At 38.8% G+C, this 1,035,126-nt stretch overlaps 68 protein-coding genes, 10 long non-coding RNA genes and 3 other non-coding genes across 158 annotated transcripts; 33 read left to right on the forward strand and 48 right to left on the reverse strand.

Annotated features, from left to right (window-relative positions):
* The first annotated feature begins 4,519 nt into the window (after nucleotides 1-4,519).
* LOC126924378 (galactoside 2-alpha-L-fucosyltransferase Sec1-like) lies at nucleotides 4,520-8,520 on the forward strand. Its single transcript, XM_050738781.1, has 3 exons — nucleotides 4,520-4,877; nucleotides 5,552-6,175; nucleotides 6,240-8,520. The coding sequence occupies exons 2-3, from the start codon at nucleotides 5,712-5,714 to the stop codon at nucleotides 6,778-6,780; spliced, it is 1,005 nt and encodes a 334-aa protein (XP_050594738.1). The 5' UTR covers nucleotides 4,520-4,877; nucleotides 5,552-5,711; the 3' UTR covers nucleotides 6,781-8,520.
* A 102-nt stretch (nucleotides 8,521-8,622) lies between these two features.
* LOC126924373 (dynein regulatory complex subunit 4-like) lies at nucleotides 8,623-10,877 on the reverse strand. Its single transcript, XM_050738768.1, has 8 exons — nucleotides 10,650-10,877; nucleotides 10,353-10,564; nucleotides 10,020-10,281; nucleotides 9,691-9,951; nucleotides 9,465-9,632; nucleotides 9,309-9,395; nucleotides 9,005-9,214; nucleotides 8,623-8,849 (listed from the first exon to the last, which is right to left on the reverse strand). The coding sequence occupies exons 1-8, from the start codon at nucleotides 10,650-10,652 to the stop codon at nucleotides 8,634-8,636; spliced, it is 1,419 nt and encodes a 472-aa protein (XP_050594725.1). The 5' UTR covers nucleotides 10,653-10,877; the 3' UTR covers nucleotides 8,623-8,633.
* A 144-nt stretch (nucleotides 10,878-11,021) lies between these two features.
* On the reverse strand, nucleotides 11,022-15,749 carry LOC126924377 (pantothenate kinase 3). 4 transcript variants are annotated; one of them, XM_050738776.1, is made up of 10 exons: nucleotides 15,344-15,748; nucleotides 14,311-14,488; nucleotides 13,652-13,830; nucleotides 13,400-13,573; nucleotides 13,141-13,308; nucleotides 12,981-13,057; nucleotides 12,727-12,903; nucleotides 12,495-12,630; nucleotides 12,310-12,423; nucleotides 11,022-12,230 (listed from the first exon to the last, which is right to left on the reverse strand). In XM_050738776.1, the coding sequence occupies exons 2-10, from the start codon at nucleotides 14,450-14,452 to the stop codon at nucleotides 12,177-12,179; spliced, it is 1,221 nt and encodes a 406-aa protein (XP_050594733.1). In that variant the 5' UTR covers nucleotides 14,453-14,488; nucleotides 15,344-15,748; the 3' UTR covers nucleotides 11,022-12,176. The 4 variants fall into 4 exon arrangements, with proteins under 4 accessions (XP_050594733.1, XP_050594735.1, XP_050594734.1 ...); XM_050738778.1 differs by having other exon boundaries at nucleotides 14,326-14,488; nucleotides 15,344-15,747; XM_050738777.1 differs by lacking the exon at nucleotides 15,344-15,748 and adding an exon at nucleotides 14,996-15,311.
* A 524-nt stretch (nucleotides 15,750-16,273) lies between these two features.
* Nucleotides 16,274-17,020, reverse strand: LOC126924381 (MORN repeat-containing protein 4 homolog). Its single transcript, XM_050738784.1, has 4 exons — nucleotides 16,996-17,020; nucleotides 16,731-16,914; nucleotides 16,559-16,668; nucleotides 16,274-16,490 (listed from the first exon to the last, which is right to left on the reverse strand). Exons 1-4 carry the CDS (start codon nucleotides 17,003-17,005, stop codon nucleotides 16,342-16,344), a joined length of 453 nt encoding a protein of 150 aa, XP_050594741.1. The 5' UTR covers nucleotides 17,006-17,020; the 3' UTR covers nucleotides 16,274-16,341.
* Nucleotides 17,021-17,051: 31 nt separating this feature from the next.
* LOC126924369 (MMS19 nucleotide excision repair protein) lies at nucleotides 17,052-21,047 on the reverse strand. 2 transcript variants are annotated; one of them, XM_050738763.1, is made up of 9 exons: nucleotides 20,909-21,047; nucleotides 20,416-20,654; nucleotides 20,010-20,342; nucleotides 19,342-19,930; nucleotides 18,985-19,266; nucleotides 18,193-18,914; nucleotides 17,862-18,119; nucleotides 17,630-17,794; nucleotides 17,052-17,555 (listed from the first exon to the last, which is right to left on the reverse strand). In XM_050738763.1, exons 1-9 carry the CDS (start codon nucleotides 21,003-21,005, stop codon nucleotides 17,355-17,357), a joined length of 2,886 nt encoding a protein of 961 aa, XP_050594720.1. In that variant the 5' UTR covers nucleotides 21,006-21,047; the 3' UTR covers nucleotides 17,052-17,354. The 2 variants fall into 2 exon arrangements, with proteins under 2 accessions (XP_050594720.1, XP_050594721.1); XM_050738764.1 differs by having other exon boundaries at nucleotides 20,416-20,470; nucleotides 20,909-21,045.
* Nucleotides 21,048-21,320: 273 nt separating this feature from the next.
* Nucleotides 21,321-25,876, forward strand: LOC126924380 (ubiquitin domain-containing protein 1). 3 transcript variants are annotated; one of them, XR_007713494.1, is made up of 5 exons: nucleotides 21,321-21,470; nucleotides 21,942-22,301; nucleotides 22,395-22,513; nucleotides 22,588-22,824; nucleotides 23,019-25,876. XR_007713494.1 is itself a non-coding variant. In XM_050738783.1 (4 exons), exons 1-4 carry the CDS (start codon nucleotides 21,389-21,391, stop codon nucleotides 22,747-22,749), a joined length of 723 nt encoding a protein of 240 aa, XP_050594740.1. In that variant the 5' UTR covers nucleotides 21,321-21,388; the 3' UTR covers nucleotides 22,750-25,876. The 3 variants fall into 3 exon arrangements, 1 of the variants encoding a protein (XP_050594740.1); XR_007713495.1 differs by having other exon boundaries at nucleotides 23,156-25,876; XM_050738783.1 differs by having other exon boundaries at nucleotides 22,588-25,876.
* A 48-nt stretch (nucleotides 25,877-25,924) lies between these two features.
* On the reverse strand, nucleotides 25,925-28,393 carry LOC126924375 (cytochrome c oxidase assembly protein COX15 homolog). Of its 3 annotated transcripts, none has more exons than XM_050738773.1 (7): nucleotides 28,266-28,393; nucleotides 27,816-27,965; nucleotides 27,594-27,750; nucleotides 27,349-27,475; nucleotides 26,959-27,091; nucleotides 26,261-26,885; nucleotides 25,925-26,197 (listed from the first exon to the last, which is right to left on the reverse strand). In XM_050738773.1, exons 3-7 carry the CDS (start codon nucleotides 27,747-27,749, stop codon nucleotides 25,943-25,945), a joined length of 1,296 nt encoding a protein of 431 aa, XP_050594730.1. In that variant the 5' UTR covers nucleotide 27,750; nucleotides 27,816-27,965; nucleotides 28,266-28,393; the 3' UTR covers nucleotides 25,925-25,942. The 3 variants fall into 3 exon arrangements, with proteins under 3 accessions (XP_050594730.1, XP_050594729.1, XP_050594728.1); XM_050738772.1 differs by having other exon boundaries at nucleotides 28,207-28,332; XM_050738771.1 differs by lacking the exon at nucleotides 28,266-28,393 and adding an exon at nucleotides 28,054-28,202.
* Nucleotides 28,362-30,934, forward strand: LOC126924372 (xaa-Pro aminopeptidase ApepP). Its single transcript, XM_050738767.1, has 6 exons — nucleotides 28,362-28,510; nucleotides 28,620-29,778; nucleotides 29,872-30,198; nucleotides 30,267-30,397; nucleotides 30,481-30,656; nucleotides 30,724-30,934. The coding sequence occupies exons 2-6, from the start codon at nucleotides 28,664-28,666 to the stop codon at nucleotides 30,844-30,846; spliced, it is 1,872 nt and encodes a 623-aa protein (XP_050594724.1). The 5' UTR covers nucleotides 28,362-28,510; nucleotides 28,620-28,663; the 3' UTR covers nucleotides 30,847-30,934.
* On the reverse strand, nucleotides 30,212-32,144 carry LOC126924379 (PRADC1-like protein). Its single transcript, XM_050738782.1, has 3 exons — nucleotides 31,765-32,144; nucleotides 31,559-31,671; nucleotides 30,212-31,469 (listed from the first exon to the last, which is right to left on the reverse strand). The coding sequence occupies exons 1-3, from the start codon at nucleotides 31,994-31,996 to the stop codon at nucleotides 31,029-31,031; spliced, it is 786 nt and encodes a 261-aa protein (XP_050594739.1). The 5' UTR covers nucleotides 31,997-32,144; the 3' UTR covers nucleotides 30,212-31,028.
* An 8,204-nt stretch (nucleotides 32,145-40,348) lies between these two features.
* Nucleotides 40,349-76,633, reverse strand: LOC126924370 (dendritic arbor reduction protein 1-like). Of its 2 annotated transcripts, none has more exons than XM_050738766.1 (3): nucleotides 74,538-76,633; nucleotides 45,974-46,579; nucleotides 40,349-44,495 (listed from the first exon to the last, which is right to left on the reverse strand). In XM_050738766.1, the coding sequence occupies exons 1-3, from the start codon at nucleotides 74,959-74,961 to the stop codon at nucleotides 43,231-43,233; spliced, it is 2,295 nt and encodes a 764-aa protein (XP_050594723.1). In that variant the 5' UTR covers nucleotides 74,962-76,633; the 3' UTR covers nucleotides 40,349-43,230. The 2 variants fall into 2 exon arrangements, with proteins under 2 accessions (XP_050594723.1, XP_050594722.1); XM_050738765.1 differs by having other exon boundaries at nucleotides 45,887-46,579; nucleotides 74,538-76,631.
* Nucleotides 76,634-87,466: 10,833 nt separating this feature from the next.
* Nucleotides 87,467-90,442, reverse strand: LOC126923940 (uncharacterized). The gene is made up of 2 exons (XR_007713359.1): nucleotides 90,395-90,442; nucleotides 87,467-89,707 (listed from the first exon to the last, which is right to left on the reverse strand). It is a non-coding gene; the product is annotated as an uncharacterized LOC126923940 (long non-coding RNA).
* Nucleotides 90,443-118,909: 28,467 nt separating this feature from the next.
* Nucleotides 118,910-121,094, forward strand: LOC126924333 (nuclear receptor-binding factor 2-like). 3 transcript variants are annotated; one of them, XM_050738686.1, is made up of 4 exons: nucleotides 118,910-119,280; nucleotides 119,358-119,391; nucleotides 119,687-119,943; nucleotides 120,014-121,094. In XM_050738686.1, exons 2-4 carry the CDS (start codon nucleotides 119,368-119,370, stop codon nucleotides 120,489-120,491), a joined length of 759 nt encoding a protein of 252 aa, XP_050594643.1. In that variant the 5' UTR covers nucleotides 118,910-119,280; nucleotides 119,358-119,367; the 3' UTR covers nucleotides 120,492-121,094. The 3 variants fall into 3 exon arrangements, with proteins under 3 accessions (XP_050594643.1, XP_050594642.1, XP_050594644.1); XM_050738685.1 differs by having other exon boundaries at nucleotides 118,911-119,391; XM_050738687.1 differs by lacking the exons at nucleotides 118,910-119,280; nucleotides 119,358-119,391 and adding an exon at nucleotides 119,485-119,618.
* Nucleotides 121,095-121,226: 132 nt separating this feature from the next.
* Nucleotides 121,227-125,227, forward strand: LOC126924331 (tubulin alpha chain-like). Its single transcript, XM_050738684.1, has 6 exons — nucleotides 121,227-121,560; nucleotides 122,096-122,340; nucleotides 122,649-122,876; nucleotides 123,002-123,260; nucleotides 123,633-123,785; nucleotides 124,782-125,227. The coding sequence occupies exons 1-6, from the start codon at nucleotides 121,387-121,389 to the stop codon at nucleotides 125,037-125,039; spliced, it is 1,317 nt and encodes a 438-aa protein (XP_050594641.1). The 5' UTR covers nucleotides 121,227-121,386; the 3' UTR covers nucleotides 125,040-125,227.
* A 5,081-nt stretch (nucleotides 125,228-130,308) lies between these two features.
* Nucleotides 130,309-131,746, forward strand: LOC126924352 (uncharacterized). The gene is made up of 2 exons (XR_007713491.1): nucleotides 130,309-131,448; nucleotides 131,517-131,746. It is a non-coding gene; the product is annotated as an uncharacterized LOC126924352 (long non-coding RNA).
* Nucleotides 131,747-136,269: 4,523 nt separating this feature from the next.
* On the forward strand, nucleotides 136,270-146,663 carry LOC126924334 (major facilitator superfamily domain-containing protein 6). Of its 2 annotated transcripts, none has more exons than XM_050738689.1 (11): nucleotides 136,270-136,970; nucleotides 138,612-139,311; nucleotides 139,674-140,066; nucleotides 140,151-140,272; nucleotides 140,343-140,568; nucleotides 140,643-140,783; nucleotides 141,148-141,417; nucleotides 141,670-141,928; nucleotides 142,816-143,106; nucleotides 143,628-143,740; nucleotides 143,958-146,663. In XM_050738689.1, the coding sequence occupies exons 1-11, from the start codon at nucleotides 136,561-136,563 to the stop codon at nucleotides 144,075-144,077; spliced, it is 3,045 nt and encodes a 1,014-aa protein (XP_050594646.1). In that variant the 5' UTR covers nucleotides 136,270-136,560; the 3' UTR covers nucleotides 144,078-146,663. The 2 variants fall into 2 exon arrangements, with proteins under 2 accessions (XP_050594646.1, XP_050594647.1); XM_050738690.1 differs by having other exon boundaries at nucleotides 143,628-143,693.
* Nucleotides 143,834-154,478, reverse strand: LOC126924337 (double-stranded RNA-specific editase Adar). 6 transcript variants are annotated; one of them, XR_007713487.1, is made up of 9 exons: nucleotides 153,415-153,891; nucleotides 153,254-153,330; nucleotides 153,108-153,168; nucleotides 152,076-152,906; nucleotides 151,596-151,981; nucleotides 151,213-151,507; nucleotides 150,963-151,153; nucleotides 144,911-145,498; nucleotides 143,834-144,187 (listed from the first exon to the last, which is right to left on the reverse strand). XR_007713487.1 is itself a non-coding variant. In XM_050738697.1 (9 exons), exons 1-8 carry the CDS (start codon nucleotides 153,464-153,466, stop codon nucleotides 150,784-150,786), a joined length of 1,992 nt encoding a protein of 663 aa, XP_050594654.1. In that variant the 5' UTR covers nucleotides 153,467-153,910; the 3' UTR covers nucleotides 145,365-145,498; nucleotides 150,774-150,783. The 6 variants fall into 6 exon arrangements, 5 of the variants coding, with proteins under 5 accessions (XP_050594651.1, XP_050594652.1, XP_050594655.1 ...); XM_050738697.1 differs by lacking the exon at nucleotides 143,834-144,187 and adding an exon at nucleotides 150,774-150,882 and having other exon boundaries at nucleotides 145,365-145,498; nucleotides 153,415-153,910; XM_050738694.1 differs by having other exon boundaries at nucleotides 143,834-145,498.
* On the forward strand, nucleotides 153,184-158,253 carry LOC126924346 (general odorant-binding protein 83a-like). Of its 4 annotated transcripts, none has more exons than XM_050738713.1 (6): nucleotides 153,184-153,213; nucleotides 156,943-157,068; nucleotides 157,154-157,211; nucleotides 157,291-157,485; nucleotides 157,736-157,800; nucleotides 157,872-158,253. In XM_050738713.1, exons 1-6 carry the CDS (start codon nucleotides 153,199-153,201, stop codon nucleotides 157,896-157,898), a joined length of 486 nt encoding a protein of 161 aa, XP_050594670.1. In that variant the 5' UTR covers nucleotides 153,184-153,198; the 3' UTR covers nucleotides 157,899-158,253. The 4 variants fall into 4 exon arrangements, with proteins under 4 accessions (XP_050594670.1, XP_050594669.1, XP_050594672.1 ...); XM_050738712.1 differs by lacking the exon at nucleotides 153,184-153,213 and adding an exon at nucleotides 154,469-154,616; XM_050738715.1 differs by lacking the exon at nucleotides 153,184-153,213 and adding an exon at nucleotides 156,119-156,279 and having other exon boundaries at nucleotides 156,786-157,068.
* Nucleotides 158,254-168,437: 10,184 nt separating this feature from the next.
* Nucleotides 168,438-170,710, forward strand: LOC126924349 (uncharacterized). The gene is made up of 4 exons (XM_050738719.1): nucleotides 168,438-168,604; nucleotides 168,772-168,825; nucleotides 168,910-168,969; nucleotides 170,510-170,710. Exons 1-4 carry the CDS (start codon nucleotides 168,588-168,590, stop codon nucleotides 170,613-170,615), a joined length of 237 nt encoding a protein of 78 aa, XP_050594676.1. The 5' UTR covers nucleotides 168,438-168,587; the 3' UTR covers nucleotides 170,616-170,710.
* A 224-nt stretch (nucleotides 170,711-170,934) lies between these two features.
* On the forward strand, nucleotides 170,935-173,817 carry LOC126924347 (uncharacterized). Its single transcript, XM_050738717.1, has 4 exons — nucleotides 170,935-171,023; nucleotides 171,254-171,382; nucleotides 171,905-172,098; nucleotides 173,374-173,817. Exons 1-4 carry the CDS (start codon nucleotides 171,007-171,009, stop codon nucleotides 173,511-173,513), a joined length of 480 nt encoding a protein of 159 aa, XP_050594674.1. The 5' UTR covers nucleotides 170,935-171,006; the 3' UTR covers nucleotides 173,514-173,817.
* A 2,520-nt stretch (nucleotides 173,818-176,337) lies between these two features.
* LOC126924341 (dopamine receptor 2) lies at nucleotides 176,338-257,883 on the forward strand. 4 transcript variants are annotated; one of them, XR_007713488.1, is made up of 6 exons: nucleotides 176,338-176,584; nucleotides 178,433-179,064; nucleotides 208,298-209,837; nucleotides 245,044-245,128; nucleotides 247,864-248,159; nucleotides 255,527-257,883. XR_007713488.1 is itself a non-coding variant. In XM_050738703.1 (6 exons), the coding sequence occupies exons 4-6, from the start codon at nucleotides 208,639-208,641 to the stop codon at nucleotides 255,635-255,637; spliced, it is 1,395 nt and encodes a 464-aa protein (XP_050594660.1). In that variant the 5' UTR covers nucleotides 176,338-176,584; nucleotides 178,433-179,064; nucleotides 201,386-201,521; nucleotides 208,298-208,638; the 3' UTR covers nucleotides 255,638-257,883. The 4 variants fall into 4 exon arrangements, 3 of the variants coding, with proteins under 3 accessions (XP_050594660.1, XP_050594659.1, XP_050594661.1); XM_050738703.1 differs by lacking the exon at nucleotides 247,864-248,159 and adding an exon at nucleotides 201,386-201,521; XM_050738702.1 differs by lacking the exon at nucleotides 247,864-248,159.
* On the reverse strand, nucleotides 241,449-244,369 carry LOC126924339 (uncharacterized). Its single transcript, XM_050738699.1, has one exon. It carries the CDS (start codon nucleotides 244,165-244,167, stop codon nucleotides 242,296-242,298), a length of 1,872 nt encoding a protein of 623 aa, XP_050594656.1. The 5' UTR covers nucleotides 244,168-244,369; the 3' UTR covers nucleotides 241,449-242,295.
* Nucleotides 257,884-258,558: 675 nt separating the features above from the next.
* On the reverse strand, nucleotides 258,559-261,053 carry LOC126924343 (solute carrier family 25 member 44). 3 transcript variants are annotated; one of them, XM_050738708.1, is made up of 6 exons: nucleotides 260,795-261,053; nucleotides 260,476-260,584; nucleotides 260,082-260,394; nucleotides 259,717-260,021; nucleotides 259,462-259,648; nucleotides 258,559-259,388 (listed from the first exon to the last, which is right to left on the reverse strand). In XM_050738708.1, the coding sequence occupies exons 3-6, from the start codon at nucleotides 260,254-260,256 to the stop codon at nucleotides 259,069-259,071; spliced, it is 987 nt and encodes a 328-aa protein (XP_050594665.1). In that variant the 5' UTR covers nucleotides 260,257-260,394; nucleotides 260,476-260,584; nucleotides 260,795-261,053; the 3' UTR covers nucleotides 258,559-259,068. The 3 variants fall into 3 exon arrangements, with proteins under 3 accessions (XP_050594665.1, XP_050594663.1, XP_050594664.1); XM_050738706.1 differs by lacking the exon at nucleotides 260,476-260,584; XM_050738707.1 differs by lacking the exon at nucleotides 260,795-261,053 and having other exon boundaries at nucleotides 260,476-260,779.
* Nucleotides 261,054-261,690: 637 nt separating this feature from the next.
* Nucleotides 261,691-265,277, reverse strand: LOC126924351 (uncharacterized). The gene is made up of 3 exons (XR_007713490.1): nucleotides 265,199-265,277; nucleotides 263,952-264,076; nucleotides 261,691-263,144 (listed from the first exon to the last, which is right to left on the reverse strand). It is a non-coding gene; the product is annotated as an uncharacterized LOC126924351 (long non-coding RNA).
* A 1,223-nt stretch (nucleotides 265,278-266,500) lies between these two features.
* On the forward strand, nucleotides 266,501-287,126 carry LOC126924340 (ETS translocation variant 1). Its single transcript, XM_050738700.1, has 9 exons — nucleotides 266,501-266,886; nucleotides 271,300-271,411; nucleotides 275,285-275,338; nucleotides 276,520-276,579; nucleotides 280,128-280,272; nucleotides 280,819-280,955; nucleotides 285,053-285,555; nucleotides 285,852-286,185; nucleotides 286,708-287,126. Exons 1-9 carry the CDS (start codon nucleotides 266,836-266,838, stop codon nucleotides 287,118-287,120), a joined length of 1,809 nt encoding a protein of 602 aa, XP_050594657.1. The 5' UTR covers nucleotides 266,501-266,835; the 3' UTR covers nucleotides 287,121-287,126.
* Trnak-uuu (transfer RNA lysine (anticodon UUU)) lies at nucleotides 275,443-275,515 on the forward strand. The gene has a single exon. It is a non-coding gene; the product is annotated as a tRNA-Lys (tRNA).
* Nucleotides 287,127-288,385: 1,259 nt separating the features above from the next.
* LOC126924342 (uncharacterized) lies at nucleotides 288,386-291,619 on the forward strand. The gene is made up of 4 exons (XM_050738705.1): nucleotides 288,386-288,710; nucleotides 289,222-289,567; nucleotides 290,170-290,910; nucleotides 291,219-291,619. Exons 2-4 carry the CDS (start codon nucleotides 289,224-289,226, stop codon nucleotides 291,487-291,489), a joined length of 1,356 nt encoding a protein of 451 aa, XP_050594662.1. The 5' UTR covers nucleotides 288,386-288,710; nucleotides 289,222-289,223; the 3' UTR covers nucleotides 291,490-291,619.
* Nucleotides 291,620-291,790: 171 nt separating this feature from the next.
* On the forward strand, nucleotides 291,791-351,015 carry LOC126924336 (colorectal mutant cancer protein). 3 transcript variants are annotated; one of them, XM_050738692.1, is made up of 15 exons: nucleotides 291,791-292,342; nucleotides 292,430-292,628; nucleotides 310,975-311,204; nucleotides 312,062-312,198; nucleotides 345,718-345,979; nucleotides 346,520-346,668; nucleotides 346,913-347,134; nucleotides 347,472-347,660; nucleotides 347,942-348,132; nucleotides 348,499-348,765; nucleotides 348,827-349,022; nucleotides 349,094-349,285; nucleotides 349,362-349,549; nucleotides 349,620-349,722; nucleotides 350,472-351,015. In XM_050738692.1, the coding sequence occupies exons 2-15, from the start codon at nucleotides 292,519-292,521 to the stop codon at nucleotides 350,580-350,582; spliced, it is 2,547 nt and encodes an 848-aa protein (XP_050594649.1). In that variant the 5' UTR covers nucleotides 291,791-292,342; nucleotides 292,430-292,518; the 3' UTR covers nucleotides 350,583-351,015. The 3 variants fall into 3 exon arrangements, with proteins under 3 accessions (XP_050594649.1, XP_050594648.1, XP_050594650.1); XM_050738691.1 differs by having other exon boundaries at nucleotides 291,791-292,628; XM_050738693.1 differs by lacking the exons at nucleotides 291,791-292,342; nucleotides 292,430-292,628 and adding an exon at nucleotides 305,758-305,926.
* Nucleotides 349,783-350,386, reverse strand: LOC126924348 (small integral membrane protein 4). The gene is made up of 2 exons (XM_050738718.1): nucleotides 349,981-350,386; nucleotides 349,783-349,880 (listed from the first exon to the last, which is right to left on the reverse strand). The coding sequence occupies exon 1, from the start codon at nucleotides 350,369-350,371 to the stop codon at nucleotides 350,033-350,035; it is 339 nt and encodes a 112-aa protein (XP_050594675.1). The 5' UTR covers nucleotides 350,372-350,386; the 3' UTR covers nucleotides 349,783-349,880; nucleotides 349,981-350,032.
* Nucleotides 351,016-351,165: 150 nt separating the features above from the next.
* Nucleotides 351,166-351,373, reverse strand: LOC126924350 (protein brawnin). Its single transcript, XM_050738720.1, has one exon. The coding sequence runs from the start codon at nucleotides 351,371-351,373 to the stop codon at nucleotides 351,200-351,202; it is 174 nt and encodes a 57-aa protein (XP_050594677.1). The 3' UTR covers nucleotides 351,166-351,199.
* Nucleotides 351,166-352,876, reverse strand: LOC126924344 (pre-mRNA-splicing factor SPF27). 4 transcript variants are annotated; one of them, XR_007713489.1, is made up of 5 exons: nucleotides 352,714-352,876; nucleotides 352,314-352,579; nucleotides 351,784-352,189; nucleotides 351,621-351,699; nucleotides 351,339-351,385 (listed from the first exon to the last, which is right to left on the reverse strand). XR_007713489.1 is itself a non-coding variant. In XM_050738711.1 (4 exons), the coding sequence occupies exons 1-3, from the start codon at nucleotides 352,786-352,788 to the stop codon at nucleotides 351,787-351,789; spliced, it is 744 nt and encodes a 247-aa protein (XP_050594668.1). In that variant the 5' UTR covers nucleotides 352,789-352,876; the 3' UTR covers nucleotides 351,166-351,385; nucleotides 351,784-351,786. The 4 variants fall into 4 exon arrangements, 3 of the variants coding, with proteins under 3 accessions (XP_050594668.1, XP_050594666.1, XP_050594667.1); XM_050738711.1 differs by lacking the exon at nucleotides 351,621-351,699 and having other exon boundaries at nucleotides 351,166-351,385; XM_050738709.1 differs by lacking the exon at nucleotides 351,339-351,385 and having other exon boundaries at nucleotides 351,566-351,699.
* A 279-nt stretch (nucleotides 352,877-353,155) lies between these two features.
* On the forward strand, nucleotides 353,156-355,942 carry LOC126923968 (60S ribosomal protein L4). The gene is made up of 8 exons (XM_050737947.1): nucleotides 353,156-353,266; nucleotides 353,722-353,899; nucleotides 353,984-354,229; nucleotides 354,424-354,548; nucleotides 354,773-354,871; nucleotides 354,951-355,226; nucleotides 355,416-355,571; nucleotides 355,646-355,942. The coding sequence occupies exons 1-8, from the start codon at nucleotides 353,264-353,266 to the stop codon at nucleotides 355,865-355,867; spliced, it is 1,305 nt and encodes a 434-aa protein (XP_050593904.1). The 5' UTR covers nucleotides 353,156-353,263; the 3' UTR covers nucleotides 355,868-355,942.
* On the forward strand, nucleotides 354,283-354,354 carry LOC126924636 (small nucleolar RNA U18). The gene has a single exon (XR_007713620.1). It is a non-coding gene; the product is annotated as a small nucleolar RNA U18 (small nucleolar RNA).
* A 915-nt stretch (nucleotides 355,943-356,857) lies between the features above and the next one.
* Nucleotides 356,858-358,039, reverse strand: LOC126924003 (uncharacterized). Its single transcript, XR_007713374.1, has 3 exons — nucleotides 357,930-358,039; nucleotides 357,209-357,577; nucleotides 356,858-356,990 (listed from the first exon to the last, which is right to left on the reverse strand). It is a non-coding gene; the product is annotated as an uncharacterized LOC126924003 (long non-coding RNA).
* On the forward strand, nucleotides 357,523-374,690 carry LOC126923962 (neuronal acetylcholine receptor subunit alpha-10-like). The gene is given in 11 exon segments (XM_050737930.1): nucleotides 357,523-357,743; nucleotides 358,224-358,476; nucleotides 358,479-358,643; nucleotides 365,624-365,760; nucleotides 367,170-367,324; nucleotides 368,260-368,443; nucleotides 371,294-371,510; nucleotides 372,393-372,527; nucleotides 373,346-373,524; nucleotides 374,049-374,178; nucleotides 374,253-374,690. Coding segments are annotated over 10 exon segments (1,644 nt in total). The 5' UTR covers nucleotides 357,523-357,743; nucleotides 358,224-358,382; the 3' UTR covers nucleotides 374,501-374,690.
* A 135-nt stretch (nucleotides 374,691-374,825) lies between these two features.
* LOC126923991 (calmodulin-like protein 4) lies at nucleotides 374,826-375,733 on the reverse strand. The gene is made up of 5 exons (XM_050737983.1): nucleotides 375,576-375,733; nucleotides 375,469-375,499; nucleotides 375,270-375,401; nucleotides 375,020-375,202; nucleotides 374,826-374,944 (listed from the first exon to the last, which is right to left on the reverse strand). The coding sequence occupies exons 1-5, from the start codon at nucleotides 375,576-375,578 to the stop codon at nucleotides 374,844-374,846; spliced, it is 450 nt and encodes a 149-aa protein (XP_050593940.1). The 5' UTR covers nucleotides 375,579-375,733; the 3' UTR covers nucleotides 374,826-374,843.
* A 1,122-nt stretch (nucleotides 375,734-376,855) lies between these two features.
* Nucleotides 376,856-433,910, forward strand: LOC126923951 (disintegrin and metalloproteinase domain-containing protein 10-like). 2 transcript variants are annotated; one of them, XM_050737905.1, is made up of 18 exons: nucleotides 376,856-377,257; nucleotides 385,582-386,149; nucleotides 389,334-389,481; nucleotides 399,476-399,594; nucleotides 421,186-421,429; nucleotides 423,674-423,811; nucleotides 424,046-424,233; nucleotides 424,890-425,030; nucleotides 425,156-425,280; nucleotides 425,792-425,920; nucleotides 426,149-426,317; nucleotides 427,245-427,414; nucleotides 427,594-427,761; nucleotides 427,839-427,966; nucleotides 428,057-428,171; nucleotides 428,563-428,697; nucleotides 428,839-428,878; nucleotides 429,162-429,504. In XM_050737905.1, exons 2-18 carry the CDS (start codon nucleotides 385,915-385,917, stop codon nucleotides 429,356-429,358), a joined length of 2,589 nt encoding a protein of 862 aa, XP_050593862.1. In that variant the 5' UTR covers nucleotides 376,856-377,257; nucleotides 385,582-385,914; the 3' UTR covers nucleotides 429,359-429,504. The 2 variants fall into 2 exon arrangements, with proteins under 2 accessions (XP_050593862.1, XP_050593861.1); XM_050737904.1 differs by lacking the exon at nucleotides 428,839-428,878 and having other exon boundaries at nucleotides 429,162-433,910.
* LOC126923986 (uncharacterized) lies at nucleotides 433,478-435,762 on the reverse strand. Its single transcript, XM_050737977.1, has 4 exons — nucleotides 434,709-435,762; nucleotides 434,446-434,643; nucleotides 434,184-434,322; nucleotides 433,478-434,096 (listed from the first exon to the last, which is right to left on the reverse strand). Exons 1-4 carry the CDS (start codon nucleotides 434,925-434,927, stop codon nucleotides 433,927-433,929), a joined length of 726 nt encoding a protein of 241 aa, XP_050593934.1. The 5' UTR covers nucleotides 434,928-435,762; the 3' UTR covers nucleotides 433,478-433,926.
* A 113-nt stretch (nucleotides 435,763-435,875) lies between these two features.
* LOC126923961 (ATP-dependent RNA helicase abstrakt) lies at nucleotides 435,876-439,006 on the reverse strand. Its single transcript, XM_050737929.1, has 10 exons — nucleotides 438,552-439,006; nucleotides 438,187-438,460; nucleotides 437,765-438,110; nucleotides 437,555-437,688; nucleotides 437,321-437,477; nucleotides 437,080-437,242; nucleotides 436,706-437,006; nucleotides 436,480-436,629; nucleotides 436,226-436,408; nucleotides 435,876-436,144 (listed from the first exon to the last, which is right to left on the reverse strand). The coding sequence occupies exons 1-10, from the start codon at nucleotides 438,582-438,584 to the stop codon at nucleotides 436,008-436,010; spliced, it is 1,878 nt and encodes a 625-aa protein (XP_050593886.1). The 5' UTR covers nucleotides 438,585-439,006; the 3' UTR covers nucleotides 435,876-436,007.
* Nucleotides 439,007-439,243: 237 nt separating this feature from the next.
* On the forward strand, nucleotides 439,244-446,667 carry LOC126923953 (spermine oxidase-like). The gene is given in 13 exon segments (XM_050737910.1): nucleotides 439,244-439,349; nucleotides 439,800-440,047; nucleotides 440,173-440,434; nucleotides 442,311-442,524; nucleotides 442,601-442,834; nucleotides 442,930-443,061; nucleotides 443,149-443,348; nucleotides 443,413-443,536; nucleotides 443,609-443,715; nucleotides 444,718-444,884; nucleotides 444,953-445,413; nucleotides 445,485-446,225; nucleotides 446,289-446,667. Coding segments are annotated over 12 exon segments (2,919 nt in total). The 5' UTR covers nucleotides 439,244-439,349; nucleotides 439,800-439,899; the 3' UTR covers nucleotides 446,418-446,667.
* LOC126923978 (uncharacterized) lies at nucleotides 440,448-442,204 on the reverse strand. 2 transcript variants are annotated; one of them, XM_050737964.1, is made up of 7 exons: nucleotides 442,006-442,204; nucleotides 441,689-441,932; nucleotides 441,429-441,639; nucleotides 441,225-441,349; nucleotides 440,969-441,151; nucleotides 440,727-440,896; nucleotides 440,448-440,665 (listed from the first exon to the last, which is right to left on the reverse strand). In XM_050737964.1, exons 1-7 carry the CDS (start codon nucleotides 442,017-442,019, stop codon nucleotides 440,533-440,535), a joined length of 1,080 nt encoding a protein of 359 aa, XP_050593921.1. In that variant the 5' UTR covers nucleotides 442,020-442,204; the 3' UTR covers nucleotides 440,448-440,532. The 2 variants fall into 2 exon arrangements, with proteins under 2 accessions (XP_050593921.1, XP_050593922.1); XM_050737965.1 differs by having other exon boundaries at nucleotides 441,429-441,624; nucleotides 442,006-442,199.
* LOC126923965 (spermine oxidase-like) lies at nucleotides 446,566-449,220 on the reverse strand. The gene is made up of 8 exons (XM_050737937.1): nucleotides 448,924-449,220; nucleotides 448,589-448,844; nucleotides 447,851-448,064; nucleotides 447,540-447,776; nucleotides 447,344-447,475; nucleotides 447,055-447,257; nucleotides 446,871-446,991; nucleotides 446,566-446,796 (listed from the first exon to the last, which is right to left on the reverse strand). The coding sequence occupies exons 1-8, from the start codon at nucleotides 449,123-449,125 to the stop codon at nucleotides 446,683-446,685; spliced, it is 1,479 nt and encodes a 492-aa protein (XP_050593894.1). The 5' UTR covers nucleotides 449,126-449,220; the 3' UTR covers nucleotides 446,566-446,682.
* Nucleotides 449,221-449,652: 432 nt separating this feature from the next.
* On the forward strand, nucleotides 449,653-452,361 carry LOC126923969 (serine protease snake-like). 7 transcript variants are annotated; one of them, XR_007713361.1, is made up of 7 exons: nucleotides 449,863-450,166; nucleotides 450,316-450,524; nucleotides 450,609-450,726; nucleotides 450,803-451,073; nucleotides 451,151-451,398; nucleotides 451,477-451,979; nucleotides 452,053-452,361. XR_007713361.1 is itself a non-coding variant. In XM_050737953.1 (6 exons), exons 2-6 carry the CDS (start codon nucleotides 450,405-450,407, stop codon nucleotides 451,815-451,817), a joined length of 1,098 nt encoding a protein of 365 aa, XP_050593910.1. In that variant the 5' UTR covers nucleotides 449,653-449,855; nucleotides 450,316-450,404; the 3' UTR covers nucleotides 451,818-452,361. The 7 variants fall into 7 exon arrangements, 6 of the variants coding, with proteins under 6 accessions (XP_050593910.1, XP_050593905.1, XP_050593907.1 ...); XM_050737953.1 differs by lacking the exon at nucleotides 449,863-450,166 and adding an exon at nucleotides 449,653-449,855 and having other exon boundaries at nucleotides 451,477-452,361; XM_050737948.1 differs by having other exon boundaries at nucleotides 451,477-452,361.
* On the reverse strand, nucleotides 451,850-454,164 carry LOC126923977 (palmitoyltransferase ZDHHC16A). 2 transcript variants are annotated; one of them, XM_050737962.1, is made up of 6 exons: nucleotides 453,685-454,164; nucleotides 453,462-453,609; nucleotides 453,024-453,333; nucleotides 452,758-452,948; nucleotides 452,368-452,678; nucleotides 451,850-452,294 (listed from the first exon to the last, which is right to left on the reverse strand). In XM_050737962.1, exons 1-6 carry the CDS (start codon nucleotides 453,729-453,731, stop codon nucleotides 452,204-452,206), a joined length of 1,098 nt encoding a protein of 365 aa, XP_050593919.1. In that variant the 5' UTR covers nucleotides 453,732-454,164; the 3' UTR covers nucleotides 451,850-452,203. The 2 variants fall into 2 exon arrangements, with proteins under 2 accessions (XP_050593919.1, XP_050593920.1); XM_050737963.1 differs by lacking the exon at nucleotides 453,685-454,164 and having other exon boundaries at nucleotides 453,024-453,340; nucleotides 453,462-453,608.
* A 285-nt stretch (nucleotides 454,165-454,449) lies between these two features.
* LOC126923983 (Kv channel-interacting protein 2-like) lies at nucleotides 454,450-467,585 on the reverse strand. Of its 4 annotated transcripts, XM_050737973.1 has the most exons (6): nucleotides 460,746-461,619; nucleotides 460,535-460,678; nucleotides 457,481-457,708; nucleotides 457,113-457,183; nucleotides 456,811-457,029; nucleotides 454,450-456,673 (listed from the first exon to the last, which is right to left on the reverse strand). In XM_050737973.1, exons 2-6 carry the CDS (start codon nucleotides 460,545-460,547, stop codon nucleotides 456,563-456,565), a joined length of 642 nt encoding a protein of 213 aa, XP_050593930.1. In that variant the 5' UTR covers nucleotides 460,548-460,678; nucleotides 460,746-461,619; the 3' UTR covers nucleotides 454,450-456,562. The 4 variants fall into 4 exon arrangements, with proteins under 4 accessions (XP_050593930.1, XP_050593928.1, XP_050593927.1 ...); XM_050737971.1 differs by lacking the exons at nucleotides 460,535-460,678; nucleotides 460,746-461,619 and adding an exon at nucleotides 467,167-467,585 and having other exon boundaries at nucleotides 457,481-457,675; XM_050737970.1 differs by lacking the exons at nucleotides 460,535-460,678; nucleotides 460,746-461,619 and adding an exon at nucleotides 467,167-467,585.
* On the forward strand, nucleotides 463,114-466,980 carry LOC126923955 (uncharacterized). 2 transcript variants are annotated; one of them, XM_050737912.1, is made up of 5 exons: nucleotides 463,116-463,364; nucleotides 463,642-463,828; nucleotides 463,955-464,167; nucleotides 464,468-465,734; nucleotides 465,814-466,979. In XM_050737912.1, the coding sequence occupies exons 2-5, from the start codon at nucleotides 463,745-463,747 to the stop codon at nucleotides 466,365-466,367; spliced, it is 2,118 nt and encodes a 705-aa protein (XP_050593869.1). In that variant the 5' UTR covers nucleotides 463,116-463,364; nucleotides 463,642-463,744; the 3' UTR covers nucleotides 466,368-466,979. The 2 variants fall into 2 exon arrangements, with proteins under 2 accessions (XP_050593870.1, XP_050593869.1); XM_050737913.1 differs by having other exon boundaries at nucleotides 463,114-463,828; nucleotides 466,024-466,980.
* Nucleotides 467,586-468,075: 490 nt separating the features above from the next.
* On the forward strand, nucleotides 468,076-469,257 carry LOC126923988 (probable 28S ribosomal protein S26, mitochondrial). Of its 2 annotated transcripts, none has more exons than XM_050737980.1 (3): nucleotides 468,076-468,246; nucleotides 468,349-468,627; nucleotides 468,758-469,257. In XM_050737980.1, the coding sequence occupies exons 2-3, from the start codon at nucleotides 468,383-468,385 to the stop codon at nucleotides 469,149-469,151; spliced, it is 639 nt and encodes a 212-aa protein (XP_050593937.1). In that variant the 5' UTR covers nucleotides 468,076-468,246; nucleotides 468,349-468,382; the 3' UTR covers nucleotides 469,152-469,257. The 2 variants fall into 2 exon arrangements, with proteins under 2 accessions (XP_050593937.1, XP_050593936.1); XM_050737979.1 differs by having other exon boundaries at nucleotides 468,078-468,246; nucleotides 468,346-468,627.
* LOC126923958 (mothers against decapentaplegic homolog 4) lies at nucleotides 469,247-476,888 on the reverse strand. Of its 7 annotated transcripts, none has more exons than XM_050737920.1 (12): nucleotides 476,640-476,888; nucleotides 476,364-476,569; nucleotides 476,121-476,269; nucleotides 475,758-476,037; nucleotides 475,318-475,575; nucleotides 474,766-474,906; nucleotides 474,370-474,555; nucleotides 474,135-474,308; nucleotides 473,816-474,070; nucleotides 473,463-473,744; nucleotides 473,241-473,371; nucleotides 469,247-473,151 (listed from the first exon to the last, which is right to left on the reverse strand). In XM_050737920.1, the coding sequence occupies exons 2-12, from the start codon at nucleotides 476,428-476,430 to the stop codon at nucleotides 473,071-473,073; spliced, it is 2,004 nt and encodes a 667-aa protein (XP_050593877.1). In that variant the 5' UTR covers nucleotides 476,431-476,569; nucleotides 476,640-476,888; the 3' UTR covers nucleotides 469,247-473,070. The 7 variants fall into 7 exon arrangements, with proteins under 7 accessions (XP_050593877.1, XP_050593879.1, XP_050593876.1 ...); XM_050737922.1 differs by having other exon boundaries at nucleotides 474,370-474,528; nucleotides 476,640-476,887; XM_050737919.1 differs by having other exon boundaries at nucleotides 474,370-474,558; nucleotides 476,715-476,884.
* Nucleotides 476,889-477,175: 287 nt separating this feature from the next.
* On the reverse strand, nucleotides 477,176-482,317 carry LOC126924001 (uncharacterized). Its single transcript, XR_007713372.1, has 2 exons — nucleotides 481,392-482,317; nucleotides 477,176-481,285 (listed from the first exon to the last, which is right to left on the reverse strand). It is a non-coding gene; the product is annotated as an uncharacterized LOC126924001 (long non-coding RNA).
* On the forward strand, nucleotides 477,510-477,581 carry Trnaa-cgc (transfer RNA alanine (anticodon CGC)). The gene has a single exon. It is a non-coding gene; the product is annotated as a tRNA-Ala (tRNA).
* On the forward strand, nucleotides 482,289-783,633 carry LOC126923997 (uncharacterized). 6 transcript variants are annotated; one of them, XR_007713368.1, is made up of 6 exons: nucleotides 482,289-482,379; nucleotides 573,015-573,068; nucleotides 606,042-606,115; nucleotides 685,364-685,551; nucleotides 783,253-783,435; nucleotides 783,501-783,633. It is a non-coding gene; the product is annotated as an uncharacterized LOC126923997 (long non-coding RNA). The 6 variants fall into 6 exon arrangements; XR_007713363.1 differs by lacking the exons at nucleotides 783,253-783,435; nucleotides 783,501-783,633 and adding an exon at nucleotides 777,639-778,440; XR_007713367.1 differs by lacking the exons at nucleotides 783,253-783,435; nucleotides 783,501-783,633 and adding an exon at nucleotides 761,167-761,395.
* LOC126924000 (uncharacterized) lies at nucleotides 483,742-485,418 on the reverse strand. Of its 2 annotated transcripts, none has more exons than XR_007713370.1 (3): nucleotides 485,304-485,418; nucleotides 484,976-485,140; nucleotides 483,742-484,097 (listed from the first exon to the last, which is right to left on the reverse strand). It is a non-coding gene; the product is annotated as an uncharacterized LOC126924000 (long non-coding RNA). The 2 variants fall into 2 exon arrangements; XR_007713371.1 differs by lacking the exon at nucleotides 483,742-484,097 and adding an exon at nucleotides 484,640-484,897.
* On the reverse strand, nucleotides 486,719-490,007 carry LOC126923954 (vacuolar protein sorting-associated protein 51 homolog). Its single transcript, XM_050737911.1, has 10 exons — nucleotides 489,859-490,007; nucleotides 489,650-489,784; nucleotides 489,353-489,574; nucleotides 488,665-489,260; nucleotides 488,376-488,589; nucleotides 488,087-488,311; nucleotides 487,675-488,009; nucleotides 487,434-487,611; nucleotides 487,099-487,211; nucleotides 486,719-487,039 (listed from the first exon to the last, which is right to left on the reverse strand). The coding sequence occupies exons 1-10, from the start codon at nucleotides 489,937-489,939 to the stop codon at nucleotides 486,931-486,933; spliced, it is 2,208 nt and encodes a 735-aa protein (XP_050593868.1). The 5' UTR covers nucleotides 489,940-490,007; the 3' UTR covers nucleotides 486,719-486,930.
* On the forward strand, nucleotides 490,258-493,042 carry LOC126923960 (uncharacterized). Its single transcript, XM_050737928.1, has one exon. The coding sequence runs from the start codon at nucleotides 490,486-490,488 to the stop codon at nucleotides 492,412-492,414; it is 1,929 nt and encodes a 642-aa protein (XP_050593885.1). The 5' UTR covers nucleotides 490,258-490,485; the 3' UTR covers nucleotides 492,415-493,042.
* LOC126923994 (uncharacterized) lies at nucleotides 492,725-493,575 on the reverse strand. Its single transcript, XM_050737989.1, has 2 exons — nucleotides 493,361-493,575; nucleotides 492,725-493,287 (listed from the first exon to the last, which is right to left on the reverse strand). Exons 1-2 carry the CDS (start codon nucleotides 493,497-493,499, stop codon nucleotides 493,103-493,105), a joined length of 324 nt encoding a protein of 107 aa, XP_050593946.1. The 5' UTR covers nucleotides 493,500-493,575; the 3' UTR covers nucleotides 492,725-493,102.
* On the reverse strand, nucleotides 493,719-495,094 carry LOC126923987 (charged multivesicular body protein 3). The gene is made up of 4 exons (XM_050737978.1): nucleotides 494,938-495,094; nucleotides 494,817-494,877; nucleotides 494,360-494,754; nucleotides 493,719-494,291 (listed from the first exon to the last, which is right to left on the reverse strand). Exons 1-4 carry the CDS (start codon nucleotides 494,980-494,982, stop codon nucleotides 494,127-494,129), a joined length of 666 nt encoding a protein of 221 aa, XP_050593935.1. The 5' UTR covers nucleotides 494,983-495,094; the 3' UTR covers nucleotides 493,719-494,126.
* LOC126923946 (uncharacterized) lies at nucleotides 495,270-502,210 on the reverse strand. The gene is made up of 2 exons (XM_050737898.1): nucleotides 502,086-502,210; nucleotides 495,270-499,660 (listed from the first exon to the last, which is right to left on the reverse strand). Exons 1-2 carry the CDS (start codon nucleotides 502,193-502,195, stop codon nucleotides 495,403-495,405), a joined length of 4,368 nt encoding a protein of 1,455 aa, XP_050593855.1. The 5' UTR covers nucleotides 502,196-502,210; the 3' UTR covers nucleotides 495,270-495,402.
* On the reverse strand, nucleotides 502,379-515,125 carry LOC126923942 (uncharacterized). 2 transcript variants are annotated; one of them, XM_050737886.1, is made up of 12 exons: nucleotides 514,343-515,125; nucleotides 512,877-513,016; nucleotides 511,184-511,354; nucleotides 510,766-510,973; nucleotides 510,546-510,670; nucleotides 510,035-510,168; nucleotides 509,699-509,964; nucleotides 509,480-509,624; nucleotides 505,741-509,208; nucleotides 504,834-505,650; nucleotides 503,617-504,677; nucleotides 502,379-503,186 (listed from the first exon to the last, which is right to left on the reverse strand). In XM_050737886.1, the coding sequence occupies exons 1-12, from the start codon at nucleotides 514,525-514,527 to the stop codon at nucleotides 502,731-502,733; spliced, it is 7,176 nt and encodes a 2,391-aa protein (XP_050593843.1). In that variant the 5' UTR covers nucleotides 514,528-515,125; the 3' UTR covers nucleotides 502,379-502,730. The 2 variants fall into 2 exon arrangements, with proteins under 2 accessions (XP_050593843.1, XP_050593842.1); XM_050737885.1 differs by having other exon boundaries at nucleotides 503,617-505,650.
* Nucleotides 515,508-839,628, reverse strand: LOC126923992 (complexin). Of its 3 annotated transcripts, XM_050737984.1 has the most exons (5): nucleotides 839,272-839,628; nucleotides 714,251-714,343; nucleotides 549,553-549,716; nucleotides 527,048-527,177; nucleotides 515,508-525,952 (listed from the first exon to the last, which is right to left on the reverse strand). In XM_050737984.1, exons 2-5 carry the CDS (start codon nucleotides 714,303-714,305, stop codon nucleotides 525,876-525,878), a joined length of 426 nt encoding a protein of 141 aa, XP_050593941.1. In that variant the 5' UTR covers nucleotides 714,306-714,343; nucleotides 839,272-839,628; the 3' UTR covers nucleotides 515,508-525,875. The 3 variants fall into 3 exon arrangements, with proteins under 3 accessions (XP_050593941.1, XP_050593942.1, XP_050593944.1); XM_050737985.1 differs by lacking the exons at nucleotides 714,251-714,343; nucleotides 839,272-839,628 and adding an exon at nucleotides 578,359-578,480; XM_050737987.1 differs by lacking the exons at nucleotides 714,251-714,343; nucleotides 839,272-839,628 and adding an exon at nucleotides 577,973-578,155.
* A 25,184-nt stretch (nucleotides 839,629-864,812) lies between these two features.
* LOC126923949 (protein Skeletor, isoforms B/C) lies at nucleotides 864,813-889,545 on the forward strand. 5 transcript variants are annotated; one of them, XM_050737900.1, is made up of 14 exons: nucleotides 864,819-865,421; nucleotides 873,295-873,432; nucleotides 874,862-874,934; nucleotides 875,610-875,718; nucleotides 877,384-877,546; nucleotides 878,095-878,354; nucleotides 883,619-883,718; nucleotides 884,563-884,747; nucleotides 884,868-885,176; nucleotides 885,589-885,757; nucleotides 886,200-886,393; nucleotides 886,480-886,704; nucleotides 886,993-887,154; nucleotides 887,854-889,545. In XM_050737900.1, the coding sequence occupies exons 1-14, from the start codon at nucleotides 865,154-865,156 to the stop codon at nucleotides 888,943-888,945; spliced, it is 3,447 nt and encodes a 1,148-aa protein (XP_050593857.1). In that variant the 5' UTR covers nucleotides 864,819-865,153; the 3' UTR covers nucleotides 888,946-889,545. The 5 variants fall into 5 exon arrangements, with proteins under 5 accessions (XP_050593856.1, XP_050593857.1, XP_050593860.1 ...); XM_050737902.1 differs by lacking the exon at nucleotides 887,854-889,545 and adding an exon at nucleotides 887,633-887,795 and having other exon boundaries at nucleotides 864,827-865,421; XM_050737899.1 differs by having other exon boundaries at nucleotides 864,813-865,421; nucleotides 886,993-889,545.
* A 172-nt stretch (nucleotides 889,546-889,717) lies between these two features.
* Nucleotides 889,718-895,602, reverse strand: LOC126923957 (DDB1- and CUL4-associated factor 10). 3 transcript variants are annotated; one of them, XR_007713360.1, is made up of 6 exons: nucleotides 894,910-895,601; nucleotides 894,719-894,832; nucleotides 894,263-894,632; nucleotides 893,972-894,187; nucleotides 890,459-893,892; nucleotides 889,718-890,383 (listed from the first exon to the last, which is right to left on the reverse strand). XR_007713360.1 is itself a non-coding variant. In XM_050737917.1 (6 exons), the coding sequence occupies exons 1-6, from the start codon at nucleotides 895,107-895,109 to the stop codon at nucleotides 892,774-892,776; spliced, it is 1,926 nt and encodes a 641-aa protein (XP_050593874.1). In that variant the 5' UTR covers nucleotides 895,110-895,602; the 3' UTR covers nucleotides 889,718-892,773. The 3 variants fall into 3 exon arrangements, 2 of the variants coding, with proteins under 2 accessions (XP_050593874.1, XP_050593872.1); XM_050737917.1 differs by having other exon boundaries at nucleotides 889,718-893,654; nucleotides 893,748-893,892; nucleotides 894,910-895,602; XM_050737915.1 differs by having other exon boundaries at nucleotides 889,718-893,892.
* A 329-nt stretch (nucleotides 895,603-895,931) lies between these two features.
* On the reverse strand, nucleotides 895,932-898,590 carry LOC126923980 (luciferin sulfotransferase). Its single transcript, XM_050737968.1, has 7 exons — nucleotides 898,374-898,590; nucleotides 898,094-898,297; nucleotides 897,412-897,508; nucleotides 897,169-897,325; nucleotides 896,925-897,045; nucleotides 896,687-896,781; nucleotides 895,932-896,426 (listed from the first exon to the last, which is right to left on the reverse strand). Coding segments are annotated over exons 1-7 (987 nt in total). The 5' UTR covers nucleotides 898,375-898,590; the 3' UTR covers nucleotides 895,932-896,114.
* A 1,708-nt stretch (nucleotides 898,591-900,298) lies between these two features.
* On the reverse strand, nucleotides 900,299-904,907 carry LOC126923956 (protein Skeletor, isoforms B/C). The gene is made up of 13 exons (XM_050737914.1): nucleotides 904,761-904,907; nucleotides 904,027-904,246; nucleotides 903,847-903,955; nucleotides 903,529-903,767; nucleotides 903,251-903,419; nucleotides 903,062-903,173; nucleotides 902,769-902,905; nucleotides 902,316-902,451; nucleotides 902,057-902,246; nucleotides 901,891-901,991; nucleotides 901,325-901,579; nucleotides 900,786-900,893; nucleotides 900,299-900,707 (listed from the first exon to the last, which is right to left on the reverse strand). The coding sequence occupies exons 1-13, from the start codon at nucleotides 904,834-904,836 to the stop codon at nucleotides 900,520-900,522; spliced, it is 2,040 nt and encodes a 679-aa protein (XP_050593871.1). The 5' UTR covers nucleotides 904,837-904,907; the 3' UTR covers nucleotides 900,299-900,519.
* Nucleotides 904,908-905,187: 280 nt separating this feature from the next.
* On the forward strand, nucleotides 905,188-907,155 carry LOC126923984 (putative ankyrin repeat protein RF_0381). Its single transcript, XM_050737975.1, has 5 exons — nucleotides 905,188-905,937; nucleotides 905,997-906,072; nucleotides 906,145-906,384; nucleotides 906,446-906,573; nucleotides 906,835-907,155. The coding sequence occupies exons 1-5, from the start codon at nucleotides 905,868-905,870 to the stop codon at nucleotides 907,095-907,097; spliced, it is 777 nt and encodes a 258-aa protein (XP_050593932.1). The 5' UTR covers nucleotides 905,188-905,867; the 3' UTR covers nucleotides 907,098-907,155.
* LOC126923981 (luciferin sulfotransferase-like) lies at nucleotides 907,094-908,788 on the reverse strand. Its single transcript, XM_050737969.1, has 5 exons — nucleotides 908,336-908,788; nucleotides 908,163-908,259; nucleotides 907,788-908,089; nucleotides 907,564-907,658; nucleotides 907,094-907,500 (listed from the first exon to the last, which is right to left on the reverse strand). Exons 1-5 carry the CDS (start codon nucleotides 908,520-908,522, stop codon nucleotides 907,207-907,209), a joined length of 975 nt encoding a protein of 324 aa, XP_050593926.1. The 5' UTR covers nucleotides 908,523-908,788; the 3' UTR covers nucleotides 907,094-907,206.
* Nucleotides 908,789-909,304: 516 nt separating this feature from the next.
* Nucleotides 909,305-915,769, reverse strand: LOC126923943 (uncharacterized). Its single transcript, XM_050737887.1, has 3 exons — nucleotides 911,013-915,769; nucleotides 910,725-910,899; nucleotides 909,305-910,655 (listed from the first exon to the last, which is right to left on the reverse strand). Exons 1-3 carry the CDS (start codon nucleotides 915,351-915,353, stop codon nucleotides 910,432-910,434), a joined length of 4,740 nt encoding a protein of 1,579 aa, XP_050593844.1. The 5' UTR covers nucleotides 915,354-915,769; the 3' UTR covers nucleotides 909,305-910,431.
* A 90-nt stretch (nucleotides 915,770-915,859) lies between these two features.
* LOC126923952 (TATA box-binding protein-associated factor RNA polymerase I subunit B) lies at nucleotides 915,860-921,136 on the forward strand. 3 transcript variants are annotated; one of them, XM_050737908.1, is made up of 10 exons: nucleotides 915,860-916,099; nucleotides 916,181-916,271; nucleotides 916,361-916,565; nucleotides 916,629-916,776; nucleotides 916,846-916,988; nucleotides 917,056-917,271; nucleotides 917,380-917,519; nucleotides 917,731-917,923; nucleotides 919,355-919,795; nucleotides 919,875-921,136. In XM_050737908.1, exons 1-10 carry the CDS (start codon nucleotides 916,013-916,015, stop codon nucleotides 921,037-921,039), a joined length of 2,829 nt encoding a protein of 942 aa, XP_050593865.1. In that variant the 5' UTR covers nucleotides 915,860-916,012; the 3' UTR covers nucleotides 921,040-921,136. The 3 variants fall into 3 exon arrangements, with proteins under 3 accessions (XP_050593865.1, XP_050593863.1, XP_050593866.1); XM_050737906.1 differs by having other exon boundaries at nucleotides 915,862-916,099; nucleotides 917,380-917,609; XM_050737909.1 differs by lacking the exon at nucleotides 915,860-916,099 and having other exon boundaries at nucleotides 916,333-916,565; nucleotides 917,380-917,609.
* An 866-nt stretch (nucleotides 921,137-922,002) lies between these two features.
* LOC126923963 (protein phosphatase PP2A 55 kDa regulatory subunit) lies at nucleotides 922,003-967,407 on the forward strand. 6 transcript variants are annotated; one of them, XM_050737933.1, is made up of 10 exons: nucleotides 922,003-922,443; nucleotides 955,886-956,198; nucleotides 961,018-961,083; nucleotides 961,310-961,407; nucleotides 961,791-962,069; nucleotides 962,310-962,487; nucleotides 962,616-962,950; nucleotides 963,022-963,237; nucleotides 963,344-963,511; nucleotides 963,605-967,407. In XM_050737933.1, the coding sequence occupies exons 2-9, from the start codon at nucleotides 956,114-956,116 to the stop codon at nucleotides 963,494-963,496; spliced, it is 1,410 nt and encodes a 469-aa protein (XP_050593890.1). In that variant the 5' UTR covers nucleotides 922,003-922,443; nucleotides 955,886-956,113; the 3' UTR covers nucleotides 963,497-963,511; nucleotides 963,605-967,407. The 6 variants fall into 6 exon arrangements, with proteins under 6 accessions (XP_050593890.1, XP_050593891.1, XP_050593888.1 ...); XM_050737934.1 differs by lacking the exon at nucleotides 922,003-922,443 and adding an exon at nucleotides 953,553-953,745; XM_050737931.1 differs by lacking the exons at nucleotides 922,003-922,443; nucleotides 955,886-956,198 and adding an exon at nucleotides 956,914-957,213.
* On the reverse strand, nucleotides 954,243-955,890 carry LOC126924004 (uncharacterized). Its single transcript, XR_007713375.1, has 2 exons — nucleotides 954,922-955,890; nucleotides 954,243-954,784 (listed from the first exon to the last, which is right to left on the reverse strand). It is a non-coding gene; the product is annotated as an uncharacterized LOC126924004 (long non-coding RNA).
* LOC126923999 (uncharacterized) lies at nucleotides 962,483-963,023 on the reverse strand. Its single transcript, XR_007713369.1, has 2 exons — nucleotides 962,894-963,023; nucleotides 962,483-962,822 (listed from the first exon to the last, which is right to left on the reverse strand). It is a non-coding gene; the product is annotated as an uncharacterized LOC126923999 (long non-coding RNA).
* A 1,210-nt stretch (nucleotides 967,408-968,617) lies between the features above and the next one.
* Nucleotides 968,618-974,209, forward strand: LOC126923959 (protein TRC8 homolog). 2 transcript variants are annotated; one of them, XM_050737926.1, is made up of 5 exons: nucleotides 968,618-969,654; nucleotides 969,777-970,003; nucleotides 970,093-970,486; nucleotides 971,003-971,370; nucleotides 971,647-974,209. In XM_050737926.1, the coding sequence occupies exons 3-5, from the start codon at nucleotides 970,207-970,209 to the stop codon at nucleotides 972,979-972,981; spliced, it is 1,983 nt and encodes a 660-aa protein (XP_050593883.1). In that variant the 5' UTR covers nucleotides 968,618-969,654; nucleotides 969,777-970,003; nucleotides 970,093-970,206; the 3' UTR covers nucleotides 972,982-974,209. The 2 variants fall into 2 exon arrangements, with proteins under 2 accessions (XP_050593883.1, XP_050593884.1); XM_050737927.1 differs by having other exon boundaries at nucleotides 969,943-970,003.
* An 842-nt stretch (nucleotides 974,210-975,051) lies between these two features.
* On the forward strand, nucleotides 975,052-986,703 carry LOC126924498 (cilia- and flagella-associated protein 61-like). The gene is given in 20 exon segments (XM_050739042.1): nucleotides 975,052-977,446; nucleotides 977,516-977,650; nucleotides 977,783-978,002; nucleotides 978,005-978,138; nucleotides 978,648-979,065; nucleotides 979,369-980,013; nucleotides 980,358-980,611; nucleotides 980,694-980,910; nucleotides 981,651-981,895; nucleotides 981,963-982,170; nucleotides 982,347-982,576; nucleotides 982,643-982,755; nucleotides 982,820-983,085; nucleotides 983,184-983,185; nucleotides 983,245-983,471; nucleotides 983,565-983,734; nucleotides 984,076-984,456; nucleotides 984,526-984,603; nucleotides 984,686-984,937; nucleotides 985,231-986,703. Coding segments are annotated over 20 exon segments (4,563 nt in total). The 5' UTR covers nucleotides 975,052-977,267; the 3' UTR covers nucleotides 985,420-986,703.
* Nucleotides 986,704-987,166: 463 nt separating this feature from the next.
* On the forward strand, nucleotides 987,167-990,860 carry LOC126923993 (uncharacterized). The gene is made up of 3 exons (XM_050737988.1): nucleotides 987,167-987,391; nucleotides 989,396-989,580; nucleotides 990,191-990,860. The coding sequence occupies exons 1-3, from the start codon at nucleotides 987,262-987,264 to the stop codon at nucleotides 990,260-990,262; spliced, it is 387 nt and encodes a 128-aa protein (XP_050593945.1). The 5' UTR covers nucleotides 987,167-987,261; the 3' UTR covers nucleotides 990,263-990,860.
* LOC126923996 (uncharacterized) lies at nucleotides 987,391-989,485 on the reverse strand. Its single transcript, XR_007713362.1, has 4 exons — nucleotides 989,342-989,485; nucleotides 987,796-988,533; nucleotides 987,591-987,716; nucleotides 987,391-987,521 (listed from the first exon to the last, which is right to left on the reverse strand). It is a non-coding gene; the product is annotated as an uncharacterized LOC126923996 (long non-coding RNA).
* A 58-nt stretch (nucleotides 990,861-990,918) lies between the features above and the next one.
* Nucleotides 990,919-992,601, reverse strand: LOC126923976 (dihydroorotate dehydrogenase (quinone)). The gene is made up of 2 exons (XM_050737960.1): nucleotides 991,983-992,601; nucleotides 990,919-991,913 (listed from the first exon to the last, which is right to left on the reverse strand). Exons 1-2 carry the CDS (start codon nucleotides 992,332-992,334, stop codon nucleotides 991,090-991,092), a joined length of 1,176 nt encoding a protein of 391 aa, XP_050593917.1. The 5' UTR covers nucleotides 992,335-992,601; the 3' UTR covers nucleotides 990,919-991,089.
* A 117-nt stretch (nucleotides 992,602-992,718) lies between these two features.
* On the reverse strand, nucleotides 992,719-1,017,818 carry LOC126923967 (odorant receptor 7a-like). 5 transcript variants are annotated; one of them, XM_050737946.1, is made up of 5 exons: nucleotides 1,016,229-1,016,395; nucleotides 1,015,677-1,015,787; nucleotides 993,910-994,273; nucleotides 993,237-993,467; nucleotides 992,719-993,135 (listed from the first exon to the last, which is right to left on the reverse strand). In XM_050737946.1, the coding sequence occupies exons 2-5, from the start codon at nucleotides 1,015,779-1,015,781 to the stop codon at nucleotides 992,795-992,797; spliced, it is 1,041 nt and encodes a 346-aa protein (XP_050593903.1). In that variant the 5' UTR covers nucleotides 1,015,782-1,015,787; nucleotides 1,016,229-1,016,395; the 3' UTR covers nucleotides 992,719-992,794. The 5 variants fall into 5 exon arrangements, with proteins under 5 accessions (XP_050593903.1, XP_050593899.1, XP_050593902.1 ...); XM_050737942.1 differs by lacking the exons at nucleotides 1,015,677-1,015,787; nucleotides 1,016,229-1,016,395 and adding exons at nucleotides 994,911-995,334; nucleotides 995,877-995,975 and having other exon boundaries at nucleotides 993,910-994,384; XM_050737945.1 differs by lacking the exon at nucleotides 1,016,229-1,016,395 and having other exon boundaries at nucleotides 1,015,677-1,015,946.
* LOC126923970 (odorant receptor 65a-like) lies at nucleotides 997,544-1,000,273 on the reverse strand. The gene is made up of 4 exons (XM_050737955.1): nucleotides 999,823-1,000,273; nucleotides 999,006-999,480; nucleotides 998,079-998,309; nucleotides 997,544-997,977 (listed from the first exon to the last, which is right to left on the reverse strand). The coding sequence occupies exons 1-4, from the start codon at nucleotides 999,958-999,960 to the stop codon at nucleotides 997,637-997,639; spliced, it is 1,185 nt and encodes a 394-aa protein (XP_050593912.1). The 5' UTR covers nucleotides 999,961-1,000,273; the 3' UTR covers nucleotides 997,544-997,636.
* LOC126923974 (odorant receptor Or2-like) lies at nucleotides 1,001,065-1,004,506 on the reverse strand. Its single transcript, XM_050737958.1, has 4 exons — nucleotides 1,003,114-1,004,506; nucleotides 1,002,454-1,002,928; nucleotides 1,001,973-1,002,203; nucleotides 1,001,065-1,001,876 (listed from the first exon to the last, which is right to left on the reverse strand). The coding sequence occupies exons 1-4, from the start codon at nucleotides 1,003,249-1,003,251 to the stop codon at nucleotides 1,001,536-1,001,538; spliced, it is 1,185 nt and encodes a 394-aa protein (XP_050593915.1). The 5' UTR covers nucleotides 1,003,252-1,004,506; the 3' UTR covers nucleotides 1,001,065-1,001,535.
* LOC126923975 (odorant receptor Or2-like) lies at nucleotides 1,004,619-1,007,885 on the reverse strand. Its single transcript, XM_050737959.1, has 4 exons — nucleotides 1,007,266-1,007,885; nucleotides 1,006,605-1,007,079; nucleotides 1,005,849-1,006,079; nucleotides 1,004,619-1,005,764 (listed from the first exon to the last, which is right to left on the reverse strand). Exons 1-4 carry the CDS (start codon nucleotides 1,007,401-1,007,403, stop codon nucleotides 1,005,424-1,005,426), a joined length of 1,185 nt encoding a protein of 394 aa, XP_050593916.1. The 5' UTR covers nucleotides 1,007,404-1,007,885; the 3' UTR covers nucleotides 1,004,619-1,005,423.
* Nucleotides 1,009,176-1,011,449, reverse strand: LOC126923995 (odorant receptor Or2-like). The gene is made up of 4 exons (XM_050737990.1): nucleotides 1,011,043-1,011,449; nucleotides 1,010,207-1,010,681; nucleotides 1,009,669-1,009,899; nucleotides 1,009,176-1,009,573 (listed from the first exon to the last, which is right to left on the reverse strand). The coding sequence occupies exons 1-4, from the start codon at nucleotides 1,011,223-1,011,225 to the stop codon at nucleotides 1,009,233-1,009,235; spliced, it is 1,230 nt and encodes a 409-aa protein (XP_050593947.1). The 5' UTR covers nucleotides 1,011,226-1,011,449; the 3' UTR covers nucleotides 1,009,176-1,009,232.
* On the reverse strand, nucleotides 1,017,782-1,024,372 carry LOC126924499 (uncharacterized). The gene is made up of 8 exons (XM_050739044.1): nucleotides 1,023,831-1,024,372; nucleotides 1,022,839-1,023,168; nucleotides 1,021,938-1,022,334; nucleotides 1,021,195-1,021,531; nucleotides 1,020,251-1,020,458; nucleotides 1,019,229-1,019,703; nucleotides 1,018,297-1,018,527; nucleotides 1,017,782-1,018,195 (listed from the first exon to the last, which is right to left on the reverse strand). The coding sequence occupies exons 1-8, from the start codon at nucleotides 1,023,963-1,023,965 to the stop codon at nucleotides 1,017,855-1,017,857; spliced, it is 2,454 nt and encodes an 817-aa protein (XP_050595001.1). The 5' UTR covers nucleotides 1,023,966-1,024,372; the 3' UTR covers nucleotides 1,017,782-1,017,854.
* A 267-nt stretch (nucleotides 1,024,373-1,024,639) lies between these two features.
* Nucleotides 1,024,640-1,034,471, reverse strand: LOC126924500 (uncharacterized). The gene is made up of 8 exons (XM_050739045.1): nucleotides 1,033,099-1,034,471; nucleotides 1,031,945-1,032,419; nucleotides 1,031,252-1,031,482; nucleotides 1,030,813-1,031,150; nucleotides 1,028,243-1,028,431; nucleotides 1,026,849-1,027,506; nucleotides 1,026,199-1,026,552; nucleotides 1,024,640-1,026,097 (listed from the first exon to the last, which is right to left on the reverse strand). Exons 1-8 carry the CDS (start codon nucleotides 1,033,234-1,033,236, stop codon nucleotides 1,025,757-1,025,759), a joined length of 2,724 nt encoding a protein of 907 aa, XP_050595002.1. The 5' UTR covers nucleotides 1,033,237-1,034,471; the 3' UTR covers nucleotides 1,024,640-1,025,756.
* Nucleotides 1,034,472-1,035,126: the final 655 nt, after the last annotated feature.

Here is a 1,035,126-nt window from a genome sequence, read left to right on the forward strand (position 1 = left end):
ATTCTTGGGATGCTCGTTGGTAATTTCGAACTTAGACTTGCTGGTTTCTACTAGGTTGGGAGTAATTGGGAATTTTTATTTTATTCCATGTTTTTATATGCTCGAGCTATCGCGAATTTTTGTAAAATGTAAAGTCGTAATAGTTTAGAGATACTTCGTGTTTAAAATGAAATAAAATTTCGCAACTGTGTCTTTCGTGTGTCAAATTGACACGATGGTGAAACATCGATGAAGTGAAAGGATAAATAATTAATTTTGCTCTTTGTCGTACACACGCGTTCACACTAATTCTTCTTCAAAGGCAGCGAATTTCATTCGCGCGTCAAAGTGAGAAAGTTCCAAAAATATCGTTCTATAAATGGTAGAATAATATATTCTTTTACCGGAGAAATGTGTCAAATTGGCACAAGGAGCGAGCGAGAGTTAAATAATTTTAACGTAACGTAATTGGGAATTTCCATAATAATTTGGAATTTATAAATTAATTAACGTATAGTTAAAGTTTAAAGAAGATTTAATAAACTTAAAAGCTTAGAGTATCGTGGCAAGAGTGTAGTTGCGATATCTGATAAATCTAAAATAAAGATTCGGTGTAACGAGAGTCATTTCCATCTTGAAAAATTGGAGAAAAAGGAAGAAGACCGCATAATATTAAAAGTACAGAAAAATTACACCGTGCTGCGTTTGATTGATCGCTGAACTTGTTTTAATTCTTTGTGCGATATTAAAGGAACAAATATAGCGCAGTTCCATTTAAGAAGGGTAAAGTAATCTTGTAATCTTTCAAAAAGAAATCGCCGAGGAAATCTCAATTACTACTGTGATTAATGTCCTGCGCGTACAGTGTGTTACAGAAACGCAACTTCCCACCGTGAGTTCTCGCGTGTTCTTACGCGAGATCAAAGATCACGAAGAATTGAAACCAACATTTGCGCACGAATGTAAAGTTTTGCAGAAATTGGAAATAAAAATCGATCCTTGATTTCTTTAAAAGCGTTGAAGTTTCCCTCGAGTTACGAAAACTGTTGTCTTCCAAATCCTTTACTTTCGCGAAAATGTTGGAAACAAAAATTCGACAGAAAATGAAATAAAACAGGAAAACGAGGAATGTTCATTTGTGAAAGTTGTGGCAGTTAATTGTTATTCTTTCATAATTGTTATTATAATTATTATTATTTTCTTTTCTTATTATTTGTCGGGAATAATAAAAGAGAACCAGTGTGGCCACAGCGCGGAGTTTCAATTGAAACCGAAATAATGTCGAACAAAAAGGAAATATGTGTGAAGATCTTGGTTGTTGGAAGAGATTTCATTGCGCAGCAACTTTATTACGTTAAAGAAGGGAGAAAGTGGCTACGCCACTGGTCGGAGGCCAATCGAAACGCCATTAGTACCCGGTGGCATTAAACGAGCGTGTTCTCGAAGCAGGTAGCCATCTTCCGCGGCGGCTTCCACGAAAATTAACTACTCGCGGTGGTTCGATTCGAAATTCATTAATTTCCCCGGGACGAGAGTACGCGCGCACACACGCCGCCGCGGAACGATCACCCGCGGTGTCCGCTCGCTTATTAATGCGCGGCTCGCCCCGTCTCGAAATCGAATTACACGTCGATGGAATTAGCTTCCGTCAACGAGCCGCCTGGCTGCTCTTTATAAACCGCTCCATCGGTTCCGATCAACCGCTGACCTTACGATTTTTCCACCATCAAATTCGTTTCTGATATTCGTCCCAGCAAAATCACATGGAAACTTTTGATACGTTTATGACGAAAAGATAGTACTCGCATTGTGATGGTTGAAAATGAGATGATTTTAAGAAAACTGTGTGAGGATATTGGATCGACTTCGAATTTGGAAGTTTTGCATTTAGCTCTTAGAATACTTTGATATCGCGAAAAAGTACACCTTTAGCAAGTTATAGCGTTGAAAATTTCAATAAAAAAATCTCTCTGAAAAGTCTCTGATCGTCCAATCGATCTATCTCCTTTCGAAAAACCTACAACCATAAGAATCCGATGAATCCTATCGATAATAGTATTCGTAAACCGGTCTATTCTCGAGGCTAATCGAAATCACGGGCGCCATTAAATCGGCCGGGGGGCGCGCCCTTTAATCGTCGCCTGACAACGTTACGGGCCCGATTTGTCATCCACGAAATTGAGTCGCATCTGCCCCCGGTCCCGTACTCGTCCGGCCCGTTCTGCTTCCGAGCTGACAAAGCGGAACCCGTAGGAGTGTGCGTGCCACACGCTCTCACCTACGAGGGGCAACACGCGCGCGAGCATGCTCGCTCTCCTCCAGGACAATATAATGCCAGCCGGCGAATATATACGGGCACGGACCATTAATATATGGCCGCGGGGGCCATTGTTGCGAATTAGGTAGCATTGAGCGACCTATTGTCGACGACAACCGGGGGCGCCGAGTTGTGCGCTCCGTTGACTGCGTTTTGATGAAGTCTCACGCACGGGACTCTGACTCTCTTTGTGGGATTCGTCTTTGGATCGCGGACGTACCGTGTTCTTGCACCGTTTCATGGTCGATATTTCAAAGGATTGTCCCTTGATCGTTTTTTAAATAGTGATTTTAAATTGGAAATTTTAATAGAAAATTGAAAGAAAGCGTCGTTTATGCTCCAAAGATATGACAAAACTAATTACAATATCAAATGAAATTAATAAACGATTCGCCTCGAACTCGTGTTAACGGATCTTTCGCGATAACCGCATTTCACGGAAATTTCGTTTTGTCCTTTATTGACGATGATATTTAGAGAATCAATCTGGAATTTAAATAGGAAATATATATAGAGGAAGGAGTAGTTAGAGTAGGTATTTCTCTATGGTTATTGTTAGAGAAGGTGTGATTGAATTGAGTTGTTACGTGAGTGGGGAAGATAATTAAGTAAATTGGATTTTGTAGTATCAGTAAGATGATTCGTTGATTCCTTTTTCTTGTTAAAGGTCCAAGTTTTGGCTTTCAATATTGGATCATGATGTAAAAATTCTAATTAAGGGTTGACAGGGGTAGCTTGAATTTCAAATTGTATTACTAGTGCCACCTAAAGTATGAGAATTAAGAGTTGATTAGATTAGGGTAGGATCTGTTCTACCAACAACCATCGTGTATTTCCTATAACACCGACAAGGTATGGTATAGTACCAGCGCCGTACTTCCCTACTATACCGACTATCTCCAACTTATCCCATTCAATATTCCGTACCAATTCGAACCTTTCCTCTTACGACATAATTGAGCGATTAAAGGAATAAAAATGCGTGCGACTCACGGTTAGATGCAAAAAACGTTATCATTGGTGTCGTTGACCCAAGAAAAGTTATTGCGAAGCTTGTCATCGAATAAGAATCATCAAATCCCCTGGAAGAAGGAAAGGGTAGAAAAAGATCTGTAACAAAGCGTCGAATATTATAATTTGAATTAATCAAAAAATTATATAAACGTATCTGTACATCTATTTTTGTTAAAATAAATCAAACATTACCAAACGTTTTATATCAAATGTCATCAGATCTATAGGTTACTATTTTCCGAGGACATCCCCATAGTCAAGCAATGATCTGCATAAAAGATAATCAAAGATTTAGCATTAATGTATAAAACTGAACGGATTATGTCGGAATAAAGCAATAATCAAACTCAAACTCTGTCTTAGAAACATATGATATAAGCTAATAGTAACAATAACACTTAAACAGATAATCGACGACAAACGAATAGAGAAAATTCGAAAAGCTATAAGAATTCGTTATAACAGTATTTAATAAAATACTAGATAAGGATGTATTACTTAAACAAACCTGATAATAGTCGATAGAAAACAATAGAATAGTAACAGAAACAATGCAAGTCAAAATTACACACTTCAAAGAACGGTACATCTTGATATCACGTTTTTCAATAGTATAATGACGTTCCGCGCCAAAATTTCGTCTAGCTGACTGCTGATTGGCTGGTGCGATACAACTTCCCTTTCGCTTAAGCATACTTTTTAATAAACATAGTGACCGCGGGTACTTATTATACTTGTGAATAGTAGCATTTTCTTGTCTGTATTTTATTTATCAGTTGAAAATAAATATTTTTGCATATCGCGATATAATTTATCATTAATCTTTTTTATTATTAATGCTATAATTATGTGTAATGAATATAATGATCTCTTTCTTATTAAATAGAATAATGTAAGTAATAAAATAATAAATGAATTAAGGTAATATTATAGCATAATATTAGAAACTAATTACATAAACGATTTATATATTTAAGAAGTAATTAATGGATAACCATATATGTTTAGAATTAAGTTGAGAGAATTTACAAATTGTAATAAAATATATAATATGACAAATATTAAAAATTAGCTTATAACAAAAATCCAGTGATCAAAATTTCTCAATGTTTTATGCAATCGGTACTTCAGAGCGTGAAATGCGAAATTGAATAAGGTGATAAGTCTACCCTTTCACTCGTCTGTGACTGTACTATCCAGGGGTGACGGTAACATTTCCTAATGACGTCATCAATCGGGACAACATCTCTCGTTCCAAGGATGCAAGTTCTACTTGAACTAAACATTGTTGATCGTTCAGCAAATTGTCCAAACAAATTCGTTACGAAAAATATCGAGAATAACATCGTAATATTGAAAATGTGTGCACTGTGATTATTCACGTCGAAAAAAGTAACACTTCAGCGAATATTAAACATTCCGTGTAGATACGCAACAAGCGTTGATGCACGAGATACGCATCGATTTTGCCGGGAAAACATGAGTGATAGAAATAAAAAAGTGGTGAATGTAAATCTTATGGATGATAGTGCATTTCGAATTGAATGTTAATCATTGTATGCGACAGGTGAGTAGATATTAAAATATCGTCGTTTATATTTAAGATGGTTCGATTCAAGTGTCGAACGTAATTCGATTGTTTCTAACACTTAATTATATATATCATATGTTTTAACCATTTTTTTATCACTTCAGTGTAAGTATCTTTTTTCTTTACAATTTCATTTACATGCTGTATGTAGCTATATGAATAGTAAATATTACTCTTGTATATAGATATATAACAAAGTTCGTGTAATATCTGAAACTCACCACCTGTTACTACTTTATAGTATCATATATAACATGTAATATAATTCCATTAGATTCAAAATAAACAAATATTAATAAACAATTTTGATTTATATGTATCGTGCTTTGTACAATAAAACCTTGCTAAATTAGCAGCTTTTAAACAAAATATGCTAGGCCATGTCCTTTTCAATGTCTGACCAACATCGACGTGTACTACTTAATAACGTTACCTATCATTTTCTAGCCGAACGGAAAACTATTGACATCCTAATCGAGATACTAACAATATTTTTGTTAATTGGATTAAAAACATTACATAACATTTTTAAATAAACATTTTTTTCAATTAGTTCTACTATCATCATTAATTACACAATCCATATCTTGTAATCATCTACAATTAAGTAGCATGTACTATTCAATAAAAATAATATTATCATTGTAAAGATGTACGACGAAAAGCAAAGGACATGGCACACCTGTAGATACGAAATGCCGGACTAGTGGAAGTTGAAGAGTAGAAAATAAATAATCAGAAAGCAGTAGAAGATAGAAAAAGAATTGACCCATACGTAGTGACTACATCATACAGGAATATATAAGGATAATGAGTCACGCTCAGCAGCATGTACTTGCAAGTGCAATAGTTCTTGCTCTGATAGTGGTCTTTGGCATCCATGTCTTCCTGTTTCCCATGTACACATCCAACCCACCAGCCCACCATATAAAGATTTCAACATATGAACAAGCTCTTTGTCGCACTACCTTAATGAATATCAGAATACCACCAGAATGGAGGAATTCTTGTCCCAAGTATGGAATAGTTTCTGCAGTTCAAGGTGGTAGGCTTGGGAATATGATCTGGGAATATGTATCGGTGTGGGCTACTGCAAGAAGGACCGGCTTGGAACCGTTTATGCCACGATGCATATTAAAAACTCTTGAAGAATACTTTGAAAATCTCAGTATTCCACCACTCAGTTACATTGGAAGATGTAACTTAGATGTTAGTCAAGTTGTTAATTCTCTTGGACAATGGAACAGTACAGAACAAAATATCATCATACCAAGGTAGGCTACTTTATTTCATTTGTCACAACTGATATTTTATGTTTTTAATGTTTTTATTTCACAGACACACAGCTTATTGGTCTCTTATTCTGGTGTGGTTGGATGATGTAAGAAGAGAACTTACATTCAAGCCAAATTTAAGAGCTTATGCAGAAAAAGTATTGAAAGAGGTGGCAGAGGAATTTAATTTGTCTGAACCAACATTTGTAAGCATACATATACGAAGAACAGATTATGTGGATTACTTATGGCAAAAATTAAAGATTAGTCCTGCACCAATCAGCTATTATTTCGCGGCAATGGATTACTTTATTAGCAAGTATCATAATGTAGTTTTTGTAGTAACTAGCGATAACATAGTTTGGTGCAAGTATCATTTGTATAGTAAAAAACATAGAATTGAATTCGTGTCTAATACGAATGCAAGAGATCCAGGCAAAGATCTTGCAGTTTTATCAGCATGTAATCACAGTATTATAGATTATGGTACATATGGTTCAATTGGTGCAATTCTAGCTGCTGGTGAAACCGTTGTATATAATGTAACAACACACTTTTCTACATTAATTGCTGAAGTTTTGCCCTACTGGAAGATAATGAGTTGAACAAAAATCAAAAATTATTCTATGGATCTCAAATTAAAAGTAATCGTGTACAAATATTTTATTGAAAATACTTTTTATATGAAGTTATTTCGTTCAATTTTATAATGCAAAGATTACATTATCTATTTTCTTTCAAAATTAAAATTGCTACAAAATTTTCTATAACATTTTTTTATTAAGTACGAACGTTTTGCTTATTGCTTACAATTTCTTAGAAGAACGTTTTTCTTAAATACAACATTCAAAATTTTTATTTATTATTCCAATATAGTAAAGAAGCAGCATATAGATATTTATCAAAAAAGGTAAAGTTTGTCATTGAAAGGTTTATTGCATAGTCATATCTTTTCAACAATTTCTAAAAACCCAAATGAAAGTGTAGCGTTATATTTTACAAAATTTTTATCAAAATAGTATAAGTATAACGCTGGCAAATTACATATTTAGAAACAGTATGCATAGTTTTCCACTTAATTATGGCACTATGAAATGAAAATGTTAGCAATCCATGCACCTTTAATAGTAGTATACTTTGAAGAATATATAAGAATCTAATATTCATAGAAAAGGGATATATACATACAATGGAACAATGGACCACTAATGTCTAAAATTAAAACAGATGCTTATTTTTTTTACTATCTATGATTCATGCGGCTCTGAGAAATTAAATAGATTCAATATTCTTTTGACACAATGAACCAATGAACTGAGACTAATCTAAAAATCTGCAAGAAGACTTTACAGTGGTCGAATTTAAGCAATGAAATTATTGGGTGTTTATACTATTATTTCTGAAATCATGATCTCTTAATTACTTATTTCGAGATATAACATAGCAACCGAAAATAAGATATAGTTATATTGCATTATATATATTATATTTAAGATGACTTTCAAGTGTGAAGAAAGTTACAATCAGATTTGCAGATATAGAAAAAAGGAAATATGTATTAACAAACCATAGCTCTTATGATGTACAATGATTTCAACTGTGATTCTATTTCTTATTGTGCCAAATTCTTAATATACATACATATATAAAAAATATATATATATACATACATATATAATTGTATGTCTGTACAAAAAAGTATATACATTCGCTTATACGTGTATGCGTATATACATATATAATAAGATTATAGCTATACAAAACATAAAAAAAAATAACAATGAATTATTTATTTCTTCACTTAATAGTCAAATGTTTTTAAAACAGAAAAAATCAATAGATTTGAAGGGAAGGTATTTTACATAAACCCAATATATATATATATATATATATACATATATATACATATATATACTTATATATACATATATATAAGTGTTTGAACCTTATTAACCACGTGACCTGATATATTCAATTTATAATATTTTGTAAATTAGAATAGTAAATGTGTCTATGTCTATATATGTTATAATATCTATATATAAAATCTATATATACATACATACATATATATATAAAGCATCTTCAGTATAATTGTGCCTGTTAGTTGTTAAATAATTATAAAAAAATGTACTATGGAGATGCATGATGATTTACAATTGAAATAAATAACGAAATTAAGTAAATGATAGAACAGATGAAATTGTACAAGTATACAACTATCAGGCACCAATATGATCTACTCTGTACGTTCTGTGATAATTTTATGTAATTTATAAAAAAATAAAGCAGATGCATTCTAAAACTTACTTGTTTCACAAAATAAAAACATTCTGCATCAGAAATTGCTTGAATTTTTCTGCATTAATCTGACTTTATTATTTTTACATTTCACTCATTGTTAGTGAAAGTGTACTGTATGATCAGTCAAAAATAAAAAAATTAAAATCTTAGTAGACTAGTGATTTAAAGTAACAAGACCAGCTGGTCCCAATCCTAACTTTGTAGGTACTCCTTTTACTCTCAATGGTTGAAAACCAAGTTCACTCTTTGGAATCCCATATTCTTGTAATTTAGTTTCATACGTTCGAAGTAAATCGTCATGCGCTTTGCAAACTTTTGCTAATTCATATTGTAGATCTTGTATGGCACTGTTTTTTCTATTCAACAGATTCTGAAGAAGAAGAAAAAACATTTACATAAAAAGAGGAAAAGAAAGCATACCCTACAGACAAAAGACATTTACATATAAAAAAGGGGAGAGAGCATAAAGAATATTCTGCAGAAAAGAACATTTATATAAAAAAGAAAAGGAAGAAAATTACAAACCTCTAATTTTTTATTAGCATTAATAACGGCCATTGGATCTAGTTGAGCAGCAGTAAGTACTTCGCTGATCTGTGCTTCACGCTGTTCTAATAAATCTGATAATTTCTCAAGTTTCTTTTCTAAAAGAATGTTCTTTAAACCTGTCTTCTGTTGGAGCTCAAGTATTGCTGAGACAAATCTTGAATGTAATTCGTTTCTTTCAGACTGACACTAAATAAAAAAATATGACTTTTCAATTTAAGTTGTAATGACTTCACAATGAGTGTAATTTTATTTAGAAAGGAATATATATGTTTTTATTTACCTTTTCAAAACGTACTTCTAATACTTCGTTTTCCCATTTTAAGTTCTCTAACTCTTTTGTAGCTATTACTAATCTTTTTTTAGTACTCTAAAAGAATCAAGGTCTTGGATTAAAAATAATCCACGTAATATATGTGACAAAATTTTAAATACTTACAATTAAGCTTTGTTTATCTTTATCATAATTTGCAAGTTGGTGAGTGTAATTTGCTAAGGATTCTTCATATGACTTTATATCAGTAGAATATTTTTTATTTTCTATAGTTAACTCTCGTACTTGTTTTTTCATACGCTCTTCATTACTTCTCATTTCATCCATTTGGTTCTACAAATCCAATAATATTATTATATATATGACTAACTTGCTTTTTAATTAATTATACCTTCATACTCTTTATCAAAGACAAATTATTAAGAGTAATGTCATTATAATAAGTTTTCATTTCTGCAAATGCAACTTCATGATTTTTTATCAAATTTGCAATTTGTGTATTTTTTCTTTCTTCTACTTCAGTTATTTCCATTCGATGTTTTAAAGTAAGGGATTCATATTGACTCGTCAACTTCTGTTCATATTTTTGTTCCAATTCTTGAGCTTCAGTTTCAAACTGTTTTATCAGCTTATCTGTTTCTTCTGCATGTTGCTAAATAGTAAATTTCAATTTACAAAATGCTTAATAATAACAAAAGGTATATGATATTTTTTTCGTACCAATTTTAATGCCTTTATTTCATTTATATGGGCCAAATCTTGTTCTTTTTGCAATCTTTTTAATTCTCTCTTATCTTTAATCAATTCATTTTCTTGAAGAGTATGATCATCTTGTGCCATTTTAAGAGCAACCATATGTTCAGCTTTAGTTTCTGACAAATTAGTTTGATGCTCATACATTAAATGTTTTACTTTCTGTTTATATAATTTGAGTTCTGCTTCATGTTTTTCTGATAACTCTTCTTTTTCATGTTCTTTATTTCTTTAAAAATACATATACATATCAGTTAAATTTCATTAACATTAAATTTACAATCAAATGTAGAAAAATACCTGACAGTTGCCTGCGCTTCATCTAATTGATGTCTTGTAATTTCCCAAAAAGTTCTAATCTTATCTCTTTCAAGTTGAAAAAAATTTCTTTCCTCTCGTTCACGTTCCATTTCTTCAAGTATCTTGTGTGCATAAACTTCTAATTGTTCTCTATTCATTTTCGACGTATCTACACCATCAACAGTAGCAGGTACTTTTGCTTTCTTAGGTCCCTACAAAAGTAAAATAATTTATATATATATGCATAACTCAGATTTTGTTGATTAAATGTTTGTAATCAGAAATTTAAAGACTCACCATTTTTATAAAAAATTAAAATCAGAAGAATAGAGTATCACGAAAATGGATATCTATTTTGTCATCAATTTCGATGATTATCAATAAAAATTTATAAAAATAGGTGATAAAGTATACCAATATCAATTATTACTTTAAAATATCGATATCTTTATTTTATAATTTCATTAATAAACGTAAAGATAACTACATAATTCCAACGTGAAGTTATACAGTGTTTTGTCAGATTAGTTGCTAAGTAACCAAAATTTTATAGCGTCAATGCATGCAGAATATATACGATTTTATAATATAGTAAGAAGGAAAATACTGTTTTATTACTCATTAACCATATAATTTTATTGTATATAAATGAAATAATATGAAAACACATTAAATGCATGCAAATGTATTTAACGTAATTGAAACAATATTTTACAATAATAGCTTAAAGCTCCTAATATATCGGGCTCAATAAGGAATTATTTATTGATATAAGAAAATTACATTTGTTTCTATTCCATAAAAATAAGCTTATAAACAAATTTGTTCTCTTTTTGTATTTGTAAATTCATACAAATGTTGGCTATAACGTTAAACATATCATAAAATATGTTTAGAAAAAACATTTTTTTTATAGTGCTATAGTACAAATATTGTGATAATAGATATTTTATCTTTCTATTGCTTATCACATTATAAATTATTCTATTAAAAAGTGTGTAACAATAAACTATGTGTTTACATTTTGAAGCACTGTATGTATAACGCGTTAATATTTAATAATAATGAATGCACATTATTCAATGTAGTTTTCAAATAACTAAAAAATGCATGTAAATAACCTATAAATGTCACCACTAACCAATATACTTTGTATTAATTTTAACCATTAGCATCACGTACAATTTTATATTTTTTTAATGATAAAAATAAAAATGTATCAATAATGAAGTCTTTAGTAATAATACATATTAAGTACTCATTAATGCAATTTCTTTCTTGCAATTTTTTTTTTGTCATAATTGTGAACAATTGAAAAATCGTATAATATCAATAATAATAAATATCATGCCTTGTTTGTAAGAATTTGGGTATATATGTATTTACATAAACATTTAGAAAGTAAAATATGAGGTAGACTCATTTTACTGATACAAAGAATATTGTGTGGTAAATTGTATGCGTTTTGGTCCATTGAAAATTCTTATACAAACTCGTGCAAGGTTTGTGCCCACATTAGGTCTTTATGTAATAATCATGTAACGCGTTTTAAAATGATTATATTGTGTATAATTATACTGTGCTCATTCACTAATAAATATAGTCACATTTCAAGATTATACAATCCTGATCTTAATTTTATACCATTATTAAAATTTGATGTAACATTGCATATACAACATATACAATACTACCTGAGAATGTTATTACATAATAAAAATAAATAATTATGTTAAATAATTACATAACCACCCTCATGAAAAGATTCATTTGAGTTAGAATATCAAATGGAATGCTATATATATTATCCGTCTTTCTATAATATTAGTTTGCTTCACCCTTAAATTGAAGTAGGCATCCTACTGCACCAAAATAACCCTACAATTAGAAAAGAAAAAGGATATAAATACATTCTTTTAAATTCTTCAAGCTTATATAAGACTATTTCATATATAACCTCATGCTCTAAAAACAAAGCTTTCATCGTTCCTTTAGACCAATAATCCATAGCGTAGGCCAGAAGTTTCATTGATATAGGATTTACTCTAAGAAAATTTCCTACAAATACTACCTAAAATTACCAGATAATGTTACTATTAAAAATTAAGTATGATAGATACATTAATTATGAATATTTTTTACCCTTTCAATTTTTTCATTGACGGCACACATACGCGCGATAGAACCAATATTGTTTGTAATGGTAACAAGTGTTGCGCGTGCGAGATCTTGTTTGCTAACTGCATTCCGTCGATCTTTAGAATTCATCTGTCCAAAACTGTACATATAATTAAAATAATACGCATTAAATACAAAGTGAGCTATAAAAACACAAGACCAAAAATAACATTTATTCAATTATTAAAAATACTACCTGCTTGCAACAAGATCGCCAGGAAGACCAAATGGACCATAATCCCCACCATAAATATCCTTAACTAATTTGTCTACTCTAGTATTATCACCTCCAGTTGCTAATTCTATTGCCTCTTCGAAAGTGTTGCATCCAGTTAGTAAACAACATAATCCTAAAAATGTGCCACCACCTAGACTAAATATGAAATCAAATTTAATTAAAATGTAATTCAATAGTACATATTTTTATACTATTATAAAAGGGATACATACCTAGTACCAGATATTCTTTTATAATTTTCTGGCCCATAAACTGCTAATATGCTTACTCCTGAGCCTATATTTACAAGCTATAAAAATTATTTATATATAAAATATGTATATATAATATATAAATAATGCACAGCTTGATATTCTAAAGAATCCAACATACCAAAAACGGGTAGGGTTCAGAAAAGTCATAGGGAACCTTCTGACATTTACTATCATCTGTAGGATACGACCAGTAATAACATTCGTGTGGATTTGTTGTTTCTATGTAGAGCATACCACGTATTAAACTATCTAATTCATCAAATTTTGCTAAATTCATATTTACTTCCTACAGAAACAATGTACACATTATTCTGATTTACACTCTGTACGTATTATATATTAAGCTATATTAGAATATAAAGAAATAAATATCTCACTTGTTTAAAATTTTTTTCAAATTTATATGCTCCACCACCAGTAGCACAAACTGTTGTGACAAGATTTGCCATGCCTTTAGACCTTGCTAATGCTAAAAAATTTCCCATCTCACTTGTAGGAAATCTAATAAAATGTAATGTACCACGTCTACCTCTGATACAAACATTATCCATCTGTAATAGAATAACATAACATATTTTTGTAAAAATGTGTTGAATAAATTATTTAAGAAATAATTACATGAAACATACTTGCAAGTGTGTGTCTCTATGACCTGTTTTCCCATATGCTGAATTTCTAGTTAGATATCGTCGAATATTTTTTAAAGTCTCAACTTCCGCATCTGCTTCATCTCTTGTAATATCTTTCGGTTCAAAATATACCAATTTGGATAATGTACCTCCTATATCCATACCAAACCATGGCATTGCTAAAAACATAAAAACCATTATTTAAATACCCTTAATTTGAAAAAGTACAAAGATCAGAAATATTTAAATAATGCATAATCAAACGAAATGCAACTATTGCAAGAATAGATTAATTTGTATACAATGTAAATAATATATAAAGCACACAATATACACATATATTTATGTACACAATAACAGATTACAAATGCAAATAAGCTTCTATAATATTACGGCACAAATAAATTAAAAAAATACAAACATAATTACAAAAATATAAACATTAAAATATAAAAATATAATAATAAGGAAATCAAATCATAAGCATACATAAGCAATATATGCATATAAGAAAATTACTTTAAATTGCAATTATTGTTTAAGATATCTTCATATAATCATTAATCAATCATTTCAAAGTGATACCCTCATATATAATAATGTTATAACAATAATAATAATAATAAAAGAATAAAAATGGCTATTCTAAGCACACATACACTTGAATAACTCACAAGGTGATGAATGGTTTTTGGACTCCTTGACTAGAGTCTCAGAATCAGTATAACCATTGGATGCCATAGTTTTTGTTGTAATATGATTTTTATAAGTTTGAGGACTCATTATTGTTCTTCGAGTCATTTACAGTTCTTTTTAATATAATATCTAATTCCTTGACTGAAAATTATAAAAGAATTATATCAACAATATAAAACATAGTTATTTTCTGAACTATTAAACATTCCTCGTGAATTAGTAAATTAAAAATGTTATAAAATCTATTCACATTCTCTGCTGTATCAAATATTAAATATTACTTGAATTATACATGAACTAAAAACATGAGTATATTACATCTAAAAGTGCTTTATACTGCACTCAAACTGATGATATCAAAAATATACATTTCAACAGTTGTTCTAAACAGTTTCGATTTACATTTAGATGTAACCTATTACACTGTAACTCTACTATATTCATACAAATTAAATTTGTTTATAACTTTATTACTGTATACATTCGGTTAACAAAGAATCGCTTCATATACGTCAAATAAAAATTAATTATATTGACATATATTATTAAAATGATAGATTAATGTGTACAATATTGTGGCTATTAAATCAATATTTATACAGTTAATTAATTAATTTTGAATTATAAATAATTGTTAATAGTACTTACGAAGTAACGCTACTGATACTTTTGACGATTTTAAATCACGAATTATAGAAGCGGCGGCTTATATACGTAAATACATGTATAAGATAACGTATATTTACAAAATTATGAAGGACGAATCTATATTAAATTCCAGAAAAAATACAGTAACACACTAACACTGAATAGATATTGACTATTGGCTAATTAAAACACGAGAGACCAAAGACGAAAGAGAACAAAATACAATCACTACCTCAATGTCGATTAACGCTACACAAAGCGATAGAAAATTATAACTGTATCGCGTACGGTATTATACGTAGTAGCACTAAGTAAAAGCCAAAGACGTGAAAAATGAATAATACCTACCTGGAGACGCCATTTCAAACAAGAATTAATTTTTTCCTAAGGAAATTTGTTAAGAAATTGTCTAATTTTTAATGATTAAATTTTAGGTTGAAAGGATCGCCTGATTATTTTATTATTGAATAGTAATTTTGTTTCATTAATAAACTAGCACTGTTATAATATTGATTTATAATTTGTCGTAGTTTCGCTGAAAGTGTTTAAATTGTTACACATGTTATTCAATTTATAGAATTCCATAAAACTTTCATCACAATCACTGTTTATGTAGGTTTGGCAATATCGCGCGATAGCTATTGGTCAATACTATCTTACAAATTAGTTTTTATGCTCCTTCCTTTAACCCTTATTTGCCTTCCAAATTTTCAGAACAAGGTACAATGTACGACGTATGATGTATCAAGAACGTGAAGCCGTAAAACTATTTAATATTAATTTCTTTTATCCCCACGCCCACGTGTAACATCAGATTACTGACGTCATAAATCCATGTTACTAAAATCTGCATCGTAAGTAAGTATCGCACATCGGTACATCGCACTAGCTTGCAAACTACAGTAGTACTTTATTATCATTATAACTAATTTAAAAACTTCAATCTCTCTCTCTCTCTCTCTCTCTCTCTCTCTCTCTCTCTCTTTCTCTTACAAAATAATAATTTGATACTATACATAAAATCATTCCCAGATACTTACGTTATAAACTTCTGAATGAGAGAATCTATTATTTCTTATACCTAATGTACGTGTATATTTGTATTATTTTACTATCCATGGTCACGTGCAATCTACTTATTTAAAATGTAAATAATATTATAAATATTATAATTTTATTTACATAGTAGAGATTAAACTTGTACTATGTAATATAAGATATATATATATATACATACATATATCTGATGACAAGCAATAAACACAATAATTACAGAAATTATAGTGTGACATATTATATCTCTTTATTAAGTTTTAATATAACTAACTAATATTTATGTTTAATATTTAATTACATTGGGCACGTGCCATCATAGAAATCTTCTGTGCCTTCTGTACTATATCTGGACAATGTCTACGACGTACAAGTTTGCAATCTTGAAAGAATCCTTCATTTCTAGGAAAACCATGTGATCCATCTGCATATGTAATTAATCCTAGAATCGGATGAAACAGTAATTTATTAATCCAATATGATAAATTTAACATTTAAAATCTTACTTACCTAATCCCCATACACGCCCACCACGAAATTCTCCCTCAAATTTCATCCCATCTGACCTCCAAAATACACCATGACCGTGAAACCAACCTTGCATAAACTCACCTTCATATCTAATATATAAAGTATATTAGAAAGTTAATAATTATAAAAAGTAATATCTTATGATATTTACTTTGCTCCATCTGGAAATATTATAACTCCTAAGCCAGAACACAATCCATTTTGAAAGCCACCATCATAACGTGTCCCATCAGGAAGGAGTAAAGAACCAGCACCATGTTTCAACCCCTTTGAATTCCAATCTCCAATATATTTTGTGCCATCTTCATATTTGTATGCACCATTCTTTACTACACCTATAAATAAACTTTGTTTAACACAACTTTTTTACACAACTTTTAGATTTTTTAGATTGAGAAAAGTAAGTTAAGTCTTACCATCACCCATGCTTCTAGTGTACTAAATGCATTAAAGAGTAACTTTCAGGTTTCAATCCCATTACAGAAATCAATTCTTTATTCAATTATGTACATTATATACAACATATAGGATAAGTACAATATGATGAATCAGTTTCTTTACTCTTACAAGAAAAAGTAGTACAGCAAGAGAAATCATTTGCTTTAACATGTATGTATATAAATGGATATATAAAAGTAGACTTGTGTGTACAACTTTAAAAATATACAAATAATATTATAATAAAATTTATATCTATTTGTATTAAACAAATATAAATGTATTTATCTATGAGTTATAAATGTATCGCGATAAATTTAATGTAAAAATAAACAGATCATTGTCTTTTTGCTGCTCCTGGCGCACCAACTAAAAACCATCGTGATCTCGCTTTTACTGCGGCTTTTCGAACTAAGCGTTTTCGATCGTCAATTGGAACTATTAGCTTTTCTAATACATCTTGTTTGTATGTGTTAATGAATATCGTTGGATAATTACAATAATTTGTTAAACAGTCTAAAGCTGCTATTCTGACTCTCTGCAATATATGAAGATATGAAAATTATAAAATGCTATATATTGAAGGTATCAAGTAATTTTATAAAATATTACCATTATTCTGTAGGTAGATAACTTTAATAACCTCGGAATAAAACTTTGCATCTTATCAGAAAAAATACTGTGTTTAGTCTCCAATAAGAGGTTCAATGTTGTTAATGTTAAAAAAATTAGTTGTTCATTTTCAAGAGATAAAGATTCTATTAAAAGGGGGACCAACTGAAACAAAAATTTATTGTTGATATAAGCTGTGTTGTATGTATTTATGTCAGCATGTACTGAATACCTTAATTAAATACATAAGTAACAGCTCCAAGGGTACTTCTTCTAATAATTGTACTAATGTCTTTAAATAGTTCTGCCTTGCTATATTTTTAAACTCAGAATCTTTTTTAATTAAGTGTTCAAATACCCGTTGTTTATACAAAATTTTGACATTACAAAAATTTTCCACCACTAAAGTATCTTCGTGTCTGTTTGTCAAGATCTTATATTCTTGTACTATATGCTGGCCTATTTGGTCATGTTTCAAAATATTGGTAAGCTATGGATACAATATTAAAAAACATTAAATATTATATATGAAATATTGAAAAAGACTGAAAATTCTTACATACCTCATCTAAAAATATTTCAACATCACGGGAACCTTTTATGATTATAGCTTTTGTTAGCCATATTTGTAGAGAAGCACTTGCTTGCATTATTTCAATATTAGTATCTGAATTTAAATTATTATTTATTGCTTCTTTAAAATATGATAAAGCATGTTGGAAGTATTTATTACTATCATCAAATTTGTTTAATATTACAGCAATAAATTTACATGCTATTAGCCTTATATTTGAATGTTGACTGTAAAGTGCTAAATTATGTACATTTTGTAACAAATTTACATTTACTTTTAAATCAACATCTTGGTGTAATGGGATGAAAATATTCATTACTAAAGCAGCATCAGATTCTGAACTTTGTTCACTCAAAACTGAAATGTACTTGTTGACAATTTTTTGTTGCTCTTCAATCATAAGATTTCGTACAATTAGTCGACAAATATTTAAAACTAAATCTAATCTTTCATCCATGGGATTGATATTAAGGGCTGCCAATTTTTGAATAATATTACATTCATCATATAGATACTGTAGAATATTATAGTCAATAGCTGTTGTAGCGACTAGCCTTTGAAGACATGCTAGGGCTGTAAAGCTTATGTCAAAATTTGCAACATTTGTTTGCAATACAATCTGTGGAAGAACTTCAATACCTAATTTATATGTTTTAGCAACAGTTGCTAGTACTTTTAATTTATGGATTCGTATTTCTATCTTCTCCCCATCTGAAACATTCAAAATAATAAATAGTCTAAAAAAAATCAGGCTCACTAAATTCAAGTATTAAGTATTTACCAGTATTTAACTGAAACTTTTCTTTGATCAGAGTTGATATCTCGTTTGAATACAATGTAGCAAAACTTAAAAGAGCCGAATGACAGAGTATTTTTATTTCATTACAATTTGTTTCAATTAGATTACAAATTATATCATAAAGTAGAGTACGATGTACTTCATTTAAATACGCTTTTTGTATTGTTAAACCAAACAATATTTTTGATTGTAATTCCATATTTTCTGTTGATAATTCATGTAAATATAGGTTTGGTATATCTGTCCATGCTAATTCTGGAACATCTAAAAAAGAATTTTATGTTGCATTTTAAAACATTTTTAAATAAATATTTCAAAGTATGTAAAATATATATTTACCCTTAATAGTAAATCTATGATCAGAAGCAGTTTTAATAAAATTGTTTAATGTTTCAATTAAAATTACTTTATCAACTATTGCAGTCTTAGTAGAATATTGGCCAAGAAATATTGGTACTATCGCTTTTAATACTTGTATACATGATTCTTTATTGATCATTGCCACACATTCTAGTATTTTTACAGATGGTCTAAACAAACTAAGTTGCACATCATACAAAGATGAGTCTAGGTCTGTGGTTATATCATTAATGAAACTTTCACGAACTTCAACATCACTTGATATAGTGTCAATTATAGTGGTGACTGCTTTCAAGCTTGCATTTTTTAATTCTAAATCTCCACCTGGTATAATTTCTTTTCTTAAGATAATCCATAATTCGGTCAAATATATTTTTATGCCATTCACACCAAATGTCTTTACACTTTTACATAATAGACTCAAAGAGTCCAATTTGGCAATCTTAAGATTGGAGAGTAATTTTTCAATTATGAGTGGTATACAAAATTCAGCAAATTCAGGTACGGCACAAAGACAAGGTGCCAATTTCTCTGCCAAATCATCACGCGTTATTCCCTCTGTTCTACGCTGAAAAATGTCAAGTCAAATTACAATTTATATTCATAAATGATGAGCAATTAATATCTTGATTGGTTGATCTAATTACAGGATGGAAGTCAACTGGAAAGTAACACGCAATGACTTCAAACATTTCTCCAGCTAAATGGCCTAATGACAATTTTTTCATAAAATGTGGAAGTACGTCAAATAATATCATAAGATTGCTAGGATCCCTTTCTGTTTCTATACTAGTAATGAGCCCATAAATAAAATCTGGCCCCATAGCTTTTAAATCTTCTATTCTATTTTCCAATAATGTTGTAAATATAAAATATATATTTCTGCGATCAAGTGTTAATTGAGATTGGCACTGCACATTTTCAAAAAGACTCCTAAGTAAGCATTCAGGTGAATCCTTAGGTAAATGATCCATTTGAACCTGGAACATTTATGTTAGTTTATATATATAGCTATTATCTAAATATAATTGTAAAATACAATCCAAAACTTACAATTGTCAAAATTCCTTTTACTACTGCTGGTATAATCCTATGGTGATCTTTTAATCTGTCACAATAAAATGATGTTATAAAACACAATTCATCTTCATTCAAAAAATCCTTAGGTAAATGAAATAAAATAGTAGAAAGGGCAGAGATGCCGTTTTTTCGTATTGTAACATCTTTTTCAGTTACAAAAGGTCTAAGTTCTTCTACAATTGCATAAAGTTTTGTATGACCAGACTGTATTTCTAAATTAAAAAGAATAATTATTTTCAAAAAATATAAATGTTAAATAAAGTACTTATTTTTTGTTCTATGTATTTAAAAATATGTAGCTATATTTTTGTGGGAAGATATACCATTTTTACTGACATTAGTATAGATAATATTTTAATAGATCAGAAATAGACTTCATTACTGTGTGTGTCTAGTTTTTTCTTCAAAACATAAAAGCCAATCATCAATATGCATAGGAAGAACAATCATGGTAATTAATACATACCTAAGGCGATCTCTTGGCACGTTGTGTCCAGTGCCTGATCGTCTTCAAAAGCAGTAAGAAATCTTTCTTTAAAAACGGTACTTGCAAGTGAAGCCATTGCAAAACATGCCTTCGTACTGTGTATTACTTAACCTTAGTATATTAATAAAATATAATTCTATTGAGTGCCGAACGTAATTAATTTTTTCACTTGAAATTACAAAAGATAATTTGATCAGAAAGTGTCCGACAGTAATTGTTATGTTGTTGGGATACGTGTCAATGAAATATTAAATATATTGAACAATTGTTTGTAAAACTTGTTTTATTTAGATTTGAAACCCATTTATATCTGTTAACATTTCAGGTTAGGTTACCGAAGATTCGATTATAGCGCCTCTAATGGTACTGATTTATAATTTAGTGGATAAGATGGACGAAAATGGCATGTGAGGTGTTGTTAAATTTCAGTGAAATGTTTGGTTACACTAGCCATCTAGGATGGGAGGCTGCATAGGCATAACGAGGGCAAGAAATGCCTCTGTCGACAACACTACAGGAAATTCCACGAGAGTAAATTCAGGTAAAAATTATAATGAAATTATCTGCGTAAAAATTGCAATCAACAACAGCTAACCTTGAAGACAGTTCTGGTTTTTTCCTTACCTTCCTACCTAACGTTTATTGCGTATTATGTATTAGAATTTGCATATTATTTCTTACACAAAACGACTGACGAACAATTATATGTATGTACTATAATGATTCACGATGTCAAACAAGTTAACCAAAAATATCATTATACTTATTACCCCTATCATTAAATTTGTCATTTCAACTTTATTACTAAAAATATAAAAATTTCAAAATTGCTTGTCACTTTGTTAAGCTTTGGAATCATTATACATATTACATTGTATAACACAAACCAAAGTTTTCATGTAACTATCTCTATTTTTTATTAGCTTTGTAATATGCCTTCTATGCAGTTCTTTAATTTGAATAAAAAACAAATGTATTACTTATGTTATAAAAGAATGTTTTGTTTATATAGGAAATTCGAGGAAGAATCATCCATTATGCCATGAGGCAATTAGGTGGAAATCAGATGTACCTTTGACAGAAGGACAGCTAAGAAGTAAAAGAGATGAATTTTGGGATACTGCACCTGCATTTGATGGACGTAAAGAAATATGGGATGCATTAAGAGCTGGGGCAACGGCAGCAGAGGCCCAGGATTATCAGTTAGCACAGGCTATATTAGATGGAGCTAATATTTCTGTGCCAAATGGTTTTTTAACAGAATGTTATGATGAATTGGGAACCAGATATCAAGTCCCTATTTATTGTTTATCATATCCTATTAATATCGTAAAAGAAGATAGTGGAAGAGATTCTCCTGCTGACTGTTCAGGTAATGCAATTAAATTCAATAAAAGAATTGTAAAGGAATTCAAGCATGTTGTCAGAAAGGCAATTAAATTTAACATTGTTTACTTAATTACAGAACCTATTGATAGTGGAGTTGAGCAGACATTGAAGCTGAGATTATCAACTACATTAGGAGAAGTTAAATTGCCTGTTTACAGTAAGGACACTATAGCTACTGCTAAAAAGAAATTGCAGGTATGAATTAATAATATAAATTAATATCTTTTTTTTTATTTTGCATTAATTTATGATTTAATTTATATAAATAGAGTCAGGAAGGTCTTGAACCATCTCGTCAAAGGTGGTTTTTTGGTGGAAAGTTATTAGGTGATAAAATGCATATAGAAGAAGCAAAGATACAACCAGGTTATGTAATACAAGTAATTGTAAATCCAGAAAAATTGGATGACAGTCCTGTGAAAACAAGTTGAGCTAATATTATACAAGATATACAAGTCATATTGAACCATCTTTCTCTGATAAGCACATTCTTACCTGCATTCGAAGTAAGAATATATTTCTTTTTTAATTTTATATTGTGTCATTATTAAGAACAAAGCAGCAATTCTTGAAGTGATTTTTTATAATAAAATGCACTTAAAACATAATTCTCGTAATATATAATTGTTATAAGTATTAAATAATATTGTGTTTAAATTGTGGGTTGTGATTATTTAATTTTTATTAATTTATATACTAGCTCAAAAGAAAAATACAGTGCTAAATACATGCCGAAATAATCTCTTAAAGAGTCCTTATTAACATTGGTTTAAAATTACATACTTATACAAAAAAAAGTATAAACACGATTGGTAATTAATAACATTTACCTCATAGCAGGAATGTTGTTATACTAATTTGTTACTACCAACGAAGGTGCTGGTGCTGTAACACTTGGGAGACTAAGTATAATGTAGAAAATTATTCTATGCTGCTTATTAAACCATGTTGCATAATTATATGATATAAGAATAAAAACATACACTTTAAAAAAAAGATTATAATAATAACAATAATAATAATAAGAAAATTACTGAGATATTGATGAACATAAAAATACAATGGACAATAGTGAAAAATTGAACAAGGTATATGCTGATTATTAAATTGCATTCTTTTGTTGTATTTCTTACAGATTTTATTTTCTAGGCTTTATAATTAATAACCATAATTTTTCTAAGTATAAATCAATAGAAAAGATTATTAACAACCTTTGTTGCATAATGTGTGAAATATACAGTTCAATGATGTTTTTCTTTTGATCGAATTCATTAAATTTTTGTAAATGTATTGTGGATGTTTATAAGACATAAGTTTGAATTATTTCACAAAAGTACATGTTTGGCCTATTAGCGGCCTAAAATCTTCGATTCCTTCCTATAAGTACTAATAAGATATTATATAAGGTCTACATAGCTGAATAATGCACGAGAAAAGATGTAAGACTAATAATTAAACTACATGTGGTGCAGAACGTATAATTTTTATACAATTTTATCAGCACAATCACTTTCACATCTGTGTTATATGTGCTTATGATAAAATGATCAACACAGTAAAATCAATATTGCTAGTTCAATTTTAATAGCACCTAATTCTTACTTCTGCCCCACATGTTACACAGAAAGCAAAAATGATATAAAGTATAATTATAAAAAATGACATATTATGCGTGTGAATTTATTGACTGTACTAACACAGCAGTGATAAAGTTTGTTTTTCATATGCATTGATCATAAAATTATAATATATAGTATTGCGTGTGCGTGTATGTATAATACGTAATATATTAAATATGTATGTATACAGGTACATATGTTGGTTCCACTATTCTCGATTTGAGTGTCAAAGCAAACATATTTAATCTTATAAATAACTTATTTATAAATTGGGTAATTGCATACAAGTTATAATGACAAAAAAATGACTGGAAGCAACCACTAAACGATATGAACATAAGTGTATAAAACCCTGTTCATATAAAAAAAAATGAAATCTTGTGTTAACTATGCATTTCCTTGATATATTATAAAAATTAGTGCAAATAAAGGGAGCACTTGTTTTAAATTTAAGAGTTTCAGATAGATCAGTCTTTTATTTACATGTTAATTAATTGTGTTCAAGGACTAACACTTCTTTATACAAAGAAATAAAACTTGTAAAATAATCTGTAATGATGCAATGAAGGAATTCTTGTTTGATCCAACATGTGATTTCTTTGATAAAGCAGTAACATTGTCTAAAGTATTATTTTAAATGATCTTTAGCCTAAGCACAAATGACCGATAGTTAACAATAGACTAAAGTATAGGTCGGTTAGCTCATGTGATTGATTAAAGCTCTATCTCCAATGTATAATAATTGAAATAGTCAAAAATGGAATGTGTTCCATTTGTTCTATTGGTTATGTGCAATTAGGCTTTAGTTCATAACTATGAAAATAGGAATGGTAATATCGCATTTATAGAGAGACATTCGTTACCAGGAACTAAAGACATAAGATTCTCAATGGAACAATAAATTCTATCAGACTGATATTAGTTTTGCAATCTAGGATTTGAGTTATTTGCAACATATTGCAAGAGACTGCATTTTAAGTTCATTTTGATTGATATTCGAACAATACAGGAAGATTATTTTTTGTATAGTATCAATTAAACTATATTTTTCACACATGTTCATATAAAGATTTTAATATAAATGTTGCGTTTTTTAAGTGATATAATTTGTATTTGTATGAATGATAATATACATTTTCCGTTAATACTCATGTCTGTATAATATTAAACAGAAATATGTGATGCGGCGCAATTGTCATATAATAAAGTGAAAATATGACGAGTGTAAATAAAAAGCGTTATAATAACGAAAGTGCAATTCAGAACGCCTATTAAATATTGCTACTGCTTAATATTAATAATGCTATGTTGGACCAATATAAGACGTTTTAAATGAAAAATACAAAAAATCAAAGAATGACTGATTGGAGATGAGGTAGAACAACTGCCAATAAAAATAAAGCTGAATCCACTGTATTGCTAATCAGAAGTTACAAAACATTTAAAAAAGAAACTTTGGAATGTTAATGAAAATTATTATTATAATTAGATAGCAATTATTGATTAAGCAGGGTTTACACATTTTTTAAACTAATTGAACAAAATAATATTACTTACCAAAGCTGGTTTTTTGAAATTAGGTGCCAGTACTAACATCATTAAATATTTGATATATGCTAAGCATAAGGAAGGACAGTTGGTATTAGTAATGAATTTTTTTAATTTACATGTTAGAGATATAATCGAGTGTAGTCAGATTTGTTGATAACAGAAAAACTGTTACAGATACTTGTTTAATATTATTTTTAAATAGGTATTTATTCGTTTTTTTTAACATGGAATTAAAAATATATTTTCAGTAATATAAAAATGCTTAAAATTTCATCGTAATAGATACATTACTTTAAAACGAATACATGTAAATTAATTTTCATGAATACTGATTATTATTGATTATAACTTAACACATTGTCAAATAAAGCATAATGTTGTGAAATTATTATAGTATTTTTTTGTTAATTTTCAAGCCGTATAAAATAATAAAATGTTGTATAACATTATAAATTTATTTTAAGACATATTTTAAATATTTCAATTCATGAGTCAACCATATCATTGTACTTAAAACAATAAGACTGCCAGATTGATGAGATGCAGCTAATGTTAAGGGCACATGATGTACTAATGTTGAAATTCCTAGTAGTACTTGCAAATAGCCAGCACAGAGTACAGCTACAATAGCTTTTTTTGCATTACCAGGAAGTTTATATTTACGAGATGCAATTGCAATGTAAGTTATTAATGATAAAGTTGTAATACCCTGTAAAAAAAGAGAAAATTTATAGTACCGTATATTAATTTGGCTATTATGCTCAAAACATACCAATATTCTATGATCGAATTGTACAGTAGTTGGATTTTCCGTAAAATTTTTTAGTAGAGGTGATAAAGTGAATACATCATCCGGTATCCACTTATTTGCCATTTTCGGAAATGTGTTATAAATAAGACCTGCATCCATCCCTGCAACGAAAGCTCCCGACAAAGCAGTAAAAAAGACCAGTCCCTTTGTCGAGTGAACTAACATTCTGAATCTCTTTAGTTTCGACTTCAGATTACTAATATCAACATTAGAATGATCAAGATTTAATTTCTGAGCAGGAACTAAATAATCTAGAGCATTGTACAAAAATCCTGTATATATAATAAATGCCATTCCTAAATGAGCAGCCAAGCGATATTGTGAGACGCGTGGTACGTCTGATGGTTCCACGAAACGATCTTCCAAACCCGATTTAACCATGTACCAACCCATAAGTCCTTGTAAGCCAATTAACGAACCCAAAACAGCTACCCTGATCTTCATGCCTGGTGTTAGCATACCTTTCGTCCAGAAATAAGTTGCTGGAACTATGAATACAGCACCTATCAAACGTCCCCACATTCTGTGTAAATATTCCATCCACCAAATACGTTTAAATTCTTCCAACGTCATATTTTGATTATTGCTATAAAGAAATTTGTATAAAATATATATAGTTTGATGTATTATACAATTATATCATACTATAAAGATCTTACATTCTATATTCAGGAAATTGTTTGTAACGTTCAAATTCTGCATGCCATTGAATTTCAGTAGTAGGCATTTTTTCACCAAGTAATTTCCAAGTAACCATAGATAAACCTGACTCTGTAAGTCTTGTTATACCCCCTACATAAAAATAAGGAAGGACGAGCAATTATGGTTTTTTCTTTCAATTTCTTTATTTACATATCATACTTTATAAAGGTTTATATATTCATATATTGGTATATTACACATATATATTAATTTGCTATAAATAGTATGCTTTCAAAAGTATTTTTTTTTTTATAACTATTATTAAAACTATTTTCCATATGTCTTATCTATAACTGCTTTTATAATAGTACAAGCACAGTAGTAAAAAAAACAGTACAAGATTATACCTAGAACAACAGCTACAAAAACCATGCCACTGCAAGTTAAGAGCCATTTGCCTACAGTTTTATTTGATTTTTCAGCTGATTTTGTTGAGAAACTTTTTGCTACGATGCCACCATTTTTAAGTAAATCCTATGATAATATCGCACAAAAATTACTTAAAGTTATATTATTATTATTATTATTATTATTATTATTATTATTATTATTATTATTTTGTACGTTAAATTTATAAAATTAATATGAGCACCTTATGCAAAGTGACATTCCTTTTTATAAAAGTAAGAGTTGAATTTGTAACTGCTGATTTTGGAGTATATGTATATAGATTTTGTTTAATTGGTAGAAATTTTGTTATACTGTTTCTTGTTATTGTTGATACGCAATACCTTGTTAGATACAACATGCTAGAAAAGATCACAAGTTTGTAGTAAATTGTAATATTGACACATGAACATGTAAATATACTTACATTGTTGTGATGTTATATTTTGTATATAAATATAATACTGTTCTTTTATAAGCTAACAACTTTTTCAATTAATATAAACAAGTAATCATATGTTTTCTATACATTTTTTAATTTAATATCTTAATGCATATATATTCCAATAAATTATTACTGAAATTGTAAAAATTGGAGAAAATGAATTTTTAATTTTTGATCATTAGACTACATACTGATAAGCTGATAATAATGGAAATTTTACTTTGTGAATTATCAAGTAAATTATTGTTACGATAACACCACAAAATTTACGATATCTAATATAGTTTTATTTTAAATTATAAGCATAACAAGTGCTAAATTTATTCTAAAGATAGAAGTAAAAAAAATTGTGTATTAAACCGGTATGGTTTACCGACAAATATTTATTTTTGTACTTTACTGAATCTTGAAGGGCATCATATCGTTTCTAACCTCGTACTAAACACAATAGTCGATACTTAAAACGTCATACTTTCAAACTTGAAACATCGATATATGCAATATTCAATTTATATTTTATATTCATAATAAGTAATAAGAATACAATTGTTTGATATTTTTGTAAAATGTTTGATAAGATTATCTTGTTACGATAAGACAAGGTGACATTGTTATTATTCGAAATACATGGGATAAATTAAGTAACAGTCACCGTGTGTACAATACATATACCAGTCGTAAGTATATTAAATTTTATTTTTAATTGCATCATATTAATTTAAATACACACATAATAATTTAAGAGATTTACATTTATATTAATTAAATAATATTATTTTGTTTCAGTACATCATATATCAATAAAAACTTATTATAGTACAAACATCAATATGGCACAAAGAAGTGGTGTTACTAAATTAGCTAAGCTTCGAGAATTAATGGAAGCTGTTCAAATAGGTGGTCTTAAAGGAAAAGGTATTCAAGCCTTAGTTGTAAGTTCAGATGATGCACATCAATCAGAATATTTAAGAGAGTACGATGAAAGGATCCGTTTCATAAGTGGTTTCACTGGTTCTTTTGGAACTGCAATTATTACACAAAATAAAGCTGTACTGTGGACTGATGGAAGATACTATATGCAAGCTTTAGCAGAATTTGATCCACCAGAGGCATGGACTTTAATGAAAGAAGGTTTATTAGATACTCCAACCAGAGCTGCATGGTTAATTTCTAATCTACCTCCCAAGTCTATTATTGGGGCTGATCCTAATTTAATAAGTTACACAGAGTGGGCAGTATTACATACCAGTTTAATTACTGCTGGTCATTGTTTGATGCCTCTTGAGGAAAATTTAATTGACAAAGTTTGGGGTGATGAACAACCTGCACCTACAGCTAATGTTGTTTTACCTCAGCCATTGCAATTTTCTGGATGTAGTGCAGGAAAAAAGGTGAAAATGTGTAGAGAAATAATGAACAAAAACAATGTGAAAGTACTTGTAATCTCAGCTTTAGACGAAGTAGCATACATTCTAAATTTAAGAGGATCTGATATACCTTACAATCCTGTTTTCTTTGCATATATCATTCTTACATTAGACGATTTACATTTATTCATTGATAAAAACAAACTTGCAGAAGAAGCTCAGCAACAATTAATTAGTGAAGAAGTAAATGTAGTTTATCATCCCTATGGAGATATACATGATTTTTTGAAAAAGATTGCAAGTTCATATGCAAATGATGACAAAATATGGATAAGTAATGGTTCTAGTTACGCTTTACATGCTGACTGTGGAGAAGCGAAGAAGCATACAAAAATTACCCCGATAAGCGTTATGAAAGCAATAAAAAATAATACTGAAATAGAAGGAATGAAAGCAGCGCATGTACGAGATTCAGTTGCACTCATAAAATACTTCGCTTGGTTGGAAGATCAGGTTAAAAATAAAGAAAATACTATCACAGAAATATCTGGAGCGACTCAACTTGAAAAATTTAGACAGTAAGAGAATTTACATGCAGTATTATAAAATTTTGGTATAATAAAAATTACAGTTCTCTCTATTATACATATATAATGTATGTTATTCAAAAGGGAGCAGGAACATTTCATTGGGCTCAGTTTTCCTACAATATCTTCAGTTGGGCCACATGGAGCAATAATTCATTATCTACCAACACCAAAAACAAATGTGCCAATTACAGACAAAGAAATTTATCTTTGCGATTCTGGTGCACAATATCGAGATGGTACCACAGATGTTACAAGAACATTGCACTTTGGTAATCCAACGAGTTTCGAGCGCGAATGTTTTACAAGAGTATTTAAAGGACAATGTCGCCTTTCATCGACCATTTTTCCTTTAATGATACAGGGAAATTATCTCGATACGCTTGCTCGGGAAAATTTATGGAGTGTTGGGTAAATATACCTATTTTGCTTATAAAATGGAAAATATTATTTATTTATATCTAAATGTACAATTACAGTCTTAATTATCTTCACGGTACCGGACATGGGATAGGTTCGTATCTAAATGTTCACGAAGGACCAATTGGTATTTCTTGGAAACCATATCCTGATGATCCAGGTTTACAACCTGGGATGTTTTTATCAAATGGTATAAAGTTAAAGTATTGTTTGTCATTACACGTACATATCTATATTCTAATAATTAATCATTACATGTGGTAAAATTATTAGAACCAGGATACTATGAGGATGAGAAATTTGGCATTAGGTTGGAAAATATAGAATTGGTAGTAAAGGCAAACACACCCTACAATCATAAGAATCGTGGCTTTCTTACATTTGAAACTGTTACACTGGTGCCTATACAGACTAAGCTACTTGATGTGTCCTTATTAACAGATAATGAGGTATAGATTCGATTTATTTTCTGTATATTAATCGCCTTAAGATAATTGATTGCAAATCTTTTTTCAGATTCAATATCTAAATGATTATCATACAAAATGTTTGAATACTCTAAAACCTCTATTACAAGGGCCAGAAAATGCTCAAGCACTCAAATGGCTAGAGAGAGAAACTAAATCTCTTATAAAATAATTAATAAATTGTATAAGATTGCATTTCTTATCTTTTACAAGTACAATGCACAATAAATTGTTCATATAATTACTTTGATTACAAGTAACCCCATAGTTTTTAGTACTTTTGAAACTCTAATTCTTTGTAAATCAATACGTTTGTTTCATTATATGAAAATCAATGAAAAATCTTATTGATAATCACCAAAATAACCAAGGGCGTTGGTGCAATTTATCCAAATAAGTGAAGTTTACTGGGATATTAATTAAGGCAAATGGTTGATTCAATCGTTTTAGAGTTTGCCGGATCATTTTGCCATTCCTACCAAGCAAGAATCCAGCAGGAATGTTTACCGTCTTTGTTGAAGGAATAGTATCGTCTCGTATCATGTCTATATAATAATACTCAGTCCATAAAGAATTGGTTATTGATTCTTTAATAGAGGATGGGTGGAAATCTGCTATGATTACAGCTTTTGCCCCAGCTTTTTCAGCTATTATACTTTTAGCAAAGAAACTACAGTCTCCTCTCTCAACTAATGCAATTCTACCTTTTAATTCTTTGGCATTTTTTGCTACTTGACAGCCATGAGGAGGGTCAGTTGGAACTAAAGGGATTCCTTCTTCCAAAAAACTTGCATTCTGAAAATATATATTGCAAATAACAGATAAAATTGAAATGCCCTTATTTGTAATATTTAGATCAATTCTAAAATATATATAATACTTACGAATGGCGCTCCAAAATCTTTCGCGGGCCTTAATTTATATGTATACTCCAATTCCGGTGGATATATAATTTCAAAAAACACATCTGAAGCAGTACTTGTATCGATGTAAGTACCTGTAGGGGTGCCATAAGGGAATGCCATAGGAAAAATTGTTTAATTATAAATTGTTATCAAGTAACGTTTTTATTTATAACCTAATTACTAACCTCCACCAATGCTATTCAATACCCCGATGTTGAAGAGAACAATAATTGGGTAGAAATAAAGCAATTTTAATCCTTCCATTAACATTGTTGTTAATGACATTACTACGAATATCATAAGAAGCTTAAACCGATTAACATTACAGACAAGTGACAAATCGCTCCATGCGTCATTTGTCGATGCGATAATACTATAGTACACCGTGACACGCAACGACGCGACTCGATTGAACATACATGCAGTTGCGATATGATTACAATATGATAGACCTGACAATTTAATGTATCTTTGTTTCACGTTTTGGGAGTCACCTAAGCCCCTTACTAGTTTCGTATCACATACGACATTATCGATTCAATATCAGAATGGTTTAAATTAAAATTAATTTTTCCTATGAAATTTTAAATAATAGAACAGGTTATTTTACATATAACGGTAGACGAAAGTAGAATTTTATGCTTCTACAATACTTTAAAAAGAATTATTTCATTGTATACTATCAAAAAATCAATTTACATGTTCAGTTACAATGTTGATATCAGCTCAAAAAGAAAGGTATTTATATATTGTTCGAACCGCGGAAATTCGAGGAGATTTCGTAATGAAAAAATAAAGAAGCAAGGTTCAGTGATACAAGGCCTTTTTACATGCTGTCTACGCTTTAGGGGAGAGGTTGGTCTACGTGGAAGAGCAACTTTCCTTTTGATGGTTGCTGATATAAGGGGTAATAATAGGGCTTACGTTCGTATACATTAGCTGCTAAATACTATTCTGGATTCGTAGTAACTATATCGATAAAACAGCAAGATATCGGTAGGCCGCCGTCACAAATGTTAAAACTATTCTGTATTTGTCGGTAATATAATAACTGATGGGTTGTCTATGATAATTTCGATGTTCGCCGTAAGAAATCGTAGAGGGTGTGAAAAACACTCTGATTTTCTAACATGTGGGTATTTCACAATTTGATACACGAAGTTCCATTTAATATCACGTCTATCCTGTCCCTAGTTAATGACAAAGTATAACATTATAAGTGTTGAATATTTAAAAATTCACACACATGTACATATGGAGAACAGATTTGTATATTATTTTTGGACATTTATGCTTTTGACAAATTATCCTCAACGATCGAAATAAATTTGTTATCTGTTGATTTCTATAGAAAAGTCTTTATCAACCGTTGATAATTTAAGATAACTTTATTTGTCATTCTATGACAATTCATAATAATTCTATATATTTCAGACGATTGTTCATAAAAATAAGAGAAAAAGGTATTAGCAATTGTATTTTTATATGAAAAACAAAATTAAAATATATTTATACACGGTTCGTGTTAAATGGAACCGAAACTACTTCTGCTATCTATTGGCGTATAAATGAACTTTTCATTAGAGATTGATCGAAAAGGAAGTGATATTTTTCTAGATAAACATATTCCCTCGAAATTCTCAGGTAAAACGTTGGAAGACGTTGTTGAAAAATCAAAACAATCGTTTCGGCTATCGATAAGGTATAAAATTTCAACGATAGAAAGGAGCGATAATGCGCGCATGCGCGATACTCCACTGCATTTTATGAATGGATGAGCAAAGTGAATGAACAGACGTCAGCTGGGTAGGTTCGGTAAACACACGAACATGTACGCATACATAGAGATACTTGACAACTTCTGACTACCTGTAAAATATAAGGTATATTAGAATCACTTTCTCTCTCGCGTATGTTGAAAGAGTCACTTTTTGGGATATGGAAATGATATTCTTAACAATTGCAAGTCAAATATCATCATGAAATGGTTGATAATAATAAAGCACATGAAACTGCATAACGCGACTGGACTAAAAGATAGAAAGTATTTACGTGCTCGTATTTCCAAACGTTTTATTAATATTTGTATTTTTTCACGATTTTGGAACAATATGACTGAATCCTATGTCTCGGGCAAGAACCGAAATACATACTCACGTTCGATTTCTTTCACGAGATTCACTTGTGACGTAAATGGTAGAAAGTCGGATAGTAACCGTCTTTTTTTTCTGCTTTTCATTGTGCAGTGGGCTTGAAACAGCAAGTTACACGCGTACGTTTCCCGCCCACGAGTCGCTATCCCGTTCCAATAGTTGCATTGCAGGGCCATAAAAATATTTTAATGAAGCATAAAGCATTCGATATTAAGTCGTAACGTTCGTTCGGCGTTACACTTTTTTTCTTTCAAATTATTTATCACGATCGAGTCAGCGAAACGGGCTACAGCATTCAGCAAACAGGAAGATCGAGTGGTTGACTCGCAGCCTCCATCATTCGCCAGGGTGAGATTCGAACGGTTTGATTTTATCGAACGTAAATAATTGTGAGATAAAATCATTTGCCATAAATTTTCAATCTCTCCAATATCCACCTCCGCCTCGCGGAAAGCAAATATGCACGCACGTGGCAGGTGTTATTTGCATCGAGTTCATTGTAAAATCGATTCACAGGAACGGAATCCCATTGACGTTAATGTACTTAGGGAACGGAAAGAGCCGATGACATCGTTGAAACGATGTAATCACTCTAATCGATGCCATGTTGGTACACGATTAATCTCGTTATTAAATCGAGGATTTTTATGATCATTTACGGAAACTTTCGAGCCAATAAATTTTATCACATAGAATGCGTATAATATACAAAAATATACTCCCCTTGCAAGTTATAGGACATGTTCTTAATAAAATTTTGATATTTCACGTAGCTTATAAACTCTCTTTTACAAACATTTTTAAAGCTCGTTAATACATTAATATCTTATACATAAACTGTTTCCACAGTCGTGTAAACCAGCACGCTAAATTATTTATATTCTTCGTAACTTTTAACGATCATTTGATATTTTCTACTTTTGAAGTAAATATAACTCTCCTAAGATTATCGAGCGGGGGTGTATACTACATATTCAAAGTGCAGTATCGTATTTATTAAGTGAAGCGAATCTCTGCTCAGATCTCATTCCTCTTTATTTACCTTCGTAACACTTATTCGTCTCTGATATACCCACATCTAGATACGTTCCATACGGTTAAACGGTATTAAAGGAAATATGCCAAAAATAATCAAAAGAAGCAACATTAATATTACCAGAAACGTAACTACACATACTACATATATTCTAAACCAAGATCGTCCCCATCGATTGACCTTAAAGCTAATTGCTCATCGATTTGCATCATCCTTCATAAAAATACGTATCTACATAAATATGCCCAAGCCTATTCATTATCACCCCATCCCCTGGCTCTGGTTAATGCACAAATCAAACGTTACAACGGCGCAGAAAGTGGCCGATAAAAATAAGGAGCGGCGATCAACGTAATTCCTAAAATATCCACGATGAACGTACGAGTCGACTATTTTTACAACACCTTTGCAACCCTCCGTGGTAAGTGGTGGTGGATGATAGAAGAAGCGCGATCAACTTGCTACGTGCATATACGTGGTGCAGAGTTTGCTCCCTTTCACGGATAACTCTACCCCTCCGGATTACGACGGCGTCAGAACTTCTCCTCCGTTCCCTCGACTCGGGTGGAGGATGACGGCTGTGAGTGGGGCGGGGAGGAAAGGGACGGGCAGAGGGGCAAAAGGGGAAGAGAGGGTCGTCAGGACGCTCTCCCCGGACTCGAGCGGTCAAGGGCAGTGGCGTCGCGTGACGTCATACGGCGCTGCAGTGACGCAATCAGTCGCCAGGGGCAACCCGTTGGCTGACGGTCGCCAGGCAACCCTGTTGTTGCCCCTCTAGCCGCCGGCCTCTACCCCCTGCCGTGACCGTTCCATCGAGCTCGCGGTCGCGAGCTCCATCCTCTGCACGTGCCGTTCCTCAATGAATCCCCCTTCGCTCTCTCGCTCCACCTTTTTGCCCTTCCCCACCGCCGGCACCGCATACGCCGCTTCCACGGGCTCTCTACCTTGCTTTTACGTTGACGTGACCCTAACCCCCAGCGAGGACTTCTCCGGATGCTGGCCGTACGCGCGACCCTGCACCTCTCTCTGGTTTCGATCATTCTTTACTCGTGGAGAATGTTGAACGTTGATACATGTAGACGTACAGCGGATATCTGAAAAGTACCCGCACAGCTTATTGCGTCATTTACGCGTTAATTAATTAGTTCCGAGTATATCAAATTTTCTATCATTTAGCAGTACTTTCGTGGGACGAGGTTATACGTTTCATTTTCATAGCGTCGATTAGTTTCGGTCGTGTGCAAGGTATTGGTAAATGATAGGAAATTTCATGTACTTAGGCTTAATCGATTGGTATGTAAATGCTGTAATAAATACAACTGTGTGCTACGAATTGCTTTTGTAGCCACGGTATGCAGGCGCATACGCGAGAAATGTAATTGGTGAAAGTACGACAGGCCGAACGAGTTTCTTTAATGAAAGAAATAGGTGCTTGCTCGTTTGGGTTTTGTTCTGAAGATGATCTGAAATCATAGCTGGATGTTTATGTATTCACGGAGAACTTAAAACGTCACGATTCGTAGAATATTTTAATTAGAGGTAACAAAAAGTTTAATATTTAAATATCAACATACGTTAGAAAATTAAAAAAAAAAAAAACATTGATCGGTTGATTCGTATCAATCAATTTCTAATTCCGTGGCTGTACAAGATTCTGTTCCACATACGACTCGTTTAACAGGTTAAAAGTACCGATAGTGTCGTTGTGTTCTATTACAAGAAACTTACCCCCTAATTTCTGTCCTTCTGACCAGCCCACCTAACAGCCGTTTCACCCCTCGCGGCCGGCTTACCGAATTGCGTCATACTGTTACCAGAGACGCGAAATTCGAGACCTCACCAGCTCGTTATATGCTGTTCTTGCATCGATCTCGTCGGATAACGCGAGAGTGGCAAAAACCGTAAGTCAAAGGTAAGCGATATGGATCGGAGGGGTGGCAGAAATGCAGCGAGGAATAGGCAGTCTCTCCTTGGGCTTTTTATATCTTCGATTTTTCTTACACGTGCGTTGTTTTTCTTTTTGTCTCGTCCGATCGATGGTGCTATTCTTTCATTTGTTTGTATTGAAACTCTATCTAACGTCGTCACTAATTTTCTTCTTTCATCGTCTACCGATATTTTAACAAAATATACGCCGTTGGAAACAATCAGAAGAACGTTCCCTATGTAATTTCAATTTTTACAACCTCTCCTTGCGTCTGTATCTTTTTTATCTTAATTATTATATCAATCTATTGACCGGATCATCCCTTAGCCAAAAATTTTTATAATCGTGCAATTGAAAGATGATAATATTCTTTAAGCTAAATCAATTTCAGTTACGCAGATTTCTCCTTACAACCGTAGATATGATGTAATTTATAGAAGACACGTAAAAGATTAGAGAGTTGCTGTGATTTGTTGATCAGGAGCACATAAATATTTCTTCAAATAAATTATTTCATCTAGAAAACCGATAACCTGAGCGGCCAGTTAATTGGCCTTTTCATATGAATTTATCAAGCTTTTCCGAACGTGTCAACCTATCGACATTATAAATCTTCTTTCCATATATTTGGTCGTGATAGAATCATTGCCGGTATCGATCCCTCGATTATTTCAGGCGTTGTACATATTTTTGTTTCTCAGTCCTTTTATCGATCTTCGAGAGCCCATTGAGAAATTGTCTCCTGAAACTCGTCGACTGCAAACTCGTCACGAGATATCGACTCGTTTACAGAGCATCCGTGACCGATTTTGAAAAGTTTCACACCGATCTCCGCATATACTCGCAACCAGACACCTACGTGTAAGTACGCGTCTATGGAGTCGAGCCACGAGCGAAGCAGCAACAGGTTTAATCGCGTCGGGGTGTGGCTGACTGGCTGGCCGGCTCCGCTCATTCGGCTGCCCTCCGTTTGATGCTGGTTTATAAGATCGATGCGACACACACTGGGTATCGTTGCGCGGCGCGAATGAAAGCGGAATGCTCGTTTTGCCGCGTCGATGCGCCACTCGTCCGCCGAGAAGAACCTGGACGCTGGCCTGGAAATTAGAAAAAAAAGAAAAGAAAGAAAAAGATGGACGAAGATAAATACGCTGGATTTCTCGGTGATCGCGTTTTGCCTGTCTTTTTCTCTGGCTCGGCTAAGGAAAATCGACGTATCCTGTGTCTGCTCTCCTATCGCATATTTCATATCTCGTTCCTTTTATCTCGTTTTCAACCTAAACGAAATAAATCAGAAAATAATAAAGAAAAATGAAGAGAAAAGAAATCGAGAAGTACAGCGCAGAAAAATTATCCGAGTATATAAAATGCTTGAACGTTTTATCGAGATATGAATAGATGTAGGAAGACACGGTGAGTGGTAAGGGGATGAAGCTGGCGCGCATGATCGGAAGTCGCGTCGGTGCAGTGTCACGGCGGGGAATCAAATTTCAACAACACCTACGGTGAACCGCGGAGCTGCGAGTCCACGTTACCTGACTCATCCCATCGTTCGATCGTTCGGCCGGTCGCGCGACCCAACATGCATTTTTCTTCTTCGAGGACCCGGTCCGGAGCTTGCATATCCACGGAGGAACTATATTTTACGACAATTTTTTTGCTCGGCTGCACGCGCGCCAGCGTATACGCGATCCTTATGTGTCGTGCGAGGAGCGCATCGTCGTGCTTGTCAGTCGTTAGTGGGAGGGATGTCTAGTGCCGAGAAGGGAAGGAGAAGGAGAAATGGTTTAGGAGTTATGGAGCGAGACGGAGACGGGACGAGAACGAGATGTACGGATCCGATGGCTCGGTGTAGAAGCGAAATGGAAAGATCGAAAGAGAAAGCGGGAAACAGCTCGCGTCGAGACGAGGACGGCGCCATCGAGAAAGAGAGTAAAACAAAGGAGCGAAAAGGAGACAGGGATCGCGAAGAACGAGAAGGAGATAGGACGAGTATGTTGGTGGGAGAAGGATGGTTAAAGAGTCGTGAAAAAGAACGTTGGGTAGAGGAAGAGTGGATGGAAACAAGATGGAGAATGACGGTGGGAGAAGGATAGAAGGTATCACGAAGTGCAGAGGAGGCCTCATCTCGATCTTGGTCCTATTTATAGACGTGCTCTCACAGCCTCACTCCTGCCCACTTCTTGCACTGTCTCTCCTATATAGGTGTGCATACACCTATGTAGTGGCCATTGCACGTTCTCTACACGCGAGAGCCAGCGAGCCGGCCAAAACTTCGTTCGTCCGAGCGCGAAGAATCGATGACGTGGACCCTCTCCTGTTGAACGTCGAGACGCTGGCTGCCACCGCTGGTAGAGAAACCTATCCACTTCTGGAAGACATCATCGTTTTCCGTTAATTAGCCGATTACGGAAACGATATTACGGGACGGTTTCGTCGTGACCGGTAGCACAAACCGGCGTGTCGTCTTTCTCGGCTCCTCTGAATCATATGGATTACCTTTTTTGGAAGAGACAACGTCGCCCCGGGCAACAAACGAGACGAATTTTTTATTCCGACGTGTTTTAGCATACCATACCTTGAAACCGTTTTTTCTCTCTTCCTGGAAATTTTTATCTTACAACTTCACGCGACGTTGTATTACGCGCAGTGTTGTATTACATATTCTACCATATGTACCAGATTTCGATCACGCGTTTTCACCTGGTCGTTCCTCTCGAGTTTGGAAAACCAAGCAACAATAATTCTCTCTTTAAGAAACTCATAAAAGGAACTCGATCCTGAACGAAATTTCAACAGTGAACCGGACGGGGAGTTGAACTGGCTTCGATCAATGGCCGATCGATAAAGAATCTATCGACGATGGAGGTAGAGAAAAATTGGCACGCGCGACCACTACTAATTGCCAGTTGTTCGTGATTCGTATCGCGCTGTAGCGAAAAATCGAGATAAGCGTTAGTCGGAAAGTGCAATCGGTTTAGGCGCCAACCGCGTGTTTATGGTGAAAGGTTGCATGGAAAACACGACACAACGGAGCGGCGTTTCATCGAGATCGACTAGTCTCGTTGCAACGGGGACCGGTCCTTATTAATCTCTAGGTGGCTGCCTTTTGAACGCACACCTCGGAGGAACAATAGTTCGGTCGCGTAGGATGCGGTTCGCTGTATCGACATCCTTGATCGTCGATGCCCTATTCGGTAATTGTCGATGATCGATAAAGATGTCTGCGGTCGATGAATGTGCCTGACGCTAACGCGCAAAAGGGAAAAATAAATTGGCGATGTAACGACACTCGAGAAATCGTTCAACGTGACAAACGACACTATTGCATACCATTATGTTCATGAACATATTATAAATATGCGTTCCGAACGATTTATAGCGTTATAGCTTTCACAGATCGCGAACCCCGATAAACTCGAAATATAAACTCTAATATATCGAAAGCCTCGAAAGAGTCGAACGTATATCGAGAGCATCGAAAACGGAACGTGCTTTCAGCTTTAAACTCTGTTCCTCGCTATCCGCGTTTAAAGGTGATAAAACGAAGAGGCGAAACTTTTCAACGGGTCTTGCGGTCGACGATTACGAGCGTCGACGTATCGTTTCAAGGAGCTTGTGCCGTACCACAGGGAAATAAGAACAACCAGACGTTGCTGTTCAATGTTAACTTTGTATTTTTGTTAATAATCGTCGTGGGGAACCGGCCAGATTAAACGGCAACGATGATTACAACACAAATATACAGGTAGTCGAGAGATTCTTTTCTGTGCATTGCACACTCGGAGCACCATATTGTGGAATAGTTACACATAATTTATCCAATTATAGTGTAATTATCGTTCGTAAAAAAATTGTCCTCTCTATTCCTCTTTTCTCATTATCTTCGTTTCTTCCATTAACAACATTAAATGTTTCTCTTTCTCGTTCTCTTTCACACACGTACACATTTATACACGCATACACACATACAGGCAACAGACACAGGCATAATCTCTCTCTCTCTCTCTCTCTCTCTCTCTCTCTTTCTGCTTTTTTATTTCACGAGAACGCGCGTGCGCGTTATACGCTCCTCTGCCTACATATTTTCCGATCTATCTAGAACAATAGCGGATAATATCGCATACGCGTCGGTGCAACCATCGTTGAAGTAGGTAGAGAGCGCGTAAGAACGCTTGGGATCCATAAAAGCTGTACGCGTTGCCGCGCGTTTCGTTATTAATTATAACTGTTATTTAATATAATTATAATATAATAATCATAATAAAAATAATCCTTTAATTTTAACAATATATATATATATATATCTCCTATGTTCATATATATATTATATATATCATATATATATAATATAGATACATGTAACTAGGGAGTGAGACTTTGCTTTTTTGTTAATAAATAGAGCAACATATACATAATATTAATCGCCGCTAAAACTCATATTTTATACACGTAAACGATCACGATGGAGTGGCGGGGGAGGGGGAGGGGGGGCGGGAAGAGGACGAGAGGAAAGGAGGGGAAAGTAGGGCGGCAAGATTAAAAGGAGGAAAGTGAAAGATTTTACGGGTTTCTCTCTCTGTTTGTCGGCACGATTCGATTAGATGTAACCTATGTGTACATATGTATAACACGTTATATACATATTTACAAAGGAAAACTCCCGTTCAACAACGATGATCGCGATTAATTACAGTTTACTCGTTTGGGGTTTGTTGGCGGTTAAAAGAGGGTTAATTCACAAGGGGAAGGGTGACGCGTCTGGTATTTAACTTCCAAGAAGCTTAAGGGAGTCTACGAAGTGACTTCTAACGCTGAAAGGAATTTTCAAGGGGAAAACGGGTAGCAAGGAGTGGCAAGAGAGTTCCCTAGGACACGGAAAAAGTCCGAGATTTAGCGTGTCCGGGGCACGAAGGGTGTCGTAGGAACGAGTGAACGAGTTTCAGAGGTAGAGGACGATAACAAATATGTAAGAAGCGATTATTACGATTGTATGATTGAAAGACACGAGGTTCGAGGACGCAAAGTAGTATGTGTGTATGTAATACCGATCGTCCGTCGGTGTCGGTCGCATCTTGCAAACGTGTCAGGGTCTATGCCCTCTCATAGAATCGCGATACCGATCGTAATAGATATCGAACTACATTTTCATTCTCTTTTTTCTTTTTCATTCGTCGAGTGTCGTAATTTATAAAAATACTTAGAAAATATCCTGAAAACATTTGTGGAATCGGGCACGATTCGAAAATTGCACGATTATTGGCCGAAGGAACGAACACTCGGGTAAAAGGATCGAAAAACATCGACCGGTTCCGATCATGAGAGAGCTGGGAAAAGTTGATACGCGATCCCCTGATCGTTTCAAGAAGCGCGCTCGCGCATGGCAATTTTTTTTTTCACGCGCTCGTTTGCATGCGATCGAGAGTGCGCCGTCTCTTTCTCTCTTCTCTTCTCCTTCGGTAAATTCCTCCCTGATTCCCGGAAGCTGCGGGCGGTATCGATTCTACGCGATTCGTCGGAGAACCTGGCTGCAGTATATTTCGTGACATCGGAATATTTCGCGTACGTATCTACGCGCGGTTAACGTCGATTTTCGCATCTGCATCTCGTTCTCGATCGCAAACAAGGGTATAAAACGCAACCGTCGTAAATAACGATCTTCGACGCGTCGCTCGCTTCGAATATCCTCCCTGACTTTCTTCTTCTCTTTTTCTTTCTCTCCCGTTCTTCCCGTTTACCGCTAAAAGCACGAGCATTCCGATACTGACAATTGTCGAGGAAACAGTACCTCTTGGTAAAGCTAGATTTTTCACTCGTATTCGTTCTTACTCCTTCTAAATGCAACTTGACGTAGTAAACTTTCAATTTTCTTCTCTTCCTTATGCAACCGTATTAACCGTAGGCAAAAGGGGACGGGAGTGAAAGAAATAAACTGAGATGAGAGCTCGAAGGAAAACCGCCGGAGTCTAATATATATATATATATTTAACGCAATGTTCGTATTTCCTCGTCGAGATCAGGAGAAAAGCTTCGAATCGATCCGTTCTGTAAGACGCGACGAGCCCATCGTCGGGACCGATCACACCGGACATTTATTTTACATACCGCTTTGAAATTCTAGTCCCGATTAAAAATTATCCACGATTATTTACAAAGATTTTATGAAAATCCTCCGCGATTGTTCCTTACGTACTATTATCCGAGAGGCTCGGTATCACGCTTCGTTATACCGCCAAAAATGCTTGTCGATTCGGTCGCGAGGCCAATCCTTTAAAGTCGAGCCCCACTCGTCGATCGCTGACGGTGCCGACGACGGATCGATGACGGATCAGTCGGTGACGGCAGTCTGTTCCGCCTAAAGGTCTCCGTCGTTTCCTCGTCGCCTGGCAAGGTGAAAAAGCTGCGTCGTGCACGAGCATGATTGACAAGATTAAAGGAATGAGCGTGGAGATCGACGGTGTCGACGATCGATCGACATCGATCGTCGTATGAAAAATGTGGATTGATTCTGCGACACAGTTCGTTCAAACTCTTCTTACTGATTGCACGGTGGAGAAGCGTGGCTCTGAGGGTGATTTCTAGCGGTGGCGTGGGTGGCTTCGCGCTTCAGCCTCTGTTTCAAGTGAACTTTCGCGTGCCGTTTCTTCTCGTCGCTCCTCGCGAATTTTCGGCCGCATTGATCACAGCAGAACGGCTTCTCGCCGGTGTGGGTTCTCACGTGAGTGGTTAAGTGATCGCTCCTCGAGAAGGAGCGCATACAGATGCGACACTGGAACGGTTTCTGGCCGGTGTGAATGCGGATGTGCCGGGTGAGCTCGTCGCTGCGAGAGAACCTGCGATCGCAGCCGTCCACGGGGCAAGCGTACGGTCGCTCGTGCACCGGCGTTTTACTCGGTCGATTCGGATACTTTCGCGGCTTCACCGGGACCAGCCTGAGCGGCAGAGCACTCTGTTGGTAAACTTGCGAGAGAATCTCGTGCCCCTTCGACGTGCTGGGGTTGTATTCCGCTAGCTGGACTCCCGTTGTACCAGCCGACGGTGGTGCTTGTTGCTGCTGCTGTTGAGTGGGTTGAGGTTGCTGCTGTTGTTGTTGCTGTTGGACGGCTGGTGGGTAGCCGCCCGTGGGTTCTTGCTTCAGCGTCGTCTCTTGATGGTGGTGATGGGGATGATGATGGGACAGGAGATTCGGATCGTAAGGGTCATCGTGCGTCGTTAACCACGCCGCGGGAGTAGTGGTTGGTGTATCGTGGTAGCCTGGTGGTGGGGGTGGCTTCGATTCGACCGGTAAAAGTTCGACGGTCTCTCCACCGTACGGGGCTGGGTGAAGGGTAGAGTGTAGGAAGGGTGAATTTGTCAAAGTCAAGGTCGGGGAGGTTAACGGACCCCAGAGCTCCTGACCGGTTGGTTGTTGCTGCTGCTGCTGTTGCTGTTGGGGTGGCTGCTGCTGATTCTGAAGAGTGTTCAGCGGCGAGGATTGCGTACAGGTGGTGGTGAAGACGCCACGGTACGTCAACGTTGGTACGTTGCAGATGTTAACGCTCGACGCTGGTGCTGAAGACACCGAAGATGTGGAATGAGGGGAAGAGTAGAGTATCACTCCGCCTTGTAACACGTTGCAACGGTCCGCGTCCTCTTGAGCCTGATGATGACGCGGTGGACTAGTGGAGGGTGGAGCTCCAGGCGTGCCCTGTTCCTGAGACTCTTGGTGATGGTGGTGCCGATGATCCCTGCCGGTCGAGGTAGCCGTCTCATCGTCCTCCGTGGCCTCTTCGAGAGATAGATCTTCGCCCGCCAGGCTGCCTACAAATCATCCATCAAATTTTCAATCAGTCTCGAAAATCTACAAAAAGAGGGCGGAACAGGTCGCGGTTGCGCGTGATCACAAGCTCAGGAACAACTCCGGGCACGAGTTAGCGCGTGCATCTCGCGGCCTAAGCGAATCAACAGGAAGGACCGCGCGATACGGGGATGACTTTATCTGCGAAGCGAGATTATACCGGGTGTCTCTATCTGTCGTCTGCATCCTGCCGTATCGTTACTTCCTTTCTACGCACATGCACAATCGTTTACGACCTACCGAAAATCAAGTCGGCAGACTCCCAGTAGTGAGAAAAATGCGCGGTCATCCGGTTGTGTTCTACGAATTGATGCGAGTTTGAATTAGGTATCTCCGAATCGTGTCATGCGCCGAACGTGGCGAACCATCTGTTCCGACAAATGTATCAACGATTTCTACGTAGCCATGTATAACCGCGCGAAAGTTGTTGCCCGGATAGATTATCGGCTAGCAAATGATCGTGACAGCGGAAGGAAACGAGAGAAGAGAGGAGACTACGATGTACAGAACGATAAAGGGGAACGAATGATCTGCTTCGTTTCGTTAGCGAGAAAGTCACGGAAAAGACGACTATCGGCGTAACGGAGGGTGGTTGTATCGGTCCGGATGAACGAGGTGGGGGTTCTTGGAAGCATGAATGAACTGGCAAGGGGTGGTGGGAGACAGAGGTGAAGGCGGAGGCGGAGGCGGCGGTGATGCAGGGACGGGCGGAGAAGGGTTTCTGAATGTCGGGGTCGCTGAGTATTGATCCGCGACAGGCGGGCAGGTTCGATATTAGCCGTTTTCGCGAGAGCCAACCGATATACGTCACGCTGGCACATCATGCACTTGGCCGCGACGACCGAGGACTCGCAACGCGATCACTTTCGAAAATTGACGCGGAAAAGCCGGATTTTCGAAGGGGTGCTTGACGCAGCTACGAGGGTAACAGCAGCAGCAGGAGTTGGCAGATATGCAGAAAGCGAAAGTTGGGACGTTCGTGAAACACAGCAAGTGCAAGGTCGCTAAAGTTCGAATCGCACAGCCGATTACTACTGGTTTGGTGCGCGTTGTTCGACGAGCGTTTATTTTCACGTGTCTCGCGTCCGACGAGTTTCGAATTCCGCTATTCGATTATCGTGGAACACGTTTTAACGATCTGACCTCGTCGAGGCGTGCATACGCAAAGGATCTCTGTCGTACGAGAAAGATTCGATTAATAGGAAACTCGACGATGATAAAGTTATTTTACCACGCCACGACTACGAAGGATGAAAAGAAGAAGTTATCGTTGCCTGATCGAATTTTTGTTTTTGTTTCTTTTTTGTTTCTTTTTTTTTTTGTTTTTTGTTAAAGGACTGTTGATTGTAGGTACCTGAAATAGGAGGTGGCTCGACGAGCGCGGAAGGGCCGAAGAAGGACGGTAAATCGCTGCTGGTGGTAACCGGCGTGTTTAGGTCACCTGGTTTATCCTTCTCGTTAGGCTCCTGAAGATCGTCTCTGCATTCCCTGGAACAGTCCTTGTCCTCGGTGTTGACAGTCTGCAGATGCCTTTTCCCGTCGGTGGAATCGTTGGACGGCGAGGAGGCATCGACGTGTCGATGATGTTGATGGTCGTCGAGTCGTTGATGAGGATGATGATGGTGATGATGATGTTGTCGGCCATGGGGATCCGAGGAATCGGTATTGTTTTGATGCTGGGCTTGCAAGGGCGCGCAAGTTGCCAGCGACAAGGTTGGAATCGTTTTGTTGCAACTCGTGGACGAGGTGCAAGTGGTAGCGGCTGGCGTTGACGTGCCGCCAACACCACAAACGATCGAATTCGAGGATGTCGCCGCGTTGTACGGTAGACACGCGTCGAAACTAAGCTGCACTGTCTGAAGATTGAAGGTAGCATGAGGATGATGATGATGATGTCCGAGGGGTGGCGGTGAGAGCAAAAACGGGCTGGTGGCCGCGTGGGGCTGCGAGCCCACCACTTCCATGCCGTCCATCGTCATCCTCTGGAGTTGGTCGCCTCCCTGGCTGGCGGTGGCAACCTCCTCGGTACCGCACTGCGTGTCCTCGCCTGCGGTTGTATCGTTCAACGCTATTATTATGGTTAAAATGTTGTCCTTCCTCGGTCGTCCCGACACAGTTAAGCCTCTTTCTCTCTCCCACCGGATATACAAGCTCTACGCGAGTTAGCCCTTATCCGTCTTTTCAGTCTTAGTCTAGTAGAATCAGTTTCCCTTCGTCCTCTGTGCAACAACACCGACGCGACGTCGAAAGGGTTGAGAAGAGGGTCGCGTGGTACGAACTCTCGGTTCGTACACGAGCACACGATAGATCTAAACGTCAAGTCCGTTGAGATCGGTCGTATCTGTCCCTCTTTCCCTCCGTATAGCTCCAGTCACTGGGTTAGTAGTCAAGCGGACGTAGCACGCGCTCCCCCTTTTTTATCCGTCGCGCGGCACGCGCCGAGTCTCTCTTTCTCAGCGAGGTATACACACACGAGGGAGCGGACGCCGGGCGGCAAAAACCGTGTCTCGCGATCGCTCGCCTCTTTGTCCTTCCTTTTCTTTCCCTCTCTCTTCTCCCTTCGAGATCCCACTCTCTTTCGCGAGAGCGCGCGCGCCTGCGATCTGTCGCCGCGGCGGCGGCGGGATAGCTATACACCACCGCGAGCGCACAACCACCACCAACCACAAACCACTACCACCACCACCCAATTATACGCACGGAGACTCTCGAAAAATCCAATCTCACCGGATCGCGACCGATCCTCGTCTCGGTCTTCGTCCCGATCCGGAACGGCTGCCGCGCCGCGCCACGCCGGCCGGTCTGACCACCAGGGACTGCCGCCGGTTCGTTTCCCTCGAGCGCGCCCGCGCGCTACCAACGAACGAAGATGCGCGACTATGCGGATCCGCGGCTCGAGCCGGCGTCAAGGGATGAAACGCGGAACCGCGATTACTCTTCCTCCAAGACGTTAGTGGTTGTCACTTTTCGTCTGCCTTTTCTTCTAGAATATTTCGTTCGAAACGCCGGTCGTCCAAGTCCAAGCTCACGAATTCGCAATTATATCAAAATGATGATTCTTTCACTCGCGAAATGAATACTGTACGCGACGATGATTTGGCTCGCGCGCGCGCGAGTGTCTTGTAGGTGCAGGCGCGCGCGCGACCGCGCGCCTATTTGTCGTTCCGTGTCCTCCGTCCCTTTCTTTCTTCGCCGCTTCCTCTCTCTCCTTTTCCTCTCTCTCTCGTTCTTTCCGTTCGCCTCTTTCTATCTCCTTCGTCGGGTTTATCGTGTGCCTCGGTAGATATGTACCTCTCCGCGGTTAGGTGTGCGTGTCGGAGGCAGCAGATCGCGCGCTCGGATCGTCGGAGGACGCGCGATGCGTGGGGGTCGCGCACGAACTGAGCCGAGCGACGGCGCGCCCCGTAGTTTTATGAATGGACCGCGGAGACTGTCCCATATTTGGAAGCGGCGAGTCGACTGCCAGCCAATCCCCGCTCTGCGGTCCCCTATCAATGCGCGCCTGTCTGCGTGCCGCGTATATAGCCAACCGCGTATGTGTTACGTACACACGCGCCGCTACTCCCACCACGCAACCAGCACGTCGTCACTGCTCGCCACTGCTCGCAGGCATCTCTGCCCCCACCGTGCAGCTCTTCGCGCGCTCCCACCTTCCCCTAACTCCCCTCCACGTGATCGCTGCCCCCAGCTTGCCCCCTCCTTGGCGTTTCTCGGTTCTCCAGTGACGTAGACTGGCGTGACGTAGGACGCGGCGCGCGCGCTCGTCTCCCTTGCGATCGACAGCGTTCGAGACCTCGTTCGAGACCGCGTTCGAGGATTTCCAGGAAAGAAGTCACGCGGAGGAAAAGGAAAAAAACAAAATATAGAACAAAGATACAGCGAATTTTGGGAATATGTAAAAATATTTAAATGAGCTGGGATAAGGGAGGGAAGTTTCTCCCGTCGTTGTATACCGTCAAGTATTCGATCTGTGGTAGATAATATCACGAATGCGGCGCTACGTCCACCACCCCTCGTTCTTCCGCCTGCGTAAGCTCATAGCTGTTGACGCCGATGGCGCCGGCGTACCGACGGTTCACTCAGTGATAGACGTTGGTTTATCGTCAGTTCGAGAGTTTGCGGCCACCACCGGTGTCCCTTCTCGTGAACACGTATCGATCGAAGCGCGTCCACTTAGAGACGAAACTTCCCGTTAGTTTCTCTCGCTTATTCTCGAACGTGAGAATTATTTAGTCGCTGTAGCATTATATACTTTTTCGATATTAGGTTATGATAGATTTCGGGCCACGGATTACTATCAATTACGGTGAAATTGTCTTTGCTGTAGCTGTCTGACATATCACTGCACGAAACTACTTATTTTTATTCTATCAGTAATAATCAAACATAATGATGTTTGCCAGAACATGTAAAGTACTCTAGTACTTCGCGAAAACGTTACTTTACTTTGTTTTCCTTATCTGTCTGGAATGTGATTCTTGTAGCAGTGAACGACTTATGTATATTCGATTGATCAATCACGATCAAACATTATAATTTCAAGAATGTGTAAGATTGCGTTTACTTTAATACTTGCCTAAAACATTACTTTATTCCGTTTTCCTTATCTTTCTTTGCAATGTGATTCCTGTAGCATCGAACGAAACTATTTATACATATTCAATTCATCAATGATAATCAAACACCGTGATATTTTGAATACCACGAACGATACTATGGACTCAGAGATACCAGTTTATAAATGATCTTTCCGGTGATGCGATTTTTTGATTAATATCGAGGCAGAGAGCGAACGAAGGAAGCGAAAACAGACGCGCAACAGGTGAGAGAGATTATTCTCTCTGCACGGGCGCGCGCACGTGTCGAATCTGTTTGAAAGCGGTGTTCGATTGCTCCGGCGACTAAACCGGGTGAACGGTGGCCCGCAAAGTTCCGGACTGGGTTTGCTACGGCAAAGGAGCAATTTCCTGTGCCACCGCGCCAGTTGCCACCACCTGTAAGAGCGCGCGTGCCGTTCAGCTATACGCGCTTCTATACATGCGTGCGTGTGTCCGGTTACGAGAGGCGCACGCGCGTCTGCGCACGCGCAAACGATCTTTTTCTCGCGGGCGTCGTGTAACCACCTGATGCCCTATTTGGGGCCACGCACTGCCACGCGACCATTCTCTGTCTCGTTTTCTTTTCCACATGCACGCCTCCGTTTGTCCCTCTCTCTTTTCCTCTTCTCCTCTCCTCTCCTCTTTGCAAAGCTTTTCTCTAGCTGCGATTCAAAGTATTTTGTTTGGCTTGTTCTCGATTGAAGGGTTTGCGACAATAAAGAGACAATATTCAAATTGTAGCTATTTATGGGAAGAGAGAGGTATAGGTTTCATAATCAAAAGCTTTATTGCTACGACTTTTACTTGACAAATACCAAAGTGATGAAGTCCACCTTTTATGAAGTTCTCAATTTTATTAAATTAGCGTTGGATATCTCAAGCAACGAGGCATCTATTTTCACAAATTTCTTTATCACAATACATGATTGCAAATTCTAAGATAAATTCTCAGACATAATATTCGTTACTGTTATATTTTTCCATGGTTTAATTTATGGAGTTAATCAACTAGTCTTTGAGCGACCCGGTTTATGGCACCTTTCAAGAAAGTGATCCAATCTTGATTGCTTCTGTTGATTTATACAAATTATCGGAAAGTGGAGCTGCCTCGACCACTTCAATCTTTTTTTCGCCATTCGAACGACGCAGAGTTGAGGTTTGGAACTGAACGATCGAAGAGTCGAATAAATTACGATGACTAAAAAAGGCTGCATTTGCCATTGTCGATCCCCAGGTGCCAGGTAGTAAAAGACACAAAGCAGTAGGAAACAGGAGATCGGTATAAAACGAGCGTGTCTGTGTTTCTCGATTTGCTTATTATTCCGTTGCTTAAACTTCGTTCTCTTCTACTGCTTCGATTTCTCTTCCACACAATGTGTTCGTCTCCGTCCATTCATTGCATCGTTGTTTTTCCATGTTGTATTAATTGCTGGCTCGTTTGACCACGCAAACTCGCGACACGCGCGCGTGAAAATTGAGACTCGTAAACGGAAGCGATTTCATACAACGGAAGAACATTTATCGGGCAACGTGCGTTCACTCGTGATGGAAGCTGTCAGTGACTTCTCAGATAAAGGCACTTTAACCCGGTAAATTTTCAACAGAGGGAGAAGGAAACAGAAAACTGATAAATGCATATTGTTTTCGTTGTTGTTCGGAAAATTGGCAGATCGTTAAAGCTTTATTTGTTTAGCTCCGATTTGATCACATTGAAATAATTTTGTGCGCATTATCGCGACACTTTTCCTGAAAACGCAGGCGTTTCGAATCAATGGTTGAATAGTTGCGCGGCGACAGGTTGCGCGATATTATAATGAGTCAGTGCCATATATAAGTTCATAAGAAGCCTTTCGAGCGCGTTTAGGCGTTACGTTAGCGGATACGCGGCCGATTCGCGATCGTGCACCAATGTGTTTCCCAGTGAATTTTCGACCGCGTCGAAAGCCAAGTCGCTTATCTAACTCGGCAGAAACTCGAGCCAAGAAAGCTGTTCCGTACGACGCAACGCCTCTTGAGCTTCGAACGAGCACATGTTAGCTGGTGGAAACCAGAATACAGAAATTTCAAAGATTATGGCATTTTGAAAATTCAAAGTAGTGTCCGAGTCAGAACATTTCGGTCGAACTATGCGATTTGCCTTGCAATTCAACGAAATTCGCTTACAAACGATTTTTAAACGATCTACATTTGAAAAGGGAATATTTGAGTTGTTATCAGGCACGCGACAAACAGCGAAATATTGCATATCGTATACATACACTGGTATCTCGACGACATTGTTTTCTTTCGAGGATGTAACACTTCTATTCATCGGAAAGAAAGAAGTTGGTTCAATCTTCATACTCTCAGTTGTGTAATCAATATAATTCAATAACACGTGTATAGCTATTACTTTATTTTTGGAAGTTATTTCACAACATAATATCTTCTCGTTGACTCGAATAGCCCAGCCGTAAGTATACTTCGATCATTTCCTCGGTTTGATGTTTCTTCCCGCGGAACTTAAAAAACACGATAGATATTACCTCGTCTCTTATCAAGTTCGAGATTCGATTATAATTCTACTGCTTTCCTTCTCGATCATATTCGACACAATTACATCAAGAAACGTTAAGATACACCTTCAATTTGAGCAAAATATGAAACAAGTTCGCTCTTGCGTTAAACATTTTCCTCAAACGTAACAAATCTTTTCTGGTTACTAAAGTAAAAATGTGAAAATCGTAGTAGGATGAGCACGCTGAATCTTGGCCGAGCCAAGCAACCTTACTTTATCCCGCACAAATTCAAACCGATCGGAAATGTTCGAGATCTCATCACAACACTCGACGAAAACCATAATCTTCCGGCTCCACCATTAGGCGACACACACACACACACACACACCCCATCCAATTGCAACTTCGTAGAAGCGAGTTGCGTCGCGTGGGTGTCGCGCGTGCATCGATCTCGACGCTTTGCGCACGCGGCCAAACCGGACACGCGGAACGTAATCGTCGCGCAATCTGCGGACGAGCAAGAAAGCGGCAGCAGGAGCGCAGCAGCACGCGGTCGCGTGTGCGTGTAGCGTGCCGGCCGCCACGGTATTCTGGCACGAAAACAAAACGTTCTAAAATTACCGACGGCTCTCGGGAAGGCGGTGGGCGCGCACTATTCGCGGCGCGACTCGCAGCGATTTTGCGCGGGCGAACGCCTCTATTTCGGGCCGCCACGCAACCACCTGAGCCGCCCAGCATCCCCAAATACCCGGGATGACTAGCACCGCGCTCTTCGAGAAGAACTCTCGTACACGGCCACGATGAGTCAGTCAACCAATGTAGACAATTTTTGGCATCCCTTCTAGATTCTTTGCTTTCAAAGTGCTCCGATAGGTACACTTTGTTGGTCCCGATTGTTTCGCCTACATGACGAAGGAGCGTTCAATTGGCCGGTATCAACGAGACAGCGCAGTGTTGACGATGAACATGTGGGCCGTGGGTGATTCTTGCCTGGCGGAAAACTGAATATCAACACTTGTTGATATTTGGTTTTCGAAGGGAGCGGATGACATGGGACATTCTGCGATGATTTCGATGTAAGAGAGTCGATCTACTCGACTATTTTCCAAATTTCGTCTATTTCTTTAATATCCTCTGGGAGCTTCACGGAAGTTGGCAATTTGTGTCTCGGTACCAGTGTGGTACACGGTTATATGGAATACCAGTAATAAATAACCGTAGAAACAAAATTACACCATTTTCGCACGATACCGTCACAAGTAGGTGGTTTATAGCCAGAGGGCGAAACCGTGATGGTGAATGTGACTTGGAAAATGTCGAAAACAATCTTTTTTTAAAGATGGACGTTAGTCGCGCATCGAGATAACGAAATTGAGAAATTTGGGAAGAATGCAATCGATCGGTTTCTTGTCTTTCGAGAGATATCTTCGTAAATATCTTCGATAAATCTGTACATCTGTCTATAGATACCGTATAATGATACTATAAATAAAGAACATTAGCGAGAAAGAAGGAAGATTTCGTAACGATATTAACATAGTGATCAGCTTCAATTAAAGCGTGTTATACTATTTGTATAAGGAATTCTCGAAGAAAATAGTGGAAGAATCGTAGCAATGCGTGATTATGAAAGTCTTCTAACCTTTATCATATATAATATTCATGAACAAGAATTGTGGGTTCGTCTGAAGATTACAAGCAGTCTTGAGCAACCGCATAACGATGGTACACTAAACCAAGCTCCTTAACAACTTGTTAGCCATTATAACAGCGCGAAGCTAGGTATTTCGAGCATCGAATCAACCGAGATTTCGTAACGGCCAGTATACACGAATCGCTGCTTCATGAATCGCTGTGGTGTGTTTTTGGCAGTGGCCGGCATAAATTTCACCACCGAAAACAGCGACATAGACAGACGCAGATAGCGATATTCGCATCGTGAATATTTTATCGGGGCCAGGTGGCCTGGATCTCAATTAACTCGCCAATTGGAATAATTCTTCGGAAACGATAAAGCACATCAACGATCGAACCGATTTCCCTCGTAGTTGGCGCTCGTTAAAGCGGAACGTTTCGTTCCTCTGTGAACGCGACCGTGGAAAAATCGTCGCGTCAAGGGCAACGCCTCGAGGAAATCGATTATCCCCGATCGATGAGAGTCGTTCTTCATTTAGAACGGTCCCGATTGGGGGTCACGATCGTTCAACGAAGGATCTTCGCTAAATTAGAGAGAGAGGGAGAGAGAGAGAATGAGATGCAGAGAAAGAGAGAGAGAGTTTAATCCTGGCGTTAACGAGGCCTCGAGGAACCTTTCCTCTCGCGGCTGATTCGAGACGCTCGTATTGATTACTCAATGCCCGTCCAGCGGGAGTAATCGCCAGAACGGGGAACAAGAAGTCGTAGTTTGTGTCTGTAACCCACATCCGAACGCAATTAGGGACGAGCGTGTTTTCGTTTGTAGCCCATCGTGCGTGATGCACGTACGCGATACACCGTTTCTCCTCGCGTGTACGTGTACACCCCCGCGCATAAGTATTAGGTCAGTTACGGAAAGCGGGGTTATCCTGAGAAACGATTAGGAAACTATCGAAGAATTATTATCCGGCCGGCTTGAAATTGATGTAAAGATGAATTAATTTCGCGAAGCATATACATACGATAGTGCGAAATATAGAGGCAAAATTTTGTCGCGCTATTTATGACTTTGATTAGTGAACGGAAGACGTCTTCTATGGTGGCGTCTAATGGTCTTTTGGCCGTTGCCTCGACCAATTCTGTTATTCATTCTTCTGTCGTATTTGCTTTTAGTTCATTTGGAATTTCGATTGATCTTAGACGAACTCTTTGAGTTTCGCGTCTATTTCATATTTAGTCGAGTCTTCGCGATTCATCGCGAATCATTAACGAGCAACTTTTTGTTGTTGTTCCATGTTTTCTTTTCTTTTTTGAGAAAGTCGCCAGTGCGCACAAAATGTTTCCATAAGTTACTGGTTGGTGTGAACGTTTTGGAAGATGCAGCAACAAGAAGCGACGAAAAATGCCTCGTTGTTGTCTCGGTGGAGACTCGATCTTCCGTTGCTGCAGCTCTCACGAGTTCTTGCATCGTTATCTTGATTAATCAATTAATCAATGAATTAATCGTTTCCATGATAATTTAAAGCAATTGTCACATTTTAGCAGGAGATATCTTGATACTTATGCGCGGGAGTGTACGTGCGCTCGCGGTTTCAGGGGCGCATTAATCGCTAGCAGAGTAAAACGATGCACGATCCGTTGAGAGCGCAACGTCCGATCGGATCGTTACGTGTCACGAATCAATTTTTCACCGGTGCGGAGTGAATGGTGTTTGTCGTGTTTATGAAGGCTTCATTAAGAATTATCGCTGCATGTTTTTATGCAGTAATCTTGCATGTAAAAACGTACACACATACGGCATCGTAAATTGAAGTGGACGGGACGATTCGAAATTTGGACGTGTCATCGCGGGAAATACTTTCGCATGGATCAGGCCGACTGATCGATAGCGGCGTTAATGGTCACCGCGTGCAACGTCCTTTTAAGTCCGTTCCTGGCTTCGAGTGTTGGCATTACTCGATCTGGAAATGAGTCACGACGACGAGTCCGCGCGAACCTCTTTCGCACGTTTTTGCGCGGCACGATGCCGCGGTGATCGCCGATTAACGACCGTTTCCGGTGAAGCCGCGCGTTTGCTCAGGATTCCGCGTAGCTGGTCGCGCGCCCGCTTCCGGAGCGTTGCGCACTCGCGTCCTTACTGCGACGTTATTGCATCGATCGTCTTGATTGCTCTTTTCCTTCCACGATTTTTCCACTTTATTTATAGCGTCGACAACTGCAGACCAGCTCGTGCATTCGTTTCTTTCCTTTCTTTTTTATTTTTATTTTTTTTCTTCGTCGGATCAATAGGGCCAAGATCATTGAAACTCCTTCGTTGCATCGCTCTAACAATACCGATGACTTCATCCTCGGCAAGACGGACGACTTAATCGTTGCTGAAAGAGAGAACGAACTTCTTCGTAAGAAAAAGAAATATCGATCGATTTCCAAAACCTCGCGCGATTCCTTTTTCGACAGTTCGATGATGTAACGTAACGTAGTGGTTACAAGGTCGTCGTCAGCGTGAAAGAAGAAGAAGAAGAAGAAGAGGAACGAAGTACTTTAGACGATCAAACAAAACGCAGGCTATTCAAGGGCCCTCGTAAAATCGTTGCCCGCGGCCGGCTGCCTCCGTTATCCATCAGCGTCGCTCTGCGCTTGCTTCGGCGAGGATCAAGATTTTCGTCTTAATCGTCGGCCCATTAAGGAAATTACGTGGGCTGCACGCGACCAAACGAGGATAGAGAGAGACGAAGAGAGAGAGAGAGAGAGAAGGAGAGAGAGAGAGAAGGCTACCTGAACGCGTCAGCTTCATCGAGTAATCGACAGCTTCTTTTTTTTCCGGTAGCGAGCGCATGGGAGGAGACGCGTTCGGTTCGCGGCCGCGTCTATTTGCAGGAAATAGGTCAACGTCGTTCGCGAGTCAGAGCGGAGAAGCTTAAAGTCTCTCGTTCGTGCGTTGTTCGCGTGGAAAATGAGCGGAAGAACAGTGCCCGCGGATACGAGGCGCGGTTGTGCGGCCGTGAATCGAGCAGAAAAGAGAATTGCACGAGAAAATCTGTGCAATTAACATAATTGTCCAATAGGAAACAAGTCGTTAATAACAACGAATACTTCAACGGATACGTTTAATACGTATTTACGGGCGATATTAGCGTTACGGGCTCGGATACGGGGCGCGTTCTTAAAACGGTGACAGTTGATGTTTCCAAGGAGTCTGTAAATTTACTGTCGCGGAGGCGTAGAGGTGAATTTACTATCGAGCGGAGAACCGCGCGCGTTTCCAGAGCCGTAATTTACATCATACTTCCTCGTTTCTCGACCTTTTAATGCGTAATCTCGTTACAATGAGCCGGAGACGAGAGGGAAACAACCACCACGGTGAATCGACGCGCTCGTTATCGCGCTCTCCTGCTTTTTACTTTTCATTTTTCAGCTTTCGCCGGCGCTGCCCAACGCCAACACTATGGCTCGCTTGTCTTTCCTAACCGTAACCACGCTGCGATTTGTTTAAGAGCGTCAGCTATGCTTTGTTTTTTGAATCTGTTTTAGAAGCAGCCGTGCTTTTTTCCTTTATTCTTAATTGGTCTTTTTTAGCATCAGCAAGGTATGATACGCGATATATTTGGTAACTATAAAAATACCCAAAAATTTTCGGCTCTTGTACAAGCGCGAGATACGAGATGGTTCAAAAGTATCCTGTGTTTTTCTTCGATAACATGCGATTTAATAACGTGAGATTACTTTATCGTCGTTACAGCTATTTATAGAATATTATTACGCGACAATGCATCTAATATCTAAGACGCGATAACAAAATTGGCATGGAGGTTTATTTATGAAATATAACGCTTTAAGAAAATAACATCGAAGCAGAGAGAAATCGTGAAATAACGAAAGAAATCACACGTACCAATAACGATTCGTTTATTCGCTCAGACTCGAGATACTTCTTAACGTTGGGAAAATACGATTGGATGGAAAATGGCTGAGAAAACGAAGCAGGGTTAAAGGTTCGGGAAAGTTAAATATTTTCCTGATAGAGTGTGTACTTTTCGTATTACGTACGTGTAAAACTTACTACACGTCCTATCGACGATGTTATAATGCGACAACCTATGCGATCTCTTCCTTTTTCCCGTTCGTCTCCACTATTAATAAATAAACGCGACAAAGCGGCAGAACAAATCGGGCTGTGCGCGAAATAAGATGAAGCAAAGAGCGATCACGTATTAATAAACCTCTGATAACGTCAACGTCAGGTTAAAAAAAGGGAATAAAGACTGGAATCACTAAAAATACAATGGCTCTAGGATACATTGGATGAAAATACTTTATGTAAAATACAGTTTAAAAATAAGCCGTTCAAAATAGCTGTGTTGCGTGAAACGATGAAACTGGAGGGAGAATAGGGCCGACGCGAGAAGATTCAAACACGAAAGAGTGCAACGTGAAATACCTAGGTTTCCCGAATTCGATCCGATATTTATTCGATCGAAGTTAAGTTTCGTCGCTTTAAAACAATACCTTCCAAGAATAAATATCCTATATTTGTTCCAGTTTACTTTTATCCGCGACAGAGATATATTTGTCGCGACCAATGAGTCTATCGTTCACCTAATCGTCGTTACTTTCGACGGTTAGTTCGTTTACAGACCTCGCAGTCATCCCAAGCTATTCACCCCTGCTATTCACATCAAGTCGTCCCAAGCTATTCACATTAAGTCATCCGAAAAGTTTCTGTAGTTGTAGCACAGTCGCTTTTGAAGAATATAGTTTCTTTAAAATTGTACATTTTTATTTGAAACGTCCAGTTTATGCTCAACAATATCTCTGGCGATATGTATACGTTCATGTACGTAATAATGTTAATCTGGAAGGAAAAGAAACTGCAAGAACATGCGTGTATACCGTTTCGTTTGCCAAATTGTTCTTGCGTGAGGAAATTATCGAGCGTGCGTGGAAAAATGAAAATCGGGTGGAAATAAATGAAAGGAATACGAAGGGTGAGATAGAACGTCGATATCCCATTGATTCGGTCTTTGTAAGTTTTCCTATCCCCTTCGAAGTTTTATATTTAATTCTCAAAGCATGAAATCAGCTGGAAACTATCTACTTTAAATAAAACATAATCAGACGTAGAATACAACCAGCTGTATTTGTACACAGTATCTGCAACACTTATGCGTTGTTGAAGTAAAATGCGGCAAAAACCGCAGAATAACTTAAATGAACAGACCGCGGATGTTTATGTTTTCTATTATCTTCTGAATTGAAATAAAGAAATGAATCGCAAATTGCGACTTGTTTCATCTGTTAAATATAACGAGTATTCTGTTTCGCATATTTTATTACTATTCCTATTGTTTTATATATTTGAACATCTTCAAACGTCCAATAAAATCGTAAAAATCCGCAGTCTACGAATAAATATCGGTCACCGTCGTTTCGATCGATGAGAAACGAAAGTTACCTGAGAATTAAGCGTCTCGGAGCGACGGTGGGCACGATAAAGTTTCTCGGGGCTCGTGGCGCAAATTGCTACGATTCACCCCATTTGTTCGATCGTGAAGAAGTTCCATGGAGGCACTGGTTTCACCGAAACACGGCACGAGGATCTTTGGATCCGCGTTTAAATAGCCGGGGTCGGGCTTGCGTTTTCGAAGACACAGCATCAATCGACGAGGCACGTACCGTCGGTGGAATTCGACTGACGATTCAACGGCACACACAATCGTCCCGAGAGACTATTTCTGACTCGAGTCCTATCGATCTTTCTCGCTCTGACTCGCTTGCACGCCTGTTTCCCTCGCAACGCTACGTGAGCGGGTTTGTCTCTCCCTAATAAACGGCAATGAAATAAAACAGGGAAACGCGTCGTTTACCTCGACATTGCGGCCTCTTTTTGCCACGAATAGATTTCCACCGTGAACTCGAGACTCGGTGGCTGCCACGAAGAAGCTTCGTTTCTTCTTTAACCCTTTGATGCGATCGCATTCAACTCAGATATGAAAGATCGAAACACTAGCCCAAAGAGGATGTTTTTACTCAAATTCGTATAATTAAAGAAATGCGAGGTAAGTAGGAATTTTCTTCGCTTGGTTAACGTTATAACGAATGCTCTATCCCGGATAGTTTCTGTATTATTGCGTTTTGTGTATTTTGGCATCTGTACATTTTCTATAAGTGTGTATAAATCAGACTACTTGGAATCGTGACGCAAGACAGTCCACTGTTCCTTTTCACAAAATAGTAATCTGTGTTTATCGTCATAGAAAATTAATTATAGTTTTTCAAGCTATGGAAACGAGTATGATTATGAAACTAAAGCAATAGAAATAGAAGTAAAGTACCAAATTTCCCAAATCTTAAGTTAACAAACCTTTCGCGGTTACGATATTGAGACAAGAAATTCACGTAAATCGACTGTAAAGATCGCGAATGAAATGTAACGTTGTTACTTGGCGAATCAAATATTCTAGGAAAATAGCGCTTAATTGCGCTATCTCCTCAAGCCCTGCTAAGAATTCTATTGTATTCCTAAAGCGTGCTCATTTACTATGACGCACAATCACTCGGTATGACACTCACTTTGCTCCGATGGTTGAAGTTAAAGAGGGTTAATACACCACGAGATCGGGAAATCGTGAATTTTTCGACAGAAGGAAGCTTGGTTTTCGCGTCAAAGGGTGTAGAAACAGTGGCAAGGACCCGCACGTTCCAAGTTACCGGAAGAATTCGACTAACGATCCACACCGGTACGTGTTGTACTTCGGATTATTTCTGATCCTTGACCTAACGAGTTCCTTTGTTCCTTTTTTCAATCTGCCGGCAAACGAGCGAACGGGAAACGCCGACTGCCGATGCCTTTCGAAAGTGCTAATAAAATCCAGCTTTGCGTCACACCGAGTATGTATACGGACGATTATCTTGGAAAGCTCGTTGTTTCCGCGAAAGAGCGCGGTTCGTTAGCACGTCGTGACATTCAACCGCGGACGTCAATCTTGCAACTATTTTCAACCGATTCCTATTGAATACTGAACACGCGCCACGGTTCAATTCCCGATACTTTCCGCGACCCTCTGTCCCCTTGATACTTTACCATTGTAAAGCGCGAAATAAACTGTTAAACACGTCTCATCGAGTTAGAAAGTAGAAAGAATCGAGATCAAAAGATCTTCGATTGTTTTACGATAAAACAGTCACGTACACCAAATATGCAGAATTCTTATCTTCGTTTAATTTTATTCCCGATAGCACAACGACCGACTAGTTTTCAGCTTTTAATTTCCACACAGAAAATATAATTATGATTTTAGCGAACGAAAGAACTTGCTTCGTCCAAAGAGCAAAAGGTGGTGCAAATTTGTACGCGATAGTGTATAATATGCACATACGTGTATTTTACATTTATATATTTAATTAACGCATTTGACGTTAACATAGCGTCACTAGTATCGTCATAGTATCAATCTCTAAAGGCTATCATCGATGCTATCATGGATCAAAGATATCACCGAACTTTTTCATCTTAGATAACGTTAAAGTCAAACAAGCTCGATTCTTTCGTTACATTATTCGATATTAAACAAAAAAGAAAATAGACGCGACTGTTCGCAATGGTTGCAAATAACGTCGCGATGGAGAAGCAAAATTCGCATGGATTGAAATTTCACCCTCTTTTCAGTGTTCTATCGTTTCGCGCAATCATGCGGGAAATATTCTAATTTTCGTAAAATTACGTAAAAGCCGTCGATATCGCTTTGACGCTCGAAGGTTTGAGAAACACCGATCCGAATCGATGGGGTGTATCCGGACAGCGTCGCGGAACAGGGTATCTATTTCTGTCCCGCTATCGATTCATCCCTTTCTCCCTTTACCCCGGCGTGGGCACGTCTCGCCCGTGCACTTGGACGTCAACGACGATGTGTGTAACGCGCTGCTCTCTTATCGGTCGATGCTGACGTAGAAGCAGCTCGCGCCTCTATAAACCATTCATAGACGATAACGTTGGACTTTACATTGTGCAGGCTTATTTTTGCTCTGCGCGTTACGCGCTGCATTACCCTGTTCACCCTCCTCCCTACCTACCCTGTTCGCGATAGAATGCTCGATTCGATATCTCGTGCACAGATATTAAGAGAACACGTTAAGAAGCGATTCTACGTTTTAGAAAAATCAGCGCACACGTGCTCTGTTCTAAATGTAATGAGAATGCTTTATTCTTATACCTCGAATGAGAATGAGAATGATCTATGCATCTTTTTATAATTCTAGTCATATACGGCGACTATAAAAAGGCATTGGGAAATAACCATACGTACTAACGCTTTTTCTAGCCACTGTATATAAGTACAATAATAAAAAGGTGCACAGATCATAATGGTTTAGCAATTCGAGGTATAAGATGGATATAGTACAGGAGCTTTTTTTGTACCAGGTTTCATATTTCATTTTCATAGCATGAAATTTTTGTAGTCATAAGATCGTAGTAATGAAATTTAATATACTTGTACCTATTCAGTTATATTAATTAATGTAGTAAATGGTACTAATTACCAATTAGACGATTATGTTATGATAAGAGACGTAGGCGTGACACCAAAGGTATCTACATTAATAATAATAATTATTATCTAAGTTAGAGAACTTTACGCGGTGAAATATGTGTTAGATAAAGATCGCTACATTCTACGCGATCCAGGAAATAATCAATTAACGCAAATGCTTTTCGAAAAATAAATACGATATCGTACAAAATTCCTTTTGCGTACGACATTCCGAATTTAAGTAATATCGTTAAGTAATATCAGTAGAATGATAAATATACATCTTCCAGCAAAACTAGCCAACAAAATTCTACTTTAAATATTCATTACGAAACTATCAAAAAGTGTGTTTCTACTGTCAATAACCATCGATAATCCATAAACAAAAACTCGATAAACAGGTACAGATCGTAATATACAAATTCGACGATGTTATCCTCACCAATACCTGTAACGTCAGAGAATCCGTAGAAAACGAAACACGTTGAGAGGATCCGAGTATGTGGAAGAGAGCGGGGGGACGCGAGGAAGATCGGAATTATTTCTTTCTCTAGCGAGGAATGCATTCGCGCGAGAGATTCAAGGAGAAGGGACCAGGAATCATTCGCAGCGATCGTCCTCCGTTTTGCATAACAATGTGTTTCGTATAAAATCACACGGAACGACGATTGATCCCGGTTAGCGTCGATCCCGGAGCCGCGCGATGTTCAACGCCTGTTGCCGATCGACGATTTCCGGAGATTGGTTTTATTCCGTGCGAAACGTTTTCACGGATTCGCGAACGTATCCGATACGCCGTCCCCGAGCAACTCGTCCGTGTCATTGACCGACGACAAACCGGTGAACGAGCGAAAAGATTTTCGCGTGGCGAGCGAAGAAATATGCACGGGCGACGCGATGAAGTAAGCGCAAACACGCGGCTCGCGCAGTGTACACAGGCTGATTTATGTAATCCAACGGCTCCCTGTCGATCATTCAGCCTTACTACCGTTATTATCGAAAGTTAAGTGCGCTTAACGGCGAAAGGGAGGACAAGAGAGAAAAAAAGGGAAGGTATATAAATAAGAAGAATATTGTCCTGTCTGAAGAGAATAGGCTAAGGTAGGGTTATTTCACTGGAACTAAGTAATTTGCCTTGTAATTCGGCAAAATCGGTTATGACCAATTCCTAGAGGAGCATTGTCGTGCTTGAATAGAATAAGCTAAGGTAAAGTAGGATTATTCGAGTTAAGTTAAGTAATTTGCCTTGTAATTCGGTAAAATCGGTTATGAACGATTTTTTACCGATCTAGAAGAATATTATCCGAAGGAAATAAGCTAAGGTACGGCAGGATTATTCGAATCGGGTTAAGTAATTTGCCTTGTAATTCGCTAAAATCAAATAAGATTTTTTAGCAATCTGGAAGAATATTGTCCTGTCTGCATCATAGAACAGATAAGTTTGGTTTATTTAAAAACGAAGGATATTTGAGCGAAGCTAAGTAATTTACCTTGTAATTCATTAAAATCGACTACGAACAATTTTCTAAGCCGATCCACGTCTGGAAACTGGCTATTCGAAAATAACAAATCAACGACCAACAGTGAAATACATACTCGTGTAGCGGCACATCAGTCATAGGACAGTTCGAGTCGTGTTGTTATTTTGCATCCGAATTATTAACATCGTTATGATATACGAACACGATAATTAAGACAGTCGGTCTTTGGGAGAGTCGGTTATCAGTCAGTCAGTATCGAGCCTTCTTATAATCAGTAATCAGTTAATTAGTGAGTATCGAGCAATCTTAGAGCGATTATCATCGAGCGAACGTACTCATTACCGTGTATACGCATAACGAGCAACACTTAGCGAACGACGACCAACTCTATACTACAAACAGTTTTTAATATATTTGACTACACCAAGTATCAACTCGTCTCATCAATAGATACACCTACACGTTCAATCGTTCTCCATACTCGTATATTACGTACATGAATTGACAGTTACAGTTTTCTATGAACACTTACTCGTTAGAATTATTCTTATTATTCTCGTTATTGTTTATTGCTCGCTATTATCGTATCTTTATGAAACTTTCCCGAAAGACATAGGCAAGAAATGAAACGCTTCAGAAGCCTGAAAAAATCATTCGGAGAAAAACTAAAAGTCTGATTCTACTTGATACTCTCTTAATACTCGCTATAAATTGTCCAAACGACCCAATACAAGATCATTAGATATTATCTCTCACCAGTTTCACTTCTAAAAGACCGGAACGCGTATCCGAGTGATCAAATTGATTTCTAGAAGAAGCGAAGATGATCGATGGAATACAGTTCATCATCCTCGTCGGATCTAAAATATTGTCTTTCGTCGATCGATACAATCCTGTTCTTTTCTCGATGCTCGTCAATATTTCGTTGTCAGAAACGAAATTGACGAATGTGAACGCCGTGGCGAACGTGACGAATATGAACGTTGCATAAGATATGGTCGCGTCAACTTCAACGTCAAACGTCGCAACGCGCGTCGTTCCGACGATGAACCGTAAAACTCGAGTCGTTTGCGCATGTAACGTAATGACCCGTGGGTATTCAAAGGGGCTCGCGTTATTCCCAGTTCCATCGCAGGTAAACCAATTTCCACGAACGACAACTCCCGGCAGACGTTACTCACTTTTACTCGCGAGCTTTTCACAAGTACGTCGCACGAAACGTTTTCGACGAACAACAGGGCACGACGACTCAGCGCACGGCTTAATTATTAATTAGTACGGTGGCCAGCACGCGTGTTCGGTCGTCGATTCTGACATGTCTCGCGATTTTCATTGTTACAACCGTGTTTAATAATTAATGAAATTTTTATCGTCTGGTTAATCTCGTTCGATACGGTGTACAATTAGCCTGTTGCTAATAATTTACGAATAGCGAGGATATGATCTTTCATTCCGAATATAATCTTTTAAATATCGATTTTACCTCGGTTTCCCCTGGGATACGACAACATTGTCTGCTAAATTCTTGCAACTGGAGATGGAGATATAACTGGATATTGAGACGACAATTTGGAAAAATATTATATAGACAGATACTGTTAATATATTTCGCCATTTAACTTATCTACCAATTAGTAGACTTTGGATGTATTTTCATGAATACGAATAATCAGTTGCAGCGGCACAGGAGTCAAAAGACGACGCGAGTCGAGAGCGACTCGTGTTATTGTTTTGCCTGAGGACATTGACTTAGAGCCTTGACACAGTAAACGTTGTAACGAAAATTGTAATTTTCTAATTGTAACATTAAATTTCCGATAAATGCGCGAAAGTGTGGGACAACTCTACCGATTACCAAAAACGCTATGATACCTTTGAGAATCGTCGAAAATGAGATCGTAAGACTATGAAGAGAAACTTAATGATTCACACGTTTCGCAATAAATTTCTGTGGTCAAAATTGTACTATAGCGAAAAGTAATTGCCAAACGACTATTGACCTTTCAGAATTAGTTGCGAAAGTTGGCAACATTTTTACAAAAATTTGAAGATCTTCGCATTAAATTGGCGCAAATTCGCGCAACGTTCCTGACAACCGGACAACGGCGTGTAATTCAGCGGGAAATCGTTAGCATTGTTTATTAAGACATCCGGTAACGAGCGACGAGCGACGACTTCGACGGTAGACGAGAGTGACGAATCGCGTTTACCACTGAACAACCTTCTCCCGGAGTTTATGCGCGGAGAATCGTGTTTCGTCGTTTCAATTGAGATTATTAACGCTGCTCCTTTTTATTCTTATTGTACGAATAAGATAAGATTCAATCGTCATTTGTTGTTTATTGTTGTTTATTGCGTTAGCGAGATAAAATTTAATTAAGGGTTGAGAAACGGTAGTCCATGTTCACGGTCTACGTGATGCGTTAGGGGATGACGAATCGCGTTTATGGTCTCGCACTCCTCTCACGAGCTTTTACTGCCTTCGCAGTTCTTACGATTCAATGATCTTTTCTTTCGTTTGTTCGCTCGTTCAAATATCGTAATTAATTATTCAATTCTACGTAGCGAGTTAAACGTTATTCTATTAAATAATATCAAATTTTTTAATTTCTTTCTTTAAACAGCATTATTATTATTATTATTATTTTGTAGAAGTTATTTCATATATCGTTTCAAATTTTGGAGTTTTTTGTGTTGTATTTCATCACTTTACATATTGTATTTGCGAAAAGAGCGATGTAGCTAGGGAAAGAAAATTTTCCAGGAAATTGGTTCGAAGAAGAAAGTTTAAGGTAGGAAATTATTTGTTAATAGCTTTTAAATGCTCAGATTGTCGCATAGAGTATTGTTTACGTGTGTTGTCTAAGAAATAGATCAAAGCCTTATATCCGATTATGATATAACATTTTCTTTCTTGAAATCACTATTACACAATATATAAACATTTTAATTCGTTTTCCGTCGATATTGATCTTCTATGGATCACAGAAATGTTTTTAAAATACTAAGGATATAATAAGGATCTGCGACTGTTATGAAATTTACACAATTTTCAATCCTACAAGATTAAAAGTGACGGTTTTTGGAAACGGCCTTCTCAAAGTTCAGTGAGACATCGTTTTTTAAAAATTAGAAATTTCATATGTCACAATCCAATACAGCACGCGTATTTGATCATGTACCGAAATGGTACTAGTTTAACGTAGGATACGTGGAACATGCGCCGGACAAAATTCTTTCACCAGAGCGAAATTTGCATTTTCAGCACGAAAGCTGCAACACTAAAATATCACGGGTCAAACTAGTGAAATTTTCACCGTAGTTACTACGCAGAGCATAATCTCATCCGAAAGGCATCCGTTATTATTCGCAGAAATAGTTCCAACAGTGCGAGAAATTATGATTAAACGGAAAAAGAATCGACGTTTATTTCAGTTCACTGATTCAGATTGTTCGACGACGTACGAGCAATGCGCGATCCAACTTTGTGACGTATGCATCATCGATGACGACCACAGTGGTTTTGGCAACGGCAACCGACTGGCTCATCGTTGGATCGCCGGCCAAGTATGACGAATGGGTGTTTATAATCTCAAGCCGCGAGCCGTGTATGTTTCGAGTTATTACGTGTACATATTATACGATGAAACGTTTTGGAATCGGTGCTTACTTCCTTAACCGCGTGTTTGGCACATTTTGAGTACTAAAAACAAAATTGCGCGACGGAAATCGCGCGAGGAAAAGGAGAACCATCTCCAACTGGAACGTGCAAAAAGGCTTTTGGCTCGAAATCTCTCACGATGACTCACGTCGGTTAACATAAGCGTGCGAAATCGATCGAACAATTTTATTAGCCGATAAAAAAATTAGAACGACTCATACGCAAGTTAGATTACAGATAACGGGCCAATGGCTGTCGTCATCGATGACGTCGTTGCACGTGTCAACTTTCTTATCAAACCAATCTCAATAATTCTTGACGTGTACATCAAACGCACTTCGCATCGAACAATCAACGTCATCGTAGGTATTACAGTTTCGCGGAATGTTGGAAATTTTCGAAACTCTTCAGATGGAATTTTCTCTGTTACGTAATTGTGTCACCAGGTTTGCACGCGGTACGCAAAATTTCACTAAATCAACTGGTTCAGCTTCTTGTCTAGCGTCGCGTAGAGTCGAGAAAGGTTTAACCCTGTTCCCTTCTCTCCATCGTTCTCCGCTCAATTGTACTTTTCTAACGTTAAAAGATATCTCAAGTTTGAGTGAAAGGTGAAAATGAGTTGTTACCGGTATGCGTTGAACATTTTCTTTGAAAATATTATTTAAAACGAGATTGAAATGCAAAAATTCGAGGAACGTGGTAGATCTGAATTAAAATTAAACCGAAAACAATTTCTGATAAGGAGGGGATGAGCAACCTCTGGAGAGAAATAGCTGTATTTTAGTGGCAGCGAACGTGTTAATCAATTGAAATGATCGTCCCTAGTCTCTCGAAACAATGACATCTCGCCTCCCACAGCCCATTTCCCTCATCTAGTCGTCGCTGTACGTGAAATAGCGAACCGTCTGTCAAGCTGCATTCCACTTTCCGTCTGTGACCCATATCCACGAACGACAATGAACTCTCAAGAAGCATACTCTAGATTTTTTTCGTTGTCAAGTGGAAACAGATCGATGAACGATCGTACCAGACCGGCCGACTCGTTTTTATCAGACCGGATGGCGTTAACACGTTCGAGTAAGTTCGTCGATCTTGGCCCGAGACTCGTCGTGTCTGCCAAATTTCCCGGGAGCCTAGTTCTCTCTGGCTAGCGGCTTTTACGTAACGCTTCGCGATTTCCATGCTCTCCACTACATGTTTCCCTTTCATGTGCGACGAGATTCGAGACGTCGATTCCAGCAACCAGTCAAAATGACTGTAGCCTGATTTTCTACTCTTGCAGTTACTAAAATCATACGAATATTTTTGACGATATTTACTTTTTTTTTAGACAGAAACGCGATTACATTGGCTCAGGAAAAGCATCCGGATATTTACCATAGAAAGCTTTCACGTTTATATATTGTACGTGTCGTGTAAAACATTTTCAAGTTTCGTTACACGACTTTCATGATTATATCGGTTAAACGGATAATAATAACGAAACTTGACGATGGATGATTGATCGTTTAAACGGTTTTGCGATCTCCGCGAAAAATATACTTGCGCTAAATATGTCGCCACTTCTATGTACATTTTCAGATTTGTTTCAAACTTTTCCGATATATGTAATAGAATTTCAAAATTTCAAACGTATCGAAAAAAGATGCCAACAAGCGTTCGAATATATTCGCGAACCACTGTACGTTCGTATGGTTTTGCGAAGATACAAAAAGACAGAAAAATATATTCTACAAAATTCACAGCAGATTACGCAAATCTGTTCATATTCGTAGCTTTGCTGCGTGTGCATCGATCGTACGTTGGTACATTGTAGCACGAAAATCGAACGTTTTCAATGAGAACGAAGGAACCGGTGAAAAATGTTGGCTCGCGAAGAATTTACAGTTTCCAGACGAGGGAAAGAGGGAAAGACGGAGGGCGTATAAACACTTAACATCGCGGGGAACGCCAATGAGCCGAGAGAAGAAGGTGACTCGTTCCCTTTTACCCGCCCACCGTAGGTTCGTGCATGATGTACGATTTCCTGTCTTATGGGCCGTACAATAATAACGAAATGTCAGGAGTGTACGTACGATTTACTTCGCGTTACCATACAAAGCCACGACACTTTAAACAATGATCTATGAAAGCTGCTGCCCGCACGTCTCGTCCCGTCACTGATTCTGAATGAGAAAAAAATCTCGTCTCCCATTGGCTACCTGCGAACTCGCTGGGAAATTGTGAATGGCACTATGGAACCGACCGTTCTCAAACTCGAGGAATTTATTCTCGTAATAAGGATATGATGGCTCGTTCTATGAACATATTGTACGTATTGTATTCGAAAAAGTTCAATGAAGTAGCTGAAACTGTGTAGGTAGATAGTAGTATTGGAACTCGAAGAAGACAACTGTGACAGTTTAACGAACTGAAAATGTCGAGGTCGGTTGGTTTTGACAGGAAGGTCTGCCACACTCAATGCGCCGATTACATAACGAGGGGGTTAAGCGAGGGTTCAAACGCATCGAGGGAGGCGAACCTTCGCGAACCAACCACCTGTTAACGCATCGAACTTGAATACAACTTTTTTAAATTCCAAGAATTAGATGACGAGATGAACGACTAGAAAGAATGAAACATACGAGTTTGCTTCTCGCAACTATAATATCATTTAACACTAGAACTACCGATAGTTAACACGAAGCTATTTCTATCGAAACCAGTCAAAATAATTGGTCTTTAAACAATACGTAATAATGGAATATTTTTAAATAAATTTTAAAGAAAATTGTAGAACCAGTCATTTTGATCGGCGTGGTATTTCTAGCGATCTAACGATCGATCCGGAATTTTCCTGATAACTGATATCGTCGTATCGAATGATACGCGGTAAAAATTTAAAAAACGCGTGGCAAGTTGCACAAAACGAGGAATCTGGTTAATTGCGGTTCGATAAACAGACTGTAGTCATTTTGACTGGTGTTGGTATAAGTAGCCTCGATACAAAATTACTTTCAGTTTGAATACATAAAAAACAAAATGAAATTCATTATATTACTCTTTTAGTTATCGTTGCGAAAGTCATTACATCATTGTGGAAAAAATATAACACGAAGTAGGAATTTTAAAATAAAATTCTAAAACCAGACAATTTGTCTGGTGTGGTAATCCTAGCGTTAAACAAATTGTTGCTTCTTACCCGAGCACGAAGTGCAAGATGTAATTAGAAACAACGATAAGATATAATTAGAAATATGCAAAACCGAGCAGTTACGAAAGCTACTGTCACAAATTTCACTTTATCTCGAGCTCAAAGTTCAATTCCTTGCTATAGTCAAATATACTGTTACGCAGGTTCTATAGTTACGAATGGACTGTTGATTTTTACGCGTTTTTGGGAAATTGGAAGATGCAAAAACGTAAAGAGTGCACGTGATACGTAGAAACATAGAAAATATCCAAAGTATGGTGTACTCGTTACAATATTTGGTACGCGAAACAATTTTCCACCTATGTGTAGATGTTTATTCCATTTTTTAAATTATCTCACTAAAAATATAAATGCGTATAAATATCCATAGTCTGTAAAGAAACAAGTATAAAATACTTTCCTACTGTTTCTCTTCCTTTCCGATGATCTTTTCGATGCTTTCTTGAGGGCAAAAGAATGATAAATTGTTCTCAAATACGATTTCAGGCGCGGTATACTTGGATTTTTATCAAAATTAATAAATAAAATAAGATTTATATATAAACGTATAAAAGTCGAAAGTTGTTCGGTGGTTTTATACTTACGAGCAGTTATGAGATCCAGTGTACGTATTATACTATCAAGATGGCAAGCTTATGGAAGAATTTTTAAGGCTCGACTAGTTTAAGATTCGGATTGATTCCGAGTGAAGATCCCCGTTTGTGTTACACATATCAGAAACTCCATGTAGGAACGAATAATTCTATTTATGTACGAGGGAAAGGTTAGGCGTGGTCCAGCAACAACCGTCCACCGTTCTTCTAATCGTTTCCTCTCGGAGGGGGATCGTTCGGACTTCTAATCTTTCTTTTCGTACGAATTCAGGCCGACGGCGTCGACCCTTCGGTTTACCGAAGCCACTACACATAAACTACGCTCGAGTGTCCTAAATTGCTCCTAAAAGACATCACCGATCGCACCCTTACCTTTCCTTCCGATTCTCCTTTAAAATCGTCCCAGAAGCGTAAATCACGAACGATCAAAGTCGACGAGGAAAGTTTCGAAAGCAAAGGAAAATATGAATAGACGAAAATTCATCGCCGGTCACGAATACTAGGAAACCTACTGGTTGCATTTATTGGAAAATTCCAACAAATTTTGCTACAATATATTTCATATTTTACGTTACAAGACACACGCTACGATGGAAATGAATTACAATGGAAGTGAACATCGCAAGCATCGTGGTTTCTTGAACTTCTAGTTCAATCGAAAAGGGAAGCAACTCCTAGATTTAAGATTGTACATTTTTTAAAAACAAATGATAAATCGACGAAGAAGAAACTTCCGTGAAAAGATCAATGGCTACGATAATCGATACTTTGAAGATATTTAGGGAGCTGGGTCAACTTGTATTTAATCTCAAGATCAAATAGAGGAAGATTCTTGTTTAAACAGATCGATCGACGATATTCTAAATTTCAAAGTTGCTTCTCGGCCAAGAGCAAAATTATACACGCTGTATTTTCCCTATGCTTTTCAAACTTGCGATAAGATAATTAGAGAAGAAAAACAGCGCGAAGCTTTCAACTTGAACTGATACTTATGAACGAACATCCGTACTGTACATGAAAGATTTATTTCAATTTTAAATTGAAAGGCAAATCACGATTCGCAGGTCTCCTTTCCTCTCGCCACAGTCAGCGTTTCTCGCCATTGTCTTTAAACGACACGCTCACGCCCGAGCTCGTTTCGCTAGCTTTTTTACGCCACTGACGATCGAGCCTCTTTCATTAATCGTCACGGTCGGCATCCTTAATGACATTACAGCGCGTCAGAAGATCGAGGACCGCGCTGTCTGACCTCTTTTCTCCTATCTTTCGCATCAACCCCTAATGTCTGCACGCGTATATCTATAGCACCAGTCATATAGATCGGGTATATCGTGTCACCCTACCTAGAGCTGTCATTCTCAAGTTTCTAACGTATGTGCCGTTTAATGTCAGAAATGTGCGCTTCACGAACATCCTAAAACGCGTTTACCGTATTTTCACTCGTATTTTGGTGCGGTCTTGTTCCATGTTTATGTCGTTTGATCTTGACTATCGATGTTTCTATTGGGTTGTAGGTGTACGAAACCTTCGATTTCTAAGGATTTATACAGATTTTTGTATTAAATTTTATATTTATACTCATTGTTCATCGAATCTTAAAAATAATTACACATCTATAACATAGATAACAATGGGGATCAACTGAGGATATTTAGGAAATCAGTAGGATAAAAATTGGACATTTCGTGTATCACACGTTATCGTAAATGCTGTATGGCATAATTTTCGCGACTGCAAGCTAAGTAATTAACAGATCGATCAGACGTTCGAGTTTACATGTCCAGCGAGGAAATGAACAGAAAGCTAGGAAAATGTCACTTTTTCCTGCTTCAACTTTAACATGTTTCTACATCTTAGAATCTATTCTCTTTTATCTTGACACGCAAATGACCTTCGCGTTCGCTTATAAATGAAAATCCTTCATCAGGTTGTCGTACACAGGGCACCAAGTATCGATACTTTCCTTTTACAGTTCCACTTCTTTATTTAACCAACCACCTCGACCATAGCCGTATTAATCTGCTGTCCTTTTCACAGCATAGTCTATACGCGTTTGACGATAAAAAAGATATAACGGGCAACATTAAACGCGCTTATTTCTCATAGTACCCATACGGTATGCAGTCGTCGACGTTTGTAAAATTAGAACACGTATATTCACACTTCGCAAACAATAGACAGCTACGTCCGAAGGGTTAATCGCGTAATTAATCACCGGTCAACGTTATCGTTAATCTTATCTCCAACAGCGTGCTGTTCGTTCAGCAATAATCTCAATATTCACCCTTGTGTTCCAGTCTATTCGATAAAATGACGATCAACATTGTCGTTGATCGTCGATGATTAAAAACGACTTTTATTCGTTGTCAGTGAAATCTTTCTCGATGGATGGCGGGCCAGCGGTTGTCGCGGTCCGACGGCAACATCGCGTTGATCTCTCGCTCGCGTTCGCTCGTTCTCATTCGCCGATACATCGTTCATTTTCTCGTTGTTTGTTCAGACGCCAATCGAAGATACCCGTCACCAGCGAGGATCGCGAAAAAAAGCAGAGCGTTTTGCATTTGACAAGCGAAGCGGAACAAGGTGCAAGCGATTATTTGAGACATCGGAGAGCAAAATTGAAGTCACATCTTTCTCAATACGAGTTTCCTTTGCCTCGATCTATACAAATGTATTAAATCTATCAACCGAGTAGTTGCCGAATCAAAGATTTCTGTGATTATAGAATTAAACATTGATAGAAGAGAACGGAAATTATAGAACGAATAAAGACGACCTTCGCAAGTATAAATATAATTTAATTTTACCAGAAACGATGGGACATATTAAGGAATAAAAGATTCGTAAATACAGAAGTTGTTACATCAAAATCATTCCCGTTGAAAACAGGTTAATCACATAAAAGTGGAGGAACTCGTTTCTTCCAAATCAAGTCCACATAACATAACGAAATTAGTTACACTGAATATTATGTCGGCGATAGAGAATTACTCGGTTTATTAGTCCACTTTTGCTCTCGATACCTCGTCGTAAAATACAGTCAGATGAGAAATAGGTAAAAGCCATTAGTCCATGCTGGAGTCTTCGGATCCATCGACGTTGTCATCGATATGATCACACGGAAGATTCCAGGCTGTCGTTAAATTAAAGGAGAATATCTCTTACACTTCGTCTACCGGTCCACGATAAGACAATGGAAAGGAAACATTCTGTCTGCGAGTATCGGTCCGGCGAACGAGAAAATCCGCGGTGCCAACGAGAATTCATGGTATATTTCAGAACAGAGGCGAAGTTAATCGCGACAGGATCTTAACGGGGCCCGCGGTTCGACGTTTCGCGGCCAACACCGTCGACGTTGGCGCGATACACCCGAAGGCCCTCGAGCCACATTCGAGTGGTGACAAGAAACTTAATAGCCGGTCTTGAAATACAGGTTTCGACGTGTCGCTCGTAAAGATCGATTATCACCGAGTGTTTAGATCGGCGCCAATACCGGTAGCAACGTGTTGCCGCGCACCAAGAGGCGATCCAATCCTACGAAAAACTGTCTTCAGGCGCAGCTATGCCTACGCTGAGCGTATCCATCCTCGCGTTGTATTCGATCCATAAAGAAATTCCCGATAAGAAGCACGTAGCCGTATCGTGGACCACTCGACGCTCGAGGTTCTAGACTCTGCACTCTAGATTTAGCGGCGACAAATCACCGTGATCTGCTCGCTATTTCTATCTTCGAGGAGACACCTCCTGGAATCGTCTACGTGAAATGAATCCTAAAAGGCCTCGACTTACTAAGGTGTCAAACCGATTGATAACGTTACCTGAAGGTGGTGGCGGTGGGTGGTGATGGTGATGGTGGTGATGATGGTATCCGAGTGCAGGAGGTGGCGGAGGATAAACCGCTCCCCAGATACAGGACGCAGCCGCAGCGGCCGCCACCTGTTGCTGATGATGGTGGTGGTGATGTTGCTGCTGTTGCTGTTGCTGTTGTTGCTGTTGATGTTGTTGTTGTTGCTGTTGCTGCTGCTGCTGCAGGAGCTGCTGTACCTGAGCGATGTCTACGAATTCTTGCAACTCGCCGTCGGGCTCCGGGCCGGTTTCGCGTAGCCGGCCCTCCGACGAGGGCACCACCGCGAACGGATTGCCGCTGTTATGCTGCAAGTGGTCGAAACCCGCGAGCGGATTCGCGGGCTCGTAATTGCTGCGCCCGGTCGTGTGTTCGCGGCGCATCGCCAGTGCCAGCATCTTTTCAACCTGTCGCGCCGCCGGCCCTCGTCGCGGTGCCAGTCGTCCACGTGCTCTCGCTCCTCTTGCCTTCTATCCGCTGCTCGCCAACCACCGACGGCACCCTGTACTCCTTTATTCTCGTCGACGATGACCACGACGAGGACGAGGACGATAGCCGCGATAAAGAGCACGAGCGTGGTAACGAAGAGGAGGCCAGGCTATCGCACATGTCACGACGTCACCGACGACGCGAGCGTCACCGTCGCGTCCGGTCGGTCTCTGTGCGCGCGACGGACGATCAACGGAGCGATTCGACGCGACAACCGGCCGCAGGAAGTCGCTGTTAGAGAAACGTCAACGAAATCACTGTCGCGATCGATCAGTTCCTCGTTCGACGAACAGGACACTCGCGGAAGCGTTTGGACAGGCCAGCGGACAGCCACCGCTCGAGATGTTTGCGTTTCCACTCTCGGGGACAACGGATAAAGAGAGATTTTCACGCGGGCGGTGTTCCAACGGAATCGTCGAAAAATACTTTTTTCTTTTTTTGTTCCTTTGGCCACTCCAACGACAGGTAGAAAGCGCGGCACTGGTGGATCAAATTTCTCCCTGTTAATCGGAAGGAGAAGAAAGCGTCGGAGAAATCTTTCCGCGACAGAGTTGCTGGTTGCCCAAAACTTTATCCGAAACTCGCAAACTTCGTAAGTGTTCAACGTATTACGGTGAATCCGGTCGACCCACCAGTGTCGTAATCGATCCGTCGACGTCTTCGTAGAAATCCAATAGAAACTATTGCCTCGATGGAGTAACAGGACGACTTTGACACTGGAGCGTTCTCAATTCCGCGCTTCGGTCGGAAGTCGAAGGTTCGCTCGTAGTTCGCGCCCGATAAACCGACGTACCGGCGCGCGTGCTGCCCGGTATCGTATCACTGGTGGATCCTGCTCTTTCTCGCTCTGTCCGTCCTCTTCTCCTCCTCTTCTTCCACACCGAGTCGGCTCTCCCTTCCTCCCGTACGACCAGCCTGCCGCCGCCCGCCCGTCTCTGTCGCTCACCGAGCGTTTTCCGGTCTGGATCACCGGCGGACTCTCCCCGAGAGAGTTCGTTTCTTTTCTTTTTCCCCTCGATGAAGGGGTCCACCAGCGACGTTCCTCTCGACAACTTTAGGAACTCGTATAACGTCGAGGAACAGTTCGTGGATGCTGGCTGGAGCCGGCGAAGCAGCCAAAGGGGTTCGCGATGGTCCGCGGTAGACTAATAAAGAGCGGCTCGCGCGGGAAGTGGTCGGTCGCCTCGAGAGAGCGCTCGCGCGCGCGGAGAGAGCGCGCGAGGAGGCTGCTGCCGCGGCTGCTGGTGCTCCTGGTGGTGTTGCTGCGGGTGGCAGTGACGGTGGCGGTGGCGGTGACGGCGGCGGCGATCCTCGCGACCGGCGAGACGAGATTCGCTGGCGTCACGTGTCGTCAACATCACCCCGTGCATACTCCCGATACTGTACACGCTCCTCACCTATACGCGGGCCTCCCCTCCTTTCCTTCTTCCTCGAGACGCCCTGATCCTCGTCCGTCGCCTCCTCTCCTCGTCCGAGACGTTTCTTTTTTTACTCCTCTCTTTAAAACGCACACGGCAACGCGCACCGTCTTCGTCTCCTCCGCTCCTTTCGAATCATCCGTCTCTCCCGCGTGTCTCTCCGCGATTTCCATTCATTCCTTTCCCCCGCCCTTGTTCCCGCCTCACCGCCGCCCCTCTTCATCGCGACAGCACGCCAGCCTTCATCTCTCTCCTCTTCGTCCGTTCTTCTTCCACTCGTGATCCTCCCGCTTCGACTTGTCTCCTCGCGTGCTTCTTCCTTCCTTCTCCTACTTTTCATCTTGCCTCTAACCTTGTCTCGCTTATTCGTACACCGTCTCCTCCTGTCTGTTCCTCTTGCTTCTCTCGCGCGATGATTCCCTTCCTCGACGCGCGCGCTACGAAGCCTCTCTTTCTCTCCCTTCTGTTCTTCCCTCCTGTTTCCTCTCGCGGAGGTTTGAACACCAACGCGTTCATCGCCGGTAACACTGCCAACGTTCGCCGGGTGACGTCACTGGCGTGGGCGCACCCCCACGCCAGAGAGAGCGCGTCTTTCTTTGCTTCTTTCTTCCTCCCTCTTCTTTCTCATTCTGCCTCATACTTGTCCCCCTCTTCTTCGACTTCTTCTTCTTCTTCTTCGTCTTCTTCGTCTTCTTCTCTTTTCGCATTTCTCTTCGGCTTCGCGCTCGTCCTGGTAACTTTGCCTCGACTTATCTCCTTTCGTTGCTCGCTCGCGCGCCTCTAAACCACCTATCCGATCCCGCGTCGTTACAGACGCGGCAGATTTCGACGCCGGAAGTACGGGAATCTCGCGGAAATTTTCGGTCCGGTCTGCCACGCGTCGCGACCTTGAAATTGGAGCGTCCAGAGAGAGGGACGACCGCGCGAGGAGAAGGTTGAGGTCGATACTCTCCCGGGTTGGATGACTTTTACCGTAAACACGCTGCCCCCGCGTCGTCCACGCTTCGTTCCTCCCTTCGATTCCGACTAGTCGATCCTTCGTCTCTCCCGTCGGACAAAAGCATCCTCGTGGAATAAAGAGGTCCTTGGATATTCAAATTTCTTTCGTCTTTGTTCTGTCCTAGCCGGACAAGGCTACGGCGGGTGCGCGTGTTCTGACGAACTGTCATTTCGAGAGCAATCGAATATGTATATACATAGATTCTTATTTGTGTACGCATTTCGATTCTCAGATGGTTCATTCGTAAGGCTGCATTTAGAACAAGCGAGCAAGTTTAAACGGCGTTCGTATATTCATTTACGAGAAGATCTACTCGTCGCGCAAGTCCTCGTCACGAGATTTTAGATACCAGCAGCTCTTTAAGATACCACCATTGTACCACAGAATACGTCATATTCCGATTGCTAATAAAAGTACGATGTACATACAAATAAATATAATTCGTTCACATCGGAAGAGCTGCATCTCGCGACGAAGCGAGAATGCGCTTTGATCGCGTTAAAACGAGGAAAGAAGGAGCATTCGCACTTTGATCATAGCCTGATCCAGCGTCTATCTTCGTACATACTGATTGTCTACGAGAAAATATAGATAATATAGACGTTACAATTCCAAATATATAGTTAACGGACTTAATTCTGAATAGTTTACAGACACAGAGATTCGTCTGTACATGGAATAACGGAGAAATGATGGCAACGAGCGCGAATGAGAGCGACGCGTATTTCGGCACGAGCCTCGCATGCATTATCTTTACGCGCGTAGGGATAAATATCCGCTTGGCTGGCACGTAATATTAGGGGCACAAGTGGTTCGTTAAGTGCAGGTTTCGACGCGTGCCAGAAGCGCGTCACGCGTATTACGGTTTGAAAGGCAGCGCGATGCTCTGTCTTCGGGCTAAACGAAGGGAAGAGAAACCGCAAAAAGCGATGCTCGAGCGAAAAGCGACACACTCGGAAACTGTAGACGCGTTTTTAGTTTGGACGCTGCTGTACCATTTGAACGACGCCATCGAGACTTCCTTCGCCACATGCACAGACTCGTTTGCTCGCCACGGTCTGTGAAAACTTTGAGTTAGAAATAGCTCGGGCGAAGAAAATCTGTCAAAAGATAAACTCATTCGATGTGAATTAAGATGGAGATAAGACGGAGAGATGTCCCTCGAGAGTTCCCATAAAGCAAAGCTCCTATTCTTTAATTGAAGCCATTAAATTTCAAACATGGAATCCTAGCGCAGTGGCCGGTAACGAGACCGCGTTTACGAGCGTGGTAGCTGCAACTGTAAAAGCTAACGACGTCCTTCGCGCTAGCAGACACAACGTTCGATACGATTCGATCTTAATCTCTCCTACTCTTTCTATTCTCCTCTTTTTCCCTCTCGTTCTGCGCCGCGACAATTTTATCATTACGTCGAAGCAGAATTGCATGCGATGCTCGAAAGATAAGACCGGCAGAAGATGTCCTCCAGCGAGCATAGAGGTATCGAAACAGGTCAGTCCAGTTTTCGCAATTATGTCAAAACGACTATTCCGACGTGTATACCCTCTAGCTAAAAAGGGTTGCAACTTCCCCCCGGAACGTTCAGCGACGACCAGCGTCGGCGTCGTCGTACCGATCACCGGCGTGAATATACACGCAACCGCTCTCGTTTCCTCCATGACCGAATAAAGATACGAGGTCGCGAGCGACCGTGACTGAACGAAACAAGGAAAGAACGACGGACACCGGAGGGAAGAGAACAGTCACCGTGAGGCGGGACGAAAATTCAGCTGCATCGTATCGGCGTGCACGATGAAACTGAAACGAAGAACCGACACGTACAGCCGCGTCTCACCTGATCGATCGTTTAAAGAATCATAAATCCAACGATAATGATTTCCACGAGTGGCGAGCAACAAGGGATATCTGACACTATAATTTCTCGGTCTTCGATTACTCGAGTAGAACCTTTTCCCTCCTCTCCGCGTTCGCTGCGGACCGAGTTCTCCATTAACCGGTGTACCCTCGGGCGTTCGTACGATTTTTAAAGGAACAAAAGATTCGTGGCGTTATTTCGACCCCGACAGGTCCGTTGTAGCGATACCGCGGGAACAATAGATAGTCCGAAGATACGAGGCACGTTCTCGATGATCGAGAACGTTGAACGAGTCGTGTATACGCGCGTGCATGCGAGAAACAAGGACCAAATTGAGGCGAAGAAAAAAATGTCGATCCAGGTCCCGTTTCGCGACTGGTCTAATCGTTCTCCTTAAACCGGCAGGGGGATCAGCCGGGTGTAGAGCCGCAACGGAGAACGAGCAAAGAGGACGATGACGGTGACGGCGATGGTGGCGACGACGATAACCGTGGTGGTGGCCACGGCACAGGCACACGCCATATCTGGCGAGACTATTCTACGTGGGCTCGATCCTCGCCTCGGCTCGCCTCTCCCTCTCCTCCTAACCGAGCAAACACACCTTTTTAGCGGCATTACATTAATATCGTAATGGCACGGGATCAAGCGAACGAGTCCGCCTGCCTGAAGGCGCGCGCTCATCTTCTGCAACGGAGCAACGAAGAAGGAGAGACCAAACCTCCTCTCCTCTTCGTCTTCTTCTTCTCCAACTTCTTCTTCTTCTTCTTCTGTTTCTTCTTCTTCTTCTTCTTCTTCTTCTTCTTCTTCTTCTCTTTCGTCGACGACGTTCAAGCCTCCCCGCGGATACGCTAACTGTCTCGCGTCCGAGTGGATCATTTGTCTTCCTCAGGGAAGAACAACTGCGCATATCGCGGACTCCAGGGATTCTCCGTCGGCTGGCACGAGCCATTCTCTACACGGAGATGCTCGCCTCTCTCAGTGTGTTCTGAAATTTGAATAAAATTTACCGCGATTGTTCTTCGGGGATAGTACGACTAATTAATAGATGGAAAGCGAATCTTTTATTTCAAATGTGATTAACGATCCTCTTGAGTTTGATATTCTCGTTCGCCTTCGTTCGTATAGACGTGAATCGATATTTGCCGAAGACAAAGGTGTTCGAAATTCGTGCGCCAGTTGATCGATGTTTCCTCGGTGGATGGAGCACCGTTCAGAAGAGCGAAGCGAGCCACCTCCCGGTCAAGACGTCCCTGACGAGAGTATATCCGCTCTCTCGGAGAGACATAATTCGAAATTGTCGGTTGGGTCAAAGGGCAGAGCCCGGCTACTTGAGCGAGTTGACTCTGCCGGTCTCTGGGGTCACGTGCCACGGCTTCTTTACTTCTTCTGACGTTGCCTCTCCTCGCGTCGTCTTCGAGATTCCACCTCCCTGTGCGAGCGGATCGGTCTCTCCTGGATGCTCGTAGCCTCTCATTCGACTCGTTATCACGGCCATTAAAAATCTCTTCATCGACCGGGAAACGGCCGAATCACGTGAACTCGTATCTAAATCCTGCATCTTCTTGTTCCCAAACTTTTCACGTCCGTTCTCAATTTCCCGTCGGTGATCTTATCGACGAACACGGTTCGATGAAATAAAGCAGCTCTAAACGTCTGTACTATCAGGGATATCTCGCGTGGCTGATGGAGAAAGGGAAAGGAAGGAGGAATTCGTAAGATCTAACAAGGCGACGAAGGGCGACGAGGAAAGAGAATGAAAGAAAGAAACAGGACAAGGCAAGAGAAGTCTGACGCGGTCCTGCAGCAGCCGAGAGAGCCAAAGTGACCTCATCGGATGTGGCTCTGATTCGCTCAATTCGTCCACGACGTTCCAGAGAGCTCGTGCGCGGTCGCGCGCATCAACGCGCCAAGGCACGGACGTGTCGCGCGGAAAAGGAGCCTTTGCGCGATTGCTATCGTCTTTGCCTCATTATTCCATTATGATGGCGTGTGGCGTGTGCCGTACCCCATTCGCCCTGATTGCCAGCGCCTTCTCCCCTCCTCGCTGCTCTCCTGCACGCTTCGAACATCGTCTCCTCTCCTGCTCTCTCTTCCTCCTCTCTCCTCTCTCCTCTTCCATCTTCTCTTTTTCCTTCGATCGTGTTCGTTCCTCTTTCGCCTTTCCCTGTTCCTCGCTCGATGCTTTCCACCAGACGCATCTCTGTCGCACTAGCGGACGTTCTATGCGCGAGTTTCGTCCTTCTCGTCGCGCGAACGTCTTCGTTGGCCCGTCGATTTCAGCCGAGCACGCGTACACATCGCCGTGACGATGATGTGCGTGATATTACGCCGGCTGGCGAACGTGAATCCCTGAAAGTGCAACGAAGAAGGAGATCGGCGTAAGAAAGAGACGGTTGGTAGGGAAAAGAGAGAAAAGTAAGATGAAAAGGGGCGGCGGCGGGGGCGGTGGCACGGGGGAAAGGGAGTCGTCGAGGCGAGAGGGGACGAAGGTGGATGGACGACGGGACAAGGTAGGGCAGAGACTCTCAAACGGTTCGGAACAGGTTCCAGGACCGTTGCTTACCTCGCCCCATCCGCCGGTGGGTGGAGAACGAGTTACAGTACGCGCGCCGGCTACGGAAGACACCTGGTTTTCGGTTAAGCGCGACTCGAGCGCGGCAACGTCGGACAGAGAGAAGGGAGAAGAGAAGTACCTACACGGCTGGAGCCGAGACTTTTGAATATGGGCCGTGGCTCGATCCTAACGCTTGTCTCTAAACCTTTGGCTTCGTTTCTTCGTGGCTCATCCTACCGGAGTCTTATTGGACTTTTATTTTGCCTCTTTTGGGATTGTACCAAGTCGATCGTCCTTTTGTATTGCGAATATACTCGCATCCTTCGTTCAGCGGTAGAGTAGGACACCTCCTGGCTTCGTAAAAGACGCGATGATTCGTTTAAATCGTTAAGGAAACGATTAATCGACCATGATTCTGCGTTCGTGCAAGATACGATGCAAGTTTTTCTAACGACTATTTCTATCGGCTACCAGGGGAAGATAACGTATCAAGAATCATACGCGTTGAAAATATTTTGTACGAACTAAATACCGAGGAAATATTTCACGCAATCTCGGAATTGGAAATCGCGTATAAGAAATCGCCTATGAAACTACGTATGCGAACGAAGCTGGAGAAATCTTTCTTCTGTTGGCCACATTGGGAATAAAATATTAGGTCGAAAATGACTGAAGAATGCAGAAGGGTTAAGAAGGTTCCCCTAAACTAATAGGAAAACATCTGACGTCAGCAGTACAGGTACATAGCGATATTTATATAGTAAATACACGTAGTAGTATGTACAATAGCAGACAGTAAGATATACTACCGGTAGATTTTTAAATATCGAACTTAAATTTATACTTTGGCGATTCCATGAAAAGGTATTAATAATCCCCTTCTAATTACTGATTCATCGCAACTTCAACACTCTGCTAAAATTGCGCGCTATTGCTACAAACCGACCAAAGTGTCCGCATACTGCAATAAGCGATACACGCAAAGATGTAGGTTTTATCAGGCCGTATAGATATCTGCGTGTTACGATGTTGTATATCGCAGTGGAATCTTTGAACGAATACACGACACGGATAATCCAGATATCATCGAGAAGCTGGCACTCTGGTCGGCCGATTTAGCGAAATGAAATGAAGCGAAACGCATTACATCAGGAGTCGCCGTTAATGTCCAATTACATCGAGAATAGGCGACTCGAATACGCTCGTTACCAGATCCGACAATCCCCCACCCACTTTTCAACGTTCGACTCTTTTGAAACCTGTCTTTTTCCAGAGTTTCGACGCCGAGTAATATCGTTTGCCACGTAATCGTCTGGACGAACTAGTCGAATAAAGAGGTCTCCTTAACAAAAATACTGGTACAACGTCGATCGTGTACTTCCGTGGATAGAAATCATCGGCGAACGGATGATTCGCTGATCCCACGATGCCCGATTGCCGTTCAAGAACAATGGCTTCGGATAATGCGGAATAAAGTACCCTACGTACGCTCACACACCGAGATAGCCGATTGTAATAACGTTATGCGTTCCGGGTTTACACCTAAAAATACTCGTAGCCTGTTGCACACGCAAAATGCACGATAAATCTTCGGCTCGGCTGCGAGACCATGCGGCCAGTTTCTCGGTATCGTTAGGCTCGGTGAAAAATTAACCTGCCACTTATGCCAGATTCACTAGAAATTCCTTTTGTTCTTGGCTGTCCGTTGAAAAGCGTAGAAACCTCGAAACGACACGACACAACACCTCGAGCTACGTATTGAATTTAAACGCTGGTTTCAGCTAACGCAATCCGGTCACGACCATTAACGCGGCCCGTGTCGCACGCGTCCGATCTGTTATTTCGTTTCTATCCGCTTTACAACCGTAATGACCGGATGTTTTGCAAAAAATAATAATTAATGGTAAAACGGCCACCGGTGAGACGAATCGTGCACGTGGGGGTATAATTCCACGGTGGGATGACAATAAGGGTAAACCGGTATTTTAGCGGCAGCTCGCCGTTTCTCTAACACCCGAAACCACCCACAGTTCGCGTGGTTTAAGCGAATTCCTGCTGTATCGAACGCAATCAGTTGATTCACAGAAATAGCCAAGAAGAACGATCATTGGATTATCGCGGATGAAACGACTAAGTTCTTAATCCTGATGCGAGCACTGCGTATCAGTTAAATATATCATTATACTTAGGGAAATAAATTGATTTTTTTTTTAATTTTGATTTTTTATTGGACGATGTTCTACATACCAATGATAATACTGCAGTATAGAATTTAGGCGCGATTTCCCTTTCTAAATACCTATTAATAATGGCAATAGATATTAGATCATTGTTTCTTGGCTTTTGTTTATGCCATCTATCCAAGTCAACGGAACATTGAGTTTTCTCTGCAACTAACAGGTGACACGTACAGGATTTTCTACAGATACACCTTCCATTTCCATGAATTTGGACTACATCGATGAATAAATTTCCTTTTCCTCCTGAATATCTCGTTCCTTGGCGTTTACGATGTTTTCTACTAGCACTCTTAGATTATCAAACAAATAATAATAAGTTAAAATAAACGATGACCAAGTATCTTTTAAAAATTCAATGATATTATGACAATCAGTCTATATACTTATACTTAAAATGTTCGACGAAATAACAAAATGACACTAAATCCAATAAATAGAAGGTTCCATTAATATGCTCTAGCAATTGGTTATCAGCGTGTTGAATATACAAACTTTCTATAGACAATGAAATATGTAGATAATCATGATTTTTTCCTGTAATCTTCGATAGATATATATACTGAACACTTCCAGTCGATAAATTCTAAATGATTTCGCAGCCATTTCATATACAACAATCTAATACTTTCCCCGGAAACACGAGGGAACTGGACAGTGTCAACAGAACCAAGCTTCCGTTACGCACGGCATTAAATCTTCATTTTTTTATCGATAATCTGTTAGGAAAGTTTTCTACCGATGTATAAATATAAATATACAAGCTTGCTATACGTATCGCGATACTTACTCGTTACGTTTGCCTATTACGTTTGCAAATATTATTTCAATTAGTATTTGACGTTATGAAATACGCGCAACGCGAATGAAATAACGCGTCTACGATAAAATAGCTGGAGAACAGAAGCAGCGAAAAGCATCCAATTTGGACTAAATATCAGGAAATATTGCCTGACACTTATGGCTGGTAGCGTATAGAAATATACATAATTCTCATGTATATAGCATGTACGATGGTTACATCTATGCAGGAAGAACAAATGACAAAAGCATAAATCCATTTCTTCATTCATCGTGGTAACGTTAAACGCGCAAAACGTTTAATTGACGCAGAAAGTTATGTGTAACGCGTAACCCATCTTCATCGCGTTCCCGTGTCGCGTTCACCACAGCTAATGGTACACACGGCGAATCGATTCGTTTCACCCGGATCGATTGAACGCGCATGCATACAGGTAGATCCTCGAAGATTAGACGAGATTAGAAACTGGGAGTGTCGAACGGTAGTGGCGTGGACGAGGCGACGTTTACGACGAAACGTTTCGAAATCATTTCGAATTCGTTCTATGTATCTGGCGCTGAGCGTTTGAAATCCCATCCCGTCATCCGGATTCCGAACGCTGTTATGTTCTTTCGTACTTGATATCTAGGTACGCGGTTCATCGGACCGGAAAAGTTCAGCGTGAAACACGATGAAAATTTCCTTTCCCGATTCTCATCGACAAATTTTCTTGTCGATTCTCATCGATAACAAACTTATGATTTGAAAATCACCTCCCATACGAAATAACGAACAGGTGATATTTAACGATATTTTAATGGTAAGAGTCTACGTTTAATGATATTCTGGTAGTATGACTTTACTATTATATTTTTACGAATTTAGTAAAAAAAAAAAAAATTCGCATAGATGTTTGTTTCACCCGTTAGATATTATAAAGAGCGGTCTATTTTATATATTTTTTATACTTTTGAATTTTTCATATACGCATAAACATTTACAGTCCAACCATCGTACAATGTTAATTACTATTTTATTGATATTATTTTATCTGTTCGTATTATATAAATAATCCTATTCTGTTAATAAGATAATATTTTAGCGACGTTATTTAATCTTCTTCTTCTTTTTCAAATTAAATGTGAATTACTTCATCGACTAGTTCCACCGGAATAAATTTCTAAAGAAAATCTACGTCCATTCTTTCACGTGTTGAAAGGTATTTCTCTTGAATTTCTGATACTTATCGGACAAGCCTTAATTTTTACGACCCTATGATATTTTTATCTTAAAGCATAAAATACCTATGGTTGTCACTGAAACAACGTGAAAAACAATTCACTCGACAAATTAACCGGGGATATAGGAACGTAAGAAAAAGCTGTGGCCATTCTACAAGCGGATTTTCCTTTCAGTGGTGTTTTTACACGCGTGCTTTCGCAATCGTGAATATTTATAACCTGCGTACGGTGTCGTTAATCGCTTCCTGATAAGTAAACCGAAACGTTACGCGATCAGTTAACGTACCGGTTAGGTCTTGAATATAATTTACGGCATTACACCGCACCATAACCGCAAACGATCGGTCGGCCTCTAATTACGCATCACTAACCTATATTAATTCAAGATCTTGCAAAATTCCACGCGCGTCCAACGCGTCCACGTGGTCAACATCATCAGCGAACGACTTGTACAAATTGGACTCAATTGTTAACCCGTGTCTCAATTGTTGCATTTACATTTTTAGAATACTCGGAATATGGTGCGACGTGGCGTGAGATTTTGATGAAACTACCGTGCGTCTATCGTCGTGAAAACCGTACTCCTCGTGCCTCGAATGGAACTGTGTAATAAACTTTCCAATTCTTAAACTTTCGATTCAAGCTTTTCGTACCTTGAAACTCGAACTGGACAACTTTCCTTTCGATATTTCGAACGAAATTGCGAAAACTCTTGAGTTCTTAAATTTTCGATTTAAGTTTCCGCTAGGTACCTTGAAATTCGATCTGACTCGACTTTCGTCTCGAACCTTCGAACGAAAACTCTCGAACACTCGAATTTTTAAACTTTCGATTCAAGTTTTCAGTTCCTTGAAATTCGAACTGAGCGACTTTCGTTTCAAGGAATCGTACGCCTCCAGTTTCTGCGTTGCTCCGTGAAAATGAAAACATCACGCGTGTCCAATTTGTCCAAGCGATCGAGCGATACTTCGTGCACGTTACGCAGTGCGTAAACGCGGTAATTAGGCTGTTCTCAGGCCCGACTCGCCTGTAAACGGCATAGGCAATTTATCCGCGTACCTTTCTCTTTGTTCTCCGACGGTAGGCATCCGAGTAAGTACCTACGCTATCTCGATTCCTACGCCATTAGTTTCTACACGCTCCACAGAGCAACTTTGTAACACGGATATTCGCTGGATAATTCGTCCGGTATAGCCGAAAATACCGCAAATGATATTATTTACTGACACCAGGTTTTAATCCATCCCGCTCCAAAGTGTTTTAAAGTTTCTTTCCATGAACTTGGTAAGTAGAAACCGGACTTACGAGGAAAGATTTACGACTACCTGTTTCCAATGATTAAGATATATTAATCTATACATTAATCTGTTACTCTACATTTATATTTTATAATTGTACAATGTTTCGGAGCGTGGTATCTTCGAAACGTTTGCACGAACGATTACTTGAGAGAGTAGTTATAAAATCCCGTTGCACACTCATTGAAACTAATAAGCTTCTTCTTACAACGAAATGTTCCACGAATTCCTCACGAATAAATCAGGAAAACTGCTGAATCTTCGTCATTGTCTTTCGTATTTCACGCTTGATCTCTTTCTAGCTGTGATATTCAAAATTTACACGAGTTTATCGCGTAGAGGACTGAATCGCGCTTTCAGGAAGAAGAATATATTTTTCAATACGAAGCACACGTTCGATAATTTCTTAAAGCGGATATACTCGTACCTAGCGAGAAATCGTATCGGCGCATTTGCCATTTCGAGTGCAACGGGTTAAAGGTTAAACAGTCGAATACAACTGTTATTATAATTCAAGGATTTCCTATTCGAACGACGTTTCTTTCAGAGTCACATGCGATGTTCAGTTTCAATGAAAACGTAAACGATTGTATCGTTATGAAATCATTCTTTTAATCTGAACTTTATGGAAGTGACGCGGAGAAATACGCTCCAAGTTACGAGGTAATATGCTTCGATTACTTTCAAATGTCATAACATCAGATGATTTGCAAGTTGTGCCGCAGAAGCACTTACCGCGTCACGGAGGAGATGAACGCGACTTGCCACAAATGACTGAATCCGCTCCTGCGGGCGATGATATCATTCGAATGTCGAAACGGTATGAGGATTCTCGTATTATGTGCCAAACCCCGTGCAAGATCTCTCGCGGGCTTTTGCTCCGTTAGAACGTTGCGCTTTCTTAACGTGTAAACTCGTAAACTATAAAACAGAAACGCCATTAGCCATCGAATCGTTTCAACTATCCATCAATTCTCTGTACTTATTCGTACATATTTAGCAGCTCCATGAAATTAGAATCACTGAAAAAATCCATACCTTATCATACTTTATATCATACTCATATCATACTTTATTATCAACATTATAGGAACAGGAGAAAGATGAGATACGTCGGATATTTAATTTTTCATATGACAACGATTTTAAAATCCAACATCTTGTCAACCAACCACGCATATTACCGAGATTATCTTTTCGTAAGTTTTTGGTATTGGGATTCTTTCGAAAAATATTTACATAAAAAATACTGACCTGAACTCTCTCTCGAGAAATATTGATTTTAAAAGTGTTGATTTTTCTGGTTATTTTGCTTAGTTTGCTTATTATATGCGTCCTTAGTTCTCTCACAGAACTTCGTATATTTATCGTCTGTCGCTAACGAGCTTATGTTTTTGGGTCGAACGCGTTGCTCCTCTATCCAACTACGATAATCTCATAATACCCAATCGACGACGCTACAATGATACATAAATTCCAATATTTTCATCTTTCATCTCAGCGCGGAAAAAGTATTTACAACGTTCAGCGCGATATTTTAACAGAAAATTGAAAGAAGAATAACACGTACCGATGAGACCTTTTTCAAATTCTGTTTAGGTCGAAGATACTCTTTAACACAAAAGGAAGTATAATTGGATCGAAAGTGACCGAAAGATCGTAGGATTTGTATAGTACACGTTTTCGACCATGATATAACATCAACATCGGAGAATCAACGAAATCGTATGCAGGATATTTCCCCTTGTAATCTTCGCTTGGAAAAACACACGCGGTAATAGGACCACAGGATAATGGCGCGAAAGTTTCCCGCGCGACGGTGGCGATTAATCGAATGCATCGAGTATCGAGGCGCAGGTTGAGAACCAGCGTGAACGTGGCGAGGCACGCGACAAGGCAGAGCGCGTGTCCCACGCGCGCTTGCTTCGAGGAGCTCTCCTCAAATCAAATCACGTAACTCGCCACGATGTATATCTCTCCTCTCTTCGCGGTGAAATCGTCGAATCGTTGAATCACAGAGCGGGAAACGGAGGACGGTGTCTCGTGTAGTGTGCGATTGGCGAGTCGCAAAAATCCGCCATTAAAATCCGCGACCGACCAGCTCCTCCCATTGAGCAGCGTCCGAGAGGACGCCGTTTCCAGAGATCGCCAGAGATCTTCGACCGATCGCACCCAGCGTGGGCGCCGTCTTTTTTCCCCCTCGATCTCGCGCCATCGATTTTTCTTCCATCGTCCACCAATCATTCGATCGATCCACCGGCCAATTTGACTCTGAATCATTCCATACGTATATGAGTGGTTTCATTAAAATCGTACACACGATATATGTACTTACTTATACAAGGTGTCCCAATATTGACGATATAACCTAATTCTACGCAAAAAAACAAATGAAAAATGTAGAAGAAAATTTTGTCGTACGACCCTTTGTTCTCGAGCAAATGGGGTTTGAAAAGTAGTCAAGTACAGTCGAACTTGGCTAATCTCGAGCAGGAGCGAATAACGGATAGCGGGTTGTTCTTTAAATAAAATAGAATAGAATAACGTTTTTTCGTAGGGCGCTCCGGAGAGAATCGTTCGGGAGAAAATAAAATATGAGAACCGATCAAGTACACGTGCACCGGGCTAATTCTGAACCGAACAAGTTCAAACTCTATTTTCGCGAAAACGAATCCTTAAACGAAAAAATGTTATTCTACATTTTGTATTTATTTTCGCGCGTACGTACGTATACGATAACCTCCTATCGATTATTCGCTGCTGTTCAGTTCAGACTTAGCCAACCTCGAGTATGTCGAATTTCCAAACTCGACTTTCACGAGAACAAATCGCCTTGCCATAAAATCTGACTCCAAATATTCGACCTTTTTTTTTTCATCACGTAGAATCGCGCTCCTTTTACTCGGTTGTACCATCGATATTGAAACACCCTGTACACTCACTCGATGCTGCACTTACATACAAATTGCTCGGTACTACATTTACTACACGAGTAATCTTTGAAAAGAACATGCCAGCACCGGATACCTCTCGAGGGTGTTCGTCGTAATATCGACGGGGATAATTACGAGGTGGTCAATTGTCGTTCTTAATTTACTCCTATCAGGAAGATCAATTTCTGCGCCGATTGTGTCGGGCCGCCACGTGACCGAGGTTGAAGCCGGCGCCTCTAGTGAGGCGAAAGAGGAAAGGAGGGGAACCTTAATTCGCCGTACATTTCCCCTTATTTGGGCTTCCGTGCTCGAACTGAAGCCGGGAAGGGAGACCGGCGACTTGGGAGGGACCGAGAGGGTCGGGCCTACGACTTATACCGCGGGACGCTTGCTGAGTGACGAATGTGTATACCCGTTTTATTCACCTCCTACCGTATTCGGCGACAGGCTTGCAGATCGTTCAGGATTAAGCCTGTAATTCTAATCGCCTCGCTGTTCGTTTTGCCGAGGGCTCCTCTCTTTCTCTCCATGGGAATCGTCTGTTTTCTCAATTACATCCGTTGCACCCCGGCGCTCGTCTCGTCTGCTTTCTTCGTCTCGTCGTTTTATATGTGGCTCGGTAATTCCACCCGTTCGCTATTTGACGTTGATCACCTGATTATTTCGAGCAGCAGGATTTTTAAGGTCTAAAATAAAATACGACGCGAAAACACGTAACTATCTGTGTAAGGCGATTGGGATTCTTAGATGGGCACGAGAAAATCTGGTCAGAAGCGTGCAAATTCGAACGGTTTAGCCTGTGTGTTTGTCGTTGCTACGATTTTCTTTTATCAGCCCGAGTTCGATTTTCGTATATCGAAATATTCCGTTATGCTGATGTTACAATTACGAAGTGAGTGAATCGCTGTTAGTACGTGTCATTTTATATCGTAATTTTATCCACAAATATTTCCTTCGAATGTTACAAGTCGTCTTGGTCGTTGAAACGGGATCGAGATCGGAAAAGATCGGAGAAGCGCAGGGTTAGCAATCTCCTTTACAAATCTTGAAACTCAGAAACGGCTACTTCTCGGCTATCACGCGGTATGCCATAAACGTACTCGTACACCGAAACTTCAACGCGGATTCCACACTCGCCTTAAGATTAGTTAGATATCGTTCTACTCTGTTCGTCAGCTATTCGCTCTATTCTTCTCTCGGCTCGGCGAGTGGCGCGAATTTCCTGAAGCGTTCTCCGGGACTTAGACCGTGTCACGTGACATCGCGTTTTATTACAAGGCATTTCCTTCGCGTAAATTCCACAGCTCTCGCCACTTTACCCTTTCGTCCTCTTACCCGATCGGCCTGTGTGATCGGTTTTATGAATCACTCGATTTAACGCCGCAATAAAGACTGCATAATCGTGTTATACCGTATTTCGAAAATGAATTTATAATTTAGTTTCGTTACGTAGGTTTACTTACACATTTTTGTACATAGAAATAGTTGAAGCAGACGCGTACATAGTCGTACAACCGAGAGTAACGCAAGGAGGCGAGGAAGATAGAGAAATATAAAACAAATAAGTAACGACAAAGAGAAAATAGCGAATAAAGTAGAATTTAAATTACGCATCGTATATAGAGACACTTGTTATCGGCAGAAAAATTAGACGTTATTTTTAGATACAGTTTCGATTATTACAGTTTCGAGAGAGTCTCGATTATCCGAGATGACGTGTACCGAGGCTACCTCGAATGATCGAAATTTATTTATTTCGTGTATTTATAGATCGAATCATAAAATCATAAAAACATTTCGATAACGTAATATTGTACGTGTATTCAAAAGTTTAATTGACTGTTTAATTGATTGGAAGTATGATTCATTGCCTTAACGATATCTGGCTATTTACACTTTTGCGATCCTTGCGTTGAAATTCCGAAAAAATTGAAGTTACAGTAAAGTTCAAAGCACCTCGGATAATACGGAACGGAAATTCGGTTAAAAGGCACTCGAGTAATCGAGACGGTAGATCGTAGAACGTGGTCGTCAATGCATTTATATACAGTGGTTCGCGAAAGCATTCGTACACTTGTCGACATGTGTGTTACTTGTGTTACCTGAAACATTTTGAAATTTCAATAGTACTGTAACGACACTCAACTGTCACGATTATATTGATAAAATATTTCAAGATTCTGAAAATGTATGTAGAAATTACCAGATATAGTGCAACTATACATACAGAGACCAAAAGAGTATCTAAACAATTATCCACTGTCTTAATAAATTTCAATATTCAATGGGACAATCCGTAACACTTGTTATATGCTTAAAATGATTATTCATCTTTTACTCTAATTTTTTACCAAATATATATTTGCAACAAATACCTTGTAATTCCTACATATATCTTCAGATTGGTATAAAAGGTCGATATACATAATCGCGACAATCGTGCCCCATTCCTATTCCAATAACATTTCAAAATGTTTCACGTAACGCAGACAGTATGCACATAAAATTTTTCTACCGTAAGAATGCTTTTACCTTTACGAGGAGCTGTATATTCCTCACGCGAGAAGATGAATTTTGTGGTTGTAGGAGCCAGCAAAAGTGCATGATCGTCAAAAGGGATCAACAAAATCGGATCGAGACGAGTAGGAGAATGCTCTAAAAGACCATTGACGTTTCAGAGGATAACGTTGATCTGTCGGATATTGCATCACGGTATAAAAGCGTAGTAGTTTGGATACTCGGTTAGTTGAGGCCGTCCACCTAATAATCGCCATAGGTGAGCTTTCAAATGTCGCTCTTGTGTTCACGATCTGTCTGGAAACGCAGCAGCATGGTTCGATAATAGTTCGATTTAACGCGAGCGTTACACCCCTATTATGTTTTATGTAGATCCATGGCGAGGACAGAAAAGTCGCTGCTTAACAGTGCAACGCGCGACCTTAGAAAGGAGATCGTTTATTGTTCGGCCCGCACGTGCGCGTTCAAAGTAAAAACGACCGGGGCGAAACGAACTAGCCAGCCACAAACAGCAAACACAACCACTGTCTGGGCAGCACTGAACGCGACATTCTGAACGTTTCGCGATTGACAACAAAGCGGTGCAACGTTCACGGTGGTAAGATTGATTTGTGAGCGCCGCGGGACCGGGATCCTATTCACGTATCAAGCATATTGTGACGGATATCGCCTGGAGAAAATTGCTCAATTCAGACCGGCCTGCTACTACCGGCGATGTTCTTTTGCTGCTCCCGTGCACGTTGGATCATCCAGTGATGTAGCTACCGTCCGGAACGCCCAGACGCGTGCCTCCAGACCTTTCCAGTTCTTTCCAGCATCCTCCGCGTCTCTTTCCGTACAACAGCCTCGTTTCTTCTTCATCTCTTTCTTATACACGAAGAGAACCGATCATTCGTACAATTAAGCTTCCACTCTTTTAGTTTGATTTTACGAGCTTGTGTGAGGAGATTGAAGAGTATACGTGTAGTACTACACGTGAATCCGTGAATGATGTTACGAGATAGAGATCAAGACAACACGTTTGGAGACGTGACTACTGAAGGTTTCTATGTATTTTGACAGTTTGATCAATTTGTAGGAACAATGCTTGCAGTTGAACAAAGTGTGCGAATTAATAATTTGAGAAGCTCGTTTAGTGTTTCGTCATGGAACCGGCAGACTATGAATTTAAGTTGCATGTTAAAAAACCTAACAACGATGTATTTTATTATTTGCTATGATATGCTATACACAATGTACTATTACTTGTATTAACGTCGTCGACGTTGTTAATTCTGCTGCTTTTTCCCAGTCACTTTCAACCTAATACTTTCTCATCGATAAAAAGTTTCCTAAACAGGAAAGTATGATACGCGTAATTTCTTATTTCAATTTTACTCAAGAGTCTCTTAACGCATGAAAGCTTTGTCTTCGCTTGTCGAAACAGAAGCAAGTTTAGGATATACAAATTCAAAGACCACAAGAGACATAATCGGAATTATAATTCAAGATACGAACGTAGAATATTTCCCGCAGGAAGCATTCAAATCGCTCGTCAATTTATATACGATGAAAATAAAAATGAAAATATCCGTAAGAAAGATCAATTTCCCATAAATGTATAAAGATCCGCAATCGGCCGTGAGTCTTGATTATTCGATTCCAATCTATAAGCACAATATTGAATTTTGATCCCAACGTTAATTCTGGTCTCCGAGCTGCGAAGCGATACGATCGATAGAATGACAAGAGGAATTCTTATTCGGTTCTAACGATAAGTACGTTACGTGCAAGTTCAAAGGTATCGGTGCGTGCGCTCGAACCGAGGCGTCCATGAATGGTACGTATCGAGAGGGCAATCGTTCTTGAGGTGACGAATTCCATGGTCAAGTCGTACATACGGCGAATCAACGTTTTAATTCACTGCTGGTTCATTGAGACGCTTGAAACCACGTTGACCGACCGCAATGGAATCCAACTGAACTACCTCTTGCGGGATACCGCCACGAGTTAATGTTGAACGTATTACACAATTACATATTCCGTTTGATCGTGTTCCGCTAATGGTCCCCAGGTTTCCTTTATCGGCGTCGTCGTCTCCCCGTCTGGAGTGGTAAACGAGGCCTAGTCGATTTTTCACACCGGTTCGTTTTCCTGTCGGTTAGTCTCGTTTTCCACGCGTCCGTTTCCTTCAACTTCGTGTCCGAGTGGAAAATTAAGTTTGTCCGCGCCGCGTTAATGTTAAATCGATCCTCGTCAAAAGTCACAACAACTTCTAGTTATTTCTTGCGTTACGAGATCTAGTTTGACTATGCATGCTACTGTACAGCTTCTGACCATCGAATTAGAACCATACAAATTTAAGTATGTATACGTTAGACATACGTACATGCGTACATTTATTTCTTCGTGCGTACGTTACAGCTTTTGTATACCATTAATTGTTTAAAATCTAAGTTAGTCTTAAATCATAAATGTAAAACCTAGGACCTATTGACTGGAACAAATTTATGTATAGATATCGTACATAGCAAACTATTCCTGGTTATCCAATTTATTATCCGATATGTACGATCATAAATATACTTACAAATAGTGACTATTCGTACAGTTGAAATGTATGTAAATTATTAAGTGTATCCATATATATATAGAATAAATAGACGTTCGAAATAATAAATTTATAAAAGTAAATTAAATGTACAGATGGTACTCCTCGAATACGATATAATGTCAAGAAGACATGTCAAAGAAACTTTGATAAATTTTGTTTAGCGCGAAAATATAGAACTAGAAATATAGATTTCGTTAAAAATTTAATATTATCTATGCCCGACAGATAACAGATAGAAAGGCGCAATTCTGAACTATAATACAAACGTTAATCTAATAATATTGTACGAATATTCCTGTTAAATTATTTTACTTATCTAACTTATTCAAACTATTCCTCTAAAATGCAGAAAGATATTGAGAAAATTTTGAATAATCCTAATTCGATGGCCGGGGATTGTACAGGACGCATAGCTCAATTATGTTCAGATGTAATCGGTTTAAGGAGGCAGATATTAAATTTACATGGAGCAAACACCGAGCGAGCAATGGATTTGGTTGATCTAAAATCCGAACATCGGGGTTATTATCAAAGTCATGGTACCCTGATTTCTGATGAACACGCACGATAAACTACTTAATTGATATCTTTCATCTGACGTAACCACATCGACCTTGTGCTATGATAATCGACTTCTCTTTAGTATCTTCTGGGAACGCGAAACGTGACGGCTGTTTCACACGGGTTGTCCGTCATTTTAATCGATTTTCCACGCGACACAACCGTGGAAAAACTTAACGATCGTAGCAGAGATCCTTTTTAACAAGTCTTTAACACTTTCGTGCTGAAGCATCGCAGTATAGACTTCACACGTTGAACGTTACCATACGTATGATAAGCAAATAATAATTCTCGTAAAATCCATTTCTACCGTTTTGTCTGATGCTCTTTTTTCCAACAGAGGCCTCTCTCTTCAATTACCAATATCAATCTCCTATAAATCATCGAAGCAAAAAACGCGACAAATCTCATAAGTGAACGAATATCGTAGTTACATATTTTTTAAATCATTCGTCCTAAACTCCTCGTTCGTTTTATTACATCGTCAGAGAGTTAAACCTTTCTCAGCTTTATCATATACAGTATTCGATTCTCAGTCCACGAATATAATGTAATTCGAAAATGTAGGGGTTATACGAGATTCTCCACAATTTCCATAAATCTTCGAAATACCTAAACGGCGGTTTAAGAAAGAGGCAAGCACTTCATAAGTATCCATTCAGGAAGACCCCCTCCCCTCCCGCTTAGAACAACCTACTAGACGGTCTTCCAACAATAAGTTTACCGAGGCGCTTGTAAATCACCCTCGGCGTGCAGGGTGGCCGAACAAAAAAAATCGAGTCTACCTAATTTCCCCGCCTGGGTATCGACGTAAGTACGCGCGGCCTTGTAGTGGTGTAACCAACAGACAGAAAACGAGGTGTATCCGGCTCGATAAAAACCCGGGCGAACGTTCCCTCGTGCCCTAATACGATTTCGTTCTGGCCATTATATCCTCCTCCACCTCTTCGTTCCTTTGGGTTCCTTATCGCGTCAGGCCACGACAAGCTCTCTTTTTTCGGGGACAACACGAGAACGGGGTCGTTCCCGTGATCGTCGCCGTCGCCACGAAATTCTCGTGGAGTTCGTCGATGTAACCCTTTCGTTTGGTCGTCGTCGACGCGTCGTCGTGGCGATCGAAATCGTAATCCTCCTCGTGTTTCGAGCATACGGGAAAGCGATCTCGTAAGAGGGAGACGATCGACCGTGATTTACACTCCGGATCTTGTTTCACGAAACTGCGCTTCTACCGCGCGATCGTGTGGGAAAGTGAGACGTACGTTTTGACGGTCATCGGAAGATTGAGTTTTTAATCAGGTTTTTCTTGTATGTAAAAAGATATGGAGTATAATATATAGAGGAGGTCTGAACTCCTGTCGTCGTTTAATATATTCACTCTTCGGTGCTATAGATATGGCTACTATCTGGCTGTATTTTTTAAAATAATCATACTTTGCCTATCACATTTTGTTTCTTTTCTTGGGTCTCTTCTCGACGCGACAGATCGGAAGTACAAACTTAATGGTTGCGTATATCAACGGTATTATTTCAACATTATTATTTTATACTATGCAGAGGTCTCACGACCCGAACTCTTATCGCCGTTTCGCACATTCGTTGCTGCTAAAATATCGTCGCTCTTCCACTATTTGTTTATTATCTTTTCCAATAATACGACTTTGTGTAACACGCTATTCGCTGTTTCGTTCTTTTTCTTAAATTTCTACAACTCACAAATTTAATAGCTACATATTTCAACGATATTATTTACAATTATAGTCGTACGAGTAGAATAATTGAATCGACCAAATGTATACGTCAGTGAACAGTGAAAGTATTGCGAGGGAATAGGTATAGCTTTATCACGAAAGGATAAACGTCTTCAGAAATATATTTTCGAGAAACTGTCCCATAAATTGATTTCCTTTTTATTTTGAAGAAAAGAAAGAACGCGTTTCAAGAAGGACACGTTTGAATTCTTTCTTCTTCGCGTACGCATTCCGACGATAATTTGATTAATTTTCAAAATCTTTGAATAAAACTCTCGCCGAATATCCCTTCTTACCGCATACATTCACGCAAATCGATAAAAAAATACGAATGTCATAAAATTCACAAAACTGTATACGACATTTAAAAGAATTAATTTCGATGGGATAGTTTTTCTAGAAAACCAGTTTCACTGGTATCAATTGGTCGGAACAGATACGACGGGTGAATCGACTCGCCAAATGAATGGCCGTACAACTGTGTCCTTACAAACAAGAAGCTTCTTTTCCTCTGTACGTTCTAAAATGTACATGGTCGACGAACGAGAAGGATAGTAACCGTGGTTCTTCCAACATCTTGTCACCGATACGTCAACGCGAGCTGACTAGCGCCACGCGTAATACATCACTCTGAAAAAAAAGAGAAAAGAAATAAAATTCGACGAGCTCACCTCTCTAAGCCTATACGTTACAGCTTCGTTGTTCCGCCATTGATCCTCGTATCTTAGCCGGGGCCCGAGAACGAGTCGAATAACGACGACCATTAATTTTCTCGACGTTATATAGCGGACATCCTCGTACGACCGGCTAGCTTTACAAATGGCGAGTGCTCGCGGACACTGTCTCAAAATTTTCGACTTTCTTGACTCTCGCGACCTCCGCAACAATTAGCAGGGTCAATGGAACGCTTCGTGACGAGACCGATCCGATCGTGCGTTCCTCTACGCACGTACAACGTATGCAACCATGATCGAGCGATGTCCGAATCTTTCTATGACGACGATTCACACGATGTTCATATGAAAATTATATACAAAGCTATTTATATAAACGGATATTTGTGTAGTTTTATATCCTTATGAACGTAATTAAAGAAATGGAATCCAAGTGGAAATTTATCTTGTAATATTATTAATCGTACGATATAATATAATTTTAGCTTAAATATTTTATACATTTTTGCATATTAGGGGCGTTTTGTAAATTTGTTGGAATCTTAAATTTCCCAAGGATACATAAACATTCGTAGTCTACAAATTACAGAACAGAAATACGAGCCGTTCGGAGATCACATTGATCAACTCCATAAATCGAGACATGGAGGAAAGTAGTAACATTAAAAAGTCCATTTTTCAAATCCATCTTAGGAATTACTATTACTTACAGTGACGAAAGCAAGTTTAAAAGGTATCAATTTATTTTAATTTTATTGTAATTTTAGAAAGCGGAACTCCATGTTATACGAGCAATGACGTAACGTGTATCCCGAAATAGACGATTGTCACCTGCACGGTGAAAAATACCTAGCACCAAGTTATTAATACTCATATGCAAGTTCCAATTTTAAACTTTCTTTTGACCACAACTGCGTGTCGTGCTTTTACAATGAATAAATTTATAGAAGCAAGTCATATATATATTTATTGTATATGTGTGTTCGTCGAGGACTGAAAATTAATGATCGCGCGCACGCGTAATGAAATTGAAGAATTGAGAAAAAGCGGAGTCGATCAGTTTCTGAGAGACACGTACGATAAGTATAATTTTATTTCAACGCGTGTCTGTGCGATACGCAATGTCTATTCTCGGCAAAAAGCGAACGCGCTTTATTCGAGCTGGAATCATAAAACCGGGATCCGTAAAAGGGAAACGTGGATTCGAGCCGTCAGCACGGAAAAGTATAATTACGATACGGGCGGGGATCGTCGATTAAGCGATCCAACCTCAAGACATCGATACGACTTAGTTAATAGCCGGTTCGTATCTAATTTCACACTGTTCGCGCATACGGAGCGCGTGCTTGGATAGATCGTCCACGTGCATGGGGTCGCGTAACGGTCCGAAACACGTAATCTCGACACGAATTTTCGACTTTCTTGCCTTCCTTTCGTCCCGTATGGAAACGCTGCCTCTCTTTACGACCAAGTAGAATCATTCTCTCGTGGTCGCGCTCCGACCATCGACAGAGATCGAGTGGAGAAGAAACGAGCCGAAGGAAAAGAAAGAAGAAAAAGAGAGGAAGATAGACCAAGATGCGTCCAACGAGGAGAAGAGACCGATCTTAAGCAGCGTACTCGCGTCTAATGGTCGACCGTGTACGTATGTCTCGTCATGTACGCGCGTCCAACGGAGACAGATCGAGGAGTAAGATGAAGAAAGAGAGGCGAACGGGAGAGCTCGACCGAGGCAAAGAGTCCTAAAAGGAAGAGGGAGAGAGAGAGAGGGAAAGAGAAAGAACCTACTAAATGTTGGTCCAAGCGCGTGGGATGCTGGTTGCAGTTAGGCTCGTGCCTACTCCCTCTCTTACCAATCCTCTTTCTTCCTTGCTCCTTGCCTTTTCTTCTCCCTCTTGTCCCTCCCGCGAGCTCTGACTTTGAATACCGGTCGGGTCTGTCGTGCGGCTGTGTTGCGGTCGTCGAGTTAACCACGGTACTCACACGCGTCCTCCCTTTTACACGCACGTTTCCTCATACGCGTTTATACTCGCACACATCCGTTCACGTATTCCTGATATAGGAACAGTACTCATAGGTACGATTTAACGGACCAACACATTGGTAGACGAGCACGCGCGTACCAGTACCACGACAGGCCCGAGGAGAGACTTCTTTTCCTATGCGTGAGCGCGTATGGTATGCCGTATGTAGATAGATTCGGATGGTGCGTGGACCAGTCCCGGCGTGCGCGAGCTGTACGGGCGGACAATGCTGGAGAGAGGTTCGTGCCACACCTCTTTTCTTCCTTCTTTTCCATCTTGGACCCTCGCCGCGCCCTTGCAGTAGATCTCTCCCTCGCTGCGTTGTCTCTTCCTTTTCCTCTTCCTTCTCCTTCTTCTTCTTCCTACTTGTTCTTTACTTTATTTATTCCTTTCTTCTTCTTGCTTCGTCTTGCTTCCTCCTCCTCCTCCTCCTCCTCCTCCTCTTCTTCTTCTTCTTCTTCTGTTTCTTTTCGTTTCTCGTCTTTCTCGTTTCCCCTCAACCTTCTTTTCCTCCTTTACATCCCTTCTGCTTCGACGAGGTATCGGCACCAAGCCTCCTCGCTCGTATTTCGTCGCGTCTTTATGCGCCTCCGTTGGATTTACTCGCGTATTCCCCTCGCGTCCTCTCGCCAAGCAACTCGTCGTGGAGTTTCGTCGGTCTCGTGATAAGCCGACGCCGAGGATCCTGAATCTTGGACAGATCGCCGCACGTAAATATGGGAGATCGACGGCCGTGGATAAGTCGATCGAAATTGGAGACCAGCCCCGGCACTTTTTCGGCCACGATAACGCGCCGCGATGGGACCAACACCTAACACGCGTTCCTCCCGATAAGTAATGACAAAGTACTAATTGGAGTCGCAAGATCCGCTCGCCTTCTCGAGATTAACCGCCTCTCCCCCGTCCCTTCGACAGTGCCAACCTCACCCTTTTCTCGCGATATTTATTGCAAGCTGTACATCATAATTTCAAACGATACCACCGAAGTGGACATTAAAATGATCTTCTAGAATAAAAGTAGACAATTTATGTAGTTTCCAATTAATCCGATTAAACAAACAACACGTTGAAATCAATCAAAACGAAATTACTCTTTGAAACGTGCTATAGATTCGTAGTCGATCAATATTTTCCACTTTCAGCTACGAAATCTATACCTTCTTTTATCTTCCGGTGAACTTTGTCTCGTCTCATCTCTCGTCCGCGATTTTCTCTAATAACCAACTACAATAGCTTGCTAGGATAATAGCATAATAGTACAGTTGCTATAAAAAGCATTTACCATTGTACGTGTTACAGCATCGAGATATTAATCGATTACGTCTAAGCGTATTAAATTCCATATCATTTAGCGGAGCTATCGTACAACTTCCACGATTTTATTTGACGCTATGAAAATGTGACGTGCAAAAAGCGCTTCGTTGGAACGTAATCTAGGAAATAATAAACACCAAGTATTAAAATATCCGCGTTTGTCTCAACCAACCCAGACTTCGTCGTCGGAGGATTAAAAAGAAACCCTCGAGTTTTCGATAAGAATGCATCGAAACGATCTTTGGCCACTGGAAACTAGCACGACGGAACGTGCACACGCGGCCAAACTCGTTAGACACAGGTCAAACCGGCGAGTCGAGAAACGATCGTCGCGCTGCCTATGCCGCGTCGTGTCCGGTCTGGTGCTTGTGTACGAATTGTCACGCCGAAGAACACGGGGACCGATTCACCAGATATCTCCTGTCTCCGTTCCTCAATGGGCGCGCTTAATAGCCGATATATTCTTTAATTAAGACGCTGGCAACCGTTTTAAGAACCGTTCCTCGGAAATGCAGCATCCATAAAACGTAATATGTTCATAAATCCATGCCGGAAATTCCAGATACCGAGCCGATGTTTCGATGTTACCAACGAATAACACGATTTTTCATATTTTTAAAAGGCAACACGATTTACTGTAGAGAAGTCAGACTCGGACGTTATTCGGCTAAAACATTTGATTATTTAAACGATACATTATTTCGTTTGATCGGATGTTATCTTAAAAATAGTTAAGCGTTAGTTTATTTAAGTAAGCAAGTGATTTTTCGTCGAGATATTTCGTTCGATAGACAAATAATTGGAAGAATTACTGTACTTCTTCGTTTTCTTTTTTTATCTGGCATTCCGCAATCGAATAAATATTCTCAGAAATGAAAACGACAGAGATTTTCTACAGAAACTGAACATTCCTTTTCAACGCTGTTGCGATGCTGGATCATTTTCAACCTGGCGACGTGTTTCCATCATTGAACAATTTTTTAAGTTCAATGAAAATATACACGAATCGAGAGAATCATCGTTAATATGAATACTATCTCGTTTCAATTCTACGTTATAGTTTCTCTGGAAGCGTGAAAAGTCTGGTCGGAACAGGAGATTGAGACATAAAAATTGTGAAGCTGGGTTTAACCACTTGTTGCATAGAGACTGTGTAACTATGTATTTACTCGATCTTCGTTCGAACAAGCGTTTATTTCCATTTCTTCCTTTTCCACTGGCGTAATAGTAAGTTTTACGTTAAAAAGCCTGTTTCTCGGACGTGGATAATGCTAATAACAGTATGGCGACGCCGGCGGTGGAGAGAAGCCGAGAACACGGTGACGGGTCGCGCGTGATGAAAAACCAATGGACGAAAGCTTCTTGTTCGCGCGGCTAAGTACTCCTTACAGCGGACAAATTAATAGCCGGCTGCTCGAACGCGGAAGTATCTTTTTTTTCGTTCGTTTTTCAGCCTGTTTCGCGATTCCTCCGCCGTACAGCCATTCTCTTCATTTTATTCGTCCGGCAGAGAGATCGACGATGAAAAAGCAACAGGGTTCGCGTAGCTCGTGCCACCGCGTACGCGCGTATGTTTCGCGCTGGAACGGGCCCGGCGAGCCTTTAATAATCAATTTATGAATGAACAACCGAGCGCCACGGTGAAAGTCTTCGGTCTGTGTGACCGACAGAGAGCCGCGATCGTTGCGAGAAAGATCAAGCAAGTCTCGAGCCAACCCAAGAGGCACGAGACGAATTAAAACGAATAGAGGCGATCTATTAGCATTTTGAAATCGCGCGAGTACCATACGGGGCAACATCTCCACGTCGTATATAATCGATCGGCCGTCCCGGCCAACGAAAATTAATTTCCAAATGGATATTCATCGATCGTTACGTCCCGTTTGATTAATCGACCAAACAGGAAGCTTCGTGAAACGAAATTCCAGTAGCCGAGACGTCGCCGCCGCGCCGTGTGTTTCGGCCTCGTACGCACGCGATACCCGGCGGTACACGGCCACGCAGAATTGCGTGCAACGCGCGTCTTAAAGCGTTCCTTCGCAGCCTCTAACAATATGCTAATCGGGTCAATTAAGATAAGGAATTATACGTCCTCCTGCCAAACGCAAATCAAACACAGATATGCTGCGACTATAAGCTAGCCTCTTCTTAATGATCACCGTGCCGGGTTTATTATTCCGTGGTCTCCGAGTGGACGAGAGAGAAAAAAGGGGAGGGAGGGGGGAAAGAAGCGGACAACCAGGGGAGCATAAGAGAGAGGAATCGAGAAACAGAACGGCAGGGAAGGATGGACGAAAGAGGAAAGAACGAGCGCGACCGGTGTGTGTCGCAAGTTTCTTCTCTCGCCGATAATAATCTACGAGGCGGATTATGGTAGTCCAACGATGGCAACCTTGAAGAGACTTATTGGTGAGACTGCGCCGGCGGACGTCGATGATTCGTCGTCGTCATGGTCTTCGTCGTCGTCGTCGTCGTCTTCGTCGTTGTCATTGTTGTCTTCGTCGTCGTTGCCATCGTCGCCGTCGTCGGACTCGTTGATGCGAAAGGGAAAAGGGACAGAGAAGGGTGGGAAGGGAAGAAGAATGACGAAAGAGAGACGGCGATACAGCAGGACGAGAATGGCGTCGGCGGTGTGCACGGGCATCCGAGTCTCGATGAAATTAAGACTGGCCGTCACGATTATTATATCAATTAATTACGCGGCCCCCTGGACCCCGTGTGATCGCGCCATCCGGTTCGGTAAGTCCGAAGCTAGAAAGACAAGGAGAGTGGCCAGACCGGGGATCGGCCGTACCGGGTGAGACTTTGCGTGCCGGCCGCTCCAGACGCGACGCCAGGAATCCCAGGAATTCGAATAACGAGTCGGCTACCGTGATACACCGTTCGGCCACCTTTCCGATCCTCATCGATCTTCGTCGGCCAGTTCCAGGATCGACCACGTGTTAATCACTGCTCCTCGTCTCCGACTGTTCCTCCACGCGCTTTTCTTTTTGCGTATCCAGCTCGTTTACCGGACCTGCTCTCTCGCAGTCTATCGTTATTGATTACTGACGCGGCCGTGACACTCTCGGTTTTCCAACAAACTCGAACAACAACCTCGTCAGAGTTTGCGATCCATTCGAACGAAGTTTGAAAATTTTCATCCGCGTACTATATGTACTGTGCAGAGGCAACAAGTAGATTGGCGAGACGGTAACAGGCAAAGCAAGTCATTTTTTTTTTTTAGGTACAGAATCTCGTGCCGAATTTACGATCTGGCTGCTTAAACATTTGGTAAATTTGAAATCGAAGGTATCAACTCGACGAGGCTCTGATGCTTGTTTCGAAAATAAAAATAGCCCTGGACAGACTTTCCGCTGCAATTTATTATACATCGATACGCATCCGCCTGGAGTTATTTCTCTTAGGAAGAGAGAATTAAATAATTTCAGTTTTACGATTAACACTCGACATTCTAATTCAAATGTAAACACGTGGAGCATTTATTCTAACAAAATTGTTTTTATGTCTGATCTTTTTTAACACGTAGATAGTGCTCTATTGGATTGTATCCAAGTGCGGATCACTATAAATATTAAGTCATCACATAAATAACGCGGTTGCTCAAAGGTTGGGTTTAAGCTCGTGGAAACAAAAAGGAACTCGTCACGATCGATAATATGCAAAATATGGAAAAATCCGTGAAATATCTAAAGTGCAACAAATCTCCACGTGGGTTCTACGCTTTTAATCGTCTTCATAAAAATATGAATTTACATAGACATCTGCGATCTAACCATAACTAACGCTTAAAAACGGAAGAAAAAGGCGCGTAAAGAAGGTGTCTATCCGGTCCGTAAGCGATCATACGACGCGGTATCGATATCCCCGTTCTTCCTCCGGGATTTATAATCCTTCGTCGTCCTGCGGAACCGACGTTGCGCCCGGAGGAACAGTACTCGCGTACGCATCCCTCCGAGCGAGAGACACGCATACTCGCGAGAGATACGTCGAGGAAGATAGGAGAGGCTCCGGGTGAAAGAGGGAAGAGAAGAGAGCGCGGCAAAAAGGGAGGCAGATAAAAACGAGCAGATAAAAAATAAACGGAAAGACGGAGGGGAGGGGAGAGGTAGAATGAAAGAGAGACAGAGATAGAGACGAAGAGAAAGAGAGAGAGAGAGAGGGTTATAGAAGAGAGAAGAGAGACAGCAAGGATCACGACACGGTGGTGCATCGGTGAAGGCAATGGTCCAGGTAGATAGAGGAAGAAACAACTAGCAAGAGGAAGAAGAAGAAGAAGGAGAAGGAGAAAGGAAAAAAAGGACGCACACGCGCTCCCGCGGATACACACGTGTCCTGGATCATGGATGCAAATATGGCATAGTATCCTGGGCCGTGCGTGGCTCGCGCCTGGATATACCTATCTAGACAGTAATACGGGTAGGTAAGTCAAGCGAGGTGGGTTGAGCCGCACCCTGTTCCTCAAGCATCCACCACGAGGTACCACCACGGCTACATATACGTACAAGCGGCTAGCCTCGCGTATCTGTATACGTTCGCAGTGGAATAAGACGATGCCGTGTGTATACACGGCTGTATACACACATGTACGTATACGGATCGTTCGCATACGATCGAACAGAGCCACGAGGATACTCGTTGCAACGCCTTGCACGGAAACGTAGAGAGGAGACGAAATACACGGACGTATACCTGGCGAACGTGTAACGCCGCTTGTCTGACGTGTATAAGTGTTACTCACACGAACGAACCACGAGGACCGAGATGCGAGGTGAACGCCCCCCACAATATCTCAAATCTGCGCTCGAGTGTGCGGCCTGTCTCGTGCGTGTGGTTACACGCACGCGTCACCTAACCGTGCCGCGAGTGTGTGTATTAGGCGAGCAGCATACGCGTCGTTGGGAAGAGAGACGAGAGAGAGAGAGAAGGAGAAAGTGTGTGTTACCTGAAGTCTGGCGAGGCCTCAGGTAAAAGCTCGTGTGTGCGTGCATATTCTCTCACTCACCGGCGTGTCTTATAGGTGGTAGAACGGGCCTGTCCAGTTTTCCCATGGGAACAATACCCCACGGGATATATAATAACAATGGTCACGGGCGTGGGAGACGGGTCGATCTTTATTTACCCGGTCGTTTTTCTTTTTCATATTTTTTCCCCCGCGCGTTCCCTCTCCTTGTTCAGCTCGCGGTGCGTCGTCGCGGGTGCACGCGAGCGCGATCCAAAGTCCAGCGACGGTTTGTCCACCGTTCCTCTCCGTTTCCACGGCGGATCCTCACCCTCGCGATTTGCACCGAAATTACGACTCCTCGTAGAGCCCCGTCGCTTTCCAGATTCCTTCGTTTCTTCTCCTTTCTTTCTTGCCTTCTTCTTCTTCCTCCTCCTCTCTCTCTGGCTGTCCCTAAACCGTTCCCTTCTTCGTCCCTTCCCCTTTTCTTTTTTCTGGCGATTCAGTCGTAAACGGTGATATTCGAGGCGCAGCACGGACCACGGTACACTTATTTACGGCCGCCTCGATCCGATGGATAAACCAGTCGATGTAAATTGGCCGGAGAAATTTAATCGACTGCCAATATAAATCCATCGCGCGACGATCTCCCGGACAACGACGCGACTAGTTTGCGCTTTTATCCCAACTTCGTCCAGGTGCCCCTTTGGCTCGGTATCCTCGTTGATATTCGTTCGATGGCCCCCGTATAATCGCGAGTACCGTGGATTACAGGCGATTGTGACGCAACTTTGACGACGGTCGTCGAGATAAGTATCGTTTAATGCAATTAAGCGCACCATTTTGCATAAATCCTTTCTTCTTAGAACTTCGTCGCTTTCCTTCGTGGCCTAAATACCACCTTATACCTCGTGTGATTTTTCTTCGTCGTTATTCCTTGGTTACACAAGAATTTTGAAAGATTTGCAAGCGAGGTGTGTTTCTTTAATTTGGCCGTCTCGTGGAGTTGTGCGTAGATTGTCGGAAGGCAACGCGTGACATAAATTCTTGGGATATCCCGCCTATAAGTTGGGACATCCTATGACCAGATACGATCGCGATTACGAGCCAGTCTTGCGGTTACTTAATATAACCGCATTGGATGCCCGTGAGCCAATCTCTGATCTATTGTTTATCTTCACAATCGTGGAACAGCACGCGTATCCTTAGCCAGCTCGATATCAAGTTAAATTTTATCTCCCGCCAAGGCCATTATTAATCCGCGACGTAGTCGATCGACTGTCTTTTCTCGAGTATTTTGATTCCATTCGATAGTCACGAAAGTTATGTAACGGAGCAATTCGTATTAATCCGTTAAAAAAGCGTCGACGAAACGTTTCGTTCTTTTCACATTGTGGGAGAAAATTCGAAAAATGTATATAATCAATATTCAGTTCGTCACCATTTGTTCTTTCGCCTGATCATTGAGATCCAAGCAACTTTGTTGCGCGTAAACGAAGTGAGTTATCGCTTTGTCGCGTTACAAATAACAGGAATATCACGGAACTTCGTTACACGAACCAGAGGTACAACAAGAATGTCTATAATCTGAAGAAGATTATCGCAGTTTATCGCAGTGATAAAAACCGTATGAAACAGACAGAGGAGGACATTCCTTTTTCACAATTGCAACGAAGACTCGACGGAACTTAATAATGCAAATTCGCTAAAGAGTAATCCGAAATGAAATATTGCGTCAAAGCAACTTCGGTCCTTACTGGGTGCAACAATTTTATGAGATTCCAAGAAATTTAAATATCTATAACATCGTCCGACACACTTGTTAATGCTTTAACTCATGAATATCAACATCTAGTGCGTTGTCAATTAATGCTGATTCGAAGAAATCGGAATATCATTCGAAATATGTTTCGTATCGCTGATTCTTATAATCGACTTCAGAAAACCTGTTAATAATCCACTCTGCGTAGCTGTAGAAATCTCGAGATGTAAGTTACTTTACTCACCTCCTGCGATACTGTTGCATTTACGCAACTTTGAACCATTATTTCAGTGCCTGGCCTTTAATGAACCAAACCGAAGGCATTAAAGCGTAAGATTAATCCAGAAAAATGTAATGGTACGCGTAAACACACAAGTATCGATTAAACGGAACAACTTGCAAATTCCTGCTTCCCTGCTGATCTTAGGTGGCCACGGTACTCCGGCATTATCGTCATTAAGCATCATCCAGCGGCACGGTTATTAAATTATATCATATCATTATTCAATATTACCATGATCTTCACGGTGAAGTCGATTTCGCACGGTCGTCCGAACGCCCCTAAAAGTCCCTTCGTGATCTTCTTTTTCCAGCTAGATGGTCCCGAACCGAGTCAAGAAAAAAGGTGAAAAAAGGAGATGAAGGGGCAGGAGATGGTTTTAACGCCGAATTCTCTTCTCGAAGGACGAACAATTCTCGTTCCTCGAGTACTTCGTGGTGGGTGGTGCGTACTACACCGGCCAGAGCGGTCGTTCTCTCGAGTGGTTCCGATGTACCGTTGGAATCGGTCGCAACCGCCAGCCTCTAAAGAATTTCCCGCTCTAGAGTCTCACGTTGAAAAATATTCATCTGCCCGTATAGTAGGTGGCAACGATATAGCGAGGTCGTGACATAAAGCGTTAACTAGAGTCACCAATTGATCTAGCTGGATCGTACGCATTCCGCATTCCGTATGCACGCGTAAGTACACTCCTGTTCATAAGAATCTTCATAAGAAAATAAGGACACTTACGATGGCACGAATACGGTTTGTTAGACTGTACATATTTACGTAAATTTGCATTTTTACGAATATTGTTAGAAAGAAGGAATTTAGGTAGATAATTGCTTCATCTAATCGATATTTATCGTATTTGGTTGGGCAAAATTTCTCAAAGTCTCGTATTTCATGCATCGCAAGCTTAGAGCAGCAGCTCGTAAGGGCTGATCGTTCGTGTCCACTTATCGTTTCTTCGTAACATAGCTGCATGTAGTTCTTACAAACTATGGTACGTAATTCTTACTCTTTAACGCGGTTTTTTCCAGTCTTTACGAAACAACGAATAAATGTTTCAAATGAAACGAAGAAAATAACGAGTAAGATGAAAAATAAGGAAGAAGGTCCAGTTCGATTTATTACCGCAAAGAATTAACGATATTTCTCTTTGTACGTGTTTATCTTCCCAACAAAAAAAGATGGACAGGAATTAACAAAAGATAGAAATTAATTCGCAAGAATCACAGGAACTAAACTGGAAACGGAAACGTCCTACGAAGGGAATCACGTTGAAACAGCATGAAGCAATAGAAAGGTAGCGCCGATTGCGGAGCTTAAAAATAGCAATGACGACTGATCCGTCCACGCGTGCACACCGATCGGTTCATATCGGTTTGGACTCGACTGTCGTAGGCTTTGCTAGAGGCAGGTCAAGGCGCCGCGGGAACACGCTCGTAAACCACCCCTCGCAAATCCTCGTCGCGCAACCCATTCGAGTGCTACCACGACACGTATTCTTGTTGGTTGTTGCGAGTATCGTGTACTTCGATTGAGCGATCACGTTCGATTCGTACAATCTCTCCTTTTTTTTCTCTGCGTCGCGCAAAGATTCGAGCACAGATAACGCGCAATTAACAAACATGGAAATTAAATCCAGTTCACTTGCTCGTGGATAGCCGTACGCGGCGGACAGTGTATAAGTGGCAGCCGATATTTTTCGATCCTTGTCTCGATCGCGAAGGCTATGTATTGAGATTATACGCGATCTTTCGCGGATAAGATGGACATCGTTTTATCGTGCTTTCTGTTTCTCGATATAAAGACATGTAGACGGAAGCGACACGGTGAGGTAAAATCAGTCGATGTGGTCTCCGTACGAAATAGATTTCTCCAGTTAGAATTTAATTGAATAAAAATATATCGATATAGACATGCTTGGACTCGTAGATTGCAGCTGTTTATACAAATCCATGTATTTCCAAGCACGATGAAAGAGGTGTAACCTATATAAGGATTTGCATATTATACTAACTTTTACTTATATATATATATATATATATACACATAAATATTCACAATGTAGTTATTAGTCACGATATTATAAATTTCTATATACACACGAATTATAAACAGTCTTCGAATTTATTCTATTAAGTAGAAAGCGATCGCCATAAAGTCTTAAACTTTATGCGACTCGCTGTCAAACCTCGAAAGATTAATATTCCAGAATCAATCAACTTTCGCGAAGCTTGAAAATCTCAGGACGTTTCGTATCTATGACTTAATCGAGAAATGTTTCATCGTTTTACGTTGTAAAGCTTCGCGATGATTAAATGGAAGAGGTGGACCGGAATGTTCGTGAAACATCGAAACAGAGCGCAACGTGCTAATTGAAAGCCGAGGAATCGCAAACACGTTGATATAGCGCGTTTAAAAGCGCGACATCGAGGGCCGCGAATTAAAAAAGAGCGGAAGGCAGAAACAGGGAGCGCAAAAAGCGGAACGCTAACAGAGGATCGCTTCCGCGATGCATGCCGAAGGAAAAGGGGGGCTTTCATTATATTTGCCGAATGCGAGGCGACTTCTTCATTTGCGCTGAAGAGAAGAGACATCCGCCGGCCCGTGTTTTGTCCCTGATACCTCGGCGAAGTGGTTGTTGCGGAGGCGCGTGGGCGACCGGAAACTCTCCCTCCCACATTCGCGTGCCCTACCTCTTCGAAGGGACTTTCAGAGAAGAACACAGCATCCAAAGAGAACGGAGATGGAGTACCGCGAGAAAGAGAGAGAGAGGAAAATAGAACGCGAGGAAAAGAGAAAGGAGGAGGGAACGACGTGTGTTGCCGCGTCCCTCCGATCCAACAACAAGTCCTCAAAAACCGCGTACAATTCTACGGAAATATTTTTATCACGGTACAATACCGTCCAGTCGATTAACCGCGCTAACATCCATAAGTCACGATACGTTCGATGAACTCGTAGCAAATACCGTTGTAAAAAATGATCTATATCTTGATTTATCGTCGAATGAAGATTAGGTGGACTAGGTTCAGAAAAATAATTTTTATCGCGAGAAAAGTGAGCAGATTTTCTTAAATACGGTTCTTCTGCGATGCAAGTATAAATGTGTGTAGCTACTGGTAGCAATTGCGTGCTACGATGTTGTTATTGATCGGTATGATTTTGTTACGAGATATTGAAATGTATGGAGTAGAAATTAAAGATGCCAAAGTAATGTCTGTGCTTTTCTGGTAAACACGAACCTTTCGATCGGAAACTATGAGACTACGAAACCATAAATCACATTTTCCACTTATATATTCCTCATATTGCTCTTTAATCAGTGACATTAAAATGACATTAAAGTCGTAAAATCGACAAAAGTATACTTGCATTTTTTTTCTGTAATCATAGTTTGCTAATTTTATACGTGACCTTTAATAAAATAGTTCTGTAATAAAATCTTCCAAACATAGCGTAATTTAGTTTCTCCTACGACGTACAGTCAGAGTAGAAAGTATTCCTACAATACTTAACTTTGACAAAATTTTGACAAATAAAACATATGTACACATTCATGCAAGACTGCGGAATAGTTAAAAGCAAAAGCGAGAATGCACCACCTGTTCCGCCTGTGAAAATGTTAATAAACATTTAGCAGATGGGAAAAGTATATGCGTAACAAGTACTCGTACAGTCGTAGCTTAGCAGGATAAAATATATATAGATATCTTAGAAACTAAACTCTGTATCAAAGTGCAGGAAAAGATGGGTTCGAGAGACAATTTCATTCTGATGTAAGATAACGATCGGAAGCATAATATTACTAATACGCGAGCGTGGGTCTTGTGTAATGTTCGGAAACACTTGAACACACCTCCACAATCTTCAGATATAAACATTATTGGAAATATATGGGACAGAATGATTTAAGGAGAATTCTATTAAAAGAATGAAAAGACATTCCAAGTCGAGTATTCATCGATTTGATAAATTCAATGTCACGAATATTTCAAACCATAATAGAATCAAAAAGAGACACCACGAAGCATTATAATAGTTAAACAACCCAATGATTTCCTCTACTAAATACTAGGTCTAATTCTTATTAATTTTCCCCAGTGAACCGTAACTCTACGAATACTTATCACGCATACATTTTTCTTTTATTCCACAAATTACTCCGTATACTTATGGGAATACATACATATTTTCTATTCGTTGAAATTTTGTTACTAAACGATGTTCTACGATATTTTTAATTAATATTTAATTTCGAAATAAACGATACATGTATCTTTGACATTGGCTGTTTCAACTTCATCTTGCGATCGTAATCTTCGTTTACTTAAACCGATCCTAAGTGTATTAAGTGTCTCACGAACAGTAACGTATCTCGGGCATCGCGAATATTTCAGAGAAAATATTTTTAATCACGAGCGACTCGATCGATACCAACAGTAGTACTTCCACGTACGTTCCTCTAGCTTCGGCTGGATCTCCGGATCCCATGGATACGACGAAGTCTGTTAATTAAGCGACAATGTCTCCGGTTTCTTGGACGGTGCTTTACGCGAGCCAGGAATTACGTAAACGATGGATTTCTTCAAAAGTCGAGGAGAATGTTCGATGATCGAACCGGACACATATTATCCTATGGCGTGTGTGACCGAGTGTCGTTGCGTCAATCGATTTTTCTTACGAATGAACCAGGGCGCGTACGGTTTTAATTACGATCCGTTGGACACGAACACGGTGTGTCGAACTATTTTCTCGGACCAACCGAAAGCTGAAATGAAACTTAATTGACAGGTAAATTTATCACCAGGAGGATCGATCGTCCCTTAGGCCCTAGACCACTTTCACCCGAAATTTATTCCGATCTTAACTAATGGCGCTGGAACTCGTGCGCGGCCCGTAATCGATTAGTATCGACAATGAACGAAAATGAGTATGAAACGTATCATTAATCCTGCGCCCAGTCGCGCAACAACGGCCACACGTTCGATCACAATGACTCGAATCAACCCTTAGTCTACCTACTCTCTCTATCTTCTTTTTTTTCTCTCTCATGCTTCGGCCACTTGGCTAACGCTGAAACGTAATAATTAGTCGTTGAGTAATCGAATTGGAAAGCGACCGGTTGAAAGGAAAGCTAATTACCATTCAAGCAAAGGAGCGAGCAAAAGGAAAATGTCGTTGGAAAAGGAAAAGACCCTGCTGCGATCCTCCGATCTTTTATGCTTCGATCTCGCTTTCGTCCCGACCGGGAACACGACTTTTAATGACGTAAGAAAATCTTTCCTATGAAATTGAAACGAGAGATACGCCTATCAATAACGATTCTTTCGCATTTCCTCTCGCATGTTCGCCGTTGCTCTGGAAAATTAACTACACCTTACTCGTATCTGCAAGATTTAAAATCAATCTGAATGGAAGCTTGGCAATGTTTCACCAACTTCATATCCTACGATTATAAAAGTTCCCGATTAGAAGAAATTGATACTACATGCGGTGAAATTTTGCAAGACGCAAGTTACAAGTTATCGACGCTAACAAATTCTCTTGCGTAACAACACACCAAGCTCGATAATCAGATAAACGAAGATCTTCGAGTAAATTGTACAAACTGTAGAAATGACGGGTCAGCTGCAAATTCACATTGTCACGAAGGTAACTGAAAAAACCTGGCATCGAAATAGCGACCTCTTTCGTTCGTTAAATACCACGACAAATATCCTACTTGGAATATTTTATCCTTTATATCGCGCGCGTTCTGTACAATTTTGCGCTTTCAAAGTTCCCAACTAAATAGATAGAAAAACTGGCAGTGTACTTCGAGCTACAGTTAAACCAAAGACTACTCTGAAATTCCATGTCCGCAACGGCGTCTGAAATAATCGAGGAATTTCACTCCAACTGATGCAAAGTTATTGGCCGATGTATCTCCATAAAATACAAGCATCGGTGGAACCGCGAGGGGGCCTAAGGGAACGGCATTCGAACAGAATAGAAATCTACAAATTGTTCTCCATTTTGCCTGAATCGCGTCCCCACCACGATGCAGGGTGTTGCGCCAGGTTTACCACTCCGTGAGCGCTATCCGGACACCTGAATCGAGAGGATTTTCACAACGGAGCTGGCTGACGCGAGAGAGCTCCGGCTAGGTTGTCGCGTGGGCGACCGGAAACCGTACCTTCCTACCGTCTTTGGTCGTCACTCGACGACTACACGGGGAAGGGGCACCCGGGGCAGAAGGGAGGAGAGAGAAAAGGCAGACCGACCGGCCAAGAACTGGCGCAGCTCTCCTTCAACGTTCTCCACAACAGCCAGTACTTACTCGCGGCCGAGGGCGGATCTCTGTCCTCATCGTCACGTAACGTTTTCACGTACCAAGAGACCCTACAGGGATTCCTACTTACCGATCCTCCACTTTCATAGAGACGAAGATCTCGACTCTTCCGTTTCCGCAACGGCGATTAATTAATTCCACGCTCTAATGTTGCCGCATTAACGATATAACGGTGATGGACCAATGAAACTTTTATGACGAGTTTATGGTATAACACGCTCGAGGCCAAAGTACTCTCTTCGCTGGCTCTGTTTCGTAAAAATTGTTTTCGCGTTGGTAATGAAATTTGCATGTACACTCTCGCTTGAAAGTCTCGGGAAACGTAATACTTTTAAGAAAACTTCGGTATTCCGTGTAGATCGTAAAGTATCTTTTATATGCACTTTTAACACTCGCGTAGATTAATACATTTAACGCGTTTATATACACGTTATACGTAAACTATCTCCTTTGTTGTATGAAGTAACGTGTTAAGTTATTCCTTCCTACGTTTTAACGATTATCTGAAATTTTTTTTAATTCCCTGGCAAATAGAATCGTCCAAAGACGAGCAGGTTTCTCTTTTTTTTCTTTTCAGCGGCAATCGTATATTACGCGAGGACTGCAAATTTTTAAGCAAGTTTACGCGTATCTTTATACGCGCAATCGAGTCACACGCGCTCTACGCGTTCTATGCATTTTTGCATCTTTAAGTCTCGCACAAATGCAGTAAAAATTCGCAGCCTGGTTACGCATACTTGGTATATTCTTATCATTCCGATTCATTTCGATACCTAACAATTCTTACAGCGTATTACGAGTTTGTTACCTTCCACTCTTGTTCCGTTCCGCACTTATATTGCTCCTCGAATAACTTTCTGTTATTTCTGATGGCTTTCATCATCTTCAATTATCACGTTGCGCTTCGAGCATCGCTACGAGTCAAATAAATCAATTTCTCAAAATGATCTTAATAAAGAACCGAATGAAAATGTTCCTCCCTCTCCCTATTACATATATATATATATATATATATCAAAATTCCTTTCTGCTCTCATAATTCGCTTAAGTTCAACTTCGACGTTCTCCACCTCTTCCCCTACTTGTTTTCCTATACAACGCACGGAATTAAAAAATCATACCGCTACATGAAAAGCTCTTCCGTGACGAGGGGTTGATGGAAACATCCAACCGACGAAGAATATCAATGATGTATCTGAAAACATGTCGAAACGCGCGAGATACGGAAAAAAAAACGGAAGAGAGGTAAAAAAAAAAAAAATGCTATCTAGGCTCTTCGGATGATAGAAAGGTGATGACCTCGATCCTACGCCTGCCGCGTATAAAACGCCGCGCCGTTCCCGTCTTGCACCTCGTTCCGCCTGTTTCTGCTTGCCTGTTCTGACTGGCCTGCCCACGCCTGCCCTTCTGTCAATTATATTTACTATTTCATTCATACGGCCGCCGCTTGGACCACGAGCCGTGCCCATTCACGAGAACGGCCGCGCATGCCAGATCGCTCGCGCCCGATGGCTATCCGATAGGATAGCGCCTCCATATATGATTCGGATGGAAGTGCACTGCGGGCAAAAATGTAATTGCCGTAATCTAGGATTATACGGTTGCGTAACATCGACGCTAGATATATTCCTTGTGTTTCTATGCGTGAACACGTGAGTCTGTTCGCGTATACCTTCTATTCTCCGTACGGTGTTACGTAACGTAATGTTCGAGCTTTCGACGAAATGGAAACGACAGCGTTGCAGGAGATTCCGAAAAGCCTGCACGCTATTAACCCTCGGCGCGCAATGCGAGACGTTAGCAAACGGTCTAATGGCCCCTGGCGATTTCTCGGTCGCGTGTTTCCTCGCACAATTTTGCTTAAACTTCGACTTCTTTCTCCAAACGAATTCTAAAATATCTGGCTTTGAGAGCCATTGGATATCGTGGTAGAGGCGTTGACAAGTAGCCACGAATACTTTTGGATTTTTTGAACGCCCCGAGGAGGCTAAGAACACGACCTGGCGGCTCTGAACGTCCCACGTTGCACACCGCGTTGGTAAAAAGAAACTTGCGCACGAAGGATCAGTCGAGTCGCTTACCTATTTGTCAAGTCGGTTAATTTTTTGCAAAATAGAAAGTGGTTAAATTGTAGGATATAGGTAATCAGTCGTATAGATGCTTCGGCATTAAAATTTGAAATACGTCAGAAGGGGAGTACGTTATAGTTGTCACAAAACGCAGTGTCAGTGAATAGTCACGGATGATGCAGGTACCGCTTTTTTGTTTCTCTTTTTCCTTTTGCGAATCTTTCGTTAACAAGTTTCTTTTTCTCTGTTCTTTTTTAAAAATGTGTAAGAATTGTCTACGTATCCTGTAGCGTACCTTGAACGTTTCTTTCTTTACTTTCTCACACCGACTCCTCTCGATACACTCGAAGACCGTGAGAATTTTTTCGGCTCCCAAGCGGCGCTCACTAATCGGGCGCTAATTCGCTTGATGCCATAAGGAAACAGACGGGAGGATCTTACTAATTCGAGCCGGTGGACCGTAAAAATATACTGGCTTTCTATCGCCGTATACGGCGTTCTCGTTTAATGAAGAATGCGATCGGTTATTTACATGGCAAATTTGCTCGCGTTCTCGATGAAAATTTATGCTAATCGACTTAATGCCACGGGTTCATAATACGTTTCTAATGATTCAGCGAGGATTAAGTACTGTCAGTTTTGTAAGGTTACACCTACTCGGATTTAAATGACACGAGTTACCCTAGTTCTCTCATTTTTAATCTTTTTCTTAACTCCTTTTTTTTTATATACTAATACCTACGATAGATGGATAATATTAATTGGCTCAACCTCACGTGCAGATCGGTGATCGTTGATCATGCGTTGGATTGATTACGAGACCGACGTCGTACCTTAAACAGGCCGAGAAATTTTTCGAGTTCCAGCGGAAGAGATGAGGTCAACGTTATTTTCTAATAGATGAAACACTCGACGGTACCACACACATACACCGCTGATAGTTGGAATAATTAAGTTTCCACGTTGATCCTCGTATTCCTATAAAGGCATCGGGCTCACGCCTACGCTCAATTCCTTTTCGACTCTTGTGTGACTAGGACTCTGTGATTGCAAAGCCGTTTTAGAATTTAATGATGTTTTCTCAATTTACGCGTGTAATACTCGTCAAGGATTATTACGTTACTAATAAACGATAACTCGTTATCTACTTGACACATTTTCTCGCACTTTATATTTCGGTCACCGATTGGCTGATTTATGCACGATCGTTTTAGCAGATGTGATAATCTTCGCTTGCTTTTTACCTTGATAAATATTGCGTACAGTCCGAGTAATGCTTTAAAATTACTTATGTAGCCAAATTTAATACAAAGCTCTTTTGCGTTTATATTACTGCATATAAAGCTCGATTTAAGTTTAAACTTTTAAATCGTTCTATTTTACGTTCACGTATGTATAACGATGCCATCTCTTAATAACAAAAAATGCAATGTACAAAATTACCGTTATCATCGATCGGTAATATCGCAGACTACTTTATTTTCTAATATTTATTCACTAAAGTATAGACATATATATGTACATACGTACATTCATAAAAGAAAACAATCTAAGTGATTTATATAAAATCCCTGAATCTCTTTAACGATATGTATAACATTTCATCTGCCTTAGTTGAAGTTCAATGTTCAATAGTCAAAGTTCAATTTTCATTTCTTTTCTATACAATACATTTTTGTAAGAAATATGATATTTAGTTACAGTATAATTGCGTAGAAATTCAATATCTATTGCGTGGAAATACAGATCCACGTGGAAGTGGATGTGTATACTTATATACTTAATGTTAATAAATTTCGATCCACGAGGATGAAAATGGATTCACCAGAATGAATTACGCTCTACCAGAGTGGCCTCCAACCTCGTTCCATTTTTTACATTCATACCACGACTAACGTATAAACAATTACATTTAGTATAACATGGATGAAATAGCATTAAGAGCAATACTTGAGAGCTAAATGCATTAGCCTTGAACGTATAGATAATGCAGGAGGCTTCGATCTAAAATTTTTCTATATTTGTGGTACACTATCGCTCTCTCTGTCTAGTATCGCCCGTATCGTTTGAACTTGTTGCACATTATTCTGTATGCTCGGTCGGTAAGTATGTCATTTCCTACCGTAACAGAAAATAACCCACATGTTGCCTCTCTGTTTTTATTCTGTGATTCAATCAGCTGATCAACCATGGAGACATCAATCCTAAACGCGGTAAATGCCATTGTATTTTTTTCAATATCTTATCGTCATGTGTGACTAATAATTTTACCTTCGTCATATGTGCGTAGTTTATGCATTATTCAAATATTAATCGCTATATACAATGTACTTTTGCATCAGCTAGTTGACTGAATTTTACAAAAACATACGACTGTGCAAGCTACGTCGTATTTTGATATTGAGTTGTCGAATGTCATATGTTAATTTTGTTTGGTACTGTTAGTGTTTAGATCTTTTTGATTAATTGTGTTGCATAAACATTGATATGAAATTTTTTCTACCAAAGGCACACGAAAGACAAAGGAGAGCAGAGGCATTGTTGCAAGAAGGTCGTTTCGAAGAGGCAGCCAAGTGTCACGAAACAGTGGCTAGTCTTCTAGCAGAGGCACACGCACAACTGGAATCTAGATTTGTTCATTTGAAGACTTCTAATTTATCTAGTCAGACCCAGCCAATCGTCATTTCCTCTTTCCATTCATTCATTACTTTAGAATCTCTGGCCCTTCAATGTGATTACCATAAAAGACAAGCTGCTGTAGTTAGGTAATAATCATCTCTTTTCTCTCTATAAGATGCAAAGGATATTTGTTCTTATGAAAATTTATTTTTTTAGAATGAAACAAGCACAATATGAAGAGTACAAGACTACGTTGGAAAATCAACAAAGGGAAATTCTTAGCAAACAAGCAGCTAAACAGGCTGAGAAAGATACGTCTGAATTTGCAAATGATAAATTTGATGGATCTATACGGCAAGCTATATATAGAACCATCGACGAGCAGGATAGTCTTTTAAGTCTAATCTTAATACCTAGCAGCGAGGACAAAGCTTTTAAATATCCAAAGGATACAAACACTGTTATAGAAGAACTCAAAACTGTTAATTGCCAATTACGCTGTCTGGTTGGTAGTTTGCTAAGTCAATTGGAGGCAAAGGAAGAGGAAGTGAGACAGTTGACCGAACAACTTCATGCAGTGTCTGCTAACCTTAATGACGAAGCTAGACTAGATAATGCGCATTCCTTAAGACTTGCACCTTTGCCACCTTTAACTCCTCTTGAGATGCCACTTTTTGACTTTACGTCGACATAAAGTGTTGCACAACAAACGTAATTCTTTTATTAAAATATTTCGCCAAATAAGATACAGATACTGTATACAAAATTAAGTCAGGTCTGTAATAGTACAAAAGCCAACATGACAAATTGCTACAGTATTCAGTTTCTTACCGTAGAATTTTGAAGTTCATATATATTAGAATTAACATTTCGTAACACGAGGAGAAATGATGTAACGTATCCAAACTTAATGTATATTAGTACTTATTTTTGTTCATTTGGGGTTCTTCAAAGGGATCAAAATACATATCAATGAAACACAAAACGTGTATTTCGTTCAAAAGTGGATTTACAAAGATCATGCGTCCATGTATGCGAATAATAAAGTAGTTGATTTATCAATTAAGGTACTGCCAGCTGGATGTTCGTAAATAGAAGTAAATATGTAACACAGTGACGAATATTCCATGAGATTGTACAGAGTCGATGTAAAAATGTACCTAACATTGTTAATCCGCAATCTTGTTGCAATTGCGCACTTTTAAAAATTATCGTCGAAGACGTAGATAACATTTGAGAAACTTTGTTATTTATTATGTAATGTCGCGCAATAAACATTTCCCGAATCAGACACTCATCCCTGCCTTATCATTACAGATTCGTTCAAATATTTTTTACATTGCTATGGATATGACGAAAAATTTGACGTTCTTCCAAAAACGAATAGGTTCACTGTCTTTTGAACTTGTCACTCTGACAGATATATAAATAAAAATGTTTCGTTAGAAAATAAGAAAAGAAAAAAAATGTAAGATAATGATCAAAATTTCTGGCGTAACCTCATGTTACTTGAAACATGAGGCGTTCATTGTTCATTCATCGCAAATGGAAATTCATCGGAAATTTATAATTTCGAGTATGATTAAGGGATGGAAGGACCAAGTGAAATAATAACGATTTTCATAGGACAGGCTGGCACGCAAATAGCAAATGCTTGTTGGGAATTATTTTGTCTGGAACATGGTGTGTCTCCAAACGGTTCTCTTCATCAGGGCTATTATCCAATGGACCCTTCTATGCATGCTTTTTTTTCAGAGACACAAGTGAGGAAATATATAATAAGCGATCGTTCAAATATTAATATACACTGTGGCGTACAAAAATAGGTTACATACTGTAATTCGTGTTGGAAATGAAATTGAAAGAAGATTCTATGACTACTGAAACTAAGATTAAAAGGCTATTCAAAATGAAATAAAAATCAAGGATATAGAATCTGTAAAAATTGCATTGGAGGCTTTACTCTTGAGAAAATTGAGTTCCAAAACTTGTCAAATATACGTGAACTTGGCTAATTCTCGAGTAGATACAGATAATTGACGGCAAACTGTTCTATGTTCGAAAATAAGACGAAAATGTAAGATAACCTCTTGCTGTCTGAAAATCACAGTAGAAAAATGTAACAAATATATGTTCATTGATTTTCTGATTTTAATACTACTTGAAAGCCTTCAACGTGATTTTGTTATCTTTCGCTTCTGCCGCGTATTACGTGCATTACGCGTTATTGAATTTCGATAAAAAAAATATCGCTGAAGTGAATGCAAACACTCTGACTACATGGAAATTCATTTTTAGGCAAGAAAATTGACGCCACGCACGTTAATCATCGATTTAGAGCCTACCGTGATCGACGAGATTAGGACTGGCGTTTATAAAGCTCTTTTCAATCCCGAGTCATTGATCACTGGGAAAGAAGACGCGTCGAACAATTTCGCGAGGGGGTATTATTCCATCGGTAGTGAGGCGATCGTCCTTGTGTTGGATCGCGTTCGTAGAATATGGGAAACATGCTCGAAGCCAGCTGGATTTATCGTATTCAGGTTACTGAATTTTGACGAAAGAGTGGGAGCAAAAATTATATAAAAGCTCAAAGATTTGTCGGAATTAGAATGCGGGTGTTCATGCATTTATGAGGAATTTGTAAATGCATACGTAGATATCCAAAGTATAATACTCTCTATAATGTTTACTTCGTAAAGCAATTTTTCATCTAGGTTCTAACGTTTTAATTATATTCAAAAAATTATGAATTTACATAAACGAATATGCGTAGTCTAATCGCAACGAAAGATATACTACTCGTTAAATTATGTTAGCCCAATTTGGTTAAAACTCAACGTTTGTAAAGGTCAATCAGCGGAGGTACCGGAAGTGGTTTCGCCACGCTGTTGCTCGAACATCTATCACAGAATTATCCTAAGACGATCACTCTAGACTTTGTTGTCTTTCCATCACCTAACATTGCCACCGTTATCGTGGAACCCTATAATGCAGTCCTTACTACCCATGGTGCATTGGACCACGTGAATTGTTCCTTCCTCGTTGACAACGAAGCTTTATACAACATTTGCGCCAGGTATATTAATTAACGCATTCACTGTTAAAAAGATTCGACTAAAATAGACGCCAGAGGCAGCGAGAAGCGTTAAACTGATAAAGATCAGTAACTTGTTGCATCGCCCTATTGTTTATTCCCTATAGGAACTTGGATGTTGATTGTCCAACTTACACCAACTTAAATCGCCTGATGGCTCAAGTTGTTTCGAGCATCACAGCTTCGATGAGGTTCGAGGGCGCTATAAATCTTAGTCTCGAAGAACTACAAACAAATTTGGTGCCGTATCATAGAATTCATTTCACTTTGGCTACGTACGCTCCGCTGATCTCTCCCAGAAAAGCCATGCATTCCGAAATTACCACCCAGCAGATCACCTACAGTTGCTTCGAACCTTCTAATCAGGTGAAGTAAAAATGGAAACATCTCGAAGATAATCGATGTTCTGTAAAAGATCCTTAAGAATCCTGACAGTCAAGTAACCTTGGAATATGTTAACGATCTTCAAATATTACATTTTCGACTTATTTTCGTATATAGAATTTTCCTCTGCCTAATCTTCTTCAAAGATTCAAATTCACGTATACTTGAGAAGTTCCTAAACACGATTTTTTCGCTTCTTCTTTTCTGTTTAATTTTCCTCCTACTTTGAATAATAGAAGCTTCCATGGCTTCGTTTCTGCCACAAATTTTATTATTCCTACTTATCTTCCCGATTCGTTCATCACAACTGTATTCATGCTCCAAAGTTTCATCATCTTATTTCATAAATTTCAGATGGTATCGTGTGACCCACGCGTAGGAGCTTACACCAGTTGCTGTTTGCTGTATCGTGGGGACGTGGCTCCAAATGATGTCAATAGAACGATCGGGTCGTTGAAGGGGGCGAAGTCGATCCGTTTCGTCACTTGGAGTCCGACTGGGTTCAAGGTAATTGCGCAGCTTTTTTCCTTTCTCATTTTGCAACAAACAATTACTCGCGATCAACAAGGAACTGGATCGTTGTTAAATGATGCAGCGAATTTCTAGCTCGTTGTTTAACATACGCACAACGTTGATATTTTTTAGCGATAAAAATTGGTACGTTGAACTGTAAATAGATAATTCCGTTCTTTGTACGATCATTTATGAGCTTGTTTAGTCTGGCGAAATAAAATAGACAATTTGCATCATCTATTTTATAAACAAATTCATAGAATTCTCGATAATTCTGAATCTTTAAACCTTTTTCGGATTAGCCTAGTTACCCGAATCAGGTAGAAAATTTTTCTGGCGTGAAATTATTATTTACACGTTTCATTTGAAATATTCCCTCAAATTTGTATTCATTTCGCTTGACATCAAGTCGTTTGAATTCGAGCAACCTGACTAGTCTAAACGAAGTTCTACCGAGAGGAACTTTAGTATTCAGATCTCACATGGAAAATGTCAAAGGTTTTGAAAGATGCGCTATGGTAGTCGAGGAAAATACCTTTCTTGAATTACTAACGTTCTTCCGAACCTTTACCCTCGAATCATTCATATCTTCGTAAACTTTCACCCAACTTTCCACCTTCCTTCAAACTTTAACTGCTTCAATCGCGAATCTCTTCCAACCATAGCTTGTAAGTTACATAGTAAGGTAAAATAGATGCCACATATAGTTTAATAGTTTAATTAGTTTCTATCAAAGTCCCTTCCCAAATTCCATTCTTAGACTATATATAACTTCTCTAATGTAACAGTATATTTTAGATCGCGATTTTGATTCTAAAAAATAAAAAAATGAAAAATCTTCGAATAATTTTCATCCCAGCCGCCGTATAATAGACGATATTACATCGCTACGTAAATTAGTATAAAGCATGTTTCTAAAACCTAGAGACGGCAAGAACAAGATATTTTATTTTTTTAAGAATTCCGAAATTCAAATGATTACTTTCATAGGTAGGAATTAACTATCAGCCAACTACAACAGTTCCCGGAGGTGACTTGGCGAAGTCGAGGAGGACGGTAGCGATGGCCAGCAACAATACCGCCATCAGATATAGATGGTCGATGCTTGCTCGGAAATTCGACTTGATGTTCCAGAAAAGAGCTTTCGTTCACCATTACGTAGGTGAAGGCATGGAGGAAGATTCCTTCGGCGAAGCTTGCGACAACGTCATAACTCTGATTGATGATTATAAGGAGGTCGAGAAGTGATCTTCAAGTTGGCAAGCTCTATAGCTTGAAACTTCCTTTCTCCAACAATCATGAAGAATTTAAGATGAGAAAACTATACGAATATACAGTGGCTTGCGAAAGTATTCGAACTCTTGTAGACATCTTTTATGAATACACTATATGTGTTATATCAAATATTTTAAAATTTTATTGGCTTTGTAATGATACACGACTGTCATGATTATGTTGATAAAGTTGATAAAGTACACTATATGTGTTATATCAAATATTTTAAAATTTTATTGGCTTTGTAATGATACACGACTGTCATGATTATGTTGATAAAGTTTGAAACAAGTCTGAAAATACATGTAAAAATCACAAGATATTTAGCGTAACTACAAGTCTCGATATTTAATTAAACGTTTATATATCGTGAGCTCCATATACGCATACTTACGCGCATTTTCCGGTTGTTTCCAATATAATCACGATGGTCGTGTCTCGTTGTAGTGCAAACTAAATTTCCAAATATATATAACAATTTTCTATGGTAAGTGTTCGAGTAACTTCATCAGCCGCTGTATATAGATTAAATTCTATCTTTTTCCGATTTCAAAGTGAAAAATGATTTAGAAACAAAGAATTTCCATATTTGCTCTTGTCTCGATGAAGCCGTCGTTTGTTTTCATACGAGAGGAAAAGAACAAATTGCGCGATTACACGAGATAAGGGAGAATCGCACGAAGATAAGCAGACGAACAGTGTAGACTCGCTGGCACCACTGGCACGATACAAGCGATCGTGCAATATGAGCCTTTTATAAGCCGAACTAATTAACTCCACTTTTTATGAATCTCTTAACTAAGGTACAAAGATCCAGAGAACGCGGATAATACAGAAAAATATGTAAAGCATCTGAAGTGAAACAAATTACTATGTAAATTCTGTTCCCTTAGTTTTTTTCTTCGTAAGAATATGAAATTGCGAAAGTGTACGAAACATCAAATTATGAAATATTAATCATGGTAAATTCTAAGATAAATTTCATATTGATCACAACATCTTAACTTTTCTACACTTTGCAATTTGTGGAGTTAATCGATATGGTTTCTGAACGGTTCATATTTGTTCCCACTGTTATACTTGGCGCGAGCATACGCCCACAAGGAGTCACGTTCCTCTCGATTCTAACTCGTAGAAACAACCACGAGCTGCCAAACCAGTATAATAACATTAGGTCTTGTTCGTGTAACAACGTGTTTCTGATAAGCGGTATCAAGCGATTGGTAATTCCTGTCGGTATCAACATCATCTGCTTTGTTCTGGATATAATTGGTCACCTATCTTTTATTACCGAGAAGTCATCGAAATAAATTCTAGGAAGATACATCTGGAATCGTCAAGTGTATCCTGTAATAAATAAAATGTATTGGCCCGAAGCTTGACAATAAAGTAATTTTCCCATCTTTCCTTATCGCAGCAATATTCTTTTGTTCAAACATATCACGCTCAATAAATGGCTCATTTATTTTTAATCCGTCGATTAATCTATTTTCATAGGTTTTCCGCGAATATATAGTCATTTATAGACTGTACACATATATGCACTTTCATACTTTTATAGATACATTCAAAGAAAGGGAACCTAAGCGGATATTTCACTTAGAATTTATAAATCCCTACATTATTGATTATATTAGAAGATACATTAAAACAATCTAATTTATAGATTGTATTAGAATATAACATATATTCTGTATAAGAAAAAATACACAAATATTTAGTAGATATTAGAATGAATACTTTATGGATATTGGATATATTCTATGCTCTTGTACGTTATATGCGAGTAGGAAAATTGAATGGCGTGATATATAATAACATCAAAAAGATAACAAAATATCGCAAGATTGTATAACAGGCATAGAAATTTGAAAGTGAGATAAAAATGTACTACTTATTCTATAAAATGCACAGTCTAGTGGATCATTCAGAATTGCCAGATCTTCGTTTCACGATTCAATTTGGAGATACCCAAAATTGATTTCGGTCGAGTGGCTCGTGCTCGCGATAACACGAACACGATAATGCTCGATAAGGTCGATATATAATTAACTGAATAGAACCGTGCCCCCCAGCGAAGATATGTACGTCCACTCCAGAAACCTTATCATTTACGCATGTATAATATAGTATACTTGTTTATATGGCCTGTATACGATTACATAATTTTCTTTCAAAGCAATTACTCGCTTTCCTCGTTTTCCGATTATCGTTCAACATTGAATTCTTTACATATGTACTCGTATATACATATGTACTGCACACGAACGATGCAAGCACGCGATGAAAGGAGTCTCGCTCGCTCATTGACAAATTCACCTCCAATCGTGTTTTACAAAGTTTCCATTTACGTCTCTTATGTTCTCACTTTTTACAAACGTCACGAAATACAAAGTAAAAATGAGTACACGTGATAAATTAGACAATGCGGAAGATGCCACGAAGAAAATGCGAAAAAATTGCAAGAAGCATATAAAAAAAAAGAAAACCACATTCTGTAGAGATGGTACTAGTACAACCCTTATCACGATATGCCCGATGTCATAAACAAAAATATATCATCTAACAATGCACTTTGTTTATTATACGATGTTAGTACTATTAACACGCTAAACGCTATGTCTCCCTTGCTATATCCATATGTACGCTATATCTTTAGAGACCAACGCTAAATTCTCCGTTTAGGAGGCAACGGTTTCTAGAAACCAACAACAACAAATTAAAGAAGATATCTTCTAATTACGTAATATTAAGAAATATGTTTACACTTTTTTAATGGATTTCGTCGAAACATTTTAGATAGAAATTAATCAAATAAAAATCCTTCACAAGCATTCGATTTTCTATTATTTCCTGCATTTACGTACCATCTAAATGGAAAGTAGAACAGAACTAGCTCCGCGTTCAACGTATTAATAAATAATAATAATGATCTTCGGAATGTGTAATTAATTACCTGTTATACATACACTTTAAAACATTTGTCGCGTGTCAGTCACCGATGGGGCCCGAGAGGCGTAAGCGGAAAGCTCAGTGACAGTAATCGGTGACTGTCATTCGCATCGGTGAATGTGCAAATGGAAATCGCAGGCAGTTAGGACAAGACACGAGCCGCTCTTATCGAAATCGACGATCGTCTATCGCGATCACGTCGTCCCCTCTCCGCTTCTCTCCGCGACGCCACGAAGGCTTCACGTGAATTACACGACTTCTCTGTTCCTCGTAAAAGATCGTATGCACGCGTTTCTTCACGCTTTTGCGTGTTGAACGCATCGTTTTATCTGTTCCACCGTTTCAAGTGGTTTTCGGGTTACGCAGCACGCGATGAACTCCACGATTTCTTTTCCTCTTGCCTCCCTGGGAAAACTTTCCATCGATCGTTTGGATCATAACATTTTCGAAAGTGCGTTACATCTCGCATTCACAGTTTGTTGCCGAGTATCTCGTTAACTTGATAATCGGGAAGGACGAGCTAAGCCGTCGATTATTGGGATTTCTAGTTCCTTAAGCGCACGATACTTTCTTTATCTATGCATCTCATAGTTTTTTACTCCTGCTACTTCTTTTTGTTTTTCACTTTCGAGAATAAGTTATGTTTCTATTTGGAAAAATTCGAATAGATCTATCTAAAATCAGTCGTCCTTAACTTTTAATTTCACGATTATAGGAATATGTACATTGGATATATCGATATAATAAAATATCAAAATATACTATCGAATTACGCTCCGCTAAACGTGATATGTATTACGCGTTTATTTTCTCATACTTATCGTATAAACATGCTGACATTTTTTTTTTTTTTTTGTATACGAGAGGGAAGGTTGTAGATTACTCGGTTAAGAGTAGATCGCAATTAAAAAACGGTTAACATTCCATTAAATCATGATGTAAGTGGTCGTTTGTAAATATTTTATTTCAGCGCGTGTATCGATTGCTTTAAGATCGTAGGAGGTTGATTCTTCAGAAGTATCTCTGAAGTGCATATAACGTATATGTCAATATGAAGAGAAAAGAGGAAAGAGGAATTTGAACTGTCGGCCACATTATTCAAGAGTATTTCTCGCCTTTTCCTTCGGTTTAACCCTGTCATATTCTTCGAGTGATTCTGATATTAAAATCCAGTAATATCGTTCTTCGAATTTCTCAAATTCGTGAAAAAATCTAAATAATCGTCATTGATATACGTAACTTTTACGTTTCAAACATCGGAAACAGTAAACTTATTTTTGTTTGTTAAAACGAGGGTATGATTCAGATAAAAAACTTCGAGGAATTCGGCAGAGTTAATATTTGAGCAGTTATATTGTATAGTATTAATTTCGATAAATTAATAAAAGTGAAAAGTATATATAATTAAATTGCAATTTATTTTTTTATCGCGTAGAACGACGTTCGTTGGAAGAATTTTCCAGCCTTTGTGAAAATAAATGAAGCAGAATTTCCAGGAAAATTATATACAATAGATTAGGCCCCTGTTATATGTTGTATCAACAATTAACCGATAAAAGCACACTCGGTACTCGAATGAACATTATCGAGACGAGACTCGTTACAAATTATAACCTGGTAATTTTAGTGATAAGGATAAAAATAACTCTCCAATCTAATGGATCAACAATATTAGAAGAATCGATATAGATTTTTGTACATCATCATGATCATGTGATCGGCAGATGTAATAGACGGAGCTTCCCGCGTCAGTTTTGGTCAATGAGTAAAACGATTAGAACTCGCTACGTAGAATTATTAGATAATAAGAGAGGTGTTTTGGAATTATATGTGTAATTCACAAGGAAAGCCATTATTTTCTACTAAAGCTATAGTTCGTAAACTGGAACGTATTTTAAACTTTGAATTTATACATATAGCGATTTTAAATAAATAGTTTAAACGCAATACACGTAATTGTTGAATTTTAAAAGGGAAGATTCTCTGAAATGATTTCTTTTGTAAAAAAAAGAATGTTCGTTTGAAAAGTAAGAGGTATTCTAGACTTCTAATTTACATAGTGATTAGAATTCGCGTATTTCCGGCAGGAGGACGTATTTCCAACCTATCTGTGTTTATGTAGCCGTGTAATTTTAGAAACGCTCTTTCTCTGTTTGACAAGTAGTGTTCGCGCACGAGAATGATCTGTGATTTTCCCAGACACAATGACAGATGAGCAGCACGCGTTTTCCTTTGTACTACACCCAGGAAGAACACGCTGCTGTGTATTCCGACGCGTACAATGTACGACATATGAATAAATCGCACGTACAGTAACTCACGAAAGTATTCGAACTCTTATCATAGAAACCTTTTTTGAAATTTTGTTAGCGATATAACGAGACACGTATAATTTCCTTTTTTATAATTCTTCTCTAATTGTAAGGTAGAGAAGTTTCAAGACATTTATTTCAAACATACGCTTGGTGGAAAATCAAAAATGCAGCATGAATAGTACAGCATACAGTCTTGAACATGCAATAAGTACTAAAGATGGTCTCGCTAAATACTGTAGCTTATTAATACAGCTAATGATTGACTGTACAAATATCTTGGCGATTTTTGAAAAGTGTATGCTTCCAATAAATATCTTGCAACTTTTACATACGTTTCCAGATCAGTTTCGAAAAGTGTTGTTGCATAAGTGCAACATTGTGATCGACTAATCGTTTCCTTGATAATCTACGTCAATGGTCGTTAATATAGCGTTTCATATAATACTAGCAACTGTATACATTTCTAAATTTGTTCCAAACGTTACCAATGTAGTCACGTTAGTCGGATCTCATTACGGCGTTAACGAAATTCCAAAATGTCTCGTGTGATGCAGATAATAGATTCGTGAAAGGTTTCTACAAGTGTTCGAGTACTCTCGTGAGAAACTGTACAGCGGCTGTCGTCAGAAACAAAGTACATCGAGATGATGCGAAATGTTATCTCTGTCAGGGGACTATTTTTTCAACGATACGAGCCGCGTGTCGTCATATATAAATTTCCATGTGTGGCAAGCGATCGAGGAAAAACCGTTCAATGATTTGGAAGAAGGTATCGTATGATTTACGGACCTCGTATTCTTCTCTTCGCCGTTATTTACTAACATTTCTCTGTATTCATACACTATACGCAATTACCGCGTTTCGTATGAAAAAGGAAAAGAAGATTGTTCGAAAGCAACGATACAAGGTCACGTTATCACGATCCGATTTACTATATCGATGTATGACGGCATTAACGCGTTCCACGCGTTTATAGTTTCTCTTAGTTATGCTTTACTTGACCAATCCATATTTTGGTCCACCGACCGAGCATTCCGCAATCGCGCCACAGTGGTCGACTGTTTATCGAATTTTGCTTTTACACGCTAGAAGCTTCGATAACGATGCACCGATAGGTAAGTGGAAACGACGCGGCGGTGTTTATCTAAATCTTGCGCTGCCATTTTTAAAAGTATCCCACCAGTGGCTGTCTTCCGAGGATTCGGTGATCACGGTGAATGACGCTAACTTCCCCTTATCACGAGATCCCGTGACGTCGTCTTTATCGTATAAATTATCCACCGGAGAAGACCAGTTCGCCAGTTCAGCTTTCCTCCTCGTACGATCGTGTACTCATGAGGTAGAGACACTTACGACAAGTTTCACTTGTTACTTCGACCAGTTTTCGACCAGCTACGAAATAGAACTTCGCAGTTCTATCTCCAACATCTAGTCCACGGTATATCGACTTGAGCAAAGCAAACAAAGGTGAGCGCTTCTATTTGGTGTCGTTTATTTCGTTCCTTCTTTTTCCTGGTCTTTGCTTCGGAACTTTGACTTTCACTCTTCGCTGTGGTATACGTATATTTCCAAAAATTAAATTATTCTATATTATTCTATATAAATATATGTGTGGTTACTTATACGAGATCGTAAAGGACTTTGCTTTGCGAGATTTTCAATTTGAATCGCTTCGTATTTCTTCGGTGACGATTCTTTTCCTCTTCTTGATTTCTCAGCTTTCGATTTCAGATTACAAATGTCTATGACGTTTAATTATTCATTTCCTTCCTTTTTCCAACTGTAACTTCCAACTTCTGATCGTAGACCATAAATATCCACAATACTGAATCATTATATTTTCCTACTGGATCGCTGAAACCCATAAATTAATCTTCCGTTTCATTTCACTTTCAGATGCTGATCGGTGGAGCCGTAAGCTACGTCGCTGGCAAACAAGCAGTTCGCACAATTTATTGGCGAACGGCGAGTGATGGTCGCCTGTTGAAAACAGCGAAGACCTGCATGTTCCAAGGTCCTCCAAAACCAGCACCCTCCTCGACGTCCGCTAAGTCGGCGTTCGAGGGTCAATCTCATATGGACCCTATACCAAAAGACATCTTCAACTACAGAAATTAGATGGCAATTAACATGACACTGAATCAAATAACCGGGGTTTGGGGGGCGAGGGGGAGGGGATAAAAATAAAAAGATCTTCGGGGTTGGCGACTGCATTTTGTAAATAGTTTTTAATAATTTAAAACAATATTTGTATATGTTAATCGTAGTTTTTATTTGTATAATATAATTATTGCGTAAAATATATTTATTTTCTATCTCGTAAGTTACATGTTTTGTTTCCTGTCTATAATCATCGAGTTCGTGAACTCAATACTCTGATGAATATTCTTCGTTTATCGATATTTACGCGTTCTTCGTAAATTTCTTTCGCGCATCATTGTGCAAAGCTCCATTAGCAATCGAATCTCGAAGTCAATGAGTGTATCATCGAAATAATGACGCACGCGAATTATCGCCATGCGTCTAGGTGAAGCTAGGCATGAATGCTCCCTCTGCGAGCTTTCATAATTGAACTTTGAAATAAGGCCATGCGGGTTTGCGTCACTGATTCTTCTTAGGTAGAGAATAGGAGCCTTTTATACCAATAGTAAATTGTTGGAGATGATAACGATTAATCGTGTGAACAAGCGTGGTCTCTTTACCCGTGAACAGCGGTACGATCGATGCTGGATTATAAAAGGAGCAAGAAAAATCTTCCAACGATATTGCGATCTTGCGTTTCAAACTTCAATTTCATTGAACTCAATTTACTTGAACTTGGTGTACACTTTTGTAAAACTTTCCCGTCATAGTGTATAGACGTGTATTCAAAATACATTCTCGACTGAAAGCAATCTCTTCGTGAAGATTATGAAATTTTTTACGTGCATGAATTTCTTGCTAAATCCGAGTTCCGGTTTTATCGCGAGAAAAAATTCTACGATCATGCACATGCATCGTGCTCTGTTCTGATTCATCGATATCAGATACGTCATCCTTTAACCGTAGACCATCTCGGATGGAAAATGTAAACTACAGAGAATAGCGAGCTTTTTCTTTTCCATCTACGACTCGTAGAGTCTTAAATATAAAGTGGAAGCTTACGTACTTCGATGTGAATTGGGCTGACGCGAATTCTCCGGGCTAATACAGCACAGTATCGGGTAAACCGAGCAGATTGTAGGTAGTTAAGTGCACGCGTACTTAACGGACATTCAAACTTGACTTTTCCGAGAACGGACCTCCATATGAACAAATTCTAGTCTATATTTTCGACTTAGTTTTACACTAGGAATCGCTTTCTTCCAGGTTGTATCATGTTTTCGGAGATATATCGCTATATCCACTATTCCATATCCATTACCAATTCCCATGTCCAAGTCCAATCCACAGTTTACATTTCCATCTCACATTCTACGCATGATATATTTTATCTTATATCCTATGTCCAATAACTAATATTCCCAACCCTCGTTTTTCATTTTATTTCCCCTTATTTCATCTCTTTATGTCATAATTAATATTTTATTCCCCGTTTCTCACATTCTCTAGTCCACGTGTAGTATGGCCAGCCCATATCTTCTATCTTAATTCTCGCATCACATATCTTCTTACACATTTCATATATCTTTTATTCATATACATTCCTTCTCTATATTCCATGTCCAAACCTCTATATCCTTTTTTCTACACCCCAATTCAAATGATCAATTTTCCTAAATCCATTTCCCAGTATGCCATACTTTAAAACTCGTGGGCAACGAAATTCATTTTGTCGGATGGCGACCTTTGGTCGTGGGAAGCGTCGGTTTCTTGTGGAATTTGCGGGCAACGAATTTCGTTTGCGGGAAGTGAAAATTCCTCGTAGCCAATTTGCGAGGTACATTTTACGTTCTGTGTGCATTCTCTGGGTGTTCTCTTGCGTCTGATTTGGAATGGCGAATTTAATGAACTACGACGCGAGAAACAGGATGTGGGACATGGAAAAATGTCGAATGAAAAGAATGGAATAGCATCATGGGCTAGAGAATATTGGATATGGGATGTTAGTATCGGATCGTGTACACTAGATACGCGATGGAGAATATATGTTGGACATATACGTGGGAATGTATGGAATATGGGGCGGAAGTTCGAGGAAATTGGTAGTTCGATTTGGAATGTAGGGAAAAGGAAATAAAGTATAGGATATGGAACGTAGGGAAGGATAAATGGAGTATGGAGCACGGTTTAATAAACATTGGAAACAGAATGTGGAAGAAGGCATGTAAAAAATGTGCGATAGAATGAAGGGCGTGGACATATTAAATGTAAGATATGAAAAGGAAATATGTACTGTAGGAATTGCGATAGAAGATATGGGCTAAGGATGCTGAATATAAGAGACAACATAAGGAATAGTGATGGTAAAAGATGTAACTCCAGCTAAATCCTTTTTACCTTTCTCTACAAATTTTTCGGAATAACCTAATGTGTATTTTGTAGCTTCTATCGTACATTTTAAGATTTGTTTTAAACTTTGCCAATCTCATTGCAAAACTTGTGAAGTTTTAAAATATTTCCTTTAACAAACATAATAGATTCGCAAATGATTCGTATAATTATTGGTAATTAATAAATATTTGTGACCTATGTAAATGCAATCCAAGATGATGAAATGCCTTAGAAATTGCACGTAAATAAAAAGGATGCAACGACGAACTTTCAACCCCCTGTGTCGCCTACGATAAGAATAATCGACCGGAACGCTTGGGTTTACTAAGATAAAGGAAAGAACGTAAGTTGTGGGTCAAGGTCTTCGACATTCGATGCACGGTCTTCGTTCAGCACGAAGTAGGTTTCCCTAAACAGCCTGAAGACTACTCTACTCACCAGGCGAAACTTTTTCACGCTTGACATCCAACTGATAACCTCCAGACAACTTCTTTCTTCCAAACAAAAAATAAACAAACTTTTTTACGATCTTTCTTTTTTTTTGGTTATTACGTTTGATCAATTAACAGGTCAATCGATATGTCATAAAAAGAAAACGCACGAAGAAAAATAAAAGCGATAAGATAATGGCGAAAAGAAAAAACAGGGATAAAATCATTAATGGTATCAGGCCGCTATGCTTGAAAGCCGGATATCCGGCGTACTGTCAACTGCGCAAGAATCGCAGAAGAAGAGGGTTGATGAAAATGGAAGAAGCCAAGGGTTTCGAGATTTGGTCAGAAACTAGTGCCAACTCTAGCGAAGGGTTTGAGGCGCGTCTAGCCTTTGAATAACGTTTGGAAAATTCCGATACAATACTCTTCATACTGCGTGTTAATTTTCCACCACGTGTACGTTTGCAATGAGTATCTTGTACTTTTTATATACGTTCTCATAATATCAATAATATTTCATGTTCTCTCATTCTCTCTATTCAATTTTTATATCCAACAAGAGGTGGTCTCTAACTCGTGAAAGATTTTCACATACGCATTGAGGTCTTAAGGATTTCTACAATAGTATTCTAAAAAGTCTTCCGCTATCTAATCACATAATTTTCCACAATCTACGTTCTATTAAATCCCTACTGCCCACGAGATTCTCTCTAACTAATGAAAAATTCCAATACGCTTTACATATATCCAAACTCTTCTACCATCTAATGATATAATTCTCGATGATCTACATACTCTTTCTATCCAACTCTTATTAACCACGATATAATCCTTCGTTTATCCAGTTTTTGTCAAATATCGAATTTGAAAGAAATACAACACGATTGACAAGAGCACCTAGACCACTTGTTCGAAAGCTGGTACGGGATAGGATCGAGCGTCCATCGCTAGCGATGTGTCACCGGCCGAGTCGTCGGTAGGGTGCGCAAGGGGGTGCAAGTTGCGCGGGCGCACTACCAGGACTATCGATTTCGCGAGCAGAAGGTGCCACACGCTGGGCCATCGATTCGACGCTCGTCTAAAAGGATTGTAGCTGGTGATCCCCGAAAGACGACAGACGCTCGAAGGAGAACTTACTCGAGAAACTACGCTCGTGAACAGTTCAAGGTGGGGCCGATTCTTAGAATCGGTCGGATATCGTTTCTCCGATTCTGGATACCACGGTGGTCATCGATTCCTCCATTCGATTTAATCTAAGTGTCTCGGAGGAAAAAGAACGTTGATCCGAGGATAGGATAGTCACAGTCCTGGGCTCCAGTCATGCCGAATTACTATGCACACGAGGATTACGATTATGGGACAGCCGATGGAACATCGCAGGAGGGTCCTGGTAGAACGATACAACAGGTGCCAGGTGCCAGGCCCATAGTGGACCCACAAGCCCAAGGAGAGGTCGATCCTACCTTGTATCCTCAACCAAAGGAGGCGACGCACAAGATTCGTGGCAAGAGCGACGTGATCGAGTACCTGTTTGGTTCCGTAGATCAGGAATTGCTTACCGTGAAAACGTTCTACTTCTTCTTCTATTCGGCCTTTGGTTCCCTTTTTCCTCTGATGGGAGTCTATTTCAAGCAGATGGGCATGAACGCCGGCCAGTGCGGTCTCCTGATGGGACTAAGACCCTTCATCGAGTTCCTTAGCGCGCCTTTCTGGGGTTCGTTGGCTGACAGGTGAGAGGTTCGATCTACTAGACTGGTAAACACGGTAACTCTCAGTCGGGAATTACTCGTGCAATTCAGTGGCAATTATCTTAAGTCTTTTCGTTAAATTGTATGTACTATATACTCTCGTGGTATATCGTACATGTTGCATATATATGTTATTAAAAAAAAGAATACTAAAGTGGCAAAGTCCAAATATCAACGAATGTGACAAGCTTCAAATCTTTTGGTTAAACTATATTTCGAATGCTTTCGTAGCACATGTTGCTTATACAATAGTTCGCAAAAGTATTTGTACACCTGCCATAGAAAATTTGTATGCGCGTATTATATGAAACATTTTGATATTTCATTAGCACTATAACGAGACCACGATCGGCAAGACTATATTGGCAAAATTTGAATTTAATCTGAAAATATATACAGAGATTGCAAACTATTTGCTACAAATTTATATTTAGTAAAAGTTCAGTATAAATAGCCACTTTAAGTATAATATGCGATGTAATATGCAATAAATGCGACTTAGTTATAATTTTTTGAATAACACACTTCCTCTTCCGATCTTCTCATTTATCCTTCAATATCCTTAACCTAGTTACTGCATATTAAGAGTCTACGTTAGAAGTTTTTCTTATTTTAGAACTATTATTTCCATCAGCCACTTCTACTGCTATTCTTTATCTTTTCCTACCTCGTTCTTTCTATCTTTCTTTGTCATTCCTTCATCTATACTAATTTTTTATATCTCAAAATCTTGTTCACACCTGTGTTTATTCTTTCTACTCGTGTACAGTCTTCTATCAAATGTTTTAACGTCTCGATATTTCTCTCACAGACGTTACACCTTCTTTCCTGTCCCCATCTCTAATATCTGTTCTTCTCTTCTACGTTTCCACGTCTCATTCTATCTATAATGCTTTGGTCCCTCTTCCTACTTTTTCCTTTAAATAACGTGACATCCCGATACCTCGTAAGTACTTACATAATCCACTTTAAGCATATAATAAGCGTTACAAATTGTCCCTCCGAATACTGAAGCTTATTAATATTGCGGATGACCATCTGCTTAAATACTTTCGTGATCTCTGCTCGTATTAAATATCCTGCAACTTCTGTATAATGTTTAGAATCGTTCCAAATTCTACCAAATATATAACCATGATATTAGTGTTTTACTACAGTGCTAGTGAAATTTCAAAACGTTTCATGTAACACACGCAATATGTTCGTAAAGAATGTCGACAAGTGTACGAATAGCTTCTCGACCCACTATGTGTATGTATATATGTTATTAAAAAGAAAAATAAAATGCTAGTAGTAAAGTTCAAATATCAATGAATATGTTTTAAAGAAATGTAAGTTGGACGAATGACACGAGTATAGAATTCTTTTTACGTGCCTCTACTTACTTGCCCTTTTAACTGGTATTACATACACGTATGTTTGGATTGCATATATAAACAGTTTGCTCGGTTAATGTTAGTGGATATTATCCAGAATCCAATATTGCGTGGGTTAGCAAAGCTGGGAGAGAAAGCTTCAACCTCTTATCGATTTATCCGCCTCGAGGACAGAAAGAAACGCGATTTGACCAAGCCAAATCACACAGTTCCAAATTTACTTAGGAAATGGTTGTTTCTTTTTCAGGTGGCAGAAGGGCAAGGTGATTTTTTTAGCCTCTCTCTCTTGCTGGATCATCTTCACTCTTCCTCTGGCCTTCATGCAACCACCGGCCACATCGTGTTGGGTTATACGAAACAACACGCCGTATCTGGAACCACCGAACCCTAAATTAAGAATAGTTAAACGGTCCGCCAATCTTGACGATTTTTATCATCAAAATGACGAAGAATGCTTAGAGATAGCGGACAACGTCGTTTTCGAGAGGCTGCGTAAAAACAGGAAGATAAATCTACTGGCGGCTCCCGATTTACTAATGAATAAGGACAGGATGAACAATGTATACGAAATTTACGATCCCAATAACCATAGAATTCGAAGAGAAACGCAAGAAGGAACAAGTACTTCAACAGAGATAGCGGACAACGTCGTTTTCGAGATGCTGCGTAAAAGCAAGAAGATAAATCTATTGGCGGCTCTCAATTTACTAATGGATAAGGACAAGACGAAGAATGTATACGAATTTTACTATCCCGATAACCATAGAATTCGAAGAGAAACGCAAGAAGGAACAAGTACTTCAACAGAAGAGAGCCTTGTCGAAGATTTGAAATACAAACAGCTGGTGTTCGAAGAAAACGATCCTGAAGCTAAGACTATCGATTTTGAGACTCTGCAAAGAAAAAACCGTCCAGCTGATGTGCTCGAATACAAACGTTTCCTAAATGTAAGTTCTGTTCTCTGTTTCAGAGGCACCTACAAGTGCATAACAAAATTGAAAAATTTCAGTGCCATTAAGAAAAATGTATCAAAATGTGACAAAACAGCGAAAGTGACGGAATAAACAATGTGGCACTGAAATATGTTACACGGAATTATTATATTCATTTGTTTATTCAAGTAAAAGTACCAATACCTGTTGGAAAAACTAGAACTAATTTTGCTCGGTACTGCACGACTCTGTTCTATACATTCTGTGCATTTCCGGACCTTTAAACTTTCCACAAATACATCAAAATCCACAGTCTAATTATTACTACTATTTAGCTCAATCAAAGAGTCATCAAGTTTAATTTTCATTAATTTCAGAACCAACCTTTGGACGATGGAAGACCACCAAAGAAGGCGTATACGCATACCAAGACGAGAGTGAAACCACCACCAATGAAGGTCATGGTGAAAAGAGACGCCAATGATGAAATTTCAGAGGAGGAGTTTCTATCCAAGTTTCAAACGGTCACCGACAAGTCTCCAAGTAAAGTATCCTTGTTGGACGAAGAGGAAGAAGAAGAAGAAGCGAACGAAAATGACGAAAATAACGATGAAGATGTCCAGATGCCGTTTGTTAGAACCAAACGTTACGTCAACGTACCTCACTCCGGCAAGAGTCCTCATAGTGTTTCCAATGCTGCGAATTACAACGAAGAGGAGAACAAAGGATGGGTGAAACCTCTCTACAGTTCGATTGTCTACAGATTACCGGTACATGTCGCTTTCATATTTGACAATTGCAGCTAGTTTTCTTTCACTCTCGTGTTATCGCTTAACAAGCAATTACTGTTCTAGGACATCCAAAAAACCTTCTTCCTCCTGTTACTGTTGGTGATAGTGGGTGAATTCTTCTCGGCGCCTGCGATCACTCTAGCTGACTCTGCCGTCATAACTTTATTAGGCGAAGACGCGGACAAGTAAATTTTGCCTGTTTAACATCGAACTTCTAATTATTTATTTGCATTTCGAGCTTCTTTTCTGGTACAGGTACGGTCACCAGCGAATGTTCGGTAGTTTAGGCTGGGGTCTTGCTATGTTCTTCGTCGGTATCGCTCTAGATCATAGCACTGCGTTCTCCGAGCATCCATGCGGTCCAGATGCAATGGAGAAGAATTATACGATCTGCTTCGCGATCTTCAGCGTCCTCATGGGTGCCGCTCTGATCACTGCCACGCAGATCAACTTTAAGTACGACTTTCCGGTCACGGAACTGGTGAGTGATGAGATATCATGGTTACCAATATCACGGACCAAATGTCGAATGAAGTAACCCGTCTCGTTGTGCAGGAAGTGGAGAAGCCTCCTGCAGAACCAACAAGAGAGGAGCAGCTACAGAGTCAACTGTCTCAACAGTTGAATCTGCCCAGTCTTCAGGACTCGTCTGCAGGGGTAAATCTGAATGTGAAACAACAACCGCCTGAAGGCAAGGTAATGTATTCTTGATTTGAAGTGTTTACTGCAAAGTGGTGAAATTCACAGAAAATTTCATTCCAGAAGAATGTCTATCAATTTTTTATTACAGCCTACAATAAAATTCGAAAGGGATGAATTCCTTTAAGTCTTATCTTTCAGGAAATCATATGTGCGGTTATTTCAGATGACATTTGAGACATTATAAAATATAAATGTACTTACATTAATACATTGAAATATACAAATTTTCTCGTGAATTTACATTTTAATTACCAGGTTGATGGTAAGAGATATTAAAATGCTTCTGGGGCGCAAAGGGTCGATGATATCGATCCCGTAAGGCTATTATACATTCTAAACGAGCTTCGTATTGTTCCAGACGAAAATGTTTGCTCAAACGACGCGAGAGATCCCGGAATGGGTGACCGTATTGAAGCAATTCAAAGACCTCAAGTGCGCATCCTTCCTTTTCGTTGCGTGGTTCATGGGATTCGGTATCGGGCTGATTTTTACCTTCCTCTTTTGGCATCTTCAGGACTACAATGGCACACCGACTCTATTTGGTGTCGCCTCTGTGATCAATCACATTTCCGAGATATTTGCTTACTTCTTCAGCTTTAAACTGATCCGTCAAATCGGTCACGTGAAGGTAGTTCATTCATTTAATTTTCATTAAGAACCCTTAAATTCAATCCTTTCGAGATTAAGTTTTACAAAGATTGCCGAACTTCTTGTACAATAGAATACATGGGATACAGTAGAATATTTGTGTTCAACTTCATTTTCCATCATATTTGCAATATACGTTCATGATAATAAACATGAGTTGCGTGCACTACCTTTAGGCCACTTAGTGATTACGAAACTTATTTTTAAAGTAAATACACACATGCAATTTCAGGTGTTGTGCATGGGACTGGGTGGAAACGTGTTTCGTTTCCTTTATATTTCTTATCTGACGATTCCATGGTGGGTGCTGCCTTTCGAATTCATCCAGGGAATAACCCATGCGGCTGTGTGGGCCGCGTGTTGCAGCTACATCTCTCATAACACGCCTCCACAATTGCGTACAAGCGCGCAGGGTGTTCTTCAAGGTATCCATCATGGTCTTGGCAGGGGATGCGGAGCTGTGATCGGTGGCATGTTCGTCGACGCTTACGGTGAGCTCTTAGTACCCTGTGTTGCGTGATGTGTTATCGATTCATGTTGACCACGTGTCGAGAAATACAAGTAATTCGATATTGATTCGACTTGGAATATTCACAAGATTAAGTTATTAATAGCTTTCCAACGTTGCCTACGTCGTTTCTTAAATAAATCGATCAAGGCTAAATTCACCAAAAAATATTCGTGTCTCATCGACATTTATGCAACATCGCTTTGCCAAATCCGGATTCCCTCACAAAGTTGGGAGAATATTAATTAGTGACATTTTATAAGTCACGAGTTACAGGTTATAAGAATTAATAAATTCTCTTACGTAACAGAAACAAGTTTGCTAATGAAACAAATCAAGTTCTACGAACAAAGTTACAAGTCATTTGATAATCCTAACTATTAGAATGTTTGTTCGATTATGAGAAAGGTCTATGACCTACGACTCGTAACATATCAATACATTAATATCATTGATTGGTAGATTATTGCGCAAGACGTATTATAAAATCTCTTAAACATCGAAGAAATGCTAACATACTTTTCCTCTCGAAGCTGATTAATGCAACTTTATTTACTATCTGTCGTTCGCAATTTTCTGAATTGATTGACATGCGTTTTAAGACTGGTCTATATTTCTGCTAGCGTTTGTCGTTATAATTCAAACTTCGTAGTCGCTGATTCCATCGATTGATCGTGTAAACTTACGAATACATTTGGCACCGTATTAAATTTTCTTCTTTCGATTCTATCAACGTGTTCAGAATTTTCATTCACAGACTTTCGCAAAGCTTACGTGACACATCTTTTTATGTACGTTGTGTTTTTCCATGTGTATGCATTTTGTACTTCTTCTACATTAAATGGGACTCTTTTTCGTACAATTTCCTAGGAACAACTGCGACATTCCGAGCTTACGGTCTCATCTGCATCGTCGTTCTTGGCGCGTTCGTCTTCATCAACTTTTACAGAAAGGATACAGGCTTCGTTTCCGACCTGCCACAGACGGAGGATCCTCGTCAAGTAGCCGAAGCGACACATCTGGCACCGCACGGTGTACCTAGCAACGCCATTCCTCGCGCTCTTAGCTCTACTCGACTGCACGAGTTGGCTAATCAAGACACGGGTTACGGTGCCACTTACCAATCTGGCGATACTCTCAACGTGCCAGGTGCGAATGGAGGTAAGATTTCCGCTTCTCTGTTCGTAATATAATGGCTCTTATATTTGCAAAATAAATAAGAATCTCACAATAAGCGATAGATTTTAATTCTAGTCTTTTAATACTACTAGTACTATTGCAATATGAGCCTTAAGAAGTTTGTTCTTCTTATATATTTACAAATTACACGCTATTGTATTTATTACGGAATTTATGTATCAATTAATTAGGTTTACATCAAGTTTCGTATCACTTAATAATATATACTTTCATATGACTACAAAAATTTGATACTATGAAAACGAAATGCAGAAATGATACAAAAGACGCTTCATTGAGAAATAAGGATATATGCAAATATGTTTTATAGCCAGTATATATGTTACCAAACTCCTAACGAATCAAACGATTAAAATGCCTGCCGGTAGCCATTGTCGATGAGAGGAGATCTTTTCATCGCCAATAATAATTATCACGGGCCTTTTTAAAGAAAGCTTTTGCATTGTTCATTCAAGCGTGTACAGGATGAAATACATTTTCAGGCCCAGTAAACCCGACGAATCCATTCCTGAACACTGGAGGCGGCGGCGGAGGTGGATATAATTACGGTATGACTGGCAATGGCGAGGACGAGTATATCCGTAGGAGCTTCCAGGTTTAGTAAAATCATTCTAACTAAAACGTCCACAAAGAAGACGTTTGTTGGAAAATAAATGATAAAAAGAGAGAAAACTTCTACGCAAGGCTATACTCTCTGAACGAAAAACACGTTTTTCTTTATTTCTTTTCGTGCTTTTATTTTTATACAATCATCAACACCGTTGTCGCGACAGCTGGTTACCCCCAATATTCTGTTTTCCTCTGTTTCACAGCTTTACAATGAGGTGATTAGCAGGGAATTCGACCTGGTTAAACCACCGCCGATAGTGACCCATCTACACGCTCAACAACCATGCACCAACCCCTTCCATCAGCACGACTACGAATGGTAACAGTCCGGGACGTTCGATCCCACTTGAGGTGATTAGGATGCTCATGGAACGCTGGTCGATAACCGGCATGTTCTCTGGAGAACCGAAAACGAAGGACCAGCTTCGGAGTGCTAAGCAGAAGGAATTTTTACACGGTTAAAAAAATTCGATGAAAGCCCCTTGGTGCCTCCTTGGAGCGACACCGTTCGTTATACTCGCATTAAATGATATCGTCGATGCAAACTATTGTAACAAATTAATCACGGTATAAAGAGCAAACGAACAGAGAGAATTCTTTCCGATGCTAACAATTCGATTATCAAGCTTGGAGAAGCATCGACAGGATAAAGCGCAACATTCAAAAGAGTAAAAAAGAATTGACCATGAGACTGATCGATGGAACGATGATTTAAAAGTGCCTGCTCACTATGATCTTGTTGTTTACCGCTAAACACTGCTGGGATTACGAGTTTCGTAACGCTAACGTAATCGACGAAAAACATTCGAAGAAACATGCGTAATCGAGGTGAGGATCGCTCGCTGGGGGCACCGAAGGGCAGCTTCGATCGGATGAGAGAAACGTCTGCGAAATATACGAGACGAAAGTCCAAGGGCGAATCGAAAGAAAGCCATCCGATAAAAATATTTTGTTAGGATATAAACGTGCTGGTCCCGTGATACGTGATCGTCTCGTAGAATCCACTTTTAACGTTATTTTGACAAATTTGAGATGCAGGTGAAGACAAGATCTTCACGTACCACACGGATCATCTCGTGTATATGCATAAAAGGCCACGATGTACAGCAAAGAAAGCAAATGTCTTTCGTGACTGAAATCTATGTACGTAATATACCTGACACGTGTAGTACGGCACAACACGATCTGCGGGGTCGCTTCAACGAAAACTCATATCCTATACAAGGACTTGCATTCCATGGTAGCGTTCGAGTACATTTTCATCGGTTGTCAAATACGAACCGACGAGAACGAGATTTTCCAAGATTCCATCTTCTCTAACCAGTCAGTCGAGACTTTCGCGACTTGAAACAGAATCGGTCGAAGAAGACCGATTTGCGAGTTTCTCATCGTACGGATTCGAGAATTCGATGAAACTCGGATCACGGCCGCGCCCTCGAATGCAAGCAATTCGATGTAACTATTACGTGTATCTTGATGTGCAAAATCGTATTACTCCCTCCGCTTCTCTCGTTTTGTTACGACTCTCTCCATTATTGCGTATCTAGCATTCTTTGACGAAAGTCGTGAATCGCTAAAGATCATTGTAAATACTATTATCTCTTTCTTTCTCTCTCTCTCTCTCTCTCTCTCTCTCTCTCTGCTTCTCTTCGCGTGTGAATATTAAAGAATGACCCTTGACTCTTCTCTCGTTCGCCCGTTGTTTTCCGTTTCTAGGCTGAACGTTGCTCGTTGCGTGTTGTATCTGTAAAATGTTTCACACGTACTGTAATTACTGTAGACTATCGAGTTGTTAATTCAAATACTGTTTTCTTATGTGAACAGGAAACCACGTTTCTCCGCGATAGGTGTATGATATTGTTAATAATGAGAGATAATTAAGCGGATTCGTGATAAAGATGGAAAGCGTAACCCGGTCTTTATCGTCGGAATCTCAATAAAACTATTAACGTCGTGCGTTTGCCCGAATCAACGTTGAAGTTCTCGAGCCATCGCTATTTTCTTACTATTTAGTTTCAGTCAGAGAATGTATCGTTTTAACCGCGCTCAATTCGATCTTGTTCAAAGTGAAGACTCGATTCGAAGGCGTTCGAATCGAAGATAAAGCGATCCGAGAGCACTTACTCCGCAATGTTTTTCACTCGATGGGGTATTTTTGTTCGATTTGGTTCGGCTAAGTGTGCGAATAGCCTGAACCAAGCGGAATCTCGTTTCCCGAGGCACAAGCTAGACGTAATGTTGTACCTACGTTACCTTAAATGAAATTTAAACACTAAGGCATAGCGTTGTACGTATCAGAGTGCTTTTTAGCTCAGTATTGTTACATAGTCGGTATGGTTACATTATTATTAATCGTATGTGTGTGCGTCAGAATGAACACGTGTTACAGGGGTGTTTCGTTTTCTCATTGTTCCCCTGTATGAACACCGGTTTTCGAGGACACCTTCCACCGAAATCGAATAGAATTAGGCCAACAGCGCCCGTAAGCACGAAACGGATAATCATAACGTAGTAGCTGATGTTGTAAACGCAGTTTCCATCGGAATGTCCGATGGACGTAACAAGACAGCGAACAACGTGGATCGAACCTCATTGTCTCGCGACTAACATGCACACGTGCACGATACACAATGAGACCACTTATCTAATTAATCATCGAAAGACAAATATCGAATGATAGTAGATTGAATAGATCTAGCGCTTGCAATTGGTTGGCCACACTCCCGATGCATGTGATTTTCTAATAATTTGAATACGATACTTTGTTGGACATTGCGTAAACGAATGCTTCTGGCGTCCCATTTATAGTTTGCTTTCGTAGATTTAAGAAAAATCGCTGTCAAGCCTGTTAGATTTGTTACACGGCATCCGGTGAAAGGCGTGCTCGAAATAAATGAAGTTATCAATTATTTGTTTCGCGTTCTTCGACAACTAGCTCTCTAATAATAATCGTACGATTCGCAACAAGCAATATTGCGTGTCGCTACCAACCGGGCAGAACACTTTTTAATGACATTTAACTCCAAGTCTTCCTATCACGTAGACCTATTAAGAGATCAGAAATTTCCGTCAGAGAAAAATTCTAAAAGCAGGAATAAAAAGTAGCAGGACAGCAAGGAACGTATGAGGAATCGCTACATATTGCGTAATATAATGTAGCCAACGTTATGCGATCGAACAAAACATACGGTGGACTTTAACTTTACTTTCACCTTCTATTAATATTTCACACGACGTATCTTCTCTTTCCTCTTCTTTCGACTTGTCTTTTACCTTTTTCTTTTTTTGAGCGACTTTGCTCGAGCATACTTTTCACCCATATCAACGCGTATCTCGTGATAGTCACCATAACGAAAGTGGAGGACATAGGAAATGTGCATGACAGGGAACATTTGGCGAACTCGATACATATCATATAGCGATTAAGTTGAAGAAAAATCGATGTAACATTCGAGGAACAGCCGCTTCGCACGTGATTACTTCGTCTCGCTTGGTATCGTCGGTAGAACGACCGATAACACGTCTTTCGTTTCTAATACTTCTCGAGAGAGAACGATTCGCGATAATGGAATACGACGTGATCGCGAACAAACGCGCTGAGATCATATCTTCTGTTATGTCATACGATCACAATTCGTACATACATTTCGTGTTTTGTTTTGTTCTTTTCTTTTTAAATACGTTCTCGCGTTCAAATGACTGAAGTAACGTAGCTCGAATTCGATTCATTTCTGTTCATCGACGAGCTGAGGAGTTCATTGAATTCGTATTGAAAAAGGCCTGTCGAGGGATTCATGTGCGAAGCGCGATAAACGATACGCTGTACGATAGGTACATCGTCATTAATAGATTATTAACAGAGAAAAAATATAATATATAGTAACGATGTAATTAATATACAGTTTCAACAAAAGAGAACCGTGTCTTTTTTACGCTTTCCTTCCATGATTAAGCTAACCTGCCCGTTTGCAAACATAAAATAAATTCGTAACATGCATATACAATGACTACGAGAAGTATTTGTACACCATTATTTGTATTTATCATGGCATTTATATGCCAATTATATAATTCATTTCTATATACTAAATAATTCCAAATGACTGCAAAAAATTGACATTGTGAAAGTGAAATTTAACACTCAATAGAAAATGCTTCACTGGAAGAATAAAGTGTACAAGTACTTTTTATAGCCACTATAGCTATTCATAAATAATATTTTATTCACATTGAAATCAATTGAGGTCTTAACCTGCGCAAGCAGTAGGATGCATTCAAAGGCGTAAAGCAAGAGGCGAATATCATGCGCTTCTTAAAACGGATGAATGAATTAATATTCTGTTAATTACGAACACTCGCTAAATATTCCTGTCCAATATTTATGTAGCCATCTGTTCAAAATATTCTATAAAAGTTCTATAGAATGACGCAATATCAGTTGGAAATTCCAGGTATACGATATGAAGTTGACGTAATAAACAAACATTTTGTTCGTTTTCGTTTTCTTTTATTTAAGATACAGTAAGAATTAGTGGGAATGATCGCAAGATAACACCCAGTACTTGGTAAATAAAGGTTTATTCGATATTCTTTTGCCTATGTCGATATTACTTAGTTTGGACAAAGTTACAACTAGAGGCACTAGTCAAGCTTAAATTCTAGCCGACTACGAGTTCGTATTATCATCGGTATACTAAACTATGTTCCCCCAAGTATGATTCGGAGAAGAATCGAAAATTGTATCAATGATTGACTAGATAGGACTAGTAAATTAATTAACAACTATTATACTCACTCCGAGTTTTGATCACTGACCACTAAGTGGTGTCTTTTTTTTCTTTTTTTCTTTTTCTCTCTATAGATACCGATAGGTATGTGATTGTGTGTGTATATGCGTGTGTGATGTAATATAATAATATATTATTATAGATATATAGGTATATATGTAAAGTGTATACGTGATGCAATTCGCAGAGATAGGAGGAAAATACGGAAAAGTCAAGAGAAACCGATGCGCACCCTTTTAGTCTCTACTTAATAAAAACACTATCCTATGGATGTAAACTAGTTTGTCATAAAACTTACTACTGATTTTCGTGTAATATGAAAGAACGATAAACACGTGGACTTTACGTTCGCCACCTGCATCACACATTTCCGGCGATCTATTTCTCTTATGACTCTTCGCCATTTATAATACTACGAATTTTGTGTACACCTGCGTTTCCTCTCTCTTCTTCTCTCTGTACTTTTTCTTTTCTTTTTCTTGTTATGCCACGTAAAATAATTCCGTAATACGGAGAACAACATAGTCGACCTAGATCAAGTGAGTATCTGTATAAGTTAGTTTGGTTATTATGCACAAAAGGTTCAAATACATACTTGTAAATATATAAATTGAATGTGTGTTCGTAAAGATTGAATCCACGTGTAATATATGTATTATGCAAATGGCAAGAAGCAAGCAGAAAAAGGCGGCTATAGTAGAATTCGTTTGTTTGAAACTTTAAGCGCGAAGAAGAATTAATCGTTGATAACATTGGAGAAGTTCAACTCAAAGAATTATTTTATATTAAATAAATGTCCATGAAAAATTTAGAAAACATAGCAAACATCGGTTAAATTAGCTTATCATTGGCATTATTGCATTTGGTTTCCAGTTCTTATTGGCACAACATGTACACATTTTTTTAATTGCTGCATAAAAAAGAAAAGAAAATCGCAACAGGAAAAAAAAAGAAAGTACAACAAACAATACTTGTTAACAATCAAATTGATAATAATCAAATTAACAACATCCGATGTTGTATTATACACAACTATAGTACTTTTGACGTAATGGCTGCTTCTAATACTAGTATTTAATACTTGAAATGAGATTAGTTTGTACATTTCTCGAGTTTCTCACGCAAAACTGGACCGACACCGGGCAGTGTGTCATTACGGCAGAATAGCAGTAAGTGTATAATACTGGCACAGTGAGGCAATGACCTTAGGATTCTCTAAAACTATTAATAATATAATATATATTTCATCATTCACCTACTGACTCATATAATTCATCCATACTTTCATGTCGATTATTCTTACTCACACATTTCCTCTTCCATTTGTTCCTTATAAAAACCAATAATAACAACATCGAACTGTCGAGGGCCGATTCTTTGTCGACGAGTATCATAAAATACTAATTCAATGTAACTTAATTTGATAACTAAAAAAACATAATTATTTGTAACTCGAACCAATTGAATACGCCGACAAGGAATCGATTCCTATCATATTTCGTTAAAACTTTGCAACAGAGTACTTAATTTGCACGAAGATCCTATACTCCATAGTCACAGCCTTTAGGGATGTAACTTGATGCATCATTGTTATTCCTAAAGCCTAGTAAATACTGCAGGCACGAATAAAATCCCGAGATATTTGTCGATTTGGATTTTTCCTTCCCCCTACATGATTGTTTTAGAATAACTACCTATTGGCTGTTACTTGTCCCATTTTTAAATAGAATAAGTATAAGAATTTCCAATCATTAAACTAATTTTTAGATATGTGTCAAAACGTGGAAATTTATCGAGTTGTGAATACCTACGCAACTTTTCACTTTTTTCAACCTGATTTGTTTTGCGAAACGAAAACTGTTTTACTCGTCTAACAGTCTATAAAAATTGTCGAAATTGACATCATACTAACGATTAAGATTAAGATTCGAAGTATCGAAAGTTATGATAACCCTATATCTAAACTGAGCAACTATCGAATCGTAAAACCTTCGACGGCTCGAAGAGTAGATAAGCCACTAAGGGCTTGTGTTTCTTCACATTCTGAACACGATTCTGTATCATATCGTACAACCCAAAGTCCCAGACATGCGTGAGAACCTATGATTTATGCTTTACTGATGCCACTTTCTGCCATATCATAACACGCTGAGCGAGCGGTCTAGTTTGCAGTAGGAACTAAATAGTTTGATAACCAAAACATTGTATCATCTGCTGAGATCTTATTATTACCCTGATTTAGTCAGATATCGACTTCAAACATATCTTGTTCGATCGGTTTTTTAACCCAACTCCCAAGATGTGCCTTTATGAAAGCTTCCTTCAATTGATGCTTGGCAAGCTGTTCGCAGGGGAAAATTAAACGAAATAATGATAAACACAGCTCTTGTACTGATGTCTAATGAGATTATTTCGACTTACCGAGTAATTCTGTACGGATGATTTCGCATCCAAGTAATGGCGGCACTGATTTTTATCAGCGTCGTCTAAAGTATCAAGTTTACCTAGTAAATTGTAGAATCTTCTGAAGAGCACCTGCTTGGATATTCTAGACGGTTTACCTGATTCGTCTTTTCCAGTGGTACAGTTTATTACCTCAGCTTCTGGTTGACCTATAAAATACGACAAATTACAATGAAGTATTTAAATCACCCTCTTCTCCTCTACCTACCAATTGTCCAATTAACGCTGTAATTAGGTGCTTTCCCAGGTTGTCTAACTTCGGAAGATGTGATAAGACTCATTAGCGGTTTACTGAGTCTATAGGGTGGTGGTAATCCTTGAATTGTGTTTTCGATACGTCCGCAGACCGCTCTGTACATATGGCTTGGGTTCAATAGACTGCCAAGAACGATGCTGTGGAAGTAAATTGGCTCGATGAAGTGGCTTAGAAGTGCACCTTGCACACCAAGTACGTTCCACCGAGCTATTTTGTCCGAACACGACATCGTTAGCAGTCTTTGGCCCTATAAGTTGAAATAAATATTTGCACTAAAGTCTGCACAGAAATGAAGAGTATTTACGTGATCGTATTCGACATAGAATACATCATACCATAAGTACACCATCCCATGTTTGAATACCTTCGCAGCTCTTTACAGGAATGGTACCTTCTCCAGATTCTATTTTGGTTCGCAACTGACCTCTTGCTCTTCGATTCGGATGTTTGTCGACAGACTCATTTTCTTCGTGAGGTGAAAAAATTCTGGCATCTCCACAAGGAGCAGTGTTTATGTATAAATGAAACTGAATTCCTTGTCTTAGTTTGAAACCCTTTTTTGCCGGTTCTAAGATAGATTCCGCACCACGATCCTCTGTATAAAGCTCCAATTGTTTATACAAATATTCGCACAAACATCTCCTTGCAACTACTTCTGCGTGGCAATCATTCAAAGCACCGCCACTAACACTAAGGTGCTCCCCAGAAACACATTTGGTACCTTTTATGTAAAAAGAAAAAAGAAAATAATATAATCTCTTTGTATACATTTTCAGTTTTTATACAAGAAATTATATAAGAAAGCTATTTCTCACCAGTTGTTACGCATATCAATTCTGCATCCGGTCCTTTAGTTTGAACAATGCCGGCTAAAACTTTACGACGAGCATGTTGCGGCTTCGATTGAATTAATTCACTAAATTTTTGGTTTACCATTTTGCCAATTTTATCAGCCAACATTTGAGGTAATGTCATTTGATCTTGCCAATGTCCGCTATTGGAAAATTTTGGCAATACACGAACCGGAAGAGGTATACAGAACGAAGAACTATGAACGTTCCTTAATTTAGCTAGCGCTGCTTTACTAGCTGCAGCTTTCGCTAATTTTTTACTTGGTCCAGTTCCCTCAAATGTTTCTCCATCGATTGTGATCGATATCGTAAATTTTGCATAACTTTCTCCATTGTCAGATATGCAATTATACACTACACCAGGATATAATTCATTAATAAGCGCTACAGGCCCTTTATCTAAAAATTTATTTGGGCTCTTTGGTTCTTGGGTCAAAGTTTTAAAAGCATTTACTAGATGATTATCACGTTCCGTAACATCGCTTGTAAAATCTGGTTCAAGAGGAATAGAAGGTTGACAAGTGTTAATTGCTTGATGAACCTCTGGTGTATTTCTAAACTGAATGATGTTTCTGAGAGCCAGTTCAGCAGCAGCATGTTTTGCCATTTTCTTGGTACGTCCTTTACCCTCGTAAGTTTGTCCATCTATTTGTACTGCTATCGTAAATATTGGAGCATGTGTAGGACCAGTTTGGTCAACTACCTTATATACTGCACCAGTTTTCAATTCATTCAGGGCACACACTGCATTTTTGGGCTGTGGATTCTTGTGACGCTTCTTTGGACTGGTTGTACCTGACAAAAATAATAGAAACAGATTAATTTACTTGGTGTATTCTAGTTGGCTTTCCTTTGCTCAGAAGAACTTGAACCTGAAAGACTTATAAGATGATCCATGTTCTGCTTGTTTCTATCAAATCATCTTTAATATGCACATGCGTAACAACTAAGTGCTGCTCAATAGCGTGATATAAGATCGTGCAACCAGCCACTGACCTTCAGGTTCTGATTCGGCAGGTCTCTTCAAGATTAATCTTGAGATATTTGGCTGCTCCATCTGTGAAGAGGACAACAACAAGCCAGTGCTATGGATTTGGAACAGGTATCTATTCCAAAAATGATCTTAATTAAATGAAACTCACCCCTGTCAAGTGAGTCTCCTGCAATCCTTCTGCAGGAGATGCAGCAGTGTTAGCACCGACTGTGAATACATTGTAGTCTAGAGATCGGAAATGAAAAGAATACGATTATGAAAATTGTGTACGCGATGGATGAATAAAAGATCGATGTTTGAATTTCATACTTGTTTCGTTAGAGTCTTTGTCATTATGCAACACCGTTAATCCGTTCGACATTTCTTGTCCAACAAATGCGTTGGAAAACGTACTGGAAAAAATCTTGTCTTGATGCACTGTACGTTACATTGATTTTAATTATACTCGTGTCACGATATGTCCGCAGCGCCACTGCTGGTTTTTTGCTAGTCTCGACATAACCTAATTCATCGCGCGTATTTGCATCGCAAATTTTTTAAGAAAATGATACACAGACACAAGAAAAAGAAAGCGGACAATCGTGGATGCGGATTTTAATCAGTCCGATATAACAACACACCTCTTGTCAAAGTAGCGCAGCTTGTTTATTGCGCAGAGCAGTACGCACACGACAAAGAAAACTCGCGCGCAGAGTCGATTCAAAAGCGAGTTGACGGGACTTTTCTGCTAGAATCAGCGTAACGATGCGTAAAAAGTTTAAGATGTAACGTAAACACAGACACATGAATGTATACATAAGATGTATATAATGGATATAACATCTTGTTTTTTTATGTTTCGAGAATGACTAAAAATAGAGTTGTACGATTATCACGGAAACATAGAAAATCCGTTTCTTTTTTCTTTTCACATTTTTATAACCTACATACATAACAATTACGCATGCAAAAAATAGCACATTTGTAGAATATTTGCCATTCAGAACATGTATCATCTTAATTGTACTACTATAACACCAATTTATTGATATCTTCGAATAATAATGAACATTACGAATGCGATAAAATGATAAATCTGAGATACTCACGTATTTTTATCAGAATGTAATTTTGCCATGCGAAAACTTTAACCGAGTTTGGAAGTATTTTTTCCTGCTCCTACAAATAAAACCACAGCTATTAGACACAAATTAGCACACGTGCGACATGCAAAACCACAGAAAAAGATGCTCACCGTTGTTTTCGTGAAATCTCGTGTTCCGCACAAACTGCTTTTCGTCATCAGTGGTAATTTTCTTCCCGTTTTCTTGCCCATCATGTGATTATTTTCAGTTTTCTACAATTTCAAAGTTTCTTCGGTGGAGTAGAAGTCGCGAATCGTAATTCTCTTTGTATTTTAAACTTCGTGATCTCTCACGACGGTTTAAGTACGTGCTGAAGCAAACTTCACCGCCAGGGAATCCCTGTATGAAGTATCACCGATGAATAATATCTGGATACTGGAAAAATACGTGAGTTAAAGAAATAACAGTGAGGTACTTCCCAACTTGTACGTTCGTCTTTTTTGTTTTAACGATAATGGTTCACGATCTTAACAGACTTTTTCCATTCCGATTCACTATTCATTCGAGGAGAAAGATATAGCTGACGCAATAAGTTTGCACAACGGTTATTGTAATTTGATCATTCTATAAGAACGATTGGCACAGTTCATATTCCGATGAGTTCGAGTGAGCAACTTTCTCTTTTTAACTCTTGGATAGTCTATCAGAAATAGGATGGTTGACGAAAGTATTCGAACACTATTAAAAACTTTTTATGTATGCTGACGTGGTGTTAGATGTAAGGTACTCAAGAAATACTCTCGATGTTCAACAATATAATTTATTCAACAATCAACAATCCTCGCTTTTCGACTATGTTTGCTTCGCTGTTACACTTGACCCTTTGCACTTCGCTGTTCAAAATCGAATGAATCTTTGGACAGATTCTTTTCTTTTGTTGTCCCTCGATATTCCCACTATGCACGCGTCCGTTAGACGTCTGTGACGTTATCGCGTACGCATTCTTCCGAATATTCGGCGGAAGGACCGTAGGGATATCGATTGGACATTAGGCATGTCGGCCTTACACTTTGATGACATTATGCTTGTGTCGCGAAGTCATCGAGTGCCGCCACAATGCTATATAAAATTTTGGAATTTCATTAGCATTTAAACGAAATAAAACTATTGCGATTATACTGACAAAATTTGAAAGGAATCTGAGGATTTACACATACAGGGTGGTCTAAAAATCAGTCCTTACTGCTCAATCCACGATCAAAAGTTAATCGGCTTCTAATCGACTGTAAACTGCAATATTACGAATTTTAAAAGAGGTTCTGCTTCGATGACAAGCCAAGAATACCTTGATCTTTTTAAATTGCACTATGTATTTTTGTCTGCATAGCACTGTATGCGAGTTACATATATGCTATATGTATATGTTCTTAGTTTGCGAGGTATTTGGAAAAGACTGTCAGTAACACCACAATATAGTAGAATACATTATTCTACCTATTGTTGTGTGTCGGTGACAGCTTATGCGTTAGTATGATGGGTTGCCGGCTGTCTCACGGTGGCTGGATAAAATAGCACCTAACCCGGAGATAATTTTTATCTTTTGTTTATAGTTTATATAGGATTAGGCGTGAGGTTGTAACATGCAAAGGAAAACCTTGCCCGAAATGTTGACTTCTACACCATATTAGTAGAATCATCGAAATCCAAGATGACGGCAGCTTTCTAAATAATTAACAACAACTATAGCATAATAGAAACGAGAAACTATGCGTGTAACATTTCTTCTAATTTAGGTGTTGGACAAAATACAACTTCATATAGGGACTAAGAGAACAAGAGCTAACTATTCATGCAATAGTAAGCGTAAATACGTTATAATAGACTAATTGTAAGTTTCAATATGTAATCGTGTCGTATTCGAGTTTCTCTCCGACACTTGCTCGGTACTGTTCAGTACGTGACGTGTCCACTTAAGATAAATTGTCGCAAGGTTAAATATTGCTGCTATCTTTCAACAGGCAGAGCATAATATTTATGGAACATTTGGCGGGACAAGGTCAATCGTCAAGAAATTGACGATGATTCGCCAGTTTCCAAAGTGAGGGAAAAGGTAAGAAATTCTTAACGAAAGGAACCAGAAACGGGATGCTCCAGGGAATAGAATATTCCCGGTCGTTTGGAATATCTAGGTTGATCGAAAACGTATCTCAACGTCGGTCGCCAGGAAAAAGTTCGTGAGCTTTTTGTTCGCGAGACGAATTGATCGGCGTCGCGACAGACGGAATACCGAAATATTCATGGGATTGGAGGTTTCCTTGGAAAAAAACTTGCTGTCGTTCAATTCTTCTTTCCCCAACTTTTTGGCAGCAAGAAAAAAAGGAAGGGGAAATCCTCGGATTCTTCTTGATGTTAGAATCTTTCTAGTATGACACGCGCCATTTCCGATACTTAGCGCGTCCCGATTGACCCGTAATACGCTAGTTTCCGATAACTTATGATTAATGCGTTACTCGAACGTTTCCTTAGTTGAATTATCGTGGCTCGATTTGCTATGTCTGATCGATTATGTCGACGATGGACGGACAAGTAAATTTGACAAGTTGACATCTGTTTTAGCATGCAGCGCTAGTAAGACTCATTGATACGTTTGCCATTGATTATCGAATTGCTTTGAGTTCGATTTATTGATTAATTGCCCGACATAATTTTGATCTACGTAAATCTTAATGTTTATACGAATGGTCGAGTAACAACTGGCTATTGGGCTGATAAGGTTCCAGTTGAGGCGTTGGTGTTCGAAGTGGTTTTAAATCGCTGCTTGCGAATCGAGAGCATTAGAAGAAACATGTTAAGAAATTGTCATTTCTTTCTCGTTCTATCGACGATCATAATTTTGTTGGTAAGCGATTGTACTTTAAGAAAGGAAGATTCAATGATAAAAATTTTGTAAAAAATTTCAGTCAATTATTTCTGTCCCTTTTTAGCATTTTGGTAAGGCAGATATTAGGAAGGACTGTCGCAGAGAATCGAAGGTTTCATGGGGTATGCTATACAGCATCTGTAATTATGAAGCCAAAGGCTTCGGTAATGAAGTATTACCATCTTTCTTTGAACGTTTCAGCCGCATTAAGACGGATGAAAGCCGGAGACTTGGAACAGGAAGATCAAAACTTAAAGTGCTACCTCAAGTGCTTCATGATGAGGCACGGTATCTTAGATAAGAACGCGGAGGTAGATGTGCAAAGGGCGCTTCGACATTTACCACGAAGCATGCAAGACTCGTCCAAGAAATTGTTTAACAAGTGTAAATCTGTCCGTAAGTATTTCACGCCTTTTCGTTCTCGATGTAAATTGTGCCATGTAGATGGATATTACGTCCTTAAGACTGTTAGGTTAACAACGTTGCACTAAATATGATTCACGTACACGATCGCTGAAAATTTGTAAGTTTTATTCAAAATAGGAGACGTTCTAGGATCTATGTGCGGAAGTGTAATTTGTTCTACCGGCTTATGATTATTCGTGCGCAATTATTATGATTCTAACATTGAACTACTTACTTTCAGAGAGCGACGATCCTTGCGACAAGGCTTACAAGATGATCAAATGTTACGTAGAATATCACCCAGAGGTAGATACATTTTCATTTGTTCAGAATTTCTTCGTTTAACAGAGACGAATTCATTCCTATTCGCGTTACAGATTTTGCAGAGCGTCCCTTTCCTCTAGAGCTCTCGTCAGGAGAGCCGCAGGGAGATACTCGAGTATTAAAAAAAAGAAGACGATATTACTCCGCTTTCGTGTAATCATTCTGCGATGAGAGACAAAAGAACGAAATAGTGCTGTATGCATGGTTCAACGTTAAATAAAATTGGAGATGTAGCACGGGATAAATGATGGGAAGAAAACGATAGCCTTAATTCCTCAACGTACGATTTTTCTCAATGTAATCGGTTAAAGATGCACTACCTTTCTCAGCGTAATTGTTTTTTGACTATATACAAATGTAGTATCTTAATGGGTCTTAGAGGAAAGGACAAGTAATGATGTTTGGATTTAATAAATGATATTCGAAGCAACGAAATGATTACAATGCTGTTGTACGTCCTATTCTCACAGGCGGCTTTCGACTTCTCAATTCATACTCTGCACACTCTGCACACTCTAACACTCTGCACACTCTGCACACTGCACATTCTGCACACTCTGTACACTCTGTACACTCTGTACACTCTGTACACTCTGTTCACTCTGTACACTCTGTACACTCTGTACACTCTGTACACTCTGCACACTCTGCACACTCTTGGCATCCGTTCACTTCGGCATCTCAACTAGCACTATCCCTAACGTCTCTTTACCTTTTCCCGTCCTTCGGAACAGGTATCCCTAAGCCTGTGGTCAAGGTCACGCAGTCTTTTCACGAAAATTGTCTACTTAAAAGACCCAACGGTACATTGATGATGAACGGTACTTTGTTTACGGTTCGGCCGATACCTTAGGCCTTATGGCCCCGATACTACACAAATGATATATATACTTTTGTAATTCTATCGCTACATTTTATATCTTTAATGTTCGAATGCTAATGTTAGGGTGTGCCCTTGAATTTATTGTATCAACTTAGTTACAGTGGGAACGTTATTTATTTTTGCTATATACGTGCATGACTGTGAAGGGGTTAATCGCGTACGCCAATTCAGCTCCTTCAATTCTTCAAAACTGTCAAAACTTTGAGAAAGTTTCGTCCCTTAAGGTATTCATCGGCTTAGCGGATGAGGTTCTTTACAGGAACGCGGAAGGAAAATCATTCAGCGAACGATCGAAACTTCCGACAATGTAACATATTCACCGAGATATTGGCGTCTGGCGGAAATTAACTTCCCTCAACGATGCTATTTTTCTTACCTCTGCCTCTGTAATTCTACAACCTCGTTTACGCGTCGATGCCTCTTACAGGTCGGTATTAACCTTTCTGTAAGCAACCAAAATGTTGCGGTTATTTAACAATCTCAAAACAGCAGTTGATTAGGTAATAATTATGTCTATGATAATACTATTTCCAGCTTTGTCTGATATTGGTTCTCTAAGCCAAAACTCGACTCTGTATCGTTGGTGTACTTTGTCTACATCAGTTATGACGTTAACGTCATAATTAACATTTCACACATACAGGATGTTAAAAAAAGGAAGGGTTCGATACTTAAAGGGCTTATATACTATTATAGGATAAGGGGTATATACTATTATAGGATTATTTATTCAGAAATATTAGAAATTAGGATTTCCGATGATTTCTACCCTATACGATAAATTTATTGATAGATGGATCTATTTACAGTGAATTAAACAGGAAACGATGGTTATCTAAAGTAAAATAAATACAGTAATGTGATATAACTAAGACAACTAAATTGATAACTCGACTAATCTGAACGAGTTTCGATAGAACAAGCCATTCAACAAGCAGATGAAAGATACCATCGAAACTCGTTTCTCCCTAAGAGAAAATTATCGTTAATAGGATTTTCGGTAATGTAGTCGACGGACGAAAGAAACACGCCTAGTTTGTTCGAGCCAGCAACGTGAATGTACCTCTAACCGACTTCTGAAAACGTGGCTTAGGTCGCGTCTATATTCACCGTGGTGGAAGTAGGTCACACAGTTCTGCCCCATCGGGGTATTAAAACAATCCCTAAGCTGTGCGCGCGGCCGGAAAAGGGCGCGGGGGCCAAGGGGTGGCGTGGAACGGTGGGCGTCAGCCACGGGAAGGGGTAAATAACACACCGAGGGAGGCGGACAACACGCGTAGGAGAAAGAGCAAGGGTGACTCTAGTAGGGAAAAAAGAAGCTGGTGCTGCTGAACGGGGGTTATAAGTGGCAAAAGTACTGCGAAAAGCGAAGAGGCTAAACAACCCCGAGGCAAACGACGAAAGATAATGATGCACCAGTTGACGCGTCCTCCTATTTCTTCTCTTCTATTGGGCTTTTCAATGGGACGATTTGAATGTTCCTTTCCGGAGGATGTTGCCTATGTGTACAGTTATAGGGCATATCCCTTAATAGTTCTCGGAATTACCTTTCCTTTATTATAGGGTCGTGATTTTTAACTCTTCGTCGAGTTGAGGTCTCTAACTTTGACAAAACAATTTATTTTTCGGCAATTAATGGAGGAAAGTAGAAGAGCGGTCGCTATAAAAGGTAGAAATATCGATTTTGTCGTAAGTGCTTAAATTAATCCTACTATGGATTTCGAATCTTTATGCTTCAATCTCATTTTCTTTCACGGATTAAGCGTCAATGCAAAATCTCGTTTGTAAATTTTTATCGATATCTATTTTATAGTATTTTAATTATCGAAATATTTCTTTCGTCGCTATTTGTTCCATTTCAATTCTACCATTTTATCAAGTTTAAAGAAATTGAAGTATTTATAACATTGCGAACTATTTTGTGCGTGTGCTTGGTCCTTAACGGATTAAGTGTTAAAGTCTCAAAATTTGAAAATCGTACAATAGATACGATAAATTCTACTTATAACGACTATAAAAAAGGAGAAGCGTTCAAGGGAATGCTAATCATCCGTTTTATGAACGACGATATAACTTTCCCGGTCAATGTTGATAAACGTCGGAAAAATAAGCGAATTTTCCAACGTGAGCTGTTTATTGTCTCTCATATTCAGAAAATTGCAAGTTTTGCGTGGGTAGAGTGTAAAATATTGAGGAAAAATCAAGCTGGAGTCTGCAGGGGTTGCGCCCGGAATGTAAGATTGCAGATAGGTTTACAGCTTCAGATACATTGAGTCTGCTTTACAAAATACCGTTATTAAAGCGGCGGTACGAGAAAGACAGTTAGGTGGCGAGCTAACCCTGTGATCTAAGGGATCTAGCCGCTAATCCTCGTTGGCCGGATTAATCCGAGCTCACCGAATTTTCCGGCTCGACGGTGCACGGTCGTCGAGAAAAGGAGCGTTCGGCCATTTCCCTTCATACCCGCCGTTCCGTTATCCTTTTATCCAGATGTCTGTGGCATAAACCCGAAAAAAATTTTGTTCGACTCTGCTCGAAAATTCGAGCGACCGGAGAGAAAGGGATATTTGGTGGAAGTGATACAGTAAGATTTAAAAATAAAACGTGAAATACTGAAAAATCCTCATCAGTTACGTTTCTTAAATTTTGTATCATTTGATAGTATTATTGTACGATTTAACAAAATCTGATACTTCGAAAATGAAACGTAGAACTCCATAAAAAAGCCTTTCGTTAGAAAGTAAGGGTATGTAACGATACTTTGTGTAGTCACTGTAGCTGTAGCTAGAACTATTATTCCCTACGCGCACATTTTGTAATCTGCATCGATATTTTTGAAACCAACGTCTATAATCGTCGGCAGTGAAGTTCAACCGACGAGTTATAAAATTAATACCTTTAAAATATAAGTTGGAAATTCTACAAAGGAAGAACGGTTGCTTCTTGTAAGCCCTAAGTACATCTAAGAACTAATTACTCGTTGTGTTCAACGAAGATTGTAATCTTTAACAATCGACCTATTGTATCAACCTTGTCACATCGTTCCCATCAAGTATATCCGAGTTTTCTGTCGGTAGTCGATGACGTTGCATTAAGGCTCCGTTTATCTCTGTCGTTGGCCGTGAGAGTGCAAAAACTTCGCAGTAACCTGCCATTTAAAACATCTTCCCGACGCCCGCGAGAACCAGCCCAGTCGTTAAACACGATCGATCAAAGGACAGAATCCGATCGTCATGATTCTCTAAAAGAGCTTTCCGTGCATCGCCAAGGGATCCTTGATAGCAAACGTTGACGAAGATTTGGCCAGGCGTGCCGATTAAGATGGATCAATGTTTACGGAATCGAGAGAAATAATCCCCGATTCTAAGGGAATTACGCTCAATATTTGAAAGACCATGTATCGGAGAGTCCTGAGGGAATATCCAAACTGCGAAATTCTGCAACTGTCCAAAATGTGGTTGCTGCAGCTACGATGGCTACTGAAAATTATAATCGTTCCTGGGAACGTCAGAAAATGTTCAAGTTTCGGACCACGAGCATGTCGCGCGAACGATCGATTGTTGCGAGTTGGTGAGCGTATTTTCGCTGTAATTCGAAAAGAATGGGATCAATCCACCATAGTTTATCGTTCATTGGAGCGTTCTTCAATCATCTTTGTTTTCTCGAAGTAACGATATAATGTACGATAGCTGATAGCTGTTCGAAAAAATAGTCGTACTTCCAAGTTCTCCTTGATTATCAGAAAGAAAAAGTAGAATTATCGGTCTGATAATGATTTATGGCTGGTTGGTTATCGATAAGAAAGGCGTATACGTCGTACTACGTGTCCCACAGATGGTCAAGAAATCGCTAGCCTGCAATTAGCTGCGAAAAAGTCGAGCGAAACTTTCCGTGACACGGTGAACGCGTCACGTCTGGTCGTAAACCTGCTTTGTGCGAAGAACAGAATTAGAAAAAAAGGAATTTATGGCCGGTCAGAATGGAGCATGGTATTCGATTCGCGGGCGATTCGGGGATGGTGGCGTTACCTGGCGCCTTTCCAACAATGTGTTCACACTTTTTACTCCGCGATAAATTCATGTGCCGCACCCGACTACGTCGATTGCCTGACATTTTCTCAGCGCTGTCCGGACCTATCGTCTATCTATGTGTGCATGTGTATTTCGTTAAAACTAATTGATCGTTTAATCGCGGTCATTTAATTTTGGTCATTAATTTCCACCGTCTAATTTCTTTTTCTGTCCTTTTCAAATTATGATTTTATTGTCCCTTTTGTGCCGTTAATCTTATCGCGGTGCCCTTTTCTACTATTTTTATATTGCCCTTTAAAAAGATCTCTATTATTTCTGATGATTTGAGATGGCTTTTATCAGTTACATTCTTTAGTTATCACGAAGTACTTCAAGTATCATCCTGTATCAATAGAATAAAATCAAAGTGTTTCTTTTGATGATTTTCATAAAGAATTCAATAAATCCAAATGTTTTCCTCTTATTAAATATTCAAATTCTGTTTGTGCGCTCACAGCTGGCAATAGCCGAGGCGTCAACGTTCTCAATATCTTTTCATGTTTGTTTTAACTTGAAATTTACATCGACTTTTAGACCATTCACGACGTACTTGGTTTAATTTGTTTCTGCAATTTGTTTCTATATCTTTGCATTGCAAATATTTATACAAAATTATATTTTTATAATCACGATTAAAAAAAAATGGAATCTAGGGAGAGATCTACTTCGCTTACTAAATATCATAATAAATAGCCTATCTTTTGCATAATCTATATATCCCTACACATTATGCACACTTTGCGTATTTTCTCCGTTTCAAATTGCCTATAAAGGTCGAGCAGATCATATATCGGACTTTGTATGTTTCTAGTGCTGTTCTAGAATTAGAACGAGAGTACGTACTCTGTTTTTGGCATAATTTATGTACTCCTACATATTATGCACATTTTGTGTATTTTCTGAGTTTCAGATTTTCCGTAAAGGTCGTGGAGATCATATATCGGTCTCCTGTTCTGCCCTTAGTCCTGTTCTAGAATTGGAATGAGAGTATGTACAAATGTATCTACAAATGTACATGTATGCACGTTGAAGATGGAGTAGGAAAACCAAACAAGATTCCTATCGTTATCTAGTTTTGCCACTAGACAGTGAAACATGAAAGTATTTGAATACTTGCCATGGACAATATTATGTCTGCGTTATATGAAACCTTTTGAAATTTCAATAACACCGTAATGAGATTCGAATATCATGATCGCGCTGGTATCGAAATCAATCTGAAAATATACGTCGCGGAAGATATATTAATATAAGATATACTAATGTAATTTTCTCAACATCTTGAAGATTTATTGTACTTCACACAACGATTACTGTGTATGTGTATGTGTGTGTGTATGAATCTTTGGGGAAGTGAAAATAAAAAATGATACGAATGGGTCAACGTGTTTTTGCTTGGTCTTGGCTAATTACAGAAAGGTTCCTATTGACTAATCGACTATGGTAAAAAAGCAAGGGACGTGGAGCTGACAGCAGGTAAAAATGTGGTGAAAGAATGAATCAGGGATTTTCTTGACTTGGTCAATGGTGCTGGTTAGGGTCGTATATCTAAAGAATAAATATTTGTGTGTCACTCTACCGATTCTTGACATGTATCAGATTTGTCTCTCAAGTAAAAAAAAAAAAAAAAAAAAAAAAAGTTTATGATATAAATAATCCTCTTAATTATTGTTAAGTTAAGCAATTAGTGTTAAGGATTGTTCTATAAAACATTGAGGTTTATTAATGTAACACATATTTAGCTGTTCAAATACTTTAGCAAACATTGTGAAATGTATAATATGTTTGTAATAACTATCTTGTAACTTCGATATATATCTATATCTACATTTTCGGTTTTGTTTTAACCTTTACCAAATACAGTCATGCTACTCGTGTCTCGTTACAGCGCTAATGAAATTTTGATCTATTTTGTATAATATATAATATTCATAATATGATTTCATAAATTTTCAAATATTTCCATGATAACTATACGTTTAAATTTCTTTCTCTTTTCCTCAGTTTGTAACTTACTAGAATTTAATTCTAATTGCATAAAAATACGATTCATTAATTAATGAGCGAAACACAGTATCGCATTTGCAACCCCGATTCTTGTAATGAATTTCGATTTTTCATTCATATTATGCGAATATTATGCATTTGTCAATTGCCCACGATGGAAGTATATCATGATGTATCTACACCGATGACACGTGTTTAATCACACTTGGATGGGAATCCGTTCGATTATCGGTTACGTTTGAACCGATGTCGAATCATTTGACGTAAACTAAAACCGCCCGTAGGCGTCATTCGTGCAATTGTAAACATTTTCCATCGATACATTTGTCTACAAATATTTAACAGAGCGCAAAATAATCAGTTGACACTTTGATCCCGCGGAAACGAAGCGCATTCGTTGGAAAAAAATAGAAAAGTAAAGTTTCTGTCTTCAATTACGATCGGCTAGATTATTTTAGTTCGAGGAGGTTCGACGTGTCTTCGAAGGTAATTCAGCGGAAGACCACGTCGAAGATCGTCGGGGAAAATGAAGGGGAAAATGAAATTCTCCCCATTGTACGGGAAGTTTCTCAATCTCGCTGGACGCGACTGTCCTTTTATCACGCCGGTAATTAACTGCCTAACAATTTTTCTCAACTACAACGCTCAATTTAAACTTTATTAATGAAGGGACCACGCCTCATTAAGCCGCCGCCCTTAATGACGAACGACCATCTAATCCTAGCACGATTATCGTGTTTACCTCATTTCCCGAACGAGAGCTCCAAAATTTCCAGAATATTTCGCTTATTATACCGCCCGATTATAACCCGACTACGATACACAAGTATCGATAAAACGAGAGGTCGAACAGTCACGATTCTTCCCTTTAAACTCTAAAGAAAATTTTACGAGTATTCTTAAAACGTTGTTAAAACAAATTCTCCGAAAAGGGGGTCGGTGAATTTATTTATGAGAAAACAGTCGAACCGTGCGCCACTCGATACCAACAACGATGGTAAAAGCAAAGTTCGACCCAATGTTTTCTAATCGTTGAGATATTCGGTTTCGCGAGTTGTCCGATGAAGCGACGATAATTCGTGCAATTTACAACCGAGAGAAACGGAAAGAAGGAACCCTGCTATGTGCGCGGGCTTGTATATCCGTGTTATATACATTTTCATGTCGGAAATCGTGAACATTAATTTTTGCGCCATCTAAAGTTCCCATTCACAGGGTTCTAGCGTTTTAGAATCCACCAAGATTTAGAAGTAAATTTATGGATATTTTCGTTTAGGGATTTTTTGAGATGCATTTGTTGGTTTTGTTTCGGTGTGTTGTATAAAGGGGAGCGATTCATTGTCATACAGAAGCAGGATCAAACATACACATACTGCTATCTTAGCGGATTCTCTCCGCCGCTTCCTCCTTTTTCCTTTTTCTTAGTCTCTGCTATTCTACCTTTCTCTTAGTCGCCGCCACCCTTCCTTTTTCTTCCACCTCTCCCCTTTCTTCTCTTGCCCCATTTTGTTTTTCTCCCTTTCATTTCTATTTTCGACCTTCCTACCATTAGTTTCTTTCCTTTTCCATTCCTTGTTACACCTCATTTCCATTCTTTCCTTTTTTCCCTCTAGCTCACTCCTATCCTTTTTCCTCTTGTTTCTTTCTTTAGCTCTTCACCCTTCCATCTTTCTTCCTTTTCTTCCCTCCTTTTTTCTTTCCTACTCTTCCTACACCTTCTTGCCACTCCTCTTCTCTCCTATTTTTTTCTCGTTTTCAATCTCAAGCGATGAATACATAAGGATTTAGTATACTAAAAGCATCATTCGCTACTCTACGTCGACGAACTGTACAATGTGTCTAAAAATACTTAATCTGTCAAATCAACCGCGATTACGACAGGGTGAATGTTCATAAATTGTTCATAAATTGCGAATTTTACCTGATACCGACTCCTGAAAATAGGGCCATAAACTTAACGACGAAATTCTCAAGTTCGTCGAACGATGCCCATAAACTCATGCCCTCTCGTTCATTCAACCTCTGCAAACCATCGAAAATGTAATTGCCTCTTTTTGTCGAGCTCGTATTTCCACTTGGTTCTACTCATGCCGGCTATTTCGCGTGTTTCATTCCATCTGGTATAAACGTTTCGCTGCACTTTCCCGATATCGTAACATTCTGCCTCTCATCCGACCATATTCCAACTGGAAAATAATACACATGTACACAGGTACAAAGATTTATATACACACGTGTATACGTACATATATCTTTAATTTGCGTGTAATTAAAATATTTTATTGCGCTCGAACGACGATTCGTAAATTACGAATTGCCATCGATTTTTCAAAGTCACGTTCCCCAGAAGATGTTCACGTGACATACACGTATCTTTTCTTGCTACGAAAGATTTCATCGGTCCGTGAAAAGCAATTTAATAATAGATTCGCTCAAGTGGTTCACACCGAATGGTTCAACCTTGTGACCTGGTTCTCAGGGATGAAAGTCGCGGCAGTCAGCTGTTCGAAAATGTTCATATCGGGCTACATAAGGTGTCCTAGGTCTTAACAGCCAAACTTTGTACGTCCATTCTTTACCTTTCAAGAATAAAGTAATATACACAGGCTATGTATATACAGGCTCAAGTATGACAATTACGACTGATGATATTAACATCGAACAAGTTTATTTCGTTTTGATCGGTAGGGATTATATCCTCGTAAATAATTATGGCTGTAATAAAATAATTATAACGATAAGATCGTTCATCGGGTCAGTAATAATGAGCTTAACGATTGTTCATAACCGAATTTGGCGAATCACGAGGTAAGTTACTTATTTACAAGCAAGAACCGCAATTTTGTTCCGATTTGGATGAAATTTTGTAGGCTTAAAGAACAGCCTTCTTTTCATTTGCGACACCTCAAGTTTAAGGGGTGAAACCATCCTCCAATATCCGATCCCTTATGGGAATCCGATGGGAAAATATTTATTAATAAAAATAGAAGAATGTTTTTTAACGTGTTAGGAGAAAATACTAGTCAACAAACGATTCTCGAAAATGCATAAGACACCTCCATCCAAAATCTTCTATCCAAAATCCTCCATGTAAATTCTCAGCCAAATTTTAATCCTGAGCTTTCCTTGTTAGCTTCACTCAAATAACCGTAATTTACCCTACCGACAAAGTCTGACTGTTAAATATTGGGACATCCTATACAGGACACGGAATATACGTATGCACCGCAAGATCCTCGAGAACTATACTTCACCAACCGGTTCGTGCATACACAGAACCGTCCCAATAATACCGAAAATTGATTCGAGTACATCGTTGCATGGTTCAACGACAACTCCACGTACCGTCATTCGGTGCTTCTCTTTCAGCATTTACATATTTTGAGACCTCGAGAAAGATCATCGATTTTTATATCGATTCGACAAAATGCATCCCCCCCCCCCGCATTCGAAGATAAAATATGACATATGGTAAATGCGATTGCCTCTTATCCCGAGGTAACTGATTTCCGTGAAACGCGTACGATGTATTTGCTTAGCAATACAAATTTTTCGCTGTGTGGCAATTTTAATTGAATCGATTGCGGAGGTTCGTTCGAGTGGAGCACGTGACCCAGGACGAAATCGAGCGGCTGCCAATTGGCGAGCAGATTGCCAGCAGAAAAAGATGAAGAGGCACGATCGGCAGTGCGTTTGTTCGTGTTACGATCTGCGGTTGGACTTTTTCCCGCAAAACCTTCAAAATTCACGGCTTATTCCACAAGTTCGTCATCTTCTTTAGTTTGTCTTGAAAACCAAACGAATCCATCATGTGCGATCATTGCGCGTAAGTCTCGAAATTAATCGAAAGATGATTGTAAACCTATTGGGGTGATTTCATGAGTAACGTCGGCTCTTATCTTGCATTCTGAATTTCTAAGAACGACAGAATTCGTTTAGAGCCACTTAATGCGTAAAAACTAAAAAGTTCAGCTGCCTCTTTTCGCCCTACAGAAAAGTTACGAGCCAGAAGGGATACGCGGGACAAGTGACATGCAAATGCGACCAGTTAGTATATATATATCTTTGTAAGATTCTTTAATCGTTCAAAAGTTCCGTGTTGCAATAAACTTTCGTGTGTTACGTTCACAGCGGTGAGAAGAAGAACGGCGAGGCCAAGGAGAAGGATTTCGGTGGATGTTGTTCGAAGAAGTACGATGTCTATATTTTCTATCAATATCCTTAATAGTTTTTAAAATGTAGCTATTCCTAGAATGCGAGTGTTTATGGGAAATTTAGAGATGCAGAAATGTATGGAATATAAATAATACGAATATATATCTCGCGTGTACTATATTTCAAAAGTGACAGAAATCAAACGAGCTTTTCAACAAAAACGAAAATTTATTTGGAAGCTTATAAAAAATTACTTTTTTTCATACAATGTTCACGAAAAGAATACACTGTCGCAACAAATGATCGAACATTATTTTCGTAATTTTCGTAGTTTTTGAAATTTCCCTCTGATACTATGGTTTTGATGTTTCTCTATCACAGGGTTGAATTATGTTGAATGGTAACATTTTTGAAATATACACTTTTGTAGTACGAAATATCAAGCGAAAGAAACCTCTGTTCAGGTCCCATTTTTTTAAATGATTATTATTCCATTACTATTTCCATATTCTCCACGAGAATTTGCATAAACATTCGCAGTCTGTTAGTATTTTATACGCTCAGGAGCCACGCTGATTAACTTCATAAATTGAAACGCGCAGAAAGATGACAATTACAAACATTAGCTTGCAAAATATGGCTTGAAATTTCCAATTATTTGTATCACTTACATTATTGAAAACAAGTCCTTCGATTAAATCGTTAAAACGTTGAATATTAATTATGTGCCTGATTACTAAAATTAAGGTCTTCGTGTAAAACGAAATTGATTAGTTCGGCTATCGAAAGTCTCATTTATTAATCGTTATTGCAGCCATTAGTATTTTCAACATTTTATCGTACTTCCGATATTATATGAATACTTCCTGTATGGCCGCCAGCATGAGAAAATTAAAGATGAAAGAACGAAAAAAAAAAAAAGATAAGATCTAGAATCTTAAGAATGAAATAGGTTAAAAAACAGAATGAAGTTTGGGGCAGCAGAGCGGTGGTTTAATCGGACACTTAAGTCGTGCGTTTAATCGAATTACCCGACTGAATGTGCAGAGAGAAAAAGACAATCGGCGGATGTTGCGGAGCTAAATGCTGCGCGGGACCGCAGGAGGAAGGAGGGTGTTGTACATCGCCACCACCGAAGGAGAAATTATGCTGTGGCCAAGAAAACTAACCGAGTTTTCTTCCTAAGGAAGCCTTTAAGAAAGAGCTGGCTTCAGAGGGGGAGAGCCAACCGGTAAACATTATAAGCGTTAAGCGACGGGCTCGGCGGCCATATAGGTACACGGTAATAGTTCCAAAGGGAATCATTGAATTTACGCGACGAACCATCGTAAATTTTTTCCACCCGGATACACGAATCGACAGAAAGTACTTCACGTAACAAACTATAAATATACTTTCGCAATTCGAAAATGTCGTGTAAGCGAAACCGCGTAGCATAAAAAATAATAATAAAAAAAAAAAAAAAAAAAACAGCGGTGGAGGTTTATTGCGAATTTATTGGAATTAGGACATCTTTCGACTTTAAGAATTCTACCATTCCTAGGGAAATAAGATGCAAATTCGTGTCGTTTTTCAGAGCGAGGGAGGCAGCCGGTGGGTGTTGCATGTCCGGCTGTTGCAAGGATAAAGCGAAGCAGAAGGAACCGGAAGCTCCCTCGAAATGTTGCGCAGATCGTAAATGATATCTCCCTGTAGATAAATAAAGCAAATTCTGAGTCTCTATACCGACCAATGTAATATCACTTCTTCAACAATAAACGATGCTTTGATATATGTATTTACGATTATGTGCATCTCTGTTACTATCGAAACTTAACCTTATACGCATGAGTAGACTGGGGATTTTTATGCGTGCGTGGAAGATTGGAAGATAGAAAATTAAACATAATAGAAGCAGTATGTAAAAATGTATAAAGTATCTAAAGTGGAGTGATATATATATATGTCTAAATTCTATAGTTATAGTCAATAAAAATATGAATTTGTACAAACATACGCAGTCAACTACTATCGAAATTATCCGGCAGCACGTGTCATTGAGATTTTAGAGAACCTCCAAATTCTTTCAGTATAATGTGTGACCATTGCAGGTATACTTTTTTTCTTTTATAAATTATCTATATGGGCGATTTGGTAGAGGAGCGATGCGATCATTTTATTTGATTTATTTTATTATTACTCGTGCCCTCGGACTTTTGGGTGGCTTCCAGTTATTCGTTACGTTAAACTTTGAATTAATTTTTAATAAATGTTTCCAAATTGACGATGTTTACGATGTGTTATTCTGTTGGAAAATCGCAAATTGTTTCTAAACTTTCAGAACTTTCAAACCGCTGCTGGAAGGGACGGATACCACGAGATATTATGAAAGGGACAGACCAACTATCAGCAGCGTGACACCATCAAGAAATAGCGTGATGCCACCAAGAAATAGCATGGCACCTCGATCGTGAGATTACTTCTCCTTACAATTGGAGGGTTCCTAACGAAAGTGATCCTTGATCTAATTTTTATTGCAGAATGTGGATACTTACACGTTCGTGAAAAATTGAAATATTCAAACATGTGCAGGATGAACATAATACGGAAAAATATATAAAATATCCAAAACGAAGTATTTACAATGTTCAAACTATGAGACAAACAGCTATTTAGATCCTACCCTTTTAATTGTTCGAACGCACAAAGAAACGCGCGAGAATTTTCATTCTCGCGATAACTCAGGTCATGGATCATTTTTCATAACACGGATTCCGCATGTTGTTCTTCTCGTTTCTTTCTGCTATAACGCGTTATAATTTACATAAAAAGATCCACAACTTTGACAAGGGTCGTTTTCGTCATAAGCGCCCCAATTTTTCCCAAGTTTCCTCGTAAAACGAATTTTACGTAGAATGTTTCCATACTGGGTGACATTTGCACGTGGAAAAACTGGCTCCTAGATAATAGAAACATTCGCTATTTACGATAGGCCGTCCGATGTCACCAGCAGAAGTTGCTGTTCATGGAGGCGGACCTGCTGCGATGGAGTGTGTTGCAACCGCGTTGGAAACTGCTGCGCCCCTGAATCGGAAACTCGGTATCGACCGGTTGAAAAACCTGTGCCCACTTATGGCTACGATTATGGCCAGCCGGCGATAGCGAGTTATCCCGTCGGAACGCCCGGTAAGTGCCGTAACATTTGCAACAAATTCACCGTTAATGCCCGTCTCTCTGGCCGAAATTCGGAGGAATCGTCGGCCAAAACCGTGTTCCTAATTGAGCATTTCGTCGTTTTCGGAGACGATCTTCTAGAGGGATAGTTCGCAGGTGGACCCAAGGGGAAATTAGCTTTTCCCTTACGTTCACGTCGTCTTTTTGCGAAGGAGCTGGTTTTATAAGGATCAAAGACTTAGTATCAAAAATTGTCTGCAATTCTCAGAGAACGTACAAGGGACTCTGACTCGGTTTCTTGGAGAAGTTTCTAGGTCGCCGGTCTGCCACTTCAAACATACATTTTCGTTCCCATCCCTTTTTACAATTAAAATCAACTGTGGAATCTCTCAGCCGGAGTCGAAAGTTTTCTCAGCTTCTTTTGTATTCCTATGGAGAAAGCTCGAGGCTGTTTAAGTTTGCCTACGGAACGTCGTAGCGATAACATCGGAGCACCGGAAAGGGAGGAATTAATTCGCGCGCTATGCAACTCCGATAGGCTCGTCGACGCCGATGCCAAGATGTTAATTCAAACGGGCTTTTGAACAAGCTGTTCGCGAGTTAGCCACCAGGATAATAGAGTTACGCGAATCATCACGAGGTCCGAGCCAATTCGACAAAAGCTTAAAGGAACCGGAATCGATTTACACAGAGTATCGAGCCAGTTGAGTTAACTGGAACCTCGTTGAATCGTTAATCGATTAATCTCGGTCCGCTTTTTTCATCGTATTAACCAAATCGTATCAGTGACGATGGCGATCGATCAGTGAGAAAAGAATTCTTTGAATTATACGTAGCAGTTGTATATATGTAGAGCGAAAGTGGGAATTCGTACGAACAACGAGTCACGCCTGTTCATAAGGGCACTTACAGAAGAATGGGATAAAAGCTGACACACCAGTAGAAAATGATCAATCCTCGTTTGGAATGTTGTACTCTAAAGAATTTATATGCTCAACGCCGTAATAGAAAATGTGCCGTCAAAATAAATAAACAAGTAAAATTGCCGCGGTCAAAATAGTCAATGGTAAAAGATCCGACAGATAGTTCCGATTAAAATAATCAAAGTTAATGAATTCGATGTACACGTAAATAGCCAGATTTGTGGAGCAACGGTATGTAAATAAACAATCTATTCCCATATATGACAGATATTCTTTATCCGTTATACTATACTATAATATATCGAGTAAAAGCCAATCTGAAATTCAACATTCCTAATCTAGTCTAAACAATTTTTCTTATCAGGCGCCATGATGCCAGACAGAGTGCCGTGCCCTACGCGTAAGGAGAAGCTACCTATGTGTTTCGGAGGCGACTGCCAAGATTCCGAATGCACAGGCCAACCGGACGTAAACGAGTCGACACCGAGGCAATCAGAGCGATAAGGAATTAGTCTCGACTGAGAATCTTGATTAAATAAGCATGACCCGCCTCCCCCCACCCCCCGTTCCTCGACGAGACAAAACCTCCAAAATGACAAGTGACGTCGTTAAATTCCAACAAAAATTTCTTTGCGAAACGCGAAACTTCCTCTTTGGCTCCCTACTTCGCATGTATACTTTAAGGGGTGAAATAAAATTTCCCTGGGGATAAAATAAAATAAATTGATTCCGTTCTCCATTGTTTCGTGAGCATAAAGTTAAACGATTATTGCAAGGTAAAAAGCAATTGTTTCGTGGAAGTTAAAGAACAAAGGATGTATTAGAAGGAATGAATAATTATATTTGTAGTAGCTGTTAACTTCGCTGCGGGCTGAATTATTCTATGACCTCTTGTTCGAGCGTTTGCCGTTTGTTCAACGTTCCAACTCCTTCCATTTAAGGGTATTTTAACATTACTTTCCATCAAATTGCTAATTCAAAAATGAATTCACGAGGAAAAGATTTACGATCATTTGTTTTCTATGGTCAAGAAACGTTATCACGTTAGGTTTACATTTCATAATTCTAAAATATAATATTTTAAAGTCCGGTATCTTCGGAAACAACCTATGCCCGTATGATTACTTGAAAGAGTAATTACAAAAAGAAATTCACCCTCTGAATTTCGCTGTAGATGTTGATATTGATAAATCTCTTCTTAGAATGAATTGTTTCTAAATGCGGAGTGAATCGAAAAGGTCGCTGATTATCAGAATCCTTGGCCTCGTCTTCCTATTTCATGCTTGATTTCTTCCTGAATATAATGCAAAAAAAGCTACATAAATCGATCACACGACAATATCTTGGAGATGAAAGGAGATATTTTTGAATACAACGTTCGTGCTTAATAATCTCGTAAACTGGATATCTTCGTAACCGAAAAAATCGTGCCAGCATATTTGGCATTCCACCATTTGCATGAAACCTTTCTATACGTATTCATATACTTTCATGATCAACTATATCTAAACTGTTCACAGATCGAACTGATTCTAATTCCACTTTCGGAAATCTTTTATATTTCAACGCCAAGGCACTTTGATCGATGCTTATCTTGTATAATTTTTCTGACTTTCTTTACATTTTGCTTCACGGAGTTAACCGATTTGGCGAATAAGCGGCTTATTTGTACCAACGTTTCTTGGATCAAATAAATCGCGTTAGCTGGCATTCTGGCTGCAGAGAGTTAAAAATATATTAGCGTTGGCCATATTGTTATGCACTATCAGCGAAACGGTCGTGACAAAGGATCTGATGAAACGCTAACAAGGAAACGTTTCGGTTTCGATATCCCTCGACGCGCTCCATAAATTTTTTCTGGGATCTTCTAACGAGGCAAATAGCCACGTAAAGGATAACGATGACGTAAAATGATCGTAATAGCTGTCGTAAAGCAGTAGGCGCTTCATAATTGTATAGCGAACATGAACATGGGTTAACTGAGCAAATGATCCGTCTTGCCTATACTTTTCTCGGCCTTTCGTCTACATATATAAAACCAAAGAGAAACTAGCATTTTTATGCGTCCATCGACGTGTGTACATCCTTAATGAAGCTGGGCTTACATATAATGCAACAATTATAGCCAATCATATATGGGCTAATCAAATAAGTGATACATATATTTTAGTCCTATGCTTCCCTTGGCCTCTATATAAAATAAAACGCGTGAAAAGAATTTGTCACGTGTTTTTCCTTAACGAAGCTAGAATTAAATGTAATAAACTCAAACGTGGTTTAACTGAACAAATGATTCGCCTTTCTTACAGCTTTCATTTCTTGGTTTCTACACGAAATGAAAAAGGAAAAACGAAAAACCAAAAACGAAAAATTTCATTCCGCCACAATTCTTCGCGTGTTTTCGCCTAACGAAGCTGAAATTAAATGTAATAAACGCGAACGTAGGTTAACCAAGCAAATGATTCACCTTTCTTACAGCCTTTCTTCCTTGCCCTCTATATAAAGTAAAGTTAAAGTAAACTGAAAGTTTTTGTTCGGCTGCAAATCGACGCGTGTTCATTTTTAACAAAGCTAGAATTAATCATCGAGCTATGTCACCTTGCTTATTCGGCGAGATTCACTCAAAGCTATGCCCCAATTCATCCGCCGTCCATTCATCAAAGCACAAGACCCTCTTATCGACTCCAAAATAAGTGGAAACTGGGCCAAAGTACCGACTGGCGACCGTATAGCAACTCGCAAGACATATCTCCTGCAAACAAGACGTCATACGTGCCGCATTTTCGCCAGATCTTTCAACCTCCTTCTATATTCCGATGCATCGTCCACTTTCGCCTCGTAGTCCGGAATCCGGAATCATCGCATTTGATTTTCTAATTTGCTAGTCGGGGAAACACGCGTCACGTTGGGTCGCTGTGGAGCTCGAGGAAGACCGCAAGACCAGCATTCCCGGCGAAATACCCGCTATCTCTGCCAGACATACTTTAAGCTTTCGCTCTTGATTCCCGCCACAGACTGTCGCGACAGCTTCAATTTGCTTCGAAGCTTCATGCTTTATGCAACCACTGCTATTATCCTCCGTCTATTGAAACAATTCTCCCTTGAAATCGAGAAAAATTCATTGACCATCCTGGACTCGCTGAATCCGGAATTTTAAACGTCGTTGCTAGATAGATCGAATGATAAGAGCGTGTGTGAAACGGATGCGTGCAGTTGCGAACGATGCACAACGATTGTGCACAGTGGCTGGACGTAGGTAGAAGTGCGTGAGCATCGGAAGGGCGTCGCGGCGAGGGTGCCGTTGAATGCGGAGCGCACGCGCTACGGGAACAGAGGTTTGGGGCCACGCGGCGGCACCAGTCCGCTCCTCTCAAACCGCGAAACACGTCCCGGCGCCCTCGAGGACGAGAATCGCGAGTGGCCAGCTCTCTCTTTCTGTCCTTCTCCCTCTCTGACTCTATGCTCCTCCATTGATTCTTTTACATTTTTTTTCTTACTACAATTAACCGTGAAAGTATACCTGTGAAGAGTAATTCTCGAAGGAGTTCCTGTATCGCGCGTTCATCCGTATTTCCGTAAGTTGTCTCTTGGTATCATGATCCTCTATCGCTCGGGCCCCCCAGACAAAGACAACGGCAACGAAAAGATCACGACGACGAACACGACGATCCTGACGTTCCGTTCGTCGACGAGATTCAGCGAAACGTAGGGCCACCTACGTAAGTGCGTGTCGTACAGAGGAAGACAATCTTGAGTCATCGGAATCGCCGTGCGCCACAGTTACACGGTAATTAACGCGTCTTCGAAGTGCTAATATCTATACACATGTCTCCGTGTTTCGTTCGACGTCCCGATTCAGCGTTCCCCTCGAAGAGGAGAAGAAACTTTCGAAAGATCGTGGATACCGTGACACTCGTTTCTTCTGAAGCACAATAGATGCCTTTGTTCCAGAGGAAGTTGCAAGTAGGAAGACTTACCGGAGAAGTGTTTCTGGAAGGAAGCTATCAGGTTTGCAACTTCTCCGATACGAAGCGAGTAACCTTCGGGGTTAATTAGCCATCCAACGGATCGACCTTTTCGTTACGAGCCCGTTGTGAATGTTAGTGCCACTTCGTTAATTGCAAACAAGTAGACCGTTATCAACATCGTCTTGCAAATTGCATAGGACGATCTGTTGGAATCGTAGTTAGTCGGTTTGTCGAGATGCAAATTTACTCTTCCGGTAGATTGGTGGAAATTAGCCCGCGCGCGTGCAAGTTTCGAGTCGGCGAGAGTACGTTATTCGAGGACACAACCACGGCTGTTCATTAAGTATTAATCGTTAACGAGTCACCGGCGGCTGGCTGTTCGTTAGCTACTTATACTTCGGTCTTTCAAGGAATTAAAGTTTCTGTCGGTGTTCAACGGTGTCTGATAGCTGTCCCCGGCGATTTTAACGAGAACTCGAGGCTCGTTTTACACAGAGACACGTATCTTGTATTCCGGTCGATCTATCGGTAAACGGCGATCGAACCTCGATTAATTAAAAGTTTTCCACTTGTCCGCGAAATTCCGCTGTTTTCTCGTTATACGAGGCGTTCCGCTTGCGAAGAGGGTCGGAGGATTTGTTCAGAGGCGAAGCCAATAAATGGATCGAAGATTCTTCCGGTGGAGTTTCTATCGAAGAGATAAACGCCGGATCGAATTGAACATAGATCTGGTATAAGTTGATGAAACGAATCGTTCGGAAATTCGGGGAGGAGAGGTGGGAGGGGGAGGGAAAGGGGGAGAAGGAGGAAACTCTTACTAGCCATCCAATTAACCCGCCTACGATGCGTTCGAAAGAAACTAAAAGAAAGAAAAAACAGATCAATTCGAAACCGACCGGTATCGCCGCTTGCCGTCAAAATAGCTAAACTTCGTTAACGAGAAACTCTGTTTCCTCGATTCCCAAGCCGGGACCTGGGCTTTGTGGAACGACCGCCCGGAGAATCAGCTTTCTTAAGCTTGAAAAGGGTAAACGTCGCCGCCATCCTTTCGTGGGATCCTATTTACCCGAAGGAATCCCCGGTACGCGGCTAAAATTGCCTCTCCCCGAGCTTTACGTCAATTATCTTTCGAAGATTGCCGGCGTGGAACGACGCGTAGAAGCGTTGCTTGTGCGAGTCGCGCGCGCGACCGATCGAGAGCCGACACAGACGCGCGCGCTCTGAATTTTCCAGCTGAATCTTGTCGACGGATAATCCGGACATTTCCTTCCGTCCCTCGTTCGTTTCCGTTTGAAACAACTCCCTGGCGCGCCTTTATATCGAGAACGCATTCTTATTCCCGCCCCCACCCCCCATGAAAGAAAATCGTCCTTTTCACCTTCCTTCCTCTGCTCGTCGTTTCGTTGTTCGTCCGATCGAACACGCACGTTCCATAATATTCGACGTTTGTTAAAGGGGGGACAAACGTTCGCGACGCATCGTTCAACGAACCGGTCGCAAAGAGGATAGGAAAACGCACGAGACGCTGAACAAGGAAAATATCGAGGGAGAAGCACGAAACTGTTTCGAACGTGGAGGCATCGATTGGCTACGATCGATATCACGGAAGAGAAAGAAGCTTCGTTCTCTTCGTGGTGAAGCTCTTTCCGCTTGTCTCTCCAAGGAACGATCCCCTACGGGACTTATACGGGTTTATACATGGTGTATTTAATCGCCGAATCAAGACGCTGATTCAGTTTCTCGTTTATCGCGTTATTCTGGCGAATGATCGACCATGGGAGAAGAGTAAACCGGAACACGGATGTATGCAGTCGGTTTCACGTGTTAATTAAGGATCATCCATTTACGGTGACTGCAGTGTTAGCGTTTTCTCTGTGCTAAGTAAACTGTTCCAAATTGAACGTATCCACGGATGGGAGGACCGATTAGCCCGGACTGAATTATTTTCGGGTTTAATTGTGAGTCTCTTAATTGGACCCTAAGGAACGATAAATCTGTGTGGCAGAAGTAACGGCTGCAGGCTACCACACGGAAGGCTCTGTACTCTCAGCGAAGCTGTAAACGCGTGCGTGGGATTCTGACGTCAGGTAAGAATATCTTTTTTTCTCAGCCGATTCTCTCCTTTACGCTCTCTCACTTTCGCTTTACGATGCATTGCGATAACAATTATTCCACGTTCTCGTGCGTCGCGGATCGTTGTCGTTGCGTGATTATCCTCGATTAGAGGTTCATGAGAATCGTTCAAGGGAGACTTTGAATTATTCGCGTGCCGTTAACCCTTTGCGGCGCGACGACATTTTTCCCCAACGACGGCTCGTTTCGTTTTGGACGAAGCCCTTGCCGATGAATTTCAATGAGAATTCGCACGCTATTCCATGCCATTGAAAAAGTAGAAAATCATACGGAGCTAAACTACGCAGATCACACTGTGTTGATTAGCAAAACACGATTTGACGTGTTCTCTGTTCGATCGCGATGTATTATCTTCGGGCTAGATTATATTGGATAAACAACTTTATTTCTTTGCATAATTCTATCTTTATCGGTGGTCTCGGTTCTGTACTGCATTATATAAAGGAGACAGGAGCTTTTATCCAGGAATTGGGGAGCCGATAGGAAACGCGAAGCCTGTGAATCACGTGAGAGAGGAGAAGCTCGCCGCTCCAAAGAGAGGAATGCTATCTTTTACGCTTCATACCGACGAGTGCTCTTGAGGGTGACGTTCCAGATTTTTTGCGACGATAGCGTTGATAACGAAGCGATAGGAAAAATCGTTTTCGTGGTTCCATTAGCTTGGATCAGTCTAATATCGTGGGCGTAGCGCCAATCGGGTTAAGGAAATCTCGTGCACAAACGTTCATTCAACAATAATTTTTCAACGTAATTTGCTGTAAATATTCACCACCGTTTCTAAGTATTAGACCTCTTGCGAAATGTAAAATCAACCCGAGAAATAGTTGGGGAATTATTGAAATTTTTTAAAATCCTTATCTTGCTTGAAAGCTTATGAAAACATAGGTAAAGATTATGGAATCTTAAGATGCATAAAGAATTCATATATTCGATGTAATAAAAATCTCATCTTTATCTGTAGTACGTTAAAATTTCTTTTTATTTATATCTACTATGTTTCTGGATCATTATTTTATCTCGATGACAGCGTAATAAAATGGCGAAGAATTCGGAATTAACAATTTGAAGATTAATCACTTTTTTGTCGTCAAGTTTTCTACCATTTCTGGTACTAAGCAGGGAAGATACATACTCTCAAGTTTCTATAGGAAATAAATATTAATGATTTCGTGACATATGACGGCGTTCGATATGTGAAATTTTCAGTGTGCTGCCTTTCGTTGATCCTGTCTCGTGAAACGCTCAGTTAATCAACTCTGGCAGTCGTATTATTAATCTTTCTATCGTATTTCTCCTTATTTAACTCTTGTTGATTAAACTTCTCCGAATGTCGCATCTGATTCGTACAAAATTTTCTCAACATGGTTTATATTAAGAGACTGCGGCAACTAATACGTATAATTCTTAATTCATCGTGTTTCTCTCGCAAGTCTTGCAAATGTATTCCTTTAATACAATTTTGATCTTTTTAGCGACAGTTTCAATTTTTATTATAAAATCGTATGAATACATCATATCAATTTTTCTAGTTTATAAAATTCTTTAATTCGGTTTGTTTGTCCGATGCGATAATATCGTTCGTAACAGTGACTTCCTTTTGTGCAGCGTATTTTTATAGACTTTTAATGCTAAATCATAATTATCATATCTCATATGAAGCTTAATGTCCTGATGCTTACGAACGAGATTCTACTTGTATATTATATATACGTACTCATATAACGTAAATGTTGAAACAGTTCTCACAGTGCAAATGCATCTGTAGAACCTGCAAATTCATAGCAAAATTCTCGGTAGTCTCTGGGATGGTGAAATTTTCTGGCTGGCAAACAGCGAGATTAGCCGGTCCCGATGCCTCGTAGTGCCGGAGATCCCGAGTTTACAAGGTCCTGTGGCTCATTCGACGCCCGATAAAGCGTACTACATATACGCAGCTCGTCGCAGGGAGCAAACACGCCACCGAGGGAGAACTGAAATTTGAGTCACCGTAGATTTATGCTATCCAGGCGGCCGTTTTTCGAACTGTTAATAATCAACATTGACGCATTTCGCTCTTTTTTCATCCTCTATGGAAATTCATATATCCGTATGAGATATTCGCGACGGAAATTCTTCGTCGGTCAAATATGTCAATTCCATTCATATGCCTATAAGACGCTTTTTACTTATTTTAACCCCTTATATAAATTCACCCCTTGCAACACAGACATGTATTTATGGTTCACCCTGTACTCTTCCCTTGCTTTCTCAGAGGAATATTTAAGAGAGTGTTTTTAATACATCGTACCAATTTCGCTGGGAGCAACCAGATCGTAATGGCACTTTCAATTAACTACGCGTAATTGAGGATAATTACTGTTAATAAACATGCCGGTGCGACTGCGTAACCAGTGTTCTTGGGTTACTTGGTTCGCCACCTTTCTACTTCCTACGGGTGCCGAGAAACGATGAAATATGACAGCGAGGGATGGAGCGCGGATAAAAATCCTGACTTCACGTCCAAATAATTCATCTCGTGTCAGGTGAATTAACGAGGATCATCTCGCGAATCCGACGACGAGTAGCGCCGTAATAATTTCAGCTCTCCGGTCAGTTACCAGTTTGGCGTGACTGTCAATTAACGAAATCGTATGATTCATTCTGGTTTGCGCTCGCGAGACGGGAGAACGTTCACTTCCCAATGACTCGGCTGATTTATCGTTCTAATCTTCCGTTTAATATTCCTAAGGATCCCGTTTCGAGAGTTTATTCCTCGGTCACATTAGCATAAGACAGCGGGGGATAATTTGTGCGTGCAGCGTGAGAAACGCAAGACCGAAATTGAAAGCAGAGACAATTTTAAATTAACTTTGAAACCATCCTTGGAAACGATAAGCTCGAATACATCGTTCGCCGTGAAATTGGAAACGCCCGCCAACGAAATAAATCACGTATTCCCTCTTCGTTCTCTTTGTGTCGTTTCCGTGAAATTGCAGCTACAAACTTCCCAAAGTTAAAACTGCGGTTATATTTCCATATAATTCCAGAGCTTCTGTTAATCCGTGCAACTTCCGTTCGAAACAATTTTTCGAGCATCGTGAAAAATTACAGAGGAGTAAAGTTCCGAATCGAGCGCACGGCGTGTCTGACACTAAACGGTACGATTTCCCTTACGCGGCTGTATTTGCAGAGATGGCGGCATGGCTAGGCAAAGGAATGCGGGTCTGATTGATTATTTCTACTAGAGTTAATACAATTATGTGAATAAGTACGCGTTTTGGCCGAAAGTGTCACATATACAGTGTCGTACGAAAATATTCGAACGCTAGTAGAGAATACTTTCATGAATATGTATTACACCAGATAATTTTGAAACAAATCTGCAAATGTATATATTTGCTGGTCTGATATGAAACGTGATAATTAATCTGGGTTATCAAGGAAACGCCTAATCGATCACAATGTTGTACTTATCCAAAATTGAGATATGATACGTATGTTATGGCCAACGAAGGCATTCGTGCGCTCATATACATTTTTTATATTCTACACAACATTTTAAAATCTCATAAGCACGGCATCGCGAGTCAGGACTGATAAAATTCGAAACAAATTTGAAAATGTATATAGAAGTTACAGGATATCTGTTGGAAACACATACTTTGAGAAGATCACTAAAATATTTCAATAGCTAATTATCCACCATATCAATGGAACTATCTTTAGAACTCGGTGAATATTTAAAACTACTATTCATGCTCTATACTAATTTTCTATCAAGTACCACAAGTATCAAGTACATGTAACTTTTACGTACATTTTCGGATTGCTTCCAAATTATGCTATCATAATCGCGAACAGCCTTGTCTCGTTACAGTGATAAGGAAATTTCAAAAAGTGCCGTACGATGCACATAGCGTATACCCGCAAGAATTTTGTGCTGCATGTTCGAATACTTTTGCAAGCTACTGTATTAATACGATCATATGGCAACGAATGGCGGTGAGTTATAGAGAGCAGAATTTCCCTTGCCCCTGTATCACCCTATCTCTGTACTATACACGCTTTTTCACCAATCTCGCTCTTTCATCAAAGACTCTGCTATTTGGGGTAATAAAAAGCATCGAAAAGATATACAAATTCGACATTCAGTCTGCCTGCGTTCCATGAAACATCGCAAAATCAGACTCGGGCAAAGTTGAATAAAATCCAGGTTTCACTGACTTGGCCTCGAGAGTTCTTTCAATAATCATCTCTGGAATAAGCGCACTTTAAAATCGGGTCGCAGGAACGTGTTCAGATTTACGAACGATTCTCCGGTGCGGAACTTGAAATTCCTATCTCCACTGACACGAGGGGAACTGCAGCCACTTGTGCTTTTACTCCCTCGTTTTTCCTATCCTTCCTTTCACTGTTGTTTTGCTATCGAAGAAACAAGCAGAATGTATGGGAATTCGATAAAATGCACACGTGATAAACAAAGGACTACAGGGTGTCCCAATAATCATGTTATGCTCGGAAAGAGGAGAGGAGAGAATAGAATGTTTCCATACGATTGTTCGTTTTTAAGAAAGTCGTGTTTGAAAAAGGCGAAAGAGATGAAATTCCTGGCTGAATACGAGCGAACAATTGACAGGATGTTATTCGGTATGTGAAAATAAGTAAAAAATATCATTCACACGTATGATAACCATTGTTATCCAACTACGCATTGTTCAGTCCTGTTCAGTCCGCAATTAGCCGAGTTCGTGTGTACTCGATAAATTTCTAAACTCACAACACCTAATTTTCTTGGAAAGGAAGCGTCGTGTGAAAACGACGCCATTTTATATCATTTACATTTTCGATTTATTTTTTCAATTTATTTGTTCACCTTATCGATTCTATGTACTACGATTATCAGACACCCTGTATCCAACAACGTTACCAAACGTTGCGTTGGATCGATTCTGTTATTCCCTTTATCGGGAATCGTATTTCATTAGTCGAGAGAAAAACCAAGCGTGTTTCATTCACCAGTTTCCGAACAGTTGCAGCATGCGGGGATCGACTTTAAATTATTCGCCTAAATCGAAACGGAAACGGAAGCTGGCCACCAGTGCAGCGGCGAGAGAAAAGGCACTCGACGACAGAACCGATGGCTGGCCACTGACACTGGATGACTTCCGGTTTACATGGAACGGCTGGCCAATCAGCCGGCAATCTTTCAATTGGCACCGGCCGTAATTGAGCAGCTCGTAGATCCCTCGTTGTCCTCAACAGTTCCCTTAACAGCCAGTAATCGTTGATTCTTAGCCAGCTCTGTTACGATAACACGGATTCATCGTAATGAACGCGCAGTTTTAACGCGTATCGTGATACCATGAAATTTTATGCCGGTCGGATTACGCAGAGAACGTTGTAATATCTCCTCTTACCTTGAAAAGACGCTTAACCCAAGTCCTGCAGCGCATTGAAACTTTTCAAAGTATCTTTTTCCATGGGTTAGACGTTCTAAGTATTCTTTAGTTGCGAGTTTGAAAATTCTCCTCCTCAGAGTTACATTATCGTACATTTTTACTAAACGCATTTACTAAGCGCGTTTTTATAAAATATTTACGCGGACATTTCGACGAAAAGACGCAAAGAACCGTCGTTACTAGCGATGGACTCAAGTACGTCGCAAGTAGATTTTAACATTAGCCGACTACATTAGAATCTTCTACTAATATTTTAAAGGAGAAAAAAGAACGATACTTTCACGTAGATTCGCGTTTAAACGCGACAGATTCGAATTCCCTGTGAGCACTTCGTAGAACGAATATTGGTCGAATATGTTTGAAACTGGATGAGCATCTTAGCGAAAATTCTCCATTCTGTTAACATCATTTTACTTGGTCATCAATGAGATCCATTAAAAAAGTAATAAAATTTTGTTTATTACTTAGTTGTAAGTACAAACGATAAACTATTGTACAATTTATAGGATGTACAATACTTTTCTGATTCTCATAACTCCATTAATATCTACATGTATTTCTAAGAATTTCGATTTATTAATAATATCAAGGTACATACTTATACTGATTCCGAGGTTCAAAAACAGCTTGTGGAGGCCGAATACGTACTTTGCAAGTTTAACGAATGAATGAACCATTAAGTGCGCGTCGTGAGTACTGTTCGAACCCTATGAAACGAGCCTTCGATTTGGTTCATATTTATAAATACATATGAAAGTTAGTCCCATCGCTACTCCTTTCACATGTTTTGAAAAGTGTTTCGCTGTATGTATTAACTGTGTAGCGCACTGCAGGGAGAAAAATTCTGGTTCCAGTTTGCTCCACGTAAAATGTTTATGACGAATAATTCGACAATGTGAAAGCAAGAGGGTTCGCGTGGATCGTGTTCGCAGAACGGGCAGCTTTTAACATGAGCGGTGAAACAGGGCTTACACAAGCTGGCTCGTATCACGGAACAACGGGACAAAGTACACACGTTGGAAGCTTTGAACGGAAACGGTTTCATAAGTCCATGTGTTTTATAAGTTTTCTCGGCCAAATTAATCTCGGGATTCCTTTCGACGTATCGTTCGAGGAAAACTCGACAACGAAGGGATTTCTTTCGGCTTACCCGCACCATTCTTTCGGCCGTTCTTTTGGCCAATTGAATAGCATGGCGCCTTTTCCAAGTTACGTCTGAACCGTGGATCGATTCGATGCCCGAAAACTCGTCAAATAAATTATTCTGTCTGGTGGCAATACGGGAAGAGGAAACGAACAGAGAAAAGATGTTCTATGGATAAAATCGAGCTCCAAGGGAGCACGTTTAGTTGATTGAATCCGTTCTCGATCCTCATGAAAATTCCATGGGAGCGTACATCGAGAGATCAACGTGGATACCGGAAAACACGTGGTTCTTAACGAAACCATTTTGAAACCCTTTATCGTTAGCAGCAGAGCTATCTTGCTTGCAGCACGATCCCAGTGTCTTTTCTCGCTATTTCTCTTCGAGATATCGGTTACGCTAGACTTAGAAACGATCAACGAGTAGTCGACGAACGTCGTTTTCAAGAAACGGTGGAGGGAAAGCAATAACTTTACCAGTTTCCAACGCCATCATAATCGCCCATGGAAGTCTTTCGACGGCACGAGATCGCGGGCTTTGGCCTCTCTATTCTATCTGAGATTAACGATCTGGCAGTGCCAAGAACAGCATCGACCATTAATCGTATTTGTTCAACGGATAGCGATCGATGGCTCAACGTTACAACATAGAATCGGCTAGAGAAGAGGTGATCGTACGGGGAAATATTAAAGAGAAGAGGAAAAACAAAAGGCACGTTTTATGGAATATGGCGAGGGAGCAAACATGTCTAGATAAGCCGATAAACACGGGGCAGACAGAAACCCTTGAGGCTGCTAAGAAAACGCAGTTAAAATCTGATGTACGAGGGGAGACATAAACGTCGCAATAAATTCCTTGGCTATACGCACGGTTAAGGGTAAACAAGCGGCACTGACCCCGCGCCTGTTTTATAGTGTCCCATACGCATCGATAACACACGTTTAACCATTCTGCGTATCGATCTCGTCGCGATGAATAAATGCATTGAGTTCAACCCCTTCTCGTTGCGATCCAGATAAAAGCACGTATACGTCCAATTTTATCGCACGTTTTACCCTAGAAATTGTTCGAGACCATATAAAACACATTCGGAACTTCTCGTAGACATCCGCCCACTGATTCTTCCTACACCTTGTTTTCTTTTTTATTTTCTGGTCATCTGGCTGCTACTATTTTTTCCTGAAACGTGTTACACGCGATTAACATATTAATAACGCGTAACGTGTAACACGATAGAAACGAAGCAACCCTTTTCTAATTTATCCGGAATGACACACACAGGAGAGGAAATATATATCATCGTATGACGGCGCGTGACAGCTCACGAGAAACTTTTGCATGCAAATGCAGTCGAATTTCTGACTCGGTATCTCACTTTCTCCTCGCTTGTATTTTTTTTTTCACTTTTATCCGTATCCTATGGTAGAATTCCGATAAGATCTCTCTGGTTGACACGCAGCCAGAATAGGAATTAGGTTTCTACACCAACATTTTCCGAACACTTTCCCTTTTCTTTTTTCTTCTCCCTCCGACTACGCGTCGCCAATACGTACGTTTTATCGTTCCTAAAGGACGATACATGGCTTGAGATCCCCTTTCAAATATTTGTCCAGAAATTTAGATAGAAACACGGTGCCTTTGATGTCAGTGTGTTTAGAAAAGCATTTCTTTCCATGATTTTCCTTAATGTCGGACGTATTTTGGTTACTACAATGTCGAATTACAATTGTTGACGCGTGTCGTATAATTTATAGTTGAATTGACTTACTTAGTTGGAAGAATACTACATTATCGCTCATAACTCTACAAAAATTTGATTAATATGGAATTTAACTAACTTCTTTCAACAGCGTTCTTCTGCTTCGATTCTGACGACTAGACGTTTAAATTAAACGAGTATTCTCTCTAAAACGAATATACACGATGTCGTCATCATGTGTCTTTTCTTTTTTTTTTCTTTTTACCCTGAAATGCAACGTCCGATTATGTTTTACAGGTTTATGCTCTTGTCGGTTCACTACGACATTAATTACTTCTATCGATCAACTATAAAAATCGACTGCATTTATCTTTTTCGTTTAATAAAAACCAATAATAACATAGAACATACGTTGAAATGGCAAATAAGTTATAGGTCAGTTTAATATCAGCATCGTCGATTTTAAAATAACGAAATAGAACATTTTTAAATAACGACTTAAGGGCGTTAAAGGGTTAAAGATCTAGGATCGATTATTTTAATCCTACGCAGGGAGAAATCCGCACGATAGCTTACAAATGTGTAAACAACCGTAGCAAGAGCTAGGGATGCTTGATGAATTTGAGAAAAAAATGTTTAAATTCGTTAGGTTACCAGCGAATGGTAGCGAGAAAAACCTCGATAAATCTTCTCATAAACCGATACTTTGGCACGGTTTGCTGGCGCGAAGGTACGCGACTTGCGTGACAAGCGTACACCTACTTCATTACCTGGGCGAATATTTTTTCCAACGTCGGCCACGGCTTCTACACGACCTCTGTGCGCCGAGCGAGGGGAAGAAAGGTCGTTTATAAAAAGCGCGGCTTCTAACGTGTAAGTAATTGCGTACACGCTTCACGGTTAACGCCAGCAATTGGTGTGCGTGCGATCTTACATCTCTAATGGAGACCTGTTTACCTCGGTCACCGAGATCTTGGCCTCGCAGCCCCGACGTGCTGCAAGATCGTCGACAAACCAATGTCTCGGGTTTTTCTCCGTACATATATTTTCCATGCTATTTTATATCACGCTATTTTAAATACTAAACACAAAATGTTAAAAATAAATGGCTAAAAGTATAAACAAAACGCTTTTAATCAAGAGCGAATCGATCGCGTAATAAATCTACATTGTTAAATAATACATTCTGTAATTACCGATGGTTGCTGCATTGCGACACGCGTATATACCGGCTCGTCCATGTGTTTGCCATTACTACAAATTCCACGGGAGCATCTCTGATACAATTTTTCATCTCTAACCGCTAATGGCCCATAAGTTATTCAACTGAACCGAACAGCGGTACGCCAAGTACTCACAGTAGAAATAGGCCGGTACTGGTCAGACGTAGCGTTCCGATTTATCTTAGGGCCCCGGCTTTCGTTTGTCCGTCGAGCAAATAATCCATCAGACGCGTCATTTAGCGATGAGCTCAAGTACGCGGCAAGTAGCTACTAGATTAGAACTAGGATTAGAATACTCTATGAATATTTCGAAAAAAAGAAGCAGTACTTTTAAATAGATTCAGATCTAAGTGATCTAATACTGACAAAAATACTCTCAAGTAGAATCGAATAAGTTGGTCGAATAGATTCGCGACGTCATGAGCATCTTAACAGAAATTCTTCATTCCCTTAAGGTCATCGTTGAAAATCGCCATTGTGATTTTGTATGAAATATTCTGCTTCAAACGTTGTTTCCAAATAATTATAAATGCAAACGATGAAATAAAATAAAACACGTTCTTATGACTCGATTATGCGTATGTACTCGTAAGAGTTTCGATTCATGCCAACGTCGAAGTACTTGTAAGTAGATTTCCGAAACTTGCAAGTCGAACTCCATTTAACCGAACTCCACTTATTCGAATGAAATTTTAGTTCTTGTTCGATTGATTGAGCTTTTGTGAGTCGAATTCGCTTATTTGGATGCGACCACCTTTTACGATAAACGAAAAAATAATAGGAAGCAGCAGAGATTGAACTTCTATTATATGAACTCCAATTACGTATAAACTGTTTGCTCTTCGATAAACCGTCGAACCTCATTCTTAGGTTGAAAAACAGTTTGTGAAGATTGTCGAATATTTCTCAATTAGATGCAACGAACGAACCATTACACGTTACGAGTAATATCCCAACCCTGTGAAATGAAGCTTGTTCATTGGGATTCGATTCAGATTTACAAATGCATATTAAACTTGATCGCATCACTAACATCCCATCACCAACGTCATTATCAATTTGCCAGATTAAGTTATTCTCCCATTAATATGGATAATCGCTGTTCTAATATATTTTTACGATGACCCGTGTCACCCCTGTTTTTACCGCTGAGATTACGCCATTTCCGACACGTAATCCTATGTGTTGTTCACCCTGGCGGGAGGCCACCGTTAGTAAAAAGCGTCGACACGAGTCGTCTCCCCCCATCGGTTACAATAAGCGGATTATCAATCTCTCGAGGATGTCCACAACGATTACGGGAAGTTCTTGTCAGAGGTTTTTTTCGTGGATAATATCCGAGCGAGTCTGCATTGACTCTATGATCTATAAATTGTACCGATATGCCTTCGAGTTGGGCAGCTTCCCATCTTTTTATTGATATTAGACTACAGGTTTCAAAGTTTGCTCTCTCCGAGCAGACTTTAAAGATTCCCCTAAGAGGCTTGCGTCATGAAGCGAACCGAGCTTTAAGTCTGAGACTTAGTCGCAATATTTCTTCGTAGTCGATAGACTTTGTCGCCACTGTATTGGTTCAACTTACCTTCCATGTAAGTTTAAGGGATCGAAGGGCATGGATTTTTCAAGACAGACGAAAACGCTTCGATTGCTGAACGCTGACCGTTCGTTACCTTCTCGTAGGAATAGCTGGAGTGTTGGTGACTGGTTGAGGGCGAGCCGGTCGTAAACCAAAGTTTTAACTCGCGGCATACGGTGAGCTACGCCTTCCAGGATGCTCATTGCCAACCGCAAACGGACGAAGGATAACCACCAAGTTATAGTGAATTAAAGTCTAATTGAAGACAAAGACGAAACGGTGTCCGAGCATCCGATATCCACGAGAGAGCGTCAAAAATCGCATTTTAGAATCGTAGCGTACACGACCAGAAAAAATGTATTTCTATAGTAAAAAATTGTCGAAGAAAATTATTTACGAGTCTAAGAAACATTCAAAAGTCTTCGTATACCCCATATAAATGACACTTTTATCCCAATAAAAGAGCCTATAAAATTTCGCTATAAAATTAGTGTACTCTATGCCAAGACAGCTAAGAACTAGTTTATTATTATTGTTACATGTTCTTATACATTCTGTGAATTTTTGCATCCTCAAATCTCCGTTAAATGCATAAAAATCCGCATTCTATTTATCACACGAGTTAATTGTTTGAAGTGACAAAGACAGACAGACAATGACAGTATCTAAAAGACCGTGATTTATATAATTTGGCTGACGGTGTGACGTTTCAATGGCGTCGGCTAAAGTGATAGGAGAATCCTCGAGATACCAACGTGGATTTCTTCGACGCGCCGATAATAGGTTGGAGCACACGGCTAAAAGGATTTATCGGGGCTCGTATATCGTTCGCATACGCGACAAAATCGCGGACTAGAGCTTCTTGTTTGGCCCAGGAAGGATTTATGGCCGGGTTTGGCCGAAAGCAGAAAAGGAAATACGCGAGTTACACGGTGGAGGACTAAGCCGAAACAGTAGATCAAAAACGGAATTGACTACGGAGCGAGTAATTCCAGCAGGATCTTTCAATTATCCTCAGCTCCAACCTCGTAATTTTCATGGAGATCAGTGGAGTTAGGCGATTTCCTCGAATATAGTTTTCACTATGGTCGCGAATGGATCGAATAGGATTCTCGACGTAAAAATTCGGGCGTGGATTACGAGAAATATATAGTTTTATACCTACGAGTAAATTTACTGCTCAAACTTTCTACAGAGAGAAAGTAAAACATACGAAATCTTTGTTTGAAATAAATTTTATTGGATATCAGAAGAAAATGATATCGTAAGGTATATTTAAATGTCATGTTTGGGTATTATCTGAATAAAATATTTGAGAAATGATTATTTGAATAATATATGATATTATTTGATTAGATAATATTATCTTTTGATGCTCATGTGTTATTTTACTTGAACAAGCAAATGAATTTTGTAAAAATTATTTTATCATGTCGTTTAGTTATCAGGTAAATGAATTTTTTACTTTCTTTGGTATTTTGTATTTGCATAAATGTTTACCAAAATGATATCTCGAATAATTTCTGATTCTATCGTACTAGCGCGTGCCAGAAATACCGATTTCTTCGCAGTGTGTCATACACGTAAGCTCAGACACATTATTCAAGGTTAATTGGAATTAGAGCAATTCGGAGTAAATGTTGTAAAATAATTCGCGTCCATATTGTTCACAGCGTGAATGTATGCAAAAGAGGATATTTAAAATTCAAATGAATATTAAAATCCAAATTATTTGTTTTTTTATTCCAAAGAGTTAACTAAAATACAAACAAAGTTATAACATACACTACGTTATTTCTACAATGAAAATAAAACGAAAATATTTCTAAAGTAACATTTTATTATTTTTTTACTTCTATTTTAAGTAAAACATTCTCAACCTTGTGCCAAGTATAAAACACAGAGTGCGAGGGGAGAAGCAGAAAAAAAGTAAGGAAATGGTAAAGATCATGCGAGCAAGATACTGCGAGATCGCAAATACTGGATATTCTTAGAAGATTAATGACTCTTATCCGAGGACATTCGATGCAAACAAATCGCATTTCCTGTTAGGTAGCGTCCTCTAGCACGATGGACGAAAGAGAAATTTTTCGACGCGTGGAAAAATGCTAGTCGCGCTAAGGTATCGAGTTTTTCTGGCCATTTGCCGCGTATCGATCACGATGAATCTCGTTCATCCGTAAGGATCAAGTTCAACTAAGGCCTTCTTCGTCGCTTGCAGCAACGATATCGAGCGTCCAAGGGTAGCGGACTATAGATGCCAACGATAATCACTATTAAACGACGAACGTCTGCAAATAGCCAGCTAGCTGCGCGCTAAAAGACCGACCGTAAATAACACATACGTCAACAACTTGTACATGCCGGGGAAGAAAAGCAACTACGATATTGTGTGTCTGGTTGTTAACCCGATTCTTTTCAATCCCCTCCATCGAGATTTCATTCGCCCACAGGGCACGAAACAGATGTGGCCGCCGATTCGGGTCACTTCTCGGATCACTTTTTGTTCCTTTCATTACGACCCGTGCGGAATATTATAAGAAGCAAAAAATTGGTAGAATTGTGGCAAAGAAGCAATTCGATTTCGTTAATTTGACACAAGAACAATTGGTTGATTGCAATGGATACGACGATAGAAACTACTAATTTGTGGGAATTTATTATAAACGATAACAGTTTAGTTAAGTATGGTAATAAGAAGCGATGGTGAATATTGTTAGTGAAATAATTAATCGGTTGGAATGTTATATTCAATTAGATTCGTACAAGGTAACGATTAGTTATGGAATCGTTAACAGGATTCGATAAAATAACCACATATGAAACATGATAGATTATAGCAGAAGAAATATAGCAGGTATAATTGAAAATCCAATGCTACTATGAAAATTAATTAAAGCAGCGGATATCATAAATTTTACTACAACAGTGAAGTTTTCAAGCTAAGATTACAAATCAAATAATAATAATTGTTTAAGGGCAGATTTAATTACTTCATAATGATTTATGGGGTTTACCTCATTTCTCTGTAAATATTCTAATAAATGAAAATACATTTACAAGGACTAAAATGAAGTAATATCGATTTGTATCTATTAATTTTTAATTTTTTGATTACACGAGTTTCTGATTAAAGGACGACCTAATTAAAACCACGTTTATGCAACCATGTTGCTGTCATTTCGTATCTACTTTACATCTGCGTGATGCACCGCTCACTACATATACAGTGGCTAAATATACAAACATACAAGGAATATCTGCACATATCTTTATTTTCCAATGAAGCGTTTTTTCTTTATCAGTTTCTCCATCTCATTTTTATTCTAGATATGAAATTTTTCAATCATGGAAAAGCACTACTACGCGATACGAAATTTAATACACTTAGATCTAATTAATTAATGTGCTACTTGGAATATTTCAATTATAGTTGCCGAAAGGAAGGCTGTATCCCAATAATCTGTGTATTATAATACCAATGTAACGTGTTATAATAAATAAAAAGCTATACAAATAAATGCTTTTTGTAGTCACTCTATCGATAACGATCCAGACGACTACCCGCTTTTGAAAAGTTCTTTCTCAAGTGTTCAGATTCTTCTCCGTCGATTCTTTAACATGTCACTGGTATCAAGATCGGAGAAAGGGCCGAGGTTGATCGATGAGGGACGTTCTTCCAACGACAGCTACCATTTTCTACGCTATCTATATTACCTCTTACACTTATCTATTTCTACCGGGCGTACTTTGCTACCTACCGAGACTTTATCGAAGCGAATGTTTTAGATATATACAACGTCCTGTCAGCTTGTTAGCGCGAATGAATATGGATTATCCGGACAACAGTGCCATGACAAAGGTGGAAATGTCGTATCGGCAGGTTTCGATCGATCGATTCTTTCCGTCGCTGCAATAGCGTCGAGCGGCGTCGTACGATATTTGCATCGAAGAAACATTGCGGTACAGCGTGGCTACGATTTTGCACGTTCGCCCCGATATTCCGCAGGGATTGCGGGATATGTTCGTAAATGGAAATAGTTGCTGGCCCGTGTATAACTGTTGTGCTGGGCTCATTCAGGTTTAAGCTTCCGCATAGACAATTACATTTTAATTAAAATTATCCCGAAAGCTGATCGGGTGGCTGCATCATACGTTTGGTTAGGCATGAACATTCGTACCGGCGCGGCGGCGCCAGAATCCCCGCGGTTGGACCGCATTATCTCTCGAAGGCAATGGCGATTCAGATTTATAATCGTGGAAGATATCGTCGTACGTGAGCGTTCCGCCTGATCATACTGGTTTTCACTCTGTAAAAGGTTAAACGAGCAGCATTTTCGAGTGGGCATCGTGTGACCTACGTTTACCAGCTACCCTTTCGAACCTTTTAATTTTTCCAGCGGTAAAAGCCAATTTTCAATACGGCCTTATCGATACGTGACCCACGCTGTTGTTCGAAAGCACGCGGTGTTTGTTCATTTTTGATAAAACGTGATATAGTTAGAAAATTAGAATGACTTCAGCTACTAGAAATGATTTCTTCGCAAGTGGCGATATAAATATGATTTAGAAGACAATTTTGTATTTTTGGACGGAGTATCCAATATTTTGTGCTGGAATTGTTCGGTAGAGTTGTCAATTCTAAGAATAAAAACAATGACCCACATTCTTGCTCAAAAATCTTGGGACAGTTATTACGTTTGCTTCAAAATTGGACAAATGTAAATGACAGAAAAACGATATGATCGGGTACCATTTAACTTGATGTTCTATATAACAAAGAAAAGAGAAGGTGACGCGTAAAATACTGATAGAAATAATACAAGCTGATGTAAAGTTTTTAATTTGCACGAAATACCGAAGCTTTATTCAAAATAAACAGTATGATACGCTTACCTTAAAACTTACTATCCGTCAGATATTTGTCTTTGTTCATCCTATTATTTACTTTCATTGCGAAATACGTTCATATGTTTGAAATTACGAAGATATTTCAAAGTAGCAGTCAGAGTTGATGAGGCTCTCTCTTACTTGCAATAATTTCCAAGTGCCCAAATACTCGTGGTCGGTAGTGCACTTATGAATTGCACTGTATATCTCAAGCTTTAATCAACTTCCACCTCTATCCGCTGTCCGAAGCGAAATACGGTTCAATTTTCGAAACGATTAGACCCGTTCCAGGTACTCGGAGATACCACCATCGTCGTAAAAAGATGTTGCCTATTAAAAGTTCACAGCAGTGGTTCATCCGTGTTTTCACGAAGGCGTCACGATACGGTCGTGAGATACGATTCCGGAATAAGCTTGGATGCACGGGGCGCGGCGCGGCAATTCAATTAAAGGCCCGGAAATAAAAATAGACGACACGGATTTTCTCGTTTCTCGTAGCATCTATGGCGACATCGATTATCGATAAATTCGCCAGCGTAAATTTTCGCGTGGTTTTTTACTAGCGCGCTTTATCCAATTTCGAGCTCGGCAAATTTTTCTTCGTTTCGCGAGTCGCTGTCTTCGGAAGCCCGCGAAACGCAACAGGTGATATTTTGAGAAACTCGTTAACGACCTGATCGTGTAATTGTTTGCTTAGAATCTCGCGAGCCAATCGATTCCTCTTTGCTTCGCATCGAGCGAAGACGATTCCTTTTATAGAACTCGCCTTTGGTATCCGACAAAGGAACAAAAGTCTCAGATCTCGACAAGTTCTATGGGTTACTCTCTCATTGATCCTATTTCTTTCATCCTATTTTATTACTCTGGACTCTGGTACATTTACAACGTGCCACTCTTCAGACATTTCTTCGACTGAATCTCTTTCAGAAGGGATCGTGTACGATCGACAGCGACGTTCTATATAAAGTACCGCTGCAATATCACGAGGCAGCATAAAATTTTAGCTTGCACGAAATTCCGCGAGAAGTATTTTTGCTCGACTGTTCGAAATGTCCTTCTAACACGTCGAAACGTATTTCGAATTAAGAATCAAGGTATCCGCGATTTCGCGCGGCACGACGGACAAAAATAATATCGGTAGAATCGTCCGAATCGATATTTTGGACGCGCACGAATGTAATAGGAAACACTTCCCGCCGTGCTATATGTTTAATTCTCCGTCATTACTAGACGGAGTAAGACGCTGGCCGAGGAAGAAGGAAAATTTTCCTAGTAGATTTCAACTCCCTGCTAGTTACATTCATAGTAAGACGTCGAGGAACACGCTGGCTTCTGTCCAAAATCAACTCAAAGCGCACGAAAGCTGGAACGGAACGACGCGTTTGGATTCATAGTTGCCGCAGTAATTGTTACAAATTATTCGTGACACTTTTTGCGAAAGAGCAGTGGCGTCTTCAAGGAACTGCCTTTGACCGCGCCTTTTACCATTCCAGTTATCCGATTCACGCTTCGACGATCAACTCTTCTTTCCCTAATTTATTCGAGCTTCTTCGACTGGTGTGGTTCCATATCGATTAAACGACCATCGCAGACCGCGCATTCGACTTCATCCCTCTCGTGAATCCGCTTTCTCAGCGCGACGATTGCGTTCCTACTCCGACTGATTTCGTTTCCCGGAGAATTTCTCGAGAACGTATTCCAATTCAATTCTCCTTTTGCTTCTATAGCTAGCACGGCGTTTCCCGCTATTTCCATGATTTCGGTATAGGCATCATAGATGCTTCTCCTCCTTCGTGGAACTTCATCCTCGAGCAAAGTGGAAGACAAATACAAGCTATAGGTATACAGTGGAAGCAACCACCAGGCGGCCAATCCTTTTGGGACGTTCTCGAGTTTTCCTCGACGTACTTTTAAACAGAACTTAAAGCAAGATCCAACTTCGAACTTTGAAACTTAACAACCCTCTCTCGATCGAGAATTTCTAGAAACTCTCCATCTCAATTATATAGACGTACGATAATTATTAGGACATCTTTATATAAAATGTAACGATTGATGTAAACTAACAAAGAAACAATTAACGAGTTTACGTTCATTACAAGATAATGATGCAAGAATTCGTAACATCTATTCACACGAGTTACGAGATGAACACAACGTATCAACAATTACACATGTTGGTTCTCAGCGTCCCCTAACTTATCGGGCTGAAAAAGTTTCGTATAAAATAGATGAACGAATAAACAGCGATGAAAAGAGAAAGAACAGATATAAAAGAAAGTCGATAGGATTGTAAGTTTGAAGTGTAAACTTTTTTCATGCTTTCGATGAATCTTTCGCGGGGAAACAATACTTCTCTGGCTACAAATTACGAGTGATCTTATTCCCAGGTTCCAATTTATCTCGATGAGGCGAAACGTTCTTTTGACCACGCCACTATCTTTGATCTATTGAGAAAGAGACAAGAATACCTTGTTTCAAGCAACGTCGTTCAATTAGAGAAAGTCGACAGCCATTGATTCACGTTTCCACCAATTTCTCATGCTGTCCTGAACACGAGTTTTAATCAACTCTAAGTAATTTCGGCGGGTCGATTTAATATACATATGTAGTTGATATTGAAGCATTTACATCCACATATGATCACGTTTTATGATAAATCTATTAAATCGAATGAGACTTGAACTAGTGTGTTAAAGATTATGTATTTTTAAAAGGATGTTTTAACTGCATGAAGATATGAATATTTTTTAGAAATTTATTCTGGAACAACTACTCGGTGAATAGATTTCGTTCTTTATCACAAAAAGCATACTATTTAATTATCAAAAAAAAAAAAATGGTCGAATTCATAAATTAATAAATAAATTGATTTTCACGGATCAGTATAATGCTTATAGGTATAGTTGCACTATCGACATGATTTTGGTTCACAGATTTTGGCTGCCCGATTTAAAAAAAAAAAAAAAATGGAATATTAATAAAAAATATTGCATACGTCAAAGCATGTCGAGGGTATTTTTATGTTTAAAAAAAGTGACGGAATTAAACTATCTGAAACGAACAAGTGACATTTTACGTGCAAAGTACCACCTTTTTTTAGTGAATAAAAATGCGGAAAATTAAAAGATAAAAAAATAGCTTGTCGAAGATAGTTTTATTAGCTACGTGTATACCACTGAAAAATTATTGAAAATTGTTAGTTATCGGGTCAATGGGCTTCAAAATTGAGTTTCGAGAAAAATGAGAAAGGCAAATGTGTTTCAACGAAACACTGATCGTGCAATTTGGATTGTAATTGACAATTTTCAGAATTTTCCAATGGGATTCTCACAGAATATATCACGAAATATACACTTGTACTAAATATTTTGTAATTTCTATATATATATTAAGATTTATTGTAAAATGTGCCAATGTAATTACGATAGTCGAGTCTCGCTACAATGCTACTGAAATTTCGTACTGTTTCCTATAATACCGATAATACAATTATTAAAAAGTATTTACAGGTGTTCGAGTAGTTTTGTGAGCCAAATTTCTAATAAACATAAGTTGCCCCTGTTGTTGAACGAAGATAGTTCTATCGTTTATCGTTTGCCGTACTCGTACCATTTCGCGAGAATATTTCTCACAGTCCATCTACGATGCTCCACCGGTAATATCGCTCGAAATATCTCGTCTCGAATTTTTGCAGATGACAGAACCAATAGGCAATGAATATTTTAATTAGCGGATTTTGCCGATACTCTGCAAGAAACGCTGTTCGTCAGCACGATTCTAAATTTTACGATCGTATTCTTTCATAATTCGTACGACTACGTCCCTGCATGTATACGATTCTCTGTGTGCCATATTTTTGGCTTTTCCTAGTCGAATTTCAGATTTTATCCTCGTTATCTAATCGTATTTGTGCTACAGTCTCCTCTGCAGGCATCTCTTGCTTGCATTATGCGAAAAGGCTGTCGTTTAGATAGACGACGATGTTGGCGTCAGATAACTCGTTTCATATGCTATCGATGAACGTAGTGCGCCACGAAGGACGTATACCGCGAATTCTATGTAACATCAAGATTCACAGAATTGGTACGGGCACCATCAGTAGATAGATCTTCGCGTTTCGATTCCACTGAACGTACTACGTTTGCGACTAAACTATAACGCGAACGACACGTACATTCTCGTTCATAAGTAAGGACGGTTGCTTATTTTTGAGATGATCTGTTTTAATTATAAAATGATAAGAGAATGGTAATCGTGGAAAGGATGCATTTATGAAAAATTTGAAGATGCGAAAATGTACATGATACGGAAAAATACATTAAGTTTCGAAAGTAAAGTACGCGTCATAACATTTAATGAGTGAAAAACAAATCTCTGGTTGGATTGCACCTCTTTAATTATGTCAACGAAAATGTTGGTTTACGTAAATATCCGGAATCTGTTGATTAGGTTCTGCACTGTTATTTTATTATTACCAGTTAATAAACTTGATTTTAGAAGACCGACAATCGTACAATAAGATATTAACACGTGCAAGAATGAAATGAGTTACGAACTGTTCTTCATCCCCAGATTATTTAATGTCTAAAATATAAATTAAATACGTAAGAAAGGTTTTTCTAAAATCATGAAATATGTTATTTCTTCGGCCCAAAAGAAGATGCTAGATATTATTTTTCATCGTAACTTTCTCATTAACTCATATACTTTACTATCATACTCATGTACTGTTGCTATAAATCGAATAAGGTCTCCGAATACTTATGAATAGTAATGTACATGCAACTCCAAATACGTAATCCGAAATCGAGCAATTTTCGTAGTTCATGAATTCCTAAAACCCCGTTCTATTTCCGTGAACAAAAACGACTGCACTTTGAGAACGTCCTAGAGTTTCAGGCTGTTAATACGCGTATCGATGATCGGGTAATTTCTTATGCAAGGTCTACCCCAAGGAAGTCTACCCCAAGCTCGGTTCATTAATTTTGCAGGAAGTTGTGAAAGTAAAGAGCCGAAGACTCGAGAAAGGACTAACTTCAATATATAACTTAATTTTCAAGTATCTTCGTTTCGTTCACTTCTCTCGAAAAATGTCATCCCATTGATTTTCACTAAGATCACACGTTTCAATCGTCGCTTGAAATTTTCTCCACCTTTCCTGAATTACGCTCGCGCATGTAACGATATTCGATGTATCGAGACCTTAAATCAGCGTGGCAAAAAGCTTTGAACGTTTAGAACGTGACAAGCAAAGGTTCCTCGACGGTGTCTCATTCAGGCGTGTGACACAATTAAAATAATGGTCATATGTCACGCTCATCGACCAGTATTCTCTGGCTTACGCGTAATTTAACACAAAAATAACGAAAAATAACGTGGAACGATTCAAAGGATAAACGTGACCGAGCATAGGAACAACCAATTTCTGCCAAGAGAAATCGGATCGGTTCTCTTTGACTCTTTTATTTCGCTATTTCACTACCGCTATTTTTTTTTCTTTTTTTTTTATCGTGGCTTTTACGTTCCAAACGTTAAAAGACATGTTAAATATTTCGAGAGAAGCAGGTAGAAGACGTTAGTATGCTTGAAGAAAGCGATATAGTAAAGTTTTAAGGTGAAACGTTAAGTAGAGTCAGCAATTGGCGGACTGAAAACCATGGTTGCGTAGGTTAAGATTTTGAGAACGTATTCCAATCTTGATGTTTGTATCATCCTTCCATTTCTACAATTAATTACATTATAATTTTTCTCTCTGCTGTAATAGCAGACTTATGATTTGATAAAATACATCGAATTTCTTTCCTCCTTGTACATACTCTTAACAAGTACGTATTATTTAAAAACAAATTCCTTCTTTTTTTGATATAGTTAATGACTGATTATATAACAAAATTGAGCGGCTGAAATTGATAAAATTTGAAATGGATCTGAAAATCTATATAGAAGTTGCAAGATAAATTTCAAAAAATTTCGTGTTATGCACATAATATATTCATGAGCAAATTCCGTGGTAAGTTTTTGACTAGCTTCGTGATTCGTCGTAAACCTTTTCCTTCAAGTACAATCAAAGTAAAAAATACCGAGTAGCAAATAGAACAACAGGAATCAACAAGACGAATACGTTACGAGCTCGCTGGAAAATCATCCGCACTGTCGAAGTTTATTAGACCGTGACGCCAATCACTCCGCGTCCTCGATAAATTCGTTTCGTTGCAACCCGTAATTGCATTTGTGTTGCAACAACGACATTGTTCTCTCGGTCCATGCTCTCCCTCTCATTTTTCCTTTTTCTTATTTTTTAGCCAGATGGTAACAATGAAATTATCTTTCATTCGAAGAAGCACAGCCACCCCTGTGCCGCATGGAAAATCGAATCGAACGCACACCACTTTACCCTCAAGGCAGATCCAACGTCGCTGTAACGGTGTCCATGTAACGGTAACCAATTGTCTTCTGGTTGCAATCGTTTTTCCTGTAAAAAAGTGATCGCGAACCGCTGCGCAACTTCCACGAAAATTATGGACGTTCGGGAAAGGGGTTACACCAGCTGCCTCTCGCGCGAAATTAGATTTATATCCACGCAAAACATTTCGCTATTGTTCGGGGAACCCAACAAAAAGCGGTCGCGTAATTACACGGCAAATTAAAAGTCATCGGTCGTGCGGACGCGCGTACAATACGTTTCGTCGGAAAGGTTTCTTGCCAACTTTTCGACAATGTTCAGGACGAATCGATATTTTCATGCGACAAAAGTGTCACTGCGCTGCAAGAACCGCGTTATTCAGATTCGAAAGCCACTGTTCCAAGGAGCGGCTAAGTAAATTTAAATCGGAGACCATTTGACAATTACTTTTCACCGTATTGAAGTGTTTTTGGATAGAAATTGCGTATTTTTCAAAAATGCGTATTTTTCAGCGAATTACTAAGATTCCTAATATGATTGTCATATCAGATACCGATATTGATTATCAGTAAATGAATTTAAATCGAACATCGAATTAAAGTCATATGTAATAGGAATCTCGTTTTTTTTAATCATTTGAAGCGATATTGAAAAGTTCATCGATAGAAATTTATTCTAAAATACACTGCAACGAATCACTAAACTTCTGAATGTAATGGTCAAAAGTAGTAAAACAGTTAGTCAGACGATGCTAGAATTTCGTGGAAACGAAATCGACACGATCGAAGCGAACGCGATGGAACACGAGAAAAATACTTGGAGTCGATTCATCCCCCGAGTTCCTAAATCATCCAGTGAAGCGGAACCGTGTCGTCGTCGTCGACATTGTCGTTGCGTGACCGAAGAAAAGTCAATACGATCCGAAAGAAATATCCCATGTAATTGAATTTCCGGCATTACTCGCGAATTTAACATTTACTTCACGTTTGCGTGAAATAGTGTTCCCTCCTTTCGAGATATTCGCCGAGACACATACGCAAAATGATAGTTATATGGGGAGATCAGACTCTGTTACGCTCGATTTCACGTTCGACACCTAGGTATCCGACAATATCCGACGGAATAGTCAGTTTGATATCAAGACTGAGCGAAGATCTCGTTGAGACGTCGATTGTTCTTTTTCGCCCGATCGGATCTTACCCCCTGTTTCCCACTATCTTTTTCTCAGACGATCTCTCGATATCGAGAAAAGGATTCCCCAGTCACCGTCCCGAAATTAAATTCCCATTTCTGACTTTTCATTCGCGCAAAATACCAGCTTGTCGCAAAACTTTCGCGACACCAACTTCATTTTCCGCGTCTTGGGCTCGGTTATCGGAGCTGCAAATCGAATTGAATCGAATCGCTATCAATCGTTAAACTCAATTACCAATCGGAATTCGTACAGCTAGACGAAATGAATTGCAAATGACACGGTCAATGGGATTTTCCCTGTTAATTTGCTTGCATTCTTCACGCGTTACCCCGGATGGATAAAATCAAGAGGCAAATCCAAGCGGTAAACGTTAAAGTTCCGCGCGACCACGCCTGTTTACAGATTCTCGCTGCATAGTTGCGAGTTCGGATTGTATTTGCACTCAGGAAAATGTTTGCATTCGGTGCAACAAAAATCACTACCTGTTTCGTACAACACAGACTGACTCCGTACAGGTGAAAAATATACTTCGAGTAATATTTACAGGTGTAATATTTACTTTACGATAAAGTCTCTTCAGCTATTGCCAATAGGACCGATCTTGACTCACCGTATCTTACGCTATATTCGATATGATGAATCGAATCCAAAGGAAAATTCAATTCCTTTCTTCTATATTTTTCTAACGTATATATAACAAAATTCCTTCTTGTTATCTTCTATACACTTTGATATTTGATATAACGTTATTTGTAATTCTTCTGTAATTGCCAACTGTAATTTTCTTCCTTATCTGATTCTAGAACAGATTATAGTTAAAGCAAAAGCGACGTCAGCTTTTACGTCTAATGGAGGAAAGCTGAGCTTCTCTTAATGAAAACACCTCCTGTTTCAGTTGGAATTTGATTCTACCTTAAAAATCGAAAATGTAAAACAATGGGGAACCTGATATTCGTATTTATTATTAATCTATTAAGGATCAAACGATATACGTATATAGTTTATCATAACGTTATAAATGCTTCAATTCCTTCACTTTTCCTACCACTCCTTGGTAGAACCTAAGTGGAAGAAATAATAACGAAAATACTACAAAGTATGTACATGTATGTAACAATGGTACTATTTCTATAATAATAATAATAATAATAATAATAATGAGACTCCATTACGATCTAAATTGGTTAAACAAAATTGCAAATAAAACGTTACGTTAACGCGACGTTAGCTCTTAACGGGTTACAAATGCAACGAGTAGGTAATGATCGTATGCATTTGAAACTTTACAGCTTAACTACAATTTCATCTGCACTGCCTTAATAACGCCGTTAACCTTTCATATCTCGGAAATGATATCCTACTAGGATCGCGATTTATCAGTGGTGAGATTCGAGCGAAGTCGTAAGAATGGTTGCTACCAGAACCGTGAACCGAGCAAGCAGAGCTCGATTAGCGTGTCAGCGACAACGCTAATGCAGCTGGAATTGAAAGCTGCTCGCCTGACTGTTTGTTCTCGCGCTACCACGTTACTCTAGCATTTTCAATTCTGGCACTTATTCATTTTGCTCGAGCTGCTCGTGGAAAACGCGTTCGAGTTAGTTCAAACAGAATCAAAGGAGAGAAAAAAAGAAAGAGAAGAACGTTCTAATGGATCGGAAGCGACGTCAGCGTTTACGTCTAGTGGAGGAGAGCCGAGCTCCCTTAACGAAAGCGCCTTCTATTCCAGCTACAAGGCTAATCGATCACGCTTATCCTTTAAATCTATAAAGGCGATAAAAGATCGCGTTTATCGTGGAACGTCAGACCTGCACCTTCGCTATAATTTCACCGGTTAAACAGGTTTCTGGGTTGATAAATTGCGATCGTGCTACGGACGTAGTTCCTCCATCTGGAATCGAAAGAAGATGAAACCGATGGAAAGAGCCGGAAGATAACGGTTTCTAATTTGTCCCAGTCAAAACACATCTCTGTCTCCATACTCTTGTCGTCGTCCCTCTTTCCTTCGCGTCAAACCGATTCCCATTCGTTCAACGATTGGTAAAAATTGACCGATGCCTGATCGAGCTTCCATTTATCACGACTAAACGATAAATTCGAATCAGTCAGGCCAAACATCACGGACGACTCGAACGTTAATGGCTCCATGGACAACAACAGGGTGCGATATCGTCGCGAACCACGCACTCTGTCCACACGAATCCAGGATAATGGGATATCTTTGACATTCGAACAAAGCCATCGCTGGCCTCTGCCAAGCATCGGGAATATCCTTTGCAAAAGACAAGGCCGAATTGTCTAACACGGAACACTGTCCGACCGACTGGCATAGAATTGCGACGAAATGCATTCCTTTCGCGCGCCATCGCTTTGTTCTCCGAGACGACACCGCGTTGCCTCTAACCTCTCAACCTCTGGACAGGATATCGTTCGTAAACCTAGACGCGCCAGCAACTGGAAACCGAAGTCATCTTCCAGAGTAGAACTGTTTCGATTGTAATGTCACGCTGCGAGAATTGCTCCGACGTTGTATGTTTTGAGGGAAATGTTTCGCGATTGTTGCAACGCTGATCGATAGATCCGAATTGCTTATGGAACGACGAGCAAATTTCTCTGGTATTCTAATCGCTATTTAATTAGTTAGCTCCGCCGACGATAGGAATTTCGCAGCGACGCGTGCGTCGATCGATTTAAATTCTCCGCGAATTTGCTTGATACGTGCGGCGCGAATGGGATAAAGGAGGATGAAGTTTCTCCCGCGATTGCTATGCGCTCTCCCCCAAAATATGCGCTTTTGAAACTTTTAAACATACGAAGGAAGATTTGGTTAAAATGCCGAAGTATTCACAGTCACTAATTACTTTTATCTGAACCCAATTGCTTGTCGTCCTATTTGTCTTTCTATAATAAATCTTCTTATTAAAGCGCATAAAGACAAGACCCTTGAAATCAAAATCATAGAACTACCGAATATCGTAAAACGATCTCATCGATAAATAAGATAAAGTACAGCTAAACATAGCATCGAAACACTCTTCAATTAACCTATATTTCAAACCTAACGATCTATTTCCCTGCAACGTCATCTTAGCCTGAATACAGTTCTCTGAATAGGTACCCCAAACACACAAGACGTTAAATATTGCAATTTTATCGGGATTATCGAAGAGTTGGCGAAGAGTTAAACGGACAGAACTGGGAACAGACAAGAACAGTAACTGCGGAAGATCTGATCGATTCATAATGCACTACCGGAACAAACCGCAAGGCATCTATTCAAGCACACACTCGGTCGATTTAATACCCTAATCTCGTAGACGCCAATGGTAGGCAAAGTTCCGTCAAGTACTCTCCAAGTAGACCGATTCGGGGCATACACGTGTCAGAAATCATAAGCTCGATCGTATTTCCTTCAAACTCAAACTGTATCCAACAAATCTTCGTGTAAAATTAGTACGTCTACTCACGATCAACTCAAAGTGCCAGGTTCAGCTCCGTGGTCTGCGATTTAATCCGCGAACGAAACAAGTAAAATGATTATATTTATCAATAGTAACGAAACTAAAACTTTAACAGGTCTACGAAAAATTTTGTGGGAACGATATTTTGTACTCGCGTAGTAAAGATTAAAAATGGCTATCATCGGTGGCTTCTGCTGCATCTAACCTCATTGCCATACGAACATTTCATGTACCATTGAAGTATTACGTTCGCAGTAACTCACGTTTCTTTATTTAAGAAACTAGCTAAAGGTACTCCAAAGACTAAACCATACAAGCCCATATCATTCTATCAACGTGTTAAGGTTAACTGTACAGGCTGTGTGACATAAAACCTACGATTTCGTGTAAAGAACAGTTACTACAGTAAGAAGTGAAGTACGTAGTAAAGACACGAAGAAATGGCATTTGTACGATAAAGAAACTACACTTTGCTAATATGCGAGCAATACTTTTATTGGAGTATGCGTGTAATTTATAATTCATATTCTACACCACGTACAAAGTTCCATTAAAAATAAAAAGTGTGTTAAAACTTTTGAGTAGGAGTCTACGTCTGTGTTCGTATCTTCTGGCGTATCGCATAATTACTTTTCCGGTCAGTTCGGTTTCGTGGTCTTTCTTAAGATCTTTCTCGGTTACCAAAATGTTAACATTCGTTTACTCTTGTATCGCCCTGTACGTGAAAATTCAAGGGCTTCGAAAATTAAGCGACTAATTTGACAAAGTGGCATTCGGCTAGCCCTGGGAACGTTGAAAGTCAAGAATAAACGAGGTCGGTTCGTTTTCGGTGTAAACGGGTAGAGCTCGGCCGGTGTTCGATACGCGACGACGTTGCAAGGTTTATCGGCCCTGACACGTGTTACGACTACGGATTCGACGGCTACGATGACGTAGGAAGGGTGTGAACGAGACAAAATCCGAGGCTCCGGACCGGAGGCCACGCTACATCCCAGCGCCGATCGTCCGACGATCGAAACCCCTTTGATCAAGTAGCGGTAAACATTCTCCCAGGTCACGGATGAAAGCTCGGCCCTGTTTCCAGCCTCCGGTCTGGCCACGAAATCACAAACCTCTCTGTTCGCCACCTGCTCTCTCCCTCTTTCTCTCTCTTTCTCTCTCTCTCTCTCTCTCTCTCTCTCTCTCTCTCTCGCATGCCTCTTTATGACACTTTTCCCCTAACTAAATATAGAGCCGGGATACTGCACGTCGGCGAAAAATTGCTAAATCGTTCGTAGCAACGAAACGTTCTTGTGAACATCGCCGCAAAATGATCGACAATTACGCAGACCGCACTTCTGTATTTCGGGCCTGAAGGAAATAGGAATTGGCGAAATAAAAGTCGAAAGATAAGATGATTTTTCCTTTCGCTAGTTGACACAAAGAGGGTTATTATTATTAATTAATCGTACGATGGATTACTTTCGCTTTCGTTTTACATATACAACGCGTTACGGAAATATTTTCAATATTGTTGCTGTTGACTTCAGTATTCTTGTTATGACAAAAATTTCATAATTTATATGTAGAATGTCTATGTCAATTGGAAGCTTGGTTGCTCCGATATACGTTCTCCTTGATAAGAATTGTGGAACTTGTTCTGAAACTTGTATTTCAACAGTTATTTTTCTCGATGCAGTTTATATCAATTAATAGCTTAAACACTCTCATTGAGCCTCATTAAGTCTGTTGAGTCGTTAAAGCTGTACAATAATTGTAAAATCGTATAATACCCGTATTTGCCATTAATTATCATCATAATATTCAATAAAGCATTGGTTAATTACCATACTTAACCTGCTTTCTGCACACACATATCCGTACTTTCTCCACACACGATTACGATATTAACTTCTCTAATGAGCAATCGCATATACTCGTACTACTCGTGCGATATACAATATCAATGCTGCAGAATTTTCCGTGATTCAACTAGCGAGAAAGTCGTAAGATATACGTAGAAGCGAAGGGAAATGCTGGAGCATTTGCTTCGCGACGCAATTGCAATAAAAACCGACAGCTTTCCGATGATACCGGAGAAACGCAGCTTTATGTCTTCAGTCTCTTACATACTAACCAACCACGAGCTTTCTTACCAATCTTCCTTCGCCTGTTTCAGATCCTCTGAAGGATGCGACGACTCGTTAAAGCCGTCTAGTCGAAGCGACGAAACCTTCCACGTCGCAATCGTTCGAATCCCAACAACTACGATCGTATTCCTGAAACGAACTAAGGAAACACAGATAATCAACGCAAAGAAATTCGCGAAGAAGACAGTTGAAGGAAGATAGACATCGTAGATATCCGTGTATACATCAACGGATCTCTTGTTAGATTTAAAAAATGAGAGATAAGACGAAAATCGAGAGAAGGAAACACGGCGTCAACGGATCGACGACCAGATAGGATCGGGTCTCTGATTGAAAGAGCGCGCAAAGCTGGCTGCGCGTGCCACGAAAAATGAACGAAAGCGCGGTCTACCTGCTCGGATCGGAAGAAGAGGCAAACGTATCGAGTAATCAATTGAATCGAAGTTTTTACAACGCGAGTTTTCCGCCCCAGAACCGTACCTACGAAGATCTTTGGAACCTTGCCACCGATAGGGTCGGTCTAGCGATACTCCTGTTCCTGTTCTCGGTCGCTACCGTGTTCGGTAACACGCTGGTTATCCTGGCGGTGGTGAGGGAGAGGTATCTCCACACGGCAACCAATTATTTCGTCACGTCATTGGCGTTTGCGGACTGTTTGGTCGGACTAGTGGTGATGCCGTTCAGCGCGATTTACGAGGTGCTGGAGAACCGTTGGCTGTTTACCACGGACTGGTGCGACGTCTGGCGTTCGCTGGACGTCCTCTTCTCGACCGCGTCGATCTTAAATCTCTGCGTTATCAGCTTGGATCGTTACTGGGCGATCACCGATCCGTTCACCTATCCGAGCAAAATGAGCAGGAAACGTGCCGCCATCCTGATAGCTATCGTGTGGATCTGCTCGAGCGCGATCTCCTTTCCAGCCATCGCGTGGTGGAGGGCAGTCCGCACGGAGGAAGTGCCAGAGGACAAGTGTCCGTTCACCGAGCACCTGGGTTATCTGATCTTCTCGTCGACCATCAGTTTCTACTTACCCCTGTTCGTGATGGTGTTCACCTATTACAAGATCTACCGGGCTGCCGTGTTCCAGACCAAGAGCCTCAAGCTCGGCACCAAACAAGTTATAATGGCCTCAGGTGAATTGGAGCTCACTCTGAGGATACATCGAGGAGGCGGGACAAATACCGACGCCAGGCACCTGTTTCGTACCGCTTCGAGCACGCCCGAAGATCTTCAGGATCTCGAAGAGCCTCTGACAACCATGCACAACAACTGTTTAACCAGAGTACCCTCGACAAGGATCAATAAGCAGCATCGGGGAAACAATTTCTCTTTGTCACGCAAGCTGGCCAAATTCGCCAAGGAAAAAAAGGCAGCCAAGACTTTAGGCATCGTAATGGGTGTCTTCATCATCTGTTGGCTGCCGTTTTTCGTCGTCAATCTTTGGTCAGGCTTTTGCTCGCAGTGCATATGGCAAGAGAAAATCGTATTCGCCGCGGTCACATGGTTGGGTTGGATCAACAGCGGTATGAATCCGGTGATATACGCTTGCTGGAGCAGAGACTTTCGAAGGTAAGCTTCTTGTTGTCTAAGATTTGTTCTATCCACCGAAGAATTTGCATGAAATTTCATTTCCGTAGAAATATGAGGAATTATCGGTTCTGATTTTGGAAGCTCTGTCCTCGAAATAGAGTAAGTTTACTTATCAGTAAAGTGGTATCCCACTGCTAACTGGTTGGCGAGACATCGGTAAACGCATCTCGATGCCACAACCAACGTTAATGGGTTTGTAACTACGCCAGACAGTTACGGATCGCGACGGTGAATTAATGAGCAAAGAGAGACGAACCGCTAAGGCGCAAATAGGACGTAAATGCGTTTCGTTTGGCCAACGCGCCAACAAGTCGTGTTCTTCAACACGAGTTGACACGCAGATAGCATGTTTACTCGAAATCTGGTACTGAGTGGAAGAATGGTCGTGTCCTATCTCTTTTAAATAAATTACGCGATGTGTACTATATTTCCAAAATTCGGGCTTTACGAATAAAAGTCTGTTTAAATATAGACTGCGAGTGAATCGGAAAACCTATTTAGGATACAATAAAGATGAAATATTTCTCAGAAAGTGACGGTTTAGTCGGAAAAATATCCTAGACGCACGCGAGGGAGTTGGAACCGTCCGGTGGCTAATAATTGTCGGAACGGAGGCCACTTGGGTCCTATTGAATTCATCTCGGGTAAAATACAGCAACCTTAGAACGACATGAGTTGAACACGAGCCGGTATCGATAATCAATTTTACCGAAACAGCAGTAAGATACAAATTTTCGTACGAAGGGTACAGATCCTTTTAAAAATTATTCCAAGTATAATACAGTCGATTCAATTCGACCATTGGCATTGACAAATCGATTCTCGATAACGCTGTTTCTGTACGATCGAACAGCAAATACTTTTCTATTTTTCTAACCGGGTAAAAATGGCACGTGGGCTAACAGAGTTATTAGCGAACGGGAAAATGTACATTTTGTTTGAATACATCTAAACTGCACGGTGACAAATCACCGAGCGTAACTTCCGCTATATCAGTCGTTCCTGAGTTCGCAAATGAATACGCTGAATAATTGGCGACAAAGTTTCGGGAGAAAACGGAAGGTATGCAAATAACGCGATTTAATTACGCGTTGCCGCACGCGTTCGCGAGGTGGAGCAGGGGTTTAAAATGGAACGCGGAAACTCTGACAGGAATGAATCGCGCGAACACGAAAGAATCTACACCATTCTAACGGCTACCGTTGTCCCTTTAATTAAATCCTACTTACAGGCGGCGTATCGTTAAAGCGGAATGTTCGCTTTTCATCCCCCTCGCCCCACCCCCGGGAAACTAAACATACACCGGTGTATCGTGAGATCGATCTATCCCTCGCAGTTCGGTCCCATCAATCTCTTTCCGGTTTCGAGCGCGGAAACGAGACATCCTCCAACTGATTTTTCAAAAAGTCGTTCTGCACGAAAATACGAACGAATAGCAAGGGTAGGTAACGCGTTGGTATAATATGGTCGGTGAAAAATGATGACAACGTTCGGAGGATAAATAACGGTGATACCTGCGTGACGGGGAAAGCGGAGAGTATAAGTGAAACAGAGGGGTAAAAAAGGTGAGATGAAAGCAACTGGAAACGGAGCGAGAAGAAAAGTAGCAAAGGGTGGCGCAGAAAGAACATTAACTCGATGGAGCGTACGGGCCTGTATTTGTCTCAATCTCGAGCTTCTTCTTGCTTCTTTCTGCTATTTTCGCGAAAAAAACACTATTCTCGTGCGTATGGCGTGATTTTCTTCTTTATACGAGTTGTCGAATAATTTTCTAGCTAATTCTCAGCTTTGCACGTGTAAAAGTTACGGGAATTACTTTCGATGCTTGTAGGGTGTTGATCGAGGTAAAGGCCGCCGTATATGTAACACTAAAATGCATGAGCGACATATACAAGTCTCTCACAAACCAAACTAACGAACTCCACTCTTTTATTGATTTATTAATTTCATAAATTTATTAATCATATAAATAGATGATTAATATTCGATTTTATTACGAATATACGTAAACAATATTTAATTAGAGATCCTCGAAACCCAGTTCGTCGCTAAATAGTTCGAGTTATTAACAATTCTCTGCTTCGAACATTCTGAAAAATTCACTTTTCTCGTTGTATCGTCAACAAGCTGATGATACGTATTTTAATAGAATATACCGTCTCGACAACGACATAAATGATTTACCAATCAAGCAACGGTCGTATTCCACTTACATGCTATTCATACGTTGACAACGAGATTTATTATGGGTGACGCGACAGTAATAAAATATAGACAATGAAAAATTAGTAGAATTTGTCGAAAATATTAATGAAGTTTTTATGCGTCATGAATTAAAATCGTGGCACATTTATTGTTCAGGATATCTGAGCATTAGATATTTCTTAATCAAGTCAAGTTTCTATCGCATTAAAGCCTCAAAAGACGTTATATTTGCATATTTTATTATATTCATGAATAAATTACACGTGCTAAGACGTAGATGGAAGAAAGAACAGGTTGATAGAATCAAAATAACGAATGAAAGCGGACCGCTTTTTCGTTCGGGAAATTGAAATATTCGCCTGTAGCTAAAAGTTTAATTATCTACACGTATAGTTGCGGATATACATATGGATAAAAGAAACTTTAACATCGACGCGTTATAAATTTTAGTAGCTTTTGTACTAAAAACTTTTTACAATAGCGTAAATATTGATCGTCCCTATTTTATGTTATATGTATATTACATTTATTCGTATCTGCTTATACTTCTTATTTTATAAACATTCTTCTGTTCGCCATTATATATACAAAATTTACCCTTTTAATATTCAAGTGGTCGGCAAATAACATTGATGCACTACTGAACGTCATTGTTTCGCTCTTCCATTGAATGGATAGGTAGTTATGAATGTGCCAATATTTGCCTGATGATGTTCATACGTTGTATTGGCTAGTGGGCAGCAACCTCAATGCATATTTGGCCGATTTATTGTAAAATACGAAGCGATAACGATACTTTGTCGGCCATTAGCCGACGGTGCAATCGACGATTTAGAAGGCTAATGCAAAACTCCTAGTGGCGCGTTATAACGAAAATATAGCACTGTGTCTACCGGTCTAACTTACGAGGTCCCCCATTATATCTAAACGGGTTCACATTGTTATCGCCGCGGTCTGTCTGTTCTCTGCGTTCTTGCGAGTGCATTCCAGGTACATAACGCGTATTCACTGTTAGCCGGTTCATCGACATGCAAACGAGTCCGTCCACTGTCATCCTGCCATTTCCCTTACGGAGACATAATCTTCGTTTCACCGAACAAACTTCCGGAATCAACCCCTTTCTTATGCGACTCGAACTGCTTGCTATTCCGTACAAACCATCGTGAATATCTATTCAGAATGAAGGTAGTAAAAAAGATTTATATCGCAGGAGAACCGCCAAGACGGAAGTGGCGAATAGGAAGAAACGTAAAGTCACGATCCAAGTGTCATCCGATATAAAACAAAGAATTTATCTTCAATGAGATGCGCGAGTAAGTTTCCGGGGGATAGAAGCGAATATATCGGGTGGTTTGTTTGTGGATTTCTGAATATTGGTCAGCTTCACCGATGCAGGAGTTGTGCCGGGATAAAGTTAACCGATCCAGAGTGACGGGTAGTATTATTCCCAATTTTTTTCAGGTCATTTCCATGAGTTTTCAATCTCATCAACATTATCTTAAGTAAAAATGCGTATCTTTTTATACACCACTCGATATATCTTTTTGTCCTGCAGAAAAATGTCTTAAGGAACGCTAAGAGACAAGCGATACAAGACAGTGTTTCTTGTGTTTATGCCTCATGAATGAAAACTAACCTTGACATAACTCATGATACAATGTTTTATATCGCCAAAAGTATAGCTAACCATAAGATATTCGCGAATCCAAGATAAGTGAAACGCTTTATATGACAGAACAAAATTACTTGCACATCGGGACAAAACTGTACGAAATAACAGCACGGCAAAAGATTTCTTAGCATCTTTTTGCTTAGAAATATATAATTAAAGCTCTAAAGCAATGAAATCCTAAAAAAGGATAGATACCTGGCTTGCAACGAGAAAACAAGTTACGATAATTGCTTGTCTGTATGTACGTTATCAAATTATTGGTGCATTTGATAAAAGTTATCATTCTGCTCGTCTCGTAATTTCCTTCCATATTTGGAACATGAAATACAAGAACATAATTAATGGCGTTACTCTTTTATATATATTCTACCTCATTTTCTATTATCTCTGACTCTCATTCCAGTAATTTTTAAATGCGGGATTTCATGAAAGTACCTTTGTTTTGTAGTAAAGAAGTCTTTTTAGAATACTTTTGATGTTGTTCACGTAGACCATTTTTATTTAAATAATTCTGTAGCCTCTTCTAAACAGGTTGTAGTAATTAGTTGTGAAAACATGGAAAAATTATCATAAATTCTGGATTATTCCTAATTGTAAATCATAATTCTTCAAATTTCTTTTATTCTGTTGACTCGGTATTATGTTGTATGTATAATTATGTATATTTCTAAATGAAATTATTTCAAAAATGTCTTTTTTTCTACATTTTCCACTGTATTTTGAGACTCGGTATAAATGAGGGAAATCTTTTATTTAACTGGTATTATTCAAAATAAAAACGTCGTAAAAAGTTGAGATAAAACTTTTCATGATACAATTACTTAAATTTACTTAAAATACAAATTTCGAAGCCCCCTATTATACGTATATTCATAATGCTCCAAAATGAAACAGATGTATTCTTTAAATCGTAAATAATAGAAGAAAAGTAACCATAAACCACTTGATGATACAATTAGTAAAATTTACGAGGGAATATTTCCCTACTTGTACGCTGGCCGTAGATCGTGTACCCAGATGTTATAGCCACCAGAAGCAGCAGTGTAAAGTCTTAGGGGTGATTTATGCGAAATATCAATTCCGTGGCGGTGGAACGAGATGACGTAGCCGGTGGTATCAGACGACATCACGATGCTCGTTTAATTGCTCGTCAAGAATATCACAATTCTTTTCGTTACATCGAGAGACACTGGGGAAACAAAAGCTCGATAGCGTCTATCATGAAAACGCGAGATATCCTAACGAGGGAAGATAAACGGAGAAAAGGAAATGCGTGAGAAGTTCTATGCAAATATTGGTCACCGGTGAAATTAACTCGGCGCCAAATTCCAAAGGTTCGAATGTAAAATAAGAGTTGATTCGTTTAAGAATTCTTTTTCATAGTTTGCCAAGTTTATTTGCAATCTATCTGCTAATTACAGGAAATTAGAAGCAAATGTGATGCTGTACAGGCTTTTGTCAATGTTTGTTTATATTTTTTAACTTCAAATACACAATGCCATCTATAGATATTAATGCGCCTACCGGTTACATTTATCGGAGAACTCCAACAAATTATATGTTATTTAATATTTTATATTACAAGACACATATGTTGCGAATAAAACAACTCATTTATAATAGAATAAATACAAAATAAAAGCAGTGAATTAAATGTATTAAATATCAATGAATTAATTAATTAATACTTGTGATCGACAACATATGTTCAATCTTTAGATGTTTTTATTTGTTTTCAATATCGATGGAGCAGATCTAGCACATGGTGTCTCTCCTACCTTTAAATTTGTAGGCTATTGTGCAAAAAAAAAAAAAAAAAAAAACACCAGGGAATAAAAAGGAGAGAAAGCGTCGAACAGGTTTGTTAGCGTAAATTGATAACATGTTTAAAAACGAATTACACCGAGTCGATACACGTTTGACTGTTATTGTTGATTAATGAGTACAGCTGGTAGACAATTAAGAGCACTCGGAGCGCCGCGCCGCTTCGAGATGAATTAGCGCTCTTCTCTAGTAAAACGAACGACAAAAGATAAAACGACGTTAAAAATATAATGATATTAACTATTCGAAAATTATGTTTCTCTCTCAATGAGAAATTTAACGTGACGTAAAGCGTCGCTCGTAACGCCTGGGTCCCGGTAAGCCCGTAAAGATGTATTTAATTCGAAATGAAATTTCGTGGGTCACCACGGGATTAATACAATTTTCTGAGAGAATTTTAGGGACAACCCGGTCTTGGTCTCGCGCGAACCTCGTGGTACTTGTTTCTAAAATTACTCAAATCCAATAAACGACAATCAAGCGTCGGATAGACAATCGCAGAAATAACAAGTTTGCACCGTGGAAAGGCAGCAAAACAAACTGCAAACGAAGCAACGAGACATTTCCTCGGGTGCTCCTTTGTACGGCACCAGCATTCGTGTCCTTGCTAGCTTGAAAAAAGCTCTCCTATTAAAATCGCCCAAAGAACCGCACACGCTTCAAGTTGAAGAATAGACAAGCTTAAAGCTCTCTTTCCTCCTTTTTAAGCTCTCGAGCGCGTATTGCGGGGAAACAAAAAACTTTACGAGATACCAGAAAGGAAACACACGATGGGATCGCTTGGGAAGCACGGAAATCTATCGTGAATTAGAAATTGCAAAAGAGTCGATCATAGTTTAGAAACCGACTATCCGTTTAACACGTTTCGGTAATCCTCGATAGCGAAGCAATACTGTCGGGGCAGAAACTATCGGGCCAACACTACTTATCTAGGATGAGACGGCGAACGATGCAACCATCTCTTAAATTACGTCCGTAAACACGCGCGTCTATGTGAGAATTTCCATCCGTGCAATTGATATTGCCTGGCCTCGGATCAGGTGATATGAACTTCTAATGCGGCGAGTATCGATTTCACGGAGTTTATGCCTCGTTCTTTCCCCGCAATCTTCCACGGGCACATCGTTCCGCTTACTTTCCTCCTCTTCCGCGACAGAGACCGGAATTCTTTGCTCGTACCCCGGCGAAATAACGCCTCTAATTGTAGGCAAGCGTAATAAATTCAGTCACGCGAACAAGTCCGCATTAAGTCAAGGTTTCGACATCCAGCGGCCGCCGAGCCGAGGATAGCTAATTTTCCTCGTCGCTGCATCTTTCACGGAATCCACGGTGATATGTGGGTAGTTTACAACGGTGAGAAATATCGATGAACGATATGTGCGTGTTATTCGAGGATGAACAAGCCGATTCAACGAAACACGACTCATAACTTGGCAGGGACAAACGGTTGAAACAGCAGGATCCTTTGCGAGCAAAAACACCTGCATTTCCATCTATTTTGCATGTCTGCGCATATTATACATCGTGCCTGGACCGTGTAAATCACTGTTTTAGAGAAAATACAACGGAGACTGAACATCGCGCCAAAGAAAAGCCGAAATAGAAAATTAAATTACTTTTCTCGCACCATGGTTTAAGGATACAGCTGTCGTGCGGAATAACGCCGTCTCCCTTTTTTTTTTTCTCTTTCTCTCGAGGAACAGAATCATTTTTCCACGGCGAATTACGTTTACGATTTCATCTACTCGGTCTGTTTTCACAAAAAACGTGAGACTCGAAACGACCACGGTAACTATATTTTTTCTCCTTTAACGACAAACGACGACGACGACGATTTTTCTCGGGTAGCACGTTTCCACGTGGACGTTTCAAAGGACCGAGAACAAAAGTTCAAATAACTGTACCGACAGTGCGTTGTTCGCGTAAAACGCAATGAACGCGAAAACTTTCACTACGGATCCTCGGTTTCCTTGCTTCTGTCCGTTGCTTTCAAACGAATAGATATCCTGGTGACTGATTCCAATTTCGCAAAAAGGAAAATACCTTGGAAGCGACCAAGTCTTTACGAGTTAGATACGAATCGGAAAGTTGCTCAATGGATGGTGACCGCAGCCATATAAATTTTTTTAGTTCGCCCGAAACTTTCCACTGTTCCCCACGAATACTGACTCTCGTTAAATTTCATATAGCAAAAACGGTCGGCATAACTAGTTATCGCAGATTCGAATACCATTTGATATTCTACGAAACGGTATTCGCGAAATACAGTTCGCATTAATCGCGTATTAATTAAGCAGAGCACGTTAAAGCATCTTGATACGCATTGAATATTCCATTATATTTTGGCCCGTAACAAATAGGAAATGTTAATAGGTACATTGAAAAATATTAAATAATCGAAAGGTGTAAAACAAATTAGTGACAAAATGTAAATCGATCAATTAAAGAACGTAAATCGATCAACCAAAGAACGCAAACGGATGAACCAAAAAACTTTGAGCAAACGAATTAAAAATATATAAACAAATAGTAAAATGTAAATGATTGCGCTGAGAATAAGTTGGGTATATTGTCTAAATATCATAATTAAATTGTATTTTAACTGTATTTGTCTTACAGCGATCTAGCAAAAAATATAAAACCAATGAATAAAGAAGCTAATGAATCGAAAACTGGGATTAAACGAAACAAAAATACATAAACAAAAGATTAATTAATTTTATATTTAAATTATCCATGTTTGCCGTGACAAATAAATAAATGAACCGAAGAATATGCACGAATAAGCAATAACAAAACATTTCCAATTAAAAGAAACTCGAATTTTTATGTTAAATTTCAGCAAACAAAGTGACCTTTAATATTTTAACAAAATCTCTATGCGCGAGATTGAAACGAGAAATCATATAGATTAATAACGATCTTTTTATACCGTCACAAAATTAAAACATTCTTTAACGATGAAAAGCAACGATTGAATTGAAAATGATTTAAAAAATGTAACACATAAATAAACGAATCGAACAATGTAAACCAACGAACCAATAAATGTAAACCAACGAACCAATAAATGTAGATCAACTAACCAAATGTAAATCAACGAATCAAAGGGATGTGAATAAACAAACGATAAAAATGAAAATAAAGGAAAATGTATTAGATCGTCCCAAAAGTTTCTTTCGTTTTATAAGGAAATAATGGATGCACAACATTTTTTGTTTTATATCATTTTACTGAATTACGTATGATCCATTTTCTAGGAATAGAACAAAATTTATAGCATAGAACAAAATGGATCATACATAATACAATAAAATAATATAAAACAACAAACGTTGTGCATCCGTTATTTTCATATAAAAACGAAAGAAACTTTTCGGACAACCCAATATACCATCAAATGAAAATAAGGTGGACCAACTAATGTTACGCTTCAGTTAGCCTAATTTTATTCGCTGCAACAGTACGTTATAATTCGATGCCACCCTGGAGGATAGGATCAAAGAGCTCGACATAATGGAGGATGTCGGAGATTTCACGGAAAACGAGTCGTCGCCACGTGCAAAGAACTTGTTAAACTTTTAATAACGCGTTCGCGGAGACAAAAGCACTGCCGGAAAGATATTTCATGAGAGGATTCGAGAATAACCAGACTAAGAACGTACCTCTGTACGGCCTGCGTACGGACAAGAAAGCGAGAAGAATAAAACTAATAACAAAGGAATCTATTCAGTGATATTTCACTGACAGGGATTAGAGCGCATTTCGAGGAGAGCGTCACTGTTCGAAGAACTCTGCAACTTCCGCCATTCCTTTGAAAAGCTTCTTAATGGAGAAGAAAGCGCGTGCCGGTTTGAAATTTTATCGAAGAGGCGAGCCGTTATTGATTTCATCGGTGCCAGGAAAACTGATACATTGCCTATAGTTCGCCAAGTTAGCCCCAACCCCTGTTGCAATACGTTGCTCGTATATTCGCGAGGTAAATTATTCCCAAAGTTAGACACATACAAGGTATCCTATGTCTGAAAAGCGATAAACATCCCCAGCGTATTTAATAGACCATTCGAAAACAAATACACTACCATAATATGGAACCTATATCTCGTACCTTCGATATCTAGATGAACGAAACGGTTCACAATTGTGCCTTCTCTTACAGTGATCGACAAATATACATACATAAGTGGATGGGACGTACGTGAATAGGTAGTGAAAATAGGCATCGACGTAGCTTCGTTATATATGTCGTATTTACACAAAAATGTAGATACTAATTTCAATTATTTATTAAATAATCTACTTACTAGAAGGATACATAATGAATAAAATTTCAGTGTGTAACATTAACACCGGTTCGATTAAACTTCATCGATACCTATATCATACTTCCCCTACTTCTACTTACTTTTGGCCTCGATTATAGTTTATCCCTCTTCGATAAATGTATCGTACACAAGCCAAAATGATTACTTCGCTTCTACAAATTTTAGCGCCAGAGTGCTTGATTGAATCTTTTGTTCAGTGGAGTTGGATCGATTTGATATATAAGGGGCTGAAACAGGCTACCACGCGTTCTCTCCCTCTGTACGATTATTCAAATGTAAGAAGCGCGTCAAAGTTACCCTAGACCGCGCCATTTTGAATAACGGAATTCATCAGAGCAGCAGAAATAACTCGAGCGGCGAAAATTTACGAGATTCCCTGGTAATTAAGGTAACTTCGTCGTAAGCGGTTTATCTCTGGTAACTACATACCGGACTTTTTTAATTGCAGCATTCGTAATACGCAAGTTCCGAGAATCCTGTAACAAGGGTAGCAGCTTATTATCTTTTTCTCGAAGCTGCAACTATAGCTTCTCCTCTTTTCCTTAGTTCCTCTTGCAGAGGCCCAATTAACGGACTCGTCGTTACGGCGTAACGACGCGTCTTCATCGAGCATCACCTTTCAAACAGTTTACATTTTCACATCGATCAGCGATAATCCGTCTATTCGTTATGAGTTCATCCGATATGACGTATGGGGTGTCACCGAGATTGGACGACATGATCAGAGAGGATCTTCCTTTGCAACTTTTGGAATTAGTCGAAGCTATCAGAACTGTCGATCAACCTCCATGAAAATTCGTTGGTGAATAGAAGAAGTGAAAAATAATTGAGTTCATTTATCTGTAGCGCTTCGAAATAGCTCGAGGGAATGAAAAACGTAGGGGTGCGTGTAACTTTGCCCTCTCATGGAGTAAATGAGATCATACGAGGTAGAATTAATCAAGGGGGGAAAGTAATATCGACCATAAATATATCGACACCGCTCGATTTGTATTAATACATGGCTTTTAGCGACAGCTATGAATTAATGGAAAACTCACGATTAAAAATGCTATCTTCTTTACCTTCTTATGGAATTAAAAAACATATGTCATATGAAATATAGATTATTTATTCGCAAATTTACCTCTGATATGTTAAAATTATTATCTTGTATGAAATTAGTTTTATCAAATTCATTAATATTATATTCGTTATATTAATTAATTTTAACTGCGCGTAAACTTTTTCAAATCTCATATATTCGATCAATTTAACTTCCACACGATTCGATGGCTAAATTAGTGTTAAACTGTTTTTGTTACTTTGAATTGTTAGTTTTAATTTAGCCAGACTTCAAGAAATCCGTTTATCTGAGCTTCATTCATTTATAGGAATAGAAGTTTAACGCTTTTTAATCAATTATAGTTATTGATTTATAATTTATTTTAATTATTTTCATTTGAACTTCTATTGTATAAATGAAAAATATAAGATACGTAATACAGAAACTTGTTAAATTTCTATTACATAAACCGCTTCCACGATAAGTTCAAGTAAATGAAGTTCTACTGTATACTTCCAAGCAATACTGTACGTCTCTCAGTGCAAAGGTAATCCCCAAGGAACAAACTGCTTTTTTATCACTAAATCGTATTACCAATCATTATATATAATCATAGTAAAAATACGTTTCCACTACGTTAATTAAACAAAACTACAAATTTCTTAAAGCCCTGTCTCGACTCGATTAATTTTGCTAGCATTAAACAAACTCGACAAGAACGTTTAACTTCACGCTGCTATCGATCTCTTTCATTTACCGTATCAAAGGTCGCACTTTACGATCAACTCGAACGACTCTTGTACGAAGGGTTCGCGTTCTTTTCGTATCCAAAGTGAATGGGGACGTCCGAGGAAGAATTTCAATTGGCGGATGCGAAATCAGTGGGCGGTAGAGGACGAGACCACGGCGAGGGCATAATTTCTTGAACAGATAAAGAGAGAGGGAAAGAAAAAGATACCTATCGGGATTGTGGTTCGACTTTAAAAAGGGGAATTCGGGATTCTTCAAGAATCTGGAAAACAGATACGAAGATAAACGCTTCTGAATGTTACGCGAGTGTTTCTCTGCTCGTACACACGTACTGGCTGTTTCCCTAATCGCGGTAAAACAAGGGATGATCTCTCATGAAAAAATAGATCGAGCATTTAGAATAAAACGTTTTTGCGTGTGAGATTTCGTCTTCAAAGAAAATGATGTTACATATCTGCCCAGTATACCAGATATAAGTTTCCAATTATGGATTTTTGTTCCTGACGTTTTAAATAAATTATGAATGTATCTTTACGAAATACGTAGCGTAGTTCACGTAAAATTAAATGGCAATTAAGCCATCATTCTGCTACTTTTCAATTTCTTTCGAAATTTTCCAATTTTTGCGCTTGGTAATTTACGAATCGAGTAATTGCTACATGCACTGCCGACTATAAGTATTAGAACACTTATTGATATTTAGACAAATAAATAAATAGACGAATAAATTGAATGCTATTCTTTAGCTATTTTATTCTAAATCAGTTATTTCACTCGCAACCACATGTGCCTTATAATCTCAAATACTAAGAAAAATAAAATTTGTTAGACTTTTCTAATAAACGTAATCGGTGTGTGTTCCAATATTTATAGCCGACAACCAAGGACTTCTTGCCATTTATCTCACATAGTACGTGTGTATGTTACACACTGTAGCTGGAAAAATGAAATTGTGGACTTAATTCAATGGTCACGGACTGTAGATATCATGATTGCGGAAGTACCCCGCATACAGGACGACTCATAAATGATGTTTTTACAGGATAGGCACAAAAGGGGAGAGAAGCGTGAGCTCCAAGGTTGCAGATGGATAGAACCGAAGCTCTTTAGCAAATTACTTTTATTCATTCCCGTGAAATGAGTCCAGGCGACTTCGAAGCCGTATAGAGAGCTCTTCCGGTAGCTTCTTTGCCCTTGATGAAGATTCTCGGAGACCTATAAAAAATTTCGTCGTCTTAAACGCGTTGCTGACTTAATAGCAACTTTGTAAACCCGGGATTTCCCAGAGCGATTTCTCCTTTCGTGTCAGACACCAATAAATTGAGCCACGATTGGATAAATAATAATAATCCGGACCGAATTAACATCCATTTATCTCGAGTACTCGCAATTTCAAGCTCCGCCATCGGCAACAAATTCTTTCGGTGAAAACGGAGAAGAGGTCGGGACTGATTTAATCTTCGTTCTCTCTCTCTCTCTCTCTCTCTCTCTCTCTCTCTCTCTCTCTGCTCGAATTAGATTAAACATATCAGAGTCTCGGGCACACAGAGTTGAAGGAAATTTCATACGAGCTGATTTTCCTAATCTGCCGATCCAAGAGAGAAGGAACTATTTAACTTGACTGACAATGAACGAGAAGCAACTAACTCGACTGAGAATGAGCGAGTTTGCCGTACGCATATCGTCAGAGATATTTACTTGGAAATATCAACTTAAGGATTCGATTTTCTTTTTTGTCGTGATCGTTCTTTAAATTCCTTCAGTTTTCTCTGCTCCGATTAGATTAACCTTCGCATTATAATTTTAACACTTTCACGGTGAGTGTCACGTATGCTGTGAATTCGATTCTGTTTATAACAGGATACACGTCGTATGGAAATTGTTACGAGGTAAAACAGATGAAACATTGAGAAAATATAAAGATGCGCGAAAACGTTCCAAAGGTATAAATCTAAAGAAAACGCAACAGAATTCCGCAGGGAGAATAAGGAGCTTTTACGCAAAAAATCATATGTCTGGCAATAGTGAAATATACAGATTAAAACGTCATGTAAAAATTTGAACTAAAAACAATAAGATACATAGCGGGATTAGTCGGGCTTCATGTTTCAGAATTATCTGCAAACAAGTTCTGACAATGACTGCATGAGATCTCTGAATTGTGAGTTTAAAACAGCGACGGAGGAAAAATGAGCAACTAGGAAATACATACTATATGAGCTTCAGAAAAGAAATACAACGATAATAACAGCAAATATCGTATGTTTACGGAAAAGACTCTAAATCATCTCATACGCGTAGAAAATGGTTTGGTCATTTTCAAGGAGGAAATATTTGACGTGGATGATGAAAAGTGTTCTGTTCCCCCTCAGATGAGAAGAAAATACTTTGCTACAGAGAACACGAAATTTATCAATTTCAAAGATGCATAAAATCAACAATTCATAATCATTTTAAAAAATGGGGATGTATGATTACCTTATGAATTTCGCTTTCCGTGTCGCTTTTATTTTTATATCCATTTTTAGTGTCCGCACATTACTTAAATTGTTGTTTTAATGAAAATCTTTACCCTATGAATAATATTTATCCTATTCCTTTTTCTTTTCTTGAGCCTAGATCTACGAATGTGATCAAAACGATCAATTCGTAATTCTTCGTAGAAATTATATAAATTTACAACGGTGTATTTTTAAGGGTTTACATGGTTTTTCGTAAAATATGTAAATCGAAGCTTACACTTGTTACTGCATTATAAGCTTTGTCTTGTTGCTTGCACTATAACTTTCTTGATAAAACTTTCAAACTTTAGCCGTAGTTGGTAGTTCCACTGTTAATAGATTTGTCTAAGTGATGCATTCTTATATCAGGGTTTCTCTAATTACTTCGAACAGGGTATTTTATGACTGAAGACGAAAAACAAATATTGCATCATCCGATTACTATTAGCTTTAGAAACGCAAGACTAAAACGATTTAATACTCGCAATTTCTCCGCGTCAAGAACTTTCAATTAACGGAGTAATCCCAGTGTATTTTCATGACACGCTACGATCGAAGAATTCACTTTTCGATAACACGTTAAGCGAAATCTCGGTGACACGTGGCTGATGGATCGCACGTCTCTCGTTACGAATCCACAACGAGTTCTCGTACATAATGCATCCGATAGCGAGCAAGCTGGCTCGAAGGTAGATTTCAATCAGTACGCTCATTCTATAGCGAAGCAGGGCGCGATATTTAACTTGTTCTCGTGATGTACGATTTTTCCACGTCACCTCAGTCAACGGTGAATTCGAAGCGAGCAAACTCGGGTTAATTTTAATTTCGGGGCACATATAGAGTTTGCCATGACTCATATTCACGCGAGAAACGCGTAGAGAATTAGTGCCGTCGTTTCACGAGTAATTCGTGTTACGTAAGGGACGTTATGTAAATAGAATTAGCGATACACGTAGGTGTGTAACTTGTCCTCCCGAGTCCACTTATTACGCCTTCCCTGACAAAGTGGACGCATACATTCTCCTATGCGTGCCGCCAACGTGCATGCATTCAGAAAGAGCGGCGTACTAGCCGCGGAACTAGCGTAAATTGGATAGCCCTCAAGAATAACGACGCCGAAATACTGTTATTGCAACAATGTATATATAAGAATGAATGATGGTTAAGCTATAAAGCTGTATAAAGTCATACAACACGGTTAATGAGAAATGGCATCCAAGGAACTACGATGTGAATTATAATTATAAACACAATAAAAAAATTAGAACAATTTGTATTTGTATTGTAACTCTTAACGAGAGTTAAGCTATAAGGGACATTTATACAAAACACGATTAGTTAATGTTGATGTGAAAAATGTTAATTATAATACGAATACAAAGTTCAGAGAAAGATAACTTGGTTTAGAGACAGGTCCTAAGGACTAATATAGCAACCGTTGTTTCATTCAAATCATTAAATTTTTGTGAGAGTTGCAAACATATTACCGATGAAGTAAAATAATGAATTAATGTTGATAAAATGTTTCAAATTATTCAGAGACAAGTGTCTTGATTAATAGAGATGAGAGCAGAGATTTGAAACTTGAATACTTCGAACCACGTAAACGATGATGTACCTGATCAATCAAACACCAACAAAAACACTTAAAAATATCGTCATGTAAAAGGACAGTGCCCCAAGAAACGAAAGAAATTCAGAGACAGTTAAAATCGATGGAAATCGCTTCGAAGACGACAGATGCGCGAATAATCGCTAACATAGTTTAAAGTCGGTGACACGATAAAGCGTAAATCGTGTGCCCCGGAACAAACGTTGCAATGTTACAAAACGAAGGACGAGAGAGAGGCAGAGAGAGAGAGAGAAAGAGAGGATAGAAAGAGAATAACAATTACAGGGGCAGCAGCAACGTCGGCCAATCCTACGTGTAGCAATCGCACGTGTGATTATCACGCTTCACGGCTGCTTGTCGGTGGGTAAATGCAAAATCGATAGTCTCCGGGGTTTCTCCATGGTGTGCAGGGCAAGGTGGATCGGCTTCTCGAGGTCGAAAACTGAATAGCCTCGATGTCACCAGTGGCAAATGGTTATTAATAACGAATCGATCGTGCTCGAAAGTAGTCGCGGGGCTGGATGAAAAGCCAAGCCATTTTAAAAAGGGACAGCAACTTGTTCGAGCCTTTTAATCGCGGGATAGAGAAGCTGAAAAGCTCTGAGGATACTCGAATCACGGTCGATTCGTTCCCGTAAATAAGTCCCGGGTGCCCCTTGGATTCGTATTTGTGGCTCGGTCTACGCTTATTCGCGACCATTTTCCATGTCCCGAATTGTTCGTTGTTAACCAGTTTACATAATCGTGGCAAACATCGTCAACTGAACGGTGGCATACGGTCACCAAGGCTGATCAATAGGAAAATCATGAATAGTTAGTTCCCATTCGAGTGCAAGAATTCGGGGATCGGAGATCGGTGACTGGCTGTGACTGCGATCAATGATAATTAGGCCAAACGGTTACTTCGAATCCATTAGCGGCTGCACGCAGGAATTACACGTCGGATTTAACGCGAATGTCGGGCGTACCGTTGATCCCTACAGCGCCCCCTCTCCGTCATGAAAAGGTCCTCGTAACGCTTAATGGCAGGATCAAATCCAATACATATTCAGGGACATCGGTTAAATCAATTCCACCGATATCGTTTTGTTTGACTAGTCCAGGTATCTATACAGGCTGCAGCTCGTTCGCTGATCGACCGAGCGATCTCTAGGGTGGCCTGCTTCCAAATTACACGCTTCCTTTGGCGTTCAATTAAAAGTTTAACTACTGGGACTGCAGGATGCCTTGCTAAGAAAATACAACTACATACCTCGCAGCAATTCGGCTAGAGCTTCTAGAAGTAGGTGTTCCTCACAACGATTCCCTGTTCTTTCCCTTTTCCATTTGCCAAGACTATTCCTATTTCTTTAGGAAAACTTTACACTCGGTTTCTGCTTATGCATACCTCTTCCTCTATTCCTCAGCCTCGATCTAATTCTACCTTATTTCCACTTGACCCTTCGGTCTATCTCAGTGTACCGTAATGGAGAAAAAGAGCGAGAAATCGTTTTCTCGAGGTACTGCAGATTGATTTATGGGATCAGGCATCGCGACCATCATCCAGCTGACTCGACTGAGGAACGCGACGACGGATAATCGAAGATCATTCAGAAGTTTCGCGAACTATCGAGAGTTTCCTAGCAGCTTCCGAGCGGTTTATTACCAGATGGTGAACTACCGTTTCCCAACTTCCGCTTATGCGAGTTAATCGCACCATTCCAGCCAATCGCGAATTAATCGTTGAGTCTTGGATCTCGACACCTCTTTGTTTTTTAAGAGGAACGATCTGTGAATTTGCCAAGCGTTTATTTAAGGAGAATGACCCGCGTACACTCTTCATATTTGCTGATATTAAAAATGTTGACGGTACACTGGAGAATGACGAGTATTTAGACGAGAATGCAGAAGGACGAGAAGGGGCCATTCGAATAAACGAAAGACGAGGACGTGTGAATGAAACGAAATTTTAAGGAACTGTTCTGCCGTAGAACTTTCAAAACGTTGTTTTTCCTTTTATACTTTTTCTAAAACATAAATTTTCGAAACCATGTCTTTAAAAGGATTTTTTCACGTTACTGAAGTTAATGAAGCTATAGAAGTTAAAGGAAACGGCCTCTTAAGGAGATATTCTAGTCCACAACTTGAAGCTATGTAACAGAATTATATAACTATACTTATACTAATTAAAAATTCTTTTGGTTTTTTCAATTTAGATAAGTAGGATGGCAAGCAAAAATCTTTTAACCCTTTGCAATTCGATTTATATTGGACATTTTAACGCAATTGGATCATGCTCCGTCGGTTAAATTAAATTAAATTAGATTCTACTTTGTTGTGTCTCAATCAAATTAAGTCTGGGTATAAAGTAATCGATTTTATATACAGAAATAAAAAGAATGGAACGAGACACCATATCGACTACAACTCGAGAAACGTCTCAAGATTCGCTTAACTGTAACTATTTTTATTCAAGGAAAACGGTGAATATTCTTCAACCATAGATAAATATATGTACAAAATCTGGCACCAAAAGCTTCTACGATCTATTTAGAAAGAAATCGTAAAGTAGATCTGAAAGATACTCCATATTAGAATACGTCCTTAATGTAAAATCCAAGAGAGAGGTCACGCTGTGAAATCAAAATTAGACCGTGGAGATGATCCGGTATATTGAATAGAGTAGCGAGATGCTGCCGGTCTGTTATAACGTTTAAAAGTTTCAAATCAATGACAGAATCAGACACGTACAGAAACAGTTAAAAATACTTGCACTGGTCGGATTTCTGCCAAACAGAGTGAATAATCCTTGCAATATACACGAGGATAGTTTAAATTTCTCGGTGTTCCCTAGGGTCTGAAAATTTACCGTGAACTTCTGTGAACGTTTCGTGACTACACGTATGTGTCGCTATATCTAATGGTAAGAAACGACCACCGCAAAAGTTAAAGGTTACTTGCACAAAGGGAGCATTACAGAGTGATCAGAGATTAATTCTGCAGGAGTTGGGGAAGGCGGTCGAAAATCTAAGCGAGGCCGCATCCGAAAATCTGAAAATTTTTCATCCGTGTTCCGCTTTACCACTCTCCTCAAAAGCGGGATAGAGATGTAGCTTTCAAGATGAATAATTCATCAGTGATGCATCTTCCTTATGAGCGTATTATATTGTCGTCGCAAAATTTGGCGAATTCAAGAAGATTTCATTTTTGCGAAGATTAAATCGCTGAATGACAGATTAAAATTTACGTATAATGGCTGTTCCTCTGGCCGAGTCCTCTTGCAATTGAATTGAAATTACTGACATTTTACAAGTTATCTGTACAGTACCCGAACCTCGATTATCCGAATGTTCCAATATCCGAACGTTCTAGTATTTGAATATTATGTTATATGAACACGAGACGTCTACTGTACAAATATAATAAGATCTCGATTAACCATATTAATCAATTTTGGGGCATACTGGAGAATCCAATTTTTCCGATAATCGAACGACCAAAATTATTGCTGCGTATCATGTATAAAGATATATAATTTACTATAATTTAATAATATAATAAATTTTAATAACCGATTTAATAATAATTAATTTCTAATCTGCCCTTCTAATCTTTCTCAATTGACAAGTTAGAAATTTTTAAAAAAATTAGTAATTCCGTAGCATTATTACTTTCCTTTTATGTTTCGTGCCATCTATAGGTTGTTTCTGTTGCTACAAAGTCGAAGAAAAAGTATGTATAACCTGTAATTTGTAACTCAATAACCCTCTATTAGCTGATAAATTATTGCAAACGGGTCCAGGCGTCGAAAGTAAAAACAACTTAAATTGAAGAAACTTTGATTAGTTGCTCCATCGAGTAAATCTTTTAGTAAAGTGTACGCTTCCAAGAACGAGCCGGAGAGTCTTTCATAAGTTGTTTTATGCTTGTTGCTTCCTAGTAATATCTCTTGCACTAGGTCATGGTACAGTGCGTTTCAGACCGCTTGCGCCTTGGGGACAAAGTTTGATAACTTGCATCCAAGAAACATAGCAAATAACTTGTCAAACGGACACGTACCGCGTAATATGTTTCAAAGATAACGAAACAACTCGAAATAAAACTATATATATACAACTTTCGTGGAGAATCAACTAGAAAGAAACGATATCAACGAGGCGTTTCGCTTTTATACGGGCAATTCGATATTTAGTAGAGTGGCGGTTTCATTTAACGCGACTCCCTGCTCCGTTGTAGCGGTCGAGCAGCAATTTCCAGGGGAATTCAACGTATTCCGTGGTTTCTGCGTTGTTGTAAATTAAATAAATCCAACGCGTGTCCAATTCTACGCAAATTTTCACCTTTAGTACGACGAAATTCTCGTGTGCGCGTTTGTTTGTCAGAACGACGCGCGCGTTTGTGCAATTTTCGCTTTGAAGTCACAAAGCAGTATCTCATGGCGGTGAACGCAATATGAAAGCAAGCTTTTAATTTTGATATTTGAAGAGAACATAATAAGACGCTATATATTACTGTTATTTTTTTTATTGAATAACTCGTAGTCCCTGGCCATTAGGATCACATGCAGAAATTTCACTTTTTGAATTATGGTCTGTCATATGTACCTATATCGTTGGATATAAAATTACGGATAAATCAAGCTGCAATAATTTTGTCCTTCATGATCATTACACAGCGGGAAACAAAAGTATTCGTACAGGTAGTTTATTGTAGACGTAAAAAGAAAAATATTTTCTTTATTAGTCAAATATATGTACGCAATTGTTATATGTGTGTTGATGATTATGAAAGTAGCCTAAAAGTCAAGAATCGAAACAAAATGAGCATATCGCCTATCTTTCGTTGCATCTATTGCAATAATCTGAAACCATCATTGCAAAGTAACAAAAACTAAACATTTGTACTGACTTGTTTGTTGCGTCGTTAAATAGAATTCAATTACGTCATACACAAAACTATGAATAACTGAAAACGAAAAATGTATGACTTAGGCCACTTTCATAATCACCGGCACATGTGATATGCAAACGTCATATGGCGTCAAAGGAACATTTTAACGATCGCTTGAGGGGAGGTAGGGAAATATACATAGAATCGGATTACGGACAGTTAAGCCTTATAATGTTTCCCAAAGTAATGAGAATATAAAAGTTTCTAACGCAAGATTATGTAAAGTTTATTGGAACGAATATGAGCTATGATAAGAACAAGAGGAAAACACAAATTATTGACGTTTCAGCAATTAACGATAATTAATAATAACAATACGCAAACAGAATTTAGGAAGTAATCAAGATAAAATACATCTGCATACATGAGAATTGATTCAGTCTTCAATATGTAATTAACGTTAATAAACATTGCTCCTACAATTCGTTCACGTTTTTCAACTTTCCGTTGACCGTAACTGCTTATCCATTTACACGAAGGCGTGAATTGTAACAAAATCTACTCTTCTACATACTTGATCAAAAAAGCCGTAGCCTTATGAAAGCGGAAGAGAATAATAATTCTTTGGTGTAACAAATTATCTCGGTATAAAGTTGATCGGTCGTCAAGCAAAATTCAGACGGGGAATGGATGGCAATTTCGATCCGCGAACCATGGTTTACTCGAGTAACGTGGAAGAATGGGTTAGAAACTCTTGGCCCTGGGTGAATTACGGCTCAAAGCCGTGCATTAAAGTAAATTACGACTCACCGCGTCGCAAATGATCCGAGAAAGGCAAAAGAAAGAAAGGAAAAAAGATGAGCAGAGGCACGGAACGAGTGTAGATCGGCTTTCTGTTAACGATCCCTTTGTTATCGCGCGAAAAGTCAAATTTACATTTTGCCCTGACCGCCTCTGACACGTTATCAATATCTTCCTTTCTCGTGCGTTTATTCTGAAGGAATTTGTCTGTGGTGGATGATCCTCGGACCTTTGACCGGCATGAAAAGGATGAAATCTATCTCTGGTCCACCGAGTAACCGTATTAAACATTTAATTTATCGTCGACCATGCGTGATAACCAATAAATTATCCTCGCTAGAAACGCAGACGGAGCAACATGTGTTAGTGAAGTGTTGCAAATGACTATCTGTCGAGATTCCTAGAAAGTCGAGGAAAGTTAACCTTACCAAATGATATAAAATTGAGCGTGAAGCATTTACAGTAGCGTACAAAAGGAAATTTCATTTCATTTTTCAATTTAATTTCATATTTCAATTTAATTTATTAAGCGGGTTAAGTACCCATTTCAGTATACAAAGTATGGCATACAAAGTCGTAAGAAGACACAGAATAAACAAGTAACAATAAAGAAGAAAGAAAAATGAAATGGGGGGAAAAAGGAAAAGTTAAAGTTTGTGATGGGACAAACTAGTTTAAGAGATAAATGGTACTAAAGGATACCATAATTTTACAAAGTGAAATTATATTCGACCAGAATAATGAATGAATTACGCTCTAAAATGGATTATCGTTGTCGGCATTCAGAGAGTACAAAACTGAAATTTTCTTCTTTCCATCACTGTACATCCCTGCAACAACAGCTTAGTCTTCCATTTAACGATTTCACAATTACGGATGCAGTTTTAGAGAGGAGAATAGATAGAAGGAGAACACGTGTTAAATGCAATCTTGTCCCCAGCCATTCAACCCCATTGGTATTTTCATTCGTCATTGACCGTACGGAAACTAGAGCGTGGCGTAAATTCGCCGAGAGAAGACACGGTCACCGGTCGCCAAGGCCTTGCCCCGACGTCGGGGCGTTTGGCGCCGAGACGTCTGCAAACCTCCAAAGACCATCAGAGAGAAAGCTCTCCGTAGACGATTCTCCACCTCGTACCTAAAGCCAGATATAAATCGAGCAAGCCACGCAACTGTTTTGCCACGAGTCCCCATCTTTTCTCTCTCGCCTCGTCGTTGAGTCTCGTTGACTCATCCGCATTCGCGTACACACTGCCTCGCGTTCACCACGTGTTGCCGTCTTTGACGTCACATACTGACGTCGTCGACCACGATGCAATAGCTGCAACTGCGACGATGATGGAGTAGAGACGTCACGTTAATCCTCGTGGTATGTTTATGCACCACGTTCTAGCTATTGGATAATTATGAACTATCAAGCGTCGCCGATAAAAGAGAAGGAAAAAAGAAATCCATCATTTTACGTCACACATAAAGGGAGACTACAGAGATAGGAAAACCGATGGAAGAAGACGAGCTTTCTAGGCATTCTATGGAACACCGATGACGTCAAACGAAGCTCTTCTTGTCTTACGATGACGTTTTAGGATTCCAGCAATAATGAGATTTCTTGCCCTTTCTAGATTGCCTCGACAGTTTATCAGAGGTATTAGTTGCTCCAAGCCTTTTTCCCCATTTAGTAATTTAACGTGATGTGCCTGCGAATGCGATGCTCTGAGAAAGTCACCCGATGATTCTGTTTGATCACGCTTGCGGTGCACGATTTTTCGCTCGTTTCTCTATTGACTTATCGATCCGCCGCTTTTTACAGCATCGCCCGAATGCATCAGATATGTGACAAGAAGTGTCCTAACACTATGGACAACAGTGTATATACGCAGTGAATTTTCACAGAATTTTATTTTATTATTCTATGTTTCTTTCTTAGTTTTTCACGAAGAATCACTCCGTACTTTCTTCTGCATATTATTCTGTATACCACTTCGTCCGGATCAAATATTTCCCGATAATTGCAAGACTTACTATCATAATCGCATAGGTCAGTTCACGGCTACTTTTCATAAAATTCCTGAATTTATTATTATAAGAAATTACCCTTTACCAAATCATGGAAAAGTTAATTCTCGACAAAATAAATGATACCTTTAAGTAGAAATACGTGTGACTAAACAGAAATTCTCAAAATCTACACTTCCATTATAACTAAAGCCATCAATCGTCGACCACTAAGCTCGAATCAAGCAGTTTCCGAAACGATATCGAAAAAGCGCACGACTTCTTTCATGTTTGATCTGGGGCGCCAGTGGGTAACGCGATTGATCGTTTAATGCCGTTCGTTTGAACGAGTACGAGCGTCATGAGTGCATTTCCGGTCGCGTATCGGACGGTAGCAGGCCGCGATAAACTTTTTAACGTGGATCTGCCTCGGCAATTGGCGTTTCGCCGATTCCCCGCGTGCAAATTCATCCCGACGCCGCGCCGTTGTTGAACGGCCATCGATTTCCGGTTTGGCATGTCGCGCACGCTGACCCGATTGCCAAACAGAAATGCATTCGGCGCACGTTTCGCTGTCATTAGAACGTAAACTCCGATAGCTCATTTACGAGCGTCAGCCCAATCAGAGGAGAATCTTCCGCTTGTTCGTTTCAACCCTCGCTACAACCGCCCCCTCTAGCGGCAACAATGACCGGAAATCACGTTCGGTTCCTGTTTCGTTAACGGACTAGGCCTTTCATCCTTGATGGGACTTTGCTGGCATCTTGAACGGGATTCGATCTTTCTTCACGGATGTACCATTTTCATAGTCCGAGTCAAGATATAACCAGATTGTAAAATGGGTACGGAAATGTACGTAACATTGAATTCGTTAATTGAATATAATTAGATGTTTACAAATTTAATTAATAACAAAAATCCAACAACATATATGAGATCTTTACTATATATTCTCTTTCCAGCTTCGAAAATCCTGCTCAAAAGATTTATTTACTAAGTTAATAATTAACTAGGACCAACCCATAAATGTATTTGTTTTCGATAGAACTGGTCTGAAATTTTAGTGCATTATTTCTCTTTCACGGCACCATTTATAGGCGTCATTCGTTTATTATGCGAAGCTCTAAAAACCAATGCAGTGTAAAGACGGGCTTAATTACGGTAAGATTAAGTCCACGCCAATCCTTGAGAATGATTCTTTAATTTACGATCTCGCTGTCTTGACCCAAGCTATACATCATTGAGAATAATCGTGGCAATAAAGTAAAGGTATCAAAAAAATGGCACGATGTCAGTGATCTTAATTCTCGTGTGCAACGAGCTTCATAGATATAAATAGAACGATCAAGGAGGGAGAAGTTCTCTATCTGGGATATGGACTTGCTATACTAAATTGGCAATTCGATGAAAGCGTTCTTGGTTGATTAGTGGAGGTGAAGGTCAATGGCATACTTCAACAATTGTTCGTAGAGTAGTTACGGATTACTACGAGTTGGAGCTCGTGGAAACAAATGAATACATGGACAGGGAAACAAAAAGGAATCGGAAGAGAAAGTGCAAGGGGTAACATTAATCAACAGTTCAGAGAGTGCAGAGGAAACATAGAAACTTCCCCTAAAGACGTCGTCTTCTATATAGCCTGACTTCCTGGCCAACAGCACGTAAACCCAGGCATTGATAAATCCCCTTTTACCATAGTCCCCGACCTCGCTTCGTTTTATTAATCTCCCGTTTGTTTCGCATTAAAAACAGAGACAGATTACAAATTGCTTCTGCTTAATAATAATAATAATTTATTAATAATAATCTGGCCAGCTTTACTTCATAAAATGCACGAGAGATTTTTTGCGTAATTACGTGGAAGTACAAGCCAATAATTTCTAGCTCGTGATCGTGTCTGAAACAACTATTAGGTTCACTGGGGAGTTCTATCGTTTTTCCTCTTTCAAAGGAAAGGAATCGATCGAAGAAATTGTAACAGTAAAATCAAGTTTTCGACGTAATTTTATTTCTATTATCGCAAATGTATGAAAAGGATTTAATTATAATTGGATATATTTGAAGGTTTGTCCGGGTAGGCATTGCTAGGTTTACATCGAAATGTGTTGATAATACGCGAAAATTGAAATTAATTTCAGAAAAAGTTAAGAACAAATTTAGCTAAACCTATTTTGTCAAACATTTCAAAGTGTCGTTTTTGGACACGTGCTATATTTCAACTCACCGATTCAGTTGTTTTTATTCAAATTTATTTCACTGCTGTTGAATTTTTTTCATGCTACTACATCGATTTTTTATAATTTGTGTTCTGCTGATTAAAGTATATTTAATTTGTGGAAATTTCCAAATAAACTGTGATATAATATTGCAAAATATAAAGCCCAGAAATCATAAGAAGCATCATTGATAACCAGCATGTTAAAAGTAAATAACGCATCGACCAATGTTTATTCGAAACAATGTGCAACTTCGATGAAGAATAAAGATTGAATTAATACACCGTGTCAGTTTGAAGAGACTATTATCCAACGAATAATTTACCTGAACCGTAATATAATGTCAATGTTCGTTTTCATTGGATTTGCTTTACAAACGTTCGTTCATCGTAAATGTTAAATATTTTCCCTTCTATTCCCCTTCAAATTCAAGATCTCGAATAACGATTAAAACCGTACTTGAATAATGCAAGCTGCCCCGCTAAGATCAGTTTCCGATACGTAGCAGCTCAACAGCTTATCGATTAAAATCAAATCGGAATGAATAATACAGAGAGCATTGAATTGTTTTATAAAGATTTCTCTCGTTTCGTGGTTCGAAGGGAAGAAAGAAGCTGATGTTCCGAGCCCATAAATCGGAGCTGCAACTTCTTGACGATTCGTAATCAAACGATTGCGATTCGAAAAGAACTCTCCAACACAACGACCCGGTGCAATCGTGAAAAGAGATCGAGCATTAAAGAGTTAATTAGCAAAGTTTCCAGGCCGAATTCTATTAAACTGCCGGATTTTGTAGAAGAAGAACGGAAATCCTCGAAAACTGACTTTTCCGTTCTAAAAGATTTCGTTTTACGATTAAATCGCGGATATTTTTACATCTTTAGGAAATTTCAAAGTGCAAACATTCCCAGAATGGATATTGTCTGTTATAGAACTAATTTTTATTCGTCTCCCAATTCTTTAGTTACGTTCATAAAAATGGGTAAACATCTGCAGTCTATTTATGACGCTCGCGATTTTGAGAAATTGCTCCAGAATGAATAAATAATAAATAATGAATAAATTTCGATTGAACTTGAGAAGCTAAAGCGTAACTCTGTGTAAGAGAAATTAATAATGTTTTTCCAATGTCAAACGCTTGCAAAAATGCAGAACAAGAGAGAATGTTTTACACGTCATCGCATAAAATTTCCTGCTCATGTTTTCTCGATGAAACCAATATGTTTCTTCTGCTTTAGCTTTTACGTCGTAGCACCTGCTTTCCGTTTTTTGCAAGAATTTCTCCGTAGGTTCGAGTATCGTCGAGAACACAAATAGAATTTAACGAGCACTCTACTTATCGTTTATAATGCGGTACAAGAATCCCATCGTTATACCCTGTGTCTACAGCCGCTTTTTCTTCTATCGAATTAACATGTTTCCCGCGTAACTCAAGTAGTTTCGTAAAATATATTCACCCCCATTCATAAGTACCGCAATACTTACGAAAATTTCAGTAAATCTGGCAAATTATTGAAACCTTCAAGAATTATCTCTTTTCCTGCGTATATTTATTGCGTCTTTTGGTAACTATTCTCGTTAATTTTTACATTCATATTATTATTCGTATTTCTCGTTATTAGAATCCATATATACTATACATTAACGATTGTATAACGCAGATTCTTGACAATTCTGAAAATTGAAAAATTGTAACCAATTACTTATTTCCCTGGCAATCTAGATCGATTATCACGTTTCATACGAGACTGACAAATGTTCCAATATTATAATATTATAATATGAACGGAAATATAAGTATATATGTAGGTATATCTCAAAAGAAGAAAGTCTCTCATAAATAATTCCACGTAGCTATCCCCGATGCCAATTACGCAACTATTTCTTGAAGAGCTTGCTGCAGTGCAAGAAACGGCACAAGTAACAGATACGATTTCCTCGTTCGCGCAAAATCTCAAACCACGTCTAAAGTTTTCAATTTTATACGAATGATATTATGGTGGGTTGAAGTCGGTGATTCTAGCAGACGAAGCCAGGATCACGACGTACGAACCGTCCAAAGTGGGAAACGAGGGAAGACGGTGGATACTCGTGAAACTCAAGGCACGTTTCTATCCCCTTGTTCCTGCCTTCTCTGTGCTTCGTGCCTGTCAAGAGGTAAACGATTCTCGGCGAAACGCCGCGAGAACCGATTTAAAGGGTCCTTTTGAGACACGGTCTATCGTGAGTGGATATGTTTCTCGTAGGCCACATGCAACCAACGACGCGAAAATCGATGCACCGTATTGCCCTGCATTTCAATATGCTGCCGTAAAAAGAAAAGAAATATGGTCACATATATGTACACGTCTATATAAATATACATGCGTAAATACGTAAATATATATATATATATATATATAGGAAGAGAAATGACATAAGCATTCAGAGGGGACGCTGGCAGCCAGAATATAAAGTTATCGACTGGCGCGATCCAAATTCGTCGCTCGCCCTTAACAAGATTTTCACGGACCAGATGAATTTTCATGGCCGCTTGGCAATCCCGTAATAGCGATCGCATAAAGAAGCCGCGTCTACAAATTACATTTCCTTCGAGTCTCTCGTTTACGATAATTTAATTAAGGAATAAACAAATGCTCTCTGCGCGTTTGCTGTTCGTAGGCGGTGAATCCCAATGCTCTTTGCTTCGTTTCGATGATTGCTGTTTCGCAGCATATACTTTTTCATTTATTAAGCACTTGAAACCTCGTGCAAGCTGCATTTTAGCTGCACAAGCATCGATAATATTTCTACACACAAAGAGCACATGACTAGAGTAAAGCATAAATATTTGCATAAATAAGGAATACGTAACCACACTAGTGCACGATATTTGCACAGATAAAAAGTACATAAATTTCTTGCACAGACGATTCGATAAATTCTTGCTTCAATAGATATTTCGTCGAATACGAATTTTCTATCCCTTTTATCGAAAAACGACATTCCTCCTATTGACCACTGCCAAATTCCTTCCTTTGATTGATTTCCAATTGAGAACGGTATTCGTCAAACAGCAGTTCGCGAAAGTACGTAACAAATAATAAATCTGCAATACACGAAATATACTAATAGAATAAATATGTTGTTAAAAACGTTAACGTTGTTAAAAACGCACAACGTCGAGTATTGATATACTATACTACGGCTTCTGAATTCCAATTTTTACGTATTGGGTTGGCAACTAAGTGATTGCGAATTTTTTTATTACCACCTAATGACAAAATCCGCAATCACTTAGTTGCCAACCCAATATTATACGATCGCGCTTTACAATCAATTTCCGTCATAAATGGAGAAATGAAACAAATACCTTGTACCATTTATGTTCGGCGTTTGTTATGCGCATACGTAGCCGACAAATTGTCGTGCGTCGCTTTTACGACAGCATCGTTTCATTATGTGCCGCCTAGTTGCAAACAATAGGAGTCGACGTCAATCGGAAAATATCATATCCTGTTCAGACCAATCGTATAAATGCAATGCCACAGATTGAAGAAATTTACTGAATCAATATCGCGTACCAAACATGGTTATCGATAATTATTATAAACTCGTTGTTTGGAGGCAAAAATTTAACCAAAACCGAGGATCGTTCTTTTTCCTCGCAACACGTAGCAAGTTCTCAGCAAACAACGATAACACGATAATCTAGCACCGAAATGAAGTTTCATTGCATTTCCCTCCGAGCACGAAAACAGTTTTCCTTTCGGTTATAGGCGGCTGGAGTAATGGGATCACGCGAATACATAATCTATCCCTTCACCGCTCTAGATAAGAAATAAAAAGAGAATAAAAGGAAACTGGATCGAGTACGAAATTCTGTTCCTTGGCTCGATCGTAAATACAATTTTGCGACGAAAACTCAAAACAAAAATCGTCGAACTTTGTCTTGGAGCATGTCAAATTTTTTACTTTTTTTTTACTTATCGAATATTTTAGGCAACGACAGTTTGTCATTTATGACACAGTATCGCAGCTGGCCAGTTCTAATTTGATGGCCAGGGACTGCATTATAAGACATAATTTGTATCTTGACTTATCGTCGAATAAAAAATAAATGAAAAATAAATTCGTGTTTCACGAAACGAAAAATTCATCCGAAAGAAAACGTACCCATTGCACGGGTTTTCGCGTAAAAAATTAATGAGATTTATTAAACTGAACGAAATTGCAGAGGCATAAAAAAGCGCAAGACGTTAGTGCTTCCAAGTAATAAGAGTCAACAATTTCTAGTATCTACCTACGATAAGAAACAAGCCGATACTAACATTCATCTATGAAGGCATCAATTGCAAAAAGCTAAGACTCCCATTCTGACGACCCACTTTTCGCCTGATTCAGTTGCCTTCCCGACTTGTGTGTCTCGGAGCCTCGAGAGCTTCTTTCAATTTCAAGGAAAGAACAAATTAAGATTTAAACGTATACCGAACGATTAGATAGCATGAACGACGATCATCCCGAAAATCCAAATGCGATGTGAAAACAGGAGAAGAAACGTCAAGGATAGGCGGCGCGATATTACGTCGACTGCATGTTTGGAATAAGCGTACGAGTCACGTAAGCGGATTTTTAGTTTCGCAAGGATGAGCTTGACGCTGCCAGACGCGACGAACAAATTCCTTCGAAAAGCTGATAATCGTGATATAAGAACGATATGCAAATATTTGCTGTCATGCATTCATACGATTTATATCTACTGTGATGTTTAACGGATTTGTTAAGATTTGTTAACACGTTCGTTACAATAACGAATTGGGGCAAAACGTCCATCAAGATTACGTTTCCTTCCTCGTATAAAGTGTGTTTATATATTCATGCACATGTGTATATATATTACTATACTAAATACAATATATATAATAGACTGTAGAAATGGAACCTAGATAGAAATTTATTTTATTCACTGGACGTTATAAAGAGTGCTATACTTTGGATATTTCATGTATTTTTGTATATTATACTCAGCTTAGTCATTTTTGCATCCTTTAATTTCCCATGATTTGATAGAGATGCGTAGTCTATTAATAATATAATATATTTTATTAAGTAATTTCAAAGTTGAAAATTACATATAAATTAATCTTAAAGTATCATACATTTGCGATGCTGATATCGCGTTAATGTATTCATATATTGCGGATGTTTGTTTAAATTTAGATTGTTATGAATAATCACTAAAGAAATTTCCTTCATCCTCTAAGCATTATAACTTGTATTTCCTATATTCTGACGTATTATATAAATTCTGTACGTCTTGGTTCATTTAAATTTTCAACACACGATAGAACGCTATATAAAAACAGATCGAATATTCCAATACATTTCTCAAATGAAAACAGCTTTCAATTCTAGGTTGTCACAACATTCTAGTAGTAATAAGAATTCGAGAATGACATTAGCTGGAATGGAATTGATGCACAAAATTGATGGTATAAAAATATGATGCAATATAACTTTAACTACATATTATACAATCGATAGTATAATCCAACGAAATAGCCAAACTTTATAGCCTGTAAAATTAAAACCAAGAGCTTGAAATTCCGCGTGGATCGTTGAGAATAATACGGTAATTACGTTACCCCCTCGCGGATTTTGCCTGAAATACCACCAACTAAGAACGTAATACGTTCAATCGTCATTTGAGATCTTTATTATCTGCCTTTATCCATATAAATTGTAGCTAATCGATCGAAGAAATTCTCCTTACGATACGCGACAGCTTGTCTCCTGTTAAGACCATTAACTCTCCTCTGATTACGAAAAGAATGATTCGATCCGATCATGAATGAACGACATGTCTGTACGAGAATTATTTTCGGAGTTGCATAAGGGATGAAGTTTAGTATTGACACATTCTTCCGGGAAATCTCCTTCCTTTGCTATTCTTCGAAGAGATCGCAAGAAAACTGAAACTTCGTGCAAGTAGGAATTAAACGAAAACTTCAAACCTTTATTATCGAAGATTATTTCAAAATACAAACATACGCACAAAAGTTTGACATTAAATTGTATATTTTAACACCATAACTATCGAATCTAACAAAATAATGCGTTCCACATCTTTTTCTGCAATTACAATTTGTGCAATTACTAGGCCACACTGTCAAACGTATAATATGGCTACACTGTAGATGTAAAATTAATCATAAAAATGCTTTTCTTAGATAGGAGAGAGAGAGAGAGGATATTTAATTATCATGAAAGGGTGTCGCAACTTAAAAAGGATTGAAAAACACTAACCGCTTATGACGTCTACGTATTGCACGATTAAAGCTAAGACATAAATCTATGACGTAAATTGTCTATTTTGATAGATTCAGCAAGAGGATTATATCTAATTTGCGCGTCCATCCAACCGCAGCCCAATATCCATCTATAATTTAAAAAGCGAAAGCCGATAATCCACGGGAGAACGATATCCACCCACTCGACACTTTTTGCGATCGATGACAATTTGACTAGTGCTCGATTCTTCGATTTCACAATTTCCCATGTCAAATGTACGTTTATCGATAAATGTATAATTTAATATTGAGATTCCAAACTGTCGAAACTTCTTTTCTCGCATCTTCCAAGATTATTGAAGAAGCTTAGAAGGATAGAGCACGACTTCGAGAATGATGAACAAGAAACCACTGGAGAACCCAATAGCGACTAATAAAAATGCTGGAACGAATTGCTGCAAGTGAAGTTCTGTTTTGTATTCTTCGTCCTGTGCAGTTTGCGATGACATAGCGCGCAAGTTCTTTTCTAAAGCAATCTGGATCAGAAAATCCAATATTCCAAAATCGATGTATTTGTTGATCTCTCCGTTGAGGTGTTCCAAATGCGGGGATCCCTTCCAGGTAGCCAAAGCCAGAGGAAAACTGCATATCACATCTGTGGTTATGGTGTACGCCTGTGTCGTCTCGATAGCATCACTGCGCGAAGAATTTAACACTATGACCAACGCTAAAGAGGAATTCGTTCCGTTCAAAAGATCATAATATTGCCTTACGTACTCATCTTGATCAAATATCACAAATTTTTTTCGTACGCTTTTAACAATTTCATCCTGGTCAAATATTTCGAACAATCTCGCGAATGCCGCTGTCCCACCGATTTGAAACGACGATGAGATCAGTTCCTTCATCGTTTCGAACTTCAAGTCGGACATATTGATCAGTTGGTCGGCCAAAGAATCCACGTAAAGTTGCGTGAGAAATAAACCAAAGATGCACCACGCGAGGAAGTGAATTTTAGTTGAAAGTCTGGTGGGCTGACGCGCAGTAGAGACTCCAATTATCAGAGCAAATATATCTAAAAAGGAGAGATCACGAAATAAGAAGATTTTGACGACGCAACCCAATAATATAGATCCTCCTACTGCTGCCCAGACGTAATGCTGAAATGGCTGAACCAGTCCTTTCAGTGACACGTTAGGAACCTTTGGGACTAGCCACACCACTTTCGATGTGTCATACGAGCTCGAGTAATCTATATCCTCGTAAGACTGCTGTAAAATACGACCAATAACGAAGTCGGCGTTAATATCGTTATAGATGTACATTTGTACCTGTTCCGCATAGCTAGTATTATCGTTCCACACGACTTTTTCTCGCTCGATTTCCTGGCCTCTTAACGCTTCCTCTGTCAATGCTCCCTCGAATCCCGATAAACGCTTTGAATCATTTCCAACTATCACATATGGAGACTGTTCGAAGTAGGCTACCTTCAAAATACAACCGTTCGTCTTCGGCGCACTGATTTTCTTCAATTTACTCCAAGATTTGTCTTCACATTTGTCCAAGATAACTGGAGGAGATACGGTGCACATTTTACCGGGTTGAAAAGTGAGGCTACCAGCAGCGAGAACAGAATCACCAACTTTTGCTAGGATGACGACAGTAGCGATTCTTCGGGACCACATCAATTGCGTTACAACGCCAGCGTGCTCGAGGAAGCTTTCTTCGTCTTGAAACGAACTTATTAATATCGTAATAAAAGGACAAGCGCGATCGCAAGGTTCGAGTATGTAATGATTGTCCTCGAGACTGTTAGCGTTCTGCATCAGGACGATCGTGCTCAAGGCAGATTCGTGTGCCTCGAAGTCCAGGTCTACAGTGTGTTTGAAGATTGCGAAATAATTGTGAAGACTTCTCACGAACGACTGAACTATATTCTGGATACTTTCTTCGTTATCTATTGCTACGAAAGAAATCCTGCCTGGTCTGTGTATGTACTTTTCCAAGAAACTGTTGATGCAAGGTATCGACGTTAAAAACTCTTCTCGTTGATTCTCTTCGTCTAACATACTTTCAATGATCAATCTTCGATGACCTGATTCATTTTTCTTTTCGTACACGTCGGAATAGGTTTGAGGTACGACGATGGCCCGCGTAAGATGTAAGAAAGTAAAAACGAAGAGAAGCACGGTAAAACGGCGAAGGCACGACCGAGAGAGCGACATTCCTGTGAAGTTTCCACGAGGACAAAGGCTGTACTGCTCTTTGTGAGTGGTTCACTCGTGAGCAAGCAAGATAATCAAGGACTCGATGTTCTCTGTCAGATACCAATCGTCAAAGCGACCGTGAACTTATTACACAATATACCGTGAAACGATAACGAACTTTGATCAACATACATGGCGAAAACTCATTTTGTCCACGAAACAAAATCTATCTCCCATCGATGTAGATGTAACGAGTCGGAGGACCGGCCCCGGAGCAAGACTATTTTCCGAGTCGAAAATGAAATTCCTCTGTTTGCGTAGCAGTCGCATGTCGCATCCACGATGCAATAGAGCCTATGCAAATACTTGCAGCGCGCCAGCGATATTCGAAACAACATTTCAGTCATGCAATCATAACGTTAAAAACGCGCACCATGACGTGATCAACTTTCGAGGTCGTATTATTGGACGTGTATTTCCTTGGATCAACAAGGATGCCTACTTTGAACTTTTACTCGGCCATTACATTTCAAGATAATCTAATGTTTGATAATCTAGTCTATCTTCTCTGAGATTATTCTATATCGAAGTTTGAGATCGAAATCAAGCACATATGATTCGACTTTAAAATTTCCACGCCATCGCTCGACTTGTAAAAAAATAATTTGCACTATATGATGTCCCTCTTTACACCAAATAACTTTTCAAGAAAAGATATAATCCAGCATAGCGAGATAAAGAAAACATCTTGTACACTATCCTCCTTTCCAGTAATTTGCAAGTATTTAAATATTTATAAAGAATATCGTGATGGATTAAAAATGAGGAAGACAAAATTGTAACGTTCAAAATAATGACTATCTGACTCAGCCACATACTTCTTTTCTTTTGCAGAGCATTCGTGAGGATCCTGTGTGCCTGCTGCCCGGGGCGAGTAAGGCGGCGATATCAGCCGGCATTCAGATGTAAACCAAGTCAAGTGAGTATGAAATATTCATACCTCTCGTACAAATTGTGTACGATTTGCGCGTACAAAATATGTGTCCGTTCGGCCAGTTCGTTGTTCCCGTTTTCTGCCGGCCCGAAAAACCCATCTACGGAAAACAACCCTGTTGGAGGATACCATAAATTGCGACCGAGTCACGTTCCTCGGTTTTATCTCGGAAAATGCAATCACCGGTCAGTTGTATTCGTATTCGACTTAGCGAAAGCGACCTCCCCCTTGACATGAGCAGAAAAAGAGGAAGTCGGTTATTTCAAAGCCAGCTATTACATGGCCACGATTACTCTCTCAATTATTAAGAAGAACATTGTTCAAAGTTCCACCGGGTCTGCAAACATTTTGTACATACAATCTAGATAGCCATTCGCTCTGTTGTTTTCTCCTGTAATTTGTACGAAGCTACAGAATGTCGGAACGATTAGATTTCTTCTCAAAGTCGATACATAACGCTCGACTAAGATAGTCTGTCCTTTCCACGAGCAAAATCTCGTTATCATTCCATCTGCTATTCCGGAACCATGACAAAAACATCCAGCTCTCTCATCTGCACGATCCATTAAGCTAGGTGGACTGACTTCGAAGATAGAGATCGTCGAGTAATACGAGTTTCCTTCTCGCTAATCGATATCAATGAATTTTCTATGAATGCTTAATTTCAGACCTTCTAAACTATGTCACGATATCACAGCATATCGTGATAAATCATTCATCTCTGTAAAGACACGGAGACCGTGATTTTTCCAAAGATGGAAACAACCTCTATAAGTCTGCTTCGAGTTCCAGAAGAAATTAGGCTTGCTTTTGTACCATTTTCCCAGCACGTTCAGGCTCGAGGGAGCAACAGGCGAAGACAAATGTCGAACCCTTCGAGACTGTGTTGCAAACCAATTGGCAGAATTTATTAGGACAATAAGCAACGCCAAGGCGAGAGAATGGTTTCAAGCCAAGTATAAAGCGGTCAAGGGAATGCGGTAAAGGGCTGTATCGAGTTATATAATCGCATAACGCGGTTTTGAAAGCTCGCCAAGAGGAAGAAATTTATTATTTCGATTGCTAAAGTTTTCATCTCGAGAAGATTCCTCGTCTTCTCTGATAACGCCGTCGGCTTAACCTACGAACAATTTTAAGAACGTCTACGTTCTACTTTGAATAAACGGTTCTTTTTGTATTAGATCTTTCAGTAAGTACAGTAAGTACAGTTCGCTTTTCATGTCTTCATTACCTAAAAACTTCTAAATTCGATACCCTTCTCATTTTAATATTATTTATTTATTTGTTTATTAACGGTTATAAATCCTTTGGAAATAGATAACAAATTCACAATGTTTTGTAGAAAGCAAACAATGTTACATTTAACTGTTGTTAATTCAACTTAATTAATGTTAAATCTACGTATATAATAATGCGTTAGCAATATACTCCAAATATATTAAGGTGACGTAACACGTATCTAATTCCAAAATCAAATGTGAAGATAATTTTGACGTGGAATTGATTGGCAACGTTATCGAATTTCAACATTAGCTTTCTAATATAAAAAACGGAAAATGAGATTTATCGCGTTTCTAACTCGCAATCTTCATACAGCTCACTTAATCTTCGAAATGCTTATTCGCTGGTCTTTAGATTGGTCATCTTGATCGTCCATCGTTCTGTATTCATAAGAATTATTATAGCATGAACTTATCGAAGCACGAACTTATCGAATGAACTAGCTGAAGCCATCTCTTCTTTTCGAAAATCATGCGAGCTATTTCGTGGATTTTCCATATGAACGACAGGCCTCGCTTTTGAAACGAAATTCAAGTGAATATCTCTGTAAACGTATCTATCAACACCGAATATAAATGCGTTTCGAACTGTCAAGGGAAATATCGAAGGCTCGCAGGCCGAGTCCGATGCGTAGGAAAAAAATGCGAATACAAGATGAAAAAGATGAAGTTGTTCGATACTATCGTCGAAACATATTGGTTCTCTTTACTTCACGAAACTTCGTCCATTCCCACGACGCATCGTGTTCACAGTCTGCGGGCGAAACTTTTCTTGTTTATTAAGTGGAAAAAGTTGCAAGTAGTCAGACGACGCAGAAAGGAAAGGAAAAATGCCGATGCTCGTTCACGTAACACGTAAACATAATTTGCACCAGTTAAATTTACTGTTTGCGTTCGATTTCCATATAATATCATGCCGCATTTCGTGTGGCGCTTCCGCTGGTACGGTTGAACAAATATGTAGTTTGCGCGAGTTCAAGTCGTGATATCAGGTCGAAAACTTCCAAGCTTCCAAGCCACTTCGATTAGGTATACGCAACAATGTTCTATTCCTGATATAATTCCTTTACTAGTTACTTCGTGTACACCCGCTTCCTGAATAGTGGTTTCCTCGAAAAGCGTTCGTGAAAACTTCATCTACATCGTCTACCTTTATATCGCGTTAGATGAATCTCGAATTCACAGAAAAACTATTAATCGTGCCTTTCCGTTACGTAAATATGCACCGTTTATTCGAAACAAAGGGTCTGCGCATATTGAATTACAACAGCCTAGGAATATAACTTTTAGATCGAATATAACTCCATCGACTCTGATATTCGATCAATTAACCCTGTTCAATGTATAGCGCAGAACGAGTCTGCTACTGAGGCAAGGGCAAGGCTACAAGATGAAAGGGTACGGATGGACACGGAGTCGAGTGTATTAATGTTTTTTCAGAGATTCGCATCGGGAAGGTACTACTCCGCTTATTCGCTCCACCACGTTCGAAGCAGCCGAGAGAGTTCGTGCGAGCAAACCTACATTTAACGACGGGATATCGCCGCGGTGTGGATTGTCGTCAATTGTTGGACACCTCCTCGAAACCTTTCTAGCTTCCTCCTTGTCCTTCCATTCGTTACCATCGAAGCATCGTCCTCCCCGAGACAAATCCTAACCCAGTAATCGCCCGGAGACACTTGGTACAGAGATTATCGACGAAGGACTCTGTCACCATCCCATATAACATAGTCTCGGTATGTTGATTAGTGAATGGATTTATCGATCACTGACACGCACACACACATACATCACATCTGTTACACGTATACGAGCACTTGCACCAGTAGCACCGTATGCGACGACAGTGCACGTGTTTGGTATGCTTAGGTACACGTAGCACCTCCAATCTATGTACGTTTCGAGACATCTGTGCACCCCTGATTACGATTATCCCGAGTAGAAAGACATCACAAAGTTCTAACCCTTTTCCTCGGAAGATTCATGCCATACGTTTGAACAATTTTTGGCAAGAGAGTAGAAAAGCGCAACTGGCACGAGGACATTGACAAAAAATACAGAGATATTATTTAGAGTTTTTGTGCTTCCAGCGGAAATTGTGTTATGATGAAAAAATAAAAACGCAAAAAAAAAGATGCGGAGAGAAAATAGAAGAAATATCACATTGCTCGCAAGGGAATAACATCTGGCTAGCGAACAATGATGGAGCGGCGTTCCTCCAATCGATGCAATGAATGTTGCGCAACTTCTCTGCCACAAAAATACGCGTACATAAATTTTCTATGCACCGAACATGCTTGGCCGCGGACGAAAGAAAGTCCAAATGGCCGATAGTTAATGCGACCCTCTGAAAAGACTGGCGTACCCTTCGCGCATGACGCGATTCATTTAATTTATCATCCAATTTGCAGCAAGCGTATTACTGTTCGCTGGCAGACAACGCGTAACAATTCGAAATCAATCACCTAATTCGCTTCAAGTCTCGCGATCGCAGCCGTTCATTTATCAATGCAGCTAAATTAAATTACCCGCACGATGTAATGTAATCGATCTGCCCGAAGTAATAGAGTAAGGACCGTCTCCTCCTTGGCTTGGAATTTGCCGTAGGATCGAACGTTTTTTCCATGATGGATCGAAAAGAAAATTCCGAGCTCGATGCGGTGCACATGTTCGATTAACGTGCAATTGCGTTACAGCCTGTAATCGGATCAAATGTAATGCTCGATACGAGCATTCCATCGAGAAATAAATAGCATTAACAAGAATTAGAATTGCCATTTTCGAATAAATCCAGTGATTTTAGTAATTCACCGACGAAAACTCAACGGATATATACTGAAACCTCCATTCAACGAAAATATATAAATAAACGTGATAGAATATAAACAAAATAAGCCAGGAAAGCAGTCAAATGAAAATATGTATAAATAAACGATAAAACTGCAACAGCCTGCACGATCGATGGTATCCTCGATTTGAATAAGAAGCGTACGGAATATTTTAAAAAATCGTTTTTATATTTTTTGATGAATTTTACCTCGCGCCAGCTACTATAATGAAAACGATCAGTTCCTTCAAGCTGAGCCAATACATTACACTTGCAAACCACTTTGAAACTCGAACGCATCTATTCGCCGCATTAATCCTGTTTTCTGGGTGCAATCACGATCGCGTTTACGATTCATCTCCGCTACTTCATTTTGCGAGCGAACGTTCCCAGAGCTTCAAGCCACCCTTGTGAAACTCGCCCTTATCTTATTTCGTTAGACGCGGAGCACCAGCTTGCATACACCCATTCTCTCTCTCGAGATTTTACATACCTCCATAAAACGTCGACAAAACGCGGCACCGCGTGTTCCTGCGACTCGTCGAACTTTCCAGTTGGGAAACTTACAGCTACAGGTTGACCCTGTATTAGCTGCTGAGAACAAAAGTCGGAAGTCGAGTTTCACTTCTTTTTGTTATATTAGAATCAATAATCACCAAAAGCATACATACATGCAACAGCTTTCCAACATCTCTCGACTGTTTTACGTCCTCTTTAATCGCTCTGAACACTTCGTTATAAACGTAATAGAGGGAGCTAAAAAGATGACTAGTCAAAGAAATGCGGATCTGATTGGTCATTTCTGGTAGATTCGACACAATCGCAAAGATAATTATGATTATTGGCCGAAAATATCACGTGTGCGAGTAAAACAATATGTACAGCGACGCGTGACGATAAGCAATAGAGACCAGTGAGTACCCTAGTCATCTTTCCAGCTTTGTCTCCATTAGTTTATCACTTGTTGCGCAATATCTCAATTTAAATAATTATTCTTACTCCAATCACTTTAAATACGTATTACGATTACCGTCGATGGTAAGTGATAGCACGTGACGAACAAGCGACGTGCTGAAGAGGTTAAACTACTTTCAGAAAGGAACGCGATCTAAACGAACGAGTTAATCCTGCTGACTAGTTTCCGAAAACATCGAAACCGATAGCCATCTAGTTCGGTTTAACCGCGAGATTGGCGCATCTCGGGTCAGTGAATTAGCCCAATTCCCTGGGAAACTTTACAATATGTCAGGCAAGCGTGACACGGCTGTGCCGTTTCTCATGAACGAGGATTCAAGGAATGTGTAACGGGTACAAACTGCAAATGTCGGCATGAAAGTCCCGAAAAGCAAGGGGACATGAATTACGAGCAGTGTCTGTCGCCGGAAGAGATATAAATGTCGGAAACGGGCGGAGCTGTCCATCCCTTGCCGGCCCACTCTATAACCCTAGAGATCGCCATTTTCCAAATAACAATTTAGAAAAAGAATAATAAATCACCGAGGCGATCTACGGATCCTCATCAATCGCTCGACGCCCGATTGCCCTGGACATCTTGTTCAACGTCGACTTTACGGCATGCCGTATTTTCGCGTCGATATCTTTCCTTTCGCGATTTTTATTGCCATCCCGGAGAGAAAAAAAGGAAACGAGGCGTCTCTACTGGGATTATCGCCGTCGGCCAGCAAAGTTCGCACGAAGCAACTTGCGACACAGAACGTGGCAATTTAACGGAAACGAAAAATAGAATAACGCTTTGCTCGATTTTCAGATAGAAAAGGGATGATTTATTCCAATGGCCAAAAGGAGGTTTATCGTGTTGAACGTTGGTCAGTCACGGTGTCTACGCTGTGATACGATATAAATATATATACATATTTCGAGCGGAATTCACGATTGTAAATCGCTCGCGCGTATGTCCAGTTACGGTTATACATATACATATGTATATTGTATATAGTAACAGTAGTATTTGAACACTTTGCCTTAGGAAACTCTTATGTCCATATTGTGATATAGGAAATGTAAAATTACATTACACTGTGATATGGCACGAGTGTCACGATTATATTGGTCTTTGAAATTAATTTGAAAATTAGTCAAAGTTTTACTGTATATTAATCAAAGTATAAATGTCTACCATAATACAAATTCAACGATGGATAGGAAACCACGACTTGAAATTATTTCACGCGAACTCAATAGAAATAGAAAATCGAGAAAAGTTTAAATCTCAAGGTTCTCTAGTTCGGAATTAGACGATCCTAGCCTGACTACTCGTAACTACTCCAACTGCTACTGCTACTCTAATTAACGTGTCACGAAATTCTTCGACGTCGATGTTTTTGTCCCTCTCCATTTCCCATCGATCGAACCTCGACGAATGGAAATCTCGCGTAAAAGTCACGGTCTAGATTGGAACATTTCGCACAAAGATCATATTTCGGTCATGTTGCTTCGATTGGCTAATTAAAACACATCTTTCCCGCATTTTAATTACGTTTCCCCATTATTCGCGATGAATTTTTCCCGTAACGCGTGTCGTAACGGGCGTCGGAATACGAGTAGAATTACCGACGCCAGAACGTTTGACTTTAATTAAATTCCTTTATTGTACCAGTTTAAATATCGACTTGCATACTTTTTCGAAAACTCTTGGTCAAACGTTTCGTGCTTCGACGGTCTCATGCTTGAATCATCGATCCATCTGCCGTTAATTAACTAATTTCTCTGAGACCGACACGATAGAGAAATAAAGACAAGATATGTACATTGACGAGACAGAACTCGGAGAACTCCTCGCGAGCTGATGTAGGCACGAAACGCGCTTTTAATCGAATTGCATTGTCCGGAAATAAGCACGAAGTCAACGACGACAACTTGGCTCGGTCGAGATTCGACGCGGCATTGTAATCACGAAAATGAACCGTCGAGAGGCGGCGAAAATTCGTGATATCGCATTTTGTACGATTTAACACCTACAGACCAGGTTTTTGATTGTCTCCCTCTCGCTTTCGGTTATAAATTCAATCACGCGAAATCTCGATTTCTATTCGTGTGCTCGAAAGGGAAATGGACAGGATCATGTAACACCGTTAGCACTCCATTTGAAATAGCTTTTTTTTTACACATTCCCAGCTCGTGTTCATATTTGTAAATTTTTCTCCTTTTTCCACGTGTTACTATCCCTTCAGAATGAAAGAACAATCACAACAAACCCTGAGATTCGATATTCGTTAACTAAACGATTTAATAAACCAATTGCCATCCATACGCCTTTCTCAAGTTCAGTAACGCGATTAATCGTGACCAACGTAAAAGGAAGCACAAAAACATCGAGCTTTATTGCCAGTTATACCGATAAAGTACCCTAGCAGAGGAAAGTATCGTAAAAAAACACAGAAACGATCCCGCGACCGATTGTAACCAGATCTGGGTGAAAGTTGACCTAGATACTTTTAGTTTCGTTAAACCGCCAGGGGGATGAAAGACGGAACTATAAAACCCAGAGAAAAAGCTGAGAAGAAACAGGAAACCGATCCGGTCAGTCCTCCGGAGATTTCAAGGTTTGATAAGATAAACGAGGAAACTTTTACGTTGACACGCTAGTCATCCCTCGAGATCAAACGAATGAAACATCACTGCGAAGATGAATTTCTTGCGTCGCGCTGAGATTCCAATTATCCTCTCTTCGGTAGACAACTGCCAGCTCGACTGTTCTCAAGAAGCAGAATCTAAAAGCAACGGTGCACCTAATAAAATGAGTATCAAAGAAACTACTAACAAGTGATGGAAATCTTCAAATTCTTATAAATCTTCCTCAAGATCTTCAAATTCACACAAATTTTTCTCAGGATTTATAAATTCGCACAAATTTCCCTCAAAATCTTTAAGATTAATATACTATAACTAGAGAACGCGATATTACATGTGAAGATAACAGGATGAAACATAATATGTACACCTTTGTCGATTTTGATTAAGATTTTGATGGATGACATTTTTGAAGGGAATGAAAAAATATATGGTTGCCTCTAAACCCAGAAAGGACAAATTTGATAACGTAGGATTGATGGAGAGCATAATGGATTTTAAAACTCGCTTTCTAAATAGTAGAAAAATAAAAGTCAATAGAAAACATGACTTATCGTGCTTTTCATACAATAAACTCAAGCGAATAACAAATTGGAATTAAAGACAAATATGAACGTTATAAGTATTTGTACATCAGGTACAATTCAATCAAAAAGTTGATATTTTTATAATATTTTCAATTCTACGAGAGAAGAACGTTTCTCTTTTCGCTGTCAAATTCTTAGTCCCTGCTATAACTGGGATGATCAAATGTGTTAAATTTAGACTGAAACAAGGAATTGTTTTTTTATTTACAAGCAGATTAAATGACTCACTTGTCGAATTACTCCAAAACTTTTGTTCTTTTATCAAAAGATTTCAATATGTGTATTTTTACATTTTTTACATTATGCAATGACTAGTCGTAAAAACGTCCTACAAATATCCTACAAATAATGAATATATTCCGATATTATTAATACAACAAATGTTCCAATAATCTGAAATACATTTCGTAAATCCGATATTTCTGCTGTGTCATGAATAAAATCTGTTTTATAGCAGCAAACACTCATAACGTTCGTTTTCCATTGTTTTTACTAAATGACGCAATTACAAACAATTCGTTATATTTGTCCTATGTTGTTCATTGCAACTAGCGCATGCAACATTTTTATAATATTCATCAAAAGGAAATATCGAGAGTCGACGAATTTATTACACAACCATGAATTTAGCCAAGAAATTAATACCCATGAACAATAGTGTATATAGGCGAGGCGTAAAAGCTAACTGAATTTGTGGAAAATTGAGCGATTAATTCACTTAAAGACACCCCTATTGGGACAAAACCAGCGGTAAATTCAGCGCAATGTTTCATCCGCGAAATCTGCCTGCTAGTCGATACGGTATTTGCGGTGACAATTTTTCCACGGCCCACCGCTTCGGCTCGGGTATTGAGTTATTTGGTTTATGGGCACCAGAGCCATCGAAAATCGTTTCATTGTCATGTGCTGCTCTATCGAACCGCCTATTCGCGATTCATCCGAACTCTCTCCTCTCCGGACTCGACGCAAAGGCGCGACTACATTGAGCGTGAACGTGAACCGGAAACCTTTCTCCGTTGATCCGTTGTGACCTTTAAAAAAGAAACGAAGGCTGCTACATCCTCCATGGAAATCTATCGATTCGAGGACAATCGCGAGTTTCTCTTCGAGATTAAAACAGAACACTGTCCTGAAGCATCGAGCGACAAAAGAATAATCTGTTTTAAGAAGAACGATTCTTTTCGAATATCAAAGAGAAACTTGGCAGTGATAAATACGTTCTGTAGATAACGTTTCGTTCTTACGAGAATTGGATGCATTCCAAGAGGAAAAGTGAAGAGGAAAACGATCGATGCGTAAAAGCTGAGAAAGGTGGAAGTTCGAGTTTCATAAAAATACCGGATAAAGTTGTTCTCCACGCTCTTTTGAGCAAACAACGAGAAGAAAATTCGATCTGCCCTTTCTCCAGCATAGAAAACGAACACTTTTCTAATTCCAACGTAAAGGAAAGGCCATCTATGATACGGAGCATATATAAAAACCGATGAAGAGATAGAGCGTATAACTTGCCGATAAAACAAACACAACGGATTACGGAAAGCAGGCAATGCGGGCTTGTATGCATCAATAGCGTTCGCGAGTTACACGAACGATGCAAGATAATTCGTCCTAATGCACGAGAAGCATTAACCAGCACATTCGTTGCGCCATTGTTCGATTTCATTTTTTACTCTCTTCTAGAGTCCATTTTCCCCTGTTTCCTTCGACTGAAACATCCAGGCGACGGAAACGCGCATCCGAAACCGATTGACCTACATCCTCCTATCCTAAACCAGCTAATTTACAAGCTCTGTGTGGTATAAACAATATTCTCCATGATTTCTATGTAAGTCTCGTAGGTACTCTCAACCACTACAAACATACTTTACGGGCTAGCGTATTGTAAAGATCGGATTTAAAGGGAGAGGAACTGGATATTTCCCAGGCTTTAGCGGGCAGAGAAAATACGGCACCTTTTCTAATTTAACACCGGATTAAGGCTAACTCGATCACGATCCAATTCTACCTCTCAATTGTACATACGCGCACCGAGCACACGGTGAACGTATCTCTCAGCAACGACATATATTTTTTGAGAATATAATTCTTCTGATTACAGTACGTTTCCGGAGCAAATACCAGCGGGGAGGCGAGCCGCGTCAGCTACAGTAGCGTTAGTCAAAGCAGCGATGGTGGTGCTGGAACTATATTACCCAGCGGCGGGATGTGACGACACACGGGGGCCCGGTCTGGGCCTCGACGAGAACGCGCCATCCGTTTCCGAGACACGTGATTGTAGGTTCGCTTATGGATAGATTTTTTCATCATTTTGTCTCGGAAGTACTCGTTTCAAAAGTAGAATCGAGCCAAGAGACGAGGAAAACCAAGACGACCGTTCACCGGCCCCCGTGTGTGCTTCCGATAGGACAAACCATGGATCTCGTCGTGGATAAGGATATAAGGATAAGCAACGTGTTTCCGTTCCTCCTTATCGTCGAGCTTCATCGGTGACGAAAAGTGGACCACGAAGAAACGTGACGCCCGACCCGCAACAATTTCCTGTATAGAAAAAGCAACAGTAATCTCGTGTTTTGTACCTCCGGCGAAAGATCTGGTGAAAATTGAATTGCGGGGAAGGACAATACCCTATATCGAGTCAGATGGCTCGTTACCGTTCTTACGTTCGGATACCTCCGATACTTTGTAGCCTTTTAACGAACCTCCGCACACGGAATCGTAAATCGAGCAGCGGCGATGCGCTATTGGTTACACGGCAAGTTTAGCGTATCTTTCCTCGATTCATCGATTCCTCCATCTCAATGCACCAAGCAAATCGTATACCGTTTTATTTCGATACAATTAAATCCGTTACCGTTCCCTGGAGACCGTGAGCCGAATTTCGAGGAAGAAAATACACGATAATACACTTTGTTCCTGTGTGCGTTGCGCGTTTAGAAGACTGACGATTGAACGTTTGGAAACGTTTAACGTAATATGAGATTGATATACTTTGAATTTCCAGGGATCGGCGATCTCTCGTGTCGGTGCATTGACAGGCGACTGTATGAACGAAAAGTATGCACAAAGTTAAAATAACGAGGAACGAATATTACCGCTCGAAGCTGCCTGTCGATCAACAAAGAGAAAACAAAGGGAACACGTGAAAAAAAAAACAGAATACTTGCGAAAAATTAACAGCGTTCCCTCGGAAAAAATTGTATTTTCCTGCGAAAATTCAATATGCGCGTACCTACTGTACCGCTCTTCCAGTTACGTTGATCGCTAAATACACATACTCGAATGGATTCGGTGTGGTAACCACTGTCTAGATTGAACGAAAGTTAATTTAAAGTTTCCTCGACCGACACAAGACTGGCAAAATCGAAAAGTATTTTCCTCGAATTGACGAACAAGATTCTGCGAAACTAAACTGATACCAAGGCCAATGTAACTTAATCGATAAATAAAATAACAAAGTTATAGTGTGGTTAATGTTTTAAAAAAGCACGATTTCAAATTCACAAACGTAAAAGTAAAAATAAATCTGTTAAATAACTTGATTCAGTTGGAGATTAATCGATCGAATTAAGCTCTGTATACATATTGTTAATTTAAATACTCCGAAGTAGTTTACACCATTCGTAAAACCTATTCAACGTAATACATCGTATCGGACAATCTTTATTCGATAGATAGATACCTCTACTTTCACTGGCGAATATTTTTCCAGAGCGATTATTTATTTTACAAGGATTATCTTAACATAGGCATTTGTTGTTGTACATAAAACGATTATCGTGCAATTGTAAATATTAGAACATTGTGAAATCAACTTATGTGAAACGTATATAATATATGAGAAACTGTAACAATGCGTGTATCGGTAGGAATATATACAAACGTTTTCTCGGATAAAAAATATATTCAGTATTAATTCAATAATCCTATCTCACTAAAGAAAAAAAAAAACTACGAAGAAAATCAGATCGAACATTCGCTATTCACGAAAAGTTATGTCATCTGCTTGTTTTAGCTGTGACATATTAATTCTTTGCATGTAAAACTAAAAATCTGAATATTGTACGACACAATAGAAGAAAGAAGAGATTTAAAAAGTATTAATGTTAAAATAAACAAATGTTTTACCTCGGATTTCAAACCAACGAAAACTAGTCTAGTCTTGTACCATCCAATAGTGATTATGCTGTTTTCTTGTAAATCCATTAAGTTCCGTTTTCGAAGCAACATTTTATATTATAGTTATTTTCATTTATAAACTATCAAAATCACGGTATAAGAACATCTGCTAACATAATCCCTTTCGTTCTAGAAAATTCGTTCGCACGAAGAAAATAGCGCGTAATTGGTTGGCGTCTTAACAAGTCTAGTCATTGTACGTACTGTACTGTAAGTTCGTTGAAGCTCGAAGATTCAATAAAAAAAAAAAAAAGATAAACAAATAATCAGAAAAGAAAATCGTAAATCCCGCTCTAAAAGTGTTTTTCACAGCCTTGAATAGAGGGCGCTTTGTATATATTAGAAATTTGAGCGTCAAATTCAAACGCTATTCGTAACTTTCTACTTGTAAAACTCACGTCATTGATTCAAACATATACATACTCTTGCTGTGTTAAAAATGCATGAAATAATAGCAAATTCTTAATTAATCCGTAATACTTTCATTGGAAAACACTGTTTTCACAAAGTATTTCTATATGTACACGCAACTTTTGTTATTCTGAAACTGGATGCTACGTTTAATAATACACTATAAAAACTTGCATTTCACAAACTGTTACCAAATCATCATACATATACGCATGAACGAAGAGATTGAACGAATGCGAATGCGTATGCATTACGCATTATATTATATAGACTAAAAATTCCCTGGCCTGTACACATAATATAGAAAATGTGATGAATCGTTGTCATATTTAATTCTTAAGAGATAGATAACGTGCATACTCGAAAAGTATCAGTTCATATACAAGAGTCACATTATCAAGACCACTTAAGTACCTTCGAAAAAGATATGTCTATCAATATGCTGTCCTTTATAATAAAATGGAAATGAAAAAGATATTATTCTCTTTTTACCTACCCTTTATCATGAATTAATAAAATAAATGATGAACAACAGGATACATGTACATTCACCGTAGCTAACAAATTTATTTATTTCATATATTTAATTTTATGTTATAGAAACATACTCTCTTTATATTTTATCACAACAATATGTCTGACACATACTAAACTACAAAATTCATACGTTGTATGATGCATGAAAAAGATATAATATAAAATACATTCCTGTCCTTTTAAAGATATTGGGAAGCTCTGGATGATATATAAATACTAGGAAAGATATTGCAAATACGATTAACACGTAATTATATTCTCGTTAAAATTTATAATTACTTTTATTATTTAAAATAAACATTTCGTCATGTTTTCATCATACCTATTAACCATGATTGCAATTACATTGCATTAAAATGTACTATTATGAATATAATTTATAAATCGCTAAGATCATTAATGATCTTGTTCTTTTCTCTTTGGTGCATATCTCAGTTGCTTTTGCTTAAAATACAACAGAATTTGTCGAAAAATGCATGACAAGAAAACAACTATTACAAGTGTTAGAAAATAAATTCACCATCTAATGTAACCTTTGTACTCTTCAATTATGCTGAATCTTTTAATAGTTTCATATCCTAGAATTATTGAAAAACTAAAACAAGCAGATTGCACAAGACGCGCGGAAAGTCCCTTTGTGAACATTTGCAATCTTTCTTCCACCCATAAAACTTTGAACGTAGTAAACATACTATCTAATCTTTGTACTTGTAACCTTGCCCGTACAATATCTAAAGGATTTGTAATAATTGTTGTGGTAAATCCTCCTAATGTACCAGCAAGAGCTTGAATAAACAAGTGAGAGACCCACTCTGGGAACAATCTTATAAGCTCATCTATTGACAAAAATGAAAAAGGTTATTATCTAAATTCAATTTATTTTTCACGCTATCATTTTAAAGAAATTACCCTGGTATGATGTATATAATCCCCACCAAAGAGCACTATTGGGAACATAAGCGCACAATGATGCAACATATCCTCTATAAAAACCTCTATAGCCATCTCTCTGATAAATTAACCTGATAATATCTGTCGAAATTTGAGTCCGGGATTTTCCTGGCTCAAGAATTAAACCCAATGGATTTATACCCATCTGTAAATGACATGTGAAAGATAAAAAATAAAATAAATGGATATTAATATTTCTATCCTCACATTTACCTGATCTATATATCTTCCATGTTTATTATAATTGATCCCCAGAACCATTAAGTGTTGACTTAGAACATCAAACGGAACTACTATTGTCTGTCCTACCAAACTAGCAGCTCCACCAGCAATTAATGCTTTTACTCGTGAGTCTATATTACCTATAACATTATTCTGTCCAAGTATATGACGCATTCCTTCGTAAGTAGATACATAAAATACACCAGATACAGTTTGTATAGAACTTATCCAAAATCCTCTATATAGACCACCTATACCTTCCACCTTGTAAATCTTTCTGCAAGCATCTAGCATTCCTGGAAGATGTTGATATTTAATACTTTACCATTTTAATTAAATTGTATTTAAAAATTTACCATTGTACATGTTGTTATGTTTCTGAACTTGTAAGCGAGTTTTAATTACTGTTAAGGGATATAGACAGCAGCGCACAGAAAACGATGAGAGCATGCTCAATGGGAAAAATTTGGTCTTATCCATCATATCCCATTCGATGGTACGTATGAAATGTGGTGTTTCTACTGCAGACATCTTGTAATTTTATGACACTATTAAATCCACTATAATTATAACACTTATGCAGTAAGGATTGTGGGTGCCTCTGTTTAATTTGATGCTGCATATCTCATTGATATTTTTTGGGAATTAATACCCAAATCATTTACAAAACTGATAAGAGAAAAATGTTTATGTAAGTTAATTTCTTCTATTTTATGCTTCTAAAATTATTTAGCACTACGAAAAAATAACCTTCCAAGAAACTTTGTCGCACGAGGTAGTAATAGGACAAACGTACTTCAAATTTGTCAGAACTGTTTCATATACTATCACATATTTATTATATATCCAATTTGTCATACTATATAGAGAACAGAGATAATTCATTTAAATAAAGTCTCTAGTTAATTTTATAATGAACTACAACCACAATGCAACAATAACATTATGAATATATTTGAATAAATACTTCACTGCCAGAGTCACAATTCAAAAGTCATTGCCAACAAAAATAAGTATAAAAATTATCAATCGACGAAGGTTTAGAAAATCATACACTGTTATAACTTACAGAGATGCAATACTTGTTATAATAATGGAACTCTTCCAGTGGTCATAACATCATTAATAGCTATATTACAATAGAAATAATCTTCCACAGTATCGTGAATTTATCCTAACCAAATTCATTCTTATATTATGCAATGCGTAGAACCATTTTAGTTCCAATCAGTAACTTATAATCATTGGTTTAAGTAAAAAGTTAAACGTACGAGATAAAGAAGAGTTTATGAAAATCTGATAGTGTGATCTAAATTTTCTTATGATTCATGATTCTGCGCATGTGTAAAAATATTCGCATAGCAAGTAGCGGAATCCATGAGTGAGCTTGTGAAACATTATCGTATCAAGACCAAAAAATCACCGGGAGATGCCGCTCGTGGTATCTTTAAATTGCAGCATTGACTAAAATACATATGTAGAGGTTTATTAAAGCAAAAGATAGATTTGACATTATACAAATATATGTACTATATATGTAGACTTCGCGTCTCACTTTCTGAGATACGTATCCGAATTTGCTACAACAAACATAAAAATTACATTCAACTCAATCATCGAACGCAATGAAACCACTAACTAGAAAAGCTCTTCATTGATTAAACGTATAAGCTAAGCAGCATGAGAGCACGAGAGCACCTAATGAATTCTTTAGTAACTCATTGGAGAAAATTACATTAGCTATAGTTGGAAATAAAATTAAATTTTACCATAAAATGATGAAGAATATAGAGGCGATAATATTTTAAAATTGCAACACGAATGACGTCTACAATTTGATACTTCAATAAACTTATACTTGTTCAAGAAACTTTTTAAATTTTTGAGCATGATATGTATTTCATTCAAACAACTTCTATGTTTACAAAGAAAACAATTATGCTTATACAGAGATCAACGAAACTACTTGATAAATTTTTTATTTACATAATACAATTGCGAATCGCAGCCAATCGGCTCGTATTATTTATAATACAACTTATAATTGTATCATATATAATGATGCAATTAGTAACTGTATATGAAATAATAATGATTATCCAAGTCTCATCGCGTGGAGGTTACTGCGATGAATTTGAAAGTAAAAGTAAAATTACGCGTGCACTTAACCCAGAACTAATAGCACCGAGGAAACTAAACCAAACTATCATTGAAAGCATTGAAAGTAACTTGGAAGCATTCCATCTATTAATTTCAAAAAATGTTCTACTTAATTGACGATCTAATTTAATTTGTCTAATAAAAATCAAAAGCTCATGAGTCCTAACTATATAAATATTTAAATATAGTAAAGTATTTACAATCACGAACACTCCAGTAATAAAGGGCGCTGAAAAAGAAATGACTATAAAAGCCAAACAGGCCATCAAAGTATCCACTCAATATAATCCCCGGCAACAAATTGTGTGCGGAATATTCATTCCATTTTAATTTATTATATATAGTCATAAAATAGAAAATTCTCAAAATCAAATCGCGGTGAGTGCTTCATCATATTTGCAATATTAATTAATTCACTATTAGCAAAAAAAAAGAAGGAAAAGAAAAAGTAAAGAATATTTCCGTGTGAATTATTTGCACAACACTAATATCTATTAATCTATGCTCTCAGTTTAAATGTTCGCAACACTAATAACGATCCAGCGTAGCAATATAATTTGTTCTTGAAAATAAAGTAATTTTTGCTTACAAAGTTTAGGATAATGAAAAATATGAGTCTATTTAAAGTTGAAATTTTAATAATAACAAGAATTTAAATTCTGTAATAAAGTGTAATTACTATAAAAATTGGAAATCTAAAATAAAAATTTAAAATTCAGAAATTGAGTATCTAATGATTTCTGAACGATGTTAAATATCTGTTAAATGTTGCATATTTCAATATTAAAAGTTTGTTATTTTATTTCAGTAAGAACTAATAACAGTTTATATAAAATACGAATATTAAAATAGAGTACAATATAAAAAAGTACTTACGTTCTTGAGTTCCAGAAGAGACTTTATCCTCTTGCGAGACCTGCGACTCTAGCACCGAAAGCGAATATTTAAAAAAAGAAATGTACAAAAAAAAAAAAAAAAGAAAAATAAAAGACTATCAACGCGTTCGTTTAAATAACAATCGGCGAACACACTGACTCTATTTTCGCGCCTGAGTATTATCGTTAACTTTAATGAGAGCCATTATGCTCTAAAAAATATTAAAAATTATACATATAACGCATCAAACACTGATTCTACCGACCGCATTGCGCGCGATCACAAAAATTTTCTGGGAAGAACTTCATTAAGGGATAGCGGTGGTACTTCGGGGATATTTTACATATTTCTCTGCTTTCTTCTATCGAGTCTTCGTGAAAATACTGCTTTTCAAAAATGAAAAATTGATTATTATTCATTGACCACAGATAAAAACATATTATATTAAGATTATAACAAAAAATATATATTTAATATATTTCAAATATTCTTGAGCATTACAAAGTATTTCCTACTACACCGTGAAATATTTATAAATATTTCACGACTGATTTATAAAAATTGCCCGTCAAACTGAATGTCCGCCATTACTATTTGAAATACATATATACACTTATTCGACATGCTTCGTACGTGACTTTCTAATAACAAAACATGGCGCACTTTTCACGACGTTAAACAAAGCTGCGCAATACGAAAAATATTCGATGCGCAGAACGCGTTCAAACCTGTCTATGCTAACGTTCTTTCTAGAATGTATAACAATTATTTAAAAGAGACACAATGACAATCTTATCACAGAGAATCCACGAAAATTTAGCAAAACATAAAAATTATTTGAATTTCTTATTCAAATGAAACAAAATCTACGAACTCTACGTCGAATAAATGTTAAATAACATGCTCAATTTTTTTTAAATCGAAAAATAATTTAACGTATTCGAAATAAAAGCAGCTTTTTTAATTTGGCTTATTTTCATCTTAGTTTTCTTAAACCGTGAACTCATTTAAGATTATGTTATGTTACACAGTAATTACGTTAAATCGCGAAATTTTTGTAGAAAACGAAATCAATTGAGTATTTAATAAATATTATTATTTGTCCAACAAAAAATGAATACAACTAACAAACTAGTAAATACACAAACGTATAGATAAGTTTGCTTTAAATGGAATAAATCAAATTTTACCATATTTCGATGAAAAGTTATCGGATTCATTACTAATCACCATGGCGTCCTTTTGAATGTCTTGTCCTTTCGAATTTCGTAACGTCTCCCTAATACTTCAGTCTTCCTTGCAATCAAGCTGTAATCTGCACAAAAGGAGACGATAACGTTAAAATAACTGTATAAAACGAATAAATTATATGAAAATAAAACAATAATAAAGATCAAATTACATCTCGAAAATTTATTATATGATCTACCAACAAAGGAGGCAAGCAGAAAGAAAATAAAGAAAAAAGATAATTAAATACTAGATTGTAATGAGTTATTAAATAAAAGCGTACGTTAATTATACGAAGTTAACAACAGCGTCGATTTAAGCGATGAAAAAATTAACGAAAATATTACGTAATAAGGATATTGACACTTGTCGCGGAGTAATGAACACACATCTAACCACTCCGATTTTCAACATTAAACTGACGCCCCGCACCGCAGTTTGCCCTACGAATTTCGGTGACGAGGAGCGGAGAGGGAGGGGAGCTCGCCGGTAAATCGAGAACGAGCACGTCCAATTTCTGGAGAGATATGTTTTCGGTAGCAATTCAGTAGCATAATATATTCGAAAGAAAAACAAACTGAAAGATCAGATGCGCATGTTTACTTTCTATTAAACACCTGTGGCCTAACATAATTTCAACAAACTAAATGTATAAATTTAAAACGTACAGATACCTGCACTTAGAAATTTAATATAATATGTAAAAATGAATTAATATATAGAAAGCCTAAGGATGATAAATTTTAGATCGAAATAGAATAATATTTTTATCGAAAAATTGTAAGTATATTATGACAGAGAAAAAAATCAGGAAGGAGAAATGTCAAGAATAAGGAGTAAAGGGAAAGAGAAAGGGGCAAGGGAAATAAGAAGAGGAATGAGAGAAGAGAGAAAAGATTATGAAAGGAGAGCAAGACCACTATAAATAAAGCGATTTTCAACAGACAATTTATTGAATTATCATTCACAATTAATGAATAATCTGTACAAAAGAAACAACTACATGTTAATATGAAGCAATATCTAAACTCAAATTGTACTTCTGCCAAAGGTTATAATAATGCTAGCTATTGGTGATCTTGACAGCCAAGTAGGAAACCAACGTAACACGAATAAGACGAATTTGACAAACTAATAATTTACTTAATTTCGATATAATACTGTCTGATGACAAATTATTAAATAAACGTATATTAATTAAACAAACCTGATAGTAGTTTATAAAAAGTGAATAATTACTACGTAATGAATATCGCACCTCGAACGGGATAATACACGCAAACGCCTTACTTTCCGACACTAAACTGATGCTTTATCCCGCCAAATATTCGGCTAACTAACTTCTGATTGGACGAGGCGGTGCAGTTTCTTTTCAATCGAAATTGGCACGAGAAATTGAAATACTGAACGCGGGACAAATAATTCATATAATAAGATTACACTAATTCTTCTTACTATATACGAGTTCTCGCTCATACAATAGTAGTTCATGGAAATGAATATGAAATGAAATGAATTCACTCATCAAAAGTTTTCTTAACCAAGCACTAATTAAAATTTTGTTTAAATAAATGGAGCCTGTCCAAATGGATTAATTACATTCTATACAACGTTATAGATCATAGAGGGCGTAATAAAACCTCTGAATGGTCGGTATTGCAGAACATGTGGCACGACACAAACGAGGTACAAGATCGACGTGACATGTAATAATTTTTCATGTCCTGCAATGATATATAAATATACATAATGTCTGATCTATTCTGTATTTAGTAAATGCATATTATGTAATTCCTATATTCGTCGTAGGAGGCCATTGCAAATTACAGAGAGCGTAAGAATTACACTGATCTTTTTCAGGGTCGGTATTTCAGAACGAGAGAAACAAAATCCCATATAATGGTTTTAACATAAACTAGTATATCTAGGATACAGAAATTTTAGTATGTATAAATATCATGTGATAATTTATCTTCCTTTTCTATTTATGTTTTCCTATCTATTGATATTACGTTCTAATATGTGCATTATTCACACAAAATCATTTGATTAAAACTAATCAATTAAGAATGAATTTTCCAATGAAGGCTTATCAGCTAAAGGAAAATAATCAGAAGGATTCCTAAATTATCATACAACATTACAAGTTCTGGCAATAGTGCAATAAAGTATTGCAAAATCAGAAAAAATTAAATTTGTCATTACTTTCCCACATAACATTCTAACATATTCAATTCAACACTCATCAAAATCATCCCTCTCATAGAAACTTTTAATATATCATACATTTCTGAAATACCTGAAAACCTGATAATTTAATTTCAACCAAGAATTCATTTATTAGAAAGAAGTTCAAATCCTTTTGTAAAAGTCGGTACCCACAGAAATGCCATTCAGAACATGCAATATCACGGAGTTACGAAAGCAAAGAATCTCAACGAAGAGAGGTGTTCTCGTAGGTGTTATCGAAGCACAAAGCTTCCTGGTATAAGAGAAGGTTACCAATGATTTCGAGGCCCCGCCTACCAAGCAGGGGTTGGAAGCAACCCCTAGTCAGAGTAGCTCGCGCAGGGCTGATTTCTATACCACGTTGTGGGCGTAGACGTACCGTAGACACAACCCCCGGTGCATACACCCTGTCTTTTCACTGTTCAGCGAGATCAAATCACTCGTCTCAGTCCTATCTTTGATCTTGACGGTGCAGCAACGTGACTTTAAAATTACGCGACAGTTCGTGTGATCTGTTCGTTTATCAATACTTTTACCCGTGTCATTTTCGTGGAATCTGGTGACGAACGTTTTTCTTCAACAAAAAGGAATCAGAAGAGGAGTTCGGTAACAAGTATGAATCAGGATCAAGAAGTACCAGCCACGACTACAGATTTGGCTAGGCTGGTAAGATAAAAAATATAGAATGACACTACCTTATTGTTCCGTAGTTTTACTATACATAAGAATTTGGAAACGTTCATTAGATGATAATAAATACGCGTATTTAACCTACACAGGCAAAAACAACTTAGATTATACAGTGCAATAATCGCATTGATAGCTTTAAGACATGAGCGCATCTGACCCATACGGACAAATACTATTTATATCATACAATACAATAATTACACTGGTAATCCTAAGACCCGCGTGTCTGACTGGCAGATATACACAGGCAGGCGCTACTTCAATCAAACAATGCGATAATTGCTCTTCTATGTCTAAGAAGAAACAATACTCTCCTTGCCAAGTGTAAGAATAATGACAATTATTAACAATCTACTTTATACGTGAAACTCTTCTGTTACCGAAGTATACTTCAAACCCATCAACGTTTCATCGCTCTGTTGTATCCATCATTACATACTCAAACAATACCATAAACAACCCAATAATTACGAAAGAGAGTTAGTGTTTATCCATCAAAAAAGTTAAAAAGTCGACCAGATAGACAACAACTTGATCAACGTGACTCCCATTTCCGGTTTTTCCCCATGGCGATACAATGGAGTCATAAGCGTGGACAGTGAGCATAGTCAAAGTCAATGAACGCATAATGCATCGTACTCGCGCGATGATCCTCGAGTGTCGAATTGCCTTGGCACGCGCCACCACGCTCCGATGGATCGTCCCACGGGTGCCACCCCTTTGTGCCCCCTAAACACGTAATTGTCGCCACCATTCAACCCTCCTGGTCGCTCCGGTGCGGGATACCCCCGTGCACGGGGCTACCACCGTGACTATGACACCGGTGAGCCGTGGGTGGTCGTCGGACACCCTTCGTAAGAACGAAGGGAGAGACGACGTGAAACACTCGCTCGCGGAAACACTTGATTTATGTTTGTTGATTCTAAAAATCACTCGATTCCCACACACCAGCCCCGCTGCACGGATCCGCCGGTTAATTTAGTCCTCCGTACCAGCAACATATGCTGACACTCGAGTTTCCCATGATTAAAAGCCTCTCCTTCAACGGGGTGCGTTTACCACCATGTGAATTTACCTGGGACGTTTCGATGATTATTAGATTGCGGATTCTAATGCAAATTCATATTTTTGAGAATATCAGTTAAAAAGTAGGATCTGATAGAAAATTGGTTTATCTACCAAATATTATAGACGGCACTACTCTTTGGATAGTTTTTTTCGTATTATATGTGTTCTGTGTAATTTTGCATTTTCTAATTTCCTATAAATACGCGGTTCAACAATGATACGAGATACTTTTGTTCTTTCAAAGAATACGAAGATAGTATTCTGGGATTGTATGAGGCTATAATTACAGCGGATGCATATTCTGCCGAACTGTTATTCGGGCTATTACGTTAGAGCAACTAAATGTCAAATGTTTCATTCGCCAGAACGATAGTTCGTCAGGATACACATGCAATGTAACCGTAGCCTAACATTACAACCATAAACAACAGGATTATATAATATTATGGATAATATTCGTGGATTGCATTGAGAAGTACAAAGATACGTGGATGAGTTGGTTTCTTCTTAGGAAAAACGGAAAGTCAATGCGTGTATCGAGAGAGCAATTAGTAGATAGACTCCGTCGGCGACACATTGTAATTGCGAGTCCCGCTGTCATCCGCGGTATTGTTCGTATTCTGTCCTTCGAAACCATCATTGTCTTCGCACCCTCGTCGAAGAAAGCGACGGAAAGAAAAAAGGGCGAGGTTTTCTCGTCAAAGTGGCAACGCCTTTCGCTTCTCCTAATTGATCAAATTGGACGACGACTCTTTGTTGAAATTGGACGATCTTTAATGAAGTGAAAATCTTACTTTCATCCTTGCTACGACCAAAGAATACACTCTGTACTTCATCAAATCAAAGCTTCACGCCTTAATCCAACGATCCTCGCTCAAACCGGTGTATCAAATCTCATAAGAGCCTTTTCGGTTTTTACACAAATCGATGAACGAAATCGACAAGATCCGCTGATAGAAAGGGGAGTCCGTTTGGAACGTGTTGTCTGCTCGATGACTTTATTATAAACCGAACCGAAGTGCGCAATTACGAGGGTGGTGTACGAAGGGAATTGGGGTGACGACCCCTCGCAGCATCATCAGGAACGATGGGGCGTTCCCCACGATTCATGGGTATCTCGTTTTCACTAGATACAAACGTACGAGTGCGTTTGTTCGTACATGACACACGTACCCCAAACGATCCACTTACAAGCGCGTCTTTTACACGGAGACGCGTTCCCGATGGGAAAGGTCAGGGGGAGGAATGGTGAAGAAAGGTGAACCTACGGAAAAAGTTAAACGACACGCGACCCTGTTTGCGCGTTTTCCTTACGAGTCATTGCATCGTGAATGCACTCGATTAACCCCTGATCGGCTAAAGTAGCATTGGTGGATCTGTAAAACGCGCACATTGTCAAGATAGGGAAATTTCATGACTCAAAATAAGACAAAGATCGAGAATATGCAAATGTATTGGCTTGTTCGGAAAGATTATAAAATAAACAGGATTCAATTCTTTTAGGATTGAATGTTTTTTGCTGTGGAGAAATTTTTTTATTAATTATTAATAATAAACGTAGGTTTTATATAAAGAAAAATAGAAGTAACATTTTATGGAATAATATATGACCTGTTTCTTTTGATGTTATGGATCAAGTAGACTTCTTCAAATAGATATCAGAAAAAATGTTATAAGAACACGAATTAAATAATTATGGTATTATGCTATAGTGTAATATTCCAATTAGCGACCAAATAATTATATCATATCCACGTATTTGGCAAAAATTTCTGGTAAATATTCCTTTTCTGATACAATCAAATTCAATACAGAATACAATTCACTGTCAAATATGTTACGAACTTTTCGAACAAGAAAATTTGGTCAAATTCGATAAGGAAGGGTGGGTTACGCATAAAACCGCGCGATACATTCTTTATCCCTTATTTAACGCTGTCGTGCCGCTAAATACCATTTGATATCGGGTTGGCGGGATTAAAGATTGAACGTAATATCGGGGAATGTAATTAAAATTTATATTAGAGGGCACAGCTTGTGGATTACAAGTGCTGAACCATCACGGCGACTAATTATAAATGACTATTAATTGCAATCAGAGGAAAATCCAAGGGATGAGGCAATGAACGTAAGACTAACCTATGAAACTGTGAAAGAGGAAGTTGATTACGTCTCTATAAATGATAATATCCTGTCGAATTAACTTTAAAAGAAAAATGATGGATAATTTAGCAATAAAGCGATTATTTTATTATTACGTTTATCATCAACGGTATATTTTTATAATGAATTTATGCGATTAGATATATTTCAAAAATTAACGGGAAGGTACCTAAAAAGGTATCCTGTTAACTCTATTACGTTCATTAAATCATTTCCCACTCGATCAAGTTTTTCATTCTTAAATTTATATCTTTGTATCTTTTATATCTTAAATTTATAAATTTGATTAAAATATGAAAGAATCGATGTACATGATTTCCTATTTTAATCTTATATTAAAAATTGTCTTAAAACGTTGAAAGTCCCTTTATTTGTTGAAACAAGAGTAAGATTGAGACAGAAAAATCCGAGAGCTGCAACAAAGTTAATAAAAAGATTGAGAAAGGTACTGAGCATATTTGAAGTTTTCTTAAAACCAAGTACGATGTCTTTCGATTTTAAAGTGTAAGCGATCGGCTGAGAGACCGCAGTGAAACTTTATAAAGGAAAAGCAGACGGCGACACGGCGTTATTGGAATTTCCAAAACCGGTAACCGGCTTTACCACTAGATTGCTCCGCAAGGAGGAAACCATCCAATCGTTCACCGGATGTCCTCCTTGCCTCTTCTCTCGCACGTTCTCACTCTCCCTCTTCCTCTTTCTCATTGTGCCCGCTATACACTACTTTACTTAAAATCTCGTTCCTCGCTATTCCTTTCTGCTCCAAATCGCTTCGTTCTCTTTCCTTTCTTCTTGCAATTTTACATCAGTTCTGCGTTGATTGTCTTCGTCTTTTTTCCTCGCCCGATAGAACGCTCGCAAACGAGAAAGTCTTTTCACTCCCGACGATATTTGAAATGATGAAATTAAAATGCAGAACGCTGGCTTTCTACGATAAAATGTGGAAATATTAAACTACGATTGAAACCAAGTACGTACGTACATAAAGAACGCTGTCTTCGTTTTACGGTTTAACAAAGAATGAAATAATAGCTACTGGAAATTGAACGAAGAGAATATTTAAGGATCACAGAAGAAATACCCGATTAATACTACTTCGTATAGAAACGAACGTTTGCTACTACAAAGCGCTATTTTAACACAGATCTATCTTTCCAGCCAAACGAAGAATTCAACAGGCTGAACGAGCCACTTCAAACAGTTACCACAGGATACTGTCCCAGTAACTACTCCGTGACACAACCAAGTACCGAGGAGAAGCTGCACCCTGGTAAGTAGAACATGTATTTTAGGTGGAAGCGATATAGCAAGGTCGTAAAGTAAAGCACTAAGTAGGGCAACTAATTGATCTAACCGTACTCCGAGCCGCACGTATTTTCTACGACTGCGGGAAACTACATCGAATTTTTAAAAGTTAGAAACGAGAAAGTGTCAATTCATATTCTATGTATAAATCAGATAGAAAACCATCCTTCTCTTTTAAGAAGACTTTCGTTAGATATATTGCAAACGAAGAATCGAGTTAACATTATACTTGCCGGTCACAAGTACGATATTTAATACGAATTCACTGCTTTTATATCTTCTATCTATCTGTCTTATTTATCTTGTCTCGATTATCGAAACTTGTAAACTTTTACAACTGACCGATTTTACTATCTTACTATGTATCGTTTCCACCTACTATATCAAAACGCATGAAACATAGAGAAGACATCAAACGCTATAGCGAATGGAAGTCGTTCGATATTTCGATCAGTTTCGAATTATTCAATGAGACTTTTCCTGAACGAAATCGAGAGACGAGAAAGTCGAGGGCGGTCCGTACGTGTCACCATCCCCCGCTCGACGATTTTGAAGCTCTTTGATACGATGTTGCTCGGGAACACCGGGCCTCCGTCTTGACATGGAGTCTCGACTGCGTCTTCGTGCAAACACGTACACGTACACTGTACACGAAGGAGATCCACGCAAGCAAGAAAGCGTAGCGCGGCCCGAAGCACGTGCAGGATGTTCGCGAACTGTGTACAACGGGGCGAAGGGGGAACCACCCCCCGAAGAGAGCCTGTCACCGACAGGCAGTCGAGTCAATATCTTTATATAGTCGGATCAGGGATGATATTATTTTCTACGGTGCAATTACGTTTTAAGGCCGCACAAAACGATAGAAAGTATTTCAAGGGGCTGACGATTTCTAGACTTTGTTTGTTAGGGCAATACAGATCGATTAACATAGAAATTGTAATGAATCACGTTCTTTGTTCTGTCTTACGTACAACCTAATGTTTTGGAAGAAAATACAGTTACGGCTGGGCTGCGAATTTTTATACGAATTTACATTTTTATAGTTGCGATTTAGATAGAAATTTGCTTTATGTATTAGAAACTATAGCGGGCACTCTATTTTGGATGCTTTATATATAGTATTTCTGTATAATATGCATTCTGTGCACCTTTAAATTTCGTATAAATATATGGCAAAAATCTCCAGTCTAGTTATCGCTAATTTTTCCATACCTACGTTGGAGCAGAAAGAAAAAAGCCTTGGCCATAAGGTTGATCTTGTTCTCTTAACGAATACAGAAAATTACTTCGTTGTGCGATAACATGAATATCTACACCGTTACATAATAATTACGCACGGTTTCGTATACGCTTCTGCAAATTTCTAAGTGATCGCGAAAATGCGAATTAAGATTTGAAATTAATAGAAGCGTATGACTACAGAGTCGTATTAATTTGCTGGATGACCTAATGAAGAGGACGAGTGAAATTTGGACCATCGGTCAATTAATCCCTCCGGTGTCGGCAGTTTTACTTGCAGCCTTGACCTAGAAACGTGACACCAGGACGGGAAGCCTCAGGACGAATTCAATAAGCAACGTGTTATCGCCGCAAAGAGCCCCATGGGGTAGTTGAAGCCAGTCGTACCCCCATAGGATTCGTAACCACCCTAGCAGCGTCTGGGCACAGTGATTGACACTTTATATCTAACATTGGCATGCCGTGGTGTGAACCACCAGTCAGGATGGTCCGCCTCCACCTAACTCAATCACTGCCTATAATGCTGCAATTTCTCTATCGTAATCACGTTACGCCCTACCCAGCCTCCCCATCCACTTTTCGGCGACGATTCGTCGCGAAGAAATATATTGAAACGTCGACACGAAAGAACGAACCTTCTAGCTTTCTCCTCTCGTTTTCGAGACTCGAACGGTTCTTCTCCTCGCGAGAAATGGAAGCAGAATTGCGACAGGAATATTCCGCTGACGATAACGTAGCTATTAGAGTGACTTAAAATACGACGCAAACTTATAAAATTTATTTTATTTCTTCTTACGGATATGGAAATACGATATCAACGAATAAAAGAAAGAGAATGCGTAATTAACTTGCCGGTGTCGTCAATAGTCTGTATCTAAATAAGGCAATCGATACGGATAAATATTTACGAAACCATCCTTGTCGTAACTTAACTTATCTCAAACGTAATAAAGAGAGAGACAGAGAGGGACATTTTTTATAACAAAGAAAATATGCTATATATAGTATATCGCAATTTAAAATTCACAATCTACGGCAAAAATAGCAAAGATAAATTAAAGATAGATGTCTTAAAATTTCCAAGTAGAATATATCTTAACGATATTATCTTTCGTCTATAAGTATCCACTCTCGAGTCTATCATTTTTCGATGGGTCTCTCAAATTTTGGGTCGTACGTATCGTTATTACAACTCGCGGCAAAACGCGTTATTACCCACGAGCTATGAAGCCAAGTAAATTCGATTCGTCAGACGAGATTGTGACTATGAACAAAACAAGGTTACTGACAAGTGGCTACCCGTGGCGAATCCTAGAGGCCCATTAAACAGACCCCACGCAACATCTCTGCCGCATTCTTATGTACATGCCTGCATTGAAAGGGGTTGTTTTTGCTACTGATTCATCCCCCAACATTCAGTCTTTGTTCCGTCTTATGGCTCTTTCGCCGAATCTTATTACAGCTCAGACATCGTGTTTCATCATGACATAATTATCCAGAAATCGTTTTACACCCCAAAGAATATACGCTTAACTCGTTTGATTACCCTTCCGGAAGGATGACTAAAAAGTAATTTTATATTTTGCAATTCCTATATTATCCAGTATCCTCTGAAACAATCCATCTTTCCGACATCAACTAGCAGCAATGCAAAGATTTAAACCTTTAATAAAGGCATAATGTATGTATCTCAGAAAACACAGCAACAAATTCGGATATATCGGACGAAGAAGGGCTGGTCAAGGGTTTGGGTGAAAGTCTCGATGGAGGTTCGGAACATAGATTTTCTTTTATCTGTAACGGTTTCTGAGTTAGGTACTTCAGGGATCGAATTTCGACGAGTAATTTCACACCCTTCGAACCTATGTCACTGCAGTTAAAAAGAAAGTATCTATTATTTTTGGCGGTTCTTCAAACTTATAAAGTTTCATCCAAATCGATGCGGAATCAATCGTGACCTTTCCTTGTGAGTCAAAAATAAATAGAAATAAAGAAATTTTATAGGCTTAATGGATAGGTGTTCGTACCATACTGTAATAAAAATATGTTTTTACACAATTGTAAAAAAAATACAAATATAAGTGACAGGGAAAGCAATTCTTTTGATGTTTCGAGCATTGTACAGTGTTCGAATAATTATCATCTAACATGCTCGTATTATTTTTGACGATAATGGACGTTCATTGGATTTGACGAAGTAATACGATAGAATATGTGAGGCATTAATTTCAGGCTGGGATAATTATCCCCGAGTAACCATAAATCATTATACCACCAAGTAATTTCTCGCTTGACTCGTAAAGTAAATGTATAAAATAAGAAAGATAACGTTTAGATCTTGTCGTATCTCTGTCAGTATAGAATAACAATGTAGCATTCTTTCCGTAATTTCTTATCGATTGACCTATATAAACGTAGGCTATCTTTGCAATGCAGTAGATAAATTAGTAGAACATTTTAAGTATTCTATTTATTCAAGTAAAATATTAATTTATAAAATCAAAATTTCGTTGCACTTAGAAAATGAAGAATTTTCAATAATACCGTTACGTTTTAAAAAAGCAGTCACTTAAAAAATCAATGTAAAACTTGATTTCAGAGAATGAAATATACCCCACACAGGAATACAGACAAGAGCCATGGCTTCAAGATGGTAAGTTTTGTTATAAGTAACTTCTATCAGAAATATAAAAAACAGAAAATTCTACTATAAATAAATGACCTTTTCTAAAATTATTAAGGGATGAAGTATCAACTGCCTGGATAGCTCAGTCGGTAGAGCATCAGACTTTTAATCTGAGGGTCCAGGGTTCGAGTCCCTGTTCGGGCGAATTTATTTTTTATTTTACCATCAAATCGATCGATGTTACCTAGCATTGCCCTAAAAATATAAAAATTATTATATCGTTTCATTCACAGAGAAATCGTTATAATAGGTTCCATTAACTTGATTGAATTATAAGAGCAAAGAGGAGTACAGCCGCTTTGAAATGCTCGGCTTCCGTTCCACTTTCCTTTCAGTAGAACAGCTCAGAGTTTCTGCAAACTAAAAACCCACGGTAAAATTCTTATAAACGTTATTTCTTGCAAAATGAACGGGGAAACTATCCATTTATCGAACAGTTCGTAAATCTTCCACAAAGATGATTACACGCAGTGGCCTGACTATTCGGAACATTAATTTTGATTACTTTGACAAACTGTAATGTAATGCACGATGGGTGCAGTGTAATAATCACGATAACGAGGGGACCTTCTGCCACTGTCAGTGGAGCGACTAGCTACCCACCAGGCGATCCTAGCGAACCATTATTTTACATCTTACGATGATCTTTCTCTCCTATTAATATTAGCTTGCATTCAAGTTTTATCCGCCAGAGTATTAATTATTATTTCTTATTGATTCCGTGATATTATTCGAGGAAAAACAGTTCAAGAGAATACATTCGCGCTATATTTTATTATCTGCCAATGACTCAGTCAATTTTTTAATACATAAATTACTTTTAAAAATCTGTAAATAAAATAATCTGTAAAATCTGTAAATAACGACTCGATTCTAAGAACTCTTGAATTTTAAAACTGATAATTCCTATATATCTGGAATAATAAATATTTGCTGAGAAAGTATCTCGAATAATTTGGAAATTACTTTTTAAAGAAACGACGTGCAGTCTAAGTGTTTGACTCGGGGAATTGTTTCATACGAACGAAGCTAACAGAATTTATGCAGCAATTTAGTATCGAATAACGCTATTTCAGTTGCAGTTCTCGCGATTTTCTCACGCGAACGATAGTTTCTTAATGATAAATTTGCAAATTATTATGTTACAGGCAGCAGCTGCGAAACGGAGGACAGCGAGCAGTACGTGCCAGAGTTCCATCGGATGACAAGTTAGTGTGGCAGAAATTTATTCCTCTAACATCTTCGATCAGCCGAGGCAACTCGCGATTTCCCGAGATTCACCTAATTACGTGCTATGTTCGAATCGTGTCAAATGCTTGACGAACCGCGTAACACGAAGGAAGTCAATCTCGATCGAAACGGAAGCTGCACGGAAATGTATCGCATATGCAATTCAAGTGTCAATTTAGAAAGTAGCTCGATACAATTTACGCGAATAGGAAACTACAAATTTGCGATCTCACGACTCTTGCGATTTCGCGACTCGCGTTTATGGCAAACCTCTGATCATACAGTATCGAAACATTATTACTAGACTGCGGATATTTACGCAGAGACAAATTTTTGTGCATGTAACCGAAGAAATGCAACATAAGTAGAAATTTCACCCATTGAATATTATAACGAGTACCCTAATCTGCATATTTTATATATTTTCCATACTGCCCTCGCTAAGAATCTGAATAATTTAACCGATTTGCAGGAAGGGTACGCGAATGTTAATAAAATGTATAAAGCAATGAGAAACGAATGGTTAAAAGTAACGCACCATACTTATCATCTTCTTATAGAATAAAATTTTTCAAACGCAATTAACCGATGTTTCCAATAGTTTCGATTAATGATTATTGCTTGAATTAATCACAATATAAGCTTGGAAGAGTTTTCCTTATCTCACCTGTATCTCGGAGACTACGTAGCCAGTCTGGAAATAAATAACTTTCCAATAGTGCATAATATTTTATTATAAATTTTGTTGAAAAATTGTGCCATCATTTGTTTCGTTCTTATCTATTCGTGTATACGTTTCTATAGGAAGATGTCCAAATATATAAATGCTTAATTAGTTAAGGTAAATGCATAAAAATCCGCAGTCTAATTATTACAAAATATCTTGAAAATCATATCGAATATCTTGCAATCTTCGTTCGTTGACAATGAAATTTTTTCGGAGGGGCAATATTGACGAGGATATTAAAAAAAGCCGATAAATCGCCCGAGGCCAGTGTTTTTAAAGCAGCAAGATAGAGTGAGCAGAAAACTGCCGTCGATTATCGATATCGCATTACACGAGGAAGCACTTTATATTAAGTCTTAAAGGCTTCTTTTCTCCCCTTTCTTCAACCTCTAGCTGATTAGCGTCTCTCTACACAACCGCGCCGTTTATCAAAGCTGTTTTAATATCGTACGTAAAAAAAGGAGCTTCCTCTTCATCTTATTGGGTTGCTCGGAAGTTCGTTGCGTTTTTGGTCTTTATGAAATTTATTCGCGAAAAGTGTACTTTGGATTTTTAAGCAATTTCACATTTCTACGAACATAACGAAGAAAGAATGGAACCGAAATATGCACACGTTTCGTTTATTAATTACTACAACAAGTATTCTATTCTGAATATTCTATGCATTTTTTCATAAAAATCCGCGGTCCAACGATAGAAAATTCAATGACCTAGGCATTTGTGGAAACTACCTTAAATAATTCGCGGTGGAGAATAACTTTTGGAACAGCCACATAATTTTAGTTTCATGAATTTCTAATAAAAATATATCACTTCGAAATCTTCGTTAAGTTTCTCAGAATGATCCGATTCGTTCGGTTATCGCGAAATTCTTAAGAAAATTCCCAGGCTCTATTCGTATGTGTACAGGTTGGAAAATCTGGCAAATATTTCGAGACGCGTCGAATCGGCGAGCAAACGGCCAGAGGGAATGGCGGATAATGTCTATATACTTGCATGCATACACGTGTTCTCCTATCGTTCGTGTGTTAACTCGATAAAGAAAATTTCGTATTGCACACGATCGTTATATCGTTCTCTGTATCGTGCTCGATACACTTGGCAACTCGACTCGTTCAATTTCCACCGTAATTTGCACAATTGCAAGCTGGCAGCCTCCCGTACGATGCCGTACATCAAATTTGCTCTTCACCTGTTAATTTTATCCGTTGCTGGACTCGCGCGAGATTCAGCTCGTTCATTTGCACACGTAATACGTATGCAAACAATCAGAGGGAACCCTGTTCGAGGTACACAGGCTGATGGGCGGGCTCAGATTTGCCAATAAACTTTTATTCCAGGCTTTGTTTACCGGATGTTGTTACGCCCGTTATATCGGTGTAAAGTTGAAAAAAAGACTGTCCGTGTTTCTTTCTCTCTCTCCCTCTCTCTCTCCCTCTCTCTCTCTTTCTCTCTCTCTCTGGGTCAATATACATCGTTAAATGAGATGAAATTGTTCACGTTGTTATCGTTAAACGATAGATTTGGCTTCATTCGGAGCAGAGTGAATAATCGTCATAAACCGGGATACATGGAGAGTTGATTACTTTATGGAAAAAAGATCAGGCTGAAAAATACAATTGTTTTGTAGTTATCCGATCGAAGATTACAGGTGAAAAATACGATTGTAAAAGCTCTTTTGTAGAGCAATTTTTAAATTCGATATGTTGCCAACCAGTTGCACGTAGAAGCTATCTTTGCGTTTGGTCCTGCGGTTAAATATATTCTTGTGTCATCTTGTAACTCCCCGAATTTGTTCTAGACATTATCAATACGATTATGCTAATCGAGTCTCGTGACAGTACCGATGAGACTTCGAAATGGAGAAATTTGTACAGCACGTATAATATGCTCATAAAAGTGTCAACAAGTATTGCGATACTTTGGCGAGCCTCTGTATTTTCAAGAGATATTTTCAAATCTGTCATGCTATTTTTCCTTCTTCAAATTAATTTTTATTTTCCTTCTTCAAATTCCACATTAAAATACCACTAATTTCTTTCAGCTATCGAATGACATAAATATGAGAAAATTAACAAAAATCATCTTCTCGTGTGTTTTGCATCTTTATATTCTTCGATTGCAACTGGCTGTTATTCAACATCATTTCTCGTCGTGTAAACATTGTTTTCCGCCGCGAAACGAGATGTTCATAAGTTCCACGTGAAACCGTACGATTTTTTCGTACCGTAGGGTCCGCGCGGCTGTTCTCTCAGCGAGTAAACTTCCGATGTTTGCAAATACAATGATTGCCCGAGGCCTCTGACTTATGCTTCCCACGGCCAGAGCCTGTTTGATTTATCGAGGGCGCACCCCCGGCCGCGTAAAATCGTCGGCAGCCCCATTAGGAAGCGAAGCTATCCCCACGTGCCGTTGCAACGATGCGCCTTTGCTTCCGCAACGACACGCGCCTTTATATCCTCGCCCTGCCGATCTTCGTCCCAAGAAACGATCCTCGTTCGATCGTTAAAATCATTGACCGTTCGTCTGTACATCCGCGACTCTATCCCTCCCCAAAGACATTTTTTGCATCTAAATGTCTATTCACCCTTGCTGCTTTTGGATAACGTACAGCTTCACATTCTTGCGATTTCGTAGGATAAAATTTAACGTTGATACCGATCGAGGTATATAAAAATTCAACGTGTAATTAAACTTTCACTTTCGAAGTGTGACTAGAATTTTTTACACGTTATACCGCGTTATATAGCGTTATATATAACTAAAATGTTACAGTATACGGTACACTGGTTTTTACAGACGCCAATGTCAAACAGGAATCAGCGAATTGCAGAAGAATCGATGATACTAATTACTCACAGTATCAAACGCCAATGAACCATGCACATTCGCAAGGTAGCACGTTCCTCGATCTCGATCCGGAGAATCGCAGTAATTGCTTCGGGTAAGGAGGACAAATATATCCAGCAATGGAAATTTCAAATAACTTGCTGCTTCTTATGCATCTATGGGCAATCTGAAAGCACGGAAATGCACGGAGCGTGTATACGTAGTATGCGAAGATACACTGCCATTCGTAAATATTAAAACATCTATTCGCTGCACGATTCTCATGAAATTGAGAAATGTTTAATTGTTTAAGACTTTAAGCAGGCGAATAGATGCGTAATAAAAGTAACGAAAGTAAAACAACTTGCACCAAATACACATGTTATTCTTATAGGGAAGATATTCTAATATCTGACCTAGCTTAATGTATCAATATAAAATACCCAAAATACACTATGATATCCAACGCATAAAACAATTTTCTACTTGCATTACATTTCTTTTCTCATCTCTAGTTATCTATAATTATTTTTTAATCATCTATGAAAATATGTACTCGCATAGATATTCGCAATATTTCTATTTATAAAAAGTAAGAAATTGACGCGTAAATTGTTTATGAATTGAAAATCTAGAGTCGTTTGTATTTGTTCGTGTATAGAAATACTAAGATGAGCTCGAGGACAAGCGAGGCAACGAAGAACGTAGCGGTGAAGGAAGAACCAGCGGACAGAGGATATGGGGAGCCGATTTCCGTGACGAGCATCCCCACATCAACAGCTCAGGACACTCGAAATAGTAAGAAATCTGTGATTTGTTGGACAAATGGAACGTAGAATAGACGTGTACAATTCGATAGATAATATTCTTAGCTCGCTCTCAGGAGCTGTTTGGAACAACGAGATTTCCGAACCGATGATACCCTCTTTTCGAACGTGCACCGTGACAAATCTCTTGACAATAGATCCACGTGGCGCTTTACTACCCTATAGATCCCATAAATAACTGGAGCACGAGGGAAGTACTCGGTGTTCCATCCATTAATCGAGCTCTAGCTCGAGTTGCTCTTCCGGTCTCTGTTTTTAGAGCGCCTTGGCGACCCGAAATTCATCGTCTTATATTTTATCTCCCTCTTCATTATCATTACAATCCCTGTTCATCCAATTAGGATCATTCAAAACTTCCGATATTTCTTGGTTTTTTGGAAAAATCGAAAGACCTAAGAAAAGCCCGTAACGCTTTCATTACGAGTTTCTATCAAATGGCGAAATGTTCGAACAAGAGTTACTAACGTTTTACAGACAGGCGTGTTAATAACTTACGATTACCGCGTTTGTCTTCATTACAGCTCATGTTTTCTCCAGCATGCGTGCACTGTTTTAACGTCTTCGTTATTTTGTTAAACAGCTTGAATTTTTTCCTTAAATTACAAATGATGAGCGCACGAGTGATTTAAGCAGATTCCAAACGTTTTGCCTTATCGCGAATACAAAAGTATTCTTCCATACGGTGTAGTAATAAATTAGTTGTCACTCGATATACATATAACCGATCGTCTGTGTATAACAGTGATTTAATTTATTTGACGTAATGCAAAAGTACTCGACCGCTTGTACATAGACATCTTTCGTGACTCTATTATCTGTGTTATGCGAATCATTTTGAAATTGCATTAGCATGATCATATCGATCGTACCTCGTCATACTTTGTTGTTATATTTAATTTGAGAGTCACGACGGATTGATTTCGTCTAGAGTCTAGAGGGAACGATTTTGATTCTGGGTCAAACGATTCGTACGGAAGCCGGCTAATAAATTTTCAGCGACGTTTTAATGCGAAATTCCTTAATAATCCCTGACGAAGTTCGTCGCTGGTACAGTGGACTCGCTCACGCGTGACTAAGTATACGTAAGTGAATAATTGAAGAATGCTTTCAACTCGAAAGCTACGGAGAAGCGCTTCGTAGAATCCAGCGAAAGCTGCTAAACGAAGGAAAGAGCATAGAATTCTCTCCCGAGGGAGATTGCAAGTCGCGAAAGCTTTCTCTTGCATTCAGGATACAGTTGATATTGCAGATTTTTCAATGAAAAATACTTTTCGAGACTCAGTGATAAGCTTGATAAAATTCTCGAAGCTTTCAAAGAGAAGTTTCACGTTAGATTTATAGAGCATTGCTTAATAGTATTCGAGGCTATGCAATCTACGTATAACGTAAAAGGCAGAACCGACGAAGGGTTTGCAAGCTCATGCTTTGTAATCAGACCGATTAGTCTTCCTTTATTCACGCACGTACACCAAACGAATCCTTTAGGAACTCCGCTGCTATATTCGTTGGCCGACACCGTGCGCGTATACCCATTTACTTCCAAGTCACCCGGGAATTATGCTTCTACTACGTCTCTTCGCGTAATTCTCCCTCCCATTAAGCCGTTTCAATTATTTACACGCAGTTTAGGTTAATAATAAGACCATACCTATCGATATTGATACACCCTGACACGTATAGTTTCAGTGCGTTCTCACTCGTGAAACGAACGCAAACGCGTGCTTCTCTTCTTCAATGAATTTAATTCCTGAAACAGTATTACGTACTTTGGAAATCTGATAGTAAAATGATCAGTTGCCATTGACGAAACTCGTTTCACAATCGTCGCTCGTTCATTTTAATTAAATTTCATCTTTAACAAAGTACTATTTTTTGAAAATTTCAACGAAACGACCGATGATCGCTTATGCAGACCGTCAAGGGAGCATGTTAAACGTTTCTGTCTCCCTAGTCCACTAAATCGACCAGTCGTTGACCAATATAGCGGGTGGAATAGTAATAACCTGTTAATGGGTGAGGCAGATTGGTCACCACTTCGCTAATTAATGCTAGTACCTGGCTCACGAGGATTATAGTCGGTCCTCCTGTATTCTATACTCCTCTATTCAACAACTTAGAGTTAAACGTAAACGATATGCATGAACAAACAGTCGTTGCGAATCGATTCGATAACATGCAGGATCTGCCTCCTGTGAATGAGCAGAAAGCAAAGAAGGTCATTTCAGCGCGTCAGGTGGGTGGAAAATGGACCTTGCATTATTAACCAGCCTCTACTCCGGAATTCGGGGTTCAGGGAGACAGAGATAGCAGGATAAAGACAGGGATGGAGAAGAAAATGAGAAGAGAAGAGGGAGGATGAGCGAGAGAGTGGAAGGGAAACAAGAGATGGCGAGAGTAAACGAGAGAGGGAAGAAGGGAAAGAGAGAAAAGAACCGAAGCTCCTCGTCTGAGAGTGGACGAGTGGAGGCCGTCCTCTTTTCCGTGCAACCCTTCTGCGCACCGCCCCTGACCAGTCCCGGCTTCAACCCTTTTCCTGTTTGGTACATCGCCACCGGTTTCATCAGCTCGCGATTAATTTTAATCTAAAACTACCCGCAAAGCCTCTGCCCTCGCTTGCACGTTGAGGTCAACCCCTTTCGCCCCTCTTCGGAGAGAGAGAGAGTGCCAGATTGGCCCGTAGCTTTCGACCCTCCTCCCCGCGATTCCTGTCTGTCTCGTCTACACGAGATCGGGATCCGACCGACGTTTGCCAGCTAGGAAGCTAAAGCTAACTTGCCGACACGATTAACTTTCCCGGCCCTTCCTCCTCTTAATTTCACCTCGATGACTGAGATTTCCCATTAATATTGGGTACACGGTGTATACCTTGATTTCCAACCGCAAGCCAGATCGAATAGAATATTTCATGTACATACGTCGCACATCCTGCGAAGTTAGTACGTTTCTTTTTCCACGAACGAACGAAAGTAGAGGTTTTTTAATCGACGAGCAAAAAGATGGACTGCATCACGGCTGGCAGCGTCGCGTTCCGGCTCGGTATCGGCAAGAGGGTTCTCAATTTTTCAATATTCCCGGTACACGACTTGGAACGTAACCGGATTATGGTTCGAGAATAGCTTTTTCGGCTCGAGGGACCACGGCATCGGCGGGATGCCGGCGGTGGTGGATGCTCCCTGTGAGGAGAGCACCCGATTAATATACATATCGCGCGAGCTCTACGCGGTATTTCAGGCGGTGCCGCTATCCGCGAGCTCCGCCATCCCGACAACCCCGTGGGCTTTGAATATCAACCAATTTCCTGCCGATATTTGTGTGACGAGCACTTCACCGGCAACCGCGCGTGAGTGCAATCGCTAATACGTTGCTTGCGTTTCGTTCTTTCTCGTGCATCCGAGAATTTTCTCGTGTCCATTTCGTCCTTATCCATTCTTCTTCTACCGTAGACTGTGTTTACGCTGGATATTGTCATCGTGCTTCGATGAACTGTCTTTCAGACGAACGAAATGTCCGAAGATCGAAATGCATACGAAACCTCGGCTGTGGTACGAAACGAATTTTTACGAAACGAAATTAGAAACAGTTCCGTTTTTTCCTTCATCCTCGATATAATAATTGTATCTTTCTAACGTTAAAGGATATATTGAAGATGAAAATATGAAAAAATTGTTACTGGAATATACGATTACTCGTTGCGATACCTTATGAACTCTCGATTGCTACTGTGGAATCCTGGAATACCTCACATACGGAAACGTACACATAATGCAGAATTTCACTAATCTTCGATTAGGTTGAGCCTTATCATTATAAACTACAAATTAAAATTCAAATTTTTATTAGGATATCTTAAAATCCCATCAGTTAACATATAAATTAATATATTTCCGTATGAACATCTATCGATATAAATTATAGTAATATATTTCTCTTTCAACTTAACAAGTTAAATGTTAAACATTTTCCTAAAACATGAAAACCCTTGCTTTTTGTTTTCCAAAACGAGAATGAGAAATTTTGGAATACGCAAACCTAATAATCTCTTCAACTCGATGATGCAAATTTACGCAGGCAACAGCATGGTCTACCAGCAACAGCAGCAATACGGAAGCGGAACGAGAAACGCCAGAGGTTCGCCATCGCCTAGTCGGCCAGCCAGCACTTCCTCCGCAGCTTCTCAATGGCAATCGACGATTCCAGCTCCTGGCGAAGCTTTCTTTCCGCGACAAGAGAATTGGAGCTCGGAAGTGTACGGTAAGAGAAGCGTGACGCCCACGTGGACCGAGCTGGGCGTTCAATTAGAAGGCAGGAATCCATCGTGGGAGAGACAGAGTAATTGTTATCAAAAGAAAGGATCTCCTAGCTCGTGGAACACAGAGTATACTAGCAAGAGGCCATCTTCGGCGACGGGAGTGTCGTCTTGGAGCGAAATGTCCGTTGGCTATCAACAACAACGAAGAGGTTCTCTTCAATTATGGCAGTTTTTAGTCACCTTGTTAGACGATCCTGCGAACGCACCTTGCATTGCATGGACTGGTCGTGGAATGGAATTCAAGCTAATCGAACCGGAAGAGGTAGATTGCATTGCTATTATAAATTTAATGCTCCTCAATTTATATTTTTACGATCATTGTCCAAAAAATATGAAACCTAAATGTATTTAGATTTATTTGTCTATTAGACATAACGTGTATTTTTCTTTCCAGTATTTTCCTCGATATTCGATATTCACTTTCTTCTTTCTTTAGCATTTTCTATATGTGAATTCTGCACAATTTTACATCATTCAGTTTCTTATCAATTTTTTGAGGTAGAAATATCAACAATCTAATCACACAAACGGTAAAGTGATATATTTCATTTTCTTCAGGTAGCTCGAAGATGGGGAGTTCAAAAGAATCGACCGGCAATGAATTACGATAAATTGAGCAGATCATTGAGGTACTATTACGAGAAAGGGATAATGCAAAAGGTGGCTGGAGAGAGATACGTGTATAAGTTCGTGTGCGACCCGGAAGCACTTTTCAACATGGCCTACGGCTCCGCAGGATCGGCCGGTCTCCCCAGCGAAGTACAAAACGGCGTTCGAAGTCAATCGATATCTAGCAAGATATCATCTACGAATGATGTTTCTGATTTAGCAAAACATCCCACCAGTGGCTACGGTGATGCAGTTCTTGCCATGTACTCGAATACCGCAGCAGGTCAGTAGCTCATGTATATATATACATCGTAATTAATATCGAGTTTACACTACTATCGCAAACAGTTTGCATGCAGATCGCCATCTAGTCTAATATACGCTTTAAATTGTATCTGTCAATGATGTGGTCATCTTTTTGCAAGCAACAAACAACACGTAGATGCGCAACACAGTTCATTCATAAGATACTATACCAAAAGGCATATCACATTCGTTGGAACTGACACACATATTACGTTGATTCAATTACCGAGCTCTAGACACTAAGTAGTTAATTAAACAATTCTTAGTGCATTCACCTACGGATGAAACGTGACGCACTATCATACTATACACAGTTTCCTAATTGTACAAGACATTACATGAAATAGCAATGTATGTTATTATACGCGATAACTTTTTAGAACGTCGTCTAGCGATTAATGAAAAAAAAAAAGTCTCTACTGGGATTTAAACAAACACATTGTAGTCATAAAAATTGCAAACAACGATCAATCTGTAAAATTGAATTTACGATCGACAGTGTATGGGCCATCCAGTTTGCATCACCTGCACCAGTACCTCGGTGGCAACGAAGGTTTCAAGGCACCATCGAACAGATACCATCCCCATTACTCGCATGAGTACAACGGAAGTCACCACCATCCACCCTCGAGCTACACAGAGACCTTCCTAAACTACGGTCGCTTGTCGTCCCACGATGCTCCGACAGAATCGAGGAGCCAAGAACTCGCGAGAATTCCGTACGCACAGGAAACAGAAGGTATCAGCAGAGAACGAGAAGCGTCATCGATTTTGTACGATGGCGTGCAGAGAGCGCAATTACCGGCTGCTCCAACGCTTTCCCAACCAACCTTGCTAGACGCTACTACCACCAGCTCGAAGATCGAGCAAACTTCGTACGCCTGCCTCGGCGTAGGCAGCTGCGTCTGCTGAATCTCTCTCGACAGTCTCAACTTTATCGGAAGACGGAAAGTCATACGCATCGAGAATTGACTCTCGAGAAAATCTCTAGTCATAGATTGCCCCGTACTACGTGCTTACACGTTATACGATTGTATAGGTGGCTTAAGTATAACGTGTAGGTGTTAATGGAACGCACGGTTTGAATGTCAAGCAGCGTTCGTCCATGGTCGTACAGTGTCTTAATTTATACAGAAATTAGTTGCAACATCGCACGATAACTTGACTTAAGCGAATGATAATGTTGTACGATGTTAATTTAAACAAGGATAGGTAGCAATAACGCACAATGTCTTAATTTAAACAAGAATTAATTACAATATTGCTAAATGTCTTAATTTAAACAACAATTAGTAGCAACAGTTACGCTAATACGTACATACGTATATACGCAATAACTGATACTATATCTTAGTTCAACCTCTTAAAGCATAAATTTTCCATCGGTTGACTAACAAAAATTTATCGAATTTCTTGTTAAAGGAAAGGTGAAAATGAAACTGAGTGTACGATACATCTTTCTTAAGGTATACATATACATATTTCGGTATAAGACACTGTAATTTGAATTTATAAAAATCAATGCCTAAAACGATCTACCGATGTACGTGTTATATGGTCAAACAAAACTTGGTAACAATATGCCACGATGTCTTAAATTAACCAAGAATTAATAGCAATATCGGAGAAAAATAGAACTGAGTTTCCTAAAAGTAGACGCTCAATATCGACTCATTACGCGACCATTGACAAACGTATTTCAGAATCGACACTCGAATCGCGCGTACCATGAATCTTGTAAATAGCGAAATTCGAAGGCGTATGTATGATGGTTCAGATCGACTAAGAACCCTTTAGCTCGGCAGATCCAATCGCTTGTGATCGTTGTTACATTGCGCGTGTCCGAGTAGTTCACCAGGATACTGTAACTTCTGTAAATACCAAATAAATCTATCGAAACGTAAAAACGCAGTCTATGTACCCAACGTTCCTAAACAGCGTCATTAACAAGTTTATCTGCCCGTGTCATCGAGAAAGATGCGCAAGAAATCACCATCGTCTTACTGAAAGTAAATACGGTGGAATGCTCGATATGCGAATTAGTACGAGTGTAAACGGTTATGCGAGCATGAGTTACACACAGACGAATCGTACGTGATCGTGCGCAGAGACTTTCCATGTCGATCCTTCTTTTCGCCGTTGTATTAGCAGTTAGTGACGCAAACCAAAGACTACGAACTGAGGTCGGCTGCGTATTTCGGGCTGTGACACATAGTAGATATGTTTATGTCGACCCCTCTCTTTTCCGCCGACTCGCCAATCGTCTATCCTTCTTCATCCGTGAGCAGTTGTATCGTTGGTGAACATCGCCGACCAAAGCCGGGTCCCGGTAAATCTGTCTGCCACTGTCAGTCGCGCAGTTTCAACGTTAGAATCTAAAAGTCCATTCGGTTTCTTGCAACTACTACGTGATACGATCTATCTTCGTGTTAGGAACAGTGTCAGTGATCCGATCAGATTAATTGCACACCAAAGGATATTGATATTGCCTGCATAGTTTTGGTAAGTGTCTGTCGAAGTTTTCTTATCTCGTTATCTTTTATCCCATACTATCGATCATACGTGATCTATTCTCTAACCGTCGCTGTTTCCACCCTGTTATTTGAATCGACGAAAACCGCAAAGTTTTCTTATCGCGTTGTTTTTTATCGAATAGTCTCGACGATATGCCAGCTATTTTCTAAGCGATGCTATTTCGACGCTGCTATTTGGATCGACAAAAAACTGCGGCGTTCAAATTGCAGTTTGCACAAATATACAATTTCGACCATCGTCCGGCTTGTATTGATCCTTCCGTAAACCAGTAATTACGTCAACGATAAAACTGACATGCTGGCGTCACACTCTCGTCGAGTGTTTCTCCGCCTCTGTTTGCCATACCTAATGATTGGCCATACCGTTCAATCGATCGCGTGAATTTGCGTCGCGTCTCACGTGCCTGCCACGCGTTGCACGCGATCTCGCTCGATTATACGTACGTATGTAGAGGAGAGACGAACGTGTCGATTTTCAGCAATGGGCCGAAGCAAATCCACGGAACCGGAAGAGTCTGCGATGGGGTTCAAGGACAAGCAGAAGGCCTTGGACACGCTGAAGGCTTTGGAAGGTCGTGATATCAGTTATCAGTACCACGTGATCTCTAGTTTCGTGAGTCGCTCGAAACGGACGCTGCAGATCACCAGAGACGAGGAGAAGCTGGCCAATCTTCGCGAGGCTTTGAAAGTGTTCGAGGATTGGTTGACTGATTACAAGGAGAACAATCGCAGCAAAGAAAACCTTGCTTATTTGCCAATCGAGACTATAAAAGGTTTCAGGAATCTTGCCAAAGAGTACGATGTTCTGGAGGAGGAATTCTACAAGTAAATAACAACATTTTCTTCGCAAGTATAGTTCTTTCGGCGAGTCTTTTCAAATTGAATGACCGATTATTTTTTCACTTGGCGCAATACGAATTAGTTCTCGAAAGTTAATTTGATTCGGTGTAACTTTGTTTCAATGTGGTTCTAATTGATTTTACAACAATTCAGTTACACCAGAATCTAGGTGTAATTCAAGGTACCGAATATTAGCAGTTTTCAGTTTTATTACGTTGTTTACTACCTTCTTGTTTACTACTGGCACCGTTGCAATAAAATGCTTATTTTTAAAGTATCTTTTAGATTGTTTAGCATTTTACATTTAACGCGGTGAAAATAATTAATGATCAATTTTATCGCGTAAACCATACAATATTAAGCAAAAATAAAATATGTGTATGTTTTAACATTAAGTATAGTAAAGTAAATTATTGTGACCAAGTGATCCAAGAAAGAGGTCATTGGTGTGTTTCCTTAGTTTAATGCCAATGTTACACGTGACCGTTTACTTGCGTTTCCTTAAGTATTTTTTTGATTCATTCAATATCTAGGTATTCAGTATAGATCTATTCCTGTAAGTATTTCACGTGTTTCTGATTTTTCAGCGCGTACAAGAAGGAGAAAGGCGATTACAAAGGTCTGCGAGCTGTTAAAATTCCAAGCGGAGAGACCACTTGGGACATCGAAAGGAATCGAAGGTTGAAGGAGATCATCGATAAGATCAAACAGAAGCACATGCAATGGTACGAGACCGATGTGGGTCTCTTCCGGGGACTCCCAACCAAGGAACACGTTCAGTGCATCCTGCTGGGCTATAGTCCAGAACCGACCAAGTTGAAGAAACTCATGACCCAGGTGGAAGAAAAGTTTCCATCTGAGAATAACGAAGACATGGAGGTTGATAAAGATGACAAAGGTAAAAGCGTGAAAAGAAGATACAGCAGTTCGTCCAGCAATGAAGAGGAGGAGGACAACGAACCGAAAAAAAAGGTAGCGAAACATTCATCCGAAGAAGAGAAGACTGAAAAGGAGGAAAGCGGACTCAGTTTCAAAGATAAGGAGAAAGCTTTGCTGAGTATAGAATCGTTGGAGGGCAGGGACGTAAGTTATCAGTATCATGCGATCACTGGCCTGGTGAAAAGGGCTGAGCGGGTGATATCGTGCACAAAGGACGAGCAAAAGATCAAGAACATGAAGGAAGCCGTGGAAGTGTTCGAGAATTGGATCACGGATTATAACGTGAATGGCCGAGCTAAGGAGAACTTCAATTATTTACCCATTGACTTGGTGCAAGCCTTCAAGCCGTTGGCCGACAGATACAAAATCGAAGACAATGGATTTCTTAAGTAAGTACATTTTTTATTATGTATATATACATGTATAATTATTGTTAGACTACGGATTTGTACGTGTTTATGGGAAAAAGTGCAAAAATACACAGAATGCGTATAATATGAAGAAATGTATAAGAAGTATAAAAGGTATAGTACTTTTTACAATACTTAATAGATAAAACAATTCCATAAAAATATGAATATGCGTAAATATCCGTAATCTAATTATTATTAATATATGCTATATCGTTATTATTAGGGAATAGAATATTATTTGTGATAAAAATATATATTACAACACTCTTCGGCGTATCCTACAGAGCGTATGAGGAAGTGGAGGGAGATTACAAGAAGCTGAGGAACGTTCAAGTTCCAGACTCGAGTGTTACTTGGGACATAGAGAGGAATAAGAATTTACGAAGTCTAGTAGACCGAATCAAAGAAGAGAATATTCAATGGTTCGAGACAGACGAAGAACTTTGTGGTTTTCCAAGCGAAGAACATACTCGATGTATAATGTGGGCATTCAGTCACGACGCTGGCAAACTCAAAAAGCTTGTGCCTACCCTGGCTGAGAAGCTAAAATCTTAAACAAAATTATCGTACCGATACGTATTAATATCCACAACCTATATACTTAAGTTACCATTATATGTACAAAACATCTTAGTTGTATTTTTGTTCAATGATACTGATAATAAAGATAATTTATTTTCAATAATTCATACGACTTACGTATTTAGGAGCGATAAATTTGGCGCCTCTAGTGGCGACATCTGACGACGGAATTAGAACATTCCGCTTGCCGGCTCGCGGTTCGGCGACCGCCATCTTTGTTTTCGTCGTGCTCGAAAATTTCAAGATGGCGCGAGATGTCAAAGTTTTTTGACCGCGGAACGCTCAATCGATAGTTTTTATTGCCGCTGTACGGCTCGCGAGGGTGGGTGAGTCTCGGGTCCGGTTTTGAGGTTAGGGTTAGTGACTCGGTGACACTGGAAACGGCGGACACAGGTTCTCGTGCGTGTACAGCCACACCGGAAAAAACGCAACTGTCTCACCCTTTTTGACGATCTAGTGACAAGACGAACGCCCACACGACTTCGCGTTGTAAAATCTCCATAAAATTCGTGCGCTGAAAATACATTTGCGAGAGAATGACTTATCTAGTCGATCTGTTTATACACTATGTATCAACAAAATCTTGTGGAACAAGGGAATCTACGTATTTTAAGCGGTCTAAAAATAGCTGTTGCTTCCACCGAGGTTCGTAGACCTTTTCCCCGATCGTAATCGCGGAGGCGGTCGACGGCTCGAGTTTACATCTCAGGATCGATTAACGAGAGATCGCGATGCAACACGTGACTTAACGATCCACCGTGTTGGTCCTACGTATTTGACGCAAGTTTAGGAACCTGAGAACGTTATCGAAAACTTCGGACCATCGGTACGTGATCGATGCGTGAATCGAGTTCTGAAGTATGTAACGGGGCACCTAGAAGGAAAATTGACCATCACCTTTTGAACGTGACAGGGAAGAGCAGTTGAAGAAAGATGGACACGAAGCAGCTGGATAGTGCGCCAATAGTTAGTTACAATGGATAAACAAGAGGTAAAGTGAAGATGTCACAAACCGCGGATGCTGAAAGTGAAGCAGGCTCCATCTGCGACGAGGAACGCGTCAGGAAGCTGTTCCAAGCATGCGACGGCGACGGAGATGGTTTTATCGACAGGTAAGCCGAAACAATTTGCATAAATTATAATACTCTGTCTTTTAAATCATGGGTCCACGGAACATGAAATAATCTAAACATTCCTAAACTTTATCACATACCGATGCTTTGGAGACATATTTAAAGCTACATAGAGCATAGTTCGAAAATAAAGTTGTTCAATGAGAATAGCATTCAAGTATAATAGTTGTCAGAACAAAATGATCACTGTAGGAATTATGGGACCGCGTGAAACAATTCGTTGGCAAACACGAATAGAAAAGTTGGCGGGTGACTCGGGCGCGCGCGGCACGTACACGTTTTTAATTATTAGCTTGATTAATTAGCCAATCTGAATGCAGCACGGCCGCGATACTGCGAATTAAACCGGGAACGCGTACTGTTTTCTTCGCTACCGCCGGATGAATAAACTTGTAAGATAATGCGAGTACAGGGGAACGTGCACGCGATGCAGCCACACGGTTTTTCATTAAACGCATAACCGTTTCCCCGATATTCAACCGTTTCCCTATTTCCCTCTGTTCCTTCCGTTTCTCCCCATTCCGGTGTTCCTCCATTCTTCGAAGCCCTGCTCCCGCTGCGACCTACCACTATTCAACGCTTTTTAGCGAAAATTAGCCGTCAATTCCTCGCTCGGATCCCGACTACCACCCCTGCGATTCGCATTCTTTTCCAGCCAAAGCGAGCGAGTTTCTCCGTCAAAGCACGGATCCGTTCGCGTTCGCGACAAAAGCCAAACCCTGGTCTGGTTAGAAACTTCGTTCCAGAAGTTTCGTTTCGTTCACGATACAATTGCACGATACTATACGTTACAATTGTACGATACTATGTATACGTTCGTGATTATGTACAATCATTGACGAAAGTACTCGAACACTTGTAGATACCGTTTATTAATATATTATGTGTGTTGCATGAAACATTTTGAAATTTCATTAGGCTTAGTATATAGAAATTGTAAGATATTTAGTGCAAGTGTATACAATAAGACACGAAGTATTCGAACAGTTGGAATATTTTCTGTATCATGAAATATTTTATATTCAAACGTACGTAAGTGTATAATATACAGATTGCTGCAGTTATAGATGTAATTAACTTTTGTTTAACTTAAGTATATTTATTCCTATAGCACTATATGTAGTATACAGTTACATAGGTATATTCGAATATGTCAAAGAATGTAGAAAATGATTTATATTTCTATATTTCTGTACTGTATGAATACTTTCGTTTCTTGTTCCGTTTCGCAGAGATCACAAAACTATTCTATTAATAAGCTTCGGTATTCAGTGGAACCATCGTTTAATGCTTATTGTATGCTAAAGATAATCTCATGTTGCAAGTAGCAATAATTCCATCGTGAGTTTAAAAATAAAATAAATAGAACGATTAGTTTATTATCTCGACGCAAGCGATGCGTGGCGTGGCAGACGCGTTTGTATAGGCTCTTACAAAAACATCCACGTTTCAAGACTATTGATATTTCTTGCGCCACCGGAAGTGCCCTCTTATTCTCGTCTTCCACGTTTCCATTTTTGCCACGTCCTTTTTTATTGTCATAAATCGAGCGATCGTGTAACTATTCACACCTCAGACCAGAGTTGTTAAAAAAGTAGATAAACACAAATATCTTCGTAAAAATCGTGTGAAGTACGGAAAGAAAGTAACACGCATCGTGCAACCGAACAAAAGACCATTGTCGTCGTAACTAATTGCAGGTAGATTCGCGCCATGATGCATTCTGGCGGGAAGCACTAAAATGTGAGTTTTTATTTGCTACTATTAAAAGAATTTACCATATAGGTATAAGCACGAATGCTCATCGGTAAAGTTGGCAATTACTTGTTGTGTTTTGAACGAATTGCAATTTCTCGTTAGCATCGGTGCTTTGTAGCGGCGTGCATTGGCGTCGCGAAAGATTTATCGAGCTCGATCGGCTGATGGTATCTCGTAGATATGACCCTCGATATGCGTTCGCAACAAATTCCTCGATTGTTTTTAACTGTACACCTGTATCTCCCGCAGTTAAGAATCTCCTCCTCCTCTCCATCGGTTTCTTTGCTATCAATAATTATTACCAGCGGAATTAATTCGTTAAGCAACTATAATTCATCGGACCGTTTTCGATCGTTATCGCGACTGCGCTTCGTGTATCGCCACATCTTGATAATAGCCTAAAAAATCAGCGTGCAAGAAGACCAAATAACAAAGAGAAGATGAAATATAAAAAGCATTTATTTTCGAACGGTCGATTTTCATATCTTTGCCGTGTCAGCTGTTGTCGAGGGGCAGAAGTGACTTTAGCCAATTAAACTCTCCGTCGCGAAGATGATATTCGAGCGTTCTCAGGCAATTTCCGTTGTATGCACAGACAGAGCGAGCGTTCTATACGTCGATAATAAAGGCTTTCTGTAATTCGAGGGGCTCGGGACCGAGAGTCGACCTGGTGGAACCGAGATGGAAATAGAAGAAGAGGAGAGGAAAGGAAAAAAGAAGAGACGCAGAAGGAAGGTGGAAAGAGTGGAACGTTTTCGCGTTTCTCTGTGTGTAAAACTCGCCATTCCCGTGCTCTACCCTCGGAGAGATCGCTCTCTCGTTCTCGAAGAGCTTCTCACCCTTCGACTTGTACTACTTCTAAATGCTCCCCCGGAACGTTTTCCCCCTTGTCTTACCTCGCGATTACCGCTTCCCCTTTCTGCGTTGATATATCGTAGAAATAGGCAATAGGAATACGAATTTCCTGAACCCTCGTCTTTTTCCCGCCTTTACGATTTTCTTCTCCGCTTTCTCTTCTTCCTTTTCTTTTTATTTCGGCGAATCAGTTTCACGGATCGATAACTCGCGAGATTATTCCGCGCGTCGAGTTGCAGAAAATTCCGCGCCACGAGATTGCAAGTGAAAATGAGCGTACGTCGGAGAGGTGGAATCAATATTCTCCACTACTTTCAATTCTTCGTGGTATCTTGCTGGAACGTAATCTGCTGTTAATGTATTCCGTACCTTCGTGTTACCTGTGGCGTAAAAGCATAAGCAGGTTGGCTGACAGCTTAGCGAACTAACTGAATACTTTCCATGCAAAATTAATTCGAGGCGTCGTAATTAAAATTAATGAAAATTCATATGAAACTCGATTCGGCACAGTGTAGTCGTGTAAAAGTAAAATTTCTTGTATTTTCAAAAAGCAGCTCAAGCAATTTGTTGTTATCGACGATATAGTATTGCCATGGCTCTTGAAACATAATCAAGAATCCGACGTCTGTCCGACTGGAAGAAAGAACGAAAATAGCCAAGGAAAATTGGAAAGTTAGCCGTTACTAGCGAAGCAGAAGGAAACGTTATAGAGCATAGTCGATTTACCGAATCATCAAAGGTTTTTCCTTAAATTGAGGAAGCTCTCGGGTGCCCTTTGTAGCTCAATTTTCTCTGATTCTCACTCATCCTACGCAAGCACACGTGACTTAATTAAGCCCGCGGACTCTCCAGACTGAAGGGTGCTTCAGGTTAAATTCGTTTCTATGGCACGAAACACACTAAACATTCTTTGCTTCGTACGTACCTTGCACACGGTCCGAAGGACTGTTTCTTTAATGCGCCGCAACAATACTAAACTCTACTTAAAACAGGAATGAAGTTGAAGAGAGGGAGAGACACGACTGCCACCATTAGTCGAAATTCAAGAGAGCAATATTTCCTTTGCTTTTCGAGATTCATTATTGTCCGTTCTCCACAGCCTCGTTAACCCTAGCCTAGCGAGATTCGTGTGTCCCAGGCACCCTGCTACGTCTCGTTGGCTTTGTAAGCTTCCGTATCTCCGAGCACCGGACTCCCCTTTCGAAACTCGTGCACTACTTGGTGTGCATCCAGCCGGATGCATGCCCACGAGATTGCGAACGAAACCGAACGCTCAAGTGCATACTTGCGTGACTTGCCTGTGCGTCTTGTCCCTTCTCCCTTCCACCTTCGACTTCCTTTTTCACCCCTTTCTCTCGCACTTTATCCTTGCTCGACTCTCTTCCCATTTTCTCCTTTCCTTTCTTCCATCCATTTTCTACAGTTCTTTCCTCGTCTTCTCCTTTTTCTTTTCTCTATGTTCTACTCCTGTCTTCTCTATTAACTCGTCTCTCGTTTTCTTTTCCCTTAACTTGACTCTGTTTCCGCCTCCTTTCACCCCTCTCTCTTACTTGGAACGTCTATCGTCTCCGACATAATTGTCTTTTACAGTTGCCATTATTTTATATTCTTAGGGCTCGTCCTCTCGGCCCAATGAATTCACCCTTTCCTCCTTTATCTTTATTTCTCTGCTTCGCTCCTATGCAGCTCGCAATCGTCTCTTCTCTTTCTCCTACGTCGAACTTCAATCCTGGAATGTTTAAAGGGAAGGCATCCTTTGCTTTGCTGGAAAAAGGCAAACACAGGAAAGGATCGTATTTATTACGAGTCCTTGATTGGACAAATATCGCCAAGTATTGCATTTCCTAATATTAAGAAATATATCGAATCTGAGCAAGATATGAAATAATTCTTATTGATATGCGCGTTTCCTGCTTTTACCTTTACGTTAAACATTCTCTTCGAATGTTAAAAATCTGTTTTGTTTGCTAAAATGAGAACAAGATTGAAACATAGAAGTTCACGAATCGAAGCAGGTCTGTTCGTTAAAACGCTCGTTTTTAAAGGATATTTTTGACCGAAATCAGCTCTCCCTTCGTCGTTCACATAATGCTTGAAACCTCCATCTTTCTAGGGTTAACCCTACCTTCATTCTGTACCTACGCAGTTCCTTTGGACGTCTGGTAGGAAAGCAGTTTCGCGTATATGTGCCTTGTTTGGTACACGAGTATGCCATAGTCAAGGCCAAGATCAAACGATCCGGGGCGAAATCGGCTTAGAAGAAGAGGACCGTCTGAATGAAGAGGGGTGAATCTCGTTATCGAAAAACGAAGTCTGCTGGAAGTCTGCGAGATGGAGAGGCAAACGAACGATTAAGTAATGAAAGGCGGTACGTAACGGGAGATCGGGATATTTGCTCGCGTGACTAGCCGGTTTATGGCAGCCATTGTTTACAACGGATTTTAAATCGAATAATCACCGAGTCACGTCACACGTCGTTTATGCAGTAATCGGACGAGAACCATTGGATGAAATTGGTCTCTTTTCTTTTTCTTTTTGCTTTTCAAACCACTCGAACATTGCTCGGTTTCGTTGCTGTAATCATGGCTCGCCTTTACCACAGTCTATCACAGTTTGAACGCGGTTGCTTTTGCGAAAGTTCAAATACCAAGATCTTATTGATTTCAGTGTTAGACGTTCTCACTGTCGAAGGACCAATTACGTACTTCGCCATCAAACGCTCGGGTCTTGCCCTGTTGCTCAGTTATCGAGCCCCGTTTCCATCAAAGTTTCCGAATTCTGCAACGTTCGTTTCTCAATCCAAGACGTTCCAATTTCTCGAAGTAGCTCGGAATTTACACTGTCGATCAGTGAAAGATAGTAGATATTTATCAGACAACTCTGTGTATCCACGTAGTTCCTGCAGAAGTCGAGCAGTGCATTTCTTCCTTGCAGAAATGTCTGTGTACGTATAGAGTGGTTTACGAAAGTGTCCAAACATTCTTGCAAATTTTTCATGGATATGTCGTACAAAACATTTTGAAATCTCGTTGGTATTGTAGAGACACGACTATCGCGATTGTGTCGATAGTATTTGAAACGGATCTGAAAATGTATGTAAGCGTACATTTCGTAAAGACCACCAAAGTATTTCAACAGTCAACTATTCGCTATCTTAATAAGCTACAGTACGTAGCGAGACCATCTATGGCGCTAATCGTGTGTTTCAAACTGGTGAATTCATGCTCTATACTAATATTTCTTGTAAATCCTATGTACATTTCTGGATTCGGTTTTAAACATTTTACTGTTACGATCACTTTATAGTTCTAACAGAATTTCAAAAAGTTTTGTATTTTCGTGAGCAAATTTTGTATTTTCTGTACGCAAAATGTATATGGAATCTATCGACCGCTTTCGAGTTTACTGCGATACAAGCTTTCGATAATTTTCTATCCTCGAACTCTCGTAAAGCACAGCGAAGGAAGCCACTCCCTTCAAAGAGTTTCGAACGATACAGGATAAAATGTTTACGGGTCGCGGTTGGTGTACGCTACCCTAGGCCCTAGGATATTGTCGAAACATCTACGGTACCCTAGGGTTACGCGAAGGGTGATCGTGTTTTATGGCAAGTGACTCACTTCGTCTCAGACCCTCCTTTCATTTCACTGTCTCGATTATTTTAGCCTTGCTTCGTGAATTCGGCTACGTTTGCACATCTCCTTTCGAAAATATCACTCTCGAAGAAGGTAGCTCTAACCTGAGTCTGTTTTGCATTTTCTATCTATCGCATCCTGGCAAACGAACGGAGGAAAGGTATCAGAATCGAATGCCAAACTCGTTTCTTGCGTATCAATTTCTTGATATTAAAGACAAAATTAGTTTCTCGACGTGGAAACATATTTTCCATAATTTTTTTATTATTTCTTATTTCCATTGCTCGAATAAACGTATAAAAAGACGGACCTCTATTTCTTATCGAATACTTAAATCAAACGAAGGGAGAGTTCTAATCAAAATGCAAACACTATTCTTCTTGTTACAGTTTCAGTCATTTGAGAGATCGTTAAAGTAAATAGAATTTATTCAAGGATTCAAGAGGTCCATCTTGGTGCACTTCTTGTATTAGAATATTTGAAAATACAATGAAACTACCATATATCATCAATCAACAATACAAGAACCCTATTCCTGCTCCATTGGAATTTTAATTCGAGTGGAAAACATTGCTCGACGCTTTCAAGGCGATAATTAAACACTAGATGGTATCTTCCTGGTTGATTTACGAAGTTGGAAATCACTAGTAGATTCCTCTTCCACAAGCATCTTCTTCCGCTTTCTAGCGTATCGTGCAACGCTCGTAAACGTCCAAGACGAATGGACAAAAATGACTGGCCCTTTCGTTACTATAATTTAAAGATCCTCTCGACCCTTGACACTCGATTAACCACGCAGTACGCGCGTGTGGATCCTTGCGGTCGGCTTCGACTATTCATCCGTTCTTCACCTGTAGGGATATTCTTGACCTGCCCGAACCTCTGCACGCAACCTGCCATGTAAATCCATCGTGAAATCCGTTCTGTAGGAATTCCATGCATTGGATACCAATAGCAAGGCCAGTGATCTCCATCCCCAAAAAGTAGATCAGCTAACGGCGCAGAATTATTAATTTTAACAAACATTTGTTCATACAAAAATATTTTTCATTCAAATTGTTCGCTATATAGGACGTACCGGGCTTAATCAGCCAAGCTTCGTGTTAATATATTTTATGGTCGAAACGTATGTTATACAAACATCGAAGCATTATTAAAGCATTATAACAAAAATATAAAATATCAAGGGAATAGTATGTAACATTTCATTGTAATATTTTTTCAATTAATCTACGGTATTTTATTTTTTGATATCGCAGTTATGAAATAAAATATCAACAATTTGCGTAATAGCATTTTTATTTGTGCAGCGGGCTGTTATAAAGTATATATTATGCGTTAACGAATAACAGTAGATGGTTTTTAATACTGTTACATTTATTGAGTTCAATCTGCAATATCGTCCGATTCCATATTACTACTAAACTCTCGTGTACTCTCGTATTTTATTCCGAAAAAAGGTATATCAAACAAATCCCGATACGGAGAATCGATTGATTTTGTTAAAGGAAGCACAAATCACGATGAATTTCGTATAAAAACAGATATTAAGCAACTTCATCAATCCGTTTATTTTAGAAGAAGAATATATTTTTAATCTTCTTCTTCGGAATGCGTGTTGCGAAAAAATCACAGCTATGTTTATATAACATCTTTCTTTTATTTGTACTCATGAAATATATTGACAAAAAATATCGCAAAGATCCAGAACACCCCATATATTAAGGAACATAAATTAAATGTAACTGGATACTTTCTATCGTTTCATAGAAATTTCATAAAAGGGTTGAAATTGGTCATGACATTCACTAAAAATTCTTTGTACGCTACCCTCCGGGTGGGTCATCAAAAAGCTCGAGAATTCCGTATTTTAATTGGCCATTTGATAATTATCGAATTCCCGCATGGCCAGCCTTTCCCCGTTTGCTTAATTACGTGTCGCACTCTCGGTTCATTCTCCATTTTTCCCCTGTCTCATGGTCGGTTCTCGTAATTTCGTTACCGGGTTCGATTTTCTCGCGATAAATTCCGAAAGCCCATATCATCCAGTTATCGTTATTTACATTTCTCCCTCGTGTACCACCTCACGTACCAACTGGTGCCACGTGCGTCTCGTGCATAGCTTCGCGGCTTCACGATAAGCGTATTGTAGTTTTCCACGCGGAAAAAGATTGCCTGTTCCATGACGAACGACCGGAGAAAAAAATGAAACGAAAATTGGCCGGGCCGTCCGCACGCTGTTTCTCATCCGGGCGAGACTGTTAACGATGATCGATGTTGGCCTGAGAGACCAACGAACCTTGCGGAAATTGGCACAGTCGTTGATTAGACGAAGCATTCGTGTTTAAAGGTTTCTTTGTCGTATGGTTCAAGTTCGAAGCGTTGAATTTTTAATTCGAAAAGTTATTCGCGACGAGAATGAATCGATAAGAGACCTATCGAAGCTCCGCGTGATCCAGGGAAGTTTCACTGCACGGCGGTAGGCGTCGAAGCGAACTCTTTTGAGCTCGCGGTAAAGTATTCATCGTCGAGTTAAAAGTCCATCGAACGGGTGTCGACGATCGTCGAGTAGTTACAGCAGAGTCGAGTGTCGAAGCGAAGCGTTTCACGCCGTTAACGATCGGGAACGTACGCAACATTGGCCGACGAGCTCACAATTAACCCCGGCTCCCGTGTCTGAAGCTCTTCATCGAACGCGTAACCACTCCGTCTCTCTCTCTCTTTCTCTGTTTCTCTATCTGTCTATCTCTCGATTCGTCGTTGATTACACGGAAATCGAAACCCCTCGAAAGGTTGGCGGACAAAAAGATAGACTGGAAAGGGAAGGAGATAACGCAATGGATAACGGGCGACAAAGGACAGACAGACGCGTACGCTGGCTGCTGGCGTTGGGGTGCGTGAAACGCGCGATGTTCTCGCAGTGAAAACACGGCATTAGGTAATGTTTCGTTTCTCCACGTTCCTCCCTTTCACGTGGCGGAAGCTACGCCACCTCTCGCTCACCTTCTCCCTCTTCTGCCTTGGGCCTTTTTTGTTTTTAATGGTGGACCTATTCCAGCGTATCCAGCGGGAACAGCGGAGCAACTGAAAAGGGATTGCCTGAAGGAGACGCGAGCCCTTTTATGCACGGCGTGCCCTCTTCAAGGGCGTGTACGGACGAAATAGAGCGGAACGCGCTTAACATGGAATACCCGTGTCGCTTTTCATCAGCGGGCAGCAATCCTTTCCTCGTTATTTGCTCAGTTTTTCGGCATTTCCGCGGCTCATTCTAACCTCTTCCCCTCTGGGCGCGTGTAACCTCGACCTGCCAGTGCGGCCTCGACTCAGCGAGGTCAAGGGAAGCACGTTCGATAGTTGAGAATAAACTCTGTTCTTGAAACTCCTATCTGGAATATGGATGAGCGTGTGGCTCTCGTCATCCGACTGATTGGTCCCTCGTTTTTATACAGAGATATGTAAAATCGACGGAAAGTGAACTTTTGAACTGGAAAGAGTTCTTCTTCCTTTCTTCCCACTCTCTTTCTGCCTATATCTTTATCGAAGATCTTTATTCTTTCACGATGATCCTTACCAAAAAATATTTACTTTCCAAGATTTTGTTGGAGATCATAATTATCATTCTTCTTCTACTCGAAGATTCTCCCCTGTGATATTCACATTGTTATCTTTATCACAGAGACGGTTAATCAACTGCGGGTTTTTAGCATTTATGGGAAATTTGAAGGTGAAAAAGTATACAGAGTACGCGTAATATATAAAATATCCCAATTCAAGTACAATATGTAACACATAACACAACTTTCTACCCATATCGCATCTTTCTAATTCTGAATCTGCATAAATATCCGCAATGATAATAACCAAAGATAACTTAACTTTATTCTAATACTTTACGTTATATGTATCACCCTGTTACAAATTCCAGTTTAAATTGAACCCACTCTTGATCCGACATTTATAAAATTAGAATGTCGCAGAAGCACTACAAAACGCTTAATCACGTAACATCTGGTAAAAGAGATCACTCGCAGTCCCGCATTCACGGCGGAACGATTCTCTGGAAAGGGCTCGGCATCGGTTTCGCGCGGTTCAACAATGAGACGACACTTATTGGGCCGGTAGCTGCATTCTGCGTTGCTTTTGTAAGCCCCAGCCCACGATGACATTCACCCGACGGAGGAGAGCTTTCCGATACAAAGGGGACTCCGCGTGTACGCGAAACTACGAGCTTGTAACGAGTTGCTCGTCGCGTTGGCGAACGGTGTAACGTCGGCTCCGAGACGTCCACTTTTGCCTGGTGAGATGGGGTTCGTTCGTTGTTCATCGTGAGTGCGCCGCATTATGGAAATCATTTCACCCGTGGAAACGCTCTGCAAAGGCAAAACATTCTCCCGTTCACCGCTCTTCAATCCCTTTTTACTCGCAGCCTCCAGGTTGTTTCCCCCGTCGTACTCTTCTCGCTTTTTCTTGTATTTTTTTTTCTTTCCTTCTTTCCGTGTTGCACCATTCCCGGTTGATAAAATAAGGAAATCCATATAGCCAGTCTAGGTGGGAAGATTTAATTTAGCATCTTTCTTGCCCATCTTGCGGTGTAACAGCCTCCTGATGGCTGTTAAACCTTCGAAATAAAAATAGTGATTCGGCAGTCACGGGATGAGACGGTAACAGGGTCGACGAGCTCTTAACGACATCACACGTGCCCTGGGACGAAGCTGGAAATTGGATTTTCGGCCAATCACGCCGTGTACCCTGTCCAGAGACTCGTTTTTCTTTTGGTCATCCGGTGAGCTTCATAACCGAACCGACTATCTCGTCTCTTTTGCTTACGGAAATTTTTTCCCTATCAAGCCAGTCCCGGAGCGAGCCGACTCGAGAAACAAAAATCGATGACTCGAAATAATACGGCTTGATGTTAATCCGCTGCTTATGATGTATCTACACGCTATCTGTCGTGCGCAGTTCACGTCTATTTGACGATCTGACTTGATAACAGTTTCTTTTCTCAAATTCAGCTACATATATATAAAATGTTGTTCCTTTATCTTTGGTTTATTGAGGTAATAAGAGTCTAGTTGCGTTACGTTTTTAAACAAAGAAAATTTAATCACGTAAACCGTCTTATCTTCTCGATGTACGATTAGTTGAGATTAGCTCGTCGTTGTATACATTATATACAATGCCATTACATGTTAAAAAAGGACAATGAACGAGAGAACGAACAATTTTATAGATACGATATAAAATTACGAAAAAGCTGGCAATGGATTGTAACCGCTTTTACAACCACGGTATAAGAATAGACATCGATGATCTTTTACGATGAATTTTACTTTGATTTAGATGTTAGTCTGAATTTTTCGGTAGACCTAATTGACCATCGACGTCTAACTTACGTATTGTACATTATCGAAAAAAGTAGCACAGTTTTGAATACTCGATGCTTCGATTAAGAACCTCTCTATATTATTCGTGGTTGCTATAGCCTGATACATAAGCTGTGCTGATATACATAAGCCTTATCAGAATAAAAATCAATCATGTAACTTTCATCTGCCATGTTGGATACCCGGTTGTTGTGCAACGAAAACGACATCGCGTATGAAGAGTGAATCCGCGCTTCTCTCTCTCTCTCTCTCTCTCTCTTTCTCTCTCTCTCTCTCTCTCTCTCCGTACATCCGATTGTTTCACAATAACCGCATTTCCTGATTACGAGTTACGACTACTTTCTTCGTCCAGAGTCACTGCGCCGGATGCACAATGGTGCGAACTGAAAATTACGCGGGCTGTTTGGTAGATTCGTTTCCAGTTTTGAAGACAATGCACGGAGAGAAAACGTACGCGGTGTCAATGACTCAAGACGCTCCTACTGTGCAGCCTCGTTCGTTGCACTCCGCCATGCATCGAACACTGTTTGCTTTTCTAACCTGACTCTTTGTCTTCTCTAACGGCCATCTCATCTGTTTCCTTGACCCTTTTAGAACTAGTGGAATAACACGGCTCAAGGTAACTTTTAGCAAAACTACTAGGATTTTATAATTTATCTGATATCGCTGAGATCATTCTTTACATCAGCTTTTACATTTCATATTTCTAGCATCGGTTCTCGTAGTCGTGCGAAATTATTCATACGCTTAGAAGTATTTATTTATACGTGGATCTCGCTGTTAATTAACAATAAGTGCTATATTATCAATCCTATAATTAATACCTTTTGTAGCCGCTGTAACATCGTATTTCAAATATCATATTTGACCTAATTCGAGTAAAATATGCTTCTATATCGTAATAAATAGAATGGTGGTATGTTACACGGTGTAACGACATATTCTGTTTCAAAAATTATGCTTAACCTATTTTTCTTCTCATATCTCGATGAAATATTCTCCTTGTTATCACGCTACTATGGTCTTTCGCCGAAGAGAAAAATCAATCTCGAAATTCCCTGTTAAAACCAGCAACTCTAGTTTTCTACCACTCTTCGTCATCGATGTACGTAGCTTCCGACTCCTGAACGACTCTCTTCACAAAGTAACAACATCGTAAGATCGCTATTTGTTAGGATATAAGTATCTGGATGATCTCTCAATCGACACCAGCCACAGTTTTGCTAATGAAGCGTCGAGCAGTTGACTACGAGCCAGGCCGGCAGGTGAAACGAGGTATGCCAGAGTGTGTTTAAAATAAAGCCGCGTGTCAGCCGTAAAACCGCACACGGGACATCGAGTGACACGCATCGCGGTGGATTAAGTCGCGTTCGTTTCACGCTCGCGAGCAATCGCGTCTCTCTTTCTCCGGCTCTTTTTTTCCCTCCTCTTTGCCGGTGGAACCGCGATGCAGCACGACCCGCGTGCAGTGGCACTCGTTGCATCGCTTCGACCAGACCTTCAAACCGTGTCCGATTGCGCGTGTCATCGGTCGAGATCGCGGCCCACGCCCGATCACGGGGATGATGGAGTCGTTGAAAACCTGGGAATCTAGAACGTTGGAGAGGCTGTTCCTTAGGAAATTCAAAAGGAAGATGTCGAGGTGGTACGTATCTCACTTTGCCGAACCAATTACTCGAATTACGTGCAAATTTCGTTCTCGTGTTGAAGAAACATATGCGTAGTACGAGTAATCTGAATAAATTGTTTTACCTAGCAAAGGCAAACGGTAGAATAATGAGCAAAAGTTGTGTAAATGTAAATATAGCAACGTGCTAGTACAAAAATGTATTTGCGAACGTATTTTACAGAAGATTATACGTGCGTTAGAAATAAGAAGGTTTTCACGTTAAAAGAGGAAGATATTCTATCATAACGCTATAAATACTTGAATTTCTTGAAACTTATAAGATTGTACGTAGAAGCGAGTAGAAGAGGAAATAGCATCCGAACAAGATATTAAACAGGTCCTTGGAATTCTCTCTTATAATCATAATGTTAAAAAACGAAAGGATAAGAGAAGATGGGAAAATAGTTTGGCTATTTCTCATGGCGATACGCGTATCGCAACATTCGTATAACGAATGCTCGTTTTCGTTTAATGTCAACGAACACTTCCACATACTTACTTCCATCTAGGCTAGTCTTTGAAGAATGGCGTTTCTGTCTATTTGAAACAATCGTCTAGAATCAAAAGTAAGAGTAACCCATTTTGTGTACATTCGAGAGGATAAAATAGCTTCTCTGTAAATAGTACAAATATTATTTGCAGCATTTGCTCTACGAAATCCATTCAACCCGAACTACCACGAATGAATACGCATCTCAATCATAATTCTACAATACGTAGAAATGAGAATGGTATACGAAGATACGTGTATTGCGTGTGAAAGCAACGGACAAAACATAGCGACGAATCGTTCCATTCATACGAAAGATACAGTATCGCTCATTATCAGTCTCTTGTGTTAGTCCGTCAGCCTCTCTCTTTCTCTATTTCTTAACTAGGAAACAAATGATCGACATCCAACTACTTTATTGTATAGATGGATACCGTATTGCGTATGTGGCCCTATTTCAGTCCTGAGCGTGTATCTCGTACGCATCTCATGATCTACGTGTATTTCAGAGAATTTAGAGACGTCTGCTTCGATCGACGTTACTTGCAGTTATTTCATACATTAAACTTGCAGCGAAGATAGCCTCGCAAGTATCGACAGTCGCTGCCCTTTCGCGATAAAAAGCTGAACTCCGTCCGTGCAAGGTTGGAGATCATCTGACGCTTGCGAAACAAGAATACCAAAGACACTGACCATGTCGGTTATCAGCTTGCCATTCGGCTAATTTCAATTACGAACAATACCGCCTGTTCCTGAAATTAGTCACAGATCAATTCTTCTTTTCCGAAATAGGCGACGGTTAAATGTTGAGGATGCGACAGAACAAACCCAGATAGTATGGAATGGTTGACGAGTCATTAAGCCCCAAAATCGAACGAGAGTTTCCAGCTGTGGATCGAACACTCGGAGACGATGCTTAAAATATTCGGAGAAACTAGTACGAGTAGGTGGGTCGTAAAGAGATCATAGATGTCTCAGAAACGTAAAATCCCAGAGTCCACTGCTTTCACTTAGAACGATTTTACGATTGTATTCGAGTTTGGCCAGTTAAGCTATTAAGCCAAACACGTAACAGGTTTTCGCTGTTAACCCAAATCCGTTTTTACGAAGTTGTAAGAAGATGGAGTCTTGAACCGTCTCCATTCTGACTGTACATCGTACAATGTATACAGTGTACACTACTGTACACGCGAATGCTTGTTGGCTCGGAAGATCTCGAGTGTGCTACTTGCGTCTACGCGCTCTCTCGCTTCTTTTTCACGGTGTCTCCGACTTGAGTAGCGTCTCGCGGGTACCTCGAGGAAATCGGTTCAATGGTTTGAAGAGGCGGCAAGGTACTGAATGGCACTCAAACGTTCGCCTGGCTTCACGTGAATTACATAATGCTTACGCATTGATTGCGTCCCGTTAATCACGACCGGATCTCCGTGTCGACGCTCTTTCCCTTTTTTGTTTCGTCATCCTTTTGATTGCAATTTCGCTCGTCTCTGGCCTCAACGTCCATTCTGCTATGAATACGATCGAGTGTGAAACCTTCTGCTGATCCTTTTCTTCCTTTTTCCGCAAGACTTTCCATTGAACGAAAGTTGATTAAAATTGTGTGCTATACGCTACGTGCTGAATAGGAGAGCGCAAGGTGTGGCTGTCACGGAAATAATAACGCTTCTGCAGTTTGCAGACCGATGCGATTCCTTCCACGATCCACGTGTTCGCGTTTTACACGTGCTTGGGCAAACATAGAGGCACGTGGAATTAGATGAACTCGCGTTATTCGATCGGTATCTTATTTCACGGCGCTTCTCGTACCCGGCGTACGTCCCAAAAAAGACAAAAATAACGAAAAGTTCCGTGGCGGGACGAGGGAAAAGTTTCTGCGAGAAAGTTTTCGTCGCCACCCCTTGTTCGTCCCATCGAGTTCCCTTCTTTCTGCGAATCGTGAATACTATGGTATTTTTTGAAGTAGATCTGGAAGAGAGAAATAATTTACAAGATATTGGGGAAAGTCATATCTCAGTGGATACTTTAACGGCCAAGTTATCTCATACTGTGCTTCAAAACGACAGAATATAAAAGCTTTTGGAATTATTACTAGAACATGAAAGGGGGTGAATCTACATGCAAAATAAGCCGAATATGAAGAGTGACATTCTATCATATGAAATCCTATTTTCGGATAAACTGATATCGAAGATCTGTCGAAAACTAGTACATTTGCATTGTGATATTCATATTGCTGTTCGAATTTATTACATTAGGCAGCGAGGGACGAACAACGAAGTAAAAGTATCTTTTTCGCTGAAGAATTTTCATTTATTAATGTAAAAACCGTAACATTCCGCGTAATTCCGCGTATTTTACGAGTAATTAATTTTATTATTATATTATTATTATTTTTTTTTTTAGTATTATTATTATACCAACAACTTTTTTATTTACAGTTGCTCTCAAAATAACGTACAAATTATAAAATTACCTAAATGGAACAGAGGGTGTACTTGACCTTGACCAAATAATTAAAGAGTTTAAATTGAATATTTCCAGCGACTTTCATTATAATTTTCCCACATTTAAATTTACAGATACGAGGGAATCGCATTAATAATTCGCTTATTCGCGACGACCAATAATTCGATTTTCATCTGTGTGTAACATTTCCACGTTATTACCAGAACTACCAGCGTGCCGATGAACCGATCAAGTCGTATCTTCATAGAAATTTTATAGATTTTCATGATTCTTCGTCTTTTTCAAATATACAAACGAAAGCTTGTATTTCTTCTTCCTCGTTTTAAGCTTCGTCCTATTGCCAGCACTTTAATTCCTTTGAGGCAAGTTTTATACTTCGGGCGTTAGTAACTCTAGTGTTAAATCGCATCCGGACCACGCCTTTTCCCTCGCATCGCAACAAAAGACGTCAGCATTCACGGAGAAAGGAGACAGAGAGTCGGTTTTAACGATTTTCTCCGAATGTCCGTGTCTGCTCCGTGTAGCCGATGAATCTTTAATTCCCCGTTATCGATCGCCCCTGTATGTCCGTCTTCCGCGTGATTCCCCAACGTTCGCCGAGCGCGGTGACGTTTTAATCGAGCCTCACCGATGATACTCCATCCTGCTGTCGAGGAAAATTAAGAGGAGCCCGCCATTGCAGAGACATCCGGACACCGCGAACGCGACGTTGAATACGGTTTATGAGCGTGGCGATTTTAATTAAGTAGCTTAGCGGCGCGAGCCTGCTGCCTTCTCCGTTGTTTCTGCGTCGTCGGCCGCGACGCTTCTTTAATCTCGCGAACGTCCAGCGAGTACTACGGGAGAGTACCATCTTCGATCTATGAATTATTCAGGGAATAAATTATTCATGGCCGTAGGAACGTAGTTATGTGGCCGCGTTTCGCCAGACGTGTGATCGCCTGGAAAAACAGGTGACTTCAGACCACGTCCCCGTCGGGTCAATGGTTTGACGTTAATGAGAACCGCGGATGACAAACTGCTCGAGTAGAAGGGAGCATCGAAGGGAATTTGAATTGCCGCAGGGACGTTTGAATTTTTTACAGTTACTCTGATTTATGCTGTCGTCCATAAGTCTCCGGACGCTTGGTATACTTAGAGCAGGCATCAATGAATATTGTAATTATAGAATGAAGTTGATATCTCTGATATCTGATAATCATACTATTACAGTCGAACCTTGGTAATTCGAGTCTCTGTAATTTCAAATAATATTTTAATATCGATATGGTAACGATACTACAATACGAATCCTTCGTTTGAAATAATACTACAATTTTGTTCCAACTCTTTATACTCCGCTGTGAAAATCTTTACAAAATCGCCCCCATAAGTGAAATTCGAACAAGCCCAACCTTCGCAGATCGAACTTTATCTCTACATCGTTGTCTCTACAGCTTGAAATAATAATGATAAATGATAAATCGTATCTTAACTTGCTATCTGACCTACCACAGTCAACCTACGTATACTCGTTATACTTGTAGCCCTCTCACACAAACTATACGTATAACACAAATAAACATTTATTTTTATAATTGAATAATTGATCTCTAAAAGTTGAATTTATCTATCCTCGAAGCTCTGCGATTCGAAAAATGTTAGACCTTGTACAGATCCTCTTTAAATCACTCCCGTTTGTTAACATTCACCTTAGCGGAACTTTATCTTGATGCAAATTCTCATGCTATCTGACTAATCGATTTCTCGATTTTTGTTAATTATAAGAATTTTCATAGAGTTAGACGAACAGAAGAGATAACAATGAATGTAAGATTTTAGATGAAATTTTGAAAGCGATCGTTTGACCGAGACAATGCCTCCACGACCGAAGAATTTAACTCTTTCTTTGAAATTGGCAAATGTCAGAAAATCAGTTACAAATTAGCAAGTGATTTATAAAGTAGAATGTATTTTATATTTAAACTGCGTGGAATCGTGAAAGGTTGGCAAACGCGACGATTATGTAATTCTGCGATTGTCTGGAACAGCTCGAACGAAGGCTATTCTTTTCTGTTTGAAATTGCAGTCAGGATCTGCTGACGGTATGCAGAGAACTGAATCTGGAGAATTCGGTGGAGGAGTTAATGAGAGAATTGGGGGCGGACGAGCACGGTCGCATTTCCTATCAAGAGTTCCTCAGGTGCCGCTTGGCTCTTCGGCCGGAGATCGAGGCTCTCAGGTCTGGCAAGCACAGAACTAGTCCTCATCATACGCACACGCCGGAATACTTACCGACTAGCAGCGACAACAGTCTCGGTAAGCTCTTTCCTTTTTCGTTCTTTTCGTAAGTGGCAGGCATTTTCGCAGAGAGTAAATTTGGGAGATATTCGTTGTTGGTATTTCAAACATAAAAGAATGAAAATTATATTTATATCGTTTTATGCGTTTAGCGTTAATCGGGCAATGATGGAATTCTTTTGTTATTTTCGTGGATTCTGCAATTTTTCGATGTGGATTTATATCTCGTTTTACGTGCGATATTGCATCATACGGAGTGTCCCAAGAATCGTGGTACAACCGGCCAGGTGGTAATCCTGCGTGGAAAAATAAGTCGAAAAGTAAGAACATCTTTTCATTTAAAGCTTCGATTTCGAAAAAGGTGAGTTTGACGATTAAACGTGGACGGTATTGCGATTTCTTTCTACTTTCCTTTCCTTCTACTTTCTTCTGTATTTAATTTGGACGGTTCTATAAATAAGGATAAAAATTAGTACCTCTTAAGAATCACTTCATTAATTACAAAGCAGATCTTAACATTCTCCATTTTTAAAGTGCAGGCACCCACAGAAACAGAAGTTTCATAATTCGAAACTTCCAATATTAGTACACGCGTAACTAACGAGCTTTCAGACTCGTTTTCTTCCTTTCTGGAACATCGCTCGGCCGGTTATACCAGGATTTTTAAAACACCCTATATATGTATAATGTTTCAAACTCTGTCAGGATCTTTCGCACATTCGCCTCGTTAATCTCGGATAAACAGAAATCTGAATCAATTTGAGCAGCCGGTTCGATCCACGTTCTTCCAATAGGACATTCGATTTTGGTCTACCTGATTTTACGACGTTGAACGTAGTTCAGCACAGATGATACGCTATTTCACTTATGTTCAGGTACCGTATCTGGACGGCATGAACGCTGGGAATTCGATAGCGGAGCACGCGATCTCTCGCCGGAACCCCATACTCTCCAGAAACTAGTGGAAGCTGCCGCAGGGGGGACTGGAAACATGCTAGACTTGGCAAACAAGGTGAGCTCGTACGATTAAAACACGCTCTTATCTACTTTGTCTTACCAAATGCGAACGTTTGAAATTATTTTATCGAGTTCAAAATTCACTTATCGGCGCTACGGCTTAATCTACGTTTAAAGTACTATTACAAAAAAGTAACCAAACTAGAAAAATATAATGGACCGAATAATTCAGTGTTCCCAGTAAGTTCCCAGTGTAAGCAGTATACTTAGGTATTTTGTAACGAATTTCTATTAAATTACGGCAAACACGGTAATATAGTGAAAAGTAATTCCTATTTGCTGTTTGCCAGTTGTTAAACGGTAATCGATTTTCTTGAATTAATTACAAAGATGGAAACGATAGAGAATTTTACCTTGGTACACGATACACAGTTTTACATTTCGCGTTAAACATTTCTATAAGTATTCGAACACTTTCGTGAGCAATTGTATATATCGAGCAATAAATTTCTCTATTTTTCATTGATGTACCTATAGATTGCCAAAAATGTTACGAGAATAATTGTTGTAAAATTCCTAAAGAAATAGCTCTTGATTAGGTAGATTTTATATGAAAATAAAACCTTGCGTGCACTTGCAAAAGAATACAGCGTGCAATATTTGATTACTCCGATGTATTCGTCAGAGCATTATTTCTATTTCGTTCGAAAATCCACTGTAACCATAGTCTAATGTTGATGTTGTCTGGAATGTCTGCTTCTCTCCATCGCCATTACTCAGCCGTGGAGAGTGAAACGTGCGAAAGGAAAGATTTCAAAGGAACTGCAGCTTTATAGAGCCGTAGCGCGAAATTGCCAAGTGCGAATTACCCCTCGTAGACCGGCAAATAAGTTTTCTCGCCAGAAAAACGCTGCTGCTTTCAGTTTCTTCCCTCGCCCGTCTATGGATCCTCTTGTTCTTAACCGGCCACGTTGGTACGTCTTTACCTCGATCCCACGAACCACGAGAATTTCCTCACCAGGTGCAATTAACGACGTTTCAAATGCCACTCGAACGTGATCCGCCATTATATAACGACAGATTGCACGATCCTGTCGCCTGTCCCCTTATCCCCCTGGGATAAGTTTGGCGAATATCTCGACTCGTTAAAATTGTTCCAGTTTCCAGAGAATCGATAACTTGGACGCTATAGCGCAGTCGTTCGTTTAATATCACGTGGTTCTAGATTCATCATTGTTTTTTACTCATACGTAAATAAATAAACGAATGTCGGATTTGTTGATTCTAAAAGTGATGATTCTTATATATCTTATACATAACGGGATTAATTAATGGCTGGTAAAATACATACAATTACGTGAAATATTATGGACCTGTGATATTCGGTTGTCCCAAAAATTTCTTTCGTTTTATAAGGAAATAATAGATGCACAACATTTTTCGTTTTATATTATTTGTAAAATGGATCATATGTAATTAAATAAAATAAGATAAAACAAAAAATATTGTGCATCTACTATTTCCTTATAAAACGAAAGAAGCTTTTAGGACAATCTAATATCTTCATGAAATCACATGTGTTAATGTGTTAATTTTAAAACGACATATCGTATGCACCAACTTGGTATTCTGTAAGATGCTACTTCTATGCAAATACATTGCCCTTGAATTTTTCTTAACTTTAATTACAACTGATTAAATAGAGAAATAAGTGTCATAGTGTAAACGTAGTAAAAGTGTAGAAGAGAAATAGTATTGGTTTATAACGTACAGATGATGTACGGTGATAAAGCGGAAACTGGAAGCCACTCAAAGCCGAGAGCCAAGAATTAAACAAATAATAAATAAATTAGAATCGATTAAAACAATCTAATATTTAGAGTGTTCGTGCCTGAATTATAGATTTTTCTGAACTCGCGCATGTTACTTGGAAACTAGGCTCGAAAAGAATTCCGGCAAAGAGGGTAGAGGATCGCGTCGTAGGATAAAAGGCGAATAAAAATCGGTCGAATTCCAAAGCGGTGAAGAATTATCGTGGACCGTCGCGGTCGTAGGAAGGAAACGATGAACGGGGGAGAAGGAAAGCGCGGAGAATGGCATACGGCATTTACTGCCTATAAATAACCGTTATTACATAGTACATTACCACACCGAAAATGCGAGAAAGCAAGAGCAAACGTTTAGCCAGCTGCGCTTGCGAAGGTGAGACCGCGAGACCCGAGGCAAAGCAACCTGAAGTGCGTACTTTGCCGGGCGAAGAAAGGGATCTCTTTCGACTGGGCGAGCCAATGGAATAAGGTTAAAATGCAGTCAGCCAGCCAGCGGCCGCGAGATGTGGTTCTAACGACCGTCCGTGCTTTCAAATTACCTTGAAGCCAACTCCAACCAGGCTGCTTTCAGAAATTTTGGCTTTCTACGACACTTTGTTGTATCGTATTCGTCTTTGATATTTCGTAATCACAACAAGAGCATTGAGATCGAATACTTTTTTAATACTATTCGCAGTGAAATATAAAAAGTATTCGTATGATTAATTCTACAACTTCCTTTGCCTTTGATATCTCACGATCACGCCAGCAGATTAAATAGCTTTTGAATGTCATTTACAGCGAAGGACAAAAGTATTCGTACAATTAGTCCCGCGATATCTCGTCTGCAGAACAGCAAGAACTGATTAACCTTCTTCGATGGTAAGAACAATTTAATTAGGAGATAAGCAAATCTTGAACAGGTGGCCGGCAAACGGTTTGAAACACCCGCAGGATCGCTGTTCCTACAAGGTCCCCGGAAGTACGGTCTGGCCATCGAAAGTAGACGTTCGTACGGCTAGTTTGGATTATTTCTGCGGCTGAACATTATCTTCTCTTGCCAGGAATTTGCATGATTACGCGAATAAGAGTCAAGTTCGTCCCGGTCGTAAAGGTCTGTCTTCTTTTGCCGCAAGGAACTCGAATTTTCGACGACTGTTCGCGCGCGTCGCTCGCCTATGGGCGATGATCTCGTTAGCTGTTAGCCTGTTACCGAGGCAGAATTTCCATGGAAATAGAACACTGGTCGCAGAGGTGTCAACGTTGTCGGATAAACGTAATGCTGTCGTTAATTCCGTCCCCTATCTGACGGAGATCGTACGATTCGCGTGGAAACGCGTAACAACGCGATCGCAGTCCTGGCGGAAATTAATTCGCGTACTCGTCCTTCGGGCGATTTCGCCGCGAACATACTAATTCGAATTATTTGAATCGAGATATGGGAACCACAGTGAGCAGTTTGCGCTGCAGAGAATTTCATACGCATCGTTTCAACTGGTGAATAAATTTTACTTCGTCGACCGACGTCGATCATGGATCGTGTCAATAACTTGCTAAGTGTGTGTATATTTGCTCGGTAAATACAGCGAGCCTTTTATGATGATGAAACTGGAAGTTTCACTAAATCTATTAAACGATTTATTTTACTTTGGATATTACATGTATCTGCATATTTGTATAATTTATTATACTATATTTGATATATTTTATATATACATATTTGTCATTTGTATTTTCTACATTTTTCCCTAAAATTGTTCATAAATGGATAAACATCCGCGGTCTTACGATGATAATACGACGTTCGATCCGAAGAAACCGAAGATTCGGCACTGATGCTTTACACGTTGAAATCTGCATCGTGGAACGCGTTATAGCATGTGTAGACTGCTTATAAGACGCGGGTACGCATGGTAGCGGGAACTATCCAAAGAATCTGCAACGCGTGCTGAAGATATATTTGCCAGGAGGTCGTTCAACCGGAGTTCGCCAACGTTTATCCTGAACCTGCCGATAGCACATTATGGGACGCGTATCGATTTTACGTAAATCAGTGATATAACGTTGCCGGCTACCCTTAATGGGATATCGTTAGAATTACTTGAGAAATCGAAATGCTAAAAGCAAAGTGACACGATGTAGCGATTTCTAGACTTCTCTCTTTCTCGATTCTGCTGTGCGTAGCAGCGAATGTTCGTCACGGGCTTCATTCACCTAGCAATATTCCACAGACTCGGTTTGCCAGACAGACAAACCTCGCCCACAGCGAAACTTGCGGTAAACTACGAAATGCACTTTGCCGTCTTGGCGCTAACAAACGACATGGAAGTCCGCAGTTTCCGTCAAGCTTTAACTCCCGACTGAATCTCCGGCTGCTCTTTTCCTTCTGACGTATTCTACCCGCGGCGTACACCAAAGTTCGCACCAGTAGAAAGCCACCGTGCGGAATCGATCTCAAGAACTCCGCAAAATCTTATCTTCGAGGACACTTTGTCGCGCTTGCCAGCGCGTGTCGCGAATCTTCCGCTTAATTATTCAGGAATTTTCCTTGACTTATGGGAACCATCCGGACTGACCTACTTCTGCTACGTTCTACCGATTTCTCTTCCAGAAGAACTTGCAACTATTTGTTCGTCGCTTCTATGATTTTCAACTTGTATTTCCGAGTGGCACTGCGTGGCTCAGCAACGTGAAACTCGATGCGCTGCGGAGAGAAGTGAATTTAAAGGCGTTCGGAACATATAAATTTTTGCCGTTGCTGAATGCTCCGTTTAGCAATTAACGCTCGAATGATATCGCGTTGGATTATAGATGAGTGCAGTAATTTATGTCGGATTACAAAAATTTAGGGTATTTCATTTTATCTCGTATTCTACCTTCTCCGTGGTAAAGATAAAAATTATTTATTACGGTCCATTTGTATTATGTATGTTATATTACACGTTCTATTTTTCCAGCTAAAAGATTTTCTGAACTTTCTGTCATTGGGAAAAAGATTGCATTGCTAGAATCGCTATCGATGTTACCGTGTACCTGCGTTCCTTTCCTCTACGCGAGAATGTAGCTTCGAAATGTTTTCTACACATACAATACTCGCGCTTAAAAACATGGTCCCGTTGGAAAGACCAGACAGTCGCATAAAATTTTCTTTTAACACATCGTAAAAGAAGTTTACCACGTTGATTTTTTCTCAGAATTTTTTCATTATGCCTTCATCTAGATAAGAAAATCTTCCGTACACGTCCTTATTAAGCAGGCTGTATAAAAGTACTGTACGGTAGCTGGATCTCGAGGAAGGAACTTTGCAACATTTTTCGTGTTCTCGTTTAGCATGGTCGCCGGTGCAGTTACAGTATGTGAACTATGCGGCCCCGTATGATTCCAGATAAGCCGAACATGGCTTATTACAGATACGACAGATTGAATTAAGCAGCACGATTATGGTATGCTTTGTATCCGTTATCGCTGGTCCACGATACATAGTACAGGACAAGGATTTGACCAGGAACAATAGCTTATCAAACGTGTAATCTTATATCGTACGGGTATCGTCTCGGCAAAGCTGATAACTTTCATGAAACGCTATTGGGGTCATTGATCGATAACTCTCCCGAGGAGTGTCTCCTGTTGTCTTTCCATAGGGAGGAACCTCGGTGTCGTTCATGCCTCTTACCACGGGCAATTGTTTTGTTCTCATGGCCAAACTTCCCATTGAAATTCCTTCGATCCGTCCACCGATTTCTCAGAAATTTCCATGAATTTCGAAGTGCTACTTTGCATTTTCTGTGTTGAACCACTCTTCTGAGTTCTAAGTTCTGAAACAGTGGCGATATTCATCCTTAACCTTGTTGTATTCTCCCTGTGTCACTTTCCACCCAATTGCTTTTTTCTGACTTAAAGATAAACTTAGAAAGTATCTTAAACTTATTGGTGTACGTGATCTTTCATTTCAAATGTCTCTTGACAATGTTAAGTATATTCTGTTCGCTAAAGCGACAGCGAGATTGAAATATAAAGATTTAAGTATCGCGAACAGTTTGAGAGATGGTCGTGACGCTTAGAACGACGTTGTTGCGGAAATGAACATTTTCAACGACTAATCAACGTAGATCCTAAACAAACCAAGGCGAGCTCAGACATTTCGAGCTCGGCTGACAATCAGATTTGTTTCAACAATTAAATATTCGTTCAATATACAATTTAACATAAAGGCGCAGCCTTATTCATATTCGCAAACAGTTGGCCGTCTGCTCGTAACCTCTTTGCGTACTGCTGGCAAATATGTTCGTGGTACAGTTACATTTATCCAAAAATCCAATGAAACTCCATTTACCATTACTTATCAAGAGACAAACGCTTTATATGCATAATTGGACCTCTGCAAATTTCCCTGCTACGTACTATTTTTCGTTCGCCTAATAGGAGCTCACATTCACACGAATGAATTCAACCATTTAATTTCAGTTAATCGGACATTAATTAAAATTTCGTTCCAATAAACGAACTTCGACTGCACTCGCCGTTCGAATACGCAAAACTGCACGCGAACCTAGCAATTTCTCCAATTCATCCGCACGCGATCTTCCACGTCACGCGCAAATCAATTTGCAATATTTACACGACCTAAACGGTATCGATCGGTCAAATGGCTCAGTCAGATTGCAGAAGGGCAACCCGTTTCCCTCCCTTGCCGCTATAGGTCGCCATCACGGCAGGCGGCATGCGATCGCCAATAAAAATCCGTCTGATTTCATCGAGGTAGAGATACCCAATGTCGTGTACGAGCTTTCCTGTTTGGTTCGTGGGTGGAGCACACGTAGCGAAGCTTTCGGTGTTCTCCAGTTCTTTCTTGCTTAGGTTCTTCCAGGAAAGACAGAAAGATCGTTACTTTCCATCGCCCAGGCCGGTTTCCTTCCCCGGATATTTACTTCCGGCCTGTCTTCTGTCTCGAGAATTTCATCCCAGCAGGCCAGCCAGTGTGTGTTAAAGGCTCGAGACGAATTCTTCGGGAAGGCATCGCGACGCAATAAACGCTGGAAGGCATTTTGCCACGCAGACGACGATATATCGACGCACGCGCGAAACTACCCCGGCCGTCCTCGCAATTAACGGGAATCTTATTTCTTTATTAACGCGTCGTATACTCTGTTGTTTACTGGCGTTCCGCTTTTATAGGCGCGCCTATACACCTATCCTGCGCCGGTTTACCTCGTAAATTCACTTTTCCCAAGGACGTTCCTTGGTTTCAGCGAACGGACAGAGGAATTTGACGCAGTGATCTTTTGATTTACGTCGACTGGTACACTGATCCGTAACCCACGTTCCGTTACATTGTTTTTAAACTAAATAAATTGACGCTCAACAATGTGAATGATTTAGGTAACATCGTCAGAAAGAAACGCGCGAATATAATACAATATTTTACTAGAATTAAACTTGCGATTATTATTTGTAAATATTACTTGAATGAATGTTGCGAAGTAACATTATGCAGAATCCGACTTGTTGAGTTCCAAAAGAAACAGGTCGTTCTGAATAAAAGATGTCATATACACTGTGGGTTTTGGTTCACCTGTTTTCTTTATTTATTTCGACAAGATATATTCTACATTGTCGTAATTGGCGTAGAGTAATCCTTTTTTTATTTTTCATATATCTCTTATCTTTCTTTTACTCGTACAGGCTACAAGAGGTGTGTTCAATGCGGCGACCTTCCTCCCGTAAACACGAATCTATTCTATTCGAAGTTTTCAGGATCGTTGCCAGTCAGTTCTTGTAGTTTCATTTCTGATACTGTCACTTGCATTCTGTTTGCATTGCCTGTAATGCCATATCGGCGTATTCTACGGTAGAAAATTTATATGGCGTCGTGAATAGAAACTGAATCACTGAACTGAAATTGACAGCTTGAAACCAAGAGTCGGACGTCGGACTGATGTAAGTGTTGTAAACATTCTGCTGCTTCCCCTTGCCTTGTATTTTGTGCCACGCTTGAGCAAGGTAAACAACAATTACCTCGAAAACGAATCAAACAAGGTCCATAGCGTATATGAGTTTTTTCTTTTTAGAATGACTTAGCAAACATACTGATAAAGTTATTCGGTTTCTTCCTGGAAAACTCTGTTTATTTATTTGATTACTATGGAGTTTTATTCAGAATTTAGCGTGCTCTAACGTCATAATTTTGCATTAAAATAAATCATGGCACGATCTTACTAATCTCCAATTAAATCGACTTTATCGTACAGCGATACAATTTTCAGAAAATTACGAAACAAAGATTTGATTTTGCGAAATTGTCAAAGCGTATTTCCTTAAACGCCTATCAATATCGGGCCATAGAAAATAGAATTTGAATCTATTATTCGCGCGAGCAGTTTGGATCAAGCGGAAAGTAAACGTGTCTTTTCTGTCTCGCTGCAACTGGCGGAGGACAGCGTTAATTGAGAAATTAGCGAAGTTAATTAAGAAGCCACACCCGGTCTATCCTAATTGCACTAATACTATACCTATCCTAACCCAGACAGCTAGCCCCTTTTTTCCTTAATTCGGACCATTCCCCGCCGAGAATTTCCGCAATCTCGCGAACCTCCGCCCGCGATTTGCATATCTTTGCGAAGTTTTCTGTTCTAGAAATCTGAATCGATGTTCGTTCTTGCTCGTTCCCATTCTATTTTATCGGTCTGCTGAAACTTCACGACTAAAATCGGAATCTTCCCAACGAGCAAGGACGATTCATTTCCCAATGGAACGATGAACCGTTACTCGGATTGTTTAGCAGGCCCGATAGGTGGACAAATATTACGAACTGGCAAACAGGTGTGACGTACGCCATTAAAGGACGGTTGTCGTGCACAAATACTCACGACGAGATATTTACAGAATCGAGAATAGTTTAGGAAATTTTGGATTACCGGTGGGAAAGTCAATATTAGTTTTTGATAAATACTAAGAAAGTCAATTTCGAAATGGTCATGCGATAGCGGATAGAGGAAAGTTTAAAGCTGCTAAGTTATTTGTTCGTGTACATTCTGACACGTGACACTGACAGTTTTTGTACAAATTTCTTCCATCATGTTGCTGACAGTCATCTATTCTGGAATATACATATATTACTAGATTATGGATATTTATGCAAATTCATATTTCTGCGAATATGTATTATTTATAAGATGGAACCTGACCAGAAAATTGTTTTATCTGTTAAATATCGTAAACGATATTGTACTTCAGGTAGTATATATATCTTTTTTTCACATACTGTGCTCAATCTATGTATTTTTGCATTTTGCAATCTGATAAATGCAAAAGTTTGCAGCCTACATGCTACATTTATTCGCTAATCTTGTCACGTGCAATTCTGTTTTATGAAATTCTGGTATTTTTGTACCATTTTCTGTATCCACAGCGCTGGACAAATGGAAGTTTAAAAATTGTTGCGCTATGAATTTTAGTATCTCTCGTACTATACTGATATTATATATTGGTAACAGTGATTTTATCTATCGTATATATTATATTTCTTCGTTGCTCTTATCAAATATAAATTCATTTTGCGACATTCCAGCATTTTTATATTGCTTATTTTATAAACTTTCTTTTGTCGCGTACTCTATATTTACACTTCCGTTTGTCGTCTACTGTATCACAGTTTGAAATTGCAGGGATCGTTTATCACGTGGATCTCGACGTCTCTCGCAATTAGAGAGTCCAGCGAAATTCTCGTGATCTTACCTGTCTTCCGTAATCGCTGCAATATCACGTCGCGTTCCTTCGTAATCATGTCAGATACAAGTTCCACATCGTTTGCCTTTAAACGGCGATCGTTCGCAACCAGAGGATCACTCTTAATGGAATCGTTTCGACCCGATCCCGTCCCTGTTTCTATTAATCGGGCAGAGTCATTAGTCGACAGACACGCTGGTGATTTTCACACTTCCTGGCAATAAATAATCCGGCGTCAATGGCGCGAAGTGCCGCACAATAAACGATCGCGGTTTCGCTATCGATAAGAAGGTCCGTAAAGGTCTTCGAACAGTCGTAAATTGTCCCGCCCATGAATCGTAAAGGTCCATAAAGCGTATAAATCATGCGGCATTCGCATTATAAAGCGTTTCGAATACGCGATCCACCGATGGTGTTACGATGTTTCGTGCAATTAAAACTGCTGCTCATGTTGACGATGGATCGCGTCCGTTTCGATACGCCGAGAATTGACTTCGCCACCCGGAATGCCGATAAGACGAATGGAAAGGCACGCTCTCACGTGGGACGTAATAACCCACGCGGCGACTTGCCTCAAACACGCAGCACAAAGATATTCGAGCACTCGTGCAAACCTTTTACGAATATTCCGTTTGTGTTACGCGAAACATTTTGGAATATCATTAGCGGCCTAACGAGACTCGACCATCGTTGTTGTTATATTTTTCTACGTTTACGTTCCCCATAAACGGATAAACATCGTCAAATTATTCACGACTGAACTCGACTGCATAAGATTAGACGTTTTAGTCCTTTATCCCTCGTTCGTGCCCTCTGGGTCGAGTAATTTACACGACGACTTGCTTCAAACAATACAGTTGCTCACGAACGTGTTCGAACATTTGTAGAAAGCCCTTATGAATAATTTCTGTGTATTATGCTTCCATATTTTCGAGTTTCATCATCGTTTCGCACGAAACTCGACTATGCCGATTATTACATTTTTCCACATCTACGTTTTCCATAAAACTATGAACATATTCGATCTACAGTGGTCGCGAAAAGTATTTGACACCGTTGTATTTATTATAGCATATATATGCCAATAACTTAAGTGCAAGTATATTAATTTTCGTATCATTCGTTAGCGATTTCATACAACCACAAAAATTTACTACTAGGAAAATGAAATATAGAGCCTGATAAAAGGAGCGCTTCTTTGCAGTCGCCGTATTTATGGCTAGACTCGACCGTATAAAATTCATCGTTTTAGTCGTTTATCCTCTGCGTTGCTGAAACACATAAAGGAGAGCCTACAAACATCCCGTCACGAACTTGTTGTACGACCTGATGCTTCTTAGTATTTGGTTCAAGGAAACTCTAGCCTTCCATTTCCTTCCCACCTCTCTATATCTGCACGACCGTTTCATCGATTATGCTCGATCGATGTAGCTGGTAAACCATGCACCACGAGATAAGACACAGCAAGAAAGCTTCGTCCCTCGGCCTTGAACAAAGCACCCTGTCACACTTCTAGACAGATCGGAAGGGGATGGAACAGATCGTGGCGGGCGATATCCGGCTCTTCTCGTGCGCTCTGCTTCGATTGTACTCGACAAGGGGGTGGCGAGTACAGGCTACTTACTTTTTATCGGCTGCAATAACCGCGGCGTGAAGTATCGGGCTATGTAACGCGACAATTGGAGCAAGCGAGACGACCAGAATCGGAGCTTTCGGTGCAACGAGCCGTAAGATCGGCGAGGCTCGGCGTCGCTCGGACGCCCTCGGCTGTGGCTTGGTGAAATGCGCCAAGGGTGTGGGAGAATCGGTGGCTCAGTCCGTCACCGTGCGTTCCGCCTAGCGTAGTGGCCGGTCGCCGCTCCGAGCAACCGATTTTGCGTGCGCTACCGATCCTCTTCGTCTTCTTCATCGACGCGCGTGTCTTCGTCGACCATGTTCGTTCTCGTGTGATACTGGTGCAGTGACCTATTTCCGATTCTTTCGCAGCTGCATTGGAGAACCGTACAAGTAGCGATCGGTAGGGTTGTACTTACGGGTAAATGAGAATTGTACTCGAGGAATGTTCTATTTACCCACTTGCACGATAGGAATAATTTATGAAAAATGTTTACGAACATTTGGAGATAGGGTTACGATTTACAGTTTGGCATTAACACTTTGTTGCCGGGCAACGTAGAAATACGTTTTTCGTTTATAAATACGTTTCTCCCTGTTAATATTCGATTACGTAGTGTTAGGGTATTTGATCGAGTTTAGCTCGATCGTTAACGTAGAATTGCTAGGATCGAGTAGATCGGCAAATGTAAATAATTTAGTCTGCGGCAACTGCCCGTTGCCTTTGACGCCGATCTATGCGAAAAATAGTAGCAAGATATCGGATCTGCATCGTATCTAGTTTTATACTAAAGACATATAGTTTAGGTAATATACCTGGCTGAGTTACAATGATGTAACGATTCGATGTAACAGTCTGATTGTTCCAAATTATCAAAATTATCTGCTTTTGATATAAATCTAGATACCGCAGATGTACCTAATATTGTAGCATCCTTTTGCTAAGCTACTATTGTTGCATACCGTAGTATCTACCGTACGTCTAAATACTACTTTGCTCTAGTTGCAACAATTAAATTACTTAAATTATCCGCCTTTAAAGATAGATCTAATAGGTCGTAATTGGTCAATAGGTGTTAATAATTAGATGTTGCAAATATGCTGCTGTATTTTGTTACTATTTTACTAAAGATCGATGACGATCGTAGCCGCGATTGTCGAGGCTGGCGCAGGCTAAGTCTCCGTTTATATAGAGCGCAGCGAAGACGGCCGACCTCGTGAGGACAATCGATGCAAAAGCAATTACGCCGCTAACGTGAATTGCACTGCGGTATACTTCGCGTTATCTTCCATGCACCGTATATTCTGTCTCGGAGTGGTCCTCTTCATCCCTGTTCACCTCCCCCAAAGATACACCAATATATACACATACATGTACGAAATTCTTTCTTCAATACACCGCATAATAGGAAACTAAAACTGTTTATCGATACAGAACTGCGTATCGATTCAACCACAATTGGTTTCATTCCTATCTTTTCTGGGTTACGTGCGATTTACGCGTATCGTTTATATTCCACTGTGGTTCGAACTCGATGCAGTTCGATGTTATCTATCAGGACAACGAGTGATCGATGCTTCTTATCGTTGGTTTGTTAGATCGTGTCGCAAGCTATTAGTATGGTCACGCCAGTGAGTGTAGAAAATGGGTTGGTCGGTCTTCTAGGTTTCCTTAGCGGATTGTAATTAGGATGAAGGATGAGCGAAAGACGAAGACGAGAATTGAAAGTAATCATGTCGCGTCAGGGACTCGAGTTTATCGTAACAAGCGGTCTTCTTTATTTCAGCAATGTTGTTTCCCTCGCGAGCCTCTAAGGAGAATCTACGCAGGATGTTCCGTATAATCATAGGATGAATAATCGGCAAGAGGGTGGTTCTACGTGACAAATTAAATAGAAAATATAGAATAAAGTGTGCTCTTAAAAATCTTATTCTATGTTGCTCGTATTTCTTCGCATAAAAACCACCACCCACGGCTGATTATTACTGGGTCGGTCTGTGTGGTTAATACACAAACGTTTCCTCCTATATTCTAGATTTTAGACTTTCGCGATAGCCTAGGCGACATATTTGTGGCTCCTCGGGTCTCCGTCGTATTTTTAATAATACATTGCGCTCTGTTCCAACGTCTCGTAAATATTGCAGTTCACGTTTTCAGGGCAAACCTGAAAAAAGGGCGAAACAAAGCGCAACGTTTTAATAAGAACACGATTGAAACCCGAAGTATCAGAGATACGTTTTCTTCCGTAATACAAAGGATTATTTACGATCCGCAATGATATCCAAGTTGGCTTTTTTTTTTTAAAGTGCCCCATACTATGTAGATTCGTCACGTGGCCAGTTGATCGATTTAATAAGACGATACGGCAACGAACCGTTAACGGTGTACTTGGCTAATGAAAACCGGGTCATTATTCACCGATCACCGGTTTACCTTAACGGGTGACAATTTACATTAGCTAATGGACCGATTTACGGTCAGCCCCGTGACGTATCGACGCGCAGTCCGCATCGCAAAATCGGAGGGAATCGCGTAAATTTCGAGGACGTGTCGTAGTTGATATCGATTGGTTGGGAACGAACGTGGGTCCGGACGGTACATCATCCGCTAACGAGATCCACGAACGGCGAAAAAACCTGTCTTCTCGTGTGATCGTGGAAAGGGTAACTGGCCTTTACCCCTGTCTCGCCTCTCGTCGATCGACCAAACGGCTCGTAATTCAGAATAATGGCATTCCAATACGACTCAGTGTGCAAATACTTTTTATAGACAGCGCATTCCCTCGATGATACCTGATGTTTCCAGAAGGTGTTGAAAACCTTGTTCCGTTTTATAACAAATTACCTCGACTATACACGTTTTGTACAACAAATTTTAAATGTCCGTACAAGTAAAATTCCAGTGAATGCAGAAAACAGACGAGCCACGCAATGGAATCTTTGCTTCGGGTTTATTTACTTGGAAACTTGTCCTTTAGAGATTATCTAGCTATTTAGTAGCCGAACATCACGAGATAAAAGCTCACGGTGTTCGCCTAGTTGCGTTTGAAGATCGGCGACTTTTCGCTTGAAGATTGTCTAGCAGTGAAATTTACAACTCTTTAGAGAAGCAACAGAGTTGCCGAACCGATTCGAGATCGATATTTTTCCGACTTTCGATTGCTAACGCGGGTCATAGTAAGTAGTATAGGTGCCGCTCTAGCCAGACAGAGAATGGCTGGCGCCAGGAAGCCAACAAAATGCGAGACACGAGCTTGATAGAAATTAAATGAATCGTATTGTTTTCCAAAGTACGGTAGACCATGGTTCACCCAGGTTTTTGGAGCGTTGCCAACGAAGTTCGTATGGCGAAACGCGAGAAAAGAGACAGGTGGGACAAAGAACGTAGCGACACGCGCGTGTGGGATGCACCGGTCTCGAGTCGTTATTTTTTTGAATGGAACTTGTACGTGTCATTCCTCGTGCCGTCAAGCCACGCTCTCCAGTCGTCTAACAAATTGCACTTGATCCAAGAACACGACCACGAGCTCGGACTCGTTGATATCGCCGCACGTACGATGCTTTATCCGTTTTTGATGCCGCAGATCGAGTTGGATGAAGCAAGTTTTTAATAGACCGCTTTAGAACTTTGTCAGGGATATTACTCGGATACGTCGTCGGTTTTTTAATTTAACTAGACAAACGTCAGCAGCTTCTGTCGCCGGACGTTCTCAGAACGTACGTTTACGAAATAGTTGGGCAATTTTTAAACGAAAAATCATTTATTTTTAAACAGTTAGTCGATGTTTCGCGTGCCACGTTTCAGCGCGTATTACTATATCATCATTATTCGTCATTATTCTATTATATGAATGCGAAATTTTTCATTTTGTATATAGTATATTGAGTATATTATATAGTATATCATAATATATTGTATATTGAGTTTTGGAATAGATTATTAATCTACTTAAAACGATAGTGTAAGCGTATAGCGATAGCATCGTTTATGTGTATACCCGTGCGTTTCTCTGTAATCGGCCTATCAATTACGCGCCAAATGTCTCTAATTTTCTGTCGTGCTCCCCTTATTTTATCCCCTTTTCAATATACCATTGTTTCTTTCTCCTGAACCGTATACGTGGTCGCAGATAGAGTGGCAATCGTTAAACGGCTTGTTGAGTAACACGCAAAAACGACCGGCGCCATCCTCGTGTCCCGTTTGATTTGCAGATCACCCAAGTTCCTCTCTGGACGCTGTTTATTCGACGATGCACGCCGCCCGCTTAATGTTTACCACGTGTTGCCGAGCGATGCATGAACATTTGCATGAAGCCTGAACGGACGATGAACATATTTATCTAAACGTTCGCGTGTCAATGCATCGTTGACTCTCATAAATCAGACACTCACGCTTTTCTTTGTCGTTCGTATTGCGTGTTTGCTCACCAAGACCATAATTTTACCGAGTTTATGTTTCCAATAATTCATTGACCGGATTTTTTCGACACCGAGCGAACATCATCGAAAATTGGGTCACTTCGCGCGACGAGGCACGAACATTTGGTTTCTCTTTCAGACAACTTTTTCCTCGCTTCAGTGCTTTTTATTCTCCGTGTGGAATAGGTGGAAGTGACACAGCGAGGTCGTAAAATTTGTTAGTGATTAAAATTTATAACCTTTGGTGACAAGTAATTTAAAATGTATCGGGAATTATTCGTTCACGTTTGCTCATTTTGTTAAGTGAATGTGACAAAATCTGTCTCGTAAATACATTTCATAATGTCATCTCACAACGTATGAAAACATTCGGACAGGCGTAAAAAATGAACGAATTACTCGATCCGATATGACGACAAACTTTATTTATTAATCGCTATAACATTATTAGTACATTTTTATAATTTTTGTTTTATGTTTCTAATGAAATTTCAAATGATTTATATAACACACACGGATACGCATAAAAGCTTTCCGCGTTAAGTGTTCAAATATTTTCGCAAGCCACTGTATGTGCATAAGACACATTGTAGTTCGAAGAGTAAAGTTTCTGCACGTGGCCTAATTCGACGGCGAAGAGCTCTACAAGTTGACTCTATTCGGTCCAATTTTTTCCGGATATCCATTTATTCTACTTTAGTCTAGTACTATTAAGTAAGTTTAATAGGACTTATTTTAATTTAACCTTCGCTTAGCCGTGTGACATAGCTCGCGATTATGGGGTACGTGGACGTTCTCTCGGCCATTGCCACGAGTGTAACATACCTTCACGGTATCGTTACAGTGGTACACGTACATCCATGTTTCCTCGCAGGTGTTTAGCGAAGTTTGAATATTCAGAGCGTCGCGAGACGTTATCTTCCTTGCTTCGTTCTTCGCTCCCCCGCGGCTTCGTTCACAGTATTAGCGTAATCACCGAGCTCTTTCATTCATCATTCCCGCCTCCACCTTTCAATTTTTACATCGCGTCGCCGCGCGCGCGTTTTCATTTCTTTTCTCGCGTCGCGCCACTGCGAGTTTCGCGCTTTTGTTTCTCTCCGTCCTGGCAAAGAAAACAGACGAAAGGAAAGAAAAAGAAACATTGCTCGCTGCATTCCGGGGCAACGATTTCAGGGATCGGTAACGAGTTTAACGAACTGGCTTCCTCGCGAGGCATCCCTTCCGCGTTCCTGCTGTTCCACCGACCGGCGATTCTCTCCCGTCGTACACACGCTACCCTTACCGCTTGGTTCGTCAAGAAAAACACCGGCCAAGTCCTACTGAGACGCTCATCATGCCCGTGGAATTAAGCGATCCGCTGTAACGACACCTTTTTATATCGCTGACGAGCGAGCTTTATGCCTCGACCTTTCGTGAACGATATTTCTTATTTCCTCTTTTTTTCGATTTGAAGAATATAACGGTGCATGCCATTTCCTATCTTGCACTGTACTTATAACTTAAAATTAAGTATTGAGTCCTAATGCTTGTCGCTCAAGCGTCTAGGACAATTATTATACCAACTTAGAAATTGGAAAAATTACGTGTATATCAAAGACACCAAGAAATAGCATCTGTATGATGAAAAAGGTATATACTACTGACATATTAACGAATTTATGATTGAAACATGCGTGGATTTAAAAATTTGTAATCTACATTCAATGCGGAAATTTGATTAAAAATAGATTTCCTAAGACATTCGAGCGTACAGTGCTGAAAGGCATAAAATGGAAAAAGGAAACCTGACTGATGTATGTTACAGCCTAATGCAATCCTGTTTGAAATTTTCCAATATCATCATTAGAAGCACAGATACATGTAATTGCCATTACTCTGCTAACGATGCGCTTTCCGATATGATCTTCTTCGTGTTATCTTCCAATGAATGTGAAAAACCGAGGATCTCAGGTACGCCGTACCCGATTACCAGAATGTAATTCACGATAGTTAATCACGCGTTTAAAAAGCTGTCTCGGCGCGTAGCTGGCGTAGGCTGTCGTACTCGATAGCTGGAAACGTTTCTTGAAACGCGGCTCGACGCGAGTACAGAGAGCAGTAATGTCGAGTGACATTTACGTTTTAACGACATTTCGTAAATCTGCCCGGCGATTAACTCGTAAATTAACGGTCGCAATTGGCCGCGTTCAGCTAGCGCGAACGCGCGCGCGCCTTAGTAATGATCGTGAACAGACGTTTAATGGTATTACAAAGCGTCAAGCGGTATGTAACCGCGGCGTTTATACGCTTCGCGGTGGAAAAACGTGGCCGTAAAAGCGATGGTAAACCATCGAGGATAAGAGGATCGTATCGACACGGGGCGCGAGCAACGCGTTTCTCTACTCTGTCCGAACTTTATTGCACGGGATCGTAACCTGAATTGCTCGGCCGCGACAAAGTCAACAGACACCGGCGACGGGAATACTTTCGCGCTACGTAGCAAGCTACGCCAACGTTATCTTCGATAGTTTCGCAAATGCGCTATTCTCTGGAAAAATGTCGCTCTTAACGGACACGTTAGCGCGGAGATAACGTATCTGGAAAGTCAAACTTCGAGCTGTACTTCGCAATGTTTATCCTCGTGCGAATCACGTCATTCCTTGAACAAGTTTCTCAGTCAAAAATTCTTTCATGGTCGTTGGAACTTGCGCCGAGGACATTCGAAGGTCGTGTTAAGGCCGTTCGAAACTCATCGCAAGGTTGCGTACAAGACGTTCGAAGTTAAAGCCGTCCTAAGTCACTCGAGGCACGATCGAGAGTCGCTCGATGTCATCTTCAGAGTATTCGAAGTTTGTTCAAGGTCATTTCGAGCTTACCTTAGGATCATTCGAGGCTGTATTAATATTTCCCAAGAATGTATGTTTCAAAGTCGTTTGATGTTTACTTTGGCTCGTTTGATTCGACACGAACCAAAGTTATCACAAAGAATATCTCTGATAGTGATTTCTTTCTGACAAAATTTCACGTATAATCCGCGATCTTAAACCCTAGCAGATGCAAAGCTTAACTCTGATTCTTAAAAAGACCAATAAGCACGTAGCGTTGAAAGTACGTGACGTTCACGCAGTTCTGAATTAGCGAGAATAATCCTCGTGCATCATCGTGTAACGACTGATGCCAATGAATTCAGATTGCCTACGTGAGACAGCCAGCCTGCACGTGCTAATTACTCATACAATATATACCCACGTAGACCTTACTTCACCCTTGGCACGCCAACATCAGGGTGATACTGACCTACGAGAACCTTTCGCGTGAATCATGCCACGATTATTTTTATCCACAACTGGGACCACAGTTAAATCCATATCTCTTCGTAATCGGCTATATTTTCGAATTATTGTCCGTTCTAAAGCGAGTTATTAAAGCGAGAAGCGAGATAAAAACTAATTTTACTGGAAACGTATCTCTACTTATCGCGACAAGTCGTTGCATTTACGAAAAGAACGCAATATGCATCGTTCGATCTGCTCGATTGTGTCTTTCGCCAATGTTCGATTGTTTCGTCTGTCTCTCGGTCTCTTTTTCTCTGCCCTTTAACTAACAAATAAATAATCGGCTATCGAATATGGATACTTTGTCGTGTTTTTGTCCCGTGGTGTTCAAGTAAAATTTGTTGAAACTTCCCAACGACTAAAATCAAAACGATGTCGTGCCACCGATGGCTGATAATATGTTTCCGTATAGAAGTAGCCAGATACAACTAAATAACAGTCCCCACTGGAAAGACAATTCTTCCCTTTTAAGAACTCGATGTTAATTAATAATCAAGATAGGGATCTCATTGCGACTTATAAGAGAACGCGTGAGTCAACGAGACAAATTTGCGATAAACATGCGCGGCATATTTGGTAAAGAAAGAGAGAGAGAGAGAAAGGGGGAAAGGGTGGTGACGTTAAAAAGGGAAGGGTCTTCGTTTGGCGTCAGCATAATGTAAATGTCCCCTGGATACGCTGCGACGATAGACGATAAGCTAATCCATTCAAGGTAACGCGCAGCTGTTAAAACTCGCTGCCTCTCGCTTTTTCCCTCCACTACTTTCGCTTTTTTCGCTCGTCATCCGCCTTTTTTCACGTTATTTGAACTGTTAGGTTGCGCGTTAATGGATCAAGGGATCGCACAACTACAACTTATCATTCGATATACTTCGTAAGAAATATAATCGTCTAGTCCGGTATTCCGTTTATGACGTTATAAGCCAACGTAGATTATTCCCGCGAATCGCAACTTCAGATTTGGATTCTCAAGAAAAAAGTGAAACGCTAAATGTATATATATATGTGAACATTTAATTTTGAAAGAAAGTTTATCTATATTAATGATTCTAGAGCGGAACGTTCCCATAAGTGGTCATTCAGGCAACTGTTTCAAAGATACCATATCTTTAAAATATTTTCTTAATCGTATCAGACAGAAATAAAATTATTTTAACTTTTCACTCGTGAATCTAGTTTATTTAATCATTAATTAATAAAGAGGAGCATTAAACTGCTTCCTGAGCGCAACGGGTTAATAAGAATCGTTGAAGCATAGCAAAATGAAAATAGGAGAAGCAAAAAGGTTGGTGATTCAGATTCGTTTAGCGTGTGCACGGATCTCATTACGGCCGATACTCGATAGAAAACTATAACGCTTGGTATTTAACAGATTTCGTAATAGACTTTTTCTACCTGTACCGTATCAGCCAGAAGTTTGTAGAGCGGCTGTGTAATTGAATCTAAATTATAAACACGATCTACCGCCGATTTCGCGTATCATTAATTTTCAACTGGATCGCGGATACTGACCGCAACAGTGCAGAATCACACGGGATCGGTCTTTTTCCGCAAAAAGTCTCGACCAACAAGCGAGCGCTTCCATAATTGGTATCCGCCGACGCTACTCCTCCTGACCATCTCTACTAAATTCGCAACGCGGTTTTCTCGGCATACCGCGCGGTCGCGTCGCCTTGACTAATTAACTCGTTTAATTAACGCTCCTGCTTGCCCCATACTCCGACCAGCAACGCGGAATTTCGAAGTTTTTCACGAATCATGTGAATTATATTTGTCATCGTAGCTTCTTATCGATGAATTATCGATTATTAGAATATACATCGCAGTTACAAATGTATAACAAGTGCAAGTTAAAGTAGGATTTTTCGAGCCAGCCAGGCTTCAACGGTTTAAAAATCAATCTTGGACATTGAATTGGACATCGATCTTTAATTTACGTTATTACGTTCCGTAGTATCTGATGCGATAAAGTTACATCGATGTTTTGTAGCAGAGTCTTTGATTTAATAAGAAAAGAACGAGGACACATTATGTACTTTAAGTTCAAGAGGGAATAGTAAGAGAAATGGAAATATGAGAAATAATCCTACTATAGGATTACGAGAAAGTTAATTGGATCAAGCATGGATTTTAGACATAGGCAAATGAACAAAGATGTTTTAAGTATGTTAGGTCTCAGACGGTATTAAATACAGAATAATTAAATATATTTACTACATTTACCTACGTTCACTGTCTTTTAAATTTACTTCGAACATACAACGAGAGACTTATTAAATTACTGTCATTTGTACCATCTTCTCGTGACAAGTTATGGGAGTAAGTCGTTTGTTTCTTGAAAAACGAAACATCAATCGCATACTTGCGCAAGGAAGTTAAGAAATTAACAAGGAACGAGCCTGATCAGTTTGGCTTCCGCGAGGCGACATGGCACATTCGATAAAAAATTATCGCGACAAATTTTTTAATTTATTTCCAAAAGCAAAGACTCCATCGTAATTTCATCGTTCTTCGTTTGCGTCTTACTTCGAGTCATTAGAATCTCTCTGAATTCGGCTATGAGACAACATCGATAAGGATCATACAAGATAACAACGCTGATAAGGATTAATCGGGGATCAGAGTAGAATTCCGTAATCGCAGCCGCGTTGATCGCATTGGCTCGGTGTAAAAACTAATTGCTGGCGGCAATAAGGGTCTCGTTAGGCCCGAGACAGAAATCCCCGCCCCCTTTCTCGCGTCTCATAATTGCCAGTCGAGCAATTAATTTATTTCGCTGCTGCGGCCGTTTCGCGACGCGTCCTCGTCCCGCCACGATCTCGTCGAGAATCGATAGACACTAGCGGAGCAATTAAGCTTTCTAAATCGATGGATACACGCTAACCAGCGATATACGCGGACCTTTGCAAACTGGCCATTGAATAGGCAACCTTGCCAGTTATGTAAAATGAGAACGATCGATATGATAAAAATCTAGGTAAATTGCAAATGCAGAAAATTCCTCTGAATATAATTGGCTTTCGTTTCACTACTCGTTTTCTCGGCGCTATTCAATTTGTATTGTTCGTATGCAAGTAGATCAGTTAGCTTTCTCTTTTTCGTTAAAGTGGCGATAAAAATGCAGTGATACGTACGTTCGGTGTTGAACAAACAGAACCGTTTTAACTAGGTTAATGATGAGATTCTTATTCAATTCGAAATACATATTCAATCAGGCTGGCTATTATGAATTACGTAGCCTGTTTAAATTCGTATTGATCGTAAATAAATACATATATAAACATAGGATTAAATTATACACAGACATAATGAGACTTAAATATATATTAATTTGGTAATTTAGATACAAACGTAGCAATTTAACACGTTCGCTGCGAATTCCACTTTCATTCTCTGTGATAATCTATGCTAACGAGCAATTTTCATTAGATACCGATCTCTATATCGTGAAACTTCACGTATACGTTTTTAATATGAATTGTCAAAAGATACTTTCTCATAATTTCGGGATTTTCCGTTCATGTTGCAACATTCTGATCAATAGCACGTATGCTACGTAAATTATGTATAACTTAAAGGTGTGTGTTGGCTCGAATGCGTGACTCGTACACAGTGAATGTGTCAAAGATATCCTCAACACTGTCATTATTGCTATTATTAGGCATTTAATTATTTGCGAAGGCCAACGGTATGATAGCAGCAAATTCACTGTTAGTCGATCGTGTTATCTCGAGGAAAGAAGAAATGCTATGTAGGGCATTCCAGCTAAGAGGAACGGTATTTTAAACAACAATTGCTTCGTTAAGCATTTGGGTTAATCAACTTTTGTTCTCAAAGCCTCGATTCTGTGAGTAACCGAGTCAAACGGTTCAAAATAGTTGTGCAGCGACAAATACAGAAATAGTAATTCGGTAATAATAGCAGCGATTATTGCAGAGGCGTCGTTTTACTGACGAACCAGCGGTCGACTACGGCGGGCAAATGTCGAAACGCATCGTTGAAAACGTAACGAACTGCCTGTGGTAGAGTGCATCGAAGGCCAACGTTGACCAGGCCACTAATGATAAGTTAACGAGCAGCCGGAATGGCATGCTCGTTAAACACGTTGAAAATGTAAAAACTTGAGCCGGTAAATCTCACGCCATTAAACGTTCAGCGGCGGTGCTCAAGCATTTCCGCGATTTCGATGGCTAAATCAGCGTGTGTCGGGTGAACACTCTGCACACGGGCCGCGGCAATGAGCGCGGCACGTGCCAAAGCGGAAAAATCTCAGAACGAATTATAATTAGTGACTAGGATTTTTGCGTTTCACGCTCTAAATTGGAATCGCGTTCAGACTATGCTTTCCCCCTTTTCTCAAATGCACCGCTGTTCTGGCCTCTGACGTGTTTCGTCGACCATGTCGAGCCGCGAAACGTCTGAAAACTAGTTTTCTCCAGAAGATAGTATATTCACATCGGCAGAAAGATCTTCCTGTTTTTTGTGAGCAAAGGTTTCTTTGTGCCAATCTAATGGTGCGACTGCTATCTTAAGAAATCAAAAGAATAGGATATTTCAAGTAGGAGGAATAGCAATTAATCAACAATTTGTTGAGCATTAGTTCGTCGGGTTAATCTATTTTTGTTCCAAAAGCCTCGATCGAGTGACTGTTGCGACCAGCCGAGTGAAACAGTTGATGGTTCACTGTCGAACCTTGAACGACGAAAGTACAAGTAGGAATTCGGTAAAAATACCTGTGACTATCGCAGAGAGGCGTTGTTCATGTCATTTGTCGACGAATCATCGGATGGTGATGCGAGATTCATTTACGTTATCGTCCGTACATGTTCGATCACTTTGGTTAATTTATGATAATACTGTTGGAATTTGGCGAAATTATACAAATTATCGATGAGATAGCTGAAATAAATTAAAAACGACGCTTAACAGATTCTCATTTTTATGCAACGATCCAACATGATCGATCGTTCCTTTGTATCGTTGCTCTTATCCGCCCTCGCCAGCTTCTTTCGCTCGGATGGAAGCAATACTTTCGCTGCTCGATTGCTTTGTCTTCGGACAAGGAGAATTAATCACAGACAGGAATGAAATACATAGTTGCTGCTTGCTAAGGACTCCATGTCTGGTAATCTAATTACAACGCGGAAAAATCCAGCCCCGATTCCATTACCGATCGCTACGATGTCGCAATATCGCGCCGCTGGTCACTCCATCGTCGCATTGCTTCGCGTAATCGAGCGTGACGAAGAGACTGTCGCGTGAATAACCCGTGCAGTGCTTTCAGCGTGAACGTGAACGACTAAAGCGGAAGTGCAGAGAAGAAATATCACCGACGAACGATATCATTGGCAATAATCGCTGTACTGGTTTCACGAGCAGTGAGAAACGTGAAAAAGGTTCGGGTGATTTGTTCGCGGACCGAATGGAAGATGCTACAGTGAGGAAAAATTAAGTGAAAGCATCGAGAGACATCGTGGCGGGTTTCGCCGTGGCCGTGAACAATGGCTCCGCGGAGCCAGCTTACTACGTGGACCGATTGCACCAGCAGAGAGTGCCAGTACAACAGCAACATTATCAACAGACGACAAGATACAACGTACAGCCGAGTCACGTCTCTGCCCCGGGCAAAGAGATCCTCGAAACACCGCGAAGGGATCTGGTTTACGTTCATTGCGCTACCACCGAGGACGAGGATGCCGAGGAGGAGGAAGAGGAACCGAAAGGATTAACCAGGTCTAGGTCGTGGCTCTGCTGCCCCGGTGATCGTAGCAACGATAGAACTGTCCCGATACAGGTCGAAGCTAGTCACAGGGAGAAACAGCAGGAGTCAGTAAGTTGGAATAGCGAACGAATTTCTAACTTTTTAACGCTTTAACTTTTTCAAACTCTGTAGACTTTTGATAAAACTTTGCGAACAGAAACGTACTTCTTATAAACAAGGTTTTCATAAAGAAAGACGTAGTACAATGAAATTAGGTCGAGTCTTGTCGAGGAGGATTATGTATCGTTTGTGTCTATGTCGAAGACTTGCGAAAGTTTATATATATACGCTGCCTCAAAAGGATGAAAGGGTTAAGGTTCAATCTATATAGAAGTGTTATCGTTAAGCGTAACTTGTGTACATATAAGAAGCGTTATTCGCGTTCGCTCGAATCTTCAATCAAGCTCAATGAACAAGCAATAAAACACGTAGCAAATTCGCGCCAGTTCACGATGACAGCTGTTCGAACGATAATTCATGACCTACTCGATCTTCTCTCGTGTTAAAGTCCACCAGACACGATTCTTCTCCATCGTCCAACCGTTGTCGTTCCTTTTAAATCGATCGGGTTCCAAGCATAACCCGCGGAACGATCTCGATACGTTGCTTCTTAACCAGAGTCATCTTCACCTACGTGGAAAGCATACGAATTGAATTGATCGTGGTTCGCAACTTCTAGGACACGCTGTACATTGGAATTCGAGATTAACCGATCATGGAATAAATTCTCGAGTTTATCCCGGTATCGATTAAAGAACTGGAATAAATGAATGGCAGGAGAGCGTGAAGAAGAGGTGGCGAAACTCGATGGCGCGTCATCGAGGCCGCTAACGAAACGCGGAACAAGCTTACCGCCGGAGGCGAAGAGCATTCCGACATCCGATAATGGAGTTCCGTAATTTTTGCCGGTGTCGTATTCGATTCAAAAGCCGAGTACACGCCGAGAATGGGATCGAATCCGCCTCTCAGGAACAGGACGATGTTTCTGTCCTTCCGGTTCCCTTCCTACCACTTTTCCCCTCTTCTGCCCCCTTTTTCTCTCTATATTTACCGCGAAACGACTCGTTCATTTTTTATCCCTCTCTCGTCTTCTCTCGTTCTCCACGCGTCACGTTTAGATTGTCTCTTCCTCTCGTCTTCCCTCTCTTTATCCGAACAGTCAACCCCGTCTATTTATCTGAATCCGTTCGTCTGGCGTTGTCTTTGCCCGTCTCATCCCTCCGTCTGTCTCTCCGTAAGCTTATGCAGAATCGAGTACTACCCTTTAAACTTTAATCCGGCAGGAATAGAGCGGCGGACGACGAGCCGCAGCTAACCAACCGGACGATCGATTTCACAGAGGAATTTCAAATAAACTTTCGCTCCCGTAATTTCGTTTGCCCCGCTCTGACACCTCCGCCCAGGCCCCCGACGCTTCTGTCCGATATCATATTTTCCGTCAAATCACCGGTCCGGACTACGCCGTCTGTCTGTCGTTGCTGATTTCCCTCTTCCTAGTTCGCCATGTTTGGGCGAACGCTTACTTGGTAGAACGGGTCGATCGGTTCTTCTGCGCCAGTGCTTTCTCACTTTCTTCGCGTGTAACCTCAGCGTTTTCGTGCTGGACTCGTTTGCTTGAAAACGTACGCCTGCTATCGGAGCTTCGTAAAAGGTTTCGGGCTTCGTAAATCAACAATTTTCTCTCCTATTTGCGTAATTCGTCGTTACGCTGGAAATTTATATCTAATACGAGAGATAAGAACGCATAGGAGACATTTAATCCCAGAGAAAGATATAATTTGTATGATAATATATTACTAAGTTGCCGGTGCTTATGCAAATTCGTGTTTTTATAAACGTAATTAAAGAAACGGGTATGTAAATGGCTACACATTTGATATTTCATACGTTTTTCCATACTATCTGCGTTTTTACTATTTTCAATTTCCTGTAAATACATTAAACACGCGCATATTACGTATCGTAAATAACGACGCGTATTATACGTATCGTATTAATCGGAAGATTCTGTCGTTTGTGCTCTTTGTAAAGAAAAAGAGCCAGTTGCTTCAACCAAAATCTCTAGTCTTTAATACGATACGATCTTTTAATATGATATGATTCGTTATTGTTTCTCACTGTCTAGAGACGTTTTGTAAACATTCGACAGCTCCTCGTCTGTCTATCCAAAGAAGACTCTCTGTTGCAAAGTTATCTATAACCCGTATACGTGTGCTCTCCATAGGTGTTATCTATAGATACGATAGGTATTCATATTAAATGCGATATCTAAAATACACAAAACTATTTTGATCGCGTCACATCGATCTCGCTTTCAACCTTATTAAACCGAACCATAACAGTGAAACAAATCTAATCCATTAATACATCGGAGAATACGTTTCCTGTTACCCTTCTACGCAACAAGTTCTCAAAAATTTGATCGTGACGAGCGGATTAGTTACGCTATACGGAAGCACATGGTTGAAAGCAGTCCACTCCACGCGTGGAAAGAAGACGGAGATGTCATTTTGCAGGCAACGTCCTTGCATCGAGGTAGAATAGACGTGTCTGTGGGTTACCTCTTTTGTCCCAACGGTCACAAAAGGACCGTTTGAAACGGTGTGCTCACCCCTTAAAGCCGGTTCGTCTTCGTCCAACGAACTCCCCCGGTGGATAAAAAACGAATAACGTTGCGCGTCCCTTTTGACGACCGGACAAAGAGAAGAAAAAGGGTCACGGGGGCTTGGTCAAGGAATTTACCATCTCGAAAGGGGACACCTACTTGACCCCTTTAGCGGATTAACGGCAGGATTCATTGGAAAAATCTTGTTACGAGTAATCGGTGCTCGGTGATCTCATTACGAGCTCGCTGAATCGAGCTTCGATGCACAAAGTGACAAACATTGTTTCCAAAGCTGTCTGTGCACGATGCAACGTGTCAAGTATCAGTGTAGAGGAACAAACTTTTGTTGGGTATTAGAAACAACGAATATGTTTTGCGTAACATATGCTAAAATTTTGTTATGCTATTCGTGACTTTGTATGTACATTATATACCATTGTTATGGATAAAAAAATGTTTTGAATTGACTTGATTATTGCGAAAATCCGATACAGAGTGTGCGAAGAGGGATTAAAGTATTTGTAAAAAACAAACGCTTGCGAACGAAATATTAATACAGTAGATCTCTGTTTATCTGAACATATCGAGGAATAAACAGTTCTTATAATAGGAATTTAATGCTCCTCTCTGCTACTATATCTTTTCATTCGTATAACAAAATTTCACGTTCAGATAAATAGATTTAATACGCGGAATTCCATTTAATAGAGCACTAAGTACAATTTTATTCCGATAAATGAAGTTTCACTGCAAATTGCAACTGTGTACTCCTCCTGTTCTAATGTACTCCCTCGTTTATAAGTATTGTACGTATTACGACAATCCCGGTTTTATACAAAATGTTCCCGATTTTTGTACAGATTATCGGCTGAAATCAGAAAGGAAGCGATTTTCCATTCTTGCGAGGTAATAGACCAAGAATTTATACAAGTCATTAATAAGCGCTTTGAACACACGTTTATGCAAACGAGACGTCGATAGAGCTATTTAGCTCGATAAAATTGTGGCTCATCCTACGCGATCGACAGGATTCTGGCGCTCGCCTTTTCCTCTTGGAAATCTTCAGAGTTTCACTCGTAACGTTCGCCTTTCTCTCGGCGTGTTTGCCTTGAAATTTATCGTCTGTTTGCTTTCAAAAGTCAAATCCTCCTGAAGGGAGGCACCTGTTGGCCACGCACCCGCCCCATTTTTCTTTCCACGAGCACCCCACGATACATCGTTATACAACCAAATCCAAACAGAAACGAGCACTGTTCTTTCTCCAATACAAACTTTTTTTTCTAAAGAGCAATATTCAATCGGACTAAGATAATATATGATACGAATGATTAACGAAATGTCAAACGTACGATGGATCGTCCAAGTTGCAAATGCAACTGTTCTTTTCTATTTTTAACGATCGAACAGGTCCCGAAGGAAAAATTTCATTGAAAAGCGCAGCATGAAAGTCAATCGCGCGAAACCGGATAGCCGCTGCATTTTCCTGGCAAAAAACCAGTCTTTTCATAGAAAAACTCGCGTTTCTTCGCCAATACGATCGATAGTATTTCAGCGCGTTCAACGTTGTTGCGTACTGCAGAGGCGAATAATCGAATTTTCTGCGTACAAAGCTGCGCGACGCGGGTTGACCGTAAAAAACAACATACCACGGTCTACGATCCAAAATCGCGATAATTTTGCCACCGACGCACAGTACGTCGACTGCCACGATGGTTATCGATGAACAACCAGTTTTCGCTAAATTTTTCAGATCGATTAAGAGTAAGAGAAATTTCACGGACTAACAAATTTTCAACGATGTCAATGATTTGCATAACATTGTCAGAAGAAAAGTAATATAATAAATAACGATCAAACATAATGTAATATTTTGCAAAAATTAAATGTTACTATTTAGTGTATATTTCGGGGCAAAACATATCGATATTCGCGTGGCAATCGGTCATGGCAGCTATAAAATTCAAATTTGATCAATAAATTTGTTGCGCTGGCACAACCCACTCGTAAATTATCTTTATCACTTTCATAAGTTTTCCCTGATTTCACGTGATAACCACGTGCTCCTCTCTGATCGCTCGTATATTGTCCGTACCGTCTATAATCGTCGTGAACAGGTCGACAACTTTCCACGGCATCGAGAAGACGAAGTTTGCCTTTAGTAAGTCCTCTATAACACGTCGACGAAGCTCGTCGCCAGCGGATTTACCCAACCTCCAGTTTCCAAGTAATTTCGTGTATCAAAGACGAGAACGGCCTCGGACTTCCATCTATCCAGGGTAGGATATCGGGTATTCGACTGTCGAGAAAGTCGATGCCCCTCTCGGTCACCCTTGTCGCTGGCTTTGCACCACTTTACCGCAATTTCCGGTATCATTTTACGCGGTACGTCTCGTAAGAGAGAAATTCGATGGAATCGGTGATGAAGACACCTGCCTAGCCAGCTTGAAACACGCATGGCAAGAAGAACACGAGAAGGTAGAAGCCCGTGCAAGCTGTCTTCTTTGGTAAACGCCTGGTGAGTCATTGCGAAGAATTCGCTTGGTGATCAGGCTCGTTTTGTCGACATGACACGACCGACGACTCGTTGTGCAACGAACTCCACTCGATTCTTGTCAGGCTAAACGAATAACCCGGCGTTTACGTGATTACGTGAACATCGACGCGACCATTTGCTCCTATCGACGCACGTGTTGCGTCCTCTTATTCGAACATTCAGTTTATTGCTTATATCCAGTTATTTAAACATTTTGCTCTGACGCAATCATTGGCTTGTCGCGCGTATGCGCTTTAACCGAGCAAATAGCGCTAAATAGAACTGCAGAAATGCACGCCTCACACCTGTGCACTCTCTTGCACAATAATTTGCTAACATTAGATGGTCAACGAGCGGCGAGTTGCGGATTATAGGCTTCGTTTTTAGAGTTTCTTCATTACGCGTCAGATAGGATAATCGGATGGATTTTGTATGGAAAATTGAAAATCGTTCGCGGCAAGTCTGGCTCGTCGTTCTACGCGAATGGATTAGCTCTGTGTCAGTTATCAATTTTAAACTTTCGCGTGACGCGAGCGTATTTGTGATTCTTCGGGTTTCGATCTTAAAAATCAGATCAAAATCCAAAGAGTCACAAAAGTATGTGAATCGTCAGCTATCCGTAAGTTTTCTTTCCGCTCGAGTACGGAATTTCCAGCCGAATCGCGTTGCGTCTAATTGGCGAACGAAAGTAAGCAGGTATAGAGCGTGAAATTACTTCATTTTGCAACGGTACCACGGTTACGTCATACGTTTATTGCAACATCCATTAACATACGCGTGAATCGATGAACGAGCAAGATGACCAATGGCTTAGTCGAGGAACACCTGTATCTTTTACGGTACTGCGACATTCACAACTTCCGGCCACACGAAGGCACTGGATTCTTGTCGCAGTTGTCCGAATTACAAGGAGGAGCAACCATCATGCAGGATCGGCCATTCGGACAAGGTGGAGCGTCTTTGCAGCTCTTGCCTGGCAATCGAACGATTTCATCGTCGTTTTGCGCCACGACAATTGCACAGAATATTGCCAGGATGAACGCCAAGGTCATGGGAAACCTCATCTTCCTCTGTTACGTCCTGCAGAGCGTTCTGAAAGGGTATTCATTCTTTATATTCTCGTGGTACCTCAAGGTATCAAGGTATTTTCACTAAAATGTTCTAAGCTAAATATGCTTGACGATACCAATAATACGAAATAACAGAATTGGCATATTCGTAATTCTGAAAGCTTGTGGATCTGTTTTGTTTGGAAAGCTCTTAATCTTCGAATTGTTCAATTTCGATCGAACTATAAATCAGAAAATTGAATTCCAATGTAATATAAAAGAACGTGTATATTATAGTTAATTTTTTAAACAGAAGTTGGATTTATAATTAATTACTTGCGCAAGATGTTACGTACATCTGCGGTCAAGAGTCTTAGGACAATTTTTATATTTGCTTCAAGGGTGAAAAAGTTAAACAAAGAAGGTTGAAGGTATTAAAATAATTAAAATACACGCAGTTTGAAATTCGTAATTTAAACAATTACAAGTAAATATAAATAGCATTGCCTCTAATCGATAGTTCACTATTAGTTCGAAAATTCAATAACTCTCTCATACCGTTACCACAAATTTACCGAAAAGTGGTACTTATTATTAAGAATAAAGTTCCAGGTAAAAGCTGCGGCTTTTACAGCAAATCGTAAAACCACTCCTCGCGCATTTAACGATATCTCATCGAAGAATAAGGTATTAAAGTATGTTTGGTTCGAACAAAGTCTATGCTTTCGACGTTGTATGAAATTGAGAGCAATCAAATCGATTTTCCGAGTAAAACGTAAATCATTAAACCCAACTACCATAACGGAAAAAAGTAACGCGTTGAGATCTTCGAAATAGAAGAGAAAAAGAAGTTAAGTAGACGAAAAAAGAAATAAATGCCTGGTACGTGTCGTGAGCAAGCCTGGTGACAAAACTAGTTTACCTGTCGTCGAGAGTACACGTGAGATACGCACACGATCCTTTTCCTCTTTCTCGATAAGAGGACGACTCTTGAATGATACTTCGTAATTACGGGTCGTGATTCTTATACGGATCTCTCGGTATTTTTCTCTTCCCCTCTTGATCGGTGTATGTTATCACATGGCCAGGAATCATTAGCGGCTCGTCGTCTTGTAATGTTCGTCATGCACGGTTGCCCTCGCGAAGGGCACTCCGCGAGGAACGATGCCTCGCAAACAGGTATCCGCCAGTTCCTACGCATTTTTCCACTTTTCTTCTTTTTCCCTGTTTTCTGTGTTCGCGTTCGGAATACCGCGAATACGGCGAAATTAATGAGGACCACCGGTAACAAGAAGAATCGCGTCTGGGACATCTATTTGCGGAAACAGCGCGACGATCCGCTGCTACCAGCTGCTTCTGCTCTTTAACAAATTCCCTGACAAAATAGACGTTTCTTCGTAAATGCGAGGAATTATATTTGCGATTAACGTCGATGGTATCGGACTTCTTATTAAAATTACAAATTCCTAAGTTTTAGCCACAATGATAATCAATAATTAACGATAATTGATACTCGGAAAGAGAATGGTAATCGAAATGACCAATTCCTAATATTTCTAGAAATTTTGTAAAACTAGTAACGATGCATTTCTCGCTTCGAAACGAGACAATGCGTATTTTAAAATTGATCAGCTAATGCCAAAGTGAGTGGACGATCGTGTTCGAGGTTGACCTCGACAAGACGTAAAATTAGTCAATTATTCTTTCCTTGACTAAGATTTCCGCATAATATATTGCAATTCATCGTAAGTAGAAATTTATCCGACAGTCAAGGCCGATCGAGACAGAAAATTGATCAAAATGACTGCCGTACGGTATTCTTCCAAAACGTAGTTTGCAATCAGGAAGATCCTTACGCGTTTGTCTTGACTCGACCAAGACAGGTTGCGTCACAAATTCATGGAAATCTTCGAATTATGATATCACAGGATCTTCATAATTATCGATCCTGATCGAATCCCCCTGAAACTTTTATCAACTGACTGTCATCGAGCCTTTCGAGCGAAGGATCTTCTAAATAAGTAAATTTTTATATAAAATATTTATTTTTCATAAATATAAATATTAATTTTAATAAATAAACTAAATTTAATTTATTTAATTTCTATTATAGGCTTATTTTTTATTTTAATAAATTCATCTAGAGTATATATTCAATGACTATCAATAGAATTTTCCACTATCATTATAATTAGAATAATTAATATCAAATCAATAAATAAAATTGTTAGAATTTTATACTTCTTAATTTCTTCAATTTCAAGTTTAATAACAATTATAATTATTTCCTTATTATTTAATTATAATTATATTAATATAGGAAAGTGAGCTGACACTCCTCTTCGAAAGAAGCTATTCGTTTCTTTGGGTCATTCGGGGCTTTTTCAGTTCAATATACATTTATTCCTCGACCATATACCTAATTCACGCTCACATTGTTATACTAATCGCCGAACATCACGTCTATTGGCAGCGAAAGGATCTGTCTCTTCCAAACGCATGATTTCGCCAAGCTAAGAGATTTCATATTTCAGATCTACCGTCTCGTCCCACGAAATTACATCAAATTTGGTCTCAAAGAGCAAGCCTCTTTTCGAATACAAAAGTCCAATTCCGAATACAAAGTTCCAACATCCCTCTAGCACCCTGAAAGCTTTCTGTCCAACAAAACCAAAACAACGAAGAAATTTCATCAGCGATGAAATATGGTCGATGATTGATCCGAGGGTGGTCGATTCTGTTGCAGCTGCATGCGGCCGCGTTATCATCGCTGCGGTCCGAGGTAGCCGAGTTGAATTCAAGGCTGGTGGCGGCGACACGAGCCAGGGAGGCGACCGAGGCGGCTCTGGTCCGCGCGGAGGTTCAAGCCGCGCGAGCGGAACAGAGGGCAGAGCAGCAAGCGGCGAGGCACGAGGAGAGGCTGACCGAGTTGCATTCCGTGATCGCCGAGCTCGGCAGGCAGCTCGAGAGGCATCGCGCTACCGTAATTGCCGAGGAGGATGAGTCCGGTAAGGGAGAGAACAAAACGACCGATTCCGTAAATCTGTGCACGGTGCTCGGTCTCTGCCTCCCTCCGACAGAGATTTATGGACCGAGGCCGTTTGATGTTTTAACGCGTTCCCCGCTGGGAAGCCGCTTCGCCGTTCGTTTCACGGTGTCCAACGACGTCGCCAAAATTCCAGATTCTTCGTGCAGATTTATATTTCTCCCGATCATGGTGTGTCCGTTTTATATTGTATTTTACAGTAACTTGTTGGGTCTGGGTAACTTTGGCCAATTGAATATTTTCTTCTTGTGAGTTATTAGGTTGTTGAGTAAGTTGGAAAACACGATGGCATTTATACGCCTTGCGTGGTACGTGTTTTATGATGAGTCGTATAGAGATAAATTAGCAAAATAATTCGAGGAGATTTCTTCGTAAAACGACCAATCGAATAGATTGTAGCGCAAGTTTTAATTCGCCGTTTCCATTGATGATTATAGCAGCTCTTAAACGCTTCGTTCGAAGACTTTGTTCTGTTTCGTTTGACCCTTTCCTATCAATTTAGAAATAGAGACAAGCAGAGACGCGGAGGGGTCAATCACTAACCCGGTGGAAGAGAGCGAAGGTGGAGGTGACATTCAGGGTGATGGAGATCGTACATTGGGAGATGCCGATTCCAGCTGCTGCGAGGACATCGAGCCACGCACCGCCGAGGTATGTCTGTCAAAGGATTACAAACTTGTTCGGTGAAACTTAGAAGGTAGTAGCGTAATTGTCTGGAAAGTCTGGGAAACGCGTTTAAGATTTTGCAAACTGTAAAATGTTCGTAGCAGACGTAGAACTTTCAAACTATGCAAAATAGACTCGAAATCGAATCGGAAGAAGTTCCTTAACTCGGACGAGTTGCTAAATCTTGCGCGTGATATAGTCGCGATTAAACGATCATTTACATCGACAGAATGGAAGAGAACAGCTAGACAGTCCGGCGGCGTTACCAACACCGGAGCCAACACAACAGGCGGCCTCGTGCCAAAGCGTGGCCGTGGCAGCGTTACAAGAAGAGGTCACAGCCCTTCGAGCGGAGATCGCGAGCTTACAGGCTCAGCTGGCTAATTTCAAGAATCAGGCTAGCAATCAGAGGCAACAGGCTGGCAGCGAGTCGCCCCGCAGAGAAATACGAGTGGGTAGCACAATCCGACCTATTGTAACGTGCTGCAAAATACGCGCACCCTCCGCATGGTCTCGACGTATAGAGACGTTATACGATGTTACAGTTTTGCAACGAGCTGAACTGAGTTTTCGTCCGCGATGAAAAGAAGATCGTTCTTTTCATCTCGATGCACCCGAAATGCATTTTCCTCCTCCCCCTTTGGAACGAACCGTTGAATGGCGAACGAATTTTTTGCACAGTTACCCCCGTGCTTTGGCCAGCCTTTGATCAGCCCAACACTTTCACAAAAATATTTATCAACCCTTCCGACTGTAATGTTCTCCTCGTGCTCCTTTGATTTCCGCAGACAAGAGGCAACACCAGTTCGCCGGAACCTTTGAGTGCACCTTGCTCGCCACTCTTGCCACCCCTGCAGACACCGCCGACAAAGAGCGTAACGAGGGAGGAAGCTCCGGTTCTTAAAATAGCCGAGAGGGTAAGACTCAGGAGGACCGACGAGAGGCACATCACAGGACCTGATATTACCAACCTGGGGGTACGTTATCGTCTCTGGTTGTTCGTGCTTTTCACTCTTAGCTTGTAGTTACAATGGTCTCGTTCTTTGACGAATACAGCCAGGACAATCAGATGCAACCCCGTTTATAAATATCAGCACACCTGATAATATCATACGAAGCGCGATAATCGATCCGAATTAGCAGGAAATGGATTGACCCATCAAAATTCGTGATCTAAAATACACGATAAAAATTGACAGAAACTGTTTGCAAGAGTTATAGAAAAATAACGAATTTGTTTCTGTTTCCATTTAAATAGGTATGTTCCACGATGGTGGCTGAACATCTGGTCTCGGACCTTTTGGAGCACTCGAATCTTCAGGAATTGAATGGATCCGAGAAACAGTTCGAAGTGGAGACGGAAAGGTTAAATAGCAGGTTGGAACACGCGCGAGCAAATAACGCTGTCCTTGCGTTGACTTTGCACGAGAGTAAGGCGCAATGTGACAGGTATTTTTGTGTTCCAATTGTGAAATACAAAGTATCGTTGGTAACATGGTGAAGCCGTAAACTAAAACATTAAGTAGGATTAGATATTAATTTAGCTGTAGCTAGGGCTAAATGCCAGATACCTATGTGTCAATTGTCGTTTAAAATTAAGATCATATTTATGTTTTTATCATAATGATAAAACATAAATGATAATGATAAACAAAGTATCTTACTTTGTATATTTAATACGTTTTGCACATTACATGCATTCTGCATATTTTTGTACTGTAGATATTTTGAATACTGATTGATTTTACAACTTCACCATGTGCCATTTACTATACAAGTATGTAAAAAATATGTATAAGCGTTTCTTTATTCCAGATTGAGTCTCCTAGTTGGAAAGTACGAGTCGAATGCAACCGCGTTGCGATTAGCGCTCTCCTATAGTGATCGCGCGATAGAGGCTTACGACGTCCTGGTAGCGTTACTAGAAAGCGAGATCGCTTTGTCGACAGAAAGAAACAGCATCACGATCGATAACAGAAGGGCTGCTGAACACGTAGCCTATCATGTGTTGAATAAATTGGAGAACGAATGTATGAATACTCTAAACGCACCGTGGGAAGATAGTATAGTTTTATCAGACGAGTGAGTACATTGCCAAATCTCGATGAGCTTGTAATTTTTCTTAATAATCTGGTATCTTCAGGTCTGAGGTGGCTTGGTCCGTGGAAGACGAGCAAAGACTCAGAAGGCACATTAGTAGACTCAAAGGAGAACGAGCCATGGTCAGATCGACTGTAGTGGAGTTAGAAAGTGTTCACGCTGAACCATTGAATTCAAAGAATACAATTTCCCTCGCCGAAGCCCGGAAATTAGATTTAGAAACAGCTGTACTTATGCAGGTCCGTCCGAGGCGACGATTAGCTTCGAATTCTTGGAAGTTCCAAAAATAAATGTAGTCAATTTCTTGCAGGAATTGATGGCTATGAGAGAGGACAAGGCGGAACTACGGGCACGAGTCTTCCTACTGGAAAAGGAACGAGCTACCATAGAATTGAAATTAAACGCACGTGATACGCAAATCGCAGCTCAGCATGCTGCTATCGAACATCTTCAGGGTCAGCTCAGCGATACAGAGGCCATGCTGGCTATGGCTACGAATAAAGTAAGTACATAATGGCTATTTAAAACAAAAATCTCTTTCTCGAGTTAATGATATATACGATATAAATTACGTATAGGATCGAGGTTTAAGCGATAACGAAAGCGAAGGCATAGAATCTGAGTTGATAGAGGCACTAGGTCGAGAAGCTAGGCTAAAGGAACGTCTACAGGAATTAGTATCCACTTTAGACAAAGTTAATAAAAACTCTGAACTGAGGCATCAACAGTCTGCTGAGCTTGTTAACGATTTGAAAAGAGCTAATGGGTAATTGAATTATGTATAACGGTAGATTTACAATCGATCGAGAAATCTTATTTTTTAACTCTGTTTTTAGAGCTCTGGTACAAACTTTAGAGAAGTCTAAGAAAAAATATCAATCCAGATTAAAAAAGCTGGAGCAACAAATGTTGGGCATGGTGGAGAGACATGCTGCTCAGGTATGAACAAGCGTAAATGTGGTGTGTGATATAAAGGAAGTTAAGAAGAACTGCTAGATATCGTGTTTATACTTCTGTAAAACAATTTATTACACTTTGTACATGTTTTTGCATAAATTACATTCTTTGCATCTTCGTAATATTAGTCTTCAGAAGACCTATAAAAGTATAATGCATTATTAAAAGCTTCATCGCTGTGAAAGTCAGATATTGACGTGAAATGTTATATTCAAAAAATTTGTTATTGCAAATGCTCACATGCTCCATCTTTGTTCATTAATTTGTCACTACTATTTGCTACGATATACATTTATCTATTCACTTGTGCATTCATTTCTGCTAATCTTTGTTCAACTGCTTCTTCTATTCTTCTTCTTTTATATGTTCTATAGAAGTTAACCTCTCCGACATGCCAGTGTATCATAACGAACTCTAACAAACCACCCATTAAAAACATTATGGGTAAAAATCGAAATTCCCCTAAAGATTTTCCAGGCATTTTATTTAAAGTTCTCCTTATCGTTCTCTTTATGTTGAATTTTGGTAAGATCGGCATTTTTACAGTACACCGCACGCTGCCGCTTCTGCCATATGACTGTCGCCATCTTGTACTTTCAGTATCGAGCTGTCTGATTCTGCGCAGTTGCATTTTATCACCCTAATCAAAATTAGTGATGTAACATGTAACTAAACTACTTAGTTACAACTTTCAATTTTTTCTTTTTTTTACACGTATGATTAATTTATAGGTAAAATCTCTAAAACAACGGATAGCATTGCTAGAGGAGGAATCTACGGGATATAAAACAAATTTACCACTCCAATCACAGAGTTCTGGCGCCAGCGAGACATCATTATGACAATTTAGTGATTAATCGAAATCGATCAATACGGGCTCTACGAGTGTTTTTAAACTATCCTTCCCTTCGTTATAAAACGATCGAAACGGAGATAAAAATTTACGTATTTTTCTACACGAATAGTTGCCCAAGAATAATGCTTGATTATTCGCTTTTGTAATTATATATAAAAGAAAACAAGTACGAGTTAGTAGCTATCCTAACAAATGAAATTACAAGCTAGGCTTACAAAAAAATGCGCTGCTGACACATCAATGCAAGCAAACTATTTAAGAAAGTCCTCCAAGTATACTGTGAATTATAAATAATTGTTACATGATACTATATGTCATTTATAGACGATGATATTCATCTTGTAAATATGTATATTTCAAGCATTAAAGAAAAGCGTGATACGTGTAAACTATGATGAAATAAATTGTGCTTTATTAAATCTCGTATTGTGATTAAAATTTGAGTGTAACTTCAAGTTGCTGATTCATTTTTTAGTTTCGTTATTATTCTTTCCCTATCAATTTAACCTCACTTCTCCTTACAAAAGATCCTATTGTTTAATAGATTATTAAAACAATTGAAACATTAATAGCAGTAACCGAATCAATTTATTTAATTACATATTATTTATGATCTTGTAGTTCTGATAGTCTTTTCTGAAATTCCTCTTCTATCAAATCATTTAAATCGTCAAGGGGCCTGTATATAAGATGCACAACTTGCGAGCCAGACGCAATCGTAAGAGATGCTAACGAGGTAAAGGAAATAAATCGAGGCCATGACATACCATACGGCATTGTACGAATTACCTGTAAAAAGCAAATATAATTAAAATCTCTTAAATATTTACAGTATTTTATCTTTTTCGTATATTATATCGCAATATTAACCTCTTTCACACCACTTCGACGATATTTCAATACAAATAACGAAAGATTAATAATATTTTTAATAAATTAGCTTCTGCAGCACTTATTCATTGTTTATATTAACTTACTAGCCTAGGTTAATGTATTTATCCAGCAATAATTTATAAAATAATACCTTGTGTTCCTTGCGATATCGTATATAACTTTATGTAATATAACCTATTTCGGAAATGACAAATAGGATCGATAGTTTGCTGTGAATTTTAAATATAATCAATGTATTTAAATAATATCGTCACAATAAAATACAAAACATAATTAGTCACAATTTTATATACATTTTAAGGTTCTTGATTTTGTTGTTCTTGTTGATCCATTTTTGTTGCCATAACCTCAGTTGCGCTTTTCTCTGGAATATCAGGTTCTTCCTCGCCCGGCACATCATTGATTTCTACACCCTCACCCTTATTCATCATAGATTTCTGTATTTCTTCTTCTAAGTGAACACACGCTTGTTCAATCTCATAATTTTTTGACACTAGTCCTACCCATTGTGCTTCTAATGCCCTTAACTTTTCTCCACCTTGAGTTTGCATAGATTTTCTTTGCCAATTAACCTCTTGAATTCTTTTCCTTAATGCTTGTAGCTGTTTTTGAGCTTGACTTACTAGTTGTACTAATACTTCCAAATAAGATTTCCATGCTTCGCATCCATATTCCATCATTAACTCAAGATTACAAATTCTGCATTATTATTAAACATCACAATAATATATCAATTTAACATTATATCCTCATCACAATTTCGTAATTACTTAAATATTAAACAAAAATATAAAAAAAATATAATAGTAATCATAGTATTTACCTGGTAGCCTGATGTTCCAATTGTGCACTGCTATTTTTTACACTTTCATTCCACGCTGCAAGATCATTCATTTTACCTGGTGGAGGTGGAGGTAACTCATAGCGCTTCATACTGAGTACTTCCATAGGTAAACGGTTTTGCATTCGCTCAAATTCATGTTTCATCACCTCTGTCTCAAAAGCAGTAATATTTAATGATGGCAAATGTTCTAAATAGTTCTTTGTCGGTCTATAACGACGAGTTTCCTCTTCAACCATGGCCAAAGCCTAAAATATTTAATAACTACGTATGAATTCGTAATTTGTTTAATATGCTCATATAAACAGTATAACCTCAAAATCAATTGAATAATTATTTATAACAAAAGAATTATTATAAATAACAGAAAACTATTACTTACTGCTTCTCTAACTCCAGGTTCATCGTATCCTTGGTCAATATATGGTAATGCATCAACTATAACTTCTCCCGCCATTTAAAGAAATTGCACAAATAAACACTTTTGAATGTCAATGTACAATTGTAATTCTCTGACAGTTTAAATTTTGTATGACGTACTTCCGATTACACAAACTGCACTTAAGGACGTATCTGCACCAATCACAGTTCAACGTTTCTCGTCATACTATAATACTATTGATAGATGACTATGGAAACACAAATAATAAAATATAATTTCTACTATAAAAAAATTTGATTAAATGGAAATATTACAAATAAAAAATAAATTCTTTGTTATATGAGTATAAGTTAAATTTGTTATATATAGATATTTAGATAAAATAATGTAGACAATTGTAAACATAACTTAAGAATTGTTGAATTCTGAGCATGCGCGACTTTTGGTATGTAATTTCCGCTCGCGTCATTCTTCCTTTTTGGCCAGGTACGGCGTACAGGCTGCCTGGTTAGTTTGTTTGATGCGTGGAAAGTTATAAAAAGAACGCGAAATGGTAAGAAATCCTGCATTTTATTTGGAATTCATTAAAGGTTAATATTTTATATAATTTTATTGTTATATTTTGCAATAATTTCTAAGAATTTGGTCTTGAATTAAAGCTTGTACACAGTCCATAGTTGACCACGTGTAATGATTTGTAGCGTACAAACTTGCATAGCTTGGTTTTGATATATATTTAAATGTAACTTGTGACTTTATATATTTTCTTTTGCAATATTCTATTCAGTAGAATAAAGCAGTTTCACTACATATAGATATGTTTACAATGAATATGCGTGATTCCTATCTTTTAGTCCGCCATGTGCCGTCAATAGAAATCGTTTATAATTCTATCAGAACATGACATTTTTCACTTTACTTTTCTCTTTTTTTTTCAGAATTAATCTTAAGTTTATCGATAATTGTACGTAAATTTGTATCATTCTGATTTTTGTTTTTATCTTTTAGTCGTTATCAACGGCGCGACCGCTTGTTACGATATACACGGATAAAAATGAGTCGTCAGGCGATACGATTTCCCTGCCGGCTGTGTTTAAAGCACCTATTCGACCTGATATCGTGAATTTTGTTCACCAGCAAGTCTCTAAGAATAGTAGACAGCCATATTGTGTATCCAAAGAAGCTGGTGAGTATACACTGTTTTATGCTCGCTGTTTTTATCTTTTGAAGAACTAATTTGCAATTATTAAATGTAGGTTTGTTTTGTTAGGTCATCAAACCTCTGCCGAGTCATGGGGTACTGGACGTGCTGTAGCACGTATACCTCGTGTACGTGGTGGTGGTACTCATCGCTCTGGCCAAGGTGCTTTTGGTAACATGTGTAGAGGTGGACGCATGTTTGCTCCAACAAAGCCATGGAGACGCTGGCATCGTCGAATTAATGTTAACCAGAAAAGATACGCTCTTGTTTCTGCTATTGCTGCATCTGGTGTCCCAGCCCTTGTACAATCTAAGGGTAAATAGCATTCTCTGAGATAAAGTAATAAATCCTACTTTATATGCAATATTGTAATGATGAATATTTTTGGTCCGTGTTGCTGAAATGATGTTGATTATTTTAATAGCCATATGCTGATTTATGTAAATGTTCTAATATATGTAGCTTGCTTTGAAAAGGGTAATATATATATTATTTTTTTTAATGTTTAGGTCATATGATTCAAGAAGTTCCAGAATTTCCATTAGTAGTATCTGACAAAATTCAGGAATATAACAAGACTAAACAAGCTGTTATCTTCCTGAGACGTATCAAGGCATGGAATGATATTCAAAAAGTAAATATACTTTCAAAATATGTATCTTTGCACCGTAGAATGTCCGCATCTTCATTAAAACAATTTTAATTTAGGTGCCCCTATCAGGTGCTAAATAAATACGGTTATTATAGGCGTTCTAGACTAGCTGAATTAATTGCTAGGATGGGGTATTTTTAATCGAACAGATTCAATTAAAATTTACTAATTTAGGAGAAACTAATATACTTTCGTTTTATTAATAGGTTTACAAGTCTCAACGTTTCCGTGCTGGCAAAGGTAAAATGCGTAACCGTAGACGCATTCAACGACGTGGACCTCTGATTGTATATGGTCAAGATCAGGTATACAAATAACTAAAAAATGATAATTAATTATTTTTCCAAGATTAAAATGCTAATATTCGTCATCATATATTTTTAGGGTATTCGTAAGGCATTCCGTAACATTCCTGGTGTTGATCTTATGAATATTAACAAAATGAACTTGCTTAAATTGGCGCCTGGTGGCCACGTTGGACGTTTTGTAATCTGGACAAAATCTGCCTTTGAGAAGTTAGATGCTCTTTACGGAACTTGGCGCAAAGAATCCCAACTTAAGGCCGATTATAACTTACCCTATCCGAAAATGGCGAACACGGATTTGTCGAGACTCCTGAAATCTCAAGAAATTCGTAAAGTTCTGAGGGCACCAAGGCATGTAGATTTACGTTTTATTATACATTTTCAACGAATACATATCTTACTCGTGATGAATTTTATGGTCCGTGTTACTGATTGACAGTGATTATAATTTTTTACCATTCCTGATGTTCGGTGCTTATAAATATTTTATAATTATGTCGCTTACGGTGTATTTGCTCAAGATAAATCTTGAATTTGTAGGAAGAAGGTGGTCCGTAGTGTCAAGAAATTGAACCCATTGACCAACACGCGTGCTATGTTACGTCTCAATCCATATGCGGCTGTTCTGAAACGTGCTGCAATTTTAACAGCAAAGAAACGTCAGCAAGAGAGAGATCTTGCTCTAGCAGAGAAGCGTGGAGTAAGTTTAATGTTAAATTGAATAATATTCGTTTAATATATGCAGATTCTAACGAAAATATTTCACATTTACAGGTCAAGCTGCCAAAGACTGCACCTGCTGTAAAGAGTAAACTACTCCGGGAAAGACGCGCGAAACAACTTTTAAAATGGAGAGAAGTGTTAAAAAAGAAGCCCGCGGGCGTGAGATCATCTACTGTTGTCGAGCCGAAACCTAGGAAGATATCAAAGCGAATTCAAAGGGCTATTGCAAAAACTCACCCTGAAAAGAAAGACACACTTTTTAAAACGAAATAAATTTTTATCAACATTTGTTGTTGACCCATGAACTTCATTTGCTTTGAATAAAATATGGGAAAACAACTATAGGAAGATCAGCTTTGTAATTGATGTAACTATATTTCCTACCTTTGACGCAGTTTTATTTGTTTAAGTAAAAGCATACAAGTAATATGATATTATAAAACATAGATACACACGATATTATTATATATGTTTCTTTTTAACAGGAGCTCGCATAAAAATCGTGTTGTTACATATTTCGATCGACACTTCCTTCGCATTTGCTTCAGGCGGTATTAAGAAGTTTATATTCCTAACATTCGATAGTTCTTCTGAACTATGCAATTTTATGTTTAACATATTCTCAGTTGCCAAAGTAGCTGTTCCTATTTTTAATCCCTCCGTCTTCATTTCTGCCTGTAAATACGCAACGCCATATTAACCAATTCCTTCAGATGAACTATTTAATTTAAAATTGATGTACAGCGTAATATTCTTTATGATCAATGACATAAAAATTCGGAATTTTCTCAAAGGTAAAGCTCATTTTACGTCCATTCATCATCATTTCAAAATTCATATAATCATTTTGTTTTAAGGTGATTGCGTTTTCTTGATAATGATGCGTTGGTTTATCCATAATAATTATCCAAACTTATATTTCAAAAAATAGTTATGAAATTTATGATTTGATCTAAATCATTTTCACAGGTCAATTGGATGAAGTTGATAAGAGTCTTGACATCGTACGCTCGTCTTTTATCTTATCGAACTTGTCACTTTGATCGCTAATAGCTTCATAAGGGAAAGCTAAAATATTGAAATGTGCTCCTCGATCTTTCTCAATCTATTTGCTCGGTTTTATCGCAGGAGGAGCCGTGAGAACGAGCATCCCGTTTACGTTGTCCACAACGGCTCGAACTTTCGCGTTGTCGATACCTTCTGGTATTAGTAAATTCTCGCAATGCTTCATCATTCTCTTGATTAAGTTGCCAAAAATTGATCTTTCGCTGATATCTGGTAACTGTTTTGTTAATTGCTCTTCCAAAGGCTTGATCATGTTTATACGGAGATTGTTCCCTTTTACGGTTATTTTAATAGAAGACAGATCTACCTCTGGTCCCAATAGTATTTTCGTCTATATCATATGACATGCTATGATAATGATAAATAAACGCATCGTTGATTTAATTTCATTAATCCATTAAGGAACCCGTAGCAGAATGATGCATAAAGTTACATCATTGGAAAATGTAAATAAAATGTTAATATAACATAGGTCCTTGATGGATTGATAGCAGTTAAGTTAAAAATGTATTATTGATTTCATTTAATTTTAATCTTAATTATTTAAACCTCGTAAACGTTGTCTGGTCGAATACCACTGGACACGATTTGCGTTACATAGTTGGCTTCCACCGATTTCAAGGGAACCTCGGTCGGTTCTTGCTTAGTTTTGCTTCCGGGAGTATTCAACATTTTGAGGATTTTGGGACCTTTTGAGGAACACTTGGGATAGCGTCCAGTGTCAACTATTACATCTCCGTCACACTTTGAACATTGACTTCTCTTTATATCCATCTTTCAGACACTAAGAGGACACCTCGTCATCGCATCAAACTCTCGCTTACGGAGGACAGCTCGAGCCACGCGTCGAAAGAGCGCAACAAGAAATTTTCCACGATGTTGCCACAATCAAATTCGCAGATTAAAATGCGATATGTCCTGAAACGATAGGTTTACTTGTCAATTTGGAAAGCGTGCCAAAGTGACATGTGAGAATCAGTGGATAACAAAAGAGCGTGGACATCTTCTCGTTTTAAATTGCCAGGTTCCAACAATATTCTTTCCTCAAACTATCATCTATAGAATATCGAAGTAGAAAAGAAAGGTATTTTAATTTTCAATACTTTAATTCTACCGCGGTTCTCGAACTTTTATATCCCAATGTATCCATTTTTGTTTCAATCGTTGTTCATTTTTATTCTAATAAGTAAAAGGATTGTTAACGTTTTAAGAAGAACTTTAACGTACAGTACTGAACAAAGGCGGCAGATAATTTCTTTATTCTATTCACCTAATATTGAATAATAATAGAACGTTTTATTGCTTCCTTCGATTTTGTTAATATCTAAACTAAATCAAGAAATATGTGTCAGGAATGAAGTTTCACCCGTGATAGCATAAATGTGATTCTCTGGTAATAATATCTCGTAACAGTTAAAAGGTTTGTTAATTATAAAAATACATGATTATCTTCAAAATTCCGAAGAACGCAGTAGGGTTAATATAAAGTTGAAGAAAAATTTCATTTTATTCTAATTGTTGCAACAATACCACAGAACTAATCTCGAGCTTTAATCGGTCATAGATTACGAGGAAGAGAATGTCCGTGCAATTTGGAGCAACGAAAGCTCCGCTTAATTTCATCATAGCGGTTAATTGCGGTCTACTAATCGAACGAAATTTGTAATCGACGGAAGTGGAGCTGCTCTTTGGATGATCGACCGCGAACGCATGAAACACCAGAATGGTTGCAACCTTGTACAAGCAGTCAGTTTGTTTAACATTCGTGTCTGCATTGTTTGAAACGCCTGCGCGAATTTCCTTGGGAATGGACGTGGCGGTGGTAGGGGTAGCGCGGGATTCAGGGTCGAAATTGCACGGTGGTTGAAAAGCATCGGACATCAGTCGAGGACAGGCGGTCTCGCGTTTAAGTGGTCTATCAATTCCATGTCGCCTTTGGTCCTGTTCTTTCATTACGGAGTTCTGGCCATCATTTTCGGGAACGGTAAGTCGTTCCTCTTTTCTTTCTTCCTGTACATTCAGTTTTCACGCTTGTTTTCTTTTGAAATTTCACGACAATTCGACCGAAATTTTACAAATATCTAACTAAAATTTCTAGACCTAGATCTTATTCCTTTGTTGACTTAATCGAGTTAAAAAAAAAAGAAAAAGAAAAAAGGAATTGCATCATTATGAATTAAATGTTCGTGTGACTTTGAGTATTTAACGCAGATGTCTCTTATTTTCGTCGAGTGTTTCTAAAAGTTTTAAAGGAGACACAAAGGAATCGAGTTATTGTTAATCAAACGTTGATATAGCCTCTTCGAATGGCACGATCTACTTTGTGTAGATATCGTTTTTCGTAGAACTTTCTTCAAAATTGAACTTTCTCTTCTTAAGTTTCGGACATCTATGTTGCATACGATAAAAAAAAAAGATGGATTCTTTTTATTACATTTTTATAATCTTCTCAATCTTTTTCTCAATCAAATATGAAAATAGATTACCAGACAAGATTATCTTAGAGAGAACAAATAGATCCGAATGGAAAGTCCATAATCTCGTTTGCATACGAGATTCAATCTCGATGCGTAGTTAACGTCGAAAGGAAAACACCGATTAAGGACACCGGCCTTGCGATTAAGGCCAATTCCTTCTATCTGTACCGATAACCGAATTGCCTCCGCCTATAAGATTTCCCGAGTACAAATTTTCCAAGCGTCGATCGATTTAGAAACGAGTTCCTGCTTTCGAAAATTTTCCCGCTCGCCTGTAAACGGGTCTCGCCAAAATGTTTATCGTCGCTCGAATTCGATTTCACCGGCCAATTTCCATCTTCTCGGCCGTGTCTTGCCTCGTCGTTCGGACTCGTTCGATCACTCAGAAATTTTGTCTATCTCATCTTGTTGCGAATACACGGTATTCTATCTACGGAAAATAGACTCGAGTTCGTGAATATTTCATTGGATGCTCGAGACAGCTGCGCCAAACTTTGGATACCGAAGCATTCCCTCGAAAAGTATTCTATTCGCTACGTAGATTTTTCTTCCGTGACGTAGGCAAACTTAGGGAAAACGCAATGTCGCTATTCAATTCGAGATGTTTGTTTTGTTATCGCGTGGGACGAGCGAAGCGTTTTCTCGTTAGGATGCAAATAACAAATGGTCTCGTAACTTGCTGCGAGTTGCAGATATCTGGAGGAACGCTTTGACTTCTTTTCACAGAAATAAACGATCTGGAGCTGCCCTACGTTCAACCACCGAAGAATTCTAAGGCCAATGATGTCGTTTAGTACCACAAGTGCCTCTGATATAGATATAGTTTATGTAGGTGCCACGGAGTTGTTCGTTGTTGTCTGATAGCGAACAATATACTCGAGGTATTCTTGATATTATGGCGGTAAACCAAAGCATCGGATTAAGGCACATCGTCGAAAGGCCGGATGCAAAACTCTGTGTACGATGCAAATGTGTTGGCGGGCTAACATAACTTTTATGTGTGAAACCACGGTCAGAATAAATCTACGATTTGCATACGTGTAGCTTGCGCCACGGCGCGAAGACGACCCATTAAACGCACAAAGAAGCGTAAGAACAGGGAGCGCTCGTTGAAACCGCGGCCGAGTTTGCCTTTGGACGTTCCAGAGCGAGCTTAGCTAAGTTGCCAGACAATCTTTGAGCGTTCGGTAATGCTAAGCCGAACTTCGTTATCAAAAGTTAGCGTTAGCCATCCGTGTAAACACTCGCAATCGTTCCGCCTCCGCCGTTGCTAATTCCTAATCGGAACATCGAGATTTGCATATCGCCACCCCTCCGGAAATCCGACTCCTTCCTAACGTTCCCACCGAGCAGATCGATCTGTTTGTTTACCACGCTATCTCTATTAATTGCGACCGGAAGTGGAACCGAAACGACCAGAAGTACGTATCAAGGATCAAGGTAATTGCTCGCTAACGACTCCGCGGTAAGTTTGCACTTTGCGATTTTACTTCCTTAGGAGAAGTTAGCAGGAATTTTTGATAACGCGAGAGCTGAGAAAGTTTCGTTTTACGGAAAGGGAAATTAAGATGGTCTCTACGGCGAGGCTGTTTCGAGTTTTCGTACGTACCTTAGGATGTTTGTACGCAGCATACTTACTGGTTTCTTCGCTTCTTTACAGGATAAATCCTTCGGTATAAAAAATCCTCCAGTATAAAAAGATATAATGGCGAAGACAATGCTGTATACAAATATATGTATACGAAAGGTGAGATGATTAGGGACAGATTGAGATATATTATGTAAGTACTGGGAGTGGTAAAAATAATGGAAACACCCCTTATATGATATATATATATACATAACATATAGGAGGTGTATCCATTACTTTGTTCAATCCCTGTATTAAGGTGCTTATGGGGAAAAGAGACAAGATTGAAAAATCTTCAACGAATCATCGAATTACTTGAAGAATGATTTTATTTGTAGGTTACATAGATTATAAAGAATTCGTGTATGTATTCAATATTAGAATATTTATTACATGCGCTTGCTCTTTACTTTTCCAGAAATATTTCAAATTGCACTGTCTAAGTTTCAATATTCGAAACGATCATAAATTTTAACTCCCCGCCGATACAATCGCGCAATATCGTTTCCACTTACGGTACAAGAAAATAAAATATTTTTCCATCGAAATTTCCCTACGGTAAAAGCAAGGAAGAGGGAACACCGATAGATAGAAATTATATTCGTTCGGGAGATATCGGAGGATCTTCGACGTCGTTGCTCGGGTATTTTGTTAAAAGTGCGAAGGATTTTTCTCATTTTGTAGTCGTAGAGTCTTTCGAGGACTCTCGTCGGCCTCGTCTCGTTCGTACGAAAGAATCGCGGCTCGCATACTACGCGAGAATGAAGAGCGTGTCGCGCATTTTCCGGCATCGATCGTGTATCGATGCTCGATTCCGAGTTTTTCCACCGGCGTATCATGGATTGCACGGTAATTCGCGGACACTCGACGGTATCAAATTGAATCCTCGAGCGTCCGGTTTTATCGGGAAACCTTCTTTCAATATTCCCTTTGCTCTTCTTCTCCTCCTCCTCTCTTCGCTCGTTTCGTATCACTGCTTTAAATACGAATACAAGCGTACTCCAGTCCCTTTATTTCTTATATAAACTTTTATTATTGGCACAAGTATCGTTACGATTCGATCAACCTCTTAAACGTTCAGCAAACACGAGGAAATTTATCCAAAATATATGTAAGGTATCAATTTCAACGTACATATTCTGAAACTGTGCTATATTATCATATACTTTGTACTTTCTTCTCATTATACTTGCACAACACGTTTTGATCAATTTGCTGAGCAAAGTGACTTACCTAATGTTAGCTAATATTTGGACACCATGGTGTTTAAGTATACAGCGTTACCGAATGAACTGTACTTTAATATATTAAAATACGTATCCTATGGTTAATAGAAACATAAACTTTATTTATTTAATCGAATTAGTTTTGTGCTTGACAAGTACAGATGAAGTAATGGAGAAGTTTGACACGCAAAACTATTTGGACAGTGAGTAAATTACATTAATTTCGTGTAAAATATACACATATAAATAGAATGTATAATAAATAAATATATATATTTATATATGAAATATATTTCATATATATTGCATATATATAATGTAACTTACTCATTACGCAAATAGCGATGTTCAATTTCGCTAAAACCCTATTTCCATTAACACTAACCTTAGCAGGTTAAATGACCGGTTTCAAAATTTAATTTAAAAGCGTGCATTTATTGCTATTTCTTTTGTTCGTCTAACTTTATGTAAATTTTTATATCAACCAAAAAGTGAGAAATTGATTAATCGGATAACGTAAGAATTTACACAAAGTTAGATGAAGAAAAGAAGTAACGATGAATGTACAGGTTCAAATTAAACTTTGAAACTGGGCCTGGTAAGGATAATGTTTAAATAAATAAACTTTGCGTTTCCTGTTATCTCTGCAATGCCATATTGCTCAAATATTAACGTAGATTGCCGTATTGTGCTCAAACGCACTTGAGCTGATATATATAAAAAGAAAAACGAAATTTTTAAATTACAAGCGCACAAATGAGTCGAGTAGAATCAAGCAAAAATCATCAAAGTGCATCAAACAGAAATTTTTTAGCGAATTACCACATAGAAAACGAAATATATTGTAGGGTATGTAGAAGGAAAAAAGAGTGCTCGGTTCGCACAGCAAGTCGAATTTTCCGGGCTTGGAAAAATTCGCGCGCTGATTGTTCCGAATGCGCGGATTTACCACCGCACCGTCGGAGACCAACGTGATGCTGAATAGAATTTTCGTTGTGAAGGAAAAAGCGGATTCTCGCCAGCCTTTTTCCCTCTTCTCCCTAAATGTCGTCTTTAAATGTTGAAAAGCGTGTTCGAGAGCACTCGATGTTCTTTTGCGACACGACGCTTCGATACGCTCAATTTCTCTTGGAAATTACGGATATTCGCAAAATGTGTAAAAAACGAAGGCTGTCTATCTTGCACAACCCAATTAAATATTACTAATGAGAGTTACCCGTATCGGGAAACCTTATAATTAGATTGCGGATTTTCATGGATTCATATACGTGGGAAATTCAAAGGTACAGAAATATTACTATATTTTAATTATGATTATATTTATAATTGCAATTACTGCACTATTATTAAGTATACTATATTATTCATTATTTATTATAACTTTGCATTATTATATTCTTTCCCATTATTATATTCTTGCGTATTATACGTATTCTATATATATTTACTATATTATTAAATATTATTAAATATACTAAATATACATAGAATACATATAATACGCAAGAATATAATAATGTGAAGTATCCAAAGTTATAATATTTTACGGAATAAACGAAATTTCTGTTTTTCAGGTTTCATTTCTTCGATCGCGATCGTGAAAATAGAAATCTTCATAAAAATCCGCGGTCTATTTGTAACACTAACAAGTTTGACGATGGAACAAGCGAAATATAACAAGAAAATTTCTGTTACCAAGCAAATTCTAAATTATACGATCATCCAATTACTATAAAGACTATAATATAACATCGTAAAAAATTTATCTAACTTATAATCTGTAACTTATCAATTTAATAATGCTATTAGTTGGTAAATTAGTTGTGCAAGATTCATGCCAGGAGTGTAAAAAGAACCAGGGAGTTCGTAAAATAAGCATAGACAAAGGTCATTTTCGTTACGCGCGCTTCAATTATAGCGCAGGCAAACGTTGGCCACGTTAAAATTAGATCCCTTTACTTTTCGCTCGATCAGCTCTGTAATGAACTTGTGTCTTTTAATGAGCTAATAAGATGTACGAGTTAAGAGGCAAAGAAATCCATAGGAAAAACTATCGAAGAGAGATTTTTCTAACGAACTGGTTTTTTGGCAAATACGATAGTCTGTCGAAAACGATCGTAAGGTGGATTGTTAAATGATTCTGGAAAGAGAAACGCCTCCACATCGCGGGGAGGCTATACCGCGATATGTGACGTCCATTTAACGATCGGAAATAAGAGGGTTGGGGAGGAAATTCCCTGAACCGTGTGTTACTCGCGTGACCTTACACCTCTCAAAGACTCGGACAGCTACTCTTGTCCAAGAGTTCTCGATTGGAATTGAGAATTTGCGGAGAGAGCGAAACGTTAAAGCGCAAACTTTTTAATGTTACGCGGGAGTAAGAGGATGCTGTAGTTTTAACCTGTTAACCAACTCATTTGTTAAAAATTTGCTCTTCCTTTTCTTCTTTCGTTAAAGTAGAGAGGTTCGTTAAAAGATCGAGTTCATTCATTATGGATGATAAAGCTACAAAATCTTTTTAAGTCCTGGCTAACGATATGACAATCGATATTTTTTAATTATTCAACAAATGAGAGAATTTAATTTCAAGATAAAAAAGAAAAGGAGAATTTTGTCTGTGGGACGACGATGTGTTTGAAACTTGTTCATTTTCTGTAAGAGACACGAAACATGACTTTTTACTCTCTATGTTCTTCAAATTTATCTGTAGCAAAATTAATAGTGCGACTCATTGAAGAATAACAGATCTATAAATAAAAAGATTAGTTATATCCGTGAGATTAGGAACTCGAGTGACGAATTAACTCGTCTTTCTCGGATTTAGCAAATCTTTTTGGAAGATCGTAGAAGATTTGCAGTATTATATTCCTCGTTAATTAAACTGACGACTATTAGCGATTTCTGTTTGGTTAGTATACTATTGTCTTCAGCGAGACATCTCTTATCTAATTGAGTTTTGAAGGCAACGCCTGCCGAGCTTCGAGAAAAGATGAAATGAACCGTAGATTAGCTACCTTAGCTGATCTACGAGAAGGCTTCCCGCGTTTCAAGACACAATGGCCACTTTGATGAAACGAACGCTTCCACCTACGGATGGGAAACGCTATAATGGACATCCTTGATGTAAAGAAAGGAATTCGATTCGTGATTAGAGAAGAGATAGAGTTTGTGAAATGATACTCGCTATGAATTCCAATTATAATATAAACTGTTCAACCGAAGACAAAATCGGTTAAATGTTTCCCAATATTTCCATTGTTCGACTAGGTATAATTTACAACAAAATTTAATAATTCAATTTATCATTTACAGCGAAATTACAATTTGTTCTTTCATCGATAATCTGTTAACTATATTTGCCTGAAATAAGATCAAGAGTGAAACTGGGATTGAAGAATTTTATTTCAAGTATATTTTATGTATTTGCAATAACGACAGGTTCAAAATACTTAGGAACAGCGGTAGCGTGTATTAAAGCAGAAAGAAACGAGAGTAACAAAAACGAATTCATAGAAAATCTATGCCGACAAAGAAAATCCATTAGCGAGAGGACGGTGTGATGTATATTACGATATACGAAATTTAATTCCCATGAATATTGGACAGATTCCGTGCATGCTTGGTTTTACAGGTTTTGGGGATGAACACGAATACAGACTGACAAAGTATTTGCTCGATGGGTACGACGCCGGTGTACGACCAGCTAAAAATTTCTCCCAACCCCTGTCGGTTGTCTTTGGCCTTTCTCTTCATCACATAATCGACGTGGTGAGTACCGAACACCGATCTAACACGCCGAAGAGACTTTCTTGAAACACTAACACGTTAACACACAGATCCAAAGTCGAGGGCTGTTTAGTGTGATCAAAAAAAATTTTTTTTTTTTGTTGATACGTTGAGCGACCAGATCATCGTCTGGTGTCATCCGCACTGAACGCGCGAATAAAACTGTTTTCGATCGAAAGATTACGCTAACAAATTGAGAATCGCAGCAGGGTTACAAGCGTGATTAATCGTCGTCATTAATGTGACTTTTGCACAGTACCATATTTATTCTGGATGATAAATTTCCAGGACTCGATATAAAATTGATTTTTCAAACGATACGCTGTTCCACGAGCTTCCCCTTCGAGGCAGTCAATTTTTCCAATTTCTCAAGAAATTCAATGTTCTCGCGCTTAACGAGAATTTTCGGCCGCGACATCTCGAGCATGTTAAACGCGAAGAAAATTCGTACTCTGGTTTTGGTGGCGACGGAAATATTATGCAATCGCGTGAAAACCGAGATAATCTGGAAATCGTAAAAACGTGTACAAAGCGGGCAATTGCCAAGCGATTCGTGCATGGACGTTGCTTGTTCCTTCGACATGTTGAAAAATGGGAAATTCAGGTCGGGCTGAAACCCGTATTAACTTCGACTTCGGCAGGAGTATCGGCATTCCGGCGGTGCGCGGCCATTTAGACCGGGAAATACAGTGACTCGCACAAATTGATCAAATATTTCGAATATTCAAATCAATAACGAGGCGCAGCGACCTTTTCCTTTTATCTGCACCAGATAGCAGAAATCCATGAAAAATCGTACAAAAATCATATATCGTATTTGTTTCCATGATTAATTAAAATAATAAAAAAGGAAAAGAATCGATGGCCATTTGTCAATTACTTTTCAGCAGATCGAAGCGTTTCTCGATAGAAATTTATTCGTCACGGGTCAGAAACGGCGCAAAAGAGATTTTACTTCATCGTTAATTTTAGATCAGACTAATCTCAACTTCTTTGTTATTATTGCAAAAATATTCATCTATTGAAACGACGTTTGGTTATGAGTCTTTGTACGAATTTATAATCATTATCATGCATATATTTCTTTCCGTATTCGTAATGACGATGCTGCAGACTTCGAATACGAGGAAGAAGCTTGGAAATCTCGTGGGAGATAGTCAAGGCTGGCCACTCGGAAATACCCAAGACAAATTACTCGAAGAACGCGCCAGAGTTGGATGGAGACTTTCAAACATTTGTCTCTCTTACATCTAGCGAGAGACATCTTTCACCCGTCGTATCTTTTTGACTAGTTAGCAACAGATTCTTTCTTTTCTCATATGACGATGAATTTTACTTTTACATCGTTACATGGTTATCTCTTTCTTTTCTTTCGATGATTTTTGTCACAGGACGAGAAGAACCAGATACTGACGACCAACTGTTGGTTGACGCAAACCTGGACGGACCATCACCTGAAATGGAACGTCTCGGAATTCGCTGGAATTCAAGTGATCCGCGTTCCTTACAACCGTGTCTGGAGACCGGACACGATTCTATACAACAAGTAAGCGATTTCTCTCGCAGAATGTCATGTAAGATACAGTTCATTTTTGCAATAGTTACGATGGTACTAGATTTAAGAAAATTATGAATGTTGGAATCTCGGTGGCAGGCGAACACGTGTACCATACACAGTTACCTACAAAGATATTTGTACGTCTTACAAAGAGGCCATTGCTGCTAAGAATTAATATTCTTCTTCTCGCTATTTATTCTTTCACGTAGATCGTACGATTTTGTGTTGCATCGTAGAATCGAAGTTCGAAGAAATTCTAAGCATCTGCAACACTATGATAAAGTCTAATCTTCTTTTGTATCATGAAAATATCTTTTTGAGTCTTTGATTCGTATAACGAGTTTCTAGAAAGTATCCATCATTTTAATACATGCTTTATATCTTAACAAGACATCACAATTAATGTATATGTTGCTTTATACACGTTTCTCAATATTGTTGCATTCACGTAATTTCTATATCTTATATCATTGCTTGGTACTCTAGCGTTTGTTTCTTCCGTTTTCCACTAAATCATGTTTTTCTATCGTTATCCTTCTTTCCATTAAATTTCGTACTAGAGATGAGTATCCTTAAAAGGTCAGAAGACCTGTTAAATTGAATGATTTGATTTATTAGATTAAAATTAAACGAACTTTTGCCATTGACTGGATTTATCTAACCGTAAACCATTGTCATATATAGGAACAAAGAATCAGAAATAGTAGGAAGAATCAATGACTTGCTATTATATGAGCTCTAGTTACATCAATATTGTTTATCTCCCAATAAGTTTGAATAAATGGGCTCCTACCGGTACAATTTTCTCTGGCCAGTCAAGCGTTATATTACAAAATAGAAGTTTTGGTATTGATTGGCAGCAGCAGGGGCGCGCTGATTTCTTCCATCCGTCACTAGCCTATACCCTTTGGTTTTGTTTATAGCGCCGATCCACAATACAGCTCGGCAGTCATCAATACGAACGTGATAGTCAGCCACACAGGGCAAGTGGTGTGGTTAAGCCATGGAATATTTCGCAGCAGCTGCGACATCAACGTAGAGTTCTTCCCTTTCGACGAGCAACGATGCGTCCTGAAATGGGCCTCCTGGACGTACGATGGATACCAAGTAAGATCAAATCTCTATAGCTCCTTTCGTTTATTTCTTCATCCACCTGGAAATCCCTCTGCTTCTGCATTACCTTATAATATTAAACTTTTGCCTTTCACGGAAGCTTGAAAGAAACGAAGGAATTTCAGGCGATGGTTGGCCAAAAATTAGAGACGGAGATATTGAAGGCATTGGGCAGTCTCGAGGCCGCGAATTCAGCCGATAGAAGGCGGAATGCAGTTTTCCACGCAATTAACTCGAGCAAAAGCTGCGCGGGGCTATGAGCGCGTGGTTGACATCCACGAGCAACCAACACGTTCGTTCTCGTATATTTTATTCAAATCATCATCGATTCTAAAATTACCCTACTGTGTTCTCCACACTTTTTCCTTACTTTGTACAGATTCTTCTTTTTTCTTTTAGCGGGAACGGAACACGTGTCGCGGCCAGGCTTGTACATTTGATCATTTTCGAATGTTCTCTGATCGAGATTCTTTCTTTTTGCACACGTTTATTCATGTACATTGTATTCAAGTCTCGTAAAATTCCTCTACCGTGATCTCCACGTTTTTTTCTTACTCTGTATGAATTCTTCTCTTTAAACGGGAGTGAAACACGTATCACGGACGCGCTAATTATTCAATCACTTTAGTATATTCTACGATCGAGATTCTTGTTTCTTTGAACGTATTTATCCTCGTACATAGTGTACGAATCTTTGTCGATTCTAAAATTACTGTATTATACTCTTCGACATCATTTCCCTGTTTTAATGAGGATGATACACTCGTCACTGGTGTGGTAGTAAATTTTTCATTGCCTCGCACTTTTTTGCAATTGAAGACTCTTCTTTCTTAAAACACCTTTATATGTAAATTCACACGTAAAATGTGTATACCTGGTGGAGCATTTAAGAAATACCGGTCAGGGATTTAATCCGACAACGTGTGCGATCTGCATCGGCCAGATTCTCGACTGTATTGCCCTCAATTTCACGCAGTTCCTCTCTTGGGACGGTATGCAGATGAGAAAGCGATATATCGTCCGGAGGACCATCCGTTGCACGATAAAAATACCCACGCTGTGTTAGAGAGGTGGCGCAGGCAATCAGTTTGACCGAAACCTTGACACTTGACATTGATGTCCAACATCTCTGTTCTAAAAATCTTTCGTGATTATCAATCTGAGGGAGCCGCGTTTCAGGTTTTCCTCTTTAAAAAAAGTATCAGATTTAATTTGCCGTGTCATCTGATCCCTTTTCCCTTTATACGTGTCTCGTCCTAAAGATCTGAATATTTTGTGGCTTCCTGTCGGATTAAAAGCTCAACGTAACTGCAAAGGCGTTAATCGAGCTTGCATATAGACGAGCTACTGCTGAAAAGTAGGAGGAAGGAAGGAAGGGATTGGAAAAAAAGGTAAGGGAGGAAGTAAAAGGGAAGAACGAAGAGAAGAGTAGGGAACGAATGAGAGGTAAGGATAAGATGGGATCAAAAGAGAAAGAAATTGAAAGAAAAAGGAGGAAAAGGGAAGAACGAAAGAGGGTGGAAAGAAAAGAATAGAAGGAAGAGGACGAAGACAAAAGGGGCAAGAAGGCGAACAGAAGAAGAAGAAGAAAGCAAGGTAGAGACGGGAAGAGAAAAGAATAAAATGGCGAGGAGAAGAAAAGAGATGAGAATGGATAGATCTATGTTCTTCAAATATTTTTCTGGTTTATTTGTAGGAAAATGGTGGAACAAAGGCAACGTTAGGAAATTTGACAGATTTTCCAACACGATCAGAATAGGTTCGATCTTTTGAAAAGTCCAGAGGCGCTTAACAGCGACAAATCGAAAATGCCGGTTCGGGATGTCGCAAAAATGGCTCGGGCAAATCGAACAGCTTAATCCCAAATGCGAGAAGAATTCAATGCGAGCCGTTTCTCCGTATCGGCGAACCTCGACGCCCGAACTCATCCTTTCACAGAGTTTTCCCATTTCCTATCCGCCCCCTCACCCCCGTCATTGAATACATTTTGCGTGTCGCTACGTTTTTGCAATCTAAAACGCTGGAAATACGTTCCTCCTTAGGCCTTTTCCCCATTATCCGGAGAAAACCATTTAAATTGCTCATCAACCTGTTAACTGAAACGTCTCCTAATCGAAAACTATTATCCTGTAACGACACACTCGTTATATCATTATGCAATAATGCCAATGATAATATCGAAAATGCTGTTGTGAGTTTTCACCTGTGACAGTCTTTAAACGATTAAAAGTTAACAAAGACGAATCCTTTTTTTGTTAAGTCGGTTTAATTCTTACTTTTAACATTTTATTAAAGCATTAATGACTCGTGTTTAACGTTTGTCGCTTGACCAAGCCAATAGAATATACTGACAATGTTCGGCTGTTTAACCCTCAAACACTTCGTACAATTTCTCTTTTTATCCGCAGAAGCACAGTGAACAGGAATAAAGGAAAAGGTACAAAAAATTTGATCCTTTCGCTTTGAAATTTCTCTTTTGCAAATATATAGTTCCACTTCGCAATAGAACCATCCCCGTCGCGTCGAATATAATTTCACCGCGTCGCACCGCGTTGGCTGGTTTTTGCCTTATCCACCACCTGTCTACCGATTGTCCGCTCGAAATATACTGACACGTAATCGCAGAAGCTCCGTTCTGTTCCGTTGAATTTAATTCGAGTTGACGCTTTAACGCTTCTAATCTAGCTTCTAGGATCTATTCCCACCCCCGAGGGAGATAATTGTCCGTTGCCAAGATGCCAAGAGTAAAATACAATTTCTTGCGCTTGTGCATGGTGTGTGCACTTGGATCGTGTTGTTGTTGTTATTGCTGGAGAACTAAAACGTAGAATGTTGTTTATGCAGCTGGAGCTGGAGAGGCAAAGCGAAGAGGGAGACGTGAGCAATTACCAAGCAAACGGTGAATTCGACCTGCTTGAGTTCTCCGCGAGAAAAAACACCGAATACTACTCCTGCTGCCTGGAACCGTATCCAGATATTACTTACGAGATACGACTGCGACGACGACCGACATTTTACGTCTTCAACTTGATCCTTCCGTGCATACTCATCAACAGTGTCGGTGAGCATCCTTCATCTGCTTTATGTTTCCAGTTTCATCCTACAATTATTAAGATTAACTAACACGGCACCTGTCGAAATCATTACAATCCTCTTTTTCTTGCAACTACATGGTAAGAACGTATGTAAAATTTACTATTGGATGTTTAAAGGGGAAAAAATTGGCACCCGCATCTGCAGCTATGTGAAGTATCGTTCGTAAGATCGAATGAGTTTATTGAGAAGTTCATCTTGATTGGCTAATTGGAAGCTTGAACATCTACTTAATATATTGTATAATATAATTAATGATATATTGTATTATATGATATAGAGGATTTTGAAAATTCATTAGCACTGTAACGAGACGCGACTGTGTTTTAATTGTTTACAGGTATGTAATAAAAACTGATTGTTCTAGCGACAATCTCTTTGAGAGGATGAGAGTAATTTGCAATATCACGACGATACATATTATTCAGGCAGAATGCAGCACCTATCCGTAAGAGGGTCAAGCGTCCTTATCGAATCTGGAGAGGAAATTTCATTAAAACGCTCGAATCGTAAAGCCACCGTACGATAGGTTGACGCTCCAAGTCACAATTTTTTTAATCTATGGAAAAATTATTCTTCCCCATGGCAAAGGTATTTGAATCTTTGTAAGGAAACGAACACGATTACAGCCGGTTAACAATGGATCTCGAGTCGTCCACTACTCGATGGGAGAAATTTATGCGGGACTTTTCCTCGACCCTCTCTTTTTTTATTTCCTCCCTTGACAATGGTGGAAAAAGTTTGGCGCTCGTAGTGATCTTAAGAATGGCCTCTGTTCGATATTCTATGACGAAAAATACCACCGGCGGAGCTCGAACTTCTTTTTTAATTCCGTTTTCCGCTTGTCCAGCCCTGTTGGTATTCTACGTGCCGTCTGAATCGGGGGAAAAGGTCACCCTCGGGATTTCGGCGCTCCTCTCCATGACAGTCTTCCTAATGACTATTCGCGAGACACTGCCGCCCACGGAGAAAACACCGTTGATAAGTGAGTGCCTTTAGTGAACGATAATTATCTTGGGGTAAATGGAAGCGAAGCTGTTGAGCATAGATCGTTTAACCCTGCTGCATCCTTTCGGTCATTTTCGAGTCAATCGTATTTTTCTATCATTAAAATATAACATAAAATATCTTCAGCTTGAACAAAATATGAAAAAATCCCATTGGTATGCGTGATTCCACGCTTTGATTTTATTAATTACAAATATTTTTTGTTTGCTAATATGAAAGGCGATAATGAAAGAAAATTGGAATATGAAAATTCGAGGATCGAAGCAGGGTTAAATTTGTCAAATGTATTTGAAATGAAAATAAAAAATTACTATTTGAAATAACGGATACACGTATGTGTTTAATAACGACGATACCAAAGGCTGACATTTTTGTGATTTGACTTCGTTACAGGACATTATTTTTCTAAATGCCGTAGAAAAAGTAACTTTCAATCTTCATATTTTCGCCCTGCCTGATATTCAGCCTGTTTCCATAGGATTTGCGTAAACATTGGACAATAATCGCTAATGGTGTCAACATTGTCAGTGTAACCGAGTTTGATTGAAAACTCCCAGGCGTCCTCTTTGAAAGTCCTGCGGTGCCAATGCGAAACGCAATAGAATCACGTTTACCCCGTTGCAAAAGCATAGTATGAAAGAGTCGGCTACGTAGAACGCGTAACTCCGTAATTGCAAGCTTGTTAGACAATTAATTTATACAGCAACACGTGACGCTCTATGGAGCGACAACTAGTTTAGTTTAATGGTTAATTTATTATATCCGCCCAGTCATTAATTATGTTATCATGTTCAGGTCTTTATTACGGAGTCAGCATATGCCTGGTATCCTTCGCTTCTGGATTAGCGGTAGTTACCTTGAATCTTCATCATCGTGGCGTTCAAGGTACCAGAGTGCCTGGTATCGTTCGATCGTTGGTCTTGGACAAGCTCGCCAGGATAGTGTTTCTTAATTTCCAGGAGGAAAAGAGATCGGTAAGATGTACTCGTAGTGAAAATACTTAGATATTGCTTTTCTTCGACTTTTTTGTGAACGGTATAGTAGAACTTAACTTGGTTTATCTGAGTCAGGATTGGGCACGCTAAATAAAGCAATAAATAAATTTATATGGAGGTAATGTTATTTGTTAAACAACTTTAACAAAATTCTAAAAACCTATTTGAGGAATAAATTATTTCTAAATAATTTACTCGCCAAATATTTGATTAATACAATACAATATACAGGATAACAGAGAGAAGAAAATTATATTTGACCGAGAAATCATGCATATTATGTAATACCGATCTTTTCATATTTTCTTTAAATTTCATAAACCTTCTGACGATAGAAGAATACGATTCGGTAAAAAATGGCTCAAAGGATACGGTGTATATGTACGGGAAAAATCACAACTAATAGAAAGAATCAAAAAATCCCTACTATATGAATTTTATGTAGTTGATCTTTATCCTTCGATGGATTCAGATAAAATTCTCCTGTACACAATTTGCATCAGGACCCTGTCGAGCCTCCCAGAAGAAAAAACAATTGTCCATTGCACTGCAAACCGGAACTGGCCCAGTCGCAATCGTCGCCCAAGTTCGTAACCAGAAGAGAGGAAAGTAACAGCAGCAGTCCTAGTTTAGGTGAGTTTTATTTGTAAAGATATATCGAATTCTGTCAGGTTAATCTCTATAATTTAAAAACAAATCTGATGCAGATCTTGGTAAAGAGAGCCTTGAAGCGCAATGGTTGCGTGTGCTGGGAAGAGTGCACGCTACGATCGACAGGAATGAGAAGCGTCTGGCGGAACAAGACCGTCGCGAACGAATGGAATTAGATTGGAAACAAGTCGCATTAGTCAGTGATCGAGCGTTACTTTGCGTTTTCTTCTTGACGACGGTCGTCAGCACCACCGTTATCCTCTGCGGCTCTCCACCAGCCACGAATATCGCCAAAGAGGGATAGGTTCGAAGAGGACGCTGATAGGAAAATTGTATTAACCGGGCAGCGGATTCGACTAACTTTGTTTCGAATAAGATCGATGGATTAAGTATTAAGCACTGGTAATTATAAGCAATCTTAAGGATAAGATGTATAATGTTCGTCTATCGGAGGTAAACTGCTGTGAAAATAAATTCTTTTTGTTTTATGAGAATATCCTTTTATTAATTTAAAAAATGTACTGTATAACAAAATTACATAAATATCAAATATTCAAATATGTTCAAATATCAAAAGAGATCTTTCAAGAATGTAAAGTAGTAGTGATAATGATAATAACAATATTAAAGACATTAATAAAAAGATATTAATAATAATCAGGTACAGGTGCACAGGCTATTTTTACAAAGTCTTCGTATTTGACTTGTCCATTTGGAGATACGTTTGCTTCCCTAAAAATTTGCTCCACTGAAAGTTAGAGACAAATGAAGTAATTAAGAACACTTGTTGGAATCAATATCTAGAATAAGTAAGAAAACCAACCTTCTTTGTTACTTAATTGCTCACCCCAATGAAGCAACATGTGTGCTAATTGTCTAGCAGGTATAGTACCAGTCCGAAATTTGTCTGCAGCTTGAAAAGCATCTATCACCTCCTTCGGCAGATCCTCAGCTCTTGTTTGTAAATGCATGACTTCCAAAAAATCAGCAAAAGACATCCTCCCTCCTGTGGTTAAAAATTTGTGAGTTTAAAATTATTTATAATATTATAAATCATTTCACCTTATTTGTACCTTTATCCTTTAAATATTTATTTAATTCTGCGATAGTGGGACTTAATCCTAATGATCTCATAATGATTGTAAGTTCATCCAGAGTACGTATTTGACCATTCCTTGCAAATAGATAAAAGCATTCCCTAAATTCTGTAAAAAAGAATTTATAACTCTGTAAACAGCAATCTTAACCAATTTAAAGAATTTACCACTGTACCATCTATATCTTCTTCTCGAAAATAACGAGCCTAGAAACCAAAACATCCAATTAAAAACATGATTATAAAGTTAACGTTTAGACAACTCTATAGTAAATAACATTACCATAGTGTAAAATATTATACAGGACACTTGACAAAATAGTGTAACTTTACTTTGTTCTTCGTTTACGTGTCAAATAACGTTATCTAAGGTAAGACTAGGTTATTTGACAAATAATCACATAACCTTACTCTTTCATTGTACAGAGGCGACACCGTCGTGTGCAACGTGCACTAATCACAATCAGTCACCACTTGCGATCGATCGATCTTCATTTAAATTTCATCTTTTAGAGATAGAAATTTCATCTGTTTTTGATATAAGTACTCACTAAATATTGATAATAATTGAAATAACAAATTTTATTCACGTAATATTTTTACTAGCTTAATAAATTTGCTAAAGTATTTATAAACAATTTTTAATCATAAATCAGAATTATAATTTCAAATTGAATAAATGTACGCGCCTCTCGTAGCTAGAATTTTGAGTTACATTCGAAACAGACAATGATGATGGAAATTTGGGAGGATGAAAAGGACGAAAGTAGCTCGGTCTATCAATAGGGGTCATCCAGAGCGGCCACTAGCAGGAAGGGAAAATGAACAAGATATAGTGGTCTGCGAGGCAAACGTCGCTTGGTTATAGCGGGGGTGGCTCGGTCGGGCGAATAGGGGTTAAGTAAGCCCGCTGCAGGGGTTTTCCCCTTACGTGCTGAATAACCCCACTTCAGCGGTATCACGCTCTCGTCTTCTCCCATTTACTGACACGTATGGTTGGCGCTAAACATCGTAGGTACGTGAACAAGAATTCCATGATACAGTAAATAGTTTTCATTCATATTTTTATGTGAGAAGATGACGAACATTTTTTTACAAATAAATTACTATTTCCTGATAAAACAGATTAAAACAGACGATTACAGCCATGTTTAACAGCTACCAAAGGAATAGTTTAAAATGAAAATAAGGTTAGTAGTGACAAGAATAAATGTAACAAAAAGTGGTAAAAATATTATATCCACGTATTACTTGTTTTCCATCAGTAATAACGATATAGGATGACGATCGTAAACCCTTCAATCGCCCTTCTATTTCAGAAACGCTCCTTTCCTTTGACCGACGACTAAGGTCAAGTTACACGGAGGTGGGAGTCGAACCATGGTAGCCAGAGTGGGGTACCGATAGAGGGGTTGATGGTACAGCGTACCACTATTGGAAAGCGTTGGTCCGCGTCCAGCCATGGAAGGGATCTGTGAAAAAGAAAGAGAACGCAACATTAGGGGAATAAGAAAGGGTAGAGGAGAGTTCGTAAGGCAGAAGGAGAGAGGGCGCAGCACAGCTGGGTCGAACGCGATCATGGTAGGGGAAGTCGGTGTCCTCGGAGTCCTCGTTCACACGAGTCACGAGCGTTGCCGTCCGTCAGTACGGCGCGGAACGCGTTCCTGTTTGTCTCGTTGTGTGGGGTCGGTGTCGCGCGTGCCAATTCTTCAGCTTCTCTCCCTCTTTCTCTGTCAGACTACGTATTTCTTTGTTCATTATCGTCGATCAAGCAGAGAAAGAGAACGACGCGACTGCACGCTGCCGTGTGACACACGTGTGATATTGTGGGTAGTTGGTGTGGTGCGACAGGATGCGGTACAATGACCGTAAATGAGTAATCGAGGTCCCTGCGAGAACCGGTTGGAAGGACGAGGATCACGGCGGAAAGGACGCCCGTGGCAGGACTCCAACCTCTGTGCATAGGTAGGTGTCAGATAGTATGCAAGAGCAGCGAGCACGCGCAATATTCTACGTGCGAGTCTCTCCTTTTCCATCCCTTTCGGCATCTTCCTTTCTTTTTCTCCCCCCATCTCTCGATCTATCTCTCCGTACCTCGGTTCGCGCGGTTAAGCACCGTAGCTTTTTTTTCGTCGTGCACGTCTGTCTACTCCTGCGTCGCTCATCGGTGTGTACGTTCGTACATATATACATATATACATGCACAAATCGTAACCTGTCGAAGGGAACGCGAACCATTGGCTCGGTGAACATTTCCCTCGCGATCACTAGAGTCAATGTAGTTACGCGACGTCTCGTTTTATCATATAATCCGACGAAACTCGCGTTCCTAATAACCATCGAGAATACGTCGCACGCACATTCTCTCTCTCGTTGTTTTGTATACTGGTGTGTTTACGTCGGATTGTACGCGCACGATGGGAGATTTAAATGTCTCGTAAAACGCGTCCCCAGCGCCACCAGGTCGTCTGACGGAAGTGGCTTCGCCGGATGCTGACTTTTCGAGGGAACACACGCGAATCAACGAACGCGCTCAACTTATAGGTTATATAGCTATATACGTTTTTATCATAGATACAATGCGCTTCATTTTTTCCCGATGCAATGGCGAAAGGGTTATGAACTTATGAAACGAACGAGATGCGAGTGGAGGAGAAAAAGACTAAGGCAGGGATAGTCGAAGGAATCGTGGCTATCTTTGCGAGAAATTACAAAAGTTATAGCCAGACTTTAATTGTCGTTTAATGGGAAAAGCGAGCGTTAAACGCAAGTACCAACCGTACCGGATATCGAGTTGGAGCATGTAACGAGCGTTGCATAAGGGCGCTTATCTACGTGAAAGTTATATTAAAAAATAACTCGGAGAGTCCGTTAGGAAGTCAGAACCATTGTTCGCCGTACGATACTCTTAAGAAACTTGCTCGGGGAATACAAAAGCATGCGTTAAGACTAATTAATGTTATCAGCGAACGAAGCTTCCCGCGTAATCGCCTAACTCCGTGTAATTGCAGACTATGTAGAGCCAATATCGTCTCATCGATATTACACAACAACTTGCCTCGTTTCGATTCAGTTAATTCGACACGCCGTTTAAACAACACACTATATTAAACATAACGGTTAATCCATCAACATCCACGCGTCGATCTTTGTTAAGCCACTAAAGGCCAACGTTGGTCAACGTGACCTTTCGTTTGTAATTTCTTCTTTCAATCAATCTACGTTATTGAATTTTATTTTTTAATATCGCTGTTGTAAAAAAGTATTCGAAGTATTTATTTAATACCCTTTTCGCTAGTACGTATTTTTCATCCGTATCCTATACACGCAATTTTACAAAATGCTATATTTCAATTTCTTTAAATTTCATAAAATTGTTAAATCCAGATGGAAGAGATAGTAACAAAAAAGCATTAAACTACAATTAATAATCAGAATTCGGTAATGTAAACATAGACGGAAGAGGCTACGAATAAAACGTGTAACATTAATGACTCAATGAGTAATTGTAAAGCATAAATCTTTATACTTTGAAATCCTTTTTTATTTGGTTTCATCTCCATCTATATTTTATAAATTTATGAAACTAACAAATGCTCAAAGAAAACACGATATTCCTATCATTCCTAGAAATAGTAACAATACACTATTTCTACGATAAACTATATCAGTTCCTAAATTGTAAAACATTTTCTTCTATCTGTAATGTAAAATGCTTATTATTCGTAATACACTTCTGGTACGTTGACAAAGTCTATTAATTTAGTTATACCTCCCAGGAATATTACGTTTACGTTATTGGTACCTATTACCTCATTGTATAATCCTTAATGAGTTAATTACGAATTACGAATCTTTGTATCTTAAAATCATCCCTTGCTCGCTCGCAGTTCCTCCATCGTTCCAACGGTGTTCGACGCTAACTAACAATAGAAACTTGAAATTAATAATCCCGAAACTCCTCCGGCTTGTCTCCCATCGACGTAATTTCGCAGATGAACGTAACCACGGACTACGCTAATCGCCTTAAGCCGGGTATTAATAATCCTCGCACGTTCGCGACTCGCCTCCTCGATTTCATCAGGCCATCATATTCGAAATTTTCTGAGTTTCGACCGGGTCTCGCGAAAGTTTTGGACTCTGGTGACCTCGCAGCGATCGCGAACCGTCTCTTGGTAATTGCTTTAAAGGAGTTACGCCTCCTCTCCGTGTCGATGTCCGCCGAGTTCCGCCGACGAACGCTTAGGACATTACGCAAAACGTGTTTTGTTGGTGTGCGTTACGAGGTAACGGTTCAGCGAGGCGTGCTCCATGGAAAATTGTCCAATGTTGGCCGACGTTGGATTTTACGATCGACATTCGCGATTTTCGACGCCCGCACCGAGCTTTTTACGCGTTTTTAGCCGCTTTAGACTGTTTTACGTTGGTTCACGCTCGCCCGAAACTACCATACACACCATATACCATTGTTTGATATCTTCATCGGGTCTGGAATACCGGAAATGGACAGGAATTTCGGTTAATCCCTCGCTGATTTTAGTCGCGGTTCGTGCGTTCCATTTTAGATAGATCTTTCGAGGATAATTTAATTTTTCGTTTAATGTTTGTCGATCTATGTATGTGTCAGTCTTGGATCATCTAGCAAACGAAGATTATAGCAGAGATAGAAATAGATTAGTGGTATTTCCGATCGTTTCATAAGAGATCAATTTTATATTTTATTTCATCTGTTATTAGACTGTGACTTTAATGCGAAGTTTGAGGATGCAGAAATGAACAGATTTAATATAATATACGATGGGCAAAACGAATGTCTATTTGACTTTTATTTGTCTAATTGTGCGCAGAAAAACATAGATTGACATAAAATTCCGCTGTATTGCAATATTTATGAGCACCGCGTAATCTCTAACTTGCGGTATAATTTTATTGGTAATGTCAGTTTAATTGTACAAGACGACGTCTTGTGCTCTAATATACATAGTCGGTAATATACAGAGTGGCACGGAAATAATATATTACGAAATCTCGAACGAATTTAAAACCATAAGAGTCACGATGAAAAGAATTTCGTGCGCGGATGTATCGACGAGTTAATCTTTCCAAATCCGGTGACATCATCGGTCCCGTTAGTCGGATTCGGCCCAAACGCAGAAATAGCGAATAGGCTTACGTTCCGACCTGGTTTTTCCGTGGATAAATCCGTGGACGCGTTAATTTAAAAGTTCGCCCGGTAGAAATTTCATCTGGACGCCGGACGAGTGTTTCGAATAATGAGAAACGTTCCCTTGGTCGGTTTAATTCTGCTCCAAGAAAATTAACTGCGCTCTCCGGAAACACGGAGAAGAGTGGGACGAAGGGCAAAGAAAGAAAAAAGAAAATAAAAGAGAAGCGGACAAAAAAGTAGAAAGAACGCGAAGTATCCAGAAGAAAATCGCATTTACAATCAACTGCATTTGAAGGACTTAAAATCACTTTGAATTCGTATACATTTGAATTTCCTCGAATATAATTTAAAGCTACGAAACTGTTGAAAGTCTTGTAACTCTCGCGTGTCTTGAAGTCTTTGTATAGTCTTTGATAGTCTTTGTATTTTTCTTCGATTACGCATCGATGTTACTTACACGTGTCTCGAGAGAAAGACCAAGACCAGCGCGTCAGAATTAAACGATTATGGCATTCAATTCAGGATTGCAGGACTTTCAAGATATACGTATGTCGAAATTTTAAACACTCAAAATCGAAAATTCCAAATTTACACTCAAAGGCCTTGGAGGACGTTTCGTTTTTAATAAACCTTCTCTATCCCGGCCAGATTGCGAATGTTAAATTATATAAAATTTATAGGAGAAATTTTAATGAATCAGCATTTTGTACATGTACCTCCTTCATCTTCATTCTTTCCAATTTTGAAACTAACGTAGTATCCATTCGTTCTAGGACTTTTGCACGAAGGTATATCAAAACTGCCAAAAATTCCAAGCTTCGATTCGCGGTTGAAGCGATTCGAATCTCCACAGTCTTGAAGATCTCTGAACCGCTCCAAAATCGGAATGCCCATTGCTAGATGCGGCTCTGTGCGGTGAAACCGTAGCCGGTTTACCGCTACACCCGACACACATACTCGTTCCGCCCAATTGGAGCGCGTTGGTCGCATGTTCCCGCTAATAATGGCCAATTGATACGTTATCACGACCGGTTGCGTACGAATGCAGAGCCTGGTATTAAATATTTGGTGCGATGATAGGTGGAGCGTTGGCGAGAAATCCGCGTGACTCTCGTCGTTTCGTTGTTCCTTCTGGCAAAGTCGGTGTATCGCAGTTTCGCGTCATGGAAAGAGGACAAAGTCGTAGTACGTATCTACGTGGGACGATTATCATTCGCGGATCGTCGGCCGAGAACGACGCGTTCGTGGCGCAGAACCGAGCGGTACGCGCGAGACAATTTTGCAAATTGTCGCCAGGGAGACGCGGGTCGAATTCTCTCTCGCGACCATGTTCTCCAGTCGTATTCCCCACCATGCTCCTCTTCGCCATTTTCTCTCTGCACTTCTCGCTGCGCGTATCTCCACTTTTTCCTCGTTTTTCCTCCCACGCGAGAATTTGTTTCATCCAGCGGCCGCTGGAGAACGCCGATAAAGCGTGTTCTTTCAACGTTCAGCACACCTACACAGCGTGAAAAAAATGCGGATGTTTGCAAATATTACGAGAGATAGATTGCACGGTAGACTGGTCTGCTTGGTTACCTACGATCGTTGATTCGCGCACGTCGAAACGGAAAGCTGATTCGAGAGAGTTATACGGTTATCTAGTTTCTCCGTTCTATCTTTCCACGCGTCTCAGCCTAGTTGCGCCTTAAAGATTCACAGAGTACTAGAGTAACAACTTTTGCCTGCCAGGAAGATACGAGATGGAGAGAAAGGCTCGTGGGCGTTAGGTGAAACTGTGAAAATTCGAATCAAACGGTCTTTCTTTGGTTCTTTCTCTTTTTTTGGCGGTTACTGAGGACAGAATTTCGGAAGAATTAATGTTACCGTGTATGAAGACTCCGATAACACGATTAGCAGACAGCGAATGCTTATGAATTTGTGGAAAATTTAAGGATGCAAAAATTCGCAGAGTGCACGTGGCATGAAGAAGCGTGTAAAATATCCAAAGCGAAGCATGCATTATGTATATAGACGAAGAAATCTGTACTTATGTTTCGCATTCTTAACGCTACAAATACCAGGATAATTAAGACGACCAATTCGTAATTGTTATATGTGAATTTCATAGATTTTGTGTATTTTTCATCTGAATAATTTTGTTTTATGAAATAACAAGTACTATACGGATAGGAGTTTATTTTTCTTGCATTCTATATTCTTAATACGCTTTTCATTTTTATTTATTCGATACAAATTTTATCAGTCGTCTGTAATTCTGGTGTCTATCATTTTGATATGAACTTCCGTCGTCTTAATAATTATACGTTTCTATCGTATTTTCGCCATATCATTTTCATAATGTTAATAGAACGAAAAGAAAAAACTTTGGCAAAAGTATGTATAAGGGAACGGTTGCAAATTGTTCGTTTTGGTTACACGGTTGTGTGTCATTCAATAGCCGTCGCGACACTGGAAACGTAGAAAAAAGTGCAAAAATCAACACGTCGCACGTGAACGGTTGAACCATGACTGTGTCTGTACTCGGTTGGATATCGTTTTCCCGTAGCTCGCATGGAAGTTTACCGTGATAACCGGTGGACAGAATCGGTTCTGCTGGTTGCTGGACGACTGCAAACGTCTCGCGTAACTTTAATACCTGGTACAGAGAGCTTTCGCAAATATCGTGCACCTTTCTCAATCGTCGAAAGCATCTCGCTTTTTGACCGGACCGTCTGTGTCCATGGCAGAAGGATAGAGAGCTCCTTTGAGTAAATAACTACCCCATGTTCTTATCGCTATGACTCGTTTGCTTTGCAGAAAAGGCTCTAGTGCAGTGCGTCATGAAACTAGAAAAATGCAATTACTCACGAAATATACAGGGTGGCTGGTAACTGACGGTACAAGCGGAAAGGGGGTGATTCTACTCGAAAAAAGGAGTCGAAAATATAGAATAAAAATTTGTCGTTTGAGGCTTTGTTTTCGAGAAAATCGACTTAGAAAGTGTTCATAGAAATTTAATTAGAAGAACAAAAGTATGTGTTTGGCAGAATGGGCAACATTTTCAGCAATTTTTGTAATAATAAACTTTACGATTACTTCATATTATTTCATTATGTATTCCTAATTTTCCGTTATGGCAAAAACAAACTTAAACTGCGATAATATCCATCGAGACAACGATCTGCAGTGAGATCCGTTATAACGAGACGTGATAAAGTGCACGCGTACCGAGCGAAAATTCAAAGTCGATTTTCTCGAAAACAAAGCCTCAAACGAAAAATTTTTATTCTATATTTTCGACTTCTTTTTTCGCGTAGAATCATCCCCTTTCCGCTTGTACCACCAATTACCAACCACCCTGTATAAAGCGTGCTGTAATATGTTGGACTCGCTTTGGGAATCGATCGTACTCCCAAGTTACGAATTGCAATTATAATAATGAAAAACATGAAAAAAGTACATTTTTTACAAACAGTAATTACGCGATTTAGTGAATTTCCCTAATTACGAATATTCGATTACAGTATTCTTTCGGATATTTCTGTTTTAGCGTTACAATAAGAAATCAATCGGAAGAAATTAGTCTACTTTCCGTTATTTTATTAAGGAACGTCAACTTTTAAGACGTTTCCTTGTTTCTTAAAAATAGATCAATTACTCACGTACAGTGGCTACAGTAAGTATTTGCATATTTCTGTACTCGATATAGTATCACCAATACCAGTTACTTAAGTCCAAGTATTTTCACGTGACCACGAAAGTGTGGCGGTATAAAGATGAAATTCAGAACCTGATAAGAAAACGCTTCGTTAGAAGATAAGGATATGTGCAAGTACGCTTTTCACCCGCTGTATGAAGCTACATTCAACTCGATAAATTGAAAAGTAGAGAGTCCTGATGATGTCACAGAAGCTATTTTTTAAATTGATCTTCATCAGTTCCTCATATTCTAGTTAAACTGTCAGAAACTCGACTGGATCGATATGATTCATTTTTAAATTGCTGATATCGCGGGACGCTGTATGTTTCTAAAGGGGATTTCTTTTTGAAAAGTATCGACGAAAAAGACTTGACGATCGTCAAGTGAAGTATTCGTATTCATTGACTGAGTTTTTCACGAAACTGATGGAGATACAAGATCTAAGAACGCTGTAGCGAACGAGCCTGGCGAACATTGACGATGATTTATCGCGCGAGTTGGCCATCGCGTCTTCCGACTTCCACTACACACGCGCTCTTCTCCAGGAAATTTTTCAGCAACAACTTCTTAAGGAGACGTTTAAAGAATCGCCTTCCTTATCCGCTTTTCACCGGTGTTTTCGCGTTCGGTCACGTCTTGCGTAAAACATGGTCGATTTCTATGGTCCCCTCGACGTTCCCTCGATTAGCGGTAGCTTGTAAAATCACTCGTCTATGACATTTCATCGCTTAATCTATTTCAATCTAAAGCGTCACTGAAATTGACTTTATCTCGGCAACTTGCAGTTCAATTTTATTAGGTCGACGATTTTCGACTGTGTTGCGCAGCGCGTCGGTGTGCCGCAAAAATTTTCATTCCTCAACCATTGCAGTCGAATGTCACCACGGTGACTGAATCTAAAATTCCGTTTCAAAATCGAATGGCACTATAAATATTTCTGAATATTTAATTCATCTGAAATATAACTGAAACTTGCTTCGACCAATTTGCTATTCCCATTGGAAAAATATGCCGACCGCAAAGGATTAAAGCTTGCAATAATCCGATTATTTACCGACGTTGTTCCCCTTAGATTGTCAAACAAAATGAGTAATAACCGTGCAGTGTGAATGACCTGTCTTGGATCAAATGCAATATATCTTCCGGTACGTCGTAGAATTTTAGTAACCAGATGAAAAATGTTGGAAATCGCTGTATCCGACGAAGACCCACGCGTCACGATCTTTCGATCCATACGCACATGTTCCGTCGTATAAAGATTCCGAACAAAGGTATGGAAGATGATCCTATTCTCTGTCCTTTGAACCAATGACGTAACCGTGACAGAAAAATCTGAACAACGCGAGATCCGCGAAGGATCAAACGTTGACTGGCGAAGCCTGTTCGAAAAATTAATCCCGTTCCCTGGCTGAATCATTTTCTTTTTTCTTTCTTTTGCAGGAGTAGGATCGATCGGTCGTGAGGACGAAGAAGAGCTGCCGATCGACGAAGGTAGCAGGAGTCGGGGGAAAAAGGCTGAAAGCGTGGGAGGAGGGTCGAAAGGTTGAGCGACCCGCGGAGGAGAAAGAAGAGAAAGAGGACGTGGCGGAAGCACGTTCGGTGGAAGAGGAGGAAGAGGAGGAGGAGAAGGAAAATCGAAAGTAGGAGGGAGACAGAGGTCGAGAGAGGAAGAGAGATGAGTCTGGTGGGTGACTCGCAAAGTGCGGTGGTCGGTTGTTCGACGAAAGGCAGATAGCGCCATTAGTTATTGCTGGGCCGGAGAACGTCGAGCCGATGCGCGCTACGGCCCTGGCCGTTGACGAAGAAGGGGAAGAGGAGGAGGAAGAAGAGGAGGACGAGGTTAGAGGAGGGCACAACGGGGCCCAGAGGGCCACGATGTATCCCTTCGGGTCGAAGGACCGTCGTCGTCATCCTGGAATCGGGACGCCCTTGATTTTCTTCTTGGTGTTCGGTTGCCTTCTAATCATCGCCGTTGCCTCGCCTCTTCATCCTGTGCCACCACACAGAGGTGAGTCACGTTCGATTCCGGCTAGTGCCTTCCATCGAACTCTCTGTTTATTCATAGGGTCTATCTGTTAATTTCCCAGTTCATTAACGCTCTGTGACGAACAGCGGTAGCGTGTAGCGATGGGATCAAGTTCAATGTGTACACTACCCTGCACAAATATTTGTACACCTGGTGCAATGCAAATCAAACACCGATGTTTTTAAAATTTCTTCGACATTTCGACGAAAGAACGTTTCTCTGCCGTTAACTCTTCGCTACTTGCCACAACTGCGGTCAAACGTTCTGGTAAATCGAAACTGAAACAAGGAGTATACCTGTGTCGATCAAGTTCCATATTTATCTCTAACGCATAGTCGACGGTTCGTAAAATCTATAGAAACTTCTCGAATCTGGTTGAAAACGCATAATTTTAATCATCTTAAGAGCATCGGACAAATATACTTCAAGCCACTTAACTCAGCCGTTTCTGTAGAAAGGAAAAATGTTTCGTAAAATTATCTCTTTCTTATGTTTCTTTCGTCCGCCACCGTACGAACAGTTCGAATCTAGTTGGTGAATTTTCGAACCTACTTGCGCCGTATTCAAGTCCATCGCTAGTATCGTGTACGACACACAATCGAATGACCAGCCACGTCCCTTTGCCTGTTTTCACAGCTGTTTACCGGGTATAAGTAACGCGTGTAATTAACCTCTAAACAGCTGGATCGTAATTAACGCTATCACTCTAAGGTCCAAACTGTTAGGCTATTAGCAAGGATTCCGCACACTTTGCGTAACTAGCGTCCGCAACTCGCGTAACTACACAGAACCGTCACCGATAGAGATAATAGGTAGCAAAGAGGCAGAGTCACGTTCGGTTTCTTCTATCTGAAATCGCTATCTTGCTGGATAAGGTAACGAGGATGGAGGCATAGCGGAGGTTTGGCTGCGGGCTACGGAGATATCTATTGTTGATGGAAAATCCGATACAAACTGTCCGGTGTAGGGTGGTCGCATTGTAACTCGCTGTTGGCCAACGCATCGATAGCGAGCCACGGTAATTAGATTATTGGCGAGTGTTGCGTAAGCTGTAAGCCGTACGATGCGGCCTGGACAACGCCACGAGGTGCTGTTAAACTACGCTCGTTGCGCGACTCCGCGCGAGCAACGTTTTAATAGGCAACGAGACAAACACTTTACCATCGTGTTGTTGCCTTTGTTCTTGACCGGTACTTACCGACCAAACAATGGAAACACCAAGACGAATGCCACTCCGATCGCGAGTGCACTCCCCTATTTCTTTCTCGATTCTATCTCGTCTCGATGACGCGATCCTGATGTAGGTTTCGGATAAAATGTGGAAAAGAAACGTTTTCTCGTTTGTTGTACTTGTTGTTAAGAATCCGAGTTAGCGTGTCTGTAAAATCCTTTAAGAGGATTTTCTGTCGAGTTTTCCAGAGGTGCCTTCTCTGAAATGAAGATCTCAGGGGAAAATATGACTAGTGTACTTTCGGTGGTTTTCCCATTTCAATATTTTTGCTACTAAGACGGCGAACGTTTTAATGTGCAATAAATTATAAAGTATATCGAATATTTCAAGAGACGTATTAATGGAAATTGGATTATAGGATGCATTTAACATTTACATATTTGGATATGAAAAATACAAAGTATTAGATTTATCCAACGGTATTGAAGATGACGGGGGAATAACGTGAATATTTGAAATTTATTAATCGACTCCATATCAAATTTTCTTGTGGGATTAAATATCTATTTTTGTTATTGAATATACTAAAAACGACTGTTTAATCGTTTGCGAAATTTCCTAAATTTACCACGTATTTTCAAGAAACTTACATTCGTGAATATAACAGGCTGTTCCATTTTCAACTACCTTCGACTGCGATATCTTAATTATTCATCATATTATACTATATTTTATTAACAAAAATGTTTGTTCAAATATTCAAGAGACAAGAGATCAAAGTATAAAACTATTCGCGTGTAAGAAGACGAAGAACGTGACTTATTTTCTTCCGCTGTTTCTCGCACCCTGGATCGCAAGATTCTCTCATTTTCTGGAATCAAAGAAAGGGATAATCAAACCGAATGATTTACCTTTTATTAGACTACGAGCTAATTTTCGAGATTAACTTGGACAAGAAAGAAAAGCGAACTCTGTTCCTCCCACGGACCAAAGTGTCTCGTTCGTGCAAACGACTCTGGCGCAATTCTCACCGTACTCCCACCCCCGCGATAGCGAAAGTCCAGGTCCTGAAGTTTCGGATTTTGCAAGATCCTAAGTGGTTTCTCTTTGTCGGTTCTGTTAAAAGGCCGGGAAGCGAGAGATCGGTTAATGGGACATTCCACGCAATCCAATAATTTACAATATAATTATAGAACACGATAGTTAAGTTCAGAAACTAATTATTATCTTGTAAATCCGGTAATTTTTTTACAATACAAAATTTCACCGTCCCTCGTCTCTTCTTTCCTCTTCATTTTTCATTTTTTTCTCTCTCTCTCTTTCGACACTTGTAAATAGACTGCGAATATTTATGAATATTCATATTTTGTCGAATATGGCCGAGAAAGTTGCACCTCGATGATATAATTTCATTGTCCCACCAAATTCAAAAATATATCGTGTATCAGTGTATTCTAAAGAGTATGTACTATACTTTGATATTTGAAAAAATTTCCCAGAGCTCGAGAAAAATGTACAGTCTAATTATAAGAAGTTAAATGACTAATCGCCGCGTTCATGTTCATTCTAGCAATTTTTGCGCGATGCGAAACTTCCACCGCTTCTTGTCTCTCCTTTTCTTTTCATTAACAGATTATGAGCTATTGTCTTCCCTGTTTCGTGTTTTTATACTGTTCTCTATTATCTTTGATATAGTTCGCAATGGCCTTCATCAGATACACTCTTCAGTCAGCTTAGTATACTTGAAATATCGTTTCGAACCGCTGCAATAAAACAAAGTGTTTTGTTTTCTTAGCGTTGATTTTAACAAAGAATCAAATAAATCAAAATAACAAATTCTTATTATATGTTAAAAATCTTTTTAGTACTCGTAATTCGCTATAGTTAAGCATCAACCTACTGAAGCTTTTCTCGTATTCGTTTTCTTTTTTCTTTTTTGTTTTTCACAGTTATAAAGCAGTTAATGGAAGGATGTTCGGTTCCCATCTGTTTCAGGTATCACGCTCAGTTCTTACATCGGCTATTACGAGGTGGCCTCCTATGATACCGCGGCCTTGAGACAACATAGTAACCGGATGCGTCGCGATGTCTCCGACGCGGTCGACAATCAACCTTTGCTGCTGCAACTGAAAGCGCTCGACAAGTGAGTCTTTTTTCCCTCTCTCTCTCTCTCTCTTTACTTCTCGAAGTAAAAGTAAGTACGTTCCTTTGCTAACTAGCGCGCTGGGTCACGACACATTTTTCCCAAGGAAATTACAAACGCGAAATGAACACGACATTAAAGGATTCTTTAACGAATTACCGTGCCAGCCGCGACCACTCTCCTTTCTTTCACCGACGTATCAAAAGAGAGCCGTGCTCTGCTGTTCCGTGATTTTTGCTTACGCTGCCTACACGTTTAAACATCTCGGTTTGCCAACATGAATTTCATCTCGTTACGAATTTTTTGCCACTTAAAGCGAGATTACTTCGTTACAACCACGCGATGTTTCTTGCTTCTTCGCGAGATAACTTGCCTGGAAACTAACGGTTGCAAGGTACATTCCGTGGACTTTGAACTAGGATCGCTCAGGAGTTTCAATGTTTTTTTTATTCCTTCTTATTTTTAGTATAATCGAGGGAGACGAGCAAATTTTGATAGCGAAGTTTATTTCGTAAAAAGATGTCACGTATATGTACATGTTATTAATTTGACTTCATTACAGCTCATATTCATTTTAGCGCGCTCTGCATCCACTGCCGTGTCGTATATTTCATGGCACCGTTATTTTGTTAAATATTCTGAACTTTGTCTACAAATCTAACAATGTATAGTAGTTAATAATGGTTTTGGTCGTGCAACCTACGCGGTAATTTGTTCCGTCCGCTGAAAATTATAACAGTAAACGGTAGAGAAACATTTTTCCATTACAACATTGAGTGATAACGATAATGTTAATATCGTAATCGAACGTATCCAAATACTCAGATGTGATAGTGTACGGTTTTGGGAAAAGCGAAATTCCAGTCGCATATAGTAGCACATCTGATGGCATCAATCTTAATGAACCACTTAATTGACAGTAGGGAAACGTTCTTTATATTTATAAATTATAACATTAAAAATAGTAATATTTTAGTCGTGCTATGCCGAGTGTTCAGATATTTAAGCGCGGTAGTATATGTTTTTCACAGAAACGAAATTCCAATCGCGTATCAAGGTATATCTAATGGCATCGGTGTTCTAAGATTATCATACGATTAGGTCGATAGAGGTGAAGTTAATTAAGGTCAAGATCATGTAGAAGCTATACGCGTTACACGAATTAGTGCGTACACGTGCGCAAAGGGATAGATTAACAGAGTTACAGGATACTTGGTACTATATCAAACCGGCAAACAAAGCTTTCCTGACATTTGGAAGCGATACACCGCGGATGTAATAGAATCCCCTTTGTTTCCACAAAATTACGTTATATTTGCTTTCCTGAATTTCCCTTAAATGAAATTAATTACACGACCGGACAACAATATAAATTTCGGCCGCGTAAGCGTTGCGAGGACAGGTGCTTCGGAACAATTTATAATCGCTTCTTTTGTCCAACGTCGGAGAATGGTTCGCAAATTTTCCAGCTGACAATTAAAAAGTCGTTAACACGTAATCACATTATCAATGCTTCCGATTACGTTAAAACCCCGCCGCGTTATTACATTTACATATTTTTGTGGTTCATTGCTTTGCAAATTAAAACTCAAATTAAATTTCTCCAACGATGGAATTTCTTGTCAATTAAAACGAATATATACAGTGGCGAATAAAAGAAAGCCCAGCATCTATACGTATTTGTATATACAAGTACGTATTCCTTTCTCTGTTAAACAATTTCTTAACTTATGTTCCTTAATATATTGCCGATTGTCATCTATCCTACATTCTATTGTATTTTACTACGTCTATACTTTGTCTATACGTTACTCTTGTCCAATTAGTTTCGTTTTATAAAATTACGTTGTTTCTTCGAATCGTTTCTATTTTCGATTCTCCCTGTCTGCCATTGTGTTACAAAATTTCACTGCAAACTTACAAAAACTCCGGAAAACACGTATACACGCAAAACGGGAACCCGATCCTGTCGTGACAAAGGGAGAGAAGGCGGCACCAAATTGGCAGATCGTTCTGTGTCGCGGTAAGTTTTAAATCGTCGATATGTATAAAAGACGCGTGGTGCCTGAGAAACACGAGCTACACCCTTGTGCACACGTTTCCTTTGCCACCCTCCGCCGCATTATCTTGCCAGTTTGTACCAGGTGCAGCAGGGTGGAAATACGAAGGGACGCGAGGAGTTGGCGAAAGAAAAAGAGGAGGTACGCTTGGTACGACATTTAGGACGCTCGGAGCCCACCTACACTCTGCTTTACATTTTATTGCTTGCCGTGAATTCGACCGATTTACATAAAGAGACGAACGCCCCGTCGGTCGCTCGGTTATTCACTCGCTGCCAGCAGAGTCGCGAGACCAGACACACAGAGAGGACCTCGGGTGCCTTTCAACTCGAACGACTCGCCGAACCTCTCCGTAGGTCGCGCGAATTTTCGCCCGCCAGCGAAGCTAGCAGAGCAGAGGCAGTTTGTCTGGTATCATGGACAAAGCGACGAATCTCCGGCACGCGGACTATGCGAAACTTGAACGTCACGGCCGATAGAATGGGAGAGGCGTGGGTGGGGCCTGAAAACAGATCGAATTCATGACGAAAGGCAATTTCGTTTCTGGCGTCCTTCGCGACTGAAATTTAATTAACCGTCGGACAACCGGGCGATTTTAGCTGGAATCGAGCGAAGATCAAAGCTCTCGAGGTTGGCTCTCTCTTTTTCAACTGACCGTCTCCACCGACGTAAATAGATTCCAGTAATTGCTATTAAGCGATCGACGAGCCGGTAATTGCTCTTTTCGGCCGCGGGGTAAGAAATTATTCAACGAAAACTGGTTAAGCTGGTTTACCGGGAAACGCGGCCACGATGCGAGGATTTAGGAACAACTTCGACGAGCGTTTCGATTATCCACATTTTTATTAAAATTGTCGTGCAGTTGCGAGCTTTTTAAATCGCTTGTTACATAAATTGCAAAAAGTCCAACCACCCACATGCTACCTACGATATTCTCAAATAACAATTCTCTCGGCACGTAACGAATTACGCAAAATAACAATATCAGTTCGATGAGAATGGAACGACGCGTATCTAATCGTTTGAACGAAAATCTTTTTTTTTTGTACGAAAATTCTTGTGTATGCAACGATATATACTTTGGATCATTATCATCGATTAAAGTCCTTATCTAGTAATCGTTCGTCTGGCCTAGCGACTTGAAACATGATAGTAGCCTATCCTAACATTTATAAACGGCAATGTAGAAATTTCCTGGAGAATCTAGGCGTTTAAAAAATTCGAGCAATTTTTCATTCGATAGATCACGTGTATATCATCGATAGTATGCCAGTGCATTGATTACGCGTGCTAGTGAAATATTTTACCAGAAACTGTATTTTATCGCGGATATTTGTTCGCGTTCTTGGAAACGCGCTGGGAATTCACGAAATTTTTCATTTGATACGTGTTTTTGATAGACCCAGGAAATTCTTTTTACGGCAGAAAATTTTCACGACATCCGCGCACAATTCTCCAAGAATCACCCTGTATAATCGCATTCCTTACGCACGAGCCTTCCGAATATAGTCGCCACGAACAGACTGGATGGCTGAGCTGAGATCCAGTTTTCCCGCACGTGGGCACAGGTTGAATTCAACGAACGCAACGCGTGTCGCGCACACGGAGGCGTCTAATGACCGACGGATGCGAAAGGGAACGAAAGAAAGGAAGGTGCACAACCTTTAAAAAGCAACGCTTTGTTGCAGCTTCGTCGCTGTTCCTCTTTGCAATGCAGAATGTCGAAAGGCATTCTTCTAGAATATTCTGAAATTATAAATAGAAAGTAGGACAAAATGAAGTTATTCGAGTCAACCAAGTTTCGATGTCCTTCGTGTCCTTTTTAGCCCAACCTATACTTCATAGCCCCAAACAGAGCAAACCTAACACGGTTTTAAACATCTTTTGATATATCTTAGTTAATTCTCCATTTGCAATGCAGGGAGTCATGAAAGTCAGAAGGCATTCTCCGAACATTCTTGAATTATAAACAGAAAATGGGGTATCAATTAAATTTCGATATCCTTTTGTCTCTCATGCTCCGATATAGCTATACTTCACGATGGCAAACAGAATGAATCGATGCAGTGAATATTTACGTAGTTTCTCCCTTTTAAACTTCCATTGATATATCTTAATTAATCTTCCATTTTTGCAATGAGGAAAGTCAAGAGACATCCTTGGAATATCCTTGAATTATAGATAAAAAATGAAGTAAAATATTTGAGATAACTGAGCAAACTTATTATTAACAAATAGAAATTTTAGTACTCTGGATAGTTTTTACGTACGTCTCATAATCCTCTTTGGTATTATGTTTACCAAACATATGTTTATTGTTAATCGAATCTTCAGATTGTTATCTATATCTCTAGTTCTTTGGTATCTTCCTCTTCTTGTAAAACTAGAAATTATTATTTGCCGTACTTTTAACTTTTCGAGATGGATTACCTTCGACGTGTCTTGCTCCACCCCCTCGTTTCTGCTATGATCCGTTGCCTTTATAGAGATTAGGCACGTTATGGTAAAGAAAAAGCAAACTGAATATTGAAGTTCCTAGTAACGCTACAACAGTGCACAATAATAAGCGTCTTTTCACGAGGTTCTACATTTCTTACATTTGCATAGTAGCAAATTTTTATAATCATGTGGATATACTAGTAACTCATACGAAATTTAATATACTTGTACCTAATTAATAGTTTTTTACGCATTTATAATTAATTTAAAGATGCAAGGATTCACGAACCGTATTTAATATACAAAATATATAAAATATTCCAAGTGGAGTGCTCTTTATCATTTTTAACGGACGAAACAATTTTCTACGCGAGTTTCATATCTGTAATCTTCTTCGTAAAAATATGAAATTACATAAAAATTTGCAGTCTGCCAATTAATTAGCGCGTAGATGCTATAATAAATACAATGCTGTACAAGTAGCTTCTGTAGCCACAGTAAATATCCCGCGGAATAATTTGATTTAAATAACTTGATTTTTCCTTTCTCGAGCTTTTGTCGATTCTCTTGTAAAACGTCCGTAAAAATACAACGAATATACGCGCGATAGACAGCAAAGGGGTCAAGAGGAAATTCATCTTTCAGCATTCAGTGCTTATTAGTATAAAACGGGTAAATAAAGCGGCGTTATTAGATTCCTCGTTTCGTCAGGAGAAAATCGGATTCGTGGACGACCGTGTTATTGGATTCGTTACACGGGATTCAGGAGAGCGTCGTGCAACGTTCTAAAAAGTTTATGAGAAATCCAGCGTGTTGCTTTTCCGGGATTACCAGAGGCGATGGTCCCGCGAAAAGTCACTTTTCAGAAAGTGTCCGAGCGTAGATAAGCGAGAGAGATGTTGAAGCCAGAATGTGGATAAGTCGACGTTATAAATCGGCGATATCGGCTTTTGTCCCTCTTTCTTACATGTTCGATGTGTACAGGCTCACGAAAATATCGGAATACTTGCGAATACCTTTTGTTGAATATAAATATTATGCGTCATAGGAAACATTTGGAAATTTCATTAGCACTCACGAGACTCGACCACTAATATAATCATATTGGGAAATTTTAAAACAAATATGCAAATATACGTTGAAATGACGACGTGTTCAGTACGTACGGGCACTTCTCAAAGGCTGCAAAGATATTTGAACGGTCAATGATATTGGTATTAACACATTGTTGACGCGAAACATAAATCAAGCGTTTTCAATTTTTTAAACGTTAAGGATAGCAGATGTGAACGAACGTTTCGCATTTTATTTGATTTGACATATTTCGCAAAAATCTGCGGAATGTGGGGCAAAATTTATTCCACGATATACATTAAAAAATGCACGAATAAATATTAATTACATATTCATGAAGTCTTAATACTCCATGGGAGCATCTTTAACATTTTTTTCTATTGGACATTTACAATTTACTCCCCATTATTAGTTGGAGCAATGAGTTAATATCTTTAACATTTATTATATCTCTAAGATGATCACTCATGCTGTCTACTTATTTTTTATTAAATATATATTTGCAGTAAAAATCCTATAATTTCTCATACAATCATAGCATGTTTTCGAAATCGGAGTACAAGGCAGAAGCAGGTAATTGTGTAAAAGTAAATTGAAAATATAAAATACAATTTGTTCGTATGGACGTAGGATACAGGATATAGAAGACGGAATAGGATACGGGGTTTGAGGTGCATGATGTAAATCACCACATACGTATACATTCTCAGATTGGTTACAAATTTTACCAACGTAATTCCCCATATAAAGGTAAATCGAAAATATAGAATAAAATTTGTTCGTACGCAGCTTTCATATGGACGTGGTATATCGATGTAGAATTTCAGATATGTCATCCAAACGATAACACGTCAGATTGGTTTCAAATTGTACAACACAATCGTCACGATCGTGTCTCATCGTTGTTCTAATAAAATTTCGTCGCGTTTTATACGTAACACACACAACGCACGTATACAAATTTTCCATGGTAAACGCGTACAAGTATCTCGAGCAAGTGAACCAGTGTATGAATAAATAAAAAGAGTCCAGCGGTCTTGAATACAGCGGTGAAAATCCGAAGGATTGCGAGATAAATCGTTCGAGCCACCTCGTCGCATTTTTTTCGCGAGTCACGCACTTTACGGACTGCTTTATGAATTTCTTAACGGGACCAATTTCATGGAAACAATAGAACGATCTCGTGGAATAAGGAAGGAAACAAGGTTCACCGTTATCGCCAACAGCTTGCTATCGAGTTAGGAAAATAATTGCAGCAGATGCGGCGAGAAAGGTACGAGGATCCGCGACTAATTGTTGCTCTTCCGTTGATACCTTACGTAATGCCGGCTCGTCTTGTGCCTCGTTTCTTTATGGTAATGCTCCGTATTAAATTCTTTCCGCGAGGCAAAGCAGCAGAGAGGAGGAGCCCTCCGTGTCTCCTTTTCCTCGCGGCATCTTGTAAAACAGCAGCGTGAATTTCAAACGAAATCTGTTTCGCGATGATAGAAATTACCGGGATCTGAAACTGCTACGGCTGAATATTTCGGAATTCTCGCGCTTCTCCCTGTTATTCGCGGTTTATTTCCCATTCATTATTCATTCTAAATTCGATTTAGTATATGAAACGTATTATAGCATTCTTTAAATACAAATGAAACCTTAACCGCAACTGGTTTCTCTAAAATATCGCGTACTTAATTAAAGCACTAGGTTGTTCGGAAGGTACGTAGTGAAATTCAATAAAAGTTGAACGTTCTATTAAATATTGCATGTATTGTTTCTTTCAGTGGATCTCTGTCGAGAAACCTTTCGTCCTTTTCCAAGCATACGCTATCGAAATCGTCTTTCTACTAAACTTTATTACGAGGTCCTTTTGAAAAATATTTACACGAAAAATAATAATTTCTCCCAACTCTTTGGAAAAATACTGACTTCGAAAGCATTGACTGTCTTATCGTAGATATTAGGCATACACCGTTAAAAGAACTATATCCTTGTTTCTTTTTTTAACTATGCTATACTGAAATACACCATCGATCGCTAAATAATTATAAAAGAGATTGGAAACTCTAAAAAATTATACTTGCGATATTTTTCTCCTACAATCTTCGTATTCGAAGAAGAAAATATAAGCTCAGATTTACGACCATACATGGTCGTTTAACATCCTAATATTCTGGGAAAAGCTTCGTAGGACCATTCTTTTAACCATCCGAACATATTCTGTTCGATACGGTTTCGATGATCAGCCTGGAAATTCTCCTTGTCTCTTAACATCAGCGTTACCTTTCGTTTCCCTCTGTTTTTCTGTTTCTGCCTCTAATACTGACGAGATAATCGAATATTTTGTCGGTCTACGCGTGTTCGCGAATAATCCAGGCTCGTTGCGAATTTAATTAAACCTAATCCATTTACCCTCGAATCCGGGATTATAGCAGCGTGCACTCGCTGCATTCCATACGCAATCCCTGGTCAATCCGCGTTTCAATGCCACGCGCCAGTCTTCGATCCTTTCGCGTTTCTAAATTTAATATTCCAAGTCTGAAAGTCGTCGCGCTTCGCTCGTCCATCTTACAGCAACGTCGATCCCTTGTTCTTAGAAGCCACAGTTCCGAGCTATTGCTTGATTACCGTCGAATTCACGGTTGTATCAACGCAATGTCGTCACGCGTTGAGACTTGAGATTTTAATATATTTAATCGATTCGAGATTTTTTCAGGATGCGCAGTTTAATATACCGATTCTCTTTCGCGAAACACGACACAGTACTCCGTGTGCTTCTTTTATTCGCGATTTTTTTTCTATTGCGGTATGTTTATCATATACATTTTTGGATCAGGATGATTATTCCTTTTCGTTAAGGAAAGGTACCTGTGACGGATTATCTAAAACGAATGATACTGTTAAGAATACCATCGGTATAGGGCCATAGGATATCTTGTAGACCAGAAGTCATGCTACGAAAAATATTCGAAAACTCGATATAAGAGGACTGATGTGATTACTATGCCTGGCCTCCTTCGTACTATCTTTAGAAGCTAGAAGTGGGCAGCGAAAGCCAATCAGGGCTTTGCCTAGCTAACAAATGGTACGTGACTAAATGACAAGCAGGTGCGCATAAGTATGCGTAGGTAACAGCATAGAGACCGCGTAACCGAAGAAAGGTTACAAGCGTAGTATAACGCGAGAATGAAATTAGACATGGAATTAGTTATCAATTAATTAGTGTTATCTGATTGCTTGACACAAATGAAACGTGCCTTAAAGCGTTGTCGATCAATTCCATGTTATCGTAGCCTTATTGTTAGTTGTTAACCGCTCTCGTAGTATGCTTCGCTTCGTCCTTCGACTACAGGTTTTCCACTCGGAAGAGTCGAGTACCGGGGAAGGCCTGATCGCGTCATCGTCCAAGAATCGCTGAATCACGAGAGCACAACGGGTTTTGGATCTAACGTTCCTCGACACTCGTGCAACGACATCGCGCTTCTTGCACGTTTCCCGATGACCAGCCGTCGACCGTGAGACTACTCGTTACCATTGACCCTACGTCGTGACAAACGTTCGATCCAACAGTCCTGGGCAGTCAAACGCAACGGACAGTCGCAAGGTTAACCGGCGACTGCTGGTATTTTCAAGATTTCTTCGATTATCATTCATTCTTGTACGATGTTTTTCTATGATGGACCTGGTGGAGGCGAGAACCGTTCGAGCGTAAAAACCTGATTACGCTGATCGGCGAAAGGATTAGTCGACGAGTTCTTAGGGGCAATGTCGTTTTCTTAGGAACAACGTGTAAATCACCGATACTTTGTCTATCTCGTCTTGATCCTGTTCTCTTTTATGTTCGTAGACCTGTTGCTAATTTGAAACACACTGCTTCCGGTTTTTTAACCATTCGAATATCAAGTACACAGCAAGGACAATGCGTTAAATATTCGAAAAATAACGAATCCTTGGTTGGATTCTGCGTTTAATGGGAAAACGCTTGAAAGGAATGACGAATAAAGACAATGATTCATTTGCTGTGCCATGTATGTAATTGCAAGATATATTATAGAAGGAACTTAAATTAAAAATTGTGAAAAATGTTTAGTAATTATTAAGGAAGTAACAAGAGGAATTAAGTAATACGTAAGATACGTACACTCGACTCGTAGACGAAATGTTCCGTTATTTTATTACATACTCGAAAGATTAATCGATTCGGTTGACTTCGAGACATTGAAAAAGTACTAACAGACACAACTAACGAATGTAAAGGATCAAGCTGACACGAAAAATGATATCCGTCGAATTGTCTAGAGCCTCGTAGGTACAACTATATCGGATATTTCGTACGCTACATATTTCATACGATAGTAACAGCTACATGTACATGTTTATGAGACGTAAAACTTGTAATTGCCTGATATTAATAACAAGTTTCGTTACTGTTCCAGACAGTGGACGTTACGCTTGATACAAGACAAGGGTCTATTCAGCAAGGATGCGACATTCGAGAGCACGAATGGTCCCATTGACTTCGACACGTCGCACTCGTACGTGGGCACCGTGTTGGGTGAGTTTTGTCAGACCACTTTGCTTCGACCCTTCGATGATATACGAAAGCGATTTGGATTCTGGTGAAATTGCATGCCACCGTGAAGCGAGGTTTCCCTCCGTCCTTTGAAGTTTTCCAATGCCATTCACGCTTTCTGTTGCTCGCAGCAGGTATAAAGCCCAACCCCGATGCATCGATACGGGGTAAAGAGCGAACTAGGAGAAAAGGAAGATTCGCGCGTATAGCCAAAATGGCCAAAATACCGCCATAGGGTTTTGCAGACCACGCAAAAATTGTAGATTGATTTTAAAAACTGGCCTTTTAATTTTAATACGCAATAACTGCGCAAGGGCGCGAAAGCTGTCCATTGCAAACTCTCTAGTGTACACGAGTGCACACAGGGTGATATTTCTTTCAGAGTATCCAGCTTCAAACGATGCCGCGTTTTCGACAACCCGATCGGATCAGCGCGAATATACCTCTCTCGTTTCGCTACCTTTTGCTCTCTGGGATTTCGCTCCTGTCGAAACTGATGGGGACAAAGCATTTTCTAAAAAAAAGGCCAAATTCACGTTCAAAAGCGCTATAAATCGTGTTGGTTGCGCGAGATAATTTAGATTTAGTTTTCGACTGGTTTTTGCAAATAGAAGATAAAACCGCGATGAAAATTTCTGTTTGTATACTTAATTATCATCAGCTATATTTTATATATGCTCTTAACGCAGAGATTTTGATCCATTCGTTGGTAAGAATCTGTCGTAATAACATAATTAAGTTTAATGAATTTTGCAAGTCTTTCGAAGGATTACGCGAATGCCATATATCTTCATCGACTCGTTAAAGGATTATTTTACGAGAAAAGAATATAAGAAGAGCTTCGTAATATTGGAGCTTTAATATCGATATATTGAAAAGTTTCGATATACAATAAAAAAAGACATTTAGATTTATTTAATTCTTTATCAAAATCTTCGACAAAAGAACATTTTTCCATCCAAATTAATTCAAAATTAAAGTGCTAAATCGTGATAACTATAAAATATACCCGATGAAATCCATCCCAAATAACAGAGAGCTTGTTAGATATAAAAGTGGCGATATAAAATTCGTTAATAAGTAAAAAGACTTTCCTGTTGTAAGCCTGTATTTTAATTTTTATTAATTTCGCTGCTTCCTTGTCGCATCGCGTGATTCGTCAAAGAACCGGGAATTATGTACGTGGAATTCGAACGAAACCGCTAACGGGAAAGTTTGTTGGCTGGCCAGCAACGCGACGCCAGTTTATTCGCCGGTTGACGTCCTCCGACAGAAGACACATAATCCTTGCCCGATTCCCGGCATTGAACCGAGAATCTCATTTTGATCGTCATCCTCGCAGTAGCGGTCGTTTGGAACCAAGCCAGCCACCCTATTGAAGGTGTACGAGCAAGAAGTCTCCCATGAACGAACGATGTTCACCATCGATATACATACGTATCGTGAGTTCGTCGAATTCCAGTCGACCGGGCCCTTCCTTCACTTTCAACTTTTAGAAACGAAATCGCGAATTCGATATCGCACGATCTTCTTCGTTCCGACGTCGAATTTCAAATGCAGCTGCCTTTCCAAGTCCTTGCTTTTCCATTTATATAGGGTGTTTTCGCAATCGTGATGCGACTGAACACGAGATGATCTCTCGTGAAAAAATTTACTTATTTCTTTATTCAAGAGGTAAACCATCCTTTGCTGCAAAAAGGATAATATTTTAAGGAGTACTGTATTTTCGATGTTTTATATATTTCTGCAATGCTGTGCGCATCCTGTGCACGCTTGCATCTTCAAATTCTTCGTAAATGCGTAAAACTCCTCGGTCTAATAATAAATAGACTGTGCATGTTTTATATTTGTATGGATATAACTAAAGAAATTCAATGTGGATGACAATTTAGTTCATCCACTAAATATTATAATAATCCCGGCAGAACCTCTTTTTTATTATCTGAAACGATATGGACCGGAGGTCTATCTCGGTGTACGTAAATTTTATAATAAAATTATAGGTAATTTTTGATAATGTAATATTTAGGTTTAATTCATCGTTTAATCGATTTGATTAACCGCTTTCAGAATATCCGACTATTCACACTTTCGTGCTAAAATTTCGATAAAAAGTGAAGTTACGCTGCAGTTCGAAACACCTCGAACCGATTTTCGATAACCGAGACCTCACTGTACTCTATTTTTGATACATCGGATATTATATGCAAATTGTGAATGTTTGCATTCTTGAACGTCCCTAAAATACGTGAACATCCGCAGTCCAATGATGATATATGACTATGGTGATTACATCGGTAAAGTTTGAGACACCTTTTCTACTTTTTCACTGATTGATGTCGTGTCAATTTTCCACGAATCATTTACGTATGTTTCAACAGTCTTCTTTTCTCATCTACGGCACGTTCTCGCCATTTATCTCGAACGTTACGATTGCGATCGTTCGAAGCGGAACGGCGCAACGCGCGCGTTTCCTCCGCGATATTATTCGCTAACTCGACGCGGATCTGGCCATCGTATAATTATAGTTGTTGCGTACGCGTTGGATAAGACCGCTCGAAGGATCGCCGTAATTGAGTTGCCTTACTCCTGGAAACGGAAAACGCCATGCTAGGGCCTGCATTTTTACGCCCGAGCATCGGGAGGCGTAACTGTTGCCTTTTAAATCCGGCAGCAGAGCTTTATTACGAATCCCGCGTTACATATTCACACAAAGGAACCCACGTTGGTTAACAAACAAAGCAAAAAAAAAAAAAAAAAGACCTGACCATTAGACTACGAATTTTCGTACATTTATGGAAAATTTGGATCTGCAAAAGTGCAGACAATGCGTATAATGTGTTCTTTTTATTAATTCTCATCTCTTGATCGTAATTTTAATTATAAGTTAATTATAATTTTTTAAATTATATTCGTAAAAATGTGAAGTTGCATGAATATTCGCGGCATACTTAGCACATTATACAGGCTGTTTCTTCATACGCGATACTCACTTCAGCAATGGACAGGGAACGCGAGAACAATGAAAGAAGTTCGTATAAACATGTGTCCCATTTGATCTTGTTTCAAAGTTGCAGTCATCTCTGTGTTCCAGTAATCCGTAACAGCTTACCTTCGTAGAAGGTGGTCGAAATGGCTACCCTCTGTATTATTCGACATACGCGTGGAATTTTTGAAAGATTGCGAAGTTCTTTGACAAGGCGGCTGCAAAAGCCAGCATACCTTTTACATACGTAGGTAAGCAGTTGCGGGCTACTGAAACACAAAAGTGTCTATAGCTTTGAAACAAGATCAAATAGGACACGTGTTTACGCGAACATTTTCCACCGCTTTTGTGTCCCCTGTTCACCGCTGAAATGAGCCCGCTTTCTGAAACACTCTGTATTGTGATTTAAAAGCTCTGCAGTCGATTAAAAGCTTGAAACGCGAAAGGTTCGCGCGCTATGTTTTGCGTTTTCGTAGGTCGACGAACGGCCCTATAGATTCAACAAGTTACGCGTGGAAAATTCTCCGCAGCTCGCACGATCACTCAACGAAGCGATTATCGAAGGAACAACGACGGCTGTAGGTTGAAGTTGGAGCAGCTCGAAGAGAAACGTTGATCGCGACATGGCTGCATCGACGTCAACGGCGTTGTGAGCGATCAAGTTTCGAGCGGCGGCGAGGTTGCGGTTAGACCAGTTCGAACTCATTCGGTGCACGAAATTATATTGCGGGCTTCGTACGCTTTTCGTCGGTACACGTATCTACTTACTCGAGTTTCTCTCGCTACTGGAACGCTCGTTGGGATCAGATAGCTCTCCGATATTTCCATATTCTTGTGTATGCGAGACTTCATCGCGCACCGTGCTCGTCCACTAGCCAAGTTAACCAAATTTCCAACTTCTATACCGTTAGTCTCCTTCGTACACGCAAATTTCTACAAAATCCACCTTATTCCGTTTTACAGTCGGGGACAAAAAGAAGCGAACAGATAGCGGAAGTATGTATCGATAAAGTTTACTTGAACCAGCATACTAATGTCGTATACACAGGCTCACGAAAGTATTCGTATCCTTATCGACACTTTCTAAGAACATATTTTATGAATTTCTATATACATTTTCAAATTGCTACCAAATTTTACCGATACAACCGTGACAATCGGATCTCGTAACGGCGCTGATGAATAATTGCTGAATGTTTTATGAAATGTGCACGATAACAAACGTAAAAGCTTTCTGCGATAAGTGTACGAATACCTGTTTAGTACAATGAAAGACAAAAGAAAGTTTAAAGAATCGACATGATCGATAAGAACAATTAAATTACGAATAGATATAAAACAGATAATTCTATTACGAACATGGTAAAACATGTCTAGTACAAAAATCTTAATGCTAATGTAACGTGGTCGGTTATACAAAAGTGTGAATTTTAAAGGAATTTTAAAATCTCATGTCCACCACTATGCGTCATTGTAGCACGTATCGTAGATCATCTAATAAATGGTAATTGAAACTTTGTCGAAACAAATTTGCATCGTTGTGTAAACAAGCTGTATTTAACGAAACTTCGTAATTCGTAAGCCCATTGTTGCACGACTTATTTTTGTCGTCGACTGTATTTCGCAAACTCGACGGTTTCCAATTACTTTCATTCCTTATCAGTCGCGCGGTACAAACTCGCGTACGCGAACTCGAAAAAGAGTTCCTTCCTCCGGGTTCTACTAGCTTCCTCCGGGTTCTTCCGCAGCGTTATACGACAATGGAATAAATTTCCGTGACTGGGGTCCGGGCCAAGCTTAAGGCTCTACCTCGATGTGCCGGCATACTTCAACTAACAATTGCGCGCGGGGAACACTCGCGACGTGATTACGATGAAAACTTTGCGTATCCGTGTAGCAAGCGGAATTATGAGACGCATACTCTTTCGACTACGGAACTTGCGAGTTGCTCCGGCGAAATAATTCACCTGGCATTGTTCCTCCGGTCGCGCTGGCTCGATGCTAATGGTGCTCGTTAAACAGCTTGAACGCATCGATTTTACGTATCGCTTACGTGGAAGAATTGCTCCGTGATTGCCTACAGACTCTCTTCCTTGTTCTTACTTAACAATCTATTATCGAAGAAATAGAGTATCCCTACAATCGTGGCACGATCGTGCGCGGAACGAGTTGACAAGCAACGATCTCTATTTAATTCAAACTGCGAATGTTTATGCAGTTTATGACAAAGTCTGAAATACCAGAATATGAAAGATTGTACAAAATAAAGTACCTATTATAATATTTATTGTATTATTTAATGGACGAACTAAGTTATTATTTAGCTTTAACTTCTTTAATTACGTTCATACTATGACTATAAAAATTTATAAAAATTCATTGCAATTTACTCGGTAGAGTATCAAGCAAATTTCCAGCTTAACGCACCTAATATATTCGCAGAAACTTTCTACGGTAAGCGTTCGATTTACTTTCGTGATCCAAGTGAATTAACACTGGCCGTGCGTTTCATTCACTGCTCGTCCAACGATCGATGTAATAAGAAGGCGTACAATGACAAATAAATAATGGCAGACCGTAAAAGCCGAGGGGAGAGGTGGCGTGTACGAAATTATAATCGACCCCGGCCCATAGAACGATGCAGATAATCGTATCGATATCTTCGTAATTGGAAGCTACGGAAGAGATGAAACGATTGCAAGCATAATAACCGTTACAATGCGCGTTTGTCACGCTGCGAAAACGATCAGGACGCGCGGTAATTGTTCCAACGATACAATGATTAAATTAACTTGACTTTTCGATTCGGCTATGTACGTGTACATAGGTGTGTTTGGGTGGTCGTGTGTTAGAATGGGACACGGGACACACCGGCTGGTGCAACGGCGCAGGATAACCCGTATCACTGATAATCCGATTACCGATTAAACTTGCCTAATTGACGGTGTACCCGTGTGTAATTGCGCCGGCCGGAAACGGCCGATTGGCGTGCTACGATAATGGAGAACGTCGGATGATGCGTGACAAGTCACTTAGAAAATTCCAGCCGAGCCAATCTTCCAGAGCAACGCGTTCTTTCCTACCGGAAATGTTCGCCTCTGTGTCCTTAGATTCGTCGAGCGACGACGTTTTAATCAACCACTCGTCTCGTTTCGATCATCAACCTGCAAACAGTCTATTCTCGAGTGTCGTGAATGGGCCGAGTCAAATAGATTATCATTTAGAAATATTGATCTTGTCTGTCTAACCAGTTAACCGTGGAACTTAGCTCTAGAAATATCTCATGGGATTAGCTGATGGAGTGCGTAAATAAATACGAGCGACGACGAGTATACACGTCAAACGCAGTTAACTGGTTAAATATGAAAACCGCAGAGAAAGAGAATAGGATACGAGTAATCAGAAAACTTAATAATCAGAACCGCGCTACTAAAACTGTCGCTTTATTCGTGGCATTTGGCGGGGTACGTAACTATTGCTATGGAACTTCTGATCTTGAGAATACATGTTATTATAATATCGAATATAATCTTGATTATTTGCAGAAGTTCGTATCTCGTAGCCTCGAACCTAACAAGTTCTTCTCTGTTATATTATTATAATTAAGAAATGTTATTTTAGCCATCAAATGGTACCAAAGTAAGAAAATCGATAGAAATAAACGTGTCATATTCTTCGTATGCCGTCAATCTGCTGAAAAAATAACAACATCGTTATAATATTTAGAGGTTGAAATAAATCTCTACTTGGATTCCATTTCTTTAGGTGTATTTAGAAACGTATGGATTCACGTAAAAATCTGCTGGTCTATCAACTCTGCTGCACCCAGTCACTTCCCACTTGATTCCATTTCTTTCGTGTTAAAAAATATCTTAGCTATAAATAAAATATGAAAAAGTGCGTGATTATTCGTGATGTAATTTTATATTTATTACAAATCTGTTTTGTCCATTAAAATGAGCAAAATTGAAAACCAAAGAGGACTGCAACCGAGTCAGTAAAATACTGATTTACGCTGAATCCTCTGTATAAAAATATTTCATTGGAAATCTTCAAAAGCCAGAAACTGTTAGCCACATTCCCCAAGTCGTCAAATTATTAATAATTTTCTATTTCAAATTGATTTCCTAGCGAAATATGCTCTTTCTAAAAGATCTAAATTCAAATTAAAATATAATCATATTTGAATAGTTACAATTAATCAACTATTACCATTTACAATTTACACGGGTTTATACGATTTATTATTATTATTATTATTATTAATATTATTTACTATAATCTAAGGATAGTTATCCTCTTCTAAAACATCGCTGATATTCTTGTCTTCTAAACGACGATAATAAGATTTCTTGCGCGAGCAATTTGCTTTTTATTTTCGATTAGTCGATTAATCTCCAAACACCTAAATCAGCCATCATCTCATCGACGAAGGATGAGTTCGATGGAGTTTGCGGGCGAGGTCTCCTGGCTGCTAGCCAGTATACTGCTCGACGTATTCATAACCGACGCGATGCTTCTCGCTTCGCAGATTTTCACACTCGAGGATTACAAATTACAGGAACAAAATGGCAGAGATAAAATGTGTACTTAACGCGTCGGTACTTTGGCTAATTAAGCCAGGATTTAAGGATGGCATCCGTCGTTCTGAAATATGTCGTTACACTGCTCGTTTCCATTCTCATTGATTTTTTGTTCATTATCTCGTTCGTTCGATCTCTGACCAGTTTCCAGAGAAGGGAAGCGATCATTAATTGAGAAATGATTTTATAGAAAATCCTTATTAATTTATACGTACACATCTGAGATACGAACCTCTTGGAAACCAACCTGAACAGGCCCATTTTTCCTAATTTCTTAATTCTATCACAAGGATCTCAATCCTCAAAGGACGAGTGTTTTACCTGCATAAGTTTGCTCGTCGTAAGCGAGTGACACGAATAATAGTAAATTCTAAAGTAAATTTAGAAAACAGTGGTCGTAACATCAGCGCATTCCTGTAGTTCTCAACTTACATCACCAATCTGGTTCTATTCTTTATCGTACGAGGAATCAGCTTTTTGTATTTTTATTATAATAATTCTTTTATTTAATAAACCATTAACGAACCAACGTCTATACGAGCGACATTTTCCTTATTTCTATTTTTTAAGCTCAGTAGCAAAACACTCCGTACATGTAGATACTATGATAATATCTAAAAGTGAAGAGACCGAGTCAAGTGAAAAATGTTCGTGCAGCACAGAACAAATTTGTTTAACTCCGCGAGCAGATAATATGCGGACGCAATTCTAACAAAATGATCAACGATCCATAAAACAGAGTATCAGAAGCGACCACGATATATTGTAATTTAAAGCAACGCAACGCTCAACGCAATCGAATAGTTAATCAACAAACGAGAGCAACATTGCAGGGACTGACTCTCGATTACGAATTTTCGATTTGTTGCGAGCGGTCGAGGTTGGAAACGTTGTCAGCGGTCTGTGCCTTGCACGCCGGCCACGAGCTTTCATTAACGGCTATGCATTAATTATCACGGCGGTGATAAATAATTGGCGTTACGCCGTTAACGCGATTCACGTTCAAATTGAATAATCCGCCGTGCACGCGGACTTCGCATCCGGTCTTACGAAAATTCTTACGATGCCGAACACGAGAACGTGTCTCTTCTCAGATTGCCTGAGAAATAAAATTATCCGTCTGGTTGCTAAGACGCACGGAAGCGGAACTCGCGCGACGATTACTTTTTTCCAAGCTCGTTAATTACACGGAACAAAGGATAGGAGCGTGGCCCGTATCGGCGATACGCGGCACGATCAAATTAATTAAAGCCCATCCCGTGGGTTATGACTAATTAAAAAGAATCGCGAGCGTGAAACACAGGAAAGGATAGGACATAGATGAAAAGAGCGAAACGGCAGACGGACGATTTCAAAGATAGACGAGAGGCGCGTGAAAACCGTATAGAACGATGAATCAAATCAATGCACCGGACGATTGGGCGTAATTCGATTGTTAATCAATAAAACAAGTTCGTTGAGCATATTCTCGCTGTGTGTCTGGCAACAGGCGGACGTCAGGTGTTTGTCACACGCGGGGGTGCAGGAGGTCGCGCGACGCGTATTGTTCGAGTTTTCGCGATTCCGCGTGCGGATCGCTCCCGCTAACCGTTCCCCGACTAAATTGGATTTTCCCACTAACGAGCGCCAGAGCTTTTCTCCGTGAAAGCAGCCGGTTGCCCCTGTGAAAGCTTCTCCGGTTACGCGCCCCTCCTTCGCTCATCCTCTTTCGTTCTTCGGTTTCCTTTTCGTCGCGCGTTGCTCACTCCTTTCGCCTCTCCATTGCCATAATCAGAATTTCTACTTTCTCCATTCCGCACCTATTATACTATTTAGCCTCTTTTTCTTTCTATCTTCATCTTCCCATTTTTTTTTTTTTTTATCTTTTTTCTGCCTCCCTTTTTTTTACTTTTTCTTTACTCTGCGCCTCGCTTCGTCCCGTTCCTCGACCAGGCTGCGAAGGTTTGACCGAGTCGCGTCTTCTTCGAGGCTGAATGAAATGAAATTACACCGGATTCCAATAATTCGTATTTAGCCCCTAGAAGTAGAATATTTCCTCCAAGAGCTCTTAATTGAAGAAGAAAGGAGGATGATTATTCTTTTTCCGCGGAGTTTACGGACGACCTGCTGGCAGCGAACACCGACGTCTAGGACGATTTAATTAAAGGCCTGCTGTTCTTCGGGGCTCGCGCTCGAACCGGAACTGTAATAACGAATTTCTGTCGAATTTAATCAAAGGGGAGGATCGATTATTCGTTCGACGCTTGAATTCCTTACAGCTGTTCCGAGGCAAGCTTTCCGAATGAACACCAAACCCTTATTTAGGATAAATCCGTGTCTTTCAAACTCCTCGATATCCGTTTGGCGAGCAATTACGAATTAAATATAAGTCGTGCCGGAATTGGAATTCACTGTCAATCAGGGTTATCGAAATGTCTATGGAATTTGCGTCTCGTTATACGCCAATCAGGGCAATTACATAAATTATCTGCTTATAAATAAAATGTCGAATCCTCCCTCAGGTAATACGGTTCTTCGAAAGTTGAATTTAAAACAACGAGACTCGTTATAAAATACAACACGATATAAAAATGAAAATCTGATAAATTAAGTTATTTGGAAAAAATTAATTAATAGTTACAAATACGATAAATATGAAACAGAGAATTCGTTTAAAAATGGCGAATGATTGAAGGCTTTATAACGAAAACGATTCTTTTCTCGCTTTTGTTCTTTTTCCGGGAAAATGAGAAAGTTAGAATTTTCAACTAGAATTTTCAATTGCCGTTCAATAATAATCTCGATAACAACATTTCAATTTTTCGTAACAAAACATTCGTCATATTAGATAATCGAAGCCGTGAATTCCGCAACTGCACAAGCTCGCCAACCGATATTTCGAGAAAATAAGATTTCTTATCTTTTTCAATTCGTTATCGATGTTGCTGATGTTTCTCGTGAACGTGGTTTTTTGTTAAATTATTAGATAATCACTTTTCTAAAAAGTAGCCTTCTTGTTTGTAAAATCATGAACCTATGGTGTTTTGCAAATCATCGAGTAATTTGCCATGACATTTTTAGTCAGTTCGTCCAAGCAACGATATATAATTAACGAAAAAAGGTGTTTGTTAAACTTAATCACCGTGTTTCCATAAGTGTTCTACACATTCCAAAACATTCAAGTTTCACACATATGCGTAAACATCAGCTATTTAATTGAACGTATGTAAATTAATCCGACGACGACGAATTTGTGGCTCTAATTATTTATTTTCCAGCAAATATACAGAACCCTCGCGTTACTTCTCCGATCGAACGCAAAATCCGTCCATTTTTCGTGCCAACGTTCCTCCACTCTATTCGAATTAATCTAAACTAGATGGATCCTCATTGGGATTTAGTTGATCCGCGACACAGAACATCGACCAGCGAGAAAGAAAAAGGATCCTGGCTGATTCTTTCCGCCACCTTCTCTATCTTCGAATCGCAGCGAATTACATTCGCGTCGACGTCGGAGTTACTTGGCCGCCACGAAGTGGAATATTGCACCGAGGCCTCGTCCGCGAGAAATAGGTCAATTATGAGACGGGAAGAGTTTGCAGCTGATTTTAACGCGAGCAAACGTAGCCAGGCGATATGGTGTGGAATTGCAGACACTCGACGGAGGGAAGAGAGGAAAAGGAAGATATACAGGGTGTCTCTGCAGTCGCGTAAGCGAGCAAGGCCTGACTTTTGGTGAAAAGATAGGTGGAAAATGTAAAATAAAAAACGACTTTTTATACAACTCAAATTTTATGCTCTCACAAAACTTTTACGTATCGTATAATCGTACGGAAAATTCTGAAATTGCATTGCTACTATAACGAGACACGGCTAATATTGGAAACAGACTTGGAAATGTATGTGACAGTTGCAAGATATTTGTTGTACAAGCTAAGGACCACCCAAGTATTTTAATAGTCAATGGATCGTTATATCGGTAAGCCACGATATTTAGTGGAACGCGTCTTTAACGCTAATTGCACGTTTAAAATTAGCGTTTATGCTGTGTATTCATTTTTCACTGAGCGTATGTTTCCGATAAATTTCTCGTAACTTCTATATGAATTTTCGTATTGGTTTCAAACTTTACCAGTACAATCACGACAGTCTGTATAATCATTTTACTGTGCGTGAACGAAATTTCAGAAAGCTTGGTACGATACACGCAACGTATTGAGAACAATTTTCTGCGGTAAACGTTGGAATACTTTCTCGAGTCACTGTGTACAACGGGCAAAGACAATTTTTCCATCGATCGACATTGTACGTGCATGTGACACATCGTAGTGAGAAAGTGAAACTATGATCTCAATCCGATGACCAGAGACTACAAATACCCATGATTTCACAGGCAACGTACACAGAGTGAGAAAAAGAGAAAGGACATTGGTTTCTGTGTACACGAAACAGCGACGTATCGCGTTCGTATCGTCGACGACCAACGCCGACGTAGACTATGATAAAACTTTTCTAAGGATGTCCGATTCGACTAGTCATCCTTGAAACAGTTCCCTCGGTTTGTTCCCTCGTTGTTCACCCGCTGCATCCTGCAAGACTCTCTCTCTCTCTCTCTATTCTTTTCGTCCCTGTTCTCTCGCTGATTATGCGCCGTTGCACAATATTATCGTTTATCTTGCACTTTCAGCGGTGAAACAACGCCAGCCAAGCGCTCTCGAATTCGCTTCTCGCGCCAGAGACAAGCAGATACCTTATTGTTTGTATTACGTATTAGATTTGCGAGCAAATTTCGCTGGTTTCTTTTAAACGCGAGGATAGAGACTCCGTCGTTATCCGCCTCTTGTTACTCTTACCGATTCCTTTTTAACTCGATGCAAACTTAATATTTAGCTAGGCATTTTTCCGGATCATTTGCCTTGCGCTCGCTCTCTGGCTACGCTTGAAAATAATTTCACGCGAGACAGAACTTTTAACGCGTCCCACGAGAGACTGAATTCTTTTTAGAGAATTCGAAAGAGAGAACGCTAGGGAGTGGCGCGATTTTAATCTAATATTCTACGCTTTCAACGTTGATTTCTCGTTCTCTTTCGCCCCTCTGCCTCTTAGGTTACAATGGACGAGAATTCGCGTGAATAGAAACAGCCTGCTCCTTGGAAAAGAAGCTATCGTTTCAATTTCAATGGAAGCGCGTACACGCAAGGAAAATTGGACGGTCGAAGATCACAGATGGAAAACACGCTTCTGATAAGTCATATATTTCGCCTTTCGTGGAACAGCAATTTTCAAATTCAATTCAGTTGCGTCGCAGAAATGAAAAGCAGATTTCTGATAACGCCACAGATACACAACGCATTTCTTACGCCACTGTGTTTCTCCTTCACTATAGAATTTTGTGACCGATTTTTAAATTCCATAGACGCATCCATGATCAGTTCTGCGTTGTATCGCATTCGGTATCAATTCGATGGATGCGTCGATCAATTCGACGTCAAAATTATATACAGAGAAGAGCCAAGAGAATGATATACGAGTTTCGACGAAAGAAAAATGTGTATATCGATTCAACATCGAAAAAGTCCATGGACAAGATATATTCGCTTTGACTGCCACGGTGGTCGTTGGTGACCGGAGCGCTTGAACTTCTTACAATCGTAAAAATTGAATGAAAATTGACAGTTAGGGCATTTTGAATATAACCGATAAATAGAAGATACTTTGAAATAGAATGTGCCCCATCGAAGAATTATACATTTTTATTAGAACATCAATGAAAAAAAAATGACGACAAATCTTGCATCTAACGGTGCACTGTGTTTGCATCCATATCTTTAACTGGTAATCTACGAATATTATTATAAACACAGCTTAGAAAATAATCGTAAATGCTGTTTTATTATCATATAATTGAAGTTAGAAGTGTGAACATACCTTACTATTATATATGGAATGAGCAAATACCGTTTACTAATATCTTCTACACGTTTCAACGATATATTCTGCGCGTTTTGCTTACGACGAAACAACGAATGCGAATGTTTTGTTGAAATAAACGAAGCCTTGTTATAATACGTCGCTATCAAGTGTTACCTAGGCGCCACGGTGGTCACCCGTGACCACCGATAAAATAAACGGTCCATTGGGGAAGAATGTTGTCTTACATCGTCAATTTATTATTATTTTGCCATTACATGCTTTGAATAATAAAAATATTCCCGTGGCGTCTTGCGTGGCAGTCAAAGTGTTAAATGGATGTAGATAGATATTTATTGTAATTCCAGAGAACCATAGAATGGACTTGGTTTGCAATATTCCTTATAAACACTCATTCCTTCGCACCTTACTCATGCCAGCACAGTGCTCTCTGATCTGTATTACGCACAGTGCTCTCTTTGGTCTTATTACTTCTCATCTTCCTTTCTCTACTTTCCTCGTTCTCCTTCTCCTAGTACGTATTAACATGCATTAACATAAATTACGATAACATCTATTAGAGCGTAGTATATTAATTTTTCTGTCCGCCCTGTACGCGGATAATATCTATCAGATACTTTGCACGAACCATGATACAGCGAGTGCAGAAGATATTATCGTACGTTCTTTTAGAACAGAATAACTTTTTTTAAAATTGAACCAAACGACTTCCTCGAGAAATCAGAAGGATCAGTTTGCCGGATGACGCGTAGAAAGAATTTCAAAAAGAAAAAAAGGAAACGTAATCGGTAGAAACCGCTAAGAAAAGAACGCGAGGCCAATTTTCTACAACTTCTTTATCCGTTTTTATTATTCCGCTTCGAACGAGCGTACGAATGCTTTCTACACCCACTGTGCGCATAACTACGCCCGTAAGAACTCGTTTGTTTCGTCGTTTGCTTCTTTCCCTCGAATCGTCCAGTCTAACCAACCAGCGTTTTCCCATTTCGTCGAGCACAGGAGCACCGAAGGTACATCTTGCATCGGCAACGTCATCGAATCGCGCGTCGATTACGTTGAAACTCGTCCGAGGGGAATGCACGTTGACGGTTAAGCAGCCGCGCGAAATTGGATCGAATTAGCCAGCCTTCGTCCGCTCGTTTGAAACAAAAATCGAACGAAGGAAGGGAATTGGACGACGTGGGACTCTTTGATTTCCTTCTTGTCTCCGGAGACCATTCGCCACCCTTCTTCCGTCATTCTCGAAGCTGCGGTAAAAAGAAGGTCCTAGATACGATCCACCGTCGACTCGAACGCGCTCATGTGTCGTTCTTCCCAGGAGTAAATGCACGAACGTGTCCTCTGATCGTGACCCATCGACGTAAGATCAAGGATGAAAAGCTTACACAGTACCTCTGTTGATTCCTTCGTTTAGCTCGCCATTGTAAGCCGCGAATCTCGAAGAAGTTTTTGCGTAACGTAAGCCGATGTAATTGAATTGCGAAGACTTACGCCCGGGATTTTAAGACTTCTCACGCGTCGTCTAAGTTCCTCGAAGGTGAATTTATTTGACTTTCATACTCGCTGACACTTGGTAACTCGTGCTTTTTTATTCGAGACCTTTCCCGACAAGCTTTTTCCTCGCTGCGAAACGGGACGATGTTTGGACGCTTATTGTAAAAACTTTGGCAAATACGTTTCGAGGTTTTATTAGAACCGTAATGAGACACCGGCATTGCGGCTTTAGTAGCCAACTTTCAGACGATTCGAGGAATTTACATAGGAATTACAGGATTTTTGTTTGCAAAACATACATCTCTACTGAGCGGTATAAAAGTATTTATTGGCATAGCCGACGATTTACTTTATTAATGATATTAATGTATTCAGAGAAGATTATTTATGTTGCTTCGCGTTGATTATTTATGTTCTATTAAATACTTTTACATCTCTACCGATAAATTTGTCGTAATTTTATTAGAATTTACATATTAACGATGAATGAAAAACCGATGGTAAGTATCGTTAATAAGTAACTCTTACGTGATTGTAGAGTCATAAATGCATTATAAATTCGAATTACTTATTAACGAAGCTTTTTAATATACATACTCCCTTTTTTACTAGATTATAGAGCATATGAAGCGTCCGATATCGTCGTACTAATTTTCTAAATCCTTTTTTTTCCCCCAATAAGTATCTTCGATTTCGTAAATACGTTGCACGCAATTTTAAAGAATCTTCTCTTTCGTGCAGCGTTTCAATTTTTGAACGTGCGCGCGTCGTCGTCAGGGCAGAAATTTTCGGCGAGCTTCCGAAGAAGCGACCTCGGACGTTCACGAAACGTCGGAACAATGCGAAACTAGTGCTACCACGAACGCGACGGAAATTCGAAGAATCGCAGATGTGCCATCCAATGGTCGTGAAAGTTCAAAATCTAAAATTTAACAGGATAAGCATGACAGTCGCGTGTCACATTGCGACATTTCTACAATTTCGAAAGTTTCCTACGGATAGCAAGTGTTCAAATACTTTCGTGACTCGCTGTACGTAACAAAGAACAGGACATCCCATCAGCGACATCGTTACCAGTCCGCAGTGTCCACACGCATATCGACCAGGTACCGCGATACAAAGCAAATTAAACGGCGAACCGTATTCTTTGTTAAGCTCGATATCGGCCTCCCTTTTACGCGCCCTTCCCTCTGTCTCTATCTCTCGTTATCTTTTCCCCTGCCGCCACGCTTTTAGATCGCGTGTCCACGGCCACGGTCTGTTATTTTCCGTGGGAACACTGGTATCGACTGTGCGTAAACCGACGATCAGTCCAACTACAGGGGACTGGAAAACTCGCAAGACTTAACTCTATCGTTTCATAAACCATTTCGTGCGCGGCACGTTCGTTTTAAATGAATTTCGCCGATGGAATGGCGCGCGCGTTGGCCACAGTTCGATATAAAGCAGGGAAAAACGGGCCAGGCACGCAGGTTCCATCGCTGTGTCGCTTTTTACGCCGAGCTTCGTTTCCAGACACGCCGAATTTCCGACTTCTCTCATAACGTACGGTAGTTTCGAATGAAATCGGAAAATTAAGCTGCTTTAAGCCGCGGCGATCATTATTTTTACACTTATGCATATAGAAATAATAAAGTGTTTATTATATTATCAATGAATCGATATGGTTGTTACAGAGTAGGAAAGTGACAATTGGCAATTAGAGAGAAAAGCGTTAACAATTACGGCGATATAGGGAGTAAGGTTAAGCTTATAATACGATTTAACTGAAACTCAACGTTAAGCATCGTATAAATATATAACGCGAAGTAAAGTTGAGCATATATCAAGCTTATGTTACAAGTTAAATGACGCATAGGTAAAAGATCGTCTGAACGATGAAAGGGAGTTGTTAAAGAAGCCGAGTACATCGCGAAAATGGTTTGCAAATCGACAAATCCGATTGAAGCAGTCATTTTCACCTCACGAAAGTTCGGTGTGTTTGCAATCTGAAAAAATTATGACTTCTAAGGAAACGCGCAGGAATATGAAAATCGAGCATCTGGAGAATATACAGAGAAGCAATCAGCCGATCGATTGCCTTGTGTAAGAGATAAAAGATAAGAGATCGGCCGAGGTACGACGTAGTGCGAGGATCATTCGAACCAGGTGTGCAATAATAAGATTATATAAAGTTTATACGTACCTTGCGGTTAACACTTTCAAAAAGTTAGGCTGATCCTTTCGAATGATCATGAAAAAAATGATTAAAATCGGCGATACTTGCAGACGGTAGATTAGGCGTTTTATCAGTCGTGTAGATTGTCAGGAGTTCGATTAACAGAATTGATTGGTTCGATTTAGGTTTAATTAACATTATTAAGCCACGTATTGTCCATGTATCGGATATGCAAACAAATCGGCATCCTGCAAAAGACCGGACGCGCAGGAGAGATTGATATCGCGATAACATTGTCGACCAAATTCTATAGTGAAAGCAAACTATACAATGATTGGTTAATTAGAATTAAATATTAAATAGCAGGTGAAGCTCTATTAGTCGGAAAACAAAAATAAAGTGGAACTGCGTTAGAGAGCGCGTGACTGCACTCGAGGCTCGGCGGGGAATTTTTCCGGATGTATCGGGAGCTAATGAGCATCCCCTTTCCTCCCATTTTACCTCTTTTCTCGCTCAATTGCCGACATTCAAGGGGGAATTTTCGATTCTCGCTTAAATGGTAATTTCATCCGGTCGTAGTTCCGCATCAGGAGCTAGATCGTTTGAGCCGGAGAACCCTTTGTTCAATCGTTTCCTTTGTTCGAGGGGTATCGATTAGCATGAGGGGTGAATTTACCTATCCCGGATTCCCGTCGAGGGATTTAAAACACTTAATTGCAAGGAAAAACCTTTGAATGATTCGTTCGTTCTTTCCATCGTCCCCTCGATCCCGCAGAGGAAGTTGAACGAGCAGAGAGGGTGGAAAAAGGAAGGGCTATGAAATTCGGGGCTTTTGTGTAATCGACAATTAACCGACTCAACTTCTGGCGATAGAACTCTCTTGCTTTCGTTCTCTTTTCGTAGTTTCACAGGGGTTGCCCGTCCGCTGAAAAATGCTAAATTAAACGGTACCGCGGCCGTGTATCATTCGATTAATTATGAAGAACGCCCGCGTAATTGCTTCGCAGCGAGAAAACGCGGAGAGAAGGTCGGTGGTAAAAAAGAGAAGAAGAAGAAGAAACGAGCGGCAACCAATTACGGTGAATTATGTCAAGTGTACGGTGCACCGCGAGCTGCTTGCCGCTTCCATTTCGACTTTTGTTTTTTCTTTCTTTTTTTTTTTCAAAATCTCGCCCCTCTCTCTCCTTGGACTTTCATTTTTCATTCTTCCTTTACGCGATTAAAGATTACCAGGCGATTGAAAATCCCGGCCAACGAGATCGGCAGCGTTTCTGTCGGCGGCGGTAAAAGTTCGTCGACCCAGTTTTTCCTTCTTACAGAAACCAGGGGAGGGTTGGAAGCGCGCGCGTCCGGAAATTATGAAATCGTCGAAACGGTGTAATTCTCGACGAAGACGACGGCTATGACGGAAATAGATAGCTCTACCCTACTTTCTTCCTTCCTCGTCGGTGGCTCTCGCTCGCTTTGTCTCGCCGTCTCCGCTCGCAGCGAGACAATTTTCGATTCGAGAGTTTGCCGCGGAAATCTATCGTTCCAGCCGGAAGCAGCAGGGCCGTCGACGAACCTCGAGACTCGAGACACGAAACGAAGTTATCCCGAGTTGCCTGAATCTAAATAGAAGGCGATTCGCTCGATTTCCGTGCGAGCTGATTACGCGCGATTACGCGTGCCAACGTATACGTATGTATAGTTGTCGAGTACGTTGTCTTTCCATATTAACCTAACAGTTCAACAAACTCGACGAAATCCTTCCAGAAAATGCCTACTTGTTCCTTTCTCGTAAATTCATTCTCTACATATATTGTTCTAAGGTTTAAAAAAAAAAGTAAAAATAAGATACAAATGTAGATACTTTAGATTTCATCATTTGAAGGGCTGATAGTAGAGACGATCATTTTCTTTAGATATCTTTCTCTAGATTAAAGAATACTCTATCGTTTTCTATTTCTGTCCCATTTATTTCGTTTTTCCCAAACAAAATATTTATTTTATTTAATTCTTATAAGTGTGTGTGTAATTATATCGCGGAAGAACTATGTATATCTAATTAAATCGTGAAGTTGCGTACCACATGACAAAAATTCTGGTAAAAAGAAAAAGGTTTCTTTGCTTGGTAATAAGTCCAGATATAAGCAAATCATTTTTTACGTTACCGATTTCATCATGTCGTGAATCCAGCTGTTGACTAGTATTAGAATGCGTTATTATCCAAAAGGTTGGAAATTTGTCGAGAGTCGTTTTCATCGTGATGTCCTCCGTCGCAATATGGCCAAAAATTATTTGATATATTTTTAAACGTGTTATCATTTTTTCCTTACGTATATATATTTTTTACGATGCATTTATTAACGAAACACGTAAGCCCGTAATAGTCTCGGGATGGTCAATGTGCGTGCATTAGGCCAATCCCTAACTGTCACAGGCAAAACTATCAACCCTCGCCCAAAGGTGGTTGGATTATTATTGTCACGAGAGCCGAATATTGTATTTTATAGCGATAAAACGGTCTCTTAGTCAACTAGAGAGACTTTTTATCTTTGTGCGATTATTCGAACTGTAAAAATAAACTTCTCGATTTATTAAGTTGAGTAACAGACTTGCGAATGTTCGCAGTTTCGCTGGTCTACGAGTGTTATGAAGATATTATAAAGGAAAAACACTATAAAATTTGTATAAAGGGTATAAAGATTCGTATACCCAAATTCACTTATGGACGAGATACATTCATAGAGAAATCGACTAAAGAAGTCATTAGTTGATTATATAAATGGACTTTGCATGAAAATGGACTTTTACTGTAATAACATTTTATCTGCTCTTCTACGAAAACGTGAATGGACTAACGATAATTTGATAGAACGATAATAGTATGAAATTTATGCGATGATAAATCGATAATGATTTAAGAGCAATGACAGTAACAATGACAATAAATATTAAAACTTACGAACGATATTAATAATAATGAAAAATATGATGTGTCTACGTAAATCAGAACAGATCCATCGTGCAGCCTTGTTCAAGGGTTGGTAGAGAATCGTAGAAACGGTTTGGCAAAAGAAAAAATAACGATATCAGTCAGCCACTTTGAACGAAAGTAATAAAAGAAATACACAGAAATATTCGGAGAAAAATATAGCGTGTTCTCGAGAAGATTACTCTGAAAATCGTCGAGTGTACGCTTCATTGATAAAGCAAGCCGTGACGAGTGCGCGCATACCGCTCACAGCTTCAAAGTCGATTTTCACAAAACGAAAGCTTCGTACAAAGGAAAAGCTTTTCACAATTTTGACTCGTTCCCAAGCAATCGCTTCTTTCACGGTTCTGCCAAGAGTTATTACATCGTAAATATTATTGCAATCTCGAATCGAATTAAGGGAATAAAACGATCTCTCATCCTGGCACGGGAGTACCGGTATTCAATTAATTCGTTGCGAATTTTCCTGGTTACGGAGTCGTAATAAATTTTTGTTTTTTTTTTTTTTGTTCTCGTACGAAGCGATTTGCGAAAGTAGCTGAGAAATGTTTCGTCTGCGCGTGCGTGGGGAGCCGGGAAATGACGCGGTAAAAAATATTTTTGCTCTCGCGGGCAACAAATTCCCCAGTGTGCTGCTTATTTTCGCCGAAACGTCGCGATATTTTGCCGGGAAAGAAACGATATTACGTCAATAACGCGAGCCACCGCAGCCAGTTCGTTGCAGTGGAACGGTAAAAACGTCGATCTATCTCTCGATAAATTCTCTCGATCGCCACCTCCAGAGGCGGATCGTTCACCTGGTACAGGCCGTTTCGAAACTGCAAGAGAATTGCCACTTGTAAATCATAATATTAATGGGATGCGCTACATGCGGATATTTATGCAAATTCGTATCTTTATGAACGTACACTGGCTCGCCAGACCATTCCGACACTCGTCATGCACAAATTTTATCTTCATATTCTATGCATTATATGAAGCATTTTGAAATTCCATTGCAGCTGATGAGACACGACTGTCGCGACTATATTGATCACATTTAGGAGAAATTCGTAGATGAAAAGTTCTATAAAAATATGTATATGTAAAAATTACAAGATATTTGTTGCAAATATATATATTTACATGTACCATATAAATGGTCGCTAGAACATCGTTAGACAATGTATCTGAATCAGTTTCACGGATAATCAAGTCGACGAATACGAATATTTCAGCGGGCGATCGTCGAGCCATTTTAGTCATCGATACTTTTTAAGTTCTACTTTTAAAAATCCTCTCCAGAAATATACGTGTCCACTTCTCGACAATTTATCGATTGGTTTTACGTTTTATAGGAAATATATACATATTATAGATACTTTGTAGGAAAATCTTGTCTGTACCAATATTCGTTTTGGCATACTCGACCGTATACGTGTTTGCGTTACAACGAAGTTTCTCATTTGGAAATGATAATTTGCAGAGGACGACAATGCTATGGTGCAAGGCATCGTGACAGAGGATGGCCTTTTCGATGGCACGGTCGTTACCGGATTCGAGGAATACTACATCGAGCCAACGAATAGATACTTGAACAAGGAAGAAGACACATCTCCGACGTATCACAGCATAGCTTATCGCGCCTCGGATGTATTAACGCCACGTAGATCGTTACCTTGCGCCAGTCATCAGTTGCATCAATCTGCTACTCACGATTTCACGGAAAGGTGAGTGTCTTCCAACGCATTCTGATGATTTCCACTGTGTGTTAGAAAACCAATCATCCATATACGATCTTAGGTGATATTAGAAGCGTTCTTTCTATCAACTTCTATCGACGTTTCATTTTCACTATTAAATCAGTACTATTAAATGATACGAAATTCAATGTACCTGGAACTAATTAATTAGTATGTAACAGCGCGAAGATACTTTTTGTAGACGTTGTAGATCAATTAACCCTGTTACGATCCTTGAATTTTTATACTCCGATCTTACACTTATTTTAATAAGCAGAGAAAACTTTGAACGTAGTAGTGGTAGTTTATTGCCACCCCTATAGAGTTACAAGACTTCCTCTTTACCGTTTCGGTCTTAATCACGTTTTAAAACGCAACTCCGTGTAAAAGAATTACGCTTTACAAGCATACATCTTTACAGCTTACACAGAGAACAAGAAGAACGTACGCTTTGTATAAACTTGACTTTGCGACGTAAAACATTCGCAGTTCATGCAAAAGCTTAAGCAACATAATAAAGTGTAACAGAAGTAAGCAAATGTAACGGAGTCTTCTATATGAGTGCGAAAAACTTGGAATATTTTACGTAAATGTTTAGCGTAGAGATGGAACGAGAACATACGTATACAAAATGACAAACTCGAGATACGTTTCAACGATTGAGAAATTACGATTGTGTCGATAACGACCAAAAGAAGAACGTAATTCAGATACTTAACAAATGAACTACTCTCCCTTATTGAAAAAAAAAAATAAGGACGAAAGGAAGACACGTTTGCTTCTTTCTTCTTTTTTTTTTTTTTTTTAATTTACGCTCGTTATATTCAGCATCCGTAAGCGTTTCTAGCATAACGAGAAACAAATTTACGAATTGCTTCGAAGAATTGAAACCTGTAACCGTAATCTTAGACTTTAAAGGAATCGTAGTAACGCGTAACGATGGAAGGACGAGCAGATTGCCAGGCCTCGTCGCTACATAGGCGTTCGTTCGTTAATGTAACAGGATAACGCCTCTAAAACAGCCCAGGCAAATCGCGTTACGTTAACCGAGGATGAAAATGGATCTAACGAGAGACAGCTCCGTTGCTCGAACGTCTGCGCCGTCTGAGGTTTATCAACTCGGAACACGGGCCGCACCTTCCTCGCGTTAATTTCGTTACCAATTTCTCCGACGCATTATTCGCCGGCATACGTGCAAGGCCGCACCACGTACATGTAACGAGCTTTAAACCGCGGATCTTCAAACATTCCCGGACGAATCGTTGGTAATTAAGCGCGAGCTAAATCGCGGTCCTTGCCAACTATCTTGTGTACAAACGTGTAAGGAAATTACAGGGCCGGCAAACATGGCAAAATCGGCAAGACGACGATTCTACGTGAAAAAGGCGAGCCGAAGGTATAGAGGAACATTTTCTACTAATCGCCACTGTTCGTAAACTTAGAAGCAATTAAAGATTAACGTACAATGAAAATAAAACGGTTGAAGCGTCTAGAAGAAACGATAATAGTAAAAGTCGCTTGAGTAAAGACGCGATTGACGGACATACGACGACTGTACTGCTTGTAAATGATTTTCAACGATAGCATACGATAAAATTACGATAGATAAAAAAAGACGAGAGGATTTTGCTCTGTCGTTAATTTCGATACTATATTTCGACTCTTGAATTCCATTTCAATTATCTGTTATTCATCACGAAGGCATTTAGTAAATACACTTTTGATTGCACGATTTGCTTCGTAAATTCCGAAGATTTATAGAGATCTAGAAACTCGAGTATACGATCTCGTACAGATTTTCTTTTTACATAGGAGAAAGTTAGTCGCAATAGTGACAACGTATTTCATCGAAATCAGCGAGGTGCGCGCTATCTTGAATAATTAACGTAATTTCCTTACATCTTGTATCATTCCAGCTATTTTATATTCATAACGAAAGCGTTTAATAAATACGATATTGATTACACAACTTGTGTTTCACAAATTAAGAAGTTATAGAACCCTGGAAACTCAAGTATACGATTTCGTACGGGTTTCTCTACATAGAAAGAAGTTTACTCGGAGTATCAAGCTTGACAACATACTTCACCGAAATCAGTGAGGTGTACGCCGTTCCGAATAATTACCATAATTTCCTTGCTCCTTGTACCAGCAGCTTCCGCGTGCAACGAAAGCAATGATCACGTCCGCACACCATGCACATATCGTTATACCGTATCTTTACTTTTTCAGGGGCGAACATGATTATGGGAACGACTCTCGGACGCTTTACGAACCTCTGCTCGGCGAGAGGCAAGCTCTCTACTCGAAGGAAAACGGTGCACGAGTTTTGACCTTGGACAGAGATAAGAGCGCAGCACGTATGGAAACGTGAGTGTCGGATGCGAGAGAGAAAATGGTCGGGGAAAATTGTTTGAACGCGGCTCGTCCCTTCTCGTAACGCGGTCCATTTCGTTTCGTATCGTGTAACGTTTCGTTTTGAGTAAAATCATAAAAATCACGAAACGGAAGTCGGTCTCGGGCGAACCGCTACGAAAAAAGGATAAGCCGCGCTTATCCGGGTCCCGTAAGAAATTCGCGACTCGCCGCTTTTCTCCTTTTTAGAAGCAGCGACGGTGATCGTATCGCTAGGCATTTGCACAAACGTGCCACTGTGGATCCGCGAAAAACCACCTGCATGCTGTACCTGCAAGCGGATCATCAGTTTTTCGCGAGATACGGCACGGAGGAGGCTTGCATCGAGGTGATGACGAGACACGTGCAAAGGGTCAACTCCATTTATAAGCACACTGGTAAATTTCCTACTCGTTTCTCGCGCTCTTTCTAACGCGATGGGAGTTCGGCGATTTTCTTAGTATCAAAGTCTGGAGCTGATATTCTCGGAACGCGTATAAGAATTAGCGCACTTACGAAAGAATATGGAGATCCTGACAAACTGATTATTAGAAAATGATTAAGATCTTGAAGAATTATTGGTGGAAATGTCGGACCTTTTGGAGAACTCGAGCGTTGTTCGTTATCGCGATAAAAATCTCGTCGATTATGCATAATTAGTTATACGTAATCGGTACATTTTCCAAACTGGTCTCTCTTGCACGATAGTTGTTTACTAACCGGTAATATCGGTCGGTTAACAGGTGACAAGCGTAATTTACGATTTTATGTTGAACAGGACTATCAATTGTAACTATTGTAACTCTAATCCGTAGTTCTCTGTTTCGATATCAAAGTTGTTAGCGTTACGCAATGGAATTTATTAAGGCGCGTGACTTGTAAAATTTCGTTAACAATAGTAGTTCAATTTCGCAATTAAGTACCGAGCCAGTTTCACAAGAAACTACGATCATAAAATATTGGCCAACGTTGTGTATGCGCTGTCCGCGAACAATATACGTATGTACCTCGTGCCGACTCCAGACATCTAAGGAGAATACGTTGCTGTTGCTAGATTTCAACCAGGACGGCAGACCTGACAACATCAGCTTCATGATAAAACGTGTGAAAGTTCACAGCGAGGACGCGCTGAGAGATCCCAATTATCGATTCCCAGGCAACTACGGCGTGGAAAAGTATCTGGAGCTCTTCTCCGGTAAATAAATCTTCCTTCTAACGATACTTCGCATAACGGCAGTCGATTGTTGTTTGCGGCGAAAGAAACATCCGATCGATCACCCGAACGATTGCAAATCCCCCGGTTCGTCTTGTTCATTGCAGAAGAGGATTACGACGCGTTCTGCTTAGCTTACATGTTCACGTATCGGGATTTCGAGATGGGAACGCTTGGACTAGCTTGGACCGGCGATCTGAAAAACGCTGGTGGAGTCTGCGAAAAGAACGGGGTAAGCTTGTTGCTACAGTGAATTAGAAGAATATTGCTATATATAATTGTAATGATATATCGTGATATAACGTAACTACAAATTATTCCAAAAAATATTATACTCGTCGTATACGTTCGAAAATTTGTAAAATAGGCGGTAAGGAAGAGACACCATATTACCAGATTATTAGAATTTTTATTATCGTTTTATTTGTACTTTAGGCCCAGAGGCTAAGAGTTCATAGATCGTTACCGATACGGTAAACTATTTCGCAAAAGTGACCAAAATTCGTATGAATTTTAGGCTTTCCTCGAAAATAACCGAAGCAAAAATATCGATAAAGAATAGAAATCATAAAATTCCAAACACGAAGGATGAAATAGAAATCGACTGTCGGTCAACTCTCCGTCCTTTCGTTTCTTTCATCGAGGAAGCCTCGAAACTCGGAAATCCGAAACTCACTCCCGCTTCCTTTCGAAACGAACATCGAGCACCTTGAAATCTACAAAATGTACTATAAACTTTGCAGCACTATCGTGGCAGTATGAAGTCGCTGAACACCGGAATAGTGACTTTGCTGAATTACGGCAAGCACGTACCACCCGCCGTTTCTCACGTCACTTTGGCCCACGAGATCGGTCACAACTTCGGCTCACCGGTAGGCTGCTTTGAATTTACTTACTCCATATACGTACGCATACACGGTCTCGTTCTTGCTTCTAGATGAGATATCACGACCGCTTCGTAATGTTAATACGTTTTTCGTGCCAAGCCACGCGCATAGAAAGAGAAAGAGGAGAGACGAGTTTGACGGTTCTGCTCGTTTTTCTAGGACTGTCGATGTCGATACGCGCGTAACACGAGGCGCCACTTTACTTTGTTTCAGCACGATCCGGAACAATGCACGCCCGGCGGAGAGGATGGAAACTTCATTATGTTCGCTCGTGCTACCAGCGGCGACAAGCGAAACAATAATCGTTTCAGCCCATGTAGCTTGAGTGCCATAAACCCAGTTTTGAATAGCAAAGCTCGTTCTCCGAAGGGTTGCTTTACTGGTCAGTCTCTGGCTCGTTACTTTTATGTCCCCTGTCGAATATCGAATATTCGCGGAATGTACCCGTCCATTATAGTTGCGCGCTCCTCCGATCGAAAGTTATTTAACGTAGTAATATTTCCACCGAATATATCTATCCCGAATAATAGTCGAAACTTTTAAGTACAGTTTCCTCCAGCGATAAAGTCGTTCCGCGGATCCCCGCTTTCACTATATCCTTCCTAAGGACTGGAAACTTAGAGCATAAACGGTCCGTCATAGATATTAGGACACACGATATTTAATATAAATTGAATACCTTTCACTGCTATCGTTTTATCGTAGATCTGTCATTTTATTCCTATCGTATCGACGATCGAATCAATCTACCGGTAATTTGCACGAAAAAAAACTGTTATTCTACGTTTATCGTGATCAAAATTTCAGTAGCAGAAAATAAATGTATAACTTAATTAATTATTGGGACTTCGATGCTTTTAATAGCTGCGAGTTCTCAAAATTTTTGCATCGCTGTGATTTCCAATACACCCTATGTGTCTTATAACGTAAGATATTAAAAATAGAATAAAATTTGTTCGATTTTTTTGACAAATGCGACGAATAAGTCCTAATATTTATGGCAGTGTATATATTGGGTTGAGCAATAAGCTCATTCGCCTTTCACCGATCTAGATATATATTTTTAGAAAATGTAGAGATGAGAGTCCTCGAATTTTTTAATGGATGATATTAATAATCGATAATGGATAAATTTACGGAGAAACGAGATAAACTAATGGGAAGAATTTTATATGAAAATAATCGTCAAAGTAAATATAACGCTTCGTAGTCTTTCGAGCAAAAGCGAATGAACCTATTGCTGAACCTAATATGCGCATTTATGTACGCGTTTAGAGAGAGACTAAGGAAACTGTGTATGTGTTTCCAGAGCCGCAAGTGTCATTATGCGGCAATGGTGTCATCGAAGAGGGTGAAGAGTGCGACTGCGGATGGGAAGAAGATTGCAGGGACTCGTGTTGTTTTCCCCAACGTCGTTATCCGCCGGCAGGCGAGACACCCTGTACACTCACACCGGGTTCCATTTGTAGTCCTAGCCAAGTACGTAAACGCAGGATACGACACAGTGCGACATACGTTTCAAACAGACTTGTCATATTCTTTCCACACGACCCCGAGGATCTTTTCATTCGTTAGAAGCAAATTAATTAATTAATAATTAATCAAAAGCCAAAGAACTCCAGGATTGCAGCAATTAAAAGCGTGTTATCATTTTTCAGGGTCCATGTTGCACGGCAGAGTGCAATTTAAGATTCGGAGACAAGTGCAGAGACGACAACGGATGTCGCGACGCAAGCTTCTGCGACGGTCGATCACCGTATTGTCCTCCTTCCATCAACAAGCCCAACAAGACGATCTGCAATCGCGAATTTGTGTGTTTTATGGGGGTGAGCGCGAAATCCAGACAATGACGGAGAAATATTTTTCCGCATATGCATCGTTTACCTTTTTCCTTGTTTCGTAGGAGTGCACCGGTAGTATATGCCTTGCATACGGATTGGAATCTTGCCAGTGCATTCCCGGGCCAAATGATCCACCGACGAAAGCCTGTGAACTATGTTGTCGTCTGCCCGGAGAAAATCAACCCTGCTTGTACGTTATGAACCGCATTTTTCTCTGCGCTTATATTTTTTTATAATGTTAAAAATAAATATATATCGATGATCGATGTTACGCGTATAGGTCGTCTTTTGATTGGAACTCTCCACCCTACGACATTCCGGACATGTTCTCGAAGCCTGGAACACCGTGCAATGATTATAACGGATACTGTGACGTCTTCCAAAAATGTCGTGAGGTGCGACCATATGACATTTTATCATATGGCGAGTTTATCATAGTAGCCTAGCTATAAATAGGCAAACGCTTACTCGTATATACTCGCTCTTTATACTATGGCAAATCCTGTCTCTTTTTTCTACGATACAGGATAAAACAATACGTTCACTACGCTATGGTATCAAACTGAAAATAGAAAATTTTTCAAGTTCTATCTTCGGAAGATTTCATGTCCTCGTTGTATCAATAGCTTTTTATATTTATAGCGATTACAGATTTTTATTTTGAGCAATAATTCCAAAGTAGATTAAATCGAATTTCGACTTTCTCTATTTAGATGCTTCGTCGCGGTAAATACAGACTTTATCTATCAATGATAGGATACTTTTTATCTACGAACTGTTCTACAGGTCGATCCAAGTGGTCCTTTAGCAACCTTAAGGAAGCTTCTCTTGTCCGACGAAAGCCTAGCCACGTTCCGTCGTTGGATAATTGACCACTGGTACGCAGCCGCTTTTATCATTGTGGCTGCTGTATCGCTATTGGTAAGCGTTACTTTAATTCTTCCTTTAATCTTCGACGTTAATTTTCATTCTATTCTTGATATTTCTTCTATACACATTCGAATTGTTCTTTAGAAAAATACGGTTTACTATATAATACGATACCAATCATTTTTACGCCAGAGACTATCGAGGAAACGCGCAGATAAAAAGCGTGTCGAGAGTAAGTCTAGGAACAGACGAAAGTAGAGTCTTGTATCCGCAGCATCTGTAACACACGCTAGTTGAAAACGTCGTTGTACCTTTGTATCTAATTCATTATAAATCCTCCAGCATTCGTATAAGTATTCGAGTAACGAACACGCGATCGTACAATTATCAGCAGTATCGTAGTTGATTTCCCTCATACATTTCACCGCTAACATCTGCCTAAATCAATACCTGTAACGGTAGAACACGCAACCACTTGATATCATCGTTAATACTTTACGACTCTTTGAATTTAGGTGGCGAGCATGCGATTACTGGGCAAACGGCCGGACCTGAAACTCAAGTCAGTTACAATAATACACAGCTCAACGACGGAAACTGTGCGTCTTCCGCCGGAGGGAACGGAGGGAGTGACAGTGCATCCTCCGGCTGTACGTGCAAAGCTTCCACTCAGCAGAAAAGTCAGGGAGAAGAGGAGACATCGGAAGCATAAGGATTCTCATGGAAACGCGGACAAATCCGGCAAGGATGCATCGAAGAAGAAGAAACAGCCTCAATCGCAGACGAAGAGGATATCGGCGAACGCGACCGAGGACTTTGCTAGGAAGAGATCGGCAGATGTGACGCCTGCGATGATACAGGAGAACAAACGGAAGAAGACCTTCCCAAGTCGAGATAAGCAGAATTCGAGTGGCAACGTAAGCAGCGCGGACAACGAGAAAAGAAAGCGTAAGAAGCAACACAAGAAAGAAGTGATCGATTATTCGGCTATCCAGGCTGAGAAAGAAACCGAGCCAAACGCCGATCCTAAAAGCAAAGTACGTTCCTGGTTATTGGCATCCTCTCAATGTCGACCGGAAACTGGCAGAAGCAACGCGACTGGTTTACCGAAAAGCAAGTCTACTCCTGTGGGTCTGACTGGTGCAGGAACCAGACTGCCTGCGACTAGGCAAGCGATTTCGAGAAGACCAATCGAATCTAAAGAAACGAAAACACCAGCAAGTTCGGGGGCAAGAAAAGAGAGGGCGAAGCTGCAAGTAGTTTATAAACCCCCTTTCAGGTTCAGCGTGAAACTGAGAAAATCCGACAAGGTAGCGCAGGTTCCTGCCCTGGCGCCAAACACGACACACGTGAATGGCAGGCCGAAGCTTCCACGAACCGGTGTTCTTCTAAGGACAGCGAAAAAGAAGGACAGGGTCAGAATCGGCAGGGCCAGACAAATAGCGCCTACAGGAATCGGAAACAGTGCGGGTGATTTACCTGAGCCGGCCAATTCTGATCTCCATACCGTTCCTTCCGATCTCGAAGTGTTACTGTCCGAGAGCGAGTTCCTCTTCTCGGATACGTGACCACGGTGAATCAGAGACGCTTAGATCTGTTCGTTATTTAGAGGAATCTTTTTAGAAAAAAGATCTGTATCGAAGAAATCGATACGTCGAAGAATCCCGTCCGCCGAAGTCGCGAAGGATAGGTACATGTGAAAACCTTTTACATGCTATCCCGTGGTTCAGCCTCAGTTTCGCTAATGATAAATATAATTAACCGCTCTGGTCGATCGTTAAAAAACGCTCGACGGAATAAAGAATCAAAAGAAGAAGGTATTTATTATTAGCGAAATCGAACTTCGAAGAACCAAACCGTTTTATCGTATTAGTCTAATGGCTGCTGGGCGTGTTTTCATAAACGTTGACGCAACCCCAAATGAGCTTCTTCCGTTCTACTGTGCTGGAATTTATTTTTTTATCGGTATCTAATAACGAGGAGCACGCATACACATATGGCGTACGCTTTCGCTCTTTTTCACGTCTTCCTAGTAATAAGACGACATATCTGTCGTACGTTCAGAATAATTCACCTCGTAAATCGTCGAATTCGTATTACGATGTAACGATCGATCACCGAAACGATCCGCGTTCTATGGAAGTGCTAGTTGAACGATCCAAGCCAAGTTTTCTTCTTCCAAAGAAAAGGGGCCAAATTTCACTTTAAAAAAAAAAAAGAAAAAAAAAAGAGAGGACTAACCGCAGCCGTGCGCATCGACGTATCGATGGCACAAGGAACAAAGTCACAGACCTATTTTCGCCCGTCGAAAAGCGCGCTGAAAAATTTGTTCTTTCTCCGGAAACACGAGATTACGATTCGTTTGCGATCGCAGCTTTAATAACAGTTCAGGGATCAGCGTTCGATCGATGTGAGATGCGACTTCTAAAGTGATGTATCGTCTTATTTGGAGACGAATAACGGAGAGAAAGAGTAGGAGAAAGAAAAATACTTAAAACTATTACTATATCGTGCCTATCGTACACCGCTGTTCGAAACTTGCGAAAAGAATCTCGCGATCGAAGAGAAAACTTCTTGCTTTTCCTTGGTGATGGTTTTTCGTGAGACAAACAGGAAGTCAGCAGACACACGATTTGCTAAGAAATTCGTGATCTAGCGACGAATCGAAGTTTCTCTTAGAAAAAAAAAAAGAGAAGAATCTTTGAGAACGTAAATCGCGGTTGATAGTTGAAGCTAGTCTATCCTTTTTGAGTTTCTTTAAAGATCGTCTATCGTCAACTTGATACTTTTTGCCTGCACTTGCTGTTGTTAATCTAACGTACTATTCTCATGGTTCCTATTCGCCGGCAATTCCTAACCGCGGTGTAAAACTTGCCGGATTATTTGCATTTCCAGTGGATAAGCGATGGCAAGACTCTCGTTGAGCTATTTATATTTTTGAGACTGTATAAAAGATACGAGAATTAACGACACGCATTCTTCGCTATATTTCCATGAGTTTCATTCCTACCAGTGTGTATTCAGAGATTGTCTACTCTACTGGAAAAACGGTCGTAGCTTAATCCTATTGAAATGATTTATCATTACTATTCTGCGGTGCTATTAGTCGATATCGCTTAACGAAACGATTCTGTGCCCGTTGAACATTCCAACGATTCCTCCAAATCTCTTTCCATCCGATCGAATCTATGTTCCTCTTATTTCCCTCGTTGAAACTGCTTGTTCTTATTCTAACGTTTGTTAATGTTATTTGTTATTCGCTTCGATGCATTCCATTCCACAGAAACGGTGTTTTTCTCAGAATACTCTGGCATTTGCCCGATGCTTCTATTACTTTGACCCACCATATAAACACCTTATCGATCGCAAGCATTATTGAAATATCCGCTAACATTTATGGTTTCGTGAAACAAGAAGAATAGCTTCCGCGAAACGTACTAGAGACTTGCGAGAGTTATGTGTTAAAAAAAAGAAAAAAAAAAAAACGCTTGTATCATCGTTAAGACGCCGAGAAAAAGCGTGGTGATTGGTCTCGTTGACGAAGAGCAACAGGAAATTTCTGACCAGATTTGTTCACCGTTGATGAGATATTATTAGCGTTAAGGGACGGAGGTGGGCAAATCTATTTTTCGTTGTTCATTAATGTAAAACGTGCTGCGATAAATACTGCCATAACGTATCGTACAAGAGGGAATTGCGCGTAAAATGATACGCGTATATCGTTATTATAACGCGAAAGAACCATCGAGACACGCTTCGTTTGCCCACCTCTGATTAAAACCAGTAGAGTATTTTGCCGATTGCTGCGAATAAATGAACAAAAATCTGCTTGTGTGTATACATACGTGCGTACGTGTACTTAAATCGTAAGAATATGTGATTTTACTTTTACGTGAATTTATATACACGTTTAACAGGCGTAAGCGGATTGCGATCGAGTCTCTGCAATCTCCGAGAGTCGATCGTTCAATATGTGTTACGCGATTAATATTTAATTAACCCATTGGCCTAATATTACGTAAATCGTAAGCGATTATTATTTAGTCAGAAACGTTTACTCGAATAGTCGATACTATTTATTAAACGAAACAGAGAAGCATCAACCAGTGCGACTGCAGTTTCCGACTGGCTAAGAAATTGTTGCATCCATCTTCCCTCCTTCGTTTCTCTTAGAGAAAAGTTAGAAGAAACGACGCGTGGAAAACCGCGTCGGTCGAAAGAGAAAACAAGAGTAGCGAGTCGATGTAGGCAAATGGGTTATCAAAGGAAATGTGATTTTACTTTTAAGACCAATCTGTGTTAAATTCGTGAACTTGACCGGTTCTGAGCCAGTGGCCATGTCGCCTAATTCCCTCCCTCGTTATCGCTTCGTACTTAAGAAATTCTCCATAGAGGTTCTTTAGTTTGTCTGGAAGAAAGAACCGTAGGTCAGGACCATTCGTCGAGATGCAATTTCGATACGTGGACATACGGATTTCACGTAGCGTATAAGGAATACAAATAGACAACTTACAATAGTATTCAGTTTTTAAAGTTTACGATCATTACGATCATCCATTGAACGACGATCTTCCGAGAAAAGAATTTCTCTACGATCTCAGGAATGCGTTTCACGAGTTCATTTCCGAATATTACTGTACCGTTTCCAAGTGTATAATGTTTTAACGATAGATGTATTGATTTACTCGTCATTTAAAGAAGAGATGAGAACGATCGACCGATCGAATTAGTTCGTAAGCGACTATGGCGACTAGCCAGTCACCGAGAAAACTAACGTTCGTACTTATAGTTATTCTTAATGCTCGAGTGCTACTTGTTTCGCTACTTCGACCCCTTCTTACGCCGAACATGTTTTAACACAGAGTGAAAGAGAGAGAAAGAAGGAAAAAAGAAATTGAAACGATCGTTTTGATATTACGTGACAATTGTTATAAATCGAAAGCGAAAAATTGCAAATGGAAGGGGTAAAAATGGTAGAAGAAATCGCTCGAGAATTGCCTCGATTGCCAAGAAAAATCCGATCGGCAGAACGAAACTCGTTAGTTAGCTGTTCCCGTCCGATTTTTCGATACTGGACACGCCCGAGGCGAGACTGTTAATTTATCACGTACTTAATATCCGATATAAGATGGGGCTGCTGTATTTTTACACGGACTTTGTATAAATGACGAGAGCCGCAATAACCGCGAGAGCGATGGTTTTCGCGCATCATTGTATATATCTGTATACCAATAAATAGCTGTAGAATTAAAAATTTAATTTCATCTTCGGTCTTTCTATTTAAAGTACATCGTTCTTCGCCTGCTGAAATTTCACTGCTTCCAAGTTAGATTCCGAATGGCACTTAGTTTCGTTAATATTAACTTCACGCTTTATCTTCCCTGCATCCTTCCAACGTTGCATTTTATTTTGCTCTATAGCCTCGCGCAATTCGTTTCCATATTGGACAACTACAAATAAAATATGGCAAAGCTCGACCATGTTGGTTCGTTTCGTGTCAAATGCTATATCTTTGATATCAACGGTGATTTACGTACCTTTTTCGCGTCGTGCTTGCTCCTTCTGACCTTCCTTTTCCTCCTGTTTCTTTCGTTCATCTGCCAAATACTTAGCGAAAGCAGCGTCGATCGCATTTTCTTTCGCTTTCCTTTCAGCCATGGCTCTCTGAGTTTTTGCCTGTTCATTTTACAGCCTCTAACAATCTTTATACACGATGTTACATTTCTTACGCGTATTGTATAAAAGGATAACGTGCAATGAAAAAAAAAAAAGAATTTCGCCATGCAACCCCAATCTCACCATCTCTTCTAGTTGTTGTCTCGCAGTACGTTTCTTTTTCATCGCCAGTTTAATCGTTTCATCCGCCAGTTTGCGTTCTTTCTCTACCAAATACAATTCCCTGGAAATTTCTTCTCGTTCTATTCGTTTATGCTCTTCTTCCATCAATTTACTCATCATCTTTTCTAACATAGCGTCCTTAGCTGCCTGAGTATCAGCCTAAAAAAGACAGGTGCATTGTTAAGAGAAAATTCAGCGGCAATAAATGAACGTCTTCGTAGAACCTTTCCTTCAGCTTCCCTCTTTTGCAAAGCCTCCCTTTTAGCGATGATTCGCAAAATCTCGTCGTGTTCCTGCTTCAGAACCTCCCTCCTCTTCTCTTTCCAAAATCGTCGAGCTTTTAAAAAAGCATCCTTCTCGGCCTCCATCAAAGCAGCTATTTCTTTCTTTCTCTTCTCCGCTTCCAAATTTTCTTGGTGCATCGTCTCGTCAACTTCTTCCATTATTTTTCGCTCGCGATGCTTCTCCTCTTCTTTCTCGCGCACTTTCCGTCGATTATCTAGGAGTTGGTTCTGCAGATCTCTTCTGTAACTTAATTTCTTCTGCCGCTGCTTCGTCTCAAAATCTTCTTCCACGTCCCATGGGCTGGACAGGTTAGAAGTTTGTATCTCTTCATCCTGAGTCTTCTTTTCTATCAATTCTACGTGTTTCTTCTTCAATGCTTCGTTACATACAGATGGAACAGCAGATCTTATCTTTCTACTCTTTAATGACTCTTGCAGTTCGATATCTGTATTATATCAATAGGTGCACAGTAAGTAAATTTAGAATTAATAGACTGCGGCTATTTATGCAAATTCATATTTTTATGGATATAATTACAAACATATAGACGTTATGGTCATAATAATCATTAAACATAAAACATTATAGAGAGTATTGTACTTTGCATATTTTGTATATGTTTGCATATTATATGCATTGTGCGCATCTTTGCAGCTTCTAATTTTCCATGAATGCATATACACCAACAGTCTAACAACGAGTTAAAGGAAAATTGCGCTTTTACGTTTACGACGTGCAAGCTCCTCGACCAGTCGCTGCGTGCGTTTAAGCTGTCGAATTTTTGCATCACCAGCCGCCTTGGCATATTGTAGTTTTTCCGCTTCTAATGCTTCTTTGCGTTCAATGTGCTGTTGACGTAATCTTCGCTTCTTTTCGGCACTTTTCTCTATTATCCTTCGCCGTGTCTCTATTTCATCGGCTTTCTGATTTTCGATCCACGTGAAATCGTCATTTTGCCCTCTAATCATTATTCAGGTCAATTCAGACGGAATTTTTGTTGAAAAATTTCTATCTTTGTGCGTATCGTGTGCCAAATTGATGAACAGAGAAAACATAAAAGCATCGCGTTTAAAGCTAGCAGGAAGTATGCAGTATCAAGGAAGGAGTGAGATAATATCAATGTTTAATTATAAATACAAATTTTGTATGAATATTTACAAAATCGGTGTTTTATACAAAATACGATATTACACAAAGAAATCACTATTTTTTAAAAGATATGTACAAAATATTCCAGTTTAATAGTCAGCTGCATTGCTGGCCAAGTAATCACGGCGTCCGATATTCGAAGCTTGTTTGTTTTGGATAGCTTCCAGTTTGGGACACTCTGTGATTCTGTGACCAAGACCACCGCAATAACTGCATCCACGCTCATCTGAAATGTAATAAAAAACACGGCTTATTTCCTGCTTCTTAATAAAAAAGAAAATGTAAATGTTATCTGCAATCGTCTTACCTCCCAAATTGAGGTATTTTTCATTCTCTGAACAAAGTTCCAGCAAGAATGGTGGAACCTTTTGTTTTGCTTCCATAAGCAAGTGTTTAAGATCCAGTAACACAGACTCGTCATTTGCTTTGTTAATAAATGTTGTTGCTATTCCAGTTCGTCCAGAACGCCCAGTTCTTCCGATCCTGTGCACTATACATAAAAATTAATTATTTAAGTAATTAATCATTGCTTAATAATTTAATAGAAACATGCTAAATTACCATAGTTTTCAACATCGTCCGGCATATCGTAATTTATAACGTGTTGCACATCGGCAAAATCGAGACCTTTGGATGCAACATCCGTTGCAACCAATACATCCTTCCGGCCTTCACGAAAAGCTTCTACAGAACGCGATCTTTCTTCCTGATCTATAAAAAAGTAATTACACAATTTAAGCACTAGAAATATACTTGATGATATTTATCGCATTAAAATTGAATATACCTTTTCCACCATGTATTGCTACCGCTTCAACGCCCTTTAGCAATAGGTATTCGTGAATAGCATCAACGTCTTGCTTTTTCTCGGCAAATATAAGTACAGGTGGGGGAGTTTTTTGTAAACATTCCAGGAGATACACGATTTTGGCTTCTTGCTTGACGTATTCAACTTCTTGTATTACATTCATAGACGCTGCACCTGCGCGACCAACATTAATCGTCACAGGTTTTACTAAAGCGGAACGCGCAAAATTTTGAATCTTCTTTGGCATAGTTGCGGAAAACAGCAACGTTTGTCTCTGACCCTATATGAAATATATGCTCAAATGTAGTACAAACAATTTTTAATATAATAAAAATATAACAAAGTATATTTACCCTGAAGAACGAAAAAATTGTTCGCACATCTTCTTCAAAACCCATGTCGATCATACGATCAGCTTCGTCCATACATAGATAACGACACACGCTAAGTTTTACCATCTTTTTATCTAACATATCCATTAGTCTTCCAGGAGTTGCCACCATAATGTGAACACCTCTATAACGAAGGCAAAGATTATACAATGCGATAGAAATATCGAAATAGGAAAAATCAAAGTATTGGCAGAATACTTGCTTGTTAATAACTTCTAAAGATTCTGATACAGGTACACCTCCAATTGCTAAACAGCTGCGTATTTCGGGACAACCTGCTTGTCGTAAAGTATTCGTATAATGTCGAATAATATCGTAAGTTTGTTTCGCTAATTCTCGAGACGGACAAATGATTAAACCTGAAAGGGGATAAACGTCATATTTAATATCATTTTCTAAATATTTTACTTTTTATATTATCACAATATAGTATTACCATATGGTCCTTCGTTTCTCACAAATGGCATAGCCACTTCTTGTTCTAGACAAAACATTATAATAGGTAATACAAATACCAATGTTTTACCGCTACCAGTGAAAGCAATGCCAATCATATCGCGACCTGATAATCTACAAAAAGGATAAAAATAAATACTTAATATTTTACAGAAACATGACTAAGTATATGCAATAAATGTATACTAACACTGTTGGTATTCCTTGAACTTGAATTGGTGTGGGTTTAACGATACCTTTCTGTTCCAAACCATTCAGTATACCTCTATGAAATTTCATCTCTTTGAAGCTTTTCAATGGTGGTGGTACATCATCTCCCTCTACTAAAATTCTAAGTTTTCTCCTAATCCTTTCATGTCTTGCTTCTCCTGCAGCAAGAACTGCTCTTGGAGGTCTCCAACTGGTCTTTATTGGGTCCTCATATTGAATACCCTTTGCTAATTCCGCTACACCCATTAAAGCTTTATTTTCTGCTACACTCTCTAGGATCTTTTCTTCTTCCTTCAACTGTTTTTCCATAGCACTTTCCTTCTTAGCTAAAATATTTTACGAATCAGTTAATTTAAGTTATTGAAAATTTTTTATTTCATGAAGTATGCCATACACAGTTACCTTCTGCTAATTTTTTTAATTCAGTATGTTGATCTAACAAAGAAATGTTCGACTTTCTTCCCCATACTTGCCCATCATCATCATCTGCATCATCCTTTTCATTCTCACTGCTACTTTTCCCGATAATACCAGCAGCAGCTTCATCTTTAAGTTGTCCAAGCTTACCAAGCTTAATTAATTGATATTTTTTACGTTCCTTAACTGGCACATAAGGAACATAATCGTCATCTGTTTCCAGGGGACTGCTTTCCTTGTCTGCTTCTCTTCTGTATCTCTATATTAAGAAACATTTATTAATTTATTAGTTAGAGAAATTTTAGAGATATATAATTGATAAGAGATAAAATATCAGATAGTAAAATAACCTTTCGTGGAGGATCTCCTTTTTCTTGTGCCATTTTTTACACAATTAAATACTTTAAATATTTTAAGATTCAAAAACGATTCAAACGAATAATTTATGTGATCACAGACATATCTCTATTCCTTAGTATTATTAAGGAATCCACATATAACCTATATTCCATATAATTGTATTCCCAAACTTTAAAAGAACAAATAATATATTTAGTGAATATGTCGTAATGCCACCATTATCAATATTTCAAAAGTATTTTTCGATAATATTAATTATTTTATTCTTGAGAATCTATTAAAAATTAACATTAATAATAAAGAAACACTTTGGAAGTTATTTACATTACATTCAGATTCGATACTCGATACTCAATACTCGATTGCTTCACATCGAAAAATGAATCGATTTATCAATATTTAAAACGTTCATATTATCGACATCTAATTTATACTTAATATATACCAAATTCAATCCGATACAAAATGAATTTTTGTAACCGGGAAATAAGGTATAGCTAAAAAATCAATACTGTACTTTTAATCAGTAGACTAATCTACTAATCTACTAATTATAACTGTTCGGAATTTTGATAATTTTGATGGCACGGATAAGCCCATTCCCTTCTTTAGGAAATTGTGAATTACATATCCTCCCCAAGCTGTAAACCTAATGATCCGAGGTCAGATAAAAGCTTCAAGTAAAGTCTAGCCAGAAAGGCACAATGAACAGACGAAACCCAACGACAGGTAGGGAGAGAATCAGCAACATACTAGGGCAGTTCATCATCAGACATCGTACCGTGCGGGTGAAGTATCCTAAGCACTATATATATTTTGGATATTTTATATATTTTTTCATACTACCTACATTATGTGTAATTTTGCATGTACTAGTTTCCTATAAATGCATAAAAATTTACAGTTTACCAATGATAAATGATGAAATTCCAGTGCAAAATTCAATTACTTATAACTTGAACAGTAAGTCTCAATCAATTTTTTTGCATATCGAGTTTAATATTCATTTCGATGTTTAAAATCACTTTTCCAAAACTGACCCACGAATTCATTAGCATTTTGTATAAAGATGAAAATTTTGTATTACGGTATTTGTGGCGCTATGCACTTCCGGAATACATCAGATCAGCTGATCGAAGCATGGTACTGGCAATACCAGATAATACGAATTGATAGTTACGTTGGATACGTTTTTAGTATTTTCATTTGAAAATTAATCGTATTTATTGTTATTCTAGATAAAAAGATTAAATACTGAATAAATTATGTACATATGATGACGATATCATAGTATACTAATTACAATCTACTACTTCAAAACGTTGTTAAAACAGTACAATGTTTAAAGATCCAAGAATAATAATCATTGGTGCTGGAGCAGCGGGTATTGCTGCAGCAGCTAGATTAATAGAAAAGGGATTAAAAAATATTACAATTCTCGAAGGAAAAGATCGGATCGGCGGTAGAATACATACAGTAGAATTTTGTAAGTAAATTATTTCTGTTTCTATTGTACGTTCATTAAACATTCATACACAAAAGTTCAATTTTTGTTGCATAGGATAAAGAAACGCACTTATTTTTAAAGCAATTGTAATTTTATATTTTCAGCGGATAATGTAGTGGAATTAGGTGCACAATGGGTTCATGGTGAACAGGGGAATGTTGTTTTTGATCTTGCTTATCCACACAAACTATTAGATTCATCAAAATGCTTTAATGAATTCGATAGACACTTATTTGTTACTGCAAAGGGTGAAATTCTCTCAAAAGAAGAAAGTATAGAAACATTTAAAATATACTATGATATTTCTGAAAATATATCGGATGATATACATAATTCAGAGTCATATGGAGAATATTTTATAAATCAGTGAGTATATAAATAGATTTAAAATATTTATTTATTATATATAAAATTAAAATTACTTATTAAATATAAATTTAAATTATTTATTAAATTATACAAGTTTATTTTGAACATTTCTTTAAAAGAATGTTCTTAACAAATGCATCAATGTCACTCTCTCTAAACCATGCTTGCAAAGTTGGATGCAAATTTGTTGTTGCAACTGTGAAAACTTCGTTATCAGGAACTATACACCTGAAAAGAGAAATATTTATGTAAATACATCAATATAAACAGTAATATTTGACAAACTTACCTTACACGGGAATTAATGCATTGACTTCTCACATATTCATATCTTAAAAGAGAATATATATACTTTATGTACTTTGCATCTAATCTATTTTGGTCTTCAGTATAGATTTTCTTAGAATTATTTATTCTTTCCATATATCCTTGCGTTAGTATAGGTATAATAAAGTTCACCTAAATGTTATTAATTAATAGTAATTAAATTGAATTAAATTTTTCAATCTACAGACATCTAAATTGTTTTACCTGTTTAAAACAATCATCTATAAACTCTTCTGCTCTACTATATACATAATTTTCCTGTTCTTGAAGTATGAGAACTCCAATTTTGGGCTCCTTAGACCTGAATATTTTTGCTATATGCTGTGCAGTTTCTGAACCATCATCAGCAAATGTTAACATAACTTTACAGACATATAGTTTTTTAGTCTATCAAGAAAATAAACAAAAAATGTCAATTTGTATTGATATAAAGACATTAATCACAAATATTCTATAATACCTTTTTTAAATTATCTTGTATAACATGCCCAGAGACTGATTTATGTCTTTGTATATTATGTACAAAATTAATTGGAGTTAATACTAATGGAGCTCTTGGTACATTATTTGGTCTCATGATTGATTCTATACAAATAAAAACCATTCATCTAAGCTAAATTGAAAGAAAAGGTTTCTACTGCTTCTATTACAAATATTAAAATACCATTTGCCGTAGTACTTTGTGAAATTCTGTTAATTAGATCAGAAACATCATCCTTTACTTGATTAATTATATCAAAACGATGCATTCTTTGTAAAATACTCAAAATCTTATCTATAGTTGCCTCAGCATGTTGCACATATGTTAGTAATACATAATAAGTTGGATCTTGCAGGCCTTTAAAATCATAATCTATACACTGTAAGAAAAAGAGCTAACAAAACAATTTTAAATAAAATCATCATTGAATATTATATGCATACACGTATTTGTTCCATTGTTAAGCCCATATGTGCAGCAAATTCTTGCCACCCATTATAAATTTTCCCTGTTGCAGTAGAACTTAGTAATAAACATAATTTTTGCAATGTGGTTTTTCCAATCTCTTCGAATAGATAAGAAGCATGAATTTGTGCTGTAGCTCTTTGAATATTTAATGCTACAGTATCTAAATTTGGAGGACCATCAACCTCTCTTCTCAACTTTTCCAATTCAGGATCAACATTGCTGAAATACAAAATGTTTTATAATCAATGAAAACATATTTTTTCTATAAAACTAATTCAGTAATAATTCTTACCTTTTTGCGAACATGTTTACAAAGTATATATAATTTATGTTCCTGTGTCACATTTTTTATAGAGAGATATAAATCATTCATAATTTGTAACGTAATACAATAGTTTTATGAAGCACAATCGCACAATGTAAGAAATTATACATAATAATGTACAAATTTTAATAAATGCATTATGGTTTTCTCTTACTTTCTCATTTCAAGGTTAGTGACTCACGTCCGGCCTGATTTTACCGCTAAAATTCGAAATCTCTTCCGATCGCTGTAATAAGCAACTGAATTGAATTAAATTAAATTAAATATTTCAGATTTTATAAAACATTTGACAAAAATCCGTTTACTAGTCGTAATAAAGCCGAGCAATTACTAGATTGGATACATAAATTTGATAATTCCATTCAATGTAGTGATTCATGGTTTGATGTTTCTGCAAAAGAAATTGTAAATTATTGGACTTGTGATGGAGATCTTGTACTTAATTGGAAGAGTCATGGCTATAAAACATTATTTGCTTTATTATCAGTATGTATATTTTATATCACTAATAATTACATTATATACGTATATGTAGCAATAGTTAATTTTTCTTTTATTTCAGCAAAAAATATCAAATGCAAAAAATAAATTGCCTATAATGGAAAAAATAGAATTTAACAAAGATGTTTATAATATTGACTATACTTCAGATAACAATATAATTGTAAAAACAAAAGATGGTTCAACATATAAAGCATCTCATATTATATTTACTGCATCTCTTGGTGTTCTGAAAGAGAAACACAACACAATGTTCACTCCACTTTTACCTGGAACAAAACAACATGCAATAAAGGCACGGTAAAAGTTTAATATTGATGGTTAATATGGAAATTTCTCTACTTTTTCATATGCACTTAATTTAAAACACAATTGTAATATGTTATTTAGGGTTTAAATATTGGAACTGTAAATAAAGTGTTCTTGGAATTCCCACATAGATGGTGGCAAGAAGAGTGTGCAGGTTTTAGTTTAATATGGTCTAAGGAAGATAAAGAAGAATTTATTAAATCTTATGGACAAGTATGGACAAATATACAGCTATATCCTTTAATATTGATAAACATTATTAGTATTGATTCTTAAATATATTCACCATATATGATGTAGGATTATGAGTGGCTATGTGATGTGTTCGCATTTATTTCTGTGGATTATCAACCAAGAGTACTATGTGCATGGATCTCTGGTAAATTTGCAAAACAAATGGAGTTACTGTCTGGTACGGATGTATCTGATGGACTATATTTATTACTAGAAATGTTTTTGAGTAAAACGTATAATATTCCAAAATTTGATCAAATGATTAGGTAATAATTTGTAATATTCTCTTTTTTGGTATTCTAACGTTAATATGTATTATATTATTTGTAGATCATCATGGTATACTGATGAATATTTCCGTGGATCGTATACCTTTAAAAGTATAACAACTGAAAAGCTAAACGTGAAAACGGAAGATTTAGCTGAACCTATTATATTAGCTGATGGGAAACCTGTATGCATTTCCATTAACTGAATAATTAAGGTAAAATGGGTATCAGATTCTTTAATAATTTTTATTCAATAGATAATCCTCTTCGCTGGAGAGGCGACGCACGAACGTTATTATTCTACTGTGCATGGCGCAGTTGAAACGGGTTTCAGAGAAGCTGATAGAATAATAGATTTTTATAGGTAAATTTTATAACTTTTATATATATAATTAATATTTCAATTTTATTTGGGATATTTGGGTAACTACGGTGCAAAATAGTCTTTCTGATTACTCATTATAGTTGAGATAAAAGGTTATTACTTATACATAATGATTCTGTGGATGATTAAACAGTAACTGATTCTAAAATAAGCTTATTTTTGTGATCATCGCATGGCTTAAAAGATTCTGTGTGATTTGATTTTTATTTTCCAATATAATTTACATCTTTAAATTTGTAATTCACACTTTGTGTCTTATGCAATCACATCTATTTTATTTTTTAATCTTAAAAATAATATCTAGGCGCGCACACATACAAAGATAATCTGCGTAATCTATGACAATTATACTTGTCCTTTTTTTCATTAATTTCTTTTACTTGCTTTTCAATATGAAAAAGTAGTATGAATGAAAAAGCTAATTTATATTTAAAGTGTTTATATTGAATCATATATTCTATTTCTATTGATTAGCATGCTTCTTAGGCGGTTAAAGCCTCAGCTCTAACCAGAGCCACATTTCTTCATAAGGGACCACGGTAAATTATAGATTTACTTGATGATTTACATTTTAAAAAACATTCTTTATATAAACATTAAATGTATATTTCCAATATACTGATTTAATCAATAACCATTTATTTTTATTATTTTATTCTTTCAACAAAAAGAAACTTAACATATAAATTCCACACTTAGCAGTAAATAAATAAAATGCATGCATGTCTATTCTTGCTGCATTATTGATTTTGCTACTATCGATTTACAAGCAGTAAGTAATATATTTTTCTATTAATTAGGTAATTTTCCTTCTTGATAGAAAATTACGATATTGTTATATTTTTTAATTATTTAAATTTGTATATAGTAATAATTCGTACATACATGTTAAAAATTGATTACAATTGTAAACAAACTGTTAAAATTGAATAAAAAAAGAAAAATCAAATAAAGAAAGAATAATCAGATCTAATCACGTAGAACACGCGGTTGCATAAACAACTTCGATAAACTGGAAAGGACAGTGAATGCGTCAAGCCAAAAAGTAACAAGAACGAAACTTGTAATAGTAGGTGCAGGTATTGCGGGATTAGCGGCTGCGAAGACATTAGACGAAGCAAATTTCAAAGATTATCTATTAATCGAAGGTAATTAAACGTCGTATCGGAATTGCATCCGCATGCAAGTATGATATTTACTATTTATTTTCTCATAGCGCAAAATAAAATTGGTGGTCGAATTCAATCTATTCCGTGGAATAAGGCTTGGATAGAATGTGGGGCGCAGTTTGTACACGGTGATCAAAGTCAGTTAGCCCAATTATGTTATGAACATGATTTACTCTCGGATATACAATGTCAAGATGGTCAAGGAATTTTCATTCGCAATAATGGTTGTAAAGTAGATGAAGCTTTGATAGAGGAGATAGATGATCTTGTTCGCACTACATTAGAAGATTGCGAAGATTGTGAAAACAAAGATATCGAAGTAGGCTTTGAAAATATCGATGCGGTTTTAAGAAATTGTCTCAATAAACATTTGCATAAAAAGGATGACCCATTAGCAACAAGAACCATAAAGAAGGAAATTTTTGATTGGAATGTTAGATTTCTTGTAATAGATAATGCTTGTTTCACACTTGATGAACTGTCCACGAAATATTGGGGAAAATTTAAGGTAAATACGGATCAGTTGTAATGTTGAACTTGTACGGGAAAATTTAATAACGCTAACTATTTCATTTATAGTTTGTCGGCGGCTCAGAACACGTGTCGTTTAAATCCTGATATACGGCTTTACCCAAACTTATCGCTGATAGTTTGGGTAAAGAAAATTTATTCCTAAATACCTCTGTCGATTCAATCGAGTGGCAACAAGTAATAGATAATGATTTCAATTCCCCACTTATTATAAATATATCTAACAATACTCGTATTCTTGCGGATTGTGTAATAATTACCTGCTCTCTCGGTTATTTAAAAGAGAATTATAAGAAGATGTTCATTCCCTCCTTACCGAATCCCTTCAGCCAGGCAATCGAATGTTTAGGTTTCGGTTTAATAAATAAGGTTTTCCTCGATTTTGGTGTTCCTTGGTGGAAACCTGGTACCAAAGGATTTCAATTACTTTGGAAAGAAGGAGTATTTTGCAATAAAAATCTGGCTATATGGACTAGAGATCTAACGGGTTTCGATGTTCTGCCAAATCACGAAGGTGTACTCCTTGGTTGGATTGGTGGACGCGGAGCTTATATTATCGAAACTTTAAGCGAACAGCAGGTCGCAACGGACTGTGAAAATTTACTTAAACATTATTTAAGATTTGATAAAATACCACCAGTAAAAAAATGTTTGAGGACCCAGTGGAATGCAAATAAGTATGTTCGTGGCAGTTATAGTCATATTACAACAAGATGTGACGCGGATGGCATTACGCCACACAGTTTAGCAGAGGCGATATGGGGCAAGGCAAAAAAATATGATGATAAGGTGAGAAAAATCAACATACTTGATTATGAAATACTCGATGCAACGAAAATTAATTTATTTTAGGATGTGCCTATCATTATGTTTGCTGGTGAAGCAACGCATGAGAATTTTTACTCTACGACGCATGGTGCTTACGATACTGGAGTAAAACAAGCACAAACTTTTTTACGACATCACGTCATTAAGAATTAATTATATATAATTTTAAATTTCTAAGAAATACTTTGGAATGTTGGTACAGTCGCATAAATTCACTGTACATATGCAATATGAAGACACGCGTGCACACATTTCAAACTTAATAAAAATTTCTTGTTTTATATATGTACAGTTACGTATATAATTTTTATCGTATCGTATTTATTATCATGTTAATAATGTTTATATTCATATTAATTATGAACAATTTTATCTAAATAAAATGTATTATTTTGTCATTGCATTTTCAATTATACTATTAATTGTCGTAAAGATTTATTAATCTTTCAGCTTCTCTCCACCCAGAGGCAATCGCTCCATGTACTGTAGAGTAGTGGTTTTTGTTGGTAGCTTCACCTCCGAATAGAACTACCTAAAAGAAACGGATGAAACAATATGTAATCTGGTATTCATTTTTTTTCAAAAAATCGTTCAAATAAAACTTACGGGTTTCCCCATTTTCATAATTGGCTCTGATAATTCCTTCGCGGTAGAGTTCGTCCTTATAGAATCTACGCTCTGATAACTATATGTACCCCGGAAATGCTTATTTTGATGCCATTTACTCCTATAAACAAAAAGAATGTCATCAGACAGAGATAAGAATAGATAGAAGCTGAAAGATCGGTACCTTATCATCGCTATTGGCCTAGTGACATTATAATGTTTCAACAACATATTATTTAATATTTGTACTGTTTGATCAAAAACTTCGTCATCAGTGAGGTCATCCATTAACCGTGCACCTCTTCCAGATACCCATGCTTGCAATAAACGAGGCTTGTGGTCGACAAAGTTAAAGCCTGCTGTGTAAGGTATCCACCTCGTTTTTGGCTAAACAAAATAAAAATATAATTTATCTTTATATTATATACAACTAAATTAACATATCCGTTTGTAGCGCAACTTTCAAATCTTACATCGCTCTCAAGCTTCTCCCTTTCTTCTTTACTCCACAAAATTCTATATCCTGCGTTGTTCATTTCTGTGGGAGTAAACCAAATATCATCGAAGGCTAAAAATATTTTACAAGCATTTCCAAATCCCAGTCCCTAAAACGAAAATTAAATATCGTTAATTAAACTTTAATTTCTTCTGGGAAAAAATTAAATATACCTTAATGGTCTTAATTTTTGATTCCGGCAATGAAGGATTAAAGAGAGTTTCGTGCTGTGCTTTAAGCACTCCTAAAGAAGGTGTCATGATGACATGATCGGCTATATATTCTTTTCCATCGAGCGTTGTTATTTTCACGGTATTATCGTCACTGGAGTAATCAACTTTCGTTACTTCAGCATTAAATACCGTTTTGTTTAGCACAGGTAACTCGTCCTCCGGATTTGGAAATTTTTTCTATTTAAGAAATTTACGGTAAATAAGCATGTTCAACGAATAAAATATATTGTCGTAAGATAATAAACACCAACCATTAATATATCGAGAATAGTACCATATCCTCGTTTCCTCCAATTTATCGCCAGATCACCCTCACACACATTATAATCGGTATACGTTTTCGCTGCGATATCGAACCAGTCATCGGCCGGATCAAAGCTAGTCTCCATTAAATTCAACAGCCACAGTATTTGATCCTGTAGCGTTTCATTTAATTCCGGAAACATCTCAAAATTGTCTTTGAACCTAATGTAAAGTCATTTTAGATCAATATATAAAGTATACGATAAGGTATGCGCGTCACTTCAGATATGAATTTAGAACAGGCACATAATAACGTGTATTTAAAATTCTCGAACAGATTCATCATACTAAATTATAATGTTAAAGAACAGATGAATTCAATTATACGGAAGTAATAATATTCGAGAGCACATGCCTAATATTGCATACTAATATAAAAATTCTTATTATGATATTATATATTATTCAATTATATTATACAACTATAAATAATATATATGTAAATAATACTATAAGAACAATTTTTACACGCACCAATATAATGTTACTATTAAATGATATTTTCTTCTTGCTTTTTGCTTGTTCTCTCAACTTTGCGATCTTTTAAATACCATATAACCTGGTTCGTACAGTTATGAATTACATTCAAGATAAATTTCTGATAAAACAATTACTATATATTCATTTGAATCCTTTTATCCTGAGTACATTCGTGAAGCGACGATATAAACGCATAAAGTTCGTACTTGTATATGAGACATTCGCCGACGGAATGCTGACACTCATCATCCGACATCTCCGGACTAGTGCGTCCAAAAGATAGGTAAGTATCCGTAATGTTCTTTGTGATTCTAGGATCGAGTAATTCACCAGTAGATGTGTATATTTCATCGTTAATTGGTTTCGAGTGATCTGTAATGTTCAAAGGAGCTACCAATTCGTACGCAACATTTCCCTTCTCTCCGTGAACCCATTGCGCGCCTAAATCGATCACATACTCGTCTACAAACGTAAACAATCTATCAATCTTATTTTGTAATTGCGAATACCTTATTGCTACCGTAGTAATAGCTACACTCACCAAATTTTACTGTATTTACCCGTCCACCGATTCGATTCTCGGCTTCCAAAATAATAAGATTTTCAAAACCATTCTCGATCAATTTCGACGCAGCCGCGATACCAGACGCTCCAGCACCAACGATCACTATACGCGGCGATTTAGTATCTTCGGAAATCGTGCCTGAGATGAGGCAAAACAGAAAGATCAAGTAATAGAGCATCTCCGACGGTGAAATGAACTCTGCACGCACAAACTTTTATCAATTGACAGATTGGACATCTAGTTTTACGTGATAACCCTTATATATACTGTATGCTCTTGTTCATATAATAATTTACTTTTGTTAAGCAATAGTGATAGTATCTGGAGTATGTAATTAGTAATAATAACATTGGTTAGATAACGGCTAATAATGAGAGATAATGAAATTATTCTTTCCATAAATTACTACATAATTTAACCTATAACTTTTAATAGTGTTTTTAATGCATTTTATCGTCTAGAAATTATGTAATGAATATGGATCGTTTGTTTGGAGAGTAATTCTCTTCGGTTTGATATTTTAGAGCTATAAACTTTCAACATTTTATTTAAACCAGCTGTAACAATGATATTATAAAGCATGCTACATAAATATGACTTAAAAAGATTTTAAAATAAAGAATTTTTAGAAGATCAAAAAAGATAAACATTTTTTAAAAAATGCCTAAGTTATTTCGATTTCATTTCTATCCAGTTGTTGGTTTTTCGAATTATGTAAATCGAAGCAAACACGATTATTGTATTTACAATACAAAAATTAATAATAGTGTAACTATTAGGAAAATTCCTCTACGATAAGAAAGCATTAACATTTGTGACTTAAAACAGAGTCACGTGATATCGGGAACGCATTACGGAGATCCACAAATTAGCCAATCACACGCTATTTTGAATTATACACACTGATGGTACGTCCGTACATTGGTGGTTGGATTCGTATATTATTCTTAATAAATGCATCATTTTGTAATCACTGCTGATCCATTATAGAGATTTAATGATAAATGGAAGCTTAAGGTTAACAGTAGAAAAATCATGTGCTTATCTATCGAATATTTTGTTAGCGATACAAATGATCTTTTTCCTTCCATAATACCATTTTAATTCAAGAACCAGGAAAGATCACTTGTGCTCATTACAGAAATGACACTCCAATTTAACATTTTTACTATATGTTTAATATTTAGCATAGCGTTAATTGTGTCCTCGAAAACAGCAGGTTAACTATATTTTATACTTTATACTATTTTTCTGCTTCGAGTATTTTACATGATCTCGTGAAAGGTTGCTTATAATTTTTTTACTCCTGACTATCAATTATTTTCTTTTCCTTAAATAACAAATAAATATAGTTGAATATATTTTTAGGAAACTTAAATGAGAAAGAATTTGAGCCATGGAGATTACGTGATAACATCCACAATAATCCATTTCTTCATAATTCAGGCAATAGTGAAATGTATAAAAAGAATCCTTTCTTATCAAATATTCCAATGTTCTCTGTTTCGTATAATGGGAATGAATTGAACAAAACACCTGTAAATAACAAACCACTCGAAGTATCAGTAATCTCTATTGTTAATATATCTACTTTTAATAATAATCCTTTCGTACCACATGATTTTAGTACAACTAGTATTCCATATATTCCAATATTCCAGGTATTTCCCATAAATGATTCATATCATAGCACAAGTATGCAGAATAAGAGGGTATCAATGGATAAAATTCCAAGTATAACAAGTCCATACACAGATTCAAAATCAAAGTCCGAACTTAGTAAGTATTTATGTCTAAGTGAAACAACCTTCTTTGTTGTTTATAATGTTAATTGTTAATAATTTCTATGTATTAGAATGTGAGGAATATGGAAGACAAATCTTAGGCACAACAAATGCATTGTCTTTAGTGGGTACAAATCCAGAGGTAATTACAATAACTAATCAAAAATGTAAAACCACAAACCATCTTGTTGTTGGAGGTATCGATGCTTCTCCTGGAGAATTTCCTCACATGATTGCTTTAGGCATTAAAGCTTTAGATGGGTCATTTATTTTTTCGTGCGGTGGCACCCTTATCGCTCCAGAATGGGTACTTACTGCTGCACACTGTACTTATGGGCCAAGGTATTATTTCATCTTATTTATTATGTTAAGCTTTTAATGTAAAAATTACTTAAATACTACTATTTTCTGCAAAATAGAAGCCCTACAAATGCTCGTATAGGCATATCTAATTTGAGAAATAATCAACAAGGTATCACAACTACGATCAACAGGATAATACGACATCCAAGTTATAAACCTCCTGCTATGTATGCTGACATAGCTCTTGTAAAACTAAGTACAGCTGTTGCCTTTAACAATGAAATAAGACCCGCTTGTTTATACCAACCATATGATACTGTGCCTATGCAAGCATGGATCAGTGGTTGGGGAGTTACAGAATTTGGTAAGATCAAAGTATCGATGAACAAACGAGACTAAAATTTCTTTAAAAAAATATACCTGTTCTTATTAATACCTCTAGATGCAGAAGAAGAAAGTGATCAACTGCAAAAGGCTCTTCTTAATATTGTTGATAACATAAATTGTGCAATAAAATACAATCAGTCCACATCAATAGCAATACCATATGGAATTATGCCAAGTATGATTTGTGCGGGAGATACTCTCAGTGGTTGGAATAAAGATACTTGTCAAGGAGATTCAGGAGGTCCCTTACAAATACCCCATTCAAGAAATGAATGCTTATTTCAAGTATTAGGTATTACCAGTTTCGGACAAGGCTGTGCAATTGTCAATACACCTGGAGTATATACTAGAGTTTCACACTATCTTAACTGGATTGAAGATATTGTTTGGCCATAAATTTTGTTTTGTATCATTAATGTACACCTTAGTTTGCAAAGATAAAAAATTGTTTATTTTTCCAGCAACATCTCGACTGATTTAAAGATTAGAAGTTAAAAATACATTTGATAATAATGTTTAAAAGTGTAGTAATGTTTGATAAAAGTGTTATCTATTAATGTATGTACATATCAAATAATCTTATTAATGCACAAAGTGAGTGTTATTTTTATGATGACATTAATATTTTCAGATTATATTAATATTGTTTGAAACATGTGCACATAGTACTATATAGTTGTAATATAGATTGACTAGAAGATTTTTTAATCTGTAAGAATGACTTCAGGGTGACTGTAAATAATAAGTGTAACTTCTGCCATTATTAGGCATGAAAATTATACTCAAGATATTTTTGTATCGTGAATGGTCTTCCATGTGAGACCATCTCCATATGGTCCATGATTAGATGGAAAAAGTACATGCCACCAACTTCTGTGATATGGAATATAAAGTTATTATTATATTGTAAAATGCTTATTAATAAATATTTAATCTTTTAGATTACCTGCCAATTATACCTAGAAACAGCTTCCAATTTTGTCTTGGTCCAAAATTATATGGATTTTGATATATTTTACCAAGTGCTTTATACTTTTGTGTTTCTGTGCTATTTATACGTGCTTCTATACTTGTTTCTCCTCTAGTAATGAGACCCGCGTGCCACCATGTTAAAGCTCCTAATGCTGCAAAAGTAGCCACGCAAATTAGCGCTGCAAAAACTATAAGTCGACGGTTCCATTCTTTAATGCTTGTATCTGCAGCTTGTTTAGCTATTTCAGCTAATTCCTCTTCACTTAGGTGATCTAGTGATTCAGACTAGGATACAAACAAATAATTAGATAAATTCGATCTAATTATTAAATTCATTTTTTGCAAGTAGAACTATAATAATTACCACAGGAATTATCTCAGAATTATTAATGCGTACTGGATGACCATCTAATTCTGGTTCTTGTGCTGGAAAGAATTCTTGATATGCTATTTCTACACCAAATAACATTATGAATAAGATACCAAGTACTGTAAAAACCATATATTGAAAAAAGTATCTATGATTATGATGACCAACACAATTGTTTAACCATGCTGTTTCTTTGTTTAGAAAATATATAGTGTTTTTAGGCAACACTAAAATAATATATCATATATTCAAAAGGATACGGCAGTGATGATCCATCTTAAGAATACATTTGTTACATACAGAGCAATGATGCGTTCTGGGTGGTTTTGGTTTAATACATTTCTTACAAATACTCACAGCCTCTGGTATAAGACCACCTTTTGGTGGATAACCAGCTGGGACATTTACTCCCATATAATAATGAAAACATACATTTACTAATAGCCAATTTCCAATCACTAAGAGGATTATTGTCATCAATGGACTCTTTTCCCACCAATATGGTAGACCAATGTAATATGCAATATACACGATACTTGCAGTTAAAAGGCTTACCATTACTACAAATACCTGTAAACTGTCAAACTTAGTAAATACATTGTGAACAATAGCAATTTTTTTTTATAAGAATCACATAAAGATATAAGTAAAAAGAAAGTAATATACATGAAATTAGGAAAGTTTACAAAAGAACTCACCGGTCCTAAACAAGCAGTAAAATTTTCTACAAACCAGAACATTGGTTCTAGAAGTATGTCACAAACGTAACTCCAATTTAAAAATTCATTATAAAATAAAGATTTTATAATGACTTGAAAACGCCACCATTTTTGTTTTAAATTAAGTCTAAAAGCAACGAAATATATTATAATATGTTCAAGCAACTAAAATGTTTGCTCTTTATTATTTTTTATTACTCACTTAAGAATATTAGGCGCTTTAGTTAAAGACCACTTTATTCGTACCATCTTTTTGTTATATAAATTTCAGTATATCGAATTATTTAAAACTTCATCGAAGATACATTTTTAGAAATTGAAATAACTGCAACTACTAACATTGCAATTGAAAAATGAATAATTGTTACACAGTATACTATATAACATGTTCAATGTTGCATTGGAAATCTTTATAGATTGCGTTGTACAGTGTTGAAAGTGTATTTCTCGCAAAACGCACAATTCAGAACATTCTTTTTCGCTTATCAAATTGAAACATCGATAACGATTATTCTAATTCAACTTTAAATACAAGAAACAAACTATACTAATGATTAACGGAATTACATGTCCTATACACAAGTTATAACACTGCAGCGCCACTGATAGAGAATTATTGTACTATAAAAGATTGAGTGCTTATAATTGAAGAAGTCAAGAATCATATATCATGCCATCCAGGACAAAATTATATAAATTTCGTAATTTATTTATATTACATTATATTATTTCAGGATGATAGGATTATATTCTAAGACAAACAATTAAAAAAGAGGGAGTGTCAAAAAGAATATTTCAAGATATCGAAAATTCGTTTTCGCGAAAAAGATTTGAATTACATATTGTATTTTGTAATTATAATTATCTTTATTTTGTACAATTTTATAACATTAATTAAAAGAGAAATCATTAGTACCAATCTTATTTTAACCCGCAATTATCATACCTTCAATATGTACAATGAAAATGAATTAAAATATAACTTTATTAAATACAAATTGTTTAATACCTCCAACTGAAGAAGGTGGGTTTCGAGGTACATTGAATCTTGAAACAGCATCATTATTGTTTCGATAACGTAATCGTTAAGGAAATAATACGAAGGTATTTCAGGTCGAACAGGCATACACATACACGTATAAACGTAAGTACATAAATTATGCATACACGATCTACCAATTAGTAAAAAAATTGATTCCTAATTTGAAACTGATATAAGAAACATTCGTAATAGGACGCGCTGATTTAAATCGCGCACCATTAAAATGATCCAAGGTATAAACGTCGAATCAATTTCTTTGTATCCACGTGATAACATTCTCGGATCACGTCTTCTCAAATATAATATAGGTATTTTAATAAACTTGAGAAATTCAACAAATTCGATTATATTTGTACGCGTAATATTTAGAATATCTCGAATGTGCGCTCAGCGATTTCTCATGCGTGTGAACGCAATACATACCTTGCTTCAATTTGATAGAAGACAAGTAATGAAATTGATAGTAATTGTATTAATAACAATACTTTTTATGCGATAGTAATAATAAATATAATAAGGTACGAGAGAATCACACGAGGCGTTGATCTTAGAGGACCACGTTTCTCTTAATTGGTCGCGGATACTACATTATTACTGGGTTACTAACTACATCTTCCATCGTACATGGGCCTTTGGAGGTATTGGTAAATCTATCATCTATGAAGAGAGTAGACATATGCGAATATTTTATAAGTTTGTGTAACTTAGGTAGCGACTTACACTTTGCAGTTTCTTGCCACGCTTTCTAAGCGTGCGAAGTATACAATCTGGAAATATCCAAGAGCGTACAACGAGATCGAAGAAAACTCCTATACTTGTTCGTACCAGAGATTATATTTTAATTAAGATTAAAACGATTGTCAGACGTTATTCGCATATGCCTGAATCTAACAGTGAAACTTTGGATAAACTCTGAATAATCTCTTCCCTATTCCAATTCCTTGTCTTGAACTCCTTATTATCTGTAAGCTACAAACGTAACGCTGAATCTTTGGAATGCAAAAGTCTCGGATAAATTTTTACTTGACCAACAACAACAAGACACGAAGACGACCCGAACGATGGACAATAGTCGAAGCTCCTTGAAAAATACCATTAAATCGTAGCTAATTGCCACAACGATGGTCAGTATCGAAGTACGTACTTACAGTTTATTCTTTTAATTAGAGATAATTCAACAGTCGCGAAAAGTAAAACTATTTCGTATCTGCATCGTATGAAAATCACCTAACGGAACGAGCATCGGATTTTCTTTTTTAACTCGTAGAAGGCAGGGAAAGTAGAGTTTGGAAAAAACATGGAAATTTAAGAAATATTAGATCGTATTACTTGACTCTGCGAATTTTCCGGAAAAATGTAATAGCACAGCTTGGTAAAATCGTTAAAATTCTTTACGAAAGTACAGATATTATGTTCGGATATTATGTAGAATTCAGTCTCCGTTTTTAGCAAATCTGGAGATTGATTTGTTCCCGTTTCACATCGATCTTAGCTAACAATTCCGAGATACCTGCGATCCGATAGCTCGCTCTGAATTATTAAATCCGTGCCATCAGAATTTTAACGCCAATAAAAGATACTTTAGATCTTCTTCGAGAGAGTGTCGATATTCTTCGACGATGAAATGGATTAGATCTTCTTCATTCCCGTAGCTGAAATATTTTTTTCTTTTTAGTTTTATACAATCACGCGACAACAATCAATGATCCGTTGACCGCGTGAGGATTATGTATACGATGCGAAAAAGAAATATATAATAGAGGTCTAGTAATACTGTTAATTTCATCATGGATTCGATAGCACGCTTGAAAGACTGGGTAGGAAGGGTAAGTACATATTTACAGACAACGTTCGGCGAGTTCGAGTTAGTATTTCCGACCGATACTTAATTTCTCGCGTCAGAATCGTCAGATATTAAACGCGGGAATCGAAATTTTAGAAACAACACGCGGAACTCGTACGAATGTTGCGTTATAATTTTCAGGGGATTTGTGACATTTGGGGGCTGAGTGAAGGTTACAAAATAATCGTAAAGATCTCATAAGACAGTGTCGAGAGTGTCGAGACTCCGCAAGAGTTGTTCATCCTTGGAACACCATTGTACCAATTCCTCGATTGTCACCACGCCGTCTTTGTTTGCGTCTATTAACTGAGAATAAAAAATTGCTCAGCTGTATTAAATCCCTAATTAGAAGAGAACTTCCAATCGATCAATCATGGTTTGAATAAATCAGCAAATATTTTTACATGCAAGGGACAGAAGCGAGATCGATCGCGTTTACTCACGTGGAAAATACGATCGACGTGTTCTCGAGCAGCCAAATGCGGCTCAACTATTTGCGGCTGGGTGTAACGACCCAACATCTCGTAGATTGAACCAACCACATCCAACATTTCCTCTTTACTGATCAATCCATCTCCGTCCAGGTCGTAGAGTCCAAATATCCACTGAAGCTTTTCCTCCACCGATCCTCTCGAAACTTTCGACAAGATGGTCAGGAATTCCTGGATACGATGAAACCCAATTATGGAACTATAAACAGTTACTTCGCAAGCGAAGCGTACGTATATCTATAAAAGTCTCTCACTTCGAAGCTTATCTTCCCGGACGGTTTCCTCTTCATGGTGTTGAAGACGTAATGAGCGTACTGGCTGGCATCTGAAAGATTCGACATTGATCGTTTTTCTGTTGAAACGGAAGCTCTTCGATCTTTCACGCTTCATAACGTTATCAACTAATTCCGATAGATAAATTTTTATATTCCAAAGATAAGATTGATGAAAAAGTTCAAAGCAGTAGCCAAATATTGTGCGTCAAGATCTTAACAATCTTTCAAGGCAGGATTACAAAGGTTACAGAATAAGTGAACAACAGAATTCATTTCGAATAATTGACAGAGGAAGATCTTTCGTTACATGGCTCGAGAAATACACAGTCACGAAAGGACCAACTTACCTCCCTGTGGGAAGAACTGTGAGAAGATCTGTTTGAACGCTTCCTCGTCGACGAGACCTGTAGGACATTCCTGCTTAAATCCGCGATAGATAAGCTGTATCTCCTTCTTGGAAAACCTGGTGTTGGCCGCCAATGTGGAAAGCTCCTCCGGCTTGTACCTGCCGCCAAGGGCAAGGGCACCGGCGGTGGAACCCCCTAAAACGCCCCCGAGTTCTTCAAGTTCGCCCTCTGTAAGTTTGCCAATAGGCGCTTCACTTCTAAGACTGTACCACGCGTTCGAGATACTCCCCTCTCACCTTTGATCAAAGTGCGTTCTTCCTCTACACCAGGCTAAGGGAGGAACGCCGTTTCTCCTCTCTCACTAGCAGGCAGGAGAGGAGATGGCGTGGTATCTACTTACGGTACAGGGTGCAACGAGCTCAAGAACGTCAATTACTTTACGGGAGAAGATACGCCGGGTGCCCGAGAAGATAGCGCGACTGACTTCACCAGGCAACCTGCCTACACTCCCATCGAGAAATACGGGGGTTCTACGGGAGACAGTGCGCGCATTGCCAAGACGGAGAAAATACCTGGAGATGTACAGGTGCATAGACTTGCAGGCGGAGAACTCGTGAGCGAAAGATAATGGGAAGAATTAATTGCCCAGGTAAAACATTTTGGCCCGAATTATTCCAATTGTTATCGGCTCTCGCCCCGTTTATTCAAACAAAGATTTCATCGAAACTACGTTTGCAAGTTGGCGTATTCCTTGCTATCTATGTCTCGTCGAAGATGGTGTTTTACTTGGGGACAGTTGTAAATAGAGTTATTCGCACGATTCCATCTATTTCGTCGTTTTACAGACGATGGAAAGATGCGCGGGGTGAATAGAGAGATAGAAAAGAGATCGCTAAAAGTCAACAGGTTCCAGGTAATTCGAGACATCCGCGATACTTCAGATTCGAGTAGCTAAAGTGATTTAGATTTCTCAGGTCGATCGACTGACGCAGCATCGAGTAATCGCTTTCGTTACAGGGGTAAAAGAATCGAGCCACGATTTAAGCGTACGCTGTTTCGTGGGCGACAATTTTCACGCGACACGGCTGTCTAGACGCGTTTCACATCGAAGCGGCGTTAAAATCGATATTCATTAACGCGAAGCGCTATAAATATAATTACCGCCGTCGAAAATAAGATTCAAGATCAAACGAAAGCGTAACCCAACGCTACGATCTACAGAGAGGGAGATCGAGCTCTAAAGAGTAGTTGCAATCTCTATACAAATGCACCTAATCAAAAAGAAGTACCTAACAATCGACATTCTACCAAAACATACTCTACGAGAGACTGTACATTGCTACCAGTAATAAATATACGCATTACTACTTGATTTGCGGAAACGTCGTAACTAGGGTGATGATCGCGACGTTGGCACGCGTTCACCTATCGTTGGACACGAATTCCACAAGTTGCCTTTCAATCTCTGTATCGATCAGCAAGTTTGCAAACACGCCGTTCCGTTCTTTCGGAGCGTTGCAACGCGTTGGCAAACATTGAGCGATCTCGTTATTAAAACATTCACGTTCGAGAGTATCAGGACACTTTTATCTGTTTGTCGAAATAATATTTTTTTAAGCCAAACACACTGCGCCGGTTTTATAAGTTTCGCTGTCCGACTTGGTATACTTCTAGTCAAATTTTGTCACGTTGTATCTTGTCACTCAATTAACAAGCATCGCTTATATTGGCTTTTTATGAAATTACTTATTGAATGACACGACGATAATCTATTTTACCGTTTACTACATATTGCTACGTAAAGAATCGTTCTATGTATTAGCTTGGACAAATTTTCTTAATGTAACTTATAATTCGGAAAGGATCTGAAGATAAAGAGTTTGTCGATAGTCGCACAATTGAAAGACACATGGTAAAATCAAGCAAATGCTTGTCCAACGCAAATTGGATATTTGTGAACGATAGATGAATTCACGCGTGTCCACCTATCATGCAATTACTGCAATTATCCTTTACACATGCTTCTGATCACTGATTGAAAACGACCAAGCGAACCGTTTCAAACGACGTTTCTTTCGAGATCACGCGCGATCGCGGGAACATAAAGCTCCGTGGGGGGAAAGTTTCAAATAAACCGTAATGGATCGTTAAAAGATATCGTTAAAGATTTGGAATTTTTATCTCGTGTTATCATGCTGTTCCCCGTGTCGTTTCTACGTATCTCTAAAGCTAATGTGTCGCTAAAAGAGAAAGAGAACGTTTGTTCTCGATTCGTGTGTTCAGAAGCTGAATACCATCGGGCTTGTTTGCGACTAAGGTAGAAGCTTCCCATTGATCGCTGCTAAAATTACGATCACGGAATTGTGTAAGGTACGAATGAATATTAATTCTGTCAAAGAGAGATGCTCGAATAACCGAAGAAGCTGTAAAGCTAGGCCGAAGAATCAATACAGAAAAGGAATGTTTGCGTTCTACGTCTTGCGTCTATGCTGCTAAAACAGGGTAGTTAGTAAACGGGTTAAAAGAGGAAGGGAAATTCAGAGGGGAGAGAAAAACATCTCGGGCGCACCGTTGTCGGTCGAGACTTGTCTAAAACACGGCCGTGCGCTTTTGAACTTGGCTTTTATAGTGTACACGTTATAGACGTATGCCTGTGCACTGTGTAATTCCACTAGCAGCTCTGGTCCCGGGCATCCGGGGTCACCATAGCAACGGGAGAGCTCCTACCCTGTATCCACCCCACTTTGCGATTCCGCTTTCGGAGCATTTGTCGATTAAAAACGCGCGAGATCTGGAGATCTGCGTGTGCGTGTACACAGTTAAAAAGAGAGAAAGAGAGAAGGCGAGAAAGAGATAGTGGAAAAAGAGAGCAAGAGACGCGACGGTCTAGAGAGGCAATAGAGAGCGTGGTCGCATCGGTCGGTTCCCTAAGCGGACCAACTACGATAAGTAGTATATTCCAAGGTGCTATCTCTCAAAGAAGGAGTCGTCAACGGGGCAAAACAAGGAGAAGAATTGTTATTCTTTCTTTCTCTGTCTGAGCGAGTGTCGCACCTTGCCGTTGCATCTTTGGCAGCTGTTAGCACTGACACACCGCAACGAACGGTTTCGCGATAAAGGGGGAAGATTCGTTCGGGCCTGGGCTGTGTCAATCCCTTCGTCTCAAGGAGGATCTCTTTCCACGGCGTATCGACTGGCCTGCACCGATTATTGGAGAGGAAACTCGAGCGGCACTACAGTCGGCCTGTATGATTGATGGACTTACTTTTCTCGCGGCTCTTACGTGCCTTCATTGACCGCAAACACCGATTCGTTGCCGATTCACAAGCGAACGATCGCGCTCAGCGATCCGGCTTCGCGACTGTGATTTCCTCGTCGCCTCGTAAATGATCGATCCAACGATCTCTTCCTTTATTTCCTTCTAACTTGGTTACCGAACCTGAACCACCGGAAAGAGATTTTCTTCCTTCCTTTCTCCCTTCTCTCTTTTTCTTCTTTTTCCTTCCTTTGCCTTCTATCCACGATGCTTCTTCTTCGTTTCCGTGGTCGGCCGTTCGAATCCGATCGACGCGTGCACTTCTAATTCAACGATCGATGCCCCACGACCGACTAACGTAACTCACACGGCGGGACTCGGTAACGATGTGCGCGGCCCTCGCGATGATGCACTGAAACAGCTGCCACGCAAAAGCACGGGGTATACGCTCCTTCGCGCAAGTCCACGCTCTTTTTCCAACCATATTCACGTAAAATCTGTACCTGAATGCCAGATCTAAGGATCTTCTGGTAAAAATCTTTTAGAAGATTTTATTTTTTATTGTACACGGTAAGACACTGCGTTCGTTTACACATACGTAAAAGCCGACAACAATTGAAGCGTCTATGGTAAAAATTATCAAGGATTTGTGTTAAATTTTATCTTTCTTCAAGAGGGTGCAAACATATTTCAGAATCTTTAGTTTTTCTTCAGTGATCTTCATTTTGTCTTAACAAAATGTTACGCAATTCATGTACATGTTATCTGTAATTTTATAGCGGAGGAACCGTAGTCAGTTGAATTATTTATTCGAGAACTGTATTCAATCAGGTTGTGGATGCCTTAATTAAGAGCGAAGCATTTCTAAATTAAGTTAGAATATAGTGAACAATGTATCCTCGTCTGAACTGAATAATCTTTATATAATAAAAGCAACGAACAATGGAATATTTGAAAATATCAATATTTTTCTGCGTTATTATTATCAGACTAAATCATGTTAGTATGTGATGCGTCATTTTAAGAAAGCAATAATTGTAATACCCTAAAATAATTCTTATTAACTTGGCAATAATTACTCTGACGGAGCACAACTTTGATAAAAGCCCAAGTATTATTATTTACAACATCGAAAAATTTGACAAGGCTCGTTTTTGCTACAAGCCTCTCAATTTTCGTATTCTTAATACAGTTTAATATTATTCAGTTGATGGGTATCATTTTAATAAACAACTATATTCGGCTCGTTACTGTTACTTATTTTACCGCAATCATTACTATATCCGGTTTTCTCCTTCATTGAATCGTTATACGTACATATTCGCAAATGAATTGATTTTACTTGCAAACTAGAATAATACATACAATTCTGTGCATCCTTTTCCCAGTTATTTTCATACATTCCAATTTGAGACGAAACTCATTAATTAATGTTGTTCCAGCGAACTTAAGTACTTCTTTAATTTGTTAAATAAACAACGTGTCTCAATGAAAAGCGTTAAAATATCAAGTTACCTTAATGTATCTTATAAGAGGACTTCAAGCAGCGACCATTTCACTCGGAACAAGAGATGAGCGAAGGCACTCCACTTTATCGATAATTAATGAGATAAAAGGAGGCAAAAGAACGCGTACCTGGTAGCACTTTTTCATCCCACTATAGTATATAGTGTATATAAAAATTTTAAAAGAGATTTGTAACTATAAAATTTAATAAACTATCATTTTTTACGATTTATATACGATACAAAATGTATTTAATTTGAATTGTCCTTTACAGGAATGGAAACTGAATTTGTTCTGCGTTCGCATACATCTGCGTTCAGTAGAAAACTTGTCCATAATCAGACGCGCCTGATACATTCAGTTTTTACCTTCACAAAAAAACAGTGTAACAGACGCGTCTGACTATGAACAATCTTTCTACTGAACGCAGCTGTATGCGTCGAGTATGCTACTTGCTTACTTCTCTACCCTGTCGTAAGAATGTACTCTTCCCATGACTAGACTGCAAATTTTTATGTATCTACGGAAAATTTAAAGATTTAAAAATGCACATAAGATGTCAAAGCATATAAAATATCCAAAGCACGATACTTATTGTAATATTTAATAGATAAAACAAATTTCTGTTTGAATTACCCCTTTTTAGCTCTGTTCGTAAAAATATAAATTTAAAATAAATATTCACAGTCTATTCATGACAAATATAACAAGATCATATGTTATTACGAGTAAACGAGAAAATATTTAACGCATCATGACTTTAGTACTATGACGCTTTAGTACTATAAATATGCTATGAAATAGGGGAAGATCCAGTTCCGATTGAAGCTGAGCCAAAAACATCATTGCAGATGCAGACCAATTACTTGGTTTATGTCGATCGTCGATAAACATGGCGGAAAACTATGTCAAACATTATCAGTCAACACGCAAGTTAAAATATGCTATAGATTCGTGAGAATTTAGGGAATTATCTCAACTAATGGAATTATTCACGCGAATAACCGACGACGTTATCGATCGATACAACAAAATTGCAAATTCGTGATTTACAGATGGCAGGATAATAGCACTTGTTATCGATAAAGGAACCGTTTTACTGATAAAGGAGTCAAGGAGTATGTAAGTAATTGTGTATGCACAGATAAATAAAGGAAACATAATATACACAGTCACTAGTTTTATTTCTTTCCTCTTAATAATCTTTCTATGCTAAAATATAAGTTTGAGATAGATTCTAAACAACTAATTTAATATTAAATAGAAATATATTAAAATATAAATCATTTTCTACAGTTTCACGATTAAGACAAAAATGGTTGTTTTCAAAGTTTAATAACGAAGGACAATTTTTATATAGAACTGATTTTCGGTTAAATCAATTTTTTAAATTAAATAGATTTCAGGGTAATTCGGTTAGCAGACGAATTTTTCTATCGGCCATATCAGAAATGTGTGAGTACTAAGGGAAGGATTTCGGCCGGATGGCTTGATATTTAAAAATGAACGGAAACGACATTTCAAGTTTATCGTACAAAGAATTACAAGCCTTAGCTCTCCGATATCGGGTACCAGGTAACATAAAGGTAACTGATCTACCATTAGAAACTTTAACGAAAATGTTAATAAAGTTATTCCCACTTCTTCGTTCTTTTTCCTAAAACGACAAGTAAATTGATTTTTGAACGATCGATTACGATTTTTGACCGTAGAAGAAATTACTGATTAAAGTGTTACAAGCCGCGAAAGGCGGAAATGAAAATGAAGTTGGCAGGCTCTTGCAAGATCTTAAGCAGAATCGTAAGAGGAAAATGAGAAAAGTCAAAGTCGGGAAACTCGGGTTAACCTCCACACCATTACATAGTCCTGATTACGGTATGGCCGATGATTACTATTGTCCGCAACAGCAACCACCTTATCAGTGGGTGAGTTGATCTTCATTTAGTTTTATCGCTGTAATGTGTATGCGAACCTGAACAAATTCAAATATTATATCGCAAAATCACACGTTCGTATTAAACATTGATCAATAACGCTTGAGACAGAAAATTATATCGAACATGAATAATTCTATAGATCGATCATTAATCAATCTTATTGGAAATTTTATATTTATAGTATTTTTGTAATGTTAATATTCTCGTAAATTTTTAAAGAAGCTCTTAATAAAGAAAGATGCAGAATATTTGAAAATTTTTAAAATAAAATATATATTATGTTATTAGGTGGGGGCAGAAGAAGAGATCACAAATAGAGATGATAACAACAGAATCCCTCATTATGAAGAGTTCAAACAGTTCTTAATAAAAAGAATACAAAGAGAATTTCAAACATATGATACAAATAATAATCAAATACAGGATTCAACTATAGTAGATCTAAGAACAGCAACAGTTTCAACTGATGTGCAAAAGGTTCCTTTAGATGTTAGTAACTATAGTAAATCTAATATAGTTCCTGTTAACAATGTAAATTCAATATATCAACCAAATGATAATGTAGAATATCAAACATTAGAAGACACAAATAGTAATGTACAAGGATCTATACTTCTTAAAAAAATGTTACAAGCACCAGTTGGTGCAAATTTGGGAGAAATAGCTAGTCCTGTACTTGGCAGATTTTTGTCAGTAGAACAGTATCAGCCTAATAACTTGTTAGATAATTCTGACACTTTAACTGCTGAATCAGATAATCAGGATAATGAAGAAATTTTGGAAAACAATACAGAATGTTATGGTCTTCTAAGTGGTATAAAGGGAGAATATTTTTTAAATGAACCAACTTTTGTAAAAAGTGTTGAAGAAATTGGTCAACAAATTTCAAATGTCTTAACAAATGAAAATATTAATCAATATAAATACCCCAGTACAAATATTGTCATGCATCAAGATTATGAAAACTGGACTATTACTAGTGATATGGATACAGTAGATAACAACTGTCCAACATCAGATGTCCAATCATCAAAAATATTTCAGACTATGTATTGTGATAATATAGGATCTGATGCCTTAAACAAGCCCATAAATGATGAAAGCTTAACGTGTCAATATCGAATGACAGAAACTGTACATCCATACAATTCCAATCAAAATTTATTGAATTTGAATACACTGGAAGAAAATCAATATTGTGACACAAACATCATTCCTCACGTGCAATCTGACTGTAATAATACATATTATTTACAAAATTTGATTAAATGCAGTACAGAAACTACTGGAGAATATTTGCAGTATACACATTCCTTTTCAAATGCAAATATAGATCAAGAAGCTTATGCATCTACTACGTCACAGACATTTTCTAACAATAATCACTATAGCTCTAATCTACCGTATGAATACTCTTGTTCACGCAATAATGAAGGAACTATCCCTTTATATGAAAATGTAGGACAACCTGAACAAAATTGTAACTCTATAATACAAACAGAGTCTGATGTTCATAGGGATATATCTAATATGACAGAAAAGTTACAAACAAATGGTATGTACTATTGCTTTTAAATAATATATTTAAAAATGTAAAGAAAAATAATACATTTTTATATTTTTACTATTTTTAGAAATATTAGATCCATTTTATCCGAAAAGAATCACTAAGATGTCTTCACATTCTATTTTAGAAAATATTTTGAATATCATTAGTACCAAGCGTATAGATTTATCGAAATTAGATCAGACATCTTGTGTATATTGTTACATAGCCCCTATTGTTACACATACACAAGTTTCATCAGGTGTAACTTGCTCCCAAAAAGAGAGATTTGTTGCAGAATACAGACAACATTCCTTTTCTCCATGTTGGCTACTCTACAATGATACTTCGTCCGGAATGCGAATGGCTAGTTTACAAACTAAAGTTAGGGAAACTACGGACGAATCCCGGATATTATATACATCAATGTCAAATAGCAATTCTGATTTAAGAGAGTCAGTTGCGGATGGTGCGAAAAGTGAAATTGCGGGAAGTGAAGATTCAATTTCAGAAGTGTGGCCGAACAATTATTCGAATTATGAAACGACAACCGAAAAAGATGTAAATATATGCGAAGATTTAAAGATTGAAGTCTCAGATTGTTTATTTTCAGTGATGAATACTGAGCCATTAGATAAGTAGATGATCTTTCTAAAAATTAAACTCAATAAAAAAAAATGTACACTCTTAGTAGTACATAAAATTGTATGTATCATCAAAAAAGAAAAAGGATAAAAAAATAATCATATTAAGTAATTTAGAAAAAAGTAATTATACATTATTTATATATTTAAATCAAACATGATTAGTAGGAGATTGCCTTGTTTAATCTAGTTCAAAAAGAGTAATTCATTATGTTATAACGATCATGTAAAACTATTTTTTCACTTTAACGAAAGTGCAATGTTAATTATAAAAAAAATATACTACTGTTAAAAGCTCGAAAAAAAGTAGGATTCTGATTTTCTTAAGTTAGTGTTTGTAAAAACACAAATTTGGCAAAAAAAAGGAATTAATAGATATACCTAATATACATAAGAAAACATACAATTTTTTTTATAAAACGAGGACAAAGAAACGAATGCGGAAGATGTTAATCGTTAAAGAAGCTTCAGAAGATTATTTGAAAATTAAGCAGGAGTGAAATAAAAAATTTTTCTTTCGTTTATTTTCTTTATCCTCGATTAATATGTATATCATTATATATTTTAATAAAAAATAAACAGCAAGCATCACAAATATAAACGTCTAATAAAATATTTGCTTAAAGCCTTACATCCATAGTAACGTATAACAAGGAAAAGAAAATAATTCATTATAAATTTCATAAATTTTATAATATCGCGTTTATTAAATAGTAACAAATCGTGTTTGATGCGTGATCATTACTATCAGTTATTCTATTTAACAAAGTTGTTATAATCAATGAATTTCCACTTACTTGAAATTCCTTCCGTTTGCATTTGTGTCTTCAAATAATTGAAAACCTTAACTGGGATCGATTCTTTTCTTCGATTTTTAAATACTCCCACTTCAGTATCCACATTTTTCGAAGATCCTTGTTTATCGGAAGATCTACCCGGTGTCATATGAACACTATACATATTTTTTTCTAAATTCCACGTTATCAATTTAATTTCAATAAACAATTTAATGCCATTTAATTTGCCTTTTAAATAATTGCGAAAAACAGTTATTTTGCACTTGCTCGGTAAAGTGACATTATATTTTCTTTGTCGTTTTTATGATTTAGGCGAGTAATATTCTATTAAAAATTTATCTGGAAATGTAAAGGAAAATGTATATGATTCGAATGAGTTCAAAATAAGAAATAAAGACAGTATGTACTCGCTAGACCAAGATCTCTGGCACTACTGCTTTTAAAAAAATGCATTACAGTTATGTAGGTAAGTGCTGCGGCGCATTCGCTCTGTATGTGTCTAATGAGGTCCTCAAAAAGCAAGACTAATTACTTCACCGCATCTTTCATTTTTTTGCATATATGTAAACAAGAAAAGTTTAATAACACTTTTAAACATCAATTTTATGAAGTAATATAAAAATATTTTCCCCCATTCGAGAAAAATAATCACTTTAAATTTTAATCGAAAAATTAAAATATCATTTCTATCATGTCCTATTATAATATATTCAATTTGGATTTAATAAATCATTTAATATCATATAATAGATTTTCTAGCTATATTTAACAAATTATGTGTATATATACATATTGTAAATTTACACACACACACGCGCGTGAGCATGCACATAATATAATTCTTTTTTTTTTTAATTAAATTGAAATTAGTACATATACGTGATGTTTCATGGGTTGGATATCGCTTGGTACAGAAACGACATCTAGATAATAAAGAGATTGGAGATAAATTTTCTCACAATATTATGTTTCTAACCTAGTTCGATTATAATGTTATGTAGATACGAATGTTTTGAAATAAAACATAAAATTTTGTAATGCCATAAGCATAAAGATATACATTATTAGCTACAGTAAAATGTAAGACAATTATAAATACTATAATAAATACTAAGTATTATAAGTTCTAAAGTTTAAGTGTATGTTTTATAACATATTACAATCATATGTTTCTTTTAGAAGAAATTACATTATAATAGAAAATTAATTTAACATAATGATACGACCGTCAGTGGCACTTAGCATCAATACACTGACAGTAAGAAATTTAAATGCTTACGATCATATAATATCCAATGGACCCCATATTCAATGTGTAAGGTGGAAGAGAAAACCAATTTGGTTACCAACAGCAAAATCAAAGTTGTTTAGAATACCAAATAGACCAGTTATACCTATAGAAGAATATAATGAACTGAAACGTTTGCATAATAATTACAAAACATTAATGAAATCTGTAATGTATGTAAAATTTCCTTATTTTATATATTATAGTTGATGGCTTATTAGAAATAATATGTAATATGTAATATTATTTATAATAATATAACAACTACAATATATAAAATAAGGAAATGTACCTTTGTCTTAGGTCTTTCTTTATTGAGAAACAAAAGGAAGTACAATTATCTTTGGATACAAATATTGTACAAAAAAATATGCAGCAAGATTTTGAAATATGTTGTTCTATAAATGATGAATGGAATAAAGAAGTGGCTATGATGCGAGAGGAAAGATTAGCTCGAGAAACGAAAGCTCGCCAAGAAAAAATTGCCAAGAGACTACAAGCAAAAGAAGAGAGAGATTTGAAATTACAAATGAAAATAGATGAAGAAATCAAAAAAGCAAAAGAAGAAGCTCCAACATTTATTACATCTAAAAATATTGATGAAGCTATCCTCGATGCACTAGAAAATATTACAGACCATAATATAGCAATTGATCGCAATGGTAATTTTTATAAAGGCGAACCTAGAAGAAAATGAATCATCTACTCTATTGAGTTCATTAAGTTGAAATAAGTGTTATATTGTCAACTACTTGTACTATAATAAATAATTTCCCTTAATAAACAGAAATGTTTGGTAGCTACATTTGTATATTTACTTTTCTCCTATATTCAATTCAGTACATTTTTGTCTAATTCACAGAATATGTTTATTGAAAATGATCATGTATAATGTAATGTATTTATAATATACAATAACAAAAAGCTTGTAAACACATCCATTCAAGTTCTGTAAGCATATGTGCTTTACAATATGGTATACAGGCATTGCATTAACTATCGCTTATTTCCTGTTTATCCATACTGTTGCAATTTATACTTAGCACATACGTGCACAAATTTTTTTAACAATCTAATAAAGTATTATCGTCATACAGTTTTACACAAAAATGTTTTATGGCTAAAAATCATTATACAATTTTTCACATGATGCTTAGATTTTTAATATTCATTGAAATATCGTAACTCCGACATCAGAAAATTCTATACCTGAATGAGACTGTGTTTCAACATACGATTTAAAATGTTTATATGCGTTTCTACTTGCATTATGTATTGCGACGTACTTGTTAAGAATAATTACTTTTACATTTCGTATATATATATATTCGTAACATATCATGATGTAATCGTGTCGTTGAAATATCTTTGGTTTAAATATACACAATTTGTTTGAAAAACAAACAATGACAGTTAAATCGCCGCTTAGCAACCAAATTCCAAGAATTATCGGAAATATAAGAATAATATGTATAACGATTCGCGTCTAAATTCAACAGTAAAACCTAGTAAAAAAAGTGTATAAATCTATTATTTTACAATTTTTTTAAATCATGAATAGCAATTATAAACGTATAATTCTATATTTATTGTACGTGCTTATAGTATATGCTTCTAAAGTTTAAGAGAACAAGTCTTTGAGTTTCAAAATCTGTAATTAATAATGAAGCCTTCTATTAAAATGGAAGTAAAATCAATATTAATAAATAACCACAGGAAATGATCAATAACAATCAAACAAACGTAAACGTAACAAATCTCCTCACTTAACTAAACTGTTATTTATAAGACATTGAATGGCAAAATTAGATATAAAGAAAACGATATAAGTATAGGCTTCGACATTGATTGCAATATGAAGCAAATTGTTAAGATTCTTAAATAGCAAGATATACTGTATATACTACCCTGATAAAAGTGAAAAAAAAAGCAATAATAATTATAGCATCTGTTATTAAATTACCATTATCATTTTTCAATCGCAAACATAAATTATATAGGCATTTTATTTACTTTTATAACTATTAGTTATGGTATCTTTGACATGAGACTTGGCTATTGCACTTTGATACCACTTTCGATATATGTAAGAAACTATTGTTCAGAGGCATCGTTAAAACATCATATGAACACGTTTGTAGAATATTTCCCATAGTAAAGTTTGTAAGTTTTAGATTGTATCCTGTACATCAATTCTTTTCTTATCTCATATTCTATTTCAGAATACTATAATTAGTTTCAAACGCATCAATTTTTACAATCCACTTTTTACGCTCTTATATAGATTTAATTTAGCTTAATTTAGATGTACAAATTTTTATTCTGGATCTTGTAAAATCTATGGTTATAGGACGTACTGAAGCACCACAATTTAAAGATGTGTTGCATTCGCATTTTACGAGTTTGGTAAAAATATAGGATTTATAAAAACTTTTAATCCTGTTCGTTATTCTGTGTATGGTAATATATGAAAATGATGGCACATGTGTTTCTAAAGCGAACTTGGCGTTAAGTATGTTTAAACATGATTTTTCCGTTTTATTTGAGCTTCATACCTTTGATTTAGAGAAAAAAAAAGGACGATATAATTTATGTTTCGTGCATTTCATCGCTAAAATATAGCCTTTGTAAAAATTTAGTTAATAATATTATTCTTCACTTCGATCGTCATTAACAAATGCACATCCTTTTGTTATTCCTACTATACAACATTTTCATTTTTTAATCTCCTTTCTTTTATTTCTTTAAGATGTGTTTTTTAATGATGTTAGAGACTATCTCTTTTCAACCTTGTTTTCATTATAAAAGGTAACATGTAACTTCACATAGTAAGAATAAAGTATCTCACAATAACTCAATACTTGCTTAATCAAGAATAACCCATTCTTTACTTGCAACATGATGCACATACATGTGCCTATATGTACAAAATTCTACTCGTTTTTTTATCAATGAGAATGATCTTGATTAAGTATAACATAAAAAAATATGAGAACAACGTGAACACAAACAGCTAAATAATCTCTACTCAATTACAACAAAGAAGCAAAAATTCAGAATACTATAATGTGCACCAATTAATGAAAATAAGCAGTAAACTTTTCTCTTTACCTAGAATAAGTGAAGAAAAGATAAAATGTCGATATGCGTACATATGCGCTTATATGTGTGTGTATATATATATATACACATATTATATATATATGTACATATGTATATATATACACACACATATAATATGTATATACATATACGGATAGGTATAAAATTTGGTCAACGTTTTCTCTGTATGATAATATTATCAAATATAGCATATATATAAGAATATTTTGTACGAATATAGAATAATAAAATGGTTGATAAACAGTAAGTATAATTATTCAACAAGTACTACATGGTAATAGTAGTAACATTGGTGGTTGATTAGAAGAATTATATCGTACCACGTTTTAAATATTTTCATCTTGTCTCACCACCAACAACTATGCTAATAATTATAATAATACTAACTATCAGATTAATTCATGTCCTTACAGGAAAAATAATAATAAAAAAAGGGCAGACACGAAACATCATTACAAATCAAACACTGCAGGCATTTACGTAGTGATACTTTTTGGCTGTAAAGTATAAAACAGATAACAATATAGAAGGTTGCTCTAACAACATAGTATCAAACTACTGTCAGTACAACCGATTACTGATATAATAAAAATATGCTTTTCTAATGCAATTTTTTCAATATTTAATTGCTCCCATTAACATTTCACTATGCAAACTCCTTTCATTAAATTTCTTTCTGATTAAATCCTACAGCTTCTTTGACACTAGATTGACATAGATTTATAGAATGGCTTATATAATATTTATCGCAGTATTTCTCTATACTAAAGCTGTTATCCGACAGTATTTTGAAACGTATTGCATTCTTAGAAAACCTTGCTACTGTTCATATATATATGTATGTATATAATCCATTTTTTTTTACTGTTGTTATATTTGACGTTAACAGTGAATTTAAAATTTACCATCATTCTTTAATTAGGATGTACTTAATATGCTTATGCTATCTTACAAAGCTAATCTCAAAAAACGAGATTATGACTATTAATGTTTCCAAAAGTATCACGTTTTACCCACGCATTTTGCTGAGCTCACCAGGCCATGCCGTAGAAAATGTATTTATCCCCTTAAATCAGATAACGACTACCTATTAAAATAGAAGTCTTTCATTCTATCTACACTTCATGTAGATGCACTCCTTTTTTCTTAAAAAATAATTTTTCACAATAAAAAATAATATCTCCTTTGCAAAACGTTTGTACGTCGACGGTAATGCAAGGCCGTGGCACACATTTTATTCTATGCGGTAAATCATGTGTGTAAAATATATAAAACATGTCAATAAAAATCTCGAGTAATATTTTCATCTGGATTTACAATTCACACTATTTCATTTGAACCAATATTATATCTTGTTGATTTTTTTCAAAATCTTTAACAACACCACAATATTGTATGTGTATGCATTTTATATATTTTGCACACCTGATGCAGAGTTTGTAGTAATGTGATGTCTTTTTTGAAATAAATGTATTATCCAAAATTAAATAAAATTATTCAATTCCCCGTGGACCATCTATTGGCATAGTATGCAAGACTTCATCCAGCAATTGTAGGGCTCGATGTAAGTGCACCTATATCAGATACACAACTTTATTCCTTTTTAATTCTTAGAATAATTTACGATTAATGTGGATCAACCAAATTTAAAATTTGTGTATACCTCTATCCAGCATGGAGTTTCTTTTATACTTTGTCGAGGATAATCAGGACCCCAACCCTTTACGAAACTTAAACGCAAAATGCAAAGTCGTCGAAGATCATCTACACCTATTCCTGCTGCTGCACTAAGACCTGTATTATGTTATAGAGTTTATTATATTAACTAAAAGAATTAAATATATGAATATATAAAACATCATTAATATTATTTTAGTATACTAACTTTTTGTAATTGGTGCACCGTGCGTTAAGTGTCCCGCTACAGCTGCCGCTTGTGCCGCAGCTGCGGCTTGTGCAGTAGCGGCTTGTCCTCTCATTTGCTTATGACATTGCCGTAAATCAAAGACTTTAATATATGCAGAGGGATAAATTTTATGCACAGCATCACCGGGTGCACGACCTGCTTCTCTGTCTAAATAATAAGACTGTACAAAAACACTATGTTCACTTTGGCATCTTAACCAAACGTCTCCTTCACCCCTTAAATCTAACACAACTCCTTTTCCTGAAAAGTTCATGACAATACAATTATTAATTATGAAGACTAAAAATTAAGGAAAAAGTAATTTATTATACCTATATGAAGACGAGCTTTTTCGCTTTGTTCTGTTCTGTGTACATTACTCAAAGCTCCTAAGCAAAATCTATTACCGCCGCTTGGATCGACATAACCATCGACTGTTACGGTAGGGCAACCGCTGCTTACTTTAAACGTTTCGCCTACTTGAGTATCTAATTCAAAGTAACCAACTGAACACCAGTATTCTGGTGCTGGCTGTGTAGATAATAAACCTCCAATGTTTCCACCTACTTCACCTCCGTGGCCACCCCCTAATAAAAATGTCAGTTATGATATTGTTAGAATACTGTAACATAATGTTTATCATTAACTCACAATAGGAGGTAGGATGAAGATGTCTATGATCTGGAGGCTGCATACTTTGAGTATATGTAAGAGTATTAGGTCCAGTCCATTGTGGTGCTCCTGAATTATAAGCAGCTGTACCTACTGGAAATCCATTTGGATGATGAAGATGTACAGGTGATACAGGAGAATTTTGACCTTCACCTGTTAAAAAAGTGAATTATATTTAACAAACATTAAAGGATGATTGATTGAGATTGCATACCTAAAGATGCTGCTAATGCATCAACAGTAGGTGGTTGATTAAGATCTTGAGGAGGTGTATTTGTTCCATAAAATGTTTCAGTAGATTGTCCTTGTGAAGGACTCAGTATCTGTGCCCCACTGCCTCCACTAGATGTACTCAATGACTGCTGTTGGCTACCTACGGTGTGACTCATTGGATGTACTACTGCTGCAAAATTAAATGTAACTCGTACACAATACAGGCAACATAATATAAAATATCAATTAATTCAAACTTTGGCCAGAATTTCTGAAATTAATTACTATGTAAGATTACTACGAATTTTTATAAAATTAGCACAAAGCAACAAAAATTAACTGGCAAATAGACAGAAAATATTGTAGAATATAAAAAAGCATTCTATTATATACGTACGATGATGAATGTTACGTGTTGTAGGATGATGAGGTGTAGGAATCCAGGTTTGTCTGGGGCAATTATTGTCATCCAATTTATTGTGTGGATTACCACCATTATTCCCTCCCCCATTACTGCCAAACACACCCTCACCACTAGCTGTGCCAAACAATAAAAGGAAAAAGAAAGAATAAAGCTAAAATGAAATCAAACTAGCAACACAAAGTAATTCTGAATAAAGCAATATTAATAAAAGACTTGCAGGGAAATAAAATAAAACTTCCTAACAATATAATACTGCAATAATAAAGCTCCTTACTCATATATTTTAGTGCATTTATATCAACTGCTTTATAAAGGTTTTGATCATGCTTTTTTTTAAATAAATCAACACACTCAATGTTTGAAAACACATTTATAAACTAAATTATAAAAATATTTTAATATGCTTAAAAATCTGATTATTTTACTAATAAATACTACAAACACATATATTTTTAATACATAATCACTAAACATTATATGGAATAATTATATTTCTCAAAAAATAAATAAAGTATCTTTACTTACTTGGATTAGGCGGCGCTAGACCCGGTATAAAAGTCTGTTGAGATGGCTGAGTGCTATTAGACGAAGTGGGTTGAGCAGGTGGATGATGTTGAATAGTTTGGTTCATTTCTCCATCAACATCCATTGCGGATCCTACTGCTCCAGCTGCTGCACTTCCTCCACCACCAACTGAATATTCATCTTTGACTAATCTACCACCTGGTCCTACGCCTACTCCTGATTGCAGAGTTAGTCCAGATAGGTCTGTAAAGAACGGGTCTGTGCGGGGAAACCAACCCATTCCATCATACACCAAGGCCACAACAATAAATCATTTACACTTATGGTGCTACAAATGAATTCACAGAAGCTTTGCAAAGAAACAACGCAATGAAAAGAATATTGATTGAAGCACGTGATCTGTCTATGAAAACAAGTAAAAAATATATTTCATGACATACCTATGCCAGGAGATACAACTCTCTCATAGTGATATGGATTTACACATACAGAATCACATTTTAAGTCAAAAGCAAATTGGCAGTACTTGACATGTTTCAATTCATTCTTGTGTAAATCTGGCCATCTCCAAATTCGAGCATAAATAACATGTGGGAAACCCTTACGACCAGCAACTTGTAGCCTACCATCTAAAGTTCTTTGTATCGTAACACATTTACTGGGATGAGCTCCATTTGTAGTGATAGCAGTTATTAAGCTATCTAATTCATCTCGTTTCTCCTAAAAATAGGAATTATATCATAAATACTAACCAAATTCTTTGGGATGTATGATAAATTTAGGAGTTAGGGAGTAACACATACTTTAAGCTTTTTAACCAATGATTCAATAGCTCTCTTACTAAATCCTTCACTTTCACCTCCTTGACGATGACACATGAGAGAATGTACAATACTTAAACAAGCATCCGCACTTGTCGGTGCACTAGGAGCAATTCCAGTCATTTCTCTCACTATATAAAAACATTTATATTAAATAATAAAGATGAATATTCGCTATATCGAAGAAATATGAAAATCTAAGATATTTATATTGTTAGAACTTACATTCTGGATTAGGTTGCATTGGGGGCGAGGGATACAGATGACCTCCCCCGCCCGCCAATCCAACCATGTCTGTGAAAGCCGTGGCGAATACCGTTCCAATTCTTCGATTGAGACACTACTCTTAATCTTAGTTTCGACGTGTTCAAATTTTTATGATTGACCATCTAGCAATGATCTACTAGCCATGTGTCATAGATGTGGATTCGCTGAAAGTGGGAAATAGATAAACAAGTTGAAAGCGATCAGTTACAAAATATTAAGAGCCAGAAAACAAACCTTATCGGTTGGCGAGTTAATAGAAGTAAGGAATACACGAAATAACCTTAATGGAATCGCTTTACGATGACGTACCGTGTACTGACAGTTACTTCGAGTAGGACGCTGCTAGTTTTTTTCGGAGGTTAGATTGAATTGTTGCGACATCAGTAGAACCTGGCAGAACCGCACTTATCTCTAGTATCTAAATCCACAATTGGCGAAGCGACTAAAGCGCCAGACTAACGCGCAAGTTTTCAACGTTCGCATCCAGTCTCATATATCTCTATTTTTCTATGTAAGACATACTAAATATTCCTATATATACTATCGTTTAAGTTTGATCTATGATTTCTACTCACTACCTCAAACAATACACGACGTACGGCGTACAATAATCGTAAGGTTGTATAACAGTATATGTTTCATACGGATCGAAGATTAAGGAGTGTATGAGATCGAATTTTATTTCCATTCTTCCGCTGTTATGACTTAGCGGAACTATAAACTGATTTCATTAGTAAATTATAAATAAAGGTTTCAATAATTGATACAAATATTATTAAAATATTTATTTATCGATGCTTAGTTAAATAAATACATAAATTGGAACGTTTATTTAACTTTATCTTGATTACATAATCAAAACTAATAAACAATGCGTTTTATTTGCTATATTTTTAATACAGAATGAGTATAAAAGTGAATAACTTTTTATTAAATAGTATTCGACATTTCAAATCTTAATAATAAGAGAATAAAATATTAAGAATTACAGAAACACAGAATGTACAACTTACTTTGTAATAAATATTAGAAGTAATAGAATTTTTCTCATTTAAATAATAATGTCACACCATTTAGCTTATGTAAAATATTTAATACATAACCGGGGGTGTAACTCAGTGGTAGAGTGTCTGCTTCGCATGCTGAAAGTCCTGGGTTCAAATCCCAGCTCCTCCAAGTGAATTTTTTTTTTTTTTTTTCGTTTTCAATAACGAAATTTTATTATTTGTTGAATACATTTTTATATAGTATTTTAGAATTTTTAAATATATTTACATAAAATTATTACAAATATAAAATAGAAACTGCGGTATTATTACACTTGTATACGCAAATAGCTGCTTTATATACATTTAGATATCGCCTGCGAAATTTCACTTTAAATAAAGTCATTCAATGCATGATTCGAAAGATAGATGTGAGTCCGGACCCATTGATAAGCACTTGAGCAGCAGGAGATATGGTAATTTCTAACCCAACCTAGTCACTCCTGCGGCACTAGTACTTATGAACAAGACAGGATTAACTTCCGATGTATCGTAGTCCTTCCATTGTTACGATAGTTATACGATCCTCTTGATGAAGCAATGATGATCCCTATAAATTATCATATAAAATTAATCATTTAATTTATTTGATTTCAAATTGTTTTAAAGGAAACCTTAGGTTAACGTATAATTAGGCGATTAAAAGAAAATTGAATTCGTCGATTAACAGACAATTAAGCAGGCCGAAGCAGGTCTTAATATAACGTGCCCACGTTTCCTTATAATTTAACGCAAGATTAGATAATCGGCAGAAGAATACGGTAGCTCATAGATATCGCATGACACATTCACTACGTGCACACTGTAATCATTTTACGAAACGGATAGAAATCTTAAGTCAATTGAATTAGCCTATTTATGAAATACATCTTACAAACAAATACATCCTTGTTTGCAACATTTTCTATATCTACTTATTCAATCTAGTTATTAAGCTTTTTCTTGCTTCAGATATAAATATCTATTTTATTATTATATCTACTTAGTATTATATTTATTCCAAAAAATTTAATTTGAAAAAGGGGAAGAAAAAATCTCAAAGTATATAATGTATAGTTATACGAATGAAACCGATAGTGATAAAATCATTACAAAGCAGTACAATAGTAATAAGGTATACGTTATAATTATTAGTCCGGATGTGATACCGTACACTATATATCGTATATACTATAATGATGCGATGACACACAGTGGTACTCATTGAAGCGACCTCGAGTAGTCATTAAAGTCGCCCACTATCTCAGCCTCTTTGTTCTTTCTTCTTCTGTTCGTCTCCGAAAAAATTTCGAGTTTCGCGTCGTAACGTCGACTCCGCATTAAGATCTGTTGTTTCTATCTCGAAAATTTTTATGCTTCCCATATACAATTTATTCTACTCTATCTTTATCTTATTACCAAAAACGCTTCCAAGAATATCCTAGAACTGCACAAGCGCACTATTGACAGTTTCAATTAACGTACGTCCTTGTTACGATTGAAACATCGTAGAGTAAATTAGATTTTACTAATCTTTTCATATAAATTATACTGCAAAATAGAAAGATAGGCGGATCACTCTGGACATTGGACATTCTTATGTAAGATATATCTTTCTTCAAAATGTATAAGATATAACTTATGCTACAAAATAAAAAAAAAGTAGATCATTATAGACCTTGGAAATTGCAAAAAATACGCAAGGTATAATAAAATTCTGTTTCTATGTAAAAAAAAAAAATCGAGAATGAGATCGGGAAGAAAACGAAGCAAAGAACTTGGGGATTGGAAGCAATATCGCGCACGGAAATGTGTGTACGCACGATAGAGAGAGGGAGTCTACAATCGAATCTTTGATTTCTCTGCCCCGCGACCCTGCTTAACGCTTCTCGTTTCATCAAACACCGTATTCATCGTTCGCCTCCATGGTATGATTCGAGGTTGGTGAACGATTTTTTCTATGGAACTTCTGTGGAACTTCGAGCAGATATTCATATACTATCGAAGCTTAGAAAAACGATTCGAACAATGATCGGTCTTTCTTCGAGTAGTTTAGTACTTGAAAAAGCAGAACGAAAAGAACATGCAGGACGTTTGTTCCAGACTGTTAAAAATGTAAAGTGGCCACAAGCCAAAGAGGATTATTTCGATGTTGCGGCCGTTGCAGATTCAGCTGGACGCGAACGCATGTTGCACACGCAACGTGCGTAGTTTCAGTGGATTGTTTTTTCGATATTCGTCGGCTCAGACGCGCCAAATGAGAAAGTATGCTACAAGAAAAGAAGATGGTTAGAACAAGAGAAAAGGCAGACGAACAAAAACTTATAAAACATAAATAAAACTATGCAGAAATAGTGTGAGATTCATAGAAAAGGGAAAGAGATGGCGAGATCGACTGGGATGGAGGGGATAACAGAAAAACGGGAGGAGCGAAGAGGAAAGGAGAATATCACCAATTAACGCTAATTTCTGTTAATGTCGGCTCCCTCTGGGTATTCGTGAAATAACTCGTCAACTTATTAGGCTACGATGCACAAATTGTGGGTGGATGAACAGAGAAGAAATTCTAAGAAACGAACAGGGGAAATGCTCTTCAAGTGGCAAAAACTCGATACCTTCTTCGTCTTAGAAACGATACTTGAAAAAATATGGACTATTACTCAAGAAACGCAGACGATTCTTTATAAAAATTCGCGGAGTCTCGGAAACCGTGACTTCTGTCTCGGCTCTGCGACCAAAAATGTTCTATTTTAAGAGCGGCGCGTTTCGAATTAAGATCGAGATACTTTACGATTTTTCCGTAGCTTGTGCTGCTACAACTTTCGATGCATAGAAGTTACGTCACTTTTAAACGAGACAAAGAAACTATGACAATGTAAACGAAGCGAAGAAATATTTTATTAAACCCCTATAATGGAACCTCTTATGTTTTAAAGTCTTGATATTTGGATTCTAGGCATTCGATAATTTTCTTCGAGGCTGCCGGTTCTCGTGTTCTATACTATCGTTCGAGAGGGGTCAAGAAGTCACGATGATAAAGCCTAACCACGCACGCTGCGTGCCATTACATTTTCAGAATAACAAAATGTCTCCAATTACGTTTCCTCCCAATCTGTTAGACACCAAAGTCGTCGTGCCTCTAACACACACTCGGCAATACGAGAGAATCGCTTGTTTTCGCACAACGTTTCGTCTCTTTTATCGTTTCCGCGATTGTTACGCGGGGCATATCGCATCGGACTTCTTTTTCTCCTCACTTCTTCTCGAGACTTCTATTCTCGAGGTTTCACCGGGTGTCAGGTTGAAACGATGCTTTGTGACGTTATTATGCGTGTGGTCACATGTGATCTCGTTTCTCGGATGTTGTAAGCCGAACGCGAAAAATATGTTCCGAAGAAGTTTATCCAATTCGCGGATAAAGAGAGAGAGAGAGAGAGAGAGAGAGAGAGAGAGAGAGAGAGAGAGAGAGAGAGAGAGAGAGAGAGAGAGAAAAGACCTAAGGGGACCGCGCATCTGTTAGGATTTCCAGGTTTTATTGGACAATCGAAAGAAGATAAGCCGATCGGTCAACTATGTAGATGAATTTTTATTAGATTAGAAAGCGTTTCCCGTAAAACCATATATTAATAGAGGAATACTTATCGGATGTGGTTTTAGCAGTTAGGAGTTAATCTTGTTTGCGTGAGATCGTGAATGTATTTGCGAGGAAAATAAGAATAATGTTTCTCTTATGTACATATATATCTAAAACAATCGGATCCTCATTACGTTGGACAATCAATTTCCTACGGCGTGAAGCACGTGATCGGTGTTACTCGAAAGCTTTTACGAGATACAATGATATTCCATGTAAAGCTGTAAAATATAATATATTATATTGCAAACCAGTGATTCCTAATTCTATTCAATGGTATAACGCATTTTAATTTTCATATAAAAAGTATATATACGTATGTATTACTTGACTACGCGATGTTCAAAGAAATCGTGTTTAACTTGACTGAACAATTGGAGGAAATCTCATGACCTCTTAACTTCTATTTGACACTAGTGTTCATTGATGCGTTCTTTTGCACTTATTAATGCAACCTGGCGTGGTCAATTCTTCGGAATGATCCGATGTTCGTTAGAATCTTCTAATCTCATATTGCCGAAATCTTTCGGTAACACTACACTGCCGTTTCGAACGGATTCGGAGAAGGGTATCGAACTATCTCAAATTCAATCGATCAATGAAAAGTCGACGGGGAGAGAAATGCACGGTAATCACAAGAAACGATCTCGAAGGATCGAAATACGAACCGTCACCAGAAATAAATAAGCTTTATCATAAATGGAACGTGTACAATAAAATTTATATCGTTTCAAGCTTTGTCACGTGCTTCTCTTGCGTTTTGTACACAGTTTTCTTCCCGCACGCTCGTCGAATAACTATAAATAACGAAAAATTCCAAATTCGATCGAACAAACTGACAATGAGACTTCGACCTCGTTTGGTTTGGCGATTTCAAACATTTGCAAAGATCCGCCGCGCCAAAAAGGATAAATGGAAGTATCGCGATCTAAATCACTGAACGATTGTTAAAGAATGGCGAACTAGTAATTCATGACAAACGTTCATCTTTTTCTCACGCGATTCGTTTGTTTCACGAATTAAGAATTGTTTGGGAAGAGGCGTAAAAAAACACGCGCACGACACATGCATCACAACTGCAGACTGACGACTGAGCGATAAACTGTTCTTGATTGGCTTAATATAGTCGGACGAGCGCTGTAATTGGCCGCTCCTTGCCGCGCGGGAAATGATTGGTCAATTTAATCCTAGAAGCACGGTGCATTAAGCATTCAACCAGCGTTCAGTACCTATTAACGGTTCGCAAGAGAGGCACTGCCACTGCTACCGCCATGGTTTTCTGCACTGTGTGACGATACACCTAGTCACGGTGGTGGTGTATGGTTCTTTCTTTATCATCTTCTATATGTTATGGCCTCATCCGAAGTGTCTCCCCGTCTAACCCCGTCGTTTTCTCTTTTTTTCTCTCTCGCCATCGTTCCAAATCAATTTACCAATTGAAATCAGTGCCGGACAGTGAAGAATCGCGTCACTGAATGGTCCGCCAACCGACGGGCAATGTGCGTTCTCCCCTGTGCCTGCCTTCCACCGCTTGTTTTATCAAACCATTCACCGGCTCACCAAATCCTTATTGCCTTGCCTTGGCGCACGATTTGAATCGCGCGGCTGATGACACAACCTCTCTGTAACAGTGCTTTTCAACCTTTACTTACTGATCGAATTACACACATGTCCGAGATATGAACCATTTGATACGGAATTGTCGGTAAACGGAAATTGAAATCTACCGCGGAAATGTAGTAACGTAAAATGAGACTCTTCATATAGAATAAAAAATACGTTCGACGATAAATTTGACAAAAAGAATATATATACACTTTTAAAGCGAGAGACACTGCGAGGATGGGGAATTATTTAAGATATAAAATAATATTAAATAATGTTAAAAACTTTTATTCTTTTATGGAATAAGATTTTATTTTTTGATGATTATATTTTGAATAACTACGTGAGTCATGAGACGCGATGGAAAGCCTGTTTAATAATATAATAAAAGTAATCTAGGGATTTAGGAAACACATTAAGGAACGCAAAAATTAATTTCCAATATAATTAATTTATAATTCTTTATTCATTTATAAAGTAAAACGAATATACATTTCTTTATAAATTTTGGTATGACTTTCGTGGTGGCAGTTGAGAATCGCGGGCACGGGTGATGAAGCGTCTACGACGTTGATTGGTCGAGAGGCTCCCTTCCGGTTTAGTAAGTATATTTTTGGTGGTGAGATTTCCCGCGCCACGATTATTCGTTTTCCGGATATATTTTAATTTTATAAGTGGAATAAGTGGTTTTATATATAGAATGAGTCGTTTAATATCGTAATAATAATTCATTTAACGATTGTAACGCGTTTAGAAACTTACCGTGAATTACAAGCGGAGTGAAATATATTTGAAATTTTCAGGACTACCATAACGAAATATTCAAGATCGTAGAACATTTTTAAACAATTCGTAAGTAGATTCAACATTAATTTACTACTATTATTTTTGAAATATCGAATAAACTGAACTTAATTACGATTATACGATGTATGTACCCTTCGAAATTACGGCATTTCTGTGTGAGAAGTAATCGTGCCGAGGTGAATTTCTAAATTATCATCTACGGCACTACTACTTAACAGACAGATCAGCACATTAAGGTAACGCGGTAGCCTCTCTCTAGCTCTTGTGTCCTCGACAATTGCCTGCTGACTGCGTTAGACGAAATGCAGACCCAAATATATAGGTCTAAATGGGATTAAAGTTCGAATTTTCCATGGTCATTACTCAGACGATTTGTCTTATCTCATTATGTGTAAATTTACTTTTGAGTTTACCTCCAAATTGAAGGAACTCGTCTGCCTTTTATAAAGAGAATCATACATATAATAGACCATCTCGATACATATATAGATGCAACTTCGTGCGTTTCAAGGCACCTGTCGGGAAGATAGCTTAATTTGCGAACATGACAACGAGTGTGTTCTTTTCCCGCCCGTTGTTACGGTCACAAGTCGAAATATCTTCGCTCTTAACCACCCTTACCTGAAAGAATCATCATAATTTTATTTCAAACTCTTTAACTCAACCCTGCTGCGATTCTCGAGCTTTTTACTTTTTAACCTCACTTAATTTTGATCTTTGCTTATACCTTTAATTTTGATTTTCCAATTTCACTTTAGAGAAATTGGATTTTTAATGCCTTAAGAAAACTATCAGTATACAATTGAAACGAGAAGTGACATGCGTGACAGTAGCGGTTTTCTTTTATATGAGTTTATTTTAAAGCGGTCACATTGGAAGCAATTATTTTTGTATATAGCTTCTCTTTTAAGAAATATTCTAGTAATAGAAAAATACGATTCGTTGGCTCAAAAATGCAGCAAGGTTAAAATACATATATGCGACAACGCTGTGTAAATTGTATATTCATGCGTTGTTCTCACAACATTACTTTAAATATTATCGCTTATGCAAAGTACGTATGAAGACAACTTCAAATAGATTTATCAGCTTAAATAGTTGGTCATAATGTGAATCATCGGTAACCAACATTTTCGGTTGTTTTCATCGTTGACGCTATCTATATCTATACAAATATCAAGGTTTGGAAATCGTATCGTTAGTAGAGCAATTACTAATTGATCGAAGGACCGTGAGTAGGTCCAGTCGTGCAAATTGACGAAGAATGACGATGGTCGTATAGAGTTTAATGGAGGAAAAGGACAGCTTGTTGATTAATGTGTGCACGCGGTGTGCCCCTATGCCGCAGAATGTGCTCCTGTACAACCGTCAGCTTGCACTTGGGAATAGTTTGGTCATTTCGTGATAATCGTCGTCTCTGCCTGGATAGATTCACGCACAATTTTCTCATGCGGGTCCATTTTACTGATTTAAAGCAACTTACGCAGCGTGTAACGCACCTTTTATTAGTATACAATCCCTGTTACGTAGTCTTTTCTTTCGTCGATGCCTATCCATTGTTCATCGATTAGACCAGCCTCGTGTCCCGTGAGATTTAAATAAAACATGAATCGGTTTAGTGGCTATTCTTCATTCGTCTTCAAATTTACGATCAGAGATCTCTACTATAATGAAATCAGATCAGAAATCACTAGTATGTTTAGTTACTTTATTATTCGATAATTTGAGGAAAAACGGCACCTTATCCAGTTTTAAGTCATCACATATGTTTATATATTTTCCTTTTGAAAATGTATAAATAATGTCCGTAAATATTGTTACACTTACTTTTGCTTTATGGCACTTCGTTTTAGCTTATTTTTCTTAAGTTTCTTTAATACAGAAGCACAATTACACACAATTTCGTTGCTCATCAATGCCTGTATAACGATTTAAGGTGGAATGAGCGTGCCATCGAAAATACACTTCGTAGCGTACAGAAGACACACGTGCACAGGTGTTTCCTGAAATCACGTGTGCCACATATGACTCTAAAATGATACCGTACTGCTTCTCGCAAGAGGAAATATATTTTATTCAACTCTAGAGCAAAATAGAACTTCCGAATCTCTCAGCTTATTAACAAAATTCTAAATTAAATGTATTACAATGTAAACATTCGGAACATAAGATTTAATAGTAACAAACATACAGTTTTGAATTTGAAATATTATATCGGGCTTTCGACTTGAGATTGGATTTGGCAACCGTCTGAGTGAAATTTAGTGAATTTTCCCTGAATTTCCATGGAAATTCATGATTGAACGAGGGAATGGCCCCGGCCGAGTAATTTAGAAGAGTTTATTAAATTGGGTAGAATGCTGTGCGTAGGCCTACGCCGGATACTCGGAGAATGAATCTCATCCAACGAGAGGAAGTTCGAATTAACTCGAGCCACTGCCAAGGGGGTACGGCAGAACCCCATATACTATAAGCTCTTGTCCCATTTATTCTTTGCACATTTATGCGTCATACACGACAGTCGTCGATGGAAAAATGTCGTTCCAATAACAACAAATTTCAAGTACTCTAAATCGATATTAAATTGGTATATTATAAAAAATGATGAAGTGGTCGATAAAATTTACAGTAGATTACGGATGTTTATGGAAATTTATATTTTTAACCTAACTAAAAGAAGGGAAGTTAAATAAGGATTTGTTTCGTCAACTAAATATTATATTTCCGATATTTTATATATTTGTCCATAGTATGTGCATCCACGGTATAGTAGTTATAAAGTTTAAAAGTGGAAAATATAATAGAGAATTAAAAGTTCGCTGGTATACGATAGAACCACATAGTATAAACTTTTGTCCTATTTATTCTTTGTATCTGAATGTGATTGGTGACAAATTTGTATAAACAAAAATTAAACGATCGATGAAATTTAAAGTTCAAAAGTGTAGAATGTAACAGAGAATTAAGACTTATTAGAATCATTTGACCCTGCTTCTTACAGAGTATTAAGACTTTAATGAGTTTATTTTATGCCGGATAGGTGGGGGGACATAAAGGAAAGGAGACGAGAGATCGTATCGCTAAATCGATAGAGAAGGAAAGACATAAAAGTATGTCGTACATCGCACTACTTGAATTGTAGTACTTTGACACGATCAGACCCTGTAGTATTCGATCTGCGTGGGCGGTCATACGAAACGAATAAAAGGATAGAGAGATAATTAGATAAAAGAGATAGGTCATTTTTTGCGGTTCGTCGTCAAATTTATTCGTGGAATGTACAGTGTTAATGATAAAATATATAAGAATATACACGATATTGTGAATCATTTGTATCATAATATTTACTCATTTTTACAAACAATAATACAAGATATACATAATGCTAAAAAAGACTGTACAGTATGCCAGTCGAAATAACAATATCAGCATTCCTCTTCTATCTATAATTTATTCATCCTCTTTCACAAATAATATCTACAACGCTAGGTTCCATTAAGACTGGTTCTAGACATCTGTGTACAGCACTTCCAAGTATCTCGTCTAATAGGAAATGGACAACACTAGAAAAATATTTCGTGTAAGATTATTCTTGTACGAAACAATAATATCTTAGACTTACTTTTCATCTGAAACAAATCTCCATAGATACAGTTGTAGATAATGCGTGTCAACTTGGATTTGTTGCAGACCATATTTACTGAACGTTCGTAATCTTACGCATTCCAGGAAAGTCTGTAAATAAAGAATAATTCTTATCGTTCGTTTAGAATGGAATATCGAGTCTTGATAGTATCGAATGTACAAAATATGTTGCGTAGTATACAGTATACGCAACGCGAGAGAATAAGGTATCTTCGTGATGCAAAGTGGATAATGGCTGTGCTATTTTATCATTGTAAGTGGCTGACAGCACCTGTTTCTATTACAGTACTGTGTCTGCTAAAAGTATTTTACCTTTAAACTTATTTTGATAATCCCCGTAAGTATCGAGGCTTTATTGAATTGAACCGAGGAAAATATTTCTATACGTTCCGAAAATAACTTATGAATATTCGTCACCAATGACGAATCCATATGATTGGGTGTGTACGACGACCAGCTTGATCTATAGTGATGTCTCGACACACTCACGCTAGAAACAAAGCAAGTTATTTAATGAAACGTCATTAATCGTTTAGAAACGATTATATCGTACCTATGGGTTTTTCTACTGCTGTCGCTACTTCTGTCGACTTGACCATCGGAATCGTCGTATAATGCAGCTACTTGAGTGTCGATTAACGTCACATCTTCTACGACCCTCTTCATTACAGCTCTAACGGTTCTTGGCTCGATCGTATGCAACCAATCTCTCGTTTCGACGGATTTTCTTAACATTTGCGATACTGCTAAGCCTTGAATGCGAACGTAATGGTTTAATAAATTTTGCGCTGCTTCTTGGAATTTGTCGCAAATCTCTGCTTCAGTTGTAATAACGTTTCCAGATGATGTGTACTGTTCGATGTTGAATAAATTATCAGTAGTAGTAAGCTGTAATTATGGAAAAATGTCAAAACGATTTCTTATAAATTTGTTTTTTTAAATTACTTTAAAATTATTCACTCTACCAAATATTTGACATTATTTTCTTTATACTCGATGCACATCTTGCTCAATAAAAGTAACAGAGTGGGTGAGAATTTTGGAATATCAGAGCCAGTAAAAAATTCACTTGCAGTGACCACTAAATGATGTAAAAATCCAACTACTAGGCCTTCCCTCACTTCATCCACACAGAAATTTTGCAGGAATTGCGTTTTTAAACTAAAGGACAGATCTGGTTGCAAAAATACCTAAAATTACATAATTTTTAGTTAAACAAAATAAATTAAAAAATGCTAAATATAAAAGACAAACCAATAAATCCTGCAAAACTCCTTTAATTTTTTCTATAGTAGGCATTATCAGTAATGCCTGAAGTTCTGCTAAATTATTATCTCCGTCTTGAGAAGCTTTGGTTGTCAATATCTGTCTCACTTTAACGAGTGTTTCACTTAAATGAGACTTTAAATTGTCTAAATGATTGCGACATTGTTTTCTACCCACGTTAATAACAATATTGGTACCTGTTCTGTAAATAAAAAGTACATGTTTTAATCTGGATTTTACTTTACATTTTTTTTTATAAAGACTATTGTTTTATTACCTTGCAAAGTCTGTATCTTTACACAACATATTCATTGCTTGCAGTCTTCTATGGAATTTATCTAATGCTTTTACTAAAATAGCCGTATCAGCTACACTTTCTACTCTCTTACCAATTAAATCAAAATATTTTTTCATATTTTTCATGACAAAGTTATTCGAACGTGTGATGGCTTTTGCATCAAAATCATCAGTAAATTCATTATCTTCTGATGGTGGCTGATTTATAAACATGTCATTGTAGGATGCAATGATCAAACATAAGTCACTTAGAAACCCTGAACTAGTCATATCTACAAATTCTACGATATCATTTTCATACATATCTTTTAGAGCATCTAGTTGTTCAACTAATCTTCCATCTGCATGTGTTAAAAATTCGGCACACAAAGAATCAGCTGGTTCTTTTAGCTGTAACAAAAGATCTACATTTTCAGCTAAAGATACAGTTGATACATCTCTTTTATGAAATTGCATTCTCAGTCTTGACTTGAGTTCCTCTACAATATCCTCACAATCTTTTTGTATTCCTTGAAAGGAAGGCATATTACCATATTGATTCAATACACGTTGTGCATGAATATAATCTTGTACTGCCTGAAAGTTACAAATATATTTTTATGTAGATGCAATTAGATATATGTAAAATAAAAGGAAGTGTATATAATGATATACAACGTGACATAGACCTGTGCATAATTCTCTTCATTTATTTTATCTTTTAAATTGCCAGGCAATTTAAAGAGGAATTGCAACTTTTTTAACAGTGTATGAACTGAAGATAATTTGGCAATCTGTTGTCTAGTACCCTGTAATGTTGATGAAATCTGTTCTGAAAAAGAAGTGATACTGTCCATGTTTTTCGCCAGTAAATTCATACTATCTTCCATTTTTTTAAAATCTGTTTTCATCTAAATAATGAATATTGAATAAATATTAAAAATTGAATAAATAATCATACTTATACAAAATCTGAGCAGATTTACCTTTCTGATAGTATCTGTAGCAGATATAAATTTATTATAATTTTCATATACTAGAGTTTGCATATCAGAATGTAAAATTTGAGTATTTTTTATGATTTCTGCTTCGTGATCCATAATTTGTTTTAATGTACACTCCTGCATCAGAAGAAAAATTATTTTATGTTGTTAAACAAATATAGAAAATAATAAATATTGGGAAATGTACTTACTTTTAATAATTTTTGGAAATACATATCAGGATTAAAGTGCTGTCCATTAATATCATATGGATTGTTCGAATTTTCTGCCATTTTGACTAATGTTTTATTCGTAAAGCAAAGTTTTGACAGTAGAACTTTGACAGGTTAGCTATTGTATTGGCAAGTTACAGCTGTATTATTTAAATTCTACGAAAGGTTAGGTGGAAGACGCTTTAACAAGCAGCATAACCTCTCGTAGCTTAAGAAGAGCGCAACAAGTATAATAATATGAAGAGAAAGCGATTTTTTAACATTCTTTTTTAAAGAAGACGTGTCTTACGAAAAATGGTAATATTCCGAACTTTTTGAATATTGCTGCATTTCATATAAATTAAAAATTTAAGATACGTTTAGGATTGAAAAATAATGAAGGTGTTATTACATTCTATTACTGGATTTTATTCTTTGAATATCATAGAACTACACCATATACAAAAAGGTTGTAAAAAAATAATTTAATTTTAAATCTCTTGAAAAATGTGTTAACTATGACGTTTGAGAAAACGTTTGATTAAGAGTTAATATTTTTCATGAAACTGTGACAAAATGGAATTGTGTATTTGACGAATGTATAGAGGCGAAGAATAATTTAAAAAGATGCCACATCCGTGTGTCGTATGCGGTCGTTCGCGTATGAATCCAAACAATAAAGAAGAAGAATATATGTTTTTTGGATTTCCTGTTAACGATGAAGTTCGATGTAGAAAGTGGTTGGAATTTTGCTGTCGCGAAGATTTGTATAAACTTACAAAGAAACAATTACTTCAACGAATGGTATGTTCTAAGCACTTCGAACAGAAGGATTTTTTAAATGAGTATCTTGACAGATTAAATAATACGGCAGTACCTTCAATTTATGATCCTAAACAAAGTTTGTACAACATAACCTGCGTATTATGCGGTCGATCTCGTCGAGATCCATCAAATTTAGATTATGACGATGTAACATTTCATCATTTCCCTGGCGAGGAATTTCGATGTTTGAAATGGCTAGATTTTGTTGGTGTAGATTCATATTATAGATTGACGAGAAAGGAAATTTTATTTTGTTACATTTGTTCAAAACATTTTGATCGTACTCAATTTCTGTCTGGTTATAAAAGCAGATTGATAGACAATGCTATTCCCAATATCAGAAACCCTGATCAGATGGATGGATCTGAACAATATATTATGGAATTTGTGTTTGAATCAAAATATAGTTCCTCAGACAAATCTAAGAAATTAGAGCCTTTACCACCTGCTGTCTTAGAAAGTCAAGCATGTGCTGCTTGTGGCAGATCAAGATCTGATCCAAGAAATAAAATAGAAAGATACAAGTTCCATCCTTTTCCTGCTTATGAAATTGGCAGGTGCTTAAGATGGTGTCAATTTTTGGGTAGAGAGGATTTATTAAAAATGTCACCAAATCAAATAAGAAAGTTGGTACTTTGTTCAAAACATTTTCAAACAGGACAAAGTTTTCATAAAGTCGGACCATGTGATGCAGTTCCAACAATAAAGGATATATCACAATTAGACTGTGACAATTCAACAGAAAAGATAGAAGATGACCAAGATGTGTTAGAAGAAGCTAATTGTAATAATACAACTAAAGGAATTAAAAGGCAAGGTTTTTCAAGACCTTTAGTATCTAGTAAAAAACCAAAGGTAGATAATAAGCCCACACCTCTTGCAAAGAAACGTGGGAAATCTAAAAGGCCAACTCTTATTAACATTCCAAGGCCTGATCCTAATAATATTGAAAATCGTATGATAAGAAAATTACCACTTCCTCCTACTTCCAATTGGAAAATTCAATTCACAGATCAATATCAACCCATAACAATAGCAAATCATATTACATCAAATATTTCAAATAATATACAAGGTAACATAAAGAAAGTAATCCTACCATTTACTGGTGATATATCAAACTTAGGTGCTCCTATTCCAGTGCATAGTTTATCCAGTATTCCCCCTGGTTTATTAATTAAAATAGATCTTCCTGAACAGGAGCAACAAAAGATGAAAGCAATGAAAAAGCAAACTAGACCAAAAATAACACATACTCCTATTGCTTCTAATGAAATTGATATAAGACAGCAAGTGTGGGTGAAAAATGGTGAAGCTTCAGTCACATTGCCAGTTATAAAACAGAGCAAACAAGAGACAGATAAAAATTTAGTTGAATTTATGTCAACCTCTCTGGAGGAAACAGGAGGTAAAGTAGTAACTGAAGAATTAGATGTACATGAGGAAGTTGTAGTACCACATACATTGGAAGTGTCAGATGACGAAGCATCTAATGTGAAAGAAGAACAATTTTATGAAAATTTTGAAGAAGTAGAATGCTTACCGTCAAAAGAGCAAAAACCTGTGAGACGTAGAAAAGGTTCAAGAACAATGAGAAGAACAATTCTTCCTATTAGAAGTGAAGTAAAGTATTTTCTGCGCAAATTGGCACCTCATATGCATAAATTACCTAGGAGAGCTAGAGCACAGATGAAACTTGCAATTGTTAATATGGTGATTGATTACTTGTAAATTTGCTAAGATATAAATAAATCATAATATTTTTAAGAGTATATAATTAAATATAAGTACTCTAAACTCTTATACACATTACAGCTACTTATATATTAACCCTTTCCCGTACTTTAGCGAGTCTGATTCGCTAAAGTGCGGGAAGGGGTTAAGAGAAATCAGACATATACCATTTAGACAGTGGTAATTAAGATATATTATTTTTATTATATATTTATAACATGATGGTGATAGGTATGATAATAATATATCTAAAGTAACAAAAAGTTTTGTAGAGTACAAATGATATGTGTAGCAAATTACTCGACCATTTTTATGTCATTTGATTTTATTATTATTGAAACGTACATTTTTAAATAACAAAGATATAGTACTGTTATAAAAATTTTTAAGAACTTATAAATTTTTTTACGATTAAAAGTAATTGATGTTGTATCTTAAATTCTTATAATAGGAACAAGGTATAGTTTCAGTTTGTAATTTATGTGAATGTGTCTGTATTTGTATGTATGTACATATGTACATGTATATATATAGTGATATTATGTTGCAAAAAAATATGTAAAAAGATTTATGGCGCAATAAAACTTTGACAAGATATTGAAATATAAGATGAAAACAATTTAAAGATGTATTTTTTAAATCAATTTGCATATTTTCTTCAAATATACAATGTAATTTCAGAAGTTTAAAGTTTATGGAATATAAATTTCAAAGGTATTAAGTCTGGCATGATAGGTATCCACATTTTATTTACATTAGAAGTATTAATATTTGGTTGTTCTCGAGGGTAAAGAAGTAATGGTTTAGAGAAATCTCCACCTAATTTGATAGAGTTTTTTATCCACAAAACTTTTGCCGAAGCAATTGATTCTAGCATAAATGATTGAAATCAGGATATCATTTAATTTTATTGTATATTGAGTGAATTTGTACTTTTACTTACCTACATTCACCTTAGGTAGTAAATAGTGTTCTGTACCAATGCCATAAGATCCGAATTTATTTACTATTTCTTGATAGTCTGTACATTTACACAATATGCCAAGAGGATGCTCTACACAAATATCAAATTTGGGGTACATAGTTTGCTATAAAATACTACAATTCTGTGATTTAGTATAAATTAATATCAAAATACTGAAGTTGAAAATGTCTGAACTCAGCAACTTTAAAATTATGCATGTGTAAATAATATAATGACCTTTTGTGTACATGTATCTACTAGTGATCTATATAATGCTTTTGCATTATTTTTATTGTATTAGTATGTGAGAGGTGTAATTAGAAAGTGCACAAATCAATAACAATAAAAACCATTGTATATATAACACAAATTAATACAAGATTTTGGTGATTGTAATTAAATTAAGAATATCTTTCAACATAATACAATCGAGAAGCCAGCTTCTCTGTATTTATGACTTTCGCATGTAGTTGAAATATAGTGGCAGCCTACGAATCACGCACAGATTATAAAAGCTGGATATGAAAGCTGTGTAGATGAAATAAAAATTTTTGTTTTCATTCTTATAATAATTATTTTTTTTTTTGACTATTTAATATAAAAGCATTGATTAGATATTGTTAAGAAATGTTATTAAAATATGGTAGGCATTCATTTCACTGTATTTGTACATTATGTATGTATATGTCCAATAAGTACAAGCTGATTTTAAAGTCAATGCAAATGAATTATTTATATATTACACCTAACTACGGAGACTTTGTAGTCTCATTTTCATTTCTTCAAGTTCCTTATCATCTACTTTTTCAGTTTCTTCTTCTGCAGAAGTAGATGCTACAACAGATCCTGGTGCTTCTGTAACAACTGCAGGAGCTGTACCTAATTGACCTGCAGTTACTTCCCATAAAATCTGTAATATATATTACGTATTTTATTAGTACGTCGTTTATGTTCTTTAAATATATCCGGATGACCTACTTTATCAATTTCCTCATCTGCTTCATCTTCTACTTCTTCAGAATCTTCCACAGATTCCATAGTTTCGTCTAACATTTCTTCAATAATACCAGCTTTCATCATTTCCTTTGACAATTCTCTCATTGTCGCTGCTACTTCTGGTACTCTTACTAATGATTGCATTGCTTGCATCACCTCTGTAGACTTTTGGACTGAACCAGCAACTCTAATCGTTGCTAATTGATTCTTCATTTGCAACGAAACAGAATTCATTTGTGCCTTTGACGTGTGAAGCTTGTTGCAAGCTTTACGTGCACGTATTATTTCCTTTGCTAGAATTTTACAGACATCCTTGTCACCCTTTTTTGCTGCTTCTTTTAAAGAACGTTTTACCTTTTCTTCCTCTCGCTGAATTGCTGTACATGATTGTTATTCGCGTTAGAATACATTCTATAAAATACTACTAGTAACGGCTTACCTCTAACCTGTCTATCCATTTGATAGCCTTCTTTCCTTAATTTATGTGTCCATTCTTGAACCTGAAATACGATTTCTTGTAAATAATTGAATAAATATTAGATTTTCATTTTGTTTCTAACCATTTCTTTCGGATTCTTTTCCTGAGATTTGCCAAACAAGCCCATTTTTTTGCTATGTTGACAGAAGTTCGTATCTGCCAAACATAACCAAGCCACCTTCCAGTCGAATCACAAATTATTCTAGGTAACTATTAGGATTACGTCATTGCTGTATGAATCACCAATCTTTACACGGTAACAAAAAAACAGACACTAAAAGATATAAAAGGTAAAAAGAAAAGTATTTAACGCGATAAATATATGTTGATATTACTATTCTCCAACAAAATTTTTGAAATTATTTATTTAACAAAAATTGAGAAGGGTTTAATCTTCCTTAAATTCTTTGAAACATATATTTTATTTATTTTTTTCTTTACACTATATAGGTATAAAAGTTATTAAGTATAAAAGGTATTAAAATGTAATCAAGTAACTTATAGAATAACGACATACATTATACATTTTAAAATAATAAAAATATGTTTATATTCTATTATTTGTATTTAATACTATGTCTTTTAACCAATTTAATACTTTTGTCACTATTTCTACTCGTTTGTCCCCGTCTTCATTGGTGTTACGTTGATATCGATACCTCTCAAAATCAAAGTTTGTTGCATCATCGTGTGGATTATTTTTTATCTTCCTTTCTTTGGCATCAGCATTAGTTTTATAATTTTTTGATCGCTCATCAATCTTTTTTTCCGCGTCAAAATTCCACGCAGTTTGCATTTTCCCCGAATTCAGAGATAGATTGTATCTTCTCGCGAAAGTTTCCACGGGCATCGAGAAAATCTGTAAGCTGTCGTCAGCTGAATCACATCTTTCTCGTTTCTTCAGTGAAACTGATTTCATCGATTCGCGTTTGAAAATTCTTCCATCTGTCCTATCAGCATTTTCCGTTTCTAAATTTCGCTTCACAGTTCGAAGAATGTTACCTTCCCTGGGTACGCAACAAGGGCACTCCTTGTTTAATAGTTGTTCGCAGATCTTCCTGGAAATCGATAAAGTGTAAGACCCATCGTGCAGTTTTCTTACCTCTAAGGGTAGTTTGACACCGTCACCGATGTAAAACAACTCGGAATTTTGAAGACTTTGCACGTCGTCCGCGTTATTCTCATTTTTCTTCGTGATTTTCCCCAAATAATAAGTAAAATCGTTTGCGGAAGTAGCATCATCATCATAAAGCGCCGTTGTCGAACTCTTATTTTCCAATTCCATCGATCTCTCTGTACTTTCAGCCGCTTCTGTATGCATAACATCAGCATTTTCTGCTGGATTCATTGATGGAGAATCATATTCTACAGGCGTGTAATCTTCTGTTTCCGTAGATAGAGATTTGTCTTGAGTACCTAAGGTAGCAGCAACGTTCCAATTTTCGGTGGAAATCGAATTATATGTTGCAACTTCAGGAATTTCTTCCAACGTTGTCGTCTCAAATTCTTCGATCTCAGTTTCTTCTGCATTATTCGGTGTTTCATTTTGTTGAGAAGATTCTTCCGTACCCTGATCTATCTCAGTGATTGGATAACTGCTAGCATCCTCTGTTCCAAAATTCATTGCTTCTCCTATTATTTCTTTGTCCGAAGATTCCATCGAAGAACGTGTTTCTTGATTTTCTATACCTTCTTCGTATATAGACGATTGTAAAGTGGATTCACTTTCTTTCTTATCGCCTACATCTACTTCACTTTTGGCAATATCCAGGAGCTTATTCATATCGATGTTCGAAATATCAAAAGTGGTAGATTCAGGTATATCCTCTGTGGTGAGCATGTCTTCATCTTCCATTTCCATTATGCTTACTTCGTTGTTCAATGTGCTTTGAATAATCGACTCGAAATTTTCATCGTCTGTTACGTTTTTCGGCTCGAAGGTATGTCGAATGCTTTGTACGATCATGTTCTGAACAGTAGGATTCTTAGCTGCCTGTAAACCAACAGCTGGGTCACGCAGAAGGTTTTTAACGTGAGCCTGCAGTTTTTGTAAATTTGTCTGAGCATGATCTTCTTCGTTCGAAGGTTCCAATGTAACCAAATTCGTCACCCATTTGCCATTTTTGAATTGATGCTCCTCGACAGTCATCGGTGGAAGTTCTGCTTTGGAACGAGGCGCAGCAGATAACGTGTGTCGTAAATTATTTTTGATCACGTTCGTGGCCCAGTCACTGTCAAAGATCTTTCTATTCATCCCAGTTACTTTCGACAGAAGATTCTTTACTTTATCCAGAACAGTGTTCTCTATCGACGGCATGGACAAAATGCTTTTCAAGTTCGGAACTTGTACAATTTCCGGCAGAAGATCTTCGCCCTTCGCGGAACCCACCGTTTCTTCATTCTCGTTGCCATCCATTTTAAACGAGCCACCGGTGGCAAAGCTATTAATTACCTCTTTTATCGATTTCTGGAGCAACGTGTTGTCACAGAAAGGCAACTGTTTCGATGGATAATTTATTCCTATATAATCGTTGTTTCTGCTTGAGTCCAAGGTCGACTGCAGGGAAGGATCGTCCTCATTTTTGTTGTTCTGGATCGTCACTCGTTCCGTTCCCACCTTCCCATTGTCCGTATTTATAAAACCTTCGTCTGGACTTCTTCCTTCGCCTCTTTCTTCAGACTTATTAGGTTCGACATTTTCCATTTCGTAATCGTTACTTAACGAGTCAGCATTATTGTTCGTTTCCGGCAATTCACTCACAGAATCTTCCGCGGAAAATTTCTGGTTCGATGGATCGTCTTTATCATCGATCCTTGCTGACGTATCGGCTTCATTTGAGTTTTTCGAATCTCCAAAATTCAACATCCTTGTTTCCTCTGTAAGAGAAGGTTCTTTGGGCTTAGAATCCTCTTCATTTTCTTCTGTACTCTCCAAAGTAGATTCTAAATTTTGGTTTGGATCATCGCCTGCATATTCTTCTTCATTCCAATTAGGATTATTTCTCCCCAATTCAACATTCTCTTCATTATTTCCCTGATCAGGATCGTTCGCGTCATTTAAATATTTCGTGTCCAAGTTCAGCTCATCTTCTTCAGATTCTCCCGAATTTTCCGTAGGATCATTATGTCTACTCTGCAAATTGACGTTAGAATCGTCTCTTGTCTCCTCTTGTGTATTCTCCACATTGGATTCTAAATTCTCGTTCGAATCATCGTTTGCAGATTCATCTTGATTCCAAAGAGGATTGTCTTTCCCCGCAACATTTCCCTCATCATTTCCTTGATCAGAATCCTCCGCGTTTTTTAAATCTTTCGTATGCAAGTTCATCCCAGTACTCGCAGATTTTCTGCAGTTTTCTGTCGGATTATTATGTTTTCTCTGCAAATTGACATCATAATGAGGATTCTCTGCTGAACTTGGATTCACAGCAGTTTCCGTGTTGCTTATAAGATCACCGTAGTCGCTGGATCCGTCGTCCCCAGTTTCGTTGTCATAGGCTTTCGACGTGAAGTACGTCGCCGTAACTTCCTTGATATTGGAGTAATCTAGGGCTCCGCTGTCCGTCGTTTCGTATTCATCCGCGAATTCGTCTCCAAAGCCCGTAGGTATTGCATCAATCCTGATAGGATTAGCAGCCTGTAGATTAGGATCTTTTTTGGAAGATTCAATCGTTCCCATCGATGTTAAATGATTTTTCGATTCTGGTTGCACGGATTGCGAATTGTAATCAGGATCATTGGAATCTTCTTCGTTACTACCCGAAGTATCCTCTTCTGCAAATGTTTTTGAAGATGTTGCAGGATTTGTATTTTGAGACAGACTATTGCCAACCATATTTGGAGGACGCTGAGTTTGCCCAACAGTTGGTTGATATTTATTTGAATCGTGTTGACCAATCGGTGTTCGTTGCTCAACAGTCGAATTGGGTCTACTACCAAATGCTTTCAATGGAATATTAATATTTGGCGTTCTTTCTTGACTTGGGATCCCGGTCATGGAAGGTCGAGGATTTGGGTGATAAACGTATGGAATGTACGGTATTGTTCCGTGTCCCTTCTGGGGAGAAATTGGGTTCACATTGTTGGGTATATAGCCAATAGGCGAATATCGAGAAACGATAGGGTACGCCGCAGGCAATTTTTTGGATAAAGGTGATCGATGTGGAACATTTGCCTGAGCTGGTTTTAAGCGTTGCACGCTGCCTATAAGTGGATTTTCATTGTTAGGTTTCCTTGTTTTTGTAGGTTTCTTCGTTCTTCGTGGCTTTGAAGCAACATCTGACGTGCCTTTTTCAGAAGAAGAATGATCTTTTTCTTTGCAGTAGCAAATGAATTTACCATCGTCGTATACACTCGTCTTTGACGTTATATTTTCTTGAGCAGCACCCACAGTAGGAGCTCTGACTGCGAACTCTTTTCGAAGCGACTCTATTAAACTTTCGTCACGAAAAGTTAGATTCTTTGCTTCTTTTATTGTGATTGGGCGTAGCCTAGGTCTTGTCAGAGGTCTCTTTGAAGAAAGCAGTTGCAAGTTTGGCTTTAGACCAACGAAATATTCACGATCTCCTTCATTGTTTGGAGAGTTTTCTGCATTCTTCGATTTCAACGCGTATTCCTTGGGTATTCGCGCGGAAACCCTTTCCCTGCGGAACGGTGTCTTACATCGTCTCGTTTTTTCGTTTTGGCACTCTGTATTTTCTTCTCCCTTGGTTGTTGGCACCAGAATTAGCAAACTTCTTTTATTACCATCTTTGGAGTCAGGTTCGTCTTGAATTGGAGAAAGACCTGAGATTGTAGTACTAGTTCTGGAAAAAAGTTCGATCGTTTATATTAAACATATGCGTATACATGTATATCTATGGCATTACTAATATCGAAACATATTGAAATAAAATTAAATTTGTTGATTTATTAAATAATTTATAAAACACTTACGAATAATACACGTATCGGAATTTTTTAATAAAATGGCTAAAATCTTTGATATAATAGTTATAGTTTGATATTTCACTTGCAGAAGATAATAGGACAAAATGATACAAAAAGGTCTTATATAAAATTATATGATCTGAAAATGATCTTATTATACAGTCTGATAATATGATTATATTAGTATATATGATTACATATGCTATACTACAATACAAGAAGAATGAATTTTTTCGTAATTGCTCTTTCGAGCAATCATTTAATTAAAATATTATAAAATGTAGATACACGTTAATGCGTTAATGTATAGCTGCTAAAAATTAATATATATTTCTTAATCATAACAAACATCATAAGTAAAATAATTTTAAATTTAAATTTCTTTCTACAGCGTTTACTTTAAAATGTTTAAGTTTCGACGAGTTGATCGTATTGTATTATAATTTCAGGAACTTTTGTTTTCGTCGTGAAGCCTCGATACTTCTCGGAAAGAGGAACAACGTTTGGAAAATATGCGCAGCGAGACGATGTTATTAGAAGGTCGTAAACACAAAATCGTCTTGAGAACAGAACGAGGGTTCCGAGCGCCCTTGAATTAGTCTAGCATTGGTCGTGATCGCGATAGCATGCGTAAAATCGGTACGATTTTATACGCGTATAATTTTATAAAGTGAAATAGTGAGTATTATTTAATCAAACGCGATCTCCTGCGATGTCCGGTACTTCCGGTGGAATATGAGAAGTCAAGGCCGTGACAAGGATCGTTCGAGTTACCTCTTGGTAAGTGAGTGACCAGAAATATATCCTATAAAAATATTGGATTGTTCGAAAAGTTTTCTTACAGAATTAGAATTTTATTAATTAATCTATGCACTGTTTCTTTTAACTGGCGAGTTTTACTTGTTTCAAACAGCTTTTGTAGGTTTTTAAAGTATTCTGTTTCTTGTCATTAAATGCTAAATAACAAACAATAACAGTATACATAAATGATGACAATAAGATCCGATATTACACAAGATGTAACAGTGTCTTATCGAATGTTTCCGATTTTGAAAATACTACGAACTTTTCGAACAACTCGATATTTTACCTTTAATTGTTATAGTGGGATCCTGGAGAATCTCAGATATATATAAATAACGTTATAATTTCTTTTTAAAATAGCATATATCGCGAGGTTTTACTAATCTTTGATTACGTTGAGCTTGACAGTTATAAATCACAAGTTGTGATTTGAATTTTCATTAAAATACTTCAGGGTCCCATAAGAAAATTCATCGTAGCTAAAAGGGTCGATGAATATGAAATATACTTGCAAGACTCATTGAAAATGCTACGAGATTTTCCGATTTATTCCGCGATTTACACACAAACACACACACACACACACACATATATATGTATGAGTATAAATTATGTTGATTCGGTGCTTTCTTTCGAATTCGAAATTTTATCATCTTGGCAAGCAAGTCGACGGTGTGTAATTTAAGCGACGCTGACGCTAACAGTTGCGCCAGCGTTGCTCTTGGGCGACTAACATACTTTTGCGCTTGCAACCCAGCAGACTGGTTCCTAATCCGGAATTCGTCCAAGAAGGAAGGTCGTTTGAAAAATCGAAAGAATGTTCCGATGTACTCGGTGGGAAGCTAGATAAATGGTACAGGATAAAGAGAATTTATGAGGGAGTAGCAAATCCTGCAATATGGGGTGCTGAAATATATTCTAGAGAAAATTTGTTGAATTATCTTTCGTAAATATGATAGTCGCATTCACCGGGGAATATATGTGGTACTACTACAACAGACTGGCGCATTCTTAAAGAATAAGACTTGAAATATGTTTCCGCGAGGACTCACTTTGCATACACTATCGTCTATAAATGTTTGAACGCATTACTGCACATACATAGAACGCAATTCTCTCAAATAAAACCTTTTTATCTAATTTAACCATGTACTATAGCTAGTACTAGGTTGTTCATTCGGTTCGTGTTGTTCACGTTCAGCATCGGCTTTATTTCCATTTTTTTCAGCTGTCAATGAACAGTTGATTTTGGAATATTCAAGATCCTCTAAGCACCTGTTGCACAATGAACTTAGTATTTCATTTAACGGTTGTGACAATTTGATCCCAGTTGTTTCACGAAGTAAAGAATATGGCCAATACAAAGAAATTCTTTTATTTCATTTATTTATTCAAATATAACAGAAAAATACCCCTTCTGACCAAATTGCTCAACGTAATCAAATACTTATGATCGGTAAATGTACGTGATTTGTTGAATAGGAAAAGCAAAGTTACCTGTCAGTGGTAAGAGTTCCGATGTCTTCGCTGTTAATGTTGATGCTTTTCGGGTATGATGTTACAATAAGCGTAAGAAGCAAGAACCATGTAAAGAGAGGAGGATGCATGATGATCGTGGAAGTCACTCTTGATCATTGGTGAGTCGTTGCGCGTTTAACATTAAGCTGCTTCTTAGCTCGAAGTGATGTGTACCGAAATCGATGGACAACTGTAGAACTTGACGTCCGATGCATATATCCCTCAAAGTTGCATACGTGTTTTGATATGTTTGTGTTGCAAAATTTATGGTGTCAGGTAATTGCATTTTGCAATGTAAAGGAGTAAACTTGTTATGTATCTTACTACATGTGGAACATCAATAAATGACGCCAATGTAAACGACGTTACATATACGTTTTATGTAGATTGTATTTAGTAATGTTTTTAAAAAGAATAGATTACACATTGCATCAATGTGTGTTTTAACTGTATCTGGGAGCAGAGTTAATTTCATTCATCGAAACCAAATATAATTTACAGTAATCTTTATTTGATCAAAGATATTAAAATATTAGAAAATTACGTTACAAAAATAGTGTAGATAGAAAATCAGAATGTATATCTTATAAATTACGCAGCGTTTAATAACGAAAAAATATATTATTACGGATTATGGATATCTCGAATAATATTAGTGATACCATTAAGTAATATAAAAAACTTCTTCACGTTCACTATCGCATTGTGAAAAATACTCTGACCAGGGTCAACTGACATTGTAGAATTGCCTCGTGGTTCCTCTTTCAGAGTCTTGTTATACTTCTCATCCAGATTCATAATTAACTGTTCCACCGATCCAGTAAAATTCTCTGCTTTATTTAACCCATTGACCACAACGTTCCCTAACTTTGGTATGCTTTTCTGTAGAAGCGATGACAATCCATCATCGTCTTTTTTATTTCTCTTTATATTTTTCCTCCTGTTAATATTCCCTTTCGCCGTAAATTTTTCAAGTGGTATCTTCTGAATCAGCGATTTTTCGACGTCATCGATCTGACTGGATATCGGGTTCTTCGGGTTGTAAGATCCGTCTAGATGTTGCAATACAAATGGTTGTACCTTGAAAGAAAACCATTTCAATTTTATGCAAATTTTAACACAGAAGATAAAATAAAATCGCTATTATTCGTTTTTCAACCTTTAACGATATAATTTGAGAAAGATTCGGACGAATCAATGAATATAATAGTATCATGAATATTATCATATAGATAGGTAATTATAAAGCTGAGAATGAACATGAAAATTCATACTTTTATGAATATAATTAAAGAAATAGAATCTAAGCAGAGATTCGCTTCATTCGCTAAATATTATTACGACTATTTTATTACTTTCGATATTTTATATATTTTTATTTTTTTATATTCGTATTCTTACGGATATTCTATGGATTTTTGCACTTTTAAATTTAGAGATAATTAGTTTCAAAATCGTTTATTCCGAGTTCTTCGTCATTTTATTACAAAGACAAAGGGTGAAGCCTTACCTTGTCCGCTTTATTATTCTTGCCGATCTTCTCTTGATCTATCGTTTCTCTCCGCGGTCTGCTGGACCTTTTTACCCACGGCAGCACCATTAATACTTCACGTTTATTAGAAAGTGATTCCTCTTTTAAATCCATCTCCTTGTTACTTTTCTTATTCCTTTCATTTTTCTTTTCATTACCAAGTTCTTGCACGTTGGATACATTTTCATCCTTATACGAAGCATCGTCTGAACGTTTTTTGCTTTTTCTCAATTTTGATCCTTTCTCTGCGAAGTCTGACTCATTTTGCTGGTTTTCAAATAGTTTTCTATACGGATCGACAGAGTTTTTCTTAGTAAAGGAATTACATGACCTCGATGGCAAAGTACTTGTAATTTTTAGATTTTTAGGAAAATATTGATATTTTTTAAATTCATCGTTATTGCTTCTTTTCGTTAAATAAATCTGTTTCTTTATATTTGCTACCGCTTTACCGTAGAATTTTTTATCAGGAACTACGTTGAAACGTTCTTTCACTTTTTCAATTCTCAGTTTAGATGGATTTTCACCAGAGATCTTTCCTGGACTCTGTTTTACATGTAAATAGTTATCCAATTCAGTCTTCTGGCTTGCTTTCGATATTTTACGCATTAAAATCGAAGGCATAGACTTCAAATATTCTTCGTTTGATCTAGTATTCGCATTTCTCCGTATTCGTCGCGTCGCTTCTTCTTCTGAATCTCCTTCAGAAATATTAGCGTTTGTGGCATTTTCTTCAGGAATCAGCGTTTCAGAAACATCCGCTCTTTCAGTTTGTATTTCATCCTCCGAAACATCTCCATAGTTTTCCCTCTGTCTCCTGCTGTTTTGTGTATCATCATCCAAAGACACGCTTTCCTTAGAATTCTCTCTATTTTCAGAAATGTTGTCGAACTTCTCATCTTCTTCCACATTTTCTTCCAAAACATCTCGATAGTTTTCCCTCTGTCCCCTGCTGTTTTGTGTATCCTCATTCAAAGACACGTTTTCCTTAGAATTCTTTCTACTTACAGAAATATTTTCGAACTCCTCATTTTCTTTACCTTCATCCAAATTTTCTTCCGACAATTTTTCCTTCGAAACATCTCCATAGCTTTCCCTCTGTCTCTTGCTGTTTTGTGTATCATCATCCAAAGATACGTTTTCCTTAGAATTCTTTCTACTTACAGAAATATTTTCGAACTCCTCATTTTCTTTACCTTCATCCAAATTTTCTTCCGACAGTTTTTCTTTCGAAACATCTCGATAGTTTTCCCTCTGTATCCTGCTGCCTTGTGTATCATCATCCAAAGACACGCTTTCCTTAGAATTCTCTCTACTATCAGAAATTTTTTCGGACTCCTCATCCTCTTCTACACCTTCTTCCGATAGTTTTTCTTCCGAAACACCTCGATAGTTTTTCCCCCGTCTCTTGGTGCCTTGCGTATCATCATCCATAGACACACTTTCCTTAGGATTCTCCATACTTTCAAAAATTGCCTCGAGCTCCTCATCTTCCTCTGATTGTCTTCTTCCGGTTTCTTTTTTCGATTTTGAAATCGAATTGGTGAAATGTTCGCCTTTATCGTCCGCTACACTGCGTCCTGTTAGTTTCTTAAAAAGTTTGTCAGTAGTCTCAGAGTCGAGGTTTTCGATCAAAATTTGTAAAAGTTTTTCAGCGCTCTTCGACGGTTCTTGAGAATTTTCACTTGGCACTCTTCCTTCGCGTTTGTCAGTTGTTTCACGAATTCTGTAAGGCTCGGAGCTCGAGATAGGATCCCAACTGACTTTGTACTTATTTTTCGGAGCGATCTTTACCCGTGAATTGATTCTCGATGTCGATGGACTGTACAACTGCAACGAAGGATGCCCTCCTTTGTACTCGGAGGGATCGATTATGTATATTTCTTTGCCCCCGGGGAACTCATCTGATTCTTCCTTAGTATATTGAGCGGCTTTAAGACTTTCCCGGTAAGGCTTCTGTATCAGTCGATTGTGCCTGTACTTGCTATTGTAGAAGGGCCGCGACGACAGTGCCTGTTGAGCAAGTTAATTAAATGAAAAAGTGTACAATTAATTAAATAAAGAAGGATCCTGATGAAAGACAATAAGAAACAAATGAATTACCCTCATATTCCTCTTCCCTTCATTTTCCGGATCTTCCTCGTAATAAAATATTCGTGGTCTTTCTACGTCTTCCACCAGAGCAAAATAAACCTTATCATTGCCCTTATTTTCATCAGATCTTCCTCCTCTTGATATTTTACTCTCATATAAATTAGTCAATTGTATAATCTTCTCTTTTAATTTATCAGGATTAGGGTGTTCTATAATCGTAGTGTCGCGAAAGTTTCTTCGATTATCTGGAGTAAAAACTCTTTGTCTGACATTTTTCGCTCTGATAATCTCAGTTACTGGTACTTCTATCGTTTCCACCTCGTCGCTGGTACTGGCTTCTCTTTTCAAATCGTGTTTCGTTGGTGGGTACATTAATATATACGCTAATCTCTCGCGATCGATCATATCTGCAAAATCTTCGCTGGTTCTGACCGTCTCCCAAACCTCTCTTCTTTTCAGACTTCTCTTCTGTTCGCCCTTTTCCTTCTCTACCATATCGTTGTCACTTTTTTCGGATTTCTTTAACGTCACTTGTCCTTTGTCACTTAATTTCTTTCGTAATTGTTTAAGCCGTTCCGTTCGATTTCTTCGTTGTTCCTCGTACTTAGGCGATCTCAATCTTGGGACAGACATAGTGCCCGACTCTTTCAATTTACGAAACAGATCCCTTATCGCCTTCAGTGTTCTTATTCTCTTCCATAGTTTAGATTCTTGAGGCTTAGAAACATTTAATTTCGTCTGCTTCTTACTTTGTTTAGGTGAGCGAGGTCGGCTCGCGAGCTTCACTTTTTCATGGGGAACTTGCTCCAGTTTAACCTCTCGTTTCGAGCTTGCTCCGACAGCGTTACCGCTATCGTAATTGTTTTCAGATTCTTCCTCGATAGTTTCCTCTGATAAAGTGGCCGTCTTGACTGTCGTGCTTAAACTCTCTACCTTCCGAGTCTCAGCTTCTTCAGCCTCCTCAGTTTCTCCCTTTTCCTTTGCAAACTCTTCAACGACAAAGGGCGTAGAATATCCTTGATCGGGCGTAGAATATCTTTGATCAACCGCAGTATACCTTGCAGTATAAATCGATGTGTTCTCTTCATCCTTTTTATCGGATTGCCCATGAAAAAGCACTTTCTCGTTGTGTTTCAATGTTTCCGAAAATCCAACTGAGCTCTTCTGTTCTTTCGAGTCTAAAGTTGTCGATCGATCAGCAGGTAGGATCTGAGAATAAAATTTAAGATCTGATCTGTTTTGCAGAGAGGGAATATTTGACTCAAACTTCGACCCATTATTTTCCTCTTTCTCAATTTCCGATGACGCCTCTTTTCCATCTTGTGCGATTTTCTTGCTCGCAGATTCATTTGACGATTTTGCACTTTCTATAGGCGAGTCTTTGATTTCTGAAAATTCTTCTTTGTCCGAATCATCGCGTAGGATCGATGAAGCTGTATTTGCATTCAAATCCTCTGTGCTAGCTTCAATTTGTAACGGTGTTTTTGTATCTCGACCAATCCTCGGGTTCCAAGATTCGGCTTGCGATTTTACTTTCTCTAAAAGATCCTCTCTGAGTTCTGAGAACACCTCTACGTCTGCATCCTCGCGTACATCTGATTTAACTATGTCTTTTCTAAAATCCATGCTCGGCTCCTTTGGGATTTGTTCTATTTCAGATTCCATTGACTCGATAGCTTCTCTCTTCGATCGACCTTTCGAGTGTCTGATGACTCTGCAATTACAATTTTTCGAGTTCGCCTCGTCTTCGTTAATCATTTCCTGATCAAGTACAGCGTGCAAATCTTTGCTTTCTCTTTTAAACTTTTTATTTCTAGGATGATCAGCTTCGATCGGGAAATCGAATCCTTTCAGAATAGACCTTAAGTAGTAATCGGAAGAAGCTTTTTCATTTGCGTAATTCTTCCTTTTATTGGATGGCTGTCTAGTCAAAGTATATCGAAGAATAGTTGCGTCTGGTACGATCAAAGGGCCATATGTGAGTCTATGGTTTTTAGGAAAATCACTATATTCATAGTAATCATCCATTCCTTTTAATCTACTTTTATCGCCTTGTACTCTTTGAGCTCTGTTTGATTGGCTTCCTACGACCCTAAATTCCTTCTCATTACCAGCTCTATTATTTTTTCCAGACCCGTAGGTTTTCATAATAAATGCATCAGGATCGACCAAAGGGCCATATACGAGTCTATGGTTCCTTGGAAAATTATTGGATTCGTAATAGTCATCCTGAGCTTCGTCATCTTCGTTTGATTCAATTCCTATGATTCTAGATTCGTCCTCATTGTCAAACTCATTATTTTTCAAAGGTTCATAGATTTGCTCTTCCGACAGTTCGGTAGAGTCTTCCAAAGCTACTTCCATTGGATCATTCCAGGGTATTGAGTCTTCGATGAAATCTATGGGATCGTAAGAAGAATAATCATCAGCGTCATCAAGTTCAGTCCATAGATAATCGTTCAGGTAATCCGTCTTCGAAGGTTTTTTCCGAGAATTTCCTTCGATCTTTCGATTTCTCTGTTCATCGTTCGTCGAGCAATCTTTATTCAAAGGAGAGTTTCCAGCGAAGACGTAATCATAGTCTCTGTTTAGAGAGGAATCTTCAAAAAATACATCGTCGTTTGAAAAATCTTCCACCGGATTTGTATCAAAAATCTCGCGTAAAGTGCTTTCTCCACTGTCGTCGCTTTCAAATTTCACGAGACTCGGTCGCGTTTTTTTTTTAATATTCTTCAACCATCCAATCTTTGAATCACATTTACGTTCTTTGACGTCGTCGTCTCTGGGTCCTTTTCGCAAAAGACTGTCCACAGATTCCCCAATCTCGGCGAGTAGATCCTTCTTAGTCCTTTTAGATCCTTGATCCATCTTGTTCTCTCGAGGATCGATCGACTCGTCCAAGTTAGTGCCAGTCAAACGATCGTACAATGTATTCAGAGACTCTTTTACGCTGCGAGATGATTTTACTCGGTTTTCGTTACTTTCGGTATTATTCTTCATGCTTTTTAGAGTATTCTGTATCTTCAACATTAGAGAAATCGCGTCTGTGATGAGATCGCTTATCGGTTTTTTCAGTTCAAACCTCGTATCGCTCGAATCCATTAGGTTTTTGAAACGCAAAAGACGTTCCTTGAATTCTTGTAATCCATCTTGTACGCTTTCTTCAGGTTGCTTCGAGATTTCGCTAGTTTCCTCGTTAGATAATCCTCTGATATTCAGTAGCGATCTACTCTCGTAATCGTCCAATTTCCTTTTCACGAATCTCCTCAGTCTTTTGAGTTCCCTTTTTATATTCGACTTATATATTGCGATGTTACTTCTCTGTCTTCGTTTTTCGTTTTTTATGGTTGCTTGGTCTTTCACGGATCTGGTCACGTGTATTCTTACATCCTTCGCCTTTCCCAGGTTTTGTAGAATTTCTGGTTCTACGAGAGTTCTCTTCTTTTGTGTTACGTCACTCTCCATGCAAGATTTCACCTGGAAGAATCAGGCAATTCATTTGACTGGAATATATAGTGGCTGGCTATAACAGTTTTCACAATTTCGTTAGCCCTGTGATATAACACAATTGTTCTAAATTCGAAACTAATCTGCAAACGTACGTGGAAATTTACAACATTATCTTAAAAGTTACTTTCTTATTGTAAATTTAAAACGTTCCAACGTTATAACGCGTGTGATATATTTCTACAAAATTTTTACAAACTGTATGTAAGTAAAACGATAGAGAAATGTGTTTTATTATTACCTGTAGATCAGGAACAACCCAAAAACCAATATCGCCCGATTGCAGGTGAAGATGCACACCTTTTGTATCGTTCAAAACATGTGGATATATCTCAGGAACAGTGTCGTTGGTTAAAGTCAACAATTTATTGTTTAAGAAAATAGTTCTAAACAACGCAAAATAAAATATTTCATATCTTTAAATCATAATAAAATATTTCATATCGATCGCAATACTCACTCGGCAAACATTCTGTTAGCAGCATCGAAACCCGGCGAAAGAACGTATTCGTGAACAGTGGTAATTTTGGCTGCTTGGAAATTAATCGTGGCATCTTCAGGACTTAAATTCACACCAAAGATCACGATAGATCCTTTCTCGTATTTACTCGAAGCTTTCGCGCATTGGCAATACATGTAGATGTGATTCTCGTTGCTGGTTTGAATCTTCGCATCGAATACTTCTCGTCCAACGAGAGTCTTGTGAAGCAATGACACCCAGTAATCCTGTGTATAGATCGACGTGTTCATCATCGATTTCTGACAACAGCATTCGTTCATGTTTTGAGAAACTTACTGGCGTCGGTCGTGTCAGGTTTGTTGGTTGCCTCATGAACACCTTTACATTTATCTTTGCCGCGTTTCCTAGTCTTCTTGTCAGAACGAGCGCTCCGATGAATAAATTTTTGCATTCTTCCGGATCGGACTCAGCTTTCAACGAAATAATAACAATTAACGATTGTGTGTTATCGACGATGTATTTTTAAGCGTTGTCAAAAATCGATATTCTGGAAAATAAATGAACTGCTTCTATGGAAACCTCTGTCACGAGGTCCGCAACCCTATGATTTAATTAGATATAAGTCTCCTATCGTATAATTACAGATACATTGGAAAGATTATGTAACGCGATAAATAACTTGTTTGAAAAATTTCATTCATTTGAGAATGAAAGATGATGTCAGGGTATTCCTTTGCTCTGCTGGCGAAAGGCGAATACGGACAAGCGTTCATTTTGTTAGGAACCTTTCAGTTAATACGCCCACAAGAAATTTCTGACACGCAATTATCTATCGGAAATTTCTTACCAATCCATAATGGTTTATTCTGTATGAAACGACCTATAACTCTGAACATCTCTTCTTTATCCTGCTCTAAATTATCCTGATGTATGAAAGCTCCTCCATTTCCCAAAGTGATGCTGGCAAACACGCTGCAATCAATTTAAAATAGTATCGCCGATTTAATATTTCCACGTGGAACGATGCGCAGGAAATTTTATTAAGTCCATAACGATAAGAAATTTACGGATGCCAGGTGATCGTCGAAAGTGCAGGCGCGGCGACGCTGAAATAATCTCGAAGATATTTTCGTTGTTTATCGGTGTTGTAAGCGACGACATCGGGGCCAGCAACGATACTGTTCGAGTATCTAGGAAATTCGTCGAGTACTTTTCGCAAAGCCATCGTCTGCCTTCCTAAATCATCAGCTGATAGATCGCATCTAATTTGGCATTCTAGAAAATCGAGCTTAAAGTAGATCTGCTCCTTTCCAGGGTTAAACGAACGAGTCAGTCAAAAGCCAAACTGATCAACTCCATCGTTCGTAAATTTCTTAAATTTGTTACGCAAACGATTCGTTTAATCTTTAACGAAGAAACTTCTGGAATCGACGAATGTAACTTCTGATTCTGGCTCGAAGGTTTCAAGTGGTTGAATTAATTTACCATATCCTAGTTGCCAGCTGGCGTTAAAATGCATATGGTCGCTAAAAGAAATTATTTCTTCCGGATCTTCGGATTCCTTCGATTCCTTTCGTCGATTGTCTGGCGAAATGCAGTCGATCGCATCCAATCCTGCCTTTCCTGCCCACTGATGGGCTAAAACCCAATCTGACTCTACGATCAGGAAACATCATCGATAGAACAGAATACGGTGATGGTTTTACGTAGAATATGATATAGTATGTCACAGCGAACGATTCTACGAGGAACGAACACTACAACAAACAGTCCTTAGGAATAAAATCGGAATGTTATAACAAATGAGATCACATCATGTTTCTTATCGTTTACAAGATTGATTTCTAGTCCAGTACGATTAACTACTTGTTCGTTACAAGTTCAGTTCCTATAATTATTTGTCAGGGCAAAAATATTGTTTAAAATTACTTTACTATCGTAGTCACGAGCTAGTAAGATATACTGAAAAAAACTGATTGATATAATGCGTAAAAATTAAATAAATTAATTCTATATATTATATCTTTACACTTGTATTTTTCATTTTGCGTAGATGAAATATTTCAATACACGATATTTTATATAAAACGAAGTGATACTTACATTACACAGTACAATTAGTTGATCCTGGTATAAGCCGCTGTATCAATGGACAAGCTAACTAAAGAAGGTTCAAAGTTTCTTAGAATTCTACGTTTTTCCAATTACAACCTCTCTTTCGATCGAGCTATTCATTTGCACCATCGAATGCACGCTAGGTATGATAAATAGGCTACACAAAGGTTGAAATTTGGTTCAGGTGGAAGACACGGAGTTTGGTACCGCGTCGGATCGGATTACGTCGCAGAGTCACGCAGCGAATGTTAAATTACTAAGCTCGTTAGGTGGCTAACGTTTGCACCTTGGTACAGGCGTGTAAGGTTTGCACGTAATCAGCGAGAGTGGCTGAGGTAACGCGAGGTAACCGCGAACGAAACAGGTGTCTACAGTTCGAGATGGAATGTTGATGGTATGCATGTGTGTCTAACTATGTTATGTACGTAAACCTTCTCGTTTCTCCTCGCAAAACACGTGGCGTCTGTATCGTGTATGGACGTGCACTGGTGCACGAAGCATTGTTTAGGTTAATTCAGGCAGTTTCTGCAACTGGCTGACCACGGTGTTGTATCGGCGGCGAAATTGGCCGAGGAAGATGTGTGGCAGGCGTTTCGTTGTTAATGTAACTTTGAAGTGAACGGATGCGTATGGATCCTTTGTAGGCCGCCGTCCGTTACATTACTGCCTAAATTAACCATGATAATGGTCCGTATATCGGCTGTATCGTAGTCAAGTTAGCCGAATGTATATGGAAGTAGAATCTACTAACTGGCGAACTGAGTGGATTATGTACATTTCCGTCCGTAAGTTAGCTAACGTTCGTCTATTGTACTCTGACTTGATTTTATGATATAGGATATAAATATTTCCTTTGCTAATCGAGTTTCTCTCGAATTGTCAGAAAAATGTCTCTTTGATATCTTAATTATTAAAATAATAGAGATAGAGCTTTCTCTGATGTTTCTGTAAAGAAGACTTGAAATTGGTGTTACCGGAAATAGATACATTTACGGTTTAATTAGTAGGTATATGATTTATTTAAATAAGCTGAAAGGATTAAAGAGATGACAATTGAGCTCACCAGATAGTATTGTTTTTCTGTTATCCTCTTTGTCTTGAGAATTCTTATCGCCAAAGTAGGGAAGAGAATTTGGTCCGGCGAATCGTAAATATGCAGGACCTAAGGCTTTAGCCATGTTTATGCTTCTCTCGAAATCCGTGCTGAAATTGCAACAACCACGATTCGCATGTTAAAGATACGATAATGTTAGGCAATCTGGTCCTAAATATACACACTACGTACTTGAGAATATGAACGCTTGCTTATCTTTGACAGAATTTAATCTAGTTGTAAAAGTAGATATACATAGGCAAACACTGGACTATTTGTCTTTTATTAAACCTGTCTTTTAAATGATACATCTTGAATATTACGCCATTTTATTGCTAAATTAATTACACTGTCACAAAGGGTTGAAACTTGGAAGAATCGTGTATTTAATTTGAGTACTGTATCGACAGGGTCTTAAATGAACGATTTAAATTTTGCATCACATGTATCAGTTAGTTCTATACAAAGAGATAGCAATTATTCCTTTTGATCATTACTTTACCCCATTAAATCGTATATTCCATTAACATTCGTATGTTGTTGATATAAATCAAGCAAAGTGTGCACACGAGGATCACAGAGAAAAAAGCACGATACGCGAAAGGAATATTTTTATATAAAATAGCTAGAAATGGAGAGAACCATTTTCCATCGAAGGAAGGTGCAACCAAAGACATAATTCTTAAAACAAACAATATTTGAATATTTTTCAATATTTTCGTATTATGACAAGGAATATTTTTTAAATTACCAAGAGAGTAGAAAAATACACGTCTACCTCCAAGATCAAATGGAAAGACAATTTCGGTAATACAAGATTAGTTTGATCGAATGCATTGAATGTTAAAGCTTCCGTCCAGTAAGAAGTGAAAAATGTGATTCATCGCAGCTTCTCCCTCTGTAGTCCTCGAACGTACTTGTGAAAATAACTCAGCACGCATAAGCGCGTCTTCTCTCGATCATACAAGATTTTATCGGAGATTTTATAAGATTTTCACGTAGTTTCTGCGCTACTTCGATTTCTTCGAAGGTCGATAACAGCAGTACTGGCAAGAGAGGACGGTGGTTGAAATTTAAATTAAAACACGTACACGCTTCATTTCACCGAAGCTAGATTGGATTTGCGTTTCGTTCAAAGGTTATACGTGTACAGTTATTCCGAAAGTTTTTCGTACGAGCTATCGGTGCCTGGCATTCTATTGATTGGTTTTAAATTGATCTCGAATTGTTTCACCGTCGTTTCTTTTCTTTTTCCTTCGCGAGATTGCGTCGTTATCGCGCGCGAAATATTCATCATTAAGTTTGAATTTATATTCGACGCCGCTTTCAAAATCTTCTAAATTCAGTCACGAAGCAGGATAACCGCATTTATCATGGAACAAGGTTAGCTACCGTAAAAAGCCGATATGAGAGCGTTATAAATTCAACGTACGTACCTTAGCGCATTCCCGGCTAATAGGGTTACTGGATCAATGGTAAGACTGAGGAACTTCTCATCGGTTACAGCGATGGGTTCTTTCAAGTCGACGTTCAACGTTATCTCCTCGGTTAGAGAACAAGTCACGAGATCATACAGAACGAATAAGAAGAAGAAGAAGAAGCTCTGCTTGAAATATTTCATTTTGTCGATCGATTTAGTTGCCACTCGAATCAATTGAGGAAACTTTCCATTTCGTACTTGGAAAACTGTTCAAGGTTTTGGTTCGTTTGGAACGTTTCGCGGGAAGGTTTTTATTCGTACTGAAGAACGATTGTTTGGAAAATAATAAGTGGCATCGATTGACAAGTAGCACGTTTGAACGCTTTCGAAATCGCTACGAATTGTGTAAAAAGAAATTGGGAGTAGCACGAACTGCACGCACAGCGGAATGTACCGGTTGATTGTTGAAATTCCTACGTCATCGTGATAAATGGAACTAAGCGTTTTAAAGTGTAATATACGTTCATGAAAGTGTTTGAACACTCTTCGTAGGAAACTTTTACGTGTATTGTATAACATATTTTGAAACATCACTGTTGCTGTGGTCAGATACGTAATAGGATTGTCGCGATTATATTGTTGAAAGAAATCGATTCGAAAATGTACGTAGCAGTTACAAGATAATAATCATCGCGACCGGCTTGCTAATTGATAGGCAGGATAAGCTCGCAGTTTCTATACGATGTTCTGTATTAAGTATTGAAATGCGTTTGCCACTGTACATCAATAGATCTCCATGTAAATGCATATGAACATAAATACTCTTAATTTAATTAAAAACTGAAAAACGTTAAAGATTTAGCTTTAATTCTAATTCGATGATTAGGAATCGTAATTTCTGTGCAAGTAATTAGCGACAGTCTTCAAGGATGCTTAACGATGGGTACAATGACGATGCGGTTCTAATAAAATTTCACAAAAAATGTTTCACGCGAGAGACATAATATGTTTCTAAAAAATTTCTGCAAATGTTGAGATGCTCTGTAAGGAAGGATGTTGTTGATAAAGGTAGATTAATAAATAAATAGACGATCGGGTTGGTAACACGATTGATTTTTATTACATTTTTTTCATTTTTTTTTAGAACTAAATAACATAAACGCATATTCTGATTAATTCACTTTTGTTTATTACTCGTAATATTACTATCGTATTAAGAGCTATAACGATGAGGCGCGCCCCTAAAAATCGTCTTCATGCTTTATCATTTTTTTTTTACTATTTTTTTCTTTTTGTTAATCCTCGTTTGTTTTTCTCGCAATTTGTGTTTTATCTCTTCCGCCGTGAAAGCCAAAAGAAACGCCGTGAATCTCTCGTACAACGTAGGAAGAGGAAAGCTCGATTATCCATTTCTTTTCTCCTTTTTGATTTTATCCCCGCTTCGTTTCTCGTTTCGTACAAGCTTTCGACTCTGATTCGTGGCTGTCGCCTCCTATTTGATACTTGAAATTTTCTTTCCTTTCTATCGAGAAGAAAGATCGACGGGCGACGCGACCTAAAGAAACCTCGACTCGTTTTCTTTTCTTCTGCCGTCGTTTCAAGGGTCAAGAGGAGGGACGAATAGAGAGTATAGGACTCTATGCATTTTTTACGCGTAACCAAGAGCCGAGACCATGCCCAGGGATTGGTTTGACGGGGGATGCTCACGGGTACAGCTACGAAATCGTGTGTCGTGTCGTATCGTATCGTGTCGTGTTCCTGCATGTGTGTGAACGGTGCCTGTGATCTGTATTCGCACCTCTATTAACCTTTTATGTGGCACGGGCAAACGTTTTACCTATTTGAAAATTTCACACGTCTACGTATCAATTTCCGAGATCGATTTTCCATGTATGTACGTTATCCGTCATAATTATTCGAATTATTAGTTAGCGGAACAATTCTAATTTTTCTTTAATTTAAGAATTCGAATAAAAATCTTTTAATTTAATTTTGAAGTTTCTAATTTCAAGTCGAAATTTAACAATTTAAATCCTTTTGGAGTTTAAAGTTTCTTGAGCAACTTAAATTTAACGCACAATTTTTAGTCAATTATATAATAGAGTAGCGTTCAAGGTTTCGATAAATAATCGTAGCAAGAAACGCTCGTTATATTTAGCGCTCGTAATTGAAATTAAACGAAACACGAAGGATGTATCGTTCGAATAATTATTCGGTACTGTACGTTAGCCTTTGAAGAAATCTCCGTGGGGAAAGAAAGATTTCGATCATCGCACAGGGAATAAAATACCGAAACGGTTTTTCGAAATAGCAAAAGAAACGATTTAAAAAGAATATTCTTGCGTTTTTTTTTTACGTAGTCGTTTAATTCGCTAAATAAACGGTTAACTTTCATGTGCACAGGGTACGTGTACGTATGTGTTTATGTAACGTGTGAATAAGTGGTCGCTTAATATCTAGGTTACTTTATTTTTATATCAATGTTTATGTGTATATATATTATACATGATCTAACAACAATATATAATATTATCATCATCATCCACCATCCGGTGTTACTTATTCTCTTCTTCGCATGTTACATTAATATTTCATTCTTAACAATCAACCCATTCGTGTTCCAATGATTCAGCCACTAAGCATTCTATAACTCATACAAGAGATCTTTTACTATTCCCCTCTTCGATGCTATTCTTCATCGTACGTTCTCCGCTAACCCGCTTTTCTTATCTGCCGAGCAAGCTTCGTGCGATTTTTGGGCATTTCGAACGACTCCATATGCCCCTCCCCTTCCTCCCAATTTTCCCTTTATTTTATTCCCTTCTTTCCTCCGCGTTTAACCGTTCCTTTTACATCGTTCCTCTATTTTCGGTGCAACTCTACACGATTAACGATTACGATAATTATTGGTCGTTGCATGCAGCTAAAAGTGCTTCGCATCTTCGAACGTCGAAATATAAAATTACACAGAGATCGATGTGTGAACGTACGCGTCGCAATTACAGAGTTTCGAGTTCGAGGTTGAGAGTAACATATTTTCATACTTTCTTTTTTTTTTTGTATTTTTTTCATTTTTTTCTATTTTTTCGCGTCGATCGTAAGAAGAAACATCGACGAGATGGGCATCGATGTCTCCTTCCCTTCCGTTTTGTTATCGCGCGGTGTGCTTGTGTAACTCTGATTCTTAAATACATATACAGTGTCTGATGTGCGTGTGTACGCGAAATTTTCTCTAATCCTTTTTCAACTTTCTCTTTTTTTTTTATTTTGTTGTTGTATAAGAAACGTATAACATTAGTAATTATAGGCATCTATAGTATTGCTTCTCGATTCAACGAATTTACGAAGATACCGGGCACGGTACAGGTGTGATCTACGTACACGTCGTGATGTCGCAACACGGTCAAACAAGCTGTTACTCGAATCGCCGGGAATAACGATCGAAAAATAGAATACGCGTTTATTGCAGCCTCTTTTTTTTTGCGTCGAGGGCTCGTTGCGTAACTGAAGCGAGTTAGCCGATTCGCATTTTTATTTCCATTTTTAAAGGAAATTTCAAAGGACCTTAGGTCTCGAGCGACACCAACATTCAATTTGAGTCGGGAGTCGCTTTGTCTAAATTATTCACACGCTCGTCGCCGGTAACATGGAAACGGTTTGAAATTTTTTGCCAACAAGAATTTATAGCATCTGTGTAAAGTAAATTGGATTTAGCGTCGAAGAGAATGTCGCTTTCTGTGCGACGAAACCATCCTTTTGCGATTAGCGTGTAACATAATGGAGTTTTGCAGGATCGAGCGACAGCCAGTACCGTGTTCACGGAATCCCTATCCAAAAAATCGCACAAGTCCGCTCGAAGATGGTGGTACACGAACCTCTCGTCGAATGGCAGCTGCTGAAAAGTACCGTTTTTCGTGTGTATCTTTTCGCCTCGGGACTCTCCAATTATCGAAGCTCTCCCTTTCTCTTTCCCTTTAACGTCGTCTTCGTCTTTGTTCTGCACTCCCTTGTATACAAAGCTAACGACTACTTACTTAACATCGTGATTTTCTCCTGTTTTACCCTCTATCTTTATTTATTTACCTCTTTTTTTTCTTTTCGAACGTTTCTCCGTGTGTAGATGTTACGTGTGTTTGAACGGTATTTTCTCTCGCTTAGTTCGTACTTTGTATCTTGTGAACGCATTGAAAAAACACACGTGCGAACGCGTTTTACATTATGCAATCGTCTCGTCGTCGAGATCATCATCATAATGTAAGAGATCATAACAATAGTACGTTGATTTAACGATAAGTTATCATTATTACTTTATAATGCGTTGTGTCGTTGTCTCTGAATAAGTCAAATCGGTTCTTCCTCGCGAGTTACGCCGGTATTAATCTCCTCCGTCCTCGAACTTCGGGACACCTTCCGTCCTCACCTTTTGGTTCCTTAGGGGTTTCCCTGGCTCGAGCAAAAATCGGACGCTCGAATTGGAAAATTGCGACACGAACGGTGTCCCGAGCTTCCAGGAGACATCTCGTTTTCCGTTCATCCTTTTCGCTTAACGCGGTTACGTAGAACGAAACCATCACGAAAACTTTCTCGGTTATACTAAACGCAGGTCTAGGTTATACGCGAGACTATGTACATGGAGAAAAGAACGTTACATTTGTCGTATAATCTTAAACGTTTCGGCGCATATCGTACCTAACGCGTTACATTCTTTCTGATTTCTTCGGTTTGTCCTGCTTGATACACTCGCCCGATAATTAAGTACCTAAGAAAGGTTCGTCAACTATCTTTTACATAATAATTGGACGCGTGTCTCGTTTCGACGGATCAATTGTACTTTGCCAGCGAGTACTACGATATTATACTTTCTAATTACAGTCAGATTTACCGAGATCGTCAATTACCAGCAACTTTCGTTGGCTCGTCCGTCTCTTCGATAGAACGCTACGTTCGAGGGTGTCACGTCGAAAACAGACACGAGTCGCTAGATTCTCTTTTTTTTTTCTTTTTTTATTCAATCCTTTGTTCATTTTTTTTATCTTCACGATTACGATCGTCTATGAAACACGAATTAAGTAGATTTAAGTATTCGTTTATATCACTTGCCACGTGCCGCTTACAGGCTTAGGGTGGCTTCAGGTAAAGGATGCGAAGGATAGAGCGATAAATCGCCTAGAATCGTGCGATGTTAGGTGCGTGTGCAAAGTGGAAGTGGAAAAACACTCGTTAAAGGGAATTAAGGAGATCAAAGATCAACAGTTCCGTACCAATGGAAAAGATCAAAAGAATCAAAGAACAAGAGAAAGTCTGGAGAGTATTCACGCGACTGATACATTTTCTATTTATCTGAAAATCCATTCTATGTTCTTACTTCCTTTTTATTTCTCGGACCGCGTTATTTTTCTTTCGATATAGCGAGAATCACAGAAGATCGTCACGCCTACATTATGTCTTAGCATATCTCCGGATTACTCTTGTCTCGTTGGTTTCGAACACCGTCGAATTTTACCTTTCGAGGGGAACTGTACTTTTTCGTCTATCGCGTTTCAACAACTTGTGTTCGTGTTTTGCACGCATACACGCGACAACTGGTGGATGAACGTTTACGCTGGTGAAAAATCGTCGGTAAATGGCCTGAACCAAATTTCACGGATTATCGAATACAAGAATACGCGAAGATCTCTCGCAAACGAAAGTTCGAAATATAAATTGAAAGTTTTATAGGAACTTAGACTAGGTCGTTTCAAGTAAAATGGCCGATTTCTTAACGTTGAAAATAATATTAATGATATTACGATCAAACGTACTCAATGTAAAAGGAAGCTACGATTATGGCAATTAAAATCATTAACCGATCATCGTTGAGAATATTTCGGTCCATTTTTTATATTTGTATTTAACGATCTAAATTTTTCGCAAAAATTAAGAAGCTTGAAGGTTTACAAAGAACGCACTCGAATTTGATGTTACTTCGTGATTCGATTTGACACATGATCCGTCTTTGACAAAGTATCATGTTGCGTTTAATTAGCGTGAAATTTAAAATTGAATAAAAAATGTCACGTATGATATATCATATAAATATAACGTATCATATGAATCATATATAAACGTCAAAATTACTTAACGACACTTTTAGTCGCTACCTACGAAATCTGCCATTTCACGCACGGTAACGGAACAAAAAATTATCTTTGACACACTGCGCTAAGCATTGCTTACGCTTAAATTAAACTACATCGAATTAAATGGCACAGAAAGCATTTAATCGATCGTTGAATCCTACACAGAAAGCTTGAACAACATGTAACGCAATATGTATGTATAAGGGAGAAGAAAGGAAAAAAGACGAACTACTGAGACTAAAGCGTCAACATTGACTAGACGGTACATCGAACAACGTTTTATGTTGATCACATCGAGAAACAACAACGACACACGACATTAATCAACAGTAACGGTTACGACAGTAAGATATCATTTTTTTTTTGTATTCGTTTTATTCGTTCGTTTTTACGTGACACATGCATTAAGTAGTCGTGACTTCAAAGAGAACAATCGAGCGTAGCATAGGAGATACATCGAGCAAAGGGGCTATGAGACGACAGGCGGAGAGAAAACTTGTTACGATCAAAAGATGAGAGCAAAATAGTAAGAGCAAGAGAGAAAGAGAGAGGGAGGGAGGTACAGAAATAGTTAAAGAGAGCGTGGGGAATAGGAAAACAGTCTATGAGCTATACACTGCTGTCGTTCGAAGTGGTCTGGTTAACTTGATGTCCAATTAATTAATTTTCTCCTGTTAATCGTAATCATAAGAACGGTCTGTCCCTAAAAACATTTCGCTTCGAGCTACGCTGGAACTCGTCTTCTTCTACACCGAAATCGTGCTTTCCATCAACTGGTTATTTTTAACTTGGTGTGTTCACGTTCGTATCGAAAATTCGCCAAAAGAAAAAGAAAAAAGAAATGAAAAGAGCATATATTCTCTAGAATCAATATAGATAATATAATGTATACATCTTTCGGTTAATAATTGAGTAATTGACTTCAAGTGTATATCAAGTAGATCGCGCAGGAGGATTAGAATATGCGAGACAGGTTATTATTTCTGTTGAATTCGGTCGGTTCAGGATGCCTGGACGCGTAGGAAATGGGCGCAGTTTGAAGGAACAAGGAGGATTAGGTACTTTTAAAGCGTTTCCATCTAGTGGATCGATCGTTTACAGAGAGAAAGAATGCGAGTCTGCGGATCTTCGAAAATCATCGCGATATGTCGCACTATAATCTTCTGTACTTTCTTCGTCAGCGTTCGGCTCAGGTAGCAAAATACACGTTCTAGTTTGAACTCTATCTTTGGTCGAGTGATCCTCGAAGATCTCACGCGTGATAAGAGAAGATCCAACCAACGACATCGACATTGACATCGACAGACAAGAGAGAAGCAGGTAGCATGCACGTTGAGACACGAGAGAGACTATACGTCAAGTAGATTCAGATTCGAAGCACGTCCCGTCCGCTTCGCGTTCTTTTCTCAGTTGTCTCGTTCTGCCGCGTTCGACGATTAAAATTCGCCGTGGCTTCGCAAAAAGGCGCGATCGATATAACGTCTCCTCGGCCGTTCTTTTTATTGGAAACGATCAAGGTAAAGGGGAAGAGAGAAGAAAAAAAGAAAAACAAAGGAAGGCATAAAATCGAATCTGTGTGCTCGATCGCGCCAGCCTTAAGTCTCCGCTCTGAAACTTCTCTCGCGATTCTGGCCGAAGGGGTATACAGCCGAACACTGGAAACATTGGAAAAGTTGTCGGTTTGTCTTTCGCGGACGAACAGCTGCCAAGAGGTATTTTACGACATTAAGACAGGAGAAAGTAGCGGAGCGCGCGGTGGTTTTCCAAAAGTTCGGATAGCGATCAAGGAAGCTGTTCGTTGAATTTCTTCCCGGCGCGATATGTTAGTTCTTTCGTGCTCGTTTGGAGAATTTAGCGATCGAGAAATCGCTTGGTTCGAGGAAAATCGATAACGACACTACCGATTTGCGTCGTTATTCGTAAATAATTATATAGTTGCCGAGGCAGTATACCGCCGGATAAAATAGCAAGTCGTTAAAAGTTTAGGAATTTTTAATATCGTAAATTATGCTTTGCTCCCATTCACCCGAGATTCGAAGTTCGAAAAAGTATCGACGATATTATCGAATTTCGAGAAAAGTTTCTGGCAAAGTTAATGCTGGCGAGCTGGCCTTTTCGATGGTCGAATTTGCGTCGCGGAGTTTGGCAAACGGAAAAGATCCGTGAACGTGCTTGCGGAACGACTGATAATCGTCGACTAGAAGAGCCGCGTTACGTTTATACATCGAGAAACAGCAGAGTGCACATAGAAAGCTGACATGCGTTCGTCTCTATAGCAAAACGTTTGGACAGAAGGCCTTCCGACTTCTTATTTTCGACTGACGTTTAAGTTGCCTTTTCTTTTTCAACTGGGACGCGGTCCTAAATATAACACACTTATCTCGATGAGACGAGGAAAGCTTTTTCCAATCTTTTCTCTTCTCCCGTCGGATCCTGCTTCATCTGCTTCTTTCTAATTTCTCTTCGTCCGAGCAATTGGAATTCTTTTTTTTTCCCGACACTCGATGGATCTTTCCTCGCGTGTATTGCGGCATATCGTCGAGAAATGTTTTCCTAATCCGAGTGATCAAGTATGATAGAGCGCGTGTTAGGAGAATATATCGCGAATTCGCAAAGAAATCAGAGGATAGCTGTTGCTTCAGAGTCAGAATCAATTGAGAGATTTTGAGAAGACTCGATAGATAAGAAGAAGATGTATAAGAATATATAGATCGGTACCAGAACGAGGAACGATATCGAACATAAAAAAAAATACACTTTCGTATCATCTCGTCACTCATACAAAAAACAACGTCACGCGTTAAATGGCACGTTCTTCCTCTTCGTGCTTTCATTCTCCGTCGCAGCTTCGTCTGGCATTATCCGCCCTATACATATACCAACTCAGAGCGTTTTACGACATATACGCAAGAATCTATGTTACAAGATACATTTTAATTTAAACAGAGTTATCCTCTCAGTCTCTTCATTAAACGTAGATCTTTCGATCGAAGGAACAAGAAACGTTTGCTTGCTCAACGAAATGTTTCCTTTATACTTTTCATCCCCCTGTTTCCAATTAGTCTCTAAGTATATCGCAATGGTATCGTGCGTGAGCATTTTTTTAGTTTCTTGTTAATTCTGTATATGTATAAGGCTCGCGTTACTTGCCGGCAGTCGATGCTCTGTCCATCCCGTCCATCATCGTTTACGCGTCGTCCATCATGCACAACGTGTTTGTCGCGGACGAACAAGCACGATGAAAGACCGGTGAACCGCTTCGAGAAAGGATGAAACAATGGCTACTTTGCTCGAACGTTTCCGGCGGTAACACCTGAAAACTCCTTGCTAAGAACAGTCTCGATCGTCGAATCGCGACACTTCTCTATCCTGTTCTAAGATCGTTCACGAGCGAACATATAAATCAGTTTTCTCTTCCTTTCTCTAACAATTAACCTACTATATAATTACACTCGATAGAAACGCACCGTATAAACGTGAAAGAAAGGCATTTCTTTAGTACTTTTTTTTTCTTTTTTTTCTTATTTGTTTGCATTTAAACGCGAGAATCAGTGCTGCTCGATTCGTCGAGCTATTCTTAACGAAGCGCACATTTAAAATGTTTTCTCGTTTTGTCGATTTTTTCTTTTTTTTTTCTTTTTTTTTTGGTCTAATAACCACTTTATATTTTTTCGTCACTTTTGTCGGCAATGTGTCTCCTAACTAATTGTCCCTAAGAATCGCTCAGGTGTTACGCGTTTTACTACGGATCGATCGCGATCGAGCTATATCGCCGAGAGGTAATCGGACAAAATTCGAATTTGGACGGAAGGGAGAGCAAGGGCCGCCGGTTACTCTTGTTTTTTCTCATTACTCGTTTCCTGTGTTAATTCCTTTTTTTTCTCTTCGTTTCTCTCTCTCTCTCTCTCTCTCTCTCTCTCAGCAATCCATCTCCGTCTTGCGTTCAGCTCTTGGTCTCTTGACTCTAGTTTCTCGTGGCCCTCGATCCTTGGCTTAACTTGTTTCTAAATATAAACATTTAATGGCAACAATAATAAGAACAATGACCGCGGTAATAAACTATGAGAATAATTAATAACTCGAATAATAATAATGACTCCCTCCTTTCTGATCTCCTTGTTATTGAACAGCCGTCGAACGAACTAGTGACTACGTAACTCTGCTACCGGTAGTTTCCTCTTTTTTTTTTTTTTTACCACTATTCGAAAAATTCACTAGAAACTTAGGTACTAAGTTTTTACGTCTTTTTTTTACTTCTTTCATTTTTCTTATTTATATATATATAATATATTTCTTTATTTATATTTATATATATATAGGTATATTTATATGCACGCGCCCTTCGACTGCTCACGTCTCATTTACGCCATGATATTCGTGCGATATCCGAAGAGACTTTGATCGATCCAATCATTTTCCTTTCTTTCCCTTTCTCTCTGTTTTTTTACGTTCCATCTTATTTCTTGCCGAGATTTCTTTCCGATATTTCATTTTCTTTCTTCGAGTCGTAACGCATATACGAATTCTCACGGATCTTATACTTTGCATTTTCTCCTTTTCTTAACTTCGATCGTCTCTGTCCTTCTTCCTTCTTCGAATCGTAAGGCGTAAACGAACTCTCGCCGATCTCGTACTTCCTACGTTCTCACGTCTGCCGCAGTTTTTTTTATCCCGTCATCGTCCTCGTTTAACATCGTCCCCGTCTTCCTCGTTTCTTTTCCCTATGAATTTTCGTACGTAATGTCTCAAGTAGATCTTCACCGGTTGTATCGATTCTGAAAGTGTCCTGGATTCGTCGCTCCACCATCGACATCCTAGATCCTCACCGAGCTTCGAATCTCTAGATCTTCTCGACTTCCTTCTTCCGCTGCCTTCAATTTCCGAGATCACTCGAGTCAATTAACAACGCTATCGACGATGATCTCTCGAATTTAATCCGTCGAACTCGTCTCGTTCCATCCACTCGTTCTCAACGATGACACGTCCCTCTCGTACGATGGCAATGTTGATCGAAGCTCGTAACTCTTCTCTTGTTTGGTCGATGCGCTCGTTTCTGAAGATCGTTCCGCGCGTACCTTCGTAGAAAATCTAATTCGATGGTCGTTGGAGGACCGAGGACGGGCGACGGGCGTTGGTTGTGGTGTCTCGAGCGATTGTCGCTTCTCTTGAAGCTCTCTAAGGGACGACTGGCCAATTCGAATCTCGAATCGATCTACGCTCGAACAACACGACGACGACGATTACGACGGCAACGACGACGACGCTGGTAGTGAGTTTCCGTATCGCTCTTTCCTTTCGCTTCTCCAATAACACGTCAGATCTCGCTCGTTCTCTTCCTCGTGATGTCGTAGGGGCTGAGAGGCGGATGCGGCTCTGGTAGCACATGATGCACCACCCTCCTTACCGACCGCTTCAAGGGTGTAGGTAGGCTTATTGGAGGTCGCATTTACCTTCCAGTACTTGCGCTTTGATCTCTTGTATATGCGTATCTAACACGTTCTTGATTTCTGGAACAAACGAACGTTCATGTATTATATTGTATATATAGCGTGTCGCAAAATATATGGCGGATATTTGTAGGATTCATTCTAGATATCAATGAAAGCGATGAAAAGAGTTTATGCACAAAGATGTCGTTCCAGGCTTGTCTTTCAAATTGTAAACGATTTCACTTTACGCTAGAAGCATACTCATATCGTTGAATCAGATGACGAATCTCTCTATCTTATTCATACTTCGTGAGTAGAATTTCAAAGTCTGCCGCTTTACGTTTCGTGGATACACTTTTTATGTTTAATAAAATTTGAGTATTGCATATGAATTATAGACTTTACGTTAGCTTGTAGTTTTGCGTTTCATACAACGGAGAATGGAAGAAAGTTTATAAAATAAAAAATATGGAACGACATCATAAAATAACAACGAATAAGTACAATATGAATATCATAGAATAAATGGCTATTACCAATACGATAAGAAATATTTAATCCAAAACGATACTCCATCGCATCGTTTTCCTATCATTTACATTTGTCCAATCGCGAAATAGATATAATAATTATCGTAAGATTTTTGATAGTGCGAGGGTGTACAGTTTCACGAGGTATCCTTTTGGCATTGTACTACGATTTCCGATATTCTCTGTATTTTATTCATCCCCGTGTATAAATGAGTATGCGTGCGCTACAGTGTCCCAGTTTAGTTACAAAAGAATGGAAAAACGCAAATGGATGACTACACGGATGAAAGTTGGCTGGCAGTTTTTCAAGCTCTCTCAATTACGAGACATCGATTTCGCCGTGAAACTGAACGAGGATCGTGGCATGCGACCGGCTTCTGTTGAATTTACTCAGAAACCGAGTGGATTGCAGTTGTTTGATTTCTAGCCAAGGCTCGTTAACCCTTCATCGATCATCCCTTGCCGTGTCTGAGCGCCACTGCATTAATTCGTCAGGCAGCTCCACTCGGTGAACGTGTACCGTGAATTTGTAGCTTCTCGTTCTTAACCCCGTTCCATGGCCATGGTTTCCCTGGCCAACCTCTTCGCGAAGGGTCGTGTGTACCGAGTGTGATGAGCGAATGCAATTGACTCGTGTACATACTTGTAATCTCGTCCTCGTCTTCCGCCTCGGCTTCCGCAGCCAATTCCTCTGGCGTCTTCTTCTTGCGCATCAAAGGATTCGGCTCTTCTTGGGTCATTTCTTGTACTTCTTCTCGCTTCTTTATGTTATACTGAAACGGAAAAACGAGAAGCGAGTGAACAAAAGGAGGATTACAGGTTACAAAAGAACGCGTTTGTACTCGGTGAAAAAACTCGCGACACACGTAAGCTTTCCTTTTATCTTTTCGTCTGACAAAGACTTTTCAATTAATCAGGCACCGAAAAATCGAAATCTTTTAAACAGTCATTTTAATATTCCAGAGGTGTGGAATGTCGTACGAAAGTCCTTTTCATTTATCTTATTATTTCACGAAGACTTTCTCATTAACAAGATACATAAGTCTTGTACGTTTATGTATCGTTTTAAGTTTCTCGAAGCTTTCAAAAGGGATTCTACTTGCGAACGAAGAAATTGGAAAAATCGAGTAAAATAGAATGTCCAGTTTAACGTAGAGATCTTGTAACTACTTCTAAGAAGAATTTCCAAATTTTGTTTATACTTAACCGTCCGAAGGTGTAGTCTCCTAATCGATTAAAAAATAGACTATAGATATAGTAATATACATCAAGTCGGAGCACGAATTCGACAAGTTTTACGCGTCACGTAACAAATGTTCTTCGCTTGATATCTGTTGGATCGTCGTTTAAATCCTATTCTACGTTAATCCTGTTCCACGTCCGTCTGCGTAGTTAAACGAAACGTACTTACGCGAGCGTTTACGATGGATAATCTTCAAACGAAACGAACGTTCGGTCTGTGTTTTGTTTCGCGATTGACTTTCTATGAAGCAAGCGGAGTGGAAACGCGCGAGACCCGTTAACGAGTATTCCGGTCAGATTTTCTTTGACGCGATAGACGGATTCCTTTGACCAAAGTGCGAGAAGCTCAGTCGCGAAGTTTTCTCGATCGAAGTTGGTGCACCGCTACGTGGCCACGTTGAAGACACTCGACGACAGTATATTTCCAAACTTCGCTAACAAGAAAGTTGTAGTAACGCGACGAAGTAGCCGAGAGCGACAACCTTTCTTTCAGACTTTAACATCGAAAGCGTTTTAAAGGAGGTGTCATCCCCTCGTGCCTCGAATTTAATGAACTACGACAGCCACAAAAACATCCGCGACGTAAAAAGTTATCTCACGGCCAAATATCGATCTATGCGCGATCCTATCGAGAAGCCTTTGGCTGTTCCCATTAATTTACAAGGAAACACCGCGAATGGCCCTGGATGGCTTCTATTTAGACGGAACTTTTCTTGTACATTTTCCGTAACTTTAAACTTGCCATAAGAGCATAAATATCCGTCTAGTCGTGACTTCTGTTGCCGCGAATATCATATTGTCGATGCGAATGTCGTATTGTCAGCGATATTTCGAGTCGCGACACTAGTATCATAAATCGAAAACATTCTCTGCTGAAATTTTCTAATAACTGTCATTTGGTGCTGTTCACGATCTTTGCTTTTACCATTTCCACAGTTACGATGGCATGAAATCGGAATGGTCAGATTACGGAAGAATCGTTTTCGGACAATCGGCTTAAAACTCAAACAGTCAATCGCGTCCATCACACGGAGCATCGACGCGCGGCTATTAGCCAGCCCTCACGCAGTGTTCCGTAATCGTATTAGCTGGACAATTTCAATCTCGGCTTCGTATCATAGAATCTGCCTCATGATTTCGAGGATCTGCAACAGGAGATCGGCACGTAACAACATACCCGCGCCGCTGTACCCCTATTTACACTAGATTGTCTAGTTGCATCGAACCGCAATGACGGGCTGCACGCGCTCGCTACCTAGCTACATGCAACGAGTAACTCAGCTCTGACGCTTTGTATCCACGCCACTCTTGTCGGCAGACAATGAGCCCGATTGCGGTACAAGCCAGACACGTGATCGGCTGTACGGGTGCCGGTTGCCTCTATCGTAGCATTGTAACCGACCGTGGAATACGCATATTGCGGCTATATCTACAAACACTATAAATTCTCCGTCTGTTTCGTTGTTGTTCTCCGTTGTTCGGTCCTCTCGTCTACCTTTTTGCAAAGGCTTTTCGCGTTTTGTCCCGAGTCTCGTATCGCTCTTTTGTTACCGCGCCATGCGACTACACGCGTCTTTCATTGGACGCGCTGTCCGATTCGATATCGTTGTCACGAGGGATTTTCTGCGAGAAACTTTGCCCAATCAAAATTCAGACGCATGTTTCTCTGGCTGTTCTGCTACGAAATAATAACAAATTGGAATTCATTTTGGTGTAACATTTATCATTGGAATCTTACGGGAAGAGATGAAATTCAAGGGATGTAAAGGTTTCGCCTTACTTTGATATTCTGTTTCGCTCGGTTTTCTTCGATTTCAACATATAAAACCTTTTCTTTTGTATGATAACGTGGCTCGATAGAAGTACGTCGACGTGAATACGCGATTGGTTAGGGAAATGTGAAAATGCGATAAGAAACGAAGTGTTTGAAATCATATCGACCAACAACGTCTCCAGGTAACACTGAATTATATTCGTTGGGAAAAGCTAGTTTACTTCTTGCCTCATATCCGCAGATCCAATATAACGGAATAGTTTATTCTATTTTATCGAAAGTACAATAAAATGAAATTGTAACCACGAACAATGCACGGCTTTCTCTCTTATTTTCAATCGGTTCGACGATTCCACTCTCCATGCTTCTAATCATATCTTGTCCCTTTGTATCTCGCGTCTCGTACGTGTAGAAATCTCGTAAGGTGGTCTCACAGTGGTGAACACAGTGTACGTATAAATGTGTATCGACTTACGCACTTTTCTTCGAACTCGAGTCTCAGAATTAAAATAACGCAAAACACGAGCAACGAAAGTTTATAGGTCGATTTACAGAAAGATTTTCGCGACATTTTCGAACAAAAGTGTAATAGTCTAACAGTGGTGGTTTGACCGTACCACGAGGGCGGAGGGACGAGTATATTTAGAAATAGGAAAAGTTGATTGGGTTTATTTAATTAGCGTAGTAGAAATTCGGTTTGTTCTGGGCTAACGGGTATTGCCGATAAATCTGTCTCTCTTTGTTTTTCCGCTGTTCCGTTCCATTAACAGCGCGGTCGTTCGTAATGGGTGTACAATGGCGCGTCCCAGGCACCGTGAAGCCGCGCGAAGGAGACAGATAGCGCGTGTATAAACGGCGGTCCAGTCTCCCAACGATGTCAAATGTGATGCACCGATCCTGACGTTAATTAATGCTTCTCGACACGCACCGCGCGCCTCTGCGATACAACGTTTACGAACGCGTCTCACGTGGAATTTCAAATTCGTGACGTTACGTTTGCATCAAGGAACGCCTTTTAATTATCGGCCCCTCCCTCTCGACCCTCTGGTTTTTTTTAATCCTAAAAGTTGAGCAATCCCAGGGACTCGTAACACTTTGCATAATTGCGACGCACTCGCGCGTATCACGGCCGGAAGTCTTCAAACGTTCTTTCGCCACGGGTGCTACGTTCTGTGATTTGTATGCTCGTGTTGGATGGCCGCATCTGTATGTGTGTCCTAGACGCATCTGCAAGCCACGTCGCATTGCGACATTTTTACCCAGCACATTTTTAGTAACCAGTTTCCTTGTTAAAAACTAGTTCAAGAAGCGTTACGCCGTATGTCTAATGATATGTTTTGGTTATAATATGACGTACTGGTTCAACGATACGGATTTAGAAGTTTGAGGTGCGCACAAATGCTAAGCTGAGCACATTGCTAGATCCGTTGTTATGTGTATGGTATGTACGTGTACGTATAAAGGTGTACACAGAAGATGTGATAATTATCCGATATTATTAGGAAAACGATTGAATATCCATCAATATAACGACATACACACTCGTTGATAAGTATTACGACATCTGCTAATGCAGAACGTGGTAATTAATCTGGTAATTAATTAAACGAGTTAAATAGGAGATTCATAGCAATGTGCTGAAAATTTACGGATAATAAATATAACGAAGCATCTAATGGTATAAACGACGATATCTACCAGTGACGAATCAGTATTTTTTAATAAGACGATGACTATGAAAAACGCGAGGAAGCTCGGCTTTACGCAAAGTATATAATCGATTTTCACGAAACCACATTATATTTATGGTATCTCAACATCGTTCGATGGTAACACGTGTTCGTAACAGCGGAAACTTTGCGAACGTTATCAAATCCCTAGTTCGCAATGTTGTCTAGCTATCTTGTTACAGCATTAGTATTCGCGCAGTTTCTGTCTCTCACAATCAGCCTAATTGTCACGTGACGGTGCGAGCGCGGTACGAGCATCGCTGGTTACGAAGCAAACGCAACTATTTGTAAATTGTTCGTTGTTGAATCCCAGGGGGAGGGGGGGGAAGGTAACAGTCGACCCACGTTTCCATGCGTATTTCGAGCACGACAGAGGCGAAAGATCGATTTTTCGTTGAACGAGAACTGTTTCCATTAATTACATCGCTGGAAATTACGATTTCTTTGTACAAGCGTGTCACTCGCGCCGTGATTTCATTTCTAAAGGAATTTGGCGCGCCATGACATCGCGATATTCTCATCAACTTTTGTAACTGGCGAATCGCCGGTGCGTGTTCAATTTTCAATTTCTGCCGAATCATGACTATTTTTCACGATCAGCGAATATTTCTGTCGCGTTGTTCCTGTCGCCGTTCCCGTGAAAATTGAAAAAATAAAAAGAAGGGGAAAATAGGGTGACCGATAAGTAGACCGTGGATGTTTATGCAAACTGTTATTCTCACGAACACGTCTAAAGCGATGGGATCTAAGCAGAGATTTGTTTCACTCGTCGAATACTATAACGAGTACTGTGCTCTTATCGCATAAAATTTTCTATCTAGCGTTTTGTTTGGCTCTCAAAAAAAAAAGAAAAAGAATTTTGGTTTTCTTCGGTTTGGAAAGAGATTTTATATTCTATACAATTTTTACGTGTTTGTCGCATTCTGTTCATTTTCCTTTTTGCCTTGAGGTTTTCCATAAACGCGTAAAAGCATTCACAGTTTACCGATATATCATGCCATTATTGGCATTCGTTGTGTCACCATTCGTTTCATTTCGAGAGAAAGGGAATTTTACTGTTTAATTTTTATCTGTTGCGGCCGATGAACAATTTCGAAAGTGCCACCGATACGCATCGTTTATGATATTTTATTAATCAGTACGTTGTAATTACAGGAGTTTAATTAAATTTGATGTACCAATTACGTAAATTAATTTTCTAATTGGGCATACGTGACTGCAACTGTGGCTACATTAAAATCTGTAATTTCACGGTGCTCTTTCTACAAAGCGAGAATTTATTGCTTGATACGTTCATTGCATGCAAAATCGGGAAAAGATGTTACGAATGCTCGTTTCACTTTGTTCGCGAAATTATCAGTACGTAACGTCGCAGTATGATATATCGTTGTCAAATAGCTAACAGTACGATAAATGTACAAATGTGCAAATAATTCTCGTATATATTTAAAAGCTGCATATCGTTTACTTCTTCTTCTATAAATATTAGCACACTTTATAGGACGGTAGACAATGAAAAAACCATATTCAATATTATAATAGTAATCTTATCGATGCCATACAATAAGATTAAAGTATCTGTCTTGTATTTATTGATATTTCGTATCATACATGCTACAAAAGATTCAGATTTTTCAAGTTTTCATCTGGCCCATCTGACATTTTTTCGACAGAATTTAGGCTGAAAGACTATAGAGACCAATGTATAGTATTATTACAGTAATTTACTATATTTCTGTAACTTCTGCAAATATACAGTTTGCACAAATTTCGTTACATCGAATCGCGATCTTCCACGAAATAATCGTCGATTAATCGTCTCCTCGATAATTTAGATTGATTGTCACTTTTCGCATGAAAGCAACGAGTGTCCTAATACTTACGGACAGGAGTGTACATTTTCCATTCGCATAACGCTGACACACTGTGTAGGAATAACGCACCGATACCGATTCTGTCGTCAATGCTTTTATCGCATTATAACCGACACTTTGTAGTACAAGTAGCCTTAACTTGTTTCGACGTGCGCATCCTTAAGTACTTTCACGATGGTCCGTTGAACGTCTTAAAAGGAGTCAGCCTGACTCTATTAGGAAGTCGCCATATTGAATGCAGGGACTCCCTACTAGAGTCAATTTGACCCCAGTTAAGTTCAATCTTCTCTCTTCGCTTCTCCTGTCGTCGTTGTCTGACGTTCTTCTTCCTTTCTCCCACGTCGACCTCGTCCGGGTTACAGCTCGTTGTTCTTACGTTGTCAGCCGTCTTGTTCTTCGGTTCTCTACTTTCGCGGCTCTTTTTCTCCCCTCTTCTTCCTTTTTTCTACCCGTTCCTCTCGTTCTTCTTCGTCAGCGTCACCTTTGACGCCCGCCAGGGTATTCGCGCTATAAACACGATATCGATCAGACGCCGGATTTTAATTATCGCGTCGAAAGCTAATTAGCTTGACACGTAGTTCGTGTCTCGCCTGATCGAGCTCCTGTTCAGAACGATATTTAAGCGTAACTCAGCTTAGAATCTAACGACAGTGGTGATCGATGCGTCGTGTCACACCTATTACGAAGAACACGTAGTGGGATACGTATGATAGGCGAACAGATCTCGTTTGAACATCTCGAGAGCAAGACGTTGCATACACGTTGCATACAGATTGATAGATACATTAGGTGGATGCAGTCGGTGACAAAAATAAGCGCATAAGTAGTGGAAGTAGGTATCGATGAAGTTTAATTAAACCGGTGATAGTGTTATACATATATACTCACGTTCAAAGATTTGACAACTTTTTATCTTTAATAAAACTTCGATATTTGACGTATATTATGAACTTTATATTACTTGGAATTACTCGCGTTAACATTTTATACGTCAGCTACTTTTTTTGGTTATATAAAATACCAAGTTAAATGAAACTCCATCATATCGTTTTACCGCCACTTATACCTGCCCAATTTTGAAACGAATATAACTTAAGATTTTTCAGCGATACTGTTTACACACACTTGTAGTGGATTATTTAGTAAACGATTGAAATTGATATTTACATTTCTGTATAGGCAATGCCGTATCTAACGAAACTTCGTTGATATTTGTTTCCATTGCCTGACCGTTTATTTTCGTGGTCGATCGAATATTCTTTATGTCAACCTCTCAGCCAAGAAATTTGCCCTTGGTTTTACATCTATCCTAACTTTACGATACCAGCTTACATATTCGATACAAACTTGTTTTCCAAACTACTATGTTGTAAATCATCCAAGTTTACGATACTAACTTACACATCGAATATAAGCTTGTTTTCTCAACGTCAGTGTTATAAACAGTCGTACGACCGACTTAAATTTTCTAATCAATGAAAATTGAAATGTTGAGAAGCGCGTGTAACTATGGGAGGAGAGTAAGTGGGAAAGAGCGAGTAACGAGAACGTAGGAGAGGGCGCGTCTGGTGGCTGATTTAAAACTTTGACTTTCCGTCAATTTGATACGTAGCCACCTCCTTTCACCCCTCTCTGCCCCTTCTGCACCCGTTTCTCAGTATTTCCATGCGATTTTATTGACACCAGTCAGTCTGGCGAAGAGACACCGGCGAAGTTTCCGTGGGTCATGAATTTGCGAAATTGGAAAGCTGTCTGTTTCTCTTCTCCCCATTTTACACTTTCCTCGTCCGTTCTTTCTATCCTCGGTCCGTTTCAGACCTGTACTCATATTCCCTGATTCGTGGATCACCGCTGAGAAAGACAACCGGCTTTTGGATATCGAGAACGTTGACGGGCTACGTGACGATATCCCAGCGTATTATTTCTTTCGCGTCCGGGCAGCCTGTTTGAATTTCATAGAGACCATTGTCGGGACAGCGGTAAAAAATTTCGAATAATGCCCGTCGTCTTGCAATTTCGATTTATTGCACGCGAATATGAACAATTTCAGAGCTACGTATAATTTTTGTTACACGGTGTAATTTTTGTTATTCGTAGCGTACGCACGCTATCGTTTCTCATCGCTGGAAATAGCCGAGAAACGTTTCGTGTAATTTTTTAATGAAATCGGATATTTTTCTATATTAAATTCACAGAGATTAAAATTATACGCATTGGAACGTATGTGTGTTTTATTTTGCGTTTAGGTATTAGTCTGTGTATCTTTGCTATTGTCATTTTCTTGTACGTGTGTTCCAAAACAAATTCGATAAAGCTTAATAATAACTTTAATAAGAAATCTTACCAAAATATAAAACTATAAACTTTAATAAGAAGAGAAATTCTCCATTGTCCTCTGTAGATAGAAGACGATAGATTCGAGGTATTGAAAATGCAATTACAATTATTTAGTTTAATAACAGACGCAATAGAAATTACGTTACTAATTACTTGAAAACTAAGTTTTCAGTTTTTGGCGATTAAATCAGCGAATTATCAAAGAAACAGCGAAATATACTTGAACGCAAGGGAAAATATTTCAATAAAGAAATAAATTGCATTCTCGTAGAAGGAAAAAGAAACGAACGGAATCTTTTGCATAAATCCAATATTACCAGAGAAACAACAAAGAAGGAACAGTAAATAGGACAGGAAACGCGTTAACCAAGATCCTCATTGGTATTCATTAAGTTCGTTAGCATCTTCCTCTAGCGATTATCTTTGTCTTTGATCCGTTAATGTGTCTACATTTCTTTAACACAACAGGATTAGCCAACTATTCTCCACCCAAGGTCTCTGCGACTACATTTCACCCCGATCGTATTGCGCTTGCTATTAACCGCCAGTTACGATATCGTAAATTCGTTGGCAATACATCGCGATCATGATATGCTGTATATATACAGGGTGGTTGGTAACTGGTGGTACGAGCGGAAAGGGGGTGATTCTAGGCGAAAAAAGAAGTCGAAAATATAGAATAAAAATTTTCGTTTGAGGCTTTGTTTTCGAGAAAATCGACTTTGAATTTTCGCTCGGTACGCGTGCACTTTATCACGTCTCGTTATAACGGATCTCACTGTAGATCGTTGTCTCGATGGATATTATCGCAGTTTAAGTTTGTTTTTGCCGTAACGGAAAATTAGGAATACATAATGAAATAATATGAAGTAATCATAAAGTTTATTATTACAAAAATTGCTGAAAATGTTGCCCATTCTGCCAAACACATACTTCTGCTCTTCTAATTAAATTTCTATGAACACTTTCTAAGTCGATTTTCTCGAGAACAAAGCCTCAAACGAAAAATTTTTATTCTATATTTTCGACTTCTTTCTTCGCGTAGAATCATCCCCTTTCTGCTTGTACCATCAGTTACCAACCACCCTGTATAGCAATATTTTCGCTGTTATAAAATTCAGCGAAATTTAGAAGGCAAAAGGCGCGAGCTACCTTTCGCGAATCTACATAGATAACATTGTTCCTCTGCACCTGTTAGATATATTTATGCATCCATAATTCAGCTCGTTTATTTCATCGCAGCTTCGGCTTCAGCTGCTCGAGCTTGTAACCCATTTTTTATACTTGCCTGGCACGCGACCCGCATTATCGGACGTGTTTGTTTTTCGTTGCAAGTCTTACGATTAATCATCGATTTATATTCTCAAAGTCGCTTCGCTATCGCTAGTTGAATTTTTGAATATTCATGGAAAGCACGAATCGAAATACAGTAGAAGCACGATTATCGGAACGCCAACACGAATGTCACGAACGTAGCTGATCTGCACGATTAGGCAGGAATTTTTGTATTCAGAAATATTTTCGCGTAATCAATTTATGTAAATACTGAAATGGAATATCAAATATAAAAATGATACGACGACAAAGATTCAGATAATCGGGGATTATTCGTTCGACTTTGTCGATAATACATTAGTTACATTTTTGAAGAATATTTATCAATTGATTAATTGGTGTCTACCAATCGGTATCGCGTGGAAAGTAAAAGTGTTACGTGATTATCGACATTGAATACTTTATAAGTTTGATAAATTTTAAAGGACAGAGGCAAGATTTCTGAGTATGTCGGTATTCGTCGTTATTATTATTTGTGACTTTGAATGGTAGTACATGGTGATGAAATTTGTCCAATATTTAAAATTTACAACGAAGTAAAATGGAATAAAATAAAAGAAAATAAAATAAGGCAAAAGCGAGTTTCGCGATTTCTGCAATTGCGACGAACAATTTCAAATACAATGGTGCGCTTTGCTCGTGACTGCACGGGAATCGCGTGCTCGCGTGTTATGAACATTAAAGTAGTTTCACCGATTACGGTCCTATCGAAACGTAAAAAAGGCTCGTATCTCCTTGGCTCGCGATTCAGAATCGTTCTATTCTTGGTCAGACTTTAACCAACGTAACAACATCGTTCGTGACACGAATTACGAAATCTGTTGCTATATTCGGTTGGTCTTGTTCGTAGCCTAATTTCTCTAATCTAAATCCGAATAAACTTGTACGACGTTAACGCAAAGCTCGCAGAGTAGAAAGATAAGTTTCATTTTTTAAGAGCGATGTTATTTACATCGGTGAACTACGTCTGGATATGGCATTGTTTCGATATTGTATATTTCTGCTTCAAGAAATCGAGTAAACATAAACAGCGGTTTCTTTAGAAACGAGAAAAGAGATGGTTACGATTTTTGCAATTTCATATTGAAATTTTTTAAGAAGAGGAAATGATGAACGCACGCTATATCTTTGTAGAATATCGTCATGCATACGTAACACTGGATTTATTATAAATCTTAAACAGCTGAGATTAGTTTACAAGATTTCAACGTAAGTAAATTTTTTAAAATTTCGCATACGAAACAGATAAGTTACAAATCACCAGACCAATGATCCCTTTCGTTTACGGGTTGTTAAATTTGAATAGAGATCGATCGATCTCCTGCTTCTAGTTATTCTATTATACGATGTTAATGAGCCATCAGCCAAGATCGATAAACGTATAAATATAAAAGAAAATAATACAGTTAGCCAAAGACGATCGATTAAATTACTTTTACTCTTTTTCTTCGCTAATTATTACTGACGCAAGCTACGAAGGGAAACGGTAATAGAATAGGAAGAACATACGTTAAACAGACAATTGAACGTGTCGTGTGGACGAAGTGAGCCGTTGGGTGGAACATCGGTCCCTCGAAGATACATCTGCTACGAGAGATTCGATAAAGTACATAATAAAATACAGCGGCGGTGGAACGACGACGTCGATGGGGATTGGTCACGACAACGTGCAATAATGTCGTTCCTTCGACAATTTCTCGGAAAGAGCAGGAAACCCGCCGCCGATGGAACAAAGTGCCGGAGATGGCGCGGCAACATTTTCTCTTCGAGTCGAAAAGCGAACGACGTTAGAGCGTTATCGAGAAAAAAAAAAAAAAGAAGAATGAAAGGGAAGAATGCGAACTTTTGTTTCGATTGGGTCGTTCTAATAGAAGTTTAGAAAATCGCAAGGTGCATTAACGAGAATCAAAGATGAATGGGTTGGTCGAAATTTCGATTTCCATTCGCCGACCATATTCCTCTATCAAAACCTATCGATCGCTTAACAGAGGAACGACAGTAGCATTTTTCCACGATAATACTGCCAAAAATGGTGATATACTGGCAGGTCGCCACGACGATAAATCCTAACGTATCATATTAGAATACTCGTTCCATATGGATATTCCTATTTCACGCTGTCCGTTTTTTTGCTGAATTTATGTTCGTCCGGTCAGACCCTCGACAAAGTTGAGATGCTTCATTTCCGAAACATCCCCTGCGCGCCACCTCTGCTTATATACCCACGACGTTTAAAAATGATTTCGGCCAAAAGGTTGTCTATTTTTTATCGATTTGTATCGCATAAAACGACGCGTACATCTTCGTTTATAGATATTAGGACATCTGCCGATCTTGTGAAAAACGTGATAATTGGACTTGGATTACGAAGAGTGAAAATTATATATTCGTTTAAGATTATTCGGAATAGGTAGAAAAATTTGTAATAATTGTCCGCAAGAGTTTCGAGAAAGTAATTGAGAATTATATATCGATTCTTATCATCTTTTGATTTAAACCCCGGTGAGATGAAAATGAATGTGGTTTAAATGAATGATTCAGAAAATTTAATGGAGTGTATCCTGTTGATGAAATTCGAATCTGGCTCTCGAAATTAATTATGGAATGCACAAAATCAAGAGACAAATTTTGTAGCACAGATTTATCAGTGACAAAGAGAGAAAAGTATAGATAAGAAACAACTTAATTGTATTATTTGTAACTGGTGAGATTTTTATTATTGCATGGAATATATAGATTGTTTATATTACAAAGTTTCAAACGATATAATAATTCCATTTTTTAATAAGCTGATCTGTTTCGATTTATCTTGTTTTCCTAATGCTTGAACTTAGTAATGGAGATGTAAAAATAAATTAGTTATACGGAATAGTGAGAATAAACATTAGCTATGAAATATTGAATGTCAATGAGAATTTATACAGGCACACACACGTATGTTGCATAGTATTATTTCATCATTGACATGCAAATGCGGCAAATTGGACTGGATATCTACATTGTTTGTATAATAGCGATGCAATTTATGGGCATCAGCAACTACCTTTGAATACTGAAATTATTTTATAATTTTGCTTGCGTCATTGTTATAAAACGCAGCAAATTGCCTTTCCTAGAAATTAAACAGCATTCTTCTGAATTTTCCATACTAATATGCAAATACAATGATACTCGGTTCTGAATGATCATCGGTGGTTTAATATAATTTTTCCAAAGCTAGAAATAAAACTTCCAATATTATTTATCAGTCCTCTTCCCTAGAAGTTTCTCAAATTTATATAACGATTTTATTGAATTTATATGACGATTGAGAGGTTTCTCAAATATATTTAAACGCACGATAATAATTGATTATTGCAGCGTTAATCAACACGAGTGAGAAAGAGCGATTGGAACGAAGGAAATATAAATTGTACAAAAATGGTTAATTTAATATCTGTTGTATATTACTCGTTCAATAATAAACATCAGCAAAGACACGAGGGAAATTTTTAATTAGAAAAAGTCCATCAGAGTAGCACCACCATATCGAATGTCATTACTTCAGTTGCGTAAGTCGCTTTCATTGTTTCATCGAGCCATCGAGACGAACGGATGTTGGTCTGTCGCCACTGTCTCGAGGATTTTTAATTAATTGTTCGAGTTAATTGAGAGACACAGAAGAGAGACGTAAAACGAGACGACCTTCTTCGAATCGCGGGGAAACAGTTCGTTTTGCAAACTTGCATAAATGAGATTTACATTCTATGTATTAGCAAAGAACGTTCCGAGGTATAGAAAAAAAAGGTCGTTCAATATTTATTTTCATGTTTTAAGAAGCCCGTTCCTAATTGAGAGGAAAGTTTTAAAAAGGAAGAAAAGGAAATGTTCTTTTTATAACTTGGAATTTCCGCAACGACAGACTTAAATAAAGTTTTAAATTCCACTTTTAAATTCCATGCTCCACTGCGTCTTCAGATATCAAATCTCTTTTCTCTTCCTCTTATATGATCGTGAGATATTTTCTTGTTTTTTTTTCTTTTTACTCTCATTACGCGTTTTCGTATGCTTGTTAAATTCGAAATATTACAGCAAGGACCTCGTAGGTTCAGCAATTTTCTGACGTTAAATTTTTTTTATCGATCGAATTCGAACGCGTATTTGAACAACCAACGTAATTTATTACCTACGCTTTTGTTAACAGGAAAAACGAAAAATAAAATACGAAATACAATGTTACAGAAATTTGCACATATCTCTTGTATTTATATGACATTATAAAACAAACTAGACTTAATGTTATATCGATATCTCGCGTATTCTCCATCGATATAGCTAATGTAATTTCCTTGGTAGCGATAAAATCAAAAAACATGGTAACCACACGTGTAACTTTGTCCTTTCTTCGGACTTTTCCAACTAAACGTTTATCATCTGTTAATACTCGTAAGAAAAATGCTCCGAGTAAATTTAATGTTACTTTGTCGATCTAGAAATTTAAACGATTCCAAAAGAAAGCGCATATTTACTAATTTCTTTTAATATATCGAATACACAAGATTCAATAAATGTATATAGACTTTTGCGATAGAAACTAGACCGTGTCTCAATTTTTGCATTTTTAGATCATTATCGTAGATTCTAATATTCGATTTCCTGGCCGTTGCGCTCGCGACCTACTCGTATCTCGTACATTTCCTTAGATTTATGGCTTTTCTTTACGACTTTATTTCTTCCAGTGCACGCGAGTAAATGGAAAATACATTATCTTCTTTAACGTAAGTTTGACTTGTTATTTCACTGTTTCTTTCTGCTCGCTATCTTCTTTCGCTCGCTATTAAGCTCGAATCGCATTGGAGTCATTAAGTGTCCAACGGTTGAAACGAAAAGACGTTGTGGTATTTTTAATTATACTGTGTAGGATATTCCAGAAGCTGGAGGAGCCGATTCCTAAGCGGAATTTCTTAAGGACCATATAACGAAATCTCTTCTTGATGATCATTAGCCGAGGCCCGTAATCGGATTTTCTTTGACCCCGTCGTGCCGGCGCGATTACCGAAGGAAATCTTCTTGCGGAATAGCGTCCGCTTAAGAATACATCTTTATTCTCAAGGGGATCACCAGTGTTATTATATCTCGAGTTTTCCGTTCATTGTTGCTGGAAAAGGTGGATAAGGGATCCTCCGGGAAAATATCGCGAAAAGACTTTCACGGAGGATTTCGATGTCTCGGCTAATGAAGTATCAATCTTTATTAATTCTGACTGAACGATCCTCGACGCCGATACAGAACCGCTCGCAGCCAAGCTAAGACCGGGGATAACGTTCCCAACTTTTTATTTCTCGTCACACAGGCTTTGATAAAACGCGATCCGGATTATTTGTCGTGGAGATTGCAAAGTCCCGGTGAAATTTAAATTTATACCGGCTAAACAGCTAGGTTGAAGAGCGTATGAAAGTGCGTTGGGAAGCAGCGATGAACCCCGGTAACGAGATAGCCGGATGAGGTTCGGTTCCGTTTAACGAGGGACTGATATTTCAGGAATGACACGATGCTTCCTACATGCCGATGCAAAACGGTCTCAATTTTCCTAACTCGTATTTTTCCGCTGAATCTCCACGAACATCGAAATCAACGATTTCGTGCATTTGGTCCTGGTTCGAACGCGTGCGTTCGTAGTATATTCTGTGAACGCACCCGTTCGAACGAGCACAAGGAACCTTAAGAACGATTATGTCGTACTGTTATATCTAGACCAAGCCACTTTAGGTATTTATGCAAAATTTAAATGCGCAAAAATGTACGGAATCGGACAGAAATGTGCGGAATATTCGGAATATAATAAATAGTATCAAGAAAATGGAACAAACCTTCATCGAGGTCGTAGCTTTTATATTTAGACTTATAAAAATATGAATTTCTATAAGAATTCGATATCAATATATGCATATTGTTAGAAAGAGGACTTGTTACGTTTTTTAGGGTTTCAAGGTTATTCGATATGTCGCCGGCAAATTGTTTTGTTCGAGAAAATTGAAGATGTCTCCGTACCAGATATCTCGTTATAAACGCTTGTTTAAATGTCTGATCATTTTTTCACGTAACAATGAAAATATATCGCTCTTCTACCGTGTGTCCCTTTAAGTGTCTCTTTAATCTTCTATTGTTCTGGTATTCGATAATAAGTAGCCCTCGTTAATTTTCCAAATCGTCGAGAGGGTATTGAAATCTTTGTTGTCATAGAAATTGCAGCGTTTCGTCAGAGTGGCCAATATTTCGAACTCGCCTTCCAAACAGATTGGTTGGACATTTTTTACGTCAAAAGCAATGCCCTATTAACTTCCAATTGTTTAGGGACAATCGGATATCGGATCGAACGGTCATTTTCAAAGTGGTCCTATCTTCGTACACGCGTTTATCGACAATAATTTTACAAGCACTCGACGAACAAACGCGACAAGATTTAATTGCGCGACGTCACGCCGATGATTCGAGAGTTATTCATTTAATGCGTACAATGCATACCGGGACGTATTTTTCTCGATTATTCTGTGAGAGCCCTCGATTCCATCTGGGTCATGTCAGCACCGCTGACTACATCCTGACAGGACAATACATCAGGATTGACAATAGTACGATTTCGCGTGACATCTGTTTGTCCTTTCTATCTCTTCGCTCTTTGTTCAACTCTTCTTTTTTTTTTTTCATTTCGTCGTTTGTTTCGCGGTAAATCGGCCGTGTTGGAAAACTTTCCGAACACTGGGTGCATTGTGCTGATGGTTTCCGGCGAATGTCAAAAACGCTGAGAAATTATCTTTCTCTTCGATAGTTCTCTCGTTTTCCTCTCTCTCTCTCTCTCTCTCTTTCTCTTTGCGCACTCTTTTACAATCTTTCAGTAACGTCAGAAATTTTGTTCCTCTTATTCTGCACGCTCTGTATAGAAACAACTCTCAATGAAGTTTTATGAGAATCTCGAAATTTATTCCTTCTTTGCATAAAGCTTTGCTCACTTTTCATCCCGCAAAAAACAAGAAAGGATTGAGTTTGCTTTGATGGAACGGAACTCGCAAACAATGACCGGCCAGCTTTGCTACACGTTCCACGATAAACAATTCCGTTTCAGCGGCGCGCGCTCGTGAATGTTTCACAAAGTCTGGCCAACCGGGGCCCCGACCACGAAAAGTTGTCGGAACATTCGTCACTGAATACGCCAAGAGTTTATGGACACTTCAAAGAGAGTTTTTTCCACGGTAACTAAAATATCCACTAAAAATACCGATGTCTTTCTTTAAGGCTGTTCCTCCTTCACGGTTAAAGGAATTTCTAACGAACGTTTTAGGCAAATCATTTCTAGGAACGGGACTCGCCAAACCTCGAGACCACGAAACTTCTCGAAATTTAAAATCCTCCTACGACTCGAAGCGTTCGCAATAAGGATATTCAAATCTCACCACCTGCTGACCATCCTGGATAACCAGAATATTCGTTTAATTTTCTTACACGAGGAAAAGTACGAGGAAAGCTAGAAAAGTATGGAAAAGCACCCGAACAATTTTTTGAAACGCAAATTACGTCAATCCTAAGGTCTAATTGAAATCTATTTGTAAAGAGTACAGCATACAGAGGAGGCAAACATAATTTTGTGTATATCTCGGGAAGTAAAGTTGCTCGGTGGTTATATGCCACTAGAAAAAGCAGTTTTTATCAAGTTGCACGTTTCATCCTCATGATATTAAGCTCTTATAGTCATAAAAGAAGACTACTAAATAATGCGAGATCTGGTTAATTGTTATTATATATAAACGCTACGATAAATACAATGATACACCGATTTGTAGCCACTCTACGTTAAATAAAATTACTCGGAACGTTGGATCAGAATGTTAAGGATGAACTGTGCCCTTTTCCGCGTAATTATTATTAAAAATTACCATATCTCTGATTAATGTTATTTCTTTTTCTGCCGGAGAATTCGCGTTTCGGTTTCCGCAATTCTCTGAAATTCCGTGCAACACGAGCGGAAATTATCTTGCACTTGGCTCGATTTATACGGGTTCGTGATAAACAACCGGCGTGACTTTCGCGTTGGAGAAACTCGGCGTGACTTTCGTGTCGGAGAAACCCGGCATGTTCGAGATGTACGCGTACGTGCACTTACGCGTAGCCATATTTAGGTGTGGAAGAACAGGCTGCGAACGTGACGGACCGTTCGCCGTATTCGCAGTGCCGCTTCGTAATCAAATTTGCATTTTAAGTCGGGGACCGTTCTTGTTAGACGGCTTGCATACGTGCAAACGAGTAAGCGTCCGCCATGAAACTCAGCCATCTCGGACGATTTATCTTTTCGGTGACGTTTGCTGGATTAACGTCTTCTTGTCGGACGAATAATTATACCTCTCTTTCCAGTCCCGCCTATTTTACCTTATTTACATAGTAATCGCGAAATGCTTGCTCGAATTTTCTCCCCTGGAAATTAATAAATTATCCACCACTTTCTGCCGTGTTATTTGCTCGCCTTACCACCAACTTCAGATACGAGATGTTCAGAAAATCAGCGATATTTGAATACTTGGTAGAAACTTTTACCTAATGGTATGGCCATCGTGATTATTTTGGTCAGGTTGGTAAACGATCTGAATATGTATGCAAAAGTTACAAGATGTTCAAAGATCACTAGAGTATTTGAACAGTCGGTTATTCGTTATGTTAATAAGTCACGATAATTAAGACTACCGTTCACGCTGTATAACGATCTCTTTTCCGGCGCGCGTCTACCATAAATATCGTGCTATTTTTACATATATTTTCCGATTGGTTTCAAATTTGGCTATCATAATCAGGATCATGGACGTAGTATATTAATAAAGAAATTCTGTGATAAACGTTGGAACGTCTTCGTCAGCCACAGTACGTAGTAATATAAATGGTAAAATATATATATCATTACTATGTTTCTAAATAGAGAGTTTATTCTTATGTGCTGTTAATTTTACGAAAAAGCAGTAAATGTTGTTTCTAATTACCAGTTGGTCGTTAATCTTTAATTTGTAATTACCCTGGTGAAATTCACGTATTGTTGCTACAAATCGAGCAAATTGTCCGAATATTTACGAGCGGCGCCAGGGTAAATTTTTAATTCACTCGCTAAATATTTCGCTGTACGAACACTATGAAATCCTCGACAACGTTCATCCGGCCTTTCATAGTATTTTCAGTCGATTGCAAATATCTGTATTTTTTACGCGAGCGAAAAACGCTTCGCGTGGCATTTAGTAAAATAAACGCATTAATCGCGAAACGGCTTTGGAGATAACGGGGTGACGCCGTGGTCGAACGGTTAAATGAACGCTGTTTTTCGCGCTGGCGACACTGGTGCGCGGAATGGGCCGCCATTATCGCGCATTGTTCGCCGATCGAAATTGTCCCGGGCACTTGGAAAAGTTTGCAGAACCGTGGCGTGAAAATAATCGTGCGTCGAGGATTATTCGTTAGTGTCATTATCGGCGGACGATTACGAAACCACGGACAGCCAGGAACAATGGTTCTCGTTGATCAAACGGTTACGTATCATCGAACAGTCACGACTAATTAGCGTGATTGCAGCCGACAAAATACGAGCGCGACCGTTCTGATCTGTTCGAATTATGAAATCAGCTTCGTTAGATAATTGCTCTATTTCGTATTGACACGGGAAATTAGCAAGGTATGTCAAGTAGGCGAGCTTTGTCCAGCGTTCAATTTAGAAGCGTTAGCTCGCGCATTATGACTAATCGAGCGAGCAGCGGTATAAATTGGCCGCGATTCTTGGAAGCCTTTCCCTTATCAAACTGCGGTTTCAATTTCGTCGCTGGCTGCGTCCGCTTATTAGCATACGCGTTCCTGAACGGTCATTAAATTCGTCGATCAACGCGACACTATGGTTTCGTGCATAGTTCGCGTATAACGCGATAGCAACACGCAACTAGAGTGCCAACTTTTATGAATTTAATGAGAAAATAGTTGCGCGTGGCCGGCGTTGCTCGGATTTTTGCGATGCTGGATTTTTTTAACTAATAGCTCCACGATAAATGTTTAAACCATCCAGAAAACGCTGGCAATATCGCGTGAGAAAATTTGATTCCTCGTATGTTTCTTAAAAAACGACGTTGAAGATCACGGGCGAAATTAATTTCAACATTTAACTTGATATTGTACACTCGTTGTTGTTTCTTTCGTTCATCTAACTTCATGTATAATAAATCCTTACATTATCTGATCGATCAATTTTTCTTTGTTGATAGAAGAATTTACATAAAGTTAGATGAGCAAAGGAAGTAACAACGAATGTACGATATTAAATGAAATTTTGAAACCAGTCGTTTGACGGGGCAAATGTTAGCGTTAAAATGCAGGGCCGCTGCATGGAACGAGATACGCGCCGTTAACGAATGGTCTTCAAACGTACCCTTACGAGGTTGCTTAAAACTCGAGGGGAAAAAATCGATCCTCGTCGGCAATAATAAACTCGGCGCGAGCAACGCTAGACGGAGAGCTCATTTTTCACCCTGTTGGAGAGGAACGTGTTAAAACGGAGTTGGGAGGAAAGCAAGGGTGGTGAGATTTGCCGCAGCTGACGGAGGACATTACGGTTACGCGATAATCTTTCGAGGTTCGATTGGTAGCGTCGATGTAACGCGAGAACTTTCGAGGAAGGAGATCGGAGGTGATAATAAAATATTAGATTTCCTGGTGAACGAGCATAAAGAGCCGCAGGTGGAATTAATTCTGTCGATGTCTGCTCGACTATGACATTATCCAAGTCCGTGATATAACCGAGAAATCTATAGGCATTCGTCGATACTCGTAATGATAATCGAAGTATGCAAGGGACTAATACTCGCAGAAGGAGAAAGAAGGATTCATCCCGATAAATGAAGGTTGCGGTAGGTTTGAACAGCGACTTCGGAATCATGCAGACAACTGGCGCGAATCCATCGGCAAACGAAACCAGGTGTTCCTATTCCGGCAAGTATGAAAAGACGCCCTAAAGATATTCCATGCAACTCGTGGCGAAAAGCGAGAATCCTTTGTCCTCGAAGAATGCACGCGGTTGCTTGGTAGGCGGGATTCGTGAGCAGAGAGCAGAGCACCGCGAAGATCGAAGGAAAATGAAACTCGTAATTGAAAATTTGCAGTTTGCGAGGCGGCAGGTAATATATGACGGGAAAAGCAGTGTCATTTTCTCAAACTTTCTCTGAAATGGTTTCTCTCGTTGAAATAACTGGTTCGAGGTTAATGGAAGGCTCGTAAACCGAAATCTTTTGCCGAGTTATTTCCACGATGCGTATCGTAGGGATAATCTAGAAAAATATTCCCTCTTTAACGTGATCTTTTTAGACAGCTCGGCGCCGAAAGAACCTTTGAAATTTTCGACCGTTTCACCGGCCCTCACAAGGCACTCGATACACACTACGAGTGTGTATACCGTATGTATACAGTATACAGTATATAGTATATAGCATACACACGTGTATTTTACGTTCCTCGGGGCTTTCCACGCTCCAATGCGGGACACACCCGCGTACATTTGTAAATAAGCACGAGACTTTCGATCCGGAGTATTTTATCTTTCATACAGCTTTTCAGTTACGTACTCCCCCATTCAGTACGCGTATTACGAACGAGCGCTCTCTCTCTCTCTCTCTCCCTCTCTCTTTCTCTGAGGCTATTAAGGACAGAGAAACATGAATTGCCTTTGATACGAGTAGCAGCTTTTGTTGCTTTTCGGCTGCAATTCGCAAGCAGACAAACGCGTCGTGTAAGCGCATCTTCGCTCAAAGATCTTAGTTCCTTATGTCTTCTCCAAGATAGACAAAAATTATGGTTGAATTACGTTGTAACAGCCCATTTATAGTTTGCTACCTTCCACGATGAAGTACGCGATTACGCTGCTAATGTATTTTTTACAATTTTGTTAAGAAATGTGTGCAATTTTAGCCATTTCTCCAAATCGTCGCGAATATATAAAATATAGGCGAGTAGCATATGAGTCAATGGAAGATCTGAATCGGGAGAGACTCGTATTATTGTGTCTTGGAATACCAACGTTGTTTTCGTTTACTAGGTTCAAAGGTAAACGAACTCCGGACAAAATATTATCGTCGTTATTTGTAATCGTCAACCGGAGTTACATTTGAGCTTTTTATAATAACACCTGTCGATACAAATAGACGAACAGTCTAGGACAGTCGTATAGTCGAATAGTTGAACAGTTAGAGAGTTGAATACGACCGGCATACACTATCTCGATACATGCACTTAAAGTGATTTTAATATAATCGATTATTACAATTTTATCATTCGTCTCTTTAATAAACAAACCAACACGTTTAATATCTACCTCGTGGGTAACGTGGGATGAAAACCGTTAGGAATCAAAGCCGTGTTAACTGCCACTTCATTCGCAATTTACTTCTAATCAATTTACACGATACTGGTATTCCAAGTTGAACTTTGAAAGAGAAATTTCATTTCCTCTAACAAATAAGATTAGGTCTATAATCGAAACGAAGCGAAAGTTCGAACGAGCACATTTTCAAAAGTCGTTAGAACGAAGTTGCCCGAATAGTCGGCAGTTTCGCAGAAGAACGAACTAACATTTACGAAACTCTTGTTTGTTATATCGCGCGGCAAAACCAAGAGCCGTAGTTCTCCTCTAAGACTGGTCCATTTAACGAGAGCCTTTGAATTCGTAAAGCGAAATAGAGTTAACGCTGACTCGATGTATAATTCTTCGAAAGCTGATTTTCCGTTTACGCGCTTTATATTGCGGCAACCTTTTCGCCTCTTGGCGAGGAGAAAGCGAAAGACAGAAAGAGGAAACGGTGTTATTCCTTACCTTGTCCCTGATTTCCTGTCGCATCTTCTCTCGTTCTTCTTCCATTTTGCGATGTTTCTCCTTCCTTCGCTCCTCAGCTTCCCTGATGGCTTCTTGCCTTTCTCTTTCGGCCTCTTCCTCCTTCTCCTTGTCATCTTCGTCTCCGCCTTCGCCACCAACGGCTCCTGCAAATCGAAAGAAACAATACTTTCAACAATAGTCCTTGGTTTTATTTATTTATATATTTGTCGTAGAAATATTCTACGTGCGTATTAAAAGTATTATAGAAAAGGTTTAAGAAATTACATTAGTCTCGTATTGAAACACGACTGTCACAATCGTATTGGTTTTTCGAAACCAATCTGAAAATGTATATTCGCATATAGAAGTTACGAGATATTCATTGCAAACATATATTTGCTAAAAAATTAGTACGCAGCATAAATAGTCATCTTAAATACGCAATACATACCGAATATAAAGTCCTATTAATTAAGAGTTTCATAAGATGATAATAGATGAACGACAATTTCTGTTTTATATTATTTTATTGAATTAGGTATGATCCATTTCGTTCTATTTCTATTATTACGTTCGTGCATAATTCAATAAACTAATATAAAACAAAAAACATTGGGCGTCTATTATTTCCTTATAAAACGAAAGAAACTTTTCGGACAACCTAATACAACATAACATTATCGTCAGTTACGTAATGTAATAAGTGATTCCATATTTAGCGTCCTTTTTTCTCTGTTTGATTTGCTTAAACGATAATTGATAGTTCCAGGATGATTAAACCCGTCTTCGCGTTAAAAAGCTGTCGGTGTTTTGTTCGCGTTTAGTTTTCTTCCTTCCATTTAGATTATGTTCGGTGTACAAACCACCGGGATAATAGAGGACGAGAAACTAACGGTTTACCCTTGGGAGCAAACATTGTAAATCAGCCTGATAGCTGTGACGCTATTCCCTTCGAGTTTATAAACCATTGCGGTGGTACCTCAGGCTCCCAGCGAAAATTATTTCGCTATAGAAACGCGTCCAATCGATCGTCATAACGGATAGGAAAGTTTCTTCGAAATTGACTGAGAATCATAATGGCGTAAGAGCAAGTTACTCTAAATATCAGCAAGTATTGTTACTTTTCGCAAAATAGCGTTGTACAAATTCATTTTATTTTTTCAGAAATGATAAAAATTTCCGTTAATCCAAATTCCAATAATCGATCGTTCCGTTAATCGTTATCTCGCCAATCGAGGTTCTTTATGCGATTCGTTTATCAATATCAAACAGAAACAAAAACTTTGTAAGAAAAATGTAAAGATTTCTTGGAATTTCTATTCTTGTTTTTCAATGTTCCTCGTAATAAAAAGGCTTCAGCCCGAAAATTTCCATTAATCGATGTTCCGATAATCGATCGTTCCATTAATCGTTATTCCCAACCTTCTTTGACGTGGCTTATGAGCGATTCAAATATTAATATTAAACAGGGACAAAAACTTGCGAATAAAAATGTACAAATTTCTTGCAATTTCTATTCTTATCTTTCAATTTTTCTCGTAATCAAAAGCGTTCACCTTCAAAATTTCCATTAATCGATCGTTCCATTAATCGTTATTCCGAATGTTTTTTAACGTGGCCCCTGGGCGACTCAAATATTAATATCGAACGGGAACGAAAACTCTCGAATAAAAATGTAAAAGTTTCTTTCAATTTCCACTCATCCAAATATTCCATTAATGGAAGTTCCGATGATAATCGATTATTCCATCAGTCGTTGTTCTATAATAATCGAGATTTGTTCCATCGTAAAAATATGATTTCGTCAACGTCAAACTAATACAATGATTCTTCGTTGTATCGAAGCAATATCGAGTTAAGGATGCCTCTTTAGGGAGCGTTCTTAAATTTCGGAATTCTCGTCCATTAATTCGATTTCTCTCTGCTCCCTCGTGGAACGAAAACGAACTTCATCCCAGAGAGTACTTATGATCGAATTCACCTTCGACTTCATAGCCGAAGTGGAGGAAGAGGAACGAACAAATCGGTCGCGTTCATTCGAAGCCCGTGATGGAAATACCAGTGAAGCTTCGACAGCCTTAACGAAGTTTTATTAGTTTACCGAAAGATTAAGCGGATTCGCAGAGAGTTCCTTGCCTATTACTCCGTCCGACGAGTACCAACGAAAGGGGAATCCCTCTACGAGAGGTATTCTCGAGGAAAAATCGTGTTTACAGCGGAAACACATCCGGCCATTCGTTTTTCCAACGGAACGCGATACCCTCGGCCTGTCCAGCGGCAGCGGCGTACGTAAAAATATGAAAGCTGTTTGCGAATCTGTTAGCCGGCTACTCTTAACTTTTCCCTCGTTCATCCTCGTCCCGATCCCCGGAGAAATTAATGGCAAACAAAGGGAAATTTGTCTTCCGTAATGCTCTTTTCTTACACAAATAACGGCCGAGTGTTTACGAGCGTAAAAAATGCCCGGTTGTCACGATGCAATCGTTAACGCGAATCGTTTATTAGCGCCCTACCGGCAAGACGAACGAGCTTCTCGCGATTCGTCGGAAGGCGCGTGAGTTCTTAATAAATTCGCGTCTTTATTCGACCGTGCGCTATGTAAATTCGTAAGTATTTGGATATCCTTCTAGCTGGAAATTGAACGAGTATTATTAGTGAAAGTTTATGGATCACAAGCAACAACAACAACACTGTGCACTTTGCATATTTGCAGTACGACAGAACTGCATTCACGGTGGTTGCGAAAGGTATTTGAACGTGTAGTTATTTTTCAACGAAGGATCTTTTCATAGGGTTCTACATTTCGTTTTCATAGTTCCACGTTTTGAATTTTTATAGTCACGTAGAAATACTACTAAATAGTACGAAATTTAATGTGCTTGGACTTAATTAATTGGTATATAAATGTTATAATAAATACTTTGTGTAGCCACTGTATCCGAACTCCGTTTATTGGAACGAAATTTTAGGTAATATCCGATCAGAGCGAATCCTTGCCGACTGAATCTGCTAATCTGAAACGGGCTCCTATTGTGCGAACGAGAAATGCTGTGTATAGTGGAAAAAATTGAACGAACTCCAATTATATAAACTGTTGGCCGAACCAGATCAAATAAATGGAATTCTACTGTAATGTCCAAGTACCCAAATACTTATGGCTGGTAGCGTATCTCGAAAAATCCAGTCGGATTTCAAGAGAAATTCCTCCCGCACCTCGCCGCCCCGATGTTATTATTCGTTCACACGTCTGTCATGCTTAGCATCGAGCCGTTATAGACGAGGCTTGACAGGTCTCCATCGAGGGTGAGATTCGCGTGACAGGATTTTCACGAACGACAGTCGAATCGATTTGTTTTCTTTCTTTTTGGAACCGACGATGGCGAAAAAAATAGCTGGAATTGCTCAATGGGAGGGACATTTTCACGAAATATCGCGCAACGAATCGTTGGTACGTAGAAACGATACGCTTTTGGATTGAACGAAACGAGAACTCCAGCGTGTATAATGTTGGTAATATCGGGAAGGCAGACGGACTCGGTTGAAGGGAAGCGAAAGGGATTCGTCTTTCCTGCTGTCTGCCGGAGAATGATGTGCCAGGACCTCCGGGCTCGAGGAAATTAATACTACTTCTGTCCCGGCGCCGTCTACCATTTTCCCTTTTCTTTGCGTGCTACCTCGTCCCTTCTATTTGCACTGTTTCCCGCAGCACTGGTTTCCGCGAGGTGGAAAGGTACTTTGAAGTCCGAGCCAGAGACGACGTTCATTCTTCACGTTCCTTTTTCCTTCTCTCCTTCTGTTTTTATTCTTTCGTCTCTTCTCTCGCCTGACACCTCCGTGTTTTCCTGATTCTCCCTTCCCTGCGGAGAGCCAAATAGCCAAATTCGAAAATTATCATTATTATCGTAATGTCGTTTACCTGTTTAATTACTGAAAAATCGATGAAAAATCAGCTTATTTCACGGATTATTCATCGGAGAAAATTCCGCCGCGTTGAGAGGGAAATTTCGTTAGCGAAGAGTAGCTGCATAATTGGCCGGAGCACGGCTGGTAATAACTCGCATATCATCCAGTCGTTGGAAAAGCTCGGTCGTTTCGCTTTCGCCTTTTTTATGTAAGTCCTGTGCTCGGTACTTTGCTCGATTAATTAATTATGCTGGCTGGTTTTTAACGCTACGCCACTTAATCGTTCCTCTCCGCTTAGTCGCTGCATGTTAAGATTCTTTATCTTATCGTTTATACAGCGCGCAAGGTGCATTTACATTATTACACGGCCTCGTATGCCTCCGTCTTATCGTTTGTTTGACTCGTCTCTTGCTGGTGTTGGCCGATGGGACCGACACGGTCTCTTCAAAAATTCGTTTTCACGGGGTGAAAATAAAATCCACTTATCTCTTTGTCCACTCGGCTGTACCGTTCGCCCAGCCATCCATCATATCAGGCTTTAATTAAATTTACTTATTTCACCTGACGCTGATCTCTGTCTATCCTATCCTATCCTCTCTGTGATCCTTCCATCTCGAATTCGACCTGGCCTAGTTCGTCCTGTCAAACACACGGTTCGACGGGTCGGGGATCAAACGAAGATGAGAAAAATTCGGCGAGCCTCGTAATTGAGCTTCTATTCTAGCGCGTAACTTGGATCGAGGTTATCGATCAATTTTCTTCCTGCCTGTGCCTTGCAAATAATGTCTTTTCTGTCGTCGATCGTTTTTATCTATTATTCTCGAACGACCTAATATTTATTGCTTCGCGAGACATCCTTTCGCATAAATTATTCCAACAAATGTCCCGTCCATAGAATGAAAATGAAAGCTCTTTGGCGCCGTCATTTTGTTGGCTCGATTTACGAACGATGCCGCTCATCTACGCGTCGGAACGTCATCTCCTGGGTGCAATCGTACAACAAGAACGGCCATAATAGCGAACGAGGACAATTGTCCCCGGTGCAAATGGAGCGACGAAGGAGGAACATTGTCATTTGCACCGACATTTTCACGAATCCGTGTCGTTTCTCGTCTCGCGCTACAGCACAGAGATCACCGCCGGTTCAACGTGCACAACGATCCACTATTTCTCTCGTCTCATCGATCGCGAAACTCGCTCCTTCGCGAAAGAATCATTCGAATCTCGCCAATTTTCCGAAAGCTGTTAAAGGCTTGATCGCGCTTGAAAATCTCGAAATTCAGCCAAAATTCAAAGGATATTACGTTACAAAATATACACTGTCGACCATGAGTGTTACCATTTCAGACACATAAGATGAATTTGGCATACAGTTGCGGATAAAATGAAGATTAAGATCGGCGCACTTTTGTAATAAAAATTTCTCTACCATATGTTCTTATTAAATATAAACTCACTTCCTCAAATGCTGGAGTATTTTTATGCTTGTTATTTTATGAACCACCGTAAGATGAATTTTCGAGCACCACACAAGATGAATAAGACGAGGCTGATCAACTCCGAGATTAATTTAAAAGAAAACCGACAAATTTGGTCGATAATTAAGGAATTTTCAGTTCGACTTTTATGCTGTTAATATGAAACAAATTTGAACAAAGCCCATCAAGATTCCGCTACTAATTTCTACAATTTTTCACCGTTTTCATTGTGCATTCGCTGAAAAAATTCATCAATTTCCGCCACGCGAATCAGCAGGTGGAACGGACCAACGAAATATTTTGTTTTTTTCTTTAACGTTCCCGTCGGCGTTTCGATGCCGGGGCGATGATTTAAAAGCGGCACGATGGAGTCATCCACGGTTTCTGGTCGATATTTTAACAAGAAAGAAACGAGTCAACCCCTGGCGACCGTACTTTTCCTATATCTTCGCATGTAGGCCAAGAGTCCGTTGCAGCTAGCAGCTAGCAGCTAGCTTTTTGTTTCCGCGAATTCACCGCGCGGATCATTACGCGAAATGATGCAGTCGCTAAATCCGGCTTTCGAGAAATTTTTTTCCTCCCGCCAAGCTCTCCTTAATGATTACGCGCTTTTTTTAAAGTCGCCGTCAACGTTGCTCTGCACGCGCACCACGCGATAATTAAAGTATTCCCGCGCTTCGCGTGTCTTCCAATTAACACTTATTTATTTATTACGGAATTACCTGGCCGCGTTTTTGAGGTCGAGGTAATAGGAGTCGAGATATAAATTTTGTCATTTTAAATTAGTTTAAAAACGATACGTCCTCATGCCGGAGAAAACATTTTCCCTAATGGAGGCAAGAGTTCAACCCCCATTAACACGCTGATCGTCATGGTAATCGTCTGTGATATACGCGTTACTACATTTTTTTTTTAGAATGATTAGAATAACATAAATTTTGTGGATTAACAAATTTACAACAATGACAACGATTTAGGTAATGTTGTTGTTGAGAAAAAGTACCGAAATATAATATTTTGCTAGAATTAAATTTTGTGGTGTAATACATGTATCTCGATCAATATTTATATAGTACATAGGATATATCGATCGAAGTAAAACAACCTTAGTCAATATATGTCGGAAGCTCAAGCGTTTTTCAGATATAAATATTTTTGTATGTTAATCCTTCTATCTGCATACACGTTTAGTATCTTCTTCTTACAAAGCTGCAAAACTCGCTCGAAATTATTTGACAAATATGCTGGTTTCAGCAATGTAATTCTTCTGTCATTTATCGTGATGCTAAAATAAAAAAGTGTTTATATTTCGGAAACGGTGTCGTTTTCGACCTATGTTTACCAAGGTCCTTTGTCCAGTATGGTGTGTCCTGTGTACCATATAAATATTGAATTGTTTTATTTGAGCAGCGTATATAAAATACGCGTAGCAGTCAACGCGTTAAGGACTAAACTGAGCAACATTATATGAAATAATATATCGCATGGAAGCAACATCATTGAGAAATGTAGCAAAGTAATTTACGTATCGTTTCATCGGAGTACAAAAAACGTATTGGAACAGTAGATACTTCAGAAAAGTCCACTATACAAATCAGAAACACGTAAAAAGACCTTTTTGCTCCAAAAAAGAAAAAAAAATAATTTATTGCAATGCTAATAGATACGTGGATATCATCAAAACTTCGTCAAATTGCGTAGGATTAATCATCTTAATCATTCGTGGTTGTATTCCTTGTTAAACGACCTAATAAAAACGTAACTTCCTATCGTTCATAGCTCGTTCGGAAACGATGTGGAAACAACCATTTCGATGAAAAGTCGAGAAACGTAAATTCGACAAGTTGGAGCTGGCTCGTAAAACGAATCACTGATTAATAACCCCAGTGACTCGCGTGGATCGATGATAAACGGAATTTCTATCGAGTATAAAACGTCGAATAAAAAAAAGGAAGAGGAGAAAAAATCGGTGTACGCTGGAGATTGCTTTTCGTTGGTTTCCATTCCACCGCGGCACGCGGGTGATTACCGATGACTATCGAGGCCGTCGTTGTTTCCTTTGCGTTGCACTCTTTATACTCCACCCTTTCTCCATGTTTCACCCGTTACCAGAGGAAACACCGGTGAATTTGTCCCGACTTTCCATATTGTCGTTTGGATAGCAGACAAAAAACAATGACGGCTCCGAAGGGAGAAAATCGGTAGCCGGTATTTTCTATTTTCCACGTTGAAGTTCCTCCTTCTCGAAATCCTCTTCTCGTCTTTTGTTTAGATACCAGGGGTTGGAACACCGACGTCGTCTCCTTAGATAAAACTGGGTCGGTTTTTTTTGAAAGACGCTGCTGCATTATTCGGAACACTGGCCGTACACTCGTTTGAATATTCGTACCGTGGATATTTCTAATTTACAACAGGCCACGTTGTCGTTTCGGCGGATTCGTTGAAACTTTACAGCAACGTTTCGATTTCTACGCGTGTAATATTTCTTTCTAATATCGTAGAATTGTCTTGTTGAGAACGACTGTTCCCTTATCTGCGTATTTGTCAGTGGAACAAACGCTGCAAGCGATCGAATCGTTTCGTTTTCAAACGTCAGTTTTTTTGGCAACCCGGACGCGGAGCTGGCCGGGTGTGAAAAATTCAGTTGCACTGCGAAACTCTGGCCGGGTTGAAAAAGTTATTGCGAACCAGGCGTCGTTTGCGGCGCCGGCTATTGGCGACCAAAAACTCGTTTTGCGGAAATTAATGCGAGCTTCTCTTGCCTCTTCTTTTTTTTTTTAACCATTGAGCTTTCTTTTTGTCGACGCGAGAACGTTAACCTGTTAGCTGTCTTCTAAAAATTTCTGTAATTATGAAATTCAAATTTAATAGGAATGCATCAGTTTCTAATAGATCGATCTTAATTCCTCCGAACATAAATATTAAGTTAATAATTAGGTAAACAAATCCATTTGTATTTTCTTAATAGAGCAATTGTTATTACCTTCATATAAAATATGTTTTGTACACGCGTGATCAGAGGATAATTTATTTACTCCATTTATTCCACAAATGCGTGTCTTTCGTTAAAAAATTAAACTCACGTGTCTTCTCCACTTTCTTTAAATAATTTTTATTATACTACAATACCTATCACACCATTACACAGTGACTACAAAACTTTCTAATGGTTATTTTCACCTGTCTTTCTTTCGTGATTTTCGTATCGAATGATACGAGAACAACCTCGATCAAACACACGATAGTTTGAAGAAATTATATGGAATTAAAGTTAACCCAACTCAAACCAACGCGAGAGCTACAAGGGTTGCGTAGACAGGGCAACGATCACGTCTAAAAGATCGCGAATCCAAAGGACGAGTTAACCGGTCCTCCAACGTTAACGCGTTAAAGCCGCTTCTAGACGATTCTATCCTCGTATTTCCGGACAAAGAAGGTAACGAGCATTGTTCGTCGCAGACCGATGGCATTCTAAGAGTGAGACGCGAGGACGCGATTAAATATTTTCACGGGAATTCTGACGTAAGAAAAAGTGGGCGTGAGTTTTTGAATTTCTCTTTTTCTCACGGGAAAGGCGAATTCTTTCTGTCCAACGAGACGGCAGAAATGGTAGAGACGGGTCAGGTATGCGGGTTTGAACACTTTTGTCTGATAAAATGAAATTCTCCGGCAATCGTCTGAGAATTTCATCGTTCTCCACGGAAAAGGAAGGGCATCGTAGGATCGGCGAAAATGTCGGGCGTAAGATATTTGGTGCATGTGCGCCGTTTCACTAAGATCATGCAGCATGCACGAGCGAGAAAAAGGTATCCCGGTGTTCGAATGGGAAACGAATACCGTTGCGAATGCGCGGAATGCCCCAGAAAGAAAATAACGCTGGAATACACGGCCAATTATTTGGCAAGAGTAATTTTAATTCCACGTGAATCGCGATATCGGCCAGCAGCCGGGAAAGAAGGAGCGCGTGTGTATTTTGTTAATAAGGATATAAAATTTGCCGCACTGGAATTCCGTTCATCCAATTAATGTACTCTCGTATAATTAATAAATCTCGTTCGTTCGATTCCACGTGTTTGTCTTTTAAATATCATATTCGCTATAATTCCGCAGATTGAAGTGCAGTCAATTTTGGGGCCCGACTAATCAACGCTGAATAATATTATCGCTAGATACGCAGAATGAAATTGGATTTTGTTTGTTCGATGGGACCGATAATGTACGCACTTGTACATCGAAATTGATCGGATAGTTGAACGAAAAATTTCCTAATCCCGGCTCTTGCTCTTATCTTTATCGATGATTGTTTTATTTAGCTTTCATTCGTTTGATCGGATCAATTGCTTAAAAGTATGAAATTGCAATTGAAATCAAATTTCCAGCGTTCTTTCTTCTAATAATTCTTCGTTAGCGACTGACGGTGTACCATGATCGTGGAATGGGCAGGAACGTATCGATATGGGTCAAGATACACACACGGGCGGAAAATTATCGATCTGGACGCAGGGCGAAAGACGAGAACTCGCAGGTGGAAAGCAGTAAGAGTAAATTACTGGCTTACGGAACAATTCATCGTCGCCAGTCACGAAACTTGCGATCGTGAGAAAGGTATAGTGGAAACACAGGACGAGGTTGGAGGTTTAGGTTTCGACTAGCAGCCAATTTCGTCGACTACCAATCATTTTAGTAAATACATAAGAGCTAGATGCTAATGAGGCTAGGAATATTGGGTAGCTTCGGAGCAGCACGTGCTAAATTACATTACGTAAGTTGCGAACAGGTATCACTGCTTTAATGGATATATGCGAGTATTCTCTCCAGCATTAACCCATATCTCGCCTTTGTTTCCACGTTGGAATAATCCACGCGCCGCGTTGCCCCATTTCTAGCCGTGTCTCGAAATAAGAACCGGGAAAAGATGTTTACTATGGCTGCAATCTACCCGATGCAATAAATATAATAAACGTGAAAAACATTCTACATCTGAATTAATAGAGAGACAGAGATGTCCGAACAATGGAACAGTCATTTTTCCGATACGAAGTTTCACTTGTTCGTACAGAGACGAATTTGTAGTATAATTACAATTCTATGTGCGATATGCTATAATTAAAAATCTTTTGTAATCTTTTATAATATGGAGTAAATAACGCTTATACGACGTTGTATTAGGTTAATTTGATATTAGAAGAACGTGAAGCTTCGTAACTTGTCAAGGAAACAATATTTGCTATTATTCTCATTATGAAGAACATGTCTTGTACATAATAATAGGTTCGTAACAAATGCCTTTCTCTGTTACAAGCGGCCATTATGTCACTTATAATAGAAGTTCGGATATCAGTATATTCGGATAACGTTGGTTGAAACGTAACGGAGAATTCTACTGTGTCAGTAAGAGAATAAAGATGGATCCTTGATGAAAAGTTGAGCACGGTTCCTCTCGACATTTATAAGAGAACTTATTCTTTTAAATGATATTAAACGTCCCTTCGTCGTCCGTGACTTTCGATTGATCTCAACTAAGTCTAGCGGAATATATCACTCCATCGGGATGGACTAATATGATGAAATCCACGAATCAAATTCATCTCTCTTTCTCTTCCCTTTAGTTATATTGACAGCGACGCGGCCTTATTGGAAATTGAGCGAATGCAAGACCTTTTTCCCCACGAATAAATGAGAATCGCATTTGTGTTGCAGAGTCGCCGGCCGACGGCGTATTCTAGTTCAATTAACGCAACAAAATTGATTGAATCTTCTTGCGCGCGGAACACGCTCGAAAGCGTAGCCTGCTCGACGGAATAGAAACTTGTTTCCGTCTTCGATGACAATTTATCGAGCTCGCTTGGAATTGCAAAGAAGACAGATCTATGCAGGCGAGAATCAAATTTGCGATCGTAGTTTCGCATCGATTCCGGGCTCTAAGTCGTCCTCTATCCGTTCGTTCTCCGCCTCTCGACTCTTCTCTTCACTGGCTGCTCGAACTCGCTGGAAAATTCACTTGCCAGCGAATAATCCTCTCGTTTTCTCGGTCCGACCGGTTTTCCAGACTAACCCTTAATCCAGACGAAACAGGAACGCGGGAAAAGGGGGTGAAAGAGAGAGAGAGAGGGGAGAAGGGAGAAGGACCGATTGCTATCTTGCACCGGTGCCTGCGACTCCTTTGAAATCAGCGTAAACTTGTTTCGCCATCAGGTGCAATATCTCCAGGCCGATGATTGGATAGCATATTGTCCGCCGTTGAAAACGAAGACTCGTGTCCGCTCGTTCCTTCTCGCTCTGGCCGCGTGTTCGCGTCTCTTTTTATACTCGTTAGCCAATCCTGTATTGGAATGACGCGGTTAAGTCTTGTAAAATCCAGTTAAAATGCAGATCCGATCAATGAATTCGGTAACGATGTGCACTCGGTCGAAATCGAAACGAGCTTTTCTACCCCAACCAGATTTATGCGCGCCTCGTTTTCGCGTGTTCCGATCGAGAACCGGCCCGGTTCCGCTCGAAACTAACACTCGTCCAAACGATGAACTGGCCTAGGTTTACCGCTCATTCGGGTCACTCGGTTCTCATAGAGGATATACGGGTTTTATCTCGGGAAGAAAGCGGAAAAATCGGCCAGGCGATTAATTCAGAGCGAGTACAGTCGAATAGAATACAATATCCTATAGAGTACCGAACAACTCTACTACATTTTCCACTTGTTGTTTCCCTTGTCCATCGGGGATTAGCGTTTTAATTCAACGCCGATCGCGTTACCGGCTTGCTGTAAACTTTCGTTAAGCATAGATTCAATTAGCCTGCGACGACGACGACGACGACGACGACGACGACGACGACGACGAAACCGCTCGTTCCAGTAAAAGCCAATGTTCGTCGTGAAGCTGTGCAGATGTTCCTAACGAGGCTTTCTCGTGTTCGAGATATCCACAGCCACCGATTCCTTCCATTAAATGACCCTTTTATTCGCAGATAAATTCCTAACACTCTGTTACAGCAGTTGCCTTCAATTTTAAAGTTGCATCGGAATAGCCCGAGAACCTTTTCATCGGTTTCATCGGATTCGGTTTTTACCAACGCAGAACCGTTAGTTCTTGTTTTTCGCCACGATGACGCGATCAAAATGCAGATATTATGTTTTTCCCGGTGGCGATCGATTTTCGATCAGCGGAAGGTGCAGCCAGGTTTTTATCCTTTGTGGCGAGCTCTCGCATAATCCTGAGAAGGATCGTCGAAAACTGCGCCTGCAAGTGGCAGATTTGCATCGAAATCGGATTTCGCGGCGAACCAAATCGGACTTCCACCCCGTGAATTTTCGTTTGCCGCCGAATTACTTTCGTTCTCCGTCTTGACGCGTCGTGTGACATCGATGCCCCTCTCTTTCCATTTTCTTCGATGATTTTAGGTAAGAAGTGGTCTTAAAAGTGAAACGACAGGGGGATAAAATAAGCTTCGAGAGGGCCAGGCTCTTCCCTTTATTGCCGCGATGCAGCAACATATTGTCCAGACATTTTTGCGCTTATGAATAAAACATGCTGGAACGTTGTCTGTCACTAATGCAAGCAGATGTCTGATAAAGAATTTCCTATCTGAAAATGCAATTTTCGACTTCATTTAAATATACGTACATCTAACGTGAACATACTAAATATGTACGTGCATACGTCCATCGGTGAAAAGTTTAAGTAAAATGGATACGTATATTGAATTTTGATACATTTTCCTCTAGTCTCTACATAAACAATCGAGCTTCGTTATTCGATGAATATTGTTTTTAGCTACCAGCTTCTCGCTAATATATAAATTTCACTAACATCCGTGTATCGTTAACACGAATTGACTATGGCGTCCTAGCAAGAGAGACAAGTAAACCGTCAAATATCGCACTGGATAATTTCGTAGTTTAATTCGAAAATCGAATCCCTTCTACGTAAAAATACGTGCCGACTTCCCGATCGCCTACGAGAGAACTTCGATATTAGCTATGGAGTTTGCAAGTTTGAAGATTAGACAACTCTCGTTCGACATCAGTGAAATTTACACATCGCGCGACCGGAACAATCAACGTGCCCCGCCAGTACCAGTTCCCGATAGCCTTCCCGACACTTCCGCGAGTAGAAGATCCGACAGGATCCTCTCGATCTTTCTGGAGGAAATGAATAACCGGCTACCGCCTCGAGGGATTCGCTGAGATCGTTATTTTAACCTTGCTCGTTTGATAGGTAGGCGATAAGAAGTCGACGCATATCTAAGGAAAACAATTTCGTTCGTTCTTTCTACTTTTGTCGTCAACATCTGACGCGATGCTCGAGTCAACCCTGATTATATTGTAGGTCTCTTTACTACAATTAGTTTGTTTGCAATAAATGGATTAAACAGATGTTGATTAATCAGAAAACGATGGCTGTTTAACGTGAACTAATTACAAGAACGTATTATAATTAAGACAGCTAGATAGTTAATTTGCAATTCTCGTCACCACTCTCTCGACAACGCTAGTGTGACAACCACCATACCCAAATCCACGCCATTCCGTACTACCTGACAGCGAACCGTTAGGTTTTGACATGACTTTTGCACATGGTCCAACATTACACTTTCCTCATTACGTAGGGCAATTAGGATCCTCCCCTTGCCCCTCAACACCAACAAACGCAACATAGACTGCTGACTGTTAATTCGCATTTCTCCCTTAGCATCCCTTTGTCTTTTATCTTAGCCTCACCACGCACGTGTTCCGCAATCGCTGGTGGTCAGGATCACGCAGGCCTTTTCCGCGAAACTATTCGATTGAAGGATAGACGATACATCGTTCGGTCTGCCGGCACTTCGGCTTTCTCGCCACACTGTTTATAGTTCGCCCGATATCTCTTAGCCCTTTCGTCCACGATACTACAATATAATTAATTCTACGATTTTAGAATTTTTATATGGCTTTTATATATATGGCTTGGAAAAATATTTGACACAAATTTGAGATATGTTTTAACGTTAAAGAAAGTACAACCGTGTCGATCTATCCCTTCGCGTGTCGTTTTCTTTGCGTCATAAATGAGTCGTATCGTAATATTTGCATTCGCAAACATCAAAACCGGACGAACTGAAATCGATTCGTTCCTGATAATCCTGAATCCTTCGGCTACGCGAGTTTCTTTTTAAATTTAAGAAACGATTTTCAAGCAAGTCTGGCATGGAGATAAATGGCACCTCGTGGAAATGTTCATTGTATTTATATGTTTGCGAGGACCTCAATGATCAAGGCGAATATACTGATCACGTAACGTGCAAACAGAAACGTGAATTCCATTAAGCGAACATTAACGAACCATCTGTTCTCCATCCGTAGAGAACCGACAGTAGGATCGGACGCGGTCGACATCGATCGGCTCGAGAGCAAATTCTAGAGATGCGGTTAATTATGTCAAAGTGGCTTAATCAAGACTACTTGACTCGAGCTTATGGCTGCCATACGCTTGCTGCAAGGACGTAACGGTGCAAACGTGTCACGTGAATGTCAAATTATTCGCTTCGGCCAGTTATCGATTACTGATTACGATCCAGTCATTTAAGACAATAGGATAATGATAATCCTTGACTGATTATCGTATCATCGATCATTTCCTTCTGTTAAAGCAGAACCGCACGATTGACGTCGCACCGGTTAAGAATCTTCCGATATCAGATTCCATCAAGATTTGAAGAAAAATTTGCTCTGTTGTTATCGTTACTTTTAATCGCGCGATATTCTCTCCATTAATGACTCGCAATCACAGCTTTGCAAACACTTGGCCTTGGTTAATACAACCATTCGAGCCTGTTTCCGCTGATAAAAAATGTATTCGCAAATTCGATTAGGAATCACAAATTCCATAGGTAAACATCGATTAGTATATTTTAGATTTTCAATTTTCACGATGAACGACGTATTTATATCGAGAGAAATTTTCTATGGCAATCGTTGGTGTACGTTTGGCGAGTCACTATGGTTCCCGAAGAAGTGGAAACAAGATGCACAAAGCGTACTAATAACACGATCGAAACCCGAGCAATCAGAAGTATATCTCGTTCGTACATCGTTTATGCAAATTGACCAAGCGTATCTACGAGCAACGAAGCGTTTTTAACAAATAGGAAAGCAGAATATGATCGGTCGGAATCCACAAAAATGATCGATTCACGAGGGCGAAGAGGAGGAAGCACGAACGACGTGAGAAATTTCAAAGAAACCGAGCAAAGTTTCTACCGAGTTGCTTTTATTGTCGATTCAGAGACGAATTTCCTACAAATATCAAGGAAGCACGAATCGTGCAACACGAGCATCGCATGGTAACCTCTGCTTCTTCTTTTTCTTCTTCATCTTCTTCCTCCTCCTTCGCCGTATAGATACTCCGACGCAAAACGATCGTTCTCGTTCGTTGCGATTCGAGATTTTGCGAGCTCACGGATTGAAGTATTCCCACAGAGAGCGTCGTTATTTATGGTCAAGGTTGTGCGCGATCGCGCGGGTTTTCCCAACCGACGAAGACATAATTTTCATTCACAGCTATGTCACTGGTTACATGGAACGTCGCAAGTTCCGGTTGCACGGAAACCTGATATGCAGTTGGAATAAATCCAACGATTCGAGTAAGAATTGAATAGCAAGGTGGAACGAATCCAATATAATAATTTGATTTTGAAACGTGATTTCTCAAAAACTGCTGCATCCACGACTAAATTGTTCATATCGTAAATTCGTATTATGGAAACTATACACGACTTTGGACTTTCAAAGAATGATACTAAAATTATCGATGAAAAATATCACGATTTTCTTATACGATCATCGTATCACGCAGAGTTAAGTAAGTTGAAGAAAATATGGCCGAATTGAATTAATTGTACAATCGGATATAGTTCTCCCGCGACAGAATTAAACTATATGGCACGATAAATAACATTCGCAACAATTGCGCAATGTGACGAATATTTTGTTAAAAACGATTGGAATTTGTTCGAAAATTCAGGATCTTAAACTATTTCGTTCTTCCGGAAAAAGAAAGAAAGATGGACAAGGGTAGCTTTTACCACGAACCGTCGACTGTAATTGTTCATCTCATAACCGATACTTGCGTCGATGGTTATAACACATTTGAAGCATATCGCACGTTACTGTCGCCCCTCGTTACATCGCCCCCATCAACCCCATATTTTCACTAGAACATTTCCTTTCTCCACTAAAAGCATTCGTTAGCTGGAAATGTCCCGTTGAGAAGCTAGAAATCAATCCTCGCTCAAAGCCACTCTGTCCCGGAACACAGCCTTCTCCTTCCATCCTTGAATTTACTATGGCTTTCGCTGGTTGTCAAAGCGGTTGCACAAGGATGTAAATGCAGCGGGGCGCGTCGATGAAACGCGTGACGCTGCGAATATACGTGGAAGAGCAGTAGCTGTTTCTTGGTGTCGCGAACTTTCACGTAAAATTCCCTTCCACGTGCCATTTCCATTCTCATTAAGAACAAGACGCCCGAGTTGTCGTATTTTGATCGCGGTAACTCTATCGTGGCGATGAGCATCTCGAAAGTTTACTGCGCGACGCATCTTCGTCCAATTACAAGTGTACCAGGTCCCGATGTGGCGAGAATCCCGTGGGCGCCTCGTAATTAGCCGTAGAAACGGAGTAGAAAATAGAAGTGTAGCGAAGTTGGTCCCGGCCGTATTCAGAACACGTCGTAGAATTAGTCCTATTGATTGTTGCTCTCCTCTCTCATTCTGTCTCTTTCTCTTCGGCTGTCTGTCTGACCGACAGCGAGGCGATAACTTCGTTCAGACGGAAATACGAGATGATCTTCGTCTGGAGACAGTACCGGTTGTGTAGCCTTGCTTTGCCTGCCACAATAGAGGGGTAATTTCTCTTCCTCCGTTTCTGATTCCCTCTTCGCGTCGCTTCTCTGTTGCGAGGCCGCGTCGTCGTCGTCGACTAACTTGTTTCGAGTTGGTTGTACTTTCGCGAAATTGCCAAGTCGCAGCCGGCGTGGCCTCCGCTTTTCAGCCGATCTTGTTCAACACAGAGGACCGTTTTGAGCTAATTAACAGCAGCGTATCCCAATCAACGCCACTTTCATCGATTGGACGATCCGTCTCGAGAGTTCTGTAAATATCGGCCAACCGACGCTGTGTTTCCGATTCTTCTGACGCTATCGCGCGCAGAGTTGCCGTTGCATGGAGAAGTACGCGTTTCCAGAAATGTTATCTTGGCAATTTAATTATTAAGCTGCGGTTACGTCACTGATGCTTTAATATCGTAAAATCAAATTCCGTCCAGAATAATCAAATTTCTCGTATATTATGAAACACCATTCGTCTTTGATACAGTAACGAAGGGACGAGAAGATATAGCGTGCTTTAGGTTCAGCAAACAGAAGATAGGAAAAACGAGGGAACGATTCGAATGACTCTGTGTTAATCGAACACGATGAAAATTGCGAGGCTTTGGTAACAGTTCCAATGAAAATTCAAAACGTTTCGTATAATACATACAATATGTATATTCATTCATATGTATTTCTTCTCTTTTCGAATATTCTCACGATCCTGTATATTACGAAATTCTAAGAAAAATACTTGCTATAACAAACGGATAGGGTGCCTGTACTGCGTACGAATTATTGGAAAAGAATTTACTCGGTCGTAGCGACAGGATTTATTACACAATTCTCTAAGTACTCTCGCTCAACCGAACGTTGCCTAAAGACGTAACAATCGTCGATCGAGTTCCGTGCTTCCACGAAATAGAACTCTCTCTTCTCTCTTTGTAAGAAAGATTACTTTCGTCAAATGCTAACGAAACTAGGTTGGGCAATAACCCAGATACATAAGAAAAAGGAACTTTTGCCTCTTATGCATCCAGCGTTTTAAATATCGCTCTGGGAACCGTTAGTTACCATTTTCCTGTGGCTTTCGCGTCATTTTCATAGGACCTGCGAGATAAGGCTGCAAGAAAGAGCTGCACGCGATACGCGGTAAGGCCACGACGAGTGGCCAAAGGAAAGTCAAAACACGAGAACCGTGGAATGCTTAAAGCAAGCTACCTATCGCGAAAGAGACGTCGACAGTTGACACGACCTTGTCAGCAATAAAACTCGAGTGTGTCACGAGTAGGTCAAGCATCTCGCTGACCAACGTGGAGGATGTACTGTGCAAAGAAACCTACACTCGACGGTCACCAGCCGAAGGTATTCCTCGATCGTTCGTCCTTGTCTCCTCAATCGGACTTTGATTAAACGATTTCGAAATGTTCGGTTCGATTCACTAGGTCAGTTTAGATTAAAGAATTACAATAAGGGTAGTGCTATCAAAGAAGAAGGTATTTTAATTTGAAAGAGAACTTTGAAGAAAAAAAAGAAACTACAAAATATCACGTAATTTGTCGAGCAAAGTATTCTTTTCTTTAGGTCGATAAAGATACAAGAGAGCGTCACCCGGTTTGTATTTTAGTTTAGGAAAAAGTTTGTAATACTTTTAGTCTTATCGACGCATACGTTGCGCCGCTTTATTTATATTTGAATAATTTTCCTCGTGGTTTTGTACGGTTTGAACAAACATCGTTACCTAAAATAAAGACCTTTCTGATGAAAAAGGGACGTAAGTTTGGAAAACGAGATAGTTATATCTCAATAGCGTGATAGCGAATATTAAAGAAGAATTCGCGAAACGTTTCCCGTGTCATCGAAGCGAAACGAAATTTTCCAAGCGATTTTCAGAAGAAACCTTTGCAAATTTACCCACGTTCTACATTTAAATTACAAATATTACGAGAGATATAACTTTAGAGGTTGTCCTCGCCAAAGATACATCTTGTTCTCGTTGCCCTGACTGCAGTTGGAAAAGCTTCAACAGCGTTCGATTTAATAGCGACGTTTGTCTTAGGTCGACGTTGCAGCTGTTACTTCAATTTATTTATTGCACTTCCGATTAACGAGCAACCGATGAACCGTTCAAACTGTAATTACGATACAACTTGTGCTCTTTTATTCGGTAAGATACACGAACACGAACCGACAGTTGAATGTTTTACCAGCAATTAATTAATAAAGTTAAGCAGCTTGCTACCGAGTTAACTTGAAGCGAACTCAAACTTCAAATGGGGAATCTTCGATGAAAAATTTCGTTCGTTACCATCTATTACCAGTCTATTAAGTCCATGTTGAATCTTTCAGATTGATTTTGCCTAGCCTTGCTTCGAGATATAAATAGCTAGTATAAGAGAGAAACGTTCGACCAGAGAAAAAGACGTAACGCCGTGTATTTATGGGAGATTGGCCGAAGTCGTTTTCAGCTTCTCGCGATATACGTGTCGCGTGGTGGCGGAAGGGGATTGATTCATTTTCACTGAGCTTTTCTACCCGGGATCAAGCTGTATTCAAGCAGCTGCCGCTTATCGCGATAGCAAGGGCTTGTTCACAAGCGTCGTTAAAAAAATACGGGTCACACGGCAGGCCAGTGGTTACCAGCTCGCTTTTTTGGGAACTTTAATCTTCGCTGAGCCTTCTTGCGTAGTTGCACTGTCGTTAATTAGTTAATAAAATCTTTACAAGTTATTAATGTTGCTAAATTCCGAAGAATAACGCTAAATAATAAACTAACAAGAAACAAATTGTAAAAGAGGAGAAGTATAAGATAAAATTTGTCAGTTTCTGATATCACCGGTTGATTAATTACTTAGATTGCGATTCGTGAAACTACGATTTTTAACATACAAACTGCGAAAACATAATCTACGAGAAGTAAGGAGAAAATGTTGGATATAGTTGCGCTGTAAACACTTTATTACGAAATGATAAGTATACCGCGCATGTTTATGCATTTTTTGGGAAATTTGAAAGTCTAAAACCGCACAGAATGCACGTAATATGCAAAAATATATAAAATATTCAAAGCATAGTACTCGTTACACCTAACACCTTAGTAGGTAAAACAATTTTCTACCTACGTTCCACTTTTTTAATTATCCTCATAGAGGAAATATGAATTTGCATAAATATCCGCAATCTAGTTATAGTCAGATATTGAACGCAGCTTGATATACGAATCTAATAACGGATTTTGCATTCTCAAACGAGAGTTTAACCGTTTCAACAATCGCTAATAACGATAGCTACTATCAATCACATTGGATCATTTCAACACTGTGTAGGTACAAAGAAAACAAATACGATCCATTTTTGATATTGTGTAGTGCAAAGACCATTATAGCACTCGTATTTCAGTCTACGTTCAGTATTTTCTTATAATTAGAACGTTTACGAATGTTTATACAATTTTCATTTTTATGGACATAAACAAATGGGACATAGAATTAGAAAAATTCGCTTCATATAGTAAATATCGTAAAAGATACTTCTACATGTATCTTTGCATCTTACAATTTTCCATAAATATCTAAAAAAGCATACTGATATTTACATAACGTATGAGTTCATTTGTAGAAGCATTTTTTTAAACAATCTTTCTACATTCCTTGCAATCTTGCTTGCTGCGTGTTTCGTGCTTTCTATGCATTACCTTTCGCATTCTTAAGTTTCCCAAAAACGCACAACCTTCTGCTAATAACGTAGGGAAGCATCTACAACGGAACTTCACGCTACAATTCTTCTCTTATTCCCGATTCTTCTGAATTATGCTTGTCGAAGCGGCCTATATAAAAGAAACTTTGCTCCAAGTCAGCCTATCGCAACTCCCATTATTCATCGTTATCGGGGAAAAAAATATTTCGTTAAATCAACAAGAGAAGTGGGAAACTCGCAGTATCCTTCCATCTAATCGTCTGCTCAGATTCCAAGGCGAGCACCTGAATTCTGAGAAGGAAACCTTTTTCTTTCTGCGCGACACGCTCAGCACGACTCCCGACGTGGAAAAGTAATTCGCCTGTTTTTTTGCCAGTGGCCCGAACCGCGACTTGGGAACCGCTGACGTGGAGGGTCTCTTTTGCGAGCAACGGAGAATGCTCGAAGCAGCGACCGTTTCGAGGGAGAAGTAGGCCAGCTTGTGCACGTAAAGACTCTATTTTTTGTGACGCATAACCGTCGAGGTCGGTCAAAGGGAAACCTCAGCAATTCAGCGAGATGTGACACGTGACGTTGGGATCGCATGCCAACCGATCGGTCGTCGATCCTTGAATACGAATTAACTAGCTCCCTTCTGGGCTTTTCTCAGTCACGAGCCAACCAGGAATCGCGTTCGAAGTCGACAAAATTACGCGTGGAGAGATTCAGAGACCACGAGGGAGTGTTTTTGTTTGAAGAATAAATGAAGGATAAAGAGAAAGAGAGAGGAAAAACACACGAGGAATATCCATTTCTCACGATTTTCAGCTTTACAGAATATTTTGATCGCGAGAACCGTGATCCTGCAACTATCAAATCGCGATGATTGCAATGTTTGAAATATCTGTGTAGGATAACGTAAAAGATTTAGTATACCGGTGAGAAACAAATTTGAATAAAACGCGGAGTCGGACAAGAATCGCTACGATTACCGTGAAACAATGACCAATCCAATATTCTTTTTATGGTGTCTAAGTAAAGTTATAAATTTCATTTTACGAACAACACAGTTTAAACTCATCGAACGAAGGTTGTGGCGTTTCTAATGGACTGAAACGATGAAACTGAATTTTCTCGATAAAGTTGTTCCGCGACATTTCTTGTTTCTCCGCCTTAGCCACCGAACGAAATTTCAGGCAAGAAGCTAACAGTTGCCGAGCTGATAATGTTTTTAAATTATTCTCGACTAGTTGAACGCTCGAAGCGCGATAAGCTCGACTAGCTTCAAGCAAAATACAGCAGGAATTATTGCTACGCTGGGATAAGGATAATCCTCACGTTCGAGGATTAATTGTATAGTTCCGAGTTCTCTCGCGTGAACGCTATCGGGTCGCTTCGATCTAACGATTAACCGATTCTAATTGCACGTTCTAGCACGCACGTGACCGAACGGAATTCCTCTGCGAATCGGGCAAACCCGACGAACCGTAGGGATATTCGAAATGCCAAATCCGCTTTGCGAAATTTCCTCGTCCCGTTTTGCGAATTAAGGTTTGTTTCTTCCGATTCTCATGCAAATCGCCAATTAAATAACTCGATCGTTACGACTACTTGATACCCGCGAGAAATACAATACCTTGGAATTAGGTAAGTGTTTTCGGTTCTGCGATTTGTTGTTACTGTGAATCTTTAGTTTCGTGTCTTGAAATTATGCGGTTACAACGATCCATCGCGGTCTGTTACGGCGAACGTCGACTTCTTCCCGCGTAATTAGCTCTTATTGTCGGTGAAATCAAATTAATTGCGATTCAGAGTCGGCCAGCCACCCACCGGTCGTCGATAACGGTCGTCTTTTTGCGCGTCACGCCGGCCGGTTATTAATTATCTCGAAATTCAACGACCGCCTGTGTCGTGACAACGTCCCCTTGAAACCTGCTAATTAGCAATCCACCTATCGCGCCTGGATTATTTTTTCGGGAACATAGACGTGGTGTCCTTTGCGTCGAACGATAGAATTCTCCGGTTGGAAAATGTTTGGCGATCGAGAACTAGAGAATCAGAGTGTTTGCAGTCGTAGACGTAACCATAGTATTACACGATGAAATAAAATAATATTTCAAGCGAAATGTAATTATAAAATGTATAATTAAACGATAGAATAATATTTAATTTCATATATTTTATATTATTAATTATATATTATATTTATATTTTCATATTCCTTAGAACAGAATTGTACAATTTGCTCTACTTATAACGTTAGAATCAACAAATTCGTTAGAGCGACGCGGCCACAGTTTCCCTTCTCTTGCAATTATATTGCAATATTGCTTTTTATTAAGATCCAAGTGCAAATATATCTTCCAATTTTATTTTCAATATACGGCGTTAATCATCATCGTTTATCTACAGTTTAGAATTAAAGACTCACTATATTTGGCGTTAAAGGAAGCCGAATAAAAAATCTATCGTTTAACAATTGTTTCTGTCTCATAAAAAAAAAAAAAAAAAAAAAAAAACACGACTGGAAATAATAGAAAATGATAATTGTCTCTAATTTTAGGTGAAACGCCTTAGGTGAGATACCTCAACCATCTAACAGAATATCACTGCACGAGTAAGTAACTACTTTCTTTTATTCCTAATGATATGTACTATAATCTTTTGCGAAACATTACATATTTGTTAGACTTATAAAATTCAAATTCGAAGCTTTTTCGTCGTTTGTGGTTACAGTTTACAAAACGCTTGTTGTTCACCGTTGTATCTTTCTTTATTTGCGCGCGTGAAACGATAGCAAGCCGTTCAGACAAGCGAAAATCTTAACCAACGAGAGTGAACACCGTTGATCATGAAATTTTAAAGAATCGTAAGAACGATGAGCTGGAACGGCCGCGAGACACCAAGGAATTTGAAAGAGTAATTCGCGGGGCTGTTCGTAATTGAATCGAGAAACGAATAAACTGAATTGTATATTTCGTGTTCCATTGCATTGGTATTCGTTAAATCAATTAAATTATTGACGCTCGAAACGATCGGATCGGTCGGACGAACATTTTTGCATCTGTCGTTTACCGATACGCCGGCTGCAAAATCCCAGCTGCAAATTCTCGATAGATTCGACAATAAAATATCGAACGCGTTTCGGTACTCTTTATTACAGCGTACGTGTGAATATATTCGTTTATTAACGTAGAGACACGGTAAACGGCAACGATCGTCCTTCTAACACCTTTTTATTTCTTTCTCTTTTCTCGTCAAAATGATGGACGAGGTTAATTATCCTCGTGTCGCTAACGCGAATGGTCGAATTGCACGGCGATGGATTAGCGAGCTAATAAGGGAAAAGTGCGTGTAAATTGGCCGGTCATTGTGTTCGAGGGAAGTTTCATTACAGTCGTAAAAAGAAACGCTATTGTTCGTAGGATGGAGCGATCTCGAAAGCAAATGTGTCCGTGGTTATTCCGGTGAAATACACCGGCGAGTGTAGAGCGGTTTAAAGTAGTAACAACTAGAACGTAGCTATATTTGTTCGTCTTCAGTGCTATCCCAATTAAATCCACAATGGATAACATTGTTCGGCGAATGGGATAGAAACGGGTAAGAGTATCCAACTCAGTGCTAACTACGAGTAGCGGCCATCGGGCAATCTGTCCCGGCAACCGAATTTGAATTTCGATCTCCAAACGTGGTTATAGTTGCAACGAGAATTGGCGTTCACCGGCAATTAAACGTGTCCGATATTGATTTGTTTCTATTCGCGCAAACTTTTGAATTTTCAAATTCCATTTTTTCAATTGCTGCAGCCTTTAACAACATATTTTAAGCGTTTTGCTTATCAGTCCTGACGAAGTCTACGTGATCGTTAGATTGCGAATGTTCACGCAATTTTAGATTTTTATGAGTAGATCAACAGTTTCTTTCATTTTCTAAATAATATAATTTCAGCATTTTATCGTGGTTATCTGTAATGTATATTTTTGCACATTACGAGTAAAAGTTCGTTTATATATATATGCGAACCGAAGGCAACATAACGCCGTTCGAATAATCGCGTTATCGTACAGGATCGTTCGTTTAATCATCTTCGAATTATTCTTTAAAAATAGATATTAAATTGGAAAATTTTCAGATGAAAATGTAACGATCTTTTTCAATTTTTACTCTTGTTTCCCATATGCCGTTCCAAAAATTGTCCATTAATCGATTGTTCCCTTAATTGGTGGTGTAATAATTAAAATTCTACTGTATACGTATCCTGTACATTTTTACTCGTCCATATTTTCCACGAGCACGTACACATTCGCAGCCATCGCGTTCACATTCTACACCAACACCCAGCTACCGAAAACAGGTCGCCATTTTTTCGAAGCACAGTCGACAGCGTGACGAAAAAACTTTCCCCTAATTAACCCGCACGCTATCCCTCGCGTTTGCTCGCTACCAGCGAACCACACGTGCCTGGTGAAAATCGTTACCTAAACCTAAACTACTGCACTGTGGCTAATGAGAAGCTGATTTTCGAAGGGCGTTCCGACCCTCCAACTCGCGCCACGTTGCGTCTAAAATTAATTTCCCTCCGGCAAACGGACTTTGTTTACGGCGGTCACGTTTTTCGCAGACTCTTTCACGCAGACAATCGATTTCGCGCGTTCCGCTCTGCATATATTCGCACTCGTTACGTGACCAGCTTCGTCGAATAAGCGAAAATTTTGCCACCCTCGAACTCTCTCGTTCCAACACGCTTCTTGCAATGTTCAATTTTTCGTCGTGCGGACGATCGATGATTTTCCTCTCGCTTCGACTGTAAATATCCTCTCCTCTCTTTCTACTCCCCTCTCTCTTCCTTTCTCTTTCTCTGTCTCTTTGCACACTCTCGCGACATAGCCCTGCTTCTGCTCCTTGTTTCCCGCGTTGGCATATTTATCGCGCGAGCGCGCCCGAAAACGCGATTCCGCTGGAAAAGCGAGCGCGAACCCGTAATAATTTACAAGGAGTTAGAGCGTCAACGGGCTGCCGTGTTAGCAGATTCAACGCGGCCAGGAACAAACGGATAGATATTGGGCCGGCTTGTCAACGCGTTATTTACGACTCGTTGTAATGTATTGATTTTGCGCGGGTCAGGATACCGGCGAAACCAGCCGTGTTTCGGGCTTGCCAAGTGAAATACGCGCGGTTGAACGACGTAGACAGATGACGGATTTCCTGCGATCCTTCTGTCCTCCTTACTTTAAAATCTACGACGAAACGTGCCAGAAGTTTTATTACTTTCTCGTGTCTTTGTTTTCCTTGCTGCGATTGAAAATATTTGCTCATTGTTCGAGTCTTTCAGAAGCAGGCAAATTTATCGCCCTTCTTAGATCAAATCTGCCATTAAACATTCCAGAAATCTGAACTTTTAGTACTTTCTCGTGTCTTCGTTTTTCTCTGTATCGAAGATGTTTAGTCGTTATTCGTGTCTCCGAGAAGTCAAATAAATGGTGGATTTCCTCGCATCGTTCCAACCTTCTCTGACAAAATCTACACCATTAGTTATCCCAAAACTCGGTCCTTTTTATTTCAAATATTCGGTCATTGTTCGAGACCCAGAAAAGCCCAATTGTCTCCGCTTCTTGCGAATTTCTTAATTTCGTTATCTCTGTCTTTGAAACCGTATAATTAGAATGAATCATACAGAAACGATCTCATTAAATATTTCAACGTATTCTGAAAAATAACGTTTAACGTTTTAACGGGCAACTGCAGTTCTGCCGAACGTAGGCACGTTTTCGCGATTGAAAAATTGTACAGTGTTTTTAGAACCGACCGTCTAAGTTACCGTTGTTATTTTCTAGAAAACAAATTATTTATTACAAAGTTGTACTAGCAGAGAACGTCGCGTAAATGACTTCGACTATGACAGGATTATCGAATCGTACGAAACTACCAGCCTGTAATACGTAATATACAATGTACTATAATCTGTGACGTTTATCTTTCCGCGAAGAATTTTCACGCACACCATAGCCTAACTACGAGAGAGCTACCTTATCGAGGTTGGAACCATTCAAACGGAAGTTTCGATCCGCGAAAGAAAAACACGAGAGAGCGCACCGGAGTAGAATCGGAACGTCGTATGCAGGCAGACACGTTGGAGAGCACTTGTATTTACGAAATACAAGGGGAGCACGGAAATGGGAGTGGCCCGAGACAGTTTTCAAGCAAAGGAAACGCCGAGCATGAAAACACAGCTCCGATGTCGAATTGTTACGGACAATTGGCCGCGAGAACATAGATTTCTTTATTGACTTTGGATATATTGGCCTGGCAACTAAGTGATTGCGGGTTTTATCGTTAGGTGGTATTGACAAAATCCGCAATCACTTAGTTGCCAAGCCAATATATCATGACACAATTCACCGTGTAATCGAAACTTGCTGGAACTTGTAAAATGTTCTGGAAAGAATTGCTAGAAAGAATTTTTGGGTCATGAGTCTCGTCCGTGTATTTGCTACGCTAGAACATCGGCTCTTACGAATTCGTTTCTTTGGTTTTCGTTGGAAAAGCTGACCTTAAAAGCTCCTTTTTTTCCCCTAGAAACCGCGCTCGAGAGTATACATCGTGGTGTACCGATCTTTTTTAATTCTGTGGAGATAAAGAACGCCTGGCGTAGCTGGAATTTATAGCAGGCAAACTCTCCCGAACCCTTCTGAACCGTTTCGTTAACTTTTTTCGCCGCGCGCAAGCCTCGAATATAGTCGATAGAATTTGAATGCATTTCGAGACGATTCTAAAAGTGGTAACGAGCAAAGTTTCGTAACTGGGGTGTTGCACCAGGCGGTTGTTTTCCATCGAAACGTATTCCGTTCTTTTGTTTTTCCCCGTCTTAAACGAGCACTGGAATCGTTTCAAATTTGGTTTCACGAAGGAGGAGTGAAAGGGTCTGGCGATTGAGACGGGTCTCGGAATTACATCGAAAATCTTGCGAGCGAAAGATAAAGGATAAATTTTTATTCCGCGGACGACTAAGTATCGTGTAATCAGAATTTCGCAGTCTATTCGTTACGGTCCGAGAATACGTTAAAAATTTAAATATACAGAGTATGATATAAGTAGATCATGGCGTTTAAGGAGGATCACGTCACGCACGAAGCTGCATTGCGTAGGTCGGGTCAAGTATTCTCGTTTAAGTAGAGCAACGCACGTATATGTACACGCGTTTAGCGTGCCTGTGGGTAGTAACAAATATACATGCAGATTAAACGAGAAAGATAATCGTAAACAAATTACGAGATGCTGGAACGAAGCTCGGAACATAGCGAACACAGAAGCGATGCAAGCACATCCGGAAAATACACGGCTCTCCCGAAAAATTGTCAATTCAATCCCGAAATGATAAAAACTCAGAAAGAAAAATCTGTACATAGATGGAAACGATGTGGAAGTTTCGCGCAGTTGACTCGAGGTGGATTTTTTGTCTTTAAACGTGCCAGAAGATAGGAGAGACAGAAAGACAGAGATTATGTTTGATGTGAACAATACCTGAGTCCGTTCGCTGCTACAGGCAGGTAAAACGTGATGCTTGGTGGCGCGCCACTCTGGAGCCAGTCCCCTTGGTTGCGGCCGCGATGACACGTAATGACTGGTGAAGCGAAAAAAGAGGCAAAACTAAACCATGGAACTTATAGCGTGGTAGAAAAGGAACGCGAAGGGACAGGCTCCAGCTCTGTTTTGCTCGCGTTACTATGATCGATGGATCGATATCGGCAACGGGAGGAATGAAGAACTCGTATAACTCGCGCGTTTCGTCTTGTTCGCAACTGTTGCAACGATACGTGGCGTTGGTAGCGTACGTAGCGGCCGCGAGGAATCAACAAGAGCAAGTGAAGAGGCTAAGTAGTGCATGCTTGGCTTTCTAGCGGACATACCCAGTATGTCCATGACTCGGCCTCGTGGCTGCGCTCGTGATGCTGGCGACAGTAGTACTGGCGTCGTTTCGGTCGGACTTCAGTTGCCAGTACCGACGACGACCACCACCACTTCCACCACCACCACCGCCGCCGCTAGCATCGTCGGCGTCCCCTATCAAGAACCGAGTTCCCCACCAGCATTCTCCAGTGGGCGTGCTTCCACGATAGTCGGAAGGGGTACACGGTGGACAGAGAGGGGTAGAAAAATGTTGGTCTCCCCCTCTGGAACGCTCTTCTAACCCCTTTGCCGCGTCCTAGCCTTGCCTCTGTGAGGAGAGCCAGCCTGTAACCCTGCGCCTAATATTTCTACGGGACTCTGTGGAGCCGACGCCGATCGGTTCTCCTTCCGAGAAAACCAGAGTCCACGCATCCGTACGATCCAGGGTGGATGGCGAGAATTCTGTGCGCGCGCGAGCTCCAATCGACGAGGTCGCGGGAGATGTTAGGGGAAGTGCGTCGCAGCTCACCCTCGAGATAAATCGACGACACTGGGTCAGGAAAGAACGGCTTTGTAATTTGGGCTAACACCGCCCTCCACCGTTCTCCTTTTCCCTTTGTTTTCAATGATTTAATTCCATTAGGGCGTCGAATACCGATCAGGTTTCACCGATTATTCTCCACGTTACGAACGTTAATAATAAGCAGCGTTGGCAAGTCCCTCTATCGCCGATCGCTTTTATGGAAAATCCATCCAATTTAGCCGGGTCGAATGTTTGAAAAAACCAGGTGGCGGAAGAACCGACCGGTCAATGATAACAATTCGAGCGGAGTTTTATCCAGTTCAATTCCGGCTATTGTTTCCCTCATGCAAGTGAAATAGAAACGTAAGTCTCGGTGAAATTTCGCCGGCGTAAAATCACGCGTAAAAGCTTTGGTGGAAGAAGCGGGAAGCCTGCAAGCGGCAGGGACACAGACGGCAACGTACAACAGAGGACGCGATTCTTGCACTCAAGTGAAATTGCAATTACTAAACGCGAAAGGTTCTCGGAACACACGCATTCCGCGCGCCACCGGAAACCCATTAAGGAATATTCCCGCGTACAAGCCTCGCTTAATGAGCGATATAATTTATTGCCACTACTTAGAACCTGGTCTAGTTGCGGTTTGTAGTTAATAGGACCTACGATCTTCGTGTCATTAACGGCGCGAGTACGTTGGAAGGTAAGACGCCACCTTCGGCCAAGAGGACGTTCGAGGACCAGGTTCTCTGGTACTCCTCCTATTTCGACTAGCTTTATCGAAGCTAGCGATCGCTACCATCGAACTTGCCCTTTGCTACTACCCTTTACCAACCCATTTGAGTTCCTCCGTCCCGATTCACTCGCTCATTGTCTGGCTTCTCGTTCATTGTCCGCCTCTATCGCTGCTTGTACCACTCGTATATCTCTTCTCTCTGCCTATTCGAATTCTCCTTCGTTTCCTACGTCTCTATCCTCTTCGTCCATCTACCATGCTGCGCAGAATAGGAACTTGATAGACACCGAGAGGAACACGCACCCTTCATCTTCCAGACACTCGGTTCTCGAAGATTTATCGGGCTTTTCACGCACATATCAGAAACTCCACCCTTCCTTTCATCCCTCAAAATTCCTCGATGCTATTATTTTCTGGTAAGGTCAGAGGTTTTGTTTATTTTCTAACAAAGAATCGCGAGATCGGTTGTATTAAAGAGGCGTCGAAAACGAGCATGAACATTTACCAAGGAAACGATAAAACTTGAGCTTTCTTCAGCTTCGAAACGCTGGATGGGACATGTTACTAACGATCAGCATGAAGGGCATAATTGCTGTAAATGTATCTGTAATTATGTTACGGAAGAAATATGTTTAATTAGAACAGAAAATTGGTAAATTCTTGATAAGTCAATTGTGGATATTCATACGTTTCTGAAAAATCAAAATATTAGAAAATATAAAGAATATTCGTAATATTTAAATATATGCAAACTAAAATAAACTACTTTTAATTCATAGAAGGCGAAACGAATTGGTATTCAAATTCTACTTTTTCAATCGTTGCATCCAGTACGTTGCAAAATACGTTTGAAATGCATGTGCAACTACGACAAAAGAATCCGTAATTAAATCCGTAATTAAATCACAGTTCCTCTGTTATTAAAACATTTAAATTAATTAAAAATTTATTAATTAAAACACAAAGTCACAGAACACAAAAAACACAAAGAGCACATACGTAAACTTAAGATATTCAAAAACCTGCAGAATATGCGTAATAAATAAAACTCTGGAAAATGTCCAAGGTTAACCATTTGTTATGATATAAAATGTGAAACAAATTACGATATAGAAGCTGAAGTAAATCGCTACGCAGATTCTACCTCTCCATCCAATGTTGTATCCAATACGTTGCTAAATAAATGGCCAGCGACATACTCCATAAAACAACCCCTAAACCACCCACGGGTCTCCTCTCTACGCGTCCAATGCAACGCAATGCAACGACTAGCAACAAGATACGACTCGATGGAAGTCGACTATTGCCGCTTCAACAAGCCTGACCACTTAACGAAAAGAAAATCTCGGTGCTGGTTATTCGCGATAAAGCAGCGAAGCGTTGCTAACTTATGGCGCGTAAGCCGAGAGACTAGAAAGGCTAGGGTAAACCGTGAAGGCGGCCGAATCCATAAACATCGGCAATCCACTTGTACGAGGCTACGAGAATCTCGAGAGGCAGAGAAACAGGGACAGGGAGAGAGAGAGAGAGAGAGAGAGAGAGAGAAAGAGAGAGAATTCAAGGCGATCTCTCACCTGTTTACGCGACCGCCTGGTACTGACGTGCTCGCGCGTGTTCCGCCTCGTGTGTGCACGGGGTCTCGAGCTGGCTATCGGCTTGATAAATACAAGCAGTCGTTGAATAATGCATCGGCCGTTCCGGCACTCGGGAGTAAACAAGTAACCTAACACCGGGGCCCGGCACCGTCAGGATACTGATTCGCCTAAATCCTCTGCCACTGTCCGTTCGACTTGACTTGTCGCCGCTCAACTTTCGCGACCCCTGTGCACATTTCATTGGCACGATACCCAAGGTTGGACACCGTTTTGCCTCGTAAATTCAGCACGATATAAGCGAGGCGAATCTCTTTAGATTCGTTGCCCATTGGTTTGGAAAAAGAACCGGTAGTTGTTTCGCCAGCGGCGTGGTACTGATTTAATGAATAAAACGACGTTAAATTCTTGGCTGGCTAAAGGCGGACGCGAAATCGATACGCTCTCTCTAGAGAGATCCTTTCGCCCAGGTGCGTTTAACGCGACGAATTTTTCGATTGACCGACCGCGTAATTGCACTATGGCCCCTGGTCGATCCTTGCCGCTTCCAGTGGATCGAACATTTGAAAAAAAATCTACTGCTCCTCCTCCCACTTTCTCTCTTTATCTATCTATCTATCTATCTATCTATCCATCTATCTATCTGTCTATGTGTGTCGAATCTCGGCAAAATGGACTGGTTTAAGGGGGAGAGAAAAAAAAGAAGGGGCGAGGGTAGAGCAAAAATAAATTTATCGATTGAAAGGAAGGAGAAAAGGTAATTTCGTTGAAAAACGCGATAGCTGCGGGCGCGCAATGAATATCGAAAGTGATTAAAAAAATATACGCTCGTCATGAATATTAATGCCATCGGACCCGTCGTTGAATCGAATATGAAGTGCAGCTTTTCGGAATGATAGCAGTCGCAAGATCCAATTTCCTTGGTTAGATAAAAAGAAAGAAAAAAAAAAAGAAGAAATGAGCGTACATACAGTCTTTCAAATATTTGTTAGAAACTCTATAAATCCATTTGTTTCTCGTGATATCGAATAGTATTTGGATATCGAAACCGTGCAGAGAAAAGGGCTGCGGATACTGTGATCAACGGTATCGATATCGTCTTTGGCCTTCATCCTGCTCTTCCGAGGCAACGCTGACAACGAGATTGATATCCCGTAAAAACATCTGGTATTTCCGATAGCGTAAAATATGCAAATATAAGCGACTAAATGAAGCAGGTAAAACCACCTCACTGGCTGACGTCTTGGAATTTCGTTGGCTCGAAGAATTCCCTACGCACGTACCTGCACGCAAATCCACGACAGGTATCACGCAAGCCGCTCGTTGCGAGGCAGCTCGTTAGTCGAGCTCACAGCTACGACTGCAAGTTCGAAACATATCGGTTTCCATTGCGTTTCGTGAATTGAAACTACACAGGTAGCGCATCCCAGCGCTCGAGCGATCAATTTTCCTCGACTGATTGGGCCACGCTGTCAAAGGATCCTCGAAATCGAGCGATTTGACTTTGAATCTGTCTGTCGAATTATCGATCGTGTTCTGTGTCATTTACTAGGTCTCTTTCATTCGAAAAAAAATCGCTTTGTAAATTACCAGAACGAGGCACAGTAGCGGAAGGAAGAAAGTTTAGACTTTGCTAATTTTCCTGTTCTTTTTTTTAAGCCCTCGAAAAGCTTCTTCTGAAAAGATACATCAACTCGTACGTAAAGTTCCGAGATTATAAATTTACTAGTTTTTGGTGTACATCGGATTTTGAACGCGATTCGCAGAAAGGTGGAATTTGGAAATTGCACCTGTTAAGGAAACCGAGTACGCGAGAACACGCTGCAATATCTGGCTCGTAAAGATGCCACGTCGTGGCTACGGTTCGTGTTTTCTTAAGTTCCTTGCGTCTGTTAAATTTATAATAATTCTTCATACGATAATTCTCTAAAGGAGAGGTAGAAAAACGAGGAATAATATTTCCAACGTGAGAGTTAATCGCGGTATTAATGTTCGACTATTCGCCATTAACAGCATTCGCGTTAGTTTCTTGCACGTGGCTGGCATAGAACAGTTCCGAATCTGCTTCATACTACAACTCGCGCAATGTTTTCGTGCTATTTGGTATTTATACCGGACGATAGCGTGCTGCGTTCCCTTAAGGTGTCGAATAATTGCAAACCTACCAATCAAGATATTTTCCTTGAAATTTTGCGAATCAAATTATGCAACTTGGAAGATGTTTCGACGAGCGTTATACGCGCAAAATTCGATCGTGGACAAGGAGACGAGTCGATAACGAGCTTGTGTTTGTACAGTCATGGGGGTCTTACCGGTTAAACCAATGCTAATTAGCGATAATTATTTCGGTAATAGAGACTCTTGGATGGCAACATGCAGACTGATTGAAATCTCGAAACAAGCGCCCTTCGGGACTTTTGTCGGTCGTGACAAATATTTACCACGAAATTCGTCTGTAATTCCCATCCGGCCATCTTGCGTTGATTAGGTCCGAGTATTTACAGTGGTGGACGAGTTCATCACGTCTGTGCCGCTTAGTATGCCGAAACACGGATTGCCCGTGTGTTCCATCAACACGTCTATCGTTATTAACGTCCGCAATTACCGAAACGGTTTAATATCTCCGGCCACGCGAAATTATCTCATTAACGTGACGACATCGCGCTCGAGACCGCGACGCGAATCGCAAAATCGTGCGAAGTAGGAGACGCGCGAGGGAAAGTTGTATTGGAACACGAGTACTAAGAAAAATACCATAGTTGTACAAAATCGAAGATCGTATTTGACAAGACCAGCGAATTGGTATAATACAGACACCGGAACAGATAACTGCCAGCAATACCGCGAGAAGTATCCAACACAAAATTAAAGTAATCGCTTCTTCATCGTTAAGATTCTTCGCCTTTTTGCTATCAGACACAAAGGCTACGTATTTCCAGTTTTTCCTTAGCTGATAAATACCAACAGTTACGTTACGTACAAGGAAATTTTAGCCTGTTGTACCCTTCCCATAGTGTCCAAGCTAATCGTACGTTTTCGTCGTCGGGAAGTTTCTCCACATTCAAGAACGCCCTTACGACGTTAAAAGTACTTTTCTATGTAGCTAATAGATAGCAAGACCGACGCAAACCTTTCAAATCAGTATTAAGACGCGAAATTTACAGAATACGAGTGTATTTGACGCTTGGCGCTACGACCTACGGTGTTACTCGCCTGATCTAAAAACGATGCTACGCTCGATCACGTTTCGGATCGCATTTTTGCTTCGCTTCTCTCAGTACCAGCCTGATCACGGAGAATCACGGGGATCCGAAGACTCCTCAGTAATTCGGTTTAATATCGTCTGGAGGCTAGAGGGTTGGCTAGGCCGGCACGAATTGTCGAGGATTGTCGTCGTCCTGGTCGGACTCCAGGCAGTCCTGCTGCCAATCATTATCTCGATGGTATGCAGACATACCACCACGTGCGAAACCGGGTATGCGATGGCTTCCTGGGAGACGGTCTACGACGAGAGCGGGTCGATGAGGGAATACGTTGGCGAAGGGACTGCGTGGCTCCGGGAATGAGAAGGGGCGACAAAGCCCAGGCACCGGTATATTGGCATACCAACGGCCGGTGATATGGGAATACTTCAAGAACAACTTTATAGCTGCCGACACGACTGAATTGAGACGATCGGGATGCCCTTTTCTTTTCTCATGCTTCCGGCACTATCGTTTCGTCTCCTCTCACTTACTCTGCCTTCCGATCGGGAAAATCTTCCAACCTTCTGCCTACGAGCTGCTTTTACGAATTCTTGATTCTCCGCACCAATATACAGGGCATTCGGTGACGGATGAGGCCGGTGGCTTTATCAGGGATAGATTTACGAAACATGAAATTGATTCGTTCAGAATCAGTCTGAAAGCTGTCGTATTAAATTCGAAAGGGAGAGAGCGTCAATTGAAGGGAGTTTACAGAGGAAAACGCGATGTAAATGAGTGATTTCCTGATTTCTACGTTAATTGCTGGCAGGTGTCTTTATACGGAGCTGAAGATCGTAGAGGAGTTTGGTAAAAGTTTCGGCAATCAGTATTTTTGATAATGCTTATTATGGTAAGCAGAATAGGATCGGTTTGAAAGTTGTATCAAGCTTGAAACGGAGACCAATTTGTTCGTGTGTCTTTGACGCGACTGGAGACTACAAGGGAGAGATACGACGCATCCGTTTTTCTTAATTTTCTGACTCTTGCGTCAATCGGTGGTTAAAAAGATATACCTTAAAATGAAATTAACAGCAACCTGTTATACAAGTTAAGAAGATTCTTCCGAACGGATAGAAAGATCCCAAATGTTAATACAAGCAGTGATATTTGAATAGTAAATATACGTAGTACACGTAAGTACATATTAAAATATACTATGGCTATGATTTTCAGTAAGTAAGTATCTTCGAGTTATAGTTCGGTGATTGCATAAGATGGTAGTAAATGTAGCTTCTTACTACCGATTTACCATTAATTTGTCTACCTGGAAAGATTCACATGCTGTAGCTACGGATCGACGAAAGTGCCCCGATATCTGCGACTAGTAGCGTATCTATCTAACAACTCATACAGTCGACTAAAAGTAGCGAAGGATCACGTTGCTCGCGCGACGTAACACGCGTAGAATCACTTTGAATGCCATTGAATCTCGAATAAGGGATTGTCTCGTCTCTTTGATGCAATTAAATTGAAGCAGAAACGGACGTCAAGTTAATAGACCTAACCCCATTCGCGTTAAACCTTCTAAGTACAGGTGAAACCTTGCGGTTGTATTTACTGCTCGAATTCTCTGGCAACGGAGCATACAAAAAATATCATGATAATTGTATTGAGATATGTATAATTTTATGTGCTAAACTAGTGAATAGTAAAAACAAAGGAATGTAAACTGTTCGCTTAACAGTCTGATATGGAGGAAGGTAAGACTCGTGCAAGTGTGTATCGATGAGTATCTTTGAAATCGTTCATCAAATAAATATATAACTATTTTAATATAAATTCTAAATGTAAATTTAGTGTTCCCATATCATTATTTCGGCAATTAAGATCCAAAATTCTCGACGGTAATAAAGATTAGGCGACAAAGACGAAATCAAGCAGTCTGCGCGCGAACAAACGATCTTTGTCTCGTTCCAAGTATTCCGATTCTTTTTATCTCTTCTTAAGTATTCCGATAGTCTTTGCACTTCTTTATGAAACGTAAGGTTGCGCGTTCAGCGGCATTAATATCGACGAATTAACTGGAAACGACGATCTACGCGACAGTAGAACGAGAAGAGTTTAACTAGAACGCATGGTAGTAGATAAGGCGTCTAGCGCTTACTATTGTGCAGCGAAGCTCTGCAACTACTATGAGAACGTATACGTGGCAATTCAGTTACTCGGATACGAAACGCTCCTATAAAGACACACGCGTCTTGCCGAAAGAATCCCATTAGTTTGCATTTCCGTTAAATCGAGTCCTGATGCGGCTCACTGTTTCCCTGTGATCGCCTCACGTCCCTTGCGACTTGCGTCAAAAGAATTCGATCTAACTTCCACTGTCGTTGGACTTTTACTACGATTATTTTCAGAATCGAAACCGTACAAACTAGTTTCCGAGGCTGTGTTACAAAAGGCGGCTGCTAAAGTCTCTTATTGCTTCAATGTTCAAAACTGGATCGCGGATATTTACGTGGCTACGAGAAAAACAGGGTGAAACACGTATCTATAAAATGGAAATCACGCAGAAAAAATATGGTAGGTTTGTATTCGTTGAATTTCTGAGTTTCGTATCGCTTGTCTCTTTAAATCAGCTTTAAACATAGCTTATCGTTAATTGAAACGAAAAACGGTGTATTATATGGGAAAAGTGGGTGATATGTTTCGTATAAATTTTTTAAAACAATATAACATTTTGCGAAATGCTCAAGAATAGATCAATACCAACAGCGCATATTTCGTTCCTAAATCGTGTAAAAAATGTAGTTTTAATAACACGAAACTAGTTATTAGTGTGGTGAATGTTGAAATGGCAAATATTTGTAGGAACATGAAAACGGTAATAAATAAAAAGCAAAAATACGAGTTGCGTTGTAAAAGACCCTAGACAATGCTGTGTAAATCGCCTACAGGATACGCAAGTGCGAATTAAACGCCATGTAATAATCCAATCACCGATATACGATTGACTGTCGACTGGGTGTCCGTGGGTGTCCGTAGAAGCAATTTGTTCTATCCGGGTCTAAATAGCGGCGGTCATTTAATTTCACGCCGAGGCACCGATCGACCGGTTCTCCGACTACATTGTGCCGGGATGATCCCCTTAAGGAGGGCTGAATCGTCCGCCTAATTGCCACGGCCTTTCTTTTTCTCGTCGGAGTCGCGCTACCGATGCTCCCTTTCTACCTCCATCCCGCTTTCCTTCTTGCACGTGCTTTCCTCCTTTTAACTTCTCCGCTCTCGCGTTTTTCCATCTCGCGGCTTGTCATTTCTCTCGCTGCCGCCGGATCGATTTAGTGGCGGTGTGCGGTTGAATCGAGGACGCGAAGAAAAACGAGAAAGCAGCAAGCTAGCAGAGCGCGAGGAGCTGCGGGGAGAAAAAAGAAGGGGTGAAAGCGGCGGAGAAAGAAGCTGGTTTCCTGGCGCTTACATACACCCGATGGGAACTCTTTTATCGGGGAATCGAAGGAGGAGCCACGGACGGCAAGGAACAACGGACAAAGGGAGTGTTTAAAAGGCGTGGGCAAAAGGAGAAAAGCAACAGACGGAGGAATCAAGGTGGAACGGTAAATAAGGGGAAGTCGGCGGCTGGCGGAGAAATTGTACGTACGGTCGGCGCGTGGAAGGAGGGAAATTTTGAGGCAGACGAGCACAAGGAGCGAAGCGAACAAGTAAGCAAAGCAACGGCCTCTGAATGGGCGAAAGAGAAGAATCGCCGGACTGCAGCGAGCAACGAGAGTGGAAGAGATAAAGCTCGCGGATATTTAGAGAAGCTGGAAAGACGCCGTGTCCGCCTTCCCATACCGAAAGCAGATGGATAAACCAAGAGCAAAACTGTAGGAGCTGGAACGGGGAAGGAGGGAAGCCCGTGGTGGAACTAACAGCAGCTTAACGCTCGGCAACGGAATCCTCGAAGTCCACTCACGTGCGCGCGAACCACGCCACCACCATTTTACTGTAAATCAGTCTTAAACCACAGCGGGCAGCTTACAATCAAACGTACTTTAGCCGGCCTTCCACGAGACGGATAAAGTGGCCAGAAGACGAAAATGGAATATATCCGTGATCATAAACCAGGCGCGTCCACCTCCGGCGTTTTTCTACCCGTTCCTCTCGCAATCACTTTACTACTTCCTGCTGAACCTCTTTTCTTTGCAATATGTCGCCGAAAAGGTGTTCGCTGGCAAGTCAATGAAAGTGGCCTTAAATCGACGTTATACGTTACAACTCGCTAAAACGCTCTTCGTGCTCGATTTTAAGCTGCTGGTCTGCTGAAAGATCATGGCGGACTATTTCAATGAAACGAGTAAGGAGCGCGTTCCTGCTCCACGACCGAGAAGAATCACGATGATTTTCTCCGATTGTTGGCTGACCAAACCGTCGAAGTAGAAGTATCGTTTCCCGATTGCTTGTAAATTAACTGGAAGGAGAAGTTAGTTCTTGAAATACACCTTTTTGCTAAAATCGACTGAAAAAGAAGTTGAAACGAAATTTTTATTTGATGCAAGCAACGATGAATAAAATGGACCAAGTACCTCCTCTAAAATATACATTTTATCGTAAGATATCGTAGTTACAATGCGTGAAGATCTTCTTCTTTCTTCTTTAGATCTCTTAAAACCCAATGGTATTTTTTTTATTGCTAACAAGTTTCTCAAGTTCAAGAAAAATATGAAAGAATCGTCGTTGGTATGTGATAAGCGATTAACAGGCTCTTTCCTCTAAACTGCTTTGTATGGAATAGATCAGGTTGCAACGTAAATTCGATTTACTTTTATATTTGTCCCAACATATATAGCATATATTAGGTTGTCCGGAAAGTGTCTTTCTTTTATAGACACGTCTTTTACAACGACGCATCTTTATACAAACATGAAACCTAATCCGTCGAACGTTGTGATCTTTATCTTGATAGAACAAAATGGATCATACGTAATTCGATAAAATAATATAAAACGAAAAATGTTGTGCATCCATTTATTTCCTTACAAAACGAAAGAATCTTTTCGGACGACCTAATATATAAAATTCGACTTGTTTTCAAATTTCATGCAATACGCGCGACGTACGTATGTACAAAATCAGGACAAATTTATGTCTTACGTCTGACTCTTTCGCTCATCCCTTCGCAGATCTGCGATTTTATTCGCGTTTACGTTTTTCTCGCATTACGCGCGAGATAAAGTTTATAGCGTGGAGGTAGACTTGGCGGCCCGGTTTTATCGTTTCCAGCCACTCGCCGCAAGTCCGTCTGATGCTCGAGATACGATCATAATTCGTGCTGTATAATCGAGCTACCGGTACCTGAACAGGTAGAGGGAAAGAGGCGAAGGGTCAATAAATGCCCGTTAGGATACGTAAATTAGCGGCGAAAGTTTATGGCTGGAAGCCGGCGAATAATCGACCGTTAGCAGCTTTTATTCGGCCGAAACGCGTGGCTGATTTACGCTCAGCGTAAACTGCCTCGTGTAACTCGTCGAAATCGTTGCAACGAAGAGACTGTAAAATCGCCGATGATGATTTACGATGAATAGCGTCGTCGTTAAGAAGCCGAGAAAGCTTCTGGTCGTTGTAGAGTAATGAAGGATAGTCGAGATGTCTGACAAGCCAGCACACGGTGTGATATTTGATTTACGATAAGATCTCTTCTTCGACTTCCAACGCCGAGTTATCGTGTTTTATATCATGGCAGACCTCGACACGACGACTCAAGAGCAGAGGGAAAATTTCGACGTTTTTCATCGTTTTATCGGTATATCGAGTTGTTCGAAAACTGCGTAGCGGTTTTTATTACGAATCTTTGTCAAGTAATGAAACGTTGGAACAAGCACTTCTCTTAGTTGGATACTAAAGACAATTCAGGAGAAGCATCCAAAATTCGTTAGTAAAATAAATTTCTCTCAGCGAGAGAGTGTTGAACCTCATATTTCTAGGAATCTTCGAGTTTCAGCTGCAACTTTCTATTTGACTCGCTTATTGGACTGGGATTGTGATAAGACTATAAAATATAGCGTCGTTCCCTAGGTGGATACTAAAAAATGTTAAAGGGATCATTTTTAAGTGCTGAATATAGTACATCCAAGAAATGTTGAATCTTAGCTGCATTGTTTATTTCTATCTGCCTTATTTATTAAACGTAGATCTTGTCTTAGTTGGATACCGAAAAGAGTTAAAGAAAAACATGGTTGAGCGAGACAGCGTAGGATTTCATATAGAAATTTTGATTCTCAGCTGTTTAATTTTCATCTGTCTCATTCGCCAAGTATAGAGCGTAGCCTCGTTACTTATTCGGTTAAAGAGCCTCGTTTGAGGTGTATTTCATATATTTGCAATATTTTGCAAGCCGTCAAACTACACAGTAGTATGAATAGTAGTATACGTGTTTGGATCTAGATATTCTTACTACAATTTGTTGCATACTGCTTTGCCAACGACGTTAAAACGTTAGATTTTCCGATAAGCCGTAAGTGGCTGGTGAAGGAATAAAAAATGTTACTGTGGAACGTCGGCCGTGATATTCAGGAAACGGTGGCTACGGTGGCGACGTTGGCGACCCGGGTGATCGATGTCAGAGGAAAAGTGTAACGTCGTTGTGTGGCAGAAATTACGACACGTCACGTCCGGCAGCGAGTAATTATCCCGGAATGAATTAGCCATGGCACAAATTTCTAATTACGTTCGCGGGGCCGAAATCTGGTGTTCACGACTTTTGCGGTTGCGTTTTTGATACGCGCGCAAATCGAGTCACAGGTTGTCTCGTATATGTTTCGAAAGAAAGCAAGGCAAAGCAACTTATTTTCCTCTCGTTGCTAGCTTTTGAATTATCTTTAAAACCATCCAATAATTATCAATTCTAGTCGAACTGATCGACTCTACCTTTTCCAAAATTTTTCATTTTATTTGTTACATGCGGGTTGCGTATTTTTGTGCAAATTCATATGTCAAAGAGCGTAATTTGAAAGGTAGAAGCTCCGTGGAAGATTGCTTTACCTATAATGTGTTATAGACAGTGCTTTGGATATTTTATTTACTTTCTCACATTATATGTATTCTGTGCAATTTTCAATTTCCTAAATGCATAAAATTCTCAATTGACCAATGGCTTCTTTCGAATCCTCGATGAAAATGACAAATTTTGGGATGGTTTTACAGTTATGAAAAAGCGAAGATGGAACATTGTAAAGGTTCGTAAGACGACGCGTGGGTCATCGAATCCGGCCACAATTGTCAAATAAATTTGGAGGATGATCGTTATGCAAGTTTAACGAGATTAATTTCCCGAGGTTATCGTGAATTTCCATATGACTTCCTCGCAGAAGGATTCACCGTTCTAACACGATAACTGGGATCAGAAGGGACCGTTCCGAGGACTGTACAAGCTTAGACAGAATACGGCAAAGGGTGCGATGATCTAGATTAGGAAGGTCTAATTGGCTCTCGTCGAAAATTGCAGCTATTTCGAGAACTCGATGAAACAGACTTTCGAAGTCAACGTCCAATTTTCCTACCACTGTAAACTACATTAAGGAAACAAAAATTCTATCGATGACTCGTGATTGAAGCAATGACTTTGCAGTAGTAACACTGGCACAGCTAGCCATCAGTCAGTTCAGCTTTAGTGATTAATAAATGATAAGGAAGTCGATGACTGCGGAAGTTTATGCAAACGCGTTTTTTTTATGAGACTTAGATCACGTAGAAATATGTACGTAATGGACAGGAGAGATGGATATCGCGACGATCGAACAGATTGTGATTGTCCATGCGAGGATAGACGAGAAAAGACAAGGCGAATGCCAGAGATGCTACCGGAAGATATGGAAATGGCGTGGAGGAGGAAGGCGAGCGAGGCAAGAAAATTCGCAAGAAAAAGTCGTTAGTGAGACGTGATAACAGTGCCAAGCCCTGCAGCCTTGTTGGTCCTGCGACAACAAGAAGTAACAACAGGAAGCGTGAGAAAGGATGCGTGTTCTCGCTCGTAGTATTCGAATTTCAGCGAAAAATATCACGTCCCTTTCTTACGTATATACCGTGGAAATATATCTTTCGAAAAGAGATTATTATTACTACCGTGACTCGCGAAAATAATACATTACGTGATCGATACATTATGCGATTACTATTATTATGTTATACAAGCGTTTTGGGATTTTATTAATATTGTAATGAGACACGAGTATCATAATGGTATTGGTAAAATTTGAATTATTCGCAGGATAACACGCGTAATATATTCATAAATGGTTTTTACATTAAATATTCAAATTTCACGAACCAGTGCATTATTTGTGTCAGCAGGTTGCGATAGATTTTGAATTCGCTGGCAAATAGAAACTAAGAGTGAACGAGAAAATACAGAACGCTAATTACGTTAGGAAAATGTTGGTAGTCGAGCTCGTTTCGCCAAAGCTGCAAGAAATATTCAATTTACCCCGTGCTCTTTTTCCTCTTTTTCGTATAATCGTTGTCGTTGCTCGAATGCTTTGCGTTCACCTAGCGGCGTGCACGTGGCACGAATTACTGCAGTAATTATGGAGTCAGGAAACGGGAATGTCGGCGAACGTGTTTTCCTTTTGCGCACTTTCCTTGTCCAGTTTCGCGATCTGCCTTCTCGTTCGATCGACCTGTTCTCTGAAGCTTATGTAACGACGCATTTCGAGATGCCATAATTTAAGCCTTTCGTAGATATTAGGTTGCCCGGAAAGCGTCTTTCTTTTACGGACATGCCCTTTACAACGACGCATCTTTATACGAACATGAAACCTAATCTGTCGAACGTTGTAATCTTTATTTTGATAGGACAAAATAGATCATACGTAATTCGATAAAATAATACAAAACGGAGTATTGTGCGTCCATTATTTGCTTATTAAACGAAAGAAACTTTTCGGACGATCTTGATTCATTACGCATGAGAAGAATTAACGCACCGAATGGGTATTTTTTATACAGTTAACAACGAAGATGTGAATCTTGTAAATATCTATGTATTTTTACAAACCTAAAGATGACAAAAATTCCACAGAATACAATGACACGTGCAACGAAGTTGTATAAAATATAGTTATATTAATGATGAAATATATAGATCCTAAATGTTTTAAATTTAATTGAATTTTAAATTACACGCCACGTGGATTCCATTCCTTCGGTTCTCTTTTGAAAAATCTGAAGTTGCATAAAAATTTTAAAAAACGCACGTCGACCCTGCAAGAATTTTTATAAACCAAAGTTCGAAAGTGGTTAAAATTCACCGAATTTATAAACTTAGATCGCGTCTAGTTTGCTTTAAACGAGTATCACGATCTTACGCGTTTTTCGGGCCAGGCAACCACATTGGTTTGTTAAATATTCGCAAACTTGATTCGCGTGGTTCTATCCATGAAATGAAATTGGAAAGCGTTTGAAAGGAGAGGCGCCGGTTAAACGACGTGAAACTTTGATGCGCAAAATGGAAGACATGGAATTCAGCGGAAACTGGGTGTGACGGTAGTTTCCTATTTACACACGTGTTCTCTAGTAGTTACTGTTACACGGAATCTAGTTAAAATCGATAAACGACGAGTGATAAATCGACGACGCGTGGATGCGTGTCCATTTTTCCGTACGGTAAACAATGTAATCTTTCTTCGCCATTGACACGGCAGAAGGATGAGAAAAAAGTGCCGAAGATAAAGATAAAAATTGACAGGAGACGGTCGGCATCTGGACATAAACGCCGCTCTTCGGGACGTTATCGCGGTCGGCCATTACAAGATAAATAGTTTTCATCGGACTGCATCGTAAATCTTGGGGGAAATCCTTTCGCCCGAAGAAGGAGAGCTTGTGGTGCAACCATCGGATCCCTAATTCTATCGAATCCCTTGGAATTAGGCACAAAAACTCGACGGAAGAAACTTTAGCGGGCGCGCGAAATAGATTCGCAAGCTACGTAAGACCGATCTCGTTTGAGACGAAAATGATAACGTTTTCAAAATCTAATTTCAGCGATCGGGACATCCACGCGTGCCCTGGCTTCTGTATCGATCGCAATTTGATAGCTTCGGCACGTGTGATTTTATGTGAGATTTAATTTAATTGTAAGCACGCCTGTTACACACACGTACACCGAGCAATTACTCTCTAAATTGTTCATTACAAACTCTTCGTTTTATTACATTGTTAAACAGTTGAAACAATGATTGAAAAACGTTAATGGATATAAGCTGGGCGTTTAATGCTGTCGGCGAAAATTAGATTTCTATTGTAGCATCGAATGTACGAATTCTTTATTCGCTTTAAAATTCTACGATCCCTGCTCAACTTTACACGAAATTTCAGACGAGACGAGAATCGTTGAAGGTTTCAATAATTTCCTTATCATCTCTGAAATTAATCTCATTTTCTAATAGTTATGAGCGGATATGTGTATGCACGCTTACATGTACAGCTAAATCTTCATTTTATGTGTAATGCCCTATACATTTTCAGTTACGTTTCGAATTTTATTAATATAACTACGATGTTCGTGCCTCATCAGAGTACTAACGAAATTTTGAAACGTTTCATATAGTATAATACATACGATACTTTCCAAATACTGTTACATTATATATATACTGAGTAAGTCTTGAAACACTTTCACGATCGACTGTATAATCTCGATCATTCTCTTTTCATCTGTCGCTTCTTTTCATGACCATTGATTCCATGTAACGGCTTCTGAATCTCCGTTCGACGTCGTTTATTTCAATTACGGCAATAACCTACCGAGGAATCGTAGATCTTTAAGCCATAAATTGTCAGATGATTGCGCGAAACAACCGTAAAGGCGTGAAACAGGTCGGTATTTCGCCTGGAAAAATATCTTGCTCGCTGCTCTCCGTGTCTTTACGAGCCGCCGTTGGGAAAATTTCCTGGATATCACTGCCGGTTTAAGAGAAATCCCCGTCTAATAATCATCGAGCTTCGTGCTTCCCAATGGACGAGCGGTCGAAAATCCCCGCGATAAAGACGCGCGGCTAGAATCCCGGGTAACCCCGATTTACTAAGCAGCAGACCAGGCCGCGGAGGGGTTGCATGTGCAGGATTTTGGCCGGACGCCAGCTACGGCACTGCGGATGTCGATGGTGACACGGGCTGGCTTTGGTGGGGCTTCGTTCTCTCGAACGAGCCAGCAGCTCGCGCGAAACTCATCGAGACGATGCTTTAACACGCGTTTTCCACTCGCATCCCTCCACCCTGGCCAAAGATTATATTTTATGCGAGATGCGGCAAATCGAGCAGCAGCCATCGAGCAGCCAAATCGATCGCCAATTGCGGCACGATCGTCGCGTCGCCCGGAAACTGGACTCTGATGTTCGCTGCGAAATCTCGCGAATTGTTGCGCTCTACATGCACAAGCACCCATTTCTGGGCGTGGCTGTCGCACGTTTCAACAGTTGTTTAAATCATTTTTGATAATCGCGTTAACGTTTGTTCGATCGTCTATTACTTGCCACTGTGACGTGGCAACATGTACTCGTTAAACGTGTAACGAACCAGATCACGATATTTAGCTTTCATCGTATTCGCGATGAATTACCAAACGTCCCTAAAGTTTATCCAGGCTGATAACGTTATCGGTAATTTTGATCTCTCTGTGAAAGCAATGTTTCTTTTTTTATAGACGCGAGACAATTAGCCAGCGACCTAAATTCTCGCCGCGTATATAGAGCGCAGCCGTCTGTCTACCTTTACACCACTTTTTTCAATTTCGTGTCCACAGAATTACCGCTAGAATCGACTGTGTAACCGAACTTTTCCGCATATTCGACGTCATCGTTCGCGCTGCGTGTCTCAGCCTAAAAACGTTCTGCCTCGGGAAATATACGGCGTCCAGGGACCGTCGTATTTTTTATCGCATTTTCATGGCTCTACCTCCGGAACCGGTGCTCTCTGAGCGAGACTCGGAGCTATGCTTTGCTCTTAATTCGATCGACGGCCAGCAAGAAACGCGTCCAACCGAGTCTACGCGATCGTTAATTGCCGTTACGTTGCCTCGCACGGCCTTCCGTGCGCCAAAATCCTCGTGTTTATCACGCATTCTGCAAACCGAGGGGGCCCGTGAATTCTGGTTTCGTTACACGGCTCGTTGAGGGGCCACCGTGCTTCCCCATTCTCTGACCCACTGAACTTTTCACCCTCCTTGCGGAGACATTTCACGGCACCCCCGGAATTGGGGGACCTGGACACGCTTCGCAGCTTCCTAAAGGATTCTCTGTTTGCTGCATCTATTCAATTCCCGTTGCGCGAGGCTAATGCGAATTGGCTAATGTAAGTTTGCTTCTTGGTAATCCTTACGCCACGGATATCTGTGAAAACTGGTATCTTTGCAGAGGCGAATCAAGCAATGGAATAGAATAGAATCTAAGTAGAAACTCGTTTTATTTATTAAATGTTACAGCAGGTGGTAATCTTTGCATTACTTTATATACATTTCCGCGCTATGCCGATTTCCTATGTTTTTCCACATTTCAATTTCTCGTCTAACAATCTTATAGAAACGTATAGTATCCGTGGATAGTTAATCGAAGAAAATAATACGAAGGCTTCGGTGGAAAATTCCAAGAGACACAGTTCCCGGATTTCGATCCATACGCTTTGTACACTTAATTTCGCTTCTACTATAAAATCATCGCGGAAATGTGCTTCTAGAAAAGAAGTTATTACAATCATTCGCGAATGCCTTTTTATCCACCGCGAAAAATATTGCTCGTCAAAACGGTTTTAACGCTTCTTATTAACGCGACACGTATATTTAGCTATCTTTCATATTTTACTCCACTTTGCCTACGAAATGTAACGTACAAACTATCCAGAAAAATATAAAAATAAAAAAAAAGATATATAAAAAAGGGAGAAATTCGTTCAAAAGTCCAACCAGTGGAATTAACGAATACAATGAAACAGTCGGCTACCGGTTACGAGAGACGATTTTCGCAGCGAATACTGGATAAAACACTGGAGCTTTTATCTGCGGCAGGATTAAGTAGCCGAGTGGTTGGCGATTCGTCTTGAAACGCGATCTTCCGGCCAGCAGAATTATGTTAATTGCGATTATGCAAAATGTTTGCTCGGGTTGGCGAGAGTAATCGATGCGCTCTTCCTGGAGGCGTTTATGGTCATACAATTATAGTTACGTCAGTGGTATCGTTTCATTGGCCTAGAAACAATGCAAACACTAGATTTGAACAGAATTTCATATTCCAAATCAAATCGCGTTTGCGGTGGATATACTTTATTAAATTGTACGCGATGCTAATATTTACTTTTGACTTGGCGCAGGCGTTTCCTGTATTAAATCGAATTGCCATGTGGGTATTCTGAGTAAGGGTGTGTCTGTGTGTCTATGTGTGTGTGTGTGATTGCGAGCAAGGTTCCAGGAGCGTGCTAACATGCCACGCGAAGTCTCGTACACGCGTTATCTTGCTGTAATTGCACTCTCCCTCTCTCGATTACCTTCTCCATTTAGAGTATGTTGGTCCTATTTCTCTATTTATCAGATACGTCACGGCTGGTTAGATGGAGTCGGGAATATTGCGAAAATCACAGTTGAAGAAATAATATGATACGCAAGAAATATAAATGAAAGAAGTGGCACACATTCTAACGTTGCAGACCGAAGCATTTTAATTAGTTAAGGAGGTATACGTAAACACCATGGAAAGAAGATGAAAGCTTGAAGATCGTGAAAAGGGTGAAGGTAATTCGCGGTGTATCCTATTTATGTAGAAGAATTAACGAAGTTATAAACAAGAGGAGTTTGATGTTTCGTAATTATTCAGTATCGGATGAAGAACAGAGAAATTATCGTCTGCAGGGATTAAAAATAATGGTGACAGGGCGATGGTATCGTTTTATTAAAGATCGCACCGGATGAAATTTCAGCCGCTATAGCTTTCAAGGGTTAAACATCTTGAATCCATTACAAGGGTTAATATATTAGAAAACAGGGAAATTGCGAGTTTCAGACCCACGCCACGTTCTGAACCTTCATATTTTCTAATATAACGGTCCCATAGATTTTCTGGAGTTCTCAGGGATTTACATCGGTCATTAAATTCGCAAAATTTCGTCGCGTGATGCCCGGATGCAAGCTTGATATTACACAGGATTTTTACGGATGCGGCTCATGAATATGCACGGCCGGCGCATTGAAAGAGGGGAAAAAAAGGAAACAGCCGGTTCTTTTGCATATGCATTGGAAACACTGGGCCACCAGTTGGCTCCAGCGATATCACAATTTCTATCCTATAGTTTGCCAGCTTGACACCGCTTTTCTCGCTCATTTTCGATTTCGAAAATTTTCCCACCCAGCAGATTTGTCGAGAAAGGTTTCTATATGATAGGATTAGAATCAATTTTGAAAATGGACATCGATGACCCGACGTGTAACGCATAAATCTGCGCATTTTATCTGTATAAATTGTAACACATCGGGAAACTTACGGAGAAGAAATCGTACTGTTCTATCGTCGTAATTTTCTCAAGTTTAGTAGATTTTCTTGAAACATCAAAAGTCTGTCTACTCGTCGAAACCAAAGTGAGATTCGATCGTAGAAATTCGGGAAGCAACGTGGCAACGAATTGTTTTTAGCCTTTAGACATTTTTGTAAAAAAAAAAAAGGTAAAACTCTAATCGATCAAATAATTCCTCGAGAATTTGAACCAATTATCACGTTCTGTATAGAGTGGGTAAATGTGCTGTAATGCTTGCGCACGAAAATATATGTAGCGTCTAGCAATGCACAAACATAGCCGCAGTTCCCCTTAACAAACGATACGCCGTGATTGCATCGTCCAAAGGTACGCAGACCAAGAATACTTACGTGTAGCGCAGTTGCGCCGCAATCTCGCTAATTACTCAAATGTAAGCGCACGACAAGATACGCTTAATTCCACGAGGTAGTTAGATACGGGCCAATGCGCGTTCTCCGTGTAATTAGAATTTCAAAACGACGCGCGACAACCAGATTCGAAAACGAATAGTTCCATTGTCCGATGAATTACGAACGAAACGTAAAACTTCATTCGGAAATGTTCGTTCCACCGTGTACATTTCCGTTAATTAAAGTATCCAGACATGTTGAACGATATGTAGCAACAGTGTTTGAATTTGAAAAGGAGCATGGAAATTAGCGATGAATTAACAATCGGAAATGACTCTCTTGCTACCTTTCTATGCAATTGAAAATTGTTAAAAGACGTAACAATTATTTGCTCTACCATTTACCACATATGCTACTATGTATATCTGCTAGTTGAATATCATTGTTTGTATTAACGTCGCGAACTCTCCTATCGATCTAAGTGAATTTTCTTAATGAAACTTGTAATTCATAAATGAAAGATTTGCAGACAAAGAGCTTGTCGATTGACAAAATAATGCTACAGTGTTTGACTATTATAGAAGATTATTATTGTACATTTTCTTATAAAAATCAACATGAATATCTTACAATGTGTAGATCACAGAGAAAAGTACTTCTTCATAGCAAATAATTAAAAAACTGGAAAATATGATTTATCGTGTTCTTCCACTGTGTAGCCTTCATGCTCCATTGTACTAAGCTAGCTATAACAACTATGGCGAATAAAATCATTGCAGTTCGATTTCCATACACACGTATCCAACTTCAGGAATTAATATCTCTATTAGGAATTACATTCTATAATTCAGGAATTCGAATAAATTTCGTAGGAAGATAAGTAAGCGTGTAGGCTTTCTTTCTGTAGCGTTCCCCCTTTCCATAGTTTGCTTCGGGAAAGATTTCGCGTGGCAGGTCCCTTCTTTTCGTTCAGCCGACCTACTCCTGGTTGCTGGTTCTGTCAGCATAGCTGTCCCGCATCAGCTCTATTCGGAATCCGGTGAAAAATGGTCGAGTGGATCCCATCGAGTAAAAAGCGGAGGAAACATGGTAACGATGTACCAGAAGAATGATCCACGAGCCATCAGCGGGAAAAGCGTCCCACTCACGAATTAATATGCCTTTCGAACGCTATTCCATCTTGGCAGCGAGACGGTTTCACGAGTTTGATCGATCGCCGCGATTCTCGTGAAAAACTGTCTAGTCCAAGGCTGGAATAATGATTTCGTGGGAGTAGAAGAGGGGCGAGCCTTGTGCAACGCGAGAATTTCCATAACAAGGGCTGATTTGCATGTTTCGTCGCGCTACAAAGTGAACCGCCGTAATCGAGCCGCCTCGCGATTGGCTTTCGACCTTTTTCGAAACGCAGACAAACTGGCTGACCTGTTACCGCGTCCTATCGCTTCTACTCGTAGAATCTGTGCAAAATCTGTGCGATGGAAATTTGACGATGGCAAAGACGCGTTCGAGTCGGCCAATGGAAATTCCGTGGAAACACGTTCCTTATCTATTCGACCTATTTTTTCGAAGAACGTGTACCACCATTTCTCTATCACCAGGATGCGTCTAGGGTTACTAGCCACTTGCGTCTATATAACACTGTGCCTGTTACCCGAGCACGACAGCGTTGATTAAGCGCGAGGGATGATTGCGATGTTTGGTCTAGCTGCCAGCATAGACGACAGTAACTGGATACAAGCTTTCGACCCGATTAGATCGTGAACCAACAGCCTAAGTTCGTCTAAGTCTGGTTATAACAAAAATCTTATTTTCACGTATGATAACCTTAGGTATAAAAATAGGATTTAATTGTATGATTAAGATACAGTGGCTACAAGAGTATTTATACACCGTTGTAGCTGTTGCAGCATCTATACATTAATTAATTAAGTTGGATTAAATTTTATGTCATTCGCCAGTGCTTTCATATGACTACAAAATATTGATACTGTGAAAATGAAATATAAGGTCGGATAAAAAGCGCTTCACTGGAAAATAAGGCCACGTACAAATACTTTTTGCAGCCACTGTATACTCGTACATATACTCCCCATCATTAGTATTAAGTATTAAAGACTTTCTTGTTTCATATAAATGAAGTATGTCAGTTGAACTCCATCAACAAAATTACAAAATTGCACGTAGTTTGGAATAATACAAATACTTCTACCTTCTACTGTTCTATCTATTAGCTTGTCTGAAAAGTTTCTTTCGTTTCACAAGGATTCACAATAGATGAACAACAATTTCTGTTTTATATTGTTTTACTGAATTAGGTGCGATCCATTTCCTTCTATTTCTATTATTATGTTCGTACATAATTCAATAAACTAATATAAAACAAAAACCATCGTGCGTCTATTATTTCCTTCTAAAACGAAATTTCGGACAACCTAATACCACAGGAAACGAGCCACGTGATAAGTAGACGGTAGATTTTTGCTAGATACGTACGTATGGAATATTTAAAGACACAAAAAGCAGAAAGTGCGCGTGACACGCAAAACATTCCAGGCGAAGTGCTTGCAGTAATATTTAATGGCTGAAACAAATCTCCACGTAAATTCCATTATCTTCGGTTGTGTTACGAAAAATAGGAAATTGCATAAAATTCCTAATGACGACGTTAAATCGAGATTAACTCGCGTACAAACGACCACGCTTCCATTTGTCCATCTCCAAGCTTCCTCCCATATGTTCGTTTATCGTTCAACGAGACTCGAAGATGCTGCACGCTTTCGACGTCAATCTTTCGCGTCACTTGCGACGGAAGAGGAGAAGAGAAAAAGCGTGCGCGTCTTTCGAGCAACTATCCGAAGAGTGCGTTCGTTGCGAGGCGCGTCGCTTATCTTCTCGATGCCAGACTCGCAAGCACAATAACGAATCCTTCACACTCGAACCGATACAATCCGCTGGTGGAGCGTTTAACGTGGACGGATCGTCGCGACGCTCTCGACGTTGCTACATTTACTAGCGTGGAAGGCTGCTTAACGTATTACCCCGTAGCTAGGGTAAATATGTCTCTGGCGTGGCGTATCTGGCGGCGTGTTCGCGCGTGCGACATTTCGTTACGGTCGCGTTAAGGCGGTTTCGTTCATTCCTGCGGAAACGCGATAGGCCATAGACCTAACCGCACGGAGAGCATTCGCACGCATCACTGGCTGCTCAACGAAAATTCCATATCTTCCCTCTCGTCCGTCAGAATCAGACTGGCCGTGAAATATTATCTGCCTGGAACTCGCTAGACTCCTTTTTTGTCATCCACTTTGTTTCTTACGAGTTGCGGCTTGTCAAAGCCTCGGCCTGTAACTCGGAGAGCAAACGGGACGAGCGTGACACGATGAAGCAGCAGAAGGAACCGAAGTTTGACCCGCAAAAGGTTCGATTTACCATCTCCTGCATCTTGAGCTTTAATCTTCGGAATAGCCCGGTTGTGTTTCTTTAATGTTAAGAAGTATGCCAAGTTGATGGAAAATGTGGGAAAATTGTTGTTCGTATACGCAATTTTGATTTTATTACGGTAGACGTTTTCTTAAGTACACGATGAATTTATCTTATGTTAAAGATTCGCTTAAAATCCGAGGAACGCGGTTAATTCGTCCATGTACCCGACTTCGCGTCTTTGACGCTGCTGCAAGCAACGAGGAATTCTTCAGAACTCGTCGGACTGGATTTTGTTTAAAGTCTGTTTAAAGCTATTTTTGTCTCATCTTGTCTATGTCAGTAAAGCTTTCTCGCAGAATGTATTCGTACGAGGAACGAGAAACGGTTAGATAGACGAGGATGAGGGAGCACCGTGACGTTGTGTTTGATGAAAAATTGTTGCAGCTTCGGTGCTGTGTGAGTCAGAGAGTTATTGTACCCCATCGAGAAATCGTCAAAGGTACTCGTAAGTGGAACAAGAAGAGAAACCAATCAACTAGAATAACGACACATACATAGTAAACTGATTTAGAATAGCGTCAAGATGCAATTATTTTCGAACGCCCTTTCCTATCGTCGAGGATGATTAAACTCGAAGAGGTGGATAAAACGAGAAAAGTAAATAGCAAAGTCGATTAAGAAGCACTCGGTAGAAATTGGCAGGATTAGCTGCAGTTGCGTACGTGTTTCGTGGGTTGCGGTCGGTCGACTCGGAGAATCGAAAGTCGCCAAGTGCTCTTAAACTCGATCGAACCGGGACAACGTGGCGAGAACAACGTGGATCGCGACGAGTCTCTCTGCTCTAAGTAGAGTGAATCGTTGCCACATCAGCCCTGACGTTTCCGCCCGTTACTTCAACCATCTCGTTTTCTCTGAAGTCACGGCTCGTTTCTACCTCCGGCTGGATAATCGCTGCGTCCAGGCGTCCCTGCTCTGTGTGAAGTTGTCTCTTTAGACTATAATTCCGTGAATGCGAGGCGTCGATCGATGAGAAGAAATTGGAGTCGAACAGGGGGGAACTTCTTCTTCCAAGATCTCTCGAACAGAGGAGAGAAATTGAATCGCGGAACGAATTCTTCGATAGACCGAGGAACGTGTAACGACGGAGAGGGGCCAGGTGCTCCCTTTTTTCCATTCGTGTCTTGGTCGATCGATGGAAACGAACCAACACTCGAGGAATTCTTCCATGGAGATTGTTTTTGTCCATGAGACCAGATGGACTGTCGAACGCGTTGTATCTGGGGTTCGAAGCATCGGCTTTGACGTCGTTGGCTTTAGGCTCTGATGGAAATTGCAAGATTCGATCTCGAGACGTCGGGGACGGATTATTTGGTGTCTGGATTTGTAAACTGAAAGTACGTCGCCCTACCGAGTCTAGAGAGCCGCGTAGAGAAATTGCGCGATCGTTAATTGTTTGAGAACATTAAGGACATTAGAAAGATGAATTATACGAGGCGCAGTGATCTATTTGTTTCGCCGCGATGGCTAACAAACTGGCATATTAACGTAATGAGTGTGACATTTTGTACCGCCAACGAAAACAAATTAGAGTAGATATACAGAGTGATCGTTAAACAAGATTAACAAGAGTTATACACATTGAAACAAGCGAAGAGTAGATTAATCGCTGTCGAAATACACCGCGCCGTGTCGAAACAAAGGCGAATAGAAATAAAAAATCGAGGATTGCGGCTATTCCCTTTCGCTCGTCCTGTTTCCAATGCAAACTGCTACGAGCTCGCGGGCCAGCTCGCCGCAAAGCGGATAAAACCTCGTAATCCTTTAACTTACACGTGGCCGTATGCGCGAGAACGGCGGTGATTTCTCGTTTAAGAGACGAAAACGAACGCGCTGGCCGTTTTCTTAGTAGAGAAATCCGTGTTGAATAGTTGAGCGAGGAATGGAAGCTGACCGTCAGGTCCGAGTAAATGGATCTCCCAGTGGGGCGGATAAGCAACTCCGTATCCGCATTCCCATTGTTAGCTGCGGCCCACGAGCTTGGAAATTCAGTGGCAGCTATTCAACGGCTAGGAAATTCAATGGTAACCGGAAACGTAGTTAGATTCACGCAACCGACCGGCCCGTTCGTTCGAATTCCGCCGTGGAAGAGCGCGATCTTTCTCAGGAAATTCCCAGCTAGCGTGATATCAACGATCGACCTGCTTCTACTCGCGCCGCTCAATTGGATTTCGACGGTAGTTCCCTGATACGTGATCACACGTGACATCATTTGCCAAATCCACTGGCTTTCGCAATCCTGGAGAATCTTCTCAGATACCTTTCTAGAGAACGGATTTTAATTTAATAAGGCGAAGAAGCGCGAGAAAGGAAACTCGAGCCGCCGTTTCTGCAGTCAAACTAACTCTTTACTTTGCCTACGCGAGATTTGGCCGCACCGCGTCGTAGATCCTTCGAGCGGATCAACTGGAAATGAAACGAGAGACAATTATCAACAGAAACGCATAAAGCAACAATCGCGCCACTTTACCCGAACGATGGAAACGGAGAACAGGCTGTATTCTCGATTGTCACCTCGACTACAAAGCAATCGGCGGCTCTAGTTGTCGGCCACGAGACAATGGCAGCTGATGGGCGACAATACGCGAGAAATTATGCACAATGAACGAGCACGAAGGCGCGACTCGCTCAATCACGGACAAAACGTCTCCGGTTTTCGTTCGATGCCGCGACATCAGCTACCAATTACAACCGACCTCCTCTGTCTTCTCGTGAAACGTTGTTGCTCGATCCACGCTGAATCGGCGAAAGTTGCAGCCGACGCAGCCGAGGCTGACTATTCGCATCTCGTTCTACTTGCCTTCCTATTCCGTTCTCCCTATCTACTGTCTTATCACCAGATCTGTTCTTCTTCCTTGTGTATTAATTATTGCGTTAACAGTGGATTCCATTTACTGGAATTATTTAGAGTGTTCTGTGTTGGAGAATAATTTTCCTATAGTTACTTTAAGGTGTATTTTTACCAATTTTCCGATTTTAAGTCATTTTTTGACCGAGGGATCGTATTCTAATACGACACGATCGGAGATGGAGATAATTTGTTACGAAGATATAAGCGTCTGAAAAATAATTTTGAAGTTGACGAAATCTTATAAAAATCAGAGGTACAACTGTGAAAACGAGCAATACCTTGATAGCCGTGATAATTTGGTATCATAACAGGCATGCGTTTAAAATACTATCTGGAAAATTCACCAGGGAAAAATGTTGTCTTGAAACGAGATATCTTATGAAATTCTACATGCGATTTCCTTCAAATTTCAAAGAATAGATATTTTAATAATAATTTTCTATTTCAGATTTCTCAATTACAATTGACCGAAGTTCAGAAACCGGGGGATAACACACCTAGCTACACTGTTTCACCATCGAAGTAAGTTTCTAATTGAATTTCAAGTTGTCGCAGTACACGCTCAATACGAGCTTTAAATGTCTCGCCCGGAATTCAGCGAATTATTATTTGCGTTGGCTGTTTCTCGCCAGGTGTCAAACACTATCCCGAGTCCGTTTAGTACGATTTAATAACGAAATAATAATTTCTACCGTTTCACTCGTAATAGCGCACACGAAATTTTATTGCTTTCGCCGATTTTCATATCGCCTTGCTAGTTTGCGTACGTAATCTCGGCCAATAACAATTTCCCTGGATCCTCCCTCGCGCGATATACGCTAACTCGCGAAAATACGTATTTAAACATTTATCATAGCAAACTCTTATATTCGTATTACATCAAACGTTTTAAAATCGCACTGGCGACGTAACGAGACGAAACAAATCCGAAAATGTATACTTAGCGTACTTAGAGTACTTAGAGAAAAAGAAGATAAACCTGAGAATCCAAGAAATTATTAATCGTCGTTTGGGATCTTGGTCCGCAAGCAATTTATAGTCTCAACGTCATAATAAAAATCTCAGCAATTATATTAATAGCTTTGAACGCTATCTTTGTTTATGTCCATCGTATTTTTAATTACACCTTTAGTTATTTACATATTCATATCGTTGGATTATTATACCCATTAGATATCCGTATACATATCTCCAGATTTATTTCAAACGTTAGCAATATAAGTCGGGCATTTAACGAAATTTCAAAACGTTTCAGACAAGACATAATAATACCTACGTAAGAGTTGTTTACAAGTGTTGGCGTACTTCGGCGAGCTTGTGTATACGCGTCATTTAACTTATTGCCCGTGGTAAATTCAATTCGCGAGACATACTGCTCGCCAGAGCTAAATGCTGCAGCGAAATCCCCGGTCTGTTCATCAGCGATCCAAGGAGTTGGATTAAACTTGGGACAGGGCTGGCTCGCGAGAGTCGCTCTCTCCTCCTCTCTCGGAGAAAAGAGCTGGTAGGAGCGAGTAAATCGGGGCTGACAGGCCCGTGAAAACATAGAGGCACTGCCGCGTAGTATCGTACATCAGGAAACCAGGCTGGCCGAGTTAATTGTATAAATTTACAATGAATTAGCGGCTCGCAGCTTGAAGCACCGGGAACACGGATTTACCAACTTTCCTAACGATATCTTATGGGCCGACGTTTTCCGTCAAATCCGTGACGTGCCTCGTTGAACAGTAACCGAACCCTGGCCTCGTAATTAATAAAACTTGAACGAGCTTCGACTCGCAGAAACGATACAGTTCGCTTAATGCGCGAGCTGGAAAATTCCCCGAATCGTCCGGATGCGAAAACGCGGTCAACTTTGCCCAGATGCTGCTGCGATCAACAGACGCGATTCGGAAAAGTTGGAAGGTTGAAATTTTCTAGAGAGGAATCAGACGGAACGATGCAAATTCGATGGCAGAATGCTCGCAATTTTTTCACCCAGCTAACGGTTATCGCTTTTCCCGTTATTTTTCACGGTCGGAAACGGGGTTATTCCGTTTCCAATGAGACAAGAGCAACGACGGCGTCGTGCAGAGTTTTAGAACGGTCGTCTGACCCAGGTAAATCATAGCTCTGATCAATTATTTATATTACATAATTTTTCTTTCTGAATAATTACGGGTCCTTCGTCAACCTGTTATTTATTTATGAACATTTTTTTAACTGGGATCATATGTACACAGGAGTCTTGAACGATAGAGGCGAATGTTTCTTCTGATAAAAAATAATATAGCGAGTTGTCTCATGCTCTATGGATTTTGTAATTTTCATTATATTCTTGTAGTGTTTCAATCGCGAGATTTAGGTATCTCCTCCTATGACTAAAGTCTATGACTAAAAATCATCTTTTATGAATAGAAGAATCATATTATTCAAAGAAGAAGAAATCCACCTCATTCAAACACCTTTCATAGATAAACGATATTTCTCTGATTCTTAAGATTTAAAAGAATATCCTGCTATCTAGAAGCTCGAAGAAATTCAAAGAAAAAATGAATAAAAAGAGAAAAAGATAGCAACTGATTAAGACTATGATCTTTTCCCCGATCAGGCAACTGTTTCAAAATATACTGCGTCGTGCCGTCGAGATATCGTCTTTTTCTACTAGCTGATTCCCCAGGCAATCTTCGTTTCCCGTTACACGTACTATCACCGATAGAATACATAAATTCATTATCCGGATCCGCGATCCCGCAACCGTTTCGAGCTATTCGCAATTTATACGCGTCGCGAAACCATCGATAGCGCATGATGCATGCACTTGGAGCGTAGCTTCGCACCACGGCTGTAAGATATAGCTGCGTTTATTCGAGAGCGGATCTCATAAATCTCTTTTGCTTATACACAATTCCCTCGCACAATACTCGCTTATCATTCAATTTAACTGGTTTCCAAACGCGAAACGGGAGACTGCCATTTACGATACGTTTATTCGAAAACCTGTATATTTATAGGGACGTTTCAGGCGAATCTTTTATAATTGTCGGAGCGTGTTTCGAAGCAACAAGAAGTAAAAGGACGATAGAGCAAACGTACGCATACTCTTGGGTCACTTCTTCTATCGTCATCATCATATCGTAAATTGATTTTAAGAGACTGATCGATGCGCAGTGAAATATCGGCATCTGCAAGAACGAGGTAAGTTATGGCCACGAGTTTTCCGTGAAATTTATGAAAGAAACGTTCTAGAAAAGTTCGTTATCCTCGGTTATCCGTCTAGTCTTTAAGATACGGATCGGACGAGAAAGATTCTTTTCAATTTGCAAAGTTTCCTGATATAAGATTAGAAGCACTAATTAGGTGGAAGAGTATCGTTAAAAATAGACAGTGGCTCGAGATGTACATAGAAGAGAAAATACGTATAAAAGTAACAAGATATTTATGGGAAGCACACGCTTCGCGAAGATAGCCACAGTGCTTGAACAGTCAATTGTTCGCCACATCGATAAAACACGATATATAGCGAGACCATCTTCAACGCGAATTGCATGTTTAATACTACTATTCATGCCGTATAATAATTTTCCAACTAAGTGTATGCTTGCGATAAACATCTCGTAACTTCTACGTATATTTCCAATTCTACTATCGTAACTGTAAAAATCCTGTTCCGTTAAATTTGCCAAATTCTCTGGAAATATCATACAACGTACGTAGCATATTTGTAAAAAAGTTCTGTACTGACGATAAACATGGAAATAGTTTCGTGAGGCAGCGAAACGTAAAAATGGACATCTCGCCTGATGGATTTCGTTAATAAACGCTTTTCGATGGAAACGCGATATTTTTTTCAAAGACTAGCGGAAAGTGGAAAGCATCTGTTAGGTATGTTGATGGGATAGCGCACGAGGAGCTTATCGATCGTTCGCCAAAAGTCGACGAATAAAGAAGCCGAGAACGGAAGACGAATGAGGTGCTATAACGCGAGTTAGGCGAAGCGATAAAGCCAAACTGCAGTTTGTCTCGCGCTCAGGATATCGGCAACCCACTAACCTTTTGGTCAACTTCGGTTCGTTTCGGCGTTGGAAAGTTTGGCCGACGAACCGGACCGCACCGCACCGATTACGGGTTCGCTGGTCAAGGAATTAAATCTTGGTTCATCGAACGACGCTGATTCGCCAAGTAATCTCCGCTCGTTCGTTCATGAAAAAAAAAAAAAAAAAATACCAGCTGTCTGTTCCATACCGACCTACACTTTGTCCTCTGCCTCTCGAACGTCTTCTGCAGACTATTGCCCAGCTGACAGCTGAGAAATTGCGAAGAATGGGAGAATAACGTCATTCATTCTACACATTTTCTTTCTCCAGGCGTTTAAAATATTATTTAATACGACTCTGTGTATCTTGATCTTTTCGACGTGTAGAATATGTTTCCTAGAAAATGCATAATAAAGTTTCTCGGTTTACGGTTTCGTTTCGAAGAGAATAAGAGCTTGAACGCGTGTACTTGTAAAATTTTCGAATTCCATTGTCTCAAAAGCTTTAAAGGAGAATCTTTTATTCAACGTTTTCTGTCGATCGTCTTGTCTACCTGGCATTTCATACATTCGTATACACCTGATAGGTTTCCAATCTGAATTTTACATTCGATATTAGGTCCGTTTACAAAGATTTTCAAAATATTCTCAAGACTAAACTGAAGACACATAAATATCTTTTGTATTTCGATGACAAATAGGAATAATTTGGACAATTGAAAGGTCCAAAATTTGTATTATTTCCGATTAAAGATTGATAGTCCGAGAAAAGTACACAGCGAAATCGTGTTTGATTCGGTCAAGTCGGTGGTCGTGCGTGGCAAGTAGCAGGCGAACCTCCTCAAATTGCATCCGCGTGGATTAGCGAAGTTGCGGTAGGTTTAGGCAGAGAAGCGTTGCAGTTAGGCGTCGCCGGTATTGGTTCCCTCGGAGGAGACGGGCGTCGTGAAACTTCTCTCCCTTTAGACACCGGAACTTCTCTTCGACGTTCCGCGGAGCTACGACGTAGACGGGCCAAGTTCATCCGATTATTATTCGGGAAATTAATTCTCGCTTCTCGCCGGGAGGGTGTGTGCTTTATTCAAACGTGGCCGTCCTACGGATTAAGCCGAACTCATTACGTTTTGCCGCTTTGCCCGGAAGATTCGCCGCTCGAGTAACCCGGAATGACCCTGTTCTTGCGCTCTGAATGTCTCACGGTTTTGCGATTTCCATCCCCGTGAACACGTGTTCCGACGCTTCAAGTTCAAAGTTTACTATATTTCGTCCATAGTTAGGAAACTCACTGCGTGTTTTACGTCACGATCTCGACAGTGTAGCCCGACATGTTTAAGCTGAAAAAATTGTTCTACCGTGAACTAATTGCGAAGAAGAACGTGCTATGAGGGAAAATACAAGTTGGAGGAGTTTTGTATAAAATCAATGGAACGGTTAATTTTCTCTGATCAATGAATTAATACAAAATTAACAAATCCTATGATTACCAACATATTAATAAAACTTCAACGAAGTGAATATTCGTACACTAGCAAAATTTCAATGAAACGAATATTGCATTTTAGAAAGTTTTCCTATAAATAACAGAAAGTGTGTGTAATTTGTCATTTGTTCTTGGTAAGTAGTTTTCATTTATTGTCCATGTATTAGGTTGTCCGGAAAGTGACTTTCTTTTACAGACACGTCTCTTACAACAACGCGTCTTTATACAAACATGAAACCTAATCTGTCGAACGTTGTGATCTTTAGTTTGATAGAACAAAATGTTTCTTTTTTATTTGCATGAATTTTACAATCAATTCTCATTGAGAATTAAAAATAAATTTTTCTGGTGTGGTACAATGTCATGTTCAATAAGTGTTTATCGTCTGTTTGATTCTAGTTGAATCTAGTGCTCAAATCTAAAGGGTAATGTCTTTTTACACGGAAAATGTTATGCATCCATTATTAAACGAAAGAAACATTTCGGACAACCTAATATATGTACAGGCTCCAAGTCGCTCGTCTTCCATGCGTTTTCGAGAATAGCACGAAGAATCGATAGATGCGTTAGACCAATTCTTCGAGATTGAACGACGACTCGTAAGAACGAGAAAGAGGCGTAATAAAATCGATATCGAGCTAGAAGCTCGAACACGATGTCGAGCAAGGATAGGGGGACAGCAACGTTGTCGATCGCGGCACGGGACGCGCTCTTTAAACCAGATTAAGGTCTAGGTCGTGAGATCGTGCGCACACGATCCAATAACGGTACAAGCTCGCTAATGCGTAATCCGAATTAATAACAGGCTGGCATGTTTAAGCACGATCGGGGAACATCTCTTGAGTCGTCGGCTTGATAAACGCGTTTATCGTTCTCGTGGCTCGTGTATGTAGATTATTGTACACGGATCGTCGAATTGCTATAAATTTCATCGCACGGTAAACACGTCGTACGCTTAATTGCTATCGTTGCGACGCGTTATTTCATCATCGTTCGCGTCGTCCAGTGCTACTTTATAACTACGAATTTTCGGAAGCTCGTTTCATCCAGTAAACACGATGCTATCGCGACTAATAATTCTCTATATCGTGGGAGGAACGAGCGGCTGAAACGAGCGTGAAGTGTACGGTGCCTGGTGATGGAAGGCGAGATCGGGCAAATATTCGAAAATAATGTCGCCAACGAAACGGTCAAAGAATTGTATTCTATCCACTCACGCGTCAATGCCGACGGATTATCCGCTATTGACCTAGATAGCGTTTTACGATGTTGTAAATAATCGTACGCTCGCGTTTATCGTAAAAGTTTTACTGTGTCGTTGTTGCGACGCGACATTCCCTTTAACACGTACATCGGTTCGAAGGTGTTTCAACGTTTATAAAAACTTGCCATGAATATTCATTTTATGATTGCATTAGCATTCTAATGAGCCACGAGTGTCATAATTATATCGGTTAAAAGAAACATTGGGCTATGAAAATGTATATATGTAGAAGTTTGCAACATATTTATGGCAAGCGTGCAATTCGCTGTATTTAATAAATCGCTTTAATTAATACGATCGTATTTAATAGTTATTATATTATACACTGTCCAACGAAACGACAGCATATCGTATTGTGTGACGATTTCAGAGATTAAAAGTTCCTCGAATTTGACGTGATTTTCTATGGTGATGATATTTAATAGCGATACGATAGATGCTTTATTGTTGATTTCCATATCTATCGGTGGTGTTGAAATATTATTTCAGATTGGTCGCGAATTTTCCCGATATGATCACGATGATCGTGTACCGTTACACCGTTAATGAAATTATACTAATTTATACCGCACGTAATATATCCCTAAATAATTTTCCGTGATAAACGTTCAAATATTTTCGCGCTAATATATTTCAAGAGTGGTTATATATATGAAAAAATGAAAAAGATCTATCGCCTAGACATTTCTCAATGTTTTCAAACGACGAAGGACCATGTACTATATCGTCGTTTTTCCCCCTTTATCTTTCGGGTCGGCACGCGAGCGCGACACTTCTCCCGAATTAATAATCGTCCGAGGCTTTTAACGCACGGCGATTTTTCTTGCGAGAAATGAATTTCAACGTAATCCCGGGTAATTTTCCTATTGCGAACGGCTGCTGGACGCGGGCCAAACGCTTCCCACTTTTTGCCACAGCTTCACGCTGCTGCACACTCTGTCATTTCGTTTTCGCGAAATTCCTGGCCTCGATTTCGCTTCTCCCCACGGCTTGTACGTATATTTTTCTCACTCTGGTTGCAAGTACGCTGCTATTAAAATCATCGCTGCGCTTTCCTTCACATTGGATCGAGTAATAAGTTCGTTCGCTTTCCACCACTCTATACTACGATATGTTGTTTTATTAGTACAGTTTCATTGACTAGAATGTTAATAAAAACCGTCGAATGAATATAAAAATACGCGTATTTGAATTCCTCGTTGAAGAATGTGTATTTTTAAAGAAATGCGATTATTAAGTTAATCAGATAAATTTTATGCGAAAACGATAACCTTTAAGAGCGCTGTGAGTGTGAATATATTGCTCGGTTTAATATTTCCAGAGTATCTTTTAACTTTTATTTTACGATACAACCATTTTTCCATTCGCTCTGTTACTTCGAATGTAAAATATTTGAGAAAAACAACGATGCGGTATCGTATACGTATAATTTCCAAGGAGTGAAGGATCTTTGGATCGGAGCCAGATAGCGGCACAACCCTCTCGTTTCTAGTTATAGATCTCCTCTTTAAATACGCCGACCCAAGTTGCTTTCTTCGTTTTCACGTCGGGAAACTACCGCGGAAAGGAGAGGAAGACGAAAAGTTCCGATTTGGCCCAGTTTATTTCAGCGTGGAGAAGCGTGGCCTCGATGAAACTTTTGAAAAAAAAGAAGAGCGTTCTATGTGAAGATCGCGAGAGAAAAACACGACAAATATATTTTCATTGATTTTTTTTTATTTTCACGTCACTCTGTGATTAAACAGGAGGATTTCAATATGGCATAATTAAAAGTGAAAATAATTTGTTAGGTGGACGTAAATCCTTTAAAAATGGAAGCTAAAGTGCTGTGAAAAATACCTCTGAAAATAACAATCCCTGCTTAATATTATAAATACAACGTGGCAGCTATTGCACGCACTATAATTTCGCGACAGATTTCTTTTTAAATTCGATTAAACAACAATACGATGTAATTTTAACGAGTTAATCCTGGCTACAGCCCATTATACGAAATTAACTCGGAATTTGCACCATAATCGTGTACAAATCACAATTTACGACCAACGTATAGATAGAAACAATATCTCATCTTGCGCATAGTTGAAGTAATATTATTCGTCATATGTATTTTACAAGTTACCTCGAGTTACTGTTAATAAGCACCGTGGCGTTATATTAACAAATTTAATACTCCGCAGCGAAGTTTTCCATTACGAATTTCCAACGGATAAACGTAAAAAGCGTGAAAAAGGAATTTTAGAAATATTCATACTCGCGCAAGATAATGATAGAAATATAAATAATAGAAATATACGTAATCACAAAACAGAAAGTTATACGATTCATGAATAGGAAAATTACTTATATGGTCATTAGAATGTATTTCTTTAGTCATCTTGGTAAGAATATAAAATTGCACAAACTGTCCGTGGTTTAATTATTAATCGGCAGCTTTTAGCGCAAGAAGACTCGGATGATAAAAATACATTTGATTACGTAGCAGGTCGCATCGCGAAAACCGCGAATCGAACGGATGGAAGTTAAAAGAAACAAGGACTTGGGGACGCCTCCGTGTGAGCGTTTCTTGCTGGCTTCGGCTGCGTTTGAATAATTCAACGGGTAATCGAAGGGAGCCCGTCGGAGTGAGGAATGGAGGGTTGTTTTTCATTATTCATTTTACGTCTCCCGTTTCCGTGTTTGATGCTTTATCGAGAGCCATTACCGTAATACCGGCCATACTGCCGCTAATAATTAATTTGGTGTCGAGTTAAGGGAGACGATGGGATTGCCGCGTTGATGGACTCGCCGAAGAGATAAAAAAAGAGAGAGAGAGAGGGAAAGAGAAAAAAGGAAACGTAGAAACAACCGGAATAACAGAAATGAACCGATAATTGAAACCAAATAAATTCCCCTTCCTTTCTCCCCATTTCTTTTTTTTTATGCAGACACATCGAAGGAAGAATTGCGTACAAAGCTAAACGAGAAAGAAAACAAACTCGAGCGAATGATACATGCAACTTCTTCGCGCATACGATATTCTCTGTCTGCCAGGCAAATGAAAATTCTCTCTTACGCCTGGTATACTCGCATTAATATTCGGACGCAGCAACTACTTGTGAATATGTTGCCTTGTATAGGAGGGGTCGATTTAAATACTCGTATTTCTTATTGTACGGAAATACGAAGCATTTACTGTAGCTCGAAAATACGTAAATAAATTATTTCTGAGAGTAAAGTTTAATTTCACGGTAGATGTTTAACGAAAAAAGCGTTGTCCTCTTCGTTTCTTAAGTTCGACGCGGTCTTCTGCTTTATCTCTCGCAAGCGATATCTGGTGCTATTAATGCCAATAATTGCGCAATTTCATGATAATTTTCGCCCTTATCTCCATGATAAATTACAAGTTCTTTCATAAGAACTCGTAATGTTTCCGTTGCGTGACGCGTCAAGTTTCTTGACGTATTATAAAGATATTGGTGTAATTTCTTCTGGCGTCAATTACACAAAATTAATCTATCTCGCAGTTCGTATTCGTTTCTAAGAATTGCTAGATTGCGACACGTAAACAAACGATCGATTATCAACGTGACGTGAAAATAAGACAGTTTGCAGTCGAACGTATCGATGTAACTCACGCTGCATTCGCGTGAGACGAAGCTTTTAATATTTAAATTAAATCACAGACGGTTCCCCCTTCAATTTGTTCCATATGTCTAATCGCGACGATACACATCGCACAAAGTTTTCCGGTTTTCCGCTAAGCGAAACCGGAAAACTTTGTCAGTCGTGGAGAACAACGCGAAACCACGCGGCGTTGACTTAAATGGCTCTCTCTCTCTCTCTCTGCTCTCTCTAGGCCAAAGCGCTGCACGTAGGGAATGAAAAGTACGGTGTACCTAGCGATAATTGCCCGCGTATTATATATATGGCCGACGTGAGAGCCAGTCCATAAGTCATCGTTAATTACGACGTTACTCTGCGAGTGATTTATCGCGTGTTTCGTGACGCTCTTGCGGTCGGTGTGCACAGCTTGCTATCGTCTACCGAGTTCCATTTCTTTCCCAGCACGATGTAGATGTCAATGTAAATTGATCCTCGAGATGACAAAGCACATGCTTTATTTACTCGTCCACTTTTGAAATCAAAACTTATACGAGCACTGCAGAGAAAGAGATAAGTTAGACTTGCTATTTTCTACAGGGAAACATTTTTAAGACTCGCTACGTTGTTAATCGATCTCGTATTAGAAAAATTATCTTTATATTTGATTGGCTATGTTGTAATATATTAGAACGAAACGCGTGTTTTTTCATTCCCTTCAAAAGTTACGAAAAACAATCGTTCTTGGTATTTCAATATTGAATGATATCGAAATATTGCCTCCCTCGACATAGTCGTACCTTTGTTCCTTTCGTAAAAATTCATAAATTTATAGAATATTTTGAAAAGTTCCGCATCGTTGGACTCAATATGTTATTTTCATTTTCAGTTACGTAATAGTGAAATTCTTCTATTTAAAGTGACATTAAAATCAGAAAATTATCATGACTCTCTTTTGTAGTATTCCTATCATTTTGTCCTTTATTGCACGCTTTATGATATAGCGTGTAATAATGGCAACGTGTACTTCCTATATAGTGACCATTTGGAACGATAAAATAGTTTGAAAATACACGATCCGTTGTCTAGTAACGCCCTGTTAAATAAATCAGCTGTACGATCTGATTTGTGTCGGTAACATGCGCGCAGTAGAATAGCCTGTCGTTGATCAGACATTCCAGGAATTAAATTCGTGCGATACCCTATGTGCCCTTCATTCCCTCGTGAAACTGTGCATACACGGTGTGTTTCTTATTTTTCCGGCTGAACTGTATAATCACAATGTATAAGCAAAAGCAAAAAAAAAGAAAAAGAAATGTTGTTCAACGTTTTACCTCGATCGATTTGTTACAAACTTGCGATGAAGTACCCAGCGTACAGTGAAATAATATACATGGGAAGAAATTTGTCATTACGAAGTACGAGAGATCGTAATATAGTGGAAAATTAATTACTTAGGGCGAATTAACACAGTGGATTAATAACGTAGTCCCTGATGTTTCGTAAAATTTTCATGTTTGCAACGTTTAATAACTTCCATGGTACATCGATGTTGAGATTTTACGATGACGACATTTCATAATGGATAGACTGTAGATCTTAATCATTCTCGAGGGAATGTGTATAATATGCAAAAATGTACGAACTATGCTAAGTTTAGCACTCATTATAATATTTAGTAGATAAAACTGTTTAGGTCCTCTATTCGCCCCCGTTGTAAAAACACGAATTTCCATAAGCATCAGCAGACTGGTAATGAGGATTTGAGCATTTAAGCAATCGTGGTTGTTTGCAGTGCAGATAAAGTAAACACGATTCTCATCCTTTGCACTACCCGATCCAAAATCTGCTATTGTGCGCATATTCAGGCCACGTTCGATATTTGTTTGTTATTTTAGAACGTCTAAAGCCGAACTTTATACAAAACTATTTTTTTATTTTCATCGTAAACTACGCTCTTACAATTTGACCAGGACAATAGGAAACACCCTGTACATTCGAAACCAGCATTGCGTGAAAAACGTAGCGATCGATCGGCAATGGAAATAGCGCTTGTTACTTTGCCGATAATTAAGTCTGTATTACGTATGCCTGTAACAAATACCAATCGAATGATTACATTGGCACACGGTCGCTGAGAATTACTTCGCGTAACACGTACCTATATAGAGGGTAGAGGGCAGAGGCTCGCGAGATATACGCCATAAGTCGCCATTAATTACAGCGGTATTGGCGTGATTTATCACGTGCTTGGTTAGTTTGGCATTGCGATTATTCCCGTTACTCTACCAGATCCGACTGTTTAGGCGTTGCGGAAATACACTATCAGTCGTAAGTATTGGGTTGGCAACTAAGTGATTGCGGATTTTGTCATTAGGTGGTATCGACAAAAGCCGCAATCACTTAGTTGCCAACCCAATATTAGAATATTCGTCGGTTACATTCGGTAAAAAGCTTTGACAAATATTGCTTCAGTCGATGTTTTACATTAGAATAATAGTATTATCTAGTGATATTAATAACAGCGTTATCTACATTAGCAGCGTTAAATTTGTAACAGTCTCGACTGACTTGTAACTGTACGCTTGCGTTACTGTTTATCTGGGCAAAGAATAGTAGTTCGATTTTTCACAGTGGAACGCGTATCTTGCGAAGTTTACACTATCAGAAGATGGCTAACCTTCCCCTTGTTTGTTACGGTGGACGATCGAGAGGGGGCCACTTTATTTGGCGAGACGGTAAGCAAAGCTTAACCCGATTTCTCTTCGTTCCCCTCTTAAGAACGAAAGCGGAATATTTACGAAACGTTCCGTCTTATCTTCTTTATCTTATATATATATACCGTCCTTCTAAATTGTCCCGATATCTGCCTATTCTAAATTCTCGAAGCGACATTTACGAGTTTCGTCTAACCTTAGCGATCTCTAACCCCTGTAGCGTCGTGTCGCTCCTGGGAACGCGGATCTTCTTCATTTTTTATACCAACCAGGAAAACTCAGCTACCACCTACGCATCCTATTTCGATTTCCCCCGAATCCCTCGTGAAACTTACGAAACGAAGCGATATCACGCGACATTTCTGATATTATCGTAAATGGAAGAACCTCGCAACGTTTTTCGTTAACCCGTTGAACGTCCTGACGATCATTCGTGAAAATAAATTTGCTGTTCAGGTGGTCAGGCTTGGACTTCTTTCTAATAACATTTGCGCAAATGTAAATTCATTCGTCGAACTCTTTCTTCGAATAATTCACATGGAGATCTTGCCGCTTCAGTCTCCTCGAGCTCTTTCTTAACCACCGGGGATAAAGTCGTCCATCGACAAAAGGAGACGCTTAGTTGCTCGCAAACTATTGCTCCGAGCTTTCAACAGACTGCTTATACTCGGTGTATTTATGGACAGCTATCACTCTATCACACTACGCGGTGTAAAGAAAAGAATCATGAAAATCGACGTCGACTCTCTTTCCCGATTGCCAAACCGCCGATCAACAAGAACAAGTAATGAATTACACGATCTATCACTAGAAATTTCCTGTTTACAGTCAGTGTATTCATGGACAGCCATCGCTTCATCTGACGCTGTTACGTAAAGAGGAAATTATCCGAGTCGACGCTCGAAACGTTAAGCTTCTTTCTCAATTGACATAGACAAAACTGTCGATCGACAAAAAGAGGCGGTTTGTCACTCGTGGAACATGGGTTGTCGAAAATCTGTTTAACTTCGCGAGAGGTGTCCGATAGGAGCCATTAATCGCGTACGATTAAAGAATCTGGAGGGCGGAAAGTGAGCGGCGTATAAACATAGGGGTGACTGGGGTGCGCGTCGCAGCCGAGATTTCATTAGTAGATTGCTTAATCTGCATTCGGAGGCTCCATCGATCCCCGAACGCGCAGCGTCGGGAGGCTAACGCCGGCATTATTCCACGGCCGGCCGCAAAGTGCTCTTTCTAAGCGTCGATTTGAAATTCCAGGGCTTAGCCTACTTTCCTCCCTACCGCTAAACCGTGGATTTATTTCCTTTCTCTGACCCCCGTGGAACAGTCTGTTTTCTACTTACGCTACTTCGCCTGTCATCAGGCCATGATAATGCACCTGTCGAAATCTCTCACCTGAAACAGACCAAAGATAGGGGATTCGTGAGATTTCGTAGAATATTCTGCAGCCTCGTGCGTAGAAACGAGGTAGGAGATCGGTGACGAGGAGAAGGCGAAGGGTTGCAAATGTTTGCTATGATATTTGGATGAACGAGTTTCGCTTCATTGGCGGGTTAGCCGTACGACTGACGTATTATTGTTATTTTACAGCGGTTACGAAAGATACTCGCGATAGGTCGTACTCGCGATAGTATTTACGTGTTAATTGATTAGAAGAATATCAAATTTTGTATCATTTGAGAAGAGAAAACATTTGATACTATGAATGAAACGAGAATGGAATGTAGAAACTGTTGAAAAATCGCTTCATTGGGAAATAGGAATATACGTAAATACCTTTAGTAGTGGCTGTATTATATTACGTTTAGTCGACTGGCTTTGAAATTGGACTTGACTTACATTCACGGTATGAAAACGTATCTCTATTCAGATCACTTATATGTGTTATAGTTAACATTTCCCGCCGTTTATTAATCTAATTAATTATAATCTAATTAATTTAAATAATTAGCTATCTGTCACTCGAGTCACTTAATATTTTTCTTACTGCTATGCATTCGTTGGTCGTCTCTCTGCGATTGTCTGCTCCATGTGACGAGATTAATTTGTTCTTCTAAACCTAACGTAATTACATTGATTATGCAATCCACTGTGGAAATGTAAAGGGCGATCGATAACGGCAATTTTGACGCTCGTTAGGAGATTCATAGAAGGAGTTCAGGTCAGAAGTTCGATGTAAAATCATTGGTTTCCTTTAACAGAATGTTACGCTGTCCGTTAGAAAGCTTGCGGAATTCTGAAGGGCTCGTTGGTGGCCGGGAACACGAGGTTAATTTGATCTTTATCTCGCGCAATATCCGCTTCTGCACCCTCTTTCTCGTCCTCAGTTTTAGTCCCGTTCCGCGGTTCCCCTCGATTCCTCTTCCGGCTTTTCCGAGATTATTAATTTCTTTTTCATTTCACGGTCGCGTTCTGCTTTGTGCTTCGATCATTTTTATCTTAAAATAACGGTTTGCAATTCTCCTTTCGCGCGATTCCACGCAAAATTCGTGGCTCGTCCCTTTTTTATCGCGGCCAACTCACGAACGAACTTTCGTTCGGAAGTTCGCAACACTTCTGTTTTTAGATGAAAGAAATTTCTTCTCAGAAATAAGAACATTATAACCAGAAGCGTAATCTCCAAATATAATTAACTATGGTTGTAAAGTACTATCGGAACATATTATAAATTTAAAATGCTATATTATAAAATGTTAATATCACTTACAAAAGATTCATTTATAATAAAGGGAGATATTATTTCTTTTGAAATCCTAATAGGTTCTAAACTTTTTCACCGCGCTGTACATATAACGCAATCATCAAAGTTTAAAAGGGGATCGAGCCTCATAATGGCGTTCAGTGTCACCGATACGGCCGTGCACGTGTACCAGCTTCTATTACGATATAGCGGTTTGACGTCAAGAGACAAAAGTTTGCACATTTTGCCTGTCTGAATAAGTAAATTGCTAGAACACGAGAAGACAAGAATCTTGACATTCGAAGACTGTAAACTTACAGACTGCGTAACTACACCTCAGCTATTCAATCTCGATTCACATTTTTATTATTCCTACAGTTGCTATTTCTTTCGAGTATCCTTGTTCTTTTATTGAAGCATATCCTTTTTTTTAGTAGGGGCCGCTTTTATCATACTTCTTCCTACTGGAATTCTATTTTTATAGTTTAAGAAGCTACTTTTCTTTATCGCTCTACTAACTTCTTCTCTTTTCTTTATTTCCTCCTACAATGGCTTTTTTATCGGCGAAATTTCTCATTCATCGAGAAAAGTGAATTCCGTCGTTTCGTTAGAATTCCCCGACCAAAAAACCGTCGCAAGTTCCAATTTCATTACGTTGGCGAATGGCGTGTCTATGTGTACAGGAAGGTGTAGCAAGTGGAAGCCCGTCGGATGATAGATTATTTCCCCCGTCACCGATCCGAGATGGATGCTGTTCACGGAAGTAGTTGGATTCGGGAGGGGAACATCGGAAACATCCATCGTAGTCAACCAATGGCAGAAACTATTTTAGACACAGCGATCGCCGGTGACTAACGAATCTCTGGATGTACGATGTCCACGTTCGGATAGTAGGCGAAGGAACGGTTAATAGCGCAGAACAAATTTCTAGGCTTTGCTCTTAGATCTTACGCAAAATCCGCGTTCCTACGAATGGACAGATGTTTCTGAGGATACGCCTCGCCACACGATATTTTGAATACAACCCTAAACGTCGGTGCACAACGTGTGTCACGTGCAATTTCTTTAAGAGGCAGAAGAATATACGGAGGTAGATAGCGCGATTATAAATTCGCCGGGGGCGGCGAGGTCGTTGCTTCGTATTTCAGGTAGGCGGAATAAATTGTGCATCGTCTCGTATATTGCGGATTTCGGGGTGGATGACGTTTTTTCGGCTGACCTACTTCTCGAAATCATTATTCGTTTTACTTTCCCCAGCCGGTGAAAAATCCTACAAAAATATTCGACCGCTGCCAGTTGTTATACCGTGTCGATACCATTTACTCGTTTTATCTTTTATTCTGCGATTATGAAACGAGACCGCGGTTTGTATCGAGAACCGTGGTGTTTTTGATTAACCACTTTTTGCTGTTCGAAATTGGCTCTTAAATAAACGCATAGTGACGCGTTTTCCTCTTTAAATACTGTACAAAGATAATTATACACGATAATTACGGAATCATTACTCGAGTTTAACGAATGAAGAGTTAACTGAGAAACGGAATTACCAAAATTCAATGCATTTAACATATTAGAGTGAAGATATTGGAATGGAAAATTTTCGAAAATATATAAAGAAATGTTCATTCGGGAAAATGCAACGATTACGTATACAACTAAAAAGATCGCATTCTTCGTTCTAAAAAATAATTTGCATATGTAATACTTTGCTCGCACCAGGTTCGTTATACTCACTTCTCGATTATTAGTCGACGCAGCTGATTAAAAATCTCTCGAACAGGACGATTGTTCGGAAGCCAGTGCATCGTATCATTCCATTGCGTGATTTCATCGCATAAAACGAGAGGGAAACGCCTTTGAAAAGTTGACTGGCACGGTAACATTTTCCTTCCTCACGATCGTGTACATACGTTCCATGCACCGAGGTGAATTGCTTTTACACCGGAGATGAAGCGGTTCCCGCCCGTTTCATCCGCTTTGCCATGTCCTCACGACCGTAAGCTTCATCTCTTTGCAAGGCGGATTAATTTCGAGCAGTCTACTCGTGCGCGGCTGTCATACGTTTTCCAAAACTTTCTCCTTTTTTCACCCCCAACCCTCTTATCTCAAACGAAATGCGTCCCGTTGCGGTAGCCACCACAAAAAGAAAGCTTTTCGCTGAATGTAATCGTTGCCGCGTAATGTTTTCTTCATTCACGAGCAGAAAGTTTGTTAGACAAAGATAAGGCGGAAAACTTGATTTAAAGCGCGATAGAAAATAAAAGTGGCTATTTTTCGTCTGGAAGAGATTCTCAGGGAAAGAAACGTTGGTGCGTATCGCGAAACCTCTTTATGTTCGAAGCGTGTCATAGCCAACGAGTAGAATAGGGACGTGGCAGTAAAAGGGTCGTAAAATTTCGCGCGGAGTAACTCTATTTGGATTTCAGAGACACAGAAACTGCTGAATATTAAATCAGTACGTGCAGCTGGCGTGGTGAACAAAAGCAGTTGCAGGTAATCGGCTGAACCAGCATTTCTGTTGCGAGTATAAAATAGAGTACTAACTCTTAAAAGCTATCATCATAAAACGCGTTTATACTATTATTAATTAATATCCGCGAACATTTGCATTCTCTCGTACTTAGGTTCCGTTACAAGTTATCAGTATTAATAAATTCTCACGAGAAACAGTCTTGCGACGAACTTGACAATAAGATAAATGTGAGTTTGTGGAACATTTATTATTTATAATAAATAAGAGGATCAATAATTTATTATTGGAGAAATTGTAAATGAGAAGCGTGTGACCTTCAACTTGAAACTTGCCAGTCCACTAATATTATTTGTTTAATATCCATAAAAATCCACTAATATTATTATCACGTTAAACTAAGAAACATGTAGCGAGGTGGAATTCCAATGAACTGGAACATGTTGGAAAATTGAAAAAATACCTCATTTACATAAATTCATCTAATATAGTAAACCTTTGATCTCACATAATCGTCTACTTCAGCCCTAACAAACAAATTTCATGTACAGATTTCCAACTGCAAGCGACTAAACGTTTTGTTTGCGTGCACGAAATCGTTTGATACCTTTTCGCGTGTTAGTAAAAAGTGTCTTGAGATTAGAGAAATGAAACGAGTAGTTGGCAAGGGTCAACAAGGGCTGGCTAATAATGTACACGGTAAACCGTATCGGGACAAAGATAGAGGCGGAAAAGGGAGCAAACATCGGTACGCGAACGGATAGAACTGTTGGTAACGCGAGAGAATGGGAAATTAGAAATATAGCTGTGGGAAAATGAGGGGGAACAGGGAGCGGGCAGAGACGAGGAAAAAGAGCGATAAGCGTCACTTATGCAAAGAGAATACTAAACGTATTCGGACGCGCAACGAGATCCCTTTGATGGCTGTGAACTCGCGTTCTATCTGCTCGCGCAATTTCGAATGAAATTTATTCTCTGGAGTATGGAAGGGAAATGCAACGGCGGAAGAACTGGCGCGCGTGTAAGCACTTTTCCAGTAGCACGTGTGTACTCTGTGCCATTTTTGCCGATGCGACTCGCGCGCACGCACCAACGCAACTGCTTATGGATATAAAGCTTCACGAGTCATATTAAGAGCTTTCCTCTTGGATTTATGGACTCGCCGTTTCTTTAGCCGAGGGTTCGCTCGTGGCTCTTTGAATTCGATTCGAATTCCACGAAGTGAACGTTAAGTCAACGGGTTTCTGAATATCAAGCAAACAGAATATGAAATTGTCGCTCGTGGACGATGTTCTCGGGGCAGGTTTTCATAGAAAAAAATTTTCACGATACGTTCTATGGGTATAAATAGGGAAGAATCATTAACAAGTTGTAATCAGGCTGCGAATATTTATGCAAATTCATATCTTTGCCAATCTAATTAAAAAGATGGAATCTTGGTTTAAGAAACGTTTGATCTATTTGTTTAAGCGATTAAGAATAGAAAGTATGAGCCTTTTGATATTATTTTGTACTTTCTATATTACGTTTTGTTGATTATATTGAAATTTATGGATTATAACAAAGACTCAGAAGGATTTGTATACGTATGTTGTAAATAAAATATGTCGCTGCTACGTCTTTTAACGAGTAGTTCGAATGTATAGTCGGCTAATTTCATGAAAAGGTAGTAAGAGCGTTGCTTCTAATTACTAATTCACCGTTAATTTGTTCGCTATCGTTATCACAAATTGATTAAAGTGCTTGGATAGTTATGAGCGATAGTATACGTATATAAACGAAAAAGCTAGAAAAATATGAGGCAGGTGGAGTCAGCAGGTCGTTAAAAGAGTTGGCGAGCTTTCGACGCAAAGTTTCGAGGACATCAACCACTCAGGCAACTCGACATTACGTATTCCTCTACAAAGTCGGATCGATGTTTGCGCGAGACTAAGATTAATCGCCGTCGAGTTTGACGTGCGACGTTTTTGATACCGTCTCGTAGCCGAACTTTTCTAACCGAAGTCAACTTTATCCCCTTTCCTTCTCCCCTCTTTCTACAAATTTACAGTGCTGATCCGTCCCCAGGATTTTTATTATTAATACGACTGTATTTTTTGCGACCGTGTTCGGACAATTACTATAATCGAGAAATCAATGGAAATTAGATTACTATTTTTGATTTCCAGCATTCGGATCATGCATTTACGTAGTATGTATTTCTCCAATTGAAAAGTTATATTTTTCGTACTTTTTCCAGGCTCCATTCCAAAACGCAAATACAATATTCGTCACGGTCTCAAATAGTTTCCAGTCAGAACGCAAACATAGCTTCGTTATACATTTCACGACATATACAACCGCAAATCTGACCACAAATAGCTTCGTATAGCTTCATAGTTCAGAGTATCAAATACAGTGATAATTCTGATACCGAATCGACGATAATTCAATGATAATTTTTCTATCAAATTGTAAAGCCGTTTTATTACAAAATAGGAAATGTGATTCAAGGTGTTTCTTTTCTACAGTTTTCGTTCGTTATTCATACAGTTTCAACGTCTATCGTGTTCGTTCGTTTTTCCGCAATAGCTTTAGTCGACACGTACGTGCAAACTTTTATATGTTAGACCGATTCTTTTGGATTAACCAAGGAGCCACATGCTACACGTAAGAACCAGTCTCGTTCCAACATTTTCCTCAACGAGCGTTCGTTCGACGATTCAACGTTTTACGACTCTGATCGTATCTTCTATCGAAAAGGAGCGAGGAATCTCTTCTATATCGTGGCTGATAATGATCGTGTCGATAAAAGACAAACCATACAGGCCAAACTACATGGTTACGTTTTCTACAACGTGTATTTTGTTCGATGAGGATCCAGGCAGAACGGTGTTGACATATTTTAATTTTGCGGCGCATTGGCGGCCGACCACGACCGAACAGACGTTATCGTTCTTCGGTAAATATATTTTAACGAAGACACTTTCGTTAACAAGCCGCCTAATTAAACGGCAGACCGATCGATTAATTGGGGAAGACGCGGGGAGGCGCGTAAAGGCCGCGGTTGCTTCGCTCCTCGTTCGCAATTTTCTCTCTGACACCCGGACAAACAGCGAGAATTAATTGGACGTGAAACAAAGGATGGGATCGCGAGAATTAATAAACCAACACTTCGGACCTACTAATGTCGTGCAACTGGCCGATAGACTAGAAATATATACGTATGCACTCATACACGCAATGGTACACGATGGCCCACGGGAGAATTTTTATGTTCTTATGATTTCAAGGGTGCGAAGATACACAGAATGTACGTTGCTGTCGAAAAGTCTTAGGATATGTCCTAATTTGAATAAAGATGTTCAATGTATATTGTGAATTTTAAATTATATACATTTTTTAGTATAAATTTTAGTGCCAGCCACTTGCACATTGATATCTACCGCGTTGGATACTCTCATTGTCACATAAAACGTCAAGCTTAATCGTATTCTTTCGCGTTTTTTAATAACTACTTAACTTCTTGTAGTTTTGAAGCAAATATAACGAATATAATAAAGACTTCTGAATGTTGGTGTATATAATACACATAAATGGATGAAATACCCAAAGTGGAATACTTCTTACAATCTCATACGAAGAAAATTTCTACGTAGCTTCCATTTCTTTAGTTCTGTTTATAAAAATACGAAACCACCAAATTTCAAATTAATATCGCAAAACACACGCAATATATCTATAAAAGGTTTCTGTAACTGTTGAAACGTATTCGTGAGCCACCGTATTTCGTCTACGCGATTCTGTCTACCACGAGCCTTGGAAATTTTCGGCAATATCGAAGTCACGGAAGTACCGATCGTTGGCAACGAGGCTATTCGACAGGCATTACAAGTGTACCGGCTATTGGATTTCGAACGACCTCGGTGGCTTTTCCGACCCATTCGTCCAGCTTTTTGTCGCTGTAAGCCCAACGTGGTTTTGCAACCTGCAAATTCGACGAAGAAAGCCAAGCTCGAACGATGGCTCGTGGCCATTCGAATCGATAGAATTTGATTAGCACGTCGCTTGCGCCGCTTCGAAACCGTTCAAAATCCCAAGCTATGATTCCCGATAATTCGACATTTCACGGCTGGTGTTTTTCCAAGCGCGTGCGGTAAAAACGTAAGCAAAAGCGTGCGAAGCCCCGCGTAATTGTCTTACGATGTAACCTCGCTATAATCTCTGACAGGAAGACCTACCCAGTCTATCTGTCTTTATCTTGGAAGTTGGTGGTGGTTTTCGGGGTGAAAGAATGCACGAGAACTGGAGAAACTTTGGCAGGCTCATAAGTCCACGAGTAACATGTTGTTCGTCGAGCTCAATTGATTTTTATTACGCCAGGAACGACGCAGCCGAGGAACCTATATTCTTATTCTCTTGCCAGTGGCGTGGCCACTGGGTCTGAATTACACGTAGACTTTATAAGCTTCGTAAGTCGTTCGTTGTTTCAGCCTGTGTCTGGCAAACTTGGTGTTTCTGTTCTTAAGGCTATCGAGATTTCAATAATTTAACAGTGAAACTATCTGTAACCTGTACTTAAATATATTGAACGTAGAAGATCATAACTTATAATCATCTTTTTATTTGTAACATATAAATAATCGGATATATCAAAATCGCGACTCTGTCTTAATAACATTGAACGTTAACTTTGTCAAATTACACGCAAACGAGTTGAAAACAATTTGAGAATTTGTGTCCAAGTTCAAGCGTAGTTTCTTCAGTCATTGCGTTTCATTCGTGTACGGTCGTGTCTTTTGATACTTTTAATCCCTCGCTCGAACAGAATGTATGTTCGAGGCTGTGAAAACTTTGTATCATGAGCGCGGAACGCAAGAATTTCAAATCCTCGAGAGATTCTCGTTGAAACCTTCTCGCAGAATTCTACAGCAATTCTCTCGATTGCGCGTTTACCACAGTTAAAAGAAACTAAACCTACGACTACGAACGCGAGCTAAAGTCCTCGAGATAACTCTGTCTCTACCGAAAGAAAACACTAAAGAAGCACAAAGTAGCAACTTCCATTGAGAATCATAAAAGCAACATAACTCATGTAACTCTCAAACTCACTGAACAACGTGTTTTATTATGATTCGTTTCAAAAGAAAAAGAAGAAGAAGAAGAAGAAAAAGAAGAAGAGCGATGAAATCCAAAGATCTGAAGTAGAAACGTACGTATCAGCATTCCAGCATCTTATAATATCAACGAAAACGCCCACGTATTGATCAAGTATATACATTTTTCAGTCATCCATTCGATCGGTTAAAATCGACTAAAATAAATGCACGTAATGGCACGTACATAGACCTGGAAATATATTCGCAATGTATCGGACCAGGAAGCCGCAGCCAACGAGTATCGATCTCACCAGCGCGGAACCCGTGTCGCGAGCAATTTGTATCTTTGAATTATTTCGAGCTCGTGTCTGTGGCAACGAAAGTGTACAGCCATTTCTCCAACTAAAGCTCGATCGTACGTTGTTTAAACGTTCGATCATCTGGACTTGGTTGCACGTTATTCAACAGAATATCGTGAAATGAAAATGTAAAGGAAATTGCTTCGTTCGTTCGCCGTTTGGCGATTGCTCGTCGAGCCGGACAACGAACATCCGAATACTCTAAAAATGTTCCATATGTCGTGCGTGTCTTCTTTAATCTTTCGCGGTCAGAGATCGCCACCGGCGGCATTCAAAATTTGTCAGCTTTTCGTTTAATTGGAAGCGTCATCGGAGAGATACGATAAGAAAGAGAATTAGGATTTCATTTCCTTAGTGCGTTGTCTGTCGCGCGAATTTTATATATCGGTGCTTTCCTTTGATCGTGGCACGACTCAGAAAACGTAAATTTTAGAGCAGAGGCGATTTAAAATTGACAAAGAAATGCTGTAGACATCCTGAGCCATTTCAACGACATTGTAACGACTAACTTGACACAAGACACGCCACTATTCGCGTAAGCAGTACAACATTCCATTTGCACTCATCAGCGTCACGAAACAACCGAGGATGAGCGGCAAAAGTAATATTTTTTCTCTCTGACGCAAAACTCATGGGACTATAAATATATCGTCTTATACGATAAAAGTAGAAACACGATGTAATAATTGCATGAAGTAACAGCAAATTTAAAATCTGTCAGGTTGTGCTATCATCAAGGCAAAGCAGCGATATCATAAGCGTTTAATTCTTGGAAAATCTAATATTTACCTACTTTTCCCTCGACGATTTTACCCAAGTCATTCGCTTTCGTTAACTCGCGAGATCTATATCAAATACTTGATAATCATACGAATAATTTGAAATAATTAAACTATTTTAAAAGAACGAGTAAACGGTACAACTTAGTACGTGGTAATTTAATAAATTTCTTAAAGCGACGAAAATCATGGCAGCGAACGTGTTTATTCCGCTCATGGTCGACTAACGAAGCTGCATCTCGATATCGCTTCGTTCTCTTCGGCCTTGAAACGAGATGGAGAATAAATGGAGAGGAGAAAGGCTCATCTTTTCCGTGGAATGGAATCCGTCGATTTCTCGCAATTCGTCGCTGGTGAGAAGATAGGAGAAAAAGTGACGTGGAAGGAAAGACGGTAGATTGTCGAAAGGAGAAGCTGGTGGCTCGAGTGACCTGTCCGAGACACAGCTGGTATAATCTCGCTGCGGTACACTCGAGTCACGTGGATCCCCGCGATAATGGAAAGTACCGGGAAAACTGGTCAATTTACGTTACGTCTCGTACAGAGAGGAAGAGAGATCAGTATCAGGCAGATTGGTTCTGTTCGTTTGGTCATTGGCCCTTTCAAGGAAGATTCAATCAGACAGATGAACGGCCAGATAGACAGACGGTTGCTCGAACGAACAGTACACGCCAGTCAGCTGCTGTGCTCGAGTATCCTGTTACGCGTTTGATGAAACGCTGCGGAATCTACTTGCAAATCGGAATTTAATAGAATCCGGTATCAGGGAGAAACGCGATCGCGATTTAACCGTATAACTACGATACGAGAATAGCGTAGAAACGGGCACGGGACTCTCTGTTTGGCAGTGAAACGCCATTGAAAATTCGTGAAACACGGTGAAAATTAACGAAAACCTCGGGAAAAGGCGCGGGAATTACGATGGAAAATTCCGGGAAAAGCGGCAGCTGTTTCAGCCGGCCGAATTCAAAGGAACGCAATCTCACTCGGCCAACGAGCGTAATTTCGATGGAAAATTGCAAACTAGCATTCTAGCTACGTCAGCAGATTTTTTAGTTAAAAAAAGATACATCAAATATGTTTGCAACGATTTCAGCTTTGTTGGTTGGTTCTGGTAACGAAGGAGAATCCAATAACCAGAGATCTATCGTAGTAAGTAAACGTTTAGGCAGATGTTTATTCCAAATTGATGTAAAATACTAGGTAAAATTGATTGAAAAATTGCGTAAAGTATGCAAAGTGTGGTACTTGTTATAATATTCGTTGGATGATATGAACTTCTATTTGGATCCTATTTCTCTAATTCGATTTAGAAAAATGGCAATTCCTATAAAAATTCGTAGTCCAGTAATAGGTAAAAGAAACGTGAAATTGCGCTAGTAATTTCCCCTAAATCACGTCGATGATTACATAAATTCTCGAGGAACCTTGTTCAGCGACGTCAAAGAGGATGATTTCCTATTAAAAAGGGGAATCTGCTAGGTTGGCTGCCTTGATCCCGAGAGATCAAAATGTTACTAGGGCTTTATCGATGATAAGATGAACGACCGACGGTCTACGAATTCTACGTCACGTTAATTTCCGGGAAATTGCTCGGTGAGCCGGTAAGTCATGTACGGCGAAGTATCTGGCGAAAAGCGAGCGCCGATAGCGTATAGTGTATAGGTCATTCGTGTGGCGTGACGGCACTTTTAATGACACACCGCGAGCTATGGTCGCCATTATGATGTTATTAAGTCCGTGACCTGGCGAACAGAGTCGACCGGGATACGATCGTCGCGACGGATAGAAAATTAATTTTCGTCCCGACAACTTTTCCTGTTGCGACACTGACCATGTCCTTTGATTAAATTCCCCTTTTGGCCAATCCTCTCTCAGAATAGTTCGCAATTGAGCGCAATTACTGACCAAATGTTCGCGAGTTTCGATTTTACTCCTTCGTCGTACAGTTTGCTAGTTTTGTATTGGAAACTGGTAGAAGAAACGATATTGATGATACGATTACACGAACGAGAACTGTGAGAGACTTTAGAAGAGATATAGATCCTAGTTTGTAAGCATTAAGTTGCTTGTAAGAAGCGAGATTAAATTTAAAAATGATTAGGAAATTGTCGAAATCTTTAACAACACATGTGATAACTATTATAATGATAAAAGTAAACACTATTATAATGATATATAATTATTAATACATTTTTGATTGCATAATTGTAATTACATACAGTTGTTAGTGTTTATTATATATAGTGTTATGTATTAGTTACCACTGACTAATATTACTGATTAATGTGTTTATACTATTAGTAACTAATTAAAAAAAGTAGTTTTTCAGTAATACTAAAAGAATTCTATCTTTGAAGAGATAATTCTCCATCAAGAGAATACCGGATTATAGCTGCTGATATAACTGCGCCAGTTTTGATCATCCTAAATACAATTACGTACAACAAATAGCAGATCAAAAGGACTTTAAGTGAAACTGTCTGTGATAAAATATAAAGATCAAGTCTCAAGCGCTTCTTTTCTTTCCGACAGACGGATATCGTTATTTAGCAAAATCTAACTAATAAATCTGTCTCTGTTAATTCCTTTGTCCAATATTTCATCAAGAAATTGTAACATTTAACAGAAAGAAAATGTGGATAACAAAAAAATGCCGATTCTAGAGTTTTGCAAAAAACACACGGTTAATTTTTCCTTATATTTTCTCTTTCACGTTTCTATTTCGTTAGAAAGAGGGCAACTCTTTCCTACAAAATAAAGAAAATACAAATAGAAAGAAAATAGGAATTTCGTAGGGGACGAAAGTCGACTCACGATCGACCAGTAAACGAACGTGCTTTGCCAAGTACACGCGGTTAATTCCCCGTATTCTTTTTTCGAGTATTTCTTCCGTTCGAGCAGCCAAGCCTTCGAATCTCGTATCGTAGTGTAAAATCACGCGAACGTGAAATTCACTGGACGTATCGCAGCGTCACAGGCAACTCGTATATGGCGCATCGCGCCACGGACACCGATGGCAAGGTGTACGAAGGGTTATACTTAATCTATCTTGCGGCTAGTCGACCATGAAAATCAGGCCACTGCCCAATCGCCGGGAACGCGGAACAGGTCTGCGGGATCGGGACTTTTTCTGCCTCATTTCTCCATCAAGTTGCCGCTATCAACTGGTCAGGAAGACTTGGTTCTCCCGTTCTTTCCGAGTCGGGAATTCGCTGCAACGATCGCTATCGATCACGTAGCTTCGAAGGCAGATTTATAGGAAGTGACAAATATTTTAGCAAGAACACGTATAGACAGGTATTATGTGGTCTATAACTTGAGTGATTTTCCCAGAGGACAACGAAAAAGTCGATTTTTGGAAAAGTAATTTGCAGGATTTTAGAGTTGCTTCGTTTCTCGAATATCTTGATTTAGCTGGTTTTTGCTGGAGGTAGTTTTTCTCACTTTTCTATTTGAAACTGACCGTCCAAAGTTCGATCATTCGCATGGTCGTTGCATAGATTAATTGTTGATGGTAATGCTACAATTTTATTTATAAACTGTGTTAGATGTGTTAGAACGATATATTTTAGAATTTTGTGTTGCGATGTTTCAAACGAACTCTGACGATCAGTCAGAATTTTTTAAAAATTTCGTGTCTCAAAAATATACAATAGTGGATACAAATGATAAAAAGATCTAGCTTTATTATATGCAAAACTATCACATGTGAAATTTTCGTTATAACATCGAATACACTATACTGATATTTATCAACGATCAAGGTTGTAGAATACGCCGAGAAATTAGAACTTTTGCTTCTTAAATTTACCCCCTACCCTTATTTCACGGTGGAGAGTTGCAATTGTCGGGCAGTACGTGGACGAAATTACATATCCAGGGAAAATTGGCCGATTCCCTGTGGGCTGTCGCGTTTCAAAATGAAACGGTTTACAGGCGTGTCTTTGCTAAATTTGCCTGATAAAAAGCCGACGTATGAAAAACCGTGGAAAATCGTTGGCTTTCCGATGAAATTGCTCGCAGCAAGAATTTTGTTCAACAACGCTACCGCACGTAATATTAAAGTCTCGACGAAAATACGCGAATATGTGGTCGCGCGCCTGTTCTGTGCTTGCACCGAGCGGAACTTTAACTATCGACATTCGTTAGTTAAATAGCTCAATTGCATTGAAATGGCAAAAGGTAGAACGAAACTTGATAATATATTTTCAAGTCGTTCTGCTCAACGATACCTTGCAGCTTTAACACTGCACGTTACGTAATTAAGGAAATCGATAGAGAATAAAGTACCGTGGTTTTACAATTTGCCGAATCAAATTGTGCATTACGATACATTTCCATTACGGTATCACGTTCTCTTCCATGTGAATTTAAACACTGTGGCGTGTTAAAATGATTATCGATAGTTATCGTATCACGTTTTTTATCAGTTATTTAATAAAGATTAAGTTCACCTCGTTTTTCAAACCTTCGTTTAAATATACACGCGTAGAATTCTTTATAACAAATTTAAATGTACGTTGATTCGCAACGATTCGAACGAAACTTGGGTGAATGATGGAAGTGTTTCCGAGATTTCAAAGTGATCTTTGTTTCTCTAAATGCACCTACGTGGTTTCATTTAATTAGCATTAATTAATTGACTTATAACGTACCAATTTTTGAAGATCATTTATATATTGTATATTGCACAAAATAGCCATGTGCCTAATTATCTGTTTCGTACCATTGGTTGAGAAAATCTGCGTCATGTTACTACAAATTTATCATAAATATGTCAACTGGCATTTCGTGAATATGCCAAACTAAATCTCTTCCTGTGCTGTAAGAAAATAAATTGAAATTTTCACGAAACGTTTAGAAGAAAGTGCGGTGTAAAATTGTAAAATATGGTTTTGTCAAGCTGTTTCTCCTTATCGATAGGAATCTCCACGTTGATCAAATTCAAAGACGAGCCCGTAGCGTGTTGAAACGTTATAAATCATCGACAGCGCGGATAAGATAATCGATTGTTTGTAGTCATAGTAGGATTAACCAGCGAATAATCGTCAACGATCAAGTCTACGTGGCTGTTTCGTGTAATTAAAATGTAGCACGCATGCACACCGCCAGTGATTTCTAATTAACGGCAATGGACACGTAGTTTATCAGCCGTGAGATGCAACGAGCGAACTATGAAGCTCGCGATCTCGTAATGTAGCGTCGGCTCGGCCGCCGAAACATCGACGCGGAACGCTCGATGGCCATTTCCGACCGCACGTACCGGAAGTTTCGCACGTTTCACCTGCGTCGCCGTGTTCCATAATCGTGAACACGATCCGCATCGGCCGTGCGCGGCCGTGTTCCTGTCGCCTAGCGAATATACGGATTAGCTGTCAAGATCGACAGCGCGATCGCGGTTTCCTTTTGAATCGATGACCGGTGCCGTGCTCGATGCTGATTTCTATGGAAAATTGCCCCATGACGCTCGTCGATCACCATGGCAATTTAATCGAACGATATCGAGATCCAGTAAACGCTCTATTAATTTCGAGAGCTCTAGACAGCGAAAATTCATCTATGAAAATGAATTCGCCAGGAATTTATGTCTTCTCGTCCGCAGCTATTCCAACTGATCGCTGAACGGGCTTTGAAAAACAGAGCGTTGAAAAATTGCCGCTCGATCGAGAGGGATACATCGACAAGAAAATGAAGAAGCACAGTGGTTCAAAAAAGTATTGGAACGCTGCTGGAGACTTTTTGTATACGGTCGAACTCCATTTATCTGAACTTGTCAGGGGGCAAACAGATCCTACGATTGGAGTTCGCTTACCTTCCTCGCTACTTATAATTCTTCTTTCGCGTAATAGCAGCCAAAGATCAGATAAACGGATTAAACCCACTAGACGAAAATTTCGTTCCAATAAATAGAATTCAGATAAATAGAGATCTACTGTATATGCAGTGGCTGGAAAAAATATTGACACATCATCGTATGTGTTATTGCATGTAATCCAGTCCAGGTATGTTAAATTAAGCGTCTCGTTTCGTAGTATTTTCGTATGACTATAAAAATTTGGTATCATAAAGATGAAACGTAGAAGCTAACAAAAAATGCTTCAAATTTCATTATTATAATTACGGCAATCGTGTCTCGTAATGTTAACAAAATTCCAGGATGTTTCGTATAATGTATATGAATAATATATTCATCAAAAAATAACGTGGAATGCGTTCGTGAGCTACTGTCGGTTAGACCGATGGAAATTGAAGCGATTAGGGAGGAGGGTGGCTCTCCTGCCGGGGAAAAAAGTTATGAGGCAGAAATTCTCTTCGTTACCGTGAGCTCGTAATTTCACCGGACCCGGGCTCGTAATTTGTCATCGAGCCACGACGTATAAATGCGCGATCGCGTTCGTCGAAAAGCTAGCGAAACGCCGCCACCCGTTTCCTGCATATGAGAGAGCCTTGAAAAAAAAGGAAGGTCGAGCCTGAAGAGCTAAAGGGGTGATTAATTCGCTTTTTCGGAGATCCCGTTGAAATCTTGCTCGCTCGACTGCCATCATTGTTACGGCCCAGCGATAAAGGGAAGAGCGATGGATCGCGAGGGGAACTTGACGAAAGAAGCAACGCCTCTCCTCCATCGATTCGCCGTCGTGCCAAGTATTCGGGTCAGTGAGTGTCATTTTTTAGCTCACACTCGGTACCAGGTTGCTGTTCTTCGCAAAAGTTTCCGAAATTTTCGCATTCGTCTCTAAAAGACGGAGTTTTCGCAGTGAAAAATTCGCTTCGTCGCGGAGGAAACGAGGAATCGATGGCAATGGATAAAATTGCTTCGGTATAGGATCGTCGATTGTTCTAAATTTCTGAGCGGAAAAATAAAGAGGATTAAGCAGAAGGGAACAATGGTAACAAATTGATATATATTTTTAAATTATTTTAGAACATTTGCTTTTTAGTTGCGTTATGACCTATGAATAATAAACGTTGATGGGGTTAGTCATATTAACGACCGTTAAATACATTCATAATGGCACGTATTGCCTGGCCCGCCTCAAATTCTCCCATCGATATCGTTGCATTTATTATTCTGTCATCGTACTCTGTTCCGGATGTTCACAAAGAGAAATACTGGATCAGGCAAAATAATAACATTTGTGAGTCGAACGAACAAGGCGCGTTATTTCGTGAAATTTCCCATTTATTCGAATATACAGACTGCAATAATTTACTGCGAAAAGTGCGTAAAAAATTAGTATACGAGAACAATAGTTTTAATGATATAATTAACGTCGAAGAAGGAATCATTAAGTAATTATTGTAGCTAACTGTTACAATATATATTTTTCAACTCCTATATACTTTTCCAGATTGATTTCAAATTTTAATTCAAATGTAATCATCATAGTCGTGTCTTATTACAGTGCTAATTGAATTTCAAAATTTTTGTGTTATATTTTGTATTATATTCCTACGTCAAAACTGTATTACACGAAATTCGACCAAAGAGTTTTATTTGCAGTACACTTTATACGATATTTACGTTGATTTAGGAGTATCGAAATATTTCTGATTTGCACAGTATGCGATGATAAGCTGACTGAAAAAGTAAAATGGGAAAATACGAGTAAATTTTGAAAAAGTATATCGCTAGTTACACGCGACGATTTCATTGCGTTACGGTGTGTACGTATAGTGCTATTTAGTTGGCCATCGATTCGAAATATAAATTTACGACTAATTCGAGAGGGCCGATTAAAAGAGCAGAATTTTCCAGGGCGGGTGTAAATTATAGTAATTCGATATGTAGCCACGCGCACGCATCCTCTCTGCGGAAGCCACTGGGAAAATTACTCATGATTTGCACGGCGAAACTTTTCCTGATTACGCCGCAGCGTTTATTTGATCGGTTAATTCATCGTTCACTCATAATTATTCTACGATTGAGCGTTGAACGCAAATCGAGCGTAAAACACTCGATAGATTTAACGTTCACCGCGGCTGATAAGTGTGCAAATAATATGGTCGATTTCTGTCGCATCAATCTTGCGTTCGATATAAGAATATTACTAAATAAAGTATTTTATGAATCGACGACGAAAAGCAACGCTCGCTATCTTCTTGTGGAAACAGCGGATATATGTATTTTATATAAAACATAAAATGTATATTTGAAATCTCATCAATGATTTATCTCTTAAAAGTTATATTCCTTATAAAACAGGATTTGATGTCTCGTTTTAATTGGTTCGTATTCAATAAGCTGTTGGCAATTTCTAAGAATTTTCGTATTTTTCGAACCCATAAAATTAAAATTGAGAAGAATCGAATGAAGCAGTACGTCGAGTGCCAGTTAAAATATTATTGCTATTTTATATATATATACATTATTAATTAATCAAGGTTCTCTTTATTAACTTGCAAGGACCTTCTTCGTTCTATTAGGTTGTCTGAGAAGTTTCTTTCGTTTTATAAGGAAATAATAAACGCACAATGTTTTTTTGTTTTATATTAGTTTATATTAGTTAGTGAATTACATACGAGCATAATAATAGAAATATAACGAAATGGATCATACCTAATCCAATAAAATAATATAAAACAGAAATTCTTGTTTATCTATTATCACCTTATGAAACGAAAGAAACTTTTCGGACAACCCAATATTCATACCGTGGAAACAAAACGAGTCGAGAATATCTAATTAATCTCTTGTACGATGAAAGTGTGTCACATCGGCCAACTTATAGCCACTTTCTCGCTGTATTGTCGTTTTCCACGAAATTTTAAACTCACAAAATTTGCCCATAATAATATACTTCCAGTAATACAAGATATCTCGGTAATATCCTTATATCGCTGTGAAATATGTCGAATATAACGAGGCATCGTTACTTGATATTCCTAAATCGTGTAAAATAGGGGAAAGTCGACAGTTTTCACGTAAAACCGGAAGCACGCATCCACTTAGGGGATCGCGTTTGAATTCTTTTACAGCCGTAAAGATGAGTTAAACCGATTGGATTGCGCGCGTCCTGGCTGGCTACAAAGCGGCGTACAGCAGCTGTTCCCGAAGGATAAGCACGTTTCTGGGTTATCTAAATGCCAGTTATCGTAAATTCGGGAAAAACCCTACAACTGTATTATGTCTGTGCAAGTTTGTTTCCGCGGTCGAGAATACGTGCTTGCTCAGCGACGGGCTAAACCCACTTAACTCGAGGAAATAGATTATTTCACGTTGAATTGGTCGCGCTAACGCCCATGCAAGCCCTTTTTTTATTCCACGAATAATGATAACCTTCCTTCTCGCGAGATATCGAGCAAAGGGATTTACCTGGATTACCCGGCGAATCGATTATATAGATGTACATCTCACTGTCGAGCTCTCGAATGGACACCTTCTGTCATTCGTATAGAATGTTCCGCTCATTCGAATTTAATCGCGCGACATTCCATTCAATCTAGCGGATGGATCAATGGATCAATCATCTTATTTGAAATAATAATTGGATTGCTCGTGGACGAGATATCGAAGCGTGGCAGGGCTACGACGGATTTTTTGGAGAGATGTGAATTTCAGGTAAAACGATTGCGTAAAGTATATTAAATATATACGACAATCGTATAGCTTTCTGAAAAAGAAGCACCTAATAATGTTATATGAATATCTCGAGATAAATTATACGTTTCTCGAGGAAGTCAATCTTTTAACAAATACGTAGCAGTAAAATCGAAATGAAAAAATTTCAGTACCAGTTTAGTCGGAATAAAATCGGAATGTTCGAAGTCGTTAAAATATCGTACGATTGGACTATCTTTTGGCTGGTAGAATTTTTATGTTACTTACTTTTCGATGATAGGCTGTAGTTAATTTTATGTAGTTGAATGATAATAGCAATAGTTGAATTATCGCATAAATTCTAATTTGTCGGATTTACGTTCGTACATTTCGTACGCAAACGTTTCCAATTTCGCATTCACAGCGGAGATCCCACTATGGCAAAGTATCGGATTATTCGTAAAACAGCGTCGAACGCTTTAAAATTAACGAGTCTCTTTTCATTTCCGGATTTTTCGGGATCAGGCGACTTTAATCTAGAATTTCCAGTCCCTTCTGTCGTGGCTATTACTCTGAACGCTTTTTACGAGCTGGCTCCACGAAATTCTCCACGGATCGAGGTAATCGAGGTCGCGATCGAGCCATCTCCGTGAATGAATATTCAAATTAGCCGAAATACTCTGGCAACGATCACAAGCTAGTCGTGTTCCGGTCACGGACGAGAATTGCGTGGAAAAACCTGGTTTCTGTCGATCTTGTTTCATCGTGGACTCGCGTAGTTTACTCGCGCGAGCGAACCACACTTTGCTGTAATGTGGTTCTCGTGTTTCGATATGCTAACGACGCGTAAATCGAGCATACGAATGGCCAGAAATCAGCTTGAAGAATATTCTGCTCGATCGGCGACTTACAACAGAGAACGTGTATTCTTGAGACATATGGCAAGCATACATTGGCATACATGGAGAAGAATCATGTTACATCGATGAAGGCTAGAAAGGCTTTCGAATAACGAACAACTGTATGATAAAAGTATACGCGACGATATCAAAGTCGCGTCGATATTGGGAAATATAAAATATTCGCTGAAAGAAATAGGGGATCTACATGGATGACTATAAAAAGTATTTGTGTACCCTTAGTTGCCAACGAGAAATGTGCTTTCATCCAGTTCCGCGCATTTTTCATTTTCATAGCATTGAAGTTCCATAGCCGTATAAAGTGATACGAAACTTAACATAGTTGAACTTAGTTAATTAATACATATATGTCATGACGAATACAATGATGTTGAGATAGTTTTTGCGGACACGTTTTCATCGTCGGAGAGAAAGGAACAGGAAGAAGACAAATGGTTCGTTGTTTACTCTGAATCACCAGAATTCTGGAAACCAAACTCGTGGCGGCGATAAGCTTTCGTTTCTTGCTGTAAAATCAAGGAAGCGCGTCGCGTGCTTTGCAACTGGGATGAGCAAGCGAAGGAGTTTTAAGGGAAAGGAGGGGAAAAAGGAACGTAAGTGGCTGGCAGAAGAAAGATTGCTTCGCCTACATGGAACTAATAGTACAAACGCAAAAGCGATTCGGCTCTTGTTAAAACTAGAGCACTCGAATTATTCAACGTTCCTACTCGTTAAATATGTCGTGTAATATCTGTTAAATATATCTGCAATGTATTGTTCGGCCATAACAAATATGCTTGACCGTAAATACGATTGATTATTCAAACATAATAATAATTGCCAGATCTTGCACTCCATTAACATTCTAATTCAATTGCACGCAAGTTGAAATATTCAGCCAATCGGCAAATTTGTTGTGCAACTGTTGTGTTCTCACGCTCGCCTCGTTTCATTAGGAAAGAGTCCAGCAAGCTTTCTTTCTCTTTTACGTCGCACGTGATCTTCTTTCGGCTGTTAACTCTTCCCACGAAAGAGAATAGCCGGCAGGCTCGTTTCTGGTCCGCTTCGACAAAGGAAGAGCCAACAGGGACGTTTAAATCTCCGTTCGAACAAAACGTCCAGATAACCCGGCACAGTGAGCCACACCTAATTGTGAGATACCATGGCGACATGGTGGCAAATACGAAGATTATGTGGAGCACGTTTGAATCGTAAAGAGGACAAAGGGACCGTATCCTCCGCATTGCGGTAATTTAGTTTTCGAGCCGCGAACATATCTCGGGGACGAGATTTCGTGAGAAGAAGCGGACACGGCAAACGATTCGTAAGGATTCTTCGGCATTCTTTGGTCGCAAACCTTCCATCGATAGACTTTGTACACACCAGGTGTTTTCAGAACGAAGCGTCAACATTCGAAACCGTGTTCCAACTGTTTTCAAGCTACAGCGGCTGTGGATAGTGTTTGAACACTAGCAGCGGCAAACTTTCACGTTTATGTGACGTGCGCTGTTATATTAAATAAATTTTGAAGCTCCATTGGCACCGTAATGAGACACAATCGTCCTGATTTTATTGGCAAGATTTGACAGTAATCTAAAAATGTACGTAGTATCTGGAACATGTATATAGAGAATATTGTAGAAATTACAAGATATTTGTTGCAAGTATAAGATCATCGTAAGCCTCGGATCGGAAATGTATATATGTGTTTTTAAATGATTAAACAGCATTCATGGGGCACGTAAGAAATTATAATTCTAAAGAGCATCGTGTTTGTCACTCCTCTTTATCATCAGTATTCCGAGATTCTAATTCAGAAATTTCCTTTCTTTGCTACAAAATCGTGTTACAAAATTTATCGACGATGAGTCGATGTGTTTTCTAATTGGACGCAATGTGATTCAATTTTATCGCTAGCTGCATTACCAAAGCAACATGATTTTTTATCTCGTCTCTGTTAACAAATCACGCGACTACATTCGACAGGACAAAGATACGAGTCTGCTATTTCCTCGAATTTTCCATTTTTTTCCACACTCACGACAGAAAGCTGTCGAATACATAATTTTGAAAAGTTAAAATCCTGCCCTCCGGTTCGTCGACATTTTTCTCGACCTGAGAGATCGATCACTTAGCCGCGTTCTCGTTTCGCAGCGGGACAATGAGACGAATAGAGACCACGTTTGTACCGTGACGATGAGTCAGGCCTGGCACCGGAACTTAGAAAGAACTGCCCTTTAAGTCGGATTAAAGGAATGAATATTAATAGCCCGGCGAAGTCGCGCGGAGGAAAAGTCGGCCCGATAAAGTTGCTCGTTAAAAAGGAATAATCGACTAACGATGAATCTAGGTTGCACGGATATTCTTTTTTCATCTTTCATTCGTCCATTCATTAGTGAATATATTAAAACAATGACGAAACTTTAACATAATAACGATGCTAGATTGTTTGGAAAATTCTTGGCGAAAGTTAAGGAAGGTTTAAGTGAAATTAGACTTTCTGTTACCTATAACGAGTTTGTTCTCGAGAAACTTGTCATCTTTTTCTCCAATGAATTCCTTCTAATATTTTTTACGAGCCTCTAAAGTATTTAATTTCTTGCCTGTTTCTTTCGAATGAGTTTTGTAAAAAAAGTTGTTGTATTACATTTCAATAAATATTATTCAAACGTACGTAGCTCTTAGATACTTGGTTCTCCTATTCGGTGTAATTTTTTGTACGTTTCGTGATTTTTCGCGAATAAAATAATTCAGAAAAGAAAGATATCCGAAGAGATATAATAAAAGCGCGGAGGTCAGCAGGTTTAAGATTTCAAAATACCGGATGAGAAAATTTCCTTAAGGTTGCAAATGATCTCGTCACAGTGCATGGCGTTGCGTCGCGTGCTACCGATCGATTAATCTCTCCGGCTTAATCCAGAAGGCGGCCGCCGATCAGCAGCCACGATCACGATGGATTAGAAGGGTGATTAAGCAACGACCACGCGACAAGCCGGCCATCCCTATTCCACGTAAATAACATCGACCACGGTTCTCGGAGAGTCGAGCCAGGCATTTAGAAGGCTCCCGTGGATCCTTGCCTGTCTAACTCAACGTCTACGGTCGTTTTTCACGCGACGCAATATTCCAACGCCATTAAAATCCGAGACCTCTCCACTCGAACTCTGACTTGGCTTGGAATATTCCCGCAAGGCGATTGCCTTCGTCGATGCTCTCGCGTCTTCCAGACACGAAATCACGGGAGAAGAGGCAACGAAAGGCTAACGAATCTAATTCTCTCGTTCAGCTTGGATTACCATCGAAAGTTAAAAGATTCTCGATGATCGATAGAACGACCGTGAAAATTGAGAAATATAGGGAGAGATTAGGAGGCAGATAAGAGGCAGCACGGAGGATACCGAGCGAATGTTTGTGGATCGAGTGAATCGAGTTCCGAAATCGAGAAACTTATATTAGATCGTTCGAAAAGTTTCTTTCGTTTTATAAGGAAATAATGGATGCACATAATTTTCTCTTTTGTTTTATTTTTTCGAATTACGTATGATCGATTTTGTTCTATCAAAATAAAGATCGTAATATTCGTGTTTGTATTAAGATTTGTATTAACATTTTTTAGTTTATTTACTAATCTGGTCTCTTTAAAGTAACGTTACGATACGAAGTAACATTAGTGTCGAGACGAGTACTGTTGTACAGAGCTCAGACAACTGTACGTATAAAAGTATAGCTTAGAAGCACACATATGAGCTTAAGCTGTGTTGAATGAATCTTAGCTGGAGTTGTCATCTCTATCTGTCTCGTTCATCGCATTGTACGAGTACATTCATAGTACCGTACCATGGATATCTTATGAATTTTCTCCTTTTGTATCCTTAAATCTTCCACGCTTAATATAAAAGAAAAATCAGCAATCCAATTCTATTGTATATTACTGGAGTATATACAAAGGTTGGAAATGTTACGTTCTCTGGCTCAGTGTGAAACGTATTAGATCTGGCACGCAGGGAAGTTATTCGCGTTAAGCAACTCTGAAAAGGAGGATCGCGTGGCTGACTGTTACTCGAGACGGATGCGGAAAGAAAACCGCGGCAAGCGAAACGCGTAACCGGAGAAAATTCTCTGAGAAACGTGGGAAGCCAGATACGAAAGGAAAAATCTTGTATCCCGGGGGATGCATAAAAAGACACGGGGAGAAGGACAAGGGCAAAGGAACGAGGGGGAGAAGAACAAGGGCAAAGGAACGAGGGGGAGAAAAAGAGAGAGAGAGAGAGAGAGACAAAGGAGCGAGTATTACAATTTCAAATGCAATTCGTTGGGCTGGGCGTCTGGCCTCGACGGGCCACTCGACCTATCGAACTCGAAACGGCGACACCGTAAAACGACAACGCGAATGCGAGTAACAGTTCGGTGCTTTCTCTTTTCTGCGACCTTACTGTTTCGCATTACCGGGATTAAACGGCTTGGAAAATGGCACCGATATAAACGATTCGATGGAGAAGCGAGTGTTCGATAAGTCGCGGGGAGAAGAACGACGCCGCTCTTAAAATAATGAAACGTTCGCGGCCGCCGGCGTTCCTTAATTGGATGAAAACAATTAACGCGAGTCCGCTGCACCTTCGAATTCCATTTCGTTATTAGACCCCTTTCTTTCATCGTTTTCTTCTCGCAATTCTCGGTCCTCCTCCTGCCCTCTTTCTCTCTGTCTATCGGTTTCTCTGTCTCTATCTCTTGTTACGGTTTATCCGATAAAGCTGGAGCCAGAGCTCGAAACGGAAATTTTGCGTAATTGCGACAAAACGGCCAAGAAATCGAGAGAACGAAGGGAAACGAGTAAAAACAATAAACCATTACAATCTCCGTCGCGTCTCTGGAACAATGGCGTCGCTTTCACTCGTTACAAGAAACGAACGTGTATTTTTCGGCGCGATTTTACTCGTTTCATGGGTCGCAAGTTTTTATCGTTGTTTTGTCCGGAACACGAAAGAAAGCGTGCGTTTATCGGCCAAGTATCGTAAATTAGCGCGATTGCAAGGAAAGGCTGTCTTTCGGTGAAACTTTTAACGCGTCGGGCAGGTGATAAACAGAGAGTAGTGACATTTTGCTGATTGTTCCGGCTTCAATCGTCTTATTGACGCGTTTAGTTTTGCTCCAACGTTTTGCGAACATTCCAGTTCACTTCTTCAGGACAGAACAAGAGCTTCTAAAGAGCTTCAAGAACAAGATTCAACAAATACATTATTTGCGATTAAATCCAGTCTTTATGCAAAATAAATTCTTTTGTCCTTCGGTTAGTCAACAACTTGTTAAAAAGTGTAATATTGTATATTATATTCAAACGTAACGTGCAAGACGTGTAAATTTTTCCACGTCGCGTTCGTTCTAAAAGCTCAACCACGAATCGTAGCAGGAAATATATTTGCCCGAGATTCGTCATTTCCCAAGGAAAGGGGAGCATTAAGGTTCGTTCCGCTCGAGTAACAAGAACGCGTGGTCGCAGGGGGAAGCGCGACTTTGCCTGTGAGGCGGATTAATAATTTGTCGCTGTTTACCGAGTTCCTCTCGCTCCGCTCGCTTGTAAGAGGACGTAAAAACGTTGCCTTAACTCCACCGTTGTCGCTCTCCTTTGTCTCATTCTAAACTGTATTCGCGGATTTGTACTCGCGCGAAAAAGAAAAACGCTGGCGGAGATCGCGCGTCGACACTCCCGTAATACGTTTCTTAAAAACACGAGGCGACGATTGTGTCCGTCGCCTCGTTATCGCAACGTCTCGTCAGCCTTTCTGCTCGGCCGTGTTCGACGCGTCGTATTGTTAATCTAAAAAGAAAAATAAAAGTCGTGAATCTATGGAAAGAAATTAAGAACGCGACGCAAGCAACGACGACTACGATCTTGCCTCCGTTAATTCTCCGATTTTCTCACGGCTCGTTGTGTCTGAATAATCGTGTATTATTCAGTCACGATGTGTATGGATAAAGTGAGAAAGTCTATGCGCGTTAAATATGCGAAGAACTTATGGCATTGTCGCAAACAGTGCAATATGAGTTTATAACACATCTTTGGTCAGTGCGAAGAAAATTAAAACTCTAAAGCGCGTATAGCTTTTAGATTTTAAACTTCCCTGACGATTAGGTACTTCTCATATTATGAATATGTGATTCGATAGATTATAGAAATTCACGATCGAGTAAAAAATTATTAGACAATCCTAAAGACAATGGATCAAGCTCACACTACCATCATTAAGCTATTATAGTATGTTTGTCATTTTTTAATATTCTATTCTATATATAGCTAAGAAGGAGAAGAAGACATTGAGTCCATTTCTTTAATGAAACATACGATCACTAAGCTATTATACTATGTTTGTCATTTTTTAATATTCTATTCTATATATAGCTAAGAAGGAGAAGAAGACATTGAGCCCATTTCTTTAATGAAAAAATGAAAATTTACACGTGTAGGATTTTGGCGTAAAACGATATCGCTTCATCTGCTTATAGAGACATCCTGACAAAATAAACTGGCTGAAATAAACTGTTCAAACATCGCGTGTCTCGACTGTACGATACCGCGCGAGACGATTAACAGTTTTTCAGCCGAGAGATATTTGTCGGACACAACACGCCACGATCTCGCTGAAATTTTTTCCGAAAATTATTTCCGTAACGCTTTCTTCTAAAGGGAGGATCGGGAAAACGCTGCTGTTTCCCCGGGGGCTGCGCCATAGTATAGGATACCAGTGAAATTTATGGCCTTTAGCCAACCGAATGCGCAAAACACAGACGCTGCAAGCTTAGGATTTATCGTTTCGATGTTCCACTGTCTGAAACGTATTTCCACTTTGCTCTAGGTATTTCCATCGACTGTGCACCAATCGAATAACCTCGAATCACACTGACCTTCCACCAAGGTAGCACATAAACCAGCTACTCGATATTAGCCAGTCCTTCGACGCTTTAAACCCATTCGTCTCTTTGGTCGAAGCGCCAGTGCAACACGAATCTCCGAATACAACCATTTTCCTGTCCCATCCTGTGATTTCCTTAAAGCATTCTCTTTCTCTTAAACCATGTCAGGTCGTGATGCGGATAAATCGAGAACGTTTCGCGAGATGGAAACGCTGTCGGCAGCTACAAAACAAGGGGAGCGATGGGGTGTTTTATTACCAGTCGACGAGAACCATCTCCTTGCTTCGCTTGTTAAATTATGCTCTCCTTCGTTCCTCGCCTCTACACTCGTTTTACGTTCTTTTTATACGACTGAATGCTGTATAAACAGACAACGAATGGAGCTTCCTCCTTCAGGTATCCGAATAAGAAGGAACGAATCGAATGTGGAATACGTTGAACGATCGAACGCGTAATATATCCTGGTTCACGAGCGTTAGAACACTTACAGAAAGCGAAGATATTCTCAGAAGGAATGAGATTAGCAAAACGATTAGCTTCGTTAAAAATTTTACCATTTCGTCTTCGTAAGAATAGTTCGTCTTATCGAATCATCCGAAGGGAGAAATACGAGTAGATCTCGAAATTGCGAACTGTTTCTAAGCTGTTTAACGAGACCTATCCCAATCTTCGGGGATAATTATTGACTTCGCAATTCACGATTCAAATCTTGTATTAACGAAAGTAGACAATTATACGCATATTCTGTTCGTGAAGATTATAAAACGCGATTGAAGAATCGTTTATAGAAGCTTCACTATCTGAATATATTGTGAAGTACGCGTAACATTCAATGAAACCTGTAATACAGGTGAAAATGAAATAGACTCCGCTACGAAGCGAATAACTTTAAACGCGTTTGCTACGAAATCTCGTTTTCGCACGTCGCCTCCTTCTTTTTTTTTTTTTTTTTAACCAGAGGTAACATATCCATTTACCAGAGATACATCGCGTACACGTTTTTAAATATCAAAATTATAAAATTGTATTCCGACGACAAAATATCGCTTTCCTGGTGTCGGTACGCAGCTTGTAAAACGTCAGAACGAAATTTTCCCGACGTCTTTAAAGCGACAGCACCCTGTGGTGTCACGAAAGGAGGGAGGAAGAAAGAGAGCGAGAGAGAGAGGGGAAGAAGGAGCGCCCAAGGCGGGACGACATTTTACTACAAACCAACTGATATGTAAATGAGATCCACGTGGAAGAAGGAGAAATATCTGCGTCTGGAAGAACGAGGTGCCTCCCTCTTTGTTCGCATGCTCGTCGACATCCGTTTCCACCCTCAGACATCCCTTACCCGCTCTCAGTTAACTGGGTCTACGCGGTATACACGGGCTCCTGCACGCTTTCCAGTCTGATTTACGTCCGCGGTTCGCGTAACAGCGGGACGCAGAGCCGCGCCAGGATTTCACTCGGCTTTTACCGAGCCATTTTTTCCCCGCCAGAGAACAATGGGACGGAATAGGTCGGTTTTATTGTGTTTCTACCGGGCTGCGTATCGTCGAGATGGGAAACTGCGAGTTATTAGCGTTGTTTGTTCCGAAATTTTTCCTCCGGCCGTGCTGACCTATAATGCGCCGCTATTAGACTTATTTCCGCTTTGTATAGTTCCGTGAATCGTTGCCGATTGCTGCACTCGTCTGTCTGCTCTATACTCGTGTTCGTTCTCATAAATTTAGAATATTCACGGTTGGGATGGCAGCTCGTGGCTTGGGACGGTATTTCGTCGTAGATCCTTTGTTATCCTTCCATGAATTATATTATTTCTACGGTGCTGTTTAGAGTAATTAAGCTTCTCGCACGTCATATCCGATTCAATTGTACAAATCAAAAAGGAAAGAAAAATACGTCGAATGTTACAATCTTCTATTTCCTTGGAACTTTTATCCATGTAATTCTCTTGCAACAAATCAGCTTATGGAAATAAACGATCTGTTTATTTGAGAAGTTTTATACCGATCAGTCATTTAATGCTAATCAGTTTATCGGTTTAATCAATAGGAAAAATGGGGCAAAGTTTCCACAGTGGTGTTTAGAATAATTAAGCTTCTCGCGCGTCATATCCGATTCAGTTGTATACAGTAAAAAGGAAAGAAAAATACGTCGAATGTTACAATCTTCTATTTCCTTGGAACTTTTATCCATGTAATTCTCTTGCAACAAATCAGCTTATGGAAATAAACGATCTGTTTATTTGAGAAGTTTTATACCGATCAGTCATTTAATGCTAATCAGTTTATCGGTTTAATCAATAGGAAAAATGGGGCAAAGTTTCCACAGTGCTGTTTAGAGTAATTAAGCTTCTCGCACGTCATATCCGATTCAATTGTACAAATCAAAAAGGAAAGAAAAATACGTCGAATGTTACAATCTTCTATTTCCTTGGAACTTTTATCCATGTAATTCTCTTGCAACAAATCAGCTTATGGAAATAAACGATCTGTTTATTTGAGAAGTTTTATACCGATCAGTCATTTAATGCTAATCAGTTTATCGGTTTAATCAATAGGAAAAATGGGACAAACTTATCTCCTTCAGTGAAAATTAGGTATTCAGATTAATCAAAAATCCTAGCTGTATATATAGCGCACGATCGAGCTGGAAAATCGACACGTATGCATCGAACGCTATGAATCGCGCGTTGGAGAGCTGTCGCAGAACAAAAAACAGCGGATAGAATGGAATGTCGACGGCCTATCGATGCTCCAGATCTGGCCACTACGACCTCGCCATTCTGGGTTAATCTCTTGGCAGAGCTCCATCTCGTTGACGCGTCGATATACTCTAGAATATTTAGGCGCTCTCGAATTTAATGAAGCTTCGAATCCTTCCCGCGGGCACAATTGTCGCGTCGACAATGATCGAGAGAAAGCCTACTTTTCTTTATTTTCTTGCTGTCGCGAAAACGACTAACGCCATTTCTCTCGAAATTATCGTCTCTCGATGATAATTAAAAATTTCCTTCGTCGATTAAATCGTTCGTCGGTTGTGCTGCTCAATATGCATACTAATTAAATGCGTAAATTGAAAAGTAAAGAACAGTGTATCGAGTGTTATCATTTTCAGAGTATTTGCTTGGAACTCATCCACACTAAATAATTTAATTGTTAAACTTTAACTTCTGCCATTCCATTTTCTGTTTTTTCGTCATTGTCCGACTACTTTGTATTTTTCTATCTTCTTTTCCTTTCTTATATATTATACATATATCAATCGTACGAATATCTACAAAAATGAATATTTTGTTATATTGTGATAAATTAATCGAAGTTATATTAAACGAATTGTCGCTTCAAGAAGTTCGATATTAATCACATATGCAGATAACAGAACTGAGAAACTTAGAAAAATCGAGATCGGTTAATTTAGCTTGCGAAGGGCTCAATTAACGTTTTCGTCATTGCCTTTGCGAAACTGCTTCGAACGGAACGAATCATTTTTCTTCTACCACGGAGCACGCTGTCGAGGGCACGCGTTTCGATCCGCGGATGGAAAGCCATCGTCGAATCGTTTTTCACGGCTGGACGAAAGCGTAATTCGTTACGCGTTCCAACTACAGTCCTGAACTATGCGGCCCGCTGCGTTGAAATATCATTTATTGGCTAAACTTTGCCACGTACCAGCGAACCAGCTTATCGTAATCTGTCCATTGTGGTTTACTGTCTGTTCCATCCGCTCGATAACGGACCAAGACTTAATCCACCGACTGGTAACATTGGTCACCTAAATTGTAGATTTTTCCACTGCGAGAAGCACGGATCCTGGAAATACAACCTGGAAACACATCTTGTCGCATACGCTGACATGATTTTCATTTTTCGATCGATATACCGGATAAAGTCGAATAGATACATCGTATCGTGTAGCTTCTTTTTTATCTTTGCGATATATTTTTTGTATTTTTGGAATACCGATGCAACACGGTGGATTAAAATGATGATATATCGGTAGGACAGTGTTGCGAAATTTGAAAGAGAGTTGTTTTAGGTGGATTTTATGCGTAATAAATTTAGCTACATATTGGTTAATATGTACTCCGATGGTAGGTTTTAAAACAGGTAATGCTACTTCAAAACAGGATTACTACACTGTCTATGTGTGACGTTCGTAACAATAGTAAATTTTAACAGTTTGTGTATATAGGAATTTGCAAGGTGGATTTTAAAATTCAGTATGTCGCTAACTAAATAATTCCATATTAGGTATCTAAGCTATTTTTATGTATTTTAGGAATTAAATATCTACTTATCTTCGAATATTTAACAAAATAATCCCAAAGAGTTGTAACATTGTGATTATCCAAACTTCTTGTATTTATCGTCTATTGTTTTTCCACACAGCAGATCGTTTTTCGTTAAAAGCACGAGGAAAAGCAATAAATGTAGATTGGTCATGGTTTTCCCGTATGTTCTTCTGTATTTCATTCCGTCCTCAATTCAATTAATTCAAATGACCGGCTCAGCAGTGAAAATTTCCGTCAGTTACGCTTCCCTCTATATTACTCGATTAAAATCATAGAAAATATTTCAGAGGTATTTATAAAAGTCTCGAACCAACATCATCGGGTAGTGGTAATCAAGAATTTCATTCGCTTCGTTGCAAACAGTCGCTAAAATTGTATTTACGTTCCAAGTGTATCACAGTCTTCAATCCGACGTTGCTATTTATCGTTAAACGCAATACTGTCCTTAATGTTTCATCGTTTCACGCGTTTAACGATAAAACAAAGCTGCGTGTTTCTCTTCATTCTCGATTCGAGAGACTTGCACATTTTTCATTAAAGATTCCCCATTGTACCGCTGGTTTTTCACAATTTTATGAAAATGTTCGGCGATTCACTGCGATGAGTATCGGCTACGGAGATCTCGAGTGCTCGTTCTGTCGCGGAATTTCATGCAGAATCCTTTTATCCAGCAGAGAGAAGATTCGGTGTGACGAATTGAATGCAGCAAATACTTACAAACACCTGCGAGTTTTTAGTTTTATTTAGTGGGCAGAATAATGTACGACCATTCGATCAACACCGAGAATCATATTATAAATAGCAAATTGTCCTTGGCTGCTTAAAATATTATTCGATACATAGACGTTTGTGAATATACAATTAATTTATTACTGTTAATAATATTGTAGAATAACATGTAATTCACGTGAGAGTTCCTTTCGTCGAAAAACATCGTTGTATAGTCATAGCCGAGGAATTGATGCGAGTTATGAGCATCGAAAAGCTTATTACCGGTGGCAGTAAATGTATTCGGAAACGTGTGTCGTTTATTTGAATTTGAAACCTTGTCAAAAATCCAAGATATGTGGTAAAATAATGAAAATATAAAACGTATGACACGGAACGTATTACACGTTAGACACGAAACATATGGTGGAAAAAATATGATTTATAATGTGCAGAAAGAGAAGACGTATATGTAGAATAAAAATTATTACGGTATGTATGAGATTGTTATAAGTTAATGAATATCGCTTATATAAAAAGTATTACAAATTTTCAGTAGTTTTAAATCATAGACTAGAATTCCACGAAATTTACGCAGAAAATGCAATGTTTGCGACTCTACAAAGAAATACTTTCGCAACAACCGATTACACGCGAATTTCTCTCCCTTTTCTTACGCGATGTTCCGATGAAATCTTGACACTGTGGCAGATCTGGAACGTTCTCTTACTCGTTATTCTATTTCCCTGACAGTCAACCGCTTCTGTCGTCGCGGATTTGCGTAACGATATCAACGTCGAGGAAATAAGTTGTGCATAATTCACGGATAAGAAAATCGATCTGCCGAGAGGCAGATCCGATACACAGGGAGAAAGGGAATGCCGGAGAAATAACATTTGTCGCAAAAAATTCACCACGGCGAGGCGATCCGAGCGATTTTTGTACGATATTTCAGCCGTTACGAACTCTCCGATACATTTTCAGATCAAGCTGCGGCGATACACCCGCTGTCGGAAAAAATGCTCGCAATGTGCAGCAGACGCGATATTGCATTTGGAAAGTGTGCGTTGTCAAAACTCGGGCGCGACTTCCGTGTCAGTGTCTTGGAAATGTTAGCGTTATCTGAAACAGGCTTCTTAGGTTTACTGTTTTCTACAGCAGGGAAACATGAGCAAAATTGCATATTTAAGGTTGTGTATGTAGGTCAGAAACTTTTTACTTTGTCCTTAGTTTGAAACAAGTAGAGTAATAAACAAGCGTTAACTAAAAGTATTCCTAATGAACGTAAAATAACAAAAATAAAATTCCAATGATAATTTTTCTTACAAAAGATTTTACAATATCGTATTTTACAAGATGCTATACCGTCCAATTTCTGTGAATTAAATATAAAGATGCGCACGGTGTGCGGTTTTACCGCATACAATTTTGTATGGATCTCACCTAGGAAGGATCGACCAGCACAGTTTCTTCCTCGTCCTGATTCCTACTACTTAAACACGGGAATGCCTCGCTGTCTTTTTCTAGTATCGTTTAAACGTAAAAATGTCTTCATATCGTTGATTCGTACTACTTAGGCATAGCAGTGCAACGAAGAAACGATCGGTGCCGTTGACTAGTACTACTTAAGCGTAAAAATTCCTTGCTCTCGTCTACTTGTACTACTTAGGCATAAAAGTGCAACATAGAGATAACTCGGTATCGTCGATTCGTGTTGCTTAAACGAACGTAAAGGTACCTCGATATCATTGATTCGTACTACTTGGACGTAAAAATGCAACGAAGGGACAACTCGGTATCGTTGACTCGTACCACTAAAACCTGAAAATATCTTGCTATCGTTGACTCGTATTACTTAAGCGTTAAAATAACATAAAATTCGATGTCGTACTACCCGAAGGTAAAAATTCAGCAAGTAGACGATGCTCCGCAATCGAATCGTAGCTGATCGTTTTTAGAAAAATAGGATTCGCGACGTAAGTACCGAACGCGTCATATAAAGATCGCACGAGTTTTCCCCCTCGCGAAAAACTTTGCTTTTCGAATGACGAACCAAATACGACGAAACCGTAAAATTCAGCTAGGATTTCGCAAGTCAGGATAGTTCGTGACGTTACGACCAACCTTATCCCCGATATCGTCGCTTCGATCAGGGAGAACATTAAACCGAGACGCCATGTTGGTCGTTAGTTGGCAATCGGCCAACTGCACACAGTTTGAACCAAGGTTAACGCTTCAAACTCTACGAACTGATTCTAGAGAAAGCGTGAGCTGTGCATCAGGAAACGCGAGGCTTCTATCCTTTACTCTGTGCACGCGTGACACGTATTGGCAGATGTTTGCCCCGCGTGACGTCGATTCAAATGCGAGTACACAGAACTGTGTCGAACCTCGAATACAAAGCTACTTGGCAACAAGTAAAACTGTTATACCTTTACACAGAACGATTGATTAATCCTTCAGCCGCGGGCGACTGCATATTTTTCTCCGGAAAACCTCGGTCGAAATTTATATCTTGTACAGATTTATTATTATTTAAAGAACGTAATAAATGGGAGGAAGCAGAACATCTTCCTTTATTACAACGATGTGTAAAAGAAAGTTTAGTATAATAAGTATAAAAAGTATAAAAAGACACCGTAATTTTGCAAAATGAATTTATAAATTCATTACTCTTATTAAATGGTTTAATTAATGTTTATAATGTAATTAAATGCTTTAATAAGAGCAGTGAATAAATATAACATATACCACACAGAATGGACGATTGGCAGTATGATAAGCAGTTTTTAATACAAAAGTTACTGAAATCCATAGTGTATCAATGTGAAACTTTCTTTTACCCGAAACTGTAACAACTTTGCAAACTGCATGGCCCGCCGAGATAGCAGCGTATGTTGAGCGCGATTTCGGCATCGCCTACGGCTACAGAGTTAATTTAGCGCTCGAATCTCTTGAAGAACCATTTTTGTTCGTTAGTACAATAGCCAACAACCGGGAAGCATTAATCAAGTTTGAAAAGCAGAAAAGAAGTAACCAAAATTTGACGTGGCAACGTTAATTAGGGGTTGGAGTTTCGGCCGTTTTCACTTGGCTATCTCGTGACTCGGTAATTTCCTATCTGGCTTCGAAATTTTAAGTCGGCCAGGCGCAATAGCTGCCGGAACGCGATAAACTTTGCTTTAGGTTACCTCGTTACGCGGCCGAAAAGAGAAAACGATGGAAGGAAAGAGGAAGGGAAACGAAATGTTTAGGACGCCCAGTGAATTTTCTCCGACTTTTCGTTTCGGCCAGCTGCAATCCGACTACCGCATCTGCCGTTATTATTTCCGAGATTAGATCTGGCCGTTCTCTCGTCCGGTTTGCGCTGAAATCCGGCTGAAAACGCGACTGAAAACGCGGCCGTCCATGTTTGTAAAAGCGCCAGAGAGCCGTAGTTCTGCGAACGCCGTAAATTTTATGTAATTTCACGACGAACTACCCCGTTACACGGCACATCGGATATCTATTGTGGCGAATAGCATTGCTATTATATCCCTGAAATGGAAACTAGCTGCGCTAAACGCGTTCGTGCTATTTGGTACTAGTGAAACGTGCGCGATTTTCTCTCCCTCGCTCGTTTTACGAATTAGCCGTTCGTTCCTCGTACCATGGCTAACAGATTTCAGGAAATCAACCAAATGCTCTTTTTCCCGTGTAGTTTTCGCGTATTGATAATTTTACCCATCATGAATTTATACATACGCGGTTTCAATAAGCATAATGGTTATAGCGTATTTTCATTTACATTCGTTTACAGGCCAGCAATTTTAGAATTTAATACGTTGTCGATTTCCTTCGCCTCGCCAAAATTGTCCTTTCCTCTCGTTTTAGGATATTTTTCCATCTACTTTATTACGATATCGAAGTATTAAAAGTACTGAAACATTGCCTGTTTCAGCGTCACTTTGGCCGGACCTAACAAGTTCCTTTCACTTGTACCTATCGTGTTTCTTCTTGTGATCTCAAATTACGAACAAAGGAAAAGTTGCATCGTGTTTCGACAAACTTGCTGGTTCTAATATTAATATCATTTTTTCTCGTTTCTTTCTCAAATGTTTTTAAGGAGAGAAATGCGATTAAAGAAGGAGACGGATAAAGTTCAAGATAAACGACTACCTGTCGGAAACTATCTTTTCTTCCGCCAGGAAATAACGTTTGATATCAGCTTCTCGAGTAAATAGCCGCCGATGTTAATTACATAGTCGTGAAAAATAAAATGAGATAATTAATATTACGAGCGGCTGCGCCAACGATAAATAATACCAGGGCTCTTATTGCGGATCTTCTTGTCGCTCCGTCGTCCCTTGTCAACGTCCATTCCTCGTGATCCCAGCCTTCGCTCGAGTGTATCCATTAATTCCGTATTTCGTTCATAATGAAACGAGATATCAAGACTGACGAGAAAAATAACGCTCGATAAGGGATTTTTCTTTCGTTGAGAATCTGGTGAACGCTGTTTTCCTCGACCGTATAGTTATTGCAGATAGGAGCTATCGCAAGATAAGACCGAGGACTACAGAGAGTTGAATAAGGTGAATACCAGAAGTTCCTTAAGGAACGATTTCGCACAGTTCTCCACGTAATGGGTTGACAATTACACGAGAACTCGAACTGCTAGCTCGGCCCGCAATATGCTCGTTAAACTTGCTAAGAGATTTATAGGGTCGACTGGTGGAAAGTAGCGAGATAGAGAATGAAATCTCTTCTCTTCTATCTAACGCAAAGAGCAATGAAACGAAAAGGGACTATGAGTCTTGTAACTTGCCAACATCTTTCATTTTCTGTTCCTCTGGCTGCAAGTACTCTTCTTAAATATTAGGACACTCGATGGGCTTGTATAGAATTCATCATTTAACGAGGATCGTTGAGCAGACAGTTGATTGTCTAGAATGCTGTATTCGTGGAATATAATGCAAAATACGCGATAGATAATTGTGAAAAATGTTTGCAAGAATTCCAGAGAAGCATAATGATTTAACAATTATTTCGTTTAAACTTGTTCAAGGGAATCTTCAAAAATATAAAATTTATTTCATAAGAATTGTAAGGAAACATAACGAACGAACAATGATTGTATACTGGCTCGTATACAATTCTTTGATTTCAATCTTTTCGACGTATTAAACAGATCAATGAAACGAAAATAATCGTCTCTACCTCGATCTTTCGTTCTAACACAGCCAGTCAACGCCGGGACAATATTCTTTTTTATCGCGCCCAAAAAACCGGTGAAGGATAAAAGTATCAAACTCGGCGTGGGATTCGATTAGCTAAAGTCAAGATGGAAACGTAAAACCGCGGAGAAGAAATGGAGGAATCGGTGACCTGCGACGTTTTATGAGTCCGGCGGAATCCTGTAGTTGACATTTCGTACGCGCAGCGTTAAATTAAACGGTGGTTCAGGTGTGTGGCCGACAGAGATTCAACGGGACGCTCTTCTCTTTACAAATAATCTGTACGTTCCCAGGCAGGAAATCGATCTCCTCGGCGGTTGAACGACGAGCAAGGAGGCGGTGGACGAAATTGTAGAAGAAATGGGGGACAGATTTAACGCGAGCCGCTCCAATGATATCGTTCATCCGACGGTACACATCCAGTGATTTCGTCGCTCGCAATAAACGTGCTCCCTTTGAGAATTTACGAAGATGCGGCGGATCGTCGTCGTTGGAAACATATCAACCGAGAGAAAAATGGGAAAAAGGAGAGAATTGGAAAAGGGAATGAAAGGAAAGGATGAATGGCCAGAATGGGACAGATTTTCAAACTGACAAGCGTAAGAGAGAGGAAAGTATAGAGAGCGAGAGAGAGAGGCGGGTTAGCACGCGTGTCAGGGACGCTAGTGGTTTATCTAAACGATTATCTTGGCCCACTTTACGGACAACCAGGAGATGGACACGATCGGTCTACGACGGGTGACAGTACTCGATATGACACTCGATAAATTTACGAGAACGCCGGTTATGCGCTCACCACAGCCCCTCGATGTCTCTCGAGGACGACGGCATGTCGCGCAGATGCGGGGCGCTCTTCCCTATAATATCTATGGCTCTCGTAAAACCGAAGATCGCCTACGCATACCTCTCGCGTCCTCCATCTCTCTTTCCTGCTTATATGACGTCCGTTCGTTTGGACCCGCTGTCGTCGACAGGAACGCTTGGGCCGGCGAAAATTTCAATCCAGGGTGCTCCATCACACGCCGTCCGACCGACAGAATTAATCGACGACCAAATCGACCTAACGAGCATCTCCTACACGCGTCCCTCGTGACCCGTTTCGTCCTGGTCGTTTCAGTGATCGAGGTCAACGATTATCGAACACGCGTCACAGCACCGGCTCTGATTTCTGTATTTCTGTTTTTGATGCGCTCTCTTACGCTCGGCTTGCTCTCGCAAATTGCACCCGAGTTGGCTGATCGCGAGTTCTTTCTTTTTTCTTCCTTTTTTTTTTTTTCTAGATATGATGCCGATGTTCTGAGATTTTTTTGTGAAATAAATTGGAGAGCGAGGATGGAACACCAGCCACGGTAAAAGAATCTCATCATCGAGTCGAGGTACAAAGACCCTTTCACGATGGAAAGTGCTTTGGTAAATTTAATCACCGACCAACAAAAATCGCAATCTCTTCACGGCGTCGCGTGAACGTGCGCGTGTGTAGTGGCAGTTCGTACAATGTTTTCGAATCGGTTCTCGGTTTAGCGAAGGAGCAGCCGACGTCGAAGAGCGTAACGCAAACACCGGCGCGCTTCCCGATTGCTTGACGCGCGCGAAATGAAAAGAAAGGAGTCGAGTGTTTTCCAATAGCACGGAAGAGGGACACCGAGGCCACAAGGAGGTCCGTGTTCGGAAACGAACGACTAATTGGTTTCTTTTTCCTCGTGCAACCGAAGTTAAACCCGACTAACCGCTCTCCTGTCTTCCAACCTTTCTTCTTTTCTCTTATTTCGTCGCTGTTTTTAATTCCTTCTATTAACCTTTACACTCGACAAAAGGAAAGTTCCGATTAGAGTGGCTCACGGAAGTAGCTTGAACGCTTACTACAGCAAACTTTTACCGATATATATCGTATTGTATATATTGTGCGCGTTATATAAAACACTTTGAAACGTTGGATCTGCGTTGAGACGCGACTGTGACTATTAAATGTATTGGTAAAATTTGCAAACAATCTGAAAATGTATATGGAAATTGCAAAATATTTATTTACGTCACTCTTCGTATTACAATGCGAATATATATTTGCTGGAAAATTAATATATACACTGAAGCGTGTGTGAACTTTCTGAAGTTTGAACTATGCGAGGAAATATCGTCCGTTAGATTTTATCTTATCGTCGATTATCAATTACGTTTAAGAAGAAGAAATATGTAACTCACATGTATCGAATTTCAAGAGGATTTTTAATAAAAATACTGAAACTTCATATCGGAGAAACTGTCACGAAGGTGATGGAAAATATAAATTTCATATTTGAGAAAGATTAAAGACAGATCCTCTATTCGATGTAGAGAATCTTTTAAAGCAGCGAACGTGTAAAATGTTTAGATAATAAGATAACATTTATATGAAAAAATATGTATTAACCTAACATCGTTTCACGATCCTTGTTACTGTTTCTACCAATCGATTGCATCTCGTACGATTCGCCTCGGTTGCCAGATAGCACTAGATTTTTTATAACGAAAGAGGAAGAAAACAAGCTCCGGTGTTACGGAAATCAAGGAAAACGTTGGAGGTCTGTCGAGAGTCGCGATCTCGTGTCCCATTCATTATTCATGAGATTGGTCCGTGTCTCTTTCCCGATCCGGCGTACGTGCGTTTCCGGAATCGGTGTCGTCTCTTTCGCGCCAAAACTCTAGCTGCAATGTCCATGAAATTTCCGTAATTTATTCAACGTCGTGGCGATCACCGATACAATTGTAATTATGTATTTCCAAGATTATTATTAATTTTTAATAGTATCGAGAAAAAAAGCAAAGCACATCGATGGACAATGTAATATTTTTATTTACGAAAATTTAGAAAACGATTATTTGGTATATTGCGATGAGCCGTATGAAAGCATATCGATAGAAAGAGTTGCTGGCATAATCTTCACAGAATTGTATTTTTCCTGTATGATTTTTTTTTTTTTTTTTTTTTGAAAATTCTCGAACAGATCTCTACACATTTTCTTCATAGCATCTTTTCATCAAACGTCGTCTAGTTTACGGTGCTTTTTCATCTTTGCTTCGTATTTCGTGACGTTGCTAAGCACGTACAACACATACAGTGGTGGACAGAGTATGTGTGAAATTGATGCTTTCGTATACGAGTGTGAGTGAAATTTGTGTTAAATATTTTGTCTGTGTTAAACACTGTGATAGGGCATATAATTGTATTATATACTTATTTCGCTTCTCAATTATTTATTTACGGACCATACAATTATACAATTTTAATTTATAATTCGTACAATTACAATTTATAATTAATTCGTTGTAATATATAATATTCATTGCTGTTCGTATGGTTACTATCGAATTTCTGTAAAATCTACAGCATTTTTCACTTCTAAAATTTTCTTCTCACCTTTAAAAGGCGCGAGCAGAAAATCTGTGAAAGTACACTTGGTGGCGAATATATTAAACACGCCTGGAACCGGGCCGTATAACGATCGCCTGGAAACCCAGAGACACATCGAGAGTATTAAATTATCGATGTCGAAGGGAAATTGTTTCGTGTACGGAATAAACTGCGAGTGTAACGTTCCCTTCGAGATAAACGGGTCGCTTCTCGTCTTGCGACGTTCACCTTTCTCGATTCGTACGAGTCGTTCGACGTTAAGAAAAATAATAGCTTCGTATTGGATTTATCGCTGCTCGTAGACAGCACCTGGCACCGAACTTCCTTCTCGCAACAGCTTCATCCTAGAACGGCGATAGAACGGCAAAATTCGCGTTGGTGGCTTCTGTATATCGTGTGCGGTCAGATATATGTTTCTCGTTCACCGCGAGCCTTGTGTTTCGGACGTTGGCGGAGCTATATTGCCATGGAAACTTTTCGTTTGTGCTGCAACGTTTCATTAGGGAACCGTCGCACGATCGGTTGCTCGGTTATTGTTCTGGAAATTCCTCTTTGGACGAAGGTAAGATGGTCGCGAAACTCGCGTGGAACTGTATGCTCCAAGTTGCAGGATTAAGCATAGTCTATTAGAGATAGGATGGAAGCAAACAGTAAATTGTTGAGTAAAGTATGCGACGAAAGTTGCTCGTGTAGTCTTCTTTCCAAGAATCCCGTCGATTTTATGTAATAAAAATATAACAAGTACGTTTTTGTCCACTCTGCTCTTTCTTGTCTCTTTCTTCAGTTTTGTCTACTCTTGTCTGTTTCTTAATTTCTAGTAAATAGTTGAGCAAGCTGACAGACAAATCGGTTTAAAAAGATTCTATGGGAACTACGAGGCTTAAGCGAATGTAAATGTTTTGTTAGAATAAAATATTTACAATGCAGATTCTGCATACTTATTATAAAGTATGTAGTTTCCATTTAGGCGAAAAAGCAAGGTTATTAAAATTGACAGAATTTTTGTATCAATTATTATATACTGGGTTATTTGGTTCGTTATTCGTAGCTTACAGATGGCTGTGAAAGTTTCTCTGATTTCTACCTTCGATGTCTTCGCGGTAAGTCTTGCATCAGTATGTCATAATGATAGTAAATCGTATATTCGTACTGTATCGTAACAAGAGTATTTCTTACAAAAATGATGTAGGTTGGAACAACAAGACACAAGGAGAAAGGAACAGTCAGGTCGCGTTGCTTCGATAAGTAGCGTGCTCGTTTACCACCATGATCCTTCTCAGTTCGATTTTCTCAGAAGATTGCCATATTTTTTTCAGAAATTCCCTTACAAACTACGATCCTTGTTAACAAAGATGCCTGGCGCAATAAATAAAAGCAAAAAGTCATTATTAAATCAATGGAAGTTAAACCGATCGAATGGACCAAAAACGTAGCGTACGAAAGCCTGCGATAAAAACTTCTCATTGTCTTCGATGTACGTTTCTACCGTATCGGTAAATAACGATTTAACGTAACGAAACAACCAATAACGATTGGTTTAAACGTTATCCATTGGGAAAGGAAGGGTCGGCTGGTCCATTGAAAAAGCAATATCAACGGATTCTAATGCTACGAACGAGAAAGAGAAGAATCCACACTGGATGATATTTTTCGAAACAATCGAAATGAAAAGCTTGGCTTTGAGATGATTCCGCTCGTGTGGGCTCGTCAGTAAGATGAATTCTCGCGAACCTCTGCAAGAGTAGTTAACCCGAATCGAGCGGGCTTTCGGTAGGTGGACTATTCCGGGGTGTCGTAACAAGTGCGATAGTCAATTCTATTAGGCCACAAGGGAATCGACGTATTCAGAGGTTGCTAGTGTACTCGACGTCGCCGATTACGGAGGAGCAATACTCGATACCGCAGTAATTGGGCCAACGACGTGCATCCTCCTAGGAGAGTCTAACGCCGTACCAGTTTCCATCTCCATTAAATACAACGAAACGCCAAAGAGAATCTTTTACGAGCGTTTTCAACTTTTAATGCCTGTTGCAATTGCGCTGAGTTCAGATACGGATAATTCCTGGTGAGAATTTTCATCGAACGAGGACCAGTCGTTAAAAAATGTATGATACGGACGAAAATAATATTTACAGGTCACATACGGATAATACGATAAATAAAGCGCGGATTTTGATGGGTTTGTGGAAAATTCGAAGGTGCAAATACGCGTTCAAAGAAGAATACTTATTGTGGTATTTAATAAATGAAACAAATCGTTTACATTTCTGTTTGATTACTTATATTCGTAAACGTATTATATTGGATTAAAATCCGCAGTCAAGTGACGATTTATGGTTCGTTGATTTTGTAATTTTGCTGGCAATTCGTAGTCATCAAGAAGCATTTTGATATTACGATTGATGAAGGAAATACATGAAGATAGTTAAAGATAGGTACTGAATGTATTTTGTAAAAAATCAAGAGTTTGACTAATATTAGGACAATCGATATTTTAAAAATATTCCGAAGGTGTGAGATGCTTACGTTTAGTCTCAAGAGCAAATGAAAGGAGCAAATTTTTGTTTAAATTGTATTTTAAACCGAGTGATGTTCGAAGACTTTTGAACCGGTGGCGTAACGATAAAATTCCTTTGATAACTGAGGACATTTATACACAACCATGAAGAGTTAACGAAAGTGGCGAAGAAATTCGCCAAAATTGCACATTGTCATAAAAGAGGGGCATAAAGCAGAGATAACGGGAGCAACGTAAAGAAAAATTGCAGCAAAGGTAAAGGATAGTGGATTTTGATGGCGCGTATAGTTCATCGAAGAATGTAAGGAGAAAGAGAAATGTCGTCCGGTAAATTTCGATTGGACGATGAAATATATGTAGAGGCAAAAATGCTCGTGCGGTAAGAAAAATCGACTTGATTATGGGAGAATTCATCGAGACGAACGTACAGGGTCCGCCCTACGACGTGGGGTCGCGTCGATGCTTCGTTATTAACCAGCTGTCATACAGTCGCAATAGCGTCCAGTCGTTAAAATTTTACGCTCTGCTCTAGTAATTGGAACATCCAGGCTCGCGACAAAACTATCATCTCGCAACAGCTTCGGATTTTTTCTCGCGCGCCGAAACAGCATTCTCGATTGTTAATTAGTGGCATCGTGTTATAAAACGAACGATATAGCTGAGTCGAGGATTGACGCGGAATCAAACGTGAGAATTTTAACCAGCGAGTTGATTTTCAGCGTAAGACGGTTCATTGCACGTTCGTTACGATCTTAATACGACTTGGGAGTAGTAAAAATGTCATGGAACGTGATTTGATCTCACAATCGTTTTCATTTATTGGTCATACAGCAGAATTATTCTTCGCGTGTCTATCCTTCATCTACCCGTGATGACGATTCCATGTTTATGAATATCAGGATATTTGGCGGTCTCCTACAAAATGTAATAATTCATCTAGATCACCAAAGGAACTAGAATCATGTGTTTAAGGAAGATCATGATCTTGATTGAAAAATAAAATTCTCAATATTATGGACGTTTAGGTAGATTTCTGTATTGCAGGTTAAGGAGATTTTTCGACGAATCTGGCTCGAAATCGATAAAAATTTCCGTGGAATCATATGAAACCAAAGATCAATGATTCGTAGATAAAAGGGATTCTTTTTATAATAAAGAACATACGAATTGTTCGCAGTCCACGTTTCCAAATTAGACAATAAACGTTTTAATATTCCTAATAATTTTACGAGCTTACCCCATTTTCTGTAAGAGTCCTAATACTTACTTGGCTTATCTATATGTTAGGTTTACAACTTCGAGCCTATCGCCTGTCTTATCCGGCTGCATGTCACTACGACATTTTTATTAAAATATTTCATCGGAACTACGAATTCAGAGAGTCGTATATTTCGCGTGCAAGTTGCTCTACTTTCATGTCACGCGTAATGGTACGCGGAACTCGTGTAAAGCGCCAGCCTGCAGAGCGAGATTTTTACACCTATTCTTATTTTCTAACCAGAAGACTCCTCTACGAGGTAATAACCCTTTTACGTGCTCGAAACGTCGATAACAGAATCTCAACGACGTTCACGAGGCCTTTCCCTCTCGTTAACATTTCTTCGAGGAACCTTATGGTAAAAAAGAAAAAAAAAGAAAATGGCCCAATAATATATAATCACGAAACGACATAATTTAATCTACGTTCTTAGGCCATTTTCGAGCCAATCGTGCATTTCCAACATTAAGTTATATCTTGAGCTTGTGTGAGATATAAAGAAGGGAACTTTCATCGATATTTTACTTATTGGTACGTAACGTTTTAATACAATTTCATTCGCTATACATCTTTTTTCAACCTCTTAAATGGTCTCCTTACTTACAGAAATAGGAGCAAGATCGCGATATAAAAGTTGGCGAGTATCAGCAGAGTGAAAATAAATAGCAGTGAGAAAGTAACGTGAAATTTTGAGGGCGCAGCATGGTAGCCTGGTTTCGCGGACAAGATCGAACAACGAGGGCTCTTCGAGACAACATTCTGCAATTGGAACAGACCTACGAGACTACGAGCGATTAAACGAAATAGCTAGTAAATTTAATATCCGCGCTTTACGAGCTCTACACAGGAAGACCGAATTCAATGGATCCGTTTGATCGCGTATACAGACGATTGGCGTCTGGCCAATGCCGTTGGGAACGCTCTCAAAATCCAGGACGAAGCTCGCCCTTTCCTCCCCCTCAACCCGAAATATTTCGAGAAAGTCGAACGATTTTCAAGGGTTGGTCTTTTCCTTTCCGGCCATTACGCAATGTAGCTCCAGGGAAGTAACAGAAATTTACCACGTAACGCTTCAGACATCTCCGCTTGCGTTATACACTGGCTCGCGAAAGTATATTTGAACGCTTGGCATACAAACTTTATGTCTGCATGACGTATGTTATACGAAACATTTCGAAATTTCTGTAGATATTATAACTCTAACTGATGTACGACCGTCGTAATTATATTGATAAATATTGAAAGTAATCTAAAAATGTATATAGAAATTACAGGGTATTTATTGGAAATGTATATCGACTAAAAGATTAGTATACAGCATGAATAGCCGTCTTTAACATATAATGAGCTAAATATGGTGTTCCTGGAAGAATATTAACGTTCATTAAGGAAACACACGCACGCGAAGATAGATCGAAATTGGGCGTAGTTGTACGTAAGAAGCGGTTTGGGTATAGTTTGTATATAACTGTGTTTAGGCGAATAGGGTAGGTGTAGGTTAGTTCTGAGTTACCATAACCGGAAGACTTGTAACCCCATTGGGGTATCGATAAATGTACTACTATTAATGTTATTACTACTATTAAGGTTTATTGATATCATAGATGATTGACTGCTTAAATATCTCCGTGATTTCTGCGAGATATATATTCGTATTAAATACCTTGTAGCGTCTATATACATTTTTGAATTTGTTTAAAACTTTATCAACATGATCGTGATAGTAGATTCTCATTATAATATAAATGAAATTTCAAAACGCTTCGTACGATGCACATAATGTATTCATAAAAGCTTTCAGCTGACACGTGTTCGAACGGTATCGCGAGACCGTGTGGATGTACGAGGAAGGTAAGCGAGACTCGAGAGACTCGCAAGACAGAGAGTAGATTAAAAGAGAAACGTGTACGATCGACGGTGTAGTACGACGAAAAGTTGCCGAAAGGAGTGGCACGGCGAGTGGCCGCCGGTTATCAAAACTCGCGGCTAAGAAACTTCTCAGACGGAATAGGCTGCCTGGAGCTTCTCTGGCAGCGATTCCACGGGAAATTCGAATTTCCGTGAAACTCCATCCGCGTTAACCAAAAAGTAAGAGATCGTTTTCTACTTACAGGGAAAGTTTCTGCGAAACGTTTCCACTTCGAGATCACGGAATAATATAAGGAATTTAATATACGTGACGTGAGGTGAAAATAATGGAAATGTAGATACAAATTTCTCCATGTTAAATTTCTAAGTACCAGACTGAGTTTCCTTGGTTTTTTGATGCGACGAATTTTGCGAAAATAACGATCTTTGATGCTTCTAGTTGCGTTGACAAGTTTCCCTTCGATGTCATAAATACCAGGCCTATGAACGAAGTATATTTACAAAATTATTAGACAACAGGTATATACCAAAAATATTTTCTCGTTTCTCAAAGATATTTTCACGCGATCGATTCGTGTACATTTTTTAAGCTTTAGGAACGAATCAAATATATCGAATGAAAGGATGGCAAGAAGGATTTCGATGATCAGAGATCCTTCTCAATAAGAAATTCATGGAATATCTCAATCTCTAATTAATCAATTTTTTAATTAGAGTCTGTAGTATGAATCGAAGAATGAATTCCTCCTGATAATTACAATTTCGAGTAATCGTTCAGAAAATTGTTTCAAAAGAAATAATACTTTGATAAATTATACCTAAGATGTAAATGTATCGTACATTAAATATATTTACATTGTATTCTCGAAGAATTAAAAGGAAAATTGCAAAGAATACGTTACAAGAACTGTATGATAATTTACTTCAAATAATACACTGTATTAATTAAACGAATTTCTAAATATTCCCAGCGAGGCGATTTTTCTTGAAACGTTTATTTGGAACAACCAACAGTCTGCATCTATTCTCATGATTGAACGCAATCGCTCGAAGGAGATGAATCTCTTAAATTATGCGAGAGAAATCGTAACACGAGCGAAAGCTCGTTAAAAGTTCCTGCCTGACCCGTTGCCTTCGCATTCCTTATAAAGACGCTTTAACGATGTACCTATGTCTCTGCCGAGCAATAAATCGCCGATGCTGCCGACAAAATTGCAAAGAGAAGGTTGTTCGATTCCCCTGTTTCGAATTTACGCACGTCGTGATCTCCCTCGAACGGCCAGAATTATCTTAAAGGAAGACTCGTGCCGAACGTCGTGTCCTGCCACTATTCTTCATTTGCCAACGATCCCTGCATTATCTCGGACTTGTTTGAATCGTAGAATTTTCCGAGAACGTTACATTCCCGTAGACGCTTTCGAGACGTATGTTTCGCACGACGAAGCCAATATTTGCAAGTATTTCGAACGCGAGATCGCAGTTACGCGTAAAAATAACGCGATCGAAGGCAAAGCTGTCGCGAAGGAACGTGATTCGCGAGCGTATTCTCGTGTCAGAGACGCTCGCGTTTCGACGCAATAAGTGCAATTGCGAGTCGTTCTTTCTTTTTTTTTTTTTTCGCGCCACGTGACGGCGTGCGCGGCTTTATCGCGGAAGGCGTTAAGCCGATTTCTCGCCGGAAGCCCGCATGGCTCGCCATATACTGGCAAATCCCCTAACGTCGCAGAAAAGACGCGTTTGAAAAAGCATTCGCCGAGACAGGCCGCGTCTAGAACGTTCGTCGTGAGAAATTAACGCCACGGGAATTACGAACATACGTCGTCTGATCTGAAAGCGATGGTACTACTTTCTTTTTAATGCGCAGTTTATTTACAGTGACTACGAAAAATATTGCCACGCTATTGTATTTGTCACATTGTATGTGTTACATTTCGTACGGTTTAATGGTACTTTTATATTGTTATGTGAGTTTGTCTTATTATGAGAATGAAATTTAGTATTGTACATAAAAACGTTTCATCGAAAAATAGGAGTATGTGGCAATATTTCTTGCAGACAGCGTTACGTTCCACTTAAGTTTCTTTTGTTACGACGAACTTTGCATTTCTACGCATTCCATTGTATTCGTAAAAGTACGAATTTGCATAAACATTCTCAGAAACAACGTGTATAATTACACTGCCGTTTATAAGCATTCGAACACTTGACGCGATCCAATCGGAACATCGAATTTCTTAATTTCTATTATATTTTCAATATCATGATAGAGCAATGTTTCTCCGCTGTTAATTCTTCGCTTCTTGCCACAAACGGCACAAGAAATTCTGCTGAATAGAAACAAGCGACATACCTGCATCCATAGAGTTCCATATTTATCTCCAATAAACAGCTGGATACTTCATAAAATCTATAGAAACTTTTAGAATGTGGTTGAAAACTTAACTTAGGTGTTTCCGTAGAAGTAACTTTCACTATTGATTATTCTCTCTTATTTGTACCAATTAATATCAACTGTTTGTATCAATTACCACTAACTGTATATAATTGCCCGAGATAAGATCGGGGAGCGAAAATTAATTTAAAGGGCTGTAACTGTAGCATATTTTACATATCTGCAATAATTAGAAAGTTTCATATAACACTGGTACACGGTACCGTAGTTATGCTATTATTATCGTTCATGAAATTGGGACGAACTCGTTTCGAAAAGTTCGAATATCTGTAGTTCGTTTCGTTAATTGAAATCGAGACGGGAAACAATAGCGAAAAAACGGCGATAAAAAGAATCAATTGGTATTACTGTTTCCATACAATGGTTCAAATAAAATGTCAGAAGTATAGTTTAGTGCCGGTACAATATCGAGATTCAGTCGGATTGGCCGACTCGATGAGAATCTGCCTTCCCTAACGATAAGTGATCGAGCGGACAGAGGTTAATGCGGCGTGCAGAGCCGGCGGCTGGGGCCAGCCTGTTCCATATAAATTTGCGTTTACCCTGTTTATTACACGAGTATTTTATCGAGTTCCTGTCACATGCAGCCATGGCTAGATACAAGGGCCAACGATAAATCTCGGCTTCCGACCGGGACAGCCATAAAGATTTTTCTCTTTGCGCCACCACCGGATGTCTGTGCACAGCCTGTGTCCCGGTACATGTTAATAGACGTTTGATTAACATGTTCGGCTCCTCGCGACACGACTTTTGTTTACACTCTTTAACAAGTTTCTTGCCACGCGCCGCAAACCTATATAGGGTGAGTCAAAACATAAGCGAGGTACGGTAGGGGATGATTCAGGACACGAAAATAGACAAAAAGGTTTATACAAAGATACGCGTAATGCAACTTTGTTTTCGAGTTGTATTAGGTTGTCCGGGAAGTGTCTTTCTTTTACAGACACGTCTTTTACAACGATGCATCTTTGTACAAACATGAAACCTTTATGATCTTTATTTTGGTAGAACAAAATGGATATTAAATAATTCGATAAAATAATATAAAACGGAAAATGTTGTGCATCCATTATTTCCTTATAGAACGACCTAGTAGCTCATTGCTACTAGACTGGAGATAAATATGATGCTAGACGTTGCTTGGATCGACGATTTCCTGGCGAATGGATAATTCGTGGTGACCCTATTTGCTGATCAATTTCCCGGGCCTGAATTTATTTAATTATTAATTATGAGGCATCTAAAATCTCTCGTTGAAGCGTCGAAACTGTTCGCCAACGTGACGACCAAACGTCACCGACAAATCCGTGTAAAAAGCTGTTCGAATAAATTCGACGAACCATGATCGTTCACGCTTCTATTGAAACTGAATCTAGTTATTTCGAGCAATTTCTCTAAAGGTAGATAAGCGAATATTACAACAGGAAACGATACCATATGGGGAATCTGAATTTGAATATGGATTTTTCTTCTTATTGTAGTATGTTGAATTAGCTTCTGCCGTGCTTTCCACATATCCTCACTCAGCCTATATATTTTGCCCCAGGAACCGCAACGAATTGGTATAAATCACATTGTTACATTTCATTTCTGCGAAACGTTATATCGTATTCGCGTACCTTTTTTTCTGCCAATATTTATCCGTCATTCATTTTGTTGGAAATTGTTTACTCCATGAAATGTGTTGTATTTTAATCATTCTCGCCTAACAGAGTAATATTATTCCATCTCCTTGCGTGAAACACACATTGTTGAAAGATTATCTTCTTGGAAAAAACAAACGAGATTGAAGGATTATCTCTTTGACTATTAAACAAGGGATATTAAAAAGAGAAAGGGCAAGGGAATTTTCATTTCATTAATGGCACAAGCGAAAAGACAGAGCTTCTAGACGTACATTGTTTAAAGAGCTTTAAGATGACGGCAGGAAATTCTTCGATTATTTTCACATGTCTGATACCCCGTTCGAAGAACTTTTAGCAAAATCGACTGAGTGATTCGATATCGAGGAATTTCACGAATATTCCAGCTACACAATATACGCAAGTGTTTCACAATTTTAGCATTTTACTTAACAAGAATGGAATAACAAATTCGTAATAAAATACGTTCGGGAAAGCATTCGATTTGTAGAAAATATCAGTAGATACCTTGACGACTAACAGTGAACATAATATTGCGATAGTCTGTAAAAAATAACTTAAACGTTTTTCGTTGTAGCTGTTGATAAAGGCAGATAAAAGATTACAATTATTTACCTTTCGTCAGTTACCCTACACTATTTTATCGTTTCAAAATGTCACACTTTTAATTACTCTGATTCTATCTACGGCCAGATTAGAGAGGTCGCGTAAATGTTAATGCCGGTAGATGGAGGGTAGCGCGTTGGTTAATAGGGTTAATAGGGTGCAGAGAACCAGATTTCGAGGGAAATTCGGTCATTGACCACACACAGATCGTTCTACCTGGTCCCCTTCTATTTATTCGCCTCGTTGAAATTGTCCGGGTGCACCCTGTCGATAAGAAAGGGTTGATGCAATTTTCAGACCCCGTTGCGCCAAGTGTTCAAAAAATGGTCAGCTCGCGATTGTATCCGGATAATCCTCCCTTCTGGGTCCATTCGCTGCGTGCAGAGCGGCTTTCCTTCAACGGGGTCATCCTACTATACGTATAGTATCTACGAATGGAGAATAGAGCACTGGCAGAAATTGCTTCCCCGTTATTCAAATGCACGCCTTTGCTCGATACGTGTTGTAGGAATTTCTAACTTCTAATTATCGCAGGAATTTAGCATCGTACTGTAGGAATTTTGTTTTCCACTGATCTCCGGGAGCGGAGAAATTTCGAAACCGGAATAAAAGCGCGATTGAGAATGTTAGAATTTCGAAAGTACAACTCGAGGCCAGACAAGAAAATACAGTCGTTAGGTATCGAATTAGAATTCTGCGTAGAAAGACGTGACAAATAATGATGACAGAAGCATTTAGTTTTATTTATTTGTCGAATACTATCGATGAAAGTTTGATTAAGCGATCGAATGCATCGCGAGAGAATACGAAGTTTCAGTCGCTTGGGACCAGCTTTCATATACAGTGGAATTTACCGTCTTGCACAGACCGACCATTCTAATAATTTTTAAAGTTTCGAGCAATTTCCTAATAATTCTTTACATGTCCTAATAAGTAATAAATGGGATATATTGTTAATAAAATATGAAATATGTTCTTTTTAAAAGGGTCAATGATAACGTGATACGTATTCTCTTTTATAGAGAATTTTATCATTCACACAATCGAGATTACTACTTGTTCTAATATTTATGAATAATAAACGAAGAAATATTTTCAATAACACGTGATGTATAGTTTTTGAAAATATAATCTACATCGATAATGTCAATAATAATATATGACGTATTCCTTTCAAAAGGATTATATAATATGCAAGTGATTACTTGCATATTAGAGATTTCGTCAGAAGAATTTTCGGATTCAACGCCAACTACCAGAATTGGAATAGTCGTTTCCCAAGGATATAAGGACAAATGACCCAGAATCCGTATAATTACAAGCGTCTTCTGTGTACGCAAATAGTTGGTGCCGTGTTTGTCGAAACGGGTCGGCATAATGTGCTAATTCCAGTATCAAATGGGACGTCGGTTATAGATGTATAGGGGTTGCGTGAATGGAGGCGACATACATATACACAGGTTCGAGATGTTTGAGCCTATATCGCGTGTATAGTCCAGATAAGACACGGTTAATTTGGTTTCAGAGCGCATGCAGGTCCACCATGAGGTTTCACGACCGCTTATCGACGCTGGGATTTCGTTTGTCCTTTCACGAGTATGAAATCCGATTACAAAAAGCCCGACAACGGATAGAACAAAGGTGGAGAAACACGTGCACGATTAAAACTTGCCAGGAGATAAATTCGTCGGGGACGATAAAGAGAATTCCTCGGTGTGCTATCCTCTGTCAGAGAGTAATCGTCAGCACGCGTTTACTTTGGACGTGGAGAAGCGACGCGACGTTTTCGTTTCGTGTTTTTACACTTACGTGCCTCGTATGGCAGAAGAATTGTGTGTCAGGAAATTTTTGCAGCAGAAAATTTCGGCGAAATTTCAGAAATATACACGGACAAAAGGAAGTTTAAAATTGCTAGGATAACTTTTGTACTAAACATTTTCTAACACGACAGGAACAACTTGCGGTATATAGGTAACATTTATTCGTCACTCGTGCCAAACATAATTCTATTCTGTAAAATTATAGTATTTCTTCGCTACTGTGTAAATTACTGTAGATACTTACCGAGACATAAGTAAACTCGAAAAGTTACTAAGAAATTATCGAAACCTTTCATTTGTAATGCCAGACTAATTCGATATCATAATAGTAATTTCATATTGCAAAATTGATTCTCTTTTTGTCTGTATCTGTGTCCGATCGATGGAAACATTTACGTCGTTACTTTATGTGTTGTTATTTGATTTCATGCACGACACAAATGATTCTTTTTATTCCTTGAATTCTTCCAAAGAGAATTTACTGCTTAAAGCTTCATCACTGCGATTCTTTCTTTTCCTTGTACACGTATTACACGAATGCAATCTTCTGATCGATTCATTTTCGTGATACCTTAGATTAATTGTCGCATTTCGTGCGAAACCAACAGCTGTTCTAATATAAAAGTCACATCAAGATACTACTAAATGATACGGAAGTTGATAAACTAGTATGTAAACGCTATAATAAATACAATAGCGTGCCGATACTTTTTGCCGCCACTGTATAACACGAGCCGCGAGTAGATTGATCAGCAAACGTTTGCAGTCGCTTTCACTTCGGCCAGAGCATTTTTTCTACTGGAAATTCTTGGTCGCCGGCCGATTTACGATACACGCGTCCCGACAAGATATACGCGGCGACCACGGAAATGAAATTCCACTTCCGCCGCGCTAGTAATTGGATTTTCGGCTTCCGATGGAGAATCTCGGACGATTGGCCAGGAACAAAAAAAAAAAAAAAGGGAACAATCTGAAATTCTATCGGCTTCGGCATCGGGGCGAATCACGCTCCAATTCCTGTTCCCCGCGGTTGACTTTTCGTTGTCCGCGCGTTACATCGACGACAGTGCCGTTTCCCCATCGTTAATTAATCTTCGAAACAAAGAACGACCCCGAGACGATTCCTCGCTTTAAAAGGTTTAATGGGAAATCGGTAAACTATCGAACGCGGATAGCTGACGAGGCGATGTCTCGGCCTCTCCTGGCAGCCTACCAAATTCTTTCATCCTCGCGGAATCGCTTTCGATATTTTCACATCGCGAACTCTGTCGATAATGAAGCAATATTGCTTATAGTTGAACGTGCAAACAAGACGAGTTGCCAATATTATTTAATATCTTTCTGGAACGATGTATGCGATTCGTTTCGCAAGTAATAAGGTTTACACGAGAGTTTCTCGTAGATCATATTCCAAAAAATCAAAGCGATTTTTTCACATACCTTTTGCCACGTTATCGTTTGCCACGAAGCTGGAAGCTTAACGCGAGAGACGATGGAAATCGATAAGGTCAGGATGGATCGATGTAACGCGATATGAAATAAATATAGTGGATATTGAAAGAATACATAGCATTATAGATTGGAATAAATGTGAAATGTATAAATAAAAGATGTGAAATGGATTTTCAGAAAAACGTGCTACCTACGATGGGAATACTATAAAAAGTTTAACAGATCGCAGTAATTTATTTACTTTTTATCCAACTTGCCAATTCGAGATAGAAAGTAAGCAATCTCATTACTTTTGGAACAAACCACGTCGATTAATCACCCGTCTACTCTGTTCCTCACTCTTTTCCGCTAGGAATCGAAACGAAAGTCGTCGCGACGTCTGATGGATAGAAATCGAATTCGCGCTGTAAAATGCATTGGTCCGATGATTCACTCGCGGCCGCTCTGCTGCTTCTGGTTTATCGGCCACCAACTGTCCGAGATATGAATTGCTTCTCCTTGAATTATTGAGATTATTTCGTGTTCTTCTATTTCTACATGAACCGCAACAAACTTCTTCAACTCCTTAACAGTGCAATAAAAGCCGATAAAGAAAGTCCAGAAAATATCTACTGGTTCCTTTCTTTTCATTGTAAATTGGATGTTTCACTTTAAGATAAATATAAGAATCTTCGTAGAAGAAGATGATAAAGAAAGTAGGTAAAAGTAAGTGTAAAAATACGTAAATTACGTACATATTCAGTTTATTACATATTAATTAGCTGGGAGCATGGATCGTTGTCTTGGAAGAATACAAAATTTTGACCGACAATTATATTCGAAGACTAAATGGTATTTTTGATAATTTTCTGATTTTATGTTGTCTGTTCTGTTCTATGTTCTGTTTTATGTTCTGATTTTATGTTGATGATAACTTCGAAGAAAGTAGACGATAACTACACAATGTTCTGTAAGAAACGAATAATATCACTTTGGCTGTTACGTTAAATAGCTTAATTTAATCGATATTAGCCCGCGTAATCAATTTTTCCAAATATCTTCTATATATTCTTATCTAATTCGAAAATCAAACGACCAGATACCTTCAATGTGAAATCGGTAGTACACTGAATATATTGAATTTTACTAACAACAATGATATTGAATTTAAAAATCTATAAAAGAACAGGAAATTCCACTTATCGTATTTCCCATCGACGATCTTCAATTTATATAATCTAGATCGAATATATCACGTTTCAGATGATATCAGTGGCTATCCTAATACGATACTTGTAAACCCGGTTCTATCACCAAACCACATTTTCGATAGTTCAATTACGTCGCGGTAATTCTCGCTACCAGCTGCGGGTGTGTATTTTTCTCTTGGCTCACACACGTTAAAAGGACTATGGTCGTGTGCAAACGCGTTTGACGAGTGGTCAAACGTTTTCGAGCTGGCGTTAAAAATTCGTTCGTGGCCTCGATCGTGCAGCCGTATTTTCGAGATCTGCGCACGTTGCTGCGTGAAATATCCTTTGTCTCTTGGCGGAATGGAGCGCAACCTCTACAGGGAGAAAGGTGCTCGTTTTTTTTCGTTCCTGGTTGGAGGTCCGCTAATGGTTAGCCAAATATACTCTGCCCCCTTAAGAGAGTCAGTCACATTCCGCTGGCGGCAAAGAGCCGTGGAATAAAACGCCCAACGTGTTCCGTTTCTCTATGACGCAACGTACGAGCTGAAAAACAGAGCAACGAGGTAACGTGGCATCGTTAAACCGCCTTAGGATCAACCGTAAAAGAGAACGTCGAGTTCTCTGGCACGGGGCGCGCGTGATTCCTTCGTTTATGTCGTGTCACGCGTCTCGAAGCGGTGCTGCGATGTTAACGACGCATCAATTTTCATGGGAAAGCCCGAAATTCCTCGACAGGGTTGAAGAGAATGTCGAAGCTCCCAAAGTGATACTTTGGGGAAGCTTTCGGCTTCCGGCGAAAATTACAGCGGAGTTTCAGCGAAATCTTAGGACGAACATACTTAACGTTGTCAGACTTTGCACTGTTATACTTAACGCTGCTGCGCCTAAGGCTATGGTTACGTTATTCAGAAGTTCTGTCGAATTCGATACGTCGATCTAATCGGATACAAATCTATTCGAACATTGCTCGAAACTTTTGAAATTCTTTTAGCGCTGTTACGAGATCAGATTATCGTGATTATAATAACAAAATCTGAGAGCAATCTAGAAACGTATATAGAAGTTAGAAAATATTTACTGCCAAGACATGTTCAGCAAAGAAGATTAGTATACAGCATGTAATATACATTTTAAATTAGTAAACTTTAAAAGTGGTCTCGCTTTGAGACTGTTAGAAGAGGCTATAATTACCGAGGCTTATTAATATAGTAAAACATTATCAATATAATCGAGATAGTGGAGTGTGATTACGATGTTCATGAAATTTCAAACTGCGAGACACAAGACATTCGTTGCAAACACGTACCTGGTAAGCAATTAATATACAGCATGAATAGTAGTCTCAAACGCATGATAAATGCATTTTTATTAGTTCGATGATTTCTGTGTCACTCGATGTTTCCAGAGAAATCCTATTGATACGAAATATTTGAAGAAGGGTACAACCTGAATATATACAACCTCGCGAAAGTATTCGAACATTCGTAGACACTTTCTTCGACGTTGCAGGCAAACATCGGAAAGCCGCGAAACCTTGAGTCGTTTTATCTTTGGTAAGAGACTGGTGAATCGAAAAAATGGGGACAGAAATCCGTAATGACCAGGAAGCTAGACTGCCGAGTGGGACAGAACGCGACCTATGAATGAGGGTTGCGCTTGTACAAGGTTAGGAACGTAACGCTCTCGCGAGCGACACAATGGAGAAAGCAGGAACAATGGGCCGCGTTCTGCACCGTTGTGCTGTATTGAAAACGGATCCTATGGAATAAGTTTAACTGTACGGGCTACGCGGTAATTGGAGATACAAGGGTGAATGGGGAATAAGGAAACGAGGTTAGAGTTTCTGGAATTTCAAGAGAATCGCGTCTGGCCGCAACGGATCGAAGGGAATTCTCGCCGATCAGGAATAGGAAGCAGAGGTGAAAGGATTGTTAATCATATTTAGGTGAAGTAAGCTATATATTCGTGCGCTTGCAATTATTTAATTACTTGAATTCATATGTTTTATATTCGTGAACCCCATATATTTTAAACTGTTCACGTATCAGTGAAAATATACAGGACGAGTCGGTATAAAACTATCATCTGAAATAGCCATTGATTTCATAAGAAAATGTTTCAAATGAAATTTGTCGTAGTTTATGGGGTTTGGTTAGAGCAGTATGTTTTGATTTTTTAAATCTCATCTCTTTTGAGCTATTAAGTTGAGTTTTTTAATAGTCACCGTATACCTTTTACAACGTTAGTTTTCTCTGTATTATCTGAAAAATACTAACCCATTTGTATCGAAAAACCATTAGCTCAACAGGTATTTTACTTTAATTCGTCGCGTTTAACGTATGGAAGACAAGGAAATACGTTTCTGCGACGAATGTCCAATTAGATCGATTAATGTTGCTAAAAGTTAAACAACCTTAATATCTCACGAAATATAGGATACTAAAAAATGGAATTTCACCCATCTGACAAATCTCTTAACACGCAACGTGATTCATTTAAGACGATAAAATCAATAGATAACGAGTTATTTTAGACAGTGCTTTTCATCGACTCATCGTGTGTAGCGTAATAATTAAGCTTTCGATTGGATATATCTTTCGTTTGTTGGGGAATAATAATTCATTAGTAATGCAAATCAGCATTTATGCCATCCTCCTACGATAAACGAATTTATGAAAGAAAATCATTTGTTTTCGGACAATTAAACATTAATCGCGTACTCGGGCAAATGAAATCGTGGAACTGATAAAAAGTAGATTTGATCATTTCGGTTTCCGCGAGGCTGAAATGTAAATTAAAATCGACCGTGTAATCGCGTTGATTTTATCTCGCGCCGTAGGAAAATCGGCAGGAACAATGGATAGAAGTGGAACGGTCTCGGGGCATAAATTTCGCGCAGCGAAGTCCTTGTACCTTGTAACGGTACCAGGAAATCCATGTAATACCCCGAAAATCTGATCGTTTGGCTACGGAATTACGTAAAAGGTAATTCAAGAAGACGGAACCATCGCCGGAAAATTCTGTGTCAGCTGGCCCCAGTTTCCCATCGAATCACACGTTTCCTCTTGATAATCTAATCTAAAGGACTTTCCATTGATAACATTCCCTCTTCTTTTATCTTGCAATCTCCGTAATGGAACCTTCGAGTAAGGTTTTATTTCGATTGTACAGGAGAAACTTTTTCAATTCGAACGAAATCAATGATTCTTTCAAGACGTGTTTTGTATCGAAATTTTCGTTCCGATTTGGTGCCACGGTTCCGTAGACGCGAAATAACGAGCGTGATAAGTTACACGGCTGTCGGTGAAGCTGAAACAATGACAAAAACATAGATCGATCATAAGTGATGTATAGGGACGACAGGCCAGCGTGTTGTTTGAGTCAAACTGTTCAAAGAAATGGACAGAAATATATAGATAGAAGTATACAGGCAGATAACTGGCGTTATTAACGTGGCAATCAATTAAATACATGGGATGAAACAGTGGCAAGGATATAGTGACAACGATATAGCCGTCACAGCAACGTATGTACCAGAATGAAATATCCTATCAGCGTTTAAACTAACGACGAACTTGCTAGATGGTACATAAAATATTATAAACTAGTAAAACCATCTTATATCGTTTCTATATTTCCACAAAGCACGTAGCTGTTTCTAACTTTACTTAAAAGATAGAAAGAAGAAACACGGCGAACCTCAAGTATATTTCAACACTCGCTGAAAGATGGAAACGTACTAGGTACACTGCAAACTACTGGATAGATACGTTTCAATTAAGAAAGCCAGTACAGCTGTAGGTCTGTGGCTGGTTGTATATTCGAAATGTTTGAAATTTATTGTCATATTTAAACAGTACAATCGATCTGGACATTTCTCGACAAACAGACATCGTTGTCCTTATGGCGAACAGCGAATCCTTTCGACACCAGTCGAAATGGAACTTACACTCGGTTAAGTATATATCTATTTATACTGAACGTAGAGTCAGTGAAATAGATAGCGGCAACAGACCACAGGCTATTGATTTCGGATTGCGGCCAGAGCTGGTGGCTTTTGTCGAGAAGATTATAACGCGGACCAACCCCCTGGATCTGGTCATCCTGGCTAGAACAGCGTTTCTCGAACTAACCCTCGCCAACCTTCCACCCTCGAACACACGAAGAGTGTTCATCGATGCGTTCAGAGAATCTCGTGAGCTCTACCGAGCTAATGTTATAACACCGGCGTGCAAACTGTAATTCCCATCCTGGTTAATTCAATTGCCTGTGTGTATACTTCAGAAGCTGCTCCTCCCAGCATACGTTGATTTCCGCTCATACAGTTCCACCATGTTTGCCAACGTGTATGTAACTTGCTCGTACACACGTGTGCGTTTCCTTTGGCGTTTCTTTCCATGGCTCTGTGTGTTAGGCTTTGCCTCGCGTGCACGTGTCTCGCGCGATAATTCTCGAAAGAGCTTATTTGAAAGTGCACGATAGCGAAACCCAACCGGAGGAAAGTCACGTATCAAGCGTCTGCAGTGTAGCAAAGTTTGAGAAACGCTAGCCAATAGGCCAACCATTTTCCGCGTTACCGGCAGCTACGGAATCTGCCCTGCAGTTGGTGTTCCTCGTCTTTGACTCTCGGAAGCCCGTATCTGACTTCCTCGGTCCTTGAAACCTGTCTTTGTTTCGCTCTTTATTGTCGAGATTCTCGCGCGGAAGCGACCCACTAGCTACCGTGCATAGCTAGGGAGCAGACTAGCTGCGTGATACAGGGACAGAGGAATATTCTGCTTGTTTTACTTATTAAGCGGTACAATTAGTTCCATTTTAGCGAATTATGAGATTAAAATCTGCATTGGTGCTATGCGATTGTAAATAGATTTCTTTTCGCTGCTTCCAGTGTCTAATTATTTTATTTGAAATTTGTTATTCCATGTGCGTCGTGAGTATTCGTTAATTGTTATTCCGAAGACGCGAATGTGCAAAGAATGAGAATTTCGAACAGTGAGACGCGTTTATTTCTGTTGACTATGTTCGTGAAAGGTATAGAGCGTCCTTGAATTCATTCGTCGCGGGATTATTTCGAATAAGGAGGAAAGATTTACTGTCGAATAAAGAATGAAAATACAGATTTATTCGCGACTAAGGAATAACAGTTCGCCAGATAATATCGGTATTTCTTATTCACGAATAAATCTTCAAGCTTTGTTGCTTTAATAAACGAGCGAAATAAAATTTGCCCAACCCTGGATACCCAGTGACCCAAACACGGGACAAGGCAACGACAAAGTAAAGGCCAGTTAAACGAAGAAAACGAAATAAACGCGGGTGATTTTCAGGCATTAAATTGGCAAAGGATTTAACGGGAATCAAGTTGCACGTGGACATATTTGCCGCGTAAATGCATAAATCTGGCTGGCGTGTCAGTTTTCCGCGCGTGATTTCCACCGGTTTCACTGGCGGGGATTAAACGAATTCGACCGTAGGGGAATTCGCGGCGTGCAGCCGCGTGTATCTTCGGCATTAACCGAGCCCATACACGCGAGCCCGATACATTTACCAAAAAATTCCTCGCATGAACTTTTAACGGAGGTCGTGGAGCGCACGCGCGCGTTTCACCTCGACGCTATGTCACCGGTGTGGCGGCCCGATATCGGACATTTAATAACGTCGGCATTCGAAAAATGCACGCGCGGAACGTTACGCCTGGAATTTCATGAAAATCGCTTTCCCGAGAAGTTCGTCCGATAAAGCAGAGGCTGCACCCTCGATTTTTCCGATAACACCACCGGCCGCGAATACAATCGTCTAGCCGCTTCGACGGCCAAGCCTCCGCTTTCATTTATCGAGAAATATTAACCGATCCCGCTAACGAGCGAAATAATTATCCGGGATGGAAGCTACGGACGAACGTCTACTTCGAAAACCGGTACGGATCGAAACACTCGTTTGTTTAAATCGTTTCACTTCGGTTTAAATCGCGAATTTCAGTTTTCTGATAAACAAGGTTGCTACGCTGTGTCTCATAACTGTAAAATCAAGATAACATTTTTAATGCCCGTGTCAGTGATTGTGAAAGTATTGTGAGTTATATAAATATTTCGTTGTTCGATATTTAGACTTTTATATCCGAGCGTGTTAACGAGATATTTCTCCATTCTGGAATTAAATGTTTCGTAAAATATATTATCTTTTTACGTGATATGTTTTATGAGTAACCTGTTCGAGAAAGTGTCTTTCGATCGTTTCAACGACTTAGACATTTTTAAAATTAATAACACATTCTACTTAGTGTGATTTATGATAGTAAAAAATAATGAATTTTATTAAGAAAACGAGTTAAAAGCAAACAGATTTATTTATTTATTTATTTTATATATGTATCGTGACTGTGCATAGTTAATTATCGATCATCGTCTGCTTCAATAACAAAATTTTTTGTTTCGAATAATTTAAGGACTTTAAAGTGTTCATGATGAATCGATGGAAAGGAGAGTAGCAGATCCGCTATTTCTTTATATTTTTCCTTTATCATTGATCTCTCACTTGCATATAATAGACATAACTATAAATTATAATACAACTTTGGCCTTCCCCTTTTCGATGAAACGTCTAAAACACGATATTCCGCTTCAGGATCCATTGTGGTGTTTTATAAAACATTTTATGTGGGGCTTTACCATACACCATATCTCAGACTTTATTTAACGATATAATGCAAAAATATGTAAGTATTTTCTTCCTCATAAGTTTCACAACTTACGCGAATAAAATACATGACTTACACCACTGTCGAAATAAACGAGACAGCAACACGGATAAGCATCAAAGTAAAATCCTCATGACGTTGCTCATTTCACAGATATTTGGCAAACATTTTTCCATACAATAGAATACATTACATTACATTAGAATACATTAGAATACATATTCCATAGAATAGAAATACAAATCTACGCAACATAAAACGAGTGAAAGTCACGAAATGAAATCTTCGGTTTCTTGACTTATATCGTTTACATGATCATCGACACGCTTATGCGTTGTGCTTATTACGACGAGAAACGAAGCTTGACCTGTTTGAAATTATATTGGGGAACAATGTTTCTCAGAATTGATAAATTATAATTCATAATTATAAAACTGCCCCAAAATTTCGATTCTTATGTGTTGTGGTCAATATGATAAAAACGAAGCAAGCTATGTTTGCAATTATATTGAGAAACACTGTTACCCAGAATTGATAAATTAAGTTCCACCCTATACTACGAAAGTATAAACCGTCAGTTTGTTACAAATGATTTCGTCTTTCATTATCTCACTGTCTGTATGATCGATCCGTCTTACTGTTAATGTTATTCATTGCCTACCACGTTCCTTTATATTTAAATCGTTTTTACCGAAATGTGTTTTGCATGCATTGTATAGTTAACAGATAACTTACTTTTGCTGACAAGAAGAAATTATTTTTCCAAATAAGAGGGACAAAAAATAAAATGAAACTAACGAATCCCTTAAATCATTATCCTATTACATTATGCTCGGAGTAGCTGCATTTTTTTATTTAATTATCTTTCCAGGGCTTAATGGCACATAAATTAGGATTCTCAAGATATTTTATTACATTATATTTATTATATCTACAAGAATCATATATTTGAGGATTAAAAAAGTATGATATTTCGATATTCGATAGTTTCAAGTAGACGTAAATTAAATCACGAGAGTCGGCTAGAAACGGAAAGCTCGGAAAAGTTGCGGGAGATCGAAAGCTCGGGACACGATTTATAATACAAGGTAATAGGGATGGCGCGGTAGCCATTGTTCCCTGGTAAGAAAGTTTTACAGAACGCTGAAACATTCAAGGAATGGCTGACGGGTATCTCGCCGGTGTGAAGTCGAATGCATTAATAACGCAACGATGGGCCAAAGGTCGAGTTCGAGGTGGTTGGACAAATTTTTCTTTTCCTATGACTACTTTGGGAAATTCGTTTGTCAGAATAAAATAATCAGGTTCGTTTCTCGGGACTCGCGACAGGTTCTCTTACCGAAACATTCCAGGCAAGAGGTTTATCGCGTTTCCGCGTCTCGCGAACTACCACGTCGACAGCCAACAATCGGAATACGCTTTCGTGCACATTAAAAAGACGAAGGCGAACTTGCCGCTCGCTCGTTTATAACACAGACTTACGAAAACTTTTTTCTTCGCTCGAGAACAGAGCTGAACCACGATCTTACGAATTCGCGGGTGAAACTTTGTTAGTTGTAACTACCGAAAAGTAGCGTATCACTTTTCTCTCAAGAAAAATAAAACGAGATAAAGAAAAGGAGAGGATAATGTTAGAAAGTCGGAATTACGTGATGATTTAAAGGTTGAAAGATAAAAATTCGCCAACAGCCACAGAGTTAACAGACGAAAGTTAAACTATTATAAATACAAGATTTTAATAATTCGTCTTAGTTTCGAGTTTCATAGATAACCGATAGATTACAGGCAGTTCGATTAATTATGATATAATGGACAAAGAACAGATTCTACGTGATAGAATAGGTAAAAAATGTAGCATAGAATCTCCTCATTATTAATGCTGGAACACCTTGTACAGTAGCGGAAAGAAAAATGTAGGACGAGTTTTCTATTAAATATTTTTCCTGTTCTAAACATTCGTCCATTATAGAACGTACAATTTTATTATAAATCCATTTCTCTCGTTCATTATAATTGGCTTTTGCAAAGTTACGTTTTTTCTGTTTCACTGTTTAAACTTTCATGTAGCCGTCGCTTGAAATTAATTTCTAATTGGAGGGCTCAGAAGTCAATCAGTGTGAATCGGTCAATTCATTCACGCTCTTTCGTTGTCAAAACCTCCAGCCGACGAAACAATTTAATCGTTATAATACACTCTCTAATTCAGTTGTTATAATATAATTGTTAAACTATTCCGTTGATTGAAGATTCCGACAACGAAGACGTATTTACACCACGTGAATTATTTTTCATGGGAAAACGATTGGCTTACACCGATTGCCTTCTGAGCCCTCCAATTATCGTTTCTGCAATCTGCAGCAAATTGAAAAATAAAAAATCCCCGTCTACTTTTCCTCTACTGTAAGATGTGACCAGAAAGTTTCCTGCATTCGGAACGCAAATCGAAAAGAATAGTCAGAGTAAAAATGTCAATTAATTTTCATAGCACGGCGGTAGTCGGTAGGAAAGTTCTTCGTTAATGCGTTGCTTGGACCGTTCGACGATGTCCAACGCATAATTAATATCGTTAACGCGACAAACTGAGAGCCGGAAGAATTTTTTCGCCGCACATTCGAGGCTGGAGACCGCGACGATTGCGATTCAGCTAGGCATTAACGACGCGTTGGATGGTCGTTAAAATCTCGTTAAGTGTTCGCGCCATTCTGTCTCGTCTTATGCTAATGTCGGCGCATAATCCGCGGCCAGAAACAATGCTATTCTTTTCTCTCGCGGCCAGGCCGCTTAAAACTTCGCGTTTTCTTCCGATGACGCGGCGAAACAGAAAGCAGTCAGCATGTTGCGCGTCGCGCTTGCAAATGGAACAGAGAATGGTACTTCACGGCCAAATCATAATTCATAAATTCTTTTTACTTTCAGATTAATTTACGGGACGACGCCTGTAAGCGGAGGATGCAAGAAGAATGGTTATTAAACTGCCAGAGTTTTGAGGTGCATCAGTTCATAAATATTAGGACGCTTACGGAAGCTTAAGGAAAGTTAAGGAAAGCTATTAAGAAATTATCTAATCTCCCGAGAATTGGAGATTAGAGAAGAAGAACGACGAGGTAACGTTTTTCATTATTTACAGTCATTTTTAATGTTCCATCCATTTCATTCGATATTAATTTAATCATATTTTATTCCACATTATACAGTCTCATATTAACGAAATGATCTTTTTTGTTTTATTGTACGACGAAACGTGTATTTTCCAAGTACTTTTGCGAACTACTAAGGTCCCTTAGAGCCACGATTTTCAACCGGTTTATCTGATTATTTAGTCAATGCTCTCTTTTTTCTTCAAATTGTCAGATAAAAGCAGCAATACGCCATTCTAGTTCTTAACTATCCTACCTCCGCTAGTTTGTGAACTGAGCTTCAAGTTCATGAAGTTTAATGTCATTGGATGCGGCTGAGACTTTCAAGAACCGAATGTTCGCCGCTCTCTAAGCAGAATTTTTATCGTATTATCACGAATTTCCATCCTTTGTACCAACGAGTCATACGTGGAAAAACATGGCTGAAGTTAGGCAAGTTGTTGAAGCTGGACATTCGAATTTTCTGACCTGGTATTTCTGATGAGATGGAAGCGGAGGAGAGAGAATGCGCGTTTCGAAGAAAGAAGCGGTGGAAAACCGCGCGCCACGTTCGAGTGTCCGACTATTTCTGAATGCAAACGAGCCATTGTACATTCTACCGCGTAATCCCGCTGCGATCGTACGTATGTCTTTGTTATTGTTAATAAAAAGACAAAGAAAGACACGTATGATCGCAGCGGGATCGCGCGGTAAAATGTCGCTCGCGCGCATTCAGAGTTCGCAGACAATAAAATAATAAAGCGGGTAGAGTTTAAAGAAAAGAAACAAAGGTATGCTACTTGCAAAAAATTCCGCATCGTTGAATTTTTTATGACCATAAACGGTATTCGATTACTCAGACTACTTCCGAACACTCGATTGCTTTACGATCTCTTTTTAAAGAACAAAGTTGAAACAGTTAGCAACTACCAGGCAGACGTATAGTTGTCCCGCGTGAATGCTGCGCCTTAAATCAAACGCAATCTGTCGCCGCAGAATTTTAGCAATTATACGCGCCACGAGCTGAAAAAGGTTAAAAATCGCAGCTCTAGGGATGACAAACGTCTCTCTTTCGCCGGTTGTCAAAGCAATTCGGACAGTGAGGATCGCAAGCACGTAGAAGGCTGAAAAGCGCCACCCTGGAGAAGTGCACAGGGTGGCCCTCGAAAATGGAAATCCATTCGTCAACATGGTAATTCTTTCCGGCGGCCGAGCGTAATAGACTGTCGTTTGTCCAACGGCCCTTGCGACTCTTCCGCTTCCTCGACATTCTTGCGTCCGTTTTTAACTCATTACCGCCGACTCTAATTAGAACTACCGGCGACTAATCCGCGAATCCTTTCCTGCCCTTTCCTCCTTTTCCTTTTCGTCACCGTACCCGGAAAATTAAAACGCGCGAGGCTCCCACGTCGAGAGTTTGCCGTTTATTTTAATGCCACCCTACGAGAGCGCAAACATCGCGTGAAGAACAAAAAGCGACGGAGACAGACGTCGTCGATGAACCTTTTCACTCTGTTTCACCGTTCTTTTGTGCAGCTTGCGAAGATCCTTCAATGGGGAATCCTGGGCTTGAACAAACGGTCCGTGTAGTTTTTCATTAAATATGAAAATTCTTATTTGATATTATTGGGCTACCGTGATAGTTTAGAGCTGGATTACCTAATTTAATTTAATCACTAATCTGTAGCATTGAGAACGTAGAATACAAAACAAAATTGGACGTCCTAAATTCTAGTAAGCTGATATAAATCATTATAATAATGTAAAATACGAAATAAAATTAATCAAACATAAATTACTATAGCCATCTGTAATTCTAATAGGTTCGAGTTTAGATTCCTTTTTTATTACGTTATGTAGAACTTATCGTCGAGTTGAACCCTTATATTAATTTATAAATATTGAAATGACTACTAATTTGATATAAAACGTGGCAATTAATCTGAAGTATCAAGGAAACGATTAACTCGTTAAGGACTAGACGCAATTTTACTGAAACGCAACTTTAGCGCAAGTACTGTCGGGGCAAAATATGTAGAAATGCAAATTCTTCGTAATTCTCGCATATTAAGATTTCTCATGAATACGTAAGCATCGACGATTTACCGCTAACTATTACCAATGAAAATACTATTTTTCGAATAAATTAACCGCCCCGTTGAAGCAGCTATTTTCGGTGTTTTTTGAAATTTCCCTTGAAAACGTGAAATAATTGATCGGCGAATTTCGTTTTATACAACACTTTAAAAGCAATACAGAAGACCGACGAGGCGATAGAACGAATAAGAGATAAAATACGAAAGTACAGCGGCGAACAATTGGAATTATTTTCGATCGAGAAGCGAAGATTGTTCTCGTATTCGCCAGATGGCTACGGGAATCTTCAGGTGCGAGGCAATTTACGGAAACGCGGCAGTAGAATGGAATCGAGTCGGTCCTCGAAACTCGCCTTCCATTTCTTTCAACGTGATGGCCTCCTTGGATTCCTTGGATCGTTTCACGGCCTTTTAATTCCATCGTGAAACCACGACCTTGCCACACAGTCCGCGCGCAATTCTATTTCACGTCTGTCCGCTTCAAACTTAATAAAGCGTCATGCACAACCGGCTGGCATTTTTCTGTGACTGCCGCCGAAGACGAAGAAGGAATTGAATACGTTGAATGGTCGTTTAGCATCGCGACGCGCTGTACCTCCGGTTCTCCAGTAAACCGCAGCCATCCGACAACGAGAGAACGATGGTGGTGGTTGGTTGAGATGAGCGGCGGTGAACGAAGGGTGGTTGGAGGGTCGTCCTGGATACGGCAGCATCCTCCTGGAATCCTTAATATAGTCCGTCGAAAGGGGAAAGCCGGACGGGGACTAGGAAGGGTGAGAATGGCACGCGAAAGGGGATGATATCTCGCCACCGTGAAAATTACGTTCCGAGCGCGATATACCTCGGCCGGGTAAATAGGCATCGGGAATGGAACATCGTCGGAGAGGTGGGTTCCTACTTCTTTACCGAGCAAATGCACACACTTCTGGCCGCAATAAGGGCTAGGGAATGCTATGGAAGGTAGCAGGATGGGCTGCATCGATTATGAATGGGTTCTCGTTTAGCAAATCCCTGGTTAACCCTCACGGTGGCACGTGAAATATTCAGACATTGCTGATTTGGCTATTTGGTACCTTGAGTACCTCGCCCTTTTTATAAATTATACAGTACCACATTGAATAACATGTACGTACAAGCCGTGGCACGAGACGACTCCTTTGATAAGGAAATGTATGTAGGATAGGAGAAAATCGAGTTTGAAAATTTACCATGCACGCGCACCAAACCTGTTCTTAATTAAACATATTTATATGGCGCCTTAATATGTTTAACGTATCCTTGAACGGATAATTCGACTCCAACCTATTACATATTATAACGAGTATTATACATTTAGACATTTTGTATGTTTCCGCGAGTTAAATGCACCCCGTACATTTTGAAGGGTTTATAAACGTATGAATATCCTCAGTCTGTTTGTAAATCCACAGGTGGTATTTTAAACAGTTCGCGGGGAAAAATTAGTTGAGATTATATCGTAGACCGGTGCTACGGTGAATCATGCTCTTTTGCCAACGTTCTCGTCTCTTCTACTTACTTTTTACGAAGTGAATCGTTTTCGGTATTATGAATTAATTTTAATTACTTCGGTTTTCAATTCTACATTATCCTGTTACGTCTTATACAATCAGCATTCAACGTTTGAAGAAAGAAATCTTGTTCCCATAAATTCACTTACCATAACGAGATAGCTCGAGTAATTATAAATTCCAAGGGAACTTTTTTAAAACACTGTCTGTAATTATCATTCTTCTATGAATTTTAATTTACCGTGTAATGTCTAAACGACTCGATCGATAAAACGTGTTGATGTCTCGCGTTCTAGAAATAATCAACCACCTTCCTCCTCTGATACCTCGACTCGATCGTGATAATCGCTAGACGGGACAATGCAAAGTTACATCGATCGCGGCAATTGCATTAATGCACGAAATAACGATCCACTTTCTACGCCGACGTGATTTCCGCGGTGAATCATTTAAGGAGGAGAAATCGCGCGCGATTACGCGTCGTTTTGTTCGCCGGAAAATTGCTTTCGCCTTTCCTTAATTCGTTTCCAACACTCGCGCTGAACGCGATGCAACGTTCCCCCGAGTTTTGCTACGGCTACGGTACGTTCTCGCGTATTCGATGAAATCGCGCGCGCGAATCTCGTTATCGCACCATCAGGAATCGTCGATGCAGCGCGCGACAATATATCGAGGAAAAATCGCCGGAGTATCGACGAACGATAGCGAATACCGCACGTACGGGACACATTTTGCTCGGAACAGCAATATATTTTATTAGGATGGTCCCGCGGCCTCGCAGTCCCGTGGTCTCGTGTCTGCAATTATATCTCCATGCAAATGATCCGGCCGAATTAGCAGCGACCGATTAATTAGCGTTGCCGGTAACGCGCGTCGCATCTGCAGATCCTTGTCGATCGATCGGCATACACACTGAGAGAAAGAGAGAGAGAGAGAGGGAGAGAAGGAGAGAGAGACCGAGTGCTGTCACGCAGAGTGATTGCAGCTGCAGCAATTAGCATAATCGTGACGGAGAGCTCGTGTGCATGCCGAAGGGACAGAGAGGGCGAGAGAGAAATGCAAGTACGACGGATATAACGAGAGAGAAGAGAGAACACACGTTGGATGATCGACATTTTCGTTTGCGTAAAGCCGCATCCTCGTTAACCTCGAAGCCGCAAGAGATCATCGATCAGAGATCGACAATGGAACGCGTCACAGTGTCGGGACAAAGAAGTCAATGCCGGGATAAATTGAAGAGGGAAGAGCCTCGATCAGCTGCTACTATCGATCTGTCGCCCATCGCTGATACGTAATCTAATCGATTGGTAACTTCCATGAATTGATTTCGTCAAGATTACGGCGACAGGTTTTACGGCGACAAGTATTCAGGCGTTTGATACTCCTTAATTTTACAAATACCTTGTAATGTAGGTATTACAAATTCTTATCGAAAATTCTGATCGATCGATCGTTTCATTTGTAATTTGAATTAATTATCGTTAGACTGCGGGTGTTTATGCAGATTCACATTTTCACGAAAGTAATTGAAAAGGGCTTAGGACTTAGGTAAAAATCGTTTTACGTACATATCAAATATCCTAACAAATATCGCAGGTTGGATGGCTTCAAATTTATATTTCTGATTACGAATATTCTTTAAACAAATTTAAATACTTAATCGGCATTATAACATTGAACATTTGCATGATACTGTCTGTCAGAAATCTCGGCATATTTTTGTAATAACAATTTTTAAACAGAAAGATTTTGTTTCGAAAAGAGAAAGATTATAAATTTTTAAAAATTATATTTCCACTACAAAAAAGCAATGGAATTTTCACATTATCAGAATGGCTGGTGATTCGCGTCGGTGGATGCATCTGAAATTGTCGTTTAAACTCAAACTATCTTTGCGCTTCCACTTACGCTTAACCACCACTCCAGTAACACTTAAGGATAAATTTCTTTCGTACAAAGCTCAGTCTTGTTCCTGACATTAGGTGCTTCAAATCTGTTACATCCGAGGAAGAAGAAAGTCATTCAGACTCATGTGCTCTGATACTGCGTAAGATATTTCCAGACATCCTGTGATTCTCTATACCGCGTGTGCATTTTTGTACCTGCATAAAAATCGATAGTCTAATTATGAACATCCAACACGAAGTTAGGATATATCCTATTATTTTTGTGAATTCGGTGTAATTTTCTATGTGATGTTTCACCATGAAAAATTCGGAGAAAAGTGGTGGCCTTTTTCGCCGTGAACAGTACCCGGGCCAATTTGGTGGCATGCGACCGCACTATCCATTTTCCCGTTAAACCGCCACCAGCATCCTTTCCTTTTCTTCCTATATTTAACACCTGGTACACAGTCGCAAAAATTAATTACCGAGGCCACGATTATAGCGGTCCCGATGAGAAAACAACTTTCATACATATCTCAACAGAATTATAATCCTCTTTCATGATTCAATGAAACATGTTGACGTACGTAGGAACAGTGGGTGGCAGAAGTATTTGTACATTTATCGTACAAAATTTTTATGCGCATATACCATAACGAGACACGATTGCCAAAATTATATTGGCAAAATTTGAAGAAGTTACAAGATGTTTACTATAAACTTATATTCAGTAAAAAATTAGTATACATTACAAATAATCGCCATAAGCAAATAAAAAGGATTAAAGATGGTTCCACTGAATACTGACACTTATTGCTTATTTTAATTTACTTTTTCGATCCCTGAAAAATATATTTTTGTATAAAATACCTTGTAATCTCTGTATACGTTTTCAGAATCGTTTAAAATTTTACCAATATAACCATGATGGTTGGATAACTTTACATAACTGACGGAATTTCACAATTTTTCATGGAACGTACATAGTGTGTTCATGAAAAGCTGTGGACAAGTGTACTTTTACGAAATACTGCACATGAAGTTTTATAAATTTTATACAAACCAGCGACCGCGCTGGCCGTGTAATTCGCGCCAAGTGGAGCTTAACCATTTTTTAATTACGTGTCTCATACGATCAAACGTTTCTGCCTTTATTCGTTTGATTGCGACCTCCTTGTTAATTAAATCGCTCGAATACCTCGCGGATTCAATCGCGAAACTTTTCCTCATCGACAATGTAACTTGCCCATCGAGAATCTCGTTCGTTAAATACCATAACGAGCTTGCTCGCGTTTCCTCTATTGACTGGAGGGAAACTTGCCAGAACTATGCTGGCAACCGGATCAAACTTCTCGATGCAGCCGAGTATCGACTACGCACAGCCACCGACACCGCGTGTACACACTGAATAACTGCAGTAACAACGGTTACTATAATTACCGAGCAGACAGCGTGCGTTTATGGTTGCAATGTTAACGATCGTCGAGCGAACGCGTATCAATGAATTCGCGAACGCGATACGTTGATCCCAGTGGCAATTGAAAAACGTCGAGGAATAATAATTAACCGAACATGCGAGCAGGATTCAACGTCGAGTCCGCGGTTGATCGTTAATGGGATTAGCGCGGCGATGCACCACGCTAATCCAGATTCTACGACTTCCGCTCGATCGAAATCGCGCTACACCGATACCTGTTCGACAGTCCGACGTCGATGAGGAATTTTAACGATCCAGCCATTAGTTAACGAGGATTTCCAGCGCAATTTCCACGGAATACATTGTCGCGACGATTTGCAAACTTGTAATTCGATTCGCGGCCGATTCGATATAGCGATAATACGCGCGGAAAGTTTCACTTAACGGCACGTGCAAGCAGTTTAATCGGCCACTTTCCGGAAAATTGAAATCTTCTAGTCTACAAAATCTAGTGTCCAGAAAAATAGAGGAGATCGGTGTGATCTACGGAAGTCTGGATTCTCATAGGAACCGAGCAGACGAAGAAACTCTAGTTGCCTACGAGGTTCCAGTCTCTCATCTTCGACTTGCTCTTCGAGGTTCTGTGGCTTTCGTTCCAACTTTGACTCCGACAGGAAAGTTGTCTAGCTGGGCGTGTCCGTCTCTGCTGCCAGAGTTAACGAGCTAAGAGTGGATTTCCTAGACGACGTTCGCGTTAAATTCATTCGTTACTATTATTCTCGTTATTGTTACTTTATTTACAGTGTTTCATTGGCACGTGTGCTTGTAAAGAAAGACGCATTTGTATCCGGACAGTTTAAAAAATCGTACTTTAGTCGATTTGGAGGAACTCTATATAAGGTTTACTAAAATACACAGATTAGCGAGGAATTAGTAATTGGAAGCAACATTTACTTCCCTTTTATCGACTCTGTTGAGAATTGTGGATCTTTGTCGCCGAAATAAATATACAGCAACACTTAGATTACGCTTAGAATTGATATCGAAGTAATTCCAGATTTATTTAATATGCGATTTACAAGATCTTCGATTTGCACTACACATTTGCACGCGTCTCAGCGCTCTTTGTCTTATCCTCTATACCACACTACTCATGGAAGTAGCACACAAAATTACACATATCTCAATAGATTCGATAAATTATCCTGTTGGGTTGCCTAATAAAAACACAGGAATTCGCTACCTTATTATTGCATACTGACTTTCGAAAATTAGTTTTCGAGTTATAATTTACCATTAAATACCATATTTGTAAATACGAATTATAAAGATGAAAATCATTTGTTCATTTGCCCGGATACTTTTGATCGGTCGTCAGTCGCATGCGTTTGAGTTTGTAAGATTCATGTTTAACGTGTCGCGCAGTAAAACGTCGTTCGTGAAATTCCTTTTTCCAAAGGAAAGCATCGTCGAATGAAAAGTGGACCAACGCGTCCAGTTTCACGCACCGTCGACGACGTGCAACTTATTTCGCAAACGAATCACCCGACGCGTTCACGGACAACTATTCCTCGATAAAACTCGTCGTTTGTTACTACTAACTCGATTCGCAGTCCGCGTTTCGTTAAACTTTATATAGCTATCGAACCAATGCTCCGCTCTAATTCTTCCTTCGATTTAAAACGATTCGACCCGACGCACACTGCGGCAATGCGGTGGACAAAAATCGAAACAACCATCGTTCGATGATACCATCAGTCTACAACTAAATGGTATAAATGTAAACAATAATTTCCGCAAAAATCGATAGAGGATTATTAAAGATCGTTTGTACACATCGAAATCTAATCGCTTGAAAATTAGCTCGCTCCTTCGTTATACGTTCTTGTTTGCCAATTCTCGTCAGCCAGTGTTAACCTTGCACATTAAATATGGTAAATTGGAACAAAGATAAGTACAATTTTAATTTCCAATTAAAACGTCTCGTTCTTTCTTTAAAGAGCGATTAAAAAGATTCGTTGTTTCTTTAAAGAACAATTTAAAAAAGAACGATTCAAAGAACCTTGTAATTTTGATTCTTCTGTGTCAAGAAGATATTATATAACATTGCCATATAATTTTTTTCTGTTACAAACTGTTACACCGCACGTTCTTCACTTTTTTAGTAAAATTCATTCGTAATCGCGAATTTTCCTGATCGCACTCGATCCAAGAAATTTTGAAAGTTGCACACAAAATTCTGCTCTTTGGAAGAGAGGATAAATGTTTTCTGTATGACACTTACAAAGAAATGCAAACATTGTTTCGAGCATCGTTTACTTAAACGTGATCGTGTTTGGTTAAACAAAGGAATAAATATTTCAACCGAGCCAGGACGTAAGGGAAATATTAACAAAGATTCGATAAACAGACTTTTACTCGCGTCGGGACGCCTGATATCAAGTTTCCAGGAAAACTGCGCGTTATATGCATTTTTTATCTTTGTCTCGAATCCTCGTTCAAGTGCCTCACCGCACGACGCAGTTTCCGTTTCGAAAACAAACGCCGAGTGAAAACTAGACGAATATTTCGCCCAAGGAACGTCGGAAACGTCTAAACTGACGATCCTCCGTCTCGCTTGTCCCGACGATTAAAATTCTTTTAAGACCCGTTGCCAAATGCTGAGAACGCAGAAGAAAACCCACTGGATTCCGACTGGTAGCAAAACGACTCGAGCGAAACTGCAACGGCCACGGCGAATACGTTTTTGGGGCGATCCGGGCTTCCCGATTTCGTTGGTTTTGCGGACAATGCCGAGGAAAAGGATTTGTAGAGATGGAGGGAGGAAGAGAAATCGAGGACACGACAGAGTGTCAGCGTGGAACTGACTTGAAATATAACCGGAGATATCCACGCTGGGATAACGGAGTCGACCAACCTGCATTCCTCCGGGCTTTGCTCGGTTTTGCGATCGTTTGCAAACGCGAACTGGACACGTCGGCGTGCTTCTGCTTTCGATCTCGAATTTGGGATTATACGCTTCTGAGCGAAGTTTCAGTAGATAAATTCACAATTTATTCGCCTTTTCTACCAGCTGCAATTCTTCCAGAAAATCGCTTCACATGTCATCTAGTTAACGAATCCTCCTGACTTCTAAAAGAAGTTCAATTCGTTTGGCCTAATTTTAAGAAAGTTATCTGTGTTTCAAAGAATGTGTCAATATTTTTGTTGGCAGCCGTATATATTTCACAATCTCACGTCGAATGGAACCATCAACTAGCTTGTAATTTCTAAAATTCATCTGTTTTATCTTTGTTTTAATTCTAATACCAAAAATAATTATAATACGTGACTATAATTCGTTAAAATTAGCAACTTGCAACGTGTGACTTATAAAATTTCGTTAATTAAAATTAATGAGAAACTTAAATACAGAAAAATGGATAAAATGCACCTAAGTAAAAATATATAAAATATCTCCAGTATAGTATTTGTCATGATATAATATCTAGAAGACGATTATTAATACTCCGTTGCTTTATTTGCGCCTAAAAAATCTGAATTGGAACGGACATTCGTAGTCTATCGATAACAGGTAGAATTTTGAATAAAAAGCTTCACAAAACAGCATCCAATTGCAATGGTAGGGAAAATGCCGCGTGCCACTGTTGTGCAACGTGCCTGAAGCGTGTTTCCTCTTTTCTTCGGATCGCGTTCTCGTGAAGATGTCGCGACGAGAGGTCGCGGTCTCGAGGAAACATCAATTTTCCATCGGCACGAACGCGGCCAGGAAAATCAATCGGTTAATAGTATCGGCCAATGGAATTGGTTCGCAGAACATTGCGGCCTTCCGACACTGGGAAACAGCCACGTGGATTGTCCGTGTCCGCGAAATGTCCGATGGTCGAACAGTAAACGCGGTTGCTAACTGTTTCCAACTATCGACAGAACTTTCTACCCACGATCCGGGGATTTAATTAAATATCGCGAAACACGGCTTCCCTATAACGCAAGGCCCGACCTCGTCTGTTGTACGGAAATATCCAGCCGTTTCTCTCACCATCGTGCCTTTCGATCGACTCGTTTAAGGGAAAAGCAAAACCTCTCCACCGATCTATTTGTTAAATCGTGTACGATGCTGTTTTCTAAGGTAGAAATAAATTTTAGTTGTTGCACGAAAGCTTCTCGATTTATCTGTTCGGTAACTATCGAATTTTAATTGTTTAGAAACCAACAGTTCCGTTCCGCGACGATAAAAGCACCGGTGAAAATACGCGAAGCTTCGATGAGAGGGAAATACGTAAAATTATGTTAAAACATAATTTTGTAAAACATTTAAAGTTGTAGCGTCTCGACTTAGTTACCTCGCCATTCTATCATGAAGTTGTATGACTTCGTACTTCATTCACTTTATGAATTTAAAACTTGATCGATATCTTAATTTAATATAGAAAAAGAAGATTAAAAATTGTAGCAGATGTTTGTAACCATTTTCTTCCACATTATCTATCATTTATTTTAATAACAGTTTCTTGTTAATTTATCGACTGAAAAAATTATTTTATGGAATGTAATACAACTCTTAAGAATGAAGAGATTCCTACGAAGAAAATTTTAGGTTTATGATTGTTATTATTGTCAACGATTGAAAGACGTGGCTACATTCAATTCAGGTTTTCCGAAATTTTCTTAACCTTGTCAATTTGCCAACTGAGAAACGATTTATCTCATCGAATATGATACAATCGATAGAATAAGAAATCAAAAGATACTGTTTAATATCATTTGATACTCCTATCACAAATAATAGAAATATACTCGATATGAATACTAAGTTCAAGTTGGAAAAATCTTGACCTATACTACTGCGATTTTCAATCATTGTTTGTATCGTCGTTTGGTGAAACGAATTCCTGGAAGCTGAAGTTTCTTGAATCAGGAGAAATTCAGTTTGTGCAGGTCTCGGCGAGACCGATCGCTCGAAAACGTCACGCGGATTTTATAAATGGAAACCGTTCCGTTTTATTCTCCCCTTTCGTCTTGGCGGCAGCAATATCCGTGGTGGTTGCGGTCGCGTTTCGCCGAAATTAAAGTCGCAAGATAAACGAGTCGCATTTACGAAACGGCGAAAAAATTCCCCGCGAACGTAAAGGGATATGCTTTTCGAGAGTCTCTCGTTGGTAGGTAGATTTAAAAAGGACAATTTCTAAGCTCTATTCCCGGATGAAATTCCCTTTCGAAGGAATTCCACGAAGGACCGAAAACTCAAGAGGCTCTCCGCAGCTTTCGTCGATGGCGTTTGATCAAGTCGCGAGTGGAACAAATTCCAGACAATTGGAATTTCACCCTCGAAACGTGATGTACACTGTGACCCTTAAAAGTATGTGTTGTTAAAACTTGTTTATCTCTGACAAAATGTAATTTAGTGAGAAAAAAATTGAAATAGGAAAATTCAGGATAATTTTGTGCATTATCAAAGCTGTCGTAGAATATTATGACTTGATAAAATTTAGTGTTGCAAGTAGTAGTACAAGTTGGTAATTGGTGCAAGTGTTATCGTTTAGTGAGTTTATTATTCTCGGATTGTTGGGTTGTTCAGCGTCGGGTTCTTCCAAATTGACAGAGAGATTATGGTGATCGATTCCACCAATAATATTTGGAAATAATTTTGACACTCTGGCTAATCGGGTATTTACTTTTATATTATACCATTGACAAGATTTCAAATAAATCATTTATATTTCATGCGACGTATATTCGCTGATCGTAAAAAAAATTGTAAAAAGTGCTTCGCGTCGCTAGTTTACCCATTAGTTCATATATTCTAGTTACATTCGTGTGTTTTTAATAGAAAGTGAGGAAAATGAAGATATGCTTATCGATTAAACGGACAAATCGAAACGAAAGAAAGGAAATGGAACGCGACGTGTTATTATCGAGTTGACGAGTTGCAACGCGGATATTATTTTCGAGCTTTGAACCGGTAGTCCCGTTAATTATCGGCGTTCAATTAATTTCAGATAGATTACCGGCTACGAAGACAGATCACTGTCGGTATATATATTATTAATTAATAATTTCCGCCAGTGTCGATTTCGAATTACGCTAATCCGCCGTCAATTTTAGCGGCGCGTCCAACTCAGCGCCGATTCTAATTTATCGATTTTTGACGGAAACCAACTAAATTTGTTCGTTTAACCAACTCGCTCAATTTACAGTCAAATAATTTCCAATTATTTTCTTCTTTATAATCGTTGCAGCTACAACGAATCGAAATACGTAGTAAGAGATCGTGTAAACTGTTTGGAACAGTGTTAATCGGAAGTAGCGAATGAACAATTATATGTTGGCTCGTGTACAATTTTATCTGATCTAAATCTCCCTTTGGAAGCATTTAAGATGCATTAAATGACTCATAATGCTGCGGCTGATAAAATAATGACGTATGAAACGTACTAGATTATACGATACAAAAGGTATAATCGAAAACAGAGCTATGAAATAGAAATTGACCAAACCCATGATCGAGAGATACGGCGTGTACATTCAAAGAACATATTTAATGTTACTACATACATACACGCGTACAATTAGCGAGCTTCCTATTACGATATTGAACATATGAGTTCTTTACAGTTTAAGGTTCCAGATGAAATAACAATTTTTAACAAATTTAATAAATCTAACGATTCATCAAGAATTCTGTAATTTCCTCCGTGTCCTGATACTTATAGAATTCTGCACGCGCCATGAAACTTATGAGGAGATATGTCGAGTTGGCATTGAGTTTAGGGGCGTTTAACGAACTTTCGTTTGGATTAGCCATTTTTTCATTATACAATACAGATGATAGTTAATGGTACAAATATGATTATCACTAGCAATAAACAATTTCACTACACAATAATAAGTTCTCGCTAAAGACTTATATTACAGTAACAATGATTACTTAGTCCCTAAATGAATATAATAATAAATCCACAAGGTGATTATATGGCTAATACAGAATTTGACAATTAATCGTGACGATTAGGTACTCGAGATGCTAATGACAATAATCTTAGGTTCAATAACGAATACGCTTACTTGTCAAAAGTCTAAGTGAAACTGAACTCATGTACTTTTCTATGTACCTCTCTGTATCCCTTGGGTCAACTATATTTTTAAGGAGAACTATACAACTATGTCATACCTCTGTTAGGTAAAAACGTCCATCCCGTGACCGTGGTTACGTTTAGCGACCAGATGTGTCACTTCGAGCCCAAGCCTACTGTCATAAATCTCGGGCAAACATAATCGGATTAAATTATAAACAACTACTATTAAATTTTATTATTTAAGTACAGTTATAATAAAAAGCCTAGACTAAAGTATTGGGGATTTTCCCAAAAATTCCAAAGGAAAGGCCGCGATGTTCTTTTATCTGCGACATCTATATAAATATACCTATGAGCGATAATATATTTCTCGGCGACAAGCATAATTTTCACGATCATCTGTGAGTTATCGTACGAACCGAATGCAGTGGGTCGCGTTGCATAACTTTTAACGTGGCTGGGGAACGACGAGAGGATCTTGCACAAAGCTGTAAAAGAAAGGAAAAGAGACGTAACTCTGCCGCGTGAAAAGCAAGAATTCGAGAAACGCGCGGTAAGCGTGTGCCGGAGAATTATACAAGAGGATTTTTACGAGAAAGCTGCGCTTTTATTCAGCGGCACGTAATTGTTCGCGCGAAATACGCAAAACGGCCGCGGTTTTTCGTTCGCCGCCTCCACGGTGGCAACGGTTGGTTACTTATTTTTAGACCGTGCACCACCTTACAACGACCCTACATTTTATCCGTGCCACGTCTAAAGCACGATCGATATGTTCGTGCGCGTCCAGCCGCGAAAACTCGGCCTCGAAATATCAGGCCGGCCTAAAAAGCCGCCAGTCTCCGTGCACAACTTTGTCCTGCAAAGATGGATGATTCGCTGTTTGAAGAAGACGTCCTGTAAATTCGCCGTGTTATCCAAAATCTGACCTCAGCTGTCTTAGGCTTGATCTCATCGACCAACAGACGAATCAGTCGCCTGATCTTTCGACAAAGTGATTAGCTAACTAAACAACGGGTGTATTACATTTATTGTCGGTGTAAATTTTCTCAAATTTCAGCGCATCGCGTGTCTTTTATAAAAATATCAGAGAAAACGCGTCTCTATCGATAATTGATCAAATAAAACGGTCCTCCTTCGCTGAAGTTATATGGAAGTTTATAGCGTAAAACTTTACACACGAACTTCCGTGCTTTGCTTCAACTTCAACCAAGTCTTAACATAAAAATACGTCGCAACTTAGATCCCATATCGTATTCTACCGATAGTGTACCTTTAAGTGTCTGCCCTTCTATTTAAGGTAGACAGACAAAAGCGTGCTTCCCTCCTCTTTTGTCTGCGAAATTTCGTCGGTTCGTTTCTTTGGAGTGCGCGTTGGACGCCGCGACGCGCGACATATCAGAAAGAATCTTCGAAATATTCGAGTCGACGTATCTCCATATGTTCCGTTTGATCTATTTGATTTGAGAAGTAAAATTGCGTAAATAAATGTAATACGTACTAAGTGAACGTAATTATTGTTCAAGAATTACTACGCAATGACGTTCCATCTGATAGATCATCGTACAACAAATTCAAAAGGAGAAGCTCGCGTTGAACAAAGGGAGGAACGAATTAAGAAGTTGCGAGTGATAACAAGCGGCGTCTAATTGCCAAGCAAACGATCGGGCGGGCAAAAGCAGCGTTCGTTTTGTCGCGACAGTCGTAATTGAACGCAAACTCGTCTAATTACCCAAAGAGAAACGAGAGTAAGAGAAAGAAACAAAGATCGGGGCGCTGTCCTATCGAAGCATCGTCGGGAATTCTTGGCGACGAAGAACCACGTAAATGGAGTATCCGCGTGATTAATTCAGAACTCTCGGAGAACGGCGTGCTGGCATAAAGCGGCCCAGACACAAAAGCACAGCTTTTGTTCTTATTTAACGCGGCACAATCTCGAGATAAGGGTCACGGGTGCACAATGCGCGACCCCAAGAATTATTTCACGCTGCCTCCAACTTCTCGTCGTCTCTTGCACGCTCTCGTAGTAGCAAGGTTCTCGCGCGAGAAAAATAACTCCTCGCCACGAATAGTCATGTTGGACTCTAAGCTCGAGGAACAACGGACGTACCTGTTGGCGAGAACGTACACCGTCGTTCATGTGCATGTCTCGTCATTTTGTATTAAATATACGCGAATGTTAAAATATACGAATTAATGGCGAACTAGAAATGAGAAGCATCTTTCAGTATTTTCTTATATGATCAACGATGAGTGACAAAAGAATGTTTGTAAAATAAGAAGGGTGAAAAGGGGACACAATTTTAGGAAGTTGATTTATATTTGCTCAAAGCAATAAATAAATATTTATGATGTAACTATACTGTTACAGAGTAGATGACTCTTATGAATATGATGAGAAATTTTTAGTACAAGAATTAATGATGAAAGTAAAATTCATAGTGTACGGATCTTATCTGCATTTTTATTATCTTTCAAAAGAAATCAATCACAAGAATGTTATTCATTCTGTTCGTGAAATTGTAGAAGACAAGTTTATAATTCGTAATCTGCAACTTGTTCATTTACTAATATCCATTAGCTGGCAAATAATTAAGCAAACGAGACTAATAAGAATTAGATTAATAAGAAGAGGCGGAGTACCTGTCTTATACTCCGCCCTATTCGTACAAACAAGTTTCTATCATACCTAGTTTCCACACGAATAAGACTGATTCCCGTGACTGTGTTTACTTTTTATGGAAACCGCACCTCGTTTAATTACTCGAATAAAAACCATATCGTCCCGAGCACCGAGGCCAATTCGAAAATTAGTTTCGAGAGGTTGGTCGATGCGTTTCGATGCGGCGCGTGACGCTGAGCGCGAACGATCCGCGGGCAAGTTATTAAATTAACCTGTGACGGGTGCGCAAAACGAGCCGGAATAATTAAACGTCACTCACTGGCATCGGTAAATCATCGAGCAAATATAAAACAAACGGAACCGAAGTGCTGGTTACGCGTACGCGAACCGACCACTGTTTAACCGCGATGCAACTGTCGATCTATCCTACGTATATACATACAGCGATATTTATGAACATAATCCCTCTCATGCTTCGTCGGTGATTTCTGTCGTTTAAACTCTTGACGAGAGATTCGACGAATTTTATCGCAGAAAGACACGCGAAGCTGCTTCGTCAAATGATTTAAACGTTCAGACAGTTCCAATTCTGAAGTGCATAACAATACACAGACTGTAACCCGCTCAAATTTGAAAGTAAGACAAGTTGAACATGTTGAGATTTGGAAATACGCAACATGCACATTGTAACTATAAAACGCAAAACTCTGAAAAATATTCAAAGTGAGTTGCGCGTTACGATATTTAATGGGTGAAATAAATCCTTGTGTGGGTTTCATTGTCTCAGTTGTATTAATAGAAATATGAAATTGCGCGAAGATTCGTAGTTCAATTGCACCGATCTGCCTAATTTTGTTCTTAAGTTACTTCAGGACCAATTTGCCTCTTCGTAGAGAATCGCGGATAAACGAGATTTTTCCGTAAAAAGAAGGCTTGACTCGGCCAGAAAATGTTTACAAGGAAGACAGGGGAAGGTATGCTCCTCTATCGGTGAATCGAGAAATTGGAAATGCGTTGGAGCGCGAGAACGAAGGTCGTATATCGAGAATGGGATATCGACGCGAGACTAAGCGCGTGCCGACGATTCAGCCTGTTCATCGATATCACCGCGCGACAAACAATCGTCCCAATTAATTATGCGCCTCGTGATTTATTCGAGGGCCGGTCTAGTCATTTCAACGAGCCATCACGGCGCAGCTGTCTCCCTGGCGCTGACACGAATGCACTTTCGAAAACGATGTACGATACCCGCAGCCCGCGTGTCCACTCGCGTGTCTCGTTCAGCCGATTGCCTGACTAAAAAGTGGAAGCGGCGAATCATACTGAACGTACAGCACATACTAAACGCGTGCAGCATCCTTCGTTTGCTTCGGTTTATCCAATAAACTCATTTACGGTTTCTTAACAGAACACGTCATAAGATAGGATTTTATAGTTCGCGTGAGGACAGCAGGAAATAATTTGTATGAAGGACAAACGTGTTTCTTTTATAGAAAATTTGCATATAAAACGAAACACCCAAAGATGAATTTTATTTACGATATCTGATGTTCTATTCAGTTTCTACCATTTTGTCTCGATACTTTTTTACATACGCGAGATTTCGAGATTGGATTCGATCCGTGAAGAAAGAAATGCATTTCCATTTAAGGAAACAATGTACATTGCACGTATATCGTTAAACTTACAAGAAAAAGAAGATAGAGATACGACAATTCCTTGTCGAATCTTTTTACGACAAATCTTTTATGTGTTTCTTCGTTTCGTATCATTTTTTAACTGCACTAAAAATATGCTATGACTTGGAGCGGTTGCGTTGGATCATTTCATGTGAAAATCAAAATATTCGCCATTGGTTGATTTTAAATTTCATCCTGGCCTCACTAAACTAAGCTATATCATATAAAATGAGGCATTTCGCGAGTTTATCGTTCTGTGTTCGTAATATATTTTCGAAGAGTATAGAAACACAGACACGAACCTAATCTACGATCATGTGTCGAACTTACTGCACGAATTTGCACTACATATAAAGCTTTCATTAATTAATGTACATCCAACAAGGTTCGTATCGATTCTCAATCTTCGTACAATCGCTCGAGCAATTAAAATTCAATTCACTGCGAGCCATTTCTTTTCTCTTGTTCTTCATCGATCGCCGAAGAAGAACCGAGGGGCACAGAAGAGAACGACAACGGTTGGAAAATAGCTTAGAATGGGGGCGGAATAAGTCGCGGAAAAGTTTGTTGGTCGGCTCGTAGTCTTTTGTTTTCTGGCCTTTGTTCGGTCGTAGGAAAACTCTGGGAAAAAAGGTGGACTGGTCGCATCGTAAATAGAGTTCACGTGGGAGTTGCTTTAAATCGTACGACGATCATCCTACCGCGTTTCCCACGAAACACGCGGAACACATTGGTCGACCAGCATCGCAGCTACGCTCTGGCTAGTTCCAACCGCAGCCTGGAGCCGCCATAGTTCAACCCCTGCCCATCGGCCCAGATGCGATCCCGGATACGGCGAGATAATTGATGCAACGACGTGCAGCCTGGCCAAGTGGAACGCGCGACAATCGGCTCGTTAATTGGATTTCTTCTTGCTATCGAATCGTTGGTGACTTAAGATCGTCGCTCATCTTCCCTTAACATATCGGCTGACACGTGAATTTTATTTACTTTGCCATTGGCACCGCAATAAATTGAAATATATTACGTTATAATTAAATTGCTAATTTTTGTGGTAAAATTATATCTTCATGTGGTGAGCTGAAGAAATACGCTAATTTGTATATTTTATACATACAGTTTTATATGAAGAATATGGGAAGAGAACAAGGAATGTCATGAGATAGCTTTATTAAGAAAATTCATTGATATTTTATTCTACTAGACAATGAACGATATTCCATGAATTTAACTGTATAGTGATGAACAAAATATTAATTATTTTCATCTGCGTTTTATTACAGCGTATAGTGAGTGTTCCTTTAACTTTATGTTGAGGAAACATCTTGAACATAAACTAACATCTTGAATATCAACGATACTGTCACGACGATAGATATTTTTGAAATATTCAGAGGCATGAGGAGAAGTTATGTTTAAAAAGTAAAGTTACAAGGTAATGAAACATGGAAAAGCGAAAATTAATACAACCAACGAAGAGATAGTGTGAACAAACAGCAGAACGATTGGCATAAGAGGCCATAGAGAAGAGGAGTGGCAATATGCACACGAGCGGTATTTATGGTGGCTGGATACGAAGATAATTATCTCTAGTATTATAAATCACGCAAATGGTATGCAAATGCCAGTGAATTGTTTCGATTCAAAACGAATGTGCGCAACGGTCATCATTATCGATGGTTTATTGGTTGCGTGAATATTCTATTCCTGCTTATGAGTTGCCTACGTTTTCTAAACTTATTTTATTCTCTCTGTTTTCTTTATGGCTTCAACAACTTCCAAATAACTGAAAAGCGAAATAGCTTATAAACGGATACTTTAGTCGTTCTATAGTAACGATATGTAAATTTGATCAAACTACATATGCGAATTAAACATAGATTAGTAGTGGAATACAACACTTACTGTGTTTTTATGAAATCATCAGAGTATAATGTTAATACATTTTCTATTTAAACATCAACCGATCGTATTAACATCAAAAGTATTTCTATCAGTTTAGAAGACTGTTCTTAATTTGTCTTATAATCAGATTTTTATTTGCATACGGAAGATTTAAGGATTTGTAGAATATGCGAGAATATAAAAAATACTCAAAGCGAAGTAATTCCTACTTTATTCAATAGGAGAAATAAACCTTTATGTAAGTTCCACTTCCTTATTCCTATTAATAAAAATACCTTCTATTTATGACTCAAAGATTAAAGAACCCGAAGGTAAAGAGTCAAGCAACAGAATAATTCCACGACAAGATTTAGTCAATGACGAATGGCAATTTCATCACTGTATACATTCAAAAATCAATTTAATCGAGTTATAATATACCATTATACGTAACTATGACGGTAATCGATAATGTAACATGAAATCGTTGCAGTTTGATTCGTCTGTAATTCAGAAATTAAAATTCTGCTTGTCAAAAATAAACAAAGTATCCAGACACGTTCGAGTAGTAGTTTAGGTCGATAATGTGCGCGCCTTCGTAGGCAGAAGTCGCGAGGTTTCTCAAGCATGGAATATACCGAAAAGCATGGTTCAAGAGCAGGACGAGCGTAAAGGATTAAATAATATTTGCGTTCGTATATAGGAGAAAACCCGGCGGAAGTTAGGTCCGGCAACGAAGTCGCTAATAGCGCTCAAAGGATTTGCGAGGGGATTACGGTGAGCATCGTAGCGAAGTTTCTTCAATCCCAAACATAACAAACTTCTTTCGATGAGTCTCTCTATTCGCGCTGGAAATTCGAAAATTGGAGCGCTCGGCTGTTTTGAAAGTTTCCTCGAAAGAGCGGCGTAAAGGTTGTTACTTATCTAACAGCATAACGTATAAACACCATTAAACTAGATTCGAGATATTCACAACCGTTGTTCACTTAGCATTACAATATCAAACCAACAATTTTTAGCTTTCCATGCCGTCGTGTTGCTTGCCGTACAAACAAAAATTAAAATGAATACGTTGCCTGCCACACGGTGGTCATAGGCGAGCCATATATCACGAAATTTTTCAAAACCAGTAAAGAAAGATAAATTTTCAACAATATGAACGATTTACGGTGGCTACAAAAAAGGTATTCGTGTACATCTTTATCATCCAATGAAACTTAATAAAAAAAGGACAAGTTCTATATTTCACTTGCATAGCACCACATTTTTCTAATCGCCTGAAAATAATATAAATGCTACGAGATTTATTATAGTCGAATCTAATTAACTAATGTATCGGCGCAATAATAAATACGGCGATGTATAAATATATTTTACAACCACTGGAGAAAAAAATGCACAAATATGACAATAATAATATTTCGCAAAAATGAAACGTGACGATATAGCGCGAGTATATTTCAATCTATCGCAGCTCTCAGGACAAAATATACGAAATTCGCGTGCAGCGTTAAGAGTAGCTATTAATTGAATCGTGCAATAGGGAAATCTTGATGCTCTTCGTGCCAATCTATTCTCTTCATAGCAATTCGACATAAATCGAGGTTAAAAGCCGATAGGTGTTCGCAGTTGGGAATATCAACGATTTCAAGTGGAATCGTTCCACGCAGATAAATCCGCCGCGAATGGGATTATTGCGCTCCTTCGAACCGCGAATCCGGTCGAATCTACGAAGACAACGAGTACCGTGAAATAGGGAGATTTCCCGAGGAAACGCCGAATTTTCTGGTGACAGATATCCTGCGCATCCTAGAAAGTAACACGATCCACCATATTTCCAGTAAACTCATCGTTTCGCCCCATTTCACCTTCTGACATCTGTTTATCATGCGAAGCCATTTTGACCCCAGCGCTGTGTGTTCCAAGATAGAAAATGCATCTCGAGGAATGCATGGAGAATTTGAGGGGAAGCTACATCACCTCTGAACGTCGAAGACCAAAGCCATTCGGTCGACTTCCAACAAGCAACCGCACAGCAGCGTAGGTCGCGGTCGATCGATCCACGGGATTTCAATTAACCGGCTGACCGAGGAAAAACCTGCAGCAGTTTGGATGCTCCGGAGCATAGGGGGAGGGATGCTGGGAAAGGAGGCCAGCAGAGGAATTTATATATGAGCCGGTTAAAAGCCACATTAATCAATTCCACAAATTGGAAAGTATAGGAAAGTGATGATGTTACGAACACTGGTTTTTAATTTTATCTCGCGGTTTACCATTATTTATAATATGACATTTTACCATAATTTAACCTAGAATTTTACATTGTGTATCACAATTTACCTTAGAATTTACTATTCTTATTCGTTCCATTTTCTATCTCAATTTATCTTAGAATTCACCGCCTTATGCGTTGAGTGAACTTTTGGAAAGCATTCGTTTCTAGAAAATTGAATATCAATCGTATTTAACGAAATTGAGAAATCAGTTTGAAGACTTTTATATGCATATCGTACGTGTTCTATAAAACATTTTGAAATTTCATTGGCACTGTAATAAGGCACCACTGTCACCATTATATCGATGAAATCTGAAACCTTATAGAAGGTTAATATTCGAACCTAATTGCGACGCACTGATGTTCGTTGTTATTGTTCACACTTTCCCTGATACTCGGTCTAATTCGTTCACCCCTGTTCTTTCTGTCACCCTCTTTGCTTAATCTCTTTTCCCCTATCACCCCTTTTTCTTACACATCGTATAACAGCTTTTTATTCAACGCCCTTCTATCAATTTTTTCCCCTCCTTATCCACTCGATGATCTTCTTCCTCGAAAAGATCCTTTATTCTAACGTTTCTTCTAACACTTTTTCCCCCATTTGACTCTTCTATCATTTCTCCTCCTCTTCCTTCTTGGCTCACCCTATATACGTTCTCACCCCGGTGTCCTATCTTGCATTCAGGTCATCTCCAAACTAATTGCCATTCGATTCATCCACTCTTTGAAGCTTGGCGAAAGTTTCCCACCGCATTTCCCGTTAAACCCCGTCGCACCCCCGAACAAACCACTGGGGGTTTCCGGCACTTGGAACTTCCGTCTCTGTTCCTCTTCACTTCGCTTTGCTTTACACCGTGACGGACAAACTGTGATAATTGCTGGGGAAACGGTTAAGAACCGTGATTCATTCAGAGTGAACCTGTCAATGGTATCGAGATGAACTATTTATATACTTTTGAAGAATTATTGCTATTTATCGAAATTGAAAAGTATTCTAAATATCGCTTTACCTCGACAGAGTTTTTAATGTTGAAAGGCATCGACGGTTCTTGTTATCGGATTTTATATCTCAAAGTATAAACTAACCGAGTCGAGAGCCAAGGGAGGTGAAAATAAAGAATATTCGTTTGGTGAATATATTTGTGTTGAGAAATGAAAAAAGAAAAGGCAGTGAAAACGAAGAAAATTAAATTGCCGGGTTTATTTGAGATAGAAGATAAAAGAATATTAATTTGGACAATTTATTTGAGATGGAAAATGGTAATAAAAATTAAGAATATTCATTTGGCGGATTCATTCCAGATAAAAGATAAGAGAATGTTAATTTGGGGAATTTATTTCAAACGAAAAATAAGAGAGGAGGAAACGATGAATCGAGAATATTAGTTTGGGGTATTTATTGGAGATAAAAGATCGAAAAGAGTACGCGAAAGCCAGCAACATTAATTTCCAGAATTTAGTCGAGAAGAATCGAAAAGGATCCATTGGGATTCCGATCTGTAATCTGGGATTGCAAGAAGAGCAATCTACGCGATTACCAGTCTCAACTCTTGAAATTGGGTTTGTTTTCTGTACACTTCTACAACAGACCACTATTACAAGAAACATTTGCTGATGCGTTTTAACCGATCACGTAGAAGGATCGTACGAAAACGTTGAATCACCCGACTAACAGTTCGATATATCTACTTCTATGTATAATGGTGGACATTGGTAGAGTAGGAGAGTAAAAATAAGCGGAAGAAGTCGCGGTATCGAGATGGTAGGAGGTTGGAAAAGCCACGAGATGGGAAGAAGGATGGATTGATCGCGTCCAAGCGAGTTAAGCTTTACCCGAAGAAAGATTCGAGGTCGGGGCTGGTTCGTTTGACGAAGGTCCCCATTTTCCCATTACGGATTCCCCGTGATACGGTTCGTTCCCGTGGCGTTCGCGGAGGCTAAAACTTTCCCTTAATGACACAAGTTTTATTGCGGGCCATCGTTCAACCTGCCAGCAAGCCGACAAGCCAGCTGGCGACGCGTCGGTTCCCGGCCTACGCTCTGCTCCTCTTCAATTCCCGCTCTAACTAGCCAACTTGTAATTGTAACTCGAATAACAACGATCGAGTGTCCCGTTCGCAGAGCGACGTTTCCCCTAGCCACGCGAAATACGCGTGGTAAAATCCGCGGAAAATTAAACTGGCCCGCTGAAATACGCATTCAGCGTTCTTTCGGCGAAGAAGATCGAGATGGGTATTCTCTGTGCCAGGATCATCCTTTTGAGGAAGGAAGTTTTATCGTCTGCTGCCAGGATTTAAAGGTCACGTGCGTGCTGATTCGACAAATACATTTAAAAAGAGATTGTTATATAGCCATATGAGTAAGTGTGCAAGCGTGGCGAGCCTGTAAAATTTATTACAAGAATCGATTTCCTTTTTCAGTATCCATAATGGTAATAATGATGATGATAAGTAACGCATATATTAATTACTCATAATAGAATATACATAACATACACATTTTAATGAATGTTATGACTGGCAGCGTTTCTAGAAGAAATTGGAACGGCATGCAATCCCACTGGACACCTTGGCAACGTCCAGTAATAGCCATAATCAAAAGCGTCTAAACGTTTATGGTAACTGCCTCGAGCAACTATCATAATTGTAGGAGTCAAAGCTGATTTGCATTCGTTCCTTAATGTCTGTATAAATTTAGCACGGTAGAACCTCGGTTATTCGAAACATCGGTAAATATCGTGGATATTAGTTCGTCTGTGAGACACAAGCTAAGATATTGCAATATTTCCGGATCGTCGTTATGATCTCTGCTTTTTATTTTCTCCAGAAGCGTAAAGTTTAATTCAAGTAACGTATTTCTTTTCAGTTTCACCTAAAGTTAACGTTTAATTAATATCTATGTTTTATTCATCCGATTGTAAAGGATATCGATATATATATATATATATACGCGAACGAAATTACTAACATTAAAAAAATACGCAATTTAGTAGCCCAGGAAGATTAGTAGAGCAAAAATGAGCGAAACATATGTATAATCGAAATTCTACGATTACTATTACAATTTTTATATTTTTATATATTTTTCTTCTGCTGAAGCGCGTATACATCTTTCTAATACTTTCCGCATACACGGACATCTTTCTCCAAATTTCTTCATTCAGTATGATCAGCAACTTCTTGAAAAATTTCATCGTAAAATGTGCCGTTCAATTTAATTTGTGAAAGGAGCTCGTATGACCTAGAAGGTAAGAGGGATTGAAGGAGAAGAGATTGGAACTATGCGGGCGATTAATCGCAAGCCGATGAAATTATTAGCTCTGAAATTTGATTTGCCGCTACCGATTATCATCAAACTAGATAACAAAATTAGTCGTGAATGATATAATCGATCGACGGTGGAACGCTGCATAGGAATTTTCGAGAACTCGATGGCACTTGCAGATGTTTTAATCAAATGCATGTCTGCTCTGGTCATTCGCTTTAATCTCGCGATTGCACGATTAATAGCGCGATATTTAGCCACATCTGCTTCTGTCTTTCGAAATGAAGCACCGATGGAAAAGCATCGTGTTAGACTCGTCGACTATGACCAACTTGACTTTAATGCAGTACATTATTCCGTATAATCGGAAACGTCGGGAGTCGAGCCACGTTTGTCGAGCTTATTAACGTCGCTGGCTCGCTTTGCTTCGCGGCCAAGCTTTTTATACACGTCGCTGACACAGTTACGTGAACAGCATTAAACCAGCGAAGCAACCGGGTAAAGATTCTATTTCGAGTATTATCAGTCGCTTGAGTACGCGTTAAGAAACGATTCTTTTAACTCGGATCGATAAAGTTAAAAATATTTATATACAAGGCGTCCTGTTAATCGCGGCGTAATCGATAAGCAGGTGATTCTAAGTGAAAATATGAATCGGAAATATGCGATACAATGTCTTCGCGTGGCCCTTCGTTTTCGAAGAAATCGAATCGAATCGTTTCTTTGTTGACTGTATCGTGATTGATGGTGCACGCCGCAAAGTATGGTTATTTATGTCGGAAGGACATTTGAGCCGAGCTAAGTAATCGTCGAATCCGATTGCGAACAATTTCTATGCCATCTACCTTTGACAACAGATTATTACTCGGCTCGTTTTTACTGGCCTGATAAATCCTGAAGTATATCGCGCACTTACATTGACGACTCGGTAGACACAGTTTTCTAAGAAGATATCACCTCTGTTCGTCAAAAGGAAAGTTTGTTCAACTAATGTTTATATTCTCGTTTGTAATTATCAGAATTCCGTAGTCTGTGTATATTAATTTATCTTCGCAGATTACCTTTTTCTTTAGAGTATTTTCTTCAGAATATATATCATACAATGTATATAATGTACGTATATTCTGTGACGCATGTAAAAGCTATATAATTATTATATAGCACCTTTCGGTTAGCTTACTATATTTTTTGATATTTTCTCTTGCCGAGCCTATAGCAGGCGATATTTCCTCGTTCTTCCGTTATTACACCAAAGATCAACGATGTTTCATGACATGTAACGAGTTTCGTTATTCCGCGCAGAGTTGAAGATTGAATTTTAAGGTGTGGGAATTTAGGCGAATCAAATAACCCTACCGTACTATATATAGGAAACGAAGGCGTAAGCAAATCATTTTTTTTTCTTTTTTCCATAGTCGCCGATCCACAGGGGGCGAACGGTGCTTCGTCATTTGCTCTAATGCTTTCTTCCTTCCTGCTTCGTGCGAGCGATCAATCTTAATTCGCGTGCTAAATTACCGACCGAAAGACTGATGTTCCCTTACCGAAGAAATATATTAAGACGCGGTGAAACGGTGCTTTTCGCGTGGCCGAACGATGAAACGGCACTTTCCGATCTCACGTTTGCACCATTAATTCGTCACGATCGCGAAACCAAGCCAACCATCGCTTATTATTGCTGTTTTATATCGTTTGGAAAAGGAACGGTCTGTCGATCGGTAATACGAGTACGATGATCATCAGTAGAAGGAACATACGATAAAACCCTCGTACGTGTTCATCTTTATCGCATTTATCATCCACCCCTCTTTGGAATGTACCCATAATTGCAAATTCCGTTCCCAATTTTTCCCATAAGTGGGTTATGAAAGTATTTCAATCTTCTATGAATATGTCAAGTTGTTCGGAAAATCCGAAGGGAATTTTAAGGAAGATTTAAGTAGAATCAGACTTTCTGTCATTTCTAATTTCACGAGTCTTTATTTTTTGAGAAATCGTTGCTTCAATGAAATTATTCCGTTTCTTGTCTCCCATGCCTCTGACATAAGCTTTGCAAAGATTAGGATAAATAATACGAGACTACGGCATATTTGGAGAATGAGACAGATGGACGAGAACATATGCCAGCTACGATTCAAAATTTCTTTCATGTACACACGACGTTACCTGGCTGAAAACACAGACACGGTTTCCCTTCATTTCTCTTCGGTGTTCACCCAAAAGCTGTAGGTATTTGTTCAAATATTTCGATATTTAATAGGAATTTCTAATGAGAACCTCACGGACGTTTTCGAATTACGTAGTATTATGTGTGTTGCGTAAAACAGTTTGTTTCGTAAATAATTGATAATAGTTAATAATTCCCAGAATGATACTAGCCAACTTCGATGCGTTTATTATCCATTCCAGTTTGGAATGTATTCATGAGTGGAAATTTTGTTGCCTACTCATCCCATATAGTTTATTAAAGTATTTAAATAAAATACTTTGCCTGGTAAATGATTAATAATAATTACCAATTAGTAAAATGTTATCTATGTTTCACGAGTCGCGTTATATCTTAAAAGACCTCTACCCGAGATATTTTCAGGCTTGATTCAATGAAACAAGATGCCTTCTCGTTTCGCGGTCGATCGCTTCCGAATCAAGCGTTCTTCGTTAATTCGGTTTCTTGGTCGCGTGAAACCGAGATCAACGATTTCCGCGCGTGAATTAGTAAATTGCCTGTCAGTCAGGCCATTGTAATTGCATTCAATCGTCTTACGTAGCAATTGCTCGTCTCAATTCCCCGATCTGCTTGCCCCGTTTCTTTTATTCCGTAAAAAGCGTTGTGATGATCGAAGAGTTTCGTGTTATAGAAGCTACGCGATCGGTAGTTAATTACTTGCCCCAGAAAATTACATATCAAGGAAATTCTAGAAGGCCAGAAGAAAACGAACTTTCCGATGTATAAAAACTCACCTTTAACTGCGTTCAGCTTGTTGCCGACCATCTGCTTCGCCACGAAGGCTGCCATTTTGGTTCTTGTTGTTCAACGCTCGGCAAAAACCAGATCTGCAACAAAAGATCTTTTTAGTACTGGAATTTGGATATATAGAATCACTCGAAATTTTTATTGTTTTTCATTTTTCTATTTTTTCTTTTTTTTTTTTTTTTAAGGAGAGGATCCCTTAGAGAGTTTTAAAACACTTTGCATCGAATCATAAGTTAGTTCGTCTTTTTAAAGAATTTAACAATACACGTCTTTCAATTTTTCAATGAAAGATATAAATTTATGAAGAAGCGAGATAAATCAGTTGGCAGTTGATTACACGTGTGTATATAGAGCATAGATGTTTATGCGTTTAAAAGAAATTAAAAAGAGTCAAAACGAGCAATTGCAATTCCGCCAGGCAAGCAACAAAGGTCTAACAATAATAAAAATATAAAAAATACTCAAAGAGAGATACTTGTTATAAGATTTAATAGGCGAAATAAACTTGCGTGTATCCAAGTTTCATTTCTTTATCTATATTGCTGAAGGTATGAAATTCGCTTAAAAATCTGCAGTGTAATTACACAGAAAGATATTACGTGAAAGTAAAAGGAATAGCGAAAGTGAGAATAACACTGTATGTGATCTTTTAGAAAGTCAGCAACTTATTAGTTTCAACTTATTACTTACAACTTCAAGCAGACGACTTATATTGCTCGACCTAATATTTTCCATCGAAGAGAAAAATATCGGAGAAACGTGAGGATAAAAATTTGTTGCGCTAACGTCTCTTTTAAAATACAGCAGAGATAATAGCCCGGGGTGGCGTTTATATATATATTGTGAAATCTCTTTGGCCAAAGGGATAACCATTTCGGGTAATAACATTATATGGTTTCAGCTCGTAAATCCTTTTTATGACGTCATGGGAAGTAATACCGACGTTCGATTCGATTTGAAGTTCTGGCAAGTGGCCGCGTAATATAACGGCGAAGGGACGATTTTTTAGAAGGAATGGCACACCCGCCGCGTGCGTTCGCGAGAATTTGCCACGGTTTGTTAAAGAGAACGAGCCGATAGTCAAGGAATCGGCTTTTCGATAAAACGATTCTACCACACATTCGAATAAAACGTTGAAAAATATCCTGAGTCGAACGAGAGCGAGAGATGCCGCCCACTTGCCCATAGGAAGCTGCTTTTATCGCCTGAAACCAAAAAAGGAACGACACCGCGATCCGCGAATAATTTCCAAGTGGTAGCCTGAAAATAAGAAAGCAACGAGATTTCTCCCGTTCCTTCGGGCGTTCGATACAAGTATGGAAATAAATGTCGCGGAACAAGTACGGAACAAGTTCTTCGCGTTGGCCAGAACAACGCTATCATCTTGTCATCTTTTGTTCATCCGCCATGTAGGAGAAACTTGTAAAAACTCGTGTAAATAGCAGGATAAAGCTGTAAGTACGTGGTGTTATTTATTTTTACGATTAATTGAGAAACCTTGCAGCCATTTGACAATTATATTCCGCTACATTAAATCGTCTGTTTAAACACGAATTTACTGCAAGACACATAAGCTCTCCAATGACTTGTAGATGTCCGTGTGTTTCCAAGCGTTCCGATTTTATCCTCGATCGTTTTCCGTAATGTACCATAACATTTTGACGATAGATAGGCAAGTTGCACGGGGAAATATATTAACAGCAACTATTTGAAGTACGTTTGGAAAGTTCGAATTATCGCCGAGTTATTTTCATCTTCGTATTGAGTCGCAGGTTGTAATTTCTGCTCATCGTTCGAGTGAAATAAGAGTCGTTCGATTGGTAATGCAAGCGTTTTTACGCAAAGCGAGACGATCATTCGACTAATAGCCGTCGAGGGGCAACCTTTGCTTGAAATATCACCCCGTGTTCGGTCGTTCTCTCTCCCTTCGGACTTCCTTTCATTTTCTCTTCTCCGTCGTCCGCCGACCTTCTCTAGTCTCTTTCGGTACGAAAATGAAATACGCATCTCGTGGGACGGCCACGTCGATGTCGAATGTCGACGTCGACGTCGATGTCGATGTCGATGTCGATATCAATGTCGAGACGTCCACGTCCCCGGTCCGGTCACGGTAAAAAGTATTTTAATCTCGCGTCGCTGCAATTTGGCAAGAAAGCCGCACGAATTCGCGAATATCGTCCGAGAAATGTTAAGATGAAGAGCAACGCTCGATACAAACGAGCTATCACGACAGATCGTGATTATTCTAAATAAATAATAATTGCGAAGGAAGATTGCTCACCGCCCGTGCAACAATATCGTAAATTAAGGAACATTCTTTTTATTATTTAATTTGTACTTTACAATTTGACCAGCTGGACATTTGGTAAATTTTTCTAACTTAATTGCTAAGTAACATGTGGATGGCTATCCCCAGGGGGATGATACCATCTTCGAGTTTGACTATTTTATTTCTTTAGCGAGGTCAGTGGGGTGTTTTCTTCTTAAAAGGAACATAACCGCGGAGGAGAACATGACTAATACACGAATTACGTACCTGAACGCGCGCGTGTGTCAATTTTCATGGTACTTTGAATGCTTGAAGAATCACTATGACGCGTGTGTATTTCTCCGTACAACGCAACGTATATTATTGAAAGACGCGCGACAAGACTTGCTCGTGTGCATCGTATCTAAGCGCACAACAGTAACGAGATGTTGCTTATCGGCGCGAAAACTGCCATGTCAGCGCGTTGAATAATTTAACGGAAAGCTCTAGGTCACCGGGCCGGTATCTTGTGCACTTTCGGTTGACCTTGCACGCAGCGCCGAGACGAAACCTCTAGCGTGAAGGAACAACGATCGTGTGTAGATCTGCGTTAAAAATTCGATTTCTTTATAGACGTATGGACTACGCGAACGTATAGATTCTGACAGATTGATGGCGCTTTTAGATGTTCAACGTGTTAAATAAATTACTCGGCCGATTGTCAATTATGAATAATATATGATAGTGACAAATATAACGAAGAAACGTGGACGCATGCTATGAAGAAAACATAGAAACGACGAAGAATAAACGTAGGAATAGAAACTGGGCTGAATATTTGGACTGTCAACGTGTCAGGGAACGAAATAAGAATGGCGCGTTTCTATGTTAAACGTAAGAACCAAAAGAATTTCGAGATTAATCGTAAAAAGGGAGAAAAATTACACCATGTCATCATCGTCGGAAGTAACTACATACTGTAACGATCACTTTAGTCGAAAGAGATAATGAGAAGAAGATATTAGCGGAGTTCCCATATGGAACACGAGAATCAAAAGAGTTTCGAGATTACAATCGTTCGAAAGAAAGTACGCTTTTATCCAAAGTAACTATTAGGATGTCGCAGCAATTGCTTGGTTGCTTTACTTTCTTCTTTCTTCTTAATTCTTAACCAAACGTGTTCGAACTATATTCTTGGAAACGAGGCTTGAAATGGAAAAATTGTACTTTACGCTTTTGACTTATTTTCACATGTGGAATAATCTCCTGTTGATCGTTTACTCATCCGTAATTAGCCTAGTCTGTAATTGGCTAACTTTAAGTATACCTGAATTTTCCAAATTTTCCATCTTTTCGAAAATGAAGTGTCGCATGACAAAATTCCATATCTTCGATTCGTTTTCTCACGCAGAATCAGCCTGTCGCCGAATGGATCACAGTTCGCCGGGACATTTTGTACGAATAACTATAACGATCATGTAGTCGGCCGAGATAACAAGAGGAGAATATTAGCGCCAAGTCTATTGAATTAACGTTAACAGAAATCACAGCAAGCGATAACGAGCGAGTTGTAATTAAATCAGGCGTTCCATAGGTTGTTCGCGTTACATCGTTGCGCGATTATCGCATACAGACGTCACGAGTGCAACAGGAATTCTATTCCCTTAGCGACGGAAATGCGTTAATGTCTCCGGTCTGGCGCCAAGGAAATAGAATTGTTAGACGAATCACGGCTGTCGCGTTTCGCTACAAATCGTACGGCAAGCCTTCTATTTACAGCATTCACGAAATATTCGCCGGCTCGTTCATGCGAATTGCCACGACACGAACAAACATCTCGTAAGCAAACCCTCTCCGAAAGAAACTCCATTTCTCATACGACATTAAAGAAATTCCTCTTCTGTATTTGTACGAGGGAAACTCGACTCGGTCGTTTGTGTTCCGACGCCGGATCCATCGGCGTCGCTTATCTGGCGTCTAGCACAGAAATGGTTGAAGCAAAGTGGCTGGTCAGCCGAAGACACGGAAGAGAAAAGATCGATAGAGAGAAATATGAGAGAGAAGAAGTCTTTAGAAGAGAAATATCGTTGAATGGAAGGGGAATACACAGGGTATTTAAAAAGCAGGCTACCGAAATTTGATACTGTGTTTCAGTGTGTTTATACGGGGGTGAAAATATATCGATCACAGGAGTTATGAAATATTCGGTGGTAGTAGATATTTTCTAGAGATTATGAGAATGGACGATAATATTCAGTAGATACATGTACTAATTTTTTACTAAATATATATTTCTAATAGATATCTCGTAACTTGCATATATATTCATGACATTCGCTCAGTGTTAAAAAAAAAATAAATAAATAAAAAAAATAACACGCATATACGACACAAACATAACATTTTTCCTAGGTAGAAGTTCAGCTACTTTCGTGGGTCAATGTAATTAATTAGTATGCACAGCGGTTGCAGAAAGTATTTGTACATCGTTATATTTATTGCAGTATCTACGTATACAGTACATACTAATTAATTAGATAGAAGTATATTAAATTGCGTATTATTTACATAAGAATACTGTCGGTATAAAAATTTGATATTACGAAAGTGGGACGAAAAATCTTAAAAATACATTTTACAGCCACTGTAGACGTTGTTGTATATACAATGATGGTACAAATACTTCAACTGTATTTCTGAAACACCCTATGGAAATCGAGAGAAAACGATCACGATGGCAGAAGAGAGAAAGACGAGAATGGTTGGTAACGAGAAGCGGGTCGGTTGCGAGAAGACGACGCCGATAAAGCAGCGGTAAACCGGCGTCGAGACGTCTCGGCGCCTCTCCCTCTTTCCGTGTCCCTTTCCCCGTGATTTTCCAACAACGCGCGACAACTTTATCCCGGCGACAATGGACAAGATGAGGTTCGCTTCGCTGAGATATTACGTGTTTTTCCCACAACCGGCGGAATCCACCGCACCACCGGAAGTTCCTCCACTTTTTCGATCGCCACCCCTAATCCGACACGGCTTAAACGCTCCGCCGCTCATCCATACGGAATCGCGCGGCCATGTTTTTGTTTGCTCAGCCGACGATTAAATGGTTCCCGACTATCTCCGCTTCCTAGTAGACGATCGACCAACTTTTCCAACGTTTTTTCACTAGAGCATCGAAAATCGGATCGCACTCGTGCAAGATCCATTCGGAGTTTTTCAGGCTTTTAGTTTCGCACAGATCGAACGATATTTTTCAAGAATGTTTCACGTGTTCAGAATAACTATCTTCGAGTAGAGTTTATGTAGCGTTTTATATATCGTTTTTATTACGTTGAGTAATAAAATTGTTCGTCCCTTACTAGCGTATGGATTTCGAGATACGTTATAAAAATTATTCGAGGAGCGTAAAAGTACGAATTCTTACGTTCTCAATCTTTTGATAGAAAATACTTTCCTGTTTATGGGGAAACAAACTATCCCTCGATTAGATAAATTTGTTCACGTCGGATAGACAGATAGATCGAATTTATTTAACAAAATGTGCCTGATCTTGCGACCCAATTTATTTTTCAAAACATTTTTACATCTGTAGATATTTTATTTTCGTTGATTGCTAGAGACCGAAGACTGCTGATTCTAATTTCTAAGGTCCAGCAAAGAATCGGGAAATTAACTTTATCGAAATGTAACGTCGCAAAGTTATAAAAGAGATGTTTCTAAACAAACCTCTAACGTAACTTGTAACTGGTCGGTTCATCGATATTATTAGTCATCGTGGAAGACGAACTCGAGACAAAACAGCTAGGAAAGCTATCGAATTGCAGTCAATTCGAGTTGCCGACTCACATTGTGGAAACTCGATCCGTGAGAAGAGGAAGCTCGCGGCACAATACGGCGAAAAATTGGGGCGAAACGAACTGAGAACGCTTGGCAGCGATATCGCGATCGCCCTTTATCGTTCGGTAAACAAGCGGTCGCGAGTCACGGGAAATATTTGCCGCTCTTAAAAGTCCACCCAGCCGGCAATTTGGCCGACGTTGGATAAGAGGAGGCTGCTGGAAGGATTCGCTGTCGAGACCGTTTAAAGCACTGCCTGGAGGGTCAACAGCCTGGCGAGGAGGTTTAACCGCGATTCGCCTTTTAACTCGGAAGACAGATCGCCTGCCGACTAATTGACAATCGAGGGAAAGAACGTTTCCGGGCGGTAGACCGCGAGAGCATTTCCTCCTCTAGCATTTCCGCCATCGAAAAGAAAAAGACTCGAGACAATGGTGGATTCCACTTGGCAACCGGTACTTTCGGGACACTACAATTAACGAATTCCAGAAATTATTCCAGCACCGTGACAGAACGATACGAGGAGAGAGTCAGCGACGACGGAGGAAAAGCCATTCGTTTCCGGTGCAGAGTCGGACAAGAACGTCGACGTCGCGCAATTCCGACGCGACGAAGAAAAGCTACCGGTCGAGTATGGGACGAGAGAGAAAGAGCAAGGGAGAAGCTGAAGGACACTTCGGAAGAAAGAACGGCCGCCTCGTTAGAGCACCGACCACCTCCGGGCATCCTTGGCTCCTCGATCCCTCTGCACTAATTAAATACTGCCGAGACGCGGATTCGGCGTTCGACTGCAGCGAAAATCTCGCCTACGGATCCTCGAACTGTACCCAGAAAGGAAGCATTGGAACGACGACTTCTGACACTCCGTTTAAGGAGAGTTAATTATCTCTGTTTTCTCTTATCCTTGATTTGCTCTCGCTTTAATCATCCTCCTGATGCATTGTCTAACGAGCTGTTTCTTTCTTTTTCGCTTAAACTGATTTTCGTTGTTCTTTCAGAGCTCGGTCTTCAATCGAGTTTCTTACCGATCAAAGTTTCTGGGTTCGTCGAAGGTGGCTTCGTTTGCGATTTAAAGTATTTCGAAGGTTTTGTTCGATGGTTTTCAAGCTGAAGTATATCGGTGAAAAAGTGAAGTAGAATTAGACACGCATGGTTGGTATAATGAATAATTACTTGGTGTTATTATTTCTTCAAGATGTTAATCCTTAATATTTTTTAATCTTACGACGTCGTATTATGCGTTCATTCATATATTTTGTATATTAGGTTGTCCGGAAAGTCTCCTTCTCTCGCAAACGTGTTTTTTACAACAGTGTACCTTCATACAAACGTGAAAACAAGTCTGTGAAATGTCACGGTGTTTATCTCAACATAACAAAATGGAACGTACGTAATTCGATAAAATAATATAAAATAAAAAACGTTGTACGTCTATTATATCCTGATAAAACGAAAGAAACTTTTCGGACAATTTAATAATTACTTTTAAATTAGTCGATTTGATTTTGAATACAATTATACGCGGTATAATGATTTTTTATGCTGTATAATAGCCATTCATTTACCGATGAAAACGAAACTTGCAACTTTCTGATGTTATTACGGATATCGTGCGAGATAAGAACTTACTTTAAACATTTTATCTCATTGAAGAGTCCTTACCCCTCAGCTACCTACGTCTCCAAAAACTGTTCCGTAGATAGCAAGAATTAACTCTCAGCTTTTATTCTAAAATTCCTTTGTACCAATTTACTTCTCCTCTGGAGAGAAATATAAGGAAAGGAATTCATTACTCGAGAGAAATATATAAGAAAGGAAAGTCCGTGAACGGCAAAAATGTTCTTTCCTTGGGAAAAGAATTAGCAGAGAACCGCGGAAAGAATTCCATTAGTGGACGAGGCATCGAAACACGACTCAATTAACGAAACTACAAATTCACCAAGCACGCAATAATCGCGATTATCGCGAGCATTCTCGGCACGCTTCCACCGCGTCTCGTCGCCTCGCTTCCTCTCCTCTTGGAGCCCCGCGAAATGCAGACCTTCATAGCAACCTCTGCTACGTGATCGCGGTGACTAGTGGAATGGGGTCGAACGTGACGTTCCTCGGATGAGGTGCTCGCGAAATTAAGATGGTCCGTGTCGTTCCTACGTTTCGCCTGGTTGGTTCTTCGAAAAAAAGTTGTCGAATGTTGTACAGTGTTCTTTTTACAACGGCTGCGTGATCGCGAAAAAGTCACCAAACATCTAGCTGAATGGTATCGTTTGTCGGTTAGCTCTTCCAGAATCGAGTGTTCTTAGAAGTTTGATCGTGAAGTTTTAAAAATTATTGAGTTGTTGGAAAAATTCATAGGGAAATCTAAGAAAAGTTTCATGATATTGTTTCTTTATAGAATTAGGATGTATATCGTTGAAGGATAGATTGTTCGCTTGGAGACTCTTCGTTATTTATCTTATAACTAAGATGCCTTCTAAAAAATCAATAACATTCTAATTTAGGTTCGGTCTTAATTTCTTTATAAATGTACTATATCATAATAATATATCGTATTTATATATTGGTACAACCGCAGCTGTTTTAATTTAGGATGCTCGATTCTGTCGAATTTGAGCATAATAAAACTAGATATTCTATTTAAAGATCCAAAATTGATCTCAATTCAATAAGAGTGTAACACCGAAACAAATGCAAAAACCGATACCATCGTATTTTTTTTCAATCCTACATATTTTAGAAGCGAAATTGTAACTTTATATTTGAAGCAACGAAGCGTTTTCGAGCGGATAACATTGTACGAACACCTTGTATATCGTTCAACGATGTACCAATCCCGTAAAGACACAAGATCTTCGGATCTTCTATAAATTCCGCTATGAATTCTTCGAACGACTCAATAATTCTTAAAACGTACAGAAATAAAACATCAAACAATAGGAAATGAGAAAAATTATGGCTCTCTCGCAATCAAACAATCATCTTAAATCACTGTGCGTCGTGGGTTGTTCTCGTCCGAGCTGCACTTTCTTCCACATAAATTCAACTGGGCGAGTGCTTCCGTATGTTGCTTGCGATTTCTCGCGGCGAGCACAGCGTCTGAGTAACGTTTCCTGATACGATCGCCCTTGCCTGTATTTTCTTTCCCCTTCGCCACTTGAGATTACCAAGGTTCCCTTTACTAGCTTGTAGACGGAAACGAGAGATTTGTTGGGAAACAAAGACACCGCTAATGGAGAAGTTCGACGCCTCTAGAGGAACTACAGCGTAGATTTCCTCCCACTTCGATCATTCTTGTTTCGCTGATTCCAAGTTAACCGCGTTATATCGAACTCAATTGCCTTTCAAGTAACAGCTTCAACTCTTGTCTTATGATTCTGTAATATTTATTTTACTCGTTGAATGTTACGATCAGTGTCAGAGTCTTGTTGTTATTCGCGGCGGGAAGAATACAATGAGACTGTAATGTTGATTCAAAAACTACCGCTTTAAACGCAAGCTTTAATCGGCTAATTCAAGGAGATCTGACAATATGATAGGCAAAACGACAACTCAGAACAAGAAATCAGAACTTAGAACTCTTGTTCGTGAATTTTTTTATTATTATTTAATTTGTACTTTACGATTTGTCCAGCTGGACATTTGGTAAATTTTTCTAATTTAATTGCTAAATAACATGTGGATGACTATCCCTAGCGGGATACCATCTTCGAGTCTGACTATTTTTATTGAGGTTATTAGATGTATAAAGAGAGAAAACGCGTGGATAAAGTGTAAGGTAGAAAATATATATTTAATAGAGAAGTGTAATAATAAGTAGGAATACAATTTGAGCTGATCCAGATCCGCACCCTAGCAGTGTTACCTTATAACTGAAAATCCCCGAAGCCAACGTCGCCTGTCTGTTGTTTATGGTCTGCCTTCGTGCCAGTCTTTTGTCTATATGCTGTCGATGGCTTCAACGCTTGAGAAAACTAAAAAGACCAGATGTAGATTTTTCGTAGAAGTGGCGACCACTTCAACAATTTGATTTCTTTAGTGACGTCAGTGGGGTGTTTTCTTTTTTGCCTTCTTTCTATGAGAGTTTTGCTCGCTAAAGGCTATTGAAACTGATGAAGATGCCTATGACTTGGAATAGTTTTCACTTCGTTCCAATTATTGCGTCTATTTAATATTTTAATTTCTCTCTTCAGTGTGTGCTTTTCGCAAAAATATGTATTTTCTTTTCTATAAAGGCGCATCTATGTAATGATGACAGCAAATAATCGACGCTGCTTCGTACTATTTCAATTGCAATATGCCATTTGTTTTAATTGAATTACCAGGTTATATCGAGGCAATCTCCGCGCTGTGTGCCAAAGACGAGAATTTTTCTCGCTGGAAATTCCAGACGATTGCCTGTTTATTTCGAGCTATCGGAAAACAGCGACGAAACGAACGATTCGCGAAATTCCCCGTTTTCGTTGAAACGTCGTGGAATACAAATGAAGAGAGATTCTTCCTTGGGAAATTATGCGAGAATTCCTCGCGTTTCACGCAGTTAATGCATTCTGAAGAAACCTTCTCCCGAATGAAAATTAAATGATAAAGTTTGAATCCAGGCTTGTAGTTACCTGCCATTACTAATTCTTTTATCAAACTTACGTATGTAGATCCACACCTACTCAAAAAGTATTCCAACACCCGTAGAAACTTTTCATGTGTACGCAAAACGTTTTGAAATCTCATTAGAATTTAACAAGATGTGACTGTCGTAATTATTTTGATGAAATTTAAAAACGATCATCGTTGTAAACGTCAAAATCCACCATGCTCGGGCGCTTTCACGCGTGACGTATCTAATACATATTCTCTGATGAATTGATTTTATTAGCGCGTTACTTGATTCAACCACTATCGGAAGTCTCCATTCTAGATATGGACTAACTACCGAGCATTCATCATTTGATACGCTCTGTTCCTGGTATCGTTAGCCAGATCGTGAATATCCAATGACGTTTCCAATTTCCAATCGCTTCACTTTACCGAAACTCTTCAAAATATAACAATATTCAGATAAAAATAGGAATAAGTGTGGCGTTCTCAGTCGTGGAAAATTGTCAAGGATCATCTGATTGCAGAACTTTTACGATTGAATCGATCGCTTGAGGATTTTCGAGCGAGAGGAAGACGCGTTTCAATGTTTCATAAACCTAAGGTAAAAGTTGTGAAGTTAATTCCTATCGAGTCTTTGTATAATTTAGCGGTATACTTCGTATTTCTCACGAAGGAAATCTTTTTCCTGATTCGATTCGATCAATATAACTGCGGGAAAAAATATTTAACACGTATCCTTTACGTGTCTCGATCCATGTTACAGGAATGAGAACATTCCTCGATATTGGGACTGAAAAAATATTTTACAGAATATCTTAGAAACTATGGGGTTTAAAAAATCATTCAAATGTAAAATGTTAACACTTTGACTGCCACGCCGGAATTACATGTTTCGCACAGGAGGCCACGGTGTTTCAACGCAGTGTACCGTTAGATGCAAGATTTGTTCTCATTTTTTTTTTATTGATGTTCTAATAAAAATGTTTAATTGTTCAATGGGCACTTTTTATTTCAAAGTATCTTCTATTTATCGGTTATATTCAAAATGCCCTAACTGTTAATTTTCGTTCAATTTTTACAATTGTAAGAAGTTGAAGCGCTTCGGTCACCAATGACCAACGTGGCAGTCAAAGTGTTTTAAAGAAGAAATTCAACCGTGTAATTTTTGAAAATGTTTGATCTTTGCTGCAACGTTGATGAAACGCTCAATTCTAGAGATTCTGAGGTACCGCGCTGAGAAGGCTTCGAATCTCTCGTTATTGTCGTATTGTTTGCTTGATGAGATTTCTAGGACAAAATTACCAATAGAATAGTAAATTGGATGGAATAAATTCGCGATGCAGGGTACTCAAGGATCGTTGCTACGATCTGTACCGGCAAAGGTAAGTAACAAGTCGTGTAATGCCGCGATCCATCAACACGATCAGTCGATCCATCAAAAACGATCCAGGATTGTCCTCCGCTGTCTAGGAACATCAGGCTTCCCGATACGAGCCACTGGTTTCATTAATCATTTCATTCTCCTTGTTTCGAGCAGCTTAGCGCTGACCCAAAATTGCCAGCCTGTAGTTTATAGTTACGAGAATTGAAGAGTTTCGGAAAAATCTCTCGAACGTAAGAGCAGTCTCTTCGAAACTGGCACATCATGTTTCGCAATATATATATATATCTTATAAAACTTTATATTGCGTTGGTTAATGGCTCGACTGTCAACCTATCCGCGGTTTCATCGTGTGAGTGATAATATGCACTGACCTTCGTGGAGCATCAGGCGTCACAAACTACGTGCAACTCTTGTATAACTCGTGTGTCACGTTGTGGAAATTATGGTTAGCTATTTTCAGGTATCTGAGTAAAATAATTTGCTGAGAGTAATTAAGTTACGTCGGGTTTATGATACGAACGCAATTCTTCTGCTATACCTTAAGCCGATAATTCAATATGAGTTCTTCGTTATTTCATCTATTATTATTTATTGGTAGGAGAGTTCGAAACTTCGTAGAAGCAGCAGTAAGAGAATACAAAGTTTTATCTGGTTCTCAGTGGTAATTAAGAGGTCGTAATTTCCTAGAATTAACGGCGAGTTCTAACTTTTTCTCTGTTACTCGTAAAATAATTTATTCCTCGACTGAGAAATAAACTGCACTTTTCCAGGGAACTGCGATTCGGTATCGAAGTTAATTAGAAAACGGCCAATTAACCGAGTTCTGTCGTGCCCAGGCCACTAAACGCAACCCGGTTACGGCCACCTCTCCGCCGCCACGTCTCCAGCACGAATTGTTCTTCCGAATTCACGGCGTTCCTTCGTTGATTTCAAGCGTTTTAATGGAACTCAACGCCTAGAGCTTCCAGATCTCCGGAAATTTTCCGCCGAATTTCAATCGAAAATCGAAACGAAGAGACGTCGCTATTTCAGAGTCAAAGGACTCTCGTCGGAAACGGCGAGCGTCGCAAAATATTCTCCATTTCGATGTTCCATTAAAAAGTAAAAAGAAAAAAAGATTAAAAAAGTGGAAAAAAAGTATATGAAAGGGGAGAAGATAAAGGCTGAGCGATAAACTAAAATGTACACAACGGAGCTGGATTTCGAAATTTAGAAAAAAATTTCGCGCATGAAATTCAAGCACACGCGCAGTTTTCAAAGTCATCGCGGATAGATGAAACACACAAAGGCGTTTCAGAGCGGACTTTTTTCGGTTTTATCGCTCGACCGGCCTTTTTTCCCCACTGTTCTCCCGGAACACACACGCTGATGTCAAAGCGGCTCTATTTTCGAGATTACGTTTTGCCTGGCGCGTTCCCGGCGCACACCATTCTCGAATCCTTTTCAATTCACAGCGTTAAAACATTGATGAACACACAACCACGAGAAGATGAAGACAGATTAACGTAAAACGAAGCTAAATTACGCGGGCTGATACGAATCCCTGTGTGAGCACACTGCGACCAGTGATCTGAGTAACAGAATTACGAATGATACACGTGAGAGAAGAGCCGGAGAACCTTTATGGTAGAGTGTATGGGTGCGGGCGAAAAGCGATTCAGAGAATACAGCGATGTTGTACGTGTACAGCCTTTAAATTTCTCAGGGCACAAGTTATTTCAAACTGTTGAAGAATTTGTTTCCTATCAATTATTGATAATGAAGAGTACAATCTTTCTGATATATTTGTAGAAAAAAAAATATAATTATACACCGCTTTACTCAATCTCCTGCTCCATAAATCGATCGTCCAATTAACTTGATTCACTTACTATATTGCCTTAATTAAAGTATTAAAATGGCTAGTATTACATCATTCTATAAAGTATGTTGAAATATTTAAACTCCCTCGGTGTTTTTAATTTTTTAAGCCAAGGTACGTTCTACTGACTGTAACGAAATAATTACTAAATAGTTTTAATCGAAAGAAGAAACTCAAAGGTCGTAAAAAAAGATTATAAACCTTCAGCTTTTTCGATGTCTTAAAATACTGGGTAGGATGTTGTAATTAAGACATAACAGCATACTTGTTCGAAACGACGTTAAGCTACTCGTAATATCTCCATAGAAAATCAGAGATAGTCCATATTATTCTGAAATCTCGGTAGAAAGCGATTCTCGTTTTTATTTCCACCGGAAGGGAGAAGATTAACAATGTTTTAAGGAAATGCTTGGTATAAAATTAGGACAAAAGACCATTCATAACGATTCCTTTCTATTTTCCTCGAACTTCAGAAATTTTCTGATAATAGAAAAGTAAGATTTAGTCAGAAGTGATCCAGAGAACGTGGTAGAAGTAAGCAGGGCAGCATATTCTTTTATTCGAAACGATATTAGACTACTTTCTTTTTTATTATTTAATTTGTACTTTACAATTTGTCCAGCTGGACATTCGGTAAATTTTTCTAGCTATTAGACTACTTATACACCTCGATCGTAGATCGCAAGCGATCCAGACCATTCTGAAGGGAGGATGTTAAAAACTGGTTATTTTTAGTGGCAGAAAATAACAACGCCAACACCGACTTTGCATCCACATGTGTGTGTCAGAAAAGCTCCCAATCCGATTTTTCTGTTGTCGATCAATACGCACACAAAATATTTCGAGAATATTTATCTACCAATGTGTATTCAAAATAACGGAAATAAAATGTTGTTTTCTGTAAAATGCTGTTATTCCATTCTGCATGAATTCGATATCTTTGATAATCAACGTAATAGGAAGAATCTCTTATCATGATTCGGTACCAAACGTAACATAACATCATCCTTATCATAAGCATTTCTCCGAATGTAGGAAGATGTAATCTTACGATGACAAACATCATAGCTCGAATCTGTGATGGAAAAGTATTGCAATTGTTTTGACTATCGTGAAGCTACAATAACAATATCTCTTTTCTTCAATTTCTTCCTCTAATTACATATCGATAATTAGCTCAAATGATCTCATAGCACTTGTTTTTCCTTGATTTCAAACTTCAGTCGATCTATGACTGAATATCACTGACTTTCTCATTAATTATCTTGAAAATCGTTCAGAAGAAGATGAAATATAACGTTTAGGTGAATTCGATCGACTGCTATATTTTCACGCTTCGATTCTCTTTTAACGATCGTTTCTCGGAGAAGCTGCAAGAACATTTTCTGTTCCTTGCAAGACACGCTTCAACATCCTGAATTTTTCAACTCCGGGCGATGCCAAAAATGCCCATAGTTTTACGATCCTCCTTGGGAGAATCTGGAAGAATTCGCGAATTCTCGGTGGAATCATTTTCTTCCCATATCGATCGAATTTCTATTTAAAGCGTGTTAAATTCGTGTCGCGACACGTGCTACGATTTTCCCGATACACAGCCGGGACACCATATTCCCTGGTATCGCTCTTGCACATCCTTTTGTTCGTTGTAGCCGGGGCTACGGCCTCGCTAGAAAATGTAATAACTCAAAGCCCACGGGAGGCGGCGCAGACGGAGACGGAGGCGAGAGGCAAGACACACTGGCGGATACAGATTCCCGGCGACCGGGGAGAACTTGCTGTTCTCGTTACTCACGAGCGTCGATCCGCCGTTGTTTATCGCTGGTTGCGCGCTCCTCCTAATGTAATATCTTCGTCGGGTTCGCTCGCTACGAGGAATCGTTCGGCCCGCGATAAATTCTCCTGGAAGAATGCGAGAGGCAACGATCGACACACGTTTCCAGCCATTCTTTTCGATTTTAAAAGCGTCCATTTCCTCCTGCTAACCCCGTTACACGATCCCCCACGAATCGAAGCGATCCCTTCTAATATTTGTCACGAGAAGCAGATGTTCGGTGTTTGGGTATTTTTAAAAACGATATTTTACTTTCTTTGTAAACTCGCTGATTAACTGCTTCGATTTAATCGTACGTTTTTGCCAGTTGTATTTAACACTTTGACTGCCACGGTGGTCATTGGTGAACGAAGCGCTTGAACTTCTTACAGTTGTAAAAATTGAATGAAAATTAGCAGTTAGGGCATTTCGAATGTAACCGATAAATAGAAGACACTTTGAAATAAAAAATGCCCCATTGAACAATTAAACATTTTTATTAGAAGATCAATAAAAAGAAATTAGAACAAATCTTGCATCTAACGGTGCACTGTGTTTGCACCCATATCTTTGAGGGGTAATCTACGAATATTATTATAAACACAATAGGAAATAATCGTAAATGCTGCTTTCTAATCATATAATTGAAATTAGAAGTGTGCACATACCTTACTGTTATATATAGAATGAGCAAATACCGTTTACGAATATCTTCTACACGTTTCAACAATATATTCTGCACGTTTTACTTACGACGAAACAACGAATGCGATTGGTTTGTGGAAATAAACGAAGCCTTGTTATAATACGTTGCTATCAACTGTTACCAAGGCGCCACGGTGGTCACTCGTGACCACCAAAAAGATAAATGGTCCATTGGGGAAGAATGTTGTCTTACATCATCAATTTATTATTATTTTGCCATTATATGCTTTGAATAATAAAAATACTCCCGTGGCGTCCTGAGGGAAACATGTGATTTCGGCGTGACAGTCAAAGTGTTAATAGGTAGGCGTAGATACGCGTGACCATTTTTCTACCGAGACTATTCGTGCCTCTATTGTGCCACTTTTTATTTTCGTCCCATTCGCTGCATCTTCGAATGATCTTCATCTAATCGTTGCTACGCAATCAACAAAAACGAGCATCTTCTGCATTTTGACGGCGTCCGTGTTATACTTTACGTGACAACGCAATGTCGTTCGCGTTATATGTTACATCAAGCAAACCAATACGAAGCTACAACTACTTCCGCGTTGCATCCAAAATTTAATGACTTAAACTGGTAGAAACCTGGTAATATAAACGGGACCATTTCTCTGCAAGTAAAACTACATTAGAGCCAAATCAAAGCTACGTAAGTAAAAGTAAATTTTCAATAAACATTTCGTCTTCTATTTTCATTTTACTATGATCGCACGGCTCCAGTAAACGCGATTACCACTTTCTATTTACCGTAATGCTATGCCCGAAACAATGCAACCAACGTAAGAAATCGCGCGTTGTCGGAAGCCACGATATCTGTGCGCGACGTTACGCGAGAAATGAAGTACGTGCCTCGTGGAAGAATCAGGTGGAGAAATCGAAGAAGAGTCTTCCACATTATTCGAAGAAAAAATCGGGAAGAAACGAAAGCTGAACGGAAAAACAAAGACGAGGAGGAAGAATGCAGGCGACAAAGACGTATCTTGGTCATCGTCTCGCAGACGGTTTCTCCAGCAGCGGATATAAAAGGCGCGAGGAGGAGGCGAGAGAATCGAACGACGAAGGGGCAGAAGCAAAGCGGAACAAAGCGAGTCGAGAGCCGCGTTTCACGCGAAACGGAGAAATATTAAGGGTTGCACTCCCGATATTAGAGATCCTGCGAGAGATCGGCAACGATTTGTTCCAATGAGACGTACCGACAAACGCTTCTTCCAATAGCTCCAACGGTATCCCTATTTTCCTGTAACGACCAGGTCGTTTCTCTTGTCGCATGGGATTTCCTTCCTTTCCTTCCGATTCTAAGGCTCTTTGCCCGTCGTACGCTCGCTCTTTTCCGGGGCGAGAACCACTTTTCCGAATTCTTGACGCGGAGAAAAAAGAAAGGAAAGAAGCAACGAAATAGACGAATGAAGAGAAGGAGGAGCAGAGGAAAAAGAAGCACCATTAGGGTGGATCTCGATTTCGCGGTAGAATCGAGCGGAACGAAATGCATTCTCGTTCGTGCAGCAGAATCTTCGAGGCGTAGCTCGTTACTGCACGCAACCTAATCTGTTGCAGCGATATTGAACTGCCTCGTTGTATAACAGTTACCCAAAACGAAAACCATGGCGTCAGAGAGCACGTAGCGCCGAGAATTAATCCTTACTTTGGCGCCCGATTACCCGGTTCTCGTATTCTTTCAATAATTTTTATGCCGTCTCCGATATCGTCATCGTATCGTCGCTTCGAATCCCTGCTTTCCGAATATTTTTACGCGGATTTTCAAAATAAAATCTTCCAGATATTTCGAAACGAAGAGAAGATTCCGAGTATTGTCTCGTTCGGTAAATTCGTAGTACGTTCATTGCGAACTAGCGGTAAGTTCGTTCGCCTTAAGTACCATTTTTACTGTATAGGTTTTGGAGAATGTTCTAAAAATCGTTTAAAGCGTGTGAGAACATACCTATTTGGATTTTTTCATGCCACATATATATATTTATATATATATTTATAAAGAAATAGGATAAAAAGGTTCTTGATAGATCTTGTATATAATAAGTCTGTAGTACTGTTTCAAGGAAACAGCCATGAACTTATTATTTAAAATAATTGCTGGATGGTAGAGAAAATTGTCGAGAAACCTTAGAAATTCCTTAATAAATAAGGTTTCCTTGGAATATCCTTTATATTTGACGGGTAGAAAGAAGACGCCGACGGTAGTCAGATACTTTGGTTATCACAGAAGCATGAAAATTTTGGTTGCCAGCTCGAGAGTTAACTTCGCCACTATGTATCTTCGTAACAGGAGTACGTACAAAGGAGTTGCTTTATAAGGGCCAGTTCGGCGTGTATTTTACGAGAAGCCAAGCGGTTGTTGTATCACGGGACAATGTCGTAATAAGTGGCTCGATAACGAAAACTCTCAGCCATCTCGAAGGAACTAAAGGAGAAAGAAGAAGAGAGGGGTCGAATCCGTTGAAAATTCACCACCCTTGTTATGGGAATAAACTTTCGCGTTGCAAGATGTATCGTGCTTTTTTTCTTCCCCCCACTCTACGTATCGCGGTGTATCGCACCTTTTAACTACCGCCCAGAGGCCGTAATTTTGCTTTTCATGCGTTCTATCCAACATCGAACACACGGTACGAAAGTATTACGGAACAAAGTTTTTAATTGCAACCGGAGAATCATCGAGAAATTGCTGCGTTACTGTGCAGAGCTTCGGAAACGTTGCTGTCTTAATTTTTAGAACACGAATGGAAATACAATATCTGTATTATGATTGTAGGACGAGATCGTTACATCTATTTTCCTTGACAGGCTTTTTCTTTAACGTCCTGCGTTTGCCAGAATTTTTATGTAACACTCGCGACGATAATACGTGTCAAGGCTGTGTACAATAGAGTGGGACGAAATATAGAAGCGGAGTTTTTTGTGCTACGAATGATTGATTGTCGTTAATGAGAAACGAAATGAGGTCGGCAATCCTGAAAGTCATCAGATGGACATCGATCGTGTTAAGTCGAACCAGTATTGATTGAATCATCGTAACGGAATAGACATACACGGCCGATGTAGAAACTTTAATGTAAAATGTCTGCCTGTTATTAGTTTGCTTTTTATATACTACGTTCTACTTTTGTTTATTGCTTATTTCAGCGATCGATAAAGTTGCAGTAAACGTTACTGTTAGATATCCTAAATGGAGTACGTGTTGTAATATTCAGCACGTAATACAAATTTCTGTCCACGTCATGTTTTCTAAATTACCCGCAAAAAAATACAAATTCGTATAAATATTCGTAGTCTATTTATTACAGCGAACTAGAATGAACTCCTATAGAAGTATTAGGTTGTCCGAAAAGTTTCTTTCGTTTCATAAAGTGATAATAGATGAACAACAATTTCTGTTTTATATTATTTTATCGAATCAGGTATGATCCATGTCGTCCTATTTTTATTATTATGTTCGTGCATAATTCAATAAACTAACATAAAACAAAAAGCATTGTGCGTCTATTATTTCCTTATAAAACGAAAGAAACTTTTCGGACAACCTAATATCTAAGCTATTAAAATCTGAATTTGATAGATCAATTTTTGACACCAGCGAACGTTCAAAGACTATGTCTCGCTTAATGAAAAATTTCCCTAAGTTGATTTCCACGTCCTGCGAGTATAATTTCGAGCCCACCGCGATTTTCACTCGACACTCGCCTGTTCGACGTGGCGTGTGTCGTGACTCTGCGTGCATAAACAAAAATTCCCGCCGTGGGTAAAACTTGCTCTCAACAGCTGGAGAATGCACTTCCGGTTCCGTGGCTAAAAGCAACCAAGTCCACATAGGCGCGCGCTACGCGATGAAAATCGCGACGAGCAACTCGGCGAATTACGGGTCGCTGCGGAGTACCGTCACTTCCGCGAAAATAAAATAGCGTCGCAGTGTTTGAAAAATACGGACTGGGAGAAAGTCATGAGAATTCTCATATTCGTATAATCCATTTTCTCCTCTTGCTTGAATTTACAAATCTTTGAAGATCCTTAATTAGAATGTTATTTAGCAATAAATATTATGTTAATAGGACAATGTGTACAGGGAACCTGTTTCAATCAGCCTCGTTGGAATATTTTATAAGGAACGAAGGACGTCAAAAAATATCAGATATGAACGTCTAATTACTTTACGCACCTGAGTACAATTAATTAAAATTAATTACACTATAACACATACGGTATAGAATGAGAAATATTTCTATTTTATAAACAATGCATGTAGAAAATTATCTATTATTTAGCGTATTATAATTCGTGGACAAATGACTAAATAAATTTTCTAGATAAATAACATCGTGATTAAGGATCTTGAGGATACGGAAATACAAAAAAGAAATAGGAATTGGGTGATCGAGATTCATGAAAATCTCGATATCTCCTTAATCAGGCTCGTTCTCAAACACAAGCATCTTGACGTGGTCCCCAAAAGTGAAACAATTCTTGGGATTTTCCGCGCTGCTCGCTATTTAAAGTTCGAGGTCGTTCGACGCATCCATCGCGGGTCGCATTTCCCGTAATGTCTGTGTCGGCGTCGCGACGTCTCGTCTCTGAAACGTCTCGCGCGACACATCTACGCCGCGGCGCCGGCTGCACCGGATCGCTGAATTCAAAAGCGTCCCTGATTGCGTTCTCGGCCCTGATTTTTTACAAAGCTTCTCCATTAACCGGCGAAGCCAACGAAGCGACGTGAAATTTGCATCAAAGCGAGCCATCCACCGTCGCGTTCCACCGGCTCGATAGAAAATATTCCGCGAAAATATTTGCCTTCGTTATGAAAAAAATGCCCGGCCTTCGAAATTTCAGCACGCTTCACAGGAATAAACGTTATCGCGAGCTACGAGAAGTTTTCTTGCCGATTCTTTCGTCCATTTCAACGTATTCGAACGGGTGACAGAGCAATGTACAGCAACGAATATTTGGAACTAGCGATATTATCTTCTGAAGAAGGCGACCACAAGAGTTAGTACATAAAAGCGGTATTATCGATTCGTCGTATACTTTGCTGGTTCCCACGAGGCTGTGATGCACTCGTATCGCCTACGATGCAGCAGAATGCACTGATTCAGCGTTCAGACGAGGCTAAGCCGAACACGGAAGCACGTGCGATTCGGTCGATACCGCTTTAGTTTCTTTAACGTTGTTACGAAGACCGGTATTGATCGAATTGTAAGTAGAATGTCAAGTTTCAGACGTAAGAGTTCAAAAATCCATAAAACACGTTTCTCGTTCCCGGATGAGAACGCGGTGATGATGAAAAATTTGTTTCCTTGTTAGATCCTGGATATTTATGCAAATTCATATTTTTACTGGCATCATGTAGTTAAGGAAATGGAAGTTGAGCTGAAATCTATTTCAGCTATTGAATATTATAACAAATACTATGCTTCATATGTTTCCGCATTCTGCGTATTTTCGCGCGTTGAATTACTTACATCCTTAAATCTCTCGTATAACGCATAGAAATCCTCAGTTTCTTCATTATAACGTCGAAAAATCCATGTTCCATAGATGCAATTGTATCTATTCAGATTAGATTTGTCTGGTTTTAAAGTGCAAGAGTCTACATCAGACTGGAACAGGGAATTGAAATTATCGCGAAGAATGGTGCGCACTTGCGTCACGACTACGAATCCAATTATTAGCAGTAGTTCTTAATATTCCGTATACACAACTACCACAGTACACGTCGGATTGCTTCGTGAACTATGAAATTCGCCGGCTATCCTGATAAAGCTCGACATTCGTGTAATAGGGTACAAGTACGATGTTGGAATTAATGAGGTCCATCGACGTGATAACGGCAGCAGGAGCACGTTAACCACGAAATGCATCGAAGAATGATTCTTTAGAAAGAAGAAAACACGTAGCTATGACTCGATCAATACCGCTTCGAACTGCTCTGTATTATAGAGCCGCATTGTTCGCCCACCTCCCCTTTGTTCCTTTCGACAGAACCGCTTGCGGTTTCCAAGAGGGTTATATGAAGCTTCCAGTAGTGTACCAGTCCCTGGAAAGCTTATATTTACAGCTAAATAGCCGGCCCCTGCCTCGCGGAGTTGCGCGTTCTCTTTTCCGCTTGGACGAAACCGCGCCAAATATTTTTCTTCGCGACGCGACGTCGCCGTACCGAATAAAGAATGCGTCGCGGAATCCAATTATTGGCGATATTTGGGGAAACATAGTTCGCTGACAAGAGCGAAGCACGATCACAGAAATGCTCTGCACGTTTGCTTAAAATAAACGAACTGGCTTCTCGTATCGCTGGAAACCATTTCTATTGTTATTTCAGGAAAGTTTTAGGGGAAAAGTTGTTGGAGGAGCGCAATGGAGGGGGTGCAAAAATTGCACAACTTCTTAAAAATACAATTTACAAAATATACAGAGCGAACCAGGCAACTGGGCCACGCCGTAGCTCCGATTTCGCTGAAGAGATAGAGAAATTGAATGGCATGATAAGATTCCGGGTACTCACTTTTTCTTTTTTATTTTTTTTTTCTTTTTGGTGTGCAACGATACACCGGGAAACTGCTATTGCGCTCCTTTTTTAAATGGAACTTCAGAATTTTTTATTAACCATACGATGCATTTTTCGACTCCTCTATGCATTGCACTCCTTTTCTAAATGGAACTTCAGAATTTTTTATTAACCATCCGATGCATTTTTCGACTCTCCACGAAAAGGTACTAAAGGTGGTTGGATCGAAAAATGCTTGGTTTAAAAGATACTTCAATCGTAATTTTACAAAGCTTTGCACGCGAGAAAGAAGGAAAAACGAAGAGCGAGATATCTTTGTGTTTTCCTTGCCTTTCATACGTTAAATTTAGTGAAATTAAAATGTGCGGAATTTAATATACCTGGGTGTAGTTAATTGGTATGCTAATGCTATAATAAATACATTTTATAGCCACTCTGTTACAGATCTAATCTAATAAAGATTCTATTAACACAAACGATTGCCGTTTCTCTACGAATTAGCCTAAAAACAGCGATATGTGTAAAGCGGTGGCTACTTTATCAATTTCTAAAGAATAGCCTCTAAAAAAGATTGCAAACGAGCTTAGATACATCGAGTTGTCGCGTTTGTTTACGTAATCCAGGAGGCAGTCAGTGGCCCTGAGCACGCGAACCCCTTGTGATCGCGTCGTCTTCGTCTTTCTAAGCAGGCGGCGGTCGCGAAATCGCAGAAGACAAGAAACCCATAAGCTATAGGTGACAGGCTATTGCCAACAGTCACGTCAAACGCGTTATCCGCTATGAAACGACCGATAACGAACTCTGAAAAGAGTTATGAGCGGTGTTTCTGACGATTCTAACGGGGGTCGACGACGAACTAATAATAGAGGAGATCGATACTCAGTGCTAGTCCAAGTCACGGCATCCCCCTTCATCCCTCTACGCTTGGCTGCACGCCTCTGTTTAACTGGCACGACTGTAGTTTTGCTCCGAGTCAGGGATCCCCAACCGATTCGATCGAGTCGTCGATCTACTCTGAATAATCCATGCGGCATCCACTATTATTGGCTACTCTTCGATAAGTTCGTACTAACTCGTATTGGGTTATTCTTATAATGTCTATATTCATTGAGACTCGGTTCGAAATAGAAATATCAAAGTAGGAAATTAATAATAACAAGGAAGAGAAAATTTGCTTGTTTCCACGGTTCAAGTAATGGTCTTTGGATGTTGGATAGAATAGTCTTCGGTAACAAGTATGTTCTATGTACAGAATACCAACTATCAATGAAAGGGTTGAAAGAGTTCTTAGACCAGCAATATTTTATTGAAAATGAACTTGCAGTTGTTACGAAACATCTGAAGATAGGCGCGCAGGTCTTGGTACTTGAAATCAGTTCGGAACGGAAATTTCAAAGTAGAAAATCACTAGTGACAAGCAACTGCTTTTACGGTTCAGGTAACAGTCCTCGAATTTTGAAGATCTCTAGTGTAAGAAATATTTCTTGTATGTTACATTGCTTACTGTAAACGACAGGATTAGAGTAGTTTTTAAACTGATAATATTCTATCGGAAGGAAGAGACTTACATTCGTCGTAGAATATCGTAAAATAGATATGAAGTAACGGAACGTGCTAGTATTTGAGGTCGGTTTGGAATAGAAACGATTGAATAAGTAATTGGACGTCTAACTGACAATATTCTGTTGAAAATAACTTTATTTTCCAAAATACAATGTTGTAGGCTACCTGAAAATAGCCACGAACTTATTAGCACGTTCTAATACTTGAAATCGTTTTTTTTATCGATTGCACAGACATCGTTTGAATCGTAGAACCACCAAGAGCCTGACATATCATCGAGATCCACTACTTGCGGAATAAATTTTTGATTCATTCGTCGTTTAACTACCTCGTCGATCGGTTCGACCGAAAAAGTAGACTTTTATTCGCGTTTTCGAGCACTCGCGTGTCACGGACAACGTCAAATTTGTGCATGAAGCTGTCAGAAAAGTTGACAGTCACTGCTGCGACCAACTTCCGACAAGCAGATGGAAACAGGCCTTTAGCAGGCTCCGCGAATAAGCGAACGAGACGTTAAAATATTCAACGCGAGCCAACCGCAAAGCTTCGTCTTCTCTTCCTTTATCATTCTAGTTAACAGGCCGACCTTTCTATCGGTCAAAGCCGATCGAAAATCTTCGCCACGCTAACGATCGATTATTGGCAATCGAAGGCTCGTCTACGTCTTCGCTGTAGAATTTCGCTTTGACTATGTTCGTGGAAAGACTAATCCTTGTGACAGAATAAACAAGAGCAACACAGGTAGACTGTTTAACTTATGTCAGCTATCATTACACCAATCACAATGTTTTTAATTAATATAAGCATCTTTTTTAGTTCGATAATGTACAACAAATTATACGCGCGTCATCGTTAATCTCGTAAGGTCGATAAAGTAAGCTAAACGAAACTCGTACCCTAATTTTATAAAAAGGAATGCTTGTTGTATTCGTCGAAGTTTGAAGAAGTAAAAAATTGTGAAAATTACTTTTCAATATCTTTTCCACGATTTTATTTCCTACGAGAAATATGTAGAAATATTTATGCCGTGAATGATTTTACCGCAGTATGTGAGTACGTTACGTATAATAACGAACGAACGAACGAAGGCCAACTGAAAGGAAACGATTGCAATGATTACAACTAGTCGTTTAACGGTACTCGACGCTAATCATTGAATAACAGCGTCACGTTGTCGGGCGTAGAGCGAGACAGTAAGTGCCTTTACGTCTTATGGGATCATCGCAAACTTCTTAACGTCGTTGGAACTGCAGAATTTTTGTTTCTGGTGGCGCGAGCCGGAATTTCCAGTCGACGTGCCGTAAAACATAGGAAACAGGATAACCTGGGTGTCGGGAACCGACGTAAATAATATTTTCGAAAGTGGGCGTAAATTCGAAAGTTTCCAACAGCGACCTATTTCAGGCCACCAACGATCGTAATAAATGAGCCGAGTCGTGAGGCTAAATGACGCGACTTCGCGAATACTTTTCACAGGGGTGGAAAGGAGGAACGCAAATAGAGGAATTTGGTTCTTCGGGTGGGAAATTGAAGAACGGTTAGAATTCCGTGAGCGGTTTTCTTGCCTAGTCGCTCGTTCGACTTTATGGCTCGTATCTTCGATTAATCTCGCTGAGGCGACCAGCTCTGGTGCGATTGTGACAAAAGCATTCTAGCCGAGTAATAAAAAATTTTAATCCTCGACAGATGAAAAAGTGTGCGAGGAGCGTCTCGCGATTCTCTGGAAATTTAATGGGTCACGTGTGATCGCGATTGACGATTCACCAGGTGCCTGGCAATTTAAAGCGTCGAATGTAAAGGTGGATATTTCATGGCCGGGCTATAAAAACAGAAAAATAAATAAAAAGTTATTATTTGGCAAAAGTTTTATGATAACCTTGATTTAGAACGTTTGAAGATTTCGTACGAACGTTGACGGACTCTTTTTAACAAGTATTACCTGCTGAAAAATGCATCGGACATGAAAGAATCACGTTTACAGTTTGAGAGTATCGTAAAAACGTTTACAGCCTAAGGATTAATATTAGATGGGCAAGTATGAATGAAATATTGTTTCTTCTGAGGTTGGAATTCGTTGAATTTCACCAATATAAATTTTGTCACTTTGTTAATTACCAATCACGTTAAAGAAGAAGAAAATTGCTATAAATTAAATTGTCAAGAAATACTGACTTTCTTAACTAAATAAATATTTTATAGTATTTTCAGACTGCGAGTAGTTCTATTTAAAAATTACATTTATAATTGCAATATTATTATCTGTCAGAAGAATGTGTGAAAAATTTGTTTCGTTGAAAAGCAAAGGATACTCCAAGCTTCTCAATGAGAATGTGTATTGAATGTTGAGAACCATCGTAATTAAAATCAAAGTCTCATTACTAGCCATCGTGAACAATCAGAATATTCGTATGATATTTGATATTTAATTTTATATGTATAAGTTTCGTACGTATACATTTGAGAGAAAAGGTACGAATGATAGAGCTGTTATTTTAATACGCAAATCGTTTTAAGTGAAATAATAAATAAAAAACACTGCCATTCTATAAATTTCGGACTTCTAAAACCGTTTGTTATAAATCTCGAGTAATGAAACTAATAAATTATTCGAAAAAAGACCGTCCAAAGGATAAACGCGTTTAAGATACGATTTCCCGGGAATTTAATCGCGCGTTATTAACGATCCACCTGGAAAAGTGTTTTCCCTCTTACGCGTAAGAGGCTCGTATTTATCGAACGAGCAATTAGCGATCCAGGCGCAAAGGGGTGGCCGCTATATTAATTTTCCTCGCAGCTTTCGTAACCTACACGTTGCAACGAGAGTGCATAGTGGCGGAAGCTTTACAGCCGAAGCAGATGGCGTCCATATAAGGTGGCCTTCGGTTATGCTGATAAATTCGATCGGCCTTCCTATCGTAAAATCCTGAAACTGAGGTCGACTTGCTTGCACGACGCGATTGCACCATTTGGAATAAGCCGAAATTCGCGACGAAGGCCTCCGCGCAAACGACGATCGATTTTAGTTGCGTTTCAACCGATTTGTTAAAAGTCTTTGTCCAATCAACTCATTAAGAGCCAATGTTGCGTCACATTAGAAAACATCGTAACGTTACATTCGCAATATTTTCCATCGAATTTACGTTACGGAACGTCTGTTTCTTAACATCGTGGTTATAAAAGGGAATTCCGAAGATTTTCTTAATATCTTCTCCGTCATTACTTTAAAGTATCAAAGTATTTATAACGTTGCGATAAACTCTTACTTGCTCCCTAATGGGTTAGCAATATCGCTTGCTTTGGGAACCATCGAGTTTCCAAGAACCATAAATATACGTATATGTCAGCTGATCATCGTGAAAGTTTAAGATCAGAAAAAGAATGATGGGGAGTTTTGCGAGCGCCCGAAGGATTAAAGGCTCGACAGAAGGATAAAATTAACGGGGCTTGGGTCGATTTCTTTAATTACCGAGAGAATTTATTATAATTAGCATTTCATGAAGATCGTTCGGGCAAGAAACTCGCACGTGTTTCAGCACCCACGGTCTATTATCAGAGAGAACGGTGTAATTATGTAATCAGGGCTTACGCTACTGGCGGATAGGAAATTACAATTACGCCACGGAATTACAATTAACCTACGGCGTGCGCGTCCAGTTAAACAAATGGACTATTAATACCCTGTTCGCATTAGCGAATTTCCCACGCATGACACGCTTAGGCGATGCAGTTAAACGTGTTATATATTTCCTTCGTTTCGGCTTTCACTTTAGAACCGTGCTGTTTTCGCGGTTGCCTGATTCTCTCTAATCCTTAGCCTCTCATAACGACGGGATATTTACTTTGCCAGCGAAATTTCCCAGACAGCCGAGTTACCTTCCAGCGATCCGCAAATTGCAGAAGTCATCGAGAACGTCGTTTCGCTAATGTACCGAGGAAATTGAAACTCGGTCGCGGTTTTCCTCCGATGAAACATTAGCATAATAGTTGCACCGCATACCCGTAGATCGTGTCCCATGTATGCAAATCCCTGTATCATAATCGTAAAACGACGAGTACAACAAAGTCGTTTCAATCCCGGGCAGAGAATGTGCTGCTGAGTTTTAAGTATACAGTGGTGATTTTTAAGTACTGCCTTTATATATGTAAATGCGATAAGAAGAAATCTTCGTTCGTTTTATTCGTGCAGATAACACGGTAGATAGGAAGATTCGTTTGTCGTTTATCAAGTTCCTTATGAATGTGATTTTCGTTTCCAGTAGACTTTACTCGTGTACTTGAAGTACTTATCCAATAGAATTCAACGATACCAGTTCTTACTGTATTATGTTCGTTGTTCTATTATGTTCATAAAATAACGTTGTATCCTCACACATTTTATTCGTAGATAGAAAGATTCGTTTGTCTCTCAACACGTTCACTGTGCATCTTATTTTGGTCTCCTGCAATGTTACATCATATTCGTAGATGATTTCTACGTACAGAACTCGTTGCCGTATAGTAAAATGTTTTCTACATATCGATATGAATTATTCTGAAATAGTTTTTCGTAACTTCGTGACTTTTAGTTTCAGTTCTACGTTTAAGTCGGTACTATATACATTTAACTTGGAAGCACGTACTTTGATAAATACCTGACCGTATTCTTAAGCGACTACAGATGATATGCGAAAATATAGAAAACATTCAAAGTGAAACATTCGTTAGAATGTAACAGGCGAAATAAATCTCTGCTTCGGGTCCGTATCGTTCAGTTACCGTATCGGCAAAAGAATAAATTTGCATAAATATCCACGATCTAATAACCACATGGCAATTTTTCATTCCGTAAGTCGCGTAAAAACGACGCCCGAAAATCGAACGCCCCCTTTGACACTGAAAACATTTGGTGTCAGACGAGGCAATCCGTTTAAAAGGATCGATGGTTATATTCGAGCCCTACGAACCGAGGATTTCCGATGACGAAGGTGAGACAAGCAGCGGAAATACTGCGCCGTAAATGAAAAGGGAAAGAATCGAACCAGCCTTCATAGACTGTTCCGACTTAATATTCTAAAACCTTTGGTCGCGGGTTAATATTCCAACCGGCTGGACCCTACACGAATAAAAATTTCATACGTTACATTTCATCCTCGCATTTTTCAGACGAACATTCGCGTCTTCTTCCAATTCCTCTCGTAAATACCACCCTTGCCCATAGCTATAGGCTTCCAAAGGGACAAATATCGATAGATGGCCGAGTCTGTAGGAAGAATTACTGAGACTCTGCTCGGAGAGTTCACCCCTTAGCGAAGGGATTCGCGTAACGCGCGTGACGAATCGTAACGGCTCATCGGGCTGAGTGCGAGCGAACGCATTACGCGAAATGAATTCGTCAGAGGTGGAGGAAGCGGAGGGATGTGCTGATAGGAGGAGGGAAAGTTGTCTAAGGAGCGATTCCACGACGGAATTCCACTTGCCGCGGTGAAAGGGAACGCGACGGAACAGCTCCGCAGTCGGAAGAGACAAGACGATGCGCGGGGAAACGAAGCGTTTCCGCGCTCTTGCAGTGAGTAAACAGAGTGGGTCGTCGTATCGTAGCCGGGAACGGGCGCGTTCCGGCACGATCTCCTAGAATTTTATCGCGCGTTCAAGCGCCTTATGTCGAGGAAACCACGAAGATACTTCTTCGACTCCGTATCCCGTCGAGTAGGAAACGAGCAGACTCTGTTCAGGCTCCGAATTGTTGGGAAGATCCAGGACCCTTCGAATCTATCGTGGCGCTTGCTAATAAGGTGGAAACTACAATCGTATTAACGATACTAGGGAGAAGTATCCAGACACTTGGACAGATTTGTACAGTGCAAGCTACGATCCAACGTAATATTTATCGTAATACGTATTATTATAAACACTATTATAATCAAGTATATCGATACATTGGATCGTTTGCTTTTGTTCGGAAAAATGTTGCGTGTGAAAGAAGGGAGAGTTGAAATCCTAACACCTAAATCCTAAAAACGAGCATCTTTCGTCGCTGATTGTTGCCTGCTCGTTTGAAAATCGAAAGGAAACCCAAATATTCCTCTGATCACGATACTTCAGTGCAGACAAAATGTATCTGCAAGCTGATATTTGTTGGATAGTGTTTGGAAGTTGTTGCTTCGGCCAAGACGCGGCTTAATATTGGAACTAATAAGAGCTGAAGAATAGAGTTCGTTATCCGGTGAATCTCCTTCGCTCGGTTACTCAAACTACTTTGTCTCCCGACCTATTCGGATAAGCGAGGTTCTACTGTAGCACACGAACGTTAGTAAAATATATAAAAAATCAATCAGACCAGCACGATGCAAAAGTTATTCAATCAACAGCGCTTCCTTCCACTTCACGAGAGCTGTCCGAGAATTATTTAACCGTGGTCGCGGCAAACAGTGATTTAGCGTAACGAAGGAATTACTGAAATCAGCATCAACTTCTAATGGATAATTGGCCTCGTTACCAGAGCGGCCATTTAGAAAGTTCCGGCAGTCTTTTTTCCGCCTCTCTCTGTCTCGCATTCTCTGTTCCCCAAAGCTTTCAAAAGTCGGTGGAGAAAGGCTGGAAGTCGATTGGCGAGGTTCCGAAGCGTAGAAGAAAACCGAAGAGTCTTAGTCTTCATTAAAGGTGGAGCTTGAAATTGGACCGTAAAAGTGGAGGGGGTAGATGGAAGATATAACAGAGGCGTCGTTATTCACCGTGGAACAGGCCAAGAAGCTACGTGCACGTTGCTCTCTCTCTTTCTCTCTGTCTCTCTCCCTTCCTCCCTTTTTCTCTTGCTGCGCTGTCTGACAACTAAATCTCTGCCGCTTAATAGGGATAACTACCGAGGTAACGATAAATTATTTTCGCGGTTCGACTTACTCGCAAATCGACTCGGTTCGCTAATTAACCGAAGGTTTAATGAAACTTCGGAGAAAACCCGCGAAGGTTATCGGACGCGAAGATCGTCTCGAAGGGGAGATTCGAACTGGTGATCGAACTATCATTTATCTATCTATGCATTCTTATTGAGAATATTGTCGCTTCGACCTTCCTTTACATTTCGAATAAAAATATTTGGAACTGTGGAATTTTTCTATAAATATAAAAGATATTTTGTCTCTAATGTCATTTTTGTGACAGCGTGGATGAACTGAATTATTAGACTAGATATTTGTGTATGTTGGAGAAAAATAAGACGCCAAAAATCTACAAAAATGCAAGTAATACGCAAAAACATACGAACTATCCAGAGCAAAGAGATATTGTAACGAATTACAATATTTTTAGTAGACGAAACAAATTTCTATTTAGGCTTCGTTTCTTCATTCACGTCTACCAAAATTATCAAATTGCATGAAGATCCGCGATTCGTTAATAATATTTCGAAAATCGTCAGAAAAGGTACAAGTCGACCAAGATAACCAAACACTCATGATCGATGGTGTATTTTTTCAGCGAGGTTTCCGCACCGAGTTACTCTGAATTCGCGGCACGTGAGCCACCCCCTTCCCCCAGCGCCACGCTGCGGCAAAGAGTTTCGTCGGTTCGCGAAAGAAATCCCGCAGGTAATTCATAAACAGGGGTTAGCTGACTCGTCGCGGCAGATTAAAGCTCCGTTGAGAATGATAATTCTCTGCCTCCCAACGAGAGTCCACTGGACTTGGAAATTCTCTATGGGAAGAGAAGGAAAACGGCTAGTTACGTCCGACTGGAGCTCACGGTTCATTGTTAGCGCGAAACCTTTCTCTTTCAAGGCACGAATTATGTCTGGATAGAGCTCGACGACGTACAAACGTTTTCACATCGTACCACTCTTCTCTCTTTTCTAAAATTTATTATTCGATCGCCGTGGACAGGCAGCGTTGCGCTCGCTTCTTACCAGCGAGAATTTCCCTCTCTGCTCCAGTTTTTCACGAGAGACTAGCCTGGCCCCAAGTACGCTGGCGCAATTCATTTTACCGGTTCTCCACGTTTTCGACATCTTTGCAGGGGATAGAATCGCGAGCACAGTCTCATCCGCCGGCATTATCCCCCCGCCCTCACCTCCTCTAGTTTCCCTCTTGCCCTTCCTGCGCTCAGCCCCGCGTTTTTAATCGCCACTATTCGAGGAAACACGGGGATTCCCGCTGCGAACGGAACTTTAATTCTCTAAAGTCCTCATCATCCTCGTCGGCAATTTTTTTCGACTCTTCTTCCGCTCGTTACATTCCCACGGGAGAACGATTAATCCTCCGCGGGCGTCTTCTCTCCTCCGCTGCAAGAGAAGAATCTCTGATTCCCTGGATCCTCTTCGTTATCAGCTACGACACGAGTCTTCTCTCGCTACGTTCGACGCAGGCTAATTGAACTTTAACAAGCAGGAGCTCGTCTTTCTGTCTCGTCTTTCATCCTGTCCCAAAGGGATCCTCGTCTCTCGATGACGCAGTCATCCCGGAAAGGCGAGACCGGCTGTTTGATACAAGAGAAACGAGTCGAGGTTGGGCGACGCTTTAACGACTGTTGGATCGCGAAACAGTCGCCGGACTTACGTAACTCCGGCGGTTTGTCGTTGAATCGCCACAGTGGCCAAAGCAAATCTCGGAAATCGTTGGATCGAGCGTTTACGGTATTTTACGGTATTTCGTCCAGCTGGATAATGCCTATCATAGCAATCTTTTCTGTAGAGTAGATTCAATTCCTCGACAAACTTTGACCATAAATTCAAAATCTCGCCAGCATTTTCAACTATGACTGTATAATGCAAATTGCGAAGTTTCATTTATCGGAACGAAATTTTAGCTGATGCCCAATTAACTGAACGTTTATTGGCTCAACTCGCTTATCCGAATTGGTGTTTCTATTATGTGAAGGAAAAAGAATAGGTAGCGAGGAAAATTGACGAGTTCTCCGACGCTAGATAAATGGAGCTCTATCGTAAAATTTAGACGTGGTTAATATTGTTTCACAATTCGGCTACTGATTAAGCGAAACGCCATAGTACAACTTCGAAGACGATGGAAAATAGAACGAGGGCACACTGGCAAGCGCGTGAGATTCGACAGTTATTTCGAATTTCAGTTTCACAGTAAACACTTCGATAAAGTGGAGAAATTAATTGGCAAATGGCTGGTGGTTCTTTTGAATTAATTATGGAAATGAGCATGGTGTACAGTTTCATCGTGTTATACGTTTTGGCACGAGTCTTGGTCGAATTTTCCGTGGTAACGAGGCTCGTTAAAAGCGGCGTTATCATCACTTACGATTACGGTATAAAGTTTTGCCAAGCCGGTGGTATTAATATCAGCCGAAGAACGACCCTTTCAATTAAGCGGCCACAGTTTAATATTGCCCTGGGCACGAATTGACCCGAATCGTAAGGCGACATACCGCGATCCCCTTGTTACCAAGTCATTAAGACTAGCCGGAAATTTCTAGCAAGATATCCACAAGTCTGTGCGTATCGGCGATGAAAACGTACGAACATTCTTCATGCTTATCGCTAAAGGTCCACCGATGTCGACGCTTTTCCGCGGGCGGTCGTCACGATAATCGCAATTAATCAGCCCCGATAAATACGACTTTCGACTCGACCTCTTGTATCTTTATGCTCCCCCTATACCGGATTTTTACAGCTACTCACACTGCTATGCTTAAAACACTGATACGTCAAACACTGCTTCGTCCAAAAGTGAGAAAAAGAGTATCTTTTCAGAGATACAGCGGTACAAGTGCGACACCTTAATGAAGCTAACTGCAATACTGGCGAAACGTCGGGTTTATTTTTATTTCCCTTCTGTGTGCGGCTCTCTTCAGGAAAACTCAAATGCTGTTGGACGAATCAGTGTTAAACGTATCAGTGTGAACTAAATGTAACAATGTGAACAGCGACGATCCAAGCGATGGGATTCTCAGATTTTCCAGAATTCTTCCCTATACGACTGCTGTCTGATCATCCTCACCCCATATCTGCCCTAAACATTTTCGTTCTATTCGTTTCAGAGTCTTTCGCAGCTAGGGCGATAGAAAAGTACAATCTCAGATCTGTTACAGGCAGCTCGCCCACAGGAAACACGCATCTATCTTGCCCCTGTCTCTAAAACACGGGCCTGCTACATTTAACCTTTAATGATTTTACTGATCAGCAGGATCCGAACGAATCACTCGTCCCTTCCGTTTCACTCAATACTTCTCTCGCGTTTACAACCGTACAAAAGCATTTCGTTCAGAGTGGTTGAAATGGTCGAAAATTTCGAACCGAGGAAATTAATGGCCTTTATCGGGCGTGCGTTTTAATTACCTCGCGATCCTCGCAGCCGCTATCTAACCCGAATAAAAGCGCGAGTGTTTGCGAACCGCGTCAATAGTAGCCGGTTGGCGGGCGAATCGAACGCGCTTTATTCGACAAATAAATGCAGCGCGTAGTACTCAAAACGGTGATTATTTCACCGATACGGTTATGTGGGCCATCCGACGACGATCTCTTTACGCTTTCAGCTTGATGGAACTGCGATGGCACCGGATGCAAATTGAGAGTCTACAACTGTACCATGGCACGTGCGTATACGTAGAAAGTTTGTGAAGGATCTGGCAAAAGGATCAGGCCGATGATGTATTATATTTGCAAGGTTGCGCAGTCCAGTAATAGGATCAACGCGTCCGAATTCGTTCGCGAATGTAACAGGCTTGGCTACACGAAACTTTCTAATCCTCCTAGCATGATCGCTCGAAATCGGCTAACGCCAAGACCGATGAGCTTTCTGTTAACCTATTTAGGGTATTCTTACCGTCAGACGTTTTTCCTCCGTCGGAGATTAAGTTCGATCGAGAATGATCCAGATTGTAATTCCAATAGGTTAATGTGGCTTAAAGAAGCGGAATGAAAGAGGCATTTATCGAACGGGACGTTGCAATTATTCGAAAAGTAAACGGATCTTCGCCAAGTATATCTGATTTGTAACTTCGTTAATGAATAATGCAAGTTGCATAATTTCGAGTCGCTGTAATTTCGTACTTAATTTTCATTCAATTCGCGTAGAAGATCCCGAGGTAAACTTTCTTCGTATTTCTTAATTTTCTTATGAAACATGTTGGTTTCTGTTTGAAAGATTGTCTTCTTTTTTTGGAGATTAGTATCTCGTTCGAAGATTATGTTTCGCTTTTTATTGGATGGATTTCTGTGGAAATCTCAAGGTAAACTTTTTTTATGTTCCCTCAGAACGTTGCGTTTTTTATTGAAATATTATTTTTCAGTTTGAAGATTATGTTTTTTATTGGATGGATTATCTCTTATTTTTAAATTTAAGGATCATCCTCTTTCTTTTCCACTATCTGCTATCCAGCTTGTGCTGCGAACACTGTTCGAATACCGACATATTTTTTCCGATTTAAGGAGAAATGTATAACATTTTTATTTTTATACCTTTTAATAAAGATGCTCAAAGAAACAATATTAGTACGCTATTTCTCATTCAATAACGAAATGTAAAACAAATAAACTATTGCGTACTGTTACAGCAAAAATAATTGATCTTTCCAACGCTGCTAATTAACGCTAAAATAATACTTCAACTTTAAAGAAACATGTGACCATTTTTCGATCGTTGACGACTTCACTATCACAAAAAGAGAAACTCACGAACAAATACGATCTATCGACCAAGTATTCCGTCTTCCATGCGTATCAAATTGCATCCTACGTAATTAACCACGGTATTATACAAACCGTCAATCGATAATGCTTGCTTAGGTTGCTTAGTGTACTCGCGATTATTGCCTACGAATTAGAACGGAATAGTCGTGAAAATATTTGGTCGAGCGTATTATCGAACGATGGCGAATAAAACAGGAGGGGGCAGCTAACGACTGGTTAATTGCCGCTCGACATTCTCGGCACATAAATTACGCGCGTCGAACGACCGATCGGCATTATTTCCCAATTTTATCAGGCGACCCTGCATAAAATTCAAATTGAGTGATGCAACGCCTGGTGACGCTCTCCAGGTTGACGCCCGCTCGCTGATTGAATTATGGAGAATAAAGTATTACGCGAACACTCGACAGACACCCAATGAATTTTGCACAGTAAATTATCGTAACTCTCCAATTCCAACTATATATAATTCTAAATTTCAGTAATTTTGTGAATAGTGCAAATGAGGAAACAAGATGACTGTCGCAATGTTGTACAGACCTATATCCCGATTTTATAAAAGAAAAATGCGCGATGTATTATTTGATATTTGTTTAAAGTAATAAAAGAGTTATTATAATTATTAATCAGCATTTACAACGAATATTACTACTAAGGATTTTTGTTTCACGGATAATTACGAAGTACAGTAGAATCCCGAATGGAAAATTTTAAGATGATTCCTAAATGTAAAAAAAGAAAAAAAAAGGGGTAGAGACTGAAACGAGTTATCCAAATTTTGATAAGAAGATTTTGTTCCTGTTTAATATCAATATTTATAAAGTAACTTGAAATAAATTATCTTCTCTGGTGTGAAAATGAAATTATTCGATTGTTGGAACAGCACGTGTCGTGATCAGTTCACACACCTAACCAAAGTTTTGCAGAAAAATGGAATTTTTGAAAAGGTTAGATGGAATATTCGCTTGGGAAGCATTTGCCTGACCTTTAACCGATAGGATTCTTTGATAGGATTAGGGTGTTACACAAATGAGTGAATTTTCGCTCGGAATATAATTATAATTATTTTTCTCAATCGTAAAATTGGAAATAAATTGAAGATCACATTTTCTTTAAAATATGTACCCAGTTATTAACGGAGAAACATCAAATACAGGGAAATCTAACTAATGAAATGGTACGTCATAAAAATAAAGCGGAACTTTGAAATATAGTTTTTAATTTAAATGTCCCTCAGGTAGATTTTTACTCCGCCACTGCAAACAAATGCTATTAAATGAACTTTCGAATTCAGCGCGTTTTACTTTCAATTTAAAATGTATAATGGAAATTTGCGACGAGAATGTGTAATATTATTCGTAAAAGTAATTAGTGGATAGTAAATTAATTATTTTCAAGCACGTATTGAAAAATTATGAGTGAGATGCGTGTTCGTTTCCTCCTCTGCGTATTGTATAAATAACAAGTTCTATAACGGAGAAACTGTTTTATCATCTATAGTTTCACCAATACCGGTACCTTTTAAAAATAACAAACAATTAAACGACACGATCTTTTTCGATTTCTTAGTACCAACAGCGACAAGCAATAAACTAACCGATGAAAATTGGAATTTTATCTTTCATGCGAACCAACGTTAGTTAGCAGATCTTAAAAAAATAAAAAAGGTTCTTCTACGAAAAACACAATTTTGTCTGTATCTATAACCTGATAAAATATTTACCATGTAGATACAGTGGCGGATTAAAGAAAGTTTAAAATCGATACACCGTGAATTTTAGTAATTTCTAAACTACTAAAAATTGTTTACCATATTAATCATCTATTCTATGCTATGTATTATATTTATCGATCGCTTTTATTAAATAAATTCATTTTGTAAAATTATGACGTCTGTTTATATCTCTTATTTTATAAACTTTTCACTGCCGTGTGTATGTTTCACATTCTCCGTTTCCTTTAACACACACAAAACAATAGTTTTGTCCAGCGAGCATCTGTATCTAAACCGTATGCGTCGGTGTAATTCAACGTCACGTTTTATCGCGGTGGAAGAACGATAAGAGGAACGTTTCCCATCCTTGGAAAATCTACGAGACCGGAAAGTGACGTCTCGGAAGTGAGGAAGCGACGGGCTCGTTGGTAATGACGACCGTCGAAGTTTCATTGGGCTGAGTGCTTCTCGACAACGGCGAAGGAAATTTCGCGATTCTTTCCCTCCAAGAGAAAGTCGTCTTCGTGGAAATCGATCATCGTGTTCCACGATTCGACCCTTGGCCGATATTTCCTCCACATTCCCCGCGTTGTTTCTCTTCCAGAAATCTATGCGCAGGAAAATTTCACAGCCACGCGTTCTAATTCCGGTCGAGTTGGAAAAACAGAAACGTAAGGCAATATGCGGACTATGGATATTTACGCAATTACGAGAAAGTGGTATAATGCAGAGAATGCGTGGAATATTTAAAAACACGTAAAAGTTTAAAAATACAATGTAGCTCGAAAGTTACATTTTCATTTAAAAGTCGTATAACTTTTTTGTTACTGAATATTTTTTAATTCTGTTAAAGTTCGTTTAACGGAACATGTATTACACGCGTATATCGTATACGTAATAGAAACTAATAATACAAAAATTTACAACGGAGCAACGATTAAAATTTCCAAAAAACAAACTTCGCAAGTCTGAAACAAAAATTTCGAGGGGAAAAAGAAGCTGTGCAATATTTAAATAGGTGAAGTGAGTTATAGATCGCTGTATGTATATGATACTCGTTGTAATTGTTAAAGCTACGTTTACATTGATAGGTAATAAAGTTGTAGACGCGTATCGCGGACAATCAACATCCGTTTTTCGTGGAAAATCCGCAGAAAGACAGATACACATTGACTGAGACGCGCTTCTGCGAACAATCGTCCGTCGGTGTAGATTTTAGCAAACAAATTTCTACACGAGTCAGTAATGACTGATTCTTAATTCTTCTTAGATATTTTACATACTGGAGTACGATTTTAAACGCACAAATGACTGTTTGTAAAATATATAGATAGGAATTATTGTTCGATGGTGTATCAGCTTCATTTGAATTTCTTCGATACAAATTTTATATTTCACTCATCCCCAGTATCAATTGTATTCGTTAAAATATGAATTTGCATAAACAGGTAAAAAGTCAGGTAACACGAAATGCCTGTTCGTTCGTCAGCCAGCATGGAAAATCGTAGATTTCGAGCTAACGAAATTTACCTGTCCTGGCATAAGGTACACCGATATGTGGACCGGAAACTGGAGCACAGGTAGCCAAGAGTAACAATATCCGACTTGCAGCCAACAGGAGCGCAGAGATAAATAAGACGTTCCCGGAGGGCGGCTCTTTCTCTTAGAACTCTTTTTAGCAGCGGTAACTTTTGCTAGTGAAAGTACATGAACAGCACACGGCCTATGGGTAAATATTTGACTGGCTGTTCCTCTTAAGGAGGATGCAAGCCTTCACGAATTTAAAGCCCAGAAGGACGACTATTGAAACAGGGAATTGTGGCAGCGCGGTGAATTACGATGAGATTCTGAACGCTGATTAAATTCCCTGCCTTTGGTATCGATAAGAAGGGAGATATTCCGCGAAATAGATTTTCGATAAATTCTGCAAAGCCTTGAATCTACGCTACAATGAAAAATATAAGTGAACGTATAACGGGTGCTTTTGTATAAATCATTTTTTATTATAACCGATGCAAAGATATACGAGAGATACACGTAACAGCAACATTTGCATAGCTGATGCTAATCCAAGTAATTTTTTAAAGTTGCGAGTATTTTTATGGAAATTTTTCATGAATATGCTATGTGTTTTATATAAGTGATTTCGAAATTTCGTTAATACTGTAACGAGATACGATTGTCGTGATTATATTGGGCTTTGGAACCAATCTGGCAATATATAGAATTTGTAATATACATTTGGTAATAAATTAATTATGTATAATTTAAATAATGAATAGCCATCTTAAACGTGTGATAAGCGTTATCAGATAGTTGACCGAATACTGGAGCATATTAACGCAGACAATATATAACTGACTGTTTAAATATTCCTATAATCTCCGCGAGATATCTACTCGCATTAAATATATCGTAGCTTCTATATACATTTTCCGATTCGTTTCAAAATTTATCAATATCATTATGATAGTGGTATTTGATTATAGTGCCAATGAAATTGCAAAATGTTTCGTACAACGCACGTACTATATTCACGAAAGCTTTCTGCAAATATTCGAATATTTTCGTGAACCACATGACTGCACTTTATCTGTGCAGATTCAAAACTACCAGGTCCGGCCGCGAGTGGACGTGGTCGAAAGTTTCTCTCATTGTCAGACCAAACCAAACCTTCTATTTTCGTCTACGTTTCGAGTAGCACTTTTCACGTGCTTGGTAACCGAGAGAGCCAAGATTGGCAATCACAGTTGCCGGGACATTTGCGCGCCTGGATAGCTCTTAATAATTGGAATAGTTCCACCCTGGGGGCCAGCCCTCAACGACGTGGAAACGGAGCGAAAAGCTCCGCAAACCCCTTTGTTTTCCTTTAATATCCTCTGCGCACAGTTTGCTGGATATTCTCGATGACCGATAAAAACCGATGACTTCTGCGCTAAATTCCCACAGAACCTAGAATCTTCCAACTATATTCACCTTTTAAAGGTAGTTCCGTCTGTGAGGCAGTGCAAAGCGAAGTTCGTTTTCAAACTCCGAAGAATTCTCTCCTCGTTCTAGCCAAAGTCGAAACCATAAAGAACGAATTCAATCACGGTTCTCGTTTGATTGAATGGAAATTTTCTAGCGTTATTCGCAGAGATTGGGTCGATCATCGATCGGTTGAGACGTAGACTTTCGAGTTTGGATTATGGTGGCTTATGAAAGTATTCGCACGCTTACTATAGAATCTCTTTAGGAACGTATCACGTGCATCGTGTACACGAAACTTTTTGAAATTTCCGTAGCATTGTAACGAGACGACTATCGCGTATATATAATCGAGTAGACTACGGATTTCCATGCGGTTGTGGGGAATTTAAATTATGCAAAGATGCATGGGACATAAATAAGAAACGTAATATGCGAACACAGGCAAAATTTCCAAGGTACAGTGCTCGTTACAACATTTAATAGATGAAACGAGTCTTTCCTCAGGCTCTAGTCTTTCAATGGTATTCGTAAAAGTATGAATTCGCATAAAAGCGAGTCTGAAAATAAATAGAGTAGCCAATCTGAAAATGTATATAGAAGTAACGAGACATTCATTGCGAATATACACTTAGTGAAAAATTAGTATACAGCATTAATAGTAATCTTAGACGTACAATTAGTGCTAAAGATCCTGTTTAATTAATATAGCGAATAACCCAAAATAATACTTTGATCATCTTTGTCAACTATACGATTCCAATAGATATTTCATAACATCTACGTACATTTCTACATCCGTTTCAAATTTACAATTTTACACAATTCATAGAAAATTTACAAAAACCAAACCACGATAATCGTGTCTCGTTACAAGTAGAAGTGAGATTTCAAGTTTCTCGTGTATACGTAAAAAGTTTTTACGAGACTTGGAATACTTTCGTTAGCCGCTGTAGGTTCTGAAAGTTGGCTAACTTCGGTCCATCCGAAAAACAGATAGTTGCCGGCAATTGACAGTAGAATTGAGCGAAGCATCCAAGTCAAATGCAGGCTGGATAGTCGAAAGACGGTCACGGTGTATTCTTTCTCAGCGATCGATACGAGAGGAGACTCTTTGAGTCGTGGCCCCTTTCAGCGATAGAGCTTTGCTCGCCTAAAGATCGAAGATAAAAGTACGTTTCATAAAAAAAACCAACCTACCGCACGTCAAACGCGCCGCGTTTCGATCGGAACTCGAGTATCAACGAGTAAATGGGAATTTCTCTTTAGAACGGTCGAAAAATCGATTTTCTTAAAATCTGTGCACCTGAATTCCGCAAAATGATTAAAGATCGTAGACATTGCTATATAGGAAGTTGAAACCGTATGTGAAAGATTGAACGCATTTTTCTGAACTGTGTTCTCTCATGATTTTGTCGATAATAAATCAACCGATCTCTTCGAAATTTCGTATACATTATTAAGTATCTTGTAATAAATACTTATACAAGTAAAATATAGTAACTATAATTAATTTATATAATCATAAACATAATTATACGAAGTAAAATAATTAAATGGCTGGATCGAGACATCGTATGCGTCAATCGCAGCGAGTGTATTAAAAAGAACCATAAATCTCCTTCTTCGAAAATATTTCTGTTTTACGTAATAAAGATTATCGCAAACATACTGTCCATTTCTTCTTCGCTATCGAAATCGTTTTGATGAAACGCGCGGAAGATAGAAATGTAAGCTTAATGGCGCTTAAATAAATCCACTGACGCGGTATATCTTTTAATACCGTTAAAAGAGTTGAGCGATTTTACCGTTTTCTCTATCATGGAATTATTTTCTTCTCGTCGTATAAGTCGTCGTATCAACTTTCAGACGAAGGAGAGGAACGATCGTGAACGAATTATCGTCAATGAAAAAGGATGGATAATACGAATTGGTTAGGACCGGCAATAAACGTTACAAGGCAAATACGAGCGTCGATTCGTGGCCTTTCGCCGGACTGATACGACCTGCAGCCTCGATTGCTCGTAGGGTCTGATAGGAAAAACGATTTAAAACCGTGCTAGTAACTGTTTACAGCGCATAAAAGGGAGCCTGAGACCCGAGAGTAACGTGAAACGTTGTTTCGTCGACAATTCCGTTGATATTCCCGTCGCGCCGCGAGGAAAAGAAAAGAAACGATAAAGGAGAACCAGTAAAATCCACGGTTTTTACGAGGCGAAGTTTCCGACTCGCAGCCGGACTCGACGCGTCCTCGTGCGGCTTATCGATTTCTAATCTACCAGGGTCTGCCTCTGCGGTGGGAATTCACACTCAAAGCTCGTGTGTCCCGGGTTACGCGGCCGAGATTGCGGATTCCCAACCAGCTGATGTATGCCATTATGGAGGTCAAGGAACGACGACGATAAGCTAGTCGGTAGGACAGCAGGAACAGGATCGACTTGTGCGGCGGCGTTTGTCTCTGCCGAGTTAATTCCTCAAACACGCTACTAACCTGGTAAGGGACCATCTGTCTTCGTATTTTCCATCCTAATTGATCTTCAATGATCTCGAATGATCTGCAACTATAGGTCGCTGTGTTCGTCTTAGGACACCCTACCGGAAGGCAAAGACGAAGAAGGAAGATATCGTTATATTTTAAAAATAAAATTGACCCCGAAATTACCTATTCCACGCTTTCACCTGTGGAGAAAGCTATTAACGTGAAATGACGTCTGCCTTGAAATTGGGCAAGTTTGATCTCGCGCATTTTTTCTCTGTCGTCGAAAGCAAACGAGTTATTCAGGTGGCATATTTTAGATGACTCACACTGTATATCGCGGAACGAGACTCGAGAAGAATTCGTGTGGGCAAGTAATAGGAAAATAGGCCAATGTTTGTAACAACGAATCGATAGCGTGAATGATTCGTCACGCGGAAATGATTCACGTGGCTTTTTGATCTTCCTAGTTTCAATGTAATGCTATATGGATACGTTTCGAGACGAATGTTTCCGCTAAATAGCGTTTTCTTCCCCAAACTGATACGCGAGAAAATGTAAAATGAAAATAGCCATTTGCGTGTATTCGTTCTGTATTTACCCTGACATGTCCGACCGCGTATGGCTAATACTACTGAGGAACTAAGAGAGATACAGTAGGATTCAAAATCGAGATAATTCTGTAAGAATCATGGAAGAATTGAACGCAGAGAGGCAGAATTTGAAAAAAAAGAAAACCAAGCACATTGTTATATTATTTCCATCCTTCATCGAATACTACTTGTAGCATTTATTTATATCTAATGAGTACATATAACTCGACATCCCTACGATATTCTCTTTCAGCCGTGAATTATTACAACCATACGTTCCGTGTCTCGAAAGCACGTAACACAGAAAAGATCGCACGCGTAAGGTGAGGAAAGAAGATTCTGAACGCGTTCTCTATGATAATAAATTCAATTTCCTCGCGTTTCTTCCCCGGAATTTTCGTGTAAAGGTAGTACGTTCTCGCAACCCTTGCAAAACGGCGAACCTGCTTCGGATCGCCATTAAAGCCGACGGCATGTGTTTCCTTGGAAATACGCGGCGGGTTTGTATTTGCCTAAAATTATTCTTTTCCGTCCCATTACTCGAGGTACGGGTGTTACGTTGGTGTTTCGCGTAAACGACAGGGGTAAGGGAGTTGAAGTCGAAACGAAAAGGGAAGCAACGCGTTGATTTGGCAAACGACTCGAGGGGCGTCGACGAAAAAAAAATACGATAAAATCATCCATCAAGTTGGTCGATGGTCCTTGAGGAAATTACATGGCAAAAGCGTATTTAAAATCGTCCAGACGATTCAGCTCTGCTTCAAGAAGCCAGCTATACAGTAGCTCGCAAAAGTATTCGAACACTTGCCATTGAAAATATACTTAGGTGTATCTACATTTCCAATCGATTTCGAATTTTATTAATATAATGCTGATATTCGTATCTCATTGCGTTGCTAGTGAAAGTTCAAAATATTTTATATAACAGATACAACGTATACGTATATTATGTTCTGAATTTTCATTAATATACGTTAACATTTCCCAGTAACATTTCGATAACATTATATAGCAGATGCAACTTCTACATATGAATATTACATAAAACATTTTGAATATTCATTAACAGCATAAAGAAAGAAACACGCGTGTAATTATATATATATAGATAATATACATATATAATGATATATAATAATTAATAATACATATGATATACACAAAAAATTTCGGACTTTCATTAACAAGATAAGTGGACACGAATATCATAATCGTATCAATAAAAGTTGAAACCAATCTGCAGATGTACAATGTACACTCACATTCGTAAACATCACAGCTGAATTATCACATATATAGCGATCCTCCTGCTAGACAGCAGGATTAATCAGTCGAATAAAAATCGCTCTTACGATAGACGTTTACGGAGGAAATTTTTCACTTTTGCGTGTTTCGAGTTCAAAGGTTACCTGTTTTCCAATGACGCTAACACACGCGTGCCGAAACATCAATCTAAATTGTCCATTAACCTTTTACGCCCACGTGATACGTCCGTTCCTCCTTTTGATAACGCGTTTCTATAGTTTGGTCGTTTTCACCAGCGTTTCTTATCGCCGTTAGTGATCAAGGACGAGGATAATTGTTTCAATGATTCCGTGACTTGGCGTAAATAACGGGATACATCGGAGTAGTGGGTGTAGCGATTAGTTAAGTACCTAGGTGCGTGAAAAAGCACGTTTCGAAGGGATGTAGATATAAGATAAAAATAGCTATAAAGACCAATGTCTTTTTATTTTCGATATCTTTCGCAATTTATCAGTAACTGTGAATAGCTTTAAAAAAAAAGTCAAATGTTACAAAATAACAAGTATTAGGTTGTCCGAAAAGTTTCTTTCGTTTTGTGAGGAAATAATAGACGCACAACGTTTTTTGTTTTGTATTATTTTGCCGAATTACGCACGATCCATTTTGTTCTGTTGAGATAAACACCGCGACATCTCACAGGCTTGGTTTCACGTTTGCATGAAGGTGCATCGTTGTAAAAAAACACGTTTGAGAAAGAAAAACACTTTCCGGACAACCTAATATTAGTAATAGTAACAAATGTACGTGGCGAACTGATAAAGAGAACAGATCGTTTCACTGAGACGAAGCAAAATCAAAATAAGCTTCCTACAGTATTCAAATTCAGTACTTTGTCAACATTTTTATTAAAATTCCATATTAACAGCTAATGTTACTAAAATATTTCGTACGTTCATTGTAACGTCTTAACGAGACTCTAAATGACGTTCTACGTTTATATGACATTTTTCGTTCGATTACCTAGGAACATTCAGTAGAATAAGAATGAAAAATCGGACCTCCAAACGATACGGGGGCACTGGGTGAAATTAGGCGCGTTTTGAATTCCTTTCGCAGTGGGAGGGGTGAAAATTCCTTGTCTCTGCAGACTGCACGCGGCGATTCGTTTACTCTAATTGGATTTAAGGCCGGTGGTGGCTGCGTCAAAAGATAAGGGCCGTCCGCTTCCTCTCTCCCGGGGTCCGACCTATACGGAAATCGTATTGGACCTAGCGCGCGCCAAACTACATCAAACAAACAGGAAACACCGCTGAATCGTAACGGGTCACTCGATCATCCCTCGAAACGATTTTCCTCCTCTCCCACAGGGAAATCTGCAATAACCGCCCACAACATCCAACCATCTGTTTTTTTTTTTTTTTATGGTCTTTACATTCGAAGGCGTGCAATAACACGAGAGTTTCCAAGAAAAGATTTGTCCCTTCGGGAAGAGTTTCGTATTCCAATCGGAAAGTTTCACGTCGCGCTAAAAGGAAAGCACGCGTCCTCCGATAATACTAAACAATTTCATTGTACCGCGAGTAGACACGGTCAAACATTTCGGACACTCGCAGATGAAATCACATTTGGCGGATAGAAAACAGCTTGGAACTCAATCACGCTAAGTGTATCGATTGCCAGCATTTAAATGAGGAGTCTTCGTGAATAGTAAGCGACAAGCGACGTCAGGTACGTTTTATGATTCAAAAGATTCACCACAGATTCGTTCTATGTTTCTAGGTAAGACGAAACTGAGGGAGAATGAAATTGTGTTGGAGGCTCGGTCATTGAGAAAATCGAGTTTGAAAATTTGTCAAGTGCACGAGAACTTGGTTGATTCTCGACTAGGCCGAAATGGATCATCAGTAGAAGCTCGTTCTATTCTCGAAAATAAATCAAGAACGTAGAACAAGTTTGAATAACTTACAGCGAATTAAAGCAATCTTAGAATAATAAACTGAAATTATAGAAATGCATTCTGAAACCAATATCCATCTATAAAATCTGTGAAATCCAATTCGGCAGATTGGCTGCTCTATTTAAATCCCGTGTTTTAATCATCTCGATAGAAGTATAAATTCGCATAAATATCTGCAGCGAAATAATTATACGCGGTCCTAATCCCGTCGTAGAATCGATATATTCGAAGCAATCAGCTGAAATCATTCGAAACGACCAAGCTTCTGGTCTCGGCAACTTGCGAACGAAAGACAAATTTTGAAGTATCAGGCTTCGCGTATGGTTGCCCATCTGCCATCCTTATTGTTGGAAAGTTGCACGGCCAACATCCAGCGCATGTAACGAAGTTTCGGGTACAAGTGTACTACGGTTGCCAGAACAAATATTCGGTACATGGCAGGTGCTGCGTTGTTTCGCAGCCAGAGACCAGGTCCCGTTAAAGAGCTTGTGGACAACATCGGCCACGCTCTGGTTCCCGAGCTGCCCGCTCCATTTCAGATAGTTAGGATTATATCCTGTATTTATTGCGCCGGTTCCAGTTGGACCGTAGTTGTTCCAAGTTAGCCAGCACATCTTCCCTTTAAATCGTATATTTGGAAAGCGGCTTAATAATCCTGCTGCCGCTTGTACTCGATTCGGTACCCAACTGTTTGTTTAACTGCGCCAGATTCTAAAACTTGCCAACGTTCTATCGAAAGATCACAGACAGACAGACGGAGGTAGGTTTTATAGCGAACAATCGGTGAATTTTAAATTGCGAGATGTAAGATCTTCTTTCTAAATTATCTTCGTTCGTTGTCATCTGTTAGGACTAACAACAAGCGGATATTTTATTTCGTCCTTAGGCTCATAACACGTTTCATTCGTTTTAGCGTATTAGAATCCATTAAATAAGCTCGTAGGTAAATGTTGAGCGAGTTTCTCAAGGAATATTTTTCCTGATGATGATGAGCTAATCTATGGTATACTAGCCAGTGCAGCCAATAATTTCTTTTTCTTTTATGGTTGTTGTTCGAAGATTCTACCTTGTTTCATTGGCATTTCACCTGGCTGTATGACTAGACGTCAAATTTTTCATTGAGATCTGTCCAAAGTTTCGATATTTGCCGGCGAATTTAAGGAGTTAGAGCTATGGGAGTTGCGAATGAGAGAGGCGAAAGCATGTACTCGTGTCTAACTGTAACTAACTGTGACTCGCAATGATCAGAGTCGAAGACCAGAGTTCCGTTTATTTTCGAATTATTCTCGTGGCCAACAGAAGTTTCATTCGCTTCGAATTTGTTCGAGAGATCAAAGTGCTCCAAGTTTCCTCTTGCAAATGGCTATTCTCTAGCTGGCTAGCCGTTCTAACGCAGAGAGAAAGAGAGAGAGGGAGAGAAAGAGAGAGAAGGAGAGAAAGCGAGAGAGAGAGAGATTGACCATGTTCAAGTTCGAGGTTCGTCGCGGCTCGTCGCGGCACGCAGTTAATTAGCAATTATTCCGGGGCCGTGGCCTGGCGTCGCTAATCGAGTTCCCAACTACGCGACTCGATTCGACGCACTTAAACGTAGCGACGATCTATTCACCGGTTATCGAGCCGATCGGAAACCACTGTGGCTGACAGCCCGTTGTGCTGCCTTAGCTCTTTAGCTGGTATCACTTTGTCGCAAATGGCACGAACGCTGACACGTCGATAGCCGGCCTATCGTTTCGTCTTGTCACGAAACACAGTTACAGAGCAGAATTCAGTCAACGTGATATAGCAGCAATTTCGTGATAAAATACGAGCATGTATATGTCAAAAATATCGTATTCGTGTTCAGACTGGCTGAAAGACTTTAACGTGAGCGAGAACGAATGAATTCTACGCTACAGTAGAATTCGTCCTTATTGGTACGAAATTTTAGTTAATGCCTGATTAACTGAATGCTGCTGAACGATTCTGCCAATCTAAAAAAATATCAAGACAGAAAAACTGTAATTACATGAACTGCAGTCGCGTAAACTGGGTTTTCCACCAACAAGTTCCAAATTTATTTTGTGGAAAAGATATCGTTCCCGCTAGGAGCATGTTCGGACATAGTAAGAGTCTTCACAGGCTCGCCATAAAAGTTGGACATGTCGCGAAACAAACCAGGCGGTTACGGAGCAAAGTTCAGTTCAGAATTTCACGATTCGAAGACTTAAACGCGATCAAAAAAGAAGAAGAAGCAACGAATGAATAATAGATTAGCGAGCGTATTTTTCAAATTTATTTTCTCAAAAGGACAGACCATTGCCGCCAAAAACCGACTTGAACTTGGAAAAAGCGTTTTCGGCCTCGTCATAGAAATTGTGAAATATCCATTTCCTCGCATAGATCGAAAAGAAAATTTTTGAAAAAGAAAACGCTGTCAGAGGTTTAGATAGAGTCGCACGACTCGGGTACGGGCAGAAACAGGGTTTAATTAAACGCGACACGAGGAAGAGGTTTTATTACGAATTACCTGTGCACGCGTCGGTTCATTGATAGGGTAAGTGGACAGTCTCGTTTACGATGGGGCTGGGTTTATCCTCGGTGGCAGGAAGATTACGAGCCGTCGTTTTATTCGATTTTTCCAAGGGATGGGTTCATTGTCCCAGTCGCATTCCGATTTCGTCTCCTCGAACGACGACCTCGAATGGTCTGCGAGGATGGAACGTACGAGCAAAACAGAAAACGCGATTACCCTCGGCGAATGAACGCCGCAGCTGCCACATATTTGCCTCTTTCAACGTTTCCAACTTTTATTTCCCCAATTTCATGCGATATCGTGCTGAAACGAAAATTGCGCCACTATTCTCTGTTCGCGGAACGAGTCTTTTTATCGAGTGTCCATAGAAAAAGAGGGATCGAGTTTTAAAAACTGTTAAACTCGCATAAAATGATCGAATCTTTCATCTTTTTATCTCGTTTTAGTTTTAACCCTCCAAAAAAAAAATATTTCAAATATGAAAGAAGGATCTTCCATATAAAATTCAAAGGAAAAATGTCGCGTGCCAATAACGACTCTTCCATAGTTGGCTGAAATTTCAGAGATTGCCTAACGATAGAGAAATACGATTCGAAAATGACTCAAAGAACGTAACGGAGTTAATTAGATCGAGAAGAATAATTGCCGTTGCAAAGATGACGAGAAGTGCTTGATTGGCAGAAACGATTGAAGATCGAATAGCCGTGTCGTTGAATCCACGTGGAAAAATCGCAGGAATTTTTCTATTTCCGATCAAAGACCAGGAATAGCCATCGAGGTTCTTGCTATATGAAATACGAACGACGCGATCTGGGCCAGGCCAGTGTTTCAGTTGAAAATTCATTAGAAGACACGCGAGAATCTAGAACAACACTCGACATCGCAACAAATCGATTCTTCCAATTACAGCTGGAATCGACCGGACCTATTTCCCAGCCCATTTTCTCCTTCGCCTCCTTCCAACCCTCGGCTTCCTTCGCCCCTTTACACACTGCCTATACATTTATCTGTTCGCTCGACCGTTTGCCACTGTATCTGCCTATTTATCTTTGCCACTCTCTGTTCCACCTGATTCCCTTCTTTGTACGAGCCTTTGCAGCGCGCTTTTGTGTCTCCAGAAGCAAACACGCTGATCCGCGGATGATACGGCCCGACTCGTTCAACAGAGTAATTAATAGCCATGGACAAATTCTGGTAGAAAGACTATACTCTTTTGAGTAGAGAAAGATATTCCAGATGATTGTATAGAGAAGAGAATATTTTAATGATTTTGTTGTTCCTGGTATGTGTTGTCAGGACCAAAGCTCCTGAGTAATTTCACTTATACATGTAGAAATATTTTGATATTTCAGTGATATTCGTGAACTCAATATTTAACATTTACCACTATTTACTATTATTCAGCTAAGATCATCGTTCGATGTATTATATATTAATTTATTTACTAAATATATGGCAATAGTGGGTAACTTGTGACTTCTACATGTGTATATGTAGATTCTATACATTCGAATTAAATTTCGAAAAGTTTCGTGCAATACAGAGTGGCTACAAAAAGCATTTTCACGGTACTCCATTTATTTCTATATTACTTAATTAGGACCAAGTGTACTTTTTATACCATTTAGTAGTACTTTCATGCGAGGGTAAAAGTTTGATGTTACAAAAATGAAATGTACGATCTCATGAAAACAAAACGCTTTACAAAATAAAAGCGTGCGTAAATACTTTTTATAGCCACTGTATAATATAGCGAGAGTCAAAAGTGTGCATACACTCTGAGAGCACGAAATTTATTCAGAAGCTTTTGCACACATTAATGTAGGAATAAAAATTATCACTATCAAACATAGGTATGCTGTATACCCTTAGCTTATAGGTTAATATTATACGACCCTCGTTCCTTTAAGGTGTACACTCGCTTTTGACTCTCGCTGTATGAGGATAAAAGTTTGAATATCGTAATAAAAATGAAATATACATTGGCGAGAATTTTCTATAGTAAGCGTTCAAATACTTTCGTGAGTCGTTTCAACGTTAGAATCGAGATTATTCAGAACGTCGGCCTTGATAATACACATCAAGAGCAATGAAATCGGCGAGGTGTAGCCCTTCCTTTACAATTACCGACATTTCACCCTTGTCTCCAAGGGTGGCTTTCAGATGGCTGCAAGTCGGTTTAATAGGGCTGAACGAGCGCACAGGGTAAAAGGGAGAATCCCGTTTGCGTCGACATCCTTCTCGCGTCTCCAAGAAACAGGATTTTTGCGCGTCTCGATGCAATGCCATTACGTCTAAGTAAACGCGAGTTGTAGCGAGAGAAAACACATTTTCCAAAGACTAAGATGTCGTTGGTCGCCAATAAGATAGAGAATAGGGCGAATATACGAGAAAAGGTTTCAAAAGAACAAGCACGCTGCTTTTTCCACGTCGTACGTGACGCATTTCGTGAGAACTTGACCCATGATTCGAGCCAAGGCCATCAGAGAGTCGAGTAACGCAGCAGGGAATCGACGACCGGTTCGAAGAGAAGAAATGGTCGATGCGGAACGAAAGCACGCGGAGGTGTAAGAACAGCTGCTCTGGCTGTCTTTGGCTGTGTTTCATTTTTCATACAATCGAATCCCACGAACGCGTTTAATGGCTAAACGAAATCAGTTTCGTTGGAAACGAAGCAAATGGTTCGTGTATACGCAGTGTCTCGAAAGCTTGGTATCAAACTTAAAGAGCATGTAGCAGTGACGAAATAAAGAAGAGAGATCCGAAGAAAACATGGATCCGAATATCGTTGGTTTCCTAGTTGTAGAGCGTTTTCACTTTTGTAGAAATGTGGAACATTTATATACCGACGATAAAATGAAAAATGGATTGCGGATGGCACCGATCAGCTCGTCCATCAAAAACAAATCTAACAGACTTTTGCCTGTGAGGACAGAGTATAGCATATAACGAACCTATTAATTCGTCGAGTGAATTAAAACAGCGAATCGAAGACTATTGTCGACAAGAGAGAAACAGGAGATCATTCAACGTATACGTACTTTTATGAGAAACATAGTAGACGAGACACTACAACTTGTGGATAGATCTTTATCGATACTTTATCGATAGCGAGATCTTACGTAAATTCATATTTATATAAACGCTACTGAAACCCATGAAAGTAATGAAACTTAAACAGACGTTTGATGTTGTAGATATTAAACACTATACATTCTGTGAATTTCTGCATATTAAAGTTAATATAAATAAATAAATAAATACATAAAAGTCCATAGTTTACCAACGTTATTTAGATCGGTATTTATTAAGGACTTTTCGCTTGTTTCGATAACCATTACATGTTTTCAAGATTTGACCGCGATTCTTTGACACACTATGTATACATTTGTATATCGTTCGTATACATATGTACTGGGGGAATTACAGTGAACGCGATAGTATCGAAGAGACGAAACGATGGTCAAAGGCGTACGACGTGTCACAGCGAAAGATTACGCGAGATATGTTCACCCTCGTAGCGAAACAGCCCCTTTAATTAGTGCTCGAAGCTCTTTTCTGCCGAGTGGCCTGGGTCGAAACGCCTCGGAACACCGGCTTTAGAAAACCTACGCCGCGGATATTCGACCCAGTTTTTTGAGTATCCGTGCCACAGGAAAATACATAGACGGTATCCAGGTCTATGACGACCCGCTTCCTTCTTCCTGCTCCTCCGTCGTTCTCGACGCTCCACCAAAGTCTCTCCCCTTTATTTTTTGATCTTTCTGTCCTCTATGAGTACGAAACAACCCGGTAAAATAACAGAACGAATATGGAACGTGGAGAACGACCGTGATATTCAGACCACGAAACAGCTCGCAATTATTTAGGGAAGACGTATCCAGTCCACGATATCCGGCAAATGTGAAAGTTCAGATCCCTCAACTGGAGTGCGCGGGCGTTGCATCGCTGTCTAGATTCTCCGATGGATTAATTTCAATGTACGCGACCGCGTTTCTTGTCAAGTTCGTATTTTATTTACGAATTACGTTAATATTGAACGGTCGACTGACTTATCCTCCAGTCGTACTACTTGAATCTGCGTTTTCTCTCACTTGCCGCAACGATATTCCATGGTCTTTGTTCTTTTTCACGAACGTGCTACTTCGAGAACGAAAGAAACAGTGGGACGAAATATTACACAATCTACTATCTCGGAGAGACGCTCAATTTGCTAGCGTATTCGTGTTTCGATCGTAGTTATATAAATTTCCGCGAATGGGGCGATCGAGCTAGCGAAAGCTCTCTCCGTTGACGGTCGCAGGAAATGACGAGCTGTTTTCTAAAAGCTTCTGGGAATACGACGAAAGCATCGCACTATCACGGGAATCTAAAAAGTTAGTTAAACTTTTGCACGATCTTCCGCGTTTGTCTCACGTCCAATATATTTCGAAGCGTGTTTCCCGTTTTCCATTTCCTCTTCCTGGATGGACACTAGAAACAATATCGATGACTTTCTTATATCATAAATTGGTTTCTGATACGCGAAAAATCGGCGATATGGTAATTTATATCGAACGATAAAACGAGATAAATCTTCGAACGCGATATCCATTTCTTACGCTCGCTTTGTAACGAGAAACTCGGTTACCTGCTTTCTATTGTTATAAATCGTTGTTTCGACAATTTATCGCTCGGATTGCCGAGGTTGCGGCTCCGGCCTCGCTATAAATTTTAACTATTTTGCTTGCGGTTCCGTCACCGCCACGCGTACCGGTCCTACTTCCGCGAATCTTCCCGTCGTTACCTCAAACATCCGCGTTCCACTTTAACAACTTGTACATCCTCGCATTTCTTACGACTTTCTATCACCAGACCTTGTTCGCCTATGAGGACCATGAATATCCACCTTTGCTACAGTATGCATCTTTCAACTTAGTTCTTCTTCCCACTTTTCATTCCAAACTGGGTAAAATCAAATTATTACATAGCCCGTGTAGGATAAGTTGCAGGAGATGGAGCAATATTTTAAAAAGTTATGGTACGTGTACATTTGGTTAAAAAGTTGAAGCAATATATATTTTCTGTAAAAGGTACCTTCCAAATATTTTATGTCATAAGCCATAAGTTCGTAAAGACGCGAATTCTATCGTAATCTATCGTAAAAATACTTATCTATTGTTTATCGTTGAAAAAGGCAAATGGAATATTGTGATATAATCGTTTAAATCGATACACAAAATTGAAACGAAGTATTAGGTGGTCCGAAAAGTTGCTTTCGTTTTATAAGGAAATAGTGGATGCACAACATTTTTCGTTTTATATTATTTTAGTATGATCCATTTTGTCCTATCAAGATAAAGATCGCAACGTTTGACAGATTAGGTTTCGTGTTTGTATAAAGATGCATCGTTGTAAAAGACGTGTCTGTAAAAGAAAGACACTTCTCGGACAACCTGATATCATGCACACCAATAGGCCTTTCTTCATATTTCGTCCAAACTGAAGAAATCTTTTAACGTCGGATAGATACAATGGGGTCTAGAATGGCGCGATGAACGCGAACGAAGCAGAAGTAGAGAAAAAGCTCGTACTTACACGTGCAACGCGTAGAACGAAAATTAACTAGCAAATAACCACAACGTCTGACGTGTATTTCAAAAGTTATACAGGTAATCTCTGCAACTAATTTGCATCGAGCTAATCTCACGCAATGAAAAGAATTTCTACAGAACCACGAGAAATGCCGGACACACACATTGTGACGTAACACGTGAGACGAATGCTACTACGTACACGCTTTCAAGAATGTCGCCGACAGTGAGTTATGAAAATTGCTTAGAGAGGTTACGAAAGAACCGCGAGAGAAATGTTCCTCGTTGTCTTTTTGTGCGCTTCTGAACGTATCGTTGTTCTTAGGAAGGGGAAAGGGTGCGGTTGTGTGGGTCGAGAGAAACGCGACGGCCGGGAAACGAAAACGGACGGTGAGAATTTCGTTTATGCAGATGCAGTCAATTATATCCTGTCTGCTTATTTGACAACGTCGGTCTCGTGTGCCCGAGCCTCATCCTCTCATTTTTGCCCAGCTGGCGTTGCACAACTTGTCCCGAAATACGTGGGGAATACAGCCGAGGCTGCGCGCCCTGGCAAGATTAGTTATTAGATTACAAGGTCGGCTCAGAACTGCTCGGTAATGGAATAGCTATGGAAATGGGGAGAAAGGTGGGCCCAACTGCTGTCTGATGTGGTAACCTTGTGGCAGCCATTACAACCGTCCCATCTCTGTCCTTTAAGAGCCATCTTCATTCTCTGTCCTGATAAACTAGCGTCTCTGAATTATTTTTGTATGCCAAACCCTTTTCATAACAACCAAATGGCCTTTCGCTATCGTCACCTTTATACGCAGGGACAATATTTTTGAACCGTTTGTATGGCGAATAATATCAGGTTGTCCGAAAAGTTTCTTTCGTTTTACTAGGAAATAATAGGCGTACAATATTTTTTGTTTTATATTATTTTGTCGAATTACGTACGATCCATTTTGTTCTGTTGAGATATACACCGAGACATTTCACGGACTTGGTTTCACGTTTGTATGAAGGTGCACTGTTGTAAAAAACTTTCCGGACAACCTAATACATATCACACCTTTGCAGTTGACGTGAAGGATGACACAACTCGAGAAACGCGGTTTTCCAGTTATCCCTATGAAGATGTTTCAGAGACGATAATTAATTATGAAAATCTTACTCGTCCACCTTCGTAATTTGGCTGGTACAGAGCAGTTATGTCGCTCATACTGGCTTTTCTACTACTGTGCAGTGTATTAGAACTGCGTCTTGTTGTTAGTCGCGCCTTGACGAGAAGGGTGGTTTTCCAGGCTTAAGGAAAATAAAAGAAAAAGATGGCACGAACCTGTTTTGTCAGCTTCTTCTTCATAAACTAAGTTTTAATTTTTCGTTGGTAAACTTGGTTGGTAATTCTTTGACTTGTATCACTTTTCACGCAAGGCTGCGATATCGTATTTTGCGGAATGCAATAGTAGAAAATCAATTATATATTTTCTTGTTCATTTTAATCTAAAATATTAGGCTGTCCGGAAAGTTTCTTTCGCAGATGTGTTTTTTACAGCAACGCATCTTTATACAAACATGAAGCTTAATCTTTATCTTAATAGAATAAAATGCATCATACGTAATTCGAAAAAATAATATAAAAAAGAAAAAAATTGTGCATACATTATTTTCTTATCAAACGAAAGAAACTTTTCGGACGACCTAATAATACTATCCGCGTGAATAGAAAGTTAGCCAAAATTGTCTCTGCGGCGAACGTGTTAATAAATGAAAGAAAACACGTTAGAAACGGATATTTCAGAATATATTCCAACTTAATAGTCGATTATTCCATTATATTTAATCTAACTGTGACGATCAGCCAGAACGCACTACGTCATGTGCATCGAGGACCCAAGTGTCAGACTATACCGAACTAATCGATGAGTCTTAATCAAGCAATATAGATGAAGACATTGCTGCAAGCGTGGCAATAATTTTGCGTTTGCGTGATTCAGATTGATTTTGTTGAATGATTGATAGTGAACGGCTACTTGATTAATAGCGTCGACGAATCCATATTCCGACCGATTGGATGCCAGCACCTTGAACAATTGCTCGATTACTAGCTATTAAGGTCGTATATCCTATCATTACGAATCGCAAAGTACTCGTGGACGAGAAATAACAAAACAAATGAGGCGTGATGGTCGACAAGATCTTTTTGGATCATGTATATTTCCTTGCACTGTTATCGAATCATCAAATTACCTATATACTATACTTATCTTTCGCCGAATTGCAAATATAACTATGACAGAAATGAGTGGACGTGAAAAAGATTAAAAAAGGATTCGTAAGTATTATTCCCACGAGAAAAATTAATAATTCTGTCTTAATAAATTGTTTAACCATATTCCATCAAAGTTTCATCTTCGACAAATACCACTTGTACGAACTACGTGTATTTGTGCGTAATTTTAGATAACGAAAGTTCCACATCAAAGGATCAAATATCTTTGAACAGGTTTTCGTTCTGATCATTGTCGTAAGGGATAATGTAACTGTTATACATAATGCCGAAACATGCGCAAGCTTCATCATTAGACGTTCAACGTAAGTGCTGCAGGAATCAAGTTAAGGAGTCAAACGATTCACCGACAGAGTATCGCGCTTATGACATTGAGGAGCATCGAGAAAACGGGATTAGGGATTACGCGTAGGCACCAGGGAGTTCTGCCACTGTTTGAAGTTCGCCAAAGTTCTTGACAAGCAGCTTCTTGCCGTGACAATATCGCGAAGACGCCTTTCTTGGAGTGATGCAAGAAAATTCATCGCGAGCGAACAAGCAGCGTTCGTGATTCACGAAACTGACTCCGACAACCTACAGACTAAGAGAATTTGTCCTGAAGCAACTGTATTATAGCAAGTCTGTGTTACGTTGCACTCTGACCGCGAATTTTAGCCTGCGTTATCACTAGACTACCAGTGTCTATACATTTATGGAAAATTTAAAGACGCAAGAAAACACACACTGCATATAACATGGAAAACTATATAAAATATCCAATCTACAGTAATTATTACGATATTTAACGGATGAAACGAACCACTGCCTAGATTCTATTCCACTGAATACATTCGTAAGAATTTGAATTTCCACGAACATCTCTACTAATGGTTCTTCGAGTTTATCTAATTTTCTCTGAGTCTTCTAACGAAGAAATAAATTTTACGTATCTCTGGCCCGCGCTATCTACACTGACAGTCAAAGGCGTTTTATTCGTATCTCACGTAAAGGAAATTTATTCAAAAACTCTTACACGTGTGCTGCATAAATCGAAGATTGATTGAGAAGATACAAAGTACGTATGAATAGAAATTAATAATAAATGTATAGGTAAGTCCGTAGATAAACCAATACTATGCAAAGCTCATTTCACCTACAGTACACATATACTCGTGATTCTCGTCTGTATGTACGTACAATGTATATGTCTATTAATTTCACGCCAAAACGGAATTCCTAATACAAATCCACCGTTGCGTCCTAACCAGATTCGATTCGAAAATGCCAGTTCCGTTGAAAATGCAAGGGAACGCTATATGGTTTAATCGCGCTTGCTTTAATCGAATCGAATAATCGTTCGCATTATTTTTCATCGTTGCGCAATTTCCACGATTGCCGAATCGTCTGCGGGGAACAGAACGGACGAAAGAAGAGGTGCGAGGCGGCAAGCACTCGGTTTTGCAATTCATGAATCACTAATTACTCCGCAGGCTCTCGTTAACAACGAAACTAAAGGACCGCCGGGACTTATCGATTCAGACGGAAATTCGGAGGTCGAGGGCGGAGAAGGGCGGAATGTACAATTTAAAGGGAAACGGCGGACTTGCGACGTAGCAAGACGTTTAAGTGAGTCATTAATTGCATTAAGTAAAGTGCGGTTGCCACGTCGAGGGACGCGTACCTCGGCTAACCGACACGGATAGAAGGTTCGCGGAAATTTGACCGAGAATTTAACGGGACGTGCCACGAGTTTTGCCGCTACTGAAGATCGACATATTTGCGGTAGCATGGCAATGTGACGCGTCGCTCCGAAGAAATGTAATTGTCGTAGATGAATCCAGGCCGTCTAAATATTTTATCTCAGCAAAGGCGATCGTCTTCGCTTCGCGATTGCGCGCTCACCTTTGGCTCTTCGTTAAATCAATTGTAGATAAAATACGGATAAAAAGAAGACAGATGTACTGGCTAATTAGTCGAAGCTCTAAACTCAGCATAGAAAATAAGCTAAAAATCTACAAAACGATAATAAAGCCAATTTGGACGTACGGAATACCACTATGGGAGACTGCAGTAAAGTATAAATAAACTAGAGTCGCTACGATCGAAGATACTGAGAACAATAGTCAACGCCCCATCGTATGTCAGAAAGGAGGATATACGCAAAGACTTAAAATTCCTAAGGTCAAAGAAAAAATCGGCAGATACGCAGAAAAATACAAGGGAAGAACGGCACACGTCCAAACCAGCTGGCTGCTGAAACGAGCAAAACTCTCATAGAAAGAAGACTAAAAAGAAAACACCCCACTGACCTCACTAAAGAAATAAAATAGTCAAACTGGAAGATGGTATCCCGCTGGGAGTAGCCATCCACGTGTTATTTAGCAATTAAGCTAGAAAAATTGACCAAACGTCCAGCTGGATAAATTGTAAAGTATAAATAAATAATAAAAAAAACCTCCGACTATTCGTGATAGAGCGTAAAAAAAGATTGGAAGATTGGAACTTGAGAGAAAGTCTCTTCTTCTGTCATTAACTCTTTCACGAAGCTCGTACGTCATACGATCACGTCGAAAACAACATATTGTTAAGATTTGTAAATGTCACGACGATAGATCAATCACTATATATTTACTATTTTGCGATCTATCATGTAGAAAGTACGTACTAATCAATAGATGAATAATTACATCCAAAATCTATATGAAATTCTTTTTTTTATATATATTTTCAAACATAATCGCTCACTGCGGCATATCGTTTTAATTCACAGTGAAAGGGTTAGTATCCTAACATTGAACCTTCAATTGAATTTCATTTTCTAATTTGTTCGTTGTTCGGAAAATTCGCGGTGTCCTTATTACGAAATGTTTCACTTAATACTGCTTTTAAATGCATATAATTAAACACATTAAGGAGAAGCATGGAAAATTTGTTAATAAGAGAAGTTTCTTTTTTATGGTTAGACAATGTTAAGTATTATACATCGAAGAAATGCTGCACGTTATCTCAGCTGTTCATCTCTATCTAATTTAGCTTCATTCTTATACATCATGGACTTTATGGAACTCACTTGAAAGACACAGCCAAGAAATGAAACACTCTAGAAGACTGTAAAAACTACCTAAAAGTTCGCTACCGAAAAGGATGAAAGATGACTTGTGTAGTTATGAACGACAAGCGGTCTACTTCTAGTTAAATCTTTCTTAACCCTCGCTACGAATTTTCCAAACACCGTAACATTTCTTAAAACTACCATATACATATTTACATACTAAAAGATGTTTATATATTTATAAAGGAAACTCTTTTCACAATCCTGTAGCCGTGTTGAAATCGTGTTGCGGAAGTATCGTATTATACGCGGGATGTTCGTATTTTAAACTCGTGAAAGATGTCGACAATCTTCCTCCACTGCATTAAGAAAACTCCATTGCGGTCTCATTTGAATATCGAAAACGTAGAAAGCTTCGGCTTCGACACGCTTGGAAAATGAGAATCGATCTCGGTGGCTTGACGTTCAAGTGTAAAATACGCGGCATCCGCTAATCAAATATCCAGAGCGTCCTCGGCCGGAAATCAAACCGGAAACGGAAATCTTAGATCAAGGATCCGTTCATCTCGATCATCGATGGAGATCGCGGTCGGATTCGAAACGAACACCGAGAGCCATCTCTGCGATAAGGGTCGGAAACGTTCAAGGACCGGCACAGTCACCTTCTGTCGCGTGCGCTAGCGCGTCAAGGACGAAAATTCAATTTCCCGCTATCTGAACAGTGGCAAACGGACGCTGGCGAACTTACTTTTCCAGCGGACACGTTCTGTCGCTTGCCGGAACTCCATTGCCCCGTATTACAAGAAGAAATCAACGAAGAAGTCGAGGAGATAGAGAAAACGCAAAGAAAAAATCACGAGTGCCCGGTTGCTGGTTGTTATCTCTTCTAGAAAGTTTGAAAACTTAATTATAAAGAGGAAAGAGATACATTAACGATCTTTATTAATGGCGATAATCTCATGGTGTATAAGAAATTGGAAGTTTAATGTGTGTCTACTTATACGTAGACCTTATAGAGAAACTTCAGAGACTGATACACTTTGTAGATCAAATAAATAATTAAACTAATTTTCTCCGTTAGCTCTTTAGAAAATGTGCAACTTTTATTCGCTCTACTTTTTCGTATCTTTTGTCATCTAATATTTGTCTACTATCTGAACTGTTATAGATATATCATAACGTTAGCCTTGTCTGATTCTTAATACCAGGAATTAAAATGAAAATATTGCAATTTTATTAGTTAAAAAATGGGACACACATTTTGAGGTGGCAAATTGAAGATTCTATGAAAGCTACGAAACAAGAGCGCTTATTTATCGGACATATAATAGCGTTGCGTTAAAATCAACTTCTTTATTTAAAAAAAAAAGAGAGAGAGAAAAAGAAAGGAACAGGCACTTCATGGTAGCAAATGAAAAATTTTAACAAAGCTGCGAAACGAGAACAAATATTCACTCGTTGGATATACCATAGCATTGAGCTAACACTTCGTATTAATAACAATATTCTGTTAAAATACCGAAAGGGAAATATAAACAAACCTCGCGAAACTTTGAAACTTACAGAGGCAACGAGAACACAATTTCCCGAGGAAAAAGCGACGTAAGAGATAAACGAAAGAGATAGAACAGCGCGAACGTTAATACGAATACCCGAATTTCTCTGCAGCGTATCTCTCGAGCTCGAAAGGTATGAAGTTACGGCAACACGGAAATATTTTGAACAATGGCAAGTGCGCGCATCGCGCGAAGGGAAAAGCTCGAGCATTAGTCAGACAAGAGGCATTCGTTTCTGAATGAACTGACGCGCGATATTAAGTCGTCCCATATATCAAGCCATTTCAAAGAAATAACAAGGTCTTCGAATGCAAAGAAGGAGGCCAAGAAGTAGATAAATAGACAGGCGTGTACGAAAAGATGAAGAGACTACTGTGAGTTCAATCGAGCGCGCGAATCCTTTGCACGACCCTTCCAGCCGCGATCCTTTAAATCCTCTTCCCCCATCGAGCCTCCCCGCTCGCCAGAGCTTTTCCAGTTTCCCGACGTAAACAGTGCAGGTCTGACTCGCTGAAAAACTGGCCATTTCCGGTCATTCCTTCTCCAAACTCCCTGTTAACCTACATAAAATAACGAAACTGCAACAACTCGATATATATCTCCGTTCGTAAATATTAGGACACCGGCTGGTTTCATATGAAACGCGACGAGTAATCCGAGGTATCGAAAAAACGATCGATCAATCAGCCATTCGATATGTGTAAAAAAAAAAGAGATATTGTTAGATCTATTTGAGAGAATGACAGTAATACAGTAAATTATAATAATCGTGTATTGACGCTCGGATAGATTTTTTAAGTAAATCCTGTCGAAAAGATTGAATTAGACGGAGTATTGCAAGAAATCTACTCAAAATTTGCATCTGATCTATAAAATCGTTTATAACATGCGTGGAACGAAATAGCAAGAAATATGACGAAGTCATATGATTTTCGTAATTGACCATTAAATTTGAAGGATTTTAAGGATTGCGTCAGTGTGGAACAGCAATTTAAAATATCTAGCTCGCCGGAAGGATAGCCACAGTCAAATTCTACCAACGAGCATTGCCAAATTTCCAGCAAACAGTTGGCACATGCACATAAAATAAACCGCCGATTCCTATTTGCGTTTCGAATAATTTTCAACACAGCATACCTTTTGATCTACGCCGTCCCTTTTATAGGTGCAACTCGAAATATACTCGTTTCATAATAATTTTCCAAGGTAATAAGTCTCGTCGGAAGGTCTGTGGTCATATAGTCCGTAATTCCGTAATTAGAAACTTCATCTCCATGGCCGGAGTCCGCCGTGAACGCGGTGCAGGCGCCTGCACGTTTCGCTCATTCTGCCTTTCATTTCTAATTCCAGGGCCCACATGCTGCGGCACAGCTATTTGTCTGTCGGCCGTCAAACGCAGCCTGCAACGTATTGTTTATAATTCGGCAAATGGCGGTTCCGTTCGGGGAGGCAACACGAGATACGCCGGTTGTTCCTGCTGCGAGCGAGAGACGAGACGCTTGCTCAAGACTGTAATCTAAAACCGAGAAGCGCCGGGAGAGACAGGAGACTGCAACCCGAAGACCTTCTTCGAGGATAACCCGCTCCACCGCTCGTGTTCCAAGCGTATAAACACATAGAAACCGCCAGCTCTCGCTCTTCTCCGCCATATTCTGACCGAAAACAAACAACTCTGGGTTTCACGCGTCTACATCAATCGAGATGGAGGAAGTTTCAGGGAAATTGCGTTTCGACGCAGTCGCGGCGTATCGTAAAAGCGGATACGTACTTGCAAGGCCTGCAATTCGCCTGGCATAAAGGATACCGATGCATCTATGAAATTGAAACGCACGAATAGCAGTACGTGTGTTGGATGCTTCGGCCGTCCTGATCATTGAATCAGGATTTCAAGTTGGTTGCGAATGTCGGCAATATGATAACGACAGCGATCCCTTACAGTTACAGTAGTAATGGAATTTTAAAAAGTTCCGTGTTAAACATGCAACACGCGCCACTGTCCTCACTAAAGAAATAAAATAGTCAAACTCGAAGATGGTATCATCCCCCTGGGGATAGCCATCCACATGTTACTTAGCAGTTAAATTAGAAAAATTTACCAAATGTCCAGCTGGACAAATTGTAAAGTACAAGTTAAATAATAATAATAAAAACATGCAACACATTCATAAAAGTTTCACAGGATAAGCGTTTAAATACTTTGCCTCCTTTCTTCTTTTATTACAGCTCGCATTCTTTCCAATTTGCTTCATATACACTACCGTGTCATATATTCTGTGTTCTCATCATTTTACTAAACATTCCGCGTTTTTGTATCCGCACCGAATAGTATAGTCGATGATGAGTTAGCAGACGAATTAACTTGGATTCTCTTTGATGTATTAGTAATAAATTGAATAAATAATTGCTACAGACGCATAATCGTCAAGGTACTTAGTAATAACGACAACAACCAAGAACAATTTGCTATTCGTCTGACGTAATCGATGCGTATACTCGTTCTTCTTCTTACATCAGACAAGACATTTCCTCGTGTAGTTCTAATTCGGTGGCCAGAGAGTGTAGCATAGGTGTCTCCGATAAATAACTGTCGCCCTCGATGAAAAGCCGCTCCAGCGAATTTACATGGAGCTAATTTATATGTACACAAGACTATTGTTCCAGACCCCGTCACTCTGATAAACGTCCGGCTACTGTTTCGAGTATCTCGACACGCTAGAGTTTATCGGGTTTACGATACGGATCGTAATGCATCCTTTATTTTCAGTCGAATACTCGAATAACACTCGTGCAGAATTAACGCGTGGCATCGCAATTATTTGCGCGGTTGATAGAGACAAATCAAGCGAGGAAGCGTTGCGGCGACGAGCACGCGTCATAAAGATCAAAAGTTATTTCAACGGAAGATAAAAATTGACAATGACGAGGAAACTTGCGAGTATGGTTGCTTCCATGACATAGTGACCTCCTAAAAAGCATCCAGTTAGTCGCGCACAGTTCGTATGTATCGCGTTTCACATTGTCAACTTTGTAGTTCAACTCCATCTCGTCTAAAGTTACGTTTTCACAGATTTCGTATACTTTTTATGATACTGTCTCCTGTTTCCATTGCTGGTAGCTCTTTCGCTGTTATAATAAAATTTTCCTTTTTGTTTATCATTAGAGTGCTCTTTTTGGCTTGTTCTCTATTTTTGTTAAGCTCGCATTATTAATTTACTTAGATGCTGAGATCGCTTGTCCGAGATTCCTGACGCTCTACGCTTCTTTATTACTGGGTCGCAAATAATTAATCTATTAAATGGGAAAGATAAGTATACTTGGCGCTGGAAATTCTTCAATATAACAATTCTTTTATTTAGAACTTAACGATCGTTTTACGTTTCATTTTATTTCTGTCAAAAATTAATTATATGATATCTATGTTTGCAATGATTAAAATCAGCATAGTTGGAATTGTGGAGGATTTATTAAATTTTAATTTTGCAATTAAATGGTAACCCAGATACGCTAACATTTTCCTGTGATGTTTTCCGAAATAATTTAATTTTCTGGGCAGTTTGAATTAAAAGGAGAATTCAATTTTTCTATTAACTGGTTTTCAAAAACTGACCGTCCATTTAAACAAATATTGGACAATGTTTAAAAACTCACAAAACAGAATGAAATTCTCCTTTCCTTACAAATATAACGGACGCGTTAAAATTATATATTAATAAGACGACGCGCTTAACAGCTTAATAAAATGCTCGAATATGAAAATTTATGCATTCCTATGCCCAAGGAAAGTTAGTAATCTAATAAAATAAGGATTTAAAATCGTAGTTAGTTGCTAATCGCTACCATTACTCTGTGCATTAGCTCACTGTGTAATGAGAACTCTGACTCATTTCAAACTATCACGAAGCTCATCGAAATTAGTTCAACGAAAATAATATCGAAAGTTATTTGGCTCGGAAAAATGGTAAAGAGAGAGAGAGAGAGAGAGAGAGAGAGAGAGAGAGAGAGAAAATAGGTGGGAAAACTTGATGAAACGCAGTATTATTAGAAAAGTTGAGGCATAGGGTCAACATTTACTGCGGCCACAGCGCGCTCTCCGTTTCGACCATCGATTTCCTCTTTCGAATTTATTTCGGGCTACGGGTCGTCACGAGAGAAGTCAGGTCGAAAAATGTTTCATTCCAATCGAACGCGGGAACTCTTTCCCCTGCAACAAAGTGCACCGTAGTTGTATAAAATTTATTACATTGACACTATCCCTTTGCCTCGGAGCAACTGATAAATTATTTGAAAAGCAAACAGACCGAGTTCTAAAATTTCGAGACCGGAAAACGACGATTGGTTAGGGCAGTTATCCCTTTAAGCATTACGAACGTAAAGGAATTGAAATAAATCTGGAAAATTACAAAATTACTAAAACGTTTAGCCTCTTTAAGATCAAATTTCTGTTTATTTTATAAGAAGAACCGGCCTTTTATTAATTTGTTAAGAATACCAATTAGCAGTAAATATTTGTTCAGCTGATTTTCTAAAGAGGACAATATACATTAAAATTTGACACTTATCGTTTATCCTTTAATCAATCTTGGCATTCGTGTTGCTAGCTTTTTTCACCCAGTTTCCTACCTAATATACCTCATTATACCTACTATTTTACCCTAATATACCTTGATATGTACACAAATTTCAACAATGAATTTGTCAAGATATCATCACAGCCAATGAATAATTGTTTATTCAATTTTCTTTCTGGAAATTTTTACTATCTTGAATCAGTAATTTTCACTGTCCAATCCTTTCATTTCTTTCTAATCCAAATTTCTCTTTCTAATCCTTTCCTTGCCAATCTAAACCAATTATCGCGTTCCTCATACACATCACTAGGTACCTCCTACTCATAAACAGGACGAGTAGTATTAGGTTGTCTGGAAAGTGTCTTTCTTTCGCAAACGTTTTTTACAACAATGCACCTTCATACAAACGTGAAACCAAGTCTGTGAAATGTCACGGTGTCTGTCTCAACAGAACAAAATCGTACGTAATTCGACAAAATAATATAAAACAGAAAACGTTGTCTGTGTCAAAAACGTGTCTGTCTCAACAGAACAAAATCGTACGTAATTCGACAAAATAATATAAAACAGAAAACGTTGTGCGTCTATTATTTCCTCGCAAAACGAATGAAACCTTCCGGACGGCCTCGGAGTTTTGTTGAAAATTGTGGATCTTAGTCACCGAAATAAATGTATGGGAACACACGCATTACATGTAGAAATGATATTAAAATAGTTTCATATTTCTCTAACATGTGATTAACGAGACTTTCATAGATACGTAGATTGCACGCGTCTCGGCACTCCTTTTGTCTCAGCATCTTCTTTTCTACTACGCGTACGGAACAGTTGCATTCTTCTGTTTTACGGGACGTTGCGCACGCACATGCTCATATATATGTGTCACTACTACGCGGCTAATCCAGTGTGGTACACAAAATTACACATATCTCAATAAGTTTCATGGACCTCCGCGTCGTTCGTCGCGACAGGTTTGTCCTGGGCCTCGAGTTTCCGCCAGCACGTTAACGCGAGTTTTAACCCAGTGCAGAAACGACACTGTCCGTGAGCACGACGTTCTCGAACAAAGCTGAATACGACAATGCGAAAGGTCCGCCAGAGCGCAATACACTCACGTGCTCGTTTACGACCCGGGACAATGCAGCCTAAATGCTGCAGCGTCCAGCTGCTTTTAATTTCTTTAGCCGACCGTTGGTCGTCTTAACGCCTCGCCATAATCGCGTCTAAAACAGGAACCGGAAGCGACGACGGATAGAACGGATATATACATAAATATCACTTTATGCTGGAGCAAACGTCGCGCCAGACACTCGCAATTTACGGCAACAAAAATACCAGAGACAGGGAATGGGTGACCAGGGTATGCCAGAGAAGATAGAAAAGCAACGGGAAACGGATGCGACGCGGAAACGAGGAAAAACGTCGATGGATGTTTACGTCGGTTTTAGCAGGCTGACGACGCGGGGAAGCGATCCTCCTCGTTTCTTTTGTCGCGTGGGATGCAAGCAGAACGCGACGTTTCGAACAGGATGAGTAACGAAGCGATATTCGTGCGCGCGTGTACACGGTTACAATAAATGAATGATTTCAGTGAGAAGGACGGTTGTGCATAAATAACAAGCCGATAAGCCGCTTTATGGTGGGAACACCTGACGTTCTCGACGACGACTCGTTCCAAAGTATCCCTCTGGTTCTTTAATGCAGACCGAAATGAACATAGAGGCAAAGAAAATGTATAGGATTATTCTTTTTGGTTATTGTTGGCAGTATAGAGATAGGAATAAATAGGTATTTAAAATAACGCAAAAGGGGTTCATCGAGCTCCCTGGAATCATTAACCTTTTTATAGTTTTTTAATTTTTATATTCTTAAGAAGAGATGTTACTATTTCGAATAACTGGCGAAAAGACTTTTGATGTTTCACGAGTATATAAACAAGTAGTACCGCGCTGCACTTTCTGAATATTTATATTCATGAAAGGAGATATTACTGTCATTTTACTCAACTCATAAAAGGGCTTTTAACGTTTCAAGTAGTATACTAATATAGTAATAGTATTATAATATATAAAATTGAAACGGAGAGTCACGCGTACTGATAACGATTCCTTCGTATTTTCCTCAAACTTGAGATATTTTTGAATATTAAAAAATACGATTCAGTGAAAACGATATGGAGAAGACAACGAAGTTAAATCTTTGAGTGCCCGCTGAAAAAACACGATACGTAGTCTGCCTCTATTTTCCATTCTAGCTGTTTAGCTTTGCACATTTCTATCTCTAGTACAAATTGTTAAACGATTCGTAGATATATATATTTGCGTTTTATACTTAGAAGTAAGTAATCTACTATTATGAAATTCAGAAACGTATAACAACGTTCTTTGGTCTCGCAGAATTTGGAAATCTGTTCTTTGAAATCGCACAGAAGTTCGCGCCTGCTCCGAGCGTTTGTTTTCTACCCACCGATACGAAAACAGGTTACAAAGCAAAACAGTTTGGAAAAAAGGAAGAGAAAACGATGACGAAGAATTTATGCAGAATATAAAGTTGCGACTGTGATCGGGATCCAGCTACACGTATGTAAAGAAATCAGAATAAAACCGAGTTTTCCCAGACCGAGTAAAGTGCGATGTTTGAACAGTTTTCAGAAGTGGCTTTGTGTTTTCTCGAAACGCACACGTTTGTACACAATGTAACTACGATTCGTGGCTTCGCACACGAAAACGATTCCAGAGAACCGGCAACATCCATCTTGAAGGCAGACAAACAATGGAAAAAGATGTTTCTAAAATAATATTTGCGATTCGTTTGAAGAGAAAGAGGGAGAGAGAGAGAAAGGGAGAGAGAGAGAGAGAAAGATCACCAGAATAGTGATCACAGGTAGCATCTCCTGGCTACTAATTAGTCAGACTATACCCCAATTACAGAAGCTCTAGTAGAAGGCAAATTAGAGATGCTGGATAGAAGCGAGATGGACAGTTTGCCAAATATTTGCCGGCCAATAATGATTAGCTTAATTCCACTCGGTCTTCCACGAGCTTGTGCTGTTACGGAGGTTATAACAGGATTTAGTTTCTTCGCCTGAATTTTCTGCACCATGCTGTTTGTGCTAACTACGAACTTAGATGCAGTTGACTCAGCTAATTACGATCGGAAATGTCTCGGTTCTTTCGTTGCTGCTCGTTAAAATAACGCTGCTTTTGAATAATTGTACAGCAAAAAGATGTAAAAAATTGTCTAGCATGTGCTTGGTGTCTATTAGAATCTAATTGCATCTAATAGAAACGAAATAACGATTCTTAAAACTTGTAATAATTTCCTAATAATATTTCACACTTTGTTTTCAGTCTTTCAATACTTACGCTCGTGGGTGTGTCTGTTAAACGAAACGCGACCTCCGCAGCCCGTTAAACGCCCCGAATGAAAAACCGTACAAATCGTTCAGTTTCAGCCGCTTGACACGTGTCTGACACAACGACGAGAACAATCAGCTTAGTTCTGCAGTGCATTCGGCGCGAAAGAGCAGCGCATCGCAAGGCAGATCATTGATCTATCAGAGTGGCTGTCGAAAATCTTGTAAAACAATTACTCGGAAGCAACATTGGCAGAGAAACTCTTCCCATCTTTAACATTCGAAACAGCGAAGATAATCCACAGGGATTATTTGGTTTCGACCGAGCAACGAGGAAAAATCAGTGATACTTTCCCGTAGAAAACGAAAACGATAAAGAAGAATGACTTCGAGCGACAGAGAGGAAACAGGAAAAATTGTAAGAAGAGGACAGAAGAGGGCTAACGGAAAGGATTCTTTCAATTAGTTTGTCGACTCTTGAGATTCCAGTTAATCGACTCTCTTCTCGGACGTCTGCTACTCTAATGATCGTTCACATCGAGAGAGACGTTGGATGGTTTCTCCATTATGCAAGAAGTTGAACGCATCCATATTGATAAGCCAAGTTCTCGGATTCTCCGTAATATGTACTTCAAAAACTATTCGATAAATCTTTACGGTGCGTCCAGACCAAGTCTTGCTCCGCTTTAGCAAAAATTCGGCGATAGAATGCACGTCTGCAGTTTCGATTTGCTAAATTTTACCAACGTCGGGGAAAAACGAGTATTCGCTTGGTCGTACCATTGGATTAAATCTGTAGATTTCATGGAACCAGGAGAATTTTGCAATCTTTCCCTTCTCTTTTACTGTGTTAATATTAGTTTATTATATTATTATATTAATACAAACGGTTTATTGCTACAAACAACTGTTAATTACGCTACTACTCCGTGACAGATTGTTATAGCGGCTAACACTCTAACGTGAAAAAGATGTGTAGATTTCGAGGCGAAAAGAAGTTTGGTCGAACATGTTGAATCCGATGAAAACTTAATAAGCCAGCCAATGTACGCGAAATGCTGCACGACGATGTTGAGGAGAACGCGATTGCTGGGCAAACACGCCAGGAATTTTCCGGGAAATAATTGCCAGGCTCGATGGTTGCGAAACTTGGTTGATCTTTAACCGAGGCTGCAAGTTGGCCGAGACGATGGAATTCACGGAGAAGAATCGTCGGTGGGCAGATGGGAAAATTAGCGGTGGATAACGTGGCGTACGTTTGAAAGGTGATCAAAATTTCGGATCGTTGGGAACGATGGAACACGAGGAGCGTGCTCGAAACTCGGTGTAATTAAAGGAACGCCGATGGTCAGCTCTTGAAAAGTTTCCGCGGTCCCTTTACCCACTTCAGCCGCTGACAATGAGTAACGAGTTTCGGGCCATTAGAGAAAATGGAAGACGAAATAACTAGCCGGACATGGTTCCACCTTAAAAACTCGACGAAGAACGGAAAGCCAGTTGGCCTCTGCCTTTCGAATTTCGCCGAACGTTTCCGACGAATGCACTTTGCCGATGAGGATACGATTGCACGCATCGGTTACTCGAAAAATTCCTTTCAGCTCCATTTTGCTCCGTAGAGGAGGAGAGACCACTTGCACCATGGAAAAAATTAATCGGCAAAAGTGTCGCGGGATTTGAAGAATATCTGGGTCACCTTTTCAGACAGATGAGAGAGAACGAAATGGATCAAAGAGCCAACTATAGGGGAAAGAATTTACATAAATGCTTAAGTGGCTGCCGTTCACAAAGAGGAAGAGAGGAGAGCAGTATCTTAAGAAGTTCGGCCCCAGAAAACGAAGAAACTTGAAGTTTCTGTAATGAGCTCAAAATTTTTCCCTCCTCCCCTTCCCTATCTAGTCGAGTTTGCGAGCCTCTTATCGACCGAATCGCGGCGCTCCTTTGCTTTGACAAACGTCGTCCGAGAAAGTTCGACGATAAGAAAAACTAAGATGAACTCGTAGAATACGGGATTACTTTTTAATCGTTTCGGGCTCGAGTCCCGAATTAATAAAAAAAGGGGGAGGGGGAGTGGAAAGATGAAGAGAAAAGAAAGAAGAGAATGGCAGATGACTTTAACCGGGAAGAAAGTTTCTGGTTGTGTCGGTGACGTCTCGCGCACGTCCACGTTTCTTCGGAGAAGTTAAAAAGTTAAACCGTGACTCGATGGATGCAACGAGCCATCGATATCGATTGGACCTGAGCACCGATTAATGAATATCGACATCCCAGCTTCCCCAGTTTTCTCCAAGTCTCTTCGAATTAATTATAAACAGTACAGGTTAAGAATTCAGTAACTGAGATTGCCCTAAATTGCTATTTATAAGTGTTGCTTCTGGTCTGGCGTTGGTCGATTTAATTTTGATAAAACAATCACAATAGACCCAATTATTTATACGATTTTACCTTTCTAAACGATGCAGGATATCGAAGTTATCTGACAGAAAGGATATCCTATTAAATATTAATTTTACTAAAATAGAAACTCTTCTAGACCGTAACGATAATTTGTTAATATAGAAGTGTGCAAATAATTATCAGAATTCGTAGCTTTCTCAGGTTTCTTTTAGAATTTTCCTATCACAGAATTTTAACTATGTATTTTTAATAAATAGAAAACCGTCGAAGATTACTCTTTGACACTCACTGTAGGTTAATTTGAGCGACGAGGAATACAACGATCATCAAACTTAATCAAACACATTCTACAATCTGTGGTAGTAAAAAAATATCCATTTTTCGCAGAGGGGAATTTCGTGATTTTCATTCGCGCGTAATTCTGACGTCTCGTGACTGTCAACGTGCTCCCTAAATATAAGCTAATGGCCACAAAATATGTGGAAGAAAAGCGACGATTATAATACGATCGCGTGCGAAAGAAACTTACTTCTCCTTGAGAACGATTAAACCTATCGTGATCGTCGAATTTTTCTTTTCCAACCTGGCTCTTTTATTTTATCAATAAAAAGGTGTTTAGAATATATTTGAATAACATTGAATATAGAATACAATGGCGTCAATAAAATTTTGTTCAAACCTATGAAAGAACACAGCTGACTAAACGCGATTAAGTCTCTTTTGCATACAAGTTTACCAAGTAATGATATTAACGAATTTTCAAGTTACGTATTATAGATTATAGACTTTTATAAGCTTGTTAGATACTCTAAAGTCAAACAGAATAATCAAACGACAAGTATTTTCTGAAACTTGTTTATAAAACTTTGGCCGTTTAATGATTGGCTTATAAAATTGTTACGCCATTAATCCGATAATACAAGAAGGACCAGATAGTCGATTTTCTCATCAAACTTCTATAAACATCGATTAATGTAGATTACAGAGAATCATACCGCGGAAAACGAGCAAAACGAAGTAAATCTTAATTTGACCCAGTTTATACGATAGCTGTCAACCGGGCAATGATTAACGAGTTTGTTACGTCGAATTAACATTTTTTTAATCCCGATAGGTTCGACCGGCTGATTATTGACGGTACAAATCCGATCAATTAATTGCCACTGGGTCGCATCGTAGAGTTTGTAACGTTACAAATTACATGGAGATGTTTGATCGCGATTTTCGCAATTCATCGTCCGCGTACACGCGTGGATTCTCCACGTACGAACCTAATTCATTTAAGGCAGCCGGCAAGAGGCATCATTTTTCATAGATTCGTGACTTTGCCCCGTAGAAAGGAGACAGTTCATTTATCTTAGCTGGGTAAAAAGACATTCTTCGGTAATCTACACATCGTTTCTTCCCTCCCACAACACCATATTGCCTCGCGAGCGCGTTACATAATTTTTTCATTCATTATCAGTCGCGTATCGCGGTCGTATAAAGTCGCGCGCGCGTTAACACATTCATCGGCGAGCGTATTTTCATGGAGCTTGCACCCGCGCCTCTTATGTCACCACTTTTTACAAGCGTCACGGAATACAAAAGCAAAAAATAGGAACGCACGATAAACCAGACGACTATGCAAAAGACGTTACGAAGAGTGTGTGTAAGAATTTGGCGGAGAATTTGCAAAACTCCTGCGAAAGAGATAACCACGTTCCGTGGACATTGCGTAATTTACCACTTACTTGCCATAAGTTAATACGGTTTATCTCGATACGTCTATGTTAACAATATTTTCTTCATTTTCACTAATAAAAATGTTACATTGTCTACCGATGCAACTTGTTTATTACGCTTTCTCAGTATGATTAAAAAATAATAACGATATCGGCAATGTGTAAGTAATTACGTGGTATACTTTAGAACATTTATCGCGTGTTGGTGACCGGTGAAAGGCGTGGCGTAAACAGAAAGCTCAGTGACGGTGAATGCATTAACCCTTTCGCTGTTAAATCCGTACATCGTACGATCGACAAACATAAACTATTGAAACTTATAATTGCTATGTCGAACAATTATGTATTAGCTGTTTTAAGATCGATTATACGATCTACTATGAAATCGACACTGTAAACATAGATGAATGAGAACACATGAAACAATAGTTTTAAGAAAATTTGTTACACAGCGAAAGTTGTTTTTAGAAAGAGTTAACGAAGGAGAACTAACGTGTGCTGTCGCGTCGGTGCGATGTGGCCAACTGATATTCCATTCCAACGTGTATGATACGAGCTCGTTAGGGAACGAACTCATTACTTTTTCGAGTAGCAGCTGAGTTTTTGGCCGCACAGCTTGCCTCGCGCCAAATTGACCGTGTTTTAGTGAGAATTTTCCAGATTTTCCAAGCCGTGGAAGGTTTCGATTTTGTCTGGTGCAAGCCACAAAAATTTCAAAACTCGTTTCGCGCAACATCTACGAGTATCGTAAATATTCCATAGGATCGGGCGTGTAACAACATCGAAAACCATGCGAACGACAGAATTCGATTGCAGAGCTCGTAAATTAACGATAACGCCCGGACAATGGTCGTGCATTGTTCCAACAAAACTCTTCGAACGAAAATAAAAAAAATAGTACCGTCCTTTCTACTGAAATAATAAAATTTCTCTAAAAAGCTCCAGGACTGGCGAAACAAATTTTACTGTTGCAGGAGATCGAGTAATACTTTGTAAACGTTGCTTTCTTTTTTCATTTGATTTCGTAAAAATACGTCCGACATATAGCGGCTAAATCATCGGATTGACTTTTATATTTAGTGATTTTTCTTGCAAGCCTTTGAAACTAGAAATTAGTTGCTTGGAAAGTTATACAACATACTTTGTATCGTTTGGAGACTCATCGTTGTAAAATATCGTGATAACTGCACTGTACCTGTAACAAACAGAGATTTATATTTTAATATTTTTACTGCAATATAATGAAAAAGGTTATGTACAAAGAGCCACGTTTAATAAATTCAGACTAATCATGAATAATGAATTCTATTGAGTCATTCGATGAGTTTCTGCCAATTTTCATGCGTAACTCCTCTCCCACACACACAAATACACATATACTATATAATTACTTATCACTGTTATAACAAGTACTTTTAATTAATTGTAAAATTTACTCGAAACCATCAAATAATTACGAAATTATTTCTGCTATCTCGATTTTAATTTTTATTCGTATTTACACGAACAACATGAAAATTGTTTCCCTTCCTTTTCGCTTTTGCCACAAGCTTCGAACAGTTTCACTTGATAAGGTACACGTATCGCTCTTCCAAACGTATGAGCACAAAGTATATTTCACGAACGCGTTAAGTACATACGTATATACGATCCTATACAGATTTTATATTCTTATCTAAGGAAAAACTACATATATGCAAAGGAGATGCACGTTCAGTAAGACCAAACGAATCGCGAATAACAACTAGATTTCGTAGGCAAACGAGTCGATGGCCGGTATCGATTAGATCGTATTAGAAGAGACAACACACCGGTAGACATTAACATCTTCGGGGCTCCGGTAGCCTGCAAGTACTTTCCCATAGCAATTTTACGAAGCAGTTAACACCGCTAACAAGTTATCAGAGTGAGATTGAAGGAAGATAGCCCGAGTAACCCGAACACTTCGCCGTCGATATAAACTCACTCCAGTTTGATCGGCTTACGGAACTCAGCCCGCGGCTACTTCAGCTTATCGACGTGGATGCTACCACGTATAGAGAGGTCTTCAATTTTACCGCCTCTATATTGTCTCTATATAAGCGGGGCTATCTTCGCGGAAACTTGGGAAGCGGTAAAATTTGCGAAGCAACTTTATCGGGAAACATCGTCTGAAGACCGATGCCGAAAGTGCCGCACTTTCACACGTTCGACGAGACTTCTGTGAAAATGTGTGACCGAACGTAAAGAAGGTTCGGGCGAATAGATATCGTAAAGGACTATATAAACTGGCAAATGTAAAACGAGAAATTTGTTGCTATTGGAAATGTAACGACGAGTTTCGTATTCTTCCGAGTAAGGCTAAGCCTGGTATCCTGGATTTTCTCTCGTAATAATATGCGAGGCAAGCTTAAATGCGAGAATGTATACGGAGATGTTTCCCCAGGTTGTTCCAGAATCCTGACGAATGGCGAGAATATATAGAGAATCATTGGTGTTTGTACGCGCGATCACGTGGATGTAAAACACGTATGAAGCGAGCTTGCGAAAGAAATCAATTTTTATTCATTTCGTCGATGTATAAAGAGAAGAAGGATTCTTTAAGGATCGTTATCAATTATGTGTGATTACACGGATGTAAAACACGTATCGTCCAGCGAAATGTTCACTTACTTCGTTAATGAATAACAAGAGAAAAGATTGTTTAAAAATCGTTATTACTAATATTAAGAAATCGAAACCCAGACTCAGTTGGATATCTCTTGTCTCATTTTAGTCTCATTGTTAAAAAAATTCTTCATTTCTCCATTTCTATCAAACAGATCCAAATGCGCGTGTTGAAGCATTCGCAAATACGAACATTGATAAGAGAAGGAAGAATAAAGTCGATATTCGTCACAATTGCGTACAACAATTTACACAATCGGTCTGCGAAACTCGAATCATGGTTGAAACAGCTAAATTATGCATAGAGATGTGGCAACGAAATACGATGTAAATTTAAAAGATGGGAACGACTGGTGTTTCCATGCGGGTATTCATAACAATTCACCGTCGAGATAAATCGCTACGGGCGAAAGTCACGTTCTTCCCACGGACCGAGTGCTTCCACTAAAAATTCCATCGCGAATCTTGGGCTATCACCTCTAAAACTTCATTAAACGTTTATCAACCTAATGGCCCCGCCAGCCGTGAAATAGTTCCGCTGATTTTTAAACCATCCCATCCGGCTGACCCAGAAAGACATCACGCTCCTTCTATCTCTCAACTGAGAGTATTGAAACATTCAGACACTCAACAGCTGACGTAGGAACGATATTTTCATGGAATATATCCAGTTTAATGGCAAATTGCGATTCCCATCGAATGGATATCTTGGAACACTCTATCGTTACAAAGTACACAGAATAAAATTCGAGATTCATGAAAGAACTTTTGGCGAACGTTGAATGGACGTCACAAATATCGACGTTCGACTGAAAATCCGCTATGCTGGAAGAAAACGCGTCGAGTTGAGTTTCTGAACGATTCGTCCTGTTTCTTAACACGTTCGTCGCGATTCTGATTTTCATTAGCTACGATGTTGAACGCTAACGAACAATTCTCATACGCTAGATGCTTTTATATCGTAAAATTTAAAATGTGTATTTCATACGAATTACTGTGAAATATTTTATCGCAATTTCGAGCTTTCTGGTTCATGTCCTGCATTCAAATCGGTACCGCAAACATAATCCAAAAGTACACCGGTGTTCATAAATATTAAAACAGTTACAAGTCTGCTATGAAATATCTGATTGTTACACACGTAATTATTAAGCACGTAATATTTCGTTGTTAATGAAACAATTATGAGAAACCTGTACAAAAGCGAGTACTTAAGGTTCTGCATCTATAACATTTTCGTTTATGAAACAAATTGTATCATCAAAATTGCATTCATTGGATGCCTTCATAATGAACATAGAATAACAAAAATAACTACCATCTAAATTTTCATATTAAGCGCATTAATCAATTAATTGTCTCCTGAATAATTTGTATCGTATAATTTTTATTCCGACGTTCTACTTCACAATCCAAGATACCAAACCGGTCCTAATAAAATCCTTAAAAATTTAATTTTATAATTTCGTAGCGCTTTATCAAGTTTATCCTATTTCGTTAGAAACATCCCTGTTACTTACGAACAAGACTGTGGATCTGAATCTTACGCAACGGATGTGTTAAGGGGAATAAGACATTTTTCGACCGGACAGACGCTTTTAGCTTCCTCCGCACATTAAAAATAATTTCAGTGTTTCGTTTGAAGCGTTAACTGCCATAGCTGGTCCCCAAGCAATCTGGTTGTTATTCTTGGTCTTTGGAAAGCTTCTGTCCCTTAATTCTTGATATCCTTCTTCCGAGTCTCTGGAGGCGATTCATCGTTCGTAATCACCGCCGACTTTATCACCCACGTGCTCATTATCTTGCGTCACGCTTTAATAACTATCGAAATATAAAATTGTCCCTGGAGCAAAGCACGTTGCTGGAGGAATTATCAAGGACGCGCGTTGGCTGTTGCTATCATTTTATATTTGCTCGGAATGTACGAAGGAGCAATGCTTTGTAAGGATTTTATCTTCGTTAACAGCTTCGTCTACAGCTTCCGTCTGTAACGCGCAACCATTACTCTTCATCTATTTTGTATTTTTTCATCATCTACCGACCGAAATGCTCTGAATGTTTCACATTCTACGTTAAATTAACGCGTTCCTCGCCAAGATCGTTCGATGGAACTTCAATTTTTACGGCACGCGTGTTTCACGGTTGTACAAAATTAATTTATAAAAGTATCATGTCGTAACATATGGAAGGTTCAATTTTCAAGTGTTCATACTTTATTGAATATAGAAAAAATTCATTTGTTTATTTTCGTACTGTAAAGAGAATATCATAACATTACCTTCTGTAAGAATTGAAAACCTAGCTTGCAGCGAAAAAATGTACGATCATTTGCCCGCTAGAATTAAGAAACATTTTCCTTTAATAACTATACATGGAATCATCAAAGTATATTTATCAATTTACTAATTTTATAACCTTTTGAATTGTTCTATCCTCTGAAACAATTCCCTGAAACGGTTATTATTTCTTCGTAGTATAATCTATGAATTTCCTCGTTCCTCTATACACGCAATATCTAGAAAATTTACACGAGTCACAATTATTCCAGGATATCCATGACAGGAAAGAAGATATTTTTTTTAGCATAAAATTCGAGCTTAATAATTTTGCATAATGGATACGTTTAAAGGACGATTTATACCCCAAAAATTGCACCAATATCGAACTGGAATTCCGACTGAAGAAAGTTAAAAGAACTGGAACTCTGCGTAAAAGAGTAAATTCTCAGACTTAACGCGATACGCAGCAACGCATTTGTAGACGCAAAAATATTTTATCGAAGCAACGAAATTTCCTAAATTATAATATAATCTAACAAAACTATGAAAAACGAATAAATATGTATATCCCTGTTTCACGATGAAATCTACTACGAATTATATCATCCAGTTCGTAAGCTTTGGTCTCCCTCGTTAACCGTTACAATGTTCCTGCAGAGTTACTGCGATAACGCTTTCAGGCAAGTTAAATGGATCTTACATCGACCATAAAGTGATCCTCGTATCCTGTTCGTGCTGCTACGTATTTAGCAGCTACATCGATCGTTTAGATCGTACGTTTTTCGCCTTTCAAGTTGATAATTAACTTGACGACGTCGCTTAAAGAGACGCGTAGGAGAATTGGATGGTTAACTGAGAGTCCGGCAAACATCTTCGCGAATTGTTAAGCCAAATACGAGGCTGCGTATGCAAATGACCAACACGTTCTCGGTGCATTGGATTAAGCCATAGCTTATGCGTCTAATCCCAGATTAAACTGGATTATACACAACACATTGGGGGAACAAGTATGGCAGTAACATTTATCAGATGAAGCGGGAATAATCACCGTCCTAGAGCTTGCAATTCGAGTCGTAGACTGGAACGTTTTCATTTGCGAAACGGGCTGCCTTGTGCTGGTTATCTTAAGACGAACGATAACGCGCCTGATTATCCTCATTGCGAATACATGCGCAACATTTCTGTTCACATTCTTCCTTTGCTTGTTTACATTTGTCTTTGTTCCACCGATTTCATAATTCAAGTTCTCAGAACCTCTCGCCTCGTACAAGTTAATTTTCGAGTGGCAGTTTGATCAAGGAACTATAAAAATCTTCTTTATAAATATATTTATTATATTTTTACAAATTAATTATCACTATATTTCGTATGAATTTAACCTTTAATAATATGTGATATTATTTATCTACGATACTGTACAAGTTCGCCGTACAAGTACATGTTTGCATTGCTCATTTGTTTGTTATTCGCTTGTTTACACCCCTCGCCTATTTGTTTACACTTTTGCTCAGTATATTTACATTCTCGATACAAAGGACTCTGTACACGCGACACAAAACTTGTCACAGTAATGGAATCGAAGTTGACTCCAACTCCGAGTCCCATTCTTTGCCCGAGAGCCGAAAAGTCGTACAGTCGTCTCGAGGGTGTCGACGAAACTTTTGTTCAACGCCGAGAAGCCAGCCGTATCTCGGGGACGAAAAATGTAAGCAAATGCGAGAGAGCGGCCGTGAATAAAGAAAAAGAAGAGAAAAGAAAGTTCCGAACGAGGAATAGCCCGGAGGCTGACTGATCGTTCCTTTTAGGAGACAATAACGTCGTGCTGGGAAGATATGCTTACAAGTTTCGCCTTGGCGCATTAACGAGCGACATCTCGCTTCACGGAGGAAATGAAAGCCATCTTTGACCTTCCTCATTAACCCTGGACGAAGAGGAATTTCGGTAACGAGGGCTGCGTGCCCGCGACCCCTTCAAATTTATCAAGTCCGTCCAAGTTTCCGGTTGTTCGAAGCCGGAAATTTCTCTTCGGCTAAAGCTTCTTATACCTTTCATCGAACGAGCACCGTCTGCCGCCTGCAAGGAGTTCCGGCTAACTTCCTTATCCTCGATCCGAGCAGCCCGAAATCGATTTAATAACCTAAAACTTTCTTTAAAGGAAATGTTTAAACATACGAGGGGAGAAAACATTGACGCGATCGTCTATCAACCGGCAGTTTCATCGATGACTAGCCAGAAGCGAAAGTTGTCGATTTGCCGGAAATGATCCACAAATCACGCCAAACTAAAACCATTAGCCTGAAACGTTGCGCCCTTAGAAGCAACCCTACTTTAATATCTACCTTCCACCCGCGATATTTACGGCTCGTATACCGGGTAGACTACGAATTGGTCGTCGTGATATTTCAAATAGTTTGGAGATCTTTGCGTGTTTGAAATTTCTACTTATCCACTTATCCACTTATTCGAGATCAACGAACTCTTGTTTGAAACGTTGCTTTTAACTAGGCTCATTTCCTAACAATTTCTAATTTTCTAATAATCGTAGAACTAAAGATAAATGATTTTGGATGCAAAAGGTAGAAGACTTATAACTAAAGAGATCGTCGTAGCCATAAAGTTAGGGATGCAAATAACGTCTCAACTCGACTTGCCTGGTTAACAAGTTGATCTATGAAAACCAACTTAAAGTCTTATGACGAGCATTTCGTGGACCACCCCGTATATTCTGCAGTACTATTCAGCTAGTATTCCATGCTAGACAGTATATCAAGTCGTTATATTTAAACGAGCCAAGGATATCAGGCTTTCGTTAAGATCAGCTTAAGTAACGAGATTCACAGATCCTAGAGTTTCGGAAAATTCCATCTTCATCCGCGTCGACCCTTCTCCAGGGTATTTACGACCCGAGATTGATCCTTCTCCACCACTCAATGCATTTCTCTGGTAAAGCGAGTTTCCCAAAGAAAAGCAGATAACGGATCCATCCTGTTGTCTTTCTGACCCGTGGTCCAGCCACCGAGGTCTTAACCTTTGTTGTTCATTCCTTACCTTGAGCCGCTTGGTTCCACCCTCTCTCGACGAATCGAATCTCGAAAATTGGTCGCTCCGAGCGATCGTACCGCCGAAGATGAAGAAATAGAAAATCGAAGGCAATTCGGGCCAATCTCATAACCGGCACAAACGCAAAAGCGTGTTGCACGAAGCCAAACACGAGGGTGGTGTTTGGTCCATGAGTTTTCCAATTTACAATATTGCACACGAAGACTGTTGAAAAGACGAAGGAAGAGGGCACAGACTGTGTTGATAGGGAAGAGCTGGCGTAATTGGAAAATCGATAGGCAAATCGGATCAAGCTGTCTGCAACGAGAGAAACCAAGTACGTGTTACTAAAGTCGATAAGAAGCCTGAACGATCGGTGCCCCGAGAGCGCTGTAACTGACAAATGTCGCCAATGGAGGGTGTTCGAAAATGTTCGTGTCATATCCCCACTAGGGTCGGTCTAATGGCACGCGACAGCTCATAATCTACCCTGGTGCGGTGGTTCCGTTAACCACAGGGAGTATGGACCACAGAAATTGATCGACAGGGATGAAACTCCCGACGTCTCTTTTAATACGTTATAAGCACAGTGGGCTTTCATTTGTAAATCACGACGAGGAGAGTAATAAGCGTGCCATCTTTATGACGATTCCACGCCAACTGTTCGTCAACGATGGTTAACTCTTTAGTTTCTAACGTTGCGTTAGTCCAATATGTATTTAAAAATCAAATTCTGGCCGCGACTAATCTTATTAATTTTTCAAACTCGAAGAAACTCAATTACTCTGTTCGAAATCGTCGCTTTGATACTCGTCGTCATCTAGTCGTGTTTTCTTTCTTCTGTTCCCTTTTAATGTTCGATTATTATGTTTCACGGGTTTATGCTCGTACGATCACTGTCGGAAAATTTTCGTAGCGTGAAAATTGCAGAAAAGGTCTAAGTAATCTTCGTTGTTCTCTATCCACGACACTTCATCAAGGCCTGTTACGCTACGATTCTACTAGTAGTCCTAGTGTTCTGATACTCACGATACAATTACTTTAACTTCTAACCAATTTCACAATCTCGCTGTATCTCGGTACACGGCATACAAAAATTGACAACATGAAAATTGCATTAAAAGTTGGAAGCAGTAGCTCGATCTATGTACCCTATATCGTTGTTTTCTATCCACGACTCCTCGCCAACGCCTGTTTCCTGTTCGTTACGCTACGATTCTACAAGCAATCTCGAGACTCCAGGACTATCAGCTACCCTCTACAATTTCACTGAGACGGCTGGCAAACAGCAAGAAATCTCTTTACGTCTTGCCGAGTAGGAAAGATCAGTAGTTCGACCGGGCCGACTGCACAGGTGCAGTCTCTAGTTTCTGGTCCGTGGTGGCGCGCAACTTGTCCCGTAGTTCTGATCGAATTACCGAGCTCTGGGTGTATCATGGTAATTGTGAGAAGTTACACTCTCCAGTTCCACGCCCCAGGAGAGTAGAGAGAGAGAGAGAGGAAGGCGAAAGACAGAGAGATAAGAGGCGAGCAGGAAGAAAGGACGAGGAGAAGGAGTCCGAAACGGTGCAATCCAGTCACGGTGTCGTGAGCTGGCCGTAGAAGGGCCCTCTGGGTCGGTCTCACGGAAATTAGACTTAATTGCCGGTTACAGGAGAAGATATCCAGTGTCGACAAACGCGCCTTCACCACGCCTTGATGTCGTTGGAAATGTGCTTTAGCGTGTAGGTCGTGCCTCTTTATGGCATCCTGGATTCTCCAAGAATATCTCTGCCCACGATATCCGATGTCTACGTACTAAGCATCCCCCAAACTACAACTGTATTATCCAAGTGTACAATGTACTGACCTTATGTATTTTTTTATACATTAATGGGAAATTTAAACGTGCAAAAGTGTACAAAATATATACAGAATTCGTGAAAGGAGGAAAAATATTGAAAGAGAAGTGCAGTGATTACAAAAAGTGTAACACTGTCGTATTTATCATAGCATTTGCATACGAATTAATTAGACCCAAGTACGTTTTTCCTATCGTTTAGTAGTGCCTCCACGTGACTACGAAAATCTGATACTGTAAAAATGAAATGTAGACCTGATAAGAAGTGAGTTTCGTGAGAAAATAAGGGTGCATGCCCTGGTTATAGCTGTTATTTTCTCTAATGGGTGAAACAAATTTTTACGTAAGTTGCATTTTCTTAGTTATGCCAATGAAGATACGAAATTGTATAAAAGTCCACAGTTTCACAGCGATTTAAACGGGAGAGAAAGATGTTTTCAGCAAATTCGTTGGAATATAGAACTGTGAGCAAAAAGGATCTTGGGAAAATATCCGACAACTTTACATGCAACCCCTTATCTAAGCAATAAAATCAAGCAATAAAACAAGCCTTAAAGAACGTTCTATAGTGGAGTTATCTTATCTTAGATTAAAATTTAATATTTACCTAATATATTATTCAGCAGGTTTATCACGCGTTTCGATATAATTTATCGAGCGAACGAAATTAGACTTCAAGAACACGTCGCAGTAGAATTCTACTTATTTTTACTCGACCAATTACGATCTATCGATACGCATGGTAAATGTGAAAACCGCCAGCAACGGGGGATTCAACAATAATCGAAACCATGTAACGAACACGGAGATTAGGCCCGAACCCTTTGGGTCAACCACGATGCAACTCGCAAACACGTTTCGACTTCGTACTCTTTGATGATACGGTAATTTGCATAATGTCTGAAGATGGAGAAAACCGGAGGTCTCGTATTGATAATCGCGTAAATTAGCATACTTGGTCGCACGAATGACCCTGAATTTGCGTAAAGATTCGTGCGAGGTGATACAGCGAACTGAGTAATTTATCGACACGGAGAATGTACGTGGAAACTTGGCTGCGCGTGACAAGAATATATTGTGCACGCCAAGTTTACTGCAGTTCTCCAATTTTTATGTTCCAATCTTGCTCTCATTTCAGCAAAGAAAAAGGGCTTGGTAGTATTGTTTTAGGAAAATGTCAAACGTGAAATTGAAACGGGAAATCGTGTAAATATACCAAAGTTCGCACTTGAGATATTTTTTAACGCTAAAGAAATACGATCAGAGGAACACAGCAGATTCTGATTGAATCGTCGAATAGCGAGAATCAAATGGTCAGTGCAAGTTGTCAATATAATTTGTTCGAGTTTCTAACGCAGCGATCGAATAATTGTATAATCGCTGTATTTGCTGCTATTCGTCAGTTATATGTAATATCCAATAAACCAAATTTACTTACCACACATAACCACTTTTTCTGCATGAGTATGCTACACTCTCACAGATCTGGCAACTTCTTTCGACGTAGATGGAACTTGGCAAAACATCAGGACATATAAATCAAAAGCTGATCTCTACAAAAGACGGACAGGATAGACGTAAGTCCTGTCAGTCTTATTGAGAATGTACGCAAGGACTTAGCGGTGCCCGAACTGCTACTTCGATTTCTATAGAAACTGATAGAATGTCAGGCTCAGTGAACCCGAGGCTGAAGGGAATAGGGGCGATCTGTGTAGCGAAGTTTGCCAGGCTTTAAACTCGAACACTGTCAAAGGTATGGCCATTAGTTGATCGCGTGTCAGAATCTTCCTTGAATTAATAAACTTAGCGATGGAAATTCGATTAGTTGTAGGCATGTTTTTCATCATCGTGAAGCATATTAGCGAGGTTCTCGCTGGTGCTCGGAAAGTATCCGGATGTTCGTTTATTTTTGATAAAATCTATCTTAATTATAAAATTACAGGTGAATGATTTTATGCAATGATTTTATTCTGTATAATCATGAGCGTTGCTTCTAATTATTAGTTCATCGTTAATTTCTATACTTCAAGATCAACGTACTGTTGCTACAAATTCACAATTGTAGTCAGTCGGACATTTACCACGCAATTTTTTTATGATTATATTATGTACATTATACGAAGCTTGAAATTGAAATTTCGTCAATGTTAATGAGCCACGAGTATCGTGCGAGCACAATGGTAAAATTTGGAACCAATCCGGAAATGTATATAGAAATTACATGACATTTATAGCAGACATGCAATTAATAAAAAAACAGATATACAGAGTAGTAGTCGTGGACATGCTCATTAATGCTAACAATGGTCTCATTAAATATCTTGGCTAATTAATATAGTAAGGAGTTGACCGTGCAAATACTTTGGTGATCTCTGCGAAGTTTCTGCTTCCAATAAATAGCCTGTAACTTCTACGTATATCTTCAGATACGTTCCAAATTCTATCAACATAATTACGATAGTCGAGTCTCGTTAATGTTAATAAAATTTCAAAATGTTTTCTACGATATATAAATAGAAGATTTCTAGAAATACCCAAGTACTTTCATTAGCCATTGCATACATATGCATGTAGCTGTATATATATATACTTATAAACATATTACGTATATATAGTGATAATATATAGACAGTAGGTTATCGTCCCGCTTCGATGCTTAACAACGTGACGCGTATGCTTAACAAATATGAAGAGAGATGGAACTGCCTTTTAATTAGGTGCGTGGAAACTTATTGTACGTATGAGAACTGCTGGGCATGACTATCTCGCGCAGATAATTTAATATGTAAATCTCATTACCGTCATAAATCCGAACAAAGTTCGCACGGAACTCGCCAGAATACCAAACTATGTAAATTAAGTACCGTGACCTATATGTCGGCTACCGGATAAGAATCATGGCTGTTCCCTTTAACGACGTTTTTGGTCAACGAGATTCGCCTCTCTAAGGATCTCTAAAATATTTTACGTTGACGTTGTTACGGTTTTACTATGCTGCACGCATCAAGTATATACCCCGAGTGATAAGTACTAAAACACCTGCTCGTTTCATATCAAACGTGATATTCAATCTAAAATGTTAAGAAAACGACTAACTGATCTGAATTTCGTATTCGTGCAAGACCATCGTTTAATATGCGTAAGCTGATAAAAGTATTCGATACATTTCGTATAACACACATAATATTTGCAGAGGTTGCAATAATAATTACACGTTGGCTTGCACAGTTTTCTAAGCTAAAGTCTGGTAAGAAAATGTCAAGTGAATCAGATAGGAAACTTCATATAGGAACCGATAGGAACCGAATAACAGCAAATGCAATAATAATACAAACGTCAAAATTGTTTAAAATAGTAATCGAGAAACTTGATAGATATAGACCAAAAAAAAAAAAGAATTTCATTATATCAAATTGATGAGATTACTGTAATATATATATATAACATTAAACGTTTTAACAAGTTTCCAATGATTTGTCAGGTTTGCGATAAGCTCACGATAGCTTTCCATGTAGTTCGCAATATACATTTCCGAAGCGATAATAATTCTTCGACGTTTCAATAACTTTATAATGATTTGTCAGGTTTACCTACATTTCTCCAAGTATCCTCGTACTTATGAACGGGCATGTACATTCCGACCTAGAAAGAATTATAGGTTTTCCTATACAAGTCTACAGTGCAATTTGCAGTAAAGCTACCTTACGATATTCCTCTCTAGAACAAGAAGTCTCGCGGCGGAGTTTCTTCTCTTTCAATTTGCCGGAGAAAAATGGGCTCTAGACGGGAAGAACTCAATGAAACGATAAACCGAGCCGAACGCGCGGAATATCTCGAAGAAACAGCGTGAAAACTCACCGACGGAATTCGTAATTTTAATTAAAGTGCTTCGAGCACCGGAGATCAAGATACGTTCTATCGGCAGAAGGGGATGCACCCACTCGAAAACTACTTTTTCATTTAAATGCAAAGTCGCCTCGTAATGAGAATTCTCTGTGCACAGGGGACATGAACATCTTCGTTCGGCCTACAAGCAAACAGAGGATAAGATTCCAGAGGAAAGTTCCAACGTTCCACCCAAGGAATCCCAAGTGCAGCTCAGACGAATAAAGAACGCGCCACCTTCGTGGCGAACATGTGCAGATAGAAGTGATAGCCAGTATATTTTACGAACGGGATGCAGATCCAACCTGTTCTTCCCGGTCGCTTTAATTAAACTTTTTAGGGACTGTCTTGAAATTATATTAACTATGAATAGAACCAATTGCTTCGCTGGGAATACGTGTCAATGAAAATATATGATAATTATGGTATTATTGTTTCGAGGGTACGTCGAAATCAGATCAGTAGCGATATTCACTTCATTTTAGTAAGTACAAGTTATTATAGTATCGCAGAGATATCGTATTATGGAAATAGATGTAGAACCTAACCGATATTTGGGATGAAGGGAATCGATTTAACGCTTAAACGCGCTTGTAGACTTATTCTTCTATCAATTCCCCTCTTTAATAAATCTGAAACATTTTTTCCAAGTGAATTGGGAATTGATTTGGAAACGATGTTTCTACCACCCCTTCCGCGAATAAAATAGAGTATACATCGTGAATTATAAATGTTTCCAATCGCAGCGAAGAGCGTAACTGACCAATATTCGCAACGTTTAGAAGTAGAAAATACGTAACAATAGGCATATTCTGTGGAGTTGAAGCAAATCTGCAGAATTTTCCAAACTGCTGAACGTTTCTTTACTGGGGATTTTATCGCCGAGTTTCATTCCATCGAGTTTCCAATTTGTTTCGAAGTACAAAACTCGGAACGGAGCGTTTTAAAACGGAATGTACAAAATTCGTATAAAGCCCAGCCAATATTGACTTTTGTATTGATTTAATTATTACCAAAATCGGACACAAAGTATGCCAAAATGAATTAAAGCATTTCGTAAAAGCCAAAGGATTGTGAACTAAATACAGCGCAACTCCATTTATCTGAACCTATTGGGAAATAAACAGGATTTCACATTCAGATAGATTGGATTTGCAGAATTTCATTTAATAGAGCGCTAACTACAATTTCGTTCCAATAAATGCCGCTTTCCTATAAGCTGTAACTATATCTGCAAACTTTTTCCTAAATCAACGTATCATAATCAACGTATCGATCGTTGACCCATTCTCGTCACCCTAGAAACTCGAGAAACACCCTACATTCTGCACCCTACATTCGAGTTATTGCGCAACAACACGGGAATCGCATAATAACGGGATAATACCGTGGGGACGCAAGTGTCGTGGACATTCTAATGGCGCCATTTCTCAAGCTGAAGAAAAACACGAAAGGGACAGCCTGTGTCTTCATGGTCGTCGATAAAACGTTGGGCAAGTATAAGCGGGGCTAAGCGAGTCTAAGCGTTTGTCGACGCGCGAACCTGGAACACGGCCTGCCGGCTGAAAAACTTTCTGAAATATTGACGGCCCTTTCTGAAAGACTTCCAGTGTCAGACGCGCAGATTTAGGCTCTATCTTTCTCTGTTCGCCCCTGGTAACGGCTAGCCGTATCCTCTTATTTCGCCCCTTGTCACACGAGAAACAGTAACACGAAGGCTTAAGTCCATCCACTTCTTTCTTTTCTTCTGACCTTATTTTTTTTTCTCCTTTATCGCTTCTCCTTCTCCCTACCTCGTTTCTTGCGCCTCCATATTGTCCGCAGACTACCGAGAGCTACGAGGAAATGCGCGCGTATTACACAGGGAGACAATTCCGTTTAAAAAATTACGAACTGACCGACGAGTTGATTCACCTTCGCTGGTTAACGGGTTTGCCCTACCGCGGTGTTTTTTTTTAATTCTTTATGTTTCAATCTTGTTTTAGCTTCAGCCGGGAAAAAGGTTTTCAACCCCGCTGCGACCCTTCAACTTTTATGTTGCGATCTTGCTCTTATTCATGCAAACGAGATGAATTTTAACGTATCAGCGGAACGTCCAATGTAAAATGAATTACGCGTATCAATAGCGATTCTTTCATATTTTACGCAACTTGAGATACTTTTCTTACTTCTCTTACTTACTTCTCGACTTGAGGTATTTTTCAATATTAAAGAAAGTACAGTATAAGCTAAAACTTAAGGAACGGACGTAGCAGGATTAATGTTTCAAGGAAATCTTCAGCGTACACTTTAAACGTGAAGCGAAGCATATATACAAGAATTCTCCGTATTTTCCTACAATTTCTAGGAAATTTCTAGGGATTGTCGGACGATAGAGGATTACGATTCGGTAGAAAATATCCCGAAGAACGGATCAAGCGTTAAATATAAATATATTATCACATGCTCAGGTATCGTGGCCATTAAACATTCAAAACGTCGATTCGGTCAGTGGTTACGATCGCAAAGATTCATATAATCGATTTTGCCGGCGATTCTGCATTATTAAATCCCTTCGATCAGATCGGATGTTTAATGCATGATGACCTTCGTTTGTTGGCCGTATCAAAGTCGATTCGTCGGACAGAGCAGCAGCCAAAGCGTTCTCCTTTTCCCTTGAAATTCGCTATGGAACTGGGCCGATCGTTCTCTAATTAGCGAAGGCAGATTTCGTGCTTCTAACCTGTCCAGGCTGCATATCTGATATCTGCATACACGATACTTCGTTCACTTTCTTTGTTGCTGTGTATTGCGCCATTCAGTGACCCAAATGCGAGTTAATTTAAAAGTGCCGTCCTCGAGAACCCGTTACCAACTTCTGCGTTATACATTTTGGCGAAGTAGGAGGAAGTTTCGTGTTCGAGAAAGGAGAAAGATTACTACGGGTAGAAACTCACAAGAAACCCAGAGTTTACAGGACTTGAGCATTAATCCCTTAACAGCTGAGCAAATTTGACAAAACTCGTCCAAAAAATTCCTACTTGTTTCTGTTGATAAATTAGTTGGATATCTCGTTCTGCTATAGAAGTAAAAACTAAAAGTACGACCAGAAGCTAAGTGTAATATCCTTAAATCTAACAAATTGTTCCATTTATTTGCTACTTATCGTATGTCATCAAGTGACATCAACATAAAAGAACCAACAAAAATTAATTTCTCGTGTTTTTCTCGTGCGTTCCTCGATAACCATCTAAGAAACATTGTCAGGAATTTAATATGAGAAGCACTTAGGTTTATTGAAAGATTAGAAACGGAATATTTTAATTCATTTTACTAAGTGCATACGATCCAGGATAAAGATATATCAGCGGTTGTATGCTCTAATTTATGTCCTAGTTTCTACTCGTTGGTATAATAGTGGGAATCTTTTGTACAGCATAGAAAATTACAGAAATAATGGGAAACAAAACAAAGATCGCTCCGAGAGAGAAGGATTCGATTGGAACAGACTATCTCGGAAGCAGATCACGTTTAGAGAAGTCAATAAGCATCATGGATTGTTGTAACCTACTTTGTTCGATTGTCATCGATAATAGAGTACGGGTTCGGTATTCTACCCTAAACACATTGATAGTGTTTGCTGTGTACTGTCGCTCGACGAAATACTACCAGGTGTAATTTCCATCAGCGTCTACCTCCGGAACAAATTTACAGAGCTCCACGGTAATATTGTAATCGTAGAAAACATACGCGAATGCCGTACTATGATAAAATAGTTAGCAGAAAATGCTCTCTTATTCTCAAAAATCAGGCAAATGGATAACGACTTTCACGTACGTGTTACACACGTTCCTCGCGATAGCGTCGTGTTTACCGTATTTATTTTCCTCTGTTAAACAAATTCTCCGTTTAAATCGGTAACATGCAGTTTATTAACGCGCTGCATTTTACGCCGCGGTAAAATATCAACGAGAAAGTCACGGGTGTAACGTCGGAACAGATAAACTCGTTCATATGCATGCCAATTATTAACGAAACAAATTAAACAACTTGAATATCCGTAGCAGCCGTTGTGAACCGCCGATCTAACTAACATCGACAGCCAGTTCGTTTTTTGTCGATAAAAAGTTGATAAAGTTGATAAATCGAAGCGCCGATGAAAGAATCGAAAGCTCGTTTAAAAAAAAAAAAAAAAAGAAAAAAGAAACGAGATGTATAATGGAACACGTGAAGTATCCAAAGTGGCAAAAAGCAGTCGATATTTTAGTATTAGCGGGCTGGTCGAGTTGACTCTGTTCGTCAAAGAATGAATAAATGAATAAATAAATAAATAAATAGCCTGACGGAGGGCCAGCCTTAGTTATTGAAGTTGGACAGCCGCGAAGAGCAACGGAATTTCCCTCAGCCATTATGAAATATGTTTCGACCGTCACGGCTGGTGCTCCAGGGATACAAACAAGCTTTTCATCAAACGTTACGAGGCAAAGCCTCTAGAATTTTCCACTAACACGAGCTTGTTAGTTCAACTCCTCGCACAAAAGGTGTCCCGCCAAGACTTCAGCTTCTATTTCATCGTTCGCAGTGAACGTGTCTATGATCCTTTATTCTCGCTTTCAACAGAATCGGAGCGAGGATGCCGACCACATGTCGTTATCTACACTTCCGTTCATGGCAAGACATCTGCTGGTTTCGTACGAGACACGATCAATCAATTTTAAGTATCAAGAAAACGATTAATTAATTAATCAGAGTTCTATATTCACGCAAGGTTACGATCCAATGTACGTAAATTAAAATGGTTGCGTGTTGAGCCTCGACAGGTTTTTAATTTAAATCCTATTGAAAAGATCGAAGGTGAATTTACTCAAAATCTGAGCGTGTATTATTAAATCACCTATGGCATGCATGGAACCAGATTACAAGATACACGGTAATAATATGAATGTCGAAATTTCATCGATTTCATCAAACGGTGATCGAAAGACACGACACATATATATATTGTAGTACGAAGAGAAGAAGAGAATCAATTGTGTTATATCAGATTGATGAGATTATTGTGAATTGATTAATTGACTGTGATGTCGAATACGTGGTTCCTTTCTGGTTTAACTAATTTTTGCTCCTTTGCTTGTGTTAGCAGGAGTGCCGTGATATTTACGAAAAGGAGCGTATGACAGGCCCAGGAACCTTGAGATGAAGAGCCTTCACAGGAAGATAAGATGTCCTGTACGGCAAACATTCAGTTTGCAACTCTCATTATTTCTCCTCTTCGGTTCTTTGAATGCGTATTCCGTTCTATAAATTCTATGCTGTCAACGAAATAATTTCGACAGAACGAATTGTCGAATCGTGAGTTCACAAGAAATCGAATAAGCCTGTGACTGTGTTCGTTAAACGAGGGAAGAAACGACTGGAAGAAACACGAGTCGAAATGAGCTCGACGCTGGTTGGCGCGAAGAAGGTTCAGCTTTTATTTCACCCGACATCCTGGTTACCAATCCGTTCGCTTTCGAACATAATTTCCAGTCAGGACGTGACCGGTTTACAACTTCGCGTCGCGCCTCTCTACCTCGCGGAAGATAGCGAAGAAAGGAAGATAAGGTAGAAAAGGGAGCAGCTGCATTCGATCGTTCTTCGCTAACGCGCGGGATCAACTAAGACTGTTTGTCGACGTTTTGCCGTAACGGTAGCCACGATACGTGCTGCGATATCGTCGAGGAAACTGCGAAAAATAAAAGCACCTGTAAAACACCGCAACGATATCCGATGCATAAACACGACAGGAAGAAAGAAATAATGCAGTGGATAGATGGTGTCGGTATTATAAATCTTGCGGTAATGATATTCAAAGCGTTGAACAAAAATTCTTACGCAGAATAGCTCGCTAAAGTACAAGTAATAATTGCAGAAATGTTATATACTATGCGAGATATCTTGAAATTCCATTGGCATTGTAACGAAACTCGATGATCGTGATTATATGGTTAAAATTTTGAACGAATTCGAAGATCCACGTAGAAGCTACGAGACATTCGTTGCAGATATATATCTCACAGGCTGTTTGCGCAGTGAATTTCTGGTAAGCTGGGTATAACATTGTCTCTTTATCATTTATTTTTATTTTTATGAAACTGTTTCAGCGGTAGAAAATTGAATATCCTGAAGAGATATAAGATCAAGAAATAGATTACTGGAAAAAACGAAAGAGATCCTGTGAAAGTATTTTATGTCCTTATGTTATTATGCGCCATAAAAGCGATCAAGTGAAACGGTGAATATTCAACATTGTTTTTAAAACATTTCTTAAAATCCGCTTTGAACTTATCACGAAATCAAACATAACAGTGTGTTTCTTTCACCTGAATACTACCTTGCAGGTAATCTGAGAAACTTTATCCCATAAACAGATGCATAAAGAAATAATTAAAAATGAAAAGGGGAAAAAAGCTGATTCTGTAATAAATGGCCGGTTAAAGGAAGGGTCAGTGGACGCGAGGAGAGATATCCTTTCTACAAAGTTTTTTTCGCGGTGTGTAGTTTACGAGACGGAGAAAAAGGAAATTGCTCTGGGAAACCGTGGAAATTATTTATCATTGCCCTACGGCGTTTTCCTCATCTACTTGAACACGGAGAAAGGGAAAGATAAATAAAAAGAAGGCGGGTAGGAGGATGAGTCGATTTAAAATGCGAGAATAAATACGCGACTCAAAGAAAATCAGAAAGAAGCGCAATGAAAACGTGCCGGCGGCGAGCACAGATTCCAGACCAAGCGTATTTATTCCCACGAGAAAGTACAAACATGGGTGACCGTCAGGAGTATAATAAAAATATAAAATATCGCCGAGAGTCGAATGATTTTTCATGTAAAGCTTTTGCGGCCAAGCTTGAAAGATTAATTCGGTGAAATCGGATTTCTTTAAAAATTGGTTCCACTGTGCGTAAATTTCAATGAAAATTCGCGATAAAATAGGGCTGCGGGTCGGGGCAGATTGTTCAGTTTCCGCTTCGTATTCGATTCAAAGCGTAAAGCCACGTCCTGCTAACCCCGCGTTAATTTGAATTCTAAACGGACATTGATGTTCCTTACGGAAAATTAGGAACCCGAATAATCATTAGAAAATCGTGAAAAACTTCAGAACTCGTTACAGTATTTCATCTGAAACTTTAGTTCAGCCCTCTGGAGTTTATTTAAACCCTGGAGTTATTACGTTATTATGTTTTTACCGTATTAAATATTAAATAAGCTTCTTTAAATTTCACGTCTGATTCATAAAGAACTTTGCAAAATGAATTTTAAATTACCGTGGCAGTCGACACGTACAATTTCTCTTGTAACTTTCGCAGATAACTTTCACGAACGTCGTGCTACATAAATACAAAATCACCGATTATCACATCTTACACGAAACCATCATCCGTCCTAACGCTCATGATCATGAGTATATCCGATATATATCCAAGCTGAACATCCGCTGGAACGTTGGAACGAAAACGGCAACGAGCGAGAAGCAAATCTACGTCGTAAAAAATTCATTTCCCCGGCAAGATAACGTAAAGTGTTTACCCGTGTAAGTAATAGAATATGCCTCGAAGAGAAGGAAACAGAATTTAAGCGGCGCAGTTGGAAAGCCGCGTAACGAGACATCAACGAACGAAATGGATGGGCCGGGGAAAGAAACGCAAGACACTGCCCCGATCTTTTAAACGTTCCGGAGATCCGTGAAAACGGCACAGCACGATACACCAATGAAGGAACAAATTAAACTTCGCATAGCAACTTTAGTTGGCTGGAAATCCAGGCTTCAGTGCCGCGCCTACATTCTTCGACGGCAACAAACGAATTCCAGCGCCTTGTTTTCGACGGAATTCCGTGCTCGCAATGACGCGATGTTGGATGCTTGGCTTCTCACAAAGCGGCGTACACACGATTCCCCGTTAGTTGCAAACCGCCACGTTTCACCCTATGCGGCCTATCGCATTGTGTGAGGTATACACACGAGATATAGCAAGGCTCAATGCGTTACAACACTGGTCCACCCGATAATGGCTGTGCTTTGCATGCTGGCCGTTTTGCCAATGACACACGATACGATTCACGAATCGACGTAATTAAAGCCGCGCCAGGAAACCAGCGAGAGAAATTCGTGGGCTGACAGGGGTGAGACCGGCTTTCGTTGTGTGCAGTCGAGCAAAGTGCGCGCATACTGTTTTCGATTTCGTCTCCGTTCGCGCGAAATCTGAACAAAGGCCCCGGCGATAAAAGCGCAAATTCGTTTCCAGTGGACGCGCGCCGCTCGATCCACGTTATGACTATGTATCGTCATACCTTACTCGGGTATTGCCATTCGCGAATTTCAGTAAATTCCTCGCGTGTATGGTCGTCGTAAATCGGTTTTTCTTGATCACTGGTACGGAAATGTACCTCGTTCGTAAGAATTCAGTTCATATAAACGCGTTCCACTCCTTGGTTCGTATAAAGCAACCGACAATGATCGGTTTAAATTGCCCAGCAAAGGATTAATCCAACGTCATCTCGCATTCGTGCGTGATAACGATGCAAGAATTTTGTAGGATTGTTTGTACGAATTACAGATGGAACGTAATCTGTTGAGACTCGTGTTCGTAAATTTTACAAAATTATCGTCCATCAATCGATCATGAAGAAGTTGGCGTTCCAGATAGACCAATATCAAATAATTGCACGAAAAATTATATCGCTTGAAAAAAATAGATTAAAACTTTTGCCTACACCTATATACACATACATATTATTATGTATTATTATTATCTGCGGTATGTTCTAAATACTTATGAGCGGTCGTGTACAGTATTAAAGCGCCGAGGATCTAGTGAACCGAGTTGCGTATTTTACGAATAGAAGCATGGAAAATATCACCGTGCTTAGCGAACTGTTTAAATTTCCATCGATTCAGGAAAAGTTAGGGATTTATTTTCCGCCGGCGGCAGAAACGTAAGAGTATTAACAAATTCGTAGGGAAGACTGAACGATGACAAAGCACCAAGTTGGGCTAAAGTGCTATCGATAAAAACTCGCTTGGAAACTTGCTTTTGGCATTATAAGCGAATCAGAAGCAGCAGAGAGGATACTATGAGTTACGAAAGTTGCTGAAACCAGCGAAGCTACGGGAACTGGTCGACTCACGGGCAACTCGCTATCAAATCGTAGTTATTCACTAAACCAAGGACAAGAGAGCGAACAGACGGAGAATCAAAGAAGATTAATCGATAATCTGTCGAATCTGCAAGAATTTACGCGTACAGTGACTCGAAGAAGTATTCGATCACTTGTTGCAGAAGATTTTTATAGATATGTTACGTGGATTATGCGAAACTTCTTAGAATTTCGTTAGTATTGGTAAAATTGAATATAACGGGAGACAACTATCGTGATTATACTTATAGAATAACTATACTAGAAACCTATAGAAAAATAAGCAGATATTTGCCATCAATATATACTTGTTAAAAAATTAGCATGTAATATAGATATCGATAGATTTAAATAATTTTGCAACTTTTATGAAATGTATATCTGTAAATGTATTCGTTTCAAACTTTAGCATTACGACCGTGACAGCCGTATCACGTCGTACGTCATACAGAATCTTCTGCGTGACACGCATGATGTATTCAAACATTGCGATCATAAACGAATACGATAAATGCGAAGACGTTGAGTAATACGTTCGTGTTCTAACCGTAAATTATCGTTCACGTTTTACATGAAAAACTATATCGAACTATATTAAATATTATTCAGAGGCTACGATGAAACTATACCAGAGTCATGCATCGATTGTTGGAAAAACGAACAAGAGAATCACGCTGCGGCATAAAAATACTCTGTGATATTAAACGATATGTCCGTGAGAAGGATGAAAATATGCTGGCAGGTGACACCGCGGCAAAGGGATTCTTTGAGCGCCGTAAAAATTAATTAAAACCCGTTGGCTTGTAAACCGAAAAGCTTGTCATCCAAGAGAAACCGAAGAGGCGAGGAGACGAAGCGGAAGGACGCGCGTTGAGACGACTCGTAACAAGGCTCCTCGACTCGGAACAGCACCGACAATGCCGACAAGCGTCTGAAGAGGATAAGCAAGCATCTCGTGAGTGGCCCTGTAAGAATGTCCTTTAGAAACAAATAGAAAAATGTCCGAGGATTTGTTGAATTATTGGCATATTGATCCTTGCATCGCCAGCTTCCATTGCGAATGGAGAAAAAGAAAAGAAAAAAAGAAAACAAACGATCCAGGTCTGTTCTAAAGACTCGCTGTGTGAGATAAAATACGTAACGTCAGCTGACGTGAACGAAATAGTTCAGACACCTCTACAAACACGTCTTCCCGATGACATGGTACAATTTCTGGATGTTATGGTTTATCGATGTTCACAGACACGCAATACGTAGTTTTCACGGTAATTTGAAAATGCATCTTCCAGCATCGGGATAAAAGTAACTGAAAAACCATTCGCCGTGTGTCAATCCACGAATCGTTAATTAAATTGAAATCGGAGATAGTATAGCGACAGTCCTTTGACGGAGTATTTTCCGCAAAAATGTATCAGCAGCATGCTGGATTCAAAGAAGAAAAATTTCAATCTCTGGCTATATCCTGAAAAAGGAGAAGCTGTTCGTTAAAAGGGAAATTATATTTGATATTAAACGACTGCGTATCGAGTGGGAATGGATTTAAAGCACGTTGCCTGTATCGATCGAACGCGATGATAATAACTGTGTAAATTTCAGGATTTTTTTTTATTCCTACAGCTCTATCTATCCCTATGCATTGCATGAACATAGACGAACAGACCGTTGATTCTTCCGAGGATAGCAACCAGAGAAGACCAACCGGATATATTGGGAAAATCCACAAAAACAGTTTCCACCGGTGGACCATCCGGGAAACGGAGTTGCGGTTACCCATCTCACAGATTACATCCCAGATCTCGTTCGGGCGGAAATTTTTAAAAAATCATACCATCTCCAAGGTTTGCCATGCAAACGAGCGAATTCGCCCATAGGAGATTGGACGGACTGTTTCAACATCCGTAAAAACTATTCTGTTCACCGATTCGTCGAAAGAAATTTCAATGAGAAGGGTATCCCGCATTTCTGCAAGATAGGTACAACGGTATGAACATTTTTTAACGAGCAGGATTCGCGTATAAATTGGATCACAATGTTGCTTCATCGAACGCTAATTGTTTAATAACGTAGATTTCGCTACAGAATGTAATCGGACTACCGTTAATTGAAATTCTTTCTGGCTCCCGATTACGTTCCACAAGAGGATCTTACGGATTTTGCGAATTGTGAATCGCTCTCGTGGATGGAAAGGACTATATTCGCGATCGTACACGATAATGAGGCAAATGCTTTGGGGAATTGCGTTACCAGCTATTAGATACGATAGCAATTGATTAATGGAAATGGGAATAGTACTTTCGAACGTCGGATATTGTAACTTGGTCATGTATTCTATATTTCGTATATAATATAACGTATCATATTAACTTTCCTGTATTATATAACATAATGTAATATAATGCAAAAGTATGTAATATATATCGTACATATGATATGGCCTGTTGTTATATTTGTTAGAATATATGTATATAAATACCTATGAATTTACGTTACAATTTAATATATATTTTACCATTATTCACTTGCGAAACGTTCACTTTATTTAGCACAGCGATAATTGTAATAAATTTGGCATTGAACTACGTGTTATAGTTCGTGGCTAGTCTTCAGTGATCGTATAAAGGTCTTAGACCATACTCCAAACGAACATGTTTTGCTTCTATGGACGAACAGGAAGTTGCTTGATTACGTTAAAATTTTCGTTACCTTCGTCGATCTTGTCTCATCTATTCATTTAACGATGAACGTATTTGGCTTCCAACTTTAATGCGGCCAGTCTCCCTTACAAGAATATCAAGAAAGACGCGTCTCAATTATTGAGAGAATGCTAAAAACAAATTTCTCGTCCACGTCCAAATAAAGCTCAGACGTGTAAATAAAATTCGCTTGTGACAGAAGATTGAGGGTAAACACTAGGAACGAAACGCGCGTGATGCGATTGAGAAAGAAGAAGTGGAGCCACATTCCGACACAGCGGAGGAAACAAGCCCGCGGGGGTGAAAAACGGTACGAGAATTTCATCAATTTCAGTTGCTCGCAGCTGCTTCGCCATTCAGGCTAATCCGATTCATTTCACCTTTCAGAAGTTTCAGTTGATACCACGCGTAATTCTGTTAAGAAGTTGGCCATGTTGGCGTTAGCACAAAAGCTCGACGGGCCGCGCGTATTTACGGTCAGGTTCTCCCGGTAATTAATCCCAATTTCCTGGCCACGAGATGCCGTTCCGACTGTTAGCCTACCCCGCCGCATATTTACAAGCGTTGACACCGCGTCCGCGTCTGCCTCGATGTTGTTACACGACATTAACGATGATACTGAATGCGCTTGTGAAAAAGATGTCCGCCATGCAGAGGTATACATTAACGTGGCGCGCGCGTGCGGCCATCGTAAAAGCATCTACGCAAAACCGTAACCGTGTTTCCTTTCCGAGCCAGCCCTTTTTGCCGGTGAAAATGCAAATTACGGAGTGGATGCGGTCTCGAAGCTACATACTCCCGCTTAAGCGCAAAAAAGCGACCACGAGCGTGCCACGCTACTATACGATAAAATCGTTAGATCGATGGTATAGTATCGTTAAAAATTCAGTCATCATCGATTGCGATTCCTCTGGATTTTGCAGCTTGGATACCCAATTTATGAATTCTGATCCTTAAACGTTGACTGCCACTATACAATACGATATTGTGCGACATTTTACTGTAAATATACTGTACTGTAACGTTTAATTTGTAGAAAACATTTTGCAAATTATTATTATTGTATTTTATTAAATATCGTACCGGATTGTGTTTGCACATTTTTCTCTAACGATGTTACCTACCTAAATCATTCACGTTGTTCGAGGTTTCCTGATCTATGAATCTATCTTATCTCAGTCATCCTACAAAATTTAGTATCGTGAGTGTCCGATGATCACGATGCTAGTTAACATATTGAAGAGATTGCGAAATATTTTACGGGCTGTCATTTTTAGTCCAAGATTTTTTCATCTGAAACTAGGTATGTCCACTATCTTTCCAAGAGGATGATTAATGAGACTGATTTTTAATGGCAACAACAAGAATATTAAATAGAATATATTACGGAACAATATATCATACATGTGACGTGAAAAAGCATTCACCGGTTATTTGGCTGTCATAAGAGAGAGTTGCGACTGAAGAATATTGAGGAACACTGTTCTACATCGCTACATCTGTTCCATCAGGTAGCATCAGATAAATTGAGTTACGTCTCTACCAATCGTTCCTCGAATTCTGAAATAGATTTCCCGAAACAGCATCCGGAACAGTCCCAAAATTTGTAATACATGCGCGTACAAGCATTCAACGAAATAAGGGTCTCGTTTATTCAAGGCGAGGAGGGCCAGGGTTTCGCGAAATGTCTTCAGCCATCTGCTATCCGTTACATAAGTTCAGAGATCGCTGGATACGTATTCCAGATGGAGGATCAAACCTCCTGATTTCGTGTTTCGTATTATTCTCACGTTTTGAAGAATAGGATATTCGTGGTTCTCGAGCATGTAACGGGCCATGCTACCGAAATATTTATTTCTCGACGCGTATAGGGAATCCTTTAATTCTTTCTTATCAAATCGATGTCAGAAAATAGTCCGATCGGGAATTTGCAGTTACGCCAACAAATCGAAGTGGATTCGTTCGAAGAAGACGTATCAGCTTCGTCATTCGAAAATATTCTACGGGTATTTCAAGAATCCATAGAACGTGGCAAAGTGCAATTTTCCTCCGTTGAATGTACATGAACTTGCAGAATCGTCCAAAGTCTTCTATCATATACTCCCACAAGTGCATTTAGTACTCTTGCAACTACTTTCAACCAATTTCACTGAGAAAAGACTATTACCTACACGGCTATCGTTGGGCTATACGTTTTTCATGTAATTTCATATTTTTACGAAGGGAACGAAACGAATAAAATCTACATAGTAATTTGTTTATCCTATTAAAAATGATTACGAGCACACTCCACCTTGGATATTATTATTTTTATATATTATTTTCGCGTCTTTAAATTTACCAGAAACACGTAAAAATCCGCAATCTAATTATTATCGCGTATCCGGCAATCCGGAGAATTATTTTGCCGCTACATGCGCGCCGTTCCCTATTCAATAACGTGCTCGAAACTTTTTAATACTCCAAATTTTATAGCGCAACGCGCGACGATCGACTACGCGGAACGCTGCGAAAAATTCGAAGCATTTCGCAGTTCGATTACTGCACTTTCCAGGTGTGCTCAGCTCGACTCGCAATGGCTGCGTCGAGCGAAGGACTGACGTGGATACCAGCGGGGTAAACAATAACGATATTGTCCGCTTTGAATCCCTGCGGACCTGCCGCGTGCAATCTCCACCAACCTCGGCATTGTCTCGTTAATTAAACGGATAAGCCGTCGAGACTACGAGGACGGCATCGTCGACGTCGACGTCGACTCGCCACGCCGGCGTCGCCGATCACGCCGAACTTGACGCGAGCGAAACTCGCGGCACAAAGCGTCGGAAACGTTTGACGGGGTTGACGGACGTAGCCGGAGATAACGAAGTTGCTACGTTCGAGTGACATCGGGGTGAGAGGACGACGACAGGGTGATGTCAACGGAGGGGGCAGCAGAACACGAAAGAAGGATAATGGGTGCACCAGACAAAAGAGCGTTGCGATAAAACGCGAGGAACAGGGTGCACGATTTTTCGATCTCTTCGAAGGAGTAACGATCGAGAAACATAATTGGAATATGCGAACATATATCGTTGAGAAAAGGCGTTGGAATGTGGCTTACGAAGAACATTCTGAAGACCTTTTTAATCCTTGCGTTGATAAGTAAAATCTTCGCGGTTGAGGGAGTGCCGACTACCGCTATTGTGAGCTATCAGAATTCCACTTTTCATCAATTTCGCAATTTCCCTATACGCCATTGATGTACAATTTTCAAGCAACGAATGGTCTATATACAGAAACTGATTAATACAGAACAGTTAGTCAATCGATCTAATCACATCGTATTTACTCGCGCTTTGCGTTATGGTTAATTATTTGTACCACGTTGTTCAAAACTATTGGGAGATCGCTATTATCAACGGTTATAGTGTATCGATCAAACGAAGAAAAGTGAAATTCTATAGTCTGAAAGGAAATTGACATGGTATTTGTACGCTACTGTAATAAAGACTATATCAATAAGGAAAAATACGGAACGAATGTACACGCATAAGGAAAGGACATAAAAATTAAAATGATGCGGAAAACGATTCATTAATTGTTGCGAATAGCGCATATTCATTTTCGAATGAATCCAAGTGCATGTCTTAATTTCCAGTCTTTCTCAATCCGCGTTTTACTATTCTGTATCTTTTGTTCTTACTAACACGCCTTTGTTCTTTCGAAACACTATTATTCGCTACACTATTCGCTACTAAACAATTAAATCCGACGATACAAGAGGAAATTCAACGATTTTAATTATTTCCAGCATAGTTTTATACGTGGACACTCGTGAATTGCGGTATATTAGCGTAAGTATACGTGTGCTTGCAAATCTTTGGAGTGGTCGAAATATGTTACGAAGTTATGACCACTTGAGTACCGCCAAATGCATAAAAGACTCTAATATCAAGGCTTTGAATATATCATACCATGATATCAAATATTCTCAACGTTTTGGAGAAACGTAGCGTAGCTCGTTATACTAATGAATAATAATAACTTTTAAACCAAGATTTTCCTACCATCGCATTTCTTTCCGTCTTCGAGATCTTCTCTCGTCCGGAAAGTTCATTGTTACAAAAATAAAAGTTATAGAAATAGATATAAATTATAGAAATCTAAACACGAAATATCACGAAAGAAATTGAATAGCACCTTCCGAATATATTACATCATACTACTATACTCATCTATACACTTATTACAGATCAAAAAATACGAATCTAGTCATTATTAAGTAATAATTGTATTTATTACTGTCATTTACGAATTACGAATCACTCGACGTCTGACACGACGTTTCTTAAATCAAAACGCGCGGCCCGCGTCATCGCCGCGCGCATGCGTAGCAGTATCTACGGTTCCGCGTAATTCAAACGAAGACTAATGTGAATATTCGTACAAACTTAAATATTTATGAATATCACTGAAGAAATGGAAGTTTATTCTAAAATTACCGATAACCAAAGTATAAGAATTGTACCGAATAAAAGCAAAATGAAAGTAATATGAAAAAATATATATTACGAGTGGTACATATATACCGAGAGAACTTTTATCAACGTATTTTACAGAAAATTATTAAGAAGATTAAAAAAGCACCCTTATAAATTTATAATATTTCTACTAAAAATTATAAATCGAGAAATCTCCTGACAAAAAGTTCTATTACAATAATAAATCGTGGAATATTATTATACAAATATATGTTAGACACATATGCACCAAGTGTATTTTCTCTCTAGAAAATTTTTATTTATTTTGCAAATATATAAAAAGAGGATAGTTCTTTATCAATTCAATTTAATAAATTCAAACGTGGTTAACGTGAAACAAAGCAAGAACTAAAATATTTAATGCAGTTTTCTCTTTATTCGATTGTCAAACGTCAACAATATCGCGAATAAAGACAGAACAGAATCTGCATTCCTGGCATATCAGTTTCCACGGGAAAGGTGTGGCTGGATGTTCAGACCATTTTATTTCCATTGAAAATATGTCGTTGCCGTTTAACCATCGGGCTCCGATGTACAAAAGGAACGCGATAAAATGCATATGTACGGCAAAGTCGTAGAAATTCGATGAAACGTAGAGACCAAGCTTCGAATCACTCATACCGACGTCGGTGTCGCGAGTCAGAAACGCGAAACTCGAATAGGCTGTCGCACTCTTCGCCGTAAAAACGACACGACCAGAATTCGGTAGCAACGAGCTCCAATGACGTCCAATTTCATCCATTTCACAGGTTTCCGTGTGTTCTTCCGTCACATAAAATATTTAACAAATATCAGCGAGCCAGTGACGTTAAGCGTTCCCATTTTTGTTAATTAAAAGTTTCTCCGGGGGCGAGCAGCGTGCGTATAACCCCGAAATATAAGGCAAGTAGCGCGGAACATGAAGAAGCAGCCGTGAAATTACCAGAAAACGAGATAAAAGCTCGCGAAACGACGAGAAAATCGACGAGTGCTACGGCGATCGTCAGTAACCCATGTCACCAAATTTTTCAGAGCAATTAAAATAAGATAAATTTCATTCCCCATAACAGATTTCCAACAATGTGAATGATTTAAATAAATACGATTTATATAATATTTTCAGAAAAAAATACCCAAATATAATATAATATTTTGCAAAAATTAGACGTTATGGTGCAGCATATTTCAACATATTGTTTCACTCAGAGCGAAACATATAAAACTCGTGTGGCTGTGAACGTGTTAAGGAGTAAGAAGGATGAAATCGCTAAATCCATCGTAATAAATAAATTGGCATAAGCGCGACGTGATGCAAATCGCTGAACACGATTATTCGCTGAACGCGTAGAAATTTTTACCAGAGTAAAACTTGCTGGATAAAAACTAAATTATCGCGAGCTATGATATCGTATGATGAGAGAAGATTTTAAATTTCATACGTACAAAGGGCTATCTCGCAGGGTCAAGCAAAACAATTTAATTAAACGTACCTTTTAGCTCGTGCAATTTTACTATATTCTCGTTTTGCATATTCATTTACCAGGTTATCCAAAAGGCGAACAGACAGAAATATAAAATCCTTCATGGAACTAACATATGTACTATAATACAGGAAAAGAAATAATAGTTTTGCGATTTTTATAATAATCTCCAATGGACTAAGAAAAAATATAATGTTGCTAGAAAATATCCGAACACTTGCTTTTCTTTGACACGATCAATGAACAAAATTAAAAAACAAGCTTAAAAGAAAAAGTTTTGCGATTCTTCATTATCGTTACAATTATATAAAATAGAACATTACGAGTCAAAATTGGCAGTCGTAATTACCACAGGTTGCAAAATTATTTTGTTATTTTAAAAGCTGTACAATTTTTTAATTTGTTAGACTATGAGCCAAATATAGAAAGTAAATAAAGTCCGTTGATGTATTTTTATTTAATTGTAAATTAATAACATATTGTAACTTAATTAATTAAAATTAATTTGCCATTAATTTGAAAATTCGATTAAATTTCATGATATTGTTACTCCAAATATTTATATATTTGCACAATAGCACAAGTAGCATAATTAGCTCGGCAGAACAAGTAGTATAACTCGGAGACTGGTCAGACGGAGAGAGAGTAGCTGATTCTTCTAATCCTTTTTTACGTTTTTCGCGTCATTCAGCTTCTCGAAAGCTCGAGGGTGTACGCTAACAAGAAAGAACGAAGTGGAATAGCAAACATAAAAAAGCGAAGAAAGGGTAGATGGTCTCGCGGGAAGAGCACCGAGATTGCCGAATCTCCGGCCAATTTTTCACTTACTAGAATTCAGCCTTATACAATTTTCCGACCTTCTATTTGTCGTATCGAAGTTGTCACGTGGGAAGATCTATCCTTAAACTGTTCTCATCTCTTCTGCTTATGTACGATCTGACCACAACTTTCTCCATGGAAAAAGTCGAAACGACGTTGCAGAATAGAGCAAAAGGTTTTATAGAAATGAGTATCTTGGAATGTGCGGAAGAAAGTACAGTGAATGCTTAAATAATGTGCCAGTTGGAGACAATCGCTGAACATAGCTGAAAATCCGCGTGCAATTTTTTATTTTACCGTAGCAACTAACGAAAACATGTTATTCCTCTCTTCGCGCTACGCTTTAAAAGCACAATTTATCATAAGATTAATAGCCGGCTTATATGAACGAAGAGGCAGACAGAATTTACACAGCAACTCAGTCCGCTTGCCATTAATTCTGTCGATTCTTGCAACGACATTCTATCGTGTTATATTCAGACTTAAAAAACTGTTAAACGCGGGAGGAGCACGATTGAGTGGAAAGTGGTCGGAATAATGCGAGAAAATGAAGCAAAGTGGCGTTTTCCGAATATTCAGTTATCTTCGGATCGCGGTGCAATTTCAATTTCACGATAAAAACGCCGGCTCACTGGCAGTCCATTTAAGAGCATCTGGTAGCGAAGTATCTCCTTACAAGAGCCGTTCTTAAATAATTCAATCCAGTCCAACTGGCCAGACCAAATGGAAGTCGAAAGGTGTCTATTCATCTGCGAAGAGGAAGTCGCGAGAGGCTGGCGCGCTTCGTGAGAAATTAATTTATAAGCGAAATGGTCGTGGTAATTGGACATCAAAATGTCCATTAAAACCCTCTGTGCATTCATAACGCAATTTTCCATGCTTTTACGAGATGCTTCACGCCTTTTGACGCAGGCTATCGCCCCTTTTTGCGTGAACACCGTCAAAGATTGTTAGTCATCCATAGCACGACACGGAAACGCGCCACTAATAGACACTAAATGCATTTAACTAATAGTTACGTGATCCTTCGCCCAGGCAGATTCTAGCCGGAAGAGAGTCTTCATCAATGCTGCGAGATTCCATTAAAATAGGAGAGCATCATCTAAAGGGTACTCATTTATCGTTGCGAGGCTAATAACTTGCGAGATGGTACATGCGGACGCTATTTGGCCGCGCGTTTCGCGTTTTAATCAAAAATTTATCGTCTCATCCGAGAGGGAAGCGATCAATCGTTAACGTGCCGGATAGATATTCATCCCGTCTTTAACGTTACTCGACGAACCTATTATTCATCGTCTCGAATTTTCAACGTGATTGAGGACTCGTCAATATTCGTGAAAATGCCCTCCCCGGTGTGCAACTACGCACCATGAGTGTTCAGACATTTTCGATCATTGCAGGTATACAACGTGCGATTCGAGTAAAGCTTTTTTTTGATTTTATATCAGGCAACCCTATTTTATATCACATGGAGATCGTAAACACTCGCAAGTTACATTTTTCGTATTTCATGGAGGAACAGTTTTACAAAATTTAAGTTCAATGTGCTGTCAATCAATTTTATATTGCCAATCTCTTGCTTTTCTATTTGAATTTAGTAGCGCATATGAATAGATATTTTCAACACTTCCGTGAACATTTCAGAGATATTTATCGTCGTAAATGTTATTGGAATTCGTTCAAACTCGTGCTTTTACGAACATAATTAAAGAAGTAGAAAGAAAGCAAACAGAAGATTGGTTCATCCATCAAATGTTACGAGTATCACACTTTGCATATTTTATATTTTTTTGCATTTGTCGTGCGTTCGTTATGTTTCCGTGTCTTTAAATTCCCGATAAATATATAAACGTCCACGAACTGATTATTATTCGTTGCTTTAGAGATGCTACAATGTTCGTGAAAATTCATTCGAATTGTCCCGACCACGACAGATATTTTTGTTTAGGGCAACATTTCAAGAGATTTAGCAGTTTCACAATTTTAACGTAATAAAAGAGAGTTAGGAATCGTTGTCGGGCCAATTTCGTCGGTAAATCGGTGCGTATAAAAGAGAAACGTGATGAAATCCCGTGGAGAATACAATTCTGGAAATGGCGAGCCGGTGTGCCTTGAACGCTGGCGTGCCGCTCGTTTCAATTTGGATATATTTAGGAAACACGTTACCCCTGGCAATCCAATAAAAAACCGCGCTTAGGGTAAAAACAATGGTAGAACAGCACAGATTAAGAATAATAAACATACGAATATGTCGGATTTTCCCCAGCTTTTCGTCAGATTACTGTACTAAATACGTATTTTTTAAGACAATCTTTTCGTACGATCGACCCTCTCTACGCTTGAAGGGATACGACAAATACGACGCAGAGGAAATACTTTGAACGCGTAAAGCTTCCTCTGTGGATTGTAACCGTTTCAAAGAGTAGAAAATTGGTAGGTAAATATCGAGCAACGGATTCGATACGCGTGATCGAAGAAATTTCCATTTTCTTTGATTCGATCCTGTCGCTGTGAAAGATTTCCCATTTGTTCCATAAATCGTGCTTCGAAATTCGGGAATTCGCTTCGTATCGACCGATCATAACGACACGTGATCCGCTTTGAACTCTCTCTCTCATTCTCTTTTTTTCTCTTTGCCTCTTTGGAATGCTAGGCGAATGGTATACGGATAATTGCAAGTATTGGGTCGGACAAAATCAAAAGTCGAAGGTCCCATGATACCATTGGAATATCTCTTCAATTAAATCTCAATGAGAAACTTCCTTCCTTCTGTTGCAAAAATTGGGTTGAAAAGTAGAGTTTTCTTTTTTAATTTTCTTAAAACGCTAGAATGAAGTTAACGCGGCTTATCAAAATTCAAACTGCTGACGAAGCAGAGGGAAAATGTTATCTTAAAAATTCCCTTGCGTATTTCTTGGAACTGTTTCCTGACTTGGCTGTCACGGAATTTTCAGGACTACACATTCAATCTTCTTCATATTTTGAACGAATATCCCTTGTATCGTAATTTTATCACTTTTTAGAGGCCTGTTAGAGGTTTCTAAAGACGTTTCTTTAAAAAAATCTTTCTCTTTTTCACATTGCTGACATCTGTACGATCATTAAAGTTTTCCTGAAATCCTGCGCTACATTTCAGATAATAGACTGCAGCTTCAAAAGAATATTTTATTTCAAACATGCCAGCCCCTGCCGAGACTGACAGCCACCAACTGATGTTCCAAGAATAGAAATTCCATATACAATGAACAGCTCCTCTACTTTGCAAGATCTTTCCTTAAAAGAAAAGAAGAAAAATTGGAAAGTAAAGCTAACTGTCGCATAAATACCATCCGAAAAAATCTCTACTTTTTATTCTGTAATTATTGTCCAAATTTGTAAGTCTGTGTAAGTAATCTGTGCTTTTGAATCGAATGCTGTAAATTACTAAAAAAAATACCATTCATATGAAAAGAACAGAAATGAAAGATGAAAAATTTGTTTCTCGAAACTTGTAGAAAGAAAAATCTGCAAGGAAAAACGAGAGTTCCCCGCTAAAGAGGAGATGCTGCGATCGATAAAGGCTCTAATACAGGAAGAGCAATTCCGCGGCAATCTACAACGATCGAGGCGACTATCGCGCAAGATATTGGCAAAAAATAGGCTCCGTGTAGTAACAATATTCGACGGTTGATGAGCTCATCAGAAGCAAAGTTTATTAGTTGGGAATAAGAACAATATAGATAGAGCCCACGGCCGTTTTCGTTCAAACTCCCCGAGGAAGATTCTTAATCGAAGTCTAAGAGAAAGAAACCGGCTCGCTCGCTACCGGCTACTTGACGCGAAATAATTGGCCCACTTTCTCATACTTTTTTATTCTTCTGTAATAATAGGCAATGATAGCGGCTTTCAATCGAAAATGTGAAAATTCCCAATGGGAAGCGAATAATATTTTCACCAAGAATAATTTGCCTTTTAAGAGAAAAGATCGGATTTCATCCTCCCAACCCGAGGGAGATCCGCAACGAATTCTTACTCTACTCGATTCTGTAGGTTCCGCGTGTAATTAAAAATATCTCACCGCGATTGTATAGCCCCGCAGCTATTTTGTCTAAAAGAACTGCAGTAAAAACCACTGCTTTATTTATATTCCAAATTTAATTAACCAAATTTTTCAACACGTGGAACAGGAAAAAGAATAAAACGTTCGTACTTCTTCGAGGATCGCCGAGCAAAGTCTGGTTAGTAATTTCAGAAATGTCCGATGCTATGTAATATATCAAATCGGGCTGAAAGAGAAATATTGCGGTGGCAACAAACGCGAGGAAGCAACAAACAAGTTGAACAGTCGTGAATAATCGTCGCACGAAGGGAGGCCAACGTGTAATCAGACCGTAAAATTCAATCTCTGCGTTTAATTTTCTAAACTGTACGTTCTATCATGTACGCAGCGCAGTTCGTGCAATTGGTCAAATATTTTCAATATTCAAATTAATAACTTTTTCCTCTCGTTACGCCGTGCATTCTCGTATTTGGTAGCTCGTGTTCGAAGCATATCGAAATAAATTTGGAACGTTCCGAAGGAAGACTAAAGACACGCAATTATTTGTAATTACGAGATCGACGAATCAAAAAGTAAACACGTGGAAATGGAAAGAGATTGCTTAAACCTGATTCTTCGTACGGTGACATTGCGAAAAAGGTACAACGTTCTGTGAATATAGTACCGCAATTTAAGGGAACTCTATCAAAAAATAAAACACAACCGAACATACGATTTACCGTTCAATTTATACGCAACGACAATATTGGGAAGACGTTTGATCAATTTCATGAATCGCTATATTTGCATACCATCCTACACGAACAGAATAATTCCGGTGAGCGTAGTAAATCGCTATGCGGTATATGGTCGCGCGACGCTAGTGAATCATCGAGGAAGATACCGCATCGTTCGATGCCATATTTTGATACGAGAAGGCGGCACGTTACCGCCACTCAAACTATCAAGACAAAGCTGGAGCGGACGCGGGACGAAGATACAGACAGTCAGAAAACGCGAGTGTGCGCTGCCGCCGAAAAGGACGAGAGAGCAGAGGAAATATTTTGGATGGTTGAATAGAGATGGTGTTACGAGAGACTGGAAACGAAGCACGCAGAAACGACAGAGATAGACGAGGATAGAGGAAACAAAACTAGAAGAGAAGATAAGGAAAATTGAAAGGGAGAATGAACGTGAGAAAGGATAAAGAAAAATGTAATGGTAAAGGATGTGAGAATGAGCGCTTCGGAAGTAGCCAGCTTCGCGTCCAAGAGGTTCTCAAAGGGTGACCGCGAGTTTGAGTATATTATGCAACGACAACCTAGTCCAAGTCGGTGGAAAGATGTATTTTGTTCTGGGTCAGGCACAGCGGGACAAGGTGTAACACAGTCAGTTGCTTTCTGCTTTGCTACCAACGACTCGTGACGTCTAGATTTAGTTTCCTATGCTCGTGAGATACTGTAATGGCTCTGTATCCCGCTAAGACTACAATTTAATCCTCGCACGGACGTGGCCATATTTCTTGCCACCACTTTCCCGTGTCTTTTAACCGCACACGTGATTTTTCAACGTGAATTTCCTGCAAAGTGTAAAAAACACAGCTACGATCCTACAGTCCGGTCACATAATCTATCCTTTCGTGACGAATCAATTGGCAAAACCTCGAACCTGTTTGGCTAGCTGTATGTTTGATAAACGTTATTCAACAGCACCTCTAGCTGTTAATAAATCCTGAATAATTTTACATACACGTGGAGTTCTTCGTTTCATTATTCAACAAGCCAACGATAAAGGATTTTATTTTCTGCAAAATGCAAATTTATCGCATTCAGATAAATGTCAACCTTATTCGACTCTGCGCTTTATCGTTACGCAATATAAAATATTCAACTTTCGTAATAACGATAATTCAGTCTCCGCTCGACGATGATTAACATCGGAATATACACTGGAAAAATTTAACACGCGCAAAATGACTGTAGTACGAGAATAGAACCAACAATGAGAGTACAGTAGAAACAAACAAACTACTAAATATGTATCGTCTATTTTTCTAATTGGAAGGATACGGAGACGTCTGCGCGTCGTAGGAAGGAAAACAGATAAGGATTTCATCAGACAGCGCGCAGATTCATTGTGCAACGAAGACAATCCATCCTCCTACATATGCAGCTATCTATATGCACCGGTAGTATGCATCTTAAGTATGTGCAACTAGGCATCCGGCGGATTAATCCAACTGGTAATTTGTCGTTCTGCGAATGAGCTTCGACTCCGAAACTCACGCGGATGCACACGCCACATCTGCACAGACACCTGCGTATATTTCCTACTTCGAGACACAAGTTCGTCTCCGTATTTACGATTCAACAGAGAACAGAACGGGCGTTGGAAGAGTAGCATCTCGCCGTACAACATGCGCCGTTCATTCTAAATTCTGTTGCATACGAAGTCAGGCAAATTCTATGACTCGAAATATGTCGAAAATCGAGAATAACGGGAACGCGTTAGAGGCTTCATTTTCGAGGAAAATCTAGCTTGCAAATTCATCGAATATACGTGTATTTAATTAATTCTCGATTAGACAACGATGAACGATAGACAGCGGGTTATTCTATACGTGCGAACATAAGTTTCTTCGGATAGAATTTTTTGTTTGTACAGCGACTATAGTTGGATAGTACAGAATAATACCATTAAACTGGAGAGCTTGCGACATTAACCGTATCAGTTGCATGGTACGCGCAAGCTTTACAACGACGCGGTATAATAATTTATCGTAAAATAAACGTCTGAACTTAAACATACTGGTGGGCTCGGGTTTCAAGAAAAATAGCCGCCAACTAGAATATGTATGGTCAGATCTAGCTACAACGCCTGCAACGACAAAAAAAAAAAGAAAGGCAGAAGGTCTGGTGAAAAATAACGCCATTTGCAACCTCAAAGATGTCTCGGACGGATCTTCCAGCCGTACATCACGCACCGTTACCCATACGAGGTACGGCATCATGATTTATTCGAGTCGCGGTAAGGAAAGTTTTAAAGTGGCTCAACATTCGCGTAATATATCGGTCAGGAACTACACGGAGGGATAAAACTTAAGAAGGAACGATTCTCGTGGTTAACACCGCGGATCTTCCATTCTAAGAACATTTGCATTTTGAAGAGGACAAGGGCTGTTGAATATTCGGAAACAATAACCACGGTAATTTAATGATACGTAACGTATCAATACGGTTAATGCATGTAAATGCCCGGTGCAATATATTATATTAAAGTTGGTAATGTAATATAATTTTGTTACTCTCATTACGCCGCCATAATGGATATAGAAAGTACGGGTAATTTAATTACTTTAGCATGACGGCCACGCACCATTGTAAAATTTTAGTTTACGGTTTCACGGGAAATTCAACGCACGCCGGACTATTGCAAAAAGGATAAAACCTCCCCTCGTCGACTTATTAGCGAAATGTTCCATCCAGCGGGGCTGTAGCTTCCGGCCGCAGAAATTACGAAGTCAAATGGCCCACCGCCATGCGGCACAAAAGTTTTTCTTTTTCTCATTCCCGCACGCCCTCTGAATGAGACATAAATTACTCGTGTAATAGGATTTTGAATCGCGGTCGATGTTAATCCTTGATTTATAATGTAGGTCGGCAGCCGAAGATTTAGCATGACATTGATGATAACTGACTGACAGCATCCCCCAATGTGTATCGTGCGATAAATTATTATTATTATGCTCGTTGATCCCTCCTATTTTTTTAGGGAAGGGGTGGAGGTGTATTTATTAAAGCGTCCGATTCGTTGCTTCTCGTAATTGGAACATTCTGAATTTCATCAACATTTATGCGCCAACGTTAAACGAGACACGGCGTATTTTTTAGCTTAGCAAGAGGTTCTCGCGAAAAATAAATTAACACGATTTCGAACGTTATCAATTATAACAGACGCACGTTAATAACGTTCATCGCATATAACGGACATCACGTCTCGATCTAGGTCAACCGAAATATTTTGCTAGCTGTTTCCGTTATTGAAACAGCGAATGTTAAATCATAATTCATACGGTTACATTGTTTCGCCAATGTAGAGACGCGAAACCACTTCCCAACGACTGAATATCGCTATTCAGCGATATTTCCAGCGGAGCTATTGCCTTAACGTTTTCGTCTCCTCTGCGGGTATCTTGTTGCCGTTTTCGATCGACCTAGATTACATTTACCGAATTAGCGATATAGGTCGAGTGAATTATATCCGTTCGTTTAAGCAGTTATTTCTGTCGAAAGTCTATCTTTCCAGTCGTGCTGGCAGCATCCCTTTTACAGCCGTTAAAAACAGACACCGGGCTAAATTTAACCGGGTCAAGGAATGGCGCTAATCTTCGAAACAGTTACCATTGCGAATTTTTATTTTATTTTACCGTACCATACGCAAATCTTCCGGCGATTATATCGCTCGTAAGCGTCTCGATACTTTGGAATTCTAGCAACATTACGCGAATTCTACGAAAGGCTACAAATTACCTATTAATTACTAATTTATGTTTATCAGCAGACTCTTATTATTTACTGTTCGTGCTACTACGTGCATTCCTGTCCATGAAGATTAGGGCATCTTCTGGTGTAATATAAAATACGACGAATGGTTTAAATAACGAAAGGACCAATTAGACGGCCATAATTTTGCGTCGTGTAAAATAACGATACAAGAATTTCTAGAAACTATTTTTACGAATTACAAGAGAGACATAACTTCCATTTGCGATTCTAAGCTCATACAAATACATCACATAAGAATATTCCGATTATTTATGACGACACTATAATGTTTTAATATTTTTTATCATAAATCTACCTAACATTGAATATACGTAATTTATAACAAATTTCTTCTTCTTTGATGCGACTGATGATCAACATAGGACAGAATTTAATGGATGATATTATAGACGTTTAATACGCACCAGTCTACCACCACCATACCATATATTTAATTGCTATAAATGTATTATAAATAGCTGTACTAATTACGAAGAGTAAAACCGACCCCAATTCGATTCGATCGTATTTTTCTACTTAAATTACATCGCGTCAGAAGTGAGCAGGTGTCTGAATACTTTCGGGCAGCTATTAAACGAAACGAGATTGTTAAAAATGGACGACAAAGGGAGACACGGTTCGTAGAACTGGGGAAAGAAGAAAAGGGCGAAAGAACACGGTCAATCGGCGAATGATATCGCGAAAGGTCACGGCTTTTCTTGACAAATGGCGTCCTTGCACCGTCACCGATGGACTCGAAGTGGTATCTCGGTGGTCTGTAGGACAACCGAAGTACATTATGAAGGCATTTGTAGCTTTCCACTGACGTTACTTCCGAGAATTGTATCGACCACGGGGTTTGCCGCGTAGACACGTGAATATACCCGAGTTTCGACCAGTCGAAATGCATCTTGGAATCCTGCCCGAACTTCTCCGTTGTTTCCTCCCGAGATTTCGCACGCCTTATCGGATACGTTCGTTCGAATTTTAGAATTGTATTTTCTCCTGGATATCTGACCGACAAACCATACCGGCGAAAGGGGATAAATAATTGAGCGACTTTCCAGAGAAGAAAACCTTTCCTCGGTGTACGAGATAGTATGTTGGTGAAAATATTTCATGCACTATCTGTCAATGTGATATTATCTTTTTCTTTGATAAATCGCACGTATATTTCAAAGGTAGTACAGTTTAAAGGAGGTCAGCAGGGAAAAAGGAAAACTATTTTGCAAATTTAGTTTTGACTTCGTACACTCTAAATAGCCAATAATCTTTTGTAAGAGATATTAGTAGAGATATTAGATATCTAAGATATCTAGATATGTAAGAGATATTAGATATCAGTTGAAAAATAGACAGGAAAGGGTCGTAGAATTAAATGGACGATACGTAGACACAGAGAGAAAGAGAGGAAAATATTTTTCAGAAGTTTTTCAACCAGTTTAATACCTACGACGGGAACAAAACGTTCTCACATTCCTGAAGATTTTCACGATGCTTGTGTCTACAAGAAATTACACGACTGACGATTAGCGTGTAGCTCGTCACGTGTTTATCATTCAGGAACATCCTACGCCTTCACACGTGTGTCCCAGAGGGAATTGTTTAAAGGCAAATACAATACATGCTTAAGAACCCACGTGGAATATCACTTTTTTTCCGCGATAAAGCTTACCTACTGGTAACTAAAATGTGAGAATATGACACAAAATCGATATACCTTCCATTGGAATAGCATCAAGATATTCCATCTACGAAGCAAAAAGATTGGCCGGTTAATATCGGACAACAACGATGACCTAATTTCTAAAGATTAATAGGCTTACGGACGGAGTTCGACCTTTGCTCCTTTACGAGATTAAAAGCAAATAGACAAATATGGACAGATCGATCGCCGGCTGCCTCTTCCAGCCATCCCGAATCTGCCTTTTATTTTTAAGCTCGAAGCCCTTCATAAAATATACTCTGGCCGTATCATCTAGATTGATATAAAAAGAAAAAGAGACGGAGAAAGTAAATCAAAGGATAAACTAGATATTTTACGATAGGTACGATATCAAACGTGTAAACCATGTCGTTCTTAAAGAGGCTTGTCAATAATCTGAATATTCCATTAATTCATTTTTACATCCACGAAACCATTATTTTCCCACCAATTAATTAAACGATAATTCTATTATTATTCTATTATTCTATTCGAAATTTTGCGATTGAGAAACAGATTTAGCTACATTTTTAACACAGATTTCAACTCTGAATTATATACTTCATTTCAAATACTACCAGTGACATTTACGCCACAGCACTGTTGCGACATATAGTTCGTCAATTTTCGTCAAAATTCTCGCAAATAATTTTCACAATTGCCCGTTCTACGTCTCCGATCGTAATCTTGCGCCAGTACAAAATTACAATAATTTCTCTAATAATCTGCGTCGATTATCGCGCTCAATGCGAGGCCAGCGAGTGTTCTGATATTTATTGGAGCGTACCTTATCATTTTGGGGAAGAGAAATTTTATCGTTCCGATCGGGGACGATTACGAGGTGGTGATACACAGCCGAATTCGGTGAAATTGTACGCGAAACTTTCCGTGAATTGCACGGCGACAAGGGGTTTAATCTTTCGCGTGGGACCAATCGCGTTATCGAGATATAAGCATAATCGAGCTGACGGCGGTGTACACGAGGCGATAGCCGATATACGAGGCAACGGATAGCGCAGGCTATATTCGAAACTGATAATCGTTGGCGATATGCCGTGGCCGATCGATAATCAAGGGGCTTGGCTCGAAAACGATTCATCGTGTCCGTGCAATCGCGACGACACAACGAAATTATCTAGAATGACGGGACACGCTTTATGCATCGTCTGCGAAATTATCCCTAGAATGACGGAAGGTGCGCAACTTCTGCGTGATGCAGAAGCACACAGTTTCGCGGAAGAAAAAAGAAAAAAAGGTGAAAAAGCAGGAATTAGGACGACCGATGCCCTCTCACGGTGCGTTGTCATTTTAAAAGGGAGGCGAGATATAGAACGAGGAAAGGCCGAAAGAGACATACGCGAGGAACAAAAGGAGCACGATGCCAAGGATAACAGCCGGCAACGGATGCTGAAACTGTATGAGAAAAACAGTGTGTGTGGAGTTTGTACCTTAAAATCGACGACCGGATGCACTGGTTCCTCTATTTGCGTTCCGCCGGAACTATTGTGCTCCAGGCAATCCCAACTGTACGAATGCCGAGTAAAAATTTAATTCTATTCCTTGCCAAAATACATTTCGTGCAGAAGGGGTACGCTGGTTACGGGTTTCTGCGACACCACGGTTTTGTTGCTAGCTTTCGTGAAAATTAGAAGATTGCGGATTCACATAAAATACAGTGATGTGCACGTGATAGGTTTTTCGCTTTATATTATAATATTTAAAAAAGTTTGAAGTAACGTTTTATATAATTAGGTAACAACTGTTTATTTTGTAATATTGTTTAGTTAAAATCCTTTCGGATATTTTTGATTATTTTTGGAATAGAAAGCGAGAAATCTACTTGGCTGGAATCTTTCGATCGATCTATCAGCTCGACGATGAAATTCTGTATTCTTCCAAAACGAACAACTTGAAACTACAACAGTTAATATTTATTCAACAATTCGATGGCAGTAGAATTCTTGTCTTTTTTCTTTGTACCTGCCTATTTCTCGAGACTTATTTCGAATCGTCTGAAAGACTGTCCTGATTGTAGGACCTCACGCCCATATCTCAACATCTGACAGCAGCTCTAGAGTTTCCCACAATGGACGAGCTAACGAGAATTCGGTTAAACGTTCTCGGTCTTCTTTCTTATCCTGTTCATTCGATTAAATAGATGTACCTATAAAGATCCTAATTCTAACTACAAAGTCCTGTGTATAAGGTAATAGTTTCCTAACAAGATCGTACGCTTTAAAGGTCTTCGAAAAGCTACAGAGTAAACAATACAATCATGCGTTTAACAGCAAAGTGACGTAATTGATACTGAACCGTTGAAAAACAAGGTGATTATAACACCATGTACACAGAGTAACGAACAAAAGGTGGCTTAAAATAGGAATTGAAGCTCGGATGATAAAGATCGACTTAAAAAAAGCAAACGCGTTGCAACATAATCGAAGTGGTTTGATTAAATGGATTAAGCTATTTGTTCATTGTATTTTGCGATCAAAAGGCCAAAAGAAATGGTATGAGATTTACGGAATAGTATTTGATGAACAAATAAAGCGATATAGCGCATGAGCACGTCAGAAAATAGAAATTGTTAAAACAATGGATTTTTCTGCGAATTCAGATTTTTATGAACACGTCTAAAGATATGTGTAAATACAGATATTTGTTACACGCTCCAAATATCATAACGTGAAGTTTGTTTTAGCAATTTTATATACCTCTATACTTTGCTTTTTTTCGAAAGTCTATTCTAAAATCTACTACACCAAGATTTTTCTACATCGACCAACAAATGTGAAATAACTATAAATAAAATCCACTAGATTTTAAGGATTAAATAATTAATCAAACGATTTTCTTCTAATTTTTGCTACAAGGTTACTGCAATAATCGTCGTAATTCTAATAAATAGCGAATGGAGTTAATAAAAATATATTAACACAGAGAAAAGCACAATGTGTTTGTATCATTATTCATGTTATGTTAAATGAGCTTATCCGTACGTCTCATTCTTTTCGTCCGATCATTAAAGGATTTTGATTCGTTCAAGTTCAAAACATTCGCCACTGCAATCGAATTCGATCGATGTCGAGGTTACGAATCTTGTAATATACGTTTGCAGCCTCCGTTTGTTTCCAGCTCAGTTCCGCCCTTTTTCTTTCATCTAACGCTCCAGGCCGGCGCACCACGACCTACCCTTAGTTCGCCTAAGTCCGACGCCGGTCGAATTATCATCGCGACCTCTCAAAGCCTTTCCAAAATTACTTACGAACTCATGGGCCTGTAAGTCCAGACTGCTCGAAATTAGTTTCCACGAAAGCTCTCTGGCATTAGGTATGTACGCTTTCCAATTCGTTAAGAGGGAACTGTCGCCCCCTCTTTAGCCTTACTCGACAACTCGTCCTTCAGACTGCCACTTTCTCTCATTCACCGGTCTATCTCCATCCCTCTACACCCTCGAAATTGCCCTCACATAGAAAAAAATATCACTGCTAAATTTGCTTAATGGTAACGAGGTTAGTACTTCTTTCAGCAGAAAGACACCGTTTCGAGGGTTCACTTTTAGCGAGTGAATAAACAGTATAATTCGAGCCAATGGCCTGTAATTTATCTTTGTATGCGCTATCGCCTTTTCAACTCTCGCTACGTTATTATAATCGTTTTTATGCCTCGAATAGAAACGAATTGTTCCGCTTAACGAGCTTCCCGTACTTCATTGTTCGAACGTTCGTTGATTTATTTTACGTTATTCCCTTCGTACATTTTCGACATTTCAGCATTTTGCCGAACATGATTCAGTACAATCCGATATTCGATTATCGGTCGATCAGGTTGGATTTTTCGGCGCAGGGATTAGTAGTATCGGTTGGTGTTTGGTCAGCCAAGAAAGTGGGTGGGTCGTCCATTACGCTACCCGATGACCGGGTTAAGAGGACATCGCGTCGTTTAAAGAATCATCCCATCGACAAAGCAATTTGACTATCGGATAATCATTCGTTGTAGAAAATATGACAGTGCCTTCCTATTTCGAACGATCTTCCGAATACTAAAGCGATCGACTGTCCGTGTCTATTATTGGGTCATCGTATTTCACACAAACCCTACTGCGATTCTCGAGTTTTTGGAATTCAATCTTGCTCCTGCTTTAACAGACGAAACAGGTTTGAAATATTTTAAGAAAATGTCCAGCATACCAATAACCATTTCTATTCATATTTCCCTTAAACTTGAAATATTCGTTAACGTTAGAAAGATACAATTGGATCGAGAAAGACGAAAAGAACACGAGGTTCTATACGTACGTGCGTATAGAACTGGATGCGAGTATTTCAAAAGTAAATGGGAAAATTTTCCAACGTTCCTTAACTCTCTCGCTGAAGCTATTGGCAAATTTATGAATTGTTAAAATTGATAATTGTTCCGAGGATACGTAAATCATTATTTATTTCCTATTTTAATATCTATCATATGAAGAGAACGTATTAACCAATAGGTAAATAATTATATGCAAAATCCACACGAATCGAAACTTCCTTTTTTACTTTTCAAATATACTTATTGCAGCACCCCGAGATTTTAATCCACGCTGAAGGAGTGAAATCCTCGGATATTGAAAGAACTCGAGCAATATTCTCGACGATACAGATAAGATACACATAAATCGTAAACGTTCGAGTCACTATCGAGAGAGCTAATCGCGACATTATTTCTGATCAACGCCAAGATTCCAGTCGGATATTCGTTGAAATCCCAAAGCACTCCGGAGAACGTAATAAGTCTCAGACTGGACTATCTGAAATCAGCATCTCCTTGACGCAAAATGTAAATTACGACCGGTAAGATAGCATTCGAACGAAACGGTGAAATAGAAAGAAAGTCAGTTTACACGCGATTTATAGGGTCGAATCGGGGTCGATTTAACGACGCCTCGACGGCGGAGCAACGGCGCCAGAGTAGCGAGCTATCGATTCGGTTCGATTGCCGAAAAATGGTAATACGGTTGGGCAGAACGCCGAGGAGACGTTACTCCTCAGGAAGGACGTCTCAATTTCGATGCTACGTGCCGCAGGAATGCGGAAAGAGGCCACTCTATGCGAACAGACAGAATTTTCTTAGGGCCGTGAGAAAGAGCTCCGACGCGTGTGAACTTAAATTTCACAGTCAAAAGAACGGAAAAATCCCTGCCTGATAGAGGGAAAATCTAACTCCTCGTTCTCGGGTATTTTCTTCCTCGACAAACTATACTTACGCGATCTAAACAGGCGAACGTGTCGTAATAAATGAAATAAATGAAATAATTATGCGCTTTGAGCATCTGGTAATAATCGGAGAATAATTTGCAATTTATCTGAAGGACTAGTGGTTCAGAAGCTACACTGATCGATGCTCACTGCAGCCACTGATCTTTTTTCATCAATTGCCTCATTTATTTCAACACGTACAAGCTCCTACCTTGTTTTAGATTTTTATCCGACCTATCTCACTGTCTTATTTATAGGTTACTCCGTATGTCCTTTTTCCTTTTATTCGTTTAGAGTTTCTCGCGTCTACAAATAAATAAGAATAAAAAACAAAAAGACATAAGAACGTGACGACGTTACGAAAACTGTTCTTTCTTATCTCACGAGTTATCATTAATTGTTTCATCTTCTTGCAAGGAATGAATTCATAGAAGTACGTCGTTTGTTCTCTGAGAATTGAATATTAATTCTCGTGTACTTGTGTAATGAAACTGAGAAATTGACGAGAAGCGAACGTTTCATTATACGTTCGACCTTTTTCCAATATCGAATTATTCTTACTCTTTAAATTGTTGCAAGTGAGAAATTATTTTTTCGCGTGAGTCGGGATAAATAACGTCCGGAGATAAGAAATCATTTTCTCGCGTGAATCTGTGTAAATCCGGAATCTTTGAGCAACTGGCGAGAGATTTTTGAGAGAATTTTCTACCACGAGGATAGTATATACCACTTGGTCCGGGAGCTGACGTCTCGTGATTCATGAATCCACGGTCAGCCGGCTAAGAACAAGTCAACCATTGACGCTTTGGAATATGTTCGACGATCGTCAGGGGTAACAGACACACCACCGACAGACGTCTGTGATTCATTGCACCGGAGTTAAGCCTATTCGCATAATCAGACAGCAGCGTATCACCTCTGTCATTAATTACGAGGCCGTGCAACGTACATTTATCAAGTTAAATGGTTGGAGAACCTGCAGAGATTGGGTAGGCAGACACAGAGTTGGCAAATGGTTGTGACAACGACGAATCGAACCTTCCGACCGACTAACAAGTATAAAGTAAAGTTGGTAATAACACCGCTTGACAAAAGGAAATTAATTTTCGAGGTAAGCTAACTTCTTGAAGTTGAGAAATGTCTGCTAAAGAAATTTCGAATTCACGTTACGTTACGAAGGAGAGGGTTCGACGATCGCCGACCAACAAATGGATTTGCGAATAATTCGCACGGCAAGTTTCGAGCCTTAAATATCACTTGAACTTGGTAAATTCGAATCTACATATTGAAAACTTTGGTGGAGACGCTGGAACCTGCCTCGATTGCTGTACCTTCGGAAGATTATATTTTCTTAGGAATTTCACGCGGTACGAGATAATCGCAATGCCGCTTAATATCCTACGACGAAAGGAATAAACGAAGGAACTCGAATAATTAGTTTTGAAGACTTTTTGCTTGTACCATTCCACTTATGCGTCCATTTATGCTACCATTTGTATAAGTATAGAAAAGGAAACAAAAGATCTCCGATCTTCGTCGTTTCCTTGCGGTGGCGGGCAGCATGAAAGCTTAAAATTCATACTTTTGTACGAGTACAAATGCATTACATTAATAGTAACTTCGTACTGAACTTTTTTTACTACGTTAATTCCGAAGAATTTAATCGTTCTTGTCAAATAAATCTGTTTTCAAAGGTCGAAGTACTTTTTTTGTTCCGCTTATCCTTACAACTCTCTTTCGTTCATCGTTGTATCTCTCTAACGTTCCAAAACGAACTCTTGGCATCTTTTCGCCCATTCATTCGCGTTTCTATTTCTCAAAGCTGACAAGAATAGCGAAAGTTCATTCGCGCTACTGAAAGGGACGTAAATATCGAAGGCAGATGGTTGCTGAATTAGACATCGATCCAAATGGATTATCCTCGAGAACACGCTCGTTTCGGAGCAACGAACGATGCGTTCTCGATACACCTTCAACGTACCATCAAGCCGCATACATCACAGAAATGGTTCCCTTTTAACTGCCACTCAATTTAAGACCCTCCGAAGCTACATTTCCCTAATGGAACCCCGGTTTACCCAATACGGAGAATGATAACGCTACGTTAACATAACATTCCGGTTGCCCGGAATGCAATTTCCACCGTTTCGCTTGCGAAAACATCACGGTAAAATTCGTACGCAAATATTCCAACGGAGCGTATCTTTCCGCATATCGGCCGGAGAGTGCAGGGGAGAAAAAAATGTTACTGCTCGAATTGTTTACGTTCAATTTCATTTAGAAGTTTGTTTACGGATCGGAGATGCGCGTGCGGAATTTCCCATGGTTCGTTAGCAACGCGAAATTCGTCGAAGCGAAATACACGGCAAGAGGTTAAAGGCAGTACGGCGCGGGGTACGTGCGACGAAGGGAGCGATAACGACGTGGCGGAGGTTTCCGCGGGGAAATCGCGCGGAGACTTTGACGACGGGTGCACCGTGCACACGGCCACCGGAGAAGGTGGAAAGCCACGAACGTCGGCGACTTAGCGTTCAAGATCGATGGAGGAGACCTGCAGCGGCCTAACCCTTGCGTTTTATCGAGCTGTGGCACCGGAACTGGTGCCTCTCGCGGCCACGAAAAAGAGAGACAGATAGACGAAAACAGAGAGGAAAATACACCGACCAGAGACGACAACGTACTTGGGTACGCGCGATGCATCGTGAACTTAGCTGCGACTCGACTCGACGCGGCTTCGTGTTCAAAATATTTCGATTCCTCCCGCGGATTTCTTCCAGCAGGTTTCGTCCGTCGAAATTCTTACAGATATCGCAGCTCGATCGTCTAACGCGATAAAGAAGAACAAACATGGCCATATTTCCGATAACGTCAAACAACCTCGCGTGTATTGTTGTATCAACAAGGACAACGAGACCGTATAAATAACACGTCTTTCTACGGAACGTGTGGAAAAACGACGACGACGACGAGGGAGGAGCGAGAGAATACGTAACATATAGAGACCGCGTATTAAATAACGGAAAAGTGAGAGTTACGATGATCACCGGTATATACAACGATGCGTGAATTACATCGGATAAAATGGAATATTAATGTGACTGACCTTTTTGTTGTTGATCGTAGACGATGATCGACGGTGGACGAAGTCGATGTAGAACCGGAGGGCTGGCTCGAAAAACAGAGTGTACGAAGAGGCAACCGGCGAGGACGACGACAACGTCCGTACGAGTCTCACGTTTAGACTACGTGCGTCTCTCCGGTCGTCGGTGGCGGTGACAGTGGCGGTGGTGGTGGCGATAGTGGCGGTGGCGGCGTCGGCGTCGACGGCGTCGAGTGGCGGTGGTGGTGGTAGTTGCTTTCTGTCCTCCAAGCGGGAAAAAGAAGGGAGGAGAGGAAGAGAGAGACGAGGAAAGACCGATGTGATCGAAGTCTCGTGGCAAACGGTCGTAGACTGAGTGAACCCGAGTTCCGACTGAGCGGCTGAGTTGCTGTGGCGGCGACGGTGGCGCCACGCCGCGGAGGGTTACCCGAATTACCATCGATCCATCGAAAATGGTATGAGGTAAGCTAGGGAACGAGCGCGAAGAGGAGAGAAAAGACGAGAGACAGAGAAAGCTACACCGACAGAGGGTCGAAGAGGGTGCACGACCAACGGAACCCTATCGCCAGGGGTTCGAGAGGAAAAGGGAGAAGGAGGGCGACGAGTCGAGTCGAGAAGAGGGCGGGGCGTACGCGTACCACACGTTTCTATCTCTATGTTCTATACCTATTGCCTTTCCCTTCTTTCCTCCTCCTTGTTTTCCTTCTTTCTCCTTTCACCCCTTGCGTGCCTCACTCTTTCCTTATCCCTTATTTACCACCCCTTCTTTTGCTTTATACGCCAGTGTCACCCGGTATTTCTGCACTTCTATATTCTCCTTCGCCTTAATATCTGCTTCCTGTACTCCTTGGATCTCTCGCGTGCCTGTTCGATTAATTTCCTACTCTTTCTTACCGTGAGATGCCTCTTTTTTCGTTTCTCATCGAATTCTCTAACCCATTGGCATACTGATTTCGTTATATACACTGTGTATATACAGTGACGGGTGAAAGAAAGTTTATGAAATAGAAAGACATGGTAATTTTACGAAATGGATTCATATTTAACGAGAGCGATGAATGAATGTAATATACGTACAATTTCACAGAATAGACGACTATTATCAGTGTGGTAAAATATTGCTAATACGAAAGTTAATTCAATTCATATGTAGTGTATCGGTTTTGAGCTTTCTTCTATCTGTCACTGTGTGTCTGATAGTAGAATTTCATTGAAACTTGGATTCAGACGATTCAAATTCTTTAAATCTGCAGTTCTCGTTTAAGGTCGCGCCATTTATGAAGAGGAAACATTTAGAAAATAATGGCAATTAAAAAAACAGCTGGCAGAGCTATGCATAGGAATGGGGTGATTATTTTTCTACACTTTGGATCTTTTTCTTATCGATTCTAATCGATCTTGATCGATCAATCTCTTAGACTCTTTTCTACGCTTTTGCGATATGTCAAAATGGTAAGATTTCCTTTTCTAGTCGTCGAATTCTTTAATTATACTTCGGTTATCGCGTCTTACCTTCTGTCGCTTGGTTACTGCTCCATTTTCCGTTACATTCGTTTTTCTCTCTTTTCGATCGTCGTATCTTGATACGATCGCTTCATCGCTATTTGGAGCTTCTTCGATTTCTTCGCAAACAAGTGCACCACAGCGTCGAAACTATCGCTAGAGAGAATTTTGCTCGTACGAAACGGTAAAAATGGAGAAATATAGGTCGGGCAATGATGAGAATTTAGACAGCTCTTTGCATCTTGCCTTGCCACGGTCAAGATGAGAAATTGTTCTGTCACTGTTATCGTATACGTGTCATTCTTAAAGCGGCGCATAAATCGTTCGACGAAAATATAGCGATGGCCATTTCCGCTATAAGTTCATCGAAATATCGCAGTTACATACGCATGTATCTTATGAATCGATAAAAGAAGCACGCCGGCTCTGGTTATTTCGTGCATCTGGCTCGATACCCAATGCGGAGACATGCTTCGTTTGCAGTTCGCACGATCGAAGTTTCTGGTACGCAACGACAATAAAAGATATTCACATATATCGCCTTGGGATCCATTAAGTAAACGCAACTTCTCTATGAGCTGTCGTATACATGCAAACATTTTTAGCTGAGTGCGCTCTGTGGAAAAATGTAAATCCAGGTCAACGTTATTCTGAATAGGAGACTGACAGAGAAACGAAAACATATATAGAAGTTAGCGCAATATCTTTTTAAGGTAAGCTTTCGAGTTTGCTCGTTGTTTGCATCGTACAGAAACACGCGAATCATATCGACGTACAAAATGAAATACGCACACATCCGCATCTTTCACCGCCTTCTTTTAAAAGGTATGCGAATAATTATCGCTGCACAATTTTTAATGCGAATACCGTGGCTCGTCAACTTTATAGAACGCGGTATCTTTTCGAGACTAGCTTTCGAGTCTGGTTATTGTTTCTATCGTACAGAAACGCATAGGCAATATCGATATACGAAACGGAATACGTAAAACATCAAACGCCACTCACCTCCCTTTAAAAACCATGCGAATAATTATCATAGTATAATTTTTAGCACGAATAACGTGGGTCACCGACTTAATAAAAACGAGCAGATGCGTATTGTGTACGTATATATCGACGAGTGGAAACCGTCGCGACATTATCGTTAAAATTTTACGACATTGCAGAATAGCTGCTTAGTATGGAAAGCATTGGATATATCGAGGTAATGGCGTGACATACATAGTGCAGCTTTATCTCGCTTCGTTGTCGGACGAATCCGACGGGTGATCCGACGATAAATCGATGGCTTTCAAAGGTGAGCGAAACACGGTACTTGGAAACGGAAATTCATCAGCGAGTACAAGCACGGAAAAGATATTCGCTGGAGATGGCGAGTGCAACAAGTCAAAAGTATGAGACAGGCTGAGATTATTACGGGCTGGTTACTTCGCGTTCCACCGTATTAATTATAATCGCGGCAGAGCAAATTGGTCTGCGAGCTAGTCCACCGAAGCAAATAGTCGCTCGAAGCTGAAGTGACCGCAGTAAAATTGAACGTGTCAGTAACAGCGTAAACAACTGGATAGGTAAACGTCGGATGCATCTTGGAAGCGGCAGAAATCCTTACGCGAGACCATGAAACGAGGACCGCTTCGTGACAGGGAAGCCGGAAATTACGTAATTTCCTTACATTCTGCCAGGAGTTGAACGCTTTATACGAGACGCGTCGTCGACGCTTTGGAATATCGAATTTCTAATCGAATCAATAATTACGAAATATCGCGTAGAGGAAAGCACTGAAAACGCTTCTTCCCTGAACGCCGTCGTCGTACAACGTTTTCCTCTCTTTTCCATTTCCAAGCTTTGTCCTTTGTAAGGAAAAAGGAAACCGTTAGCTGTGAGAAATGGAATGATATCGCGACAAGCTGACTATATACGATATTTTTATATAACGGACGTTCTTAGTCTTATCTTTTAAAGCAACAACGTTTCCTTTGAATTTTTCCCTTTAATCACTTGCAACCGTGTTACACATTCTTTCTTTGTATTTCCTTGTAACATCAAAGTGAATTAAAAAAATGTGATCTACGAATCGTCCATCGTCTAGCTAGAAGAATGAAAAAGAAGCAAAGTGAATATCACGTTGGTATGTGCGTATGGATTCTCGGTGTTCCTCGGATGCCCGCCAGACTTTGGTTCCAGGAGATGCTACTGTGGAATCACGTCCTGAGACTGGCGAAGTGCAAATCCATGTTAGTGGTATAATGCTCCACTATAAGTCTCGGAATTATGTGAACCGTGATAAGCATGCCGAAAAGCGGGAAAACACGATTATCTTTCGGGCATTCAACGTTGGATTATGTCATTGTGTTTATACTTTTCATGTCGACTATTGCTAATAAACCCGAATTGAACTGTCACTAGAGATAAGAGAACGGGAGATAAGAGTCGGTATTGTCAACTGGCACTTGGTATAAAGCGTGACAAACACAAGCTAGGTAAAAAATTTAGAATCTCTGCGCAGAAAATATTCTTCTAATTTGTTATTAACATTGCAACTACGTTCCTCTGATATCCATCTAAATACATATATTGCCCATAGATGATTAGAATTGAATAGACGTGGTAACGATAAATTAATGATAAGCATATTTAATCGTAGATTACAACATATAACCGTATTTCAATTTGAATAAAAATCAACGCTGATTTTGTCAAAAACCTCTCCGGGTTTCGAATAAATTGCGAAAACAAAATACTTGCAACTCGACGTTTTGTTTGGTAGTTCTAGTTTTTATTTGAAATTCGTGTTACGGATATAAACAATGATTTGAACAATCCATATATCGCGGGTCGCGAGATAAAATGAAATTTTTCTTTCGTCTATATTTTCCCTCCATTTCCGGCGTATTTTGATATTCGTATTACTAGATCTTCCATCGTATTTGTTCTATTTGTGTATTCGTTTCGTTAATGATTCCATAAAGAAAATTTCGGAATTTCATGTCTAGAGTTTCCGCGATAATGTTTAAATAGCAGGATTATTGGCGTCAATATATAATTGTTAATCTATTACTTTCCGCAACTCCTGCAAATAGCTTTCAAGTTTGAATCGTTACCTTGCATGGATACGTATTTCTAATCGATTAATCACTTGCCGGGAAATCTGGGTTAATTATCGCGTTTCCTAATATTTATGACGCAAATCGACGAAATAGATTCAATAAATAATACTTTTATTACTCCATCCAGTTATATACATCTAGCGTTTAAACTGTCTCGCTACAAATTCACACGGAAATAAAACCGAAGAGCAGGTCTGGACGTAGCAAATTGATTAGTACTCGAAGATTGACGGCAATAAAACCGCGATCAAGCGAAATTATACATTTTCAGAACGCAATTCGATGTACATGTGTGTGCTAAAGATATCCCCTTTAAACATAGTTCAAAGTGAGCGGTAATTTATTGATCCACGCGTCGTGTTCAATCCGCTTTCAGAGATTAAGCAAAGGTTCATGTAACAAAGAGGTTAACGGCGTTCTCTTTATGTTGAATTTCCTATTTTCCAGTTATCCCGTAGCCGACGTTTCCCGTTCTCAGGAACATTGTTATTCTTTAGTTGGGAGGTTGCAAAAGGTTGAGAAATCGACAGCCAAGAGGGACGCACAATCGGCGCGCTAGGAATTTCGCACCTGGTGACAGGGTGAGCGCTTGTGAGCACACACGTCAAGCAGTTTCGACGTTCTTACGAGCATCGACGACGGTGTGCAAACGGACGTAAGTAAATTGTAAACACCCTTTGACTATCAAGTGTAAGGAACGAAATTCAACTCCTCGTCGAATCTAACTGTGCAAGAGCCTGTAAGGTGGGCGCAACGCTTCTGCCAAGCATGCCCGTCAACCTGGAAAATTACATGGCTTTCGCTCGCATTTAATTCATTAAAGATTTGCCCGCTGCGTTGTTTCACATTCGACTAACGAGCGCACCGAATTTTCTTCCACTCTGTTCGGGAGGAGTAGAAAACGTGCAAGTGTCGCGTCCAAGTGTGTTTGTCCTTTAAATATTGCCGAGCAAACAAAGATCAAGTTAGAAAAAAGAAGAAGCAGTTCTTTGAATGGAAGACAGCTTTTAACATAACACTGCAACTACCGACACGTAGATAATGTGTACCTAAGCATACGTACGAGCATTATACTGGTATAATAATATCCTGTTTCTCTTGCGATTTAATTCGCAACAGAATATTTCGCACAACGAGACACTGTTTCTATGACTTCTTTTTGTTGCGTGATTTAATAGTATAATCTGTTTTGTGTCTTTTTATTAAACGTTAAAAGAATCAATGCAAAAATATACTCCTTTCCTATTGAGCGGAATAAGAACTGGACGGATTAAAATAGAAAGTTACTTGTCACCGAGTAATATCGAAATCGGAAGAGCAACAAAAATATCCTCTTATTTTCTTCGTGTTATACATAAATGATCGCAAATAAATTTATACATCTAATGGAAAAATTAAATATCTAAATAAAGATGCGAAATGATATTCCCATTTTAATACCATCGTTAACTTTATCAGAAGCATCGGCTCGCTTTCGGTAGTTACGAAAACAACAAAATTCGATGTATACTTGCAACGTTAATCGCGTTGATATCCGACAGTATATTACTTAAATAGCACCGATGGGAATTAAAAGATGGACGAGCAATGAGGACGGGAGGATTAAATTTCAAAGTTTCGTCAAAAATGCGGACGGGTACGTGGTCCGATCTAATACACTTCCTCGATGAAAAATTGCTTCGAATGAAAGCAATAACCACATTCCTTGCCGCGTGGTGGTTTAATAAAAGGCACGTTAGACTATACCGAAAGGCATCGGCCGCGAATATTAGATTTCAGTGTTCGCGTTTACGCAGGTACGGCGAGGACATTAATGGCAGTCGTGGCGGTCGAATGTGTGCGCGAGTAGCTTAATTAAACTTTAATTGCTTCAATGCATCTGCGATCGCATTTCTCAACTGCGAACTGTGACGTATCGCTATGAAATAAACTTGTTGATCGCAACGACTTTCCAAACAATTCGGACCGCCGTCGTTCGTCATAAAGTGCTCCGGTTAGAGGGACGGACGGCAGTTTAATTGCGACGAGGGTAAGCCTGGTTGCAAAGTATCAGAAATTCCCCCGGGCCAATCCTATTTACCTTATGAAAATATTCATTTTAGACAGGGCACAAAACGTGTTCGGAATACGTTTCAGTCTCGCGCTCGTCCCCCGCTTCTTTTTATCGTTCAACTTCGCGCCTTTTTAATTAGTATTTTCATAAGCGCATCGTCGACGAAAAAGCTTTGCAAAAGTAATTTGAAATATTCTCAATGCTCAAAGTTTCGATTCAAACCATTTGCGAGGTCTAATTGCTATAATATAATAATTCGAGTGCACGGCGAGTGTGGTCACGGCGACCTCCGTCAGATGAATGGATAACTGAAGAGAATGGAGTTGATAAGTGAGAAATCTGTAAGTCTGCCGTGGGTTTTCGTTTTTCCACGACAATTCGATCACTGAAGCTCGCGCATCGTTTCAAATAATTTAACATTTTTGATTAATCCTATGGCAAATATCACATTCTCTTTGCCTTCAATTTCGTAAATATCTTAGTCTCGCATTTTAGGATTTTTATTATACGCGCTACTCGCCGTTGCAAGCTTCTATGCCATTAAATATACCGTTTATTTATGCGAATGATAATTCCGTGGTAAATATCACACATTCTCTTTGCGTTTGAATTCAAGAATATCTTGTTCTCGTGCTTCACGAACTTCGTTTCACTTGTTACATGCGCTTTACTCCAGTCTCGAGGCACAAGGTTATTATTGCCATAAATGGAAGATAAAAAGCGAAAGAGCAGAATGTTGCTCATTTACAGCACTCATTTGCGCTTTTACAAAATACCCGCCGTTTCAATTTCCATTAACGAACGCGACAGAAACGATATTGCTGTCTCGATGCTCGCATCAAGGATGCGAAGCGGAGAATAGATGAGAGATAAAGTATGGTGGTAATTGCTTTTCGTATTGCAATAAAAGTGCAGGCGAACCTATCTATTATACGAGCAAGCATCTGATATCATTTGTTCCTAAGGATACGATGCTCGCTCGCGAAACGATGCTCGTTCGTCAGTGTGTCATTTTCTCCTGATTTACACTTCTGCGAATAGAATGATCTCGCTGCAACCGAAAAGCGAATAAATTGGCTACGAAGCGAACGAAAAGAGACGTGTTATAAGGTGGACATTTACTTTACAAGGTTGTCAGGTAGAACGTAAACGCAAAATGAAACTAGGAACGCAAAATCGTGGATAGATACGATATCTCGCGTATGTACAAGGTGACGTAAGATCGTGACGAAACGAAACGGTGACTGGCAGCAAAGGTTAATGCTCCGAAGCGAAAATCGACGATTTGAATCGACATCAAAATAAGTTAGAGAAAGTAGCAGAAAAAAATTCACGTTTCAACGTGCGACGTAGCCTGTGCGTTGATCGGTATCGCTTCGAGCGATCTGTTATGCGTACAACTATTAACATACAGGTCGAATTAAAAAGTGGAAAAATTACAAAGTTGTGATGTTTATCGGAATCACGTTAAAACGACCGATCCGCAACGTTGACAGGAAGGTCAGTGTTATTTTTTTCAATCCCGAACATTTCCGTCAACTTGGAGAAATACATACATCGTTGCTGTTGCTGTATACATACAAATATAAAACTGCTACCTCATCGAAGCAACAACGAGCAACTTTCTATTGGTGTTCCACATTTTTTTTTGAAAATGTTGCCGGTTGTTGTCCAATGTTTCTCCATGTTCCTTCGGGTTCCTGTTGCTGGTAACTTGCTGCTTATCGCTAGTTTTCATTGGAAGCGATCAAAAAATAAATATGGGCAAATGGCGGCAACACATACTGAGAGAAACAGACTTGTCTTCGATGTATGCTTGTTGCTAGGAACAAATGTCGTTTTGAAATCGGAACAAAACTAAAATATTTCTTTGCTTTGGCCACTTCGAGGTGGACAGAATGTTTCTGCGAGTTGATATTTGTCGGATACTATTTGGAACATGCCGCAACGACAGGCAAGGAAAAGTGCTTCGTTGTTGATTCAGCGAAGACGCAGCTTTAAGGAGACACAAGTATAATCGCTGACTGGTTACTTCCTCGACTCGTCGATTTGCGTCGAGTGAGAGGAAACTCTCGAATCCACCAAGGTCGATCATCTTCGCATCTTTGTAGTAAATCACCTCATTCCTTGTGCCCGATTTTTACGACGACGAGGACGGAAAAGCCACGGCAAACGGCCGCGCAATTGACGAATCGATTGTGAAATGGCGCGAATGAATGAGAAATTCGCGTTCACTGTTCAATGATCCGCAAACAGCGGGGTTCGTTTCTTCGACTTAATTCTAATTATGAAGCGAAGTTTCGACAACTGGAAATAGCGGTTTCAACGAGCAATTTCCAAACTAAGATAAGATTTTCGTTACGTACGAACTGCCAAAGTACATATATATACCAGACATAAGTATTAAGATATCTACTCGTTACATTTACTAAAAAACAACTTATTCTCTTTAATATTCTATGTTTTAAGATATACATATATGAAAATCGATAATAATATAACTAGAAAACGAAGACTGTAGAAAACATTCAATTTGCATTAACTATCAGCGTACATTGCAGTTATCTACAATTTTTGGGTTAAAATACCTTTTGCCAGATCTAATTATACTAAATATAGTTGACTTTCAGATGAGAAGGTATCGCCTTTTGAAAATTAACCAAGTCACGATATTTCATTATATGAAAGATCACAGAAAATAAAATCGTTCCAGTCGTTTCTCATGTCATTTTATCTGTATAATATTTTCTGCGTGATTAAAAATACTAATTACTAAGTAAAAGTACTAATAATAAAATTAAAAGTACCATTTCGATACAAGTAGGATAATATTATCACAAAGCGCGTTTTTAGCTTCTTTGATAAGTCAGATATATAAAATTCGACAAGCATATTCGATAAGTAGATTTATGTAAATGACTCTAGTCAAAAGCAATGAACCATGGTCAGAATCGGTAGTGTAGAGTATATCGTGCTGCAGGAGCGGCGAGTGTTATAGAATATACCAAATATGTTAAATAATCATCATCATACATCGTGTTACATAGGTAACACCGTAACCACGGTATTATCGCGATTCGCCAGGGAGACTAGCGCGAACGCTTGGAGCATTACGACATGCTATTTCATCGCGGTACTCTCTTCTCTCGGGACGATGCCAGAACGTCTGAGAATGGAATCTCCGCGGCGACGACGAGGTAAATTGCTGATCTCGCGATGCGAATGTCATTATTGTCAGTCACGACATCTCGCCATGTCATCGCACGTATTAATTAATTCGAATCGGCAGGTGTCATTATCAATCTAAAATCGAGAGTCTGCGAGTGAGAAACCGACCAGCGCGCTTCGGGAGAAAGTCGACCCCTGTCGCTTTCCCTACCGTTGATTTTGATTTTGATCGGGTGATCGTACGCGAAACTTTCGCAGCTGTACGAAATTTCTTTAGCCTCCGCTATTTTTTTTTTTTTTTTTTCTTTTTTTTTCGCCTCGAGGAGAACCGGAACCGTAAACACTGGTCAACAAAATATCATTTAGTATTTTTTCAACATATCGTTTGGTACATTTTATACTTGTACTGAATATTTTGTAATTCGTATGGAGGTATATTTTCAAATTTGTTTCAGAACTTCGTTAATAGATATGTGCTAGTTAAATCTCATCATAGTGCTAATGAAAGTTCAAACTTTCAAATATATTCATAGAAGGTGTCTACAAGCGTTTGTATACCTTCGTGTGCCACCATACATGTTAATAATTTGTTTCTTCTCTCTGCCTTCTTCGCTCCTAACATCCTTTCCAATTTGCTTCTTACGCACTACCGTGTCATATATTATGTGGTCTCATTATTTTATTAAACATTCTGTGCAAAGTATTGACGTAATACACGCGGATTACAAATTAAACTAGTACCTATTGTTACTTTACAACTAAAATATTTGAACAGTATTCGTAATTATTCTCCTTTCATACTTATCAAATACATATAAGCAAAGTATCTTAAAAATAGTGTTTCACCGTACTGTTATCTCTACAATATTTAATTTGCTTATATATTCTGCACATAGATTGACGATTTCAAAGCGTTTGATTAAAAATCGCAAATTTAATGGTTACGTAATGAAAGATGCAATCGCATGAAAACCACGTACAGCCACTGTGGCAAAAACTTTGTTAATCAGTGTACTCGTCTCTGTCGAATGTCATTTAACCCACTTGCTTTCTGAAAAGTATCTAGAAAACGGTTCTTCCGAAGGATGTTGCAGATTACGCAGAACATTGCGCACCGCCCTGCCTCCCTACGCTAAATTACAATTCTGCCAGAGACACTCATTAGAATCGTTATTGAACGCACGTCGTCGTGCATCTGTCTATGCTATGTATGCCAACCGGGTGAACAGAAAAAAAAATTCCATCATTCCCTTTGATAGAATACGGAAGACCTTCGGTTCTCCAAAGATCACGACTTCCAATCTTGATTCATGTGTTACACGTCCCACGAGACGTCAGACGGAACGATTTCCTTTAACACGCGTAATTTATGACAATTATGCAAAAAAGGGGGGTCTCAACTCCAATTTTATTGAATCGCGAATAGGCTGTAGAGGGGAGGATGCTGAGTAACATGCATTTTGTCCGAGGCGTAGGACGATCGTAGTTCGAATGTTACGACAGAAAGAAAATGATACTTGGCACGTTACATTTACTCCGATATAAATGGTTGAAAATGAAATGGCATATGCATTTGCACAGAATAACGATCTCGTAAGAGTAGTAAGGCATGGTTAGGTTAGGTTAGGTTAGGTTCGAATTCCTCAAAATCTAAGTTAACCTAACTTTTGAACAACCATTGTTTCACACCTCGAACGAAGCACATGCTACTCGGGACCCAGCTCTCTACGATATATACGAAATTCAACGATATTGTAGTCGAGGTCGCTTTTCCTGCATAATTATCCAATTTATGAATTATTTTAAATCTTAAATTAAAACGCAATAATTCACATACCGCGTGGCCAGAAAATAGAAGGTCAACCGTAACTTTCTCCTTTGTTCGAATCTCGATTCATAACGATTCGTGATTTTTGCGTGGTCGAAAAATTTTCAGTTGCGGGGCTGGTCGAATAACTCCATCGCTATAACCTTTCATAAATTGGTGCGTTCGACGTCACAGGCTTATCAGCGCATCGTTCAGTAGATTGCATCGTGCAATATTGCGCCGTAATATCGCTACGGCGGTGCTTAATCAATGTATAAGCGAGCTCGACATCATGATCGTCGTCGCGATGTCTCTTTCCCGATCAAACGCGATCCACGATACCGCGTTCCCCATTTTTCGCTAGTTTTATAGGGCGACTCGCGTATCACGTGACGCTCATATTTTTTCGCTTCTGTTAATCGCGTGTAAAACTCGAATATATGTGTATAAGACTAATTAACGAGCATTTCGTTAAACTGATTTTTATGTATTTATGAAAAATTTTAAAGCGCGAAATAAAAAGAATATGCGTGTAATATGCAAAAGTGTATAAAATGTGCAAAATTTAACATCTATTATAATATTTAGCGGGTGAAACGAATTTCTGCCGAGATTCTATTCTTTCATGTGGCTTTATAGAGAAATACGAATTTACAAAAATATCCACGAACTACTCGTACATTCAGATCGCAAACTTACGAGATCTTGTAAAACCTATAAGAACGTGTTTCTTCCTTTTTCTTCTTTTTCCCTCTTCTATCATCTCACTTCTTGGAAGCTTTATATTTATTTTTCTCATTTTTCGTTTCCTTTATCATATTACCGAGCTCGTGTCCTTTACGTATCCTACGCTATTTGTACTCTAATGGGAATCTTTCCCCGTATACGAAATAAATAAACGAAATTAGATAAGAAAAACGACGAACTTGATCGAATTTTTCGAATTATACAAAGGTCACTTTCATCCCTACAATTTATCACGCTAATGTAGCTATTCTCTCACGCCACGAACCCTTGAGAGATTGGGTTGGTCGGAGAATATGCGCCCACGGTTCGCCACTTTTGTAATCCGCGTTTTACAGGAACTGGGTTAGGAGAATTCGCTGTTAACTGGGTCGACGTAATTACTCAAATTGCCGTCAAACCCTATTCTCCCGTCTGCGAAACACAATCGCGGATGATACTCTCCTCTAAATGCGACTGTCACAGGCTTTTTAGCTCGAGCATTCCTCCAGCTACGAAACAACTGCGTACCTCGACATCGACTATCGTCGTTCTACCGATGCTTCTACGTCGATCAGCGAAAATCCTAGAATCACGAGCTTTGCCGCGTCTAAGGGCTGATAATTCTACTCGAGACAGTTTCATCGTGGCGCGCGTAGTTTCTTCGGTTAATCGGAAACTCTAACGAATGTGCTTTCGTGTCAACTTTCTTTGTGTTGCCGTGACCGTGTGGTCCCTCGTAGCGTGCGATTCCGCTGTAGCGAGGATTCCGTGTACTTAGTAGAGCACGGACAAAACGAACCGTGTAGATTCATCTTGGTCGGCCTTTTTCAATTCCCACAACGTATACGAACGGGCTCGCGATCAAGTCAAACCGAAGGCGAGCTGGTCTGTCGATCGCCTCGGGATAGAACCACTGCTGGGACGATTCAAGGATACGTTTCTCGATTCGAGCTAGCCACACACGACCATACTCAGCTTCCTCTCTATATACGCAGTGTTTCAAAATGTTTAGGAAGAACTTCGGAGACATGTAGCACTCGAGACAAGTAAAAACTCTGTTGGTAAAGGTGCAGCGTTATCTGAATAATAAATTTTGTAATAAGTAGATTGTGGGTATTTTTTGGAAAGTATGCTGTAGTACGCTATCCATTGTAAAATTTAATCACGAAAGAATTTGTTATTTCCAAGTTACAGTTGTCCAATCGTACTCACGAAAATATGAATTTCCATAGTACAGGATTATTATACTTTCAAGAAACAATTGACTCGTTTCCATAAGATTATTCATCCATCAGTTTCGCAACAAGATGACGTAAATAGTAGTAAATTCTAAAGTGAATTAACTTAAGCGAAAGAAGAACAATGTTTCCAACGTCCTCACTTTTTTTATACCTTTTAATATATTAAATCGAACGACGTAAGTTCTGAACTGTTCGTACAATAAACAGTACGATGTAATACTTCGAATGTATAGATTTGTGACTTCATAAGAAATGTAGTAAATGCTGCTCGTAATTATTAATTTGCCATTAATTTGTACGCTTCGATAAAATTCACACACTGCTACCATCACTTTGCAACTTCGAAACGAATGACAATTGGACTCATGTTTATTAAACCTCCATCCGCATACTGGCTCATTTCCCACCAGTAACTTCGAACCATTTTTCAGTTTCCCCGTACTTTTATCTAAATTTTACTTTGCTTAAAACGATTAAAGTAACATGTAGCAATAAAAATGATATTCCAGAAACTTGGAAGAGTATTCAAGAATTTCTGAAGATACTTTAAGACGCAAAAGACGCGACCCAGTATACGGACAATGTCAGTAAAAAAACAAGGCTGCAACCGGAGGGTTAAGACCTTGCTGCTCGTTTCGATGCGTAAGTACGAGAAGTTCCAGCCCGCACATCGAAGCAGCGTGTACATTTATTTATGAATTAAACGTGACGCGTTGGCTAGCTGTTTTGAATAGACGAAGCGATCCGACGGTCCTGTAAGCTAAGCAACGCTCCACTTTCAACGAACAATAATGCGCCGTTCGGCGAAAAGTCGGTAACCTCGTATTGAAAAGTTGGGAACGCTTGGTCGCGACCAGGCAATCAAAAGGAAAGGACTTTAGCTATTCACGGAAGCGGCGCGCGTACAGTATTACTAATATTTTCCACGGAATTGCCGCTCGTTTCCTGCCTGGTAAAGCATTCGTAAACAAAACTGTAACGTGGCCCCCATTTACCGTGATTTCCTGTTATTTCAATCTCTTTGAGCCACCGGTAATTTGATATAACCGGTGAAATTTCCGTGTCTCGTTGATCCGAATAGCAGTTAATTAAAGGAACGCTCGGCCATGTCCGTGTCGCGTCGTCGGAAGAAAGACAAAAAAGTACTTTCTTCTTTTATATTCTAACGCTAGAGGAATGGAAACTTTGAGATTCTTATCGTGGAAAAAGACCAAGATGCGAAGATGCGAAACAACGATGTCGTATAATGAAAAAGAAAAACAAGCAAAAGGATGAGAAAGAAATCTGATAAGTATCGCGTTAGCGATTTTATGATTCGAACATCGTTTTACGATTGAGTAGAAGAATTTTAATATATCTCTGAATTAGACTCCAATTATGATTTAGCACGATAAGTACAATTTTCACTGATCCCTCTGTTCTACTTCTAATAAAAAGGAGTATTTTAACGTAGTTAAAAATTAAAAGAATCTGTATGCTTCGATAATGTAATCCTTTTAGAAATAACTTGACGAAGTTTTGTAAAAAGAAAAAGAAGAACAAAGGTATATATAATTATCAAGAAGAAATTGCTAGTATCTTCAATATTGAATATCGTAAAATTATAAAGAGAGCGGGAAAAGATATTTCGTCTCGAAAGCGGATAAGAAGAAAATTTTGGAATTTAAAAATTGTCTTCCTATAAAAGATAGGAAACTTATTGTGTTTTTCCCACGTAGTGGTCGTTTCTTTTCTTCCACGAAACGAATAAAGCAAGAGGGACGGACGATTAGTGAAAAAGAGAAGGAGGAACGGCAAATTCTATCAGACAATCGTAATTTTACTATTATAGCCGCAAAATTGCACGGTTCGGTGGCTCGGCCGTAAGAATAACCTTGATTCAAAGTATCTGGACTATGGTTGCCTTCGGTTACGAGCGTTCCGTTCGCGAAGAATCGCGTTTGCGCGTAATTAAGAAGGCCGGCAGAAGCGCGGCAAATCGTAAAATGAATTACTCCGGAGCGCAATAAAACGTTTTAATAACGTAATGCTCGGAACAGTCCAACCGTGCATTAGCTGTGCATTATATTGCAAGCAACGTTTTTGGGGCACGGTCGCCCAGTATCGTACAATAGATCGGACAATAAAACGCGAAACAGAAAACATTCCGTGCACCACTTCAAATACTTTACGATGCATCGAATACTTTTACACTGCTGCTCGTAGATATTAGAACATCTTGCTTCGCATAAAATATGACAATTGATTTAAATCACAAGGAAAATGATTGGTCCTGTTGACACGATAAAGATTTCTAAGAACTGTTTCCACGAGTTACAAGCATCGTATCGATTCCCACTAACCTAAATTTCATTGAACAAGCTTTACACAAAACAGATGCAAATCTCAGAGAAGTTTACGTAGAATCTGAGTCGGTTCGAAGTTTATTAGGAACAAACACGGTAGAAAAATGACTAACGCGAAATAGCAACGAAATATAAAGATGAGATTTTCATTACGTCGAATTTACGAGTTCTTTTTGTTTATCTTAAGATTCTGTAGCCTCTATAATATTTAAACAGTTCTCTAACCATATTTCTCGAACCAATTAAATTAATATTTCCATAAACGGTATTAAAGAAACGATATCCAAGCAGAAATTTGTTCCGTCTATTAAATATTACACAGAGCATACCCTACTTTAAATGTTTTATATATCCTTGCATTTTATGTACATTTTTACGGCGTTAAATTTCCATTTCACAAATGCGTGAAAATCTACCATCTACGAACGGTAGTGTGTAGATGCTATTCTTCGCTTATTCGTTGCTGGAATATATTGATCGATGGTAGCTGCGATATCGACGATGATCATCGCGTTTCTCCAGATCCGTTTCTTCATTTCACAGTTCGTTGCGTAAACTAATGTGAGCGAACGCCGTATCAATCATGTGCGAGTGCATCAACTTGCGACATGCACGCGTGTGCCCGTGCATTCTTCCCTGGCTTGCGCTCGAGAGTAATCGTTCCTCGTTTGCCGAGCAAACAAGTGTTTAATTATCCTAATGACAAGCGTGATCGTTCTACTTCCAGGAATGATTTATTCGACGCGTGATCAAATCCATTCCACGTAAATCGAGTGAAATTTCGCCGGAGACGAGAAAGCCCCATATAAGAAGAAGCTAACATCGATCTGGATCAGCCTTAAAGCGCCGGCACACCTGAAAGTGGCTGGTATTAATTGGTAGTCGCGTTTCCTGTACGCAACTCGTGCATGCAGTCGTGACGGTGCGTACGTCGGTCGCTTCGTTGCACGCGAGTCCACGTGCAATTGTGCACAGGTCAAGGAGTTCGAGTGAAAGTATTAAATATCAGCGGCGGCCACCGAGTAGATGTTCCACACGGCGGGCGTTTCTTTCTCGCGCGTACTGCGTCGCGTTGCGTCGTTCCACGGTAACGCGTGTCGAATCTCGTTAGCATATTATTAGTGTTTTGATTTCTCCGTTTTTCGATAACACGTTACCTGGCCAATCTGTTTCCTTTAATTATTTCTCTTTTCCTATCTGCTCGTTTATTTTCGTAACCGAAGACCACACAGGGAAAGCATATCGCAGGTACATTTTATCGATCTTTTTATTCGCTCGTCGAATGTAAGAAACGATATTTCAATGTGAAATCAGCGAGAAGTGAAAATAAATTGTCAGGCGGGAAGATACATCTGACGCAGTTTTGTAGAAACCAAGATAGAATAAATATTATTCTTAAAATTTTAATATCATGACAAGCGATATTTTTCGTCTGATAAAATTATTACATCCTGTCGAAGACGAGCAAATGTCCCAATACCTTGAAACCGTATTATACGTTTTGATTTATCGTCCAATGAAAATCAACCGGTTCTGTACGAACTTTTATTTCGACCAACTTCATCATTTAACTAGATATAATTCTTCTGAGATACAGTTGCAACAAGCGTTCATAGAAATTACATAACGCGAGGAATATTTTATCGGAAATGGTAGAAATGTATCGAACAAAACATAAAGATGCTCGATTATTCTTTTAGCTTCTCGGAGAATAACTAACATGCACGTTTGCGTTATGAACCTTTCGGTTAGTCGATGGTTCGGTCATTTTCTCTGGAAATTTTACAAATTTCGGCTATCGTGTTTCCTACAGTACCTTGTTCTCACGTCCGTCCATTCTCATCTCGGCAGGGGAAGAGGATCTGTTACGTAAGAACGAGCTGTTTTTGCAACGGTTACACAAAGACGGCTACACAACCTGCTCAACATTTTCCACTCTGTTTCGTCTAAATGAAACTCGGCGCGACGTGGAGCATCTTTAAAACCATACTCACATCCTTTGTTTGCCTCCGTGGGTGGTCTTAAATCTCCTTCCTGTTTAAATAACAATCCCACGATCGATACTCGATTACCATTCATTACGATTACAATCAGCATTCGTCGTGCAGCTTTGCCACGTGCACCTTTCCATTTTCAAGTTTCTGTATATACAAGGTGTAGGTCTATATTAGGTGTATCTACAAGGTCTGATAATCATGGTCCGATCAATGTAATAAATAAAGCAATGAGAAACGAGTAAAAAATTTAGAATAAAGTTTGTCCACGTCGAGGGTTCATTCTCGAGTTTGAAAATTTGTTAGAAATACACGAACTTGGCTAATTCCTAACTGGATACTAACGAATCAATCCATGGCCGGTTTTATTTTACGTGTCAATATAATATCGAAAATGTAAACGAAAGTTCGTTCGTATTAAAGAAGAAAATGAGAAATTGGAAATCGATCGTGTCTAGTTAAGAGTCACATGCATTCTCGATGAACTTTCTTTTTCACGTACAACCATATCACTTGCTTTGCCAATCATCGTGCTACGATTAACGGGACGCTCGGTATAACAATAAAAGGGAGGCAAGGCAGATTTGCGTTTAAATTCTATTCAAAATCGCTGGCAGCTTTTTAATTGCGGTTCTTTATGACCGGGTTAATCTATCGTAGCTATTTGTCATGCAGATAAAACGGTACCGCGACGGCGCGTCTAGCACCAAAAAACGCGTAGCGCCACACCAAGAGCAGATTGCAGCTGAGAAGATTCCGCCGGGTGAAATACTGGAAAGCGATCGTCACCGTTTTAGGGGACTCGGCGTTTTTCGCAATTTATGAACAATTAAAATTCATGAATTTTCCAGGCGAAATCTGTGTCAGGAAGGCACGTCCACGGGAACTTTCCAAGATCGTCGTAATTCAGCTGGAGATATAGAGATATCGTAATCCATAAATAATCTTTCCCATTACTTCACGGCTTCGTCGTCTTATCGTTCCGTATGGCTGATTCTATGCATACTTAAGAGTGTTTTATGCAATAGGACAGGCACGCCTGGCTCGCGTAAGGCGAGATAATCCATTGGTCGAACGGCCATTTATGGCACGCGTATGCGTTTAACTTTTGTCAATCTCGCGAAGCAAAAGAAACTTGGCCGTGTTCGATCGATACACTCGAATCCCTACGGAGCTGTTTGAAAGTCTTCGCTAATAGACTACGCATCGAAGTGAATGGCAGCCGTTCTCTTATCCACTGATAGTATTACAAAAGGAATACGAGACAATGTCCCTGAACAACGACGTTATTAAAGCATTGATTTCAGCAACTTTAACGCGCTATCGATCGGCTGCACGATACCAGCTGATGCATCGGTGAATCCATATAGCTGCGTCCTCGCTCAAACAACAACGACCAACTTACTGTTAATTGTTCCGTGTCTCGCGCAAATGTCGCTGGCCGTCGTCCAATATTCCTGTCGTAAAGATCAAAGAAAAATAGAATACACGCAGCGGCAAAAACGAACGTTGCTTCGGTATAATTGTCAGGAACATACGTTGTTTTGAAATCGAAACGAAACCTAAACGTTCTTCTCATTACGTTACTTCGATGTGAGATGTTTCTATGAGTTCTATGAGTATTTGTCGGATCACGCAGTTTAGAGCACGCAGTAACGACACACAACAAGAGAGTTACTCGTTGTTGCTTCAACGAAGACGCACTTCTACAGACGTTCAGCTAATCAAAATTTACTTTGCATCGATTCCTCGACCTGGATAACGTTCTACGATACTTGGCGAAGAAATAAAGATGCTCTGCAGCGTCAAAGCTCTTATGCAGATAGTATATTCAAAGTAGACTTTGACCCTGCCACGGCCGCGGTGCTTCCGTCAGAGAAAGTCTTCCATTTACGGGCTCGTCCCATTATCTCCGACCACTTTCCCATTATGTGTCTCGGAGCTTGTGAACGCGGAATGCGTAATAACGTTAGCGGGCCGCGATTAACCACAGGACTGAAGCGCGACGAACGTTATGCAATCAGAAGAGGCCCGGCAAGTCCCTTTTTAGAGGAGAATGAACGGAACGAGCGTGTGGTTTCTTCTTCGTTTCGTAACAACGTTGCAGCCCCGAATTCTCTCGACCTCGTCTCTTCTCTTCGAGCAGAGATTCCGCTTGTCCAAAAATGATTACGTAAGCCGACGTTGCGAAAACTTTCGTCATTTTACGATTAATCCGAGCCAATTGATCGAGGATTTGGTTGAAAGAAGGCGAACCACAATCGTGTGATATTCGATCGGTGTTTCGGTCGTCGTTGAACATTGCGCTCCGATTCAACGAAGAAGTGTGCCGCGCTACCAGTTCTTGTTTTCTTTCCGTTTTCTCGGTCGCGATGCAGTGGCTAAATTAGAAAATCAATTTCATCTGAGAAAAAGAGAGGCGAGGAGGCTGTGGGAAGCGCGGCGCACTCGTCAAAACAATTTTCTCTCGTTAACTCTCGCTAATAAGCATGGCCAAGTGCAAGTGAAACACAGACGCGCGTGGTAATCGCTGTTGCGTCGATTCGACGGAAAGCGCGCAGAAACGAAACACAGAAAACATCGACCAATCTGGTAAAGTACGCGGCTCGAATCATCGCAAGAAAATGGTATTAGAACGTTCGAGAGACCTGTTTTACCGTGTCTGCCGTGCAACCGTGAAAAGAGTAGCATATCCTCACTTGGCGTCTTCAATTACGCGTTATGCGCAACATTCCGCAATGCTGATTTCACTTTCGACGTACACGCCGCTGATTCTCCTGTTTCGTTGCTCGTTCAACGGGAATACAATCGACTCGCAGACAACAGTTCTCTTTCTGCCGTGTAAAGAATATTTCAGGAGAGTCGTAAAATCGTGCGTGTGTGTGTGTGTGCGTGCGTGTGTGAAAAAAGTTTTGAAAAAAAAAGAAAATGAATTTTCGACAGGTTAAACGCGTAAGACATTCAGAAAATAATTAGTTGCTAGAATCAAGCCATTATACGGTCGTATCGATAAATCTTGATCGTTGAAGATAAATGCAAACAAACTAGAAAGAAGACGATGATGAAGATCTTCGCGTGAGTAATAATCATTTTTAATTACTAGCCAGTCTTTTCTCTGCTCGTCCAGGGGTCGCAAAAGGCGGTTTCTAGGTTGAGCAGAAACCTCTTAGTTTCTGTAGGAATACAACCGGCCCGCATGCCAGTCCAGCCATGAAAGAATGGAGAGCAGTCGATGCCACGAAATCCTGCGATTCAACAAACGCTCGGTTATGGACGAGCTTCCTCGGTTATACGGAACAAGGGATCGGGTCTGTGCTACGTTTCAAACGTTCGACATTGTGGACTGATGCGTGTGTCGACGATGCTCGATGGTTTCTCGTTGGAGTCCCGATGCAAAAAGGAAAGCGTTTAAAATAAGCGTGCAATTGCAGTTGCGCAGAAAATTGGGCCAGAATCTAAATTTTGTCATTTCTGCATTTATATAATATTTTAATAACAGCTACGATAATTGACGACTTTCTGTTAACGAACGTTGATACGCGAAAGATAATTTTAATCGAAATTTCCTAGAATAAATTTTAATATCTGACGAGAGAAGCAATAATTTTCTAGAAATATTTACTCGCTAAAAATAGAAGAACTAAACTTTGAAACGCCCGATTTTAAATGGTAAATTTTATAAATTATCAAAATTCCTTGGAGGATACCCGTGAAGAACTTTCGAAATAACGAACCGTTATCTGCCCAAATTCTAAATTTTGATTTACAATTGTCCATCTTACTAACAAGTTCCATTGATCGATCACCATGAGCCGGTGAAGGCGAAATGAACTTGACTCGTAGTTTCGAGTCACTCGTACCGTGTCTTTGTTCGCCGAATCGACGTTACCTTGCGAATACAAATACGCTGATATAACGTTAAACGCGTTGCCGTCGTAATTGATGTTGGTTCCGTAATAACGTTCTTTTCTAAACTGGAAAGACGCCGACACCGCGGTTCCGTGGATCCTTCTCGTAATTATTCTGTAATTATTACTCGCAATGTAGACGAGATTAAATTTAATCACAGGCTACGAGAGAGTGCTTATGACGAGGAAGAAAGATCCTTCCAGCGGACGGCACGTGCAACCTATTATCTCGCCGCGTCGCACTCTCCCAAGACACTCTAAACCAATGTAACCAGCCATTGTTACAAAAGACAATGACCAAGTGACGCGTGTAATCGTTTCTGCATATCTTCGAATCGCGGCAAGGGTCGACAATCGGCCTGCGCGTTTTTGTTCGCGCCTCCTACCTCGCGTTAACGTGGCATTCCGACGTCTACGTCTATCGTCGTTCCAATGGATCTACAAGTTCAAACAGCAACCAATTTTCCTTTTCTCGCAAACGTTGAAGTATAAACGTTAATAATATTAAATTCACAACGAGAATTTTACAATTTTTCTAATAAACTTAACACCGTCTATAAAGAAACCTGTTTCCATCATGCCTATTGCTATTTGAAATGATTAGTTTGCTCATAGATTACCGTGTCTAAGGAGGCAAACGTAGAAATATTCTTCGACGATCGATTAATTAATTGGACAAGTATTATGGATGACAATATTTCTAAATCTACAACATAATTTTTCTACTTTCCCATTGAATAATTCAGATAGGTAATTATACATTTCATATTCCTTAAGAAACTTGTTCCTATAGAGGAAGAATACTCCTGTAGAAACGTAGCCTATTAAAGTTGATCAGGATGCTATAGCGACCAATTTCTATCATAATCGCGCTTTCAAAATGTTTTATATAACGCCTATGATGTATACATGAAAGTTTTCTATCTGTTCGAACAACTTTCTCGATCGACTGTACATGTATGACCAGAGACTCGTGTCTGACGCTTACAGGATATCTCTACTTTGCCAAGAGCACGCGACGAAAGACACGCGTACGAGCCATTTCCTGGCTCTCGGGACATTCACGGAAGCCTGCGTCTCTCTAGTTCCATGGATACTGTCGTGTACGACGGCTTGAGAAAAAAAGGTTTCAATTGCGTTTGCTGCATTTTGAAAGAATTTTAATTCGAATTAAAATTCCTGGCGCGTGAACGCGCGACTTGGACTCGGAGACGCGACCCGTGAAAGTTTTCACGCAAACTTATGTTACGAGAGGGAAACAAAATTATTCGCGGATCATGCGAAGTTCGGAGTTCCTGACGCGCTTCTTTGAGCGCTTTTCCTTGTTTACACGAGACAGTAAACAGGGAAGAAAGGCCTCTTCGTTTTACCTGACAAGCTCACCTCGATGCATGTACACGGCTCACCTCGACAGCTTGTATCTTACCGTAATGATGATTTTGCCACTCATCTTAAACAACCACTTCGTCTTAAACATCCACTCGCCGACACGAATCCTGCATGCTGCGACGAGCATTTTACTCGGCCAACTTTATTTCCCACTTCTAGTCCCCATCCTGTCCTGTTAACTTAAGCTAAAACGCGATGTCGGCAATATCCAATTACTCTTTGACGTGTACACCTACGTCCAGAAATATTAGGACATTCATACGAGAAATTGGGTTAACCGGAATAATCATTTGGAAATCGTTGAAGAAAATTATCGTATCATTTGAACTGTCGTGCTACAAACAGCTCGTATATTCAACGTTACGATAATCCTGTTAATTAAAATTAAATTAAATTTCTTTTTCATCTACGGTGTTCGTAACAATTGGAGGATCTTCCTCGCCATCATTTTCATTTTTGTACGAATCTTTTTACAGGATTGTCTTGAAGTCGATTCTTATTACAAAGAACGTGTCAATGTATTACACATAATTTTTACACGGACACCGTTCCTTTGATCTTGTGTTCGTAAAAATATAAATTTGCATAACATTCACGATCTAATAATCAGGTTATCACGTTTCATACTAAACCAGCAGGTGTCGTAACACTGGTAAACCAGAATGTAGGTCTTGCATGGCGAGTATAGCGATCTAAAATATGTAAAAGAATGGCGAGAAGAATGACATATGCATTGGAACAAAATTCGATACCTTTAGATTTATCACGCTTATTTTAGGAAACCCGACGATCCTGTCGCTCGTTTCCATAACTCTACATATTTTTAGCATCCGAGCTAAAATAATAGAGGGAAGAATTTAGGAAGCGAATAACCGCGTGTTTCCGATGGCCAGCAGGAACGAAAAGAAATCTAGCAAAACACGATGGTGTCATTGTTTAATACTTTCGATACGGTGATCTCGTTCGCTTGGGTCCTGTGCCACCGTACGGGCGATCAAGACGCGAGCGTGCTTCTTGTTCTAATTTTACTACGAAATAATTACGTGTCCAGTAATTATCAGTCTTTTCCATAATAAAGTCAACAAATTCCATTGGAGGAGATAAATGGAAACGATCTAACATTTCGAACGATGAATTTATGTTTTGTGTTTTAATTCCAAAGTTTGAAGTATCAAACTAATAAATCTACGATTGAACTTTCTTTCAAGGCCAATGAAAATTTTCGTGATTAAGGTTTTTCGAATAATCCGTTCTACTTTGAAATTCAGAGATACTAAACATCTTTGCCGTTCTTCTGCGCATTGCCTTCCTCCTAGTACAAATTATTCTCATCTATCAAATTAATACCATCTTCCGACGACGATGAATTGCTGTTCATCCTTGGATTTCCGTGTTTGCTGCAATGCTTGTCTTTTTCTCTTTTCTTTATAACTGAAGCGTCAAGAATACGAAGAAAACGGAAGAAGAAGACGATGAAATGAAAAACGATGCAGACAATATTTTTGAAAGTATCTGTTCTATTCTTTTGCTGATATTCACATCCGTAAGAGCGCACAGCAGTCGTACGATCATGGATGACTATAGTCACCGTGGATGACTGACTATAGTTGCCTTGGTATCGAAAGGGTTAAATAGTCCTTGGCAGGTTGTCATAAAAAGACAGGTCAACCTGAGTGTCAACTATTATTCTGTTCCCGGTTTATCAACCAGCATCCAGGCCTGTCGCGGTCGAGATCTTGCGGTGTACAGCTCAACTGTGTTCCTCCACTACCACCCTGACCTGCCTCATTTCTATTCGTCGTGAGGTGCGCCACGAAAGCACCGAAAAACACAATCTCGACCGAGGACAGCGAGAGCCAAGGGAACACGGCATAGATAAAAACGTTGTACTGCTACTCCGTTAACGAGAAATTATGTTTCTCATTTTTCTTCGGCGCCTGCTTCAAGTACACTCGAAGCTCGATGTTGCGCGTACTCGATATTTTTGCTTTAATAATCAATGGCTTTTAAAATACATTTAGTAATTAACTTGTATCAATTAACTCGTTACGAAGTGCAGCCATGCGCGTTTATCCATAGCAAGGTAAAAAGTAGCAAAAGAAGTAGTTTTGTGAATATACGTACACACCTTGAAAACTAAAACCAAGCTCAGGATATTGAACTTGACAGCATATTTGAAAATCGATGAAATCGATAAGGTGAACCCTCGTCCACATAACTACCATGTATTCCTTTCTTAGTAAAGTTGATCTGAAATTTGATCAATTGTTATAACAGTTAACTGAGAGTAATCTATCAAATTCGTTAATAAATTACGTTCCATCTACACCGTCATCCGTAAAAGCGTGCTTCTACTACGAATAATTAAGAACAATAACAAAACGGAACTTCGCCTTGAAAATATCAACTATCAATTACGAGACAACTACGATATTAGAGTGGCCACAGATATCGTTGATAGAATGAAAAATATACGACAAGGAAGACAAAGAGGAGCAGAGTCTAGGAATAACAAACTTCGTCGTCTCTTCGTGTGCCCCCTTCTACGTGCGGTCCAGAGAGTATCAGAGGAGCGACGAGTAATTTAAGAAAGGAGGGAACGAAAACACCGAGGGATGGACGAAAGAGGGAAAAGCGAGGTGAAATGACGGATTCAAAGGAGCAAGCAGAGCAGAAGGGAGAGGAGGTGAAGAGAGCGAGAACAAGATGGAGAAAGAGAAAGAGAGAGAGCGAGGTGAGGCAAGGCGAGCCGGTGATCGTAGTGGGATCGACAAAGCTACCTGGTTCCACGACGGCCACTTTCGACGGCAGTAACCACGAAGACGCCATGACGACACAATCACCCACATCGTCCACGACTCGGCTCTCCACAATTGGTCTAGTCGCAGCGATTTATCTTCTTCTGGCGACACGTGAGTTTATTCGGTTATAATCGACACGAAAATTTCCAAGCTACGGTATCCAACGCTTTCTCGAGCTCCTCCTATTCCACTCAAAGTGATTCTCGTCGAGTGCCAACAGAATTCTATATTTTAACAGAGAATTGTTGCCCCTAAATACACCGGTAGCGTAGTCGGAAACTCAACGAGCGCGGAGCCTTTCGCTTCGCCACTTTGCACGATATTCCGAACACGCTTGCAGCATGATACCATTATTAGCAAAGTTCGCTGCTCGAATTGTTCGGCAGGAGGCTTATTTACGAAGGGGGTGGTGGCTTACAGCGTAGTAGCGAACGCCTAGTTCAAACATACTGAAAATCGCGTCATCAGAATCCACAACGCGTCACGAAATCATTAGTGCTACCCTGTTTCTGCGTCGACATGAACCGGGTAAAGGTGTAAAGGTGTTGGCGAGACCCATTCGACCGAAACATCACTCGCCAAGTGTCGCCGGTGATTGCGTGCGCGCGACAAGCGAACCTGCACCGTTCACGCGCGTCAATGGTATCGCGGCAGAGTTTCGCTTCTCGCGATATTTAACAGCGAATCGAATCTTGACAATACACAGTTACAGGTCACGCGACAAAACCGATGACATTTGGTTTCGGTTGCAGTCCAAATCAAATGTCCGGCCGAATAATCGTAAACCAAATTCAAATCGAATCAGGACATATACACTGCCGCTCAAAAGTCTTGCGACAGTTATTATATTCGTTTCAAAATTGGACAGATGCAGATAATAGTAGACCGATATGATGGAGTATCGTTTAGATTGATATTTCGTATAACGAAGAAACCCAATTGATGCTAATGTGAACGGTTTTATTAAGAATCGGCAGGCTCCTGAACGGGAATGTAGATAGAGATCGTTCGAAAGGAAAGAAAGAACGTTGACGCGCGAAAAGATTTGAAGTCGTAGAAATTATCGAACGATACCTGGCGTGGCAATGATCGAAGCTAATTAACGACGGCGTTACTCCGTTCAGGGCTCGTTTCGACGTTAGCGTCTCGATTTGCCGGTCTGTTTCGCGGCGTCTGCGTGACTTTCGCGTTCCACGCTTTTCCTCCGGCCGGGAGAAAGAGATTCGCGATTCGGAAAAAGAGGAAGAAAAACACACGTACGGTATCGCGGTCGTAACGATTTCGCGAAGAAACTGCCGGCCGTTTTCCGCTCGAGATCTCGCGACACTCGGCTTACGAAAGTGCTACGAACACGCGGAAAGACGCTAGTCTGTGGGTATGGTAATTTACTTCAGCCTGTTTCCATCTTATTTCTCTGCTTGTCAGGCGAGGCACGCTCGATTCGACAAACTCGATCGATTTGCCAGATCTGTCAATGATTTTACAGTCTCTGGTCATTGGATTACTATTTCTAACTACAACGTGTCTTATACACACGTAGATAGCACATCAGATAAATTGATTAACTTAACATTGATCTCTTTATTTCACTAGATAGATATGATTAATATTCAATTTTCAAGAAACTTCGGGATTGCAAGAGTTTGAAGCAAACGAATATTTAATATAAAATTAATGTACAGCGTGAATAACCATTTTAAACATAAAACAAATCTTAAAGACGATTCTATTGAACATCGATGCTTATTAACATTTACAACGAATAATTATCCGTTCAAATACTTTGATTATCTTTGCAATATATATATTTGCGAAGAATATCTTGTAATTCCCATATACATTTTCAGATTGCGCCAATATAAATCACGTGCCTCGTTACAGTGCTAATGAGATTTCCCAATGTTCTTTTTACTACGCACGTAATACATTGATAAAAAGTTCAGATACTTTTACAAGCCACCATACCTATACATCGACTCAGTAAATAATATAATCTTTCTTATTATATAACTCGCTCGCATCTGTCGATCGTACCAAAAGAGATGTCAAATATTGAAACTCTTAAAAGCTCCTAATTCGATGCCCAGGGACCTTATTTTCGTTCATAGAGCGCAAACACCGAAACGGTACCTAACGTACCTGTGTTTCACGGTTGCATACCTTTCCAGATTCTCCGCAAATATCCTCCATACGTGTCTAATCGGCCACTGCCTGGACGTGGCGTTAATCCGCCACTGGAATAATCTTTCTCCTTTGGTTCGCGTTTCGGTCCAGTGGCCACGCGTGCGAGACGCCGCGGAATTGTATAACTCGCGAACCTTAATTGAGATGCTATGTAAATAGGGAACACGCTATTTACAAAGAACGCTTCGATAATCGACCTAACTTCTCGCGAAAGGAAAGCTGTTCAACGGATCCTCTCGAACATTTGTCAAATGAAATTTCTTTCTGTCATCGCGGCTACGTCTATGAATCCATCGGTATAACGTGTTCGACGTTTACGATTCTCGACTGCAAGTTCCAGATGACGGAATCACTCGAACAGCCAGACTTGTTCGAAGAGTCGGACGGAAACGGTTTCCAACTTTGATTCGATTCGGCGAACTGATCGTGACGACGTGACTCGCGACGTTTCACATTGTACCAGTGTGGTTGATATTTGAAATTCGACGAAAGTGGAAGAAATCCACGGTGTTTACCGTGCTCGAGGAACACACGAAGGGAAATTGGCTGCATAATTTCATCTATAGGGAGCGAATGGAAGGCCGACGGAGTCGGATAAATGGAATTTATCGGAAACAGGCGTATCCCGATGTACCGGCTTAAAATAAGATTACATGGGAAGAAAATAGAAAATTCGATATTGCAATTGAAAGGCGCGACGCCGAGTGAAAGAAGGGAAATACCGCGTGAATTGCGAGTCGATCCGGATGAAATTTAGCTGGTAGGAGGGTTTCGCTGCGTTTCCGAAACACCTTGTTTTCTCTCTATTGCCGCGAATCTACCGGCATCTACTGGTGTTGCGACATTAACTCGAGAGTCGTATTATGCAGAGGCAGGCAATTACGCTTGTCCGCCTGCTGCTTTCTCTTTCGTATGAAAATGTCAAAGGTCCGATATGTATCTGCCGTTCTGTTCCCTCTCTTTTTCCCTTTTTTCTATCATCTTAAACCAACCTCGTTGACCCAAATTTCCAGTCCTCGCGTCTATTAGACACACGCCACGTGTGTTTCCCGCTTTGATCGGTCTAAAGTAATCTTTCTCTTTCAGCGTTCTTTTCCGTTCCATTGCATCTGGCCGCGTAGCCCGCTTTTTATCGCTCCCCGTGGGCTCCAGCGAATTACGGACCACGTTCATAATAATTTAATCACGCTCCACCCTGTCGTTACCGCGACAATAATTACGCACTAATGGCTCGCGGCTGCAACGACGTAATGCATCCTCTCAAAGCTCGAAAGCGACACTGCTTTGACGCTTCGGCTTCTCATTAGCGATTGATACCAAAGTCTCTGCGACTACGCCCTATATTCATCGACTAGTTTCTATCGCCCTATTTCATCGAATCCGATACGATCTGATCATTTCTAAAACGATCTTACGACCGAGAAAAACAAAGTTGCCTGGTAGAAGATGTCTACGCGTAATCGGCAAATTACGACGGTAGAAATACACTCGCGATTCAGACCACGAAACTTGCGCATAAAAGTACGTGAAATATTTATAGTCTGGTAGAAAGGCGGACTGCCAAGGACACGCTACATTTTCGAGAATGTTGTTTTTATTGCAAAGTCGGCTCTTCGAGACGAAGTTCGCTCGAACCTGATCTTGTTGAAAGCTTTGTGATCGATGTCCGACCGTGAGGTACCGTTCGCCAGAGAATTCAGTTCCAAAATCGTGGGATCGCCTCGTTTTGACGCTATGATTTTAGGATGATTTTCTTCGTAATTACCATATCCATGTACGATATTAGAACCTTTTCTATTAAATTTCGTTCCTCTGAAGTTTCAACACTGACGAGCTAACGTTATGCATTAAACTTTGTCCTGCGAGTAATCGAGTTATGCATTAAAGAGGAAGAAATTTACAATATGCCACGTATCAACCAACAGGTTCGGGGGATTTATAATAAAAATATTAAAACGTCGTACATGGCCATCGTGAATAATGAACAACGCGAGCTCCAAACGTGAGTTCCAAACGCAAATCTATCGAGAGTGGACGAATTTCAAGCGGATGCAGTTCTGAGCTTTCTATCCGATAGTAAGGCAAATTTTCTACTTGAGAAAATATAAAAAATTCTCGTAGCTGCTCTCAAATGGATACGCAATTTGATAGCACTGTGGGGAGTAAAGCGAACGTGCAAAACTCTGAAATGGTATGACGTCCCGTTAGAAATCTTTCGGTGTAACAGTTTAAAATCCCAACTGGCGGAACGAACGCGTTGAATTAATTCTAAGTTTCAGAGGAAATGCGCATCGATTGATCCATTGGAGTGCGTGAATGCAAATAATAAGGGCAAAGCGCAGTGCTCTCGATCAACCGGCAGCTTGATTAGAGGAGCGGCAATAGCCGCGTTCTCCAGAGAGAATCAGCAGGGTCTGCGTGCAACTCTCGTTACGCGAGTTTATGTCAGATCGAGCAGCTCGATCAATGACAAGACTTTGCTTCAAGATTACACGTTACGCGGCTTAATGGTCGGCTACATTCGTCCGTCGATGGAAAGCGAATTTTCATCGTCCGCTACTTCGCGTGACGTTCACGTACTAACAAAATCATCGTCGTTACGTTCCATCCATTGGCTACGTTCTGATCCATGGGATAGCTGTGTAGCGACGATAGGAAATTCTTTAGAGACCAGTGGTCGATGCATCCACCTTAGCCAGATGCATAAAACAACCATTGCGATCGATGAGCGTAAACAAGCGTCTTCATTGAAGCAACAACGAGGAACTTTCTACTGGTGCTCCATGTTCCTCGAAGATGTTGATAGTTGTTGTACAGCATCTCGCTGCATGTTATCTCGCGTTTCTATCAGTAGCAAAAGGTGCTGCTTGTTGCCTATTCTCGTTGGGAGCGTAACGATGAAAGGAGAAAATGAAACACGTAACAGCACGTGGCGGCAGAAACAAATATTTCTTCTGTATATATTTGTCGCTGGGAGCAAATATCGCTTTAAAATCGATTTAGAACGCACAGCAACAGCAGAGAAAAAGCAAAATGTTCCTCGTTATTGCTTCGGTAAAGAGCAGCTTAATTATTACTAAGAACAAGTGTCGCTTTGAAATCGACACGAAGTTCAAATGTTCGTCTGATCGAGTTGCTTCACTGCGACTGCAAAGTGTTTCCCCGAGTTGATATTTGTTGAATATTATTTAGAGTACTATCCGAGTATTACTCGAGTGCTATTAGAGCATTGGAGGTTGAGTACTGTTGCTTCTGCAACAGCAGGCAACAAGAAGTTCCTTCCTGCTGCTTCGGTGAAGGCTTAGCGTTAACAACGCATTTTTGTTCAATTATTAAATACCATCAGGTGGTGGAACAAAATGGTACGATCGTTTCTCCATGCCATACGTTACATCACCGATTACCAGCGACAGTTAACGGCACAACGGAACGTCGTACACGGATCATTCCCTGAGACGTATCTAATTTTCCTGGGATCGCGTCTATTTTTTCCAATGTTTTCGACTCGTCGTGGAACGTCGGAACGGTGGTACGCACGGTTTAGAACGCGACCGTGAACGATCCAGGATTTATACCCAGGCATGCGTCAATCTCATCGGATGGACGATATCCTGTTCGACCGAGAGAGCGGTAACGGTACGCGCTCGATCAAAGGGTTAGATGCGAGATCGATCGTCGACCGGTTCCATGATTCGTTAGCATCTAACGAACGGTCCACGCCACTGGGATTGGCCTTGACGTTCGATACGCCGCAATAGCATATTTATGCGAATGTTAACCCTGATTTTCTCTCGGACCATTCTCCTGGAGAACTGCCGGACCAAGTTTTCGCGCGCTTGTTTACCAATCTTGCTCCTCTATTCACAGTTAATCGAGACAGGCAAACGAATTAGAAGCGATAGAATTCGATATAGAGTTGCAAGATTCCTGTCCATAACGTCTTCCATTTATTTATTCCGTTTATTTAAACAGAAAAAGGGATAAACCCTTTGGTATAGAAAAGATATAACGTAGAATACGACACAAAAAAGAGAAAATGCAATATGCAGTCTCGGTTTTAAATTTGTTCTATGTTCTATGTCCAATTTGTTCTATGAACAAGAACAATTCAAGAAGAAATTCTAGGAACAAGAAAAGAACGTTATAGGAACGTAGGTTTGTAAACCCTTTATAGAAAAGTCGAAACAAAAATATGAAACCTAGAGGCAATAGACGAATATTATCGTGAAGAATGGACCGATCGCGGGTTTTACACAGTTAGACTTTTATTTATGGAGAACGATAGAAGCGATAGTGTATCGCGCAAGGATTGATTCGAGACAAGAACTGATACAGAGATTCATGATGGATTCAGTGATCTGAAGTAAAATAAACATCAAATTCACAGAGTGAGGAATTCAATCTTCGTGAATTCGAATCAGGCATGGCATTTTCAGATGGAAACTTAAAGACCTAGCCCGAATTGATTACTTTTCATATTTCTTGTGTAAATTTTTCACAAAACGTTTGCAGACCTATCTTCATATAACATTTGTTTCCTGTTTCCGCTCATAGACCACTGACGAAGTTTGATCGTTTAAAACTTAAGACGTACATAGGAGTTTAAACGTAAGCTAAGAACAAATAACTAAAGTACACGGTTCTACCTTAAAGATGCTAGAGATTATATAGATTTTAGGACAGGATCAATGTGATTCGACGAACCATTCGATTTACCCAGTTGAAATATCGGCAAATAGTGCGTTGACGTTGCGTATGTAACGAGGAATGATCTTGAAACGATGCAACAACGAATGATGAAGAATGATTGGATGATTGCAGGACTGATTGGATGCTGACAGAAGTGATATGAGAATAATTGAATGATTACAAGTCCTCGTAGATATAAGACCTTTTACCAAGAACACGTTCGCCGTGAAAATGATCGATCTTTCGGCGTTGAGGTATTTTAGAGAATCTCCTGAACCAGCAAATTGTCGGGAGCAAGTTAGAACCACGAGATCCGAACAGATGACTAACATTCCGTGATCTCGTGCGACACGATGTTGCTCCACATGCCGTGCTGCTGCCAAGGCTCAACAAGCATCCGAGGAACTCGCTTTTGCATACCCTCGCGATTCGTAACGATCTACCCTGCCAAACCCACAATATATATACGGTAGAATCGATCTTCGAGCGAAGCATCGACTACCGTTAAACGTCCATCGATCCTAAGAATCAGTGATCAGGAATAAATGGAATTTCTTAGCTCGGACTAAGCAGTTCGAGCTGCGATTATTTATGCATGCGGCTGGTACTGAATCTTTTTTTCGATAAACAGGTTGCGTCGTCATTAGTCTGCGGATTTTTACACAAATTCACATTTTTGAGAATATGATTAAAGAAATATACACTCGGTAGAAAACTGTTCCGACCACTCAGATATCACTTTGTGATATTTTATTCTATACGAGCGTTATTTAACGAGGAAATCTTGTCAGTTTCTAATTGTTCTTCGTTTCTGCTAACAATTCTTGAACCGTGACGATTATTTGTTAACTTTCCTATGTATCGACTTCTCCATTATATTTCTAAGTTTATTGTTTCTTACAAGAGTGCATAAAAAATCGGTAGTCTATTCGTTATTCGTGAGATAAATTCATGCTATTCCCCGTTGGCCACTGTCTTGAATTTTTTAAATGCCTGCGCTTCCGTTTTAAATATTCGCGTCGCTATTAAGCGGCTACCTGCGCTGGCCGCTTCGGTGGGCTGTCGTGGCCATTAATCCACGCTAATTAATTAAATTCGATTTTGTTTACAGAGATATGCAGCGCAGCTTATTACGGAAAGCTTATTGGCAAGCTGTCGGAACTTCATCACGGCGTCAGCGGTGAAGTTTACGCGGTGGACGGGCGAACTCTGTTCATCAAGGACTTCACGTACGACGGCGAAGCACCAAGTTCGTAACCGAGGAGGGGCTATGGCTCGCGCGAAACTTTCTCATTTCAGTGCAACCGTCGATCATGCCGGCTCGTCGGGGTTTCCACGGGAAAAAGAGTGAGCGTACGCGTCGAAGGAAACGACTCCTGACATTTCACGATTCCTACGTAAAGCCACATACTGTTATCGAGAAAGAGAAACATCTCCGTTTCTGACCGTCGACGGTGGATACGTTTCGAGCAGGACGCTGGTTTTACATCGACGATTCGACAGCCGAGAAGAACAGTCGATGTTCCGCGGATCCCTTTTATGTTCTATTCCATCGTTCTTCGTTTTCTTTCCACGCGACGAAACGTGATCGCTCTATCAATTCATTCGTTCTTTTTACGAACGTTTCTGTTACTTTCAATCGCTCTACGACTTTGTCTCTGTTCGTGTTCCATTGAATTCCCATCGAATCTCCGTCGATTCGACAGCTACCATCGCTATTCATGTACTTTAATTGCAAAATTATGAACGAATTACTTCGATTTCTGAAAATTTCACAAGCTTGCAGGATCTAGGATGCAAGAGAAAAGGAAAAAGATATTGCGCTAATATTTGGAATTCTTTTTCAATAGGCACAACATGAATACAGCGAATAATAAAATATATCATTGTTACGTCTTTTGATTAATTTACATTTATAGTTGCTGCTTCTATAAACAGGTAGTATCGCGCCATGGCATCTTTTCTTATACGATCATATCTATCAGAGGGACAATGCACGCTTGGTCGAGTTAAACAATTCAAAGTAGATAAGGACCTTGCTCGACGGACAAATCTATCGCTCAGAAGCTATGCTGATCAACTTCGTAAATTGAAATGCATCTAAGAATGACGAATTATATATACGTTATTTTCTTCTTTGATCTTTCGAACTATTAATTAATTTCAAATCTGTCATAATTTTCCTACAAATGTAACGAATAAGTATCCCAATACGTGTAATCGATAGCGTACGTCACAATGGAAATTGATGGAAAGATTTATAATGATTCGATGAATTTTCTGAATCGCGTGTGGCAAAGTGCATGGATAAACGTGAAACGACGACGTAAGACAAGCCTTAAAGTTAAGTTAATCGCCGCTGTAAAAGGTACTTCTACTTCTCCCTTTCGACTCGTACGCTACTCTCACTTTTCTACATGCTACGGCTCAATAAAATCGAAAGCGTTCGCTGGCGAAGGTCACTCCGCTATGCGACGTGTATTCGCCAGTAAGTAAAGTTGCCAACGATCCAGAAAATGAAGGAAATAACATGGTCGTTATCGGAGTTGCAATTCGTGACCGTTTCGTTGCAGCAAATTCGCTGCTGCCGGATGATCGGCCAAGTGCCTGAAATTAAGTAATTAGCAATAACTCGTTGCAATCAGCGAAAGCTGCAATTATAATTATCCTCTTTCCAGCCGCTTACTTTTACGTCGGTACATCGAAGAGTCCTAATGGAAACGGAATCAGGCTCCGGGACGAGCGTGGATCGTGAGTGCTCTTTATAATTTTTAATTGTACCAATTCTTTCAAATCGCAGCTGGCAAAGTCAGTTTCTTCTTGTTTTAGATTCCTTGATTTATATTTATAATTAGCTTTCGGACGACGCACGATTTTACGATCTAATCGGAATTGTTCTAATCTTACTGCGATTGGATTTTAATATCTCAATCTCACTTTCATTTTAACAAATAAAAGAACTGTTCTTAAACTTAAGAAATCTTTTAATCTAGATAGAAAATCTAATCGTATCAAAAGTAATCTAAAGTTTCAAGTTATCCGAGTTGACGTCCGAGTATTTAACGAAATATTATTGGATCGTAAAACAGAACACTATAACTGGTAACTTTTAACTGGCTAGATACTAGCTGATTATCATACCACGTTATAATGGAACATAGTCCTGGAAAAATATAATTGTAACAAGATCGACATACACGTAAGATGCATCTATGATATTTAGGTTTGTTTGTTCGTTTTCCAATTGTTTGCTCTTAATTATTGTCTATAGTCGATTTGTTTACGTTCCATCTCGCTATTCTTTATCCAGAAAGTTTTATCACAAACTATGCGCAATGCATCGGACGCGGTTGCCTTGGTGGAGCAATCGAATAAAGATCATGAAGGTTGATCTCTGTAGAACCGTAATCCATTCGTTTGCCGTAGATCGAACACGTTGAAGCGGTATCGTAGGAAGGACATCACGCTCACATTACCCGATGGCAAGACGCTGAGCAACGTGAAGTGGTTCGCCGTGTGGTGCGACGAATTCTCCGTGAGTAAGAAACGTATCATGCTCGTGACCTTCGGTGTCGCTTCGATTCCACTTGCACAGCACAGCACAAGAAACCGGTATCGTTTCTTTGCCGTGCAACTTTCACGCTCGTAGTTTGTTGGCACGCGTGCCTCTATAGGATAGAAAGCAATTGCCTACGGTTGGCTCCGAGCCATACGAACAACATCGAACTTCTCAGCAAATTACGCTCGATCGTTCCACGAGAATGTTTTTGAATGCAAACGAGCAATTGGAAATCCGATTACGATCTTAAGAATCGCGCATTAAAAGCTATACATTATCGTCTATAAATCACAAGACGCGAGAAATATTATTTGACCCGTTATAAATCAACGTTGCATTAACGCAACATTTCATTTGCAATTCTTCTCGGTTAATCTACATTATCGAATTTGATATTTTAACGTTGTGGTTATGAAAGCTAATACCAAGGATATGCTTAATATCTCTTTCAGTTTTTACTTTTCTTTTTTTGCATCTATTTTCCACGATTTGATAAAGTTTGGAGAAATTGAAACGTTTATAGCAATTTTCCCTAAATTATGCGATCTTTTATTTATGATTCTGATTTATGAAGCGAACTATCTGTTGGTCTATTTTTATCATATTGATAAAACAATAAAGTACTTTATTTAAGTCTTTAATAGCGGTTTAATAGTTAATAGTTAGCTTTAACAGTCGATTCTTTTTATAGTGCCGCGTTTGTACAATTTTTACCAATTATTTCACTGTCCGGTCCTCAATGGTTTAACCATTAACGAAATTGCACAGATCTTTCAATATGACTCGATATTATCAAATTATATTTCGCAAGCAGTTCCTTCGATAATAGCTTTCGACAATTAATTCTAGGAAGTGTACTGTTACATGTAGACGAGAACGTAACGAAGATCAACTTACTAACTTGACTAAATTATCGCGCAGACTTTATCGAACTAGTCGGCGAGACGTCATCGAAGTTTCGATTTACTTTTTCCCAGCGGAATTTCAAGTCGAACGAGAAGTTTAACCAAAAGCGCTCGTTCCATGTGGCCGGTTATCCCCGACAGTCCGCACGGATCGTCGATTTACGTCCTTGATATTGCCAGCGCAACGAAAATTTATTCCGAGCCGCAGCGTCCGACACGCGGCAGCAGATACCGTGTATGTAACCCCAGAATGATAAAGCTCGATCACGACGAAACGGCAGCGAAATGGTCGAATTTCCATTACGCGGACGGGCTTTGAAAACGATAAAATGGAATCTGTTTGCGGCATTATTTCTGAAGCTTATGAATTCTACATTCCCCACAAACCACCTACCGCATGGAGTAGTCATTGCAGTTGCAGTACATATTAAACGTGTTATAATCCTTTCGAGACTAACACTTTGACGTAATAAATATATATATGTCCTCTACCAACATTTAGAAATATTGCCTCGATATTTGGAAAAATTGTTAGATCATAAAAATGTTTTTAATGCAATTGAAACTTATTTGAAACGCAATGCCATAGTACAATGGTGTACAAAAGTATCTAGTCAGATAGAATTCTTCGTTCCATTAAACGATCTATCATCGGTTAAATTATTTTTTTATTCGATCGAACGTAACAGCTAAAAGATTAAAATTTCTTTAAAATTTAATTTCTTTTAATTGGCAGGTTAACTTTGGTGACGTCAGAATACCACGAGGATTCGATTACCCAAAACCTCAAAAATTGGCAGCTCTGAACGGAGTACACGGAGTAAGCTCCGAACCAATCGTCGTCGTCGATGCACAAACCCTCTTGATACCAAGCTTCAGCTATGATGGCGAGGCGCCTGGTAAGTTTCACGCTATTCGATTGACTAAGGTTATGGCTACGCTGTAACCAAAGCCTAAGAAGAAACACGATACAGAAAACCCACTCGCGAAATAAATCACGTAACCAAAATTATATTTGAATATAAATAATTCGCATACCTGATCTACACTAACAATGATAATATCGATATTACCATGAAACATATGTCTAGTCACCGCATCTTATATACAGTGTAAATTCTTCGTTCAAGCGACGATACACGCAAAAAAGACATTCTTATCGTTATTTTTCTTACATCCGTTTGTTTTAACCGTTTTGCTCGTCGAGTTTTATCCTTCAACTGTTCGGAACGCTTGCAACCACGAGAGAATTATAATTCACTGGAGTATACGTATTTTCGAAAAATTTCTATCGACAAACCCTTCAATGTGGCGAAAAGTAATTGCCAAGTGAGCGTCGGTTTTCTTGAATTACCAACAAAGATAATCATAATATACGATCTTGCACAGGTTTCTCCGAATTATGTTCGTGATAATCAACTTGCCATACGATGAAATCTTTTCGCAGATGCGAAATTTTGGGTGGGAGCTGGACCATCGCCGTCGCCGCAAGGTATTCGCGTACCAGACGAGAACGGAAAGGAGCAGCCACTACGTCGATATGATCGCAAAGCCATCGTGCTGACGTTGCCCGGGGATCTAACGATCCACCAGATCGGCCACTTCGGCGTCTGGTGTGAGGCGTTTACCGTGGACTTCGGCCATGTACAAATTCCGCAAGGTCTTAACGTGCCACCGTCCCTAAAGATGCTCGGAGTTTCGCCGCAGGTAAGCTGGAAAGGCTTCTTGTAGTCAGCGGGGCTCGCTGCAAGAAGAGACGCCGGCTTGGATCTTTTAAACGCGACGCCCCTTTGCTAATCCGACCAATCTTGCGACCAACTTTTCGGGATCGAGTTACGAGCTAATTAAAACGTACGTACAGAAACTTTAAAGGCGGCGAGGTCGACTTTTTCATTGGCTCGTAACTCGGCCTTCATCGCGCGACCTGTCATTCCGGAAGGTAATTCTTGAACGAGGCTTCATTGTACAAGCTGCAAATGCCAATCACGTTCGAACTGGCAGGAGGAAAGGGATTCGAGCTGACGTTTACCGGTCCTCGATCGATCTACATCGTCTTTAGCCGATTCGATGCTTTTACGTCACGTCCTGTAAGTTTCCCTCGGTTGAACCAAACTTCCAGGTACTTTCATATTCCGTAGACATTTCGCAACCAGATTACGTCCAAATGTTTCGTAATCGAACACATTTTCCTCTCATCTCGCGCCCGCCTTTCCTCAAGGGCGATCCAATTATGTTTGTAATTGAATTTTCAACGGACTATAGCTTAAGAAAAATTGATCGACAGTCGAAAGTAAAAATTGCCCACGTCTTTCTCCCTGTGTATATTTTCTTTCGCTCGGCAATGGATGTAGTCCGTCGTGGAAACAACAAATGTTCCGCGTTTCCGTATAGCCGGTCGCGTAAACGCAGTCGAACGTACAGAAACAAATGTGCCTTTCACGGTAGCAATCAATACAGACTCGGTATTGTTCCATGGTGAATTTGTCTCTGTCAATATTTGACTGGATATCTGGCTGTCAGCGGACGTCGCCCGGACGACAATGCGTTCACCGATTTACGGATTTTCCGACCAAACATCCGAGTCCTGCGTCAACGACTTACGCTTCGTTCTCTGCTTCCACGCTGTTTTATTCCGGAAGAAGCAGAGAAGGAACCGTGGTCTTCGCCAACGTAGAGAATTTCTAGTGTTTAGTTGGTGTTTCAATGTGTTCGGTTTTCAGTGGCGTAGAATTTTTATCGTACGAAGGACGCGTTAAACGTTTCAGCACCGCCGCTTCTTATCCAAAACGAAACGATACGAAACGAATCATTGAGACGCCGATAGACCTAGAAAGCAAATATGTTCTCTCGCAAGACCTATGCATAACTTCCTGTCTCTGTCCTTGTGTTGCAGAACGTGCATCGCGGAGGGCAGGGACAGACGCTCGGTCTGACAAATCTGTACGAGCTGTCTACTTCGGCGTCGTCGTCGTCACCGGCTTCTCCGCCTCCTTCTCCTTCCCTCGCGAGCGCGTTGCTTACTCAGCAGCAATACCAACAACCGACAACGTACCGGCCGATCCTCCGCCGAGAAGATCAGGTCCAAGTGGTCCAGGCGATCGACTATCGAATACCAAAGAGCTTGCAGACCCAAGAACCACTCGCGCAGCAGCTTCACCGGCATCAATCCGCCTCTTATCCGACACCGGTCGGAAGATCGACCGCGATTGTTCAGTACGGCGACGACGTCACGAATCTAGACGATGCCACGTATCAGGAACAGTATAGATCCGGTAACGGTCAGCCTTCTGTCGAAACGGTCGCAACTCAGCCTGTAATACGATCGAGATCGCGTAGCCAACCAACTAGCGAACCCCAGCCAAATTCATACGCGAGATTTTTACAGTTCCAAGGTGACAGAAGGGTAGACTCTTTCGTTCGTTATTGATGGATATTTAAAGGTATTATAAAACTGCGTTCTCCTTGAAGATACAACGAGGAGCTTGTTATTGACGATCCATGTTTCTTGAAGAAGTTGCTGGTTATTGTCTCTCGGTGACTCTTCGCGTTTTCGTTGCCATTAACGAATACTGCTGCTGTCTGTGTCTTATCTGTGTCCGTACGGTAAAGCCGCGTTTACATCAAACGACTACTGAAATGACCAGGTCGTTTCAACTCGATCGACATTGCGTTTACATCGACTCAATCGTTCGACCAAAAGTTGCTTCGTGTAAACGAGGTTTAAGGATGGAAGAAGAATAAGAGACAGAAACAAAGGTTCCATCGGTGCACGGTTTGTCGATTGTTTCACAACGAATTTGCTCGTGAACAACTTGTAGCAAGGAAGAAATATCGCTTCACAATCGAGACAAAATGCAGACGTTCCGCTGATTATGTTGCTTCAATGTAGACAAAATGTTGATACGCGTTGAGTACTGTTTGGAACAAGCAACAACAAGGGGCAACGAAAGTTGTTGCTTCAACGAGGACGCAGTTTAACTCGTTTGGCGACGTCCGCTGCTCTCGGACAGCTCGAAGATTCCTTGTGAGGGGACGTTTGTTTCCCATCGAAGGGAGATCAGTTTCTTCGCAATAGAAATCCTCGAATTGTCTTCGATTCCTTAGTCGATTAGTCGTTCAACTCGAAGAAGCTCCGATCAACAGCATTCGATTCAAGATACACTCGGTCCAGCTTGCATCGTAAACTCGTACCTTCCTAAGAGCTAAGACAAGAGGATAGCGAATGATTTATCGCGGTAACGGTAAACCAATCGTAAATCAGACTGCCTAACAGAACTCGGTCAAACTCGCGTTTCGACAAATTAGCGAAAGTTCCGTAAGCTGGCCACCAAGCGTTTACCGACGATCATTCGTTTCGTTTCACCGTGGAAACCTCAGGTGGCACAGCTGGGATAATATTAGCCAGAGGCTCATTCGTAAAGTTTCACAGTCGCGTACAACCACTTTGGCGAAGTTTCACACGAGAGAGCAGGAGAAGAGGGGCACGGGACGATGACTCCAGCTTCTTTATTTATTTAACAACACGCGCCAGCAATGTATTAGACGAGGAATCTCTGAACATTGGTTTACACTTTGTACAGCCGCTTGTAGTAACGTATATACGCGCTTGTAAATCGTCCACATTCGCAGACACTTGCACAGACGGAAACATCTTGCATACGAGCGAAACGCTTAAACAGAGTGAATCGTATCGAAACGCAATTAGACATATCTTTATTAGCGTATTTTTGTTTATAATACCTTATAATACCTTAACAGTTCGGCAAATTCAACGAAATCCGCGCAAAGTACCTATTTGTTTTTGGTTTCATCAGCTGCTTGGACGTATCATTTTAAGATAAAAAAATAAAAGTCAGGTGGAGGTAGGAATTGTTTACTTTGATCAAAAATTATAAAGAAAATACCGGATAAGTACATCTTTCGTTGATTTTGTAAATTTTAACATCACCATATAACTAAGAAGAAGTATTTAACAAAAAAGGTTTGTTAGATCCAGAGATGTATTTCCTGAAAAATAGCTGATAGACTGACACGTGTTCTTATCTCGTAAACAAATATGACAAAAGCGTGCAAACTTTTCCATGTCACATACCTGTACATAGAGACATAAGTTCGTAACACTTACGGTGTGAATGGCTGGCATTCATCAGACTTATCCATAATTAAATCATTTTCTAAAATTTGTTAAATATCCGTGCCAAGGCACTTGATCGATGCTCGTCTTGTATAAAGCGGCTAAATTAATCAACGGCTCTATTGTCACGGGCTAAACTGTTAAGGGGTTAATTTAGTATTATTTTTACATGAAGACTACGTTCCAAGAGAAAAATATAAGATTTTCCAAAGTTACACATCGTTTCATAAGACGAACAAAGAGAAAACTTTTCTAAATTTCTCGCTCGTTGATGAAAAATAAATTTACTTTGTGTGGGAGTAACGTGATGAAGCATCTACGTAGGCGCAGACCATGTCCCACGGACACATACCTATGAGACACGGCTTTAATCTCTCGAATCCGCTTTAGAATTCTATTCTAAGAGACGTACGATCTCGCTCCCGTAGAAGTGGATGCGTCGCGTTCTCCCCGAACAATACGAGTCGCCATAATTCACGCTTCGCTGTCTCCCTTCCGAGTTCGTATGAAACATGTGTCGATATTAGTGACACTTGGATATCGGTTTGTCTCTCGGCTCATCTGCGTGCGCTACACGAACACATCGCGTAGGAGCGTGGAAACCATCGGAAGAAGATTCACTATATTCGAGACTTGGAATAGACCTTCAAGGCTACGAATCCTTATCGACAGCCTTAACCCTTTCGTGCGTTGTGTGTAACACCGTAAGAACGATGAAAGAATAAAAAGCAGAGATGGGTCACTAGAAACCTGAAAACCCCTGGAAATTCGAAACCATGTGCCATTCGAAACTCTCAAAACCCAGTTAAACGATAATTCGCCTAAATAACTTGTGAAAGCATTATTCGAATTCGATTGAGTCTGTGTTTAAAACACGTGGACCCATATCGGGAAAAGATAATTCGCGTTCCTCGAGAAGACTTTTTAAGACTTTTATTTCCTGCAAGTAAAATAGGCAAGATAGATATTTCTTAGGAAAAAATGGGAAAAGATAAATATTCCGGGTTACAAGAGTTTCGCGTTTCGAGAGTTTCGAGACCTCGCAGAGTTTCGGATCCGAATCACGCGGATCTAGAAATCAGGTTTCGGCCTATCTTTAATAAAAAATATTAGCGATAAGATATAAGTTTGCGAATAAATGGCATGTTTGGATTGTACAATAAGTTTGTCCGCCGTGGTTAAAGACCATTGATTTAGAGTATAAGTATTAAGAAGAAGAGATATTATTTTTGTAAAAGCCGAGCGTATAAGGACAGAGAACGATGGTTATTCGACTGTGATACAAGGGTTAATTATTTTTATCTTCGCGGTCCGAGAGGAGGCGCGCGTTATTCCAAGAGACGGAGGACATATCGCTCGGAAATAAAACTGAGGAAATCCCCTTCCTACCTAGGCCAGTTCTTCTTTATAAGTACAGAAGCTTATATCGCGCATATGCCTATTTACCAGATATAGATTATATTTACACGCACCGAATGATATTACTTTTCTATCAATCTTTTTTTGTACGTTTTTACTTGAGATTAATGCGAATAAACGTATTACTTTCTTGACAATCGAATCAGTTCCTTGCCTTACTCCTCAAGAGTTGTCTTTAACTTGAACTTTTAATTTCTCTCTTCGTCCGACATCGATAAATTTCTTCTTTCGCTTTCGCATTTATCACTGGACGACGTCGTCTGTCGAGTTCTAACGTCTTGCCGAGAGAAAAAGTGGCTTCGAGTTTCAAGGGTTTGCGACAACGAGATTCACGATCGACCGGTTACGGTGAATCGCAAGAGACGCAAGGGAATCGATGTTGTAAAACGATGGTAAACGGTTTGTCGTTTGATTTCAGTCGAAACTGAACTGCGAAGTACTGGAGGACAAGCTGGCTTTTGAGGTGCGATGGGCCGTGGCCGGAGACAGCATAGTCGCCCAACTCGTTGGAAAACTTGGTGAGTATATATTTCCGAGCTGTCCGCGCGTAGCTCTCACAAAAGAACAAAACTTCTATCGCATTTATTGAAAGCAGCGTGAATTTACATACCAACCGAAGATCCGGCCCAACTTTTAATTAACAATACTTCACACACCTATCTCGTCTCACTCGGCCATAGCTCGTCACTGGTTCCGTTCAACAGATAAAATACTATTTCAATTCTGCAACGCGTTCCTGTCGTTGATAAAACACGATACATATGTATTCATAGTCAGCGGATATATGTATGTACATATGTCGAACGAACGAGGTCGTTAAAATATAATTTTCCTCTTTGTCTGTGACACCGACTGTGCGCCCTATTTGCGCCCTTCGTCAAATCTAACCGCTCTTGCGGAAAAAGAGACCACGAAAAATTGCGTTTCACACTCTAATTAACGCCTGGTCGCGGTTTAAACGGGCCGTTCGGTAAATTAGGAACCACCCTACCGAACTAGATCTCCTAATTTTTACGGGAAATAGATTTTACGAGATTAAGAACGACGAAATTTTCCTGTTCGGTTCCACGATTTTGGGCGCCCTTATTATAGCAACTTCAATTATATGAATTATTTGTCTGCCGACAAATTCAGAGAAACTGAATTCTACTGTACGTACACGTTCTGCGCATTTCCGAACATTTCTCCTGATAAAAGCATAAAAATTCACAGTCCAATTCCGATAGATATACTCATTATAGGAATTTGTAATAACTGAAATTATCGTAGTTTGGATAATAGCTGGTCGGCACTCGCTCGATCGTACGAGCAAATAAACGTACTTGATTCTATTGCAATTGTAAAGGCGTATCTTATCCTCAGACGATGGACAATACATGGCGTTCGGATTATCAGCGAATCCGGAAAGAAGCTTAATGGTCGGCGGAGATGTCGTGGTCGCCTGGGTCGATAAGCAAACCCTTCAAGGCTACGCTGTCGATTACTTTTTGGACGCAAAATCTCAATGTTCCGGAGGACGAGGCAGCTGTCCAGACACACGCATACAGGTTAACTACTTCTAACTTTACGCCCAAATAATCACCTATCCTGTTGCCGTCGTGCAGTTAGAACGGTCGAATGTCGTGTGGTTTACATTGAATTTACCCGGCCGAATCGGCGCTTTGCAGGAGAACACGAATTCTATTCGATTGTTGAACGCGGCACTGGTGGACGGATATAGCATTGTCACGTATCAGAGACCACTGAAGACGAACGATGAACTGGACCATCAAATCCTGACAAACGGATCGCAGGCGATCATCTGGGCCATCGGCCCACTAAACGAGAGGCAAGAGGTCAGCTTTCACTCCGACTATCTGAAAACCGATCGTTTCATCGATTTCGGTAGACCACCGGTTTGGAATTGTCCCGTTCCAGATCACGAGCATTCTCAGGTATTCGAGGACAGCAACGATGCCAGAGACAGTGACAATCAGGTATTTTATCATTTATGGCAAGCCAGGATTATTTGAGTCAGCCAAACTTCGACATATCGGCCCTGTTACGTTCTCCGAATTATTTTAAATCCACTTGTGTTCTTTTTTATCGTTTACCTTAAGCTCGAGGAAAAATGTAAGAGAATCGTTGCTGATATGCATGATTTGTGATCTTAAGTATACAGTAAAGCGTTTCTTGACACGTTAAATATATTTGTGATTATTATAAAAAAGTAAAATATTGCGACGTAAAAGAAGCGAAAATAATACAATAACAGAGTTGAAATTCAACGTTAAACTTCGCATGAAATAATTAACGAGACTCTAATAACTCAAACTTGTCTGATTGAAGATGAAATATCGTAAGATTATTAATATTCGAATGGCTGATGAATGTGATTTTGCGAAATAGCAACTAGTTGTAACTACTAGAAGACCTCAACGTGTAGCAACCCCTGCACCGGCGGCTAAGGACGATGCCTGGGAAATTCCAGCCATTCAATGTTACGAACCCGAAGACGGAGTATTGTATGCCCAGATGGGACCTACTGGAGGAAAACACGGCTATCCTGCTATTACTGGTATGAAACAGAACTTATTGTTATCGAAGAATGAAAACATTAGCGAAAGTTTTATCAAGGCAAAGAGATAAAGTTTATTTTGTAATAAACAGATCCGATGAAATTGATATAACGTAACGATACAACTATCTGTACTCTGTGCACTTTGCATTCTCAAATTTCCCATAAATACACGTATCCTCAATACAACAAATTCAAATGGAAATACTCTATCTTAGTATTATAAATAATATTTTAATTTCTTCAAATTTTATAAGAATTTTATAGCGTGACGAAGAAAGTATTAAACGAATCCTTGAAACTTCTCTTCATAACATTAAGAAAACAGGATTCGATAATGCAAATTGATCGAAGAAAACATTGCGGAGTTAGTAGGTTAATGATAGAAATCGCAAATTGACGGACAGTCCATAAACCTGTATATGTTACTCATTTGTCTCAGGTCACGTTGGCTGGGGAATTTCATGGTATATAAATGGCCTGTTAATTCCGGAGATCAACGTGGTTCGTGGAAAAAAATACACTTTCGTAGTGGAAGGTGGGGAAAATGCGGATACTCCGGCTCGTTATCATCCCTTTTACATTACCGATGACCCCGTTGGTGGATACCAACACAAGACACCCGAGGAGAAAGCCGTAAGCAAACTTTCTATTTTCTCTTTCATGAAATTGATAACTCGGTTGACGAATTGAATATGAAAGTGCTGTTTCTTGGCAAACAGAAAGTGAAAATATTTGCCGGCGCTCAACGTCAACGTGGAGTATATCGACCAACGGGTGTCGGGCGTCTATGCAACTGGGTGCCAGATCAGAATCAACCCCTAGCGGACGAATTCTCGTCGTTCGGTGCTTATCAGCGTACGCTGACTTTGGAATGCGATCATGGTGAACCAGGTTTTGTAGAATGGGTGCCGGACGAGGACACGCCTGATACTGTGTATTATCAGGTAAGTGAAAGCAAACTGTTGCATTGACAGATGAATTCGCCTCTTGCACGATAATATTGTAATGGTATGAGTAAATCGACAAGTGATAAATACAGCAGATTATAGATTTCTCCTTTGTAGTTTTACAATTTTACAACGAATAGGACAATTTCTAAAATTTGCTTCTTTCGTTTGTTATATTAATTCAATTATTGTTGATATTAATTCAATTGCGCAAGAGAGCTCAAGTAAGTTTATTCGAAGGACAAATTAGATCCTGCACTCATTCGATTATCGACAAATATTCAGTGTTTCACACATCGCTATCTGGGATGGAAGATAAACGTTCATGACAGTTGTGACGCCGGAGAAGCCGCTGGCAGCGAGAACCACGAGGTCTACGTGGACCCGAAGAATCAGCGACCGAACGGGGATCTCCAGAACAGCCCCAGCATCCGCGTGTTGAGCAAGGTAACACCAACGGCGGAGTTCCTCCGGCAGCCTCAACATTCTCATCACCCTCATAGCGAACACGGGCTTCGTTATTCTTATCATCCAGCGACTAACCCTGACAAGCTAAGCACATCATACACGCAGTTACTAACGACCGCTAACAACAACAATTACGTGCGCTTGAAATCATCGCCGTCGTACGAGGAGCCATACACCTTGAGACCTTCGTACAACACGCCGGGCCACGATGCTATGCCGCATCGTCACGAGGTACGCGTGAAGGAAACGCATCACGTGCACCTCGACGGGGATCTCATGCAGCAGCATCACAATCATCATTATAATCATCACCACCAGCTCGCACCGATCTATCGCGAACAATCGATGGGAGGCACCAGACTGACCTCCTCCTACCCTGGCCGACAGCAAATCATGGAGATCCAACCGGAACTCCTTCGGCAACCCTCTAACCAGCAATTGTCTAACCTCGTTGCAGATAATCCACGACCACTGAGCCATGGGATGAAATACACATATCCGGCTACCGCCAGCCCACAGATCCCATATTCCAGGCCGGTGTCTCACCATTACGCGTCCAATTACCACCATCTTTATCACCCGCCCCTCCCCGATCATTATCATCATCACCAACCGGACCAGAGGACTCAACTGATGTTCGTCAAGAGACCGATGTTGACTCGTCGACCGATGTTGCAGACGATGCCCCAGCCTACTCTTCCTCTACCCTCAAGATCGGTCTTCATGGAACGAAAGAAGGCCGTTTACAGACCGTCCTCGTCCACTTACGGAAAACGAACAGCGGAAAGACAGTCTCAAGGAAACGATAACGCACAAATCGCGAAGCTCAAGAAAATCGATTCGAAGCAACATCGAACGAAACTAGAGACCAAAGTATCCAGCTTGGATATACCCAATATATTCGTCACTCCGATAAAGCCGGCCAGAAACACGGGGTTCAATCCAGACTCGATAGTAATCGAAAGTGGCTTCAAACCGATCATAAGAAATATCGAGAAAGCTACAGACGTGGCTCAAAAGAGAGTCTCCGAGAAAGTGGAGCAAGAAGAAGAAGTCCGTCTTCGGGAAACTTTGAATCATAAAGCAGTCGATAACTTCGAGCCAGTTTTCATACCTTCGCCACCAGTTCCGACAGTTGCAACCGTTAAAAAATCGAAGAAAAAATCTACGAACGCGAAACCGCGTCCTAGTGACGCGAATGACATGGAAATGGCTGCTGACAGAATGAACGCTTATTATTTGCCACCACTTCCCGGACAGTTTCCGAACAATCCGCCACCTTCGCCCTCGCCTTCGTCCGAAGTGCTAATTACGTTTGATGGCAAAATGTTGAAGGATTCTAGTTTGGTCAGATCCATTTCTGGAATCGGGGAACACTCTAAAAGTAAGCTATCCTCGGACGTTCTGAGCAGAACGCCACAATTTGGAAGATTTAAAGGAGAATTACCACCGCCAATTCCCGGAGAAATTCGATCGGATCAATCTCAACTCGAAAAGCGTCGTCTTCCAGCAGATTTGCCCGAGGCGAGAACAACGAAGAACACGAAACTAACACTCGTCGAAAGATCAAAAAGATCTCCGCACGAAGGACATGTACACGTTACAGATTTTCAAACGAATAGCTCTGAGACGAGTCACCGTGAACATCACGATCTCCACGATCATCATAGTCATGGAAATTCGATGTCTAAATTTGTCAACGCCGGTCAAATGATCATTGCTAATTTAGGATACATATTTTTGGGCGTGATAGCTTATCACGTTATTTGATAAAGTTGCTTTCCGAATGAACAATACTTCTGCAGGTACTCGATCGTTTGAAATACATTGGAAATAGAATAGAAGGCGCTAATTATATTTGTAAATTACTTGAAACGGTTAGTTGACTGAATCATAACTGATTCAGGATTCTTTTGATTCAGGAAGACTAATATACTGAATGCGCGTAATGTACATGACTTCGCTGATATTGACGATGTAATCGACATGATAACACGGGAGAGGAATATAACTAACCACGAGATAATGATTTTTTTATTTATTCAGTTATTTATTAACGAATTATTGTCCCTTATCGTACGAGATAGAACGTCTAACCATTATTACAGTACCAAACTATCTGTACCAGTTATCGAATAAATTAGCTATTAGTTAATACTGTTCGCCAGATCTCCAATTACATAGCAAGAACTTAATATTGATTATTTGAAGGGACAGAAGTTAACACTTTCAACTGTTAAGGTGCAAGAAGGAATAATAAATAGATTTTATTATTCTGCGTGCTATGACAGCGGTTTGTTGTATCTTAAGGTATATTATATATTTGTACATAAGTTAAATTAATTGTTAATAAAGAGATTGTGTAGTGGATTCAATTTTCCTTCCTCTATCTCGATTTTAATCATCGAATTCCTTTCGATTCAAGGACAATGTGGAATTAACATAAAAGACCTTCGCTAACTAACAAACATATTCTCATCGAAATACTAGTATCTACATTCACAGGGATTTTTTGTTAACGATGGGAGACTCGACCCAGACCGACGAAGGACATTAAGCAACATTTTATTATATAGAAAAAGAAAACAAACAAATCTTACAAAACAATGAGCACGTTAACAATTATACACGATCGTATAGTTATAATATGTGTAAAGAGCGTGCAGGCCACGATCAGTCAGATTATTCGAAAATAATCGTCAAGTGAATACGCGATAAGCAAAAATACAATGATATTCGCACGTTTTTCCGATGAAAGGGAAGATTGTTTACAAACCTGCATTTGCACTCACAGTCTGCATATCATCAAAAATCCACATTTAAGTAACCATCAATGGCACGCGAAACAATTTGCCCTATTTATCTTACAATTCGCGGGCAAGACTCGAAAGAAACTAACCAACGAATAATTTCCATAAAACTCGAAAAAAAACTAACCAATGAATAATCTCCAACATTGTTTTGTTAAAATTAATATCACCCTTAATTTCATATATATATCCATTTGATTCTATGTCGAATTATATTTCAATTTATACTTATATTATAATTTATACTATATATTCCAATTTTTTTAAACAAATTAAAATTTCCTCGTAAAAACATGAATATTACTACAGATATATCTAACTTACCAAAATTGACAAACTTCACGATTTCGAGCATTTACAGACTGCTTCCTCCAAACATTAGTTTGATTCGCTCTAACCTTAAAAGTAATACGACGCTTACGAGTATGAACTATATCGTATTTGGTTATTACATTTATATTGTTATTATATACCTAAATTGACAATGTATTTACATATGTTACACGATTTCTTTTCTACTTAACAATACGAGCGTAAGATGTTCCATGGAACACAGAGTTTACGATAAAAGCGATATCCATTTCGATCCTACAATCGATCTAAATACGCTTGAACTTCGTATATGAATATATAGTCAAAGACATGGCTCAAATAAATTACAAATATTTGTTCATTAGTACAATCCGCATATTCGCGTTTGCTTTGAAGCTATGAGCAACGCCGTTTCTTTTCTTTGTTTTTCTACATTACATAACTCGAAAATTAATCGAGTCGTTCATCGTGGATTAAAGTTGTGTTGATTAACGGCGTGGTTTTCGTTTCGACGACAGTCGCGAGAAGGCCTCGTTTCTCTCGGTAAACAGCAACACCAATTTTAATAATCATCTCATGATTAGTTAAAATTTCGAGTACTTGTTAATAACCACGCAATACGTGGCTAAATAATTTAATACTAACGGTAACGTCAACGTTACATATTCAGCGTTGTATTTACGTATTTTAGCGAGGTTGACTTTCTTGCATAATAATTTCATTCTATGGTACATATTACCTCTTTTCCTCTCCTTAGATCCTAGATCACTATTGCCAATGACTCAGAAATTGATCGCAAACCGCAATCATTCCTTCGATTATTGCCAAACAAGACATACAAATGCAAAATGTATAATCAGTTGCAAATGGCAATGCAATCGCCAATATTCTACGAAAGTATGTAATATACAGATTAGTTGATGGAATGTTTTCTGCATTCTTGCTCCTACGTTCTCTCTGGCGATATAAAACGAGAAGTACTCTGCCGTGGACTTATTGAGATATTAAAATTTTTCAATAGAAATACACGTCTGTTAGTAAAAATATAATGTTTCAGTAATCAGTTTTCTAAATAAACAAGATGAATTAATTTCATTGAACGGTACTTAAAATAACGTCATGACTGTTTCCTTTTTAACCCATTTGCATCCAAGCGCGGATTAATCCGCGCGCTGCGACTGCTTTTTATTTCAGTCGCTAAGTATTTTTCAGATGTAAGAGTTCACGTTTGACCCGTTTGTCACCATCTCGCCTACATCAGTTTATTGTATTGACCATTTTAAAGAATTCCACGAGAAATAATATGATTTAATTTCTTATTTCTTATCATTTTTTTTAATAAATAATTTTTTCTTTTTTCCTCTGTTATAAAGAATGTACGATGCGATATTTGCGAAATAACATTGTCTATCAATCGTTTTGAACAATAAATTTTCAATAAATCCATGAAGAATTCGGATGTCATTTACTCTATCTACAACCTGGTGTACGACAATAGGAATCAGTCCTCTGAAATAGGGCCATGATGCAAATGGGTCAAATCACTAGCGAGAGATAATTCCAATATAAAATAACTCATATTTGACCACGTTTATCGCGTTTCGAGTAAAAACGCTACGTGCAAATAATTAGCTTAAAACCCTTTGCGAACGAGGGTCAGCAAATAACCGCCCAAATCTTTTCACCGTTGCGGACGCATGTCGACATATGGCTGTGCCCGAATTTGTTTACAGTTCCGGACACTTATTTTGAAATATCTGGCGTACATCTATTTTTCTGAGCGATAATCTTATGCGTATTTACGCATGGGTATTGTAGACTAAATAGTACTATGTTTTTGATGAAAGAAAATTAACGTAAACTCGCGATGTAGGAGGATGATCGAGTCAAAACGAATTTCAGTCTTTCAATGGTATTACCACACGAATCAGCTAGTTTTTTTCATATTTTATATATTTTTTATAATATCTTATATACAGTGCCTAAAAGATCCGGAAAGGACATGTTCGATAGTAAGAGTAGTAATGATGAATATTATTTTAAACCTGACAAGATAGAAGACGACGACAGTGCTTTAGACAATGGAAACGAACTCCGTTCAACAAGAAAGCGGCTCAGACGTTTCAATATTTCTAGTGATAGTAACAGTGATGATGATAAATATTAAAGAAAATGTAAGCCTGAACAATGAATAATGCAAATGTTCAACGTGTATATCTCCTCAACTGCGCGTGCCAATACCTCTCGTCAACAAAGGGTTTTCTAACCTCGATCATATCTATAATAAAACACGCTAAAAAATAAAATGTATCAAAAACTGTATATTTAAAAAAATCTTCGTATTTCCCGATATTCACCTCATTAAAAAGAAAGAAAACAAAAAGTGAAAAATAAAAAGAAGAAAATATAGGCAAGTAATATATCTCATCAAGACGTTCTCTAGACAGACTATAGTGAAAAGTTGACATTAATTTTACTAAACTACAGGTTGATGCCAAACGATTCTTCCACTAAGACAACCTGACACAAGCAAACAATGCCTTGGAGAAAATTTTGTACAGACTACAATGCCAGAATGACTAGTGTTTATCGCTATTTCGTTTAACTGTATAGACTCGTTGTAGGGAGGAACACAGTTAGATAATTCCGAACAATTTTCAGAAAATCCTAGCAAACGTACTCCGTAACCAAACGGTGAACATATTAGTCGGCCATCGGCAGAGAAACATAATTCTTTTATATAACCGGAACCAACGTTAGGTTCCTCTATGTAATGCGTTAATCTAGGTGTATTTTGATGGATCATGCGGTTTCTCGGAATAGCGTACATTGTTTGCTGGCCTAGCCTATTCCGATTCTGAACCCTAATTCTATCACCGATAATAACGACAGTATTGTTACTCGATCTAGAAAGCCAATCCCTCTCCCTTCTAAGCCTAGCTTCCCTAATTGCTACGTGTGCTTCCCAGACGTCAGTCGTACTTACATGTAACTCTATATTACCAGTAGGAAAATTTTCGATTATATTGCGTGGTCTTAAGTAATTAAGGTGAACATTTGGTCTCGGCCTGTAGTCCTGTCCTGATTCTCTTTCTTGATCGCCAGAACCTTCTTCCAGTATGCTCTCATCAGCCGCATAAATATCAGCGGCGTATATGTACCTGTCCCCCTGTCTATCGTCTCTATCCGTGTTTACACGAGAATCAGACGAGCTTGAACTAGAACTAACTTCGATCGAACCGAAATTCGCTCTTGTCGCATTTCTGTCCATACGCGAATTCCTCGATTGCGACCGTGACACTCTACGTGACACTGACTGCCAATTATTTCTCGGGGACCTAGTTGATTGCGCGTTATCTGAAAATCCAGTCATGGTCGGTCTCGTATCGGCCGTAGTATGAACAACTCTCACGCGGTTTGGACTTTCTATTAAAAAAGAAGATGTTATACCCGAACGAGAAGGTCGAGGGAGTTGAAAATCATTGAACTCTTCTACGGACATTTCGTTAAACGGCGGTGTTGTCTCCTCTCCTTCTTTCGCCTGATCCGCTGTGCTGGATACATCACGCTCTTGTATGTCATGAATACAAGTCCACTGGAATATACAATCATCAATGAAATGTAAGAAATATATATGTAACCAAAGTCGATTGTGTAAGTTTGTTAATATCAACCTCAGATTTTTCTCCGTTACTGACATTCCTAGACAAAACACACCATCCATGAGGGTGCACTTGCAAACTCGATATTATCTCAGCATCATCGCCAACAGGGAAATCGGTTAAAAATTCTACTCGGTTATGTGTACGAGAATGGGAAAAGAGATGCGTGAAACTTGCCACGTTTGGTATTGTAGTTTGAGACGATTGCATTAACCGATACATATTTGGCTAAAATAAAAATTAACTTGTATATAAAATATGTTAAGTAAGATATGAAAATGTAACACCAGAAATGAAACGCACTCTAAATCCTGCCAAGTCCTGAGTTAAAGTGCTTAATTTAAGGTTGTGTATAATGATGAGGTACCCAGAAGTAGTACTTATTAACATTTTACTGGCATCTGGACTAAGTCTGGTTCGCATCAGTCCGTTTGTATGGAACACACGCGTATAAAGAATACTATTTTCTGTGAAACTATTAATGTCCCAAGTATATATGCTACCATCAAAACCACTGGTTAGTAGTAAATTATCTTTGGGACTATATTCTATATTCTTCACCCAATTCGAATGACCTTGAAGAGTTCTTATTCTATTCTTTAAGTTTCTAGCATCCCAGAGAGCTACCGTACTATCGTCTGAACATGTTGCAAACATACGTTGGTCCAAAAACCTATTGTAAAAAAAGTTATTCTTATCAGATATTTAGTGTTACAATAATTAATTTATATTAATTAAGAATATAAGATCTACACATACCTAACACAATTAACACAATCATTATGAGCATTATCAATCGCATGGATCAAGCTTCTCCTCAGAGGATCAAACATTAAAATACTTTTCTTCTCGCATGCCGCCAACAAAAGAGAGCTGTCATATAAGAGAAAGTATTATATTATTATTGTATATAATATTTTCCATAAAACTAAAAGCACATATGTACTTACCCATCTGGGGAATATTCAAGATTAAAAACTCCACCATGAGCAGCGGCTGCAGATAACGCATGATCCCAAGAAGTTACCGGTTGTATAGAGGAGTAAAGAGTTTTATGAAAGTGATCAGCATGTCCCAAAGAGAATTGTACACCCAATTCGCGTTGCCTTAACCAAAGGCTACTTGCTTGTTTGGTTTTTATCCTGGGCATTTCAGCCAGGTGTAAATTTTACCAGCATTCAACTAAATATTTTTGGCAACTCAAAAAAAATCTAATACTCCGTAAATACAGTTTAAAAGCACATAATTCGAACTTTAACTTTACAGATTCGTTTTAAACCTTTCTTTTATCATACGATATAAATGATCATTATTAGCATCCTCAGAAAAACGATTGATAAAAAGTTTTGATTTCTCCTCTAATAAAAAATACACCATCAACGTCTTTTTCCAAATAATTTTTATGAGATTTGAAAACGATCGTACAATACCGAGTAAAGGTTAAGGTTAAGTGCAAAATACGACTATTGGGCAGTATTACACGTGACTCTTGACAGATGCCTTTACGTTTTTACCAATTGACGATCTTTCACAAAACTAAAAACGATTTAAATAACTGACTGAAGTGTCACGATTACAGTCCAATGTCACACTTCGATATAATTTTAAGAAATTTTAAACACCTGACACAACACGAATCAACGCCATCTTTGCTTTGACATACAACGTCGTGCGCTGAGAATCGACGAAACGAAAACTCGAGCGCGAGTCTCGAACAGGATTCCCATAGTGTGTTACATTCCAGGTTCAGGTAAATTAAACATACAATGAAGTACATACAAGTACTTCATTTCCTCGAAAACCCGTTCTTCTCACGAAGTTAGAAAGCCATTTAGGTATGAAAAACTATAGTTGCTGTCCATTATTAGAAAACCGGTTGTACAACAAGTGTATATATGGTATTGAGCTTCGCGTAATTAATGAGTAAATAACATTAATTTATACTGAACTTCTGTTTACACATACACATACATTTTGCTATTTTTCTAATATATTTTATCGACAACGATACGTACAAATTTATGTAATTATATAAGCATATGTACATTAACATAAAAATAACAGTATAACAGTTAAAACGAATGTAATTGTTTTACACAAATATCGGTTCTTGTACAACCTAAACTTAGAGTATACACACTTTAGTAGATAATTTTCAATCCTCATTATAAAGAACCGTTTGTTTGTCGAAGTCAAGGCCACTTCCGCCCGAGTGCTTTTCGGTCCATTCATCGAATCTTTGAGACAGTCCTTCGGACATATAGTTTCTCCAATCACCGACTTTGCCCTTTCTTATAAATTTGTCATTCTCTGGCACGTCCTTCTGTGGAACAATTAATTCCATATTTATGGCGGGATTAGCTGCCATCTTTGTGAACTTTAAGTGCTCACAAAGATCAGCGATTTGTTCCTCTGTCGCAGTTTTCCCCAGAAATTCTGCTGTCCTCCTAATCGTTTCCTTTTGATCCTGAAACATCATTGTTTGAGATATTACTTTTAACATTATAAATAGATCGCGAATTTTTATGCGCTTATAAGAAATCTAAAGGCACGCAAATACATAGGATATAGATAATATGCATACATATAAAAAATACTCAAAGTCGATATTACATTTAATAGATGAAACAAATTTATATCTAGATTTTACTTTTTTTACTTGTATTTACAAAAATATGAATTCGGATGAATACCAGTCGTCTGATTTTAAATATATTACTATATTACCTTCTTCATTCCTTCATACGTTAAAAATAATACATTCTCTTGATCTCTTATATCCCAGAATTTCAGAACGTGATTCCAAAACGGAGTCAATGGTACTTAAATTGAAAGTAGTTGTTAATTAACATATATGCTATATAAATATCATTATACTAATAATAATAGATAATAATTACAGACAGATTTTTATAGTAACAAATATATAAACATATATATACACATATGTATATACGGTACATACTATTGTCATCTAAAAACAAGTCAGCAAATTCTTCGAAGCTCCCCACTATATTATGAAATTTCCTGCAATAATGATAAAAGCTTACGCAGGTATCCTTTGGATTTCTAGCAACGTAGATGATCTGAAACAATTCACAATATCGACGTAATTTATTTCTTATATATTTATCATATATTTTCGCTTCTTTATATAACATATCACGATCATTGACTATAGTATTATATATCGTAAAACGTTTGAGTACTTTCGGTTTCTTTTGATGGATTTGCTGTGGCAATAAATCGAAAGGGAGATGAGATTTAACGTATCTGGGTCGTTGCATCTTCATAACGTATTTTACCGAATCACCCATCTTCGAAAACCATTCCACAGAGTCCCCTGTGACCATCAATGACGAAGCTCTACACAAATAAGATTCATTTGCATGATCCACGGAAACTCTTCATGAAAATTGTTCCTTTTTTTTTAAAAAAAAAATAAAACATACTCGAGCAATGGGTTACGTAAAAGAAACAGAGTTTCAGCACTTTTGTAATCGAAGTTATTTGCGATACACCATACCATTTCCTGTGCCCAATGACTACCTGCAATGAATTCAAAAATTGATAGATATTCATGTCATTATACAGGATGCCCCAGATTTTAGCGGCTAAATTTTGCCACTATACATATTTTATGGATTAAAAAGAGAAAAAGATATTATAAAAGCATATGTCGTTTAGAGATTTATTAAAAAATTATGACAAAGATACCAAATACGGTTTCACGTGATCAATCGATAAAGAAAATTAATGATGCGTTTACAGAAATGAGGTATTTCGACCGCTGTCAATCTTGTGTTATCAAGAATGATGGATATTTTGAGATGGAGTGTTTGTTAATTCTAAGAGCGCTACAAGAATATTGTGTTCCTTTTAACAATCTGAGATAGCAAACACAGCTCGTATAAATAGGCCAAAGATGAATATTGCTCATCTGTTCGCAAGTTCGTTACTGTTCCTTTTGTAATTCGTACTTTTGTCATAAGTTTTTGATAAAGTTTTAAACGACCTATGTTTATGTAACATTTATTCCCTCTAATTATAATATACTGGCAAAGCTTCATCGTTAAAACCTAGGACACACTGTATAAATATAAAACATAAAATATAGATTTGAACGAATTTTACCAGTTCTCGGATATGAAATCATCCACACATCATCGTCATAGATCTCCATATCCCTGATATTCACCCCATGAAAAACGAATTGGGGTGGTAATAAACAATGGCCTGGTTCTACTCTTAGGAAACTGGGCTTCACGCCAAACATCTTATCCAATCTTCGTCCTACATCTCCTTCGATCGTGGTGAAATTAAGAAATTTTTTGTCCACTGCAAAGATTATACTAGATGTAACGACAAGATCATGCAATCTTTCGCCCAAGTCCATGTAAATTGAACAACTTACTTGGTATACGATTTCGTTAGAAAGAATTCGAACACTGACACACGAACAGGGATGTTAGTCGTCCTGCAGCCTGAAATGAAATGAGGTTCACGGACTTATTGGTACCTTCTCGGCCCACTGACAGACCAGTTTTCTCTTTTTTTAACGGAAACAACTTTCGATTCTTGGGCATTTCCATTTAATATACGTATATAGTAATGATGGCTATAATATTCTGCGATAATAGGTAATTATAATAGATAAATCGATGAAAATTAAGTATGTTGCTCGGTTGGTTGTTCAGTCGTTGGACGATATTGTGCAATCATCTTAGAAAGAAACTGCGTCTCCTGTTCTGTTAAGTTTGTATATTACGAACTGATACAAATTTTGTTTTATTTAAAACCATTTTATTTTTATAAAAATATAGAATGCTAGAAAGATGTAATTCGAAGGTAATTTCGATTTATTAACTTTCTCGTAACAGATTTCTCTCTGGAGAAAGTTTACGCTTTCCAACTAAATGTACCAATACTCGTATGTGTTAAGTGATGTACTTAAATCTCAAAGAATATAGGAATTCTTTTTTTGTCGCATTAGTGTTGTCTTATCGCTTTTAATCTTTTGTAACTGTTATGACTCTCAATCCCACTATCTTCCTTATTCGCTATCTCTCCCTTTATTCGACGCATGTTGTAGATAAACAATAAACGATCTTACGAATTGTGTTTCCTGAACTCTTATAGACGATTTATGTAGATATAAGGAAAACATGCACGTGATCGATTGCTGCAGCTGCAGCTTTTGGCTTGAATCGATTATCACTCGCCAATGTTCAGGAACGAACTGCTATTGTTATTCTATGGCTCTTTCTACTGGCTAACGAACCTTCATAAAACTTTTCTGATTTTATTTATTCCATTATCTAGATACATTTATATCTACAACGAATACGAAGGAATCAATGAGGAAGAGTACAATATGTTGGTAAAGGAATGTTGGCAGGAAGGAGAAGAAGAGGAAGATAGATGCCGATGGATGAGATGGGGAAAAGGAAAGCAAGAATATTTTACAAGGTGTGGGTACTCGGAGAAAGAGGTAGAGAGGTTTGAAAGCGTAGGAAAAGAGATGTGGAAAGTTTGGGAAATAACAGATAGATGCAATAAGAGAGAGCAAATAAGATCTGAGAATCTAAATACGTTCAGAGACATGGAAAAATAATAGTGCTAGATTGACCAGGTTACACAAAGAGGAATGAGGAAAGGAGGAAAATAGATTGAGATCCGGAAACAAGGAAAAAAAGAATAGATACTGCAAAGAAAGAAGTAAGAGGTGACGCGAGCTATGTGAAAAAGAGCTGCAGACGCTGAAGGGATGGCAAGGTGGGCAGAAAGTATGGAGGAGTCGCTGGAACATGAGGGATAAGGATTGGAATAGGCAAAACAATTAGAGGAAAGAAGGAAGAAGCAGAGAAAAGAAATAGAAGAGAAATAATAAAAGAATAAAAAGAGAAAAGAAAAAGAAATAGAAATGAGCTGGTAAGGAATGGTAAGGAAAAAACGCACAATCAAAGAGGACACAAGGTAATGCAAAGTACATATTTAGATTGCAAGGGTAAATTTGGATATTTAGTTTGTTACTTAGTCACCATAGCTTCTTTGTTCGATTTTAAACATAGTTCTCCTTAATGTTGGATTACCACTGTTGTTTATGCACATGTTTGCACAATGTAAACTGGAGGTCACCGCAAAACTAAAAGGCAAGCGAAGGCGAAGATTGCATATATGCATATATATTCTAAATATGTATTTTACTCTGTATATATATATTCTAAAAATACTAAAAATAGATTATATTTTTTAAGAATTTGTTTCTTAACAAGCAGATATCAATTCATATATAATATATTTATATTATCATTAAATATTAAAATTAGAAATTCGTCGTATGATTAAAATGGTATTTATTAATAAAAAAATTATAATAAATTCGCACATTCGAATGCATTGATCTCTCTGCGATTTTGATTCATTTCTAGCTTAGGAACGAAACATTCCGCCTGCACGTGTGATGAAAGATGAAATTCTTCGTTCTATTTACTAAAATCAGTCAATTTACGCTTGTATAATAGAAAGGTACGACTAATCTTAGTAACCTATATCTATATTTATAACAAACGAAAAAACACAGCCGTTAGTCCTGCAAGTAACGATAATCGTTGAGTAACAGCGATGCTTTTCGAATAAGCATCCAGTATGTATATCTTCCAGCCCATATTTGCATGGGTAAATGAATTGTAATAAACGATATCTGGCCAGGTAGAGTTCGGTGTAATTTCCAGCACTCCACCTTCACCTACAAGAAATGACAGCGAATGAGGAAACATTTATTTGTAGGAAAAAAAAAAGAACTAGAAACTTCATATTTTCTTACCTGGTTCACACGTACTCACTAATGTTCTATTAAATTGTTTAAACGTCATAAAATCATCATCTAGTCTTCTGTCTCGGGCACCGTGTTTGCTTAAGCAAAGTGGCCCAACTAAGAGAAATAAGTTGTTCCGGCATTACGTATCTCTTTTCGAAATAATTTCGAATACAGCCGGTTCTGTTTTTACACGGATTTAATTTTATAATTTATGAATTTATAATAATTTCATTTGACGCGGTTCAAACAGCGCCTCCTTAGAAAATATTCATTTCGCACTTTACACTCGAAGCTTATTGTCTTTGTAAGTTTATAAAATAAGAAATACGTTCAAATATGACTAAAAATTCAATAAAAATTCAATCGAAGATTTCTACAGGATTTGCTCGAAAATAATGTATTAAATAAAATTAAATAAAAATTTCTTCTAAGTTCTCACTCTTGCAATCTCTACTATCCTTTTTATCGCGTGTTTCTTTCTTTTTTTAGAGAATCAATTGATCGTGTAAAAACAGGACCAGGTGTACAAATGTTTTATTACGAACCTGCGGTTGGTCTCGGTTGTCCTCTTCTGGTGAACTCAACACCCGCTAAAACTCTGATTTTACTTTGCGCCGCATCACTGAGTTTATCATATCCACCGTGTGGTTCATTAGTTATAATCAATGGGTGGTACAAATTAGGACTGTGAGGATTATTTCCACCGTGAACACGGAAATTGTACGTCAATCCCCGACGCAGATATAATTTGGGTACCAACTGACCCTCGATGTACCATGCCAAACCTGTAGACGTTTGTCCTACGAATTGAACAAACTAATATATCGTTTGATATTAAACATTAACAAACGAACTATGGATATTTATGTAAATTCTTTTCCTTTTCTATATGAACACAGTTAAAGATGAAGAACCCATGCAAACATCTATTTCGTTCGTTAAATAACAAGTATTATCATAACAAGTATTATCATAACAAGTATTATGCTACCTAAATATGAATTCTACAAATTACTACATCTTTAAGTATCCTATAAATAAAGAAATATTCGCATTCTCTATTAATAAATACAATCAAAATATTTGAAATATCTCGAACTCTAAACCAAACCTGTAATTCCTTGATAGCCCTTTTTGCCCCCAGACGGGCCAATAGTAGCTCTAAACGACCGAATACTTCTATCAAATATCTCTGTCTTCTCCCAAGGTTCTCTGGCAAAATAAAGTTTCCAATTAGTAGCATCTGTATAAATATTAATCATCAGCGTGTTACTTACATTAGTTTCTCATTGGTTTCCGTAAAATCCATGCACGTGTTCTCCGGTTCTTCAGGAACTAGTTCTAACTTCAGATCGCTCTTAGGATATACATCGTGGAAAGTCGGCTCTTTATTTTCATCCAATCTTCCCAAAGCCCATATCACGTAAACTGGTCTATTCGTTGGATACTCTTTATCTCCTGGGTCAGCTACGATATAAAGTGTCCCATATAATTCTCCACTTCGACACTTCTCTTTCACTTTATGCGCTAACTTACATGAGTTGAGAGTACGTCTATATGTAACGATACTAATTCCATCTTCTCTAACAGCGGTATACATCTGGTTATTATCTAAACCCCCGAATAGTTCATCCCTGCAAACTCCCCTGTATTGGCCGAGAACTTTTCCACACTGTTGGTGAAATAGGAAAACGATTGTTCTTTTTGCTTTACTTTTATTTATCATATACCACATTCTACAAGTCATTCGAGACATTTGCTCATGGATAGTATAGAATATTGAAATTAGGCATAAATAGGTGTAATAATTACAAACTGAACTTACATAATTTTCCATTAACTGCGTGTAGCATAAGGAAAACTAACTGTAAGTTATGCTATGTCTTGAAGATTTTATTACAAAGCAACTTTGTTAAAGTTTGCGTTTAAAATGAACAAGTGTCTCGTAATGTATCATAAGTGTTGATAATGTTTTTGGTATTTACGTACTGGTGCTTTCGCTGTGATGTTATAATCCACAGCGTAGCCTCGAGTACCGTCCACATAAGCAATCACAGCATCCGCGCCTTCCATTTGGCTAGAAGTTTCGGAACCAGAGAGACCGAAAGCCATGTATTCATCTTCACCTAAGGTTAATTAACGTCGTATTATACCAACGCGTAATTAATTCAACATCTGATCAAACAAGATGATACGTCATTCGAATAATCATTTTTCAAATACTTTTGTTTGAATATTAAGTTTGCTACAAGATAACCGAACATGGTTAGAACTATACTTACTAACTTGTCCTGCTAATTGGATAGTGATCTGTGGACCAAAAATTTCCCAACCGATTTGAAATCGTTTGTGAAGTTGAATGCAATTCGGTAAAGTCTGCGTGTGCTTGATCACCTGTACTTTGATAGATCGATTACTAGTAAGCAAAGTTTCATTTCAATAAACTATCGAAGACTGGAAAAATTGATTACTTTTACTAACGAAGGAGGTACGTTTAATCCATCCGGAACTATGACAGAGCCGTAGCTGGTTTTAGTTTTCACGTCGAAGATACTTAACCAATCGATATTGAAAACTGTCATATCTCCGGGTAATTGAATCGTTATATCTTCTTCCTTGTAGGCGCGAATTGATTCCAGGCTGATGAAACGCAAGAAAACAAGATTAGCCGAGAAAATCTACTTGTTGAGAATAGAATTAGCCAAAATTGAAAAATCTATTCGTTCGAAAATTTATTGTAATTACTTACTAGCCATACTCGTCGGGTACTTTCGTCCCTTTGCTGTTAGGCTGTGGACCAAGTCCAACCCAAAAATACGTGTCTGTTCCCTGCCCATCGTATGTAAATTCTGGTATTTTTATGGTTTTCGAATCTAGAATCACGATGGACCCTGAAGATACTCCGTGTGATCGTTTTGTTAATTGAGAAATCTTTTGCGGTACTGGTGGATCGAATTCGTCGGGAATGTACACGTCGCCAAACGTATTCTGAGAAAAATATTTTTTTACGGTTATTTCAATGATATACTAACGTTGAAACAATTTTAATTACTGTTATACGATATACCTGGCTGCTCAAATCGTACACAGCGAACCATTTTATATCCGTTATTCTTTTATTATCCGGTAAAGTAAGAGTGAAATCCTTATTCAAGTACCGATCGAGGACATTCGTTCTGGAACAAGAAGATATCTTTAATTCACGTACTTTCTTCTCAGGGTTTTTGTTACACCGAAACAAACTGACTTGCCCCATTCATCCGGTACGATGAAGCCTTGTGGACCAGGTCGATTCGACGCACCAGCCCAGAAAAAGGTGTCAGCTCCATTGCCATCGTAGCTAAAGGAAGTTAACAACAACGTGTACTCGTCAACGACGTAAACGTCACCAGCTACTTGATGATGATACGCGTTCAACTTCCCAAGGTATTTCCCTCTGTATTCTTCGTGATCTGACTCGTCGAGACCTATTGATTTCGTTTCATCGTGAATCACGCTATGGTTAGAAAATGATTACTCACTTGGGAGTTCTTTGTTCCGAATCACGGTCACGAGAGAAAGTAAGGAAAATTAAACTTTACAATATAGATCACTGTTTTCATTATTATCGTGTTTACGCAATACGGACGCTCGATGCCATTAACTTGTTAAATATTCCTTACACCGATACATTAAATATTTAGCTGTGTATTAAATATCTAGAAAATACAAAACTATTGCTGTTACATTTGACGTATGGCTATTTGACTGATTGAACGATCGATATTAACAACTGATCGAAGCTGATATACTTGTCATATTTGACTCGAATATCTGGAAAATTTCCTAAAACCATCACAAACTACGTTTGACAGGCGGAGATTTCAACGCGCGGTCAAGGAACGTCATTCGACGCCGTGTTCACTACTCGAATTATTATCCATCGATTCACTGTCAGAACATACGATTGCCTCGTATAATCGAACATTTTGAGAAACATACCACAGACAGGAAACAGTACACATGTTAAAACTGTGACAAGAACAGGCGCTATCCACCTCCTCGTAACATCTGCCATCACTTCATCTTCCTCGGATTGCTGGAAATGTCTCAGGTCTTGTTCCTGAACGATTCGATTTTAGTTCTGTCGCCACTAAGATTCATGGAAAAACGAAAGCTCGATCGCAAGCCAGGCGACGAAGCCTCTAGAAGAGAACGACAGGGCACGCAGTCACTGCAATGGACGCGGTTCCGACTTGTTCTGGCCACCGTCTTTAGAAAGTAGACTTTGAGTGTTCGAACGGCTTACTATACCGCTCTCCAGCCACCTTGGCACGTGTTCCTGTCTCGAAGAGAAAGTGTGCGTGTACTGGAGGTGCCTCGAACGCGTTTCGATGTCTACGACTCACGGGTTCTCTCAACCTGTCGAATTGGAGGGACAGTGTCGTTGGACTCCTGCCTTTCCGGTACTCTAAAATGGAATGCAAGTCAGAGAGGAAAAATAAAGTTGTCAGTTGAATGGCTAAACAGCATCCGCTGTAGCGCGCTATGCCGAGGTTACTTATTTATTTCTAAATGCACGTTTGCGAGCTCAGGATTATAATATTATTATTTCTTTCTTTGTTATTCTTATTAACATCGCAACTATCGGAGTTCGGATTTGTTTAACACAATTAATGTTGATTTTTACTGAAACGGAAATGCCATTTACGTATTCCAAGTCATACAACGTTTCTATATAATTAAAAGAAGATTATTGCAATACTATTACAATATTACGTTTATTGAGAAGTATGCATTGTACTTCAGATTCTACAAAATTCGTTCGTAAAATTCTATAATAAAATTAAATAATTAAAGAAAAGATATTATACAAATCTTTAAAGTTCCTTCTCACTCGGAATTCGTTAATGTATATTAAGTAAAAAAGAATTGCGAATGAAATGTTAGCTCATTGACGTTATCTTTTTAATGGATTAGAAAGACAAATATTTGTAAGGCGTGTATTTCGTGTTTAAATTCAACGTTAGCATGTGCATACATGTATGCATACATGATGTTTGATCGATTTAGAGCCGGCGCAATACGAAGTAAATAACTCTTAGCAGTATGTTTACAAAGCTCAAGCACTTCGTTATCTCGATAATGTTGAATACAGAATTTAATCGCCAGATAAATGGTAAGAAATTATACCGATATGATTCTTAATTCCTTGAAATAACATCTTATAATTCATAGATTCGGTCGAGGAGCAATTCATATGGCTTCTCAGATTCGCTACAGTAAGAAGGATCAAAGATTTTTTAACGAAAATGTGAGTAAACGAATGTACGTATATCTCTTGATCAATTATATCTGTCGTTAATAACCGTTGCTATAATTGTAGTCTATCGATAGATCTACATTATCCTACACCAAATTTAAAAACGCCTATCACGTCAGCTATCGATCGCGGTGATGTGCAGATCTTATCGTTTTTGTTAGAGAAAAATTCAACCGATCTGGACAATACTACTACTCAACCTTGGGCTAGGACTGCCCTTATGTACGCCTCTTACGTTTCCAGAAACCCAGAAATATTACAGATTCTTTTGAAGAAGGGGGCAGATCCTGGAAAAGTGGATATGTAGGTCGTATAATTAATATAAATATCTGTGCCTTTATTTCTAATAAATGTACACTTGTAGAAGAGGTTGGACTTGTCTTCAGTATGCGATTGTAGCAGAACGATCGAAGAATGTAATATTTCTTTTAGATTACGGCGTTTCAATAAATCAAAAAGACGTACAGGGAAGAACGCCGCTTATGATTTCAGGTGAAAGAAATCAAAATAAAGACTGATTAAGATTAATTTATACCGTCAATTTTTAACAGAACAGCTGACAAAATAGAATTCAAATAAACGTTCTTTTATTCTATTAAAGATTATAATGAAATTGCAAGAATTATCTTACTTTCGATATTTTATATGTATTTCTATGTTATAGGCATTTTATGATTTTCTGTGTCGTTGAATTTCAAACAAGTGCGTAAAAATCGTAGTCTACTAAATATTTATTAAGAATCATTTGTCCAGTATACAGTTCGAACGTGGACATTCTCTCGATTTTATTGGACCACGGGGCTGACGTCAATATACGGGACAATATGGGTTTCATCGCCCTTCAAATAGCAATTTTATGGAGAAAAAGGGACGCAGCGATTATATTAATCGAAAGAGGAAGCGATATGAGCGTTGTTACACCTTCAACCAAGGCCACAATTGGACAACTTTGTAGAACCAGTATGCCGAATATTCTTCGATGCCTCGAACCAAAAAGATATTATAGCATTGATTAATATTTTTATTGTAACATTGTTTTCCCTCGTATTACGAAGCTTTCTCCATTTTTTTAAATTTTCCAGTTTTTCAATTTTTAAAAATTTATAAATGTACGTACAACGTCGTTCAGAAACTGAGATGGTACGAAGAAAATCTTTCTTTTGTTAATCTGTCAAATTCTTGGACCACGTTGTCGGGCAATCTCTCCTTCCACTCGCCGACTTTACCACTTCGGATAAACGAACCGTCAATGGTGATTTTTTTCCGCTCCTTGTTCCTTCGAACCACATCCTCGTGATTCACGGCTGGATTTTTCTTCATACTGGCAAACTTCAAATGTTCCTCCAATACTTTTACTTGAGCATCAGTCAAAGTTCTATCAAGGAACGCAGCTGACTTCCTTATCGCACCAGGCAAGTCCTAAATTTTACAAAAAGGATATTCGTATCTTGGAAACAACTGCAACTGTTTAAGTTTACTTACAGCTATCATATATTCGTATTTCAAAAATAACATATTGAGAGTGGTCTGCCTCTTCCAGAAATCGAGAACGTGGTCCCAATATGAACTATAACTCACTATAAAGATAACAATTCTATGATGAAGTTATTATATAATTTATACAAGGAGCAAAAATACGTATCTAATTTCACGATCGAATAAAATGTAAATTTTGGTAGCACAGAATTGCTAGAACATGCACGTACGTTTATCTGCCAGGAAAAGGCGACAGAAGTCGGGAAAATTGCCACGATAGCCTTCTATTATTTGACAATGATGAAAATAAGAGATGCAGGTATCTTTTGGATTTCTCGCCACGTAAATAATCTTCGGCTTTTTCTCGCCTGTCCGAATCTGACGTGGAAGTAAATCAAAAGGTAAATGAGTTTTGATGAATCTTGGAGAAGCTTTATTTTTCGTATACTCCACGCTATCCACAGTTGACAGAGGTAACTCCACTTCCGGATGAACTTTTGCGTAAGGCGAATAATCAAAAAGTATGGAGTACCTAATAGAACACGTAATTTCTATTATTTTTAATATTTATGAAAGACATCGATCACTTTGCCTCGTTAACTTACTCAAAAAAGGGGAACCTTTCGGATAAGTGAACTTTGGCTCCTTCATAGTCTAAATTGTTTGCGATGTTCCAGATCATTTCCTGAGTCCATGTTGTCCCTATAGTTATGTCGTACAAATTAAAATGTGACCTTTGATACCATCTTATGACTTAATAAGATTGACTAAGATATACCAGTCTTTGGAAAACTGCAAACCCAAATATCGTCATCCTTGACTTCGAAGTTTTCAATTACGTCTGCGAAAACTTCGTATCTCGTTGGTAAACAAAAACCGCGCACTTTCATATACCCATTGCGAAATTCATTTGTAAATTGGTCTTGTAGAATTTGATCCAAGTCATCGGTCTGAAAAGTTGTCATTTTAAAACACTATATCCTATAAAGTTGTATTTTATTCGATAAACACGGCTGCTTTTCGTTTTCACGCGTTTTCTTTAAAGAGGATTGAACATAAAAATTCACTGGAATGTTTTATTTGTAATGATCGTTGATCAAAGACGCAAGGACCGATTTTGCAAAAATTATCGAATGCCCTGGCATTCGAGACAAAAATTGAATCAACTCGAAAAATATTGCATTGCAAATAAGTATTCCAATATATCTTATCTTATCGCGAATATATCGAACGAGATACGTTCCCACTTTCAATAACAAATCGACTACTTCGAAATCCGTGCATATTCTTATATAGAGCGACTCAGCAGCAATTGGGACGAACGAGTTAATATCGTTGAGAGGTTTTTCTTTCGGCATTACTTTACTAGAACAAGGTTATTGCCGATCTTGCACGGCTTTTTTCCTTCTACCTTGCTCTGCAAGAATAGCTCTTCTCGAGCGTTCATTTGTTCTCCGACGTGGAATGTGGATAATTTTGCAGATCACGAAAAAACGTGTTTCATTAGACAAATTATATGAATATAAACCGTCGTAAATAGAGGGAAACAAGATAATTTTCCAGCGACGTTTTGTTCTTTTACACGCTTTCGAGTTAACGACCAAGGACATTGAATGAATGATAAAAAATAGAATGTTGAAAGAGAAATCAGCTGCGTTGCACACGTAACTTTCGCATAAGAAGTTGCTGATCTTTTTTCTTAAATTTAGCATAGTATATGTGAGATACGAGAATAAAATAACGGGAGAACTGTCCCTATATGGATTCTTTATTTTTATTAACCAAATGAGTATAATCATCATACAAAAAGGTAAAATATTGAAGATAAAAATTTAAGAGACTATATTATCTAAGTCTTACGAGTGGTAAAAAGTTGTGTACTGTAATTCAGGTACTAATAACTACTTTCATCATCTTAAAGCATTTCAGTTTTCCACGATCAAGCGATCCATTTTCAATCGTGCGCTTCCTCGACGCAGCAAGTTTTCATTTTCGGTACTATAGTACGGATGGTACGGATAGTACAGTATTTTCATTACCAGTAAAATGTGAGATTCTAACGCTGTGAATTTACTATTGTTCCACGAAAATGAAAATTATCGTTATTATATTATCATATTTAACATACGAGATTTAACATACGTGCAACGTTTCCTATCTATATATATAGTGACGCTCGCTTAAAGCGCAGTAAATCTGAAAATTTCCATTATAATTCTCGAAAAACAGGTAGCGATTTTAATTCAAAAATATTCCAAGTACCTTGACAAGGTAACAGTAATAAATTTAGCAAGAGCAATCAAGAATAACAAAGTACCTCTTGTTTGCGATCACTGCATCAATTTATCAATAGATTTAGATAATGTTGAGCTCAAAATATTGGGTAACATAAAGTTGAATTTTAATGGAACGACTGCATTAAAACGAGCAGTACTACGTATTTTTGATATGAAAATATATTGGCAAGACAAAGTTTCTTAGATTCAATGTTAAATATAAATTGTAGGCACAAATTTGCAGAACAACGTACTACGATATCTTAATTCTTAGATCTATATCAAAAACTTCTGGATCATCTAAGTCACTATGTTATCACTCTAATCCTCGTTACACGCAAATGCCTAAATAAACTTTATGCCATAAACTTAGACGTTCATGTGTATCCTATAAAGTAAACATTAACACAATGCTAGTATATATTATGCATTATTGCAAATAAAAGTAAGATCCATGGAGAGAATTCTAGAAACAAATATCTTTAATGATCCTCTCAGCCTGAAATGCGAGATAGTTTGTACGTTCTTATATCGTCTGTTTGATCGTCAGACTGCTAATTGACATTTAAACTACGCACACGAAAACATTTCTTTAAAATTACATGTTGGATATAACGCTAACGCTTTGAGATAGATCTACTTGGCCCCTCAGTACTTTTTGCTGTAATTTCTTACAAAAGATTTTGGCCATAAGTTTGTTACGTCGCGCTTCTTCTTGCTTCTCCTGTTGCCGTCGCTTCTGTCGCACCTCGTTCAAACGAAGATACCGCTTGCGCAACCTCTCCCTCATTTCCTCGTTGCTCATCTTTTTCTGTGCGTAAACTGAATATAAAGGTTATAAAGGCAATAAAAATGTAAACGACAAAGAAATGAAAAAATGAAAATCCTTACCTGTTGGTTTAGAAGAAACTCTCGGTGATTTTAAAACATTCGACGTAGTCGCCATTGCCAACAACTGTATTCGTTTTTCCTTTCTTAATTGTCGCAGATGAGATATTTCCGACATGTATTGCCGACGCGTTTCTGCATTATTTACAAAATCCGCTTTATTCTTACACAAATAATCCTAAAATTGATAAAATATCGTTATATACAATTATGCGATTTTATTATTTGCATTACATTAACTGAAATATTGTCCATATGTTGCAGGACACCCTATATATAGCGCCCACTTACTTGTAAAGTACATTTTTGCGGAGAATTTTTCTTCGAGCTAACTTTTTTAATCATGTTGCAAACACAGCCATCCGTTTTCACTTCGTTAACAGTATAATTCGATAATGGCACTTTTAAGAACGCACCCAGATTATCATTTTTCTGGCCATTTTCTTTTGCGAACGACAATTCGTACGCAATGGCTTTTGGATACGTTTGATAACAACTACAGTTTTTGACGCTTTGATATGCCGTGCCACAGCAACGACAATATTTATAATTTATATCGGAATCACTAGTTTGATTCGCCTCGTCCACGTAATTTGGTTTTCCGTTGTTGCAGGCTCTACCACGCAACAATTCTTCGCTATTCTTCGCTCGATTATTACAAAAACAATCTTTCTCGCAGTTGCATTTTACATTACTTTGTACTTTGTACTGTGCAGTTTCGTTAGCTTGTCCATTAGTAACGCAATAAGGCCACGGTTGAGTCGAACAGTCTTCCACTTCCGCGCGGGAATAGCGAGACCCATTGTATTGAGTCCTCCCATTTGAATGGCAACTGCAGAATCCTTTCGCGTTCTGCATTTCCGGTTCGCGACTGTTCTCGCAGGCACAATCGCTCGAACATCCGCACAGCTTGATGCGGCTATTTTGATTCAAACTCGATACGTATCCATTATTATTCTGATAATACTTTGAACTATATCTCATTGGTGCCCGACCTTTCTTCGAGTGGTCGTTATCGCATTCGCACACCGTTGTGCAGCTACATTCTTTCAAATTCCCCTCATCTCTGTCACGTGCATGGAATACCTTCTTCTGACATTCGTCGCATTTAGGAGCATTGTTACTTTCCAACGCAATTATTGGCGATGCACACGACTGACATCCTTTGGACACTACCTTTTTAGTGTCACATTTGCAGTCACACGACTTTAACCTCGAGGCGTTTATTTGATTCTTCGTTTCTTTTTGCTTAAGTGAACTCGTCTGGACTTCCTTGTTCGCACAATGATGCATTACCTCAGACGAGGAGTTACTATTCATCTGATCAGACAATGCCTGTGAGCCAACTGGACTCTCCTCTCGAAAGTTTTCTATATTCGTATGCACTTTTTGGACGCTGCTCGATCGATCCTTCTGCTCCTGTAAACATTGCATGCAAGTGGTAACTACATTTTGAATGGCGTGATACTTTAAGCATTGATTCGCTTGTTCGTTGCATTTGTGATTGTTTTGGAAGTGCAGCGCACTATGAGCCGAACACTGGACATAATGCACGATTTCTGACTGCACCATAGCGGAAGCTGTAGATGTTTCTTGAGGGACAGTTTGCATCCCAGTACTGACTAACTTAATTCTGGAATTGTGTAGATTAGAAGCAGACACGATCTCACCGCCAGTCTTCGAGAGGGCACTGGTAATGTTAGTTGCAGTTTGTGCGCAACTGTTTCGCTTTTTAATACGTTGGATAATACTATTTGATCTACTGGAAAGTTGACACGTTGCTAAATTGCAATGAGATGACCATGGCTCTTCCACTGAATCGGCTCGTGTATTTGATCCGTTCCTTTGCAAATAATCCTTGCCATTAGATAAATCATGCACATGCGTCAGCGATTCCATCGGTTTCCTTTTGCAGTTTCCTGACCTCGATTTCTTTGGAGACGTTCGTGATCTTTCTGGCCTTCGCGACTCTTCTAACAATTTCTTCAAATTACATAAATGACTGATTTCATTCGTGATCCAAATCAATTGATTTCTTTTCTCCATCTCGGCGTAGCTAACCAATTTCGAGTCTCCGGAGTCAGAACTGCCGCACTTTTTAAGTTCGAATTGTCTTTCTGAAAGTGTAGTGAGCAATCTCCAATCGTCACGTTCCCCTGCATTGCTTGAACGAACGATGGGTCTTCTGTTGTTCACAACCGCGTCCAACAACATCCGGTTATGATCAGGAGGAGTAGACGTGGTCGTTGTCGTCGTCGCCGTTGTCGTCATCGTCGAATCTCTCTGAGAAATTTTACATCTTTCTTTTGTACAAAATATATCTTGCATTTTGTTGCCTTTGCGATTTCTTTGAGGAAAAAAGCATTCAGAGCTTTCGCTCTTGTCCGGTTCGGTAATAGTATTGTTGCTCCGATGACAATCGTCAGATCTAAGACCCATCCTCGCTTTTCGTCCGTCAGTTTCTGTTCTGTCTGTATTCTTATCTATTTTATCACTGCTACTTCCTAACGTAATATCTTTCGTAATGCCTCTTCCATTTCTCATTGATTTTCCTTGCGTTATTTCCTTCTGCAAATTCCAGTTACCTGAAGAATCGCTGGTATTATGCTTTTTTGTTAAAGCCTGGAGTATTTCCCTACCGTACACTCTGCTTCTAGCATCGTCAGGATTCCATGGAACATTGTCTTCTAGATTATGTTCGATTTTGTCGTCTGTATATTTGGCGGTGATCAATCTCTTGACTACATGATGTATCAGTCTTTGCTTAACTTCCTTGTCGCATTTATTAGCATCGACGAGACTTTTTAATATATTTACGCTCCGTTCTAGATCCTTCACCAAGCTATCCGACTCTCCCCATAGCTTCTCGTTAATACTGGAGCTGGTATTAGGTAGAGTAGAATGAGACCTTCCGGTCTCCGAAGATGAGATATGGCTACCGCTTCCATTAGGAACGTTCTCATATACGTGACCAGGGAAATACTCGAAACTATTTGCTCTGCCAGTTATATTCCCCACATCGTCAGGCTGAGGCGTATGCCTCGCAGAACCATTCTGAGATGGTTCCGAATTACTGTGTCGCGGTTTTACTTTATTACTACGCTCGTTTACTCCAACATCTCGTGTTTCATTGGCTTCATACTTCCTCGAATTCTGAACTTTGTACGTTCCCTTTGGATTCTTTAACATTAATGTCGAATCCTTCTGCAAACTAGTTCCTCTCTTTGGTAACGGCGGCTTCTCTTCATCGAGAACCGAGACTTGCACGCCAACGGATTCTTGAGTATAAGTGCATAGACTCGTCTGTATAAGTTTATCACAAGTGGAAGGTTTATTTACAATAGTGGCGATAGAGGATGAAGAGTTAAAAATTAGTGGCAACGCGGCTCTGCTCTTATCCCTAGCATATAAATTCAACTCGCTTTGACTTCGCTTCAACGGTAATTTAGAGGCTGGTATAATTAACGTATTCATGGATGTGCTCTTTTTTAAAGGCGACGTCAGAGGGCATATATTTTCTTTGTTCGTATTTTGTTCGTTTGTTAGCTTTCTTATCTCACATGTGGGTTTTACAAGAGGGACCTTAGATATAAACGTTGATTTTGGAGTATCATAGTTGTGCTCCTTTTTTGAATAATGCACAAAAGCATCTTGCTGCTTGAGATCCTTAGGGAGAGATTTTTCATTGGACTTTATATCGTTTCCTGTTATTATACCTGGCAAATGATTCTTAACAATCGGAGTAATTTCAATCTCACTTTCTGATCCCGAAGCATTTCCCAGATTTAATGGTGTGGAATTAGCATTAGGAACCATAGAAGTGGTTGAATTTTTTTGAACTCCCACGAGCTTCCCAGAAATTCCCGACTCCGTAGTACCTTCTGGATCCAATCTTAAAGCGGCAGAACAACCTCTAGCTAAAGCCATGCGTTCTATTGTACTTAATTTCTTATCATTTTGTTTACTGGGTACTAGATTAAAATAACCAACATCTGCTCCACTATCCCACTCGAGTGGCTTATGGGAAGCAATACTAGAAGTTGGAGAAGATATTTTCCTTTCTATGCTTTCTGTTAAAATCTCCTGATTTTCATTTTTCTCTTCTAGAATTGTCTCTGATGTAACATGTTTTAAATCAGGCGATGGAGATTCTGGGTTTGACAATGCTTGGGCATATCTAGATGATGACTCTGCGTTCGAGGATTGGCCAATAAGGGGTGGTCTCACCCATCTTCTTCTCTCTCTGGGCACGCAAGTCTTTAAATTATACTCTTCACCTATACAATCTTGTCTGTTAGCCTCTACTTTAGGATTTACTTCGTATATATTGTAGTAACATTTAATTGCTTCTGGTGATGTACTAGACGTAGGCAATGAAAAATATTGATCCAAATTTGTATTTTGAGAATACTTGTGGTAATATTCCATTACCTGAGATGAAAGACTTTTGCTTGTTGGACCCAGTTTGATCTTTGGCTGCGGTGCCACAACCTGCAGAGAATGCCATGGTGTAGAACTTGTAGTACAGGTTGAACATTCAAGTTTTTGTATTTCTCTTAAACGCGGGAGATCTTCTGAAGCTTCGAAATCTTGCAGATGACCTTCACAGTTCGATGCAGAGTCATACTCCATAATCACAAACTATACGTGCCTTGTCATCTTTTATACAGAGTTTAACGCAGTGTCACATTTTAACAATAAACTGATCCCTTAAAGAAAGTTGTCTATAAACATTCGGAAAATTAGCCATCTTCTTCAATTACGGCAGCACAACCTCCTTCAAGAGTACGATGCAAGATAGAGGTTAGGACGCTATTGTAAACGAATTCAATTGTGAGGCAAAATCTAGTTCTCTTGATTGTAGAAAAACTTTCTAGCACAATTCAAGAATTATAACGTGTCAGAAAAGATTATTTTAATAATCGTCACGCTATATTTACCGTGTGTAATGTTTCAATGATTACAAAGTTTTATAACAAACACTTCGATTATTGTTTACATTTCTGTGAAAACTTAACCGTAAATTAGCGGTAATATTCTGCGTTGTATTCCCGCTAAAGGGTACAATTCACATGTATCTTCAATGTATCATTCGTTCAAACTACACCAATCGCAATTCAGAACGAAAGATTATGATCGGTCACGTGAGTACTCGCTGTAAAGTTAAATCCTCTGTGAATGAGAAACCACGAGGTGAGATGTTAAACGCGTTCGTGCCGTACGACCTCATAGTACACCTAAATGCAATAAACAGTAGAATATAGAACTCCCGTTAGGAGTACACGAAGAAAATGCAAAAGTGCAGAATTTGCGGCAGTAAAGATTTTTACAAAGAAGCTGGATATTTCTTTTGTCAAACGTGTCAAACGCAAAATGAGGTAATAATATACTGTAATTTTATTCTTATCTTTTTAAACATAATTCATAATTAATAGTAATTAATTTCATTATTTCTGTAGGATATCAGAGATGAAGTTCTTGAATTACGTATAGATAGTACGACTAGATTGCGAAAAACAAGAATTAGGCAATTAAAATCTGATATATCAGGTTTGTATCAATATTATTTTCAATATTATTCTAAGAATTTCTTAATATCTTTAAATATTAGGTATGCGATCTTTGCTTACAATTATTAGGTAATGAGGTTGGATGGACTTCATGGGAATTGTACAATTTTGTTTTAATTGGTTTAACAAATGAGCTAATAGAACTTGGAGTTCCATCTGATATAAAATTGACAATATTACAATTATGGGCAACATATTTAGGCAAACTTGAAGTAGCATTTATCTCAACTAGAAAGAAATCTATGCCCAAATTAGCTAGAAGATATAAGAAAAGGTATGTTTGAGTAAACAATTTGAATTATTATATATTCAGACAAATTAATGTTTATTATAATAGGGATGCAGATATTATTTATGGCAAGGTGCAATCGGAGAAAACATCTAGGAAGCGCAAAAGACCTAGAAGTAATACTTCTATTATTAGTGGAACTAGCATTACCGGACTTAGTGAGGGTAGTTCTATGAGAGAATTGAACAAAAACAAAGTAATTTTTATAATATTTATTAATAAAAACAAATTTATTTCATATTTCACACAAACCACATTTTTTCAGAGACTTCTGATAGCGGCAGATTATGATAGATATCTTCAGTCTCAAAATAGTTCTGAGGGTGATGGTCTTAGTATGCTTAGTCAAAGTCAAAGTATATATAGTGGTCAATCTAGTTCTGTGAAATCATCAGAAAATGAGGGAAAGTAAGTTTCTTTAAAAAATTTGATATACATGTATTAAAATATTTCTTATACTTTTTTATTTATTTAGAGTACAATTTAGTTCCCATGCCAAGGAAGAAGCAAGAAAAATTAAAAGATTATCAAAAAATATACCTAGATTTGAAAGAGTTCAATACAGGGCGAAACACATAAGTACTCAGTACAAAATGGGACCTAATATAATTACACCTATGCGACTATGGGCAATTATATATTTAGCTTTAAGGATCCATAATCAACCTATACAATTAGGAGATATGTTAAGGTATGTAAGGGATGTTGTTTCTTATTATCATGATATGTATAATTATTAATATATATATATAATTAATATATAAACTGAAATTTTATTTATTAAAGAATCTTTTCTTAGATATGGAAGAGAAGGACACTTGTCTTACTACAAATTGGATCATTTATTACCGCCAGAACTGAATTTAACAGCAAATGAAAGAAGCTTCTTAACACAGAATGTTGAAATTACACATAAGGGCATGAGACGAATTATTGCAAGTATGGCAAAATTACTTGGTGCATGGAATATAGTTTGTCCTGATTTTCTATCTTTAGTTAACAGATATTGTCAAGAACTAGGATTACCAAGTATGATTATATTTTATATTTTCAGTTTATTTATTTATATTTTCAGCTTGTTTGTTTATATCTTTACTTACATTCCTACTATTAACTGAATCTTATATTTGTATATCATATATGATTTTAGGGGGCATCCAATTATATACAGAAAGACTAATAGCTTTATCACCTCCTAAAATGATATTTGATGCAAAAATGTCATGCATTCCTAACTATGAAGGTCGTGCAATGGCATTTATTATAGTAGTGCTGAAAACTTTACTTGCTCTAGATGGTGTAACTGAATATCGCATTAGTAGAATTGCAGAGAGGATCAACAGGTATGTTTGAAAAAAATGAATATCTATTATATATATTATTTTATGTTTTGAACCTCAAAGTCTGTAAATCTGTAACATAAATAGTAAAAATGGTCAGTTTATTTGGAACAAAAATGCAACGCGGAAATATTACATTATCTGATAATACATTAAATAAATCGCAAAAACAAATTGGGTTCGAAAAATGTAAATGTACCGAAAGTAATACTCCGTGCATAATTGTACATGGCGGTGCAGGGGATTTTAGTGATTCTATAGTTATAGAAAAAATGACAGCTTGTAAAAAAGCCGCCATCAATGGCTATAAAAAATTAATAAATGGTGAAACTGCAGTAGATGCTGTAGAAGCTGCATTATGGTGGCTTGAATGTGATGAATTTTTCAACTGTAGTTACGGATCTGTGTTGAATGAAATAGGTGCATTTCAAATATGTATATATATATATATATGTTTTTTTAATGTCAGCAAAGTTCAATTATGTAAGTGAAGATTATTAATATTCCTTATTAGGAAAAGTTCAAATGGATGCTAGCATAATGGATGGTTTCACATTTAAATGTGGATCAGTAGCGGCAGTTTCAGACATAGAACATCCTATAACACTCGCAAAATATGTTATGAACAATTTTCCAAATTCTATTTTCGTGGGTGAAGGAGCTAAAAATCTAGCAAAACATGCAGATTTAAATTGGATATCAGAAGGAAATATGGTCTCACCAGCAGCACGCATAGCTTTACATTCAGAAAAAACAGGAGAATTTAATGCTGATGTTCATAATCAAAGTTTATTGGATATCGATATATTAACGAGTAAATCGATTAAGACCATGGTAAAGAAGTAGATTTTTATTTATTCATGAAATTATTATTTATAGATAGTCTTGGTACTGTTGGTTGTGTAGCATATGACGGATATAGTGTAGCTGCTGGAACTACGACTGGAGGTTTAAATAAAAAGTTGGTAGGGAGAGTAGGAGATACTCCAATATTGGGTTGTGGTACATATGCTATTAGAAACATAGGATGCTCCTTAACAGGGCATGGGGAATCTATAATGAAACTGGGACTAGCGCGTGCAATTGTAGAAGACGTTAAATGTCATATTTCGGGCGAGGAAGCTCTGCATAAGCACTTTTCTTATATGTTAAAAAGATTTGAACAAGTCGGTGGTGGAATTGTACTTCAGTCAGATGGTCAATGGGCAACATATTTTACTTCCGAAAAAATGCCATACGCTGTAATCGAAAATGATTTAATTACATACGGGGCTAGATTATATGAAGAAAGAAGAGAAATGTATGAGAAAGACGAAAAAAATTGCGAGTGCAAATGTCCTTTTATAATCGTACTTTTAATGAGAATTAATACATTAAATACGATAAATTTTTTTATTGTTAATATAAATACTTACTTTCGCTTTTGTATTTCAGCACAGCTATTGAACGCGGCTTACTCGATAATAAACTTTTTAGTTTTCAAGAATGGCAAAAATATATTGAATGCAGAAAGACGATTTTAATGCATGCACATTATCCAACCAAAATGAAATATTGCCCCGATGCAGATGGAATCGACGATTTATACTTAAAATTCTTAGAATTTATATCTTCTAAATCGAATAAGAATGAACAAGAAATAAAAAATTCTAAACATTATTTGCCACAAGAAATTATAAGTGCTATGGGAAAACACATAAGTAACATAAATATCGATGATTCATCGCCAATGGCAATTGATATATTTCCACCATCTCTAACACCTCTTCGTTCGTACTTGCAACATTTATTAGATCATCCGCTTTACGATATTCCTAATATAGCACGAAGTGATTTTTTTCTTACAAGAATTGGGTACATGACAAAATCTGATGCGTAAGTAATTTGAGATTATTAATTCGAAATATGCTACTTTTAACCACATTTAATTGAAATACATTGGTCTCTTTTTTAGTTTAGTAGAATTAGCAGCGAAATGTGGCATGGAGTTAGAGATAGTCGATTCGAACGTACATTTTCTCGAAAAAAATGTACCTCCATTTGAACAACCTAGAATGCCAAGTATAAATGAACTAAAACAGCTTATCGACGTGCAAGATGACTTACAGGACGAAGAAGATAGAAGCGAAAGTGTGAATGACTATTTACACGCTAAAACACCATGTAGCATTAAATTTGACACTACTAAAAATCAGTATTACGATAGTACTGTAAGTACAATGAAAGATTCTGCAAATGTCTTTGCAGAAAATGATTTTACATTTACCGAAACTCTGCCAAACGGGAAATTAGCAATACCTGTTGATAGCGATAGTGAGAACGAAGAAGATTTAGGGAGCAATGGTTTGGATCAATGGACGCTTTTAGAAAATAAACTACGTGATAAATATAACATACATTTATCACTAGCAGAAAAAGAAGCCATTCATAAGTCGAATGGAGTGAAAAAAACACATTCCAAAGAATCTAAAATTCAACTTAAGAGAAATACTAAGGGTCAGTTTATTAAGCGTAGTGCTGCGCCTATAAAAATTGAAAAGAGTGACGCCGAGTTTTTTGCTGCAACAGAGAATGTAAATTTTTACGATAATATCGACACAAGAGTCATAAATGATAAACATATAGAGGTTGAAAGTACTGAAAAAAATCAGTTATTATTCCCTGAAAATATCAGTATCAGTGACATTAATATTGATGACACAAATATAAATATTGATCATTTTGATATAAATGAGTATCTTAATTTCAGCGACATTTCATTTTTTAGTCAAAATGACATTCTTGCACCTGTAACAAGTAAGGAAGAAACTGTAGTCAAGGAGAAAGATATATTTTTTAAACCCTTTACAGAGTACTGGATGTATGACTGCATTTTCAGCCGCGTGAAATCAAAAAATTTCGCTATATTCGAAAAATCATTACCACGAACTTTTCGTTGGCTACTAAACGAATGTGCACTTATTGTGGAAATGTCTACAGAAGATTTATACGAAGAAGTCTGTTTAATAGAAAATTATTATTCACACATTTCAAATTCTAGTACCCCTGACAGTAGTGAACGTACCAACATAGATTCAATATCTAAAAGTCAATTGAACTTTATTTTAAATAAATGGTAAAGAACTGTCGTGTGCTATATTGTAATATATTAATTATAATTTTGTACTGACAATGTAATTTATTCACGTGGAAACAATATATTAATACTTCAATCTACGGATTAAGCTCCATGAAATCCTTTTATAATAGATCTACGCGGCAAAATATTTTTGTGCTGTTTCATATTTATCTTTACGGCATTATGAATAGCGATGAGAGAGCTATAAGCTTCAAATTATGTTCAAAGCGATTCGAATTTTTTACAACGGCTCACGGAAGTATTTGAACACTCTTAGAAACTTTATATATATGTATGATACAAAATATTTTGAAATCTTATTAGCATCGTAACGAGACACGACTGTCGTGCTTGTATTGTTAACTTTTGAAACGAATCTGAGAATGTATGTAAGAGTTACAAGATATTCAGTGGAAACATACACTTCGCAAATATCATCCAAATATTTGAACAGTCAATTTTTTTCTATATTAGTTAGTCAAGGTGTTTAATGGACCCATTGTTAGCACTTATTGTATAGTCTAAGACTACAATTTATGCTTTATACTAATTTTCCACTAAATGTGCATTTTGCAAAATATGTCACGTGGCTTCCATATACATTTTCGGATTGCTTTCAAATTTTGCTTTTCTAATCACGATAGTCGTGTTTATTATTATTACAGTGCTAAGGAAATTCAAAAATTTTATAACATGTACATTCAAAGAAAAATTCTGTTATAAGTGTTCGATATTTCTGTGAGTCACCGTATATAATATAGATTCGAAGCTATTCAAAGTGTGCCAAATTCCATCACTAACTATGAACCTTTTTTCCAGTTCCTAAAAATATTTGGATTTTCTGTTTATCGACCGTGTCGAGGAACGTAGAGCCGCGTTAATGATCGGAGTCGACATTGCGGGGCGCCCCGGTCAAGCAACTGTTGCACTCGTCGAGAGGCTCGTTGGTTCCCGGTGTGTTCCTCGTCCCGAGCCGTCGCGACGGCTCGAGGGACGACGGAGCGTTTCAGTAGTAAACACCAGTTGGCGTAAGACAGTGTCGGATGGCTGTCATCGGTCAGCGGTCGCTACCACGGTACGTAGTGTGTGTACGATCAGGCGGTGATGTGTGTACGCTCTCCGCGTGTGTATCTACGCTCGTTCCTTAAGGAACAATTCGCACGAGTGTTCGTGCATTCGAACGTGCTTGCGTGCGTGCGTACGTACAGAAACCTATTCGCCCTCGTGTTTTAGAGTGGTCGTGACAACGCATTGTTACAATCGTGGCATTGCCCATTACGTTCATCGAAAGTACACGCCGTTGTTACGTTTGCACATTCAACTCGACGTTGCACCTGTTTTCTTTGGTCCTGGTGTCGTTCACCGAGGCGTCTGGTCGCCCCACCGTCCTCACTTCCTGTCTATCGTAAGTGAGCATTCAATTTCCTAGTAACCAATTGAAAATCCGAACGACTGAACAAAATTTCGTGATTTATATTTTGGACTGTCAATTTTGTTTTATGATATTATCGTACGCATGTGGGATGTTGGTTCAGAGCTTTTTAATCAAATCTACTCGTACGTGTGAAATACATCGATCTTCCCGATGGCATACAACTGTTTTGGTAAGTGCCAAATAAGGATTCGAATTGGCATTGCATCGAAGAGAATTATTTGCGATTGAAAGCTGCTTTCTACACCTGCTGCATGCAGTTGGGTTTTAATGGACAATCGGTAGAAGACATCTACGAATCGATCTCAATTTCTCGGATCATCGATCGCTTGAAATGGACTGCCAATTGCGTTTGTCGCTTACAGTGCATCGTTATTTTCGTTGCATAATTATTGTCCCTTTTTTTCCGGTGATGAAATCGATGAACCATGCCAATGTTATAGTTCTTTCGATTTCAGTCGCACTTACACTAATTTCGGCATCGCTATATGCTCTGGCTCGATCGATTGGCAAACTTCCTTTCTTCGAGTCTATCGATATCAAGAGTTCATTCCACCATACAAATTTCACGTAATTTCTTAATATTACTTCGAGGCTAACGCACAAAAATTCGCGAACGTTGAAGATGCGCTTGCGCATCTTATATCTTAGTTATCTGACACGCGGATAGACCTAATCTATGGCCAGAAATTATCTTCGATTTCAATTATTAACGCCACCAAACGAGGTGCTCACAGACCAAATTGGTTAACCCTACTTTTTGAAATATTTCAAATTTTAATACCAAAGCGCTTGATTGCTGCTTATCGTATATGATTTCATCAGTTTATCGTATATAGTTTCATCAATTTTCTCCATTGTTTGCTTCGTAGAGTTAATCGATTTGACAAATGAGCGGCCCGATTATTCCATTCTATTAAAATAAGATCAACATGTGACTTAGTTCTTAGTCAACGGCATTTTTCGAGATAATCAGCCATTCACATTTGGCGAACGTGAACGCATCTCCACGGTCGTAAACGATAAATCGTGCAAAAGGGTGGTGCTTTCGTCCAAAATCAAACTCGAGAGTGTTCTTTGGTTCATGGTGGCAATAATTTTAATCCTGCCGCTCGAAGTGTTCCACCCTCTTTCCTACGTTTCATGATATTACATTTTAGCTTAAAGAGGATGTTCCTCTGCGGAGGATTACTACATCGGCCGAGATTGCGAAAACTGTATTCGATGCCATACATCGATGTTTTCTAAGAGTGCAGCCATGCATTTCTTCCGCTGACTAGTGCAGAAAAGATATATCTTTGTTCGAGAATTTCGCATGGTTATGATACATAGATATAGAAACGAACCGAAACACGCGATCGTAATACTTCGTGCACACGTGCGAATATACGGTCACATAGAACGATAGAATTTCTTTAATCGACTAAACGGAATTTAAGTCGTTGACGCAGTATTGTTATTGAATGTTAAACCTGCTGACTCGTTAATTCAAAGTCCCCATGGATAGTATTTGCCGGTGATAGAATCAAATCGAATAAGCTTTCATAGATACGGATCAAATTCAGTATCTAAAGTTCTCTTCATAGGGTTCGAATAATTATTCGCAACTGTTTTGAACGAACGCTTATCGGAGTAATGATAACGAATCATCGAACGCAGTGGACGCTTCGTGTATTAATATTAATCACGTATGAATGTTATCAAAGTATGTAAATTATTGAACTAATGGTAAACTAGCGGTCCATATTGTTATACTTGTTTTCTTTTAGATTTTTCATATGAAATTCCAATTAAAACCTTATCAACGGTATATTAAGATTAAATACACGATTGGTCGGTACTAATTGGTTTTTTAATATTATTTCTGGAATTGATCACGATGGTCTATCCGGTCTGGAGGAACCTTCCTTATCTTGTTTATATTTAATTAAGAAAATACGCTGCTACGATACCGAATAATACTTACAGGCGCCAATCTGTTCGTTTCACGTTAATTTTTAAAGATAAACTGCGACGTGTCTTTATTTGCCACGTACCTGAACCCGCCACTAATATTCCACGATTTTCGTCATGTTTTTACGTATCAATTTATGTCGTTCAATTTATCGCTGAATACGAATACGACAGATTGAGGGCGTGCGAATGTCGTACACAATTATTTCCTTTACGGTTTTGTTCTTCCTTCCATCTTTTCTTTTTCATCATTTCCTGGGCGTGACAACCGGTCGATTCGCAGAGCTACGCACAAAGGAAACGTTATTTTTAATTTCAATGACATTACGCAACCTATAATTTGTATCGATTTTGCCAAGGGAGAGAAAAAAGAAAATTCTTCGTGTAACAAAGCATCGAATGGTTCATTGAACCGTTCCTTTCTCCGAGTGTTCGCCGAGCGATCTCGCGTCCCGGCGAACGTGTATCATCGATTACACATTGTTAAGGCGATCTACATTATGATGCCGCTCGCAGGCCATCGAGGTTGCACTTGCACTGTTGCGTGCACGCGTTTTATATTTAGTCCCCTCCCCAGCCACTTTGAAACTTTCTGCAACGTTTGGGAAACAAACAATCCGGCGGTGGGTCGCTATAAATTGCAACAACCAGCCTTCTCTACGATATCTCTTTCGGCCGTTTCAACACCTTTTGCATCCTGTTGCACACATCCTGTTGCAGCAGGGGTGGAGGTTAATCGGAACCAGTTATCGGTGGCACATGCCGGTCAACCGCTTAACTGTTCAAGACATTGCGCTTCACAAAAGAGAAATATAGTATCGCGCGAATACATCTCGACGCTCAACCATTAGCACCGATATTATTGATCTAAATAAGTTTCAGTAATTGTAAATTCCTTCTTTCAAATGATAAATTCAAGAATTTTCATAAAACACGCATGAAGTGATAGCCATATACAGTGGTATGCGAATGTCGTCCAGATAGATTTCTTATCTTGAAAGCGATACTTTAAACAATTTTAACCAATATCGTACAACGACATAGTAGCGATTATTTGTTGCATCGTTTTCCTTTAGTCGCCATGGTCTTCCACCCGATATCAGTCCAATTTAATTTGTAGCTTTTGGAATATAATTTACGAAGCATCCGTTTGATAACTTTTCTATATCGTTGTGAATCAACATTCATTTGTAACACTTTGATCAAATTCAAACACTGTCGCTACAAATCGACCAATGTGCCAATTCTTACAATTAAGGTGTACACGATGCTGGATCGAGCTCGTAAGTGAAACCACGTCGTTCGTTATTTTGTCAGGGATCCAGCTGCGACGATGATTGCCGATCGCTCAATGTTCCAATCGACCATTACGAAAGTAGACCCACCGTCGTCGCGATCATTATCGAAATATGAAGCTACGAGTTTGCACGAGGTCATGTTTCACATTTCGCTATCTGTGTGTTTCCTCGAGACGAAAAATTCGCGAATCGTACGAACGCGAGACGAGATATTCCGATCTGATGTTTAGTTAAATTTTCCCGCGTTATCCATCCGCTGTATTTCCTCGTAGTTGACCTACTCCGTAAGGTCCTTCTCCGTAGAGATAGCCGGTTCTTTGGCTCTGCGTTTCCAACCGGTCGATCGAACTCGTCTCTCTTTGCAAGCACGGCTGATGGAAACAGGTGTCTCGGAAATATTTAGAAATCGCGCGAAAACCAAGCTTTCGCTGTGGCAAGGACAGGTGCTCGGGGGCTTTTCAATTTCTCCGGTGTTTCGATAAAACGATATGGAGAATCGCGTTTTCATCGGTCCTCACAACCGTGAGAATCTCAAAGATGGTCTTCGGTGTTCAACTCTGCTGCGTTCCTTTTTAATCATTTCAAACTCGATCGCGATTTTTACTTTCAATAAATAGACTATGGATATCTATGCAAATTCGTATTTTTGTAAATATATCTTACTTAAATGGAACTTTGGTGGAAAATTGTTTTACCTATTAAATATCGTGAAAGATTTTGAATATTCATTTTGAATATTTTATACAATTTGCATATTACCCGCATTCCCACAAATGCATAAAAATCCGCGGTCTGTTGACAGATGTCTCAAGTTCGAGAAAAGTATAAAAGGATTCCATTGCGGAGCGTAGATCGTAATGGCGTAGATCAAGATTTTGAGAATTTGGATTTAGTCACGTATTTCAACGTTCAAAAGTACCTATCATCCTTTTAATTTCACAATTCCCTAGCAATATCCGTTTACGTACCAGCTTGCAAACTTTGAAAAATGACATAGGATGTATCCCTTTTACGATAAAAAAAGAACGAAATCAATTCACGGAGTAATTCCTGCGGAATAAATTCCTCGAAAAAGTCCCTTCTTTCATCCGCTTACGTATAAGTTCGCCACTCTTTTATTTTAGATAATATACGACATATCCCTGTTGCGATAAAAAAGGAATGAGATCAATCCGTAATCGTCCGATAGTTGCTCCGTAATAAATTGCTGAAAAAATTCCATTCTTTCACGAGCTCAGAGATACGGCCCTGCCTTCCTAAACACGTCTTTCATTAACACGTCGCTACTTCAACGCGATATCCATTTGAATTTTACATCACCAATTTACGCTTCTGCACTTTCTTAACACATTGCCTCGTTATAGCAAAATGGGAATGGCTGTCGGCCAACTTGCCGGCAGAAACTTTTTCTTCGAGTTGTACTTTTTCCAATATACCACGACGTGCTCCAAATTTCATGCATAAACCCGACGAGCTTCGTCTGGAACAGTCGCGACGGAACGTTGTCCAACTCGAAAGATTTTATCCGGAGAAACCTTTCTTTAGAAGAATTGCACCGATTGTTTCACGGGCTACCAGAGAGAACAATCGTCTCATCCTGCGGTTCGTTGTCCCTGTGACACAGTGAGAAAATAGCGACGAAAGGAAGCTGGAATTTTGGTCGAACCGACGAAAGTCCCTTGGAACGCGTATCGTTTCTCGATAGAACGCCTACAGTTCTCGGTAATCGAATAGTTCGCTAATTGTACCGCGGTTTCACGGTTCGTTGTCCACCTTCCTGCGATTCAGAATTCCTTCCAACGATTCTCCATTCGGTCGACGATAAACGGGTCGACACGTTGGGAGTTGGGAAACGGAAGACGCTTTCTGTAAACGTTAACACGAGCCTCCTCAACATCTGCTCGCGACACAGGCGCCAGTTTCTCGTACAAACGTACCGCACGGAAGTGTGTTTCCACGTGTACTCCACTCCCATTGTGTCTTTTAATCCCGTTAAGTTACTTATTCCTTTGTTCTTAAGACTTATTACTAGCAGGAAACTGATTGACTATTAGAGCCATACATTTCTGACGCTCCCTTGTATACAATTAACAGTAGAACTACCACACTAGTCGAATTGACTGGTTTTACAATTTTATTTTTAAATTCCCACTTCGTGTTATATTTTTTTCCACAACGATGTAGTGACTTTCGCAACGATAACCAAAAGAATAATATAACGAATTTTATTTTGTTTTTTATGTATTCAAATTGATACTAACTTTGTATCAAGGCTACTTATACCAATGCCAGTCAAAATAATTGATACTTGTCAAAGTGTAAAAGGGTCCTGCAATTTGTTTATCAAACCCCAATTAACCAGTTTTCTTGTTTTGTACAACTTGCCACACGTTTTTTAAATTTTTACCGCGTATCATTCGATATGACGATATCAGTTATCAGGAAAATTCCGGATCGATCGGTAGATCGCTAGACGCTAGTACTAGAAATATCACACCAATCAAAATGACTGGTTCTACAATTTTATAAATTTGCCAATCCTCGTTTAGGGATCATGGTCCCAGATGGATTAATAATACCAAAAATATATTACATAACGTGGAATTGCTTCTGTAAGAAAGTAACGAATCAATAAATATAAAAATATTGCAGACCAGTTATTTTGACCGGTTTTGGTGTTAACTATCGGTAGTTGTAGTCTGTAAGTTAATGAGTCTGTAGGATATCGTAATAATTATCTTGCGGATATCTGTGCAAATTCATATTTTTATGAATACGATTAAAGAAATGATACTTACACAGAAGTGTGTTTCATCCGTTAAATAGTAGACGTAACGAGGATTCTACTTTGCATGTTATACATATTTTTGCAGGTTACATGCACTCCGTGCATTGCGATACATACATATAGGTACGTGTATTGATCTATTTGAAGTTCCCTATATTTTGTAGCTTCCAAGTTATCTTCTACAAGCTGTTATAATGACTCGATACATATTTTAAATCGAACGAAGGGAAACAAAGGTGGGGCGAAAAGGAAGATGCCGATGAAAATTTCTATTTACTTCAGTCTGAAGGTGTAATCTGGTGAACAGGCACGGATTCGTAAAGTTTCGTTAATAAGATCGATTCAGTTGTGCGAAAGGTCTCAGGTAACGTAATGATCAAGCTACTCGAGATAATGTCGATGTACTGGATGAAAGTTCACCGCTGTAGAGTTTACGCGGATATAATCGAATTTCCGTGAACTCTGCGCATTCGAACTTTCATAAATTCATAGAATGTTACCGGACGACGCGACGACGCGTCTACGCGACGACGCGACGTTAACGGATTACGACGACGGCGTCCCTTCCCTCGGGTAAAGTATCGCGTCCTTCGTCACCGAGAACCTTTGTTCGTAATCCTTTTTTTATTCTCCGTCGTTCCTTCTTATTCCACGTCGTTTCTCTATTATCAACAACGACGTTAATTTACATGTAGTGGCAATTTATCGTATCTACACGACGTTGACTTTCGCCTCCCTGTGGGATGGGAAATACCGGTTTATTCCAATCAGCGATCGTTCTAATCGGCCTATCGATCTCTCTCAGCGAAATTAGCTCTCGTTACAGGACAATACAGTGGAGTCGCGATCGCAAACACGGGGAAAAAAGGTTGAACGAAACAATGAACGCATCGGTTCAAACAGTAACGCGATGGTAAAAATTGCAATTACGCTAATTGGCTTTGCAATCTGCTCGTATGGATAATGTAAAGTAATCGAGGAGAAATGCTAAATGAAACGTTGCATCGATGCAACGTTGATCCTTAACGCGTTAACTGCCACGCGAATTTGATATATTTTGCTCTGATTGCCGCGCTAGATTCAAATATATCGCATCGTGACGTTTAATTTGTACAAAATATTACGGTCATATTTGCTCACCTGTCTGACGATATTATCTACGATGGCTACGAAAAATACTTGTTGCATTTATCGTAGCATTTGATTAATTAAGTTCAAGTATATACAAATATATGTATATTCAGATAGTTGAAAACGAGATATATTAGATTGCCCGAAATGTTTCTTCCGTTTTATAAGGAAATAATAGGCACACAATGTTTTTTGTTTTATATTATTTTATTGAATTAGGTATGATCGATTTCGTTCTATTTTCACTATTATATTCGTGCATAATTCAATAAACTAATATAAAACAAAAAACATCGTGCGTCTATTATTTCCTTATTAAACGAAAGAAACATTTCGGACAACCTAATACAACCATGGAAATGAGATGTAGAATGTGATTAAAAATACGCCTCGTTAGACAATAAGATTATGTAGAAATCCCCTCAGCAGCCATTAAGTAAATCATTCTTACGTTGATAGTCGATGAAGTTTATCTCATTTTAATGGTACCGGAGGATTTAGTAACGCGATTGAAAGTCTGGAAAATATCTGGAAAGACGCGAGGCAAGTTGCGAGTGAAAGTAGAGCGTTTGTCGATACAGAAACCATCGTGACATTTAATCGAATTTTCTATAAGCGCCCTTCCTCCGTACACGTATCTCTTCTCGTTTATTCTTTCGTTGACAAATGACTGAGAGAGTCGAGAGCGAGGGCAAGGCGAACCGGAGTGTATGTGCTCCAGGAAAGAGAGCACAAGGAATACTCACGAAGCCGGCCTTTCACCTTGAAACAACACAGCCCGAAATAACCGGCCGTTCTCTATTTTCGGGCAACATCTCGGCTGGTCCTCGAGTACGCTTCTCTCTAACGCATCTCTTAGCTGACATGCACATAGCTACGTGACGTCTGCGTACACACGTAGATAGCAAGTCGCGATAAATAACCCCCGTTTACCGATAAGCGCCACGCAAATCGTTGTGTCCTTACTCACGTTCCGATGCAAAACGGTACGAGACACGTTCACGAGTCTGCTACCCGGCTTATCTGCTCTCGTAGCCGATGCTATCATTCGTGACATTTACACGTTCGATCGAATTTTTCACGAACCTTTGTATGAAAAATTTCGCGTTCCTCGTTTCATCGCCAGAAGCTAGAGAAACCTGACGCACTACCTAATATGGAGGGAGAGTGTACTTCAGGAAAACTTTTCATTTATGTAAACTCGCCTTCTTGGTACGTACAAGCTGAACTTTCTTTCTATGATACGAGAGAACTATGCTGCCACGAGAGATACTACGAAGAATAAATGTTGCGATTAGAACGCGGATATTTATGCAAATTCGTGGTTTTGCTAAGATCCGAAGCAAAAGCTCGGGGACGTCATTTGCAAAATGGGATAGATACGAATTTAGGAACTGGGCTTTCGAACGGCGACTCTCCGTTGCTCGTTCGAAAGATTCACCGAGTTATTGTTAGACACGCTTTTTATTCAGTTCAGCTATCGTTCCTTTACGAAAACGTGTATCGCATGTTCGGTGATTCTCAGTAATACAATTGAAGATATAGAATCTAGATAGGAGATCTATCTTGGCTGTTTTGTACGTCTTTACTCTTTCGCGTGGTTATCTCACTCCGTAAAGCTTCTTTCAGATTGGTCAAGCTATTAGAATTCAATACGCGAAGTATTGTTCGTTTCTCGAGTCCGAATAATTATTTTCGATACAATGAAGGAAATAGACAACTGAAATTTCATCGCGTCGCAAGGTTCCTAGATCGCCATAGCAGGATAGTAATTATCACAGCGAAAACGAAGAATATAAAGCAGAGACCGAGAGGCCGAACAATGCGTGCGCCACCGGCATAATTTCCACGATAAGGACCATCACAATGAAACGAATTTACGGATCGTTGGAACTCGGAGGCGCGCGAAATTTTCACGATATTTTTCTCTGTGACGAGGCACCGGTCGACGGCGCCAACCCTTCCATCTATTTCCACCAGAGACGGAACGAGAAAGAGGAAATAAATTCTAGGTTGTCTTTCGTAAAAGGAATATCGGAGATACTATCGCTAATGCGAAAATCTTTCGATAATAGAATTTGTCGTGGTTTCATCGGATACTATACCAAGGTAGAAAGTCCCTGTAAGAGATACACTCAGATGCTTCTTTTTTTCTATTTTTCTGGTCATCCTTCGAGCCTGTTGCGATCCTCGAACTTTTATATTCCAACGTTGCTCTCATTTCAGCAAACAAAAAACATCTATGCTGTTTTGAGAAGACGTTTAACATAAAACTAGAACGAGAAATCACGCGCACGCCGGTGAGAATGTTTTCATATCATGTTCAAATTTGAGATGTTTTTAAAGTTAGAAAATTAGAATTTGCTCGAAGATGACCGAAAACTGGTTTCAGGACGGAATCTCTAGATCGAAGAACGTAACTGAACCTCGAATCTTGTTACGATTCGTGCCACGCAAGAATCATCAGCGAGCTTCTTTTCTCTGCAATGACCAAGTCTCAGTGTCTACTCGGAAAATAGCATCAAGAGGATAAATCTAACGAAGGGAAAAAGATTGATTAGGACAATGAACGTGGTTAGCTTCTGGTACGGTCAAAGTCGTTTCGTCGGTTTACCGAAATTTACAAGAGCAGTCGAATTTACGAGACACGCGGTCATGAATAGCAATGAGCTTTGTTTTTCCTTTCAATTTTGCACTTGGTACAGTGCAGTTCTTTTAACGTTGTTTTATTGCCAATACGGAAATATCAGGCGAGTTGAGGCTAAATTATTAGCTTTAGCCAAAATGTGTACGTAAGAAAGTACGGATAATTGGAATTTTATCTTACGAAACAGTTTGTTACAAAACTACAAGTTTCTAAATAACAGAGAAATGAATGGAGTTTATTGGACAGCCAAGTAAAGCCTAAGTAGTACACATATAACTATATAACTGTATAAAATCTAAGCGAAACAGAACATAATTTCTGCCGTGCCATAAAAGAAATTTTTAATCTACTGTGTAATACTAACGGATAATTATTTTACTGAACGCTCATAACGTTCGTTTTCCCTCTATTAGTGTCATTAAATGATACAATTATACCTAAGCTGTATTTATCCATATTGCCTGACGCCTGCAGTTTCCCGCTGCGAACTTTTATGTATTTATGGGAAATTTAACGATGCAAAAATTCATAAAGCGCGCGTAATATCCAGATGAGATCATTTTCACCACTGATCATATATTTAAAATAACAATTGATGCTATTAATATTCTACTAAATATGTCTGCAGCCCGTAAATGTTCCCATTGTTTTCAAATTTTACCAATCCGATCATGCTAATAGTATCTCATTACGATGTTAATGAAACTTTAAGAAGTTTCATATAGCGCATGTAATATATGAAACTGGTCGAATACCTTCGCGAGTCGCTATAAGAAACATTTAAAAATATTTTGCAGAAGAAATATATTACAACTGTCCGTCAGAAAATATTTTCCTTTTCCCTTCCGAAGAAGATTAACGTTCAGTCGGTTTGGAACGAGCATGAAAGACAGAAGATAGAGAGAGAGAGAGAGAGAGAGAGAGAGAGAGAGAGAGAGAGAGAGAGAGAGAGAGAGAGAGATCTGCAGAGAAATTTGGGCAACGTAATGGCGCAGGCTGCATTTTACGAAAGACAAACGAAGTTACTTAGAAAATTGGAGGAGAAACCGAGAGATTCGTGGATAATATATTCGATGCAGAATACACGACGGTGCTATTCGTGATGCTTCTTCGTCCAACGAAATGCTGGGATCATAAACAAGGCATGTTGAACACCGAAATCATACAAAAGCCAAAGACAAAGCGATGTTCCGTAGGAACCCGATGAAAACCCGAGCTTGCACCGATACAGATGCGCGTTGCGTTTGGGTGCAGCTGTTGTACTCAGGTATCCCGAAAAAGAGGGAAAGAACGTCGTTGCCCACATTCTCGTTGCAGTCTACAAATGAAGGCTTTTACGCCTAATACCTCGTTTCTCTTTCCTCTTTTCTCTCACACTCCTTTTGCTTTCTGCATTCTACTTTCCGTTCCTTTTCTCCCAGAAATCGTGACAATACATCTTGCATTTGCACAATCTCCCTATCTCTCTCTCTTTCTCTCGTGTTTCGTTCGCTTCGAAATAGATCGATGATCCTTAAGCCGCGAGAGAAGAGAACCGATGAATGAAAAGATATTCGTATTTCGTGCATGAGTTTCTCTAAGCTAATCTGAGCCAGAAAAAGATATATCAGCATAGACATACAGTGACTATAAAAAGATATTGGCACGCTATTGTATTCGTTATAGTAATTACATAATAATTAAATAGATTGAGGTATATCGAATCCTATATCGTTCGATAGTACTTTCTTAAGATTACAAAAATTCGATACTACGATGATGAAACGTAGAAAATGTACGAGGTATGTACAGTATGTACATTACGTTTGAATTAATCTACACAAGTACGAGTATTAATATTGCGATATTAATTGTTGTATTATTCAGAAAATTTATTTGTACAAGTAACCATTAAACAATTTGAAAGAGGCATAGAATGTTCTTCGATAGGACACAAATAATAAATCGTAAGCCATAGTCTAGAGTATGTATCTAGAGAAACGCCTAACAAAAATATCAACCATTGCCGAAATTCCGAATAATCGGAAGGTTTATCTTGGTAAAGAGTAGAGTCCGAATATTTTGAAAAGACACTGCGTTAAATTGATGTATTCCAAGCAATGACGAACAGCGCAAACAAGCGGTCAGCGAAGCACATATTACATAGCTTGGAAACGTCGGGTCGGTGAAAAATGAACGCAAACGTTTCAGTACTGTCACGTATTTCCGTGCGATATTGCGCGTAGAATGAAAGACTAAGTCCTGCGAGTAAATAGGGACAATTTAATATTTCCATAGTGGAGAAACTGCGAAAAGAGAAGTCAGTTTTTAAAGCTGCGCGATGTGCCGTATATCTGCTTGTTATTCCTGCATGTTGCTCCTTTCGATCGTATTTCGCATGCGTTTTGCGAGCTACATGCAAATATCGTGCATTCGCGGAACATTATCGTGGCTCGTGCCACGGAATACAAACTTTTCAATTCTATCCGGTGGCCGACGAACGCTTCTAAATAATTTGAGTCTGTCTCGGTGGGCAAGCAGAGGGCCTTGGTTCCAATTGCTTCGTACGAATTCCGATTGTGTCACTTCTAAATCTACGTATAGCAGGCGGCCTTGCGATCATTCTTCGATGTCTTCGTTAATCGTAACCCTAGAATCATAGCACGTGCTGGCTATTGGCAATTGCGATCGCAGGAATCGGTAGGACAAAGTCTTTTAGTCTCTTGTCCTCGCTAAACATCGTACGCGTTTACCTTACGTTTAAGGCCACGTGTTTTTAATTTCGAGCTTTGATAATCCAAACACGATCTACCGTTTTCATTGCATGCACATGCCTGCCGTTGATTGTGCAACGAGGGTGCAAATGAACCGTTCTATTCGCGATAAATACGGGCGCAGAGTCCTTGTTATCCGATAAACTGTACACAGTGTTTCGTAATAAGCTCTACATACGATACACACAGGCTATTTGTGTAATTTTTAGCCCGTGTCCTTTCGTTTCGATAAATACGTCGAGTAGCGATGGAATCGAGTTTAGTAAATTCTCGTAATCCTGAATCAAATCCGATATCCATGCTTCGTTTCATAACACATAGTAGTTTATTTATCCTACTTGCGAAATATTCGATTTTCACAAGCTGCTTTTCGAAAGAAGAAGCCAGAATGACGAACTTGTTCCGAAGATCTACTTATATCGAGTCCGATATTTCAACGAATCGAGCCCTTTACTAATCGGATCGCGAGGACCAGGTTCCATCATCGTACAAAATTGGTAAGTTTCGAGAAAAAGTTTTAATCCTGAAGATCAGCTACGTTCCGTAGAACAATTTCGAGCCAATCAAACTCAATCGAACTCTCATGGACAACGTGATCGCGATCAGTTAGATGAAACAGAATGTTTATTGTTCCAACAGGTATTTAAAATCTTGAATATTGCAAAAGCAGCTTTCTATCGATGTCCCACAAAAAGGAAACAAAAAGAAAGTGGAAATGGAACCGAAGCTAACAGCTTCTAAATAATCTAAATAAGAAAAAGATTCGTCGAAATAACAGGAAAATAAACGATATAAACTTATTGCGACCTGCTTGTGCCTATCACTAATGGCGAGTCTTTTTATTCGCGCTGGAAAACAATTTCTCGACAATGGAAAAGTGAATTGTTGAAACGGTCGTCGCTACGCAGGAACGTGGTCATCGGCGTAAAATTTATGCAACAGCACGCTCGCAGTATTCTACGAGCTACTCTTTTCGAATGAAAATATTATCAGTGCCGTTATTTCTTCGGCTCATTTTCCCACTATAAATTAGGTTACGATCACGCGCTTGTCCAACGAAACGTAAAAACTCTCATCGATTTCGGAAGCTCCTCGTGGCAAATCAAAAGTTGACTGTAATTAGAAAACGTAGGAAGCCTATAAAGCACTAACAGTATCGTGCTATTCTATTAATGAAAATTACGTTGACGAGTTGAGGATTATAATAGTGTAAGTCGGTTTGTTGGTATTCTTCGTAAAATAACATTTTGTGTTTGTTAGTATAAAGAGTTCAATATCTTTTAAGATTATGAAAATATATTTCGATGGAGGGTGCAGTTATAACTTAGAATCGGTTGACCATGAGACTATGATTATATATAATATTTTTAGCAGTCAAATTTCATTTAATTTATTTTTTAATCATTAACTCATTCTCAGAATGTTTTGTTACAAAATTCCTTTAGGGAATTGTTTCAGTTACCTAAATAATTTGACAAGGCTCGTTTCTGTTATGAGACGCTAAAAATTATTTTCTTCATGATGCTCACGCGTGTCTACTCGTCACTGGACAGCTAGCTCGTAAATCCAAATCGAATTCCAAATGTACTTACCCATGATCCTCTCCTTGACCCACTGATCGAGTCAGCGGTTGATTTCGATATAAGTGCAGGCTTTCAGATAGTTTACCCTCGTCGAACGCACTTTCCATGGGGAAGGTGATACTTTGCCTCAAAGGCGACCTGGTTGCAAAAGCTGCGACACGGAGGAGCCAACGATCCCGGTGATATTACTATGGAAACGACATGATGTCGATGAATACGACAGCGTTCGTGATACTATGCCTGTTTCACCCCATTTACATAATATAATTCGTTATATGACGAAAAAAGAATATTGAAAATCTGTTGTTCGTTTTTACGTTGCTGCGTCTAATTGCTCGCACGAAAGCATAAATCGATAGCGTGAACCTTCTCCGAGTGATTACACGTTGATCGCCGCGTGTTACGTACAAGATGTAGTTATAACCCGCTCATCATAACCATTTTGGGACTTGCAATTTTTGATAAGAATAATCGGCTATCAACATTAAACAGAGGATAACAAATTTTTGTCATTGAACTCAGTTTATTACAAACGATTATAACGTTTTTACGACTTATATTTATCACAAACTGTACAATTAATACACGTTTATGCTACATTTCTTAGCTTTCTTTCTTCTCGAAAACAATATAAAACTTATTTGAAAAACTTATCAAGCGTCGGCTGTTGTTTGTTTGCGTTTATTAGCTGCTGAATATAATTCTCACAGTTATAATGCTTCTCGAACTTTGTTGTTCTATATCGCACGCTACGACGAACAATTCGTAGAGCTTCTTACATTTGGGCATTAGTCGCTGGAACTTCTGAAGTTTCTTCCTCTCTAAATAGGTTAGATTCATTATCTTCTGATAATTCGCGCTCCTGTGAAAGATAAAGGGATGCTCCGGTCAAAGTACGTCTCGAAAAGAAGATTCAATTAATACGAATTTCTTAGGAATTCGTATCGTTTGTTCCCCAGAGTTGCAATGCGTTGAAATATACTACGACATAACATTTCATTTTTGTAAAATATTCTATCGCACCCTTGTTGACTTCCTACGTAGGCTTCCTACGTTTTCTAATTACAGTCAACTTTTCATAATCTTAAAAAGATATTGAACTCTTTATACTAACAAAATATTCTACTTGCACCCTTTTTCCCGATAATGTTATCTGAGTTGTTCATATCGTCGAAAATTCGTTGGTCCGCGAAATTTATCTTACTTTAACCACTCTAGAAAATTTAGCAACACGCGGATTCGTCTATGATACGATCACTGTGGCTATATGACCACTTCAGTCTACTTTCGCCTATGAATTCACAATCGCAAAAACGTTCGCCGCGAGTAAACTTCATTATTTCGTTTATAGGTCGGTGTTTCGAGAAAGATGCTGGCACGTTCGTCAGTGTCCGTTCGGTTAATGTCTGTTAATATTTAGCATGTACGCGTTAGGTTTCACATAGCGTTCGAGTGCCTCGTAATAGAGCAATTGCACAATTTACGCAGCCTTTTAGTGGAATCATTGAAAGCCAGTTCCAACCGCTTATCAAAGATGAACAGGACTGGGATAAATCGACGGAAGACTGCGAACGTTCTTTGTGAGCGCGATGCTTCTACGTTTATTTTCAACTAAATCACTTTACGGAGTAACGAGCATGTTGGACGAGTAGTTTCGTTGTAACGTCTTTAAGCACTTCGTCGACAGCCACTCACAAGTATTATATATATAACATGTATATATCATGGTTTACGGAAGTATTCGAGTACTTATCAGGAGATTTTTTTATGAATATATCACGTGCATTATACGAAACTTTTTGAAATTTCGTTAGCATTATAACGTGGCACGACTGGCACCATTACACTAGTAAAATTGAAAAGCAATCGAGTGTTTGCAACATATAAGTGTTGTTGGTAATATCAGTGTTTGTTAAAAAATACGGTTACCTATGCTAATTCATTTTTGTCATATTGCTCCAATTATAATCAATTATGTATAATACATTTGAGCAAATATCAATGGTCGATAGTTAAGTACATCCGTGAGTCTATCTGTTGAATTCGAAGATAATGTTAAGTTTTAAAGAAATAATCAAAGTTCGTTGTTCGCTTATTGTTTTTAGCTAGCAACCTTTTCGATTCTCCTGTATTTTGCCGATATCCTTATCTACTTACTGCTGCCGCAAATTGGCTAATACGAGTATACATATTTATACATATTTATACCGATCTCGAAGCGTGAAAGTGCTTTCTGTTAAAAATCTCGCGTGACGGTGGATAGCGAGAACGCGTCACGGTTCGTGGAAATAAAAACAAACGGACGAAACGGCAGTCTGCGAGTTTATTGCAGCTGGGCAAGTTCAATATGCGAGGAAAAATTGGAATATCTTTCTTCCATTTAACACATTGCCATTGTTGCCGTCGTACTTCTTTTCGCGAATAGCCAACTATTGTTTTCTCCTATCGGCAAGCGGATGGAACGGTCGACGAAACGAAAAGTAAAAAAGCTTATACGAAATTTTAATTAAACCATAGATTTTTAACAAAACCGTATTTATCAAACAGATCCTCGCTAATGCGTAATGTGGGCCTTAAAGTATGAAAATTATCTGCGAAAAATTCTCTATTGTCGCGTGTTGTACACTCTACTTGCATAAATTGCCTAGCAATCGGCTTAACCTTAACCCATTAACAGTGCAGTTATGGGTTGAGCTTGATGAACGCGCTTGATGAACGCGCTTGATAAATCCAACGCTATCCAACCCGTGACTTACGTATTTCGGTTGCGTATGAAAAATTCGAAGCGAAAAATTTCGCACGCTTCTGTCATACTTGTTTTATAGCGTGACAAGAGCATATAGAGTGGTTCATGAAAGTATTTGAACACTCATAGAAACGTTTCTGAATATATAAAAGATTTCCTATGACATACAACATGATGCGACTACATATTACGGTCATATTCGTAGTTTGCAGGAAATATGAAAATGTGTATAGGAGTGCAAGATCCATTTTTCACAAACACACGTATCGTAAAATTGATGAAATATTCAATTATTCGCCGTATTAGTACTAAGACCATCAGAGTGGTTAAAATAACCAACTCGTCATTTTTCAATCCAGAAATCTTATTTTATATAGAAATTATCGAGAACTTGAATGATTTTTGACAATATATTTGGACGAAAGGTTGCTCTCCTTTCGCATTATTTTTTTAATACATCTTCCATTTTGACACAGGTTTATCTTTCCATATTTCATCTACGGTTGTTTCAATGTTAACAAAATCGTGTTTCGCGCTGATCGTGCGCTTAAGGCGATCACTTATACCATATACTAATTTTTTATCAAGCGCATGTTTGCAATAAACTTTCATAAAAATTTTATAATTTTTACATACGTCTGTAATTTGCTTTCAAATTACACATAATGATGATAATCTTGACAGACTCATCACGATGCTAACGATATTTCAAAAAGTTCCATGTGACACGCATAAAATATCAATGGACGGTAATTGTTCAAATAATTTCATCACAAGCGCCAGAAAAAGAATGCAAAGAGATGTTCTGATGTTTGGTCTCGCAACTTCGTTACGAGTTAATAAAAGGAAATAAACGGCGACAAGGGTGCTCGTTCGAAGTGCAAGATAATTGCAGGCAGCGTGCATTAACGGTGCAAGCGGCGCGACGTTGCGTTTCTTTGGCACGCGGTTTCGCGAGTCAATAAAGCCACGACCTATTGATCCGAAAGGTCCTCTCTCTCTCTCTTTCTCTCCTTCTCTGTCTAAGCTGGTTCTATCTCGATGTCGAAGCCGAGTTGGCGCGTAGTACGGTAGGCCGAAGATAGACACACCTTCAGACGGGTAGCCACTAGAAGTCCATGGAAAGCTCGCAAAAGTTCTATCAACCTTCGATCTCGAGACTCCTCGCTCTTGCTTGCCTGTGCTGTAACGTCAGCTGCTGACAACGGTCCTTTTGCCGCAGTCGTCGTGCTGCACGCTAATCACTTCGTTACCCAGTGGCCAGATGTTTTAACCACCTTAATTCTACTTACGACCCACCTGTTATTTCGTCCGTCTCATCTCTCTTTCTTCTCCAACTTTCGCGTTACGATTGCGAAGGGTCCTTCAACGGCGCTTCAACGATGGTTCCTCAACGAAACGAAATTCGAATCGTTGATCCTTTGTTACGTTGTGTTTACTGTTTAACCTGTTAGGTGCGACGCGCCACTATAGTGGCTTTTGCGAATGTCGTCTTATATCACGATACGCCACTATAGTGGCTCGCTCTTCTGACTCATTCGCCCACCGTTTGAACTAAATCTTTTTCATTTGTCTTGCATCACATTTCTTTTGCCCTCACAACGTTTTGTAACAGTGTTAACAATATACAGACAATATATAGTCTTTGTTTCTGATACGCCAGTGTCAGGTATCAATTGTTGCTTTTCGCTAATATAAATATACCATTATTAGGTGTTCTCTTTAACATGCTGATCCGTGTCCTTATAATTTTGTAGAATCTTCAACCTCAGAATGTCGCTTCAGAGTAGAAAACGAAGAGCAATTTGAAAATCGCTATCACGCTATGAGTGTGAAAATTGTGACGTGGGTCTGTGTGTAGTACCGTGCTTTGAAATATATCACACTCAATTGTATTATTAATTACTAAAGTAAATTATTAGAGCTAAAGTATATGCATCGTATCTTTAAGAAAAATTATAATTTAGTTATCAGAAACTTCGTTCCAATGTGCTTGCGTAGGAAACAGCATTATCCGTCACACGTTGCAGAACTGCATCGTTTACACGTAATCCGCGTCGAACTCTGTCGTACAAAGAAACAGCTCCGCACAAAATTCAGCCGTATCTAAGAGGCTGATAAGTGTTTGGGCGTTTCAGCTAATTTCTAGTAACCAGATCGCGAATATCTATGCATTTCTGGGAAATTTAAAACTGCACGGAACGTACGTCGTACAAAAAGATGTGTACAATGTACGATATTAGCTAGAAGCACAGCAGTCGTTGTGATGCTCAGTGAACGATACGGATCTCTGTTTAGCCTCTGTCTTTCTAGTTGTGAATTTAGTTGTGACAAATGTGAATTCGTGTAAACATCAGCCATCTGATAACGATAGAACTTGAATTTGAATGCAATGTGCAAATTAGTGATGTACGTGTAGTAGCTGTAAAAAGTATTATAGGTATATATTGAGAATACACATACCTATGTTGTAAGTAGTAATTTATTAACTTTTGAGTTGATGGTAAAATAATAGTGGCTTCTTTAGATAAACTGTTTCAAATGGTTCACACGTAACTGTTTACGATAAAATGATTTTAGCGAAATGGTGTTCTGTGTTCATAAAACACTTAACTTTCGTTTGGACTTAGGCACGCAACGTGATCAGCTTAGATTATTCTGTCATTAGTGGATCGATCATACATTTTTTGCGTCTACGAGTATACAACACACTCTGAAGAGAATTTCCAGATGATCATACACTTTTTGTCAGTCCTTTTTTGTCATTTCTTTCTTTGACGTTTACAAGGTTACCTTCGCTTTTTATGAGGACACTTACCATTTCATACAAATATATATATATATCTTTTAGTTATCATAACATTCAGTCATCATAACAAATACTTGTGATTCTTTTTTTAGGTTTCAAATAATGTACGGAGAATCATAACTATGATATCTTAAATGTCATGCTACGTAATACAGTTATTAATATTTATTAGAGTTGAATCATAAATAATCACCGACGCTGGTCGTAAGTTGTAAGCTTCTCGGAAATTCCAAATAATTCCACAGCTCTGTGTCGTAGCTGTATTTACTTTATCTTGCAGAATTAAGGAATTCAAAAACAACAGTCAGCGAGCGTAGATAAAGTACTACATAATACAATTTTTTCTAAAATGAGAAGGTTACAGTAGTGTACGGTGGTGGAGAAAAGAAATTTTATAAAGTTAAAAGTATAAAGATACACCATAACTTTACACGATGAATTGTTATTTGATAAGAGCAATGAATGTGATTATATACCACAGAATAGTTAACTATTACCAATATGTTATAAAGTTATTAATGCAAAAGTTACTGAAATCCATAATGTATCAATCTTAAACCTTACTTTATCAAAATTATACAAAATTCTTTGAACGGGCAAAAATTCCAGCCGCTAATTGCCTACAATGAAATCGCTTGTGATACTTGAACAGTAATTATTCTTACATATATCTTCTCGTTTCCGCGTCGTTAGGATTTTCTCCAACTTTTCTCGTCTCACGTGTACATACTGTATTACTTGTTATTGTTCCTCCGGAGAAACGATGTCATTAACTGATCTCTCAGAAGGATACCGAGTATGAATGACAGCACAACAGCCGTAGCTTCGTCGATCTTGGGAACGTTGGGTTTGGATTTAAAACGGAAATCTCGAGCCTTCGGGTCGGAGAACCGGAAATTGCCGAGGCTTAAGGAAAATCGTGAACGAGTTTGCAAAGGTGTCCGTGAGAGGCGAAACGTTTCCTCGAGTTTCTCGGTTCGAAGGGATTTCCCTTTAGTAGGGATCCCCCTCTTCTAATTCAGCAACGATTAAACTATTTGAAAGATACACTGACTTCTGGCGGACTAATTTGTACAGCGTCGAAGACACTGTGAGAAAGTTTGAAGGGTAGGTGCAGATTAAAGGTTTAGATCGATGCATACTTGGGTGTTTCGGTTATTTGTAAGCAAAAATTTCCTTCACTTATGGTCTTCAATGAAAGACAACCATACCTTATGAATAACACGGCGCACATAATGTAGTCATTGCGTAACAACGTTAGGGAGAGAAAAATTTGTACATCGTTGATCTAGAAACTTTATTACAAATTTCTGTTCTATAGAACAAATATACAGGGTGGTTAGTAACTGGTGGTACAAGCGGAAAGGGGGTGATTCTAGGCGAAAAAAGAAATCGAAAATATAGAATAAAAATTTTTCGTTTGAGGCTTTGTTTTCGAGAAAATCGACTTTGAATTTTCGCTCGGTACGCGTGCACTTTATCACGTCTCGTTATAACGGATCTCACTGTAGATCGTTGTCTCGATGGATATTATCGCAGTTTAAGTTTGTTTTTGCCGTAACGGAAAATTAGGAATACATAATGAAATAATATGAAGTAATCGTAAAGTTTATTATTACAAAGATTGCTGAAAATAATGCCTATTCTGCCGAACACATACTTCTGCTCTTCTAATTAAATTTCTATGAACACTTCCTAACGTATTCGATTGTGAAAACGTATTCGATCAGTTACCAACCACTCTGTATATGTTTGATCGTAGCGATTCAGTGGTTGGAGGTATCGGTTGAACATTATCGATATTTATCACTATTAATGTGCTATTTACGATTTATCACGATTGTCGGGAAACTCGTACGAGCAGAGTTATCGCCGAAATCGTCTAACCGTAGCAAATTTCTGTCCTTTCCGAGTCCATTAACGGGCCGATGATCACCGTATGCACGAAAATGCCTCGGTAAATGCAGATCACCGAGGCAACCACAAACCTAGCTCTTCTACTCTCCGCTTTTCTGTAATATTATCCCCGATATGATGCGCATGATTAACGCGGGAAATGTTGCGCCTGGGAATATCTTTTTTATTATGTTGTGGAACAATGATATGTTACATATTATTATCTGTGATAGATTATTTCATTATCTTATTTTCTCCGACCATTGTTCGACCAACTGTTTTATTATATTATCATTCATTTTTGTATCTTCTTATATCTTTTATATCTATCGGAATATCTTTCTGTGAAAGAAGAGGAGAAAAAGGAGAAGAGATAGGAAAGCGTACGAGGAAACTAAGGAGTAAAAATGAAAGAAAGAAAAGGCAGCTGATGATTCTCATAAGGATTATTCTATCGCCTCGTGAAGATTGTTTTATTTAGTTGATAATTATTTACTTCGTTGTTCTATTTCGTATTATGAATAAACAAAGAGGAAAAGAAGCAAAAGGAAAAGAATACCAGGGTAAAGGAGAGGAGGAAAGAAGAAGGAAAAATGGAAGATATAGCAGAGTTTTATGGTTTCAAATAACAAGTCCCGTAATTTTTCAAAATTACCAAGTAGTTTTACTTTAGCGGAAAGATAAAAGCTTTCTCTCTTTATCCTTTTTTGTCGTCTTTTTTTGTTTGCTAATTTAATGCATGTCGTGCGACGTGAGTTGTATACCTGCGTACACCACTTGAAGTAACTGGGTCAGCAGCGTGTACGGTAATTGGCAGTAGACTAATTTCCTTACAATTAGTTCGTTGACGGCGTGAAAGAGTGCCTGGCATACAATGATACCTGTATGTTCAACTTCGTTGTTACGTTAAAAGTTTCGTCAACTTTTCCACTTCCATTGTATCAAATTACAAGCAACTTAAGACCATTACCACACACATTCTATACATAAAATATCACGATGTATAAACCGTGCGGATTATCCAGCACAGTATCTACAGAGCTACGCGAGAAACGTAGTCTATTCTATATGCTATCTTAGTACCTAAAGTACAATGGAATTGAATTTAGTTAAATATTTATTACGTATTCAGTTAAATACCAGCTCCGTTACGCATAATTTTCCATCGTATAATCTTCTAGAGTTTTGTCGAATCCGTACACAGTTCTGTACTCTCCATCGGTGCTTAAAATATCAACTTGTCCTTAGACATAAATCGGACAAGTTTTTAATCAACTGAAATAGCATGTAGTTCACTTGTGATCCCTATGCATATTTAATACCGCGAATATCAATAGTAGTAACTATTTTATTACTGTTTCCAGAGTACACAGTATTTGTACATTAGTTTGCACAAGATGGAATTCCAATCTTGTATTGAAATACTTGTATTTAACTCTTTTAATTGCTTGACACACATGCATATATGCGCGTACAATGCTTATCAAGAACATATTCATTCATTTACCTATTTTCAGTATTAGTTGTTTCTACTATATGAGGTGAATGTCGTGATAGTGATAAGAAAGAACACTTAAGTATATTCAACAATATATATTTATTATAATATACTCAATATATACTCTTTGTACAGAACTCGCGATTACTATTAGCGGTTCGCGATTCGCGATTACAAGTTCGACTACTGGTCGATTTGTATTTTGATGCGCGATATAAGTTCGGAGGATGATTGCTCAAGATGCCGAGGAACTTGGATCAATTATTGACTCGGACCTATGCGTAACGATTCTGACGACTGTAACGACTCTTGTGTAACGACTCCTGTGTAGCGACTGTAGTGTAATGACTCTGTGTAACGATTGACTTTCCGTCACGATGATACCGCAAAGGAAAACTATGATGGGCTGTGTGTAAGGATACGAGATCATCGGATTCATTGTGGAAAGCCTCGGTTCGGAAAGCGAGGGAAATGGACGTCGTTGTTAATTGGCTAATTTTGTGTTGGTAGTTGGAAAAAGATGCTAACTGCCCTTGAGAGAAAGTTGCTAGCGGGAAACATCGTACGTGAGAAAAAGCAGATTTCTCGTATCTTCTCGTAGTAGGTGATAGACTTACGACTGTTAAGAGAAAGACTATTTGTCCCTTTTGGAGAATCTTAGCTAAACAAATCCTAAGATTTATAGCGGGTCCTTAGTCTAGCTGAAAATATTCCATGAGGATGCATCGACATCTGGCAATTGTCTCGTCCGAAGAGTTGGGCCTTTGTGTAGCGAACCACGGGACAGAAACCACTGGAAAGTTTACTGTCGAGTGCCGCTACATATACATCAATCGAATCATTTACATCGGTAAAATTTGAGGAAGAATTTCTATCTAAGCTAGTTATGGATGAGACAGCGAAGTAAATGAATCGAAGTTACGTAAACGCGATATTATTGAATAACATAAGTAAATTAACTTAAACAATAAGAAGCCAATAACAAAGTAACTGTTTTGTGAAGATACAAAAGGTGTATTGGAATAATAAAATATTTCTCGCTGGTGTGCTATATAAATCAGACGCAATGTTTTACAAAAATTTCCACAATTCAAAAGAATATAATCTTGTCATAGCTCTATAAACGTTTCTTCGAACTTCATGAAACCATAGGGGTAGAGATTCGTCGTCCTTGACAGCTTGCGTTCTCTTAGCGAACGATGAATTGGCAGATAGTGAATTTAGCGAATTTAAAGAGAAAAGAGTCGTGAATTAATAAGGCGTTGCAATGAAAGTTTTGGTGCCGGTTACGGAATATTTATACCACGGTTAGAGAAACGGTAGCAGACAGTACTCAAGTACAGTAGTACAAGACCTACCACTCGAATTATCTAGGCCACCTGCTTGTAGAGCAACTGGCAGCAGCGTCGAGCCTCTTACTTCGCTGACAGCGCTGAAGCTCATCCCCGTGTGTATACATTACACGTATAAAAGCTTGCTATAACCATTTACAAGCGTCAGCCGAAAAATAAAAGCCACTCACACAAACGTCTCGGTCGTTTCGCGACTAACTCGAACTCGAACTCGCGAGTTTTCTTTGCTGGCATTTTTCCTTTCCTTCGACGCAGCTGAAATCGGGTTACACAAAGATGGGCTGGGTTTTCGATGGGTGCTTATTAATCGGTAAACTCGTTCGTCGAATTTACAAACCGTCGTAAATTGACACCAATAGATGACGGCAGAAACGGTAATTTGCTTATTGCAACGTAACCGTACAAAGATGATGGTCAAATTTTTGGCTGTTTTTTAGCTTAAGCGATTATTAATGGGTAAACATCAATGCGTATTTGGAACATTGTCATAGCGGAAAAACCATCCTGAATTTTTCTGTTGTAATGTTTTTGTAATTTGGACTGGAACGGATGGAATTGCGTGGAATTTTATGAAAGTGATTTGGAGTATACGAAGATAAATCTTATTCAAGTATCGATTTAACAGAGCAGTTTGAATTATTAAAATTTCTTGAACGATCCAATACAATTAAATACAATCGTGGCATTTATTTATGGAAGTAGCTTCGAAGGTAGCGCACGACTTTCCCTCGCACGTTTTAAATGATCTCGATCGCAAAGCATATACTCGCATCCTGCTGTGGATTTCCATCAATTGAATAACCCGCTCCATCCCAGTCGTTCGCATACTCTTATCCGTTCTCAATTTAACTTGATCGCGTAACAAGAGGTTGTTACGAACTGTTACGACAACCGGCGAACTAACGAGTGAGAATCAGTGAAACTTCAAGCCGAAACGGCGCGAAAACACGTTTGATACCGTTCCGATACTCGAAGAAACTGCGATTACACACTCCGTTGTATATCACGCTTTCACGATCCGTGATAATACTTTCTCGCACGTCCAATGTCTTTATAAACTTTAATTTTGTTAAAATGTTGCTTCTGGCACGTCCTACGGTATAACTTTATAAATATCAAAGTTCTATCAAACTTTAGAAAATGGTTCTGTCTTACTATAAAAGATTAAGTTTGATATACATCGCACCTCGCTATGATACCTTAACACTAGAACTACCGATAGTTAATACGAAGCTATTTCTACCAAAACCAGTTAAAATGACTGGTCTTTAAGAAATACCTAATAATAGAATATATTTATATTTATTGATTCATTACTTTCTTACAGAAGGAATTCCATATTATGTAATATATTTTTGGTATTATTAATCCATCTGGGACCGTGATTCCTAAACGAGGGTTGGCAAATTTATAAAATTGTAGAACCAGTCATTTTGATTGGTGTGATATTTCTAGTACTAGCGTCTAGCGATCTAGCGATCGATCCGATATTTCCTGATAACTGATATCATCATATCGAATGATACGTTGTAAATATTTTAAAAACGTGTGGCAAGTTGTACAAAACGAGGAAACTGGTTAATTGGGGTTTGATAAACAAATTGCAGGACCCTTTTACACTTTGACAAGTATCAATTATTTTGACTGGTATTGGTATAAGTAACCTTGATACAAAGTTAGTATCAATTTGAATACATAAAAAACAAAATAAAATTCGTTATATTACTCTTTTAGTTATCGTTGCGAAAGTCATTACATCATTGTGGAAAAAAATATAACACGAAGTAGGAATTTTAAAATAAAATTGTAAAACCAGTCGATTTGTCTGGTGTGGTGGTTCTAGTGTTAATAATAACGAGTATAGTAATACAATAACGTATAGTATACTAATTGTATATTATTTTATATATTGACAGTATTTTTCGGTTTAAACGACTTTTATACGATATATGGATAAAACTTATTATCTTTAGATATTTTTATCTTCTTGCGTAATACATTTTTCTATATACTTTACACTTCGACTTCGACTTCTATACTTCAGTCGTTGGTAGCTCCAATCTTCTTCAAGTTACACTTTGAAAGAGGAAACGTATTCTTCAGTTGTTTCGTCGTTATTCGAATTTGCAATTCGATCGAAGCTGCAACAACCGACTTCCGCGATACGCATAAAATCGTATGTGCCTGTTGAAAACCTACAAAAACTCACACGATCCGTAGTAAGGATTCAGCAGGATGGCCTACTGGTACACTTTTATGATCCCTTTAACATTGAGCGTTGACCCACTATTCCAGAAGAACGTTCGTGTCTGTTGGCCTCGGGGTTCCTACTTTATTCTCGTTATTTTTTAATATGTGCATGTTCCACCCCGATGTAACGTAACCAATGCATTCTCCATAGAATGGATCCTGGTATTAAATGTCATAGAAAATGAAACGAAACATGAACGATTCATCCGTTGGATCGTTCCACTTAAGAAGAGAAACGAAAATTGACTCGGAGAACTACTAAGTACAGTAGAACATCGATTATCCGAATATCGATTATCCCGGTAAATATCGTGGATATTCATTCGTCCGTGAAACACGAGCCTAATATACTGTAACGTCCCTGGACCATCGGCATAATTTCTATCCGTTATTTATTCCAAAACTGTTAAGTTTAGTTGAAGTAGCGTTCAGTTTCTTTTTGTTTCCAATAAATTAACGTTATAGTTATCGAGACAAGCAATACTTTAGTATCTTCGACATACTAAAATTCTGACGAGTAATGTTTTGAAAATTTTGAAGAAAATTGACGACGTGTTGAAATTTCCAATTGCTTGCCTGTAAAAAAATAAGAAATGTGACTCGTCGTGGTCTTCCTATGTGGTTTCTAAGTGAAAATTATTGGCGAGCCACGGCTACATAAGTACGAGTTATCGTGATAGTCAGTAGGTCGTGAGAAAAGATTATACCACTAGTAGCCTTTGCTTTCTCAGTTTGCCCCTTTTGAAGGCTGCGAGAACGTATATGAACAGCCTGATAAGAATAATAATGTCGATGTGGTAACCTCGTCGATACAGGCATGGCGATTTTCTCGGAAACAAAGACTAAACGATAGTAAAGGTATTACCATTGTCTCGTACATTACCATACATACATACTAAGCATTTGAACACCTGGACTAATATTGCCAGTGAAAGTGATATAGTAAACTTACGTAGCAAAAATCGACAACTCACAACTTACCATTTTATTTATCGATCCACGAACTATATTATTGCCCAGTAAATCATTCAGTAAATCACAGGAAGGTCCTGTGTAATTCGCTCGAAAGGTTGATATTTTTTAAACCTAACCCGAGCCTAGTTCCTTTTTGCTACAGACAGGAATAAGTTGTTTTTCGATACACGTCCATTATCAATCGTCGATCAATTTCGATATCAAATTATTCTTCTTTGTATCATTGCATAGCAACCACGATATAAACCAAAGTTAACGTGGCGTGTGAAAGAGACCGCATTATCTCTGAAATCTCGTGATGAGTAATATCAAATTATCATTATCAAACTCGTTCATTGTCATATTAACCACAATGTATAAAAATTGTAGCTTTTTTTCGAATGTATTATATCTATGAGGAGCAGATGTAGTAATCCACTTTCTGTGTCCATTACACGCAATAACAATGCTCGTACGATGATGTTTGTGAAGTTGAGAAGCACGATGCAACGTGTCGATCAGCTCGAGTAGACGTTTAACGATAGCTGGATTACCTCTCGTCGCAGTGTAATAATTAAAGGTGCCAAGTGAAAGGTTAAACTCTCCACATGCACGATTATCGATCGTGTCTGCTTTCCAGCAGTGAAAAAGAGGAATTCGTTTTGTCATGCTCGAGTGATCCGCGCAGGCTCTTCGAATATCTTTTGTGCTCGTTGCTTTGATTTCGAAAAATGACGAATGGTAATTGGATTTGTCGTTCCATTAACAGAGACATTAATAAATATCTATGGAATATTAGCTGGCGTCGGCAAGTCGATAGGAATGACAATTAGAAAATGAAAAATTGAAAGGTGAAAAAGTCCTGAGAATGATCTCTGCCCGTCTCAGAGCGACATGAATCGAGAAGTAAAGTAAGGAAACCTTTATAGTCGGCCGTCTCCACCTTTTCATCCGTCGCATCGCCGTCATTATTGTCATCGTTCTCTTTGCCGAGGGTTTTTAATCAAGAGTTCAAGGGACAAGAAACTAAAGATGGTTTAATACTTAGAGGTTAAACCATCAGAGGATATCCTTAGAATTTCGTTATTTCAGCGGTATCATATCGCGCGCCTATTTCAAAAGAGTTGCGGCTCAGACAAGTTTTTCAAAAAGAACGAAAAGTTAGCTTGCAGAAATATTAAAAGATTTAGAAACTTACAAAAATATTATATATACGTTTAATTTTCATTGCGACAGGGAACAATGGCTAAATATCGGTTTCGTAATTTTCCACGCTTAACCCTCGAAATCTCCCTTTCGTGTTTCCTTTTTAAACATAGTACTAAATTATTTTGAGTTGTAACATCTTTTAAACGCACGTACAATATCGTCGTATCGTTCGGGATAAAATTTTACACAGACTGGCTTTTTATATTCCGATAGAATAGTATGAGAAAACTAAGTCCCATCAAATACAGCAAATATAAAGAGGGAATCGTTCCTTCAATTTCCACAGAGCGAGCAATGAGTCTAATTAAAGTGACTTTTCTCGCGTGTTCCTTGAACGATTCATTTAATTCGGATACTAAAATAGATCGTCGTTGATCTAGTGCTCTTATTTAAAGAACTTGACCTATCCTTTTTAACTTTCCTTCGAGCTTGTGCTAACTTGTAAATACAAAGTGCTGAATAAAACAGGGAAATATGAAATCAGAGAACAGCTCTCGTATCATAAGCGTGATACAGACAAAGCTATTTTCTCTTTTTTACAGCGTTGACACGAAAGCAATCGTGACTCTTAATTTTATATCTACCTAAATCGCCACTGCAATTTTATGAAATGTCTGCATTACCCGGGATGAGTGACCCGAGCGATAAAGTTGCGTGATGAACGATACGTGACTGAAGATCAGAAAAACGCTTAGCTAGGATTTTCATCAACATCAAATGATTCAGAGAATGCGCATAGATTGTCAAATAAAAAGTATACCTAAAACTATCCGGAAATGTGTTTCTCTCATTAATGGCCAACGAAGAAACTTCTTGTAGATAAAAAAAAATTCGATCCTGAATTACGAATCAGCATTGTTACTTTAACGTTAAATAATTTTATCAAGAAATTCGTTCATTTCGTGTTTCGCGTCGCAATAAAATCGCGTTGCTCTTCCGGCGAAGCTACTTGCAGAATTCCAACAGTATTTCTTCCTCGAATCGTCAGCGTATAAGCATAATATCCTCTTGGGATAAAGTTTGCCCATAAAGGATGAGTTCAACGTCCTCGAGAAAACTCAATTAAAAATTTGAACGCCGGAATATTGTTGAAAAGTTGTTATAACGATCTAGGGGTTGGATATACGAGAAATCACCGCAATAAACGAGTATTTCGAACTTGGGAAATGTTGCGTGCTCATAGTACGAACTTCCTACGCAAAAAGAATGAATTTCAAGCTTAAGAAGCAGTCGGAAAATTCTCTGGCTAGACGCCAGGGATCTTCTGTCACTGGCATGCACACTTCGCCGGTTTAACAAACTACCACCCGTCTGCGATCACCCCTCTTGCTCATCCTCATCCCAATCCATAGTCGCGAAACGATTTTTTCAGCCATGTTAAAAAGTTGTCGCGCGTTCGAAAAAAAATTCGCGTCGGGTTAAGCGAATTCAACGACTTCTATCCTCTGTCCTCTGCATTTTAAATGTGTACAGAGTGGCGAGCACTAATTGATTTTAATTGTTTAAAATGTCGGGCCGAGATCAAATGCAGTCCTTGGCCATCGAATTGGGACCATTTGTAGCTTTCAACGTCGTTTGCTTTCTTTTTTTCTTTTTAATTGAAAGGTACAAACCAACTTTAAATATACATATGACATAGATAATTTTATTCAGCGTGTTAAATCATCATAGTGCCGATACGATCTTTGGCTATTTATTATTCAATTGTTTGGAACTTTCTTGGTAAAGCATTGAAATATGGTAAGAAATGTCTATTAAAAATTCTAACGAAGATATCGTATATATGCTTTAAGACAAACTCCTTGCTGAATCCTTAACTTTCACACGTATTTCGAACCCTACTGTTTCGTTTCGATAAAGGCAGAAATTAACTAAATTTTCTGTACGGTATTTATAGCCTGAGCTTGGGAAATTGGAGGGTTAAATTTATCTCTTTTCGCTTTCGAGTTATTAAATTTTCATTCTACCTGTTCCCAATGAAGCAATGGGGTAGTTTTCTGTGTTTCCCATTCAAACGAACGTTATCACGGGGAGTATTGTAGAAATCTGAGGGGCAGATCATTTAGTTTGAGAATCTGATCCACTGGCAGATTAGCTCGATGACCTTAAACGCGTTTAAATTGCAAGATTAACCGGCAGTAGCGATTAGCGGTAAAGATTTAACCTTGCTCCATTCCTGAAGGTAGGTGCATTAATTCTGTCGCGTTCGTTCCAGTACACAGACAGTACTTCTGGATTAAAGGTGTCTTCGCTCTACTTTTACACGTCATCCTCGTCGTGTGTAAATTTTAGTTCTGTGTCAGAACTAAAAAATTCAATAGCTCAAGGTGGAATGGTATTTCGAGTGTTTAGTTGCATCGTGCAATTGGTTGCCTCATTACCGAAGAATTCGTTCGTGAAAAACAAAGGTATTACCTTCGAATATGCTCAAACACACACACAAACGCGTGCGGGCGCGTCATCCTTCCAAATTAAAGGTTTTATCTCACGGCAAATACTACAACCACATGAATAAACTCGTGGTACAAACTTAAGACACGGTAAATATGTACGCGAGTATAACTGACACCAATAGCCAAGTATAGCAACTTCGTAGAACATAATCGGATTACGATGTAGTTTATATGAAAGACACTTGTATTATTCGTCACATTCGGCTTTGTCTTACATTTCTCTTATTGACATTAGCGAGTGATCAGTAGCATCCTCGGTCATCGAAGTGTCCGGAGGTCGGTACAAGTTTGACGTGAGGTTAAGCGACACTGGTGTTAATCAAATTTCAATTTCGTTCGTCGATTTCGTCGAATTAATAGGCTGCGTGACGTAGAAAGCTAATAGAGGAGGATACCGGTGTAGCAGTAATCCAACCGGCGCAACACGAAGGTTAGAGCATGTTACTACGAAATATCTATGCATTGGTATATTTATACAAGCAAATTATTCATTCTCCGAGTGAAATCATTTGATATTTTATATTTGAAACTATTTCTGATTTTACTGTCTCAAAATAACAGTGCTTCATAGTCCGACGATCATAACTTACTTCTTAATGATTTGGCAAATCTGTCTAAGTAGGTTTTCATAAACGTGCTAATACGTGTTTGGATGTTCAACTGTTTAAAATTATTTTTCATTCTGAAATTCCAAACCATAGATTCTTTATAGTCCAACGTTTCAAATGAGATAATTTTTGCGCGTGTCGGGAATTTCTTAGTAATTTAAATTTACACAAGTTTTTACATGTGTTCTAATAAACTTATGAACAAGGGTGTACCCACGCTCGTGTTCTTTCGGTTAAGGTCACATTTGCGTTTCAGATCTTCGCATAAATTACGTGCCTGTTTATTCGCATTCTTTGCATCTTCTATTGGCGCCTACATCTGGTGTCGATGTCAATGTCGTAGATGACATCATTATTAAATGAAATTGCAAGTGCTCAAGCGTGATCTGTAAGAAGAAGAAGAAGAAGAAGAATTCAGTCTAATCGGAGACACGAACCACGAGCTATGCCAAAGAACCGTTTCAACCCTTGCGCAGTCGTGTTCGCGCCTCCCTCGTGCCACTGCTCAAATGAGTTTACCCACGTTCGGCTACCTGTTGCCTTCTTTTCTTTCTTTTCACCGGTGCTCTGATAATATTTACGCATTTGCGCGTCAGACAGCACTCTCTCAAGGGTGTACCTACACGGAAGAAGGACGCATTCACGCACGCGTCTTTCAATTGGCCCCGCTGCCATTCTCGTTTTGCGCCCCTCGCGCTAACGTGATATCCCACTTAAATCGAGATTAAAAGCCGACGCGTACAAAGACCGGCCTCTATGTGAACGCTCACATAAACTTCTTCCGGGTTCTACAGATACTACGGGTGCTTGGTATTACACGACGCCGTAAAGAAAATTTCCATCAGTGATAGTAAACATTGTTGAAACACGCTGATAGATACATCGAGAGAGTCGAAGTGCAGCTCCTTAGTTCATTAATCCCATTAGAGAACGAAATTAACGCTACATTTCACTCGTAACTTCTCTTTTTAATGGATTTACGTTATTGAAATTTATCGGATCTACGTTGCACTTGCGTAAACGAATGTCGAGAATTGGATCGATATACTTTTTCTCAACTATTTTACATTACTATTCTCGGATCATAGAGATCGTTTTTGTACCTTCTATTTGTGTAATGAGCTTCTGTATTGTATCTACTATTTGAATACATTTTCTATATTTTTTCTAATTCGTAATAACAAACTGCGATTTGTAATGTTAAGGATGAAGCGAAACAATCTGCCCTAAGCAGAGCAAACGAAGTAATTTTTAATGCCTGCGCACTCCGCAGTCACATTATTTCCCATGCACCAGCGTTCATTCGTTTCCTACTCTGTTGCTAATTTACAAACAACGAAGATTCAATAAAAATAAATCCGACAATCTCCAATAGCGTGAATAGAAACTTGACGATTGAATTTCGCTAATCTGATTAATCTAATAAATAACGTTAGATAAATTTACATGAAAAAGTAATCGTTCGCGTGTTCATTGTATTGTTCCAGTGACGTCTGAGGCAAAGTGGAGGTTGAGATTAGAAATAATAGCGTGGTTAACAGGTGGAAAAGAGTTGACGTTCGCGAAATACCACCACGCGTCACGCAGGGGTGGTGGGTCTATGGGGGGCACCGCCCCAGCGGCCCCCCGGCTCCAGTCCAAACGGAAACTGCCGGAACGGTGCTATCCTGGCAAGGTCCAAGACCGCTCCGCTTCCGGTACCACCGTCAAAACGGATGAAGAGCCCCTCCAACATCATGAGGCAGTCTAGCCTCACCAAGCTTGGCTCCATGATCAATACCGCTGTGAACAAGAGAGTCGGTGAGTTTTATCTTTTTTCGTTCTTTATTTTCCTCCTGCTTCGTCCGCCCTTCTTCCCTTTCTTCTCTTCAATACCACGCATTATTAACTCTCCGAGTCTTAAAATGTTTGTGTGATGGCTGGGAATAGTAATTTCTGTTCGAGCAGAGATAGGGGTAAAGCAGAGCGGGGAAACAAATCTTCCCGTCACGACGTTTAAATAAGATTTTGAAATTTATTGAAATATCTAGAAATAAATAGATGCGTTTCCTAGACGCGCTGCATATAAGTTGCGATCGTAATTGAATTGCTTAGAATTTAGAGCTCGTTAATTTTCATAGAGATAAGTAGAATGGATAAGAACAAGATTTTATACGGTTCGTTATAATCGAAACATTGAGAGTAAAAGTGGAGTAAGCTACATTTTTTCTACCTCGTGAGTTTATTGGATTAATGTATTCCAACAAGCTCTATTAATCAAACGAAAATGGTGAAATTCATATTTTCCAAATCAAATTCAGATAGCATGGGGAAATCAGTTGGTGTACTTTCAGTTACTTTGCTGAGTCCACATTTACTCTCAATGTCTCAATTATAAATTCAAACAGGTGATTAACATTGAAAAAATTAGAACTAAGAAGCTTCTAACACGCAGTTTATTCGATTCAGCAAGTTTGTCTTGCGGACTCTTTTTCAAGAAAACTCGTCGAACGCCTTTGGTAATACGATTGTTATGGATGTTCTATCGTCGATAATTGTTTTCCGTATACAAGTGTATCGATGTGAACCGATTCGAGCACAGTTTACATTTAGCGGTCAGTTAGTAAACTCGATGTCACCTGATAATAACAATATGTTGTCTTGATCGGGATGAATATCGTTCGTGAAAACGGTTTGCAAGGATCATCAACGAGAATGAATTTGCAAAATCATATCAGTGCCGGACATTACAGTATCGATTTCAAAGCAAGCTTGGTCGAAGAATCGACGCGAAACATCCAGAATATCTTGAAGTGTGACGATGCCGTTTATGATAGTGAGTAGAACGAATATTTGTAATTAATATCTACAGTTACGGTTTTTGAAAACAGCACGTTGAACTGGTTGTTGGTGCAACACTGTCGTTTTGGGGAAAATCAAAAGAGTGAATGAATTTTGAACATTGCTGGCCACACACACGATTCGATCGATTTTCCATAGATGTGGAAAAAATTCGTATATATAATACGTCCTATAAAAGGTCCAACGATATATACGGAATACGAGCGGATCTTCAACGCATTCGAGCGTAAACTGATCGCACAATCGAAGCTTATAAATTTCGTAAGAACAATGCCAGGCTTGAACAAATTTTATTTCAAACAAGGATAAAAAATAACGAATCACTTGGACCGCTATATTGTTTTAACTTTAGGAACAATAAAGAGAAAAAATATTATTTTGTGTTAAAATTTAATCATTTTTGGATAATTTCAGTTAATTTTTTCAAACGGAATTGTTTGCAGTCGAATTATTATACAACTGTTATTATTACAAATCGGTTTCAGTCGTTAGTTAAAGCGATACTTTTATGGGATATTAAAAAAGTTTCGTTTCACGAGAACACGTGATGTCTACTTTTTCGAAAACACACTTACGCTTGATTCATAGCAAATATCTCGTCCAGGTAAACGTTGCACCGGCTCTACACGCTTGTTAGAGTTCATTACAGATTCATTAACATCCTCCCCCTAACACGTTCGACAACGAGAGTTTCGTGTGTCGTACGAGCTTATGCACTTTCGTACCAGTTCGAGACAGTCGTTTCACTTGCAAACGTTTGCGCTTATTTGTTTAATCTATTCGAACCTCGGTTAATTGTTCGAACCAACGGATAATATAAAAATCGTTCGTTTATTGACACAGTGAATGAGAAAATAATTCGTATGCTCTTAGTTTCTACACGTTCGATTATTGATCGTATAGTTGAATTTTTTAAATAAAAATTCATCGTACAGCTCCTCTTGTGGCAAATACGTTGTGATTTGAATTTCAATTCTTTACTTTGAAGTACCGGTTCGAAACTACGCCCAAAGTTTCCTCTTGCTCGTCTGCGCTGCCACAATCTTCACTTTGAATTACAAATTTCTGTGAGCAAAGTGAAAAACATAGTACTTTATACGAGTTTAATTTGTAAATTTAGAATATGGCGGGAAAACTAACGTCATTGTCCCTGCGATTAATATTTGCTAAACGCTATTTATATCTTTTTAGTGAAATGATCAATTTTAAATTAACGAGCAAGAGGAAAGAAAATACTTATCGCGCTTCCAATGTGAAATATTAAACATGTGAAATATTAAATGGCTGACGAACGATCTACTGCTGGAAAGAAGAGTATTAATATTCAAACCAGGACGGATGTTAGACCCATATCGAGAATGTATCGAAGAGATCTACCAAAGTAAATTGTAATCGATTCTGTGCTTTGGAACGCATTGAAAATGTATGACGCGCCTCGACTTTGAAAGCGTATGATCCGAGTGTTTCAAGTTCTTCGAGTTTTTATTAGTGAAATCGAGAAGTAGCAAGGAAATCTTTCTATATAGAAGCTTATTCTGGCTTTGCTAAAAATGGACTGGTCGATGTCAGATATTCGCTCAGCCAGGAATTTTGCGCATTTATCCAGGGCTGTACCTATGTTTTTCTCTGTGGAAGAAGTGCATGAGAAACTATCAAAACTTCTAGGTAATTTTTTCTTAACGTCATCGTCGACATTGATTAGTAGTTTCTTTTAAATTAGATAATCTTAATTAATTATCTACGGATACACTTATATGTATAATCGTTTATCAAAGCTATTCCATTTTCTATTGCACTATGTGAAATGATCTATGTCCTGACTTATGATCGAATAAAAATTTTACGATTTTATAAAAACGATCTTTATCAAAATTTCACAACTTTATGCCTTAATTAAATGCAGTTATACGATACAATTACAGATAAACCTACCTATATAATTACCCCAGTAATTATATAATACGATGAATATTTTGTTAACAAAAATTGAATGTATTGATTCAAAGATAATAGAACATTCTTTCATTTTCTAGAGAAAGACAAACATGGACAAGGACCATTTTCGTTATGAGCCCCTTAAAATTAAAGAACATAGGGGAAAAACATGACAAGTTATATCAATTAATCCCATTTTAATCTTGGGATTAAACATAAATTTTTACCATCCCCCGGATTATTTAAAGAATATCGATTATCATAAAATTAGTTAAGCTTCCTGGTCTTAGCTTCTATTTTTAAGAAATTTATGATTTGTTTCCTTTTCAAACATATAATATTAAAGTATTATTTAGTATTTCAGCTATAAATTGGTATCAAGATCAACAAACTGTAACTTATCATGTAATTCCCAAGTGAACTTTGATTATTATTGGAAAAGTGATTCTTAAACTTAATTTAAATTTTGCGCGACACAGATGGCGCTGTTAGATCGGCGGCGTTCGGTAGTTTTCGTAGTGGTTCGTTTACAGTCGGTTTTCGCAATCAAGATGGCGATTACTGTCGGAATAGCGAAACCTGACTGTGGTGTGACGTCACGCCATAGTAGTGTTGTGCGGTTATGCGTTCGTGAATTCCGCCATTGAAAGCTAGTGATCGGATTCATATTAGTGACGGACTAGTAAGGACGAATATGTGACAGGGTAAAAAGGTTGGGCAGAGCGTGGTAAACAATCGTGAAGGTTTCCTGTTTCCTGATCGCCGGCGTGGCGCGCCGCGCGCGCGTATCTCTGGTCGAGTAGGCGGTATTGGACCTCGCACCGGGAGTGAGCTCGCGTGCGAACCTCTCTCTGGTCGCGTAGTGTCTCTAATTGCGAGATGGCCGGTAAGTAAGGCGTCGTGAGCACCGGTTTACTATGCGTGGTCGCTCTGTATTTCTACGACACGTCGTGAACCGAACAGTGCGTCGCTCCTGCTGGCCGCCTCGCCGCGCCGCGGCAACCTGAACCTTGACCCAGATACTATCACGGGTTCACGGGTATATCCGCAGCGCTCGCAGTGCACGCAACGTTCTTCTTCGTCAATTCCGCATCCTCAAATATAATCACCCGTACCCACTCTCTGGATACTTGCTGTGCGCGGGGCCAAATGCGCCCGTCGCCGGCGACGGCAGCGGCGGCGGCGGTGGCGACTGCCTAGAAGCACGATGGATTGCGCCGAAACTTCAAGTAGGATTACTTTTACCTTTTTCCCCTCGACTTTTCGTTCATTTTTTTCTTGCTTCTCCTTTATTCACTTTACTTACGCATATTTTCTCGTTTGTCGCCTCTTTTCATTATAACTTATCTTTTTCACCTTACCTACACACGCTATCGCTTCAGTCATGTCCCTCCACGTTTATTTTATCACGTTTCACAGTCACAACCTTCTCGGTGTTATTTTTTCTTAGATTCCTTTCTCTTTCCTTATCCCCGATATCCTTATCGATTTGCTCCACTTTTCTTGCTTTTACCCGATAATTCGATGAAATCTCGTGCGTATCGTAAGTGGAAGAAAAAGCCGCGGACGTTTGTAGAATATATATCTCTACGCGTCTTTTTACCACTGTGCATCTACCTGTTCTACGCTCGAAACGCATGATGTAATTCAAACGATAAGCATTATGGGATTTTTATCTCTTTTGTAATACATTTTTTTATATGTGTATTACGTGTTCACAATGAATACATTATGGTGTATTGAAAATCGGAATTTTGTATTGTTACTTGATAATTTTATTGTTATACTTCTGTTTTCAAGTAAATTTTTGTGTAACGACTTAACTTCTTTAATGTTGTTTTAGGTAATGGTGACATACAGTGGTGTTTTTCACAGGTGAAAGGAACATTAGAAGACGATGTCACTGAAGGTAAGTTCTAAATAGAAGTTGCACATATATTATGTGTGTATATTATCTCATCAATTTTCATTCAGTGATTGCACAAGTATGTTAATTTAGTAATAAAGTATTATGATGTATTCTTTTTCTTCTTTCATCCATCTCTTCTTTTCTTTTTAAAATTACTTCTAAATAAATATTTTCTAAATATTCCAGAACACTTTATTGTAGTTATCTGTATTGTGTTCTGTTCTAGCTGATATAATCTCATGTGTTGAATTTAACCATGATGGCGATCTTCTTGCAACAGGAGATAAAGGTGGTCGGGTGGTTATTTTTCAGAGGGATCCTGTTGTAAGTTGAAGTATATTTGTAATAATATGAATTTTGTATATTTATAAAATTCTTATGTGCTATAAAATTTTTAAGGTTTCAATAAAGAAAGATTTGTCCTTTAAATAAAAATTATATTTATGTGTTAGTATTGGATTATTGCCAGATTGTTCTGTACAATATGTTACATTTTTCTATCTTTAGAAAATTTCTAAAGATAATCATTGAACGTACTGAAAGGAATAAATATCTCGAATACTTTATTTATGTTTTATGAAATTTTTTAAATAGTTTCATTGTCTGTAGAAAGAAGAAAGATTTAGAAAATTGATAGAAAAAAATAAAAAATATTTGGGATATTTTTTAAGGCCATAAGATAATTAAAACATTGTATCTTTATTTAGAGTAAAAACAGTATACCCCGAAGAGGTGAATACAATGTATACAGCACCTTTCAAAGTCATGAACCTGAATTCGATTACCTGAAATCATTAGAGATAGAGGAAAAAATTAACAAAATTAGGTGGTTAAAAAGAAAAAATCCAGCACATTTTCTACTTTCCACAAATGATAAAACAATTAAATTGTGGAAAGTTAGTGAACGAGATAAAAGAGTAGAAGGCTATAATACAAAAGAAGAAAATGGTACAATTCGTGATCCCGCTTGTATCACTTCCTTGAGGGTGAGTATTGATGAGTTTTAACGAGATTATTGTGATATTATACATATAATGTGGTAAATTCTAAAACTCTTTACGATTTTTCTTTCTACCTTCTAACCATATAAATATAATTTTCCTTATACTATTGTGTCTCTAACAAAAATATTTTCAAGAGAAGGTCGAGTTCAAATATGCACATAACATTATGAGGCTTGTGCATTTTGATTATCATATATTGAATACTTATGTATTTTGACCTAGGTACCAACTATAAAACCAATGGAATTGATGGTAGAAGCATCCCCAAGGAGAATATTTGCCAATGCGCACACCTATCATATAAACAGTATAAGTGTTAACAGTGATCAGGAAACATACCTCAGTGCTGATGATCTTAGAATTAACCTTTGGCACCTTGAAATCACAGACCAGAGTTTTAGTATCCTTTTTTCTATGTCATTTAATATTTATTTTATTTTTGGTTTACAAATTCTAAATTATATTTATACATCTTGGATATAAATTTATTATAATGAACTATATCGTTTTCTTAACAATGATACACAGATATAGTAGACATTAAGCCAACTAATATGGAGGAACTAACAGAAGTAATAACTGCTGCGGAATTTCACCCGGCAGAATGTAACGTCTTGGTATATAGTAGTAGCAAAGGAACAATTAGACTCTGTGACATGAGATCTGCTGCGCTTTGTGACCAACATAGTAAGCTCTTTGAAGAACCAGAAGATCCAACAAACAGAAGTTTCTTCTCTGAAATAATTTCGAGTATAAGTGATGTGAAACTTAGTAATTCGGGAAGATATATGATCAGTAGAGACTACCTCAGTGTGAAAGTGTGGGATTTGCAAATGGAAACAAAACCCATTGAGTGTTACCCTGTATGTAACAAAAGTCATAATACAATTTTCATACATTTAGTGCAAAATATTAATCGATTATATTATTATAGGTACATGAATACCTAAGATCAAAGTTATGTTCATTATATGAGAATGATTGTATCTTTGACAAATTCGAGTGCTGTTGGAGTGGTAATGATTCTGCTATTATGACGGGTTCATACAATAATTTCTTCAGAGTATTCGATCGTACAACTAAACGTGATCTCACATTGGAAGCAGCACGTGACATTGCCAAACCAAAAACACTTCTAAAACCACGTAAAGTAAGTGTAAATTTTCAAAAATTATATAAAATATTTAATAAACTATTACTATTGTATTGTATTGTATACTATTGTATTGTCCACAATATATATTATTTGCTTAAAGGTTTGTACTGGTGGTAAACGTAAAAAGGATGAAATTAGCGTGGACTGCCTTGATTTCAATAAAAAGATATTACATACTGCTTGGCATCCATCTGAAAATGTAGTAGCTGTTGCTGCTACGAATAATCTCTTCCTATTTCAAGACAAACTCTAGCACATCTGTATGCAGGTATGTCTATTCAACATTGTATCAAATTATAAATACAACAAGAATATAAATTTTATTCACAATAATAAGAAAAATTGCTTTCCATTTTTTCAGATCATCCAACGGTACATATTGACGTGAGCAAGGCACGTTCAACTGAAAAATCCCAGTGGAACAAGGGATATCTGAATTATACTGACGAAAGTCAACTATTAATATGTCAATGGTTGACTGACCGAAAAGTGGTGTACGTAGCGCCGTCCACACAGCTCACATATTCATACACACTATGTATACACACAAAGACATACAGAATTGCACGTAACACCTTGTCGCGCGTATATATGTATATAAATGCATGCAAGCAAAGACATATGCATAGCTCTCCAATTTATTGAATTCCGCTAGTTCAAATAAAATGCACGTGGAATCATTGCCCATTGACAAAGAAAAATGTACAGTTCAATCAATCAAGAGACTCGTGTTGGCGGTTATTATTTAAATATTTTAATAGAAGATTAATATATTCAGTTCGCTTGTATCATAGAAATTTTGATACCGTACGATTTAAAGTGCTTTTTAATATAGGTGATTTTTCTACGTATGGAATGGTATCTGTAAAAGAAACTGCATTAGTAGGATCAACTGCATAGAATTAAAAGTCGCTAGATGCGATAATTGTGTCCTCGGTACATGTGTGTAGCATATAATACCTTTGCTTAATAAATTATTTGCCAACCAAAATGCCTAGACATGCAAAATTAAAAGTAGAGATGATTATATGTGCCAAGAGATGTGAGATTAATGTGTAGCTCGTTACTGTTTTATTCTCAATCCAGTATTCTTTTTCATAACTTCTCGCGTAGTACAATTTTGTGTTTTCAGTAGATAGTTCATTTTCAAAAATAAATTTTTTGTGTCGAAAAACTATATCCTTTATATACCAAATTCGTTGCTGATTTTAGAGTAAAAATATTTTGATAACTATTAACAATTGCATTTAAAATATACCAGCAGTTACCATTAAGAAGAAAGCCGAGCTTTCAATTATTTCAATTAGTCGTTTGTTGTCATACATAACTTAGTAAAAGATAATATTAAATAATAGGCCTATATCCTCGTGTCTTTATTTCCTAAATAAAATATATTATCAAATACCCTTATCATGGCATGTTAAAAAACAAATATTCGCCGATACGAGTCAAAATATGAGAAGACAAGACAAATTCACCTTTCAGTGAAACTTTGAAGAAAAATGAACATCAATGCATTGCATACTTTAAACAGTAAAGAGTATGAGTGTAAAGCACCATTCGTCAGTTGCCGCTTTCTAATAATAAGAAAAAGAAAGGACTCAGTCAAGAAATATAAGGAACTTACGATAACTGTAAGTGGAATACAGGTTTTCTAATATTTCTTATTGACAACTTATTAACACTTATACTCTTACACATATAAGCAGCGATTTCGTACACGAATTAAAATAAAACTAAAAAGTGCATTTGACGATGGTAAGCTGCGCTTGCAGAGTTTATATGTATAAATTAAATATGTGCTGAGTAAAATATATTAGCGGAATATAACGTCAACATTGTGGAATTTATAGAGACGAAATTCGAACGAAACCACGCGTGATTGAAACATACGCGCGGATTATCGATTGCGATCAAGGTGAATAAAATTGAAACTTTTTTATCAATGGAAAAAATTCGATAGCGAAAATTGTCTTTAACGAGACATACCTTACATTGGTGACTTAAATTGTACATGATTGAGAATTAGAATTAATAATTTTCACGTGTATGAATAACAATTCTTGAGTCATAGGCAAATAAACGACTTTCGAGGTTTCCTAACCATATAAGCAATCATATAGTTTTATAAAAAAAACAAATATATGATCGCTGTGCGGAAATGATTACAGGAGATTCGCTTTAACACGTGAATCATCCTTAATTTTTATTTAATTCTCCGAAAGATCTGCTATATGGCCAAAAATAGACACGCGTGATATAAAAAAAGAACTATTTTAAACTAAGCGCTTTGAATGGTTTAAACTAATCACATTCTTATTCAAATGATGTAATATTTAAGCATTAAGTTTTAGGTACTGGAAATTCTTGATTATCTATTTTCTGAGTTAAACTTCAAAGTTAAACTTAATTGAAAAAAGAAATATTACATATTATTACGTTTCTTGCAACATAGCTTTCATACAACTTATCTTATTAAAAAATAAAAAGATGGTAAAAAATGCATTTGATATGGTATAGCTTAAGAAATTTAGTCGTGTTACTCCCATGTTAACGAGAAAGAAGAAAAGAAAAACCATCTTCAAATAATCACGTGCAGACACAATGCATGAAACGTAATAACTGTGTACCAATCCAGGATTATTACTCAGTATCTTTGTAACGCGATATTTAGGCAATTGTGTACTCACAGAGATAGGAGGTGAAAAGACGCACGAATAAAAAAATGCAAAATTATAATCGATAAGTTGTAATCGTAATTTGTTTTCAAAAGTAATACGCGATGGAACCGTGAAATTCGTTCTATACTCGAACAAAACGTAGACGTATTTTTACAATTAAGTAATATTAATATTATTACTGCTATTATTATTATAATTATAGTTATTATTATTATTATTATTGATATTATTATAGGGACTCTGCGTAACTTGTTTGTTTTGTTAACTGTTATGCAGATTTAGTCACGGTGATGACGACTTGATCTGTTCGGTTAGCTAGATAGCATGATGATGTAATTGATTGCGAATTAAATGATCGTGTCGAGATACCGGAATAGAACCATACTTGTTCGCGCAGTAAACAATTTTACGGAAAAACCGTTATATTCCGAAACACTCGAAGTATGCAACGAAGAGCCCGGGGCTCCCGTTAGATCTTTTAATCTTCGTAAAATCCAATTGCTAACGGGATCAATGAATATGAGACTAATAAAATATAATAAACTATGAAAAAACAACAATGGATCCCATTGATTGAAATTAACTTAGGTATAAAATTAATTTAAAAGGAAATGCAATTTGTATCCGCTTGCTTGATGCGAGGAGATGAGATTTAGGTCTCGTATGTATGGATCCCTTCGAGAAAGACATTTTGAATATTTAAAAACATGCCTTACAACTGGTCGTATCATCGCTGCATCCGTGCATCGGACAATCTGAATTGACGTAAAGGAAGTTAAAAAGAAGTACACTGAGCAGAGTAGAATTTTGGCACGCAGGACCTGTCTCGTTGTGATATAATAAACGTCATTGTATTACTAGCCGAATGTTGAAGCTCTATTTTTATTAAAGTACCATGTATTATTAGTCCATACTTAGCGTTTTTATAGCGAATACGTAAAAGTCTTTTTACCTGTCTTGCGTGAGATACGATGAAGCGAAACTACAATAGCGGGACTCGCATTGTTTCAATGTTGGTTTCTATAAAATTTTTCGTAACGTCGATCAACTATATGTAACTTGTCGCGTGAAATATACTTTCTCCGGTTATTAATTCCATAATTTATTTCTTCTCGCTAATGCACGCAATTAGGTAAAAAGAACGATTATGGTATCCATTGTCGAGTTAAGAAGAATCGTGCCATAGAATGTTATGCGTAAAGAATACTGTCATTTTTACTATTTATCTTACATTGTACACTTCATCATCCTTTCAGCGGAGGAAATTGCGGATAATACAGTCGAATTCTTTTCGGGATTCAAAATTACTTAACGTCTGTTTGCACGGTACAGATTTTTACGAGAAATTTACGCTATGAAAAAAATGTAAAAGATCATGGAATGAAGATGTAATTGAAAGAAAGCGTAAGGCATATATATTAGGTAGTCTTGAGAAGAATGATGTAAAGCATAAATGAGAATAATGAGCAAAACTACGTCGAAATCGAGTAACAATAATTTTCACTCCTGATTTTGACTCTATACCATTCAACCTGATCGTAATTGCTTCTGAAAAAAATGCTCGGACGGATCTCAAAAATGTTCGATTAACCATCACCAATATTCAAATATCTTTGAGATCGTCGAGTTTATTTTGTACTGTATAATGTGCCTCAAAAAATGCCCAGCGTTACTAAAAGCGAGTGGCAGTTCAAATTCGAGATAGCGATTGATTTGTTTGCAGAGAAAAACGAGAAAGGAACAATAAAAAGAAGTAGAATTGAATTAAATGCTGCGAGCGCAAACATTGTCAATGAGATTTATCGTAAGTGATTAGAACGGTGTCGTAGTAAAGAAGAGATGAAGAAGACGCGAATTTATAAGAAGAGATCACAAATGAAAAAAGACATTTTGTTTTAGAACGTAGCATTACGGTAGTATATGCAAGCGCATTAAGATTCGACTAATTCAAAGAAACGAATGAACATTGCGCCGAGATATAGATAAGTTACATGGTAGCTAGTTTTGAACGGATGACAGTATGAATATTCTGTACTCTGCACGTATGTGTCGTTGCATGCCTGTATAGAGACAGAGGGAGATCAAAGATATAATCATTTATTTATCTTATTTCGGGAAGAAATGATATATGCATTTAAACATCGAATATATCAGGTGTATACACGAAAAAATACAAAACTAAAAATTTTATTCTTAGTGTTACGGTATAAATTTTTAGACTTTCTTCAATCTAGTATTTTCTCGCGATGTTTTTATTGTATTTTTTCTTCTTTTTTCTTTTTCAGGAAGGATGAGTTTTACATGGTGAAACAATATATAATGCCTGAGAGAAATATATTCGATGTTGCTAGAGATGTATTCCCATTATTTTCATCCGAGATCAGTATGCTTCCAGAATCAATTGAAATTTGATTTTAATCTCTTCATTCCTGCTCCTCCCCTTCTTTCATTATCAGTGAAACATCATTAAAGTTAGTATCTTCTATTCTTGCGAGCGAATGATAAAGAGTACATGATACTATTAACAATAAAATTATGAATTTGCATAATAAAATTATCAATATTGAATCTATAATTATAAATATATATATATATATATACTTTTTTTTCTAATGCATGTACGTCGTATATTAAGTCGCTGTCGTTTCAATCAAGTTCCCTGAATCATGTCGTTTTTTATTGAACTTTATAACGTCTGTATCTTGTTTCTATTTTTAAAGAAATCAAAGATAACGAATGTTAACGAAATTTATTTTTGCATTGCATGCTGTATAAATTTTAAAAAGGCAATACAGTTAAAGATGCCGTTAACGATATTTTTGTCGTATATGGAGAACATGTTTTAATCTAGGTTTCCAAATTTGAAAATGAAGTTTTTGATCTTTCCGATAAATCAAGATTCGATTGAGTACTAACGTTTGATATCGAAGGATTAAAAGCTCTACTTGGAACAAAACTTTGTTTAACAGTTGAAGAAATAGCAGAAAGACCAAGCAGTAGCAATAACATAGCGCTGTGTATAGACATTTAAGTGCCAAAGAGTGACGCAATTTATGGGATGATATATAGCACGTGATTTGGTAGATTAACTTTTGAATGAACGTTATAGTCTTGCACGTATCGTTTACTTTACTTCATAGCCTATCTCGGGAATAATATAATATTACGCGTAATAATGAACGTGAAATGATTATAATTTTCTAAGAAATGTTATGACTTCATTTTGTAAATCCTTCAATGATCATACTTTTTATTATTTTAAGGTGTTGACAGTATAACGTATATCTGTATGATGATATGTCTTTAATTACTGAAGCCAAATATTTGCGATACGTATATTTAATGACACACGATAATAATAAATTTATAACGTATTTTCAGACCACATTAAACGTAAACATACACACAGTATATACATACGTATATAGAAAAAGCGATATAGCGCCATCTGATCAAGTCGTTCAAATTCTTTGTGCATGTTTTCTGTAACCTTTAAAGTATATGCGACAGCGTTTTATGTCGAGGAAAATTACGCGTATTTTAAAAACGTAGTTTAGCCTAAATTCCGTCGCTGTTAGATTTACGTGTTTTGGTTGTTGTCGACGCGGGTGAGCAACATAAATTAAGAGTTACGAGTAGAAGTGTGTAGGAAGAAAAACATCTTTGACAGAAATTCGAAAACCGAAAATTTGCGTATGTTTGCCTGCTGTTACGATATTCTCACACGATGGTAAAATCCTATTTGTAATATCTGCAAAACGATTTAGTTTTATTTTATAACCAACAATTTTGGAAAAAGAATAGCCGACAAATTTTTTATTATTTAACCTCCGTTATATGATATTAAAACAGGATCGAGTTCGATACATTGATTCTATAAAAGTTTGAATTTCTGCTACATCTTCGGTGTCTAAATCATTCCTTCGTTATTTTCCTTCGTTGATTACTGGCAAATTATAATTCACAATACTTAAACTATCTCGGCTTCGTCGATTTTTGATGACAAAAATTATTCCAGTTATTCGCTAAGACAAGTGTGTTTCGAGAATATAATAACCACAAACTTTATAATTCTGGAGGTAAGCTTACGTGTAATTTAGCGTTAATTGCTTATTGAACACACCAAAACATATTATTTATTTTTAACATTTTGACATTTTGAATTTAGGTATTGAGCCAACTAAATTAAATAGAATTGCATTGGGAAAATTGTTTTTGCACTTCCTAAGAACAAAATATCATCTTTGAAATCTGTATTACAAAAGCAAAAACTTGAGAAACAATGGATACATTTATACGAGAGAAGTTGTACACCTTTGTGGATGTTATAATTAGAGTTCCACCTTTATTTATCATAGATGAACTACTTAGAATAGGACTTGGATTATCTGATAACAATGTTGTGCTAGATAGTAGTGAACATGATTTTAAAATATCAAAAGTATCAGATCACATTGTGGATTCGATACTACCTACTTCGTTTCTAGATTTATTTGATTTTGATCACTTTGGTTACAAAATGCATTTCATAATTCTACTAAAATTTCTATGCTGCTGTTTAGGTAAGATATTTACTCTATATATGATTTCTATATTTAATTATTAGTAATTTTAATATATTTTTCTGTATGTGTATTTGTTAAAACAAAGTAAAGTATTTAAGATGAAAGCAAAGTATTTGTAAAATTAGTTAAACTAGACTTACTATATTATATAGATTATAGACTCTCTTCGATGTCATGCATTTCATTTGTGTAACATTTCCTGATTTTATAGTTGTTTATTAGTCAGAAATTGATTGCTGTTGTCTATTAGTCAGAATATAGTTGAAAAGTAGTGTTTTTGGTAGATAAACTTAAAGCAATGTAGATTATTAGGAGTGTTAAAATGACATACCGATATTCAAAGTAGCAAGGTTAATTCTTGTGGGTCATTGCATTTGTAAAAAGCAGCAAACTTTATACAATTGATTAAGTATTCATGAATCGATACAAACAGAACTAATGATTATTTACATTTTTACTAGAATCAGAATAAAATAAAAATCAATGGTTGACTGTCAAATATTTACTTTTCAGGATATATTACTGCAATATGTATATTTATGTTATGGACAAAACATCTTATCATTGTATACCTATACTTAATATCAGTAGGAGCAATATTTATATCCTATTGGTCAAATATTAGTACAATGAAAGCTATCATTACATATGTGAGCACACATGAATCAACAACTAGCATACTTGATGATATTTTGTATCTTAACTTGAAATACGTTTTAAATGAAGGACCAGGCTTCCTGATAATCCAGAATTATGTATTACAATGCTTATTAGCTAGTATTTTTTGTTATATTCATCTTGCACCAAAACACCCGGTTCTGCAAAAATTTCTTGTACTGAGTTTTATGACACCGTCGATTTTGGGCATTTGTCCACTCCCGGTAAGTTGAATTTAATGCATTTCGATTTAATTTAAATCGTTAATGTATTTTGACGTACTTGGATTTAAAACAATCGCATGTTTTAACATTTGGAAAATAGATTTTTTGCATATGCGTATGTACAGAGTACTTTGATTAACAATAAATTTCTTACAATTTATGTAATAATATGTTACATTATATTTCTCATAGTTTATATTCAAATATCATAAAACATAAATATTCCATTTTTACATTTATACGCACGTTATCGAATATACGTACATGTTTTTTCAGACACAAGTGCTCCATCATCTACCAGTATTCGCAACACTTCTTCCGTTAGCTGTATGTAAATTTGTCATTTGGTTTAACGGCATCACCATGATGAACGCAATTTATATGGGTTATCAATATGCGCGTAATTTCATAAGCAATCACGGTCTTTCCGCGCTCGCTGAAACCGAATGGATTCGATTGAACATTCCGTATGTGCTACGCATGTTTTGGATGTTACGCGTGGGAGGACAAATGTTTCAAATCCTTGGAAATCATTATGGCGAAGAGACGTTCACCTACTACATAATGCTTAGAAGTTTATTAGTCAATGGCTGCGAGACTTTGACGGCAGTCTTAGGAATGACTAGCATAATTTCGTTTATTTGTGATTACATCGGTTGTTTCTTTCAATGGGTGCTACTTACGGAAGACGAAGAGGAGAAGAGTATCGGTACCGTATCCGCGATTTTATTTTACGTGCTGGCCCTGCAAACTGGACTGACGAGTTTGGACAGAGAGAAACGTTTGGTCAGACTGTGCCGTAATTTTTGTTTATTGTTTACGGCGGTTCTACATTTCGTCCACAACATCGTCAATCCGTTGTTGATGTCGCTCAGCGCCTCGCATAATCCAGCGCTTCATCGACACATCCGCGCTCTGGCAGTTTGTGTATTTTTAATACTGTTTCCAGTATCATTGTTGATATTCCTTTGGTCGCACTATACCGTAAGCACTTGGTTACTGGCAGTATCGGTGTTTAGTATCGAAGTAATAGTAAAAGTGTTGGTTTCACTTGCGATCTATTCCCTCTTCCTGATCGATGCTTACCGTAGCGTGTTCTGGGAGCAACTCGACGACTGCGTATATATAATACGATCTTTCGGTAACACTATCGAATTCGCATTCGGTATTGTCCTATTCTTCAACGGCTTTTGGATCTTAGTGTTTGAATCTGGTGGAGCAATTCGTGCCATCATGATATGCATTCATGCGTACTTTAATATATGGTGTGAGGCGAAAGCCGGATGGAGTGTGTTCATGAAGCGTCGATCAGCTGTTAATAAGATTAATTCCCTTCCGGAAGCAAAGGCGGAACAGCTTCGAGTGTTAGATGATGTGTGCGCTATTTGCTATCAGGAAATGCAAAGTGCCAAGATCACGCGCTGTAATCACTACTTCCACAGTGTTTGTTTACGAAAGTGGCTGTACGTCCAGGACCGCTGTCCACTTTGCCACGATGTATTGTACAAAATCGAGAACTCGCTGAACGGTAAAGATAACGAAGTAATCGCTGGTAATCAAGGCGCGCAGGCGAACGTTGCAAACGTCTTCGAAGTAAACGAAGACAGGTGAAAAGACGCATAGCTCTAACGTATGCTGATAAACTGTTATGAATCTCAAATTTAAAATCGTAAGATATCGATCTCTGAAAAATCTTGCCTAAAAAAAATTTCGTTTCTTGAAAATCGCTCAAATTGCAAAACTCTCGTACGAGATACTTTAAACGTTTCTCGACAAAGATACAATTTGCCGGAGATAATAAAAAATTTTACCGCGAAAAGAGCTCTAAACTATATTATTTTGCGAGCTCTGATTCGTTATCATTTACGTTTAGCTTATAAAAATATTTCTTACGGTACCAAACCCTGCTGATTTAGAACGATGAATATTCGCGCTTAGGCAACTTGCTTTTATACTTTTTGAGCATAAGCTTCCGTACCCTTGTTCTGCTTACTCTTCCATTTTATAAGATTCTACTACTTTACGACAGATTCCGCTGATTCAAATTAAAAAGCTCATATCGCTTGTCCATTAGAATAAACGTTCCTAGATACGATCCAACCGAATTACCATATATTTTACTCAGTATGAAAAATACTTTACTTCAAGGCTCTGTTGTCGAATGAGAGATGATAACACGATCATCGAAAATCCTTGTAGATATATATATATATATATACATGTACATATGTATATATACACGTATATATAAGTGTGTTGATATATATGTTGATACATATATGTGCATGGAATAAATATATATGTATCTATATCTACAATGGCATATATATACTTAATAAGTACGTGAGATTCCAGATATAAGTTAAACGTACAAGAATCGCTACTCAGTCCATTTTTTTATGGTTTCACGATGATGAAATTACGAGATTAACGATTCTTAACATTTGTCGAAGTCGATAGAGGAAAACAATACAACTCTATTCTTTGTAGAACCGTATTAGTCGCAGAAATTAGTTTCGGTATGAAATTTACATGTAACGGTTATATATAATATGTGATTTTCTATTTCAAACGCGCGCATTTTACTTCTTCCGAAAAAGAACAATCACTTTGGTGAAGGAAGCAGGGAGTCGTTTTTTCTTTCCATTTTAATTATTTTCTCTGTCGTTTCGATTGAAATTAACAAGCCTCTGTGATAGTTAGATAACGGCGAAAGAAATTATAAATTTTTTAATTTATTGAAACAAAGCATTATTTACTTAATATACGATTTAATAATGATCATATGAAGTTTTGTTTGTAAGATCAGAATATGTCTAATAAATGTTATATTTTTAAAGCGTCATCGTCCCTTCAATGCCCCGTTGATATGTATGTCGTTTATATCGTCGCTTTGCGACGGTTCACCTTGTAAAGTATTCTCCGTGCGTTCGTAAAATTAGAGCGATTCTAATGCGAATGATGTAACTAGGCGAAGGTCGCGTTATCATATGTAGCCACCGATCCTGCCAATTTCAGATTTCCTATGATTGTGCTGGATCTCCTAGCTTAATCGCAAATGAAACGAGCATCGAAAGACTTCGTATACAGAATATCTAATTTTTGTAATTTATGGCGATGATACCGATGACATCGACGATCAGATGTAAGAACATTTTGAAGAAACGAACGATAAAAATGAAACAAGTAAGATAAAGGCAGGAGAGGAAAGCAAGATGTTAAATCGAAGAGAATTTTCCTTTGCTTCCTGTTTTCGATTACGACTGGAGTTAGTGGCAAGTATTTACTTACTTTCCCAACCTATGTTCCCCACTCTTCTCCTCAACTTTTTCACGTTGCAGTTGCAGACCGTTGCTTGATCTCCGAAAGTCCGCTACTTGATCTCAGTCTGGTGCGCACCGTCGCTGAGTGAGGGTGTTACTCATTCCCTGGCACGTTCTGAAGCGATACAACGAATCAACGGTAGACGAGCAACAGGTAAGTTAGAATAATTTCTCTTTAAGCTTACAAATTCATACCGATGCATGTATATAATTGATGAATCTTTATGTCGAAATCATGTAGCGTGTTTTACATTATTCTTTAGCGTTGGTGATATCTTTTTCTCAACATGTTGTGGCGAGAAATATTGTGCTACTAATCGTCACTAAACCATCCGTTATTCGAAAATTTATGTAAGGAATTTTTAATAAGATATATTGAAGCATTTTAACTAATATATAATCGTATAGCAGTGTTTAAATAACTGTTTATCCGCTGTCCTATTTTGCTTTCACATCTAATATTAATCAAAATTCTTCTAGATATCGTTTCTAGCATGTAAAAATTTACTCCACATCGGTATAAAACTTGTTAAAAAGAGAATCAGAGTACAGCGTAGTTTTCAACGTACTCCGCAAATGAAATTTGCATCGACCCAATACCTTCTAGTATACTCTATCGAACGCGTTAATTAACTTATGATACCTGAGTATAGATAAGCCGACTAATGACGCAACATGTGCTGCGTTTGTGCAAGGTATCGTTAGACAACGACTAATCACGTTATTCCCAAAATCTTCCGAATGAAATTTCGCGAGATATTCTAACGACAATGACACGAAGCATCCTCGTACCTGTCGCACCAGCGAAACGACTTCGATCCCATTTTTATCGCAGCAGAAATGCAACATTTGCTTCGCTTCGAGAGTTTGCTGGCTAACCGCGAAGAATTGTGGGAACATTGGCGAAGTAAAAGTAAAGCAGCTACGAGTCGCGTTTCGCAAGTCGGAAATTCGTACGGTGGTTGGTCTGACGTAACCCGTTACGAACCGTTGCGCGTTCAATGGTCCATATTGCGCGTTACTTCTCAAACAGAATAAACATCGTCTCCGATGATTTAGCTATGCGTCGAAATATCTTTCTAAGAGGTTCTTCGTTACATATCAGAGGAGGTGGAGACTGATAGGAAAGTGAAAGATATAATATCAGCGTGGTTGAACAAAAACTCACGATCGTTGGCTAGTGCTTCCGCGTTTCTTGCAGTTATTAATAAAAGCTCGTTCTCTGTACACGACGGGGCGACTGCGAGCCGCCTCTTCTTCGGCAACGGGACGATCTCACGGCCTGTAATCAGTCGGCGGATCTCCCAAGAGCTAATTAGAAACTTACGGAGAAGAGGTTTCTGTCAGCAACGTTCCTCAAGCCAGCGGAAGAAGCCTTTTCCTCTGGTAACGATAACAGATCGTTATGCGCACATACGCTCGTGCTTTTCGTCTACAATTTCATCCGTTCGAGTTAGGTGCAATTACTCTTAACTGCTTTGAACGAACGTTCGCAGTCGGTGGAGGTAGAACGGTCGAATATAGGATATATTTGATGAATTCTTGTAATTCGAATTCAGAGTATCTCTGAACGAATTATAGTCATCGGAACCAAAAGTAGGTTCTTTAAAAGAGGAACAGCTTTACTGCCAAAACATTGGAGCCAGGTGCGCGTTTTCGTGCTGCGTATCGTGACACGAAGTTGCATGACGCCACGTCGTTAGCCAGGTATTCGTAAATGCAGCGAGTCCTTGGTAAAGTCTTGAATCGATTGCTTTCCATCGAAGCGATAAGAAAAAATAAATAGCCGGTAGCAAAATAAATCGATTCGATACGATTACTTTGAAGCCTAAAAAGCGAGGGACGCGAGGGAAGACTTTGATATGGCGGAACGGCGGCGAAGGCCAACGAAAAAAAGTGCACCGATGCAACATACCGTAACGATCGTGTCTGTTATTGTCGATTGCATCGTGGAGCGCGCACGTGCCAGCACCAAGTGCAACGTAAATAGCTTCCGCGATGTGTCTTGCGGCAGACCGCAAGAAGAAAGAAATTCTATCGTTGGAATTGTCAACTAACAGCGCGCAAATCTTTTGATACTTTTTCCTAAGTTTCTTCGATACTTTTGGAGGTGCAGTCTGCAACGCTTCCGCTTCGTTATTTCCGCTTTGAAATAGGCTGACGCTGTTGTGAATGGAGCTTAATACTCGAGAAGAAAGCGGAGTAAGAAGGGAACAGCGAAGAGAACGCGAAGCAATTACTTTGCCCCACCGTTTAAATCGTTCGAGGAGTTTCGTTATTACCTTTTTTGCGAGCATTAAAGTCGGTCGCCTCGATGGGTGCATATAGAGAGAGAGTTTCACTTTTCCCACGATTATCTGTCATCCAATGATTTCAATCGATCTGGTTTTTCCTCGATTATTGGCAGTTGCACCAGCGGCGATTAGTACATACTCATATAAGTGCAAATGATCGTTTCAACCCTGAAATCAGTCACGCAACATTTACTATAGTATTCTGTAGTTCGATCGGGAATCGAATGTCCAGCGATAAAGTTCGGTTCGCTGAGACTAGCACGGTTATGAAAGAAGAAAAATGTTGAGTATATGGCTGGGCGATCCAGAGGTATATTTCCACGGAAGGAAAAGTCTGGATGCAGCGACAGAGATTTTCGGTGTTAGACTAATGGAGCACGCCGATCTGCCTAATCTCGAGCAACTCATACGTCCGGAGACGTATGAAATTTTTGGAGACGTGGAACTCGAACGCATCTTGTATTCGATTAACTGTAGACGATCGTCTGACAATTTTGCAGCATGATAATAGGAAACGTTCGTTTGCAGCGAGGCGAGTTGTCTATCAATGGTGCAGTGTAACGAAAAGTGTGAAATCGTTTCAGGCATATGCCTTTGCAATTATCCGAACGTGCCGTCGGTGGCTCCAGATGATTGGCTGACTTGGTTGTACAGATTGTACAAGTAATGGAAACTATTTCTGTCGAACACAAATTTCATTAGCCCGTTAAGCGCAGCACTGATTATTGTTCGTTTAACGCGAATATTAAAAAGAAAGGTGAAACGCTCCTCTTATCTACGATTCGTTTGATAAAGGATCGAAGATGTGACAGAAGGAAACGCGATGTTTATACATATCCTCGTGTGGGACAAACGATATACTGGCAACTTCTTCGCAGACCTACTGACAGGACTCTTCGATATTACGTCGTATTTGCAGCACGTGATTCTCGTGATTCCTCCTCAGATTATCATACGTGAGCCCAAAGATGGATCTTTCGGTAGACGCGGCTCAAAACCACCGGTGGTTTTAATTTTCCAGCTGCCGCGGACGTGTTCGAACAGCAGATGATCAGGATCCCGCAATACCGTGCCGACAAGCCGTCCGTGCAGTCAATCTACATAACCGAACGTCATCTAAAAAATCCCAGGCTCAAGATTCGACGTGCTGTGTGAGTTGCGTTTCACGCGACTTTCTGAATCGTTTCTTCTATTTATACACGGTGATTCCGATATTGTACTATAGTTAGAAAGGAGTTGATCCCTCGTACAAAAGTAGGTTGAAAATACACGGTCTTAAATTCATGTTGCAATTAGAGCTCGAATAATATAATTAAAATGAAAAATATAAACGAATTCGCGTAGTCTAATATTCAGATCAAAGTCATTGTTTCAAGTAAACGCGCTCCATCAACGAAATGTTGACAAATTTTCAGATCGGAGTACCACGTGAACAAATTTTATTTTATATTTTTGACTTACTTTCGCGTAAGAAATCGCTTCCTTCCTAAATGTACCACAAGTTTAGGGTTGCCCTGTATATTGATCAGTTTGTTTACATAGAATTTCCGCGACGGCATGTAGACAAACAATTAGAAACGAAGGAGTTCAAGGAGCACTGTAACTTCTGACTCATCGTAATAGAGAACTAAATAGAAACATTTTGTTTCCCACGTAATAGAGAAGAGGATAACGACGACATAGTAGCGATCATCGACGCGGAGTCGAGCCTCGTAAAAGAATTTTATGGAGAATTTTACGTCAGCGAGATGATTCGCAATCCTGACAACTGTCGACGACTGATCGTTTCCGAGGATGACGATGGTTTTGCTACTGGCGTAATGTTTCTCAATAGCAACGCAGATGTAGATACGCTCAATCAGAATTTCGAACTGCGACCGTACAATGGTCTTAGAAAGATCCATGAAAACGACAAATTTCTTCGACAAAGCATGCAGCCTGCCAGCAAGACGTTCTTCTCTATATTTTGGAGAAAGTCCCTTGGGGAATCAACGGAAGAGTTAGTATTTTCTATTGTACTTCGTTTTGGGACATATCGAATTTGCGACTTATTCTTTCTGACGACTAATTCTGGAGAATAATAATTTTTGAGAAGTTCTTCTCATTGATATCGACGCACACGTTGCGTCGTTTGAATTAGAAAATATATTATTGCCGCTTAATTAAAATTTATAGTTTAATTGCATACCAAGGTAGTAAACACTGCTTTTAATTCTAACGATTAATTTATTAATTTGTACTTTAGTTCAATGTAATTACTTTCACTTGGCTTGTGTATGTTTGTAAACGTAATAGCGTATACATAGTAATCGTTATTTTGAAATTTAAAAACGCAATAGGAAAGAAATACAACTTTCCAACATCTCCAAATGAGAACTTGAAATCTATTTGTCTTGAACAGATTTATCTGTCAGATGCATTTATGTCAGACATATTCACACCGCATTAGATTCTCCGAGAAACTTTCACCGGAAGAGAGCATGGAAATCTTCGAGGACACAGATTCTAGAGTTTCTGTAGCTTCCAACGATGGATGGACAAAACTGATGCCACCTATGAGAAAACTGATCGATCCATCGATAATGACCTTCACCAGTGATCTGCAATCGATAGCCGATTACTTCGACACGTACTATCAATCAAAATTGATGACCAACGCGTTCACAGACTCGTTATTTACGATACCACGTGAGTTCCCCACGAATTTCGACTTACTGTTCGATTTTTATTTAAGAGGAACAAAACCAATTGCGACTTTTTTTTGCAACAAAGGAAGATCTATCGTTACCTTCGGTGAATCTTTCGGAGACCCAGTATTTGACAAGATCGATGTCCCTTCGCAGCCTGTTTATCACGGCGATGTTAACGCATTCGTTTTGGAAATTTTCGCGATGAAAGATCAAATGAAACGTCGCTGGAGTAGGAACTTCATGGAGGCCGCGTTCGAGTGTTTTCCCGACTTGGATTATTGCGTGATCCTTCTGCCTTTCTCTCATCCTTACTTTCCTCTCCTCCAACATTTCGTGGTATATCACACTTCTTATTGACACATTCGAGACTAACATATTTCAAGAAATTATTCTTGAAGTTATCCTAACGTTATCCGGACAAAAGAAATATAGAAAAGTCATGGGATTTATATTTAATAGGAGCAATGAATAAACGTAATAGAACATATAGAATAACTATATTATTGTCACTAATAATATAAAAACCAAATAATAGTTATCATGTGATGAACTCTTTTTAGTACAAAAGTTACTAAAATTCAGCGTATTGTTAAATTTTATCTCGCCACTTAACGTCAGTTCTCGAATGAATTAACTTAACAAAAATTAGCAATATCTTGACGCTTTTTTAAACGATCCAGCGTGTGCCACTGAAGTGTAACAAGGATTATCCGATGACGCTATACGTAATGCATCGTGCTGCTCTTCTGGGTCACATAAAGCTTCGAGAAGCTAAGCTTTCCGATAGAGACGACATACAAGAACTTTTACAGAATATTCCAAAAGCGGAACAAGTTTTAATAGACTTTGATATCGCGATGGATAAAAAACCATCAGAGATGCAGTGTTATGTCTGTCAATGGAAGGACAGGATAATCGGTGTAGCAATTCTTTGGTGAGCTTAGATGGATGTTGACTGCTTTTTAGAAAATTTTTTACATCTCCATGAACATCAACGATCATATAAATTTCATTAGCGTCGAGAAAGAAGTCACGTATATTAGACGACGTTATCACATAGAAGATTACATCGCAGAGAAAAATATACCTGGCGATGCTTATGGACGTATTCTACATTTCATACTGATGCCAGTTTTCTCCATTCATCTGCCCTTCTTCTTCTGCGAGATCGCTCGTTTTAGTGGCATGATCGTTCTTTATTATCGACTTACAGAAACAGCGTTGAGTGCATTGGTAAAATTCGACGATAAAATTACATTCCTCTCGAAAGTCTTAGGACACACCCTACTTTTAACAAAACTTTGGTCAAACTTTTATTATAGCTCATGAATTTTAAATTGCATGTATTTCTTAATATTAATTTCATATTTTAACAGCATCGACAGAGCGTCAAGTTAAATAAATTATTACAACGTTATTCAGCCATGATCTCGTCCAATTTTAGAGCAAATGTAGTAACTTTTCCAAGACTTTCGGGTGGGCAACAAATACAGAGTTAGAAAGAGGATACGCGTTTAGCTTGTTGATATTATTTGACTTACCAGGAATAGAATAGTATCATTTGCTTTCCTAAGCATTGCAAATATACGAAGGAATTTGCCACATTTATTTTATTGGTTGAAACTGTTCTCGGTGTTGATCCTTACATAAGAATAACTATATGACATCAGCCTGAAAAATTCATCATTGTACTATGGAACATAGTTATAAAAATAGTATGAAATTCTTGAATTATATTTCCTTGCAATTTCTGGCTTTCTAGGCTAGATCTTGTTCCTTAAATACTTAAAAAGGCCACAGATTGATACACAATCGATACACAATCTGGAGATCCTGCAGGCCATTCTGTTTCACCTCCTTCCAATTCACGCGTTCCCTGTAAATCAAAAAGTGTCAGCACAACATGAGATAAAACGTGTAACCACCTTTCTGACTTACCCTGTAGTTCATCCTGAGACGTACTGCTATTTTAGACTCGTACGCATCCTCTGACGATATGCTTGAACACTATGGCTTCCGTGAGACCTCGTCGAAGAATCGAATACAAGTATCATGGTTTCGAGGAAGCTGACGAGCCTACGAAACGAACTGAACGTTTTTCGCTTTTCATGACGTCACCAAGGATCGCATTGATACCAAAACCGATCATCGATTCGAGGGTGGTTGTGGTGGGCGCCTCGGATTGTGCCGTTGCATTCTTAGAACATCTTATTTTTGGGTAAAACTGAATGAAAAATTGAAGGAACTCTGAAGGTGAACGACAAACTCTGTTTTCTTAAATTTAGACAAAGCTTCATACGATTCGCGAATATCACTCTGATATCGCCACACGGCTTACCTTTCGAGGACGAAGACGAAATGTGCGCGCGTTTGCTACCCTTCAAAGGCCGATATTGTCCGAGGTATCGTCGGCTGATTGGGGCACGTTATCGAATTAGTATTGTATATGGAACAGTGACGTCGATTCAAAGGTATGGAAAAACAGAGAGGAAATAAAAACATCGTAGAGATGCGTTTATGGGAAATTGGAAGTTGCAAATATGTACAAAATGCACGTATTATAATACCCAAACATATATAAAATGTCGGGTATAACACTCGTTATAGTATCTAATAAGTAAAAAAAGTTTTCTACCTAGATTTCATTTTTCTAATTATCTTCATGAAAATATGAACTTTCACAAACATTCACGATCTACATTACAGTGTTAATGAAATTTCTTCAAATGTTTTCTATAATGACACAAATATTCTCGTGGCCGATTGCACCTAATAGGAAAGAGAAATACGTAACCGTGATGCATCAAGGAAACATTACGTACGATTATCTCATCTTAACCTGTGGAATGCAGTATCAGCGTCCTCAATTTCAAGATGAATTGGACGAACAGAAAAAAGGGTAAATCAAGAAGATAAAGCTGTAGAAATTAGAACGAATATCAACAATTATTTTTCCCTCGCCTAGAGAATTTTTGCAGCACGAAACACCTTGGAACTGTTTGACGATCAATGACGATACAGAAGCAGCTATCTGTTTAGAGAAGATCGAAGTGCTGACAAATAAATTGAAACGCGAAAGTTAGTCGTTCGATCAGATTTTACAAAAGAAGAAACCAAACATTAATACACGACGTTTTTCTAGGGAAGATTATCTTTTATGGACACAACATCGATTGTTATTGCGCCCTTCAAGGATTGCTCGAATTTGGAGTTAAGGGTTCTTGGATCACACTGATCCAACCGCCATTGCAAAAGTGTACATCCTACGAAAATATCTTCTTCAACGATTGCGAAGTACAAAAAGCACGCGAATTAGATTTGTTTTTCTTTAATCGTTCCAACGACACTCTTCGACTCCACTGTACAACACTGAGCGACTATTTTGTTACTGATATACAATGTTTATACGTTTGCTGATACCAACAGTCTTATTCTATTGCGAAAAGAGTGTTCATCTTTAATTAATATCAGAATATCTTTTAAACTAAGCATTTTTAGAATCTTAGATGTATGTACCTTAGTTCTTTTATATAGAAATTTGAAAAACATATTGCTTAATACATAAAGAAATATGTGGCTATGGAAGGTGTACGCAGAAGTGATGAAGTCGATTTCGGAGAATAATATCGAGGTGCTCGTGGGTTGGGAATTGATCGATTGGCACGTAAAAAGCTTGCCACGAGGAACAATGATAGAAGCGATCGTTATCCGCCTGAGAGGTAAAACCAGAACGTTGGACTGCGACGCCTTTCTAAATTTTCGCGAGAAGACCATCAACATGAGGATATTTTTGGGTGATTGCCAATGACGATTCCTACGTCAACGAAGTTCATAATTCTGTCCACGACCGCTGACTATGATTCATCAATGCGTTCGATCCTTTTCAGCGATCTGTAGGTCTGGACTCATGTTCGACGGCCAGCTGGTCATAGACACGGAATTAAGGACAAACGACCCATCGATCTTTGCTGCTGGTAGCATAACTAAGTATTGTAGAAGATTCTACCTCGAAGCCTGGCAACATATATACTTTAATAGTATAGAGATCGGCGAGAAAGTTAGTAAACCAAAACGTCCTTGCACGATTCATAAATATTGCGGTTTATTGGCTATAAACTTCTCTTTTACGATCCTACTCTTTATGAGTTTTAATGAGAGTTAATATTTCAAAACAGACAAATATGCAAGTAACTGTAACTTTTCCCTCGTAATTTCTTAATAACCAAATTGATGGATAGAAACGTTAAAATACTTCCGGGTGTAAAGGTTTAACACTGATAATTTGTAACTTGTGATTTGCACAATTTTGCTAATAATATTTATTCAATTCCGCAAGATGATTGAAATCTTCAAATCTGCGAGTCTTTTAGTTTCACGAGGTTCATTAATATCTGATAGCTGGCGAAGATTCTTCGATCGGTCATCGAAAATGAACATCGATGCAGCGAGACATCGGTCGCACAGTTAAAAAGCAAGGAAGATCAACCGATAGTCGTGTTTCGATCACCGAAAATCGTGGCCTGTACTTTACCCGGTGGTTATCGCTACGTTCACGTGGCCAAGTCTGGAAAATCCATGTTACGCAAACCTACGATTCAGTACAACGTTTACGTGAGTTTTCATTGTGCTTTCGCTACGTTTCGCGAGGAAATTCGTTTAAGCGATCGTATTTAGGGTGAAGTGCTGATAACAGGCTCGTGTACATCAGAAATTGGCTACTTTCGCATACAACTGAATCGGTTTGACATGATAGAAACAGTAACGTGTTTCAACAAGAAGGTAGAGAGACATATCACTTTACTTTTTTAATGATTTCGGAGTATGCGTAATAATTCGCCAATATTTTAGGATTTTGAAGTGCGTCATATGGTCGCGTTATACGGAAAACACGAGAGCTTACTGAACGAGCTTAAAGCACGTTTCGAAGTAAATCGTTTTTCGCATTTCTATGACGTAGAACCGAGAATAAAAGATCTAGAAAATAATTATACCTGTCACCGTGATATAGAAATCGTTGATCTCGGACTTTTACGCGTACTTCCGGGAACCATGGGCCATGGCGATCTTCTACGATAGATTCGAGTGTCTTCGAGTGGAGAACCGTGCTACGCTCTTGTCGAAAACGGTAAGAGAAACGAACATTGAAAATAATTCACTCGAGAAACGAACGACGAATAAATTTTTCTCGCGACAGGCAATTCCTGGACAATCATTAGTTGACGATTGCGTGCGTGCACTAGTACAATCCAACTGGAATGCGGTGAGTCAAGAATTTATAAGCAGCCTGCGGATTTTTATGCCATCCAGCATTTTTGTATAATTTGTATATCGACGTAGAAGGTCACGTCTTTCCTTATCTTTCATACTATATAAGTTCCAGCAAATTGAAAGTTAAAGTGAAAGTATCATTTAGATTAATCACTTCTTTTCACCACGCCTCTTACTTTACTCAATACTTTATTTCGCATAATGACAGGATACGCAGTCTATTTATGAGATACAAAGTTTAATTTTTCGTTTCTGATCGTGTCAAACGTCGCGTAATCTTCTTAGATACAAGACAACGATCGTCAGACCATCCAATCGAGATTCGCTGGCTCGGTGTACCAGCAGGAAATAGAGGAAAATTTGCTAGATCTGCTACAGTTCTCCGAAGAAGACTTGCCTGTTTACTGCACTCCTGGAAAATTCCGTGAATTATACGCGGACATTGAAAACAGTCCACTGTACACGGATTTGTAACTAAAGAGACTCGTAAAGATATTTAAACAGATATGGAAACCTTCTATAAATATATTATCCGCATTGCACGAAACATTGAAACATTTTATTGATACTATGTAATGACACGACTGTCGTGATCGTATCGATAAAGTTTGAAATAAGATGGACGACTATAAGTGGATTCGATTCGTTGATTAACATCTCGTTCGACAGGAAAGAATTCATTATAAACAAAGTCTTACCACGTTTATAAAAATATTCTACGGCAAACGTTCAGATACTTTCATGTATCACCGTAAATGGATGCTCCTGTCACAGCTAATTTCCATTTCACGCTTTCTCGAACGAACAGCAGTCTTTTTCTTCGACACGTAAAACGCGTTTTCGAATCACCCGTGACGCCCGCTGAAACCACAAACACGTTAGAGATCGATGAATAGACGCTTCTGATTTTAAGATCGCCTTTTCAATCGGAAACTGTCCTCGATCGCTTCGTCCGTGCCTGTTTACTTGGCATGCTATTCAATCTGTGGGTCAAGTTTAACATTCCGAAGAGCTGCTCCATAAACATACAGCTCAAGGCATTTACTCGCCACCTACGCACCATGAAACGACAAATACGCGTTACAGAAATGTCACGGCACGCCTTTTAAACGCGAAATTGTCTCTCCGGTTGCTTATCAGCCTGTGCGGATCGCGGATCCTCGACTTATTCTCTTTGGAGAACAGGATCGCCTAATCTAAAAGAGAAAGTACGTCCGAGGCCTGACTTTAGCAGCGTTCGACCTGTAACACTTACACGTGACAAACGATAGTGAGACATTCTGTGCATCTAGGTACACTGTTCGAAACAATTAGTGAGTTGCTAGTATGAACAGTTTTATTGCGTCAATTGGACAAACAGAATTACGCAGGAATCCAATACTGTCATCCTTAATTAAAATGTTCTGCCAAGAATTTCTTCATTTTTCAAGATAGGCACGTTGAAATATTTGGAATCCGTCAAATAAAATTGTATTATGTAGAGTATTACGAAATAATGATTTGAAATCGAACGAGCACGAAACTTCACTGAATAAATTACGAACAAATGATTTAGAAAATAATTATCTCTTTATTCTCCAGATTTTTTGCATTGCTAATATAAAAGTTAAATTTTAACTTTTGTACAGTAAATGTTGTAAAAGAAATTGATAAATTAGTTGTGTATGTACTGCCTTTATACCGAAGCTACAAAAGCTTTTGTCGATTTACGAGGAATTTCTTTCCTTGGCGGGTTTATGTTCTTCATAGTGGGAAAGTTAATATATATTATAAGTTATATTATATATTATAATATATTATATATTATATATTATATTATATATTATATATTATATTATATATATATATTATAAGTTACTGAAATATTAGGAATTCATTAAAAAAATGTACACATTCAAGCAACGTATATAAAAATCAAAGTGTGACATGGAAAATGATTCTCTGCCTATTTTGAGCTGTTGTGCTACCGTGGCAAAGTGGCGATTTAAATATAGAATAACGAGATGTTTTATCAATTACATGGCGCGAACAAGCGGCCAAATGCTTTACAGCTTAATGGACCAGTGATTCAGAAGCAGAACCGGAAGCAGAATCGTCTAATTAAATATTTTGGCAAGGAACTTTGTTGAGGCTTCCGTTAAGTTCGTGCATCCTATCAAGGCTATTCCTTTCCTACGTGTACGCATTGATTAACATTTTTATATTACTACGCGAGCAAAATCAGTTGCGACAAAAGGAGGTAGAAATCAGTCGCGCGAGAACCGTGCGCAGGAACGTTTGATCTTCTATCGGTTAGGGCGACATCCATTCGCGGAAATGAGCGTACCTAAGTCGCTTCAGTCTTACTTTTACGAAAGGAAGTGCTATTTGTGCGAGAAACACACGGTTTATCCAGACCACGACGATGCTAAGAAATCGACTCACAGAGTGAGATTCAGCGAGCCCAGTAAGTGGTCAAACATTTTGGTCCAATGTAAACGAGTTCTTCTTTTTTTATTTTATCTTATTTATTTATAATCGCAGCCATCTCCGAGAGTTATTAGTAGATTGAGGATTATTTATGCATTCATAGGAAACTGGAAAGTGCAATATTACAAAGAATGCACATTGTAACTTCTGTAATACTTGATAGATAAAGCACTTACCTGGTAGTATCGAGTTTCTACCTTCTTTAATCATATTCCCAAAATAGATGAATTACATACTTATCAGCGACTGTCACAGTATACAGTTGCATTACATAGGCTTGTCAAATATTGTATTAGAGTAGCCTGCAATTGGGTAATCATAGATACGTATAATATTTACATTGTTATAATGGGCATATTATGTGTAACAGATGTCAATTACCACGTAGACTGTTGCCTCGCTGCGTCTGGATTGGTTGAAGAAAGTTTATGTCATTTAGGAACTTTAAGAGATGTTTCCTTTATTACTTCCTTCTTATTTATCGTCGACGTAAAGTTGCTTGGAACTTTCGACAATCAATTAATATTGATTAGTTTCACAGCGATTCTTGTGTTGTCAAATATCACGTTTCTTCGAAGCTTCTTTCGTACTTAGATGGACGTGGGTAAACTTTGTGTGACATATTAAACAGCAGATGATTAAAATTGCGATTGAATAATGTTTATATATATTACGTATAAATATATTTATTTATTTACGTGTATCTACACGATTGTCGCATATCTAGCGACGAGCGCTATTTTGTTCGCTATATTTGCCTTACCCTCTATTCGCTAATACTACGATACGCGCGTAAAAAAATCGCTCGTTTGCATGGAACTTACCATCAAAGAATTCGCGAAGTCTCCCAGAAGGAATATTACAAGGAAAGATAGAACAAAAAACGATTAAAACGTCGTCAGAGAAGAAACAGTAGCTATTTTCGTTCCTATGTAATCTGGTTTTGACATGTATCCAAAAGCACGGAGTCCCTGACGTTGGGTCAATGTCACGCTATTCTCGTTGCTCGTTTTACTCCCCAACACGTGGACTTCGCAGCTGTTAAATCTCGTGGTAACAAGATTTCTCTGAATTTAGCCAGAGACTATGTTGTTCCGTCGACTTTTTAAGCTTTTTAGTCTGTTAACCAAAAAAGAATTAACTTGTCACACCAGTTGGTCAAGTTCTTGGACATAATACATATGTATGTAGTTCTTTTATTTATGGATTTTCTATCTTCTTAAGCGTCGTTACATTTTTCTTAACCCGTCAAACGTGCTATTCTTTAAGCAGAAGTGCTTAAATTTCTGGCGAATCAATTTCAAATCTTAGGGATGTAAAAATGAATTATCAAATTTCGTAGACGTAATAATCAGAAATAATATAGGAAATGCCAGAAATTGGTCATTTTCACCACTCTGGTTCTAGCGTTTATTATAACAGTTTCTGCTTAAAGGTCGCCTTGTTAAAACAGGCTAATATGGAATTAATGCGCGTTAAGCGATTCGCGTGTTCTTGCACCATAATAGCGTGACAGATACAAAACAACAGACGCATGTTTATGTAATACCAGTGTTATTATACGACTATTACGATTACCACGCCTTCGTAATATAACTTGCGAATTAATGATAATGCGAGACGCAGTTACGTAACGAAAATCGATTTACCCAGTGGCCGGTTCTCTTTTAAACTATCGAACAAATTTATATATCATATTACTAATTGAACGGTCAGTTAACGAAAGAACTGAGAATATTTATACAGATTCATTAAGATGCGGATGAAATTATTTTATTTGATTAATAGTTTAAGGCGTATCAGCGCGTGTGTTCTCTTCACCATAAAAGGGAATATTCAAGACCTACAATATATTCACGATGCGTCGCGCTGATTCACGCGTCTTTTATCGCGATAATTGTCACAATCTTTCTCTTAACAGCCTTACCTCGATAGCCTTGTGTTTAAACGTTTGCGAATGGATGACTTTTTTTCTTTACAGGCAAGATGTTAAGATCAGCTTCGCCACAATATCCCAGCAGAGCATCCGATGCTCGAGTGATCCGTCTGACAGCGGATCAAGAAGTTGTCCTCCAAGAACAGTTCAATAGATGGCCCAGGGCACCTCATGCGGCGGATATCGTCCTTTTGGCAGCCGAAACTGGACTCTCGGAATCCGACGTTGAGGTTCTTACAGTTCTTTATTCCTTCTAAAAAAGAAATACAATAGATATTCAGAGGAAAACTTGATAAATCCCACAGATGCAAAAATGAGCAAAGTGCATATAATATGCAAGAATATAAGATATACCTATAGGAGAAAACTTACTATAATCTTTAATAAGTAGAAAGAATTTCTATTTAATTTCTATTTCTTTAATTGTGTACATACATGTATATATTTATATAAAAATCCGTGATCTCCTAGTAATAGGTTTAATAATCTTTGATGTTGAAGCAACATTAAAGTCAAAGAGAAAAAGAAAAGAAAAGAAAAAATACAGTAGAATTCTTTTATGCGAGTATTCTGATACATATTGAAACTTTCTATTATTGAAATTTACTATGTAGAATATTTGTTATTAACAGGGTTTTTTCTACGATAATTCTTAAATATTGAAGTAGATAAATAATTTTCTTTGTCTCTAATTAAATAATAAATAAAATTCAATATAAAAAATGTTCTATCATTTGGACATCTTTCTCTCTATTAATTCAGATATAAGAAGCTCTATTGTGTTTTGATAATGTTGTTAAACAAGAGAAATCATGGCTAAAGATTTAATATTTCTTCTAGGCTTGGTATGCTATCCGATTAGCCCAGTGGAGGAAAGAACAGGGCCTGGGAGGAAATCTTGGTCTACATTAACGATTAATATCGAGACATCTCGTATGTTATCTTAACTGTGTACCTGAAAATGTAATACGTATAAGGATTGCCGATCAACCTGACAACGATCTATTCTTTATCGATCTTCCGTTGCTTCTAGCTTAGTGGTTATGCTCGCGTAGATTTCATTAATTTAGAGCTACACGACTTATGTTTATATTAATTGTGATCGTGTAGCAAAGCTAGAGCGAATCGTTAGAAACAATGGTACTAAACATTGATTTTAAGGAGTAACTGTGAGTAAAAAGATGTATATTAGAACGATATTCGTAGTTACTGTAATAATTTAATCATTTTATCATTATTTATTTCGATTTTAAAGTTCACGAATATTAAAATGTTCGAATGAAAAACTATTTCCAAATGGCTAGACATTTTTTAATCATAAATATGTCATGCAAAGAAGACATTACCAGTGAGTATTAATCATAGCATATGTAAGACCTGAACACAGGTCGCAAAACAAAATATATTAGTTGTAACGTATCAGGTACAACAGACGTATTTTAATGCTTTTAAATAGATGTACTAAATAACTGTACAAAAAAAATAAATTAAAATGAAAATGTTTGTATAACTCAGTTACTTAAATAAATGTTACACAAAGAATCGATGAGAAAAGATTGCATGCCGTGTATCATAGACGTTGTTTTATTGTCAATATCATGTATCAGGATATACATAATCTTCAAAATAGGAACTGTAACAATTGAACATTAAAAAATAATGTTGTTTGCATAAAATATACATATTTTTAATATACTCATTTAACGTTACAAAACTAACAAGTTACAAAGTTAAACTGTTCATCTAACATTCGCATCTTTTCCAATTGCATCTTTAATAGACTGTAGACCGTCTTTTTTGAGTATATCATCCAATTCTCGTTTAATTTTCCCAATAACTGGTGGCCCTCGGTACGTAAACGACGTATAAACTTGTACCAAAGAAGCGCCAGCTTTGATTTTGTTATAAGCATCCTCTCCAGTAAATATTCCACCAACTCCAATAATAGGAATGGTACCTTTCGTTCGTTTGTACATATCCGAAATCATTGCTGTGGACATATCAGCCAAAGGAGCTCCACTAAGCCCTCCTGTTTCCTCTTTAAGAGGACTCACTAAATTATTTCGCGTAACTGTAGTATTACACAATATCAGGCCATCCACACTCGATGATTGTTGAAGTATTACATCCGCGATATCCTGCTTCTCAGAATCAGATAAATCTGGAGCCAACTTCAACAACAATGGTTGTTTGCATTGTACGGATTGTCTGACATTGTTTATTTTTATTAACAAGTCTTCCAATTCTTTTTTATTCTGCAACGTTCTTAATCCAGGAGTATTAGGACTAGATATGTTAATTACAAAGTAATCTGCTACATCTGCGAATTTCTTTATTCCATCTATATAATCTTGCGCGGCGTTGTCTGATGTTTTATTTTTACCTAAATTAACTCCAACAATACCATCAAAGTTCTGATTCTTCTTCAGTCTTTGCAAGCGTTCCCAAACCACTTCATGACCTTCGCTATTGAAACCATATCGGTTAACAACTGCATTGTCTTCCGACAACCTGAATACTCTTGGTCTTAAGTTGCCAGCCTGAGGTTTCGGTGTAACTGATCCTTTTAATGAAAATTTCAGTATAATATAAATCAATTGTGAATCGTTAATGACATATGAATAGTATTTACCTATTTCTACAAAGCTAAATCCTATTTTGTGCAAACCCTCTATTGCTTCTCCTTGTTTGTCAAAACCAGCTGCCATTCCTAACGGATTCTTAAATTTCATGCCCCAAACATCAACAATTAAGGAAGCTGGATCATTTGTATCTTTTGCAGATAAAAGACCCCATTTCAAGACCTTCACTGCTATATTGTGTGCAACTTCAGGATTTACAAACCTTGCAAGCGGCATGATAAATCTGTTATAAAACTTCTCATCACCCTGGTAAATGCAATAACCACCATAAAACATAGTGGCAGTGGCAGTCACTTGTAAAAGTGATTTTAATTTTTGTTTGTTATTCAGACGGTGTGACATTTTACAAAAGAAATAATCCTTTTACATAAATACACCTTCCTATTGTATAAAAACATTTAACCCTTCTTTTGAGGTTAATACTATCTGACCATTTAATCAACATACACGGTCAATCCATTATAAAACGATATCGTAACGCTATCTCACGTTGAACGATATAATCATCTAAAACCATCTAATAATTAAACCACATTCTATATTTAAATATATGTATATTTCAAATGTTCTCAACACGTGATCACAGAATGACATATAAACTATACAGAACCATCTGTCGGCGACTGCACGAATTATTGATTATAAAAAGCCACTGAAACGATTTACTGCGCATACTCGATCAATTTGATTTCGAGAATTTAAAATGAATATTGAAACACCAATAAATATAATATTAAATACTTTATTGTGCTTTATTATAATAATATAGCTTCGTAGAATTACATATATATTACACAAGATCTCAAGTAGTTACCATCACTCGAAGAACTGAAAGATACGACATAGAAGTTTTTATAATACTCATATATGTTTCCATATTGACTACGAAGAATTTTCCAGCTTTTAAGAAAACTGGATCTTGAGTTCTCATAATGACATAAATGATATCCTTTGCCACACATTTCGGTATATCGTACCAGCTACAGAAATACACCGAGTTACCGACGGCTTCCATCTGACGCTTCAAGTATTCGCCCACGTAGCTGTATGCAAATAATTGCAGCAGTAGCGTGCTCGATACTATAAATGACTTTATTGTCATGACGATGTTTCCAACGCTCAGAGCGATAATAAATTGAAGTCCTAAAAACAGATGCAAATCATCATAATAAATTAATTAAATTTAAATAAACTTATGCCATTGTGCTTCGCGTCATTTTATCGAGTGAGGTAAGAATGTTCACCGCTTGTACAAATAAGTATACAACTCGTGAATAGTTGCACAATCAAGATAGAGCTGATGGTCTCGCTCAGCATTTTGGCTAACTTCAGCAGGTAAATATGCCTCTTAGTTAATGAGATGAAATGTTCCATTGCTTTTTCGTTCTCGTTGTTCAATCTATTGAACTCAAGCCTCAGAATTTCTACCTGACCGCACAGGTGAAAAATGATACCGAAGAACAAGGAATCGCTTCCTAATTCATATTTCAATATAAATAAATGAATTTTTTGACCTACTATAAGCATGTATTGGTATTTGAGCCATTCAGATCCCAGACCAATCAATTCCATTCTGTTTGAGGTTTTTAATATCATCGTTCAAAACGAATAGTTGATGTTCTAAAAATAAAAAAGACGTCGCATACCATCAGCATTTCCATCGGAAAATGAGGATGATCATTGTGTTTCTGTCACACAATCACTTATAAAAAAATTATTTATTTCAGATCATGTGTCCCTCGAAATCATCGTCCAATAGTTTCTCTTTCTATCGCCATAGGCAAAGGAATTGTAATTGCAAATTACCTTTCGACAAATTATGTTCGAACTTATCATTTGTCTCTACATCTTAATTTATGGATTTGATTAGCATGGCTTCTGATATCGACCAATTCGTATAACAAGACGATTAATTACCTATATTTCCAGTACTCAGGAATAGCAGCATCAAGTATTCGACGATAAAAACAATGAAATGCAAATTATCCGGCATTTTTATAACTGCTATTACATTTTCGGAAGGTAAAGGATACTCCGTTATACTTTCCTCCGTTACGTTGACTATATCTTTTTCTTCCTCTTCAGCCAGCATAGGTACAGTTATGAAGAGAATCGAGCTGAAATACGCGAAACATATCACACTGGCACTGGCCACTCTGCCCATATAAGCGTGTTTTCGCATTATCACTCGCTTCTCTTCGTCCCGCAATTCGTTATAATCCTCAACCGCGGACGTAAAATTGGAGATAAGGGCAGCAGGCCGAATACGAAACTGTATAATCTTTGACGCTGCCAAACTGCCGCAGGTAATAAGTACTAGTCCATCCAAATTTTTCTCGGCATCGCTGTTGTCTAAGTACATCTCCGATTGCACGACCGTTACCATTAGCAGCTACAAAAGAACGACAATCTTTAAACGCGCCAAATGCAGCTGTTCGGAAATCGTATTGATTAAGTGCATACATTGGAAGATAAGAAGGTCAACGAAGTTGGAAACATTGGATATTTCAATCTATCTTTGAATTCTCTATTGTTTACACAATTTCCTTGCTCTATATTTCTCTAAAATGTTCTAATCCTAATTTATAGAAATATTTATTTGTCAGGAAACGGAACAATAATGAGCGCGAATCAATGCGGACCTTTTAGAAAGTTTATTTGACATGTTCGGAGAAAAGTCAATTGACAGACGGTGGAAATAAGTATGTATGTATTTTTGTAAAACACAGTTCGATTATGTAAAAATGAAGATATCATTTCAACTATTTTTTAAATAATCTATGTGTATACTATGATATATAAAATTTAACTTCATATAACTCTAGAACTAGTTTCACCTATTTGTCCACTCATGCTTGTTCTTGTGTGGATAACACACATGTTAACTTCGCCATAGAATAATAGTATGAGTTTCATACCAAGAAAAATGTCGCTATTGTGGCACGTATAGCGGAGAAGACATCGTAGTCTTGAAGAGGCCAGGTACCTACAGGCCACGACAAGATCTTCAACGGAGTCATCGCGTAAGCGAAGTCCTTACTCATCGACGTTTTCATCCTGACTGGACGAAGATTGACAAATAACTCCACACAGTCGTGAGTACCTTCCCTTTCCTTCTTCCCACATGTTTACGAATTCCGCTTTTATTTCTCGGTTTATCTTTCATTCTATTGTAATTGCTCTATTATCCACCGTTCAGTAAGTTACCACTTCTGCTACATTTCCATGAAAATTGTAGCGAGAAAGTGGAGTTACTTCGTAGATGAATACTTTATTGTTGTTCTTCCGTACGGGTAATACCGCGGTTTCCGCCGAACAGCATTATTCGTTTTAAAAATTGATCTGTATTTGTAGATAATATCCAACTTATACGATACATTTTTAAGAAGATCATGCGTTTCGAAAATTGGAATGTATTATCAAAGAATATTCAACTTTCACAGCTAAATATCAGAATAGGGTTCCAGCGATATGTAAGCGATAAGGAAACGGGAAGAACGAAGATCTATTTTCTTATAACAAGAAGATACCCTTTTTTTATAAGGGAAGTAGAAGAACTGAAACGAGTAAATTGCAATCGATTATTTTCAACTCAAACTATGGGACGATTGTAATCAGTTTGTCTTAAAAGTGTACTCTGGAAAATTTCTTATTTATTCACACATACTGATCCGAGCCATTGTACACTCATATGGAATAAATTATAGCAAGCTTCGTGCGCAAGTATGTTTATGAAAGTTTGAGTCATAGGTTAGAGAAAACTTCGTTCTTCCTCATCGAATTACAATAATAGCGCCTGTGCGATACTAGCAATGCACCAAGAATGTCGAAAGGAATACATTCACTCGTGATCAAATGGTCTTCATGGGTCTCGTGTTACTTACAAAGCGGACAAATAAGTAGTCTGGTGTCTGTCGTATTTCTTTGAAAGTGGACATATTCATCCAGAAAAACTTCCCTTCTGTCACCTGGTATGACAAGTTCCCACGATTCACTGTGAGTATCTTGCTAAGTGTCCTCTCGAGATTGATACCACGGCGAATTGCAGACGGTTTGTGCGATCTCTCCTGATCGAGTCTTGGCTGCGTCGCCTGTGCGTTCCGAAGAATCAGACATGGAGTGGGTGGTGAGCGGGGTCCCACTACGTAAGGATGCGTGCTCATCGATCCCCACTTGATACTAATCGAGAAAATTGAATGCGATCCACGATGCCGGCATTGTAAGTCTGGAAGCGATACCGATAGCAGCACTGTGTATACGTAGTTATACGTAGATCAAGCATCTGTCAAGCGAAACACGGTACGTAGACGGGAATTTGTAACCGACTCGGTACGGAAATCAAACCGCCTTTCGTATCCACGCTACGTACGCGTCTGAAACCAAAGAATTACGAGTATAAACCGCACAGCAAACCACCGTACAAATAACCGCCGTGTACAGCTGTAACGATTTCGTGAGACAGACACGAGCAGTTGGCCGTTCGCACTTCCTTTCCACGTATCAACCAGTGTGAGTGGAACGCCGGTACTCTGTGTTCAGAACTTACAGTTTAAAATTTGTAGCAAATGGTACGAACACATCACGGAATGTTTGTGACAAGATCGATCCCTGCTGAGGTCGAATTCCGGGCCCTGCTCTGCAGCAAATTTTGAATTCACGTTCACCTGAACAGAACGAGCTGCTGGTTGTTGTTGTGGACTAAGGTGTTGTGCGTGTCTCCATCTGATCATCATTAGTGTGGCATCGATGCTTACTTAACCCGACAGATATCGAGGTGTAGCAGTATTCGAAACGTCAGCGTGTTTTCAAGCTTGTAGGTATGTACATGTACATTTATTGCAATATCTGCCTTTAACGCACAGAGGACGTTGTTCTCTCCGTATGCCATTGTACCATGACGAAATTAGAATATACCGAGCATTTTTTTCAAATAAATTTCATCTCTCAACTTTCTTCTGCCACTGATTACACGGTTTCCGCTGTATAGCGCCTGGAAACACGGTCCGTTTGTACAGATACTATCGATTCACGGGATAAGTAATATGTCCCATCGCTAGACGCGATAAGATTTTCAAATTCTCGTCCTGGTCAATCCTGACTAGCTAAGCAATTTCAATTTTCTTCCAAATTATTCTTTCCAAGACCAGTGATACCTTCCTAATCCTCTGACACTCCAATAGATTCTAAACATAGTGTTTTGTGAATGGGAATACGTTTAATAGACAATTCCATATTCATATGAAAAATATGGAGATAGAACGCGAACGAATAATATGTGCCAGTTTTTACAGGGAAGCAGCATTTAATTTCAATACGTTTCTAAACAAACTTACATTACTTACCATAATTAAATCTGTATTTATTTACCATCTATTTAAATGTGTATTTATGTATACATGTATTTCAAACGTTTTCGACGCGTGGTATTCCGCGATACATAAACGACACTGTTGTATATTCTTTCGGTCATTGTATAAATTATTAACTACAGCTTATTGGGCCGATTTTCTGCGCACATTCGATCAATTTGATTTTGAGCATTTGAAATGAATATTGAATCACCAAATATTTTAATAACACTAAATATTTTATTGTACTTTATTAGATTAACATAACTTCCTAGATTTCTATATTATATAAGGTCTCAAGCATTTATCATTACCCGTAGAACTGAGAGATACGACATAGAAGTTTTTATAATACTCATGTATGTTTCCATATTAACAACAAAGAATTTTCCAGCCCTCAGGAAAACTGGGTGTTGACCTCTCATAATGACATAAATAATATCTTTTGCCACACATTTCGGTATATTGTACCAGCTACAGAAATACACCGAGTTACCGACGCCTTCCATTTGTCGCTTTAAGTATTCGCCCACGTAGCTGTATGCAAATAATTGCAGCAGTAGCGTGGTCGATACTATAAATGTCTTTATTGTCATGACGATGTTTCCAATTTTCAGAGCGATAATAAATTGAAGTCCTAAAAACAGATGCAAATTATTATAATACATTAATCGTATTTAAATAAACTTGTGCCATTGTGCTTCGCATTTTTTGATTAAATGATGTAACAATATTCACCGCTTGTACAAATAAGTATACAACTCGTGAATAGTTGCACAATCAAGATAGAGCTGATGGTCTCGCTCAGCATTTTGGCTAACTTCAGCAGGTAAATATGCCTCTTGGTTAATGAGATGAAATGTTCCATTGCTTTTTCGTTCTCGTTGTTCAATCTATTGAACTCAAGCCTCAGAATTTCTACCTGGCCGCACAGGTGAAAAATGATACCGAAGAACAAGGAATCGCTCCCTAATTCATATTTCAATATAAATAAATGAATCTTTTGTCCTATTATGAGCATGTATTGGTATTTTGGACCATTCAGATCCCAGACTAATCAATTCCATTCTGCTTCAAATTTTCAATATCATCGCTCAAAACGAATAGTTGATGTTTTACATTTTAACTACAAAAATTACAGGTCAGATAGTGTAATAATCGTTTTTAGAGTTACTCATTTATCGTTTTAATCGTTTTAATCGTTTTAAACACTATTTTGAACGTACATTAAATGAATATTAATCACATGACAAACACACACTACGTACACACGATGTACAAGTCCAATTGTAAAATTTTTTCACAGTATACTTTGATTTACTCTAATCTTCCATATCTATATGTATAAATGAAGTGGCGTAAAATTAGCATATCAAGTTTTAGGATATTATTGTAACGGATCAATATAAATAAAAAAAGACGTCGTACACCATCAGCATTTTCATCGGAAAATGAGGTTGATCATTTCTGTGACACAATCACTTATAAAAAAATTATTCATTTCAGCTTTCTTTTTCTATCGCCATAAGCGAAGGAATTGTAATTGCAAATTACCTTTCGACAAATTATGCTCGTACTTATCATTCATCTCTACATTTCTATTTATGGAGTTGATTAGCATGGCTTCTGATAGTGACTGATTCGTATGACAGGATGATTCATTACCTAGATTTCCAGTACTCAGGAATATCAGCATCAAGTATTCGACGATGAAAACAATGAAATACAAATTGTCCGGCAATTGTATAATTGCCATTACGTACTCGGAAGGTATAGGGTAGCTCGGTATACTTTCTTCTGTCACGTTAACGATACCTTCATCTTCTTTCTCAACCAACATAGGCAGAGTCATCATGATGGTCGAGGTGAAATACGCGAAAGATATCACACTGCCACACGCCAGCCTGGCCATGTAAGCGTGTCTTCGCACTATCACTCGTTTCTCTTGATCTTTCAGTTCGTCATAATCCTTAACAGCCGAGGTAAAATTCGAGATAAGGCCACCAGGCCGAATACGAAAACGGATGACCTTTGATACCGCCAAAATACCGCAAGTAATTAATGCTAGACCGTCTAGATTCTTCTCGGCATCGCTGCTATCCAAATACATTTCAATATGCAGGATGGTTAACATTAACAGCTAGAAAGGGACGACATTTTTTACTGTGCTGTGATAAGAAAATTGTGAAATTAACTAAAAGTGACTTCTAGAAGCATCGTTTTAGACGTTTAGACAAAAGTATGTAGATAAATGGTGGATATAAGTATCAACGTATTTTCACTAACTATGGCTCGTTTATGTAAAAATGTAAATCTCAATCTCGATATTTTACTAAATAATTAATGTATTATGATGATATATAATACGTAAAATTTAAATATATAACAATAGAGTTAGTTCCAGTTATTCGACAACTCATTTTTGTTCCCGAGTATTTAGCACACATGTTAACTTCGAAACAGAATGAGAAAAGTTTCATACCAAAAGTGAAATTGCGATTATCGCACGCGTGGCAGAGAAGATGTCGTAATCTTGAAGAGGCCAGGTACCAACAGGCCACGACAGGATCTTCAACGGAGTCATCGCGTAAGCAAAATCTTTACTGCGCGATGCCTTCATCCTCACGAAATGTAGACAAACAATTTCACGTAATCACGAATACGTTCCGTTTCTTTCTTCCTACATAGTAACAAATTGTGTATTTTTATTTCTCGTATTATGTCTTATTCAACTGTAATCGCTCAATTATCTATCGTCCACTAGGTTATCGTTTCTACGTCTACTAGACATTTCCAAGAAAATTCCAATAGGGCGGTTACTTTTTAGATAAATATTTTATTGCCATACTTCTATATGATGGTTTCTGTCGTCGTGCGTTATTTGTTCGAAGAATTAGCTTGTGTCTTCAAAGAATATTCAATTTTCATAAAACTGTATACTCGCTTTGAAAATTGATCTCATACGGAAGATATTCATCGGAAACTATCAGTTACAACGATATGTAAGTAAGCGCGAAGACCTATTTTCTTATAGCAGGAAAGTACTCTATCTTATACTGAAAGTGGAAGAACTGAAACGTCTAAATTGCTATCGATTATTTTCAACGCAAGCAAATGGTGCGATCGTGATCGGTGTCTTTCGAAATTGTATTCTACGAAATGCCACGTATATCCGTACACGCTAATGCAAATTACTATATGCTCACGTGTAATAAATTATAGCATGCATCGTGCATACGTATGTTTACGAGAGTGTGAGTCGTACGTAAGAGAGTTTCGTTGTGTTTCCTCGTCGAGTAACAGTAATACCACCTTTGTTACACGCGGGATATATCAAGAGTTGTCAAAGGAATACATACATATAGTTTTCACGTGTCCCGTATTACTTTTAAAACGGAGAAGTAGAAGGCTGGTGATGTCAGTGTTTCATTGAAAGCAAATATGTCCATTTTTCAAAATTTCCCAGCTGTTGCGTGGTACGATAAACCTTTGCTGTTCGTTATTAGTTTCAGATCGTTTGCTACGTGTCATTGAGATTGATAGTAGTGCCATTTATTTGAGTAGACCTAGAGGTACAGCTCCGTGAGTCAGTTGACCATCAGGACTGCGTTTTTCACCGCACCGATGTTGTCTCTCGTGCCCAGGCAGCTCAGGAACACGAAACTTGGTATGGTGATCAAGGTAATAGACTAATTGTACCTGGGGCTGCTTTTACATGAATTTTATTTCGTACAATTTAGAGAAAGTTCTTATTTTGCCCTTTAATAGAACAAGCAACAAATTTTCTATTTTTCATATTAATTTTATCGATCTATATCAATACGTTATTGAAATTTGAAATTTTTTAATTCCTGAATTAAAGTCTTCCGTCGACTGGAAGGTTTAATAACGCGTAAGTAGAAACGAAAGGCTGACTTAAACTTATCGGTTACGAAGCCCTTCAAAGCGATTGAGTTTTGAAGCTACAAGTGCCAATGTAATAATGATGTACATATACATATATTTCAAATGTTTTCGGTCATTGCATGAATTATGGATTACAACAGAATACTGAGATCATCGATTACGCACATTCGACCAATTTGATTCTGAGTATTTGTAGTAAATATTTAGTCATTAAAAGTATAACATTACATATCTTGTTGAGCTTTACTAGATAAATATACCCCCCTCCATTTCTATATTATACAGGGCCTTAAGTACTTATCATTACCCGTAGAACTGAGAGATACGACATAGAAGTTTTCATAATACTCATGTACGTTTCCATATTAACAATAAAGAATTTTCCAGCCTTCAGGTAAACTGGATCTTGAGTTCTCATAATAACATAAATAATATCTTTCGCCACACTATTCGGTATATCGTACCAACTACAGGAATATATCGAGTCACCGATGCCTTCCATTTGACGTTTTAAATAATCGCCCACGTAGCTGTATGCAAATAATTGCACTAATAGAGTGCTCAGCACTAAAAACGTTTTTATCGTCATGACGATGTTTCCAACACTCAGAGCGATAATGAACTGCAGTCCTGAAAACAGGCGTAAATCATTCCAACACGTTCGTCATATTTAGATAAATTTATGCCATTTAATGTCATTTTATCAAGTAATGTAAGAATGTTTACCACTTGTACAAATAAGTACACAACTCGTGAATAGTTGCACAGCCAAGATAGAGCTGATGGTATCGTCCAGCATTTTGGCCAGGTTCAGTAAGTAAACATGCCTCTTGGTTAATACGCTGAAACGTTCCTTTGTTCTTTCGTTTTCGTTTCGTAGTCTTTTGAAATCAAGTTTCAGAATTTCTACTTGACCACACAGGTGAAAAGTGATACCGAAAAACAAGGAATCGTTCCCTAATTCATATTTGAAAATAAATAAAGGAGATCTTTGAGCTACGCCGAAACAATAGTAGTAATTTAGCCTCTCAGAAGCCAAACTGATGAATTCCACTTCCAGAGAATATAAGGTTGTGTGGATTGTAACTTCAATGTATATGCAACAAATGATGCTCTTATTTATCATTTTTTTTTATTTTTTAAATTGTGGAATTGATTGGAATGGCTCCCGACAATGAGTAATTCGTATGACACATCAATTCATTACCTAGATTTCCATTGCTCGTTAATAGCAACATCAAGTACTCTACGATAAAAACAATGAAGTATAAATGTTCCGGTATTTTTACAAGTGCCACTACTTTTTCGGAAGGTATAGGGTATTCGGGAATACTTTCTTCCGTTACGTTAGCCATATCTTCCATTTCCTCTGCAGCCAGCATTGGCAGAGTCGTGAAGAGAGTTGCGCTGAAATATGCAAAAAGTACCCCACTGATACCTGCCACTCTGCCCATGTAAGCGTGTCTTCGTACTATCACTCGTTTTTCTTGGTCATTCAATTCGTTATAATCCTTAACCGCCGAGGTAAAATTTGAGATAAGGCCAGCAGGATGAATACGAAACTGCAGGACCTTTGACACTGCCAAATAGCCGCAAGTTAGTATTACTACTGCGTCCAGATTCTTCTCAGCGTCGCTGCTGTCTAAATACATCTCCGATTGCACGATCGTTATCATTAGTAGCTATAAAAGAATAAGAATTTTTAAACACGTCAATTTCAGCTATTCAGAAATTTTGCACACCGGTGTATAATAAATAAAATGTAAATATATATCACAGGACTAGTTTCACTTATTTGTCTACGCAATTTTTGTCTCTCAGTATATATACACGTTAATTTCCAAACAAAATGATACGAGTTTCATACCAAAAGAAAACTAGTGATTATGGCACGTATAGCGGAAAAGATATCATAGTGTTGAAGAGGCCAGGTACCAACAGGCCACGATAGGATCTTGAACGGAATCATCGCGTAAGCGAAATCTTTATTCGACGTCGTCTTCATCCTCACAAGATGAAGATCGACAAATAATTCCGCGCAATCGTGAATACGTACTCTTTCCTTTCTTCTTTATGCTTACGAATTGTACTTCGATTTCCCAGCATTTCTTTTATTTTACCATAATCGCTCAATTATCTATCGTACTGTAAGCACATTTTCAAGAAAATTCCAGTGGGGGTTTACATCGTCGATACATTATTGTCATGCTTCTACACGATTAATAATTAATACGTTGCTTCTGTCGTCCAGCGCCATTCGTTTTGCAAATTAGACCGTGTTTTCAAAGAATATTTAACTTCCATAGTAAGTTGTTACACTATACATTCGCTTCGAAAATTGATCTGTGTATCCGTAGGATACTCATCTTTCATCGGAAACTGTCAGGCTACAGTTTCAACGTTATGTAATCAAATGTAAAGACAAAGATCCATTTTCTTATAGTAACAAGCTACCCTTTCTTATAAGAAATGTGGAAGAACCGAATCGTCTAAATTGCGATCGATTATTTTCGCTGCAAATGGTGCGCTTGTGATCGGCGTTCTCGAAATTGCACTTTAGAAAATTGCTTATTTGTTCGCATTGAACGATCCAAACCATTGCATACTTATGTTTAATAGATTATTGCATGTTTCGTACGTAGGTCTGTTTGTGGAAGTTTAACTCGTACATTAGAGAAAATTTTGCTCTTCCTCATCGAATTGCAGAAATATTGCCTTTGCTACGCTAGCAATACGCCGAGGGTGACGAAAGGAACACATAGCACTCGCGATCAAATGGTCTTCAAGTGTCCCGCGTTACTTTCAAAATAGACAAATAAGAAGTCTGGTGTCTGTCGTATTTCTTTGAAAGCGAACATATTCATCGAGAGGAATTTCCATTCTGTCAGGAGGTAGGACAAGTTCCTACGATTCATTGTGAGTATCTCGCTAAGTGTCCTCAAGGCTAATACCAGAGTAGATACTAGACGGCTTGTACGATTTCTCGGGATCGAGGTTCGACAGCGTCGCCTGTGTAAGTATAAAGGTACAGTTGTATGAGCAACGTCATCATCAGGACGACGCCATTCAATGTACGATTGATTTTTCTGTGGACTCCCGACGGTGATGATCGTGGTGCGTGTGTGAAGTTTGTGTACATATTAATTATATGAGCTATTATTTATTAATTACTTGTGGAAGCAAATGTTTAGAGGAAACATTAATCATATTACAGGAAACAATAAAAGTGATTTCTAGAAGCACCGTTTTAGACGTTTGGACAAAAGTATGTAGATAAATAGTGGATATAATTATCAACGTATTTTCGCTAAATGTGGCTTGTTTATGCAGAAATGTAAATCTCAGTTTCAATATTTTGCTGAATATTTAATGTATTGTAATGATATATAATACGTAAAATTTAAATATATAACAATGGAGCTGGTTCCACTTATTTGACAACTTACTTATGTTCCAGAGTATATAGCATACATACTTACGGTAACTTAACTTACGGTACGATATGTAAGCAAACGCAAAGATTGATAGCAGGGCAATTTATTTGAGTAGACCTAGAGGTACAGCTCTGTGAGTCAGTTCATCATCAGGACTGCATTTTTCACTGCACCGATGTAGTCTGTCGTGCAGAGATAGCTCAGGAACATGAAACATGGTTTGGTGATCAAGGTAATAGACTAATTGCACCTGAGCCTGCTTTTATATGAATTTTATTTCGTACAATTTAGAGAAAGTTCTCATTTTACCGTTTAATAGAACAGGCAACAAATTTTCGATTTTTCATATTAATTTTATCAATCTATATCAGTGCGTTATTGAGACTTGAAATTTTTTAATTCCTGAATTAAAGTTTTCCGTCGACTGAAAGGTTTGATAACGCGTAAGTAGAAACGAAAGGCTGACTTAAACTTATCGGTTACGAAGCCCTTCAAAGCGATTGAGTTTTGAAGCTACAAGTGCCAATGTAATAATGATGTGCATACACATATATTTCAAATGTTTTCGGTCATTGCATGAATTATCGACTGCGACAGAATACTGAGACCATCGATTACGCACCGATCGATTTAATTTTGAGCAATTGTAATTAATATTTAGTCATCAAATGTATAATATTACATATCTTGTTGAGCTTTATTAGATAAATATACCTCCCTCCATTTATATATCATACAAGATCTCAAGCACTTATCATTACCCGTAGAACTGACAGGTACGACATAGAAGTTTTTATAATACTCATGTACGTTTCCATATTGAGTATAAAGAATTTCCCAGCTTTCAGGTAAACTGGATCTTGAGCTCTCATAATGACATAAATAATATCTTTTGTCACACTCTTCGGTATATCGTACCAACTACAGGAATATATCGAGTCGCCGATGCCCTCCATTTGACGGTTTAAATAATCGCCCACGTAGCTGTATGCAAATAATTGCCCCAATAGAGTGCCCAGTACTATAAACGTTTTTATCGTCATGACGATGTTTCCAACGCTCAGAGCGATAATGAACTGTAGTCCTGAAAATAGGCGTAAATCATTCCAACACGTTCATCGTATTTAGATGTGATGAAGTGGTTTAGAAGTGATGTAGGAATGTTCACCGCTTGTACAAATAAGTGTACAACTCGTGAATAGTTGCACAGCCAAGATAGAGCTGATCGTATCGTCTAGCATTTTGGCCAGGTTCAGTAAGTAAACATGCCTCTTGGTTAATACGGTGAAATGTTCCTTTGTTCTTTCGGTTTCGTTTCTTAATCTTTTGAAATCAAGTTTCAGAATTTCTATTTGACCGCACAGGTGAAAAATGATACCGAAAAACAAGGAATCGTTTCCTAATTCATATGTGAAAATAAATAAACAAGATCTTTGAGCTACGCTGAAACAATGGTAGTAATTTAACCTCACAGAAGCCAAACTGATGAATTCCACAGGGTATGAAGTTGCTACCTTCATAGTTCAGAATGAATGGGGCGTGCAATGGAAAGATAATTCGTAAGAGGTCTCTGGAGCACTCTTATCACACACGTAGGATGGTCATCGTGGACTTTAGTCGGTAAAAGTCTGACACTACCCTGCTATTGCCGATTTTTAGCAGCAACGGAGTGTCCACTAGGATTTCACCACGTGCAAAAAAAAAAAAAAAAAAAAAAACAAAAGAAGTTCAAAACGAGTAATTATTCCATATAATTCGATACATTATTCAACATTTTACCAACAGAGAATATAAGCCTTGTAATTTCAAAGTATATGCAATAAATGATGCTCCTATTTATCATTCTCTTTTATTTTTTAAATTGTGGAATTGATTAGCATGGCTCCTGACAATGAGTAATTAGTATGACACGACGATTCATTACCTATATTTCCATTGCTCGTTGATAGCAACATCAAGTACTCTACGATAAAAATAATGAGGTATAAATTATCCGGTACTTTTACCAGTGCTATTACTTTTTCGGAAGGCATAGGGTAGTCCGGTATACTTTCTTCAGTTTTGTTAACTGTATCCTTCACTTGCTCTGCAGCCAGCATCGGCAAAGCCGTGAAGAGAGTTGCGCTGAAATGTGAGAAAAGTACCACACTGATACCTGCCACTCTGGCCATGTAAGCGTGTCTTCGTACAATCACTCGTTTCTCTTGGTCATTCAATTCGTTATAATCTTTAACTGCCGAGGTAAAATTTGAGATAAGGCCAGCAGGACGAATACGAAACTGCAGGGTCTTTGACACCGCCAAATAGCCGCAAGTTAGTATTATTACAGCGTCCAAATTCTTCTCAGCGTCGCTGCTGTCTAAGTACATCTCCGATTGCACGATCGTTATCATTAGTAGCTATAAAAGAATAAGAATTTTTAAACACGTCAATTTAGGTTATTCAGAAATTTTGCACACCGGTGTATAATAAATAAAATGTAAATATATATCACTAGGACTAGTTTCACTTATTTGTCCACTCAATTTTTGTCCCTCAGTATACATACACGTTAACTTCCAAACAAAATGATACGAGTTTCATACCAACAGAACAATCGTGATTATAGCACGTATAGCGGGAAAGGTATCATAATGTTGAAGAGGCCAAGTACCAACAGGCCACGATAGGATCTTGAACGGAACCATCGCGTAAGCGAAATCTTTATTCGACGTCGTCTTCATCCTCACAAGATGAAGATCGACAAATAATTCCGCGCAATCGTGAATACGTACTCTTTCCTTTCTTCTCTATGCTTACGAATTGTACTTCGATTTTCCGGCTTTTATTTTATTTTACCATAATCGCTCAATTATCTACCGTACTGTAAGCACATTTTCAAGAAAATTCCAGTGGGGGTTTACATCGTCGATACATTATTGTCATGCTTCTACACGATTAATAATTAATACGTTGCTCTTGTTGTCCAGCGCCATTCTTTTTGCAAATTAGACCGTGTTTCCAAAGAATATTTAACTTCCATAGTAAGTTGTTACACTATACATTCGCTTCGAAAATTGATCTGTGTATCCGTAGGATATTCATCTTTCATCGGAAACTGTCAGGCTAGAGTTTCAACGTTATGCAATCAAATATAAAGACAAAGATCCATTTTCTTATAGTAACAAGCTATCCTTTCTTATAAGAAATGTGGAAGAACCGACTCGTCTAAATTGCGATCGATTATTTTCGCAGCAAATAGTACGGTCGTGATCGGCGGGAGTTTCTCGAAATTGCACTTTGGAAAATTTCTTATTTATTCGTATACAATGATCCAAACGATTGCGTGCTTATGTTTAATAGATTATAGCATGCTTCGTACGTAGCTATGTTTGTGGAAGTTTAAGCCGTACATTAGAGAAAATTTCGTTCTTCCTCATCGAATTGCAGAAATATTGCCTTTGCTACGCTAGCAATACGCCGAGGATGACGGAAGGAACACATAGCACTCGCGATCAAATGGTCTTCATGTGCCCCGCGTTACTTTCAAAACGGACAAATAAGAAGTCTGGTGTCTGTCGTATTTCATTGAAAGTGAACATATTCATCGACAGGAATTTCCATTCTGTCACGAGGTAGGACAAGTTCCCACGATTCATTGTGAGTATCTTGCTAAGTGTTCTCAAGGATGATACCGGAGTAGATTCTAGATTGCTTGCACGATTTTTCCGGATCGAGGCTCGACAGCGTCACCAGCGTAAGTATAAAGGTACAGTTGTATGAGCAACGTCATCATCAGGACGATGCCATTCAATGTACGATTGATTTTTTTGTGGACTCCCGACGGTGATGATTGTAGTGCGTGTGTGAAGTTTGTGTAAACATTGATTATATGTGCTATTATTTATTGACTCAACATATGAAGGCAAGGGTTTAGAGGAAACATTAGTCATCTCTATTCGAAAATTTCATGAGGCTGTTTTCGATAGGAATTTTAATGAGTGGATTTTAATGAGTAGACAGTAATGTTTAATCTGCGATTTCTCTTACAAAACATCGTGCAGAATGGTTTACGTCTTCAAATGTTATAATCTTACTCTCCATGACTTGTACGAGGCAAACTGCTGCCCATGTATCGTTCGATTTTGAAGATTCTCTGTGTACCCCGCTGCTTAGGCTGACCCACTGTCGCTCTTGTAAGGAGGATTGCTTGCGTGCAGGGATTTATGGCCATTTTTTAAATATCAATATGTAAAAGACTAAGCTGAAAATGAAATTTATTATTCTTGATTTTCGTTTTATTTGGTTTTCAGGAATCACCCTTAAATTTACTAACACACGTAGACGAACACCTGTATATTTAAATGTTTTCTGTGTGCATCATCTGTTAGTCGTCCCACGAATTACTAACTACAGTTTATTGAACTTATTGATCTGCTGCACACACCCGATCAATTTGATTTTGAGTATTTGAAATGAATGTTGAATCACAAAATATTTTAATAATATTAAATACTTTATTGTGCTTTATTATATTAATATGGTTTCCTAGATTTCTATATTATACAAGTCCTCAAGCATTTATCATTACGCGTAGAACTGAGAGATACGACATAGAAGTTTTCATAATACTCATGTACGTTTCCATATTAACAATAAAGAATCTTCCAGCCTTCAGGAAAACTGGATCTTGAGTTCTCATAATAACATAAATAATATCTTTTGCCACATTTTTCGGTATATCGTACCAGCTGCAGAAATATACCGAATCACCGATGCCTTCCATTTGACGCTTTAAATATTCGCCCACGTAGCTGTATGCAAATAATTGCACTAACAGAGTGCTCAGTACTATAAACGTTTTTATCGCCATGACGATGTTTCCCACACTCAGAGCGATAATGAACTGTAGTCCTGAAAACAGGTGTAAATCATTCCAACACGTTCTCCTATTTAAATAAATTTATGCCATTTAATGTCATTTTATCAAGTAATGTAAGAATGTTCACCGGTTGTACAAATAAGTATACAACTCGTGAATAGTTGCACAGCCAAGATAGAGCTGATCGTATCGTCCAGCATTTTAGCTAGGTTCAGTAAGTAAACATGCCTCTTGCTTAATACGTTGAAATGTTCCTTTGCTTTTTCGTTCTCGTTGCTCAGTCTGCTGAACTCTAGTCTCAGAACTTCCACTTGACCACACAGGTGAAAAATGATACCGAAGAACAACGAATCGCTACCTAATTTGTGTTGAAAAATAAATAAGCAAGATACTAATGCTACTTTAAACATGTATCGGTATTCGCGCATCATTGAACCCAAACTCATCAATTCCATTTTCTTTCACGCACTTATTTTCTTTGTTCAAAATGAATAATTGGAACTCAACATCTCAACAGCAGATAATACAAAGCTGGATATTGTAATTTCAAAGTATATGCAATACACGTTGCCCTTACTTATCGATCTCTTTCACTTGTCAAATTGTGGAATTGATTCGCATGACTCCTGACAATGAGTAATTCGTAAGGCACGATGATACTTTACCTAGATTTCCACTGCTCGTTAATAACAGCATCAAGTACTCCATGATAAAAACAATGAAGTATAAATTATCCGGAATTTTTATAAGTTCCATCACTTTTTCGGAAGGTATAGGGTATTCCGGAGTATTATCTTCCGTTACGTTAACTATATCTTCCACTTCCTCCGCAGCCAGCATTGGCACAGTCATGAAGAGAGTTGAACCGAAATATGCGAAAAATACCACACTGATACCTGCCACTCTGCCCATGTAAGCGTGTCTTCGTACTATCACTCGTTTCTCTTGGTCATTCAATTCGTTATAATCTTTAACCGCCGAGGTAAAATTTGAGATAAGGCCAGCGGGGCGAATACGAAACTGCAGGATCTTTGACATTGCCAGAATGCCGCAAGTAATAAGTACTAGACCGTCCAGATTCTTCTCAGCGTCGCTGCTGTCCAAATACATCTCCAATTGCACGATCATTAGCATTAGTAGCTACAAAAGAATAAGAATTTTTAAACACGTCAATTTTAGCTGCTCAGAAATCACATTTTAATCTCCTTTTTAATTCACTACTGTTTACACAATTTCCTTGCCATAGTCATGTGTTTCGGAAGAAGAACACAAGTAATATGCAGTAATAATAAAATTTACATAGTGGAATTTACATAGAGTGGTGCGGATGATTGCGAATTTTCTAGAAAGTTTACTTATCAGGTTCGGACAAAATCGGTGTATAATAAATAAAATTTAAATTTATATCACTAGGACAAGTTCCACTTATTTGTTCACTCAATTCTTGTCTCCGAGTATACGTACATATTAACATCGAAACAGAATGGCAAAAATTTCATACCACAAGAAAAATCGTGAATATGACACGCATAGCGGAAAGAAAATTGTAGTCTTGAAGAGGCCAGGTACCAACAGGCCACGACATGATCTTCATCGGAGTTATCGCATAAGCGAAATCCTTATTCAACGTCGCCCTCATGCTCACAACACAAAGATCGACATATAATTCCGCGTAATCGTGCATATGCACCCTTTCTTTCTTCCCTCATGATCACAAATTGTATTTCTATGTTCCGGTTTATCTTTTATTCTACTATAATCGCTCAATTATCTATCGTTCAGTGGGCACAAGAAAATTCTAGCGAGGTTTACTTTGTAGGGAAACACTTTATTGCCATGCTTCTGCGCGATTAATAAGTAATACATTGCTTCTATCGTCCAGCGGCATTCGTCTTGAAAATTAGTCCGTGTTTTGAAAGAATATTCAACTTATATAATAAGTTGTTATACTACACATTCGATTCGAAAATTGATCTGTGTTTTCGTAGGGTATTCATCTTTCATCGGAAATTGTCAGGCTAGGGTTTCAACGTTATGTAAGCAGATGTAAAGAACAAAGATCTATTTTCTTATAGTAACAAGCTACCCTTTCTTATATGAAAAGTGGAAAAACCGAATCGTCTAAATTGCAATCGATTATTTTCGTCGCAAGCAAATGGTGCGGTCGTGACGGGCGTTCTCGAAATTGCACTTTGGAAATTTTTTTATTTATTCGCATACAACGATCCAAACCATTGTGTACTTATGTTTAATAGATTATAGCATGCTTCGTACGTAGATATGTTTGCGGAAGTTTGAGTCGTACATTAGAGAAAATTTCGCTCTTCCTTATTGAATTACAGAAATATTGCCTTTGCTTCACTAGCAACGCTTCGAGGATGGCGGAAGGAATACATAGCACTCGGGATCTAATGGTCTTCATGTGCCCCGCGTTACTTTCAAAAGGGACAAATAAGAAGTCCTGGTGTCTGTCGTATTTCTTTGAAAGTGAACATATTCATCGAGAGGAATTTCCATTCTGTCACGAGGTAGGACAAGTTCCCACGATGCATTGAGTATCTTGCTAATTGTCCTCTCGAGGTTGATACCGCGGCGAATTGCAGACGGTTTGTGCGATCTCCCTGGATCGAGACTCGGCTGTGTCACGTAGGAGACACAAGAAATCACGAGATTGACAGAAGATCGTGTGCATTACCTGCAATGCCAATACGCAGTAACTTGCCAGAAAATAATCGTTCATTTTCTAGGGACCGTTCAGGTTTGGACAGGAATTCGCTGAGTTTTGGAACATCTAAACAGAGTAAGGCACACCATAGTTAAAAAAATAGGAATCGCTTTACGCGAAAAAATAATCTTTTCTTCGATTTTTTATATTTCTCTTATACTATGTACTTCTATATTACAAATATTCCAAAATATACATACATTCGAAATTTCTATCCTAAAATACATATGTATTTATATATGTATACAGTCATAAGCAGATTGCGGATTTGTTTGAAAGTGAGAAATTGCACAGGATACTTGCAATTTCAAAAAATATACAATATGCTCATAGCGTAGCGTTTTCCACAATACTTGGTAGGAAAATTATTTTCTACCGAGATTTTTTCTCTTTTCATTACATTCTCCGAAACCTGAAACTGGATAAAAATCCGTAGTCAGAAGTATTGGAACATCAGCTTAAAACCATATCAGTTACATGCAGATGTAGTAGTAGTAGTATGTAGTAATCGTAACAGCTTTCTCACCATATTAGTTCTCCGATTCGCGTGATCCTTCTGAAGAATCGGACACGGAGCGGATGGTGAGCGGGGCCCCACTACGTAAGGATGCGTGCTCATCGATCCCCACTGGATACTAATCGAGAGAATTGAATGCGATCCACGCATTGTACGTCTGGAAGCGATACCGACAGCAGCACTGCGTATACGTAGTTATACGTAGATCAAGCATCTGTCAAGCGAAACACGGTACGTAGACGGGAATTTGTAACCGACTCGGTACGGAAATCAAACCGCCTTTCGTATCCACGCTACGTACGCGTCTGAAACCAAAGAATTACGAGTATAAACCGCACAGCAAACCACCGTACAAATAACCGCCGTGTACAGCTGTAACGATTTCGTGAGACAGACACGAGCAGTTGGCCGTTCCGGTACTCTGTGTTCAGAACTTACAGTTTAAAATTTGTAGCAAATGGTACGAACACATCACGGAATGTTTGTGACGAGATCGATCCCTGCTGAGGTCGAATTTCCGACCCTACGCTGCAGCAAATTTTGAATTCACGTTCATCTGAACAGAACGAACTGCTGGTTGTTGTTGTGGACTAAGGTGTTGTGCGTGTCTCCATCTGATCATCATTAGTGTGGCATCGATGCTTACTTGACCCGACAGATATCGAGGTGTAGCAGTATTCGAAACGTCAGCGTGTTTTCAAGCTTGTAGGTATGTACATGTACATTTATTGCAATATTTGCCTTTAACGCACAGAGGACGTTGTTCTCTCCGTATGCCATTGTACCATGACGAAATTAGAATATACCGAGCATTTTTTTCAAATAAATTTCATCTCTCAACTTTCTTCTGCCACTGATTACACGGTTTCCGCTGTATAGCTCCTGGAAACACGGTCCGTTTGTACAGATACTATCGATTCACGGGATAAGTAACATGTCCCATTGCTAGACGGGATAAGATTTTCAAATTCTCGTCCTGGTCAATCCTGACTAGCTAAGCAATTTCAATTTTCTTCCGAATTATTCTTTCCAAGACCAGTGGTACCTTCCTAATCTTCTGACACTCCAATAGATTCCAAACATAGTGTTTTGTGAATGGGAATACGTTTAATAGTCAATTCCATATTCATATGAAAAATATGGAGATAGAACGCGAACGAATAATATATGCCAGTTTTTACAGGGAAGCAGCATTTAATTTCAATACGTTTCTAAACAAACTTACATTACTTACCATAATTAAATCTGTATTTATTTACCATCTATTTAAATGTGTATTTATGTATACATGTATTTCAAACGTTTTCGACGCGTGGTATTCCGCGATACATAAACGACACTGTTGTATATTCTTTCGGTCACTGTATAAATTATTAACTACAGCTTATTGAGCCGATTTTCTGCGCACATTCGATCAATTTGATTTTGAGCACTTGAAATGAATATCGAATCACCAAATATTTTAATAATACTAAATATTTTATTGTACTTTATTAGATTTACATGACTTCCTAGATTTCTACATTATACAAGTCCTCAAGCAGTTACCATTACCCGTAGAACTGAGAGATACGACATAGAAGTTTTTATAATACTCATGTACGTTTCCATATTAACAATAAAAAATTTTCCAGCCTTCAGGAAAACTGGATCCTGAGTTCTCATAATAACATAAATAATATCTTTTGCAACACTTTTTGGTATATCGTACCAGATGCTGAAATACGCCGAATCACCGATGCCTTCCATTTGACGCTTTAAATATTCACCCACGTAGCTGTATGCAAATAATTGCACTAACAGAGTGCTCAGTACTATAAACGATTTTATCGTCATGACGATGTTTCCAACGCTCAGAGCGATAATGAATTGAAGTCCTAAAAACAGATGCAAATCATATATACATTATACATATAGTACATTAATCGTATTAAATAAACTTATGCCATTGTGCTTCGCGTCATTTTATTAAGTGATGTAAGAATGTTCACCGCTTGTACAAATAACTATACAACTCGTGAATAGTTGCACAGCCAAGATAGAGCTGATCGTCTCGTTCAGCATCTTGGCTAGTTTCAATAAGTAAACATGCCTCTTGGATAGTGCGATGAAATGTTCTATTGTTCTTTCGTTGTCGTTGCTCAGTCTCCTGAAGTCGAGCCTCAGAATTTCCACTTGACCACACAGGTGAAATATAATACCGAAGAACAACGAATCGCTACCTAATTTGTGTTGAAAAATAAATAAGCAAGATACTAATGCTACTTTAAACATGTATCGGTATTCGCGCATCATTGAACCAAAACTCATCAATTCCATTTTCTTTCACGCACTTATTTTCTTTGTTCAAAATGAATAATTGGAACTCAACATCTCAACAGCAGATAATACAAAACTGGATAGTGTAATTTCAAAGTATATGCAATACATGTTGCCCTTACTTATCGATCTCTTTCACTTGTCAAATTGTAGAATTGATTCGCATGGCTACCGGTAATAAGTAATTCGTAAAACACGATGATACAGTACCTAGATTTCCATTGCTCGTTAATAACAACATCAAGTACTCCACGATGAAAACAATGAAGTATAAATTATCCGGCATTTTTATAAGTGCCATTACTTTTTCGGAAGGTATAGGATATTCCGGAGTATTATCTTCCGTTACGTTAACAACATCTTTCACTTCCTCCGCAGCCAGCATTGGCACAGACATGAAGAGTGTTGCGCTGAAATATGCGAAAAGTACCACACCGATACCTGCCACTCTGCCCATGTAAGCGTGTCTTCGCAGTATCACGCCTTTCTCTTGGTCATACAATTTGTTATAATCCTCAACCGCCGAGGTGAAGTTCGAGATAAGACCAGCCGGCCGAATACGAAATCGAACGACCTTTGACACCGCCAGAATGCCGCAGGATAGTATTACTAATGCGTCGAGATTTTTCTCGGCATCGTTGCTGTCTAAATACATCTCCGACTGCACGATCGTTAGCATTAGTAGCTATAAAAGAATGACAATTTTTAATCGCGCCAATTTCACCTACTCAAAAACCACATTTTAATTTCCTTTTTAATTCACTATTGTTTATACAATATCCTTGCCATAATCAAATTTATTAAAATAAGACATTTGTTTCTGAAGAAGAACACAAGTAATGTGCAATGATAATACAATCTTTCTTTAAAGTTTCTTTAAGTAGGTCTTGTTTATACAAAAATGTTCAATTATTTCAATTATCCATTAAATAATTTATGTACTATAATGATATCCACTGGCATGCAAAATTAAATGAACACTTAATTTCCGACTGTGCAAAGTCAATAAACTCAAAGTTCAATAAAACATCGCACAAAATATTAAAATAAATAAAATTTAAATTTATATCACTAGAACAGGTTCCACTTATTTGTTCACTTATTTCTTGTCTCCGAGTATACGTACATGTCAACATCGATACAGAATGGCAAAAATTTCGTACCAAAAGAAAACTCGTGATTATGACACGCATAGCGGAAAAAATATTGTAGTCTTGAAGAGGCCAGGTACCAACAGGCCACGACAGGATCTTCATCGGAGTCATCGCGTAAGCGAAATCTTTATTCAACGTCACCTTCATGCTCACAACACGAAGGTCGACATGTAATTCCGCGTACTCGTGCACATGCACCCCTTCTTTCTTTCCTCATGCTCACGAATTGTATTTCTATGTTTCCGTTTATCTTTTATTCTACTATAATCACCCAGTTATCTATCGTTCAGTAGGCACATTCCCAAGAAAATTCTAGTGGGGATTACTTTGTAGGTAAATACTTCATAGCCATGTTCTGCATGATTAATAACTAATACGTTGCTTCTGTCGTCCAATGCCATTCGTCTTGAAAATTAGTACATGTTTTCAAAGAATATTCAACTTTCATAGCAGGTCGTTACTATACATTCTACACATTCGCTTCGAAAATTGATATGTGTTTTCGTAGGATATTCATCTTTCATCGGAAACTGTCAGGCAAAGGTTTCAACAGCGTGTAAGCAAACGTGAAGAACAAAGATCTATTTTCTTATAGTAAGAGGGTACTGTTTCTTATAAGAAAAGTGGTAGAATTGAATCGTCTAAATTGCAATCGATTATTTTCAACGCAAGCAAGTGGTACGATCGTTACCGGAAATTGCACTCTGGAAAATTTCTTATTTATGTGTATACACTGATCCAATCCATTGTATACTTATGTGTAATATGTTATAGCATGCTTCGCTTCCAGGTACGTTTATGAAAGTTTGAGTCTTACGTAAAAGAATATTTCGTTGCTCTTCCTCGTGGAATAGCAGTAATATCACTTGTTCTGTACGAGGGATGTACCGAGGGTGCTGAAAGGAATACGAACCTTTCACGATCGAATGGTCCTCACGTGTTCATCATTACTTTGAAAACACTCATATAGAAAGCTCATATCTTCGGTATTTCTTCGAACGCGAATGTGTTCATTTGGTGGAATTTTCTGGTTGTCAGGTGTTTCCATGTTTTATTATCGTCAGTATGCAATTCTTTGCCAACTGTTGTCAAAGTTCATACCAGTGCGAATTGTAGGCGGCTTGCGCGACTTCTTCAAATTGCCTTCATAGGCAACTTCAGTATCAGGTCGACAGCTTTCAGTGCAAGACCGATGATGTCATCCGTGATCAGGCAGACCAATAATAAGAAGCTTGATGTAGTGATAAAGGTAATATACTAATTATATTTGGCTTTATGGCTAATTATTTCCGGACTACTGAATGTAACAGACAGTAGTAGAAGTTATATATTTGATCTTTTACAAGAAGCATCATTATTGATTTCAGTACGTTATCAAATCGTCCTACGTCACCTACCATAATTTAACCGTATTATGTATTTAAATATGTACGTACATGTATATATGCATAATTTATTATTTGTCATTGCACGAAATATTGACTATAACAACCTAGTGAGAATCTATCGCGTACATTCGATTAACTTAATACATTAAATATTTTATTGAGCTTTATTAGATAAATATAACTCTCTGGGTTTCTATATTATACACAGCCTCAAGCGTTTACCATAACTCGAAGAACTGAAAGATATGACATAGAAGTTTTTATGATACTCGTGTACGTTTCCATATTAACAACGAGGAATTGTCCTGCTCTCAGGAAAACTGGCTCTTGAGCTCTCATAATGACGTAAATAATATCTTTTGCCACACTTTTCGGTATATCGTACCAGTTGCAGAAATACATCGAGTTAGCGATGCCTTCCATTTGACGTCTTAAATATTCGCCCACGTAACTGTATGCAAACAATTGTACCATGAGAGTGCTGAGTACTATGAATGTTTTTATAACCATGACTATGTTTCCAATGTTCAGAGCGAGAATGAGTTGAAGTCCTAAAAACAGATGCAAATTATCCCAACATATTGATCGTATTTAAATAAACTTTTGCCATCGGGCTTTGTGTTATTTTATCGAATGAGGTAAGAATGTTCACCGCTTGTACATATAAGTATACAACTCGTGAATAGTTGCATAACCAAGATAGAGCTGATGGTCTCGTTCAGCATATTGGCCAGTTTAATTAAGTAAATATGCCTCTTGGTTAATACGTTGAAATGTTCCCTCGTTCTTTCGCCCTCGATTTTCAGTCTCTGAAAATCTAGTTTCAGAATTTCTACCTGACCGCACAGGTGAAAAGTGATACCGAAAAACAACGAATCGCTTCCTAATTTATATTGCAAAATAAATATGTAATATTCTTAAATTACCCTGAGCAAGTATCGATATTGCAGCCTTTCAGAAGCCAAGCCAATCAATTGAATTTGGTATACAGTTCTTCATTTAATTGTCCAAAGTGAATAATTTCTATTCAACATTCCAAAAACGCAAATTCTTGGAATATTGAATACATTAAATGCTCATTAATCACATGTTGGACATGCATGAGACGAAACGCACATTCAGCGCAGGATGAACACGCATTAGACATATATTACAGGCACGCTATATGCTCCAGACTAAACCTTCGGTTATTCTAATATCGACAGCCCATTTTTCGTACAAAGTATGATAAAAGAAATGGTGAATAGAAATTGAGAGTCACGTTTTAACGGTTTAGTGTAATGTAAAGAAAAGAAGGGATATCATTCCATTTAAAGAAACGAAGTTGACCACACATTACGTATTTTTTCCTATAACATTCGTCTAGGAAGAAAGTATTAATTCCAGATTACGTGCCCCTGTAAGTCAATCGAGTTTCGTCTAATGCTTTTTCTTTCTATCGCCAAAAGCAAAGCAATTGTAATGGCAAAGTGCATTTCAACAAATGATGTTCGTACTTATCATTCATCGTTACATTTCGATTTATGGAGTTAATTCGCGTGGCTGCTGACAATGAGCAATTCGTAAGACACGACGATACATTACCTAGATTTCCAGTGCTCGTGAATAGCAGCATCAAGTATTCTATGATTAAAACAATGAAGTATAAATTTTCCGGTATTTTTACAAGTGCCATTACATTTTCCGAAGGTATAGGGTACTCCGATGTACTTTCCTCCGTTACGTTAACTATATCTTTCTCTTCCTCCTCAGCCAGCATTGGCACAGTTATGAAAAGAATCGAGCTGAAATACGCGAAAAATATCATACTGGCACTGGCTACTCTGGCCATATAAGCGTGTTTTCGCACTATCACTCGCTTCTCTTCGTCCCGCAATTCGTTATAATCCTTAACCGCGGATGTAAAATTCGAAATAAGGGCAGCAGGCCGAATACGAAACTGTATAACCTTTGACGCTGCCAAACTGCCGCAGGTAATGAATACTAGACCGTCCAGATTTTTCTCGGCATCACTGTTGTCTAAGTACATCTCCGATTGTACGATCATTATCATTAGCAGCTACAAAAGAACGACAATCTTTAAACGCGCCAATTTGAGCTGTTCGGAAACTATATTCATTATGTGCACAAATTAGACAGTAAAAAGGCCAATGATGTTGGAAACATTGGATACTTCAATCTACGTTTAAATTCCCTGTTGTTTACACAATTTCCTTACCCTAAATTTCTCTAAAATTTAATTTCTCTAATCCTAATTTATAGAAATATTCATTTGTCAGGAAAGAAAACAATAATGAGTACAAAGAGTGGTGCGAATCAATGCAGACCTTTTAGAATGTACATTTAATACGTTCGGAGAAAAGTCAGTTGACAGACGGTGGAAATATGTATGTATGTATTTTCATAAAACACAGTTCGATTATATAAAAATGAAAATATCATTTCAACTATTTTTTAAATAATCCATGTGTATACTATGATGATATATAAATTTTAAGTACACATAACGCTGGAACTAGTTTCACCTATTTGTCCATTCATGCTTGTTCTCGTGTGGATAACACACATGTTAACTTCGCAAAAGAATAATAGTATGAGTTTCATACCAAGAAGAAAGTCGCTGTTATGGCACGTATACCGGAGAAAACATCGTAGTCTTGAAGAGGCCAGGTACCTACAGGCCACGACAAGATCTTCAACGGAGTCATCGCGTAAGCGAAGTCCTTACTCGTCGACACCTTCATCCTGACAGGACGAAGATTGACAAATAACTCCACGCAATCGTGAACACCTTCCCTTTCCTTCTTCCCACATGTTTACGAATTATTCCTTGGTTTATCTTTTATTCTACTGTAATTGCTTTATTATCCACCGACCAGTAAGTTACCACTTCTACGTCAACTGTACTTTTCCAAGAAAATTGTAATGGGAGAGGGGAGTTACTTCGTAGGTGAATACTTTATTGTAATGCTTCTGCACGGGTAACACCGCGGTTTCCGTGGAGCAGCGCCACCCGTTTCAAAAATTGATCTGTATTTATAGATAATATCCAACTTATATGATAAATTCTTAAAAAGATCATACGTATTGAAAATTGGTCTGTATTATCAAAGACTATTCAACTTCCACAGCTAAATATCAGAATAGGGTTCCGGCGATATGTAAGGAAACGGAAAGAACGAAGATCTATTTTCTTATAGTAAGAAGATACCCTTTCTTCTAAAGAAAGTAGAAGTACTGAAACGAGTAAATTGCAATCGATTGTTTTCAACTCAAACGATGGGATGCTCGTAATCAGTTTGTCTTAAAATTGCACTCTGGAAAAATTCTTATTTATTCACATACACTGTTCCAAACCATTGTATACTCATGATTAATTGATTATAGCATGCTTCGTGCATAGGTATGTTTGTGAAAGTTTGAGTCTTATGTAAGAGAATATTTCGTTGCTCTTCCTCGTCGTATAACAGTAATATTGCTTTTGTTACGCGAGGAATGTATCGAGGGTCGCGATAGAAATACATAGCACTCGCGATCAAATGGTTTTCACGTGTCCATCATTACTTTCAGAACAGACAAATAGGAAGCTGATGACCTGAGAATTTCTTTGAATGTGAATATGTTCATCGAGAGAAATTTCCCAGCTGTCACGTGGTACGACCTGTGTCCGCGGTTGATTATCATCATCAAATCCCTTGCTACGTGTCCTCGAGGTTGATACCAAGGCGAATCGTAGACACCATGCGCTATCTCGTTGGATCGAGACTCGAGAACGTCACCTGCATAGGCGTATAGGTATAGCTGTATGAGTAACGTCACCATCAGAACGACGCTTTTCAATGCACCCACGTTGTCTCTCGTTGCCAGACAGACCAGGAACACGAAACCTGATATGATAATCAAAGTAATGTATTAATTACTCTTAAGTCTGTTTTTACACGAATTTGATTTAACACGGTTTAGAAAAAACCAGCCATTTAATCTTTTAACAGGAGAAGTGGCAGTGTGATCAAAATGACGCGATTTTTCATATTAATTTTATACATCTGTACCGGTTCATTGTTGGGATTTTTAATTCCTTATAAAATACGTGGATTAGAGTTTGCATTTTGAATTTTGTATTAATTCGTATATCTTCTAATTCGATTTTGTTGGTACAGGTCTTATATTTTAATCGTCGGTGTTGCTGTTGTGGACAGTGCATTGGATTGTCATATATGATACTATCAATTTCATATTACAGAGAAAATGAAGAAAATAGGTAAAAAGGAAGTAAAAATAGCATATTTTTACCTTCGATGCAAATTAACAAGGCGCTCATCAGTAGCTGTACGAGAATGATCATATTGAAGGTTTGCTCGAGATCATTGGCCAGCATCAGGAGTTGACAGTGTCGTTTCACGAGAAATCGAAGCTTTTTGTGGCAGTCAAATTCCTGCAGCTCGAACTTGGTAAAATTCATCTTGAGAACCTCGAACTGGCCACAGAGATGCATCGTTAAGCTGAAGAATAATCCATCGTTGGCGCAATGAGCAACCGCGTTAACGAAAATGTGCATTGCCTGCAATATCAATACGCAGATCTGCGGGAGCAATGGTAGCGGGCCAAACACGCAATAGCTTGCCAGGAAATAATTCATTTCCAAGGAACCTTTCAGATTTGCCGATGAATTCGCCGAGTTTTGGAACATCTAAAGAGAGGTAAGGCACGTTACAGTTAAAAAATTAGGTATCGATCGTTTTACACGGAAAAATAATCTTCTCTTTGAAATTTTATATTTCTCTTATACGATGTACTTCTATATTACAAATATATCAAAATATAAAATCATGCAGCCATTAGTATCAAGACATCGGCTAACATTTAGTACGAATTGCACGTATTTGGTTGTTTTTATTTTTTAGGTATCTTATTATGGATTTGTTATGTCGTTTATTTATGTCTTACATATAACATGTCTTACAGTGTAAGATACGAAATAAAGTAAATTTTGTTGTAATTTTTTAATACGTGTAACGAGAAGGTGTCCTAATATCTATGGCTGTGTTTTTATACAGAGTGCACATAATGTCTAAGAACATAAAAACATGCAAAGTGTTTATTATAACAAATAGTGAATAATACAAATCTCTATTTAAATTCACTATCTGAGTTTGCATAAACATCCGCAGTCTAACGTGGAATTTAGTCGAACCTTGAACGGCAGAATCTCTCCAAAGGGTAATGCTTTGACGATGAAAGACAATCCAGAAGCATAACCGAGATACAGTATTGTCAATGAAACGATCCGTCCTTTTTTATAGTATTCTGTCATAATATCTTCATGACGAGAATCATTAACAGCCGACCAGTCCTTCAGAACTGAATTTATAAGAACGTAAGCGTGCTTCGAATTCCGGCGCATGATGAACAGTTTCGCGAGGCTGACGATGGAAGAAAGATCCATGACGAACGCATCCATCGTGTCGTCGATGTCGAGACAGTGACGATAAACTTCCAGAGACAGGCTGTAGATAGTACTGATCTAATTACGGAAAGGATTCCTAGGAAGATCTAGCCGATCTCTGATATTCAACGATTATTTATCATGCTTGGGCAAATTTTTGTTTAAATGAACATACAAAAATAATGAATTATTTTTATTGTAGAAACAACATAAGCAAAGTAGTTTCGTTTCATACGCGAAGGTTAAGGTAATCATCTTCAAATAATTTTCTATCCTAATTGTAAATCCTCTTTTAAGTAAAGTGAGTTTCGTTTTAACGTTAATTTAAATTTCAAGCTTTGTGAATATATTCAAGTCATAAATAATAAAGACGATTCGTTTCATAATGCAATGGCATTTGCTCTTGCAATTATTTTAATTCCAATTACATTTGAGTCATATGGAATTGTCCTCCGACCTATTGTTCCGATAAACGACGCTCTATTGTTCGATACAATTTCGTTTAGATAAACCCCACTTATTTTAATTAAATTTTAATCAATGACCGATTAGACAGAGTTTCGCTATTTGAGTCTACTAATTTGAACGTGAACTCCGACTATGTGAACAAAAAATCGCAGATAGTAGGGAGAATCAGTGATCTCCTATTATATATTTGTATCCGACAAGTTCATATAAATGAAATTCTACTGTATTTAAATAATGCCCAAGCCTGCTCTTGATTACGTTTTCAAACTTACTTGCGTCATCATCGCGAAAATCCATCGACCAAAGAAGGATTCGTTTCTCGTGGGCCAAATACCAACTACTTTCAACACCGTCTCCTGCACTAGAAAATTCCGTACGTATTCCTCGATTGCTACCTTCTCGCGCATTTTTTGAAAACAGACTTTACCGTGAGGTATGCCTCTCAATGACACTCCTCTCTACTACTTTCGTTTATTTCGATTCGACGTATGATTTATCGTGGCGCGTACACGAAGACAGTCACGCCCACTTACGTGCATACGTTCTCTTCTTTGATCTATTATTCATGCATACAGCACTCAGCAGAGTTTGAACAAACCTATATTTTCATACAACAAACAATGTAGAGAAACAAACCGAAATAAGATGGTAGAACAGATGGTAGAAGACTGTGGTTGCAACTGTTTCCGGAAGCTTTATGGTTTTCTCAAACATGAATACTATTAATTATTAACGAAGCGGCGAATGAAGTCACAGACATGACATGTTGTCTTGAAGAAATCAAAAGAGATCAAAGAATGTAGTTAATATAGAAAAAACATTATGTGACATTGTAGAGCCGAGTATTCAAATTGCGTAATAGACATCGTGTATTGTTCATGAGAAATAAAGCGAGATAAAAGAACAACAGTAAAGATAATAGAGAAGAACATTTTGACATTGTAGAGCTTAGTGCATCGTAGCGAAACTTCTGTATTCCGCATCGAGCATCGCAGTTCATGAAGCAAAATGTAGTTGGAAATAAGAATTCTGATCTCTCGATGGTGTTTTTCAAGCTTAACAGCATGCTTGTGTAACTAAACGTTACCGTATTTTTTAACGCAATCAAAACTGAAGAGAAGTCACTTCAACAGCTGTACGAGTGATTTATGGGGTGAGTTATTAATCCTCTTGGCTGCCAGGTTTTTATCGAAATTGCGGGAAATATACAAGAAAGAATTGTGTTAGCAAGACAATTTACATTAGGTCATTCGTTATCAAGATGACATTGGTAAAGATCGAAACAAAGTAAGAGTGAACGCTTATGAATACTATCATAGAAAACATTTGTGTGTGTTATGATTGTTATACGTGTAAAACATTTTGGAATTTCGTTAATACTGTAGCAGGTACAACGCATGATTGCAGAAATTACAAGATATTCATTGAAAACATGTATTAAGATAAGATATTAGTACAGGATAGATGCCATCTTAAGCGAGATTTGCTCCAAACTTTGCAAATATAATCGTGAAAATCAAATCTCATTTCAGCATTAATGAAATTTCAGAATGTGGAAGTATAACACATAGTATTCATAAAATGTTTGTATAAGCGTTAAAATACACAGTTTCGTGGCACACTATGTGTCACGGGTACGAGTGTTAAGGCATTGATAATAAAATTAAAATTATCGAGATCTTGCCACCTGACCATACAATTTCGAACCGGTCACACAGTGCGGCATGCAGTGGAGATAATCGTTAATCGAAATGATCATTATTCGAATTTGATCTCATTATTCGATGATATCGTCAGTCTGTAAGTAAGTAATATAAATGTAAATAATAAATTGTGTTATATAGCCAATAGTTGCAGCCATAGCGATCACATTTTATTCATGTCTACTCTATCGTTTCGTTGAACAGTTTATAGATATTTGTTACTAAAAATCGAAGTGTGACGACTACTCAAAGCTTTCCCCTATGTCGATAAAGTAGGTATGCGATAGTAGCCAATACAGAACGCTACACACAAACGACGCTGCAATACCATCTAATGGCCATTGGACGAATTATCGATTATAACAGCCTACTGAGACGATCTACTGCGCACATTCGGCTCCAAATCAATTTGAATTCGAATATTTGAAATGAATATTGAATCATCGAAAGTATAATATTTATTATTGTATTGTGCTTTATTGGACTAATACCACTTCAAGCATTTACCATTACTCGAAGCACTGAAAGGTACGACATCGAAGTTTTCAGAATACTCATGTACGTTTCCATGTTGACGATGAAGAATTTGCCAGCCTTCAAAGAAACTGGATCTTGACTTTTCATAATGATATAAATAATATCTTTTGCCATACTTGTCGGTATATCGTACCAACTGCAGAAATACAGCGAGTCGCCAACGCCTTCCATTTGAAGCTTTAAATATTCGCCCACGTAGCTGTATGCAAACAATTGTACCAACAGAGTGCTCAGTACTATAAATGTTTTTATCGCCATGACGATGTTTCCAACACTTAAATCGAGAATAAATTGAAATCCTGAAAACAGATGCAAATCAATCCAACACATTGATCGTACTTAAATAAACGTATGCCATCGGGCTTCGTGTCATTTCACTAAAAAAGGTAAGAATGTTCACCGGTTGTACAAATAAGTATACAACTCGCGAATAATTGCACGACTAAGATAGAGCTGATCGTCTCGTTCAGCATCTTGGCTAGATTTAGTAAGTAAATATGCCTCTTGATTAATACGATGAAATGTTCCATGGTTCTTTCGTTCTCGTTGCCTAGTCTATTGAAATCTAGTTTTAGAATTTCCACTTGACCGCATAAATGAAAAGTGATGCCGAAGAACAACGAATCGCTACCTAGTACATGATTTAAAGTAATAAGCATGGTTCTTGAGCTATTCAAGCGAATATGAGTACTTGAGCCTATCAGAAGCCAAACTTTTTGAACCAAGTTCTCGATTTCATTTTTCAAGCGTAATGATTAGTATTCAACACCTGAGTCTCCAAGTCTAACTGTGTAATTCTCTGATAATGTGTATTCAATTATTCTAATATTGGCGGACAATATTTGATACCACATGCAATGTCTATGTAAGTAAAGTGGCGAAAGTTCTTGGCGCGTGGAATTTCAATGATTTGCCATAAAGTAAGACAATGTGAACAAAAGAAACATTTCATTCGACTTAAAAACATTGACTTTTATATCTTCTTCACACATTCACGTACAAAAGGGTTGTTAATACGGAGTTATGTATTCCACTATAGCGCATGAAATCAAGCAAGTTCGTCTAATACCTCTTTTCTAATCGCTAAGAGCAAATGAGTTATAATTATTGATTGCGATGCAAGTTTTAACAAACTATGTTCATTCTTATCATTCTCGTTTACATTTCGATTTATGGAAACGATTAGTATGGCTTCTGACAGTGATGGATTCATTTGATATGAGAATTCATTACCTAAATTTCCAGTGCTTACTAATAGTCGCATCAGGCACTCTATGATAAAAACCATAAAGTATAAATTATCCGGCATTTTTATAAGTTCCATTACATATTCGGAAGGCATGGGGTAATCCGGTACACTTTCCTCCGTTACGTTAAATATATCTTCCCCTTCCACACCAGCTAGCACAGGCACAATCATGAAAAGAACCGTGGCAACATACGCGAAAATGATCACACCGCCAGACACCACTCTGCCCATATAGGCGTGCATCCTCATTATCGCCCGTTTCTCTTGATCTTCCAAATCGTTATAATCCTTGACCGCCGAGGTAAAATTCGAAATAAGACCAGCTGGTCGAATACGAAACCACATAATCTTTGACACCGCCAAAACACCGCAGGCAATTAATAGTAGGGCGTCAAGGTTCTTTTCGGCATCGCTTCTGTCGAAGTACATCTCCGTTTGCACGATCATTAGCATTAGTAGCTATAAAAGAACGATAACTTTGAAACGTGTCAATTTCAGCTACTCAACAGTCATATTGCCGTCTCATGCAGAGAAACGACTTTCGTTCGCGCGATATCGCTAAGATCAGATCTCCGCCTTCGTATTTCTTAACTGGGAAAACGAAGAAAGGCATACGATAGTAGCGACGTTGCGCGGAAGAAAAGTTGCTCGTCTGCATTTGGGCTGATTAAATCTACATTATTGGAAAGTAAAGAGTGCGATGAAGACATAAAAATGAGTTCTTTTAAATTTACCTTCTAATTTACTATTATTCACATAATTTCCTTCGTACAAATAGATTTATAGGAACAAGTCATTTGTCTTTTAAGAAGAACGTAAGTAGTGTAGAGTAATAGTAAAATTGTAGAATTTCTTGATTTCCAGAAAGTTCATTTAACACATTCGGACAAAAATATATGGACAGGCAATGGAAACAAGTATTGTGATAATTCGAAATATTCTACCGAAATGTCAAAGTGTTTTCCAAAAAAGTAACTCCAATCTTCCACCGAGTATTTAATTGGCATTTAAAGTTTAGTTAAATATTCAGCAAACCTTACGAAAGAAAAAGTAAACACCAATTTTGTTTCGTTAGATACGACTAACAACACACTACAATTAGTTCCATTCGTTTGTCCACTTATTTTTGTTCTTGATTCTATATAACGAAATGCAAACATATTCACATCGAAACAGTATCAAAAAAGTTTCATACCATAAGAAAGATCACTATGGTGCCACGCATAGCTGAGAAGATGTCGTAGTCTTGAAGAGGCCAGGTACCTACAGGCCACGACACAATCTTCAACGGAGTCATCGCGTAAGCGAAGTCTTTACGCGATGAGGCCTTCATTCTCGCAAGATGAAGATCGACGAACAGTTCCACGTTATCGTGAATACCATCCTACTCCTTCTTCCCGGATACTAACAAATTATATCCCTATTCGTCGGTTTATCTTTTATTCTATTGTAATTGCTCGATTATCCATCGTTCAGTAAGTTACCATTTCTACCCGCATATTTTATGGAAAATTCAATGGGGGAGGGGGAGAGGACGACTACTTCGTACGTAAATACTTTATTGCCAAGTTTCCGTACGAGTAATATCGCGTACAGGGCCATTCGATATGTAAATTATTTCGACTTTTCAAAGAACATTCAACTTTCGTAGCAAGTTGTTGAACTATTTGTTGTGTTTCGAAAATTGGTCTGTGTTTTCAAAGAATATTCAACTTTCATAGTAAACCATTAGAATGGGGTTGCATCGATATGTGAGTAAGTGCATAGAACGATTATAGTAAGAAGATAGCCTTTCTTCTAAGGAAAGTGGTAGAACTGAAACATCTAAATTGCAATGGATTATTTTCAACGCAGGCAAAGGGTAAGATCGTGATCGGTGTTTCTTAAAATTGCACTAAAATTACTTATTTATTCGTGTATATTGATACAAACGATTATGTACTCAGTGTCAACTGAAGTGTAAAGCATGCTTCGTGCGTAGTTATTTTTGTGAATGTTTGTGTCTTACGTAAGAGAAAATTTCGTTGTTCTTCTTCGTCGAGTAACAGTAACATTGCCTTTGTTACGCGACAGGTTGCCAAGCGTAATTCTCAAGGGAATGCACAAAAACTTCTGCATAGCATTCTAAAATCGAACAAAATTGGGCAAGCCAAATGTTCATCGAGGGAGTAACCAATGCTACGGATAGATACGGCCTTTCATTTCCCCGGACCAAGAAATCGGTGAGACAAACGTTATATTAAATTCTTTTTTCTCGAATAAAACTTTTATCCATGTAATTGTGAAGATTTCTTAATTAGAGCAAAATAAGTCGCGTCGTATATCGGAGCATATTTGCTCATTTAGTAAATTTAACTTCGTTTCTTTCGTCTATTACATATCTGTAAACGTGATTTAAATTATATCGCGTTCGGTGTTATTTCAGTCAAAAATCTCACAACTACGTTAGCAAATATATAATGCGAAAGATATCAAGAATATAAAAATTCCATTATTGAATTAGTAATATCCGATGGAACAGGTTACATTATTAATTCCTCGTACTTCGCGATGTGTCAGGGGGAACACTAGAACCCCAAACGGGAAACTCACCCCAGTGCAATGGGGGAGACGATGGAGTGCTCAACGAGGGAGCCTTACCGGCTGCTTGGTGCTGTACGGAAGTTTACTATATATATGTAGCACTTGCGATCAATGATTTTCACGTGTATTTCTTTGAAAGTGAATATGTTCATCGAGAGGAATTTCTCAGCTGTTACGTAGATCGACAAGTTCACACGGTTGATACTATCAGTGTCAGATCCCTTGCTATGCTCTCAAGGTTGATAACAGGATAAACTGCAAACTGTTTGGATCGAGGCATCGCCTGTGTGGGCGTAAAGGTAGAATTGTATGAGCAACGTCACCATCACAGCAAACCTTTGCAATTCACCGATGTTTTCTCTTGTACTCAGACACATCACGATCGTTAAACCAGATTTTTCATGGAATACACAGGATACGATGATCAAGGTAATATGCCAATTATACGTGAACTTGATTTGACAGTTTAGAGGAAACTAGGTATTTAATACTTCAACAAAAGAAGTAGCAAGATGGTCAAAATGGTAAATATGTGACTTTTCATAATCATTTTATAGATTTTGAGATCTTGAATGATTCTTTGTAAAATATATGGGTAAAAGTGTTTTGGATTATGTATTTTTTCGTATATCTTCCATTCTGCTGTCTTTGATATAAATCTTATATCTTAATCGTCGAATATCCTCGGTCTGCTAAAGCGTTTTTACGATTAGAGGATAAAGATTAGTAGAATTAAAATACATAACAGTGTATACCGCATGCTGACAATTCGACTTATGCGCGTAGAGTTTCATAGCTGTCAGTTATGCGATGGGACAAATTTTCTTTCGAGAGTTTAACAAAGGACGATCCTTTCGTAGCTATTGACATCATCATCGTTGACGATCGGGACGAATATAATTTTCCTACGTTCGCAGTAGCAATTCGGAGAGGCTGCAAGAAACACTCAGATCTTTTTTAGTTATTTCACAGCCTGAGCCATAAAGTTCCATTCAATGTCAAGTCGTCACGTCAATCCTGTCTTTAGTCAATGGCTACACACAAAAGACACTTGATCATAACAGCTTACTGAGACTATCTACTACGCACATTCAACTCTAAATGAATTTGAAACGAATATTGAATTACTAAAAGTATAATATTTAATATTTTATTCTGCTTTATTATATTAATAACATTTCAAGGATTTACCATTACTCGGAGGACTGAAAGATACGACATCGATGTTTTCAGAATATTCATGTACGTTTCCATATTGACGATAAAGAATTTTCCAGCCTTCAAGGAAACTGGATCTTGGCTTTTCATAATGACAAAAACAATACCTTTTGCCACATTTTTCGGTATATGATACCAGCTGCAGAAGTACACAGAGTCGCCCACGCTCTCCATTTGACGTTTTAAATATTCGCCTACGTAACTGTATGCAAACAATTGAACCAACAGACAGCTCATTACTATAAATGTTTTCATCGCCATGACGATGTTCCCAACGCTCAGATCGAGGATAAATTGAAATCCTAAAAATAGATATGAATCGTTCAAACACATTGATCGTATTTAAATAAACTTATGCCATCGAGCTTCATATGATTTCATTAAATGAGGCAAAAGTGTTCACCCGTTGTACAAATAAGTATACAACTCGTGAATAGTTGCACGACCAAGACAGAGCTGATCGTCTCGTTCAGCATCTTGGCCAGGTTCAGTAAGTAAACGTGCCTCTTGATTAATACGATGAAACGCTCCATTATTCTTTCATTCTCGTTGCCCAGTTTATTGAATTCCAGCTTCAAAATTTCTACTTGGCCGCACAGGTGAAAAATGATACCGAAGAGCAACGAATCGCTTCCTAATTAATATTTCAAACCGAATGTGCTAGATTCTTGCGCTACTCTGAGCAAATATCTGTATATGTATCTTTCAGAAGCCAAACTGATCAATTCCATCTTTCATCGCGTCCCTTAATTTCATTGTCCAAAACGAATAATTAGTTTCAACATCCGAGGGTATAAACACGTTACATACACACGAGATACACGTTCAACTCTTAAAATTCCTCATTATACTTTGCGTTATACTGAGCCTATGGTTTATTTTTAATATAGAGTACTATATTTATGTAAATTAAATTGCGAAGAAAATCGTAAATCAAGTCTTAAGGACTGATTGTAAGAAGCCAACGGAAATGAAAAAAAACAGTTGATTGCATTTTAAAAAATGATGTTGATCTTTCTTCTTCATTAAAATCTATGGATTAATTAGCATGGCTTCTGACAATGGGGGTGATTCATTCGACACGGCGATTCATTACCTAGATTTCCAGTGCTCGTGAATAACAGCATCAAGTACTCTATGATAAAAACCATAAAGTACAAATTATCCGGCAATTGTATAACGGCCATTACATATTCGGAAGGTATAGGGTAATCCGTTGTACTTTCTTCTGTTACGTTAGCTATATCTTTTTCTTCATCTCCAGCCAGCATAGGAATAGTCATGTAAAGAGTGGAGCCGATATACGAAGAAAATATCACAGTGGCAGATGCTACTCTGCCTATATAAGCGTGTCTTCGTACTATCAATCGTTTGTCCTGACCCTCCAATTCTTCATAATCCTTAACCGCAGAGGTAAAATTCGAAATAAGGCCAGCAGGTCGAATACGAAACCATATAATTTTTGACAAAGCCACAACGCCGCTTGTTATTAATATCAAAGCGTCCACGTTTTTTCCGGCGTCGCCGCTGTCTAAGTACATTTCCGTTTGCAAGATCGCTAGCATTAGCAACTGTAAAAGAACGAAAATTCTTAAAAGCGCCAATTTCAGCTACTCGGAAAGCCTATCGATTAGGCTCGCAAATTAAAAAAGTAAAAAGAGCGATGGAGTCATTAAAATTTGCTTCTTTAATTTACCTTTGAATTCACTATTATTTACACATTCCGCTTGTCACAAATAAATCGATAGAAATAAGACATATGTCTTTCAAGAAGAACGTAAATAATGTAGAATAATAGTAAAATTATGGAATTAACAAAAAATGTAGCGGATTAACTTGACTTCCAGAAAGTTTATTTAACACATTCGGACAAAAGTAAATGGACAGGTAATGGAAACAAGTATTGTGGTAATTCGAAATATTCTACCGAAATGTCAAAGTGTTTTCCGAAAAAGTAACTAATATTTAATATAATATAAGTAAATATTTAGCAAACCTTACGGAAGAAAAACCAAACATCAATTTTGTTTCGTCAGATACGGCTTGTTTATACAAAAATATAAATATCACTTTTAATTATTTGCTAAATAATCTATGTACTATATGATATACAATAAAAAATAAAATGTAGCTATATATATATAACGCCACAATTAGTTCCATTCGTTTGTCCACTTATTTTTGTTCTTGATTCCGTATAACGAAATGCGAACATATTCACATCGAAATAGTATCACAAAGGTTTCATACCACAAGAGAGATCACAATGATGCCACGCATAGCGGAAAAAATACCGTAATTTTGAAGGGGCCAGGTACCAACAGGCCACGATACGATCTTCATCGGTGTCATCGCGTAAGCGAAGTCTTTCCTGGACGACTCCTTCATCCTCGAAAACGAAGATCGAGAAATAATTCTACGTCGACGCGAGTACCGTCCCTTTCTTTCTTCCCATATATTAACAAATTGTCTGTATTTTCTTATCTTTTATTTTACTGTAATCGCTCAATTATCTGCCGTCCAATGGGTTACCAATTCTATGCCATGTGCACATTTCCAAGGAAATTCCAGTGGTAGTTACTTCGCAGGTAAATACGTTATTGCCGATCTGCTGTACGATTAATACTGCATTTTCCGTCGTTCAGCACCTTCCGTTTCGAAAATTGGTCTCTGTTTTCAAAGTATGTCCAACTTCTATGGCAAATTGTTAAATAGATCATGCGTTTCGAAAATTGGTCTGTGTTTTCAAAGAATATTTAACTTTCATGCAAACTATTAGATGCGAGCTGCAACGGTATGTAAGTAAATGTAAAGAAGGAAAATCTATTTTCTTATAGTAAGAAGATACCCTATGCTACAGGGAAAGTAGTAGAAGTAAAACGTATAAATTGCAATCGATTATGTTTGAACGCAAGCGAAGGGTAAGATCGTGTTCGGAGTTTCTCAAAATTGCATCAAAATTACTTATTTAATCGCGTGCATTGATCCAAACAGTTGTATACTCAGTGTTCAACAGACTATAGTGTGCTCCGTGCGCATTTATTTGTGTGAAAGTTTGCGTCTTACCTGAGAGAAAATATCGTTGCTTTTCTTCGCTGAATAAGAGTAATATCGCCTTTGCTGTTCCAGGGATTACAAAGGGCAATTCCTGGGAGTAATGCAGTAAATTTCAGCACAGTACTCTAAAATTGGATTCAAACCAAACGACCATCGAAGAAAGAATCGATGCAAGGGATAGATATGGTGTAGCATTTTGCCGGATTTAAAAAGAGACAGGACGAGTAAGAAAGTGATCTGAAAATCGGATTTATCAAAAAGTCGGTAAGACTAATGTCATATTTTGCACGGCTGTTGGAGCAACCTCATCATCAAGGTGAAGCTCTTTTATGCACCGATGCTTGTGCTCTCTCGTGCTCAAGCAACCCAGGAACACGAAATCTGGTTTTGAATACAATACACAGGGTGCAGTGATCAAGGTAATATATTAATTACACTTGTTTTTACACGAATTTGATTTGGCAGAGTTTAGAAAATATTAGACATTTAACTCAGTTACAGTAGAAGTAGCAGGGTGATGAAAGTGACAAATTTATGATTTATCAGTAATAATTATATAGATTTTGAGATTTTAAACGAGTCTTAATAAAATATATGGATAAAAATATACTCTTTGACTTTTTAATATTTATGTATATTATCGATTATTATTAGTTAGAAAAAAGTACACCACAGTTAAAACTGAATATAACGGTATGTATATTTATGTAAGTAAAATGGCAAACAAAATCGTATGTAAAGTTTTAAGGAGTGATTGTAAAGGACAAATACGAGTGAAAAAAATCGTATTGCACTTAAAAAATGATGTCAAGCTTTTTTCTTCATCAAAATCTATGAAAGTTAATTAGCATGACTCCTGGCAATGAGTACTTGGGAGAATTCATCCTTAAGCTGAAGAATAATCCGTCATTGGCCAAATCAGCAATTACATTGACGACGTTATACATTGTCTGCGATGCTAATACGCAGATGTGCCGAGGCAAAGTTGGCAAAATAGGCAGTATGTTGTCATCAAGTAGTTCAATTCCAAGGGATTGTTAAGATCTATCTATAGGTTCATCGAGTGTTAGAGGATCTGAAAAGAGGTAAGGCACGTCAGTTAGATGATTAGAAACTAATCGATTGCACCAAATTATTATATTTCTTTTATGCAATATATTTCTATATTTGAAATGTTATATAAATTTGTCTTGCGATATAAGATACTGAATGGAGTAAGAT

Source organism: Bombus affinis, chromosome 14, assembly GCF_024516045.1.
Source record: "Bombus affinis isolate iyBomAffi1 chromosome 14, iyBomAffi1.2, whole genome shotgun sequence".
Taxonomy (NCBI): Eukaryota; Metazoa; Arthropoda; class Insecta; order Hymenoptera; family Apidae; genus Bombus; species Bombus affinis.

Bases quoted from the DNA above. Each gene is read 5' to 3' on its own strand.
- LOC126924346 (XM_050738712.1), top strand. From the start codon at position 154,587: ATGAATAATATCTGGATACTGGAAAAATAC. The intron at 154,617-156,942 runs GTGAGTTAAAGA...TGGGCTGATAAG, and splicing joins TCTGGATACTGGAAAAATAC to GTTCCAGTTGAGGCGTTGGT. The intron at 157,486-157,735 runs GTAAGTATTTCA...ACTTACTTTCAG, and splicing joins TAACAAGTGTAAATCTGTCC to AGAGCGACGATCCTTGCGAC.
- LOC126923942 (XM_050737885.1), bottom strand. From the start codon at position 514,527: ATGAAATATTTCAAGCAGAGCTTCTTCTTCTTCTTCTTATTCGTTCTG. The intron at 510,974-511,183 runs GTAAATTAATTC...TCGATTTTCTAG, and splicing joins CAGCTGGCAACTAGGATATG to AATGCCAAATTAGATGCGAT. The intron at 505,651-505,740 runs GTAATTCATTTG...CTTGCTCAACAG, and splicing joins AAGGGAAGAGGAATATGAGG to GCACTGTCGTCGCGGCCCTT.
- LOC126923986 (XM_050737977.1), bottom strand. From the start codon at position 434,927: ATGGAAGAAGTTGACGAGACGATGCACCAAGAAAATTTGGAAGCGGAG. The intron at 434,644-434,708 runs GTTCTACGAAGA...TGTCTTTTTTAG, and splicing joins AGAGGGAAGCTGAAGGAAAG to GCTGATACTCAGGCAGCTAA. The intron at 434,323-434,445 runs GTGAGATTGGGG...TAAAATGAACAG, and splicing joins GACAACAACTAGAAGAGATG to GCAAAAACTCAGAGAGCCAT.
- LOC126923993 (XM_050737988.1), top strand. From the start codon at position 987,262: ATGAGCGTACCTAAGTCGCTTCAGTCTTACTTTTACGAAAGGAAGTGC. The intron at 987,392-989,395 runs GTAAGTGGTCAA...TTTTCTTTACAG, and splicing joins AGTGAGATTCAGCGAGCCCA to GCAAGATGTTAAGATCAGCT. The intron at 989,581-990,190 runs GTTCTTACAGTT...TATTTCTTCTAG, and splicing joins TCTCGGAATCCGACGTTGAG to GCTTGGTATGCTATCCGATT.
- LOC126924500 (XM_050739045.1), bottom strand. From the start codon at position 1,033,236: ATGAAGGAGTCGTCCAGGAAAGACTTCGCTTACGCGATGACACCGATG. The intron at 1,028,432-1,030,812 runs TGAAATGTTATT...AAGAAGGAGTAG, and splicing joins TCCGAGTAATGGTAAATCCT to GATGGTATTCACGATAACGT. The intron at 1,026,553-1,026,848 runs GATTTCATGCGC...TTGAATACTAAT, and splicing joins GGTATTAGACGAACTTGCTT to CATTACGCTTGAAAAATGAA.
- LOC126924370 (XM_050738765.1), bottom strand. From the start codon at position 74,961: ATGCTGGCACTGGCGATGCGCCGCGAACACACGACCGGGCGCAGCAAT. The intron at 46,580-74,537 runs GTAACGTTATCA...ATACAACCGCAG, and splicing joins CCCACCGCCACCACCTTCAG to GCGAGGACACGCAGTGCGGT. The intron at 44,496-45,886 runs GTACCTACAATC...GATGATTTGTAG, and splicing joins CGAGCCACCTCCTATTTCAG to GCAGCCTGGCGGGCGAAGAT.
- LOC126923958 (XM_050737919.1), bottom strand. From the start codon at position 476,430: ATGGTTGGATTGGCGGGCGGGGGAGGTCATCTGTATCCCTCGCCCCCA. The intron at 476,270-476,363 runs GTAAGTTCTAAC...GTTTTTATATAG, and splicing joins AATGCAACCTAATCCAGAAT to TGAGAGAAATGACTGGAATT. The intron at 476,038-476,120 runs GTATGTGTTACT...TCCTATTTTTAG, and splicing joins CATTGGTTAAAAAGCTTAAA to GAGAAACGAGATGAATTAGA.
- LOC126923956 (XM_050737914.1), bottom strand. From the start codon at position 904,836: ATGGCAGATGTTACGAGGAGGTGGATAGCGCCTGTTCTTGTCACAGTT. The intron at 902,247-902,315 runs GTAAGTTAGCGC...TTTATATCGTAG, and splicing joins TAGACGTACTCTCAACTCAT to CTGACCCAGGAGATAAAGAG. The intron at 901,992-902,056 runs GTAAGTAACACG...TTATTTTGCCAG, and splicing joins GAAACCAATGAGAAACTAAT to AGAACCTTGGGAGAAGACAG.
- LOC126924377 (XM_050738776.1), bottom strand. From the start codon at position 14,452: ATGACTCGAAGAACAATAATGAGTCCTCAAACTTATAAAAATCATATT. The intron at 12,904-12,980 runs GTATGTATCCCT...TTTCATATTTAG, and splicing joins AAAAGAATATCTGGTACTAG to TCTAGGTGGTGGCACATTTT. The intron at 12,424-12,494 runs GTAAAAAATATT...TGGTAATTTTAG, and splicing joins TCAATGAAAAAATTGAAAGG to GTAGTATTTGTAGGAAATTT.
- LOC126923980 (XM_050737968.1), bottom strand. The intron at 897,509-898,093 runs GTAAAATTCGTT...AATTCATTGCAG, and splicing joins GATTTCATATCCGAGAACTG to GTAGTCATTGGGCACAGGAA. The intron at 896,782-896,924 runs GTATGTACCGTA...TTTCAATTTAAG, and splicing joins CTTGTTTTTAGATGACAATA to TACCATTGACTCCGTTTTGG.
- LOC126923995 (XM_050737990.1), bottom strand. From the start codon at position 1,011,225: ATGCACGATTACGCGGAATTATATGTCGATCTTTGTGTTGTGAGCATG. The intron at 1,010,682-1,011,042 runs GTATGAAATTTT...ATTCTTTTGTAG, and splicing joins TATTCACGATTTTTCTTGTG to CTACTAATGCTAATGATCGT. The intron at 1,009,574-1,009,668 runs GTGAACATTCTT...ACCTGTTTTCAG, and splicing joins TATACTTATTTGTACAACCG to GACTACAGTTCATTATCGCT.
- LOC126923959 (XM_050737926.1), top strand. From the start codon at position 970,207: ATGGATACATTTATACGAGAGAAGTTGTACACCTTTGTGGATGTTATA. The intron at 970,487-971,002 runs GTAAGATATTTA...TTTACTTTTCAG, and splicing joins ATTTCTATGCTGCTGTTTAG to GATATATTACTGCAATATGT. The intron at 971,371-971,646 runs GTAAGTTGAATT...ATGTTTTTTCAG, and splicing joins TGGGCATTTGTCCACTCCCG to ACACAAGTGCTCCATCATCT.
- LOC126923976 (XM_050737960.1), bottom strand. From the start codon at position 992,334: ATGTCACACCGTCTGAATAACAAACAAAAATTAAAATCACTTTTACAA. The intron at 991,914-991,982 runs GTAAATACTATT...TTTCATTAAAAG, and splicing joins ATTTAGCTTTGTAGAAATAG to GATCAGTTACACCGAAACCT.
- LOC126923968 (XM_050737947.1), top strand. The intron at 354,230-354,423 runs GTAAATAGCATT...TTTAATGTTTAG, and splicing joins AGCCCTTGTACAATCTAAGG to GTCATATGATTCAAGAAGTT. The intron at 355,572-355,645 runs GTAAGTTTAATG...TCACATTTACAG, and splicing joins CTCTAGCAGAGAAGCGTGGA to GTCAAGCTGCCAAAGACTGC.
- LOC126924337 (XM_050738694.1), bottom strand. From the start codon at position 153,466: ATGTCGAACGGATTAACGGTGTTGCATAATGACAAAGACTCTAACGAA. The intron at 153,169-153,253 runs GTGAGTTTCATT...TCCTCTTCACAG, and splicing joins AGGAGACTCACTTGACAGGG to ATGGAGCAGCCAAATATCTC. The intron at 151,508-151,595 runs GTATGATGTATT...TTCAACTTATAG, and splicing joins CATGGGATGGTGTACTTATG to GGCCAAAGACTGCTAACGAT.
- LOC126924372 (XM_050738767.1), top strand. From the start codon at position 28,664: ATGGCACAAAGAAGTGGTGTTACTAAATTAGCTAAGCTTCGAGAATTA. The intron at 29,779-29,871 runs GTAAGAGAATTT...GTTATTCAAAAG, and splicing joins CAACTTGAAAAATTTAGACA to GGAGCAGGAACATTTCATTG. The intron at 30,199-30,266 runs GTAAATATACCT...GTACAATTACAG, and splicing joins GAAAATTTATGGAGTGTTGG to TCTTAATTATCTTCACGGTA.
- LOC126924378 (XM_050738781.1), top strand. From the start codon at position 5,712: ATGAGTCACGCTCAGCAGCATGTACTTGCAAGTGCAATAGTTCTTGCT. The intron at 6,176-6,239 runs GTAGGCTACTTT...TTTATTTCACAG, and splicing joins CAAAATATCATCATACCAAG to ACACACAGCTTATTGGTCTC.
- LOC126924373 (XM_050738768.1), bottom strand. The intron at 9,952-10,019 runs GTACGAAAAAAA...TTTACTATTTAG, and splicing joins AAATAAAGGCATTAAAATTG to CAACATGCAGAAGAAACAGA. The intron at 8,850-9,004 runs GTTTGTAATTTT...CTTCTTCTTCAG, and splicing joins ATGCTAATAAAAAATTAGAG to AATCTGTTGAATAGAAAAAA.
- LOC126923954 (XM_050737911.1), bottom strand. From the start codon at position 489,939: ATGGCAGAAAATTCGAACAATCCATATGATATTAATGGACAGCACTTT. The intron at 488,010-488,086 runs GTAGAGTGAATA...CCATAATTACAG, and splicing joins AAAATAATGTCAAATATTTG to CTTACTACTACTGATAATTT. The intron at 487,612-487,674 runs GTACGATATAAT...CTTTGTTTCTAG, and splicing joins AGCAGTAGAAAAACCCATAG to CGTGAGTGTGTCGAGACATC.
- LOC126924333 (XM_050738686.1), top strand. From the start codon at position 119,368: ATGGAGACATCAATCCTAAACGCG. The intron at 119,392-119,686 runs GTAAATGCCATT...TTTCTACCAAAG, and splicing joins AGACATCAATCCTAAACGCG to GCACACGAAAGACAAAGGAG. The intron at 119,944-120,013 runs GTAATAATCATC...TTATTTTTTTAG, and splicing joins AGACAAGCTGCTGTAGTTAG to AATGAAACAAGCACAATATG.
- LOC126923987 (XM_050737978.1), bottom strand. From the start codon at position 494,982: ATGGGCTTGTTTGGCAAATCTCAGGAAAAGAATCCGAAAGAAATG. The intron at 494,755-494,816 runs GTAAGCCGTTAC...AATCATGTACAG, and splicing joins AATGGATAGACAGGTTAGAG to CAATTCAGCGAGAGGAAGAA. The intron at 494,292-494,359 runs GTAGGTCATCCG...TATATATTACAG, and splicing joins CAGATGAGGAAATTGATAAA to ATTTTATGGGAAGTAACTGC.
- LOC126924331 (XM_050738684.1), top strand. From the start codon at position 121,387: ATGGAAGGACCAAGTGAAATAATAACGATTTTCATAGGACAGGCTGGC. The intron at 122,341-122,648 runs GTTACTGAATTT...ACGTTTGTAAAG, and splicing joins GCTGGATTTATCGTATTCAG to GTCAATCAGCGGAGGTACCG. The intron at 123,786-124,781 runs GTAATTGCGCAG...TTACTTTCATAG, and splicing joins GGAGTCCGACTGGGTTCAAG to GTAGGAATTAACTATCAGCC.
- LOC126924344 (XM_050738711.1), bottom strand. From the start codon at position 352,788: ATGGCGGGAGAAGTTATAGTTGATGCATTACCATATATTGACCAAGGA. The intron at 352,580-352,713 runs GTAAGTAATAGT...TAAATATTTTAG, and splicing joins AACCTGGAGTTAGAGAAGCA to GCTTTGGCCATGGTTGAAGA. The intron at 352,190-352,313 runs GTAAATACTATG...ATAATAATGCAG, and splicing joins TTGGAACATCAGGCTACCAG to AATTTGTAATCTTGAGTTAA.
- LOC126923991 (XM_050737983.1), bottom strand. The intron at 375,203-375,269 runs GTACAAATAAGG...TTTTAACCACAG, and splicing joins TAAATATTTAAAGGATAAAG to GAGGGAGGATGTCTTTTGCT. The intron at 374,945-375,019 runs GTTGGTTTTCTT...TCTAACTTTCAG, and splicing joins GCAATTAAGTAACAAAGAAG to TGGAGCAAATTTTTAGGGAA.
- LOC126923961 (XM_050737929.1), bottom strand. From the start codon at position 438,584: ATGGCACAAGAAAAAGGAGATCCTCCACGAAAG. The intron at 437,689-437,764 runs GTTAGTATACAT...TCCTTTTTGTAG, and splicing joins GTTCAAGGAATACCAACAGT to ATTATCAGGTCGCGATATGA. The intron at 436,409-436,479 runs GTAATTTAGCAT...TTTTATGTATAG, and splicing joins GGACGATGTTGAAAACTATG to TGCACAGGATCGGAAGAACT.
- LOC126923963 (XM_050737931.1), top strand. From the start codon at position 957,048: ATGAATATCGTTCGTGAAAACGGTTTGCAAGGATCATCAACGAGAATG. The intron at 957,214-961,017 runs GTGAGTAGAACG...ATGTTGTTTTAG, and splicing joins TGACGATGCCGTTTATGATA to GTAATGGTGACATACAGTGG. The intron at 962,951-963,021 runs GTATGTAACAAA...ATATTATTATAG, and splicing joins AACCCATTGAGTGTTACCCT to GTACATGAATACCTAAGATC.
- LOC126924336 (XM_050738691.1), top strand. From the start codon at position 292,519: ATGTCACAAACCGCGGATGCTGAAAGTGAAGCAGGCTCCATCTGCGAC. The intron at 312,199-345,717 runs GTGAGCTCGTAC...ATTCTGTTGCAG, and splicing joins TGCTAGACTTGGCAAACAAG to CTGCATGCGGCCGCGTTATC. The intron at 345,980-346,519 runs GTAAGGGAGAGA...CTATCAATTTAG, and splicing joins TGCCGAGGAGGATGAGTCCG to AAATAGAGACAAGCAGAGAC.
- LOC126924349 (XM_050738719.1), top strand. The intron at 168,826-168,909 runs GTTAGTATATAT...TTACGTTCACAG, and splicing joins GTGACATGCAAATGCGACCA to CGGTGAGAAGAAGAACGGCG. The intron at 168,970-170,509 runs GTACGATGTCTA...GTCGTTTTTCAG, and splicing joins GGTGGATGTTGTTCGAAGAA to AGCGAGGGAGGCAGCCGGTG.
- LOC126923974 (XM_050737958.1), bottom strand. From the start codon at position 1,003,251: ATGAAGACGACGTCGAATAAAGATTTCGCTTACGCGATGATTCCGTTC. The intron at 1,002,204-1,002,453 runs GTAATGAATTGA...AATATGAATTAG, and splicing joins AACGAGCAATGGAAATCTAG to GGAACGATTCCTTGTTTTTC. The intron at 1,001,877-1,001,972 runs GTAAACATTCTT...GCCTGTTTTCAG, and splicing joins TGTACTTATTTGTACAAGTG to GACTGCAGTTCATTATCGCT.
- LOC126923970 (XM_050737955.1), bottom strand. From the start codon at position 999,960: ATGAAGGCATCGCGCAGTAAAGATTTTGCTTACGCGATGACTCCGTTG. The intron at 998,310-999,005 runs GTAATGAATCAT...AATATGAATTAG, and splicing joins CCTGAGTACTGGAAATCTAG to GGAGCGATTCCTTGTTCTTC. The intron at 997,978-998,078 runs GTGAATATTGTT...ATCTGTTTTTAG, and splicing joins TATACTTATTTGTACAAGCG to GACTTCAATTTATTATCGCT.
- LOC126924340 (XM_050738700.1), top strand. From the start codon at position 266,836: ATGAATCAGGATCAAGAAGTACCAGCCACGACTACAGATTTGGCTAGG. The intron at 285,556-285,851 runs GTAGATTGCATT...CATTTTCTTCAG, and splicing joins AGCTAATCGAACCGGAAGAG to GTAGCTCGAAGATGGGGAGT. The intron at 286,186-286,707 runs GTCAGTAGCTCA...TACGATCGACAG, and splicing joins GTACTCGAATACCGCAGCAG to TGTATGGGCCATCCAGTTTG.
- LOC126924350 (XM_050738720.1), bottom strand. From the start codon at position 351,373: ATGCCGTATGGTATGTCATGGCCTCGATTTATTTCCTTTACCTCGTTA.
- LOC126923946 (XM_050737898.1), bottom strand. From the start codon at position 502,195: ATGCATCCTCCTCTCTTTACATGGTTCTTGCTTCTTACGCTTATTGTA. The intron at 499,661-502,085 runs GTAACTTTGCTT...ACTTTTTTCCAG, and splicing joins GGAACTCTTACCACTGACAG to AACTAGTACTACAATCTCAG.
- LOC126924343 (XM_050738706.1), bottom strand. From the start codon at position 260,256: ATGTCTGCAGTAGAAACACCACATTTCATACGTACCATCGAATGGGAT. The intron at 259,649-259,716 runs GTAAATGTGAGG...TGTCATTTACAG, and splicing joins ATGGAAGATATATAGATCAG to ATGGGTATAAATCCATTGGG. The intron at 259,389-259,461 runs GTAATTTCTTTA...TTTTGTCAATAG, and splicing joins ATTATATACATCATACCAGG to ATGAGCTTATAAGATTGTTC.
- LOC126923952 (XM_050737906.1), top strand. From the start codon at position 916,013: ATGCAAAAGTGCAGAATTTGCGGCAGTAAAGATTTTTACAAAGAAGCT. The intron at 916,100-916,180 runs GTAATAATATAC...TTATTTCTGTAG, and splicing joins CGTGTCAAACGCAAAATGAG to GATATCAGAGATGAAGTTCT. The intron at 917,610-917,730 runs GTATGATTATAT...ATATGATTTTAG, and splicing joins TCAAGAACTAGGATTACCAA to GGGGCATCCAATTATATACA.
- LOC126924339 (XM_050738699.1), bottom strand. From the start codon at position 244,167: ATGTCGCTCTCTCGGTCGTGCCTTCGCCGTTTTACCGTGCTTCTCTTC.
- LOC126924341 (XM_050738703.1), top strand. From the start codon at position 208,639: ATGAACGAAAGCGCGGTCTACCTGCTCGGATCGGAAGAAGAGGCAAAC. The intron at 209,838-245,043 runs GTAAGCTTCTTG...TTTCTTTTGCAG, and splicing joins TGGAGCAGAGACTTTCGAAG to AGCATTCGTGAGGATCCTGT. The intron at 245,129-255,526 runs GTGAGTATGAAA...TTCTGATTACAG, and splicing joins TCAGATGTAAACCAAGTCAA to TACGTTTCCGGAGCAAATAC.
- LOC126923981 (XM_050737969.1), bottom strand. From the start codon at position 908,522: ATGACAACTTTTCAGACCGATGACTTGGATCAAATTCTACAAGACCAA. The intron at 908,090-908,162 runs GTAAGTTAACGA...GTGTTCTATTAG, and splicing joins GAAAGGTTCCCCTTTTTTGA to GTACTCCATACTTTTTGATT. The intron at 907,501-907,563 runs GTAAGTAAACTT...TGTAAAATTTAG, and splicing joins AATACGAATATATGATAGCT to GACTTGCCTGGTGCGATAAG.
- LOC126923988 (XM_050737980.1), top strand. From the start codon at position 468,383: ATGATACGACCGTCAGTGGCACTTAGCATCAATACACTGACAGTAAGA. The intron at 468,628-468,757 runs GTATGTAAAATT...CCTTTGTCTTAG, and splicing joins ACATTAATGAAATCTGTAAT to GTCTTTCTTTATTGAGAAAC.
- LOC126923949 (XM_050737899.1), top strand. From the start codon at position 865,154: ATGACGGATTCAAAGGAGCAAGCAGAGCAGAAGGGAGAGGAGGTGAAG. The intron at 884,748-884,867 runs GTTAACTACTTC...GGCGCTTTGCAG, and splicing joins GTCCAGACACACGCATACAG to GAGAACACGAATTCTATTCG. The intron at 886,705-886,992 runs GTAAGTGAAAGC...ACAAATATTCAG, and splicing joins CTGATACTGTGTATTATCAG to TGTTTCACACATCGCTATCT.
- LOC126924379 (XM_050738782.1), bottom strand. From the start codon at position 31,996: ATGTTCAATCGAGTCGCGTCGTTGCGTGTCACGGTGTACTATAGTATT. The intron at 31,672-31,764 runs GTTAGTAATTAG...GCACCCCTACAG, and splicing joins ATTGAATAGCATTGGTGGAG to GTACTTACATCGATACAAGT. The intron at 31,470-31,558 runs GTAAGTATTATA...ATATATTTTCAG, and splicing joins AAGATTTTGGAGCGCCATTC to AATGCAAGTTTTTTGGAAGA.
- LOC126923984 (XM_050737975.1), top strand. From the start codon at position 905,868: ATGTTTACAAAGCTCAAGCACTTCGTTATCTCGATAATGTTGAATACA. The intron at 906,385-906,445 runs GTAGGTCGTATA...GTACACTTGTAG, and splicing joins GATCCTGGAAAAGTGGATAT to AAGAGGTTGGACTTGTCTTC. The intron at 906,574-906,834 runs GTGAAAGAAATC...TCATTTGTCCAG, and splicing joins AACGCCGCTTATGATTTCAG to TATACAGTTCGAACGTGGAC.
- LOC126923977 (XM_050737962.1), bottom strand. From the start codon at position 453,731: ATGGTACGAATAAAGTGGTCTTTAACTAAAGCGCCTAATATTCTTAA. The intron at 453,610-453,684 runs GTGAGTAATAAA...CGTTGCTTTTAG, and splicing joins AAAGCGCCTAATATTCTTAA to ACTTAATTTAAAACAAAAAT. The intron at 452,949-453,023 runs GTATCCTTTTGA...ACAAAGAAACAG, and splicing joins TAAGATGGATCATCACTGCC to CATGGTTAAACAATTGTGTT.
- LOC126923965 (XM_050737937.1), bottom strand. From the start codon at position 449,125: ATGCTCTATTACTTGATCTTTCTGTTTTGCCTCATCTCAGGCACGATT. The intron at 447,476-447,539 runs GTATATTTAATT...TTTTCGTTTTAG, and splicing joins CAAAAATTAAGACCATTAAG to GGACTGGGATTTGGAAATGC. The intron at 446,992-447,054 runs GTACCGATCTTT...TTTTGTTTATAG, and splicing joins AGGCCAATAGCGATGATAAG to GAGTAAATGGCATCAAAATA.
- LOC126923960 (XM_050737928.1), top strand. From the start codon at position 490,486: ATGCCACATCCGTGTGTCGTATGCGGTCGTTCGCGTATGAATCCAAAC.
- LOC126924334 (XM_050738689.1), top strand. From the start codon at position 136,561: ATGCCGAATTACTATGCACACGAGGATTACGATTATGGGACAGCCGAT. The intron at 140,784-141,147 runs GTAATGTATTCT...GTATTGTTCCAG, and splicing joins AACAACCGCCTGAAGGCAAG to ACGAAAATGTTTGCTCAAAC. The intron at 141,929-142,815 runs GTGAGCTCTTAG...ACAATTTCCTAG, and splicing joins CATGTTCGTCGACGCTTACG to GAACAACTGCGACATTCCGA.
- LOC126924375 (XM_050738773.1), bottom strand. From the start codon at position 27,749: ATGTTGTATCTAACAAGGTATTGCGTATCAACAATAACAAGAAACAGT. The intron at 27,092-27,348 runs GTATAATCTTGT...ATTTTTATGTAG, and splicing joins TTTTGTAGCTGTTGTTCTAG to GGGGTATAACAAGACTTACA. The intron at 26,198-26,260 runs GTATGTTTTGAG...CTTTTTTTACAG, and splicing joins AATTCGATCATAGAATATTG to GGTATTACAACTTTATCATT.
- LOC126923955 (XM_050737912.1), top strand. From the start codon at position 463,745: ATGAACGGAAACGACATTTCAAGTTTATCGTACAAAGAATTACAAGCC. The intron at 463,829-463,954 runs GTAACTGATCTA...TTTTGACCGTAG, and splicing joins GGGTACCAGGTAACATAAAG to AAGAAATTACTGATTAAAGT. The intron at 464,168-464,467 runs GTGAGTTGATCT...TTATGTTATTAG, and splicing joins AGCAACCACCTTATCAGTGG to GTGGGGGCAGAAGAAGAGAT.
- LOC126923975 (XM_050737959.1), bottom strand. From the start codon at position 1,007,403: ATGAAGACGACGTCGAATAAAGATTTCGCTTACGCGATGGTTCCGTTC. The intron at 1,006,080-1,006,604 runs GTAATGAATCGT...CATATGAATTAG, and splicing joins AACGAGCAATGGAAATATAG to GAAACGATTCCTTGTTTTTC. The intron at 1,005,765-1,005,848 runs GTGAACATTCCT...GCCTATTTTCAG, and splicing joins TACACTTATTTGTACAAGCG to GACTACAGTTCATTATCGCT.
- LOC126924347 (XM_050738717.1), top strand. The intron at 171,383-171,904 runs GTGAGATTACTT...TATTTACGATAG, and splicing joins AATAGCATGGCACCTCGATC to GCCGTCCGATGTCACCAGCA. The intron at 172,099-173,373 runs GTAAGTGCCGTA...TTTTCTTATCAG, and splicing joins TTATCCCGTCGGAACGCCCG to GCGCCATGATGCCAGACAGA.
- LOC126923994 (XM_050737989.1), bottom strand. From the start codon at position 493,499: ATGTACCCCAAATTTGATATTTGTGTAGAGCATCCTCTTGGCATATTG. The intron at 493,288-493,360 runs GTAAGTAAAAGT...CATTTATGCTAG, and splicing joins ACTACCTAAGGTGAATGTAG to AATCAATTGCTTCGGCAAAA.
- LOC126923943 (XM_050737887.1), bottom strand. From the start codon at position 915,353: ATGGAGTATGACTCTGCATCGAACTGTGAAGGTCATCTGCAAGATTTC. The intron at 910,900-911,012 runs GTAAGTGGGCGC...TATCAATTTTAG, and splicing joins CGCAAAAATGTACTTTACAA to GATTATTTGTGTAAGAATAA. The intron at 910,656-910,724 runs GTAAGGATTTTC...CTTTATATTCAG, and splicing joins AGTTTCTTCTAAACCAACAG to TTTACGCACAGAAAAAGATG.
- LOC126924499 (XM_050739044.1), bottom strand. From the start codon at position 1,023,965: ATGCGCGAGAAGGTAGCAATCGAGGAATACGTACGGAATTTTCTAGTG. The intron at 1,020,459-1,021,194 runs GTGAAAACCATT...TAATTCGTAAAC, and splicing joins CTGAAAGTAATGATGGACAC to ATGTGGGAAGAAGGAAAGGG. The intron at 1,018,196-1,018,296 runs GTGAACATTCTT...ATCTGTTTTTAG, and splicing joins TATACTTATATGTACAAGCG to GACTTCAACTCATTCTCGCT.
- LOC126924348 (XM_050738718.1), bottom strand. From the start codon at position 350,371: ATGCAACTGCGCAGAATCAGACAGCTCGATACTGAAAGTACAAGATGG.
- LOC126923951 (XM_050737904.1), top strand. From the start codon at position 385,915: ATGCGCGCTACGGCCCTGGCCGTTGACGAAGAAGGGGAAGAGGAGGAG. The intron at 389,482-399,475 runs GTGAGTCTTTTT...TTACTGTTCCAG, and splicing joins CAACTGAAAGCGCTCGACAA to ACAGTGGACGTTACGCTTGA. The intron at 423,812-424,045 runs GTGAGTGTCGGA...TCTCCTTTTTAG, and splicing joins AGCGCAGCACGTATGGAAAC to AAGCAGCGACGGTGATCGTA.
- LOC126924381 (XM_050738784.1), bottom strand. The intron at 16,669-16,730 runs GTAAATATCATA...TTTATATATTAG, and splicing joins ATATTTCCAGATGGAGCAAA to ATATGAAGGTGAGTTTATGC. The intron at 16,491-16,558 runs GTAAGTAAGATT...ATCCGATTCTAG, and splicing joins TGGGCGTGTATGGGGATTAG to GATTAATTACATATGCAGAT.
- LOC126923978 (XM_050737964.1), bottom strand. The intron at 440,897-440,968 runs GTAAAACAATTT...AATAACATTTAG, and splicing joins TAGATGATTGTTTTAAACAG to GTGAACTTTATTATACCTAT. The intron at 440,666-440,726 runs GTAAGTTTGTCA...TTCTCTTTTCAG, and splicing joins TGCATTAATTCCCGTGTAAG to GTGTATAGTTCCTGATAACG.
- LOC126924342 (XM_050738705.1), top strand. From the start codon at position 289,224: ATGGGCCGAAGCAAATCCACGGAACCGGAAGAGTCTGCGATGGGGTTC. The intron at 289,568-290,169 runs GTAAATAACAAC...CTGATTTTTCAG, and splicing joins CTGGAGGAGGAATTCTACAA to CGCGTACAAGAAGGAGAAAG. The intron at 290,911-291,218 runs GTAAGTACATTT...CGTATCCTACAG, and splicing joins GAAGACAATGGATTTCTTAA to AGCGTATGAGGAAGTGGAGG.
- LOC126924380 (XM_050738783.1), top strand. From the start codon at position 21,389: ATGGGAGGCTGCATAGGCATAACGAGGGCAAGAAATGCCTCTGTCGAC. The intron at 22,302-22,394 runs GTAATGCAATTA...ACTTAATTACAG, and splicing joins TTCTCCTGCTGACTGTTCAG to AACCTATTGATAGTGGAGTT. The intron at 22,514-22,587 runs GTATGAATTAAT...TTATATAAATAG, and splicing joins CTGCTAAAAAGAAATTGCAG to AGTCAGGAAGGTCTTGAACC.
- LOC126923983 (XM_050737970.1), bottom strand. From the start codon at position 467,329: ATGTATAGTGTTCATATGACACCGGGTAGATCTTCCGATAAACAAGGA. The intron at 457,709-467,166 runs GTAAGTGGAAAT...GCAAACTTACAG, and splicing joins GCAAACGGAAGGAATTTCAA to AGGGCGAACTTGAAGAACTC. The intron at 457,184-457,480 runs GTAAGTTGGTCC...CGAATCTTTCAG, and splicing joins ACAGTTCTTCCCACAGGGAG to ATGCCAGCCAGTACGCTCAT.
- LOC126923957 (XM_050737915.1), bottom strand. From the start codon at position 895,109: ATGCCCAGGATAAAAACCAAACAAGCAAGTAGCCTTTGGTTAAGGCAA. The intron at 894,833-894,909 runs GTAAGTACATAT...CTTATATGACAG, and splicing joins CTTGAATATTCCCCAGATGG to CTCTCTTTTGTTGGCGGCAT. The intron at 894,188-894,262 runs GTGCGTTTCATT...TTTTTATTTTAG, and splicing joins AGGACTTGGCAGGATTTAGA to CCAAATATGTATCGGTTAAT.
- LOC126923992 (XM_050737984.1), bottom strand. From the start codon at position 714,305: ATGGCAGCCTTCGTGGCGAAGCAGATGGTCGGCAACAAGCTGAACGCA. The intron at 527,178-549,552 runs GTAAGGAATAAC...TTTCCGTTTCAG, and splicing joins GACAGGAAATCAGGGACAAG to TATAACATAAAGAAGCGAGA. The intron at 525,953-527,047 runs GTATGTACACGA...CGTTTGTTCCAG, and splicing joins AGACGAGGACGAGATTACAA to AAATCAAGAACGTGTTAGAT.
- LOC126923969 (XM_050737948.1), top strand. From the start codon at position 450,091: ATGACACTCCAATTTAACATTTTTACTATATGTTTAATATTTAGCATA. The intron at 450,167-450,315 runs GTTAACTATATT...ATATATTTTTAG, and splicing joins TGTGTCCTCGAAAACAGCAG to GAAACTTAAATGAGAAAGAA. The intron at 451,399-451,476 runs GTAAGATCAAAG...TAATACCTCTAG, and splicing joins TTGGGGAGTTACAGAATTTG to ATGCAGAAGAAGAAAGTGAT.
- LOC126924369 (XM_050738763.1), bottom strand. From the start codon at position 21,005: ATGGCTTCACTTGCAAGTACCGTTTTTAAAGAAAGATTTCTTACTGCT. The intron at 18,915-18,984 runs GTAAATACTTAA...TGAATGTTTCAG, and splicing joins AAAGTTTCAGTTAAATACTG to ATGGGGAGAAGATAGAAATA. The intron at 18,120-18,192 runs GTATGTAAGAAT...TTGTATCCATAG, and splicing joins TTGAAATATTTTTAGATGAG to CTTACCAATATTTTGAAACA.
- LOC126923967 (XM_050737941.1), bottom strand. From the start codon at position 996,155: ATGAGCACGCATCCTTACGTAGTGGGACCCCGCTCACCACCCACTCCA. The intron at 993,468-993,909 runs GTAATTAATCGT...AATATGAATTAG, and splicing joins CCTGAGTACTGGAAATATAG to GAAGCGATTCCTTGTTCTTC. The intron at 993,136-993,236 runs GTGAACATTCTT...ATCTGTTTTTAG, and splicing joins TATACTTATTTGTACAAGCG to GACTTCAATTTATTATCGCT.